Raw genomic sequence first — 1,153,433 nt, 5'->3', positions numbered from 1 at the left:
CGTCAACCACTCATGTGACCCCTATATCAGTGGTGGCCCAGTCTCAATTTATAAATATACTTCCGGTACCCATACTACCTGTACCTGTACCCTCAATTGAGTCCGCCACTATTACTACTCCAATAGTTACCTCTGCTATTATACACACAGACCCTTCACAGGCAGAAGGGCTGCCTGTAGAAGGTTCAACATCCTCCCCAAAATCATTTGCCATAGAGGTGCCTAGTGATACTGTAGCAAATCAGATTACTTTGCCTTGTATGGGGAATTCAGTTTGTGTGGGAAATGGTTTTCAGGAGGGAGGGATAAGTGTGGATGCCCCAGTTGACAATGTTAGGCCACATCGTGTATCCCACCCCCTGCCCCTAGAGTTACCTGACGTAACTGTATCTGATACAAGCTTGGCTAGCATTCTTGATAATGGTAGCCCTGATGAATCTGTAGAGAGTGAAGAGGATGAGGATGCCCCCTTTTTTGATTCCCTAGCGGCCCTTATTAGGTCCTTGCTTTTGCCCTTGGAAACTAGACTCCAGGGTATTGAACATCAACTCGGAATTATATCCAAGGACCTGAATTGTAAGGGGGAAAAAGCAACTCTAGTAATCCAGAAGAATACCCCCGGCACATCGGGAACCCCACTGCCATTGGTTAAGAACCTTTTACCAACACCTAACCAGCAAACTAAGACCCGTCCAACCGTTCCAACTGTGCAGAAGGTTGGTAAAGTGGTCACTAAACAAGTTTCTGCAGATGTCAAAAAGCCCTTGGGAAAAGCTGGTTCTACCGCCGTAAGCGCTGTCCCTCCTTCACCCCCTGTGAAGACACCAAGGGTACGGCGGAATATTAGTTTACCATCAGACGCCTGCCCATTTGTGATAGTGTTAACGGGTGTTCCCGAGCTTACACCAGACATCACCGAATCATTTTGGGGTCTTAAAAACAAAGTTTGTCACTGGTTGGATAGGAATTTCCCACCCCCTCCCAATATCAATAAAAATATCCTAATGGTAGAGAGAGCACCATGGGTAGGAGAGAAAAAGAAACATCTCAAAGGTGACTGTGTGGTGATCACATTTGAAGACCCTTGCATAGTAGAGTTTATTTGCTCTGGGCATTGTCGTAACAATGACTCGGAGATTCTTGTTAAACCCCTGTCATACTTCTATATGCCTGCGGGGAACCATGATAATAGATGGAGTTGGCTAAGGGCTACCACACACGAAAATGGTTGGAGGAGACTTGAAACCCATGGGAATCAACGCTCCAATAATTGGGGAGGGGCTGCAAATGGAGACTGGCAAGAAGTCCGAAGAGGGAGAGGTAGACCATATAATGGTGGAAATAGGTTTAAGGAAGGTTGGTTGGGCCCACAGTTGGATTACCCCATCCAATGCTACAATCGTTTCAATGGCCTGGAGGAAGTCGATTGACTCACTAACAGGCCCATTGAGCGATTGGATAGTTGGGTGGTGCAGGTTTCACCTGGAGATCAAGTAAATCCGCCTGTAGATAGAGTGGCCACTGCAGGTTCCTCCAGTAAAGGTACAGATATTATTGAACCCATGGTTGTGGTCGGTAATTGTACGCTAGATATAGCTTCCATGGGACACATGGAATCAAAGGCATCGGGCCCCTCTATCAATATTTTATCATGGAATATTGCAGGTTTAAAGAGAAATTTAGCAAACCCTGATTGGAACGTTTTTATTAACAACTTTGAAATTTGTATGTTTCAAGAGACGTGGTGCCCAACCCCCGAATACATGAATGGTTATTCTACCTTTTATGTTCCAGCTGTTTCATTGGGGAGAGGACGCCCCTCGGGCGGGTTACATATCTGGGTGAAAATATCCCTGAACTGTAGTGTTATCACTAACAAGTATGTTTCTAATGACATATTACACATTACTTTAAAGAATTGTGCAGGGGGCTATAGTTTTGAAATCTTCTGTATTTATGCCAGAGGCCTCCAGGGAGGGCTCGCTTCCCCAATATTGGAGTTGTTGGATGTGAAGCTGTCAAACCTCCCGACCAGATCCAAAATACTGGTCGGGGGGGATTTTAACTGCACATTCGAACCCTTGGATGTAGAAGAAGCATTGGGGCCCAATATAGTGGAAGGTAGACAGATCATACCACCATTAAATCTTAGCCCAATTAAGAAATGGTCACCGAGAGTTATTCAGTTGAATGCCCTAGTGTTAGATCATAATTTATGGGCTCTGAATGGCCGTACAAAATCAGATCGCGAAGGAGCGATGACCTTTAATAGATTCGTAGACTCGTATCGACTACATCCTCTTAGATGAACATTCCTGGTCCGATGTAATTGATATGGAGGTCAGGGAGTCTTCTTACAGCGACCACAACCCCTTATGTCTGCAATTTAAGTGGGTAAGTGGCCGCGATCTCAGTCGGGAAACAGAGATGATAACTAAAGAAGTTTTCCCTGCAAATAATAACCGGAAGTTAAAATGGAATGTGGTCAAATGTGATGAGGGGAAGCTCCAAAATATTAAAGATTTGGTATCTAAAGAAATCAGTAGATTGACAGCTCTAGTCCCCTTGTCAGTTAATCCAGTCGATTCCAGCTTGTCGGTCTCTTATAACAATTTAATAAGTAAATTGGGTGCCCACTTTTGTAAGAAGCCAACGGCAAAACCCCGTTCTAATGGTACTAATCCCAATAGTAACCCCTGGTACACGATTAATTGTAGAACCAAAAGGAAAGCAATTACAAAAGCAATACGAAGTAAGGATTCTGTGGCCGTCCGGTTGGCCAGGAAAGAGTATTTAAGTAGTATAAAATCTGCTAAGAGAGATTGGGAGGAAGAGCATTGGCAGCAACTAAAGGAGGCAGCATGTGGGAAAAATACTGTTATATTCTGGAAACTAATTAATGTTCTAGATAGAAAGGGAGCAGGACCTATTTTAAATCATATTACTGAACAGGAATGGTATTCCCATTTTTTAAAATTGTATTGTGAGGATAGTTTGGACAGCTCGATATCACTATCAGCTACCATCCCCGAAAGTATGTTTTGTGGAAACTTGATCCCCAACACAGACTTATTTTCCCAGAGTGAAGTATTAGATGCTATCTCTAAATTACTGCCCGGGAAGGCCCCAGGCCAAGATGGTCTTCCAGGGGATATGTTAAAGTATGAACCAAATGTGTGGGCTAAGTATATTTCATGTCTGATGAATCTGATTCAGGCTGGCCATTCTGTTCCTGAGTCCTGGAAAGGTGCTGAGGTGATAACCATTTATAAAAAGGGCGAAAGGGATGACCCCGCCAATTACAGACCGATAAGTCTGATAGACATTATTCAGAAGGTGGTTGGTAGGGTGATCATAAATCGTACCGAGTCTTGGCTCGTGGATAAAGGTATTTTGTCCCATTTTCAGGCCGGGTTTAGATGCAATATAGGTGCTATAGATCAGGTCTTCAGATTTTGTGCAGTCTGTTGGAAGTCAGTGTTAATTACTAAGGGCAGTCTATACCTGGCTTTCATAGACTTGAAGACAGCATTTGACGTCATTCCACGGGTTAAGCTTTGGTCGGTCCTATCCAATATGGGTTTTCCTAGTTACCTTCTACAATTCATTATTAAACTCCATGAAGGGAATTATGCTAGGATCCGTTGGGGAACACAGGGCCAACTGACTGAGAAGATTCCGGTAAATAGGGGAGTGAGACAAGGGTGTGTGATGGCTCCAACTCTGTTCTCCCTCTTTATTAATGGGGTGGTAGACCATTTGAGGGAGGACCCTGCTGATGCCCCCGTCCTTGCAGGAGAAAAACACCCACCCTCCTCTTTGCCGATGACACCCTTCTCATGTCAAAATCCCCCATGGGTTTACAAAAACTGCTTGATCGTTTTTGCAGTTTTTGTAAAGATAGGGGGTTGTCAATAAATACTTCGAAAACAAAGTTGATGGTGCTGTCAGCCAAAAAGAAACACAGGAGGGTAAACCTCTTGTTGAATGGCACTTCGTTGGAGGTGGTAGAAGAATTTGATTACCTCGGAGTGAGACTTTGTAATAATTTGAGTTGGTCTGCCCATATCGCTAAAATGGTTTTAAATCTCAAAAGGGTATCAGGAGGAATCTCTAAGAACCAGCCGCGATCCATTAGTAGACCCATAGCCCCTACCCTGGCAGTTTATGAAGGGAAAGCATTGGCAGCGGCAGTTTATGGTTCAGAACTTTGGGGGGCGGAAAATACAAAAGCTTTAGTAGTGGCGGAAAATAAATTTATTAGAGATATGGTTTCGCTACCCTTATCGTCCCCTTTGAAACCTTTATTTTTAGACTTGGGTAAAAAATCGATTTCTGATCTGGTGCAAATTCGCCCTTTGTTATTTTGGGTTCGTCTCAGAAGGACCCCTGAGCTTTTTAACTATGCCCAGGTTTTGGATGAGCTGATTAGTTTGAATGTAGCCAATAAAATTAAATGGCTCAACAATTTAAAGAGGCTGGTGAAATCTATAGGTCTGGAGGAGAGTTGGATTTCTCAAATGCCACCCGCAAAATCAATTGTTAAAAAACTTTACTGGGATTGGGTTGTTGCAAAAGAACTTAGGAATCCAAACTGGGGTCATTTAACTAGTACCTTCCTTGACCACAAGCCTCTTAGAAAGTTAGAGCCTTTTATGGATTTCATCCAGGTCCCTCGCGATAGAACACTGTTTCTGAAATTCAGATATGGTATTTTACCCCTTAATTCATTCAAAGTAGGATGGAAGGGATATAGAGGAACAGAGCTTAAATGCCCAGGATGTTCCTGCCCGAAAGAAACACTGGGACACTTCCTTTTTGCATGTGCAGCTTACAAACAACCAAGAGGAAGGTGGCTGAAACCTGTTTGTAGGAATTTAGGGGTGAGGGACCATAGAATAGCCATGCGTATCATTCTAACTAATGTCATTTCACTGCATATGGTTTGCGGGGTGGCTAAATATGTGGCGAATGCTTGGTTAATCAGGTCAAAACTTTTACCCGATGTCTGAATTGTTTTTATGTACAGCTTATTTTTGCCTTATATTTGCGGGTTGGAACACGTTAAATGTATTTTGGATACTGTATATTGCATTCTTATGAAATCTGTTTCAATCGTATAATATAATTTGGATTAATTTAAGTATGGTTTTAATATTGTAACTATGTACTTTTATGATTCACATGAATCGAATAAAGTTTTTTCAAGGTTACCCTTTAGTTATTGAATAACTGAAATTGCCTTTAGTTTGATAGCAGACTACAGTATCTTTTCCCAATATGTACATCATTCCACAAGATTTTGCCTACGGTACCCTGAGGTGATACCACTTATAATAGCCTATACAGCCAATAATACTTGGTATTCCAGGCGTTTCTTGGGTTTGAAGTTACCATGATTCAATTTCACATCGCCTTATGTTGGATGGCAGAGCACAGTATTTCTCTACCAAATGGCACCCTTCTTTTTGGTTTCCAACATCATTTACTGCCGTAATATCTCGCATCCCCTATATTTCATGGGTTGCCCATGAGCCATTGAATAGTTGAAATTGCCTTTTCTTTGATAGCAGACTACAGTATCTTTTCACATTTGGTACATCATTCCATAAGGTTTTGCATCCGTATCTTTAGGGGATACCAACTATAATACCATATAAGGCTTATAATAATTGGTATTCCCAATGTTTCTCGGCTTAGAATTTACAAAGATTCATTTTGACTTTGCCTTATGTTAGATGCGGTACCACAGTATTTCTATACAAAATAGAACCCTTTCTTTTGCTTTCCAACATCATTTACTATGGGGATACCAAATATTATGGCTCTTGCATTGCTGTAATATCTCGTATCCCCTATGTTTCATTTGTTACCCTTTACCCTCTACCCATTGACCAGTTGAAATGCCTTTTGTTTGATTGCAGACTACACTATCTTTTCACATTTTGTAGATCATTCCACAAGATTTTGCATCTTGTACTCTTAGGGGATACCAAATGTAATAGCCTATATGGCCTATAATATTTGGTATCCCCTAGGTTTCTAGGGTTATAACTTACCAGGATTCAATTGGGCATGGGTTTTATTTTGGCTTGGTGAGTACAGTATTTTTCTGCCAACTATCACCCTTCTTATTGCTTTCCAACATAGTTTATTTTGGGGGTACCAAATATTATGGTTCATGCACTGCTGTAATATCTTTCATCCCCTATGTTTCATGGGTTAGCCTATAGTCACGGACCCATTGAAGGTGCCTTTTATTTGATAGCAGACTACAGTATGTTTTCACATTTTAAATCATTGCACAAGATTTTACATCCGGTAGCCTTGGGAGGTACCAAATATAATGTCCTCTACCACCTATAATATTTTGTATTCCCTGTGTTTCTGGACTTAGAAATTACCAGGATTCAATTTGACATAATCTGATGTTGGATGTGTGAGCACAGTATTGTTCTTCCAACTGGCACCCTTCCTTGAGTTTTCCAACACCTTTTACTTCTGGGATACACAGATTACGGCATATGCGTTGCTGTATTATCTTGTATCCCCTACTTATCAAGGGTTACCTTTTAGCCATTGACCAACTGGAGTTGCCTTTTATTTGATACCAGATTGCAGTCACTTTTTGCAATCATGATTTCATTTCACAATCTTTCAAATGTGTTTCCTTTACGGATACCAAATATAATGGCCTATACAGACTATAGTACTTGGTATTCCCTATGTTTCTCTGGTTAGAACATATCAAGATTCATTTTGACATGGTCTTATATTGGCCGTGTGAGCACAGTATTTTTCTGCTAACTGACATCGTTCTTTGAGTTTTCCAACATCTCTTACTATGAGGATACTGAATATCATGGCTTATACAAGGCTGTAATATTTGTATGCCCTACTTTTTATGGGTTACCCTTTATCTATTGAATAACTGAGATTTTTCAAGCCAACTGGCACCCTTCCTTGAGTTTTCTAACTACCTGTTGCTATGGGGATACAACATATTAAAGCTCATACATTGCTGTAATATCTTGTATCCCCTAATATTCAAGGCTTACCTTTTAGCCATTGACCAACTGGAGTTGCCTTTTGGGTGATACAGATTATTTCATTCCACAAACTTTCACATCCGGTTCCTTTGGGGATACTAGATATAATGGCCCATACGGACTATAATATTTGTTATCCCCTAGGTTTTTAGGGTTATAAATTACAAGGATTCAATTGGGCATGGGTTTTATGTTGGCCTGTGAGTACAGGATTTTTCTGCCAACTAGCACCCTTTCTTGAATTTTGTAACATCTGTTAGTATGGGGATTCCAAATATTGCAGCTTTTGCATGGGCAATCATATATTGTATCCCATTACTCTTTAGCCATTGAATAACTAAAGTTGTGAGAAGCCGGGTCAATACATGGTGCTCACTAATGTAAGTGTAGCACCCTGTACTAACCTGGGCGACCCTTATGTTGATTTTAGGGGTTTAGATAACCATATAAAGCTCTCTAAGTGGTAGCTGTGGAGAGCAGCCTTCAGGCTTAATCTAGGAGGAGTGCAACACAGCTTGGCTCACCAGTATCTAATAGTTTAGTATAGGCTAAATGAAAAAGAACCACACTGTGTACTTATAAAAATAGATATTTATTAAATCACTCACTAACAGGTTACACTATCTCCCACCCAAAGAATTTAATGCACACAATACTTTGGACATAGAATAGCAGTTAGCACCAACACACAGTGGACCCCAGAAGGGTGACAGACCATATATCAAATTAATGGGAAGTGAACCACGACCTAAGGTGAGACTGGACCCAAGAGACGTAGAAGAGTCAGGGACCCAAGGAACCACCTCAGGTGAGAGTTGAGGAACCCCCCCAACGGTCAGGTAAGAAGGAATACTTGACCATACACTCTATACTGATCAGCGTACGTCACGGTTGCAGTCTTACCACAAAAGGACGAAAGAGTCTGTTGGAACTCAGAAGTTAGTTCTAAACGAAGAGTACCTGAAAGCATAGGGGACAGAGTCTAGGCCACACCGGGACATCCAAAAGGCACGGAAGAAGGCCACTCGAGTTCAAGAAAGCAAAAGGTGAATGAAGAGGCTTCAAGCTTGTGTACACTGAAGCGATAGCTTTGACTGAGCCACAGCGTCCAACCAACTGCGTCAGCATGGGTCACTTATAGCGGGGACAGATCGTCAACAGGACCTCTCAATGTGTACGACTCTGTTTGGCACAAGTCAGTTAGGGTACCCGGTGATTGAAGCGATGTAGAAACACTGTGCACAGGGGTTTGGTTCCGGGAAGTTCTACGAAGGATACTGGTGTCAACTCGACGGATCGTACAGCTCAGGCCTCGAGGAATGCAGAATCACCGCCTGTGTTGTAGAGCCTCTTGGAGTCCATGGGAGCCCACGTTCTTGATGCAGTGCCTGGGAAATTCCTTTGGATCTCTTTAGATGTCCACAGGCCCAGGACAGCACCTGTATGGAGCACGGACACTGATGTTGTAGCGATTAAGCAGGATGATGAGGCCAGAAGTTGACAGAGTCTTCTCCGTTGCAATCTTTGTCCGGAAGCAGAAGGACAATGCGATCAGTTCGGAACAGTCAGCACGACTCGGCCAAGATGTCCAGACGGTCAAAGAAGAAGTGGATTTGAATCTGAATCGAATCCCACAACGAATCTAGGTGCCCTCACACAGGTAAGCCCTTAAGTACCCTAAGGTGAGGGTTAGGATGATTTCAGAGTCCCTCCCCAAGAAGGGGTCAGGCAGTGGGGAGGATACTCCCATGTCCTTTGTCCAGTTTTGCGCCAGAGCGAGTAGCCAACTGTTGCTTGATCTTGTTTGAACTGGAGTATGCAAGGAGGGCCCCAAATGTTGCCTTCTAGCAGACTATGTGACGCTGGCAAGAGCTTCCGCCCCGGCCCAATACACAAAGTCCTGTCTGGGAGGTGGTCACACCTCCTTGCAACAGGAAACCTATTGTCCTACCTTCCCGTGTCCCCTCAGCAGGAGGGCAGAATCATGTCTGTGGTCGGCAGCAGCCCTAGGTTGCTGTCGGGCTCTGTTAGATCAGTCCTGGGAGAATAGAGGGCCTACCGGAGGGGCCCTACTGTGGATGTAATCATACCTCCAACACTACCGTGTTGGGCTATGATTCCAACCTGTTTGATACCAAACATGGCAGGTTCGTTCCAGCCAGTTTAGAGAAGGTCATTGCGCAATGACGCAATGCCCCTCTATATGTTATATGCAATTACAACCTGGGAGAATGGACTCCATATGGCGCCGGGGTGTCCTGCTCATGCGGGGCACCCTCACACTTAGAACCAAGCACCCTGCCCTCAGGACTGAAATGCCTGCTAGAGGGGTGACTTATGGGTCTCAAGTGCAATGAGCTAGAGATATAACGAAACTTACATCTCTCGTGAGTGGTGCATGCACCAGCTCACACAGGCTGCAATGGCCGGCCTGTAGTGGTGGTTTGGAGGGTCCCCTCTGGGTGGCATAATAGATGCTGCAGCCCATAGGGGACCTTTGGGGTACCCATGCCCAAGACACCTTAGTACCATATACTAGGAACTTACAAGGGTGGCCCAATAGCCAAATAGGGATGTACCGAGGTACTTACCATAACCATTTTGGGGAGATAGCACAGTGATTGGGGTCCTGATTACCTGGATCACAGTCAGACTAGTCAGGAAACAGTTGAACACCAGCAAAAAGGGGAGTGACCATGAAAGCAGATCCTACTTTCCTACAGCAGTTTATAGAATTAAATAAAATATTGATAACATTACACAAGCTTTCACATTCATTTCTTTTGAGGGGGCCCGGCGACACCACATGCAACTCCAGCACTGCACTGCACACACCAGCAGCCGAACCTTGTAGAGAGTCTGGGGTGACGGTGCACTGTCTAGCTTTCACTTGGGGTTGATACCAATGCTACCATGGTTGTGAAGCAGAAAACTGCTAATATCCCCAGCCCAGGCATTGAGGATGCAGCGGACCTTTCCGCCGCCCCCTGATGATGGAGGTGGCACTCTGAACCACTCTCCACAGTCACTCTGTCCAATTTGAATAGATATTGCACGCAATTCTGGACACATAAGCTGCTCTGAAAACCAAGGTCGATGCAGTCTCCTTGGATGTGAACCTGCTCTGTATGGATCACAGGAAACTGGTGGACTATGTGGATATGTCAACATTAAACATGATGCAAACCCAACTAAAGGACATGAGGGCTGAGGTGGCCTTTCTACATCGGAGGATACAGAGGGCTGCTCGAGGCATACTAATGTCCACTTCTTGGGATTTCTGGAGTGCTTGGAGAGCCTGAGTATGGAACTCATCCTTGAAAAGTGGTGGATGACCAAAGTGCTGACAGGCAATATACCCACGTTCTTGTCTGTGTAGAAAGCACATTGTCAACCTGGGAGGTCGCCGCCACCAGGGACCCAGCCAAGTCTTGTAATTGCGAAACTACTTAAGTAGAGGGACAGAGACTTGATGCTGCCTATGTTTTGGATGAAAGGTAACTGACACTTTAAGGGCAGCCTCATCACTGCTTACCCAGATTTTACTGTGGAGTTGCAGCATCTTTGCAACTCACATATGATGGTCATGCAACACTTCTGGAAGCTAGGCCTGAAGTATGCTCTTCTTTATCCTGATAAACTTAAGGTGATCGATGATGAGTGAGCCCATTCTTTCTTGACTCCTGGATATGCATATACCTGTTGCATGCTAAGGGAATTGTGAAACCTACAACCGATGACCGGAACTCTGGTAAATAGCTGACGTTGCAGCTGATGCATAGGAGGAGCGGGGAACCCAGAGCTGCCCCTTCATGGCATAGGCAGCCAGGGAAAGAGCACAGGCAGGGGAAGTGGTGCTGCAATATGGCCAATCAATCAATCAATCAATCGGGCAATTTATAAAGCGCGCTACATACCCGCGAGGGTCTCAAGGCGCTGGGGGGGGGGGGGCTGCAGCTAGTTGTCGAAGAGTCAGGTCTTGAGTAGTCTTCTGAAGGTCTGAGGATCTTCTGTCTGCCGTAGGAGGAGACCGAGGGAATTCCATGTCTTGGCGGCACGGTAGGAGAAGGACCTGCCTCCGGAGGTGGTTCTGTGGATGCGGGGGACGGTGGCTAGAGAGAGATCGGCGGAACGGAGTGTCCTGGTTGGTGCGTAGAATGACAGTCGGTTGTTGAGGTATACTGGGCCTGTGTTGTGAAGTGCCTTGTGTGCGTGGGTCAGGAGCTTGAAGCTGATTCTTCTGTCGATGGGGAGCCAGTGCAGGTTTCTCAGGTAGGGGGTGATGTGGCCTCGGCGAGGAACGTCGAGGATCAGGCGTGCAGAGGCATTCTGGATTCTTTGGAGTCTGCTGAGGAGTTTAGATGGGGCTCCAGCGTAGAGGGCGTTGCCGTAGTCGAGCCTGCTGCTGATGAGGGCGTGGGTGATGGTTTTTTATGTGTCGGTGGGGATCCATCTGTAGATATTGCGGAGCATGCGGAGGGTGTGGAAGCAGGTTGAGGAGACTGCGTTGATCTGGTTCGTCATGGTGAGCTTCGAGTCAAGGATGACTCCCAGGTTGCGTGCGTGGTTGGTTGGTGTAGGGGCGGTGCCCAGGGAAGTGGGCCACCAGGAGTTGTCCCAGGCTGAGGGGTTGGGTCCTAGGATGTGGATCTTTGTCTTGTCCGTGTTGAGTTTGAGCTGGCTTTCTTCCATCCAGTCGGCGACTGCCTTCATACCGTGGTGGAGGTTGGCTTTGGCAGTGAGGGGGTCGTTGGTGAGGGAGAGGATCAGCTGGGTGTCGTCGGTGTGGTAGATGATGTTGAGGTCATGGAGTCTGGCGATGCGTGCAAGTGGAGCCATGTAGATGTTGAAGAGCGTCGGGCTGAGGGATGATCCTTGTGGGACACCGCAGATCGTCCTGGTGACTTTGGATTGGAACGGAGGGAGGCAGACTCTTTGGGTTCTGTCGGAGAGGAAGGAGGTGATACAGTCCAGGGCCTTGTCGCGGGTCCCTGCGTCGTAGAGGCATGTGTGTAGTGTGTGATGGCAGACGGTGTTGAAGGCGGCGGAGAGGTCCAGGAGGATGAGGGCTGCTGTCTCATCTTTGTCAAGTAGGAGTCTAATGTCGTCTGTGGCGGCGATGAGGGCGGTCTCGGTGCTGCGGTGTTTGCGGAAGCCTGACTGGGAGGGGTCGAGGATGTTGTTGTCTTCTAGGTATCGGGTGAGCTGGGTGTTGGCGATCTTTTCGATGACCTTCGCAGGAAGATGGGCCGGAAGTTCTTTAGGTCGCTCGGGTCCGCCTTGGGTTTCTTCAGTAGGGAGTTAATCTCGGCGTGTTTCCAGCTCTCAGGGAAGGTCACGGTCTTGAATGAGAGGTTGATGATGTTGCACAAGTGGGATGCAATGGAGCTGTCGGCCTTGTTGATGATGTAGTGGGGAAGAGGGTTGGTCGGGGCGCCTGAGTGGATGGTACTCATTGTTTTGATTGTGTCCTCAGTAGTGACGCTGGTCTAAGCGGTGAGGCGGTCGTGGTCGGTGGGTATCGATGGGGCCGTGGTGGGGTTGGCGGGGTTCGTCTGAGGGTTGAAGCTGTCGTGAATGTCGGTAATCTTGCGGTGGAAGAAGGCAGCGAGGGCGTCGCACAGGGCTTGTGACGGGGGATGTCGTTGGTGCAGGAGCTGGGGTTGGAGAGGTCCTTCACGATGTTGAAGAGCTCCTTGCTGTTGTGTGCGTTGTTGTCGAGGCGGTTCATGAAGGCGGCCTTCTTGGTGGTCCTGGATGGCGGTTTTGAGAACTGCGTGGTTGTCGGGAGTTTTCTCGTTTTGCCAGGTTTTTTCCAGTCTCCGACAGGTGCGTTTGGAGTCTAGGAGCTCCGGGGTGAACCAGCTGGCTCTCTGTCTGTTATCTCTGTGGGCGTGTTGTGTTGTAGGGGCTAAGGTGTTGGCGCAGTCTTCCATCCAGAGTCTGAGGGTGCGGGCTCCCTCCTCGAGGTCGGTGGGGTTGGTCGGGGGTTGAGTGCGAGGTGTGTTTGCAGTAGTTCCTTGGTGATTTTGCCCCAGCGGTTCCCACCGATCTGTAGGGTGCGGTGATGTGCGACGGGTTTCTGGAAGGTGAAGTGGACGCAGCGGTGGTTGGTCCAGGTGAGTTCGGAGGCGTGGCTGAAGACAATGTGGGGACTGGAGGAGAAGATAGCATCGAGCGTGTGGCCGGCGGTGTGGGTAGGTGTCGTGACGATCTGTGTCAGTCCGAGGGTGGTGAGGTTGTCAATCAGGGTGGAGGAGTTCCTGTCGCTGTTGTTTTCCAGGTGGTAGTTCAGGTCGCCGAGAAGGATGTAGTCGGTGGAGGTCAGGGCGTGCGTGCTGATGAAGTCACCGATGGAGTTGCAGAATTAGGGGCGGGGTCCTGGTGGTCTATAGATGAGGGTGCCTCTCAGGGTGGTCTTGGGGTCCGTGTGGATCTGGAAGTGCATGTGTTCGGCGGCGTTGAGGGTGTCGGCGGTGTTAGAGGAGACCCTGATGGCGTTCTTGTGGAGGATGGCGATTCCTCCGCCAACTCCGTTGGTACAGTCTCTGCGGGTGATCTTGTATCCATCGGGGATGGCCACTGGGATGTCTGGGGCGGAGGCTTCGTTCATCCAGGTCTCGGTCAGGAAGGCGATGTCAGGTGATGTGGAGTCGAGCAGGTCCTAGAGCTCGACGGCGTGTTTGTGAGTGGAGCGTGTTTTAAGCAGGATGCAGCGGAGCTGGTTGGGTTCCGTTGTGGCGGTCGTCTCGGCGTCTACGATGCAGGAGAAGCTGCAGTTCTGACAGGTGAAGGGGCCATGGGTGCGCTTGGGAGTGGCCTTGTGGCAGCTGGAGGGTGATCCAGGGGTCGTGGCGCTGGGCGCGGTCCAGGCCCGGACGGCACAGACGGGCTTGCCTTAGGCGCGCTTTCGGCACGTCAGCGGCACGCCCGCTGCGCGTGGCCGCCATATATGGCGCGGTGGGGAGGGAGGCTCAGCTGGGAGGCAGGGGAGGAGGAAAGGGACGACGAATGAGGAGCAGGGGGGCGGGACCGCAGGGGAGCAGCGGCGGGAAGCCTGGAGGCCGGGGAGGGAGGGGAACAGCGGGGAAAGGAGAGGTGGAGCACTGGGGAAGCGGAGCTGGCAGAACGGCAGGGGAAAAGGCCGCAGGCGGTCAGGCAGTCACACAGCAGTCAGGGATATAGAAGAGAAGAGGGGCTGGTCACGAGTAGGCAGGCAGGCAATTAGGCAATCCGGCGGAGAAGCGCAGGCAAGAGCAGAGGTCACAGGAGACAACGGCGGAGCTGCAGAGGGAGGGGAGCGACCTACCAGAGGATCAAGGGTCGCAGAACTCTTTTGAGGGGTTGCAGTCAAACCGTGTCTCTGACAGTCGGATACTAGTGGCTCCATGGCCTCTGCTGGGGCGGGCTCCCAGGAGCCTGAGTTGACGCCATGGCTGGTGGATGATCTGCTATGAGGGGTAGGGTCTTGTTCTTCGCTGTGGGATGGAGGTTTGTTCTTTGCAGTGTGATAAGTGGTGTGGACTGCTCACTGGTGACTAAGATTGGTCCCCAGAGCAGTAACACAATATATATATCTCTGTTTTATACAAGCAAATTCCTGATCGTAAGTCCATGAGAAATTTAAAAATTGATGACATCAAGTGTTGCAGTCTTTATTCTCGTATTCTGTTATGCTCAAGAAGACTTGTTTACACACAAATTCCGTTCTCTGACAATTTGTGTGTTAACAAGTCTTCTTGAGAACAACAGTATACAAGAATAATGACTGCGCAATAACACTTGATATCATCAATTTTTCAATATTTCAATTTCTCATGGACTTACGATCAGGAATTTGACTGTATAATACAGAGATATATATATTGTGTTACCGCTCAGGGAACCAATCTTTGTCTTTCTTTAGCAATTGCCTGCAATTGTGAATTAACAGCATGGGGTGGTGGCTGTTTTGAGTTCCCTTTTGATGCAACTTTTGTGAATCTGGTCTTAGATATTGAAACCATCAGACTGTGTGCATCAGAGACCTCACTGCTTACTGGTGACTATTGGAAACACCTTGGGGCCTCATGAGAGAGGGTTGGGCAGCCAGCTCATTGGAGACGGCCCATGTGTCCAGGAGCCCTGAACTCTCCAAAGAGGACATGTATTTTATTACACATTTCTCTGTGGTTGTTGTTAATTCGTTCAATGTTTATGGCTGGTCACTCAGAGGAGTCCTGGTCAGGGAGGTGGGGTTACAAATCTTGTGTTTTTTTTTGACACAGAGATGAAGTTTCCTATATATAATTCAGTGGTATGGCCCTGTACTGTACTGGTGTCCTGATTGTCGATGGGGCATTTGTCGGGACCCGCACACTGGAGTTGTGGGAAATGGGAATCATGCAATACGATGCAGAACTACTTACCACCATACCCGATGGGCACACCTACAGGCCATATGACCGCACACTATATCTTGCTGAACTGGAATGTGAAGGGCATGGCCACTACCAAAGAGATGTACTGGGTGCATACATATCTTAAGCGGTGTTGCACACATATAGCTTTTTGCCGGAGATGCATTCGACACAGGCAGACTTATAAAAAGTCCATGCAAAATGGAGGGGGCAGGTGTATAGCACTACGGCATCCCATACGCAAAGGGGTTTATGAGATAGATTGCCCCGGGGGTACCAATTGTGAAAGACATGCACAGAGTTGACACTGAGGATAGGTAGTAGGTGGTGGAAGGACAAATGGATGGTGCTCCCCTCATGCTGGTGGTTGTTTATGCCCCAACACTATTCACTCTACTTTTTTAGGGCTCTTCACCCCAGCTATTTTCCGGGACCCACACAATCCAAACACATCAGGCAGCAACTTTAATTGTGTTCCAGATGTTGCCCAGGGCTGCTCCACCCCTTCGCTGAGCGGCACTATGTGTGTCAGAGTGCCACAATACTTTCAGGACTCGATTGTTAACAAGAGCGTGTTCGATATGTGGCGCTTGCACCATCTGGACACCAGTGGCTTGTTTTATTGCCTGGTCCATGACCTCCAAACTAAACTTGATCTTTTTCTCTGCAACGAACCATTGGGCACGAAGATAACTGTGATGGAGTCCTTGGTGCGCACCCTCTCAGATCACTGCCCACTGCTGATGACATTACAGCTCTGGGTATTCCAGACCAAGGTACTTCAGAAGCCCCCTTCAGGGAGGCCTTTTCAATACTAATTACACAATATTTCGAACTTAACACAGGCACCACCCCCTCCAGGGTGCTGAAGTGGGATTTCCACAAGGTGGTCATCAGAAGGCCATGCATTGCCACTACGTCAGGGGGTACGTAAGGCCCTGCACACGAAGCTTCTGGACATGGAGCGGGAGTTGACACTACTTGAGACCAAGGTGTCATGGTGGGCCGATAGAACGGAAAGACACAAGCAGCTGAGAAAGAGTCACAGGGATCTAGATGCGCAGTAGGGGAAACATGACTATTGCCCTTCTCCATGCGAAAGGGAGCGTTCGGACAGGCTATTGGCATGGCTTGTTAAGAGTGCCAGGCATACCCATCAGTAGGAGCAATCAAGTTGGGGGGGGTGGCATGGTGGTTAATACACAAGTGGCCATTATTGCCGCTTTTGCAAAGTACTATCACTCCCTGTATGCAGCTGTAGACAGCCCTCGTTAACCGAATGAAAGGGTTTCTTCATGGGCTACTGTTACCCTGATTGATTCCACTCTAATGAGCTGAACTGGATGAACCCCTTCAGATTTATATGATACGTGTGGCTATAACCCAAATTGCATGAAATAAAACTCTATGTACGGATGGAGTTACGCTAGAATATTATGCCACCTTCAGTGCACACCTTTCCCAGATTCTCTTTGAAGTTTTTGAATAAGCTAGAAAGAAGGGTCAGCTCCCAGACTCGCTCCGTAAGGTGCTGATAGAAGTGTCAAAACCAGTCCAGGATCCCCCCCCCCGAAGTCCCCTGATATTGGCCGTTCTCCCTATTAAATGTAGACTATAAGATATTAGGGAAGGGCCTTGCTAATTGGCTGTTTCTAACACCCTAGCGTAAGTAGATCAATGTGGGTTTATTCCAGAATGCAATTCTTTTCGCAACATACGATGACCACTTCATCATATGAAATCTGCCTTAAGTGAGGCGGGGGAATAGTTGGTGGTGTCGCTTAGATAAGGAGTATGACATACTGGGGTGGGATTACCTTCTGGCAACTCTGGAGGAAATCGGCTTCAGGTCGGTGTACCTTAATTAGATATGCACCCTCTATAAGAACCCGATAGTACAGTTGATATCTGACAGCTTTGACATACATAGCTGCACCAGTGAGGGTTGCCACCTATCCCTGTTGATTGATTTGTATCCTGACCATGGAGCCCCAGGCCTGCTGCTAGAGCTTGCAAGTGCAGCTTTGGGGTCTCCAAGTACGTGACAAGCACCATCTCATCTCTTTATAAGCACATGATGACCCTATCTATCTGTATGATGCCACTGTCACACTTACAGCCCTCATGGAGACCCTGGAGGAATTTGGAATAGTATCAGGCTTAAGATTGCATTGGTCTAAGTCTTGCCTGTTCCGCCTCTCTCCAGTTCATGAGTATAACAGGAAGGCCCTGCTACGGTTTGGGCTGGAATAGCACCTTGACATGCTGAAGTACTTAGGTGTACAGATCTACCATTTGGATAATGACTTGTGGAGGGCAACGTTAACATGGGTAGGGTCCCCAACTACATCTGTAAATCCCTCCCTTATGGTTGTCCTTGCAGCTGTCCCCGCTGGGCTGGCGGGTAATCGTCAAAATGCTTATCTTATCATGACTCCTGTATTCTTTGCAGCGTTACCACTTTCCCTCACCAAGCGCTTCATTCAGGACCTCCATGGTCTCCTGCTGGAGCTGATATGGAGCTCAGGCAGGAGACAGGTGGTGCTCTTCATACTCTAGTGCCTGCTTCATGAGGGTGGTTTAAATTATGAGTTGTACTATGCAGCAGCTCAGCTGCAGTGGCCGATGTGCTGGCTGGGCACAGCCCCTTGACCGGAGAGAGCAACTATTTACAGGCTCCTTAGTTGGACACATATATATGTGGCTGTTGGACCCCAGGGCTCGCCCACCACATGAGACGCATCAAATAAAGATAGGCCATGTGTGCTGGCATGCATACGAGCAAGGCAACGGGTCCCATCCTTCATACTCCCCACTGATCCCACTTTGACAGTTGTTGGCACTCCAGGAGGTGACCCAACAACACCATAACATGTCGCCTTGGAGAGAGGCAGAGATTGACCAAATGGGTGACTTTTTCATTGTGACTGCACTAATCCCCTTTTGGAGATTATGGACATGTATGGCATTGTGGCAGGCCATTTCCTGATATATCATGGCAGACAGCATGCGATCACTACACTACACCAACACTGCACCGAATCCTGTCCCAAAGAAAAATATTATGGCCCTTAATGTTGCATTGCACTCGTCCCATTGTGAGTCGTATGACAGGGCTAAAGACCGATCAATGGCGGACCTCGAGATGCAATTCACAGACAGTCTCTGGACCCAGGTGTTACAACATGTAAAGGGGGTTTCACGTAATCCACACTTCTATTACACACAATTTAACTATTTGCATCAGGGACACCTCACACCGAAACGCATCAAGCACCTGTTTCCTGCAGCATCCTCTGCATGCCCTAGATGTAGAGCAGATGAGGAAGGTTTTTGACCACATGGTCTGGGAGCACCGGGTGATGGAGCGGCCCGGAGAGAAGTCACAGAATTACTTCCACTTTGCTAGAGCACTTGGTCCTGCTGATCCTGGAATCATGCCTACTAGATCTTAGACCCAAGACTAAGAGAGATAAGTACTTTCATTGATTCCTTGACCTAGCCATAATACTCTTCAAACGGCAAATCATCATGTCCTGGAAGGCTCATACAGCCACCGATACACCCTGTTGGCTCTCCACATTGCTCAAATGGGCAAAAGCTGACCTAGATGTCCTTACATTGGCACGTAGACATGGAGGGGGGATTCTAGAGATGGGTGCTGGGATACCCATATCAGAAACTTAGAGGCAAAAAAGTACGCACGTCCACCCTGAACCCTGACCACTACCCTAGGTCCTTCTGTCCCATCCTACAACTCATACGATGAGCCATGCCAGCACATGAGATAGCGGGACCATGCCCCTATAAGGACTCCGCATAGGTAATACAGCCACACCAACACTGCCCCTTACAACCGTGGGTGTGGTTCTCAGGCCCCCCAGAATTGTTGTCCTGGCTCGGAGTGACCACTGGCACTGGCCTGCAGGATCTTATATCTCCATGTGTGGATTATCCTGTACTGGCGCGTACACGTTCCTGGGTGTCCTTCCAAATCATGTTGTACCCCCAGGGACTATTGCCACGATACACCATACTGCCACCCATGTCAATACAGGGGCCTTCTTCATTATGACATGCTACCACACCTGAGATTGGAGGTGTGACATGTCTAGGCTATTATGACAAACACAAGGAAATGACTAATGAGCATGGAACATTTTCAGACACTCACTTCCAGTCACAGATCTGGGTTGAATTCATCATCGTTCTTTAGCTCATTTTCCCACCTCAGTTCAGACCCAGGCATGTGCAAATCAGTCTTGACCCTGTTCCTCCTGGGAACAGTCCAGCCCGAACTGCCAAGCCGGGTCTTTCCTGGACCGGAAGCAAGCATCCTGGGACTGGTTTTGTGGTAGGAACTGGGGTGGCGAAGTTAGCTAAAGAACGATGATAGATTCAACCCAGATCTGTGACTGGGAGTGAGTGTCTGAAAAGGTTCAGCGCTCAGTCTATCATCTCCTTATGTTTGCTTTAGGCTATTGTGACTCCACCGTTTACATTTGTTAATTTTGTTTGATGTGATATCGTTTGTGAGTGGCACTTTGGAATTGTCACCATTATGTTTTTTTGTTTCTTGTTCTACTTGTGCTAAGACCAATAAATAAATTTGTAAAAACAAAAAAAAGGTTATGTTCTCAGTGAGTCCTTGAAGTCCCACAATCTTGCCACTTGGTGGATCAGTCCTTAAAGAGGACCATCAAATCACTTCAATAACTTAAGTCTTGTTTCCATTTTTTAGGGGTAGGTGTAGGTGTTGGACCTTTCATCTATCACACTGCAGTTTCACACTTTGCCAGCACTCAACTTGGTGTTCCACCTTTCTCCAGTCTATTGCCCTGAGTTTTGGGAGTGTGCTGTATCCTAAAATCTTACACTACAAAAACACTCCCACTGATTGTGTGGATTGGAAATGCTGTTCAAATGCAGCTAATCTCATTTATATGCCTAACGTCATTGCAGTGAAGGCTCTCTTTAATAGAACAATACATAGTAATAGGCAAAATACATAAAAGAACAAGTTCCAAATATGCAGGAAAATCAGTAAGAACTCAGACAGCATCACTAGTAGCATAGGAAAGACTTCTGACTCACCCCCAAAATCGGGCATTTATGTATGAAATCGCCTCATGGAACAGTATGAAAACTGCTGAATCATGGTGCGAGGAAGACAATACACGTTCAACAAATCAGAATACAGGCTTTAAAAACATCGTACAGCCTGACTACCTAAGCACTAACCTACTATGTGAATAATGAATACTCCCTAACCCTGCCTATTGTCATCCGGAGGTGTCAGAACAAACTAGTTACTGAAACAACAGTAACCATTGTGAATAAATGCAAGCTAGTATTGAAAATCAATTGAGGCCTAGTTAGCCCGGATGCCACACTCTAACAGGTCATATCAAATAGTTTCAAATGCAATAGCATCAGGTCAGTGTAAATGTGTAAATTTGAGTGCTGATTAATATTATCCAGATTGTTAATAATGCACAATTATTTATTAATACACGATTCCTCAGCTTGCTTGCTAAGAATCTCCTTTCGTGCTCTGCAACCTCCATGTAATTGCTTAATGGTTCATTCAATCAGTAAAGTGTGGCATAATTATGATCCTGTGTTTAATCTTTTCCAGCTACCTATGATAATTTTTAAGTCATGTTAATCATTATCACAGCAATTTCAATGTCTTCGCTTCCTTTGCTAAGCCCTTACCTACAACATACACTTTAAAGGCCTACCAAAATGTAGTTATCCGCAGCACAGAGACCAGGTTGAGGTCCGAGTGTTCAGTGATTGCTTAATGCTGTTCATTTCTGAAAGAGACATCTAATTAGAATTCTGGTTTAGATCTCCATGTTCCAGTATGTCAGGTACCTTGCTTACAGTCCTGTAATTAGGGAGTTTTCTGATAAGGATCTGCGTGGAATGCAAGGGAGCCCAATCTAGGACATCAGGCCCATAAACATCAGCCGATAGTCTATTCTTCAGTTTGCATCGTGCACTGTAGGTTAATAATTATATTGTACTGTGGTTGGATGCTGTGGTAACTAGAGATCCAAAAAGTCACTGTGTTAGACCTTGCATCTTTTGGCGTGTTTCCCCAGGGTTTTTGCTTTCTGACCTCCCAGTTTTGACTCTGTTTTTGCTGGTTTTATGTCTCTGGGCACTTTCTCCCTTCTGTTCAGTGTTAAAGTGCAATTGCTCCTGTTGTAAAATGTGTTATATATTGGTGTTTCCATGATTGGCATATTTTGTTCACTAGTATGTCCGTAGTAAAGTGTACTAAGAGTACCAAGGCCTGTAAATCAAATGCTGCTAGTGGGCCTTCAGCACTGATTGTGCCACCCACCGAAGCAGCCCTGAAAGGGGGTCTCAGACCTGCCACTCAGTTGTCTGCACGCTGTTTTTAACTGATATGTTGACATGGCAAGTGCACCAACTTGCCAGGCCCTAATCTTCCCTTTTCATACATGTATGTCACCCCTAAGGTAGGCCCAAGGTACCCCTGTGAGCAGGGTGCTGTGTATGTTAAAGGTAGGACATGTACTGGTGTGTGTGACATGTCCTGGTGGTGGATAACAGTGTGTTTCGTTTTTCCCCGCTGCAAGGCTATCTGTCCCATAGGAAAGAATGGGAGTTTTACTTATAACATCCTATAAGCATAACTTGCCATTAAGAAAAGATAGGGAAATGGAGTTTAGTATGCCTGGACTCAGAGTGTAAAAACACATCTTTTAGTAAAGATTTTTATGTTCTGTGTTTGAAACTACCACTTTTAGAAAGTAAGTATTTTCTTGCTTAGCCATCATATGTGCCTCTGCTGGGTTAGTGGATTGACTGTCTGGCTTTGGAGTGACAGGGGCTGGGGATGTGCATTCTCTTCAGACAGCTACTGGGGAGTCAAGAGGTGTCCTGCCTTTCCTGGATGAGTTTGGGCTGGGCTGAATAGACCTGGGCTGCTTTTAAAGTAGTGGGAAGAGATTCCCTTGCACCTCAGTGGGCCTGGTCTTCTTTAGACAATGCTGTCTACGCCTCCTGATGGGAAGCTGGGCCAGAGAGGACCAAACTGGTTTGGACTAGGCCCAGATACTCTCTGCCTGAGAGAGCAAAGGAATTTTGAGTACAAATACTGGGGTCCAGACTTTAGAACTCACTGGAATCAAGGAGCCTGCCAGGAAGAAGAGCTGGAAGAGCTGCCATGAGGAGTACTGCCTCTTTGCAGTGTTGTTGCTTTGTTGGGTTGGCCTGCAGTTGCTGCCTCTGCCTTGGGCAGTGAAAGGACTGGACAGGACTTTCTTTACTTGTGCTCAGTATCTCCAAGGGCTTGAAGTAGAGCTTGCCTTCTGTTCTGAAGTCTCAGGGACTGCAAAGACTTCACCGACCTTGGGGTACCGCTTCTGTACCAGTTGACACAGAGAAGGGAAAAGCAACTCACTCCATCGCTGGCTCCGTGTCCTTAAAGCACTACAGAAGGCACTGCCGCATCTCGCACCGCAACACTGGTCTTACTGAGGATTACACCACCAAGCTGCTCCTTTCACCATGAATTGTGGGCACCGCCCTCCACACCGCCTCACTTTACTTCGCCGCCCTTGCTGCCTCCTGACTTCTAAACCGTGAATGTATCGTGGCTGGGGGCACCGCTCGTAAAAAGTAGACTCATTATTGTTTTTTCAGTGTCACGATGTCAGAACTGAAGCATTTGCAATGTTATCTACAACGAAGGTGTAGTTGGTGCTTATTTATCATATGCAAATAAGAACCATTGACAAAGTCAAACGTCCTGGCTTGTTGTAGGTGTAATGTTACTTGTTGTATTAGAGGGATCTGAATTTTCTCTAGTGGAAGTTTGAAGGTGAAGCAAAGGGTAATATGCCTGCTGCATAGAATGTGTACCACGCAGATCACAAAGTGCATAGAATGAAAATTGGTTAGCGGGTTACTACTTTTGTCAGAGAGGTAATTTTGTTACTTGCAGTTTATACATTAAAATCCTTATATAGAACAGTAAACTATTAACTGTCATCAAAGAACTTCATGCACACTGCAAGGTATAGATTATAGCGCTATGATTTTTTTCCCCAGCCATTCATTATCCTAATGTTGGAAATACGGTTAATTTGGGTATAAAGCAATTCTTATTAAAGAGAAATCCTAACCATGATGTTACATTTTAAATTCTGGGCTTGTGCTTCTCCAGACAAAGCACTCTTAAACTATGCTGCCTATGAGTATGAATGACATGTTACTCCTATACCTGGCAGTCCTCAGTCATATGTAACATTTATTATACACTGATTTGGAGACCTATGATTCATTGTCTCTGTTCAATATGTGTGCAATGTAAAGTACACCCTACACTGGTATGAGAGGCGCTATAAATCAAATTAAATACATCTCAGAGAGAGTGGTAATGAAGACCTTGAGGGACACTGTTAAGGAGTAATTGTGAGGGAATCGCTGGCAGGGTTGCCATTCGGGGCGCCAACAAACATTGTCACACGGGGCACCAGCAGCGCTAAGGCTGGGTTACTGGTGCACATAGCCTTTTCTGCAGCACACAGAGACCTTACAGTGCCACACACAGAGGAAAAAAGTTAGAGGGAACATTGATTGCAAGATGTAGTTTCTGTGGCCGTTACATATCAAAGTGGTCCCTTGAATTACCTGGTTCATTTACTGATGGGATGGCTGGCAATCTGAAAGAGCTTTTACTCAAGGTTGTCGAGTTCCTTCTTAATTCAAGGTTGACAACATTACTTAGGTAGATCCTGTCAATCAGTTTTTCACTTATATTTTTAGATTAAGTGTCATACTCCAAGGAACTTAAATTACTCCTATTCCACAGAAATTGGCCCACTGGTAGATTTTTGCAAGTGCCCAAGGATGGAAAGAGAGACAGTAAAGTAAGACATTCCTGAATTTTTGAAATGTAAAGTGGTTTGCAAGACTCAATCTTCTGGTTTGATTACTAGGTCAATAAGTGTTGCATATGTGTTACTGTGCGACAATGTCAAGTTTAAGTCTCTTGAGGACAGGAATTTATCTGGTCTGGTTTCATGCAAGAACTCCTCTGATTTTTTTATGACACCTTTGGGGGAGTTTAGAAGTTTTTCAAACCGTTTTCTCTGAGCAGGCAGACTGAACAAGTGGAATACTTATGTTCACAAATTGGCTACATTTTTGCTCACCCCCAGTCATGGTACCAGTAGCCATATCCACCCAACTGGATATTTCCAGGGAGCAGGGACTACCCTAGCAAGTAAGGCTAAGAGCAGAAGATGCACTTTATAAACTGTCTCTATGTGTAGCTCCTGCTTTGTTCTTTGATGGGATGCCACACAAACAAAAAGCATTTTACTTCAGCATAGTGGATTGTTGACTAGTGGGTTGCACCCGAATCAAAGATCCCAGGTCTACGTTTTTCATAATAGCATGCACCATTAAACATAGTATGTGCTATGTGCATCGGCAAGCTCTTCCCTGACTTTGTGTGACTTAGCATATTTCAGCCTCTTTCTCACCACCGAGGCCCACGTTGCCACATGAGGACCTTGTTTTACATCAACAGCATCACTGATAGACCCACTCTATCACTGTGTCAGGAGGTGCCGGCAAGCACAACTTGGTTGTCTCAACCTCAGTCCTTTGTACCATATCCTTGCTTGCTGTTCCACCTACTGGAATCTAGAATTTCTTTTCCACACACAATTTGTTTGAAAGTCAATAGAAAACTTCACAAAGTTGCACAATTGGATGCTTTCTAGAGGTTTGCATGCAAAATCTGTTATGGTATGTGGATTTGTATGGTGCAACTAATCACTCATGAGGGTCTCCAGGTGCTTGAGCAGGCATGTAGGCATTAGACTAATGGTGTTGGGTGTTCGGCCAACAGAATTTGTTGATGAGTCAGGCTTCATGTGTAATTCAAGGAGCTCCTAATGTTTTAAGGGAGATCCTGAATGCGATATAGTAAAATGCTCGGCCTCCTGTTCTGCTTTTGTTGATGTGGGGTATGTGTGTGAGTTACAGTGATGCTAAGCATATGTGTCTGGTGTTTTGGTGGAAATAAATGTGGTTGTTCCGGTATGTTAGTCTAGTGTTGTGCAGTGCCTTGTATGCGTGCATGAGAAGTTTGAAATGACTGCATATGCGGCTGGAGAGCCAGTGGAGCCCTCCAAGATGTGGTGAAATGTGGATGTGTCGTGGGAGGTCAATAATGAGTCTTGTTGCAGTGTTCTATATAGTCTAGAGTCAGTGGAGGAGATTGTTAGAGAGCCTGGTGTAGAGTGCATTGCTGTAGTCTAATCTGCTTGTCATGAGGGCTTGCGTGACGGTGTGTTTGGTATGCAGGGCCATTTGGAGATCTTGTGGAGCATGTGGAGAATAAGGAAGAAGGAGCTGACTGTGTTGGCATGTGCTGTCATGTTGAGCTTGTTGTACAGATAAATTCCCAAGTTTCTGGTGTGGTAGGTTGGTGCAGGTCTGAGCTATGATGGGTACCAGGTGGAGTCTCAAGGAGAGTTTTTGTTTCAGTAGTTCAGCACTTCCGTCTTGTCGCAGTTGAGTTTCAGGCAGTTGGATGCCACCTAGTGTGCTACGTTGATCACGCAGTAGAAGATGTTGGCACTGATGGACTTTTCTGTCAGAGAAAGGATGAGTTGGGTGTCATCAGTGTAGGATATGAGGGAGATGCCTTGTGATCTGATGATGTTGGAGAGTGGTGTCATGTAGATTATCAACAGGGTTGGGCTAAGGGATGAGCCCTGATGGTGCAGATCAGGTTCTTGGATTCTGATGTGTAGGGTGGTAGTCTGACCCACTATATTCTTCTAGTGAGGAAAGAGCTTATCCAGTTGGGGGCCGGTCATTTTTGCCTCCATTGTGCGGTTTTCTGATGAAGGTATGGTGGGACACTGTATCAAAGGCAGCAGATGTGTTGAGTAAGATGAGGGCTGTGGTCACTCCATTGTCCAGTGTGATGCAAATCTGGCCTGTAGCCATGATGAGTGGCATTCCTGTGCTGTGGTTGCTACAGAATGCTGATTGGGTGTGGTCCAGTAGGTCGTGGAGTTCAAGATAGTTGGCCAATGGTTTTTTGAGGAGGGCTTGGCCGCCCAATGTTTCCAGTCTTCTGGGAAGGTGGCAATTTGATGGAGGTGTTGATGATGTGGGTGAGGGTGTTGATGATTGGGGGTCCTCCCACGCTGTAGATGTGATGGGAGTATGGGTCCGTTTGGGCACCTAAGTGTACTTTTTTTATGATCGCTGTGGTATCTTCTTCAGTGATTGTTTTCCATTCATTCAGGTGTTTGTCTCAGTTGGTGGTGTTCCGGTTGACAATGAGATCTTTGAGGTCTGATTGTTGTTCAAAGTTTCTGTAGATCTTTTCTATTTTGCTGTAGAAGAAGTTCAAATGGTTGTTGCAGTATTTCTTTGATGTTGTGATGGTGTGGGTTATGACCAGGGCGGTGGTGAATTCTTTGACAATTGAGAAGATCTCCTTTCAGCTGTTGGAGCTAGCCTCTATGCAAATCAAATCAAATCAGTCTTTATTTCGATTTTTTCATTCATTAAAGACACAACAAATCAGTACAGTGCAAACCTACACAAATGCATATAATATATTTGCAAAGTGCTAAAAAGTACTTTTTTTAAGTTCATAAATTGCTAAAATATTAAAACCAGTAACAAAGGATAGATTAAAAATGTTTTAATTATGGTTGTGTGTCACAGACTTTTCCACAGTGATATATTGTGAGTGACCTGGGTGATACACATTTCCAAATGCTCATTTCCATGATTGAGTGAACTAGAAGACGGCATCTTTTCCAACAATGCCGGTTTGGATATGCTGGAAGTGCTACCCCTCTCATGGTCTGATCATGCGGCCATTCTTTTCTCTCTCCGCCTAGGATCCGGGAATCCTGCTGCAGTTATACCAAGGGAAAAGATTGCTGTCAGGGTCTCGAAAAATATAAATGGGGAGGAGATGGGGAAGTTCTTGACATCAAATGTACCCAAATTTTCAGCAAATGTTGATAAGGCAGAGGAATTGTACACAAGGTGGATTGAGAACGCCTGTGATAAATTTGCGCCGATAAAATCTTTTACTCCCAGGAGAGCGTAGCCTTTGGCACCTTGGTATTCCGACCTTCTGCAAAAACATAAAACAGAGTGTAAGAGGCTTGAGAGGATCTGGAGAAGGGGTTATTGTCCAACCAACAAAGAAAAATACAAAGGAAGTCTTATTCTCTATAAGCAACAGATTCTGGAGGCAAAAAGGCCTATTTTGTTGAGCAAATGAGAGGGCGAATTCCTCTTCTAGAGAACTCTTCAGGATCATTACGAGACTGACAATTCCAACTAAGCCCTGCACGCATAGCAGTGCAGCTCTGTGTGAGTCTCTGGCCTCGTCCTTCAGGAATAAGGTTGAAGGGATTTTCTCCTCCTTTTCCAAAACCCACGGAGAGGCGGTGGTAGCAGCAACCAGTATTGGACAAAAAACTAGGGAGCTCCAGGATAGTCTAGATCGGTTTAATCCTTTACAATGCTCAGAGGTTTTAAACCTACTGTGTACAGTTCAGTCTGGCTCTCCCAATGATCCTTGTCCACCTGCAGTTCTTAAAATCTGCCCCGAGGTTATCACCTCCACTCTTATACCCATGCTCAACATGATCATGGACTTGAGTGAGTACCCCAGGAAGTGGAAATCCGCTTCGATACTCCCCCTTTTAAAAAAAAACCAGCCTGGATGCTAAGGATCCCAATAGTTATAGACCAATATCCCGTCTTCCATTTACGGTTAAGATACTAGAGAAGGCCATCAATCAACAACTTAGCTTGTTCTTTCAGAAGACAAATGCCCTAGACCCTACGCAATTTGGGTTTCGTGCAGGTCACAGCACGGAACTAGCCCTTATCAAGGTCACGGAAAAGGTCAGAGCAGCACTGGACCAGGGAGGGGCTGCTGTGCTGATTCTGTTGGATTTGTCGGCAGCCTTCGACACGGTCCATCATGGAGTGTTGATGGACCGGTTGGCGGGGCAGGGCTTGGAGTCTCCTTAAGTCCTTTTTGACCGACAGAACTCAGACAGTAGACCTGGGGGTGGATAAATCAAAGCCTTTTGTCCTTCCCTGTGGTGTGCCGCAGGGGTCCTCCCTGAGCCCCACGCTCTTTAATATTTATGTCAGCCCTCTGGCGGCCTTGATAAGATCTTTCGGTCTGCAACTTACATCGTATGCAGACGATACTCAAATTGTGCTATCACTACAACGAGGGTCTCGAGTGGATATGACAGCGAGATGCCATGACAGTCTAAAGTGCGTGGCGGAATGGATGGCTTCCAACTGTCTTAATTTAAACGCCGGGAAGACTGAGTTTATTTTGTTCAGAAACAATCCCAACATTTGGACCCCTGATATGTGACCAGAGGCACTGGGAAGTCCACCTATCCCTACTGGGAAGGCCAGAAATCTGGGTGTGATTATTGACTAAAATTTGGACTATGGAGACCAGGTTAGTGGAGTAGTGCCGTCCTGTTTTCATATCCTTAGGATATTAAAGAAAAGAAAATGCTTCTTTCCAGTGGAGGGATTCAGGACGGCTGTCACTGCCCTTACACTGTCGCGTTTGGACTACTGTAATAGTCTGTATCTTAATTTGAGAAAGAAGCATGAATACAGATTGCAGTTGGTTCAAAATGCGGCAGCAAGACTTCTGCTCTGGATCCCCAGATATGTTTCAGTACGTGAGGGGCTTAGGCAACTACACTGGCTGCCGGTACCAAGGCGTGCTCAGTTCAAGGCTCTGTGCACAGTCTTTAAAGTGTTGCAGGGCACAGGCCTAGAGTTTTTGAGCAGTGGTATAAAATGGTATGTGCCGGGCAGAGCGCTTCAATCAGCCGACGGCGGATTGGTTGCGGTGCCACGTGTAAAAAAGGCCAGATGGGGAGGAAACAGTTTCCTCCTCAGTGCTGCAAAAGCCTGGAACAACTTGCTGGGACATCTCAGAAATGCCTCAGAGCAACTTTCATTCCGAAAGGGGCTTAAGACCTGGTTATTTATGGAATAGTCCCCCCCGTTATAGCTCCGGAGTCAGTAGGCAGCACCGGGACGCCTTTGGGCATTAGTGCGCTTTATAAGCTCATAAATAAATATATAAATAAATAGAACACATCCCTATTACACATCAACAGATAACCATAAAATGGTATAAGTTGTATGCATAAAACATTTCTGTTATGTGTGATTGCCACTCGTTGCACCTTGTTTCTTCAAATTGTTTGATTGTGTCCCCCACGACCAGCTCAGGAACTTGCCTGTAGCTATTACTATGTGTTCATGCGTGTTGGTCTTGAGAATACGAAATGCATGTATGCTGGATCTACTGCCCAGGTTTTGGCAGATCGGCTTAAGCCATTTGTCTCTAGGGCATTTGTACGCTGGACATGTGAACAGGATATGAGGGATTGACTCAACAGTCATTTGACATGTTGGACATATAATATCCGTTGTGTTTTGCCATTTTGTAGTAAATGGTTTTATTGCAAGCAAGCCAACCCTAAACTGATTGCACAATTTCCTGTCACATGGTTTGGTTATAAAGTTCCAGTAGGCCTTGAACTGAGTGCTATGCTTATGCTTCAAGAATGTTTGCGAGAGGGAAGTATTCTGGACGGGTAACATACACTTTAATTTAGCCATATTCCTATAGATCTCCTTAAAGGTTTTTTTTATGGAAATGTGCTGCCTCCTGGATCCTCCCACAAGTGGCTGAAACCCATGCCCACCAATGTACCCTTGATTTTGTGTAGCCATGTAATTTTACAATATGTGTTGGCTTCTCTTACATGGTTTAATTCATTTGCATAGGGTAGCAGCTCCGGAGTAGTCCAGAGCCTTCTCCAGTATGCTATGGGCCGGCAGGGACTGTGGTTCAGTGTTGCCCCTGAGGTAATCAGTTTCAGGGACAGTTCTGTTTACATTTCACGTTTAACTAAATATTGTATTACCTTGAATGCGGACAGCAGCTTTCACGTGGCCTGGGCTTCAGTCTGGCACTTAAATCAACATTATCTTTACACAAAAGGAGTATTCCCGCCCATTGCCCAAAGCTCTAATAAATGACACTAAATATAGAAAAGAGTAATGACAAACTCAGACAAGCATCAGTCGAAGAGAGGTGAGGCGCGAGAGTGTAAATATGGGAACAAGGCTAGTGATCCTTACTTCCTACAGTGTTTATTATTTTATTTTACCCCAACAAACACGACTGAAGGAACTATGAATGATGTCACTATTACACGTAAGGTTGGCATTTAAACTACGGGAAAGTTCTTGTTTAGGTTATCGAGGGCTGTATTGTGATAACTTACACCAGTGCAAAAACAACACAGTGTAGGAGAGTAGGATATGCTCACTATGGTTACCCCCACTTTTTGCTGGTGTTTCACTGTTTTTTTTAATTTAGTCTGGCTGAGGCCCTGCTAACCAGGACCCCAGCCTAGCAGCTTCCTCTCTAAAGTGATTGCATGTACATTAAATACACTGCAGATTGGTTACTGGGTTACCCTTGTGAGTCCCGAGTATATGGTATCTTAGGTACCAAGGGCATAGGTACCCCAGAGGCCACCAGGGGCTGAAGCATGTATTATGCCACCCCTGGGAAGTCTTCCAAAATGGCACCATAGGTCTGCTACTACAGCCTGGGTAAGGTGGTGCATGCACCCCTTACTAAGATATAGGTTACCTGTATCTACCTTTAATCACTGACACATATAAACCTATAAGTCACTCCTATGGCAGGCCTTATCATTCCTGAAGGCAGAGTGCTTGGTTTTGTGTGAGAGGGTGCCCATGCATGAGCAGGACCCCTCTGCAACTTTCGGAATCTATTCTCTGAGGCCGTTCTGTGATGCAGCCAGACCATATACTCTTAAGTGCATTATAACCTCCCAGACAGGCTTTCGTGTGGAGGGAAAAGACACGTATACTCTTACCTAACCGGTAATAGTTTAAAAAAGTCCCAGCATCACAAAATGAATGCTGCAGCCACAGACATAAGTCTGACCTCCTGCTGCTGGATGAAACTCCGGCAGGGGAGGCCTGAACAATAGCTTTCCTGTCACAGGGAGGTGTAACCACCTCCCAGACAGGCTTTAGTGTATTGGGGCTGGGTGGGTGCCTTCATAGAATGCTTTTCAGACAGTGCTGGGGCACACTTGGTGTCCCTGTGCATACCCCAGTTCAAACCAGTTGTAGGGGCACAGCCCATGCTCTGGCATGAAACTGGACAAAGGGAAAGGGGTGTAACCACCCCCCTCCCTGGAACCTCCCATAGGTGGGTCCCTAGAGTATGCCCAACCCCCTAACTTAGTATAAGTATGGGATCCCAGTCCTTAGGACAAAACTCTGCAACATATATCCTGGAACTTTGACATTCTACATCGACTAAAAGATGGAAAAATCTCCCTTGGGGTCAAGGAGTGACTCCCCTGTTCACACAGGCACCAAAGAAGCATCTTGCCAGTCTGCATTTCCAAGGCTCCTGCCAGAACCCGATGGATTTGCGACTCAGGACATAGACTTCCAGACTTCTCAGAGGCTGACACGAGATCCCAGCAAAGCTGAGACCCACTGCCCTCAAGAGTGACGTGGGACTGGAACTCCTGGACCGGCGCATATTTGCAAGTGCATCAACTTCCCAAGCTTTCCAGAAGCAGTGCATTGGACTACTTGTAGTCCAAGCCCCGAGCACCATTTGCACCAAAGATTGTAGGTCTACACTCCACAAGTCTTCCACGAGCCTGCTTCTAGCATTTCTGCTTGAGGCCCCTTCGCGATCCCTGGTCCTTCGACTGGTTGGTCCCCAGGAAGGTAGCTCTTCTGTTTCTTTGGCTTCCCTGGTTTCTTCAGATGTTCCCTGACTCCCCTCCAACGGGTGAGTCCTTCAGACCTTGATGGTCTGCACCGAAGCCAATCTTTGCTTTCTGCATGGGTTGCTGTTGCCAAGGCTTGTTGGGTCTAATCCGGAAACCGATTCTGCAGCACTCAACATCCTTTGTGGTACAGCTCGAATCCAGCTCCTGGTTGTCCTCGACGCCTCCTGGTCCTTGTGGATGAAGAGTCAAGCTTCACCTTCTTCACCTGACATCACCCAACATCGGTGGGCATCTGTTCATCGCCTTCCTGGTCACTGGCTAGTGACTCAGACTCTGTCCCCTCTGCTTCCAGCTTCCGGTGCTCCCGTGGGTGTTGACTTTAGAACCTCCTAGTTCTAAAGGGGTTTGCTCCAAGTCCTCTTCTAAGTGTTCTTAATCTGTAATTTCACAACCGCGACTTTCCCCCTAGAAGTTAATGGTGATTCGCTGCTGTGTTTAGACACTACACGCGTCCCCCGTGGGTCCCCTGTGTTACTACCTTGGGTGGTTCCTGGTGGCCCCAGCGGTTCTCAAGGCCTTGTATCTATGTCAGTCGTGGTTCTTATACCACTTTCTTAGTATATTTTTCTATTTTAAAAATAACTTTTAAATCTTGTGCTCTACTGCGCGCTTGCGCTGATAAATCTAGCGCTAGGCGCATTTCTTCGTTCCAGCCTGTTCTGGGGGGTTACTCTCAGCATAGTTTCTTATCTGCACTATAATTGTGTCCCCATCCCCACTTGAGGGAATTAGAGCGCTTCAGGGGCTTCTTGGGCTCTTGGGGAGGTTGCGCTGCGGTGTTTGGAGCCGCCATTTTGGGTGAGGGTACCAGGGTGTGCCGAATAGCAGGCGCCATCTTGGTTGGGGGGCTAGTGGTTTGACTGCAGGACTCGTCTGCCTGGAAAGGGCATAAAAACGGAACTTCCTTCACTATCAGGTCAGACTTACTTGACCTTTGCGCGCTGAGGCATTTGCTGCTCTATTTTGCTATTTTAAAAATAACTTTTAAATCTTGTGCTCTACTGCGCGCTTGCGCTGATAAATCTAGCGCTAGGCGCATTTCTTCGTTCCAGCCTGTTCTGGGGGGTTACTCTCAGCATAGTTTCTTACCTGCACTATAATTGTGTCCCCATCCCCACTTGAGGGAATTAGAGCGCTTCAGGGGCTTCTTGGGCTCTTGGGGAGGTCGCGCTGCGGTGTTTGGAGCCGCCATTTTGGGTGAGGGTACCAGGGTGTGCCGAATAGCAGGCGCCATCTTGGTTGGGGGGCTAGTGGTTTGACTGCAGGACTCGTGTGCTTACGGCAATTTAAGATGGTAGACTCTAAGGCGCGCAGCGGGCTCGCAGGCGGATCGCCGGAGGTTCGCCAGAGGTAAGCCCGTTTGTGCCCGTTCGCGCACAGGACGCGCCGGACGCCGGACTTTCTGCCTGCCAGGAGCGTACTGCCCCATATACTCCCGTGACGATCTCATACGCCTGAACACTGGCACTCTTTTAAACCGTGGGCATAGATCCATCGGTAGGCACCCAGATTCTATAACCTGCGGCCTGTTGAATGTGAGATCGCTCATTAAGCACTGTGAAGAGATTGCACTACTCATAGAGACCTATGATCTAGACGCACTCTTCATGACTGAGACCTGGACCACATCGGCTAGTGCGGTGGAATTGGGAACAGCCTGTACCCCGGGTTTTAAAATAATACACAATCCCAGAGTAGGGGCTAGAGGAGGCGGAACTGGACTAATCCTTAGAGAGACATTAAACTTCTCTCAGCCGAACATCAAGGCCATCGTTGGATGTGAGGTATTCGGCCTTTCCATCAAGGGTCCAGGAGGTGTGTTATACACGGGGCTGCTATGCTACAGACCCCCAGCAGGGACGCTATCCGCTGTGCCTGAGCTTATAGATTTAATCTACGACCTGTCTCATTCCCATACTAGGCTGGTGGTGCTAGGAGATTTTAATCTTTGGCCAAATGGTCCGACTAATTCCGCCTTTGTAGAGCTGGTCCAAGCCTGTCGTAATATTAAGCTTTCACAGCTAGTACTCTCGCAAACCCACTCCAAGGGTCATATCCTTGACCTGCTTCTTGCCGACGCAGGTCAAGTGTCTGTGCAGGACGTCATACCTCAGGGCTGGACTGACCATGCTCTCGTCCTTTTCTCCCTCCCCTGTCCAGTTGTCACGGCGGCGAAGGGCAGTTTGGGTGGTACTAGAATGGGTAGACAATGGTCTAGACTTCTTATGCAGCCCGCCCTGCCTAGTCTGCTGCCTGAAGGCTTCGCATTGGGAGAAACGGTGGACAGGAGTTATGAGACGTTTTGTCAGCAAATCTCGACCTCTCTGGACTCTCTGGCGCCGATGCGTAAAATCAGAGCTAGGACCAATCTGGCTATGCCATGGTACTCAGAGGAACTCCGACAGCTCAAGCTTCAGTGTAAACAGGCTGAGCGTGCTTGGAGGAAACGGTATCTGGAACCATGTAGAGCTCATTTTAAACAAGCTCTGGCGACCTATAAGGCCCAGATTAAGCTGGCCAAGGCCAGACACCTGGAAGAACTATTGCTGGCAGCTGCAAACAAGTGTACTAACTGTTTAGCGGATAGATGCACAGCTTTTGATTAAAAAAGTTGAAATGAGGATCAAAAGTCTCTTGTGGTTTTTATAGGTGCTCACCAAGGTGGCGTCGAGGGCCCAACGACGTCAGACTAGATACTGAAACGTGAGGCCAGAGGGTCTCTGGTCTCATCCCTTAGTTGGCACACAAACTGTTGTCCCTCCTTGAAAACAAGAAAGTGACTTCCATTCAATGTTCATTATAGTTCATATTTATTCCATATTGAAGTTCTTTTTTTTGCAAAACTCATTGATGGTTTTAAACAATCATTTGCAGCGTTAAACTTTTAAGCACTGTCTTTCAAGGCGTGTCCAATGCATTTCGGGCATTTTTGCTATGCCCTTCATCAGGGAATTGACACTAAAAACAACAATATACATATATATTAGAATCGTAATAAATGATATGTCAAGCATCATGTAAAATTAAACTTTCTACAAAACATATTGGTCGATGTCTATGAGTGATTAAAGGAAAGGATAAATCAAACGAACGATAAGCCATCTTATAACAATGCGTGTCCAAAAACATTCTACATGGCTACCTATATACATGGAGGTTTGGAAAACGACGTCTCACTTACGTGCTTCTTGTAAGCAATATGTGAAAATCTAAAAAGGAAAAGTACACGAAACGGTATTACACTCCGTGGTATAAAAAACCACGTTCTACTGTGTGCAGTGTATCGGGACGGTAAAAACTAACCTGAGCGGATACGTCAATGTGCTTAGGTCCGATGATTGTTTCTGAAAAAACGCCGGCGGAAAACCTTCGTTTGCCGCGTTTCTTAAATTCAAATGGGAGAGTGTCACAGGTGTGCTCGCGGTCTCATGAACAGAGTAAAGAGACTAGACTTAACAGTTTAAGCTGTTCGTAGCGGGGTTTTAGGTTAGAAGCTTCAAACCATTGTATTAACATTACCAAAAAACATGGTAATGTAGTGTATAAGATGCTAACGAAATATAAAATGTAATGTAAGTTTCAAAAAAAATTTAAAAGAACAATGAAAAAAATTTGGGCCATGTAAATCTAAACCTAACGTGGGATCGAACCCAGGTCTGTAAGGATGTAAGCGCAAACAACTAACCAGATGGCTACGTTAAACGGTGTTAAGAGTATGCTGTTTTTAGACAGTGTCAACATGCTAATGAACGGGAATACACACAATAACATCACAAACAGGTATTTAGAGCAATTAAATCATAAGTAACAGGAAAATTCAATTCTTTCATTGAGGCCCATTGGCTTCTGGGTCGATAATTTGTAAATCCAATAGTTCTCTCTTCGAAGCAGAAATTTGTTATTGTCTCTTCCTTCTTGTTTTGTGACTGTCTCAAGAATGATAAACTTGATTTGAGATACATTATGTTGAGCTTCAACGAAATGCGATGATAGAGCTGACTTGGAATTTTTGAGTCTGATATTAGACTTATGTTCCGTGAGTCGAACCTTCATGCGGCGCTCGGTTTTCCCCACGTAGAGCTTCCCACATGGGCATTTGATTCCGTATATTAAATTACTGGAGTCACAGGTGGCATTAACATGTAGTTTGATGGAGTTGCCATATCTCGGATGTTGGATTGAATTACCTTTTATAATATTATTGCAATTGCCGCAATTTAAACAGGGTCTAGTTCCATGGAATAAAGTGTTCTCTTTAGGTTTAAGTTGTACCATTTCACCTAAATTTTTGGCCCTAGTGTAGGCAAATATTGGTGATTGGTTAAAAGAGTTCCCAAAGTCTGGTTCTAAGTTCAGGATTGACCAATGTTTCATGATACTTTGTTTGAATTTCCTGCTTGAAGTCGAGTATTTAGAGACTACTACCGTCCGTGTTTGTTCAGGTTTGTAGGTTGGTGTTAATAACTTGTCTCTATCAGTCTCCACAATCCTCTTTTTCGTATCTTCTATTAAAGATTTGGGATAACCTCTGTTGGTGAACTTTTTGGACATTTCATTAAGTCTCACTGTCAAGGTAGTTGAATCTGACGAAATTCTTTTAACTCTCGCCATCTGAGAGTACGGTAAGTTCCGTATAAGGTTAGGTTCATGGAAGCTAGAATGTAATAGCATATTATTCCTGTCTGTAGGCTTCACGTACAGATCAGTGATGAAGCCTTGTGGAGTTGCACTAACTTTCACATCAAGAAAGTTAACCGAGGTATCTGAGATCTCCCAGGTTAATTGAAGTCGTTGATCAATGGTATTGAATTTGTTAAGTTGCAATCTTAGTGACTCTTCAGTGTCAGTCCAGACGATGAAGTAATCATCGATGTATCGAGTTATCATTTTGAGGTGTTTAGTCCAATCATTATTATTGAGAATGTGTTGTGTTTCATACCATTGCATAAAGATGTTCGCATATACAGGGGCTGCTGAATTGCCCATTGCCATCCCTGTAAGTTGTTGGTACCATTCGTCTTTCACTCTAAAATAGCTGTGGTACAAGGTGAAGTACATCAGTTCCATGAGGAACAGTTGAAAGTCTTGATCTAGATCGGTCTTCAAGAGAGCTGCTTCTATTGCTTCAATCCCCATGTCGTGTGGGATGCTGGTATACAGACTACAGACGTCTGCCGTACATAATATCAATTTCTCAGTTGGATCCACTGGTAATTTACGTAATTTAAGTAAAAAATCGGTTGTATCCTTGATATATGTTTGCATTTTTTGTACTGAGGGTTGTAAATATTTATCAATCAGTTGTCCTATGGGTTGATGCAAGCTGCCTATAGTGGAGACTATGGGTCTCATGGGTGGGTTTTTCAAATCCTTGTGTATCTTGGGTAGCATTCTTAAGGATGGACTTTTGGGGTTGACGGTCGTGAGAAAGTTTTTAGTTCTTTCTGTGATTGTACCATGTCGCAATGCTCGTTCAATGATGTTCCTCAAGGTAGTTGAATATTCCATGGTGGGGTTACAAGTTAGTTTGCTGTAAGTATTCAGGTCGCTGACGTGTTCCATTACTTTGGCATCATACATGTTAGTGTTCATGATAACGATTGCTCCCCCCTTGTCCGCTTTAGTACAAATGATTTGATCATTCTCTGCAAGTTTTTTCAAAGTATCAAGGTCTTTTTGGGTAATGTTTCTGGATTTTGGTTTGGTGTGTTTGAGTTTATTAAGATCTTGTTTAACTAAATTCTCAAATAAATCCAATGTCTTATGGCTCATTGGTGCTTGAAATGAGCTCTGTGGACGTAAGCCCAACAGTTGATCCTTATCTTGTAATGGACGTTCAGGTACGACGTTGTCGAAGAAATGTCTGAGTCTCAGTTTTCGCATGAGCTTGAAGAAGCTCACTTCAAGTTCCAGATGGTCCGTGGAAGTTGTGGGTACGAATGACGTACCTTTCTGTAATAATTCCAATTCGTAAACGTTAAGATTTTGGTCGCTAATGTTGATGACAAGTTGTTCTGAGGTTAAGTCTTTTTGGGTTTCTTCTCCTTCTCCTTGGTTGTGGCAGTCGTGCTGCGAGTATTTGGAGGATCCCTTTCCTTCTCTTTTTCCTTTTCTCTTCCCTCGCCGGGGTCTCCTCTTTGCGATTGGCCCTGTTCTAAAAAAGGGCTACTGTCGGGAGTCTTACTGGTAGTGGGTTCCACTGTGGAGGTTTGCTCTTGTGGTGTGCGTGTTGGTTGTTGCTTTCGTGAGTTTTGACTGAATTCACTCTCGGTGGATGAGGTGTCAGTATTCGAGTTGTAAGGACGATTTCTGCGTTTTTGAGCATAGATGTCAGCCCACGAATAGACCTCTCCCAGTCTGTAATCCAAGGTGTCCCGCTTGAACTTACGTATTTTTCGTTCATTGATCTCTCTAGAATGGCGGTCTAATTGCGTTTTGATATCCTCTAAGGTCGTTTTGAGATCATCTTCAGACATCAATGTGGAAAGTTCTGTGGACACTTCCTGAATTTCCGCCGACAATTCATCCAATATTGTGGACAATTCTTGGATGATAAGGAGAATTAAATCTAAAGAACACTTGTTCAAGATCTCATACCAGCGTTCTTGGAATTTTTTTGAGTGCTTGCATAGAGATGGTTTTAGTGCTATTCTTAGGCCATAGGCTTATCGTTCGTTTGATTTATCCTTTCCTTTAATCACTCATAGACATCGACCAATATGTTTTGTAGAAAGTTTAATTTTACATGATGCTTGACATATCATTTATTACGATTCTAATATATATGTATATTGTTGTTTTTAGTGTCAATTCCCTGATGAAGGGCATAGCAAAAATGCCCGAAATGCATTGGACACGCCTTGAAAGACAGTGCTTAAAAGTTTAACGCTGCAAATGATTGTTTAAAACCATCAATGAGTTTTGCAAAAAAAAGAACTTAAATATGGAATAAATATGAACTATAATGAACATTGAATGGAAGTCACTTTCTTGTTTTCAAGGAGGGACAACAGTTTGTGTGCCAACTAAGGGATGAGACCAGAGACCCTCTGGCCTCACGTTTCAGTAGCTGCAAACAAGTCTCAGGCCCTATTTAGGATCGTAAAAGATCTGGCCCATCCAGCTTGTACTAAAAACAACATACCTGCCTCCCAAGCTCTCTGTGACTCGTTGGCACAGGCCTTTGAGGACAAGATTGTTACCATCTTAAATAATCTTGCCTTGCCATCTGGTCAGACTGTGCATTATTCCAACTGTGCTGACAGTGTGGAGGAGGGCGCCAGGCTAGCGGAAGTGAACATCCTGCCCTTACCATCGTTCGAGGATTTCTGTGCATTGGCCGACGGTATATCTTCAGGCTCACCGTCTGACCCACTCCCACCAAAATTCTAGAAGTTGTTTCGGGAAGAGCTTTTTCCACCTCTTTTTTCCATCTGCTGCCAGTCCCTTAGTTCGGCGCGGGTCCCAGATAGCTGGAAACTGGCGGTTGTCTCTCCATTACTCAAGAAGGAAAATCTGGACCCCGCCTGTCCAGCTAACTACAGACCCATTTCTCTGTTGCCATTTCCTATTAAGATTCTTGAGAAATGGGCCACTAAACACCTCTCCAACTTTCTCGAGGTTAACAACTGCTTGGATTTGGCCCAGTTTGGCTTCAGACCAGCGCACGGGACAGAAGCGGCTTTGGTGACCGTTCTTGATGACCTGCGAACGCGGGCCGACCAGGGTCGAGCAGCCTTTCTAGTGCTGCTCGACATGTCGGCCGCGTTCGACACGGTCAGCCATACAATACTGATCAGGAGACTGGCGGAGGTCGGAGTATCTGGGTTGGCCCTTGAATGGCTGGTGTTGTATCTAGATCATAGACACCAGCTAGTGGCCATACCACCCTTTAAATCAAACACCAGAAGGGTTGGTCAGGGCGTACCTCAAGGGTCAGCCATCAGTCCCATTCTTTTCAATCTCTACCTCCGCCCCCTGATCATGTTGATTAAATCCTTTGGCATAACGGTCACCAACTACGCTGACGACACCCAGCTCATCTTTTGCCTCGAGGGCAAGGATGGGGTGTCTCAGGAGGCCTTTCATTGCTGTATGAACACCACGGCTGAATAGCTGGGCAATAACTCCCTGCAGTTCAACAGTGCAAAAACTGAGGTGCTGCACTGCTCCCTGGACCGTATCCCCAGACCACTTCCGCTGGATATCTGGCCCCCCGATTTCCGGGGCGCTAGTCTGCCCGCAAACTCGGTCCGTAATTTGGGGGTAATGTTCAGCGCTAGCCTGCAGCTTGATGCATCGGTGAATCGAACGGTGGCCACCTGTATGGCGTTGCTCTGCTCGCTGCGTAAGATTTTGCCCTTGCTCCCGACACAGGTAAGACCAGAGGTAGTGCGGAGCATAATTTTAAGTCGCATTGACTACTGCAACGCACTACTCTTGGGAGCTCCGGCTAATCTAGTCAGTAAACTACAGCGGGTGCAGAATTTTGCCGCCAAACTGGCCCTCTCACGTCGACGCCTGGATTCCTCTGCTAAGGCACTTAGGGACCTCCACTGGCTATCAGTTTCCCAGAGGATTGATTTTAAAGCACTGTGCCTGGTATTTAGGGCCCTACATGGGCAGGGTCCGCTCCCTTTGCGGGACCTCTTTTCTTGGTACACCCCTTCTAGACTGCTACGTTCAGCCTCATCTCATTTGGTGGTCGTACCTAAGATTCTGAGGTCCCGAACTGGCAGCCGGTCCTTTAGATTTACGGTTGCAAGATTGTGGAACTCCCTTCCTCTAGGTCTGAGGGGTCTGGAAAACTTTTATTCTTTTAAAAAAGCCCTGAAAACCCATTTGTTTCCTAGGGCAACGTAAATGTATCTGCTGCTGGAAAACATCATGTATGTGTAAGTGTCAGGACAGTCTAAGCGCCAGGATGCCCGTCCGGTGACAGAAATCGCGCTATATAAGTACATCTATACATACATACATACATACATATGGTTTGGTACGCCCCTAGGGCTCCACATATATTGTGCTAATTTACTGTGTGCTAGATAAGTTTACTGAATGTACTTTTGCCTCTAGCCTCTTAAAGAGACTAGGGGGATGTGTTTAGAATAAATACATATATTTTATATATATACCTGGTGTGGTCCTCCTTTCATTTGGCCATTCATGAGATTATAGACTGGTAAAACAAGCAGCTTTACATTCCTTCAAGACTTAGCCTGAAGGCTGCTCTCCACAGCTACCATTACGATAGCTTTCTGTATAGGTTGTCTTTAAACCTACCATCAATAAGGGTGGTTTGGACTGGTGCAAGGTGCCCACTAGAATAGTGGACAGCCTATGCTAAGCCAACTTCTCACACACGGCATATCCATTTCCACCACTGGCAAAAAGCATGTGCACGAATGCCCTTCTGGAGCTGCCATACTGCCCTAAAAGTCTGTCCGACCCTGGCACCCCAGAGAAAAGCAAAGTATTATTTGATGGCGACCACAATCTTTAATATGTTACAAGTTCCGTTTGCATATCTTACCTGCCTGTTGCCGCAAAAAATGTCTGCTTCGTATGAGTGCACGTAAATCAGAGCCACTTCTCCCAGCTTTGTACGTAGAGGCAGCATTTCCTCCTCCAATCACCTTCTCTCTGTAATAGAGCAGCTTCCTACGAGCTGCTAAGCTGTATGAGCTGTGTGTTTTTTCTTGTGTACTTCGCATGTATCACTTGTGTTGCACAAAATATTACTTTTGATAAGCGGGCTGAATGTAATAATTGAGTAGACACTACTATAGTGCAATATTTTTGATAGCTTACAAAGCGATGGAAACAGAATCTAAGCAAACAGTGGACTTCTTGAACTAGCTTTGTAATAATAATGTTCACGAATTAGGTAAAAATTATTTAAAGGGGACAAAACCTTCGAGTTTGAGTAAGAATGCAAATGAACACAGGCACAGGGAATTAGTAGAAGTGTTTAATTGTAATGCATTTAGGGTGGCAGGCCGTAGAGCCTTTGCATAATAGCTTCCACTCAGCCGTTGCCCGTGGAGGGAGTTGCGGTGGGGCAGAGAGGCGGGGCGGGGGAGGGGCAGGGTGAGGGGTGCTAAAAACCAGAATATGGATAATTGGAGGTAAGTAAACAATTTAATTAATAAAACGAATTTTGTAGTGCGCGCTGCATCGTATTTTGCGATGCAGGACACGCTACGAAATTCGTTTTATTTATTAAATTGTTTACTTACCTCCAATTATCCTTATGCGGGTTTTTAGCACCCCTCACCCTGCCCCTCGGCTGCTTCAACTCAACATTCCAAACAAAAGCTGGCATACAAATTGGCCTTTTAGACAATTGTGCACGACTGTGCTTATCACTCTGGTACTGTTTCTCACACAATAAAAGTTTATAATTCCCTCTTGTATGTAAGTTCTTCTTTGTGACTGTTCCTAGACCTGTGCGTTTTTGCTTGCATCACTATGCTACTATCACTGAAATTGTGATAGTTGGGTATTGTCACTGGACGTCATAATTTAATGTCTGTCAGGGGGCCGTAGAGGTTCTCGCTGCTCAAATGGGAGTAATTTCTGAAATGTACATGTTTTTCATGTCTTCATTGCTTAACTTTGCGCGCCAAAACGTGTCCCTCATTGTCATTGAAGTGCTGCTCATTAATTACACTAAAATTATGAAAATGTCACACATAGCAATCTGAAACCTTGCCAGCTATGTGCTTGAACTAAAGTAAGTAGATATACAAGCACAGCTCACGATGTAAGTGGCACAAAGGCATACATGGTTTTTCTCAGACACACAATAATATGCTCACATACCACAGACATATTAGCGAACATAAACTTGAAAAACATTTCAATGAAGATTTTACTGTAGATCACTTTGTAATCGTGCTTCTTAAAAAAAAACTCTGCATTCGGGAACGTAATAAGCAGTTGGAGATGGCCAAGAAAAGAATTGTAATACGAGCTAATTTCAACACCGTGAATTATTTCCTCTTCTGTCTCCAAGACGTAAATTAGCGAACATAAACTTGAAAAACATTTCAATGAAGATTTTACTGTAAATCACTTTGTAATCGTGCTTCTTAAAAAAAACTCTGCATTCGGGAACGTAATAAGCAGTTGGAGATGGCCAAGAAAAGAATTGTAATACGAGCTAATTTCAACACCGTGAATTATTTCCTCTTCTGTCTCCAAGACGTAAGGGATTCAATGGCTGTATGCGTGCATTTACATCAGCAGCTCTGCTCGGCGCACTGCTCGTTTTGCCTGCCTGAGCCGAGATTCGTCTCTCCTGGGGTGGGCGGGGCTACTGGGGGCTCGTCCGAGCTCTCCAATAGGCAGGACGTCCGGAAACTGCCGAAGAGAAGGGGATACTCGATCCCGAGGGGATACCAGATATTACACAACACCGGCAAGCAAGGTGTGGGGGGAAGGGTCGAGCGGGCGGAGGGGGAGACAGTATTAAAATAAAAAACGTACCTTCCTCTACCTCTGGATCAGCAGCCCCGCCACCTCTGCTCCTGCCTGCCGCTGCTCCTGGCCGTGTTTTTCCTCGGCAGCCTCCCTCCTCTCCCTTCAGCCTCCCCTCAGGAAATCACAATGCTGCAATGGCAGCGTTGTGATTGGTGAGGCACAGCACCGAGCGCCCCAGCCAGGCCATTTTCTCTTTGTAAGCTGCATAATGCAGCCTACATAGAGAAAAAGGGGGAGTGCGCATGACTGTTTTGTTCGGCCCTGGGGCCGACCAAACAGTCAGCACCCACAACAGTGGGCTAGCCACTCCCCCCTGCCCGCGAGCAGCACTGCCCACCCGCCCTCCCACAACCAGGCACTCCAGGCACTTCTGCGTTCTCGCAGTGCGAGAAGCAGAAACATAAAATGGTAGATTTACCATTTTATGTTCATGCATTCTCTCACTGCAAAAAAGCAGTGGGCCGACACCCCCATGGAGGAGCCGCCACTGCCACTTCCTCTGAGTAAACCAAAAAATTTAAAAACAATGATCCAATTTGAGTTTTAAATTTCACTGAACAATTCACTTGGATAAAAAAGCTAACACAACGTTACTTTAATTTAATCTATCAATGTCAGCATTAAAGAAATGAAGCTTGGTCATGTTTTTTTTTTTTTTTTTTTTGCAGAGTTTTATATAGCGCGAACTGACCCGAACCGAATCAGGTATCAGAGCGCTTCACATATTTTTCTAGTTCCGTTACATTTTTACGTTTTCCAGTTACTTTCATTTTAGGCACGGTGAGATTCAGTGATCTGCCCAGAATCACAGGAGGTTTTGGCGTCGTTACCGAGACTCGAAGCCAGGTCCTCCAGGTCCGAGGTCGAGCGCCCTGCCCTAGCCGTTAGGCCAACTCCTCCCCTTGTTGCTGCATGTTTATCCCTGAACAGGCATCTCAATTTGTGTGAGGTCGCTTAATGGCATAATCTTAGTTTTAAAGTATATTTTTTATTACATGACATTTCTGAGAATATGCCAAATTACATCGGTGTAACGAAAATTACACTCATGGCAAATGGTTACCATATACCTTCAGAGTAGCCCGTAGTTTTGGGCTCCTCTTGATGCAATGGGATTTCCTCACATCAACTGGAATCTCAATTAAAAATGGTAACTATGTCAAAGTGTTACTTGATGTTCTTATGCTATATTTCAAAATACAAAGCAATAAAAATCCCTAAGTGAATTAAAAAAATAGTTCCATTTAAAAAACAAAATCCAATTGGAGGATCCAGCGATATACATGTTTAAAGTTTAAATAGAAATGGCCTACTCTGTCTAAATCATTGCTATACTCCTCCGATGGCCCAACAGGGTATGAGCCATCTGAGGTTAGCTAGCTCACTACACACCAAATTGAGAGTGCGTGATCAGATGGCTTTATTTTGTTTTGCTGTCAGTCACCTCCAGGTAAAGGCTGGTGGCAAGGGACAATAAAAAACATTGTAATGGTCCCCACATCATGGGAGAAAACTCCTATAGTGCAGGGGTCATTAGGTTTTCCTTTCTCAAATGCAAATTCCTGCTCTGAGAGTACGTTTCCCAGTTAGATTAAAGCCTACCCATGCTCCTATACTGAAAAAACTTACAGTTGCAATAAGGGTGTTTGGGAATTTTGTTCCTAGGTTAGGGTTTAACTGTCGAATGGAAGTGAGAAAGGCACTCACTCTGAGTCCACTGCAATGGAAGAGCTGTTCAAGGTTCTAGGGATCAAACACTTCCACAGTACTTAGCACCCTAATTCTTCAAGGTAAGTAGGGCATTGAAACTTCGTTCTGGAAAACAAATTGCTAAGATTTGTGCTGAAACAGGTCTCAGACCCTTCCTTTATCGTGGTGGTCATTCAGAGCCACCTTAGCCAAGAGACATATGTAATTGTAGATAGCCATCTTGTGCTGTTTTTGTCAAATACCGTCTCACCTGCATCCTTGAGTCTACATCATTGAAAGCACTGTATGCATTGTCTCTACAGTTTATGTTCTCAGGTCCACATTGTCTTATTACTTGTCTCTCCGACTGAAGCGTGTCACAATCTGGAATAAGGAAATTCAGTCAATATGTAAGTCTCCCAATTGAAATGTACCCGTCAGCCCCTTGACATGATCTTTTACAAATCTCACTCATCAAGGAAACTTCTTGAAAGAGCTGTGGAATGCAAGTCTGGACGTAAGTCAACCACTGCAATACAACTACCAATCTCAAAAATTCCAATCCTATTGCTGCCTCTGAGTGTCAGGTCCCAGTGGGGGGTGAAGGTTTCTGCCCCAAGATTTCGTTGTCAGATCAAATCTGGTTCCAACCACTTGCTCTCTGCTTGCTTGTGGAGGCAGATGGTTGCTCAATCGAGATGCAGAAATACCCTTCCTGATGGTGCCACGGACGATGGGCTTTAACGTTCTAGTCTTCTGTTGCGGCCATTTTGTGCGCTCGTGCCTTTTCCTCAGCGCACTTCAACTGTCGTATTCCTGCGGAATGGACGCATCCGTGAGAGCGCGTCTTTTCGAGTTTAGTTTTCTGTCTGCTCACAGTCAGGTTTAGTCTTATTCCATCCCTCAGAAGTTCGTGCGCTATTCTAATGAGCGCTTCCCTGCCCTCCCGTTCCAGATATCCCGCTTCTGCAGTGACGCAGTTTTCTCGCCACAAGGTTCTGGTAGGACGCTTCTTCTTTTGGTACTGTTCTTAGTTGGAGGGAGGTAAGAATTTGATTCTGCGTTGTATTCCTAATCTGAATCCTGTACTAAGCCTTCGGTGCGAGAGTCATTCCTGGCGCACTGAACTATTGTGAATTGGTGAATCTCCTGAGGCACATGATTGACAGCATAGACTTCTGAACTATCCAGTGTCTGTCAGTCAGCTGCATACTAAAGATATAAGACTTATGAACTAGAGACTCAGTGAGGAGTTGTGCAAGCAGCTATTGTTCTTCATCCTTCCGGAGCCTAGAAGACAACAAGTATAGTGTTGTATATGTTGATATGCATATTAATTATACATAGTTATACCACCGTGAAATGACAGCAATTGTTGAAAACTACCAGAACAGTCTGACGAACTCAATCTGGATTTATTTCTTTTCATCTGGATTTCTAAACCTTCCAGACTCGTTTATAGAGAGAGGCAATTGTCCACACACATTCAGGTACTAAAGATTAGATTTATGGGAGAGAGAGTCAGGAGATAGTGCCCGAGTGTAGTGGGAAACTGTATTAATGTTTTGCTTACTTTTACAGGAGATGCCTTTCCTGAAGTAGAAGTAACCGAAGACCTTTGTGTGGTAGTCTCTCTGTGCGTTATCCACTTCCCCTTTCCCTTTCATTCCTGGGCTCAGAGTTCTCTGGGTACAGGGGTGTAGGGGAGCTGGGAAATTATCCTCTAGCAAGAACCCTCTGGCCACCTGCTCCCACGGATTCGAAGGATTACAGGTACGCTCTCTGACAGATTGAAGTGCCTCAAAACATTTCTTTCCGTCTGGGCAGGATGGCAGAGGGTTTAGATGTGAAGGCTTTGGCAACCATCCTTCAGGATTTGCAAAAGCAGCTTAGTGAAACTCAGGAAGAGGTTAGGAAGTCCAATCGGGAGGCTAACTATCTTAGGCAGCGGGTAGAAGAGCTTTCAGTGAGTCCCAGTCCTAATTTTGGAGGGTTAAAGTCTCCAACCTTTGCTCCAACCTCTTCGTCATCTTCTGCGTTAACCACGCAGGTTGTCCATGCAATGTCCCCAACCATTCCCTTGGCCCCTCCAGAAAGATTTCAAGGGGATCCACATAAGGCTCAAATCTTTTTGACCCAGTGTTCCTTGCATTTCCTCTGTAAGCCCATTTTATTTAAAGAGGATCAGTCAAAAGTGGCGTTTGTGCTGTCCTATCTTAGTGGAGATGCTGCTGCTTGGTCATTGCCATTGGTCTCCTCTAATGATCCGGTGTTATATAAATTTGAAGATTTCAAGGCAGAGTTTCTTCGAATTTTTGATCGTCGAACTATTTCACAGACTACAGATAATGAATTATTGGATCTGAAACAGGGAAACAGAGAATTGGTGGCGTATTTGGCACAATACAATAAGTTAATTGTGGAAACAAGCTGGCCTGCAGAAAAAAGAGCGGCAATCTTTTATAGAGGTTTAAGGGATGAGTTAAAGGATGGGCTGTCTCAAATTCCAAGAAGACCTACAGATGTCTCTGAATTAATCGACTTGGTCCTTCAAATTGATCAAAGGCAAGCTGAACGTCGGAGTGAGAAGCGAAGGGATGTAAAACCCTTTCCACCGCGTTTTGATCGAGTTCGTTCTGAATCCACAAAGAATAGTGAAGTTCCAACCATTGAAGAACCCATGCAGATTGGGGCGGTTCGTGGCCCTTTGTCTCCTGAGGAGTGAGAAAAAAGACGCCTCGGAAAATTGTGCATGTACTGTGGTCAGTCAGGTCACTTTGTCAAAGAATGCATGAAGAAACCAAAGACCAATTCATGGGTAAAAGACAAGCTCCACCAGTAGACGGAGTTGCACTGGTGGGAGCAGCCCCTGAGACAACTCCCAAGACTCAGCTACTAGCAAATGAATGGCAGGCGGTGGCGCCACATTTGATCTTGTCATGTACGATTTGGTTTGGAAAGAGACGGAAGGAAAAAGTGTCTGTAATGTTGGATTCCGGTGCCACTGGAAATTTTTGTGATTTACAATTCGCGAAACAGGTGGGAATCCAGTTTGAGAAGAAACTAAAGCCAGAACCAGTGCGAGCTGTGGATGGCACAGAGTTATCATCAGGTCCTATCGTGTTTGATACCGAGGTCATTACAGTCGTAGGTCCCGAGGAACATCGGAGTTTGGTCAGCTTCAACCTCATTGACGCTCCTCAGTTTCAAATGATTTTGGGGCTGCCCTGGCTCACTGAGCATAATCCAAGGATCGATTGGGCCAAACGCACTGTAGCGATGACTTCCGAATTTTGTACAGAGCATTGTTTTCATGCTCCAGTGGAGACTTCGCTGACTACAATGTCGTCAAATTTGGCCAATCATATGCCAATGGTTTGTGTGGTGGAAACTCCAGAGATCCCGGAGGTATATCTCGACTTGAAGGAGGTCTTCAACGAAAAAGAAGCTAAGAAATTACCTCCTCATCGGGAATATGATTGCCGTATTGAGTTGGAGCCTGGAGCAACTTTACCATGTAGTCGCATCTATGCATTATCAGAACCCGAGAATCAACATCTCAAGGAGTATATTGAACATAATTTGGAGAGTGGTTTTATTCGACCCTCTCAGTCGCCAGTTTCTTCCCCCCTCTTTTTCATTCCTAAGAAGGATGGAACGTTGAGGACTTGCATTGACTATCGTGCTTTAAATTTGGTCACCAAAAAGAATCGCTATCCATTGCCTCTCATTTCGGAGCTTCTAGATCAAGTAAAGAGTGCCAGAATCTACACCAAATTGGATTTAAGGGGAGCGTACCATTTGGTACGAATGGCGGAAGGTGAGGAATGGAAGACGGCGTTTCGCACTCGTTTGGGTCTGTTTGAGTATCAAGTCATGCCCTTTGGATTATGCAACGCTCCGGCAGCCTTCCAGCATTTTGTAAATGATCTTTTGAGAGAGTTTTTGGATCGCTTTGCAGTGGTCTATATTGATGACATACTCATTTTTTCAAACAATCTTGAAGAACATGTAAAACATGTTCGTGTCATCTTAGAACGTCTGCTGAAGAATCAGTTGTATGTGAAACTGGAGAAATGTGTTTTTCATTCAGCAAAGGTGGAATTTTTGGGTTTCATCCTTTCTCCCGAAGGTGTCAACATGGATAATTCAAAATTGGAAGCTATTAGGGCCTGGCCTGCTCCTCGCTCTATCAAAGAAATGCAGAGTTTTTTGGGATTCGCCAATTTTTATCGGCGTTTCATTCAGAACTTCTCTGAGAAGGTCAGCCCAATTACTCGACTTTTAAAGAAGAATGAGCGTTTCGTTTAAGGAAAAGAACCTGAAGAGGCCTTTCAACAGCTAAAGGAAGCCTTTGTATCAGCACCCATTTTGCAACACCCCGATTTGAAGGAACCCTTTTATGTGGAAGCGGATGCTTCCAATTTTGCTATTGGGGGAATTTTATCTCAGCGTCAGAAACAAACGGGTCAATTACATCCAGTGGCCTATCACTCTCGGAAGCTTTCGACTGCTGAAATAAATTACCCCATTTCTGACAAAGAACTTCTGGCAGTCAAAGAAGCCTTTAAGATTTGGAGACATTACCTGCTTGGAGCGCAACATGTCTTTACTGTGTTCACTGATCATCGCAATTTGCAATTTTTAAAGTCTGTCAGAACCCTCTCCCCTCGTCAGTTGAGATGGTCCCTGTTTTTCGCAGACTTTGACTTTGTGCTGACATACAAGCCGGGATCAGCCAACGGAAAGGCAGATGCCCTTTCTCGTCTAAGTCTGGGAGATGTCACCGACAAGCAAGAGGAAGGCTTTATCATTCCACAGAATAAGATTGTAGCTGTTATTGCGGAGGATGAGTTGGAAAAGCAGGTGCGAGAGGCTTTCCAAGAAAAAGAATTCGCCAATTGGATATCAGAAGGTCCTGAAAGAGAACTTAAGGATGGGAAACCATACTTTCAAGGGAAACTGTTTGTTCCAGTTGAAAACTTGCAGTTAGTAATCATCCAACAGTTTCATGACCATCCACTGGCCGGTCATAAAGGAGCAGCCAAGACGCTGGAACTGGTGAAGAGGAGTTATTTTTGGCCAGGCATGGAGGCACAGGTTAGGCAGCACATCGCCACTTGTGAACAGTGTATTAAGGGGAAGAGTTCTAGACAGCCACCTCAAGGGTTACTTAGGCCCCTGCCCGTAGCACCTTCTCCCTGGCATACCATTTCCATGGATTTTATTGTGGAGTTACCTTCTAGTCAAGGTTATTCTGTAATCTGGGTGGTCGTTGACCTGTTCACTAAAATGAGTCACTTTGTTCCTCTAAAAGGTCTTCCAACAGCTTCCCAACTGGCAGAATTGTTGGTTCAACATATTGTGCGCCTGCATGGAATCCCTAAGATAGTGAATTCTGATCGGGGTCCACAGTTTGTTTCCCGATTTTGGAGATCTTTTTTGAAAGGTTTGGGTGTGGATTCTCGTCTGTCCACCAGTTTCCATCCTGAGACAGATGGACAGACAGAGAGGGTGAACCAGGATTTGGAACAGTATCTTCGTTTGTATTTGATGGATCAAGAGGGAGAATGGCCCTCTCTATTAAGTACGGCGGAGTTTGCTTACAATAATTCAGTCCATTCTGCCACCGGTTACTCCCCATTCTTCCTAAATTCTGATAGACATCCAAACATGTTAGTGGGTAGAGTTGAGGTAGAGGTTCCAGCGGCAGAAGAGGTAATCCAAGATTTACATAAGGCCTTTCAGTCAGCATCTGAGAATCTAGTTAAGGCAAAACAGAGCTATAAGAAGCAAGCAGACAAAAAGCGTAGGGAGAGTCCAGAATTTGAGGCAGGAGATTTGGTTTGGGTTTCCACTCGACATATGCGGTTGAGGGGGAACAGGAAGTTTCAGCCTCGATTTGTGGGTCCTTATCCAGTTGTGGACATGGTCAATCCAGTCAGTGTTAGGTTGGCCCTTCCTAAGTCAATGAAGATTCATCCTACCTTCCATGTTTCTTTGATTAAGCGAAATCCCCCAAATTTTCGATGTTCCCATCCTCCTGCTTCAATCCAAATTGATTCTGCCGAGGAGTTTGAGGTCAAGAGAATTTTGGACTCCAAACTGAGAAAAAACACTTTGTTCTACCTTGTAGATTGGAAGGGTTTCGGACCTGAAGATCGTTCATGGGAACCAAGCAAGAATGTTCACGCCCCGCGGTTGGTAGCTGAGTTTCACAAGACTCACCCTCAAAAGCCTAGAGAGGGGGCTTTAGTGGGGGGTACTGTCAGGTCCCAGTGGGGGGTGAAGGTTTCTGCCCCAAGATTTCGTTGTCAGATCAAATCTGGTTCCAACCACTTGCTCTCTGCTTGCTTGTGGAGGCAGATGGTTGCTCAATCGAGATGCAGAAATACCCTTCCTGATGGTGCCACGGACGATGGGCTTTAACGTTCTAGTCTTCTGTTGCGGCCATTTTGTGCGCTCGTGCCTTTTCCTCAGCGCACTTCAACGGTCGTATTCCTGCGGAATGGACGCATCCGTGAGAGCGCGTCTTTTCGAGTTTAGTTTTCTGTCTGCTCACAGTCAGGTTTAGTCTTATTCCATCCCTCAGAAGTTCGTGCGCTATTCTAATGAGCGCTTCCCTGCCCTCCCGTTCCAGATATCCCGCTTCTGCAGTGACGCAGTTTTCTCGCCACAAGGTCCTGGTAGGACGCTTCTTCTTTTGGAACTGTTCTTAGTTGGAGGGAGGTAAGAATTTGATTCTGCGTTGTATTCCTAATCTGAATCCTGTACTAAGCCTTCGGTGCGAGAGTCATTCCTGGCGCACTGAACTATTGTGAATTGGTGAATCTCCTGAGGCACATGATTGACAGCATAGACTTCTGAACTATCCAGTGTCTGTCAGTCAGCTGCATACTAAAGATATAAGACTTATGAACTAGAGACTCAGTGAGGAGTTGTGCAAGCAGCTATTGTTCTTCATCCTTCCGGAGCCTAGAAGACAACAAGTATAGTGTTGTATATGTTGATATGCATATTAATTATACATAGTTATACCACCGTGAAATGACAGCAATTGTTGAAAACTACCAGAACAGTCTGACGAACTCAATCTGGATTTATTTCTTTTCATCTGGATTTCTAAACCTTCCAGACTCGTTTATAGAGAGAGGCAATTGTCCACACACATTCAGGTACTAAAGATTAGATTTATGGGAGAGAGAGTCAGGAGATAGTGCCCGAGTGTAGTGGGGAACTGTATTAATGTTTTGCTTACTTTTACAGGAGATGCCTTTCCTGAAGTAGAAGTAACCGAAGACCTTTGTGTGGTAGTCTCTCTGTGCGTTATCCACTTCCCCTTTCCCTTTCATTCCTGGGCTCAGAGTTCTCTGGGTACAGGGGTGTAGGGGAGCTGGGAAAATATCCTCTAGCAAGAACCCTCTGGCCACCTGCTCCCACGGATTCGAAGGATTACAGGTACGCTCTCTGACACTGAGCTTGTTAATCAAGTCTCTCCAGTGCATCGTGTTCCTGCTCAAATAAACCATTGTACTTCATCAGCTCAGGAAGGAGCGTCTGCTGCTAACTTTCCTCATCCTTACAAGAGAATGCAGTCCTTTTCCTTACCCTGATACCACCTCTGGGCTAGGTAGTTGGAAGCCACCTAGTTACTTGATTCCTCAACGGTTCTAGCATGCCTTCTTTGCAGCAAGCATTGTTGTCTGGTTTACTCGGTGGGCCTGCTTAGTGACACCAGTTGGTGGGCACCTGGAAAGCAACAGTATGTTTTCTGCCACCCACACTTGAAATCAACAATCTTTGTACAGAGAGAAAAACATTTTGCAATTTCGAGAGCAATACTGGCAACTGCGGTAATCCTTCTTTTTGATGTATTTGGCCCCATCGGCTCTCTAATGTTCTAGGGACACGTGATTGGTCTCAGTTCACTTTGCTCAAGAAGAACATTGCATCCAATACCCCTACAGAAGCAGTTCAATGTAGAACGTGAAAATTCTTTTATGCCTGCTCAGTGGCGGCTCCTTCATGGGAGTGTGGGGGTGTCGCCCCACTGCTTTTTCACAATGGGAGAAGGCAGAAACATAAAATGGTAAAACTACCATTTTATGTTTCTGCTTTTCACACTCTGAGAAAGCAGAAGTGCCTGAGTGCCTGGTTGCTGCAGGGCGGGTGGTCAGTGCTGCTCGTAGGTGGGGGGGAGTGGCTTGCCCACTGTTGTGGGTGCTGACTGTTTGGTCAGCCCCAGGGCCGAACAAAGCAGTCATGCGCAGTCCCCCTGTTTCTCTATGTAGTCTGCATGATGCAGCCTACAAAGAGAAAATGGCGATACAAAAGGGGATGATGGATGGAGCGTTTGAACAAATCAAACAACACTCACCCCCAGTCAACTGATCTGGGTTTAATCCATCACCATTCTTTAGTTCACTCAGCCACCCCAATTCAGACATGGCTATATGCAAATCAGTCTGACCCTGTGCCTCATGGGAACAGTCCAGCCCGAACTGCCAAGCCATGTCTTCCCTGGACCGGAAACAAGCATAGCATAGGTTAAAAAACGTATCTTTTTACTCGGGAGAACAAGGGGAACGCTGGGTGGTAGGACATTTTTGCCGGCATGGAGATCCCACGCAAAAAAGTTTGGAAAAGTGATATTATTAACTAATTTTAAGGTTTGCAAGGAATTCTGGGTAGGAAAACATTGGGGGACCCACACATGCCATACCTCCCTGGACTCCCCCAGGTGTCTAGTTTTCTGAACTGTTTGGGTTTGGTAGTTTCCTAAGATGGCCGCCGAGCCCCGGGCCAAAAACTCAGGTGCCCCCCCCAAAAATCAATGTAGTTTTACTATAGGGTATTTTAAATTCTCCACCGTACGATTTGGACCTTTTCCTGTTGCAGGTACTATGCCTACCCACGCAAGTGAGGTACCATTTTTTGGGGAAAACCTGGGGGAACGCTGGGTGGGTGGAAACTTGTTGATCCACGCAGATTCCGGAACTTTCCACCACAGAAATGTGAGGAAAATGAATTTTTTTGTCAATTTCTTAGCTTTGCAAGGGATTCTGGGTAACAGAACCTGGTGGTAGGCAGTCGAGTCAGCCCATCCTGAATTCCCTGGGTGTCTAGTTTTCAAAAATGTATAGGTTTCCTAGGTTTCCCTAGGTGCCGGCGGAGCTAGGGTTCAAAAACAAAAGGTAGTCTATTTCCCCAAAAAGGGCACGATTTCACTGCGAAATTGAGGTGCGACCACGTTGCGTTTTGCGCTGTTTCCTGATGCAGGCACTAGGCAGACCCAGGCAAGTGAGGTACCATTTTTTTTGGGAGACCCGGGGGAACGCTGGGTGGGTGGAAATTTGTTGATCCATGCAGATTCCAGAACTTTCCACCACAGAAGTGTGAGGAAAATGCATTTTTTTTGTCAATTACTTAGATTTGCAAGGGATTCTGGGTAACAGAACCTGGTGGTAGGCAGTCACGTCACCCCATCCTAAATTCCCCTGGGTGTCTACTTTTCAAAAATGTATAGGTTTGCTAGGTTTCCCTAGGTGCCGGCAGAGCTAGGGTCCAAAAACTACAGCTAGGCACTTTGCCATTAAAGGGTCACTTTGTAACTGCAAAATTGAGGTGTGACCATGTTGCATTTTGTGCCGTTTCCTGTCGCAGGCACAAGGCCGACCCACACAAGTGAGGTACCGTTTTTATCGGGAGACTTAGGGTAATTCAGATTTGTAAATCAACTGTTATTACCAATTGAGTTTTCATGCATTTCTCCCTTCCCAATGAAAGACATTGTGTAAAAAAAAATCTTTTTAAAAAATGACCAATAATTTTCATGCTAGTATGAGTATTCCCAATTTTGAAAATGTGCAATTATATACTATTTCTAAACTCTATAATTTGTACCCAATTCATAAATACATTGGTGTCTTTCATACAGATTTTTCCATGTATACATTTTCCATGACAAAGTGCTCTATACCCAGTAAATAAAAAAATACCATTGCAAGTTGCTGCTCAGTTTTTGGATCTGAGTTCGTCGGGTTCTTGGTGAAACTACAAGTCCTATATATCCCCACTACCAGGAAGGTCTAACGGATGTAACAGTATATTGCTTTCCAAGAGCTGTCAAAATTACAAATAGTTATAGGTGAAAACGTTGAGACAAAAGGCTGTTTTTTTCAACAAATGTTCAATTATTCCAATATTTAACTGTTAGTTTCTATAAAGAAACCTTCATGGATTTAGACAAATAACCCCTTTCTGAATTCAGAATTTTGTCTACTTTTCGAAAATGTATAGCTGTCTAGGATCCATTATTGCTTTCAAACTCATTTCTACCATTAACTGGAAGGAGTTGGAAAGCTCTAAAAATAGCAAAAATAGGCTATGTCCCAGAAAAATGCCAAAACTGTGTGAAAAATGTTGGTTCTCTGACAAAAGACTGTCATTACCTAAAAGCTGAGAAAATTGAGATTTCAGCCCCATAAACCCTTTTTTGATAACATTTTCAGGGAAAAACCCAGAGGCTTTCATTTGCAGCCCGTTTTTCCCATTTTTCTGAAAAAAAACATTTCACTATATTTTGGTTAATTTCTGGGACCCCTCCAATGGAATCCACAAACCCTGGACACCTTTAGAATCCACATGATGTTGGAAGAAAAGGATGCAAATTTGGGGTGGATACCTTATGTGGTCAAAAAGTTACAGGGGCCTAAGCGCGCACTACCCCAAATTGCCAATAAAAGGTTTAGCACAGGAGGGGAAAAGGCCTAGCAGCGAAGGGGTTAAACACCGTTTGTTTTTTTTAGTTTGTTTCCTGCTCATGTTCTGAACTCTGCTTGCACTCTATATGCCTGTCGACTGTATTATTTTCCTACAAGCTCTAATGTTTTGTTGTATTACTTTCCTGCTTGTTTTGCAAGTTGTGTTTCATATTTTGTACTATGGCACTCACGCTTCCTATTTCACCATCATGCCGCATGCCTTTCTTTTCTTCAGCAACGCACCCTCTCGTTTTTTACCTCCTATCAGTGCTTGCACCGCCCCTGCCAGCCCCAATGATCTTGTTGCCTCTTCCTGGGTCCCACTTTGAGATCGCGCTGGTGAAATGAAACTCAGGCACCAGTTGAAGTCAAGAATGTCTTTATTCTTCTAATGTTGATCCCTATCTGCTGTTACTCCCCGGCTCCTCCCCTTCTTCTTCCTGCCATGCCTGACCCTGACATCACAGGCGGGTCAGGAACGGCGATACAACATCTCCCCCATTTTTATTTTAAGTGTCCCAAGTTGACTTTTTTTGGAGTTCTCCAATGAGCTGGGTGGGTCTCCAGATAATTCTCTGTGGTCGGCGAGAGAGGTGCCCCTCACCATGCATCGGGGTTCTTCTTCATCGTCCACCTCTTGGCTTGATTCAACCATGTCCCAATCAGGTTTTTCTGCTTGAGTGTAAACTGGCAAATTACATTTCTTGAAGTGTGACATGTTTCTTGTTTTATCCTCTTAGTTCCAGAAGTGACTGTGATTATAGTTCCTTTCCGCCTCGTTGCTTGTAACGGGTGAGCAAAGTATCGACTGTCGGCCTTGGTTTTTCGCTCCTGCCTTACTAGCCCCCAGTCTCCTTCTTGGATGTCAGATGTCTTGGCATGTTGACGGTTATCAGCATACTCTTTCATCTTTGATTTCTTGGTCCTGTCAAGATTGACTGGTGTCTCAGGGTCCGGGGATCTGGACTGCAAAGGCAGCGTCTGCAGTTGGTATCCTGGTGAATGGGGTTCTTCCGAGCATCAAAGTGGTGGGGCATCTATTGGTGGTGCTGTGTGGTCCTGTACACTTGTCAGACCCTCCAGCATTTCGCGATTTCGCGATTCACGAAAAAATCGCCAAATCTGCTGGCAATCGCGATGGCCGCGATATTTACCAAACCGGCCGCAAAAAAAGGTCTCCCGGCAGGTCAAAAAAAATCAAGCATTTTTATTGGCTGTAAGCGCCTACATCACCAGTCCAAAACATTCCCACAGTAGGCATCAGGCAAAGTCTGAGTGGTTGTCACACGCCTCCCAGCTTTCCCACACACAGACCTTTGTATCCAAGCAGTTAGCACTGCACACACATTTGTGCACCTGTTAGTTGGATGAATTGGAAAGGAATAGAGAAAAGTTGTGAAAGAATGTTTGGGAGTTCACTAGTCCAAAAGGTTTGGGATGATTCAGGATGGGAGCGAAAGGTAGAGGTGGAAGCTTTAAAATAAATATATATTTTTTAAATAAACCATACATTCGTTTTTACAGGTATGGATACATCTAAACATATACATATATGTATACATATGTTAATATATGTATATACACCTATATCTGCTATACATAGTATTGCATTTGTATTTATATAGCTCTTGCCATAACCCTCGTCAGGCCTAAAGCACTTTCTGGGTGGCTAGATGACTGAAACCAGAGAGTGAAGTGTGCTGCATGACTTAAACCAGAGAGTGAAGGGAGCTGTGTGACTGAAACCAGGGAGTGGTGAAAGTGGTGCCCCGCCAGGGAAGCATACATGGGTGCTAGAACATCCCAGGGAGAAATATGGCCTGCTCCCACGAGGTTAGTAGATTTGAGCTGTGCTTCTGCAGAAATGCAGAAACTAAATATGCCTATTTCAAAGTGGAATACTATGCTAAAACAGGTTCCATTTTAGGGCTGAAAAGGATTGATTACGAGTAAAATAAAGTGCCGCAATAATGCCGCTAAATTTTCTTTTTTATGCCGCTAAATTTAAATTTTTGTGCCGCTAAATTTGCAAATTTGTGCCGAAATATCCTGGGGGGTCTGACTTGTAGTACTTCATTGAATGGTGGTTGGATGTCTTGTTGAGTCAGTTCAGCTTGCTGCATCATTTTCTTTATGGTGGTCACGAATCCTTTAACCATCCCATTGGCCTGGGGCCACAGGGGAGGGATCTTTCTGTGTTTAAAGTTCAGGTGACTCTCAAACTCTGCAAATTCATGCCCGTTGAATGGTGGCCTGTCTTCACTACCGTGGGGATTCCCCATGCCACAAACGCTTCGTCGATGACGTGTATGACAGCGACTGCACTTGTAGATAAGATTTGTCGCGCAATAGGGAATCAGGAATATTCATCCATGATGACGGTGATGTATTTCCCAGACTTCAGCGGACCAAAGAAGTTGACAGGTACTTGCTGCCACATGCTGTCTGGGAGGTCAGCCATTTTCAATGGCGAGTGTGGTTCGTCCCGCCCTACTAGTTGACATTGTGGGCAGTCTTGGAGTGTAGCTTCTACCACCTGGTCGAGGGGCGGGAACCAAACTCGCTTTCGCAGCGCTTTCTTCGTGGCCACTACACCTCTGTGACCTTTGTGTGCTAGGTTGACAGTTCCTTGTCTCAATTGTTGAGGAATGACAATTCTCCTGTCTCTCAATTGTAATCTATTGGTGCTGATCGTGAGATCATCCTTGACATGTCTGAATGATATGAGTTCCTGCATGTTGATGATGTCATTGTGCTGCGTATCCTCCAGATGTCTCCAAGAGTCTATGCGAATTCGCTGCATGATGATCTGGAGCGTGGCATCTTTGATAGTGGGTTCTATAATGGCGTCCATTGGGATGGCAGGTGGTCCTGCCTGATCAATACCAAAATTGAGCTATTCGTCGACTAGCGAGCCGCTTGTCCGCGTCAAGGCCTGGGGATGTCGCGATATATAATCCACCGGGTTTTGCGCCGTCCCCGGTTTGTGAATGATGGTGTATGAGTAGTCTTGAAGGCAAATGCCCCACCGTTCAATCAGTGGAGGCACTTTGCTCGGGGGTTTCCGGAGATAATTATTAGGGACTGTTGATCAGTGATGAGCAGGAAGTGCTTCCCATAGACTAGCAGATGGAAATGTTCACTCACCCACACAACCGCCAGGCTTTCCTTTTCAGGCTGTGAGTACACTTTCTCTTTGTCAGTGAGGCTGCGACTGGCGTATGCCATGATGTGGCATTGTTCTTCTTCGTCGTCATACTGAGCTAGAATGGCGCCAAGTCCGTCAGGGCTAGTGTTCCCTGTAATCTCTGTCTTTCTCCTATGGTTGAAGTATGCTATGATGATGCAGAGCTCACATCTGTTTTGATTTTATTGAAAGCATGCTCGCATTTAGCTGACCAGTTGAAACTTTGGCCTTGTCTTGTGAGTTTTCGCAGCGGATAACTTAGCTAGCCATGCCTACGAAAGATCGAATGTCACTGATGTCTTGGGGTTGTGGCGTATCAGATAGCGCCAAGATTTTTTCAGGATGGGGTCTTATGCCGTCTTTGGAGAAGATGTGACCATAGAATTTTAGAGTTGACTTGTGAAACTCACATTTGTCTTGGTTGAGCATGAGGTTAGCATTGAGAAGGGCATGACATACGCAATCAAGTGCTTTGTTGGGATCTTTGCGGATTTCACTGAACACTAGGATGTCATCGCTGTAATTAAATGAGTTTGGGATATGCTGGATTATGGGCCTTACTGCCTCTTGAAAGATCTCTGCTGCCAAAGAGATTCCAAAATTGAGGCGCTTGAATCTGAAGAGCCTTTGGTGTGTGGTGAACGTGATAATGTACCTAGACTTCTTGTGAAGTTCGAACTGGTGGTACCCCTTGTTGAGGTCCAATTTCGAGAAGGCTGTTGCTCCATTTAGGCGAGTGATCATGTCGCTGATATGGGGTCCTGGATGCTGCTCCAGCTCAATGGCTGTGTTCAGGGCTTGCATGTCCGCACACAGGTGTACCCTATTTTCTTCCTCGTCCTCGTTTGGGCACAATGACTACCGGCAACACCCATGGAGTAGGCCCTGTTGACCTTTCTATGATGTCTTCTCTCAGCAGGTCTTGGACATCATCGCACTGAGGGTAATCTAGGTCTGGTCTTATTTTGGAGTGGAGTGGTGTGGCTCACTGGTTAGAGGCGGCAGACCCGTAAGCAGAGAACGGCCAGGGACCAGGGTTCAATTCCCGACGCTGCAGGGTCATGGACCAGGGTCAAAACGGACTAGATAATTCTCGCCTTGGTGCCTACTCTAACCAGGGAACACACTCTGCAACTCTGGGCATTAAGCTTGCCTCATCTCTACAACGGCCCCCCACAGACGCCGGGGATGCCTGGTTTCACCTTGGAGATACCCAGAAAGGGACCATCTCACAGGGAAAACCAGGACGGGTTCCCCAGCGGTCTTCAGCGCCAGGATACTCCATGGAGTCGCAGTGCGCTTTACAAGTACACCCACGTTTACGTTCACGTTTTCTTTTAGATCATGGCCTCTAACTATGATGGAAATGTTTGGATCCACAATAATGTCTTTTGGGCCTAGTCCATGTAGGAAATGGATCTTCTGGCTTCCCTCTTCAGTATCGGGTCTACATAGGTGAGCGATCGAGTTTTCCCCTTACATCTCCCCTGTCAGTATTTTGTGTTAGAATAATACCCGCATTTGCCTCTTTTTTGGTAACTTGGAGTTTTTTCTTCAGGGATTTGGTATTAGTGATAGACAGCGAGATGTTATAGCCTAGATTACCCTCAGTGTGTGCATAGGACATCTACTCTTGTAGTTACTCTTCGCGACTATTCCTTGGTTGCCAAAGTCTCACATATTTTTTATCCTTCGGCTTTATATACCCAGGTACTGCTGCCCCACGTAGGATATTTATTCTTGGGACTTTCACTGCCTAAAGGGACCTCAATATTTTCCTGCAGACTTTTGAGGTTTGTACTGTTGGTTGCTGGTACCAGACTATTGAAATCTTTTTCTTCGGGCACGTTTCTGGTCGGGGGTGTAAGGAAATGGTAATTGATGTTCGAGTCACTTTTATTTATTTCTGTATAAATGTGGTATGTGTTTTTTGTGACTGTCTTGCTCAATGCTTGACCGCCATTTGTGCTTCTCTTTAATTGAGAAAAACATTGTACTTTCTTTCGCCCACAGATATGCTTCGTCTTCCCTGATGTTCACATTGGTTCATATTTCAATTCTATGATGACTGAATCCTGGGTCACTAATGATTTATGAAACATAATATGTGCGCCCTGATGAAGCAATTTTTTATAATATGTCCTTGGTACTTTCCGAAACGCGCGTTGGCGCTTTTCTTCTGTGTTTGTTAAAGTTGTTCACTGTTTTATTTATTGTTGCTTGTATTGTCTTATGTTTTTGAATGTATTTCTGGACTAAGTGGCCGTTTTTTATGTGATTGTTTCTTGGCTGCTGAACCTTATTAGTGTGAACTTTTACTTATTTACTTTTGAATACTTTCATTTATGGGCTGTTTTCTCTTCTTATATGTTTTATGAAATGCTATAGGGTATTTAAATGAGATTAGGTCACTGTGATGTTTTTTATAAATGAATTTACTTAAGTGATCTGTTTTATATCTTTCCCACTTCGTTTCTAAAAAAGAGAATTTTCCAATGAAAAACAAAATGAAAAATAAATAATGAAACTCAATTAAGCTGTATTGTGGGTGTAATTTTCTACATTTTGGAACTTTTGTCCTATCATCATGTATATATTGGAGGCAGCCTTTTCCTGTAATTTAGGGCCTTGGAGGTTAATTTTCTGTGGTAGAGGGAACCGCAGCATGCGCTCACATTGATGGTGAAAATTCAGGGGCATATGATCAAGGGGGTTTATCTCTGCTTTTTTGGCTTTAAAAGCCAAGAAAGCGGAGATAAAATTATCTCCCTATTACCTAGCTGTCGCTAACACTAGTTAGCGACAGCTAGTAGGAGATAGCGACCATCTTGGGCCCCGCTTTGCATGTCAGTGAAATTTATCACTAATGACATGCAAAGTGGGCGTGCCAAGATGTTAGCGACTGGAAACAGTCGCTAACATCGCTATCTCCTATTACCAACTTTTGGAGATATTGGCGCTAAGCGCGAATATCTCCAAAAGCTAACACCTGTCCCTGAGCAGTTCTTAGCCATGTCATCCAATGGTAGGTGGATAACACGGCTAAGAGCATTAGCTCGGTAATGCATGAATATCGCTCACTTTTAAGCGATATTCATGCATTTCGGCCGATTTTTATCGCTTAGGAGATAAACCTTGATAATAGCAAAGTTCCTAAGCAATAAAAATCGCCGCAGCACGGCGATAAAAAAATTGCCGCTAAGCCAACATAGCGATAATTATCGCTAGTTGTTGGTAATATGCCCCTCAGTTTACTGTGCACACTGCAGCGCTCTGTTGGGCGGATGCTGAGGTTCCATGATGAAATATCGATTACTAAAACATCGACCTCCAAAAATATCGCCACAAATACATCGTCTACAAAAATATCGTCACCATATACTTAAACAAGGATTTACACAAATATCGATATTTTTTTATCGACTACTCTAATATCGTTAACAATTATATCAACTACATAAATATCGACTACTACATTATCGACAATATTTAAAATAACAATACCTTCTACACTAATATCGACAACACTAATATGGACTACCTTTCTACTTATATTAATATAAAAAAAATATCGTCATTTTCTTTATAACCTTATATACACATTACCTTTCTGTTATTCACTTTTTCATAGTTATTTAAATTCAAAAAAGCTTTTCTAACATATATGTATATACAATATGTATTATTTATTTATATATAATAAGAAAAAATACATTAGTAATATAAAGGATGTATGACGTTACAACGCATACTTTTACAACACATACCTTTACAACGAAATTTTTACAACGCAAAAACCATTACAACGCATGTATTTACAACGCATGTTTTTACAACACAGGTACTTTTACAACGCATACCATTACAACGTAAGTATTAGTAAGTATATATTAATTTCTTTAATATAAATTAATTAAAATGAATAGATTTTAATTAATTTTTATTTAATTTAATTTCATTTCATTTCATTTATTTAATTAATATATATATATATATTTTTTTACCCTGTACCACTGTACCCCAAAAACACAAAACTGAGCCTGAACCCTAAAAATACCCCTTTACCCAAAAACTAAAAACTGACCCTGATCCCTTAAAATACCCCTGTACCCAAAAACTAAAAACTGACCCTGAACGCTAAAAATACCCCTTTACCCAAAAACTGAAAACTGACCCTGAACCCTAAAAATACCCCTCTACCCAAAAACTGAAAACTGACCTTGAACCCTAAAAATTCCCCTTTAACCAAAAACTGAAACTGACCCTGAACGCTAAAAATACCCCTTTACCCAAAAACTGAAAACTGACCCTGAACCCTAAAAATACCCCTCTACCCAAAAACTGAAAACTGACCCTGAACTCTAAAAATACCCCTTTACCCAAAAACTGAAAACTGACCCTGAACCCTAAAAATACCCCTCTACCCAAAAACTGAAAACTGACCTTGAACCCTAAAAATTCCCCTTTAACCAAAAACTGAAACTGACCCTGAACGCTAAAAATACCCCTTTACCCAAAAACTGAAAACTGACCCTGAACCCTAAAAATACCCCTCTACCCAAAAACTGAAAACTGACCCTGAACTCTAAAAATACCCCTTTACCCAAAAACTGAAAACTGACCCTGAACCCTAAAAATACCCCTTTACCCAAAAACTGAAAACTGAACTCTAAAAATACCCCTTTACCCAAAAACTAAAAACTGACCCTGAACCCTAAAAATACCCCTTTACCCAAAAACGTAAAACTGACCCTGAACCCTAAAAATACCCCTTTACCCAAAAACTGAAAACTGACTGAACCCTAAAAATACTCCTTTACCCAAAAACTGAAAACTGACCCTGAACCCTAAAAATACCCCTATACCCAAAAACTGAAAACTTACCCTGAACCCTAAAAATACCCCTATACCCAAAAACTGAAAACGGACCCTGAACCCTAAAAATACCCCTTTTCCCAAAAACACAAAACTGACCCTGAACTCTAAAAATACCCCTTTACCCTAAAAGCCAAAACTGACCCTGAACACTAAAAATATCCCTTACAAAACTCCAAACATATTACATTTTAAATATAATTATATACTTACCAATACTTACATTTTAATGATATGCGTTGTAAAGGTACCTACGTTGTAAAAACATGCCTTGTAAATACATGCATTGTAATGGTTTTTGCATTGTAAAAGTTTGGTTGTAATGGTAGTGCGTTGTAAAAGTTGCGTTGTAAAGGTTGTATACCAATATAAACATTACCAAACACTATCATACACTTATCGGATTACTTTAAATCACATTTCACTAATTTTAACATTGTAATAAATATTTACCATTAAAATAAAACACATATAATTCATTTGGTAATAAAAATTGAAAACAATTATTGATGCTACAAACTCTTTACAAAATAACAGCTTTCAAATTCAAACTAATGTTGTCAGCCAATGAATTTAAAATATATTTAATTGAACCAATCAAATATAACCATTAATTAACTCACTACTATAAATACAATTACAAACTTAACTTAAATTACCATTTTTTGGCCAAACTTGGAGGAAAACGGGTACCTTGCTGAAAAGAAGAGAATACACACCTACTACAATGACTACAACACAGCATACTACAACTCAAGTAAGTCAAGTCCCCTTTCATTTATCATACAAACCTGTCGAAAAGTAGCTAAACTCCCTAAACTAAAAACATGGTCTTTATATTTGTTTAAATATAACTACAACATCCTATCAACAACCACCACAAGATAATAATTAAATGAAATTATGAACTGCCTTATCCATTTCTACTTAGAAAGCTTTTAAATAATTTTAAAAAGTTGCAAAGTAAAGTTGCTAAAGACTTGATATGTTATTACCTACTAATATATCCTAATACAATAAATAACACAAATTAACTTTCTTTTACAGAATATACAAACTTCATCTACCAATCTACAACTAAACTAACAACATCTTCTACTACATTAAGTAAGTATACCCACTGTGTCTATTAATAATCAGAAAGAAAAAATAAACAACTATAAAACTAAATCATTTTTTTGTATTATTCTTTACCACAACTACAGAACATTAAAGAGTGAAAATCTACATATAAGAACAGAAAACATACAATTAGCAGGAAAACAATATTGTAAGTAAGTTTTTGCACTTTTTCCTTTTAACGTACACATCTCAAGAAATGTTTATCATTTTTACTAAAAAAACATATATATGTCTTCACAGATCTACCTTAGACATGGCAACAGGAGCAACTTTTATTACTTCTCAAAAAGGGAAAATAATGCTAAGCTACATGGGTTACACCTACACCCAAGAAAGAATAAAAGGGAATAAAACTTATTGGAAATGTAGTAAATATTACTCAACTGCATGCTATGGTAGAGCAAAGACTGTTGATAACAATGTTGTACATGTACATGAGCATAACCACCCACCCAATGTAACAGAAGTCGAAGTAAGAGAAGCACTAGAGACATTGAGAGAAGCTAGTACAGGCTCACAAGAAACAAGCACCACTATTTTGAAAAATGTTTTAAGCAAGGTGCCAGAACATGTGACAGGACAGTTACCTTCAATACCCAACTTGAAAAGATTAATTGCTAAAACAAAACGAGATTCTGATCCAACTCCACCAGCACCTGAAACTTTTCAAGACATTAAAATATATCCTGAATATACTATTACACACAATGAAGATAAATTCTTAATGTATGATAACCACAGTCATGATAAAAGAATTTTACTTTTTGCAACAAATAGCAATTTGCAAAAACTAAAATCGTGTGAAACCTGGATGATGGACGGAACTTTTAAAGTATGTCCCAAACCTTTCTATCAACTTTACACCATCCATGGTGAATACCAAGAAACAAATATCCCTTTAATTTATACACTGCTGCCAAATAAAACAAATGCTACCTACGTAGAAATGTTAACAACTATCAAAGATTTTACTGATAATTACTATCCACAAAGAATAATAATAGACTTTGAAATAGCCATGATTCAAGCTATACTTAAAATATATCCTCACACATCTATACAAGGGTGTTATTATCACTACAACCAAAGTATATGGAGGCACTTACAAAAATCTACTTTAAGCATTGAATATTCAACAAACAGTAACTTTGCTTATCAGATTAAAAAGTTAATTGCATTGGCATTTGCACCAACAACAGAAGTTGCTAACTATTACAATTTACTACTTGACAGCCCTTTCTACCGCACCAATGAGAAAAAATTAACTCCCTTCTTAGACTATTTTGAAGATACCTGGGTGGGAAGATTACATCGTTCTGGCCACCGCAGACAACCTAAATTCCAAATTCCATGGAGGAATATGTATGCTAGTACTATGGCACAGAAAGCCAAAACTAACAACGCGGTCGAAGGATGGCATAATGTCTTCCAAGCCACAATAGGAAGAACACAACCCACACTTCATAAACTAATCCAAAGCATCAAAAAAGAGCAAAGCTACCAAGAACTAAGAATAGAGCAATCTCTATCTAAAATCGGCCCTAAACTAAGTAAACAAACATTAAATATGTACGAATACCTACAGCAAAAAATAAGAATGTACCCAAGTATCGAAGGTCTTGAATACTTAGAACTAATAGCTAAATCTATCCTTTAACAAGCAACACATAAAAACATTTCAAACAGTAAATAAAACAAACTTTTTTTTTAATGTAGTTAAACTATGTCATGTAAAAATAAATGTAATCTATTATTACAAGACATAATAAAACGAAATTGAAAAAAATTGCACAATATAGCACAATCCACGGCAAACAAAAATATAATAATAACTTAACTGTTCTGCAGCTGTAGAATGTGTTCCAAGAAGATGGTTTCAAGACGAATAGAACCAAAATCAATCCACATGTTTTAAAAAAATCCCCACAAAATGCAAAAAATACAACTGTTTTATAAGGGTCCCACGTAGCACTCCTCTGGAGAACGGAACCTTAAAAAACCCGAAAAATAATCACGATAAAAACGCTCCAAAATCCCGAAAAATCAAGAAATGTTGTGAAACATTTACCTGTATTTTACAAAAAATAGGAGATAAAATCCATCTGCTCACCAAAACGAACACCTGTAAATAAATACAAACAAAACCCAGCCACAATAAATACGAAAGCCACAAAGCCTAAACATAACATATAAAACATAGGAAAACACCTGAACTAATTCATTTACACAATACATAAACCTTAATTTCATAAGAAATATCTAAGAAAGTACGTTATCAATAACGACCTTAAATAACACGTATTTTTCACATAAACTGTAAAGTACAACACATAGCAACACGTACACACTACAACTAGCTCTATAATGTCTTAAAATGTTGTTAAAATTAATGTAAAATAAACTTACATTCACCAACACGAAGCAGCTCCCAACCGCGAGGTTCCGTTTTCTGAAATGACCCAAACAACGATGTAGATAGACTAAAAAGTGAAATTCAAAAAACAAAATGGCAGCACAATAAAAATAAAAATAGGACTAAATCCCCATTATAAAAAATAAACAATAGAGATGAATAGCAATTTATTTTCCATGTTTTGTAATAATTTACTTATTGTTTGTAAATAAACATATGATTAATGTAAAATATACAATAATATCTTTAATATATTTATATATTAATTAATTATTGTATATTAAAAATATGTTTTTGATTGTTAAAAATTTTTTTTATATGTATAAAACTGAGCACTATTTTATGTACATACTTTAGAAAAATACAATCAAATGTAAATTAATTAACATATTAAATTTAAAAAAAGAAAAATTAAACTGTAATATAGTAATTAATGTAATATAACAATGTATATATGACTAAAATTGAAATGTAAAATGTAAACAAATAATTGAAAAAGGTGTATTAAAAGTATGTAAATGTTTGCATCAACCAATGAAAGTATGAATAAAAAAATATGTACAAAACTATATTACAATGTACTTAATACATGTTGACACTTGTGATATGTATGTAAAAATGTTGTAAATATTCATATTTGTTTATTTATAAAAATGATATTACAACATTATATATAATAATAATTCAATTTTTTTTAAAAAAAAATAATATTTAAAAACAATTTTTATAAATAAAAAAATATAAAACATAACTCATAGAAAATACTTAACAGTAAGCAACAATAAATAACTATTTTAACTCCAATCATACATAAGTCAGATAAAGTGCTGGACAGGAAACCATAATAAATAACTATTCTAACTCCAATCCAACATAAGTCAGGGAAACTGCTGTACAGTAACCATAATATTTGTGATATTATAACACATAAACATCACTTTATATATATTAATAACGACTCTTATCTATTATACTACAAAATAGACTATTAAATTACAATCACACAATATTTTTTTTTAATATAACAATAACACATTTTTTAACCAAAATTTAAATTTAAAATGTAAAATTTTTTATAATTTTTTACATAATTTTCACAATTTTATAATTTTTAACCCAAACTTTGTTTTTTGTGTTTTCGAATCATTCTTAGCATATATTATAAGAAATACACAAACATAAAATATTACAAACTTGACTTATTTTAATATAATTTAAAAATTAATTTTGTAATTTCAAATGTCAAATTTCAAATTTAAATATTGAAATTTCAAATTTCAAATTTTTTATAAATTTTTACATAATTTTCACAATTTTATAATTTTTAACCCAAACTTTGTTTTTTTGTTTTTCGATTCATTCATACCATATATAATAACAAATACACAAACATAAAATATTACAAACTTGACTTATTTTAATATAATTTAAAAATTAATTTTCTAATTTCAAATTTCAATTTTCAAATTTAAATATTGAAATTTCAAATTTCGAATTTTTTATAAATTTTTACATAATTTTCACAATTTTATAATTTTTAACCCAAACTTAGTTTTTTTGTTTTTCGAATCATTCTTACCATATATTATAACAAATACACAAACATAAAATATTACACACTTGACTTATTTTAATATAATTTAAAAATCAATTTACTAATTTCAAATTTCAAATTTCAAATTTAAATATTGAAATTTCAAATTTCGTATTTTTTATAGCAATTTTATTTTTTATTAAACATTATATAAATAAAACCCACACTTAATTACAAAATTATTATATAATACATTCAATTTCAATTAAATATAATATTTTTTCATATTTCAATTTATAATTTTTAATTAAATTTAAATTAGATTAAACATATTTTAATATACTACCCACCCTTATCCCCTATATCACCAACAACCCGCTACTAAATATTTTTAAAAACCCATTAAATAAATAATTCTGTTATTTAAATTAAATTTCAAATTTCGCCATTCAAAATAAAAAATAAATTAAAATTTTCTAATTTTTTACCATTCAATACATATTATTTACACTACTTTTTAAAATTACTACCCACCCTTATCCCCTATAATACCAATAACCCGCTCCTAAAATATTTACAAACATTTAATTTTTTTTACATTTTGATCCCTATAATAATACAAATAGACATTTAATTAATAATATTTAAACATAAAACAAATTTTTCTACACTTATATAACACATTCAATTATTTTGTCGATATTATATTCAACGATATTTCTCTAAACGATATTCTATACAACAATATTTTATTTTGACGATATTTTTGTCATTATACAAAATCGATATTTACAACAACGATATTTACTTCAACGATATTTTTTAAATTCGATATTCTTACCTCGATATTTATGCTAGTCGATATTATTCCGTCGATATTCCTGCTTTATACCGTATGCTGAGTGTGCCATTTAGAGGGGGCGTCTCCACATCCCACCCTCGTCGCCAGATTTCAGATCACGTTGGTGAAATGAAACTCAGGTATCAGTTGAGGTCTAGCACTTCTTTATTCTTCTATTGCTGATCCCTATCTGCCGCTACTCCCCCGCTCCTTTCCTTCTGACCATGTCTGACCCTGACATTACAGGCAGATCAGGCACGGCAATACGACACCCACTTGGTTGCTTGTTTTTAAATGCAACACTAGCGAATGTTGTGCTCCTGGCGTAGCATGCATCGGCTTTGTGTTGTCATTTTATTTCATTATAATTCTAAAAGAGCACTCGATCAGTGCACGCTTTATGGACGCCATGCTTTATCTTTCAGCCTAGCAGCCCAGTGCCTTTCTTTTCTTCCCAAGGCACCTGCTTGTTTTAGCACTATTACTAGTGTTGGAAATTGAAGTGTGGTTAATGGTAGACCAACTCACTCTGAAAAGTGGTTTAGCTGCTTTTAGGAGAATAAATGCGTCGATGTTGGCCTGCATTATTTTTCATTGCATTCTGTTTCCATGTCTTCCCTCGCAGGACTGCTGTGTGCTTCTGTGAACACCCTACCCAAATCCTTATCGCCCTCTCTTACCCCCTGCCACTTCCTATTCTTCCTCATTTTTCGTATTTCTCCTTTTTTTCACCTCCTATTTTTGCCGTCTCGCCCCCTTTCTCTCTGCATCCTACCTTTTTCTCCCGACCGTTTTTTTAATGTACATTGGTAAAGCGCAAAGTAGGTATCAGAGCACTTTACAGGAACATCAGTTGCATTACAAAAGGTCATATTTATTTTGTATCACAAACCACAAATGGGGATACTCGGTCATAGGTATGTGTTTGCACAAAATCTAAGGGAAAATGAGACTATATACTATACATAGCGAGTCATATCTGGCTGAGAAATTCCCATCAGACCACCCTTATTGGCGGAGTATCGTCATATGGGAGTTGGTACATAATCCAAATACTGCCCAAACCATCAGGCGACGGTGCGGATATGGATCTTTAAAGAGACTCTAGCCAAGATAATGCTCAAAGAGTGGAAAAGATGAGGTGCAGTGCTCTAGTGAAAGTGAAGCTAAAATTGACTACTTAAACAAAAAATATGCTTAATGGAAATTGTCTAAGTGTCAAAATTAAAACGACGCCCTGTAGTGGAAATTAATAACTACAAAGTGGCGCTGTGCAGGACGGTCAACATGTTTCAGCCAGTTGGAATGATTATCCGGCTTTCTTCAGGACCCAACGGTGGAACAGCTACTGCAATTATACATAGTGTAGTGAAAAAAAGAAGAAGAAATTGATACTTTACAAAACAGGAGTCTCACTGGACCTTGAAGCCCCAATGTATCCTGGAGAACTAACTTTTCTTTTCATGTTATAACATGAAAGAAAAACTTTCAACATACATGTATATATATATGTATATATAGCCACCTAAAACACAAATAAATTGTACAAACAACACACAAGCATTAGTACTTTTTACTTAGCAAAAATATAAGAGTATTAAATCTCTCTCACAGGGAGGTATTGGCCTCCACTGAGATACTCACCCAGCTTTATGTGGGAGAAGACCTCACCTCACCCGGCAACCTACTCGGGAAATTGAGGCCCGCTCTAATTTGCAAAAAAAAAAAAAAAGGGAGACATAATTTTTAATCATACAATATGTCTAGCTCACTGCCTTTGCATAAAAACCTAATTTCCAAAGTAATGGACATCACCCATCAGACCATGATCCGACTAAGTACAGGATCGGCTAATGTCGCATTTATTACTAAAAAACGAGTTGTCAAACCATTTTGCCAGAGTATGGTTAATTTATGGTTAATTTATGGCAAAAAATGGCAACCCCTCTTTATCCTCCTTCAGCTCACCAGGTGAAAGATAGTGAATATCCGAGGGGGGAAGGGCAACTCGATGTTGAAATGCCAAGATGAAACGTAGAACCTGGGGGTACTACAACTGATGTAGAAACTTGTTCTTTACATCAAAGAAGTGCCTAAAGACGACCTAAATGGGCTCAAAAACTCACCTGTCCGTCGGTACCTCTCGCGATCATCCAAGAGGAAGTGGAGGTACCGACAGGACAGCCTATTCCGTTTATATACCGTCACTAATTGGTCAAAATTGCCTATTCCAAGCGGCCAATAGATATCTAAATTGCCGCTTTTCCTTCCCTCGGATATTCACTATCTTTCACCTGGTGAGCTGAAGGAGGATAAAGAGGGGTTGCCATTTTTTGCCATAAATTAACCATAAATTAACCATACTCTGGAAAAATGGTTTGACAACTCGTTTTTTAGTAATAAATGCGACATTAGCCGATCCTGTACTTAGTCGGTTCACGGTCTGATGGTCTGATGTCCATTACTTTGGAAATTAGGTTTTTATGCAAAGCCAGTGAGCTAGACATATTGTATGATTAAAAATTATGTCTCCCTTTTTTTTTTTTTTTTTTGCAAATTAGAGCGGGGCCTTAATTTACCGAGTAGGTTGCCGGGTGAGGTGAGGTCTTCTCCCACATAAAGCTGGGTGAGTATCTCAGTGGAGGCCAATACCTCCCTGTGAGAGAGATTTAATACTCTTATATTTTTGCTAAGTAAAAAGTACTAATGCTTGTGTGTTGTTTGTACAGTTTCTTTGTGTTTTAGGTGGCTATATATAGATATATATACATGTATGTTGAAAGTTTTTCTTTCATGTTATAACAGGAAAAGAAAAGTTACATTGGGGCTCCAAGGTCCAGTGAGACTCCTGTTTTGTAAAGTATCAATTTATTCTTCTTTTTTTCACTACACTATGTATAATTGCAGTAGCTGTTCCACCGTTGGGTCCTGAAGAAAGCCGGATAATCATTCCAACTGGCTGAAACATGTTGACCGTCCTGCACAGCGCCACTTTGTAGTTATTAATTTCCACTACAGGGCGTGGTTTTAATTTTGACACTTAGACAATTTCCATTAAACATATTTTTTGTTTAAGTAGTCAATTTTAGCTTCACTTTCACTAGAGCACTGCACCTCATCTTTTCCACTCTTTGAGCATTATCTTGGCTAGAGTCTCTTTAAAGATCCATATCCGCACCGTCACCTGATGGTTTGGGCGGTATTTGGATTATGTACCAACTCCCATATGACTATACTCCGCCAATAAGGGTGGTCTGATGGGAATTTCTCAGCCAGATATGACTCGCTATGTATAGTATATAGTCTCGTTTTTCCTTAGTTTTTGTGCAAACACACACCTATGACCGAGTATCCCCATTTGTGGTTTGTGATGTCAAGTAGGGGAATGGGATACTAGGTCGGTAAATATTCCCCTTGACCCCCTTTATATAGTATTATTTGCATATTTATTTTGTATACACAGGGAGATGAAGTCCTTTTTTATATTAGGTTAGGTGGTCGACTTTCGAGTAATTTTGTTATCTGCATCCGCATCTTTAAAAAAATTATATTAGTCCGGCTAAGCTTTTCATTGATGTTGGATATTTTTAAGTTTAACTACTCCTTTAAGAATTACTTAGAGGCGCCACATCAATGCACTTCGCTGCTGACTAACAGGTTTTGTTACCTCTGGGCAGGCGTGTGTGTTTTTAAAGTAAAATGCGTGAGACTTCTCTTGTTTGGCCGTGAATTGTTTCATTCGTGTTTCTCTAGGCATCCTGGTGACTGGGCTCAGTCCATCCTCCATTCTGTGTATAAAAGGGAATCTGAGATGAAAGGCTCTAATCCGGTTACGGATTCCTGATGATTGCCTGGCTCGCGTTTTGCTATTCACTCAAAGTCCATTAGTGGCTTTCATTAATGGAGTTCTCCGTCAGCAGCGAGGTGCATTCATAACAAATGCTGCTCTCGCCTTTACTTTTCCAAACATATTTTCAACATTTGATCCCGTGTTTGTTTAAAAACAAACGATTTCCCATCTGCATTTTTTTTACTTAATTATGTTCAGGATGCTGTGGGACCAATCGTTTTTTAATTCTTCAACGATGCAGAGAGAACTTTTAAGAAAACTAATTCAGTAAGACATTTCCATACATACCAGCATGCATTGTTTACTTCCTGTCCAGATCCCTCTTCTCGCTCTTTCTCCCTCCCTAACACCCCACCCACCCCTTATAAAATAAACCAAATCATGCCATCCTGTAACATATTTCTGCCTCTTTTATCTTCCTTTTATATTGCAAATTAAAACATGACAACTTTTTGAAATGTTGGTTGTTGCGAGGGGGCCGCAGCCCTCTGGTACCTAGGTAAGGTTAATATCGTTTTAGTGTGGCCCTGTGTGAGAAAGGCAGTTAAGCTCCTTTACCCCCTTCCTCCAGGCTCTTCCTCCCACCACCACCCCTGGATGCGGATGGCCTTGTTTCCCTTTTCTTTTTTTCATAAGTCCATACATTTTGTCCCTTTTTGGCAGTTCACTCCAGGGGGTGGCATGTGTTCTGATTGAGGGAAAAAAACAATTTAACAGCAGTATGAAGGAGGTCCTTTCACAGAAGCTAACCAATGAATTTGGCAGGACAATTACATTTGATGTACAAGAGCGCAGACTGATTACAGTCTCAGTTGTAAATTGGAACAGCTACAAAAAAAATGGTTTAATGCAACAAGCTTTAAAAAGCAAGAGGTGCACAAGTAACCACAGTAAAACTGTCTGTCATGATGCAAGCTCGATTTTTTGCTCGCCTGTCGACTTACAGGGTTGCTTAAGGCTTATTCAAAGTGACCATCCCCTGTCACCAACCACCTCCAAATCTGTTCCTCTACGTAATGCAGCCTATCGTCCAAGAAGCACGTCCGGTCTCACACCCAATGAAATCGACAATATGCTCAAATCTTACTCGTCCAATGCGGTCCTTAACATAAGCCCAAATGAATAATCCATACCATTCATTCTAACCCTAACAGAGAATCCTACCTCAACTGCAGATTCATAAATAATGATAACCTCAAGCAAGTCAATATCTCACAGACCCCTCCCCCCCATAATACAGCTCCACTCAAATGCATACTACTAAATTGTAGGTCTGCTAGCAAGCAAGCCTCCGAGATCTTCAACCTCATTCAACAGAATGAGATAGACATCATTTTCCTCACAGAAATATGGCTTAACCCTTCGTCCACTCCAATTCGCGACCTCTTGGTACCCCCCACCCATGACATAATTCGCCGTGACAGAGACAAGAAGCAGGGTGGTGGCCTAGCCTGTAAACACCAGAGTACGCTTGTGGTCTCCCTTTCAGAGTCATCTTCGCCGGTAACATGCGAATACCTTTGTCTCAGCATCTCCTTTCACAATCATCTGGTTTGCAAACTACACTCATTCTACCACCCCCCAGGCGACAATCTCCCCTTCATTGAACAATTAATGGAAATCATCTCTGGCAATGTGGACTGAGCCCAGTCTCACATCTACCTGGGAGATTTTAACCTTCACTGGTCTAAAACTAATGATCATGCAGTCGCATGCCTAAAATCCTTCTTACACAACCACGATTTGATTCAACATTGTGACCAGCCTGCTCACACTAAAGGGGAAACCTTAGACCTCATCATCTCCAAAGGTCAATCCATCTCAGTTGATTCCATCATACCATGTGATTGGTCGGACCATCACATAATTTCCTTCCATATCAACTCGGAGGTTCATCGGAGTAAGACACAAAAAAACAAACCAAAGATCTGGAAAAGAGACCTCAGAGATTTCAATACAGCTGAACTAGCAACCCGCTGTAATCAGGCCCTCTCTACACATTCGGACTTATCTGAAGTCCATGCTCTCACCGACTTCTACAACTCTTCCATTTCCAACATCATGGATTCTATGGCCCCACTCCAACAAAAAAGTGTACCTGCAAATATTTCCAAATCATGGCTCAATGGCAACCTCCGAATGGAGTAATCTAAGGGCCATTGAACGGTCCTGGAGAACCACCCCATCTGCTGACAATCTAAAAAACTTTAGAGCAGAAAGAAGTGCATATAACAAACAAATCAAGACAGCCAAGGCGGAGTACTTCAGATCCCAACTTAACCAAGCTGCAAAGCGACCCAAGAAACTATTCAAACTGGTTAAACAGCAATCGGTAGCTGCCCCTAATCAGTCAGCTTCAGGCATTAGACCTCCCTCCTGTGTTGATTTGGCTGCCTTTTTTACGAAGAAAACTAGGCTTATCAACATTGATCTGGAAGCCAGGAAGGCACTATTCCCATCCAATGAACCCTCACCCCTACTGGCCGTTCTTGACAAGACAACACCAATTAGCTGGGGTATCAAGAACAACGCTTCCTGGGACACCTTTACCCCCCTCAATGAAAATGAATTCAAAAAGGTACTGCGGATTATCAACCCGTCTAATCACTTCAATGACCCGTTACCACCTAACATCTTCAAATTAGTTAAGGACAAAATCACCCCCTTCTGGACAAAGATAGTCAATGCAACCTTGTCACAAGGCTTGATCCCAGAATGCCTAAAAGAGGCACAGGTAATGCCTATATTAAAAAAAAAACACAGCCGATAGTACAGATCTTAAGAACTTCCAACCTATCTCCAGTATAACTACCCTTGCCAAACTCCTGGAAAAATGCGTCCAGTCACAACTATGTGCACACATTGAAAATTACCACCTCCTGGACCAACACCACTCTGGATTTCGTAGTGGACATAGCACTGAATCGGCCCTCACTCACGTGATAGATGATATCTTAACAATGCTTGATCGAAATGAATCCTGCCTCCTTATCCTACTTGACCTTTCTTCCGTATTTGACACTGTCAATCATGACAACCTCCTATTCATTCTGGAGCATAGGATGGGCCTTTCAGGTCAGGTGCTGCATTGGTTTGCGTCCTTCTTGCAACATAGAACCCAAAGAGTTAAAGCGAACCACTCACTCCCAGCCATCCCCAGTAAGCATGGGGGTTCCCCAAGGATCCTTCTTATCTCCCATTCTCTTCAATCTGTTCCTGGAACCATTAGCTAACGTTCTAAATTCCTTGGACATTAGGTTCCATATGTATGCAGATGATACCCAATTCTATCTGAAAATCTCCTCTCCGGAGGACATCACTTCACTCAACTCTACCCTCCTGACTACCCAAAATTGGTTGACTAAGAACCACCTCCTGCTAAACATCTCCAAAACAGAATTCCTCCTCATTTCTCCTCCGAAATATACTTCTGAAATCGAACTATGGATGAACCATCTAAGTGCCTTCAACTGCTCCCCCCGCATCATAAACTCAGCTAAATCCCTAGGAATTACTCTGGACAAGCATCTGAATATGAAGTCTCACATCAGCGACGTGTGCAAGGGAACTAACCACCCTCTAAGAAGAATCTGAAACCTTTCCTACCACAAACAGATTTCAAGCAAGTGGTCCAAGCGCTTGTCCTACCGAGACTTGACTACGGCAATGCCACACTATGTTGACTCCCTAAATACTCTTTGGCCGCCCTAAAGGCCTCCCTGAACGCAGCAGCCAGATTGGTCACGGGCACCAAGCAAACTACACACATCGCTCCGGTTTTAAAATCACTAAATTGGCTACCCTACGAAGCTAGAATTAATCTGAAGATTGCCTGCCTTTCACACAAAGCCCTCCACTTCAAAACCCCTACCTACCTCGAACAAAAACTAGAACTATCTGGAGGAGGTAGATCGTCAAGGAGTGCCAATTCCCTCCTCTTGAAACCACAGATCGTCTGCAAAAAAATAACTTACCACTGAGCTTTCTCTAGATCTGATCCTATAATCTGGAACTCTCTTCCACCTGAAATTCTGAGGATCTCCTCCAAGGCCGCTTTCAAATTGGAAGCACAAAAATTCCTCATGCACAAGTTCTTACCTTAATAGGAGAGGCAATATATATACCTTTCTTGTACAATATTTTCTGCCTGAAATACATTCGATATTGTATAGTTTGATTAATTCCTGTATATGATTATTATTTGGTAGTGATTATTATTCCTGTACATGATTATTGTTTTTGCTCCCCTTAAATCATTATGTTACATCATCTTGCCCATCCCCCGATCACCCACGTCTGTAAATGTTCTATTAGATGTTCAACACTTGATCCAATGCTTAGTAGAAGCCCCATATCATTCATGTTTAGATTTTATTATGGTATTGACTATTATTCCTATATATGATTATTCAATTACTACCCTTATATCACTACGCTACATCATATAGCCCCCTCCTTGTCCACTCTGGACTTATAATTGAATTGTTATGTGTGAACTATTTGATCTTATGATAATTTTACTACCCATGGTTGATTCATGTTCTAATTGTTACCTTTCCCTATAACTGTAAAGTGCTCTGATATCCTTTGGGATCTAGTCTTCGCTATATAAAACTTTATAAATAAAATAAATAAATAAATAAATAAAATTCATTCTTTCTGAAGCAATATTCAGCTTGTACTTGGAACTTCAGCAAAATAAATACAGTTTTGTAATGCTGGTGGATACTAAAATTCAACAGAAAATCGCAATCAGAAAAAGTAAATACCTAATGTGGAGGTAGCTCCTTGGTGGATTCCTAAATTTATTTGTATTTATTTATTTTTATTTTTGGAGTTTTCTATAGCGCTAGCCAGACTCGGAGGTATCGGAGCGCTTTACAACATTGTTATAGACAGATTACATTGTTAAAAAACAGATTATTGCACCAAGAGTGCCCAGGTAAATAGTGAGTCCAAGGTCAAGGAGGTTCGTTAATCCGCTTTGACGTAGTTTCTGGGTCTTTTGTCTTGTGGTCGGGAGTTGAAGGGGATCCGTTTTTACTTTGTGAGGATTTGAATGAGGAAGAGCGTTATGAGCTGGCTCTTGAAGGCTCTGTAGGAGGAGTTTGTCCTAATATGTATGGGAATGGCATTCCAGATTTTGGGTGCATTTCCGGTGAAGGACCTAGATAGAATCTTTTGTTTGCAGGTTTTCGGAGGGATGAGAAGCAGAGAGTTAGTGCTTCTGAGGTTTCTTGTCTGTCCCGCTTTCTTGAGTTTGGCAGCTTGATAGGTGGGTTTGCCAGTGTGTAGAGCTTTGTGTGTGAGGCAGGCGGTTCTGAAATTAGCTCGCATTTCTACTGGGAGCCATTTGAGTTCAGTTAGCGCGGGAGTGATATGTTCATATTTCTTTACTCCCGACACCATTCTGGCTGCTGCATTTAGTGTTGTTCTAAGTGGAGCCAAGTGTAGTTTAGCCATACCTGTGAGGGTGGCGATCCCGTAGTCTAATCTGGATAGGACAAGGGACTGCATGGCTTGTTTGAGGTCCGTTGGTGGGATGAAGGGTTTGATTTTACTTAATAGCTTTAGGTTGAAGAAGGCACCTTTTGCGGTGCTCTTGATATGTTTAATCATATCCAAGTTAGGGTCCAGAGTGATACTGATTCAGCGCCCTTATAGAAAATATGCCATAAGCAACGCTACCCAACTCCACAATACTCACTATCAATTATAAATCACTCACAAGGCCCATAACTAACATGACATATTTTTGAGCAATTGAATCATGTGACCTAATTAACCTATTCACAAAATATATACATTTATATACAACTGCAGTAGAATAAATTCATCACACTTTAACAAACCCTATGATTAATTAAGCCACTGAGGCAAATAGATCTGCTAATGGTAACCTAAATACATGAAATAACAAGTCCAGCTTGTTTTTCTAAAGATAATATTTATTAACTATTTATTCATAGAAAGTGCATTAGAATCTTTTTATTCAAGCATTATTATTAAGGTTTTAGCAAGAAGTAATGCCAGTTTCAAACATAAATCAAAAAGCATAATTCAAAATGGAAAACAGTTTGGCATCATCTAAACCCTAAGGGCCCGATTCACAGAACTAACTTAAGACAAAATCCTAAACTTACTACCATTTTGGTATTCACAGAAGGCACTTACTCATTTTGGTATTCACAGAATGCACGTACTCATTTCGGTAATCACAGAAGTTAGGAGTCCTAACTTTAGGACTCTTAAATGCCTTCTGTGAATACCGAAAGTCTTAAAGTTAGGATTTTTCTCAATTTAGTAGTAGTAAAGTTAGGACTCCTAACGTTAGGACTCCTAAATGCCTTCTGTGAATACCGAAAGTCTTAAAATTAGGATTTTTCTCAATTTAGTAGTAGTAAAGTTAGGACTCCTAACTTTTGGACTGCTAAATGCCTTCTGTGAATACCGAAAGTCTTAAAATGGGGTTTTTTCTCAGTTTAGTAGTAGTAAAGTTCGGATTCCTTACTTTAGAACTCCTAAATGCCTGCTGTGAATACTGAAAGTCTTAAAATTAGGATTTTTCTCAATTTAGTAGTAGAAAAGTTAGGACTCCTAACTTTTGGACTCCTAAATGCCTTCTGTGAATACCGAAAGTTTTAAAATTGGGTTTTTTCACAGTTTAGTAGTAGTAAAGTTAGGACTCCTTACTTTAGAACTCCTAAATGCCTGCTGTGAATACCGAAAGTCTTAAAATTAGGATTTTTCTCAATTTAGTAGTAGTAAAGTTAGGACTCCTAACTTTTGGACTCCTAAATGCCTTCTGTGAATACCGAAAGTCTTAAAATGGGGTTTTTTCTCAGTTTAGTAGTAGTAACGTTCGGACTCCTTACTTTAGAACTCCTAAATGCCTGCTGTGAATACTGAAAGTCTTAAAATTAGGATTTTTCTCAATTTAGTAGTAGTAAAGCTAAATTGAGAAAAATCCTAATTTTAAGACTTTCAGTATTCACAGCAGGCATTTAGGAGTTCTAAAGTAAGGAGTCCGAACTTTACTACTACTAAACTGAGAAAAAACCCCATTTTAAGACTTTCGGTATTCACAGAAGGCATTTAGGAGTCCAAAAGTTAGGAGTCCTAACTTTACTACTACTAAATTTGAGAAAAATCCTACTTTTAAGACTTTCGGTATTCACAGCAGGCATTTAGGAGTTCTAAAGTAAGGAGTCCTAACTTTACTACTACTAAACAGTGAAAAAAAACAATTTTAAAACTTTCGGTATTCACAGAAGGCATTTAGGAGTCCTAAAGTTAGGAGTCCTAACTTTACTACTACTAAATTGAGAAAAATCCTAACTTTAAGACTTTCGGTATTCACAGAAGGCATTTAAGAGTCCTAAAGTTAGGACTACTAACTTCTGTGAATACCGAAATGAGTAAGTGCATTCTGTGAATACCAAAATGAGTAAGTGCCTTCTGTGAATACCAAAATGGTAGTAAGTTTAGGATTTTGTCTTACGTTAGTTCTGTGAATTGGGCCCTAAGTCCCTAGCTACACTTGCTCCATTAAAGAATAAGGGAAAAAGTCTTTAGGCCCTAAAAGATCTTACGTGCTCCAAGTAAAGTCCGACAGCACGATACACCCATCTGGTAGACAGCAAGCAGCAGCCGGTCTCCCTCCCAGGGGGAGAGTTTTTATACCTTTCTAACTTACTAATCTAAGAAAACTAAATACTTTTCAGCTCAATCTGTGTTTCAATTGGTTGTCAAATGACAGACCATAATGTCATCACATTCTTTAGAGCCCAGTTCCGACTCTTTCTTAGAGTCTATTGTCCTTTATTTTCGAGTCACGAAGCTTCCTCCAGTTTGTAACAATTATACAATTTGTTCACGACTTCCTTAGCTTGACAATCTTTCTGCCGGTTCCTGGCCTTGGCCACGCTGACCAAAAGTACAGTCAGTTCATCTCGTTTATTTTTCTCCATTTAAAACTTGGCAGAGATTTTTTCCACACCGGACTCTTGCTTTCACTGAGCAGAACTTTGCCAACTGCATGTTAGGAATGCACTAGGCTTCAAACCTCTTTCTCGTTAACTAGTGTATAAACAAACACAAAAGAATAATTAATGCAAGAAATAAAGTGTGTTCTGTTACCCACCCACCTTTGCTAATCATTAACCCATTAATCTATGTTACCTAGCAGAAGCAGAATAAAGCAACAAACAGATTCATGCAACATTTAAGACAGAAAAACAAAAACATGAGCACATAGAAATAAGCACATGCCATTAATAAACAGCCGCATTTAGTTTTGACATGACAATAGACAAGATGAATTCATTATTTTCACACACATGCAAATGCAACATAATGCACGTTTATGAGCACACATATTAGTTTCCCGCGTGTTTATGAAAATGCAACTTTTATTCTAGGTTGGTTTGTTTTCTCACTGTACACATTATTAATAATATTATTTTAATTATGGAAGTTTAACTTCAAGAGCTGAAATGAATACATCTCGCTCCATCAACTCCCTCATCTGGTGATTTCCAAATCACCAAACCACACCCAAAAATTTAACAAAATTTTATCTAAAGATGAACATGATTCGATTTCACTGTGTTAGTATTTCTAAAGACTTGTCTCAGCTGTCTGTCTGCGACTATCATATTGAGCTTTACGAAACTCCTCCAACTCTATCTCCCTCTCTTGTTCCTTTCTAATTTTGTAAATTCTCTTCTTTTCCCTCAAATACTTCTTTCTCTTGTGTAACATGCATCTGATCTTTAACAAAATTATCACAAAAATTATTACAAATAAAGGTGTTAGAATCTTGCCAAGAACTGAACCACCAATTTCTTGAAACCAGGTTTTGATAGCCTGAAATCTTTTAGAAAGACGTTCTGAAAAATCATCCTCTTCTAAGGGAACAATTTCTGAGTGCATCTCTGTAATATTTTTGATGTACATTTCAATATTTCTACTCTCATCAGGGATATACGTACAACAGTGTTGGACATGTAAAATGCCACAGACTCCTCCCTCTTTTGCAAGGTGTGTGTCCAGGGCAAGACGGTTTTGCATTACCATCGACTTAATTGCGATAACCTCGGTATCCACTAATTGGAAACCACCAGCTGTATCAGTTGACAATCTGTCAACTATTGTAGACAATTTTCTGATTCTTCCTGCATTCAGGGTTATATCCACTCAAGGTATTACTGCCTCAAAAATGTCTCCCAAAATTTATGAGAAACTTTCTCTTTTGAACCTATTTACATGATTACTGATTTCAAATGAGCCTTCTGCATTTCTGTCGACATAAAATATTTTCGGAAAAACAAGACCAACAAAACACGTCCCATACCAATGGTCTGGGAGATTATAATAGGCTTTGTCTCCACAAACAAAATAGATTCCAGGAAAAATTGGGTCTCTACCACCTTTGAATCCCCAACCCCCCATGATTTGGTAAGTGTCCTCACAATTGCTAGCTCCCACAAAATAATTATCAAAAAGTGTGTTATCTCTTCTAATACAAAGCTTGCCACTATTTGGCTTATCTATGTGAATTGCAACATTGTCAAAAGATTTGCCATTGAATTTGTCATCCTCCTTCTGCCAGAACTTTGATTTGGTCTGCTTGACCATCTCATTTCTTTTATAGATTGCCCTTCTCTCCTCAACAAGGTTCAGGAAAGTCTTTTCCTCAGCTCTCAATTTGCAAGTTAGATTATTTCTAAAAGCATACTCATAGGTGAGTTTGTTAGTTACTATGAAGAATTCCCTCATCTGTTTCGCTTGCTTGTGTTTATTTAAAGCCTTCTCAATTTTTAGGTTTGCAAAAGTCTCATCGTAATTAGAGTAATAATACTCTAAACGACCAGTCTGATAAAATAAGCTAGCTATCACACTGCAGGTTATGCCATAAGTAAGATGAAGCATATTATATGTCACTCCCTCTGAAACAGAAGCAGGCAACTTTACACAGATATAGCAGTCTTTGACTTCCATAACCTTTACATATTCAGCCAGGAGTCTTGAAAATGTATTGCTAGAAAAATCACCAACAGTCCTATCTTGATGAGCCTCTGGTCTGTGATCAATAACTTTGTTAGCTTTGCCTGTTGCACTATGTTTGTCTTGACTAACTGAAGCTTTGCTTGTCATATTGACCTTGTACATCTCCTTATCGATCCCGAAAGGAAAGATGACAACTAAAACTAACCAGAGCAGAAATATTAAGAGCATACATATCTGAGACATCTTACAACATCTCTTAAGAATGGAGCATCTTGAGGTGTTATTTACAAAAACATAAGGCATTTTCACTAACCTTGTTACAGAAAAAGAAAACACATATTTAAAATATCTCCAAAAATGTCTAAAATATCTAAATACATTTTAACACCCCCCTTTTTCATTTTTTTTCTTTTTTTTTACAACTTCAACCCTCTAACAGCTTTTCTTCGACCTTGCGTCACAAGTTATTTTCCAGCTAACACAATTTCTTCGACCTTGTGTCACCTAACATAATTTCTTCAGCCTTTTGCCAAAAACAGGGAAACCTACATTTTAACAAGTGAGTACTTCAATCATTGTCACTATTGTCTTCAATTTCTTCCTGACTGCTACTATTAATCTCAACTACAGGTGGAATTATAATGTACGTCCACTCAGGTGACTTATATTTTTGGTTAGACTTTAGCGTTCTCTTTGTTTTTCTAGAAATAACTTCTATTTTCTTTCCTGCCTCACTTTTCTTATCAGGATCTTTCTGACTAGTTATCTCATTAACCTGTTCCTTGGATTTCTTTATCAATCTGAATTTCAGCCCTTCGTTTTCACTTGGCCAGTTATCACCTTTTCTTGGTAATTTCTTCTTTGGCTCAGTCACATTACATTCTGTTCTCCAAGCTCTTTTTCTGAATTTTCTTATTTGAGAATCTTCATCTCTCTCATCAGTATCAGTGTCAGAAATTTCAACTCTAGACTCAGGTTCTTCTCTACTCGGCAGCCTCACTCCGTTAGGAACATCATCTCTATAACTGGTACTTGGCAATTCGTCTTCCTCCTCTTCTTCAATTACCTTTAACTTCCCAGTTTCGGATTTCTTGTCCCTGCTTTCAGAGCTTCTTTTCTGCTTTTCAATACTCTCCTGGTCTTTATTCTGAGCTTGATTAGACTCTTCTACTGTTTCTTTTTCTAGCAGGTCTTCATCATTTTCAGAGTCTACAACTATGATTTTCAAACCCTTGTCACTCAAATTTTCATTCGCAGATGAATTCTCCAGATGTCGACCTGCCTGTCGATCTTCAGAATCTGGATTTCCTTCAGGTTCTTCCTCTGAATCTGAATCAGCTGTTGTATCATTTTCTTCATCATAGTTTTCAGGTATAGGCACACGAATAGTATGACTGGCATGTATTCACCTCTTTATGCCTCTGCACTTCACTGCATTCGTTGTTACAAGAATTACTTGTCTTGCTTTCTGCCACCTTGGTACCAAACAGTTTCTTCTTCGGTGAACTTTTGTTCTCACCCAGTCACCCGGTGACAGATCATGTGCTTGCTCTTTATCTCTTGACTGTACTTCAGTTCCCACCTGATTAGACACAGAAGTCACGACATCAGATAGCTTCCTGCAATACTCTAAAATTGCACCATCATTAATGCTCAACAGTTTTCCTACTGGTATGAATGCCTGTCTCATGACTCTGCCCATGAGAATATCATGTGGGCTTAAACCTGTCTTTTTATCTGGTGTACTTCTTAAAGTCATCAAAACAAGTGGAAGAGCATCTGTCCACTTTATACCTGTAGCTAAACACATTTTAGCAATCCTATTTTTAATGGTTCCATTAATTTGCTCCACAACTCCAGATGCCTCTGGTCTGTATGCACAATGCAACTTCTGCTCAATGTGTAAGGCTTCACAAATGAATTTTAACAGTCTGTTTTCAAAATGACTTCCTCTATCACTCTCCACAGTCACTGGGAAACCGTACCTTGGTATAATATGTATAATATCCCTCAAAAGCAACTTTGCAACAGTAATTGCATCGTTGTGACGTGTGGGAAATGCTTCAACCCATCTTGAAAACAAACAGACAAACACCAAAACATAGTGCAGTTTATTATGTTCCGGCATCTCAATGAAATCCATCTGGATCTGCCGCTCGTGAGAGGAGTTTCCCTGCTTCATTGCTGCATCGCGCTACAGGAGTAGCTTGCCCATAGACTGTTTCCAGCACCTTTGCCATCGTGAGGAGGGAGGCGTGAGGCCGCAGAGGAGGTGAGAGGCGCGGCCCCGGGACTGCGAGGAACAGCCTCTAACAACAACAGCTGTGTCCTCTTCCCACGGGAGCCGCGCCCCCTCCCAGTGCCCGCCCCCCTCTGAGTGCTCTTCACTCCTCGCGGCCCCCGCTTCGCGGGAGCCGCTCGTGAGAGGAGTTTCCCTGCTTCATTGCTGCATCGCGCTACAGGAGTAGCTTGCCCATAGACTGTTTCCAGCACCTTTGCCATCGTGAGGAGGGAGGCGTGAGGCCGCAGAGGAGGTGAGAGGCGCGGCCCCGGGACTGCGAGGAACAGCCTCTAACAACAACAGCTGTGTCCTCTTCCCGCGGGAGCCGCGCCCCCTCCCAGTGCCCGCCCCCCTCTGAGTGCTCTTCACTCCTCGCGGCCCCCGCTTCGCGGGAGCCGCTCGTGAGAGGAGTTTCCCTGCTTCATTGCTGCATCGCGCTACAGGAGTAGCTTGCCCATAGACTGTTTCCAGCACCTTTGCCATCGTGAGGAGGGAGGCGTGAGGCCGCAGAGGAGGTGAGAGGCGCGGCCCCGGGACTGCGAGGAACAGCCTCTAACAACAACAGCTGTGTCCTCTTCCCGCGGGAGCCGCGCCCCCTCCCAGTGCCCGCCCCCTTCTGAGTGCTCTTCACTCCTCGCGGCCCCCGCTTCGCGGGAGCCGCTCGTGAGAGGAGTTTCCCTGCTTCATTGCTGCATCGCGCTACAGGAGTAGCTTGCCCATAGACTGTTTCCAGCACCTTTGCCATCGTGAGGAGGGAGGCGTGAGGCCGCAGAGGAGGTGAGAGGCGCGGCCCCGGGACTGCGAGGAACAGCCTCTAACAACAACAGCTGTGTCCTCTTCCCGCGGGAGCCGCGCCCCCTCCCAGTGCCCGCCCCCCTCTGAGTGCTCTTCACTCCTCGCGGCCCCCGCTTCGCGGGAGCCGCTCGTGAGAGGAGTTTCCCTGCTTCATTGCTGCATAGCGCTACAGGAGTAGCTTGCCCATAGACTGTTTCCAGCACCTTTGCCATCGTGAGGAGGGAGGCGTGAGGCCGCAGAGGAGGTGAGAGGCGCAGCCCCGGGACTGCGAGGAACAGCCTCTAACAACAACAGCTGTGTCCTCTTCCCGCGGGAGCCGCGCCCCCTCCCAGTGCCACGCCCCCTTGGAAGCCTTTTCTATATCAGTAGGGACTGGACCGCGTACCGCGGGACGCGCGCGGGACGCAGCCCGGGGCTAAGCCCGGGCAAAGGGCGGGCCCTCTGTGGCCCTCCGGGGACCGAGGGAGCCGGGCCGGGGCCATATACCCTGACAAGTTCTTTCCTTATCTACCATCAGTGCAAGTACTATGATATATCAAACGGACACTGTTCTGGAAATATCATTCACGTTTGTCTATCTAAGTTTCTAAGCATACCCCATAATGCCCTCTAAATTGGTCACCATGGACAATTTCCTAATTAAAAAGGTTGCCCAAATTAACAGTAATAGAAGGGCGTCTCTGGGGTTGGACCTCTCTTCTACCTCTACAGCTACTCTGGAGCAACCACTTATTCCTATAGAGACTTCCCTGTTAGAGGAACCCCCTGTCCCTGTACGCAAGACTATCACTGCTTTTGCTCTAATACATGCGGGCCAGAATGATGAGGATCCTACTGGCCCAGCATCTTTAGGGACAGGTATAGGCTCTCTTGGATTACATGAGCCTGCAGTAAAGGAATCTCCACGCAGATTCAAAAAAGCTCGAGTGAGGCGCAGGGGGAAGCAAGGGAAAATGAGTTCTAAACACCCAGAAGGAGGGGGGGTTGCGTCCGTATCCTCATCAGTTTCTATAGGAAATAGATTAGCTGCTTTTGGTGAGACAGGAGACACTACTGTGCCTAAACGACTCGGTGTTTCTTGCCTCCTGATTGATTTTTCAGAGACAGGGGCTGTTGCCAATGGCGAAAGTGCTGCCAATGGACCTGATATGACTAACAACCAGCCATTGTCCAGTACACCTACTAGTGTATCTGTACTGGACCTACTCACTGGGAACGATAGTATTAGGCTGTCAGGTTCTCCTAAACTCCCTATTGAGTCACCTCCCATGTCCCCTACACCCCCCTTCAACAGGCTAAGAAATGAAAATAGGGAGGGGAAGTCATTGGGAAGTCAAGCACACAAAACACGGGAAGAAGTCGAGATTGTTTCCCTATTAGAAACTGGCGAAACCCCCGGTTGTCAGGAAGCTATGATGGCCAAAATTGTAGATCTTATTAGGGGAATGATGCAACCTCTCCTTGACAGGACTTCTACGATGTGTGCACATCTAGATCAAATTGAAAAAAAGGTTGTACAAAATTCCCTCCTCCTATTAGATCTGCAAAAGGGGATAGGAAACCCTAAGGAAACCCCATTACCAAAAGCGAATCTACCTGTGAAACCGTCAGTAATAGGTCCCCCCTCACCGCAAGTAATAATGACACCAGCACAAATAATATCAAAGTCTAAGCAAAAACCAGTGAAAGAGGGAGGAAGTTCGGCCAGCCCGGTGATTAGATTAATCACCCCGACCCCACTGATAGCCACACCACAATCGGCGGCTCCAGTAGCTAAGGAGCAACCGTCTAAGGCAGGGGGAGGTCAAATTAAAGATGTTAGTAAGGACATGGTAATTACCAAGGCGAAGATAGCTAATAATAATCCCACTGTCCCCCAAAAAACTAAAATTAAAGCTAACCATAACATAGACCTAACCCCTGACTCAGCCCCTTATGTTATTGTATTGGCAGGGGTACCGGAACTGCCTGCAGGTAAATGGGAAGACCACGGAGCGTTAAGGAATAAGGTGGTGTTCTGGCTCCGTGATAATAGACCGTTACCTGCCTCAATAAACGGTGAAATTCTAAGTCTAAGGCGCGCTAACTGGGTAGGAGTGAGGCCAAAGGATAAGATTGGTGATGTAATAATCATCAATTTTAAGGATCACAGGGCTGTGAGGCATATCGGGGACTGGTTTGATGTTAGTAGTAGTGATTCAATTTCTAAACATCTCCTTTCCTACTTTTATCCCTGTGTACCCCCGAAAAGCGCTAACAACTGGGGTAGGGATAGGCAACTTATTAGGAAGCCTGCTCAACAACATCGCAGGTTCGGAAATGCAAGATTATGGGATATGGCTGAGTTGGAGGGAGTACCGCCACCGTTGGGTAATCATGGTTATGTAAATGGTCAAGGTTCCTCCCTCTACACCCAGAGACCAGAGGATTATTATCTCAGAAATGGGTATCTATCCTATCAACACCCCCCTCTCAGTGACCATTATCCATTGCATCTGGAACCCAACCGTTACCAACCTAGATTAGGGAACCACAGAGAATTACTACCAAACATGTACAATTTACCAATCCAAAATCGATACCAGATTTTTTCTGGTTTGGATTGGGTAGATTGACAACAAGCCCAGTTCCCTATTGAATCTTTGGATGGGAATAAGCCCCTGTCTCCAGCTCCAGAAGTGTGCACTAAGGATGGAGTTTCTTTCCCTAATATCATTTCTAATGGTATAGATGCCCCCACCGAATTTTCACAAGCATCTTCCATATTAAACAGGACCTGCGCCTCCGATGGGCTGACACCTTGTGACAATGTACGTCTGGATCAGGTGCATTCCCCCGTAGGTGTTAATAATAATGGGAGTAGGGGAAAGATAAGTACTGGTCAAGGGCAGGCGAAGAGTACTTTTTGTGAACTGCTGTTTTGGAATGTAGCTGGGCTGAAGCAAAAAATTATTAACCCAGCCTGGGAGTCCGTAATAGGAGGCAAGGATATAGTGGCCCTACAAGAAACATGGACCCAGGACCCAATCCATATAAATGGCTATAGAACCTTTTTTACCCCCGCAGTTGGAGGCCATTTTGGTAGGGCAAAAGGTTGTTTGACTACTTATGTTTCTAACCACCTCAAAATAAAACAGGCCCAATGTCACTTAAACTCCAAATACTTCCAGTTAATAATTCTTAGAGACCTTAAAAGAGCAAAGGTGATTATTATTAATTTTTACAATAATGTCCCGAGGGATGAAATCGTGGTTGCGATTAAGCAACTTAAGGAGGAAGTTCAATTAGAGGTAGACAAAAATGATAAAGAATTAGTAATTTTATGGGGGGGGGATTTTAACTGTTCACTCTGTACCAAAGGGAGTCAGGGCCTATGCGGCCTAATGACCGAGAGAGATGTGAATCTGACCCACTTCAATCACACTCTAATGGGGGATTTGTTGAATGAGATATTGTTTATGTTTGACTTAGGGTTTGCCAATGAATTAGCATTAAAACCTACACCCTTTGTCCCGACATTTGTTGGTAGAGGTTTGTCCACTATTGATTTTATCATCGCCTCCAGTAACCTTGGCAATAGAGTCGCGACGGTTACTAACATTCAATTGCCCATAAGTGATCATCTTCCCCAATGCCTTAAGATTGTAGATCTCTTCCATGACCCATCTACGGCCGCGCCACCTGTCGAGGCAGCGGTTGATGTGGTTCTTGGGAGACAAAATGGCTATTCACTTAACTGGAGTAAAGTAATCCCCTCGACTTTTTTCAAGAAACTCTGGGAGGCGTGCTCTACTAGTTTTTCGATCTGTCTGGGGCATAACTCAAGTGGTGAACAAATAATTGACCACTTTGGCATAATAGCCGAAAACATAAAAAGCAGTTTAAGGGTGGAGTCGAAGCGTAGAGGTAAGGGCCCTAGGAGTTGGTTTGATAATGCATGCACCAGGGCTCTGACAAATCTAAAATACGCAGTGCATAGAAGCCCCAGGGATACTGGCGAAATTAGATCATGCAGGTTGGCATACAATCAGGCCCTTAAAGCAAGGAAATCTGCATTAAACAAGGAGGCCATTGACTCACTCTGTGAGGCTTCAAAGTCAAAAAACTCCGCTGCATTTTGGAAAGTAATCAACACCCCTTTTCCCTATGAAACCCATAAGGCGCGATTGGAGATCGCTATTACTGAAGACAATTGGGTGGACCATTTCTCTAATCTTTACAAAGCACAGGTTGACCCTCATAGTAGCGATTTACAGATTAGCGGGGCCTTGGAACCAGGTATAAACCTGGTTGTCTCACTTGACGAGGTAATGCTTGCTTTAAGAGCTACTAAACGAGGAAAGGCACCAGGACCTGACGGGATCCCCGCGGATATATTCAAAGAAAACCCTGAAATCTGGGGTCCTTTGCTGGTACAACTTTTTAATGCGACACTATCAAGGGGGCCAAAGGAGTCTTGGTTTACTTCAGTCATTGTTCCCATTTATAAGAAGGGCGACAGAAACAGTTGCGCCTGTTATAGGCCCATCTCCCTTCTTGATTCTTCAATCAAAATCTTGGGTCGAATAGTGCTGGCAAGACTCCAAAGCTGGGCGGAGGAAAACGAAATTATGAGTGACCTTCAATTTGGTTTCCAAAAAGGGATTGGCACAATCGAACAAGGCTTAAATTTGATGCTACTGCAACACAAATATATAAGGATTAAGTCGGAACGCTTGTATTTTACTTTTGTGGACCTTTCATCAGCGTTCGACTGTGTGTCGCACACCAAACTATGGGCAGTTATGAAAACCTTGGGGGTGGACACGATTATCATCTCTTTCCTGAGGGAATTGTACAGTGGAGCCACAGCTTCTGTTCGCTACGGCAGGGGGGGCGAATGCTCCAGACAATTTAGTGTGGGCCGTGGAGTGCGCCAAGGATGCGTTTTAGCACCATTTCTATTCCTGCTTTACATTAATGGGCTTGAGCATCACCTGCTGCATGAGTGTGGGGATATGCCTAGAGTGGGGAGGAGGGCAATCCCCGCACTAATGTATGCGGATGATGCCGTGCTTATGGCACGCACTCCCCGGGCTCTGCAAAAACTAGTAGTAAGCTTCGAGAATTTTATGCTTAATCTAGACCTGCTAGTTAATTGTAGCAAAACTTTCACAATGAACTGTGGTCCCAAATCAGGTAAACCGATGAAACAAATGATTTTAAACAACGTTCCACTAGACAATACCCCAACTTTTTCGTATTTAGGTATTTTATTCCATGAGTCAGGTTCCTGGACAAGTGCCATCAAGGCGAGAACCCTTTTATTTATGAAAACTATCATGGCTTTAAAGAATTTTGTAAGAAAAATGGGCAGGAAGCCAATAAAAGAAATGATAACCATTTACAAAGCAACATGCGTGTCGGTGGCTATGTACGGCTCAGGATTGTGGGGGTACTCAAATGTTGATCCAATTCAGGTTGTGGAAAACAAATTCTTGAGGGAAGTCCTTGCTGTTCCACAGTGTGTGGCCACTTTTAATTGTCACGCTGAACTTGCCCTGTCTCACATAACTGACATTATTAAAATTCAACCCATCCTGTTGTGGCACAGGGTATGGACCACAAATGAATGTGTTATGAACCGGGCTCTATTACAGGACACCCTCAATTTGGATCATGCGGAGAGATCACAATGGTTGGGCTATGTTAAGAGCTTTTTGACTGAGATTGGGTGCTATTCTTATTATTCGGATCCATCAACAATGGATAGCACCTCAAGGCGCTCACTGAAGGCCCGCTGCCTGGTTCATCTTGAAGCTAAAAGGAGGAGAGTTCAATCCCTAAAACATTCAGTACAGTCACATCTCCTGACCTTATGCGAGGTTAAGTCTGTACAGCCATATCTATCCCTGCCCATGACAAACTATGATCGTTTTCTTTTAACTCGATTCAGATTTTGTATATTTTTTAGATTGGTGTCACTTCCAAAAATGAACTCATGGACACGTACTTTGCCTTTCTGCCCATGCGATGTCACCTCACAACAATCGGACATCCATATCCTTTTCTTTTGCAGATTCTATAGTGCCTTACGCAGAGAAATCATAATCCCCTTTTTAAAAGAAATGAACTTTACCAGATGTCGCCCAGCCTTTTTAGAACTCCAGAGAATGGACACGGTTTTATCTGTATCTGTGGTTTTAAAATTTTTAAAGAGTGTTTTTAAATTACGGAAATATATGATAACAGAGATCTGATAAATGTCTAGTTCTCTTTCCGTTTTTAGTATCTGTCTTTTTGGTCCTCGTTATTTGAACTTACTCTAAGAGCTGCAATTATTGTAATTTGTTTTGATGTTTGTTTCTTTCTTGGTTATCTGTTTTTAACCGAATAAAGATCATTGAATCTGAATCTGAATCTGTAACCTGGTGAATGGACCACCCTCCCGTCCTATGGTTCCCATTCCCACAACAGTTTTCCTAATTGGGTTCATTTGTTGGCAGATTAATCACCTTTGACAAAGAGATTCCGCCATCGTGGAGAAGTGTGGCTCACTGGTTAGAGGAGGCAGACCTGGAAGCAGAGGTCAGCCCGGGACCAGGGTTCAATTCCCGGCTCGACGGGGTCTTGAGTCCTAAAATGTCCATGGACTCGACAATTCTCGCTCCGGTGCCTACTCGATTCACGGGTTCACACTCTGCGACTCTGGGCAATAGCTTGCTTAATCTCCACAACGGCCCCTCGCGGCGGGATGCCTGGCTTTCACCTTGCGGATAGCCTGCCGGGGTTATCTCACAGGGGGATACCAGGATGGGTTCCCTAAGCAAGCGCTTAGAAACCGCTCGGTGATTTGCGCTATATAAATTCCTGTACATTTACATTTACTTCGTTCTGAACTTGGTATTAAACCAAGTTTCTTTGAAAAGCCTAATCATCGAATCTCTTCCAATATGTCCTAGGCTATGATACACCTTGGCCATGTCAGCAATCATGCAGTTTGGTAAAACTACCCTGCCATCTTTGTAAGTCCAAACTCCATCCTCATATCGCTGCCTACATTCTGCTTTCAGCCATGTGTTTTTCTCTTCATCATCAGCTTCATCTTGTAAATCTTTGACTTCCTGCCATGTCTCAACTATTGATGTTAGCATTAGTGCACTCAAAGCATGTTCATCATTCTTTTCCCGATTAATTGCAAAATCATTTCTTGCACAATACTTCGCAATCTCGTCTGCGTAAGCATTTCCCTTGGTAATGTAGTCGTCCCCTTTGTTATGTGCCGCACATTTTACTACGGCAATCTTCTCTGGTAACTGTATGCCATCAATTAGTCTTTTAATTAATTTTGCGTTTCTGATTGGTGAACCTGCTGATGTCAAATAGCCTCTCTGAGACCAGAGCTGTCCATAATCATGCACAACTCCATACCCATACTGACTATCAGTTATTATAGTGATTTTCAGATTTATTGCTCTTTCACATGCACAAATTAAAGCAATCAATTCTGCTACTTGAGCTGAACGAATTCCTTCAAGACATGATGCTTCCACAACATCTGCAACTGTGCAGACTGAATAGGCTGCTCTTAAAAAGCCCTCCTCTGTTCTCAGACAAGAACCATCAACAAATTAACGTGATCTGAAACAGGCAATGGTACATCTTTAATGTCCTGCCTTGGCTTGGTACAATATTCCAAAACATCCAAGCACTCATGATCAACATCGTTTTCATTTCTGATTTCTGTTACAGTACCATCAGGCAATACCGTGGAAAGATTTAGATTCACACATCTTGCTATTGAAACATTATCTGATCCCAGAATAATCATTTCATACTTGGTGAGTCTATTACTTGTTAAGTGCTGCGATTTGCTCCTGGTAAGGAGAATTTCAACTGAATGGGGAACATAGACTTTTACAGGAAATCCCATTATGATTCCTTCACTTTGCTCACACTTGTTGCTACAACTGCTTTTAAGCAGCCTGGTAATGCTTTCGCAACTGGATCAAGCACTGCTGAGAAGTATGCAATTGTTTTTCTCAATTTTCCATGTCTCTGTATTAGCACAGACAATGCACAACCTTCTCTTTCACTGCAATACAGCTCAAAATCTTTCTCATAGTCTGGCATGCCCAGAGCTGGAGCTTCACACAAGCTTCTTTTAAGTTTTTCAAAAGCTTCCATCTCAATTTCTGTAAGGACAATTGGGTCTTTTATATCTGATTTTGTCAGTCTCTGCAGTGGTTTCGCAATTACCGAAAATCCACTAATCCATTGACGACAATAGCCAACCATTCCTAGAAACATTCTGACCTGTCTCTGTGTTCTTGGAGGTTGCATTCCCTGAATCATTTTAATTCTTTCATTCGTCACTTGTCTCGTTCCTTTTGCAATTCTGTGACCAATATATTTTACTTCTTGTTTACAAAACTGCAATTTCGCAGGTGACACTTTATGTCCCTCATCTGCCAGGTGATTCAAAAGAGCAATCGTATCTGTAACACAGTTATCTCTTGTTTTTGCTGCAACTAGAAGGTCATCAATGTACTGAACCAATGTTGATCTACCAGGTAAATTTAGATCCTCCAAAGATTTTTTTAACAACTCATTAAAGATAGAATGACTCTCTGTATACCCCTGAGGAATACGACACCATGCTAGTGTACGACCTTGGAAACTGAACGCAAAGATTTCCTGACTCTCTGGATGCAATGGAACAGTAAAGAACGCATTGCAAAGGTCAATGACAGTGTACCATTCTGCATCATGCGGAATCTAGTAAAGAATGACTGCTGGGTTTGGAACAACTGGACAACAAGGAACAACTATCTTGTTAACCTTTCTCAAATCCTGAACTATTCTGTACGTTCCATTTGGCTTTTTGATCCCCATAATCGGTGAATTACAAGGACTGCTCTCCATTTCTTTTAAAACACCTTGCTTTATGAATTTCTCAATCACAGGAATGACACCCTCAATTGTTTCAGCTTTCATTTTATACTGTGGAATATTTGGAAACTCTGTTCCCTGCTTTACTGTAATTTTGACTGGATCAACATGTTTCATCAAACCCATCTCACTTCCAGTTAAATCCCAAATTTCAGCATTGACTGCCTTTTTTAGTTCTTCAGGTAAATTTTCTTTATCAAATACAGGAAATAATTTGGTTTTCTCTGCTTCAACCATTAACATTGTTAATTTATACAGCCCATCTTCCTCCATGGTTTGTAGCTCAATACCCTCCGGTGAGCAATATATTTTGCAGTTCATCTTGCATAGGATATCTCTTCCCAGCAAGTTTACAGGACTGCTGTTACAAACTAAAAATCTATGTTTGGCTTTGAATTTGCCAATTTCTATTTTCACAGGTTCTGTTAAATCTGTTTTAATTTGCTGATTAGCTACACCAACTACTTGGATGGTATCCCCAGAGAGAGGCAGGTTTTCAATTTCCACTGATCTAACAGTAGAACGGGTAGCACCAGTGTCCACAAGAAAAGTGATTTCTACATCATTCACTTTACCATTTACATATGGACCAGACTGGTCAACCTCAAGAGTGGCTCCAATACAAACTCTTCCCCCTTTCTCAGGCACCGTCATAAGCAGTCATTAGAATCACTCCCTTGGTTTTCTGTCAATACAAATTGTCCAGAAGCATTTGACACATTTGCTCTTTGTGTTCCAATTACCTGATCACCTCCGCAGAATCCTGACTCTGAGTTAAACCTTTGAACACCTCCACAGTTTGGGAGAGGAGGCTGTGGAATTTGGCTCTGCTGATTCGCTAATTGTCGCTGTAGCTGTTGCTGAAGACTCAATTCATTCAGCTGACGCTGTAGCTGTTGCTGCAGATTTACATTGTTCTGCATCTGTGGATTTAATGATGCATTTTTAAAATTTCTGGGTGGGTTTTTACACTCATGCTTCCAGTGTCCAATCTCGCCACAATTAAAACAAGGCAATTTCTGCTTTAACTCCTCAATGTTAATATTACATTTTGGCTTGTTAAAGTTGCCTTTAAACTTTCCCTGACCCTGATTCTGGTTAAAATTCACATTTTTATTTTCTAGGTTTGCAATTTGATGTTCAGCTACTTTCACCTGTGCCCACATTGCTTTCTCTTTTAATTTCTTCTGTTTGGCGTCTAATTCATCACTACAGTATTTTGCTATCCTCAGAATGTCATCAACTGAATTTGATTGCCATCCGACAATATTATTCCTAATCATTTCACCGATTTCAGGTCTAAGACCATAAACAAATCTGTAAATGAAGTGGCTCGTGTCCTTTTCATTTAATTTTTCATACCCAATGAACTGCTTGAAAACCAGAAATAACCTTTCATAGAATGAATGAACTGATTCTTTTGGCTCTTGATTTGTTCTATCTATTTTTACCCAATCTACTTCTTTTGGGGGAATCTTTTGTTTTAGCCAGTAAATCACTTTGTCATAGAGTCCCATGACTTCTGATGCTGGAGCACCTGTCTCTTTGTCTCGATCTGGTTCTACCTTAGGCTAACTCACAGCAATTTTACATTCTGTCCAAAGATCTGATGGGACAACAATATCAAAGAATCAATCTAGATCAATCCACAGAACCTTTGATACTTTGATGAATCTGTCTACCTGTCGATACCATTCCACAGGTTTCTCTCTCAGCCGAGGGAAATCATTTGTAAATAACAAAATGTCCTGTTTTGACCAGGGAACATGTACATAACCACCACCTGCAATTTCTCTCATTGGGAACTGTTTTGCTAACCTTTCTTGCCTTTCCTCTTTCTTATTTTTGGTCCATTTCACTCTCCATTTACACAAGTCACCCAACTTTTTGATGTATACAATCAAATCCTTTATATGCATAATTCTTCCCATCGTATTGAAATTCCCAATATCCTTCTCTGTGAATTCTAACCTGTAATGTTTTGTCAAATTTTTCTGTTTGTTCAAATCAATTTCTAATTCTGTAGCCAATTCTTCCAATTGATCATATTTATTCTTAGTTTTCCATTGTATGCTTTTACAAATAAACAGCAGTTCTTCATCATGATAATGCTTCAAACTGTCAGGACCAATTGTGCCAATTATTAATTCTTCTAAATCTGCTTTTAGTCTCGCAACATCAATCTTTGAAATAGAATCTGTTTTGTCAACACTCTTTTCTGGAGATTCAGTATCTGATTCTGCACCCATTGGTGTTCTGCATAATGAACCTGGATTAAAAGTTAAATCAGGCATCATCGCTTTTTCTCGATGTATCTCAGTTAATTCTGAATAACATTTTTCAGCTACTTTTTGAATTTCTGCATTTAATGGAATTGTCAAACCTGGTTGTTTAATTTCTCCTTGATCAAAAACAGGCTGAACAGGACCAATCATTACTGGAACTGTCACTGCTTCCATGCCCTTAGTTAACTGTCAAATTAATTCCTCTTTTGATCGTAAATACTCTGAAGTATTTGCAACTTCCTCATCTCTAGGAACTTCTCTTCTCATTGGGGTTTCAGGAAAATTTCTGCTTTCGTTATAAGCACTAGAATTTGTTCTGGTTTCTAATCTCTCAGGAGTTTCAAAAGATTCAGAATTATTCGGGTACAATCTGGGTGATCCTTCATTTAATGGAGGTGCACTTGGTGTGGTTCCTGTAGAAACCATCGGGGTAGACCATGAACAAGCTGGTTTTAAAGGAGTCTGTTTTTTATTAGTCATATAAATTTCTTCTAAGACTGCATCTTCCGTTTCCACTTTCTACAACAGTATTATTTTTCTTTTGGGTATTCTTTTGACCCCCTTTATTTGAGTAATCATCTCGCTTACTAAATAAAGACCATCACACATGTCTGCCTGTCTCCACTGACGCATTCTATCCTCATGCGTTTCTCGTTTTTAAATTGATGATTTAGGAGGTCTTATTAAACCATTTGCTTCCCGCTGAAGTTGCAACATCTCGTCCTCCCATTCAACTAAAGCCTCAAATTGTGTTGGTCTAGGCTTCGGTACAAAAGCTGTCATTTTTTCTCTTAAATTTTTCAAAATCCTCATGTTAAATGAACCATCTTCCGGCCAGGCTAAAACACCATCGTCTTTAGTATAATGCATCCAAACATCAAACCATAGGCAAGTATGATAACCATATTCACCTTCCATATACGCTGCAGGTGTTTTGTACTTATGAAGTAACTTTCCACCTCGCGTTTCAATTTTCTTATCGGGTGAAATAACATTTTTAAATCTCTGAAGCAATGTAAGCTTTTTCTCTTCTTTCTTGTAATAATAACTCATTTTTAAATCAAATCCGCTTAATTGGAAATGATCGTAAATATTTCCTGGATGTTCCGCAAAACTAGCCAATCCGTGCGCGAAACACACCAACAAGCCAATCAGGTTTGAGCCACGTCACCACCTTGCTCAACCAATAGAAATGGTGCTTTCCAAAAGAGCCAATCAGCTTACAGCTCGTCAAAGTCACAAGAGCCAATCAGTGTACAAGCTGTGACGGATGTTAACCAATCACAGCGCAGACCGTGTGACGTACACAGCTGCTGCGGCTTCTCGCGTCTCACTCCCAGAGCTCACCCCTCTTTCACAAAAACTTTTCACAGCGCCATTTTAAGAACGCTTTTTCAATGAAACTCAATTAATAACGACAAAAAGAACAAACCATTTGTCTGTTTCGCTAAAATAAAGTGACAGTTTTTACAGTCATGCAAGTATTCTTTGCGCGGAATAGACAACGCTACTCTCACAGAATATACACTCATCGATAAAGTAAACTTTTACTCTACCCTTCAAACAGGTAATAACGAACTTGTTTCCCTCTGAATGCACATAAAGTAGCAATTCAAAGTTTGACTTGAACGGAATTACAAAATCATTTACGCACTTACAAACAGAAAGTTACCCTAACCACACATACATGAAATCCTGGCAGGACTCTAACCAGCCACAGAAATCCTGAATCGCCAGTAAAATAAACGACGTTACCTTACCCTTCACTCAAGCTTGAATATATTCTATTACTCTTTTTGCAGTGAGTTTTAGAACGGGCTCTTTGTCCCTATACTCAAAGCTACGATTTCATAGACAATCCTCATTATACATACATTCTATCTAGCACACCTATATACCTAACTCGTGTTGTACAACCACAACACTTGTGATATATAATAATACCACTATTCTGAAACAGATCAAATGCACTGTGTAACTTCACTCATGTCACACCACTCTGTACCGGTACAACTAGGATTTTTCACACTGCAGGAAAAACCCTTTCGACTACATATAACAAGTGAACAAAACTCAACATATGTTAGACATCGATCCTATGTAACTACCATGTAGCATGTTGGTTACCATAGCAACCATCCTCTGCTACCAGATAATTGATCCAGCGCCCCTATAGAAAATATGCCATAAGCCACGCTACCCAACTCCGCAATACTCACTATCAATTATAAATCACTCACAAGGCCCATAACTAACATGACATATTTTTGAGCAATTGATTCATGTGACCTAATTAACCTATTCACAAAATATATACATTTATATACAACTGCAGTAGAATAAATTCATCACACTTTAACAAACCCTATGATTAATTAAGCCACTGAGGCAAATAGATCTGCTAATGGTTACCTAAATACATGAAATAACAAGTCCAGCTTGTTTTTCAAAAGATAATATTTATTAACTATTTATTCATAGAAAGTGCATTAGAATCTTTTTATTCAAGCATTATTATTAAGGTTTTAGCAAGAAGTAATGACAGTTTCAAACATAAATCAAAAAGCATAATTCAAAATGGAAAACAGTTTGGCATCATCTAAACCCTAAGTCCCTAGCTACACTTGCTCCATTAAAGAATAAGGGAAAAAGTCTTTAAGCCCTAAAAGATCTTACGTGCTCCAAGTAAAGTCCGACAGCACGATACACCCATCTGGTAAACAGCAAGCAGCAGCCGGTCTCCCGCCCAGGGGGAGAGTTTTTATACCTTTCTAACTTACTAATCTAAGAAAACTAAATACTTTTCAGCTCAATCTGTGTTTCAATTGGTTGTCAAATTACAGACCATAATGTCATCACATTCTTTAGAGCCCAGTTCCGACTCTTTCTTAGAGTCCATTGTCCTTTATTTTCGAGTCACGAAGCTTCCTCCAGTTTGTAACAATTATACAATTTGTTCACGACTTCCTTAGCTTGACAATCCTTCTGCCGGTTCCTGGCCTTGGCCACGCTGACCAAAAGTACAGTCAGTTCATCTCGTTTATTTTTCTCCATTTAAAACTTGGCAGAGATTTTTCCACACCGGACTCTTGCTTTCACTGAGCAGAACTTTGCCAACTGCATGTTAGGACTGCACTAGGCCTCAAACCTCTTTCTCGTTAACTAGTGTATAAACAAACACAAAAGAATAATTATTACAAGAAATAAAGTTTGTTCTGTTACCCACCCACCTTTGCTAATCATTAACCCATTAATCTATGTTACCTAGCAGAAGCAGAATAAAGCAACAAACAGATTCATGCAACATTTAAGACAGAAAAACAAAACATGAGCACATAGAAATAAGCACATGCCATTAATAAACAGCCGCATTTAGTTTTGAAATGACAATAGACAAGATGAATTCATTATTTTCACACACATGCAAATGCAACATAATGCACGTTTATGAGCATACATATTAGTTTCCCGCGTGTTTATGAAAATGCAACTTTTATTCTAGGTTGGTTAGTTTTCTCACTGCACACATTATTAATAATATTATTTTAATTATGGAAATTTAACTTCACGAGCTGAAATGAATACATTTCTAAATCTCGCTCCATCAATACCCAATGACTTCACAGAGTTTGCTGGGATGAGAGTGCAGTCTAGAGCATCAATAGCCTTTAGCCATTCTGTGATTTGCGGGGTCTTTTCCTTGCTGGCTAGGAGAAGAATTTCCGTTTTGTTTTGATTTAGTTTCAGATGGTTGCGGGATAGCCACTCTTGTACTTCTCTTAGGGTGATGTTTAGTCTTTGCATGTCTGCTAGGGAGGAGGTTTCAAGGTATATCGGGGTGTCGTCAGCATAGAGATGGAAGGGAATGTTGGCTTGTTTGAGGATGATGGTGAGTGTCTCCATGTAGATGTTGAATAATGCGGGTGATAGCACTGACCCTTGGGGGACACCTCTAGTTATAGGGTGTGGGTCGGACGTGAAGTTTCCAATTTTTATTCTTTGAGATCGGTTTTGTAGGAAGGAGGTGAACCACTGTGCAACCATCCCGTTGGCACCTACCCTATTTGTGAGAGTGTTGATGAGTAGTTTGTGGTCGACCGTGTCAAAGGCCGCCGAAAGGTCCAGGATTATGAGTAGACAGCAGCGGTTCTTGTCCAGTGATTAGTGCATATCATCTATGACATTTAGGATGGTAGTCTCTGTGATACATCCTTTCCTGAAGCCTGATTGGTGTGGGTCGAGGAGGTTGTTGATGTCCATGTGGTGGGAGAGTTGACGGAGAACACATTTTTCTAGTAATTTTGTTAGGAAAGGAAGATTGGATACAGGTCTGTAGTTGCTAAGATCGTTGGGGTCAGCACCAGCCTTTTTTATTAGTGGTGTTACCTGGCCTATTTTGAGGCAGTCAGGTATGCTTCCTGTTTCCAGGGAGCTGTTAATGATCCTAGTCCAGGTGGGGGCTAAGGAGTTTTTGAGTTGTTTTGCCATTTGTGCGGGGATGGGGTCTTCAAGGTGCGATGAGGGTTTGGATCTGGTGGTTAGTTCAATAATTTCAGTTACAGTGGTGGGAGTGAAGGTTAGCCAGTTGTAGGTAGGTTGGCTGGGTGGGTTTGCATCATCATTACTGAGTATCGGGCCGGTCTTTGATGGAGGTGGATGTGCCGTCAGTGAGAGCTCAATCTTTAGAATTTTATCGCTGTAGAAATTAGCAAATTTGTTGCATAGCTCTTTAGAGGCCGGGATAGCAGCCGGAGTTGGTTTAGATGTTTGTTGTCTGATAATGTTGAAGAGTTCTTTGGGGCGGTTTTTTGCATTGTTCAGTGTGTCGCAAAAGAAAGAGGATTTTTTGTGCGCGATGTGCTTGTTTTACATCCTACGTTTTGTTTTGAGTAGTTCGAGGTGGCTTGACGAGGGGTTATTGTGCCAGAGTCTTGCAGTTGCTCTTAGCTGTCTTCTTTCCACGTTTAGTTCAGATTTGAACCACGATCTCGATGGAAGCGTTTTGCTCTTCTTTTGTTTCATGGGTGCTAATTTGTCCAAAATGTCAGTTAGGGCCTCGTTATATTGGGTGGTAAGTTCCATAGTGGACCTTTCGTCTTCATTGGGGTGGAAGAGTGAGTTCAGACTTTCTTCTAGTTCTTCCAAGGGGATCTGTCTCAGGTTTCTTGTCCAGTGGAAGTGAGCGTTCCTGTTAGGAATTTGATGCATTTTTGATTGATGTGGAAGAGGATGAGATGATGGTCTGACCAGTCGACTGGGAGGGTGCGAATGATGGTGATTTTATCCTCCTGGGCTATGATGGCATCTAGGATTGAGCCTTTGTTGTGGGTTTGTTCAGTGCAGTGTTGAATCAAGTTATTGTTGTGAAGGAGATCGTTTAATGTTTGCATTAGAGGGTTGTTTGTCTCATTCCAGTGAAGGTTTTGGTCTCCTATCAGGTTGTTCTCATTTGAGAGTGAGCAGTGTGAGATCAGGTCGGCCAGCTGTTCACCAAAAATAGTATTGTTTCCTGGTGGTCTATAGATGAGGTGACAGTGAAGTCTTTTGTTGTCCGACATTTTGATGTTGACTGACAGGTATTCCAGATTATGATATTTGAGGGAGTCGATTTCTGTTATAGAGATGTTCTTTTTAAATATGCTTGCCGTCCCTCCGCCTCTTTGGTTGTTTCTGTCCTTGTTGAGGATAGAGAATCCTGAGGGTACAAGCATGTCGAAGATAGGTGGGGAGGTTTCATTTAGCCAGGTTTCAGTGATGAACAGGATGTCTAAGTCATGTGTTAAGATGGTTTCTGCCAGTTCAGTTGCGTGTTTATTCACAGATCTGCAGTTGATGAGCATGCAGTTGGCCATTTTCTTGTTGTTTAGCTCTAAGATTGGGGGGGCCCTAGGAATGTTTATGAGGTGCGCTGGAGGTCTCACTAATTTTGAGGTTGTGGTTTCTCTCCCAAGACCGATAATTACTGGGATCCTAGCACTTGTGGTGGAGGTTGGCTTTGCTTTGTAGGCTTCAGCAAGGTCCCTCGCTTCTTGCATGGACATTGCAGCGCTCGTTCTCTTGGGTTTGTGTGGATGGTTACTGTGGGGGGTTGTCTTCCAACTCAGTCGTGAATTTATGTGGTGGAGTCTAAGTTTGTTGAGGTGGCCAGGGAGTGAGAGGGGTAGGCCTTGAGTAAAGGGAATGTTAAATTTAGATAAGATTCTGTTAATATTTTGGGTCGCTATTCCTAGTTGGAGTTCTAGTCGAGCAAATCTTTGGGTTATGCTCAAGGAAGGAGGGGGGGGTATGGGGCTTTGTGTGTCCCGCAACCGATCCTTGGTTGTTGGAAGGAGATTTGGTATGGTAGGTGGAGAAAGCGAATCTGTGTGGGAGTTCCTCTCTCTGTCTGTGATCTTATTGTGGTTTATGGGGGTAATCACAGGTATTGGTGGGGTTACTGGGTTTAGAGTGGGCAGGGCATTCAGGACAGTTAGCAGTGGGTCGGTTTCTTTGGTTACTGGGTGGGGGTAGGGGGAGACCATTGTGCTAGAGAGGGGTTGGGTTGTGTTGTCTGGTGAGAGTCTAGAGATGGGTGAGCATAAGCGGGATGAATATTGCGGGCTCAGGAAGGCGTTGAGGTGAATGATGGAGCTAGGGGGCGGAAGGTTGGCGGTACCCACGGGTGGGGGTTGAGTGGGTGCAAGGGTTGGGAGGTTTTCGTCTTGTGTGTGGTTTGAGGCTACGGAGTCTTTTGCGTTGGTCTGAGCTGGATGGGTGAGGGCAAGGCGTAATGTGGGGAAGAGTGATTCAAAGGCCTCTAGGTTGTTGTTGTTGGCTTGGATCAGGATCGTGCCATTTTTGTATATGGTCACAAAGGAGTTTTCACAGCGAGTGCGGAGGTTGGGGATTAGCAACATTAGTTTGCAGCTTGCAGGGGTGGTGGTCGTTTTATATATGTGGAGGTGGGATCTGAGGATGGAGTTCCACCCCCTGGGATTCTGTGTGTGGAAGATGAGATCCATTTTCCGTAATCCTTTTGTGGCACAGTGGTATAGGTCTGCAATTAGGCATTCTTTATGTTGTCTTAGCAGCCTTTGCTTAAAATTTCTTTTCGCATTGTGCGATAGGTTGGGGGGGTATATGATGGAGAAGGAGTTTCTGCCATGGGGTTTTAAGCCATGTGCTGAGTTTGTTTGGGGGAGAGTCAGTCTGACCTGCGGTCCCTTAATTCTGTTCTGTGGGTGCATTATGGATCGCAGGGGGGCTGGAGAATAGGGAGTGTTGTAGTCAACTGTGTCGGAGGATAGGTTAAGGTTTCACCGAATAATTTATGAGATTTTTTTCAAGGTAATAGGCAAAACATATATCACTCAGTAGGAAGGCCTAACATACTTTGAACCATATGTTTTATTGTGGGATTTTGTACCTGAGTTGATACACTGCAGGGCTCCCATATGGGCATGTAGCATATGTGCTGAGCCAATACCGTCAAAAGGCATATACTGTTAAGTGATGCATAAACAATTGCACATGAATATATTCCAGGTTTAGGCCATATTATAACCCAAATGTCTTTCTTTTGTAACACAGACTACTATGTAAATACGAAAAATCTGTGTACTATTGCCAGGTAGCTAGTCTGCAGCGTAAATCAAACAGAATGAAGTAAAGCTGTCCCACAACACACCGCTGTTCTGGCAGTAGCGCTGCTTTCCGCCTCTTGGTGGTGTAGGACATTGTAAAGGCATGGTGTCTGAGAAGCCACCACAAAATTCCACATTATCCCACACAATTCAACAGCACACCACATTATTACTACATACCACTCCACAACACAAAATATCAATTCACATAATTGCACTCCATGACACACAATCCTACTCCACATAATTCCATACACTCAATACCACATACTTGCTTTACACATAATTCCAAAGCACCCCATGCCACATAATTCCACAACACAAATAGACACCACACAATGCCACCCCACACAATTAAACAACTAACAAAGTCCAGTACAACCCACATAATTCCACTCCTCAGCCACATGCATCCACTACACTCCAAACCAAAACACAAAAGTAAAAGACATTCTCATTTACAATGCCTGTAGTTCCTACTCTTGCAAATGCGAATCCTATTGCATTGCAAATGCTTGTTCTCTTCTGTTCCTCCCACGCAAGAGGGACTAATGACTGGCTCATTGTGCAATGGTTCATCATTTGTTCATTGGAGGACAATTTTTTTCTTGTTTTCCTGCTCTGTTACTGTTTACCTGTGTTCAGCTATGGTGGCATAGCTGTTTAGCTTTAACAATAGATTTTCTCCCTCACACCTTCTCTTAATGCTACAGTTGGGTCAATGCTGCGTCCTACGCAGTGGCTCCTGCTCCATTGGTTGTATTTTTTAACCTATTTGTAATTTTCCATGTTGAGCGGCAGTTAGACTTGTGTTTGGTAGGATATGACTTTGTATGGTCTTCTTACGGGTGGTGGGTTTGTGTTGATTCCCTTAACTCAATTTAGTAATACACAAAACACTATCTATATGCTTTAACAAAAAAACGTATATTTGGGCATTGTTCGTCCTCTTTTGAACTATTGCAGCAGGCTTGGTGCTCAGTGTGAACATGGTAAAGTCCTGCTCGGCTTTCAGGTGTGGGAACTGGTACAACAAAAAAATGCCCATCTTTTACTACAATATTTACAACAAGGGGTGGTGATGGACAGAGTCTCTGAATTAAGCAGAATACTCTCACCCAGTCAAGAGATCAGGGCTAAATCCAACACCGTTTTTTAGATCATTGCACCATCCCAGTTTCAGAACCTGGCTGTATGCAAATTAGTCTGTCCCTGGCCCAGTGCATCATGGGAACAGGGCAGACCAGACTACAAAAGCCAATTCTTACACTGGGAAGGAAACAAGCTTCCGGGGACCGGTTTCTGGCATTTCAGCCGTCTTCGGCCCGGCTTGCTTGAATCCTGATGGTGCAATGAGCAAGGGACTCACATCTGAGTATACCCTTCCACGCTTAGGGTGGACAAAAATATTTACAACAAGGGGTGGTGATGGACAGAGTCTCTGAATTAAGCAGAATACTCTCACCCAGTCAAGAGATCAGGGCTAAATCCAACACCATTTTTTAGCTCATTGCACCATCCCAGTTTCAGAACCTGGCTGTATGCAAATTAGTCTGTCCCTGGCCCAGTGCATCATGGGAACAGGGCAGACCAGACTACAAAAGCCAATTCTTACACTGGGAAGGAAACAAGCTTCCGGGGACCGGTTTCTGGCATTTCAGCCGTCTTCGGCCCGGCTTGCTTGAATCCTGATGGTGCAATGAGCAAGGGACTCACATCTGAGTATACCCTTCCACGCTTAGGGTGGACAAAAATATTTACAACAAGGGGTGGTGATGGACAGAGTCTCTGAATTAAGCAGAATACTCTCACCCAGTCAAGAGATCAGGGCTAAATCCAACACCGTTTTTTAGCTCATTGCACCATCCCAGTTTCAGAACCTGGCTGTATGCAAATTAGTCTGTCCCTGGCCCAGTGCATCATGGGAACAGGGCAGACCAGACTACAAAAGCCAATTCTTACACTGGGAAGGAAACAAGCTTCCGGGGACCGGTTTCTGGCATTTCAGCCGTCTTCGGCCCGGCTTGCTTGAATCCTGATGGTGCAATGAGCAAGGGACTCACATCTGAGTATACCCTTCCACGCTTTTACTACAAGCAAGAAAATATTCTTGCTCATGCGCTTTGAGTGCAGCACTGTTTACTGTCTGTATTGTCATGTCTTAAAATATGATTTCCGCCTATTTTTCTGCCTTATTCTAGCCCACTCGAACATGGCCGCCCATGTTCATGTTCTTTCCTTTCCTTTTTTTTCACCCTGCACGCATGTGCTGTAATTTTACTAATCACCTTTGCCTCTTATACTTTAACAGACTCTGGTGTTCGTCTTCAGGACAAGACGCTCACTGGCAAGTAATGCCCCTCCCTCTACATTGAAAGTCTCTGTGAGGGTTCTTCTTGCAATTAATCACAAACCCCTGTTTTCCAGTTGGTGAGTTTATCTTCTTTTTATATCAGCTGTATAAAGTGATGGAATGGTTCAAGTGGAAAATTACACTCTCTCTTGGTGTAAGCAGGAATGCAGATGTTTCATTCCCTGTTTTCTTTAATGACAGTATTTCTTCAGCACTTTTCATGCAATTTGCTCTAACAGGAAATTATACAGAACATGAAAAATATCAAAGTCTGGGTCACTTGTCTGCCATTGCCGCGTTTCATGTACCTGTTTGCCTGTTTGCCATTGCCGTGTTTACTTTACCTCGTTACTTTGTTAACATAGCCATAGCTGTACTGTACAATTGCTATAAAAGCTTATAATATTGTATGGTGAGCACTTTTGTCTTTAAATATTTACTCCACTGCAAAAAAAAAAATAAACAACATTGTCATTTACAATGCCAATAGTTCCAAATCCAGCAAATGCAAAATCTTTTTTATTTAGATTTTGGAGGCTAAGCATGACATTTCCTTTGTTTGCAGTCTCTGCTGCATCATCCACACTTGTCAGTTGGAACCTTCACTTTTTTGGAAAATCAATTAAGTTCAGTGTAATTGTTTGCAGAATATTTGTGTTGGTAGGCACTACTATTTGGTTCTCTTTTGATAATATCTTTTTCTTTTTTCCTTGTTGATGATTACCTAGAGTTTAGGTAAGAAAGAGTGCAGGAAGGTTTCAAACCTGGAGCATGAAGTACTGGGTTTTTCAGAACCGGTACCGAACCGGTAACCCATCGGTGCCAGGGATAACACCCAAAGACTTCGGGTACTTCCTGTTTCAGACTACAGAAACTCAGAGTCTTCTAGGTGAAGTCAAAGATCGAATTTATTGGCTGTAACCAAGTAACAGGTATCCTAGAAGTACAACACGGTGTATATTCTCGGGAGACTGCTCAATCTTACAAAGCCAGGCTTCTCTTTTTATACAAAATATTAAGCTTTAGGCAAACATTCTTGGCATTACTGTTGACCATTCACATATTTCCACTACAAAGAAAAAGCAGAGTCATGATGACAAGCCCATGTTTCAGTTTGTTCAGCCCACAATAAATTATCCGGCAAGGCCCAGTATTTTCATCAGATATCGACGGACCCCCAATAAAAACGGGCACCTCCTCATCGTAAAGCAAGTAAGAGAGAAAGAACAAGGACGGGTGTGAGCAAGATTTAGGCAGGGTGTGTGTGTGATGAAAAGGTTTATGGTAGGCTGTGCCTTGATGCTATCTCGCTCGGCCACTGGGAAAGGAACTGGCTGGGCAGGTTTGGCCTGGGGCAATGGTTCCAGCTTGCCCAGGTCGCAGAGAAGTCAACTAAGGTGTACGTGTCATTTGGAATCGAATTTGGCTTTAATCATCTGCCTATGTGAGGGCAACTCACAGAATGGCTGCCGTACACAAAATGGAAGCCGAGGGTTCAGGACGAAAACTACGATTTCAGAGTGAAATCGTCACTCGAACATAGCGAAAATGCTTGTGCATAGTGTACTAGCCATTCTCGGTCTTCTGATATCAAATTCGTCATGCTACGATGATGTTCATAACAGGGTTCCAGTATTTTCCGTACCACAAGCACTGAACTGTTTTTGGTTGCTTGATCTTGTGTGAGTCAATCAATCAATCAGGGGTTTGTTAAAGCGCGACTACTCACCCGTAAGGGTCTCAAGGCGCGAGGGGTGGGGGGGTGCAGGTTCCATTCCATCAAGGAGGGGGTCTGTCGAAGAGCCAGGTTTTGAGGGTTCTTGTGAAGTTGGGGAGCGATGTTGTCTCTCTGAGGTGGAGCGGAAGGGCGTTCCATGCTTTGGCAGCGAGGAAGGAGAAGGAGCGGCCTCCTGATCTGGTCTTTCTGGTGCGGGGGACCACGGCGTAGGAGAGCTGGGCTGATCGTAGGGTCCTTTGGGGTGCGTGGAATTTGAGTCGGCTGTTCAGGTATGCTGGTCCAGTGCCATGGAGGGCCTTGTGGACGTGGGTGAGCATCTTAAAGGTGATTCTCGCCTCGACGGGGAGCCAGTGGAGTGTGCGCAGGTGCTGGGAGATGTGGCAGTGTTTTGGCAGGTTAAGGACCAGTCATGCGGCGGTGTTCTGGATGTTCTGTAGCTTGCGGATGAGGTTTTTGTTTATTCTGGCGTAGAGTGCGTTGCCGTAGTCGAGTCTGCTGGTGACCAGGGCGTGAGTGACTGTCTTTCGGTGTTCGAGGGGGATACATTTGAAGGTCTTACGAAGGAGGCGGAGGGTGTGGAAGCAGGAAGATGAGACAGAGTTGATCTGGCGGTCCATTTTGAGCTCGGAGTCCAGGTTGATTCCCAGGTTGCGTGCGTGGTCTGTGGGGGTTGGCGGGTTTCCGAGGGCAGTGGGCCACCAGGTGTCTCTCCAGGCATCGGGGTTTGGGCCCATGATGAGTACTTCTGTTTTGTTGGTGTTTAGTTGTAGGCAGCTGTTTTTCATCCATTTGGCGACGGCTTCCATGCCTTCTCGAAAGTTGTGTCTGGCGGTGTTGGGTTCCTTGGATAGGGAGAGGATGAGCTGGGTGTCGTCTGCGTATGACACGATGTTGAGTCCGTAGCTTCTGACGATGGGGGCAAGTGGAGCCATGTAGACGTTGAAGAGCGTCGGGCTGAGGGAGGAGCCCTGGGGGACTCCGCAGGTGGTAGGTGTGGGGTCCGAGAGGAATGGGGGGAGTCTGACCCGCTGCGTCCTGCCGGAGAGGAAGGAGCAGATCCAGTCAAGGGCCTTGTCCTGGATTCCTGCGTCATAGAGTCTGCGTATTAGGGTGCGGTGGGAGACTGTGTCGAACGCCGCTGATAGGTCGAGGAGGATGAGGGCTACTGTTTCTCCTTTGTCCAGTAGGGTGCGGATGTCGTCTGTTGCGGCGAGGAGGGCGGTCTCCGTACTGTGGTTTTTTCTGAAGCCGGATTGGGAGGAGTCGAGGATGTTGTGTTCTTCAATGAATGTGGCGAGTTGGCTGTTGATGACTTTCTCGATGACTTTCGCTGGGAACGAGAGCAGGGAGATGGGTCTGTAGTTTCGAGGTCGGTGGGGTCCGCTGAGGGTTTCTTGAGGAGGGAGTTCACCTCGGCGTGTTTCCAGTCATCGGGGAACGAGGCAGTCGCCAGGGAGCGGTTGATGGTGTGGCGGAGCATGGGTGCGATGGTGTCGGCGGCTCTGTTGAAGATGTGGTGGGGGCAGGGGTCCATGGGGGGCCCCTGAGTGGATTGACTTCATTGTCTTCAGTGTGTCTTCGGTGGTGAGGGCTGTCCAGTAATCAATCGCTGGTTTCCGGGTGTCGGGGGTGGTTGGTGAGGGTTCAGTGTGTTGGTTGTCTTCGTCGAAGTTGTCGTAGATGCTCTTGATTTTGTGGTGGAAAAAGGTGCTGAGTTTGTCGCAGAGGTCTTGTGAGGGAGGGATGTCGGTAGACTCGCTGGTGGGTTGGGCGAACTCCTTGATGATGCTGAAGAGTTCCTTGCTGTTGTGTGCGTGGGTGGAGATTCTGTCTTCAATCGCTTTTTTCCTAGTTTCTCTGATGAGTTGATGGTGGGCGTTGGTGGCGGCTCTGAAGTTGTTGTGGGCTTCTGTGGATTTGGTGTTTCTCCAGGCCTTTAGGAGGCGGCGGCATGTGCGCCTGGATTCTCGAAGTTCGGTGGTAACCCATCTGGCTTTCTTGGCACGGGTATTGTTGTTTTTCTTGAGGGGGGCTATGGTGTTGGTGCTGTCCGAGATCCATCTATGCAGGGTTCGGGCTGCGGTGTTGGGGTCGTCGTTTTCCGGGTTGGTTGGGGTGGAGTTGTTGAGTGAGGAGGTGAGCTGGTCGTCGGTGATTTTGGTCCAGTTTCTTTGTGGAAGCAGGTGCTGGTGTCTGTGGATGGTGGGTGTTCTGAAGGTGAAGTGGACGCAACGATGGTCGGTCCATGGGAGTTCGGTGGTGTGGCTGAAGGTGATGGAGTTTCCTGTAGTGAAGAGGGGGTCGAGGGTGTGTCCTGCTGAGTGCGTGGGCTCGGTCACGATCTTGTGGAGTCCAATGTTGTGGAGGTTGTCCAGGAGGCATGTGGTGTTGGGGTCCAGTTGATTGTCGAGGTGGAAGTTGAGGTCTCCCAGCAGGGTGTAGTTGGTGGATGCGATGGCCTGCGGGGAGATAATGTCCGTGATGGAGTTGGGGAAGGGTCCGCGGGGTCCAGGGGGTCGGTAGATGAGGGTTCCTCGGAGGGCGGCGGTGGGGCTGGCCAGTATGTTGAAGTGAAGGTGTTCCATCAGTTCTGTGGACTCGTCAGGGAGTGTGCTCAGGCGGAGGCTGGATTTGTGGACGATGGCGATTCCTCCTCCTGGGTGGGTGGGGTGGTCCTTCCTGGAGATCTTGTATCCTTGGGGGATGGCGATGGCGATGTCCGGGCGCCAACTGAAGTACTGGGTTTTTCAGAACCGGTACCGAACCGGTAACCTAGCGGTGCCAGGGATAACACCCAAAGACTTCGGGTACTTCCTGTTTCAGACTACAGAAACTCAGAGTCTTCTAGGTGAAGTCAAAGATCGAATTTATTGGCTGCAACCAAGTAACAGGTATCCTAGAAGTACAACACGGTGTATATTCTCGGGAGACTGCTCAATCTTACAAAGCCAGGCTTCTCTTTTTATACAAAATATTAAGCTTTAGGCAAACATTCTTGGCATTACTGTTGACCATTCACATATTTCCACTACAAAGAAAAAGCAGAGTCATGATGACAAGCCCATGTTTCAGTTTGTTCAGCCCACAATAAATTATCCGGCAAGGCCCATCAGATATCGACGGACCCCCAATAAAAACGGGCACCTCCTCATCGTAAAGCAAGTAAGAGAGAAAGAACAAGGACAGGTGTGAGCAAGATTTAGGCAGGGTGTGTGTGTGATGAAAAGGTTTATGGTAGGCTGTGCCTTGATGCTATCTCGCTCGGCCACTGGGAAAGGAACTGGCTGGGCAGGTTTGGCCTGGGGCAATGGTTCCAGCTTGCCCAGGTCGCAGAGAAGTCAACTAAGGTGTACGTGTCATTTGGAATCGAATTTGGCTTTAATCATCTGCCTATGTGAGGGCAACTCACAGAATGGCTGCCGTACACAAAATGGAAGCCGAGGGTTCAGGACGAAAACTACGATTTCAGAGTGAAATCGTCACTCGAACATAGCGAAAATGCTTGTGCATAGTGTACTAGCCATTCTCGGTCTTCTGATATCAAATTCGTCATGCTACGATGATGTTCATAACAGGGTTCCAGTATTTTCAGTACCACAAGCACTGAACTGTTTTTGGTTGCTTGATCTTGTGTGAGTCAATCAATCAATCAGGGGTTTGTTAAAGCGCGACTACTCACCCGTAAGGGTCTCAAGGCGCGAGGGGTGGGGGGGTGCAGGTTCCATTCCATCAAGGAGGGGGTCTGTCGAAGAGCCAGGTTTTGAGGGTTCTTGTGAAGTTGGGGAGCGATGTTGTCTCTCTGAGGTGGAGCGGAAGGGCGTTCCATGCTTTGGCAGCGAGGAAGGAGAAGGAGCGGCCTCCCGATCTGGTCTTTCTGGTGCGGGGGACCACGGCGTAGGAGAGCTGGGCTGATCGTAGGGTCCTTTGGGGTGCGTGGAATTTGAGTCGGCTGTTCAGGTATGCTGGTCCAGTGCCATGGAGGGCCTTGTGGACGTGGGTGAGCATCTTAAAGGTGATTCTCGCTTCAACGGGGAGCCAGTGGAGTGTGCGCAGGTGCTGGGAGATGTGGCAGTGTTTTGGCAGGTTAAGGACCAGTCATGCGGCGGCGTTCTGGATGTTCTGTAGCTTGCGGATGAGGTTTTTGTTTATTCTGGCGTAGAGTGCGTTGCCGTAGTCGAGTCTGCTGGTGACCAGGGCGTGAGTGACTGTCTTTCGGTGTTCGAGGGGGATACATTTGAAGGTCTTACGAAGGAGGCGGAGGGTGTGGAAGCAGGAAGATGATACAGAGTTGATCTGGCGGTCCATTTTGAGCTCGGAGTCCAGGTTGATTCCCAGGTTGTGTGCGTGGTCTGTGGGGGTTGGCGGGTTTCCGAGGGCAGTGGGCCACCAGGTGTCTCTCCAGGCGTCGGGGTTTGGGCCCATGATGAGTACTTCTGTTTTGTTGGTGTTTAGTTGTAGGCAGCTGTTTTTCATCCATTTGGCGACGGCTTCCATGCCTTCTCGAAAGTTGTGTCTGGCGGTGTTGGGCTCCTTGGATAGGGAGAGGATGAGCTGGGTGTCATCTGCGTATGACACGATGTTGAGTCCTTAGCTTCTGACGATGGGGGCAAGTGGAGCCATGTAGACGTTGAAGAGCGTCGGGCTGAGGGAGGAGCCCTGGGGGACTCCGCAGGTGGTAGGTGTGGGGTCCGAGAGGAATGGGGGGAGTCTGACCAGCTGCGTCCTGCCGGAGAGGAAGGAGCAGATCCAGTCAAGGGCCTTGTCCTGGATTCCTGCGTCATAGAGTCTGCGTATTAGGGTGCGGTGGGAGACTGTGTCAAACGCCGCTGATAGGTCGAGGAGGATGAGGGCTACTGTTTCTCCTTTGTCCAGTAGGGTGCGGATGTCATCTGTTGCGGCGAGGAGGGCGGTCTCCGTACTGTGTTTTTTTCTGAAGCTGGATTGGGAGGAGTCGAGGATGTTGTGTTCTTCAATGAATGTGGCGAGTTGGCTGTTGATGACTTTCTCGATGACTTTCGCTGGGAACGAGAGCAGAGAGATGGGTCTGTAGTTTTGAGGTCAGTGGGGTCCGCTGAGGGTTTCTTGAGGAGGGAGTTCACCTCGGCGTGTTTCCAGTCGTCGGGGAACGAGGCAGTCGCCAGGGAGCGGCTGATGGTGTGGCGGAGCATGGGTGCGATGGTGTCGGCGGCTCTGTTGAAGATGTGGTGGGGGCAGGGGTCCGTGGGGGCCCCTGAGTGGATTGACTTCATTGTCTTCAGTGTGTCTTCAGTGGTGAGGGCTGTCCAGTCATCAATCGCTGGTTTCCGGGTGTCGGGGGTGGTTGGTGAGGGTTCAGTGTGTTGGTTGTCTTCGTCGAAGTTGTCGTAAATGCTCTTGATTTTGTGGTGGAAAAAGGTGCTGAGTTTGTCGCAGAGGTCTTGTGAGGAAGGGATGTCGGTAGACTCGCTGGTGGGTTGGGCGAACTCCTTGATGATGCTGAAGAGTTCCTTGCTGTTGTGTGCGTGGGTGGAGATTCTGTCTTCAATCGCTTTTTTCCTAGTTTCTCTGATGAGTTGATGGTGGGCGTTGGTGGCGGCTCTGAAGTTGTTGTGGGATTCTGTGGATTTGGTTTTTCTCCAGGCCTTTAGGAGGCGGCGGCATGTGCGCCTGGATTCTCGAAGTTCGGTGGTAACCCATCTGGCTTTCTTGGCACGGATATTGTTGTTTTTCTTGAGGGGGGCTATGGTGTTGGTGCTGTCCGAGATCCATCTATGCAGGGTTCGGGCTGGGGTGTTGGGGGTCGTCGTTTTCCGCGATGGTTGGGGTGGAGTTGTTGAGTGAGGAGGTGAGCTGGTCGTCGGTGATTTTGGTCCAGTTTCTTTGTGGAAGCAGGTGCTGGTGTCTGTGGATGGTGGGTGTTCTGAAGGTGAAGTGGACGCAACGATGGTCGGTCCATGGGAGTTCGGTGGTGTGGCTGAAGGTGATGGAGTTTCCTGTAGTGAAGAGGGGGTCGAGGGTGTGTCCTGCTGAGTGCGTGGGCTTGGTCACGATCTTGCGGAGTCCAATGTTGTGGAGGTTGTCCAGGAGGCATGTGGTGTTGGGGTCCAGTTCATTGTCGAGGTGGAAGTTGAGGTCTCCCAGCAGGGTGTAGTTGGTGGATGCGATGGCCTGCGGGGAGATAATGTCCGTGATGGAGTTGGGGAAGGGTCCGCGGGGTCCAGGGGGTCGGTAGATGAGCGTTCCTCGGAGGGCGGCGGTGGGGCTGGCCAGTATCTTGAAGTGAAGGTGTTCCATCAGTTCTGTGGACTCGTCAGGGAGTGTGCTCAGGCGGAGGCTGGATTTGTGGACGATGGCGATTCCTCCTTCTGGGTGGGTGGGGCGGTCCTTCCTGGAGATCTTGTATCCTTGGGGGATGGCGATGGCGATGTCCTGTCCCGAGGTGGTGTTGGTGCAGGTTTCGGTGAAGAGTGCTACGTCCGGGGTGGTGCTGTCAAGTAGGTCACAGATTTCTGTGGCGTGTTTGTGGAGGGATCGGACGTTGAGGAGGATGCATTGCAGGGTCTTCGGTTCGGTTGTGTTCTTGTGGGCGGGAAGTGCTGGATCCGTGTTCTTGGCGGTGCTGCAGGTGTGACGGCAGCGGTGACAGCTGAAGGGTCCATGGGTGTCGGCTGGTGATGCTAGCTTGCAGTTGTTGTTGCAGCCTGGGTTGAGTGCGTGGAGTGCTGCTGGGTCTTAGCGTTGGCAGGGCGGAGGTCCAGGGTTCCTGGTGCTGGTCGCGGACGGGTCACAGATGGGCGCAGACGTGCTTGCCTTTGACGCGCCTTTGGTGCACCAGCGGCGCGCCCGCAGCCCGCATTGGCCGCCATTTAGTAGCAGAAAAGAGCAGAAAGGTGAAAGATAGAAAGGGTAGTAAAACGAGTGAAGGAGCAGAGGGAGAGAAAGGGAAAATGGCAGAAATAAGGCACAAAAGAGCAGAGGTGCAGAAAGGTGAAAGATAGAAACAGTTGAAAAACGAGAGAAAACGAGTGTAGGAGCAGAGGGAGAGAATGGGAAAATGGGCAGAAATAAGGCACAAAAGAGCAGAGATGCAGAAAGGTGCAGAAAGGTGAAAGATAGAAAGAGTAGAAAACCGAGTGAAGGAGCAGAGTGAGAGAAAGGAGACAGAGGTCCACTGGACCACCAGGGATGAGGCGCAGGGAAACCTGCGGGTGGAGGAGGGCCTCGATCACCAACACTCAAGAGTGCAGGGGCAGGGGCACCTCACTTAATGGTGGAGCTGCGAGGGTGGGAGAACAATTTCACTGACAATGAGTCAGTGGTCTTGCTCGCCTGTCCCCGCAGTGGCCGCCATTAAGTAGGGGTCGGGGAGGGCTGGACAGCTGGGAAGCGGGAGCGGGGAGGTGAGCCGGATTGGGCTGGTCGCGCTGGGGGGTGAGGGGCTGCGGGGGCAGCAGCGGCGGGGAAAGGTAAAGGGAGGAAAGAAGGGATCAAGAAAAAGGGAAAATAAGCAGAAATAAGGAACAAAAGAGCAGAGATGCAGAAAAGAGCAGAAAGGTGAAAGATAGAAAGGGTAGAAAAACGAGTGAAGGAGCAGAGGGAGAGAAAGGGAAAATGGGCAGAAATAAGGCACAAAAGAGCAGAGGTGCAGAAAGGTGAAAGATAGAAAGGGTAGAAAAACGAGAGAAAACGAGTGAAGGAGCAGAAGGAGAGAAAGGGAAAATGGGCAGAAATAAGGCACAAAAGAGCAGAGATGCAGAAAGGTGCAGAAAGGTGAAAGATAGAAAGAGTAGAAAACCGAGTGAAGAAGCAAAGTGAGAGAAAGGAGACAGAGGTCCACTGGACCACCAGGGATGAGGCGCAGGGAAACCTGCGGGTGGAGGAGGGCCTCGATCACCAACACTCAAGAGTGCAGGGGCAGGGGCACCTCACTTAATGGTGGAGCTGCGAGCGTGGGAGAGCAATTTCACTGCCAATGAGTCAGTGGTCTTGCTGAGTGGACTGTATTCCAGAGCAGTGAGCTCCCAATTACTCATACAGATTTCCTTCATCCACTACAGGTATCACTTTACACAGTAGATGCAGGAACAGTTGGCAGGATAAAGAGGAATGCAAATAGAGAGAGAGCGTTCTTCTGTACCACTTACGAATGCAGGTTGGTTTGACTTCATAGCTGCCTTTTTGTCCAGGTCAGCAATTGTTAGTTTATGGTTATTTTCCTACACAACATTCTTATGGTTCGCTCACGAACTTCAGTCCCCTTAACTTGAATCTTCTCTTTACCCCCTTACAACATTTGACACAGAAGGTGATTTTCCATGTATAGATGTTTCTAAGGAAAAATACACTCATTGCAATCACTCAACAACAAGGATATTCAATTAGTCTGATTCCCTATAACCTTCCTTCTGTGAAACAGTTTAACATATCTGGTACAGCTTGTTTAAGGGCCTGACTGGGCCCTCTTTTCTCAGTGTGTTACTGAATATCAAGCATGTGCCCCAGCATAGGTGCAACTTAAATAGGCTACTGACCTAAGTTGGCATTGAACTCTTGCGAGACTTACCAGTGTGAATGTCATTGGTGTTAAAATGGAATCATACTGTTCAAGCCCCTCTGGATTATTATTATTTAACTTAGCTCAGGATAGATTTAACCCAAGAAAATGACTTCTTGGGCATCACTCATCACCCTTTCATAGTGTTGTGGGGAAGTGCACTCCCACACCAGAGTATGGAGTAGTTTACCTTCTATTTATTCAGGAGTTGAGCGTAGGTCCATGTGAGATTTAGGGATAATGAGCAATTGGTGGATAGTAGAGACTTAGGGTTAATAATATACCCTCACTTTCTTTGAAATTTTGTGAATTATGTCCAGATTTATGTTCATATTGTGGTGCGTTCTACTTTTTGGGGTCTAGCCTGATGTCGACCTTGGATTTAGAATTGTTATTGCATTTTTAAGAGTATCACTACTTCTGTGCTAGAGATATCTGCTAATATTTGAGGGCTTTGTGGATGGTCTTTTGTGAATGGCAGTTAGGTTATGTGTTGGCTGTATGTGCCTGTTGGCTAATGGGGTTAGGCTGTCTCCTTGACGCTAAGCCCACCTAGACTGACATTTTGCTTTGTTGTTTCTAATGTACTTGCTCATCATGTGTGTGGTAGTATGAGATGGTTGGTAACTTGTTTTTCTTAACCTTTTAAGAGGATTTCTCAGGTAATGATTGCCCTGTGCTGTGTGTGTGTGGGGGGACATTTTAAAAGTTTATTTTAATCTCTTCTCACTGTTTCCGTTTTACTATTTATATTTACATATTGTTTTTAATCTTGGTTACCTTTTTGATTACATTACTATTGTTGTGCTACTGATGGTGTATTAAGACCCACGAATAGGTCCAGTCACATTTTGAGTGTATATTATGCAATCCTTTCCTTGCAACCCTTTTTGTTGGTGAAGTGGGAGGAAGGAGCTCCTGCCAGGATAGGGCAGCCATATTCTTTTTGATTCTAATGACTCTTCCATTGCTGGCCATGTGTTGACCACCACATTTTGGAGCCAGTGTGTTTGTCTGCCATAGGCGGGAAGTTTGTCTTTGTTCAATATGCCTACTTCATTGCTGACAATGTGGGTACCACCTTTTTGTGAAGGTAGTTTCTGTTTCTGATTATTAATACTTTTTTTGTTTAAGAAATTTTTATTACGTTTTTTAAATACATAAGATAAAAGAGAAAATGGAAACAGTAAAATGGGGAAGGGGTAGAAGCCATAATGAAACATACATAAAATAATTAAAATAAAACAATCAGGCAAATAACATATGATGAAATATAAATATTCCAGTTAAAGAGTGAGAAGAAGGAAAGGAAAGTAGGAAAGAGAAAGATAGGAAGAAGAAAAGAGAGACAGAGAGAAAGAAAGGAGAGGCAGAACCAAAATGGTGTGAGATAATATTATAGAGAAAGAGAGAAAAAGAATTAATGTATAGGAAAGTGAGAAGAAAGATATGTAGTGAAAGGAAGCCAAAGAAGATCAGATTTAATTTTTTGAGAAAGAGAGGAGGAGGAAACAGTAGCAATCCTGTGTTCATCACAAATAAAATTCCACCAAGTTAGTAAAGATATTTTAGAATTGTCTTTCCAGGATGACAGAATAACTTTAAAAGCTAATGCTATAAAAAGATCAAATAATCTGGAAACAGAAGATAAAACATCCACATCAGGTGATAAGGAACCTAGAAAAACATTCTTTAGTGTTAAAGTAGAATTGAATTCAAACATTGACATGCAAATATTCCAAACAGAGTTCCAAAAGGATAAAACATTAGAACACTCATAAAGTTGATGTTTTAACGTACCCGTTTCAGTGGAACATGACCAACATAATGGAGAAGGGGTTGGTGAAAATGTACAAATACTAACAGGAGTAATAATAGCTCTATGGTAAATAAAATACAAAGATTGGGTTATAAGAGCAGCAGCAGAACTTTTAAGTAGCTTAGACCACAGTTTATCCCAGGTTGTTATAGGAAAAGAAACGGACAAATCAGTTTCCCATGCAATCTCAATATGGGACTTAAGTCTTTCAATAACATTTGATAACAATAACCTATATACAAGAGTGGCTTTAGGTCTGTGAGTTGAGGGTAACATCCTTTACAACGCAACTTTTACCACGCAGTGCCTTTACGACGCAACTTTTACAACACAAACCATTACAACGCATTGCGCTGGGGGGGCGCTCTAGGATAGGGAATAGGTTTAATTTACTATCCAACACCTTCCCTTCTATCCACGGGGACTGGATTTGGAATAGTAAATTAAACTATTCACTATCCAGCGGCCCAAAGGACTATGTGTTGTAAAGGCATGCGTTGTAAAAACAGCGTTGTAAAGACATGTGTGGTAAAAGCATGCGTTGTAATGTCATACATCCGTGAGTTGAAAATAAGGGGTATGGAGGAGTAGAAGGGGATATAGACGGTGTGTGAGGTGGAAGGGGAAAAGTGGTTAGATGAGATTGTACGGCATTAACAATAATATTATTTTCATTGAGAAAAGAGTCAGGTAATTGATAGCGTGTTTGTAAGGCATGAAAGGGTACAATAGAGTAGTTGTGAAGTAACTGATGAACAAAAATAATACCCTTTTCTTTCAAGTATTTGTAGTAAAATGATTTGCCTTTATATTTAAGAAATGTATTATACCATACAGTGGAGGATAAAAAAACATTGAAGTGGAGTAAAATCCTTAGAAAATGTGTTATATAATAAAGTTTGGGAGTATTTTAAATCAGGGTTAGTGGACAAAAAGGTACATTTTGACATAAAGATTACATGTTGAAAAGAAAAATCTTTTAATAAGGAGCGTTTAAAAAGGATCCATCTGGGGACAGGAATGTCCACAAAATCATAAGCTAATGCAAAAGATTGTTTAATCAAAAAAGCTGAATGATAAGCTTTGAAATTTGGGAAAGACACACCACCTTCATCCTTAGGACGAATGAGTTTTGTTTAGAGCAATTTGTGGGTCTTTATTGTTCCATAAAAATTTTGTACACGCAGAGTTAATTCAAGAAAAATATACATTGGGAATTCTGATAGGAAGCATAGACATTGTATATAAAACATGAGGTACAATCATCATTTTAATGGTATCTAACCTGCCCCACCAGGAAAGATACAGGGGGGACCAAGTAAGGAGGAGTGATTGGATTTTATTTATTAATGCGGTAAACGTGAATTTAATTGTATCATTTAGGGATGACGAAAATCAAATGTCTAGGTATTTAATTTTTGAAGGACACCAAGCAGAATTAGTATCACTAAACATAAATTGATAGCATATAGAGTGTAAAGGCAAGACTTCTGTCTTTGTGAGGTTGAGTTTGTAACCAGAAATACTGGAGTATAATCGAACTTCATTCATAAAATGAGGGAGAGATTCAACTGGATTAGACATATAAATCAGTATAAGCAGATATTTTAGTTTCTACAGACTTATGTTTGAAGCCAACGATCTGAGAATTAGTATGAATACGCTCTAGGAATGGTTCACGGCATAGGATAAATAATAAAGGGGAAAGAGGACATCCCTGCCTTGTGCCTCTGGACAGAGAAAAAAATTGGAGAAATGCTTATTAACAAAAATACTGGCTCGAGGACAAGAGTATAAAAGTTTAATATAAGAAATAAAAGATGGCCCAAAATAAACCATTGGAGAGTTTGAAACATGAATTGCCAATTAATACGGTCAAATGCCTTTTCCGCATCTAAAGACAAGTCTGCAAGGGGCGATTTGCATTTTTTGCCATATGAAATGATATTAGCAAAAACATCCGAGCATTATCAGATGCCAAACAGCCTTTCACAAATCCAACTTGATCAGTTTTGATCACAAGAGGAATGATAGTTTCAAGTTGGGATGTGAGAATTTTGGCAAAAATGTTACAATTATAATTAATTAACGATGTAGGAGAGTAAATTTTACAATATGAGTGGTCTTTATCAGGTTTAGGTATTATAACAATTAAGGCATCCATAAAAGAACCGGATGCTTTGGCGTGAGCAATAAAGGAGTTAAAGAGTTGGAGGAGCTTGGGGACAAAAATTGAATTCAAGGTGTTGTAAAACTCTACAGATAAACCACCGGGTCCTGGGGCTTTTGACTTTTTTTAGAGATTTGATAGCATTGGTTACCTCTTGAATAGTGATGTCTTTCTCTAATGTGTTAAATTCATCAGGGAAAGATGGTGGGGAAGGGAGACCTGAGAAGAAGGTGTTTACATTTTGATTAGTGGGAAAAGTATCATCAGAGTAAAGAGATTTATAATATTCATGAAAGACCTCAGCAATGTACTCATCTGATGAGACTAGTTTTGTAGTAGATTCTAAGATTAAGAATAGGGCCAAAATTATTACGTTCAGATTTAATTTTTAAATAATTAGCTAACATCTTTCTAGCTTTATGCTGACCTCCGTGGTATTTAGATTTAATTTTAAGCAAAATATGACATGCTTCAATCGTTAATTTGTTAAGTTTAGCTTTTGCTTCAATCAAATCATGAAGGGCAGTAGAAGTAAAATATGTATGTTCTAAACCTTTGAGTTTTTGTAGCTGGTCTTCATATTTCTTCCTTGTGGTTTTCTTTTTTTTCGATACATAAGAAATGGTGAAGGCACGAAAAGCAGCCTTAAAAGCATCCCAGTTATTAGGAACAGAAGTATCCAATGTGTTATTGATACTAAAAAATTAATTATTAAAAGTGGTAGCTTCATTGATAAAAATCTTGTCTGATAATAAAAAAGTATTATGTTTCCATCAGCTAAATTGAGAGGAGGTAAGTGAAAGGTCCAGAAGAGCGTGAACAGGGGCATGGTCCGATATAAAAATGGATCCAAATTAAGATTTTTAGATAGAAGGAAGCAAGGACCAAAAATTAATCAATCCTAGAACGGGTGTGAAATACATTGGAAAAAAAGGTAGATTCAAGTAAGTCAGGATTACAAGTCTTCCAAACATCATACAATGAACGAGAAGCAATGGCCGATTGAAAAGCTTTATTAGATTTATCAGGATGAAATTTACAATTGGACAATCTATCGGAAAAAGGGTCTAACCATTGGTTGAAGTCGCCAGCAACAATAATATTAGAGCAGTCAATTGAAGAAAGTAGAATTTTAATATCATTCCAAAATGTAGGATCTGGCTTAACAGGACCATAAATATTTAACAAGACTAACGTTTTGTACCACAATCTTTGCCATTACCCATCGTCCATCATCATCATTCTGTGTGGATAAAATTTGTACTGCCAAAGCTTTATGAAACAATATAGCAACACCCCCCTTTTTGTTGGGTGCAGGAGAAAAAACAACTTGACCCACCCATTGCCTTTTCAACTTAAGAGACTCCACATCAGTACAATGAGTTTCTGAAGAAAAGAAATCTGAGAATTTAGTTTTGATAAATGAGACAGTAACTTTTGCCTTTTGACTGGACTCCCAAGACCAAAGACGTTCCACGTGACAAAGTTACACATAATGGAGGAAAGGGAGAGTACAACACGGTTGGAGCTGATACACTTGAAGGATATAACTACAAGAGAAAACACACCACAAGAAAAATTTACATATGGAAAATACTACAGAAAAACCCACATTACCAAGGTACATTAACAATAAATAAATGATAAAGGACAATGTTAAACAAATAGAGATAATTTGAAGAAAAAAGCATGTAGAAAAGGATAGAGAGGAAGATGAAAGAAGAGATAGAAAGAGAGGAGGAAGGAAGAAAAAGGAGAAAAGAGACAGAAGGAAAGAACATGTAAACAGATCAAGAAAAACATCCAGACCTGTAAAAAGAAAAAAAGTCGAGAAGTGAAGAGCATAGTGACGCCAGAGGGCACGGACCTCAGAAGAAAGACAAAGAAGATGAGAAGAAAAGAGCCTCATGAAAATGAGTGCAAAACAAATAAACTATGAGCAACGAGTAAAAATGAAAGAGAAATTCAAAGTGACGCTACTAAAACCACAAAAGAGATTAGGTTTTAGTATCCATTCCATGTGATGTCAGATCCTCAAGATAGAGTCTGAGTTTTTCAGGATCATCAAAGAACGTGACCGACCATTATGAGTAATCTTGCAGAGACAAGGGTGGAGGATTCCATATTGGATGTTGAGGTGTCTCATCTGAGGACGTAATGCAAGAAATTCTTTACGACGTGCATTTGTTGCAGTAGAAATATCCTGAGAGATGAAGAGTTTATCACCAGACCAAATGAGGCGACATTTGAGTTTTACAGCTTTCAAAACCCGCATCAGTTCAGCGAATTCAAGGAAAAGCATGATGATACCATGTGGTTTAGAAGCATTAGGATTTAGACGACCCAGACGATGTGCTATTTGTATGTTGAGAAGATTTGGGGAAACCTGGGGATCAAGGATTTCTGGAAAGAGTTTTAGTAGAAAAGATACCATATCAGGGTCTTCAATATTTTCTGGTAGACCATACAGGCGTAAATTATTTCTCAGATTGTGATTTTCAAGGTCCTCAGCATGGATTTTTAGCTTCTGAATTTCCTGTTCAAATAATGGTATCTTAGTAGAAACAGCTTGAAGGTCGCTAACACGTTGTTCCAATTGTAATACTTTGCCCTCCATAACAATCCATCTCTCATCAATCTGTTTAAGTTTTTCATTGGTCATTGACATAAAAGGTTGGAGACCACGGACTTCATCCAATATAGAGTCCAAGATCGGATTCTGAGATGAATGTATGGGAGAAGGTGGGTCATTTTTATGCCTCTTTGGTTTTGTACGAGAAACAGAAGATCTAGCAAAATGAAGATCATTAGCCATAGTTATATAAAAATGAAATACCAAAAAATGAAGAAAAATATGGTATTTGCAACAATTGTAGTAGAAGGACCACAATATGATACAATATAATAGCAGAGCAGACAGAGTTAGCTGAAAAATAAGAAAACACAATCCAAGTTCCTCAAAAAGGTTGGTTTTGGTAAATAGTAAAGCTGCTCTAAATCCTCGATATAGTGGTCACAACAGGAAAAAAAGTTGGAAATAATCAAATTGTATAGAGCCAGTAATTGTTCTTATCATTTATGCAGTAGGAGAAAAAGAGTGAAACCCCTGAGGTCAGATTGTTTTGTTCAAAGGATATCTTGAGGAATGATGTACAACACTTTACATTTGAATATAGCTGCTGTGGTGGCTCTGAATGCGTAGTTGGACGCGACCTGATAGTGATATGACTTAAACGCTGACTCTGTTGGTATAAAAAATCATTGTAAACACCACCAATAAAATAATCCTTTCCTCACAGCAAGTTATAAGAACAAAAATAGCATTGTAAATGATGCTGACACATGTTCAGGAGCGCTTAGATAGGAGAGCCATTGGTAATAATTGAAAACAATGACAACAGAAGGTGAAATTCTGTGAAATTATGGCATTGCACTATGAGGAGCGGTATGCCTCAGTAGGTTTAGAAAATGCGAGCTCAGCGACCTGGACAGGCGGCCACTCGCGTAGTAACCTGAGAAATGTACCGCATCGCACTTATATAATAAACAAACGCACTGGTATGTGGCTGTAGTGGTAAGGAAACAAGTCATTTGGTTGAATCAATAGGTGAAATGAATAGGACAATATCTTCCACAATGCAATGATCACCAAAAAAAGAAAAAAAATTGGTGAATAAATCTTCAGCAGAGATGCAGGCCACAACGCTTCCTCAGTATGTTGGGAGAAACTTGAGGAGATACTGTAGTTAAAAACCTGAAGTAGAGCCAAAAGAGGGTCCAGTATATTTAATATAGATGAACATCACTTCAGTGTTGAAACAAAACTCAAATTCTACTGCAAAGCGGCATGATATTATAATGTAGTTGTATGCTGCCATGTGGTGAAGTACATAGCAGATATCACAAGCATTTATGCAATGACTTTATCTCCAGATGTGAAGAAAATTATTCAGAGACTGGTAAGGTTCTTTGCACCATTCATGCCTCAGTAACTTCTGCAGCAAGTAAAAAATCATAAAGGACCATGCGGCTACTGTAGAAATATGACATTGCAAGTTGTAGTAAACAACTCCGTGACACAAAAGTTGTTATGTTGAAAGGTATTTATTCAGCACAGGTGCCAGCAGCAACCGGCAGGGAAAAGGATCTGAGGGCAACTGCCTCAGAGAGAACCAGTCACGCACAACATTCCAAAACAGAACAGAATCCACATGCACGTGATTATCCTCCTCCTTGTACAGTGAATACAAAACAAAACAAAAACATTAAAATAAAAAATAAAATAAAAAACAAGCATTTCAAAAATCACAAGAGTAATAGGAAAGAACAATGAATTAGTTAAAAATAACTAGAGCAATTTTGCAGGAACAAAACGCTGCCTGTTGCTCCTACGTAGAGCAGTAGAAGTATCCCTATGAGGAGAAGAAGACTGTGAAGAAGAGATGTCATCATCACACAATGAACCACTTTTTTGCACATTAACACATGAATTTCTAACAATCCTAGAAACATTCCACAATTGTTTATTGCTCATTCTAACTGCATTTCCTTGAACCTTGTCATTAACCATGGGAGAAGAGAATTTACAACAACCGTTCTTCTTATGAACTGGAAATTTTACACGAACTAAATCCCCAACAACAAAAGAATGAGGAGTTGTGCGATAGAACCACAGCATTGAACGTACTGCATTTTGTACATTAAATTTACCCGCTAAAGCCCACTGTACACAGGTGTTAAGAACATGATTCATGCGTTCAACTAATCCATTTGTTTGCGGGTGATAAAGTGAACTCTTTGAATGACTAATACCACACTGTCCCAAAAATTGTTCCAATTCTCTGCTCACAAACTGTACACCATTATCGCTGACAATGGTGGAAGGAAAACCCTCACGTAAAAAGACATCCTTTAAAAAGTCAATAACATTTTGAGAATTAGGTTCACCAATGAATCGAACTTCTGGCCATTTTGAGTAATAATCAATTGCCACTATGGCAAACTTAGAAGAAGATGGAAGAACATTGAATGGTCCAACAAGATCAATACCAATTTTCTGCCAATTTTGTGAGAGTCTTTCCCAAATGCCCCTCATGCGCACCTTTCATTAAACGCAACCTGAGAACATCAGGAGGAATTAGCCTATCACTTCGTACAAGTAATCCATTTTCGACAGAAAGTTCATCAGAAACCTTAATAGGTCTGCAGTGTCAAAGGAGCACTTTTCTCCTTTGGCCACCCTTGCTTAACATGCTTAATGACACAAGAAAGAAGATTGTCTTTCGCAAGTTCCTCTCGCCATTCCTTCTCAGTAACAGCATACATGTCATCCAAAACAAGACTGGCAGTAAAACACTCATCCTCATCTCCCAAATCCAACTCACTTCCATCATCAACCGGAAATCTAGAAAAATAATCAGCTCTCCCATTCTTATTTCCAGGAATAAAAGAAACATCAAAATCATATTGAAGCAATTTTGTGGATAAGCGAGCTATTCTCGGAGTGTGCTCTTTAAGTTTTTCACCTGACAAAATGGAAACAAGTGGACTGTGGTCAGTACGTAATTGAAAATGTCTTCCCCAAATATAGGAATTAAACTTCCTCACAGCCCACCAACATGCCAAAAGTTCTCTTTCAATGACAGCAAAACTTAATTCAGTACCCCGCAAGACTCTTGAGGCAAAACCTGGAGTGTTCTCAACACCGCCAACAGATTGGGTAAGGACAGCGCCAAGACCCAACCCTCTGGCATCCACGGTTATAGTTCACATTGCACTGGGATCAAAAGGTTTTAGAACATTTGGACAAGTCAACTGTGTCTTAATCCACTCAAACGTCTTTTGAGCATTCGAGTCCCAATGGAAAGGAACACTTTTTTTTAGCATGTTGGTGAGAGGTTGAGCTTTTGAAGCATAATCCGGTACAAAACGTGAATAAAATTCACATAAACCTATGAATGGTTTAAGCCCAATTTTGTCCATAGGGGCTGGACTGTCAACAATCGCCTTGATAAGAGCGGACCTGGGCTCTATTCCCTGTTCAGATAGAACATGACCAAGGTATTCTATTTTCTTAACTTTGAAAACACACTTCTCCTGTTTGAGAACAACACCACTGTCTTGCATAACCTCAAGTACATTGAAAAGAGTTTCATCATGCGCATCACTTGAATCACCATATATTAACACATCGTCTTGAAAGACGACTACACCTTTAATGTGTTTCAATATACCTGACATAATCCTTTGAAAAACAGCCGCCGCTAAAGCCAACCCAAATGGCATACAGCAATACTGGGAAGAACCACAAGATGACACAAAAGCCGTAAGATATCTCGAAGAGGGATCTAGTACAACTTGGTGGTATGCTGAAGCCAAATCTAGTTTTGAAAACCATTTAGAACCACGAACCAAACTTAGCATGTCGGAAATCTTTGGAAGAGGATGTGAATCAACCCAAATGTTTTTGTTTAAGCTGCGAAGATCAACACAAACGCGAAGATCACAATTTTTTTTCTTCGCGACCACTAAGGGGGACAACCACAATGAAGATTCAATTGGTTCTATGATTCCCTTACTACACAAATCATGAAGTTCCTTCTCTAATTGGTCCCTGACACTAAAAGGAACATGCCTCAATTTGTGCTTTACGGGAATGGTACCCTCCTTAACTTTGATGACATGGGTAAATCCTTTTATTTCACCCAATTTATTGCTAAAAACTAAAGGATAGTGTTCAGTCAATTTTACAGAAAAATCATCTAACCCAACAACAGAGACTTGATCTTTGGTTCCTGGTCGCAAAACCATTTTAAACAATCCTTGGTGGTACCAACCTAGAATTAGCAAACCTTTTATGGCCACATACATTTTACCATGAATCACTCTTCCTCTGAACTCCAACAAATCTTCAAAGAACCCAACCAACTCAATCCTTCTCCCTTCATACGAGACAGGAGCTCTATCCGGAGGCATCAAAGAATGAGAACCCCAGAGCTCAGCAAATAGTTCTTGAGTAAGCATCGTAATCCTTGCCCCTGAATCAACTAACAAATTAACAATCTTCCCTCCAATGTTAATATCCACATACGGGTCAACACATTCTTCTGTTTCACAAGATGAATTACTCACAACCACAACCATGTCTTTCAAATCATCTTGAACATTGCTAAGATTAACATCATTACCTTCCATAGTGGAGACATTGGCAACAGGAGAAGGAACATTTTTAACATCCGAAAAAACAGGTTTGCCAGTTTGACAAATTTTTGCCAAATGCCCAATTCTCCCACATATTCTACAAACGACATTCTTTGCAGGGCATGGTCGACCAGATTTAAAATGTGAAAGATTTCCACAACGATAACATATATTGCTTTGTTTGAACTGCTTGTTCTCAACACGTGTGGGATTACTACTCTTAACATCTTTAGCTTTAACAACAGCAACTGTCTCACTTGAAACTACTTTTTCACCAAATTCTTTTACAGAAATCTTAGAAAGCTCAATGCTCTTGGCTGTGCATATGGTTTCTTCAAGGGTTGGATTACCCATAGATAACAATTTTTGCTAAATGTTTTTATCCAAACACTTGCAGATGTATTGATCACAAATCAATTGTTCATTGAACCCCTCAAACTGACAATCTGCACTCAATTCACGCAAAGCAGAAATGAAAGTTTCTACATCTTTGCCAGACCTTTGTTCCCTTTAAAAAACTTGTGCCTAAGCACAATGATACTGGGTTGAATGTCAAAGCGAATCTCCAACTTTTTTACTGCTTCATTATACTCGTCAAGCTCCGCTTCATTTCCTGCACGTACTAGTTCTGGAAGATGCTTATAGACAGACCTACCCTCAAATCCCAGAGAATTCAGAAGAAGATATTTCCTTCGCTCAGCCCTGAAACGTGAAGCACCAATAGCACCAATATATGTCACAAATGCATCATACCATTTTCTCCAAGATATTGGTGGATTACCAGGAGACTCCAGAAAAGGAGGTGGTGGAGATACAGATTGCATTTTTAAATAAAACTTAGCAATACTCTTGTGACTCTACAATGAACTTTCTCAAAATTACCGAAAATGTATAATATAGTGAAAAAAAAACTATGTATTCAGACGTAATTCTCAGGTTTATAGTTCAATGTCACCATACGTCTACAGAAGTGTGCATATCACTGTGTTCTGTAGCTTGAGAAGCACTTTTTACTACAAGTGTGCATATCACAGTAAATAAGTGTGCGTGTCACATGAAAATCGTAACTTGACACGCATAAGTAAGTGTGCGTGTCACTGTCGTTCCACCCACAATATCTTCTTTGAGTGTGCGTATCACTTTAACTAGACACGCATAAGCAAGTGTGCGTGTCACTGTCGCTCCATCCTCAAAAGTTAATGAGCATGCTTGTATCACTTGCTAAACCAGGAGTTGTATACAGTCATTTCACAATTAGCTACTCTTCCTTCAATTAACTCGACCTTAGATGAATTTTCCCTCTTTAATTACTGGATCCTTATTTTTTATTGTCAATGTATAATATCTGATGTTGCTAAACGTTGTTTTTAAAAAAAAAAAAAACTTAAAAGCTAAACGCATACGATATAAAAAGTGATAAACTTCTTTTCCACACGTTTTAATCCAAAACGACGTGCAGACAATATTATTTACTTCATGAAAAACGTAGATTAGTTTTAAACAACGCTTTCTTAAATGCGTGTACACTTTAAGATGGCTACCTCAACGTCGCCTTCCGAAACAACCAGATATCACAAAATAGCCGAACCGTGAATCTCGGATTGAAACTGACTGCATTCCACATGCGTTTTACTGACGTCAGCCGCGCTGCGTAGCGCACTGTCACTTCGTTTATTTTCCCAAATATGTCCGCGCTGCTAACTTTGCCGATTTTAAACACAGTACCTCCAAGACTTGACGCTGGTCGAAATTAAGAAGTTCACCTCGTTATAGATTCAATAAGGTAGGCAGAACTTATTCTTCATCCACGCTCAAATTTCTTCACGACCTTACTTGAATGACGCATGGGTTCTTCTTGCACCTGTACATCGTCGCCACAATATTCTGTAGTAAACAACTCCGTGACACAAAAGTTGTTATGTTGAAAGGTATTTATTCAGCACAGGTGCCATCAGCAACCGGCAGGGAAAAGGATCTGAGGGCAACTGCCTTAGAGAGAACCAGTCACGCACAACATTCCAAAACAGAACAGAATCCACATGCACGTGGAAAGTGATAAGACCATTATACAAGTCATGCGGTAAAAAATGTCTGAGGAAACTGGGCACGAATGCTGTGGCCTAGAATGGCGGCCACTCGCATCCAAAGTGGAAACAACCACCGCAACCTGGCCGAAAATGCAAATGACAAGTGCGACTTGAGCCACCTTCATATAAAGAACAGGATAGTACGTGCAGCGCAGCAATTCCACAAAAGAGGAGCATACTATTATTCGAGAGCCAGCATCTGAGGAAGGCACGGCAACTCGAAATGGCGGCCGCCCGCGTCTCAAACAAGGCAAAATTACCGGTAGCCAGAAGTTGCTCGCAGAGGACAGGAACACCTCCGAAACTGTATCATCGGGTGCACCGCATCTTCAGAGGCGGGAGCTGATGCTTCATTGCTCCGCAAATGAGAAATGATCTTGATACCAGAAGAAGAGTCCAGCGGCACTGCAGAGCTCACACAGGGTCCGCCATCACTCCTTGGCGCGCAAGACACACCCTCTGATTATTAATACTTTTATTTGACTTAAACAACTGTTTTCGAGGAGCATTGATATTAAAATAAGCTCATGTCATTTTTGTTAATTTTTTGTTCTTTCTAAAAAAAAAATTCCCAGGTACATTTATTTGTGCTTGTGGCTGACTGTGGAGGTCTATAGCACACATTTGTTACTTTTAATAATTTATTTGATTTTTAAATATGCCTTGGAGGGACACCAGGAGTCTTGATACAGACACTGTATAGTTTAATTCCACTGCAAGGCTTACATGGTCAATGAGGGAATTTCTCAAATCATCCTTACAACCTCTTTGAATGCAAATACATACATAGGAGGCCCAAGAGAACACAAGGGGAAAAGCAGAATGGAGTTGATAGATAAAAGGGCCAGTAGGAGAAATATTGCTGGTTCTACTGCACCTTTTGTTGTAATTCTATCTAGGACCCTAATTCGATATTCCCGATGTATGCCCTTATGTGGTTATAACAAATAATATCCTTATAAAGGCATAAGAATCATATCCATATTTAGTAATAGCCAAACCGGTCCGAATACGGCAAGGCTACTCCCATAGACTCCTAGAAAGTACAACGCGTTCTTTAAACAAACCAAGCCTCCAGCAGCCCGGGAAATCCCCCTGCTTTTGTTTTGATTTGCACAAGAACTCCTGGAGTCCAGAAAGAACTGTTAGTTCTTAGTGACGTCTTATGTCCAACCTTACGTCAAACCCGGCACCTTTCAGGTATAAATATACCAACGTTGCCTTAAGCAAACACACAGTGGTTTGGAGCAGAGCAACTATCTACTTGCCCAAAGCCCAGCTGATGCGAAAGCCGAAGGAAGCCGACCCTCCCATTTGACGCACTGAGAGAGACGCTGTCTTTTTCTCCAGCCGAGAAAATCCAGCTCTGGTGTTTCCAGTCACCCTTGCGGGTTGCTGGGAGATCGAGTCCTGAGAGAGAGAGACAAGACCTCCTTCATTCTAGAACCAAGGTACGGAGCTGACTAAACCCTTAAGAGAATTCTTGATTCAGATTCCTTGGCAAAAACCAACTTAACTTAAACTGCAACTTACTTACTCCTTCCCAAGTATTAGGCTTAGGTCAGGTACACCGGGGTAGGCGTATCTTAGAAGCACCAGTTGAGTACGTTAGTCAATGTTTTTATGTATGTATATATTTTATCCATTTTAAAGTATCATATGGCTAAGAAACCATATCAATGCTTTTACAGTATTATTTTATAATACTCCTTTTACGCACTTTACTTCATGATAAGTATTGCAATTGTGGCAATTCATTTCTCTTGCATGAGAAAGAAGACTGCTCAATAAATAACAACTTTTATTGAAAACGCCCATCTCTATTTCTCTGCACTCTGGTGAAACTAAGTACGCACGATTGACTGAGTGAAATAGCTGTCTATTGTTTTCACACAACTCTAGAGATATACTCTTTATTCTGAGGTAGCAAAGTTGTCATGTTTATGTGGTTGTCAGAAACTAATCCCTTCTTGTCTAAATCAGGAGAGTTAACTCCTTCCTGAACATGCTAGCTGGCAAAACTAATTAAGTCTAACATAGTCAGTAGAGACCTAGATGACCTCAGTCCTACGTCTAAACTGCTGTTTATGTTATTCCAATGCGCAGAGCCTATTGGGAAAATAGGAACTACACTACATGGTGCCCAACTTTTGGTAAGGCGATAATCTAGCGCAAGACATTAGAGTAACTCAGTCATGCTTTTCACACAGACCCCTTTTCCCATAAAGCTCCAAAAGACGTCTGGAGTGGGTAAAAGGTTAAAATCCGCCGGAACGTAGTAGGAAGAGATTCCTACATATAGTTTTTGGTTTAGTCAACGTTAAAGGATACAGTGTTCCAAAATATTGTGCACCTTATCTTTGTTTCCTTGAAACTTGCTCTGCAACAAAAAACTTTCTGTCAGTAAAATGCCGGAAGGCGATGAAGAAAGAGATGTTTTAGCGTCTCAACTGTTGTTAGATGACACAACTCTCCAACAGAATGACCCGAATGTTACAATCATTCCGGTCAATGTAAGAAGAACTATAACTAAAAAACGTATAGAAAATGGAGTATCATCACGAGGTGTTACAGTCATATTCGTGGTAGAGGCTCATGAATATCGGCAGACAGAGGTATTCTATTCATGGATACAATTTCCAGCAGCACATGCTGTGACACACGAATTCCACTATTACAAAATAGAGGAATCTCCGGATGAATACGCTCCTTTCGAGGATGTTGAAATCCCACTAACTTACCAAGAGCACATGCTCTGGTTTAAAGGCGCCCTAAAACATCAAAATCACATCACCAGGTAGACCAGGAGCCACGTGGCCGGTTCTAGCCAGCTACACACCAGAATCCGACATAGAAAAAATGTCAAGCGAAGAACTTTTAGCTAAACTAAAAGAATTAACAAAGGCATATAGAGAATTAGTTCAATTGGCAATGGACGATATAACGTACCTGCAGAAATTGAAAGAAACAGATATAGCAGAACAACCTTTTGAACTTACCAGAATCATAGAAAAATTCTATGAAGAACTAGGAGGAGATAGTTTGGGTGGGAAACCAATAAAACCCCAACTAACTGAAAATCCCGAAAAGACCTTTATTAAAAATAATCTAAACACTCCAAAAAAGAGGATGGTAATAAACAATCCATTCCCAGAGAAAAACGGTTCCAGTCCAGAGGAAGGTCTCCTCAACGGAGAGATAGATCTCCAGACCGAGGAGACACGTCTCCCTAGAGCAGTGTTCTTCAATCTGTGGGCCGCGCCCCCTGGGGGGGGCGTGACACCTTCCCAGGGGGGGCGCGCACTCCACTACAATCTGAGCTTTGTTCCGTCCTCCGTGCAAATCTCCCAGGAGGGGGTTAATGCACGGAGGTGACAGCTTCAAATGCAGTGTGAGGCAAGGAGTCTCCTCTGCTAAAAATGAAAGCAAACAGACACGCTTTCGGTTTTAGCAGAGGAGACCCCTTGCGTCCCACTGCAGCTGAAGCATTTCAGCGCTGTGAATGAACCCCCTCCTGGGAAAGTTAGCTCTCCCCAGAAGGGAGACAAAGTTTCCAGAGTTCGAGTCTCGGCATTGAAGCTGAACATCCTGTGATTTTGGGCAAATCACTTAATCTCCCCGTGCCTAACGAAGAAAATGAATATGTCCTCATGTAATGCAACTGGTGCTATGTAAAGCGCTCTGATACATGATTCAGGTCAAGTTCGCGCTATATAAAGCTCAGTAAAAAAAAAAAAGTGGGCTCTGGCCCCGGGCGCTAGTGTGGTAGCGGTCTAGTGTTCCAGATAGCGGAACAGGAAGCCGGTGAGGCAGGAAGCGGAAGGCGGCCATGTTGTATCATTGGCGCCGACCGCTGAGGCAGTCAAGCAGTCCCGGCGTTCCGGAATAAAGTTTAAATAACTTACCCTACGGCGTCTGTGAGTCATTCCACTTCAATATTACAATGGCGACGAGGGATGGTTGTTAGACCCGCGCATGCGCGCAGACGCCACTACGCACCCGACAGTGAAAACCACCGTCGATATTCCGGAGCGTGGCAGAGGTGCCGTATCGGAGCCCAAGGTCGTGAGGGGTGAAGGGCCCACATTCCTGGCCACGGTGAGCTATTGCTCGCAATCCACACCACAAGGGTTGGCCTGGCAGCATCACGAAGCAGGCACATCACAGGGGAGTGCGAGGTGCTGCAGCACTGGACAGGGTTGGCACAAATTGACCCAGTGACCTTTGAGAACTACCCATCAGTGACAGCTGCAGTGGGGTGCCCGGCAACCTGGCGGAACAGCAGACAGCAGAGGAAGTAGCAGGCTCACCGGTCCAACTCGAAGGGGAAAGCCGGCCGGCCCTACCTGAGCCCAGAGTCGAGGAAGAGGAGGAAGGTAGCGACAGTGATCACAGAGAAGGAATCACAGAAGAGCAGCGGACGCCGGGGAGCCCACCTAGTCGGTCAATCCCGATATCCACCGACAGGAGAAGAGTACCCAAAATGGCGGCGCACTCATCGTCCCTCACCCAACTAGTGCCGTTCCTGACCAAGTGCGGAGAACCAGAGATGAAATGGGAAGACTGGAAAAGGTACTTCCTCAACTATCTAGACGCCTTAGAGGAAGAAGGCGACACTCCGTTTACAAGCAAGAGGAGGAAGAAGATACTGTTGCATAACTTAGGTCCGGAAGGGATCAGAGTGTACGACACCATAGTAAAAGAAGAGAGAGTCGCCACGGACACCGATGGCTTCAGTCATGTCATTGCAGAACTTGACGCCCATTACAGACCGATAGTGTGTGTCGCGATCGACAGATACAACTTCTTTCAGAGGAAGCAGAAGAGCGGAGAGACAGTAGACGAATATGTCGTGGCGTTGAGGAAACTGGCCCTCACGTGCAAGTTCGGCACGCTGCACGACGAGTTGATCAGGGACCAAATTATCATGCACACGTCAAGTGCCCACATCCAGGAGAAACTGTGGGTAAACGGAGACGCCCCACTCAAAGAAATATGGGCCATGGTCAAGAAAGCGGAGTTATCAAAACGTTGTGCGCAGGCAGCCAAAAAGGAGGCAGGAGAGGCACAAACAGTATGCAAAATTATGACGACTCCTAGGAGTGAACGACCTAGACAGAGGGATGCACAGAGGAGTCAAGAAAGCAGGAGACCGACTAACAACCACTACCACCAGATGGAAAATAGAACGAGTAAAGGAGGAAAGCCGAGCTGCTACAGGTGTGGAAGTAACACTCATCTAGGTAATGACAAGGCGTGCCCCGCGTTTAGGGCGAAATGCTCATATTGCAACATCTTCGGGCACTACGAGAAAGTGTGCCGCCGGAAGCCCAAGAGCGCGGCAGTCCGCTATGTGGACCAAGAGCAAGGAAATGAAGTAAGTGACCGAGAAGAAGACGGAGATGTAGAAGAACTCCTGTTTATTGATGTCCAAGTGTTGGAAATGGAAGGGACAAACACAGACAAACCGAGGTTGGACATGCACATCGGCGGGGTACCAGTGGAGATGATTGCGGACAGTGGAGCGCCCATTTCCATCGTACAAAGGAAGGTGTGGGAGGACAAGTTCGCACCAGTGATAAAGGAGAAACTGCACCCCATGGATCTGAGGCCGGTCACGTATACAGGTCAGCGCATTCCCATGCTGGGATATTGCCCCCTCCGATTCGAGTTTAGGGACCGTCATGCGTACTGTAAACTATACATCGCGGAGAAAGGCCCCTCAGTGTTGAGCTGGAAAGACCAAGGAGCGTTGGGCATCCAACTCAACCCAGGAGGAATTGAGAAAATACTACTAATGGACCAGAAGGAGATAGATGACGTAGAGCTCTGGAAGAAGGCATACCCCAAAGTGTTCAACGGACAAGTGGGAGTGCTGGAAAAATATAAGCACCTCATCAAACTCAAGATAGATAGAGGAGAAGCAGGAGGACGGTCGAAAAGAATGGAACAGGAAGGAGCAGGCAACGAAGCGGTGAGAACAAGAGCGGGAAGGAGTGTAAAGGTACCAGAGAAGTTCAAGGACTATGACATGGACTGGAAATAAGGACTTTGTTACATTTTGTTGGATATTGCATAAAGGGGGGAGATATGTGGTAGCGGTCTAGTGTTCCAGATAGCGGAACAGGAAGCCGGTGAGGCAGGAAGCGGAAGGCGGCCATGTTGTATCATTGGCGCCGACCGCTGAGGCAGTCAAGCAGTCCCGGCACTCCGGAATAAAGTTTAAATAACTTACCCTACGGCGTCTGTGAGTCATTCCACTTCAATATTACACCTAGCCTTTCAAAGGGGGTGGGAATGTGTGTGTGGGGGGTGGTGGTGGGGGGGGGTGAAAGAGCCAGCACTATTCTACAGTCTTGCCCTCATGAGCTTGAATCATTTTAAAACACAATGTTGTAAATAGCATTTTTAAATTATTCATTTTCAATTTATATAAGTCTATTACAGACATTTTTCAGACAAAATGTGTTTATGCGTCATGCGACATCCATATAAAAAGTGTATTTTAGATCAATACATGACCTCACATATGAGAAATAGAAGGGTGTGACAGATTACTTGCAGTAATATTAGTGAACCGCTGTTGTGTTACATACTGAAAACACACATCACTATCCCTGAATATCCGATGTACACACATTTAGTATTTGACCAAAGAAGGCATGAAAGAGCTGAGACTAGATCATAAAATCAAAGCTGGTCTGAACAGGGACCCCAAAAATACATTTGGCCCACAGGCCACAAAATCCATAAAACGTCCCTGAAAGTTTCTTTTAAAATTACACAGGCAGGCGCGCAAAATACCAGCCAGCCATGTGTTGTTTAAACAGCTTGCAAATTGCTAAATATAGTTGTAAATAAGTATGTATTCATTTGTAATGTTACCGAGCTCCAGGTCCCCCCTTCTTTTTGTCGATTCATTTGTAATGTGACTTTTTTATCTTTGCTCCCTTTTATTATCAGTCATTGATCATTCAGACAGCCCTAGAAAACAATTAAAAGTTCTTTCTATTTAAATTTGCTGTTCAAAGTATGCACGGACAAGTGCTGAAAATACAGCTTTAGGTGACTGCTTATTTTTTATACCATCTGTGACATCAAAATAATGAGCTGGCAACCCTAATCATAAGACTGGAAGTTTGTTGAGGGATCAGCACATTATTTTTTTACTCCACCCTGATTCCTGGTTACTGCCAAAATATCAATAGTTTAACACTTTTGAAACCCTACGCTGCCGTATATAACATGCTGAGTTACTTCAAGTGCCTGGAAATGCACCCTGCATTCAGACCACTCACTCCTCATTCTCGTCCTTCACTTCCACTCTCACCCAGCACTCACAATGACCCTGATGCACTCACGCCATTCACCCACTTACAGTGATCACTCTGCACTCACTGCGATCACAATGCACTCACACTGATCACCATGCACTCACACCATTCACCCGCTCACCCTGTACTCACACTGATCACCATGTTCTCACACCATTCACCCACTTACCCCCACTCACAGTGATCAATCTGCACTCACAATGCACTTGTGCTTTTCACCCTGTACCTCAACCTGCAGTCACACAAGCACATTAGTCAACCTGCACTCGTAACACTTCACTCACCTGTCCCCCTCACTGTTCAATCTGCAATCTCACTCCAATAAGCCCACCACTAACAATACATTCATTCGTCCCACTCTGCACTAACATGCACACCCAAATTCATATTGTCGCCTCACTCACCCCTGTACACAAGTATGGGCATGTCATGCCCAGTTAAGGTTTTCGTCCTAAATTACAAAAGGAGACATCTAAATGCATTTCAATCCAGCCTTCCAGGGGCCCCTTGATAGAGACACTTCTGTTTTTGCCCTGATGGACTGGAATAATTCCTAAACCGATTCTTGCAAATACCGTTTTGTTTAATTTCTTTTTAATGTAATTGATGTGAGGGAGTCTATTACTATTTGTAAAGAAATGTGTTTGTTTTATGCAACAAACATAAAAAAGTTAACCATAAAAAAGTTAGATCCAAGCGGTACCTCACATACGAGAAATTGGAGGATATCACAGATATTATTCACTGTAAAATTAGTGGGCGGCTGCTTTGTTACAACAGTGAAAACGCATCACTATCTCTGATTAGCTGTAAACTATTTTAGAATTTTGACTACAGTGCCTGTGCACCGTTAGTAGCCTGGCTAAATAGGGTATGGCAGAGCTGAAAATAAATCATTTAAACTCAAACCTGTACTGAACAGGGGCCCCCAAAATAGTTTTGGCCCAGGGCACCCAAAATCCCTAACATATCTCTGCCATCACAAAGTCTGTCAGACAACAATACTCTGAAGTAAACTAGACAACATCATTAATTTATTATTAGTTCTATTTTTTCAAACATAAGCCTGACGTGTCCAAACCCCCACTGCTTCAGGCAAGCAACTTATCGTACCACTAAGGAATTCTCAATGAGGGGTTTGTTCAGCGCCTTCTCTGTGGACTTTCAACTGTCTTCAGATCCATAACTGGTTGGTGGGCAATTATCCCATTATATTGCTGCTTAAAACGTTTATTAATGATATTTAGAGAAGATTTGTTTCTCGTGTACCAGCTCTGAGCTAGGGAGTTCTCGAAACATCTGACAACACTGTCTCCCCTTACAGTCCCTGTCTTGGCTGAAAATGTCTGCAGAATATTCAGCTTTGGGAGAAGCTGCTATCAAAACTCTCTTGCCTTTCAGCTCGTCCTATGTATGTGAGATTGGGTTCTCAGCACTTGCGGTATTAAAGACTAAGTTTGTTCAAGCCTGGATGTGGAGCACAACCTGAGGATGGCAGTAGCAAAAATCCATCCACAGACTGACCGTCTCTGAAAAACAGGCAAACCTGTCACATTTATGTTGGTGGTGTTATTATCAATCCATGTCATATGTAAAACAAAGCATCCTCGTAAAAAGAATTTGCACACATTTTATCTTGGAAAGGGGTGTTTTGAGCTGTGTAATAAGCCTCTGTCATTTCACCACACCCACCCACTCACAAACCTGCAGTTTACTAAACAATCTTATTGTATTGAATGTTATTCGCTGAATATGCCCGGAACGTGCGTGTGGCGGTCGAGTCCAGAAATTTCTGTCAGGTGGTGGGGGGGGGGCCAACATCTTAAAAAATTCAGCTAGGGGGGCTTAACCTACAAAAGTTTGAAGACCTCTGCCCTAGAGGGAGCCCTCTGAGAAAAGATACAACCTTAGAGATAGGGATAAATAAGAAAACCGGATAGATATCAAGATATTGATACACGTCCCTCTCGATCTTTTCAGACTTCCTCACAGAAATAGGAAAGAAGAGGATGGTCAGAACACAAAGAAGAGCGCGTCAAGTCCAAAGACAAGGAACCTGCTCATCAAAGTAAAAAATTACAATTTCCAAAAAAGAAGGTAGCAAGTATTAGAATAAAACATGCCGAGGATACTGAGGACACAACTGAAAAACAGAGAGTGGGCCCAGACAATGCTAGACAGCGCAGCAGAAGTGACCATAGCTCGCAAGATCCTGATGAATCTTCTGGAGACAGTGGACACAAATGAATACATTCAGTTAGAAACTGCAGACACCAGGGTTAGCAAACCCCATAAATTATATGAAATAACATTGTGTATAGAGGGGGACAAAACTAGAAAACTAAGGGGTCTCTTTTGGGATAACCTTTCGAAAGGCTATGACATCCTGTTAGCTGAGAAAAGACTGGCCACTAGAGTTTGTCAGGGAGTGCCCTCATGGCGAAGAAATGATTATGCCTGCCTTCTCAAATCATATTCCAATTCATAAAAAATATACATTTGCAAGAAAATGGGCAGTGGCCCAAGCTCCTGCATTATATAAAAATCATGTAGGATGGGATGAGGATTCTCCTCCTCACAAAATCCAGTTAAAAAATCAACCCACTGCACAAAGGCAGTACCCAGTTAAAGAAGAAGCTAAAAAACAAGTCAGGGAGATCTTAGATCAACTTGAATATCAGGGGATGATTGAAACATGCACCTCACAAATGAACAATCCTTTGTTTCCTGTCTCCAAGCCAGACGATTCATATCATCTAGTTTTGGACTACAGACACCTAAACTCTTGCTGCAAAACATTTGCAGTACAAAACTCACACAATGCAGCACTAATGAATAACATCGTGCGCAAAAAATATAAAACAACAACATTAGATATCTCTAATGGATTCTTTTGTCAAAACATTGCACATGAAAGCAGGTATTTGACCGCATTCTCAATAATGGGGTCACAAAAATAATTCTGTCGACTCCCACAGGGATTCAAGAACAGCCCAGGATTATTCTCAGCAAGGGTAACATAGTTACTACAAATATATGATGATGAGGCATTATCTTATGTCGATGACATCTATCTCACAGATGATGACCTGGAGACACACTTGAAAAGAGTGAACACCATAACACCATAATACTTGGGTTCGCAGCTTAAGGGTACTTTAAAGAGTCACGAATTGCTAATTTAACTGTCCTGTTTTTAGGATATCAATTATAAAGTGAAGGCAAAAGCCTAGCAGACAACTTCTTAGAGAAGTGTGCTCTACTCCAAGCACCAAAAACCCTGAAGAACTTACAATCAATACTAGGTTTCCTGAATTTTGGAAGAACATACATTCTAAATTATGCGGAGAAGGTTTAACCTCTCTATGAATTAATAAAACCTGATTTCAAACCAATCAATTGGACTCAGAAACACACAGAAATTTTAAGATCATTACAAACAGACATGTTAGCTAAAACAAAATTGCAAACCCGCGAAAACTTACGCAACCTTGTAATCCGAGTCATCCCAGGAAGATGCGGATTCACGTACCTGACCTCTAATGAGGGAGAAACGGTACCAATAGCTTACAAATCTCACTTGTACACACAAGCTGAAATGAAATTCAGTTCTACTGAAAAGATTCTAATAGCAGTTCAAACTGCTGTAGCAAAAGAAAGAGCCCAAGCCCAAGGCAGGAGGATATCTGTTTTAATAGCACAATCAGCCCTTGAGGCATTAACAAGCACACGCAATCTAAATGCAGTGGCATTAGATCCAAAATGGATACAATGGGAAAATTCTCTTGCTGCAGAAGACGTGAAGCACTATTTTGACCCGAAAATGAAAAAACTAGAAGATCTAGAATATGAAGAAGAATTTCCTCTGCCAATCGAAATTCTGCTTCTCGAACAGTACACATGTGTAATCTACTTGGACAGATTTTCACAACACTACGATGTAGGGAAAAAATCCTACAACGCAGCGTGCACGATTGTTAAAGGTCGCTGGCGCTTTGGTAAATTCAAACCAATAATCACAAAAACGGAATCACTCAGAAACTGTACAGCTCAGCGAGCTGAAATAAGATCTTTAAAGATGGCGCTTGAAAATGCCAATCGTGAATTCCCGACACTAATAGTGTGCGATTCGCATTTCTGTGTCAAGTCTTACAATAATGACATGCAGACATGGATCAAAAACGATTACAAAGATGACACAGGTGCCACAATAAAGCAAAAAAAGCTCTGGGAACAAGTAGTTCTTTTGCAGAAAGAACTACGAAAGACTCACGTGATACATATTCTGAGTCATCGACGTGATGGCGTTCACGTTGCAGGGAATTCATTGGCTGATAGAGCCACAGCGGAAGCGGTTCAACCGGCTTCCCTAGCCACAAAAAAGCGTTCTAAAAAACACATAGACGGAGAAACCATGCTGGTGGTAAAAGCCTCATTAAAAGGTGACTATGCAGCATTACCTCTCGACTATACATAATTGATGCAAACTCCGTTCCTTTTGCTCAAATCCCTGGAGTGGGGGATAGAGTAATTCCAAACAGGAACAGGAGGGCTTACTTGATTCAAGATGCACACATGGGAGAGGGTCTAAGGCACCAAGAGATCGTGAAATCTCTAAAAGAATTAAAATCAGAATACTGGTGGCCAGGGATGAGCCTGCAAAATTACAAATTTGCAAAGGATTGTCCAGACTGCAACAGAGATCGCAGTTGTGAACCGGACCAGACTACTGCCAGGACTCCTTTATTAGAAAGCATCAGGCTATCTATACGCAGAAATCCAGCCGGAGAAATGCATTCCCATAATTATTAAGACTAGATTCACTTAAGATGTAGGCCCCAGCACTCGGCTGACGCCAGAACTGTTATAAAAGATTTGCGAGTCTTTATTGGCACATATGCAATTGGCATGCTACATTCTGACCAGGGTCCTGCGTTTAGCTCTCGGGCTTACAAGGAGGCCATGGCCAGCATGGGCATTGCATTGCGGTACTCTTCTCCCTTCCATCCTGAAGGAAATGCGGTAGTGGAAAGAAAAAAACGTGACATAAAGCAATCTATAACGGCGAGGGTATTAGGTTCGTGTGATGGGTGGGTCAAACATCTAATAAGTGTCCAACGTAGTCTTAACAATCTGCCAAGAAATTCTCTAAAAGGTCTCACTCCCTACGAACTATTGTTCGGCACTAGAATGCACATTCAGAACTTAGATTGTCACACTTCAGTGGTAGAAGAAAAAGCCTTTGATATCAAAGACCGTTTGGCTGTTTTACAGGACTTAAATGAAACAGGAAAAAGTCTAAGTAACATAAAGTTAAAGCCAACAGCCACTGAAGAAAAAACACCTGTCCCAACAAGACCTGTCTGGATTCCAAAGATTGGGGATCTGGTCAGAGTAAAGATCGCGGTGAAGAAGGAATTTGGGCCTTCTTACAGAAAACAGTACCTGTCTTAGCTGTACTACCGCCCCTTGCTGGTAAAAAGGAGAACAGAGTTGAATCCATCGACCTGGTAAAACCACAATCATGTGGCCAATAATAAGTAGTAGGCCCAGTGGACTCCCAAGAAATAGCAGAATACCAAATCTTGCTACATTCAAAGAGGTTCAAATTGAAAGACTAATCACATTTGATAAACCTGCAGTGAATAAAAAAGGACTATGCAACAAAGCCATGGAACTTGTGCCTCTTGAAACCCAATTTGCAAAAGTTCATCAAGAAACACCTGTCTACAACGATGTAGCCTCAGACTATGCTAATGAAACAAAGAAAAATGCAAACACAAATGAAAATCCGGAAGCAATTCCAACAATTGACAGAACTGCATCTGGCTACTTCATCGATTTCGATGACTTTTCTGAATAAAAGCGAGCCTGAAGAAACGCCAGCAACAAAAACTTTCAAAGAAAAAATGACTGAACTTTTTCACCAACTAAAAGAAACATATCTGATTTCACCATGGATTGAATTTTGGATTGTGTTAGGTGTACTATTCCTCCTGCTTTGGCTCATCATGGTTTTATGTTTGGGTAGATTTATTGATGGAAAATATAGTACAATGGACACAGCAAGTCAGAACATCAACTTGGTCCTAAAGCCTCACAGATCCTCTCACATCGATAAAAGAGAACTGTCATCAGTGAACATCACAGCCAATCCAATACCTGGTGGGGTAGCATGGGACAAAACGGATTATGAAATCTATGGCCCGATTGAGCTCTTGAAATATCCACACCAGTTTAAGGTTTCCTTAAGTGACTTTGTGACACCAAGTACTTTCTCTGATGATTGAGACTCTGAAAATATTAATAATATGATGTCAGATTTAGTAATGTCAGCTAAATTCACAGAACATGATTATTTACAGGGTTCATCAAAATATGAAGAGTTATATTGTTATAATCATTTTGGTCGCCACTAGTTGCATAAATCTGCTCAACCTAGAAATGTTTTTAATTATAACCAATGGGAACATTGCCCAACTCCGCCAAAAGGCAGCTCGAAAACATTTTATGAGAAATTCCCATACTTCTCAGGGTTTAACAACAGTGATCCAGAAACTTTTTATTTTAAAATGTTGAATAAGACAGGAATAAAAACAATGTTGACAAATACTAAATTGATTTATTCTGAAAAATGTTATGACAAAATGTCTACATTTGGTTTTGAATTTTGGAAAAACAACATTGAAACAAAAACCATGTGGGGTTCAAAAGACTGGCAGGTACAAGGTCTAGAAGCATTATTTAGAGCCTGCATGATCCCAGAACAGATAATATTCCTGAATGACACAATTCAGCAAACAACCTGTCTTGGTTTAGTCAAGATAAAAGACTTAAATAAACCGTCAATTCCAAAGCCCATACCTGATAGTAATAGCACTACAGATGTGGAGATAGACGTATCCCATATTTTATACCAAAACAGGACAAATCCTGATTGGAAAACATGGAATTTACCTTATACACATAAATGTTATAGTGAAGGAAAAAAAGAGGTATTCCTTAGTGGTAACAATTGTAAAAAATCACTAAGCGGTACACTTCTGTGTCAAGGTATTAACTTGCATGGAGCCTACGAAGGTTCATCAAATAATCTTTCATGTCACCTGCATGGCACTCCTGCATCACAGATAGAGCCATTTTTCAGACAACTTTCCAACGGCAGTTATGTTCTAATAAGTGATCACAGCTGTTGTGGCATGATGCCAGGAAAAGCCTATCTCGTGAGCGTTACTTCCATGGTCAGTTGCTGTATGCAAGTATTGTATCCAAACAGCAATCCAGACATGGAGGCGGCAATATTGCCTTCTTTGAATATCTTGTCTATTCGAATTGCTACTTTAAGCAGAATGAAGTCTATTCTTTTACAGACAACTGTGCCTTTAACCTCTTCCAAAGAGACGTATGATCTGCAAGTTGCAAGGACAGCTGCAGAGATACATACCCTATTATCAATAAATTGCCCCATGCATTTCGTTGAAATGTTAGGTCAAATCTTAAACATGTCTTATACCAGTGGCATCGCACATGTATGGAAGACAATTTTTTCTGGACTGTTAGCACCCTTTGAAACAGTTCTGTAGCGGGAATTCTGTTCTCCTATAGAACTGTGCATAGAGATTCGGAACCTTAGTGAATCAGGGTGCCCCAAAACTCACCTTAGTACCCAAAATCCCCTTAACGAGCTAGCTACAGTGTCTCATTGGTCAGTATGACTTCCCAATGATTAGACAGACCAGAACATGAACTTAGAATACCTCAGGCATCGTGGAACACATGAACACTCTTTCGTTATGCAATCATTACAAACCAGAACGTGGAGTAAAAGAGGACACGTGAACGTTTGAAATATTTATTTACTAATGCAAGGTTCTTAAGCGCAGTATCTTAGATAATACTAGAAAACATATTATCACAAGCAAAGTTATCAGCATAGTTAACAGTCCATAAAAGGCAAAAGGTGATAGCTGTTAGGGAATGGCAGTCAGTCCTGTTTCTGTGACCATGGGCCACCATCACATGACCAGGGGCTGAGGTATATATGTGTGTCCTTCTTCCTTGTTCATTGCTCGATATCGCCAACGTTGTGGCCTTGGTATCCAGCTTTTTGGTTCCTGCATTGTATTGGAGTTCTGTTGCCTTTTTGCTCCTTTCAGTCTCCCACGGGCTCGTGGGGGATTTCAGTCCGTTTTTGTGTTCCTTGTTCATCCCCGTTTTTGGCTGTTCCTGATTTCTACCTCCGTGTTAGTCAGTAAGTTAGTTTCCCTTTCCCTGCTCCTCTCCCCTGTTTTTTCCCCTGTTCTTACTTTTTTTGATCCTTACCCTTGTTAGCCTTGCCCTTCCTTCCTTTTGTCCCAGTGATTGTGTGCGCTTGAATTGAGAGCGGGGGCTCCCGTTCTCATATTGGTTGTACCGGCGGTGTGACGCGCTGTCATTTTTCATCCGGCAGACGCGCAGGCAGACGCCTAGGCTTAGGCGTCTGTCCACATCGTTGCATACGCGGAAGTGACGTTTTGGGCCATTCCGCTGTTTCCACAGGACGCTGTGTAAACACAGGACGCTGGCGCTGGGGCTGAGGAAGGAAGAGTCGCTAGTTATTCCCTTTTACCCCTTCCAAGCCATATCTTTTATCAAAGGTTTTTTTTTTTTGTAGCTGGTATTACGCGACTTGTTCCCAGCTTTCTTTTTTCCCCTTTTTGCACGGTGCTTGTTTATGCACCTTTAGTGCTTGCAGGACACCTTATGTTTTGATGCCCCTAACTGGGTTTATATCTCCCTGGAGCACTATTTTTGTGGAGAACCCAGTTCCTACACGAAGCTAAGCCTGCACTTCCCACTGGTAAGGAGAAGGAGGGGGTATGTGTTATTTGATGTTTTGGTGGACCATGGCCATGAATGAATAGGCTGTATTGTATACTGCATATTGAGAGACATTCTCTCCCTTTACCACAGGTGCGGAGGCGTGAAGGAGGGAGCCGTGTCCTGCTATACTACAGGGTGGGAGACTTGGTGTCTCGTATCAAACTACCCTCTTTTCGGGTTCACTGGAGGGCTCACTGTGGACTTTAATCAGTGGGCTTTCGGTGGATACGGGAAGGGGACTGGTGCATGCTTCGCTCCTGCAGTGCTTGGGCGGGCTGAGCTGGGCCCAACAATAGCATGCTAATTTGCTTAAATGAATAGGCTTTAGCAACATCTGAATGTCACCCTCCCTAACTAACATAGAATAATATTATTATCTATGAAGGTCTCATTGGGTTCTAGCAGGGCGGGCCCATACCTCGAATTCTCAGTGGCAGAGGATCACATCATCTTCCACCAGCTCTCTGCATGCGAAGCATCAAGTGTGTTTCGTGTGCTCTCAGCAAAGCCATATAAAACACGCGTAAAGCCAGATCTTGGCCGCAGCTGCATTCATGTTATGTCTAGAAAGGTGCGAAGATCAGACCCTACAACAACACCGTGTCGAGTTATCCTGGGAAACTTCAGCACTCACTGTGCAGACATGTTTTACCAAACAAAGCTGATATCAGAGCAATAACATATTATTCTCATCTAAATCACACCGCTCTTCTGGGTTGAAAGCTAAAATAACAATTATGTGTCGTGTGCAAACGCAGCTAAATGAAAAATGGCGTTTAAACATTTTAATAAGCTCATGCTAACTTAACACGGTATATAGGTAAGCAGTATCTACATGACACCCCCCCAATGATCCGAGCACGGACAAGAGAAGGAATGGAGCCAATTTCACTGGAAGCTCGAAGACCACAATATAGCACTTCATGAAAACAGAGTTCAATAATAACTAGTCAGGTTAATTTGTAAATACAATTTTTTTTCAAAAAGGAAAAGTTTATTATAGCTCAAGTCAATAGGCCCGGGTGTGTAAACATGTATTTAATGAATGAAGGGGACTTCATCCAAAGTCTCGAATGTTTTTCAGGACATGACTGAATATGCAAAATATGCAGCAACAGCCTCCAGCATGAAATCACTGTCATCATCCGAAAACAGTTCAGCCATCCAATTCAGTAGTGGGAAAGAACATACATGGTCCTCCAGCACCGGAGCCTCTAGAAACATCAGAGGACAACTCGGTGGGTTCTCGACGTAGCTCTGCGCCAAGAAGTCTTGCGCCACTGCAAGTACGTTCCAAGGACCCATTAGTCCATGCATCGCTGCTAAGGCCATAATCCTTTCGCCAGGACAAACCAACTCATGAGCAACTACGGGATCCATCAGTTGATTAAAGTCGACGTCAGGAGATACCATCTTGCAGAGACACAAATCAATGGCCCAGTAGAAATTGCAGCTCAGACAATGAAACACAGGCTGGACACATGAGAAATAGGAAAATTGAAAAGATAATCCAAACGCCGTGCTTAAAGTCGCAAGCGGCAGTATGCCATAGTATTCAAGCATCTGGTTGCAAAACAGTGGCAGGTAGGGCTGAGCGGCTTCTAACGCACGAGGGGCATCAATTTTTAATAAAGCAGAATATCACCAGAACGCCTGCAGCCAGCGCCAGCAAAACAGGAAAACCTCCAAACAAACTTGAGAAGATACTGTGAAAGAAAGCAGGGATGACCCCAAAGATTTTTTCAAAAGAAGTCACGAGACCACTGCTAACCAATTTTAAAAAATGCGGCAGGACGGACGTGGAGGAGGCATTAAAGATTTGATGGACCAACTCGCTGAAATGCAATGGCAAATCAGTATTCAAAAGCGCTTGCACCTCTGTGCGCTTGTTAGCTATGTGAAGGACGAATGTTTCACGAGCCGAACTCAGGGCCACTTCTTTGTGAGACAAAAGGGCTCTTATTCTACTCATACCATTGAACTCTGTTTTCAAGGTTGGGATGCGCGGCCAGATGGAAACATCTGAAATACCATGCGTAGGAGGATACATAACGTTTTTGCAACACACCACACGCTCAGATACAGTTATTACGTAACCGACCCCTTTAATTAACCCACAACAGTCTTCGTTATTTAAAATCAAATAACTCCCATTTGCCAGTAATGTGAATGTAGGAACAATTGCGGGAACAGGAGTGGCTTTTAACCCCTTCCATGCTCATGACGGAACGGTTCCGTCATGAGCTACGGTTGAGCTGTGCTCATGACGGAACCGTTCCGTCATGACCACGCCCGTTTCTATTAGGGCCCAGCACCGGAGGGGGAAACGCGGTCGCACGGAAAAGGTTAAAACACAGGCTAAATTAGGCCAGTCCTGGTTACATGAACCGTGCAATTGAATGTGTCTACAGATTAATGAGTGATCAGGTGTTTCTGTGCACTCCTCCCCTTTTAGATAAACTTCTTTCTCGTCTTTGAGACAACGGTATGTGAAAGGAAGGGACCATACTTCATGGAGGAAAGAACTACCCAATGGTTCATATCTACCTATAGCAATGTAACGGATACAATTTGTAAATTTATATAAAGCAAATGGCAACGTAATTAAACCATGGATAAGTCACGTGACAGCAGTGGCTTCTGCCACAGAAAAAGGCAATGACTCCAACTTCTCAATGTGTAACATGGAAAAAGATGCATCTCGCATGAAAAGCAAGTGCTGCTTGTCAGTTAAATTAAATGGGGCAAAAAGAGAGGAAACATTCATGTAACCCCAAGGCACACGCCGCCCATTCTGTGTTTGCAGGGTCCATGCAAATTGCATAATAGAACGCAATTGATTTTGTCCATGGTATAATACAGACACCTCATCCTGCACTATATCAACAAAAGAAGACACAATATTATTCAACGTGTAAATGCAGGAAGAAAGCATGTTAATACTATTATCCACAACTGCAAGCACTTTTTCTAAATTTGCTTGATCAATAGCTCTAAGGCGTGTAGCAGCTTCAATTTGCGAAGTCTTCCAGATTTCATTGTAAATAGCATAAATCATTCTTTTAGATCTACCACTAGCCGGGCCTTTGATGAAATCGTTTAAATCCACATCCTCAGTGAGCTTGGAGAGATGCAGTTTAACCACAGTCAAGGTAGAATGTTTCAGACAATTCTGACACAATTTTCCTACAGAATAAGTGGTGACAGAATGGTCAGTATCAAAGCGGGGGTCAGGTCTGACCTGTGTGAACCCATCAGCCAAACCTAGAAAACGATGCTGGCATGAGTCTGAACCTCTGTGCCACATCAGCCAACCTTTCGGGTCCAAACTAGAAATGTTAAAGGATGCATTTAATAATAGGGCCTGCAATTCCTTAATGGAAAACTGTGTAACATTATTCCAACCGGAATATTCTTCCAAATCAGGGATTGTAGGTGTATTCAATTTTTTAGAAGTAGCCAATACAAAGCATGTCGTTTGAGAAATGGTCGAATTTAAGAACAACATATGATTTGGGATGAGACATGCTCGGTGCAAAACCTCAGTGCCTTGTACCTGCCAACTTTTGGAACCCCAAACCGATTTAAGGTCAATGATTTCCTTCCACAACTCGTAACCCTCAACAGCTAACTCGTCTAGAAAGGACTTCGAATACAGTAATTTAGTATCGGTAAGTCGAACCTTGGACATGGGCTTCTGTGTCATTTTGAAATAAAAAGAACTGGGATTCGACTGATTAAAGTCTGTGAAATAAGTGTACTTTTTCAAAAAGGTACTCGAACTGCCCTGTAAAGGGGCTGGGCAATGCTCCCACTGAGTGTAATTTACAATATCCCTTTTGGAATTCGTTTTATGCAGAAAATGATTGCCAAAATGTTGGAAGCAAAATAATTCACCATAATTAGCAGACTCCAAATATAAATCTTCAGCATCAAAGGCAGCATAATATTTTAAATCAGAGAATAATGGTTCCACGGCCTGAACATCCCAATCATCAGAATGTATGCTTTGCTTCACTACATCTTCCATGTTAACCCTAAGCACATTTGGGACATTAACCACTTCAGTTGGGCCATGTATCTGAAACTTAACCGCATCCCACACTATCCCATCAAGAACGGGCCATGCAGTGATATTAACAAATTTCAAGTCTCGCTTCAGTCGGTGTGCTGAATGCGACGATGAGATTGGGGCCTAAGTTTCATTAAGATGTCGAATGCATGTTCTTTCTTCGTCATAGTGTCCATCCACAAGGCGAAAAAAATAAAACACAAAACCAATTGACATAAAAATATATACAGAAAAAAGTATTAGCCAAATACATGTCCAAGGGGGGATCAAAAAATGTTTTTTAAATAACGTGGCATAAACTGCAAATCGTGAGGGCTTTTTTGAAGTTTGTGAAGCAGTGTCAAATGAGAATCGAGATTCCGTGGCCAAACGTGTTTGCAAATCAAGCATCGATATGTCAGATGGGAAAGTGTAATCAAATTCCTCAACTTGATCAATAGGTAAAGTACTTAATAAAGGACTGTAAATAGCAGGCATCTCGAGGGCCTCCTCATGTGTAGGATATAAAGCAGTGGCCAACACAGAATGTCTCACAATCGAAGGACAAGAGACCGCCGGAGTCAGACTATGAAGAATCGACCATTCTGTGTATCTTGACATTGTCAATCGAAATAAACCTGTTTTCCTTACGACCTGGAAGTAGAGGTAAAACAACTGTTCTTGTGCCCTTTACTCCAAGCACGGGAACCGGCGCTCGATATGAAGGACCAAATTCTTTCTTGTTATCGATCTTTCCCCGAACCAGTTCTCCAACTTGGGGTAGCCAGCCAACTACCGGGATCTGCAACGCATCATCCGATGTGGAGGGCAAATGTTCCTTTGCAAGACTGTCTCTGGTCTTTTGTATATCCTGTAAAACATCGCAATGTTCATCTACGTCACAGGCTTTGGCGCCGGACACGCCGTCTAGACCGTCAAGGTCCGGGACAAACATCTTGATACCAAAGAGCATTTCGTACGGGGTCCGCCCACCCAGAGACCTTCTAGGGAGATTATTAAGAGCACGCTGCACGCCATTGAGGTGGGCCAGCCAGTTTCTGCCAGTGCCTATAACACGTGCTGTCAAAGATTGCTTTAAGTCACGGTTCATTCGCTCCACTACACTGTTACCCTCAGGTCTGGAGGGAGATGAAAACTTGACTTGGACCCCCATCGAAGTCATGGCGTCCTTGTACGCCTTAGAAGCGTAAGCCGGAACCTGATCCGAATGGAAGGTATCACAGGCAAAAATCCCTACAAAGACACGCAAATCTCTTATGACAGTCCGCGAATCAGCGCTGCCATACCCGTACAAAGCGTGTGCATGAATCAACTGCTACTAAGATGTACTTATACGCAGTATCAGAAGAAAAAGGACCGCAGTGATCTAAGTAAACACAGGCTAGAGGTTTATTAGATATATACAACTGTGTCTGTGGCGGACGCGCAGCAGTCGAAGGTTTAATCTGCTGGTAAATGTCACATTGAAGGACATAGTCGCGCGTCTGTTTGTACAGTCCCCGCCACCAGAATCGAAGTTGTAAATGAGTTACAATGGCTGAAACGCCCGCATGCGCAGGCGCCACACCTTCATGCGCCGCTGTAATCAAGCTTGCCTTGCGATCCGAGTTGGGAATCAAACGTTCTCCAACGCCAGGAATTTTCACAAAAGGAACCTTATCGGGACTTAAGTGGTATGTGTACTTAGAAGGGAACCCCTTAGGATGTTTACTTCCCTTCCACCAAGATGTCATTATCAATCTTACTTTTGGACCGTGTAACTGCTGCAACTAAATATGTCGATACCGCTGAGTTCGCCGCTTCATCAGCAAGCGAGTTGCCATCAGCGTGAACTCCCACACGCTGATGACCAAGAGTATGAATTACAAACACGAGTGGCAATTGCTCTTTCAGCTCAGCCACTCGAACCCAGATCATTTTATGTTTTATTGTGCTACCTTTGGAATCACGAAAGTCATTCTGAATCCAAAAGAACAAGTTTTCTTTGTAAGACTGGACACAGTAATAGGAATCACTCACAATAAGAGTAGGCACACTCGGATCTGCGCACTCCAATGCTAGTAAAAGAGCACGAAGCTCCGCTAACTGTGCGGTGCAGTCCCCTAGAGTCTGTGTGTGCACGACTCTGGACTTGAACTCATCGTTCACCATGGCACCGACCACAATGGCGCATGCGGAAACGTAGGCGTGTTTAGAGCCATGCGCAACCTGCGCCAAACCATCAGTGTAAATGATGCAATGGAAATCCTCCAAAGGTCGCATTGCTAAAGGAGCTGGATGAACAAATTCATACTGTAAGTACTCCTGCGACCGCAACGTGGCGTCAAAAATAAACGTGACATCCTGAGACGTCAAGGATGCAGCCCATTGAATCCACGGGAGGGTGCAAAGCTTTCGAATTTGGTACACTGGCTTTCGTAACTGCCTCCAAGGCAGGACACGGGGTAACAACCAACATGCGTTTTCCCTGTGACAGGGCACGTTCCTTAAGAATTGCCATCTGTACCGCTGTTAAAACTTTCTCCACAGTGGAAAATCGCATTCCAGCCGAAGTGTACAAGTGTGACTTGTAAGCAATAGGTACTGTGTATCCTTCATTAAAAGTAAGGTATGTGAAACCCACCGTCCCAGGGATAATTCTTATCACCAGGTTGGTTTGTTTATCACGAGTCAGTAAGAATTTTGAAGCAAGCAGATCAGACTGCAAGGATTGCAAAATGGCGGAGTGCTCAGGCAGCCAGCATGATTTGGAAAAAGTTGGTTGTATCAAAGCATACAAAGGCTTGATACGCTGGGCATAATCCGGAATGTATGTCCTCCCGAAATTCAAGAAACCCAGTAAAGACTGTAATTTTTTCAGTGTCATCGGAGCGCGCAATTGAGCGCATTTCTCCAGGAAGTGAGGTGCTAAGCCTATACCTTCATTGTTGAGCTCATAGCCCAGGAACAACACAGTGTACTCAGCAATCTGCGATTTTGCAAAGTTAAATTTGTAACCCATATCTGCAAAGGTACAAATTATGCCGTTGACCCGACACAGATGCTCCCAAAGTTCGTCGTCTGTGAGATATATGTCATCCACATACGAGCATGCATCTGGGTCGACCCTCTCCAAAAGAGAGACAATGCGGGCAGTAAAGATTCCAGGGCTATTCTTATAGCCCATCGGAAGACGCCGAAATTGTTTTTGGACCCCAGCGCTAGTAAAATTGGTCCATTGGGAACTAAGACTATCCAATCTGTGGGCATAAAAACCGTTAGAAATGTCAAGCGTGGTTTTAAAACTCTTACGCACAAGACTATTTACTAACCCTGAACCGTGAGTGTTCTGCACTGCACAGTTACGACAATGTGAGTTTAAATGCCGGTAATCCAATACCAAACGATATGAACCGTCGGGCTTGGTCACAGTGAAAAGAGGGTTATTCATCGGAGACACACACGTTTCAATCACCCCTTGATATTCCAATTGTTCAAGGATGGCCGCGACGGAAGATTTTGCTTCACGCCGTATGGGATATTGAGGTTGAGGCTGTGGCTGAGACCGTAACGGAGTTTCGTGGCATGGAGACAATTTATCCCAACCACATTGGTTGTGGTACAGAGCCGGCGCGAGAGCCTTAGCCCACTCTTCTGCAAAATGCTGCGCATGCTCAGTCGAGACTGTGTTCGCGAAACTGGGGAGGATTACCTCCTCCCCTCGCGGCGCCGCAAGCACAAAAGGTGGGGGCCAGTCAGCCTCCGAAAGCAAAATGTCATACGTAGATGAAAGATTTTCCCAAAATACCCCGTTAACAGTCCGTTGTATGTCACCTTCGATTAACAGGACAATTTCATAAAGTCTATCAGGGGGAGCAACTCTAGTATCAGCTGTTTCGATCACAACATAAATGTCAGTCGCTGTCACCTTCAGTAGTGGACGCAGGGCCTCCCTCACTATGGTAATCTCCGCCGCGCTGTCCAGCAAGGTCAGAGCCCAAGTCAGATTCCGAAGCCGCGTTCTCACTATCTGTGGCATATCGATGTGCTGTTAAAGCCGCGACTTTCTTTTTGGCAAACTGCGGTCTCTTCGGCGTCGAGCCGTCTTGTTTTCCTGCACCTTCTTTCGGGCGGGGCTGGTCACGTCCTTGCTGACCACCTCGACCCCTTCCGCCTCCTCCACCGCCGGTCGTAGTGGCCGATGATTCCTGAAAGGAACGAGGAGAGCGTTGATCAAAAACCTGAAATCGATCAGGTGATTTAATCGTCGCGCGATCGCGCAAGTCATAAACACGCTCTGTTTGCGCAGGCAATTGAGACGCAGGACCTGAATCATGTGTTTGCTGTTGCTGTTGCTTTCCCTGTTTTTGTTTTTTAGGCCAATTTTGTTTTTTGGACTTGGGCTGTACTTCCGTTTCTGAAGTTTGCCCTTGTGGTTGCTTTTTCTCTTTGACAGAAATAAGCTTTAGACCTTTGCTATTGCGACCCACGGTTTTATACGCAGCCACAACAATCCTTGCCAACTGTTGGGGTTTATCCGTATCGGGTACAGCTGCCAAAGCATTGGCCACATGAAAGTTCACTGCATCCCCCTTGACATTAGCAAGAATGAGATCGCAAACTATCTCAAAGGAGCCACATAGGCGCATACCCAATTCAACGGCTGTCTCCGGTCAGTGATCATCCTGAACACATTTAATGATCGTCGGCAGTACAGCCATAGACGGAGTGCCATAGCACCTCGCGTAGACTGCAGCAAATGTTCTACCCCAGCTCACACAGTCAGCGAGTTCAGGAGCTAAATCCTTCAGTAAACTAATTGTTAAAATTCTGTGCTTGTCACCAGGAGCTGTGTTAGGAAATACTGCTTCCAGCTGGTCAAACTTCTCGGCAAGCCAGAAAGGAAAATCATCCCTATCCTGGGGACGCTTACCAAATACAGCATTGACCATTACGGGACTGAGCATCAAACCACCCTGTCCGGCATGAAGTGCCGCACCACCGGGGGCCCACCCGGAAGATGACGACCTATGTATTGTACCAAAGCACGATTCACGGCAATAGAGACTACATGTAGTCTACGAACTTCCGCCAGGGTACAATTGCCGTGCTGAGGATGAGGAGTAAATCCACCCAAAATAGGCCAACTTGCGCCAGGAATGGATAAAGGACCTAACCTCAGGGCGGTTAAAGAATGGGGTAGGGCGCCATCAAACCAAACTCGATGCTGCCAATGATCAATAGGAATTTCCTGTGCCCTGTACGGCGTATAAACAGCCGGCACTTGCGAGGGAGTGTAATTGTGGAACAAACCAGAGTTAGCGTCCACAGCCGGAAAGTCACCCACGAATAAAACAGTTCGTATGGGTAAGCAGCATCCGCACTCACCACCATTATCACAGCCAAGCCCTCCAAGGGTACCTGGTAAGTCTGTAAATGATTCCGCACCGCAACTCGACTATGCTGCGGAATGTCAACAGGTTGAGCCATGGCGGCACAGGAATGTTGAAAAACAAAGTAAACTTTGTAGCACAACAGGGTAGCAATCAAGGAAACCGTTTTAGTAAGATTCAAGCTTGAAAAGACCTATTTCAAAAACAGGTAGGTTTTTCCAACACAGCCGTTTTCTGGAAATGACAATGCAGGGGTTAAGGATTGAATGATATACTACTCGAGTGTCATGATATAAGACCACCAACGTATGGGCGCCATGTAGCGGGAATTCTGTTCTCCTACAGAACTGTGCATAGAGATTCGTAACTTTAGTGAATCAGGGTGCCCCAAAACTCACCTTAGTACCCAAAATCCCCTTACCAAGCTAGCTACAGTGTCTCATTGGTCAGTATGACTTCCCAATGATTAGACAGACCAGAACATGAACTTAGAATACCTCCGGCATCGTGGAACACATGAACACTCTTTCGTTATGCAATCATTACAAACCAGAACGTGGAGTAAAAGAGGACACATGCACGTTTGAAATATTTATTTACTAATGCAAGGTTCTTAAGCGCAGTATCTTAGATAATACTAGCAAACATATTATCACAAGCAAAGTTATCAGCATAGTTAACAGTCCATAAAAGGCAAAAGGTGATAGCATGCTAATTTGCTTAAATGAATAGGCTTTAGCAACACCTGAATCTCACCCTCCCTAACTAACATAGAATATTATTATTATCTTTGAAGGTCTCATTGGGTTCTAGCAGGGCGGGCCAATACCTCAAATTCTCAGTGGCAGAGGATCACATCAACTTCCACCAACTCTCTGCATGCGAAGCATCAAGTGTGTTTCGTGTGCTCTCAGCAAAGCCATATAAAACGCGCGTAAAGGCAGATCTTGGCTGCAGCTGCATTCATGTTATGTCTAGAAAGGTGCGAAGATCAGACCCTACAACAACACCGTGTTGAGTTATCCTGGGAAACTTCAGCACTCACTGTGCAGACATGTTTTACCAAACAAAGCTGATATCAGAGCAATAACATATTATTCTCATCTAAATCACACCGCTCTTCTGGGTTGAAAGCTAAAATAACAATTATGTGTCGTGTGCAAAAGCAGCTAAAGGAAAAATGGCGTTTAAACATTTTAATAAGCTCATGCTAACTTAACACGGTATATAGGTAAGCAGTATCTATATGACAGTTCTGGGCATTTTCCCGAATTTTGTTCATTCCTTTTTTGGCGTCTTACCTGTGCTTCGATGTCTGCTATGCGGAGAAGAATGCGTGTTGGACGTCTGTCTTACACTACCATCAGGAGTACCAATGGATATCGATACTTTGCTAGGTCCAGTAACGACTCATGCAACGTGTTGTCCCCAGCGGCTACCTATTCTGATGACGGCATTCGTTGAGACTTCACCATTACGAGTAGGTGGCGGTGAAGTACGAGAGGAAAGCAGCACCAAACAGGTACAACCTTCTGTGAGAATTGCTGATCCAGACATCGATGATAGCAATCATTCTCACATATGCACAATTACAGCATTTTCAAAATTGGTCGAACTTTCACCTGATGTTGTAGACCAATTTTTAGCAAGCCTGTCTGATATGATGTTCTCCCCTGAACAACGAGAATAACTTTTTAAAACAACGAGCACACAGCGTTCCCTGAACTCTGAATTCGGCCTTCAGTTTGATAAACAAAACTACTGAAAACATTTGGAACTATTTTTTCCCTTGAAAGCGAAATAATTTTTTCCATTTCCAAAATATTTACCTTTTTTCTGGCACATGGTACTCTGTTTAAAGTAGAACTATTCTTAGAGAACAGAGCTTCTATTTTTAGGAACTCTAGAGACAATATTTTACCTCAGTCTCTAGCACATGTACAGTATTGTATAAATATGTGATGAAATGGTCTTGACCTTCTTTTCTGTATTCAGAGCCATTTCATGCGTAATTTTCGCAATTCATTCAGCTGATATACATATGCATTTAACTGAATGATACCACTGCTTGAAAAACGTACAGTACCAATACTCATTTTTGTTTATATGCCATACACCATTTCAAATGCAATTTATGTATTTTGGGGTGGGTTGGAAAACACACATGCATCGTTATATGTTTAGTATTGTTTAGTATTTAGTAATGATGGACATTAATACGCGGAGTGGGTGTTGTGATTCTATCTAGGACCCTAATTCGATATTCCCGATTTATGCCCTTATGTGGTTATCACAAATAATATCCTTATAAAGGCATAAGAATCATATCCATATTTAGTAATAGCCAATGCGGTCCAAATACGGCAAGGCTACTCCCATAGACTCCTAGAAAGTACAACGCGTTCTTTAAACAAACCAAGCCTCCAGCAGCCCGGGAAATCCCCCTGCTTTTGTTTTGATTTGCACAAGAACTTCTGGAGTCCAGAAAGAACTGTTAGTTCTTAGTGACGTCTTATGTCCAACCTTACGTCAAACCCGGCATCTTTCAGGTATAAATATACCAACGTTGCCTTAAGCAAACACACGGTAGTTTGGAGCAGAGCGGCTATTTACTTCCCCGAAGCCCAGCTGATGCGAGAGCCGAAGAAAGCGGACCCTCCCATTTGACGCACTGAGAGAGGCGCTGTCTTTTTCTCCAGCCGAGAAAATCAAGCTCCGTTGTTTCCAGTCACCCTTGCGGGTTGCTGGGAGATCGAGTCCTGAGAGAGAGATACAAGACCTCCTTCATTCTAGAACCAAGGTACGGAGCTGACTAAACCCTTAAGAGAATTCTTGATTCAGATTCCTTGGCAAAAACCAACTTAACTTAAACTGCAACTTACTTACTCCTTCCCAAGTATTAGGCTTAGGTCAGGTACACTGGGGTAGGCGTATCTTAGAAGCACCAGTTGAGTACGTTAGTCAATGTTTTTATGTATGTATATATTTTATCCATTTTAAAGTATCATATGGCTAAGACACCATATCAATGCTTTTACAGTATTATTTTATAATACTCCTTTTACTGTACGCACTTTACTTCATGATAAGTATTGCAATTGTGGCAATTCATTTCTCTTGCATGAGAAAGAAGACTGCTCAATAAATAACAACTTTTATTGAAAACGCCCGTCTCTCTATTTCTCTGCACTCTGGTGAACCTAAGGGGCAGATTTATGAGGCTCTTGCGCCTCCTTGCGCCGCAATTGCGTCACGTAATGTGACGCAACGGCGGCGCAAACAATGCGCCCTATTTACAACGTGACGCATCTAGGAGATGCGTCACGTTGTAAACCCCTGCGCATTAAGGAGGCGTTCCTGCGCAAGGGGGGGCGTTCCTGCGCAGGAACGCCTCCTAAAAGTGGCTGAGTGAAATCTATAAGATTTCACTCAGTCACTTTCTACGCCAATTCCTGACGCACCATCCATTGTAGGGGTGGCCCCTGTGCATTGCAGGAGTCATGTCGTACTTGCGACATGACTCCAGCAATGCGCCGCCCGTACGCCGGAAGATGCGTGACGCATCTTCCTTGCCTTGCACCATGGGTGTCGGAGCCGTGGCGCTTATTAACTGGCTCATCCCTGGGGATGCGCCAGTTAACATAAATCTGCCCCTAAGTACGCACGATTGACTGAGTGAAATAGCTGTCTATTGTTTTCACACGACTCTAGAGATATACTCTTTATTCTGAGGGAGCAAAGTTGTCATGTTTATGCGGTTGTCAGAAACTAATCCCTTCTTGTCTAAATCAAGAGAGTTAACTACTTCCTGAACATTCGAGAAAGTTTCTAGTGACCTCTGAGCTAGCTGGCAAAACTAATTAAGTCTAACATAGTCAGTAGAGACCTAGATGACCTCAGTCCTACGTCTAAACTGCTGTTTATGTTACTCCAATGCGCAGAGCCTATTGGGAATATAGGAACTACACTACACTTTACAGGAGAAAATGACAACAAGGAATAAGCATCAACCCAATACAAGAAAATATATTTTTCTGTCATGTTTACACACCTTCAATTATTATTCAACATTCGTGGCTACATCTAGCTTAAATATATTCGGATGGTAACTGCAAAGAAAATGTTGGGGTTAATATATACAGAACTGACTTCTGCCTAAAGTCTAAATTAAAATGTCCTTTTACATGTTCTGTTTGTTTAAATCAAGTTCCTTGAAAACATATACCGTGCTCCCAACAAATGTCTTTGTCCATATTTTGAATTTCTAAATCAATGGAGTCTTTTTGGCATGATAATATGATAAATTAGCAGCTTGAAAATGTCTGCTGTTGCCTCGATTATCTAAAGGTCACTCTAAAGCGAAATCCTCTAAACCTCCACCAAACTGGTTCTCCAAATTGCAGGATTTCTTCAAGAAGAAAAAATATGGCCACTCAGCCTTCAGCAAAATCAACTGAAAAGTTGGGAAACAGGAATCAGTAAGTTAAAATTTCTTATACATTGTGACGCCATGGGAACAACTAGACTGCATTACCTGCATTCACGGTTTTCTTTGAACCCATCTCTCTAAGTAATTGGGGCAGATTTACAAACCCCTTGCACCACTTTTGCATCATTTTTAACATGGGAAAAGTGATGCGAAAGAGGTGCAAGGGGCTTGTAAATATGCCTCCCAGTACCTCACTGTAAAGTAAAATGTAGTTCTATGTTCAATAATGACGCACCACACTTGAGGAAGCTTGGGCTCAAGTAAATTGCCTACACCTCTGCCACTGCCTAGGTCTCAAATGCTGTTGCTCTCTGCATTGGAATTCTGCAGTCTCCAGAAGTCCATGGACAAAAGCCAATCCACAGAGGCTGTGGAACAGGATGTCACACTCACTTCCTGCCAAATGGACCATAAATGTCTCTGAATTATGCAGTTTGATCCCAGGATCTGAGCGAACATCTTTCTTTTATTTTTTGATTTATATCAGTTAGCGTATATTAATTCATGTTTAAGATAAGAATTCACAGTAAATATTCCTGCTAAATCAATACCTGGCCTGAACACTTGCCTTCTACTACTGACACTAGGCATTTATTCATTCATTCAATTTCTGCCTGCCTTTTCTGGCCTCCAAAAGGAGTCCCATGGGCTTTGGAGGGACAAAAACAATTGTTTGTATTCAGTTAATCATCGATTTTTGTATGCACTCCACATTCGAAAGGGGTCTCAGGTACCCTGGAGGGACACTAAGTGGGATATTCTGAAGAACCTGCGATAATCATTGCCAAAATATGTTAACGCAATTTTTGCATATTGCTGTCTATCAGAGGAAAATAACTTAGTGTTAATGTCGTATTCACAACACGGCGGTGACATGCGATAGTTTCCCGTTAACGCGTCAAATGTTTGTGATAAAATTACCGGGACGGTGATAAAAATCTAAACCCGAATGTGAAATAGGTTGTGATGGGCCCAACTGCGATAAAAAATTCAGCGATAAGCAGTGCCAGGTCTGCAAGTCCCACAAGTCAGGCGGAAAAATCACTATAAAACCCCAACAAACAACTGTGAAGCACCATGGAGGTAGCAGGAGCAAGTACAGAGGACAACCAGAACCCCACAAGCCCCATGGAGGACCAGCCTGGGACCTCGGGGTCAGGGGAGAGCAAGGAAAAGGAGAAGAGGAACCCGCGTTTCAGTCTGCAGAAAAAACAGATCCTATAACACCAACTGTTCATCACCTCCACTGTGTCATTGGCAACTACAAATACAATAGGGCAGTCCATCTTGACCAAGGTAAATGCAGTCGGAGTGAAGAGAAGGGAAGTAGACGACTGCAAGAAGAGGTGTGGCGCTGCGGCCAGGGCGACTGACGCTGGAATCTGGGGACCACGGTTCGATCCCCGGCTTCGGCGGCAGGGTAGCCCAGCACCATGTGACTCTGGGCAATAGCTCGCTTAATCTTCCCGACGGCCCCCAGCGCCTAGAGACCCTTACGGGTGATTGTGCGCTTTACAAATGTGGACTTTACAAGAAGCGCTGGACAGATGTGAAGCTCAAAACCAAGCTGAAACTCACAGACAACCTGAAAGCTGCAATGCATACTGGAGGTGGGAGTCAAGAGACACAGCAGGAGCTGGATGAGATGGAGGAAATGGTGTCCTGAGTCAACATTGGGAGACAGTGGCCGGAGTAAGGGGACCGGACATTGAACAATATGACCTGAGCCAACAGCAACAGGGTGAGTAACGACCAAGGACTGGGGGAATGAGGGAGATGGGCACAATGGCACACATGCACAATGAAGTATAGCACATCTGCAGACAAACCATGCCCAAGAGTCACATCTCTGACCAAGAGACCAATTTACCCACGTCTGCAACATCTCAGCACTGTATAAGCACAGAAGTGAAAGGCAAACCGCCTGAAAGGGATAAGGGCCAGCCAAATCAGAGCAGAAGTGGCAACTCACCCACAATGCAGCACACACACATAAGAATCAGAGGACCTCAACATTGAGAACAGAGTACACAACTGCTGCCGCTTGTGTGTAGAAAATGGTCATTCACATTTGGCATAGCAGGAAACTGTGAGATGATAATGTACAAGTATAACCTCACATTCTTGAGGTTATACTAGTCAAGGTGTCAGGGGGTCTCTAGTTGGCAGGGGTAGGTACCACTGTCCAAAGAGGGACCCTTGCTTCTAGTCAGGGTAAGGAGGAAACCCTCGGAGATAACCCCTGCTCACCCTCTAGGTAGCTTGGCACGAACAGTCTAGGCTAACCAGAGGCAATGTGTAAAGTATTTGTACCAACACTCACAGTAACACAGTGAAAACACCACAAACTGACTCCACAACAGTTTAGAAAAATAAAGGTATTTAATCTAAACTACACAAGACCAAAACGACAATAATCCAACATACACAGTTCAAGAATATGGTTTCAAAAGAGTTCTTAAGGTTGCGATAAAAATTCTTGAGGTTGCGATAAAATTCTTTAGGTTGCGATAAAATAATCCACAGTTAAGTGAAAAGTTCACAGTTGCATTACGTTTAGCTCACAGTACCTTTAGTTGTGACAAAGTTCCAAAAGCAGAAGCTGGTGCAGTGGAAAACAAGCGATGCGTTGCTCCTGAGACCCTCGGGAGGCGTTTGCGACAGCCCCGCTGCAGCAGCGGGCGTGTTGCGACGAATCCGGTCTGTATGGGAAGGGAGGCCACTTGTATGGATTCCGGTGCGTAGGTTCCGTAGGAAGTTTGTTCTCGCAAAGGCACGATGCGATGATCTTTGGAAGTGCGGCGATCTCCGGGGCGACGATGCGCGGACCAGCGGTGATCTTCTCTCTCGCAGCTCCTCAAAGCATTGGCTTCGGCGATGACTCTCGCAGCAACGTGATGCCGTCCGCAAGCAGGCGGTGTGGCGATTTCACCCAGCGACGACAGGCTCTGTGGCGACACTCGCAGCGATGTTAGATTTCCCGCACCAATCGGGTGCGTCCCGCAAACGAAGGATGCGACGGCTCTGACAGTGGCAATAGGCGCTGCGACGATCTCGACCTTCGTATCGGCGGGAATATCCTCGCACTGTCGGGGATTCGCTCCGCAGCCAGCGATGCGATAACTTTTCTGTAGCAAAGTCTCTCAAGCTTAGTTTCCAGCTTCCCAACACAGGTACATTTTCCAGAGCCACCACACATGGGCCAAGCACTACAGGAAGGACAGAACTCTCTCAGTAGAGCTCAGGGGAAGCTGGGGTTGAAGTCATTTTGTTCCTGGGACTTCAGAACAGGCTCTTCTCAGGCTCTTGGAGATTCCTCCAAGCAAGGGGATACAGCACAAAGCAAAGTCCTTCCCCTCTCCTTGGCAGCAAAGCAACAGCAGGGCAATCCAGCAGAGGAACAGCTGGACAATCTTCCTTCTTCAATTTCAGCTTTCTCCTCAGCAGAGGTTCCTTCTTGATTCCAGGATGATCTAATTTTCTGTTGTCAGGGGTCCTGTACTTATACCCCTAAAAGTCTTTGTTCTCTTTGTGCAAGAGGGCCCTGAGCCCAGTCTGAACCAGTTCTGGGTGTTTCTTGAGCACTTTGTTTTCCTGGCTTCTCCTTTCCTTTCAGAGTGAGGGGCAGGGTCGTCAGCCGCCCAGCAGGAGGTGGAGCCAGCATTGTGGAAGGCAGGCACAGCCCTATTCAGGCCCAGATGCTATCTCCTCCCACCACTCAAGTTGCAAATGCAGTCATTCAGCCTAGGGCTGACTCAGCCAATCTCCTGGGGAATCCCCAGCCCCTGTCACTCTCAAACCAGACAGTCAATACACAAACGGGCCAAGGCACACAGGAGGGTCAGACAAGAGAACAGCAACTTTCTAAAAGTGCTGTTCTCAAACACAGGATTCAAAAACAACCTTTCCTAAAAGATGTGTTATTAAATTCTGAGTTCAGGGATACTAAACTCTTATGTCCTATCTTGTTCCTATGGGAAGAAATGCCGGTGGTCACTGTAGCCAGCATCCCCCATGTTAATATATGGAGCAAGATAGCCTTACAATAGTGAAAAACGAAAATGGCTGTAATTCAGTACCAGAGCATGTCACCTGCACCAGTACATGCTCTACCTTTCACATACACTGCACCCTGCCCAGGGGGGTACCTTGGGCCTTCCAAAGGGGTGACCAATGTGCACAAAAAGGGAAGGTTTAGGCCTGGTCAGTGAGGACACTGACCAGGAGTACATGGCAGTTCACAGACTGCACACAGGCACTGCGGTGGCAGGCCTGAGACACCATTTTAGGGCTACTCATGTGGGTGGCACAATCAGTGCTGCAGGCCCACTAGTAGCATTTGTCATCACCAGCCCTGGCACACCCAGTGCACTTTACTAGGGTCTTCATGGTGACGATGCGCGGACCAGCGGTGATCTTCTCTCTCGCAGCTCCTCAAAGCATTGGCTTCGGCGATGACTCTCGCAGCAACGTGATGCCGTCCGCAAGCAGGCGGTGTGGCGATTTCACCCAGCGACGACAGGCTCTGTGGCGACACTCGCAGCGATGTTAGATTTCCCGCACCAATCGGGTGCGTCCCGCAAACGAAGGATGCGACGGCTCTGACAGTGGCAATAGGCGCTGCGACGATCTCGACCTTCGTATCGGCGGGAATATCCTCGCACTGTCGGGGATTCGCTCCGCAGCCAGCGATGCGATAACTTTTCTGTAGCAAAGTCTCTCAAGCTTAGTTTCCAGCTTCCCAACACAGGTACATTTTCCAGAGCCACCACACATGGGCCAAGCACTACAGGAAGGACAGAACTCTCTCAGTAGAGCTCAGGGGAAGCTGGGGTTGAAGTCATTTTGTTCCTGGGACTTCAGAACAGGCTCTTCTCAGGCTCTTGGAGATTCCTCCAAGCAAGGGGATACAGCACAAAGCAAAGTCCTTCCCCTCTCCTTGGCAGCAAAGCAACAGCAGGGCAATCCAGCAGAGGAACAGCTGGACAATCTTCCTTCTTCAATTTCAGCTTTCTCCTCAGCAGAGGTTCCTTCTTGATTCCAGGATGATCTAATTTTCTGTTGTCAGGGGTCCTGTACTTATACCCCTAAAAGTCTTTGTTCTCTTTGTGCAAGAGGGCCCTGAGCCCAGTCTGAACCAGTTCTGGGTGTTTCTTGAGCACTTTGTTTTCCTGGCTTCTCCTTTCCTTTCAGAGTGAGGGGCAGGGTCGTCAGCCGCCCAGCAGGAGGTGGAGCCAGCATTGTGGAAGGCAGGCACAGCCCTATTCAGGCCCAGATGCTATCTCCTCCCACCACTCAAGTTGCAAATGCAGTCATTCAGCCTAGGGCTGACTCAGCCAATCTCCTGGGGAATCCCCAGCCCCTGTCACTCTCAAACCAGACAGTCAATACACAAACGGGCCAAGGCACACAGGAGGGTCAGACAAGAGAACAGCAACTTTCTAAAAGTGCTGTTCTCAAACACAGGATTCAAAAACAACCTTTCCTAAAAGATGTGTTATTAAATTCTGAGTTCAGGGATACTAAACTCTTATGTCCTATCTTGTTCCTATGGGAAGAAATGCCGGTGGTCACTGTAGCCAGCATCCCCCATGTTAATATATGGAGCAAGATAGCCTTACAATAGTGAAAAACGAAAATGGCTGTAATTCAGTACCAGAGCATGTCACCTGCACCAGTACATGCTCTACCTTTCACATACACTGCACCCTGCCCAGGGGGGTACCTTGGGCCTTCCAAAGGGGTGACCAATGTGCACAAAAAGGGAAGGTTTAGGCCTGGTCAGTGAGGACACTGACCAGGAGTACATGGCAGTTCACAGACTGCACACAGGCACTGCGGTGGCAGGCCTGAGACACCATTTTAGGGCTACTCATGTGGGTGGCACAATCAGTGCTGCAGGCCCACTAGTAGCATTTGTCATCACCAGCCCTGGCACACCCAGTGCACTTTACTAGGGTCTTCATGGTGATACAAATATGCCAATCATGTATATCCAATCATAATAACAATTTACATAGGGAGCACTTACAATCTGGCACTGATCAGCAGTGACAGAGTGTCCAAAGCATCCAAACCAGCAAAAACGAAATCCAGCACAGCATCAAAAATACAGGAGGTAGAGGCAAAAAGATAGGGGGAAACCACGCCAAAGATGCCAGGTCTAACACGTGTCCCCTCCAGCTGAAAGTGGGGAGAACTACCCACCCTCTTGGGAGTCCTCTTCATTAAGGCAGAAAAATCTGGACAGACCATCAGCATTGGCGTGTTCTGTGCCAGGGCGGTGTTCCACCGTAAAGTCCATTCCCTGTAGGGAGATAGACCACCTCAACAGTTTTGGGTTCTCACCCCTCATCTGCATTAACCATCTGAGGGGCCGGTGGTCTGTCTTAACACGGAAGTGGGTCCCGAACAGGTTGGGCCTCAGCTTCTTCAGAGCCCAGACCACAGCAAAAGCTTCCCTTTCAATCGCACTTCACCTCTGTTCCCTGGGGAGTAGCCTCCTACTAATGAAAGCTACTTGCTGGTCTCCACCATCCTCAGTGACCTGTGAGAGTACTGCTTCCACACCATGCTCTGAAGCGTCTGTCTGCACTATGAACTCACTGGAAAAGTCAGGTGCCTTGAGCACCGGTGCTGTGCGCATGGCAGTCTTCAGGGCATCAAAAGCAGTTTGGCAGGCTTCGTTCCAGTTCACTCTTTTGGGCACCTTCTTAGAAGTGAGTTCTGTCAAGGGGGCAACGATGGTGCCATACCCCTTGTCTGTAATACCTGGCGAGGCCTAAAAAGGCTCACACCTCTGTCTGGGTCTTGGGGGGCTCCCAAGCCAGAATTGTATCAATCTTTGCCTGTAGGGGCGCCACCTGGCCGCTCCCCACCTGGTGTCCCAAATACACCACAGATCCCTGCCCTATCCGGCACATGCTGGCCTTGATAGTGAGGCCTGCCCTTTGCAGAGCCTTCAACACTTCACAGAGGTGTTGCAATTGTTCCTCCCACGTGGAGCTGAACACAGCAATGTCATCCAGGTATGCAGCGCTGAATTCCTCCACCCTGGTCAGTATACCTAGTTAACCAGTCTCTGGAAGGTGGCAGGGGCATTCTTCAACCCAAAGGGCATGACTCGGAACAGGAAGTACCCCTTTGGCATTGAGAATGCAGACCTCTCTTTGGCCCCCTCAGTTAAGGCAATCTGCCAGTACCCAGATGTTAGATAAAATGTACTGAGGTACTGGGCAGCTTCCAACCGATCCACAAGCTCATCAGCTCTGGGGATGGGGTGTGCATCAGATTTCGTGACCGCATTGAGCCCACGGTAGTCCACGCAAAACCTGAGTTCTGGAGTGGCAAAAGGTGCAGCAGCTTTTGGTACTAGGACCACTGGGCTAGCCCAGGGGCTGCTGGAGGGCTCAATCACCCCTAGCGCCAACATCTTGGAAACCTCTCCCTTGATGCTGGCCCTGACCTTGTCAGCTAGCCTGTAAAATCTCTGTTTCACAGGTAAACTATCTCCAGTGTCCACATCATGGACGCACCAATTGGTGATACCTGGGGTCAGGGAGAACCGGGGGGCAAACTGACCCAGCACTTGGCGACAGTCCCTCTGCTGTTCTGGGGTTAGGGTGGGCGAGAGGACCACACCATCCACTGACCCGTATTGTTCCTTAGCTGCCAGGAGGTCAGGGAGAGGCTCACTATCCTCTTCCCCTCCAGCATCTGTAGCCAGGAGCATTGTCATCTCAGACCTCTCAAAGTGTGGTTTGAGGCGGTTCACATGCAAGACTCTCAGGGGTTGCCTGGGGGTCCTCAAGTTAACCAGGTAGGTTACTTCACTCTTCCTTTCCACTAAGCATGGGCTGAAAATTAGTTCCGCTCGCAGAATTTGCGGATTTTCCGCGATTTCGCGATCCACGAATCTCGCGAAATTGCGGTAAAATCCACGAATAAGCGTGGATGAATTTTCAGCCAAGCACTTACAGGGTTACAGCAGCAGGTGCAAAAGTTGAAGCTAATTTTTTGTAACCTTTTACAAAAGGGTTACAAAGAAATTAACTTCAACTTGGGCACCTGCTGCTGTAAGCCTGTAAGTGCTTCCTGGCACCTCATTGCCTACTTGCAACTATTCTCTGACCCTGCTCTGACCCTTGAAGCAGGGTCAGAGAAAAGTTACAAGTAGGCAATGAGGCGCCTGTCACGAAAATTAAACCTCAACAGGAAGCACTGACAGATATAAAAACAAGCATTTGCAATGCAATAGGTCTCGCATTAGGAAAGTTTGAGCTATTGGTCTTGTAAATGACAATTTTTTTTATTTATGTGTTGGTTTTGAAAATAGCTAAATTAATAGCTTTGTCATTTACAATGCCAATAGTTATAACTTTCGCAAATGTGAGGTTCCGTGGATTCTGGACCCGTGTCATAAACATCGTCGTATCATGACGATTTTGGTATCAGCAGACCGAGAATGACGAGTATACTATATACGGGTATTTTCGTCGTGTTCGAGTGACGAGATCACCATGAAATCAGAGATTCCGTTCTGAACTCACGGGTTCCATTTTGTACACGGCAGCCATTTTGTGGTTGCCCTCACATAGGCCGATGACTAAGGCCTAACAAGTCTTTGGGACACGTACACCTTTAACTGACTTCTGTGTGACCTGGGCAAACTGACTCCATTGCCCAAAGCCAAACCTGTTCGGCCAGTTCCTTTCCCAGTGGCCGATCGAGATTAGGGATCAAGGCACAGCATGCCATAAACCCTTTATTGCACACAACTATGTCTAATCTTGCTCACACATGTCACTGCTCTTTTCTTTTAGGCCATGCTTTACGATGAGGAGGGGCCCGTTTTTATTTGAGGTCCGTCCAAACATCTGATGAAAAATGTTGGGTCTTGCCGGGTAATTGATAGTGGGCTGGACAATGAAATGTGGGTTTGTCATGCAATGCTCTTGTCGTGTACACATGAGATTGGTTTACCGTAAATAAGGAATGTTTGCCTGAAGCATAATATTTTGTATAAAAAGGGATGGCTGGCTTTGTAAGATTGAGCAGTGTCCTACGAATATACAGCCACTGTACTTCGTGGACCTCTGTTACTGGTTGCAGCCAATAAATTTGAACTTTGCCGTCACCAAGAAGTTGCCGCGTTTCTGTAACTCTGAGACAGGTGAATCCGGAGATTTCAGGTGTGTCCCCTGGCACCGCTGGGTCCATAAAAACCCGGTTCTCCAAATGTGACACCTATAGCATTTGTAATGCAACATATTTTGTATTTACGTGACTTAGCTGTATTGATATTAAAAATTACAATCGCTTTTAATTTTTTTAAATAATTAATACTTAAATAAAAGTGATTTTAATTTATAATGGCAATAGCTTAAACTTTTGTAAATAACTTTTGTGAAGATTATGTTCAGTGTATTTTATTGTGACGAAAATCCAAGAACAGAAGTGAAATATTAACATCTTTTTGTGACATTTGTAATAAAGTTTGAAACATTGTGAGAACATATTTGAACCAGTTGTTGTTGAATGGTTGCGCAGATTGATGCTAGGGTGGCGCTGAGTGGTGCTGTGGTGGTGCTGAGTGGTGCTGTGGTGATGCTGAGTGGTGCTGTGGTGGTGTTGAGTGATACTGGGATGGTGCTGAGTGATGCCGGGGTGGTGCTGAGTGGTGCTGTGGTGGTGCTGAGTGATGCTGTGGTGGTGCTGAGTGATGCTGTGGTGGTGCTGAGTGGTGCTGTGGTGGTGCTGAGTGATAATGTGGTGGTGCTGAGTGATGCTGTGGTTGTGCTGAGTGATGCAGTGATGGCACTGAGTGGTGCTGTGGTGGTGTTGATTGGTGCTGTGGTGGTGCTGAGTGATGCTGTGGTCGGGCTGAGTGGTGCTGTGGTGATGCTAAGTGATAATGTGGTGGCGCTGAGTGATGCTGTGGTGGCGCTGAGTGATGCTGTGGTGGCGCTGAGTGGTGCTGTGGTGGTGCTGAGTGATAATGTGGTGGTGCTGAGTGATAATGTGGTGGTGCTGAGTGATGCTGGGGCAGCGCTGAGTGATGATGTGGTGATGCAGAGGGCAGAAAGGCACAAAAAGCAGTCTAACAAAGGGCAGAAGTGCAGAAAAACATGGGAAAAACGAGTCTAATAGAGGGCAGAAGGGCACAAAAAAACAGTCTAACAGAGGACAGAAGGGCAGAAAAACAAGGGAAAAACGAGTCTAACAGAGGGCAGAAGGCCACAAAAAAACAGTCTAACAGAGGACAGAAGGGCAGAAAAACAAGGGAAAGACGAGTCTAACAGAAGGCAGAAGGGCACAAAAAACGAGTCTAACGGGGCAGAAAGGCACAAAAACGAGTCTAACAGAGGGCAGAAGGGCACAAAAAACAAGTCTAACAGAGGGCAGAAGGGCACAAAAACAAGGGAATACAGAGGGCAGATAGGCACAAAAAACGAGTCTAACAGAGGGCAGAAGGGCACAAAAAACGAGTCTTGGGAGGAACATGGCGGCAGCAGGCTAGCTGCCGGGGTACTCCGCTTCTGACCTCTGCAGAGTGAGGTGCCGGCATGATGGAGTCTTTTTCAGCGGTTTCTCGAGGACATGAACTGATTTGAAGTAGCGACGGAATAAGTCCGAGCAATTCTTGTTGTTTGTACTACTGTGCATCTGGCTGTTCTTCCAGCAGAACGGCAGTCTTTTCTTCCCCCTCCATGTGCTTTCTTTTCGGGGCGTGGAACGACCTGACCCAGCAGTTCCCAGCGGGCTGCTGTTGTTCCCCGGAGTACGGCGTTGGAGTGAGGCCGCCCTGGAGCTCCGGCGGGGGAGGCGTTTTTGGTGCCTTTTTTGCAGCTTACGAGCGTCAGCCGGGGGGTCAGGTGCAAGCTCAGGCTCGCCTGTCATCGTTACGGAGGCGGCGGAGGTGGCGACGGTTTCAGCAGCAGGAGCGGGAGCAGGAGCAGTGGTGACTGAAGCAGCAACGCGTGTCACTACGCGAGCAGCAGCACTCAAAGTGCACAAAGTGGAGGTGAAAGGGAAGGAGGCGGGGGGGACAGCCAGTGAAATCTCCGGGGTTGCGGCAGTGGAGCTTGGAGGACCACGGGAGACTTATCACCTAGAGACCACTAGACAGGTGGGGAGGGCGGATTCCTATGAGTCTGAACCCGAGCCCCCTTTTCCTTTGGTAGAGTGTTCTCTCACACCCCCAGCAGGTGCCAGTTCACAACTAACTAGGGGCTCTTGTCAGGAGCACCCAGGGAAGGCGGTAAAAGGGGGTCAGATTCGAAAGAAGAAGGGGGTAGTAGGGGGTTGAAGGTGCAGCAGCCTGCCCAAAGCTTGCTGCAAGAGGTTCAAGCCCCGGCCAAAACTTCTTTTTTTCTTTCCAACGAGGTGAAGGCTAAACGGGCTAATAAAGGCAACAAGGCGGCTAGGTCTGTGAAGTTAGTTAGAAGTTAGTCTTGGATGCAGGCTCTAAGATAACGCCCTCTTTACGCTCTTACTTTAAAGTTGTCCACCAGGTGCTCAAGCTAGGCTTAAACCCTACCTCTCAAGCAGATAATCTCTTAGCGCCTGGCTTATTGGATAGCCTAGACTACCCAGCAGTCTTGGGCAGCGCGGTCCCCCTTGATACAGCGTCACCTCCTTGCCCCTCGGTTCTTCACCCAACTTTCAACTGCCAGCCAACTCTTTTTTCAAGTTTGCCATCAGTTCTTAATCTTGGGGCGGGTATGGAAGATGTTACATCTTCTTCCCTCGCCGTAGGTGGCAAAGTGGGGTCACCCGGTCCTATTTTGAGTGCTACTGAGCAGACTAGAGGCCCTGTATCCCTAACGCAGTCACTAACTCTACCTTCTGGGCTAACCGGGCTAACCATGGATTGCTCTTCAAAAGAGGTTCCACTGGATTTCCTGCTTGAGGAAGTGGGCGATTCGTTTAACATAGCCAGCCCTGGTGACTACACTTCTCCAACTGCTCCTGCTCCAATCCCCGGTGCCTGTAATATGGAGTGTGCGGGTCAGCCATCACAGGAGCAGCGGGGCAATACTCAGTCCCTGGCACAGGGACAGAGCGTGTGAGTACCAGTATCCGAGTTTGCTTACAACAAATCTCCCCTGCGCCAGAAGCTAGTTCTATCTCCACCATTCCATCGTGCACTTCAACACCTTCCTTAGAGCAAATGTTTTTGATTTTGTCAGCCGATATCAAAAGGGGTTTCGAAGAATCTGCGGTGATCCAGAGAGAAATTAAAAGTTACTGTGAGGCCCTGGGCAATAAGATAGATGGACTCACCTCAAGAACGGATGTATTGGAAGAAACCTTGGGTGGGTTATCTTTGCACTTAGACAATGCGAGAGAAGAAATCTTGAAACTCAAGAAGGAAGACATCTCAATAGCTGAAAGGATGGAGAGTTTGGAATATCACGCTAGGCGTAGCAACATCCACATCTTAAATGTACCAGAGGGTAGCGAGGGCTCGGACATCAAAGGCTTCATCGTTCCACTGTTAGTGCAATCTCTAAAAGTGGCTCAACCTGAAGAAGAAATAGCTAGAGACATCCAGCGCGTACACAGGGAGCCCTTCAGGTGAAACCCCCAGAGGACCAAGCCGAGGAAGATTCTTGTGAACTTCCATACTTACACCATCAAGCAGCAAATCCTTAACTTAGCGTTAAAGCAAAAGTCTCTTGAGCATAATGGCTTTGCTTTTCAAATACGGTCTGACCTATCCAGAGCTACTCTTGAAAAACAGTGGGAGTTGGGCAGAAGAATGGACTCCTTTCGGAAACTCAGCGCCACGGTTCAGTTGGGGTTCCCTGCTTCTCTCAAAATAATGCTCAACAACAAGATGTTCAATATCCGCTCGGTCCAGGCAGCAGTCGACCTGTTGATGACTTTTCAGGGGGATAAGGGCGCTTCCGGAGGCTCAGGTTGATCACACACATAGTTAGGTTTTTCAAGCTATAGCCCAAGTCGAAAGGTCACCGCTTGGTCTCTCAGTCTCCCCCCAGTTCTCCCTCTGCCTAGCTCTATACTTGATTTATATTTCATGATTGGAGGGGTAAGGGGTCACAACACCATCAAGGAGGCAAATGTATATTTTCTTTCTCTTTTCTCTTGGTACTTAAGTAAGCACTTAAGTAATCACAAGGTACAAGGCATGCGGAAAAAAAAAACTTTAACAAGTACAATAAGCTTAAAACAAAATAAAAATATATATATATCACTAGATCAGGCACTCACTTTGCAGGGGTTGGGGTAGGGTAGGGGGTACCAGCAACCGGATCTGCTCCGGTTAGATAGTACAAGGGTTCCTCAGGGGAGGGGGGGGGGAGGTTGGCTCACAGGGGTGTTGGGGTAGGGCTTTGGGTTAAAAAAAAAAAACTTTTCCTAATTTTCAGATTGGTTCCAGTTAGGCTTTTTCTTATGTAGTAATGGTAGTCGTTTTTTTCTAGGCAGTTGCTCCAGGCGGAAGAGTAGGTATTTTCCCTTAGTTTTTTTTACTATTTTATAGGAGGGAACGCGAAGAATGAGTAATCTCAAGATTCTCTCCTGGAATGTTAATGGTCTGCGCACCAAACCAAGGGCAAACAGGATTATACAATATTCGCGTGACATCGATGCGCAGATCATTATACTCCAGGAGACACATTTAATTGAGGCAGAGATACTCGATCTTGTGAAAAAGAACAGGTGGATGGACATCTCGGTATCTACCTCCCAATCACTAAATATAAGGGGTGTGACTATTCTGTTCAAGAAACCCATTAGCACCAGAATTATAACACAGAAGGTAGACCCCGGAGGTAGATGGGTGATTACCACGGTAGATGTTGGTGGGGCACATCTGACGTTAGCGGGTTTTTATGGACCCAACCAGGATGACCCTGCACCCTAAGAGCTCCTATTTTCGCATCTATTGCATTTTACTGAACCCATCATTATTGCGGGGGACTTTAATATTGTGCTAGACCCCGCTTTAGACAAGACCCCGAGCAGTAGACAGCGGATGCCGTCTAAATCTAGAGCGTTCCTGCATAGTTGTATGAATCAATACGGCTACGTTGATATCTGGCGGGTAAGAGGAGGCACTAAATCAGGCTTTTCTTTTCGCAATTACAAATATCATTATCAATCTAGAATCGACTATATTTTGATAAGTCGTGACCTGGTCGATTCAGTTAAAGATATTCGTTATCTTCCGTCCCATCTGTCAGATCACTCCTCTGTTTTTTTGGAACTGACAGGAGTAACTACAACTTCCTCTAGTTCTTGGTCTTTTGACTGGTCCTTTCTATCTTCTTCGGAAGATGTGCTTTCTATTAGATCTGAAGCACTTGAATTTATGCAAGTAAATATCGGTTCTGCGGAGCCCTGTACAGTATGGGATGCGTTTAAGTGTTGCCTTCGAGGCGTAATTAAGAGTCAGGGTGTATATCGGAGGAGACAGTATGTGCAGGAGGTTGCCTCTATTGAGGCTGAACTTCTTGCAACCCAAGCTGAAATTGATGCCACCAGTGAAGACTCTAATACCATCCATACATCGCTGCAAGCCAAATTGGTTTCCCTTAAAGATAACTTAGCTTCCGTGTTAAACCAACGCATTTTACAAAAATGGGAAGCAAGCAAATTGGCTCATTTCGAATACGGAGAAGGGGCCGGGAAGTTATTGTCCTGGAAGTCAAAGTCGGTCCGGGCACGTAACATCATTGATTCCGTAACAACCAGCCTAGGAAACATTTCCTCAGACACTGACATTAGAACCTCTTTCAAAGAATTCTTTCAAAGTATCTATCAGGAAGACAAGAACATTAACCCTGAAGATATAGAGAGGTGGCTGGATGGCATCTCACTTCCAAGACTATCTCAAGATCAATGTGTCTTTTTGGAAAGTGAGGTAACCAGGGAAGAGGTAGAGATGGCCATACGGGCTAGCAAGGGGGGCAGAGCTGCTGGGCCTGATGGCCTGCAAGCAGAAATATATAAGATCCTTGCAGAAGAAATATCTCCCCTCCTTGCAACCCTGTTTAACCAGATTGTATGAGAGGGGGCTCTTCCACCACCTACATGGAGCGACGCTTCCATTACACTCATATTAAAACCAGGTAAACCTGCTTCCAATTGTGGCTCTTACCGCCCTATATCTATATTAAATGCTGATTATAAAATCTTCGCATCCCTATTGGCAAAGAGGTCGGGCCAGAGCGTCCCCGTAATTTTACATCCCAACCAGAAGGGGTTTGTCAGAGGTCGTCAGCTCTTCGAGTTAACGTACGATTTAATAGGGGCCATTGATATGGCAACTTCAGAAGCAGCCCCATTGGCCATTCTCACGTTGGACGCCACCAAGGCCTTCGACATGGTCAACTGGTCGTACCTGTCGGGGGCCTTGGCAAAGTCCGATGTGGGTGAGGGTTTTCGTAGAGCAGTGCAATTGTTATACCATAGTCCATCAGCACGGGTACTTGTTAATGGGGGCCTGTCTGATTCTTTTGCCATCACCAGAGGAACCCGCCAGGGTTGCCCCCTATCCCCCCTCTTATTCGATATCTATATCGAGCCTTTTGCTAAAAAATTACATGACGATCATAATATCAAGCCTTTCATATATAGAGATTGTGAGAAGAAGGTCGCGTTATACGCGGACGATGTTATGATAATGACATCTGAGATTAGCACCGCGTTCCCGGCAGCTATTAGCTTGGCCGTGGAGTTTGGTGAATTCTCCCGATACGAGGTAAACGCCTGTAAGATGGAAATAATGGTTTGGAATGATGACGTGAGCAGCTTCAATGAACGACTTAGCACGAGCCTGCGATATTTAGGGCTGAACATCGTTAAAGATATCTCTCTGATCGCGTCTTCCAACTTCTCGGTAATTGCGAAAGAGTGTCAAAAAATAATGAGGGCTTGGATGCATCTTCCCCTCTCCTTATTAGGCAGAGTTAATTTAGTGAAAATGTCCATCTTACCGAAGGTTTCTTTTTTGTTCAACACAATCCCTCTTTTTTTGAACCCTCCTTGTTGGCTAAATTACAGGGCGAGATAACCTCCTTCATCTGGAAAAACAAGAACCCAAGGATAGCTTGGAAAAAGCTAAGACGCCGTAGGGAGAAGGGGGGCCTGGCCTGTCCAGACTTACAGATCTATGCATGGGCATTTCAGCTATCCCATGCTTGTATGCTTTTAAAAGCGCCTACAGGAGAGGGCATTGGCAGTTTGTTTGAAGCACTACAGAAGTGTGAAGGAATTGGGCAGTTTGGATTTTTGTTTAAGTTTGGAGATCCCACATTTTTCAAAAAGGTGAAACTGAAGATACTACAGGGCCTGGCAAGAACTTGGGCAAAGATAAGATCCTTAACTAAACTGGGGTACTATTCTAGCAGAGCACCAATATGGGATCTTCCGGTGGCCCCAGGCTGGCTGGGCGTCACACTTGCTGTACCACTTAGAGAAGCTGGGATAGTGGCTTGGGGGGACCTCTTTGTGGAAGGGATTTTGCTCCCTTGGGAGGACTTAGTCCGCAAAGTTGGGCCCAACTTTTCAAGATTTAAATATCTACAAATAGCTAGCTGGGCCCATGCATTAACAGCACAAGCCTCACATTTCTATAAGTCGCCAATAGGGGGAAGTAGTTATCTGGAATCCCTTTTAGTAGATCAACCACCTGTAAAAAAAGAGGTTTCTTTATGGTACTCATTAATAATGGACGAAATGGATGGAGAATTCTGTCTCCCAGAACAACTGTGGGGTACCTTGATGCCCGACTTCAATGTAAATTACCTCTGGACTATGTCTTACAAGGTGTTGTGGGACCTAGTTAAGCCTGCAAGGCTTCGCAGGAACCATCTGTTTACCCTGCACAGGGCATACTACTCTCCACAAAAGCTCTCCAAGTTCTCTACAGGGGGGCCTGTGGCTTGTGCAAGGTGCGGTCTCATAGAGGCCTCGGACTCGCATATGTTATTTGAATGCCCCCAGATAACTTCATTTTGGGACTCAATAAGCAGCAATCTCTCGTCCATCTTGGGATGCGCTGTAGTTATGGACCTGAGGTTAGTAATCTTTGGAATAGTGGATCACACTCGTACCACGGCAGGGAACCTCCTGTTCTATTCCATCCTGGTGGCCCGTAGAGAAATATGCAAATGTTGGAAAGAGTCCTCTGCACCTACACTCCACGACTGGTACACAGCGCTTTCACAGATCTCAAAACTCGATCTTGCCAGGGCTGGGAAATGAGACACGAGAAACTTTTGGCACCTACTTGATTGGTCTCATTGAGTGTGCTGTTTTTTTTTTGGGGGGGGGGTTTCCCCCCAGTTCCGATGTTTATGTTGCCATGGTACAACCTCGCTGCTATCTCATCGGGCCGCTCCTTCCCCCCCCCCCCCACTCGGCACAGGGTCTGTTGATGGCAACTGGGGCAACGAGAGATTGGTTAACATCTGCCAACTGGACAGTGTGGGATGAGTCGGGAGGGTGCCCGCTGCTGCTGTTGGGATCTCGTGCAGACAAGGTATTTATTTCCCTACCAGTCTTGACTGTGGCAGCGCGGCGGCACCCCCCTTAGTTCTTCTCCCTTGCCATAGTTGTTAGTATTTTGGAACCATGGCAGTAAATGAGGAATAAAAAAAAAACGCGTCTAACAGGGGGCAGAAGGGCAGTAAAAGAAGGGAAAAATGAGTCTAGCAGAGGGCAGAAGGGCAGAAAAACAAGGGAAAAACGAGTCTAACAGAGGCAGAAGGGCACAAAAAACAAGTCTAACCGGGGGCAGAATGAATCCCGCCCTGCGTGTTTGTCCACGAAGATGCCACCTTTTTGTGCAATACCTCTACTCAATTTGAGTACTTTCTACTGTCTAATCAGTAAGTGCTCCCTCGTTGGCTAAATGTATAGGGGCAGATTTACAATAACTGGCGCATCCCCAGGGGTGCGCCAGTTATTGTGCGCAGCAGCTCCGCCACCCATGGTGCGCCGCATTTACAATGCGGTGCACCACGTGGCGAAAACGGCATAGATGTGTCACGCATCTCTGCCGTAAAAGCAGTGCATTGCTGGAGCTGCGTCGCGCTTGCGACGCAGCTTCAGCAATGCTCTGGGGGCCCTATCTCCCCCAATGCTGCATCAATCCTTGCGCCTGCTTCAAGCAGGCGCAGGGTTTTGACGCAGCATTGGCCTAAAAGTGACTGAGTGAATTCTTGTAGATTTTACTCAGCCACTTTCAGGAGTCGTTCCTGCGCAGGAACGCCCTCCCCTGCACCGGAACGCCTCCTGATGGCGCAGGGCTTTACAACGTGACGCATCTCTCAGATGCGTCACGTTGTTAATACCCAGCACCATGGCGCATCTTTTGTGCTGCCGCTGCGTCACAAAAGGTCTCGGTAGAGGGTGGCAGTGGTGAACCAGAGGGTGGCAGTGATGAACCAGAGGGTGACAGTGATGAACCAGAGGGTGGCAGGGGTGAACCAGAGGGTGACAGTGCTGATTCAGAGGGTGGCAGTGCTGAACCAGAGGGTGGTAGGGATGAACCAGAGGGTGGCAGTGATGAACCAGATTGTGGCAGGGGTGAACCAGAGGGTGGAAGTGGTGAACCAGAGGGTGGCAGTGGTGAACCAGAGGGTGGCAGTGCTGAGCCAGTGGGTGACCGTGGTTAACCAGAGGGTGGCAGTGCTGTACCAGAGGTGCTGTGATGAACCAGAGGGTGGCAGTCGTGAACCAGAGGGTGGCAGTGGTGAACCAGAGGGTGACAGTGCTGTACCAGAGGGTGGCAGGGGTGAACCAGAGGGTGCTGTGATGAACCAGAGGGTGGCAGTGGTGAACCAGAGGGTGGCAGGGTTGAACCAGAGGGTGGCAGTGGTGAGTCAGAGGGTGGCAGTGCTGAACCAGTGGGTGACAGTGGTTAACCAGAGGGTGGCAGTGGTGAACCAGAGGTGCTGTGATGAACCAGAGGGTGGCAGTCGTAAACCAGAGAGTGGTGGTGGTGAACCAGAGGGTGCCAGGGGTGAACCAGGGAGTGGCAGGGGTCAACCAGAGGGTGGCAGTGGTGAACCAGAGGGTGACAGTGCTGAACCAGAGGGTGACAGTGGTTAACCAGAGGGTGGCAGTGGTGAACCAGAGGTGCTGTGATGAACCAGAGTGTGGCAGTAGTGAACCAGAGGGTGACAGTGCTGAACCAGAGGGTGGCAGTGGTGAACCAGAGAGTGGCAGTGCTGAACCAGAGGGTGGCAGTGGTGAACCAGAGGGTGGCAGGGGTGAACCAGAGGGTGGAAGGGGTGAACCAGAGGGTGGCAGTGGTGAACCAGAGGGTGGCAGTGATGAACCAGAGGTTGCCAGTGGTGAACCAGAGGGTGCTGTGCCCATACTCGACCGCATGGGTAACTTCGCCGTGCAAGCGGGCCGCGAACACACAAAAAGCCCCGCTAACACGCAAAAAACCCAGCGGACACGCATAAAACCAAAAATCTGCAAATTCGCATGAATTCGCGGATTTTGCAAATTGGAATTTGCAAATTTCGCCCATATTTACTTTCCACCACCTCGTAAGGCCCAGTCCACTTGTTCTGGAGCATACAAGGCTCAACTGGCGCCATTACCCACACTTTCTGCCCAGGTTGAAATTCGACCAGAGTGGTATTCTGGTCGTACCCTCTTTTCATTTCTTCCTGGCAAGCTTCAAGGTTCTCCTGAGCGAGCTTCCTGAAGCGTTGTGTCTGGTCGCGGGTGGCCATCACATAGCTGAACACATCCTGGGGGTTTTTGCACGGGATTTCTCCCACCCCTCCTTCACCAGTGCGAGAGGTCCTCTAACAGGGTGGCCATACAGGAATTCAAAGGGACTGAACCCCAAGGACTTCTGAGGCACCTCCCTGTAGGCAAACAACAGGTATGGTAACAAGACGTCCCACTTCCATCTCATGGGTTCTTCCAGGCCCATGATCATGCCCTTCAGGGTGCGGTTGAACCTTTCAACCAACCCATTTCCTTGAGGGTGGTAAGGAGTGGTGAACTTAAGTTACCCCACACTCCTCCCACAGAGACTTCATGTACCTAGAGATGAAGTTGGTACCCGGTCGCAGTCCACCTCTCTGGTGAACCCCACACTGGAAAAGATCCCCATCAATTCACGGACTACCACGGGTGCTGTGATTGTCCTGAGAGGGACTGCTTCCGGGTACCGGGTGGCATGGTCCACCAAGACCAGGATGAACCTGTTGCCTAAGCCTGTCTTGGGGTCCAGGGGCCCCACGATGTCGATGCCCACCCGCTCGAAGGGGGTGCTCACCACAGGAAAGGGTTGGAGGGGTGCCTTGCACTTCATTCCAGTCTTACCACTGGCCTGACATGTTTGGCAAGACCTACAAAAGGAACCAACGTGCTTCCTCATCTGGGGCCAGTGGAAGTGGTGACAAGCCGGTTTAGGGTCTTGTCCTGCCCCAGATGTCCTGCGAGAGGCACGTCATGAGACAGACCCATTAGGAAGTCCCTGAAGTGCGCGGGTACCACCAGCACATGGGCTGCACCGGGCTCAGCAAACTTAGGCTCGCTATATAACAAGTCATCTTCCCAGTAAATGAAGTGATCTATGGCTGCTACACCTTCTGCCTGGTCTGCAGCCTGTTGCCGCATACCCACGAAAGAGGGGCACTCTTTCTTTTCTTTGCAGAACTCCTCCCTGGAGGGCCCACCTTCTTGCTACCAATGGGTCAGCTCAGGCAGGTCGCCCAGTTCGGCCACCTGTTCCCCTGTAGGTTCCAGGGCATCCCCCTCATGGTCTACCTCCTCCTGGACCGTGGGAACGGCTGGGGCTGGTGACCCGCGCCCTCTGCCCCTTCCTCTCCTGGCAGGTCTCTGGGCCACTGTTTCATGCTCCAGTGCTGCTGAATCACCCCTACTGGCTGCCATAGCACGCGTGGTCACACAGATCCACGCAGGCAACCCTAACATCTCCAAGTGAGTTTGATGTTCTACATCCTTCCAGGGAGAACTCTCCAGGTCATTACCTAGCATACAGTCTACAGGCAAGGCATCACTGACAACAACTTCCAAAAGACCGGAGACTCCCCCCACTCAAAGGGAACACGTGCCACTTTGCAGAGGCGCAATGAACTGTCAGCTGCTATCACGGGGCGGAGTACATTGGGGAGACACTGCTCTTCAGACACCCACTGACACCTTACGGATGTCACGCTGGCCCCTGTGTCTCTCAGAGCCTCTATCTCCCACCCATTGATTGTCACCTTCTGCCCATATTTCTTAGTGTTCATGGGCAGTAAGGTTTCCTGGACCATCTCTTGGTCTCCTAAAGAGATAAGGGACATAACTGCTAGCCCCACCTCCCCACTAGAAACCAACTCCCCTCCCAAAGCTACACTTGCTAACCATGGGGCTGGAGCACCAGTGGGTGCTGAGGGTCGCTTGGGGCACCGGGTGATAACATGTCTCACCTCATTGCAGTGAAAGCAGGTAGGGGGACCTCTGTTGTACCTCCTGCCCCTAGGGGCCATGGCTGTCTAGATCTGGGGGTTGGGATTCCTTTTCCTGAGAACTATTTTAGGGCCCTGGTGTGGACTCCTTTTGATTGCCCTTGTCCCCCCCACTCTTCTGCTGGGAAACCCTGCCCACCTTTGGCTGTGGTACCCACAATTCCTCTGTGGACCCTGGTACTGGTCCAGCGGTCCGCCTCCTTAGCAAGCTCAATGGGGTCTGTCAGCTTGCTGTCTAAAGGATACTGGCGCAGCTCTGGAACACAAAGACTAGTCAAGTGCTCCCAACTGATTAAATGCAACAACCCCTTGAAATCAGTTACTTTGCTGCCCTTCATCCAACCTTCCAGTGCACGCAAGTACAAATTCACACACTCCATCAAAGTCTCAGATTCTTTCTTCTTCGAATTTCTAGTCTGTACTGCTCTGGAGTAAGTCCATACCTGAGACATGAGGCCTCCTTCATATTGGGGTAGGTCATGGTACCTGCTAATTCTAAGGGCTCTAGTGCACTCCTCCCAGAAGCCTCAAAATGTTTCCACAGGCGAGACCCCCAATGATGTTCAGGCACACCATTCATCCTTAATGCAATCTCATAGGAAGTAAACCAGGCATAAATATCCTCACTCCTATTGTAATTCTGTACCAGATCCTTGGGAATATATACTTTACACCCATGCACTGGCTGAGCGCTGCCACTATTTGTTGTGGCATCCACCTCCTTGGCTTTAAGATCCAGTTCTCTCATGCTCAACTCATGAGCCAAAAGCAATTTCTTCTCCTCCAAGGCACGGGCATTTTGCTCTCCTCCGCCACCTTTTCTACTTCCAATTGCTTCACTTTCATTTTCATGACTTCCAAGTCATATTACCTTACTCTCTGATTTTCTTGTAACTCTTCTGGGGTGAGGCCCCTACCGGAATGGTTGCTGCCAGCCCCTGAGCCTTATCTGCTCACGGGCAGATCTGTGGTTTGAAAACCATTCCCTGTATTCACATCATCATTTCCCTCTTGTGACTCCTAATGGGCCTTCAATATTCTCTGCAGCTCATCCTTCCTGTAGCCGCTCTTTATGGGGCACTCAAACTCGTGGCAGAATTTCCTAAGTTGTGAAGCTTTGTAGGAATACAAATCCCCTATGCAAAACTCTACTACCACGCTGGGTGCCTTCCCATTCTCAGACATGATGCTTTGAAGAGTTACTCAACAATAGAATCAAAAATCAAAAACAGTAGTATTCGGTGGCGTAGTGGTCTGCACTCACTAGTGATGTACACCAATAACTGTGGGTCTAATACAAATACAAGTTCAAATCCCCACCGCTGACCAACAATATTAGAAATGGGGGTCTCTAGTTGGCAGGGGTAGGTACCACTGTCCAAATAGGGATCCTTGCTTCTAGTCAGGGTAAGGAGGAAACCCTCAGAGATAACCCCTGCTCACCCTCTAGGTAGCTTGGCACGAGCAGTCTAGGCTAACCAGAGGCAATGTGTAAAGTATTTGTACCAACACTCACAGTAACACAGTGAAAACACCACAAACTGACTCCACAACAGTTTAGAAAAATAAAGGTATTTAATCTAAACTACACAAGACCAAAACGACACAAATCCAACATACACAGTTCAAGAATATGGTTTCAAAAGAGTTCTTAAGGTTGCAATAAAAATTCTTCAGGTTGCGATAAAATTCTTCAGGTTGCGATAAAATAATCCACAGTTACGTGAAAAGTTCACAGTTGCCTCACGTTTAACTCACAGTACCTTTAGTTGCGACAAAGTTCCAAAAGCAGAAGCTGGTGCGGTGGAAAACAAGCGATGCATTGCTCCTGAGACCCTGGGGAGGCGTTTGCGACAGCCCCGCTGCAGGAGCAGGCATGTTGCGACGAATCCGGTCTGTATGGGGAGGAAGGTCACTTGTATGGATTCCGGTGCGTAGGTTCTGTACGATGCGATGGCTCTGACAGCGGCAACAGGCGCTGAGACGATCTCGACCTTCGTAGCAGCGGGAATTTCCTCGCACTGTCGGGGATGCGCTCCGCAGCGAGCGATGCAATAACTTTTCTGTAGCAAAGTCTCTCAAGCTTAGTTTCCAGCTTCCCAACACAGGTACAACTACCAGAGGCAACACACATGGGCCAAGCACTCCAGGAAGGACAGCACTCTCTCAGTAGAGCTCAGGGGAAGCTGGGGGTGAAGTCCTTTTGTTCCTGGGACTTCAGAACAGGGGGCCAGCTCTTCTCAGGCCCTTGGAGATTCCTTCAAGCAAGGGGACACAGCACAAAGCAAAGTCCTTCCCCTCTCCTTGGCAGCAAAACAACAGCAGGGCAATCCAGCAGAGCAACAGCTGGACAATCTTCCTTCTTCAGTTTCAGCTTTCTCCTTGGCAGAGGTTCCTTCTTGATTCCAGGATGATCTAATTTTCTGTTGTCAGGGGTCCTGTGCTTATACCCCTAAAAGTCTTTATTTTCTTTGTGCAAGTGGGCCCTGAGCCCGGTCTGAACCAGTTCTGGGTGTTTCTTGAGCACTTTCCTTTCCTTTCAGAGTGAGGGGCAGGGTCTTCAGTCGCCCAGCAGGAGGTGAAGCCAGCATTGTGGAAGGCAGGCACAGCCTTATTCAGGCCCAGGTGCTATCTCCTTCTACCACTCAAGTTGCAAATGCAGTCATTCAGCCTAGGGCTGACTCAGCCAGCCTCCTGGGGAATCCCCAGCCCCTGTCACTCTCAAACCAGACAGTCAATACACAAACAGGCCAAGGCACACAGGAAGGTCAGACAAGAGAACAGCACCTTTCTAAAAGTGCTGTTCTCGAACACAGGATTCAAAAACAACCTTTCCTAAAAGATGTGTTATTAAATTCTGAGTTCAGGAATACTAGACTCTTATGTCCTATCTTGTTCCTATGGGAAGAAATGCTGGTAGCCACTGTAGCCAGCATCCCCCATGTTAATCTATGCAGCAAGATAGCCTTACAATAGTGAAAAACGAAAATGGCTGTAATTCACTACCAGAGCATGTCACATGCACCAGTACATGCTCTACCTTTCACATACACTGCACCCTGCCCAGGGGGGTACCTTGGGCCTTCCATAGGGGTGACCAAGGTGCACAAAAAGGGAAGGGTTAGGCCTGGTCAGTGAGGACACTGACCAAGAGGACATGGCAGTTCACAGACTGCACACAGGCACTGTGGTGGCAGGCCCGAGGCACCATTTTAGGGCTACTCATGTGGGTGGCACAATCAGTGCTGAAGGCCCACTAGTTGCATTTGTCATCACCAGCCCTGGCACACCCAGTGCACTTTACTAGGGACTTCATGGTGATACAAATATGCCAATCATGTATATCCAATCATAATAACAATTTCATAGGGAGCACTTACACTCTGGCACTGATCAGCAGTGGCAGAGTGTCCAAAGCATCTACACCAGCAAAAACGAAATCCAGCACAGCATCAAAAATACAGGAGGTAGAGGCAAAAAGATAGGGGAAACCATGCCAAAGATGCCAGGTCTAACAGTGTAGAAATGTCAACTGTCCTGCATCAAATAGGCATCTCCTCACAAACAGTCACAATGTACATTGTCATGCAGTCTGTTAGTAAACGTGTACAATGTGTTAACAGACATGTGAACCCAATGTCAATCTACATCTCCCCTTCACATTGCAGAAGGAGAATCAACACCTTCTACAGAGCAGACCCAACAACACAGCACTGCTGATGAAGAGGACCTCCCCAGCACCAACATTGACGCACTCCAACAGGTCATAGACAGCTCTGGCACCCCACTTCCAGGAGCAGGGCAGCCCAGCTGCATTGAGGAGACCCCACCCCCTCCACAGACCACAAAGCAGGAAACACCCACCACCAATTCTGTCTCTCAGGACCACCACGACCAACACATGGCATTCCAATGCCGTCTGTTAGGGTGCCAGGAGAAGATGGCTGATCAGCTACAGGTGGGGTTCGACCTCATGGCAGCCAAACTAGATCTATCACAAAAGAGGGGGTCTAGTAGGGCTTGTTAACAGGGTCCAGAACACGTGCCCAAGCAATATCCAACATAAAGAGTAGGCTGTTCCCCAAGGATAAAGTGGACAAAGTGTTAAAGAGGCGGAAGGAGGGGAATCTTCCTTTTTGGAACTAGAGTCCTCACACACCCAGCAAGCTAGGTGTCATGCTTCATCATATGGACTTGCTCCACGTCAGGTCGGCGCTGCAATACCCGACGGGTACCCATAAAGGGGCTCTTTGGCGGATATCTTTTATTCCTTGCAGTATGGTGCTGTGGGTGTGAGGGCCCTAGAGGACAGTGTAGATGTGGAGGAGTGGGTGGTGTTAAAAAAGGTTGGATAATCTGAGTAAACTTTTTATTAGGGTGGTTATCCACCTTATTAAAAGAGAAATGGAGTGGCTGCTCTCTGGCTTAATGGTCCAGTGGAGCGACGCTCAACTCGTACAAGGTGGTCAACATGTTTCATGCTTTACGGCCAATACTCATCAATCGCATTTCATCAGGACCTAAGTGCAAAACTATCTACACATGGTGGTGGGTAGAAGGGTTCCTACCTACCACTCTTCACATGTGCGAGCACTCAGTCCCGCAAATTCTAGTAGTAACCTATCTGGAGGAAAAAACTCACTAAACGGTCTTGCCAGCTCCAGACACCTAAGTTGTGGTGTCCTGTCCCAATGTGGACGTCTTCCGCAAACCTACCCAGCACCCAGCCGAACAGCCGGATGATGAAGCATGACATCTAGCTTGCTGGGTTTGTGAGGACTCTAGTTCCCAAAAGAAGGGTTCCCCTCCTTCCGCCTCTTTAACACTTTGTCCACATTATCCTTGGGGAACAGCATGCTCTTTATGTTGGGTATAGCCAACCTAGATGCCATACGTGACTGTCTAAGTCCCATCAGGGACGACTTACAGTCCCTAACGGACACCCGCTGTCCGCCCATGCTCTCCAACAATCCATAGCTGACATCGCTGGAGTCATGACTCTGAGCCAAGAATAACTGTCTAGTCACAATGGCTTCAGCGATGTCAGCCAGACGTTGGGACACATAAGGAGAATGATAGAGAGCTTAGAGCAGATGTTTGCCATGGCTGCACACCAGCGAGATGTAGCTGTGATCTTTCCATGCCCTGAAGATCCTCGTCATGGCATTGCCACCACAAGGCCTGGCACGGATAAATGTTGCTGCTAATACTCCATCCACATCTTCACCTCCTGAAGTGTCAGTGCCAAACAGTGTGGCAGACATTCCATCTCCAGCCCCTGATGTGTCACTGCCACACAGTGATGCAAACAAAACACCACCACCCACATGTGAGGCACCTGACACATCAGCGGACGAAGATGATGATGAATCTGGCTTTGTGGTAAGAATGAAGTGGTAGCATTCGTCTCCGCCATATGGCCAGTTTCAGGTGGGTTCTGTGTTATGCATCATGCCCTGGAATAACATCTTCCACTTTCCCTGAATACACTCAGCGACACTCACCTTGCACCTCGACATGGACTGCCATATTTTGTTTGGTTACCAATGACACAGCAATCACACTGCGGACTGAAGTCTTCCACTTTCGATGAACTTGTCAATCCCTAAAGGACTTTGGCTGGCCCTCCATGGGGCAACAATGTAAAGTCGGGTTTGCATGGCCCTATACTGATCCATCTTCAATACTCCACTGAATGTGAATAAAACATTCTAATTCACACAGATGTGTCATGGCTGTGATTAATCAAGTATGATGGATGGAGGAATGAAGGGACAATGATTACACAAAAAGCTACTCCCTGGGTAATTCTATCAATGCGTATGTATGGCTGTGACCCAGATAGGCAGTGAGACACACATTATCATTCAAATCAACACTCATCACAATTGAATACAAGTGAAGAAGCGTAGGATTTATTAGCATATGCGTGTCAGTATGGGCAAGATAAGTGCCACAACATGCAGACCAATGCAGCAGTATGTCAGAATGAGGAATGTTGCCAAGCGCCGCTGTCCATTCCGGGGGAGTTTATTAAAGAGATACGGTAGAATTGAGGGTCTGGGGGAATATATTTATCGACCTTGACAACTCCGTACCCCAATATATATGACAACAACAAAATAGGGGAGATGTCCGGTCAGATGAAGAAAAAAGAGAAATGTGTGTGTCCAGTGCTGGAAACTAGAGAGAGCAAGCCATCATACTGTAACAACAAGGACAACACCTGGCTGAGAAATTCCCATCAGCCCACCCTTCTGGCGGAACATCATCATGTGGGATTTTGATGGTACATCCAAAGATCGCCCAACTCATCACATTGATGGTGCGAAGCCGGATACCAAAGATGAACTCTAGCGAAGGTGTGTCTTTAATGGTACTGATGGGGTGCAGTGCTATAATGTGAATACGTGAGTGAAATTAAAAATGACTACCAAGACAAAAAAAATGTTTAATCAGTAATGTCTGGGTGCCATGGTTAAAAATAACGCCTGATAGTCTGAGAGTATGACTAAGCAATGGCGATGTGCAGAGGGGTCGACATGTTTCAGCCGGTTAGGGAACACTGTCCGGCTTTCTTCAGGACCAACTAGATGAAAAAAGCTACCGCATGTATACAAACTCGTGAAAGGAAGTGAAAAAAGGTTTGGTGATAAAAATCATACCATACCACCAGGAACTTGGATCCCCAATGTATTCTGGTGGAGATGAAGTACGTTTTACTCTTCCCAGCTTTTTGTGGGGAATAGCCTCACCTCACCCAGCAACCGCTCCGGAATATGAGAGGAAGTGGAGGTCCGAGGGAGTGCCTCACCTTTCACAGGTGTGTGTTAACCCACGGTCATGTATTCAGAGTCCAGGCAAAAGCAGCCATGTCCACTGTTGTCGTGGGATATGTGACCAGGGGCCAGATGTAGGTAATTCTATTTTACAGATTCATAAATACCGAATTTTACAGATTCGGTATTTATGAATCGGTAAAATAGAAGTTGTGAGATGTAGGTAAATTTCTTTTTAAATTTACCGAATAGGTATTGATTCCTATGGGCCTTGAAGCCCATAGGAATCAATGGGCAATACCGAATCGGTATTTACCGATTCGGTAAATACTGAATCCTGCAAGGGTGCAGGTGGTGTCACTTTGACACCCTCTAGCACCCCAAATACAGGTATGTGTGCCATGTGGCACACAGACATGCCCTAAGGGCATGTCTGTCTGTCACATGGCATAGGTGTGCATGCACACATGTGCATGCACACCTGGATTCGGTATTTTACCACCCAATTGGATTGGGTGGTAAAATACCGAATCTGTAAGGCCTGTGGCACTCTCAGGAGTGCCACCTACATTTGGATATACCGAAACGATAAAAATACCGATTCGGTATTATACAGAATCGGTAAATTTACCGATTCGGTAAATTTACCGATTCTGTAAAAAAAAATGCCCCTACATCTGAAAACCCAAATACCGGTCGGTAACGGCCGAATTCAATCCAATGGGTTCTAATCTGTTGTGGCTGCAGGTATGTAGTTACTCATCCATGAAAGCTATTGAAGCTTCGTAGGCTATCATTTCCAACATGAGGTCATTTTCGACTTCATCAAATAGGACAGCGAGGCGATCATTTAGCAAGTCCAGAAAGATGTGCTGCATACACCCCCTTTCACCAATTAGCACTACAGCCCAATAGGGGAGCAGTTCATTGTGGTCACTGCACACAAGGAGTTGTGCAATCTCCCAGGTCCAGCTCCCAGCATACATGCAAAGTAACAAGGCATCCTATAAACAGGTATCACAGTGACACTCCTGCTCGTGGGCCAACAGGATGCGCACACACATGTCAAAATTCAGTTCAGCTATCGTCCTGTTGGATAGGCAGACATCCATGGACTACTCTAATATGCACGATTGACAATGCAACACAGGCTTTACTCAGGTGACGTTGGCAAGGCGGAAGCTTAGCCGGTATCTGATCTGCAGCACTGCCAATGGTGGTGCTCCCAGTCAATGCACCATACATACACAGTACAGTTCCGCATGAAAAGGGTTGTGCATGTGTCCGGGATGTTCTGCCATTGCGTTAGTGGCTCTGGCTAAAGCGCCACTGTTCTGACATGCACCAGTTATGATGATGAAATGCCACAGCTCGGATCAATGAGTTGTGTTAGTGTGCAACTGTTGTACACCTGGGATGGTGTGGAAGTAAGTGTGAAGGCCATTCCATGTAAGATAACTTCGAGCAAGGACTTCTGTGTGTGGGGTGTGTATACTTTGGCCTTTCGTCATCAGCTGCTATAATATCTGTCAGGGGGGCCGAGTTTGAAGGTGCAGATGTGCTTCTGCCTGATAGTTCAGACAAAGGAGCTTTCATCCCTAATGTTAGTTTGTCATCTGCTTGCATTAAGGAACTTTGATGTGGCTTGTTGGGGGTGGGGTGGGATGTGTGCGACTTTGGGATTCATGTTTGACATCTCTTGCATGTGGCAAATGTGCAGCATCACTGTGTGGTACATTGCCTCTCAGCTGCTCCACCCTCCCCCAAGCCTATTTACTTGTGTGTGCTGCATGGTCGCATCACTTGCACTCCTAGGGCACACCATTGTCATGCCTGTCTGCGCATGTCCACAAGCCTGACAATGACACTGTGATGTTGGCCGTTGAAGGTGGGCGGTAACATGAGTGTGGGCCTATGGTAAGGATAGGGCAGACACAGATCTAGAGTTCAGGCCTGGCTGAATTTGCGCTGCGATTAGGGCTAGGCATTTGGCTCATGCTGTGGCAATACAGATACACACAACACTTGGCATGTATGAGCCAATACCCTGAGAGGGCTTGCACTCCTTCATTTCTCAGTTCATGCGAGCCCACCCTCCGGGTGCATGCTACATTGCAATATTGTCGATTGCGGGCCGGGTGGCACTGACACTACAACAAAGACACACTCATTAGTTACTTACTTGTCCAGGCCAGAACTGAACCACGCCCAGAGCCCCGGGCAAACTCTTGACACCCCTAAGCTGGACTGGCGTACACCAGCCCAGCCCACTCCGCTTACACTTACAGGGGCAGATGACAAAGCTGCATGCCCAAGGTCTTACCCACTGCCTGAGGTGACATGGTTGTGTCCACTGTTCACAGCACAATGTAATGTAGTAGGGCCCAGGGCCATCCTGCACACATAACGACCACACGGACACACTTAGATAAATAGTGGACCTGGCTACAGGCACATGCGTCCGGCCCCTTTTTATTACCAGGACTGCTTGTCCAGTGACATCTGTGCTGGATGGGTGTGGGGTGAGTGTAAGCCAGCCCTTAGGGAGTGGTTGGTGCTCGCAACAACTAGAACAGTGATCATCGGATCACACACACAGATTTAATCATGAAGGGTCGCTGACTTGCAGTGCACTGAGGTAGGGGCACCAGATCTCCAGATCTTAAATCACACACAAAAGATTCAATAATAAAGGGTCCATGATTTGTGGTGCACTGAGGTAGGGGCACCATATCTGAAATCACACACACAAGATTCAGTCATAAAGGGTCCATGACTTATGGTGCACTGAGTTAGTGGCACCCGATGCACTGCGGCCGGCACGGGCCTACCGCCACATGGCGATGACTTGAGCTGCACTGAGGTACACCTGCCTCATCTTTATCATCATTGGCCCAGGTCTTCCCCAATGCCTGAGGTGACATTGTCGCTTCTGCTGTCCACAGCACACAACTCAATCATAAAGGGTCCATGAGTTCTGGTGCACTGAGTTAGTGGCACCTGAAGAGCTGAGCAGGGTATCAAGCTGATGATGGCATCCAAGACAGGTGTGAGCAACTTTGATAGGCTGGCTGAAAGACTCCTCCGACTCTGTCAGTTGTTGGTTGGAGGTGGTCCTGGCGGTGGTAGCGGGTGTGCATCCAGCGATGATGGCGTGTCCTTGCAGGTCAGGATTGAATTTGATATGTGTGAGCCCTGCTGACTGCAGTGTAAACCTGGAGACAGCACCAGTAAGCTCCCACAGCCACGTGGCGTTGACTTGAGCTGCACAGAGTTAGTGGCATCTGATGAGCTCAGCATGTGCGCAGCCAGCGATGATGGCATGCCCTTGCAGGTCAGGATTGGATTTGATATGTGTGAGCACTGCTAACCACAGTGTAGGCTGGAGGCTGTGGTCAGCAAGGGTCCCCAGCCATGTGGCATTGACTTGAGCTGCACAGAGCTAGTTGTACCTAAAGCACTCATCGGTTGTGCAGCCATCTGTTGCTTACTGGACTACGTCATCAATAAATCAAGACTCAATTTGAATTGGGAGACCTGTTTACCACAGTGTAAGCCAAAGCTAGTAGTCAGCACACATAACTCTGCGGTCCTGTGCCGCTGGGTGCGCTGGGAGCTGTGTCGTGGAAGCTACTGATCGGCTGAGGAGGCTGGCTGTCACGGCAGCAGACTCGTGGCAGGGTGTGGGGTGTCACCCTGGCAGACACATTTGCCATCCTGGAATTGAACCATGCCTAGAGCCCCAGCCTATTTATTCACACTCCTACACTGGAATGGCAGACGCCGGACCAGCCCACTCCGCTCACACTTACAGGGGGGGGACAAAGCTACATGACTGAGGTCTTCTCTACTGCCTGAGGTAACTTAGTTGCATCCACTGTCCACAACACTACAAACACCAGCAGTGTATGCCCACATGAACATGTCTATGCTCTGCATACTTAAGTCTATCCAGCACTTCACCCCACACTTGGCATTGTGTACATTCTTATTCATGGGTGACTTGCCTCCTTCACACATACTTGGTTCCCACCTCTCCTGGCATTCTGCAATTTTGTGGCTGAGGGGCCATGCCGGTTTCGGTAGGTCATCTGTCTTGTTTTGCGCTGCCTCAGTGGTAGTCCGGGGGATGGGTCTGGGGGGGGACTGGGGTGATGGCGGTGGGTGTTGTGGCCCTCTTGGATCTCCGAGCTGCATGATCAGTAGCTCCATGACATGTGTTGGTCTTCAGAGCTGGGCTCCCTTTCATACTTCAGTTTGTCGTCCTGCTTAACACCAGTAAAAGGCAGGTGTTAAATCCCTGCTGCCTTATCACCAGTGGTGATTTTGTGGTTTTTTTCACGGGAACGCCAACTCTGCATATCATTAGCGTTAGTTGTTGCGATGTTTTTTGCCCCAGCTATCGCTGGAAAACTGGTGATATCGGCAGTTTGCACCAGCTTGAGAATAGGGCGATGAATCTGTCACCTCTTTTGCGGCACTAAAGTGCCGATAAATCGGCAATAAGTCATTGAGAATATGCCCCAAGGTTTTTTTAATTAATTTATAGTTTTCTATGACTTCCCCTCCCTCCCATCGGGGACCGCTGGAACCTGGAAGGCCAACATTTATTTGGTCTGCTTTTGCCATAGGGGACCTTTGGGCCTTGGAGCGATATTAGGCAGAGAAGTAGCCAGGAAACAAAATACCACCCACTTCTAGCCACATTTGACATGACCCTGACTGAGTGAACATGGACATTGTGCATGTCCAGATTTACCTAGGGAAGTTCGACGAGGGATTTGTACAGTATATTTATGTACAAATTTAGCAAAAAGCTCAACGTATTTCAGGCATTTTTAGTGGAGTGCCCGAAAAATCAGGTTCTGGTCACTGATTCTGACCTTCCACAGAGTTTTTCTGTGCGTACCTTAGAAGAACTTTGAGATGCCTATAACTTTAAAATATCCAAATGGTGCATCTAACCAATTTACCCAGATCACAGATTTAATCTGCTTTCATCCCATCCTGTGTACTTATACCAGTTTTTCCAAGTTAGAAATGCAGTAACCATTACATATGACATTATTGTTCATTTAGATGTCTCTAAGAAAATGCCCTGAGTAATGTCAATCTTTGAAGACAAATATCTTGAGTTTTTTCAACATTTAAGGCAGAATGCTCTTGAAGGGGAATTTGTAATTCAAAAACTGTTACTTTCAGGTAGCAGGCTGGCCCAGAGCAGTTCAACAATCTGTACATTAATGCTCTTCTCCATTCAACTTCAACTGCAAGATCGGGGAAGAAGATACATTTACCATTCTATATAAATTAGCCCCATTTCAGAAGGGATACAAGCTTGGTCTGCAGCAATAAATTTAGTGAAGCCAATAACTTTAGTTTACTTGCATTCTAAATGAGAGAGAAACAAAACATTGAACAAATGAGTGGCACTCACACTCAGTGTCAATTTCGAGTGCATGTAATGTGACAAGCAAAAGTGAGCCCCGGCTGAATTCTTCACTCACAAATTCAGTCATAAAAAGCTCCCTGGAGAAGGACGATCTGCTTGTGGATTAAAACTTCTGTAAAGCAATGGTGCTGCAGTCACTGCGAGGCGTGATCCTTACTGGGCTGCCTACCACTGATAGAGTTTCTTGATTCTGCCAGTAATCATCTTAGATGTCTCAGTAGAGGCTCCCCAGAGCCCGCTTAAGGTGGTGGAGCAGGGGCCTCATGACGCCACTGATAATAGGTAAACAGGATGGCCTCAAGAAAAAGGTTCTTGTCATAAAGTAACCAATGGGCAGAAGTATATTGCCACCGTTAGTAACAAGCCATCATCCTTTTTTTAAAAAAAGTTTTATTTTGCATTTTGAGTAGAACAAGTAACACTAGAAAGGCCACTGAGGTGCTGCACAGTTCCCCATGCAGGGGGCACAATCAGAGTCAGGAGCATTGACATCTCATAGGAACATAGGCACATCAAGTCCGAACAACGTGAGCATAGCCATAAGACCTTAAAAATAACAGTTCGGTGAGGCTATTAACAGCGTTGTTTGATGTAGAAGCTAAGGAGAAGAGCCGTCAAACCCATGTTCCTTCACATCCAAGCCGAACGGCTACGGACCCAGCAGTAAGCACCCCAGTACGACCAGAACAGGAAAGTAAAACTCCCCCCACCCTCCCCCCATGGTGGTGACTACAGACATACACACACACATTCTGTCATCCAGACTAGACTTGAAATAGATGCAGTGACCGTAAGGATGCAGGACAGACAGCGGAGGGCAGACCCTTGGAGAGGAAGGCAACCAACGGACCCCATTGGAACTGAAAGTTCTTGAAGTTACCAAGGAAGATGTCCGCCATCCTTTCCAAGCTTAGAAGCTTCCAGAGTCGTGCGTGCCACAGAGATATTGCCGGTGCCTCCTTCCGTTTCCAAGCAGCGGCCAACGTAAGCTTGGCAGCTCCCAAACATAGCCATAAGATCTTCTTGTCAGCCCGGGTCTGATGTTCAAGACCAGGTTCACGCAAACCCAACAGAACAGAGGCAATAGAGTCCTCTATGGGGTAATGAAGGATGTCCCTGATATGTGAGAGAATCTCCTCCCAATATGGTCGGATCACTGGGCAGTCCCACCAGATGTGGCGGAAGTCCCCGAGGAGCCCACAACCCCTCCAACATAGGTCTGATGTGGCCGGATAGATGCGATGGAGCCTAGTTGGGCATAGATACCATTGCATGAGCGTCTTGAGGTGAGCTTCCCTCAGATGCAGCGAATGATTAAATGCCGTCAGGTCCCGCCATAGCGCCGACCACTCAGTATCGGAGATATCTCTCCCTATCATTACCTCCCACTGTTCCATGTAGCGATGCCTAGGCGTCACCGCCGATCTAAGCAAGAGCTGGTATAAGAAAGAGATGACTCCCTTCATGGCAGACGTCCGCAATATGAAAGCCTCGAATGGCGATGGAGGTCTCGTTGCTGCCTCCAGTATCCCAGGCACCGTGGCCCAATGAAGCAGTTGTATATGATGATATCGTTCGGACTGGGTGATCTCGTAGTCCCTCATGCAGTTAGCAAAGGTGAGGGGATCCTGCCCATGAAACAGTCAAGGCCCTGCAGCCTCCCTCCCTCCAAGCATCAAAGGCCCCCTCTCGAAGCGCCGGCGGGAAAGCTGGAACGTAGTCCAGCGCTCTTCCGTAGCTAAGGTGTCCCAAACCTTCAGTGTGGTACCCGTATGGGTACTGACGTAGGCATTCAGAGGGCGGTCCTTCTTGGGCTTCCACGCCAAGTCCCAGACCGATCTACCAGCCACGCTCCGGTCCATGTGCAGCCAGTGTTTTTCCGACGTTTGCTGCGACCACTCCACCAGCACCCTCAGTTGCGCCGCTTTATAATAAAGCTGCAGATCAGTAAGTCCCACTCCGCCCTCGGATTTCGGTCGGCGCAAGACCGCAAATGAAAAACGTGCCCGGCCCCCCTGCCACACAAATCGCAGTATCTGAGTTCTGAGACGCCGAAAAAAATCGTTATCTAGGGGGATGGGCAGGGCTTGAAATAAATATAAATATTTAGGAAGGAGAACCATCTTAACAGCATGGATTCTGCCCAGCCATGATATAAATTTAGGTTTCCACCTATCCAATTCAGCTCGGGTCTTCGATAGCAAGGGCGGGAAGTTGGCCGAAAAGAACTTGCCCACTGTCGGAGTTAGATGGACCCCCAGGTAGACCAGTGATCCAGTTGCCCAGGCTAAAGGCGTCAAGGGCCTCACACGTTCCACTTCCTCCTGCGAAAGAGTAAGATTCAAGATATATGACTTGCCATAGTTAACCTTGAAGCCTGCCACCGCTTCATATCGCAGCAAGGCCTCCCTGAGACAGGGCAGTGAGTGTTCCGGGTCCACTACCGGTAATAAAATATCATCCGCGAAGAGCGTGATTTTGTGTTGCTCTCCCGTGAACGGTATACCCCGAACCCCCTCGTGCTCTCGCACCGCCGTCGCTAATGGCTCAATACTCAATGCGAACAAGAGTGGGGAAAGGGGGCATCCCTGCCTGGTGCCCCTGGAGTGCGGAAAGAACGCCGACAAATGACCATTCACCGCTACTCTAGACCTGGGGCTGCAAAAATTGGCCTTCACCATGGTGATAAATTTTTCCGAAAAACCGAAGGCTGACATTGTGTGAAATAGGAAGCCCCAATCCACTCGATCGAAAGCCTTTTCGGCGTCCAACCCCACCAGTACCGCCAGGATGCAGAACCTGTCAGCTTTTTCAATTAAATGAACCACCCTACGCGTATTATCGTGAGTCTGGCGCCCCTTGATGAATCCGGATTGATCCGGATGGATGATTGCAGGCATCAAATCTTGCAATCTACGCGCCAGGTTCGCCGAGTATAATTTAGCGTCTACATTAAGTAGCGCTATGGGGAGAAATGAGGCACACTGGGCGAGGTCCTTCCCGGGTTTCGGCAGAACCGTAATCACCGCTTCCGCCAAGGAGCCGGCTGAGGAGCCGGACACGGCCATGTCATTAAAAAGGGATGTTAAGAAATCACAAAGTTCGGAGGCGTAAGATTTGTAAAAGACCGCCGTATAGCCATCCGGCCCAGGCGCCTTGTGTAGTTTCAGATTCTTAATGGCCTCAAGCACTTCCTCCCTGGTAATCGGAGCCTCCAACAACCCATTCCACTCTTTAGATATCTGGGGGAGGGGCAGGCGCCTCAAGTACTCCCTCTGGGCTCCCGTAGCGAGCCTGTCCCCCGCATAGAGGTCCGCATAGAAGCGTCCAAAGATGGCCGCTTTCGCTTCGTCCCTATTTTGCAACTCGCCTGCCTCATCCCGAATCCCTCTGATATATTCGCGTTCCCTCCTGTCACGTAGTTGACGCGCCAAGTGCCTACCCACCTTATTCCCACAGGAGTAAGACTGTCGCCCCAGCCTCAGCATCGTAAGTTCGGCCCTGTTATTGTAGTGAGCTCTCAATTTCCCCCGTACCGCCGTCAGAGGTCGAAGGGTCACTCTCGAGGGATTGAGCTTGTGAGCCTGTTCGAGGCGTGCCACCTCGGCCTCCAGAGCCTCCCGGTCCTTACGCCGCAACCTATTAAGATGAGCATTAAGGCCCAAGCACGTGCCCCTGATGGAAGCCTTAAAGGCATCCCAGGTGTTGGTGACCGAGGTATCGGATGCTGGATTAAGCTAAAAAAACTCCCTAATGGCTGCCCGCAGAGTCTTATTGGAGGCATCGTCCCTGACCACCGAGGCTGGGAAGTACCATTTCCTCTGCCCGCCACCGGTCGACGACCAACGGAGGCTAAGCACCAGCAAACTGTGGTCGGAGACTGAAAGCGGAAGAATGGTGGAATCGAGGACATCTCCCCTAAGGGCCTGACTGAGGAAAATGTGATCCAAGCGGGAGTAGGAGTGATGTACGTGAGAGAAATATGTGTAATCCCGGGAGGTAGGGTGATAAAAGCGCCAACCATCAACCAATCCCAACTCCCCCACCATCTGCTGCGTTGACGCCGAAAACACATCCGTATCAGCCCTGTGGGTCCCAGAGCTATCCACTGTCTTATCCCACACCAAGTTGAAGTCCCCTAGGAGAAACAAGTGACCATCAGCAAAGTCACCCACTTTCTGTAGTACATCTTGTAGAAAATTATTTTGACCAGCATTAGGAAGATACACCACTACAAAGGTACACAGCCGCCCCTGAACAAGCCCTTTCACCATCAGCCAGCGACCATCCTTGTCATTGCGTACCTCTATAGGTTGGAAGTGCAGCGCAGCGCGGAAGAGGAGAGCCACCCCTCTATGTTTCGTAGATGCAGAAGACCTATATATAAGGGGATACGCCCTATGCCTGAGGCGCAGCTCATCCTTGCGCGCCAGATGAGTCTCTTGAAGCCCCACAACATCCAGCTGATGATCCGTCACATATTTCCACACCTTCTGCCGCTTCTGCGGTGAGTTGAGGCCACAGAGCACCCCCGTCGCCACCATCGAACCCCACCCCCCATCCCCCAACCCCCCTGTAAAGAAAGGAACAACAAGAAGAAGTAACTCAATACACTAAATTTGAAAATAGTACTCATCAGTTCCAGTAGACCATAGTTCGTAAGGGTCCCTCCGGACTGGAATCGGAGCAGGGGTACCAACTCGGTGACCCCCAAGGCCACGGTCCGGGGTGTCTCCTCCAAAAGTACAACCATACCTCCGGAGCCTAAGGGCCGGTGCCCCTCCGGCGCCAAACCGCCAGTAGGCCAGCAATCATGCCGCTCCAGAGCTCTGCTGGGAATCTGCCAAAGTCGCCGAGGCCACCGAAGCCACTGCTTCTCCCCTTTCCTGCAAACTGGCGGTGCGATCCGGCCGTCGCCGATCTGGAGATGCGCCTACTCTGTGCCAGGAGGAGGAACGATGACGCCTCCGCGATGGAGAAGTGCTCGCCCCCTGAGATGGCGCGACGTCGTTCAGGCCCAGTAGATCCTTCGCCACTTGAAGAGAGCGAATCTGTGCCAGCCTATTCTGCCAGCGGAAGATGATCCGGAAGGGGTGTCCCCGGGAGTAGGAGATGTTGCGTTCCCGCAGGAAGAAGGTCACTGGGTGGAACTCCCTTCTCTTCTGTAGCGTTGAGGCTGCCAGGTCTTGGTATAACTGCGGGCGATGGTCCCTGAATTGTATTGACGTGATAGCCCTGGCTTTACGCAGGATGCGTTCTTTCACTTGGAAATCGTGTACACAAACGAGGATGTCAGGAGGGGGCCCCCCCTCCTCGCCTGGGCAACCCCACTCTATGCACTCTATCCATCTTAATTTCCAGCACGTCCTCCTCGTCCAGAATCTGCAAGAACAAGGCCTGAACATAGCCACGCAGGTCCCCCGCCTCACCGTCCCACGGCACTGCGCGGATGCGGATGTTGTTCCTTCGGGAACGGTTTTCCAAGTCATCCGCGTGGGACTGCAAATCCAAGTTCTGTTCCGTGAGGCGGATGATGTCTTGCTGCAGCTGGTGCACATCGTTCGCCACATTCAGGTCATGGTCCTCCAGTGTCGCCACTCTCTCGCCAAGTCCATCCACATCTCTCCGCACCTCCCGGAGGTCCGACGCAAGTTGTGCGCGGAGTTCAGAAATATCCTCTTTAATGGAGGCAAAGAGCTCAGACATGAAGGCCTTAGTTGCGGGCGGCTCGTCGTCTGATTGCCTCGACGAGCCACTGGCTCCCGGAGATGCCGGCTGCTGTGAGGATTTAGCGGCGCCATCCTTCCCCACACACCCTTTGCGCAGCGTATTGGACATTGCGGTGTACTGGGTGTAGCACTCTGCTGGGGCGACCCTCTCTCCCCAGAAATTCAAGATGACAGGTCGTTATGAGATCTCCGGATCCGTAGATGGGGCAATTTCCCCTACTGGCCAGCCCAAACAGGGGTACGATCTCTCCCCCTCCGTCCAAGAAACCTTCATAGGCCTCACCGCCTGCTGATATATCCGTGTGTTAACTCTCCAGAAGATAGTCCGTGCCAGGAGGGAGCAGGGAACACCTATCCCGGGGTCCCAATACCCAGGCAAGTAGAGCGTGGAAAGTCAATGCCAGGCCTCCCCTGCCTTCAGCGCAGGCCCAAGGCGAGCTGTACTAGCTGGGCAGTAGCCACCAGATCCCACCAGGGAAAGTTAAATCATAATGGCACCACGATGTTTCCCGCCAGGATATGCTCAGCCAATGATCGGTGTAGTGTCCCTGCGGCAGAAGCGCGCCCACCTCCGGGCCCCGGGCCCCCTGCCACCGTACAGCAGCGCTCCGCCGGTGCTGGGGTACCGTGTCCGCAGTACCCCCCCGCTGCGCTCCCCAAGCCACAGCCCGACACCAACTGTAGAGATTCCGGCTCACTCAGGCAGCCCTCATGTCGGCGTAGGGACCCTGCTTCCCCGAGCCTCTGTGCTCCCCAGTTACTAGCTCCAGCACCATCAGCGCTAGTCTTTAAAGCGCAGGTCGGATGATCCAGACCACCGCAGCCCCACTCCAGCCGAATCCGCGGTGTAATTAAAGTCAAGGCCCGGCTCCGCCCTCCCGCCGGGCCCTCTTCCTCAACACCGGTTCTCCTCGCTCCCTCCTTCACCAACCGCAATGTTCCCTCCAGCCGTTCCGACTCACCCCGGCAGCTTGAGAGCGGACGCAGCCCCCGACGGCCGCCGTGGCACCTCCGGACCCCCTTACAGATGGCCTCCGCCGCCTCCGGGTCTCCTTCCTCACTCCAGGCCTGGCACCACCGCCTCCTTTCTCCGGTGGGCACAGGGTCCAGAGCAGCCGCTCCACAGGCAAGTCGCGCTCCTCGCTCCTCGCCAGTCACAGGGGAGACCGGGAGTGATCGAGTCCAATGCGGGCCTCCTCCCCGTAACGTCGGGCGCCGCGGCACCCCGGAGCCGGCCACTCTTTCACGCGAGGCCGGCGCCTACAGGCCTCAAATCGCCACTGCGCCTCAGGTCGTTGCAAGCGCCGCACCGCTCCACCGACAGCACCGGACCGCTCCCCTAGGCGTCGACGACCTCCGCTGACCTTCTGGAGCCGGTCAGCACGCCCTGGACCGTGCTATTCGGTGCTATGCTGGATCAGCGCCGGAGAGGCTCGAAGAAGCGTCCTACTCCGACGCCATCTTGGCCTTGCCCCGCCATCATCCTTTTTGTACTGCAAAGTGGCATACCTGGTTCACCCTTGTCTGAAAAGGAAAAGGCCAAGAAAATGATCATCTCTGGATTAACAACAGTGCATCCAACACTAAATTTTAACCTGATGTCTCAACAGTGAGCCTAAAATACATTTGCCCCAATAGCAAACATAATCTTCTTCACATGAAACTTAAGAGCAGCTCTATTCAGCTGCACCTGATCATCTGGTTCAGAGCAGCAAGTTGTGCTTGATGCCAAGTGTTAGAACTGGGATTTCTGGTTAGCTAAGGTGTTAGAAATTGGATTTCTGGTTGGCTGAGGCTTGCGCCAAAGCCAGGCAGAAACCACCATTCCCACGTCGGGGTAAGGAAGTCACACGCCAAGATAACCCCTGCTCACCCCCTTGGTAGCTTGGCATGAGCAGACAGGCTTATCCCAGAGGCGCTGTGTAAAGCATTTGCGCACGCACCCACCAACAACAACATCCAAGGCCCCCCACAAAAGGAACTCCACACAAGGAATATGTAAAAATAGCCTTTGTATTGCAAAACACATTAGATAGAAACACACACTTTACAATGTGCCAACAGGCACGGACAGAATTTACAGGGGATTATGTACAGGACAGGGCCACAGGCACCACTGTAGGGAATATGCACTTAGTAGAACTAGCACCTAGAACATATAACAATCAGAAGCTTCACACATGATGCATAGAACATTCAGAGGTGTAGGAACAAGGCACATGACGCATCAAAACACATTCAGAGGTGCAGGAGAAACACATGATACATAAACATACATTCAGCGGTGTCAAATGAGGGGTGGGCACCCTCGGTTGATAAAATAAACATAGAAGCGAGGTGGGCACTCGCTAAGGGGCAGATAAACGGGGTGGCACCCGTAAATAAAAATATAACGAGGATTGGGCACAATGCAGGGTAGGCTCCAGCGAATCTCGGATCACGAGCAGATCAGAGAGCAGCTCCATACCGCAAAATTCAAATAAAGTGCTCTCAACGCGCTGGGGAGTCCAAGGAGTCCTGGGGCAGAGAAATGGAGCAGGCAGCTCCCAGTAAAGAAGAAGTCCTCTAGTCCCCCCCCAGGCAAGGCAGAAGGGCCCCACAGGGAGAGAGCTTTCCAGGCATCCAGGATATCCAGGGGCTGGGCAGGGCCCAGGGAGGCAAGCCTTCCCCTGGGCCCAAGCAGCAGCACGCCCCTGGTAGATTCGAGTTGGGAACAAGAACATTTTGTAAGGGGACACAGCCCCTTTTTATACAGTGAATTCCTTTGTCTCAGGGTGCAGGGTGGGGGAAAAACCAGTCACAGCTGGTTTTGGAGCACTGTGATGTGCTCAACCACCCTTTCCTTTCACTGGCCAGGCTAGGGACATTAGACGCACCACAGGGGGCGGAGTCAGCATTGTGTGGGGAAAGCCCAGCCCTATTCAGGTCCCAGGTGCACCACTCCCTCACATCACACATGCTAATCTCAACACTCACCAACGGGGCAGACCCATCATGACTCATGGAGCCTGGCACACCAGCCAGCTCCAGCCAATCACAAGTCAGCACATTCACTGCACAGACAGGCACACTTCTAGAAGTGGCACTTTCATATTAGACACAAACACGCTGCACACACCATTGCGCAGCTTTCAATCACACGAGTCCGCACATACCAGACTCGAGCCTGCACACCCCACGCATCAGGAACTACCAGGGACACATACATTCCCCATGCATTCCTATGGGAGGGCAGGCCTATCTCACCACACGCACTCAGAGTGCGCATGCACTTTCCACTGGGAAAGTGCGCAGAAACCAAGAATCACCATCCCCAGGTCACATATAAAAAGCAAAAGGTTCAGGGGTGAACCTGCCAGAAGGGCCAAGTCCAAAATAAGGCTTGCGCTAAAGCCAGGCAGAAACCACCACTCTAGTCAGGTCAAGGGAGTTACACGGCAAACATAACCCCTGCTCACCCCCTTGGTAGCTTGGTACGAGCAGTCAGGCTTATCCCGGAGGCAATGTGTAAAGCATTTGCACACGCACACAGCAACAACATCCTAGGCACACTACAAAAGGAACTCCACACAAGGTGATATAAAAATAGCCTTTGTATTCTCATAACATATTAGAATAGTAAACAGTACACATAACATACACTGTGCCAACTGGCACAGGCAATATTCACAAGGGATTATTTACACATGACAGGGGCACGTGGGCCACTGTCAGGATCAGAACTTAGCAGAAATTGGTAAAAGTAAAGTAGATCATAAACATACAACCAGTAACCACTGGTAATCATTGTGCTCCACCGCACCCTGTAACATAAACTAAATTATGCACAGTCACATCAGGCGTGAATTACATGCTGCACCAACCTCACTAGCATAAACTCATTATGCAATCTCCTCGCTAGTCTAAACACATTAGACCCTTCCTCCTAAGTATAACTCACATTAGGGGCGTACCTCACATAGTGAAACATAATCTCACTAGCATAACCACATGAAATGCAAAATAACCTCATAGGCATAAACCATACGTAGAGGCATCAAAACAGGGTGTACAAAACATACTAAATACATTACATTTCCTAGCACCACATTGCATGAGCACCTCAATCACATTAGGGCATTGCGCCCTATACCTCTACCAGTCCCCCTGGCCAACTGGCAACCCAAGAAGGGGATCAAATGCCCTGTGTCCAGAATGTCAGGGCACGCTGCCACTGCAGCGAAAGTCTGCACAAACCCAACCATTGCAGCTGCCCACTACTTGCTGGGCAGCTGAGAACAACAACAGGGCGGCCTAAACAATGCAGCTGGCACTAAGTGCTGCACAGCTGTGGAAGGCCTGGCACCTCTGTGCCACTCCTGTCCCTCTCAGGGACTCTCACTCGAATTGTGCCTAAATTGTGCAGCTGCCCACTACTTTCTGGGCAGCTGTAAGAGTTACTATGCGGCATGGGCTCTCAGAGGCCCTTAAAACAAATTGAGCCAGATGTTGGAGCCACGGGACTCCAACAATAATCAGGTGTCCCCTCGTTGGAGCCCTCAGGCTCAGAAACTAACTATACCCCCACATGTGGTGGCCTGAGCACCACTGGCCATTGGAACCCCCACTGAGGCCCTTTAACAAAATGTGCCCCCACGTTGGAGCCATCTGGCTCTGAATATCAATGCCAAAACTTTGGAGCGGCCCGCTGCTGGACGGGGCTGCTCTTGACTGCCACAAGGCCTCGGGACCCCCCGGGCCCTCTAAAGCCAATCTTGCCATGTTGGAGCAGCCCACTGTGCAACGGGGCCGCCCTGACTCTGTGCCCCACGGGCACTACAACACCCAAAAGCGGTCGCCCCCCACGGACCCTTACTCACCGGCTCCTTGGCGGAACTCCTCCGGGCTCTGGAGCAGGAACTGCACTCTGCTTCTTCCCACTCAGCGGGGGAGGCTTCGTCGGGCATCCTGCTGCACTCTGCAGCTTTCCCATAGGTGGGGGGGCTCCTGCCCATCTTCCTCCACTTCTTCCGGGCATTGCACAGGAGTCACGCTGCCACACTCTGCAGTGCACCCGAAGGCGGGGTAGGCTCCCACTGGACTTCGGCCATTGTTTCGCCACCGGGGCTCCCACCAGCTCATGGGAGCCCCGCACCACCACCTCTTTACTTCCGGGCGGCTTCCTAGGCGGCAGCCGTTACCGCTGGGCTCCTCCTTGCTCATGGGAGTCCCGCGTCCTTGCCGGTGCTGGCATCCTCTCTCGCGGGGCTTCCCTTCCATCCTAGAAGCCCCGCCCATGTCCCTCACAATCGTGCCTGACTTCCTGGTCACGCTGCAGCGGCCAGGAGCATACTTCTTCGTAGCAGGCAATTTAGAAATTCAAATGCGGGGAGTGCACCCGCAATGATGCCTGCACCACGGGGGAATTCCTCACGCTGGGATTCCCTCGGATCACGGCAGCAGCGCGCTGCATGCCGTCAGCTCCTCGCTCTCTTCTGGGGCCATGATTCAAAGGTGGGGCTCGTAATGCGCAAGAAGCATTGTCAAAGTCCTGGCCTCTAGCCAGAAAGCACAAAGGAGTCACGAAAGTCCTGAGGTATCACAGGGCATGCAGGGTCCAGGGAGGCAAGCCCTCCTGGCAGCCCACCCTGTGCCCCCCCCCCCAGCAGCAGCACGCCCCAGTAGTATCCTGGAACAAAAAGTGAACCAATTCCTGGGGTCACAGCCCCTTCTTTTAGATCACATTTTCTTTTGTCTAAGAGGGTGCAGGCACTGGGAGAACCAACTACAACTGGTTCAGGGGAGCTCCTGAGCACTTTGTTTCGCTCAGTCCCTCTCTACCTTTCACTGGACAGGCTAGGGACATCAGACGCACCACAGGGTGTGGAGCCAGCATTGTGGAGGGAAGGCACAGCTCTATTCAGGTCCCAGGTGCAATCCTACCTCCCATCTACATGCAGATCTCCCCATTCACCACCGGGCAGACGCATCATGGCTCCTGGAGCCAGCAACACCATCCAGCACCTGTCCCTCACAAGCCAGACAGGCAATTCACATCACACTGCACACAGAAATGCCAACTTCTAAAAACGGCACTTCTCCACTAGCCACAATCAAACTGCACACACCATTGTGCAGCATTTATCCTCACAAGTTCGCACATACCAGAATCACCCCTCCACTCCCCACATATCAGGAACTACCATGTACACACATATCCCCATGCATTCCTATGGGAGGGCAGGCCATTTTCACCACACATACACAGAGAGCGCACGCACTTTACACTAGAGCACAGTGAAAAAGTGTGCAGAGCCCTAAAATCACCAACACTAGGTTACAGAAACAGGCTAGGAGAACGCAAAAAGTTTCGGGGTGAGCCTGCCAAAAGGGCCAAGTCCAACACCAAGCAAGATGTTATTTTGACTACTCTTCTATTGGACCCATCGTCCCCACAATCTCCTGCAATGTAGAAAGAGCAATTCCCATCTTCACCATACCCCCCTTTCTACAATCTTAGCATGGACTGGACACCAAATGAGACGTGCCATGAGACACAAAGGAAACAGAAGGTTCCAAAAAGTCTTTGCAGTGGGGAAGATAAAGAACTAATGTCCGTTTGTGTTGAGTGTGACTTAGAGGAAATTCATATTACCTCTATTCACCTTGTACTGACTCATGTTGTACCACTACAACCAACTGCTTTCATCTTTTCAAGAACCTAAAAACCTGCAGTACCCACCACCACTCCTACGACAGTCACAGCCTGCCCTAGAGAAACTTAGGCCTGGGCTTAAAAAAGTTTGTGGAATTCGTCAACTCTGCGTCCCGTGGAGAAAGCAGAGTCATTGATAAACTCCGCACTCTGCAACGAAGTGGAGGGATTTTTTTTGTTGGTGTGCTCAAAATCTCCTTTCTTGTGCATGAAAGTGACTTGCTGGTTTCTCGCGATCGCTCGTGAGATTTCGTACCCTTTCGGGAGTGCTCGATATTTGCTAGCTGCCCACTAGTTCCAGCTAGATTTTACAGTTGCTAACATGTCTTCAGGGTGATGGTTTGTGACATATGTGAGCACATACAATCTACTGTGGCTGAAATCTTTTGAAGATTCCCTCTCCTAGAAGCATCAAAATCTACCCTAAATGATAATTTGGAGTAAAAAAACTCCTCAAATTTGGCATGTTTTTGTGTGGAAGGAGTCCTTTTTTTTAAAAACTTTATTTTCCAACAGGAAGGAAGTGCCCCAGAGTCTCCAACTTTCTGTTCGTGTCCAGCAGGCTCCTCACAGTGTTTTGCTCATCTCCTGGTCACTTCTCATTTGGATTTGGAGCTGGAAGGATCCCTCTTTGTGTCTGCTGCATTTAGACCAATGGATTTAAGGACTATATATTTGAGATTTCACAAAATCTGTTGTATAAGGGTTTTGTTTGTTTGATAGCAGGCATGCACCAGGATTTATTTCTTTTTTTCTTTAGATTTTTAAATGTATTGTGGTGGGGGTGGCTTGCAGCTCCTGTAGGAGCCTAGTTCTTTTTCTATGGAATAGTTCTTATTTTGTAAAGGAAAAATATAGCACACCATAGTGCAAGGGTACCTGTGTTGAGGGGAAGGTCCCCTTTACTGCACATAAACAATCTTTAAATGCTGTTTTGTAACTTATATGTGTGCTGCTTAATGCAGCACATGTACAAATCAACAATCATTGGCATTTTGCTGTTTCTATGTGTGCTGTCCAAGACAGCACAAAAGGAAACAGCAAAAACGAGGAAAAGTAAAGCATTTCACCTCTTTTCGCCTGTTTAAGACCAGGTGTTTTCCCTGGTCTTAATTTTGTCGCTGCCTCCTATTCACGCTGCTCTTGTAAATAGGAGGCAGCGACAAATTTAATAGGTGTTGCTTTGGAACGCCCACCACAACATCCATTGCCTGCCCTTTTCACACTAAGTGTAAGGGAGGGCGGAGTTAGTGGAATGCCACTGTGCAGAATTCCACGGAGTTAGCTGAAAACTCTGTGGAATTCTGCTATGTTACGCTACGCCCCCTGCCACCTGACCCACCCGAGTAGGCTTACCATCACGGTGCTCCTCTGCTTCCGTGCCCTGCCCCAGCTGTCCTCCTCCTTCTGCCTGTCTCCGTTTCCACTCCAGGCTCGTTCCAAGGCAAAACAAACCTACTGTTCTTTGTCTTGGGAGACTGTCAGAACGCCAACAGGTAACCACTAATCTTGAAAGCCGAATCTAGCGGGAGTGATGGAGGATGCTGAGTAACCCTTTTCCTCGATAGGGTGCGACCTGTGAGTGCACAAGTACCACTCAGCAAACAACACCGCAATAGTGGAAACGGACAAAAGGAACAAAGGAAACAATAAAGATGCGTCTGCGAAACCCTCAGTGGGAAGACACATAGAGTTGTAGGCTTCACTCCTATTCTTGTCACTCCTGTTGTCTAGCCCCATGTTCCCTGCAGCAAACACAAACACAACACATGTAGAATAGCCACCGTATGTAAACTCAACAAGACACAATAAGACTATGTGGTTGCACTTACATTAAGGCTTGCCGCACTCATTCTACTGTACAGAATACAAAATCAAAAAAATAAAGCATAAAAATAAATAGGTTCTCATTCAATAGATTATACAGCTTCTCAAGCATCAAAAATAGAACATAGTACTTAACTGTGGAGATTCTCTTCAGTACTGTAGCAATTGAGTCCACGGAATTGGCAAAAGAAATGAAGAGTGGGAAGGCACGCTTTTTGTGCGTGCCTTTAGATAAACAGAATAGAAACCTTTTTCCAGGGCTGCAGTCCAAGGTGGTGTCTATAGAAAGAAAAAGCAGACAGGGAAATTCGAGCCTATCAGGGGCACATTGTTACAGCGTTGCCCTGTGGTTCTCAGATGGAGCTCCTTAAAACCAGGACGTTATCTTGAGCCGAGTTCAGGCACACATTTTTGCTTCCGTTCTTGTGGAGGGCAGAAGGAAGCCTTTGTACAGAGGGCGGACGCGCTCCAGCACGTGCGTAGTCGTCCTGAAAGTGACGTAGGGGTTTTGATTTGCCTGGGAGTGAGCCTGGAGGTGAGAGAAGACAGCCAGGAGGAGGAGGACAGCCAGTGTGTGGCACAGAAGTGGAGAAGCAACGTGACGGTAAGCCTGCTCGGGGTGGGTGGCACTGTGGTAGGGCAAACTCTGCTACGTCATGGAGCCAGAGTTTTTTGCTGAACTACGCACTCTGAGCAGAGTGCAGAGTTGCACAAAATCTGCAAACTCCGTTGGCGTAGCGGAGTTGAACACCCATGGTTAGCTAAGTGTAGCGTAAAAGGGGGCCATATTTACAAGGCAGCGTTAAGTCACATTAACTGGCTTAACTCTGCCTTGTAAATAAGGCACTGCTCCTATCGCCATCACAATGTCACTAAAGTGATGTTGTGGTGGTGATAGGGGCTCGTAGATTTGCCCCATAGTCTGCCAATGGGACTTCTAGCCAGTAGGCCCAGGACTAGTCATGGGTACATGAAACAGCTGTTTGTGTGGTGTCTGTTGAATAGAAACATAATTTAGGCCATGGATGGCATTGGATTATAAATGAAAATGTATTATTTTTGTTGTATTTCATGTTTTGTTTTTTCCTGCAAACAGTGTATAGGTGGGGTAATGGCTTTGGAGGATGTGTGTTGTTGTAAAGATTTTAGCCCAGTTAATTTTCGTTTTTGGCATCACTCAATCAACCCTATTTTCTCTGTGTTACCATGGCTCCTTTGTTTGGCCCCAGTGTATGTGTAGGTGTGTTTTTGGTATAGGCCGCCATTTGTCTTTGTTCCCCATGCCTTGTGGCCAAGGGCCATTTCGTATAGTCAGTGTATGTAGGCCTCCTGCTTTTTGTTGTGACCATGTAGTTGGTGCCCATTTTGAGTAGCCATCCAGTGTGCTTTTGTCATAGGCCTGCATGTCTTCTCTTTTGTGGCCATGCCTCCTTGCTAGTTGTTGTTGTAGTGATCATGTGGCTGGCACACATTTTCTACAGGCAGCCAGTATGCTTTTGCCATAGGCCTGCATGTGTTCTTTGTTGTGGCCATGCTTCCTTGCTTGCTTGCTGTTTCACCACGCGGTCTGTGGCCTTTTTGTGTAGGCAGCCAGTGGGCTTTTGCCTAGGCCTATATGTGTTGTTCTTCTATCATTATTTTGTGGCCATGCCTGCTTGATTGCTATTTCGCCATGTGGCCGGAGGCCAGTATTTATAGGCAGCCAATTTGCTTTTACCTTAAGCCTGCATGTGTTGTTCTTCTATCATTATGTTGTGGCCATGACGCCTTGCTTCCTGTTTCACAATGTGGTCAGCTGGCAGCTATTTTGTGCATCCAGCCAGTGTTGCCCTTTGCCATAGGTTTCCTTGGATGGTTGAGATAGCAGTTTAATAATATGCTTGAGGATAATTTCACTTACTAATATTTTGATTTTTTTTAGTTTTTGTTTTTTTTAAATTTACATGTATGTAGTTTTTTAAATAAATTTTAAATTAAGGAAAAATGTCAACAAACTTGTTTTAACCCCTCCCATGCTCGTGACGGAACCGTTCCGTCTCGAGCCTCGGGTGGGCTGTGCTGGTGACGGAACGGTTCCATCACGGCCCCGCCGCCGCGCCTGCGCGGCGCTGATTTCGCGCCTGCGCGGCGCGTTCTATTGAGCGGGCGGGGCCGTGACGGAACCGTTCCGTCACAAGCACAGCTCACCCGCGTGCCGTGACGGAGCGGTTCCGTCACGAGCACGGGACCGCCGCGCCGCCGCCCCTCCCCCTTAGCGCTGCGGCGGAATAGCCACCGCAGCGAATGGGTTAAATTTATTGTTTACATTTTCTAAATTGATATTTTTTTATTTTCATTTTTGTAAGGATTTATTTTTAATTGTAATTCTGTTTTTATTCCCATTTTCCTAACATCTAACATCAATCAATCCCATGTCTGCTACAGATGCATAACAACTTTCGTGGTCTAAGTATTATTCCATTGAAACCTACACCTCCATGAGTGCCACATCCCATGTGATGCACATAAAGCAAACACTTCCATCTCTATGTTGTTGTTGTTGCTCTTTCTTATCCTTCCTGGGTGTACACCATGAAAGTTTATGTTGGGTTGGTTTAACAAATGGATACATTGTATTGTTATTTATTCCTAATAGCTTAAGTAACCAATGACCACACTAAATTATATTGGTTGTTTGTACTACTAATTCAAATGCAACAATGCCACGGTTCAGTGAAGTTCTTCATGCTTCTTTGCTTTTAGGTGGACAAGAGACAACATCACCCACAGTACTGCCAAGACAGAAGGCCGGTGCACGAGGTGACGACTGACCACTCATCACCGACATCTCTTCAGCTTCAAGATGGCCCCAAAGAAAGGTGCTACCAATAAAGTGGCCAGTGCCACTTAAAGGAGCTTATCACCACTGGTATGTCGACCCAGACCGTTACTGGGCAAAAGGTGCATGCCTGCCGCACTGTCCTCCAGGAAGCATACTAGGAGCAGCACTCCCACATTAGTGGACCAACCCCAACCGAGGCCCAAGCACATATCTGTCACAGAGGCAGCCTGTCTAATTACAGCAATGCCAATGAACAGTGATGTTGAAATGGACTATCTCTTTTGCAAAGTAGTACCCAATCGTTGCAGGAAACTCAGCTTAGTGGACAACAACAGCCACAGCCAGCAATACTAGTTCCTCCTGAAATAGGAGCCTATCAAGAAAAGAAGCAGCCACTCTTTCAGAAGATCCATTATCTTCCAGATCTCCAGCAAGAAAAAGGAGGATTACTCCACCATCTTCTCTAAGCCCCCTTTCTGATGATCAAGACTCAACTTGGATCCCTCCTCAGTCTAAGAATGAGACATGCCAGGAGAGGCTAGGGGAAATGAAGGTTCCTGAAAGCCTTAGACTTATGGATGTTGAAGAAGAAGATGATGACGAGTCACATCATGGATGTTAGCCTAGGCCCAGTGGAGACTGAGGGATGTGGCATAGATAACATTACAACAGCCAGCTGCCATATTTGCAAAGCCCCGGCAGTGACCTACACCTAGGTCTGGGCAGAGTGCACGTAGCTGTGCTGCGTGAACACTGCAAAGGGGATAAAAAACTCCACATCACTTGCTTGCCACACCAGTTTGAATGACGGTTGCTTCTCATATGTAACATGGAATTTGTTCTCGCACCGAAAATCACACGCGAACGGTACCCTATGGTTCGCATGGTCGAAGCCATCTTGGTTTTTGTTCTGTTTATGGTGCTTGGCCTATTTTCAATCTCTGCCTAATCTTCTTTATCCTACTTTTCTAAAAGCCTATCCACCCCTTATTTTTTTATTATATCCTTACCCTGTGCCTTTGTGTTTTTGTATGTTTCATTTATTCAAAACTTTTGGGTGCTTTTTGCTTCTTTTTTTTTGTAAAGGGCAACATATATCTAAAATGATATTACGGCGCTGGGAGAGCGAGATCCATAGTGTGAGTGAGGTAGTGTTAAATGCCACTGTGTCCGGAACTAAACCTTAGGGAACAGATCGGTTTTCAGCTTTTTTCTAAAATGACATATATAATCATCAGTAAGACGTAATTCTAGTGGTAGTTCGTTCCATTAAATTGCAGCTAGGAGGAGAAAGCACGGCCCCCTGCCCTGGCTTTCTTAATGTGTTTGGTCTTGGCCTGCGCCTGGTTGCATGACATTAGTTTACGTGTAGGGGCATGGAATTGGAGTTTGTCTTGCAGAATTCTGGAAACGCGATGGTGTAGAGCTTTGTGTCCATGGCTCAGGAGCTTGAATCTGGCTCTTTGAAGCATAGGCAGCCAATGGAGCTGTCTCATGCATTCTGAAGCTGAGCTATACTTACTTTTGTTGCACACCAGTTTGGTGGCGGCATTCTGGATTACCTGCAGGAGAGAGAAAAGATAATCAGCCATGTCCATGAACAACGCATTCCCATAATCCAGTTTGCTTATAAGTAGGGCCTGTGTGATGGTTCTCCTACATTCCAGAGGGATCCATGGTAAAAGCCTTTTTAGGAGTTTTAAAGTGGCAAAGCTTGTCCCGCACAGTGCACAGACATGATCCTGCATGGTAAGTGTGTTGTCAATAAGAATGCCCAGGTTTTTTGCAGCCTGCTTTGGCGCGTGGGCAGATTCCAATGATTGGGGCCACCAAGTTGCATTCCAAATTAGGTGGGCTTCCTCAAAGAGTAGGATCTAATTTGTCAGCATTCTATTTAAGTCAGTGGTTTGACATCAAGACCGCCATTTCTGAGAGGCATTTGTTCAGTTTGACCCTGGTGTCCTTATGCCTTTGTTTGAGGGCTATCATCAATTATGTGTCATCCGCCTAGGAGTAAATACTGAATACCCATTTCTCACTGATTTTAGCCAAAGATGATACATAGGTGTTAAAGTGCGTGGGGCTTAAGGAGGCTGCCTGTGGGACACCTAAGCTGATGGATTTGGGGATTTTGGGCTAGAAGAAAAATAGCCCATTTGTACTATTTGCATTCTGTTGCTCAAAAAGGAGCTGAACCACTGAAGGGCTGTGGCCTGTATACCCTTTTCATGTGGGGTTCTCAACAGTCATCCATGTGAGACCGTGTCGAAAGCCGCTGACAGGTCCAACAGGATCAAGGTGGCGGCTCTCCACTGATTGATTAGGGATCTAATATTGTCCAGGATTGCCAAGAGAGTGGTCTCGGTACTGTTGGTGTCTTTTAAGCCAGCATGAGATGGCTCCAGGAGTTTGTTGGTTTCGAGATAGTTAGATAATTGTGTATTAACTAACTTCCCCATAACTTTAGATAGATAAGGGAGCTGGGAGATTGGATGATAGTTAGCTAGATTGTGTACGTTGTGCCTGCTTTCTTCAGTAAAAGGACCACAATGGCTTTCTACCAGATCTCTGGAAATACAATGGTGTCCAGAGATTGGCTCAATAGGCGTGTTACATGAGGTCATAGTACCGGTATGATCGGGGAGAATATAAATTGAGGGCATGGTTCAAGTGGAGACCCCGACTTCACCCATTGCTTTTGCAACCTGTTCCTCTGTAAAAAGGATACAACTGCTAAAAAGGATTGAGCCTCAGCGTGAGGATCCAGGGATTCCCATTCGGTCCTGACTGAAGAGGGGTGATTTCTGAATGAATAATATATCTCGCTTATTTTGAAAGAGAAGAATTTTCAATATCTTCTTGCAGCATTCTTCTAAAGGGTACAAGGTTTGGGACATATTTGCGGGTTTGCATAATTCTTTGACTATTTTATAAATCTCTTTGGGCGAGTTGCTGCTATCGTTTATTCGTTTAGCAAAATAGGTCTTCTCAGCATTCTTAATGGTCGTATTGTAGGTTTTCATCTCTACCTTGTATAACAATCTATCCTTATCCTGTTTTGACAAACTCCATTTGTGCTCTAACGTTTTGCACTTTCTTTTTAATGGCCTGTGTTCAGACAGGTACCATTTCTCTGATGGTGTTCTCCTGTTGTGCTTGTGTTCTAATGTCGGTGCTCATTGGTCCAGTATATTTGAGATCTCAGTTCGAAAGCTTTCTGCTCCAATGTTGAAAGGGAATGCACCTAGGGCATTTGGATCATTCAGGGGGGAGAGGTATTGAAATGAGTCAGGAGTAAGCAGCCTCTAGGCTCAGTTTACCACTGGTGGCGATGTAGTAGGGTTTGTTGGGGTTGCCAAAAGGCTAAAGGTAAAAGAAATTAACGAATGATCTGTCCAGGAAAGAGGCCTTACGTCTAGGATATGGGTGGATTCTACATTAAAGAAAAGGAGATCATGGGTGTGCCCTGCAATGTGCATGGGTCCTTTCACCCATTGTTTTAGTTGCATGATCTGCATGTCATTTTCCAGGTGTTTGGCCACTGTGTTGTTTATTATTTGAAAATGGACATTGAAGTCTCCTATTACTACAAAGTGTTTTTGTTTCAGACATGAGGGGAATAGTTGGGGGAGCAGTTGTGCACTGAAATCCGGTTGGTATCCAGGAGGATTATAGATTGCTGCTCCCCCCAGCATTGTATGGTCACCTCTTGATACTTGAAATGCTAGGATCTCATGTTCCCCTAACTGTGCCACTGTTCCAGGGAGGCAGGTGAAGCAGTCCTTAACCCCTTGCCTGCTGATGACGAGCCCAGCTCATCATGAGGCACAGTGGAGCTGTGCTGATGACAAGCTGGGCTTGTCATAACGGCCGCGCCGCCTGTGCGGACTTTCTACGGGAGTGGGCGAAGTCATGACGAGCCCAGCTTGTCATGAGCACAGCTGCACTGTGCCTCATGAGCACAGCTGCACTGTGCCTCATGACGAGCTGGGCTTGTCATGAGCACTGTGGTGCCGCGCGCGGCCCCTCTTTCCCCGCACAGGAGGGGAATTACCCCGGCGGTTAAGGGGTTAAACAGAATGGTAAGTCCTCCTCTCTTCCGTCCCTGTCTATCTCATTTTTATAGTTTATAGTCAGCAGGCAAAACATTGACAATATCAGGAGACTTATTGTCGTCAAGCCAGGTTTCTATGATGAAAACTAGATTGGGCTTCATCTCAGTTATATTGTCCCAGATCACATGAAAAAGGGCCCTCCATGTTCCCTGGATAAGCTTTAATACACGGTGCCATGTTGCATTGCATATGGTCAGATAATGCAAGGAGTATTCCCCCAGAGGAGCAGTGACATCCACTGCGATCTGATTTGGAAGGTGCAGGAATCCTGGCTACTGGTCTGGTTGGGCGCAGACGGGCGCAGAGGGGCGCAGAGGGGCATGCCAGCAGCACACCCACTGTGCTCGTCCACTTGCACCTCTAGCTAAATAGGGGAGAGAGTGGCAATGCTAAACTGCCCCCTTCGTCACCTGGAAATGGAAAAATGGCTGGGATTGGCCCAGAAACTAACTGCCATGCCCTCCATACAAACGGCAATCAGCTGCAGTGAACGGGGCAGGAGGCAGGTAAGAGAAGCGTAAATTTTACTAACGCAAAGATTAAAACATGCACAGATTAAAAAAGGGCTTACACACGTCCGAATTCACCAGTATTGTTAAATTAGTAAAAGGGGCAGCTGCCTCACCACAATCCACAAAAGTCGATTTGCTTGACTTTTTGTACTTTTTTTATTGCTTTACTTTCTTTTTCCTTCTTTCTTTCTAATTGTTCTACTTTCTTCTCTTCCCCGGCCCAAACCCAGCCCAACTGCAGAGCAGGGTACTGGCAGCACCAGGCCCCACAAACCACCAGCCAAATCCTATTACCTTGATGTAGGCCGCGCAGAGAAGGGGTGCAGCCCCACACATTATCCATTGAGGTAGAGGTGGAAGCACTGTTTTTCTTATGTTCATTGCCATCTCCACTCCACCCCGCCAGAAGGCGGCCAGCATGGTAGCGGCCACGCCCTGTGAGAGCAGATGCAACATTGAATAGGGTGCGCCAGGCTGTTCACCCCTGTTCAGGGATGCGGCACACCCAACAATAGCTGATGCACCAGTGGGCAGAAATCCTGGTCCGGGACCAGGACCAGTTAGACCTGATGGGTTTGGAGGTTACAGGGCTTGGTGAGTAATATTTATTTATGATTTGTGTTATATCTATGCTAATATTAATTTCTCAAATAGCAAGCATGCTGATCACACTCAGATAAGTTATGTTTATGTTACAAATATTAGGTGATCATCCTAGAGTAGATAGGTGTCCAGAATCGCAACATAATTCTACTGGTGTCATTGGTGCTCTCATGGACAGTTTATTTAAGAAGTAATGCAGAAACTCCTCTGTCCTTTAAATGAAATAGTGGTAGTTATTGGTATTAGTGAGTGTTGGACGTGGCCCTTTTCACTGAAATTGTTCGCTTTTTGCTTCCCCTAATTTAGGATGTCCCCCCTTTATAATGTAATTGTATAGGCCCTGCGAGGTTGTAATGCCCTGTGTATTATTAAAATCAATGTTAGGTACAGGTGCTCTACCTTCAACATGGCTGCCATAGGCCCCTTTTACTGCAGTGTGGTCTTGTTAAGGCGCATTCTAGTTGCCAGGAGCTGGCAGGGACTCCAAAGATTGTTGCCATTCCAGCCTGCCTTGCCTGCCCACAGTTAGAGTAGGGAAGCTCCTGGCACCTTCTAGAATAAGGGCGGAGCTTAGTTTTGCCGCCTTAGAGGGTGGTCACCTGACCTGGGCCTATATAAGGAGAGGGAGGGAAACTTTCCAGTCAGTTGGGGCATCACTGACCTGGGGAACCCACGCAAGAGTTTTAGGCGGTAGGGCCTAGTCAGGGACCTATGCTACTGGGAGTGACAGGATTTAGGAGCTGCCTCTTAAGCTGGGTGAGGTGCCCTGAACTACACACTGATCTGGCCCGGCGAGAGGGAACCCCAGGGACCATCTACAGTGACCTGCAGAGGAAGCCTGCCTGCAGCCCCCCAACTCAACCCCCCCCTTCAAGGAACAGGAAGCAAGGGACTGATATTTCCAAGGGCGCAAAAACCATCAGGCACCAAGAAAAAGAAGACCTTCAAATCAACCAGGTACTGGACTGTGCTGCACCTGCGCCCCCTTTTGTCTAGACCTGGGCCCCTGCGCTGTCTTACATCATCCCCTCTGCTGTCCTGCTTCGCCTGGACTGTTAACTGGCCGAAATCTGAAGTAAAGTGGGCTACCTGAGTACGTTTTAATTCTAGAATAGTGGTAGATTGTACTAGGTTTAAGGCGCCACTGGGAGAGTTACACTTTTCTAGTATATAAGTAATTGGGTAATAATTTTAACGGTGCTAAAAGGAGAAGAGAACCACTTCCCTCTTCTAGTTAGGCTATGCCACAGACGTTTGTTGCTCCCTAGCACACGTATGGTATTTTACACAGTTAAATACAGGTGTTTTCACATTTCAGTTCATACAGCAATCCCCAAAAAATTTTCAAGATCCTTTTGTTCAGGGTTTTGTCGTTGTTTAATGAAGGAGACGTCACAGGCTGTGACGTCTCCTTCATTAAACAACGACAAAACCCTGAACAAAAGGATCTTGAAATTTTTTGGGGGATTGCTGTATGAACTGAAATGTGAAAACACCTGTATTTAACTGTGTAAAATACCATACGTGTGCTAGGGAGCAACAAATGGGCTACCTGAGTAGCGCTGGGGGGACTGCCGATCTGCAGAGCGCTTTTGCCAGAAGAGTGCTGTGGTAATTGACCCCTTCAAAAGCGCTGACAGCCTTATTCCTGCCCTGCTTGCGCTCTGGCCTGAAGCGCTGTGTTGCCCCTGAGAAGTGCTGTGGACTTCTATAATTGTTGTGCCTTATAAGCGCTGTACTGCCCTGAGGCGCTAATCGGTGAGGGTACTCACCGTCACTGCCCCGGTCACCACAGGAGCCTCGGCGCATTCTGGTGTCCCCCTCGGCGGCCCTCGGTGCCAGGAGAGGGCCGCCGCCGCGTTGCTGAGGGACGAAATCACCGCCGCCGCCCGGGGGCTCACGAGGCCTTGCGCCTGCCGCTGCGGCCCGGTGCGCTCTTGTTGGCGCCGGTGCCGCCCTTATCACCCCCCTCGGCGGCCCCCGGTGTGAGGAGAGGGCTGCCGAAATACAAAGAAGCCAGCCTCAACCCTCACGTGACGGGGGCGCGTCAAGCCCCGCTCCCGCCATCGCCGCATCCTGATTGGGTCTCAAGACCACGCCCCGCCTCGGCCCACACTGACTGGTTCCCCAGTCTGCACTCCCTCGCCGGCCGCGCTGTGATAGGCGGCCGGCGCCACACACCCCCAATCGAAGCCTGCTATTGGTTCCCGGGCCCGAGGAGGCAAAGAAGGCCCGGGACCGGGTGAGGCAACAAAGGGCTCCGAGAAGAGAGCCGGAGCTGCCCTGGGGCTGAAGGGAGGCCCGGGAAGAGCACCTGCGTCGCGCGGGCCTCCCCTGACCGGCCCCCCATATCCGAGGCCTGCTGACACTGCCGGAGGGCTCCGGGGAGAGTAGGAGCCCTCCCCCTGGCGCCGGAAACACGTGTGAGGGCCCCCACCTCACTAGAAGCCTACGCAAGGGCCCGGGAGGACCGAAGAAAGAGGTAATACCCCGGGTGGGCGGGCGGAAGGCCTGAGACCGCCCCCACCCTGGGGAGACTGTTGCTAGGGCCCCATTGGCCCTATTTACCCACAGAAGTCCCCTGAGCTGGGCCGGAACATACACCAAGTAGGCGTGTGTGGACTGCCTGGTAGCAAGGGTTAACCCCTGACTGGGGGAATGGTTATGGCTGAATAACGTCTAAACAAAGGATGTTACCAGGAAATGGTTTATGTTCAGGAGCCAAGTTTGTATGTTTAAGGAAATGCTCTTCCGGTGGTTCCTGTAATGGGTTTCCTAGGTACCATGAAATGTTTTATTCCTGCCTAAGGTCAGGATTATTCTGATCTGCTGAGGTGTTCCTAGTGGATGTAATGTTTATCTGTACCTCAGGAAAGGTTTTATTCCTGGTTATGAACATGCTGATGCCTGACCTGATGAAATGTTGATGCCGGTCTGTTTGCATTGGCCTGCCTATCTTACTTAAAGAAATGTTTTGCTTATGCCGAGGAAAAGTTTCATATGCATGAGCCAATTTTAAATGTTTACTGAAATGCTCATTTTCAGCCTGATGCAGGGCTCATTGGGGCCTATGAAATCTTTGGTGCTGAGTAATGGATTGGTGGTAATTTCCTAATGAAAGGCTGTTTGCTGATACGTTTAACTCTCACCTGTTGACAGGGTTTTCGCAATATGCTCGCCTGTTAAAATGTTTTACTTCTGTAGATAACAGGGTTCATCTTTTATGAAGTGTTGATCCCTGCTCCGAGAAGTGGTTTCTACCCCTGCCACTGCAGTGATCTGCTAGGGCCTGCCTAATGAAAGGTTGTCTACTCCTGCAGGCAATTGATTATTCAGAGGTGACTTACTTGATGAAATGGAGATTTCTTCATACCCAATGACCTGTTTTATTCCTGTCTAGGGTAGGAGTTCCCGAATGCCTACAGTGACACAAGGAAATATTTTACTCCTGCTGACTGGGCGGATAATTGAATGTCTTGTGATGTATTCTTTACAGGGGTGGGCTTCATGAAATGTTTATCCTATCCAAGGAACAGTTGCCCAGAGGCCTAACGTGTTATACTGTCGGGGTTGTTTATTAATGAAATATTTTACCCATGCTGGAGGCAATGTGTCAATTTACCTGATGACATACTGGTTTATACCTACTGAAATGTTTAATGCTGATTGAGGAGATGTTTATTCTTGATTAAGAGACTGTGGTACCTATGCCTAGGAGGTGGTTCTTCCTATCTGTTAAACGTTTTTCTCCTGATACAGGGAAAGAGTTAGCCTAGCCTAAGGCAGCGGCTAAGGAAATGTCCTACATTTAATGAAATGTTTTATCCTTTAATGCACTGCTTATTCCTGCTGAAGGATACGTTTTAATCCTGCCAAGGAGTTTTAGGTACTGATCACCCTTGCTTGGTGAAAAGTTAATTGTTTTGCCTACTGAACAGGTCACTGACCTGACAGTCTCATCCTTGCTTGATGAACTGGTTGTCCAAGCTAAGTCTTCTATGAGATGTTTCGCTCCTGTTTAATGAGATGCTAATTCTTCCAAGAAATGTTCATCTTTAACTACTGAAATGCTAATTATCTACTGAGATGTTATTGTAACAGATTTAAGTGATTATTGAACTGCTCCCTTTTCTCCCCTCCTATGAAATGCTGTAATGACTAATTGATACTGTGATTTTCCACTCCTGAACCTTAATCTTATATAAAAGTTATTTGATTTTTAATCAAACATACTGGAGTGGCGTCAGTCATTGTGTGCCTTTTATTGTCTCAGGGAGTGTGTGCTGTGTAGTCACTTAACACATAAGCTTTCGGGTGCCTACCTGCTCGTGCCAGGCTACCCCCGGGGAACTGGCGACCCCAGTTCCTACAGTGAGCTTGCACTTTCTTCTTTCATTTCTCTGTGCCTTTATTTTTTGTAGCAAAAAACACTGTTGATGCACAGAATGTAGAACAATGTCATACATTCACCCGGTACAAGGATCTGGGCCTAAATCCATCATTTTTTTGCACTCCACACCACCCTGGGTTAGACACTGGCTATATGCAAATCAGCTCTGACCCTGTGCCTCATGGGAACAGTCCAGTCCGAACTACCAAGCCATGTCTTTCCCAGACCGGAATCAAGCATCCGAGGACCGGTTTCTGGCTATCAGCCTTCATCAGCCTGGATAGCTTGACTCCAGTGGTGTGGAGAGCCTGGGACCCACGTCTGAGCATACCCAGCCCACTCGGGGTGAAAATTGCAAAAAACACAGTTGATGGACAGAATGTAGAACAATGTCATACATTCACCCCAGTACAAGTATCTGGGCCTAAATCCATCGTTTTTTTGCACTCCACACCACCCTGGGTTAGACACTGGCTATATGCAAATCAGCTCTGACCCTGTGCCTCATGGGAACAGTCCAGTCCGAACTACCAAGCCATGTCTTTCCCAGACCGGAATCAAGCATCCAAGGACCGGTTTCTGGCTATCAGCCTTCATCAGCCTGGATAGCTTGACTCCAGTGGTGTGGAGAGCCTGGGACTCACGTCTGAGCATACCCAGCCCACTCGGGGTGAAAATTGCAAAAAACACAGTTGATGGACAGAATGTAGAACAATGTCATACATTCACCCCAGTACAAGGATCTGGGCCTAAATCCATCGTTTTTTTGCACTCCACACCACCCTGGGTTAGACACTGGCTATATGCAAATCAGCTCTGACCCTGTGCCTCATGGGAACAGTCCAGTCCGAACTACCAAGCCATGTCTTTCCCAGACCGGAATCAAGCATCCAAGGACCGGTTTCTGGCTATCAGCCTTCATCAGCCTGGATAGCTTGACTCCAGTGGTGTGGAGAGCCTGGGACTCACGTCTGAGCATACCCAGCCCACTCGGGGTGAAAATTGCAAAAAACACAGTTGATGGACAGAATGTAGAACAATGTCATACATTCCCCGCAGTACAAGGATCTGGGCCTAAATCCATCGTTTTTTTGCACTCCACACCACCCTGGGTTAGACACTGGCTATATGCAAATCAGCTCTGACCCTGTGCCTCATGGGAACAGTCCAGTCCGAACTACCAAGCCATGTCTTTCCAGACCGGAATCAAGCATCCAAGTCCGGTTTCTGGCTATCAGCCTTCATCAGCCTGGATAGCTTGACTCCAGTGGTGTGGAGAGCCTGGGACTCACGTCCTAGCATACCCAGCCCACTCGGGGTGAAAATTGCAAAAAACACAGTTGATGGACAGAATGTAGAACAATGTCATATATTCACCCCAGTACAAGGATCCGGGCCTAAAACCATCTTTTTTTGCAATCCACACCACCCTGGGTTAGACACTGGCTATATGCAAATCAGCTCTGACCCTGTGCCTCATGGGAACAGTCCAGTCCGAACTACCAAGCCATGTCTTTCCCAGACCGGAATCAAGCATCCAAGGACCGGTTTCTGGCTATCAGCCTTCATCAGCCTGGATAGCTTGACTCCAGTGGTGTGGAGAGCCTGGGACTCACGTCTGAGCATACCCAGCCCACTCGGGGTGAAAATTGCAAAAAACACAGTTGATGGACAGAATGTAGAGCAATGTCATACATTCACCCCAGTACAAGGATCTGGGCCTAAATCCATCGTTTTTTTGCACTCCACACCACCCTGGGTTAGACTCTGGCTATATGCAAATCAGCTCTGACCCTGTGCCTCATGGGAACAGTCCAGTCCGAACTACCAAGCCATGTCTTTCCCAGACCGGAATCAAGCATCCAAGGACCGGTTTCTGGCTATCAGCCTTCATCAGCCTGGATAGCTTGACTCCAGTGGTGTGGAGAGCCTGGGACTCACATCTGAGCATACCCAGCCCACTCGGGGTGAAAATTGCAAAAAACACAGTTGATGGACAGAATGTAGAACAATGTCATACATTCACCCCAGTACAAGGATCTGGGCCTAAAGCCATCATTTTTTTGCACTCCACACCACCCTGGGTTAGACACTGGCTATATCCAAATCAGCTCAGACCCTGTGCCTCATGGGAACAGTCCAGTCCGAACTACCAAGCCATGTCTTTCCCAGACCGCAATCAAGCATCCAAGGACCGGTTTCTGGCTATCAGCCTTCATCAGCCTGGATAGCTTGACTCCAGTGGTGTGGAGAGCCTGGGACTCACGTCTGAGCATACCCAGCCCACTCGGGGTGAAAATTGCAGTTGATGGACAGAATGTAGAACAATGTCATTGTTTTGTAGCTCGTACAGTCCCAACTCCCAACCCAAAGCGATTTCCGAGTGATCTGTAGTAAGTAACTAGTAACTAACAATGCATGCATCAGTATGTATACATTGGAAAAAATGCAGACTGAGGTAACCCGTCAAAGGTTGAGAGATCGAGGAGGAGATGAGAAGCAAAGGTCAATGGTTGCATATTAGTAGTTCCAGTTTAGATTAGGGAATTTTGGAATAGAGTTAGAGAATTAAGGAATAGGTTTGCACTAGGAATTGGAGAGGAGATCTGATTTATAAACATGAAATCTAGTGTTATTGCATTTGCCTCTCTTAGTCAAAAGTTTTTGGGGAGATTAATTGTTTCACAATTCTTTTCTTGATTTTATTTTGTTCATTTCTTACAACAGTATCCAGGGGCAAGAGGGATACGGCAGCACGCACCACCACTGTGGCACAGGTCTGTGAGGGGGCTAGAGTTTCCTCAAAATTATAGATGGCTCTGCTGGGCCCAGTAAGTCCTCCTTTTATATAATGTATTTACTTATCTTAATTATTCTTTTACGGCTCCACACTTAGAATATATTGTTTCCTTTTTACTCTGCCCATCGCCTAATTTTTTCCAAATACACTTTGATCTGTTTCCTAAATCCTTCTTATCCCTACATCGTCCTATTTATTACATACTTTCTCTATATTTCAACTTTCTGTTCTTGACTTCAAAAGTAACTATCTATTCTAGTCTGAAGCTTCCTTTTTCCTCTGCTTTGTCAATAAGCTTTCACTGTCCCCTTTTAGGCTGGTGGTGGTGGTACAGTAAGACTCAGAAAATACATTTTAGGTCAGGTACTTTACTGTGAATATTGCAAGCAGTTACGGTATCCTGAACATGTTTGTTGAGAAGGCTTTCATCATTTTGCTCATGCTCAAACAGGAAAGTAAAATGAGAGAGTGGCCATGGTCATGGTAGCCCCCAGTTTTGTTGCATGTATTAATAATATCATGGTATACCAGCAGATAATGACCATGCAGCATGGCTGGAAGTATGATGAGGTGCACAGCCCCATTGCATTTGCCAACTACCTAATCGCATATATCCTTCATTGACCAATTATTGAACAACTTCCTTGCGCTTCAATAACTCAGATTCATTATAGCTCTGTCCCTTCATAATTCAAAAATGTTTGTGCTTGGCGTGACTACCTGGCTTTCAATGATTGCCAACCAACCGACCCCCGGGCCCATGAACACAATTCAGCAAGACCATCGCGACTTCATCAGCCCTCACGCCCTAGCCTCTCCAGAGTACATCCTCCTAGGGGACCTGAACTTCCACCTGGAGAAAAACAACAACAGCAACACCACCACCCTGTTCGACAACCTCGCCAACCTCGGACTCAAGCAACTGGTGGACACGCCCACCCACTTCACCGGCCACACACTCGACCCCATCTTTTCCGCCAGCAACCACGTCTACTTCAGCCACTCCTCCGGACTACACTGGACCGACCACAGCTGCATCCACTTCACCTTCAAAAAGACCACCTCCCACCACCAGACACCACAGATCCCCCACAGATGCTGGAGCAAAGTCACCACAGACCAACTGACCGCATCGCTGAGCCAGAACCCACCTGCCGACACCCCCGACACCAACGACACAGCGCACAACCTCGCATAGTGGATCACCAACTGCGCAGATGACTTCGACCCTCTGAAGAAACCCCCAGGCAAAACTAGCAACAGAAAAACCGCATGGTTCACAGACGCCCTCAAAATCGCAAAGAAATTGTGCAGAACCCTCAAAAAAACCTGGCGCCCCAAGAGGACACAAGAAAACTTCACAGCCTGGAAGAGCGCCACCCGCGAATACCACCAGATGATCCGCACAACCAAAAAGACATCATTCAAAGAGCAGCTGGACAACAACGCCCACAACAGCAAGGAACTCTTCAGCATCGTCAAAGAGCTCTCCAATCCCAGCGCCAGCAAAAACGACATCTCACCGTCACAAGACCTCTGCAACTCCCCCGCCAGATTCTTCCACCACAAGATCACAGACATACACGACAGCTTCGGACCCCAGACCCCGCCCCCAACCACCAAACCAACGACCCCCACCTCCAGACTCAACGCATGGACCCCCATCAGCACCGAAGACACCACCCGCGTCATGAACAGCATCCACTCCGGCTCCCCCTCTGACCCATGCCCTCATCATATCTTCAACAAAGCCGACACCATCATCGCACCCCACCTCCGGAACGTCATTAACAACTCCCTCACGTCAGCCACATTCCCTGAAAGCTGGAAACGCGCAAAAATCAACGCCCTACTGAAGAAACCAACAGCAGACCCCAAAGACCTCAAGAACTTCCGCCCCATCTCTCTTTCCCTTCCCGGCTAAAGTCATCGAGAAGACCGTCAATAAACAGCGGACAGCATTCCTTGCAGAAAACAACTTGCTCGACCCATCCCAGTCCGGATTCCGATCCAACCACAGCACCGACACTGCCCTCATCGCAGCCACCGATGACATCAGGACCCTGATGGACAACGGAGAGACAGCCGCCCTCATCCTCCTCGACCTCTCGCTAGCCTTTGACACCGTCTGCCACCGCACCCTACAACACTGGGATCCAAGGAAAGGCCCTAGACTGGATCACATCGTTCCTCTCTGACAGAACCCAGAGAGTCCGCCTCCCACTCTTCCGCTCCGAGGCCTCCAAAGCCAACTTCCAGGACGGAATTAAAGATGTCGCAGAATGGATGAAGCTCAGCCGTCTGAAGCTCAACACGGACAAGATGGAAGTCCTCATCCTCGGACAATCCCCATCCGCCTGGGATGACTCCTGGTGGCCCATGACACTGGGCACCGCACCGATACCCACGGACCACGCACGCAACCTGGGATTCATCCTGGACTCCTCCCTCACGATGACCAAGCAAGTCAACGCAGTCTTGTCCTCATGTTTCAACACCCTGCGCATTCTCCGAAAGATCTTCTGGTGGATCCCCACCGAAACCAGAAAGACAGTCACCCAGGCCCTCGTCACCAGCCGACTGGACTACGGAAACGCCCTGTACGCAGGAACCACAGCCAAACTTCAGAAACGCCTTCAACGCATACAGAACGCCTCAGCACAATTCATCCTAGACATCCCTCGCCACAGCCGCATATCTGCCCACCTGAGAAACCTGCACTGGCTGCCCGTCAGCAAGAGGATCACGTTCAGGCTGCTCACCCACGCACTCAAAGCGCTCCACGACTCGGGCCCCGAATACCTTAACAACTGCCAGTCGTTCTACACTCCCACCTGCCAGCTCCGCTCCACCAGCCTTGCCCTCGCCACCGTCCCTCGGATTCGCAGAACCACCACCGGAGGATGATCGTTCTCCTACCTGGCAGCCAAGACATGGAACTCCCTCCCCGCACACCTACGACTGACCCAGGACCATCTCACCTTCAGGAAACACCACAAGACCTGGCTATTCGAGCAGTAGCGGCACCCCCCCTCCCTTCAGCGCCTTGAGACCCTCACGGGTGAGTAGCGCGCTTTACAAATTGATTGATTGATTGATTGACCAACAAAATGTCCAATGTGATGTTTTGCATTTTCGAAAAAGAGATATTGTAACCAAACTCTAGTAATGTTTTGCTTTGTAATAGCATTTTGCTTAAAAAAGAAACTCCAAATCACAATTTCAGGAAGATTTTGATGCAAGGAGAGAATCTTCCTCAGATTGCAGCTGCATTAGATAATGCATGTTTGAGATCACGTAAATCACTAAACATTCGCCGACGTCACTTGCTCGCCCACATGACGTGTTGGCGAAGGCAAACTTCTGTAGGAGAATGGTGCTGGCTAGAAAATCTGATGGTGCTCAGGAACATCTCTAAAATCTCATGGGCTCTAGCAGATGCCTGGTAAGCCACTCCCGCACAGGTGTAAGGACACTATGAGCAGGCCAACTGAAAACACTTTTCTCTGCTGTGGAGTGAGGCACAGAGATGCAAAAGTCAAAATGCCCACCTACCACCAGTTCATCTGACATTGGTAGTGCCACCAGCATCAGAAAGTGGAACTCCCCAGTTTGGGACTTCTTTACGGTCAGCAAGTAGGAGTCGAGCATTGCCATATGCTCCAATTGCAGAGCAAGTGTTAGTAGGGGTAAGCTTGGTACAAACTATGGTACCAGCGACCAAACAACCCATTTGAGAAAAGACCAAACAATTTAAAGGGAGGTGCACCTTAGCTGCCAAAAAATGGCAAGTGGTGTTGGTGAAGGGGGTGAAAAGCTGAAAAGGGAATCTAATTCAATTGCAGGGGAAGGTGAAGAAGAGGAAGACATTTTTGCTACGCAAATCAGCCCTGTCTTCAGCAGTGCAGTAGTATCTCCCACATCAGCAACATCTCTATGGCACAAGACTCAAGTCTAGACACCAAGGCAAGAGAGTACAGTGACTGCCATGCTGAGACACACTTTGAGCCTAACAATGTCTACTCTCAAGAAGTCCCCTGCATCAATGGCACTAGAAAAGAAAAAATCCAGGCTTCTATTCCTGGCATGTTTAGGCGAGAGGGGGAATACTAAAACTCAACAACCCAATGACCTTGGCGGCTTTAGAACTCAGTGTGCAGACTAGAGGCCCGATGTAAGTCTATGGATGCTGAAAGCAAGCCATTCTCATATGAATTATTTCACGCATCCTAACTTACAACAATTATATGCAGTGTCCTGTGCAAAAGCAGCAAAAAGGTAACATGGCGTTTAAACTTCTAATAAGCCTATGCTAACTTAACAGTGTGTGTAACAAGGCCCAGTTCTTACTACAATTGTACAGGACTTTCTCAAAAAAGAAGACTGAGTAAACAACTTTCTGTTCACCTGCAGAAGAACCTGCAAAAGCTTCAGCCGTTCTTTTAAAGCCCGGAAACAGATAAGGGTGATTCTACCTGATAATAGAATGCCATTTAAAGCAGTCATACAGGAGGTGCTCGACTTATTACATGTTGCAGCATCTGTTTGAGCAGTTCAGACCAATGAATTTGTAATGCAAAGGGGGGATGCAACTGTGAAAGGTATAATCATTGAAATGGATCAATAGGGCCTAGTTGAATGCCTGACACAGATGCTGCTTCTTTTTGAGGTTTTCACATGGAAAGTCAGCAAGGATTGCGGTTCCAATGTGCCTAGTTGTCCCTTTGAAATGTACGCAGGTGTTGATAATAAAAAGGTGTGTATGACTTGGTGGAGAGCTTCATCCTTTGCTTATCTGTTAATGCAAGGATGCAAAGAGACATTGTGTCATCCACACATTACATCTATGCCACATTTTTTTATCCCCAGTGCAAACCAACACTGGCAACTTTCATTCCATTTTCAGATGGGGATGTTTGAAACTACAAAACATGGATTGCTGAGCAAGTGACCTAGAAAAAGAACGAATGGGATTTAGAGGCCCAGTCATCTAGGACACAAGTTCTGCAGTGCAGCCTTCAACTTTAGAGCCTGAGTGCAGTGCTGTTGGCTCACAGTACACAAAACCAACAACTAGCACACCAACAACAACAGAAACAGGAGCATCAGCCCCCAAATCTGCATATGATGGGTTTCTACTGGCAGGGTTTTAGTTCAGTGCAGAAGGCAAAAGAGATCGAGAAAGGTGACTATTGAGAGGATGTCCAGGCCTATCAGAATGACCCAACAGATGTCTATCTTGATCAAAACCCATTGGTGTATTGGTATGGGACGATGCACCAATGGGTAGTGCTCAGCATGCTCGCAATAAACTATCTAGCTTGCCCGCTTGCCTGTGTGTCTGCTGAGCATGTGTTCAGTGCAGCTGTTGCAGTTGTCACAGTGAGATGGCCCAGTCCCTTGCCCCAAAATGTTTTAGAGATTAACTATGATCAAAATGTATCAGCACATTATACCACTGAATTACACCATACATGAAGTAAAACAGGAGGAAGGTTATTGGTCAGACTCAGGCCATAGTAGTAGTGTGGTAGCTGACCTACTTTTAGGTGATTAGATATAAATGAGGTCAGAACCTGGGTAAGTTTCAATTAAACAATAAGTAGTTCTGTTGGGTAGAAAGTATGTAAGTTAAAGCTGCGCTTTGGAATACTTGGCGCAACCTCTAAACAACGCCTGTGGAATAGAATGCTAATCACTTTATAAATCAAGAAAGAGAGAAAAATGCTGTTATCCTGTGTTTATTTCAGAATTGCTTAATTCTTAATATAATACAGTAAACTTAAAGCACAAAACATAAACTGTCAACATGGGTTATTTGCATCGGTGCCAGGTGATATAAGTGACAATAGTGCTCAATGCTACAAAAGTGTACAGTATATACAGTGCGGGTATGGTTTGTATGTACAAGTGAGTTGTAGGCCAGATAATTATTTAACTCCAGAGGTTCCTATTCTTCGTTGTGTAGAATCCTGGTAGTTCTGGACCTAAGGTATGCATCAAAGTTTCAACCCTAGTCGTGCCCCAGTTGGTGGTCACATTGGGTCTTCATCAGGACAAAGATAATGTGTTGACAGCCTAAAATTGTAAGTAGAGACAAGTGTGAGAGAGGAGGTTGCTAGTGTGCTCAGGATGATGCACTATCTATAGAGGGTGTCACTACTCACCCTTGGTGGGCCAGAGAGTTCTCAGCTGTGGGCAAAGTAGACTAGAGGAAAGTTCAGATTGGGTCCACACTAGTATTGTTCTGGGGGGGGGGAGATAAAAAACAATGTTTGCAGGGTATAACTACAGGTGGGGTTTCAAATTCGACGACCTAGGAGTGAGCAAGATTCTAATGAGAGAAATTCTTTATCCTCAGACTGAGAAATGGGTGATCAGACAAGCCCAATGATCAAGTGATGGTTCGAACGGGACCCAAGTAACCAGTGGACAGTAGCCCATGAGACTGGGTTAGTGGGTTCTGTGGTAACGGGATGGAACGATTGGCACCGTGTGAGCCATGTGTGGGGTGGCAATGCGCATAGGGCTTAGGTGCTGGTTAAAATGTTAGTAAACCGATAGTATGTCTAACAAAGGCCATGCTATGGACATGATCGGTGCATGTTAAGGCGTGTCATAGTGGTATAATTCTGCTCAAGCTGCCGTATTTGGCGCTTGAGAAAGGACTTGCTAGACTAGTGACCAGATAGCTGTGTTTGTTAAAAAGTTAAGAAACTTCGGTCAGAGTAAATATGCTGGTTAAAAGGTTAAGCGACTACGAAGGTATATCCAACAGTGCGACTGGGTAGTTGTGCTTTGGACGTAACCGGTGCATATTAAGGCGAGTCAAATGAGCCAGTGCAATCCAAGGTGGAAGTGTTGTCAATGCTTAAGCAAATGTGTGTCAGGTTTATAATCAACGTGCTCTGGCGCGAGAGAGAATGGACTCGCTAGATTAGCATGCACAGTGAGGCCGGTGTGGGTCAAATAAGGTCAAAAATGAGTCCCTGCTATCGCATGAAGCAGTCGTGGTGCAGGTCTGGTAACAAGACATGGCACGGGTCACGAATTGCCAGTGGTTCCAGAGTGAGATCAAGGCGCCCGTCTATGGCGGTGTATGTTAGAGTGAAATGAGTGCTGCGCTGCACTTACTAAGAAAAGTACACAAAGCTCTCGTAGTGGAGCAGCCGGGGGATAGCTCACCTGGAATTCAGCAATGTCATCGGGAAGTGGGATGGACTGGCCGTAGTACCGTCTGTCCACTGCATAGAGTCAGTGTGAGAGCGGCATTCTGAGCATCGATAAATACATTAGTTTTGCTGTGTCATCACTATGTGCACGTTGCTACGAGGCCCTGGGTTGCTAAGCAACGGTGTTTTTTGGTGTCCTCATGTATCACACTCTGAACGTGAGCCGAGTCTTAAACTAAGTGTGCTTCTGTTAGGCTGATTGTGGACATTGCGCAGCGTCATCACTACGTGCACATTACTCAGAGGCCCTAGGTTGCTAAGCAACGGTGTGTTTGGACTCATGTATCACGCTTTCACCGTGAGCCGAGTATTAAACTAAGTGTGCACCTGTTAAACTAATTGTAGACAATGTGCAGTGTTAAGAGTGTATTCAAGGGGGGGCGTGGCTCGGCGCCCGGCGTGAATGGCGGCATCTGGGTGAAGCTCCTCGGTGTGCCCGGATTACGGCATCCTTCCTGAGTCGTCCAGCGCTAATTTTGGGAAGTGAGGACGTCGGAACACCTCCTCCTCCCTCTCTGACCTTCGTGGTTTTGTTTGGTTGCAGCATTTTGGAGTTACGAACTATGTAAGTTCCTCAGCTGCGTCGTCGCCTTGCGACCGCCATTTTGTTTTTCCCCAGCTGCGCTGTGACATCGCACCAATGATTTTTCTGGAAGTCTGTGGCGATTTTTCTTTCAAATTCACCATCCTTTCTGCTTTTGGAGGTCTATGCCCACTCTACGCTCATTTTTTAGCATTATATGTGCCTACTCTGACTAACTTTAACTCGACGGCCATTTTGTCTTTCTCACATTTTTTTTTCGGCATTTGTTGCCCTCTATCTCCTCGCCGCTTTTTATGGGTAGATCTAAAAGCACCTTGTCTGCTACTCCTCCTACCAAACATATTTTCACCAAAACTCGAAGTTATTTTCCGAGTTTTCCCGGACTCAAACTACTCCACCCCCTCCTCCTGAGGACAACATGGCGGCGTCTGAGACTCCATCAGCGGCTAGTGGAAAATCTCTTACTAAACGCCTCAGACAAAACTCCCCCTCACCTCCAAAATCTTCTTCTCCTGTCTCAATGGAATTATTATTGGAGGAAATTAGAGCTCTGTGTCCTTTCATGGAGGACACTAATGCGAAACTTCAAGTTCTTACTGACTCTTGGTCGCAACTCGACGGCAGAGTCACTACTGTGGAGAAATCGCTCTCTTCACTGGTGGTTGATTGCGCGAAGATTTCTCCCCTTCACTCTCAAGTTTCTACCCTTCAGCGCCAAGTGGAGGAACTTGAAAACCGCAATAGGCGCAACAAACTCCGTATCTACGGCCTTCAGGAAGGACAGGAGGGGTCTGACCCCATTACATTCTTCAAATCCTTCATCCCCAAGGTCCTCTGTATGCCAGAAGGCACCCTGCTTAATATTCAAAGAGCTCACAGGTTGGGACGTCCTCCCTCATCGACCTCCCCATCACAGAAGCCTAGAGGGGTAATCCTGTATTTCCTGGAATACACGGACCTGTTAAAAGTTCTCTCAGCAGCGAAATCCTCCCAGCGAGTTACTTGGTCCGGCTCTACTCTATTCTTTGCTCAGGATTACGCCAAGGCCACTGCCAATAGAAGGAAGGCCTTCTTGGACTTAAGACCCGCTCTTCGAGACATGGGTGCTCGTTATGGTCTTTTTCATCCGTGCCTGTTCAAGGTTATCTACAATAACAAGACTACAACATTTGAAGACCCTCTCCGCCTTCGCAGCTTCATTAACGCTCATCACATGGATCCCATGGATGCCTCCTCATCAAACGCTGGCTGAATATGTGTTTTTTCCCTTAATTGTTTGACCTCTTCGCCTTGTTGCGTTCGCTAGTCTTATTGTCGTCACATGTTTTCTCTGTTGTTCTTTTGTGACCATTGTTTTTCTTATTTTCTCCACGGTTCATCCCTTCCCTTCACGTGATGCCTCCCGGTTCTCCGTCCTGCTTGATCCCGGTTGCGCCGTCATTCCGTTTGGTTCCTCCTTTCCCTTTGTATCTGTTGAATCCTCCCCTTGTAGGTATGTCTCGATTCCATGTTATTATCTGGTTGTTTTATTCTGTTTTCCTTTCTTACTCTCTTTGTTCTCTCTTGCTCCCTCCCCCTTTTCTGTCGCTTCATCAGCTGCTGCCCTTTCCATTTTATCTACGTCTCTCCTTCAGTATGTTTCTCTCCCCATTTCTTTCTTTCCTTCCTCTTCTTCCCCTGTCCTTTCCTTCATCCTTCTTGATATCTTTTTCTCTCTTTTTCTTTCTCAAATCTTGTTTTTATGAATCGTATTTTATTTCAATTCAAATTCTTCTTTCTGCACTTTTTTATTGCATTGTTTGCGTTATGTTTACATTTAATACTTTTACTGTATATCATTCAGAGTTACCTCATGGAATGTTAAAGGTTTAAATAGTCCAATTAAAAGGCAACGAGTATTAGCTCATTTGGCTAAATTAAAATCTGACGTTGCCATGTTACAGGAGACCCACCTCAACGACATTGAATCTTCTAAACTGAAGAGACTTTGGGTCGGTCATGTCTTCTCCTCCCCTTGGGGAAAAAGAATGGTGTAGTCATATTGGTTCATAAAAAGTTTGCTGTTACTGATACTCAATTTGAAATTGATTCTGATGGTCGTTTTATAATCTTAAAGCTGAATGTAGATAATGTGCCTATTGTTACTGTCGATCACACCTTTTGGCCCCTTATCTCAGATAAATTGATTTCCCTAAATGACAATTACATTATTTTTGGTGGCGACTGTAATCAAATACATGACCCCATCCTTGACAGACACTCCCCAGTTACCTTTATTCGATCCAAATGCATAATCAATCTACCTCTGCTATTCGACGCAAATCCCTAACAGACATTTGGAGACTCTGTCACCCTGACCTCCAAGAATACAGTTATTTTTCCCCTCCTCACAAAACCCAGTCCCGCATCGACTACCTCTTCCTTAGCAAATCCCTTACCCAATGTGTCCTTGCATCTGAAATTGGCTCCATCCTCATATCCGATCATGCCCCTGTCCTAGTAGACTTTGAACTGCTACCCTTCTCTCCCTCACCTGGCAGATGGCGATTCAACAACTCCCTCTTGGCTGATTCCAAGTTTACCGACCAGTTCAGTGCTTTCATTACTGACTTTTTCACTACTAACTCCACCCCTGATTCCTCTCCTGTCATGATTTGGGACTCCTTCAATGCAACGGCTAGAGGATTTATAATTAATTATGTTTCTAAAAAACGGAAAGGTTTTGAACGTCAATCTTCCCTACTTCTTGCAAAAATTAAAAAGTTGGAATATTCATACTATCGACCCCCCTCTGATTCCTCTCTTAAAGATCTGATCTCAGCAAAGGTTGCTTTTAATAAATCCTCTACTGATGCTGCAGCCTCTTACCTACTGAAATACAGTGCCCGCTATTATGGGGGTCAAAACAAAATGGGTAGACTCTTGGCCAACTACCTAAAAACACGTCAAGATAGGACTTGGATTGCCTCCATAACTGACTCGAATGGAGATTCACATTTTAAAGACGAGGATATTCTACGTAATTTTGTCTCCTTTTATAAACAACTTTATACTCCCGAATCCCCTCCTCTTCCTGATGACTTGACCTCTTACTTCCATTCTCTCACTCCCCCTTCTTCTTCCCATGTTGACTTTTCCCCACTCGAATCTGACATTACTCTAGCGGAAATCTCCCATGCGGTTTCGGTGCTTAGACGTGGCACACCCCTGGTCCTGACGGGTTTACTATTGAATTCTATAGCCACTTCTCCAGACAACTCCTACCCCAATTACTTCTTCTTTTCAATTCTTTGGTCAATGATGGCTCCTCCCAGGGTACATTTCAGGAAGCAATGATCTGCCTCATCCCCAAAGACAATAAAGATCCTACACTCTGTAAAAATTATCGACCCATTTCCCTTGTGAATACAGATTAATGCCCTGCGTATAGATCCCATTTTACCTGAAATTATTGGCCCAGAACAATCCGGTTTTGTCAAAGGCCGCTTATCATCTGACAATTTGAGAGTTTTCTTTAATGTCCTCAGCAAGGCTTCTACCATTCAATATCCTTTGGCAGCTATTGCACTAGATGCCGAAAAGGCATTTGACCGTATCAGCTGGGAGTTTATGTTTCGCGCTCTTTCCTGGATTGGCTTTCCTCCAAAATTGATTTCTCTCATTGCCCTCCTGTACTCTGGCCCCAGAGCTTCTATCTGCGCAAATGGCAAAGTTTCAAACTATTTCTCTCTCTCTAGAGGCGTTCGCCAAGGCTGCCCTTTGTCCCCCTTACTGTTTATTGTTGCGCTAGAGCCCTTTTTAACAAAAATCAGACAGGACATTCTTATTACTGGTTATAACCCTGGTCCCAATCAAGTCAAACTCTCAGTCTACGCAGATGACATTCTTTTTTACTGCTCCAACCCTGAATCCACTATTCCCTCCTTTCTCCGTCAGGTCGAAGCTTTCTCCTTGGTTTCTGGCTATCGCCTTAATCGTGATAAGTGCAAGATCCTACCCCTTAATGTCTCCTGCCTTCGTCACTATTTTGCTCACACTGGTTTCTCCTGGCAACCTTCCAAAATTAAATATTTGGGCCTCTGGTTTTCCCCTTCCATTTCGGATACTTTAAAATTTAATTTTGATTATATCTCCAAGAAACTTTCTGATTCCATCACTAAATGGAATCCACTGTTCCTTTCCTGGTGGGGGAGATTAGACTCAATTAAGATGATGTTGGCTCCTATCATCTTATTCTCCCTCTCCATGATTCATGTCCGCATTCCTCACTATTATTTCAAACGATTGGACTCTTTCTTGTCTAAATTTCTTTGGCAAAATAAACCTCCTCGAATTGCACTACCCTTTCTTAAAAAAGATAAATCTCAAGGAGGACTGAAATTCCCTGACTTCAAATCTTACCATTACTCCTTTTCCCTGAAACAAGCTGCTCGTTGGTTATCTATAGATCCTCTCACCTATCCACCAGTATGGCTGTCCATGGAGAAGTCTCTCATTTCCCCCATTGACTTTTTGGAAGTTCTGGCTTTTCAGCTCACACTTCTTTTTTACGCTCTCCTATGATCGCACATTTGTGCCACATCCTCGCACCCCTTATTCCCTCTACTTACCCTTCCTTTGCTTCTCTATCTCACCAATACATTTGCCACAACAAACTGCTTCGCATCAAAAATCGCTCCTTCTGCTGGAAATCCTGGAGTTCCAAAGGTTTAAAGTGGATTTCACAATTGCTTCATGACGGAGTGCCCCTCTCCTTTCCTGAACTTCAGTCTCAATTTCTTTTCCCCAACTCCTTTAAAAAAACAGTATAACCTATTACTCCCTGCACTCCTTTCCTTTCTTCAATCCCTCCCTCTCTCTTCTGACTTCCCTCCTCTCTACCCTCTTTTATCTCCTCTTTTACATTCCTCACCTTCAGCTTCGCGCATCTACTCCTGCCTGATAACACCTTCTGAACGCACTAAATCACGCACTGAGCTGCCCTGGGAACAGGATTTATCAGTCACATGGCCCGTCTCTTTATGGCAGTGGTTCCCAAACTTTTTTGACCTGTGGCTCCCTTGACCAAATTTGCAGTTGGCCGTGGCTCCCCACCATTTTTTTTACCGGTGGGCAGGAATGTAAGCCTGACCTCGGGAGTACTTCCTGTTGATATTTCATTTTTCAAATTGTTGTCTAATTAATATGTTTTACTTTTCTAATTTGGAAACAGGGTCAAATCGGTAAACGAATCGTCATTTTGGCCGGGGGATTAAGCATATTGAACCACAAAGAGGAGGATATTAATGAATGTCGCAAAGAGAGCACACACACATACACTACTATTCACACATAAACACATGCAAATACTGAAAATACAGCGCTACACACATACACACCATGATCGTGATAAGTCTTATGTGTAAAACGGATTTCCACATCAGGTGAAGCTAGTGCTTATTTGAGCTGGTGGTTGTATGTGGGGCACACATATTGGGGGGCGGCACTTATTTTTCCTCATCAGACATGACCCAGTGCAAGAGAGAAAAAAAACCCTAAATGGGAAAACCAAGAGGCAGAGAAAAACAAAACAGCGAGGAAGAAAGCAAGATGAAAAACAGAGCATGCAGGAGTGAGATAAAGAGGCAAATAGTGTCTGGTGGATGAGAGACATGAAGTGAAATCGAACTGTGGCAGCCTTGACGTTGAGCATATCAACACCCAAGAGTGCCCAACTCATTATATACCAAATTGAGCACCGAGTCCTGCAGCATACCAACACTGGAGTGCAAGTTGCCCCCTAGCTGCAAGTGATGGAAAAGAACGCTAGGGCATTATTGCGTAACAAGGGTAAGGTTTGGTGAACTTTGTTTTCCTTTCACTTCCTGACAGAATAACGTGGTTTCTTAAACAGGGAAGAGTGTGATGTCCAGGGGCTCAGGTGTACCAGAGAAGGCTCTCTAGACTCTGTCGTATCCCTGAACCTGGGGAATGCGGGCACCATGTTTCTCTCACCCTGGCCGGTCCCCTCCCTCCCAGCCCTGTAGTTATCAGAGGGATTAGGAAGGAGCACAAATATCCAGTCACATGTATGGCCTGCGGGCGCTGACAGAGGCTGTGTAAGGCTGCCTTAGGATTTCCTTATCGAGCTCCATGGAGCCTGCCTTTTTACTGTAAAAATAATGCTGTTGATACTATTAATCCAATGCCATGCCGATCTTCTGCCCAACATCCGTTTTTTACTTGAACTAGATTTTACACTCGATCTTGGCAGTATTCAAAATCTAATTCAAGTAAAAAACGGATGTTGGGCAGAAGAGCGCCATGACATTTGATTTATAGTAGTATCACCAGCATTATTTTTACCGTAAAAAGGCAGGCTCCACGGAGCTCGTACAGAAATCATAAAATCCAAGCCAAGGCTTTCTCTCCGGCTTCTGGGGCATTATGTCGGGGCTTTAAATTTAAAGAGGAAGAGGTAGTGGAGTCGGATGTAAAAGGAAAGGAGCCCAGAGCCCCAAGACACCGAAGGAAGACATGGAGAGTGAGGAACAGAGATGAGAGGGAGAGCCAACAGTATCTGTGGAGGGAAGGAAGAAAGAGAGACTAGACTGCCTGCTTGTCCGAGACATTCCTTGCTACAAAAAAAGGACATCGACAGCCCGACTTCAAGTTCAGAGTGAGAACGCTTTGCCAGATGCTGCCCTCTCAGCAATTACAGCCGGAGACAAGACCCGCCAGAGAAGTTACAGATCCCACCACCCTCTTGGAGGAACGGGACTGCGCCAGGTGCTTGCTGCATATGCATAATACAGAGACTATGCCTGTGAAAGCGCATACATACGCACGCACGTATGGCGGCAGTGCTTAGGCCAAACCATGTTGCCTGATTATGCAGGCGGCATTTCTTCCCCGTATGTTGTGCTGTGGCTGCAATTTCCCACATCGTGCCGCGGCGCCCCTGGCTACTCATAACGGCACACCGGGGTGCCGCGGCGCACAGTTTGGGAACCACAGCTTTATGGGATAGACTTTGGATTAAAATTCACAAAACCTCTCGTGCTGCCAACACCACACAAACCCTTTATTTTGTTTATCAAAGGCTATTGTTTTCTCCGTCCAAATTATCCTCCTTCTCCCCTGATCTCTCCCCGACCTGTTGGTCCTGTTCCTTCCCCTCTGCTGACTTATCTCATATGTTATTTCACTGCCCTAAGGTTGCTTCCTTTTGGCGTGCAATTTGGTCGCGTATTTCCACTATCTACCAATTTCAACTCCCCTTTTCCCCTTCCACCGTCCTCCTAGGCTCCCTCTCCCCAGAGTTGCCTCAATCCCCTTCTCACTATAAGTTATTGGATCTTTTTATTGCAGTTGCCTTCCATTTGATTACCTCCAACTGGAAAGATTCCTCAAAACTTACTGGTGGAACGCTATCTGTTTTAATCACAGACTTGATACCAATTATGTTTCCCCTGTCTCCCTTGCCATCAAACGTGACCTACTCTGGATTCCACTCACCGGCTACCTCTCCTCCTCTTCCTCTCCCTCTCCCCCCTCTGTCAACACTGTTCCCATTAACCCATCTGATGAAGTTCGTAAACCCCCTTGAAGATTTAACGTTGTCTTTTTGCCTATCATTTTGCCGTTTTATTCTCCCAACTGTAAATATCTGATTACATACTTTTTCGCATTCAATGTAATATGTGCACACGCTACTCTACTCCATTTTATTCTTATTGTCTCCTTTATATTTTTTATATTTGTTCGCCCTCCTTCTTTTTTCATGAACGAGAGTAAGTTGTTTATTGAATCCGCTTTCTTATTCTTTGGCATTGTTTCATTCCATTATTTCTTGTATATTATTATTCCTTAATGCATTTTCACATTTGTACTTTCTGTTTGGTTTCAATAAACTTGAACTTAAAAAAAAAAAAGAGTGTATTCAAAGTACTGATGGTCTGGTAAATATGGTATGTCCAAACAATTTATAGTAAACCAATACATATAAGATTTTAGGTGAACCACCTGACTTTAAGAATGAACTCTACTTCCCTGACTACTAGGCCTGATCCACCAACCTTAAAACATTCTCTCTCTATCACTGAACTGATTTGCTGACAAAAAAAATATATATAGCATGCGGAACATTATTTTATTGTATTTGTTTGTGTCTGACTGACTAATGCAGCTCCACCATTTTAGGATTTTAGACACATTGTATAGCTGTACTGGAGTTGCACCAGTGTGCAGGGAAGAAACCCTCCCCATTTCCCTCAAAGACATTGGCGAGACACATTTGTGCCTGCAACTATCATGTGCCTAGGTATCCTTTCTTTAGTCCCCTATCAGGACTACCCCACATTATTTAATTTACAAGACTGGCTGATGTTTGTTTCATGAAACAATGGATCGGCAATGTACCACCATCACCACACTTGAATTAGAACAGGTAAATGGCATGTGCTGCATGCACCAACGGTTGCTATATATTATGAGTGATTGTTGTTTGAGAGTGTGTTAAGATGATTCATGTGGCGGTCCGCAGTGTGACTGGGTGTTTAATTAACTGTAAATATTAAGATTGATTGTGCTTGTGATGATTTACAATGTTGGTGGCCCAATGATGGGTGATTGTTTTTTTCCTAAGGTGATTTATTCCTTTCCCTTTGACACTTAGCGAGATGTTGTTGCCAGATCCACACTGCTTTGTTTTTGGCTTCATATTCCACAAAGACTCAACCAGTCCCTTTAGCTAACAAACACAAATCTATTGTACACAAAGAAATGGCTCAATGCTTTTCTTGCTGTTCATCAACATCATCGTACTACAGGTGGATGTATTGCATTTGATTTAGGACTCTGTTTGTATGGAGTTGGACAAGCTAATCGGAGTAGGAGAATGATAAAAGAACTCAGTGCAAGACTACTTCAACTACTGCCACCAGAAGAAGGAAGTTATCAACTCTACAGAAGCCAACATTTGGTAATGATGACTCTAAGAGGCCTACTCAACTTTGTGTAGTGGTGGTGAGAGGTGCATTGATTTTACTTAATTTTGGAAATGCAATGTTGCTGAGAGTATGTGCTGCTGGATAGCTTACATTTGAAACAGTGTGGTGGTTTGGTGGGGGACCTGTTGTTGTTTCTAATTGGAGCCAGACATGTGGTGATCATCACATAATGCATGTGCTAGGCTACATATTATATTGAGTATGATCATGACAGTTGCGAGATTGATCAGCCCGATATTATATGTGGCCACTTGTGTCTGATTGTTGAATGTTGTATGGCTCTCACATATTTAATTGATTGCACATCAGTCATAAAATGACTATTCTTTTCTCTTGTGCTGCCTCTAAGACTTCTTGGTCATTCCTTAGGAAGTTTAACATCTATCCTTATACTTGATTCTACAACATTATGTTTGTTGTACAATTCACAGGCCTTCTCTTATCCTGCACAAAAAGGCAAAAGCGCAATAGAATTCACACTTAGCCCACCGGATTACATCAGTCAGGCACCCAAAATTGATGGACAATGCAAGAAGAATGCAGATCCACCTATCCAAAACAGTATCATTTTTCGTCTAAGACTACTTTTTTTAGAACTGTGTGTGTTGTTCACCTCACTCCTACATGTCAAACCAAGGTGACAGAACATTTAGATATCTAGTTAAATATTAATTTGGATCTCACTGGGGCTGATGGACTGTTTGGGTTGCACTACATTGATTTAAATTAACAGTGTCGTAATCATTCCTTCATTTCCTTTTTCTCCCTCAACAGATTGATGACGGTTGGCTGCTCATTGCGCAGAAGAATATTGTCTTTGTGTAGTGTTTGTCTTTGTCACACCTTTTCCAGAATCCCCTTTTCCGTCCATTCATCAAACCCCTCACCCTCTTTCCCCAGGCTGTGTGATATATTGAGTTGTGACATTATAATTAACACCATTAAATAATCACAGACTTGGTGGTGCAGATTAGGTGAAAGCAGCACTTGATGCAGGATCTTCAGTTCTACTTCTATTAACGAAACAATAGCCCACACAGGCCCCATTTATCCAACCACACATAAAGGTGATCTATATTTTAGATATAGAAGAATATCATTTGTCAGCAACATCATTCAGGCATTGTGTTGTGTAAATGCTAAACCTTGCCTTTTTTATGATCTGCAAATGTACTACTTTAGTTTTAATTGACTGAACTCACATGACTTAGAAAAGACTTTAACTCCCTCAACTCTAGATCCCTCATTAACCGTCCCAGCCACCCTGCCCCTGGCCCAAACACACCTCTAATTCTAAAACATAGAGCACTACAACACTTGACTGTCATACCCAAAGGCCCCTCCGCTCTTTGAACAATCTCTCACCCTCCGACCTCCGACCTCCTTGAACTTTGCAACTCCTGCCTTCCTAAATCATTGAGTGACGATCCCCCCTCCCCATCACAACATTCCAATTACCGTGGGGAACTGCAGAATTCCCACCTCTCCCGCCTCACCTAGACCCCCTACCCCAACTTACCACCATCTGTTCGTGCTCCGTCCCTAAAAACAACTCTAGACCCCTTTCCTGCATGCTAGTGAACTGCCACTTGACTCTCCTAAACGTAATCCAGATTTCAGAGACTATCCTTAGTGAAGCCATTGACATTGCCTTCCTCACGGAAACCTGGCTCCATGACCACCCAACTGCCAGCCTAGACTTACTCGCTCCCCCCGGTTACTCCATCATCAGAAAATATAGATCTAAGAGAATAGGGGGTGGACTAGCTATAATCTTTAAAAATGAAATGCAACTTTCCCTTGTCAAGTCCACTGACCATGCTACCTTTAAACACCTGAAAGACGAACTAAAGCTTCAGGGGTCCCCCTCAATTCAACTACATAATACCTACCATCCTCCTGGTGAGCCCCTTCCTTTCACTTAGGAACTGTCCAAACTTCTTACCCACTCCTCACTTTCAAACTCAAAAAATCTCTTCCTTGGTGATCATAACCTTTTTTTTAATTTAGCTTATTTATATCATTTTGTAAACAATAACAATATTACAGATTCATATATTGTGATGTAGAGGCATTAAATAGCATTATTACTGGATTCAGAGGTACTCGATATCAGGCAATATGGTCATCGTCAGCAGTTGAGTTCAAGTAATCACCATCACTGAGACAGCATTGCATCAACTAAGAGGGTACACCAGAAGTCCGGTCAGTGGTTGCATAAGATAGCAACATATAGCAAAACATTAATCACATCAGCAGATTGCGTCTCTACCCCACCCTATTGCATAACACAGGAGTAGAACAAAAAAAATAAGAAGAAGAAGAAGATATATCTGTATTGCTCAGGTACAGGAGCCCTGTCATAATTGTGGATGTTGTCTATGAGATCAAAACGATGCATTTAGGTCCTCAGTCTCCACTTCCCCTTGCATTGCAGGCTCAACAGAATCACCCCCCTCACTAGATAGCAAATAAGTCTGCAACGGCCCCTAGATATCTTTCGGCCAAGAGGACATCGGTAACAACTCTGCATATACAGAAGCCTGTTCCTAACAATATACAATATCACGTATCCATTCTTTAAATTTCGGAGCTCTCCCCCTTCCCCATCGGCAAGGTACTCTATGCTTCGCCAATAGTAGAGCAATGTCTAAAAATGTTCTACTTTGTTTGGTTATGTGTGCTGTATATCCCAATAACATCATCAAGGGATCCTTTTCCAGTGTAATGCCCAACATTTGTTCCAATGCCTCGTGTATCTGCGTCCAATACTCATAAATAGCCGGACTTTCCCATGCCAGATGAATGAAACCTGCCCCATCTCTCAGACACCTGTCATTATCCGAGAGATGAAAGCGATATTTTTTGGCTGGAGTGTAATACACACGTTGCAAAAATTTGTAGTGTATGACTTTAAATATACAGCTAGAGGACACGTGTTCCGTAACACTACAACAATACTTCCATTGATCATCCGATATCTCTTGGTTCAAGTCTTCCGTCAAATGGATACAAGCTGAGCTATTTACACCTACCCTTCTTGCCCGTATTGTGCTGTATAATCCCGATACTAGGTGTTTCCCATCAGGGGAGCTAAGAATGAGATGCAAGGGATCAAAGGTTTCTGGCTCACATGGAAAGTCCGGAAGTAACGTCCGCATTCCCTGTCGTAATCGGACATATAAAATTATCTCCAATGGTGTGGGGTGAGTATCCTGGAATAACTGTTCCATTGTTCGAAACCTTCCCTCACAAAACAAATCGCCCCATGTATTGACCCGCAGCCGCTTACACATAAAGCGCAATCCCGTTTCCTATAAGAGGACCATTTTTGGGTGTTAAGTAAGCGGGAGCCGTGGTGAATATAAATAATGTATTCCCAGAAAGCGTGCTATACGCCTCCAAGCGTCTATCGTGCAAGGAACTGTTGTGAATGGCGTCTCCACAGCATTGAGAGGCCCATGGATGATGCCACTAAGGGGAATAGGTTGAGCCACCCAATCTTCAACGGCTATCTGGGGCATGAATGGCGTAGGCGCCATCCAATGATAAGTGTAGTGAGCTTGTGAGCTAAAATAGTAAATCTCAAAATCAGGGATATCAAAGCCACCTATATCATATGGCTGTGTAAGGACTGACCATTTTAGTTGAGGCTGTCTACCACCCCAAACCAATCTTATCAATTCAGCGCGTAACGTCTTAAAAAAAACACACATGGGTAATATGGAATATTGAGAAATAGATATAAAAATTAGGGGAGCACCACCATCTTCACAAGAGAAGCTCTACCTGCCATGAACAGCGGCAAAGATATCCACCGGGTGACCTGTCGCCAGTTTCGTTATTGCTATGCCATAATTCAATCTGAGTGTTTCCTCCCTATCTCTGGATATCTGTATACCCAAGTATCTAAGATCAGCTTCACACCATTCTAGAGGATAGTCTAAGGAGAATTTAGAAACAGCAGGCGTAAGCGGGAAAAACTGTGATTTTCCCTAATTAATGTTAACACCTGAAAGCTGTCCAAACGCCAAAAATTCCCTCAAGAGGGGGTTCATATTTTGCTCAGGTTCCCTAACATATAACGTGATGTCATCAGCGTAGAGTGAAATCAAAATGTATCGCTGATAACACTGAAATGCTCTATCAAGATGAATCTGACGTAATCTGGATGCTAATGGTTCAATCGTTATTGCAAAAAGTAATGGGGAGAGCAGGCAGCCCTCACGTGTACCCCTCGATATATCTATGGCCGAGGACATATGCCCATTGATCAATACCTTGGCAGATGGTCGACAATACAACAATTTGATCCAGGACACAAATATGGGCAGGAATCCCATTCGTTGTAACACTATGAACAAATAGCTCCACTCCACAGAATCGAATGCCTTAGAGGCATCTAAAAAAACAGCCGCAACCGGGAATTCTGTCGCCACCGTTTGTATCAAGGAAAACAAAGTGCATACATTGTGAGTAGTGGCCCTGCCCGGAACAAATCCCGATTGATCAGGGAGAACTATTTTATCCATGAGTAATGTTAATTGGGTAGCCAGAACCTTCGCCAATATTTTGGTGTCGCAGTTAATTAGCGACAAGGGTCTGTATGAATCAGGCTTCCTGGGAGGTGTATCTGGTTTTAACAAAGAGAGGATGACCACTTCCCGCATTGTAGGTGGTAGGACCCCAATTTCCAAGGATTCCTCAAAGATTTCTCGCAGGACTTGCACCATAATATCAACATAACACTTATAAAATTCGGCAGGCAGACCATCCAATCCCGGTACCTTCCCCTTCTTCAGTGACATAATGGCCTCCCGGATCTCATCAGTTTCTAATGGAGCACTCAGAACTGTCTATGGATATCATTCAGCCTACATAGTGCCACATCACCCAGGAAGTAATCTAGTTCTACTTCGTCTTTTATTGTGTAGAGTACAATGCTGGGTAGTGTGCCTTGCAGGTGTCTAAAATGCCCTCTGTATTGTGTCATAGAGTGCCCCCCTGTTTTTCTATCTCCAAGACAGTTTTGTTGAATCTCAGGCATCGGGTGATCTCCGCTAAAGCTCTCCCCGGGCGCTCCCCTTCTCCATACCTGCGCGCCACCCAGTGTCGCCCTCTAAATTTAACTTCCCAAGCAGCTTCTTCCTCATATGTAGATAGTTTGTCCCTGAACTCCCTCTGCACCACCCCGACTCCCCCTCTACCAATCTGTCTTCTAGGCACTTTATAGCCCGTTCCAGAGTCTGTAATGTACGTTAGATATCCCTCAGAACCCCAAAACTGAAAGAAATGCAGTATCCACGCATGGTGACTTTAAAAGTCTCCCATTTAATCTCTACACTGTCCACAGACCCCTTATTCCTTGTGAAGAAATCCTTTATTTCCTCCTCCAATTCTGTCCTGAATACTAAGTCAAGCAAGGCTTTCGGTTGCATCCTCCACGTAGGTCTCGGCCTATCATACCCAGGCATGTTGATTGTGATACTCACTGGGCAATGGTCGGAGTATGTACGCGGGAGATGTACAGCCTGCCTAAGACCCATGCCCAATCCTCTAGACAGTAAGCAATAATCTAGCCTTGCCCTCGTTCCAGTATGGGTGAAATTTGCGAATTCACGATCCACGAATTTACGCGAAATCGAATTTGCAATCTGCAAAATCCGTGAATTCGTGCTAATTTGCGGATTTGGGGTTTTCTGCGTGTTCGCGGGGCTTTTTACGTGTTCGCGGGCCAGCCGCACGGAGAGGTTACCCATGCGATCGTGTATGGGCGTGGCCATCTTGTTTGCGTGACGTGTTTCCGTTTCTGGGCGCTAGTTGCATGTTTGCATCGTATGCGGCGCGCGATTACGTGTTCACAGGCGTTTTCGCGTGCTCGCGGGGGGAAATATTGCGCGAACTTACCCACGCGGTCCTCAATTGGCGCAGCCATCTTGTTTTTCATTCATTGCTATGGTTTTGTGCATGCTTTCTAATCCTCCTTTCATCTGTGCAATCTTTTGTTTCTTTGGACTTTTTTTATCTTTTCTACTCTATATCTATCCCTCTTTTTTCTAGATCTATATTTTGTGTTTTTTTCAACTTTTCGTTACTTTTAAAGCTACTTTTTAAAACTTTTTTTTCTTTACTTTTTCCCTATTCTTTCCTTTTTTTTTTCTTTCTGCTGTACAGGACCATGGCAAAGGGAGCCGGAAAGGAGAAGGGGAAGGGTCCCGCAACCGGACCCGGCTCCCTTGCGGGCGGTTACGAGGGGAGGAAGTGATGGCCAGGGAGATATTCAGCGCGGAGGAGGTGGCCGCAGAGATCTTTTATGTGCAGCGCCACCTCCCCAAGACCGTGGCAGCAAGGGGCAGGCTCGCGTCAGGGTATGGCCTCCGGGAGCGTCGCCAGCTGTGGGGAAAGGTGTGCCGGTCCATGCGGAGGGAGTCAGGGGTCCGGCAAACCTACCATCAAGCGACGCACCGGTGGTCGGACCTCCTTGACCGCAAGCAGGACCTGCTCCACCTGCTCAGTGTGCAGATCCCTGGCCTTGGTGAGTAGCTATTCAATAACTACTTTGTTTTCTTCTGCTCTGTGTTATATTGCTAATATATGTTTTTCCCGAAGAGCAAGAATACTGCCAATTCAATTACATTGCAGGTAAATTAATGTTTAAATAGCTTCTGTGATTGCAGGTGCTTGCCTGCTCAGTGGCGTTGCTACAATGCTTACTTGTTTGCAACTTTGTTCTCATTTGGCCTGAATATGTATGAGTGTAGCACTTTACAGAACTGCGTAATGCTAGAGAGACTAGAGACTCAAGTCTAGTCCTTCCTTTGTACTCCTGCTGCCACTAAGAAGAAGAGATAGTGATGGATTGATAGGTTCAGGTTGAGTATATTATGACTTGTTATTATTAGTAGTAGTAGGAAATTTTTTAGTGCTCTGCGATCATGATGAAGGACTGTGTCTGTCACGTCGCGTGCTGCTGAGTGCTGGCAGTCGTAGTAGAACCTTTTTGTTGTTGGTTTAGTTAGTGATTTACATAACTTTCCAAGTAGACGGTCTGCGAATCCAGCAAAACTGTACTAGTATCCTTCTAGTTGGTCAGATCAGATAGGTCAATACATGGAGTGCAATTCTTGCTAATTTGTTTCCCTGAGATAATTTAGGATTGTGGTCAAAGAAATCAAATATTTCCAAAAAACAATCATCCTTGTTTGTGTTTATTTCATGATCATCAGCACCTCCCAGGGACAAGAGGACAGCACCACCCCAGACTCCGGCGGAACAGAGTGGGCAGGAGGAACGGTCCACTGCAGGCTCTTCTGCTGGCCCCAGTAAGTAGTTCTATTGTTAATGTAATTTTACTTCCCTAACTCTATTTTTTACAAAATAGTCTTTGATCTTCTTGTTGACTGTTTCTACATTCTTATCCTGCCTCTCTACCATCACTCTCTGTGCTACTACTATTTACTATTATTTATGAGTCGGTCTGTGTAGGTAGCTAAGCTTGCCTAGTCGGCAAGCGGTGTTAAACAAAACTCTGATCCAGCAATAGCTCTAGAGGCACTCAGTGCAGTCCTCTGGGTTGCCCTTGCTGTCTATTCCAGTCTTCTTAATGTTAGTGCTTTGACAATTTCCAAAATGTCAATGTCCACCAAGAATAAGCTAGTAGTTGTCTTTTTGATTTGATAGTAGCACATACCATACCGCTAGTGTTTCAGGGACTATTCTGCACAAGTATGGACAAGAGAAATAGGACATTGTTGATGATAGGTGCAGTTCGACTTTCCACATACCTCAGTCAGAAGTAACTGTGCGGGACTCGGGAGCCCTCACCTTGTTGGAACTTCAAGTCCTCCTGGTGGTGATGAGGAGTAGTTGGTTCTGTCTGTAATTATAAAAATGTTGCACGTTAAAGATCAAGCATTATCAGTTTTGCCAAAAAGAGTTGCATGTTATGGCTAAGCATATAAGTTAACACCCTCCCCAAAACCGTGACTTCTTTTCACTCCCAATATTTAAAAATTGTTTAACATTTTCTCTTCCATTACGAGATGAAGTAGGGGGGATGTCTGGCATCTAAAAATATGACATGTTTTTTCTAGGCGTCACAACATCGGATGCAGCACTTGCCACCACCTGAGCCGGGGCCAGCAGCGCGGAGGGGTCTACTCAAGCGGCGGCGCCACCAGGAGGAGCTGAGGGGGATGGTTCAGCAGCGGCTGACGGTGGTAAGTTATTATTATACTCCTTACCTATTGACATTTTAGAGTAGGCTCGCAAAGGAGTGTATGATGTACTGTACAGTGGAAAGTACACTACTACAAGTACATTGTACTGTTAAGAACAGTTACTGATTTAGAACTACATTTTCTTTTAGCCAATCACAGAGAAGACAGTCACCCTTGACTTAGCAATAGCATTAGCGGCGGTAGTTCTCGAGTAAGCAATGACCCACTCTATTTGACTTCAAATCAGCTGGGAAACTTTTATCGTGAAGCCAAGTCATATCAGTTGAACTTGAGTGATGTGATGAACGAAAAGGGAAAGAACTTAGGGTCAATGGAAGGACGAGCGAGTCGTAACATTTATGACTAAAGAATGATACGTGTTTTTGAATGCAGGCAGAGGTGGCTGATAGGAAGGAATCAGATGCATGGCTGCTTGAAGCAAGGATGGTTGGAGGAGAAAGAAAAAACTACTGCCTGTGTGGGTCAATCAGAAAATTCATGTGTGGTGTGCATTGCAATATATCATTTGGGTGAAACTCAAATGCAAGTCAAGACGGTGGTTTACCAAATAAAATTAAAAGGGTGTTATTTGGTTGTTGAGAAAACGTAAAGTTGTTACAGTTGAGACTTTAAGAAGAATGATAGACGTTTACTTTGGAAGCCTGGATGGTATCTTCTTCCTCATACATAGCAGAGGTGTATGTGGAGCAGACACTCAGTGCATGAAGAGTGTTACTTTGTTCGAACAGCATGTCCGTGCCAGAGTAGCAAAGCAGAGGAAATCCAAATACTACAAGTTGTGATTGTTCTGAAACTCTCCCTTGCCTAAAGTAACAGTACAGTAGTTTACTTTGCAAGCACAGTATATATTGTGTATGTATTGTATAGTTGACAATTATATCAAGTCAAGTCCATTCCTCTGGCAATTATGGTTACCACACTCAATCAATCAATCAATCAATCAATCAAGGACATTTGTATAGCGCGCTACTCACCCGGTAGGGTCTCAAGGCGCTGGGGGGAGGGGTCCGTTACTGCTCGAAGAGCCAGGTCTTGAGGAGCTTTCTGAAGGAGAGAGGATCCTGGGTCAGCCGAAGGTTGATGGGGAGGGCGTTCCATGTCTTGGCTGCCAGGTAGGAGAAGGACCTTCCTCCGGCTGTGGCTTTGTGGATGCGTGGTACGGCGGCGAGGGCGAGGCTGGTCGATCGTAGCTGGCGGGTGGGCGCGTAGAAGGTCAGGCGGTTGTTGAGGTACTTGGGGCCCAGGTCGTGGAGGGCCTGGTGTGCATGAGTGAGGAGCCTGAACGTGATCCTCTTGCTGACGGGGAGCCAGTGCAGGTCTCTCAGGTGGCCGGAGATGTGGCTGTGTCGGGGGATGTCCAGGACGAGTCATGCGGAGGCGTTCTGGATGCGCTGGAGTCTTTTCTGAAGTTTGGCTGTGGTTCCGGCGTAAAGGGCGTTTCCGTAGTCTAGTCTGTTGGTGACGAGTGCCTGGGTGACCATCTTCCTGGTTTCAGTTGGGATCCATCTGAAGATCTTACGGAGCATGCGCAGGGTGTTGAAACACAATGATGAGACGGCGTTGACTTGTCTGGTCATCGAGAGGGAGGAGTTCAGGATGAAGCCCAGGTTGCGTGCGTGGTCCGTTGGCTTGAGAGTGGTGCCCAGGGCAGAGGGCCACCAGGAATCGTCCCAGGCGGAGGGCGATGATCCCAGGATGAGGACTTCCGTCTTGTCTGAGTTTAGTTTCAGGCGGCTGTTCTTCATCCACTCGGCGACGTCTTTCATCCCTTCATGTAGGCTGGTTCTGGCGGTGGTGGGGTCGTTGGTGAGGGAGAGGATCAGCTGGGTGTCGTCGGCGTAGGAGATGATGTTGAGGTTGTGTTTGCGTGCGATGGCTGCGAGAGGGCTCATGTAGACGTTGAAGAGGGTTGGGCTGAGTGATGATCCTTGTGGTACGCCGCAGATGACTCTGGTGACCTCGGATCTGAACGGGGGAGGCGGACTCTCTGGGTTCTTCCGTCGAGGAACGAGATGATCCACTCCAGAGCCTTCTCTTGGATTCCAATGTTCTTGAGGCGCTGCACCAGGGTGCGGTGGCAGACAGTGTTGAATGCTGCAGAGAGGTCCAGGAAGATGAGGGCCACTGTTTCCCCATTGTCAAGCAGGGATCTGATGTCGTCAGTGGCTGCGATGAGGGCAGTCTCAGTGCTGTGGTTGGTTCAGAAACTGGACTGCGAGGGGTCTAGGGATTCGTTCGTCTCGAGGAAAGCGGCAAGCTGTCTGTTGACGGTCTTCTCGATGACTTTGGCAGGAAAAGGGAGGAGCGAGATGGGGCGGTAGTTCTTGAGGTCGGTGGGGTCCGCTGTTGGTTTCTTCAGGAGGGCGCTGAGCTCAGCATGCTTCCAGATCTCCGGGAAGGTGGCGTTGTTGAAGGAGGTGTTGATGATGTCCTGGAGTTGGGGTGCGATGATGGAGTCGGCCTTGTTGAAGACGTGGTGGGGGCAGGAGTCGGTTGGAGATCCGGAGTGGATGGTGTTCATCGTGCGGGTGGTGTCTTCGGCACAGAGGGTGGTGGTGGGGGGCATTGATTCGGTGGTTGGGTGTGTGGTAGGTGTGCCGAAACTGTTGTGTATATCGGCGATCTCGAAGAATGAGGCGAGTGAGACGCAGAGGTCTTGAGAGGGAGTGATGTCGTTGTTTCCGGCGCTGGGGTTGGAGAGCTCTTTGACGATGCTGAAGAGTTCCTTGCTGTTGTGGGCGTTGTTGTCCAGTCATTCTTTGAATGCTGTCTTCTTGGTGGTGCAGATCAGCTGGTGGTGTTTGCGGGTGGCGTGCTTGAGGGCAGTCATGTTGTCTGTGGTCTGGTCGTGGCGCCAGGCTTTCTCGAGGGTGCAGCAGTTCTTCTTGGAGTTCTTGAGTTCATCGGTGAACCAGGAGGCTTTCTTGCTGCCGGGTCTGCTGGGAGGCTTCTTCAGTGGTGCAAGGTCATCTGCGCAGTTGGTGAGCCACTGTGTGAGGTTGCTGGCTACTTCGTTGGGGTCTGTTGTGCTGGCAGGAGGGTTCTGGCGGAGGGAGTTGGTGAGCTGCTCGGCGGTGATCTTGCTCCAGCTCCTGCGAGGAATCTGTTGCGGGTGGTGGTGGGTCATGGTTCTTCTGAAGCTGAAATGCACGCAGCTGTGATCTGTCCAGTGTAGTCCGGTGGAGTGGCTGAAGTAGATGTGCTTGCTGGAGGAGGAGACGGGGTCAAGCGTGTGGCCGTCGTAGTGGGTGGGGGTGATCACCAGTTGCTTGAGTCCGAGGTTGGCGAGGTTGTCCAGCAGGGTGGTGGTGTTGCTGTCCTTGTTGTTCTCCAAGTGGAAGTTGGGGTCTCCTAGGAGGATGTAGTCAGCGGAGGGGAGGGCATGCAGGCTGATGAAGTCTGCGATGTCTTCGCTGAATTGTGTGCGTGGTCCCGGGGGTCTGTAGATGAGGGTGCCTCTGAGGGTGGTCTTGGGGTCAGCGTGTATCTGGAAGTGGAGGTGTTCTGCAGCGGTGAAGGTGTCGTCGGGGTTGGTCGTGATGCGGATGGTGTTCTTGTGTACAATGGCGATGCCTCCTCCAGTCTGGTTTACGCGGTCCTTCCGGGTGATCTTGTATCCGTCCGGGATGGCTGTGGCGATGTCCGGCGCTGAGGAGGCGTTCATCCAGGTTTCTGTGAGGAAGGCGACGTCTGGTGCTGTTGTGTCGAGTAGGTTCCAGAGTTCGACGGCGTGTCTGTGGACGGAGCGGGTGTTGAGTAGGATGCACTTGAGGTGGTTGCTGCTGGTGCTCGGCTTTTCGGGTGCGGTGCAGGTCCGGAGGCAGGTGAACTTGCAGGCTTGGCAGGTGAAGGGTCCGTGGGTGCGTTTCGGGGTGGCTCGGTAGCAGGCGGGATTCTGGCCGGTTTTGAGTGCGTTGAGGGTGGAGGCGTCATAGGTCCGTCGTGTGGGCTGGCGTCCTCGGGGGCCAGGGGTTGTGGTGCTGGGCCCGGGCCTGGCGCGGACGGGCGCAGACAGGCTTGCCTTTGGTGCATACGCGCGGGCTCCATATGAGGCCAAGTGGGAGGGCGGAGCAGCTGGGAGACGGGAGCGGGGGGCCAATCGGGTACAGAAAGAAGAAAGGGGGTGGGGCTGCAATGGAGCAGCGGCGGGAAGCGGGGAGCGGGGAGTGGGTGGGGGCACCAGAGGGAAAAGCGAGGCAAGCTAATTGAAAGCACAAGTGAATAAAAGGCAGTAGTTAATATACAAGAACAGAAAATAATTACAAAGGCAGAAGTTCAACACACAATAACAGGAACAAAGTTACAGTTAGCACGAAAATCGGGCCGAAAACGGAGCAGGAAGAGCGAGCAGCAGCAAGGGGCACCGCTGGCGAGCCGTGCGGCGTGGGGGGTGTCCTGAGGTCAGGTCACACTCACCTGTGCCACGTGGGCTTCATATGAGGCCAAGTGGGAGGGCGGAGCAGCTGGGAGGCAGGAGCGGGGGGCCAATCGGAGAGAAGAAAGGGGGCGGGGCCGCGATGGAGCAGCGACGGGGAGCGGGTGGGGGCACCAGAGGGAATAGCGAGGTACTCTAATTTAAAGCACAAGTGAATAAAAGGCAGAAGTTAAAATACAAGAACAGGAACAAATTACAAAGGCAGAAGTTCAACACACAATAACAGGAAAAAAGTTACAGTTAGCACGAAAATCGGGCCGAAAACCGAGCAGGGAGAGCGAGCAGCAGCTAGGGGCACCACTGGCGAGCCGTGCGGCGTGGGGGGTGTCCTGTGGTCAGGTCACACTCACCTGCGCCGCGAGGGCTCCATATGAGGCCAAGTGGGAGGGCAGAGCAGCTGGGAGGTGGGAGCGGGGGGGCCAATCGAGTACAGAAAGAAGAAAGGGGGCGGGGCCGCGATGGAGCAGCGGTGGGGAGCGGGTGGGGCACCAGAGGGAATAGCGAGGCATGCTAATTTAAAGCACAAGTGAATAAAAGGCAGAAGTTAAAATACAAGAACAGGAAAAAATTACAAAGGCAGAAGTTCAACACACAATAACAGGAAAAAAGTTACAGTTAGCACGAAAATCGGGCCGAAAACGGAGCAGGGAGAGCGAGCAGCAGTGAGGGGCATCGCTGGCGAGCCGTGCGGCGTGGGGGTTGTCCTGAGGTCAGGTCACTCACTCACTCCCTATGTTCATAATTTTCTTTCTGCTGTGTTGATCATGGGTGGACTATCGCTGTTGTTCACTCAATCTATCAGAATAAAGCACCTAAAGTCATGAATCACATAAGCAAAGAGATCATGTGATCGGCTGGAGACATGATCAGAAATGAATAATCTTCATTTTCCTTTTGTAGTACTGAAGGCCCAGGGGAGCAGTGCTAAATATAAATTACATTGAGCAGTAGCCCTTGATGTAACCGAGTATGGCCAGTGCCACCCCTATACAAAAGTAAGAGCTTCCCTATCCCCACCTGCATATACTGCTTAAAGTAATACATGCAAGTCTGCGACATCATGGCTTGTGTCTCTTTTTCTTGGGTGCAAGCTGACTTAGCTGGCATTATGCCGGCTACCACAAGTTCACGTACAAATAATTTCTTTCGCAAAAGTAGAGAAAAAAAGACGAATACTGGTGTACTCTCTGACTCTCTGACTATGTATTGAGTCCATAATGCTGCCTGGTAGTAGAATTTCTGAAACTCCCACTGTTACAGGCCTACAAAGACGGCGGAAAGATACATGCCAAAATGTTATACTGTGCTTGCAAATTGCTAGTGTTACTGTGAGACAACTTTCTGTTGAATTATTTTGTGTTATTGTTAAAGAGAATTTGGTTACATAATTTTTCTTTCTTTCTACATATACATGCTCCCAAAAAGCTCACCAGAGGGTATTTGGCTGTCCAGGCAAGGGCCCGGAAGATGGAGGCCATTCGGGTTGAATATTGCTGGCTGTGGGCTCGGGAAAACGAGGAGGGAACATCAACAACCTCCTCCAGCACTGTCCCCGTGTCCACCAGCCAGCAGCCTCCAACCCAGCGCTGTGCTCGGACAGCCCCCGCCGCCGCTCATCTGCAAGACCATCAGCAGCTAGCCCGCTCAGAGCCTGGAAGGCACGCGTGCCCTGCCTAACCTTACGAGTGGACTTCCTGGAGCGCAAGGTGGACGACCTAGAAAAAAAGCTCTGGGACCTCCGCATGGACCGCCTGCCAAAACACCGCCGGAAGTGACTGTGTCCCTTGCCCCTTTTTTAAAGACTGTTGGGGGGTGGGAATCGGGAATTGGGGATTTTTTATTTTTGGACTACTTGAAATGGACAATTGTTTGGGTTAGTTTATTTTTTTTAGGGGAAATACATCATTATTCATTTTACATACTTCAACATAGTGTACGCTTTGATCTTATTTTGTGGGGTGGTGGGCGGGAGTTATGGCATGTTTGGTTTTCCTCAAACTTACCAGCATGAATTATCTAAAACGTCCAAAAATGTTCAAAAGTGCCACTAACAGAGTTAGTGAATTCAATTGGCCTAATAGTACTTTACTTGTACTACTATCAGTCTCTCCTCTGCATCCTAGCCCATCTTTCTACCTCCCCAAAATGCTTATCTTACCTGTGATTCGTGTTTGAGAATAGAGCTAGGCACAGCCCTGGCTGCATGGCAAATGGCGATTACACCATCCCGGACCGAAATTCCGTTGTTTTGGTGTTAGTAGGAGTGGTACCACACTAGCAGTAGCAGCATATGAAAAACAAAGTAAAACAATGAGACATTGAGTGGCCTGAGAGGAGTATTAGAAGGAACAGTAGCCTAAGCAATGCTGAAGATAAGTATGGGGAAAAAAGAATTGCATGGATGATTATTGCTACAACAAGAACAGTGACACAGCAGCATAGCACAACAAGTCTTCTTGACATGTAGGAGGATGATGTTGACGATGGATCCAATCGATGGTGGGCATGAAATTCAGAATTTATTTTAAAATACTCATTGTTGTTTTTTTAAGCAGAATTACAATATCCTAGGATTCATCTAGCTGCCTTAAAATTGAGTTGAGGAGCTTGCTTGCACCTTATCCTCCCCAGCAAGTGTGTGGAATTATTGTTGTAATTTACTCACACCTCAATGAAAGCCACACAGCCCGGGGGAAGAGGGTTAGGGTTTGAAACTTGAATGGGAATGGGGTTTGTGGGTAAAGTTTTGTGGCGAGAAGAAAAAAAACCACAGCATGGACAAACAACAAATGAAGATAAACAAATCTTTGGATACAAAGCTATTCATAAATCTTTTAAGGGACATAAAGGAAGTGCATGCACTACTGCATGCATGAAGTTGTTTGCTAAATGGATAGGTTTCTGTAAAGTAAGTAGTACTTTCTACAATGTACTATGAAGAAACAACAATGTGACAGTACAGAGCTGCAGTAATTACGCAATTTCACTTGCCTATCTGCCCTCAGAGAGAAGAACCACTTAGTACATTAAATTAGTTTAAAAAATAGCAAAGAAAGAAGTATACAATGGCTGGAGGGATGATTTGAAGAAGAGAGCAAACAAATGCACAGTGTCACACTCACAGAAGTTCACAGCAATAACATTACTTAAAAGATAAGTCAAAATGAAGATGGATACTGTAACTGTATGTTGTTGTAGTTGTTCTGTTGAATTTGGGAAGTTGCATTAATCCAGCCATTCCCCTTTTGCGGTACTCCTCCATTCCATCTGACGCTCCGCCGATCAATGTTGGGGACCAGAAGACACCTTGTCCACTGCCTGCCTGGCGGATGCTGAATTGCGGGTCGCTAAGCCTGAGGTCATCCTTTTTGTCATTGAAGAGGGTAAAAGCCGGCCTGTAATTGTTGATGGAAAAACAGGAAGTGATATTAAAACACCACGGAGAAAAAATATAAGGTACGCCGTGCAGTGCAAAAATAACACTTCCAGTTTCAGAATCGACATACAAGCATCATTTCAAAAGTACGTACTCTGAGTCTCCTTTTCAAGGATAAATAAGTGTGGGTGAAATTTGCAGATCTTTCCCCTCAAGCTATGTGTAAAGTGTAAACAGCGATTTCAGAACCCTAACCCTAACCCTAACCCTAACCCTAACTCTAACCCTAGGCCCTAACCCCCCTTTTTCACCATGGATTTTGTCCAAACCACTTGCGCCCAATATTAGACCTTCCCAGCAATGCCCCCAGGCCCGCCAACCCACCCGCAAAACAGTAGAACCCCCCCAAACAGGCAAAAAGCAAAAATGCAAAATATCACACTTAGAATATTTTCGGCCTTCCTTCGATTCAGTCCAAACGCGATTGCAGATAGGCCATAACTCCCCTTTTCCACCATGGATTTCCTTAAAAGCAAATGCAATCAAAATTAGACTGTGCCAGCAGTGCTCCCAGACCCCAAAACCCACCCCCAAAAACCTAGAACCCCCTAAACAGCCCCCCAAAAACAGGCAAGTGAGCAAAAACGGAAAAACTTTTTTACCATGGATTTTGTCCAAACCATTTGATTGCGATATTAGACCTTCACAGCAATGTCTCATGACCCGCCAACCCACCCGCACAAAAGCAGAACCCCCCCCAAACAGGCAAAAAGCAAAAATGCAAAATTTCATACTTAGAAAAATGTAGGCCTAGTCACGAGATCACTCCATGCGCGCTCTGCAGCTAGGCCCTAACTCCCCTTTCCAACCATGGATTTTCTTCAAACCACTTGCAACCAAAATTAGCCATGCCCAGCATTGCTCAAAGACGCCCCAACCCCCCCAAACACCAGGAACCCCCCCAAACAGCCCCCCAAAAACACAAAAGTGAGCGAAAAGTCTGAAAAGTGAAAAACTTTTTCACCATGGATTTTGTCCAAACCACTTGATTCCGATATTAGACCTTCCCAGCAATGCCCCAAGAGCCGCTAACCCACCCGCAAAAAAGCAGGACCCCCCAAACAGACAAAAAGCAAAAATGCAAAATCTCATACTTAGAAACATTTAGGCCTAGTCAGCAGATCACTCCATGCGCGCTCTGCAGCTAGGCCCTAACTCCCCTTTCCAACCATGGATTTTCTTCAAACCACTTGCAACCAAAATTAGGCATGCCCAGCATTTCTCAAAGACCCCCCAAACCCCCCCAAACACCAGGAACCCCCCAAACAGCCCCCCGAAAACACGAAAGTGAGCGAAAAGTCTGAAAAGTAAAAAAGTTTTTCACCGTGGATTTTGTCCAAACCACTTGATTCCGATATTAGACCTTCCCAGCAATGCCCCAAGAGCCACCAACCCACCCACAAAAAAGCAGAACCCCCCCAAACAGGCAAAAAGCAAAAATGCTAAATCTCATACTTAGAAACATTTAGGCCAATCAACAGATCACTCCAAGCGTGCTCTGCAGCTAGCCCTAACTCCCCTTTCCAACCATGGATTTTCTTCAAACCACTTGCAACCAAAATTAGGCATTCCCAGCATTTCTCAAAGACCCCCCAAACACCAGGAACCCCCCCAAACAGCTCCCCGAAAACCCGAAAGTGAGCAAAAAGTCTGAAAAGTAAAAAAGTTTTTCACCATGGATTATGTCCAACCACTTGATTCCGATATTAGACCTTCCCAGCAATGCCCCAAGAGCCGCCAACCCACCCACAAAAAAGCAGAACCCCCCCAAACAGGCAAAAAGCAAAAATGCAAAATCTCATACTTAGAAACATTTAGGCCTAGTCACCAGATCACTCCTTCGCGCTCTGCAGCTAGGCCCTAACTTCCCTTTCCAACCATGGATTTTCTTCAAACCACTTGCAACCAAAATTAGGCATGCCCAGCATTTCTCAAAGACCCCCCAAACCCTCCCAAACACCAGGAACCCCCCAAACAGCCACCCGAAAACACGAAAGTGAGCGAAACGTCTGAAAAGTAAAAAACTTTTTCACCATGGACTTTGTCCAAACCACTTGATTCCGATATTAGACCTTCCCAGCAATGCCCCAAGAGCCTCCAACCCACCCAAAAAAAATCAGAACCCCCCCCAAACAGGCAAAAAGCAAAAATGGAAAATCTCATACTTAGAAACATTTAGGCCAATCACCAGATCACTCCAAGCGTGCTCTGCAGCTAGGCCCTAACTCCCCTTTCCAACCATGGATTTTCTTCAAACCACTTGCAACCAAAATTAGGCATGCCCAGCATTTCTCAAAGACCCCCCAAACCCCCCCAAACACCAGGAACCCCCCAAACAGCCCCCCGAAAACACGAAAGTGAGCGAAAAGTCTGAAAAGTAAAAAACTTTTTCACCATGGATTTTGTCCAAACCACTTGATTCCGATATTAGACCTTCCCAGCAATGCCCCAAGAGCCTCCAACCAACCCACAAAAAATCAGAACCCCCCAAACAGGCAAAAAGCAAAAATGCTAAATCTCATACTTAGAAACATTTAGGCCAATCACCAGATCACTCCAAACGTGCTCTGCAGCTAGGCCCTAACTCCCCTTTCCAACCATGGATTTTCTTCAAACCACTTGCAACCAAAATTAGGCATTCCCAGCATTTCTCAAAGACCCCCCAAACACCAGGAACCCCCCCAAACAGCTCCCCGAAAACACAAAAGTGAGCAAAAAGTCTGAAAAGTAAAAAAGTTTTTCACCATGGATTTTGTCCAAACCACTTGATTCCGATATTAGACCTTCCCAGCAATGCCCCAAGAGCCGCCAACCCACCCACAAAAAAGCAGAACCCCCCCAAACAGACAAAAAGCAAAAATGCTAAATCTCATACTTAGAAACATTTAGGCCTAGTCACCAGATCACTCCTTGCGCGCTCTGCAGCTAGGCCCTAACTCCCCTTTCCAACTATGGATTTTCTTCAAACCACTTCCAATCAAAATTAGGCATGCCCAGCATTGCTACAAGGCCCCCCACACCCCACACCGCAAACACTAGGAACACCCTCCAAACAGCCCCCCGAAAACACAAAAGTGAGTGAAAAGTCTGAAAAGTGAAAAACTTTTTCACCATGGATTTTGTCCAAACCACTTGATTCGATATTAGACCTTCCCAGCAATGCCCCAAGAGCCTCCAACCCACCCGCAAAAAAGCAGAACCCCCCCAAACAGGCAAAAAGCAAAAATGCTAAATCTCATACTTAGAAAAATGCAGGCCTAGTCACCAGATCACTCCATGCGCGCTCTGCAGCTAGGCCCTAACTTCCCTTTCCAACCATGGATTTTCTTCAAACCACTTGCAACCAAAATTAGGCATGCCCAGCATTGCTCAAAGACCTCCCAAGCCCCCCAAACAGCCCCCCGAAAACACAAAAGTGAGCGAAAAGTCTGACAAGTGAAAAACTTTTTCACCATGGATTTTGTCCAAACCACTTGATTCCGATATTAGACCTTCCCAGCAATGCCCCAAGAACCACCATCCCAACCAGCAAAAAAGCAGAACCCCCCCCCAAACAGGCAAAAAGCAAAAATGCGAAATCTCATACTTTGAAAAATTTAGGCCTAGTCACCAGATCACTCCATGCGCGCTCTGCAGCTAGGCCCTAACTTCTCTTTCCAACCATGGATTTTCTTCAAACCACTTGCAACCAAAATTAGGCATGCCCAGCATTGCTCCAAGACCTCCCAGCCCCCAAACACCAGGAACCCCCCAAACAGCCCCCCGAAAACACGAAAGTGAGCAAAAAGTCTGAAAAGTGAAAAACTTTTTTTACCATGCATTTTGTCCAAACCACTTGATTCCGATATTAGACCTTCCCAGCAATGCCCAAAAGAGCCAACAACCCACCCGCAAAAAGAAAGAACCCCCTCAAACAGGCAAAAAGCAAAAATGCAAAATCTCATACTTAGAAACATTTAGGCCAATCACCAGATCACTCCAAACGTGCTCTGCAGCTAGGCCCTAACTCCCCTTTCCAACCATGGATTTTCTTCTAACCACTTGCAACCAAAATTAGGCATTCCCAGCATTTCTCAAAGACCCCCCAAACACCAGGAACCCCCCCAAACAGCTCCCCGAAAACCCGAAAGTGAGCAAAAAGTCTGAAAAGTAAAAAAGTTTTTCACCATGGATTTTGTCCAAACCACTTGATTCCGATATTAGACCTTCCCAGCAATGCCCCAAGAGCCGCCAACCCACCCACAAAAAAGCAGAACCCCCCCAAACAGGCAAAAAGCAAAAATGCTAAATCTCATACTTAGAAACATTTAGGCCTAGTCACCAGATCACTCCTTGCGCGCTCTGCAGCTAGGCCCTAACTCCCCTTTCCAACTATGGATTTTCTTCAAACCACTTGCAATCAAAATTAGGCATGCCCAGCATTGCTTCAAGGCCCCCCACACCCCACACCGCAATCACCAGGAACACCCTCCAAACAGCCACCCGAAAACACAAAATTAGGCATGCCCAGCATTGGTCCAGACCCCCCACCAACCAAACAGCAGGAACCCCCCCTAAACAGCCCCCCGAAAACACGAAAGTGAGCGAAAAGTCTGAAAAGTGAAAAACTTTTTCACCATGGATTTTGTCCAGCCAACTTGATTCCGATATTAGACTGTCCCAGCAATGCCCCAAGAGCCGACAACCCACCCGCAAAAAAGCAGAACCCCCCCAAACAGGCAAAAAGCAAAAATGCAAAATCTCATATTTAGAAAAATGTAGGCCTAGTCACCAGATCACTCCATGCGCGCTCTGCAGCTAGGCCCTAACTCCCCTTTCCAACCATGGATTTTCTTCAAACCACTTGCAACCAAAATTAGGCATTCCCAGCATTTCTCAAAGACCCCCCAAACACCAGGAACCCCCCCAAACAGCTCCCCAAAAACACAAAAGTGAGCAAAAAGTCTGAAAAGTAAAAAGGTTTTTCACCATGGATTTTGTCCAAACCACTTGATTCCGATATTAGACCTTCCCAGCAATGCCCCAAGAGCCTCCAACCAACCCACAAAAAATCAGAACCCCCCAAACAGGCAAAAAGCAAAAAAGCAAAATCTCATACTTAGAAAAATTTAGGCCTAGTCACCAGATCACTCCTTGCGCGCTCTGCAGCTAGGCCCTAACTCCCCTTTCCAACTATGGATTTTCTTCAAACCACTTGCAATCAAAATTAGGCATGCCCAGCATTGCTCCAAGGCCCCCCACACCCCACACCGCAAACACCAGGTACACCCTCCAAACAGCCCCCCGAAAACACAAAAGTGAGTGAAAAGTCTGAAAAGTGAAAAACTTTTTCACCATGGATTTTGTCCAAACCACTTGATTCGATATTAGACCTTCCCAGCAATGCCCCAAGAGCCTCCAACCCACCCGCAAAAAAGCAGAACCCCCCACAAACAGGCAAAAAGCAAAAATGCTAAATCTCATACTTAGAAAAATGCAGGCCTAGTCACCAGATCACTCCATGCGCGCTCTGCAGCTAGGCCCTAACTTCCCTTTCCAACCATGGATTTTCTTCAAACCACTTGCAACCAAAATTAGGCATGCCCAGCATTGCTCAAAGACCTCCCAAGCCCCCCAAACAGCCCCCCGAAAACACAAAAGTGAGCGAAAAGTCTGACAAGTGAAAAACTTTTTCACCATGGATTTTGTCCAAACCACTTGATTCCGATATTAGACCTTCCCAGCAATGCCCCAAGAGCCACCAACCCACCAGCAAAAAAGCAGAACCCCCCCCCAAACAGGCAAAAAGCAAAAATGCGAAATCTCATACTTTGACAAATGTAGGCCTAGTCACCAGATCACTCCATGCGCGCTCTGCAGCTAGGCCCTAACTTCTCTTTCCAACCATGGATTTTCTTCAAACCACTTGCAACCAAAATTAGGCATGCCCAGCATTGCTCCAAGACCTCCCAGCCCCCAAACACCAGGAACCCCCCAAACAGCCCCCCGAAAACACAAAAGTGAGCAAAAAGTCTGAAAAGTGAAAAACTTTTTTTACCATGCATTTTGTCCAAACCACTTGATTCCGATATTAGACCTTCCCAGCAATGCCCAAAAGAGCCAACAACCCACCCGCAAAAAGAAAGAACCCCCTCAAACAGGCAAAAAGCAAAAATGCAAAATCTCATACTTAGAAACATTTAGGCCCAGTCACCAGATCACTCCTTGCGCGCTCTGCAGCTAGGCCCTAACTTCCCTTTCCAACCATGGATTTTCTTCAAACCACTTGCAACCAAAATTAGGCATGCCCAGCATTTCTCAAAGACCCCCCAAACCCCCCCAAACACCAGGAACCCCCAAACAGCCACCCGAAAACACGAAAGTGAGCGAAAAGTCTGAAAAGTAAAAAACTTTTTCACCATGGATTTTGTCCAAACCACTTGATTCCGATATTAGACCTTCCCAGCAATGCCCCAAGAGCCTCCAACCCACCCAAAAAAAATCAGAACCCCCCCCAAACAGGCAAAAAGCAAAAATGGAAAATCTCATACTTAGAAACATTTAGGCCAATCACCAGATCACTCCAAGCGTGCTCTGCAGCTAGGCCCTAACTCCCCTTTCCAACCATGGATTTTCTTCAAACCACTTGCAACCAAAATTAGGCATGCCCAGCATTTCTCAAAGACCCCCCAAACCCCCCCAAACACCAGGAACCCCCCAAACAGCCCCCCGAAAACACGAAAGTGAGCGAAAAGTCTGAAAAGTAAAAAAGAATTTCACCATGGATTTTGTCCAAACCACTTGATTCCGATATTAGACCTTCCCAGCAATGCCCCAAGAGCCTCCAACCAACCCACAAAAAATCAGAACCCCCCAAACAGGCAAAAAGCAAAAATGCAAAATCTCATACTTAGAAACATTTAGGCCAATCACCAGATCACTCCAAACGTGCTCTGCAGCTAGGCCCTAACTCCCCTTTCCAACCATGGATTTTCTTCAAACCACTTGCAACCAAAATTAGGCATTCCCAGCATTTCTCAAAGACCCCCCAAACACCAGGAACCCCCCCAAACAGCTCCCCGAAAACACAAAAGTGAGCAAAAAGTCTGAAAAGTAAAAAAGTTTTTCACCATGGATTTTGTCCAAACCACTTGATTCCGATATTAGACCTTCCCAGCAATGCCCCAAGAGCCGCCAACCCACCCACAAAAAAGCAGTACCCCCCCAAACAGGCAAAAAGCAAAAATGCTAAATCTCATACTTAGAAACATTTAGGCCTAGTCACCAGATCACTCCTTGCGCGCTCTGCAGCTAGGCCCTAACTCCCCTTTCCAACTATGGAATTTCTTCAAACCACTTGCAATAAAAATTAGGCATGCCCAGCATTGCTCCAAGGCCCCCCACACCCCACACCGCAAACACCAGGAACACCCTCCAAACAGCCCCCCGAAAACACAAAAGTGAGTGAAAAGTCTGAAAAGTGAAAAACTTTTTCACCATGGATTTTGTCCAAACCACTTGATTCCGATATTAGACCTTCCCAGCAATGCCCCAAGAGCCTCCAACCCACCCAAAAAAAATCAGAACCCCCCCCCCCCAAACAGGCAAAAAGCAAAAATGGAAAATCTCATACTTAGAAACATTTAGGCCAATCACCAGATCACTCCAAGCGTGCTCTGCAGCTAGGCCCTAACTCCCCTTTCCAACCATGGATTTTCTTCAAACCACTTGCAACCAAAATTAGGCATGCCCAGCATATCTCAAAGACCCCCCAAACCCCCCCAAACACCAGGAACCCCCCAAACAGCCCCCCGAAAACACGAAAGTGAGCGAAAAGTCTGAAAAGTAAAAAAGAATTTCACCATGCATTTTGTCCAAACCACTTGATTCCGATATTAGACCTTCCCAGCAATGCCCCAAGAGCCTCCAACCAACCCACAAAAAATCAGAACCCCCCAAACAGGCAAAAAGCAAAAATGCAAAATCTCATACTTAGAAACATTTAGGCCAATCACCAGATCACTCCAAACGTGCTCTGCAGCTAGGCCCTAACTCCCCTTTCCAACCATGGATTTTCTTCAAACCACTTGCAACCCAAATTAGGCATTCCCAGGATTTCTCAAAGACCCCCCAAACACCAGGAACCCCCCCAAACAGCTCCCCGAAAACACAAAAGTGAGCAAAAAGTCTGAAAAGTAAAAAAGTTTTTCACCATGGATTTTGTCCAAACCACTTGATTCCGATATTAGACCTTCCCAGCAATGCCCCAAGAGCCGCCAACCCACCCACAAAAAAGCAGAACCCCCCCAAACAGGCAAAAAGCAAAAATGCTAAATCTCATACTTAGAAACATTTAGGCCTAGTCACCAGATCACTCCTTGCGCGCTCTGCAGCTAGGCCCTAACTCCCCTTTCCAACTATGGAATTTCTTCAAACCACTTGCAATAAAAATTAGGCATGCCCAGCATTGCTCCAAGGCCCCCCACACCCCACACCGCAAACACCAGGAACACCCTCCAAACAGCCCCCCGAAAACACAAAAGTGAGTGAAAAGTCTGAAAAGTGAAAAACTTTTTCACCATGGATTTTGTCCAAACCACTTGATTCCGATATTAGACCTTCCCAGCAATGCCCCAAGAGCCTCCAACCCACCCAAAAAAAATCAGAACCCCCCCCCCCAAACAGGCAAAAAGCAAAAATGGAAAATCTCATACTTAGAAACATTTAGGCCAATCACCAGATCACTCCAAGCGTGCTCTGCAGCTAGGCCCTAACTCCCCTTTCCAACCATGGATTTTCTTCAAACCACTTGCAACCAAAATTAGGCATGCCCAGCATTTCTCAAAGACCCCCCAAACCCCCCCAAACACCAGGAACCCCCCAAACAGCCCCCCGAAAACACGAAAGTGAGCGAAAAGTCTGAAAAGTAAAAAACTTTTTCACCATGGATTTTGTCCAAACCACTTGATTCCGATATTAGACCTTCCCAGCAATGCCCCAAGAGCCTCCAACCAACCCACAAAAAATCAGAACCCCCCAAACAGGCAAAAAGCAAAAATGCAAAATCCCATACTTAGAAACATTTAGGCCAATCACCAGATCACTCCAAACGTGCTCTGCAGCTAGGCCCTAACTCCCCTTTCCAACCATGGATTTTCTTCAAACCACTTGCAAACAAAATTAGGCATTCCCAGCATTTCTCAAAGACCCCCCAAACACCAGGAACCCCCCCAAACAGCTCCCCTAAAACACAAAAGTGAGCAAAAAGTCTGAAAAGTAAAAAAGTTTTTCACCATGGATTTTGTCCAAACCACTTGATTCCGATATTATACCTTCCCAGCAATGCCCCAAGAGTCGCCAACCCACCCACAAAAAAGCAGAGCCCCCCTAACAGGCAAAAAGCAAAAATGCTAAATCTCATACTTAGAAAAATGCAGGCCTAGTCACCAGATCACTCCATGCGCGCTCTGCAGCTAGGCCCTAACTTCCCTTTCCAACCATGGATTTTCTTTAAACCACTTGCAACCAAAATTAGGCATGCCCAGCATTGCTCAAAGACCTCCCAAGCCCCCCAAAGAGCCCCCCGAAAACACAAAAGTGAGCGAAAAGTCTGACAAGTGAAAAACTTTTTCACCATGGATTTTTTCCAAACCACTTCATTCCCATATTAGACCTTCCCAGCAATGCCCCAAGAGCCACCAACCCACCAGCAAAAAAGCAGAACCCCCCCCCCCCCAAACAGGCAAAAAGCAAAAATGCGAAATCTCATACTTTGAAAAATTTAGGCCTAGTCACCAGATCACTCCATGCGCGCTCTGCAGCTAGGCCATAACTTCTCTTTCCAACCATGGATTTTCTTCAAACCACTTGCAACCAAAATTAGGCATGCCCAGCATTTCTCAAAGACCCCCCAAACCCCCCCAAACACCAGGAACCCCCCAAACAGCCACCCGAAAACACGAAAATGAGTGAAAAGTCTGAAAAGTAAAAAACTTTTTCACCATGGATTTTGTCCAAACAACTTGATTCCGATATTAGACCTTCCCAGCAATGCCCCAAGAGCCTCCAACCCACCCAAAAAAAATCAGAACCCCCCCCCAAACAGGCAAAAAGCAAAAATGGAAAATCTCATACTTAGAAACATTTAGGCCAATCACCAGATCACTCCAAGCGTGCTCTGCAGCTAGGCCCTAACTCCCCTTTCCAACCATGGATTTTCTTCAAACCACTTGCAACCAAAATTAGGCATGCCCAGCATTTCTCAAAGACCCCCCAAACCCCCCCAAACACCAGGAACCCCCCAAACAGCCCCCCGAAAACACGAAAGTGAGCGAAAAGTCTGAAAAGTAAAAAAGAATTTCACCATGGATTTTGTCCAAACCACTTGATTCCGATATTAGACCTTCCCAGCAATGCCCCAAGAGCCTCCAACCAACCCACAAAAAATCAGAACCCCCCAAACAGGCAAAAAGCAAAAATGCAAAATCTCATACTTAGAAACATTTAGGCCAATCACCAGATCACTCCAAACGTGCTCTGCAGCTAGGCCCTAACTCCCCTTTCCAACCATGGATTTTCTTCAAACCACTTGCAACCAAAATTAGGCATTCCCAGCATTTCTCAAAGACCCCCCAAACACCAGGAACCCCCCCAAACAGCTCCCCGAAAACACAAAAGTGAGCAAAAAGTCTGAAAAGTAAAAAAGTTTTTCACCATGGATTTTGTCCAAACCACTTGATTCCGATATTAGACCTTCCCAGCAATGCCCCAAGAGCCGCCAACCCACCCACAAAAAAGCAGAACCCCCCCAAACAGGCAAAAAGCAAAAATGCTAAATCTCATACTTAGAAACATTTAGGCCTAGTCACCAGATCACTCCTTGCGCGCTCTGCAGCTAGGCCCTAACTCCCCTTTCCAACTATGGAATTTCTTCAAACCACTTGCAATCAAAATTAGGCATGCCCAGCATTGCTTCAAGGCCCCCCACACCCCACACCGCAAACACCAGGAACACCCTCCAAACAGCCCCCCGAAAACACAAAAGTGAGTGAAAAGTCTGAAAAGTGAAAAACTTTTTCACCATGGATTTTGTCCAAACCACTTGATTCCGATATTAGACCTTCCCAGCAATGCCCCAAGAGCCTCCAACCTACCCGCAAATAAGCAGAACCCCCCCCAAACAGGCAAAAAGCAAAAATGCTAAATCTCATACTTAGAAAAATGCAGGCCTAGCCACCAGATCACTCCATGCGCGCTCTGCAGCTAGGCCCTAACTTACCTTTCCAACCATGGATTTTCTTCAAACCAATTCCAACCAAAATTAGGCATGCCCAGCATTGCTCAAAGACCTCCCAAGCCCCCCAAACCGCCCCCCGAAAACATAAAAGTGAGCGAAAAGTCTGACAAGTGAAAAACTTTTTCACCATGGATTTTGTCCAAACCACTTGATTCCGATATTAGACCTTCCCAGCAATGCCCCAAGAGCCACCAACCCACCAGCAAAAAAGCAAACCCCCCCCCAAACAGGCAAAAAGCAAAAATGCGAAATCTCATACTTTGAAAAATTTAGGCCTAGTCACCAGATCACTCCATGCGCGCTCTGCAGCTAGGCCCTAACTTCTCTTTCCAACCATGGATTTTCTTCAAACCACTTGCAACCAAAATTAGGCATGCCCAGCATTGCTCCAAGACCTCCCAGCCCCCAAACACCAGGAACCCCCCAAACAGCCCCCCGAAAACACGAAAGTGAGCAAAAAGTCTGAAAAGTGAAAAACTTTTTTTACCATGCATTTTGTCCAAACCACTTGATTCCGATATTAGACCTTCCCAGCAATGCCCAAAAGAGCCAACAACCCACCCGCAAAAAGAAAGAACCCCCTCAAACAGGCAAAAAGCAAAAATGCAAAATCTCATACTTAGAAACATTTAGGCCTAGTCACCAGATCACTCCTTGCGCGCTCTGCAGCTAGGCCCTAACTTCCCTTTCCAACCATGGATTTTCTTCAAACCACTTGCAACCAAAATTAGGCATGCCCAGCATTTCTCAAAGACCCCCCAAACCCCCCCAAACACCAGGAACCCCCCAAACAGCCACCCGAAAACACGAAAGTGAGCGAAAAGTCTGAAAAGTAAAAATCTTTTTCACCATGGATTTTGTCCAAACCACTTGATTCCGATATTAGACCTTCCCAGCAATGCCCCAAGAGCCTCCAACCCACCCAAAAAAAATCAGAACCCCCCCCCCAACAGGCAAAAAGCAAAAATGGAAAATCTCATACTTAGAAACATTTAGGCCAATCACCAGATCACTCCAAGCGTGCTCTGCAGCTAGGCCCTAACTCCCCTTTCCAACCATGGATTTTCTTCAAACCACTTGCAACCAAAATTAGGCATGCCCAGCATTTCTCAAAGACCCCCCAAACCCCCCCAAACACCAGGAACCCCCCCAAACAGCCCCCCGAAAACACGAAAGTGAGCGAAAAGTCTGAAAAGTAAAAAACTTTTTCACCATGGATTTTGTCCAAACCACTTGATTCCGATATTAGACCTTCCCAGCAATGCCCCAAGAGCCTCCAACCAACCCACAAAAAATCAGAACCCCCCAAACAGGCAAAAAGCAAAAATGCAAAATCTCATACTTAGAAACATTTAGGCCAATCACCAGATCACTCCAAACGTGCTCTGCAGCTAGGCCCTAACTCCCCTTTCCAACCATGGATTTTCTTCAAACCACTTGCAACCAAAATTAGGCATTCCCAGCACTTCTCAAAGACCCCCCAAACACCAGGAACCACCCCAAACAGCTCCCCGAAAACACAAAAGTGAGTGCTCCAAGGCCCCCCACACCCCACACCGCAAACACCAGGAACACCCTCCAAACAGCCCCCCGAAAACACAAAAGTGAGTGAAAAGTCTGAAAAGTGAAAAACTTTTTCACCATGGATTTTGTCCAAACCACTTGATTCGATATTAGACCTTCCCAGCAATGCCCCAAGAACCTCCAACCCACCCGCAAAAAAGCAGAACCCCCCCAAACAGGCAGAAAGCAAAAATGCTAAATCTCATACTTAGAAAAATGCAGGCCTAGTCACCAGATCACTCCATGCGCGCTCTGTAGCTAGGCCCTAACTTCCCTTTCCAACCATGGATTTTCTTCAAACCACTTGCAACCAAAATTAGGCATGCCCAGCATTGCTCAAAGACCTCCCAAGCCCCCCAAACAGCCCCCCGAAAACACAAAAGTGAGCGAAAAGTCTGACAAGTGAAAAACTTTTTCACCATGGATTTTGTCCAAACCACTTGATTCCGATATTAGACCGTCCCAGCAATGCCCCAAGAGCCACCAACCCACCAGCAAAAAAGCAGAACCCCCCCCCACAAACAGGCAAAAAGCAAAAATGCGAAATCTCATACTTTGAAAAATTTAGGCCTAGTCACCAGATCACTCCATGCGCGCTCTGCAGCTAGGCCCTAACTTCTCTTTCCAACCATGGATTTTCTTCAAACCACTTGCAACCAAAATTAGGCATGCCCAGCATTGCTCCAAGACCTCCCAGCCCCCAAACACCAGGAACCCCCCAAACAGCCCCCCGAAAACACGAAAGTGAGCAAAAAGTCTGAAAAGTGAAAAACTTTTTTTGCCATGCATTTTGTCCAAACCACTTGATTCCGATATTAGACCTTCCCGAGCAATGCCCTTAAAAGAGCCAACAACCCACCCGCAAAAAGAAAGAACCCCCTCAAACAGGCAAAAATGCTAAATCTCATACTTAGAAAAATGTAGGCCTAGTCACCAGATCACTCCATGGGCGCTCTGCAGCTAGGCCCTAACTCCCGTTTCCAACCATGGATTTTCTTCAAACCACTTGCAACCAAAATTAGGCATGCCCAGCATTGCTCCAAGACCCCCACCCTCCCAAACACCAGGAACCCCCAAACAGCCCCCCGAAAACTCAAAAGTGAGCGAAACGTCTGAAAAGTGAAAAACTTTTTTTACCATGCATTTTGTCCAAACCACTCGATTCCGATATTAGACCTTCCCAGCAATGCCCAAAAGAGCCAACAACCCACCCGCAAAAAGAAAGAACCCCCCCAAACAGGCAAAAAGCAAAAATGCAAAATCCCATACTTAGAAAAATTTAGGCCTAGTCACCAGTTCACTCCATGCGCGCTCTGCAGCTAGGCCCTAACTCCCCTTTCCAACCATGGATTTTCTTCAAACCACTTGCAACCAAAATTAGGCATGCCCAGCATTGCTCAAAGACCCCCCCAAACCCACCAAACACCAGGAACCCCTCCAAACAGCCCCCCGAAAACAAGAAAGTGAGCGAAAAGTCTGAAAAGTGAAAAACTTTTTCACCATGGATTTTGTCCAAACCACTTGATTCCGATATTAGACCGTCCCAGCAATGCCCCAAGAGCCGACAACCCACCCGCAAAAAAGTAGAACCCCCCCAAACAGGCAAAAAGCAAAAATGCAAAATGTCATATTTAGAAAAATGTAGGCCTAGTCACCAGATCACTCCATGCGCGCTCTTCAGCTAGGCTCTAACTCCCCTTTCCAACCATGAATTTTCTTCAAACCAATTGCAATAAAAATTAGGCATGCCCAGCATTGCTCAAAGACACCCCAATCCCCCAAACACCAGGAACCCCCAAAAAGGCCCCCCGAAAACACGAAAGTGAGCAAAAAGTCTGAAAAGTGAAAAACGTTTTCACCATGGATTTTGTCCAAACCACTTGATTCCGATATTAGACCTTCCCAGCAATGCCCCAAGAGCCGCCAACCCACCCACAAAAAATCAGAACCCCCCCCAAACAGGCAAAAGGCAAAAATGCAAAATCTCATACTTAGAAACATTTAGGCCTAGTCACCAGATCACTCCATGCGCGCTCTGCAGCTAGGCCCTAACTCCCCTTTCCATCCATGGATTTTCTTCAAATCACTTGCAACCAAAATTAGCCATGCCCCGCATTTCTCAAAGACCCCTCAAACACCAGGAACCACCCAAAACAGCCCCCCGAAAACACGAAAGTGAGCGAAAAGTCTGAAATGTAAAAAAGTTTTTCACCATGGATTTTGTCCAAACCACTTGATTCATATATTAGACCTTCCCAGCAATGCCCCAAGAGCCGCCAACCCACCCACAAAAAAGCAGAACCCCCCCAAACAGGCAAAAAGCAAAAATGCAAAATCCCATACTTAGAAACATTTAGGCCTAGTCACCAGATCACTCATTGCGCGCTCTGCAGCTAGACCCTAACTCCCCTTTCCAACCATGGATTTTCTTCAAACCACTTGCAACCAAAATTAGGCATGCCCCGCATTGCTCCAAGGCCCTCCACACCCCACACCCCAAACACCAGGAACCCCCTCCAAACAGACCCCCGAAAACACAAAAGTGAGTGAAAAGTCTGAAAAGTGAAAAACTTTTTCACCATGGATTTTGTCCAAACCACTTGATTCCGATATAAGACCTTCCCTGCAATGCCCAAAGAGCCGCCAACCCACCCGCAAAAATGCAGAACCCCCCAAACCGGCAAAAAGCAAAAATTCAAAATCTCATACTTAGAAAAATGTAGGCCTAGTCACCAGATCACTCCATGCGAGCTCTGCAGCTAGGCCTAACTACCCTTTCCAACCATGGATTTTCTTCAAACCACATGCAACCAAAATTAGGCATGCCCAGCATTGGTCCAAGACCCCCCACCCCCCAAACACCAGGAACCCCCGCAAACAGACCCCCGAAAACATGATAGTGAGCGAAAAGTCTGAAAAGTGAAAAACTTTTTCACCATGGATTTTGTCCAAACCACTTGATTCCGATATTAGACCGTCCCAGCAATGCCTCAAGAGCCGACAACCCACCCTCAAAAAAGCAGACCCCCCTTAAACAGGCAAAAAGCAAAAATGCTAAATCTCATACTGGGAAAAATTTAGGCCTAGTCACCAGATCACTCCTTTCGCGCGCTGCAGCTAGGCCTAACTCCCAATTTCAACCATGGATTTTCTTCAAACCACTTGCAACCAAAATTAGGGATGCCCAGCATTGGTCCAAGACCCCCCACCCCCCAAACACCAGGAACCCCCCCAAACAGCCCTCCGAAAACATGATAGTGAGCGAAAAGTGTGAAAAGTGAAAAACTTTTTCACCATGGATTTTGTCCAAACCACTTGATTCCGATATTAGACCTTCCCAGCAAAGCCCCAAGAGCCGCCAACCCACCCGCAAAACAGCAGGACCCCCCAAACAGACAAAAAAGCAAAGATGCAAAATCTCATACTTAGATAAATGTAGGCCTAGTCACCAGATCACTCCATGCGCGCTCTGCAGCTAGGCCCTAACTCCCCTTTCCATCCATGGATTTTCTTCAAACCACTTGCAACCAAAATTAGCCATGCCCCGCATTTCTCAAAGACTCCACAAACACCAGGAACCACCCAAAACAGCCCCCCGAAAACACGAAAGTGAGCGAAAAGTCTGAAAAGTAAAAAAGTTTTTCACCATGGATTTTGTCCAAACCACTTGATTCATATATTAGACCTTCCCAGCAATGCCCCAAGAGCCGCCAACCCACCCACAAAAAAGCAGAACCCCCCCAAACAGGCAAAAAGCAAAAATGCAAAATCTCACACTTAGAAACATTTAGGCCTAGTCACCAGATCACTCCTTGCGCGCTCTGCAGCTAGACCCTAACTCCCCTTTCCAACCATGGATTTTCTTCAAACCACTTGCAACCAAAATTAGGCATGCCCCGCATTGCTCCAAGGCCCTCCACACCCCACACCCCAAACACCAGGAACCCCCTCCAAACAGACCCCCGAAAACACAAAAGTGAGTGAAAAGTCTGAAAAGTGAAAAACTTTTTCACCATGGATTTTGTCCAAACCACTTGATTCCGATATTAGACCTTCCCAGCAATGCCCCAAGAGCCGCCAACCCACCCACAAAAAATCAGAACCCCCCCAAACAGGCAAAAGGCAAAAATGCAAAATCTCATACTTAGAAACATTTAGGCCTAGTCACCAGATCACTCCATGCGCGCTCTGCAGCTAGGCCCTAACTCCCCTTTCCATCCATGGATTTTCTTCAAATCACTTGCAACCAAAATTAGCCATGCCCCGCATTTCTCAAAGACCCCTCAAACACCAGGAACCACCCAAAACAGCCCCCCGAAAACACGAAAGTGAGCGAAAAGTCTGAAAAGTAAAAAAGTTTTTCACCATGGATTTTGTCCAAACCACTTGATTCATATATTAGACCTTCCCAGCAATGCCCCAAAAGCCGCCAACCCACCCACAAAAAAGCAGAACCCCCCCAAACAGGCAAAAAGCAAAAATGCAAAATCTCATACTTAGAAACATTTAGGCCTAGTCACCAGATCACTCCTTGCGCGCTCTGCAGCTAGACCCTAACTCCCCTTTCCAACCATGGATTTTCTTCAAACCACTTGCAACCAAAATTAGGCATGCCCCGCATTGCTCCAAGGCCCTCCACACCCCACACCCCAAACACCAGGAACCCCCTCCAAACAGACCCCCGAAAACACAAAAGTGAGTGAAAAGTCTGAAAAGTGAAAAACTTTTTCACAATGGATTTTGTCCAAACCACTTGATTCCGATATTAGACCTTCCCAGCAATGCCCCAAGAGCCGCCAACCCACCCACAAAAAATCAGAACCCCCCCAAACAGGCAAAAAGCAAAAATGCAAAATCTCATACTTAGAAACATTTAGGCCTAGTCACCAGATCACTCCATGCGCGCTCTGCAGCTAGGCCCTAACTCCCCTTTCCAACCATGGATTTTCTTCAAACCACTTGCAACCAAAATTAGGCATGCCCAGCATTTCTGAAAGACCCCCCAAACACCAGGAACCCCCCAAAACAGCCCCCCGAAAACACGAAAGTGAGCGAAAAGTCTGAAAAGTAAAAAAGTTTTTCACCATGGATTTTGTCCAAACCACTTGATTCCGATATTAGACCTTCCCAGCAATGCCCCGAGAGCCGCCAACCCACCCACAAAAAAGAAGAACCCCCCCAAACAGGCAAAAAAGCAAAATTGCAAAATCTCATACTTAGAAACATTTAGGCCTAGTCACCAGATCACTCCTTGCGCGCTCTGCAGCTAGGCCCTAACTCCCCTTTCCAACCATGGATTTTCTTCAAACCTCTTGCAACCAAAATTAGGCATGCCCAGCATTGCTCAAAGACCCCCCCAAACCCACCAAACACCAGGAACCCCTCCAAACAGCCCCCGAAAACAAGAAAGTGAGCGAAAAGTCTGAAAAGTGAAAAACTTTTTCACCATGGATTTTGTCCAAACCACTTGATTCCGATATAAGACCTTCCCAGCAATGCCCCAAGAGCCGCCAACCCACCCGCAAAAAAGCAGAACCCCCCAAACAGGCAAAAAGCAAAAATGCTAAATCTCATACTTAGAAAAATGTAGGCCTAGTCACCAGATCACTCCATGCGCGCTCTGCAGCTAGGCCCTAACTCCCCTTTCCAACCATGGATTTTCTTCAAACCACTTGCAACCAAAATTAGGCATGCCCAGCATTGGTCCAGACCCCCCACCCCCCAAACAGCAGGAACCCCCCCTAAACAGCCCCCCGAAAACACGAAAGTGAGCGAAAAGTCTGAAAAGTGAAAAACTTTTTCACCATGGATTTTGTCCAGACCACTTGATTCCGATATTAGACCGTCCCAGCAATGCCCCAAGAGCCGACAACCCACCCGCAAAAAAGCAGAACCCCCCCAAACAGGCAAAAAGCACAAATGCAAAATCTCATATTTAGAAAAATGTAGGCCTAGTCACCAGATCACTCCATGCGCGCTTTTCAGCTAGGCTCTAACTCCCCTTTCCAACCATGGATTTTCTTCAAACCACTTGCAATCAAAATTAGGCATGCCCAGCATTGCTCAAAGACGCCCCAATCCCCCAAACACCAGGAACCCCCAAAAAGGCCCCCTGAAAACACGAAAGTGAGCAAAAAGTCTGAAAAGTGAAAAACTTTTTCACCATGGATTTTGTCCAAACCACTTGATTCCGAAATTAGACCTTCCCAGCGATGCCCCAAGAGCCTCCAACCCACCCGCAAATAAGCAGAGCCCCCCCAAACAGGCAAAAAGCAAAAATGCTAAATCTCATACTTAGAAAAATGCAGGCCTAGCCACCAGATCACTCCATGCGCGCTCTGCAGCTAGGCCCTAACTTACCTTTCTAACCATGGATTTTCTTCAAACCAATTGCAACCAAAATTAGGCATGCCCAGCATTGCTCAAAGACCTCCCAAGCCCCCCAAACCGCCCCCCGAAAACACAAAAGTGAGCGAAAAGTTTGACAAGTGAAAAACTTTTTCACCATGGATTTTGTCCAAACCACTTGATTCCGATATTAGACCTTCCCAGCAATGCCCCAAGAGCCACCAACCCACCAGCAAAAAAGCAAACCCCCCCCCCAAACAGGCAAAAAGCAAAAATGGGAAATCTCATACTTTGAAAAATTTAGGCCTAGTCACCAGATCACTCCATGCGCGCTCTGCAGCTAGGCCCTAACTTCTCTTTCCAACCATGGATTTTCTTCAAACCACTTGCAACCAAAATTAGGCATGCCCAGCATTGCTCCAAGACCTCCCAGCCCCCAAACACCAGGAACCCCCCAAACAGCCCCCCGAAAACACGAAAGTGAGCAAAAAGTCTGAAAAGTGAAAAACTTTTTTTACCATGCATTTTGTCCAAACCACTTGATTACGATATTAGACCTTCCCAGCAATGCCCAAAAGAGCCAACAACCCACCCACAAAAAGAAAGAACCCCCTCAAACAGGCAAAAAGCAAAAATGCAAAATCTCATACTTAGAAACATTTAGGCCTAGTCACCAGATCACTCCTTGCGCGCTCTGCAGCTAGGCCCTAACTTCCCTTTCCAACCATGGATTTTCTTCAAACCACTTGCAACCAAAATTAGGCATGCCCAGCATTTCTCAAAGACCCCCCAAACCCCCCCAAACACCAGGAACCCCCAAAACAGCCACCCGAAAACACGAAAGTGAGCGAAAAGTCTGAAAAGTAAAAATCTTTTTCACCATGGATTTTGTCCAAACCACTTGATTCCGATATTAGACCTTCCCAGCAATGCCCCAAGAGCCTCCAACCCACCCAAAAAAAATCAGAACCCCCCCCAACAGGCAAAAAGCAAAAATGGAAAATCTCATACTTAGAAACATTTAGGCCAATCACCAGATCACTCCAAGCGTGCTCTGCAGCTAGGCCCTAACTCCCCTTTCCAACCATGGATTTTCTTCAAACCACTTGCAACCAAAATTAGGCATGCCCAGCATTTCTCAAAGACCCCTCAAACACCCCCAAACACCAGGAACCCCCCAAACAGCCCCCCGAAAACACGAAAGTGAGCGAAAAGTCTGAAAAGTGAAAAACTTTTTCACCATGGATTTTGTCCAAACCACTTGATTCCGATATTAGACCTTCCCAGCAATGCCCCAAGAGCCTCCAACCAACCCACAAAAAATCAGAACCCCCCAAACAGGCAAAAAGCAAAAATGCAAAATCTCATACTTAGAAACATTTAGGCCAATCACCAGATCACTCCAAACGTGCTCTGCAGCTAGGCCCTAACTCCCCTTTCCAACCAAGGATTTTCTTCAAACCACTTGCAACCAAAATTAGGCATTCCCAGCACTTCTCAAAGACCCCCCAAACACCAGGAACCACCCCAAACAGCTCCCCGAAAACACAAAAGTGAGTGCTCCAAGGCCCCCCACACCGCAAACACCAGGAACACCCTCCAAACAGCCCCCCGAAAACACAAAAGTGAGTGAAAAGTCTGAAAAGTGAAAAACTTTTTCACCATGGATTTTGTCCAAACCACTTGATTCGATATTAGACCTTCCCAGCAATGCCCCAAGAACCTCCAACCCACCCGCAAAAAAGCAGAACCCCCCCAAACAGGCAGAAAGCAAAAATGCTAAATCTCATACTTAGAAAAATGCAGGCCTAGTCACCAGATCACTCCATGCGCGCTCTGTAGCTAGGCCCTAACTTCCCTTTCCAACCATGGATTTTCTTCAAACCACTTGCAACCAAAATTAGGCATGCCCAGCATTGCTCAAAGACCTCCCAAGCCCCCCAAACAGCCCCCCGAAAACACAAAAGTGAGCGAAAAGTCTGACAAGTGAAAAACTTTTTCACCATGGATTTTGTCCAAACCACTTGATTCCGATATTAGACCGTCCCAGCAATGCCCCAAGAGCCACCAACCCACCAGCAAAAAAGCAGAACCCCCCCCACAAACAGGCAAAATGCAAAAATGCGAAATCTCATACTTTGAAAAATTTAGGCCTAGTCACCAGATCACTCCATGCGCGCTCTGCAGCTAGGCCCTAACTTCTCTTTCCAACCATGGATTTTCTTCAAACCACTTGCAACCAAAATTAGGCATGCCCAGCATTGCTCCAAGACCTCCCAGCCCCCAAACACCAGGAACCCCCCAAACAGCCCCCCGAAAACACGAAAGTGAGCAAAAAGTCTGAAAAGTGAAAAACTTTTTTTGCCATGCATTTTGTCCAAACCACTTGATTCCGATATTAGACCTTCCCGAGCAATGCCCTTAAAAGAGCCAACAACCCACCCGCAAAAAGAAAGAACCCCCTCAAACAGGCAAAAATGCTAAATCTCATACTTAGAAAAATGTAGGCCTAGTCACCAGATCACTCCATGGGCGCTCTGCAGCTAGGCCCTAACTCCCGTTTCCAACCATGGATTTTCTTCAAACCACTTGCAACCAAAATTAGGCATGCCCAGCATTGCTCCAAGACCCCCACCCTCCCAAACACCAGGAACCCCCAAACAGCCCCCCGAAAACTCAAAAGTGAGCGAAACGTCTGAAAAGTGAAAAACTTTTTTTACCATGCATTTTGTCCAAACCACTCGATTCCGATATTAGACCTTCCCAGCAATGCCCAAAAGAGCCAACAACCCACCCGCAAAAAGAAAGAACCCCCCCAAACAGGCAAAAAGCAAAAATGCAAAATCCCATACTTAGAAAAATTTAGGCTTAGTCACCAGTTCACTCCATGCGCGCTCTGCAGCTAGGCCCTAACTCCCCTTTCCAACCATGGATTTTCTTCAAACCACTTGCAACCAAAATTAGGCATGCCCAGCATTGCTCCAAGACCTCCCAACCCACCAAACACCAGGAACCCCTCCAAACAGCCCCCCGAAAACAAGAAAGTGAGCGAAAAGTCTGAAAAGTGAAAAACTTTTTCACCATGGATTTTGTCCAAACCACTTGATTCCGATATTAGACCGTCCCAGCAATGCCCCAAGAGCCGACAACCCACCCGCAAAAAAGCAGAACCCCCCCAAACAGGCAAAAAGCAAAAATGCAAAATGTCATATTTAGAAAAATGTAGGCCTAGTCACCAGATCACTCCATGCGCGCTCTTCAGCTAGGCTCTAACTCCCCTTTCCAACCATGAATTTTCTTCAAACCAATTGCAATAAAAATTAGGCATGCCCAGCATTGCTCAAAGACACCCCAATCCCCCAAACACCAGGAACCCCCAAAAAGGCCCCCCGAAAACACGAAAGTGAGCAAAAAGTCTGAAAAGTGAAAAACTTTTTCACCATGGATTTTGTCCAAACCACTTGATTCCGAAATTAGACCTTCCCAGCAATGCCCCAATAGCCGCCAACCCACCCGCAAAAAAGCAGGACCCCCAAACAGACAAAAAGCAAAGATGCAAAATCTCATACTTAGAAAAATGTATGCCTAGTCACCAGATCACTCCATGTGCGCTCTGCAGCTAGGCCCTAACTTCCCTTTCCAACCATGGATTTTCTTCAAACCACTTGCAACCAAAATTAGGCATGCCCAGCATTTCTCAAAGACCCCCACCCTCCCAAACACCAGGAACCCCCAAATAGCCCCCCGAAAACACGAAAGTGAGCGAAAAGTCTGAAAAGTGAAAAACGTTTTCTCCATGGATTTTGTCCAAACCACTTGATTCCGATATTAGACCTTCCCAGCAATGCCCCAAGAGCCGCCAACCCACCCGCAAAAAAGCAGAACCCCCCAAACAGGCAAAAAGCAAAAATGCAAAATCTCATACTTAGAAAAATTTAGGCCTAGTCACCAGATCACTCCATGCGCGCTCTGCAGCTAGGCCCTAACTCCCCTTTCCAACAATGGATTTTCTTCAAACCACTTGCAACCAAAATTAGGCATGCCCAGCATTGGTCCAGACCCCCCCAAAACACCAGGAACCCCCCCCCAAACAGCCCCCCGAAAACACGAAAGTGAGCGAAAAGTCTGAAAAGTGAAAAACTTTTTCACCATGGATTTTGTCCAGACCACTTGATTCCGATATTAGACCGTCCCAGCAATGCCCCAAGAGCCGACAACCCACCCGCAAAAAAGCAGAACCCCCCCAAACAGGCAAAAAGCAAAAATGCTAAATCTCATATTTAGAAAAATGTAGGCCTAGTCACCAGATCACTCCATGCGGGCTCTGCAGCTAGGCCCTAACTCCCCTTTCCAACCATGGATTTTCTTCAAACCACTTGCAATAAAAATTAGGCATGCCCAGCATTGCTCAAAGACGCTCCAATCCCCAAAACACCAGGAACCCCCCAAAAAGGCCCCCCGAAAACACGAAAGTGAGCAAAAAGTCTGAAAAGTGAAAAACTGTTTTCACCATGGATTTTGTCCAAACCACTTGATTCCGAAATTAGACCTTCCCAGCAATGCCCCAAGAGCCGCCAACCCACCCACAAAAAAGCAGGACCCCCAAACAGACAAAAAGCAAAGATGCAAAATCTCATACTTAGAAAAATGTAGGCCTAGTCACCAGATCACTCCATGCGCGCTCTGCAGCTAGTCCCTAACTTCCCTTTCCAACCATGGATTTTCTTCAAACCACTTGCAACCAAAATAAGGCATGCCCAGCATTTCTCAAAGACCCCCCAAACCCCCCAAACACCAGGAACCCCCCAAACAGCCCCTCGAAAACAAGAACGTGAGCGAAAAGTCTGAAAAGTGAAAAACTTTTTCACCATGGATTTTGTCCAAACCACTTGATTCCGATATAAGACCTTCCCTGCAATGCCCAAAGAGCCGCCAACCCACCCGCAAAAAAGCAGGACCCCCAAACAGACAAAAAGCAAAGATGCAAAATCTCATACTTAGAAAAATGTAGGCCTAGTCACCAGATCACTCCATGCGCGCTCTGCAGCTAGACCCTAACTTCCCTTTCCAACCATGGATTTTCTTCAAACCACTTGCAACCAAAATAAGGCATGCTCAGCATTTCTCAAAGACCCCCCAAACCCCCCAAACACCAGGAACCCCCCAAACAGCCCCCCGGAAACAAGAAAGTGAGCGAAAAGTCTGAAAAGTGAAAAACTTTTTCACCATGGATTTTGTCCAAACCACTTGATTCCGATATAAGACCTTCCCTGCAATGCCCAAAGAGCCGCCAACCCACCCGCAAAAATGCAGAACCCCCCCAAACAGGCAAAAAGCAAAAATGCAATATCTCATATTTAGAAAAATTTAGGCCTAGTCACCAGATCACTCCATGCGGGCTCTGCAGCTAGGCCCTAACTCCCCTTTCCAACCATGGATTTTCTTCAAACCACTTGCAATAAAAATTAGGCATGCCCAGCATTGCTCAAAGACGCTCCAATCCCCCAAACACCAGGAACCCCCCAAAAAGGCCCCCCGAAAACACGAAAGTGAGCAAAAAGTCTGAAAAGTGAAAAACTGTTTTCACCATGGATTTTGTCCAAACCACTTGATTCCGAAATTAGACCTTCCCAGCAATGCCCCAAGAGCCGCCAACCCACCCACAAAAAAGCAGGACCCCCAAACAGACAAAAAGCAAAGATGCAAAATCTCATACTTAGAAAAATGTAGGCCTAGTCACCAGATCACTCCATGCGCGCTCTGCAGCTAGTCCCTAACTTCCCTTTCCAACCATGGATTTTCTTCAAACCACTTGCAACCAAAATAAGGCATGCCCAGCATTTCTCAAAGACCCCCCAAACCCCCGAAACACCAGGAACCCCCCAAACAGCCCCTCGAAAACAAGAAAGTAAGCGAAAAGTCTGAAAAGTGAAAAACTTTTTCACCATGGATTTTGTCCAAACCACTTGATTCCGATATAAGACCTTCCCTGCAATGCCCAAAGAGCCGCCAACCCACCCGCAAAAAAGCAGGACCCCCAAACAGACAAAAAGCAAAGATGCAAAATCTCATACTTAGAAAAATGTAGGCCTAGTCACCAGATCACTCCATGCGCGCTCTGCAGCTAGTCCCTAACTTCCCTTTCCAACCATGGATTTTCTTCAAACCACTTGCAACCAAAATAAGGCATGCTCAGCATTTCTCAAAGTCCCCCCAAACCCCCCAAACACCAGGAACCCCCCAAACAGCCCCCCGGAAACAAGAAAGTGAGCGAAAAGTCTGAAAAGTGAAAAACTTTTTCACCATGGATTTTGTCCAAACCACTTGATTCCGATATAAGACCTTCCCTGCAATGCCCAAAGAGCCGCCAACCCACCCGCAAAAATGCAGAACCCCCCCAAACAGGCAAAAAGCAAAAATGCAAAATCTCATATTTAGAAAAATGTAGGCCTAGTCACCAGATCACTCCATGCGGGCTCTGCAGCTAGGCCCTAACTCCCCTTTCCAACCATGGATTTTCTTCAAACCACTTGCAATCAAAATTAGGCATGCCCAGCATTGCTCAAAGATGCTCCAATCCCCCAAACACCAGGAACCCCCCAAAAAGGCCCCCCGAAAACACGAAAGTGAGCAAAAAGTCTGAAAAGTGAAAAACTGTTTACACCATGGATTTTGTCCAAACCACTTGATTCCGAAATTAGACCTTCCCAGCAATGCCCCAAGAGCCGCCAACCCACCCGCAAAAAAGCAGGACCCCCAAACAGACAAAAAGCAAAGATGCAAAATCTCATACTTAGAAAAATGTAGGCCTAGTCACCAGATCACTCCATGCGCGCTCTGCAGCTAGTCCCTAACTTCCCTTTCCAACCATGGATTTTCTTCAAACCACTTGCAACCAAAATAAGGCATGCCCAGCATTTCTCAAAGACCCCCCAAACCCCCCAAACACCAGGAACCCCCCAAACAGCCCCCCGAAAACAAGAAAGTGAGCGAAAAGTCTGAAAAGTGAAAAACTTTTTCACCATGGATTTTGTCCAAACCACTTGATTCCGATATAAGACCTTCCCTGCAATGCCCAAAGAGCCGCCAACCCACCCGCAAAAAAGCAGGACCCCCAAACAGACAAAAAGCAAAGATGCAAAATCTCATACTTAGAAAAATGTAGGCCTAGTCACCAGATCACTCCATGCGCGCTCTGCAGCTAGTCCCTAACTTCCCTTTCCAACCATGGATTTTCTTCAAACCACTTGCAACCAAAATAAGGCATGCTCAGCATTTCTCAAAGACCCCCCAATCCCCCCAAACACCAGGAACCCCCCAAACAGCCCCCCGGAAACAAGAAAGTGAGCGAAAAGTCTGAAAAGTGAAAAACTTTTTCACCATGGATTTTGTCCAAACCACTTGATTCCGATATAAGACCTTCCCTGCAATGCCCAAAGAGCCGCCAACCCACCCGCAAAAATGCAGAACCCCCCAAACCGGCAAAAAGCAAAAATTCAAAATCTCATACTTAGAAAAATGTAGGCCTAGTCACCAGATCACTCCATGCGAGCTCTGCAGCTAGGCCTAACTCCCCTTTCCAACCATGGATTTTCTTCAAACCACATGCAACCAAAATTAGGCATGCCCAGCATTGGTCCAAGACCCCCCACCCCCCAAACACCAGGAACCCCCGCAAACAGACCCCCGAAAACATGATAGTGAGCGAAAAGTCTGAAAAGTGAAAAACTTTTTCACCATGGATTTTGTCCAAACCACTTGATTCCGATATTAGACCGTCCCAGCAATGCCTCAAGAGCCGACAACCCACCCTCAAAAAAGCAGACCCCCCTTAAACAGGCAAAAAGCAAAAATGCTAAATCTCATACTGGGAAAAATTTAGGCCTAGTCACCAGATCACTCCTTTCGCGCGCTGCAGCTAGGCCTAACTCCCAATTTCAACCATGGATTTTCTTCAAACCACTTGCAACCAAAATTAGGGATGCCCAGCATTGGTCCAAGACCCCCCACCCCCCAAACACCAGGAACCCCCCCAAACAGCCCCCCGAAAACATGATAGTGAGCGAAAAGTGTGAAAAGTGAAAAACTTTTTCACCATGGATTTTGTCCAAACCACTTGATTCCGATATTAGACCTTCCCAGCAATGCCCCAAGAGCCGCCAACCCACCCGCAAAACAGCAGGACCCCCCAAACAGACAAAAAAGCAAAGATGCAAAATCTCATACTTAGATAAATGTAGGCCTAGTCACCAGATCACTCCATGCGCGCTCTGCAGCTAGGCCCTAACTCCCCTTTCCATCCATGGATTTTCTTCAAACCACTTGCAACCAAAATTAGCCATGCCCCGCATTTCTCAAAGACTCCCCAAACACCAGGAACCACCCAAAACAGCCCCCCGAAAACACGAAAGTGAGCGAAAAGTCTGAAAAGTAAAAAAGTTTTTCACCATGGATTTTGTCCAAACCACTTGATTCATATATTAGACCTTCCCAGCAATGCCCCAAGAGCCGCCAACCCACCCACAAAAAAGCAGAACCCCCCCAAACAGGCAAAAAGCAAAAATGCAAAATCTCACACTTAGAAACATTTAGGCCTAGTCACCAGATCACTCCTTGCGCGCTCTGCAGCTAGACCCTAACTCCCCTTTCCAACCATGGATTTTCTTCAAACCACTTGCAACCAAAATTAGGCATGCCCCGCATTGCTCCAAGGCCCTCCACACCCCACACCCCAAACACCAGGAACCCCCTCCAAACAGACCCCCGAAAACACAAAAGTGAGTGAAAAGTCTGAAAAGTGAAAAACTTTTTCACCATGGATTTTGTCCAAACCACTTGATTCCGATATTAGACCTTCCCAGCAATGCCCCAAGAGCCGCCAACCCACCCACAAAAAATCAGAACCCCCCCAAACAGGCAAAAGGCAAAAATGCAAAATCTCATACTTAGAAACATTTAGGCCTAGTCACCAGATCACTCCATGCGCACTCTGCAGCTAGGCCCTAACTCCCCTTTCCATCCATGGATTTTCTTCAAACCACTTGCAACCAAAATTAGGCATGCCCCGCATTGCTCCAAGGCCCTCCACACCCCACACCCCAAACACCAGGAACCCCCTCCAAACAGACCCCCGAAAACACAAAAGTGAGTGAAAAGTCTGAAAAGTGAAAAACTTTTTCACCATGGATTTTGTCCAAACCACTTGATTCCGATATAAGACCTTCCCTGCAATGCCCAAAGAGCCGCCAACCCACCCGCAAAAATGCAGAACCCCCCAAACCGGCAAAAAGCAAAAATTCAAAATCTCATACTTAGAAAAATGTAGGCCTAGTCACCAGATCACTCCATGCGAGCTCTGCAGCTAGGCCTAACTACCCTTTCCAACCATGGATTTTCTTCAAACCACATGCAACCAAAATTAGGCATGCCCAGCATTGGTCCAAGACCCCCCACCCCCCAAACACCAGGAACCCCCGCAAACAGACCCCCGAAAACATGATAGTGAGCGAAAAGTCTGAAAAGTGAAAAACTTTTTCACCATGGATTTTGTCCAAACCACTTGATTCCGATATTAGACCGTCCCAGCAATGCCTCAAGAGCCGACAACCCACCCTCAAAAAAGCAGACCCCCCTTAAACAGGCAAAAAGCAAAAATGCTAAATCTCATACTGGGAAAAATTTAGGCCTAGTCACCAGATCACTCCTTTCGCGCGCTGCAGCTAGGCCTAACTCCCAATTTCAACCATGGATTTTCTTCAAACCACTTGCAACCAAAATTAGGGATGCCCAGCATTGGTCCAAGACCCCCCACCCCCCAAACACCAGGAACCCCCCCAAACAGCCCTCCGAAAACATGATAGTGAGCGAAAAGTGAAAAACTTTTTCACCATGGATTTTGTCCAAACCACTTGATTCCGATATTAGACCTTCCCAGCAAAGCCCCAAGAGCCGCCAACCCACCCGCAAAACAGCAGGACCCCCCAAACAGACAAAAAAGCAAAGATGCAAAATCTCATACTTAGATAAATGTAGGCCTAGTCACCAGATCACTCCATGCGCGCTCTGCAGCTAGGCCCTAACTCCCCTTTCCATCCATGGATTTTCTTCAAACCACTTGCAACCAAAATTAGCCATGCCCCGCATTTCTCAAAGACTCCACAAACACCAGGAACCACCCAAAACAGCCCCCCGAAAACACGAAAGTGAGCGAAAAGTCTGAAAAGTAAAAAAGTTTTTCACCATGGATTTTGTCCAAACCACTTGATTCATATATTAGACCTTCCCAGCAATGCCCCAAGAGCCGCCAACCCACCCACAAAAAAGCAGAACCCCCCCAAACAGGCAAAAAGCAAAAATGCAAAATCTCACACTTAGAAACATTTAGGCCTAGTCACCAGATCACTCCTTGCGCGCTCTGCAGCTAGACCCTAACTCCCCTTTCCAACCATGGATTTTCTTCAAACCACTTGCAACCAAAATTAGGCATGCCCCGCATTGCTCCAAGGCCCTCCACACCCCACACCCCAAACACCAGGAACCCCCTCCAAACAGACCCCCGAAAACACAAAAGTGAGTGAAAAGTCTGAAAAGTGAAAAACTTTTTCACCATGGATTTTGTCCAAACCACTTGATTCCGATATTAGACCTTCCCAGCAATGCCCCAAGAGCCGCCAACCCACCCACAAAAAATCAGAACCCCCCCCAAACAGGCAAAAGGCAAAAATGCAAAATCTCATACTTAGAAACATTTAGGCCTAGTCACCAGATCACTCCATGCGCGCTCTGCAGCTAGGCCCTAACTCCCCTTTCCATCCATGGATTTTCTTCAAATCACTTGCAACCAAAATTAGCCATGCCCCGCATTTCTCAAAGACCCCTCAAACACCAGGAACCACCCAAAACAGCCCCCCGAAAACACGAAAGTGAGCGAAAAGTCTGAAATGTAAAAAAGTTTTTCACCATGGATTTTGTCCAAACCACTTGATTCATATATTAGACCTTCCCAGCAATGCCCCAAGAGCCGCCAACCCACCCACAAAAAAGCAGAACCCCCCCAAACAGGCAAAAAGCAAAAATGCAAAATCCCATACTTAGAAACATTTAGGCCTAGTCACCAGATCACTCATTGCGCGCTCTGCAGCTAGACCCTAACTCCCCTTTCCAACCATGGATTTTCTTCAAACCACTTGCAACCAAAATTAGGCATGCCCCGCATTGCTCCAAGGCCCTCCACACCCCACACCCCAAACACCAGGAACCCCCTCCAAACAGACCCCCGAAAACACAAAAGTGAGTGAAAAGTCTGAAAAGTGAAAAACTTTTTCACCATGGATTTTGTCCAAACCACTTGATTCCGATATAAGACCTTCCCTGCAATGCCCAAAGAGCCGCCAACCCACCCGCAAAAATGCAGAACCCCCCAAACCGGCAAAAAGCAAAAATTCAAAATCTCATACTTAGAAAAATGTAGGCCTAGTCACCAGATCACTCCATGCGAGCTCTGCAGCTAGGCCTAACTACCCTTTCCAACCATGGATTTTCTTCAAACCACATGCAACCAAAATTAGGCATGCCCAGCATTTGTCCAAGACCCCCCACCCCCCAAACACCAGGAACCCCCGCAAACAGACCCCCGAAAACATGATAGTGAGCGAAAAGTCTGAAAAGTGAAAAACTTTTTCACCATGGATTTTGTCCAAACCACTTGATTCCGATATTAGACCGTCCCAGCAATGCCTCAAGAGCCGACAACCCACCCTCAAAAAAGCAGACCCCCCTTAAACAGGCAAAAAGCAAAAATGCTAAATCTCATACTGGGAAAAATTTAGGCCTAGTCACCAGATCACTCCTTTCGCGCGCTGCAGCTAGGCCTAACTCCCAATTTCAACCATGGATTTTCTTCAAACCACTTGCAACCAAAATTAGGGATGCCCAGCATTGGTCCAAGACCCCCCACCCCCCAAACACCAGGAACCCCCCCAAACAGCCCTCCGAAAACATGATAGTGAGCGAAAAGTGTGAAAAGTGAAAAACTTTTTCACCATGGATTTTGTCCAAACCACTTGATTCCGATATTAGACCTTCCCAGCAAAGCCCCAAGAGCCGCCAACCCACCCGCAAAACAGCAGGACCCCCCAAACAGACAAAAAAGCAAAGATGCAAAATCTCATACTTAGATAAATGTAGGCCTAGTCACCAGATCACTCCATGCGCGCTCTGCAGCTAGGCCCTAACTCCCCTTTCCATCCATGGATTTTCTTCAAACCACTTGCAACCAAAATTAGCCATGCCCCGCATTTCTCAAAGACTCCACAAACACCAGGAACCACCCAAAACAGCCCCCCGAAAACACGAAAGTGAGCGAAAAGTCTGAAAAGTAAAAAAGTTTTTCACCATGGATTTTGTCCAAACCACTTGATTCATATATTAGACCTTCCCAGCAATGCCCCAAGAGCCGCCAACCCACCCACAAAAAAGCAGAACCCCCCCAAACAGGCAAAAAGCAAAAATGCAAAATCTCACACTTAGAAACATTTAGGCCTAGTCACCAGATCACTCCTTGCGCGCTCTGCAGCTAGACCCTAACTCCCCTTTCCAACCATGGATTTTCTTCAAACCACTTGCAACCAAAATTAGGCATGCCCCGCATTGCTCCAAGGCCCTCCACACCCCACACCCCAAACACCAGGAACCCCCTCCAAACAGACCCCCGAAAACACAAAAGTGAGTGAAAAGTCTGAAAAGTGAAAAACTTTTTCACCATGGATTTTGTCCAAACCACTTGATTCCGATATTAGACCTTCCCAGCAATGCCCCAAGAGCCGCCAACCCACCCACAAAAAATCAGAACCCCCCCAAACAGGCAAAAGGCAAAAATGCAAAATCTCATACTTAGAAACATTTAGGCCTAGTCACCAGATCACTCCATGCGCGCTCTGCAGCTAGGCCCTAACTCCCCTTTCCATCCATGGATTTTCTTCAAATCACTTGCAACCAAAATTAGCCATGCCCCGCATTTCTCAAAGACCCCTCAAACACCAGGAACCACCCAAAACAGCCCCCCGAAAACACGAAAGTGAGCGAAAAGTCTGAAAAGTAAAAAAGTTTTTCACCATGGATTTTGTCCAAACCACTTGATTCATATATTAGACCTTCCCAGCAATGCCCCAAAAGCCGCCAACCCACCCACAAAAAAGCAGAACCCCCCCAAACAGGCAAAAAGCAAAAATGCAAAATCTCATACTTAGAAACATTTAGGCCTAGTCACCAGATCACTCCTTGCGCGCTCTGCAGCTAGACCCTAACTCCCCTTTCCAACCATGGATTTTCTTCAAACCACTTGCAACCAAAATTAGGCATGCCCCGCATTGCTCCAAGGCCCTCCACACCCCACACCCCAAACACCAGGAACCCCCTCCAAACAGACCCCCGAAAACACAAAAGTGAGTGAAAAGTCTGAAAAGTGAAAAACTTTTTCACAATGGATTTTGTCCAAACCACTTGATTCCGATATTAGACCTTCCCAGCAATGCCCCAAGAGCCGCCAACCCACCCACAAAAAATCAGAACCCCCCCAAACAGGCAAAAAGCAAAAATGCAAAATCTCATACTTAGAAACATTTAGGCCTAGTCACCAGATCACTCCATGCGCGCTCTGCAGCTAGGCCCTAACTCCCCTTTCCAACCATGGATTTTCTTCAAACCACTTGCAACCAAAATTAGGCATGCCCAGCATTTCTGAAAGACCCCCCAAACACCAGGAACCCCCCAAAACAGCCCCCCGAAAACACGAAAGTGAGCGAAAAGTCTGAAAAGTAAAAAAGTTTTTCACCATGGATTTTGTCCAAACCACTTGATTCCGATATTAGACCTTCCCAGCAATGCCCCGAGAGCCGCCAACCCACCCACAAAAAAGAAGAACCCCCCCAAACAGGCAAAAAAGCAAAATTGCAAAATCTCATACTTAGAAACATTTAGGCCTAGTCACCAGATCACTCCTTGCGCGCTCTGCAGCTAGGCCCTAACTCCCCTTTCCAACCATGGATTTTCTTCAAACCTCTTGCAACCAAAATTAGGCATGCCCAGCATTGCTCAAAGACCCCCCCAAACCCACCAAACACCAGGAACCCCTCCAAACAGCCCCCGAAAACAAGAAAGTGAGCGAAAAGTCTGAAAAGTGAAAAACTTTTTCACCATGGATTTTGTCCAAACCACTTGATTCCGATATAAGACCTTCCCAGCAATGCCCCAAGAGCCGCCAACCCACCCGCAAAAAAGCAGAACCCCCCAAACAGGCAAAAAGCAAAAATGCTAAATCTCATACTTAGAAAAATGTAGGCCTAGTCACCAGATCACTCCATGCGCGCTCTGCAGCTAGGCCCTAACTTACCTTTCTAACCATGGATTTTCTTCAAACCAATTGCAACCAAAATTAGGCATGCCCAGCATTGCTCAAAGACCTCCCAAGCCCCCCAAACCGCCCCCCGAAAACACAAAAGTGAGCGAAAAGTTTGACAAGTGAAAAACTTTTTCACCATGGATTTTGTCCAAACCACTTGATTCCGATATTAGACCTTCCCAGCAATGCCCCAAGAGCCACCAACCCACCAGCAAAAAAGCAAACCCCCCCCCCCAAACAGGCAAAAAGCAAAAATGGGAAATCTCATACTTTGAAAAATTTAGGCCTAGTCACCAGATCACTCCATGCGCGCTCTGCAGCTAGGCCCTAACTCCCCTTTCCAACCATGGATTTTCTTCAAACCACTTGCAACCAAAATTAGGCATGCCCAGCATTGGTCCAGACCCCCCACCCCCCAAACAGCAGGAACCCCCCCTAAACAGCCCCCCGAAAACACGAAAGTGAGCGAAAAGTCTGAAAAGTGAAAAACTTTTTCACCATGGATTTTGTCCAGACCACTTGATTCCGATATTAGACCGTCCCAGCAATGCCCCAAGAGCCGACAACCCACCCGCAAAAAAGCAGAACCCCCCCAAACAGGCAAAAAGCACAAATGCAAAATCTCATATTTAGAAAAATGTAGGCCTAGTCACCAGATCACTCCATGCGCGCTTTTCAGCTAGGCTCTAACTCCCCTTTCCAACCATGGATTTTCTTCAAACCACTTGCAATCAAAATTAGGCATGCCCAGCATTGCTCAAAGACGCCCCAATCCCCCAAACACCAGGAACCCCCAAAAAGGCCCCCTGAAAACACGAAAGTGAGCAAAAAGTCTGAAAAGTGAAAAACTTTTTCACCATGGATTTTGTCCAAACCACTTGATTCCGAAATTAGACCTTCCCAGCGATGCCCCAAGAGCCTCCAACCCACCCGCAAATAAGCAGAGCCCCCCCAAACAGGCAAAAAGCAAAAATGCTAAATCTCATACTTAGAAAAATGCAGGCCTAGCCACCAGATCACTCCATGCGCGCTCTGCAGCTAGGCCCTAACTTACCTTTCTAACCATGGATTTTCTTCAAACCAATTGCAACCAAAATTAGGCATGCCCAGCATTGCTCAAAGACCTCCCAAGCCCCCCAAACCGCCCCCCGAAAACACAAAAGTGAGCGAAAAGTTTGACAAGTGAAAAACTTTTTCACCATGGATTTTGTCCAAACCACTTGATTCCGATATTAGACCTTCCCAGCAATGCCCCAAGAGCCACCAACCCACCAGCAAAAAAGCAAACCCCCCCCCCCAAACAGGCAAAAAGCAAAAATGGGAAATCTCATACTTTGAAAAATTTAGGCCTAGTCACCAGATCACTCCATGCGCGCTCTGCAGCTAGGCCCTAACTTCTCTTTCCAACCATGGATTTTCTTCAAACCACTTGCAACCAAAATTAGGCATGCCCAGCATTGCTCCAAGACCTCCCAGCCCCCAAACACCAGGAACCCCCCAAACAGCCCCCCGAAAACACGAAAGTGAGCAAAAAGTCTGAAAAGTGAAAAACTTTTTTTACCATGCATTTTGTCCAAACCACTTGATTACGATATTAGACCTTCCCAGCAATGCCCAAAAGAGCCAACAACCCACCCACAAAAAGAAAGAACCCCCTCAAACAGGCAAAAAGCAAAAATGCAAAATCTCATACTTAGAAACATTTAGGCCTAGTCACCAGATCACTCCTTGCGCGCTCTGCAGCTAGGCCCTAACTTCCCTTTCCAACCATGGATTTTCTTCAAACCACTTGCAACCAAAATTAGGCATGCCCAGCATTTCTCAAAGACCCCCAAACCCCCCCAAACACCAGGAACCCCCAAAACAGCCACCCGAAAACACGAAAGTGAGCGAAAAGTCTGAAAAGTAAAAATCTTTTTCACCATGGATTTTGTCCAAACCACTTGATTCCGATATTAGACCTTCCCAGCAATGCCCCAAGAGCCTCCAACCCACCCAAAAAAAATCAGAACCCCCCCCAACAGGCACAAAGCAAAAATGGAAAATCTCATACTTAGAAACATTTAGGCCAATCACCAGATCACTCCAAGCGTGCTCTGCAGCTAGGCCCTAACTCCCCTTTCCAACCATGGATTTTCTTCAAACCACTTGCAACCAAAATTAGGCATGCCCAGCATTTCTCAAAGACCCCCCAAACACCCCCAAACACCAGGAACCCCCCAAACAGCCCCCCGAAAACACGAAAGTGAGCGAAAAGTCTGAAAAGTGAAAAACTTTTTCACCATGGATTTTGTCCAAACCACTTGATTCCGATATTAGACCTTCCCAGCAATGCCCCAAGAGCCTCCAACCAACCCACAAAAAATCAGAACCCCCCAAACAGGCAAAAAGCAAAAATGCAAAATCTCATACTTAGAAACATTTAGGCCAATCACCAGATCACTCCAAACGTGCTCTGCAGCTAGGCCCTAACTCCCCTTTCCAACCAAGGATTTTCTTCAAACCACTTGCAACCAAAATTAGGCATGCCCAGCATTGCTCAAAGATGCTCCAATCCCCCAAACACCAGGAACCCCCCAAAAAGGCCCCCCGAAAACACGAAAGTGAGCAAAAAGTCTGAAAAGTGAAAAACTGTTTTCACCATGGATTTTGTCCAAACCACTTGATTCCGAAATTAGACCTTCCCAGCAATGCCCCAAGAGCCGCCAACCCACCCGCAAAAAAGCAGGACCCCCAAACAGACAAAAAGCAAAGATGCAAAATCTCATACTTAGAAAAATGTAGGCCTAGTCACCAGATCACTCCATGCGCGCTCTGCAGCTAGTCCCTAACTTCCCTTTCCAACCATGGATTTTCTTCAAACCACTTGCAACCAAAATAAGGCATGCCCAGCATTTCTCAAAGACCCCCCAAACCCCCCAAACACCAGGAACCCCCCAAACAGCCCCCCGAAAACAAGAAAGTGAGCGAAAAGTCTGAAAAGTGAAGAACTTTTTCACCATGGATTTTGTCCAAACCACTTGATTCCGATATAAGACCTTCCCTGCAATGCCCAAAGAGCCGCCAACCCACCCGCAAAAATGCAGAACCCCCCAAACCGGCAAAAAGCAAAAATTCAAAATCTCATACTTAGAAAAATGTAGGCCTAGTCACCAGATCACTCCATGCGAGCTCTGCAGCTAGGCCTAACTCCCCTTTCCAACCATGGATTTTCTTCAAACCACATGCAACCAAAATTAGGCATGCCCTGCATTGGTCCAAGACCCCCCACCCCCCAAACACCAGGAACCCCCGCAAACAGACCCCCGAAAACATGATAGTGAGCGAAAAGTCTGAAAAGTGAAAAACTTTTTCACCATGGATTTTGTCCAAACCACTTGATTCCGATATTAGACCATCCCAGCAATGCCTCAAGAGCCGACAACCCACCCTCAAAAAAGCAGACCCCCCTTAAACAGGCAAAAAGCAAAAATGCTAAATCTCATACTGGGAAAAATTTAGGCCTAGTCACCAGATCACTCCTTTCGCGCGCTGCAGCTAGGCCTAACTCCCAATTTCAACCATGGATTTTCTTCAAACCACTTGCAACCAAAATTAGGGATGCCCAGCATTGGTCCAAGACCCCCCACCCCCCAAACACCAGGAACCCCCCCAAACAGCCCCCCGAAAACATGATAGTGAGCGAAAAGTGTGAAAAGTGAAAAACTTTTTCACCATGGATTTTGTCCAAACCACTTGATTCCGATATTAGACCTTCCCAGCAATGCCCCAAGAGCCGCCAACCCACCCGCAAAACAGCAGGACCCCCCAAACAGACAAAAAAGCAAAGATGCAAAATCTCATACTTAGATAAATGTAGGCCTAGTCACCAGATCACTCCATGCGCGCTCTGCAGCTAGGCCCTAACTCACCTTTCCATCCATGGATTTTCTTCAAACCACTTGCAACCAAAATTAGCCATGCCCCGCATTTCTCAAAGACTCCCCAAACACCAGGAACCACCCAAAACAGCCCCCCGAAAACACGAAAGTGAGCGAAAAGTCTGAAAAGTAAAAAAGTTTTTCACCATGGATTTTGTCCAAACCACTTGATTCATATATTAGACCTTCCCAGCAATGCCCCAAGAGCCGCCAACCCACCCACAAAAAAGCAGAACCCCCCCAAACAGGCAAAAAGCAAAAATGCAAAATCTCACACTTAGAAACATTTAGGCCTAGTCACCAGATCACTCCTTGCGCGCTCTGCAGCTAGACCCTAACTCCCCTTTCCAACCATGGATTTTCTTCAAACCACTTGCAACCAAAATTAGGCACGCCCCGCATTGCTCCAAGGCCCTCCACACCCCACACCCCAAACACCAGGAACCCCCTCCAAACAGACCCCCGAAAACACAAAAGTGAGTGAAAAGTCTGAAAAGTGAAAAACTTTTTCACCATGGATTTTGTCCAAACCACTTGATTCCGATATTAGACCTTCCCAGCAATGCCCCAAGAGCCGCCAACCCACCCACAAAAAATCAGAACCCCCCCAAACAGGCAAAAGGCAAAAATGCAAAATCTCATACTTAGAAACATTTAGGCCTAGTCACCAGATCACTCCATGCGCGCTCTGCAGCTAGGCCCTAACTCCCCTTTCCATCCATGGATTTTCTTCAAATCACTTGCAACCAAAATTAGCCATGCCCCGCATTTCTCAAAGACCCCTCAAACACCAGGAACCACCCAAAACAGCCCCCCGAAAACACGAAAGTGAGCGAAAAGTCTGAAAAGTAAAAAAGTTTTTCACCATGGATTTTGTCCAAACCACTTGATTCATATATTAGACCTTCCCAGCAATGCCCCAAAAGCCGCCAACCCACCCACAAAAGAGCAGAACCCCCCCAAACAGGCAAAAAGCAAAAATGCAAAATCTCATACTTAGAAACATTTAGGCCTAGTCACCAGATCACTCCTTGCGCGCTCTGCAGCTAGACCCTAACACCCCTTTCCAACCATGGATTTTCTTCAAACCACTTGCAACCAAAATTAGGCATGCCCCGCATTGCTCCAAGGCCCTCCACACCCCACACCCCAAACACCAGGAACCCCCTCCAAACAGACCCCCGAAAACACAAAAGTGAGTGAAAAGTCTGAAAAGTGAAAAACTTTTTCACAATGGATTTTGTCCAAACCACTTGATTCCGATATTAGACCTTCCCAGCAATGCCCCAAGAGCCGCCAACCCACCCACAAAAAATCAGAACCCCCCCAAACAGGCAAAAAGCAAAAATGCAAAATCTCATACTTAGAAACATTTAGGCCTAGTCACCAGATCACTCCATGCGCGCTCTGCAGCTAGGCCCTAACTCCCCTTTCCAACCATGGATTTTCTTCAAACCACTTGCAACCAAAATTAGGCATGCCCAGCATTTCTCAAAGACCCCCCAAACACCAGGAACCCCCCAAAACAGCCCCCCGAAAACACGAAAGTGAGCGAAAAGTCTGAAAAGTAAAAAAGTTTTTCACCATGGATTTTGTCCAAACCACTTGATTCCGATATTAGACCTTCCCAGCAATGCCCCGAGAGCCGCCAACCCACCCACAAAAAAGAAGAACCCCCCCCAAACAGGCAAAAAAGCAAAATTGCAAAATCTCATACTTAGAAACATTTAGGCCTAGTCACCAGATCACTCCTTGCGCGCTCTGCAGCTAGGCCCTAACTCCCCTTTCCAACCATGGATTTTCTTCAAACCTCTTGCAACCAAAATTAGGCATGCCCAGCATTGCTCAAAGACCCCCCCAAACCCACCAAACACCAGGAACCCCTCCAAACAGCCCCCCGAAAACAAGAAAGTGAGCGAAAAGTCTGAAAAGTTAAAAACTTTTTCACCATGGATTTTGTCCAAACCACTTGATTCCGATATAAGACCTTCCCAGCAATGCCCCAAGAGCCGCCAACCCACCCGCAAAAAAGCAGAACCCCCCAAACAGGCAAAAAGCAAAAATGCTAAATCTCATACTTAGAAAAATGTAGGCCTAGTCACCAGATCACTCCATGCGCGCTCTGCAGCTAGGCCCTAACTCCCCTTTCCAACCATGGATTTTCTTCAAACCACTTGCAACCAAAATTAGGCATGCCCAGCATTGGTCCAGACCCCCCACCCCCCAAACAGCAGGAACCCCCCCTAAACAGCCCCCCGAAAACACGAAAGTGAGCGAAAAGTCTGAAAAGTGAAAAACTTTTTCACCATGGATTTTGTCCAGACCACTTGATTCCGATATTAGACCGTCCCAGCAATGCCCCAAGAGCCGACAACCCACCCGCAAAAAAGCAGAACCCCCCCAAACAGGCAAAAAGCACAAATGCAAAATCTCATATTTAGAAAAATGTAGGCCTAGTCACCAGATCACTCCATGCGCGCTTTTCAGCTAGGCTCTAACTCCCCTTTCCAACCATGGATTTTCTTCAAACCACTTGCAATCAAAATTAGGCATGCCCAGCATTGCTCAAAGACCCCCCACCCCCCAAACAGCAGGAACCCCCCCTAAACAGCCCCCCGAAAACACGAAAGTGAGCGAAAAGTCTGAAAAGTGAAAAACTTTTTCACCATGGATTTTGTCCAGACCACTTGATTCCGATATTAGACCGTCCCAGCAATGCCCCAAGAGCCGACAACCCACCCGCAAAAAAGCAGGACCCCCAAACAGACAAAAAGCAAAGATGCAAAATCTCATACTTAGAAAAATGTAGGCCTAGTCACCAGATCATTCCATGCGCGCTCTGCAGCTAGGCCCTAACTTCCCTTTCCAACCATGGATTTTCTTCAAACCACTTGCAACCAAAATTAGGCATGCCCAGCATTTCTCAAAGACCCCCACCCTCCCAAACACCAGGAACCCCCAAACAGCCCCCCAAAAACAAGAAAGTGAGCGAAAAGTCTGAAAAGTGAAAAACTTTTTCACCATGGATTTTGTCCAAACCAATTGATTCCGAAATTAGACCTTCCCAGCAATGCCCCAAGAGCCGCCAACCCACCCGCAAAAAAGCAGAACCCCCCAAACAGGCAAAAAGCAAAATTGCAAAATCTCATACTTAGAAAAATGTAGGCCTAGTCACCAGATCACTCCATGCGCGCTCTGCAGCTAGGCCCTAACTCCCCTTTCCAACCATGGATTTTCTTCAAACCACTTGCAACCAAAATTAGGCATGCCCAGCATTGGTCCAGACCCCCCCCCAAACACCAGAAACCCCCCCCAAACAGCCCCTTGAAAACACGAAAGTGAGCGAAAAGTCTGAAAAGTGAAAAACTTTTTCACCATGGATTTTGTCCAGACCACTTGATTCCGATATTAGACCGTCCCAGCAATGCCCCAAGAGCCGACAACCCACCCGCAAAAAAACAGAACCCCCCCAAACAGGCAAAAAGCAAAAATGCAAAATCTCATACTTAGAAAAATTTAGGCCTAGTCACCAGATCACTCCATGCGCGCTCTTCAGCTAGGCCCTAACTCCCCTTTCCAACCATGGATTTTCTCCAAACCACTTGCAACCAAAATTAGGCATGCCCAGCATTGCTCAAAGACGCCCAAATCCCCCAAACACCAGGAACCCCCACAAAACAGCCCCCCGAAAACACTAAAGTGAGCGAAAAGTCTGAAAAGTGAAAAACTTTTTCACCATGGATTTTGACCAAACCACTTGATTCCGATATTAGACCTTCCCAGCTATGCCCCAAGAGCCGCCAACGCACCCGCAAAAATAGCAGAACCCCCCCAAACAGGCAAAAAGCAAAAATGCAAAATCTCATATTTAGAAAAATGTAGGCCTAGTCACCAGATCACTCCATGCGGGCTCTGCAGCTAGGCCCTAACTCCCCTTTCCAACCATGGATTTTCTTCAAACCACTTGCAATCAAAAGTAGGCATGCCCAGCATTGCTCAAAGACGCCCCAATCCCCCAAACACCAGGAACCCCCCAAAAAGGCCCCCCGAAAACACGAAAGTGAGCAAAAAGTCTGAAAAGTGAAAAACTGTTTTCACCATGGATTTTGTCCAAACCACTTGATGCCGAAATTAGACCTTCCCAGCAATGCCCCAAGAGCCGCCAACCCACCCGCAAAAAAGCAGGACCCCCAAACAGACAAAAAGCAAAGATGCAAAATCTCATACTTAGAAAAATGTAGGCCTAGTCACCAGATCACTCCATGCGCGCTCTGCAGCTAGTCCCTAACTTCCCTTTCAAACCATGGATTTTCTTCAAACCACTTGCAACCAAAATAGGCATGCCCAGCATTTCTCAAAGACCCCCCAAACCCCCCAAACACCAGGAACCCCCCAAACAGCCCCCCGAAAACAAGAAAGTGAGCGAAAAGTCTGAAAAGTGAAAAACTTTTTCACCATGGATTTTGTCCAAACCACTTGATTCCGATATTAGACCTTCCCAGCTATGCCCCAAGAGCCGCCAACCCACCCACAAAAATAGCAGAACCCCCCCAAACAGGCAAAAAGCAAAAATGCAAAATCTCATACTTAGAAAAATGCAGGCCTAGTCACCAGATCACTCCATGCGCGCTCTGCAACTAGGCCCTAACTCCCCTTTCCAACCATGGATTTTCTTCAAACCACTCGCAACCAAAATTAGGCATGCTCAGCATTGCTCAAAGACCCCCCAAGCCCCCCAAACAACCCCCCAAAAACACAAAAGTGAGCGAAAAGTGAAAAACTTTTTCACCATGTATTTTGTCCAAACCACTTGATTCCGATATTTGACTTTCCCAGCAATGCCCCAAGAGCCGCCAACCCACCCGCAAAAAAGCAGTACCCCCTCAAACAGGCAAAAAGCAAAAATGCAAAATCTCATACTTAGAAAAATGTAGGCCTAGTCACCAGATCACTCCATGCGAGCTCTGCAGCTAGGCCTAACTCCCCTTTCCAACCCTGGATTTTCTTCAAACCACTTGCAACCAAAATTAGGCATGCCCAGCATTGGTCCAAGACCCCCCACCCCCCAAACACCAGGAATACCCCCAAACAGCCCCCCGAAAACATGATAGTGAGCGAAAAGTCTGAAAAACTTTTTCACCATGGATTTTGTCCAAACCACTTGATTCCGATATTAGACCGTCCCAGCAAAGCCCCAAGAGCCGACAACCCACCCGCAAAAAAGCAGACCCCCCTTAAACAGGCAAAAAGCAAAAATGCAAAATCTCATACTGGGAAAAATGTAGGCCTAGTCACCAGATCACTCCTTTCGCGCTCTGCAGCTAGGCCTAACTCCCAATTCCAACCATGGATTTTCTTCAAACCACTTGCAACCAAAATTAGGGATGCCCAGCATTGGTCCAAGACCCCCCACCCCCCACCCCCCAAACACCAGGAACCCCCCCAAACAGCCCCCCGAAAACATGATAGTGAGCGAAAAGTCTGAATAGTGAAAAACTTTTTCACCATGGATTTTGTCCAAACCACTTGATTCCGATATTAGACCTTCCCAGCAATGCCCCAAGAGCCGCCAACCCACCCGCAAAACAGCAGGACCCCCCAAACAGACAAAAAGCAAAGATGCAAAATCTCATACTTACAAAAATGTAGGCCTAGTCACCAGATCACTCCATGCGCGCTCTGCAGCTAGGCCCTAACTCCCTTTTCCATCCATGGATTTTCTTCAAACCACTTGCAACCAAAATTAGCCATGCCAAGCATTTCTCAAAGACCCCCCAAACACCAGGAACCCCCGAAAACAGCCCCCCGAAAACACGAAAGTGAGCGAAAAGTCTGAAAAGTGAAAAACTTTTTCACCATGGATTTTGTCCAGACCATTTGATTCCGATATTAGACCGTCCCAGCAATGCCCCAAGAGCCGACAACCCACCCGCAAAAAAGCAGAACCCCCCCAAACAGGCAAAAAGCAAAAATGCAAAATCTCATATTTAGAAAAATGTAGGCCTAGTCACCAGATCACTCCATGCGCGCTCTTCAGCTAGGCTCTAACTCCCCTTTCCAACCATGGATTTTCTTCAAACCACTTGCAATCAAAATTAGGCATGCCCAGCATTGCTCAAAGACGCCTCAATCCCCCAAACACCAGGAACCCCCAAAAAGGTCCCCCGAAAACACGAAAGTGAGCAAAAAGTCTGAAAAGTGAAAAACTTTTTCACCATGGATTTTGTCCAAACCACTTGATTCCGAAATTAGACCTTCCCAGCAATGCCCCAAGAGCCGCCAACCCACCCGCAAAAAAGCAGGACCCCCAAACAGACAAAAAGCAAAGATGCAAAATCTCATACTTAGAAAAATTTAGGCCTAGTCACCAGATCACTCCATGCGCGCTCTGCAGCTAGGCCCTAACTTCCCTTTCCAACCATGGATTTTCTTCAAACCACTTGCAACCAAAATTAGGCATGCCCAGCATTTCTCAAAGACCCCCACCCTCCCAAACACCAGGAACCCCCAAACAGCCCCCCGAAAACAAGAAAGTGAGCGAAAAGTCTGAAAAGTGAAAAACTTTTTCACCATGGATTTTGTCCAAACCAATTGATTCCGATATAAGACCTTCCCAGCAATGCCCCAAGAGCCGCCAACCCACCCGCAAAAAAAGCAGAACCCCCCAAACAGGCAAAAAGCAAAAATGCAAAATCTCATACTTAGAAAAATGTAGGCCTAGTCACCAGATCACTCCATGCGCGCTCTGCAGCTAGGCCCTAACTCCCCTTTCCAACCATGGATTTTCTTCAAACCACTTGCAACCAAAATTAGGCATGCCCAGCATTGGTCCAGACCCCCCCCCCAAACACCAGAAACCCCCCCCAAACAGCCCCTTGAAAACACAAAAGTGAGCAAAAAGTCTGAAAAGTGAAAAACTTTTTCACCATGGATTTTGTCCAGCCCACTTGATTCCGATATTAGACCGTCCCAGCAATGCCCCAAGAGCCGACAACCCACCCGCAAAAAAACAGAACCCCCCCAAACAGGCAAAAAGCAAAAATGCAAAATCTCATACTTAGAAAAATTTAGGCCTAGTCACCAGATCACTCGATGCGCGCTCTTCAGCTAGGCCCTAACTCCCCTTTCCAACCATGGATTTTCTCCAAACCACTTGCAACCAAAATTAGGCATGCCCAGCATTGCTCAAAGACGCCCAAATCCCCCAAACACCAGGAACCCCCACAAAACAGCCCCCCGAAAACACTGAAGTGAGCGAAAAGTCTGAAAAGTGAAAAACTTTTTCACCATGGATTTTGACCAAACCACTTGATTCCGATATTGGACTTTCCCAGCTATGCCCCAAGAGCCGCCAACGCACCCGCAAAAATAGCAGAATCCCCCCCCCAAACAGGCAAAAAGCAAAAATGCAAAATCTCATATTTAGAAAAATGTAGGCCTAGTCACCAGATCACTCCATGCGGGCTCTGCAGCTAGGCCCTAACTCCCCTTTCCAACCATGGATTTTCTTCAAACCACTTGCAATCAAAATTAGGCATGCCCAGCATTGCTCAAAGACGCCCCAATCCCCCAAACACCAGGAACCCCCCAAAAAGGCCCCCCGAAAACACGAAAGTGAGCAAAAAGTCTGAAAAGTGAAAAACTGTTTTCACCATGGATTTTGTCCAAACCACTTGATTCCGAAATTAGACCTTCCCAGCAATGCCCCAAGAGCCGCCAACCCACCCGCAAAAAAGCAGGACCCCCAAACAGACAAAAAGCAAAGATGCAAAATCTCATACTTAGGAAAATGTAGGCCTAGTCACCAGATCACTCCATGCGCGCTCTGCAGCTAGTCCCTAACTTCCCTTTTCAACCATGGATTTTCTTCAAACCACTTGCAACCAAAATTAGGCATGCCCAGCATTTCTCAAAGACCCCCCAAACTCCCCAAACACCAGGAACCCCCCAAACAGCCCCCCGAAAACAAGAAAGTGAGCGAAAAGTCTGAAAAGTGAAAAACTTTTTCACCATGGATTTTGTCCAAACCACTTGATTCCGATATTAGACCTTCCCAGCTATGCCCCAAGAGCCGCCAACCCACCCACAAAAATAGCAGAACCCCCCAAACAGGCAAAAAGCAAAAATGCAAAATCTCATACTTAGAAAAATGCAGGCCTAGTCACCAGATCACTCCATGCGCGCTCTGCAACTAGGCCCTAACTCCCCTTTCCAACCATGGATTTTCTTCAAACCACTTGCAACCAAAATTAGGCATGCTCAGCATTGCTCAAAGACCCCCCAAGCCCCCCAAGCCCCCCCCAAAAACACAAAAGTGAGCGAAAAGTCTGAAAAGTGAAAAACTTTTTCACCATGTATTTTGTCCAAACCACTTGATTCCGATATTAGACTTTCCCAGCAATGCCCCAAGAGCCGCCAACCCACCCGCAAAAAAGCAGAACCCCCTCAAACAGGCAAAAAGCAAAAATGCAAAATCTCATACTCAGAAAAATGTAGGCCTAGTCACCAGATCACTCCATGCGAGCTCTGCAGCTAGGCCTAACTCCCCTTTCCAACCATGGATTTTCTTCAAACCACTTGCAACCAAAATTAGGCATGCCCAGCATTGGTCCAAGACCCCCCACCCCCCAAACACCAGGAACCCCCCAAACAGCCCCCCGAAAACATGATAGTGAGCGAAAAGTCTGAAAAGTGAAAAACTTTTTCACCATGGATTTTGTCCAAACCACTTGATTCCGATATTAGACCGTCCCAGCAATGCCCCAAGAGCCGACAACCCACCCGCAAAAATGCAGACCCCCCTTAAACAGGCAAAAATGCAAAATCTCATACTGGGAAAAATGTAGGCCTAGTCACCAGATCACTCCTTTCGCGCTCTGCAGCTAGGCCTAACTCCCAATTCCAACCATGGATTTTCTTCAAACCACTTGCAACCAAAATTAGGGATGCCCAGCATTGGTCCAAGACCCCCCACCCCCCAAACACCAGGAACCCCCCCAAACAGCCCCCCGAAAACATGATAGTGAGCGAAAAGTCTGAATAGTGAAAATCTTTTTCACCATGGATTTTGTCCAAACCACTTGATTCCGATATTAGACCTTCCCAGCAATGCCCCAAGAGCCGCCAACCCACCCGCAAAACAGCAGGACCCCCCAAACAGACAAAAAGCAAAGATGCAAAATCTCATACTTACAAAAATGTAGGCCTAGTCACCAGATAACTCCATGCGCGCTCTGCAGCTAGGCCCTAACTCCCTTTTCCATCCATGGATTTTCTTCAAACCACTTGCAACCAAAATTAGCCATGCCAAGCATTTCTCAAAGACCCCCCAAACACCAGGAACCCCCGAAAACAGCCCCCCGAAAACATGAAAGTGAGCGAAAAGTCTGAAAAGTAAAAAAGTTTTTCACCATGGATTTTGTCCAAACCACTTGATTCCGATATTAGACCTTCCCAGCAATGCCCCAAGAGCCGCCAATCCACCCACAAAAAAGAAGAACCCCCCCAAACATGCAAAAAAGCAAAAATGCAAAATCTCATACTTAGAAACATTTAGGCCTAGTCACCAGATCACTCCTTTCGTGCTCTGCAGCTAGGCCCTAACTCCCCTTTCCAACCATGGATTTTCTTCAAACCACTTGCAACCAAAATTAGGCATGCCCAGCATTGCTCGAAGGCCCTCCACACCCCACACCCCAAACACCAGGAACCCCCTCCAAACAGCCCCCCGAAAACACGATAGTGAGCTAAAAGTCTGAAAAATGAAAAACTTTTTCACCATGGATTTTGTCCAAACCACTTGATTCCGATATTAGACCGTCCCAGCAATGCCCCAAGAGCCGAAAACCCACCCGCAAAAAAGCAGACCCCCTTCCCCCAAACAGGCAAAAAGCAAAAATGCAAAATCTCATACTGGGAAAAATTTAGGCCTAGTCACCAGATCACTCCATGCGCGCTCTGCAGCTAGGCCCTAACTCCCCTTTCCAACCATGGATTTTCTTCAAACCACTTGCAACCAAAATTAGGCATGCCCAGCATTGCTCCAAGGCCCTCCACACCCCACACCCCAAACACCAGGAACCCCCTCCAAACAGCCCCCCGAAAACACAAAAGTGAGTGAAAAGTCTGAAAAGTGAAAAACTTTTTCACAATGGATTTTGTCCAAACCACTTGATTCCGATATTAGACCTTCCCAGCAATGCCCCAAGAGCCGCCAACCCACCCACAAAAAATCAGAACCCCCCCAAACAGGCAAAAAGCAAAAATGCAAAATCTCATACTTAGAAACATTTAGGCCTAGTCACCAGATCACTCCATGCGCGCTCTGCAGCTAGGCCCTAACTCCCCTTTCCAACCATGGATTTTCTTCAAACCACTTGCAACCAAAATTAGGCATGCCCAGCATTTCTCAAAGACCCCCAAACACCAGGAACCCCCCAAAACAGCCCCCCGAAAATACGAAAGTGAGCGAAAAGTCTGAAAAGTAAAAAAGTTTTTCACCATGGATTTTGTCCAAACCACTTGATTCCGATATTAGACCTTCCCAGCAATGCCCCGAGAGCCGCCAACCCACCCACAAAAAAGAAGAACCTCCCCCAAACAGGCAAAAAAGCAAAATTGCAAAATCTCATACTTAGAAACATTTAGGCCTAGTCACCAGATCACTCCTTGCGCGCTCTGCAGCTAGGCCCTAACTCCTCTTTCCAACCATGGATTTTCTTCAAACCACTTGCAACCAGAATTAGGCATGCCCAGCATTGCTCCAAGACCCCCACCCTCCCAAACACCAGGAACCCCCAAACAGCCCCCCGAAAACACAAAAGTGAGCGAAACGTCTGAAAAGTGAAAAACTTTTTTTACTATGCATTTTGTCCAAACCACTTGATTCCGATATTAGACCTTCCCAGCAATGCCCAAAAGAGCCAACAACCCGCCCGCAAAAAGAAAGAACCCCCCCAAACAGGCAAAAAGCAAAAATGCAAAATCTCATACTTAGAAAAATTTAGGCCTAGTCACCAGTTCACTCCATGCGCGCTCTGCAGCTAGGCCCTAACTCCCCTTTCCAACCATGGATTTTCTTCAAACCACTTGCAACCAAAATTAGGCATGCCCAGCATTGCTTAAAGACCCCCCCAAACCCACCAAACACCAGGAACCCCTCCAAACAGCCCCCCGAAAACAAGAAAGTGAGCGAAAAGTCTGAAAAGTGAAAAACTTTTTCATCATGGATTTTGTCCAAACCACTTGATTCCGATATAAGACCTTCCCAGCAATGCCCCAAGAGCTGCCAACCCACCCGCAAAAAAGCAGAACCCCCCAAACAGGCAAAAATCAAAAATGCTAAATCTCATACTTAGAAAAATGTAGGCCTAGTCACCAGATCACTCCTTTCGCGCTCTGCAGCTAGGCCTAACTCCCAATTCCAACCATGGATTTTCTTCAAACCACTTGCAACCAAAATTAGGGATGCCCAGCATTGGTCCAAGACCCCCCACCCCCCAAACACCAGGAACCCCCCCAAACAGCCCCCCGAAAACATGATAGTGAGCGAAAAGTCTGAATAGTGAAAATCTTTTTCACCATGGATTTTGTCCAAACCACTTGATTCCGATATTAGACCTTCCCAGCAATGCCCCAAGAGCCGCCAACCCACCCGCAAAATAGCAGGACCCCCCAAACAGACAAAAAGCAAAGATGCAAAATCTCATACTTACAAAAATGTAGGCCTAGTCACCAGATAACTCCATGCGCGCTCTGCAGCTAGGCCCTAACTCCCTTTTCCATCCATGGATTTTCTTCAAACCACTTGCAACCAAAATTAGCCATGCCAAGCATTTCTCAAAGACCCCCCAAACACCAGGAACCCCCGAAAACAGCCCCCCGAAAACATGAAAGTGAGCGAAAAGTCTGAAAAGTAAAAAAGTTTTTCACCATGGATTTTGTCCAAACCACTTGATTCCGATATTAGACCTTCCCAGCAATGCCCCAAGAGCCGCCAATCCACCCACAAAAAAGAAGAACCCCCCCAAACATGCAAAAAAGCAAAAATGCAAAATCTCATACTTAGAAACATTTAGGCCTAGTCACCAGATCACTCCTTTCGTGCTCTGCAGCTAGGCCCTAACTCCCCTTTCCAACCATGGATTTTCTTCAAACCACTTGCAACCAAAATTAGGCATGCCCAGCATTGCTCGAAGGCCCTCCACACCCCACACCCCAAACACCAGGAACCCCCTCCAAACAGCCCCCCGAAAACACGATAGTGAGCTAAAAGTCTGAAAAATGAAAAACTTTTTCACCATGGATTTTGTCCAAACCACTTGATTCCGATATTAGACCGTCCCAGCAATGCCCCAAGAGCCGAAAACCCACCCGCAAAAAAGCAGACCCCCTTCCCCCAAACAGGCAAAAAGCAAAAATGCAAAATCTCATACTGGGAAAAATTTAGGCCTAGTCACCAGATCACTCCATGCGCGCTCTGCAGCTAGGCCCTAACTCCCCTTTCCAACCATGGATTTTCTTCAAACCACTTGCAACCAAAATTAGGCATGCCCAGCATTGCTCCAAGGCCCTCCACACCCCACACCCCAAACACCAGGAACCCCCTCCAAACAGCCCCCCGAAAACACAAAAGTGAGTGAAAAGTCTGAAAAGTGAAAAACTTTTTCACAATGGATTTTGTCCAAACCACTTGATTCCGATATTAGACCTTCCCAGCAATGCCCCAAGAGCCGCCAACCCACCCACAAAAAATCAGAACCCCCCCAAACAGGCAAAAAGCAAAAATGCAAAATCTCATACTTAGAAACATTTAGGCCTAGTCACCAGATCACTCCATGCGCGCTCTGCAGCTAGGCCCTAACTCCCCTTTCCAACCATGGATTTTCTTCAAACCACTTGCAACCAAAATTAGGCATGCCCAGCATTTCTCAAAGACCCCCAAACACCAGGAACCCCCCAAAACAGCCCCCCGAAAATACGAAAGTGAGCGAAAAGTCTGAAAAGTAAAAAAGTTTTTCACCATGGATTTTGTCCAAACCACTTGATTCCGATATTAGACCTTCCCAGCAATGCCCCGAGAGCCGCCAACCCACCCACAAAAAAGAAGAACCTCCCCCAAACAGGCAAAAAAGCAAAATTGCAAAATCTCATACTTAGAAACATTTAGGCCTAGTCACCAGATCACTCCTTGCGCGCTCTGCAGCTAGGCCCTAACTCCTCTTTCCAACCATGGATTTTCTTCAAACCACTTGCAACCAGAATTAGGCATGCCCAGCATTGCTCCAAGACCCCCACCCTCCCAAACACCAGGAACCCCCAAACAGCCCCCCGAAAACACAAAAGTGAGCGAAACGTCTGAAAAGTGAAAAACTTTTTTTACTATGCATTTTGTCCAAACCACTTGATTCCGATATTAGACCTTCCCAGCAATGCCCAAAAGAGCCAACAACCCGCCCGCAAAAAGAAAGAACCCCCCCAAACAGGCAAAAAGCAAAAATGCAAAATCTCATACTTAGAAAAATTTAGGCCTAGTCACCAGTTCACTCCATGCGCGCTCTGCAGCTAGGCCCTAACTCCCCTTTCCAACCATGGATTTTCTTCAAACCACTTGCAACCAAAATTAGGCATGCCCAGCATTGCTTAAAGACCCCCCCAAACCCACCAAACACCAGGAACCCCTCCAAACAGCCCCCCGAAAACAAGAAAGTGAGCGAAAAGTCTGAAAAGTGAAAAACTTTTTCATCATGGATTTTGTCCAAACCACTTGATTCCGATATAAGACCTTCCCAGCAATGCCCCAAGAGCTGCCAACCCACCCGCAAAAAAGCAGAACCCCCCAAACAGGCAAAAATCAAAAATGCTAAATCTCATACTTAGAAAAATGTAGGCCTAGTCACCAGATCACTCCATGCGCGCTCTGCAGCTAGGCCCTAACTCCCCTTTCCAACCATGGATTTTCTTCAAACCACTTGCAACCAAAATTAGGCATGCCCAGCATTGGTCCAGCCCCCCCACCCCCCAAACAGCAGGAACCCCCCCTAAACAGCCCCCCGAAAACACGAAAGTGAGCGAAAAGTCTGAAAAGTGAAAAACTTTTTCACCATAGATTTTGTCCAGACTACTTGATTCCGATATTAGACCGTCCCAGCAATGCCCCAAGAGCCGACAACCCACCCGCAAAAAAGCAGAACCCCCCCAAACAGGCAAAAAGCACAAATGCAAAATCTCATATTTAGAAAAATGTAGGCCTAGTCACCAGATCACTCCATGCGCGCTTTTCAGCTAGGCTCTAACTCCCCTTTCCAACCATGGATTTTCTTCAAACCACTTGCAATCAAAATTAGGCATGCCCAGCATTGCTCAAAGACGCCCCAATCCCCCAAACACCAGGAACCCCCAAAAAGGCCCCCTGAAAACACGAAAGTGAGCAAAAAGCCTGAAAAGTGAAAAACTTTTTCACCATGGATTTTGTCCAAACCACTTGATTCCGAAATTAGACCTTCCCAGCGATGCCCCAAGAGCCGCCAACCCACCCGCAAAAAAGCAGGACCCCCAAACAGACAAAAAGCAAAGATGCAAAATCTCATACTTAGAAAAATGTAGGCCTAGTCACCAGATCATTCCATGCGCGCTCTGCAGCTAGGCCCTAACTTCCCTTTCCAACCATGGATTTTCTTCAAACCACTTGCAACCAAAATTAGGCATGCCCAGCATTTCTCAAAGACCCCCACCCTCCCAAACACCAGGAACCCCCAAACAGCCCCCCGAAAACAAGAAAGTGAGCGAAAAGTCTGAAAAGTGAAAAACTTTTTCACCATGGATTTTGTCCAAACCAATTGATTCCGAAATTAGACCTTCCCAGCAATGCCCCAAGAGCCGCCAACCCACCCGCAAAAAAGCAGAACCCCCCAAACAGGCAAAAAGCAAAATTGCAAAATCTCATACTTAGAAAAATGTAGGCCTAGTCACCAGATCACTCCATGCGCGCTCTGCAGCTAGGCCCTAACTCCCCTTTCCAACCATGGATTTTCTTCAAACCACTTGCAACCAAAATTAGGCATGCCCAGCATTGGTCCAGACCCCCCCCAAACACCAGAAACCCCCCCCAAACAGCCCCTTGAAAACACGAAAGTGAGCGAAAAGTCTGAAAAGTGAAAAACTTTTTCACCATGGATTTTGTCCAGACCACTTGATTCCGATATTAGACCGTCCCAGCAATGCCCCAAGAGCCGACAACCCACCCGCAAAAAACAGAACCCTCCCAAACAGGCAAAAAGCAAAAATGCAAAATCTCATACTTAGAAAAATTTAGGCCTAGTCACCAGATCACTCCATGCGCGCTCTTCAGCTAGGCCCTAACTCCCCTTTCCAACCATGGATTTTCTCCAAACCACTTGCAACCAAAATTAGGCATGCCCAGCATTGCTCAAAGACGCCCAAATCCCCCAAACACCAGGAACCCCCACAAAACAGCCCCCCGAAAACACTAAAGTGAGCGAAAAGTCTGAAAAGTGAAAAACTTTTTCACCATGGATTTTGACCAAACCACTTGATTCCGATATTAGACCTTCCCAGCTATGCCCCAAGAGCCGCCAACGCACCCGCAAAAATAGCAGAATCCCCCCCCAAACAGGCAAAAAGCAAAAATGCAAAATCTCATATTTAGAAAAATGTAGGCCTAGTCACCAGATCACTCCATGCGGGCTCTGCAGCTAGGCCCTAACTCCCCTTTCCAACCATGGATTTTCTTCAAACCACTTGCAATCAAAAGTAGGCATGCCCAGCATTGCTCAAAGACGCCCCAATCCCCCAAACACCAGGAACCCCCCAAAAAGGCCCCCCGAAAACACGAAAGTGAGCAAAAAGTCTGAAAAGTGAAAAACTGTTTTCACCATGGATTTTGTCCAAACCACTTGATTCCGAAATTAGACCTTCCCAGCAATGCCCCAAGAGCCGCCAACCCACCCGCAAAAAAGCAGGACCCCCAAACAGACAAAAAGCAAAGATGCAAAATCTCATACTTAGAAAAATGTAGGCCTAGTCACCAGATCACTCCATGCGCGCTCTGCAGCTAGTCCCTAACTTCCCTTTCAAACCATGGATTTTCTTCAAACCACTTGCAACTAAAATAGGCATGCCCAGCATTTCTCAAAGACCCCCCAAACCCCCCAAACACCAGGAACCCCCCAAACAGCCCCCCGAAAACATGAAAGTGAGCGAAAAGTCTGAAAAGTAAAAAACTTTTTCACCATGGATTTTGTCCAAACCACTTGATTCCGATATTAGACCTTCCCAGCTATGCCCCAAGATCCGCCAACCCACCCACAAAAATAGCAGAACCCCCCCAAACAGGCAAAAAGCAAAAATGCAAAATCTCATACTTAGAAAAATGCAGGCCTAGTCACCAGATCACTCCATGCGCGCTCTGCAACTAGGCCCTAACTCCCCTTTCCAACCATGAATTTTCTTCAAACCACTTGCAACCAAAATTAGGCATGCTCAGCATTGCTCAAAGACCCCCCAAGCCCCCCAAACAACCCCCCAAAAACACAAAAGTGAGCGAAAAGTCTGAAAAGTGAAAAACTTTTTCACCATGTATTTTGTCCAAACCACTTGATTCCGATATTAGACTTTCCCAGCAATGCCCCAAGAGCCGCCAACCCACCCGGCAAAAAAGCAGAACCCCCTCAAACAGGCAAAAAGCAAAAATGCAAAATCTCATACTTAGAAAAATGTAGGCCTAGTCACCAGATCACTCCATGCGAGCTCTGCAGCTAGGCCTAACTCCCCTTTCCAACCATGGATTTTCTTCAAACCACTTGCAACCAAAATTAGGCATGCCCAGCATTGGTCCAAGACCCCCCACCCCCCAAACACCAGGAACCCCCCCAAACAGCCCCCCGAAAACATGATAGTGAGCGAAAAGTCTGAAAAGTGAAAAACTTTTTCACCATGGATTTTGTCCAAACCACTTGATTCCGATATTAGACTGTCCCAGCAATGCCCCAAGAGCCGACAACCCACCCGCAAAAAAGCAGACCCCCCTTAAACAGGCAAAAAGCAAAAATGCAAAATCTCATACTGGGAAAAATGTAGGCCTAGTCACCAGATCACTCCTTTCGCGCTCTGCAGCTAGGCCTAACTCCCAATTCCAACCATGGATTTTCTTCAAACCACTTGCAACCAAAATTAGGGATGCCCAGCATTGGTCCAAGACCCCCCACCCCCCAAACACCAGGAACCCCCCCAAACAGCCCCCCGAAAACATGATAGTGAGCGAAAAGTCTGAATAGTGAAAATCTTTTTCACCATGGATTTTGTCCAAACCACTTGATTCCGATATTAGACCTTCCCAGCAATGCCCCAAGAGCCGCCAACCCACCCGCAAAATAGCAGGACCCCCCAAACAGACAAAAAGCAAAGATGCAAAATCTCATACTTACAAAAATGTAGGCCTAGTCACCAGATAACTCCATGCGCGCTCTGCAGCTAGGCCCTAACTCCCTTTTCCATCCATGGATTTTCTTCAAACCACTTGCAACCAAAATTAGCCATGCCAAGCATTTCTCAAAGACCCCCCAAACACCAGGAACCCCCGAAAACAGCCCCCCGAAAACATGAAAGTGAGCGAAAAGTCTGAAAAGTAAAAAAGTTTTTCACCATGGATTTTGTCCAAACCACTTGATTCCGATATTAGACCTTCCCAGCAATGCCCCAAGAGCCGCCAATCCACCCACAAAAAAGAAGAACCCCCCAAACATGCAAAAAAGCAAAAATGCAAAATCTCATACTTAGAAACATTTAGGCCTAGTCAGCAGATCACTCCTTTCGTGCTCTGCAGCTAGGCCCTAACTCCCCTTTCCAACCATGGATTTTCTTCAAACCACTTGCAACCAAAATTAGGCATGCCCAGCATTGCTCGAAGGCCCTCCACACCCCACACCCCAAACACCAGGAACCCCCTCCAAACAGCCCCCCGAAAACACGATAGTGAGCTAAAAGTCTGAAAAATGAAAAACTTTTTCACCATGGATTTTGTCCAAACCACTTGATTCCGATATTAGACCGTCCCAGCAATGCCCCAAGAGCCGAAAACCCACCCGCAAAAAAGCAGACCCCCTTCCCCCAAACAGGCAAAAAGCAAAAATGCAAAATCTCATACTGGGAAAAATTTAGGCCTAGTCACCAGATCACTCCATGCGCGCTCTGCAGCTAGGCCCTAACTCCCCTTTCCAACCATGGATTTTCTTCAAACCACTTGCAACCAAAATTAGGCATGCCCAGCATTGCTCCAAGGCCCTCCACACCCCACACCCCAAACACCAGGAACCCCCTCCAAACAGCCCCCCGAAAACACAAAAGTGAGTGAAAAGTCTGAAAAGTGAAAAACTTTTTCACAATGGATTTTGTCCAAACCACTTGATTCCGATATTAGACCTTCCCAGCAATGCCCCAAGAGCCGCCAACCCACCCACAAAAAATCAGAACCCCCCCAAACAGGCAAAAAGCAAAAATGCAAAATCTCATACTTAGAAACATTTAGGCCTAGTCACCAGATCACTCCATGCGCGCTCTGCAGCTAGGCCCTAACTCCCCTTTCCAACCATGGATTTTCTTCAAACCACTTGCAACCAAAATTAGGCATGCCCAGCATTTCTCAAAGACCCCCAAACACCAGGAACCCCCCAAAACAGCCCCCCGAAAATACGAAAGTGAGCGAAAAGTCTGAAAAGTAAAAAAGTTTTTCACCATGGATTTTGTCCAAACCACTTGATTCCGATATTAGACCTTCCCAGCAATGCCCCGAGAGCCGCCAACCCACCCACAAAAAAGAAGAACCCCCCCCAAACAGGCAAAAAAGCAAAATTGCAAAATCTCATACTTAGAAACATTTAGGCCTAGTCACCAGATCACTCCTTGCGCGCTCTGCAGCTAGGCCCTAACTCCTCTTTCCAACCATGGATTTTCTTCAAACCACTTGCAACCAGAATTAGGCATGCCCAGCATTGCTCCAAGACCCCCACCCTCCCAAACACCAGGAACCCCCAAACAGCCCCCCGAAAACACAAAAGTGAGCGAAACGTCTGAAAAATGAAAAACTTTTTTTACTATGCATTTTGTCCAAACCACTTGATTCCGATATTAGACCTTCCCAGCAATGCCCAAAAGAGCCAACAACCCGCCCGCAAAAAGAAAGAACCCCCCCAAACAGGCAAAAAGCAAAAATGCAAAATCTCATACTTAGAAAAATTTAGGCCTAGTCACCAGTTCACTCCATGCGCGCTCTGCAGCTAGGCCCTAACTCCCCTTTCCAACCATGGATTTTCTTCAAACCACTTGCAACCAAAATTAGGCATGCCCAGCATTGCTCAAAGACCCCCCCAAACCCACCAAACACCAGGAACCCCTCCAAACAGCCCCCCGAAAACAAGAAAGTGAGCGAAAAGTCTGAAAAGTGAAAAACTTTTTCATCATGGATTTTGTCCAAACCACTTGATTCCGATATAAGACCTTCCCAGCAATGCCCCAAGAGCTGCCAACCCACCCGCAAAAAAGCAGAACCCCCCAAACAGGCAAAAAGCAAAAATGCTAAATCTCATACTTAGAAAAATGTAGGCCTAGTCACCAGATCACTCCATGCGCGCTCTGCAGCTAGGCCCTAACTCCCCTTTCCAATCATGGATTTTCTTCAAACCACTTGCAACCAAAATTAGGCATGCCCAGCATTGGTCCAGCCCCCCCACCCCCCAAACAGCAGGAACCCCCCCTAAACAGCCCCCCGAAAACACGAAAGTGAGCGAAAAGTCTGAAAAGTGAAAAACTTTTTCACCATAGATTTTGTCCAGACTACTTGATTCCGATATTAGACCGTCCCAGCAATGCCCCAAGAGCCGACAACCCACCCGCAAAAAAGCAGAACCCCCCCAAACAGGCAAAAAGCACAAATGCAAAATCTCATATTTAGAAAAATGTAGGCCTAGTCACCAGATCACTCCATGCGCGCTTTTCAGCTAGGCTCTAACTCCCCTTTCCAACCATGGATTTTCTTCAAACCACTTGCAATCAAAATTAGGCATGCCCAGCATTGCTCAAAGACGCCCCAATCCCCCAAACACCAGGAACCCCAAAAAGGCCCCCTGAAAACACGAAAGTGAGCAAAAAGCCTGAAAAGTGAAAAACTTTTTCACCATGGATTTTGTCCAAACCACTTGATTCCGAAATTAGACCTTCCCAGCGATGCCCCAAGAGCCGCCAACCCACCCGCAAAAAAGCAGGACCCCCAAACAGACAAAAAGCAAAGATGCAAAATCTCATACTTAGAAAAATGTAGGCCTAGTCACCAGATCATTCCATGCGCGCTCTGCAGCTAGGCCCTAACTTCCCTTTCGAACCATGGATTTTCTTCAAACCACTTGCAACCAAAATTAGGCATGCCCAGCATTTCTCAAAGACCCCCACCCTCCCAAACACCAGGAACCCCCAAACAGCCCCCCGAAAACAAGAAAGTGAGCGAAAAGTCTGAAAAGTGAAAAACTTTTTCACCATGGATTTTGTCCAAACCAATTGATTCCGAAATTAGACCTTCCCAGCAATGCCCCAAGAGCCGCCAACCCACCCGCAAAAAAGCAGAACCCCCCAAACAGGCAAAAAGCAAAATTGCAAAATCTCATACTTAGAAAAATGTAGGCCTAGTCACCAGATCACTCCATGCGCGCTCTGCAGCTAGGCCCTAACTCCCCTTTCCAACCATGGATTTTCTTCAAACCACTTGCAACCAAAATTAGGCATGCCCAGCATTGGTCCAGACCCCCCCCAAACACCAGAAACCCCCCCAAACAGCCCCTTGAAAACACGAAAGTGAGCGAAAAGTCTGAAATGTGAAAAACTTTTTCACCATGGATTTTGTCCAGACCACTTGATTCCGATATTAGACCGTCCCAGCAATGCCCCAAGAGCCGACAACCCACCCGCAAAAAACAGAACCCCCCCAAACAGGCAAAAAGCAAAAATGCAAAATCTCATACTTAGAAAAATTTAGGCCTAGTCACCAGATCACTCCATGCGCGCTCTTCAGCTAGGCCCTAACTCCCCTTTCCAACCATGGATTTTCTCCAAACCACTTGCAACCAAAATTAGGCATGCCCAGCATTGCTCAAAGACGCCCAAATCCCCCAAACACCAGGAACCCCCACAAAACAGCCCCCCGAAAACACTAAAGTGAGCGAAAAGTCTGAAAAGTGAAAAACTTTTTCACCATGGATTTTGACCAAACCACTTGATTCCGATATTAGACCTTCCCAGCTATGCCCCAAGAGCCGCCAACGCACCCGCAAAAATAGCAGAACCCCCCCCCAAACAGGCAAAAAGCAAAAATGCAAAATCTCATATTTAGAAAAATGTAGGCCTAGTCACCAGATCACTCCATGCGGGCTCTGAAGCTAGGCCCTAACTCCCCTTTCCAACCATGGATTTTCTTCAAACCACTTGCAATCAAAAGTAGGCATGCCCAGCATTGCTCAAAGACGCCCCAATCCCCCAAACACCAGGAACCCCCCAAAAAGGCCCCCCGAAAACACGAAAGTGAGCAAAAAGTCTGAAAAGTGAAAAACTGTTTTCACCATGGATTTTGTCCAAACCACTTGATTCCGAAATTAGACCTTCCCAGCAATGCCCCAAGAGCCGCCAACCCACCCGCAAAAAAGCAGGACCCCCAAACAGACAAAAAGCAAAGATGCAAAATCTCATACTTAGAAAAATGTAGGCCTAGTCACCAGATCACTCCATGCGCGCTCTGCAGCTAGTCCCTAACTTCCCTTTCAAACCATGGATTTTCTTCAAACCACTTGCAACTAAAATAGGCATGCCCAGCATTTCTCAAAGACCCCCCAAACCCCCCAAACACCAGGAACCCCCCAAACAGCCCCCCGAAAACATGAAAGTGAGCGAAAAGTCTGAAAAGTAAAAAACTTTTTCACCATGGATTTTGTCCAAACCACTTGATTCCGATATTAGACCTTCCCAGCTATGCCCCAAGATCCGCCAACCCACCCACAAAAATAGCAGAACCCCCCCAAACAGGCAAAAAGCAAAAATGCAAAATCTCATACTTAGAAAAATGCAGGCCTAGTCACCAGATCACTCCATGCGCGCTCTGCAACTAGGCCCTAACTCCCCTTTCCAACCATGAATTTTCTTCAAACCACTTGCAACCAAAATTAGGCATGCTCAGCATTGCTCAAAGACCCCCCAAGCCCCCCAAACAACCCCCCAAAAACACAAAAGTGAGCGAAAAGTCTGAAAAGTGAAAAACTTTTTCACCATGTATTTTGTCCAAACCACTTGATTCCGATATTAGACTTTCCCAGCAATGCCCCAAGAGCCGCCAACCCACCCGGCAAAAAAGCAGAACCCCCTCAAACAGGCAAAAAGCAAAAATGCAAAATCTCATACTTAGAAAAATGTAGGCCTAGTCACCAGATCACTCCATGCGAGCTCTGCAGCTAGGCCTAACTCCCCTTTCCAACCATGGATTTTCTTCAAACCACTTGCAACCAAAATTAGGCATGCCCAGCATTGGTCCAAGACCCCCCACCCCCCAAACACCAGGAACCCCCCCAAACAGCCCCCCGAAAACATGATAGTGAGCGAAAAGTCTGAAAAGTGAAAAACTTTTTCACCATGGATTTTGTCCAAACCACTTGATTCCGATATTAGACTGTCCCAGCAATGCCCCAAGAGCCGACAACCCACCCGCAAAAAAGCAGACCCCCCTTAAACAGGCAAAAAGCAAAAATGCAAAATCTCATACTGGGAAAAATGTAGGCCTAGTCACCAGATCACTCCTTTCGCGCTCTGCAGCTAGGCCTAACTCCCAATTCCAACCATGGATTTTCTTCAAACCACTTGCAACCAAAATTAGGGATGCCCAGCATTGGTCCAAGACCCCCCACCCCCCAAACACCAGTAACCCCCCCAAACAGCCCCCCGAAAACATGATAGTGAGCGAAAAGTCTGAATAGTGAAAAACTTTTTCACCATGGATTTTGTCCAAACCACTTGATTCCGATATTAGACCTTCCCAGCAATGCCCCAAGAGCCGCCAACCCACCCGCAAAACAGCAGGACCCCCCAAACAGACAAAAAGCAAAGATGCAAAATCTCATACTTACAAAAATGTAGGCCTAGTCACCAGATCACTCCATGCGCGCTCTGCAGCTAGGCCCTAACTCCCTTTTCCATCCATGGATTTTCTTCAAACCACTTGCAACCAAAATTAGCCATGCCAAGCATTTCTCAAAGACCCCCCAAACACCAGGAACCCCCGAAAACAGCCCCCCGAAAACACGAAAGTGAGCGAAAAGTCTGAAAAGTGAAAAGCTTTTTCACCATGGATTTTGTCCAGACCACTTGATTCCGATATTAGACCGTCCCAGCAATGCCCCAAGAGCCGACAACCCACCCGCAAAAAAGCAGAACCCCCCCAAAGAGGCAAAAAGCAAAAATGCAAAATCTCATATTTAGAAAAATGTAGGCCTAGTCACCAGATCACTCCATGCGCGCTCTTCAGCTAGGCTCTAACTCCCCTTTCCAACCATGAATTTTCTTCAAACCACTTGCAATCAAAATTAGGCATGCCCAGCATTGCTCAAAGACGCCTCAATCCCCCAAACACCAGGAACCCCCAAAAAGGCCCCCCGAAAACACGAAAGTGAGCAAAAAGTCTGAAAAGTGAAAAACTTTTTCACCATGGATTTTGTCCAAACCACTTGATTCCGAAATTAGACCTTCCCAGCAATGCCCCAAGAGCCGCCAACCCACCCGCAAAAAAGCAGGACCCCCAACAGACAAAAAGCAAAGATGCAAAATCTCATACTTAGAAAAATGTAGGCCTAGTCACCAGATCACTCCATGCGGGCTCTGCAGCTAGGCCCTAACTCCCCTTTCCAACCATGGATTTTCTTCAAACCACTTGCAATCAAAATTAGGCATGCCCAGCATTGCTCAAAGACGCCCCAATCCCCCAAACACCGGGAACCCCCCAAAAAGGCCCCCCGAAAACACGAAAGTGAGCAAAAAGTCTGAAAAGTGAAAAACTGTTTTCACCATGGATTTTGCCCAAACCACTTGATTCCGAAATTAGACCTTCCCAGCAATGCCCCAAGAGCCGCCAACCCACCCGCAAAAAAGCAGGACCCCCAAACAGACAAAAAGCAAAGATGCAAATCTCATACTTAGGAAAATGTAGGCCTAGTCACCAGATCACTCCATGCGCGCTCTGCAGCTAGTCCCTAACTTCCCTTTTCAACCATGGATTTTCTTCAAACCACTTGCAACCAAAATTAGGCATGCCCAGCATTTCTCAAAGACCCCCCAAACCCCCCAAACACCAGGAACCCCCCAAACAGCCCCCCGAAAACAAGAAAGTGAGCGAAAAGTCTGAAAAGTGAAAAACTGTTTTCACCATGGATTTTGCCCAAACCACTTGATTCCGAAATTAGACCTTCCCAGCAATGCCCCAAGAGCCGCCAAACCACCCGCAAAAAAGCAGGACCCCCAAACAGACAAAAAGCAAAGATGCAAATCTCATACTTAGGAAAATGTAGGCCTAGTCACCAGATCACTCCATGCGCGCTCTGCAACTAGGCCCTAACTCCCCTTTCCAACCATGGATTTTCTTCAAACCACTTGCAACCAAAATTAGGCATGCTCAGCATTGCTCAAAGACCCCCAAGCCCCCCAAACAACCCCCCAAAAACACAAAAGTGAGCGAAAAGTCTGAAAAGTGAAAAACTTTTTCACCATGTATTTTGTCCAAACCACTTGATTCCGATATTAGACTTTCCCAGCAATGCCCCAAGAGCCGCCAACCCACCCGCAAAAAAGCAGAACCCCCTCAAACAGGCAAAAAGCAAAAATGCAAAATCTCATACTCAGAAAAATGTAGGCCTAGTCACCAGATCACTCCATGCGAGCTCTGCAGCTAGGCCTAACTCCCCTTTCCAACCATGGATTTTCTTCAAACCACTTGCAACCAAAATTAGGCATGCCCAGCATTGGTCCAAGACCCCCCACCCCCCAAACACCAGGAACCCCCCAAACAGCCCCCCGAAAACATGATAGTGAGCGAAAAGTCTGAAAAGTGAAAAACTTTTTCACCATGGATTTTGTCCAAACCACTTGATTCCGATATTAGACCATCCCAGCAATGCCCCAAGAGCCGACAACCCACCCGCAAAAAAGCAGACCCCCCTTAAACAGGCAAAAATGCAAAATCTCATACTGGGAAAAATGTAGGCCTAGTCACCAGATCACTCCTTTTGCGCTCTGCAGCTAGGCCTAACTCCCAATTCCAACCATGGATTTTCTTCAAACCACTTGCAACCAAAATTAGGGATGCCCAGCATTGGTCCAAGACCCCCCACCCCCCACCCCCCAAACACCAGGAACCCCCCCAAAGAGCCCCCCGAAAACATGATAGTGAGCGAAACCAAACCACTTGATTCCGATATTAGACCTTCCCAGCAATGCCCCAAGAGCCGCCAACCCACCCGCAAAACAGCAGGACCCCCCAAACAGACAAAAAGCAAAGATGCAAAATCTCATACTTACAAAAATGTAGGCCTAGTCACCAGATAACTCCATGCGTGCTCTGCAGCTAGGCCCTAACTCCCTTTTCCATCCATGGATTTTCTTCAAACCACTTGCAACCAAAATTAGCCATGCCAAGCATTTCTCAAAGACCCCCCAAACACCAGGAACCCCCGAAAACAGCCCCCCGAAAACACGAAAGTGAGCGAAAAGTCTGAAAAGTAAAAAAGTTTTTCACCATGGATTTTGTCCAAACCAGTTGATTCCGATATTAGACCTTCCCAGCAATGCCCCAAGAGCCGCCAATCCACCCACAAAAAAGAAGAACCCCCCCAAACATGCAAAAAAGCAAAAATGCAAAATCTCATACTTAGAAACATTTAGGCCTAGTCACCAGATCACTCCTTTCGTGCTCTGCAGCTAGGCCCTAACTCCCCTTTCCAACCATGGATTTTCTTCAAACCACTTGCAACCAAAATTAGGCATGCCCAGCATTGCTCGAAGGCCCTCCACACCCCACACCCCAAACACCAGGAACCCCCTCCAAACAGCCCCCCGAAAACACAATAGTGAGCTAAAAGTCTGAAAAATGAAAAACTTTTTCACCATGGATTTTGTCCAAACCACTTGATTCCGATATTAGACCGTCCCAGCAATGCCCCAAGAGCCGACAACCCACCTGCAAAAAAGCAGACCCCCTTCCCCCCAAACAGGCAAAAAGCAAAAATGCAAAATCTCATACTAGGAAAAATTTAGGCCTAGTCACCAGATCACTCCATGCGCGCTCTGCAGCTAGGCCCTAACTCCCCTTTCCAATCATGGATTTTCTTCAAACCACTTGCAACCAAAATTAGGCATGCCCAGCATTGATCACAGACTGCCCAACCCCCCAAAACACCAGGAACCCCCACGAAACAGCCCCCCAAAAACACGAAAGTGAGCGAAAAGTCTGAAAAGTGAAAAACTTTTTCACCATGGATTTTGTCCAAACCACTTGATTCGATATTAGACCTTCCCAGCAATGCCCCAAGAGCCTCCAACCCACCCACAAAAAAGCAGAACCCCCCCCAAACAGGCAAAAAGCAAAAATGCTAAATCTCATACTTAGAAAAATGCAGGCCTAGTCACCAGATCACTCCATGCGCGCTCTGCAGCTAGGCCCTAACTCCCCTTTCCATCCATGGATTTTCTTCAAACCACTTGCAACCAAAATTAGCCATGCCCCACATTTCTCAAAGACCCCCCAAACACCAGGAACCACCCAAAACAGCCCCCCGAAAACACGAAAATGAGCGAAAAGTCTGAAAAGTAAAAAGGTTTTTCACCATGGATTTTGTCCAAACCACTTGATTCATATATTAGACCTTCCCAGCAATGCCCCAAGAGCCGCCAACCCACCCACAAAAAAGCAGAACTCCCCCAAACAGGCAAAAAGCAAAAATGCAAAATCTCATACTTAGAAACATTTAGGCCTAGTCACCAGATCACTCCTTGCGCGCTCTGCAGCTAGACCCTAACTCCCCTTTCCAACCATGGATTTTCTTCAAACCACTTGCTACCAAAATTAGGCATGCCCCGCATTGCTCCAAGGCCCTCCACACCCGAAACCCCAAACACCAGGAACCCCCTCCAAACAGACCCCCGAAAACACAAAAGTGAGTGAAAAGTGAAAAACTTTTTCACCATGGATTTTGTCCAAACCACTTGATTCCGATATTAGACCTTCCCAGCAATGCCCCAAGAGCCGCCAACCCACCCAAAAAAATCAGAACCCCCCAAAACAGTCAAAAAGCAAAAATGCAAAATCTCATACTTAGAAACATCTAGGCCTAGTCACCAGATCACTCCATGCGCGCTCTGCAGCTAGGCCCTAACTCCCCTTTCCAACCATGGATTTTCTTCAAACCACTTGCAACCAAAATTAGGCATGCCCAGCATTTCTCAAAGACCCCCCAAACACCAGGAACCCCCCAAAACAGCCCCCCGAAAACACGAAAGTGAGCGAAAAGTCTGAAAAGTAAAAAAGTTTTTCACCATGGATTTTGTCCAAACCACTTGATTCCGATATTAGACCTTCCCAGCAATGCCCCGAGAGCCGCCAACCCACCCACAAAAAAGAAGAACCCCCCCAAACAGGCAAAAAAGCCAAATTGCAAAATCTCATACTTAGAAACATTTAGGCCTAGTCACCAGATCACTCCTTGCGCGCTCTGCAGCTAGGCCCTAACTCCTCTTTCCGACCATGGATTTTCTTCAAACCACTTGCAACCAAAATTAGGCATGCCCAGCATTGCTCCAAGGCCCTCCACACCCCACACCCCAAACACCAGGAACCCCCTCCAAACAGCCCCCCGAAAACACGATAGTGAGCGAAAAGTCTGAAAAGTGAAAAACTTTTTCACCATGGATTTTGTCCAAACCACTTGATTCCGATATTAGACCTTCCCAGCAATGCCCCGAGAGCCGCCAACCCACCCACAAAAAAGAAGAACCCTCCCAAACAGGCAAAAAAGCCAAATTGCAAAATCTCATACTTAGAAACATTTAGGCCTAGTCACCAGATCACTCCATGCGCGCTCTGCAGCTATGCCCTAACTCCCCTTTCCAACCATGGATTTTCTTCAAACCACTTGCAACCAAAATTAGGCATGCCCAGCATTGATCACAGACCGCCCAACCCCCCAACTCCAGGAACCCCCACAAAACAGCCCCCCAAAAACACGAAAGTGAGCGAAAAGTCTGAAAAGTGAAAAACTTTTTCACCATGGATTTTGTCCAAACCACTTGATTCCGATATTAGACCTTCCCAGCTATGCCCAAAGAGCCGCCAACCCACCCGCAAAAATAGCAGAACCCCCCAAACAGGCAAAAAGCAAAAATGCAAAATCTCATATTTAGAAAAATGTAGGCCTAGTCACCAGATCACTCCATGCGGGCTCTGCAGCTAGGCCCTAACTCCCCTTTCCAACCATGCATTTTCTTCAAACCACTTGCAACCAAAATTAGGCATGCCCAGCATTGCTGAAAGACGCCCCAACCCCCAAGACACCAGGAACCCCCGAAAAAGGCCCCCCGAAAACACGAAAGTGAGCAAAAAGTCTGAAAAGTGAAAAACTTGTTCACCATGGATTTTGTCCAAACCACTTGATTCCGATATTAGACCTTCCCAGCAATGCCCCAAGAGCCGCCAACCCACCCACAAAAAATCAGAACCCCCCCCAAACAGGCAAAAAGCAAAAATACAAAATCTCATACTTAGAAACATTTAGGCCTAGTCACCAGATCACTCCATGCGCGCTCTGCAGCTAGGCCCTAACTCCCATTTCCAACCATGGATTTTCTTCAAACCACTTGCAACCAAAATTAGGCATGCCCAGCATTTCTCCAAGAGCCCCCAAACACCAGGAACCCCCCAAAACAGCCCCCCAAAAACACGAAAGTGAGCGAAAAGTCTGAAAAGTAAAAACGTTTTTCACCATGGATTTTGTCCAAACCACTTGATTCCGATATTAGACCTTCCCAGCAATGCCCCAAGAGCCGCCAACCCACCCACAAAAAAGCAGAACCCCCCCCCAAACAGGCAAAAAGCAAAAATGCAAAATCTCATACTTAGAAACATTTAGGCCTAGTCACCAGATCACTCCTTGCGCGCTCTGCAGCTAGGCCCTAACTCCCCTTTCCAACCATGGATTTTCTTCAAACCACTTGCAACCAAAATTAGGCATGCCCAGCATTGCTCCAAGGCCCTCCACACCCCACACCCCAAACACCAGGAACCCCCTCCAAAGAGCCTCCCAAAAACACAAAAGTGAGTGAAAAGTGAAAAACTTTTTCACCATGGATTTTGTCCAAACCACTTGATTCAAAATTTAGACCTTCCCAGCAATGCCCCAAGAGCCTCCAACCCACCCGCAAAAAAGCAGAACCCCCCCAAACAGGCAAAAAGCAAAAATGCAAAATCTCATACTTAGAAAAATGTAGGCCTAGTCACCAGATCACTCCATGCGCGCTCTGCAGCTAGGCCCTAACTCCCCTTTCCAACCATGGATTTTCTTCAAACCACTTGCAACCAAAATTAGGCATGCCCAGCACTGATCAAAGACCACCCCAAACCCCCAGCAACCCCCCAAAACAGCCCCCCGAAAACACGAAAGTGAGCGAAAAGTCTGAAAAGTGAAAAACTTTTTCACCATGGATTTTGTCCAAACCACTTGATTCCGATATTAGACCTTCCCAGCTATGCCCCAAGAGCCGCCAACCCACCCACAAAAATAGCAGAACCCCCCCAAACAGGCAAAAAGCAAAAATGCAAAATCTCATACTTAGAAAAATGCAGGCCTAGTCACCAGATCACTCCATGCGCGCTCTGCAACTAGGCCCTAACTCCCCTTTCCAACCATGGATTTTCTTCAAACCACTTGCAACCAAAATTAGGCATGCTCAGCATTGCTCAAAGACCCCCCAAGCCCCCCAAACAACCCCCCAAAAACACAAAAGTGAGCGAAAAGTCTGAAAAGTGAAAAACTTTTTCACCATGGATTTTGTCCAAACCACTTGATTCCGATATTAGACTTTCCCAGCAATGCCCCAAGAGCCGCCAACCCACCCGCAAAAAAGCAGAACCCCCTCAAACAGGTAAAAAGCAAAAATGCAAAATCTCATACTTAGAAAAATTTAGGCCTAGTCACCAGATCACTCCATGCGTACTCAGCAGCTAGGCCCTAACTCCCCTTTCCAACCATGGATTTTCTTCAAACCACTTGCAACCAAAATTAGGCATGCCCAGCATTGCTCAAAGACCCCCCAACTCCCCCAAACACCAGGAACCCCCCAAAAGGCCCCCCAAAAACACAAAAGTGAGCGAAAAGTCTGAAAAGAGAAAAACATTTTCACCATGGATTTTGTCCAAACCACTTGATTCCGGTATTAGACCTTCCCAGCAATGCCCCAAGAGCCGCCAACCAACCCGCAAAAAAGCAGAACCCCCCCAAACAGGCAAAAAGCAAAAATGCAAAATCTCATACTATGAAAAATTTAGGCCTAGTCACCAGATCACTCCATGCACGCTCTGCAGCTAGGCCCTAACTCCCTTTCCAAACATGGATTTTCTTCAAACCACTTGCAACCAAAATTAGGCATGCCCAGCATTGCTCCAAGACCTCCCAGCCCCCAAACACCAGGAACCCCCCAAACAGCCCCCCGAAAATACGAAAGTGAGCAAAAAGTCTGAAGAGCGAAAAACTTTTTCACCATGGATTTTGTCCAAACCACTTAATTCCGATATTAGACCTTCCCAGCAATGCCCAAAAGAGCCGACAACCCACCCGCAAAAAGAAAGAACCCCCAAACAGGCAAAAAGCAAAAATGCAAAATCTCATACTTAGAAAAATGTAGGCCTAGTCACCAGATCACTCCATGCGCGTTCTGCAGCTAGGCCCTAGCTCCCCTTTCCAACCATGGATTTTCTTCAAACCACTTGCAACCAAAATTAGGCATGCCCAGCATTGCTCAAAGACCCCCCAACACCCCCCAAACAGCCCCCCGAAAACATGAAAGTGAGCGAAAAGTCTGAAAAGTGAAAAACTTTTTCACCATGGATTTTGTCCAAACCACTTGATTCCGATATTAGACCTTCCCAGCAATGACCCAAGAGCCGCCAACCCACCCGCAAAAAAGCAGAACACCCCAAACAGGCAAAAAGCAAAAATGCATAATCTCACACTTGGAAAAGTTTCGGCCTTCCTTCAATTCTGTCCAAACGCACTCTGCAGCTAGGCCATAACCCCCCTTTTCCACCATGGAGTTTCTTCAAACGACTTGCAATCAAAATTAGACCTTCCCAGCAGTGCTCCAAGACCCCCCGACCCAGCACCGCAAATCTAGAACACCTACAAAGAGCCCCCCCAAAAACCTGCAATACTGGTATATTCAAAACATGGCTAATTGCCTTGTTCACAAAAAACAAACAGCAATAGGTTTCAACAGAGACAGACAGCCATTGCTGGCCACTGCATGCCATCTTCTCATTATTCATTACCTGTTCTACTTTTGTCTGCATCTTCTTCGGAAAGTGAGGGCCCATAGGGCAGCCTCTCCTGTCAATTTCAGAAGTAAGTCTGCCAACAATCAGCAAGCATGTAGTCAGTTAGTAATTTCAGTCCCACTTGAGGGGACTCGTCTACGAAGACAAAGTTTCTTTATTCTCCATAATCCAATCATCTGCCTTGAGTGAAATGGATAGAGGGAGTCTGGAGGAGGAGGATAGAGGAGCATGATTGAGTTGTGAACTTGTGAACCTCAGGAATGCAGACTGTGGCACCTTCAAATCAATAAGGAACATAAGATGAAGACAATGCTGATGATCGACTTGTTGTGATTAGGTGATTAGAGTTTTGGTGTGGTAAAAGTTGCAAAACAAAGAAAGACACACAGGAATAAAAGTGAATAAGGACAAAAAAAAGGAAGTAATTTTCAGGCCTCGGTGTCAGGGAAGTGGAGCTCGTCCACAAAGTCTATGAATTGAGATGGGAGTAGGTCAGGTAACAGAGAAGAACTTCCGTTGGCGTCACCTAAGACAGTGTCATCTTCTTCCTGCGCACATTCACATATTTTGTAATCGGGTGGTATGAAGTGCTGATTCATCTTGATTATTGTTAACCTCTCCACATTTTTGGGCGAGAGGCGGGTCCTTTTTGAAGTAACAATGGCACCAGCAGCACTGAAAACACGTTCAGAAGACACACTTGCTAGTGGGCAAGACAAATAATTTAGAGCCAGGTTGGTGATCAGTCGCCATACAGGCCTTTTCCTATAACAATACAGCAATGGGTTCTCATTAAGACAGACCTCTGTTGGGTCATCCAGATAGGCCTGCACCATCGACTCAAGGTTCTCCAGGGTTGCTCCACTTTGCATACCATCTGTGGCCTTTGCAGCAGTGGACCGAGCGTACCCTTGCTGAGTTAGCCAATCCGCTTCCGACAATATTTTTTTGGGGCCTGGTGCAGGTGAGGATGATGACACGGTTGCTGGTGTCATTAACGGCTGTCAGGGAAAGTGACTCCCTTCGGCCACGGATTCAGAAGTGGAACTTGACGCCGGATGGCCTGCTGATTCAGTTGTACTTGTGCTGCCTCCTTGAACTTTCTGCCGCTCTTTTTCGAACCGAGTGGCTGACACAGCTAGCCAATGTTTGTACTTTGAAACATCTGCTTCATCAAAAGGAATGAATGCTTCGCTGGCCACTGCCTTTTTGTACCGTGGATCCAGAATAGTGGCACAAATGTAATGTTGTTGTGTATGTATGTTTTTAAGCCTTTCATTGTGAAGTAGACGCCTTAATAACTTCTCCGCCAAATCATATACTTCTCGCTTTTCAGCATCATCTCTAAACGTTGAAGACACGTCCTTCAGTTGGTGCTCTAGCATGACCAACAATGGGATAGCTTTGCCCAAAAACAGTCCTCCCTGCTGACTTCACACGTGAAGATCTCAAAAGTACGAATCATGTCTGTCAGGCTTGCAATTAGCTTCCATTCCTCCAACTCTAGTCTCATGTCTTTCTGAGTAGAACCCAGTTTATAGACATACTCATTTATTACCCCCCACTGCTCAGACAGACGCTCAAGCATGTAAAAGGTTCCAACGTGTTCCCACCTCCTGGATTAGTCCTTTGACTGGCAGTTTACGTTCATGTTGAATGCTCCTCAGCTGCGTCCGGGTCTTAAAAGAATGGCTGAAATGTGTGCAGATTCTTCGGCAGATGGTCAGTAATTTGATGACTGTGTCTTCTTTTTTCAAGAATTCTTGCACCACGATGTTAATATTATGCGCCAAACACGGCACTCTGAAATATTCACCATCAGACATGGCCCTAACTATGTTACTGCCATTATCCGTGGAAACATAACCACCTATGCGATTTTTTGGATGCAGCCATTCATTGACCTTCCTGTTAAACTCTTCCAAAAGGTTAGGTGGAGTGTGAGATTTCTCCATGGCAAACATGCCTACTGTTGCATGTTTGCGAGTAGCTTGAAAAACTGTCCGTGCAAACATCTGCTTGTTTTAACTGTTCTTTGACCCCTGCAAAAGAGACCCAGTGTGCAGTGATGCACATGTAATCATGGACTTGGCAACTGGTCCACATGTCTGTTGTCATGTGGATAGTGTGAACAGCACTCTTCAGAATAGCTGCGCCAATCACCTCCAGCACATCTTGATGTAGTGCTGGAACAGCAACCCTGGCAAAATAGGACCGGCTAGGAACCTTCAATTTAGGGCAGACTGTTGCCACAAATTCAAGAAAACCCACCCCTTCCACGAAAAAGAAAGGGAGCAGGTCCAGCGCTATCATTTTAGCCAGCTTTTTGTTATACAGACGTACCGTCGGGTGGTTGCGTTCAAATGGCGCATCCGACCAAAACATGCTTCTAATGGTGGGCTGGGCCATTTTACGTGATGATGATGATGCAGACTTCAAACCAGTTAGGCTCATTGATGTAGTTTTTCGCATTGGTGTCTCTCCCAGACTATTAGTGTGACTCATAGATGTTGCAGGGGTAGAGGGTGTGGGCGCTACCACTGCAATGCTGCTGCTAGGGGTACTGGGTGTACCAGAAAAAATGTCGGTCGGTTCTTGACTTCCCCTGCACAATCAGCCCCTTGTCTGCATCAGATGCAATGTGAATGGATACATTTGGATCAGTTCTACTTTGGTTTTCCCGGATCTTCCTTAGGTGCGTAGTGTGGTGTTTTTGGAGATGACCTCTCTGGCCTCCGGTACCATCGTTGGTACCAAGCTTACCCCGACTAACTAATACTTTACAAATCGAACAAACAACCATGTTTTCCGCCCTTTGGCTAACAGTAAAGTAGTCCCAAACTGGGGACTGGAAATGTCTGCTGGTGGTGGAGGTGCCACTTTGACTTTCAATGCCAGATAAAGTGGAGGATGGGTGTGGCTGAATTTGTTTCTGTTGTTCACTTACAGCACCACTACTTGAGGTAATTGAGGTCGAGCTGGATGGAGGTCCCTGCCGGCCCTTCTGACTAAAAAATATGGAAGCTGTAGGTTGTGTTGGTGTTGTAGTTAACTGCGTTGGTGGTGGTACCAGTGCCACGCCGCCCACATCCCGCTCAGCAGCCATTCGGGATAGGGTGAAAATGTCTGTCTGCTGCATGCCCGCTGGGGCTGGAGTGACGTCTGTGATGACTGGTCGTCGCCAGACTGTTCATCAGCAGCAGAAGACACCACTTCTTGTTCGTCAACATCACACATAAGTTGAAGCCTTGCGGGAACCTTCCTTTTAGGCTTAGCTACCTTTGTCGGCTCATGGCGTGCCTCACTCTTAGACTGCATTTGTGGGTTCCAATCAGGATCAAGGTCATGAGAATGAAGGGGGCTTGAAGAAGAACCTGTAGTAGTAGTAGCCCTCCTTGACCTTTTTCTTGCTGAGGATCTGGAAGACAATGGATCATCTTCAGGAGGAGTGGCTTCCTCGGATGATACCTCCACTTGAATATCAATTTCCTGATGTGCCCCTACTTCTGGAGGAACAAGCGTTGTAGGCAGTTGCGCCTCTCCATGCGCCTCTCCTTGCGCCTCTCCTTGCACCTCTCCTTGCGCCTCTACTTGCGCCTCTCCTTGCCCATGAACTTGTGCTTGTACTAGTTGCACCTGTGGTTGTCGTTGCGGCTGTGGTTGTTGAACACTCGTCAGCTGAGTTACACCCGGCGTTGATTGGATGGTACTTTCTTGTGATGAGCCAACATCACTGGTCGATGGTGATTTACCAACCAAAGTGGCTGACGCAGCAGCACTCATGGTCTTGGACCTAACTTGGCATGGTGGCACTGAGCCCAATGAAGCGGAGGTGCTGCTTCCAGCTTGGTCCCCGGCAGACACCGCTGCTGCTGTAGGCGTAGTTTTTTTTCCCAAAAAAGGTGTCGGTGGGCACACCAGTCTCCTTGGTAGCTGGTGCCACTTGCTTCTTCTGCTCCTTCCTACTGGCAGTGGCACTGGCAACTTTTTTCGCTGAGGCGCTACGGCCACCTTTCTTTGGGGCCATCTTCTTCAGATGTCAGAACAGCAGGCCGCAGTTGCACGGGTTGCAGAGTTGTCTTGTCTGTGGCCACACGTGACGTCACGTGACGTTGTGCTGCACACACCGCTGCAGGACTTCTTCACGGCACTGGTGGTTCTCTTGTGCACCTAAAAGCAATGGAATCCAGAGGAACATCAGTTCAATACCCCAAAAAGTCGCAAAACACACAAAAATCACCACAATCCAATGCCATCCATGCCCCCAATGATGTTTAAATTCAAGACACCCCACAGAAAAACTTGGTCCATACACCACTCACTACCCCTGGGCCTAATGGAAGAAAGCAAGGCAAACTGGGTGCAGGCCTGATTACACTGCCTGGCTTCAAAATGCCCCCTTGTCTCCCAGCCACATGGCCAGGTCCTGCCTGTGCCAGGCCTCAAAATGGCCCCCACCCACTTGGCCAGTCCCCAACACCACCCCAAAAAGTCGGGAAACACACACAAATCACCACAATCCAATGCCATCCATGCCCTAAATGATGTTTAAATTCAAGACACCCCACAGAAAGACTAGGTCCATGCACCACTGAATACCCATGTGCCTAATGGTTGAAAGCAAGGCAAACTGGGTACAGGGCTGAGCACACTGCCTGGCTTCCAACTGGCCCCTTGAACACCCACCACATGGCCAAGCCCTGCCTGGACCAGGCCTCAAAATGGCTCCCACCCACATGGCCAGGCCCCAACAACCCCCCAAAAAGTCGAAAAACACACAACAATCCAATGCCATCCATGCCCTCAATGATGTTTAAATTCAAGACACCCCACAGAAAGACTTGGTCCATGCACCACTCACTACCCTGGGCCTAATGGAAGAAAGCAAGGCAAACTGAGTGCAAGCCTGAGCACACTGCCTGGCTTCAAAATGGCCCCTCGACCCCCAGCACATGGCCAGGCCCTGCCTGTACCAGGCCTCAAAATGGCCCCACTCACATGGCCAGGCCGCAACAGCACCCCAAAAAGCCGAAAAACACACAAAAATCACCACAATCCAATGCCATCCATGCCCTCAATGATGTTTAAATTCAAGACACCCCACAGAAAGACTTCGTTCATGCAACACTCACTACCCCTGGGCCTAATGGAAGAAAGCAAGCCAAACTGGGTGCAGGCCTGAGCACACTGCCTGGCTTCAAAATGGCCCCTTGACCCCCAGCCACATGGCCAGGCCCTGCCTGCACCAGGCCTCAAAATGGCCCCACCCACATGGCCAGGCCCCAACACCACCCCAAAAAGATGAAAAACACACAAAAATCACCACAATCCAATGCCATCTATGCCCTCCATGATGTTTAAATTCAAGACACCCCACAGAAAGACTTGGTCCATGCACCACTCACTACCCCTGGGCCTAATGGAAGAAAGCAAGGCAAACTTGGTGCAGGCCTGAGCACACAGCCTGTCTTCAAAATGGCCCCTTGACCCCCACCACATGGCCAGGCCCTGCCTGTACCAGGCCTCAAAATGGCCCCCACCCACATGGCCACGCCCCAACAACACCCCAAAAAGTCGAAAAACACACAAAAATCACCACAATCTAATGCCATCCATGCCCTCAATGATGTGTAAATTCAAGACACCCCACAGAAATACTTGGTCCATGCACCACTCAGTAGCCCTGGGCCTACTGGCTAGTGAGGCTTTACAGGCACCCCAAAATAAAATAAAAAAATCAACATATAACAGTGAGCTAAAATTCCATGACATTAATGAGAATTAAGTTAAAAAACAAATCACAGAAATAGTTGTATCATGCACCCATGACTAACCCTGGGCCTACTGGATACTGTGGCTACCCACAATATATATATTGTTTTAAACTTGTGAAAAAAGTTTTACAACTGTAGTTGCAGCAACTGCAATGCCCCAAACAAACAACACCAACTTACTTGTAAAATCTCAAGTCCAAAAGTGATCCAAACTCCAAAGTCCAAAAAGTCCTCAAATACAAATATCCAGCAGTAACCACAAAAAGTAATCTTTCCAGCTCCAGATACAAATCAAAAGTGACCAGGACATGGACAAAGCACTGGGAGTAGCCTGCTGGACAGGAATAGGAAGTTGGAGACTCTGGGACACTCCCTTCCAACCGCCCCCCCAAATGGACTCCTTGCTCCAAAAAGTGCAGCCCAATGTCAATCTGAGGAGTTATTCTGATCAAAATCATCATTTTCAGAAGGTTTATGCTTCCTGCGGTTGATTTCTTGTGCAGAATTGCAATTTTTGCAATTTTTGCAATTTCGGGAATGCGAGCTGTTCAAATCTCCCACCGAAAGTCAGCAGCGCGCCGCATCTACGTGTTAGGCTGTGATGTATTCCTATAGGTTCTGTATCGATCCCCCTATTTCTGACCCTGGTCTGGTTAATAATTAACTAGCAGCCATCCCACGGTGCAAAAACCGTTATCTGATTAAGCCACACCACGGCACAGAAACGCGTTATCTCATTAGGTCATAACGCATGCCATCTAATTAGGCAAGCACTATTCCTCCAGCCCCTGATAAGGCATACGGAGTTCTCAAAACAAATCAAACCTATGACAACCTGGGAAAAACCCTACAGCCATTGTTTTGATTTCACCGAGAACTTCAGTAAAGAATGTGCTAACGACCAGTTCGTATGACATCCTTATTGACGTATATATGTCCATCCTTACGTCAATCTCGGCACCTTTCAGGTATAAATATTACCGACATTGCCTTAAGCAAACACACGCGGTGGTGACGAGATCGGAGCAGCGAGACTTGCCGAGGAGCCCAGCAGAGAGCGAAGCCCACTGGCGCTGCCCCGCCTTCCTGACGCGCTGAGAGAGAGACGCTGCCTTTCTCCTGCCGAGAAATCCAGCTCCGGCGCTTCCAAGCAGCCCTTGCAGGCAGCTGGAGTATCAAGACCAAAGACAAGAGATACCAGCCCTCAACCATTCTAGATCTCAGGTACAGAACTGAATAACCCCTTGCAGAGAATTCTTGAGTCAGTCCCTTGGCAAAACAAACTTAACTTAAACTGCTACTTATCTACTCCCGCCCACGTATTAGGCTTAGGTCAGGTACACCGGGGTAGGCGTGGTTAGAAGCACCAGTTGAGTACGATTAGTCAAATGTATATATGTATGTATCTATTTTATCCATTTTAAATATCATATGGCTTAGAAACCATATCAATGCTTTTACAGTATTATTTTATAATTCTGCTTTTACTGTATGCACTCTACTTAACCATAAGTATTGCCATAATATCGATTAATTTCTCTTGTACGAGAAAAGAGACTGATCAATAAATAACATCTTTTATTGAACACGCCCGTCTCTTCCTTTTCTCTACAATCTGGTGAAACTAAGAATGCACTGAACTGACTGAGTAAAATAAATGGTCTTTTGTTTTCACACGACTCTATAGATACACTCTTGATTAGGGGAGAGCAAAGTTGTCATGTTCTATGGTTGTCAGAAACTAAATCCCTTCTTGTCTATCCAGGGAGGTTAAACTCCTCCTTGCCTATTCGAGAAAGTTTCTAGTGAACTCTGAGCTAGCTGGCAAACACAAAACTTTAAGTCTAATATCGTCAGTAGAAGACCTAGTTAACCTCTGCCCTAGGTCTATACTATGGAAGGTATTATTCCAATGCGCAGAGCCTATTGGGATAATAGGAACTACACTACATGGCGCCCAACGTTTGGATAGGCGATAAAACTAACGCAAGACATTAGAGTAACTCAGTCGTGCTATTTCACACAGAACCCCTTTTTTTCCCATAATACTCCAAAGACGTCTGGAGTGGGTGAAAGGTCATATCCGCCAAACCTCGCAGGAGGAGACTCCTATGCATGGTTCTTGGTTTATTCAACGTTGAAGGATACACTGTTCCAAAATATTGTGCATCTAATCTTTGTTTCCATAAGAAACCTGATCTGCAAACAAACGGAATAACCTTCCTGTCGGTAAAATGGTAGACAGTGAAGAAGAAAGAGAGACAGTTAGAATAGCAGCTGAACTCTTAGCAGCTGATACTACTCTGCAGGAAAATGACCCGGATATAATACTCATCCCGGTCAACATAAGAAAATCTATAACTTTAAAACTTATAGAAAATGGACTGATATCGAGAGGTGGTACAGTCATATTCGTAATTGAGGCACACGAATATCGGCAGACAGAGGTATTCTATTCATGGATAAACTTTCCAGCAGCAAACGCTGTAACAAAGGACTTCCACTATTACAAAACAGAGGAACCTCCTAATGAGTACATTCCTTTCGAGGAGGTGGAAGTACCACTCAAATTCCAAGAGCACCTGCTCTTGTTTAATGGCGCCCTAAAACATAATAATCACATCACCAGGCTCGGTCCACTAGGTAGACCAGGAGCGACGTGGCCGGTCCTAGCCGGATACACACCACATCCAGACATTGAAGAAATGCCTGCAGCAGCTCTTTTAGCACAGCTAAAACAATTAATAAAAATACATAGACAATTAGTCCAATATGTAATGCGGACTTCAACAGTCCAACCAGCAATTAAAATTCCACAGCTGACCCCTCATCAGGGGAACACAAATAAAATTACACCACAGAACATACAGTCCTGCCTAGGTAAAGTACCAGCTAAACGGGAACAAATCCCATTCTGGTTAGCACAAAAAATCACTCAAATAGAGGCGGTATTTCCAGACACCACTCCTCTTGAGAAACACAGGATTCTGACTATCTGTCTTCCAATGGGAATCGCACCACACTTGGAGGACTGTGACACTTGGGGTACAGTCTTTGCTTCCATTTACACAAAAACACATGGTGTTCCATCCATGTCAGTAATACCAGATGTGCTAAAACAAATTCAAGATGAATACGGTCCAGAACCCGCTTTAACTCTTGGTATGAAATTACTGAAAGACTTCAAGCAGGTCTCGGCAATATTACTAGCCAACATAAAGGGAGAAGCAGCGAATGTGGCGATTCGCCAGAGGTTAAAAGAGACAAATATAGCAGACCAACCAGCTGAAATTGCCAGAATTATAGAAAAATCCTATGAGGAACTAGGTAGAGATAGTTTGGGTGGAATACCGGTAAAACCTCAACTAATTGAAAGTCCAGAAAAAGTATTTATTAAAAATACTTTAAACACTCAAAAAAAGAGCTGGGATGGAAACAAACAATCCAATCCTAAAGAAAAGAGATTCCAGTCCAGAGGAAGGTCTCCTCGGCGGAGAGAAAGATCTCCGAACCAAGGACGCAGGTCTCCCCAAAGTGAGCCCTCTGGGACAAAATATAACCTTAGAAATAGGGATAATATAAAGAAACCTGATAGATATCAAGATATTGATACACGTCCCTCTCAATCTTTTCAGACTTCCTCGCAGAAATCGGAAAGAAGAGGACGATCAGAACACAGGGAAGAGCACGTCAAGTCCAAAGACAAGGAACCTGCTCATCCAAATAAAAAATTACAATTTCCAAAGAAGAAGGTAGCCAGCATTAAAATAATAAAGGATGCCGAGAATTTTGAGGACACAGCTGAAAAACGGAGAATGGGCTCAGACAATGCTAGACAGCGCAGCAGAAGTGAGCATAGCTCGCAAAGTCCTTATGAAGCATCTGGAGACAGTGGACACGAATGAATACATTCAGGTGGAAACTGCAGATACCAGAGTTAGCAAACCTCACAAAATATATGAAATAACATTACGTATAGAGGGGGATAAGACTAGAAAAATAAGGGGTTTATTTTGGGATAATCTCTCCAAGGGCTATGACATCCTTCTAGCTAAAAAAGACTGGCCACCCGAGTTTATCAGGGAGTGCCCACATGGCGAAGAAATAATTATGCCTGCCTTCTCAAATCATATTCCAATTCATAAAAAATATACACTTGCAAGAAAGTGGGCAGTAGCTCAAGCTCCTGCTTTATATAAAAATCATGTAGGATGGTATGAGGACTCTCCTCCTCACAAAATCCAGTTAAAATCACAACCTACTGCACAGAGGCAGTATCCAATTAAGCAAGAAGCTAAAAAACAGGTAAAAGAGATCCTAGATCAACTTGAATACCAGGGGGTGATTGAAACTTGCACCTCACAAATGAACAACCCTTTGTTTCCTGTCTCCAAACCAGACAATTCATATCGTCTTGTTTTGGACTACAGACACCTTAACTCATGTTGCAAAACTTTTGCAGTGCAAAACTCGCATAGTGCTGCACTAATGAACAAGATAGTGCGCAAAAAATACAAAACAACATTAGACATCTCTAATGGATTCTTTTGTCAGAATATAGCACCAGAGAGCAGATATTTGACCGCGTTCTCAATAAATGGCGCTCAAAAAAACTTCTGTCGGTTACCACAGGGGTTCAAGAACAGCCCAGGATTATTCTCAGCGAGAGTAACAGAGTTACTACAAACCTATGATGACGAGGCATTATCTTATGTCGACGACATTTACCTAACAGATGATGACTTGGATACTCACTTGAAGAGAGTGAACACCATAATACTTGGGTTCGCAGCAGAGGGTTACAAATTCAACTTTAAAAAGTCAAGAATTGCCCATCTAACAGTCCTGTTTTTAGGATATGAATTATCAAGTGAAGGCAAAAGCCTGGCTGACAATTTCCTAGAGAAATGTGCTGTACTCCAAGCACCTAGAACACTAAAAAACCTACAATCAATTCTAGGCTTCCTAAATTTCGGAAGAACATACATTGTAAATTACGCAGAAAGGGTCAAACCCCTTTATGATCTAATAAAACCAGATTTTAAAAGAATCAATTGGACTCAAAAACACACAGAAATTCTGAGATCCTTACAAACAGACATGTTAATTAAAACAAAATTACAAACACGTGATAACACACGCAACCTTGTGATTCGAGTCATCCCAGGAAGATGCGGATTCACATACCTGACCTCTAATGAGGGAGAAAAGGTACCAATTGCATATAAATCACACTTGTACACAGAAGCTGCAAAGAAGTTCAGTATTAAAGAAAATATTGTTCATACAGTTCAAACGGCAATAGCTAGAGAAAAAGACAAAGCTGACGGTAGACGTATCACAGTCAGAACAGCAGAATCAGCCTTTGAGGCATTAACAACCCCATGTAATTTACCAACAACAGCATTGAATCCAGAATGGATACAATGGGTGAATTCTATTACAACGGACAAAGTAAAATACTACTTTGATCCAGAATTAAAGGAATTAAGTTATCTAGAATATGAAAGAACATACCCTCTGCCAATCGACATTCTGCCCTTACGACAGTACGCCTGTGTAATCTATACAGACGGCCATGCTCAGCCACCAGGGTGGGGAGAACAAGCGTACAACCCCACATGTGAAATTACAAAAGAAGTGTGGCACGGAGGGAAACTGAGACCTCTGCTAATAAAAACACACTCAGTAGAAACTAATTCAGAACAACAGACTGAAATAATAGCATTAAAAATGGCGCTAGATAATGCGGATCGCGAATTCCCGACACTTATAGTGTCCGATTCGTATTACTGCGTCAAATCATACAACAACGATTTGCAGAAATGGATTCAAAACGGTTACAAAGAAGACACAGGTGCAACAATAAAGCAAAAAGTGCTTTGGAAACAAATAGTTCTTTTACAGAAAGAACTACCAAAGACTCAAGTGATACACTCACTGAGTCATCAGCGTGATGGCGTTCACGTTGCAGGGAATTCATTGGCTGAGAAAGCCACAGCGGTAGCAACTGAATCGGCTTCCGTAGCTAGAAAAAAGCGTGCAGTAAAATACATTGACGGTGAAACAGTGCTGGCGGTGAAAACGTCATCAAAAGGTGACTGCTCAGCGCTACCGATCAACTATCCACTCAATTATAGATACAGAATCGATGCAAACTCCGTCCCTTTTGCTCGAATCCCTGGAGTGGGGGGTAGAGTAATTCCAAACACGGACAGGAGAAGCTTGTTAATAGCAGACGCACATATGGGTGAGGGTCTTAGTCACCTCAAACTTAAAGATTCTCTGGCAGAGTTACAATCAGTGTACTGGTGGCCAGGCATGAGCCTGCATCACCACATTTTTGTAAAAAACTGCCCAGACTGTAACAGAGATCGCAGCGGCGAGAGAAACGGTATATTACCATGGCGTTTCACTCCAGAAGGGCTAAACAATAATCAATAAAACCAGTATGAATAATGCGCCAAATCAACATATAAAGACTAGTTTCCACTTGTAATGTAGACCCCAGCACTCGGCTGACGTCTGGACTGTTATAAAAAGATTTGCGAGTCTATAATGGCATATACGCTAGAAGCATGCTACGTTTGGCTAAAGTATTCCTTTAAGCCCTAAAAGCTTATGGGGAGGAATGGCCAAATGAGCATTGCATAGCGGGACTCTTCTCACTTTCTTCCTGAGGGATACGGGATGGTGTAAAGAAAAAACCAAGGCATAAAGCTATCTATAACGGAAAAGGTATTAGGTGTAGCGATTGGAAGCAGCGCAAGAACACGCACGCGCCACTAACCTGACTCCGATGCCCAGCAGAGACGAGGAGACGATAGTCCTCACAACCTCTCTCCGTACAGCACACAACAATGGGACTAACACCACTATTGAAATGAGCACAGCCAGAGGCCGCGAAGTGAATGGATGTAGGGATGCGGTGTCCGTCAGGTATCTTCACGTCTGGGTATACCCTCAATGGTTCACAGATAAGACCTCCCTGTAGATGGACGAAAAGTAGAGAGAGAAATATAGAACCGTCCTGGCAGAGTTTCCTCCCTTCCCGTATGTTTCTAGACTCACCGCTTCCTTGTATTCTGTACTCCGTGAACGATTCCGAAGACAGTACTTGGTAACAGAGGGGGGGAGTCCTGCCACGAGTCGAAAAGTTGATTTCACTTCTCGAACACGGACCCAAAGGCAAGCAGTGAAGAGGGTTGAATACGTGAAGCGTTTAGTAGGATACTGTTGCAAGACACACCCACAATACTCCTTGTGAGTACAAACAGTTATGATTATCAGAAGGCTTCTGATACGGAGAAAGTTAGGTTTGCATCCCCAAAGTCTAATAAACAAGGAAAGTGCTATCTGCACAATGTTCTGAACTTGCTCAAAACAAATTAAAGATAACGTGAGAGAAAGAGAGCGAATCGGCTCTTCTTCAAAGATTCCTACCCGACTGTAGACAGCGTCTCTCACTACAAAGGAACCTGACAGCGCTGGTTCTTCGTCGTCACGGTGAGGCACAGGGGAGACTGACCACGCAGGCTCTTCGTCGGCGGTGCAAAGCAAAGGGAAAACTGACCACGCAGGCTCTTCATCGGCGGGGCAAAGCAAAGGGAATACTGACCACGCAGGCTCTTCGTCGGCGGGGCAAAACAAAGGGAATACTGACCACGCAGGCTCTTCGTCGGCGCTGGCAAGTCACGGACGCTCCATGGAAGGAAACTCCAAACATACATGAGGAACCCAGGAACTAGATTGACAAGCCCCGTTTCATCCCAGGGGCGGAGTTTATATAAGATCCTCCCATTGTGTCGAACTCCAGTGCCGCTTGGCCTTCTGGGACTGGTAGTTTTTCCGTAGGGGGTGTGTGACACGATGTCTGATGCGTCTGGCTGCCATACCATGGGCGATCGCTACAGAACCCCCTTCCGAGGACAGCCGTCCCGGCGGTCGTCCCGGCTTACCGGGGTGGAGTTCATGGAAACGCGCAACCAATTCGGGGCAATGAAGATGATCTACAGGTTCCCATGTACGATCTTCGGGGCCGTAACCTTTCCAATCGACTAAGTACTGGACTCTGCCCCGCACTATACGCGAATCCAGGACAGTCCCCACTTCATATTCTTCATGGCCCTCCACTTCCACAGGGCCCGGGCGCATTGGTAACCGGACACTCGATAGACAAGGCCGCAGAAGCGACACATGAAACACGGGATGTATAGACCATGTCGCGGGCAAGGAGAGTTTCATGGCCACCGCGTTTATCACCTCACAGATACCATAAGGACCTACATACTTAGGTTTCAATCTGTTCCTGCCTTTCAGGTGCAGATGGCGTGTGGAAAGCCAGACTTTATCGCCCACCTTATATTCGGGTTCTTGGGACCTCCGTTTGTCAGCGAAATGCTTTTGGGCGTCTTGAGCCTTTTTTAGACTATTCCGAGCCTCAATCAGGATGGCCCGGAGATGAGCGTGGTGTTCATGTATTGCAGGAACCAGGGATTCAGCCGGCCACTCAAAAGGGAGCATATTGGGGTGGAAACCGTATAGGCAAAAGAAGGGTGAACATCCCAGAGTGGTATGTGTCGCGTTATTGTAGGCGAATTCCGCCAACCACAAAAGGGTGGGCCATTCAGTGGCGTTTTGCAAAGTGAAGCAGCGAAGATATTGTTCCAGGGTTTGGTTTAACCGTTCTGTTTTACCATCCGTTTGTGGATGGTAGCTGGATGATCAACGAGCATCGATCTGTAAGATGGTACATAGAGCCTTCCAAAACCTAGAAGTGAATTGCGTTCCCCGGTCTGTTATCACTACACTCGGTAAACCATGGGGTCGCACAATGTTTTGAAGGAATACTTTCGCTAATTCCCCAGAGGTAGGCAAGCCTGGTAAAGATATAAAATGTCCCATCTTAGTGAGATGATCTACCACTACTAGGATAACTGTCTGTTTCTCACAGGATGGCATTTCAACAATAAAGTCCATGGACAGGGTGTGCCAAGGCTTGGGTGGAATCGGTAAAGGGTGCAACAATCCCGCTGGTTTAGCATGACAAGACTTCCCTTGAGCACAAATCGCACAATTCTTCACATACTCTTTGACATCGGTACGAACACCAGGCCACCAAAATGATCGTTCCACATTAGCGGTGGTTTTGTAAATACCCATGTGTCCTCCCAGTACAGAATAATGAGCCCATTCTAACACTTTGTTTTGCAGCTCAGTTCGGGGAATGTACAAGGCATGGTAATGATAGGCTAGTTGATCCTTTACACAGCGATGAGTGGGTTCTTCACTGACCCACGCAGGTATGTCAAGATCAGTGAGGGCGATTTTGACGTCCTCTAGGAAGTCATCCAAAGTGATTAAGGCAATAGATGCCTCTGAGTACTCGATTCCCTGGAGTATAGAAGGGGGTTCGACGTGCCGTACTTTTTCTTCCTCCCCCAGCCGGGAGAGAGCATCAGCTTTACTATTCCGTGTACCGGGTCTATACTTGATTACAAAGTCATAGTCCGAAAAAAAAGAGTCCACCTCAATTGACGAGGTGTCAAGGCCTTAGCTGTTTTCAAAAACAGTAGATTACGATGATCCGTAATGATTTCCACGGTATGCACTGCCCCCAGGAGGTAATGTCTCCACTCCTCACATGCTCTTTTAATCGCCAGGAGTTCCTTGTCAGTGATTGTGTAGTTGACTTCACAGGGTGTGAGCTTTTTTGAATAAAATGCCACTGGATGGAGCTGTCCTGTGGACGGATGATGCTGTGACAGAACCCCACCAAGAGCGTATTGAGAGGCATCCGTTTCAAGAATGAAAGGTATTTGTGGGTCAGGGTGCCGAAGGATAGGTGCTTGGGTGAACCTCTCCTTGAGGAGTTGGAAGGCTTTATCTGCTTCTTCTCCCCATTTGAACAAAACGTTTTTTCTCAAAAGGGACGTGATAGGATGTATAATCCTGGAAAAATCCTGAACAAAGCGCCGATAGTAATTGGCAAAGCCAAGAAAGCTCTGAACAGATTTGATGTTCTGTGGCGTTTTCCAGGTAAGTATGGCCTCGACCTTCCTCATGTCCATCCTAAACCCTTGGGCATTGATCACATATCCCAGAAAAGCCACCTGTTGAACGTGGAAAAGGCATTTCTCAAGTTTGGCATACAGGGAGTTTCGTTGTAGCCTCTCCAACACTTTCTTCACATGCGAGATGTGTTCTGGGAGTGTGGCCGAATAAACCAGAATATCGTCGATGTAGACGATGCAAAAGGATTCCAAACACCCCCGCAACACCTCATCCATAAAATACTGGAAGGCGGCAGGGGCATTGCAAAGGCCAAAAGGCATGACTCGGTACTCGTAGAGGCCGAATTTAGTTCTGAAAGCGGTCTTCCACTCATCCCCGGTCTTTACTCGTACTAGATGGTATGCCCCGCGAAGGTCGAGTTTGGTGAAATAACGCGCCCCCTTTAGTTGATCCATTAAAACGGGAATCAAGGGCAGCGGATACCGATTCTTGATCGTCACTTTGTTAATGGCTCTGTAGTCTATACAAGGTCGCAACTCATCACAATCCTTCTTTGGTATGAAGAACATGGGTGATGAGACAGGAGAAGTGGAGTGTCTGATAAACCCGGTAGCCAAATTGTCGTCTATGTAGGTTTTAAGATACTGTGTCTCTTTTTCTGTCAAGGCATACACTCTACTACAAGGGAGATCCGCACCCGGGACAAGGTCCACACGACAATCGTATGCCCGATGTGGGGGCAGATGGGTGGCCTTTTTTTTATCAAATAAGGAAGCAAACTCATGGTACTCAACAGGTAATGCCGTGGCACAGCAAAACCTGTCGACATCACAGGACCCAGCCAAGTAAGTGGCGGGTGAGGGTTCAGGTGACATGGTGAGAATAGTCTTGTTTTGACAATGTTCTTTGCAATACTTCGATGACATACTGACCGAGCGTGTTGACCAGCATACCGAAGGATCATGCAAAGTGAGCCAAGGCATACCTAGGATAAGACGGAATTGAGGGGCATCTATGAGATCAAACTGAATGTATTCATAGTGATTCGCTCCGTATTCCATTAACAACGCGAAGGTGTGATATACCACTGGCCCTGACGAAAGAACTGTACCATCCACAGCCTTGACTGTTTCGGGCGTCTGTTTCTTTTCGCAGGGGATTCCCATTCTGAATGCATATGCTTGATCGATGTAGTTCCCTGTGGCCCCAGAGTCTAACAAGGCGTCAACTCGAAAGGGTTCTTGATTTTTAGCTTGTAGAGACACGCTGATATTCATGTGAGCGACTGCTGGGTGAAGAGTGTTTGCTACAAAAGGGGAGACCGTAGTATACGGGAGTCTTTAATCAGAGGTGTCCTTCTGATCCAAGACCTTCAGTTTTCCGACGGCTCCTCCATCTTCATGGTGGCCTGCGCTCTTGAAAAAATGTTCTTTCCCGGAGTTGAATTCCGAGCTCTACAGTCATTGATAAAATGCCCGCCTTTGCCACAATACAGGCATAATTTGAGTCTCCGTCTCCGGTCCCTTTCTTCCCTGGTAAGAGGACCCCGGATTCCTCCAATTTGCATGGGTTCAGGCCCTTCTTGGGCTTTGGTTTTCTCTTCACCCCCTGCCAGGGTCTGACCAGGGGATAGGAGTATCTAGTGTCTCCTCTGTTTCTATCCCCTTTCCGTTCTAACAACCGGTGATCCAGTTGCACAGTCAAATCGATGAGTTCTTCACAAGTTGAAGGCAATTGCACCACCTGTGCTAACACATCCTTCAATTCTCCCCGGAGGCCCTGATAGAACAACGAAATCCTTTTCTGAGCAGGCCAATCCGTTTCAACTATCAGCCGATTAAATGTTGTAATGTATGACAATAGATCTTGTGATCCTTGGCGTAATGTCATCAATTCACGGTCTAAGGACATCATATGGGACTTTCTATCGAATAGCTTTCGTAATTCAAGACAAAAGACTGAGAAATCGTGTAATGCGGGATTGTTCCGTTCTAACAAAGGTATGGTCCAACTGGATGCATGGCCTCCCATATAGGACATTACAAAGGCTGTTTTGGATGATTCATCCTGAAAGACTTGAGGCTTGCATAGGAAATGTAAACGACATTGATTCAGGAATGTTTCGAACTTTTTGGGGTCTCCGTAATATCTTTCTGGAGGGGCTAGAGGTATGCCATGAGTTTGAAGTATATGTACCGTTGGAGCTGTGTCAGAGGACGTGGAAGGAGCTGCAAATGAACCTCCAGGTTGGAATGAAGGAGGCGGGGGCAAGGTAGCAGGCCTAATCAAAGGTTTGACACTCGGCTCCTTGTTAGCAAGATCGGACATCTCTCTGCGCAAGTCAGACACCTCTTTGTATAAGGCTTGATTCTCTGCACGGGATGTCTGGACTTCGCTTTGTAATTCAGAGAAACTCTCCAATAGGGAGGTAAGTATGGTATTTGTATCCATCGTCTGGGCTGGGTGTTGCTCTTGGGCTTGTCAATCTGTAGCGATTGGAAGCAGCGCAAGAACACGCACTCGCCACTAACCTGACTCCGATGCCCAGCAGAGACGAGGAGACGATAGTCCTCACAACCTCTCTCCGTACAGCACACAACAATGGGACTAACACCACTATTGAAATGAGCACAGCCAGAGGTCGCGAAGTGAATGGATGTAGGGATGCGGTGTCCGTCAGGTATCTTCACGTCTGGGTATACCCTCAATGGTTCACAGATAAGACCTCCCTGTAGATGGACGAAAAGTAGAGAGAGAAATATAGAACCGTCCTGGAAGAGTTTCCTCCCTTCCCGTATGTTTCTAGACTCACCGCTTTCTTGTATTCTGTACTCCGTGAACGATTCCGAAGACAGTACTTGGTAACAGAGGGGGGGAGTCCTGCCACGAGTCGAAAAGTTGATTTCACTTCTCGAACACGGACCCAAAGGCAAGCAGTGAAGAGGGTTGAATACGTGAAGCGTTTAGTAGGATACTGTTGCAAGACACACCCACAATACTCCTTGTGAGTACAAACAGTTATGATTATCAGAAGGCTTCTGATACGGAGAAAGTTAGGTTTGCATCCCCAAAGTCTAATAAACAAGGAAAGTGCTATCTGCACAATGTTCTGAACTTGCTCAAAACAAATTAAAGATAACGTGAGAGAAAGAGAGCGAATCGGCTCTTCTTCAAAGATTCCTACCCGACTGTAGACAGCGTCTCTCACTACAAAGGAACCTGACAGCGCTGGTTCTTCGTCGTCGCGGTGAGGCACAGGGGAGACTGACCACGCAGGCTCTTCGTCGGCGGGGCAAAGCAAAGGGAAAACTGACCACGCAGGCTCTTCGTCGGCGGGGCAAAGCAAAGGGAATACTGACCACGCAGGCTCTTCGTCGGCGGGGCAAAACAAAGGGAATACTGACCACGCAGGCTCTTCGTCGGCGCTGGCAAGTCACGGACGCTCCATGGAAGGAAACTCCAAACATACATGAGGAACCCAGGAACTAGATTGACAAGCCCCGTTTCATCCCAGGGGCGGAGTATATATAAGATCCTCCCATTGTGTCGAACTCCAGTGCCGCTTGGCCTTCTGGGACTGGTAGTTTTTCCGTAGGGGGTGTGTGACACGATGTCTGATGCGTCTGGCTGCCATACCATGGGCGATCGCTACATTAAGTTCGGGAGCTGGGTGGGTCAAACATCTAATAAGTGTCCAACGTAGTCTAAATAACCTGCCAAGAAATTCTCTGATGGGATTCAGTCCGTACGAACTATTGTTCGGGACTAGGATGATGATCTTAGATCTTGATAGTCAGACTTCAGTGGTTAAAGAAAAAAGCTTTGATATCAAAGATCATTTGGCTATTTTGCAGGACTTAAACGAAACAAGGAAAGACCTGAGCAACATAAAGTTGAAACAACAGCCAACAACCACTGAAGAAAAACCACCTGTCCCAGCGAGACCTGTCTGGATTCCACAAGTCGGGGATCTAGTCAGAGAAAAGATCGCGGTAAAGAAGGAATTTGGGCCTTCTTACAGAAAAGCAGTTCCTATCTTGTCTATCAATGGGACAAGATCAGTAGTACTACCGCCCCTTGCTGGTAAAAAGGAGAACAGAGTTGTATCAATCGACCTGGTAAAACCACAATCATGTGGCCGATAACAAACAGTAGGCCAAGTGGACTCCTGATAAGTAGTAGAACACCAAGGTTTGCTACAAATACAGAGGTTCAAACTAAGAGGCTAATCACATTCGAAATGCCTACAGAACAACAACAAGGACTATGCAACAAAGCAATGGAACTTAAACCTCTAAAAACCCAAATAAAAACATTTAGTCGAGACACACCAACCTACAATGAAGTAACATATGACTATGCTGAGAAAACATTGGAAACTTCTAGAACAAAAAGTAATCCAGAAGCAATTGGAACAATTGACAGAACAGCATCCGGCTACTTCATCAACTTCGATGATTCCTCTGAAGATCTAAGTGAATCTAAGAAACAGCCATCAACGAAAACTTTTAAAGATAAAGCTAAGGAACTTTTTAAACAGCTGAAAGAAACCTACCTGATTTCTCCATGGATTGAATTTTGGGTGGCCTTAGGTGCATTTATCCTCATACTTTGGCTCATCATGGTACTATGTTTGGGACATTTCATTGAGGGAAAATATGCTAAAATGGACACAGCAAGCCAGAAAATCAACTTGGTCCTCAAACCACACACATCTTCACACGTCGAGAAAAGAGAACTTTCTTCAGTCAACTTCACAGCCAATCCTATACCCGGCGGGATAGCATGGGACAATACTGATTATGAAATCCATGGTCCGGTTGAAATCCTGAAGTATCCACATCAAATTAAGATCTCATTAAGTGACTTTGTAAAACCAAGCTCATTTGCTGATGATTGGGACTTTGAAAGTATTAATGATATGATGTCTGACCTAGTGATGTCTGCTAAATTTACAGAACATGATTATTTGCAGGGTTCGTCTAATTATGATGAGATGTTCTGCTACAACCACTATGGTAACCATTATCTACATAAATCTGCACAACCTAGAAATGTTTTAAATTATAATCAATGGGAACATTGTGCAACCCCTCCAAAAGGTAGCTCAAGAACTTTTTATGACAAATATTCATATTTTTCAGGGTTCAACACAAGTAATGCAGAAACATTTTATTTCAAATTGTCAAATAAGACAGGTACAAAGACCATGCTTACAAACACAAAATTGATATATCCAGATTCATTTTTTGAGCAAATGAATACATTTGGTTTTGATTTCTGGAACAAAAATGTTGAAGCAAAAACTGTTTGGGGTACAAAAGAATGGCAAGTACAAGGTATAGAATCATTGTTTAGAGCCTGCATGATCCCAGAACAAATTATATTTTTGAATGACACTATTCAACAAACTACCTGTCTTGGCCTAGCCAAAATCAAAGATTTAAACAAACCGTCTATTCCAAAGCCAACAATGAACAGTAATAGCTCTATAGATGATGAGATAGACGTAAACTATATATTAAACCAAAACAGAACACATCCTGATTGGAAACAATGGTTGATCTGGCCCACAGATACAAATAACTGTCAAGACAGATTCCTGAACAAAATACAGGGGTTCACATTGACCAGGCCAGACCCTAGATATTCCCAAAGACAACACCCAGGGATAATTACTACGTACAGTGTGGGCAAGCTCTGCCTTCAATGGCTACAAACATCCACACTGGCAGAAATTAAGCAACACCTAACTTTACTTACTGAAGGTGCTGACTTGCGTGATTTCATTATGGGACCACGCAAACAGCGTCAAAAACGTTTTATAGCGGCCTCTGTATATGCAGATTATAACGAAGCCTGGAAAATAACTCAAATTGAGACAGCAGAGAGAATACGGGAAATTGACCGTATTAATTTGGAAAAATCACTTTCTGTAGTGGACAATGGGTTAATGACTCTGTCCTCCAGAATATATTCTTTGGACAGCATTGTGTCTTCAGCAATCGACATAATATCGCAAGACTTACTGTTGTTACAACACGGTCAGTCCCAATTGCGTTCTATTGTACAGCTTGGCTGGACGTTACAAAATCTGCGTTCAGGCTATGTGCCTTGGCGTTTAATCAACACAACGTCACTATTCAATATCTTTAACCTTACTGATAAACAAATCAGTATGGCACAGAAGGGTGCTGATTATTCAATCCTGAGCATTGAGAAACTCGAGAGATTACTATTGACAATGTCAGAACGACCTGTCATTGAATGGATAATACATGGGGTAATTAATATTCCAATATCTACTTTCAGGTCTCAATACTGCCAAAAATATATACAGGCAGGCCAGTATGAAAAGATGGGTAAAGGGTACATTAAGTCAGCCTGGAACTTGCCCTATACACATGCTTGTGTCAGTAATAAAGGCCAGAAAGTGTTTCTTAGTGGCAATAATTGTGCGATGTCACTAAGTGGTACACTTCTGTGTCAGGGTATTAGTTTACATGGAGCCTGTGAAGGGTCTTCAAATAACCTTTCATGTCACCAGCTAGGCACACCTGCAACACAAATAGAACCATTCTTTAGGAGACTATCGAACGGGAGTTACATTCTAATAGTAGATCGCAGATGTTGTAGTTTGCTGCCCGGAAAACCTTATCTCATAACTACGACTGCGAAGGTCATGTGCTGTGAACGGGTATTGTTCCCCAGCGCTTCACCAGACAGGGAGGCAAGGTTATGGCCCAATTTGAAAATTGCTTCTATTCGAATTGATACTTTAAGCAGAATGAAGACAGTGCTCCTCCAGACGCCGACCAGGCTAACGTCATCAAAAGAAACGTATGATCTCCAAGTTGCAAGGACAACGGCGGAGATTCATTCACTGTTATCAACTAATTCCCCAATACATTTCGCAGAAATACTGAACGAAATCCTAAATATTTCTGATACAACTGGTGTCTCCAGTGTATTTAAAGCAGTGTTTTCGGGTGCTTTAACTCCATTCAAAGCCACCCTGGGTATTTTTCCAGACTTTGTCCATTCCATCTTTGGCGGACTTCCTCTCCTTTTGGGACTAGTGGCAGGGATACTATTTTTGATCCTGTTATTTCGCTATGGCAAACCGTGTCACAGACAAAACACCTGCGACAAGGGAAGAAACAATCCTAGCCATTGGCTACCGGGACCGGATATCTAAAATCCTTGGACTTTCCCGGCTTAGAGACCTAAACATGACTTGGTTTCTTTCATTTAGACCGATGTGGCAACGTTGTGTTTTACCTGTATTAAGGTGCTTGCTATGCGGAGAAGAATGCGTGTTGGACACCTGTCTGACACTACAATCGGATGTGCCAATGGACGCAGAAACCTTGTTGGGTCCGGTAACGGCTCATGCATTGTGCTGTCCCCAGCGGCTACCAATCCTGATGACGGCATTCGTGGAGACTTCACCACTACGATTGAGGGGTAGTGAAGTACGAGATGAAAGCAGCATCGATCAGGTACGACCTTCTGTCAGCTATGCTGATCAAAACATCAATGAAGGCAATCATGCTCATGAATGCATGGTAACAACTTTTTCCGAGTTAGTGGAACTTTCACAGGAAGCTGTTGACAGCTTTTTCGACAGTCTAAATGATATGATGTTCTCACCAGAGCAGAAATAATGACTTTTGAGCAAGCTAGCACACGGCGGTCCCAACACCCTGAATTTGGCCTTCAACTTTGATAATAAAAGTAACATGGACAATTTTTCTCCAGTTTACGGACAGCGGAACATAATTTTTCAGCAGCCCCAAAATATTTTGCAATTTTTCGGGGCACTTATCTTCTGCTTAAAGTAGAAACTATTCTTAGAGAACTAAATTTCTATTTTAGGAACTTTAGAGACATTAGCTGCCCTCTGGCATGTTCATAAATATTGTATTTTGTGATGAAATGGTCTCACACTTTTTCTTCTGTATTAAGAGCCATTTCATGTGTTATTTTCTTATATTATTAATGATGATGTATGAATATGCGTAATTGGTTTAGCATTATTATACTGCTTGAGTGCATATAGTGCATATAATTATCTTTTCGTATATTTCATGGATTCAAAATGCATATGAATGTATTTTGGGGTGGTACGGTATACACATGCACTACTAGTATATTTACTATGCCTAGATTTGTAAATATGGACATAGTCTACGTGGAGTGGGTGTGATGTATTCCTATAGGTTCTGTATCGATCCCCCTATTTCTGACCCTGGTCTGGTTAATAATTAACTAGCAGCCATCCCACGGTGCAAAAACCGTTATCTGATTAAGCCACACCACGGCACAGAAACGCGTTATCTGATTAGGTCATAACGCATGCCATCTAATTAGGCAAGCACTATTCCTCCAGCCCCTGATAAGGCATACGGAGTTCTCAAAACAAATCAAACCTATGACAACCTGGGAAAAACCCTACAGCCATTGTTTTGATTTCACCGAGAACTTCAGTAAAGAATGTGCTAACGACCAGTTCGTATGACATCCTTATTGACGTATATATGTCCATCCTTACGTCAATCTCGGCACCTTTCAGGTATAAATATTACCGACATTGCCTTAAGCAAACACACGCGGTGGTGACGAGATCGGAGCAGCGAGACTTGCCGAGGAGCCCAGCAGAGAGCGAAGCCCACTGGCGCTGCCCCGCCTTCCTGACGCGCTGAGAGAGAGACGCTGCCTTTCTCCTGCCGAGAAATCCAGCTCCAGCGCTTCCAAGCAGCCCTTGCAGGCAGCTGGAGTATCAAGACCAAAGACAAGAGATACCAGCCCTCAACCATTCTAGATCTCAGGTACAGAACTGAATAACCCCTTGCAGAGAATTCTTGAGTCAGTCCCTTGGCAAAACAAACTTAACTTAAACTGCTACTTATCTACTCCCGCCCACGTATTAGGCTTAGGTCAGGTACACCGGGGTAGGCGTGGTTAGAAGCACCAGTTGAGTACGATTAGTCAAATGTATATATGTATGTATCTATTTTATCCATTTTAAATATCATATGGCTTAGAAACCATATCAATGCTTTTACAGTATTATTTTATAATTCTGCTTTTACTGTATGCACTCTACTTAACCATAAGTATTGCCATAATATCGATTCATTTCTCTTGTACGAGAAAAGAGACTGATCAATAAATAACATCTTTTATTGAACACGCCCGTCTCTTCCTTTTCTCTACAATCTGGTGAAACTAAGAATGCACTGAACTGACTGAGTAAAATAAATGGTCTTTTGTTTTCACACGACTCTATAGATACACTCTTGATTAGGGGAGAGCAAAGTTGTCATGTTCTATGGTTATCAGAAACTAAATCCCTTCTTGTCTATCCAGGGAGGTTAAACTCCTCCTTGCCTATTCGAGAAAGTTTCTAGTGAACTCTGAGCTAGCTGGCAAACACAAAACTTTAAGTCTAATATCGTCAGTAGAAGACCTAGTTAACCTCTGCCCTAGGTCTAAACTATTGAAGGTATTATTCCAATGCGCAGAGCCTATTGGGATAATAGGAACTACACTACAAGGCATTGTTTACTCCCGCAATGCGTAATCGCGGGCCCTTATGACGTACTCGCGTTGTCAAACTCTCGCTGTGCAAGATGGCGAGCCGCGATGACGTATTTGCGTTCGAAAAACTCTCGCGCGATCAAGCAGCAAGATCCAAAATGGCGCAGCACACGCAAACCGGGAGAAAAATAACTCGGCGGACTCAGAATCACGGTAAATCAATGCCGCGCACGCGATATTGTATTTTTCAAGCACGACCAAGCAAAAAAATCCGCAGCTTGCGAATTTGCGGATTTTTGGGGAAATTTGCACGATTCGCGGACCGCGAATTTGCCAAAAATCAGCAAATTCCATGAACGAAACGGATTTTACGTCCACGCTTAGAAAAATGCGTCCCTTCCTTCCCTTTCGGGTGTAGTCGCCGCCTTCCATCCACCAAGTTCCCATCCACCATTATGTCAGCCAACATTTCCCGTGACTTATTATGATATTGCATTGTACCCTCCGCCCTATCCTGTGCAGGGGCCAAGGTAACATTAATATCGCCCCCCCATATGGCATGCATAGACGCTATGTTTACTATTTTCCCACACAGAGTGGCAAAACAATCAGGGGTATTCACATTGGGAGCATAGCAATTTGCGAGTGTCACCGTGTCTCTACCCAGCCTCCCCCACACAATAACATAACGTCCCTGAGGATCCAATATTGAACCTACCATCGCAAAGGGAACATGTTGCTTTATAAAGATGGCAGTCCCCCTTGCATATGAAGAGTAAGATGAGAATACCCGAACCGATGCCCATTTATTGGCAAATGTGTTACGTGATTTTGGATGTATATGTGTCTCCTGCAAAATTGCTATCTGAGTTTGCTTTCTGTTCAAATACGCTACATTTCCGTGCATCATTTAAACCCCTTACATTCCAGGACAAAATTTTCAGATCTCAGTCATTACCCTGACCCGCCATGCTGTCTGCCTCCCCTATATCGATAATCCAGCCTCTTGGTGTGAAACATCACATATCAATTCCATTCATTCAATGCCTTCACTGCATGACAACCTAAATTGACATCAACATTACAACCCCCCTTCCTCCACCCTCCCCCCACCCACTGAATCATCCCAAACATGCCAGTATCCCCCATTCCAACCCCCCAACAACAAAGAAACACAGCTTAGTACAGGCACTCTCATTGGGGGAAAACCTCCAAGTGGCTCACGTGTTCCTCTCCCCAGGACAGGAGACCGTCGGCATATATGCCGTCTCCCTTTAGGCAGCGAGGGTGTTCGGCTCGTCTCTTACAGTTTCCTGCTCAGCTATAGGTCAGTTAGTTATCCACATCACGTATGGTACAATATGTGGAGATACAGCATCTATCCTCCCAGAGTTACAGGTGTTCAATCTCAGTTCATCATTCCAACAGTTTGTAGTACAGGAGGTAGATCATTCAACATCCAAGAGATGGGCTTCACAGGTGTCGTCTTGCTCCGTAGCCGCTTCCTTCCGCCTTTTAAGTTTCCCTAGGAAGTCTTCCACTTTTTTGCGGTTTAGTATAAATCGTTTGTGTACCTTGGAATGTGATTCACAGGCGTGCCGGGTACAACAGGTCATATTCCACTTGCGCTTGTCTCAATTTTTGCTTCACAGTATTGAATTTTTGTCTCTCTTCCTGCACAAGTGGGGTAAAGTCAGGGTAGATGGTAAAGGCCACTCCATCATAGTTTAGTTGACGTTTCTACCTGGCCACTCGTAGTACCACATCCCTATAATTAAGGAGACGGGCTATGATGGGCCTAGGTGTGCTACCAGGCGGGGGTCTAGGCCCAAGGGATCTGTGTGACCGTTCCACAACAAATTGTGGGGAGCGCGCTTTCTTGCGGATCACCAATTCCAGCACCTTCTCAACATAGCTGTCCAACCTGCCAGTGTTTGTGCTCTCCGGCACACCCAAAAATCGAATATCATTTCTTCGGCTGTGGGCTTCAATATCCTCATTTTTTGTGTTTATAATTTTCATCAATTTGTCCATATGGGATACTGCATTTTTCATCTGCGTAGTGACATCTTCCGTGTCCGAAATCCTTTGCTCCACTTCTTTCAATCGTGTGTCATGACCCTCCAGCTTGTGAGCAATGGCATCCATACACGTCGTAATGGTATCCATCTTGTCCACCATTGTCGCGAACCCTTGGCCCATCTCAGAGAGTAGGGTGCACATGTCGCTGGTCATTTCAGCATCCATCTCTGTGGAGGATTCCCCTATATTTTGTTCCGGTTCCGTAGCTGGTGGGCGCCCGCTCTTTTTTGCTTCAAACGTTAGGCAATGTTGGTGCGCGTCAGTCCTTCACATCTTGCATGGCTCAGTCTCGCTACCCTTGCTAGTAGACCGTTTAGGCAAGACCTCCCGCTTCGACAGTGGTTGCAGCCTCCGTCTCGCACCGTGTGATCCAAGTCAGCTGCAACTCGCAGCTTCTAATATCAAAAGTCACTACAACAGGGCATACACCACACCACTGCAGGCACTATGGTCACCTTAAGGTGGTCACAGCCAAGTAGTACCTCAATGTCCAGTCAGCTCTCCCTGGGCGCAAGGTGGTTGCAGGCAGAGCACCCCCTCCAATATCTGTGTCGTAGCCAACCAGCAGTCGTTTCTATGAAGACAACCAGTCTCAGGTCCCAACGTTAAATGTGGCACCACTTGGCGCTTTAGTTCTTTATACGCTCCTAGTATGATTCCACTGTAGGCTATACTCCCTGTGCCCAGGCCGCCATTAGGTATTCAAGCAGTCTATCAGTGATAGCAAGACTATTGGGTAACATCGCAGTCCTGCTCTCCCTTCGCTGCCCTCTGCTAGTATTGTTTACGCCAGCTAGTATATACTGTTGTGTGTCTCCAACCCTCCACCACTTATGGACTCCCACTATGGCCAACAATCGGGTGTGACCTCAGTGTAGGCCTCTCCCACTGTACTTCAGCAAGCTGCCATTTTGTGCCCAACTGCCCGGTATATTTCTCCAACTAGTCCAGAAACTCTTCAGGGAGTCTGAAATCACCGCATCTGACAGGACTGCCCTTCCAGCCTCAGCCCGTGCCTCCGCCCGCCAGCCCGAAATCAGCACACTCACTGTTGCAGTCCTCCCGGCCCCAACCAGCCGTCAGTCTCTGCTGCGCGGCCCCCCACCCCCACCTCGTGGCCGCCGCAGTGCTCGCGTTGTTGCGCAAACCCAGGCACAGAACCAGGGCAGTCCCGGGGACTCACCACTCAGGTTACAGCAGCGGCCGAGATTCAGCATCCAGTTCACTGCTACTCGTAGGATTAATACTGCTGGCACCAGAACCGCTTCAGGATCCCGCTGCGAGTATTCATATATCGCTGCTAGGTCAGGAACTTAGGATAATTGAAGTATAAAGGAGCCGGATGACGGGAGCCTTACAGATGTGCGGCCATTCCGTGCGTGCGCCACCTAGCGCCCTGGTGATCATAACCTTCACTGGAATGAGCCCAATGACCCCTCAATCAACCTCCTCACCAATCTCCTTGAGATCAGTGACGTCCAAAAGCTTTGTCACTCTCCAACCCACTCTAAAGGGGCCACTTTGATGTCATAATTGTTAACAATTACTTGGCCTCCCTCTCTAACATCATCCCCATCGACTGGTCCGACCACCACCTCATTCTGTTCTCAATCACCACCTCTGTCCCACCCTCTCTCGCCAAAATCATCAAATCTAAGAAATGGACTAGAAAGCTCAACGACATCCCTCCTGGTGAACTGGAGTCCAAACTCCAAGCTAATCTTCGTCATTTCCCTCTTTCACAAAATGACAATAAACTTACCAAACATTATAACAAATCCATCACTAACATCTTAGACAAAATTGCCCCATCCAAACTAAAAACCATAGGAAACAAACCATCCAAATCTTGGCACAATTCCAATCTCGACAACAAAAGACGCGCACTAGGACTTGCAGAAAGAACTTGGAGACAACTCTTAACTCCCGCCCATCTTGCCCTCCTCAGATCTGCTAGATCAACTTACAAGAAACACATTTTCACTGAAAAGGCCTCCTTCTTCCGCACTCAACTTGATCAGGCCAAAAATAGACCCAGAGAGATTTTTAACATTGTGCGAACCCAAACCTTCTCTGCCCCACCCATGCCGACAGCTACCACTGACAGATGAGAATAAATTGCAAACTTTTTCTCTGAAAAAAATGCCAAAATAGATCCATCTGTCCTCGCATTCCAGATCCCTCCCAACCCCCTCCTTAACACTGACTTCATTACTGTCGTAATTTAGCAGCGATTAAATTAAGCATTATCAGAAGACATCCTGTATTTAGAGACTATCTTGTCCGTTTTATGGAATCCATTTTGTATTTCTGGCAGCCATTTTGTTTGCCAGGTGCTCGCCATGTGCTCTGTACTACCTTCCTGTCCACTGCTCTTGAAATCTGCTTAGAGACGAGATATATTTATCCTCCTCTGCTTTGCACATGCCCAGTAAAGCTTACAGCTGTCCCTAACTTTTAACTGTCAGGATGGGTCCACCAGAATTAGCTTACTGCCAGCCCTTCTCACTTGTTGCTAGCACACTCTCTGTATGACCTTGTATGTATTTGAAACCAGTATTCCATACCTTGTACCACCTTCTTTTGAGCCCGTGTGTGGGTATAAAAGGACCACGCTCCTTCCAGTCAGTGTGCTACTCCATACACTACTGAAGGGTGTTGTGTGAATGTAGTTTCACCTCATGAGGTTTAATAAACTTTGTCTTTTCTATTCCAGTTTCTGTGCCAACTTCTTCCTATTGGTCTAAGGACTCTGTGCAGAGAAGGGCGAATCCCTTGCACTGGTAGGCCTTGCTGAGGCTCACCACCACAAATTGGCACTTCCAACGCGGGGCTCATCGGCCACTCGGATGCCCGAAGGACTGGTCGTAACGAAGGATTGGAATCTCACTTTGGACATGATCACTGCCGGAGGAGACCCGAGTCTTGGCACCCACAGCGTTTTTCATTTCTTTCTGATCTGACCATCCAGGTAGCGCCGGTCCTCGACTGAGATCTCTTTTGTTGATTCGCCGTGCAGTGACCATTTGGTCGATTTGAGAACTTGGCAGTTGGAATCTGGACCCAAAGGATTGGTAAGAGTTCTTTGATGCAACACTTGCTGTGTCTTAGTACATATATGCATTGCAATTCATATAGGCAGGTAAAGAGGAGACTTTTCTCTACTTTGATTTGTTGAACGGCGCAACGTACGCAGAGTACTTTAAGCGCTACTTTGTTTATAATATTGCATATTTTGGACTATTTTTGACATGCCTGTTTCCAGCACACTTCGTAGGATGTGTTGCTTTTGTAGTGGTACCAGTTTTAAACTCGATGAAACACAACCGTCCCCCCCGGAGGGGACGCCTAATAGGGACATGCATATTAAGTATGGTATTTCTTCCATAATGTACAGCACGTTATGGAATAAATATACTTGGAAAGATCCTGAGTTGCGTTGGCCTGTGCATGGGTCATTTAATTTGCGAAAGATTCAGTATGTGGAGCAACGAATGTTTAAGCGAAAGGCTAGGCAAGACATGTTTGACTCTGTGCAAATAAGGGAGAAAGAAGTGCGTGAGCGAATGAAGCGTGAGCAAACCTTGATTGAAAAAGAACAAAGAAAGACTATACATGCGAAAGCATTGGAAATAAAAAACAAAGAAATTAAAGAAATTAAGAGAGGGAAGATAGGGAGCGCCACTTACAGGTAACTGGCCAATACTCTGTTAGGCAACCCCTTTATCCTATCCTTAATAAACCTCAAGATGATTTCTTATTATTAGATCGTTCTCCACCTCCGTATATTTTCCCTTCTGCTCCTTCTGAGTCATATGAGGACTCTCCTACAGATCAGGATAAAGCCCGAGACACTCGCTCGATATTAACTACCAAACGTTCCTCTGAGATTAGATCCGTGGTGCGGAAAGCCGATCGTGGTACTATCACTGCTTCTGAACTTCTAGATACTATTAAGAATTGGTCGGAAAGGGAACAAAAATATTTTACCGAGATATTGGCTGCAGAGGTTATTGATCGATTTAGGAAATATTCAGTGGAAGTAGAGCCAGATGACATAGCAGCTGATTGTCAGCAATTATGTGAAGGTTTTTTTGTCTTCTCCCAGGTGACTGATACGATCCGACGCTTGGTTAAACTACGTAATGAAGCAGTCTGTTTGCGGGAGGAGAAAAGGGCAGCAGACGCTGCTGCACAAACATCACACGTCAGCATGGCACAAACTTCTACTCCTGAAACAGATAAGAATGTTGTAATTAATGTGAAACCCATGCGGGAAGCCGCGCCTTTATATGTACCTCCCAAAGGAGCAGGTACAAGTGATGATAAGACTTCAATCGACGCAAAAGGGTACTTTATTTATAATTGGGTTTACACTCCTTGGAATAGAGCAGATGTCATGGCCCTTAAAAATGCGTTGCCTGATCCGAGAAAAAATCCAGCAGCTTTTTATGAGGAAGTTGAAGGCGCCATTAGCTCTTGTACTATGACTTTGCCAGATATTGATTTGTTTTTCGGATTGATATTACCCCCTGATAGGTGGAGAACTGTGCGTAAAGTTGATGATTGTGCAACTTTAGGGGCTTTATGGACAGACTTCGAAAAAATGGATGTAGAACGGGAGCCTGCACAGAAACCGTGTATATTAATATTAGATCTCCCTGCTGCTATATTAGTTAAATGAGAGACGATTATTCCCCCTAAAAAGATAGATTGGACCGTGTTAGCGTCGTGCAAGCAAAAGGCAGATGAGTCAGTGTCAGATTTCTTTGAGGAAACATTCCACAATTTTAGTGGCCAGTCATTAACGGATGACATGGGCAGACATCTGTTCGTAGATATATATGTCGCCAACTTGTTGCCACTAATAGCTAGTCGCCTAAAGGCCAGTGAGAGCTTATGGACAACTTCTTCTCCGGTTTCTCTTTTGACTACGGCTCAATACTACGAACGCCAGGAGCTAGAAGCACAGGGTAATGAGGATAAAAAGACGAAAGATTTTTTTTAAAAAAGGTTATGTTGGCTCAGGTCTAGGGTCCGCCTTTTAGAAGAAATAACAGAGGTAATGACCGAGGTAGACGTGGATGTTATGCTTCGTCCTTTGATCGTTCAAATTTGTCTATTGACCAGTGTGCGTACTGCAGGCAGTTTGGACATTGGATATCTGACTGTCAAGTACTGCGTGCTCAGCAGGGTTCACGTGGTCGGGGACAAATGAGGAATCGTTCTGGATATTCAGGGCCTAGAAGAAACATAAATGATCGGGCTAGGTTTGATGCTAATACACGTGGACAGGAGGGGGTCTAATACTTTTGACAGACGGAACCAATATCAAATGTCCCACTATGAGCCGTCTGATTTGCAAGATTTTGCTTATGCATAGGATTTCCTAGGATGGGGTAAGGAATCAGTTAAAGTTCCAGCAGATCAGAAGGGTCCCTATGTTACAGCACATGTTTTAGGTTCTATTGATCAGTTTCTGGTTGATACAGGAGCTACTCGTAGTGCCTTGTCTAAACTCTTGATTCCTAGGGCTCCCCTGTCTGGCTTAACCATTACTTTGATAGGTTTCGATGGAACACCTTCCCTTAGCCCATTGTCACAACCACTTGCATTCCATGTTGATAAGTTTATTGCTCCATGTCCGTTTTTGCTTTCTCCAAACACACCAGACAATACTGTGGGGCTTGATATGCTCAAATATTTCAGGGCTACAATACGATGTTCTCCGGAAGGAGTACGGTTATTTTGAATGGCAACTACCCTGTGATTGAGAGATCTTGTATTGTTAAAGAGGACATTGCACTAACCTCACTCCCTAGTATTTGTGGGCTACTTCAGACACCGATGTAGGACAAATGGTTATTCTGCCAGTACATATTAGTGTCAAGGAGGGTGCTTCATTGCCAAGACTGCCTCAGTATAACATTTCTCGAGAAGGAGAAGAAGCACTTACAAGCATTGTTCAAGATTTGATTAAAGTGGGGGTTGTGGAAGAAGTTCCTTACAATTTGTGCAATTGTCCGATTATTCCCATTTTGAGAAAAGATACTGACACTTGGATCTATAGATTTATCATAGATTTGAGAGAAGTAAACAAGATTGTAGTACCGCAGTACCCTGTGGTTTTTGATATAACGACACTACTTACTTTGGTTCCTCCAACAGCAACTACATTCTCTGTTATAGACTTGAAGAATGCTTTCTTTTCAATCCCGATTCATCCTGATAGCCGATATTTGTTCGGTTTCACTTTTAATAATTGATCGTACAGATTTTGTAGAGTTTCTCAAGGCTATACTGAGAGTCCTAGTATTTATAGTAAAGCCTTAAAACGACAACTTGATTCCTTTACTTTGTCTGAAGGAGTGGCTCTTATACAATATGTCGATGACATATTGTTGGCCGCCGATACGCCTGAGCAGTGTGAAAAATGTACTTTGTCTTTACTTTCTTTCCTTGCTACACACAACCATAAAGTATCACAGAAGAAATTGCAATATTGTAGACCGAAGGTGACCTATTTAGGTCATCTTCTGTCTAAGGAGGGATTTGCATTGACACCAGATCGCATTCAAGCAATTTTAGACACCCCAGTACCTTCCACACAGAAAGATGTCCGTGCATTCATTGGTTTGACTTTGTTTTGTAGGCAATGGATATTGGGCTTTTCACATATTGTTAAACCCCTGCTAGCGCTTTTGACTAAGAACACTCAGATCCCCCTTCCATGGACAGAAGAATGCCAAAATGCTTTTCGTCAGTTAAGACAAGCTCTTTGCTCTGCACCAGTGTTAGGCACACCAGACTACATGCAAGCTTTTACACACGAGAAAGATGGATGTGCATTGTCAGGTTTAGTACAGACACACAGTGACAAGCAGCATCCCTGTGCATATGTTTTTGCGGTTCTTGATCCTGTTGCTTGTGTGTTGCCTGGAAGTTTTCATTCAGTTGCAGCGACAGCTGTGTCCATATGTCAGAGTGAAGGGATAGTTTTGTCACACAAACTGTTGGTGCTAGTACCCCATGCAGTAGATGCCCTTTTGAATCAAACCAGAACGCAACACCTAACTAGTGCTCACCTGACAGGATATGAATTGACACTGTTAGCACCCCATATTACCCTGAAGAGATGTGCCACACTAAACCCAGACACTTTGTTGCCATATCCTGTGACTCAGTCCCAGTCAAAGGAGCCTCATGATTGTATATTCCTTACTGAGGAACAGACAAAGGGTCGCATCGATTTGCAAGATACGCCCCTTCCAGATGTAGATGGGGAACTGTAGGTTGATGGGTCTTGTTTGAAGTTACCAGATGGCACGTCCTCAGCCGCATATGCAATCCACGCGCTTGAGACAGTAGTGGAAACAGCCCGCATACTAATAGCTTTGACACAAGTGTGTAAACTTAGCACTGACTTGTGTGTGAACATTTACACAGACAGCCGCTATGCTTTTGGAGTGGCCCATGATTTTGGCCTACTCTGGAAGGAAAGAGGTTTTCTTACATCCCACGGGATGCAGATAATGCATGGAAAACTAGTACATAACCTTTTGACTGCACTGACATATCCAAAAAAGATAGCGATTGTGATTCCTATTCTTACCTGTCGCAGTTAGGGGCGGCTGCCTTGTCCATCCTTCCTCCACGCCTCGGTCTGACAGGGTGTTTTGCACGGTTGTGCGGAGGGCGTGGAGGTGAGAGGCGGTCGCTTCCGCTGCGTGGGGGGCCGGTTAGCGGTCTAGTGGCTGGGAGGCAGACGGGCTGAGGGTTTATAAGGAAGATGTTTACCCGGAAGCGCAGCGGACGAGCGCAGCGGGCACGACGATGGCGCGCCGAAGTGTCGCCAAAGTCGAGCCCGTCTGCGCCCGTCCGCGGCCGATTGCGGGCTAGGGCGACAACTCCTGCTCCCGGAGGTAAGATCTATTGGGATAGGGAGCAGCTCCTCAGATTATGTCCGTCCACTTTACCAACATGCAGGCACGGTATGTCGAGTGATGACATAGACTGTGCTCACTGTGGCTTCACCAGGTTGCCAGACGTCGGGGAGCTAGCTGCCCTTAACTGTGGTCTCCTCAATGTGAGGTCACTGCGCAGGCACAGAATCGACATTTTCGACATTTTCGAGTTGCTTGGGGAGAGAAAGTTTGACCTACTGTTCATCACGGAGACATGGTTAGACCAGTTCTCTGACTCGGACATCATCGAGGCTATGCCTGAGAGCTACTCGATGGTTAGGCAGGACAGGCCAGTGGGGAGGGGAGGGGGGATTGCAATTATTTTTAGGAAACCCTTGGGATGCTTGTTGGAAAGCACGCTGGTTGCTGAGAGTGAGGTGGGAGCTTTCACTATAAAAGTCAATGGGGGCAAGACGATCAAAGGCTTTTTGGTTTATAGACCCCCAGGGCCTTGCGCCAAGTTCAGGGAGAGTCTGTTAGAAAACTTAACAGAGGCAACGCTACGTAGGGACACATTCCTCCTACTGGGCGATTTGAACTTGCATCTAGACTGCCCAGAGGATAAAGGAGTGGAGGAATTTTGCCGGGATATTCAAGCCCTTCAGCTTGAACTTAAGTTCTCGAGCCCCACGCACCGGCAGGGGCACCTCCTGGACCCGGTTTTTGCTAACTGGGAAGGGGTTGAGGTGTCCACTATTGAACCTATCCCCTGGACAGACCACTCTCTGGTGGTCTTTTCTATAAAGACCCCTAAAACCACTAAACCCAGTCAGGCACCCTTAAATTATTGAAGGAGGAAGTGGGCTAAGTTCTCATTGAAGGATTTTAATCATGCCCTGATTAGAGATGGCCAACCTGGAGGGGAGGATATTGAAACAGCGGTCTCGAACCTCAATAAGCGCATCACTCTTGCGCTGGACCAGACCGCCACACTCTGTCGAACATCTGCATCCGGCCGTAAAGAAAGATCTGCCCCATGGTTTAGTGGAGAGCTGAGGCAAACAAAGGCGGAATGCAGGCGAGCCGAAAGAGTGTGGAGTGTCTAATATGATACCCAGGCGAGGGAACTGTTCCTAGAAAAAAGGCGGCAGCATCATAGGCTGATTAAAAAGTCCAAGGCAGCCTTCTATGCAGGACAAATTTTAGGGGCAAAAAACTCGGCCAAAGAACTTTTTAGTATCTATAAGTCTTTGACTACTCTTGACTCATCGGCAGACCCAGAGAGTTGTTCGCCCGAAATGTGCGATCGAATCGCCGAATATTTTTCCACCAAAGTCGAGAAAATTTATTCGACTTTTCCTAATCCTCCCCCTGTAGGGGTTGAGTTTGTGGCAACAACGGAGGGCATGGAGACAGAAGGGTCTCTCACGAACTTTAACACCCCCTCTCCTGAAGAGCTAGTCAGGGTATGTCTCTCTGTCAAATCGGGCTCTCCCTTGGACCCGGTGTCCCCTAAACGTTTGGGGGACAGCCTGGAAGTGTTGGAGCCTTACATAAGACATGTCCTGGATACCTCCTTCAAATCGGGTATGTTACCTGAAGGGTGGAAACAGGCTGTGGTACTCCCTCTCCGGAAGAAATCCCACATTGGTTTTGAGGTGTTGGAAAATCTGAGGCCCATTTCTCTCCTGCCTTTTCTGTCCAAAGTGGCGGAAAAGGTGGTTAACACCCAAATCATGAAACATGTGGAGGAGATGGGATTGCTGCATGCCACACAGTTTGGCTTTAGACCACGCCATTCTACTGAGTCCGCCCTTCTCATGGCAACGGAACATCTGAGACAGGGCGTAGATAAGGGGCAAACGATGGCCTTGATCCTATTAGACCTCAGCGCGGCGTTCGACACTGTAGCACATACCACCTTGCTACAGTGTCTGAACAGAGGTGGTATCACCAATACCGCGCTAAGGTGGATCCAGGCCTTCCTAACGGGAAGAAGCTTTCAAGTGAGGCAAGGCGACTGCTATTCAAGGGGGGTACCTTTGGGCCAGGGCGTGCCTCAGGGCTCGTCCCTGAGTCCTACCCTTTTTAATTTATATGTAGCGCCGGTGGCCTCCATTGTGGAGAACTATGGTCTCCAATTGGTATCATATGCCGATGATACGCAGCTGGTCATCTCCCTATCGCACGCACCCTGTCTTGTTGCAGATGGCTTCCGGTCGTGCATGAAAGAACTTGCCAACTGGATGGCCATCAACTGTTTAAAACTCAATGGCAACAAGACAGAGGTGCTAGTGGTAGGGAGAACCCAGTCTGCCTGGCCATCGGCATGGTGGCCACCCTGTTTAGGACCAACCCCCACCCCTTGCCTGGAGGCAAAAAATCTAGGGGTGTGGTTTGATGCAGGTCTTACTTTCGGGCCCCAGATCAACCGTGTGGTAGGCGTATGTTTTGGGGTACTGAAAAGACTGAGGAAAGTCCTGGACTTATTGCCGATGGAAGCGCGCCAAGCCCTGGTACATGCTTTGGTAACCTCCAGGATGGATTACGGGAATTTGCTTTACTTGGGGGTGCCAGATAAGAGCATGGCTCTCCTCCAAGTGCTGCAAAATGCGGCAGCTCGTCTCATCCTCAGGCTGCCCAAAAGGGCGCCTTCGAAGGCGGCACTGCAGAAGCTGCATTGGCTTCCGGTGAGGCGCAGAGTTGAATATAAAGCCCTCTGCACGTGTCACCGTATCCTGTATGATAGGGCTCATCGACCACTTAGGAAACTGGTTGAAGCTCATATACCCGCTCGAGCGCTCAGATCTGCCGATGGGGGTCTGCTTAAGGTCCCCAGGGTGAAGAAAGCGCGCATGGGTGGCAGATCTTTCAGGTGTCTAGCGGCAAACTACTGGAATAAACTCCCAGTGGACTTGCGTCTGGAACCTGAAGAAGCGAGGTTTCGAGCGAAACTAAAAACCCACCTCTATACGAAGAAAATGACTAGTAAGTTACTCTGCTCCCTGTTTTTCTGCCTCTCTCACTTTCAGCGCGTGGACACGCCGGTGTGCGTAACGCAGCGCTTTACAAATGTCCCAATAATAATAATAATAATAATAATAAGTGTAGCGCACACAAGAAAGTGACTGATAAGATAGGGCAAGGCAATGCTTTTGCAGATCGCGTAGCTCGTGAAACTGCAATGCAACGAAGCACTACTTCCATGTACGTAGTGAAATATCAAGCTGAGCGATGGCATGATGTTAGAGAGGAAGTACTAGATGTACAGAGATCTGCCTCTGTAGCAGAACTTGAGCAATGACCCAAAGAAGGTATATTGAATGATGAGTGTTGTTGGCGCAACAAAGACATGGATAAGTGGAAATTACCTGCAGCCTATTTACAACCTATGATTCAAATGGCACATGTGCTGGTACATGTTGGAGCTCTAGCGATAACAAAACTACTTACGCGAGTTTGGGAGCATCCTGAGATTGCCAGCACAGCTAAGAGAGTAGTACAGTTATGTTTGATCTGTTGGCAGTATAATCCTGGTAAAGGGACACAAACTCCTACAGGAGGGTTTGCTACACCGACTGCTTTTGAAGTTTTGCAGATGGATTACATCCAACTTGAACGCTGTAATAATCTAAAGTATGTCCTAGTGGTGGTATGTGCCTTTAGTAATTGGATAGAGGCATACCCTATGAAGGATAATACAGCGCTCACTACAGCCAAGATGCTTTTAAAGGAGTTTTCCCAAGATATGGTGTTTGTAAACTTTTGTGGAGTGACAACGGACCTCATTTTATTGGGCAAGTTGTTGAGCATGTCCTGAAAGGATTAGGGATCAAACAGAAGTTCCATGCAGACTTCCACCCACAATCAGCAGGATTAGTGGAGAGGTACAACACTACTCTGAAACTAAAGTTAGCGAAAATTCTGGCTTCTACATCCTTAAAGTGGCCAGATGCATTGCCTCTGGCATTGCTGTCTATAAGATCGGTGCCACTCTTACAATCTGGGCTCACACGTTACGAGGTGGTATTTGGAAGACCGATGAATATTTGGGGAGTTCCTAAGCCACGCCCCATACATGATGTACTTTGTGTTCTGATGAATGATTATTTGGCACAGTTAACTGACAGTTTAATTTCCATTCATCAACAGGTTCGAGAAGCTCTTCCTGACAGATCTGCAGGTGAGGCTCGTGATCTCCGGCCTGGAGACCACGTGATGGTCAAGGTCTTCGACCAATCAAACAGCTTGGAGCCGAGGTGGCGAGGACCAGAGCAAGGCCTCCTAGCAATGAGGACAGCAGTTCGAGTGACGAATAGAAAGAACTGGGTCCACGGCACACACTGCTGATGTGTGTCGCCTACCTTAGTGGCGGGGCGACCTTTGACCCTGTCTTCAGGCAGGTCACCACCCCAGCCGCCACATGGTCCTCCTGTGTCGCCACCCCCGCCTGTCCTGTCGCCTTGCTCCCGCCACTGATTGCTGCTACGTGAGTCCCCCTGCCCCTGCTCTTGTCCCTCGTTCACCGTTTGCCTTGTTGCATTCTGTTTTGGCGTATTTTGTACCCCCCTTTGCCTTCTGTGCCCCCTTGTTGCCTTGCTCAAATCTGTTCTGGTGTATTTTGTACTCCCTTTTTGCCTTCTGTGCCCCCCTCCCCTGTATTACCTCCGTGTCCTTTCCCCGAGTCCCTCTGTTCCTCCTCTCCCGCCGCTGCGTCCCTGCGTCCCCACCCCCGCTGTTCCCATTCGCCACCCTGCTCCCGCCTCCCAGCTGCTCCTCCCTCCCACAGCCCTCATATGGAGGCCGCACAAGCCCGTCTGAGCCCGTCCGTGCCTGGACCGCGCCCAGCGCCAGAACCCCTGCCACCCAACGGAGCCAGGGAACTCAACTGAGATACGACTTCTCCGTCCTCAACGCACTCAACACCGGTCGACAACCCGCCTGCTACAGAGCGACCCCGAAGCGAACCCAGGGACCCTTCACCTGTCAAGCCATCAAATTCACCTGCCGCCGAACCTGCAGACCACCCACCAGACTTAACATCAACAACAAACCCCTCAAGTGCATCCTCCTCAACATACGCTCCGTTCACAAGCACGCCGTCGAACTCTGGGACCTCCTCGACACCACAGAACCAGACATCGCCTTCCTCACAGAGACGTGGATGAATGCTTCCTCGGCCCCCGACATCACCATAGCCATCCCAGACGGCTACAAGATCACCCGGAAGGACCGCATCAACCAAACCGGAGGAGGAGTCGCCATCATCTACAGGGACACCATCAACATCAACATCACGACCAACGCCGAAGACACACTCTCCACTGCCAAACACCTACACTTCCAGATCCACACCGACCCCAAGACCACCCTCAAGGGAACGCTCATCTAGAGACCCCCAGGCCCACGCACACAATTCAGCGGAACCATCGCCGACTTCATCAGCCCACACGCCCTGGCCTCACCTGAATACATCCTCCTAGGGGACCTGAACTTCCACCTGGAGAAAAACAACAACAACAACACCACCAACCTGCTCGACAACCTCGCCACCCTCGGACGCAAAGAACTGGTGAACACCCCCACCCACCTCGCTGGCCACACACTCGACACCATCTTCTCTGCCAGCAACCACGTCTCCTTCAGCCACTCCACCGGACTACACTGGACCGACCACAGATGCATCCAATTCACCTTCAAAAAGAATACATCACACCACTGCACGCAACAAATCCCCCGTAGATGCTGGAGCAAAATCACCACAGACCAGCTCCTCTCATCACTAAGCCAGAACCCGCCAGCCGACACCGCTGACACCAACGACGCAGCCCACAACCTCGCACAGTGGATCACCAACTGCGCCAATGACCTCGCTCCACTGAAGAACCCCTCAGGCAAGATAGGCCACAGGAAAACCTCATGGTTTACAGACACCCTCAAAGACTCAAAGAAATCCTGCCTAACCCTCGAAAAAACCTGGCGCCACGAACGGACAACAGAAAACCTGACAGCCCTCAAGAATGCCACTCGCGAACACCACCAGCTGATCGGCACCACCAAAAGGGCATCGTTCAAAGAGCAGCTAGACAACAACACCCACAACAGCAAAGAACTCTTCAGCATCGTCAAAGAGCTCTCCAACCCCAGCGCCAACAACAACTACATCACCCCATCACATGACCTCTGCAAGTCCCTCGCCACGTTCTTCCACCGCAAGATCGCAGATATACACGACAGCTTTGGACCCCAGACTCCACCTCCAGCCACCGAAGCATCGACCCCCACCACCACCCTCAACGCCTGGACCCCCATTGGTAAGGAAGACACCACCCACATCATGAACACCATCCACTCTTGATCCCCCTCTGACCCTTGCCCCATCACATCTTCAACAAAGCAAACATCATCATCGCACCCCACCTCCGGAACGTCAAAAACAACTCCTTCACGTCAGCCACCATCCCTGAGAGCTGGAAGCACGCAGAAATCAATGCCCTCTTGAAGAAACCCACAGCGGACCCCAAAGACCTCAAGAACTTCTGCCCCATCTCTCTCCTTCCCTTCCCGGCTAAAGTCATCGAGAAGACCATCAATAAACAGCTGACAGCTTTCCAAGAGGCAAACAACTCGCTCGACCCGTCCCAGTCCGGATTTCGAGCCAACCACAGCATTGAGACCACCCTCATCGCAGCCACCGACAACATCAGGACCCTGATAGACAACGTAGAAACAACCGCCTCATCCTCCTAGACCTCTCTGCAGCCTTTGACACCGTATGCCACCGCACCCTAACAACCCGCCTCCTCAACACTGGGATCCAAGGAAAGGCCCTGGACTGGATCACCTCATTCCTCTCCCACAGAGTCCACCTCCCTCCCTTCCGCTCAGCGGCCACCGAGATCATCTGCGGAGTACCCCAAGGCACCTCGCTCAGCCCTACCCTCTTCAATACCTACATGAGCCCCCTCGCCGCCATTGCACGGAAACACAACATCAACATCATCTCCTACGCCGACGACATCCAACTGATACTCTCTCTCACCAAAGACCCAGACACCGCCAAAACCAACCTCCATGAAGGAATGAAAGACGTCACAGAATGGATGAAGCTCAGTCGCCTGAAGCTGAACTCAGACAAAACGGAGGTCCTCATCCTCGGACAATCCACATCCGCCTGGGACGACTCCTGGTGAAACCTGCACTGGCTCCCCGTCTGCAAGAGGATCCCGTTCAGGCTCCTCACCCATGCACACAAAGCGCTACATGACAAGGGCCCCGAATACCTCAACAACCGCCTCTCGTTCTATATCCCCACCCGCCAGCCCCGCCAGCCTCGCCCTCACCACCGTCCCACGAATTCGCAGAACCACCACGGGAGGAAGATCCTTCTACTACCTGGCAGCAAAAACATGGAACTTCCTCCCCGCGCACCTACGCCTAGCCCCGGACCATCTCACCTTCAGAAAATACCTCAGGACCTGGCTATTCGAGCAGTAGCAACACCCCCCCTCCCTTAAGCGCCTTGAGACCTTCATGGGTGAGTAGTGTGCTCTATAAATGTATTGATTGATTGATTGATTGATTGATTGGTGGAACCTGCTGCGTTGACCGACAATCGAGAGATTCTGGAGACGGAGAAAGGTCAAGCTATCTGACCAGACGAATATGCGGAAGTTTTCCCGGACCACACGATTCCTGGAGCATTGCGATACCACTTGAGACCGAGGAAAGAATCTGAAGTTTTGAAAAAGACTGGTTGAGCTTCCGCCCTGGGTTAGCGGAAACGGAATGCCGATATGACAAGGGGGGGGATCAGCCCTTCGTAGAGTAGTGACACTCGTCCTGATCTTCGGTGAAGAAATCAGCGGCTGCCCAAAGGGATAAGAGCTCCAACGATTGTTTCAACGAGTTTGCAGAAAGTTTAAATTATCACTGTTACTAAAATGCTCAACAAGCGAACCATTTGTGCTATAGGGTTCGGTGTTGCTATGGTGGTTATGGCGATAATCACCTGGTTTGTTGAGAAAGTGGCTCCTGCTCGACAGCTTTTTGTTGCCACTGGGCCAGTTGCAGTGGAACACAACTATTTTACGCTTCCCTATTATGAGCAGAAGCCTCGACAATCCTACCTAAATAACACATTTATCCAGATGTTGCATCATGCACACATTACCATGAATACCGCCAATTGTTGGGTGTGTGGGATGATACCTGCACACCAAAAGAAAGCCTTTTATTCCTCTACCATTTTCTCATAATGGTTCATGTCAAGCTTGGTATGCCCTTTTGTTTGCTTTTGAAAAGCCCTCAGTAGGTGGAATCTTTTTTCGGTTGAATAAAGAATGCTACCAAGATAAAGAAGGTTATCCTCAAGCTAAAGGGACTAAATGGGAATGGGAAGAGTACCAACCGGACAATATTTCAACACCATATATCTTCACAAACGTGAGGACTATTAAAACTAATGGACTCTTTGTGATATCTGTAACAAGAGCTAAAGCAGATTTATGTATTTGGAGAAGCGTGGCTCAGTGGTTAGAGGCGGCAGACCCGGAAGCTGAGATCAGCCGTGGACCAGGGTTCGATTCCCCGCCTCGGCGGGTCTCGGGCTAAAAAATTCCACGGACTCGACAATTCTCGCTCTGGTGCCTACTCGACTCACGGGGTCACACTCTGCGACTCTGGGCAATAGCTTGCTAAATCTCCACTACGGCCCCTCGCGGCGGGATGCCTGGCTTTCACCTTGTGAATACCCTGCCGGGGTATCTCACAGGGGAATACCAGGGCGGGTTCCCTAAGCAAGCGCCTTGAGACCCCTGGGTGATTCGTGCGCTATATAAATCGAAATACATTTACATTTACATTTACATTTACATTTATTGGCAGTGTTAGGAGAATTCTCGTACGACAAAGTGAATGTACTTCTACTCTAAACATTGAAGGTACTAATAACAGTAGTTTTACATTGTCGCACAACACCTATTTTGTATGTGGTAATAAAAGGTATTATCAATTACCTGTTGGGTGGTCAGTGGTATGTTACATATCATTTTTGTTACCCCCTGTGTTTTTAGCACCTGCATCATATCACCTTGATCTGAAATTGTACAATGATATTTCTAGGAATAGATACAAACGAACAATAAGTACAGATGAGGTCGACCAGACAGACACCACTTTGCAACAATATGTCGATTTCAACTTGGGTTTGCTCTTTTTTGTGGGTGCTGCATTGAATAGCAGAAAGATAAGGCGATTAACATGTGTTGTGGAAGCTGTCAGCAATCAGACAGCTATGGCACTTGGGAACATTACAGAGGAACTGCAAATTGCAAGGATTGTAGCACTCCAAAATAGGATGGTGCTAGACGTGATTTTGGCTGATTGAGGAGGCGCATGTTGCATCATCGGTAGCAGTTGCTGCGTCTTTATACCTGACCACTCACCTTCAGTTGATGATGCAATCACTAAATTGCATAATATTGCTGCAGACATTCACCTAGAGACATGGACATTTTCGAACTGGATATGAACACTCTTTGTTACTTGGGGCTGGAAACTACTAACTATTCTATGTATACTACTGGTGATACTGTTTACATGCTGTACTTGTATACAATGTGGTCCTATGATTTGCTCCATATGCATCACTGCTTGTATACCTGCCAAAAGAAATATTGCAGATATAAAGACACAGAAAATGTTATAACAAGAAATTACTGAGATGATGAACATCAATGTACAGGATGCAGATCTAGATTACCCTAGATAAACGAATGTCTTAAGCTAATGCTGAAAGAGTTGTCTGTCGTAATTTAGCAGCGATTAGATTAAGCATTAGCCGAAGACATCCTATATTTAGAGACTATCTTGTCCGTTTTATGGAATCCATTTTGTATTTCTGGCAGCCATTTTGTTTGTCATGTGCTCACCATATGCTCTGTCCTACCTTCCTGTCCACTGCTCTTGAAATCTGCCTAGAGATGAGATATATTTATCCTCCTCTGCTTTGCACATGCCCAGTAAAGCTTACAGCTGTCCCTAACTTGTAACTGTCAGGATGTGTCCACCAGAATTAGCTTACTGCCAGCCCTTCCCACTTGTTGCTAGCACACTCTCTGTATGACCTTGTATGTATTTGAAACCAGTATTCTATACCTTGTAGCACCTTCTTTTGAGCCCCTGTGTGGGTATAAAAGGACCACGCTCCTTCCAGTCAGTGTGCTACTTCATACACTACCGAATGGTGTTGTGTGAATGTAGTTCCACCTCATGAGGTTAAATAAATTTTGTCTTTTCCATTCCAGTTTCTGTGCCAACTTCTTCTTATTGGTCTGAGGACTCTGTGGAGAGAAGGGCGAATCCCTTGCACTGGTAGGCCTTGCTGAGGCTCACCACCACACTACCAACTCTCCCTTCTCATCACCTCACCCCCGATTCCCCCTCTCACCTTCATGCCACTTTACCCCCTGATTACTGCCTACCCAATTCTCCACTTAAAAACAATGTCTCCTGGCATAACTTCCATCCCATAACAGAGCTTGATGTTTCTAACATCATTTCTAATCTCAAAACTTCCTCACACACTAATGACCCCCTTCCTTCTAACCTTGTCCACGAACTTAAGCACATCATAGCGCCATATTGGGCTACTATCATCAACTCCTCTCTCTCCACGGGTTGTGTCCCTGCCTCCCTACAAATTGGACAAATCACTCCTATTCTCAAAAATCCCAATGCTGACCCTAATGACCCTAACAATCTCTGCCCAATCTCCAACCTCCCCCTGCTTTCAAAATCCCTTGAAAAGTGTGCCCTGCTCCAGCTAGGTAAACATATCAACAGTTTTAACCTACTGGATCCCTTCAATCTGGCTTCTGAAAAGGCTGAGGAGTGAAATGGCCTTGCTTTAAATTCTGGACTACATCCACCACTCCCTTAACAATGGTGAGACTTGCCTACTTATTCTCCTGGATCTCTCTTCTGCATTTTATACCGTTAACCACCCCGCCTTATTCAACGATCTTAAAGCTCATTTTGGCATTAATGGTCTCGTTCTCAAATGGTTTCCTCCTACCTCCAACACAGAAACCAACAAATCAAAATTCTTAACAGCCTGTCAAACCCCACACCTGTCTCCTTGGGTGTCCCTCAGGGATCTATTCTCTCCCCGCTCTCTTTAACCTCTTTATGGAATCCCTTACCACCATCCTCAAACAAGCTGGTATCAATTACCAACTCTATGCTGATGACACCCAACTCTACTATAAGATTAAATCCCACTCTGATATTCTGCACCTCAACAACACCCTGGCCAAAATCAAATACTTGTTCCACACCAATCATCTCAAACTCAACCACGAAAAAACTGAAATCATTCTCTTATCTCCTAAAAATGACCCTCTGTGTTAGACCTGGCACCTTGGCGTGAGTCACCCTTCCACTTTTTGCTGATGTGCCTCAGATGTTTTTCTGGTGTTCGATGCTCAGGGCACTGCGCCACGGCCAATCCGTGCTGCAGTGCAAGTGCTCCCAATGTAAAGTGTATGTGTAATTGATTTCCACGATTGACTTATTTGGCTTACTATCAGTCCCCAGTAAAGTGCACAAGGAGTGCCGGGGCTTGTAGATGCCAATGCTGCTAGTGGGCCTGCAGCGCTGGTTGCGCCACCCACAGAAGCGGCTTCATAAGATGAGTCTCGGGTCCGCCATTGCAGACCCCGCATACAGTCCCGTACTGTCACGCTGACTGCGCAAGTGCCCACACTTGCCACTCCCTGAACCTTCCCTAACGTTCATATCAGTCACCCCTATGGTAGGCCCACGGGCAGGGTGCATTGTAAGCGTAAGGTAGGACAAGCCTAGAGTGTGACATGTCCTAGTAGTGAATTACCGCCCTTTTCGTTCTTCACTATTGAAGGTCTACCTTTTCTCTTAGGCCAAGATGAGCTGACGGCACTATTACACGCTATAGTCCCGGCAGGCTCCGGGAACACGGTAGCACGTCGAGTTTAGTATGCCTGAACTCAGAATAATAAAATACTTCCTTTAGTAAGGTTTATTTTAATATCCTGTGTTTGCAAATGCTACTTTTAGAAAGTTATCCTTTGCTGGCCTAACTGTTCAGCCCGCCTCTGCCAGGATGTGTATCTGCTGTCTGGGTTTGTGTGAGTGACAGGGCTGGGAGATTCCAGGGGACAGTCAGGGACTCCAGGTGGTGAATGGGGTGCTTACTCCAGGATGGGTGGGCGGAGTAGTCCTTAACTCTGAATAGGGTTGTGCTCCACCACCACAATGCTGGCTCCACCTCCTGCGGAGGGTCTGATGTCTCTGCCCTGCGCCCTGAAAGAAGACGGCAGCGTCCTGTCAACAGAGTACTCCAAAACCGGGTTGAACTAGGCTCAGGCCCCCTGGCCTGCAAAGACAAAAGAAATGCAGTATAAGTATAGGAGCTCCGCTCCTTACAAATCAGATCCAGTTTTGACCACGAAGAACCTCTGCCTGACTAGAAGGACCAAGAGAAGCTGAAGGACGGAAACCAGTCTGTATCCTGTTAGACTGGCCTGCAGTGGTGCCTTGCTGAGAACGGAGAGGAAAGGACCAGAGAGGACTTTGTAGACTTGTGCCTGAAACAATCTCCAAGGGCTTGTTTGAGAGCTTTCCCCCTGAACGGAAACTCAGGACCATTGGGTTCTATTCTGCTTGTGCCCGTCTGCTGTTTGGCCTTAGTTCTTATCCCTCGCCAGAGTTGTGACTCGGGTGCCTTCGCCCCCTCCCAGGTCGTGACAGCTCAGAGCTTGGTCGCCCCGCCGTAGAGAGCCCGCTCATCCCTGAGTCGCTCCCTGCTCCAGTGCCAGGCAGCCAGCTCTCCTGTGACCTCGCCGCTAACTGAGCGCGTTAGGTGCCTCTCATCTTCTCCAGCCGGAATCTGCACGGATCGCTTCTGATAGCCTCGGGCGGTCCGTACGTCGTAACGTACCCGACTGTCTCGGTTTGCCCTCCTGCATACCTGGGCTCAAGCCGCACCTCAAGAAGGCCTCCCCGTACAGCGGTACCGGAAGCCTGGTGCTGCACCCGCCTGCCATAGAACGCGACGCCCCTCACAGATCCACGAGTACGACCCGGCGTGCTAAGAAGTAGTACGTCCCGCAGGCCTGAACGGCGCCTCGCCCCGTGAGCTGCATCGACCCCAGATCCCCGCAACCCTTCACACTCCTGCTCCCCCGCCTTGCTCCTCGAGGGGGACCGAGCCGGAGAGATCCTCTGGAGAACCGTTGGCCTCGTCCTGGGTCCGCCCTCCCCAGTAGCCGCGCCTGAAACGCCTCGGACTTCCACAAGCAAGGTACACTTGAACTCGGTCTCTAGTTCATATCGGATCCAGGGTCCGCAACGTTCTTATTTCCCTGTCACCATACCTTGCTGAACAACGAATATTTAAAGACTAAGCTTGCCTATTGTAATCTGGTGGCCTCAAATCGCTAAACGTTATTTTGGTCTTGTGATAATCCTGCTTGAATCTATCTTTTATATAAAGTATACGTATTTTTGATACAACCATACGACTGGTGTCCATTTCTGGTGGGTCAGTGGGTTTACTGTGTGCGATCATAAATGCTTAACTTACTCTCGCCCTGAGGATTAGCCTTGTCTGCTCACGCCACACTACCTAGAGGGTGAGCAGGGGTTATTCGAAGGAGTAGTTCCCTTGCCCTGACTTGAAGTGAGGGTCCCTGCTTGTCACGAGTGTATACCTGTGCCAACCAGAGACCTCCGGTTCCAAGATTAGTGGCAGCGGTGGGATTTCGGATTCGCATTTATGATTCATATACAGTGAATTACTGATCACCACGTAGTGAGAGCAGACCAATAACGAAGCCATAGATTTACGTTCTTCCCGAGAGATCTCCAATCTCCAAACCATGCCTGGTTCACTCCCCGCAAGAGCACCCTCCGTTATCTCTGGAATCGACGATGTTGACTGGGATGGACTTGGCAAGTGCAAACTTGAGCAAGGGTAAGTTCAGAGTCGCCCACTCCGTGTGCAAAACCAAAGCCCAGCTCATCAAGGCACTGAGAGCCTGGAAAGAGTCAAGAGAGCCAGAAAATAAGGTGGTAGTGGATCCACCAGATAGCCTTGTCGAGGTGCAGGGAGGCCCATCGTCAGAAGAGCTGGCGGACAGGGCCGCAACCAGAGTGCATGAAGTAGAGATGGCCAGATTGAAAGGACAGATGGCAATGGAGGAGAAAAGGCTCCAGCTGGAGCATGAAATTCGCCTGAAAGAATTGGAGCTGAAAGCAAAGAGCTTGGACGCAGCTCCTGGTGGCAGCACAACGCCAGCCCAGGTAGAGTCAAGGGTCTACGTACCGAAGGATGTGGTGAAGGAGTATTTTAAGGGGGATGACATAGGGCAGTGGTTCCGGGCCTACGAGGTAGCCATGTCCTCCCACCGGGTCCCTGAGAGAGATTGGGGAGCGGGGTTGTGGGGACGGTTCCTGACCGAGGGGCGGGATACCCTGCTAGATCTTCCTTCTGAAGAGTCCAACTCCTACCCACACATGAAAGATGCCCTGATGAATCGCTTTGGGTTAACTCCTGAAATGCACCGACAGCGGTTTAGGAAGTGCGTAAAGATTCAAGGGGGTACGTATGTGGAGTATGTGACCTTTTTCTGCAGAGCGCTGGATGGTTGGGTGAAGGGCAGTAAGGTAAATGATTTTCAAGGGCTGCTTGATTTAATGGCATGGGAGCACTTGTCTGATAATTGTTTTCCTGAGTTACGCCAGCACCTGATCAATAGCAAGCTGTCCAACCCGAGGAAGCTTGCTGAGGAAGCGGACCGCTGGCTCAGCACCAGGGTCCACAAGGGTCCAGTGGGAGACTCAGCCAAAGGTGGGTAGGATCCCCAGCAGAAGAGTGGGGGACACAGGGTAAAACAGAAACGGTTCCTTGTGACCTTGACAGTGACGTCTGTGGCTGTATATTTGATATCAATATTGGCTATTTTTGTATGTACTCACCAGGCTCAGGTACTCCTGATATTCCATGGATGCCCTCCGGTGGAAGGATGGCCCGCACCTTCTCCTCCACGGAAGTGAAATGCACAGGCGTTGCTGGAGGGCCACCGCCAATCCACTGACTCAGTTTGTGCTCTTTGTTGATGAGGTTCTTGACCCTCCTTCGCACATCAGAGTACCTGTTCATCATATCGTCCATGGTGCGCAGGCAAGGTGCTTGAGCGTTCACCAATCCTCTCCCACATCTTGGTTCTCTGGGACAGGGGGCTCTACTCTGAGAATTTCATCTACCATGACTTCCAACTCACTGTCTGTGAACTATGGATTCTTCTTTGGGGGCATGGTGATGGGTGGTGGAGAAGATGGATGGGTGGGTCAGTGGGAAGGTGAGGGTGAGTGAGTATCAGTAAAGGTGTGTGTTTGTGAATGTGATATGTGACAGGTGCTAGCAATGTACAGGTTGTGTGGTGGGTGAGTTGAGTGTGTATGTATCAGTGCAGTGTAGTGGTGGTAGTGTAGTGGTGGTATCTGCTGGCAGGTCTGTTGAATTTGCAAAGGATCATAATAAGGAGTTTGGCCCTTTATATAGGTGTAGTTGTGGGTGGGTGTGCCTTCATTTTTTTGCCTTTGACACTGCTTGGACATTTTCTGTTTGTTTCTAGTGTATTTTGTTGAGCATGATGGAAACATTCCATTGACCCCAACTGATGCTTTTTCATGTATAGGTGTGGTAGTCTGAGTCTGTCCCATTGACGCTAAGCTATGTTCCAGCGTTTCCGTAAGAGTCTGTGATGTATTTCCTATGGGTACTGTATCGATCCCCCTATTCCTGACCCTTGTCTGGTTAATAAGTAACTAGCAGCCATCTAACGGCGCAAAAACCCGTTATCTGATTAAGCCACACCACGGCACAGAAGCGCGTTATCTGAATAAGTCATAACGCATGCCATCTAATTAGGCAAGCGATATTCCTCCAGCCCCCTGATAGGCATACGGAGTTCTCAAAACAAATCAAACCTACAGCGACCTGGGAAAATCCCCGCAGCCATTGTTTTGATTTCATCAAGAACTTCAGTAAAGAATGTGCGAACGAACCCGTTCGTATGACATCCTTATTGACGTATTTATGTCCATCCTTACGTCAATCTCGGCAACTTTCAGGTATAAATATTACCGACATTGCCTTAAGCAAACACACACGGTGGTGACGAGATTGGAGCAGCGAGACTTGCCGAGGAGCCCAGCTGAGAGCGAATCCCGCAGCCGCTGCCCCGCCTTCCTGACGCGCTGAGAAGGAAACGCTGTCCTTTCTCCCGCCGAGAAATCTAGCTCCGGCGCTTCCAAGCCGCCCTCGCAGGCAGCTGGAATATCAAGACCTGGGATAAGAGATACCAGCCCTCCAACCTTCTAGATCCCAGGTACAGAACTGAATTACCCCTTGCAGAGAATTCTTGAGTCAGTCCCTTGGCAAAACAAACTTAACTTAAACTGCTACTTATTTACTCCCGCCCACGTATTAGGCTTAGGTCAGGTACACTGGGGTAGGCGTGGTTAGAAGCACCAGTTGAGTACGATTAGTCAATGTATATATGTATGTATATATTTTATCCATTTTAAATATCATATGGCTTAGAAACCATATCAATGCTTTTACAGTATTATTTTATAATCTTGTCTTTACTGTATGCACTTTACTTAACTATAAGTATTACAATAATAGCGATCCATTTCTCTTGTACGAGAAAAGAGACTGATCAATAAATAACATCTTTTATTGAACACGCCCATCTCTTCCTTTCTCGACAATCTGGTGAAACTAAGAATGCACTGAACTGACTGAGTAAAATAAGTTGTCTTTTGTTTTCACACGACTCTAGAGATACACTCTTGATTAGGGGAGAGCAAAGTTGTCATGTTCTATGGTTGTCAGAAACTAAATCCCTCCTTGTCTATCCAGGGAGGTTCAGATCCTCCTTGCCTATTCGAGAAAGTTTCTAGTGAACTCTGAGCTAGCTGGCAAACACAAAACTTTAAGTCTAATATCGTCGGTAGAAGACCTAGTTAACCTCTGCCCTAGGTCTATACTATTGAAGATATTATTCCAATGCGCAGAGCCTATTGGGATAATAGGAACTACACTACATGGCGCCCAAACGTTTGGATAGGCGATAAAACTAACGCAAGACATTAGAGTAACTGAGTCGTGCTTTTTCACACAGAGCCCCCCCTTTTTTTCCCATAATACTCCAAAGACGTCTGGAGTGGGTGAAAGGTCATATCCGCCAAACCTCGCAGGAGGAGACTCCTATGTAAGGCTATTGGTTTATTCAACATTGAAGGATATACTGTTCCAAAATATTGTGCATCTAATCTTTGTTTCCATAAAAAACCTGATCTGCAAATAAACAAAATCTTCCTGACAGTAAAATGTCAGACAGTGAAGTAGAAAGGGAGACAGTCAGATTAGCAACTGAACTCCTAGCAGCTGATACTACTATGCAGGAAAATGACCCGGATATAATACTCATCCCGGTCAACATAAGAAAATCTATAACTTTAAAACTTATAGAAAATGGACTGACATCGAGAGGTGGTACAGTCATATTCGTAATTGAGGCACACGAATGTCGGCAGACAGAAGTATTCTATTCATGGATAAACTTTCCAGCAGCAAACGCTGTAACAAAGGTCTTCCACTATTACAAAACAGAGGAACCTCCTAATGAGTACATTCCTTTTGAGGAGGTGGAAATACCACTCAAATTCCAAGAGCACCTGCTCTTATTTAATGGCGCCCTAAAATATAATAATCACATCACCAGGCTCGGTCCACTAGGTAGACCAGGAGCAACGTGGCCGGTCCTAGCCGGATACACACCACATCCAGACATTGAAGAAATGCCTGCAGCAGATCTTTTAGCACAGCTAAAACAATTAATAAAAATACATAGACAATTAGTCCAATATGTAATGCGGACTTCAACAGTCCAACCAGCAATTAAAATTCCACAGCTGACCCCTCATCAGGGGAACACAAATAAAATTACACCACAGAACATACAGTCCTGTCTAGGTAAAGTACCCGCAAAACGGGAACAAATTCCATTCTGGTTAGCACAAAGAATCACTCAAATAGAGGCGGTGTTTCCAGATACCACCCCTGTTGAGAAACACAGGATTCTGACTATCTGTCTCCCAATGGGAATCGCACCACATGTGGAGGACTGTGACACTTGGGGAACAGTCTTTGCTTCCATTTACACAAAAACACATGGTGTACCATCCATGTCAGTAATACCAGATGTGCTAAAACAAATTCAAGATGAATACGGTCCAGAACCCGCTTTAACTCTCGGTATGAAATTACTGAAAGACTTCAAGCAGGTCTCGGCAATATTACTAGCCAACATAAAGGGAGAAGCAGCAAATGTGGCGATCCGCCAGAGGTTAACAGAGACAAATATAGCAGACCAACCATCTGAAATTGCCAGAATTATAGAAAAATCCTATGAAGAACTAGGAAGAGATAGTTTGGGTGGAATACCAGTGAAACCCCAACTAATTGAAAGTCCTGAAAAGGTATTTATTAAAAATAATCTGAACACTCAAAAAAAGAGCTGGGATGGAAATAAACAATCCAATCCTAAAGAAAAAAGATTCCAGTCCAGAGGAAGGTCTCCTCGGCGGAGAGAAAGATCTCCTGACCAAGGACGCAAGTCTCCCCAAAGAGAGGCCTCTGCGAAAAAGTACAACCTTAGAAATAGGGATAATATAAAGAAACCTGATAAATATCAAGATATTTATACACGTCCCTCTCAATCTTTTCAGACTTCCTCGCAGAAATCGGAAAGAAGAGGACGATCAGAACACAGGGAAGATCACGTCAAGTCCAAAGACAAGGAACCTGCTCATCAAAATAAAAAATTACAATTTCCAAAGAAGAAGGTAGCCAGTATTAAAGTAATAAATCATGCCGAGAATACTGAGGACACAGCTGAAAAATGGAGAATCGGCTCAGACAATGCTAGACAGCGCAGCAGAAGTGAGCATAGCTCGCAAAGTCCTTATGAATCATCTGGAGACAGTGGACACGAATGAATACATTCAAGTGGAAACTGCAGATACCAGAGTTAGCAAACCTCATAAAATATATGAAATAACATTGCGTATAGAGGGGGATAAGACTAGAAAAATAAGGGGTCTATTTTGGGATAATCTCTCCGAGGGCTATGATATCCTTCTAGCTGAAAGAGACTGGCCACCCGAGTTTGTCAGGGAGTGCCCACATGGCGAAGAAATAATTATGCCTGCCTTCTCAAATCATATTCCAATTCATAAAAAATATACACTTGCAAGAAAGTGGGCAGTAGCTCAAGCCCTTGCCTTATATAAAAATCATGTGGGATGGGATGAGGACTCTCCTCCTCACAAAATCCAGTTAAAATCACAACCTACTGCACAGAGGCAGTACCCAATTAAGCAAGAAGCTAAAAAACAGGTAAAAGAGATCCTAGATCAACTTGAATACCAGGGGGTGATTGAAACTTGCACCTCACAAATGAATAATCCTTTGTTTCCTGTCTCCAAACCAGACAATTCATATCGTCTTGTTTTGGACTACAGGCATCTTAACTCATGTTGCAAAACCTTTGCAGTACAAAACTCGCATAGTGCTGCACTAATGAATAACATAGTGCGCAAAAAATACAAAACAACATTAGACATCTCTAATGGTTTCTTTTGTCAAAATATAGCACCAGAGAGCAGATATTGACGGCGTTCTCAGTAAATGGCGCGCAAAAAAAATTCTGTCGTTTGCCCCAGGGGTTCAAGAACAGCCCAGGGTTATTCTCAGCGAGAGTAACAGAATTACTACAAACATATGATGACGAGGCATTATCTTATGTCGACGACATCTATCTAACAGATGATGACTTGGATACTCACTTGAAGAGAGTGAACACAATAATACTTGGGTTCGCAGCAGAGGGTTACAAATTCAACTTTAAAAAGTCAAGAATTGCCAATCTAACAGTCCTGTTTTTAGGATATGAACTATCAAGTGAAGGCAAAAGCCTGCCTGACAATTTCCTAGAGAAATGTGCTGTAATCCAAGCACCTAGAACACTAAAAAACCTACAATCAATTCTAGGCTTCCTGAATTTCGGAAGAACTTACATTATAAATTACGCAGAAAGGGTCAAACCCCTTTATGATCTAATAAAACCAGATTTTAAAAGAATCAATTGGACTCAAAAACACACAGAAATTTTGAGATCTTTACAAACAGACATGTTAATTAAAACGAAATTACAAACACGTGATAACACACGCAACCTTGTGATTCGAGTCATCCCAGGAAGATGCGGATTCACATACCTGACCTCTAATGAGGGAGAAAAGGTACCAATTGCATACAAATCACACTTGTACACAGAAGCTGAAAAGAAGTTCAGTGTTAAAGAAAACATTGTTCATGCAGTTCAAACGGCTATAGCAAGAGAAAAAGACAAAGCTGACGGTAGACGTATCACAGTCAGAACAGCAGAATCAGCCTTTGAGGCATTAACAACCCCATGTAATTTACCAACCACAACATTGAATCCAGAGTGGATACAATGGGTAAATTCAATTACTACAGAGAAAGTATACTACTATTTTGATCCAGAACTGAAGGAATTAAAATATCTAGATTACGAAAAAACATACCCTCTGCCAATCGACATTCTGCCCTTACGACAGTACGCCTGTGTAATTTATACAGACGGCCATGCTCAACCCTCAGTTTGGGGAGAATAAGCATACAATCCCACATGTGAAGTTACAAAAGAAGTGTGGCGCGGAGGTAAACTAAGACCTCTATTGACAAAAACACACTCAGTGGAGAATAATTCATTACAACAAACTGAAATAATAGCGTTAAAAATGGCGCTAGATAATGCCGATCGCGAATTCCCGACACTAATAGTGTGCGATTCGTATTACTGCGTCAAATCATACAATAACGATTTACAGAAATGGATTCAGAATGGTTACAAAGATGACACAGGTGCCACAATAAAGCAGAAAGCGCTTTGGGAACAAGTAGTTCTTTTACAGAAAGAACTACCAAAAACTCACGTGATACACTCACTGAGTCATCAGCGTGATGGCGTTCACGCTGCAGGGAATTCATTGGCTGAGACAGCCACAGCGGTTGCAACTAAATCGGCTTCCGTAGCTAGAAAAAGCGTACAGTAAAATACATTGACGGTGAAACAGTGCTGGCGGTGAGAACGTCATCAAAAGGCGACTGCTCAGCGCTACCGATCAATTACCCACTCAACTATACATACATAATTGATGCAAACTCCGTTCCTTTTGCTCGAATCCCTGGAGTGGGGGACAGAGTAATTCCAAACATGGAAAGGAGAGGCTTGTTAATCGCAGACGCACATATGGGTGAGGGTCTTACACACCTCAAGCTAAAAGATTCCCTAGAAGAATTACAATCAGTGTACTGGTGGCCAGGCATGAGTCTGCATCATCACATTTTTGCAAAAAACTGCCCAGACTGTAACAGAGATCGCAGTGGCGAGCGAGGAGGACTATTGCCATGGCATTTCGCTCCAGAAAAACAACAATAATAAGAAAGTACCCATCATGAAAAAAGCGGCATATTAACATAAAAAGACTAATTTTCACTTATAATGTAGACCCCAGCGATCGGCTGACGCCAGAACTGTTATAAAAGATTTGTGAGTCTATAATGGCATATACGCTAGGAGCATGCTACGTTTTGAATAATATTTTCCCTTTAGCCCTCAAGCTTATGGGGAAGCATGGCCAAATGAGCATTGCATAGCGGGACTCTTCTCACATCCTTCCTGAGGGATACGGGATGGTGTAAAGAAAAAACCAAGGCATAAAGCTATCTATAACGGCAAAGGTATTAGGTTCGGGAGCTGGGTGGGTCAAACATTTAATAAGTGTCCAACGTAGTCTAAATAACCTGCCAAGAAATTCTCTGAAAGGATTCAGTCCGTACGAACTATTGTTCGGGACTAGAATGATGATCCAAGATCTTGATAGTCAGACTTCAGTGGTTAAAGATAAATGCTTTGATATCAAAGATCGTTTGGCTATTTTACAGGACTTAAATGAAACAAGGAAAGACCTGAGCAACATAAAGTTGAAACAGCAGCCAACAACCACTGAAGAGAAACCACCTGTCCCAGCAAGGCCTGTCTGGATTCCAAAAGTCGGGGATCTAGTCAGAGAGAAGATCGCGGTAAAGAAGGAATTTGGGCCTTCTTACAGGAAAGCAGTTCCTGTCTTGTCTGTCAACGGGACAAGATCAGTAGTACTACCGCCCCTTGCTGGTAAAAAGGAGAACAGAGTTGTATCCATCGACCTGCTAAAACCACAATCATGTGGCCGATAACAAACAGTAGGCCAAGTGGACTCCCAAGAAGTAGTAGAACACCAATGTTTGCTACAAATTCAGAGGTTCAAACAAAGAGGCTAATCACATTCGAAATGCCTACAGAACATCAACAAGGACTATGCAACAAAGCAATGGAACTTAAACCTCTAAAAACCCAAATAAAAACATTTAGTCGAGACACACCAACCTACAATGAAGTAACAAAAGACTATGCTGATGAAATAAAGCAAACTCATAAAGCAAAAAGTAATCCAGAAGCAATTGGAACAATTGACAGAACAGCATCCGGCTACTTCATCAACTTCGATGAATTCTCTGAAGATCTGAGTGAATCTGAGAAACAGCCATCACCAAAAACTTTTAAAGATAAAGCTAAGGAACTTTTTCAACAACTGAAAGAAACCTATCTGATTTCTCCATGGATTGAAATTTGGGTGGCATTAGGTGCATTTATCCTCATACTTTGGCTCATCATGGTACTATGCTTGGGACATTTCATTGAGGGAAAATATGCTACAATGGACACAGCAAGCCAGAAAATCAACTTGGTCCTTAAACCACACACATCTTCACACGTCGAGAAAAGAGAACTTTCTTCAGTCAACTTCACAGCCAACCCTATACCCGGCGGGGTAGCATGGGACAATACTGATTATGAAATCTATGGTCCGGTTGAAATCCTGAAGTATCCACACCAATTCAAGATCTCATTGAGTGACTTTGTAAAACCAAGCACATTTGCTGATGATTGGGACTTTGAAAGTATTAATGATATGATGTCTGACCTAGTGATGTCTGCTAAATATACAGAACATGATTATTTGCAGGGTTCGTCTAATTATGATCAGATGTTCTGCTACAACCACTATGGTAACCATTATCTACATAAATCTGCACAACCTAGAAATGTTTTAAATTATAACCAATGGGAACATTGTGCTACTCCACCAAAAGGTAGCTCGAAAACATTTTATGATAAATATTCATACTTTTCAGGGTTTAACACAAGTAAAGCAGAAACATTTTATTTTAAATTGTCAAATAAGACAAGTATGAAGACCATGCTTACAAACACAAACTTGATATATTCAGATTCATTTTTTGAGCAAATGAATACATTTGGTTTTGATTTCTGGAACAATAATATTGAAGCAAAAACTGTTTGGGGTACAAGAGATTGGCAAGTACAAGGTATAGAATCATTGTTTAGAGCCTGCATGATCCCAGAACAAATTATATTTTTAAATGACACTATTCAACAAACTACCTGTCTTGGCTTAGCCAAAATCAAAGATTTAAACAAACCGTCTATTCCAAAGCCAACAGTGAACAGTAATATCTCTATAGATGTTGAGATAGACGTAAACCATATATTAAACCAAAACAGAACACATCCTGAATGGAAACAATGGTTGATCTGGCCCACAGATACAAATAACTGTCAAGACAGATTCCTGAACAAAATACAGGGGTTCACATTGACCAGGCCAGACCCTAGATATTCCCAAAGACAACATCCAGGGATAGTAACCACCTACAGTGTGGGCAAGCTCTGCCTTCAATGGCTATAAACATCCACACTGGCAGAAATTAAGCAACACCTAACTTTACTTACAGAAGGTGCTGACTTGCGTGATTTCATTATGGGACCACGCAAACAGCGTCAAAAACGTTTCATAGCGGCCTCTATATATGCAGCTTATAACGAAGCCTGGAAAGAAGCTCAAATTGAGACAGCAGAGAAAATACGGGAAATTGACCGTATTCATTTGGAAAAATCACTTTCTGTAGTGGACAATGGGTTAATGACTCTGTCCTCCAGAATATATTCTCTGGACAGCATTGTGTCTTCAGCAATCGATATAATATCGCAAGACTTACTGATGTTACAACATGGTCAGTCGCAATTGCGTTCTATTGTACAGCTTGGCTGGACGTTACAAAATCTGCGTTCAGGCTATGTGCCTTGGCGTTTAATCAACACAACGTCATTATTTAATATCTTTAACCTTACTGATAAACAAATCAGTATGGCACAGAAGGGTGCTGATTATACAATCCTGAACATTGAGAAACTCGAGAGATTACCATTGACAATGTCAGAACGACCTGTCATTGAATGGATAATACATGGGATAATTAATATTCCGATATCAACTTTCAGGTTTCAATACTGCAAAAAATATATACAGGCAGGCCAGTATGAAAGGTTGGGTAAAGGGTACATTAAGTCAACATGGTACTTGCCCTATACACACGCATGTATCAGTAATAAAGGCCAGAAAGTGTTTCTTAGTGGCAATAATTGTGCAAGGTCACTAAGCGGTACACTTCTGTGTCAGGGTATTAGTTTGCACGGAGCCTGTGAAGGGACTTCAAATAACCTTTCATGTTACCAGCTAGGCACACCTGCAACACAAATAGAACCATTCTTTAGGAGGCTCTCGAACGGGAGTTACATTCTAATAGTAGATCGCAGATGTTGTAGTTTGCTGCCCGGAAAACCTTATCTCATAACTGTGACTACGAAGGTCATGTGCTGTGAACGAGTATTGTTCCCGAACGATTCTCCAGACAGGGAGGCAAGGGTATGGCCCAACTTGAAAATTGCTTCTATTCGAATTGATACTTTAAGCAGAATGAAGACAGTGCTCCTACAGACGCCGACCAGGCTAACGTCATCAAAAGAAACGTATGATCTCCAAGTTGCAAGGACAACGGCAGAGATTCATTCATTGTTATCAACTAATTCCCCCATACATTTCGCAGAAATACTGAACGAAATCTTGAATATTTCTGATACCAGTGGTGTCTCAAGTGTATTTAAGACAGTGTTTTCAGGAGCTTTAACACCATTCAAAGCCATCCTGGGTATTTTTCCAGACTTTGTCTATTCCATCTTTGGCGGACTTCCTCTCCTTTTGGTACTAGTGGCAGGCATCCTATTTTTGATCCTGTTATTTCGCTATGGCAAACCATGTCACAGACAAAACACCTGCGACAAGGGAAGAAACGATCCTAGTCATTGGCTACCGGGACCGCATAACTAAAGTCCTTGGACTAGCACGCTTCGGGACTTGAACATGACTTGGTTTCTTTCATTTAGACCGATGTGGCAACGTTGTGTTATGCCTGTATTAAGGTGCTTGCTATGTGGCGATGAATGCGTGTTGGACACCTGTCTGACACTACAATCGGATGTGCCAATGGACGCAGAAACCTTGTTGGGTCCGGTAACGGCTCATACATTGTGCTGTTCCCAGCGGCTACCTATCCTGATGACGGCATTCGTGGAGACTTCACCACTGCGATTGAGGGGTAGTGAAGTATGAGATGAAAGCAGCATCGATCAGGTACGACCTTCAGTCAGCTATGCTGATCAAAACATCAATGGAGGCAATCATGCTCATGAATGCATGGTAACAACTTTTTCCGAGTTAGTGGAACTTTCGCAAGAAGCTGTTGACAGTTTTTTCAACAGTCTGAATGATATGATGTTTTCACCAGAGCAGAAGGAATGACTTTGAGCAAGCTAGCACACGGAGTTCCCTACATCCTGAATTTGGCCTTCAACTTTTAAAAAAGCGATATGGGAATTTTTTCTCATCAGTTTTTTCAGACAGCGGGAACACTTTTTTTTCCAATCCAAAAATATTTACAAAATTTTGGGACACTTATCTTCTGCTTAAGGTAGAACTATTCTTAGAGAACTAAATTTCTATTATTAGGTACTCTAGAGACTTTAGCTACCTTCTAACATGTTCATAAGTAGTTTATGCTTTGTGATGAAATGGTCTCGCAATTTTTCTTCTGTATTAAGAGCCATTTCATGTGTAATTTTCGCATTTTATTCATGCTGATTTAAAAATATGCGTTACAGATTTGCATTTATTATACTGCTTGAGTGCATATAGTAACTATACTCATCTTTTCGTGTATTTCACATTTCCAGTTTTCGAAATACATATGATTGTATTTTGGGGTGGTACGGTATACACATGCACTACTAGTTCTTTTTACTATGCCTAGATTTGTAAATATGGACATAGATTACGTGGAGTGGGTGTGATGTATTTCCTATGGGTACTGTATCGATCCCCCTATTCCTGACCCTTGTCTGGTTAATAAGTAACTAGCAGCCATCTAATGGCGCAAAAACCCGTTATCTGATTAAGCCACACCACGGCACAGAAGCGCGTTCTCTGATTAAGTCATAACGCATGCCATCTAATTAGGCAAGCGATATTCCTCCAGCCCCCTGATAGGCATACGGAGTTCTCAAAACAAATCAAACCTACAGCGACCTGGGAAAATCCCCGCAGCCATTGTTTTGATTTCATCGAGAACTTCAGTAAAGAATGTGCGAACGAACCCGTTCGTATGAAATCCTTATTGACGTATTTATGTCCATCCTTACGTCAATCTCGGCACCTTTCAGGTATAAATATTACCGACATTGCCTTAAGCAAACACACGCGGTGGTGACGAGATTGGAGCAGCGAGACTTGCCGAGGAGCCCAGCTGAGAGCGAAGCCCGCAGCCGCTACCCCGCCTTCCTGACGCGCTGAGAAGGAAACGCTGTCCTTTCTCCCGCCGAGAAATCCAGCTCCGGCGCTTCCAAGCCGCCCTCGCAGGCAGCTGGAATATCAAGACCTGGGATAAGAGATACCAGCCCTCCAACCTTCTAGATCCCAGGTACAGAACTGAATTACCCCTTGCAGAGAATTCTTGAGTCAGTCCCTTGGCAAAACAAACTTAACTTAAACTGCTACTTATCTACTCCCGCCCACGTATTAGGCTTAGGTCAGGTACACTGGGGTAGGCGTGGTTAGAAGCACCAGTTGAGTACGATTAGTCAATGTATATATTTTATCCATTTTAAATATCATATGGCTTAGAAACCATATCTATGCTTTTACAGTATTATTTTATAATCCTGTCTTTACTGTATGCACTTTACTTAACTATAAGTATTACAATAATAGCGATCCATTTCTCTTGTACGAGAAAAGAGACTGATCAATAAATAACATCTTTTATTGAACACGCCCACCTCTTCCTTTCTCGACAATCTGGTGAAACTAAGAATGCACTGAACTGACTGAGTAAAATAAGTTGTCTTTTGTTTTCACACGACTCTAGAGATACACTCTTGATTAGGGGAGAGCAAAGTTGTCATGTTCTATGGTTGTCAGAAACTAAATCCCTTCTTGTCTATCCAGGGAGGTTCAGATCCTCCTTGCCTATTCGAGAAAGTTTCTAGTGAACTCTGAGCTAACTGGCAAACACAAAACTTTAAGTCTAATATCGTCGGTAGAAGACCTAGTTAACCTCTGCCCTAGGTCTATACTATTGAAGATATTATTCCAATGCGCAGAGCCTATTGGGATAATAGGAACTACACTACAAGTCGGTCACGTCGGGCTTTTTTCCAGACATTTTGCTCAGACGGTTTGATTCCAGTCCATGTCGGTCGTCTGTTTTATGCTGTGTGCGAGTTGTTTGTATTTGACACGCTTTGCATCGTACTACATCGGTCGGGCAGACCGCGTATGTGTCGGTCGGGAGCCATTCCCGATCCGTGTCGGTCGTAAGACTTTCCGAGTGAGCTCAGAAGCGGGCCCTAAGTATAGATTATGCCACAAATAGAAGCTATAACTATCAAATCAAAAAATGTATATCCCCGGCCTATATACCAACAACTGAAGTAGCCAACCACTATAATATACTTCTTGAAAGCCCATTCTACCAAGCCAATAAAACAAAACGAACTCCCTTCCTTGACTACATTGAAGACACCTAGGTGGAAAGGCTACATCGGTCAGTGCACTGAAGGCAACCAAAGTTCCAAATCACCTGGTGCAACGTCTACAATAGCACTCTAGCTCAAAAAGTTAAAACCTATAACGCACTGGAAGGATGGCACAACGCCTTACAAGCCACAATAGGAAGAGGACAACGAACTTACACAAACTAATATAAGCAATCCAAAAAGAACAGAGCTATTAAAAGTTAAGACTAGCGCAATCCTTAACTAAAATAGGTTCTAAACGCAGTTAGCAAACAAACACAATGTATGAATACCTACAACACATAACTAAACTATTTCCAAACATCAAATGGTTAGAATACCTAGACACGATTCCTAAATATATCATTTAAACAAAAAACAAAGCTAAACATCATAAGGATTTTAAAATTACAAAACATGTAAACAACATCATCCTACTCTTTTTTTGTATTAATAATTATAATTCTGTAATTTGAAAATTAAAAATATACATATAAATATGTGACATAATATAATTATTAAAATAAAAAAGAAACAAACAAATCAAATGTTACCAAAAATATTTCCACCCAATATACTGAAAAATAACTACAGTTATTTTGCAGTAGACAGTCCTCGAAATTGAACAAATCAATAGCAGATAATTCAAAAGACAAATCCATCAAAAAAGAAAGCCCCAAAAAATGCAAAAATACAACTGTAGAAAAAAGGCTCAAATGAAGCAATCCTTTCAATAAAGAAACCCTCACAAACTCACAAATTGTTTATTTGTTTAAAATGCTCCAACAAACCCAAAAAATTAAAATAAATATAAAAAGTGATTTGTTTCAAAGAAACTAAATTAATTTTCCTTTAAAAAAAAAAAAGAAACTCGTCTTCAGCACCATCCATTCACAAAACGGGAAATCTGTTAAAAAAACACTCTCTCACAATAACATATATAAACCCACAAACATTCATTTCAACATTAAAACCAACATAATATAATTAAAGAACATATAACTAATGCTACATAACACACTACATCAAACACATAAAACACTAAACTACCAGAACAACACCTAGCTACACAAAAAATGAACATTTAACACCCTAATAAATCTAACTACACTAACTCCCCCTACCCTAAAATTACCTTAAAAGTAAATTAAATCAAACGTACCTTAATGTATGATAAACAGCTCCCAATCGCAAGGTTCTGTCTCGCAAAATGACCTAAAAATGGAACAGATAGATGGAAAAATGTACAAAAAATTGTAAAATATATATTCAAAATATATATTCAAAATATATATTATCAAGAAACAAAAAAATATAATATTTAATATATAATAAAATGTATGTTTGTTTGATGTACTCACCTTCAACATATAACATTATAATAAGACTATTGAAAATGTAAAACCAATATAACAATGTTTAATTACAAAAATATATGTGGAAAAAAATGTAAAATATTTAATACATTAAATATAGATATGTATATTTTTAGAATACTATTTAGGGGCCGATTCCGATTCGGGAAAATGTGCTCCGAATAGCTCTACGGAGCGTATTTCCCGTACGAATCGTACACCCTCAACGTCCCCATACGTACCATCAAGTACTATCCAAACCCAAAGCAGATCTACGTACGAATCGTACCAAACACCATACGACACAAAAATACATATGATTTGTATCCGGTCCAGGCCGTACGCTATGTCCGTACGTAAACAAGCAGCAGTTTCCGGCCCAGCAAGTACGATTCGTGTCGGCGACACTCCGTACGACCCTTTTTCTACGGGAGCTGAAAACGTCCGTAAAAGCAGAGTCCAGCCCGAACCGCTGGCTCACTACGCGACATACACGCCATGAACCCCATTGTCCGTGTCATCCCAGTCCTGTACGCCTACGACCTGGTGCATAGAAACCGACGACGGCGCAGACGGTGAGAACAACGTATCCCAACAACGGAAGTGTATCTGTATGGTGCGTCATACACGCTCGCGTATGGCACCATTCCAATAGTGATACGAGCCGCACACACGCCGTGAATGTTGGGGTATGGTGTGTCACACGCGCTCGCGTATGGCACCATTGCAATAGTGATATGAGCCACACACACACAGTGAATGTTGGGGTACAGTGCGTCACATGCGCTCGCATACTGCACCATTGCAGTAGTGATACGAGCCGCACACACGCCATGAATGTTGGGGTATGGTGCGTGACATATGAGGGGTAGGTGGATATGACTCCCAGCAGTGCCCAACACTATGTGGGTGGGTGGATATGACTCCCAGCAGTACCCTGACTTAGGAGGAGTGGGTGGATATGACTCCCAGCAGTGCCCAACAGTATGGGGGTGGGTGGATATGACTCCCAGCAGTGCCCAGACAAAAGAGGGATGGGTGGATAAGACTCCCAGCAGTGCCCAACAGTATGGGGGTGGGTGGATATGACTCCCAGCAGTGCCCATCATAGGAGGGGTGATTGGATATGACTCCGAGCAGTGCCAAGACATAAGAGGGGTGGGTGCAGAGGACTCCCAGCAGAGGCCAACAGTATGGGGGTGGGTGGATATGACTACCAGCAGTGCCCAGACATAAGAGGGCTGGGTGCAGAGGACTCCCAGCAGTGCCCAGACATAAGATGGGTGGGTGGATGTGACTACCAGCAGAGGCCAGACATATGAAGGGTGGGTGGATATGACTCCCAGCAGAGGCCAGACATATGAGGGGTGGGTGGATATGACTCCCAGCAGAGGCCAACAGTATGGGGGTGGGTGCACAGGACTCCCAGCAATGTCCAGACATATGAGGGGTGGGTAGACAGGACGCCCGGAAGAGGCTATCAGTATGGGGGTGGGTGGATATGACTCCCAGCAGTGTCCAGACATCTAAGGGGTGGGTGGATATGACTCCCAGCAGTACCCAACAGTCTGGGGGTGGGTGGATATGACTCCCAGCAGTGCCCAGACATAAGAGGGGTGGGTGGATATGACTCCCAGCAGTGCCCAACAGTATGGGGGTGGGTGGATATGACTCCCATCAGTGTCCAGACATATAAGGGGTGGGTGGATATGACTCCCAGCAGAGGCCAACAGTATGGGGGTGGGTGGATATGACTCCCAGCAGTGTCCAGACATATGAGGGGTGGGTGGATATGATTCCAGCAGAGGCCAACAGTATGGGGGTGGGTGGATATGATTCCCAACAGAGGCCAGACATATGAGGGGTGGGTGGACATGACTCCCAGCAGAGGCCAGACATATGAGGGGTGGGTGGATATCACTCCCAGCAGAGGCCAGACATATGAGGGTTGGATGGATATGACTCCCAGCAGAGGCCAACAGTATGGGGGGTGGGTGGATATGACTCACAGCAGAGGCCAACAGTATGGGAGTGGGTGGATATGACTCCCAGCAGAGGCCAACAGTATGGGGGTGGGTGGATATGACTCCCAGCAGAGGCCAGACATATGAGGGGTGGGTGCACAGGACTCCTGGCAGAGGCCAACAGTATGGGGGTGGGTGGATAGGACTCCCAGCCATGTCCAGACATATGAGGGGTGGGTGGATATGACTCCCAGCAGAGGCCAACAGTATGGGGGTGGGTGGATATGACTCCCAGCAGAGGCCAACAGTATGGGGTTGGGTGCACAGGACTCCCAGCACTGTCCAGACATATGAGGGGTAGGTGCACAGGACTCCCGGCAGAGGCCAACAGTATGGGTGTGGGTGGGTATGACTCCCAGCAGTGTCCAGACATATGAGGGGTGGGTGGATGTGACTCCCAGCAGAGGCTAACAGTATGGGGGTGGGTGGATATGACTCCCAGCAGAGGCCAGACATATGAGGGGTGGGTGCACAGGACTCCCGGCAGAGGCCAACAGTATGGGGGTGGGTGGATAGGACTCCCAGCCATGTCCAGACATATGAGGGGTGGGTGGATATGACTCCCAGCAGAGGCCAACAGTATGGGGGTGGATGGATATGACTCCCAGCAGAGGCCAACAGTATGGGGTTGGGTGCACAGGACTCCCAGCACTGTCCAGACATATGAGGGGTAGGTGCACAGGACTCCCGGCAGAGGCCAACAGTATGGGTGTGGGTGGGTATGACTCCCAGCAGTGTGCAGACATATGAGGGGTGGGTGGATGTGACTCCCAGCAGAGGCTAACAGTATGGGGGTGGGTGGATATGACTCCCAGCAGTGCCCAGACATAAGAGGGGTGGGTGCAGATGACTCCCAGCAATGCCTAGACATAAGAGGGGTGGGTGCACAGGACTCCCAGCAGAGGCCAAAAGTATGGGGGTGGGTGGATATGACTCCCAGCAGTGTCCAGACATATGAGGGGTGGGTGGATATGACTCCAGCAGAGGCCAGGCATATGAGGGATGGGTGGATATGACTCCCAGGAGAGGCCAACAGTATGGGGGTGGGTGCACAGGACTCCCAGCAGTGTCAAGACATAAGAGGGGTGGGTGGATATGACTTCCAGCACAGGCCAGACATATGAGGGGTGGGTGGATATGACTCCCAGCAGAGGCCAACAGTATGGGGATGGGTGGATATGACTCCCAGCAGTGCCCAGACATAAGAGGGGTGGGTGGATATGACTCCCAGCAGTGCCCAACAGTATGGGGGTGGGTGGATATGACTCCCAGCAGTGCCCAGACATAAGAGGGGTGGGTGGATATGACTCCCAGCAGTGCCCAACAGTATGGGGGTGGGTGGATATGACTCCCAGCAGTGTCCAGACATATAAGGGGTGGGTGGATATGACTCCCAGCAGAGGCCAACAGTATGGGGGTGGGTGGACAGGACTCCCAGCAGTTCTCAGATATAGGGGGGGACATCATCATCAGCATACCACAACTACATGGGGGTATGTGCACATCCCTAACTTGCGACTTTCATGATAATGCCATCGCAGCACATCACTTACAACAGTGTCCCACTCCACGGAGGATGGATTTCTGTCACACACTGTGTGACACACCACATTTGATTGATTTGATTTGTGCATTTGTAAAGCGCGCGATTGCCCATAGGCGTCTTGGCGCTGTGATTTGACTCTGACTCTTGAGGTTTTTAATTTAGGGATATGCAGAGAACAGCCACGTTTTTACTTGCTTTCTGAAAGATATCAGTGATGGACTAGTTTTTATATCTAGCGGTAGTTTGTTCCAGATTCTCGCTGTATGTACCAGGAAGCTTCTTCCTCCCCAGTTTGCTCTCTTGAATCTTGGTACCGCAATTATTTTCTTTTGGCCAGATCTGAGGGTTCTATTTGGCTCATATATTTTTAGATGAGTTTTTAAAAATTGGGATCCGGTTCCATTGGTTGCTTTATATGCTAGGCACAGTATTTTGAATTGTATTCGTTTTTCGATTGGCAGCCAGTGTAGGTCTCTAAGTTTGTGGCTGATTCTTTCAAATTTAGGTGTACCTAATATCAGCCTGGCTGCTACATTCTGCAAACGTTGGAGTTTGATTAGGATTTTTTTTCTGGCTCCAGCGTATAGGCCGTTCCCGTAGTCCAGTCTGGACAAGGCCAATGCTGTCACCACTGTCTTTCGTGAGTCAAGTGGTATGTAGGGTAGAATTTTTTTAATCATTTTTAAAATGTACCACAGGGATGATGCCAGTTTATTCGCTTGGGCGTCAAAGGAGAGATTAGTGTCTAGAGTAATTCCTAGGTTTTTTACCTTCTCTGTTGGTTCAGGACATCCTCCTAGTTCTTTTGGCCACCATGAATGGGACCAGATTTTTTTGTCCCCTCCTAGGATCATGACCTCACTTTTGTCTCCATTCAATTTTAGACAATTTGTTCTCATCCATTGGCTTATTTTTTTCATGCAGATTTGAAATTTTTCTGCTGTGTTCTCTACGTCTTCATTTATTGACACCACAATTTGGGTGTCGTCGGCGTAGGATATTGGGGTGAATCCACAGTCCCTTATTAGTTGTGCGAGGGGGGTGACGTATAAGTTAAAAAGAGTGGGGCTAATCGATGAGCCCTGTGGGACTCCACATGGTAGGTTGAATTGATTAGATTTTGCTTCTCCTGATTCTATAGAGAACGTTCTGTTCTCTAGATATGAGGTGATGAGTGCACATGCTGATTCATGCAATTGTGCTGTTTTCAGACGTGTTATGAGGGTCTCATGGCTAATCGTATCGAAGGCCGCCGATAGATCTAGTAATATCAAGGCGGCCTTCGATCCGTTGTCCAGTACTTGTCTAAGCTCCTCCACCGCTGTAATAAGGGCGGTTTCGGTTCCGTGTCCTTCGCGGAAACCGAACTGCGAATGGTCCAGCCAGTTGCCGTCCAGTAGGTACCGGGATAATTGTTTATTTAAGAGTTTCTCTAGGATTTTGGCGGCGAATGGGATCCTAGCTATTGGCCTATAGTTATTCGGGTTTTCGCAGTCCAGGTTGGGTTTTTTTAAAAGTGGCCTGATCGATATCATTTTCCAGTCATCGGGAAAGATGTTGGTTTTAATGATTTGAGAGAATAATTTCTCTAGTACTATGCTCAGTTGTTCGGAGCAGACATGCATTATTTTGGAAGGACATGGGTCCATTGGGCTGCCTGAATTGATGGTATGGATTTCTTTTTGGATCTGTTCCACTGTAGGGGGGGTGAATTGGAAGAATGTGGTGGGATCTGAGTCCTTACTCACTGGGGTTGTTGTTGGTGAGTTATCCTTTATGGATATTTCTGTGTTATGATTTTTAAAGGAGTCATATACTAGGGATACTTTGCTGACAAAGAATTCTCCCAACACGTTGCAGAAGTCTGAAGTTAACGTTTCAGAGTTGTTGTTCTCGAATTTTGATAGTTTTTTGACGGTGTCGAATAGGGTTTTACTTGAGTTTTTTGACTCATTGATTTTATGGATAAAGTATTTACTTTTTTCCGTTATAATTAGTTTTTTATAACAAGCTAAAGTAGCTTTGTATTCTTGTTTGAGATCGGTGTCATAGTTAGTTCTCCATTTTTTTTCCGCTCTTCTACATGTCTGTTTCTGGGTTCTTAGTGCTTCCGAGAACCATGGCTGTGAGGGGGTTTTTCTCTTTAGTGTGGCTTTTTTTCGTGGGACTGTTTGCTCTACTGCATTCTCTAGCCATTCATTAAATTGTTTGCAGGCTGTATTACAGTTTTCTTGAAGTGCAGGGTACGATGATTGCAGTATATCAATGAATGTCTGGTTATCTAATTTAGACCATTCTAGATATGTCGTTTGCTTAATATTCTCCATAGGTCTTCCTGTGTCCTCATTAATTTCTAATGTGGAACTGATGAGTTTGTGGTCTGTCCACGGGATAGGAATGGTATCTGTTTTTGTTAGATTTACACAGGAGGTGAAAATACCATCCAATGTATGGCCTGCTTCATGGGTATCCACATGTACTTTTTGTTTTAGGTCAAAGTTTAACATTGTATCAATGAATGAGGCTACCTTCGGGTCTGAGGTTTTTTCTAAATGTAGATTAAAATCTCCTAAAACTGTGTAGTCCGGACTAATCACACTAGATTCGAGAAACGGGCTTAACAGTTCGATCAGCGCCGTTTTTGCATTAGGTGGTCTGTATATAAGTAGTCCATTGAACGAATAATTGTTCGTGACTTTTATTTGAAATGTTAAAGTTTCACAGTCTGGGGTACTTCCTTTATCTGATGTTTTAATTTTGTAGTCGTTCTTTGCTATAATTGCCAATCCTCCTCCACGTTTTATTTTTCTATCCGCTCTGGAGAAGGAGTAACCCTCTGGAATAGCTAGGGTCAAATCGGCGTCTGATGCTTCGTCCGCCCACATGTGGGTGTGATGTCAAATTACACATGCATACCCACCCATGGAGGTTGAGGGCAACATACACACCCTACCCACCATACCCACCCATGGAGGTTGAGGGCAACATACACACCCTACCATCATGACACAATAGTGTATAGTCATGTAACAGCCCACCAAACAAAGAGAGCGAAAGGGAACACACACTGTCACGTACATCCCAGGGCTGATATGAATGTCCAGGTGGTGGTCAGACCACCAAGATCCAGTCTCTCATGTAAGGAATAGGGTTGAAAAACATTAGATACAACGCTCAAAAATGTGAGTCATGTGCCCAAATACCCTTCAGAACAATTTCCAACATAAGGGTAGGCTGTGATGACACACAACCTCGCAACCGCCGAACACCTCCACTTCCAGATTCACATCGACCCCAAGACCACACTCAGAGGCACCCTCAGCTACAGACCCCCAGGACCACGCACACAATTTAGTGAAGACATCACTGACTTCATCAGCCCACACGCCCTCCCCTCTGAGGACTACATTCTACTGGGAGACCTCAACTTCCACCTGGAAAAGAACAACGACAGAAACACTACCACCCTTCTGGACAACCTCGCCAATCTCGGACTCAAACAACTTGTGAACACCCCCACACATTGTGCCGGACACACACTCGACCCAATCTTCACATCCAGCAAACACATCTCCTTCAATCACACCACAGCTCTCCATTGGACAGACCACAGCTGTGTTCACTTCAACTACAAAAAGACTACGACCCACAAACACCAACAACAAATTCCCCGTAGAAACTGGAACAAAATCACCACCGACCAACTCTTCACATCGCTCCACCAACACCCCCCTGCCCATTCATCAGACCCAAACCAAGCAGCCACCAACCTTGCACAATGGATCACCTGCAGCGCTGACGAATTAGCACCCCTGAAAAACAACCCTACCAAGAAAGATCACAAAAAAGCCCCCTGGTTCAACGATGAACTTAAGAAATCCAAGAAGACATGCCGATCCCTCGAGAAAGCCTGGAAAAGAAACCCAACAACCGAAAACCTAGCCACGTTCAAAAACACCACCCGCAAACACCATCAACTAATCCGTTCCACTAAAAAATCAGCATTCAAGGACCGACTCGACAACAACACCCACAGCAGCAAGGAACTGTTCAACATCGTTAAAGAATTCACAAACCCCTCTGCCGGCACCAACGACATCACTCCTTCCCAAGACCTCTGCGACTCCCTAGCCGCATTCTTCCACAACAAAATCGCCGACATAGACAACAGCTTCAAAAACCAGTCCGGTGACCAGCCCACCCCACTCACCTCCGAACTAAATACCCCTCCTAACACCCTCTGCAACTGGAACCCAGTCACTACGGAGGACACCACCCGCCTGATGAACTCCATACACTCAGGATCACCAACTGACCCTTGTCCTCACCACATTTTCAACAAAGCAGACTCCATCATCGCTCCCCACCTCCGAGACATCATCAATTGCTCCTTCGAATCCGCAACATTCCCGGAAAGCTGGAAACACGCTGAACTCAGCGTCCCTCTTGAAGAAACCCACAGCAGACCCCACAGAACTTAAAAATTACCGCCCTATCTCGCTCCTCCCTTTCCCTGCCAAAGTCATTGAGAAAGCTGACAACAGTCAACTATCCGCCTTCCTCGAATCCAACAAATCACTCGACCCATCTCAATCCGGATTCCGAGCCAAACACAGCACCGAGACCGCCCTCATCGCAGCTACAGACGACATCCGAAAACTACTGGACAATGGAGAAACAGTTGCCCTCATCCTTCTCGACCTCTCCGCAGCTTTCGACACAGTCTGTCATAACACCCTTATACACCGTCTCAGCAACATGGAATACAAGGAAAAGCACTGGACTGGATCATCTCGTTCCTCGCCGGAAGAACCCAAAGAGTCCGCCTCCCCCCTTTCAGATCAGAGGCCACCGAAGTCATCTGTGGCGTACCACAAGGTTCTTCACTCAGTCCCACCCTCTTCAACGTCTATATGAGTCCCCTCGCATCCATTGCTCGACAACACAACCTCAACATCATCTCGTACGCAGACGACACCCAGATGATCCTCTCCCTCACCAAAGACCCAAACACCACCAAGACAAACCTTCACGATGGGATGAAAGAAGTGGCCGAATGGATGAGGAACAGCCGCCTAAAACTCAACTCGGACAAAACGGAAGTCCTCATACTAGGATCATCCCCCTCCGCTTGGGATAACTCATGGTGGCCTCCGGCCCTAGGAAAGGCCCCCAAACCTACGGACCACGCACGTAATCTGAGCTTCATCCTAGACTCCTCCCTATCAATGACCAAACAAGTCAACGCCGTCTCTTCCTCATGCTTCAACATCCTATGTATGCTCAAAAAAATCTTCCGTTGGATCCCCACCGAAACTAGAAAGACGGTTACCCACGCACTGGTCACAAGCCGTCTAGACTACGGAAATACCCTGTATGCTGGAACTACAGCCAAACTACAAAAAAAACTCCAACGTATCCAAAACGCCTCAGCCAGACTCATTCTAGATGCCCCCCGCAGAGCTCACATTTCGAATCACCTGAAAGACCTCCACTGGCTTCCCGTCAACAAGAGGATAATGTTCCGTCTCCTCACCCACGCACACAAAGCCCTATACGATCTAGGACCCGAATGCCTCAACACGCGTCTTTCCTTTTACACCCCCACCCGCAAGCTTTGATCGTCCAATCAAGCCCTCGCTGCAATACCACGCATCCACAGGTCCACCATGGGGGGAAGATCCTTCTCATACCTGGCGGCCAAGACCCGGAACTCCCTCCCCACCCACCTCCGCCTCACTCAAAACCACCTCTCCTTCAGAAAACAACTCAAGACCTGGATTTTTGATAAGTAATTTCTCACCTTCCCAAGCGCCTTGAGACCCCATGGGTGAGTAGTGCGCTATATAAATGCCAAACTTGAACTTGAACTTGAACACACATGCATAGTGGTAAAAAGGGTGAATGTGTCCATGAAGGCATTTATACGTGCTCAATACACAAGTACAATGAGTAGCATGGATGGCACAGATTAATGAGTAGTACACATCTGTGAGCAGTCATGGCCAATGCTGAAAGGAACCGTCACCAAAAAAGGAAATGTGCACACTTGTCAGCACAAGAATTGTGCAACTATCTGTAGTGAAGATCTCAGGTGTCACAGAGGAAGGAACACTCCTTGGGACAACGTCTCTAGCCAAAATGAACCCACACAACCAATGATTAATTGCAGAGACATTGTGATGGCACATAGATACCATGGTCCACCTCATTACCATCATCAAAAAACACATAGAACCCCAAAACATAACCATGACACCAACTCCAGGGCCCTCAGCAACAACAGCAATTACCTGAAATCCCATAGTGTAGAATGCAAAATAAAAGGCTTTATTCAGCTTCAAATGAAAATAAGTGCACAAATGAGTCCCAGCTCAAACAAGGCCAATGGCCAGTCCACAACAAAGTCTCGTAGGGGGACATTAGGGAGGTCAACATCCCAAACTTGCCTGCACAGGAATGACCTAATGGGCTGGTGACCCTTGGGGGGCATCATCCGGGTCAGGACCAGGCACCGCAGGGACAGTAGTGGGAAGGGTAGGTGTTGTGGGTGCAGGGGGGAGGTATCTTCCTCAGTGGCTTGCGCAGCACCAAAGGTGGAAAGAAACTCAGCGCTGCACACTGCTGCCAGTTCATCCAGACCACCACCTGCACCTGAGGACACTATGGGAGTGGAGGTAGAGGGCTGTTACTGTTGAGGACTTTCTCTTTGGCTGCGTGTCTGCCGTCTGACCCCAGTCACTGTGGGTGTGCCTGCAGCCCTCTGAGATTGCGTGCCAGGAGATGAGCGCTTACACTTCTGTGATGGTGTGCTGGTTGTGTCCGTTGGTGTGCGTGATCATGCTTTTCTACGTGTGCTCTGGACAGGTATGGGAGAGGGGGGGTGGATGGGTCAGAAGGAGGGGGGACCACTGCAGGAGGGAAACTGCTGCCGTCAGTGAGGAGTCCATGGACATAAGAATCTGATGTTGGTCAGACATCATAGCTGACATGCACTCCATGAATGACAACAACTAGGTCAGTATTTGAGTCTGGCCATGGAGGACCGTCAGCATTGATGTCTGACCAACCTGAATCTGGTGGAGTAGGTCCACAGACTCCTCACTGAGTGCAGCAGGGGAGACAGGGGCAGAGGGTGCGTGCCGGTGCTGAAGGAGACATGGGGGGCTGCACGGACAGAAGGGAACCTAGCAACTGGGAGGGTGGAGATGGGTCTGGAGGAGGCGGGGACAGACACAGTGATGTTGGATGGTGTCACGGCGTATTCCCCCTCCTCCTGAGAGTCAGAAGCGGATCCGTCAGCATGGTAGGAAGTGTCACCTTGTTAACTTCTCAATCGTCGGGATCAGCGTGATGTTATAACACGGCCACCTCCAGATCTAACCAAACCCAGATTGCTGTAATAGCCATGGGTTAAGGAAGGATCAGGTGAGGACAAAAAGAAAGGCGGGGAAGGAAGGGAAGAGCGGGGAGGGAGATCTGAAAAACACAAGACAATGAAAAACGTTGGTACCAGATACTCTCACTCCTTCAATCAGCAACACATTAACATAAGATGTACCCATCTACCTGTAAAGAAACTAAAGGAACGGTATAATAGAAGATACAACTCTTCACCAGCATCAGAGCCCTGGAAGGATATGAACGGTGCTACGTCCTCCCTGTAATACACAATGAATACCTTTCTTATTCTGTGCCCATGTATAACCGTAGTGCAAGAATGAAACACTATGCTATTGTACATACCCCACGACATATGAACATGACAGGACGTAGAGGAGAGTCTTGAGCAACATCCGAGGGACCCCTGGATTCAATGTACCTGAGTAAAACCAAGTTAAGCAACAATGGGTTACGTCACCCGATAGTATAAAAAGTACAGTACCTGTGTTACTCCAATCAGTATTGAATATGGTCCTGAAGGGCACTGCTTAAATTCAATATGAGATCCTGATTTCCTGTGTACAAGCCGCAAGACGCAGGCCCAGCATACAGAGCAAAACTTACCACGCGCGGTAAGAATAAGTATATACGAGAATTCGTCCTCCGCACGAGCCGAAGCAAGAAGGCTCACCAGCGGAGGGCAAATGCAAGAGGGAAACACTCTCGTGGAGAACACTCCACGCGGAACACCAATCGTCCTCCACACGAGCTGAAGCAAGAAGGCTCACCAACGGAGGGCAACTGTGGTAGTGAGACACACTCGTGGAGAACACTCCACACGGAACACAATTCGTCCTCCGCACGAGCCGAAGCAAGAAGGCTCACCAACCGAGGGCAACTGCGGTAACAATTCATCCTCCGCACAAGCCGAAGCAAGAAGGCTCACCAATGGAGGGCAACTGCGGTAACAATTCGTCCTCCGCACAAGCCGAAGAAGGAAGACTTACCAACGGAGGGCAAGGAAATCCTTGGAAACTGCTAAGGGAAGCAACTCACTCCAAGAGCTCCGAGTTTAGGTCGATAGAATCCAAAATATCCGACAAGAGGAACAGGAAGTGTTCCTCTTTTATAGTACCGCCCCTAGATAGGCGCTAAGCAGTCTGGGACATGTAGTTGTTTAGTCCGAATGACATCCAGCCGGATGACTACGTTCTGAGGCGCTCACAGAAACCTGACAGTACATCCCCTCTCCCCGAGAGCGCCGTAGAGGGCCAGGACTAGACGGATGCCGCCTGTGAAACCACGCCACCAACCGAGGCGCATGCACACCAGAAGCAGGTTCCCAAGAGTTCTCCTCCGGGCTGTACCCCTTCCAAGACACCAGATAACGGAGGCCCCTGCCCCACCACCGCGAATCGAGGATGCCATCCACCTCGTACTCCAGACTGCCCTGAACCGCAATCGGCGACGGAAGCCTCCGCACCGAGGACAAGGACGGCTTCAGCAGGGACACCTGGAACACAGGATGAATCCGCAGGTGTCGCGGAGCCTCAACTTCATGGCAACAGGGTTGACGCACCGCACGATAGGATATGGACCAATGTAGCGTTATCCTCCTTGATGGGATTGAGGAAAGGAAGAAAACGGGGATGGCGTCCATAGGTACAGTAGAAAGGCGAGACACGAGTGGCACTATGCGTCGCGTTGTTATACGCCACCTCCGCCAGCCACAAATAGTTCACCCACTCATCCTTGCCATGCTCCACATAACACCTCAAGAACTGTTTCTGAGTCTGATTGAGACGCTCCGTCTGCCCATCCGTCTGTGGGTGGAAACTGGTGGACAGGGTAGTCTCGATGTGCAAAGAGGAACACCAGGACTTCCAAAACTTAGCAGTGAACTGGGGATCCCGATCAGAAACGATAACAGCAGGCAGCCATGGAGACAAACCACATGAGTCATCAATAGACGAGCCAGATGCCCCGCAGTGGGCACCTGGGGACAGGCAATGAAATGCCCCATCTTGGTCAAGTAATCAATGACCACCAACACCGCAGTACACCCCTGATCCTTGGGTAAACCCACCACGAAATCCAAGGAGATGCGTTCCCATGGGACCAAAGGAGTGGGCATCGGCTGCAAAAGCCCAGCGGGGCGACGATGGTCCACCTTAACAGTCTCACAAACATCACACTGCGATATCCATTTCTTGACATCAGGTCTCAGAAAAGGCCACCAACATCGTCGATTGATCAGTTCCACTGTCTTTTCCACACCCATATGCCCCGCACTGGGAGAGCAATGACACCACTGATATACTTGTTTCCGTAGAGGCACCGTAGGGACCAGTAATCGCCCATTGTTCACAGGGTAGCCATCCTTGAGAAGCCACTCCTTGTGGCTTCGCAACCAGGTCTTCCAATAAAAGGTGTTTATGCCCTTAAGAATCCCTTGCAGAAACGCATCAGGCTGAATAACACATACCATCTTGGCAGGGTCGATGATAGCCGTTTCTATTCCAGCGTCAGTAGTCCGGATAGATGACTGACGAGTTAACACCTTTGCTTTCCTGTTGTCTGCCCCTGGACGGAAGGTTATAGTGAAATGGAACTGTGAAAAGAAAAGCATCCACCTCAATTGCCTTGGTGTGAGGTGTCTAGCGGCTGTCATGAATTGGAGATTTCTATGGTCGGAGTAAACAGTCACCAGGTGCTTGGCCCCCATAAGAAAATGTTTCCATTCCGTGAAAGCGACCTTTACTGCAAGGAGTTCTTTCTCGGTGATACAGTAATTGGCCTCAGCTCCATTCAGTTTCCGAGACATGTACGCCACTGGATGCAGCTGACCCGTCTGATCATGCCTGTGGAAGAGAATTTGTCCAATTGCAACCTCGGAGGCATCCGCCTCGACAACGAATGGCTTGTCCGGGTTAGGATGGGCTAGTATAGGTGCAGACATGAATGCATCTTTCAACATTTCAAAAGCCTCTTGGGCTTCCTGATTCCAGACAAAAGGCTGCGCTTTTCTCAACAGATGGGTGATGGGAGCAACCACTTGAGAAAACTGCTTGATAAAACGCCGATAGAAATTAGCGAAGCCGATAAAGCACTGAACATCCTTTATGTTCTGAGGTACCGGCCAATCTCTGACTGCTTGAAATTTACGTTCTGCCATTTCATGGCCATGTGGGCTGAGCATGACTCCTAAGAATTCCACAGTTGATACGTGAAAGTCACATTTTCTCAGTTTGCAGTACAGACTATGCCTTTGTAAGATCTGTAGTACTGACTTGACATGGTGGACATGCATTTCCTCTGACTCTGAGTAGATGAGAATGTCATCAATATAGACAATGACGTAATGATCAAGTATTTCTCGCAGCACATCATTGAGGAAGTACTGGAAGGCCGCTGGGGCATTGCATAGTCCAAAAGGCATGACCAGGTACTTGAAAAGACCATACCTGGTCTTGAAGGCGGTCTTCCATTCATCCCATTCCCTCATTCTCACCAAATGGTATGCGCCCTTTAAATCCAACTTAGTGTAGATGGTGGCTTTCTTCACCTACTCCAGTAATACATTGATCAACGGAAGGGGATATCTGTTCTTCACTGTCACTGCATTGATGGCCCTAAAGTCTACACAAGCCCTCAATTCCCCATTTGCCTTGGGAATGAAGAAAAGAGGGGAGGCAGCCGGGGATTTGGAGGGACGAATGAACCCCAGTTCCAGCAGGTTATCCAGATAGGCCCTCAGATGCACGTTTCCAGGCTCAGACAATGCGTACAAGCGTCCGCAAGGAAGAACAGCCCCCGGAACAAGGTCTATTTGACAGTCATACTGCCTATGCGGAGGGAGCACCTCTGCTTGTACCTCATCAAAGACCCCCTTGTATTCCTGATATGACTCAGGCAATAGTACTTCCTTCTCGGCCGCCGTGGCCACATGCTCACCACAAGCTAGAGCGGACGATGGTCTCTCGTTGACCTCATAACAGTGTTCCCAACAAAAAGACGAGTTCATGGTGATGATGCCAGTACCCCAATCTATCTCGGGATTGTACCTTTTCAACCAGGGAATTCCTAATATGATACCATATTGTGGTGCCTTGATTATACTGAACGTGACACATTCCTTGTGACATCCATACAGCATTTCCAGTTCCCCTGTATGATAACTAATAGGGCCTATGTCTAGTTTCCTCCCATCAACCGCATATATCTCATCACACGTCTCTCTGGGAATCAAGTATATTCCGACCCTCTTAGCCACCGTCATATCCATGAACATACCTGTGGCCCCTGAGTCCACCATAGCATGCATTGTAATCCATTCTGCCTGTATGTATAACATGATTTCGATAAACAAATGTTGTGCCCCCACGACACTCTTTAACAAAGAAGGGATGCATACCAGACTCCAAGGAACCCCTTCGTTCACCTTAGAGTCAGCTAGTTTTCCGATGGCTTATCCACCACTGCTGACGCCCCTTTATTTAGGCGAAACCTAGACATCTTAGGTTTAACCGGGCATTCCCTAACGAAATGCCCTTTTTTGCCGCAATAAAGACGGAGCCCGTTTTTACGACGCTGCTCTTTCTCAGAAGTGGTTAGGGAGGCTCTGACTGCTCCTATATCCATGGGTTCCGTGCACGTAGCAGGGTTGTTGTCCACTGCCTTCGAATGCCCATAGGATGGGACCGTTCTACCCTTAGCTTTGTGTTCTCCTTTGCGTTCCCTTAATCTATGATCCAAACGCAAAACCAGATTAATTAAGTCCTCACACGTAACAGGCTGGGGATCAATCTGAGCTATGACATCCTTCAGATCGTCATTCAAACCCTGATGAAATAAGGAAGCTTCCTTTGCATCAGGCAACTTAGTCTCAGTAACAAGCCGTCTGAAGCAATTCAAATAAGTCAAAATGTCTTGATTGCCTTGTCTGAGCTCCAACAGCTCCCTGTGTATGAATCCGCCCTTCGATCGAAGACCTTTGTAAATTCTTCTCTGAATGCTACCCAATCATATATGAGAGGGTCATCTCTTTGGATCAGAGGAACCGCCCACTGGGCTGCGTCTCCTGCCAAATAAGAGATAAGAAATGCCACCTTGGCCTGGTTTGTGGGAAATTACCGAGGCTTACACGAAAAATGCATCATAACCTGTGTTAAAAATACCTGTACCGAACCCGCATCCCCCTTGAAGCGTTCAGGGTTAGCTAGAGGGACGGTAATAGGCATTTCTACTACCAATGGAGTGGATGGGTTGGTACCTGAAGCCCCTGCATTAAAGGGATTCCTCTGTATGGTATCCAATCTATTGCGCAGATCGGTTGTCTCTGGTCTAGAAGTAAGCAACTCTTACTGAACTAATACGAGGGCAGCTAGTACATCATCCAGAGTGGCCATTATAACACACACTGACCAGGAGGATGTATTCCCTTGGGTCGGGGTGCAGCAGAGAGCAGACACCAGACCGCGGCATTCTTGTGCACGGACTACGGACGGCTGTTACAGGCGGAGAGCTGCGAGCAGCGAGTTGGCTGTTCCCTGATTTGCAGCGAGAGCCGCCGCCTCCGTTACCGCCGCACAACCACTGAAGCCCGCCACTGAAGCCCCCGGCCGGTCAGCCCCCCTCACCTGGTGCCGTGCTTGTTTTTCGTGTGTTTTCGGCGGAGTTTCTCGGCAGAGTTTGGCGTTTGGCGTTGGCGGAGCTCAGCTGGGTCCGGCGGAGCACGAGCACGAAGTGGCTGCCAGGACGCTACGAGCTACGAGCTGCGGGAGGGGCCAGCTGTTGACCGGTGAGCTGTCGACGGAGCGGATAGCTGAGAGAGTGCGAGTGGAGGGGAGAAGCTGCAGAGCTGTAGAAGCTGTCAAGGCTGGAGTTTCTGGAGGGCGCGGCCTCATCACTGTTTCATCGCCATCTGACGGTCCTTGTATCTGCGACTGTAGTGCAGAACCAGAGAGACGGACAAGAGCTGAGCGAAGCAAGGAGCCGAAGCGGAGCGGAGCAGGGGGACTTGTCTTAACATCTCGACTAAAGAATCCCCGCCCGCCAGCCGGCACACAGAGCCCCGCAGCACGACCAGCAGGCAGTCCAGATAGCGGTGCCTATCCTGCCTATCAGCTCCAGCAGCGATCGCGGAAACTGGGACCAAGAAGTCAGGTCTCGGCCGCGTGGAGCAAGAGGAACAGATCGGAGAGCGGGGAGTTCGCGGGCAACTCCGCGTCAAAACGTAACCCCACCTGTCCAACCCATCGGGTACCCGCAGTGCGACCAGAAGAGCAGCTGGCCGCCCAAGCGCGGGTGACAGCCCGCAGTTAGTCGACAGAGCCAGGGGCGGGGCCGAGCGTCCAGGTGAAGCGCAGGGGGGTGGCGACCCCAGAGGAGAACACGACCTGTGCAGCTACAGGCCCATCAAACTACCTGCAGAGCAGAGGAGATCTGGGATCATACCGAGGTGGATCAGAGTGGGAGGAGAGAACCACAGACGGCGTACCGAAGCGCCAGCGGCGTACCAACTCTGAAGCGGCTCGAGGCGTCAGAGAGGAGCCCAGGGATCTGGTGGACACCGAGGAAGGAAACGGACGGCTTGAGCGGTGGCCTCTGACAGAGGGACGGTGAGAGGAGCGCCTGGGTTTGGGGAAGGGGGTGGTGGTGATTTGAGCGGTCAGCGCTGCCATTCCCCGCCCGGGGGACCCCCCTCCAAGGTGCCCTGTGACCCTGTAGAGTGCCCACGCAACCACTTGTCTCACGCCTAGAGGGATTTTTGGCACTTCTCCACAGCCCACATACTCGTTAGGTAACACGTGGGGCAGCCCAAAACAAATACCCCTCCCGGGAAGGCGGAATAATTGCCACTCAAAAACAAGGAAATGGCTTTTAAGAAACTGAGGTCGCAAACCATTTTTATGAAACAAATGGGAACTGAAGAGGCAATAAGGAAGTCCACCAATAAAGCGGTGAAATGTGGACGGATAATAAGGACCCCAGCAACAACCAACTATTTTTCCACACTTACCACCAACGACCAAACAGAAAGTCAACCGCTAATCAAAGGAATCAAACCGGAGATAAATGAGGGTGGAGAAAACATATCGGGAGCCTCACAGGACCAAACTGGTGAACAAAAACTAATAAACCCAGAATTTGATCCTGAACAAAAAATCATTCCATCAATCATGGAGGAATCGCCCACGGAGTCTGACTTATTCGGCCTAATTACCTCTAGTCCACTAAACATCCAACGCAGTACTGACTGTAATTACTCATGTATAGAAATAAATGTCAAGGAGGACGATAAGAAGCTCGAACCGCAAATTAGGTCTGAGGAGATACTCACCAGTACTATCTACAAAAATCCCTGGTTGATCTCGATTATTCACCAGACCTTCACTTGTTTAAATCTTCCAGCTTAACTAATCACAACACACCAGTGTCTAAGTCACTACTCATCCTGCAAGAAATTTTAGAGTCTGTTCTCTCATTCTTAGGCCACATCCTGGAGAATTCAGACCAACCCTTGATGTTCAAATAGGAATCTTAAAATTCCTAGTAGAAGAAAAAAGAAAAAAAGACTACACTGAGTCCATAAAAACACAAGAAACCCCAGTAACTATTCAAGAGGGAACAAGCAATAATAACATCAACAATATGCTACCAGACCAGGGAAAAAGCGACATCGGTACTCAAACGAAAGGAACATCAAACAAGGGATCTCGGAATAACCACCAGGAGCCAATCACATATTCCCTAAAGAAACTTTTCAGTGAAGATACAATTAACATTCACAACCTAAATCCCATCTTTGCAAACACCTAAAACAACCCAATAATATCCAATTCGGTATCTGATCTAGAAAAGAAGGCTAACAGCACTCTCGACGGAAAACAAGCGAGGGACACACAAAAAAACAAGAAGAATCAAGAAGGAGCTGGGAAAAAAAGAGGAAAACCGCAAAGAAGAATCAAAAAGAAAAAAGCGCGTAGGCTCAAATTTCAAAAAGCGATAACCCCCCCATATCCCAGCACGAGCATGAAGAAAGCACGAAAGCACTGACTCCCATCAAGGGAACAAATCAAAATGCGGCAGCAAACGAAGACAAAAAAATGCCTCAACATAATAGTATTTTAAATCCAAGAGCTGAAAAATTCCACCCCAATCGAACAACCCCAGGGACAAGGAAACCCTTCAAAGGGCCAGATGATTATGACAAAAAAAGCCCCATCTGGGGAAGAAACATTTACAAAATATCTACAAATAACTGAGCTTTTTCCCACAGATAGTGTCCCACTAAATCGTGGTAGAATAGTCAATTTATTCCAACGTATTACTCCGTTACACACTTTAACAAGTAAAGAAATTGACTTAGTAATATTCCCAGATAAAGAAAGCACCAAAACCGCGGTGGTAGTATTCTGGTCACCGGTGTTACCAGGGATCATCCTAAGAGAGCAGGAAACCTTACACAAATTTGGCTATGATCTGATCCCAACACAGGAAATCACATTCAACAATCCGAAAAAATGGATTAAAGGAGCCATATGGGAAAACCCCCATACTTACACCAAGATTATTAATAGTACTGATGACTCAATAACTAACTCAAATCCAAATCAAAAACTAAGGATTTCAGTGAAGAACGGGGAAAGAGAAGTTTGGAGCCAAGACGCTGAAGCAAATGAAGCTGCAAAAATACTCCAGTCATGGTCATGGATTTCTGAGTCACTGAACGGAGGGAAAGTGCGAAGTATTCGACTCAATCCGTTTAGCAACGGCCTTTCAATAACATCTTGGAATATGGCAGGGAAAACCACAGATAAAATGACGGAAGTCACAAAAAATCGACCGGATATACTAGCATTACAGGAAACGTGGGCTATACAAACTTTTAACCAGGATGGTTATTTTGTTTACGACACCCCTGCGCAGGAAGCCAAACGGGGACACGCAAAGGGTGGGATAGCTACCCTACTAAGGGATGAGTATCTCTGGGCCCAAGAGATCCTTGACACCGATTCTAAGCAATTTCAGTGTATCGAGATCAAGACGGAGACTCACTCCTCAGACCCTCAGAAAGGTCTACTACTTTTCAACGTATATGTCCCCCCCGGATCAAAGAACGATATCCAATTTGAGGAAACCCTTGATGCCATCCAGCAAATAATCGAAGCTCAATCTTACCCGCCATACCATATCATTGGTGATCTCAACGGAAAAATATCAAACATCAAAATTTCCGACTGGGCGAACTGGTATAAAGATGTAGCTCTAGAAATACCGGTGCCGACATTCCCAATCAGAAGCAGGTCCGATAAAAGGGGGAAAATGCTACTAGCGTCACTTCCAATACTAAATGGAATTATATTGAATCGGAACGTGGAAGGAGACATCCCTGCATCCCACACAAGACGGGGAAACGGCACCCTCTCAATCCTAGATTACATGATCAGTAGCATGGAGTTGTTTGAGACCGCTTCACATCTTCGCACCTACTTCTCTGAAGAGAGTGACCATGCAATCCTGTTATTACACACGCAATGGAAAATAAATACCTGCTTACCTTGTCAAATCATGTTTAAACATAGCACAGTAGAGACTAAAATAAATCAAAGACGGATCTACTGGAACTCAACTATGTTAGACAAAATAACAGATGTAATTGATACAAACCATCTTCTATCCATGGAATACTCCGCCGACTTAATAACGAACTTTGAATCCCTTATCGAGAATCTAATGCAAGTGTTTCAAGACAAATTACAACAAGTAGCACCGGTAAAAAATAAAAACAGAAATAAAATCTTGAATTCTGCAACTGCAAAAAAACTAAACAAACTTATTAGAGCCCAATATGTGGACCGCTCAATTCCAAGGCAGGCAGAAATTAATAAATTGAAAAATCAACTCAAACGGGAAAGGAATCGACTGAAAAGAATAACGCAGGCCAAAAATTGAATTGATTTACAAATTGCGGCTAAAAAGCGCGACCAACGATCATACTGGTCACTAATCGCAAAGGAAACCGGGACAAAAAAGGCCCTGCATTCCATCCCAGTCCCACCCCAAGACTGGGAAATCTACTTGACAGCTTTGTACAAAGAAAACACGAGTAACGAAGCGGCCGAATACACAGGGAACAATAGTGGAGGAAACAACGTTCCGATCAGACACGCTTCTCCGTTCTCAATAGAAATGCATATTCGAAAGGCGAGATCTACTGGAGCCTCCGGCCCAGACCAAATACCAATCAAGGTCCTGCAGACAGATCCCAAGGGTTGGAGTAAGTTGCTTTCTCCCCTCTTCAACTATATCCTCAAAACGGGAATAGTGCCAAAATCTTGGAAGGGGAGTATTATAATACCGATCTTTAAAAAAAGATCAAGACTTCAGGCTGGCAACTATCGCCAAATAGCATTACAAGATGCTACAGGGAAAATCTTCACCGCTGAAGTGTTGGACCAACTTAAAAACTGGGCTTTTTCACAGGATCTAATTCCCTTATATCAGGCCGGTTTCAGACCAAAGCACTCGGTTATTGATAACATCGGGATACTACAAACAATACTCGACAAATATGTTGTAGGAAAATCCCAACCGGTATACGCAGCTTTTATCGATTTTTCTACCGCATTTGATCGAGTAGACAGACCATCTTTCTGGAAAAAACTGAGGAAGCTAAGAATACCTGAACAAATATTACAAATCATAATCACACTACATTCGCACACCTGGTGCAAAGTGCAAATGGGGTGTGATAAGGGCCTGACCAACACAATTCCAACAGCAAATGGACTAAAGCAAGGGTGTCTCCTAGCCTCCTTGTTATTCTCACTATACCTTACTGATTTGCCTCAGCATCTGCAACAAGTGCCTAGTCTGCCACCAAAGATCGCTGCTCAAAACGTTCACGTCCTCTTATACGCAGACGATATAGTAGTGTTAGATCTTACGCCCTTTGGTCTGCAAAGACTTTTAGACACTTTGAATAAATACACTCAGGAAAACTTTTTAATTCCAAATCTTACAAAAACAAAAATAGTTTCCTTCTCAGGAAGAAAAAGAAGTACTAAATTCTGCTGGAGACTCGGCGCCAGAACAATAGAAGAGACAGACGAATATACTTACTTGGGCAGGATTTTTACTAAGACATTAAAAAACAATTCACATGTTAACAACCTGACAAAGAAATCCGAGGTGCATGCTGGAGCCCTCCAAAGACTATACACGGCTTCAGGTAATAGACATTTCTCATCCCTTCTCAAAGTATATAGTACAAAGATACCTCCAGTTCTATCATTTGCTTTGGAATACATCCCAATAAAACAGTGGTCATTTCTGGACCAAAAAGAAGGGAAGATATTGAGGAAAATGCTGAAGGTGTCACAATCCATTCCGGTGCAAGCTCTCCGCCTCGAATTCTCAATCACCAGTTCATTTTCAAGAGCCATTGCTAATGTCATCAGGTGAGCATATAATCTGCTACACGCAAAGGATGGTACCCTCCGTTCACTACTCAAAGCCGAAACCTTCGACTGTGATGCTTCGAAGAAAGTATTCTTCAGCAACATGTCCACCGCATTTAAACTAGCTGAGATCAACATTAACCTGTTGCTTACGTGGACACCATCACAATTGAAACTTTTTTTAAAATGTCTAACACCCAGACTCAGTTACGATCTTGATTTTTCACACTGCGCCAAATTGTCTCTGTATAAAAACTTTGCTGAAACAACTGCACCTAAGCAAGTGCAAAAATACATAGACTTTAATCTTTCGCACGGCGCTAGGAGAACAATCACCCTGTTACGACTAGGCATTCTACCAACACTAACTCTAACATCAAGATGGAACACAAATGGTTCACCATTATGTAACCTCTGTTACGGAGGGGAGCAGGACATAGAACATCTTTTATTCACATGCCCAAATCCAAAACTAGTGGCAGCGCGGACAAAACATCTGAAACCTATATACATTAACTACCGTATCACTACTGTAAAGGACTTGATCAAAGTGTGTAAATCTCCCCCTAACGAATTAGTTTGTTTTAACTTTTATAAATTTTTAAAACCTTTTTTAGCTCTGTATTAATATGAACTCTAAAAGTATTTGTAATTGAATTTTATAGTATAAAATTTGTGGTCCTCAGTAGAGTACCAAAACAAATAAAATAAACTTGAACTTGAACCCTTGGGTCGGATATTATGTTAACTTCTCAATCCTCGGGATCAGCGTGATGTTATAACACGGCCACCTCCAGATCTAACCAAACCCAGATTTCTGTAATAGCCGTGGGTTAAGGAAGGATCAGGTGAGGGCAAAAAGAAAGGCGGGGAAGGAAGGGAACAGCGGGGAGGAAGATCTGAAAAACACAAGACAAAGAAAAACGTTGGTACCAGATACTCTCACTCCTGTTTCAATCAGCAACACATTAACATAAGATGTACCCATCTACCTGTAAAGAAACTAAAGGAACGGTGTAATAGAAGATACAACTCTTCACCAGCATCAGAGCCCTGGAAGGATATGAACGGTACCACGTCCTCCCTGTAATACACAATGAATACCTTTCTTAATCTGTGCCCATGTATAACCGTAGTGCAAGAATGAAACACTATGCTATTGTACATACCCCACGACATATGAACATGATGGGACGTAGAGGAGAGTCTTGAGCAACATCCGAGGGACCCCTGGATTCAATGTACCCGAGTAAAACAAAGTTAAGCAACAATGGGTTACGTCACCCGATAGTATAAAAAGTACAGTACCTGTGTTACTCCAATCAGTATTGATTATGGTCCTAAGGGCACTGCTTCAATTCAATATGAGATCCTGATTTCCTGTGTACGAGCCACAAGACGCAGGCACAGCATACAGAGCAAAACTTACCACGCGCGGTAAGAATAAGTATATACGAGAATTCGTCCTCCGCACAAGCCGAAGCAAGAAGGCTCACCAGCGGAGGGCAACTGCAAGAGGGAAACACTCTCGTGGAGAACACTCTACGCGGAACACCAATCGTCCTCCGCACGAGCCGAAGCAAGAAGGCTCACCAACGGAGGGCAACTGCGGTAGTGAGACACACTCGTGGAGAACACTCCACACGGAACACAATTCGTCCTCCGCACGAGCCGAAGCAAGAAGGCTCATCAACAGAGGGCAACTGCGGTAACAATTCGTCCTCCGCACAAGCCGAAGCAAGAAGGCTCACCAACGGAGGGCAACTGCGGTAACAATTCGTCCTCCGCACAAGCCGAAGAAAGAAGGCTTACCAACGGAGGGCAAGGAAATCCTTGGTAACTGCTATGGGAAGCAACTCACTCCAAGAGCTCCGTGTTCAGGTCGATAGAATCCAAAATATCCGACCAGAGGAACAGGAAGTGTTCCTCTTTTATAGTACCGCCCCTAGATAGGCGCTAAGCAGTCTGGGACATGTAGTTGTTTAGTCTGTATGACATCCAGCCGGATGACTACGTTCTGAGGCGCTCACAGAAACCTGACAGCCTTCCAACAGTTCCGCAGCCTGACTCCCCTCATCCTCTGTGCCACTGGCTCCCTCCAACTCCTCAGCTGTGGTGGCACTGTGGCTGGGTCCCTCCTTTTGGTCCGTGCTCATGTCTCCTCTTGTCTCTGTTGATGATGCTGTGGGCAAGGAGAAGAAACAAAAATGCATCAGTCACCTGTACACATCTGACACATGAGCACAAAATCAGTAGGTCACACTGCAAATCATGGCATGCACAGCCAGATAGCTCTGCACATATTTGAGACTTGTACTGCCCAGTTGGTATAGACACAATGCTACTTGGACACAAGGATACAAAGAACACACCAGGCCACAACTTGAAAGAGAATTACACTGAGAAGCTCCTGTTTGTTTACAGGACAGCAGATCAATACAATGAAGTGATGCCACCTCAAGTTCACAAAGAAATAAGCAGTTGTGGTGCCCCTCAGGGCAAACTATCACACGTTACTCCCCTAGGTGACACCACACTCAGAGCCCTGTGAGTACATTTGGGTGAAAAGTAATGTTACGTGTTGTTGGCATCTTGGGACTCACCATACTTTACAAATTCGACATGTATTGAATGTGTTAATTCGCCATCTTGTGAAGAGAGCACGTATGTGCCTGCATGAAAGATGTCTCAAAATGAAATGCACACAACAAACATTTACACATTCAGTGAAACAGCTGGCACCCTTTACGATGAAACACTGTTAGAAACAAATGGCGTCGCAGATTTGCCAAATACATGGTCCAAAGGAGGTCTTGAAGGCTTGACACACATTAGTTTGGTACAATTGACAACAAAGGAGTTTCAGGAACTCAAGACCACTGTGGGGACATGTATATGGAGATCAAGGCACAACATGAATCACTAACACTGGCCTCCTTCAAAAGCAACACGAGAGATACCAGGAGTCTGCTTACAGGAACCTAAATAGTGTTCACTCTGTAAAATAAAACCAACAGGTTAATGTATAGGTCATAGCAATCCTAATAGATGTATGACTGCAGGAGAAGAGGAAAACTAGAAAGATAGCCTCAAAGGTGCTAGAAAAATCCCCATCAGCCCGCTCAATAGCGGAGCATCGTCATCTGGGTAGTATGGTTGACAATTGTGGTATCCAGTGTGCCCTTCCTTAGGAACAACCTAAGGCTAGCAAAACTTGGACCATCATGTTGACCCTCAACCAATAGAGGTGCAGACTGGAAGGGTTAAGTTGCAGTGCTCAAAGAATTGTGAAAAAGGAAAGGAAAAAACTTTAAATCCAAGTGTTCTAAAAATACCTACCTTGATATCATTGGAAAAACTTTATTGGGTCTGACCATCAAGGTGGTATGGTTAAAAGCAGAGTGAAAAATAGCATGCAAGGAATTGCTATTCACCATGAATCTTATTTGGTCGACATGTTTCAGCCTAGATAGGCTTTCTTCAGGACCTATGATGCACTACTGCAACAACAACTTACTGTGTCAAGGAAACTAATAAGTGATTCCAACTCCTCAATATTAGAGAGTCGGAGTGTCTTCTCCTGCATGTAAAGAAATAAAAAGATACAAATGGCAACCATTATTGCTATTTTTCAAGAAGCTATCAAGTGTACAGTACACTGATTACTCCCTTGTTGATCTACTCACCCAAATTGTAGGGAGGAATAGCCTCACCTCACCTGGCACTAGCTCACAGTGAAGGAGGCCACGCACTAAAAAGAAAAGAAGAAAAGAAAGGATAGGATACATACGTTTCATTTAGAGATCCACAAAAGGGACAATTAGTCCTAAAGTTTAGCCTGTAATGGCAACTACAGTGTGGCAACTGCGGGCGGTAGAGGATAGCCATAACACACCTTAACATAAGGGCATTCTATTCTAGTCATAAGTGAAAGGCACGTATTTCAGGGCGACTAACAAACATTTTATCTGCGCGATTGAAAAAAAGGTGACCAATGTGGTTTGTGCCTCCCATCAGGACACCCACTTAATGATTAAGGCCAGCACCTGCACCCAGACTAGAGTTTCCTTAAAAAAGAAACTGCAAAGATGTAAAAATAGAATATGCAATTCCAAGAGAGACTCCCTGGTGTCCAGATTCTTAGCGAAGAAAGGGCAGAGTCCTGGACTGGCTAACTGCTATGCCTCCTCTCCATCATAGGGAAATCAGGAAAACACGAGGAAAAGAACGAGAGACCCATGTCCTCACCTCTCCGTCGTTGCCTCGCTCCGAATAGTGAGCCGAGGGGGAGGTGAAGACAGCGTGTGTCAAGCAGCAAGAAATACACTGACTGCGGACGTGAAGGAGAACCGTTTGTTTCCCTCGCGTCCCATCAGAGAGTACAATACAGAAGAGAAAAGCCCAGCTGGCTTCCGCAACCATCCATACAAAGAGATAAGCCCTGATTGGATAACGTGATAAACGGAGCTCCGCTATTGGTTAGCGTGTGACCAATAGGATTGACGCCAATGTTTTACTCGCGTGTTATATCCCCATGCTTAACGCCGGGTCACATCAATATGCGGATTTCGGCAAACCAAGATTAAACGGTTGCACATTACCCTCTTGTCTAGTGCCACTGATGTTGTGTAGAGGGAAAACCCCCCCGTAGCCATTATAAACATAGCTGTACCCTGATTGGGTGACTCTGTCAGAGCACTTAGCCTATTGGATAGCGAAGGGCCAATCAGAATAGCGGGATTCGTTGTTTATGTATTTTACTAACAACGATACCCTACGGATATATGGCAGTATCGAATCCATAAGCAGCGACGAGTTTGTCAAATATAGCTGTATTCAATCCATGGAACCTACCCATGTGTGCATCCCCACAATGATCGGACTGTTTTATGTAGATTTGTATTCGGTCGATCTGTGTGTTGGAAAAGTGTGTAACAGTGTGTAACTCCCATTCAATCTGACGCCAAGTGACTTCAAGAGCCAGATGAGTCGTAAATATATATCAGACAGTGCTCCCTAGGGCTCATGCCAGATCGGTCGTGAAACCAATCGTGTGTCCGAACAAACAAATGAATGCTCAAATGTTCATAACACCACATAGACCTCATCGATTATCAGTCTATGTGAACCCTATTTTATATGGCAGAGATGTGAAGGCCAACCGAATACAAAGAGCAAAGAGCAGAGTAGATTAACTCTCTATTTTCTTGTTAAAAATTTTTCTTTTGTAAGAATTCAATGTAGTGTTGCAGAAGTAATGACTAGAGACATGGTATTTAGAGTTGTAACCACGGGATTTCATCATTAAGCCCCTCCGTGTCACTCTTCAGCTTGAACACCCATCTCTGTTCCCTTCTGAGTAAAAACTGGGAGATGTCCGTTATGTGATTAGGTATGTGCGGTTGTTCCAGAATCACCCACTTGAGGTCGTCTGCTTGGTGTTTGGCTTGGAGAAAGTGGGATGTAAGCCGAGTGGCCTGTTTACTGCGTCGAATCGTGCTCTTATGTTCCTGAATGCGCAGTTTTATTTTCCTCGTTGTCATCCCTATATATCTTAACCCACATGGGCACGTGATTTGGTATACAACTCTCTCGCTGTTACAGTTTGTATGGCGTTTGAGTATCCATGGTCGAGAGGTACCTATATCTACTGATGTGGTCTTCTTAGTCTGTGGACAAACTGAGCAGTTCCCGCATGGGTAATGACCTTGTACAGGCGGAAGATTCCACAAAGTGGATGTGGAGTCTTCTGTAGATTGTTGTGGTCTGGTGTGAACCAGCTCGTCCTTTAAGTTCGTTCCTCTTTTGAACGAGAAAAGTGGTAAGGGAATCTTTTCACCAGAGCTATTCAGAATCTTCCACTTCTGTCTGACAATTTTCTGCAGTTTCGACGAGGAAGTGTTGAATGTCGTAACACAAACCAATTGATTCAAAGGTGGTTTCTCTACCGGTGCCTCTAAAAGGGACTCGCGATGGTTATTTGAGGCCCGTTTACATGATGTCTTAATCAGGCGGCTAGGGTATTGCCGCAGCTTAAGTTTGGCTGAAAGGTCCTTGGCTTGAACTCGGAAATCTGACATGTCCGAACAGTTTCTCCTTACTCTCAAAAACTGTCCAAAAGGGAGGTTTTCCCTAAGTGAGCGGGGGTGATGACTATCAAACCTTAAAAGAGAATTCCGCGCCATAGGCTTCCTATAAAGGGAGCTGGCCAAGTGACCCTCAAATGGAAAGATCACCAAATCCAAGAATGGTAGTTTTGTTTTACTATGTTCCAGGGTGAACCTCAAAAATGGATTAAGGCCATTGAGCCAGTCATGGAAGGCTACCAGAGAATGTTCATCACCCCGCCATACCACCAGGATGTCGTCTATGTACCTCTTCCACACCACCAACTGTTGGTGGTGTGGGTTGGTGGTATTCAGTATATGCTGGGTTTCAAAACTGTGCACATAAAGATTCGCCAAACTAGGCGCAAACTTACTGCCCATTGAGGTCCCAGATGTCTGTAGGTACAGGGAATCCTCAAAAGCAAAAAAGTTTTCGGTCATCGCGATCCTGGCAAGTTCTGTTATAAAGTGGACATGCGTCATACTGTCCGGGGGAGACTCTTCAAGAAGTTCTTGGATAGTTTGTAACGTCTCTCTTTGAGGTATACAAGTATACAATGATTCTACATCAAAGCTAGCTAAGATGTCAGAATCCGTATTGAAATCTACCCCTGGCAGTAAGCGAAGGACATCCTTGGTGTCCTGAAGGTATGATGGCATTTTTTTAACCAACGGGTGTAAAAAAACATCCACAAATGATGACAGGGGTTCTAAGAGAGAGCCGATCCCAGAAATAATCGGCCGACCCGGCGGAGGTCTGGTCGGCTTATGAACCTTTGGTAGTGTGTAAAAATAAGGGATGGTAGGAAACTTAGCCACCAGATAGGCCGCCTCTTGGGATGTGATCCATCCTTCCGTGCCTGCTTCCTCTACCGGATGTTTGATCTCATTCGTGATCCTTGCCGTGGGATCCTGGTCGAGCAGTGTATAAAACTGTGTGTTGCCTAGTTGTCTAAGGCATTCTGTGCGGTACGCTGTGGTGTCCTGAATCACAATCGCTCCACCCTTGTCTGCTGGAGCGATTGTGATTCAGGACACCACAGCGTACCGCACAGAACACCAAGGATGTCCTTCGCTTACTGCCAGGGGTAGATTTCAATACGGATTCTGTCATCTTAGCTAGCTTTGATGTAGAATCATTGTATACTTCTATACCTCAAAGAGAGACGTTACAAACTATCCAAGAACTTCTTGAAGAGTCTACCCCGGACAGTATGACGCCTGTCCACTTTATAACAGAACTTGCCAGGATCGCGATGACCGAAAACTTTTTTGCTTTTGAGGATTCCCTGTACCTACAGACATCTGGGACCTCAATGGGCAGTAAGTTTGCGCCTAGTTTGGCAAATCTTTATGTGCACAGTTTTGAAACCCAGCATATACTGAATACCACCAACCCACACCACCAACAGTTGGTGGTGTGGAAGAGGTACATAGACGACATCCTGGTGGTATGGCGGGGTGATGAACATTCTCTGGTAGCCTTCCATGACTGGCTCAATGGCCTTAATCCATTTTTGAGGTTCACCCTGGAACATAGTAAAACAAAACTACCATTCTTGGATTTGGTGATCTTTCCATTTGAGGGTCACTTGGCCAGCTCCCTTTATAGGAAGCCTATGGCGCGGAATTCTCTTTTAAGGTTTGATAGTCATCACCCCCGCTCACTTAGGGAAAACCTCCCTTTTGGACAGTTTTTGAGAGTAAGGAGAAACTGTTCAGACATGTCAGATTTCCGAGTTCAAGCCAAGGACCTTTCAGCCAAACTTAAGCTGCGGCAATACCCTAGCCGCCTGATTAAGACATCATGTAAACGGGCCTCAAATAACCATCGCGAGTCCCTTTTAGAGGCACCGGTAGAGAAACCACCTTTGAATCAATTGGTTTGTGTTACGACATTCAACACTTCCTCGTCGAAACTGCAGAAAATTGTCAGACAGAAGTGGAAGATTCTGAATAGCTCTGGTGAAAAGATTCCCTTACCACTTTTCTCGTTCAAAAGAGGAACGAACTTAAAGGACGAGCTGGTTCACACCAGACCACAACAATCTACAGAAGACTCCACATCCACTTTGTGGAATCTTCCGCCTGTACAAGGTCATTACCCATGCGGGAACTGCTCAGTTTGTCCACAGACTAAGAAGACCACATCAGTAGATATAGGTACCTGTCGACCATGGATACTCAAACGCCATACAAACTGTAACAGCGAGAGAGTTGTATACCAAATCACGTGCCCATGTGGGTTAAGATATATAGGGATGACAACGAGGAAAATAAAACTGCGCATTCAGGAACATAAGAGCACGATTCGACGCAGTAAACAGGCCACTCGGCTTACATCCCACTTTCTCCAAGCCAAACACCAAGCAGACGACCTCAAGTGGGTGATTCTGGAACAACCGCACATACCTAATCACATAACGGACATCTCCCAGTTTTTACTCAGAAGGGAACAGAGATGGGTGTTCAAGCTGAAGAGTGACACGGAGGGGCTTAATGATGAAATCCCGTGGTTACAACTCTAAATACCATGTCTCTAGTCATTACTTCTGCAACACTACATTGAATTCTTACAAAAGAAAATTTTTTAACAAGAAAATAGAGAGTTAATCTACTCTGCTCTTTGCTCTTTGTATTCGGTTGGCCTTCACATCTCTGCCATATAAAATAGGGTTCACATAGACTGATAATCGATGAGGTCTATGTGGTGTTATGAACATTTGAGCATTCATTTGTTTGTTCGGACACACGATTGGTTTCACGACCGATCTGGCATGAGCCCTAGGGAGCACTGTCTGATATATATTTACGACTCATCTGGCTCTTGAAGTCACTTGGCGTCAGATTGAATGGGAGTTACACACTGTTACACACTTTTCCAACACACAGATCGACCGAATACAAATCTACATAAAACAGTCCGATCATTGTGGGGATGCACACATGGGTAGGTTCCATGGATTGAATACAGCTATATTTGACAAAGTCGTCGCTGCTTATGGATTCGATACTGCCATATATCCGTAGGGTATCGTTGTTAGTAAAATACATAAACAACGAATCCCGCTATTCTGATTGGCCCTTCGCTATCCAATAGGCTAAGTGCTCTGACAGAGTCACCCAATCAGGGTACAGCTATGTTTATAATGGCTACGGGGGGGTTTTCCCTCTACACAACATCAGTGGCACTAGACAAGAGGGTAATGTGCAACCGTTTAATCTTGGTTTGCCGAAATCCGCATATTGATGTGACCCGGCGTTAAGCATGGGGATATAACACGCGAGTAAAACATTGGCGTCAATCCTATTGGTCACACGCTAACCAATAGCGGAGCTCCGTTTATCACGTTATCCAATCAGGGCTTATCTCTTTGTATGGATGGTTGCGGAAGCCAGCTGGGCTTTTCTCTTCTGTATTGTACTCTCTGATGGGACGCGAGGGAAACAAGCGGTTCTCCTTCACGTCCGCAGTCAGTGTATTTCTTGCTGCTTGACACACGCTGTCTTCACCTCCCCCTCGGCTCACTATTCGGAGCGAGACAACGACGGAGAGGTGAGGACATGGGTCTCTCGTTCTTTTCCTCGTGTTTTCCTGATTTCCCTATGATGGAGAGGAGGCATAGCAGTTAGCCAGTCCAGGACTCTGCCCTTTCTTCGCTAAGAATCTGGACACCAGGGAGTCTCTCTTGGAATTGCATATTCTATTTTTACATCTTTGCAGATTCTTTTTTAAGGAAACTCTAGTCTGGGTGCAGGTGCTGGCCTTAATCATTAAGTGGGTGTCCTGATGGGAGGCACAAACCACATTGGTCACCTTTTTTTCAATCGGGCAGATAAAATGTTTGTTAGTCGCCCTGAAATACGTGCCTTTCACTTATGACTAGAATAGAATGCCCTTATGTTAAGGTGTGTTATGGCTATCCTCTACCGCCCGCAGTTGCCACACTGTAGTTGCCATTACAGGCTAAACTTTAGGACTAATTGTCCCTTTTGTGGATCTCTAAATGAAACGTATGTATCCTATCCTTTCTTTTCTTCTTTTCTTTTTAGTGCGTGGCCTCCTTCACTGTGAGCTAGTGCCAGGTGAGGTGAGGCTATTCCTCCCTACAATTTGGGTGAGTAGATCAACAAGGGAGTAATCAGTGTACTGTACACTTGATAGCTTCTTGAAAAATAGCAATAATGGTTGCCATTTGTATCTTTTTATTTCTTTACATGCAGGAGAAGACACTCCGACTCTCTAATATTGAGGAGTTGGAATCACTTATTAGTTTCCTTGACACAGTAAGTTGTTGTTGCAGTAGTGCATCATAGGTCCTGAAGAAAGCCTATCTAGGCTGAAACATGTCGACCAAATAAGATTCATGGTGAATAGCAATTCCTTGCATGCTATTTTTCACTCTGCTTTTAACCATACCACCTTGATGGTCAGACCCAATAAAGTTTTTCCAATGACATCAAGGTAGGTATTTTTAGAACACTTGGATTTAAAGTTTTTTCCTTTCCTTTTTCACAATTCTTTGAGCACTGCAACTTAACCCTTCCAGTCTGCATCTCTATTGGTTGAGGGTCAACATGATGGTCCAAGTTTTGCTAGCCTTAGGTTGTTCCTAAGGAAGGGCACACTGGATACCACAATTGTCAACCATACTACCCAGATGACGATGCTCCGCTATTGAGCGGGCTGATGGGGATTTTTCTAGCACCTTTGAGGCTATCTTTCTAGTTTTCCTCTTCTCCTGCAGTCATACATCTATTAGGATTGCTATGACCTATACATTAACCTGTTGGTTTTGTTTTACACAGTGAACACTATTTAGGTTCCTGTAAGCAGACTCCTGGTATCTCTCGTGTTGTCTAGTACTAAGTTGGGGGACAAGGTACCAAAGCAGTCTATAAACACGATTCCCCTCAGGCCCTCCCCTACCTTGTGTGTTTTGATTTTACTCCTTCAAAAGCAGCCTGCTTCTGTAAAATAATTGCAAATGTCGCTTTGTGTGCACTACCTTGTGAGACAACTATCATGCAGGCACATACGTGTTAATTACACAATTCATCATATTAACACATTCAAAACATGAACAACTTTTAACAAGTGTTTGGAGTGCCAAAGTACAATCATTAATGTGAGACAACTTGAAATATGTCAGTCCTCACAGGGGCATCCATTACCTGAGTATGCAGTTGCTAGCACATAAGACCTACTGGCTGTCATATGAAGTGGCACACATGTCCCAAATCAGGACAATGCTTAAGCTAATGGACCTGCAATTGTGATGAACAAAATCATTTCTGCATTGTGGACACGCCCTTATCCCCAGGCAAAATGTCAGTCAGTCAGTCAGTCAAAGATCTTTATTCGATAAATCAATATCAAAAAAGGCACAGTACATGCAAAAAGAGCACACATTATACAATGTTAAAAAACAGCAATTTAAGTTTAAAAAACCACATATCATAATTTAATAAAAACAATACACAAAAAGAGGCAATTATTAAAATCATCATTAGTATCATAAAATATCTAAAATACATCATTCCGTTCTCAACGAAATACTAAATATTTGATAATATTTATCTAATAAAGTGCACAGTGCAAAGACTTCATGACAGTGTTGCCAATCTCTCGTGCTCCGTGAGTCTTTTCTTGGTGCGCACTGCACACACCAAAAAATTTGCTACACAAAAGACAATACTGGGATGATTTAGCAACTGCAAATGGAGAAGTGCTGGTCTTACTTGCAGAAGCCCTGTCTTTTTTAAGATTGGCACGAGGTACTTCCTCCTTTCTACAATAAAATGACCACAAAACATAATAAAATGTATAGTGTCTTGGATCGAAAAACCATCACAGGAGCAGGGTGGAAGTTCAACAGGTTTACACCAAGTTGTGTACTGTCCTAAAATTAGATGAATCATATTGAAGCGGAAACGAGTTAATAAAAACCTATGAAAAGGGCGGTTAACCAGATTAAGATAAAATTCAGAGCCTAAGGAGGTTGTGACCAAAGTATGTGCTCTAACCAAGGGTTTTATCAACTCCTTCTCCTCTCTTAGTAATGACAGCCGCTCAAGCATGTCACTTTTAGTTCTAACAATGTCATTCCGGGATATAGACTCCGGTGAGGAAAAGAGGTTGGGTCGGCCCAAAGCACTAAAACCATTTTTAACATAAGTCAGCCACTTAATTTTATGGGCATTGTCAAGTAAAAGACAATCTTTCAAAATGGCCTGGTTTAAAGATAATTCGGTATTAAGCCAGATTTTAAGCCACATAATTAAAGGGGCCACACGAATTTTGTCTGAAATGTAGTAGACCCCCAATTCAGAATGGACCGAATAGCATGGTGTAGACTGGGGTAAAGACAAAACTGATTTAAAAAAATTGTTTTCAGAGACCTGGAGGCAATCTATTGATCCGTATCCCCATAGTGAACAGCCATAGGTTGCGACAGACACGCACTTTGCGTTATAGATTGTCATGAGGGTTGGGACCGGCCTAGCCCCCAATCTTTTGCTGAAGCTCAAAATGGCGGAAGATGTTCTTACTAGGGCACTATTTCTGTTTCTTATTTGGGGACACCAACTCCCCTTATCCTCAAACGTGACTCCTAAATATGGGAATGTTGAAACTCTTTGCATCTCCACGTTGCTACAATAGAAAGTTTTAACTTTCTTGCAGCGTGTGCCTTTACCAACCACCATGGTTTGTGATTTTTTGGCATTAATTTTAAGATCTAAAGAAGCCATAAAAAGCCCAAATGCATCCAATAACCGCTGGAGTCCCAGTCCTGTGCGCGCTAGAAGCACCGCGTCATCCGCGTACAGGAGGACAGGGACACAAGTCTCTCCAATACGCGGTATGTCTGGTGTTACCGTCTTAAGTTCAGATTCTAGGGCGTTAATGTAGACTGTGAAGAGCAGGGGTGCCAAAATGCACCCCTGTCTCACCCCCCTTTTGGACTTAAACTGGCCAGTACGTCGCCCCCCTGGGTCAACCCTGACGGAAGCAAGGAGGTCTGAGTGAAGATCGGCAAGAAGATTTACAAGTGCACGATCAAGACCCAGATCTGCAAGGATATGCCACAGCTTAGTGCGATTTACGAGATCAAAGGCCGAAGATAGGTCCATGAACCCTAAGTATAACGTCCCATCTTTGGCCCTGGTGTATTTATCCACTAACATCTGCAGATTAAGGCACTGGTCCATGGTGCCACGTTTAGATCTAAAACCGTACTGCAGATTGGATAAAACACCGCGATCATCAAGCCAAGTCTGGAATCTAAGTAGGATGACCCTACCCAAAATCTTTACTGACGAGTCAATAAGAGATATCGGGCGGGTCCACCCTACTTCCCTTCTTGAATACGGGAATGATTACAGACTCCTTCCAAGAAGCCGGGATACTTGATCTAGTTAGGGCGTTAAAAACACCACACAACACCCTTGACCAAAGCTTAGAATCCATTTTAAAAAAGTCAGCAGGGACTCCATCAGGCCCAGGGGCTTTGTTTTTTTGGGTCTGATCAATGGCCTTCTCCACTTCTGAAGCCTCAAAAACAACTCTCTGGGTCTCGTCAGAGAGAAAAAGACTATCTGACACATCTTCAACTAGATTACTCGAGTATATTACCTCAAAGTGACTGATCCATTCGTGATCCGGAATGTTTAACTCAAGGAAAACTTGGTCCTTGTCTGAAAAGAAGGGCTGATTAACTACCCTCCAGAAATCAGCACTATTTTTAACAATCTCCGGATTAGACAATTTTTACCAAGCAGTGTCCCTAATCTCCTTTTTCCTGATTTCTTGTGCGTTTTTATATGAGGATCTTAATGTAATTATTAAAGGACGGTTTTTAGGGACAGCTTTAAGAGCCTTGAGTAGAGCCGAGTGAGCTCTTGAACAGGTATGATCAAGCCATTTTTTCTCCCTTGGCTTAAACTGTTTTTTCTTATTAGTTAGATTGTTGTCGATAGTTTTACAAATGTTCCCAAAGGCAGACATGAATAGGGGGTTTGATTCCCTCACATCTAAGCATGTCAGCACGTCATTTTCAGTGCTGTTGAGGACAGCATGAAGGACCTCCTCTGGTACGACTGAAGACCACTTTAATCTACGACCCTGGTCCTTTAGCACCACATCTTGGCTTCTAATCGCCCCTAGCCGACTCTGATTAAAAAAGACACTTGATAACAACTCTGCTACAACCAAATTGTGGTCGCTAAATGCTGAAACCATAGTGCCATAGTGAACCACCCTCTCTAAAATTTGACAAGACACAAATATATAGTCAATTACAGTACCGTTGCCATTACCTTTAAAGGTAGGTGTTCTTCTGTCGCAACCCCACAACTAGATTCACACAAGTTCCAAACGTTCAGGTAAGATTCAAGAATCTCTCCCCTAGTAGAGTGCTCAAAGTGAGGTAGTACAGAGTACAGAGGCCCCTCTGCTAAGGGGTCTGAACATAACTGATTGCAGGGATGAATGTTAAAATCACCTAAAAAAATAACTTCGAACTCATTTACCTTTGTTCTGTAGACTGACAAAAAGGAATCAATGATATCTAGGTTCTGCCTAATGTCCTCATTAGGACTGGAATTATAAAAGTTAATAAACAAAATCGTCGAAAAAGAAGGAGGATTAAATTCGACGATCAAACAATTCTTAGAACCAGAGTTGTGTTGAGTTAGAATCCCGTTAAGAGACGTTTTAAACAGGGTTAACAAACCCCCCCTTGGTCTGCCTGCCCTTTCTCTAGTAGCAGGTAGAAAAAAATGTTTATAACCGTCCAAGGAAAAACTATTCGATAGGTCCCAGGTTTCCTGTAATGCAAGGATATCAAAGGACTTTAATATTTTCGTCCATTCATCGATCCCTGCCTCGGCCCTAATACCGGCAATGTTCCAGGTCGCTATCCGGCAATGTTCGTTTAAGGGACCCTCATTTGTAGACAGTCAATCATTTTCACTTAAAGATGAAAGGGGGGCAAACCGATTAAATAAAGACAAAACTGGGGGAGATTGTAAGTTGGGCCTGCAAGGGTTATAGCAGTAAGAGTCCATAATCACAGATGGTTGATGATCTTGATGCATCCCAGGCAAACAGACCTGCCTATTTGAGGGGTAAACAGGGGTTTGATGACGAACATAAGAATTCGGAGTAAGGTTCATGTTCAGGTGGTTGTAAAAATACCCCAGCGGGCGCACATTTATATTATCCTCAGTGACTGGTAAAGAGGCGGCCCTCAACAAAACAGTTGCGACGTGCTGCGGGTGTCTTAGATTTACAATCACACAGTCACCTCTGCATAATTTTCTTGAGGTGCCGATCCAGTCAACCCTGCGCACTGACAATATGTCATTACAAAAAGAGGTGGGAAACCCGCAGAATTTATTTAGCCATGCAATGACTTTATTGCCCAGTGAGCTGGTCAGCTCATCTCGTGCTTCAAAAGAGTTAGGGTCTACTGGCGGGACATTTGTTAAAACCACTGTGTATGGTGCACAGTCATGGGGTAAGTTTACTACAGGTTTTTTCCTCCCCGTTGCCCTCCCCAAACTACTTTCGCCTGCTTTACTAGCGGCTGTTTCCTTCTGTAGAGTGGGAGCAATGGTATCAGGTCTTGGTCGAGGTTGAGCAGAGGTCATGCAAGTGGCAGATTGGCCCATCGAGGCGCCTTTACCCCCCTTGCCGCTTTTTGGACCAGAGACAACTGACGTGGTGGTTATCTCAGGTCCAACGGTCTGAGGCGGCTTAGTCTGTCACAGATGTGTGGATAGGAGGCACCCAAGTCTGGAAACCTCTTTAGAGACTTGGTCTAATTTATAGTCGACCCCCTTCCTGTTTGTTCCAGCGCCCTCAGAAGGATCACTCGGATTAGCATTTGCGGTGTTTTCAGTGATCGCTTGAGCTGGTGGAAAAAATAAACTGCTTAATCTGGCGACCTCTTTTGTTATCATGTCAACTTTCGCAAGCAGGGGTTCAATCATTAACTCCATCTTAGCGGTCATTGTGTCCACGATCATTATTCACAGCTGCCTGACCCCCCATAGTACTATCATTATTTGTTACCTCATCCCAAACAGACTGAGAGGTTACAGTTTTCTTTTTGCGTTGCCCCCCACGCTTGGTGATCAGTCTTCTACAGGCCCTAACTGGGCGGCGAGTCAAAGGCGGGGCAGCGGTAGGAGAAGATGACAATATGGCATTACTATCAAGGATATCCACCGAAGAAGAAGCGGTGTCGATGTCCAAGACAAGGGGAGGAACAGCTGACATACTCTTGTCTCCGTTAACAGTGTCAATATTGTCTAAAGCAGTAAGATCTGCTGTGGGCGAAGCAGGTGGGCTAATCCGACTAAGCGATTGACGGCGTTCAGAGTTTATCTTAGTAACCATTTTAACCATGTAATTGTCCATAGTCCCGGTTAAAGCAGGGGCTTTCGCAGACCGCAATTTTGCCATTTGCTCGATGGGTGTGAATAATGTATACAAATGGGTAGAAGAGTAGTTAGACACTCACTGCGAGTAGTTATAAACCATAGACCGAACTGCCAAGGGTCGTGGCCCTGCCCTGCCTCCTCCTGCCCCGGACGGCCACAGACGGTCCCGCCCTTGTCCCGGGCTTCTCCCGCGCGCGCCTCGCGGGTGCGAGGGGCGTTCCGTGCTTTTAGGCGCCTCCGGGCGCTCGTGCGTCGTCACACCCGCCGCCGGGGCACCTGGGTGTTGTGGTTCCCCGGGAGCCTGGTCGTGCTGCCGCTGGCCGTTTCCCTCACGGCGGAACAGAAGCCTGCCGCTGGCCGTTCACCTCACGGCTCAAGGTATGTCCCCCCACAGTAGTGTGGACACTAAGACAAAACAGGGTTGCACCAGAACTACATACATGTGGCAAAAATGAATGAGGCACAATCATGTCTGAAACCAAATGACATAGGCTGTCAAGCCCCAAATTAAAGCACTGGCCACCATCACAGGGGAGGTGCATGGTGAAACATTGACCAGCGAATTCTCACCCACAGGTCACACCAGGCAAGGCCAAATCAGGCAGGCCCATTAGACCTCTCCTGCACAACACCCCCATCCCTCAGTCAATGTGATTGATATAGCTCAAGAAGTGAGAACTCAGAATCTGGATAACAAAAACTGTGCAGCAACAATTCCAAAAGTAACCCAAGCTCACCTCTTGGGGTTGGCAATACATATTCGTCACAAACAACCAACAAAAGATGATTGTGAATAGGCACACAGGCACTGCCCAGTGTGAGTATGCACAAGCCAAAAAATATATCCATGTCCAGTGGGCACATGTAGCAGACACAGGAACTATGCCAGGTACCAATGCCACAGAGGCAGACCCATGCTGAACCCACAAAGAATGGGCACAGTGTTGGATGACACACATGATTAGGAGGCCTGGGTGTCTCAGGGGCCTGTAGTGGGCACACTGATCCGTGGTTCGGGAATGAGCTGACTGTACCATGAGTAACCGTCATGGCACTATGCATTTCTCCAAACTGAGAACACAACATGGGTCATGCATCCTGTAAGGGTGTGCAGTTGAAACTTCAGTCTCCTATGTTGAGACTCATCATCAGTGCAAAGAAATATGAAGCCCAAAGACAGTGCACAGGTCATAGCACAGGCAAGGTCCCAACACATGTCACAGACTACCCTCCCACATGATGCGCTAATCAATGTGTAGTCTAATTATCTTGCACCCTAGATGAACATGCGCAAATGTGAATACACACAGACCAGGAGACCCATGTGAAGGAGGGGAAGGGATGAAAAAGAGCACCAGCTGAATATGGAGAATTGAAAATACACTGCACATATAACCTGTCTGACCAGACACCCCAACTGCGGGAGTGTATCCAGGCTTCAGAGCACCTCAAGAAGCAGGTGACATACAATACAACAAACAGCTATGTACCTACCCCCTCCTAGCTGCTGTCTCACCTGCAACAGCCTATCGAGGTCTGGAAAGACCACTGCCAGGACCCAGAGCATGTGGGGGGTGAGGTGACGGCTACTGCCATGTCAGCATGGAGGCTCCATCTTCAGCTGGACCCGGGCGATAAGCCGGGTCCAGCACTGGATGTCTTGCCACCTCTTCTGGATGTTGCTCAGCCGCCGGCGATGTACCCCCACAGACCTGACAGCCCTGACAATCTCCATCCATATCTCCCCCTTCTCATAGGCAGTTACCTGTCAGGAAGACAAAGTGAAACAACATCACCACACCTGCTCCATGTCCCAGAGACACACACTTGCACAACATTGATAATGTGAACAGGGCATAAGATGCTGACAGGACTTGCATCATTGTCCACGTGAATTAGGCCTGTGGGCAAACCCCAATGCACTACATGGCATTAAAAGGCAACAGATGGCATAACGGGTGCAACACACTCACTGATCATGTCACATACCAGCCAACACATGCAACTGCAGGGTGTGGGACAGCATGTGGCAAGCAGTCACATATCCCACTCTACTTAAGAACCCTCAGCAGGCCAGACAGACACACCCTGGCACAGATCACTCACCTGTCACTGACAACTGTGGATACAACCCTCACTTTGCACATGTGCCACTTGACAATGAGTTGTCACAGGTGTCGTGCTAACTTTGCAAGTTAGGCACACAGCACTGCTTACTTGTCACAACAGATGGCTATAGCTGCTGCATACGCCATGCAGCAGTGGTGCAACACATCACATACACACTCACCCAGATGACAAGGAACATTCACACACTTCAATGTCCAAGAGGTTAAACACATCATTTGTACAATATCACCACAGGTCCACACAAGCCATGAACATCTGTGAGTACAGTCAGCTGTCACTCTGGGGAGAATACTGGAACACCTCAGTAAATTTGGGAATAAAGCCACCAAGGTGTGGCACGGCTGAATGTGTCATTCACTATGCATTGAATGTCACAGTAAGCATAATGCAAGTGAGGAGTGAACACACATGAACTACATCATGCTCTGCATGGGAGACACCACCATGTACACCCCCGGGACTCAGTCACAACCACATTGCATGTCTGTCCCACCAATACACAATGCCTGTTGTGACACTCACACAACAGGTGCACAGTCAAAGGTAGTGCAGTCAGCACTCACCTGCTCCCCTGGTCGCCCATACAGCTTGTTGTACTGTGGTACGAGGGCATCCAGCAGGGCCTGGTTTTCCTCCTCAGTGAATGCTGGGACCCTCTCCATAGTACGCGACATAAGAGTCCAGGGAATGCAGAGACAGCAGCAGTGTGGTCCACTCCAATGTTTTCCTGGCAAGTGCTCTCTCAGGGCTGCATGCAGGCTTAAATCAGTGCTGCTGATGGGCTTTCAGATTCAGGAGTACAGTGTGATAGGCCAGATTAGTTTGCATCCTACGTTTCATCCAATCCCTTTACACATAAGGCCCTGACACACATTTGCATGGTTTAAAATTTGAGCTTCAGCTCCATAATCATTTTGCAATATTGTATATTTTTGCCCAACTGACTTTTGCAGGACACCTGGAGCACACACTGAAATCTCAGTATCCATGACAACCAGGCTGCATTCAGGGCCTACTACTCGTCCCCTAGGTGTCCGCTAAGTATTTTTTGGGATCCACACACGTGTACTGTGCATTTCACGTCGCGTATGGCACGATTGCAATAGTGAGACGATGCGCACACACGCACGTAATGTTGGGGTACAGTTCGCTCACGTATGGTACGATTGCAATAGTGAGACGATGTGCACTCACGCACGTAATGCTGGGGTACAGTTTGCTCGCGTATGGCACGATTGCAATAGTGAGATGATGCGCTCACACACACGTAATTTTGGGGTATGGTCCGCTCGTGTATGGCACGATTACAATAGTGAGACAATGCGCACACACGCACGTAATGCTGGGGTACGGTTCGCTCGTGTATGGCACAATTACAATAGTGAGATGATGCGCACACACGCACATAATGCTGGGGGATGTATTACGTTACAACGCAGGCTATTACAATGCCTGCCTTCACAACGCAGTTGTTACATCGCAGTCCATTACAACGCATAGCGCTTTGGGGTGCTGGATAGTAAATAGTTTAATTTACTATTCCAACTCCAGTCCCCGTGGACACTAGGGAAGGTTATTGGATAGTAAATTAACCTATTCCCTATCCTAGAGCGCCCCCCAGAGCAATGCATTGTAATGGTTTGCGTTGTAAAAGTTGCATTGTAATGGTAGTTCATTGTAAAAGTTTGGTTGTAAAGGCTGTTTACCAATGCTCGGGTATGGTTCGCTCGCGTATGGCACAATTGTAATAGTGAGACGATGCGCTCACACACACGTAATGTTGGGGTATGGTTCGCTCGTGTATGGCACGATAACAATAGTGAGACGATGCGTACACACGCACGTAATGCTGGGGTACGGTTCGCTCGTGTATGGCACAATTACAATAGTGAGACGATGCGCACACACGCACATAATGCTGGGGTATAGTTCGCTCGCGTATGGCACAATTGCAATAGTGAGACGATGCGCTCACACAAACGTAATGTTGGGGTATGGTTCGCTCGTGTATGGCACGATTACAATAGTGAGACGATGCGTACACACACACGTAATGCTGCGGTACGGTTCGCTCGTGTATGGCACAATTACAATAGTGAGATGATGCACACACACACGCACGTAATGCTGGGGTATGGTTTGCTCGCATATGGCACAATTGCAATAGTGAGACGATGCGCACACACGCACATAGTGTTGGTGTACGCTTCGCTCGCGTATGGCACGATTGCAATAGTGAGACGATGTGCAGACATGCATGTAATGCTGGGATACGGTTCACTCGCGTATGGCACGATTGCAATAGTGAGACGATGCGCACGCACGTAATGTTCTGGTATGCTTTGCTCGCGTATGGCACGATTGCAATAGTGAGACGATGTGCACACACGCACGTAATGCTGGGGTACGGTTTGCTCGCATATGGCACGATTACAGTAGTGAGACGATGAGTTCATATGCACGTAATGCTGGGGTACGGTTCGCTCATTTATGGCATGATTGCAATAGTGAGACAATGCGCACACACGCACGTAATGTTGGGGTATGCTTCGCTCATGTATGGCATGATTGCAATAGTGAGACGATGCGCACACATGAACGTAATGCTGGGGTACGGTTCGCTTGCGTATGGCACGATTACAATAGTGAGACGATGCGCACACATGCACGTAATGCTGGGGTATGGTTCGCTCACGTATGGCACCATTACAATAGTGAGATGATGCGCACACACGCACGTAATGCAGGGGAACGTTGCCTTTCACACTGTGCATTTCACACGCAGATGTGAATGCAGGGGTACAGTGCGTTTCACACGGTGCGTTTCACACGCAGTTGTGAATGCAGGGGTATGGTGCATTTCACACGATGCATTTCACATGCAGATGTGAATGCAGGGGTATGGTGCGTTTCACACGGTGCGTTTCACATGCAGTTGTGAATGCAGGGGTACGTTGCATTTCACACGCTCACGCATGGCACCATTACAATAGTGATACGAGGCGCACACATGGCAGGGATGTAGGGGTACGGTTCAAACAAGGATGTCTATCAAGTTCTTGTCATTGCATACTTACATGTGCAGGCCCTAGATGTGGCAGGCAGTGATAAAGCACAGGGCATCTGATCTTGTTGCACAATCGATGTTTGCTGACCTGTTGACACATGTCATGTGTGATGGGGCACTATGTTGCACACATCCCCTTGAGACTTGTCACATGTGTACCATTATGCAGATGTTGCCATGCACATCAACAGTGGGATGGCACAGTCATCACTATGGGCACCTGTCTCATGATGCCAGGGACAGGGGCACTTTGTCACTTGACATTTCATGCTCAGCATGACCCTATGTGACTATGTCCGGTGTGTGTCGTGTTGAACATTGAGCTTGCTGTTTGAGTTACGTAAACGGCATCTGCTGTTGCTGCATCTAACATGGGTCTGTGTTGAGATGGGAATGGTTTCACATGTACGCACGCCATGCCACATGTGCATTCCCATGGCATTTGGGTCTGATGGCATCAGACATCATTTTTCCCAAGGCATACATGTTAGAATTGGGGGTCTCTGGTTGGCGCAAGTATGCACTTGTGACAAACAGGGACCCTCTCCTCTAGTCAGGGCAAGGGAACTACCCTTTAAGAATAACCCCTACTCACCCTCTAGGTTGCGTGGCGCGAGCAGTCAAGGCTAATCTCTAGGGCGCATTTAGTTAAGCATTCATAATCACACACAGTAAATAACACTGATCCCCCCACAAATGGACACCAGGCTGTATTTATATAAAAATACGTAGACTTTATGTAAAAGATAGCAGATTTATCACAAGACCTTAAATAACATTAAATTAGGATGCACACAATACTTTTCTCAGTGTTGGAATGGATACTTTCTTGGCTGTTCAATATTTCAATTGAAGCATTACTTAAAAATACAGTTCCCTCAGCAAAGCGTCTTGAAATCAGTGAAGGAAAAGGGGTTTCAGATCTCCTTCAAACCAGGCTCTTGTCAGCAAAGCGTCTTTGATAAAAAGAAGGGGAAGACAGGTTTAAATGCCCTCAAAAGCGATTGCAACAGAATTCTGGATTAAAAGCTGCTGTGGGTCAGATTCTTTCACTCAAGATCTTTGGCTTCAAGGCGCTGCTCTGTGCGCTTTGTGTTACTGGGGCACCAGCAGCTTATCAGGCCCTGCAAGGGGTTAACATCCAGAAACAGATGCCACGAGGGGCAGACCTTCAAGTCCTCAGCTGCGCCCTCGAGCACACACTTTACAGTACCTTGCAGAAGGGGGGGGGGTCTGCCACGGACAAATGCGGGGAACAGCTGTGGACCGGGACAGGCTCAGCAGGGCGCCTTGAGGGGGGCTCGGCTCGTGACGGCGTTAGGAGGTGCGGTGCTGGAGCGGGGCCTCCGAGGGGCTCTGGAAGCTGTCAGGGGTGCTGTCTGTGTCCTGGCAGGGAAATCCTTCGTGGGGAAGTGCACTTCAGAGGGGCCCGTACTCCTTTGTACCGGGCAGCTCCTCTCACTGTGGCACAGCCTCGGGGATGCCCTCTGGTGCGGGGCGGGTCACTGCACTTCACGTGCTTTGTGGCACTGGCCGGATACCGGGGAGGAGCAGGCAAGAAGGGGAGGCGGCGCGGTGGCACCCAGCAGCGGGCACAACTTCTACCGGCAGATCAGCTGGTGCGGCGCGGCCTCAGGGGCAAGGTGCGGTGCGGAGCAAACGCTCAAGGGCACGCACCTTTCAATCTGCTCACTCGGGTCCCGGGAGCTCGTGGGGGCTGCAAGGCGGGCGGTGCACTTGGTCCTCAGAGATGGGTGGAGGCAGGGTGCGGGGCGGCCCCTGGGGACACGGTGTGGCGGCGGCTGCAATCAGCGGCGGCACACGGGTCAGGGCGGCCACGGCACGGCTCCAAGCACTTCAAGGCAGATGGTCCATGGGGTGCACACAAATGACGGCCTTCAGCGGGGCACGAACTCGGCAAGCCCAGCAGCTTGGGTCGAAGGAGGGGGGAGAGCCCAATGGTCCTGGGGCTCAGGTCAGGGGGCCAGCTCACTTCCAGGCCCTTGGAGATCAGCGAGTAAGCACAAGAGTTTGTAGAAAGTCAAAAGCAAAGTCTTTCAGGGTTTCTTCCTCTCCTTTGGCAGCAAGGATCCCACTGCAGGTTCAGTCCCCCAGGATAGGGACAGTCTCTCTCCTTCAGCTTCCTTGGTTCCTTCTCCTCAGGCAGAGGGGTCGTCTTGATTCACAAGCAGGATCTAATTTACAAGGAGCAGGGCTCCTACTCTTATACCCAGTTTCTTTTGTTCTTACAGGCCAGGGGGGCCTCTGCATAACTGCTCTCAGCCTCTGAGCACTTGCGGTGGGTACTTCTGGCTTCTTCATTCAGGGTGAGGGCAGGCACATCAGCCGCTCCCCAGGGGGGCGGAGCCAGCATTGTGTGGACAGGGGCTGCCAGGAGCACTTTGTTGACGAGCTTCGGTACTTCCTGGGCCAGGTGCAGGCTGAGTCATCAGTCGCTCCCCAGGGGGGGCGGAGCCAGCATTGTGGTGGCAGAGCACAGGCTGATGCAGAGCCCAGGGAAACTCCCACCTCCCACTAAGGTGTAATCTTCCCATTCACCACCTGTCATTCCCCCCGCCCTGTCACTCACACAACTCAGACAGTCAGATACACACAAAAGCAGAGGCGGGCTGAAATGGTTAGGCAAGCAAATGCTAGCTTTCTAAAAGTAGCATTTGCCAACACAGGATATTAAAATAAACTTTACTAAAAGAAGTATTTTATTATTCTGAGTTCAGGCATACTAAACATTAATTTCTACCATGTTCCCTGAGCCTGCTGGGATTATAGTGTGTAATAATTCCAGCAGCCCATCTGGCCTAGAAGGGAACTGGTAGCCTTACAATAGTGAAAAACGAATTTGGCAGTAATTCACTATTAGAACATGCCACACACATCAGGGCATGTTCTACCTTATGCTTACAATGCACCCTGCCCTCAGGCCTACCATAGGGGTGACTAATATGAAGCAAAGGGAAGGTTTAGGGGCTGGCAAGTGGGTGCACTTGCCCAGCCAGCATGACAGTACCAGACTGCACGCAGGTTCTGCAATGGCAGACCCTAGACACATTTTAAAAGGCTGCTTCTGTGGGTGGCGCAACCAGCGCTGCAGGCCCACTAGCAGTATTGGTATTTACAAGCCCTGGCACTCCTGGTGCACTTTACTGGGGACTGACAGTAAATCCAATGACCCAATCATGGACATCAATCACAGGTACACTTTATAGTAGGGAGCACTTGCACTGCGGCACGGGTTGGCCGTGGCGCAGTGCCCTGAGTAGCGGACACCAGCAAAAACATCTGAGGCACAACAGCAAAAAGTGGAAGGGAGACTCACGCCAAGGTGCCAGGTCTAACACGTGTCCCCTCCAGCTGAAATGTGGGGGGAACTACCCTTCCCCAGGGAGTTCCACATCACTAAGGCGGAAAAACCTGGACAGACCGTCAGCGTTGGCGTGATCTGTGCCAGGGCGGTGTTCCACCGTGAAGTCCATACCCTGTAGGGAGATGGACCACCTCAACAGTTTTGGGTTCTCACCCCTCATTTGCATCAACCATCTGAGGGGCCTGTGGTCTGTCTGAACCCGGAAGTGAGACCCAAACAAGTAGGGTCTTAGCTTCTTCAGCGCCCAGACCACAGCAAAAGCTTCTCGCTCTATTGCACTCCACCTACTTTCCCGGGGAAGTAACCTCCTACTGATGAAGGCTACAGGTTGGTCCCAGCCCTCCTCAGTCATCTGTGAGAGAACAGCCCCTACACCATGCTCTGAAGCGTCTGTTTGCACTATGAATTCCTTGGAGAAATCAGGAGCCAGGAGCACGGGCGCCGTGCACATGGCAGTCTTCAGGGTGTCAAAAGCCTTCTGACAGGTGTCAGTCCAAATCACATTCCTGGGCTGCTTCTTAGAAGTCAGCTCTGTCAAGGGGGTCACAATAGTGCCATAGCCCTTGACAAACCGCCTGTAATACCCAGTGAGCCCCAGGAAGGCTCTCACTGCAGTCTGGGTCTTGGGGGGTTCCCAAGCCAGGATGGTCTCAATTTTGGGTTGCAAGGGTGCCACCTTGCCACTCCCCACTTGGTGTCCCAAGTACACCACTGAACCCTGCCCAATCTGGCACTTGCTTGCCTTGATTGTGAGGCCTGCCTTGCGCAGGGCCGTCAACACTTCCCAGAGGTGTCGCAGGTGTTCTGGCCAGGTACCACTGAACACTGCGATGTCATCCAGGTAGGCGGCACTGAACTCATCCAGCCCAGCCAACACCTGGTTGACCAACCTCTGAAAGGTGGCAGGGGCATTCTTCATTCCAAATGGCATTACCCGGAACTGGAAATGCCCATCTGGTGTAGAGAATGCTGACCTCTCCTTTGCCCCATCGGTCAAGGCGATCTGCCAGTACCCAGACGTTAAATCAAACGTGCTGAGGAACCGGGCAGCCCCTAGCCGATCAATGAGCTCATCAGCTCTGGGGATAGGGTGCGCGTCAGTCTTGGTGACTGAATTGAGTCCTCTGTAGTCCACACAGAACCGGAGTTCAGGTGTGGCTCCCGGCGCAGCAGCCTTTGGGACCAAGACCACGGGGCTGGACCAAGGACTGCTGGAGGACTCAACCACCCTAAGAGCAAGCATCTTGGAGACCTCCTCCTTGATGCAGGCCCTGACCCTGTCAGTCACTCTGTAAGCTTTATGCTTCACAGGTAAGCTGTCTCCTGTGTCCACATCATGGACGCACCAATCTGTGACACTAGGAACCAGGGAGAACAGATCTGGAAACTGCCCCAGCAATTGGCGGCAGTCTTCCTGTTGCTCAGGGGTCAGGGTGGGTGAGAGGTTAACTCCATCCACTGACCCATCTTTCTCACAGGCCACTAAGAGGTCAGGGAGAGGCTCAGACTCCTCTTCCATTCCATCATCAGTGGCCAACAGCATGCCCACTTCGGACCTTTTCAAGTGGGGCTTGAGGCGGTTAACATGTAGGACCCTTAAAGGGTTCCTGGGAGTTTGCATGTCCACCAAGTAGGTCACTGGGCTCTTGCGCTCCACAACCTCAAATGGACCCGTCCACTTATCCTGAAGTGCACAGGGCTCCACTGGGGCCAAGACCCACACCTCTTGTCCAGGTTGAAGCTCTACCAGAGTGGCATTCTGGTCGTACCACCGCTTCATCTCTTCCTGGCTGGCTTCCAGATTTGCCTCAGCAAGTTGTCTGAAGCGCCTGGTCTGGTTTCTGAAGGCCAGCATGTAACTGTATACATTCTGGGGAGGTTTCCTGGGAGATTGCTCCCAGCCTTCCTTTACCAAACTCAGTGGTCCCCTCACGGGGTGACCATACAGCAGTTCAAAGGGGCTGAACCCTAGGGACTTCTGTGGCACCTCACGGTATGCAAAGAGCAGGCATGGCAAGAGGACGTCCCACTTACGCCTCATTGGGCCTTCCAGGCCCATGATCATGCCCTTCAGGGTTCGGTTGAATCTCTCAACCAACCCATTTCCTTGGGGATGGTAAGGGGTGGTGAACTTGTAGGTTACACCACACTCTTGCCAAAGGGACTTCATATACTTGGATATGAAGTTGGTCCCCCTGTCGCTCACCACCTCTAGAGGGAATCCCACTCGGGAGAAAATTCCCATCAGTGCACGTCCCACCACGGGGGCCGTCACTGTCCTCAGAGGGATGGCTTCAGGGTACCGGGTGGCATGATCCACCAAGACCAGGATGAACCTGTTGCCCATGGCTGTCTTGGGGTCCAGAGGCCCAACAATGTCAATACCCACTCGTTGGAATGGAGTACTGACCACAGGGAAGGGTTGGAGGGGAGCCTTGTTCTTCCCTCCACTCTTCCCACTTGCCTGGAAAGTTGGACAGGTCCTACAATGAGCATCTGAGCTCTTGTGCATTTGGGGCCAGTAGAAGTGGGTGACAAGCCTGTCATAGGTCTTGTCCATCCCCAAATGTCCTGCTAAAGGCACATCATGAGCCAGCCCCAGTAGGAAGGCTCTGAACTTCTGGGGTACCACCAGCACACGGGCTGACCCAGGTTCAGCAGCATTAGGCTCTGAATACAGGAGGTCATTCTCCCAGTACACATAATGTGTTTTGGCCTGAACACCATTGGCCTGGTCTGCAGCCTGTTGCCGCATACCCACGAGAGAAGGGCATTCCTTCTGCTCCCTGCAGAATTCCTCCCTGGAGGGGCCTCCTTCTTGCTGCCAATGGGTCAGCTCAGGCAGGTCCCCCAGTTCAGCAATCTGTTCCCCTGTAGGCTCCAGGGCATCCCCCTCAAGGTCTGCTTCCTCCTGGACCGTGGGAACTTCAGGGGCCGGTTTCCCGCGCCCCCTGCGCCTTCTCCCTAAGGCCGGTTCCTGGGCCTCTCCTTCGGGCCCCAGGACCTCTTGATCACCCCTACTGGCTGTCATTGACCGGGTAGTCACGCACGCCCAGTCAGGTAGACCCACCATCCTCAGGTGAGTCGTCTTCTCCACCTTTTCCCAAGGGGAGTCCTCCAAGTCATTCCCTAGCAAACAGTCCACAGGCATGGTTTTCCTCACACAGACCTGCAGAGTACCAGAGACCCCCCCCCACTCGAAGGGAACTTGAGCCATTGGACACTGACTCTCTGAATTATCAGCATTGATAACCCTACAGTAGGCATGGGGTACAACCTGCTCCTGAGACACCAGGTGCTGCCGGACTGCAGTCACACTGGCTCCTGTGTCTCTAAGAGCCTCAGCTTTCCTACCATTGATGGTCACCACCTGCCCATATTTCTTAGTGTTAGAGGGCAGGTAGTTTGTAGGGACCATCTCACTGTCTCCTAAGGAGACTAGGGTCATCTGAACAGGATCTCCACCCCCTGGGAACATTACTTCTTCTCCTAAGTGAACACTAGTCACTTGCCGGGGGGGGGCACCAGTGGGTGCTGGTTTACCAAACAGGCGACACTTGGGGTCACTGGCAATGTGCCCCGGGTCACCACATTTGTAACAATTGAAGGGCCCCTTTGGAACAGGCCTAACTGTCGGGGCCCCATTCTGCTTCGGGGGTGGGGGGGGCTGAGAACCTCGCTGCTGGTTCCCTTGGGGTTTACTTTGGGGGCCTTTAGGGAACCCTTTCTGTTTACCCCTGTCCCCCCCACTCTTCTGCTGGGGACCCTGCCCACCCTTGGCGGAGTCTCCCACTGAACCCTTGTGGACCCTGGTGCTGAGCCAGCGGTCCGCCTCCTCAGCAAGCTTCCTCGGGTTGGACAGCTTGCTATCAATCAGGTGCTGGCGTAACTCAGGAAAACAGTTATCAGACAAGTGCTCCCATGCAATTAAATCAAAGAGACTTTGAAAATCATTCACCTTGTTACCCTTCACCCAACCATCCAGTGCTCTGCAAAAAAAAGTCACATACTCCACATATGTAGTCCCAGGACGCTTTGCACACCCCCTGAACCTCTGTCTATACATTTCAGGGGTAAGCCCATACCTGGTCATTAAGGCCTCTTTCATGCGGGGGTAGGAACTCTGTTCTTCAGTGGGCAAATCTAGCAGGGTATCCCGCCCTTCGCTAAGGAACCTTCCCCACAACCCCGCTCCCCAATCCTTGTCAGGGACCCGGTGGGAGGACATGGCTACCTCATAAGCCCTAAACCACTGTCCTATGTCATCCCCCCTAAAGAACTCCTTAACCACATCTTTGGGGATGTACACCCTGGACTCTACCTGCACCGGCGTTGTGCTGCCACCAGAGGGAGGATGATCCAAACTTTTCGCTTTCAGCTCCAACTCCCTCAATTTCACTTCATGTTCCAATAGGATTTTTTTCTCCTCTATTGCCAATCTTTGTTGCTCCATCTGTCCATTAAGTTTTGCCATCTCCACTTCATGTGCCCTGGTTGCTGCCCTGTCTGCCAGCTCCTCTGGCGACAGGACTGCGCCAACTCCATGGCCGTTTTCTGGGGGTACCATTTCCCTCCCATTCCCAGGTGCCCTTGACTCAATCCAGGCCCTCAGCGCCGTTAGGTATTGAGGTTTGTTTCTAAATCCAGTTCTGGAGACTCCAAATTTTTCACAGAAGCCCTTCAGTTGCTGTACTGTGTAGCTTTCTAGCCTCTCTTCTTCCCAATCTACCTCTTCTATTCCACTTCCACCAGAGGCTATGGATACTGCCTTTCCTCCAGACTTTGAGCCAGGCATGATTCACAAAAATGGAGATTCCTCAGCAATTCCAAAAATAGACACACGAACTCGACAGTATGTGGCTATGTTATAGGTCTGCTCTCACTATGTGGTGATCAATAATCTACTGTATATAAATTATGAATGCAAATTCGAAATCCTCACCGCTGCGTCCAATGTTAGAATTGGGGGTCTCTGGTTGGCGCAAGTATGCACTTGTGACAAACAGGGACCCTCTCCTCTAGTCAGGGCAAGGGAACTACCCTTTAAGAATAACCCCTACTCACCCTCTAGGTTGCGTGGCGCGAGCAGTCAAGGCTAATCTCTAGGGCGCATTTAGTTAAGCATTCATAATCACACACAGTAAATAACACTGATCCCCCCACAAATGGACACCAGGCTGTATTTATATACAAATACGTAGACTTTATGTAAAAGATAGCAGATTTATCACAAGACCTTAAATAACATTAAATTAGGATGCACACAATACTTTTCTCAGTGTTGGAATGGATACTTTCTTGGCTGTTCAATATTTCAATTGAAGCATTACTTAAAAATACAGTTCCCTCAGCAAAGCGTCTTGAAATCAGTGAAGGAAAAGGGGTTTCAGATCTCCTTCAAACCAGGCTCTTGTCAGCAAAGCGTCTTTGATAAAAAGAAGGGGAAGACAGGTTTAAATGCCCTCAAAAGCGATTGCAACAGAATTCTGGATTAAAAGCTGCTGTGGGTCAGATTCTTTCACTCAAGATCTTTGGCTTCAAGGCGCTGCTCTGTGCGCTTTGTGTTACTGGGGCACCAGCAGCTTATCAGGCCCTGCAAGGGGTTAACATCCAGAAACAGATGCCACGAGGGGCAGACCTTCAAGTCCTCAGCTGCGCCCTCGAGCACACACTTTACAGTACCTTGCAGAAGGGGGGGGGTCTGCCACGGACAAATGCGGGGAACAGCTGTGGACCGGGACAGGCTCAGCAGGGCGCCTTGAGGGGGGCTCGGCTCGTGACGGCGTTAGGAGGTGCGGTGCTGGAGCGGGGCCTCCGAGGGGCTCTGGAAGCTGTCAGGGGTGCTGTCTGTGTCCTGGCAGGGAAATCCTTCGTGGGGAAGTGCACTTCAGAGGGGCCCGTACTCCTTTGTACCGGGCAGCTCCTCTCACTGTGGCACAGCCTCGGGGATGCCCTCTGGTGCGGGGCGGGTCACTGCACTTCACGTGCTTTGTGGCACTGGCCGGATACCGGGGAGGAGCAGGCAAGAAGGGGAGGCGGCGCGGTGGCACCCAGCAGCGGGCACAACTTCTACCGGCAGATCAGCTGGTGCGGCGCGGCCTCAGGGGCAAGGTGCGGTGCGGAGCAAACGCTCAAGGGCACGCACCTTTCAATCTGCTCACTCGGGTCCCGGGAGCTCGTGGGGGCTGCAAGGCGGGCGGTGCACTTGGTCCTCAGAGATGGGTGGAGGCAGGGTGCGGGGCGGCCCCTGGGGACACGGTGTGGCGGCGGCTGCAATCAGCGGCGGCACACGGGTCAGGGCGGCCACGGCACGGCTCCAAGCACTTCAAGGCAGATGGTCCATGGGGTGCACACAAATGACGGCCTTCAGCGGGGCACGAACTCGGCAAGCCCAGCAGCTTGGGTCGAAGGAGGGGGGAGAGCCCAATGGTCCTGGGGCTCAGGTCAGGGGGCCAGCTCACTTCCAGGCCCTTGGAGATCAGCGAGTAAGCACAAGAGTTTGTAGAAAGTCAAAAGCAAAGTCTTTCAGGGTTTCTTCCTCTCCTTTGGCAGCAAGGATCCCACTGCAGGTTCAGTCCCCCAGGATAGGGACAGTCTCTCTCCTTCAGCTTCCTTGGTTCCTTCTCCTCAGGCAGAGGGGTCGTCTTGATTCACAAGCAGGATCTAATTTACAAGGAGCAGGGCTCCTACTCTTATACCCAGTTTCTTTTGTTCTTACAGGCCAGGGGGGCCTCTGCATAACTGCTCTCAGCCTCTGAGCACTTGTGGTGGGTACTTCTGGCTTCTTCATTCAGGGTGAGGGCAGGCACATCAGCCGCTCCCCAGGGGGGCGGAGCCAGCATTGTGTGGACAGGGGCTGCCAGGAGCACTTTGTTGACGAGCTTCGGTACTTCCTGGGCCAGGTGCAGGCTGAGTCATCAGTCGCTCCCCAGGGGGGGCGGAGCCAGCATTGTGGTGGCAGAGCACAGGCTGATGCAGAGCCCAGGGAAACTCCCACCTCCCACTAAGGTGTAATCTTCCCATTCACCACCTGTCATTCCCCCCGCCCTGTCACTCACACAACTCAGACAGTCAGATACACACAAAAGCAGAGGCGGGCTGAAATGGTTAGGCAAGCAAATGCTAGCTTTCTAAAAGTAGCATTTGCCAACACAGGATATTAAAATAAACTTTACTAAAAGAAGTATTTTATTATTCTGAGTTCAGGCATACTAAACATTAATTTCTACCATGTTCCCTGAGCCTGCTGGGATTATAGTGTGTAATAATTCCAGCAGCCCATCTGGCCTAGAAGGGAACTGGTAGCCTTACAATAGTGAAAAACGAATTTGGCAGTAATTCACTATTAGAACATGCCACACACATCAGGGCATGTTCTACCTTATGCTTACAATGCACCCTGCCCTCAGGCCTACCATAGGGGTGACTAATATGAAGCAAAGGGAAGGTTTAGGGGCTGGCAAGTGGGTGCACTTGCCCAGCCAGCATGACAGTACCAGACTGCACGCAGGTTCTGCAATGGCAGACCCTAGACACATTTTAAAAGGCTGCTTCTGTGGGTGGCGCAACCAGCGCTGCAGGCCCACTAGCAGTATTGGTATTTACAAGCCCTGGCACTCCTGGTGCACTTTACTGGGGACTGACAGTAAATCCAATGACCCAATCATGGACATCAATCACAGGTACACTTTATAGTAGGGAGCACTTGCACTGCGGCACGGGTTGGCCGTGGCGCAGTGCCCTGAGTAGCGGACACCAGCAAAAACATCTGAGGCACAACAGCAAAAAGTGGAAGGGAGACTCACGCCAAGGTGCCAGGTCTAACAATACATGTCTGAATCGTGACAATGGCTGAATTGGTTTGCTATCACATGCACACCTCAATCACAATGTGTTTGAATTGTACATTTGCCATTCCATGTGAGCTGTGCGTGTGCCTTGCAGTCAGCTGTCTGGATGGGTTGACAGCCTTCCACTGCAGGTTTGGTGACATGTGTCACTCCAGTGATATCTGGGGCTGTTCACTCAGACCAGACCTGCAGCTCCTTTCAGGGCATGTCATGTTTTTTAAGGCAATCAACAGGTGTATCTGGGTTTTCGTAGGAGTGCCAGCAAGCTGGCATATGTGTCCTGGATGTATTGCACACGTCAGACTCCATAGTGACCTGATGCGTAGTAGCAGATTTGCATGTGCTATGTACATTGCCATTGATGTTGGCTGACAGTTATTCTCCATCCTTCCCAAATATGTCCTGCATGGCACCGCCTCTATCAAGGCCATTTCCAGACTTGTCTACCATGAGGGAACGTGCCTGCATCCGACGTTACAGATTCACTTGACAGTTGATTCAGGACTTGATGAACAGGCTGGAACCACATCTCCAACCACAACACAGGTATCCTACTGCGCTGATGTTCAGCCGTGTCCTGCGTGAAGTTTTAGCAGCCATGTTGGAGCACATTGATGAATTCATCAAATTTCTAACTCCTGAAGAGTTGAGAGATGTCAAGGGTGAATTCTATGCCCTGGGAGGGATGCCACATGTCATTGGGTCCATTGATGGGGCACATGTTGCCTTGGTGCCACCACAGGCTCAGGAGCAGGCTTACCGCAACAGGAAACATTATCATTCAATAAATGCCCTGGTGTTGTGTCTTGCTAACATGCTGATTTCCCATGTTTGTGCACGTTTTCCAGGATCTGCACATGATGCATTCATCATGAGGCATAGCAGGGTGTAAAGAATGATGCTGCAGATGCGGAACGATCGGGCATGTCTTGTTGGTGGGTAAACTCTGTTTGTCCTGTGTGTTTCAGTGTCTTTTGCTCTGACAGCATCTCCTGAACCACTTATTTACATGATGTATATTTGTAGGTGACTCTGGATATCCCAACATGCCATGGCTGATGACACCTCTACGAAACCCTAGAACAGCTGCAGCTCAGCGGTACAATAATGCACACGGGCAGACCAGGCGTGTGATTGGGCGGACGTTTGGCCTCCTGAAGAGCCGATTCCGGTGTCTCGATAAGACCGGCGGATATCTCCCATATGCCCAGGCCAAGGTCTGTAATATCTTCATCGCTTGCTGCATGCTGCACAACATGGCAGTTGAGAAGGCAGTGCCACTCATCCTGTATACTGAGGAGCAGGAACCTCCACCAGTTGAGGATGAAGGGCTTGGTCACGATGAAAGTGATGAGGAGGAGGAGGATGATATCTGGAGTCAGCTCATACGCAACTTCTTCTCATAATGGTGAGTCACTGCGAATGAGTGCAAGCTTGTGGCATTGAGTGACATGTGTTGCATTGTGTGTGTCCAGCTGACTGTATACAAAGTCACTTTGATGTGTGTTCTGATGTGTCATGCAAGTGCTGATGTCATGCCACACAGAAATGCGCAATGACTTGGCTTGAAATGTACATGTGTACTACATTGTTTCTGTTTTGTACATGCCCATGTCTTTAGCAAAGATTTTTAACGGTGAGCCCTTGTGTGTCTGTCATTCCCAGGTTGCTGTGCCTTTTGTCTGTTTATGTCATCTCAGTCCTCCTGCTATTCCTCATGATGATTGCAACGTGGGCCGAATCAGCGTTCCATGCACGGACATGTGTAAATGTCAGTTCGGGTAAGAGATCCAAACAGGCTGTTTGGGGTTGGTATGGTTTGAGAATGTGTGGGAACCGTTTCTGTGCATGTTGTGGAACCATTCATACATGTCTCGTCACCATGGATCAAATTACATGTTGCCCCACTCCCATGACAGGACAGTCACCCTTCTTGACAGTCATCTGTTGTGGAGTATTGACTCTGGTGAAGACATCAATGTGTTTCAACCTTGACCCTGACACATTGCGGATACCACGGGTTGACATTGTGTGGGACATCACGACCACAGGCTCCATGAGGAATTGCAGCCTCACTGTGTGCAGCAGGATGTGTTTGGCTCATCTACTTAATCTTGTGTGCCAGTACAGTCTGATATCAATCAGCCATGTTGTGTGGGCCAGCGTATGTCCCACATGTTCTGTCAAGTGTCCTGTGAGTCTGTTCGTATGGATGCATTGCCCCTTGTACCAGTATGTCATGTCACTGTTGCTTCCTCAGGGCCGGTGGAGAACACTGCTTTGCAAGCCTTCTCGTCAGTTGATGTTAACTTTCTATTCCCATGATGCCAGGAATGTTGAGCTGATGACATCACAACGTTGTGCTGTAGCAAATGTAAACGCTTCAGTGGCACCAGTCGGGTACGTTAATCCCAGGATTCTCTTGTGGCGTGCTGCATATCCTGGTCACGGTAGGGGTGGTTTTGTGGCATTGCTCCTCATTACTCTCTGTTGAGTTCCGGACATGCAGCTTGTTATGTTAGGTATTTCAAAGGCCAGTTGGACGAGCCAATGACTGTCTCTTGTGGTGCTTCCTTTTGTTTACAAAATTCCCTCCCTCGTTGGATGAGCTTCTTAAGGCTCTTGCGGGCGATGTGTAATTTCCCTTCTTGACCCGCACTGATTCCCAGGGGTAACTACGGATTGTTGCCTTTGTGTGAGTAGCACTGCAGCGCATTAGTATTTTTGTTCATTGGAGTATTATTCATACACTGTGATTACCTTGATTACTACATGGCTCTAATTGCATTGAAGCAACCTGCAGAGCGTTATACACCCTTCATTTAGCTACAAAACTCTGCTACCTTTTATGTGTCCGTGTTCAATCCTCAGATATAGTATAATTGTCATTACTGTTATGCCAACTAGGATACAGTGGCTGTTGTTTTCCTTTACAGGTGTAACTGTTACAGTATAGGTCCTGAGTTATTCTGTGATTCAGTGGCAAGAAGTGTTGAATGCTTATGCTTGTTTACCTTTGTTTCAGATCTCCCTCCCTGCTGTTGCCTTCCTTTCCTTCCCTCCCCTGATCACCCGTTTGAGTCAGTCATTTCTACTCAGACCAAGGGGCTATCGGGAGATGGACCACTATGATCATTGCACCTTTATGAGGATTCAGGAACTAACAGTCCCAGGCAGTCGTGTGCACATTGTCTCACCAGCATTACAGGTACACTCATTGCATGACTTATTTTCTTCTGAGCAATGGCACTGGCCATGGGCATTGGCTAAAGCAGCATGTCCTCAACACAAACTTTATCCACTTGTGTAGCAAATGTGTTCCCCACAGTACAATGTGCATCATTACTGTCACCGCAGATCTCTTGCCAGTTTGCATGCATCATCTATGGCATAATTGACAAAGATTGTGCATATGGGAGTATGTGTACTGTGGCAACATGCATGCATTTTATCATAGCTAATGGTCCATATTGTACATTAAGTACATGGTTGTGTATTTATTGTTGCAGCTTGCTACCCACAACGGGCAGGCAACACCTGCTGACGCTGTGTGTCCTGTGTGCAGCTTGGCCTTTTGGTGCCTGATCCTGTGCCCGTCATTTATGGTGATTGTTCATCCATTTTTGTTCCGTGACCCATGAGTAACCAGACACTCCTTCCTTTCCATATACCTGTTACATTGTGCCTTTCAAACCTCCTTGTCTTTGTGTGCTAGTTTTTGCATGGTGTCTCACTCCTTCCGCCATCATGTGTTCCTGCTGCTGCCTCCCCTGCGGCACCGCACCACTGAGTGCCCTGATTCTGCAACACACACGCCTCCCAGATGTTCCTCCCTCCCTCCACCCATTGTTAATGCAGGCAGCAGCTTGTCAGTGCCACTGTTGCGCCACCTCCGTGCCAAAGGCAGGCCCGTCAGTGCCTGCAACGTGCACAGTGCAAGACCCTCTGGTCCTTCCATGACGCAGGTAACACAACAGACTCATGGTCCAGCCACCCTCCAAACAGTGAACACCAGACAATCATCCACCTGCTATCAGGCAACCCCTAAGAGCACCCATTACAGCTTTGCAGGCTGTGTGTGCAACTCCTACTGCCAACAACGCACTGCCCCACATAACAGACCATGTCCGTACAACCGGGTCATGGGCCTCCTACTGCACACCCGCTATATCCGCCATCACGCCATTGGACTCTGTCACCTCATCAATACAACAGCCCCACACATCGCCTTCATTATAGTTATCTGGTTGAACGCATCCTCAGCATACTAAATCAACATTGCCATCACAGAAAGATATGAGATCACCCACAGGGACCACACCAACACTTCAGGATGATGACATGCAATTCTTTCTGAAGTACCCCCTCAGAGTCACATACAACACCAAGGACACACTCTGCATTGTCAAACATCTGCACTTCGGGTTTCAAACCAACCCCCTTGACCACCATCAGTCAACTATCATCTACAGATCACCAGGCCTACACCCACAATTCTGCTAAGCCATCTAATATTATAATAATAGTCATGTATTGAGCACACATCTAACCCAACTGGGATCTCCCAGTGATGTAGTGTGCCGAAAATGAGGCAGCATATGGAGGAGCAACTAATCAAGCAGGCTAAATATCCAGGTTTTGAGGGCTTAGCGAGACTCACATTCAGACTGAATCAGACGCAGCTGAAGAGGTAGCTTAGTCCAACATTGGGTGCTTCCTACCTGAAAGGTTTCACCTCCTGATCTAGGTTTTGCAAAGCAAGGACTAATGAGCAAGTGCTTGTCATTGGAATGTAGAGATCGTGATTGACAATATGGACGGAGTCCCCTCCTAAGGTAGACCGGACCACGGCCTTGTCCTGCCCAGAAGGCGAGTATAAGCGCCTTGAATTCTATTGTGTAGCCATGTGTCGTGCAGGCCTCAGCCAGACCCGCTAGTGCATGGGGTTCGCCCTTCTCTGCACGAAGTCCTCAGACCCAATTGGTAGAAGTTGGCACAGAAACTGAAAAATACAAAACATAACGTTTATTACACCTCATGAGGTGGTGCTACAATTCAAACAGTACCCTTCGGCATTGCAAGAAGTAGCACACAGTTTATTTATTAAGTTTATTTATTTATTTATTTATTATTATATTATTAAGCATGGTTTATTTATACCCACACAGGGGCTAAAAAGAAGGCGGTACAAGGCACAAGAGCACATTTTATGTCCATAAAAGGCAATATTGAGAAGCATGATCGATCAGTGGGAGGAGCTAACAGTCTTGGGATCTCGGCTAACACATCCCAATCTAGGGCTAATCACTAACAGATGTGGACCCTAACTGTCAGCGGCAAAACAAGGGGACGCTAATAATAGCCTGTTGCCGGGCAGATTCAAAGGTCATAAGCAGAAAGATAGGACAACGCACATGGTCGACACGAGGTAGCGTGTGGCAGACAAAATGGCTGCCAAGAATTCAAAATGGAGGCCGCTAAATGTCAAGATAACGGCTAAAAAAAAGATGTCTTTTGCTAACGCTCAACCTAATCGCTGTTAGATTACAACACATGGGCAGCCAATGGAGTAGTCTAAGATTCGGGGAAATATGTTGTCAAAGTGAGACTCCACATACCAGGCAGGCAGCAGCGTTTTGGCCCGTCTGCAGTATACGGAACAAGCCTAATGTGAGACCTATGTATGAGCCTTTTACGTAGTGTAAATGGGAGGTAATCAGTGCGTGAACCACCGTTTTCAGGGTTACATTGTGCAGATAGTGAATAATTCTCTGGATGAGTTTAATCTTGCTAAAACAAGCGGCACCCGCCTCTTGTACCTGTGTGGCAAGGGATAGCTGATTGTCCCATCTAACTCCCAGATTCCTGACCAAGTCTTTGTGTGCCGGAGCAATGGCCAGTTCCTCTGGCCACCACAGATTGGAAGAGAGGGGTGAAGGTTGATTAAAAAAATAGGATCTCGGTGTTAACTGTATTAAGTTCTAAGAAATTGTGGTACATCCAGACCGCAATAATCTAGGGACTATTTGATAGTGGGTCAAAATTAGCGGCACACACAGCATTTAAGGTATAGAAGTGGAAGAGCATCAGCATATGATATGAGTTTAACTTCAGACAATGCAATCAATGCAGCCAGTGGGGTTAAGTAAATATTAAAAATCAGAGGGCTTAGAGCAGAGACCTGCGGCATGCCCCACTTCAGTGGTTTGACTTTGGAGATGAATGGATAGGTCCGGACCTGCTGTGTGCAGTCAGAGAGTAAGGACGTAAGGAGTAAGGACGATATCCAGTTCAGCACTGAGCCCCCCATGCCTATGGTCTTAAGGCGTTTCATAAGAATGGGACGGGCAACGGTGTCAAATGCTGTAGTCTAACAGCACCAACACCGCCTTGGAACCTCCGTCGATCGCACAGCGTATAGAGTCTGCCATTTCAATGAGGGCCGATCCGTACTATATCCGGGATGGAAGCTGGATTGGGAGTCGAGAAGGAGGCTATTATCTTCAACAAAGGCCCTCAGTTGCTGCCAGGAAATTTTCACTTAAATGTAGGCCGGAGCTGGTAAAAGAGAGTTAGGGCTATGATTGCAAGGAGATTCAGGATCTGCGTTGGCTTTCCTTAAGATGGGCAGGAGGAACACGTCTTTCCACACATCCGGATTAGAGCCCAATTTGAGGGAAAGGTTCCAGATGGCACTTAAATGGTGATTGGGACTCTTAGCAAGGATGTTGTATAGCTTGACGGGCAAGGGGTCAGTAGGGGAACCGGATTTACACATCTGCAATTCAAGCAGAGAGGCTTCCTATGAAACTTTGTAAAAATCTGAGACCACAGAGCTGGGAAACGGCTTTACTGATTGGTCCTCAGACATTGGACGACTACATTAGCACGCAGGCCCTCACCTACACAGACTTCATGGGTCAGGGAGACAGCAACTCCTGGCTGGAGGACAACCACAGCACCATCCTGCATTGGTACATCAAAATTTGCATCCAGTTGTCCAAAAACAACACTCTGCACCACACTCCGCTACAGATCCACCAAAAAAGCTTGACCTAAGTCAACACAAATGAGCTGTGTGGCACACTCACACAGGACACTCTAACCAACGACACCGCCACACCCTGCAACCGCACACACTGGATCAGCGACTGATCCAACACTCTTGCCACATTGCCGGACTTTCCTGTGAAGCACAACAACAGTTAAGACACCCGGGTCAAGGCACCTGGGACAAGGCAGACCTACTGGACTCATACAGGTCTAGCCGGACTCATGTGCAAACCTTGTCAAACAAACAACCATCAGTTACCTTTCAGCCCTGAAATCCACAACACACAGACATCACCATATCATCAGCACGGACAAGAGGACAACCTTCAGGTATGGCCTATCCACCAACACACACAATATGAATGACCTCATCGGCATTGTGAGTGAACTATCTGACCCCAGCTCTACATCCAAAATACATCCCACCAGTGCAAGGCCAAGGGGATCCCTTGTAACTTACTACCACTGCAAGCTCGTGGATGTGCACGACAGCCTCACCACACAGAGGCAGACAGCGCTATTTTCCACAGGACATACCCCCCTCAGGTCCTGGACTCTCATCAGCAGCAAAGACACCACCCGGCTCTTGTACACCATCCACTCCGGCTCTGCATTCGGACCCTTCCCACACAACATCTCAATCACAGCATACACCATCCTTCAAGCCCACCTCTGGCACATCATGAATGTCTCCTTTGAGTATGCCACTTTCCATGGGAGCTGGAGGCATGCAGGAACCCAGGCCCTGGAACATCACCCTGCTTTCCTACCCGGCAAAAGTCATCAAGAAGACAGTCAATGAGCAACTGACCATCTCACTCCAAGCAAACATCTCCCGGCAACCCGCCGCAGACCATTTTCCACAGTAATCACCCCACTGCAACAGCCCTCATTGCCACCACCATCAGCAATGGTGAGACCACCACCCTCACCCCATCGACCTCTCAACGGCATTCTACACCATTTGCTACCACACTGTCAGATCACACATCTCCAACACTGGAATCCAGAGGAAGGCCCAGGATGAAATCGCCAAGTACCTCACCAGCTAGGCCCAGGGAGTCTGCCTCCCCTCTTCGGCACGTAGTATACTGGGGTCATCGGGCCCAGGCCTCATCTCTCAGTGTGACAATCTACATTGTCTCCATGACCCCCTCTCCAACATCACATGCGCACACGACCTCATCATCATGTCCTCTGCCATTGACACCCAGCTGCTCCTCACCCTCCCCAAAGACCTGGCCACTCCCAGATCCAACCTTCAAGAAGGCATGAGGTGCATTGACATATGGATGAACATCAGCCACATGAGGCTGGACTTGGACAAGACTGAGCTCATCATCAGAGGAATGTCCCCTTACTGCTCGGACAACTCCTTGTGTCACAGTGGCCTGGGCAGCACACAGGCACACATTGGCCACACATGCAAGCAGGTGCTCATCGTACATTCCTCCCTCACAATAACCATGCAACTCAATACCATCTCTACCTCATGCTGCAAGTCCCACCGCATGCTGCAAATGTTCATCAGATAGATCCAATCCTAGTCAGGACAGACAGTCACCCAATGCCACGACACCGGCCGGTACAACTACATCAACGCCCTCTACGCAGGAACAGCAGCCAGACTCCAGGAGGGCTTTTGCACATCCAGTGTGCATCAGCACACCTCACCTCAACATCCCCTGACACAGCCACATGACCGTCCACCTGAGATACCTACAATAGGTTCACTCTCAACAGCAGGATCACCTTCATACTCCTCAGCCACACTCAGGAGGCACTCCACAACCCCAGCCCCGAAGACGAACATAGACGTCTCCCATCCAACACCCCATTGCCCCAACTCCATCCAGCAACCTTGCCCTGGGCACCATTCATCACATCCACAGTACAACTGCATGCGGGAGATAGTTCTCCCACATCACCAAACAGACCTGGTACTCCCTCCCTGGGCACCTCCACATAACCCATGACCTCTACGTCTTCATTAAACTCTCCCAAAACTGTCTGTCTGAGCTGTATGGCAAACCCCCCCTCAGCAGATTGAAACCATCACAGGTGAGTATAGCGCTCCATGTATGTATTTGTTGATACATTGTGACTTATGTGTGTCCTCGACTGGACTCAGATCCCAGTGTATGGATGGCTTGAGTTTGTTCCACACTGTGGCATACTTTGACATATCCCCACACGTTTGTTGTTGAATCATGGTAATTGACAGCAACATTAATTTCACTTATGTTGGTTTTGTTTATTTATCGTTCTTGTGCGGGAAACGTGAGTTAGTGATGGGTGCTGTACAAAAAGGGGGGGAATCCAAAGTTCACAGAGGGAGATGTGATGCCTTGCAGTTTGAGTCAACAGAGACCAGACCACAGTGCTTGGCATCATTGCTCAGACTGCAACCAGCAAGTCCATGTGGGAGAGTAGGACAGTCAATGAGGTGATGCTGTAGCACACAGACTCCAGGGGCCAGGCCAGGTGACCTGGGAGATGCGCATGGCCCGCTGCCTCTCACTGTCTCTTCCGTGGACGACCCACCTTCCTTGGGGGACCCTCATATGCAGGCCTTGACGATGCATGGGACGCTCCACCTGACAATTCCTCCTCCTCCTCCTCCCTCCCTGTGCCTGGTGGCAGTCTTTTCCTTGAAGTGTCTTGCCAGGTGACACAGGGAGGGTGCTGCATGTTGTCAGCGATCCAACCGAGTGAATGGCTTATGTCCCTTTGCACCGCCAGGAGCTCAGACAGTCTTGCCTCCATCCATCCTTGGTGTTGTTGTTGACTGGCATGTTGCTCGCCCTGCAGGTTTTTTATCTCTATGAGGGCACCCACTACCTCTCTGAACTCCCTGGTGTCCCGGTGGTATTCCTCCATGATGTTGCGGAGCTCAGACATACCGGGCCCTGCAGCTGGCAGGCCAGGTTCTCACCTCCGCCTGCTGCCACTTCCACCATCCCTGCCCACATGAGCTGGGCCTGCCGTTGTGGGCACATCGGCTCGACGGGACCCCTGAGTGATGGCAGTGGTGGTGTTGTCTGCCCCCTCATGGGTGCCCGCTGAACCTTGTCCCTCCTTGTCAGACTGGCTCAGTTCTTGAGTGTGGGCAGGGCTCCGAACTGTCTGCTGGGATGTGGCAGGAATGGTTGTGGAGGTTGGCACAGGTGTCCCTGATCCAGGTGCTGCAGGGTTTGGGGCACCAGAGGGGCCAGGTCCGTCGGGTCATCCATGGAGTGGTGAGAGGCGTCGCTGTCGGTGGGTTGAGGGTCCTGCAGAGCCTGGGACTGTGAATCATCTTCCCCATCATTGGGGTTCGATTCCGCGCGTTGCCCTGTGGGTGTGAGAGACAGACAATGTTAATGCCATTTAATGCAACATCCATTTTTCATATACATTGTAGTTGGCACAGTTCCACCTGGTAGTTGTCTATGCTTTGGATTGTCCTCAATGTTCACTTGTGGATGGGTATGTTGTGGGGTCCGATTGATATGTGCTCCAGAGTCATTGACATAGGGGGCATATTTACAATAACTGGCACAGCCCTGCATTCAGGGATTCACCAGTCATTGTGCACCACAGCTTTGCCAGCACGGATGCAACACATTCACATTGTGGAGCACCATGGTGAAAAAATGGCACAGCTGAGTTACGCATCTGTGCCGTATAAGTAGGCGCATTGCTGGAGTTGTGTCACCAGCGCAAGACAGCTCCAGAAATGGTCTGTGGGGCCCTATCTGCACAATGTTGCTTCAATCCTTACACCTGCATCAGACATGCACAGGGTTTTGACGCAGCATGTGCTTAAAAGTGACAGAGTGAAATCTTGTAGATTTCACATAGCCACTTTTGGGAGGCGTGGCTGTGCCATAACGCCCACCCACCCCCTTCCCCCCTGCGCAATACCACCTACTTGTGGCGCAGGGCTTTAGAACGTGACACATCTCCCAGATGCGTCACCTTGTAAATTCCCAGCACCCTGGAGCCTCTTTTGTGCCGCCTCTGTGTCACAAAGGTGGCGCAGCGTGAAAGAAGCACAAAGGGCGTGTGAATGTGCACCGTGCATTTGTTGCTTGGATGCTTCATCAGATCTGAATTGGTTTTGTTGTGTTACATTACCATTGTGACAGTGGGGCACTTCATTGACTGTCCCAGGAGGGTATGTGTGACAGGCCGTGCAGGTAGGTGGAGTCTGAGTTGGCACTGGGCCTCCCTCGTTTTGTGGCTGTCCCCCCATGGAGCATGCTGCCATGACAGTGGTTGTGAGTTCCGGCCCAAGATATCTGACCTTGTTGTCCTGGTGTTTGTGTTTGCACTGGTCACATGAGGGCCTTGTGCTGCCTACACCAGGGCCCCGTGTCAGCTATCTTGTCAGTACATTCACACTCCATGTGCATTGAGCATGGTGCATGGTTGTGTACCTGGGCCATATGGGATGAGTGCAATTGGACATGGGCATCCACAGATTGGGTTATAGGGCTGGGCAAATTTTTTGCTTCATCACCATCCCCCTTGCACCTTTCTCACCCTCCCCCTTGCCCCCTCCTCCCCTCTGTCTTGAACCCTTATGGCCCTCTGCCTTGCACCCTACTCACCCTCTGCCTTGCACCCTTCTGGCCCTCTGCCTTGTACCCTTTTCACCCTCTACCTTGCATCCTTCTCCCCTCTGCCTTGCGCAATTCTCGGCAACCCCCTTGCACCCTTCCCACCCAATGGAGGGTGCTGCCACCTGGGACAATGGGACCATTTAAAAAGCATGATGGTCTAGGGCCAGCCCTGATTGGGCCCACACCAGAAACACTACCAATCCAGGGGGGGGCATGAGCCCTCCTTGCCCCCCCTGCGCTCACACATGTAATAGGGTCTGATTTGGGGTCCCACAATGCATTTGGTGACACCCACACTCCCAGAATACTGGACATCTATTCTTGGGTCTGTGCTTCCTGTAGCATGGGACATGGCATGGCCTTGGTTTGCCAATGGGGCACACACAAGTTAGTGGCCTTTGCATTGTTTTTATATGCAAGGGTAAAAGCCCAGGCCAAAAATATAAAGTCTGACAAAAACAGGAAAAAGGACACACTATAAGGAGAAGAAGGACTCAAGGAGACACATTATATGATAAAGTACAAAGTTTAATTACATTAATAAAAAATTGGAGTGAATATATTCATTGATACACATAATCATAAAATGAAGGATAAAAAAGTGATTTTCATAAAATAAGTTATTCCTACTAAGAAATATGCATAGGTCACAAGAAAGTTATTAACATAATGATAATGCCCAGACAATGTTGAGGATGCTGATTTCTGTCGACGCGTTTCGACACACCTTTTTGTGTCTTCCTCAGGACAATATCAGCGAAATTTCTAAAGTTTAAACAAACAAAAAGTCACAACATCTCCTTAGGTAAGTCACAATTAATGCCTTATTACTATATACAGTGGTATTACCATCTGTTGTCAGACATGAAGAAATATACATATATACAACATGATACATCGCTAGAAAGACCTTTTAGACAAATATATTTCCTATATACATATATCTCTATATACATATATACATAAATTTACATAATAATTGAATAAAACATTTGTGTAAACAGATCAATATCTTATTATCACTATGTTTTAGAGCTAAGAAGAGGGAAAAAGTTTTTGGGAATGCAGGAAGGGGGAGGTTGGGAGGGGGGGCGCGAAAAGAGGGGGAGGAAGGGGGGCCGAAAAAAAGGGGGGTATTTTAAGGGAGGGATTTTGAAAGGGGGAAAGGAAAAAAAAGGATGGGGAGAGTTGGGAAAAGAAAAAGTTACCATCTATGCCATACTTGTTTGCCTGTCTAGTTTATCATTAGTTTGCCTGTCTAGTTTATCATTTGAAAGGAATTATCTTCTCATCTGTATCTCATGGAATAGTTTATCTGCAAAGCCCGTAAGAGACTTCACACAGAAGGAGGGAAATATCTGTTTATGGAAGGATATCTGAAAGGGGCCTATTATTCTAGAGACTAAGGAAAGTTGTTACAAGTTCCCTAGTTGGTCGCTCAATCTATTTCTTATTTCCAAAGAAACTGCTCAGTAACTTATTTTTCCCCTTATAGGTCTTACCTTAAGTAGAACTGGAGGGATCTTAAAAACAGGAAACTAAGCAGATAAAAGCTTCGTTTTAGCACTAAGAGAAAGAGTGACATGGGAAGGAAATACACTGACATTAATTGACTTTGAAGAGAAAGATATTTCCTAAATTGTCATATTTGTTCACAAAATGATAGGATGTATAATGTACCTATTAAGCACGAAGTTTAAAAGGCCTAGAGATTCCTTAGGCTCGTGAGTCGCGTATTTTTCTTGGTTATTAAAAAAACAGATGTAATTCAGTTGATGCTGAAAAGACGAAAAAATAATGCACCTTATTTAATGAGTTTATTAAAGGCATGATCTTAGTAAAGCACAGTGCAAAAAAAAATTCTATGTTGTTTTGAGATTTAGCCAGTAATTACCTGCACTTGTGTGCACACCCTCTTTGGATTCGGAAAAAACGATATGAAAAGATCGATATAAAATCGGCGGCAGGCTCCTGAAAACGACACAGTCCTCTTCTTATTACCCTGTTTATAAACAAGTATATGTATACGGCCATTGTTAGCTTAAATCAGAGCATATGTCTATAAGCCGAAATACCAAAAGCCGGCATGGCACGAAGATGACCTATTTATTAGCACCAGACCGATGATATAAACAGACTTCCTTTCTCAGCCGTTCAGTCTAAACGGGGTTCTTAAGGCAACGGAAAGTAGTCCGGAAAAGCCCTTCGATGGAGCCTAACAGAAATACAAATAAGACAGAGCGGCACAAATTAAATTAAATGGAGTCCGCTTTTGCAAGTTTCAAGTCTACTGACTCAAAATAGTGATTATGCGTCTGATGCATACCTGTCAAAACTTGAATAGTGCCGCGACGTAACGGGAGCCAGATCCAAAACCAGAGAGTTCTGGCGTTTCAAACAGGGGCGCTTTTATATGTGTAATGCTCCCTAAAGAATGTACAGGTGTGTGATTTCTATTTCTTAAAGGGCCATATGCACTTTTCTCAATACCATTCCTTGATCTGGAAATTAAGCACACAGATGGCCGTCTGACCACTAGTCTCCATCGTAAACCCACTGAGCATAATACTCTGTTAACTTACAACAGCCATCATCCCTGTGCCCTGAGAGACTCCCTCCCTTAATCCCAGTTCCTACGTATCCGAAGGAATCGTTACTTTAAGGAAGATTATTTTAAGGAGGCTAAAATTCTCAGTGATAAACCCAGAAACAGAGGGTACCCGAAAAAATTGGTACGCCGCTCTCTTAAAAGAGCTTGGTACTGCCCCCGTGAGGTCTTGCTAGAACCCAAGCCTAAAAAGAACCCGAGACAGACTCATATGTGTGACTACCTTCTCACCAGCTTCAAACTCTATAAGGAAAAGCATACTGAAACACTGGCCAGTACTGAATGCAGGGGAACTGCAATTAGAACGCCCAATGTTTGCTTTCAAATGTGCCAAAAATATCAAAGATCATCTGGTACGAGCATCCCTCCCACAACCTACATCCAAAGTTACGCTAAATGATGTATGGGGACTACCCGCACTTACTGGCCACATGAAATGTGGCAACTGTGTAGCCTGTGGTTCAAATATTGAAGGTAAAACCTTCTCATTTGGCTCAATCAAGTTTGAAAGAAAACATTTTACCAATTGTAATTCATCAAATGTGGTGTATGCGATCTTTTGCCCATGCATGAAAATATGTATAGGTCAAAGCACTCAGAAAATAAAGCTTCGCATTGGGCAACACCGGAGCAGAATAAAATGCAATACGGAAACGCCCCCTTGGTGGAACATTTTGTGGAAAAGGCACACAATGAAAGAGACTTGACTTGGACAATTATTACACAGATCAAACCACCACCACGTGGTGCGGATGTGTCACAACTACTTAACAAGGAAGAGCTCCATTGGATACTGAGGACCAACAGTATCCGTATGGGCCTCAACTGCCTTGAGGATTGGACAACCCTCCTCTAACTGAAGGTGCAAACATCCCCACGATATGCCTGGTTAAAAACCACTGTGTCAAAGAACAATTACTGTGCCAAAGAAATGTTCTGTCTCCGTCCTTGGATAGAAAATATTTTCTCAAATGTGATCATCTGATTCCCCTCTTGATAATTTGAATGTACATTGTTTTAAAGTCTTGATTTTCACTTATATCACCACCACTACCACTTCACCACCTTTCATTCTCCACTCCAAGATGGCCACCACGTCCTAGTTCTCCTTTGAACCGCCTAGCTAAGCGTTAGTCCCTCCTTTATTGTTAATTTTAACCAAATGCCCCATGCTATCTCATTCTCCACTCCAAGATGGCCACCGCATACTAATTGCATGACTGCCATTCCAATATGGCCACCACACAGTCAGTGCTAGTCCCTTCTTTATTTTTCCAGACCACATGTCTTTTTAGCCGTCTCCGATAGAACAGCCCAACAGCGATCCCCGCCAGTGATGCCGCGTCCTGCGATTCTGCAACCAGCAAAACTGTAAGTACACCCACCCTAACCCGCTTAACCTTACCCCAGGCCCCCTGTCACACAATTTTGACTGAGCCCATGCTTTCTTTCCCCAGCGAGCTGTGATCTGGACGGTCTAATTACCTCAAAAGCGGGATAATCTGAAATACACGCTATCATTGGTAACTATTCTCTGCTCATTTTTCTAACGCTCAATTTGCCATGACTGCACAATACTTATCAAGGCCACCTTCTCCATAGGTCTAAATCGATCCACTTCTCTCTTGAATACCTGGTTAGGATCTGCTGTGATAATACCTTCAGATGTCACCATGCCGGTTACATAAAACTGCTCCCTGTATAGACAACCCCGTATCCAACACTGTTTAGTCATCGTTAGTGCACCAGTCACTCTGGACCCTCTCACTTCTGTTCTGGATACTGTCTCGCACTGTGCCATATGCAACGTTTTGGTTTTTTAATCGCCTTTTCTCTGAACTGGTTCCCATTTGGAACTCGAGCTTTTTAATTCCAACACCATTTCGCACTGCGCCATCACTTCTCCTTCCTTTTTCGCCGTCTGCCCCGAGCACACTTCACTATCTAAACTCACTGCAACAATGTTTAGGTGCACAGTTTGACATCGTTGCTCCAGCACTAAGCATGCCAGCAAAGAAAGGTCCTTGAGGTGCGAATAGTAAAATGCACAACCATGTGTTTTTTGTTTTAAACATGCCTGGCCACGTAATTACATTGTTTTTTTCCCTTCTCTCCCTCATTTATTTCCCACTAATGTCATTTGTATGTAGCATGAAAGGCAATTGTTTATAATTCCAAGACAAACATAATTTATATATTTGTCCTGAAGATGATGCCATTTATCTTGTTTTTCTGCATCAAAACGTCATCGACACAACAGGATCATATATTCTGAATATGCTTGTGAATACTATGTACAATGGTCACTCAAACTACAATCAAGTCTGTTCACTGATTATAAGTATTCAGACCGATTTGCTCGCTCTTGCCTATACTTGTTGTTTTGTCTTGTTCACTGTGGGTCATGGGCTGTGCCCCCTTGACATTACTTTCTGATTGTGTGCATCGCCAAATAAATTCCTGTCCGGCTGGACAAAGGACATAAATACTATTCCAGTTTTTGTCTATTCTTACCCTGATCACCCAAACTACTAGGGTCCACTGTTTTTTGTAATCACTTGCCTGTGGTGGCACAAGACCAACATGTGTGCAATCTATGGCACCAACAACATGGGGGATGTGCCCAAGGTGATAGAAGTCTCCCTTCACAGCTGGCAATTCAGAACCCATGGGGATATGGATATAACTGTCCTTGTATATTATCATGGCGGACAGAACATCACGCAGCACCATGCTGAACATAAGTTGAGACATCCCACCAGCGCTGGCCACAGTCTCCTGGAATGATGCAGTGGCAAAAGAATGGAGGGCTGCCATCACTTTATAAATTGGGATGAAAGCTGTTGGATATCCCTGGCGAGGCTGCAGGTGGGGATCCAACATATCACAAAGGGTTCTCAGGGTGGCTCTATCTAGACGGAATTTGCAAATGATCGCCACATCCTCAATGCCCTCCAGCAGTGTCAAGTGACGAATCAGATTTGGCCTCCTCCTAGTTGAGATGAAAGTGGACACATGTCAATGAAATCCATCATGAGATGGCCACAGCATATCCCGTTCTGGATGAGACAGAAAAAACAAAGACTGACTTGATAATTGAGTGACACACCTTGTTACATGGGTGGACGTTTGGGCCTCAGAGAGGGCACACCTCCTAATGTAGAATAAACAAGTGCCTCAAACACCACATAGGTCAATGTGAATGCACATAGTTATATGGCCACATTTCACACGTGCACGCCTGGAAGCGTAGCATCCAGCCAATGTGTGACAAATCAACACCACTGTCTCATACTCATCTGCTATACCTGTCACACCTCAATGCATCATTCTAACTTGGCACACATCCACAACACGATGAACACAGTTGGAGGTGAACTGACAATTGCGTGTATGAGTAGACAGAAGAGCACTACTAAGTAACTACATCATACAGTGAGATAAGCCTTGCCAAGGTCATCACTGCCCCTCAACACATTGGTATGTGCACACATTATAGAGTCCACTACAACACTGTCCTGCCTCATCAACCATCTAATGCATTCGTGACATGTTAGGGACTACAGACCAATGTAAGTCACACATACACAACCATGGCATATGTGGGTACCAGTGGAGTCAATGGAACATTGGAATTGTGTGCACAATGATGTGCCCTTCACCATGTGGCCACTGTGCACTGTTGAAGTGTTCCCGATGGACATTGTTATTGTATGTGCCCCAAATCACGGTAGCTACCGGCTGGCCCCGGCGGTGTGTCACCAGCATCCCCCCTGACACAGGTACGGTAGTTATTGGCATGGAGACATGCCCAAATGTCAGTTGGCATGCTCCGCTACCCAAATCACAGTGCCTCATGTCATTGTATGTGCCCCAAATCGCGGTAGCTACCGCCTGCCCACGGCGGTGTCTCACTGCCATGTAGCATGCCCTAGAGCCAATGGGAATGATGATTGCGGTGGTATGATGCAATTTTAAAAATTGCGGTGGGCGTGCACCACCACTGCGGAGGCAGTCATTGGATGCTTTTGAAAGATGCACCATTGTGGTAGCACACCCCGAGCCCCTGCTGTGCATCACCGCCATGAAGCATGCCCTAGAGCCAATGGGAACAATGAGTGTGGTGACATAATGCAATTTTGAAAAACGCAGTAGGGGTGCACAGCCACCGCGGAGGTGGTCATTGGATGCTTTTGAAAGATGCACAATCGCGGTAGCGCACCCGGGCCCCTGCGGTGCATCACCACCATGAAGCATACCCTAGAGCCAATGGAAACAATGATTGCGGTGGCATGATGCAGTTTTGAAAATCGCGGTTGGTGTGCACCGCCACCACGGAGGTGGTCATTGGATGCTTTTGAATGAGGCAGACCTGGACAACCAATTATTGCAGCTTGGCACCATTGAAACAATCCCTGGGGGCTATATATGTATGGGAGTGAGCCTCACATTTCCACTGCTCACAGAGCCTGCTGCCAGAGACCTCTGACCTGCTGCTGCTGCCTCCAGGGACTGCTGCCTGAGACCCCTAATCTGCTGCTGCCTCCAGGGACAGCTTCCAGAGACCCCTCATCTGCTGCTGCCTTCAGAGACTGTGCCAGAGACCCCTCCCACCCAATTCCACCACAGGTGTTCCATGTCCACAGGGATGGCAAGGACAGAGAAGATCCGTGCCAGTCCATTCACAAGCGAGGAGCTGGAGGTCCTGGTGGACAAGGTGCTCACACCGTACCCAAGGCTGTATGGTGCCCCAAATGTTGTGGTAAGTAATCAAAAGCGGAGGTGTAGGGCAGAGGGGGCACACATGTAGTTGAACTGATGTAGTATATGCCTGAGGGTGTGGGGTTGTGTCATGTATTGACAAACATGCTTTCTCCAGGGGGCAGGAGTGTGTGTCCCAATGTCACAGGCTTCCCTGCCTGCAGTTATAGGTATGAGTGAAGTGTGCTGCATTGTCAGCCATTCAGTGATACCGTATGTTGGCCATGCAGGTGCCAGTACAGTGATTGCTTGGCTGAATGGGTGTGTGTGCCCCTGTTGTGCATCTCAGTGTGATTCCAGATGGTCAGCACAGTGCCCAACCACCAAGACGAGCTCACATCACTTCACTTACTGTGTCCTTACTATTGTTTTTTCACAGTCAAATCCAACTATGCACCCTTTCACCCCTGTAGAATTGCACACAACCACACTTGTGTTGATGTATATTTTGTTTGTGAGTCCATGTCCCTTAATGCCACACACATGACATACTGATATATTCAAAGGGCAGGGACATTGAGTGTTGCACAGTCTTGCACACAGTGAGTCTACCCACAGACACAGGTCGATCTGTGATGTATGTTGTGGCCAGACATGCAAAGGACTGGAGATGTGTGCAAGCCACATAGGGGGTTCAGTGCTGTCATCCTGCATGTGTGTGAGATGTGCAGGGACTGTGTACGCCCTCATAAATGCATGCAGTCACATCAGCTTAGCCCATGCAGAGTGCCCCTGTGAGATGTACCCAAGGGTGTGATGGACAGAGAATAGATTTTGTAATGAGTTTGTGTCTTGCCACTGCACTGATAGATTTTGGCACATGACACTGTGTCACTGATCATTTCCCCCTCTTGTCTCCCATGCCTGCAGCTCAAGGTACACCAGCCTAAGGCCGTGTGGAGGGCCATTGCAGCAAAGGTGCGAGTTCTGGGGGTATCTAACCGACGGTGCACCCACTGCCACAAGAGGTGGGACGACATCAGCGGACTGGCAAAGAACGTGACTGAGATGAGCTTGGGGCTGCTCCCTCGCACTAGGCGGTTGGCACAGCACAGCATGACACCACTGATGGTCCGCATATTGGCAGTGACTCATCCTGAGCTGGATGCCCGTCTGAAGGAGTGTGAGCAGCAAGGAAGGGGTGAGTATTTGAGGAGGGTGACTTTGGCTGTGAGTGGATACATGTGTACAGGGCCTGTGCCAGCGGTGGCCTATGTGATGTTGGTGGCGAGGTGCAGTGCAGTGTCAGGTAAGTGGCTCCCGGGATGGGTGCCATTATTATGTATTTGCCCAAACTGTTCTTTTAAAGGTGATCCTCCCTGCTGTGCATTCCCATTGCTGTCTGTGTTGTGCTCTTCATGGTTATTCAGCAATGGGGTAGTCTGGGGAATCGAATTGGGAGTGAACAGCAGCATTCCCAATGTGACTGCAGCTATGCGTACATTGCATGCACCATGAATGTTGAGGCCTACACATCTGACAATGTGCACTAGTCTTTGGGCCACGGAGTACAACATGGTGGTTAGCATTGTCTATTTGCCATTGTGAACTGTCATGTCGTAATCGGTGTCTGTGTTGTCCCCTCCTGTTCCATCCAGGTCTGTCAGTGGCAACAAGTGGCGTGCCCACCTCATGTCCCTAAGTGTGCGCACGGGTAGTTGTGTGTCTGGTAGACTTCCGTCACAGGCAGGGTGTTGTGCTGTGTGGCCATGACATTTCTCAGTCATGACAGATAATCAGGGTTACATTCACTATTGGTGTTTATGTATTGAGTGTCTGCAATTCGATTGCAGAGTGTGGTGTGAAACATGTCGATTTAGTCCTCTTTTGCACTGCATTGATTGTATAGGTTTGTTCTGTTGCTGCCACTAACCGGACCCTACATCTCTCTCATGCAGATTCACCAGTGGTCGCGGAGGGACAGGAGCTGGACACCAGTGGTGGTGAGGCTGGCACTACAGCTGCACTGGAGCCCAGTGACACAGATGTCACCAGCGCCTCAGAGGGTGACCGGAGTCTGCATGAGGAATCCCAGTCAGATGACGCAAAGTACCACATCATCTGATGCCAGTGGGGATGCATACATGTTTGCGGGCACAGGGAATGGAGACTCTGCATCATATTCTACCACACAGCTGCCAGTGCCTGCCCTCCTATCCACTTCTTCTGGTGCTGCCCATGTCCATGTCAGTAAGAGGGGACGAGTTTCATTCACACCTGGCACCGCTGCCCTTGCACCTGTCCCCCCTGATGCCCTCAGTGCAGTCGGTTGAGCTTTTGCATCAGGTTTGTGTGGGCCAGACAGCTCTCCTCAATGCCTTCAGTGACCATGACAAGAAATTAGCCCAGGTGGTAGCTTACATGGAGGGCATACATTCCGACGTGGGTGGGCTGCACCGTACTGTCCAGGCCTTGTCCTCAACAGTGACGTCTGCTCTTCAACAGGCACATACTCCCATTCCTGCTCTAGGGTCTTTGTCCACCCCCCAGGGAGTGGCCACATCTGATGATAGTGACCACGGATCACATACATCACAGTCACGATACAGCACATGGAGCACACAGCAAAAACAACCCAAGCGGTCCCGCCCGCAGACACCATCCCCACAGAAGAGCAAAGCCAGCCCAGAAAGCATTGTCAAAAGCCCATCAGTCAAAAGCAAGGCCCAAAAAGCAAAGAAGCAGACCTCTGGCTCACATGCCTCAAAGGCATCCCCAGCTAAGGACTCTCCTGTCCCTAAAGGATCACGCAAAGAGAGGCATGCAGGTTCTGTGACCACTGAGGAAGTGGTGCATAGCAAGGGTAGACCTGAGAAGGGCTCAGAGGCACATGCCCCCACCACCTCGACTCCCATTCCGAGCCCAGTGAAGCAGGGGAAGGAGGGCACTGTAGGGGGTACACCTGGCAAACAGGGGAAGGAGGGCCAGGGGCGAAATCAGATGAAGTGTTCTGCAGGATCCAGCACATCCCCAGAGGGAGTGCCAGTGTCTGCACCTGATGTTGCTTTGTTGGTGTGTATGCCTGTTGTGTCCACACCACTTCCCATTAATCCCAGTACAGGGAAGCCATTTCGAATCCCCAAGAAGTGGAAAGGCATCCCTCAAACATCTCTCACCCACACTGTGTCACAGGTCGGCATGACTCTACCTCCACGTGCCACTACACCAACTGGTCCAAGCAGTCCTCTAGCTTGCCAACCCACTGATAGCCCTACCTCACCTGGGCCTCTCTCTCCCCAGTCAAGTGCTCCTGCTGTTACCCGACACACAGCCAGCTCCCAGTCCTCCTGACAGCCAAGTGTGAGTGGTAGTCCCCCTCACACATCTGTCTCACACACAAGTGGGTTGTACTGCCCATTGTTAACCCCCTGACTGTGTTGCTGCCCATGGAAGGGTACAGTTGCACACACTCCCTGTGAAGCTTCTCATGTACTGACTCTGCACTTTGCCCTGCCCACTGGCCTTGTTGCTCTGCTGTGTTGGACTATTCCCTGTATAGCTTCTCGTGTACTTACTCTGCACTTTACCCTGCCCACTTGCCTTGTCATTCACTGTTCTGGCCTTGCCTGTGCAGATTCTCATGGATATGCTGTGCTCCCTGGACTGGCCACTGGCCTTGCTGTTTTGCTCTTGCCTGTGCAGATTCTCATGTACTCACTCTGCATCCTGGACTGGACACTGGGCTTGCTGTTTTTTCCTTGCCTGTGCAGATTCTCATGTACTCACTCTGCTCCCTGGACTGGCCACTGGCCTTGCTGTTTTGCCCTTGCCTGTGCATATTCTCATGGATTATGCTGTGCATTTTGTGCCTTGCTCTTCTCTACTGTTGGTGCATATCTATGCAACATGTGAATAAAGACAGTTACTCCTGTCAGTGTCCTTACTGAATAAAGTTATTTTGGTGTGTGCATATGTTGGGCTGTGCCCCATGCTCTATGTGGCACTTCAAAATTGCCACGGTCTTTGCTTGCCTACACTTTTTTCACAGGAGTGACAGGGACTTCAGTTCTTTCTGACACTGATACTTGTGGCATCTGTGGTGTCAATTAACCCTGTGATACAGGTCTCATTTTCAAGGTTTTCAATTGTTGGCTACCTTGTTCATGTGTCAGGATGGTTGACACTGCCAGCACAGAGTGTGACTCTGTGCACAGGTTTCCATGAAGGCTGGGCAATGTCATCATGTATGTGTGTTATTCCGTTATGTGTGCCCAGCTGTGTATGTATATGGTCATCTAGTGATGGCCTGTCATCCTGGTCCCATGGCCTACATGAGATGTGTGCTCTTGGGTTGTCAAGTGGCGTGCAGTGTGTTGGTATGTCCATGCTGTTCTGTCTGACTCCTACTTGTTGTTTTAGTCCCTTGTGAGTGTGCAGAGTGTGTAACTGGCTCATCAGTGTTGTGTTTGTTTGCTCATCCATGTGTCTTGATTCTGTTTGTGTAGACTGTGCAGACCTGCAGCTCCACACTGCCTTTGTGGTTGTGTTTCTCAAGCATTGCAGGCACATGGTGCCTTTTATCCTCCTGTATGGCATGGTGTGTGTGGTGTAATGCACATGAGTGCTGTCAAATGGAAACTAACAGCATCCCTCGGGGCACACTTGTGTGGGGGTTACTTCCTCCGTTAAATGTTGAAAAAGAAAAGTACACTTGTTGATTTTCAAATGAAGAAATCCAATTTATTTTCATGTGTTCATTGGTGCATGTTTATCCACATGTTCATAATTGTCAATAAAGTTTTTCATTGTCAAGCATTACTTTCTCCAGCTCCAATGCATTTCGGGCAACCGCCCTTCATCGGGGAGCGTCTACAAAAAAAGACATATATGGCAAACATATTATGTCTATCATGCTCAATTGATCACTCTACAAAATGTGGCTTAAAAAATATACATTTTACTCAAAAATCGGGTGAAGAGCTGGGAAGTAGAACAATAGGGTGCTATGGTGTCCTAAGTAGACTTTCACGGGTGATAGCAGGTATCGGCATTAAAAGAATAGAGGCAGGGGTGGGGAAGTCATTAACACAACCTGAAAATTAGTGCCTAGATTGGCAGTGAAGTTAAAACTTTCGGCGTGAACTAGGGTGACTTGAAACGAGGTGCTGATAGCAACGAGCTCGGAGTAAAATGAATCGAACAGGTGAGCCGTTTAGTGACGCTTACAAGAAAGCGGTGAGGGATTAATGCGCCTCGGTTTACTTACATTCGGTGACAGCGAGTGCTGTGTGGTTTTCCGCTGAGATTCAAAGATGAGGTAATGGTCACACGCTGTGGTGTGAACAGAGTGCTAGCGTGAAGGTGCGGGCTTAATTGATAAAGCACCAAGGTCTGCCGAACACGTGATCGCGGGAACATGGGTATAGAAAGGGGACTATGGTCAGGAGTACGTAAAGAGACGTGTGTGTACTGTGTGTGAACATAAAAAAATGGCGAGTAAACTGAAAAAACAAGAAACCAAACAAAAGCCACTAGTACTGTATTAATTAAAGGTACATGAATATAGGCAAATAAGTAAATACGGTCAGGAGACTGTCCAGAACAATGATGCCCATCACTGTGGGCTTAATATATCAATTCGACATATCATTATAAGTAACATAAGTATCATTAGGAATTTAAAAGTTTGTCTTAAGTTGGTTACAGCCCGCAGCTGCTTAATTGGAAATTTCTGTTAGGCGAAATAACCTTCACAAAGGACTTGATATAATTACGTCCTCTCATGCGCGGACTTCCGTCATTAATTTGTGAGAAAGGGCCACTATTGTCAGCTACGTTCAGGATGTCTAGCTCAAAATCCTTTCAGGCCCATAACTATGTCAGGACAACACCTAAAAATGGAAGGAACAAACTCATTCACTATAACTTACCCACCCTCTATCTCTAAAAATGCTTCCAAAGCCTTTAAACACAACCTGCTCAGATCTAACCCTGAAACACTTATACTTGACCCCTCTTTTAACTTAAAAAATGGCGCGTTTATTAATGGAGTAGTATTTTATTGATTGATTATTTAAAATCATTACAAAAATAATTGCGAAATTATGGACATTTCAATTAAGATACCTCATTAAAATGGTTTTTAAATAACAGTAAACCTTTAAAATTATACACACGCAGTATAAAACTCTTTTATATTTCGCTAGTTCCTGTGTTTAAAAGATTGGCATTTATTAATGATTTTATCTTCTTTTCGCTGAAAACAGCCAAATGGAGAAGTGCAACAAATAACCTACTGAAAATCCAGGTAACTAAAAACATTCCCTATGGAACAAAGTTTATCACTACACCTTCTAGAAAATGTAAGCCCACTTTAAATATCACGTGCTATAAAAATGGAATGTTTCTCATTCAAGCGGCCAATAAAGATCTGGAATGCTTTGACGAAATGTTTTCAACAATAAAAAACTTCGTCCTCAGCAGCCCCTCTATCAAAAGAACCCAGCCTAACAGTAATCCCCAAGCTAACACAGTGACACCGGGGAATATACTGACTATAGCTGAAACTGACAGAGAAACCGAATCTAATCGATCTTCCCAAATTAATGAGATTGACTGCAGCAACACTAGTGATGTAAATCATACTCTAGATCGGGAAATCTTGAACTTACAGTCTAATTCTATTAGCAACACCATCGCACTAAGCAGCAAAAAGACCTATTCGGAACATCAATTATTACATCAGGATGATAACCTGAGTAATAAGGTCGCTGAATCACAACAGATGGACCTTGATTTGGCGTCTAAAGTCATCGCACCCATTACAATACAACGCCCTCATCACGACTCTAATAGAGAAATAGACCAGGACATAAACACGCAACTAACAACTGTTCCTCTGACTCCCGGCCCTATCACCCATCCTACCCTTAACAAAGTGATTGTCCCACTAGCAAGTACAGGCAGCAAGGAGGGAATTACTCCAATGGATCATGATCAAGTAAACCTATATGGAGCTTTGGGAAACTTCAAAGGGAGACAAGGAACTAGCCCTAATCATCATGTAACATGCTCAGACCTTAATGGGTTAACCAATGAGTTTCACACTCAACAACCCTCTAGAACACCCGATAGTCCAGTCTCGATTAGGTCCAGTAGCCCGCAAATCAATAGTGATATCATAGACCTCAGTTCACAATCATGCAAAACATACAAAGCCATGCTCACCGCCATCAAAGACATTAAAAACTTGCTTTGCTTATCTGAAAAATGGCTGGCAAAAATGGAGGCTCTTCAATCTTACTACCCTGAAAAGCATGTTAAATAATGCTCCACCCCCATGGCTCATGCAAATAGAATTTACCGTCCCAGAGAGCAACTTAATTATCTGTCTGACAACGAGATCTTATCTATTATGGCCACATATGAACCATCACCTACCTCTCAAACTAAGATAGAAGAAAACTATAATATTCAAACGATCTCAACGGACGCCTGTAGAATCTCATAGACAAACACAAGAAGGATCAATACTAACAATCTTAAGAAAGTTTCATTAACGTCTTTAGAACCTCCGCCATCGGAGAGCACTGAGCAGAAACATATTCGCTGCGCTCTACTCAACTGTCGCTCAGCGAATAAACATGCGGCAGACATAGCCGACCTCATACTCAGCCAAGAAATTGACGTAATCATATTAACAGAAACATGGCTCTCTGACTCTTGTTCGCCATGCATAGACCTACTAGTCCCCCCGAACTACCAGATTATGAGACTGGACAGAAATATCAGAAAAGGTGGAGGCATCGCTTGCGTACATAGATCTGACATTACCATCACAAAAATACAGGCTGATCCTCTAGAGTCCTGTGAATATCTAGGCATGTCTTTAAGATCAGCAAATCAAAAGGGAGAGGGAGGACTAGGTAAGCTAGTCCGGATCCCCTGGTTATATGTAGGAATATCAAAAGAGAACTAGCTTAGTTGTGTTAACGAGACTCAGAAGGTACGTCTGTAGGCAAACCATTTGGTTTGGTCATGAAGCCCTCACCCACCAACCTAGTTGGTGGCATGCTTCATCATCGGGCCCACCACAGTGACACCGAATGTGTCCCGGGTGTGCTGCGACTCCAGATTACTGAGGAGCTGGTATGCTTACTGAGTGTGCAGTGAATAGTGGGTATGGACGTGATGTTTAAAAGCTATGCAGGTGGTCCCAGTTCCCGAGGGTATAAGGATAATTTTAATTCCTGGGCCCCTGCTAGCAGATAAAAAGACTTGCGGACGATGTGGAGTGTATTATGAACTCCTACGTCCTGTGTGGTCTACATGTTTCAGCCAGGCCTTTTGTTAAAACTGGCTTTCCTCAGGACCAATGAGTATGTGTAGGTGAAAAATAAACTATATTAAGTGGTTTAGTGTGTGATAAAAAAGTGTCGCACTCGCTAAGGTGCTGTACGTGTTAGAGGGGGATTCCCTCTGCTTTACTGTACATAGAACACAGAGACATAAACAGACATACAAGGGAGAACCAATGAGAATGGTATTTTAAGTAACACAACATGGTGCCGACTACTAATGTGCGTGAGCGACCTAGAGCGGCAGTTAGAACGTGGCCATGAGCGTTTACATGGCTGGTGTGATTTATAGCGGGAATTTTTATAGCGTAGTGGCGGTGGTGGGCTACACAGCGATACAAGCATAGCGTGAGGTACAGGTAAGTATAATACATAATTCCTCACACTTGCTACTTGCTGTTAAAGCCTCCTGGGTCACCTGGCAGGGAGAGAAGACCCTAGGCATTGTAAAAAGGCATAGGTTAAGGCTGAACCTGTGGAAGAAAAATGCTGCTTACCCAGAGCGTCGTGGTGAATCAGCATGGTTACTCACGGTATTTCCGATCAAAGTGCTCCTGCGACCTATCGTCCTGCTCCGGTGTCCCGAGTGAGGCTACAGAGCTCGGACGCGGGCTTTAAATAGCTCGTTTCATTTGCTGCACCTGGAGCGGAGAGAGGAGGGTGTGGTCGCGTAGGCCCTTGCCGCGCATGTGCGGTAGACCAGTGCTGCTAGTTACGCGCATGCGCGGGGTGAAGACACAGTCTGGGTGCGCTTGCGCATTGCGTGTTCTGGCGATTCAGTAGACAGCGCTGGGACAGGCCACAGGCTATGGCCAATACTGGTAAAGAATAAGCTTGCGCATTGCGTTTTCTGGCGATTCAGTAGACAGCGCTGGAACAGGCCAAAGGCTATGGCCAATAGTGATAAAGAATAAGATAGAAAATGGATTTAAAATTGCAACTAAGAAATTTACAGATTAAAAATAGCTAACTACAGATATGGGACAGACCACGAGTTGGAGAGTAAACAGGGATACAGAAACGGGCTGGCTAATTAGACAGCGCATTCCATGGAATGGAATCGTTAAGCCCCTGTGTATGGGTGGAAAGGCGGTATATCCATCGCTGTTCTTTGGTGAGAAGTGTTTTCTCGTTGCAGTCTGATACTGCAAATTGTTCAATCACTGTCCATGTGAAGTCGTTTGGTGACCCAGGAGGCTTTAACAGCAAGTAGCAAGTGTGAGGAATTATGTATTATACTTACCTGTACCTCACGCTATGCTTGTATCGCTGTGTAGCCCACCACCGCCACTACGCTATGAAAATTCCCGCTATAAATCACACCAGCCATGTAAACGCTCATGGCCACGTTCTAACTGCCGCTCTAGGTCGCTCACGCACATTAGTAGTCGGCACCATGTTGTGTTACTTAAAATACCATTCTCATTGGTTCTCCCTTGTATGTCTGTTTATGTCTCTGTGTTCTATGTACAGTAAAGCAGAGGGAATCCCCCTCTAACACGTACAGCACCTTAGCGAGTGCGACACTTTTTTATCACACACTAAACCACTTAATATAGTTTATTTTTCACCTACACATACTCATTGGTCCTGAGGAAAGCCAGTTTTAACAAAAGGCCTGGCTGAAACATGTAGACCACACAGGACGTAGGAGTTCATAATACACTCCACATCGTCCGCAAGCCTTTTTATCTGCTAGCAGGGGCCCAGGAATTAAAATTATCCTTATACCCTCGGGAACTGGGACCACCTGCATAGCTTTTAAACATCACGTCCATACCCACTATTCACTGCACACTCAGTAAGCATACCAGCTCCTCAGTAATCTGGAGTCGCAGCACACCCGGGACACATTCGGTGTCACTGTGGTGGGCCCGATGATGAAGCATGCCACCAACTAGGTTGGTGGGTGAGGGCTTCATGACCAAACCAAATGGTTTGCCTACAGACGTACCTTCTGAGTCTCGTTAACACAACTAAGCTAGTTCTCTTTTGATATTCCTATATGTCTTTAAGATCAGCAGATAATCAATACTGCAAACTCCACGCTCTATACCACCCACAAGGTACTAAGACCAAATTCATCGAACAGTTGATTGATATCATTACTACTAACGCCAATAAGCAAACGAATGATATTTTCTTAGGAGACTTTAACATTCATTGGGATGATCATGAGGACAATCAAATCACCCTGTTGAAAAATTTCCTGGATGACCAATCGTTAATCCAAGGATGCCTCTGCTTGTTTTTGGGGGCACTTTACTCACTCACCGCTGACCCAGGGACGCAGGGAGGCTTCAACCTGCCAACAGTTTACCCCGCCGCCGAAGAGTACTCCGGCCGCCGAGTGAGGACGAGCTTGCGGGACTACAATACCCAGCGTCCCCTGTCTGACCGGGACGCCACCTCCTCACGCCTGCTGCTTCCGCCCGGAGGCGCTTAAACACCAGCAGCACCTCCGGGGGAGCGGGGGCCTCAGCTTGTTTTTGGGGGCACATTACTCACTCACCGCTGACCCAAGGACGCAGGGAGGCTTGAACCTGCCAACAGTTTCCCCCGCCGCCGAAGAGTACTCCGGCCGCCGAGTGGGGACGAGCTTGCGGGACTACAATACCCAGCGTCCCCTGTCTGACCGGGACGCCGCCTCCTCAAGCCTGCTGCTTCTGCCCGGAGGCGCTTAAACACCAGCAGCACCTACCGCGTTGCGGGACGCGCGCGGGACTGCGCCGGGCTAAGCCTGGGCAAAGAGCGGGCCCTCTTTGGCCCTCAGTGTCCAGAAGAGTCCGGGCCGGGCTATGGACCTTGGCTTTGCCTCAAGTTCATCAGAGTCACGTGAGACTTTGTATTAGTATTTTAATAAGCCGTACCAGTTTTCTATTGACTATTGGCATAATACATTGTAACTACTGGTAATCTGTATTATATTGAGAACATTGTTAAACTGTGCAGATTTTAGACCCTGTTGTTATGTCCGGAGCAAAATCAGATAGGTCAACCTCAGGTCTGGTCACCATGGATAACTTCCTGGTCAAAAAGGTGAACCAAATTAATAATGAACGCAGGGCCTCTTTAGGCTTTAGTAATTCTCCTTTTCTACCAGAAAACCTGCCTATTTTAGGGACAGAGGTAGCAATAAAAGGTAACCCGAACTTAAGTAATGAGGGCGTGCTTGTTGCTGTGGCACAGGTCCATGCAGAGACATATGTAGACTTAATTAACACCTCCATCGAAGAAACAACCCAGGTCTCACCAACACCAACACTGAGACCAGTGAGAATGTGCAGACAGACACAGGTTAAAGGTGGGGGAAAATTTAGTAGTAAAAAAAGGGCAGAAACTGCCATGCCGACTGTCAATGACCCGACCACAGGTGCAGTTAATTCAGAGGGCTTTAATCAAGGAGGAGTGGTCTTAACCACCAAGCATCTTGAACTACTGATTAGTACCATGGTGAGCAAGATGGAGGAGAAAATCATAGAACTAGTCAGTCCTCTGCTAGTCAGATTGGACACGGTAGCCTCTGAAGTGGATCGGTTGGGTGGACTGTTGTCGGCGCATCTGGCGTCTGCCTCTGCGCAGGCTATAAACTCCAATAATACTGGAAAGGGCAAGGGAGACAGAGCTGTAACTGGGCAACAGCCCTGCCATCCAGGCCCTGTTGTCGTTAATACTGTACCTAAACCTCCACCAGCAACTCAACAGAATAAACAGCCCCCCGCAGCACCTGGCTACAGGCCTGCATCTAATCCATCAAGGAAAAATAGGCACATTACACTTCCTCCGGACTGCGTACCTTATGTGGCTGTTCTGATGAATGTGCCACCACTTGTAGAGCATCCAACTCTACCGTTTGGGGAGACACAAGAATCACTTAAAAACAAAACAGTGGCCTGGCTGAATAAAAACTGTGGATTCCCTATTCAGTATCACAACCAGATTATTACGACAGTAATGGTTGATTGGATTGGCCCTTCACGTAAAACAACGAGTGGGGACTGTGTTGTTATTAACTTCAAACACCCCCAACACATGGCAACAGTCCTCCTAAGAGCATCCTCGCTAGTATACAATGCTAACAGTGTCTGTGTGCGTCCACTAGGTTATTTCTATGCACCAGTGTTAAAAGCTCCTCAAAACCCCAGAATATTCAGATTAGGATCTCAATCCCAGGCACCTGTTTTAGCTGCCCCATACATATATAATACTGCTACCCACGGTTCAAATGGTTCTCCTACGGACGCATTGAACAGCTATGCGGCGAGCAATGGTATGAATGGGTTTAATGTTCCAATGCAGAACAGATATGAAGTGTTCTCGGGCCTGGAGGCATGTGATTGACGCGAGGAGTCCGGGGGCCAGAGTAATGCATGCATACCTGTGGCGGGTCTTATAGAGTTATCCCGACCCAAAATACATAAAAACAATGTCATCTGCTGGAACATTGCGGGCCTGTCGACCAAGATGTCAGACAGTAACTGGATTGAGTACATTAAACAATTCCAGATTATTTGTCTACAAGAAACTTGGCTAGTGGAGTGCGATCTTTTTATTGAAGGGTATAAGGCTTTTTATGTACCTGCAACAGCAGTCAGCAGGGGTAGACCAAAGGGGGGCATGGTCACGTTCATTTCCGTAGCTTTGTCTTGCACCATACGTAGAGTGGTAACAGATAATTCTGGCATTTTAGGCTTAGTCTTAGTTGGAGATAATTGTAAAGCTGGCCTGGTTAATTTTTATAGTTTTGTAAATTTATGCACAGCTCTTAGTCAACTCAAAATTTTAAATGACTTTATCAGTACTTCTATGAAGGAATGCTCACATAATTTAATGATCATGGGTGATTTTAATGTTCACCCCTGTGGCGACCCTTTGATGAAACATTTGTCGGAATTGTATTGTGATCGGTATGAGGGTCTGCACTTGGAACACACAGTGGAGGGAGAACTTTTCAATGACTTGTTGAATGATCATGATATAACCCTGACAATGGCTCTGTACGATCCAACAAAGCATTTTGTTATTCCAACTTTCAAGCGCCATGGGAAAGGAACGTTTATTGATTATGTTCTGCTCTCCTTGCCCATGCAGGCTTTTGTGGATTCCTTTGATATTGTAAATAGCAAATTTAGTGACCACAATCCGCTTACTGTCCATCTTAGGGGACCCTGGGTGGCTAAAGAAAGCAGCAATTCTAGCATGGGTACTGTACGCGCAATGAATGGGAGACGCCGTCTTAAATGGTCCATGTGTACCCCTGATCTCATATACAAAAATATCAAAGACTCCTGTAGCGATGACATTAATAACTGCCTTGCTGAGGGCTCTGATCCAACTCAGGTTTTAGCCACATTTTCTCGTCTATCAGATAAAGTCTCTAATCTGCTGCCGGCACCAGCTAAGAAGAGCGGGAGAGGGGGACCTAGGTGGTTCAATCAGGACTGTTCAAAAGCCGCACGCAATCTAAGAATTGCGTTGGCGGCTAGACCCAGAATTATGGAAACAGTCCAAGGGTGCCGCAAAGAGTACAAACTAATCACTGTCACCCGCAAAGATTTCTTAAGAAATGAAGCCTGGAATGAGATACTGGACCCCCATACGTTAAACAACAGCTCCAGATTCTGGGCGGTAATTAAGAAACCTTTTTTGGCCCAGGACCCAGGTGAAGAGCTTGAGAGTGTTATAACAAAGGAGGAGTGGGACGTTCATTTTAAGCAACTATATTGCTGCACGTTGAACAACAAAATGAATCCCCTCCCCGATAATGAGGGTGGACCCATAAGATTTAATAGAGGTGAGGTTTTGGTTGGGATAGAAGGGCTTACAGCTGGGAAAGCTCCCGGACCTGACGGGATTCCCCCTGACTTATATAAATCTGATCCGAACTTCTGGGCACCGATTCTTGAGGTGGTTATTAATGCGGCTGCCATAACTGGCTGTCCACCGTCTTGGGGGGTTTCCACCATTGTCCCGGTGTTTAAGAAGGGAGATAGGGATAGCCCACGCTGTTATAGACCCATCTCTCTAATTAATTCCATGGTCAAAATAGTGGGGAGAATTATACTACAGAGACTTTCTGATTGGGTTTTGGACAACAACATCATGTCCATCTCTCAATACGGCTTTTTTAGTGGTAGATCAACTATAACGCAGTGCATTAATCTCTTCCTATTCCTTAACAAATACACCATTGCCCAAAAAGGTACTGTCCATCTCGCCTTCATGGACTTATCCTCAGCTTTCGACTGCGTGAATCGAGGGAAGCATTGGCAGTCCATGAGGGAAAAGGGTGTGGACAGTGGGATTGTTAATTTTTTGGTGGATCTACATAGTAGTACTAGCGCCAATGTAAGGTATTCCCAAGATCTGTGCACAACTGATAATTTTATTATAGATAAGGGAGTTCGCCAAGACTGTATCTTGGCCCCCTTTCTTTTTAACTTCTATATAAATGAATTGGACAGTGTTTTGCAGGATATGAAGGCTGACTGTCCTAGAGTCGGCAGGCGGAGTATTCCTGTACTTTATACGCAGACGATGCGGTTTTAATCTCCTGAACTGAGTTAGGTCTCCAAGCTTTGCTTAACGCTTTTAACTTATTTATGAAAGACAGAGACTTATTGGTAAATAACACTAAGTCATTCATTATGCAAGTGGGTAAACGCCCTAAAAGAACCTACACATTCAAACTAGACAATGCAGTGATTCCACTGTCAAATACATTTTCATATCTGGGTGTTCTTTTTGATTCCAAATTATCCTGGGGACCTCAACTTGCTAAAAAGAGAAGTGATGTGACCAGGGCTAATGCCTCTATTTTTAACTTTGCTTCAAAATTGGGGAAAAAACCGACCCATGCCATGATGAAAATTTATGATGCGAAATCAGTGGCAACAGTAGTCTATGGTAGTGAACTATGGGGGTATGTGCCCGGGGAACAACTCCAGACGGCAGAAAATGCTTTTATGAAGCATCTCCTTTGTGTCTCGACCAGCACATCCAACTTTGCAGTTCACGAGGAGTTGGGGGCGGAATATTTGAGCGATATCTTCTCCCTACGCCCGTTGACCTGCTGGCTAAAACTGTGGCTGAATCAAGATATCCCGTTGACACATCTGATTGTAAATGATTTTCTGTCTCAAGACAATGCAATGGGCACTCCCTGGCTGAAATATTTGAAATCTTGTTTTTCTGGTCTGGGACGCCCAGAGCTATTTGACAACCCAAACAGAATCATTAAGGGTGATGTTGAGCTAATTAAACGAGCCTTTCTTCTAGACAGGAAGACCTAGAGGGAAGGGGTTGAGTTACAGAAAACAAGTGTAAGAAAATATGTTATGGTCAAAACTTGTCTAACAATGGAACCCTACCTACTTGGCACACTGAGCACCCACGAGAAGTTTTTGCTAATAAGGTTCAGGTTAAATCAGTTCCATCAACTGCTTATTAGACCTAAGAAAGACTCTTTTAGCAAAACCCCAGCATCCTGTGGCTGTGACGGAAAGTCTCCACAGGATATGCTGCATTTTATGTTTTTATGTGGTTTTTATGAATACCCGCGAAAACGTTACTTGACTGTGCTTTTAAAGAAACTTAATTTTAAACAGATTCGACCAACCTTGTTATACTTACAATTATTGTATGCTAACAGTATTCTTGAAGTGACTGAATTTTTAAAATTGTCTCTTAGACTGCGCAATTGCCTGGATCAATGAATGTTACTGTATTAATACATGAGACCACTAATGAATTAATGTATAAAGCTATTATATCATTGCACCTGCACTTTAACAATGTACTATGTCTTTTTAATCATCGCATTCTTTATGATATGTGTACTTTTATGGTTGAATCAAACTGAAATAAAGTATATTTGAATTTGAATTTGAATTTGATGCCATTTCCCTACCCACAACAAAGGGTCCATATTGGATTGGATAGTAGTTAAAGAAAAAGCCATTGAGAACATTGTAATCAACCCGTGTGATTGGTCAGACCACCACATAATTACCTTTGAAATTCCCATCAGTAAATATAAATCGTCCACATAAGCTATTAAACCCAAAAATTGGACCAGGGACACTAGAGGAATTAATATGGCATACTTGGCAGCACGCAGCGAAACCGATCTGCAGCCTCCCAAGAGCATGGTTGACATCAACGACCTCACGCTGCACTATAACAAAACGATGTCCTGCATTATGGAGGACATAGCCCCACTAAAACTGAAAAGGCTCTCGGAGAAAGACAAAAATCCTTGGTTCAATGGTGCCCTTAATGAAGAAAGAAGGTCTCTGAGACTAGCAGAACGGAAATGGCGAAAACACCCTTCTTCGACACATTTATCCTTACTGAGACAATCCAGGAAAGCGTATAACAAAAGCATCATTAAATCTAAAAAAGAATTCTTTAGGAAAGAATTGGATAGCGCAATAAATAGACCTAGGAAACTCTTCGATATTCTCAAAGAACAATCAAACAAGGCGGCCAAAAGAGCTCCAGTCATCTCTAAAACTAACCTAAATAGCGAAGACTTCTCGGCCTTCTTTTCAGACAAAGCTAACTCATTGGAGAAGGAACTCAAAAAAGCAGCAGAGGAAATTGAAATGGGAAAGAGCCAGGGAGATGTGGTACCTGAGCTACAGGAAACAGCCAAACGTAAAAACAATGCCAGGTGGTCAGTCTTTAGACAGGTCAGTGAACTAGACATTTCAAAGATCATGGCCTCCTCGAAACCGAATAATCACTATAAGATCCCCTACCTGCGAAATGCTGGTCCTCCATAAATCACCTGCTAATCCCAACTTGGACTAAGATCATCAATGCCTCTCTATCACAAGTTCAAATACCTGCTTGCCTAAAAACAGGCCAAGTAACCCCTCTCCTAAAAAAAACGACTGAGAACCCATTAGATCCGAACAATTACAGACCAGTAACCAACATCCCCATGTTGGCCAAAATTCTGGAAAAATGTGTACAACAACAATTGAGCTTACACATATCGGACTTCAACCTGATAAACGACTGCCAATCCGGCTTCTTCCCAAACCATAGCACGGAAACTGCGATGCTACACATAGTTGATGACGCCTTACTGGCTCTTGACCAGAACGAAACATGTCTCTTAATACTGCTGGACCTGTCGTCTGCCTTCGACACGGTTAATCATGCCTATATACTCGATCGTCTGAAAAACAGGATTTGGGTTTTGAAGATACGGTACTAACCTGGTTTAACTCCTTTCTGGAAAATAGATCACAAAAAGTCATTATCAACCAAACCCTTTCAAGCCCAACCAACAATAATATAGGAGTTCCGCAAGGCTCAACGCTATCTCCGGCTCCTTTCAATCTGTATGTAGAACCTCTCACAGAAATTCTACAAAAAGACAACATTGCTTTCCATATGTATGCTGATGACACTCAGCTGTACATCAAGATCGCTTCAGCGGATGACATAAAGTCAATGAATCTAGCCTTAAAGAGAACCCTACTATGGTTATCCAAGAACCACCTGTTGAAGCCATCTTTTTTGTATGATACCAAATGCAGTAAAGCTTCTAGGCCCTTTGAAGTTAACATTAAATGTAAATGTAAATGTAAATTACACAGGATGGTGTATTATTCTTAGCTTCAGAGCTTCAGAGAAACAGCTTGGGTAACGCACAGCTTGCTAAAAGACAAGATACTTGGCACAAGGGAAGATGCTTGCTTAGGCACGTACACGTACATTTCAGCATATCCCATTTCACAATATGTTTCTGGTCACTACTATTGTGTGCAATTATTAACTGGAAAGGCACCGGACTTATATCTTACATTACAGTGGAAAGTCCCAGAAGCTGCCCACTTGGGGCCATGTGGTTAGCAACAGTATAGTTCGGACCTTACATGGTATATGGCTACTCCAACTCTTGTTAATTGGTCAAATGAACTATGCTTAATTTGTGCTACGTATGTTATGATGCTACATCCTTTTGTAGTTTTGGCCTATATAAACTGTCAGACCCGTCACCTCTTTGGACATTCAGTGGCTTTGCTGATGTTTCCGTGCTGCACGTTAAATTGCTGTTTGTTGACCTCCAATAAATCTTGCTAACAGCTGTGCTGACAGAGACTTGTGTTATTTGTATCATTCCTTATTATTATTTTTTCAGCTTCCACATTTTGGTGAAGAATGCGGCCCCAAACATCTGACCAGCTTCGACGGCCACCGGTTGCTGGACTCCGACACCTCGGAGCTCGGAGACCTGAGGTGATGACATTTCAGTTTGTCTTCTCTTTCTCCGCTCTCTGGCTGTTGGAGGATGACACCGGTGTTTAACCGTTTGTTGTCTGTGTCAGTGCTTTGGTTCCTGCTCTGTTTCGCTCAGCACATTTGTATTGCACTGTTTTTACCAGATTTTAAGCACTCTCCTATCTCCTTTTCTCTTGGTCCCCTTCTCATGCCCCTGCGCCAGTGTTTCTTTGGCCGGTGTGCCTCTGTCTAGGGGATATCTCTGTTGGTTGATTACCGGGGTACTTCTTGGCTGACATACTGGCCGTCCTCATCCCTTCTTTGTTCTCCTTTTTCTAGCTCTGATAATTTCCATGTCACTGTGTCGCCATTCTGTTGGTGACATTTCCTCTTACCGTTTGCTTGGCACCACTGACTCTGTTTCTGCTTCAGAGCTTTTTCTGTGTTCTGGCCTCTGACTCGGCTGCCGACTCTCAGCTGTCTTTTAATATGCATTTTGATCTCTTTGTAGTTTATGGTCCTCATCTCCACCCCTCCAGACCGGCGATGGTGTCCTTCTGCTCGATTCCATGCACGCAGTCACTCCCTGCTGCTGCGCAGTGCTTGGCTGTATCTAGGGCCAGGGTGGGCGAACTTCTGCGACCCCTTTGTCTTGCCTGCAGAGAGTCCCCGGTCTATGGGGGTGGAGGAGCGTTTCGCCCGCTCCCCTGGTGGCGACTGAGGTCGGTACGCTTTGGCAGATCAGTCATCACTAGGTGAGTTCATATTGCGGGTTTTTATCCTCCAGGTTGTGTTGCAGCAGTTGCAGGAATGTTATTGTATATTTGGTTTTAGGATGAGGTACCATGGCAATGTTTTTTTTCTTTGTGCTTTTCTTGACACGTGTCCTCTGTTTATTTTTTTGTTTTTCGCCATGCTGTCGCTGATGGCGCTGTTAGTGGCTGTGTCTCTCTCTGGTGTGCAATTCTGGTGCTGGACCAGTGTTGCACCATCTTGTTGCCTCTAGCGTCTGAGGGACACAGTTGCCATCTCCTTGCATGTTTCTCTTCCGTTGTTCCTGGCGGTGGGCCAGTTACAACGGGGAGGAGTGTTTGTGTTTGTTTTGGTCTCGGATTTGAGTTTCCTCTCATGTGTATCCTCTGATTGTGCGGTCCTCTGTTTTATTCTCTCTCTTTTTCCGTCAGCTGTCATTGCCACTGGGTAACTATGGGGGCATATTACCAACAACTAGCGATAATTTTTGTCTCTAACTTGTTTAGAGACAACAATTATCACCGCACATCGGCGATTTTTATCGCAGATAAACCTTGCTATTAGCAAGGTTTATCGCAAATGCGATAAAAAACCGCCGCAATGCATGAATATCGCTAAAAAGTCAGCGATATTCATGCATTATCGAGCAAATGCTCTTAGCCATGTTATCCACCTCCCATTGGATAACATGGTGAAGAACTGCTCAGGGCAGGTGTTAGCTTTTGGAGATATTCGCGCTTAGCGCGAATATCTCCAAAAGTTGGTAATAGGAGATAGCGATGTTAGCGACTGTTTCCAGTCGCTAACATCTTGGCACGCCCACTTTGCATGTCATTAGTGATAAATATCACTGACATGCAAAGCGGGGCCCAAGTTGGTCGCTATCTCCTATTAGCTGTCACTAACTGGTGTTAGAGACAGCTTGGTAATAGGGAGATAATTTTATCTCCGCTTTCTTGGCTTTTAAAGCCAAAAAAGCGGAAATAAACCCCCTTGATAATATGCCCCTATGTTTCCACAGTGGCTCTGTGTATTCGTTTATTGCCCTGTGCGTGGGCATTCTTTGTCAAGCTTTCTTTTCTGGTTTCTAGGGGGCCTGCATCTGTTTGTTCCTGAGGGGACAGAAAGAGGTGGATTGGGTGCCTTCGCAGCTGGAGCACCCCTATTGGCTAGCCAGAGTTCTGAGGGAACTCAGTCATGTGTGGGCTGACGAGCCCCTTTAGGACCTTGGTTGGAGGGACTGGTGGAGGGTTGGTTATTAGCATCCCCTCCAGATTTCTGTTTCTAGGCAACCAGTGGCGCTCCAACCAGACTGATAGGTCCGGGACCCTGCTCAGTGGCAGCAGGGTCAGGAGGATTCGGTGGGAATTCTCTGAAGTGGGCCCATGGGTGCAGTCGCAGTTTGAGCACACCCAGCGTCGCAAGGGGTTGTAACTGCAGATACTCCCCTGCTATTCTCTCTCTGTCTATGGTTCTGGGTTCCCCTCACTCCTTGATGATGTTATGTATACTAGGATTAGATCATACTTAACTCACTGTCACCTTCACAACTGAGGTCCGGCGAGGGCAAAACTTTGCATTTGTTCCTTGACCACGCAGTAACTTCCTGAAAATAGGCAGCACAAGACTACTGATGTTTCAGGGAGGTTAGATTCTGCAGTTCCCTGTCTTGCCTGCGACACTCACTGGCTCCAGGGCTGAGAAAAGGAGGGGGTGAATGCCTTGTTTTACACAGGGAAGGAATATGTAATTTATTGTTTTCCTTGATTTGCATTAAGTTTCTTGAGTTTTATGATTTTTGTTGATAATACAAGTGTTCATCAGTTATCAAATTTGACTGTACATCTACATTTTTGACTGATCTGACTTTGACACAAGGTCACTGATTTCTGTTGCCATTTTCATACAATAATATTTCTAGACTGCTCAAATAGACACTTTCACATTGTTTTTATAGTACACATTACCCTAGGCCTGTGCAGTGCTACTTATGACATGACAGACCCCACTAATTACACTCACACTATTTTGGGATTAGATAACAGGGGCTTGTGTAGATCTACACCAACTAGGGCTAGACCCCGGCTATTTGTGTTATATGTGTGTGCCTGTGTAAGTGCAGAGTTCACCTGTTTTGTCTCACCTTTTATGTAAATCTGAATATTTTGTTCAGCAGCACCTCTGTGAGTCTGCGTGGCCCGGAGAGAAAGAAAGGGGACGAAATATCTTACTCTACCTCTGGTCTCTTTTCTTCCTATCTATGAATATTTTCAGTGAACTTGTAGAAAATGCCATTTTATGTTCACGTTGTCTGATGATGGGTGATTGCTCTGCTTCATTTTAACAATACGCAGCTGGCTGTATGATTGCTGCATGAATAGTTGAACGTGTATGTTACCCGTCCCCCACTTCTCAGGAATGAGCAGCCAGAAATAGTCTGCTGACTACCTTCCGTGTCACTGTGTCACTGTACCGAAGTGTGTCTGTAGGTTTGTCTACTGCAAGAGTGACAGATGACTCCTTCCCACATACACTTCCAAAGAGCAATAATTGGGGTACAAGTTCCTTTCAAGTAACACAACTACACTGCTGTTTCCATCTATTGAAAATGGGGAGTACAATTATGACATAGGACTGAATATTGTGTTTCGTTTAGATTGCAATATCTTTCTTGTGACTGTGATTATTCTCCTGAGAGGAAGGGAATGGAAGATTACGGTGTGGGACCAGTTATATGGGGAGTTGTAGCCGGAGAGCAGTTGGCTCTGGTACACTGCCTCCTGCTGGACACCAAGGGTGGTCTCCAGATGTGAATAGGTGTCCACCTACTCACAACAAGGAGGGTGTTGGTGTTGGTATTGCATTATATGCATTTATTTGAAGTGCTTTTATTTTTGATATGCTGTCTTTGATTGTATTGTGATTCATTGAGATTCTTGGTATTTTGTGATTGACCTTTCATATGCTAATTATATGTCAAATGACTGATTACCAGTCCACAGTCAGGCTCCCTAGCAGCAACGAAGCATTATGGTCTGTGTGTGTGAAACATGGATAGAAAAAGGTCTGGCTGTCCTAACAGCCACTAACTATGGGTTTGTTTTGTAATACTCTAGCAACAGAGCTCTTGGACCCTGAGCTCGCACAATGAATTTCGAGCAGGCCCACTCTGACTATCATCCGTAAGGGATTGATAGAATTAGTTTCAAGGGATGGTTCCTGTGTGTTTGCCTGGGACATTTAAGGTTGCTTGGCACCTGGTTTTCATGCTAGACTGAGTGACACGTCTATTTTCTGTGCTCCCAGGCAGTGTCAACAGCCCTGTTATCTCAAAATAGACACAGCCCTTCAGTTAGATTAATGTACATGAGTGAGCATGCTTCTCCTCTGTGAGGAAGTGGGGTCGCACTGAAGTGTGTTTACCATTACAGTGCAAAGTAAAGGTATTTTTTTGGAAAGGATACATCTGCCCATGCCAAACATATATGTTTGCACTCGCATTCTCTACCACAGGGGCACAACGCACCGAGCTATCTCATGGAGAACGGACCTTTTGCACACACTCTTGAATGAGGAAGTAAACGAAATAGAACTTTCAACAGGATGTTTCAAATACTGCTTCTCTTGTAACAATGGGACAGGAAGCAGCCTGTCTGCCTTCCAAGTTCTGCAGAAAGAAAAATGAACTGTTACAATTATGCCCAGAAAAATAAAATAAAATACCGCTTCTTAATGGGCTAAGGTCCTGAGGCCCACAGCCCCCTCTCCACCATGTTATAGTTTGGATATAGCCAAATTTACGTTCCCTGAGTTCTTTCCAAGTGCCCACAACGCACCACATTGATAATGCCCCTATGACATTTGCCTTCTACACCTGTGGTGAAGAAAAATAAAGTGGCATTTGTGCATGTCTCATGGTATAGAGCAGATCTCGTATCATTTACAAATGACTTTCTGAAATTATGTGTAGAACAAACAAGAGGGTACACAGAACTAATTAGACAGGAAGGGAGACAAATAGGTGGAAGGGAACACCTGATAATTTTGTAGAGTTCAAAGAGTAGAACAAATACATAAATAACTAAATAAATAAAAAATAGGTACTGAGAAATGGCCAGCATGGCCATTGATGATAGGATACATTAAAGGGTTAAACAAAAATAATTTGTACTGGCTTTGAAATAACAATCGTGGGCATTGCGCCAAGACTAAACCACACACTACAACAGTTTTCTGTGGGTATGAACAGAACTGGTTAACAAATAAAAATGTATTCTTCGCAGCGGAGAATGGAAGGGAATGCAAATACTTAAATGTATTTTAACAAAATAGGATTGAATAACTGTAACATTTTTTAGTTGTTTAAAGTTCATTTACAGATTGATGAAGGGATGTATTATTTTGTGTATATGCACTTTAATAGGATTTGGTGCAATATTTTGAGATGCAAGAACGTCAGAGAAAAGATGTTTGTCGTACATGTCTGTTTTATGTCTTGGTTCATGGTTTGTCTCTTGTCAATTGACATTGTGAGGGCCAGAGTAATGGCATCTACAGGTCATCCACCTCCCAGAGTCATTTATAACAGGAGACATTTGCTGTTTTAAAGAACAAAAGATTACATTACATTGCGCAAATAGCTACTTAATTAAAAAGGAGGGGGAACATAGGAGCCTACTGCCGGTCATATCTGGGCCCATGAACAGCAGAAGGGTGCTGTTTACTCTGACGACTAAGTGCTGAAACAAGAGAGAAGTTAGGGTAAGGAGGCAAACATTTGCTTAAAGGTCAGGTTATTCAATTGAAGGGAGGTGGCCAGAGTGCCCTGCTCTGCATCACTTTCAGGAGAACAGTCTATAGCAGAAATGTTAAAGACAGTCTTGTAAAGTTCATCATAGTGTAGTTCATGAACATGCAGAGCTGTTTAATTTCTGTACATCAGGTTACTTCAATGCATTGATAAGTATTGTCCGTGTTTCAAGCGCTAGTTTTTAAAATATGCATTTGAACATATTGACTCTCTCCCCACCATGACAACAATGCAAGTATTGAACTAAGATATGAATGGTCTAGGTGGCCTGCGTTCCAATTATACAGAAAGATATTGTAAGTTGCTAAGTTACTGGGGCCCATATTTTCTTGTATGTGATACTGAAAAATGTATACACGTGTATATATATATATATATATATATATATATATATATATATATATATATATATATATATATATCACGCTCCTGGGTTGTTGCCACACAGTAAGAGAGCGCACAGGCAGCCAAGAAGGTTTAACCCAAAACCTTTAATCATCGGTATAGACGGCATGCAAAAGATGGGACAAATGCAAGCAGTTCCTTCACATCGCCTTACGCGTTTCGAAATCCATTCTTCATCAGAGGCTTTTGAAATGAAGGTTGCGCGCTACTCCCAAAAGCTGCTTTCATAACCATGACACGCCCTGGATGGGCCGTCCTAATGGAACAGTGCCCTGCAGCTTTCTGGGAGTTGAGGTTTAAGTCCATAGATGGAAGCACTCTTAGCTACATCAAAGGCTCTGTATGAGCCCCCCCACCTTAGCTTCCATCCTCATCCACCTTGGATGCCCCACAGGAGGTAGGTATATGACGTTCCTCGTGGCCCCCAAAGTTCGTAGGGTGGTGCTCATCTCGCGGCTGGCCTGCCGCTAAATATCACGCTCCTGGGTTGTTGCCACACAGTAAGAGAGCGCACAGGCAGCCAAGAAGGTTTAACCCAAAACCTTTAATCATCGGTATAGACGGCATGCAAAAGATGGGACAAATGCAAGCAGTTCCTTCACATCGCCTTACGCATTTCGAAATCCATTCTTCATCAGAGGCTTTTGAAATGAAGGTTGCGCTCTACTCCCAAAAGCTGCTTTCATAACCATATATATATATATATATATATATATATATATATATATATATATATATATATATATATATATGCACGTGTGTGTGTATGTGTATATACGCATATATAAAAAGGGGGGGATTAAAAGCCCAGGATCACACAATTTCGTCAGGTTAGGTAACTGGTCATCCCCAAAAGCACAACGTTTTGATTCTTCTTCTGCTTTTGAAGATAATATACTTCTTACGTTCTTTCCTTCATTCCCTTACAGAGTGTAATGCTAAAGGTTTTCACCCTCTCATATCTGGTTAGAAAGGTCCACTGGTGCAAATATGTTCTATAATTCTGACAATTTGGCCCACACATTGCACCACTACTGTTTCTCACTGACTTCTCACCTAGCAATGGGTCATGGACAGGTGGTGTTTGGTAAGGAGTACTGTATGTGTGCTAGCTACAGATAATTATGCGAATGTTCAGCGTGATTTAAGAGACACACCTTTCCACAAAGAATGTATATTAATGTTTTCAGCATCTAAAAGAATGTATATTAATGTTTTCCTTTCTAGGTTCTTCAAAGAAATACAACCAATTATACTGTAAGGTGAATATGCTAAAATGCTTTTTAAAGCAGTGTATTTGCCAGGGGCTACAAAGGATTGGATAGAGAGGAGTAATATTATGTTTATTAATTGATCTTTAGTAATGAGTATATGAAAATACAGAAGGATAGTGTGCATTGAATAACTGTGCTTCATATTATGATGTTTCAAGGATACAATGTGCACACATTTAATATGTCTTTTAATATACAGGTGCAGTCTTGAGGGGTGTTTGTGAATAGGTGTCCCGTAAATAAAAAACTCTTGTCCCTTTTGTGCCATTTAATGCGGCGACAAATTATGGCAGCAATATCATTATATAAGATGTCTAAAATAGCATTTCTGATTATACCAGGGCTCCTTCCATAGTAGGGTTTGAATACTAACTATTTCCTTATGCTGCCACGTTCCACAGGTCTACATACAGGGGCTGAAGTTAATGGTAAGGAAAAAGTTACAGGGCTGAAATGGCGTTTGGAGTATGTGCAAAACTACTAACTTGCATGTTTTAAGGGTTTTCACCAGCTCTTCTCTGAAAAATGTTCCCATGCTGAGACAGGTTGCATTTTACTCCTGAAAGTGGCAGACATAATACATCTTCCAAGGTTGGTTAAAAGTGGAGGTGTGGATTTTTGCATGAGCAGAACTACACCTGCATATTTGCTCATGCTTAAATGCAGTTCACAAATATGTTCTAGGAGGACTATTTCTTGGCCTGCTTCTGTAAAGTCTTGTGAATTAACAACAGGTGTATATCTGCACTTAATGAAGGAACGTGGGTACACTTTATTTCATAACTGGGCACCTAATTAGGTCTGGCATTAACATTGACCTTCTGTGTTTATTAAAATGTTGTCTCTCTCCATGAGGGGATTCCTCACATCCTTAGGCCAACAAAAACAACATGCACAGTTGATAAGTGACCTCCTCCAAGCATTACTAAGACTATCCAAAGTGGCTATAATAAAATGTGCAACGCACACTTCATCAAAGGAGTATGTATCGAAGGACAACGCATTCATTGATGGGGAAGAAAAGAGAGTAGCAATGACAGGTAGCCAGTTAGCAATGGTACCAATAACAAGCAACGAGAAGAACACTAAAGATAACAGTGACTCATTACACTCTGACCCAATAAATAGAAGAGAAAGGTAGATGTGTGTCCAGGATGCAGAGGGGTGACTTGGTGGCAGGTGGGTCATGTGTGGGTGCCCTTGAGGATGTGTTACTGCCCCCAGAAGGGTGAATGTTGGTTGTGGATTTGGACCCTGTGTCAGCCCGTGTTGTGTGTTGTATTTGTGTAGTTGCATACCTGCGGTGGCGTCCGCGGCGGGCCATGATTTGATAGTGATGAGCAGGTACAGCACCGTGAACACGTGTAGAAAGGGGTCCATGGTGGTCGTGAACGGGTGGAGGGGACCAGGACTCTGGTTTCTCGCTCCCCTGTCGAGCTTCCACTGTCTCTTATTGTGAGGTGTCTTCGCTGTGGTGCGTCTGCTTGTTTGGGGCATCCAAAATTGTGGAGCAGGGCGGGCGTCATTCCGCACGGCAGTGAGTCTCCATTGGCTCACACAGCCGCGGTGGCGGGAGCACTTTGATGTTTGGCAATGCTAATATGGCGGACATGTTTTCCCTGCTCACAGGCAGAAAAATTTGTTTATCCGCACCGCCTGCATCGCGGTGGTGCCACCGCCCACTATCCTAATGGACCCCCAAGTTTGTGAAGCCACTTGTACCGCCCTTCTTCTGCACTAAATAACTCTGAATTTGTAAATATGTGAAAAAATCCCTAGAAGGTATCCCATATCTGCATTGAATTTCACTAAATGATAATATCCCTGATGCATCCAGCAAGTCTCCTATCACACAAATACCTGCAGCCTCCCATCTTGACATAATATTGTCCTTAAAGATCTCTGGCATTGTTTGATTTTTATAAAGCTGTGTATAACTACTACCAAATTATTTTTTTTAAAAACCAACAGGATACAAAAAAAAATTAAATACAAACATTCAATATTATTTGCAACAATATTTTGACCATCGATATTTTCAAACTCAATATTTCTACATTACACAAAAATCTATATTTTTGACAACGAAAAAACGTACCTCGATATTTTCCACCATTGATATTCTTGATTCGATATTCATGCAACTCGATATTTCTCCTTCAATATTCTGTCTCTGCACCATAAGCCACACAGAGCAGTAAAACGTTACTACTAAAGACGGTTTATAATTACTATTCCAAAGATATGAAACATGATGCAGCTACATCCTTCTAATCAGGAAGTACTGATTAAACATGCTCTAAGCAATTCCCAAAGCTAGCCAATGAGAGAAATAGGCCTCACTCTAGTGAAAAGCGAAATTAGCCAGGTCATGTAAAACTTAAAAGTACATATCCTACCTTTTATTTACACAGCACCCTGCCCTTAGGGCTAACTAAGGTCCTCCTTAGGGGTGACTTGTGTGTAATAAAAGGTAAGTTTAAGGCTTGGCAGGCAGTTTTAAATGCGAAGTTGAAGTGGAAGTAAAGTCCACACAAACGCCCTGCAATGGCAACCCTGAGGAAGGTTTGAAAGGTTGCTTGTGTGTGGCTCGATTACTGGTGCAGGCCCAGTAGTAGCATTTAGGTGCCGGCCCTGGTTATATGGTATACCACTTTACAGGGACTTATAATAAACTAAATATGCCAATTGAGTATGCACCAATGTCACTGTGTTGAGAGGAGAGGAGAAGCACATGCACTTTAGCATTGGTCAGCAGTGGTAAAGTGCTCAAAGTCCTAAGGCAAACAAAAATTTTGGACTTGGCCCTTCTGGCAGGTTCTCCCCTGAAGTTTTTGCTTGTTATATGTGACCTGGGGATGGGGATTCTTGGGTTCTGCGCACTTTCCCTGTGTCCCAGTGGAAAGTGTGTGCACACTCTGAGTGCGTGTGGTGAGATAGGCCTGCCCTCCTATAGGAATTCATGGGGAATGTATGTGTCCCTGGTAGTTCCTGATGCGTGGGATATGCTCGAGTCTGGTATGTGCGGACTCGTGTGATTGAATGCTGCGGGATGATGTATGCGGCGTGTATGTGTCTAGTGGGGAAGTGCCACTTCTAGACATGGGTGTGCATGTGCAGTGAGTATGCTGGCACGTGATTAGCTGAAGCTGGCTGGGGAGTCTGGCTCTAGGAGTCTGTATGGGTCTCGCCGGGTGGTGAATGGAGAGATTAGCATGCTGATGTGAGGGAGGGGTGCACCTGGGCCCCCTGTGGTGCGACTGATGACCCTAGCCTGCCTGGTGAATGGAAAGGGTGGCTGGGGAAAACAAAGTACTCCCAAAACCAGATGCGACTGGTTTCTCCCCCACCCTGCACCTTTAGACAAAGGATTTCAATGTATAAAAAGGGGCTGTGTTCCCAACTCGAATCGACCAGGGGCATGCTGCTGCTTGGGCCTAGGGGAAGCCTTGCCTCCCTGGGCCCTGCCCAGCCCCTGGACTGCTGAGGTCCTGGACCCCTGAAGGACTTTGTTGCTTTCTGTTTGCCCTAGCACCTGGGAGCGCTTTCCTTTGGCCCCTAGCGCTTGAGAGCGCTTTTCCTCTGCCTAGCACTTGGGAGCGCTGTTTATTGCCTTCTAGCGCTTGGGAGCACTTCATTTCTGCCCTAGCGCTGAGATCGCTTTGTTTGCCAAGCCGGTTCCCACCCGGCATTTGCCCAGGATTGCTGAGCCTATCAAGTGCCCACCTCGATTTTTTGATTATTTTAAACAAGCCGATGCCCACCCGGCATTTGCTGCTCTGTCCCCCCCCATGCCGCCGCGCTGCCTGCGATGACCCGGAAGTGCCCTCCAGAAACCCGGAAGTCCCGCCCTCGGGACCGCGGCGCAAGGAGCAGAGTGGCTGCAGGTGCAGGCGGGGCTCCGGTGTCGTTGAGAACCACCGCGCTGCCCAAAGGAGAGCCCAGCAGCGAGAAGAGAGGCGGCGGAAGGTGCAGGCGGGGCTCCGTTGTGAGAAGGAGAACCCTGCCGCCCAGGAGAGAGAGCCGCCGCAGAGCACTGAGACGAAACCCGGTGAGTGCATGGAAGGAGAGGAGTTGCCTCGGGGCACATTGCCGGTCCCCGCCCCTCCCCTCCAGCGCGAGTGCCTGGGTGCTGATGCCGAGTCCCCCGAGAGGGACTCCACCAACCCCCCCACATTTATTTACGAGCCCGAGAGGCTCCCCGGTGCCCCAGTGATCTCGAGTCCCCAGAGGAGGGACTCCAACGAAGGCCCCACATTGTTCTCGAGCCCGGAGAGGCTCCACTATTGGCATTTGTTCGTCAGAGCCTGCGAGGCTCAGTCCCAGCAGCCTTGTTGTCGAGCCCAGAGAGGTTCATGGCGTGCCATGTGTTCTTCGAGCCCCGAGAGGCTCCAGGCGCCACAGTTATTGTGAAGAGCCCACGAGGCTCAGGGGGGCATTTCAGTTGTTCAGAGCCTGCGAGGCTCCCACGTTGGCCCCGTCATCTACAGCTGCCCAGCACTTCGTGAGCAGCTGCCATGTTTAGGTTTGTTCTTGGCTACCTGCAGCCTGTCCTGACATTGCAACATAGGGCGTCCTAGCCCCAGAGAGGCCAGTTGGCCTGGAGAGAGTTATGAGCTCATGCTAATATAATTCCCGAGAATTATTCTGTGTTGCACCTCTGAAGGTGTTTTAATGTGTCATGTGCCTTGTCCTTTCACCTCTGAATGTTCTATGCATCATGTGTGAAGCTTCTGATTGTTATATGTTCTAAATGCTAGTTCTACCAAGCGCATATTCCTGGCAGTGGTCCTATGGCCCTGTCCTGTACATAATCCCCTGTAAAATCTGCCCGTGCCTCTGGCACATTGTAAAGTGTGTGTTCCTATCTAATGTGTTTTTCAATAAAAAGGCTATTTTTACATATACCTTGTGTGGAGTTCCTTTTGTGGGGGGGCCTGGAGGTTGTTGCTGGTGGGTGCGTGCGCAAATGCTTTACACATCGCCTCTGAGATAGGCCTGACTGCTCGTGCCAAGCTACCAAAGGGGTGAGCAGGGGTTGTCTTGGCGGGTGACTTCCTTACCCTAACTTAGGAATGGTGGTTTCTGCCTGACTTTGGCGTAGGCCTTGGCCAACCAGAAATCCCATTTCTAACAAAAAAGATCCCAAAAAAGTGGAGGTAAGCAGGCAAAATGTTTGGGGGAATATCACCCTGAGGATGACAGGTCTACCTCTTTCTATAACTAATTTCGAACATTTTATAATAAACGTTGCTAACATTTTAGTTTCACTTTCAAACTGAATTAATAAAGTTTCCCTCCCCTAAGCACTAGCCAATATAGAGAAGCCTTAACTAAATTCTTCTGAAAATGAAAGTCCTAAAGCTTCTTTCTTCTTACCCCATCTGTTTCAGTGTCAATGAACATTTGTCTCCAAGTCCATGTGTGAATGTGTCTGCCAGCTCTTATGTTGATCTCACTGTTGACACATCTAGTTTGCACAGTTGTGTGGTGTTTTCTCCCAGTCCTAATATAGTTGTAGCTCCCAACCCTCATGTATGTCTCTCAGTGCCTGTGTTGTCCCAGTATGTCGATGTGATGTTATATTAATTCTAGTGGTGTGTTTTATTAGGAGATTGAAAAGAATTGGAAAATATATTTCCAAAAATGTATTGGGTGTTGTCTCTTGGCTCAGGACTGAGATTTAATTTGCACTATCAATGTATCTGAAGAGAAGTATCAGTTTGAACCTATAAGGTGTGCTGACGAGAACCTTCAAATTGCATCACTACCAGTTGGTACTGTGCTAGAAGTGGGCTGACAATGATGGCCTGATGCAGCCAGCACTAATGTGGGCAGGAATGTAAGAGGCAGCGCATCTTCACTTCCTTGCCCTCGAACTTTCAGTCTTTCTGTCAATTATACTGCAACAATATCAGGTGTCCAGTGTTTGAAACTTGCACCTACATACCTTTGCATACGTACCGACTTGTAGCATGTTTTCAGTGCTGAGGCACCAATGTGTTACAGGCAGATCAATATATTATTATTCCTGTGCCTTAGATTAGGCATTACCTGATTAAGTTGTGCCTTGACATGAACCAGACTGTCATAATTCTTAGTTTTTTTGTCATCATTACCATGTGGAATAGAATGATGACATGGTACATTTTGGTTGATCACTATGGGGCTGATTACGATGGCGATGAACCCGTCACCAGCAGGCTGTCGGTGGCGGGTTCACCGCCAACGTAAGGCCTATTACTGACCACCAGATTGGGATGGCAGGTGGTGTGCCTGGCTGTAGTCCGCAACGGGTCCAACAGAGGCAATCGGTATGATTGCCTGTCGGATCGCGCCGCAGCCACCGTCTGCCAGATCAGGATGATGGATCCCCGCCAGCCTTTCCATGGTTTTTCAACCGCCATTGAAAGGCTGGTGGGGATGTACTTTGGGGGGCCATTGCGGGCCCCTCTTGTCAGGGTAGTTGGTTTGTTTCCCTGCACTATGGGGCAGGCACCGCATTGTGCCTGCCACATAGTGCAGGGAAAGGTAAACAGTGCATTGTTAACATTGTGGCAGGATCTGCAGCAAGCAGCACCCGCCATAATGTTAATTATAGCAGATGGGACCGCTGCGCAGTGGCGTCACTAGGGGGGTGCGGGGGGTGCGGACCGCACCGGGTGACACCCTCACATGGGGGTGACACCATCTGGTTGCCCCCCCCCCCCCCAGCAGGCCTCTGTACATGGCACCCCCTGCACCGCACCCGAATGCCTCGGAGAGACTCGATCCGCTTTAAAAACAAAAGCGAACAGAGATATTTTCTCACCTATTCGAATTAAAATGTTCTCATTAGCCCCCGGGTTTAATGTGGGAGAGAGAGGGAGCTAGAGGGAGTAAGAAGACAGAGAGAGAGAGAGAGTTAGAGTGAGAAAGACAGAGAGAGAGGGAGCTAGAGGGAGTAAGAGGGAGTAAGACAGAGAGAGGGAGACAGAGGTAGCTAGAGGAAGTAAGACAGAGAGAGAGAGGGAGCTAGACAGAGAGAGGGAGCTAGAGGGAGTACGATAGAGAGAGAGGGAGCTAGAGGGAGCAAGACAGAGAGAGAGGGAGCAAGACAGAGAGAGAGGGAGCTAGAGGGAATAAGAGAGAGGGAGCTAGAGGGAGCAAGACAGAGAGAGAGGGCACTAGAGGGAGTAAGACAGAGAGAGAGGGAGCTAGAGGGAGTAAGACAGAGAGAGAGAGGGAGACAGAGGGAGCTAGAGGGAGTAAGACAGAGAGAGAGAGAGGGAGCTAGACAGAGACAGAGGGAGCTAGAGGGAGTAAGACAGAGAGAGAGGGAGCTCGAGGGAGCTAGACAGAGAGAGGGAGCTAGAGGGAGTAAGACAGAGAGAGAGGGAGCTAGGCAGAGAGAGGGAGCTAGAGGGAGTAAGACAGAGATAGAGGGAGTCAGAGGGAGCTAGAGGGAGTAAGACAGAGAGAGAGGGAGCTAGGCAGAGAGAGGGAGCTAGAGGGAGTAAGACAGAGATAGAGGGAGTCAGAGGGAGCTAGAGGGAGCAAGACAGAGAGAGAGGGAGCTAGACAGAGAGAGAGCTAGAGGGAGTAAGATAGAGAGAGAGGGAGCTAAAGGGAGTAAGACAGAGAGAGAGGGAGCTAGAGGGAGTAAGAGAGAGAGAGAGAGGGAGCTAGAGGGAGGAAGACAGAGAGAGGAGCTAGAGGGAGTACGACCGAGAGAGAGGGAGCTAGAGGGAGTAAGACAGAGAGAGAGGGAGCTGGAGGGAGTAAGACCGAGAGAGAGGGAGACAGAGGGAGCTAGAGGGAGCAAGAGAGAGGGAGCTAGAGGGAGCTAGACAGAGAGAGGGAGCTAGAGAGAGTAAGACAGAGAGAGAGGGAGCTAGAGAGAGTAAGACAGCGAGAGAGGGAGCTAGACAGAGAGAGGGAGCTAGAGGGAGTAAGATAGAGAGAGAGGGAGCTACAGGGAGCTAGAGCGAGCAAGACAGAGAGAGAGGGAGCTAGAGGGAGTAAGAGAGAGAGAGGGAGCTAGAGGGAGCAAGACAGAGAGAGGGAGCTAGAGGGACCAAGCCGGAGAGAGAGGGAGCTAGAGGGAGTAAGACAGAGAGAGAGGGAGCTAGGCAGAGCAAGACAGATAGAGAGGGAGCTAGAGGGAGCAAGACAGAGAGGGAGCTAGAGGGAGTAAGAGAGAGGGAGCTAGAGGGAGTAAGACAGAGAGAGAGGGAGCTATAGGGAGTAAGACAGAGAGAGAGGGAGCTAGAGGGAGTAAGACAGAGAGGGAGACAGAGGGAGTAAGACAGGGAGAGAGGGAGCTAGACAGAGAGAGAGGGAGCTAGACAGAGAGAGGGAGTAAGACAGAGAGAGAGTGAGCTAGAGGGCTCTTGACAGAGAGAGGGAGCTAGAGGGAGTAAGAGAGAGGGAGCTAGAGGGAGCAAGACAAAGTGAGAGGGAGCTAGAGGGAGTAAGACAGAGAGAGAGAGCTAGAGGGAGCAAGACAGAGAGAGAGGGGGCTAGAGGGAGTAAGAGAGAGAGGGAGCTAGAGAGAGGGGGCTAGAGGGAGTAAGACAGAGAGAGAGGAAGCTAGAGGGAGTAAGACAGAGAGAGGGAGCTAGAGGGAGCAAGACAGAGAGAGAGAGAGCTAGAGGGAGTAAGAGAGAGAGAGGGAGCTGGAGGGATTGAGATAGAGAGCGGGAGCTAGAGGGAGTAAGAGAGAGAGTGGGAGCTAGAGAGAGTAAGACAGAGAGAGGGAGCTAGAGGGAGTAAGACAGAGAGAGAGGGAGCAAGAGGGAGTAAGACAGAGAGAGAGGGAGCTAGAAGGAGTAAGAGAGGGAGAGAGGGAGAGAGGGCGCTAGAGGGAGCAAGACAGAGAGAGGGAGCTAGAGGGAGTAAGACAGAGAGAGAGGGAGCTAGAGGGAGTAAGGCAGAGAGAGAGGGAGCTAGAGGGAGTAAGACAGAGAGAGAGGAAGACAGAGGGAGCTAGAGGGAGTAAGACAGAGGGAGCTAGACAGAGAGAGGGAGCTAGAGGGAGTAAGACAGTACCTAGCACCGTACATTTCCCACCGAGGTGGTCCATGCGGTAAGTCGTGAGGGGGTGACACCATGAGTTACCCGCACCGGGTGACACCAACCCCAGTGACGCCACTGCCGCTGCGGTGATGGTCACATAGCATTGCTCCCTGTTAATCTTTGGCCTTGTAGGCGGCGGTCCTACTCCCCAGCACGATGGCAGACAGACTGAAGTCTGTCCGCCATCGTGATGACCCCCTATGTTTGGTGAATATTCAAACTAAGCTCCGCACCTTGCCATTCCTAATGCAGACTCAGATGTAGTAGGGCTAAACATTGTCACTTATGATCAATGGCATTAAAATCACTGAATTTCAGTCTTGTGAGATGTCCCGAATTATTACAGTGCTTAATTTGAGCGGTGCGTTTTGGTTCTCAGCCGAACTTAATTTGTTTCCTGTGCTCGGCACCAGCACTTATATGTCAACACCATACTTAGAACAGTCAACCACATGATGGTGCTGCTCATCAAATTAAGAGGTGAGCAGAAGAACGGTTGTTTATGAATACAATACACATTAATTAAAATAGTGCTATTAACTGCCTCCCAGCCGTTCCTTTAGCTTGGGGGACCTGGAATAATCTGAACTGTCGGATTTACATGCAAGAGAGATGGTTAGTAGTTGTTTTGGCAGCGATGACAAAGGCAATGGGTTAAGCATGCTGCAGTGGCCTCCTGGTCAGAGCCCTGGCAGTTAATATTTGACAAATTAAGCACTGCCGGAATTACTGCTACCTCTTTGTTCAACGCAATGGCTGAAAGAGGCTGATCCCCTCTCCTCACTCACTCCCAATATGATGTCCTGTGGTTGACACAAACTGATAATCACTCTTCGAGGAGGCAAGTTGTCAATGTGGCAGACCCAAATCTATTTCTATGTGTATTTTACATGTAATATGTAAGAATAAAAAGTCGGAAATAAGGCTTAAGCGGTCTCTAGCACAGACATAACATTGACCATTTTTGTAGATGGGTAGAAAAAGACCTGAGAAATCGGGGAAGGGGAGATCTGGCTGCTGCCACATTACATTAATGATTTCTGGCAACATAGGAAAAGTAAACATGAGTAAACGTAACAATAAGTAATTCTTTCAAAATTGTTACAAAACGCAGCTACCAGTGTGACAAACTTCGATGTTTGCTTTTGTCTAACCTAACCCAAAACATTTGGGACAGAATTACCCGTTTGACATTGCAGATTGTTCCATAGAGGGTATTAGGTAACAAATGCATTTATGAGGCGTTTTCTTTGAAAAATTAGTAAACTTAAAGAGTCATAGTTTTGCTGAAAAATATTCGCGGTGCCCGGATTTACTAACGAGTGGGGAAAGTAGATGTGCGTGCACAACATCAGAGTTGGAATTTTACAAATGTTTCTCGCAGGGTTACATGCCCAGCCTGACACAGGAATCTCGCTTTGATTAATGGATTTGCCCGCAGCGTTCTCAGAAAATACCCTCCAGACAAACATGAAAGGTGAAAGATAAATAAAACTTCAGATAAGCACTGCTTTCAAGATACAAAGCGAGATTATTTGGCTGCTGGTTGTTTAATCTTAGTTCCTAAGGGGTTTACCCACATTTTATTCTGCAACAACAGGAAATACCTGTTTCAATCGCCAGCAGACGCTAAATCAAGGAAGGTGCAACACGGATCCGCCCTTTGCCGCTTCTCTCCGTCAGTCATTCGCTTCTCACTGGTTCTTCGGCGCGGTACAAGCAGCTCGGGCCTCTGGTGCTTGGTGAGTACCTACCTTGGTTGTCTGGTGGACACAGAAGGTGCTTTCCGAGGCCAGTAAGGCACGAATGTGACTCTGGAGTGCTTGTTCTTTATGAACTGGATCGCCGTTATTGGAATCTTGGTTAAAGCTTGCTTTCAGCTTTTTAAGGATCGGGTTAGATTTTCTACGGTGCATGTTTGCTCTAGTAGGAAGTTATAGGCCGGTGCCCGTGTGATGGTTCATGCCTTCAATACAACACAATCTCACCTGAATTCATTGTGTATTTTATGCAAGTGATTCCGTTGATGGTTGTGTCACACTGCTCGAAACGAGCCTTTCCACTCCGTAGGAACTGCCCGCAGCAGCTATGCAGTCCATTTGTAGTATGGAGAGGACTTGGAGCTGTTTGCTCACAACTGTCTCTATTACCTTTACTACCTCATGTATTTTTGGTTGCTCACAATTTTTACTACCTCATGTATTCTGTTTGCTCACAATTGTCATTATTATCTCTACTACCTCATGTATTTTTGGTTGCTCACAATTTTTAATACCTCATGTATATTGTTTGATCACAAATGTCACTATTATTTTTGTAACGTAACGTATGCTTTTGTAATGTTTCTCATTATGTTCCATTTCTGTTCCTTTTGTGAAGCGCTCTGACACCTTCGGGTAAAGTCCGCGCTATATAAAACTGCATAAATAAATAAATAAATAAAAATAAATTGGAGCTTTGTCACTACCCAACAATAAAATCAACACTGCCCTTTTGTTTCAAAACTAGGCACGCTTTCTCGCCATTTTGCATTTCATTCTAGATAGAATGTTGTACCTGTTTTGCTATATACAACAACGTTTGTACTTAATTCTTTGCCCCAACAGAAACCATCAAATGCAGTGGTGCGATCTGCATTCTAAACACATCTTTACTTAGGGGTAAGGCAGCACTACAGGTTAGAAAAGAACTAACTCAGTGAATACAAAACATTCTAATTTTCAGTGCAAGATGCATGCACAGATGTTTGATTTAGAGCTTAAGGTGAAAGGGCACAGTGCAAACCTCGACAAGTAAACCATGGACGTTCTGCTGAGGTAGACCCGTGTTTATTTATTTATCTGAAAGTTTTACATAGCGCTAGCTAGAATCGAAGGTGTCAGAGCGTTTTACATGATCGTGAGCGAATCTGGTGAATCAGGAACACAGAAATTATATGAGGCGAGACTCATTAGATACTAGTACACAACAACAGCACAGTAACAGAAAGCATGCTAAACAGTTCGAGGGGATAAGCAGACAGCATAAGCATACAAGCAAATAGTCGACTTTGACATAAGGCTCAGACCTGAGCATGAGAATAGTAAACCAGGATCAGATGTCTAAGAATTAAAGTATTTGTTGGGGAGGAGAAGTCTCAGGTCTCTTTTCAAGCCAGGGAATGAGTAACATGCAATTTTATTTATTTCGTTATTTATTTATTTATTTATTTAATGCAGTTTTATATAATGCAAACTTTACCCCAATGTGTCAGAGCACTTTACAAAAGAACCAGGTAAGTTACAAAAGGTACACATGATAGAATATATACACTAACAAGTTACAATCACGTTAGGTTAATACAGGTATAGAATACATATTTACTACATTTACCTAATTTGAGTGCCAGGCCGCCGTAAGGGTCATGGAATAGGTTGAATTATTCCTGAAAGTGCCTTAGGAGGAAAAATTATTGGACCGGCGCAAGACGAACCAAAGCGAAAGTATTTGCCAACAATGTTTTCATTAATCAAGGCTGTGGTTTCAGAGGGATGGAGGAAGTCAGTTTCAAATTCTAGCCGCATTACCTGAGAAGGATGGAGCCATAAATATTTCCCTTTTGAAGGTAGGAGGTTCGAGCAGTTTTCCACATTGCATGAAGGTTTAAAGCAGCCTGAGATTTTGAGTTTATTTGCCAGATAGCAAGGGGTGCAAGTGTGCAAGGCTTTGTGGGTGATATAAGGAGTTTTGTAAATTGAACTTGCTTCAATGGGGAGCCATCAAAGGGAAAACAGCATGGGTGTGATGTGATCATTTTTTTTAGCCCCAATAAAGGAACCGAGTCACTGAATGGAGGATGAATTTCAGAGGAGAAAGGTGGATTAAGCCTTTTGTCTAGGATGACGCCTAGGGATTTTGCGCTGTGAAAAACGGTAGGCGTGTTGAGAATGTTCAGATTGTTCATCTATGATTGGACAGGAGGAGGAGAGAGTTAGGTCTAGAGGAGAAGGAATTCTGTTTTGGAAGGATTCAGAATAAGTTGATGTGTTGACAGCTAATCTTGGATGGAGGTGAGAGTGGTGTTGAGGATCGAAATGTATCGTGCAGAAGACACCATTAGGCAGATTTGGGTCTCATCGGCATAGAGGTGATAATGGATCCCGGATATTTTTTTAGGAGATTTCACGGTGGTTCCATGTAAAGATTGAACAGGATTGGCGCGAGGGTCGAGGCTTGATGGATTCCTTGTCCAACAGCCATTGAAGTGGAGAGACAATTTGCTATTCTGATCATCTGGTATCTACCCGAGAGAAATGATTCTAACCATCTGAGCACTGTGCTTTCAAAACCCATTCTTAGTGTTCAGAAGAGTGTTGTGATAATATACAATCGCATTACAAGACGGTGGACATGTATTGCCAGTGTTCCTAAGGCTTAAGGGAGTGCACCAGACACTGAGGTGATGAGGATGGGGAGGGTAAACACCTGGGACATTCAATGAGGGCCTCGTTGGGAGGGGCTGGTGATTTCCTGAGCATTGAAGGTTTGGTGGACGGCAAGTGTAAAGGGGTAGGACCGCAATTTCCATTGTTCATGAGCAGACGTTTTTAGACAAGTTCTTTCGTTTTGTGTCTGATTACTGCTACAGGAAGGCTGAATGGCAGCCAGATGCCAGATCCTACGCTTTCTTGTACTCATGTTGTAGGTGATCCAGGTTAGAGACAGACACAGAGCTCTCTGCCCTGAGAATCATTACTTTACACAAACTCGCAAAATCAGTCTCAGTTCTCCGTCATCCACCTTGATCGTCAGAAAGAAAGAGGAGGAGCATGTATAGCATAAACATTTACAATACAACATTCATGTTTTGCTGTTTCCTTTCAGCGGATTGTTGTTCATACAGGCTGCATACAAATTCTTTTAAGTGCTTGACAGTATTACAGTCACATTAGATAACATTTCTATGGGTCCGGTCCATGGCCCTGTAGTGTACAGCCGCAACATTAACTCACATATCACCAACTGAACAGGCATGGAACAGCTGAAGGCAGGGCGCTGGTGGTGCACTGTGCGACAATGTCTTTTGCCCCCCCCCCCCCCAATGACCACCTCTGCCGCAGATTCCCTTACAAGCACCCTTTAACAGTGCCTCTCAAGTCTCCATAACCACTGTCTCTCAGATTCATTTACTTTCAAAATACCACTCATACCAGTGTAAGGTGTCAGGGCACTTTACACCACACATACATTGCACAGAGACAATCATATATGTGTAAATCAGTGTAGAGGAAATGTTACATCAGACAGTACTACGAGGTGTAGTGTAGGAGTGACATGCCATTGATACTGGTAGGCAATATAATTGAAGTTCTTATTTAGGAAAGGCACAAATTCAGAACTTAAAATGTAACATCATTGTTAGGGGTTCTCTTTCATGATAAGAATTGTTTTCTATTCAAATGAACCCTTTTCACAAGATTAGGATAATGAAAGACTGGACAAAACAACATATAGCTCCAACATATACCTTGCAGTTTGCCTGCAGTTGTAGTATGACAGTTAATAGCTCAATGTTCTATTTTAAGATTTTGACTTATAAACAACAAGTAACAAAAGGAGCTCTCTTGCCACTGACCTATTTACATTATATGCACTTCGTTATCAGTATGGTACACATTCTTAGCTGCAGGCATTATAACCCACTGTGCTACCTTAGGACGAGTCAAAACATCCACTAGACAAACCTCTGGTCTCTTTGCAGGAAAACGATTAATCACCAGACTTATCTTGACATTTTAATTGATGTCTGAAAGTTGCAGGCGTCCAGGAACGGGGCAGCAGGTGCTTTTAAAATGATAATACATATTTTCAAAAATGACGCACCTACCCCAATTCAACACCTGGTGCGGTCGCACTGATCGCACCACCCTAGAGCTGGCCCTGGCTGAACGGATCTGCTATATGCTGCTGGACAGTAGAGAATTTTAACTTAATTTACTCCAGGTCCCAAAAAGCTATATAATACAACAGTTTTTTTTGTGTTTTTTTTTTGCACTATACTTTATTTTGTTATTTAAAAAATATATATATTGAGAGTTTGATTCACTGTTGTACAAAGTAAAGTGCTTACGGCGCTCAATTTCAATTTTGGTTGACGTATTGTCCTGAACTGGAATCTTAATGGATGTTCCAAAACGTAATTCTGCTAAGTTAGTGCTTAGCCGGTCACATTGGCTTCCTGTTCAGGAAAGAATCAGGTTTAAGGCAATGGTCCTATCCACAAGTCCATCGCTGGGAATGGCCCCCTTATGATTCAGTCCATGGTGCAATTATATCGCACCAACAGGACTCTCAGATATAATAATAAACAACTTTTTGCAGTCCCGAGGATCAAACAGTCACGGACGGGAGGTCGACGGTTTCCATACAACGCAGCCAAGTTCTGGAACTAGCTTCCAGACTATATTCGTCTCGAACATGACTATCTCACGTTCAGGAAGCAGTTGAAGACCTTTCTCTTTCCATGATCAGTGGTGAATGATAAGGTGTCACAGGAAGCGCTGGGATGCCCTTGGCTAGCCATGCGCTATACAGGTCCGTATTCATTCATTCATACTCATACAGACATGGTCCATTCTCAGATTGCAATAAAATCAAAATGCCATTAAAAAGTACATAGGAGCACATCTAAAAAACAAAAACAAAAAAATAGCCACATGTTGCACAATTTTCCTTTAACATTTCGTCTTTACAAATTCGCAGACTAAGGAGCTCATTATGATGGTGGGTGTACATCAGTCCGCCTGCCATCATAACAGTGTTGGTACCCGGCCACCAGACGTCCTGCCGTCCCACCAGTGCAATTAGGATGCTCCCACCATACTGGCGGGCACATCCTGGTCTTTTTGCGGACGGTGCTGCTGGCATGCAACATTGTCCGTAATATCAAAAGAGCATGCTCATCATTTCTCTGCACCATGTGGCAAGCACCACGCGGTGCCTGCCACTTGATGCATGGAATTGCAACCCCCCCAGTGCACCCCACACCACACACATAGATGGGGCCCACAATGGGCCCCCAAAGCCAGTCTCGCCTGTCTTTTGCAACAGGATATCCACCACAGAAAGACATGCAGAAAGGCATACCGTAATCGCTATGCAATGTTGCCCTGGATCCGGGTTCCGCAAGGCAGGCGGAAAAGGACCGCCTTGCGGAGCAATGGCGGAAGGACTTTCCGTCCACCGCGGAACCATTGTGATTCCCACAGCCATCCTAATTTGACAGTGGGAATTTTCAGCATGATGGTGGAAAAACTGCCACTGCTGGCCCGGCGGTGGGTGACAGTCCTTCCGCAATCATAATGAGCCCCTAACTTCTAATGGACTTCTCAAATTTTGTAAATGACCCTGAACTTAGTGCGAAGCATCTCTCCAGCTCTTTAACTTTGTGAAGTTTACTTCGCCAATTCTGGCGAATTAGTGATCCTACCACCAGACCTGATATAAATAAACATTCCTCTTTCCTTTTATCTAATGTTATGCTTGGTGAACACCATAGAACTACAGTATACTTGTCACTTGTCAATACAGTCGTTCTGAGATATTTCTCGATTTCTCCCCACAGTTGCTTGATCTTTGGGCATTCCCAGAGGTACCTCCACCCTCTTTGGGGCAGCGAAAACACCTGTCTTCAATCTGGGGTATATAATATGGAGAAACAATGGGGTCCTGTATATTAACCATTTTGTGTAGAATTGCATTCTTCTAAAATTAGCGCCTCTAATTATTGTTGCATTAAGTTTGTTAATTATGTTCTAGATTGCTCTAGGGATCTTCAGGCGTTCTTTTTTCTGCCATTTGTCTCAAGCATTTTCATAGACAATAGAGGACTTATTTTCGTGAAAACTTTCACCCAGCTGCCTAATGACCACTTATTTGTTGATTCTAGTAGCGTTTTGCTTAGTTTTGATCTTACTCGTAGCGCTGTTGAGTCAATGTTTTCTAAAAAGTGCTTGATTTGGATAAACAACCTCTTAAGCATGTCTCTAGAATGAAGCAGTCCATTCTCAATCTCTGGCCACTTTTTCCATGATACTACTGTTCTTGAGATCTCAAAAAGAAAATCAGATACAGGATCATATTAACAGTCCACCCCAACAGATCTCGCCTCCATTTCTCCATTTAACCAAGTCTGCTCAAAACAAAAACAAAATATCTCAGAAAGGACAACTCAGTGCAGGAACCATCTAAGCGGATTATGAATGTAAGAAATTCCATTACATGATCTGTAGGGCTCCTCAAAGCTGCCATCTTGCTGAAAACCATAAACTGTGCATCTGTTTCTCACACTTCTTTTCCCATCACACTGCTAAGCACGGTGTCTCATACTACGATAACCGATAACCGCACCCTAGTGGGCATAACCCAAAACTTGGAAACTCTTCCCACGCAGGATCAAAACAAAGACAACATCCTTCCAACCACCCACCCTACATGGTGTAGCATGCTACCCATGTCGACAAGCACGTCAGTGCCCCAAATAGGGTATTAAGGCTAATTTAAATCTTGCATCACAATACAGTAAAATACTGAACACAAAAGAACTGTTTTAACACGATCCCGATTGACACTTTCACATCTATGTGAAATATCTTGCAACACATCTCTTTAGACTGCTTTACAAGGTTATCCCTAAGTGAAATATTTTGCAACACCTCTCTTTTGACCTGTCCATTAAAAGAGTTTCAGAGCAGGAAAAAAATGATGATCTGACCAGAACATTCACAGCCCTCTGAAGTGGCACAGCCCTCTGAAGTGTTGACACATCATTTCTCTAAAACCACTAATCACTAATGGATGGTTGGTAACACAAGAGCTTTGAGAGTGTCTCACGGGAGTGCCAATTTAAAAAATAGAGTATTCCAATTAGCTCAGGGAGCTTTATTTACCTTGTATCCCTTGTGCCATCATACTCCTGCAGGAGTCTAAAAGCTCTCTGATTGGGTGCTAGCAACATGAGAACATCGTTTCTGGTAGACATTACAGGACTCAAGGACTTGGTTCCCTGTCCTGAACCTGAAACAAAATAGTATAAGGGGTCAGATTAGGGATACCCCAACCCCTATGCCCCATGGGAGTGAGCCAGAGGGACCCCTATGTAGCCAATACAAAGGAAAATCAGCAAAAATTGTTGTGATCCTGCAGGACTCCCCTGTGCTCAGTCAGCATCATTTAATTAAAGGCCCCTGGGAGTCCACTCATTGGCCCCATTTAATAAGGGGAGGGAGGGCACATGGCCCCCCTCCCCACACTTCCAGGAGGGTGCCCACCAGGCCACTCACCATGTTTAACAGGACCATAACTAATCACCACTGGGTATGGGTTCCCACGCAGTAAGGCCAAACCCTGCCTTAACTAGTACTACAAAAATGAAATGCCAATACTGCCAAATAATTCAACACACTTATTTCGTTCCGTGCATCTGATTGAAACTATGCAAGAGAGACTCTTATCATTGAGTTAATCCATATGAATTTGCATTTTATTTGCAAGTATTCTTCTTTTCTGTATTTTTCTCAGAGTATTTTATGTTACAAAAGTGGCTTTTTGAAGCACATAACAAATAAACAATACATAAACAATAATCACGAAAAATCTTACTTTCATCCTTCATTCATACTGGGGGACATTTCAATCGTACTAAACAAACACTCAAACAATTATCGGTCTAAAAGATCATACACTTTTTTACAATTTATATACAATTCGTAATGTGAAACCATAGATTCTTATTAGTGATATAACTCTCTGAATTCAAAAGAATGTATTCAAATTTCTTATGGTTTCCACGTAAAAAACGTGATCTGGGAAGGTCTACGCGTTTCAAACTCCTTGGTTCTGGAGTTCTCGTCAGGACCATGGGCTGTGAATGAGAAATAGGGGGAACCTATGTTAGTGTGGGATCTAAGTCCGTGTAAACTGCTTTGGGTTCAACACCCACTTCTCTGCCTCTTACCTCTCCAAATGTGAGCTAGATGTGCCTCGTCAATTCATCACTTTCCGCGGAGCGGGACCACCTATATAACAAGTGTACATTCTTTAATAAATCTGATTAAGGTGACAACTTTCAGTATCAAACGTACTTGAAACCACACTCACTGGTGGGAATGTGTCTTTCTCCTATGTTTCTGCAATAAATGAGGAACAAATTATGAGGGATCTCCTCTGAGTTGGTGTTTGACTAACTAGCAGTGATGGTGGACGGCGATTCTTACCGGTTAAGTAGTTTGTGCACGCCGTGAAATTGTATTCCGTTTTGGTTCCGGTTCGGCGGGCGGTTCACAATGCGCCTGGGGGAATCAAAAGGAGAGGATGTCTCAGTGTTTGTGAGCGGATTCGTTCTCAATCGACAACTCTTTCAAGTGTCCGCTGGGTCATACCTTTGGTTCACAGTGTGTTCCGTGTGGGTCCCGTCTCACGGTCTGAAAACCGGCTACGAGGATGTAGTTACTTCCTGGTTTTCGGATCACATGACTCTCTTGTGTTTTGCGGTTGCCATCTTTGCCTAGTCATTTGTAGCTCGTAGACTGTGTAGGTGATGTCTCCACACCATTCTTAAAGTGTATATTTCGTGTACGGGTGAGCCGTGGTCTTGATGCTTGTTGTACATTTTTCGTATATGGTGGCATGATTTCGTCGCTTTTTTCAGGTTGGGGGCCAATTTGGATACGGGACCTTTATTGGTGCAGAAGTCATGTAGATGGTATTTATAGCTTAAACATTTCAGAAAGTTCGTTTAATCCATCGATGGCTGTATTAAATCTGACGATCATTGATGCCTCTTTTTTAGACAGTTTTGCATCTATGTCTCCACCTCTCGGATCTTGTTCCACTTTTGTTATTATTGTCCATTGCAGGTCTTTTTCTTCATGGTTATTCAATTGCCAATGATTGACTAGAGGGGCATTGGGTACCTTCCGCTTTATCCTGGATTTGTGTTGTTGGATTCTTGCGCGGACCTCTTGATTTGTTTTCCCAATGTATAGGAGGTTGCAAGGGCACCTTATTCCATAGATAACACATTTCGTTTTACAATTTGTAAATAATTTGTGTTTCCATGTTATTCCTTTGTGCTTGAAGATCGATCCTTCCTCTGTTGATTCGCAGCAATTGCATCCTCCACATTTATGGTGTCCCATAACTGGGGGTAAGCCCATCATGCTTCTCAGATTGGTTGGTGGTTTCATCGGGAGTGCGGCTCTCACCAGTTTTCTTTTTTAAAAGCGAATAATGGCGGTTTCTCCAATTCTTCGCACAGATTTCTCACTAAGTGCCAGTTGTTCTTTACTGCTTTTTTTAGCAGATTCGAATTTGGGCAGAAAGTTGTTACCAGGACTATTCGGTCCAATTTCTTTTTTGCTTAATTGGCCAATAAATGTTCTCGTGGAGTCCACCATGCTCGTTTCTTGGAACGGCGCAACAATTTTTTGGGGTACCCGCTTTCAATGAGACTGTTAGTTAGTTTATCAGCATGTTTTTCATATTCTTGTCTATCTTGACAATTTCTCCGGATCCTAAGGTATTGCCCATATGGCAAATTTTCCTTGAGACTACGGGGGTGGTTGCTTTTGAAATGTAGTAGTCTATTCCGATCGGTTTCTTTTTTGTGTAGGGTAGTTTTTAATTCTCCTTCATCTGAAGGGTATACCTCCACATCCAAAAACGGAATTTTGTTTTTTGAGTATACAAGGCTGAACTTGATCTCTTGTGTTCTGTTGTTAAGCCACTGGTTAAACGTTTTTAATTCTTCTTCAGGGCCAGACCACACGAAAAACACATCGTCAATAAAACGACTCCAATGATTTATTGCATGTTTGAAAGGATTGTCTTGGTAAATGAATTTGTCCTCATAGATGGCCATAAAGAGGACGGCTAGCTCCGGGGCGAATGGACAGCCCATCGCCACTCCACCTGTTTGTAGATAAAAATCACCATCAAAGAGAAAATAGTTGTTTTTTAATGCAAATTTTGCCAACTGTAAGATAAAGTCTGTTGGTACTTGTTCTGGTTTGTCTCGTGTTTCCAGGTAGTGTTTTAGAACCTGTAATCCTTCGTCTTGTGGTATTTGGGTGTACAATGATGTTATATCCATTGTAACCAGCCAATCACTTCTATTGTCGAATTTCACATCCTGCATTTTATTAATGAAATCCGTTGTGTCTCTAATGTAAGATTTTACATCAGGGATGAAAGGCTTCAAGAAGAGGTCTACGAATTTAGAGATTGGTTCCATCAACGACTCACAGCCGGACACTATCGGTCGTCCGGGAGGAGAGTTGGCATTTTTGTGTACTTTTGGTAGTACGTAAAAGAGTGGGATTCTCGGATGTTTTATTTTCAGATATTCAAATTCTTTTTTTCCAAGGAATCCTTTTTCAAAGGCTTCGTCGATGATAAAATGTAATTGATGTTTTAATTCCATTGTTGGATCTTTGTTCAGTTTGCGGTAACAATTGGTGTCGTTTAGTTGTTTTTTGACTTCGTTGATGTATAGTTGGCGGTCCCATATGACAATTGAACCCCCTTTGTCCGCTTGTTTGATTATTACGGATGTGTCCTTTGCTAAATTTGCTAGTGCTATAGACTCAGATTTTGAGATGTTGTATTTTACCCACTTGGTCTTTTTCTCCATTTCGCCAATTGCTGAGAGTATGGTTCTCTCAAAGGTTAATACTTCCTTTGGTGTTTTGTAGTTAGGGGGACAAAATGTGGATTTATTATGAAGTCCAGTAATTTCCATGTTGTTATTAGTGGGATTCTCAGAGAAATAGGTTTTTAATCTAATTTTCCGAAAAAATTCCATGGTTTCCGTTTTCAATTTGACAAAATCAGTCTTTTTTGATGGAACAAACGTGAGTCCCTTTTGAAGTATATTTTCTTCGTCCTTCGTCAAAACTTTGTTGGAAATGTTGAAAATTAGTGAGGGCGTCAGTTTTTGTAATTCTGACGTCGTGTTGACATCTCCCAGGGTTGAGTGTATCTCGGTTTGCCTCTTGGTTTTATTTGGCCTCTCCCTAAAAAAGAGGGGCCCTGCTGGTTTTGTTGAAAGGAGCCTCTTCTGTTGGTTGTCCTTCTTGGCTCTGTGTTGTCTCCTTCACTATTACTACTCGATGAAGATGTATCAGAGAAAGTAAGGTATTTTTGAGATGATCTTCCCTGATTTTCTTGTAAGTATCTTCGGGAGTCTGGCCGTGAGTAAAAATCCTGTTGGAGATAGGGATACACCTTCTCTATATTGAAACTTTTTTGATCTTTTTCAAATTGATTTGTTTTTTGGTTAACGGTGTAGTCTTTAAATTCACTGATTTCTTTTTCCACTTTTTCCAATAGTCCTTTGGCGTCTGATATGAGATCGTTGGTGGTAATACTTAATTGTAATTTCTCAATTTCCTCCAATTGTGCTTTTGATAGCCTTTGGGCCGTTTCAATTGTCAGGACCATTAGGTCCCGACTACATTTCGTTTCAATGAAACTATATCCCTTCTTATAGATGGGGTCTTCCGTGAAGATAACCGGTATGTTCTTTATCTGTAGGCCTCCTGGGATAGTGCCCGCTCTCAGATGTTGGAGTAAGAAGTGACCGTGTAAGTCTGTCCGAATCTGTTTTTTCCTTAGTCTTAGGAGTTTGTCTGTTTCATTTTGATTTTGTGCGGGTACACTTAAAGCGGCTGAAGCAAAGAGGGGTGGATCCGCTAGCAGTTTTTTTATGTGATCTTCGCTGTACGCAAAGGTTTCATTCTCTGACATACTTTTTGGACTTCGTGTGCTCACTCACTCAATCTCACTCAAACACTCTTTCCACAATAAACAAATAAACCGACGCAGGACAACAAGTCCCTGATTCTCCATTGAGAATGGACAATTCTTAGATAACAAGTCGCCTAACTTCTCGCGAAGGGGCTACCACACAGGCAACTGCCTGCTATCACAATAACTAATCACCACTGGGTATGGGTTCCCACGCAGTAAGGCCAAACCCTGCCTTAACTAGTACTACAAAAATGAAATGCCAATACTGCCAAATAATTCAACACACTTATTTCGTTCCGTGCATCTGATTGAAACTATGCAAGAGAGACTTTTATCATTGAGTTAATCCATATGAATTTGCATTTTATTTGCAAGTATTCTTCTTTTCTGTATTTTTCTCAGAGTATTTTATGTTACAAAAGTGGCTTTTTGAAGCACATAACAAATAAACAATACATAAACAATAATCATGAAAAATCTTACTTTCATCCTTCATTCATACTGGGGGACATTTCAATCGTACTAAACAAACACTCAAACAATTATCGGTCTAAAAGATCATACACTTTTTTACAATTTATATACAATTCGTAATGTGAAACCATAGATTCTTATTAGTGATATAACTCTCTGAATTCTGGAGTTCTCGTCAGGACCATGGGCTGTGAATGAGAAATTTCTCTGAGAAAAATACAGAAAAGAAGAATACTTGCAAATAAAATGCAAATTCATATGGATTAACTCAATGATAAGAGTCTCTCTTGCATAGTTTCAATCAGATGCACGGAACGAAATAAGTGTGTTGAATTATTTGGCAGTATTGGCATTTCATTTTTGTAGTACTAGTTAAGGCAGGGTTTGGCCTTACTGCGTGGGAACCCATACCCAGTGGTGATTAGTTATTGTGATAGCAGGCAGTTGCCTGTGTGGTAGCCCCTTCGCGAGAAGTTAGGCGACTTGTTATCTAAGAATTGTCCATTCTCAGTGGAGAATCAGGGACTTGTTGTCCTGCGTCGGTTTATTTGTTTATTGTGGAAAGAGTGTTTGAGTGAGATTGAGTGAGTGAGCACACGAAGTCCAAAAAGTATGTCAGAGAATGAAACCTTTGCGTACAGCGAAGATCACATAAAAAAACTGCTAGCGGATCCACCCCTCTTTGCTTCAGCCGCTTTAAGTGTACCTGCACAAAATCAAAATGAAACAGACAAACTCCTAAGACTAAGGAAAAAACAGATTCGGACAGACTTACACGGTCACTTCTTACTCCAACATCTGAGAAATTTCTCATTCACAGCCCATGGTCCTGACGAGAACTCCAGAACCAAGGAGTTTGAAACGCGTAGACCTTCCCAGATCACGTTTTTTACGTGGAAACCATAAGAAATTTGAATACATTCTTTTGAATTCAGAGAGTTATATCACTAATAAGAATCTATGGTTTCACATTACGAATTGTATATAAATTGTAAAAAAGTGTATGATCTTTTAGACCGATAATTGTTTGAGTGTTTGTTTAGTACGATTGAAATGTCCCCCAGTATGAATGAAGGATGAAAGTAAGATTTTTCATGATTATTGTTTATGTATTGTTTATTTGTTATGTGCATCAAAAAGCCACTTTTGTAACATAAAATACTCTGAGAAAAATACAGAAAAGAAGAATACTTGCAAATAAAATGCAAATTCATATGGATTAACTCAATGATAAGAGTCTCTCTTGCATAGTTTCAATCAGATGCATGGAACGAAATAACAGGACCATAGGCACGATAGCATAAAAAAAAACAATCTCTTTAAAGGTTCCCCCCTGGAAGGTTCCACTGGGACACCTCTACAAGGACTAGGGAGGCAGGGCATCTCTACACTGTGCCCTTATATATTTTTTAAAAACAAGCTCAGGGCATGTTCTTCCATATTATGGCTGTCCTGGTGTTCAGTCCTGTGGGAGCAATTAGGCCCACAGGAAAAAAAGCCACTAGCCAATCAGAACACTTTATTTGTTTATTTTAAGCTCGTGGGACTCTCTCTAGAGTCCCTCGAACCAAACCATCCAGATATACAAGTCTTTATGTACCTTAATTTCGCTTAAACTTCCGTCCGGATAATGATATAGCTTCCTGCCGAATATGGTGTTATTCCGTTCAGCAGTTTGGATTGTAGACTTTTTTAAAGTCTATGAAAAATGCATGTGAATTCCAGGCTTGAAGGATCACCCCAAAACTTTCCATGAAGACAGTAGGCAGGAAAAAGCACCTTTTTTGGAAAGTTTCATGAAGAGTAGACTCCTTTGCAGCAAAGCATGTGGATGTGGACACAAGTTCCCTCAGGTGCAAAAAGGTGTTTATTTATGCTTGTGGTGGTACCATGTTTGCATTGAACAGGACACATTTCAGTGGTTTTTAATGCTGATGTATGCACCTCACTTAAATAAATTATCATTTTGCAAAAGAGAATGCCTTCATCCACTGTCTTTATTTCAGGATCAAGCATGTAATAACTTGAGTGAACTATTCATTTTATCCACTGAGTAGTGGAACTAGTTGCCTCTGCCAGCCTGACACAGGAGGTGTAGGACTGAAGGAATGGGAGGGATGTGCAGTGGACATCAAGTGAATAATGCACCCTGAATTGCACAGAGAACCATGTGCATGCTTGGCTAATTTAAGGTATGTAACCAGGATAGTCTAATATCATCAAACCTTGCAATGAGTGAGTCATACTGTCACCTTAGAAACAATTATCTTCTCTACGCATGATTAGGCACAGTCTACTCTTTGCATATTAGTTCTCTTGAGGGTCCAAATGATACAAAACGCAATCCAAGTGACTGAAAGCTTCAAAATGGTCCTGGAAAGTTTGGGACCACAATTCCCACAATGCACCCTGCTAACACCCTTAAAAGTCCACTGGGTGCACTCTAGGCAGGGGACTCTTGGTGGAGTTCATGCAGGTGAGCTCTGTTAACCTGTAGCTTGCAGGGGGTCCACTATTTATTCCTCTTGAAGAAAGGTGTATCCAAAGGGCTTTAGTTCCAGATAATGCAGTAGGCACAGTCAGTGAGAATGCAGGGCCTGAAGGTCCAAATCAAGTTTACTGGTTAGCAATCCTTCGCCTTCTCTTAGTTTCAAGCAGCAGAGCTGAGAGGCTCTGCACCTCTCACATATTTATTCAATGTTATCTGTGGTCAAGTAGGGGAGCACTCCTGTCCAATGATGTGCAGGAAAACACTCCAGAGCCTGACAACGTGCTCCAAAGTGTGACATAATCTTCTCCCAGAAAGCACTATTTCTTTAAAATTCAATATGGCTGAACTTTTAGCAGAGGAGCAACAACCAGTTAATCCAACCTCCAGAAGGCCTCATTTCCATTGGTCTCTTCCCCCTACCATCAGCAAATTCCTGCCTTAAGCTTGCCATCTGGCTGGGTCAGTGGAGCAGGGGGTAGATGGGCCTGTTATTCCCTGCTTCTCCTATTTCCCCTTTGAAGCTTATGCTTTACAACCCCTCCCCCCAGCTCTTGCATTCCTGTGTAGCAGTGTACTCTGTACCAACTAGCCTCTCACTTGGTGAGCCACAAATAACATCATCAAAGCAGCCTGGCTTATCCTGTTAACTTCGTCCAATCCGGGAGGAGCACCTGAAGGCTGAATTTTGGCTTACAGGCAAGAAAATCTTATAACTTATTTTCTGTATATTTTAGGATGCATTCAACAATAACATATTGTTGTATTTATCAATACCATTCTCCTAAGACCTTGAATCACATTTTTACTTTAATTCCTAGTAATAGTTATGTATTCATTAATTACTGCCATGGGTTATCTGATGGGGCTAGGCATCTACAATGGGAAAACTACTTATAGTTAAATGCCACCCCACACCAAGGGGAGACTTTAGGTGTCCTGAATAAGCAGAAATATTTGGATCCTCACTCCAAAGTGCTCCTAGCACCAAAGTAGATTTTGGGAGGCACTTTACAACAATAAGGAAAGTGAAATGTGCAATTTCTCCATCCCGGGACATATACAATGTCTTTTATAAGTGTCATCCTTATAATGACATCACCCCCACCCACCTGTGGGACACATAAGGGAGACCCTGGGGACACCTAAAATGATGACATATCATAGCTTAGTATTAAATCAATTTTATTGTCAGAACACAAAGTAAGGCAAACAGGACAAGGTCGCCTACAACCCAACAGGCCGGCTAACATCTGGTCCGATCATGTCGTCAAGACAAAGAAATAGAGGCGCAATCACACAACCCAGAGAGGGCCAGCCGCGTGAAAAGAAGAGGGAAGATGGCAGACCACTCATACTAAGAATCGGTAGTCATGAAGTCCAGCGTGCCAAGAGTTGTGAGCAGTAGTAAGCCAACAGCCTGTACCCCATAGTGACTTAAGAGTGTTCCAATTTTAACAAAGGACAAAGAGCAACAAAAGGAAAGGTCAACACCCCGTCCCTCACCCTCCCTCCCCAGTGATCAGGAACAAAGAAAAGTGGTGAATCCAGCCTATAGGCACTGTGTGTCTCGGAAATCCAGTAATCTATGGGGATGTGGAAGTCCATCGGGAAGCACCCTTACTGGGGGGTAGCAGTGTCCTCGGGGATCAAGTCGAGGATTCAGAGATAACTAGGACAGGTCAGTTCCCGGAATTCAGTGGAGAGAATAGCTATAAAGTGGGCCTAAATCTTGTCGTAGTCTGCGCCATTCCCCAAAGTAGCAATTGAAAGTCTCTCTGTGCCTCGCTCCCTGGGAAGGTATTGGCCATAGAATTGAAAGAGTACGGGAGGGCTCTCCTCGCAACAAATTCGACCCTGGGTAAGCTCACTAATGCCTTCCTAGCGATTAAGGCCTACCCTTCTGCATTCTGTCCATCAACTATTGTTTTTGCATTTGTCACCCCGAGTCGGATTGGTATGCTCAGACGTGATTCCCATGCTCTCCACACCACTGGAGTCAAGCTATCCTGGCTGATGACGGCTGATAGCCAGAAACCGGTCCTAGGATGCTTGATTCCAGTCCAGAAAAGACATGGCTTGGCAGTTCGGGGTGGACTGTTCCCATGAGGCACAGGGTCAAGGCTGATTTGCATATGGCCATGTCTGAACTGGGGTGGTGTGGAGTGCATAAAAACGATGGATTTAGGCCCAGATCTCTGTACTGGGGTGAATGTATGACATTGTTCTGCATTCTGTCCATCAACTGTTGTTTTTGCATTTGTCACCCCGAGTGGGATGGGTATGCTCAGACGTGAGTCCCATGCTCTCCACACCACTGGAGTCAAGCTATCCTGGCTGAAGACGACTGATAGCCAGAAACCGGTCCTAGGATGCTTGATTCCGGTCCAGGAAAGACATGGCTTGGCAGTTTGGGCTGGACTGTTCCCATGAGGCACAGGGTCAAGGCTGATTTGCATATGGCCATGTCTGAACTAGGGTGGTGTGGAGTGCAAAAAAACGATGGATTTAGGCCGAGAACTCTGTACTGGGGTGAATGTATGACATTGTTCTGCATTCTGTCCATCAACTGTTGTTTTTGCATTTGTCACCCCGAGTGGGATGGGTATGCTCAGACGTGAGTCCCATGCTCTCCACACCACTGGAGTCAAGCTATCCTAGCTGAATACGGCTGATAGCCAGAAACCGGTCCTAGGATGCTTGATTCCGGTCCAGGAAAGACATGGCTTGGCAGTTCGGGCTGGACTGTTCCCATGAGGCACAGGGTCAAGGCTGATTTGCATATGGCCATGTCTGAACTGAGGTGGTGTGGAGTGCAAAAAAACGATGGATTTAGGCCCAGATCTCTGTACTGGGTTGAATGTATGATATTGTTCTGCATTCTGTCCATCAACTGTTGTTTTTGCATTTGTCACCCCGAGTGGGATGGGTATGCTCAGACGTGAGTCCCATGCTCTCCACACCACTGGAGTCAAGCTATCCTGGCTGAAGACGGCTGATAGCCAGAAACTGGTCCTAGGATGCTTGATTCCGGTCCAGGAAAGACATGGCTTGGTAGTTCGGGCTGGACTGTTCCCATGAGGCACAGGGTCAAGGCTGATTTGCATATGGCCATGTCTGAACTGGGGTGGTGTGGAGTGCAAAAAAACGATGGATTTTGCCCCAGATCTCTGTACTGGGGTGAATGTATGACATTGTTCTGCATTCTGTCCATCAACTGTTGTTTTTGCATTTGTCACCCCGAGTGGGATGGGTATGCTCAGACGTGAGTCCCATGCTCTCCACACCACTGGAGTCAAGCTCTCCTGGCTGAAGACGGCTGATAGCCAGAAACCGGTCCTAGGAAGCTTGATTCCGATCCAAGAAAGGCATGGCTTGGCAGTTCGGACTGGACTGTTCCCATGAGGCAAAGGGTCAAGGCTGATTTGCATATGGCCATGTCTGAACTGGGGTGGTGTGGAGTGCAAAAAAACTATGGATTTAGGCCCAGATCTCTGTACTAGGGTGAATGTATGACATTGTTCGGCATTCTGTCCATCAACTGTTGTTTTTGCATTTGTCACCCCGAGTGGGATGGGTATGCTCAGACGTGAGTCCCATGCTCTTCACACTACTGGAGTCAAGCTATCCTGGCTGAAGACGGCTGATAGCCAGAAACCGGTCCTAGGACGCTTGATTCCGGTCCAGGAAAGACATGGCCTGGCAGTTCGGGCTAGACTGTTCCCATGTGGCACAGGGTCATGGCTGATTTGCATATGGCCATGTCTGAACTGGGGTGGTGTGGAGTGCAAAAAAACGATGGATTTAGGCCCAGCTCCCTGTACTGGGGTGAATGTATGACATTGTTCTGCATTCTGTCCATCAACTGTTGTTTTTGCATTTGTCACCCCGAGTGGGATGGGTATGCTCAGACGTGAGTCCCATGCTCTCTACACCACTGGAGTCAAGCTATGCTGGCTGAAGACGGCTGATAGCCAGAAACCGGTCCTAGGATGCTTGATTCCGGTCCAGGAAAGACATGGCTAGGCAGTTCGGGCTGGACTGTTCCCATGAGGCACAGGGTCAAGGCTGATTTGCATATGGCCATGTCTGAACTGGGGTGGTGTGGAGTGCAAAAAAACGATGGATTTAGGCCCAGATCTCTGTACTGGGGTGAATGTATGACATTGTTCTGCATTCTATCCATTAACTGTTGTTTTTGCATTTGTCACCCCGAGTGGGATGGGTATGCTCTGACGTGAGTCCCATGCTCTCCACACCACTGGGGTCAAGCTATCCTGGCTGAAGATGGCTGATAGCCAGAAACTGGTCCTAGGATGCTTGATTCCGGTCCAGGAAAGACATGGCTTGGCAGTTTGGGCTGCACTGTTCCCATGAGGCACAGGGTCAAGGCTGATTTGCATATGGCCATGTCTGAACTGGGGTGGTGTGGAGTGCAAAAAAACGATGGATTTAGGCCCAGATCTCTGTACTGGGGTGAATGTATGACATTGTTCTGCATTCTGTCCATCAACTGTTGTTTTTGCATTTGTCACCCCCAGTGGGATAGGTATGCTCAGAGGTGAGTCCCATGCTCTACACACCACTGGAGTCAAGCTCTCCTGGCTGAAGACGGCTGATAGCCAGAAACCGGTCCTAGGATGCTTGATTCTGATCAAAGAAAGACATGGCTTGGCAGTTCGGGCTGGACTGTTCCCATGAGGCACAGGGTCAAGGCTGATTTGCATATGGCCATGTCTGAACTGGGATGGTTTGGAGTGCAAAAAAGTGATGGATTTAGGCCCAGATCTATGTACTGGGGTGAATTTTTGACATTGTTCTGCATTCTGTCCATCAACTGTTGTTTTTGCATTTGTCACCCCGAGTGGGATGGGTATGCTCAGACGTGAGTCCCATGCTCTCCACACCACTGGAGTCAAGCTATCCTGGCTGAAGACGGTTGATAGCCAGAAACCGGTCCTAGGATGCTTGATTCCGGTCCAGGAAAGACATGGCTTGGCAGTTCGGGCTGGACTGTTCCCATGAGGCACAGGGTCAAGGCTGATTTGCATATGGCCATGTCTGAACTGGGGTGGTGTGGAGTGCAAAAAAACGATGGATTTAGGCCCAGATCTCTTTACTGGGGTGAATGTATGACATTGTTCTGCATTCTGTCCATCAACTGTTGTTTTTGCATTTGTCACCCCGAGTGGGATGGGTATGCTCAGACGTGAGTCCCATGCTCTCCACACCAATGGAGTCAAGCTATCCTGGCTGAAGACGGCTGATAGCCATAAACCGGTCCTAGGATGCTTGATTCTGGTCCAGGAAAGACATAGCTTGGCAGTTCGGGCTGGACTGTTCCCATGAGGCACAGGGTCAAAGCTGATTTGCATATGGCCATGTCTGAAATGGGGTGGTGTGGAGTGCAAAAAACGATGGATTTAGGCCCAGATCTCCGTACTGGGGTGAATGTATGACATTGTTCTGCATTCTGTCCATCAACTGTTGTTTTTGCATTTGTCACCCCGAGTGAGATGGGTATGCTCAGACGTGAGTCCCATGCTCTCCACACCACTGGAGTCAAGCTATCCTGACTGAAGACGGCTGATAGCCAGAAACCGGTCCTAGGATCTTGATTCCGGTCCAGGAAAGACATGGCTTGGCAGTTCGGGCTGGACTGTTCCCATGAGGCACAGGGTCAAGGCTGATTTGCATATGGCCATGTCTGAACTGGGGTGGTGTGGAGTGCAAAAAACGATGGATTTAGGCCCAGATCTCTGTACTGGGGTGAATGTATGACATTGTTCTGCATTCTGTCCATCAACTGTTGTTTTTGCATTTGTCACATCGAGTGGGATGGGTATGCTCAGACGTGAGTCCTATGCTCTCCACACCGCTGGAGTCAAGCTATCCTGGCTGAAGACAGCTGATAGCCAGAAACCAGTCCTAGGATGCTTGATTCCGGTCCAGGAAAGACATGGCTTGGCAGTTCGGGCTGGACTGTTCCCAAGAGGCACAGGGTCAAGGCTGATTTGCATATGGCCATGTCTGAACTGGGGTGGTGTGGAGTGCAAAAAAACGATGGATTTAGGCCGAGAAATCTGTACTGGGGTGAATGTATGACATTGTTCTGCATTCTGTCCATCAACTGTTGTTTTTGCATTTGTCACCCCGAGTGGGATGGGTATGCTCAGACGTGAGTCCCATGCTCTCCACACCACTGGAGTCAAGCTATCCTAGCTGAATACGGCTGATAGCCAGAAACCGGTCCTAGGATGCTTGATTCCGGTCCAGGAAAGACATGGCTTGGCAGTTCGGGCTGGACTGTTCCCATGAGGCACAGGGTCAAGGCTGATTTGCATATGGCCATGTCTGAACTGGGGTGGTGTGGAGTGCAAAAAAACGATGGATTTTGCCCCAGATCTCTGTACTGGGGTGAATGTATGACATTGTTCTGCATTCTGTCCATCAACTGTTGTTTTTGCATTTGTCACCCCGAGTGGGATGGGTATGCTCAGACGTGAGTCCCATGCTCTCCACACCACTGGAGTCAAGCTCTCCTGGCTGAAGACGGCTGATAGCCAGAAACCGGTCCTAGGAAGCTTGATTCCGATCCAAGAAAGGCATGGCTTGGCAGTTCGGACTGGACTGTTCCCATGAGGCAAAGGGTCAAGGCTGATTTGCATATGGCCATGTCTGAACTGGGGTGGTGTGGAGTGCAAAAAAACTATGGATTTAGGCCCAGATCTTTGTACTAGGGTGAATGTATGACATTGTTCGGCATTCTGTCCATCAACTGTTGTTTTTGCATTTGTCACCCCGAGTGGGATGGGTATGCTCAGACGTGAGTCCCATGCTCTTCACACTACTGGAGTCAAGCTATCCTGGCTGAAGACGGCTGATAGCCAGAAACCGGTCCTAGGACGCTTGATTCCGGTCCAGGAAAGACATGGCCTGGCAGTTCGGGCTAGACTGTTCCCATGTGGCACAGGGTCATGGCTGATTTGCATATGGCCATGTCTGAACTGGGGTGGTGTGGAGTGCAAAAAAACGATGGATTTAGGCCCAGATCCCTGTACTGGGGTGAATGTATGACATTGTTCTGCATTCTGTCCATCAACTTGTTTTTTTGCATTTGTCACCCCGAGTGGGATGGGTATGCTCAGACGTGAGTCCCATGCTCTTTACACCACTGGAGTCAAGCTATGCTGGCTGAAGACGGCTGATAGCCAGAAACCGGTCCTAGGATGCTTGATTCCGGTCCAGGAAAGACATGGCTAGGCAGTTCGGGCTGCACTGTTCCCATGAGGCACAGGGTCAAGGCTGATTTGCATATGGCCATGTCTGAACTGGGGTGGTGTGGAGTGCAAAAAAACGATGGATTTAGGCCCAGATCTCTGTACTGGGGTGAATGTATGACATTGTTCTGCATTCTGTCCATCAACTGTTGTTTTTGCATTTGTCACCCCGAGTGGGATAGGTATGCTCAGAGGTGAGTCCCATGCTCTACACACCACTGGAGTCAAGCTCTCCTGGCTGAAGACGGCTGATAGCCAGAAACCGGTCCTAGGATGCTTGATTCTGATCAAAGAAAGACATGGCTTGGCAGTTCGGGCTGGACTGTTCCCATGAGGCACAGGGTCAAGGCTGATTTGCATATGGCCATGTCTGAACTGGGATGGTTTGGAGTGCAAAAAAGTAATGGATTTAGGCCCAGATCTATGAACTGGGGTGAATTTTTGACATTGTTCTGCATTCTGTCCATCAACTGTTGTTTTTGCATTTGTCACCCCGAGTGGGATGGGTATGCTCAGACGTGAGTCCCATGCTCTCCACACCACTGGAGTCAATCTATCCTGGCTGAAGACGGTTGATAGCCAGAAACCGGTCCTAGGATGCTTGATTCCGGTCCAGGAAAGACATGGCTTGGCAGTTCGGGCTGGACTGTTCCCATGAGGCACAGGGTCAAGGCTGATTTGCATATGGCCATGTCTGAACTGGGGTGGTGTGGAGTGCAAAAAAACGATGGATTTAGGCCCAGATCTCTTTACTGGGGTGAATGTATGACATTGTTCTGCATTCTGTCCATCAACTGTTGTTTTTGCATTTGTCACCCCGAGTGGGATGGGTATGCTCAGACGTGAGTCCCATGCTCTCCACACCAATGGAGTCAAGCTATCCTGGCTGAAGACGGCTGATAGCCATAAACCGGTCCTAGGATGCTTGATTCTGGTCCAGGAAAGACATAGCTTGGCAGTTCAGGCTGGACTGTTCCCATGAGGCACAGGGTCAAAGCTGATTTGCATATGGCCATGTCTGAAATGGGGTGGTGTGGAGTGCAAAAAATGATGGATTTAGGCCCAGATCTCCGTACTGGGGTGAATGTATGACATTGTTCTGCATTCTGTCCATCAACTGTTGTTTTTGCATTTGTCACCCCGAGTGAGATGATGTGAGAAGTTGGCCTGATGTGCAGTGCTCACTATTCTAGTGATCACTATATATCAGTCCAAACAACCCTTATTGATGATTGGTTGTAAGTCAACCTTATAGACCAGCTATCCTAGTAGCATGGATACGAGCAGTCTAAGGCTAAGACTCTAGAGGGCGTGTTAAGCCAGCTGTTTTACCATCACATTACCCCTTGAACACCCAGTGAAAGGACACCACACAAGTGTTATGAAAATAAACAAGGTATTTATTAGAATCACAACAACCCTGTACTCTTTATGAGGACAGGGTGCTAAGCACACAACAAAACTCTTACGAAAATACTTTTAAGTTAGCACGTTACACAAATGCCCGAGGGGCACGAAAAACCATATACACTAAAAGTGGAATGCGAATTACTAGCAGGTAAGTAACAGTTCTAATAGGCTTTGGAATCGCTAGGACTGGACTAGGGAATCGTTAGGTTACTTCTAGGAGACCTAGGGGACTCGGGTGCAGAGTGTGCACTCTCACGCGGGATGCGGGACAAAGTCTATGGAGGCTAGTAAAGGCAAAGTTAGGGTTCACGGGCGAACCCGACCTGGTAGGGAGAAAACGACAGTGGATCCTGACCCTTGGATAGTGAGGCTATGCTGGGACACCGGAGTGCCGAAGTTACCTAGCCCAGGGGCTGCAGCTGCATAGGTCTGAAAAGACGTCGGGGATCTCGTTGCCGGACCAGGAGCCTGGAAGGAAGAAGTTGCTGGCAGGCGACCAGTGAAGAAAAGTTCGATGGATCCAAGCCTGGATCAAGGAAGAAGAAAACCTGAAAGCAGAGGGGACCAAGTTCTTGAATCACTAGCCAGTGATTAAGTGGGCACCAGGATGGCACCGGGCGAAGTCACCGCAGTCAGGTGAGTGGGCACTGCTGGGCTCTGCAGTCTCTCGGACCAGGAGGCGTTGTCGGCGACCAGGATGGAGGTGCGAGCTGTCCCACGAAGAATGGAGTCGTCGGCGTCGAAGTTACCCAGGAGTGGGCAACAAGCCTTGGCTAATTCAAGCCCACGCGGTGGACTCAAAATGGCGTCTTGAGTGGACCAGGAGGGTCCGGGGTGCTCCTCTTCTGGAAGGGAGCAAGGGCCAGTCTGGAGCAACCAGACCAGCAGCAGAAATGTCGTCGGGCGTCGTCAGGAAGGCCACAAGCCAACGGGCTAGTAGCCAAACAACGCGGTGAGCAGAAAAAAGCAGAAGGGCCCCACGCAGATCGGGGAGATGCTGGGAGGCTGCACTTCGGTGCTGGAGCTGCTCAGGGTCGGGGCTTCTCGGACCCCAAAGCACTCACCAGGAAATTACTCGGCGGGCTTACTGGAAAGAAGTCGTGCAGTCTTGAAGATGGCCGGTCCCTCGAGGTCTCGTCACACCCACGAATCTCAGCGTGACTGATGATGCAGGTAGAGGTCAGAGGTGCCAGGGAAGCCGGTTCTCGTCGAGCTGGGCAGTCTTGATCCGGAGGAGAGACTTGCAGCAGACCGCAGTGTTCTTAAGATGGTGCCTGCGGATGCAGGGTGACTACTCTTTAGTCACAAGGGAGAAATCTTAGGAAGAAGTCTTGAGTTCCTTTCGTGGAAAGTAGTTTCAGGATTCAAAGATGATCTGATTTGGAAGGGGGCCAGTCTCTACCTTTATCCTGTAAAAAGGGGCTGGCACGCGACTAAGTCCTGCCCTATGGGTGGGACTAGGAGGGGGGTGGTTACACCCACTTCCTTGGCGGGCTTTTCCCCAGCACAGGGTCTGGAGTGACCCTGGAACTGGTTCCAGCCAGCCTATGCACAGTGAGCACCGGGGTGCCACGTGCAGTCACCTTCCTCTAAAGCCCTGCCTACCTACAATACACAAAACCCTGTCTGGGATGGTGCTGGCACCGCCCCTGGCAGGAAACCCTTTGTCCTTATCTCCTGCTCTGGGAGGACTCCCAGCAGCAGGAGGGCAGACTTGTGTCTCGGTGGCAGCATCCATTTTGTGGATGCTAAGGCTCTGTCTGACTTTTAACCGGGTTATAGGTTACAGGCATGTCGTGTCCCTCTAGAAGGGTGGAATGCTAACCCCGTCGCCAGAATTGGCGAGGGGTTAGTATTCCAATTCGTATGACACCTTACTCGACATGTTTTGATAAAGCGATACCAGAGTTGGCACATAACCGCGAGGATTATAATGCACTTAAGAGTATATGGTATGCGATATCATGGAAACGGCTAAGGGATAGATCCCGAAAGCCGCAGACTGGCTCAGCTCATGCCAGAGCACCATCTCACACGATTCCAAGCACTCTGCCTTCAGGATTGTTAAGGCCTGCCATAGGAGTGACTGATAGGAGATCTGTGTGTCCATTTTAGGGTTAGATATAGGTATACTATATCTAAAGCAAAGGGTGAGTACACCACCTTGCCCCAGCTGTCGTGCAGCCAGTTGTGTCAGTTTTAGTTAGTCAATCCAGGGGTGGCACAATACATGCTTCAGCCCCTGGGAGACTTCTGGGTGCACCTCAGCCCTGGGTACAGGGACTTGGAGAGGGCCCAGTGCCAATTCAGTACCTGAGTACAATTTGGCTAGAGAGAACAGCTAGGCTGTGGGTCTGATTAGCAGGCCCACAGCCAGGGAAAGTCGTAAACCAGTGCAGCAAAAAGCAAAAAATCTGGGTGATCATAGGATTGCAGACCCTACTCTCCTACATGACCCCCCCCCAAACTTTGGGACAATAAACTAACCTTGACCAGGTGAGTCTTCTTGCTCTAAGTGGAAATACCTGGAGAGCCCATCAGCATTGCTGTGATCAGTCCCAGGTCTATGCTCCACTGTAAAATCCATCCCCTGTAGGGAAATGGACCACCTAAGCAGTTTGGGGTTTTCACCCTTCATCTGATTTAGCCACAAGAGGGGCTTATGGTCTGTCTGAATGGTGAAGTGAGTGCCAAACAAGTAGGCCCTCAGCTTCTTCAGGGCCCAGACCACAGCAAAGGCCTCCCTCTCAATAGCTGACCAATTTTTCTCTCTGGGTGTCAACCTTCTACTAATGAAAGCAATAGGCTGATCATTACCATCAAAATTCAGTTGAGACAGAACAGCTCCCACACGCAACTCAGAAGCATCTGTTTGGACAATGAATGGCTTGGAGTAATCTGGACTCTTGAGGATAGGTGCTGTGCACATGGCCTGCTTTAGGTCATTGAATGCTTTCTGACAGCTTGCTGTCCACTGAACTTTCTTTGGCATCTTCTTGCTTGTCAGGTCATTAAGGGGGGTCACTATGGACCCATAATTTCTGACAAACTTCCTATAGTACCCAGTCAGGCCCAAGAAAGCTCGAACCTGAGTCTGGGTGATTGGAGGAGTCCAGTCCTTGATGGCCTGTATCTTACTCTCCAGTGGCTGAACCTGGCCTCCCCCTACAAGGTGGCCCAGGTATACAACCTGTGACTGCCCTATCTGGCACTTTGTGGCCTTGATAGTGAGGCCTGCCTTTTGCAGGGCCTCTAACACTTTCCTCAGGTGGACCAGGTGATCCTCCCAGGTGGAGCTAAAGACAGCAATATCGTCAAGATAAGCTGCACAGAAGTCATCCAGCCCAGTGAGGACTTGATTCACCAACCTTTGGAAGGTGGCAGGTGCATTTTTCAGTCCAAAGGGCATTACCACAAATTGATAATGCCCTCCAGGGGTAGAAAATGCTGTCTTGGGTTTGGCTTCCTCAGCTAACCTGATTTGCCAATACCCAGCTGTCAAATCAAATGTGCTTAAGAAGTTGGCAGAAGCCAATCTATCTATAAGCTCATCTGCTCTTGGTATTGGGTGGGCATCAGTCTTAGTGACTGCATTGAGGCCTCTGTAGTCTACGCAAAACCTCATCTCTCTCTTACCACCCTGGGTGTGAGGCTTTGGCACTAGAACTACTGGGCTAGCCCAAGGGCTATCTGAGGGCTCAATGACTCCCAGTTCCAACATCTTTTGCACTTCAGTTTTGATGCAGTCTCTAACATGATCAGGCTGTCTGTAGATTTTACTCTTGACAGGCAGACTGTCTCCAGTGTCAACATCATGGGTACACCAATCAGTTTGGCTGGGTGTCAGAGAGAACATATGTCGAAAGGATTGCAGAACTTGCCTGCAATCCTGTTGCTGATGTTCAGTGAGGCTGCCACAAAAGACAACACCATCAACTGACCCATCATCAGGATTCTGAGTGAGCAGGTCTGGGAGAGGGTCACTCTCTTCCTCCTGTCCCTCATCTGTGGCCATGAGCAAGCTCATGTCCTTCCTGTCAACATATGCCTTGAGCCTGTTAACATGGAGCACTCTGAGAGGGCTCCTGGGAGTTCCAAGGTCCACCAAGTAGGTAACCTCTCCCTTTTGCTCAATGATGGTGTGGGGCCCAGACCATTTGTCTTTCAGAGCTGCTGGGGCCACTGGCTCCAGCACCCACACCTTCTGTCCTGGCTGGTACACAGTCAGTACAGCCTTTTGGTCATGCCAAGCTTTTTGAAGTTCCTGGCTGGCCTCAAGGTTTTTAGATGCCTTTTCCATATACTCAGCCATCCTGGAGCGGAGACCAAGTACATAGTCCACTATGTTGGTTGCAGGCTTTTTGAGAGGTCTCTCCCATCCTTCCTTCACCAAACACAGGGGTCCCCTTACAGGATGCCCATACAGAAGCTCAAAAGGGCTGTAGCCAACCCCCTTCTGTGGGACCTCTCTGTAAGCAAACAAGAGGCAGGGGATCAGGACATCCCATCTTCTCCTGAGAGGTTCAGGTAGTCCATGAATCATCCCTTTCAGGGTCCTGTTGAATCTCTCAACAAGCCCATTGCATTGTGGATGATAGGGTGTGGTGAACTTGTAGTTCACACCACACTCTTTCCACATGGCAGTCAGATATCCTGACATGAAGTTTGTACCTCTGTCAGAAACGACCTCCTTAGGGAAACCCACTCTGGAGAACACTCCAACTAGGGCTCTTGCCACTACAGGGGCTGTAGTGGTCCTAAGGGGAATAGCCTCAGGATACCTGGTGGCATGGTCCACCACCACCAGTATAAACTTGTGTCCTGATGCTGTCTGGGGTTCCATTGGACCAACAATGTCAATCCCCACTCTTTCAAAGGGAACCCCCACCACAGGTAGTGGTATGAGGGGGGCCTTTGTTGTGCCACCTGACTTACCACTGGCTTGGCAAGTGACACATGAGCGACAAAACTCCTTGGTATTCTCATTCATATGGGGCCAGTGAAAGTGTGAGACAAGCCTGTCCCAAGTCTTTGTCTGACCTAAATGACCTGCAAGGGGAATCTCATGGGCCAAGGTGAGAAGGAAACCTCTCAGAGACAAGGGGATGACCAGCCTCCTGGTTGCACCAGGCTTGGGGTCTCTTGACTCAGAGTACAGGAGTCCATCTTCCCAGTATACCCTGTGGGCACCTGTGGCATTCCCTGCAGCCTCAGCAGCAGCCTGCTGTCTGAGGGGTTCAAGGGAAGGGCAGCTCAACTGTTCCTTCCCCAGGTCTGCTCTGGAGGGTCCCCCTGAGCCCAGAAACTCAACTTGATCAAGTTCAAGCTCTTTAGGCTCAGTTTCCCTCAGCTCTTCTAGATCAGCCTCCTCAGAGACTTGATCCTCAACCTGGGGCAAGGGGGAAGGCAAAGCCTTACCCTTACTGCTCTTCTTCTTGGGAGGTGTCTGGTCCATTCTTTCAGGATCCAGCACCTGTTCAGTGGGGCATTTTCTGGCCTGTGACCTAGTCACAGCAAGCACATGTGCTGGCAAGCCTAACATCTCCATGTGAGTCCTCTGCTCCACTTCTGACCATTGTGATGACTCCAAATCATTGCCCAACAAACAATCAACTGGGAGGTCTGAACTGACTACAACTTTCTTTTGTCCCTTCACTCCACCCCAGGAGAAAGCCACAATTGCCACACTATGACTAGTAGTGACATTGCTGGCATTGGTCACCAGGAAATCAGTACCTGGCATGATCTGTCCAGGGTCCACAAAGTTAGGTGTCACCATGGTGACACTGGCACAAGTGTCCCTATAGGCCTGAGCCATTTTGCCATTAATCAAAGGTGTCTGCCTGTATTTGCCCAAAGTATTGGGACTTATTTCAGGGGACATATCCATATCCCCTGTACAGACAAGGACAGCCTGAGTGAGTGTGCCAACTAAGTTGTCAGACCCCTCAGTACCCAAGGTTAACCCAACTAATGCCTTGGGAGGTACACTACCACTACTGACTGTACTAGGGGGTGCAGTTGCCTTAGGGGCTGTAGTGGCAGGAGTTTGTCCTCCTCTTTTGGTGCACTCACTAAACCAGTGAGATTTACTTTTACAGTACTGGCACCACCTTTTTGACTGGCCTTCTTGAGTCTTCTTCTTCTGGGAAGCCTGACCCCCACCCTCTTTGGTTTGTTGGGGACCTGGTGAAGACTTCTGGTCATTTTGCTCATTCTTAACATTACCCTTCTGGTCTGCTTTCTTCTGACCACCCTGGTTCTGGTTCTGGTTCTGCTTGATCCTTGTCCTGACCCATTTGTCTGCCTTCTTTCCCAATTCTTGGGGAGAGGTCAGATCTGAATCAACAAGGTGCTGGTGCAGCAACTGGTTCTGACAATTGTTTAAAATGTGTTCTCTCATCATTAGATTATACAATCCTGTGTAATCTGTAACCTTGCTACCCAGCAACCAGCCCTCCAAAGCCTTAGTGGCACAATCCACAAAGTCAGACCAGTCCTGAGACTGAGTTTTCTGGGTGTCTCTGAACAGCAACCTGTACTGCTCAGTGGTTAAACCAAACCCATCAACCAGTGTATTCTTCAGGACCTGGTAATTGTTAGCATCCTCCACTCTTGTAGTGAGGAGCTTATCTCTACCTTTACCATCAAAGGAGAGCCACAGTATAGCTGCCCACTGACTCTGGGGAATGCCCTGCACAGTGCAGGCCCTCTCCAGAGCAGCCATCCATTTCTGGATATCATCCCCTTGCTTAAAGGGGGGCACTATTTTAGTCAGGTGTTTAGTATCTAAACCCTTCTCTCTATCTCTTGGGAGATTGCTGCCACCAGTGGGAGCTAGCCCACTCATCTGCTGCTCTCTTGCCAGGGCAAGCTTCTCTTTGGCCAGGGCAATTTCTTCCCTTTCAATCCTCAGTTCAGCTTGTCTCATCCTAGCCTCATGCTCCTTTCTCTGAGGGGAAGTAAATCTCCTCTGTGGAGGATTCCTTCTCCCCTGAGAAGAGGCATTAGAGTGCAGAGATCTATTGGAGTCCCTAGAAAGAGATCTATCTCTCCTAACTCCAAGGTTAGGCCCACTTCGGGTTAGTACTGGGGGGCCCCCAGATCCTAGCCCAAGTAAGTCTAAGTTGGTCCTAGTTAGCCTTCTGACTACCTCAAGACCCTTGTCTACCTCATCCCCAGAGAGTACCTCCTGATCCTCCTCCTCAACTGCTGAATCAGTGTTGGGGAGATCTGGATCCCCAGAGGTTCCCTCTAAGGCTGGCATGTTCTCATGTAACTGAGAAAGCTTTCTGGCATCATATGTCTCTAAGAGACCTATCAGAAAGGGAGTGGTGGGGTTAGACCCCTGCTTCAGTTTTCTGGAGACACAGATTTGTCTCATCTCCTGAAAGCTGAGAGCTGCATATCTTGAAGTGACCTGTGGAGGGTCAACACTGACCAGGGGAGTCTCAGTAGATTCTCCCTGGGTAGACATGCTTTTCTAGTGAGGTGTAAGTGGTGCACTTACCTACACTATATGTTTGCCTACTGATCCCTTGCTAGAGTTGTAGTTTAGGGTGTGCTAAGCCCTAGGAGCTACAACAGCTGGTTCAGTAGAACTCAGAGTATTCTAAGCTAAGTTATATGTACCTTTAGTACTTATGTGATCTTTCACAAGATATTCTTAGGGCATGTGTGGTAAAACAACAGCAAGCTCAAATCCCAACCGCTGCTCACCAATGTGAGAAGTTGGCCTGATGTGCAGTGCTCACTATTCTAGTGATCACTATATATCAGTCCAAACAACCCTTATTGATGATTGGTTGTAAGTCAACCTTATAGACCAGCTATCCTAGTAGCATGGATACGAGCAGTCTAAGGCTAAGACTCTAGAGGGCGTGTTAAGCCAGCTGTTTTACCATCACATTACCCCTTGAACACCCAGTGAAAGGACACCACACAAGTGTTATGAAAATAAACAAGGTATTTATTAGAATCACAACAACCCTGTACTCTTTATGAGGACAGGGTGCTAAGCACACAACAAAACTCTTACGAAAATACTTTTAAGTTAGCACGTTACACAAATGCCCGAGGGGCACGAAAAACCATATACACTAAAAGTGGAATGCGAATTACTAGCAGGTAAGTAACAGTTCTAATAGGCTTTGGAATCGCTAGGACTGGACTAGGGAATCGTTAGGTTACTTCTAGGAGACCTAGGGGACTCGGGTGCAGAGTGTGCACTCTCACGCGGGATGCGGGACAAAGTCTATGGAGGCTAGTAAAGGCAAAGTTAGTGTTCACGGGCGAACCCGACCTGGTAGGGAGAAAACGACAGTGGATCCTGACCCTTGGATAGTGAGGCTATGCTGGGACACCGGAGTGCCGAAGTTACCTAGCCCAGGGGCTGCAGCTGCATAGGTCTGAAAAGACGTCGGGGATCTCGTTGCCGGACCAGGAGCCTGGAAGGAAGAAGTTGCTGGCAGGCGACCAGTGAAGAAAAGTTCGATGGATCCAAGCCTGGATCAAGGAAGAAGAAAACCTGAAAGCAGAGGGGACCAAGTTCTTGAATCACTAGCCAGTGATTAAGTGGGCACCAGGATGGCACCGGGCGAAGTCACCGCAGTCAGGTGAGTGGGCACTGCTGGGCTCTGCAGTCTCTCGGACCAGGAGGCGTTGTCGGCGACCAGGATGGAGGTGCGAGCTGTCCCACGAAGAATGGAGTCGTCGGCGTCGAAGTTACCCAGGAGTGGGCAACAAGCCTTGGCTAATTCAAGCCCACGCGGTGGACTCAAAATGGCGTCTTGAGTGGACCAGGAGGGTCCGGGGTGCTCCTCTTCTGGAAGGGAGCAAGGGCCAGTCTGGAGCAACCAGACCAGCAGCAGAAATGTCGTCGGGCGTCGTCAGGAAGGCCACAAGCCAACGGGCTAGTAGCCAAACAACGCGGTGAGCAGAAAAAAGCAGAAGGGCCCCACGCAGATCGGGGAGATGCTGGGAGGCTGCACTTCGGTGCTGGAGCTGCTCAGGGTCGGGGCTTCTCGGACCCCAAAGCACTCACCAGGAAATTACTCGGCGGGCTTACTGGAAAGAAGTCGTGCAGTCTTGAAGATGGCCGGTCCCTCGAGGTCTCGTCACACCCACGAATCTCAGCGTGACTGATGATGCAGGTAGAGGTCAGAGGTGCCAGGGAAGCCGGTTCTCGTCGAGCTGGGCAGTCTTGATCCGGAGGAGAGACTTGCAGCAGACCGCAGTGTTCTTAAGATGGTGCCTGCGGATGCAGGGTGACTACTCCTTAGTCACAAGGGAGAAATCTTAGGAAGAAGTCTTGAGTTCCTTTCGTGGAAAGTAGTTTCAGGATTCAAAGATGATCTGATTTGGAAGGGGGCCAGTCTCTACCTTTATCCTGTAAAAAGGGGCTGGCACGCGACTAAGTCCTGCCCTATGGGTGGGACTAGGAGGGGGGTGGTTACACCCACTTCCTTGGCGGGCTTTTCCCCAGCACAGGGTCTGGAGTGACCCTGGAACTGGTTCCAGCCAGCCTATGCACAGTGAGCACCGGGGTGCCACGTGCAGTCACCTTCCTCTAAAGCCCTGCCTACCTACAATACACAAAACCCTGTCTGGGATGGTGCTGGCACCGCCCCTGGCAGGAAACCCTTTGTCCTTATCTCCTGCTCTGGGAGGACTCCCAGCAGCAGGAGGGCAGACTTGTGTCTCGGTGGCAGCATCCATTTTGTGGATGCTAAGGCTCTGTCTGACTTTTAACCGGGTTATAGGTTACAGGCATGTCGTGTCCCTCTAGAAGGGTGGAATGCTAACCCCGTCGCCAGAATTGGCGAGGGGTTAGTATTCCAATTCGTATGACACCTTACTCGACATGTTTTGATAAAGCGATACCAGAGTTGGCACATAACCGCGAGGATTATAATGCACTTAAGAGTATATGGTATGCGATATCATGGAAACGGCTAAGGGATAGATCCCGAAAGCCGCAGACAGGCTCAGCTCATGCCAGAGCACCATCTCACACGATTCCAAGCACTCTGCCTTCAGGATTGTTAAGGCCTGCCATAGGAGTGACTGATAGGAGATCTGTGTGTCCATTTTAGGGTTAGATATAGGTATACTATATCTAAAGCAAAGGGTGAGTACACCACCTTGCCCCAGCTGTCGTGCAGCCAGTTGTGTCAGTTTTAGTTAGTCAATCCAGGGGTGGCACAATACATGCTTCAGCCCCTGGGAGACTTCTGGGTGCACCTCAGCCCTGGGTACAGGGACTTGGAGAGGGCCCAGTGCCAATTCAGTACCTGAGTACAATTTGGCTAGAGAGAACAGCTAGGCTGTGGGTCTGATTAGCAGGCCCACAGCCAGGGAAAGTCGTAAACCAGTGCAGCAAAAAGCAAAAAATCTGGGTGATCATAGGATTGCAGACCCTACTCTCCTACAGATGGGTATGCTCAGACGTGAGTCCCATGCTCTCCACACCACTGGAGTCAAGCTATCCTGACTGAAGACGGCTGATAGCCAGAAACCGGTCCTAGGATCTTGATTCCGGTCCAGGAAAGACATGGCTTGGCAGTTCGGGCTGGACTGTTCCCATGAGGCACAGGGTCAAGGCTGATTTGCATATGGCCATGTCTGAACTGGGGTGGTGTGGAGTGCAAAAAACGATGGATTTAGGCCCAGATCTCTGTACTGGGGTGAATGTATGACATTGTTCTGCATTCTGTCCATCAACTGTTGTTTTTGCATTTGTCACATCGAGTGGGATGGGTATGCTCAGACGTGAGTCCCATGCTCTCCACACCACTGGAGTCAAGCTATCCTGGCTGAAGACGGCTGATAGCCAGAAACCGGTCCTAGGATGCTTGATTCCGGTCCAGAAAAGACATGGCTTGGCAGTTCGGGCTGGACTGTTCCCATGAGGCACAGGGTCAAGGCTGATTTGCATATGGCCATGTCTGAACTGGGGTGGTGTGGAGTGCAAAGAAACAATGGATTTAGGCCCAGATCCCTGTACTGGGGTGAATGTATGACATTGTTCTGCATTCTGTCCATCAACTGTTGTTTTTGCATTTGTCACCCTCAGTGGGAAGGGTATGCTTAGACGTGAGTCCCATGCTCTCCACAGCACTGGAGTCAAGCTATCCTGGCTGAAGACAGCTGATAGCCAGAAACCAGTCCTAGGATGCTTGATTCCGGTCCAGGAAAGACATGGCTTGGCAGTTCGGGCTGGACTGTTCCCATGAGGCACAGGGTCAAGGCTGATTTGCATATGGCCATGTCTGAACTGGGTAGCTGAGAGGTGAAAAAAAATGATGGATTTCGGCCCAGATCTCTGTACTGTGGTGAATGTATGACATTGTTCTGCATTCTGTCCATCAACTGTTGTTTTTGCATTTGTCACCCCGAGTGGGATGGGTATGATCAAACGTGAGTCCCATGCTCTCCACACCACTGGAGTCAAGCTATCCTGGCTGATGACGGCTGATAGCCAGAAACAGGTCCTAGGATGCTTGATTCCGGTCCAGGAAAGACATGGCTTGGCAGTTCGGGCTGGACTGTTCCCATGAGGCACAGGGTCAAGGCTGATTTGCACATGGCCATGTCTGAACTGGGGTGCTGTGAGGTGCAAAAAAATGATGGATTTAGGCCCAGATCTCTGTACTGGGGTGAATGTATGACATTGTTCTGCATTCTGTCCATCAACTGTTGTTTTTGCATTCGTCACCCCGAGTCGGATTGGTAGGCTCAGACGTGAGTCCCATGCTCTCCACACCACTGGAGTTAAGCTATCCTGACTGAAGACGGCTGATAGCCAGAAACCGGTTCTAGGATGCTTGATTCCGGTCCAGGAAAGACATGGCTTGGCAGTTCGGGCTGGACTGTTCCCATGAGGCACAGGGTCAAGGTTGATTTGCATATGGCCATGTCTGAACTGGGGTGGTGTGGAGTGCAAAAAAATGATGGATTTAGGCCCAGATCTCTGTACTGGGGTGAATGTATGACATTGTTCTGCATTCTGTCCTTCAACTGTTGTTTTTGCATTTGTCACCCCGAGTGGATGGGTATGCTCAGACGTGAGTCCCAATGCTCTCCACACCACTGGATTCAAGCTATCCTGGCTGATGACGGCTGATAGCCAGAAACCGGTCCTAGGATGCTTGATTCCAGTCCAGGAAAGACATGGCTTTGCAGTTCGGGCTGGACTGTTCCCATGAGGCACAGGGTCAAGGCTGATTTGCATATGGCCATGTCTGAACTGGGGTGGTGTGGAGTGCAAAAAATGATGGATTTAGGCCCAGATCTCTGTACTGGGGTGAATGTATGACATTGTTCTGCATTCTGTCCATCAACTGTTGTTTTTGCATTCGTCACCCCGAGTCGGATTGGTAGGCTCAGACGTGAGTCCCATGCTCTCCACACCACTGGAGTTAAGCTATCCTGGCTGAAGACGGCTCATAGCCAGAAACCGATCCTAGGATGCTTGATTCCGGTCCAGGAAAGACATGGCTTGGCAGTTCGGGCTGGACTGTTCCCATGAGGCACAGGGTCAAGGCTGATTTGCATATGGCCATGTCTGAACTGGGGTGGTGTGGAGTGCCAAAAACGATGGATTTAGACCCAGATCTCTGTACTGGGGTGAATGTATGACATTGTTCTACATTCTGTCCATCAACTGTGTTTTTTGCAATTTTCACCCCGAGTGGGCTGGGTATGCTAGGACGTGAGTCCCAGGCTCTCCACACCACTGGAGTCAAGCTATCCAGGCTGATGAAGGCTGATAGCCAGAAACCGGTCCTTGGATGCTTGATTCCGGTCTGGGAAAGACATGGCTTGGTAGTTCGGACTGGACTGTTCCCATGAGGCACAGGGTCAGAGCTGATTTGCCTATAGCCAGTGTCTAACCCAGGGTGGTGTGGAGTGCAAAAAAACGATGGATTTAGGCCCAGATCCTTGTACTGGGGTGAATGTGTGACATTGTTCTACATTCTGTCCATCAACTGTGTTTTTTGCAATTTTCACCCCGAGTGGGCTGGGTGTGCTCAGACGTGAGTCCCATGCTCTCCACACCACTGGAGTTAAGCTATCCTGGCTGAAGACGGCTGATAGCCAGAAACCGGTCCTAGGATGCTTGATTCCGGTCCAGGAAAGACATGGCTTGGCAGTTCGGCTGGACTGTTCCCGTGAGGCACAGGGTTAAGGCTGATTTGCATATGGCCATGTCTGAACTGGGTTGGTGTGGAGTGCAAAAAAACGATGGATTTAGGCCCAGATCTCTGTACTGGGGTGAATGTATGACATTGTTCTGCATTCTGTCCATCAACTGTTGTTTTTGCATTTGTCACAACGAGTGGGATGGGTATGCTCAGACGTGAGTCCCATGCTCTCCACACCACTGGAGTCAAGCTATCCTGGCTGAAGACGGTTGATAGCCAGAAACCGGTCCTAGGATGCTTGATTCCAGTCCAGGAAAGACATGGCTTGGCAGTTCGGGCTGGACTGTTCCCATGAGGCACAGGGTCAAGGCTGATTTGCATATGGCCATGTCTGAACTGGGGTGGTGTGGAGTGCAAAAAAAAGATGGATTTAGGCCCAGATCTCTGTACTGGGGTGAATGTATGAATTGTTCTGCATTCTGTCCATCAACTGTTGTTTTTGCATTTGTCACCCCGAGTGGATGGGTATGCTCAGACGTGAGTCCCATGCGCTCCACACCGCTTGTGTCAAGCTATCCTGGCTGAAGACGGTTGATAGCCAGAAACCGGTCATAGGATGCTTGAATCCAGTCCAGGAAAGACATGGCTTGGCAGTTCGAGCTGGACTGTTCCCATGAGGCACAGGGTCAAGGCTGATTTCCACATTGCCACGTCTGAACTGGGGTGGTGTGGAGTGCAAAAAAACGATGGATTTAGGCCCAGATCTCTGTACTGGGGTGAATGTATGACATTGTTCTGCATTCTGTCCATCAACTGTTGTTTTTGCATTTGTCACACCGAGTGGGATGGGTATGCTCAGACGTGAGTCCCATGCTCTCCACACCGCTTGTGTCAAGCTATCTTGGCTGAAGACGGTTGATAGCCAGAAACCGGTCCTAGGATGCTTGATTCCGGTCCAGGAAAGACATGGCTTGGCAGTTCGGGCTGGACTGTTCCCATGAGGCACAGGGTCAAGGCTGATTTGCATATGGCCATGTCTGAACTGGGGTGGTGTGGAGTGCAAAAAAACGATGGATTTAGGCCCAGATCTCTGTACTGGGGTGAATGTATGACATTGTTCTGTATTCTGTCCATCAACTGTTGTTTTTGCATTTGTCACCCCGAGTGGGATGGGTATGCCCAGATTTCAGTCCCATGCTCTCCACACCACTGGAGTCAAGCTATCCTGGCTGAAGACGGCTGATAGCCAGAAACCGGTCCTAGGATGCTTGATTCCGGTCCAGGAAAGACATGGCTTGGCAGTTCGGGCTGGACTGTTCCCATTAGGCACAGGGTCATGGCTGATTTGTATATGGCCATGTCTGAACTGGGGTGGTGTGGAGTGCAAAAAAACGATGGATTTAGGCCCAGATCTCTGTACTGGGGTGAATGTATGACATTGTTCTGCATTCTGTCCATCAACTGTTGTTTTTGCATTTGTCACCCAGAGGGGGATGGGTATGCTCAGACGGGAGTCCCATGCTCTCCACGCCACTGGAGTCAAGCTATCCTGGCTGAAGACGGCTGATAGCCAGAAACCGGTCCTAGGATGCTTGATTCCGGTCCAGGAAAGACATGGCTTGGCAGTTCGGGCTGGACTGTTCCCATTAGGCACAGGGTCAAGGCTGATTTGTATATGGCCATGTCTGAACTGGGGTGGTGTGGAGTGCAAAAAAACGATGGATTTAGGCCCAGATCTCTGTACTGGGGTGAATGTATGACATTGTTCTGCATTCTGTCCATCAACTGTTGTTTTTGCATTTGTCACCCCGAGTGGGATGGGTATGCCCAGATTTCAGTCCCATGCTCTCCACACCACTGGAGTCAAGCTATCCTGGCTGATGACGGCTAATAGCCAGAAACCGGTCCTAGGATGCTTGATTCCAGTCCAGGAAAGACATGGCTTGGCAGTTCGGGCTGGACTGTTCCCATGAGGCACAGGGTCAAGGCTGATTTGCACATGGCCATGTCTGAACTGGGGTGCTGTGAGGTGCAAAAAAATGATGGATTTGGGCCCAGATCTCTGTACTGGGGTGAATGTATGACATTGTTCTGCATTTTGTCCATCAACTGTTGTTTTTGCATTCGTCACCCCGAGTCGGATTGGTAGGCTCAGACGTGAGTCCCATGCTCTCCACACCACTGGAGTTAAGCTATCCTGGCTGAAGACGGCTGATAGCCAGAAACGGGTCCTAGGATGCTTGATTCCAGTCCAGGAAAGACATGGCTTGGCAGTTCGAGCTGGACTGTTCCCATGAGGCACAGGGTCAAGGCTGATTTCCACATTGCCATGTCTGAACTGGGGTGGTGTGGAGTGCAAAAAAACGATGGGTTTAGGCCCAGATCTCTGTACTGGGGTGAATGTATGACATTGTTCTGCATTCTGTCCATCAACTGTTGTTTTTGCATTTGTCACACCGAGTGGGATGGGTATGCTCAGACGTGAGTCCCATGCTCTCCACACCACTGGAGTCAAGCTATCCTGGCTGAAGACGGTTGATAGCCAGAAACCGGTCCTAGGATGCTTGATTCCAGTCCAGGAAAGATATGGCTTGGCAGTTCGGGCTGGACTGTTCCCATGAGGCACAGGGTCAAGGCTGATTTGCATATGGCCATGTCTGAACTGGGGTGGTGTGGAGTGCAAAAAAAAATGGATTTAGGCCCAGATCTCTGTACTGGGGTGAATGTATGACATTGTTCTGCATTCTGTCCATCAACTGTTGTTTTTGCATTTGTCACCCCGAGTGGATGGGTATGCTCAGACGTGAGTCCCATGCTCTCCACACCGCTTGTGTCAAGCTATCCTGGCTGAAGACGGTTGATAGCCAGAAACCGGTCCTAGGATGCTTGATTCCGGTCCAGGAAAGACATTGCTTGGCAGTTCGGGCTGGACTGTTCCCATGAGGCACAGGGTCAAGGCTGATTTGCATATGGCCATGTCTGAACTGGGGTGGTGTGGAGTGCAAAAAAACGATGGATTTAGGCCCAGATCTCTGTACTGGGGTGAATGTATGACATTGTTCTGCATTCTGTCCATCAACTGTTGTTTTTGCATTTGTCACCCCGAGTGGGATGGGTATGCCCAGATGTGAGTCCCATGCTCTCCACACCACTGGAGTCAAGCTATCCTGGCTGAAGACGGCTGATAGCCAGAAACCGGTCCTAGGATGCTTGATTCCGGTCCAGGAAAGACATGGCTTGGCAGTTCGGGCTGGACTGTTCCCATTAGGCACAGGGTCAAGGCTGATTTGTATATGGCCATGTCTGAACTGGGGTGGTGTGGAGTGCAAAAAAACTATGGATTTAGGCCCAGATCTCTGTACTGGGGTGAATGCATGACATTGTTCTGCATTCTGTCCATCAACTGTTGTTTTTGCATTTGTCACCCAGAGGGGGATGGGTATGCTCAGACGGGAGTCCCATGCTCTCCACGCCACTGGAGTCAAGCTATCCTGGCTGAAGACGGCTGATAGCCAGAAACTGGTCCTAGGATGCTTGATTCCGGTCCAGGAAAGACATGGCTTGGCAGTTCGGGCTGGACTGTTCCCATGAGGCACAGGGTCAAGGCTGATTTGCATAAGGCCATGTCTGAACTGGGGTGGTGTGGAGTGCAAAAAAACCGATGGATTTAGGCCCAGATCTCTGTACTGGGGTGAATGTATGACATTGTTCTGCATTCTGTCCATCAACTGTTGTTTTTGCATTTGTCACCCCGAGTGGGATGAGTATGCTCAGACGTGAGTCCCATGCTCTCCACACCACTGGAGTCAAGCTATCCTGGCTGAAGACAGTTGATAGCCAGAAACCGATCCTAGGATGCTTGATTCCAGTCCAGGAAAGAAATGGCTTGGCAGTTCGGGCTGGACTGTTCCCATGAGGCACAGGGTCAACGCTGATTTGCACATGGCCATGTCTGAACTGGGGTGCTGTGAGGTGCACAAAAATGATGGATTTAGGCCCAGATCTCTGTACTGGGGTGAATGTATGACATTGTTTTGCATTCTGTCCATCAACTGTTGTTTTTGCATTTGTCACCCCGAGTGGGATGGGTATGCTCAGACGTGAGTCCCATGCTCTCGACACCACTGGAGTCAAGCTATCCCGGCTGAAGACGGTTGATAGCCAGAAACCGGTCCTAGGATGCTTGATTCCAGTCCAGGAAAGACATGGCTTGGCAGTTCGGGCTGGACTGTTCCCATGAGGCACAGGGTCAAGGCTGATTTGCATATGGCCATGTCTGAACTGGGGTGGTGTGGAGTGCAAAAAAAACGATGGATTTAGGCCCAGATCTCTGTACTGGGGTGAATGTATGACATTGTTCTGCATTCTGTCCATCAACTGTTGTTTTTGCATTTGTCACCCTGAGTGGACGGGTATGCTCAGACGTGAGTCCCATGCTCTCCACGCCACTGGAGTCAAGCTATCCTGGCTGAAGACGGCTGATAGCCAGAAACCGGTCCTAGGATGCTTGATTCCGGTCCAGGAAAGACATGGCTTGGCAGTTCGGGCTGGACTGTTCCCATTAGGCACAGGGTCAAGGCTGATTTGTATATGGCCATGTCTGAACTGGGGTGGTGTGGAGTGCAAAAAAACGATGGATTTAGGCCCAGATCTCTGTACTGGGGTGAATGTATGACATTGTTCTGCATTCTGTCCATCAACTGTTGTTTTTGCATTTGTCACCCCGAGTGGGATGGGTATGCCCAGATTTCAGTCCCATGCTCTCCACACCACTGGAGTCAAGCTATCCTGGCTGATGACGGCTAATAGCCAGAAACCGGTCCTAGGATGCTTGATTCCAGTCCAGGAAAGACATGGCTTGGCAGTTCGGGCTGGACTGTTCCCATGAGGCACAGGGTCAAGGCTGATTTGCACATGGCCATGTCTGAACTGGGGTGCTGTGAGGTGCAAAAAAATGATGGATTTGGGCCCAGATCTCTGTACTGGGGTGAATGTATGACATTGTTCTGCATTTTGTCCATCAACTGTTGTTTTTGCATTCGTCACCCCGAGTCGGATTGGTAGGCTCAGACGTGAGTCCCATGCTCTCCACACCACTGGAGTTAAGCTATCCTGGCTGAAGACGGCTGATAGCCAGAAACGGGTCCTAGGATGCTTGATTCCAGTCCAGGAAAGACATGGCTTGGCAGTACGAGCTGGACTGTTCCCATGAGGCACAGGGTCAAGGCTGATTTCCACATTGCCATGTCTGAACTGGGGTGGTGTGGAGTGCAAAAAAACGATGGATTTAGGCCCAGATCTCTGTACTGGGGTGAATGTATGACATTGTTCTGCATTCTGTCCATCAACTGTTGTTTTTGCATTTGTCACACCGAGTGGGATGGGTATGCTCAGACGTGAGTCCCATGCTCTCCACACCACTGGAGTCAAGCTATCCTGGCTGAAGACGGTTGATAGCCAGAAACCGGTCCTAGGATGCTTGATTCCAGTCCAGGAAAGATATGGCTTGGCAGTTCGGGCTGGACTGTTCCCATGAGGCACAGGGTCAAGGCTGATTTGCATATGGCCATGTCTGAACTGGGGTGGTGTGGAGTGCAAAAAAAAATGGATTTAGGCCCAGATCTCTGTACTGGGGTGAATGTATGACATTGTTCTGCATTCTGTCCATCAACTGTTGTTTTTGCATTTGTCACCCCGAGTGGATGGGTATGCTCAGACGTGAGTCCCATGCTCTCCACACCGCTTGTGTCAAGCTATCCTGGCTGAAGACGGTTGATAGCCAGAAACCGGTCCTAGGATGCTTGATTCCGGTCCAGGAAAGACATTGCTTGGCAGTTCGGGCTGGACTGTTCCCATGAGGCACAGGGTCAAGGCTGATTTGCATATGGCCATGTCTGAACTGGGGTGGTGTGGAGTGCAAAAAAACGATGGATTTAGGCCCAGATCTCTGTACTGGGGTGAATGTATGACATTGTTCTGCATTCTGTCCATCAACTGTTGTTTTTGCATTTGTCACCCCGAGTGGGATGGGTATGCCCAGATGTGAGTCCCATGCTCTCCACACCACTGGAGTCAAGCTATCCTGGCTGAAGACGGCTGATAGCCAGAAACCGGTCCTAGGATGCTTGATTCCGGTCCAGGAAAGACATGGCTTGGCAGTTCGGGCTGGACTGTTCCCATTAGGCACAGGGTCAAGGCTGATTTGTATATGGCCATGTCTGAACTGGGGTGGTGTGGAGTGCAAAAAAACTATGGATTTAGGCCCAGATCTCTGTACTGGGGTGAATGCATGACATTGTTCTGCATTCTGTCCATCAACTGTTGTTTTTGCATTTGTCACCCAGAGGGGGATGGGTATGCTCAGACGGGAGTCCCATGCTCTCCACGCCACTGGAGTCAAGCTATCCTGGCTGAAGACGGCTGATAGCCAGAAACTGGTCCTAGGATGCTTGATTCCGGTCCAGGAAAGACATGGCTTGGCAGTTCGGGCTGGACTGTTCCCATGAGGCACAGGGTCAAGGCTGATTTGCATAAGGCCATGTCTGAACTGGGGTGGTGTGGAGTGCAAAAAAAACGATGGATTTAGGCCCAGATCTCTGTACTGGGGTGAATGTATGACATTGTTCTGCATTCTGTCCATCAACTGTTGTTTTTGCATTTGTCACCCCGAGTGGGATGAGTATGCTCAGACGTGAGTCCCATGCTCTCCACACCACTGGAGTCAAGCTATCCTGGCTGAAGACGGTTGATAGCCAGAAACCGATCCTAGGATGCTTGAATCCAGTCCAGGAAAGAAATGGCTTGGCAGTTCGGGCTGGACTGTTCCCATGAGGCACAGGGTCAACGCTGATTTGCACATGGCCATGTCTGAACTGGGGTGCTGTGAGGTGCACAAAAATGATGGATTTAGGCCCAGATCTCTGTACTGGGGTGAATGTATGACATTGTTCTGCATTCTGTCCATCAACTGTTGTTTTTGCATTTGTCACCCCGAGTGGGATGGGTATGCTCAGACGTGAGTCCCATGCTCTCCACACCACTGGAGTCAAGCTATCCCGGCTGAAGACGGTTGATAGCCAGAAACCGGTCCTAGGATGCTTGATTCCAGTCCAGGAAAGACATGGCTTGGCAGTTCGGGCTGGACTGTTCCCATGAGGCACAGGGTCAAGGCTGATTTGCATATGGCCATGTCTGAACTGGGGTGGTGTGGAGTGCAAAAAAAACGATGGATTTAGGCCCAGATCTCTGTACTGGGGTGAATGTATGACATTGTTCTGCATTCTGTCCATCAACTGTTGTTTTTGCATTTGTCACCCCGAGTGGGATGGGTAGGCTCAGACGTGAGTCCCATGCTCTCCACACCACTGGAGTTAAGCTATCCTGGCTGAAGACGGCTGATAGCCAGAAACGGGTCCTAGGATGCTTGATTCCGGTCTAGGAAAGACATGGCTTGGCAGTTCGGGCTGGACTGTTCCCACGAGGCACAGGGTTAAGGCTGATTTGCATATGGCCATGTCTGAACTGGGGAGGTGTGGAGTGCAAAAAAATGATGGATTTAGGCACAGATCTCTGTACTGGGGTGAATGTATGACATTGTTCTGCATTCTGTCCTTCAACTGTTGTTTTTGTATTTGTCACCCCATGTGGATGGGTATGCTCAGACGTGAGTCCCCATGCTCTCCACACCACTGGAGTCAAGCTATCTTGGCTGATGACGGCTGATAGCCAGAAACCGGTCCTAGGATGCTTGATTCCAGTCCAGGAAAGACATGGCTTGGCAGTTCGAGCTGGACTGTTCCCATGAGGCACAGGGTCAAGGCTGATTTGCATATGGCCATGTCTGAACTGGGGTGGTGTGGAGTGCAAAAAAAAGATGGATTTAGGCCCAGATCTCTGTACTGGGGTGAATGTATGAATTGTTCTGCATTCTGTCCATCAACTGTTGTTTTTGCATTTGTCACCCCGAGTGGATGGGTATGCTCAGACGTGAGTCCCATGCTCTCCACACCGCTTGTGTCAAGCTATCCTGGCTGAAGATGGTTGATAGCCAGAAACCGGTCCTAGGATGCTTGATTCCGGTCCAGGAAAGACATGGCTTGGCAGTTCGGCTGGACTGTTCCCATGAGGCACAGGGTCAAGGCTGATTTGCATATGGCCATGTCTGAACTGGGGTGGTGTGGAGTGCAAAAAAAAGATGGATTTAGGCCCAGATCTCTGTACTGGGGTGAATGTATGAATTGTTCTGCATTCTGTCCATCAACTGTTGTTTTTGCATTTGTCACCCCGAGTGGATGGGTATGCTCAGACGTGAGTCCCATGCTCTCCACACCGCTTGTGTCAAGCTATCCTGGCTGAAGATGGTTGATAGCCAGAAACCGGTCCTAGGATGCTTGATTCCGGTCCAGGTGTGGTATATAAATAAATAATACCGGATCTAGGTTTGACTGGACATAGCAATAACAGATAGCTCAATAAATAAGAGTCAAGATTCGAGGTAGTAGGAGTTTGCAGGTTTAATACAGCATAAAGGACAGGAACAGGACAACCTGCACAGGAATAGGATGGCAGAGCCCGGCAGCTGCCGGGGCTGGATCTGGGATGAGCGCGCGCTGACTTTAATAACAGTACACAAGCATATATACTAAAACAGTTGCATTACAATACATACAATAGGCGGAGCAGTGGGTGTGGTCAATAGCAGTCGCGAAAGATAAGGGTGAAAGTGGGTGTAACAGGAGGCGTATACATAGACATGTGATGTAAACGTAACAGAATATGTCATAAATGGGGCGGAAACATGGAGGGGGCTACCTAAGGAGCCGGGACCTCTAACCTAATAGTGCGCACAAACTGACAATGACGTGTTACTAGGAGAAGCTGGGGGCTGTGAACTCTGTGCTAGGAGCAGAGACTGGAGTCTGGAGAGTCAGGGCGACATGTGCCTAAACAATATCTAGTATCTGATGTTTAGAGAACATGTTGATATAAACTAAGAGTCAGGAGGGGAGAGGCTAACAGACTCTAAGACTGGAGCATGCATTATTCTACATATAGTGCGTGATGAAGAATATTAAATGACCATAAATACAGTATTTCTCTTACATGGAGACGTAAGGGCTAGACGATGACGGAAACTATTGATGCTATTCAGTAGCTTAGGAATGCAGAGAAGGAGGGCTGGACTGATAACTAGAATCATAACATACTCTTGGCAGACTAGCAGGCAGAGCCAGGCCGAGCCGGGCACTGTGAGGCAGGAAGTAAGTGAAGGGTCAGGAATACAGGTGGGGGCTGTATCGCTCCTCAGCGAGGGCTCAGGAGACAGGAGCTGAATCTGGTGTCCGGGCCCTTTTGAGGCCTAGAAACGGGGACTTTACAATGAAATAACGTGCACACTGAGAAACGTGGCCACGTAACTTTACATAGGCCTAATACTCGTAGCTTTCACGAGAACTGAAAACTGGCATACTAGAGATGGACACAACTGTAGGTGCGTCTTTAATCAAACATGGGGAATACATATGCATATTAATCATGCACACATAACATAAGATGGGGAACACGTAGGGACACAGAACATGGCAAAATTTACTTTTCCACATTCCCTCCTTGTCACTACGTTTCCATCAGGAAACATCAATATTCATGATACCATCTATCATTTCATACAGTATCATTTGCTCGTCTCGAATTTTCTTGGAACGGGATTTAGAACGGGACTTGGGACTAGGAACACAAGAGGTAGCACAAATGCCACAAATCGCAGGGCCACATTGTATACAGAGGCAGCAACTGAATATGATCGCTACTGCAATACCTAGAAAGGACAACACTTTCCATACCCAGGCGGAAATTATATTCCAGAACCAACCGGACCATGTCCAGGTGCCTGGATCTTGGTGTAACATATGGGCAATTTTATGGAGTCTGGTTATAGCTGAATAAACAGACGGCGCGTTATTAGGAATGAAAATGCAGCAACTAGATCCGATGACTCTACATGCCCCGCCCCTATCGGCCAGTATGACGTCAAGGACGAGACGATTCTGGAGCACGACAATTCTCATAAAGGATTGCTCTTCGGTTAAATTACCTAGAGCAGAAGTAGTCTCAATCACTACTGCCTCGAGTGTTCTGGTTAATCTACGTATCAGTTTACTATTCACAACAGTACCTAAATAGGGAAATACACCTTTATTGATATCTATATATTGTTCTATAGCAGTTTCAGTATAATCGACAATCGGGAGGTCTCTCTTGTGTCTGATATGTACTAGGTGGGAATTCCTATGGTAGTCAGGTGGGGCTAGAAAAACTGGTGGCAGTAGGAAGGCAATGTAACAGGTTCCCTCCCAATCGAGGGGCAGACGAACATATGCGGTCTGACCACAAACAAAATAAGAATGACGTGAAGCTTTAAAAATAGATTTCCCACTGTCACTATACTTGACAATAGTAGTACAATCACTATGTCCTACATGTACGGAACCATTCTTTCTGACACATAATTCGCCTTTGACTGGTAATACTGACATAGCAGGTAAGACTGGAGTAATATCAGACTGAACATTCAGGACCATGAAATTCGAAGAATAATTACCTAAATTATAAACTTCATTTTCTAGATCTAGCCCTGTTCTGTGGGGAAGACCTTGCTTGTCTGGAAAACATGTACTGTTAAGAAAGGACATATCTGTTGAGGATGACATTAACGTGGACCATGCTCCACACGAACCATTATGTGAAAATGGATAAGGAAACAGTGGCAGAACTCCCTTCGGTGTCTGGAAAGGCGGGAGTCGACCACACACCCAACAATTAGTGGCATTGCTGGTCTGGTGTGAATAATGTAACATACGGATAAAGGAATTATTACGCATAGCAAGACGATAAGAAAGTTCATGAGGAGGCAGATCACTAAACGTGTGCTCTACTGTAGCAATAGAAGACTTATTTACATGAGAAACTGGAAAACACAAATAAAGTGCATAACCTGTGCAGGTAATCATGAGGCTGAAAAACAATATGAAACTTAGAAAAACGATACATCGGATTGAGTTTTGACTAACTCTCTCACTATGGGGGTCTATTTTATACATGTCAGAAACCGGTCTAACCGTTTCACCTAGGGGAGGACTTAGACAATCAAACTGGCTGACTTATTTTACTAGACCTTAATTTTAGCTTATACTCCTGTTGCGGAGTTTTCTCTAACAGGGAGGGTTTCGTATCATTGTCTTTTGCGGGACAGTCCTTAAGAATAGTACTTTGGCAATCCTTAAAATCCTCGGAGACGTTCTTGGAAACAGTCTTTAATCCATAAAACTTTTTCACGTGAGACAGGTGGACCCAGCCCTTCCTGCCTTCCAGCTTGACGGCAGTACGGGTGGCCAGGAGGACCTGTTTTGGCTCCTTCCAGCGAGGCTCCAGCGGACTTGAACGATCAAAGTTCCTCACAAGGACCAAACATCCGGGAACGATGTCATGCGGTGCCACCTCGGTATTGTCTGGAAATGCGGCAGAAACCTGTGAACGACAAGAGTGTAGGGCAGACATCAAGGAAGCTAGGTAATCTGTCAGCATATTACTTGAAACATCGGTAATACTTCGGGGTCTAGGTGTACCCCACATATTAGGGGGGCGGCCGAATACGACCTCGTACGGGGACAGACCTGATCTGGAATGTGCGACCATACGCATATAAAACAGAGCGACTGGCAGAGCAACTAACCAGTCCACACCTTTCTCTTTACATATTTTGGCAATGCGGATTTTCAGGGTCTGGTTATGTCTCTCTACGAGACCGGCTGCTTCAGGATGGCGTACACAATGGAACTTCCACTGGTACCCTAACAGAAGGGAAACGTGTTTCATGAGCTCAGATGAGAATGGCTGGCCGTTATCAGAATATACGACCCTAGGGAGTCCGTAGCGGGGGAAGAATTCACGAACCAACTGCTTGGCAGTGGTCGTGGCTGTGTAATCTGGGACTGGATATGCCTCTGTCCACCTGGACAAAGCGCATACAACTACAAGGACATACTTGAAACCTCGACATCGCTCCATCTGAATATAATCCATCTGGAGGACTTCAAAAGGGTGGTCAGGGGGCTGAAATCCACCTTGTTCCACCGGGACACTTTTACCTGGATTGAACTGGCAACATATCATACAGGTACGGACTTTCTGCTTGGCTGCAGCTCGTAAATGCTTGTTGAACCAAATGTTCTGGATACTGTCTAACATAGCTTTTTCTCCTAAATGTGCTGGACTATGTGCGGTATTGATAATGACTTGAACCATAGAGTCGGGGAGAAACCATGTGGCTCTACCCTTCGTTACCCAACCCTGATCTGTCTGGACCCCTCCTTGTTCGGACCATTTCTTGATTTCATCAGGAGTAGCATGTAACTGGATATCTATGACATCTTGAGTAGGGTCCTTAACTGTCATACAGGTAGTCGGAGCTGGAGTATGTGTCTGTGTTGGATTAACTGAAATGTCTGGAGTCTGTGCTGTAAGCTTGGCTGTGCGATCTGCTAGATCATTACCTTGAGAAATAATGTCAGTAACTTTCGTATGTGCCTTGCACTTCATGATAGCAATAGATGTCGGTAAGTGTATGGCATCTAACAGAGCTTGAATAAGGAGACCATGCTGAATCTTGGTTCCATGAGAAGTCATGAAACCTCTCTCCTGCCAGAGTACTCCAAAGTCGTGTACGACTCCGAATGCGTAGCGTGAATCTGTATAAACATTAACTTTCAGGTTCTTAGCGTGTATGCAGGCTTGTGTCAGAGCAACTAGCTCTGCTGCTTGAGCAGACAGGGTGTCAATACGGTGTGTTTCTATAACTTCAGTGTCAGTAGTCACTGCATACGCGGCTACTAGTTCTCCTGTACTTGTTCTCATACATGAACCATCCACATAAAGTGTCAGGTCGGGATCTGGTAATGGAATATCTGTCAGATCTTGTCTTGGCTTTGTCATAATATTAACTACTTCCACACAGTCGTGTGTGGCAGGATTTGAAATAACTGACGGTAACAGTGTAGCAGGATTTAGAACGTTGCAGCGTCTGATTTCTATGTGTGGCTGGAACAGTGTCAGTTCATAACCTGTTAAACGTGCAATTGTCAAGTGCTGAGTCTGTGTTCGATTTAAAAGAACTTCCACAGAGTGTGGAACTTGTACTGTCAAGGAATGCCCTAATACTATGGAATCACTTTGTCTGATAGCTAGTGCTGTGGCTGCAACTGACTTGAGGCACGCAGGCAGAGCCTGGGCTACAGGATCTAGTGTGCTCGAAAAATAAGCACAGGGCTTGTATTGTCCTGCTTGATCTTGTGTGAGAACAGATAATGCTGTACCTTCGCGTTCTGTGACGAAAAGTGTAAAAGGCTTACTGTAGTTCGGTGTAGCTAGAACTGGAGCTTGGCATAAGGCTTTCTTCAACTCATTGAAACTAAGTGTATGTTCAGATGTCCAAGGGAGGACAGTCGATACGGCTGCCTCCTGTGTTGTTAACTGTATCAGTGGTTTAGCTAGAAATGCATACTGAGGAATCCATTGTCTACAATAAGAAGTAAGGCCGATAAAAGCACGTACCTCCTTCTGTGTCTTGGGCTGAGGAAGACTCGCTATTAACTGGATACGGTCTGGTGTCAACTGCCTACCCCACTTGGACAGTAAGTGGCCTAAGTAGATCACTTGCTGGACACAGAATTGAAGTTTCGAAGGGGACACCTTGTGCCCCATCTCGGCAAGGAAATACAAGACTGTAAGTGATGCTCGCTCGCAAGCACGTTCAGAACGGGCTGTGATCAGTAGATCATCGACATACTGGAGCAGGGCAGTGTCTGTTGGCATGTGAATATTGTCTAGTTGTCTCTTAAGTGCTTGACTGTAAATACTAGGACTTTCTGTGAAACCTTGAGGAGCTCGTGTGAACATATAGCTCCTTCCATTTAAACAAAATCCGAAAAGAAACTGGCTGTCTGGATGAATAGGGACACTGAAAAACGCGTTCTTGAGGTCTTTGACTGTAAAAAATGAGGCCTCAGAATCAATGGCTGTCAATAGGGAAGAAATATCTGGGACAACTGGGTACTGGGGAATAATACATTTATTGAGTTCTCGAAGGTCAATCACTAATCGATATACTGGGGGTGCATTTGGATCAGTACGTTTCATGACTGGAATGTTCGGAGAATTACATACATTGGAGTCAGTTTCTACAACTACTCCTTGAGCCATGAGCTCGTCAATAATTTTGGATAAGGCTGCTACAGCCTCAGGCGGCAATCTGTACTGTCTGATTCGTGGTAACACTACACCTGGTTTGAGAGTCACACGATGGGGTGTGATTTGCATGAAACCTACATCAGTTGGACCTTGCGCCCATAGATGCTGCGGAACATTGGACAATCTTGGATCAAAATCTCGTAATACATAGTGACCCTTGAAGTCACGTAGAAACAGTCGTATTCCCTCTGGGGAGCAGCAAATAACTGCACCTAATTCTTTCAGTGTCTTAATACCTAACAGATTTTCTGGACATGACTTCGTAAGTAACAGATCAGTAGTGCGGGACAATGGACCTACTTCTAGAGTAACTGGCTTAGATATCTCGTTTACAATAGGCTTTCCTGAAAATCCAAGGGAAACATTTCTAGAGCCTGAGAGCGGAGCCCCTGGAACTTCGGCGTGACTGATGGTCGTCCTACTTGCCCCTGTATCAATCAGAAACTTTCTGTCTTTCCCTAGTACTTGACTATGAACATAGGGACCTTCTTGATCTACAGGAATTTCGATGAGAGGCAAGCCTACCTCCCTCTCTAGGCTGTTTCATGAGTACTGCTGATACTCTGGATACTCTGTGCATACTGGTACATCTGCTGTGTAACATGCTGTGTTGCAGCAATAGGCTGCGGTGCTGGAACTGTCTGTTGTGCATTCTGTGGCTGAGAAGTCTGTGAAACTTGTTCTTGTCTAGGCGGACGTGGTCTTTCTTTAGTCTTACCAGTAGCTATATTGTGTTTCAGAACTGCACACTCGTTTATGAAATGACCTGGCTGTTTACAATAATTGCATGTCCCTTTAACGGGAGCTGCAGGATGACTGGCTTGATTCGGACCCCTCTTCTGACTGTCCTGAGGAACAGATTGTGCAACTAGTACTTTCATTTTCGTGTCTTTCATACGTTTTCTCTCGTGTTCTTGCTCTTCTCTGATTCTATTCTGGTGGTACTGGAGCATCTGTAACATCTGGGACGGGGTACTAGCTTGCCATGTACTTTCGACTTTCAAAACTCGATTCTTAACTTGTGGACTTGAATTCTCGACTAATTTAGTAACAAAAAGATGAGGGTATGACTCGCTACTCGTCTTCAAGCCACTGTTTATAATAAAGCATTTTTCAAATCTAGAATAAAAATCACTAGTGTCTTCGTCTTGTTTCTGTTTACAGGCTGAGATTGCATCCCAGTCTTCCTTTTTAGTGGCTAATAACCTGGGCAAAACTTGTATTAACAGTTCTGGTAATTCTTTACATTTCTCTCCAAGACCGGTACCTGGTACTCGTATCTTATCTTCAGCTTCTAGAACTGCCCAATCGATCTTTTTCTCTCCCACCTCCCATTCCTTTTCCTTGAGTTTCTCGTATACCCCTGCGGGCAACAGGACCTTTAGCATTTTAATAATATCTGGATACGTGTATTCTCCCATACGGAGCATGTCTTTTAATTCTCGGTGGAACCCTGCTGGATCTTTGTCATGACAGGGAATTAATTTCTTCATTTCTAAGAGTTCCATCTTTGTAATCGGGGTGTAAACAAATACTCTTTGCATTTCACCATCTGCTGTCCTGACTGGGTGTACTTCTCGTAACGGATTCTGTCTATCTATGTAAAACGGTTTACTTTCTGGAGGTGAAACATGAACAAAATGCGGGTTCAGGAACGTTCTATATTTGTGGCGTTGTTCTAGAATGACACTAATTAAATCGGTACCTAAACCTTTCCATCTATACTGGAGTAACTCGTTCAGGACATCATGTAACGGACCTGGATCGGAATGTTGACCCTCATACAATGTAATGAGGTGCTGGATCATATACATACCCACCAGTCGCTGCTTGGCTGGGGGCAGTTTCAGAAACATTTGTGCCACTATTTCATCTGGAAAAGTGGTAGAATCAGTAATCCATCGGACTGCTGATCGGACTAGTTCTTGTACATGCATAGTACTTAATTCACTATAACCGATTCGTGATTTCAGAATTTGATCGGTAGCTTGAAATACTTGTTCTAGAGAACCTTGTTCTGGTGCTGGAAGATGAACAGTTTTCTTGCGTTCTAGGCGTAAATGGCGGTCTGGAAATCTAGATTTTCCTACATACGCTATTCTGGCGGGATTCTCGTCGTCTACCTCTTCCGTAGGAGAGTCATTCTCTTTCTCGCTTACTTGTGCTGCTTTACGTTGTTCGTGTAACTTTATTATTTCCTTACGAATTCTCTTGTACATACTCTCTATACTACTGATAGTTCTGTGTTTACCCTCGGCTATATTATCACTCCACCTTGTCAGGATTCTCATTTCGGCCGGATCTTTGGACGGGTAATCTTGTTCTCTTATTAAACAATTAATCAGAAACTTTAATAGCATGAGTTGGATCTCAGCTTTCCTTTGGGACATGGCTTCGCCAATACTTTCTGGATCATCCCCTGTACGGATGAAACGATATATTCTGTCCAGATCTTCTTTCATATTCGGTAGGGTGTCCAAATACCCGGTCACCCGTCTTACACGGATGGAATATATAACTGTGCTATCATCACCTGCAACTGGATCATAGCGGCATTCAGTGAGAGCTCGTCGGATATCTGCAACGGACTTATATTTGGGCGTACGCTGTAATGCACATTCATGTAACTCGACTAACGTTAAACGTTGGTGTGGTGGCGGGGTACCAGGAGGACCTCCTCCTGCGGCCCCTAAACTGGTATCATCGACTGATACTCTTCGTGCTGGCAGAGTGGCGGGAAGTTGTAATGTAGGCTGGACCGGGGGTACCGTAGCAGGTACTCCGGTATCTGGAGGAGCAGGAATGGCATGATTTACAGGGGCTGTCGGAACAGGATTTGTATATTCTGGGACTGTGTCGTCCAAGTAGGACGAGATGAAAATATCAGCTGCGGTCGGTTTGTGACGTAGCTTGGTCGGAACTAATGGTGGCGGAAAATTACTGGATGCCTCCGGGGTCGCTTTTGGCAAGCCCTCGGCAAGAAGAGGATACATACCCTTAATGAGGGCATTCCTCTGTCTGTCTGACTGTTCGGTTTTAACTCATTCACCTATCTCGATTAATTCCCTTTCTTGGGCTCGTTCTAAGGATTCTCTACTTAATTCTGACTTTCTGATTTCTTTTTCGGTTCTTTTATGAGATTCTTTGCGCCATAACTCGATGGCATCTTTCTGTGACTGTCTGGCTTTCTTTTTCCATAATGCTTCTTCTACTCGCATGATGCACTCGGCATCCCATGTACCCGATACGGGCCATCTATACTTTTCTTCTAACTGTTTGGTGTACTCCACCCATAAATCTAGATATAATATGGCACTTATGCCATGCTTCTGATACATAAAATGACCTGGACTGTCCCTAGGCGGGACAGGAACTGCTGCTTCTAACAGACCTTTTCTGGTTTTTAACTGACGTAGTTTCGAGAACAACGGCATGACGGAACTGTAATCTAGACACAATATAATACACAATGAACACGATAATTACACCACTCTCATACCACGACATTAAAATACATGAAGAACATTTAAAATAACAGTTCTGACAAAATACTACCTGGAATACGGAAAACAGAATACATGAATTTTCTCGAGAACAGAACTGGCTAGAACAGAGACTAGATGCACTGCTGAAACAGTACGAAACTTACCGGTCTCATAAAGAGACACGTCAGGACCCGCATCCACCGAAGTGGACACTTCGTTTTGAGATCTGTGTACCACCAAACCCCACGGACCAGAGACAATTAGATTGACCCTGTCTAGATACTACCCCAGCAACGGTACTCACCGGGCAGCAAGAACGGAAGGCCTCGGACTGGACTGGACTGCTTCGACGCCGGACGGACGAACTTCGGACTTCTGTTACGGGTGGGCCTCCGGATACCTCGGACCTTGAACTCTCGGCTTGGGCTCTGGTCGGGACTTGCCGCGTTCGTCCACCGCCTCGTCTGGATGCTGGACCGCAACCTCCGTCTCCTCCGTGGGCCTGAGGGATACTTGAAGCAGAAATATCTGCACGTGGCCGGTATGGTTCCGTCACGGCTGCAGAGGGTCAGGGGGCATACGTGGCTTCACCGGCGCGTGGGGAAAGGGCAAGTCCCTATTCGGGCGCCATTATGTGGTATATAAATAAATAATACCGGATCTAGGTTTGACTGGACATAGCAATAACAGATAGCTCAATAAATAAGAGTCAAGATTCGAGGTAGTAGGAGTTTGCAGGTTTAATACAGCATAAAGGACAGGAACAGGACAACCTGCACAGGAATAGGATGGCAGAGCCCGGCAGCTGCCGGGGCTGGATCTGGGATGAGCGCGCGCTGACTTTAATAACAGTACACAAGCATATATACTAAAACAGTTGCATTACAATACATACAATAGGCGGAGCAGTGGGTGTGGTCAATAGCAGTCGCGAAAGATAAGGGTGAAAGTGGGTGTAACAGGAGGCGTATACATAGACATGTGATGTAAACGTAACAGAATATGTCATAAATGGGGCGGAAACATGGAGGGGGCTACCTAAGGAGCCGGGACCTCTAACCTAATAGTGCGCACAAACTGACAATGACGTGTTACTAGGAGAAGCTGGGGGCTATGAACTCTGTGCTAGGAGCAGAGACTGGAGTCTGGAGAGTCAGGGCGACATGTGCCTAAACAATATCTAGTATCTGATGTTTAGAGAACATGTTGATATAAACTAAAAGTCAGGAGGGGAGAGGCTAACAGACTCTAAGACTGGAGCATGCATTATTCTACATATAGTGCGTGATGAAGAATATTAAATGACCATAAATACAGTATTTCTCTTACATGGAGACGTAAGGGCTAGACGATGACGGAAACTATTGATGCGATTCAGTAGCTTAGGAATGCAGAGAAGGAGGGCTGGACTGATAACTAGAATCATAACATACTCTTGGCAGACTAGCAGGCAGAGCCAGGCCGAGCCGGGCACTGTGAGGCAGGAAGTAAGTGAAGGGTCAGGAATACAGGTGGGGGCTGTATCGCTCCTCAGCGAGGGCTCAGGAGACAGGAGCTGAATCTGGTGTCCGGGCCCTTTTGAGGCCTAGAAACGGGGACTTTACAATGAAATAACGTGCACACTGAGAAACGTGGCAACGTAACTTTACATAGGCCTAATACTCATAGCTTTCACGAGAACTGAAAACTGGCATACTAGAGATGGACACAACTGTAGGTGCGTCTTTAATCAAACATGGGGAATACATATGCATATTAATCATGCACACATAACATAAGATGGGGAACACGTAGGGACACAGAACATGGCAAAATTTACTTTTCCACACAGGAAAGACATGGCTTGGCAGTTCGGCTGGACTGTTCCCATGAGGCACAGGGTCAAGGCTGATTTGCATATGGCCATGTCTGAACTGGGGTGGTGTGGAGTGCAAAAAAACGATGGATTTAGGCCCAGATCTCTGTACTGGGGTGAATGTATGACATTGTTCTGCATTCTGTCCATCAACTGTTGTTTTTGTATTTGTCACCCCATGTGGATGGGTTTGCTCAGACGTGAGTCCCCATGCTCTCCACACCACTGGAGTCAAGCTATCTTGGCTGATGACGGCTGATAGCCAGAAACCGGTCCTAGGATGCTTGAATCCAGTCCAGGAAAGACATGGCTTGGCAGTTCGAGCTGGACTGTTCCCATAAGGCACAGGGTCAAGGCTGATTTCCACATTGCCATGTCTGAACTGGGGTGGTGTGGAGTGCAAAAAAACGATGGATTTAGGCCCAGATCTCTGTACTGGGGTGAATGTATGACATTGTTCTGCATTCTGTCCATCAACTGTTGTTTTTGCATTTGTCACACCGAGTGGGATGGGTATGCTCAGACGTGAGTCCCATGCTCTCCACACCACTGGAGTCAAGCTATCCTGGCTGAAGACGGTTGATAGCCAGAAACCGGTCCTAGGATGCTTGATTCCAGTCCAGGAAAGACATGGCTTGGCAGTTCGGGCTGGACTGTTCCCATGAGGCACAGGGTCAAGGCTGATTTGCATATGGCCATGTCTGAACTGGGGTGGTGTGGAGTGCAAAAAAAAGATGGATTTAGGCCCAGATCTCTGTACTGGGGTGAATGTATGACATTGTTCTGCATTCTGTCCATCAACTGTTGTTTTTGCATTTGTCACCCCGAGTGGATGGGTATGCTCAGACGTGAGTCCCATGCTCTCCACACCGCTTGTGTCAAGCTATCCTGGCTGAAGACGGTTGATAGCCAGAAACCGGTCCTAGGATGCTTGATTCCGGTCCAGGAAAGACATGGCTTGGCAGTTCGGGCTGGACTGTTCCCATGAGGCACAGGGTCAAGGCTGATTTGCATATGGCCATGTCTGAACTGGGGTGGTGTGGAGTGCAAAAAAACGATGGATTTAGGCCCAGATCTCTGTACTGGGGTGAATGTATGACATTGTTCTGCATTCTGTCCATCAACTGTTGTTTTTGCATTTGTCACCCCGAGTGGGATGGGTATGCCCAGATGTGAGTCCCATGCTCTCCACACCACTGGAGTCAAGCTATCCTGGCTGAAGACGGCTGATAGCCAGAAACCGGTCCTAGGATGCTTGATTCCGGACCAGGAAAGACATGGCTTGGCAGTTCGGGCTGGACTGTTCCCATTAGGCACAGGGTCAAGGCTGATTTGTATATGGCCATGTCTGAACTGGGGTGGTGTGGAGTGCAAAAAAACGATGGATTTAGGCCCAGATCTCTGTACTGGGGTGAATGTATGACATTGTTCTGCATTCTGTCCATCAACCGTTGTTTTTGCATTTGTCACCCAGAGGGGGATGGGTATGCTCAGACGGGAGTCCCATGCTCTCCACGCCACTGGAGTCAAGCTATCCTGGCTGAAGACGGCTGATAGCCAGAAACTGGTCCTAGGATGCTTGATTCCGGTCCAGGAAAGACATGGCTTGGCAGTTTGGGCTGGACTGTTCCCATGAGGCACAGGGTCAAGGCTGATTTGCATAAGGCCATGTCTGAACTGGGGTGGTGTGGAGTGCAAAAAAAACGATGGATTTAGGCCCAGATCTCTGTACTGGGGTGAATGTATGACATTGTTCTGCATTCTGTCCATCAACTGTTGTTTTTGCATTTGTCACCCTGAGTGGACGGGTATGCTCAGACGTGAGTCCCATGCTCTCCACACCACTGGAGTCAAGCTATCCTGGCTGATGACGGCTAATAGCCAGAAACCGGTCCTAGGATGCTTGATTCCAGTCCAGGAAAGACATGGCTTGGCAGTTCGGGCTGGACTGTTCCCATGAGGCACAGGGTCAAGGCTGATTTGCACATGGCCATGTCTGAACTGGGGTGCTGTGAGGTGCAAAAAAATGATGGATTTAGGCCCAGATCTCTGTACTGGGGTGAATGTATGACATTGTTCTGCATTCTGTCCATCAACTGTTGTTTTTGCATTCGTCACCCCGAGTCGGATTGGTCGGCTCAGACGTGAGTCCCATGCTCTCCACACCACTGGAGTTAAGCTATCCTGGCTGAAGACGGCTGATAGCCAGAAACCGGTCCTAGGATGCTTGATTCCGGACCAGGAAAGACATGGCTTGGCAGTTCGGGCTGGACTGTTCCCATTAGGCACAGGGTCAAGGCTGATTTGTATATGGCCATGTCTGAACTGGGGTGGTGTGGAGTGCAAAAAAACGATGGATTTAGGCCCAGATCTCTGTACTGGGGTGAATGTATGACATTGTTCTGCATTCTGTCCATCAACCGTTGTTTTTGCATTTGTCACCCAGAGGGGGATGGGTATGCTCAGACGGGAGTCCCATGCTCTCCACGCCACTGGAGTCAAGCTATCCTGGCTGAAGACGGCTGATAGCCAGAAACTGGTCCTAGGATGCTTGATTCCGGTCCAGGAAAGACATGGCTTGGCAGTTCGGGCTGGACTGTTCCCATGAGGCACAGGGTCAAGGCTGATTTGCATAAGGCCATGTCTGAACTGGGGTGGTGTGGAGTGCAAAAAAAACGATGGATTTAGGCCCAGATCTCTGTACTGGGGTGAATGTATGACATTGTTCTGCATTCTGTCCATCAACTGTTGTTTTTGCATTTGTCACCCTGAGTGGACGGGTATGCTCAGACGTGAGTCCCATGCTCTCCACACCACTGGAGTCAAGCTATCCTGGCTGATGACGGCTAATAGCCAGAAACCGGTCCTAGGATGCTTGATTCCAGTCCAGGAAAGACATGGCTTGGCAGTTCGGGCTGGACTGTTCCCATGAGGCACAGGGTCAAGGCTGATTTGCACATGGCCATGTCTGAACTGGGGTGCTGTGAGGTGCAAAAAAATGATGGATTTAGGCCCAGATCTCTGTACTGGGGTGAATGTATGACATTGTTCTGCATTCTGTCCATCAACTGTTGTTTTTGCATTCGTCACCCCGAGTCGGATTGGTCGGCTCAGACGTGAGTCCCATGCTCTCCACACCACTGGAGTTAAGCTATCCTGGCTGAAGATGGCTGATAGCCAGAAACGGGTCCTAGGATGCTTGATTCCGGTCTAGGAAAGACATGGCTTGGCAGTTCGGGCTGGACTGTTCCCACGAGGCACAGGGTCAAGGCTGATTTGCATATGGCCATGTCTGAACTGGGGTGGTGTGGAGTGCAAAAAAATGATGGATTTAGGCCCAGATCTCTGTACTGGGTTGAATGTATGACATTGTTCTGCATTCTGTCCTTCAACTGTTGTTTTTGTATTTGTCACCCCGTGTGGATGGGTATGCTCAGACGTGAGTCCCCATGCTCTCCACACCACTGGAGTCAAGCTATCTTGGCTGATGACGGCTGATAGCCAGAAACCGGTCCTAGGATGCTTGATTCCAGTCCAGGAAAGACATGGCTTGGCAGTTCGAGCTGGACTGTTCCCATGAGGCACAGGGTCAAGGCTGATTTCCACATTGCCATGTCTGAACTGGGGTGGTGTGGAGTGCAAAAAAACGATGGATTTAGGCCCAGATCTCTGTACTGGGGTGAATGTATGACATTGTTCTGCATTCTGTCCATCAACTGTTGTTTTTGCATTTGTCACCCTCAGTGGGAAGGGTATGCTTAGACGTGAGTCCCATGCTCTCCACACCACTGGAGTAAAGCTATCCTGGCTGAAGACAGCTGATAGCCAGAAACCAGTCCTAGGATGCTTGATTCCGGTCTAGGAAAGACATGGCTTGGCAGTTCGGGCTGGACTGTTCCCACGAGGCACAGGGTCAAGGCTGATTTGCATATGGCCATGTCTGAACTGGGGTGGTGTGGAGTGCAAAAAAATGATGGATTTAGGCACAGATCTCTGTACTGGGGTGAATGTATGACATTGTTCTGCATTCTGTCCTTCAACTGTTGTTTTTGTATTTGTCACCCCATGTGGATGGGTATGCTCAGACGTGAGTCCCATGCTCTCCACACCACTGGAGTTAAGCTATCCTGGCTGAAGACGGCTGATAGCCAGAAACCGGTCCTAGGATGCTTGATTCCGGTCTAGGAAAGACATGGCTTGGCAGTTCGGGCTGGACTGTTCCCATGAGGCACAGGGTCAAGGCTGATTTGCATATGGCCATGTCTGAACTGGGGTGGTGTGGAGTGCAAAAAAACGATGGATTTAGGCCCAGATCTCTGTACTGGGGTGAATGTATGACATTGTTCTGCATTCTGTCCATCAACTGTTGTTTTTGCATTTGTCACCCCGAGTGGGATGGGTATGCCCAGATGTGAGTCCCATGCTCTCCACACCACTGGAGTCAAGCTATCCTGGCTGATGACGGCTAATAGCCAGAAACCGGTCCTAGGATGCTTGATTCCAGTCCAGGAAAGACATGGCTTGGCAGTTCGGGCGGGACTGTTCCCATGAGGCACAGGGTCAAGGCTGATTTGCACATGGCCATGTCTGAACTGGGGTGCTGTGAGGTGCAAAAAAATGATGGATTTAGGCCCAGATCTCTGTACTGGGGTGAATGTATGACATTGTTCTGCATTCTGTCCATCAACTGTTGTTTTTGCATTCGTCACCCCGAGTCGGATTGGTAGGCTCAGATGTGAGTCCCATGCTCTCCACACCACTGGAGTTAAGCTATCCTGGCTGAAGACGGCTGATAGCCAGAAACGGGTCCTAGGATGCTTGATTCCGGTCTAGGAAAGACATGGCTTGGCAGTTCGGGCTGGACTGTTCCCACGAGGCACAGGGTCAAGGCTGATTTGCATATGGCCATGTCTGAACTGGGGTGGTGTGGAGTGCAAAAAAATGATGGATTTAGGCCCAGATCTCTGTACTGGGGTGAATGTATGACATTGTTCTGCATTCTGTCCTTCAACTGTTGTTTTTGTATTTGTCACCCCGTGTGGATGGGTATGCTCAGACGTGAGTCCCCATGCTCTCCACACCACTGGAGTCAAGCTATCTTGGCTGATGACGGCTGATAGCCAGAAACCGGTCCTAGGATGCTTGATTCCAGTCCAGGAAAGACATGGCTTGGCAGTTCGAGCTGGACTGTTCCCATGAGGCACAGGGTCAAGGCTGATTTCCACATTGCCATGTCTGAACTGGGGTGGTGTGGAGTGCAAAAAAACGATGGATTTAGGCCCAGATCTCTGTACTGGGGTGAATGTATGACATTGTTCTGCATTCTGTCCATCAACTGTTGTTTTTGCATTTGTCACCCTCAGTGGGAAGGGTATGCTTAGACGTGAGTCCCATGCTCTCCACACCACTGGAGTCAAGCTATCCTGGCTGAAGACAGCTGATAGCCAGAAACCAGTCCTAGGATGCTTGATTCCGGTCTAGGAAAGACATGGCTTGGCAGTTCGGGCTGGACTGTTCCCACGAGGCACAGGGTCAAGGCTGATTTGTATATGGCCATGTCTGAACTGGGGTGGTGTGGAGTGCAAAAAAATGATGGATTTAGGCACAGATCTCTGTACTGGGGTGAATGTATGACATTGTTCTGCATTCTGTCCTTCAACTGTTGTTTTTGTATTTGTCACCCCATGTGGATGGGTATGCTCAGACGTGAGTCCCATGCTCTCCACACCACTGGAGTTAAGCTATCCTGGCTGAAGACGGCTGATAGCCAGAAACGGGTCCTAGGATGCTTGATTCCGGTCTAGGAAAGACATGGCTTGGCAGTTCGGGCTGGACTGTTCCCACGAGGCACAGGGTCAAGGCTGATTTGCATATGGCCATGTCTGAACTGGGGTGGTGTGGAGTGCAAAAAAATGATGGATTTAGGCACAGATCTCTGTACTGGGGTGAATGTATGACATTGTTCTGCATTCTGTCCTTCAACTGTTGTTTTTGTATTTGTCACCCCATGTGGATGGGTATGCTCAGACGTGAGTCCCCATGCTCTCCACACCACTGGAGTCAAGCTATCTTGGCTGATGACGGCTGATAGCCAGAAACCGGTCCTAGGATGCTTGATTCCAGTCCAGGAAAGACATGGCTTTGCAGTTCGAGCTGGACTGTTCCCATGAGGCACAGGGTCAAGGCTGATTTCCACATTGCCATGTCTGAACTGGGGTGGTGTGGAGTGCAAAAAAACGATGGATTTAGGCCCAGATCTCTGTACTGGGGTGAATGTATGACAGTGTTCTGCATTCTGTCCATCAACTGTTGTTTTTGCATTTGTCACACCGAGTGGGATGGGTATGCTCAGACGTGAGTCCCATGCTCTCCACACCACTGGAGTCAAGCTATCCTGGCTGAAGACGGTTGATAGCCAGAAACCGGTCCTAGGATGCTTGATTCCAGTCCAGGAAAGACATGGCTTGGCAGTTCGGGCTGGACTGTTCCCATGAGGCACAGGGTCAAGGCTGATTTGCATATGGCCATGTCTGAACTGGGGTGGTGTGGAGTGCAAAAAAAAAGATGGATTTAGGCCCAGATCTCTGTACTGGGGTGAATGTATGAATTGTTCTGCATTCTGTCCATCAACTGTTGTTTTTGCATTTGTCACCCCGAGTGGATGGGTATGCTCAGACGTGAGTCCCATGCTCTCCACACCGCTTGTGTCAAGCTATCCTGGCTGATGATGGTTGATAGCCAGAAACCGGTCCTAGGATGCTTGATTCCGGTCCAGGAAAGACATGGCTTGGCAGTTCGGCTGGACTGTTCCCATGAGGCACAGGGTCAAGGCTGATTTGCATATGGCCATGTCTGAACTGGGGTGGTGTGGAGTGCAAAAAAACGATGGATTTAGGCCCAGATCTCTGTACTGGGTGAATGTATGACTTTGTTCTGCATTCTGTCCATCAACTGTTGTTTTTGTATTTGTCACCCCATGTGGATGGGTTTGCTCAGACGTGAGTCCCCATGCTCTCCACACCACTGGAGTCAAGCTATCTTGGCTGATGACGGCTGATAGCCAGAAACCGGTCCTAGGATGCTTGAATCCAGTCCAGGAAAGACATGGCTTGGCAGTTCGAGCTGGACTGTTCCCATGAGGCACAGGGTCAAGGCTGATTTCCACATTGCCATGTCTGAACTGGGGTGGTGTGGAGTGCAAAAAAACAATGGATTTAGGCCCAGATCTCTGTACTGGGGTGAATGTATGACATTGTTCTGCATTCTGTCCATCAACTGTTGTTTTTGCATTTGTCACACCGAGTGGGATGGGTATGCTCAGACGTGAGTCCCATGCTCTCCACACCACTGGAGTCAAGCTATCCTGGCTGAAGACGGTTGATAGCCAGAAACCGGTCCTAGGATGCTTGATTCCAGTCCAGGAAAGACATGGCTTGGCAGTTCGGGCTGGACTGTTCCCATGAGGCACAGGGTCAAGGCTGATTTGCATATGGCCATGTCTGAACTGGGGTGGTGTGGAGTGCAAAAAAAAGATGGATTTAGGCCCAGATCTCTGTACTGGGGTGAATGTATGACATTGTTCTGCATTCTGTCCATCAACTGTTGTTTTTGCATTTGTCACCCCGAGTGGATGGGTATGCTCAGACGTGAGTCCCATGCTCTCCACACTGCTTGTGTCAAGCTATCCTGGCTGAAGACGGTTGATAGCCAGAAACCGGTCCTAGGATGCTTGATTCCGGTCCAGGAAAGACATGGCTTGGCAGTTCGGGCTGGACTGTTCCCATGAGGCACAGGGTCAAGGCTGATTTGCATATGGCCATGTCTGAACTGGGGTGGTGTGGAGTGCAAAAAAACGATGGATTTAGGCCCAGATCTCTGTACTGGGGTGAATGTATGACATTGTTCTGCATTCTGTCCATCAACTGTTGTTTTTGCATTTGTCACCCCGAGTGGGATGGGTATGCCCAGATGTGAGTCCCATGCTCTCCACACCACTGGAGTCAAGCTATCCTGGCTGAAGACGGCTGATAGCCAGAAACCGGTCCTAGGATGCTTGATTCCGGACCAGGAAAGACATGGCTTGGCAGTTCGGGCTGGACTGTTCCCATTAGGCACAGGGTCAAGGCTGATTTGTATATGGCCATGTCTGAACTGGGGTGGTGTGGAGTGCAAAAAAACGATGGATTTAGGCCCAGATCTCTGTACTGGGGTGAATGTATGACATTGTTCTGCATTCTGTCCATCAACCGTTGTTTTTGCATTTGTCACCCAGAGGGGGATGGGTATGCTCAGACGGGAGTCCCATGCTCTCCACGCCACTGGAGTCAAGCTATCCTGGCTGAAGACGGCTGATAGCCAGAAACTGGTCCTAGGATGCTTGATTCCGGTCCAGGAAAGACATGGCTTGGCAGTTCGGGCTGGACTGTTCCCATGAGGCACAGGGTCAAGGCTGATTTGCATAAGGCCATGTCTGAACTGGGGTGGTGTGGAGTGCAAAAAAAACGATGGATTTAGGCCCAGATCTCTGTACTGGGGTGAATGTATGACATTGTTCTGCATTCTTTCCATCAACTGTTGTTTTTGCATTTGTCACCCTGAGTGGACGGGTATGCTCAGACGTGAGTCCCATGCTCTCCACACCACTGGAGTCAAGCTATCCTGGCTGATGACGGCTAATAGCCAGAAACCGGTCCTAGGATGCTTGATTCCAGTCCAGGAAAGACATGGCTTGGCAGTTCGGGCTGGACTGTTCCCATGAGGCACAGGGTCAAGGCTGATTTGCACATGGCCATGTCTGAACTGGGGTGCTGTGAGGTGCAAAAAAATGATGGATTTAGGCCCAGATCTCTGTACTGGATTGAATGTATGACATTGTTCTGCATTCTGTCCATCAACTGTTGTTTTTGCATTCGTCACCCCAAGTCGGATTGGTAGGCTCAGACGTGAGTCCCATGCTCTCCACACCACTGGAGTTAAACTATCCTGGCTGAATATGGCTGATAGCCAGAAACGGGTCCTAGGATGCTTGATTCCGGTCTAGGAAAGACATGGCTTGGCAGTTCGGGCTGGACTGTTCCCACGAGGCACAGGGTCAAGGCTGATTTGCATATGGCCATGTCTGAACTGGGGTGGTGTGGAGTGCAAAAAAATGATGGATTTAGGCCCAGATCTCTGTACTGGGGTGAATGTATGACATTGTTCTGCATTCTGTCCATCAACTGTTGTTTTTGCATTTGTCACCCCGAGTGGATGGTTATGCTCAGACGTGAGTCCCATGCTCTCCACACCGCTTGTGTCAAGCTATCCTGGCTGAAGACGGTTGATAGCCAGAAACCGGTCCTAGGATGCTTGATTCCGGTCCAGGAAAGACATGGCTTGGCAGTTCGGGCTGGACTGTTCCCATGAGGCACAGGGTCAAGGCTGATTTGCATATGGCCATGTCTGAACTGGGGTGGTGTGGAGTGCAAAAAAACAATGGATTTAGGCCCAGATCTCTGTACTGGGGTGAATGTATGACATTGTTCTGCATTCTGTCCATCAACTGTTGTTTTTGCATTTGTCACACCGAGTGGGATGGGTTTGCTCAGACGTGAGTCCCATGCTCTCCACACCACTGGAGTCAAGCTATCCTGGCTGAAGACGGTTGATAGCCAGAAACCGGTCCTAGGATGCTTGATTCCAGTCCAGGAAAGACATGGCTTGGCAGTTCGGGCTGGACTGTTCCCATGAGGCACAGGGTCAAGGCTGATTTGCATATGGCCATGTCTGAACTGGGGTGGTGTGGAGTGCAAAAAAAAGATGGATTTAGGCCCAGATCTCTGTACTGGGGTGAATGTATGACATTGTTCTGCATTCTGTCCATCAACTGTTGTTTTTGCATTTGTCACCCCGAGTGGATGGGTATGCTCAGACGTGAGTCCCATGCTCTCCACACTGCTTGTGTCAAGCTATCCTGGCTGAAGACGGTTGATAGCCAGAAACCGGTCCTAGGATGCTTGATTCCGGTCCAGGAAAGACATGGCTTGGCAGTTCGGGCTGGACTGTTCCCATGAGGCACAGGGTCAAGGCTGATTTGCATATGGCCATGTCTGAACTGGGGTGGTGTGGAGTGCAAAAAAACGATGGATTTAGGCCCAGATCTCTGTACTGGGGTGAATGTATGACATTGTTCTGCATTCTGTCCATCAACTGTTGTTTTTGCATTTGTCACCCCGAGTGGGATGGGTATGCCCAGATGTGAGTCCCATGCTCTCCACACCACTGGAGTCAAGCTATCCTGGCTGAAGACGGCTGATAGCCAGAAACCGGTCCTAGGATGCTTGATTCCGGACCAGGAAAGACATGGCTTGGCAGTTCGGGCTGGACTGTTCCCATTAGGCACAGGGTCAAGGCTGATTTGTATATGGCCATGTCTGAACTGGGGTGGTGTGGAGTGCAAAAAAACGATGGATTTAGGCCCAGATCTCTGTACTGGGGTGAATGTATGACATTGTTCTGCATTCTGTCCATCAACCGTTGTTTTTGCATTTGTCACCCAGAGGGGGATGGGTATGCTCAGACGGGAGTCCCATGCTCTCCACGCCACTGGAGTCAAGCTATCCTGGCTGAAGACGGCTGATAGCCAGAAACTGGTCCTAGGATGCTTGATTCCGGTCCAGGAAAGACATGGCTTGGCAGTTCGGGCTGGACTGTTCCCATGAGGCACAGGGTCAAGGCTGATTTGCATAAGGCCATGTCTGAACTGGGGTGGTGTGGAGTGCAAAAAAAACGATGGATTTAGGCCCAGATCTCTGTACTGGGGTGAATGTATGACATTGTTCTGCATTCTGTCCATCAACTGTTGTTTTTGCATTTGTCACCCTGAGTGGACGGGTATGCTCAGACGTGAGTCCCATGCTCTCCACACCACTGGAGTCAAGCTATCCTGGCTGATGACGGCTAATAGCCAGAAACCGGTCCTAGGATGCTTGATTCCAGTCCAGGAAAGACATGGCTTGGCAGTTCGGGCTGGACTGTTCCCATGAGGCACAGGGTCAAGGCTGATTTGCACATGGCCATGTCTGAACTGGGGTGCTGTGAGGTGCAAAAAATGATGGATTTAGGCCCAGATCTCTGTACTGGATTGAATGTATGACATTGTTCTGCATTCTGTCCATCAACTGTTGTTTTTGCATTCGTCACCCCGAGTCGGATTGGTAGGCTCAGACGTGAGTCCCATGCTCTCCACACCACTGGAGTTAAGCTATCCTGGCTGAAGACGGCTGATAGCCAGAAACGGGTCCTAGGATGCTTGATTCCGGTCTAGGAAAGACATGGCTTGGCAGTTCGGGCTGGACTGTTCCCACGAGGCACAGGGTCAAGGCTGATTTGCATATGGCCATGTCTGAACTGGGGTGGTGTGGAGTGCAAAAAAATGATGGATTTAGGCCCAGATCTCTGTACTGGGGTGAATGTATGACATTGTTCTGCATTCTGTCCATCAACTGTTGTTTTTGCATTTGTCACCCCGAGTGGATGGGTATGCTCAGACGTGAGTCCCATGCTCTCCACACCGCTTGTGTCAAGCTATCCTGGCTGAAGACGGTTGATAGCCAGAAACCGGTCCTAGGATGCTTGATTCCGGTCCAGGAAAGACATGGCTTGGCAGTTCGGGCTGGACTGTTCCCATGAGGCACAGGGTCAAGGCTGATTTGCATATGGCCATGTCTGAACTGGGGTGGTGTGGAGTGCAAAAAAACGATGGATTTAGGCCCAGATCTCTGTACTGGGGTGAATGTATGACATTGTTCTGCATTCTGTCCATCAACTGTTGTTTTTGCATTTGTCACCCCGAGTGGGATGGGTATGCCCAGATGTGAGTCCCATGCTCTCCACACCACTGGAGTCAAGCTATCCTGGCTGAAGACGGCTGATAGCCAGAAACCGGTCCTAGGATGCTTGATTCCGGACCAGGAAAGACATGGCTTGGCAGTTCGGGCTGGACTGTTCCCATTAGGCACAGGGTCAAGGCTGATTTGTATATGGCCATGTCTGAACTGGGGTGGTGTGGAGTGCAAAAAAACGATGGATTTAGGCCCAGATCTCTGTACTGGGGTGAATGTATGACATTGTTCTGCATTCTGTCCATCAACCGTTGTTTTTGCATTTGTCACCCAGAGGGGGATGGGTATGCTCAGACGGGAGTCCCATGCTCTCCACACCACTGGAGTCAAGCTATCCTGGCTGATGACGGCTAATAGCCAGAAACCGGTCCTAGGATGCTTGATTCCAGTCCAGGAAAGACATGGCTTGGCAGTTCGGGCTGGACTGTTCCCATGAGGCACAGGGTCAAGGCTGATTTGCACATGGCCATGTCTGAACTGGGGTGCTGTGAGGTGCAAAAAAATGATGGATTTAGGCCCAGATCTCTGTACTGGGGTGAATGTATGACATTGTTCTGCATTCTGTCCATCAACTGTTGTTTTTGCATTCGTCACCCCGAGTCGGATTGGTAGGCTCAGACGTGAGTCCCATGCTCTCCACACCACTGGAGTTAAGCTATCCTGGCTGAAGACGGCTGATAGCCAGAAACGGGTCCTAGGATGCTTGATTCCGGTCTAGGAAAGACATGGCTTGGCAGTTCGGGCTGGACTGTTCCCACGAGGCACAGGGTCAAGGCTGATTTGCATATGGCCATGTCTGAACTGGGGTGGTGTGGAGTGCAAAAAAATGATGGATTTAGGCCCAGATCTCTGTACTGGGGTGAATGTATGACATTGTTCTGCATTCTGTCCATCAACTGTTGTTTTTGCATTTGTCACCCCGAGTGGATGGGTATGCTCAGACGTGAGTCCCATGCTCTCCACACCGCTTGTGTCAAGCTATCCTGGCTGAAGACGGTTGATAGCCAGAAACCGGTCCTAGGATGCTTGATTCCGGTCCAGGAAAGACATGGCTTGGCAGTTCGGGCTGGACTGTTCCCATGAGGCACAGGGTCAAGGCTGATTTGCATATGGCCATGTCTGAACTGGGGTGGTGTGGAGTGCAAAAAAACGATGGATTTAGGCCCAGATCTCTGTACTGGGGTGAATGTATGACATTGTTCTGCATTCTGTCCATCAACTGTTGTTTTTGCATTTGTCACCCCGAGTGGGATGGGTATGCCCAGATGTGAGTCCCATGCTCTCCACACCACTGGAGTCAAGCTATCCTGGCTGAAGACGGCTGATAGCCAGAAACCGGTCCTAGGATGCTTGATTCCGGACCAGGAAAGACATGGCTTGGCAGTTCGGGCTGGACTGTTCCCATTAGGCACAGGGTCAAGGCTGATTTGTATATGGCCATGTCTGAACTGGGGTGGTGTGGAGTGCAAAAAAACGATGGATTTAGGCCCAGATCTCTGTACTGGGGTGAATGTATGACATTGTTCTGCATTCTGTCCATCAACCGTTGTTTTTGCATTTGTCACCCAGAGGGGGATGGGTATGCTCAGACGGGAGTCCCATGCTCTCCACGCCACTGGAGTCAAGCTATCCTGGCTGAAGACGGCTGATAGCCAGAAACTGGTCCTAGGATGCTTGATTCCGGTCCAGGAAAGACATGGCTTGGCAGTTCGGGCTGGACTGTTCCCATGAGGCACAGGGTCAAGGCTGATTTGCATAAGGCCATGTCTGAACTGGGGTGGTGTGGAGTGCAAAAAAAACGATGGATTTAGGCCCAGATCTCTGTACTGGGGTGAATGTATGACATTGTTCTGCATTCTGTCCATCAACTGTTGTTTTTGCATTTGTCACCCTGAGTGGACGGGTATGCTCAGACGTGAGTCCCATGCTCTCCACACCACTGGAGTCAAGCTATCCTGGCTGATGACGGCTAATAGCCAGAAACCGGTCCTAGGATGCTTGATTCCAGTCCAGGAAAGACATAGCTTGGCAGTTCGGGCTGGACTGTTCCCATGAGGCACAGGGTCAAGGCTGATTTGCACATGGCCATGTCTGAACTGGGGTGCTGTGAGGTGCAAAAAAATGATGGATTTAGGCCCAGATCTCTGTACTGGGGTGAATGTATGACATTGTTCTGCATTCTGTCCATCAACTGTTGTTTTTGCATTCGTCACCCCGAGTCGGATTGGTAGGCTCAGACGTGAGTCCCATGCTCTCCACACCACTGGAGTTAAGCTATCCTGGCTGAAGACGGCTGATAGCCAGAAACGGGTCCTAGGATGCTTGATTCCGGTCTAGGAAAGACATGGCTTGGCAGTTCGGGCTGGACTGTTCCCACGAGGCACAGGGTCAAGGCTGATTTGCATATGGCCATGTCTGAACTGGGGTGGTGTGGAGTGCAAAAAAATGATGGATTTAGGCCCAGATCTCTGTACTGGGGTGAATGTATGACATTGTTCTGCATTCTGTCCTTCAACTGTTGTTTTTGTATTTGTCACCCCGTGTGGATGGGTATGCTCAGACGTGAGTCCCCATGCTCTCCACACCACTGGAGTCAAGCTATCTTGGCTGATGACGGCTGATAGCCAGAAACCGGTCCTAGGATGCTTGATTCCAGTCCAGGAAAGACATGGCTTGGCAGTTCGAGCTGGACTGTTCCCATGAGGCACAGGGTCAAGGCTGATTTCCACATTGCCATGTCTGAACTGGGGTGGTGTGGAGTGCAAAAAAACGATGGATTTAGGCCCAGATCTCTGTACTGGGGTGAATGTATGACATTGTTCTGCATTCTGTCCATCAACTGTTGTTTTTGCATTTGTCACACCGAGTGGGATGGGTATGCTCAGACGTGAGTCCCATGCTCTCCACACCACTGGAGTCAAGCTATCCTGGCTGAAGACGGTTGATAGCCAGAAACCGGTCCTAGGATGCTTGATTCCAGTCCAGGAAAGACATGGCTTGGCAGTTCGGGCTGGACTGTTCCCATGAGGCACAGGGTCAAGGCTGATTTGCATATGGCCATGTCTGAACTGGGATGGTGTGGAGTGCAAAAAAACGATGGATTTAGGCCCAGATCTCTGTACTGGGGTGAATGTATGACATTGTTCTGCATTCTGTCCATCAACTGTTGTTTTTGCATTTGTCACCCTGAGTGGACGGGTATGCTCAGACGTGAGTCCTATGCTCTCCACACCACTGGAGTCAAGCTATCCTGGCTGATGACAGCTAATAGCCAGAAACCGGTCCTAGGATGCTTGATTCCAGTCCAGGAAAGACATGGCTTGGCAGTTCGGGCTGGACTGTTCCCATGAGGCACAGGGTCAAGGCTGATTTGCACATGGCCATGTCTGAACTGGGGTGCTGTTAGGCGCAAAAAAATTATGGATTTAGGCCCAGATCTCTGTACTGGGGTGAATGTATGACATTGTTCTGCATTCTGTCCATCAACTGTTGTTTTTGCATTCGTCACCCCGAGTCGGATTGGTAGGCTCAGACGTGAGTCCCATGCTCTCCACACCACTGCAGTTAAGCTATCCTGGCTGAAGACGGCTGATAGCCAGAAACGGGTCCTAGGATGCTTGATTCCGGTCTAGGAAAGACATGGCTTGGCAGTTCGGGCTGGACTGTTCCCACGAGGCACAGGGTCAAGGCTGATTTGCATATGGCCATGTCTGAACTGGGGTGGTGTGGAGTGCAAAAAAACGATGGATTTAGGCCCAGATCTCTGTACTGGGGTGAATGTATGACATTGTTCTGCATTCTGTCCATCAACCGTTGTTTTTGCATTTGTCACCCAGAGGGGGATGGGTATGCTCAGACGGGAGTCCCATGCTCTCCACGCCACTGGAGTCAAGCTATCCTGGCTGAAGACGGCTGATAGCCAGAAACTGGTCCTAGGATGCTTGATTCCGGTCCAGGAAAGACATGGCTTGGCAGTTCGGGCTGGACTGTTCCCATGAGGCACAGGGTCAAGGCTGATTTGCATAAGGCCATGTCTGAACTGGGGTGGTGTGGAGTGCAAAAAAAACGATGGATTTAGGCCCAGATCTCTGTACTGGGGTGAATGTATGACATTGTTCTGCATTCTGTCCATCAACTGTTGTTTTTGCATTTGTCACCCTGAGTGGACGGGTATGCTCAGACGTGAGTCCCATGCTCTCCACACCACTGGAGTCAAGCTATCCTGGCTGATGACGGCTAATAGCCAGAAACCGGTCCTAGGATGCTTGATTCCAGTCCAGGAAAGACATGGCTTGGCAGTTCGGGCTGGACTGTTCCCATGAGGCACAGGGTCAAGGCTGATTTGCACATGGCCATGTCTGAACTGGGGTGCTGTGAGGTGCAAAAAAATGATGGATTTAGGCCCAGATCTCTGTACTGGGGTGAATGTATGACATTGTTCTGCATTCTGTCCATCAACTGTTGTTTTTGCATTTGTCACCCCGAGTCGGATTGGTAGGCTCAGACGTGAGTCCCATGCTCTCCACACCACTGGAGTTAAGCTATCCTGGCTGAAGACGGCTGATAGCCAGAAACGGGTCCTAGGATGCTTGATTCCGGTCTAGGAAAGACATGGCTTGGCAGTTCGGGCTGGACTGTTCCCACGAGGCACAGGGTCAAGGCTGATTTGCATATGGCCATGTCTGAACTGGGGTGGTGTGGAGTGCAAAAAAATGATGGATTTAGGCCCAGATCTCTGTACTGGGGTGAATGTATGACATTGTTCTGCATTCTGTCCTTCAACTGTTGTTTTTGTATTTGTCACCCCGTGTGGATGGGTATGCTCAGACGTGAGTCCCCATGCTCTCCACACCACTGGAGTCAAGCTATCTTGGCTGATGACGGCTGATAGCCAGAAACCGGTCCTAGGATGCTTGATTCCAGTCCAGGAAAGACATGGCTTGGCAGTTCGAGCTGGACTGTTCCCATGAGGCACAGGGTCAAGGCTGATTTCCACATTGCCATGTCTGAACTGGGGTGGTGTGGAGTGCAAAAAAACGATGGATTTAGGCCCAGATCTCTGTACTGGGGTGAATGTATGACATTGTTCTGCATTCTGTCCATCAACTGTTGTTTTTGCATTTGTCACACCGAGTGGGATGGGTATGCTCAGACGTGAGTCCCATGCTCTCCACACCACTGGAGTCAAGCTATCCTGGCTGAAGACGGTTGATAGCCAGAAACCGGTCCTAGGATGCTTGATTCCAGTCCAGGAAAGACATGGCTTGGCAGTTCGGGCTGGACTGTTCCCATGAGGCACAGGGTCAAGGCTGATTTGCATATGGCCATGTCTGAACTGGGATGGTGTGGAGTGCAAAAAAACGATGGATTTAGGCCCAGATCTCTGTACTGGGGTGAATGTATGACATTGTTCTGCATTCTGTCCATCAACTGTTGTTTTTGCATTTGTCACCCTGAGTGGACGGGTATGCTCAGACGTGAGTCCTATGCTCTCCACACCACTGGAGTCAAGTTATCCTGGCTGATGACGGCTAATAGCCAGAAACCGGTCCTAGGATGCTTGATTCCAGTCCAGGAAAGACATGGCTTGGCAGTTCGGGCTGGACTGTTCCCATGAGGCACAGGGTCAAGGCTGATTTGCACATGGCCATGTCTGAACTGGGGTGCTGTTAGGCGCAAAAAAATGATGGATTTAGGCCCAGATCTCTGTACTGGGGTGAATGTATGACATTGTTCTGCATTCTGTCCATCAACTGTTGTTTTTGCATTCGTCACCCCGAGTCGGATTGGTAGGCTCAGACGTGAGTCCCATGCTCTCCACACCACTGCAGTTAAGCTATCCTGGCTGAAGACGGCTGATAGCCAGAAACGGGTCCTAGGATGCTTGATTCCGGTCTAGGAAAGACATGGCTTGGCAGTTCGGGCTGGACTGTTCCCACGAGGCACAGGGTCAAGGCTGATTTGCATATGGCCATGTATGAACTGGGGTGGTGTGGAGTGCAAAAAAATGATGGATTTAGGCCCAGATCTCTGTACTGGGGTGAATGTATGACATTGTTCTGCATTCTGTCCTTCAACTGTTGTTTTTGTATTTGTCACCCCATGTGGATGGGTATGCTCAGACGTGAGTCCCCATGCTCTCCACACCACTGGAGTCAAGCTATCTTGGCTGATGACGGCTGATAGCCAGAAACCGGTCCTAGGATGCTTGATTCCAGTCCAGGAAAGACATGGCTTGGCAGTTCGAGCTGGACTGTTCCCATGAGGCACAGGGTCAAGGCTGATTTCCACATTGCCATGTCTGAACTGGGGTGGTGTGGAGTGCAAAAAAACGATGGATTTAGGCCCAGATCTCTGTACTGGGGTGAATGTATGACATTGTTCTGCATTCTGTCCATCAATAGTTGTTTTTGCATTTGTCACCCCGAGTGGATGGGTATGCTCAGACGTGAGTCCCATGCTCTCCACACCGCTTGTGTTAAGCTATCCTGGCTGAAGACGGTTGATAGCCAGAAACCGGTCCTAGGATGCTTGATTCCGGTCCAGGAAAGACATGGCTTGGCAGTTCGGGCTGGACTGTTTCCATGAGGCACAGGGTCAAGGCTGATTTGCACATGGCCATGTCTGAACTGGGGTGCTGTGAGGTGCAAAAAAATGATGGATTTAGGCCCAGATCTCTGTACTGGGGTGAATGTATGACATTGTTCTGCATTCTGTCCATCAATAGTTGTTTTTGCATTTGTCACCCCGAGTGGGATGGGTATGCCCAGATGTGAGTCCCATGCTCTCCACACCACTGGAGTCAAGCTATCCTGGCTGATGACGGCTAATAGCCAGAAACCGGTCCTAGGATGCTTGATTCCAGTCCAGGAAAGACATTGCTTGGCAGTTCGGGCTGGACTGTTCCCATGAGGCACAGGGTCAAGGCTGATTTGCACATGGCCATGTCTGAACTGGGGTGCTGTGAGGTGCAAAAAAATGATGGATTTAGGCCCAGATCTCTGTACTGGGGTGAATGTATGACATTGTTCTGCATTCTGTCCATCAACTGTTGTTTTTGCATTCGTCACCCCGAGTCGGATTGGTAAGCTCAGACGTGAGTCCCATGCTCTCCACACCACTGGAGTTAAGCTATCCTGGCTGAAGACGGCTGATAGCCAAAAACGGGTCCTAGGATGCTTGATTCCGGTCTAGGAAAGACATGGCTTGGCAGTTCGGGCTGGACTGTTCCCACGAGGCACAGGGTCAAGGCTGATTTGCATATGGCCATGTCTGAACTGGGGTGGTGTGGAGTGCAAACAAATGATGGATTTAGGCCCAGATCTCTGTACTGGGGTGAATGTATGACATTGTTCTGCATTCTGTCCTTCAACTGTTGTTTTTGTATTTGTCACCCCGTGTGGATGGGTATGCTCAGACGTGAGTCCCCATGCTCTCCACACCACTGGAGTCAAGCTATCTTGGCTGATGACGGCTGATAGCCAGAAACCGGTCCTAGGATGCTTGATTCCAGTCCAGGAAAGACATGGCTTGGCAGTTCGAGCTGGACTGTTCCCATGAGGCACAGGGTCAAGGCTGATTTCCACATTGCCATGTCTGTACTGGGGTGGTGTGGAGTACAAAAAAACGATGGATTTAGGCCCAGATCTCTGTACTGGGGTGAATGTATGACATTGTTCTGCATTCTGTCCATCAACTGTTGTTTTTGCATTTGTCACCCTCAGTGGGAAGGGTATGCTTAGACGTGAGTCCCATGCTCTCCACACCACTGGAGTCAAGCTATCCTGGCTGAAGACAGCTGATAGCCAGAAACCAGTCCTAGGATGCTTGATTCCGGTCTAGGAAAGACATGGCTTGGCAGTTCGGGCTGGACTGTTCCCACGAGGCACAGGGTCAAGGCTGATTTGCATATGGCCATGTCTGAACTGGGGTGGTGTGGAGTGCAAAAAAATGATGGATTTAGGCACAGATCTCTGTACTGGGGTGAATGTATGACATTGTTCTGCATTCTGTCCTTCAACTGTTGTTTTTGTATTTGTCACCCCATGTGGATGGGTATGCTCAGACGTGAGTCCCATGCTCTCCACACCACTGGAGTTAAGCTATCCTGGCTGAAGACGGCTGATAGCCAGAAACGGGTCCTAGGATGCTTGATTCCGGTCTAGGAAAGACATGGCTTGGCAGTTCGGGCTGGACTGTTCCCACGAGGCACAGGGTCAAGGCTGATTTGCATATGGCCATGTCTGAACTGGGGTGGTGTGGAGTGCAAAAAAATGATGGATTTAGGCACAGATCTCTGTACTGGGGTGAATGTATGACATTGTTCTGCATTCTGTCCTTCAACTGTTGTTTTTGTATTTGTCACCCCATGTGGATGGGTATGCTCAGACGTGAGTCCCCATGCTCTCCACACCACTGGAGTCAAGCTATCTTGGCTGATGACGGCTGATAGCCAGAAACCGGTCCTAGGATGCTTGATTCCAGTCCAGGAAAGACATGGCTTTGCAGTTCGAGCTGGACTGTTCCCATGAGGCACAGGGTCAAGGCTGATTTCCACATTGCCATGTCTGAACTGGGGTGGTGTGGAGTGCAAAAAAACGATGGATTTAGGCCCAGATCTCTGTACTGGGGTGAATGTATGACAGTGTTCTGCATTCTGTCCATCAACTGTTGTTTTTGCATTTGTCACACCGAGTGGGATGGGTATGCTCAGACGTGAGTCCCATGCTCTCCACACCACTGGAGTCAAGCTATCCTGGCTGAAGACGGTTGATAGCCAGAAACCGGTCCTAGGATGCTTGATTCCAGTCCAGGAAAGACATGGCTTGGCAGTTCGGGCTGGACTGTTCCCATGAGGCACAGGGTCAAGGCTGATTTGCATATGGCCATGTCTGAACTGGGGTGGTGTGGAGTGCAAAAAAAAAGATGGATTTAGGCCCAGATCTCTGTACTGGGGTGAATGTATGAATTGTTCTGCATTCTGTCCATCAACTGTTGTTTTTGCATTTGTCACCCCGAGTGGATGGGTATGCTCAGACGTGAGTCCCATGCTCTCCACACCGCTTGTGTCAAGCTATCCTGGCTGAAGATGGTTGATAGCCAGAAACCGGTCCTAGGATGCTTGATTCCGGTCCAGGAAAGACATGGCTTGGCAGTTCGGCTGGACTGTTCCCATGAGGCACAGGGTCAAGGCTGATTTGCATATGGCCATGTCTGAACTGGGGTGGTGTGGAGTGCAAAAAAACGATGGATTTAGGCCCAGATCTCTGTACTGGGGTGAATTTATGACATTGTTCTGCATTCTGTCCATCAACTGTTGTTTTTGTATTTGTCACCCCATGTGGATGGGTTTGCTCAGACGTGAGTCCCCATGCTCTCCACACCACTGGAGTCAAGCTATCTTGGCTGATGACGGCTGATAGCCAGAAACCGGTCCTAGGATGCTTGAATCCAGTCCAGGAAAGACATGGCTTGGCAGTTCGAGCTGGACTGTTCCCATGAGGCACAGGGTCAAGGCTGATTTCCACATTGCCATGTCTGAACTGGGGTGGTGTGGAGTGCAGAAAAACAATGGATTTAGGCCCAGATCTCTGTACTGGGGTGAATGTATGACATTGTTCTGCATTCTGTCCATCAACTGTTGTTTTTGCATTTGTCACACCGAGTGGGATGGGTATGCTCAGACGTGAGTCCCATGCTCTCCACACCACTGGAGTCAAGCTATCCTGGCTGAAGACGGTTGATAGCCAGAAACCGGTCCTAGGATGCTTGATTCCAGTCCAGGAAAGACATGGCTTGGCAGTTCGGGCTGGACTGTTCCCATGAGGCACAGGGTCAAGGCTGATTTGCATATGGCCATGTCTGAACTGGGGTGGTGTGGAGTGCAAAAAAAAGATGGATTTAGGCCCAGATCTCTGTACTGGGGTGAATGTATGACATTGTTCTGCATTCTGTCCATCAACTGTTGTTTTTGCATTTGTCACCCCGAGTGGATGGGTATGCTCAGACGTGAGTCCCATGCTCTCCACACCGCTTGTGTCAAGCTATCCTGGCTGAAGACGGTTGATAGCCAGAAACCGGTCCTAGGATGCTTGATTCCGGTCCAGGAAAGACATGGCTTGGCAGTTCGGGCTGGACTGTTCCCATGAGGCACAGGGTCAAGGCTGATTTGCATATGGCCATGTCTGAACTGGGGTGGTGTGGAGTGCAAAAAAACGATGGATTTAGGCCCAGATCTCTGTACTGGGGTGAATGTATGACATTGTTCTGCATTCTGTCCATCAACTGTTGTTTTTGCATTTGTCACCCCGAGTGGGATGGGTATGCCCAGATGTGAGTCCCATGCTCTCCACACCACTGGAGTCAAGCTATCCTGGCTGAAGACGGCTGATAGCCAGAAACCGGTCCTAGGATGCTTGATTCCGGACCAGGAAAGACATGGCTTGGCAGTTCGGGCTGGACTGTTCCCATTAGGCACAGGGTCAAGGCTGATTTGTATATGGCCATGTCTGAACTGGGGTGGTGTGGAGTGCAAAAAAACGATGGATTTAGGCCCAGATCTCTGTACTGGGGTGAATGTATGACATTGTTCTGCATTCTGTCCATCAACCGTTGTTTTTGCATTTGTCACCCAGAGGGGGATGGGTATGCTCAGACGGGAGTCCCATGCTCTCCACGCCACTGGAGTCAAGCTATCCTGGCTGAAGACGGCTGATAGCCAGAAACTGGTCCTAGGATGCTTGATTCCGGTCCAGGAAAGACATGGCTTGGCAGTTCGGGCTGGACTGTTCCCATGAGGCACAGGGTCAAGGCTGATTTGCATAAGGCCATGTCTGAACTGGGGTGGTGTGGAGTGCAAAAAAAACGATGGATTTAGGCCCAGATCTCTGTACTGGGGTGAATGTATGACATTGTTCTGCATTCTGTCCATCAACTGTTGTTTTTGCATTTGTCACCCTGAGTGGACGGGTATGCTCAGACGTGAGTCCCATGCTCTCCACACCACTGGAGTCAAGCTATCCTGGCTGATGACGGCTAATAGCCAGAAACCGGTCCTAGGATGCTTGATTCCAGTCCAGGAAAGACATGGCTTGGCAGTTCGGGCTGGACTGTTCCCATGAGGCACAGGGTCAAGGCTGATTTGCACATGGCCATGTCTGAACTGGGGTGCTGTGAGGTGCAAAAAAATGATGGATTTAGGCCCAGATCTCTGTACTGGGGTGAATGTATGACATTGTTCTGCATTCTGTCCATCAACTGTTGTTTTTGCATTCGTCACCCCGAGTCGGATTGGTAGGCTCAGACGTGAGTCCCATGCTCTCCACACCACTGGAGTTAAGCTATCCTGGCTGAAGACGGCTGATAGCCAGAAACGGGTCCTAGGATGCTTGATTCCGGTCTAGGAAAGACATGGCTTGGCAGTTCGGGCTGGACTGTTCCCACGAGGCACAGGGTCAAGGCTGATTTGCATATGGCCATGTCTGAACTGGGGTGGTGTGGAGTGCAAAAAAATGATGGATTTAGGCCCAGATCTCTGTACTGGGGTGAATGTATGACATTGTTCTGCATTCTGTCCATCAACTGTTGTTTTTGCATTTGTCACCCCGAGTGGATGGGTATGCTCAGACGTGAGTCCCATGCTCTCCACACCGCTTGTGTCAAGCTATCCTGGCTGAAGACGGTTGATAGCCAGAAACCGGTCCTAGGATGCTTGATTCCGGTCCAGGAAAGACATGGCTTGGCAGTTCGGGCTGGACTGTTCCCATGAGGCACTGGGTCAAGGCTGATTTGCATATGGCCATGTCTGAACTGGGGTGGTGTGGAGTGCAAAAAAACGATGGATTTAGGCCCAGATCTCTGTACTGGGGTGAATGTATGACATTGTTCTGCATTCTGTCCATCAACTGTTGTTTTTGCATTTGTCACCCCGAGTGGGATGGGTATGCCCAGATGTGAGTCCCATGCTCTCCACACCACTGGAGTCAAGCTATCCTGGCTGAAGACGGCTGATAGCCAGAAACCGGTCCTAGGATGCTTGATTCCGGACCAGGAAAGACATGGCTTGGCAGTTCGGGCTGGACTGTTCCCATTAGGCACAGGGTCAAGGCTGATTTGTATATGGCCATGTCTGAACTGGGGTGGTGTGGAGTGCAAAAAAACGATGGATTTAGGCCCAGATCTCTGTACTGGGGTGAATGTATGACATTGTTCTGCATTCTGTCCATCAACCGTTGTTTTTGCATTTGTCACCCAGAGGGGGATGGGTATGCTCAGACGGGAGTCCCATGCTCTCCACGCCACTGGAGTCAAGCTATCCTGGCTGAAGACGGCTGATAGCCAGAAACTGGTCCTAGGATGCTTGATTCCGGTCCAGGAAAGACATGGCTTGGCAGTTCGGGCTGGACTGTTCCCATGAGGCACAGGGTCAAGGCTGATTTGCATAAGGCCATGTCTGAACTGGGGTGGTGTGGAGTGCAAAAAAAACGATGGATTTAGGCCCAGATCTCTGTACTGGGGTGAATGTATGACATTGTTCTGCATTCTGTCCATCAACTGTTGTTTTTGCATTTGTCACCCTGAGTGGACGGGTATGCTCAGACGTGAGTCCCATGCTCTCCACACCACTGGAGTCAAGCTATCCTGGCTGATGACGGCTAATAGCCAGAAACCGGTCCTAGGATGCTTGATTCCAGTCCAGGAAAGACATGGCTTGGCAGTTCGGGCTGGACTGTTCCCATGAGGCACAGGGTCAAGGCTGATTTGCACATGGCCATGTCTGAACTGGGGTGCTGTGAGGTGCAAAAAAATGATGGATTTAGGCCCAGATCTCTGTACTGGGGTGAATGTATGACATTGTTCTGCATTCTGTCCATCAACTGTTGTTTTTGCATTCGTCACCCCGAGTCGGATTGGTAGGCTCAGACGTGAGTCCCATGCTCTCCACACCACTGGAGTTAAGCTATCCTGGCTGAAGACGGCTGATAGCCAGAAACGGGTCCTAGGATGCTTGATTCCGGTCTAGGAAAGACATGGCTTGGCAGTTCGGGCTGGACTGTTCCCACGAGGCACAGGGTCAAGGCTGATTTGCATATGGCCATGTCTGAACTGGGGTGGTGTGGAGTGCAAAAAAATGATGGATTTAGGCCCAGATCTCTGTACTGGGGTGAATGTATGACATTGTTCTGCATTCTGTCCTTCAACTGTTGTTTTTGTATTTGTCACCCCGTGTGGATGGGTATGCTCAGACGTGAGTCCCCATGCTCTCCACACCACTGGAGTCAAGCTATCTTGGCTGATGACGGCTGATAGCCAGAAACCGGTCCTAGGATGCTTGATTCCAGTCCAGGAAAGACATGGCTTGGCAGTTCGAGCTGGACTGTTCCCATGAGGCACAGGGTCAAGGCTGATTTCCACATTGCCATGTCTGAACTGGGGTGGTGTGGAGTGCAAAAAAACGATGGATTTAGGCCCAGATCTCTGTACTGGGGTGAATGTATGACATTGTTCTGCATTCTGTCCATCAACTGTTGTTTTTGCATTTGTCACACCGAGTGGGATGGGTATGCTCAGACGTGAGTCCCATGCTCTCCACACCACTGGAGTCAAGCTATCCTGGCTGAAGACGGTTGATAGCCAGAAACCGGTCCTAGGATGCTTGATTCCAGTCCAGGAAAGACATGGCTTGGCAGTTCGGGCTGGACTGTTCCCATGAGGCACAGGGTCAAGGCTGATTTGCATATGGCCATGTCTGAACTGGGATGGTGTGGAGTGCAAAAAAACGATGGATTTAGGCCCAGATCTCTGTACTGGGGTGAATGTATGACATTGTTCTGCATTCTGTCCATCAACTGTTGTTTTTGCATTTGTCACCCTGAGTGGACGGGTATGCTCAGACGTGAGTCCCATGCTCTCCACACCACTGGAGTCAAGCTATCCTGGCTGATGACGGCTAATAGCCAGAAACCGGTCCTAGGATGCTTGATTCCAGTCCAGGAAAGACATGGCTTGGCAGTTCGGGCTGGACTGTTCCCATGAGGCACAGGGTCAAGGCTGATTTGCACATGGCCATGTCTGAACTGGGGTGCTGTTAGGCGCAAAAAAATGATGGATTTAGGCCCAGATCTCTGTACTGGGGTGAATGTATGACATTGTTCTGCATTCTGTCCATCAACTGTTGTTTTTGCATTCGTCACTCCGAGTCGGATTGGTAGGCTCAGACGTGAGTCCCATGCTCTCCACACCACTGCAGTTAAGCTATCCTGGCTGAAGACGGCTGATAGCCAGAAACGGGTCCTAGGATGCTTGATTCCGGTCTAGGAAAGACATGGCTTGGCAGTTCGGGCTGGACTGTTCCCACGAGGCACAGGGTCAAGGCTGATTTGCATATGGCCATGTCTGAACTGGGGTGGTGTGGAGTGCAAAAAAATGATGGATTTAGGCCCAGATCTCTGTACTGGGGTGAATGTATGACATTGTTCTGCATTCTGTCCTTCAACTGTTGTTTTTGTATTTGTCACCCCATGTGGATGGGTATGCTCAGACGTGAGTCCCCATGCTCTCCACACCACTGGAGTCAAGCTATCTTGGCTGATGACGGCTGATAGCCAGAAACCGGTCCTAGGATGCTTGATTCCAGTCCAGGAAAGACATGGCTTGGCAGTTCGAGCTGGACTGTTCCCATGAGGCACAGGGTCAAGGCTGATTTCCACATTGCCATGTCTGAACTGGGGTGGTGTGGAGTGCAAAAAAACGATGGATTTAGGCCCAGATCTCTGTACTGGGGTGAATGTATGACATTGTTCTGCATTCTGTCCATCAATAGTTGTTTTTGCATTTGTCACCCCGAGTGGATGGGTATGCTCAGACGTGAGTCCCATGCTCTCCACACCGCTTGTGTTAAGCTATCCTGGCTGAAGACGGTTGATAGCCAGAAACCGGTCCTAGGATGCTTGATTCCGGTCCAGGAAAGACATGGCTTGGCAGTTCGGACTGAAATGTTTCCATGAGGCACAGGGTCAAGGCTGATTTGCATATGGCCATGTCTGAACTGGGGTGGTGTGGAGTGCAAACAAACGATGGATTTAGGCCCAGATCTCTGTACTGGGGTGAATATATGACATTGTTCTGCATTCTGTCCATCAACTGTTGTTTTTGCATTTGTCACCCCGAGTGGGATGGGTATGCCCAGATGTGAGTCCCATGCTCTCCACACCACTGGAGTCAAGCTATCCTGGCTGAAGACGGCTGATAGCCAGAAACCGGTCCTAGGATGCTTGATTCCGGTCCAGGAAAGACATGGCTTGGCAGTTCGGGCTGGACTGTTCCCATTAGGCACAGGGTCAAGGCTGATTTGTATATGGCCATGTCTGAACTGGGGTGGTGTGGAGTGCAAAAAAACGATGGATTTAGGCCCAGATCTCTGTACTGGGGTGAATGTATGACATTGTTCTGCATTCTGTCCATCAACTGTTGTTTTTGCATTTGTCACCCAGAGGGGGATGGGTATGCTCAGACGGGAGTCCCATGCTCTCCACGCCACTGGAGTCAAGCTATCCTGGCTGAAGACGGTTGATAGCCAGAAACCGATCCTAGGATGCTTGATTCCAGTCCAGGAAAGAAATGGCTTTGCAGTTCGGGCTGGACTGTTCCCATGAGGCACAGGGTCAACGCTGATTTGCATATGGCCATGTCTGAACTGGGGTGGTGTGGAGTGCAAAAAAACGATGGATTTAGGCCCAGATCTATGTACTGTGATGAATGTATGACATTGTTCTGCAATCTGTCCATCAACTGTTGTTTTTGCATTTGTCACCCTGAGTGGACGGGTATGCTCAGACGTGAGTCCCATGCTCTCCACACCACTGGAGTCAAGCTATCCTGGCTGATGACGGCTAATAGCCAGAAACCGGTCCTAGGATGCTTGATTCCAGTCCAGGAAAGACATGGCTTGGCAGTTCGAGCTGGACTGTTCCCATGAGGCACAGGGTCAAGGCTCATTTGCACATGGCCATGTCTGAACTGGGGTGCTGTGAGGTGCAAACAAATGATGGATTTAGGCCCAGATCTCTGTACTGGGGTGAATGTATGACATTGTTCTGCATTCTGTCCATCAACTGTTGTTTTTGCATTCGTCACCCCGAGTCGGATTGGTAGGCTCAGACGTGAGTCCCATGCTCTCCACACCACTGGAGTTAAGCTATCCTGGCTGAAGACGGCTGATAGCCAGAAACGGGTCCTAGGATGCTTGATTCCGGTCTAGGAAAGACATGGCTTGGCAGTTCGGGCTGGACTGTTCCCACGAGGCACAGGGTCAAGGCTGATTTGCATATGGCCATGTCTGAACTGGGGTGGTGTGGAGTGCAAAAAAATGATGGATTTAGGCCCAGATCTCTGTACTGGGGTGAATGTATGACATTGTTCTGCATTCTGTCCTTCAACTGTTGTTTTTGTATTTGTCACCCCGTGTGGATGGGTATGCTCAGACGTGAGTTCCCATGCTCTCCACACCACTGGAGTCAAGCTATCTTGGCTGATGACGGCTGATAGCCAGAAACCGGTCCTAGGATGCTTGATTCCAGTCCAAGAAAGACATGGCTTGGCAGTTCGAGCTGGACTGTTCCCATGAGGCACAGGGTCAAGGCTGATTTCCACATTGCCATGTCTGAACTGGGGTGGTGTGGAGTGCAAAAAAACGATGGATTTAGGCCCAGATCTCTGTACTGGGGTGAATGTATGACATTGTTCTGCATTCTGTCCATCAACTGTTGTTTTTGCATTTGTCACCCCGAGTGGATGGGTATGCTCAGACGTGAGTCCCATGCTCTCCACACCACTGGAGTCAAGCTATCCTGGCTGAAGACGGCTGATAGCCAGAAACCGGTCCTAGGATGCTTGATTCCGGTCCAGGAAAGACATGGCTTGGCAGTTCGGGCTGGACTGTTCCCATTAGGCACAGGGTCAAGGCTGATTTGTATATGGCCATGTCTGAACTGGGGTGGTGTGGAGTGCAAAAAAACGATGGATTTAGGCCCAGATCTCTGTACTGGGGTGAATGTATGACATTGTTCTGCATTCTGTCCATCAACTGTTGTTTTTGCATTTGTCACCCAGAGGGGGATGGGTATGCTCAGACGGGAGTCCCATGCTCTCCACGCCACTGGAGTCAAGCTATCCTGGCTGAAGACGGTTGATAGCCAGAAACCGATCCTAGGATGCTTGATTCCAGTCCAGGAAAGAAATGGCTTTGCAGTTCGGGCTGGACTGTTCCCATGAGGCACAGGGTCAACGCTGATTTGCATATGGCCATGTCTGAACTGGGGTGGTGTGGAGTGCAAAAAAACGATGGATTTAGGCCCAGATCTATGTACTGTGATGAATGTATGACATTGTTCTGCAATCTGTCCATCAACTGTTGTTTTTGCATTTGTCACCCTGAGTGGACGGGTATGCTCAGACGTGAGTCCCATGCTCTCCACACCACTGGAGTCAAGCTATCCTGGCTGATGACGGCTAATAGCCAGAAACCGGTCCTAGGATGCTTGATTCCAGTCCAGGAAAGACATGGCTTGGCAGTTCGAGCTGGACTGTTCCCATGAGGCACAGGGTCAAGGCTCATTTGCACATGGCCATGTCTGAACTGGGGTGCTGTGAGGTGCAAAAAAATGATGGATTTAGGCCCAGATCTCTGTACTGGGGTGAATGTATGACATTGTTCTGCATTCTGTCCATCAACTGTTGTTTTTGCATTCGTCACCCCGAGTCGGATTGGTAGGCTCAGACGTGAGTCCCATGCTCTCCACACCACTGGAGTTAAGCTATCCTGGCTGAAGACGGCTGATAGCCAGAAACGGGTCCTAGGATGCTTGATTCCGGTCTAGGAAAGACATGGCTTGGCAGTTCGGGCTGGACTGTTCCCACGAGGCACAGGGTCAAGGCTGATTTGCATATGGCCATGTCTGAACTGGGGTGGTGTGGAGTGCAAAAAAATGATGGATTTAGGCCCAGATCTCTGTACTGGGGTGAATGTATGACATTGTTCTGCATTCTGTCCTTCAACTGTTGTTTTTGTATTTGTCACCCCGTGTGGATGGGTATGCTCAGACGTGAGTTCCCATGCTCTCCACACCACTGGAGTCAAGCTATCTTGGCTGATGACGGCTGATAGCCAGAAACCGGTCCTAGGATGCTTGATTCCAGTCCAAGAAAGACATGGCTTGGCAGTTCGAGCTGGACTGTTCCCATGAGGCACAGGGTCAAGGCTGATTTCCACATTGCCATGTCTGAACTGGGGTGGTGTGGAGTGCAAAAAAACGATGGATTTAGGCCCAGATCTCTGTACTGGGGTGAATGTATGACATTGTTCTGCATTCTGTCCATCAACTGTTGTTTTTGCATTTGTCACCCCGAGTGGATGGGTATGCTCAGACGTGAGTCCCATGCTCTCCACACCACTGGAGTCAAGCTATCCTGGCTGAAGACGGTTGATAGCCAGAAACCGGTCCTAGGACGCTTGATTCCAGTCCAGGAAAGACATGGCTTGGCAGTTCGGGCTGGACTGTTCCCATGAGGCACAGAGTCAAGGCTGATTTGCATATGGCCATGTCTGAACTGGGGTGGTGTGGAGTGCAAAAAAAAGATGGATTTAGGCCCAGATCTCCGTACTGGGGTGAATGTATGACATTGTTCTGCATTCTGTCCATCAACTGTTGTTTTTGCATTTGTCACCCCGAGTGGATGGGTATGCTCAGACGTGAGTCCCATGCTCTCCACACCGCTTGTGTCAAGCTATCCTGGCTGAAGACGGTTGATAGCCAGAAACCGGTCCTAGGATGCTTGATTCCGGTCCAGGAAAGACATGGCTTGGCAGTTCGGGCTGGACTGTTCCCATGAGGCACAGGGTCAAGGCTGATTTGCATATGGCCATGTCTGAACTGGGGTGGTGTGGAGTGCAAAAAAACGATGGATTTAGGCCCAGATCTCTGTACTGGGGTGAATGTATGACATTGTTCTGCATTCTGTCCATCAACTGTTGTTTTTGCATTTGTCACCCCGAGTGGGATGGGTATGCCCAGATGTGAGTCCCATGCTCTCCACACCACTGGAGTCAAGCTATCCTGGCTGAAGACGGCTGATAGCCAGAAACCGGTCCTAGGATGCTTGATTCCGGTCCAGGAAAGACATGGCTTGGCAGTTCGGGCTGGACTGTTCCCATTAGGCACAGGGTCAAGGCTGATTTGTATATGGCCATGTCTGAACTGGGGTGGTGTGGAGTGCAAAAAAACGATGGATTTAGGCCCAGATCTCTGTACTGGGGTGAATGTATGACATTGTTCTGCATTCTGTCCATCAACTGTTGTTTTTGCATTTGTCACCCAGAGGGGGATGGGTATGCTCAGACGGGAGTCCCATGCTCTCCACGCCACTTGAGTCAAGCTATCCTGGCTGAAGACGGCTGATAGCCAGAAACTGGTCCTAGGATGCTTGATTCCAGTCCAGGAAAGACATGGCTTGGCAGTTCGGGCTGGACTGTTCCCATGAGGCACAGGGTCAAGGCTGATTTGCATAAGGCCATGTCTGAACTGGGGTGGTGTGGAGTGCAAAAAAAATGATGGATTTAGGCCCAGATTTCTGTACTGGGGTGAATGTATGACATTGTTCAGCATTCTGTCCATCAACTGTTGTTTTTGCATTTGTCACCCCGAGTCGGATTGGTAGGCTCAGACGTGAGTCCCATGCTCTCCACACCACTGGAGTTAAGCTATCCTGGCTGAAGACGGCTGATAGCCAAAAACGGGTCCTAGGATGCTTGACTCCGGTCTAGGAAAGACATGGCTTGGCAGTTTGGGCTGGACTGTTCCCATGAGGCACAGGGTCAAGGCTGATTTGCATATGGCCATGTCTGAACTGGGGTGGTGTGGAGTGCAAAAAATGATGGATTTAGGCCCAGATCTCTGTACTGGGGTGAATGTATGACATTGTTCTGCATTCTGTCCTTCAACTGTTGTTTTTGCATTTGTCACCCCGTGTGGATGGGTATGCTCAGACGTGAGTCCCCATGCTCTCCACACCACTGGAGTCAAGCTATCTTGGCTGATGACGGCTGATAGCCAGAAACCGGTCCTAGGATGCTTGATTCCAGTCCAGGAAAGACATGGCTTGGCAGTTCGAGCTGGACTGTTCCCATGAGGCACAGGGTCAAGGCTGATTTCCACATTGCCATGTCTGAACTGTGGTGCTTTGAGGTGCAAAAAAGTGATGGATTTAGGCCCAGATCTCTGTACTGGGGTGAATGTATGACATTGTTCTGCATTCTGTCCATCAACTGTTGTTTTTGCATTTGTCACCCCGAGTCGGATTGGTATGCTCAGACGTGAGTCCCATGCTCTCCACACCACTGGAATTATGCTATCCTGGCTGAAGACGGCTGATAGTCAGAAACCGGTCCTAGGATGCTTGATTCCGGTCCAGGAAAGACAAGGCTTGGCAGTTCGGGCTGGACTGTTCCCATGAGGCACAGGGTCAAGGCTGATTTGCATATGGCCATGTCTGAACTGGGGTGGTGTGGAGTGCAAAAAAACGATAGATTTAGGCACAGATCTCTGTACTGGGCTGAATGTATGACATTGTTCTGCATTCTGTCCATCAACTGTTGTTTTTGCATTTGTCACCCCGAGTGGGATGGGTATGCTCAGACTTGAGTCCCATGCTCTCCACACCACTGGAGTCAAGCTATCCTGGCTGAAGACGGTTGATAGCCAGAAACCGGTCCTAGGATGCTTGATTCCAGTCCAGGAAAGACATGGCTTGGCAGTTCGGGCTGGACTGTTCCCATGAGGCACAGGGTCAAGGCTGATTTGCATATGGTGATGTCTGAACTGGGGTGGTGTGGAGTGCAAAAAAACAATGGATTTAGGCCCAGATCTCTGTTCTGGGGTGAATGTATGACATTGTTCTGCATTCTGTCCATCAACTGTTGTTTTTGCATTTGTCACCCCGAGTGGATGGGTATGCTCAGACGTGAGTCCCATGCTCTCCACACCATTGGAGTCAAGCTATCCTGGCTGATGACGGCTGATAGCCAGAAACCGGTCCGAGGATGCTTGATTCAGGTCCAGGAAAGACATGGCTTGGCAGTGCGGGCTGGACTGTTCCCATGAGGCACAGGGTCAAGGCTGATTTGCACATGGCCATGTCTGAACTGGGTAGCTGTGAGGTGCAAAAAAATGATGGATTTAGGCCCAGATCTCTGTACTGGGGTGAATATATGACATTGTTCTGCATTCTGTCCATCAACTGTTGTTTTTGCATTTGTCACCCCGAGTCGGATTGGTATGCTCAAACGTGAGTCCCATGCTCTCCACACCACTGGAGTCAAGCTATCCTGGCTGATGATGGCTGATAGCCAGAAATGGGTCCTAGGATGCTTGATTCCAGTCCAGGAAAGACATGGCTTGGCAGTTCGGGCTGGACTGTTCCCATGAGGCACAGTGTCAAGGCTGATTTGCATATGGCGATGTCTGAACTGGGGTAGTGTGGAGTGCAAAAAAACGATGGATTTAGGCCCAGATCTCTGTACTGGGGTGAATGTATGACATTGTTCTGCATTCTGTCCATCAACTGTTGTTTTTGCATTTGTCACCCAGAGGGGGATGGGTATGCTCAGACGGGAGTCCCATGCTCTCCACGCCACTGGAGTCAAGCTATCCTGGCTGAAGACGGTTGATAGCCAGAAACCGATCCTAGGATGCTTGATTCCAGTCCAGGAAAGAAATGGCTTTGCAGTTCGGGCTGGACTGTTCCCATGAGGCACAGGGTCAACGCTGATTTGCATATGGCCATGTCTGAACTGGGGTGGTGTGGAGTGCAAAAAAACGATGGATTTAGGCCCAGATCTATGTACTGTGATGAATGTATGACATTGTTCTGCAATCTGTCCATCAACTGTTGTTTTTGCATTTGTCACCCTGAGTGGACGGGTATGCTCAGACGTGAGTCCCATGCTCTCCACACCACTGGAGTCAAGCTATCCTGGCTGATGACGGCTAATAGCCAGAAACCGGTCCTAGGATGCTTGATTCCAGTCCAGGAAAGACATGGCTTGGCAGTTCGAGCTGGACTGTTCCCATGAGGCACAGGGTCAAGGCTCATTTGCACATGGCCATGTCTGAACTGGGGTGCTGTGAGGTGCAAACAAATGATGGATTTAGGCCCAGATCTCTGTACTGGGGTGAATGTATGACATTGTTCTGCATTCTGTCCATCAACTGTTGTTTTTGCATTCGTCACCCCGAGTCGGATTGGTAGGCTCAGACGTGAGTCCCATGCTCTCCACACCACTGGAGTTAAGCTATCCTGGCTGAAGACGGCTGATAGCCAGAAACGGGTCCTAGGATGCTTGATTCCGGTCTAGGAAAGACATGGCTTGGCAGTTCCGGCTGGACTGTTCCCACGAGGCACAAGGTCAAGGCTGATTTGCATATGGCCATGTCTGAACTGGGGTGGTGTGGAGTGCAAAAAAATGATGGATTTAGGCCCAGATCTCTGTACTGGGGTGAATGTATGACATTGTTCTGCATTCTGTCCTTCAACTGTTGTTTTTGTATTTGTCACCCCGTGTGGATGGGTATGCTCAGACGTGAGTTCCCATGCTCTCCACACCACTGGAGTCAAGCTATCTTGGCTGATGACGGCTGATAGCCAGAAACCGGTCCTAGGATGCTTGATTCCAGTCCAAGAAAGACATGGCTTGGCAGTTCGAGCTGGACTGTTCCCATGAGGCACAGGGTCAAGGCTGATTTCCACATTGCCATGTCTGAACTGGGGTGGTGTGGAGTGCAAAAAAACGATGGATTTAGGCCCAGATCTCTGTACTGGGGTGAATGTATGACATTGTTCTGCATTCTGTCCATCAACTGTTGTTTTTGCATTTGTCACCCCGAGTGGATGGGTATGCTCAGACGTGAGTCCCATGCTCTCCACACCACTGGAGTCAAGCTATCCTGGCTGAAGACGGCTGATAGCCAGAAACCGGTCCTAGGATGCTTGATTCCGGTCCAGGAAAGACATGGCTTGGCAGTTCGGGCTGGACTGTTCCCATTAGGCACAGGGTCAAGGCTGATTTGTATATGGCCATGTCTGAACTGGGGTGGTGTGGAGTGCAAAAAAACGATGGATTTAGGCCCAGATCTCTGTACTGGGGTGAATGTATGACATTGTTCTGCATTCTGTCCATCAACTGTTGTTTTTGCATTTGTCACCCAGAGGGGGATGGGTATGCTCAGACGGGAGTCCCATGCTCTCCACGCCACTGGAGTCAAGCTATCCTGGCTGAAGACGGTTGATAGCCAGAAACCGATCCTAGGATGCTTGATTCCAGTCCAGAAAAGAAATGGCTTTGCAGTTCGGGCTGGACTGTTCCCATGAGGCACAGGGTCAACGCTGATTTGCATATGGCCATGTCTGAACTGGGGTGGTGTGGAGTGCAAAAAAACGATGGATTTAGGCCCAGATCTATGTACTGTGATGAATGTATGACATTGTTCTGCAATCTGTCCATCAACTGTTGTTTTTGCATTTGTCACCCTGAGTGGACGGGTATGCTCAGACGTGAGTCCCATGCTCTCCACACCACTGGAGTCAAGCTATCCTGGCTGATGACGGCTAATAGCCAGAAACCGGTCCTAGGATGCTTGATTCCAGTCCAGGAAAGACATGGCTTGGCAGTTCGAGCTGGACTGTTCCCATGAGGCACAGGGTCAAGGCTCATTTGCACATGGCCATGTCTGAACTGGGGTGCTGTGAGGTGCAAAAAAATGATGGATTTAGGCCCAGATCTCTGTACTGGGGTGAATGTATGACATTGTTCTGCATTCTGTCCATCAACTGTTGTTTTTGCATTCGTCACCCCGAGTCGGATTGGTAGGCTCAGACGTGAGTCCCATGCTCTCCACACCACTGGAGTTAAGCTATCCTGGCTGAAGACGGCTGATAGCCAGAAACGGGTCCTAGGATGCTTGATTCCGGTCTAGGAAAGACATGGCTTGGCAGTTCGGGCTGGACTGTTCCCACGAGGCACAGGGTCAAGGCTGATTTGCATATGGCCATGTCTGAACTGGGGTGGTGTGGAGTGCAAAAAAATGATGGATTTAGGCCCAGATCTCTGTACTGGGGTGAATGTATGACATTGTTCTGCATTCTGTCCTTCAACTGTTGTTTTTGTATTTGTCACCCCGTGTGGATGGGTATGCTCAGACGTGAGTTCCCATGCTCTCCACACCACTGGAGTCAAGCTATCTTGGCTGATGACGGCTGATAGCCAGAAACCGGTCCTAGGATGCTTGATTCCAGTCCAAAAAAGACATGGCTTGGCAGTTCGAGCTGGACTGTTCCCATGAGGCACAGGGTCAAGGCTGATTTCCACATTGCCATGTCTGAACTGGGGTGGTGTTGAGTGCAAAAAAACGATGGATTTAGGCCCAGATCTCTGTACTGGGGTGAATGTATGACATTGTTCTGCATTCTGTCCATCAACTGTTGTTTTTGCATTTGTCACCCCGAGTGGATGGGTATGCTCAGACGTGAGTCCCATGCTCTCCACACCACTGGAGTCAAGCTATCCTGGCTGAAGACGGTTGATAGCCAGAAACCGGTCCTAGGACGCTTGATTCCAGTCCAGGAAAGACATGGCTTGGCAGTTCGGGCTGGACTGTTCCCATGAGGCACAGAGTCAAGGCTGATTTGCATATGGCCATGTCTGAACTGGGGTGGTGTGGAGTGCAAAAAAAAGATGGATTTAGGCCCAGATCTCCGTACTGGGGTGAATGTATGACATTGTTCTGCATTCTGTCCATCAACTGTTGTTTTTGCATTTGTCACCCCGAGTGGATGGGTATGCTCAGACGTGAGTCCCATGCTCTCCACACCGCTTGTGTCAAGCTATCCTGGCTGAAGACGGTTGATAGCCAGAAACCGGTCCTAGGATGCTTGATTCCGGTCCAGGAAAGACATGGCTTGGCAGTTCGGGCTGGACTGTTCCCATGAGGCACAGGGTCAAGGCTGATTTGCATATGGCCATGTCTGAACTGGGGTGGTGTGGAGTGCAAAAAAACGATGGATTTAGGCCCAGATCTCTGTACTGGGGTGAATGTATGACATTGTTCTGCATTCTGTCCATCAACTGTTGTTTTTGCATTTGTCACCCCGAGTGGGATGGGTATGCCCAGATGTGAGTCCCATGCTCTCCACACCACTGGAGTCAAGCTATCCTGGCTGAAGACGGCTGATAGCCAAAAACGGGTCCTAGGATGCTTGACTCCGGTCTAGGAAAGACATGGCTTGGCAGTTTGGGCTGGACTGTTCCCATGAGGCACAGGGTCAAGGCTGATTTGCATATGGCCATGTCTGAACTGGGGTGGTGTGGAGTGCAAAAAATGATGGATTTAGGCCCAGATCTCTGTACTGGGGTGAATGTATGACATTGTTCTGCATTCTGTCCTTCAACTGTTGTTTTTGCATTTGTCACCCCGTGTGGATGGGTATGCTCAGACGTGAGTCCCCATGCTCTCCACACCACTGGAGTCAAGCTATCTTGGCTGATGACGGCTGATAGCCAGAAACCGGTCCTAGGATGCTTGATTCCAGTCCAGGAAAGACATGGCTTGGCAGTTCGAGCTGGACTGTTCCCATGAGGCACAGGGTCAAGGCTGATTTCCACATTGCCATGTCTGAACTGTGGTGCTTTGAGGTGCAAAAAAGTGATGGATTTAGGCCCAGATCTCTGTACTGGGGTGAATGTATGACATTGTTCTGCATTCTGTCCATCAACTGTTGTTTTTGCATTTGTCACCCCGAGTCGGATTGGTATGCTCAGACGTGAGTCCCATGCTCTCCACACCACTGGAATTATGCTATCCTGGCTGAAGACGGCTGATAGTCAGAAACCGGTCCTAGGATGCTTGATTCCGGTCCAGGAAAGACAAGGCTTGGCAGTTCGGGCTGGACTGTTCCCATGAGGCACAGGGTCAAGGCTGATTTGCATATGGCCATGTCTGAACTGGGGTGGTGTAGAGTGCAAAAAAACGATAGATTTAGGCACAGATCTCTGTTCTGGGGTGAATGTATGACATTGTTCTGCATTCTGTCCATCAACTGTTGTTTTTGCATTTGTCACCCCGAGTGGATGGGTATGCTCAGACGTGAGTCCCATGCTCTCCACACCATTGGAGTCAAGCTATCCTGGCTGATGACGGCTGATAGCCAGAAACCGGTCCGAGGATGCTTGATTCAGGTCCAGGAAAGACATGGCTTGGCAGTGCGGGCTGGACTGTTCCCATAAGGCACAGGGTCAAGGCTGATTTGCACATGGCCATGTCTGAACTGGGTAGCTGTGAGGTGCAAAAAAATGATGGATTTAGGCCCAGATCTCTGTACTGGGGTGAATATATGACATTGTTCTGCATTCTGTCCATCAACTGTTGTTTTTGCATTTGTCACCCCGAGTCGGATTGGTATGCTCAAACGTGAGTCCCATGCTCTCCACACCACTGGAGTCAAGCTATCCTGGCTGATGATGGCTGATAGCCAGAAATGGGTCCTAGGATGCTTGATTCCAGTCCAGGAAAGACATGGCTTGGCAGTTCGGGCTGGACTGTTCCCATGAGGCACAGTGTCAAGGCTGATTTGCATATGGCGATGTCTGAACTGGGGTAGTGTGGAGTGCAAAAAAACGATGGATTTAGGCCCAGATCTCTGTACTGGGGTGAATGTATGACATTGTTCTGCATTCTGTCCATCAACTGTTGTTTTTGCATTTGTCACCCCGAGTGGGATGGGTATGCTCAGACGTGAGTCCCATGCTCTCCACACCACTGGAGTCAAGCTATCCTGGCTAAAGACGGTTGATAGCCAGAAACAGGTCCTAGGATGCTTGATTCCAGTCCAGGAAAGACATGGCTTGGCAGTGCGGGCTGGACTGTTCCCATGAGGCACAGGGTCAAGGCTGATTTGCATATGGCCATGTCTGAACTGGGGTGGTGTGGAGTGCAAAAAAAAGATGGATTTAGGCCCAGATCTCCGTACTGGGGTGAATGTATGACATTGTTCTGCATTCTGTCCATCAACTATTGTTTTTGCATTTGTCACCCCGAGTGGATGGGTATGCTCAGACGTGAGTCCCATGCTCTCCACACCGCTTGTTTCAAGCTATCCTGGCTGAAGACGGTTGATAGCCAGAAACCGGTCCTAGGATGCTTGATTCCGGTCCAGGAAAGACATGGCTTGGCAGTTCGGGCTGGACTGTTCCCATGAGGCACAGGGTCAAGGCTGATTTGCATATGGCGATGTCTGAACTGGGGTGGTGTGGAGTGCAAAAAAACGATGGATTTAGGCCCAGATCTCTGTACTGGGGTGAATGTATGACATTGTTCTGCATTCTGTCCATCAACTGTTGTTTTTGCATTTGTCACCCCGAGTGGGATGGGTATGCTCAGACGTGAGTCCCATGCTCTCCACACCACTGGAGTCAAGCTATCCTGGCTAAAGACGGTTGATAGCCAGAAACCGGTCCTAGGATGCTTGATTCCAGTCCAGGAAAGACATGGCTTGGCAGTGCGGGCTGGACTGTTCCCATGAGGCACAGGGTCAAGGCTGATTTGCATATGGCCATGTCTGAACTGGGGTGGTGTGGAGTGCAAAAAAATGATGGATTTAGGCCCAGATCTCTGTACTGGGGTGAATGTATGACATTGTTCTGCATTCTGTCCTTCAACTGTTGTTTTTGTATTTGTCACCCCGTGTGGATGGGTATGCTCAGACGTGAGTCCCCATGCTCTCCACACCACTGGAGTCAAGCTATCTTGGCTGATGACGGCTGATAGCCAGAAACCGGTCCTAGGATGCTTGATTCCAGTCCAGGAAAGACATGGCTTGGCAGTTCGAGCTGGACTGTTCCCATGAGGCACAGGGTCAAGGCTGATTTCCACATTGCCATGTCTGAACTGGGGTGGTGTGGAGTGCAAAAGAACGATGGATTTAGGCCCAGATCTCTGTACTGGGGTGAATGTATGACATTGTTCTGCATTCTGTCCATCAACTGTTGTTTTTGCATTTGTCACACCGAGTGGGGTGGGTATGCTCAGACGTGAGTCCCATGCTCTCCACACCACTGGAGTCAAGCTATCCTGGCAGAAGACGGTTGATAGCCAGAAACCGGTCCTAGGATGCTTGATTCCAGTCCAGGAAAGACATGGCTTGGCAGTTCGGGCTGGACTGTTCCCATGAGGCACAGGGTCAAGGCTGATTTGCATATGGCCATGTCTGAACTGGGGTGGTGTGGAGTGCAAAAAAAAGATGGATTTAGGCCCAGATCTCTGTACTGGGGTGAATGTATGACATTGTTCTGCATTCTGTCCATCAACTGTTGTTTTTGCATTTGTCACCCCGAGTGGGATGGGTATGCTCAGACGTGAGTCCCATGCTCTCCACACCACTGGAGTCAAGCTATCCTGGCTAAAGACGGTTGATAGCCAGAAACCGGTCCTAGGATGCTTGATTCCAGTCCAGGAAAGACATGGCTTGGCAGTGCGGGCTGGACTGTTCCCATGAGGCACAGGGTCAAGGCTGATTTGCATATGGCCATGTCTGAACTGGGGTGGTGTGGAGTGCAAAAAAAAGATGGATTTAGGCCCAGATCTCCGTACTGGGGTGAATGTATGACATTGTTCTGCATTCTGTCCATCAACTATTGTTTTTGCATTTGTCACCCCGAGTGGATGGGTATGCTCAGACGTGAGTCCCATGCTCTCCACACCGCTTGTTTCAAGCTATCCTGGCTGAAGACGGTTGATAGCCAGAAACCGGTCCTAGGATGCTTGATTCCGGTCCAGGAAAGACATGGCTTGGCAGTTCGGGCTGGACTGTTCCCATGAGGCACAGGGTCAAGGCTGATTTGCATATGGCGATGTCTGAACTGGGGTGGTGTGGAGTGCAAAAAAACGATGGATTTAGGCCCAGATCTCTGTACTGGGGTGAATGTATGACATTGTTCTGCATTCTGTCCATCAACTGTTGTTTTTGCATTTGTCACCCCGAGTGGGATGGGTATGCTCAGACGTGAGTCCCATGCTCTCCACACCACTGGAGTCAAGCTATCCTGGCTAAAGACGGTTGATAGCCAGAAACCGGTCCTAGGATGCTTGATTCCAGTCCAGGAAAGACATGGCTTGGCAGTGCGGGCTGGACTGTTCCCATGAGGCACAGGGTCAAGGCTGATTTGCATATGGCCATGTCTGAACTGGGGTGGTGTGGAGTGCAAAAAAATGATGGATTTAGGCCCAGATCTCTGTACTGGGGTGAATGTATGACATTGTTCTGCATTCTGTCCTTCAACTGTTGTTTTTGTATTTGTCACCCCGTGTGGATGGGTATGCTCAGACGTGAGTCCCCATGCTCTCCACACCACTGGAGTCAAGCTATCTTGGCTGATGACGGCTGATAGCCAGAAACCGGTCCTAGGATGCTTGATTCCAGTCCAGGAAAGACATGGCTTGGCAGTTCGAGCTGGACTGTTCCCATGAGGCACAGGGTCAAGGCTGATTTCCACATTGCCATGTCTGAACTGGGGTGGTGTGGAGTGCAAAAGAACGATGGATTTAGGCCCAGATCTCTGTACTGGGGTGAATGTATGACATTGTTCTGCATTCTGTCCATCAACTGTTGTTTTTGCATTTGTCACACCGAGTGGGGTGGGTATGCTCAGACGTGAGTCCCATGCTCTCCACACCACTGGAGTCAAGCTATCCTGGCTGAAGACGGTTGATAGCCAGAAACCGGTCCTAGGATGCTTGATTCCAGTCCAGGAAAGACATGGCTTGGCAGTTCGGGCTGGACTGTTCCCATGAGGCACAGGGTCAAGGCTGATTTGCATATGGCCATGTCTGAACTGGGGTGGTGTGGAGTGCAAAAAAAAGATGGATTTAGGCCCAGATCTCCGTACTGGGGTGAATGTATGACATTGTTCTGCATTCTGTCCATCAACTGTTGTTTTGGCATTTGTCACCCTGAGTGGACGGGTATGCTCAGACGTGAGTCCCATGCTCTCCACACCACTGGAGTCAAGCTATCCTGGCTGATGACGGCTAATAGCCAGAAACCGGTCCTAGGATGCTTGATTCCAGTCCAGGAAAGACATGGCTTGGCAGTTCGAGCTGGACTGTTCCCATGAGGCACAGGGTCAAGGCTCATTTGCACATGGCCATGTCTGAACTGGGGTGCTGTGAGGTGCAAAAAAATGATGGATTTAGGCCCAGATCTCTGTACTGGGGTGAATGTATGACATTGTTCTGCATTCTGTCCATCAACTGTTGTTTTTGCATTCGTCACCCCGAGTCGGATTGGTAGGCTCAGACGTGAGTCCCATGCTCTCCACACCACTGGAGTTAAGCTATCCTGGCTGAAGACGGCTGATAGCCAGAAACGGGTCCTAGGATGCTTGATTCCGGTCTAGGAAAGACATGGCTTGGCAGTTCGGGCTGGACTGTTCCCACGAGGCACAGGGTCAAGGCTGATTTGCATATGGCCATGTCTGAACTGGGGTGGTGTGGAGTGCAAAAAAATGATGGATTTAGGCCCAGATCTCTGTACTGGGGTGAATGTATGACATTGTTCTGCATTCTGTCCTTCAACTGTTGTTTTTGTATTTGTCACCCCGTGTGGATGGGTATGCTCAGACGTGAGTTCCCATGCTCTCCACACCACTGGAGTCAAGCTATCTTGGCTGATGACGGCTGATAGCCAGAAACCGGTCCTAGGATGCTTGATTCCAGTCCAAGAAAGACATGGCTTGGCAGTTCGAGCTGGACTGTTCCCATGAGGCACAGGGTCAAGGCTGATTTCCACATTGCCATGTCTGAACTGGGGTGGTGTGGAGTGCAAAAAAACGATGGATTTAGGCCCAGATCTCTGTACTGGGGTGAATGTATGACATTGTTCTGCATTCTGTCCATCAACTGTTGTTTTTGCATTTGTCACACCGAGTGGGATGGGTATGCTCAGACGTGAGTCCCATGCTCTCCACACCACTGGAGTCAAGCTATCCTGGCTGAAGACGGTTGATAGCCAGAAACCGGTCCTAGGACGCTTGATTCCAGTCCAGGAAAGACATGGCTTGGCAGTTCGGGCTGGACTGTTCCCATGAGGCACAGAGTCAAGGCTGATTTGCATATGGCCATGTCTGAACTGGGGTGGTGTGGAGTGCAAAAAAAAGATGGATTTAGGCCCAGATCTCTGTACTGGGGTGAATGTATGACATTGTTCTGCATTCTGTCCATCAACTGTTGTTTTTGCATTTGTCACCCCGAGTGGATGGGTATGCTCAGACGTGAGTCCCATGCTCTCCACACCGCTTGTGTCAAGCTATCCTGGCTGAAGACGGTTGATAGCCAGAAACCGGTCCTAGGATGCTTGATTCCGGTCCAGGAAAGACATGGCTTGGCAGTTCGGGCTGGACTGTTCCCATGAGGCACAGGGTCAAGGCTGATTTGCATATGGCCATGTCTGAACTGGGGTGGTGTGGAGTGCAAAAAAACGATGGATTTAGGCCCAGATCTCTGTACTGGGGTGAATGTATGACATTGTTCTGCATTCTGTCCATCAACTGTTGTTTTTGCATTTGTCACCCCGAGTGGGATGGGTATGCCCAGATGTGAGTCCCATGCTCTCCACACCACTGGAGTCAAGCTATCCTGGCTGAAGACGGCTGATAGCCAGAAACCGGTCCTAGGATGCTTGATTCCGGTCCAGGAAAGACATGGCTTGGCAGTTCGGGCTGGACTGTTCCCATTAGGCACAGGGTCAAGGCTGATTTGTATATGGCCATGTCTGAACTGGGGTGGTGTGGAGTGCAAAAAAACGATGGATTTAGGCCCAGATCTCTGTACTGGGGTGAATGTATGACATTGTTCTGCATTCTGTCCATCAACTGTTGTTTTTGCATTTGTCACCCAGAGGGGGATGGGTATGCTCAGACGGGAGTCCCATGCTCTCCACGCCACTTGAGTCAAGCTATCCTGGCTGAAGACGGCTGATAGCCAGAAACTGGTCCTAGGATGCTTGATTCCAGTCCAGGAAAGACATGGCTTGGCAGTTCGGGCTGGACTGTTCCCATGAGGCACAGGGTCAAGGCTGATTTGCATAAGGCCTTGTCTGAACTGGGGTGGTGTGGAGTGCAAAAAAAATGATGGATTTAGGCCCAGATTTCTGTACTGGGGTGAATGTATGACATTGTTCAGCATTCTGTCCATCAACTGTTGTTTTTGCATTTGTCAACCCGAGTCGGATTGGTAGGCTCAGACGTGAGTCCCATGCTCTCCACACCACTGGAGTTAAGCTATCCTGGCTGAAGACGGCTGATAGCCAAAAACGGGTCCTAGGATGCTTGACTCCGGTCTAGGAAAGACATGGCTTGGCAGTTTGGGCTGGACTGTTCCCATGAGGCACAGGGTCAAGGCTGATTTGCATATGGCCATGTCTGAACTGGGGTGGTGTGGAGTGCAAAAAATGATGGATTTAGGCCCAGATCTCTGTACTGGGGTGAATGTATGACATTGTTCTGCATTCTGTCCTTCAACTGTTGTTTTTGCATTTGTCACCCCGTGTGGATGGGTATGCTCAGACGTGAGTCCCCATGCTCTCCACACCACTGGAGTCAAGCTATCTTGGCTGATGACGGCTGATAGCCAGAAACCGGTCCTAGGATGCTTGATTCCAGTCCAGGAAAGACATGGCTTGGCAGTTCGAGCTGGACTGTTCCCATGAGGCACAGGGTCAAGGCTGATTTCCACATTGCCATGTCTGAACTGTGGTGCTTTGAGGTGCAAAAAAGTGATGGATTTAGGCCCAGATCTCTGTACTGGGGTGAATGTATGACATTGTTCTGCATTCTGTCCATCAACTGTTGTTTTTGCATTTGTCACCCCGAGTCGGATTGGTATGCTCAGACGTGAGTCCCATGCTCTCCACACCACTGGAATTATGCTATCCTGGCTGAAGACGGCTGATAGTCAGAAACCGGTCCTAGGATGCTTGATTCCGGTCCAGGAAAGACAAGGCTTGGCAGTTCGGGCTGGACTGTTCCCATGAGGCACAGGGTCAAGGCTGATTTGCATATGGCCATGTCTGAACTGGGGTGGTGTGGAGTGCAAAAAAACGATAGATTTAGGCACAGATCTCTGTACTGGGCTGAATGTATGACATTGTTCTGCATTCTGTCCATCAACTGTTGTTTTTGCATTTGTCACCCCGAGTGGGATGGGTATGCTCAGACTTGAGTCCCATGCTCTCCACACCACTGGAGTCAAGCTATCCTGGCTGAAGACGGTTGATAGCCAGAAACCGGTCCTAGGATGCTTGATTCCAGTCCAGGAAAGACATGGCTTGGCAGTTCGGGCTGGACTGTTCCCATGAGGCACAGGGTCAAGGCTGATTTGCATATGGTGATGTCTGAACTGGGGTGGTGTGGAGTGCAAAAAAACAATGGATTTAGGCCCAGATCTCTGTTCTGGGGTGAATGTATGACATTGTTCTGCATTCTGTCCATCAACTGTTGTTTTTGCATTTGTCACCCCGAGTGGATGGGTATGCTCAGACGTGAGTCCCATGCTCTCCACACCATTGGAGTCAAGCTATCCTGGCTGATGACGGCTGATAGCCAGAAACCGGTCCGAGGATGCTTGATTCCAGTCCAGGAAAGACATGGCTTGGCAGTGCGGGCTGGACTGTTCCCATGAGGCACAGGGTCAAGGCTGATTTGCACATGGCCATGTCTGAACTGGGTAGCTGTGAGGTGCAAAAAAATGATGGATTTAGGCCCAGATCTCTGTACTGGGGTGAATATATGACATTGTTCTGCATTCTGTCCATCAACTGTTGTTTTTGCATTTGTCACCCCGAGTCGGATTGGTATGCTCAAACGTGAGTCCCATGCTCTCCACACCACTGGAGTCAAGCTATCCTGGCTGATGACGGCTGATAGCCAGAAATGGGTCCTAGGATGCTTGATTCCAGTCCAGGAAAGACATGGCTTGGCAGTTCGGGCTGGACTGTTCCCATGAGGCACAGTGTCAAGGCTGATTTGCATATGGCGATGTCTGAACTGGGGTGGTGTGGAGTGCAAAAAAACGATGGATTTAGGCCCAGATCTCTGTACTGGGGTGAATGTATGACATTGTTCTGCATTCTGTCCATCAACTGTTGTTTTTGCATTTGTCACCCCGAGTGGGATGGGTATGCTCAGACGTGAGTCCCATGCTCTCCACACCACTGGAGTCAAGCTATCCTGGCTAAAGACGGTTGATAGCCAGAAACCGGTCCTAGGATGCTTGATTCCAGTCCAGGAAAGACATGGCTTGGCAGTGCGGGCTGGACTGTTCCCATGAGGCACAGGGTCAAGGCTGATTTGCATATGGCCATGTCTGAACTGGGGTGGTGTGGAGTGCAAAAAAAAGATGGATTTAGGCCCAGATCTCTTTACTGGGGTGAATGTATGACATTGTTCTGCATTCTGTCCATCAACTATTGTTTTTGCATTTGTCACCCCGAGTGGATGGGTATGCTCAGACGTGAGTCCCATGCTCTCCACACCGCTTGTTTCAAGCTATCCTGGCTGAAGACGGTTGATAGCCAGAAACCGGTCCTAGGATGCTTGATTCCGGTCCAGGAAAGACATGGCTTGGCAGTTCGGGCTGGACTGTTCCCATGAGGCACAGGGTCAAGGCTGATTTGCATATGGCGATGTCTGAACTGGGGTGGTGTGGAGTGCAAAAAAACGATGGATTTAGGCCCAGATCTCTGTACTGGGGTGAATGTATGACATTGTTCTGCATTCTGTCCATCAACTGTTGTTTTTGCATTTGTCACCCCGAGTGGGATGGGTATGCTCAGACGTGAGTCCCATGCTCTCCACACCACTGGAGTCAAGCTATCCTGGCTAAAGACGGTTGATAGCCAGAAACCGGTCCTAGGATGCTTGATTCCAGTCCAGGAAAGACATGGCTTGGCAGTGCGGGCTGGACTGTTCCCATGAGGCACAGGGTCAAGGCTGATTTGCATATGGCCATGTCTGAACTGGGGTGGTGTGGAGTGCAAAAAAATGATGGATTTAGGCCCAGATCTCTGTACTGGGGTGAATGTATGACATTGTTCTGCATTCTGTCCTTCAACTGTTGTTTTTGTATTTGTCACCCCGTGTGGATGGGTATGCTCAGACGTGAGTCCCCATGCTCTCCACACCACTGGAGTCAAGCTATCTTGGCTGATGACGGCTGATAGCCAGAAACCGGTCCTAGGATGCTTGATTCCAGTCCAGGAAAGACATGGCTTGGCAGTTCGAGCTGGACTGTTCCCATGAGGCACAGGGTCAAGGCTGATTTCCACATTGCCATGTCTGAACTGGGGTGGTGTGGAGTGCAAAAGAACGATGGATTTAGGCCCAGATCTCTGTACTGGGGTGAATGTATGACATTGTTCTGCATTCTGTCCATCAACTGTTGTTTTTGCATTTGTCACACCGAGTGGGGTGGGTATGCTCAGACGTGAGTCCCATGCTCTCCACACCACTGGAGTCAAGCTATCCTGGCAGAAGACGGTTGATAGCCAGAAACCGGTCCTAGGATGCTTGATTCCAGTCCAGGAAAGACATGGCTTGGCAGTTCGGGCTGGACTGTTCCCATGAGGCACAGGGTCAAGGCTGATTTGCATATGGCCATGTCTGAACTGGGGTGGTGTGGAGTGCAAAAAAAAGATGGATTTAGGCCCAGATCTCTGTACTGGGGTGAATGTATGACATTGTTCTGCATTCTGTCCATCAACTGTTGTTTTTGTATTTGTCACCCCGAGTGGGATGGGTATGCTCAGACGTGAGTCCCATGCTCTCCACACCACTGGAGTCAAGCTATCCTGGCTAAAGACGGTTGATAGCCAGAAACCGGTCCTAGGATGCTTGATTCCAGTCCAGGAAAGACATGGCTTGGCAGTGCGGGCTGGACTGTTCCCATGAGGCACAGGGTCAAGGCTGATTTGCATATGGCCATGTCTGAACTGGGGTGGTGTGGAGTGCAAAAAAAAGATGGATTTAGGCCCAGATCTCCGTACTGGGGTGAATGTATGACATTGTTCTGCATTCTGTCCATCAACTATTGTTTTTGCATTTGTCACCCCGAGTGGATGGGTATGCTCAGACGTGAGTCCCATGCTCTCCACACCGCTTGTTTCAAGCTATCCTGGCTGACGACGGTTGATAGCCAGAAACCGGTCCTAGGATGCTTGATTCCGGTCCAGGAAAGACATGGCTTGGCAGTTCGGGCTGGACTGTTCCCATGAGGCACAGGGTCAAGGCTGATTTGCATATGGCGATGTCTGAACTGGGGTGGTGTGGAGTGCAAAAAAACGATGGATTTAGGCCCAGATCTCTGTACTGGGGTGAATGTATGACATTGTTCTGCATTCTGTCCATCAACTGTTGTTTTTGCATTTGTCACCCCGAGTGGGATGGGTATGCTCAGACGTGAGTCCCATGCTCTCCACACCACTGGAGTCAAGCTATCCTGGCTAAAGACGGTTGATAGCCAGAAACCGGTCCTAGGATGCTTGATTCCAGTCCAGGAAAGACATGGCTTGGCAGTGCGGGCTGGACTGTTCCCATGAGGCACAGGGTCAAGGCTGATTTGCATATGGCCATGTCTGAACTGGGGTGGTGTGGAGTGCAAAAAAATGATGGATTTAGGCCCAGATCTCTGTACTGGGGTGAATGTATGACATTGTTCTGCATTCTGTCCTTCAACTGTTGTTTTTGTATTTGTCACCCCGTGTGGATGGGTATGCTCAGATGTGAGTCCCCATGCTCTCCACACCACTGGAGTCAAGCTATCTTGGCTGATGACGGCTGATAGCCAGAAACCGGTCCTAGGATGCTTGATTCCAGTCCAGGAAAGACATGGCTTGGCAGTTCGAGCTGGACTGTTCCCATGAGGCACAGGGTCAAGGCTGATTTCCACATTGCCATGTCTGAACTGGGGTGGTGTGGAGTGCAAAAGAACGATGGATTTAGGCCCAGATCTCTGTACTGGGGTGAATGTATGACATTGTTCTGCATTCTGTCCATCAACTGTTGTTTTTGCATTTGTCACACCGAGTGGGGTGGGTATGCTCAGACGTGAGTCCCATGCTCTCCACACCACTGGAGTCAAGCTATCCTGGCTGAAGATGGTTGATAGCCAGAAACCGGTCCTAGGATGCTTGATTCCAGTCCAGGAAAGACATGGCTTGGCAGTTCGGGCTGGACTGTTCCCATGAGGCACAGGGTCAAGGCTGATTTGCATATGGCCATGTCTGAACTGGGGTGGTGTGGAGTGCAAAAAAAAGATGGATTTAGGCCCAGATCTCCGTACTGGGGTGAATGTATGACATTGTTCTGCATTCTGTCCATCAACTGTTGTTTTGGCATTTGTCACCCCGAGTGGATGGGTATGCTCAGACGTGAGTCCCATGCTCTCCACACCGCTTGTGTCAAGCTATCCTGGCTGAAGACGGTTGATAGCCATAAACTGGTCCTAGGATGCTTGATTCCGGTCCAGGAAAGACATGGCTTGGCAGTTCGGGCTGGACTGTTCCCATGAGGCACAGGGTCAAGGCTGATTTGCATATGGCCATGTCTGAACTGGGGTGGTGTGGAGTGCAAAAAAACGATGGATTTAGGCCCAGATCTCTGTACTGGGGTGAATGTATGACATTGTTCTGCATTCTGTCCATCAACTGTTGTTTTTGCATTTGTCACCCCGAGTGGGATGGGTATGCCCAGATGTGAGTCCCATGCTCTCCACACCACTGGAGTCAAGCTATCCTGGCTGAAGACGGCTGATAGCCAGAAACCGGTCCTAGGATGCTTGATTCCGGTCCAGGAAAGACATGGCTTGGCAGTTCGGGCTGGACTGTTCCCATTAGGCACAGGGTCAAGGCTAATTTGTATATGGCCATGTCTGAACTGGGGTGGTGTGGAGTGCAAAAAAACGATGGATTTAGGCCCAGATCTCTGTACTGGGGTGAATGTATGACATTGTTCTGCATTCTGTCCATCAACTGTTGTTTTTGCATTTGTCACCCAGAGGGGGATGGGTATGCTCAGATGGGAGTCCCATGCTCTCCACGCCACTGGAGTCAAGCTATCCTGGCTGAATACGGCTGATAGCCAGAAACTGGTCCTAGGATGCTTGATTCCAGTCCAGGAAAGACATGGCTTGGCAGTTCGGGCTGGACTGTTCCCATGAGGCACAGGGTCAAGGCTGATTTGCATAAGGCCATGTCTGAACTGGGGTGGTGTGGAGTGCAAAAACAAATGATGGATTTAGGCCCAGATTTCTGTACTGGGGTGAATGTATGACATTGTTCAGCATTCTGTCCATCAACTGTTGTTTTTGCATTTGTCACCCCGAGTGGGATGGGTATGCTCAGACGTGAGTCCCATGCTCTCCACACCACTGGAGTCAAGCTATCCTGGCTGATGACGGCTAATAGCCAGAAACCGGTCCTAGGATGCTTGATTCCAGTCCAGGAAAGAAATGGCTTGGCAGTTCGGGCTGGACTGTTCCCATGAGGCACAGGGTCAAGGCTGATTTGCACATGGCCATGTCTGAACTGGGGTGCTGTGAAGTGCAAAAAAATTATAGATTTAGGCCCAGATCTCTGTACTGGGGTGAATGTATGACATTGTTCTGCATTCTGTCCATCAACTGTTGTTTTTGCATTCGTCACCCCGAGTCGGATTGGTAGGCTCAGACGTGAGTCCCATGCTCTCCACACCACTGGAGTTAAGCTATCCTGGCTGAAGACGGCTGATAGCCAGAAACGGGTCCTAGGATGCTTGATTCCGGTCTAGGAAAGACATGGCTTGGCAGTTCGGGCTGGACTGTTCCCACGAGGCACAGGGTCAAGGCTGATTTGCATATGGCCATGTCTGAACTGGGGTGGTGTGGAGTGCAAAAAAATGATGGATTTAGGCCCAGATCTCTGTACTGGGGTGAATGTATGACATTGTTCTGCATTCTGTCCTTCAACTGTTGTTTTTGTATTTGTCACCCCGTGTGGATGGGTATGCTCAGACGTGAGTCCCCATGCTCTCCACACCACTGGAGTCAAGCTATCTTGGCTGATGACGGCTGATAGCCAGAAACCGGTCCTAGGATGCTTGATTCCAGTCCAGGAAAGACATGGCTTGGCAGTTCGAGCTGGACTGTTCCCATGAGGCACAGGGTCAAGGCTGATTTCCACATTGCCATGTCTGAACTGGGGTGGTGTGGAGTGCAAAAAAATGATGGATTTAGGCCCAGATCTATGTACTGTGATGAATGTATGACATTTTTCTGCAATCTGTCCATCAACTGTTGTTTTTGCATTTGTCACCCTGAGTGGACGGGTATGCTCAGACGTGAGTCCCATGCTCTCCACACCACTGGAGTCAAGCTATCCTGGCTGAAGACGGTTGATAGCCAGAAACCGGTCCTAGGATGCTTGATTCCAGTCCAGGAAAGACATGGCTTGGCAGTTCGGGCTGGACTGTTCCCATGAGGCACAGGTTCAAGGCTGATTTGCATATGGTGATGTCTGAACTGGGGTGGTGTGGAGTGCAAAAAAACAATGGATTTAGGCCCAGATCTCTGTTCTGGGGTGAATGTATGACATTGTTCTGCATTCTGTCCATCAACTGTTGTTTTTGCATTTGTCACCCCGAGTGGATGGGTATGCTCAGACGTGAGTCCCATGCTCTCCACACCATTGGAGTCAAGCTATCCTGGCTGATGACGGCTGATAGCCAGAAACCGGTCCGAGGATGCTTGATTCCAGTCCAGGAAAGACATGGCTTGGCAGTGCGGGCTGGACTGTTCCCATGAGGCACAGGGTCAAGGCTGATTTGCACATGGCCATGTCTGAACTGGGTAGCTGTGAGGTGCAAACAAATGATGGATTTAGGCCCAGATCTCTGTACTGGGGTGAATATATGACATTGTTCTGCATTCTGTCCATCAACTGTTGTTTTTGCATTTGTCACCCCGAGTCGGATTGGTATGCTCAAACGTGAGTCCCATGCTCTCCACACCACTGGAGTCAAGCTATCCTGGCTGATGACGGCTGATAGCCAGAAATGGGTCCTAGGATGCTTGATTCCAGTCCAGGAAAGACATGGCTTGGCAGTTCGGGCTGGACTGTTCCCATGAGGCACAGTGTCAAGGCTGATTTGCATATGGCGATGTCTGAACTGGGGTGGTGTGGAGTGCAAATGGATTTAGGCCCAGATCTCTGTACTGGGGTGAATGTATGACATTGTTCTGCATTCTGTCCATCAACTGTTGTTTTTGCATTTGTCACCCCGAGTGGGATGGGTATGCTCAGACGTGAGTCCCATGCTCTCCACACCACTGGAGTCAAGCTATCCTGGCTAAAGACGGTTGATAGCCAGAAACCGGTCCTAGGATGCTTGATTCCAGTCCAGGAAAGACATGGCTTGGCAGTGCGGGCTGGACTGTTCCCATGAGGCACAGGGTCAAGGCTGATTTGCATATGGCCATGTCTGAACTGGGGTGGTGTGGAGTGCAAAAAATTGATGGATTTAGGCCCAGATCTCTGTACTGGGATGAATGTATGACATTGTTCTGCATTCTGTCCTTCAACTGTTGTTTTTGTATTTGTCACCCCGTGTGGATGGGTATGCTCAGACGTGAGTCCCCATGCTCTCCACACCACTGGAGTCAAGCTATCTTGGCTGATGACGGCTGATAGCCAGAAACCGGTCCTAGGATGCTTGATTCCAGTCCAGGAAAGACATGGCTTGGCAGTTCGAGCTGGACTGTTCCCATGAGGCACAGGGTCAAGGCTGATTTCCACATTGCCATGTCTGAACTGGGGTGGTGTGGAGTGCAAAAAAACGATGGATTTAGTCCCAGATCTCTGTACTGGGGTGAATGTATGACATTGTTCTGCATTCTGTCCATCAACTGTTGTTTTTGCATTTGTCACACCGAGTGGGATGGGTATGCTCAGACGTGAGTCCCATGCTCTCCACACCACTGGAGTCAAGCTATCCTGGCTGAAGACGGTTGATAGCCAGAAACCGGTCCTAGGATGCTTGATTCCAGTCCAGGAAAGACATGGCTTGGCAGTTCGGGCTGGACTGTTCCCATGAGGCACAGGGTCAAGGCTGATTTGCATATGGCCATGTCTGAACTGGGGTGGTGTGGAGTGCAAAAAAAAGATGGATTTAGGCCCAGATCTCCGTACTGGGGTGAATGTATGACATTGTTCTGCATTCTGTCCATCAACTGTTGTTTTTGCATTTGTCACCCCGAGTGGATGGGTATGCTCAGACGTGAGTCCCATGCTCTCCACACCGCTTGTGTCAAGCTATCCTGGCTGAAGACGGTTGATAGCCAGAAACCGGTCCTAGGATGCTTGATTCCGGTCCAGGAAAGACATGGCTTGGCAGTTCGGGCTGGACTGTTCCCATGAGGCACAGGGTCAAGGCTGATTTGCATATGGCGATGTCTGAACTGGGGTGGTGTGGAGTGCAAAAAAACGATGGATTTAGGCCCAGATCTCTGTACTGGGGTGAATGTATGACATTGTTCTGCATTCTGTCCATCAACTGTTGTTTTCGCATTTGTCACCCCGAGTGGGATGTGTATGCTCAGACGTGAGTCCCATGCTCTCCACACCACTGGAGTCAAGCTATCCTGGCTAAAGACGGTTGATAGCCAGAAACCGGTCCTAGGATGCTTGATTCCAGTCCAGGAAAGACATGGCTTGGCAGTGCGGGCTGGACTGTTCCCATGAGGCACAGGGTCAAGGCTGATTTGCATATGGCCATGTCTGAACTGGGGTGGTGTGGAGTGCAAAAAAATGATGGATTTAGGCCCAGATCTCTGTACTGGGGTGAATGTATGACATTGTTCTGCATTCTGTCCTTCAACTGTTGTTTTTGTATTTGTCACCCCGTGTGGATGGGTATGCTCAGACGTGAGTCCCCATGCTCTCCACACCACTGGAGTCAAGCTATCTTGGCTGATGACGGCTGATAGCCAGAAACCGGTCCTAGGATGCTTGATTCCAGTCCAGGAAAGACATGGCTTGGCAGTTCGAGCTGGACTGTTCCCATGAGGCACAGGGTCAAGGCTGATTTCCACATTGCCATGTCTGAACTGGGGTGGTGTGGAGTGCAAAAAAACGATGGATTTAGGCCCAGATCTCTGTACTGGGGTGAATGTATGACATTGTTCTGCATTCTGTCCATCAACTGTTGTTTTTGCATTTGTCACACCGAGTGGGATGGGTATGCTCAGATGTGAGTCCCATGCTCTCCACACCACTGGAGTCAAGCTATCCTGGCTGAAGACGGTTGATAGCCAGAAACCGGTCCTAGGATGCTTGATTCCAGTCCAGGAAAGACATGGCTTGGCAGTTCGGGCTGGACTGTTCCCATGAGGCACAGGGTCAAGGCTGATTTGCATATGGCCATGTCTGAACTGGGGTGGTGTGGAGTGCAAAAAAAAGATGGATTTAGGCCCAGATCTCCGTACTGGGGTGAATGTATGACATTGTTCTGCATTCTGTCCATCAACTGTTGTTTTTGCATTTGTCACCCCGAGTGGATGGGTATGTTCAGACGTGAGTCCCATGCTCTCCACACCGCTTGTGTCAAGCTATCCTGGCTGAAGACGGTTGATAGCCAGAAACCGGTCCTAGGATGCTTGATTCCGGTCCAGGAAAGACATGGCTTGGCAGTTCGGGCTGGACTGTTCCCATGAGGCACAGGGTCAAGGCTGATTTGCATATGGCCATGTCTGAACTGGGGTGGTGTGGAGTGCAAAAAAACGATGGATTTAGGCCCAGATCTCTGTACTGGGGTGAATGTATGACATTGTTCTGCATTCTGTCCATCAACTGTTGTTTTTGCATTTGACACCCCGAGTGGGATGGGTATGCCCAGATGTGAGTCCCATGCTCTCCACACCACTGGAGTCAAGCTATCCTGGCTGAAGACGGCTGATAGCCAGAAACCGGTCCTAGGATGCTTGATTCCGGTCCAGGAAAGACATGGCTTGGCAGTTCGGGCTGGACTGTTCCCATTAGGCACAGGGTCAAGGCTGATTTGTATATGGCCATGTCTGAACTGGGGTGGTGTGGAGTGCAAAAAAACGATGGATTTAGGCCCAGATCTCTGTACTGGGGTGAATGTATGACATTGTTCTGCATTCTGTCCATCAACTGTTGTTTTTGCATTTGTCACCCCGAGTGGATGGGTATGCTCAGACGTGAGTCCCATGCTCTCCACACCGCTTGTTTCAAGCTATCCTGGCTGAAGACGGTTGATAGCCAGAAACCGGTCCTAGGATGCTTGATTCCGGTCCAGGAAAGACATGGCTTGGCAGTTCGGGCTGGACTGTTCCCATGAGGCACAGGGTCAAGGCTGATTTGCATGTGGCGATGTCTGAACTGGGGTGTTGTGGAGTGCAAAAAAACGATGGATTTAGGCCCAGATCTCTGTACTGGGGTGAATGTATGACATTGTTCTGCATTCTGTCCATCAACTGTTGTTTTTGCATTTGTCACCCCGAGTGGGATGGGTATGCTCAGACGTGAGTCCCATGCTCTCCACACCACTGGAGTCAAGCTATCCTGGCTAAAGACGGTTGATAGCCAGAAACCGGTCCTAGGATGCTTGATTCCAGTCCAGGAAAGACATGGCTTGGCAGTGCGGGCTGGACTGTTCCCATCAGGCACAGGGTCAAGGCTGATTTGCATATGGCCATGTCTGAACTGGGGTGGTGTGGAGTGCAAAAAAATGATGGATTTAGGCCCAGATCTCTGTACTGGGGTGAATGTATGACATTGTTCTGCATTCTGTCCTTCAACTGTTGTTTTTGTATTTGTCACCCCGTAAGGATGGGTATGCTCAGACGTGAGTCCCCATGCTCTCCACACCACTGGAGTCAAGCTATCTTGGCTGATGACGGCTGATAGCCAGAAACCGGTCCTAGGATGCTTGATTCCAGTCCAGGAAAGACATGGCTTGGCAGTTCGAGCTGGACTGTTCCCATAAGGCACAGGGTCAAGGCTGATTTCCACATTGCCATGTCTGAACTGGGGTGGTGTGGAGTGCAAAAGAACGATGGATTTAGGCCCAGATCTCTGTACTGGGGTGAATGTATGACATTGTTCTGCATTCTGTCCATCAACTGTTGTTTTTGCATTTGTCACACCGAGTGGGGTGGGTATGCTCAGACGTGAGTCCCATGCTCTCCACACCACTGGAGTCAAGCTATCCTGGCTGAAGACGGTTGATAGCCAGAAACCGGTCCTAGGATGCTTGATTCCAGTCCAGGAAAGACATGGCTTGGCAGTTCGGGCTGGACTGTTCCCATGAGGCACAGGGTCAAGGCTGATTTGCATATGGCCATGTCTGAACTGGGGTGGTGTGGAGTGCAAAAAAAAGATGGATTTAGGCCCAGATCTCCGTACTGGGGTGAATGTATGACATTGTTCTGCATTCTGTCCATCAACTGTTGTTTTGGCATTTGTCACCCCGAGTGGATGGGTATGCTCAGACGTGAGTCCCATGCTCTCCACACCGCTTGTGTCAAGCTATCCTGGCTGAAGACGGTTGATAGCCATAAACCGGTCCTAGGATGCTTGATTCCGGTCTAGGAAAGACATGGCTTGGCAGTTCGGGCTGGACTGTTCCCATGAGGCACAGGGTCAAGGCTGATTTGCATATGGCCATGTCTGAACTGGGGTGGTGTGGAGTGCAAAAAAACGATGGATTTAGGCCCAGATCTCTGTACTGGGGTGAATGTATGACATTGTTCTGCATTCTGTCCATCAACTGTTGTTTTTGCATTTGTCACCCCGAGTGGGATGGGTATGCCCAGATGTGAGTCCCATGCTCTCCACACCACTGGAGTCAAGCTATCCTGGCTGAAGACGGCTGATAGCCAGAAACCGGTACTAGGATGCTTGATTCCGGTCCAGGAAAGACATGGCTTGGCAGTTCGGGCTGGACTGTTCCCATTAGGCACAGGGTCAAGGCTGATTTGTATATGGCCATGTCTGAACTGGGGTGGTGTGGAGTGCAAAAAAACGATGGATTTAGGCCCAGATCTCTGTACTGGGGTGAATGTATGACATTGTTCTGCATTCTGTCCATCAACTGTTGTTTTTGCATTTGTCACCCAGAGGGGGATGGGTATGCTCAGATGGGAGTCCCATGCTCTCCACGCCACTGGAGTCAATCTATCCTGGCTGAATACGGCTGATAGCCAGAAACTGGTCCTAGGATGCTTGATTCCAGTCCAGGAAAGACATGGCTTGGCAGTTCGGGCTGGACTGTTCCCATGAGGCACAGGGTCAAGGCTGATTTGCATAAGGCCATGTCTGAACTGGGGTGGTGTGGAGTGCAAAAAAAAAATGATGGATTTAGGCCCAGATTTCTGTACTGGGGTGAATGTATGACATTGTTCAGCATTCTGTCCATCAACTGTTGTTTTTGCATTTGTCACCCCGAGTGGGATGGGTATGCTCAGACGTGAGTCCCATGCTCTCCACACCACTGGAGTCAAGCTATCCTGGCTGATGACGGCTAATAGCCAGAAACCGGTCCTAGGATGCTTGATTCCAGTCCAGGAAAGAAATGGCTTGGCAGTTCGGGCTGGACTGTTCCCATGAGGCACAGGGTCAAGGCTGATTTGCACATGGCCATGTCTGAACTGGGGTGCTGTGAGGTGCAAAAAAATTATAGATTTAGGCCCAGATCTCTGTACTGGGGTGAATGTATGACATTGTTCTGCATTCTGTCCATCAACTGTTGTTTTTGCATTCGTCACCCCGAGTCGGATTGGTAGGCTCAGACGTGAGTCCCATGCTCTCCACACCACTGGAGTTAAGCTATCCTGGCTGAAGACGGCTGATAGCCAGAAACGGGTCCTAGGATGCTTGATTCCGGTCTAGGAAAGACATGGCTTGGCAGTTCGGGCTGGACTGTTCCCAAGAGGCACAGGGTCAAGGCTGATTTGCATATGGCCATGTCTGAACTGGGGTGGTGTGGAGTGCAAAAAAATGATGGATTTAGGCCCAGATCTCTGTACTGGGGTGAATGTATGACATTGTTCTGCATTCTGTCCTTCAACTGTTGTTTTTGTATTTGTCACCCCGTGTGGATGGGTATGCTCAGACGTGAGTCCCCATACTCTCCACACCACTGGAGTCAAGCTATCTTGGCTGATGACGGCTGATAGCCAGAAACCGGTCCTAGGATGCTTGATTCCAGTCCAGGAAAGACATGGCTTGGCAGTTCGAGCTGGACTGTTCCCATGAGGCACAGGGTCAAGGCTGATTTCCACATTGCCATGTCTGAACTGGGGTGGTGTGGAGTGCAAAAAAACGATGGATTTAGGCCCAGATCTATGTACTGTGATGAATGTATGACATTGTTCTGCAATCTGTCCATCAACTGTTGTTTTTGCATTTGTCACCCTGAGTGGACGGGTATGCTCAGACGTGAGTCCCATGCTCTCCACACCACTGGAGTCAAGCTATCCTGGCTGAAGACGGTTGATAGCCAGAAACCGGTCCTAGGATGCTTGATTCCAGTCCAGGAAAGACATGGCTTGGCAGTTCGGGCTGGACTGTTCCCATGAGGCACAGGTTCAAGGCTGATTTGCATATGGTGATGTCTGAACTGGGGTGGTGTGGAGTGCAAAAAAACAATGGATTTAGGCCCAGATCTCTGTTCTGGGGTGAATGTATGACATTGTTCTGCATTCTGTCCATCAACTGTTGTTTTTGCATTTGTCACCCCGAGTGGATGGGTATGCTCAGACGTGAGTCCCATGCTCTCCACACCATTGGAGTCAAGCTATCCTGGCTGATGACGGCTGATAGCCAGAAACCGGTCCGAGGATGCTTGATTCCAGTCCAGGAAAGACATGGCTTGGCAGTGCGGGCTGGACTGTTCCCATGAGGCACAGGGTCAAGGCTGATTTGCACATGGCCATGTCTGAACTGGGTAGCTGTGAGGTGCAAACAAATGATGGATTTACGCCCAGATCTCTGTACTGGGGTGAATATATGACATTGTTCTGCATTCTGTCCATCAACTGTTGTTTTTGCATTTGTCACCCCGAGTCGGATTGGTATGCTCAAACGTGAGTCCCATGCTCTCCACACCACTGGAGTCAAGCTATCCTGGCTGATGACGGCTGATAGCCAGAAATGGGTCCTAGGATGCTTGATTCCAGTCCAGGAAAGACATGGCTTGGCAGTTCGGGCTGGACTGTTCCCATGAGGCACAGTGTCAAGGCTGATTTGCATATGGCGATGTCTGAACTGGGGTGGTGTGGAGTGCAAAAAAACGATGGATTTAGGCCCAGATCTCTGTACTGGGGTGAATGTATGACATTGTTCTGCATTCTGTCCATCAACTGTTGTTTTTGCATTTGTCACCCCGAGTGGGATGGGTATGCTCAGACGTGAGCCCCATGCTCTCCACACCACTGGAGTCAAGCTATCCTGGCTAAAGACGGTTGATAGCCAGAAACCGGTCCTAGGATGCTTGATTCCAGTCCAGGAAAGACATGGCTTGGCAGTGCGGGCTGGACTGTTCCCATGAGGCACAGGGTCAAGGCTGATTTGCATATGGCCATGTCTGAACTGGGGTGGTGTGGAGTGCAAAAAATTGATGGATTTAGGCCCAGATCTCTGTACTGGGATGAATGTATGACATTGTTCTGCATTCTGTCCTTCAACTGTTGTTTTTGTATTTGTCACCCCGTGTGGATGGGTATGCTCAGACGTGAGTCCCCATGCTCTCCACACCACTGGAGTCAAGCTATCTTGGCTGATGACGGCTGATAGCCAGAAACCGGTCCTAGGATGCTTGATTCCAGTCCAGGAAAGACATGGCTTGGCAGTTCGAGCTGGACTGTTCCCATGAGGCACAGGGTCAAGGCTGATTTCCACATTGCCATGTCTGAACTGGGGTGGTGTGGAGTGCAAAAACACGATGGATTTAGGCCCAGATCTCTGTACTGGGGTGAATGTATGACATTGTTCTGCATTCTGTCCATCAACTGTTGTTTTTGCATTTGTCACACCGAGTGGGATGGGTATGCTCAGATGTGAGTCCCATGCTCTCCACACCACTGGAGTCAAGCTATCCTGGCTGAAGACGGTTGATAGCCAGAAACCGGTCCTAGGATGCTTGATTCCAGTCCAGGAAAGACATGGCTTGGCAGTTCGGGCTGGACTGTTCCCATGAGGCACAGGGTCAAGGCTGATTTGCATATGGCCATGTCTGAACTGGGGTGGTGTGGAGTGCAAAAAAAAGATGGATTTAGGCCCAGATCTCCGTACTGGGGTGAATGTATGATATTGTTCTGCATTCTGTCCATCAACTGTTGTTTTTGCATTTGTCACCCCGAGTCGATGGGTATGTTCAGACGTGAGTCCCATGCTCTCCACACCGCTTGTGTCAAGCTATCCTGGCTGAAGACGGTTGATAGCCAGAAACCGGTTCTAGGATGCTTGATTCCGGTCCAGGAAAGACATGGCTTGGCAGTTCGGGCTGGACTGTTCCCATGAGGCACAGGGTCAAGGCTGATTTGCATATGGCCATGTCTGAACTGGGGTGGTGTGGAGTGCAAAAAAAGATGGATTTAGGCCCAGATCTCTGTACTGGGGTGAATGTATGACATTGTTCTGCATTCTGTCCATCAACTGTTGTTTTTGCATTTGTCACCCAGAGGGGGATGGGTATGCTCAGATGGGAGTCCCATGCTCTCCACGCCACTGGAGTCAAGCTATCCTGGCTGAAGACGGCTGATATCCAGAAACTGGTCCTAGGATGCTTGATTCCAGTCCAGGAAAGATATGGCTTGGCAGTTCGGGCTGGACTGTTCCCATGAGGCACAGGGTCAAGGCTGATTTGCATAAGGCCATGTCTGAACTGGGGTGGTGTGGAGTGCAAAAATAAATTATGGATTTAGGCCCAGATTTCTGTACTGGGGTGAATGTATGACATTGTTCAGCATTCTGTCCATCAACTGTTGTTTTTGCATTTGTCACCCCGAGTGGATGGGTATGCTCAGACGTGAGTCCCATGCTCTCCACACCATTGGAGTCAAGCTATCCTGGCTGATGACGGCTGATAGCCAGAAACCGGTCCGAGGATGCTTGATTCCAGTCCAGGAAAGACATGGCTTGGCAGTTCGGGCTGGACTGTTCCCATGAGGCACAGGGTCAAGGCTGATTTGCATATGGTGATGTCTGAACTGGGGTGGTGTGGAGTGCAAAAAAACAATGGATTTAGGCCCAGATCTCTGTACTGGGGTGAATGTATGACATTGTTCTGCATTCTGTCCATCAACTGTTGTTTTTGCATTTGTCACCCCGAGTGGGATGGGTATGCTCAGACGTGAGTCCCATGCTCTCCACACCACTGGAGTCAAGCTATCCTGGCTAAAGACGGTTGATAGCCAGAAACCGGTCCTAGGATGCTTGATTCCAGTCCAGGAAAGACATGGCTTGGCAGTGCGGGCTGGACTGTTCCCATGAGGCACAGGGTCAAGGCTGATTTGCATATGGCCATGTCTGAACTGGGATGGTGTGGATTGCAAAAAAATGATGGATTTAGGCCCAGATCTCTGTACTGGGGTGAATGTATGACATTGTTCTGCATTCTGTCCTTCAACGGTTGTTTTTGTATTTGTCACCCCGTGTGGATGGGTATGCTCAGACGTGAGTCCCCATGCTCTCCACACCACTGGAGTCAAGCTATCTTGGCTGATGACGGCTGATAGCCAGAAACCGGTCCTAGGATGCTTGATTCCAGTCCAGGAAAGACATGGCTTGGCAGTTCGAGCTGGACTGTTCCCATGAGGCACAGGGTCAAGGCTGATTTCCACATTGCCATGTCTGAACTGGGGTGGTGTGGAGTGCAAAAAAACGATGGATTTAGGCCCAGATCTCTGTACTGGGGTGAATGTATGACATTGTTCTGCATTCTGTCCATCAACTGTTGTTTTTGCATTTGTCACACCGAGTGGGATGGGTATGCTCAGACGTGAGTCCCATGCTCTCCACACCACTGGAGTCAAGCTATCCTGGCTGAAGACGGTTGATAGCCAGAAACCGGTCCTAGGATGCTTGATTCCAGTCCAGGAAAGACATGGCTTGGCAGTTCGGGCTGGACTGTTCCCATGAGGCACAGGGTCAAGGCTGATTTGCATATGGCCGTGTCTGAACTGGGGTGGTGTGGAGTGCAAAAAAAAGATGGATTTAGGCCCAGATCTCCGTACTGGGGTGAATGTATGACATTGTTCTGCATTCTGTCCATCAACTGTTGTTTTTGCATTTGTCACCCCGAGTGGATGGGTATGCTCAGACGTGAGTCCCATGCTCTCCACACCGCTTGTGTCAAGCTATCCTGGCTGAAGACGGTTGATAGCCAGAAACCGGTCCTAGGATGCTTGATTCCGGTCCAGGAAAGACATGGCTTGGCAGTTCAGGCTGGACTGTTCCCATGAGGCACAGGGTCAAGGCTGATTTGCATATGGCGATGTCTGAACTGGGGTGGTGTGGAGTGCAAAAAAACGATGGATTTAGGCCCAGATCTCTGTACTGGGGTGAATGTATGACATTGTTCTGCATTCTGTCCATCAACTGTTGTTTTTGCATTTGTCACCCCGAGTGGGATGGGTATGCTCAGACGTGAGTCCCATGCTCTCCACACCACTGGAGTCAAGCTATCCTGGCTAAAGACGGTTGATAGCCAGAAACCGGTCCTAGGATGCTTGATTCCAGTCCAGGAAAGACATGGCTTGGCAGTGCGGGCTGGACTGTTCCCATGAGGCACATGGTCAAGGCTGATTTGCATATGGCCATGTCTGAACTGGGGTGGTGTGGAGTGCAAAAAAATGATGGATTTAGGCCCAGATCTCTGTACTGGGGTGAATGTATGACATTGTTCTGCATTCTGTCCTTCAACTGTTGTTTTTGTATTTGTCACCCCGTGTGGATGGGTATGCTCAGACGTGAGTCCCCATGCTCTCCACACCACTAGAGTCAAGCTATCTTGGCTGATGACGGCTGATAGCCAGAAACCGGTCCTAGGATGCTTGATTCCAGTCCAGGAAAGACATGGCTTGGCAGTTCGAGCTGGACTGTTCCCATAAGGCACAGGGTCAAGGCTGATTTCCACATTGCCATGTCTGAAATGGGGTGGTGTGGAGTGCAAAAAAACGATGGATTTAGGCCCAGATCTCTGTACTGGGGTGAATGTATGACATTGTTCTGCATTCTGTCCATCAACTGTTGTTTTTGCATTTGTCACCCCGAGTGGATGGGTATGCTCAGACGTGAGTCCCATGCTCTCCACACCGCTTGTGTCAAGCTATCCTGGCTGAAGACGGTTGATAGCCAGAAACCGGTCCTAGGATGCTTGATTCCGGTCCAGGAAAGACATGGCTTGGCAGTTCGGGCTGGACTGTTCCCATGAGGCACAGGGTCAAGGCTGATTTGCATATGGCCATGTCTGAACTGGGGTGGTGTGGAGTGCAAAAAATACGATGGATTTAGGCCCAGATCTCTGTACTGGGGTGAAGGTATGACATTGTTCTGCATTCTGTCCATCAACTGTTGTTTTTGCATTTGTCAACCCGAGTGGGATGGGTATGCCCAGATGTGAGTCCCATGCTCTCCACACCACTGGAGTCAAGCTATCCTGGCTGAAGACGGCTGATAGCCAGAAACCGGTCCTTGGATGCTTGATTCCGGTCCAGGAAAGACATGGCTTGGCAGTTCGGGCTGGACTGTTCCCATTAGGCACAGGGTCAAGGCTGATTTGTATATGGCCATGTCTGAACTGGGGTGGTGTGGAGTGCAAAAAAACAACTGATTTAGGCCCAGATCTCTGTACTGGGGTGAATGTATGACATTGTTCTGCATTCTGTCCATCAACTGTTGTTTTTGCATTTGTCACCCAGAGGGGGATGGGTATGCTCAGATGGGAGTCCCATGCTCTCCACGCCACTGGAGTCAAGCTATCCTGGCTGAAGACGGCTGATAGCCAGAAACTGGTCCTAGGATGCTTGATTCCAGTCCAGGAAAGACATGGCTTGGCAGTTCGGGCTGGACTGTTCCCATGAGGCACAGGGTCAAGGCTGATTTGCATAAGGCCATGTCTGAACTGGGGTGGTGTGGAGTGCAAAAATAAATGATGGATTTAGGCCCAGATTTCTGTACTGGGGTGAATGTATGACATTGTTCAGCATTCTGTCCATCAACTGTTGTTTTTGCATTTGTCACCCCGAGTGGGATGGGTATGCTCAGACGTGAGTCCCATGCTCTCCACACCACTGGAGTCAAGCTATCCTGGCTGAAGACGGTTGATAGCCAGAAACCGGTCCTAGGATGCTTGATTCCAGTCCAGGAAAGAAATGGCTTGGTAGTTCGGGCTGGACTGTTCCCATGATGCACAGGGTCAACGCTGATTTGCATATGGCCATGTCTGAACTGGGGTGGTGTGGAGTGCAAAAAAACGATGGATTTAGGCCCAGATCTATGTACTGTGGTGAATGTATGACATTGTTCTGCAATCTGTCCATCAACTGTTGTTTTTGCATTTGTCACCCTGAGTGGACGGGTATGCTCAGACGTGAGTCCCATGCTCTCCACACCACTGGAGTCAAGCTATCCTGGCTGATGACGGCTAATAGCCAGAAACCGGTCCTAGGATGCTTGATTCCAGTCCAGGCAAGAAATGGCTTGGCAGTTCGGGCTGGACTGTTCCCATGAGGCACAGGGTCAAGGCTGATTTGCACATGGCCATGTCTGAACTGGGGTGCTGTGAGGTGCAAAAAAATTATGGATTTAGGCCCAGATCTCTGTACTGGGGTGAATGTATGACATTCTTCTGCATTCTGTCCATCAACTGTTGTTTTTGCATTCATCACCCCGAGTCGGATTGGTAGGCTCAGACGTGAGTCCCATGCTCTCCACACCACTGGAGTTAAGCTATCCTGGCTGAAGACGGCTGATAGCCAGAAACGGGTCCTAGGATGCTTGACTCCGGTCTAGGAAAGACATGGCTTGGCAGTTCGGGCTGGACTGTTCCCATGAGGCACAGGGTCAAGGCTGATTTGCATATGGCCATGTCTGAACTGGGGTGGTGTGGAGTACAAAAAAATGATGGATTTAGGCCCAGATCTCTGTACTGGGGTGAATGTATGACATTTTTCTGCATTCTGTCCTTCAACTGTTGTTTTTGCATTTGTCACCCCGTGTGGATGGGTATGCTCAGACGTGAGTCCCCATGCTCTCCACACCACTGGAGTCAAGCTATCTTGGCTGATAGCCAGAAACCGGTCCTAGGATGCTTGATTCCAGTCCAGGAAAGACATGGCTTGGCAGTTCGAGCTGGACTGTTCCCATGAGGCACAGGGTCAAGGCTGATTTCCACATTGCCATGTCTGAACTGTGGTGCTGTGAGGTGCAAAAAAGTGATGGACTTAGGCCCAAATCTCTGTACTGGGGTGAATGTATGACATTGTTCTGCATTCTGTCCATCAACTGTTGTTTTTGCATTTGTCACCCCGAGTCGGATTGGTATGCTCAGACGTGAGTCCCATGCTCTCCACACCACTGGAATTATGCTATCCTGGCTGAAGACGGCTGATAGTCAGAAACCGGTCCTAGGATGCTTGATTCCGGTCCAGGAAAGACAAGGCTTGGCAGTTCGGGCTGGACTGTTCCCATGAGGCTCAGGGTCAAGGCTGATTTGCATATGGCCATGTCTGAACTGGGGTGGTGTGGAGTGCAAAAAAACGATAGATTTAGGCCCAGATCTCTGTACTGGGCTGAATGTATGACATTGTTCTGCATTCTGTCCATCAACTGTTGTTTTTGCATTTGTCACCCCGAGTGGGATGGGTATGCTCAGACGTGAGTCCCATGCTCTCCACACCACTGGAGTCAAGCTATCCTGGCTGAAGACGGTTGATAGCCAGAAACCGGTCCTAGGATGCTTGATTCCAGTCCAGGAAAGACATGGCTTGGCAGTTCGGGCTGGACTGTTCCCATGAGGCACAGGGTCAAGGCTGATTTGCATATGGTGATGTCTGAACTGCGGTGGTGTGGAGTGCAAAAAAACAATGGATTTAGGCCCAGATCTCTGTTCTGGGGTGAATGTATGACATTGTTCTGCATTCTGTCCATCAACTGTTGTTTTTGCATTTGTCACCCCGAGTGGATGGGTATGCTCAGACGTGAGTCCCATGCTCTCCACACCATTGGAGTCAAGCTATCCTGGCTGATGACGGCTGATAGCCAGAAACAGGTCCGAGGATGCTTGATTCCAGTCCAGGAAAGACATGGCTTGGCAGTGCGGGCTGGACTGTTCCCATGAGGCACAGAGTCAAGGCTGATTTGCACATGGCCATGTCTGAACTGGGTAGCTGTGAGGTGCAAACAAATGATGGATTTAGGCCCAGATCTCTGTACTGGGGTGAATATATGACATTGTTCTGCATTCTGTCCATCAACTGTTGTTTTTGCATTTGTCACCCCGAGTCGGATTGGTATGCTCAAACGTGAGTCCCATGCTCTCCACACCACTGGAGTCAAGCTATCCTGGCTGATGACGGCTGATAGCCAGAAATGGGTCCTAGGATGCTTGATTCCAGTCCAGGAAAGACATGGCTTGGCAGTTCGGGCTGGACTGTTCCCATGAGGCACAGTGTCAAGGCTGATTTGCATATGGCGATGTCTGAACTGGGGTGGTGTGGAGTGCAAAAAAACGATGGATTTAGGCCCAGATCTCTGTACTGGGGTGAATGTATGACATTGTTCTGCATTCTGTCCATCAACTGTTGTTTTTGCATTTGTCACCCCGAGTCGGATGGGTATTCTCAGACGTGAGTCCCATGCTCTCCACACCACTGGAGTTAAGCTATCCTGGCTGAAGACGGCTGATAGCCAGAAACCGGTCCTAGGATGCTTGATTCCGGTCCAGGAAAGACATGGCTTGGCAGTTCAGGCTGGACTGTTCCCATGAGGCACAGGGTCAAGGCTGATTTGCATATGGCCATGTCTGAACTGGGGTGGTGTGGAGTGCATAAAAATGATGGATTTAGGCCCAGATCTCTGTACTGGGGTGAATGTATGACATTGTTCTGCATTCTGTCCATCAACTGTTGTTTTTGCATTTGTCACCCCGAGTGGGATGGGCATGCTCAGACGTGAGTCCCATGCTCTCCACACCACTGGAGTAAAGCTATCCGGGCCGAAGACCGCAGATAGCCAGAAACCGGTCATAGGATGCTTGATTCCGGTCCAGGAAAGACATGGCTTGGCAGTTCGGGCTGGACTGTTCCCATGAGGCACAGGGTCAGGCTGATTTGCATATGGCCATGTCTGAACTGAGGTGGTGTGGAGTGCAAAACAACGATGGATTTAGGCCCAGATCTCTGTACTGGGGTGAATGTATGACATTGTTCTGCATTCTGTTCATCAACTGTTGTTTTTGCACTGAGAAAATGACGTCATCCCCGTAGAGGCTAATGAGATGGTGATCTAACCCGAACAGTATACCTTGCACCAAGGTGTTGTCTCGAAGCCGTTGAGCGAGGAGCTCCATATAAAGGGTGATTGGCAAAGGGGAGAGGGGGCAACCCTGCCTCGTCCCCTGCCCCACTGCTAAGCCATCCGAGAGCAAGCCATTAACCCAGAGAGCCGCTGTCAGAGAGCTATAGATGCTCAGTACCCACTTTCGAACCCGGGGTCCCAACCCAAAACGCTCGAGAGTAGCGAATAGATATGGCCAGTGCACAAGGTAAAAAGCCTTTTCGGCGTTGACTGCTAGCAATAGGGCTTTTTCTTTGGACTGTTGCACCCTATCAATTAAGTGGCAGATACATTTGGTATTGTCCCCACATTGCCACCCTGGAATGAAGCCCGACTGATCCGGGTCAACCAAACCCGGCATTCGAGAGTTCAGCATGTATACCAAAATGCTAGAGAATAACTTTGCGTCAACGTTCAGCAGGGAAATCGGAAGGTAAGAACTACAAAGCTCTGAGTCTTTCCCCGGTTTGGGATGACCGAGATAGAAGACTGTAACATGGAGGCTGTAAGGAACCTCGTATCAGCAAAGGAGTTAAACAAATGGGTGAGTAACGGGGCTAGTTCGGCGCAAATATTTTATAAAAAGGAGCTCTAAAGCCATCCGGGCCTGGTGCTTTCAGGACCATCAACCGGGCAATAGCAGAGATCACCTCTTCAATACGAAAAGGGGATTCCAGGGCCTCGGCCTCGAACATACTCACTGGGATCGGACAGCATGGAAGAGTCCGCAGTATAGAGATTTTGGTAAAAAGAACGGCGTGCAGCCAGTATACCGGCATCGTCCTTAATCGCCTGTCCACCCTCGCAGTGTTTTTATAGCCTGCGCATCTCGCTGCCTTCGCAGGCAATGAGCCAGCATACGGCCTTCTTTATTAGAGCCTGCGTAGTATTTGTGCTTCAATCAGACCCCCGCATGTTCAGCCCGATCGAGATCGAGACGTCGAAGCTGGAGTCGCTATTTTTCCAACTGCCGCCAGTTTCTGGGAGCACCAGTGAATAGCTTCCACTTCTCTAACGGTTGCTTCGAGTTCCGCGTGCTTGGACTGCCTGATCTTGTTCTCGTAGGCCGCCTTAGCAATGAGGGCCCCTCTCGCAACCATTTTAAGTGCTTCCCACACTGAGGATAGCAGCGTAGAGTTCACATCGTTAGTCACTAAGTAGTTGGTCAGGCAACGCCTAATGTTGTTCACCACAGCCGGGGACCGGAGTAGTGAGTCTTGCAAACGCCAGTGTGAAGTGGAGGAAGACCGCGCAGAGGGAAAGCACATAGTCAGAGTAATGTGTACATTTAAAAGTTGTGCTGCAACAGAGGGCTGCTTTTAAAATGACCTCAGGCTCTCTAGGTGCACACATGCAAGTGCAGAAAGGGCTGCTGGCCTCTAAACTGCCATGCCCTATTTTATACTAGGGCCTTATAGGTAGTTTTAGTCCACATTCCCCTATTATGCACTAGGGACTTATAGGGTAGGTCATGCCAATTATAAGTGTGTCTAAATATATAGTGTACCCTCATGTATATGTGTGTCTTCACTGTGTTTTCAACATAGCACTGGCCCTGGTTAAACAGAGCCCAGCGAAAGTCAGAGTCAGGTACCAAAAGTACCAGTCAACAAATGGCACGCATGATGACTTTGCAACAGTTAGGATTCATGGTTATTTTTTAAAATTAATATTTGGCTTCACTGTTACCATTCACGCTGCTATATAGTGGGTTTACCCTTTTAATTTCGCTACAATATTAAGTGCAGAATTTAATTTTCGTTCTGCTTGTGCACCCTTCTTAATTTTACTGTTTTATAACAATATGTAACCTGTGGGGTGTATGCTAATGAAATGTAAGTACAAAATGCATCTGATATAAGTTAAGGTTGGACATTCCTTTTATTCCACTGGGCTTTTCCCCGCAGTGTTAATATTCACACATCTGGGGTTGGATAAATGCATTTTAGTGCAGATATCTACATCACCACACTAAGATGCATTAGTCATGCATTAAAGCACCAGTATTACCTATTACCATGATGAGCTCAAGGCGGCCTGGCTGCATTTCACCAAAGTAGACAGTGGGGTCTTTAACTGGTAGTGCTGAACTGCTGGGTGGTATACCTTTCAGTTCTGGGCTGCTGCAGAGCCTCTCTTTCAAATTCTGTCACACTTGACCCGTGCCTGTCTAGAAGGACAGGAGGTTAGTGATCTTTTATTTTAGGAGTTTTGCAGCATTCAAGAATCTTTTTAGAGCTTATCATTGCTCAAAGGGTGTAATTTCTAATATTTGTCTGTTTCCATTTCCTTCTTTGCTTTGTTTTACTTGCGACCACACAAAGTGCCACGCTTTTAATTGTTTAATGTCACTCATAAGTATACAGAAATCATGGAAATGTCGCACATGTGCAATCTAAATCTTGGCAGCTATGAGTATTATTACACAATGCATTGATTTTCACCTCCCAATGCACAATCTGCTTATATATCTTTAGTTTTAATGGGATTACCACCTTTGGAACTATGTAGTGTTGTCTCTATTCCAGAGTTATTGTCTGTGAAACTTCATTTTCAATATTGTGTGTCCATTGCTCTCCATGACAGATCATTTTCATACCATTAGAATACAACTTTTGACTACATATTTTTTGGTGTTATGGTTCTATCTTGAAGTAATTAATCAATTCCTTGTCATTCATCCCCAATCTCTTCTTTGTGAAGTTTATTTCGATCTTAAGACAGTAAGCTAAGTAAAGAGAGGCTATTTGCCACTTTTTATGTATAAAACCTTCAACTTTTCAATAGATTTAACATGGATTATATATTTACATCCAGCTTTTAAATAAAGTTTACTTCACATTAACCTTTTGGTATATTGTCTGTGGAAATATTTCTATATTGCCACACTCACATTTCTTTTTTTTTAAGCATTTAAAATTGTCATGTTTTGTTGCATGTTTCTCTTGTAGATAACTTAGAAGACAGCCCATCAAAAACTACTCCTGCATCCATGGTAGGTATTGTCTTTCTACTGTCAATTATTAATTACTGATAGTAGATTTCAAACCGTCGACTATACCACCTACGAATAAGATAGAATGCTCTCCTTGATGAGTAATGATAATCCAGAGTAATATGATCGTCTTATCCTCAACTGTAAATGTACGTGGTACACAACTGTGGGATGAGGGAAGGAGGTGGCAACAGTTGTATACTTTCCTGTGTAACTTTACACATGACGTCAGTGTGGATTTAAGGAATTCATTTTTGGTCCAAGAGACCAGGAACAAACAAAGAGGAAATTAAGAACCATTAAGAAGATAGAGCAGCCAATATAATTCACAAATGGTGACAGTTAAAAAGGTGATGAGCCCAATTCTATATGGGTATATATTGAATAAAATTTGTTTATACTAACAGACACAGACGTGAAGCCAGTTTGATTGCTTCTTCCGTGGCAAGGAAGCACTTTAGAATGGACTACAATATAAGTGAAGGCCCTGTAGGTATTCTGATATTGAGTACAAATATGCATCTCACCACTGTCCTATATTTTAACTACCAGAAAAGAGGACAGGTATGGGTTAGGTGCTTATAATAAGGTGTTAGGACTGACATACTTGGCATGGGTTACCCTTTCTTTTTGCCTCTAAATTCTCTATTTTTGATGGTGTGATGGACTTCATTTTTGCTGGTGTATGTACTCTGGATATTTTACCACTGGTAGTCCGTGCTAAAGTGCAAGTGCCCCCTGTGTAAATTGTTATCTTGATTGGTTATCCATGATTGGCATATTTGATTTAATTTCAGGAGGTTCAAGATGATCTGTGTTGACCTAACCCTTAGCACAGCAAATGCTTAATGTTCTATCTTTTCATTTTTTATTTTAACGTTTTATCTTTATGTAAGTAAGTACTCAACTTGAAATTTTGTATTTCGAAACAAAGCAGTTGCATATATTCACATATTTACTCATATGTAACAAGCAAACATTTTTGGCAATAATCATTGATAATTTTAACATTTTCATGACTGATTAGATTGCAATTTTTCCATATTTATACAAAAAACAACCATATTAATCACAATCCATCAATTAGAGTTGATTTCATGTTGATTGGCCCAATGCATTTCGAGACCAATGGTCTCTTCTTCAGGGGACACTGTGACTGAAAAATTAAATGAAAAATAGTGTAAATGCCTTTGTAATTTGTTGCTAGTGAAATCTTAAATTAGATGATAATCTACAAGGCCTTTCGAATCTCAAGGGGTCATGTGTAGTCATACGTGTTACTGTCATACGTGCACATTCATGCTTTTAACGTGTGTTTTTGTCACCAAGATGAAGTTGCCCACGATTAAATGTCAGAAGAACTATAAGCCCGAGACGGTGAATATATGAATGTTTTAAATGATTTACCACGTGGTGGGCTTGTACTTGCAGGGGAGAAGCAACTGTGGTAGTAGGAGGGATCTGTAATGAAATAGAGTACGCTGGAATCTATCTGGGGTAATGAAGATAATCAGCTTGCAGATACGGGGAGATTACATGAAACGTACCTGTGATATATGAAAGCTTTAACATGGATTCTTGAAAAAACGGGATGAAAAATCTAAGGGGAAACAGAATGTTGCATTACTGAAAGATCGCTGGAAGAAGTCGGAGGTACTGAGAGCCTCATTACAAGATAAAACAAGAAAAACGGCCGGTTCTTACCTCGACTGGGAGAACGCATTCGAAATCTAGTCCGTGTGCCTCTATGCTAGTTGATAACTGAATGGCGTCTCGCGTTTCGGTATGGACGATATACGCTTGCTGTGGGGACGGTAATAGAGATAAAAATGAGACTGTCTAGAATGGTTACGAACGCCATCTTAGATTGCCTGAAGGCATCAGTGCTGAGGATAGCGTGCTCAATAAAGTTATTGTTGAAATAACTAAGTTGCAAAAGGTAAACAGAAGATTATATTAAAGCCTATGGACGGCGCGTGAAAGACAAGGAAAGATGATCCACGGTGCGACTGTGGATTCTCAAAGGGTGAAAGGTGAATGAATATAAACATGCTGAGGACTGACCCTATTGCTGAAGTAAAATATAGCGAAGGAATGGAAACATAGTAGTGAAGAGGAGGAAATAAAGTGGGATGTCATATATTCACATTTATGACTCTGTGCTTAATAAATGAGGTTCTATCTGATATGTACCTTGGTGATATCATGTGTGGACGATGCTTGGAGGTGTGTGGAAAACATGGTTGTTTGTAGAAGAGTAAGTTAGCTTACTCTGCGTTAATTTTCATAGTGTGGAGAAACCAAGTTACTGTTACAGGAAACAGCTTAAATCCATTTTATCATTGAGTCCCTGAGGTTCCATTGTTTGGAATTTCTTAATGAGTAGAGCTTCTCTTTGGGACAAAAACTGGCTGGCATTCCTTCCCTCTTGATTGATGATTTTTTCAATTACTGTAAATCTTACTTGGGCAATATTGTGTTGATCCTTGAGCAAATGTACTACCAGATTGGAGTTGGTGTTTTTGTTTCGAATCATGCTTTTATGTTCCCCTACTCTTATTTTAATTTTTCTTTCGGTTTTCCATATGTAAAGGGGTCCACATGAGCATTTTATGCTATAAATGACGTATGTTGTATTACAGTCAGCAGTGAATCGTAACATTATTTTTTCTCCAGTTCTATGATGCATTATGTGATCTAGTTGTATTACGTTATTGCAATGAGTGCAATTATTGCATTTTCTCATGCCCTTGTGCTGAGTTGCATCTTTTTCTTTCGATGGTGACAACATTTCTTTTAAATTGTGGCTTCTGGTGTACGCGAATATGGGTTTTTCCATAAAGATTTGGTTGAAATCTTTATCTTTATGAAGTAGTTCCCATCTTTTGGTGATTATTTTTTTGATACTTAATGATCTTGTTGAAAATTTAGATATGAAAAAAAATCGGTTTTAAACTGTTGTTTTGGATTTAGATTGGAGTAAGTCTTAACGATCAATCTTTGCTGCACGAGTAATTGCATTGTTGATGCATTCTTCCGGGTAACCTCTTTGTGCAAATCTTGTGTGTAGGTGTTTAAGGTCTCGTTGGTATGCGTCGGTTGTAGAGGCTATTTATCGATGATATTTTCATCATCTGGTCAAGCACTAAAGCAGCCTTAGAGAAAAACATCGGAATCTTAAACCACCAAAATGACAGAATTAAATTCACTCATGTAATTGATAAAAGTGAATTATAATTTTTAGATATGAAAATTGAAAAAACAGACCAAGGAATCGCAACATCAACATTCATTAAATCTACAGATGATCGTAATAACACTTTAATGTACAACAACTTCCACTCTCCTTTACTTATCAATAATGTTCTGTTCTCACAAATACTACGCAGCAAAAGAATAGCCTCTACAACCAAAGCATACCAACGAGACCGTAAAGGCCTACACACAAGATTTGCACAAAGAGGTTACCCGGAAGAATGCATCAACAATGCAATTACTCGTGCAGCAAAGATTGATCGTAAAGACTTACTCCAATCTAGATCAAAAACAACAGTTCAAAACCGATTTGTTTTCATATCTAAATTTTCAACAAGATCATCAAGTATCAAAAAAATAATCACCAAAAGATGGGAACTACTTCAAAAAGACAAAGATTTCAACCAAATCTTTATGGTAAAACCCATATTCGTGTACACTCGCAAACGGGAAGGGGTACTCCGGGGACTGCTTCCCCTTTGTGAATGGATGTGTAAATATTTTTTAGGAGCAGGCAGTGGTCCCAGCATAACTGATGCATCGCCTCCGCAGGGACTCTGGAACTCATGAGTTGGAGTGTGTGATGCTCCACAATCAAAAGTTTGAAATAGAGCAAAAACAACAAGAGAAAGAGAAACTGTTGCACTGTCAGAAAATAAATTGTTGTTGGTTCATGAATTAAGTGTGAAGGAGCTGGACATCAAGCCCAAGCAGGTAGAGTCCAGTTCAAATGATGGCACCGTACAGCCAGTGCAGTCTGGGTAAAAGGTGCGCATTCCAAAGGATCTGGTAAAAGGTAACAGGATTGGCAATGGCATACATGCTTCTTTGTGGGGTAAGTGGCAGCACTCCATATGAATGAGGTCCATAACACCCATTGGGGTGGGGGTCTTTGGAATTGCTTTGAGATGGAAGGTAGGGATACTTTGACAGCCCTGGGGGAAATACAGAACCTCATTTACACTATCACAAAGGACACCTTAATCACCCGGTATGATTTAACCCCAGAGCAATATAAGGCAAATTTGAGATCTTTAAAGAAACTGATTCTCATATTGGAATGCGTAACTCTTTTTTGCAGAGCACAGGATGGTTGGATAAAAGGCAGCCAGGTAAATGACTATCAGGGAATGTATAATTTAATTGTTTGGGAGCACTTGTATAGTCTTTGTTTGCCAGAGCTGCGCTAGCATCTGATTGATAGCAAGCTGACTAACCCAAGGAAGCTTTCTCAGGTGACGGACTGCTGGACGAGTACCAGGGTCCACAAGGGGTATGTGGAAGACTCTACCAAGGGTGGTCAGTTTCCCCAGCAGAAGAGTTTGGGGGCAGGGATAAACAGAGGGAGTTCTCTAAAGGGCTCCAATCTAGTTCCCAGGGTACGGATTACCATCTTCCAGGTGAGAAAAAGCCATGGATCTCTACAGGTAAGCCTGCAGAGAGGGGTACCTACAAGTGTTTTGCATGTGGTCATGAGGGACACATGAGGGGGGACACCAAGTGGACACCGGCACCCACTGGTGCACAGTCATGGGAGTTGGCATGTATAGTACTTGGGGAGGAGTTGGTTCCAGGACAAGTGTGGGAGCCTACTGAGATGAGCCTTATCTCACTAGGGGACAGTGATATCATCCAGAAAACCCTACTGTCTGAGAACATTATATAGTACAGGCAGTGGATGGCCATCAATGGGCAGAAGGTGGAGGCTCTGAGACACAGCAGCCAGTGTTACAATGGTACGTTGTCACCTTGTGTCTGAAGAGAAGGTGGTCCCCAATGTGTTTTGCCAGGTAGTTGCTGTGTATAATTAATTCTGAGCACCAGTACAAGGTGGCACAGGTTCAATTTGAGTGGTGGGGGGGAATCTCATGCCCCTTGAGGGTTGCTGTGAGTCCAACCACGCCTGTTGACTGTCTGCTAGGGAATGACCTGGAGGACTCCCCATGGTGTCGGGAGGAATGCCAGGCACACTTGCAGATGTTGGTTTTGCCTCAATGGGCGTGTGTGACCACTCACTCAATGGCACCCAGTAAGGGTGATCAAGAGAACCTGGAGCCTGAAAGAGTGGCCCAGGTAACTGCCAGTAAGAGGAGAGGCAGGGGACAAAAGAAACCAGACCCAGAAGTCCCCATTGCCTGTGAGGAGGCTGACCCTAAGGGGGATGCCCCAGAGTCTACAGGAGAGCAAGTGGCCGAATTGGGGAATGGGCCTGAGATGACCAATTGGCAGCGAGAAAGGCGTCCCACCAGGGAGGAATGCTACATTGGGCTGCAGGAATGCCCTTCTCTTGTGGGGTTGGGGCAGCAGTCTGGGTCACATTGGATCCACTGGGAGAATGGTCTCCTGTATAGTGAGCCTAAGGTTGCTGATTTTACGGCAGCCCATGTGCTGATGGTACTCCAGTGCTTCAGTGCACCCTATTGGGTCTGGTTCTTAATGTGCTTTCAGCAGGACATTTGGGTCAGGACAAGACCATGAAAGACCCATTGTAGGTCCTGCCAAACAGGTAAGAGTGGTAGGGGATGTAAGGCTTCTCGTGGAACTTTCCATGTGGTCAGAAAACCTTTTGAGTGGGTGGGAATTGAAAATATGGGGCCTCTGTATCCCAAAAACAGCCATGGACAACAGGTTTATCGTGGACTTCCTGGACTTGCCACCCAGTACCCGGAGACTATACCACTGAGAACGGTGACAGCATCAGTGGGGGGCTGGGCACTGAGGAGAATCTTTTCCCATGAGAGTTTCCACAAGAAAGTGATATCCGACCGAGAAACCAACTTCATATCCAAGTGTATTAGGTTCCTGTGGGAGGAGTGTGGTGTATCTACAAGTTCACCACTCCTTACCAGCCCCAAAGTAATGGGTTGGTTGAGAGGTTCAACCAGACCCTGAACGGCGTGATTGGGGGTCTGTCAGACCCCATGAGGCATAAGTGGGACATCCTCTTGTCATGCCTTCTCTTTACTTATTGGAAGGTACCACAGAAGTCACTGGTTTCAGCCACTTTAAGCTGCTTCATGGGCACCCTCTGAGAAGACCTCTTAGTCTTGTGAAAGAAGGCTGAAAGAAGGGTCCCAGTAATCCGCCAGGATGCTTTAAGCTATATGCTGGCCTTTATAAACCAGACTGAGCTTCAATATTTATTTATTTATTTATTTATTTTTGCAATTTTTAAAGCGCACAAATACCCATACGGGTGTCTCGGCGCTGGTGATCTCAGAGCTCACTAAAGTATGACGGGGGAGTTAGGAGGAGGAGAAGAGCCATGTTTTAAGGTTTTTCCGAAATGTAAGAAGCGTGGGTGCGGATTTGATATGGAGTGGGAGGGTGTTCCACAGTTTGGCTGTGGCTGTCGTGAAGCATCTGTCTCCCCAGGTGGCCTTTCTTGTCCGAGGGACGTTCAGCAAGAAGGCTGCCGAGGATCGTAAAGTTCTGCGTTGCTCCGCAGGGCGGAGTGCTTCTTTTAGAAACCGTGGTCCAGGGTTATTCAAGGTCTTATAGGCTATACACAGAGCCTTAAATTTGATTCGACTCCTGATTGGGAGCCAATGGAGTTTTTTGATGTGGTGGGAGATGGATGTGAATTTAGGAATGGACAGTAAGGTTCTGGCTGCCGCGTTTTGCACGGTCTGTAGTTTGTTAAGAACTCCTTCCTGGGCATTCAAAAGAAGTGAGTTACAGTAGTCTGTTCTTGAAAAGACTAAAGTACTGATAAGAGTTTTGCCGGCTGACTGTGGTAAGTAAGGGAGCAGTTTCTTGATTTTTTTGAGGGTGTAAAAAGCGGATGATACGATGGCATTGGCGTGGTGGTGGAAGGTCAACTTATTGTCAAAGGTGACTCCTAAGTTGCGGACCTTTACCACTGGTTGGGGGGGGGAGCCCAACTCAACTGGCCACCACTGCGGGGACCATGATGGCTGTAAGCTCCCGAACGTCATCACCTCCGTTTTGTCGGAGTTGAGTTTGAGGCAGTTTGATGACATCCAGGAGCTTATCGCCCTCATTCCCTCCTGAAAGTTGGCTGCAACACTGGCTCCGTTGTTGTACACCGATAGTACTAGTTGTGTGTCATCGGCGTATGTGGTAAGGGCAATTCCATAAGATTTTATCACCCTCGCTAAGTCCGAAACATAGATATTGAAAAGCGTCGGACTTAGCGAGGAACCCTGAGGGACGCCGCAGGGAAGTGAAAAGGTCTGGGAAGTGAAATTGCCCATCTTGATAGTCTGGGGGCGGTTGGCGAGAAATGATACAATCAGATCTTTAGCTGTACCTCCTATTCCCATGGCTGAGACACGGTCGATCAGAGTGACATGATCGACCGTGTCAAATGCAGCGGAGAGATCTAGGAGTATCAGGATAGCCGCTCCGCCTTTATCCATGGTTGTTCTAATTTCGTCTGCGGCTTTCAGGAGTGCTGTTTCCGTCCCGTGCCCTTGTCTAAACCCGAACTGGGTATCATCAAGCAAGTTGTTGTCATTGATGAATTTCGAAAGTTGGATGTTCATGGACTTTTCGAAGATCTTTGCTGGGAATGGGAGACAAGCGATAGGCCTATAGCTTGCGGGGATGAGAGGATCCAGAGTAGGTTTTTTCAGCAGTGGCTTAATGATAGCCTCCTTCCAGACTGTGGGGTAAATGCCTGTTAAGAACATGGCGTTGCTCAGTTGAACCTGGAATTAAGCCAGGAAGATATGAAACACTGGTATCACTAGAATGCCACTCTGTCTGAGTTTCATCCTGGCCAGACAGTGTGGGACATGGCCCCAGCAGCGCTGTGTCCTCTCCAGATCAAGTTGACTAGGCCTTTTGAGGTGTTGGAGCACAAGAGGGATGTCACCTATCTATGAATTTGTGGGCTCCATGGAACTAATTAAGGGTGCCAAATGTGAACCGCCTCAAGTCTCACTTTGAGAGGTCTGGAGAGAACATGCTCTTGGCAACAGGTGATGGGTGGTGAGGAGATTGAGCCTCTTTCTGACATCCTTTATGCCAAGGAGCAAGATGGGTCAGTAGAAGGTGTGAACCTCTCCTGCCCTGACACCTGAACAGCAGAATGACTATTGCCAGTTGCTGGGTCAGTTTGCCACTCTGTTTTGCCTAATCCCACTAGTCATACATTGTTGTACCCACGATGTGGACACGGGATAGTCCACCTGTGAAGCATGACATTTACAGGTTGACTGCCAGTATCATGGAAGATTTTTCCAAGATGTTGGCGTTTAAGGGTGATCGAGCCCTCCAACAGTCCATGGGCCAGCCCAGTGGTCTTGGTTCCGAAGGCTGCTGCACATGGTGCCACACACCTGGTACAGTTCTGTGTGGGCTACTGTGGGCTCAACACCATCGCTAAGACTGATGCACACCCCATTCCCGAGCTGATAAGCTCATAGATCGGCTGGGAGCTGCCAAGTCCCTTAGTACGTTTGATTTAAGACCTAGACTGAGGTGAGAGCCTTTATAGGTCTCAATGATTATCACTGATTATTACAGGAGATATATTAAGGACTTTGGCACCATTGTTGCCCTCCTAACTGAGCTGGCTCCTAGGAAGCAGCCAAAGAAAGTGATATGTACTGATGCCTGACAAAATGCTGGTGATGCCCTGAAGGCAGCCATGTGAATGGCACCCATGCTCAGGGCACCTGCCTTCTCCCAATAATTATTTGTGCAGACAGATGCTACAGAGCATGGTGCAGGGTGGGTACTCTCACAGCTGGAGGATGTGTGCCTGGACCAACCTTTAGCCTTCATTAGCAAGGGATTACTTCCCCAAGAACAGAGGTGGAGAGGAATTGAGCAAGAAGGCTTTACTGTGGTCCGGGCATTGAGGAAGCTAAGACCCTACTTGTTTGGGACTTACTTCCAGATTTAGAAAGACCACAGGCCATCAGATGGTTTATGCCAATGAAGGGTGAGAAGCCAACACAGTTGAGGTGGTCCATTTCCCTACAGGGGATGAACTTTACAGTGGAACAACGGACCTGGCACAGAACCCACACATGCTGATGGTCTGCCTACATTCTTCCACCTCAGTGATAACTCTCAGGAGGTTGGGACGTTCTCCTTACTTTCATCTGGAAGGAGCACATGTTAGACATGGCAACCTAGGCGTGGTTTTCCCCGTCTTTCTGTCCCTGCCGCCTGTATTTTTGATGGTGTGCTCCCTGTGTAATTGTGATTCTGGTTATCCATGATTGGTATGTTTGATTTACTGGAACATCCTTGGTAAAATGCATTATGTGTGTCCAGGGCATGCAAATCAAATGCTACTAGTGCGCCTGCAGCACTGAATGTGCCATCCACATGAATTGTCCTGTAAACTTGTCTCTGGCCTGCCATTGCATTGCCTGTGAGTGCAGTTTTAAACTGCCATGTTGACCTGGCAAGTATACCCACTTGCTAGGCCATACCTTTCCCTTTTCCTACATATAGAGCAACCCCAACGTAGGACTAAGGTGCCCCCATTGGCAGCGTGCTGTATATGTGAAAGGTAGGACATATGCTGGTGTTTTACATGTCCTGATAGTGAAAATACTGCCAATTTTGTTTTTCACTATTGCTAGGCCTGTCTCTCCCATAGATTATCATAGGATCTGCCTTGTAACATTTTACAAGTTTAACTTTCAATTGAGAAGAGATGGAGATTTGGAGTTTGGGCTCCCTGGAGCTCAGAATTTTAAAATACATCTTTTAGTCAACGTTTTTTTTTATATTGTGTGTTTGAAAATTGCACTTTTTGAAAGTGGCTATTTTCTTGTTTAACCATCCTGTGGAATCCACGCCTGGTTTAGACTGACGGGGATGTTTGTGCATTCATTATAGACAGTCACACAACAGGAACTGAGGTGTGTCCTGCATATCCAGATGAGCCATCACTAGACTGATGGGTTTTCCTGGGCAAGACTGGTGGGAGAACTTGTCATTAACACCTGAGAAGGGCTGTACCCATCCTCTCACAATGCTGTCTCCACCCTTCTGAAGTGTGTCTGGAGCCAGGGCTGGGCAGGGCAAGAATTTGTGAGCAACAAAGGCTTTCTTTGAAGTTTCAAAGGCAAAATGGGTGTAATTATTGGACATAAAACCTGAGATTTTTAGAACACTTCTGGATCGAGAAGATCCTTTTGTTAGAAATGGGGATCTATAGTTGACAAAGGTATGTCCAAGGAAAGACCCTTCCTTCTAGTCAGGGTAAGGGGATTATATACTTTAGATAACCCCTGCTCACCCCCTTAGTAGCTTGAAACTAGCAGACAGGCTTATCCCAAAGACTATGGGTAAAGTATTTGCACCCGACACACCGTAACACAACGAAAACAATGCAAAAGGACATCACACCAGTTTTGAAAAATAAAGTATCTTTATTTAAACCAAACAAAACCAAAATAACAAAAATCCAATATTCATGTACCAAGATATTACTTATAGGACGGTTACTTCAGCAATAGAACTATACAAACAAATAGCTCCACCTGGGGCAAATATGATGTAGTGACAGGCACAAATTCAAGTACGGCGCCAACCTCTAGGTTCACAGGTCGGGCATGAAGTCACACAGACCCCTAAACATCAGTACCTTGGAAACAATGTCAACAGACAATGCATGGCTTCGTGGAGGTGAGGCCTTGATTGCTGACACAAAGCTGACTCGTTTCTTCCACAGGGGAGATGAGGTGTCCAGTCTGTGAGAAGGTGAGGTATCGAGTCCAGGACAGTTGAGGAGACGTGAAGTGGAGTTGGCACTAAGGTGTCTGTTCCAGTGAGGCGATACAACGTAAAAGAGTTCATAAAGTCAATCATGTCAGTTATTGGCTCCATAAGAACGTGATGCTGGCGCTAGTGGTGATGGCATTGGTGCGAGCCCTGGCATCGGGAAGACCAATAACTGCAGGCGTCGTAGGGTGTCAGGCGGTGTGTAGTGCATTTACGAGCATTGCCCCAGGCTTTGGTGCATGTTTTACATCACTTATAGTGTTGCTGACAGTGCCAGATTTGTTGTTCCTGCTTTGTAGCACCAATCAGACAATTCTCAGGGCCCAGGAACTGGAATTGGCACCCTGTTGAATACAGGAGTCAACAGACAAGCCCAAATGCTGGTCAGTTGGTTGCAGGTGAAGTCTTTGTGTCCCGGAGACTTCAGAACAGGACGTAAGCACACACAAGAACTTAGGGATTGTTCTCAAGCAGGTTCACAGCAAAGTTCCAGTTTTTGTCCTCTCTTTGGCAAAAGCACCTACTGCCGTCCAACACAGAAAAGCTACACAGCAAAGGGGCAGTGATCCTCCTTACAGCTCTCCAGCTCTTCTCCTTGGTAGAGGTTCCTCTTAAAAAGCAGAAGTGATCTAATTCTCTGAAGTTTAAGGTCCAATGCTTATACCCCACTTTCCTATTGTTCTCTTTATGGCAAGGGTCTTTGAGCCTATTCAAACCCAGTTCTATCCTTTCTGGCCCACCTTCCCTACAGGAGTTGGATACAGCATTGTGCAAAATAATCATAGCCTTCTAATGTTCTAGGGAAACCCCTCCCACTGCTCTAAATGCAGACAAGGTCTATTTAACCTAGCTATGCATAAACCAGGAAAGGCAAGGTACACCTCAACACCCCCTTGGGACTTGCTTGCATGAATGCACATCACCAGCTCCTGTCACTCCTAACCCAGACAGTGAATACACAAACTGGCAGAGGCACACAGCATAGTTAAACAAGAAAATGGCCACTTTCTAAAAGTGGCATTTCCAAACACATAATTTAAAAATCCACCTTCTCTAAAAGGTGTTTTATGAAATTCTGAGTTCAGATAGCCTAAAATCCATTCTTCCATCTTGTCCCTATTGAAAGTTCCACATCTAAAATAATACAGCAGGGTTCCAATGATAGCCTACGGGACAGACAGACAGACTTTCAACAGTGGAAAACAAAATGTACAGTATTTCAATACCAGGAAATGTCACACACACCAGTACATGTATTACCTTTCACATATACTGCACCCGCCCCTTGGGGATACCTTATGCATACATGAGGGGTGTCTTACATAGAAGAAAAGTGAAGGTTTGGGCCTGGCCAGTGGTTGCACTTGCCAGGTCAACATGGTAGTTAGAAATGTGTGCGCAGACACTACAGTGATAGGTCTGAGACTCTTTTACAGGGATGCAAGCCAACTAGTAGCATTTCATAAACAGGCCCTGACACACTCGTTGCAATTTAATAGGGACTTGCCAGTAAATCAAATATGCCTATCATGGATAACCAATCATCATTACAATTTACACAGGGAGCACTTGCACTTGACACTGATCAGCAGTGGTAAAGTGCAAAAAGCATCTAAGCCAGCAAACACAAAATCCATCACACAGTCAAACATGCAGGAGGTAGAGGCAAAAAGTCAGGGGAAATCACTCCAAGGATCCCAGGCTTAACACCTGCCAAGAAGATGAGCAGAATAACTGTCAGGAGGAGTACTGCCCCTTTACTGCATGTTGCTTTGCTGGGTTGGCCTGCAGTTGTTGCTTCTGTCTGTGGGCAGTAGAAAGGACTGGATTTGTACTTTGCTGTATCCTGCTTGAGAAGATTCTCCAAGGGCTTGAAGTAGAGCTTGCCTCTTGTTAAGAAGTCTGAGGGACATAAGGACTTCACCTTGAGAATCCTCTAACTCCACTGCTAGGAGTCCTGACCTGCCTTGTGGTTCCAATTCCAGTTCTGGGCCCTTGGAGGCTGTTCCTACTTTAAAAAGCTAAGAGAAGCCTGAAAAGTGACACATCGCCCTTCCACTGCCTATTTATCCAAGGTAGCAACAGTGTGCAAGAAGAATTTCCACGCGCGGCTGTCGTGCTGCTGAAGGCATTGACACAGCGTCTGCCCACACCAGAAGAGACTGACGTTGCCCAAGATCAGCGCACCAGTCTTTGAAGTCCGAGACCATTACATTGACTACGACACAGACCCTGCTCTGCTGCTGAAAAAATTGATACGTCTTGGGACCAGGGCTGAAGAAATCGACACAGTGTATGTGTGCCGACCTCCAGCACGTCCAGATTTCCATGCATCGCACCTGTGCGGCAAGTTTTCCTGAACGTAGGAAAATGCCTCTTTTGACATGGTTAGCCCCCACTTTTTTCCTGATGTCTGATTTAATTTCAAACTATAAGTCTACTGACTCCCTGCAAACCAGGTTCCCAGGTGCAGATCTCATTTCCCTAACATTGTACCATGATTAGTGCAACTTCTGTTACCACGGTAAGCCCCAGTAAATATTACCCCATGTAACCTCGGCATGCGGAAGGAAGGAAGTCCACATGAAACACCTCACCTGTTTCCGGCTGTACCACTAATGCAGACCGTTTGTCCAGGAGCGGGACAAACCGAAGAGTCAACATGGCACAGAGCCCTGTGTGCCATGCGAACCTAACACTGCATAAGATATAGGTAAGCCACCCCTACTGCAGGCCTTTAGCCCTAAGGCAGGGTACACTATAGCCTATGTGATGGCCCATCAGCACAAGCAGATGGATCCCTACGATATCCAGTTCATTGTCGGTGTTGTAAGTGAACAGGGATGCCATAGAGAGTACATGTGCTGGATACTAGTCACCATAAGTTACCTATCTCCAAGATGCCTTAACTGATATCTAAGATGTTTGGTGCCAAACATCTTGTCTTAATAAATCCTTGCTGATGCCAGTGTTGGAGTTATTAATACATTCAGACATGAAACCCTTCTAGAGCGTTTCCTAAAACAACTGGTGTGGACCCTGTCTAGTTTTAGCAGCCTGCCATCACAAGACATGTTTCTGGATCTCTGGTTAGGGAGCCAGAGCTCTCCAGATCCAGAAACAATGCCCCATCTGGGTGGAGGTGGTAACACCTTCCCCCCTGCTGGATCTGCTTAGGCAGAAGTGGGAACTTTAAAGGCCATTCTGCATTTCGAGACCAATGGTCTCTTCTTCAGGGGACACTGTGACTGAAAAATTAAATGAAAAATAGTGTAAATGCCTTTGTAATTTGTTGCTAGTGAAATCTTAAATTAGATGATAATCTACAAGGCCTTTCGAATCTCAAGGGGTCATGTGTAGTCATACGTGTTACTGTCATACGTGCACATTCATGCTTTTAACGTGTGTTTTTGTCACCAAGATGAAGTTGCCCACGATTAAATGTCAGAAGAACTATAAGCCCGAGACGGTGAATATATGAATGTTTTAAATGATTTACCACGTGGTGGGCTTGTACTTGCAGGGGAGAAGCAACTGTGGTAGTAGGAGGGATCTGTAATGAAATAGAGTACGCTGGAATCTATCTGGGGTAATGAAGATAATCAGCTTGCAGATACGGGGAGATTACATGAAACGTACCTGTGATATATGAAAGCTTTAACATGGATTCTTGAAAAAACGGGATGAAAAATCTAAGGGGAAACAGAATGTTGCATTACTGAAAGATCGCTGGAAGAAGTCGGAGGTACTGAGAGCCTCATTACAAGATAAAACAAGAAAAACGGCCGGTTCTTACCTCGACTGGGAGAACGCATTCGAAATCTAGTCCGTGTGCCTCTATGCTAGTTGATAACTGAATGGCGTCTCGCGTTTCGGTATGGACGATATACGCTTGCTGTGGGGACGGTAATAGAGATAAAAATGAGACTGTCTAGAATGGTTACGAACGCCATCTTAGATTGCCTGAAGGCATCAGTGCTGAGGATAGCGTGCTCAATAAAGTTATTGTTGAAATAACTAAGTTGCAAAAGGTAAACAGAAGATTATATTAAAGCCTATGGACGGCGTGTGAAAGACAAGGAAAGATGATCCACGGTGCGACTGTGGATTCTCAAAGGGTGAAAGGTGAATGAATATAAACATGCTGAGGACTGACCCTATTGCTGAAGTAAAATATAGCGAAGGAATGGAAACATAGTAGTGAAGAGGAGGAAATAAAGTGGGATGTCATATATTCACATTTATGACTCTGTGCTTAATAAATGAGGTTCTATCTGATATGTACCTTGGTGATATCATGTGTGGACGATGCTTGGAGGTGTGTGGAAAACATGGTTGTTTGTAGAAGAGTAAGTTAGCTTACTCTGCGTTAATTTTCATAGTGTGGAGAAACCAAGTTACTGTTACAGGAAACAGCTTAAATCCATTTTATCATTGAGTCCCTGAGGTTCCATTGTTTGGAATTTCTTAATGAGTAGAGCTTCTCTTTGGGACAAAAACTGGCTGGCATTCCTTCCCTCTTGATTGATGATTTTTTCAATTACTGTAAATCTTACTTGGGCAATATTGTGTTGATCCTTGAGCAAATGTACTACCAGATTGGAGTTGGTGTTTTTGTTTCGAATCATGCTTTTATGTTCCCCTACTCTTATTTTAATTTTTCTTTCGGTTTTCCATATGTAAAGGGGTCCACATGAGCATTTTATGCTATAAATGACGTATGTTGTATTACAGTCAGCAGTGAATCGTAACATTATTTTTTCTCCAGTTCTATGATGCATTATGTGATCTAGTTGTATTACGTTATTGCAATGAGTGCAATTATTGCATTTTCTCATGCCCTTGTGCTGAGTTGCATCTTTTTCTTTCGATGGTGACAACATTTCTTTTAAATTGTGGCTTCTGGTGTACGCGAATATGGGTTTTTCCATAAAGATTTGGTTGAAATCTTTATCTTTTTGAAGTAGTTCCCATCTTTTGGTGATTATTTTTTTGATACTTGATGATCTTGTTGAAAATTTAGATATGAAAAAAAATCGGTTTTAAACTGTTGTTTTGGATTTAGATTGGAGTAAGTCTTAACGATCAATCTTTGCTGCACGAGTAATTGCATTGTTGATGCATTCTTCCGGGTAACCTCTTTGTGCAAATCTTGTGTGTAGGTGTTTAAGGTCTCGTTGGTATGCGTCGGTTGTAGAGGCTATTTATCGATGATATTTTCATCATCTGGTCAAGCACTAAAGCAGCCTTAGAGAAAAACATCGGAATCTTAAACCACCAAAATGACAGAATTAAATTCACTCATGTAATTGATAAAAGTGAATTATAATTTTTAGATATGAAAATTGAAAAAACAGACCAAGGAATCGCAACATCAACATTCATTAAATCTACAGATGATCGTAATAACACTTTAATGTACAACAACTTCCACTCTCCTTTACTTATCAATAATGTTCTGTTCTCACAAATACTACGCAGCAAAAGAATAGCCTCTACAACCAAAGCATACCAACGAGACCGTAAAGGCCTACACACAAGATTTGCACAAAGAGGTTACCCGGAAGAATGCATCAACAATGCAATTACTCGTGCAGCAAAGATTGATCGTAAAGACTTACTCCAATCTAGATCAAAAACAACAGTTCAAAACCGATTTGTTTTCATATCTAAATTTTCAACAAGATCATCAAGTATCAAAAAAATAATCACCAAAAGATGGGAACTACTTCAAAAAGACAAAGATTTCAACCAAATCTTTATGGTAAAACCCATATTCGTGTACACTCGCAAACGGGAAGGGGTACTCCGGGGACTGCTTCCCCTTTGTGAATGGATGTGTAAATATTTTTTAGGAGCAGGCAGTGGTCCCAGCATAACTGATGCATCGCCTCCGCAGGGACTCTGGAACTCATGAGTTGGAGTGTGTGATGCTCCACAATCAAAAGTTTGAAATAGAGCAAAAACAACAAGAGAAAGAGAAACTGTTGCACTGTCAGAAAATAAATTGTTGTTGGTTCATGAATTAAGTGTGAAGGAGCTGGACATCAAGCCCAAGCAGGTAGAGTCCAGTTCAAATGATGGCACCGTACAGCCAGTGCAGTCTGGGTAAAAGGTGCGCATTCCAAAGGATCTGGTAAAAGGTAACAGGATTGGCAATGGCATACATGCTTCTTTGTGGGGTAAGTGGCAGCACTCCATATGAATGAGGTCCATAACACCCATTGGGGTGGGGGTCTTTGGAATTGCTTTGAGATGGAAGGTAGGGATACTTTGACAGCCCTGGGGGAAATACAGAACCTCATTTACACTATCACAAAGGACACCTTAATCACCCGGTATGATTTAACCCCAGAGCAATATAAGGCAAATTTGAGATCTTTAAAGAAACTGATTCTCATATTGGAATGCGTAACTCTTTTTTGCAGAGCACAGGATGGTTGGATAAAAGGCAGCCAGGTAAATGACTATCAGGGAATGTATAATTTAATTGTTTGGGAGCACTTGTATAGTCTTTGTTTGCCAGAGCTGCGCTAGCATCTGATTGATAGCAAGCTGACTAACCCAAGGAAGCTTTCTCAGGTGACGGACTGCTGGACGAGTACCAGGGTCCACAAGGGGTATGTGGAAGACTCTACCAAGGGTGGTCAGTTTCCCCAGCAGAAGAGTTTGGGGGCAGGGATAAACAGAGGGAGTTCTCTAAAGGGCTCCAATCTAGTTCCCAGGGTACGGATTACCATCTTCCAGGTGAGAAAAAGCCATGGATCTCTACAGGTAAGCCTGCAGAGAGGGGTACCTACAAGTGTTTTGCATGTGGTCATGAGGGACACATGAGGGGGGACACCAAGTGGACACCGGCACCCACTGGTGCACAGTCATGGGAGTTGGCATGTATAGTACTTGGGGAGGAGTTGGTTCCAGGACAAGTGTGGGAGCCTACTGAGATGAGCCTTATCTCACTAGGGGACAGTGATATCATCCAGAAAACCCTACTGTCTGAGAACATTATATAGTACAGGCAGTGGATGGCCATCAATGGGCAGAAGGTGGAGGCTCTGAGACACAGCAGCCAGTGTTACAATGGTACGTTGTCACCTTGTGTCTGAAGAGAAGGTGGTCCCCAATGTGTTTTGCCAGGTAGTTGCTGTGTATAATTAATTCTGAGCACCAGTACAAGGTGGCACAGGTTCAATTTGAGTGGTGGGGGGGAATCTCATGCCCCTTGAGGGTTGCTGTGAGTCCAACCACGCCTGTTGACTGTCTGCTAGGGAATGACCTGGAGGACTCCCCATGGTGTCGGGAGGAATGCCAGGCACACTTGCAGATGTTGGTTTTGCCTCAATGGGCGTGTGTGACCACTCACTCAATGGCACCCAGTAAGGGTGATCAAGAGAACCTGGAGCCTGAAAGAGTGGCCCAGGTAACTGCCAGTAAGAGGAGAGGCAGGGGACAAAAGAAACCAGACCCAGAAGTCCCCATTGCCTGTGAGGAGGCTGACCCTAAGGGGGATGCCCCAGAGTCTACAGGAGAGCAAGTGGCCGAATTGGGGAATGTGCCTGAGATGACCAATTGGCAGCGAGAAAGGCGTCCCACCAGGGAGGAATGCTACATTGGGCTGCAGGAATGCCCTTCTCTTGTGGGGTTGGGGCAGCAGTCTGGGTCACATTGGATCCACTGGGAGAATGGTCTCCTGTATAGTGAGCCTAAGGTTGCTGATTTTACGGCAGCCCATGTGCTGATGGTACTCCAGTGCTTCAGTGCACCCTATTGGGTCTGGTTCTTAATGTGCTTTCAGCAGGACATTTGGGTCAGGACAAGACCATGAAAGACCCATTGTAGGTCCTGCCAAACAGGTAAGAGTGGTAGGGGATGTAAGGCTTCTCGTGGAACTTTCCATGTGGTCATAAAACCTTTTGAGTGGGTGGGAATTGAAAATATGGGGCCTCTGTATCCCAAAAACAGCCATGGACAACAGGTTTATCGTGGACTTCCTGGACTTGCCACCCAGTACCCGGAGACTATACCACTGAGAACGGTGACAGCATCAGTGGGGGGCTGGGCACTGAGGAGAATCTTTTCCCATGAGAGTTTCCACAAGAAAGTGATATCCGACCGAGAAACCAACTTCATATCCAAGTGTATTAGGTTCCTGTGGGAGGAGTGTGGTGTATCTACAAGTTCACCACTCCTTACCAGCCCCAAAGTAATGGGTTGGTTGAGAGGTTCAACCAGACCCTGAACGGCATGATAGGGGGTCTGTCAGACCCCATGAGGCATAAGTGGGACATCCTCTTGTCATGCCTTCTCTTTACTTATTGGAAGGTACCACAGAAGTCACTGGTTTCAGCCACTTTAAGCTGCTTCATGGGCACCCTCTGAGAAGACCTCTTAGTCTTGTGAAAGAAGGCTGAAAGAAGGGTCCCAGTAATCCGCCAGGATGCTTTAAGCTATATGCTGGCCTTTATAAACCAGACTGAGCTTCAATAAGCTTGCTCAGTTGAACCTGGAATTAAGCCAGGAAGATATGAAACACTGGTATCACTAGAATGCCACTCTGTCTGAGTTTCATCCTGGCCAGACAGTGTGGGACATGGCCCCAGCAGCGCTGTGTCCTCTCCAGATCAAGTTGACTAGGCCTTTTGAGGTGTTGGAGCACAAGAGGGATGTCACCTATCTATGAATTTGTGGGCTCCATGGAACTAATTAAGGGTGCCAAATGTGAACCGCCTCAAGTCTCACTTTGAGAGGTCTGGAGAGAACATGCTCTTGGCAACAGGTGATGGGTGGTGAGGAGATTGAGCCTCTTTCTGACATCCTTTATGCCAAGGAGCAAGATGGGTCAGTAGAAGGTGTGAACCTCTCCTGCCCTGACACCTGAACAGCAGAATGACTATTGCCAGTTGCTGGGTCAGTTTGCCACTCTGTTTTGCCTAATCCCACTAGTCATACATTGTTGTACCCACGATGTGGACACGGGATAGTCCACCTGTGAAGCATGACATTTACAGGTTGACTGCCAGTATCATGGAAGATTTTTCCAAGATGTTGGCGTTTAAGGGTGATCGAGCCCTCCAACAGTCCATGGGCCAGCCCAGTGGTCTTGGTTCCGAAGGCTGCTGCACATGGTGCCACACACCTGGTACAGTTCTGTGTGGGCTACTGTGGGCTCAACACCATCGCTAAGACTGATGCACACCCCATTCCCGAGCTGATAAGCTCATAGATCGGCTGGGAGCTGCCAAGTCCCTTAGTACGTTTGATTTAAGACCTAGACTGAGGTGAGAGCCTTTATAGGTCTCAATGATTATCACTGATTATTACAGGAGATATATTAAGGACTTTGGCACCATTGTTGCCCTCCTAACTGAGCTGGCTCCTAGGAAGCAGCCAAAGAAAGTGATATGTACTGATGCCTGACAAAATGCTGGTGATGCCCTGAAGGCAGCCATGTGAATGGCACCCATGCTCAGGGCACCTGCCTTCTCCCAATAATTATTTGTGCAGACAGATGCTACAGAGCATGGTGCAGGGTGGGTACTCTCACAGCTGGAGGATGTGTGCCTGGACCAACCTATAGCCTTCATTAGCAAGGGATTACTTCCCCAAGAACAGAGGTGGAGAGGAATTGAGCAAGAAGGCTTTACTGTGGTCCGGGCATTGAGGAAGCTAAGACCCTACTTGTTTGGGACTTACTTCCAGATTTAGAAAGACCACAGGCCATCAGATGGTTTATGCCAATGAAGGGTGAGAAGCCAACACAGTTGAGGTGGTCCATTTCCCTACAGGGGATGAACTTTACAGTGGAACAACGGACCTGGCACAGAACCCACACATGCTGATGGTCTGCCTACATTCTTCCACCTCAGTGATAACTCTCAGGAGGTTGGGACGTTCTCCTTACTTTCATCTGGAAGGAGCACATGTTAGACATGGCAACCTAGGCGTGGTTTTCCCCGTCTTTCTGTCCCTGCCGCCTGTATTTTTGATGGTGTGCTCCCTGTGTAATTGTGATTCTGGTTATCCATGATTGGTATGTTTGATTTACTGGAACATCCTTGGTAAAATGCATTATGTGTGTCCAGGGCATGCAAATCAAATGCTACTAGTGCACCTGCAGCACTGAATGTGCCATCCACATGAATTGTCCTGTAAACTTGTCTCTGGCCTGCCATTGCATTGCCTGTGAGTGCAGTTTTAAACTGCCATGTTGACCTGGCAAGTATACCCACTTGCTAGGCCATACCTTTCCCTTTTCCTACATATAGAGCAACCCCAACGTAGGACTAAGGTGCCCCCATTGGCAGCGTGCTGTATATGTGAAAGGTAGGACATATGCTGGTGGTTTACATGTCCTGATAGTGAAAATACTGCCAATTTTGATTTTCACTATTGCTAGGCCTGTCTCTCCCATAGATTATCATAGGAGCTGCCTTGTAACATTTTACAAGTTTAACTTTCAATTGAGAAGAGATGGAGATTTGGAGTTTGGGCTCCCTGGAGCTCAGAATTTTAAAATACATCTTTTAGTCAACGTTTTTTTTTATATTGTGTGTTTGAAAATTGCACTTTTTGAAAGTGGCTATTTTCTTGTTTAACCATCCTGTGGAATCCACGCCTGGTTTAGACTGACGGGGATGTTTGTGCATTCATTATAGACAGTCACACAACAGGAACTGAGGTGTGTCCTGCATATCCAGATGAGCCATCACTAGACTGATGGGTTTTCCTGGGCAAGACTGGTGGGAGAACTTGACATTAACACCTGAGTAGGGCTGTACCCATCCTCTCACAATGCTGTCTCCACCCTTCTGAAGTGTGTCTGGAGCCAGGGCTGGGCAGGGCAAGAATTTGTGAGCAACAAAGACTTTCTTTGAAGTTTCAAAGGCAAAATGGGTGTAATTATTGGACATAAAACCTGAGATTTTTAGAACACTTCTGGATCGAGAAGATCCTTTTGTTAGAAATGGGGATCTATAGTTGACAAAGGTAGGTCCAAGGAAAGACCCTTCCTTCTAGTCAGGGTAAGGAGATTATATACTTTAGATAACCCCTGCTCACCCCCTTAGTAGCTTGAAACTAGCAGACAGGCTTATCCCAAAGACTATGGGTAAAGTATTTGCACCCGACACACCGTAAAACAACGAAAACAATGCAAAAGGACATCACACCAGTTTTGAAAAATAAAGTATCTTTATTTAAACCAAACAAAACCAAAATAACAAAAATCCAATATTCATGTACCAAGATATTACTTATAGGACGGTTACTTCAGCAATAGAACTATACAAACAAATAGCTCCACCTGGGGCAAATATGATGTAGTGACAGGCACAAATTCAAGTACGGCGCCAACCTCTAGGTTCACAGGTCGGGCATGAAGTCACACAGACCCCTAAACATCAGTACCTTGGAAACAATGTCAACAGACAATGCATGGCTTCGTGGAGGTGAGGCCTTGATTGCTGACACAAAGCTGACTCGTTTCTTCCACAGGGGAGATGAGGTGTCCAGTCTGTGAGAAGGTGAGGTATCGAGTCCAGGACAGTTGAGGAGACGTGAAGTGGAGTTGGCACTAAGGTGTCTGTTCCAGTGAGGCGATACAACGTAAAAGAGTTCATAAAGTCAATCATGTCAGTTATTGGCTCCATAAGAACGTGATGCTGGCGCTAGTGGTGATGGCATTAGTGCGAGCCCTGGCATCGGGAAGACCAATAACTGCAGGCGTCGTAGGGTGTCAGGCGGTGTGTAGTGCATTTACGAGCATTGCCCCAGGCTTTGGTGCATGTTTTACATCACTTATAGTGTTGCTGACAGTGCCAGATTTGTTGTTCCTGCTTTGTAGCACCAATCAGACAATTCTCAGGGCCCAGGAACTGGAATTGGCACCCTGTTGAATACAGGAGTCAACAGACAAGCCCAAATGCTGGTCAGTTGGTTGCAGGTGAAGTCTTTGTGTCCCGGAGACTTCAGAACAGGACGTAAGCACACACAAGAACTTAGGGATTGTTCTCAAGCAGGTTCACAGCAAAGTTCCAGTTTTTGTCCTCTCTTTGGCAAAAGCACCTACTGCCGTCCAACACAGAAAAGCTACACAGCAAAGGGGCAGTGATCCTCCTTACAGCTCTCCAGCTCTTCTCCTTGGTAGAGGTTCCTCTTAAAAAGCAGAAGTGATCTAATTCTCTGAAGTTTAAGGTCCAATGCTTATACCCCACTTTCCTATTGTTCTCTTTATGGCAAGGGTCTTTGAGCCTATTCAAACCCAGTTCTATCCTTTCTGGCCCACCTTCCCTACAGGAGTTGGATACAGCATTGTGCAAAATAATCATAGCCTTCTAATGTTCTAGGGAAACCCCTCCCACTGCTCTAAATGCAGACAAGGTCTATTTAACCTAGCTATGCATAAACCAGGAAAGGCAAGGTACACCTCAACACCCCCTTGGGACTTGCTTGCATGAATGCACATCACCAGCTCCTGTCACTCCTAACCCAGACAGTGAATACACAAACTGGCAGAGGCACACAGCATAGTTAAACAAGAAAATGGCCACTTTCTAAAAGTGGCATTTCCAAACACATAATTTAAAAATCCACCTTCTCTAAAAGGTGTTTTATGAAATTCTGAGTTCAGATAGCCTAAAATCCATTCTTCCATCTTGTCCCTATTGAAAGTTCCACATCTAAAATAATACAGCAGGGTTCCAATGATAGCCTACGGGACAGACAGACAGACTTTCAACAGTGGAAAACAAAATGTACAGTATTTCAATACCAGGAAATGTCACACACACCAGTACATGTATTACCTTTCACATATACTGCACCCGCCCCTTGGGGATACCTTATGCATACATGAGGGGTGTCTTACATAGAAGAAAAGTGAAGGTTTGGGCCTGGCCAGTGGTTGCACTTGCCAGGTCAACATGGTAGTTAGAAATGTGTGCGCAGACACTACAGTGATAGGTCTGAGACTCTTTTACAGGGATGCAAGCCAACTAGTAGCATTTCATAAACAGGCCCTGACACACTCGTTGCAATTTAATAGGGACTTGCCAGTAAATCAAATATGCCTATCATGGATAACCAATCATCATTACAATTTACACAGGGAGCACTTGCACTTGACACTGATCAGCAGTGGTAAAGTGCAAAAAGCATCTAAGCCAGCAAACACAAAATCCATCACACAGTCAAACATGCAGGAGGTAGAGGCAAAAAGTCAGGGGAAATCACTCCAAGGATCCCAGGCTTAACACCTGCCAAGAAGATGAGCAGAATAACTGTCAGGAGGAGTACTGCCCCTTTACTGCATGTTGCTTTGCTGGGTTGGCCTGCAGTTGTTGCTTCTGTCTGTGGGCAGTAGAAAGGACTGGATTTGTACTTTGCTGTATCCTGCTTGAGAAGATTCTCCAAGGGCTTGAAGTAGAGCTTGCCTCTTGTTAAGAAGTCTGAGGGACATAAGGACTTCACCTTGAGAATCCTCTAACTCCACTGCTAGGAGTCCTGACCTGCCTTGTGGTTCCAATTCCAGTTCTGGGCCCTTGGAGGCTGTTCCTACTTTAAAAAGCTAAGAGAAGCCTGAAAAGTGACACATCGCCCTTCCACTGCCTATTTATCCAAGGTAGCAACAGTGTGCAAGAAGAATTTCCACGCGCGGCTGTCGTGCTGCTGAAGGCATTGACACAGCGTCTGCCCACACCAGAAGAGACTGACGTTGCCCAAGATCAGCGCACCAGTCTTTGAAGTCCGAGACCATTACATTGACTACGACACAGACCCTGCTCTGCTGCTGAAAAAATTGATACGTCTTGGGACCAGGGCTGAAGAAATCGACACAGTGTATGTGTGCCGACCTCCAGCACGTCCAGATTTCCATGCATCGCACCTGTGCGGCAAGTTTTCCTGAACGTAGGAAAATGCCTCTTTTGACATGGTTAGCCCCCACTTTTTTCCTGATGTCTGATTTAATTTCAAACTATAAGTCTACTGACTCCCTGCAAACCAGGTTCCCAGGTGCAGATCTCATTTCCCTAACATTGTACCATGATTAGTGCAACTTCTGTTACCACGGTAAGCCCCAGTAAATATTACCCCATGTAACCTCGGCATGCGGAAGGAAGGAAGTCCACATGAAACACCTCACCTGTTTCCGGCTGTACCACTAATGCAGACCGTTTGTCCAGGAGCGGGACAAACCGAAGAGTCAACATGGCACAGAGCCCTGTGTGCCATGCGAACCTAACACTGCATAAGATATAGGTAAGCCACCCCTACTGCAGGCCTTTAGCCCTAAGGCAGGGTACACTATAGCCTATGTGATGGCCCATCAGCACAAGCAGATGGATCCCTACGATATCCAGTTCATTGTCGGTGTTGTAAGTGAACAGGGATGCCATAGAGAGTACATGTGCTGGATACTAGTCACCATAAGTTACCTATCTCCAAGATGCCTTAACTGATATCTAAGATGTTTGGTGCCAAACATCTTGTCTTAATAAATCCTTGCTGATGCCAGTGTTGGAGTTATTAATACATTCAGACATGAAACCCTTCTAGAGCGTTTCCTAAAACAACTGGTGTGGACCCTGTCTAGTTTTAGCAGCCTGCCATCACAAGACATGTTTCTGGATCTCTGGTTAGGGAGCCAGAGCTCTCCAGATCCAGAAACAATGCCCCATCTGGGTGGAGGTGGTAACACCTTCCCCCCTGCTGGATCTGCTTAGGCAGAAGTGGGAACTTTAAAGGCCATTCTGCCTTTGAACCCTGCCCACAGCCTCTGCTCTTAGGAACAAATGACCTCCATTCAAGCCATGTACTTCTTTTGCTTTCTCCAATGACCGGGATCTGACGGTGTTGACCCTGAGTGCCTAGATACTGAAAGTACTGCATGCTTTCCTGCACTGCATTTCACCTCTGTGATTAAAAGTCTACAAAGTACTTATTTAAATTTCGAACTGTATAAAGTATATTTCCGATTTGAAGTCTTGCTTCTAAAAATATATATAAAGATATATAGTATTTTTATACATTTGTCTCAGATTTTATCTTGAGTTTGTGTCTCATTTATTGCCTCTGTGAGTACAAGTGCTTAACACTGTCCTCTGATAAGCCTAACTGCTAGCCCACACTACCACAAAAAGTGAGCTAGTATTATCTACATGTTGACTTTATCTTCCTCTAGAGATTTCTCACACTCTTTACATAGTGTACTTCATTTTAGTACACTGTACAGAGAGGCAGTATCTTACACAGAGACAGCATCCAGAGACCAGAACCATCTTGGAATTGATACTTCACTTCCCCCTGCAGACCAGATTCGATACAGAACTTCTCCATACTGCATCGCCTCCCCAAGGACTCAGGAATCGATGCATTGCTGTGTTTTCCAACACTTCCCTCCTCTGGAGCTATTTTGCCTTGTGATTTTTTACACATTTGAAAATACTTTGGGTAAAATCACCCCATCCATTGTTTCCTATGGATCCAATGGCAAAAACCTTTTAAAAGTCATATTTTGAATTATGTATGTTGGATCTTTGTCGTTTTGGTCTTGTTTATTTTGGGTAAAGATACTTTATTTTTCTCTAAAGTGGTATGATGTCAATTGCAGTGTTTTCACAGTCTTATTGTATGAGTTATGTACTAACATTTTACACATTGCAGCTGAGATAAACCTGCCTGCTTGTGCCAAGCTACCAAAGAGGTGAGCATGGGTTATCTTGCGTGTGTAATTCCTTATCTTGACTAAAAGGACTGGTCCCTACTTGGGCAGGGTGCATACCACTGACATCTAGAGACCCCATTTCTAACATTATGTAATTGAGCAACACAGACATTCTTATTACCATACAGGGTTGGTGTAGCTCGTGTCATTCTGTGTAGCCTTATCACATGGAATTAGACAAAAAGTCAGCAAGATTACACAGTGTTACTCAAGAAGAGTAATTCTGCATGTGATGCTATTTTCTTACATCAAAAATTCCCCCTCATGTCCAAAATGGATGTGAGGATGGATTTTGCACTAAGAAATAGCGCTAAATGCTACTGAACACAGAAAGCAAGCACGAGTAGCCGCTTGTGCATGCCAAATATGCACTTTGGATAGAATTCCCACAACTTACTCCCAGCACTTAGTGCCATTTTATTGATGCAAAGTGCACCCTTGCATAAAAAATTGACAAAAGGGTGCATTTTGCACCAAGAAATAAATGCAATAGAACATAAACAGCAGTACGAGCTCTTGCAGTAGGATTTTTTTCCCGACAAATGACTCTTAATTACGCAGGCAAGCATAATCGATTGATTATCAATAATTCTATGTCAACGATTAACGTGGATAATCAAAATCTCTCCGATTACTCCAGCGTAATTGCAATTCCGCCCGGCCTAATTACCATGATCAATAAAACCAGGGAATGAAAAAGCAAGAAGGGATACTCCAATATTTGAATGGTGAGTGATATATTTATAATAGTTAAAGTCTGAGAATAGGAGAAGGAGAGGTCTGGGACATGCCATGATTAGAATCAAGTGGGCACTTTAGCATTTAGCTAGGTTTAACCCTCTAGAGATGTCTTTAGTGCATCGCAATATGGCGTCTTTTAGCTATGTACAAGAGTGCCTGTGTACTAATTTTGGCTAACACTGCCTCATTAACTGTGGAATTGTATAAAAAAACAGACTTTGAATATGACCTCTCATATGAAAGCTCTCTTGACCCCTGCCTACACATGTTGACATTACTGTTGACATCTCAGATAACAACAAATTTCCTTTTCCAAACTATATAGTGTAGGGACAGATGGTCTAGTGTGAAATGAGTATTTGCGCCAGTTACCAAATTTACAAAACTACTTGGATGAAATCTTATATACAAAGGTTAAGTTACACACAACCCAATGTCATAATTCAAAATATATTATTTATTATTAACTGTTGAATTGCTGATACATTTCTAGAGTCAGTTAATGTAGTTAAAAACACATGGTCACATTATTTATCAAAACATTTTTGCTAAAAATTCAAAAATCACAAAGCTTATGTGCACAAATGATTACACTTAAAACACAAAATGTATTAATGAACACATTGTCATTCAACCCATGGTGCGCATAGGTTTTAATAAATAGTTATTAATGTATTTGTGTATTTATTTATTTATTTGTTGTGTCCTCTGCTGTATTTCAGCCTGGGAAAACTCGTTGAGATGAAATACTGCAAATGCTTTATCCCCGTTGCAAAAGTTAGTGACTTTTCTTACATGCACATTTTCTCACCCCAGAGGTGAGTAAAACATTTCACTGTCCCTAAATTTCTGGACGGATGCTCATTTCTTCAATTTGCTGATAGTTTCACCACAAGTTTATCTTGGACATCTGTTGATGGAGGTTGTGAACTGGAGCTTGTTTTTTCTTGGTTCTCCTGTCTCTGTTGTTGGAACCTTGTCCTTTAAAGATAAAGAGCAGCAGGGAGTCTTTTGCCATGTTAATAGGTCTAATGCAATCACAAAAGTGGGACGTCCACTCAGAGTACCACAAATTTAAAAATGAGTCTGCCATCTTTGTAACTTTACAAAAAGCTGTGTTTGGTATGAAAGTGGATTGTGATAAGTTGTTTGAAAGTAAAAGTTAACTAGGTAGATGCAGAGAAAGTTCTAAATTTAAATTTTACGTTTCGTTGTAAACTGTATTTAAGGTGTGGCCAATTGCTTGGCTTGCCTCTGCTCTGAAGAGGGAAAGTTTCTCCGTTGGGTCTGGTCCCAAGATTTCTCATCTACATGCCTGTTCATGGTGTGAGGGCTGCTCCATTTTTCCAATCAGAATCTCATAACTTGGCACAGATTTGTATCCACTTCTTGGTGCGTCTGCCCTTTGAAGATAACAGAACACAAGTCAAGAACAGAGATAGTTTTCTCTAAATCAGTTTCCCCTTCATCACACTTTACCATCAGCTCTGGTTGTAGTCTAGCAGTGCCTGCTGGTGATGTCAGGGTATGGGACGGGTAGGCTGCACTTCACCTTCACAACAGACCATCCAGATGCAGGTTTCTGGTCTTGATCGAAAATCAGGCCCAAAACTATTACTACTTGTCTGTCATTGATCCTATTCCTGCAAACAAAATCATGATAGAAACCCAGGCCAGGTGACGCTATTCCTGTATTATGCCTCAAGCCAAATCATTTGTGGATATGCCAAATAGTTTAGCTGCTATCCAAGTGGAAGTACAAGTGGTCGGTTTAGAGAATATGACCCTTAGAGGAAAATTACTGAGCTATCACGCAGACACAACGCCTCTTCTCTGCTGCTTCCACAGAGCCTGTGTCATCCAGCCTGTCCTGCTTCAAAAATCTATGTTTCATCTCTGACCCAAAGAACATCAGCCCAACATTTGGTCATGAACATGGTCACCCCCCATCCCCCATGTGAGAGTCCATGGGAATTGCACCAGATATTCCCACAGAATCAGCTAAGAACTTGGGAATCCTGCTGGATGCAGAACTCTCGTTTGGAAAGCACATTGCAAAAGTAACCTGCAAATGTTACGCAATTCTTAAAACCCTGCGTAAGGTACTTGACCTTTTACCCATTAGCTCTAGGAAATCCCTTATTCACGCCTTAGTTACTCCTCACCTGGACTACGGCAATGCTCTTTTCATTGGCCTCACTCAGAAAGGCCTAAAGCAACTTCAAAGAGTTCAAAGCGCGGCTGCCCACTTAGTCCTAAATCTTCCTCGGAGAGCATCTGGGAAGCACGCTCTTGAAAACTTACACTGGCTGCCCATCAAAGAGCACATTCTTTTCAAAGCTATGTGCTTCGCCCATCGAATTGCCCAAGGGATAGGACCACCATACCTAAAAAGCTTCTTGCTATCCATCGCCCCAAACTTAATCTGAGGTCCTTGGGGAGTATGATGTTCTCAGTGCCCCGCATCTTTAAAGCAAGAATGGGAGGCCGTTCATTTTGCTATCTGGCGGCCACTCATTGGAACAAACTCCCTTTAGAATTGCGTATGGAACCCTCCGAAAGGAGGTTTCGCCTGAGGCTAAAAACACATCTCTTCCCCAGAAGTTAGGAGACTGCGCTTAGCTGTCCAGTTTAATTGTTCTTGCGGTGGGCTTGTTTTTAGAATGGAATGCATCCACAGCGCGGGGACACACTTTCTTGAGTGTAACCATGCGCTTTATAAATGGTTTCATTATTATTATTATTATTATATTCATGAACCAGTGTCCTCTTCAGTTCATATGATATCCTACTTCCTTTGCAGGTGTTTCCTCCATGTTGCATATGTAGGAGGAATGCAACCTGTGGTCTATTCTTCTGGTGGAAATGATTGAACCTTTTGATGCACATATCACTGTGGCTGAGATCCAGGTGTGAACTCTAGTCACTCCTGTGATCTGTATTGTGGGACTATCAGCTTTACTGCTTTTTAAGTAGAAGACAGAGCAGAGGAGTGGACACTTCAAAAGAAGCCGAAACCTTACACAAAACTGCAAAGACTCGGACCCTAAAATCGCATTTGGTATGTGAAAATACACTCTAAGGAGGGGAGTTTGTGGCTCCAAAAACTGTCATCTGTCAAGCAGCCACACAGCTGTGTGAGGAGAGGAATTTCTTCAAGACTGCTGCCTGTGACCACAACTGGGGCTAAGGCCTGCTAGTGTTCATGCTGAGTGAGGGAACATTACTCAGTGAATCCAAGACCACCTGTCTAAGACCCTGGAGCAACAGTACATGCTTACTGTAAAGGCCAATGTGCCATGTGAGGAAGAGGAGAGTGTTGGAGAGAGTGAGGTCCAGGCATGAGTCTTCTCGAATAGATTCCATGTGTGGTGTGTGTTAGACCTGGCCTTTTTTGCAGGTCTATCCCCAAACTTTTTGCCATTTGTGTCCTTTTCTTTGACACTGCTTGTGTTGGCTATACGATTTTGAGCACTTTACCGCTGGTGATCAGTTCTAAAGTGCATATCCTCTCTGTGATTATGATTGGCATATTTGAGGCACTGGTAGAGTGTGACAGGGCCTGTAAATCAAATGCAATTAGTGGGCCTTCAGCTCTGGTTATACCACCACATGAGTAACTCTGTAAATATGTCTCAGACCTTCCACTGTAGTGAATGTGCGTTCAATTAAAAAAAACTTGCCTTGCCCAAACCTTCATTTTGAGAAACCGCGTGCCCGTCTCCAGCAAGGAATCGAAGTTGGAGTTTACCGCGAGCTCTAACTTTTGATTCCTCCTCAGACGGTGTTCAGGGAGAGGCCATCTTCTCAGATACACTCAGCCCCCCACTGACGCTCAGCTCTGTCACTTATCACATATACAGGCTGTCACTGGCTTGACTCAAGCTTAGCAAGCCAGTCCGGCAGTCCGAACTACAACCACAGTGACACAGTGTGCTCCTGGGCAAGTCTCCACGGTCAGCGAAATCGACAGGGATGGGATCAGCAAAGGCTCTATTGTGGGGTGAGCAAAGGCAGGGGTGTGTCGCCAGGTTACATCTCCATGCTTAACGCTCGCCGCTGATGTCATCTGCAGACTGTACTCTGCCGATCATGATTCCAGAGCCCTCAGGTTTCAGCCATTTAAACTTTGGGGTCGATAATTTCCCCACCTCTAATTAGGGTAATAATGATACCTTTTATTTACAGTGCTTAGAAACTGCAGAAGCGCTGTGCACTAAAGTGTGTTTTTGGATCATGGTTTGCGGTGTGCGCTCAGCTCCATATGACTTCAAGGGAGCAAGAGTTTAACGTGTCAATCTTGTTATGTACAGGGTGTGTGAGACAGGTCCATGTATCGCACTGGCAGGCTTCGAGGCACGCAGCTCAGTGTGTTTGTGCATTGCTCCGCGCTGGGGTCCAGTCTCTTTTCATCGACTCCCACTATTCTTATGACAGAACTGAGGCACGGTTACTCACCAAGGCTCACCTGAGCAGGCCCAGGACCCCCCTTCCTCCTGCTGTGATGCTGCAGCACCCCCATAATAACCTTGCTATAGTTCAGAGGATGAATGAGCAATAAACATGCCAACTTTTGTTTTTTTAGGTCTCGCTAGGCTTTCGCTTTCATCTTGGTAAGCATCGCCCCACTACAACGAAAGGGATATATGACGTTACAACGCATGCTTTTACAACGCAGTTTTTACAACGCATACTTTTACAACGCATAATGCTTTTAGGCGCTGGATAGTGAATAGTTTAATTTACTATTCCAACTCCAGTCCCCGTGGATAGTAGGGAAGGTTATTGGATAGTAAATTAACCTATTCCCTATCCTACAGCGCCCCCCAGAGCAATGCGTTGTAATAGTTTGCGTTGTAAAAATTGCGTTGTAATGGTATGTCGTTGTAAAAGTTTCGTTGTAATGGCTGTATACCCAACGAAAGGCGCGGCTCGCCAAACTATTTTTATAAAATGTTATGCTTTTAAGAAGCAGTGCAGCACAGGCGGCATGCTGCGCTGCTTACTAAAAGTATAAAATATTGAAAAAATTGAGTGTAACTATCCGTGCCTTTATTTTACTCAGCACCCCTCAACAAACTGTTTGGATTTCTGCAAGCCCCGCCTCGCCCCACTACAATGAAAGGCACGGCTCGCCAAACTCTGTTTTTCAATATTGTATTCTTTTAATAAGCAGTGCGGCACAGGCGACATGCTGCACTGCTTACTAAAAGTATAAACAAGCATTGAAAATGTAACAGGTCTCCCATTTGTTGCAGTTGGAGCGATCAGCATTGTAAATGGCAATTTTTTTACCTATGCAATAGATATGCCCTCTCCACCTTAATAAAATATAGAGCTCTGTTTTTTAAGTGTTTTTTTAAGGTAACACCTGCAATGGTGCAATAGCACTGGGAGTGATAATGGCAGTTCCAATGTTAAACAAGCATTAGAAATGCAATCAGGCTCGGATTTATTTGAGTTTGAGCTAATGGCATTGTAAATGCCAATGTATTGTTGCTATGTGTTATGGAGTGTGTTCATGTGGTGTGTACTGCCAGTGTTCTCCTTGTGAGTGTGAGAATATTGCACCGTTACTGCCTGTGATGTCCTTCTTGTGAGTGTGAGAAGCTTGCACCTCTGCTGCCTGTGGTCTCCTTGTGAGTGTAAGAAGCTTGCACTGCTGCTGCCTGTGATGTTGTTCTTGTGAGTGGGAGAAGATTGCACCTCAGCTGCCTGTGGTCTCCTTGTGAGTGTAAGAAGCTTGCACAGCTGCTGCCTGTGATGTCCTACTCACTACGCTACTCTACTCACTACTCTACTCACTACTCTGCACTCACTACTCACTACTCTACTCACTACTCTACTCACTACTCTACTCACTACTCTGCACTCACTACTCTGCACTCACTACTCACTACTCTACTCACTACTCACTACTCTACTCACTACTCTACTCACTACTCTACTCACTACTCTACTCACTACTCTAATACTCTACTCACTACTCTACTCACTACTCTACGCACTACTCTACTCACTACTCTACTCACTACTCACTACTCTGCACTCACTACTCACTACTCTGCACTCACTACTCTACTCACTACTCACTACTCTCCACTCACTACTCTACTCACTACTCACTACTCTACTTTCTACTCACTACTCTACTCACTACTCACTACTCTACTCACTACTCACTACTCTACTCACTACTCACTACTCTACTCACTACTCACTACTCACTTCTCTACTCACTACTCTGCACTCACTACTTTACTCACTACTCTACTCTACTCACCTCACTACTCTACTCACTACTCTACTCACTACTCACTACTCTACTCACTACTCACTACTCTGCACTCACTACTCACTACTCTACTCACTACTCTACTCACTACTCTACTCACTACTCTACTCACTACTCACTACTCTGCACTCACTACTCACTACTCTACTCACTACTCTACTCACTACTCTACTCACTACTCTACTCACTACTCACTACTCTACTCACTACTCTACTCACTACTCTACTCACTACTCACTACTCTACTCACTACTCACTACTCTACTCACTACTCTACTCACTACTCACTACTCTACTCACTACTCACTACTCACTACTCTGCACTCACTACTCACTACTCTGCTCACTACTCACTACTCTACTCACTACTCACTACTCTCCACTCACTACTCTACTTTCTACTCACTACTCTACTCACTACTCACTACTCTACTCAATACTCACTACTCACTACTCTACTCACTACTCACTACTCTACTCACTACTCACTTCTCTACTCACTACTCTGCACTCACTACTTTACTCACTACTCTACTCTACTCACCTCACTACTCTACTCACTACTCTACTCACTACTGACTACTCTACTCACTACTCTGCACTCACTACTCACCTCACTACTCTACTCTACTCTACTCACTACTCTGCACTCACTACTCACTACTCTACTCACTACTCTACTCACTACTCTACTCACTACTGTACTCACTACTCTACTCACTACTCACTACTCACTACTCACTACTCACTACTCTACTCACTACCCACTACTCACTTCTCTACTCACTACTCTGCACTCACTACTTTACTCACTACTCTACTTACCTCACTACTCTACTCACTACTCACTACTCTACTCACTACTCTGCACTCACTACTCACTACTCTGCTCACTACTCACTACTCTACTCACTACTCACTACTCTCCACTCACTACTCTACTTTCTACTCACTACTCTGCACTCACTACTCACTACTCTACTCACTACTCTACTCACTACTCTACTCACTACTCTACTCACTACTCACTACTCTACTCACTACTCTACTCACTACTCTACTCACTACTCACTACTCTACTCACTACTCACTACTCTACTCACTACTCTACTCACTACTCACTACTCTACTCACTACTCACTACTCACTACTCTGCACTCACTACTCACTACTCTGCTCACTACTCACTACTCTACTCACTACTCACTACTCTCCACTCACTACTCTACTTTCTACTCACTACTCTACTCACTACTCACTACTCTACTCAATACTCACTACTCACTACTCTACTCACTACTCACTACTCTACTCACTACTCACTTCTCTACTCACTACTCTGCACTCACTACTTTACTCACTACTCTACTCTACTCACCTCACTACTCTACTCACTACTCTACTCACTACTGACTACTCTACTCACTACTCTGCACTCACTACTCACCTCACTACTCTACTCTACTCTACTCACTACTCTGCACTCACTACTCACTACTCTACTCACTACTCTACTCACTACTCTACTCACTACTCTACTCACTACTCACTACTCACTACTCACTACTCACTACTCTACTCACTACTCACTACTCTACTCACTACTCACTACTCTACTCACTACTCTACTCACTACCCACTACTCACTTCTCTACTCACTACTCTGCACTCACTACTTTACTCACTACTCTACTTACCTCACTACTCTACTCACTACTCACTACTCTACTCACTACTCTGCACTCACTACTCACTACTCTGCTCACTACTCACTACTCTACTCACTACTCACTACTCTCCACTCACTACTCTACTTTCTACTCACTACTCTACTCACTACTCACTACTCTACTCACTACTCACTACTCACTACTCTACTCACTACTCACTACTCTACTCACTACTCACTTCTCTACTCACTACTCTGCACTCACTACTTTACTCACTACTCTACTCTACTCACCTCACTACTCTACTCACTACTCCACTCACTACTGACTACTCTACTCACTACTCTGCACTCACTACTCACCTCACTACTCTACTCTACTCTACTCACTATTCTGCACTCACTACTCTACTCACTACTCTACTCACTACTCTACTCACTACTCACTACTCACTACTCTACTCACTGCTCACTACTCTACTCACTACTCACTACTCTGCACTCACTACTCACTACTCTACTCACTACTCTACTCACTACTCACTACTCACTTCTCTACTCACTACTCTGCACTCACTACTTTACTCACTACTCTACTCACCTCACTACTCTACTCTACTCACTACTCACTACTCTACTCACTACTCACTACTCTGCACTCACTACTCACTACTCTACTCACTACTCTACTCACTACTCACTACTCTGCACTCACTACTCACTACTCTACTCACTACTCTACTCACTGCACTCACTACTCACTACTCTACTCACTACTCTACTCACTACTCTACTCACTACTCTGCACTCACTACTCACTACTCTACTCACTACTCTACTCACTATTACCTACTCTACTCACTACTACCTACTCTACTCACTACTCTACTCACTACTCACTACTCTACTCACTACTCACTACTCTACTCACTACTCACTACTCTACTCACTACTCACTACTCTACACTCACTACTCAACTCACTACTCACTACTCTACTCACTACTCACTACTCTGCACTCACTACTCACTACTCTACTCACTACTCTACTCACTACTCTACTCACTACTCACTACTCTACTCACTACTCACTACTCTGCACTCACTACTCACTACTCTACTCACTACTCACTACTCTACTCACTACTCACTACTCTACTCACTACTCACTACTCTGCACTCACTACTCACTACTCTGCTCACTACTCACTACTCTACTCACTACTCTCCACTCACTACTCTACTCACTACTCACTACTCTACTCACTACTTTCTACTCACTACTCTACTCACTACTCACTACTCTGCACTCACTACTTTACTCACTACTCTACTCACCTCACTACTCTACTCACTACTCTACTCACTACTCACTACTCTACACTCACTACTCACCTCACTACTCTACTCACTACTCTACTCACTACTCACTACTCTACTCACTACTCTACTCACTACTCTACTCACTACTCTACTCACTACTCTACTCACTACTCACTACTCACTACTCTACTCACTACTCTACTCACTACTCTACTCATTACTCACTACTCTACTCACTACTCACTACTCACTACTCTGCACTCACTACTCACTACTCTGCTCACTACTCACTACTCTGCACTCACTACTCACTACTCTGCTCACTACTCACTACTCTACTCACTACTCTCCACTCACTACTCTACTCACTACTCACTACTCTGCACTCACTACTTTACTCACTACTCTACTCACTACTCACTACTCTACTCACTACTCACTACTCACTACTCTACTCACTACTCACTACTCTACTCACTACTCACTACTCACTACTCACTACTCTACTCACTACTCTCCACTCACTACTCTACTCACTACTCTACTCACTACTTTCTACTCACTACTCTACTCACTACTCACTACTCTGCACTCACTACTTTACTCACTACTCTACTCCTGTGTCAGTATTCTGATGTTAGTGTGAGCCTCCCTTCTATGTCAGTGTACCATCCTTAGAGCCCCATGTGATCTGATTGTCTCCTTATAAACTGCTTATTACATACTAAGTAAGCTTAGAAGAAGTAACAATATGGATGACCACTGGGGGTGGAGGAGAAGGGGTAAAGGATAAAGATGGAGAGTTCTGGTGATCTAAAAAATGGACCAGGGGTGATGAATATTTTAGGTAAGAAACTTGAAAAAAAGTGGAAAGTAAAGGGCAAATTTACTAAATGTTAGCGCAACTGATCCCAGCTATCAATGTTTCTGTGTGCGTGGTTCAATTGAGAGAGAAATATTGGCGAGCTGTATTTACTAAAAAAGGCCTGTTCCTGCATTCTCCCACTGCACTGCTCCATGATGCACAAGCAGGCACCATTGTGCAAAGGTGTGTGTGTGTGTGTGTGTGTGTGTGCGTGTGTACGTGTGTGTGCGTGTGCGTGTGTGTGTGTGATCGTGTAAAAACTAGATCTGATGCATGTGATTCTCTACATTGCTGGCCGGCTGTTCATGCGCGCACAGAGCTGAAGGGAAAAAAAACACAGCAGTGCACACGCTCCCAGCACCATCTGCCTTCAATTACCGGCACCTCGGACAGCTGGTAATTGAGGATTTATGTATTCTTCTGCGCGTGTTTCTTACAAAGTACTGTGACTGCCCTTTAAACTACAGGAAACTTCTTTCAATTATCTCCGCCGTGAACGCGGCACTCTGACAGCTCCTGCAATGGTGAACGCGCTCCCACCATCTGCATTGCATTACACGGGCACTCTGACAGCTCCTAATTACGATTAATAAGTCTGCCGTGCACGTAACCGCACACTTTATGCCATGAAACTGAAATAAATGACGGCCGAAAAGTAAATATAGCCTATCACGTCAAGGCTACTAAATAGACAGCACAGTGAAAACAAATCACTAGGCACATGCCATAAAAACGGCGGCGCGCACTAAGGAATGTGCCAGCCCGGACCCCTTTCAGAATTCTTTTTTTTTTTTAATACATAAGAGCTCGGAAGCTCCGCCCCCCACTTCGTGGTGGCGTAGGCCCGAGCCCTAAAGAAGCAATGTTGTGAGGGTGCAGTACCACTTGTGGTCACTAGGTGTCCCACAGGACCTTTTTTGACCGCTTTTGGTACTGCACCCTGCAAGTTGTCTAGGCAAAGTATATGGGGGCAGTGGTGACAGCTGCCGACTAGTGAGCGGGGGATCCATGTTGCAGTCTGCTGTCATCCAATGGTTCCCCCTCTTTTTTATTTAACCTAAAAAAATAGAAGATAAAAATGCAAACACTTCAAAAACAAAATGTTCCTTCGGGGTGAAGTAACACCCTCAAGGCACCTTTTCTAAAATGAAAGGCACAAGCCGATGCTAAAGAATAAAACTCCAATTTAATGCTCAGTGTATGCTGAAATACATGCCCATGTGCACAAACACTTGATAATGTCTGCTTTCAGAAAACAAGGGATGAAGTCTAAGCAGCAAACACAAAGGAAAGCCAAAGCCACGCCGTGCTGAAATAATAAGGCGCAAGCCCATGCTAAAGAGTAAAACTCCAACTTAATGCTCAGTGTATGCTAAAATATGTGCTCACATGCACAAGCACTTGATAGCGCCTGCTTTCAGAAAACAGGGGATTAGGGGCCAGATGTAGGTAGGCTTTTACCGGTCGGTAATGGCCGAATTCGGCCGTTACCGACCGGTAAATGGATTTTGAGATGTAGGGGGCATATTTTTACAGAATCGGTAAATTTACCGATCGGTAAATTTACCGATTCTGTAAAATACCGAATCGGTATTTTTACTGATTCGGTAAATCTGATATGTAGGTGGGACTCTTCTGAGTCCCACAAGCCTTACCGAATCGGTATTTTACCATCAAATTCAATTTGATGGTAAAATACCGATTCCGGTGTGCATGCACATGTGTGCATGCACACCTATGCCATATGACAGGCAGACATGCCCTTAGGGCATGTATGCCTGCCACATGGCACCCAAACCTGTTTTGGGGGTGCTAGAGGGTGTCAAAGTGACACCCCCTGCACCCTTGTGAAATTCGGTATTTACCGATTTGGTAAATACCGAATCGGTAATGCCCATTCATTCCTATGGGCTTCAAAGCCCATAGGAATGAATGGGCATTACCGGTCGGTATTTACCGAATCGGTAAATACCGAATTTTACCGATTCGGTAAATACACATCTGGATTTACCTACATCTCCCTCCTTCTATTTTACCGATTCATAAATACCGAATCGGTAAAATTCGGTATTTATGAGTCGGTAAAATAGATTTACCTACATCTGGCCCAAAGTCTCTGTGAACCCCTTGGGGTCCAGCAGTGGCTGCCTTTGCCTGTCGCCCTCGCCTGCTGGGAATGTGCAAACTGCAAAAAGAAATCCCGGAAAAAAAAGATAATTGATAAAACTGTAAGAAGACTGTAATTGGCCGGTACTCCACGGCCTTCAACAGAAGTGAGCTGTCGGGTGTCAGAATAAGCCAAGATTCCGCAATTAAGAGGAGCACTGGAGTTAACCTATGTCGAGCAGCAGGCGGGAATTGTGTCCTGGTAAGTGATTACCACAGGCCTTGCAGACAGTGCATGCACACTGTAGGCTCGACCTAAATATTGAAAAAAAGAGTTTGGTGACCCGCACCTTTATTTTATTAGGTCTCGCATAGGCAGCGCATGCGCTGCCTCTACGAGGCATGAAGTAATCTCTATGTGTTAGGTGAAACCCAGCCTATTGCCAGTAGTTTCTCCTACTGCTTTCTATTTGTTCAACGTTGCCATAGCTCCTGTTAGCTTGGTTTTTACAGGCTCTTTATCTAATTCTGACTTCCGTTAGGTCCGGAAGCAGCGGCACCTAACTACTGTTTTCGTCCGCCTTTGGAATTCTATCGCTGTTCCGTTGAATCCCGGAATATGTAGTCCTTTTTTCCTTTGAACTGATCTAAGTGCCTGAAAAGCAGGAGTTGCCGGGACTACATATCCCATCATGCCAAGCGCTTCTCACACCGCATTGATATCAACACCATAATCCAATTACATGATCAGTTCATGGACAATCATGGAACGCTGTGTGAAGACATTGCATGATACGTTGATTACATCGTAATGTTGCTCAAAGGAAACCTTCCTGGTGCAGATGTAAGTGGAAATCCGCTCTCCCTTTCAAGGCGGTATTGTTCCATAGGGACAAAACACAGAGTCCTTCTGCTGTAGCCGATCGCAAAAACATGAGATCAATCCCTGTCCACTACCCAGTCCAGTTGGTAGGCTCCGGAAGCTTTCCATCGTCCTCAGTTGTCACTCGTAAACTTGCCAAAAACGTACAGAATGGCAGTCCACCCGCAACCTTTATTTCACTTAAATAAATAGTCTCACACCGCCCCACTTTTGTGCTCCGCCTTGAGGTGTGTGGTAAGTAATCTCGGGTGGGTGGCCCGGGGGTTTATTTTAGACGTGTTTTCTGTGATTTATGGTTTATTATATGTGATTGACTTGATGTTCTATGTAGGCTGTGTCAAATCCATGTTGCATTTGATTCATGTCATACTTAGGCCCAACATATATTTTGGATTTATATTTTCTACGTGGGTTATGCCATACCCATGTTCGATATGGCATAGGTCCTACTGAGGAACCATGTGGTTATTATCACATAGTATGTGTGTGGCATACATATTCTATGGGTTTTTTACGCCCACTCATGAATTATGCAGGTTCTACCGGATGTATGTCATTACATCGCATTCTAATACCACGCATACCATTACAACGCGGGTATTACAACGTGATGACAATGACATTGCATGCCATTACATCGCATACTTTTACCACGAGTATGCTTTTACCACGCATGCCATTACAACGCAAATGCATGCGTGGTAAAGTTATACTTATGGTAAAAGTATGCAAGGTAAGTTACATCTCTATCCCTACATCTACACAACAAACTACTCCCACCCTTACACTACCCCAACCCAAAAACACTACCACACTACTACACTACCCACACTACCCACACTACTCCCACCCTTACACTACCCAAAACCACTACTACGCTACCCACACTACTCCCACCCCTACACTACCCTAAACCCTAAAGCACTACTACGCTAACCACACTACTCCCACCCCTACACTACCCTAAACCCTAAAACACTACTACGCTACCCACACTACTCCCATCCTTACACTACCCTAAACCCTAAAGCACTACTACGCTACCCACACTACTCCCACCCTTACACTACCCTAAACCCTAAAACACTACTACGCTACCCACACTACTCCCACCCCTACACTACCCTAAACCCTAAAACACTACTACGCTACCCACACTACTCCCACCCCTACACTACCCTAAACCCTAAAACACTACTACACTACCCACACTACTCCCACCCTTACACTACCCTAAACCCTAAAACACTACTACGCTACCCACACTACTCCCACCCCTACACTACCCTAAACCCTAAAACACTACTACGCTACCCACACTACTCCCACCCCTACACTACCCTAAACCCTAAAACACTACTACGCTACCCACACTACTCCCACCCCTACACTACCCTAAAGCCTAAAACACTACTACACTACCCACACTACTCCCACCCCTACACTGCCCTAAACCCTAAAACACTACTACACTACCCACACTACTCCCACCCCTACACTACCCTAAACCCTAAAACACTACTACGCTACCCACACTACTCCCACCCCTACACTACCCTAAACCCAAAAACACTACTACGCTACCCACACTACTCCCACCCCTACACTAGCCTAAACCCTAAAACACTACTACGCTACCCACACTACTCCCACCCTTACACTACCCTAAACCCTAATACACTACAATAAACATACACTACAACACTACACTACACTAAAACCTAAATCACAACACTACATAAACACTACACTACCCTCCCTAATACACTACACTAAATAAACACAACACCACAACACACACTAAAACGTTTTAAAAAAACACAAACAAACATTACGACACTACTTTAAAACTGCCCTAAACCCTACATAAGTAACCCCCACCCCATGCGCAAAACCCCTTACCTGTCTCCTCTCCAACGTCGCCTACGGATCCTGCTTCCTCCTTCCTGCTGAGTTCACGTCGTTGTGAATAGCCGCCCCCGCCGACGCCGCCATTACTCATTACATCGCATGCGTTGTAAAAGCGCATGCGATGTAATGGTATATGCGATGTAATGGTATGTGTGGTTTTACCACGCGTTGTAACATCACATGCGTTGTAATACATGCGATGTAAAAGCAACGCGTGGTAAAACCAGCGTTGTAATGGTTGTTCCCCGCTTCTACCATATCATGGTTTACATAGTTAAAGTCACACTCATGTTAACCTGTAATCTGTGTTTGTGATGTCTGATGCTGTCTGTCACACTCGAATTCTATGACTTTCATGTCATACTTATTTTTAATACATTTTTTATGTGGTTTATGTCATATGCCTTTTCAATGTGACGTAGGTCCCATGTATGCACTGTTTGTTTCATGCTTTGTTTTGTCTGATACACGTTCCAGGTGATTTATATTTTATCCGTGTTCTATGTGGTTTATGGTGTATCAATATTTTAGTCTGTCTGTTTACAGCGCTCTCTTGCTTATATCATGCCCTCGTTCTAGTGACTCATGTGAAATGAAGGCTTTTTGACATCCAATCCAATCAAAAAATTCTTTATTTCGGTCTTCTAGACCATAAAAGATACATAAAAGATACATTGCAAATACATTTAGACAATTGTATTTAAAAAAGAGTGCGATTATAAAAACACATTACATAAAAAAAGATCGCCATGGTGTTCAAGACATGATAAAGATAGAAACCAATTCATAATAAGGGAAAACAATTCATAGCATGATCAGAAGGCACAGTCCATAATATAAAGACAATTTCCATATTTACGACAGTTGTGCATTTAGCAGTTTTTTCCTGATCTGCCACATAGCAAAAATAAATTTCGCCACTGCGAAGACTATGTGGGGCAGAGTGCTAGTTCTTAATACTCTGTACGCATGCATGTGGCTCCTAAAACCCAGGTTCCTGCATAAGGGGACCAACCAGTGTTTCCTTGGTCTCTGGTATGCAGGACAAAAGAAGAGAAAATGTGTTTCATCTTCATCATGGGAGTTACATCCTGGGCAGATTTTGTCATCCTTGTGTAGCCAGTTACAAGTGAAGGTTTTGACAGGCAAAGTGCCAAGCCTCCACTGTATAAACAGCTTCCTGGCTAGAATCGGAAAGATGATATCCATAAAACCTTCGAATTCATATGAATTTTTGGATTGTAAGAAGCGTTCAGTTAGGGTGCCATGTTTAGTTGAGGTCAGGAGGAAATCTAAACTTTTCTCCTTGTGGATCTGGACTAAACGTTTGCGGGAGAGCCTTTGACAGCCTGATTCAGGAGCCTCCCATAATTCAGGTAGTTTTAAACGATACAATTCTTTTTTTACAAAAGCTAGCCAGGGAATTTTGTCTCGTTGATTCAAGTCCATTACATGGGCGAGATCACTCCTATAATGGGCACGCTCACTGGTGGACCACAGCCTATGACAGAATGTTATTGGCTTAGACTCCAGCTCTGCAGAGATAGATGGTAGACCCATGTCCAGTCTCAAGGGAAACAGAGGTGTACTCCGGGGGAGGGCCAGAAGACGTCTGAGGAAGTTGTTTTCGACACTGACGAGAGCCAAACCTGCTCTATGCCCCCATAGCTCACTGCCATAAGATGCGGCCGCTTTGTCCTGCACTTTGTACAATTCCAGTGCCGGACTTATCGGTTTGAAGGTTGAGGAATTAACAACCTTCAAAATTGCACCAGAAAGTTGAGACAGCATGAGCCGAGATCTTACAATTTGGGGGTCCCAGGATAGGTTCTCGTGTAGTGTTACCCCCAGGTATTGGAAGGTTGTGACCCTTTCTAGACTGACTGAACCCAGAGTGGGATTGGGTCTGCTTTTTGTGGATGGATTGAAAATCATGAACTTGGTCTTCTCTGTATTGATCTCTAGACCATGTTGTCTACAGAAAAGACCAAATCCATCTAGAATCCTTTGAATCCCCATGGGGGTTTTGGGGAGCAGGAGGGTGTCGTCAGCAAACATAACAGCTGGCACCCTCCTGCCGGCCAAAAGAGGGGCGTCATTGTCTTTAACGTTGTCAATGTGAGATATAACGCTGTTGACAAAGAGGCAAAACAGGGTTGGCGCCAAAACGCAACCCTGCCTTACCCCTCTGAGAACAGGAAACCTTGATGACAGCACTCCATCCCTCCCACACCTAACCTGCGCATAATTGCCATCATGGAGCCTGATTATGGCGTGCAACAGTTGGGGTGGGACACCCAATTCCCTGAGGACCTGCCAGAGTTTTTTTCGTGGAACCAGATCAAAGGCTGACCTCAGATCCACGAACACCATGTATAGCCTCCCCCCCTCAATCCTCACCATTTTCCAATACAGGAGAAGGACCTGGTCCATGGTAGACGTGTTTTTTCTGAAGCCAGCCTGGAGGGGACTCAGGATTTCATTTGCCTCCATCCAATCATTGAGATGGTCCAGAAGGAGACGAGAGAAGAGTTTTTGGGGGACATCTATGAGGCTGATCGGCCTATAGTTGGCTGGGAGAAGAGGAGAACCCTTTTTATAAATTGGCCCTATCTCAGCTCCCAGCCAAGTACAGGGGATCTCCATACCTCCCAAGATGGCATTAAAGAGAATAAGGAGGTACGGACCCCAAATCTCAGGATGTTGTCTGAATAGGTCACCGGGCAATCTATTTAATCCCGGGGCCTTCCCCATTGCCAATCTCTCTATTGCACTAACCACCTCGCCCAGGGTGAATTCTAAGCCAACTACGGGGATAGGTGTATCAACAGGGGCCACTTCATAGGCGGGCTGTTCAATATCTTGATACAGTTTGCCATAGTGGCATTCCCAGGCGGATGATGCAATGTTGGATTCCACTGCCGCTTTGACCTCTAACGTGCCATTGTTCACCAAGGTCCAATTTTTTTTCGAATCCCTGGTTTCTAATGCAGAGGAGAGATCCTGCCAGTGGTTCCAATCCCACTCCTTCTTAGCCAAGACCATGGTTTCCTTATACTGACTCCTAAGTTTGGCGACTATGGCCCTGTCTGCGCCAGCTTTAATGGAGGCAATTAACTCTCACTTGACCTTTTTGCAGGATGAATTATACCATGTTGAGGTTCGGGACTGTTTGCGTCGAGGGGCTGCCACTGGGTAAAAAACCTCCGCTAGAGATCCCACTAGGTTTTCATGGATAATTGCCAATTTATTATTAAAATCTGGGGATCTAGGCTGTTTAATTAGATCGTCTATTTCTACAAACTTCGGGAGAGCTATGTCAAAGATTTTTCTTATATTTTCCTCTGAACTAATAATTTTCCCCCATTTTACCCTTCGCCTGTTAGAACTAAGAGCCAGGTTACCTGGGTCGTCGTGCGATTTAGCAGGTAGTGACACAGTAGCAGGAGCGGGGTGTTTCAGATCCAATAGAAGAGCATTGTGGTCACTATCGGTTCTGGGGGATACTCTGAAATCATGGACCTTGGACCATAAACCGAGGTCGACAAAGATGTAATCCAACCTCGATTCGTGATCCTTCCTATTAAAGGTACACAATGAGGGGCTGTCTGACGGAGTGTGACCGTTACAAGCCCTCAGTTCATAGTTTAAGGTGAGGGACATGATTTGCACCGCGAGTGGGGACCAAGATTTGGGATGGGGAGATGAGCAGGGGGGGACACCCCAGAAATCATCTTCAGTGGTAAGGGCGCCCTCCTTTAGACCTTCGAGAGGTTCAAAGTGGCAATTGAAGTCTCCGCCCATCACAATTTTATAGTCACTTGGCAGTGAACCTAGAAAAGACGAAAGATCTTCCAGGGTGGGGGATTCCTTAGCTACACTGACAGGACGGGAATAGACGTTTACAATTGCCAAATTTACTGCATTGGGCCACCTGAGAAGTACACACTGGATGTCCTGCGAGAGCGTAGGAACGCTTTCCGCAATACATCCAATGTGACTAGCTACCCAAATCGCTAGGCCCCCCGAAGGTCTCCCCTTTCCACTCCACCTAGCCTGAATTTCAAAAACCGCAAAACCCACTCTAGTCAGTGGGTCCCTAGCCCACGTCTCCTGGAAGAGACAGATATCAGTAGTATCTAATAAAAGCTCCCAGTCTGGTGTGTGTATTTTATTTACAATACCTGCCACATTCCAGGAGAGGACCTTCAGTGACTCAGAAATGGATTTAGAGGGGGACCTGTCAATTGTTTCGGGTGTAGTGCCCGCATTTAGGAGTACGGGCCACCGTTCTTCTGTTTCCTTGGTGGGTTGGACAATAGTTGCTATGCTAGAAACACAGATGGCTTGAGGGGTTTGAGCATTGCCAGTTTGATTTACGGGTCGGGTGACTACAGGGTCCCTAGGGCCAGGCGATTTCAAACTACAACCTTCCAATACTCTGTTTGGAGTGTCAATCACTACAACACCCATCCCCTGTCCTGTAGCTTCAGTTACGCTGACTTGGCAAGATTGCAAGGATAAACACCTTCGAAGTCAATCTACCTCATCAAGGCAATTGAATCTATTTGGATGGGCATAGTTTGGAGTAGTAGGATATGCGGTGTGCCTGGGCCTCTATCTAGTCCCGTCCACAGCAAAACCCACCCGTGTCCACCCGTCGTCCCTCCTCAAGGATGGCTTATAGGAATTAGGATAAAAGTACGAAAGAGGGACCAATTCGATGGATGTGTTACCTATATTGCCGAGCCAGTTGCAAATATAGGTAACAACCTGGGGGCTCTTGAAACTGACAATTATACAATCCCCCACAGTTTTCTTAGCAGTATACCCAACCCACGGAACCCTTCTAACCAGAAGAACTTCTCCCTTTAGATCAGATGGAAGAGGCCTTTGGATATTAAGCCAGCTAATTACCTTGTTGCGTAAGGAATCATAAGACTCCTTAGCACCATTAGCCAGCTCAGGGACCCCCGTCAATATCGCAGTATAGCCGCCGCCTCGGGGGGCAGAATAACTACCTTGCGCCTAGATTTGGGGCTATCCTGCAGATTAGAGCTATGGGCTAACACATTTGTGGTCTCTCCTGGGTGGGTAGTCTGGCCGTAGCTGGTTGCTTTGACCTTCTAGGGGGAGGGATCGGGGGCACTGACCTGGGGAGTGGTACAGGTACACTTTGGATCACGGGAACTGCAATGTTGTACACGGGAACTGCAATGTAATGGTATATGCGATGTAATGGTATGCGTGGTTTTACCACGCGTTGTAACATCACATGCGTTGTAATACATGCGATGTAAAAGTAACACGTGGTAAAACCCGCGTTGTAATGGTTGTTCCCCGGTTCTACCATATCATGGTTTACATAGTTAAAGTCACACTCATGTTAACCTGTAATCTGTGTTTGTGATGTCTGATGCTGTCTGTCACACTCGAATTCTATGACTTTCATGTCATACTTATTTTTAATACATTTTTTATGTGGTTTATGTCATATGCCTTTTCAATGTGACGTAGGTCCCATGTATGCACTGTTTGTTTCATGCTTTGTTTTGTCTGATACACGTTCCAGGTGATTTATATTTTATCCATGTTCTATGTGGTTTATGGTGTATCAATATTTTAGTCTGTCTGTTTACAGCGCTCTCTTGCTTATATCATGCCCTCGTTCTAGTGACTCATGTGAAATGAAGGCTTTTTGACATCCCTATTGTCTATATCATACCTATGTTCTATGTTGTTTACCTCCTTTCTGCGTTAAATATGAATACTTCGATTTCCACCTGGTTTGTCATATCCACATTCTTTGTGCTTTCACTGTTCACGAAGTTCCAAGTGGTTAACGACACATCCTTTTTGAGATTCGTGTCACAGCTATGTGGCAAGCAGGGTTTCTGATGTCCATACTGTTATATCTATGTTCTCTCTGGTTTCTGCTTTAATGTAAGGAGGCAGATGTCAATGGTCCGCGCACCTCCCACGATGCCCATGTTCTCGCCTCGTCTGGTCACTATGCTCCTTGGCACCTGTCCGATGCCTGCCTCTGCCAGGACCCGGAGAATGCCAATAGCAGCAGACATGACGCAGTGTCCACATGTCAACTTCTATTTCATTTGCTTGTTACTGACCAGGCCATTGGTGAACTACAGGAATGCCACCGGGTGACAGGTTCAAAGACTAGAATCACAGTCACACTTTTTTGCAGCAAGCTCCAAGTTCTTTTGGGCAAGTATGGTTCCAATGTGGATAGACACCATCCTGATAAGGCACTATGGGGCATATTATCAAGGGGGTTTATCTCCGCTTTTTTTGGCTTTAAAAGCCAAGTAAGCGGAGATAAAATTATCTCCCTATTACCTAGCTGTCGCTAACACCAGTTAGCGACAGCTAGTAGGAGATAGCGACCATCTTGGGCCCCACTTTGCATGTCAGTGATATTTATCACTAATGACATGCAAAGTGGGCGTGCCAAGATGTTAGCGACTGGAAACAGTCGCTAACATCGCTATCTCCTATTACCAACTTTTGGAGATATTCGCGCTAAGCGCGAATATCTCCAAAAACTAACACCTGCCCTGACCAGTTCTTAGCCATGTTATCCAATGGGAGGTGGATAACATGGCTAAGAGCATTAGCTCGGTAATGCATGAATATCGCTGACTTTTCAGCGATATTCATGCATTGCGGCCGTTTTTTATCGCATTTGCGATAAACCTTGATAATAGCAAGGTTTATCTGTGATAATTTCTGACGATGCTTAGCGGTAAAAAATTCGTTGCTAAGCATCGTTAGCGATAAATATCGCTTAACGTTGGTAATATGCCCCTATATTATCAGCCTGACTAACAAAACAGCATTCCATGAACCTGTAATTGGAATCACCCTCTGGTGAAATAGGGAACTTAAAGGGGACTTTCAAACCAAATAGGATCCATTTTGCCACTGCAGTTCCTCGGTCACACAACTTTCTACAAGCTGCTATGTTTTGGTGCAAACTACTGGAACTGAAGTAGCTGACAGATTCATCACCATTTCCCTATATTCCAGGCATATATCTCTCCATTACAAAGCATGGAAGGTAAAGTGTCTTTTCAGTGCAGTGCTGGTTCATACATTCTTGGTATGTAAATATAGAGAGTAGCTCTGTGTTTATTAGCAGAGACAGCAGTCATCTAGAAGAGATGTTCCAATCAGGAACACGATTACTTTAGGAGTTTAACAAGGGGCAGATTCTGAGAGGAGTGTTTAGAGTCAGGCCTCATGGCGTTACCTGTATTGTTTGCAGAAGGACGTATGTGTTTGACAGAGAAGGAAGATGGCTGGCTTTTAGCAGAACGCAAGAAAGAAACGTAACAGTTTTACCTGTGTTGTTAGTTCAAGTCTAATTAGTACAGGCCCAGCAATTCTGCAGTAGAGACCAGCTCGCAAGGTCAGTGCTCTCAGCCTACCAGCGTCCTGCTAGCCTGACCTCATCTCTCCCTGCCCACTTCCCTTCTCCCAGGCCAGCTTGCTCGCACCACTGAGTTTGTGAAGGCTATGAATTGCTTCTATGCTGGTACCAATGTGGGCACAACGCTGCGGAAAACAAAGGGGAGGAAGGTGGGTGGAGCAGCAACACAAACTACAGGAGGAAAAGAGGGTAGATTGGAGGAACACGGAGTGGGAGATGTACACAAGGAAGCCAGCTCAAAATAAACACTCTGGAAGAGTGCTTAAATACAAATAAAAAAATAGCACCTAAAACAAGCATTTGCAACGCAATAGGTCACGCATTTATGAGAGTTTGAGCAATTGTAAATGACAATGCCTTTTATTTATGTGTTGATTTTTAAAACATAAATAAAAGGCATTGCCATTTACAATCTCAATAGCATAAACTCTCGCAAATGCGAGGCCTACTGCATTGCAAATGCTTGTTTCTTTAGCAGGCAATCCGGAAGTTAACTGGCTTCGCTGACCGATGTCAGGTGGTTAACAAGCTTCTGGAGGAGACAGATGTCAGGGGAGAAAGGGATCGCTTCGGCCTCTTAACAAAACAACAAGAGTTGCAATCTTTGCACACTGTACATATAAAGTACACCTGCCAGTGTATTATCTCTTGTTTCTTTACGAGAGCAATAAAATAAATCAGTATCTCTGAATCACACGTGAACTGTGAGCATATCGCATGTAGCCGGGCAAGACGGTGCAGACAGCCTGGCAGCTTGACCATGTCTCAGACTCAGATGCAGACTGGACACTGTAAAACAAAATTGCTCACTTAGCCTGCCAACATGCCAGATACCAATGTTGGACATTGTGTCTTTCACAGCATGACATATGGGCTGCTGGTGATTCTCATTTAAAGATGCGGGCATGGGTTAACCTCCAGTGGCCTCTGTGCTATTTATCATAGAGCCACTAACCAACAGTACCGGCGTGTGAGTTGCCAAACATTTTGTACGGGCAGGTAAAGCTTCTGGTAATAAGGCTGGCGGGAGGTCAGCTGCCACACAATTCAGTGAAACATTGTACCTCAAATCTGTATTAATTGCTTGTCGAAGTTCAGGCCAAGACCAAACACATGTAACATTGTCACAGATCTGTTCCAAATTGGAGAGGTTTTCAGGCTTACGTTGTGCATGAAGGGACTGCAGGATCGTTATATATTGGCAGGACACCAAATATAAGGGACAAGTAAATAGCACTACCTATTCTTGTACCTGTATTGATTGGCAACTATGTGTGCTTTTTTCCATTGGTTTTATGTGGTATTTTGCATACGTGATTGCTATGTGGTAGAGTATATCTTTTTCAAAATATGCTTATCATGCATTACTGATAAAGCTGCTCAGCAAGGAAGCAAGCACTAAGGGCCAGATGTAGGTAGCCAAATACCGGTCGGTAACGGCCGAATTCGGCCGTTACCGACCGGTATTTGGCTACCGAGATGTAGGGGGACTGTAACGGGGCAAATCGGTAATTTTACCGATTCGGTAAATATACCGGTCGGTAAATTTACCGAACGGTATATTTACCGAATCGGTAAAATTGATATGTAGGTGGGACTCTTCTGAGTCCCACAAGGCCTACAAAATCGGTATTTTACCATCAAATTGTATTTGATGTTAAAATACCGATTCAGGTGTGCATGCACATGTGTGCCATATGACAGGCAGACCTGCCCTTAGGGCAGGTATGCCTGCCATATGGCCCCCGAACCTTTTTTGGGGGTGCTAGAGGGTGTCAAAGTGACACCCCCTGCACCCTTGTCAAAATCGGTATTTACCGATCGGTAAATACCGACCGGTAATGCCCCATTCATTCCTATGGGCTTCAAAGCCCATAGGAATGAATGGAGCATTACCGGTCGGTATTTACCGATTCGGTAAATACAGATATTTACCGAATCGGTAAAATACACATCTGGATGGACCTACATGTCCACCCTTCATATTTACCGATTCTTAATTACCGAATCGGTAAAATTCGGTAATTAAGAATCGGTAAATATTTTTTACCTACATCTGGGCCTAAGAGTGGTGCAAGCACGATGGTGCTGCATGAATTGAATTTGAATTTTATTACATGTGCATAGTTACTTAACACTATTACAATACGAGTTTCAGATAATACAATAAAATCATTATAAGATAAAATAACATATTTGCAAAAATTCATAGCTCCTTAAAAAGGTTAAAACAGTTCAATTTCTATCAGGTAAAAATTGCTTTGTTCTTCATACACATAGTTCTCAATGTAAATTATGCGTTCTGCCCGGCTTCATATTCTATCTGGGCGGTACCACTATCCAAAAGGAGACGAAATTGGAGAACCCAGTCCAAGTGCTTATATGGAGATTTACCAGGTCGACCTTAATGGTGACAGTCTCGTGTCATAGTTAGGAGTATGTACAGTAGTAACGGCTTCCTCTTGGCCTAGGTGGAGATTAAGCAATCTATGGCATTTTTTTCTCAGCTGCATCTAGGAATCTCACTAGTCTACAGTTTAATTGAGGTGTTTCTGGGTCAAAACATGCCAAAACTGCTTGTTTCCTTGAGCGAATATTACTTTGGTTTAAGGGGACTCTTAGCAGCTATCTCCTTTCCTGTATCAGCTCCTTGCTGGAGCATGGTAAATGGGTAATATCGGCCTGGCTAATTTTTGCACAGACTACAAGATGTTCGAGATGGCTCGCTCTTCCATGGTGGAAGGTTCTGAGTCCACGGGATCAAGCCAAGGCGAAGTTTTAAGAATTTTAGTTTCTGTAATTTCGGTAGCCCAGAATTAAATATTTTTGAGGGTCCAAGCCTTCGTAGTTGTTCACAGTCATCTAGGCATGCTATCTTACTGAAAAAGCTGCTTTGTCTTCCACCAAAACCAGCTTTTTCAAGGATTTCCACACTAATTTCTTAAAAGCTCAATGGTGGATCTGTGTGTTCCAAATATCCAAGAGTCCAGTGCCTGCTAGAGCCTCCTGAAGATAGCATCTTGCAGGTGAATCATCCCTCTGCTGAAGATCTTCCCATAGAAGTTTATTTAGAGTTTTGGAAGCCGATAGTCTAATTTTGTTCCAACAGTTGATATATGTGCCGTATCTGGCTAATCTAATCAGTCTAATTTGTGCCGGGGAAGTGTAGTTTGGGAGGTTAAAGGAGGTACAGTATGCTTTTACTAAGGTTATGTCCAGCAGTTTTGTATCTCTCCCTCTTAAGGCTTCACTACCATAAGTAATTGTGGGAAGAATTTTGGCCTTTGCTACTTTTAATAGGGGGCTTAATGTTGGGTCCAGTAGGTTAGATGTTAAACTTTTCATGGTTAATGCTAGCATCAACCCCTTTCTTTTAATCTCCTGTAGGTGTCAGGCAAATGTTCCTTCCTTATCAATGTAAACACCTAGGAACTTAAAGACTCCCTCTGGGTCTATTTGTGTGCCACCGAGCTGCCAGCTACTCTCTAGCTTCCTTTTATTGTTAATTGACATAATTCTGGTTTTCTTTAAGTTGATTAAAAACGTATTTGCTTCAGTGTAGTCCTGCATGCTGTTGAGAAGATGTTACAAGCCTACTACTGTATGGCTGAGCAAGATTACTTCGTCCGCAGAAAGCAGATTGGACAGAGCTGTGCCCCCCATCCTGTGTGCATGAGAGTTGCTGGTGTTGAATAATTGCGGGAAGTCTGCCATGAATAAACTAAACAACATGGGTGCCAGCAAGCAACCTTGTTTTAGACCCTTTGTTGTTTTTACTTTCCTTGTCAAATGCATCCCGGTGCCAAGTTTTACCTTTACCCAGGTATCAGTGTGGAGGAGCATTAACATTTTTAAGAGAGCAATTGGGATCCCCCAGCTTGCCAGCTTTGTCCATAGTCTTGATCTGTCCACATTGCCGAAGGCGGCACTAAAATCGATAAAACAGAGGTGCAGCTGCATTTTCTTCAAAATTGTGGCATCTATGAGCAGAGATAATGTTAAGATGTTCGTTGTTGTGCCAGTTTCCTTACGAAAGCATGTCTGATTTAATGGAATTATGTAATTCGTGTCCGCCCAGGCTGTAAACTCTTCCAACAGCATGCCCACAAAGTATTTAGCCTCATTATCAATTAGTGCCACCAGCCGATAATTGCTGGGCGAGGCCTTGTCGCAACTTTTGTGGATGGGAACGATCGTGGAGCCTTTCAATGAATCAGGGATGACGCCCCATTGTATTACTTCCAGGAATATAGGATGAAATATTCTTGCCCACTCTGACACCCTCTGTTTAAACAGAGCGGGCAGGATTCCATTCGGTTTTAGCAGAGAGATTGGGTTTGGATTGAGATGACATAAAGTGTGTGATCACTGGGTATGTCTGTTGGTGTAGTAATCACGCAGTGCAAACAGGTCAGGGGAGAACAAACCCAGACTGCAAACAACCCCTGCACTGGTGTAGGAAGGCCTATACCAAACAGAAGAAAACAAGTCCAGTGCACACGCTTATGTGGTAATTGGTCCTGTAGTCAGGACTCAATACTTAGAAGCAAAGTTAATGAGGATGAAAAGAAGGTCAAACACCAGGTTTTCATATGTGAAGAAGATTTATGGATCAATCTGGATCAGTACATGAGATAATAGCCAGCCGACACGTGTTTCGTCACACCGTGAAGGAGATGTGGGTAGGTAGGTAGATAAGCTTTATTCGATAAAAGATTTATCATAAAAGCATTTACAGAATAAAAATAGTATCATAGGGTAAAATAATCCAATTTAAAGAAATGGAGCACAGATACCATTATGATCATATGAATAAAAACCATTAAAATGAAACACTATACAATTGAGGATAAACATCAATTTCATATAACTAGTGTCACAAATACATAAGGAAGAAGTTAAAACCAAATATTAACACAAGTCCGTCGCCCAAATCTTACAGAATTAGGAACACATTGCATTTTACCCCAGGGCTTTTAGTCGTATTAGCCAGGCGCACACTAGATACTTGGCAACTCCACTGACTATTGTCAAAGAGGAGGTGTCAATTTTCAGGATACGCAGGGCAGCAATGTGGCTCATAAAGCCTAAAGCCTTACATGCTGGCTTGAGACACTTTTCTCTGGCATATTTGTACGCCGGGCACACTAGGAAAAAGTGAGCGATAGACTCCTCATGATGTCCACAGCTTGGACAAGATGCCGGTACCAAGTTTGACCCTTTCCATAACGATGTTACAGTGTTATCCTGCAGAGTTCCAAATCTCATCTTCCTATACAGGGACCTATCCCTAGGGACCTGAATGAAGTCGCGATAGGGTTCCAGTCTGCAGATGTTTTTATGCTTGAAGAACCCCTCGATGAGCTTCCCAGGCTGTTGGATGGATAGGTCACGTTTCGACACCCAGTCCCAGTAGGCACGCTTTAAGTCCTGTTTGGATGGGGGTGTCTGCGTGGCCCAAGGCCTCACTTAGTCTAATAATGCCAGTATAATGTCTGAGGTCATCTATCCGTTTTATCCTACGTCCTGTGTCGAGTGCCAGCAGCTCATCAAAAGCCGCGGCATAATTGGACAACTCAGTGGTCCCCTTGAGGCGAGCCCAAAAAAGCAAAGGTCGAAGCCTAGCAATGTCCTGTATGTGCCTCCATCCTGTGTCATAAAACAAAGGCTTCAAGGGAGTAGAGGCAGGTAGAGAGGTAAGGGCTCTTAAAAATTTATTTTCAGACCTAGATAAGTCTCCCAGGTTTTCCATACCCCACAATTCTGCTCCATAGAGGGCCGAAGATAATGCTTTCCCCTCATAAATGGCGAGCGCCGGGGCAATCGGCCTACTCACAGAGAGGTTCTGTTCTCTGATGATAGACCTGGACACCCGCCTATGATTTAGAAGCATCTTATCTAGATGAGAGGCCCACTTCATACTTTTGATGATTCTGATCACCAGATAGTCAAAGGAATCAACCATATCTAGTGGGACACCATTTACTTTGATGTTATTTCTGAAGCGCTTCGATGGGTTGATGGTCATCAACTTGGTTTTATTGGTGTTGATGGTTAACCCCTGCACCTTACAGAATTGGTCAAATCTATTGAGTAGTTTCTGTAGTCTGCCTGGTGATTTGGAGATTAGGAGGGTATTGTCGGCAAACAGAAGGGTGGGTGTCTTCTCCCCTGCTAATACTGGAGCGTCAGTTGGTTCCTCATTAAGATAGCCCACCACCCCATTGATGAATAAAGAAAATAGGGTGGGGGCCAGCACACATCCTTGTCGTACCCCTCTGTTCACCACGATCCTCTCTGTCACCTCACCTTGAGATCCCCATCTAATTCTGGGATAATTGTCGGTATGGAGTCTTTCTAAAAAGTCAAGTATATAGGATGGCATACCCAGGTCGTGAATCACCTTCCAGAGCTTGTCGCGCGGGACTAGGTCAAAAGCAGTCTTCAGATCTATGAAAGCCAGGTACAAACTCCCTTTCCCCAGAAGGACTGACTTCCAATAGATCATGAAGAATCTAAAGACCTGGGGCCAGATGTAGGTAGGGTTTTACCGGTCGGTAACGGCCGAATTCGGCCGTTACCGACCGGTAAAAGGAATTTGAGATGTAGGGGGCAGAATCGGTAATTTTACCGTTCTGTAATTTACCGATCTGTAATTTTACAGAATCTGTAAATATACCGGTCGGTAAATTTACAGAACGGTAAAATTACAGATTCTGTAAAATCGATATGTAGGTGGGACTCTGATGAGTCCCACAAGGCCTAAGAAATCGGTATTTTACCATCAAATTCAATTTGATGGTGAAATACCGATTCAGGTGAGCATGCAAATGTGTGCATGCACACCTGTGCCATATGACAGGCAGACCTGCCCTTAGGGCAGGTATGCCTGCCATATGGCCCCCGAACCTTTTTTGGGGGTGCTAGAGGGTGTCAAAGTGACACCCCCTGCACCCTTGCCAAAAATCTGTATTTACCGATCGGTAAATACCGACCTGTAATGCCCCATTCATTCCTATGGGCTTCAAAGCCCATAGGAATGAATGGAGCATTACAGGTCGGTATTTACCGAATCGGTAAATACCGACTTTTAAAGAATCGGTAAATCCACATCTGGATTTACCTACATCTCGGTACATCTATTTTACCGACTCTTAAATACCGAATCGGTAAAATTCGGTATTTAAGTGTCGGTAAAATAGATTTACCTACATCTGGCCCCTGGTCCATTGTGCCCACCTTCTGCCTGAAACCTGCTTGGAAGTGTGACAGGATGTTTCCATCCTCTATCCAGGTTCTGATCGTGGAAAGGAGAACCCTGCCAACCACCTTTTGTAGCACGTCAATTAGGCTGATTGGCCGATAGTTGGCAGGGTCCTCCCTATTCCCCTTCTTAAATATGGGAACTACCTCAGCTCCCTTCCAGGAGTCTGCAACAGGAGATCCTCTTGCTATTAAATTCATAACAAGAAGGATAAACTGGGCCCGTGGCATGGGATCGTGCAGGAGCAGGTCACCTGGAAGACCATCCGGGCCAGCTGCCTTGCCTGGGGCAATGCTGTGTATTGCTAGCTCCACCTCAAAGAGATCAAACCTGTCAGTTGTTTCATAGACTTCTCCAATAGCTAGAGCAGGTACAGTTGTTAAGGGCTCTGGGCATTCCTCCCCTAAATATAGGTTCGAGAAGTGCTCCTGCCATTGTAGGCACGTAATGTGGTTAGGCATTGGGTCCTCTATGTTCCTATGCTTACGATTAATTATATTCCAGAATAGGGTGGGATCCCTCAGTGTCGATGCCTCCTTCAGTTCCTGCCAGTGCGCTTCATCCCAAATTTGTTTTGCCTCTAACAAGGCCCTAGCATATTCTTTCCTTGATGACTTGACCGCTGCTGGGTCCTTTGACCATATACTAAGTCCTATAGCCGCCCTTTTTTCCCTACAGTTCTTAGAGTACCAAGGGTTGCTGGACTTTTTTTGATTAGATTTCCTAGCGGGCTTCCCTTCTAAAATAAAAAACGAACTCAGCTTATCTATCACATCTTGATAAAAAGTCTTAAAATTAAAATTAACCTGATCCCCAGTGGCGCTATGAAGTATCATCAATTCTCTATTCTTGGCAACCACCACCTCCCTCATACTTACTAATTTATCTTGGTATTGGGAGACTTTATGCCATTTCAGGCGACGTTTACAATTGGAAGGGGTTACCTCTCTGCTTGCCATTATTGGGCTATTAATTGCATTAGATCCAGACTGCAGCCAGATGTTATTTAACTGCAAACAAAGCGGATTTTGGTCACTGTCTAAAGAGGGTACAATTTCCATATCAATCAAGTCTCGCCATAATCGAACACCCAGAAAGATATAATCTATCCTGGAGGGGGAACTTAACCGATTAAAAGTGTTTGCACCATGTTGGTCAGAGCGAGTTCTCCCATTCACTGCCCTTAGGTCATATTCCAAACCAAGGGCATTGATTTGGATGACTCGCTGTGACCATTTTTTAATTGGGTCTAAACTCAGGGGCGGGATATTTCATTTGGCATCCTCTTCTGCAATTCCCATTAGGTCGCCCGAGCTCAGGGGCTCAAAAGAGACATTAAAGTCCCCAGCTACAATTGTATTAGAGTAAGGCCTTATAGCTAACATACTCTCGAGAGTGGATATGACTGGGGATGACTGAGCTCCAAGGGAACCCCTGGCATAGATATTATATAGCTCAAGTACCGGGCCATTATGTAAACCTTTAATGGTCAAATGCAAGATATCTCTAGAATGACCAGTATGTGGAATGACTGTCCAATTAAGGGCGATTTTTATCCAAATTTGTAACCCCCTGATGGTCGCCCTTTGCCGGAACTAATAGCGGGGATGCAATACCATGTGAAGCCTGGTTTATGCAGGGGAATTAAACTCCATGTTTCTTGGAAAAGGCAAACTTCGTGGTTGTCCACAAAGCTCTGCCATTCTAGGAGTTTGAGTTTCTTCTCTAACACTGCTATAGTCCATGAAAGTATTTTCAGGGATAATATGTTGCAACTATCGATTCTTAGTTTCCCTGATGTCATAGGAATCCAAGCACCAAATCTAGGTAGGCCGCCATCCGTATCAGAGCAATGTGCCGATAGAGTTCCAGTGTTTGCAGTATTCCCAGGGATGTCTGGATATCTTGGATGTAAAGGGGATATAATAGTAATGTTAGTCTCTGTATCCCTGGGGTCTAGTCAGTCGACCTTATTCAGCCCCGACCCGCCTCCCCTGCCAGTTTCAACTCCACCATCAATGCTGGTTTCCATCCAAAGGGGTATATGTCTCAGTTGGATACTTGAGTGGTCGTGACCGGAGGTGCAAAATTCCAACGGCAAAAGATTTTCAGCAAGGAATGGGTCCTTAAGCCTTAGCTCGATACAGTCTAAAGCTGAACTTGGCAGAGAAATTCTCCTTACACCAAGTATGTCTTCACGTATTATTGACCTGCAACCTCTTACATGGCGGAGCCAATGGATTGTTTTGATACAAAGAGAGTCAATAGTTTCATAACTTTGACTCTCTTTGATTTTTTGCACCTTCACCATGTAAACTATTGCCCTTGAATCCTTAATTAGGTCCCTGGGTGGATTCCGAGTTGGTTGGGTTAGGGGCTTATGATTGTAAGAGGTATGAAGACCCCCAAGAGCAGTAGGCACAATGAGTGTTTTGGTTGAGTCAACTTTATCACCCCTTGGAACTGATACTGCTAATGGTGTTGCTTTCCTTATCTCTCGCACCCTCTGTGCAATCGATTTACCACTACCTTGCGATATACTAGTTGGGTTATTAGCTAGAGCAGCTTTGTATGAACATAGTACTGGGGAGACAGGAGTGGGTAATATACTAGGGGGAACTAACGGGGGAATAACCCTGGAATAGAGGGTTGCAACGATTTCCTTTAATTGATCCACCGCATTTTTAAGGGTTTCTACTTTCTGCTGTAACCCCAGGTTATGTTCCTTACAGCCACATATATTTCCCGTGGGGTCAGCTCCCGTGTTATTAGAACCCTCTGCCCCCCTGGTATTAGATTCCTCAGACATAAGCTCGAGTATCGCAAATCTATTAGTGCAGACGATAGGAGAAGCGGAATCCGTGTCCTGGTGACCACTCTCAGCTCTATCGGTAACATGTTTCGAAAGTGGCATCGACAAAAGAGCCAATTGGGTAGGTGCTATATCATCTGCAGGGGCGGTATTTATAATTGGATTTGTGGTCAATTGGGCCTGTTTCCTGAACCTAGAGGGGATTGTAGTGTAGTTCCTATATTCCCAATAGGCTCTGCGCATTGAAATAATATATTCAGCAGTGTAGACGTAGGACTGAGGTCGACTAGGTCTCTACTGACTATATTAGACTTAAGGTTTGCCAGCTAGCTCAGAGGTCACTAGAAACGTTCTCGAATAAACGAGGAGGAGTTTACCCTCCCTGGATAGACAAGAAGGGATTAGCTTCTGACAACCATAAAACATAACAACTTTGCTCCCTCAGAATAAGAGTGTATCTCTAGAGTCGTGTGAAAACAATAGACAGCTATTTCACTCAGTCAAGTGTGCATACTTAGTTTCACCAGAATGCAGAGAAAAGAAAGACGGGCGTTTTCAATAAAAGGTGTAATTTATTGAGCAGTCTTCTTTCTCATACAAGAGAAATGAATTGCCACAATTGCAATACTCATAGTAAAGTAAAGTGCGTACAGTAAAAGGAGGGTTATAAAATAATACTGTAAAAGCATTGATATGGTTTCTTAGCCATATGTTACTTTAAAATAGATAAAATATATACATACATATATTCATTGACTAACGTACTCAATTGGTGCTTCTAAATACGCCTACCCGGGTGTACCTAACCCAAGCCTAATACGTGGGAAGGAGTAAGTAAGTAGCAGTTTAAGTTCAGTTTGTTTTGCCAAGAATCTGACTCAAGAATTCTCTTTAAGGGTTTAGTCAGTTCCGTACCTGGGTAATAGAAAGCAGGAGGTCGTGTATCTCTCTCTCAGGACTCGATATCCCAGTAACCCGCGAAGGTATCTGGAAACACCGGAGCTGGATTTCTCGGCAGGAGAAAAGACAGAGTCTCTCTCAGTGCGTCAAAGGGGAGGGGCAGCGTCCGGGGGCTCTCGCATCAGCTGGGCTCTCGGGCAAGTAGATAGCTGCTCTGTTCCAAAACCACCACCGTGTGTTTGCTTAAGGCAACGTTGGTATATTTATACCTGAAAGGTGCCGGGTTTGACGTAAGGTTGGACATAAGACGTCAATAAAGATGTCACTAAGAACTGGCCGTTCTTACAGTGCTTTACAGGAGTTCTAGGACGAAATCAAAACAAAAGCAAGGCGGATTTCCCAGGTTGCTGGAGGTTTGGTTTGTTTAGAGAACTCGTTGTGCTTTCTAGGAGTCCGGGGAAGTAGCCTTGCCTAAAGTGACTGCATGGGCTACGACTGAATATGGATATGATTACTATGCCCTTATAGGGATATTATCGATTATAACCGAACAAGGGCATAAAATAGAAATATCGATTCAGGTTCCTAGATAAAAACACAATACCCACTCCACGATCTAATGTCCATCATTACTAAAACTAAGCAATAGTAAACATTTAAAGGTGCATGTGTATTCCAACCCAGCCCAAAATACATTTTTTCCATTCGAAATGGCGTATGCAAAATACATGAAAATGATTATAGGTACTGTACGTTTTTCAAGCAGTGTAATCATTCAGCAAAAATGATGCATATATATAATTCGCTGAACGATTTGCGAAAGTTACACATGAAATGGCTCTTAATACAGAAAAGAAGGTCGAGACCATTCCATCACATATAAATACAGTTGCTGTAAATGTGCTAGAGGCTGAGGTAATATATTGTCTCTAGAGTTCCTAAAAATAGAAGCTCCGTTCTCTAAGAATAGTTCTACTTTAAGCAGAGTACAAGTACCACGAAAAAAAGGTAAATATTTTGGATTTGGGAAAAAATAATTTTGTGTTCAGGGGAAAAATAGTTCCAAATATTTTCAGTAGCGTTTGTTTATCAAATACGAAGGCCAAATACAGAGTTAAGGGAACGCTGTGTGCTTGTTGCTTAAAAGTTATTCTTTTTGTTCAGGGGAGAACATAATTTCAGATAGACTCGCAAAAAAGTTGTCTACGGCTTCAGGTGAAAGTTCAACCAAGTTTGAAAATGCCCCAACTGAGCAGTCTCGAGCATGATTGCTATCGTTGATGTCAGGATCAGCAATGCTCACAGAAGGTCGTACCTGGGTGATGTTGCTCTCATCTCATACTTCACTACCACCTAATCGTAGTGGCGAAGTTTCAGCGAATGCCGTCATCAGGATGGGTAGCCGCTGGGGACAACACGATGCATGAGCCGTTACAGGACTTAGCAAAGTATCTGTATCCAATGGTACTGCTGATGGTAGTGTAAGACAGACGTCTAACACGCATTCTTCTCCGCATAGCATACATCGAAGCACAGATAAGATGCAATTCTGCCAGATGGGTCTGAATGAAAGAAACCAGGTCATATTCAGATCTCCTAATCCAAGGACTTTAGTTATGCGGTCCCGATAGCGTATAGCTAGGATCGTTTCTTCCATCGTTGCTGGAGTCTTGTCTGCAACTTGGCTTGCCATATCGGAGCAGAAGTATCAAAAATAAAATTCCTGCTACGAGTCCCAAAAGGAGTGGTAGGCCGCCAAAGACAGAATGGACAAAATTAGGAAAAATGCCCAGAACTGTTTTGAAGGGTGTTAACAGTCCTGAAAAAATTGTCTTAAATACATGTGGGACGCCACTGGTATCTGACATATTTAGGATTTGGCTTAGCATTTCTGCGAAATGCACTGGGCAATTTGTTGATAAAAGGCTATGTATCTCTGCCGTTGTCCTTGCAACTTGCAGATCATACGTTTCTTTTGATGACGTCAAGGGCACAGTTGTCTGTAAAAGAACAGACTTCATTCTGCTTAAAGTATCAATTCGAATAGAAGAGATATTCAAAGAAGGCCAAATTTTTGCCTCCGTATCTGGAGTGCTGTTTGGATACAATACTTGCATACAGCAAGTGACCATGGAACTCACGCTCACGAGATAGGCTTTTCCTGGCACCATGCCACAACAGCTGTGGTCCACTATTAGAATGTAACTCCCGTTAGAAAGCCGTCTAAAGAATGGCACTATTTGTGTTGCAGGTGTGCCGTGCTGGTGACATGAAAGGTTATTTGAAGTCCCTCGCAGGCCCCATGCAGGTTAATACCTTGACACAGAAGTATACCGCTTACTGATCGTTTACAATTGTTACCACTAAGAAATACATTCTGCTTCTTTTCACTATAACATGTGTGTGTGTAAGGCAATTTCCATGATGACTTAATGTACCCTTTACCCAACCTTTCATACTGGCGTGCTGGTATATATTCTTGGCAGTACTGAAATTGGAAAGTTGTTATCGGAATTGTAATTATCCCGTGTATTATCCATTCAATGACCGGTCTTTCTGACATTGTCAATGGTAATCTCTCAAGTTTTTCAAAGCTCAGAATCGTATAGTCTGCTCCTTTCTGTGCCAAACTGATTTGTTTATTAGTAAGGTTAAAGATAGAGAATAATGACGTTGTGTTGATTAAACCCCATGGTACGTAGCCTGAACGCAGATTTTGCAACGTCCAGCCAAGCTGTACAATAGAACGTAATTGGGACTGACCGTGTTGTACCATTAGTAAGTCCTGCTCTATTATATCAATAGCAGATGATACAATACTGTCCAGTGAATATATTCTGGAGGACAGAGTCATTAACCCATTGTCCACAACAGAAAGTGATTTTTCCAAATTAATACGATCAATTTCTCGTATTTTTTCTGCTGTTTCAATTTGTGTTTCTTTCCAAGCTTCGTTGAATGCAGCATATATACCGGCCGCTATGAAACGTTTTTGACGCTGTTTGGGTGGTCCCATTATGAAATCACGCAAGTCAGCACCGTCTTTAAGTAAAGTCAAGTGTTGCTTAATTTCTGCCAGTGTGGATTTCTGTAGCCATTCGAGGCAGAGTTTCCCTACACTGTATGTTGTTACTATCCCTGGATGTTGTCTCTGGGAGTATCTAGGGTCTGGCCAGGTCAATTTGAACCCCTGTATTTTGTTCAGGAATCTATCTTGACAGTTATTTGTGTCTGTGGGTCAGATCAACCATTTTTTCCAATCAGGACGTGTTCTGTTTTGGTTAAAAATATGGGATACGTCTATCTCAACATCTGTAGTGCTATTACTGTCAAGCGTTGGCTTTGGAATAGACGGTTTATTTAAGTCTTTAATTTTGGCTAGGCCAAGACAGGTTGTCTGTTGAATTGTGTCATTCAAGAACATAATTTGTTCTGGGATCATGCAGGCTCTAAATAATGCTTCTAAACCTTGGACCTGCCAATCTTTGGTGCCCCAGATGGTTTTTGTTTCAATGTTGTTTTTCCAAAAATCAAAACCAAATGTAGTAATTTTTTCATAAAATGTTTCCGAATAGATTAATTTATTATTTGTCAGCATTGTTTTTGAAATAAAACGTTTCTGCTTCACTTGTGAAGTATGGGAATTTCTCGTAAAATGTTTTCAAACTACCTTTTGGTGGAGTTGCACAATGTTCCCATTGATTATAATTAAAAACATTTCTAGGTTGAGCAGATTCATGCAAATAATGGTGTGCAAAGTGATTGTAGCAGTACATTTCTTCATAATTAGATGAACCCTGTAAGTAATCTGGTTCTGTAAATTTTGCTGACATTACTAAATCTGACATCATATCATTAATACTTTCAAAGTGCCAATCATCAGAGAATGTGCTCGGTTTTACAAAGTCACTTAATGAAACCTTAAATTGGTGTGGATACTTCAAGAGCTCGACCGGGCCATAGATTTTGTAATCTGTTTTGTCCCAAGCTACCCCACCGGGTATTGGATTGGCTGTGACATTCACTGATGATAGTTCTCTTTTCTCGATGTGAGATGACTTGTGTGGCTTTAGGACCAAGTTGATATTCTGACTTGCTGTGTCCATTGTACTGTATTTTCCCTCAATTAATTTTCCCAAACAAAGAACCATGATGAGCCGAAGCAGGAGGAAAAGTACACCTAACACAATCCAAAATTCAATCCATGGAGAAATCAGATAGGTTTCTTTGAGTTGATGAGAGAGTTCAGTAACTTTGTCTTTAAAAGTTTTTGTTGTTGGCGTTTCCTCAGGTTCGCTCGGATCCTCAGAAAAGTCATCGAAATTGATGAAGTAGCCAGATGCAGTTCTGTCAATTATTGGAATCGCTTCCGGATTTTCATTTGCTTTTGGAATTTTCTTTGTTTCATTAGCACAGTCAGAGGTTACATCGTTGTAGACTGAAGTTTCTTGATGAACTGTTGCAATTTGGGTTTTAAGAGGCATAAGTTCCATGGCTTTGTTGCATAGTCCTTTATTATTTACTGCAGGTTTATCAAATGTGATTAATCTCTCAGTTTGAACCTCTTGTATTGTAGCAAATTTTGGTACTCTGCTATTTCTTGGGAGTTTACTGGGCCTACTACTTATTATTGGCCACAGGATTGTGGGTTTACCAGGTCGATGGATACAACTCGGTTCTCCTTTTTACCAGCAAGGGGCGGTAGTACAACTGATCTTGTTCCGCTGACAGCTAAGACAGGTACTGCTTTTCTATAAGAAGTCCCAAATTCCTTCTTCACCGCGATCTTCTCTCTGACCAGATCCCCAATCTTTGGAATCCAGACAGGCCTTGCTGGGACAGGTGGTTTCTCTTCAGTGGCTGTTGGCTGCTGTTTTAACTTTACGTTGCTCAGGTCTTTTCTTGTTTCATTTAAGTCCTGTAAAATAGCCAAACGATCTTTGATATCAAAGCATTTTTCTTCTACCACTGAAGTCTGACTATCTAAGTCCTGAATATGGATTCTAGTCCTGAACAATAGTTCGTACGGACTGAAACCTTTTAGAGAATTTCTTGGCAGATTGTTAAGACTACATTGGACACTTGTTAAATGTTGGACCCACCCATCACCCGAACCTAATACCCTTGCCGTTATAGATTGCTTTATGCCTCGGTTTTTTCTTTTCACAATCCCATTTCCCTCAGGTTGGAAGGGACAAGAGTACCACAATGCAATGCCCATGCTGGTCATGGCCTCCTTATAAGCTCGAGAGCTAAAAGCAGGACCCTGGTCAGAATGTAGCATGCCAATTGCGTATGTGCCGATATAGACTCGCAAATCTTTTATAACAGTTCTGGCGTCAGCCGAGAGCTGGGGCCACATCCAGATGAATCTCGTGCAGGAATCCACTGCGACCATCCCTTTGTAAGGGACCACAGTTGTCCAGGTAAACGCAAGCTAATGGTTTATCAGAGATTAGAAGGGGCGTCTGTGCTGGTCGTTTCACTGTTGATACTTTCATTCTTTGGCATATTTCACATTCTAGAACATAGTTCTTAGTTTCTATTCTCATGCGCGGCCACCAATACCTCTGTTTTAATAACGATATTGTGGCGGAAACACCAGCATGTGCAGAAGCCAGTCCTTCGTGTGCCGCTGTAATTAGTCCTAACCTGTGTTCCATGTTTGGAATTGCCCTATCCCCCACTCCAGGGATTCGAGCAAATGGAACATTATTTGTATCAGTTATGCATGAGTACTTTACTGGAAAGCCTTTTGGGAGTGTTGTTTTATCGTTTTTTACGGTAGCACTGACAGCTTGCATTATATCGCTGTCTATTTTTGTTTTTGACCGGGCGATAGCAGCTACGGAAGCCGTTTGCACAGCTGCCTTCGCGGCTTCATCAGCCAATGAATTCCCCGCAACGTGAACGCCATCACGCTGATGACTCAGTGCATGTATCACGTGAGTCTTTTGTAGTTCTTTCTGTAAAAGAACTACTTTTTCCCAAATCGTTTTATGCTTGATTGTGCCACCTTTTGCTTCTTTGAAACCGTTTTGAACCCAGTTCTGCAAGTATTCATTATAAGACTGAATGCAGTAATATGAATCGCACTCTATTAGTGTGGGGAATTCGCGATCGGTATTTTCAAGCGCCATCTTAAATGCTAATAGTTCAGCTCGCTGAGCTGTACAATCTCCTAGAGATTGCGTTTTAGTGACCAGTGGTCTAAATTTTCCTTCGTGCCAACGACCTTTAACAATCGCGCACGCAGCACTGTAAGCTTGTTTACCCCCAACTGCGGGTTGTGCTGATCCGTCTTTATATATTATACAGCCGTAGGGTTCAAGAGGTAGAATTTCGGTTGGCAGAGGACATTCATATTCATATTGTAGAAATTCTTGTGTTTTCAAATTAGGATCAAATTCGTATACTACGTCTGTTGCAGCAAGAGAATTAACCCATTGGATCCATCTCGGATGTAGTGCTTTAGCATTTGGAATGCTTGCTTTTGTTACCGCTTCTAGGGCTGGTACTGGTGTAACGATTATTATTCGTTTACCTTGTGCTAGGGCTCTTTCTTTTGCTACAGCAGTCTGAGCCGCAGTTAGAATTTTTTCCGTTGAACTAAATTTCATTTCAGCTTTTGTGTACAAATGTGATTTGTAAGCTATTGGTACGGTTTCTCCCTCATTAGAGGTCAGGTACGTGACTCCGCATCATCCTGGGATGACTGGGATTACAAGGTTGCGTGTGTTATCGCGAGTTTGCAATTTTGTTTTAGCTAACATGTCTGTTTGCAATGATCTCAACATTTCTGTGTGTTTTTGAGTCCAATTGATTGGTTTAAAATCAGGTTTTATTAATTCATAGAGAGGTTTAACCCTCTCTGCATAAATTAGAATGTAAGTTCTTCCGAAATTCAGGAAACCTAGTATTGATTGTAAGTTCTTCAGTGTTTTTGGTGCTTGGCGTACTGCGCATTTCTCTAAGAAATTGTCCGATAGGCTTTTGCCTTCACTTGATAATTCATATCCTAAAAACAGGACTGTTAGATGGGCAATTCATGACTTTTTAAAGTTGAATTTGTAACCCTCTGCTGCGAACCCAAGTATAATGGTGTTCACTCTTTTCAAGTGAGTATCCAAGTCATCATCTGTTAGATAGATGTCATCGAAATAAGATAATGCCTCATCATCATACATTTGTAGTAACTCTGTTACTCTTGCTGAGAATAATCCTTGGCTATTCTTGAATCCCTGTGGGAGTCGACAGAAATTTTCTGCGACCCCAATATTGAGAAAGCGGTCAAATACCTGCTTTCAGGTGCAATGTTTTGACAAAAGAATCCATTAGAGATGTCTAATGTTGTTTTGTATTTTTTGCGCACGATGTTATTCATTAGTGCTGCACTGTGTGAGTTTTGTACTGCAAAAGTTTTGCAACATGAGTTAAGGTGTCTGTAGTCCAAAACTAGACGATACGAATCGTCTGGCTTGGAGACAGGAAACAAAGGATTGTTCATTTGTGAGGTGCATGTTTCAATCACCCCCTGGTATTCAAGTTGATCTAAGATCTCCCTGACTTGTTTTTTAGCTTCTTGCTTAATTGGGTACTGCCTTTGTGCAGTTGGTTGACATTTTAACTGGATTTTGTGAGGAGGAGAGTCCTCATCCCATCCGACATGATTTTTATATAATGCAGGAGCTTGGGCTACTGCCCATTTTCTTGCATATGTGTATTTTTTATGAATCGGAATATGATTTGAGAAGGCAGGCATAATCATTTCTTCGCCATGAGGGCACTCCCTGACAAACTCTGGTGGCCAGTCTTTCTCAGCTAAAAGGATGTCATAGCCTTTGGAAAGGTTATACCAAAATAGACCCCTTACTTTCCTAGTCTTATCTCCCTCTCTACGTAATGTTATTTCGTATATTTTATGAGGTTTGCAACTCTGGTGTCGGCAGTTTCCACCTGAATGTATTCATTTGTGTCCACTGTCTCCAGATGATTCATCAGGATCTTGCGAGCTATTGTCACTTCTGCTGCGCTGTCTAGCATTGTCTGGGCCCACTCTCCGTTTTTCAGTTGTGTCCTCAGTATCCTCGGCATGTTTAATTATTTTAATACTGGCTACCTTCTTTTTTGGAAATTGTAATTTTTTACTTTGATGAGCAGGTTCCTTTTCTTTGGACTGGACGTGCTCTTCCCTGTGTTCTGACCGTCCTCTTCTTTCCGATTTCTGCGAGGAAGTCTGAAAAGTTCGAGAGGGACGTGTATCAATAACTTGATATCTATCAGGTTTCTTCAAATTATCCCTATTTCTAAGGTTGTATCTTTTCTCAGAGGGCTCCCTCTGGGGAGACTTGTGTCCTTGGTCCGGAGATCTTTCTCTCCGTCGAGGAGACCTTCCTCTGGACTGGAATCTTTTTTCTTTGGGAGTGGATTGTTTATTTCCATCCCAGCTCTTTTTTGGAGTGTTTAGATTATTTTTAATAAATATCTTTTCAGGATTTTCAGTTAGTTGGGGTTTTACTGGTTTCCCACCCAAACTATCTCTTCCTAGTTCTTCATAGGATTTTTCAATGATTCTGGCAAGTTCAAATGGCTGTTCTGCTATTTCTGTTTCTTTCAATTTCTGGCGTATCGCCACAGATGCTGCTTCTCCTTTTATGTTGGCTAATAATATAGCCGAGACCTGCTTGAAGTCTTTCAGTAATTTCATACCCAGAGTTAGAGCAGGTTCTGGACCATATTCATTTTGAATCTGTCTTAGCACATCGGGTATTACCGCCATGGACGGAACACCATGTGTTTTTGTGTAAATGGAAGCAAAGACTGTGCCCCAAGTGTCACAGTCCTCCACATGTGGTGCGATCCCCATTGGAAGACAGATAGTCAGAATTCTGTGTTTCTCAGTAGGGGTAGTATCCGGAAATACTGCCTCTATTTGAGTGATTTTTTGTGCTAACCAGAATGGAATTTGTTCCCGTTTTAGGGGTACTTTACCCATACATGATTGTATGTTCTGTGGTGTAATTTTGTTTGTGTTCCCCTGATGAGGGGTCAGCTGTGGAATGTTAATAGCTGGTTGGACTGATGAAGTCCGCATTACATATTGGACTAATTGTCTATGTATTTTAATCAGTTGTTTTAGCTGTGCTAATAGTTCCCGGTCTGACATTTTTTCTATGTTGGGATGTGGTGTGTAGCTGGCTAGAACCAGCCTCGTTGCTCCTGGTCTACCTAGTGGACCGAGCCTGGTGATGTGATTATTATGTTTTAGGGCGCCTTTAAACCAGAGCAGGTGCTCTTGGTATTTTAATGGGATTTCCACCTCCTCGAAAGGAGTGTACTCTTCCGGAGGTTCCTCTATTTTGTAATAGTGGAAGTCGTGTGTGACAGCGTTTGCTGCTGGTAAGTTTATCCATGAATAGAATACCTCTGTCTGCCGATATTCGTGTGCCTCAATCACGAATATGACTGTACCACCTCTTGGTGTCAGTCCGTTTTCTATAAGTTTAATAGTTATAGCTTTTCTTATGTTTTCCGGGATTATAATTGCACCCGGTTCATTTTCATTAAACCCTGTAACATCGAAACCCCGTTGATTCGCATCTACTGTAGTTTCACCGGTTTCGTTGCTGTCGCCGTTAGTTGACATTGTTTTAATGAAAGTTTGCAGAGCAGGTTTCCAAGGAAACAAAGATTAGGTGCACAATATTTTGGAGCACTGTATCCTTCAACGTTGAATAAACCAAAAACTATACATCGGAATCTCTTCCTACTAAGTTCCGGCGGATTTGAACCTTTTACCCTCTCCAGACGTCTATTGGAGTTTTTACGGGAAAAGGGTCTGTGTGAAAAAGCACGACTGAGTTACTTTAATGTCTTGCGTTAGATTTATCGCCTTACCAAACATTGGGCGCCATGTAGTGTACTTCCTATATTCCCAATAGGCTCTGCGCATTGGAATAATATATTCAGCAGTGTAGACGTAGGACTGAGGTCGACTAGGTCTCTACTGACTATATTAGACTTAAGGTTTGCCAGCTAGCTCAGAGGTCACTAGAAACTTTCTCGAATAAACGAGGAGGAGTTTAACATCCCTGGATAGACAAGAAGGGATTAGCTTCTGACAACCATAAAACATGACAACTTTGCTCCCTCAGAATAAGAGTGTATCTCTAGAGTCGTGTGAAAACAATAGACAGCTATTTCACTCAGTCAAGTGTGCATACTTAGTTTCACCAGAATGCAGAGAAAAGAAAGTTGGGCGTTTTCAATAAAAGGTGTAATTTATTGAGCAGTCTTCTTTCTCATACAAGAGAAATGAATTGCCACAATTGCAATACTCATAGTAAAGTAAAGTGCGTACAATAAAAGGAGGATTATAAAATAATACTGTAAAAGAATTGATATGGTTTCTTAGCCATATGATACTTTAAAATAGATAAAATATATACATACATATATACATTGACTAATGTACTCAACTGGTGCTTCTAAATACGCCTACCCCGTGTACCTGACCTGAGCCTAATACGTGGGAAGGAGTAAGTAAGTAGCAGTTTAAGTTAAGTTTGTTTTGCCAAGAATCTGACTCAAGAATTCTCTTTAAGGGTTTAGTCAGTTCCGTACCTGGGTAATAGAAAGCAGGAGGTCTTGTATCTCTCTCTCAGGACTCGATATCCCAGTAACCCGCGAAGGTATCTGGAAACACCAGAGCTGGATTTCTCGGCAGGAGAAAAGACAGCGTCTCTCTCAGTGCGTCAAAGGGGAGGGGCAGCGTCCGGGGGCTCTCGCATCAGCTGGGCTCTCGGGCAAGTAGATAGCTTCTCTGCTCCAAAACCACCACCGTGTGTTTGCTTAAGGCAACGTTGGTATATTTATACCTGAAAGGTGCCGGGTTTGACGTAAGGTTGGACATAAGACATCAATAAAGATGTCACTAAGAACTGGCCGTTCTTACAGTGCTTTACAGGAGTTCTAGGACGAAATCAAAACAAAAGCAAGGGGGATTTCCCAGGTTGCTGGAGGTTTGGTTTGTTTAGAGAACACGTTGTGCTTTCTAGGAGTCCGGCGAAGTAGCCTTGCCTAATGTGACTGCATGGGCTACGACTGAATATGGATATGATTACTATGCCCTTATAGGGATATTATCGATTATAACCGAACAAGGGCATAAAATAGAAATATCGATTCAGGTTCCTAGATAAAAACACAATAGGATCTTACGTTGGTGTTCGATTAATGTATCGACTTTGTGCAGTTCAACACCAGTATCTACACCTACTCCCCCAGTGCTTAAAATCGCCTCACATTCTGAAACTATTACATCTATTCTATCCATTACACAGCTATTCGCCCCTTGGGCACCTTTTTTAACCTTTTTCCCTATCTTGTTTGTAGCATGCCCCACCCCCCCTTCCATTGATTTCCTTTTACCCATTAGGACCTATGTAAGCAAAACAAAATCTCCTGGAACCACTTTCAAAATAAGAATGGGATCAGGCAATCTGAAGTTCTCAGCTAGTTATCGATAGGAGGGGAAAATAAAAAACCAAGGAGTGTCACAAGTCCCGAATCAGTACCTTATCTGGAACACAGAGACTCAGGGGGGTGGCCCAGCCCAGCCTCGGCCAGCCCTGGACGGCCACAGACGGCCCGCCCTTTGCCCGGGCTTAGCCCGGCGCCGCCCGCGCGCGATACTGCGATGCGGAGGCTGTGATCTTCTTTTATCCCCTCCGGGCGCGGGCTGGTGATGGCGGCTTCCTGCCGCAGGAGCTCCCGGGAGAGTGTAGTCCCCCCCTCCCTGCGGCCGCGCTAGTATGCCAGGATGCTGTGGCAGCGGGGGGGAGATCTACAGCACAGCAGCGGCAGCAACAGCAAGTAGCGGAGCTGCGCGGTGTCAGGGATGGTGGCTATGGATTCCAGTGAGTGCCACTAAGTTCAACAGAGCTTCCCGCTCCATCGAGGCTGTGATCTTCTTTTATCCCCTCAGGGAGCGGGCTGGTGCTGGCGGCTTCCTGCCGCAGGTGCTCACGGGGAGTGTAGTCCCCCCCTCCCTGCGGCCGCACTAGTATGCCAGGAAGGTGCGGCGGCGGGGGGGAAATCTGCAGCACAGCAGGGGCAACAACAGCAAGTAGCGGAGCTGCGCGGTGTCAGGGATGGCGGCTATGGATTCCGGTGAGTGCCCCCAAGTTCAACAGAGCTTCCCGCTCCACCGAGGCTGTGATCTTCTTTTATCCCCTCCGGGCGCGGGCTGGTGCTGGCGGCTTCCTGCCGCAGGTGCTCACGGGGAGTGTAGTCCCCCCCTCCTTGCGGCCACGCTAGTATGCCAGGAAGCTGCGGTGGTGGGGGGGAGATCTACAGCACAGCAGGGGCAACAACAGCAAGTAGCGGAGCTGCACGGTGTCAGGGATGGCGGCTATGGATTCCAGTGAGTGCCCTCAAGTTCAACAGAGCTTTAAGTTGATTAACAACTTATTTGCTTCAGTGTAGTCCTGCATGCTGTTGAGAAGATGTTGCAAGCCTACTACTGTATGGCTGAGCAAGATTACTTCGTCCGCAGAAAGGAGATTGGACAGAGCTGTGCCCCCCATCCTGGGTGCATGAGAGATGCTGGTGTTGAATAATTGCGGGAAGTCTGCCATGAATAAATTAAACAACATGGGTGCCAGCAAGCAACCTTGTTTTAGACCCTTCGTTGTTTTTACTTTCCTTGTCTAATGCATCCCTGTGCCAAGTTTTACCTTTACCCAGGTATCAGTGTGGAGGAGCATTAAAATTTTTAAGAGATCAATTGGGATCCCCCAGCTTGCCAGCTTTGTCCATAGTCTTGATCTGTCCATATTGCCGAAGGCGGCACTAAAATCGATAAAACAGAGGTGCAGCTGCATTTTCTTCAAAATTGTGGCATCTATGAGCAGAGATAATGTTAAGATGCTCGTTGTTGTGCCAGTTTCCTTACGAAAGCCTGTCTGATTTAATGGAATTATGTCATTCGTGTCCACCCAGGCTGTAAACTCTTCCAACAGCATGCCCACAAAGTATTTAGCCTCATTATCAATTAGTGCCACCAGCCGATAATTGCTGGGCGAGGCCTTGTCGCCACTTTTGTGGATGGGAACGATCGTGGAGCCTTTTAATGAATCAGGGATGACGCCCCATTGTCTTACTTCCAGGAATATTGGATGAAATATTCTTGCCCACTCTGACGCCCTTTGTTTAAACAGAGCGGGCAGGATTCCATTCGGTTTTAGCAGAGAGATTGTGTTTGGATTGGGAGGACAGGAAGTGTGTGATCACTTGGTATGTCTGTTGGTGTAGTAATCACGCGGTACAAACAGGTCAGGGGAGAACAAACCCAGACCGCAAACAACCACTGCACTGGTGTAGGAAGGCCTATACCAAACAGAAGAAAACAAGTTCTGTGCACACGCTTATGTGGTAATTGGTCCTGTAGTGAGGACTCAATACTTAGAAGCAAAGTTAATGGGGATGAAAAGAAGGTCAAACACCAGGTTTTCGTATGTGAAGAAGATTTATGGATCAATCTGGATCAGTACATGATATAATAGCCAGCCGACACGTGTTTCCTCTCACCGTGAAGGAGATGTGACTCATCAGGGCTGTTAATTCTTGAAAGGTAGTCTGTGGCGTGGTGACGGTTCACTTTTCACCGCCGGCCGCTTGTAAGCGACGGAGGGGAAAATCCAGGGTATTTTCTCTGCTCAATATAACGAGAGCGTGGAATCCGGACGGGTGCGTCCCACATTCAATGTAGGGACCTGAAAGAAGGAAAAACCGCACTGGTCGGTGCGGACGTGAAGCGTTCTGTATCTGGGTAATGGAACCATTACCCGGATACAGAATATTTCATGTCCCTACATTGAATTCCCCTCCGTCGCTTACATGCGGCCGGTAGTGAAAAGTGAACCGTCACTGCGCCACAGACTACCCTTCAATTATTAACAGGGCTGATGAGACACATCTCCTTCACAGTGTGACGAAACACATGTCGGTTGGTTATTATCTCATGTACTGATCCAGATTGATCCATAAATCTTCTTCACATATGAAAACCTAGTGTTTGACCTTCTTTTCATCCTCATTCACTTTGCTTCTAAGTATTGAGTCCTGACTACAGGACCGATTACCACATAACCGTGTGCACAGGACTTGTTTTCTTGGGATTCCATTCGGACCTGGTGTGCAACTTCATCTGACAGGTCCTTCAGAAGTTGATTTACGATAGAGGATGAATGTGAGACTCTGGTGTTTGATAAATTTTCCACATTGCGGTCAGTTGGAGCTGCACTGTTCTGGTCCTGGAGAAGGGAGCCTGCTGTAAAGTTGTTGAAGTGAGTGTGCAGATAATTGGCCCAGGTTTCCTCTAACATGTGTGATGGAATTCCCCCATGTTGCGGGTTGATGAGTATGTTCACCATTTTCCAGAAGCGGGCGCTGTCATTTTGTTTTATGTTTTGAAGAAGTTTGGCCAGGTGTCATCTTCATGGTTTTTGTTGCTGCCCCATTTCAGCTTATTTAGATTAGCTCTTTGTTGATGCAAAGGGGAGAGTAGCAAGAGGTTCCCAGGATCATGGCGCAAGGATCTTATTGAGCTGTTTATGGTTCTTTTGAGACTTTAAATTTGCATGCCTTGTGCTGCAGTAAGCCTTTTCAATTGCTCAAATGGCAGCTCTGTTTAATTTTTATTTGCGATGCGTGTAGTTCACTGAGCGTCTTTGTGAAGCGTGCCCAAATTTGAATGTAATCCATATTTGTCGGATATAAAAGTATGAGATTCAATGCCGATTCTGACAGGGATTCAATGTTATTTTCCGTGAATTTAATTCTCTTGTGGTCTGACGTATAGATGGTGCCCAAGACTGAGGCAAACTGGATACCAGACAGAGCAGTTGTGGCTAAAATTATTTCTTGTGGGCGATGATCACTATCTCCCTTGTCTCCCATTCTGAAATTAATGATAGGTGAAAACAACACAAGACTAGTAAAGGTATAATCCAGTATCGAGGAAGTTGTTGCAGTATAATAACTGGCTACAGGAGGAGTATTGCCTGCAAATCTTCTGTTAAGAGCCCTAAGATTGGAGTGCTCCGGGTCCTCAAGAAGGCTTTTGTTTGTTTTGTTGATTTTCCCGTGGGTGAAGACGCCTTGTGTTGGTATATTGCAATGGGAAGTTTGGAATCTTGCTTCATATTCGTCTGATGATCCCAATAAGTATTGATTCAAGTTCCCCGATAAGATGATATTTGATGTTTCAGTGCTGCCTATATAAGTGATTATTTGGCCAAATAGCTTCACCAAATCTGTTGCTAAACGTTTAGGGTGGACATATGCGTTAACAATTGTTACTTCGGTTTGATTGTATGACACCTGATCCTCTCTCATATAATATAAAACGAAACCTCTGACTCATTCTGCAACTTAATTTTGCATTCTTATACCAGTTTTGTCCCGAATCGCCGCCGAACCTCTGGGTTGTCGGCTGATGGGCTGTGTAGTACTGTAATATCGGTGGTCTTAATCTATCTAGCGGCCAGCCCCCGCGGTTGTAGGCCCATGCCTGTATTTTCTTGAATGCTATAATAAAGGTTTAAAAAAACAAACAATTGTTAATTCTTTTTGTGCGGCAGCCAGAGAGAGATTGAGTTTGGTTACTAAGGCAACCTCTGTTCCTGGATCGATTGTAGCTGCTGTAGGTGCGGCAGTTGTCGATATATAAGTTGCCCGCCCACCAGAACAATGAACGCTTTTTCCGTCTTTTGTGGCTGGTATGGTGAAACAGTAGAACCCGTATATTTGTAACGGTTCAGTCAGCCATGTTTCCTGCAACAAGGTAACGTCGAACGTTTTGAAATATTGCAGAAAGTCAGGCTCAGAAGCTTTTGAGGCTAGGCCATTGATGTTCCATGAGCAAAGGCAGAACACACTTCCTTTTTGCTGGTTGTTGCCACTGTCCCTTTGGCTATGATGTCATTGAGTTGCTGGGAAGAAGTTTAGGGTTCTTGTAATTAGTTCCGCAGACTGACAACCCTCTCCAGGTGCGGCTATTTCACCATAAGACGCACGGATGGAACACCGGAAGAGAGGCCTTGATTGAAGAGAGGGGCCCAGTGCCCATCTAAGGATGGCAATTGTGGGCTTTGGGCGGTGACTGAGGCCAGGTCTTGGGCTAGAGTTTAGAAGAGGTGCTGGGTAGGCTAGATTTTGGGAAGAGGTGACCTTGATTCCCCAGGCATCAAAAGTGTGGTGCTCGTTTAAAACTCTTTGGGCAAGAGCAGCTGTTTTCCACGACACCCTCGTTGCCTCAGTCACTGCTGGATTTTCGGGTACAAGAAACTCTATTTCAAGAAGATCAGTTGTATTCAGACCTGCTAGATTGGGAATGGCCCTTAATAGTTTCAAGACGTTGCCCCTGTTTAATATATCTTGGAACCATTTTGATGTATACTTGGGTTTAAATAATGTGACACTCGAGCTGATTGGCAGTCTTTTGGAGGCCTGCACTTGATTTGTAGATTCGCTAGCGTATAGTGGGCGCTCTTGCTGATTGGTGAGTTGTGCATCCTCCCTTTGTATCGGTAGCCGCACCTGTTTGGGGCGGCTGCTATTGGTCGCACTATTTCTTATCCCTGTTGTTTCTCTCTGTAGTCTCAAGTCCTAAGGATTAAATGAGCCTTGAGGTTGCTGGTCTGGGGCCTTCCATGTTTGTTTTCCTTCCCTCTGTGAAACAAGATTTTCGATGTCATGATTTAAGCTGCTGTTTATCTGATCTTTGTTGACGTATTGATTGTTGATCGTTAGCCAGGTTGCGTCCGTTTCGGACGCCCTTTTTTCGTCTGTCGCTGGGTCAGTGCTAATTGAAGATTCTCTTTGCTCATCAGGCCAGATTGAATTGTTTGATGGCTTTTGTGACGGGCATATAGGAATTACACTTGGGTTGGTGAAAGCGTTTCCTCTGTGGGGAGCTGGCATTTCCTGTGGAGAGTTCCTGATGTTTGTGACGACTAGAGACCTTTCGGTGTTAGAACGCCTTGGTGATGCTGCTGTGTTTTGAAGGATGGTTGTTTGAGCGGGAACTGTGTGTTGCTTACCCCCCTCTTCGGGGTCAGGCTCAGGCACTGTTTTGGAGCACTGCTTGACGAAGATTGAGTAGGTGACTGCTTGTTTGAGGGGAAGTGATTTTTGATTCCATCCCTTCCATTTCTGATGGTGGCGCTGTTTGGCATTTGCTTTGATGATGGGTGGGTCAGTTTGGACCTATTTAGAACCTCCCTTTGCAGTACGTGGAGACCCCACAATATGCTGGGTGCGAGAGTCACTGTCTCTGAAATTCTGATTGGTTGAGCTGGCCAAGTTTCCTTTCTTGCTTTCAAGGGCTGGGGGTTCTGAAGACACCGCTCCAGCTGAAGAGCCGACAGCGTTGATTAGTGGTGTGTTCTTCAGCTCGTCTAATACCGCTGTGAGCATTGTTGGAAGGGTCGTAATTTTATCCATGATCTGACTACAGCCACATCGGAGGTGTGCCTCCGTCTGTGTTCTTCTAATTAGGCTGTTGAGGTCCCCCAGTTTTTGATCTATGTCAGCTGTGAACACTGCCAGGTTGTTTAGTATGGTGAGCTGTATGTCCATTTTGTCAGACTTATATTGGAGCGCCTCCACCGACAATTACATGGTGTTTTCGGATGGAAGCCAAACCACTTCCGTCTTGTTCTTTTGGCCCACCCATCTCCTTTCGATCCCCAGTGTCCCTTGGTGGCTGGCAGTCTTCGTAGGCGGAATGCCTTTTTGACAGTCTGGAGAGTACGCTGCCAAAATGTCCTCCCATTCTTGGGTGCACAGATAGGATAATGCCATCCTTCCTTCATCCTGCTTGGACACATTATTGATCACTATTGGAGTCAGCATGTTGATACCAGAATGGCTAAGATCCGAGATATTGATGTTAGTAGTGACGACAATAAGGGGTGAGGGTGCGGGTGCAGGCTTTCCTGTGAGATGCTGATGGAGGTTGCATCCTGCTCATCTCATCCGCTGAGGGGTTTGGGTGTGTTGTTTGTGGGGGGGTCAGCAGTTGTTTATTCTGATTTCTCTTTTCCATGAGCATTGTTTGATTTGTTCTTGTTGGTGTAAATGCTTGCTGAGTATCCCCTGCTGCTTGGGGCGGGGGCGTTGCTTTTTCTGGGTAGTTTAACATGCCTAATGCCTGGTCTGCCGATGGTTGAATTGGCTGGGACCCTGAGTGACCCTCTGAGGGCTTCATTAGGTGTTCGGTGGTCGCCAGAAGTCTGATTTCTTTTGGGCTAAATGATGTGTAGCCGGCGTAGGCACCACTGCTATTGTGCTGGATGATAAAGAGTCTGCCCCCGGTGTGCTTGAAGTTGAATTCCTGTTAAGGACTGAGTGAGTGTGGTCCGCTGCTGGAAGAAAGCTCGGATCAGTGGCTTGAGTGTGAATTAAGGCTGTAGTTAGCTGCGGCAAATGGAGAGCTTGGACTGGTTGGTGGGGGGACTCAAGCCCTTTGAATGCCGCATTGCCTGAATAGACCGCAGTGCCAACGTCTTTTAGAAAGTTACATTTTGTGTAGATTTTGGGCTGGGTTGGATAGACCTTAGAGTTGGAGGCGGTTCCCCTTCTTGGTCGCGCGATGTCCGTTAGATCAAACTGTATTGAGTTGAGGGAAATTTCGTCAGAGGGTTGGGCTGTAATTGCTTGTATGGCCTGGACGGCTCCCCGAACACTCCCTGATATCATGTCTTGAATGTTCAATGGGCTTGGGCTCTAGCTTCTTCTCTGGGGTCTCTCTGCTGTCTCTCCTTTCACATGAGGGTCGCCCCCTAATTTTGCTTGTGTGTTTATTTCTTTGTCTCCTTCAGTAGCTGGTGGCTTGATGCGTTGTTTTCCTCTCTGTGTTTTTATTAGGGTGAAGCTAAATTGGGGGCGAGGTGCTTAGTTTGTATCTTCCCAACCTCCAAAAAGTTGTTAGTGATTTATTCAGATCCGCTTTTTCGCTATATTCAATGTAATTAATGTGATGAGGTTGACTAGATTTAAGGATAGAAGGTTTGATGGTATTTTGTTTATTGTTGGTTGATTTAGTTTTTTGTTGTATCCTACGTAGTTCAATGTGATTTGCAGGCTCCTGCCTAGTCCCACATGCTCTTTACTTTGCCACTGGGGGGGGTGACGGTATTTTTTTATTTGTTGTTGATTGGATTTATTTGATGTGTCCTATGTATTTCAATGTAATTACCAGGCTCCTGCCTAGTTCTAAATGCTATTTGCTTCACCGCTGGGGGTGGGGGGGAGGGGGGAGGAAGGGCTGTTGTCGTCGTTGTTGATTTTGTTGTGCTTATTTCTGCTTTCTGCCTTACTCTGAGATTTTCTCTGAGTGCCGTCCCTTCACCTTGTTCCTTGTACTGTTCCTCTGGGTGTAGTCTTGCTCTTTGGGACTTTTGTGCCCCTCTTTGCCTCCTCTAGCCACCTCCGGTCACCACCAGTTTCTCCACCCCCCTCCCTTCCTCACTGCTGCCACTTACTCACGGATGCTGCTGCTATTGTTGGTAGTATTGTAGTATTGAGGATCTGAGTGGGCAGAGAGGGCTCAGTTGGGGTGCTGAGCGAGAACTGGGGGGGGTGGATCAAGGGGTGCTGAGGTTCTTCTGTGTGCAACTACCCCCCTTTTGTTAGCGGCCGACGGTTTCCAAAATCCGAAAATGCCCACAATTGCGAGAGTTGGTAGCACAACCGCAGGGTGGCAGGGCTTTTTTTTGATAGTTTGCTTTCTGCTCGGTTAGTTTTGAGTGAGGCTCTGACACTGGTGCTGGAAAAGCGTGCATTTTTCAGGCTGTTGCAGCTGTTGGAAGGGCTGTGAGTGGTGGATGTGGGTGAGCAAGGAAGCAAGGAAGCAAGGAAGCGTGACAGTAGCGGGGGGAGGGTGGGAGCAGGGTAGTAGGTAATAGATAGTTAATGAGCGATGTAGTATCGTGTGCAGCAGCCTAGTGTGTGGGATAGATTCGTGGGAGGGGCAGGAAAGGGAGGAGCAGGGAACCAGAATGGGAAGGCAGTTAGAGTAGGGACAGGGACGAGATAGGAGGGTCTGAATAAAGCTCCTGAACAAAGAAGTAAGTGTCTGTCATCATTATACATAAGACACTACAGCTGGCGAAGAAGGTGGGATCTACGAATCTGACATCCCTATTTGCATGAAGAAGACGTTCCTGACCCGGGCAGCACTATCGACGCAGTCGCAGTCAGAACACTTGTGCCCCTGAAGAAATCGCCGCCTAGAGACTTAGGCCAGCGGTGTCTGAGCCAACTCCACGATCAGGCGATCGTGTGAAGCCCTGACTAGCAAGTGCTGTTGAGCGCTGGAGCCGCCTGAAGCCGAGCGCTGTTTGGCGCCCAAAATCGGGAGCTCACCCCCGATGTGTGAGATTTGGCACGCGGTCGCCGAGTGAGCGCGCGACCAAAGAAAAGTGAGGTGGGAGCCCACCCCGACCTCACCTGGATGCTGCAGCGCTGCAAAAAGATGAAGGGACCTGGAGAAGAGTTGCTGCCTCTGAGACCGGCTGTCGGTGAGTCCTGGATGAATCAGCACTGATTGGAATGAATGGAGAGGAAGTCTAGTGTGAACTGAGACTTTAGTGACGGCTGCCATCTTGAAGTCAGGCAGCCTGTAGAGACACCCCTGTTCAAATGCCCAAGCGGCCATCTTTAAGTCAGGCAAGCAGAGCTTGGAAATGAGCATTGACAAAAAACATAGGAAACAAGCATTGGCGCACAGAATAAACAAGCACTGATAAATGCAATGAACAAGCACTGGCAATAGCAAACAGAATAAGCACATGCAAATGCAAGGGACAGAATAAGAAAATAAGCACGAGCAAAAGCAACAATAAAGTGAACAAACACGAGCGACTGCAAGAGAGAAAAATCAACAAACCCAAGTAAATGCAAAAGGGAAAGAAGAAAACAAGCACAAGTACAAACAACAAGTGGTGAAAGGAATAAAAGTGACCAGACATACAACAAGCACAAGCCAATGCAAGAGGCTGAACAAGTAAACAAACATATGCAAAAAAAGAAAAAAGGTTGAAAACACGAACAAATACCAGAGCCAACGCAAGCAACCACGAGTAAATGCAAGAAGTACAATATGTAAACAAGCACAAGTAATGAACAAAGACGACCTGAGCACAATCAATAACTGATACGAGCAACAAGAAGTGTGATGAATCGAAGCGACTTTAGCAACAAGCACAAGTCAAGGCAACGATAAATACAACAAACACAAGCAAATGCAGATCCCGAACGGAACAAGCACGAGCAAAGGCAAGTACCAAAGTAAACTTCAGAACCACGTGAAGACAAATAATTAAAGGTAGAAGAAGCGAAAGCGGGAATTCGCAGAGCCACGAGTCACGCATGGTGCAGCTGAATGGTGGCCATCTGACCTCAGGAGATCCAAGCCTAACTCACTGAAGCATACCGAGACAGTCGCGCCAGGGGCGGACAACATACAATAATCACCCGAGCGCAGCGAATCTTACCAAAACCAAAGGAAACGACCATACAAAGACTATCGGCCGAGGGGGGGGTCAGCAAAAGAAGGCAGGAAGAAAAGGGAACAGTCCTGTGACATTGTTATACATTTAACCATCATGTCGGTGAGAGAAGAAACACACACATCCAAACCCTGCATTGAAATACCACCCCCAGTGACGCAGACCAACAATCAGAGTTTGGGTCACCAATGGAACAGGTGGCTCGAATCACTGGATGACTTTCTCGAAACAACCGGTGAGCGAAGGGACGGAAAACGTCTACTATTGCTACTTCAGCTTGTAGGTCACGAAGGCAGACGCTTAATCAGAACATTTTCAGCAAAAGACACAGAGACATATGGAAAACTCAAAGAGACGCTACGCGCTCATTTCGACACAAAGGACGACATGGATCATGAACGCATCGCCTTCAACGTGGCACGGCAGGAACCCGGAGAATCATTACCAAACTTCATAACAAGGCTACAAAGTCTAGTGCACCACTGCCATTTCAACACATTTACAGATGAGGAAGCAGTTCGACTCCGGGTAATTGAAGGTTGCTCAAAACCTGAAACAAAACGCAAGATCCTTCAAGGGCAGTTCTCGCTACAAGAAATCATCAGGAGGGCTGACGTTGGAGAGCGGGTTAAAGCAAGACAATCAGCAAAAGAACTGCACCCGAATGCAAGTCACGAAGATAAAAGAATGGAGACGTCTCTCATGTCTGTGGAGAAAGCCCAAGTAACAAACAAAACCAGAAAGAGGGAAGGCGAAGGCAGAATAGAGACAAGGCAGCGGAAGAAACCAAGTGACGTGAAACACCCTGAGTTAACAATACAAAAGGCAGTGAAGGATGATTGCGACAGCCTCACTGATACGTCTTCATTGAATCATTCAACAGACATCACAAACTATTCGGATGAAGCATCAAGTGAGACAGACCACACAAAGGAGACAGATGACAGTCTGCTCAATGGATATGGGGTAAGGACCAAATACAGACGAGTGGACAAGTCACGCCAACTCTGGACACCGGTATACAAACACACTCGAGCAACCCACTGCCCATCAAATGTTGTAGACACTTCTGAAGAAGCACCAAGCAGGAAGACACATTACACAAGTGTCACTGCCGTTAGTGCACCCAACCAATGAGAAGAAGAAACAAATCACATGAGGCGTGGTAAGCCACTCTGGCACCGGAAAGGGATAGGCATGTGCACTAAAGACATCCACGACAATGAGAAAACTGGGGTGAGACAGTTAATGTCATGTGAGAGAGACAGTGACCAAATGCTCCACGACCAGACCAAAGAAATAAACGCGTGGCTAGCAAATAACCAATCCACAGCAATAACACAAAGGACACCTCAAAAGCTACACTCACAAAAATGTGTTACAGATGACTCCGACTCCAGGAGCATGTCATCGCAGACTACCAGCTCAAGAAATGTATCAGTCAAAACGCTCTCAAAGAAACGTTCTCAGAGGAAATCAACAAAAGGCTCCTCTAATTCAGAAAACATGTCTGTACGGTCACTCCGGTCAACCGAGTCAAGGTCCTTACAATGCTCATGGCACCAATCACCAAAATGCACAATAGAATCAGAGAACATTCTCCCCGTCCAAAGCAGCATATCTCACGCCAATGACTCAGAATATTTGATCACCCCACAATACAACACGTCATGTCAGTCACAGTTACTTCAAGACATAAAGAATATATCGGCACCCCTGAAGGGGTCAGCGAGGCTGACTCAACGTGCTTGCAGAAGGAAACCCGATATACGGGACAGCACCCACCGGGTGAGAAAGGACTATCCTGCCACTCAGCAAGGAAAGCAAAATGGGTGGATAAGGAAGAAACATACACATGCCCGGATGATCAAAGAGTCCACCAGTCCCAAATGCGAGTGGAAGTGGGTCAAACAAACAGGGTCAACAAATGAGTCCCAAGACCTAACCGAGCCACCCATGTCAGATAGTGCCTTACTGCCTGGTATGTATGACTCGGAACAAGAGGACATTGCTGTCCCCGACCGGAAGAGACAAAAGGAAGTAAAAACTCATGCAGATGTTCGAAAGAGAACCAGAACACCGTCCACTCTCGAAGGAGATCGAGTGTCACTCGAACGAGGGCTACCAAGAAAGACAGATTGCCGTCATCGAGCTGAGCTATCAACTGTCACTTCACAAAAGGCAACCACGATTGCGTCAGAATCTGTAAATGAGTGGATGACTCAGAAGATTATTGGAAACCGCAACAAATCTGAGAACCAGAGGATCACACACAATGTCTCGCATTTTCAAAGGCGCACTCCCACAGTCAAGGGTACTCTTGTCAAGGTGGCCGACAGCTCGAACAATGCAGTGTCTCCAACAGACTATACCTTGCCAACGCCTGGGGAGCTGACAGAGTCTAAGCCTGGCACGGCAACATGTCTATGACCCATGCGGACAATCCGCAGACCTGTGCGGCCAGTCAAGGAACTATAAACATGTTTGAAGTTAATTCTATTTTGTTAAGAAAGGGGGAGATGTAGTATCGTGTGCAGCAGCCTAGTGTGTGGGATAGATTCGTGGGAGGAGCAGGGAACCGGAATGGGAAGGCAGTTAGAGTAGGGACAGGGACATGATAGGAGGGTCTGAATAAAGCTCCTGAACAAAGAAGTAAGTGTCTGTCATCATTATACATAAGACACTACAAGCCTCACGTCCGCTCCTAACCATGGCTCTCCTCCTGCAATGCACTTCTGCTCCGGGACCCGGCACTCCTGTGAGCTCTCCTGTTGAGCTCCGGCAGATTCGGTTTCAGACTGGGTCCCTCGGCTCTCACGGGTCTCCTGCAGCTCTAGCGGGTCTGCCGCGACTCTCGCTTGACTCCCGCGGCTCTCGCGGCTCTCCCGCGGCTCTCACGGCCGCCTAACTTCTCTGGGCAGCACTCTCTAAGCAGCACAGCCACTACACTGTCTGTCTCTCGCTCGCTCGCTCTACCGACCGGAAGCTGGGGTGCTACATGAAGACAGGTCATGTATATCATATACATGTATATGTTTTGGTTTTTTGCTCCTCTGCAGTTATGTTGTTGAAGTGTTTACTGGTGCACTGTACTCCTAAGTGTGCACTGTATAGGAGGTGTTCTTCCCACTGACAATTAAAGACATGCCTGTGACATGCTTATTTTGTAAGGATTATTATACAGAGAATTTCATGAAGCTATTTACACACACACACATCCGTTTTTAAAGAAACATTCTTGCAAACGCAGGGGTTGTCACAGCACGTTTGTGCACTTCTGCCTGTGCATTTATCACCAGTGCTTTGATGGTGGTAACAGGTTATCGGCAGGACCACTTCAACTATGAGTTTGTTTGTCCATGGCATTTATTTTTCACATAATTTTGAACTTGCTGCATTTGCCACACAATCCAACATCTGCTGCATAATCTGCAGATGTCAACAACAAAAAATTGTCTCTAGCTCAACTTGCTCCAAGTTACACATGCTGCTGCACAGTGAAACGGACTTTGCAAAGGTTCACTTGGTAACCTTTTTGTTGCTTATTGCTATATTCCGGTGTTGAACCATTTCTATTCAGGTGCAACATGTACCCTGACAGTGTTAACAAGAATATAAACAAGACAGTAATGAAATAATACCTTCATGAAATGTGCCACATAATCTGCCTTTTCTTACTGCATAAGTTATTCGACCCTGTTGTTTAATTTGGCACTCCCCTGACACATATTTCCAGTGGCCCCTGGTTATCGGTTAGTGTATCACTGAGATCACATTCGTGTTTGTTGAAGACCTTGATGTTGTGATGAACCCCAATGTCTTAACATCTTCCACTTGCTTTATTTGCACCTCTGAAATGACTTCTGTTCTGTCTCAAACATCCTGAGAATCCAACCTCTAAGAAATGTCTCTCCGCAATAGATTGCAGATTTTTTAAACCGATACTGGATCAATCGTGATTCAATCTATTTTCACTGCTCTTTCAGTCATGCCACTTAATTTTTTTCTCCGTAGGAACATTTTATTGGATAAGTATAAAACTATTTTCTTGCCAATGTAAGGATTTGTAATTGTTTTTCCACCAAGTGTAAAAAATGTAACGCATTATTTTTTTAAAGATCATTCTTATATTCCATCTATCACATCTCCTCCTGCCATTTCAACGGACGACTCACATGGGAGACCTAAGGAAAGACCTTGACACGGAAAAAGGTGACCGCACCCAGTCAACACAGAGATCCAATTTAAAGAAGATCTTTACAACTTTCTGCAGATTGTGTTTGCAAGGTAAACAAGAATTTGCAATGCAATAGGTCTCACCTTGGTGAAACTTTGAGCTATAAGAATTACAAATGCTAATGATTATTGTATTTGTTTGGTTAAAAAAGATCCCAACAGTAGCATAAGTACTAAAAGGTATTTAATGAAGCAAGGAAAGTGTGCAGTACCACAGGCTGTTACTAGGTGTTCCTGTGGAGTTGTAAAGGGACCTCTATTAGACACATAAGCTACAGAACACTTTATGCAATTATAACGAGAAAGATTGCAGCTCAGCATAAGTTTCCATTAATTTTTATTGGAAGTGAGATTTTTGTTAGTTTGCGTTCTAAAAATGCACCATTTTTGTTTATTTAAATTGTGTCTTTTTAAAACGCAAGGTAGCCAAAAACTGACTTCCAATAAAAACAAATGGAAAATGAAGCCCAGCTGCAATTTTTCTATTTATAATTACATTAAAGATGCAGTACCTTATGTGGCTAATAGAGGTCCCTGTAGAACTTCACAGGGACACCTAGTAACAGCCTGTGGCACAGCACTCTTTCCTTGCTTAGAGGATTGCTTTTATTACTTATGCCACTGCTGGGATATTGTTTAACAAAAGAAAAAAATAATTGCATTTGCAACACCAATAGCTAAAGGTTTCACTAATGCAAGACCTATCGTATTGCAAATGCTTATTTTTACATGTAAGGCACCCATAAGGCAGGTCCAAGTTACCCCCATGTCCACAATGCAGTGTATGTAAAAGGTAGGACATTTACTTGTGAGTGTGAGGTATGTTCTGAAATACTGTATATTTCGTTTTTCGCTGTTGAAAGGCTGTCTGTCCAATAGGCTATCATTGGAGCTGCACTGTAACATTTTTAATGTGTAAATTTCAATGAGGACAAGATGGAAAAATTAGGTTTAGGCTCTCTGAACTCAGAATTTATTAACGCACCTTTTGGTAGAGGTTTTTACCCCTTCGCTGTGGCGGCAATTACGCTGCAGTGCTAGGGGGGAGGGGCGGCCGCGCGGCGCTCCCATGCTCGTGACGGAATCGCTCCGTCACGAGCCTCGGGTGCGCTGTGCTTATGACAGAGCGGTTCCGTCACGGCCCCGCCCGCTCAATGGAACGTCCAACACAGGTGTGGAATCCGCGCCGCGCAGGCGCGCCGAGCGGGCCGTGGCGGAACCGCTCCGTCATCAGCACAGCGCGTCCGTGGCTGGTGACGGAGCAGTCCCGTCACCAGCATGGGAGGGGTTAAATTGTGTGTTGGAAAATGCCGCTTTTAGAAATTGAGCATTTTCTTGCTTTACCATTCTTTGTGCCTCTGACTGTGTACTTGGTGTCTGGTTTTGGAGTGATGGGAGCTGGGGATATGCATTTGCTCTAGACAGTCACAAGGAGGGTTGAGGTGTGTTCTGCCTTGAATGGGTGACTCATCGCTAAGCTGAACGGACCTGGTCAACATTTGGAGTGGTGGAAAGACCTGAATAGGTTGTGTCTCCTTTGCACAATGCTGTCTTCACCCACCATAGTCATAATGGACCAGGGAGTACAGAACTGGTTTTGGACTGTGCTTAGAGATTATGAAGCATCGAGAACAATAAGAAAATGTGGTATATGTGTTGGACCTTCAACCCCAGAACCTTAGTTTACTTACGGAAACAAGAGGACTCTGCTAAGAAGAACAGCTGAAAAGCTGTGTGCGGAGTGCCGCCTTTTTCTGTGTCAGGAGTGGGTTGGCCTGCAGTTGCTGCTTTTGTCTGTGATGAAGGAAAAGGACTGACTCTTTTTGTCCTGCTGTGTTATCCTGCTTGTGAAGCATTTCTAAGGGCTTGTGTGTACTTTCCTCCTGTTGGAAGTCTCAGGGAAATTAAAGAGTTCACAAGGCCTTTGCTGGAACTGAAAGTAACCTACCTGGGAGGACAGCTGAAGAGCAACGTGAGAAGCATTGCCACCTCGGATTGTGGGGTGGGCAGGCCTGTGGTTGTTGCCCCTGTCTGGAGCCGGAGAAAGGACTAGACTGTCTTTTCACCAAGTTGCATAACAGCGAGGTTGTATTTTTCAGCTGCAGAGAAAACTTCCTGCTGCGTGCTTTCCTTATATTTTGATAAGTGTCTGGCACCTTACGTTTTTGAGAGTTCCTGGTGCCAGGCGTGCTGAAGTTTCCTGGTGTGCTGACCTTTTGTGGGAGATTGCCTCAGCCCACTTGCAGGCCCAACTCCTATGGCCACCACGGCCCACAGCAAACAAGCCCTACTGGCTGGGTTTTGTGTTGAGCTCCCCGGATGGGGAGGGACCTCGGAGAATTGAGCGCAGCCGCCTGCTTTGTCTAGCGACCCACACTGCAGCAAGTCCTTCTGTAGCACCCAGAAGCAGAAACTGGAACCTCATCCCTGGCACTTCAGCCACACCAGGCCGATGTGCAGCCATGCACCATGAAGGAAGCAGCCGTGATAGCCAAAGTGGAGTTGTTCGTGCTTCAGCCAGTTGAAGTGAAGGCTGTGTCCAGCAAAGGAATGTTGTGGCATGGCCGCAGATGGAGTGGAGACTTGAGCTTGCATCTCTGCCACATGGACTCAGGCATCTGTCTTTCCCCTCAAAGCGGCATGTGGGACCTGGAAAGTTCTCCTCACCAGCTAAAGCAGTTCTTCTTGTAGCAGCAGCCCGCAGTGCAATTGCCAGTTGCTGCACTCCTGTTCAGCACGGGGAGACCGAGCGAGGTCTCCCTGCCAACTGGGGCACTTGTTCACTTTTTGGAAAGCTTTTCATTAACGGTTCATGTGCCCTGTCACCAAAGTGTGGTGAAGGGGACCATTACCCGGCCTGATGATGAGGTGGCAGTAATATGCATATGGTGCTGCCTGTGTGGCAAAACGTAGTAATTTATTAATTTTGTCCATAATCAGACCGACTGCATTTCGTGCCCCAAAAATATGATGTAGGGCTTATAATGGCCAGAGTAACAAGCAGTATGTTTAGGAACTATATCATGGTTGCTAATGTTTTATAATGGGTGCAACCTTACAAGTAATTACTGTGATGTTAGGCATAATGTTTTTGTGATGGTGTTCATGGCATGTGCAAGTATTTAACTATTGCACTAACTGGTATGTTTATGACAATTGCCTTATGGCAAATTGATTTATGATCTATGCATTGCCATGACAATTGCCTAGTGGCAAAGTGACTTATGTGATTGTGGTCTATGTGTTTTATATACAATATATGTGATATTTTTATATACCCTGGTGTGGAGTCTCTTTTGTGGTGTATCTTGTGTTTCAACTGGTGTGTGTGTGTATGTGGTGCGCACATGCTTTACACATTGCCTCTGGGATATGCCTGACTGCTCTGCAAAGCTACAAAGGGGGTGAGCAGGGTCTATCTTGGGTGTGTTGCTCCCTTACCCTGACTAGAGGGGTGGGTTCTGCCTAGCTGAGATGCATACCCTAGCACACCAGTAACCCCATTTCTAGCATTGTGTGAGGAAACAGCTGTCTCATTGATGAGGTCATTGCTTGTCTGCAGGATAAAATTGGTGACCCCCATATGCCAGAAAAGGTACGCTGTGAAACTAGCTGTGTGTCATTGTGCACCGGTTGGGCAAGTGCCTGTTTGTAGTTTTGAGCTGGCATCCTGTATGCCAGGAGAGACTTGCATGTAATAGGCTCCGGTGCGATAAGGGCCAAAGCCTTGTGTGGTGGCAGAGTGGTGGCCCTGTCTCCCCAGCAAGGCCCACTATGGGAAAGACTGCATTTCCCTGCATAGTACCAAAATGGTAACTATGTGTGTCAGGATGGGCTGTTTTGGAGCACTTTACTATGCTAATCGGGCCAGAGCCGCAGGACTGGGAGTTGCTGTGACCAAGTATGTCGGCGGGGTTGACCAGAGCACTAAGTACAACAACTTGGTCCTCCCCCCAGAGAAGTGAGGATGTCGTGGGAGCACCTGTGCTCCTTAACCCTGGCGAGGGACCCAAGACAGGACTGTAATAGCCACCCCCAATCAGCAGCTGAAAGTAAACTTACCTGCAGGAGGAGCTGCCGAATGCCTCCAGTCTCTTCAGGAGCGTGACCATGAGTGAGAGACACAGCATCCGCTGAATGCAGCCATCAGGGCCTCATGTGGGCAACTTACCTGAACTGGGCTGCAGCCGATGTGAATGCCCATGAACAGGGCACACTCAGGAACTCCAAATTCTTCACACCTGCCAAAGGGGTAAGACCGGTTTTGGGCCTGTTGGCCCGGGGGGAACTTGCTGCTACAAGCACTGCAGCACTAGTATACTTGTTGACTTTAATTTAGAGCCATAGTGGACTCTTGGGACTGTCAGTGGGGTATTGTTGGAAAGTGGTTTATTGGAAGGGATAAGTATGGACTTACCACCAGTAATAAGGCCACAATCACAAAAAAAATGTTCAGTCAATATCTCAATAAATTAGTCCGTGGCTCAGCCCTTGGTAACTGCCATTGAGCACACGAGGTAAACTAAGGAGACACGTGTGTAAAGCATTTAAAAACACCAATACATTAACCCCTCCCATGCTGATGACGGAACCGCTCTGTCATCAGCCGCGGTTGAGCTGTGCTGATGACGGAGCGGTTCCGTCATGGCCCGCCCAGCTCGATAGAACGCTCATGCGCGGCGCGAATTCCGCGCCTGCGCTGAGCGTTCTATTGAGCGGGGCGGGCCGTGACGGAACCGCTCCATCACGAGCACAGCTCAACCGGCGCTGGTGACGGAGCGGTTCCGTCACCAGCATGCGGCCGCCCCGCCCCCTTAGCACTGCGGCGGAATAGCCGCCGCAGTGAAGGGGTTAAATTAGTTAGACACAACACACAATAAAAGTCCAACACTAATTTATAAAAATAGGAAAAAGTTTTCTCTTGAAAATGACAAAAATCCAATATAGGTACCCACAGATACAAACGTTTAAAGAAGATACACATTCTAGTGCTTAAAAATAAAAAGTGCCATCTTCGACGTCTGGTCGTACTTGACCGGGACCAAGTCAAAGTTTGAGGTTGACCGCGATGGAGCATGAGATCGGATAAACGAAGCAGGAGCCCTCCGTCAAAATTTGACCTTCGCCCTGGGGAACTTCTCTCTTTAGTAATTTTCTCGTTATCAATCAAAGCTCTTCCTGAGGCTGTATTTAACACTGATGATGGTCGTGTGGCTCATTGAAAGGCCTCTGTGAAATCCTGAAAGTCTTAAGATCTGGAAATTTTAGCAGGACAAACATGAAATCCAGGCTGGGTCACAGATTGATGACGGTGGATTGACTCCCCTCAACGGCTCGGTCCCCTTATGGAGATTTTTACCAAAAATTCCGCAATGATCTCCAAACTTGTGGATTTTCTTCCAGAAGGTCCTTTTTGAATGTCTACTTGCCCACCGCACAAATCCAATGATCTAGAAGCTCTGTGATGTTGGGCCTATGTTTTCCAGGCTGCACCTGGCCAGCCCCCTAAAAGCCCCCTGGATCATTCCAGCTGGGATCTTCTTGTTGGAGATCATGCCGGCAGAACTCTTTTAACCTGTTGATTTCAGGGAGTCCACCACTTCACTTCTTGAAGCAAGGCAAAGTCCTAAGGGATGTCGTTCCATAGTGTGCAGCAGGTGCAGTCCTTTGGGGTGCAGACCAGAGTTCAAGCACAGCAGTCCTTCCCCTTGTAGGTTCAGTCAGGGATCTGTGTTCCCATGTGGCCCTCCCATATTTATTCAGAGTTCCTGAACATCAAGCCGGGGCCACCCCTGACCAATGGGATGCAGGGTGCTACAGAGGTATGTGACCGCTACCTCCAAAGTGTGGCATTATTTTTGACCTTGAAAGCGCTATACTCCCAAAATCCAAAATAGATAAAACTTTCTCCTGGAGGTTAAGATCTGGCTACTCCATTCCACTGGCATGGCTAGGTTTTCCAAACACTTTCCTTCCAGCCCCTCTGCTAATGTAAATACTGGCTGGCTGGGGGTGCAGGATGTGGGGTGAGCCTATGCTGACCTAAGCTGTCCTTCTCCCTTTGAAGACTAGTTTGTTACTCCACCCCACCCTTCATTTTTTTGCTGTGTAGATTGCAGTTCTTGTCCCACATAAATCCTTTTTCTCTAGTCAGCCCACTTCACACCTCACTAAGACAGCTTGGCTCATCCTGGCAGCAGGGGCGGTGCTTTCATTGGGGCATGAGGGTGTAGTTCCCCGCCCGCAGCTTCCTCAGCGTTTCTGAACTTAAGTAAACTGACTCAGTTTACTTAAGTTCAAAGGCGCCGAGGGACAACTGAGAATCATGTCAGTCAGCATGACGTCGGACCGCCCACCCCCTTCAGAGACTGAAGGAGGTGGGCTGTCCGGCGTCATGTTGACTGACATGATTGTCAGACCGTCACCAGGGGCAGGCAGCATTACAACTCAAGTGCACATGAGTGGGGACGGAGGGCGAATTTTTGGCCCGTGCCCAGTCATGAGCACTTGTGTTTGAACTGGTTTGCGCATGCACATTAGGAGCCCCTCGGTCTCCTAATGGGCGTGCGGCGGGGAGTAGCCATTCCCTAAGCCAATCCTGGCATTTAATTCCCTGTCCCCCCCCCCGCGAGCTGCGCCCCCCCCCCCCCACACGAGTTGCGACTGCGCAGACGTCATCGAACAATGGAACATCGTGGAATGCCTATTGTTGGCGAATGTGGACAGTTCAGGACTGGGGGAAGAGGACTGTTATTTTTTGTACCTCCACAATGTACTTCCCCTTTAAGAAGGAGCATTATGATATCTGAAAACCAAAAATATTATTTTTGAGATGCTTGTTAGGGTTTAATATCACTTACAAAGGGCAAAACCGGGGACATGCGCAGTAGGAAGGAGTAGGTCTTCAGCAAGCAGTTTAAGCAAAAATCAGTACGCAAAAGTGTGTAAAGTTAGACGAGAGATGTACATATGTGGGAATCTGACAAATGTACAGTGCTCCGCTATCAACCATGCTGGATCCGTTTATCTGAAATGTGGAAATGTATGCTGACCAAACTACGTAAGGACGCAGTGTATGAAAGTCACCATGGATGACTAATGGACACTGCTATCAGTAGGGTTGCTGCTCACTTGGCAGCCTCCACTCAAGAAATATTAGTCCTCTGTGTGTACAGAAGTCTGTAGTGCACAGCTGATCCCCACTCTCAACCTGTATGAGCATGAACACTGGTTTGCTATGCACCCCCTGCTGATCGAACAAGACGCTGGATTTGCGCTAACTAATGGAGGTAAAGTCACTGAAGTCCCGTGAAAATAAACTTTGAAAATTAAACGCATGGTGTGGTCACCTGTGTGCAAATGATGAGGCAAGAACCCGAATAAGAAAAAAACGGTCTGAATCTGGATGTAATTTGCTCAGTTACAAATCAAATGCACTATAAAACGAACATCTTCTGTGGACTGACAAATAAAAGAATGCCTATAACCCTCCAACGTTCGTGAAAATGGTGTTAAAAATAGATTACATGTGTGGTGGAAGATCAAGATTGAGAAATAAAGTGCCTGCGCAAGAGTGGAAATAACTCGCACTACAATGTGGTAAAAAAAATATGTTTCTCGTGGGTGCCCTATTTACACTGACAACATGTGTGAAAGCAGGTCATACAGACCAACAACAAATGCGGTATGCAAAAGCAAGCAGTGCAAAAGTACCCCGATAGTGTGGAAAGCAAAGCTTACAATGCACCTTTAAAAGTGGAAGCCACACAAATAAAAGATATTTAATACCATTTATCTTTTCTTTTTTTTAAACTCCACATTCTCCTGAAAAGCACTCTTAAAGAAATACAAAAAAAGTCCCGAAACAATGCCTTAAAATGTAGGGCTGCATATTTAGCAGCTTTACGTCTGTATGTTTAGTAGTAGTTGACCGGTGTGTTCAGGGAGGACAAACACTGGAAGTGGCTTGACGTACGCATACCCTTGACAAATGGGGAGAAAGCACACTTGAGCGATGATGGTGCAAGCAAATGGGAAGCCATGGGTGGGCTGTAGTTCACAACAGTCAGTAGATACAGCATGTTTTGGTTTGAGACAGCAAATGCACGCCATCTACAGCCAAGACCTAACAAGCATTGGCATAGCCAACAGGTCTCACCTTTGGGACCATAAACGTGTTTAACTATACAGCAGATTAGTAGACACTCAAATCTTTCTTAAGGGAAATGCTGTTTTTTATAGCACCCAACCCAGCCAATTATTATATGTTTATTCCTAAATTGATGTCCCAGTTGTAGTTCCCGTGGTACAGAATGTGTGCCCCTATCCATCTAATGAGTGATGATACAGAGAAGTTAAATAATAAAAGCCCCAAAAATGCCAGAGTTCAGTTAAGCCCAGCAGACTCCAGGGTATTTATTTATATTTTAGGGTTTTATAGAGTGCGAACCAGACCCATGATGGTATCAGAGCTTTACAGGAATGAAAGAAAGTAAACAAAGGCCTTTAGAAGGGGAGGATACAGTTGGGATAAAAGGGAGATACAATCTACAAAGAAGAAGGCAGTTTCAATACCAGGGAACCTGTGGGGGAAAAAAACCAGGTGGAAACATTTAAGAGAATCTCAGTGTGGGTAGGTATCTTCCAGAGAGTCCTTAGATAAGGCCGAAATAGTGGGTGGAACAGGGTCTTTGAGGTGCATGTAATGCTCGTGTTAGGGGGGGAATTTACCCATAAGGTAAGTTTTGTCCTCTTTTTTGAAGTGAGCCAGAGAAGGAAGTCTTCTGATGGCGGGCTGGAGTGAGTTGCAAATTCTTGGAGCTGCCCCAGAGAAGGCCCAATTGTAGGTCTTTTTTTCCACCAGCGTGCTGGTTGAAGCACCAGGTCTCTGGCAGATTGGGAATTTCTGGCTCCTCCGGACATCATGAGTTTCTGGGCCAGAAATGCTGGGTATTTGGAGTATAGGGCCTTGTGGGTAATGCAAACCAGCTTAAGTTGGAACCTGACCTCGAGGGGAAGGCATTTTAGAGCTTTCAAGTGGGGAGAGATGTGGTCAAATTTCTTTGAACCTGTTAAGAGTGTGGTAGCGGCATTGAGGCAGGCTTTCATTGGGGCCAACAAACTCTTGGGTAGACCTGAGAGGATGGAGCATCCATACTCTAGTCTGGAAATGACCAGCGCCTGGATAGCCATTTTTAGGTCCGGCGTGTCAAGGAAGGGTTTCATGTTTCTTAGGTAGCTCAGGTGAAATCCGGCGGATTTGGCCAATGAATTATTATGGCCACGCATATTCAAGCTTCCGTCAAGGGTTATTCCCAGTTAACAATGATAGGTAGGCAGTTTAACGCTGTGATAGCCTTGATCCATTCTTGAATGTCTGGGTTCTTTTTGTTTGAGGAGAAGGGGAGAAATTCCATTTTTTTGTGTTAAGTTTGAGCTGGTTAGCAGCGAGCCAATGCACAGTCAGCTTCAAGGCCTCATTCATGGAGGAAATTTCCTCAGGAGACAAGATTTTAATGGTGTTCTGTGTGTCGTCAGCATACATGTGGAAGGCAATATTGGCAGTATGAAGCACCTCTGTGAGTGGTTCAAGGTAAAGGTTAAAGAGAGTTGGAGACAGGGTTGATCCTTGGGGAACTCCAACCGTGGTTGGAGTGGGAGCGGCTAAGTTACTGTTGATTAGGATTCTCTATGAGCGATTCTGGAGGAAAGATCTATAGTTGTCAGGGGATGCAGGATCCAGTGTTGGCCGGCTTCAAGCAAGTCTGGTATTGTTCCCTGTAGGAGGGTAGGAGGGATGCATTGATTATTGCAGTCCAAGAGGGGATGATACCTTGGGATGCGGCGGCTAGCCAGTTAGAGGGAAGAGAATCATTGTAGTGATTGTTCAGGTTTAAGAAAGACAGAATGTTCATCATATACTTTGAAGTTGGACCAGTGTGCTAGGTTTTTGGGTGAAGTTTGGAAAGGCTGCGCGGAGCAAGGAGGTGGAGCCAGTGTGGTTAGGTGTTTCTTTGGATGTTTTAGCCAGTTTATTAGATTAGTGTTTGATCAGTTCGGATAGCTTGCACAGTCTACTCTTGGTGTTCTCCAGTTCTGTTCTAAAGAATTCTTTTTTTGAGTTGCGGATTTTCCTATTGTATGCGATTCTGGACTGAATTAGAAGATGTAGATGGGCTGCTGACGGGTGCTGTTTCCAGTGGCATTCATCTTGCCGGAGGGATCTCCTCTCATTGTTGAGGGATCCATTGAACCAGGGGTTCCTGTCTTTGATCTGGGTTCTTTTTAGTTTTAGCGGAGCAAGGTCATCGAGAATGTTGGATATGGTTGTAGAATAATGATCCGTGAGATTTTTTACTGTGATGATGTAAGGGGGTGGGAGGTAAGTCTCACAGCGGGCAGCCAATTTCCGGTGATCCAGGTTCTTGGTGTCTCTAAACCAGCGTTTAGGAACCACGGGATGAGGTGATCATGTCTTGTGGGTGCCGGGCAGAAGGAATGTGATAGCGTGATGATCAAACCAGTCGCATGGGGCTATGGAGATAAGCTTGACCGCTGATTCCTTGGAGATGATCCAATCAAGAGTAGAGCCTTTTGAGTGGGTTGGGAGTGAGCAGGCCTGGGTGAGGGCTTTGTTGGTTAAGAAGTCTCTGATGGCGTTGACCTGAGGGTCCTTGAGGTCATTTCAATGTAAGTTGAAATCACCAAGGAAAACATTTCATTGGAGTTAGGGGGGGCCTTGGCTGTGAGAATTTCTATGAGGTGGTTGGCGAATTTATCATTCATTCCTGGGGGGTGGTAGAAGATGTGCAGTCTGCACAGTTGGGTGGTATGAATGTATATAGAATGTGCAAGGTATTCACAAGAGTCCGTAGGATCGGCCAGAAGTTCGGTAACGAGGAAGTTAGAGCGGTATATACAGGCAATGCCTCCCCCTTTTTTGTTGGATTGTCTGTCCAGCCTTACGATGTTGTAATTAGGTGAGACTAGGAGGCCAAGGCAGGGCGATGAAGATGCACTAAGCCAGGATTCTGTCAGGATTGCTAAATCCGATTTTTGGCACAGTATGAGATTGGCGATATCTGAGACATGCTTTACTGCTGAGCAGCAGTTAATTAGGAGGCTGGATAGTGGGGGGTGGCGTGTGAGTCGTAACTAGTGGGGGAGATGGGTACTAGCGTAAGGTTGCAATTAATCACTCCTCTGTCACAGAGGGTAGCTGATGTGTTGGGGTTGGTTACAACCGTGCGAATAAGGAGTTTAAAGCTCAGATCTGTGGGGTACGAGGTTATCAGGGCAGAATCGTAGCAAATGAGGAGGTCTGCGACTTCTTCCTCCATAAGGTCTGGATGATTAGGCGTAACAGGAGCAGGTATGTAAGTAAGGAGGAGGGCCAGAGTTTCCTCCTCTAAGACATAGCAAGGCTGCTCGCGGGAACACAGGTGTCTCATGTATAGCGGTACTGGGTGAAGGAGGGGCACGGAGGGGGGAGGGAGTAGAGTGCTGCCAGAGCTTGAGATTCACAAAGGAAAGTTCAATGAGGTGCAGGAGGTTCCCTAGGTCCAGAATGGCATTGTGGATGCTCAGGGTTAGTCCAGCAGCTCTGCAGTGGAGAGTGGCAATATCACTATAAGTGGAAGGCTCATGCGGGGAGGGGACCGAGAGTTTGAGAGCAATTATGGGGGACAGTGCTGGTAAAAGCAAACAAACGGGGGTGGAGGGGCTAAAGGAACAATTAAAGACCAGGCGTGGATATATTCCCCATTAATGATTCACAAAACACCAAAAAATACACGGGTCTGATGGGTCCAGACAACCCTAGAAAAACGAGACCTAAGTCTCAATGATCTCATAGTCAGAGGACCAACAGAGAAAAGAGGTAATCTTTTAAAAAAAGAAATTCTTAAAAGGAGGACAGATTCCCATCATTCACCAAGGTGACATGCTTCATCATCTGGGATCTCCTCCTGGTTACACGTTAATGTAACCAAGGGATGCAACCTTCTGTCTACCAGAAGGGAGCTTGCAGATGTTTTCAAATATAATCTATGGAATGCAACTCTACAGGATCCAGCAGAAGTGAAAAAAAGTTTTGCCGTGATTGGCGCAGTGCAAACAAGGTGGTGAAAGTGCAATTAAAATTGGATGTCACAAGAAAATGTTTTTTTAATGAGTATCTTCTGATATCCCAACTAAAAACAGTGCAAAAGCAGTTTTAACAAAATAACTGCAAGGATGTCAAAGCTGGGTCCACATGTTTCAGCCAACTGGATTGTAGATAAGGCCTTCCTCAGGACCACTCTATATTCTATTGCTACTGCGCACTGAATAAACAAATAGTGTCTATACAAAACAAGGTTGGAACCAATACAACAAAGTAACCTGAATTTCAGGCGTGGAAATCCTCCGCAAATCCCGGGATGCTGATGGCACGTGAAAAGAAAATGTCTATGAGAAAACGTACAGCTCAGATCAGGTGTGAAAACAATGAGTCATTGTGAACATGGTACACATGTTATCATCGTCGTTATGAGTACAACTACTGCCTGGTTAAATATTTATATCATACTATGCTCACCCGTGATCCACGAGGACCGGACCTCATCTCCTCTGGCAACAGATCAGGAATAGAGGCCCGGTCTTTGGATAGAGAGGAAAAGGGCATACAATGAAAGGCAAACGAAATGCCCATCTTCATGTCTGGCACTCAAAACCTACAATATCCTACGACCTGTGTTAGTGCAACTCTGTCTCAAACTGTAAAAGGACCAAGCAATCTGAATAATAAAAAGGTAAAAAGTAAAGTAAAAGGTGCGGTTGCACAGATCTACAAGAATAATCCTTAACAAGGTAAGCGCAGTCACATCTTTGAGGCAGTAGCCCATCACCAGACTGGTGTATAGATGAGTTATCTTCTCCAACTGCAAGATGGGACTCCCTCTGTTACTAAAAGTTTGGATATCAGAAGATAGTCATAAAAAAAATTTCTTGTGAGATCCAATTTCAATTGCACTTTCACCCTGTGTTTGCACTTTTTTTCACTTCTGCTGGATCCTGTAGAGCTCTATTCTATAGATTATATTTGAAAACATCTGCGTACTCCCACCTAGTAGACTGAAGGTCGCAGTTCTTGGTTACATTAATGTGTAACCAGGAGGAGATCCCAGATGATGGAGCATGTCACCTTGGTGAGTGATAGAGACAGTGCTGGTAGCCTGGTGGTGAGGCTACGTCAATCCTTGTCATGGATCATAGCAGGAGTTTCCATGTCCCAGAGGGAGGGGGGATTTAGTGGTTGTGAGGTTTGTAGCATGTTTATCATCGCATCCTTTTCTAAATAAAGCATGCAGCGATCCTTTTTTTAAGCAGATACACTGCATACACTGATGAAAAGTTATATTGTTGTATTGTATGATGCTGAAGCATTCACATGGCTGTACATCATTTAGAATTATGCATTCATTTAATTAGGAAAGCCTATAAGGTGGGTATCACCAATTCCAACAAGCATTTACAATGCAATGGTCTCGGCATCATTAAAAGTAGAGCTATTGGCATTGCTCATGACATTTCTTTTTTTTTCCTTAAATCATAAATAACAGCACTCACTGCTCTGCGCACTCACTGCTCTGCGCACTCACTGCTCTGCGCACTCACTGCTCTGCGCACTCACTACTCTGCGCACTCACTACTCTGCGCACTCACTACTCTGCACTCTGCACTCACTACTCTGCACTCTGCACTCACTACTCTGCACTCACTACTCTGCACTCTGCACTCTGCACTCACTACTCTGCACTCTGCACTCTGCACTCTGCACTCACTACTCTGCACTCACTACTCTGCACTCTGCACTCTGCACTCACTACTCTGCACTATGCACTCTGCACTCACTACTCTGCACTCTGCACTCACTACTCTGCACTCACTACTCTGCACTCACTACTCTGCACTCACTACTCTGCACTCACTACTCTGCACTCTGCACTCTGCACTCTGCACTCTGCACTCACTACTCTGCACTCACTACTCTGCACTCTGCACTCTGCACTCACTACTCTGCACTCACTACTCTGCACTCTGCACTCTGCACTCACTACTCTGCACTCTGCACTCTGCACTCACTACTCTGCACTCTGCACTCACTACTCTGCACTCTGCACTCACTACTCTGCACTCTGCACTCTGCACTCACCACTCTGCACTCTGCACTCACTACTCTGCACTCTGCACTCACTACTCTGCACTCTGCACTCACTACTCTGCACTCTGCACTCTGCACTCACTACTCTGCACTCTGCACTCTGCACTCACTACTCTGCACTCACTACTCTGCACTCTGCACTCACTACTCTGCACTCACTACTCTGCACTCTGCACTCTGCACTCACTACTCTGCACTCTGCACTCACTACTCTGCACTCTGCACTCACTACTCTGCACTCTGCCCTCACTACTCTGCACTCTGCACTCACTACTCTGCACTCTGCACTCACTACTCTGCACTCTGCACTCACCACTCTGCACTCACTACTCTGCACTCTGCACTCTGCACTCACTACTCTGCACTCACTACTCTGCACTCACTACTCTGCACTCTGCACTCACTACTCTGCACTCTGCACTCACTACTCTGCACTCACTACTCTGCACTCTGCACTCTGCACTCACTACTCTGCACTCACTACTCTGCACTCTGCACTCACTACTCTGCACTCTGCACTCACTACTCTGCACTCTGCACTCACTACTCTGCACTCTGCACTCACTACTCTGCACTCTGCACTCACTACTCTGCACTCTGCACTCTACACTCACTACTCTGCACTCTGCACTCTGCACTCACTACTCTGCACTCACTACTCTGCACTCTGCACTCACTACTCTGCACTCACTACTCTGCACTCACTACTCTGCACTCTGCACTCACTACTCTGCACTCTGCCCTCACTACTCTGCACTCTGCACTCACTACTCTGCACTCTGCACTCACTACTCTGCACTCTGCACTCTGCACTCACCACTCTGCACTCACTACTCTGCACTCACTACTCTGCACTCTGCACTCTGCACTCACTACTCTGCACTCTGCACTCTGCACTCACTACTCTGCACTCACTACTCTGCACTCTGCACTCTACACTCACTACTCTGCACTCTGCACTCACTACTCTGCACTCTGCACTCTGCACTCACTACTCTGCACTCTGCACTCACTACTCTGCACTCTGCACTCTGCACTCACTACTCTGCACTCACTACTCTGCACTCTGCACTCTGCACTCACTACTCAGCACTCACTACGCAGCACTCAGCACTCACTACTCTGCACTCTGCACTCACTACTCTGCACTCTGCATTCACTACTCTGCACTCACTACTCTGCACTCTGCACTCACTACTCTGCACTCTGCACTCACTACTCTGCACTCTGCACTCACTACTCTGCACTCTGCACTCACTACTCTGCACTCACTACTCTGCACTCTGCACTCACTACTCTGCACTCTGCACTCACTACTCTGCACTCTGCACTCACTACTCTGCACTCTGCACTCTGCACTCTGCACTCACCACTCTGCACTCACTACTCTGCACTCTGCACTCACTACTCTGCACTCACTACTCTGCACTCTGCACTCTGCACTCACTACTCTGCACTCACTACTCTGCACTCTGCACTCACTACTCTGCACTCTGCACTCACTACTCTGCACCATTGCGAAGATTCAGCCTTAATGTATGGACATTCGTACTGTCCAGCATATGTGTAAATGATGCTCCACTTACACGGTCACGGGTATAGATAACCAGCACTACACTTGCATAGAATACTATGAGAAGTCGTACATTCCACAAGGGTTTTAAGCCACTTCTGAGGTACCAGCCAAGTATTTCTGCCTCTTCAGAATCATCAGTGGCACTTTTTGTACATGGTGTGAGGTAAGGGTTACTCTTTTGCTGAGATACAGAATCGCAGAGGCCTCCTAAAAGCAAAGTCGTTCCCCTGTGCAAAACAATTATCTTATCAGGCAGCCCGTGAGACAGTAAGCATGTGCGCAATACGAAGAAAGTGGAACGCGAAGGAACGCAAAATTGGATCGTTTCCCCCGATTTCTGTCGTTTCCCTCAATTTCTGCTTAGGGTCGTGTGACCGAGACTCGAACCCGGGTCCTCTCGGTCCGAGGTCGAGCGCCCTAGCCATTAGGCCACCTCCTCTCCGCTATAAAAGCGGCATGCGGGGAGCATCTTGTGGTTTTCAAAACCCATTTGTGCGGCCTACTCTCCGCCTCCGTATCCCGTGTAATCGGAAATGTGTGGCACCGTCACAAGCCTCTCCGTAATTAGCACCGGGGCTGAGTAACGAGAGAAAGGATTACTCCCTTATAAAGTGCTTGAAACCCGGCTATCGGTATAAAGCGCCACTTAGATAAAAAAGGCCACAGTTAATTGAATGCCCTCCATTTTTTAGGTCTAAATTCAATCGCGGGCCCTATGCTTTATCCCGTTCTCAAAGAAAGGGAACTTCGTATCCTTTAATGTAAGTTCTTGAACTGAAAAGCTTATTATTCTTTCAACAGTAGCATGTCTCCCTCTTGTTTAACTCCACCGAGAGTTTCATTTGCAAGAGAGTACCCAAAGCGCTACTGAGAAACTAGGGGCTGTTGCATTTAAATATCCGCAAGCCCAACACCAAGGCTGCCTAGTCTTGAATTTGTCTTGTGCTTTTTTACTACGGAGGCCGCTAGCAACCCTTCCGCCTTCCGGCCATGTCGGAGGCTGCCCCAAATATTACATTATTTATCTTGGCGCTGTGCAATGGAGTTTCTTGTTACCCATCTCAACGAGCGTCATGTTATCGACCTTAGACGAATGATAGGCAGGGCAGCCCTACAGGATCGGTGCCTCCTGGTCCTCGTGGTGTCCAGCTGGAGGGCCTACTCTTCAGGGTGCAATTGAGAGACCTGAACTTGCCATCACAACTGTTAGTCGAAATAGGGGGCGGGTTATGCCTCTCACCGTGGCCTCGGTGGCCTGCGCAGTGCCTACCTCCCGGTGCTGGAAGGTATTTCGTGCGTAATAAATTGGACATAAGCTGGGCAGTCTTTAATAAGAGGACGTGCAAGATTATCCCTTTCACCGGCCAAAGCTTATCTCTCAATGGATGGCTGAGGGCCATTGCTCTACAGTTAATTAGCAGCAGAGGTAAATCAGGCTCTGGAAGGAGACGATCTCCACACATCTATCTTTGGAGGGCTTCTTAGGTCAGAGGTCACAAAGGACCGATGTGTGAGGCGGGAGGAGGCCCGAGAAATGAAAGAGCAAACGGCTGGAAAGGATCCCAGTGCATCTGAGAAAACCCAGCGCTGAACACTGTGTATTTCAATATAAACAAGAAATCACTGAGGTCCGTTTTTTTTTTGCCGAGTTTTATATAGCGCAAACTTGACCCGATTCGGGTATCAGAGCGCTTTACAGAGCACCAGTTACGTTACATGAGGACACAACACTCACCTTTAAAGTTGCTGGGGACGGCCGCCGGTGCAATCTGCAGACTGCAGAGTTCACAGGAGAGGAGGGGCTGGGGCCGGGAGGAGCAGCTCAGGCTCGCAGTCCGTAGTCGCAGGCTCCGCTCAGCTCGAAAGGAATTTGAAAAGGAGGAAGTGAGGGGGGGGCCAAAGATAAAGGGCAAGATTACCGTGTCACTGTTCTGTTGCATGCAATGGTGTACGCGCGCGCACCATCTGGATTGCATTACACGGGCACTCTGACAGCTCGTAATTAAGATTAATCACTCTGCCGTGCTCGTTCTCACACACAATATGCCACATCGGGCACGCGTAAATTACTTACATCCTATCACGGCAACGCTAATACATACACAGCACAGCGAAGACGAATCACTAGGCAGATGACAACATACACTAAGGAATGTGTCTGTTCAGACCCCTAGAGATCCTTTCTTTCTTCTTTAGCATTAGGAGCTCGAAGCTCCACCCCCTTCGTGGGCGGAGGCCGAGCCCTAAAAAGAAATGGAATGACCAGAGGTGGAGGGCTCTCAAGGATGCGTGTTTATCTAGCAATGGTTTTCACATTTTGGCTACTGGTTGCACGGGGTGGCACTTCAACTGCATTGGAACCTAGAAACATGTTGCTCCCTATGATTGGTTGACTACTAATTTCTACATTGTTTTCTCTATTTAATAATCAGACCCCCCCCCCGAAAATTGTGGCATCGATTTGTAAATTTTGCAGCACAAAATTGGAAATTGTGCTGCATTATTGTGTTACTTTACTCATAATCATCCCTTTTCAGCTTTACATCAATTAATCTGTCTTAGCGGAGTATTCTGCTTTGAAACAGGGATGTTTAAAGTATTTGAGCGTGTTTGTTTGCTATATTTTTTTTGCATGTTTGTGTGAGAAACACATTGGTGAAAATGTTGTCTTTTTGGGATAATTTTCCCTTTCAAAGTGCAACCTCCAGGCAGCGAAAAAATGGAAGAAAGAAAATTGTTCAAAATCCGTCAAAATAAATGAAATAAGATAAAGTGGCCATGAAGTGGCCAAATTGGTTTTATTAATACCCAAACACTTTAGAGCCACTTTACGGACTTTGCCAGTGAAGCACTACTTCTACTTTCAAATTTTTCTTTCAACAGCATTGTTTCCCCCTTTTGTTTGGGGAGATACGTGCTGCTCTGGATCCACGCACTAGAGAATGCAAGAAGTGAACGGGCCCATTGGCACTGTCATTGACACTGTTGTACAATGACTTTCCTAATGTGCCAGGAAGAAGCAGACAGCTATTACGGCTGTACTGTGCCACGCAATCACATGTGGACAAACAGACAATAAAAGGTTACAATTTCTTTTGCTGCCTGCTGGAGACCTTTTTTGTGGCCAAAAAGAAAAATAGTGTGGTCATCACTCCAATTAGATGTATTTGCACTTATTTTGCGAATCGGAAAATGGTGCAGGGTCTGATAAATTAAATTGTTCACTTCTTGTTCCAGATCAACACGGATGCCCCCATGTTGGTCAAAGTTAAAACCCCACACCTCCTATTTGTAAACAAACCTTTGTTGATCGCCAAGCCACAGAACTGGCTACAGAAACCTTTGACCTGCTTTATCAAGTTTTCACACGCTCGTGGCTTGGAGATCAATGCTTCCAAAACCAAACTGATGTCGTTTAATTCACACAAATGGCATGCGGGGAGAATTGTTCTCTTTTACCTACCTTGGTGTGACGTTTTCTGGAGGCATCTCACGTGAACAAGGTGTCCATAAAACTCAAGCAGATCTTGGGTGTATTACTCAAGAAATATTGCACTTCATATACCAAACCTATTACACTTGCAGTCTAAATCGATGAGGTCGAGGCATTGTGCTTGGCCCTTTACAGGGCAAAACTGTGGGAGTTTCCAATTCAGAAAAACTAACTGGAGTTGAAAGTACATTTTTGAGAAATCTTGCTTTTCACCCTCCTAGTACTCCTCTGTAGCCACTACTCAGGGACTTGGTAGTAAGAGGTTTGGCGACCAAAATCAAGCTGCTTCCCTTACTGTATTGGAGGCGCCTACGTACTACTTCTGAACTCACCCACTTTTGTCGCTGACCATAGGATGTAATGAAAGCTGACCATTTTATTAAGGTCCCTTGGCTTTTGAACATCAAGAAGGATGCTTTACTCCCTTGGGTTGCCTGAGCTGCTAGAGCACTCAGCTGCCACCAAATGCCCATCCAAGGTCATACTAAGCAGCACTATCGGGCAATTAAAATGGCCAATGAATCCCGGAAAGCTGCTCGTATCAAGCTATCAAGTGAATTTATTGATTATAAGCTTTTTTGTGGGTAAAAGTTGTGCCGGTGCAAGATGTCGGACATATTGGACTGAAAATTATATTTTCAGTTTAGAGGGGGCATCATACCGTTGACAGCATTCACTTTCAAATGGGCCAGCAGGGGAGTTATTGTTTATCCAGCCTATAACCTCCCCAGTATTTGGCTAACACATATATGTAGGTTGCTAGGTGTATGCAAACACTCTATTGCTCTTTGTATACTTAGAATAGACTGTCGCCCAGTAATCGCCATCTCTGTTGCCAAGTTTCTGGGTGCCATGTGGGTCCTTAGCAGTTGGCCCCCCCTCAATAGTAGTATGAGGATGTTTGTACTACTGACCTGTCACAACATTGCTTTATCATTAATGTACTCTTTCGCTTGTAAAACTATCAAACTTTTTGCATATATTGCATGTTTAGCTCAGACCTTTTTAAATAGCCGTTAAAACCAGTTGCTGGAGTGCATCTATATTTTTATGAACTGTTAATTTGGTCCTTTTCAAAATGTATTGTTTTACCTATTTATTATGATTATTTATCTGTATGCACACTGTTATGATGCTGGTGGCCAAAATAAAGTAATTTAAACTTAAATATTTACCTATGATATTCACACACTATCGTCACAAACCACATTATGGCACATTGACATTTCATTTTGATGAATTGGTTGTATATAAACGGGGTGCTTGTATGACTTATATCTGATTAAACCTGGCGGTCTTTATGGTATTTTGCAAATGCAATTTGGGGTTTGTGGGAATATTGACTATCTGTGAAAGTTTTGCACATTGGAGCTTCAGTGTTTTGTAATCGCAATTCACATTCAAAATGTGTATATTTCTTCAATTTCTAATACCCTGTGCAATGTATTTCACATTCCTGTGTTCAGGTTTAGTTCAGTTGTGGGCCATTTGTCTTTCCACATATCAGATTGCAAGTGATTTGTCATGTGCAAAAGCTTTGCACATCAGGCTCCTCTGTACTGAACCCGGATCCTAGGAACACCAAAGGTAAACATTTATGAAGTCCATTCATTTTCCACATCACTGCCCACTCCAAATCTACAAAAGTAGAATGTATAATAACATTAAGTGACTGACAACATCATGAACCATCTAGTATTAGAGATCAAGTCCCTTCTAACCTAATGCTAAATTATGGAGTCCGCCATATTTAGAGGGGGAAGACTGTGTGATAGTTTTGTACACCATTGAGGTATTTTTAACAGAAGTTAATCTTTTGCTCCACAATTTTAAAAAACATATAACAAATGATGTGCTGCACCGCAGTAGGGGTACCTCTATCACAATGATTTGTCCTGTATACATCTATGCCCTTTGCTTACTGCTCTGTAAAGTATACATGGTGAGTTAAAGTGAAGAATTTTGGAAATTATATAAACACAACAGGAAAATCAGAGGTAGTAATTATTTTTTATTTTCCACAGGAAACCACAGCGAATATTCCAAGGTAATGCTGCTTTGCCTCTTGATGCTCTTGTTAATGTTATAATGTGTGTTGTGAGTGTTATGAAATGTGAGGTGTATACTCTTATTCTTAACATCCATCAGCACCCAAATCCGATGGTCAAAGGAATTATCAGTTGGTGAAAAAGCTGCTACAGAAGCAAGAAAGAAGGTTATTACTGAGTGCCTTGGAAGAAATTCGATCAAGTGTGATCTGGTAAGGTTCCATTAAATCACTTTTACAATTGCTGCAAGGGTATGTACATTTTAGGAAGTCCTGTGGTTTTGAAAACAATGTATTATCCAGTAATTCGGTTTTCCAGACAAAAGTCACATGTGAAATTCAAAAAAATAAAAAAAGATCAAAGAACAGTTTGCACAAATCTACAGACACTACAGAGTGAATGTGAATGAATCCATTTTATGTATGTACATATATGCATATAAATTCCGTCTGCGCTTTCCACTAGTAAATGTAATTAGTAGGATTGGGGCCAAGTGAGTTGGCCCATGAACAAATAAAGGAGACCTTCATAGGACATTATCCTAAATCAAAACCATAAAGGCTTATTCAAAGTTTAAAAATCATTTAAGTAGACAAAAATAGTAAATTAATCAGCTTCAAATCGCACCAGTAATGGTAAAAATAAAGCTAATTGCAAGAACTCGTAACATAACGGAGTCAGTTCAAATGAAGTTCAGTAACGAAGAAGCATAAACCTACTTAGTTCATGTGCTTTGGGACAATTATAAACAAGAGGACGAACACGTAGACTGCCTCTGAGAAAAGAGATAAATTAGCTGAAATTCTAACATGGAGACCAATAAGTTTAAAAGCAAGGAAAGTCTAACTATACAGTCAGTTAACGGTTCAACATGCAAAGTATAAAGATATCTATCCATAGATCAAAAAAGAAAGAAAAATGTCTTGATAAAGTCTCTGGAAAGTCTGGCACACGTCCTGGAAAAGGCAAATGTAAAAATTTCAGAGAAGTTAAAAACCAATACACTTGACATGGTGTGAAGTGGTATCAATGGACGATGTTATCAAAGATACATGACATAACCCCTCAACATTGTAGAAATTGTGCAACATAAAATAGGATGTTCTAGTCAATCAATCAATCAAAGCATGGGAATTGTAAGCTCGCTACTCACCCGTGAGGGTCTCAAGGCGCTGGGGGGTAGGAGAGTAGTTAGCTCCATTCAGTCAAAGAGCCAGGTCTTGAGTGTCTTCCTGAAGATGTTCAGGGCGGGGGCGTGTCTGAGGTCGTTGAGGTAATGGGGCCCAGTGTTGTGGAGGAAATTGTAGGCATGGTGAGTATCTTGAATGTGACTCTTCTCAACTCTTCTCAACGGGTAGCCAGTGGAGGTTATGCAGGTGTTGGGTGATGTGTTCATGTCGAGGGATGCCAAGGACGAGTCTGACTGCGGTGTTCTTTATGGTCTGGAGTTTGCGGAGCAGAGACTTGGTTATCCCGGAGTAGAGGTTGTTTCCGTAGTCCAGTCTGCTGGATATGGGTGCTTGGGTGATGGTCTTCCTTGATTCAGGGGGATTCGATTTGAAGGTCTTTCAGAGGATGCGGAGGGTGTTGAGACAGCTGGAGGCGACAAAGTTGACCTGACAGGTCATGGAGAGGTAGGAATTGAGTACAATGCTGAAGTTTTTGAGCGTGGTCCACGAGGATGGGAAGGCTACCGTGGGTGGTGGGCCACCAGGTGTTCTCCTAAGCTGAGTTGAGTTTCAGGCAGCTGCTGCTGATCCAGGATGTGACAGCCCTTATTCCTTCCTGGAAGTTGAGTCTGGTGGTGACAGGGTCCTTGGTGAGGGAGAGGATGAGTTGGGTGTCATCGGCTTAGGAAGCTATGCTGAGTCTGTGCTGTCTGACGATGGTGGCGAGGGGGTCCGACATAGATCTTAAAGAGCAGAGGGCTGAGCGACAATCCCTGGGATACTCCACAGTTGATTTCTGTGGGTTCGGAGAGGAAGGGTGGCAGTCTGATTCTTTGAGTTCTGCTGGTGAGGAAGGAGTGGATCCACCGAGGGCAGTTCCCTGTATGCCAGCGTTGTGGAGTCTGGCAGTGAGTGTGCGGTGGGAGGCGGTGTCGAACGCAACAGAGAGATCGAGTAGGATCAGGGCTGTGGTGTGTCCTTAGTCGAGGCGGCAAGAAGAATGGTCTCGGTGCTATGGTTACTCAGGAATATGGTGACGTTCGCCGCGAAGTGGAGGAGGGAGATTTGTTGGTAGTTCTCAAGGTCTTCTGGGGGTCTGCTGAGGCCTTCTTGAGCAGGGGTCTGACTTCTGCATGTTTCCAGTCGTTGGGAAAGATGCCGGTCTTGATGGTGGTGTTGATGGTGCTTCGTATTTCTGGAGCAATGGCGGCTCTGTGGTAGATGTGTGGTGGGTAGGGGTCCATGGGGGCTCCTGAGTGGGTGCCTTTCATGGTCGAAATGGTGTCTTTGGCGGTGACTGGGCTCCAGGAGGAGATGGTAGGCTTGCTGGTGTTGTTGGAGAGTGGGGTGGTTTCAGAGTTAGGTGTCTGGTCGTTGAAGTGGTCGTAGAGGCCCTTGATTTTCAGATGGAAGTAGGATCTGAGCTTGTAGCAGAGATCCTGGGAGGGGGTGATGTCTGTGGTTTCGCTGGTGTGCTTGGTGAATTCCTGGATGACACTGAAGAGGTCCTTAGAGTTGCTGGAGTTGGCGAGGATCTTGTTTTGGATCAAGGTCTTTTTGGTGGATCTGATACTTTGGTAGTATTCTGTCATGGCGTTCTTGTAGTTGGTGTGATCTTCTGAAATTTTGCTCTTTCTCCAGTTCTTCTTGAGACGTCTGCAGATGTGTCTAGATTCTTGGAGGGTGATGGTAAACCAGGAGGCCTTCCTGGGGCCATGTCTGTTGGGGTTGCTGTCTGCACAGTCGTAGATCTATCTGTGGAGATCTTTGGCTGCGAGGTTGGTGTTGGTCGAGTTGGTGGGGACATCGCGGTTGAGGGTGGAGTTGAGCTGCTCATCGGTGATTTTGCTCCAGTTCCTTTGTGGAGGGCTCAGTGCAGGTTTGGGGGTAGTGGGTTTGTCGATGTTGAAGTGTACACAGTGGTGGTCCGTCCAGAGGGGTTTCGTGGTGTGGCAGCAGTGGGTGCTGTTTCCTCTTGACGAGGGTGCGTCCTGCCTTGTGGGTGGGCATGGTGACAAGCTGTTTCAGGCCGATGTTGGTGAGGTTGTCCAGTAGGGTGGAGGAATTTGGGTCAATCGGGTTGTTGATGTGGAAGTTAAAGTCTCCCATGAGTATGTAGTCCATGGAGGCTATGGCGTGGGGTGCGCTGAGGTCAGCGATGTTCGTGGCGAATAAGGCAAAAGGTTCACGGGGTCTTTAAGCGAGGGTGCAGCGAAGTGTGTTTCTAGGGCTGGTTTGGATCTGGAAGTGGAGTTGTTCAGTTGAGGAGAGGGAGTAATTTGTGATGGAGGTAGATGGGCATAGAGAGCTCTTGTGTGCGATGATGATTCCTCCTCCTGGGTGGTTGGGGTCGTCTTTCATCTGGATTTTGTACCCGTCTGGGATGGGGTTGGTGATGTCGGGGACAGATGAGCCGTTGGTCCAGGTTTCTGTAAAGAAAGCAACGTCTTGTGAGAGGGTGTTGAGGAGGTCCCAGATCTCAATGGCGTATCTTTGTAGGGAGAGCACGTGGAGGAGGATGTACTTCAGGGCTTCGGTGGTGTTGGCGTCCAACGTGGGGGTGGTGTCCGTCGGGGTGCGGAAGGTGGTGAAGGTCTGGTGGCAGTGACAGCAGGAGAACTGTCCGTGGTTGGTGCTTGGTTGGTGTTTGGTGGGGACAGCTGGCAGTCGTTGTTTCTTCCGGGCTTGAGTGCGAGGGGGCAGCTGAGTCATAGTGGTGGGAGGTCAGAGGACCAGGGTTCCTAGTGCTGGACTCGCATGGGTCACGGACAGACGGGTAAACACCTACATCATTTATAGTTAATTAGTGGACACACTTTACCCTTCAAGCAATAGAATGACATTGCACACATATACACAAAATAAATAAAATATGTGTATATACACATACATGTATGTACGTGTGTGTGTGTGTATATAAATATATATATATATATATATATATATATATATATACATATTTATAAGGTTACAGGGACATTTTAGCTAGGATGAAGCATATAAAAAAACCTTGGAAATTCACTGAAAAAATAAAGGTTATAAGGATGTTATAGTTAGGCTAACATTTCACGCATACAAAATCAGTGAAATTCAGGATTTGTAGTGACCTGAGCTAACTATAGCATATAGTAATGCACTGCTTATGACCTGATGTATTACATCACCCACGACATGGTCAATGACATCGCTGATTACATCACTGATGACATCTCAAATGACATAACGGATGACAAGATCCCGTGCCTGTAAGTGTTTCATAACTGTTTCTGAAACTCAAGTGAGTTTGTGTGAGTGGCTGTATTGGAGAGTGAGTGTCTTGGTAAGTGGCTGCAAGGGTGAGAGAGTGAGTGCATGAGTGGTTGTATGGATGTATGCATGGGTATGTAAGTGGTTCTGTTGGTGTATTAGTGGTTGTATTGGTGAGTGAGCGGCTGTGTCAGCGGCTGTGTCAGTAGCGGTATGGGTAAGTAAGTGGGTGTGTGAGTAGCTGCATTGGTGAGTTAGTGGCAGTGTGAGTGGCTGTATGGGTGGGGGTGGGAGTTCCTGAATAGGTAAGTGAGTGGTTGTGTAAGTTTCTGTAATGGAGTTTGAGTAGATGTGTGAGTTGTTTTAAGGGTGTATATGTGTCTGCAAGTGGGTATGATTGGATGTGAGTGTTGCTGTATTGGTGAGTGAGTGAATGAGTGGCTGTATGGGTGAGTTAGTAGTTGTGGGAGCAGCTGTATGGGTGAGTGGTTGTGTGAGTGGCTCTATAGATCAGTGAGTGGGTGTGTCACTGTTTGTATGAATCTTTAAATGGGTATGTGAGTAGATGTGTGTGAGGGGGAGTGGATGTATGAAAGGTTGTATGTGGGGGTGCGAGTGGTTCTTTGGATGATATCATCAGTAACGTCATCAATGATGTCATCAGTGATGTCACCGGCCATGTGTTGAGTGATATAATTTGTGAGGTCATAAGCAGTGCAACAATCTGTGTCCCTATACATACAAATTTAGATTTTCTTTAATATCTCCAAAACTACTGAACAGATTTACACCAAATAACATATAAGGTTCTTTCTGGACCAAGAGCTTTTTTTCAGCAAACATTTGGCTTAATTACATCCAGTGGTTTGGGCTGTAGTCACAACTAAAATCTCGATAGGAATTACCACCGGAAAACACTTTTCTTTTACCCCCCTTTTTCTCAGTCTTGCTTGACCAGATCACCCTGGCACTCAGACACTCATACACCCACTCACAGACCCACTCAGTGACTTGCACACTCACTCAGAGACTGATGGGATCACTCACAGACCAACTCAAAGAGTTATCGAGTCAATCATAGACCCACTCAGAGAAAGTCATGCACCCACTCATAGGCCCACACAGATACTCATGTGCCCACTCATGGACCTACTCAGACACGCATGCACCCACACATAGACACACTCACAGACTCACACATCTACTCACTCACTCATTCAGACACTCACTAGCCCAACCACATACCCAATCAAAGACTCACAGACCCACTCAGAAACTCACATACCTGCTCACACACCCACTCAGAACCTCATCCATCCACTCACAGACCCTCTCAGACACTCATGCACCCCACATGGACCCACTCGGAGACTCATGCAGCCACTCACATACTCACTCAGAGATTCACACACCCACTCATAGAACAACTCAAATTATTACGCACCCACTCACAGACTCATGCACAACATAGGCCCATTCAGACCTACACATACCCACTCAAAGACTCACACAACGTCTCACAGAACCATTCAGATACCCATACACTCACTAGCTGACCCACTGCAACACTCACACATCCACTAACAGACCCACTCAGGTGCTCACTCACAGACCCACACAGACACTCACACACCCATACACAAACCTACTAAGAGACTCATGCACACACTCACTGACCCACTTAGACATTCACACAACAACTTACAGACCCATTCAGGCACTCATGTTTCCATTCACAGTCAGTCAAAGAGTTATGCACCCATTCAGAGACTCACACACCCACTCAGAGACCCAGTAAGAGACTCATGCATGACACATAGAGACATTCAGACACTCAGGTACCTACTCACAGACCTACTCAGACTCACACACCCACTCACTGACCCGCTCAGAAACGGGAAACAACCATTACAATGCAGTCAATATAATGCACTACCTTTACATCGCAGCTGTTACAACGCAAGTGCATTTACATTGCATGCCATTACAACGCATGCCATTACAATGCATGTCATTACAACGCATGCCATTACAACACATACTATAACAATGCATGCCATTGCAACGCATTATAAGTTAAGTAATGGAGATTTTTTTGTTTTAGGGCAGGTATGGGTCTCGGGGTACATGGGGATAGTATTTTTACCTCTACACTATCCAAGACTTACCCTACTGTTGCACTCACTGGAGTGGGAATAGTAATTTTTACCCCTACACTATCCAACACTTACCCTACTGTTGCACTCACTGGAGTGTGAATAGTTTTTACCCCTACACTATCCAACACTTACCCTACTGTTGCACTCACTGGAGTGGGAATAGTTTTTACCACTATACTATCCCACACTTACCCCACTGTTGCCCCAAAAGATTTATGCATTGTAATGGTATGCATTGCAATGGCTGTAATGGCATGCATTGTAAAAATCATGCTTTGTAATGGTCATTGCGATGTAAAAACAGTGTTATAAAGGCATGCATTGTAATTGTTTGCGTTGTAATGTCATATATTCCTCAGAAACACACAACCACTCACCCATTCAAAAATTCATCAATCTACTCATTGACCCTCTCAGACATTCATGCACCCACACACAGACCCACTCAGAAACTCATGCCGGCACTCACAGATGTCCTCAGAGAATTACACATGCACTCATAGACTTAGAAGGAGAATCACATGCTCACTCGCAGACCCAGTCAGAGACTTATGCATAACTCATAGACCCTTTCAGAAACTCTCACACCCACTCAAAGACTCACACACTCACTCACAGACCTGCTCACTCAGAGACCCACTCATTCAGTCACACACCCACTCAGACTAATGTACCCACTTACAGACCCACTCAAACACTCACCCACCGATTCAGAACCATGTAGATACTCAGAAACCTGCTCCCAGACCCATTCAGAACCTCATGCAGTCTCATACAGACCCACTCGGACACTCACATACCCACTAACAGACCCACTCATGCACTCACTCATAAACCCACTCAGACACCCACAGACAAACCTAATAAGAGACTCATGCACCTACTCACTGACCCACTCAGACACTCAAACATATACTCACAGACCCACTGAGACACTCATGTAGCCCCTCACAGACCCGCTTAGACACTCATGTCCCCATTCAGAGCTATGCACCCACTCACAGACCCACTCAACAACTCACACAACCACTCACAGAACCAATGAGAGACTTAGACATGACTCACAGACCCACTCAGACACTTGGGCATCTACTCTCAGAGCAACTCAGAGACTCATGTACCCACTCACAGTCCCACTCAGACACTTACATACACACTCGCAGACCCACTCAGAGATGCATGCACTCACCCACTCATAGACCAACTCAGACAGTTACACACTCACTCAGAAAATTATGTTCTCATTCACATACCATCTCAGAGGCATGCACTCACTCACAGACACAGTCAGAGATTAATGCACCCACTCGAAGACCCACTCAGGGTCATGCAAACACTCACAGACCCACTCAGGCTCATGTACATACTCACAGACCCAATCATAGACGTATGCATGCACTCACTGACCCTCTGGAAGATTCATGTACTCACTCATAAACACACTTAAAGGTTCTTGCACTCACTCATAGACCTACTCAGAGACTCATGCAATCAATCACAGACCTACTCAGAGACTTATGTATTCACTCACCAACCCTCTCACATACACAAACACACACTCTCTTAGACACTCAGACACCCACTTGCAGAACCACCCAGCCATGCACTCAGTCACAGACTGATGCATGCACTTATGGAGGCACTCACAAACCCACTCATACTCAAGCACCCTCTCACATACCCACTCAGACAATCCCACACCCACTCACAAATCCAGTGAGACACGTATGCAGACAATCACAGTCCCACTAAGACACTCACGCACTCTTTGAGATACTCACACATGCACTCACACACCCAGTGAGACACTCATGCACTCACTCACACACCCACTCTCAAAGGTTACAGGTTATAATTTGGAAGTAGAATTAAAAAGCTGTAGAAATTCACTTAAAAAACAACGGTGACAGGGATGTAGGAAGGGAGGTCATAAGCAGTGCATTACGAGGGCGTAAGTTATAGTTAGCTCAGGTAACTATAACTGCTGAACTTCTATGGTTCTTTATCATCTGAACCTTTCAGTTTTTCAGTGAATTTTTGTAAGGGTGTTTTAAATTCTATTTACTAACTATAACGTCCCTGTAACCTTTGTTTTTAGGTGAATATATCTGTATGTATGTATTACCAACTGGAGGTCGCCAGTAGGTAGTTATAGTTACAACCTAGTTTCCATAGGAAAAGCATTTTTTGATTTGCTAATAACTTTGGCGTCATTTGACGAATCTTTGCAAACTTCTAAAAAGAAAAAGTCTATCCAAGTCAGCTCCTATCCAGGAAGTTTGGGGGTGATTCGTCAAGGGGGGCTGAGAAAAAAGGAAGGTCCCAAAACGCGTTGTTAATTTCCATAGGAAATTTTGCGACGAGCTACAGCCCGAACTGCTTAACAGAATTACCCCAAATTTGGCAAAAAGGTAGAGATTGGTTCCGAAAGTGACCTTTTTTTAAATGGTGTAAATCCATTCAGTAGTTTTTGAGAAATTAAAAAAATAAGAGCCAGAAAATCAATTACCCATAGGAAACTTTGTGCAAGGCTACAGCTGAAACTACTGAACGGAATTACCCCACATTTAGCACAAAGGTAGTGCGTGGGTCAGAAAGCGACCTTCTTTTTAAATGGTGTAAATCCGTTCAGTAGTTGCTGATAAATTAGTAAAATAAAAGTTTCGATATCTGGGCTGAGCCTAAGTCCAGTGCACAAGCTTCACTGTGATTGGCTGCCAACACTCCAAACCAGGAAGTGTTGGCAGGCATCTTGTGGCTCGGTAGAAGAGTGAAAAAATCAGTGCAATTCACGCTGGGGTCACGGGTTCCCGTGTTTTATTTCAATGAGACCCCAGGGTGGGCTAGGTCCTGGGGGCATTTCTTAACAAATAATAACATGGGCTCTGTGACGTTGCGGGCCCCGCTGGGGTCACTGCAGTCATGGGGCTTCACTCATGTTGGGAGGGGGGTTGCACGGCCCCCCTCCTGCAGCCCTCCATATGCTTATAACTTTGGCGTTGTTTGACAATTCTTTACGACATTTTCCAAAAAGTTTCTCTTTTCTGATCAGCGCCTGTCTTGAAAGTTTAGGGGTGATTGGTCAAGGGGGGGCTGACAAAAAAGGTGTGTGTCAAAACGTGTTCTCAATGCATTTTCCATAGGAAACTTTAGTCAAAGCTACAGGTCAAACTGCTGAACGGAAATATGCCAAATTTGGCAGGGAGAAAGGTCTTGATCCAGAAAGCACATTTTAAATGGTGTAAATCCGTTCAGTAGTTATTGATATATTAACGGAAAAATATATATATATATCTGGTCGGTGTCTAAGTCCCGAGCACAAGCTTGCCTCTGATTGGCTGCTAACACTTCAAAGCAGGAAGTGTCCTCTGATTGGCTGCTAACACTTCAAACAAGGAACTGTTAGCAGCCATCTTGTGCCTCCATCGAGTGAAAATATAAAAGAAAGGTTCCGGAGGCAATTTAATAGAGCGGAGCACTGTGTAATGATGATTTGGATGCAGTGAATGTTTAAGAACAAAAAAAGAGAAACAGGTGAGCGCCAAGCAGCACGACTTCCACTCCAGGACACCGGTAGGAAGATAACCCTTTCACGCTCCATGTGCCCAACATCACCACTTCGCAGCTATGCCTTTAGAAGCCAGCCCGTCGGCTTGCAGCTGTCTAACTTTTTGAGCTAGTACGCTGCTTTGCCTCTACCTCTGCGAGCTACTACGCTGCTGTTCCTTTGGGAGTGGACTGCTCGTAGTTCTGCCTCTGTGAGTCAAGCGGACGGGCCGCAGTTGTCCCTCTGCGAGCCTGGGTACGAACTGTTCATACGTCACACTATACGAGCATTGAAAAGCCATTTAGTGATTGAGTCCATCAGCTGTCATTTGTCCGAGGCATTTCTGAAAACATACCGGAGCTCTTTCGGTGAGAGATCCCTCTTTCACGCTGTGTCTCCCCACATTAGCAGACAACGCACTCTCTTCCCACATCACCAGCATACCCCCAACAACCTTCTTGGGCCCGGAAGTGTCCCTCTATTAATAAAAAGATGCTTGTGAGGTTGGAGAAATAAGAATCTTATTCATATATAAGCAACAGAGGTTCCGTCCCTAACAATCTCAGAATAGTCCCCCTCTCTCTAGAAGGCACGACCACCCTTCTCATTCCCAAACTCAAATGCATCCTACTCAATTGCAGATCGGCCCAGAGACACTCCTCCGACATCGCTGATCACGTCTCCACAATGGATGTGGACCTAGCCATTCTGACTGAAACGTGGCTAACCGAAGCCTCTACACCGATAATGGACATACTAGTCCCCCCCAATTATCACATCATTAGACTGGACAGGCCTGTCAAGACGGGCGGGGGAATTGCTTGCATCTTCAGGAGCAACCTCTCCGTCACTAAAGCCACCTCCCCCTCCCTTACTTCCTGTGAACTCCTCTGCCTCGACATCGCCAGCGAGGGCAAACCAGTTTGTGCCTTACATCTCGTCTACCATCCGCCTGGTGACAACCTCACATTCACTCAACAACTCATGGACACGATCACATCCAATGCCGGTCGGCAGACCAGCCAAGTCTACCTGGGTGATTTTAATCTCCACTGGAACGATCAGAAAGACGCAGTGGTGAATAGCCTCAAAACTTTCCTTAATGCGCTTGACCTCACCCAAATATGCGATAGACCAACACACGACAAAGGCTCGATACTTGATCTCATCATCGCCAAAGAGGACTCTACCCAACTGGAGGCGATCCAACCCTGTGACTGGTCAGACCACCACATTATCACCGTCTTTATCAGCAAGAAAGTTAAACTTAACGTGGCTCAACCTACCAAATCCAAAACTTGGAAAAGGGACATGAAGAATCTTAAACCCAATTCCCTGCCTCCCCATATCGGCAGTCTCCTCCTTCCCCCGTCAGGTGCCTCGGATGTTCAATCATTGACCGATCACTACCTTGATTCTATGAATTCAATAGTCAACGAAGCCGCCCCACTGCAACTGAAGAGAATCTCCACCAAGATCTCCAACCCTTGGTATGACGGCAGACTTAATGACGACAGGCGTGCTATGCGAATGGCAGAGCGCACCTGGAGATCCGACCCCTCATCACTGCATCTCAAAAAGCTTAAGAACAAGAGAAATGCCTACTTTAGGAAAATAAAGCGTGCAAAGTCTGACTTCTTTAGCCGCCAGCTGGACCAAGCAAAAACAGGCCAAAAAAGCTGTTCGAACTAGTCAAAACTCAAACAAAGACACAACCCTTACAACCAAACAGCACAACAAGCGATACCCCACACTGTGAAGCCTTTTCTGCTTTCTTTAAACTAAAGACCGACAACATAAGAAATGACCTCATCATGGATGTAAGCCGATTCCCCAGTCACACCAGAATGACTAACACTCAACCTAAAAATAATGCATCATGGTTGTCCTTCGACACCTACTCGGAAGAAGCAATACACAAACTGCTCGGCACCCTGAAGCCCTCTAATCACCACATTGACCCCTCTACCTGCCAATGCTGTAAAAGACTTCATCCCCCTGCTCCTCCCACTCTGGACCAAAATCATTAACAGCTCCCTTCAACAAGGTCTCATCCCAGACTCCCTCAAGGTGGGGCAAGTCACGCCTATACTCAAGAAGCCTACAGCTGACCCGTCTGACCTGAACAATTACCGCCCTATCACTAATATTCCCACCCTGCCCAAACTGCTGGAAAAATGTGTCCAACTCCAACTAACAAAACACATTGACCAATATGACCTCCTCAACGCTCATCAATCAGGCTTCCGAGCGAATCATAGCACGGAAACGGCTATGACGCACATAATCGATGACGCCCTCCAAATTCTAGATCACAATGAATCCTGCCTCCTCATCCTTCTGGACCTCTCTTCAGCATTTGACACGGTCAAACACGAGAACTTACTGTAGCTGCTAAGCACTAGAATGGGTCTATCGGGAACTGTTCTCAAATGGTTTACTTCCTTCCTCTATAATCGGACTCAGAAGTTCAAGATTGACAATGTGCTATCTACACCTGTGCCAGCAGATCTAGGTGTCCCACAAGGATCATCACTCTCCCCCACACTGTTCAACCTCGTCATGGAACCGCTCGCCACCTTGCTCCAAGCATCTAATGTTCAATTCCATATGTACGCCGATGACACACAACTTTACCTAAAGCTACGATCCCCGGAAGATATCAAACTTCTGAATTCTACACTTAGTAACACTCAATCCTAGTTGGCCGTTAATCACCTCAAACTAAATGCTCTGAAAACTGAGTTTCTACTCATCTCACCTCCGGCGAAAATTACCACCACCCAAACCTGGCTCAATAACCTAACAGCACTCAATGTCCAACCTACCATCGTGGACTCTGCGAAATCCCTAGGCATCACACTCGACGCCAAGCTCAACATGCAACAGCACGTTAGCAAAGCAACAAAAGGAGCTAATTTCCAAATCAACACACTGAGGAAACTTAAACCCTTCCTCGCAGCCAAGGACTTCCAAACGGATGTACAAGCGTTAGTCATCCCTCGCATAGACTATGGAATTGTGGCCCTCAGCGGACTCCCGTTAGCCACAACAGCACCCCTAAGAGCCTCCCTGAACGCTGCTGCGAGACTCATCACTGGCTCACGAAAACATTCGCATATATCCCCAGACTTAAAATCTCTAAAATGGCTACCTTTTGAAGCCAGAATACAGCTAAAAATTGCTGTTATGACACACTCAGCCGTGCACCACAAGGCACCCAACTACCTTGCTCAAAAGTTGTCTATATCAGGTGGCTCGAGAACCAATAGAAGTACAAAAAACCTACTCCTGAAACCTCGTAGATTCCGGAAGGAAAAAACATACAAGCGCTCCTTTTCAGGAATGGCACCCAGGATCTGGAATGCACTCCCTTCTGAAACCAGGCTTATCCCCTCCACTGCATTCTTCAAGAAAGAGGTGAAAACCATCCTCATGGCCAAGTTCACCTGAACTTTACAGGTGATGGACCAGAGTCTCTGCATCGCTGTGTATTGTTGAACTTTTGATCTCCTGATTGCCTCTTGACACTATACTCTTATGTGATTGTGACACTATTATGCTATTCTACTACCACCGATCACTATATGATACACTTTAGTTTGTTGATTCACCCTCACGTTGCCCCCACCCCCTGTTCGCTCTATCCTTAGAATTAGGTATAAGCCATCCCTACATCCAAAGTTTACCTGAACTCTGTGCTAGCGTGATCAATGTTTTTGCGCCGTCTTATACTACTAGTTACCTGGATGTATATTGGTATGTGCTCTGTACACTACTGTTTCCTTTTATGTTTAGTGACTATTATATTGTTCCCATTAGTTCTGTTCAGCCCTGTTGCCCCTACCCCACTCACTGTGAAGCGCTCTGATATCTGTAAAGATCTTGTTCGCGCTATATAAAACTTTGAATAAATTGAATAAATATATAGATTTACATATAAAATACTTTATTAAAACAAAACAACAACAAATAAAACTATGTACAGCCATGGCGTGTCATCGCTGGTCCATTTGTGATTCACAGCCTGTAAGACAAAAAGAAAGATAAGATGGTGTGTCATGCATCCAGCAAAGGACATAGAGAGAGAGAAAGAGTGAGAGAGAGGAAGAGAGAAAGAGAGAGAGAGAGAGTGAGAGATGAAGACAGAGAAAGGGTGAGAGAGAGAGGAAGACAGAGAAAGAGAGCTGGTGTAAGAGAGAGAAAGAGAGAAAAGGTAAGATACAAGGAAGAGAGAAAGAGAAACAGTGTGAGAGTGGAAGACAGAGAGAGAAAGAGTGAGAGAGAGGAAGAAAAAGAACAAGTGAGACACAAGGAAGAGAGAAACAGTGTGAGAGAGAGGAAGACAGAGAAAGAGAGAGAAAGAGTGAGATACAAGGAAGAGAGAGAATCATTGTGAAAGAGAGGAAGAGAGAGAAAGAGTGAGATAGAGGAAGAGAGAGAGAGAAAGTGAGAGAGGAAGAGAGAAAGAGTGAGAGAGAGGAAGACAACGAGAGAAACAGTGTGAGAGAGAGGAATAGAGAGAGACTAAGCAAGGGATCTTCTGTCTAATTTATCGGCTCTCCAAATTGTCCAGAAGGGCTTTGCACCTACACACATTAAGGGTCACCTTCTTGATGCTGTGTTTAGCAATGACCTAAAACTCCATGGGGGTCCTCCAATCTCCCTCCCATGGACTGATCACCTCCTTGTTCCCTTGGAATGGGAATTTTTGGCCTTTCCCGTGTTGCAGAGTCCGGCTCCACTGCTGGGAAGGAGATGGCCAAATCTTTCCATCAGCCAGCGGTCAACCTCTCTGACTGCTACCACTCCTTTGTCTGCTTCAAACCCTGTTAAGGCCAATAGTAATTTCGATGCTTGGATTCAGACCTCGCTAGATTCTTTAATCCCTCTGAAAATCTCATATAGAAAAACCAAATCTAAATTGGCACCAGGGTACACTCACAAACTAAGGGAACTGAAACAAACGTGTAGGAAACTAGAAAGGAGTTGGAGGCAGGATCCAGAAGCTGACAGTAGAAACGCTTATAGAGAAGCAATCAGGAACTATAAGGCGGAAATTAAAACTGCGCAAATTTCTATTCTATGAGGGCAGGATTAGCGCGCAGCCAACGCGCCTAGGGAGATCTTTCGGATTGCCAAATCTTTCACTAGCGCTCCACAAAAACTCCCTGACCCTAAAGAGGCCCAAAATCGTTGTGATAAGCAGGCTGAATATTTCCATCAAAAAATTAAGCTCATTTCCCATTCTTTTACCTCTCCTCAGGGTAATTCCGTTCTTCTTGGTGCGGAGAGTAGTCCTCTGATTCCACAGTGTCCTTTAATGTTGTTCCCCCTGCTCGATGAGGCATTATTGGACACACTATGTCGAGAGCAACATCTGGTTCTCCCATTGATTCAGCCTCTCCGTGCCATCTTATGCTAGTCAAGGATGTAATTCGGCCAGTGATCCTGAATTTTTTTAAACGCCTCCGAGACCTCAGGAAAGGTGCCGTTGGCATGGAAATGTGCCCAAGTTAGAAAATTATTGAAGAAACCCAATCTGGATCCTTCCATCATGGCCAATTACCGTCCAATTTCTCTCCCTCCATGGTTGGGCAAGCTGCTTGAGAAACATATCAATACCATCTTGGTTCATCACCTGGAGTCTAACAATCTTCTCCATGATTCCCAAGCAGGTTTCCGCCCTAAGCTTGGGACGGAAGCAGCCTTCTTGGCAGTGGCAGAGGGCGCTCGGAGGTATTTGGACAAAGGCGGCACTGCAGCAATTATTTTGCTGGACCTCAGTGACACTGTGGATCATAACATCCTGCTCTCCAGACTAAAACATGTTGGGCTGACAGGTCTGGCTCTTACCTGGCTGCAATCCTTTCTGAAAGACCAATTTTTTCAGGTGTCGGAGGGTGCTACTCAATCTAAACCATGGCCCCTTAGCTGTGGGGTTCCTCAGGGATCTTCCCTGAGCCCCACGCTTTTTAATATCTATATGGAGCCATTAGCTGGGATAGTGCTTCCCTTCAGCATCGAAATTGTCACCTATGCAGATGATACCCAATTGGTGGTTGCTCTCAACCACCCTGAGGGATCAGCCAGCCCTCTGGGCAGCTGCCTAGAAGCAGTAGCCGACTGGATGGCACTTTCTCATCTATAGTTAAAAGGGGAAAAGACTGAACTGATGTTCCTGGGTAAGTCCCCGTCACCCAGAGCAGCTTTGGGCTGGCCGACCTGTCTGGGCACTATGCCGGTGCCGAAAGACCAGATTAAGAGTCTCAGAGTGTGGCTTGATAGCACTCTCTGTTTCAATCATCAAGCTATCAAGCTCTCCGCCACCTGCTTGGGCCTGATGAGGCTGTTGAGAAAAATTCTGCCTTTTCTCCCTTTTCAGGCTCGTAGGATTATGGTGCAGGCTCTCATCTTGTCCCGCCTAGACTACGGAAATGCCCTGTATCTGGGTGCACCAATGGCTACTATTAAAAAGCTGCAGATGACCCAGAACTGCGCGGCCCATTTACTTTTGGAGCTGCCTCGGAGACAGTCGGGGTCAGCTGCCTTGAAGAAGCTTCACTGGCTGCCAATCCAGGCCAGGATTCGATTTAAGGCGATGCGCATAGCCCACAAAGCTATGTGGCACTCAGGCCCTGCTATGATTTGTCCTTTAGTGACTCCTTACCACCCTCCTAGAAACCTACGCTCTAGCACAGCCTTTCTTCCAATCTCAAGGAAAGTACGACGCGCCAGATGGGTAGGTCGCTCCTTTTCATGGAATGCTGCTACCTTTTGGAATTCTCTGTCACTCACTTTGCGCAGCGAATCTGATCTAAAAACGTTTTGCAGACTTTTTAAAACTTTTCTCTTTCACTAATTGTACAGCTTGGTTGTTGTTCTGTTCGCCTGGTCCAAGCACTACGAGGCCTTAGGGTAGGAGTGCGCTATAAAAAAATCGAATTTCATTTCATTTCATAAAGAAACAGTGTGAGAGAGATATAAAGAGTGAGAGAGAGGAAGAGAGAGAGAGAAGGTGAGAGAGGGAGAGAGAGAAAGAGTGAGAGAGAGGAAGAGAGAAAGAAAGAATGAGAGAGAGAGAGAGAGTGAGAGAGAGAGAGGAAGTGACAGAGAAAGAGAGAAAGTGTGAGAGAGAGGAAGGAAGACATGGAGAGGGAGTGTTTACACTGAAGAAAAACTTAGCAGTTCACTTTTGTGCCACCGGTATGTCCCCAACCACATGGCGGGACATAGTGCACCATCAAGTTTAGTTATGTGAAAGATAATATAGATTTAGTTATTGCAGAGTACATACAACTGCACACACATATTTCTCTGTTTTAAGGAAGAGAGAAACAGTGTGAGAGAGAGGAAGAGAGAGAGAGAGAAAGAGTGAGAGTGAGGAAGAGAGAGAGAGAAAGTGAGAGAGGAAGAGAGAAAGAGTGAGAGAGGGGAAGACAGACAAAGAGAGAAAGAGTGAGATAGGGAGAAAAGTGAGAGAAAAAGAGAGAAAAAGTAAGATACAAGGAAGATAGAAAGAGAGAAACAGTGTGAGAGAGAAGAAGAGTGCAAGAGAGGAAGAGAGAGAGTAAGAGTGAGAGAGAGGAAAAAAGAAAGAATGAGAGAGAGAGTAAGAGACAGAGAACGAGAGAAAGTGTGAGAGAGAGAAAGGAAGAGATGGAGAGGGAGTGTTAACACATTGAAGAAAATCTTCGCAGCACATCATCGGTGTGTCTCCAACCACGTGCCGGGAGATAGTGCAACCCTCAAGTTTAGTGATCTGAAAGATAGTATAGAATTAGTAATTGCAGAGTACATACAACTGCACACGCGTAATTCTCTGTTTCGCTAATGTGCAATGAGGCTGGTGCACCCCATCCACCCCCACTGCTCAGAGGTTTCTGTGCACTCTTGTGTGCCCCAGATTGCTGCACACTATCCACTCCCACCGCCCGGTGACTGCCCGCTGCTGCGGAAAGAAGTCTCTCTGCTCACCTTCTGCCACCGGCCTGTGTGTAAGAGGGTTCACCAGGTGCTGAAGCAACTTTGTCATGCGTTCAGGATGGCCACGCATCATTGCAGATTTTTCGTGCGTTCAGCTTTGGTGGTGTTGGGGGGATGAACGTCGATTCGTGATTCAGAGCCTGTTAGATAAAAAGCAAGATAAGATTGTGCGTCATGAGTCCATCAAAGTAGAGAGGTAGAGAGAGAGAAAGAAAGAAAGAAAGAGTGAGCAGAAGACAGAGAGAAAGAGAGAAACAGTTAGAGTAAGAGAGAGAGAAAAAGAAAGAAAGTGAGAAGACAGAGAGAAAGAGTGAGAAAGACGAAGAGAGAGGAACAGAGAGAGAAAGAGTGTGAGAAAGGGGAACAGAGAAACAGAGGTAGAGTGAAAGAGAGAAACAGAGAGAGGGGAAGAGAGAGAGAGAGAGAGAGAGAAAGAGACAAACAGTGTAAGAGGACGAGGTAGATAGAAAGAGTGTGAGGGAGAGAAAGGAATAGATGAGGAGGAACACTGAGTGCCCAATGTGTACAAAAGCATCACAGCTTACCTTTATGCCACCGCTTTGTCTCCAACCATGTGCCACGGCGGGATTGGATTAGGATTCAAAACCAGCCACGCACACTAAAAAAAAAAGTGACCCACATTTGCCTATCGCCTCACCTCAAAACACTGCTTCGGCAAAATTTTATTTAAAAAGGGGCGGGGTGGGGAGATACAAGAAAATCCACGGATTCGTTTACACTTGTGACTTAAAAACAATTGGGGCCACTTCGGCTCAGGCCCCCTGCCCTGCTAGGTATGCATACATTAATGGGCGGCCCTGCAAAAGAGAAAGAAAGTGACACCTCTGCCTTTTGCTAAACGCGAGGTAATGACGCCCATCTGCCTCCAGAAAGGCCATTCAGACACCCACTGGCTGCTGGCTGAATCCAAACAACAGCGACACCGCCAAAACATGCCCCCCAGACTGCTCCAAAAAGCAGCCCACAGTTGGAACTTGGCACTGGCCCCTCTGGCATTGCACCAGTGCCCGTGTTACCAATCCAACGCTGTGACAGAGTATATACGAGTGCGTACGCCTAAATCGCTCTGCCATTTTTCTGCATTCAGGCTGCTGTACATCATCCACTCCCGCCGCCCAGAGGTATCTGCCCGCCGCTGCGCAACAAGGCCTCACTTCTCACCTTTTCGCAGTCACGGCACCCTCCACATCATGCAGCTCCATTCTGCAAGCTAATAGGTCTAACATTTGGTACTGAGTCTTGATATTGCCATGGCAGAGGACATACTAGTGCACCTATTATCTTCGCAGGTCGTACACCTGCTCAGTGCTTGCAGTGCTACTAACTCAGTGAGAAGTGAGGCCACACACGTGGCGGTAGGCCCTCGCTGTTGGGCTTAGGGCTACACTGCGGTGCAGCAGAGCACATAAAACATCAAGTGTCGGGACCACCGGGACGGGCCATCACTGTGGCGGTGTGACTGTGCCGGCCGCAGTGCATGTGTTGTGAGCAACTCTAAAATGGCGTGGAGCACATGTGCCTGGTCTTTTATATTAGCAGGGTCACGTGTCCTGCGATGCCTGTGCTTGATGGGTGTGGTGTGGGTGTATACCAGCCTTGAGGGAGTGGCTGTGGCATCAGTGTTGCCAGATTGGGCTAGATCACACACAATTGGCTATATTTTGCCGGTTGTGTGGTAAAATTTTGATTTGTAGTTGTTATCAGATTATTATATACAGCGCTCCAGCAATATAGTATGTTAAAGTGCTTTATTAGATAAATATTTACTTGGCATACTGGTGCAATATCAAAACCAATTCACTGGCTGCTTGACACTGTCGCAGGGCAGGCCCTCCTTCCCTAAAGTAGCAATATTTGGCTAGTTTGGGCTACTTTTTGGTCTGCTATGGGCTATAGAAAGCTTACAAAATCTGACTACACTGGAAGTGGGTGTCCGTGTTGGAGTGCTACCGTCACCCGTGTTGCAAAAGCCAAAGTGTCACTCTGTGAGCCAAGTACAACAATATGGCCAACATGGAAGGTACGGGGAATTACTGACCCTATATTCATCGATAGTTCCACACAAGAAAGATGGTGGACATAAGACATCTGTGTGGATATGAATGTTTATTGCACATCCAGTGGAGTGTTGCAGCTGTAGCAATACAGGGCCATGGAAAGTTGAAGTTTCAGTTTTTGGCACATGGAGGGCAGCCAATTAGAGACAAGCTTGTTGTCGGAGTTAGGCTGCTCCAACATATGTACTTATACAATCACTGCGACGATCCTCACGCACTTATAAAATCACTATACACTCTGCTTGCAGTACTCATGATGCAGGCTCTACGTACGTACTTGTACAATGACCGAGACAAAGTTACATAACTAAAGTTTTCCCCCTCTGTCAAAATTAAGATGGTTGCATACGCTTTCCAGAGCACTATCTAATGTGGTAGCGCCTAGGGGCAGCATGTTGCATACATAAGGAACACACAGACACAGATAGATAGTGGAACTGGGTACGGGCATGTGCGCTCAACTCCTTTTCATTACCCGAGTCACATGTCCAGTGATGTCTGTGGTGAATGCATGTGGAATGATTGTAAGCCAACCCTCCGGAAATGGTTGGTGGGGCAACAAGTACAACAGTAATCACTGGATCAGACACAGAGATTCAATCATAAAGGGTCAATGATTTGTTCTGCACTAGGGTAGGGGTACCAGATATGAAATCATACAGAAAAGATTCTATCGTAAAGGGTTCATGACTTGTGATACACTGAGGTAGGACTGCAGATGTGAAATTATACACAAAATATTGTATCAGAAAGGGTGCATGAGTTATGCTGCACTGAGATACGGGCATCAGAAGCATTTAGCATCTGCGCAGCCAGCGATGATGCATGGTGCGGGTGAGCCACAGAATCTCAACTCGATGTGAATTGTGAGCCCTGCTATCGGTAGTGTACATCGAATGCAGTAGTCAGCACAGGCATCGAGGAATGTTTGTAGTCACTTCCTCTTGACAAAGTTCCGGGACATAGAGTACAATTCTCTCTAATAAATAAATCATGTTTCAATTTAAATTGTGAGCTCTGCTGACCGCAGTGTAGGTGAATGGAACAAAAGAGGAAACATTTATGGAATACAATGAGGAAATCTTGGTTGTTCTGAGTACAGTTGTAAAGTACAGTATTCTGAAGCTGGAATCTGAACTGGTAGTTCATCATATCGTCCACCTTTTCCAGTAGGGAAGAGCTGTGGAAAACAATGAGCTTCCAAACTTGTTTCCCACACACTCATGGGAGTTTTTTTTTTTTTTTCATCTGGAACAATTCAATAGTATGTCTTATCAGTTTTTTGGAATGTAGAGGATGTATAGTATAATGTTCAACAATTTCTTCTTTTCTTGAATTGTCCACTTGAAATATGTGTTTCATCTTCTAAAGTAATTTCTTCTCCTTCTACATTTACAATTTTATAGTAAATATTGTTTTGCAGCAGATATAATGTAGCCTTTTGGACTTTTGTGACATGTACTAATCTTGCCATATTTTCCGACTCTTTGTGGGTACACCATTAACAAGAATGACTACAGGTTCAGTATCGTCTCATTCTAAACTAACAGTTTCAACATTTTTCTTAAAATATAAAGGTAAATACACAACTCTTCCTTTTAAACCTCTTTCTAGATCTGTTGAAGGCAGTTTACCTGTTTTAGGCTGCATATGAATTATAGCCTAAAGAGGGTGCACAGGTTGTACATGGATGGCCTTATATCTATTTAAATCTGTCAGTTTAGGAGGTATAGCAATTAATTCTAGGTCACTATGGACAGCTCTAGCTTGCAATTTATTTTGTTCTAATTTATTGTAACAATATTTACAAATACAGTGTACAGTACGTAACTTAAAATGAGCTTCCACAAACAGATAAGCAGCACATTCTTCCTTTTTATCATTGTTATCTTTTTCACTTTTTAAAAACACATCAACATTCCTGGTTTGAATTATATAATGAGTAAGTCGAGAACAAATATAAACATAGTTGGAATTTTCAGCAGAAACTACTTTAAACTTTGCTATTTCTTTTTCAAACTTCACATCAGTATTATATTCCATGTCTTCTTCAATGCGTACACTTATCAAACTGTTATATTCTGTACACTTCTCTTGACTAGCAAAGAAATGTAACTCTATATCATCACAAACTTGTTTTATATCCTTTATATTAAAACTCGATTTTGTGCTGCAGCAAGACTTAGACATATCCAGATGATTCCTCTTGATTTTGAATATCAACTTGCAGATGTCTATCAATCTGAACATTCGTAGGATCCAATTTCTTGATGTGAAAGCATCTTCAAGCTGTAGCTGTACAATTTTTTGCTAAGTGTTTTCTCCTGTGAAATTTCTTCCCACATTTCTTTCAATTCTGTCTTCTCAGACTTGGTAATATATGACGTGATATAGCAAGAAACAGCAATTGAGTTATATGCAACATATTGTATGTCCACATCTTCAAAATCACCAGATTGTAATCATTAATGTACTTCGATTCTTCTGTTCTTTTTATATCATAAGTATTTTAGGTGATTTTCGAGTGATAGTATGCCTCACTGCTGACATAAAACTGTTCACTCTTCCTTGCAATGACTTATGGTGCACTGAGTTAGTAGTACCTTAGGCGCTCAGCGTGTACGTACCCTGCGATGATGCGTGGTCCAGACGGGCCGCACTCAGAGCAATGTCTTTTGTCTACTGAATTCTGCCACAATAAGGCCATGTGGCGATGACTTATGGTGCACTGAGTTAGTAGTACTTTTGGCACTGAGCGTGTATGTACCCTGCGATGATGGGTGGTCCGGGGGGCTGCACTCGGACCAATGTCTTTTGTCTATTGAATTTTGCCCTAATAAGGCCACGTGGCGATGACTTATGGTGCACTGAGTTAGTAGTACCTTTGGCGCTCAGCTCGTACGTATCCTGCGATGATGTATGGTCCGGGGGGCGCACTCGGACAAATGTCTTTTGAATTCTGTCTTAATAAGGCCATGTGGCAATGACTTGTGTTGCACTGAGTTAGTGGCACCTAAAGCACTCAGTGGGTGCACACCCTGCGATGATGTGCGGTCCGAGAGGGCCGCACTGGGAGCAACGTATCTTGCAGTACGACTGCAGTAGGACTGCGTCATCTGCAATCGCTACTCCATTTGAATTGTGATGCCTGCTGTGCACAGTGTAGATCGAAGGCAATAGTCTGGACAGGCATAAGTCTGCGGTGCTGTGCCCCTGGGTTCACAAGGGGCCTGTGTCGAGAAGGCGCGTGGTCATGGCGGCGGCCACGTAGCAGGGTGAGGCCCGCCGCTCTGGCAGACTCACAGTTCACAAGTGAACCACGCCCAGAGCCCTGGATTATTTATTCATACTCCTTCGCTGGAGTGGTGTACGTTGGACCAGACCACTGCACAGCAACATGTCCAAGATCTTCCCCACTACCTGAGGTAACATGGTTGCATCTATTGTGCACAACACTACAAGCACCAGCTGTATATGTATAGATAGAGAGGTTTATGATCTTATAGTGAGGTCTGTCCATCACATCACCGCTACACTTGTTATTGTGTGCATTATTATTATTGATGGATGAGTTGTGTCCTTCACACATATTTGCTTGCCATATCTGCCAACATTCAAATATTGTGTGGCTGTGGGACCATGCCATTTTTGGAAGGTCCGCTGTCCTGTTCTGCGCTGCCTCGGTTGTAGTAGGGAGGGGTGTGGTCCGTGGGGGACGTCCTGAGGCTGGTGGCAGTGAGTGTTGTGGCCTTCATGGGTATTTGAGCTGCATGATCAGTAACTCTATGACATATGTTGTGCTTAAGATGTGATTCTAGGCTGTAATCCCTTTCACGTTGTAGGTAGTCGTCGTGGTTTACACCAGTAAAATGCAGATGTTAGATTCCTACTGCAAACATGGCTTACTCCCTATTTTTGGATCGCATCCCAGATTTGGCTGCTCGTTGAAAATATCAGGAACTGGTGCTTTTGTGTTAATTTATGCACCGTAACGTCTACTCTGTATATTATTACCTTTAGTTGTTGTTCTCATTTGTGACAAGTTTTTTTGGGTGGAAGCTATTGCTGGAAAACTGGAGATTTCGGCTGTTTTCACTAGGTTGACAATGAAGTGATAATTTAAGATCATTGAAAAAACTATAGGTTTAAAGAAGAAAATAATTAGAAATTAGCATTTAGAAAACCTTTGAAATCCACTGAAAAAAACATAGGTTTCAGGGATGTTACAATTACAAATTAGCATTTAACAAATCTTTGCAATTCACTGAAAAAATCAGATTCCAGTGATGTTATAGTTACAAATTAGTATTTAAAAAACCTTTGAAATTCACTGAAAAAACCATGGTTTCAGGGACGTCATAGTTATTTGGACATTTCACTCCCACACAACCATAGAAATTCCTCCGTTATAGTTAGTTGAGCTAACTATAACTCGCTCCCACGCAATGCACTGCTAATGACGTCACATCTTACATCATTCATGACATGGTCAGTGACATCTCTGATGACATCACTGATGACATCTCAATTCACATCACTGATGACATCTCAAATGACATCACTGATTACATCATCCACGTGACAATCTGATGCACCTCCTCACACCCAATATAACCTTTGAAACACCACCTGTAAAATACAGACTACCATTTTCAAAACCATCGACACACCAATACCAGTTACTACAAACACACTCACATGCACTCATTCATCCATACAACCATTCATACATGTAGTCACTGATCAATACAACACTATCATAATGAATAGACAAATTAACGGAACAATTAGCCATGGGAGCGCAAATATCGTAGAGGCAGAATGGGTCAAATTTTTCACTGACCATTTTAGGGACACTGGAGGAGTAGCAATAAACAACCCTACACTGATCAAAGACGGCCCTACGGAGGGCTAGGACTGTTCACTCGAGTTGATGCAACGCCAATGCGAGAATATCTCTGTCACTCAAGCAAGGCTGGCAAAAATAATAACAAAGGTGAGACCAGATGGAGCGCCAGGCCCAAACGGCCTGCCGCAGGTCCTGTTCAAAACAAATATCCCTCTATGGTCACAACAACTAGTAACCCTCTTGAATTTCAATCTGAGGAGTTCATCTTTACCTGATTCTTGGCAACTTGCAATAATCCTCCCAATTTATAAGTCTGGCTCCCACTTGTCTCCAAATAACTATAGGTTGATAGCCTTACTGGACAATAAGGCAAAGTACTTTTTGAGTATCTTACTTGAAGAACTGAGCTCCTGGGCTAATCTGAAAGGTAGGTCTGATTCCAACACTATCACATCCACTCATACACCTATACAGACACTCTCACACCACCACTCATCCTAGTCAGTTATGCACTCATGCTAGTCAGTCATGCAAAGTATCAATCACAGTTCCATTTACTCACCTACACAGTTATACACACAACACCTCATTTATTCATACAGATACTAACGCATACATACTCTCTTATATAATCACTAATCCAAGTATACATTCATCCATACAGCCACTCCCACAATCACTGACTCTCACATATAGTCATTTATATACTCCAACTCTCACATACACTGCCTTTTACCTTTGTACTTACTGGGACATCTACCACTGAGACATCCATTCACTCACCAACACATCCATACACACGCTCATTCACCCATAGAACTGTTTCCAAATGCACTCTTAAAGTCATACACCTAGTCAATCAAGCACTCACACATCTATGCACATAGATACACACCCTCACCCAACCACACATACACTCAGTCTCCCATACAATTGCTCATGCAACTAATCAATAACCCATACAAACACCCGTGGAGCTACTGACAAACTGATGCAGCAGGTTATACAACAACACATTTAAGCACTCACTTAAACAGTGAGTCACACATCTACTAAATCCTTCATCCAGACACTTATACATCCACTCATTCTTCAATACAGCTTGGTATTTCTATAATACATATTTAAATTTTAAAGAAAAACACATTCACTGGATGATGTCATCAGTGATGTCATCAGTGATATCATTTGAGATGTAATCAGCGATGTCATCAGTGATGTCACTGCCCATGTCATGAATGATTTAATATGTGATGTCATCAGCAGTGCATTGCGGGGCACGAGTTATAGTTAGCTCAACTAACTATAACAGTGGAATTTTTATGGTTTTATATGAGTGAAATGTCCAACTAACAATAACGTCTCTGAAACCTATGGTTTTTTCAGTGAATTTCAAAGATTTTTTAAATGCTAATTTGTAACTTTAAAGTCCCTGAAACCTATTATTTTTTCAGTGAATTTCACAGGCTTTTAAAATGCTAAATTGTAACTGTAACGTCCCTGAAACCTATGTTTTTTTCAGTGAATATGTATATATATATATATATATATATATATATACATATATATATATATATATATACACACATACACATATACACATATACACATACACACACACACACAGACACCCATACACATACACACATATATGCATCAATGAAGAAATAATGCTGCACTCCTGGTTATACAAATAGAAGCAATTAATTTATTATTTCAAGCATCCTACTCATTAGACATTCTAAACAGATGTATGCAATTATACTATCATGATGAACATCAGAACTATGTGCCTACAAAATGTTAAGGGATAAAACAATTGTATCAGCTGTAACAGATGTTTTTAACTGTTACGTCTAAGCTAAGTGCTCATTTGTAAATTTTAATAATCCGAAACCCCAAGGACAATTGCATAGAATTTCAATTACAACATGAATGCTTCTGATTACTGAGGTCCAGCTTACCTGTGCTACTGCACCGTTCTGCTTCCTCTCTGTGTTTTGTGTGCTTTCTTCTGCTTTTCCCTAATTTTTCACTGTTTCTCCTTGTTTTTTAATTTGCCTCTCCTTCCCGAAGCCCGTTTCCTCCAACTCCCACCTAGCCCTGCCCAACATATCTCCCTCCTCCCAGGACCTACTTAATGGAGGCTGCAGTGCGACCTCATTGAGCAGTCTCCAGGCCCAGCTCTCCCATTCTGTTGCACCGATCTACTTCCTCCCCATTTTTTGGAGTGCTTTCTCCTGCTTTTGCCTTGTTTTTACTGCTTTCTCATTTCTTTTCCCCCTGTTTTTCTGAGTGATATCTCCTGCTTTTCTCTCTTTTTTCACTGCGTTCTCCTTCCTTCCCCCTGTTTTTCTGAATGCTTTCTTTCTCTTTTGCCTTATTTGTCACTGCTCTCGTTGCGAATCTGCTAGCAACCCTGACAGGTGTGATCCCGTTTATAAATCCTGATTGATTTATTGATTGATTTGTATCACCACAACATAACATTAACGTGTGCATGTGGAAGACCCCATTCGGGCAGTGTCTTCGACTCTGTCCGTTCGGTTTTTGATCCTCTGCAACTCTTTGAGTCCTCTTGGCTCCCTAGTGCCATGGTGACAATCCAAAACGGTGTATCTTCCAAGGTTCCATCCATCCCTCCAGGTATTCATGAATCTCCTAAGGAAACTGAGCATTGCCAATGTCCATTTCTTCAATCGCGCTAACAATAACGTGAGGTGGTGCAAAGTATCAATTTGGTGTTGTTTATTGTTTATTCCCAGCACAATGACCCATTCTCAAATTTTAATTCCCGTTGTCAACGCCACCTCAGTCACAGCCTCCATGTTTTTTTATTTGAAAATTAAACTTTATTTCTTACACCTCTCGTTATGAGTGCCCTGATATGAGAGCCCTCATTAGACACATTCGACTGTTAATTGAACTTACTGGCCTCAGGGTGATTACAACTTTAGCAGATGTCTTAATGCAGTGGTATTTTTCACTGACCAAACCTGGTGCTGGATTAAGTGTGGAAACGTCCTTTTCGACATGTTGTCCCACAATAAAGTTCAATAAAAATTCATTGTGCCCTGTGAAGTTATAAATGGCCAAATTGTTGGTAATTGTGGGAGGTCTGGCATTATCAGGCCCTTTTTGACCAACTCATATTGGGCCCATAGTTTGAAGACACTGGGGAGGAAGTGCCGCAGAGTGGTACCGCAAGCCCTTTGGCTGCTCCATGCTGCAGCACTTACGAAGCACAGGGATGCGACATATTTACAAGAATATGTTGCATCTCTGTGCTTCACGCTGCACTGGCGCACAAACTGCAGCCATGCGCTGGCGCAGTCACCCTTGCACCATGGTGCAATTATGCCTGTGTCATGGGGAGATTGTTTTTGTGCAGGAAGGTGCACCTTCCTGCGCACAAACAATCACTACAGGCATTCTCCTCTTTCAATGTGTTCTGTAGAAAGCAGCACACATTGAAAGAGGAAAAAACAAGGAGAAATGAAAACATTTCTCCATGTTGCGCCTTGCAATGCCACCTCTAGGGTGGCGTAGCATTCAGACGCATCTCCAGATTTACAATTTCTCGTCAATCTGGAGATGTGTCTTGTTCCATGGGTGCTGTGTGGGAACACCCACAGCAACACCCATGGAATGCCCTGCAACGCAAAGTGCTGCATGTGGAGGGGCCGTATGTACAAGTAGAGGAAAAGTCACGCAGGGTGGCTTTTCCTGTCCTTGTAAATATGGAGGAGCAACCTGCGCCACCAGTATGTCACCAAAAGTGGCCTACTGGTGGCACAGGGAGCTTGTAAATCTTCCTCAATCATTTCTTGTGGAATGGCAAATCTGCACCCAGACTTATAAGTCACAAATGGTGAATTTAAAAGCAGAGTAGACTCAAATACCCCCATGGTAGCAAGGGATGCCTCTCAAAGACATGTATAAGAGAAGGTATGGCCTAATGACTGACTTTGGAACTGAAGAACCAAGGCGAATTGTGTCCTTGGTACAACATCATGTTATTCTAGGCAAATAATTTAACATCGCTGTGCTTAAAAAAATGTGCAAAGTCAAATTCTCATGTAAACCGCACTAATGCTCTTCCTAGGATGCCTGGAGAGCAACTGTGATGTGTGTATTGAACTCTGTGATAAGGTACTGTAGCCCATGAACTGAATTGGAATTGTTCCATTGCTGCAATGAAATCTCTAATAACAAACAGTTATAAAAAAAAAGTGGTATATTACCCTTGGGCCAAATGTGTCCTGCATAAAACTTCATTAAATACACGCCTGCATCTCATTCAAGACAAAACTGGCACACAGTGGAGTCTTTTCTGTTCTCTATCATAGCATGCTGGGCTACCTCAAAGGACCGGTTTATAAAGATTGCAAAAATCATAGTGGATAGATTGCAAATCAGCAACCTACAGATGGCCTCTCCCTCCAATAGACCTAATCCAGTGATTTTTGCAGAGGGTGCACTTTGGATTTCTTTCACACATCCTCAATATATTACAACTCTATTATGAAATAGTTCAAGTTCATAAGCTTTTATTCGATTTGCACACACAAATCATACAAGCACAATAAAATACATACATCATTTTATAATATTAATATTATGAAATAGTTCCCATGATAAGCCATCATTTTATAAAACTGCAGTTAAATACATACAGCAGACACACAAATACACACACACACACACTAAGGGGTCCATTCGGATGACGGGCGGACTTAGTCTGCTCGCCATCCCATCGGGGGAAGGGACCGCCCGCCATAAGGGCGGGGGTCCCGTGGGGGTATTATGTTGCGCCCGCCACAGTGGCAGGCGCATCATGCATGTTTAACATTGTGGCGGACGGTGCTCTCAGCACCGCCGGCCACAATGCTAAAAATGCTTTTAATGCATTTGCATATACAAAGCGGCAGGCACCGCACGCAGGGGGCCCCCAAAGTAAATACTGCATGCCTTTTCTGCCCCGGCTGCAAGGTGACCGGGGCGGAAAAGCGGCGGACGTTGTTTCCGTCCGTCGCGGTCACCCCGTCATTGTAATATGGTGGGGGGAAATAGGTGGTGGGCGGTCACGGATGTCGGGCGGATCACCACTGCCTTCATGGCGGTGGCGATCCACCCGACATCCTAATGGGCCCCTTACTTTTGAATTCAGTAAGTCAACGCAAGACCATCAGGGCACAGTGAGTCGAGTTGAGGGAGTCGATTGATCGAGAGGGTACTATGATGCAAGTACTCCAGTGAAGATGCCAGACGAAGAGCGTAAAATAGGTGAAAGGAAATGTACACATTTCACCACCTTCACTGGTATGTGGATACTTTTGGTGACTCTACAAAAAAGGGAACCCAAGAGCTATTCAGTTCCAGCACACATGATCTATGCATCAATGATCTCATTGGTAAATGTGAGTGTGTAGTTCCTCAAGGTATGAAAGGTGAGAAAGATTAGAGTAGGAAAGGTATGTGCTCCAATAGGAGCATGGGCCCACACACTCCCAGATGGGTGTTGTGCTTCATCATTGGACTATCTCCTTGTCAGGCCAGCGGTGCAATGCCTGACGGGCACTCATAGCTGTTTCAACCTTGACTCTCTCTAATAGTTTTGAGACTTACCCTACCGTAGAGGTGAAAACAAGTACTAATCTCCTTTTGTAAACCAACTGCCCCTCTAATTTCATTGATTAATAGCATATGTTTGAAAGAATTCTGCTTTTTTCTCTCTTGGTGGAAGATCAGGTGACGTAAGGTACAGACATTTTAATAATTCTCCTCCCCCATAGTGCATGCTCTTGGTTAAGCCTAACGTTGGAAATCTCTAGTGCCTTACTGATATATTTATTTATTTCGGTGTTAGGCCCATTGTAGTAAAAATACATGATCTCTATAGTAATCATCATGCTCATCCTTTTCAGGATGAAGTACCTTGTGTAGCTCTTTTAGGATCTGGTGGAGGAGTTCGGGCAATGATAGCACTCATGGGAACACTGTCTGAACTTGGCAGTGAAGACCTCCTGGACACCATCATGTATCTGAGTGGAGTTTCTGGATCCACATGGTGAGTTGAATTAAATTATTTATTTATTTATTTAAGAGTTTTCTATATTGCTGGCCAGACCCGAAGGAATTGGAGCGCTTATCAACATTTGTCAAGTAGTAGTTGAATACAAAGTATAACAGTAGTAAACACATTGATTCGTGACGAATCCTGTTCAGGGAGTGGGACAGAGGAGCAAATCAAGAGGTAGGTGCTGTAAAAGTCGTTCTTATCACTGTAGCTGAATGCTCCAGTGGGCCAGAATCTGCTTTAGTCATCAGCTATCCTTTCGGAAGAGTTCGGCTGAGGAAGAGTTCTTTGAGCTGCCTTTTACATTTTTTGAAGGATGGGTTAGTCCTGATATGGACTGGGATGGCGTCCAAATTTTGGATGCATTTCCAGAGAAGGAGAGTGATAAGGTTTTTTGTTTGCGAGTTTTCCAAGGGATGAGAATTAGAGTGTTCTCCTGAGATTCCTTGTCTGCCCAGCTTTGTTGAGTTTTGAGGCCAGGTAGGCAGGTTTGCCAGTGTGCAGAGATTTGTGTGTGAGACAAGCAGTTATGATATAATATAATGGAACGCTTCTCTAATCTATGCTTCGTTTGCAGTGTGAGCAAGAAAAACAGCCCTAGTTAAATTGAGTTCAATCTAATATTGTTTGCTCATTGTTGTTGCTGTTAATTTCAATATGTTGAATGTGTCCTTCTCCCTAATTAATTTGGATTTACTCAAATTAAAGTTTAGCTCTTTTGCAATCCACAAACTAGCACACATTGAATGACCCTGGAATTCTTCACAGAAATGCAAATCTCATTACGTGTTGCATACTGATAGGTCTTTTTAGGTCAGACCTAAAGATAGCTTTAGCTGTTTTGCCATCCTCATGTTTTTCCAAACATATCATACAAAAAACTACAAGCATATATGAGGGCTGCCAATCAACACTCTTTCACCATTGGTCTGTTTACATGTGAATCAAATAATATTGCCTCCAGCACCAGCAGGAGGTAATGATCAACAGACCAGCCCACTCCAGCAAATGGATGTCTACACTTTGAGTGACTGCATTTTGTCCTTGCACTTGAACACATACACCGAAAAAATTGTTCACCAAAAATAGAAACTGTTACACACTTGCAGTTCCTAATCACTGATATTCACTTTCTGCAGTAGGCTTGCTTAAACTATTTTCATAACTCTCAATGCATCTACGGCAAATTAGAATGTTCTTTCCTCACTATAAACCATCTTTAGTTTATGTATCCTACTGAAAATGACACAAGTCTTCAGAGTAGCTCAAGTGTATATGCAGATTTTAGGCTGAATCCACATACCACCACATTCCAAGCTCATGTATCTGACTTCAGAGAGCCCTCTAGTAACTACTGGTGGAACTGCATCTCACAATTTGAAATTTACACCCCAAAACACCTAAACTGCCAAACTAAACCATGTAATTGTACTTACCAGTGGTATAAAGTTCCTACAAATAGTGTGATCACAAACAAAGAAATGTACTGAAATCTGTAATTTTGACACATTATTATGAAACAACTTCGGCAAATAATTAATCCTATTGAAAAAAAGCACAGATGATTAAAATAGCAAAAGTGTGTATGCAAATGTATATACTAAAGCCTCCAGCTTGGTATAAGTCATTTGAAGCCGTTGCTTCTGACTTGAGCTGTACCTCTATTAACTACAAGTGGAAGTGCAGCTTCATGAACATATTTCACTGCTTTTGCAGTTGATTTGTGAAAGACACCAAGTAACACCTAATGGAACTGCCACTTCATATAAGAATTACATGGCTTTCGCATCTGACTCTAAAGGGACACCTAGTAATGACTAGTGGAACTGGTGCTTCGTGTAAGAAATTCAAGTCTTTTCCATTTGTCAACAAAAGGATGCCTAGTAGTGACATGTGGAACCGCAGCTACATGAAAGTATTTCAATGCTTTTGCATTCAACATTTGAGGGACACCTAATGGTGGCTAGTGGGCCTGAGACTGATGTAAGAATTTCAAATGCTTTTGCATTTGACCTGTAAGGGACACCTAGTAACGCATTGTGGAACTGCACCTTCACAAAAGAATATTAATTTCACTTGTGATGGACAGCAAGTAACAACTAGTGGAACTGCAGCATGTGTAAAAATGCCACTGGTTTTGCATACAGCTTCATGTAAAAGATTTAATACTTTGGCATCTGACTCAAAAGGGACATGTAGTAATGCACAGTGAAACTGCAGCTACGTAAGGGAATGGCAGTACTTTTGCATTAGATGTATGAGGGACACCTGGTAATGACCTGTGGAACAGCACCTTCACATAATAATGGAAATGCTTTTGATTTGACTTCTGGAGGACACCTAGTAGCAACTTGTGGAAATGCAGCTTCACAAAAGAAAATCAAAGCATTTGACTTGGGATGTATGCCTGGGTGTATATTTGTGTCAGGGTTGCATCACTTTTATGGAACAACTCTGATGCCACACAAAGCTACGATCCATGGCTTTGAGTGGTTTAGTAAATCCAAAGTAACGCAAGGCAGCTCATATTGCTGACTTACATTACCTTGCATTAGAAAGGGATGTACGACATTACAACGCATGCTTTTACATCGCATGCTTTTACATCGCAAGTTTTACAACGCATACCATTACAACGCATAGTGCTTTGGGGCGCTGGCTAGTGAATAGTTTAATTTACTATTCCAACTCCAGTCCCCGTGGATAGTAGGGAAGGTGTTGGATAGTACATTAAACCTATTCCCGATCCTAGAGCGCCCCCCAGCGCAATGCGTTGTAATGGTTTGCATTGTAAAAGTTGTGTCGTAAAGGCACTGCGTGGTAAAAGTTGCGTTGTAAAGGATGTTTCCCATTAGAAAGGCATTGCATGGGTGGAGCATGTATTTTGGAACATTTCCAGATTCACTAAGGCTTGTAAACCTGAGACTGCATCAAAAACCTGCAAACAGGTATACCAAGGAGAAATATCTTTATTTTTCCATGTTACTTCCTCTTTCTATGTTTACTGTATTCTTAAGTATGCATAGAAAGAAGAAAATGCCTATTTTGATTGTTTTTGTGCAGGAAGGTATCCCTCCTGCACAAATACAATCCTTGATGTAACTCAGACACAGGGGTGCCTGTGTTGGTGCTAGGCTGCACACAGTATGTCAGTTCCAAGAGACATCATAAATGCATCATCTTTGACTAAATATGGCACATTTCTGCTTTCTCCCTTTAAAAACAAATTAGCACAGCAACTTTGCTTGTTGCCTTCCGTGGAAATTTGTTTATTCTGCCTAATAGAAAGTCATCCTTTTGCCCTGTTCCCCTCCCCATTTTTGTTTGCTGAATGATACTGGTGTTGGCTAACTCTTACTGTACCCTGGACTCTGCTAACCAGGCCCAAGGCCAGTGCAGTGTGTAACAAAGTACATGTTATACGGTACACTAACAATTCGCTATGACAGACCCTATAAGTCCCTAGTAGATAATAGAGCCAAGAGGCACAATCTACTTATAAGTCTCCAGTATGTAATGGGGCATGGAGGTTTAGAGGCATAGCAGATTTTATGTAATATCTGCATTGTGCCTGCTGTCCTTTAAAGGCAGTCCTGCCTTGCAGCCTGGATTTAAAAGTACATTCTCACCATTGATATTAACAGACCCTATGAATCCCCAGTGTATAATAGGGCTAGGGGGGTCTGAACTACCAATAATTGTATTGTATAGTATTGTAATTTCATTTTTACAGGGCTTACTACCCCTGACGAGGCATTGAAGCAATTTTTTCAGCGAGTAGCGCGATACTCCTGAACCCATAAGAGATTAGTGATGAATTAGTATAGTGAAAATATTAAAGTAATTTGAGTGGTGGATATGTTAGTCAGTTATTTGGATTGGGACGGATAGTGGAGGGCTAGAAGAGGAAAAAAGGTCTGCATTTATATAGCCCTTGCTACCCTTGATGGGGTGTTGAGGCTCTTATTCGGCGAGTAGCATGCTACTTCGGAACCCACAAAGGTTTAGTAGTGAATTTGCACAGTGAAAATAAGAAAATATTTTGAGTGGTGGATATGTTAGTCAAGTACTTTGATTGAGAATGATAGTGGAGGGACAGAAAAGGGAAATGGGTTTGCATTTATATAGCGCTTGCTACTGCACACAGTCTGGATCTGAACGCTAGCCGACCCCATGGGTAAGATCTAGACCATGTGCATGCATACACACATACTCCAAACCAAAACATCACATGTGCGTGCACAAACACACTGCTCCCAAGAACAAGGCAGACCGGCCAGACCTAACAGGACTATCCACTTTTGTAAGCACACATCCTAATTAATCTAAGCTTCCAACAATTTTAAAGTCTATCATTCATAGTTCAGAGGTCTAGGGTTTTGACACAGCCAACTTAAAAATGTTACACTGAATTTGTAAGCAGAGAAGACCTATCCGGTGCAGTTGTGGTCATGACAGGTTTATAACCCGCAGGATGGCCCAGAGACCCTCTTAGAACAGTTCCACCTTATAGATCTGTTTTGCTTCCAGTTAGGCATAACATTGATCTATTTACAGGTATTTTCAGTATGGTACGGGTGATCCTCATTAGGGAGACAAGAGTGCCTGGAAGGGGAAACCTGCTGTTACTCTTCCCTTTAACTAACATAGCCAGGTATGCTGATATATGTGCTAAAAAAGCTGGATACCAACTCTTTTCTGCCACATCGAACTCCAAGAAGTTATTTTTGCAGACCCTCGGTGTGAATACTCTATCAAGTTTGTATTCTCCATATCTCAGTTTTAAGGCTTATGAACAATTTAAAAAAATCATATTTTGACTATGTATTCGAAAATTATTTTCCATAGTCACTCCACTCGTAACAAAAGCAAATGCTGACTTCTACAGCAGCTGTTCGACTGGCACACTCCTAAACCTGCCTTGAAGCATTCCCTTTAATAAGCATGTGGAGTGGTGAGGGTGAGAAGAACTAAGGAGAGTCTTCCTGTCTAGCAGTTAAAAAGCCATCTGCTTGTGGGTGAGGGTGTGGTGTTGGGTTCAAATCAGGCCTACATACTCTGCTAAACTCTCGAACACCTTATTATAGAAGTTGGCACGGACACTGGAAAATGCAAAAGACAAGTTTATTAAGACCCCATGGGGTGGTGGTACATTCCTACAGCACCCTTCGGCAATGTAAGAAGTAGCACACCGAACATCGGTGCGCGACCCCTTTTATACAGTTTGATAGCATTAAAAAGATAGGCAGTTACAAGTTACACACTTTAGGTACATATAAGGTCATTTTTGGAACACAGCCAGCATGTGGGAGGAGTTCAATAGCACTGGTCAGTTTGAGCTAACATTCCTAAAGAATGACCAATTGATGCATAGTGCGCATGTGCGCTTGACCAGTACTAAAAATAGCCTGTTGCCAAGCAGAAGAGATGACCATGGGTATCGAGAAAGGACAAAGGGGCACGCTGACCACGAGGCAGCGTGTTCATACAAAATGGAGGTCGGAGGGATCCAAGATGGCCCCCTTACATTTTGGTCAAGTTAACGCAAAAGATCGTGTAGCTGAGCTAAACGCTAACTCAGGAGCTGCCAAAACACGACAGACGGCCCTTTTAGCGTTTAGCAAAAGCTACCTCATAATGGACGTAATCAGGATTCTCGTCATCAATGTTGACGGCCATTATTTTCAGCACTTCGTCGGTGATCAATTTCTCTTGCTTAACAATAGCTCGTTTGGACGGAATACAGGCTGTGATACATACAGAACATAAGGTTGGGCCACATTGAATACATAGACAAAGGGAAAACAATACTCCAATGAAAATACATAGAATGGTTAATAATTTCCAACCCCAAGTACTAAATAGGGTCCAGAACCAACCAGAAAGGGTCCAAGTTCCATTTTCTGGGTGGATCTCAGCAGCTATCTTATGTAATTTCGTAATTGAATCATACACGGAAGGGGAATTATCTGGCACGTACACACAGCAACTACTACCGATAATGCGGCATGCTCCACCACGATCAGCTAGTATCACGTCCAGAACCATCCGGTTCTGGAGCGTCACAATTCTGGTAATTTGCAATTCTTCAGTTATATTCCCTAAAGCAGAGGCAGTTTCATTAGCGACGGCTTCCACCACACGTGTAAGCCTCCTTATCTTTCTGCTATTCAATGCAGCTCCTACAAATGAGAATAAACCAAGATTGAAATCTACATATTGCTGTAAAGTGGTATCAGTTTGATCTATCCCATCAAGATCTAATGTTCTTTTAACTCTGTTTAGAACGAAGTCATGATACAGAACATAATCATTGTGATACATAGGAGGAGCAATAAATACAGGCGGCAATACAAAAGCTATGTAACACGTTCCTAACCATCCCAGTGGCAGACGATGGTATCCCTTATTCCCACAAATGAAATATGTATTACGTGGGGCTACAAATGCAATTCCATTTGGCGTATCAAAGGTAAGTGTAACATTACATTCGCGGTGGCCTACAGGGATTGTACCTTTATTTCTAATACAAAGATCTGCTTTTGTGTCAATAACCGTTATCACATGTAAATTCGTTACATTTATAAGCCTTTGATTCGTATAAACACGAGGTGCAGATACATTGTCCGGACGATACTCTTCCCATTCAAATTTAGTTCCTTCAGCTTGTGGATAACCATCTTTGTCATTAAAACATATCCTGTTCAATCGAAAGAGTAGTCCACCTTTCGTTGGCCATCGTAAAGTAAAAAGAAGAGTATACCAAGCATTACAAGAACCGTTGTGAGAAAACGGGAGAGGAATGAGTGGAGTTCCTCCCCTCTTTTGGTGTCCAGGCAACATTCCACACACCCAACAATTTGATGTGTTGGTCACGTTGTGAGTGTGATGCAAAATCTGAATAAAACTATTATTCAAATAGGTCTGTCTATGCCTCTCTTCATGATAAGGCAAAGTAAAATGAAAATGTTCGGATGGGTTTGGAGTGGTAGGCAGTAAGTGTTCTCGTGCAGGAAACAATTGTTCTATAGTCCAAGCTACTACTGCAATCACCACTATAGTCAATACGAACAATACAGCACCAAGAATGCTCCCTTTTCGTGTCGAAGGAGATGCCATAGTTCACAAAACAATAATGTTCAAGAGGAACACTAAGAGAAAAATAAAACGATGGTTCTGGACTGAGGCTGCCGTTGGTTTGTTCTCCGAGATTCAAGACGGGTGTCGCTACACTGGACAGAATTGATCCCCCCCCCTTGATATTCCCGGCTTCCGTTTCACAAACCTCAGAGCGGTCACCAACCAGTTTCAAAAATGCAAAAAGAAATTATTTCCGGGGACGTAGATTGTACTTCACTCCATCAGAAACAGTGTGGTCCGGGAAGGCTCCCTCCAATTCATTGGACGTAACAGCTGGGCTCTTTTCTGCATCCAAAATCTTTCTGTACTCGGATAGCACCACAGGGTTCACCAGATCCGGGGAAACACGACGACAATGGCTGGAATGAATCCACCGTTTCTTATTGGTGACTCTCACTGCTGTTCGGGTAGCCAGCAGCACCTGCTCTGGGCCATGTTATCTCGGTTCCAAACTGCTGGACCTTTCGAACACGCGGACCATCACGTGGTCCCCAGGATGAAGATCGTGAGCCTCTCCAGTAGAGTTATCAGGGAGCGCTTCTCGAACCTGTTGATGAATAGAAGGCAAATCATTTGTTAATCGTGCCAGATAGTCATTCATCATTATACAAGGCACATCATGTATCAAACGAGGTTTAGGAACTCCCCAAATATTCATCGGCCTACCAAACACCACTTCATAGGGTGTGAGGCCAGATCGGGAATGTGGCACTGATCGGATAGACAGTAATGCCAAAGGCAAAGCGTCCGGCCATTTCAAAGATGTGGATGCCACGATCTTTGCTAGCTTCAGCTTCAAAGTTGCATTGTATCTTTCTACCAAACCTGCTGATTGCGGATGAAAGACAGCGTGGAATCTTTGCTTGACTCCCAATCCTTTCAGGACGTACTCCACTACTTTCCCAATAAAATGAGGACCATTATCATTCCACATAAATTTATAAACACCATAGCGCGGGAAGTACTCTTTGAGTAACACCTTAGCTGTTGTCAATGCTGTATTGTCTTTCGTAGGGTAAGCCTCAATCCATTTACTCAAGGCACACACCACCACTAAGACATACTTGAGGTTATTACAACGCTCCAGCTGGATGTAATCCATTTGCAGTACTTCGAATGGTGCAGTAGGTGGAACAAACCCTCCTTTAGGAGTATGGGTCCCTTGGCCAGGATTGTGCTGTAGACATATCAGGCAGGTCTGCACTACTCTCTTAGCCGTATTAGCAATTTCAGGATTTTCCCAAACCCGTGTAAGCAATTTAGTAATTGCAAGAGCTCCAATATGTGCCAGCCCATGTGTCATTTGCACCATTGTTTGTAAATAGGCCATGGGTAGTTTCCATCTTTCCATATCTTTACTCCGCCAGCAACCCTCATCATCCAACACTCCTTCAGTGGCCCATTTCACAAATTCTGCTTCAGATGCCGACCTCTGTATGTCTAATATTTCTTCTCTAGCATCATGCCACCGCTCAGCTTGTGATTTCACCACATACATGGGGGAATTATTTTGTAACATAGCAGTCTCTCTCGCAATGCGATCTGCGAAAGCATTGCCTTGTCCTATTTTGTCCGTCACCTTCTTGTGTGCACTGCATTTGACTATTGCTACTTTCTTCGGACATAATAGTGCATTCAGAAGATCGCGTACCAATTCTCCATGCATGATGTGTACTCCGTGTGAAGTCAAGAATCCTCGTTCCTTCCAGAGTAGGCCAAAATCATGCACTACTCCAAAAGCGTAACGACTATCCGTGTAAATGTTCACACATAGGCCAGCACTTAACTCACATGCTTTCGTTAAGGCTATCAATTCAGCTGCTTGGGCCGATTTCTGGGGTATTTGTGCTGCTTCTACCACCGTCTTAAGTGTCGTGATCGCATAAGCTGCGGAAGTCGTACCATCTGGTAACTTCACACACGATCCATCGACCCACAGTTCCCCATCTACATCTGGAAATGGTGTATCCTGTAAATCGATACGACCCTTTGTTTGTTCCTCAGTCAGAAAAACACAGTCATGTTGTTCTTCCTTCTGAGTCTCAGCAACAGGATCCGGCAGTAAAGTAGCAGGATTCAGTGTCGCACATCGTTTTAGTGTGATGTGCGGTGCCAACAACGTTAGCTCATATCCTGTTAGGCGGGCACTGGTTAGATGCTGTGTTTTCGTTTGATTCAACAAGGCATCTACCGCATGGGGAACTAACACCAACAATTTGTGTGACAAAACTATTCCCTCACTTTGTCGTATAGCTACTGCTGTTGCTGCAACTGCTCGAAAACATCCAGGCAGTCCCCGAGCCACAGGGTCGAGTACCGCCGAGAAGTATGCACAGGGTCTCTGTTTGTCTCCATGTGCCTGCACTAAGACTGACAATGCGCACCCATCCTTCTCGTGCACATACAATGTAAAGATCTTCATGTAATCAGGTGTTCCTAACACTGGTGCAGAACAAAGAGCTTGTCTCAATTGGTCAAAAGCATTCTGACATTCATCCGTCCATTCAATAGGAATTGGTGTATCTTTGGACAACAATGCCAACAAAGGCTTAACAATGTGTGAAAAACCCAATATCCATTGCCTACAAAAAGACGTCAGACCTATGAAGGCACGAACATCTTTCTGAGTACGGGGGACTGGTGTATCTAACACTGCTTGGATTCGATCTGATGTCAATGCACGGCCCTCCTTAGACAAAAGATGACCGAGGTAGGTCACCTTGGGTCTACAATACTGTAACTTTTTCTTCGAAACCTTATGATTGTTTGCGGCTAAGAAGGAAAGCAAGGAAAAGGTACTTTTCTCACATTGTTCCCGCGTGTCCGCTGCAATTAAGATGTCACCCACATACTGAATAAGAGCCACACCATTTTGTAATTCAAAGGAATCAAGCTTTCTTTTTAAAGCCTGACTATAGATGCTAGGACTTTCTGTATAGCCTGGAGGAACTCGATAGAATCTATACGATTTATTATTTAATGTGAATCCAAAGAGATATCGACTATCAGGATGTACAGGAATCGAGAAAAATGCGTTTTTCAAATCGATAACTGTAAAAGTAGTTGCCGTTGGTGGAACCAACGTAAGCAACGTGGTGATGTCAGACACCACCGGGTACTGAGGCACTACTATCTTGTTTATTTCCCTCAAATCAATAATGAAACGATAAACTTTAGCATCTGTATCTCTTTTCAGGATCGGTAGAATTGGGCTGTTGCAAACATTGTAGGGAACTTCCTCAACTACTCCTGCCAAAATCAAATCATGCACAATGCGTATCAAGGCAATTTCACCTTCTCTCGAAATTTTATATTGTGGGACACGTGGCAGAGGCACTCCCTCCTTTACAGTAATACGTACTGGGGGAATATTCATCTGCCCTACGTCAGTATCAGAAGTGGCCCACAATGTTTTTGGTAGGGAGGCTAATACTTCAGATTCATGGAGAAGACACACTCGCTCAACTTCTGGATAATTTTCGTTCAACACAATTCGCACTCCTTCCGGGGCACAGCGAATAGTAGCTCGAAAATGTTTTAACATATCGAGTCCCATAATATTATCTGGTGTATTTGGAGACAGCAAAAAGGGACAAGGGGCAGCAAATTTATCAACATGAAATGCAACGGGTTGAGACAGTGGGCTAGAAGTAGGTGTTCCATCGAACCCTATAGCTGTAATTACCTTGCCAGACAGGGGAGCCCTTGGAACCAAGTGTTTGGACAAAGCGCTACGAGTAGCTCCTGTATCGACCAGAAATTGATCAGTGGAACCCAAGACATGTGCTTCTATGTATGGACCCCTTTGATCAACCGGTACCTCAACCGATTCCACACCCCATCCTATGCAATCGTATGCATAGCGCTCATCGCGTGGCTCGACAGAGCCACCCTCATTGATCTGATATTGATTACGATTATCGAACGTATTATAATCTGTCTGACCACGACCCCTTGCTCCATATCCTCCACGATCATTTGTCCCATAACCTCCCCGATCATTTGCCTGATAACCTCCTCGATCATTTGCTCCATATCCTCTCGGTCCTCCATAATTATGCCTAGACCTTCCACTTCCTCGTCCCCTCCAATTACACTGTTCTCGAAACACTGGACAATCTGCAATCCAATGTCCAAACTGTCTACAGTATGCACACTGATTCACAGATATGTCGGAACGAGGAGGAGGAGCATTATTATACGATCCTCGTCCCCCTCGATTGTTTCCTCTCGTAACCTGAACCTGAGCCAACATCACCTTTGTCTTCAAATCCTTCGCTTTCTTATCGCTACTTTCCTTTGCCTCCAATTCCTGTCGTTCATAATATTGAGCCATAGTCAATAAAGAAGCAGGGGTTGCCGTAGTCCACGAACTTTCACTCGCCTTTAATCGTTTTGCAATCTCTGGTAGGAGATTAGCCACATATTTGTCTACAAATAAATGTCTGCCTGTATCTTCTGTTAATGATTGTCCACTGTAATCATGGAACGCTTCCTCAAAGCGAGAAAAGAAATCAGAAACCGATTCATCCGTTTTCTGCTTACAAGAGGCTAATATGGTCCAATCAATCTTTTTAGCGGGAACGAGCGCTTTTAATTTATTTAGTATAGCACCTGGAAGATCCAATATTAATTGACAAGGCTTACATGCTGGTTCCCTGTCTAAGTCAGCTTGAACTATATCTTTCCAACTCGCCCCGAGAGTCGTGTGGTCATCAAACTTACGAATCGCTCTCCTCATATCAAGGGGGCAAGCTTAGCCCAAAAAACAGATCAATATCAACTAACGTCATAATACACGAGGAAATCGCGCTTTCAACACTTTCATAAAAAGCCGCTGGATTTTTACGGGGATCAGGCAAAGAATTCTTAAGCGCCATAACATCTGCTCTATTCCAGGGCGTATAAACCCAGTTATATACAAAATACCCCTTCGCGTCTTTAGACGTTTTATCGTCATCTGTGCCATCCCCTTTATGAGGGACATACAAAGGCGCAGCTTCTCGCATAGGTCTAACATTAATCGCAGCGATCTTATCTGTTCCAAAGATATAGCATTCTTTGGATATCTCCGCCGATCCGGACGCAGGTGGAAGTTCCTTTGACTTTTCCAACTCCCGTAGCCGTGTCGCCTCATTCCGTAGCTGAACCAAACGTTTGAAAAATTCATCCGCATCTGAAAGAACAAAAAGACCTTTACGAAAGTTATCGCGACCCTTGGATATATCCCTGGGTTCTAACTCTGTAGAATACTTTCTAAATCGATCAACAACCTCATCACCAAAATGATCTAAAAAATACAACCGCTCCCTCTCTGACCATTGTTCCATTTGCTTACTAATGTCAGAAACAGTTACGGAATTAACATTTAGCTTTCGTGCAAACAAACGCAATTCCGCAGTTCGATCCGATGATAACCTTGTACGCTGTGCATTCTGATCGTCCTCATCCGAGTCCTTGTTCGGAGCCGTAGGTGCGACGTACGGAGGCGGACAGCGTTCTAATAATGAAAAATCATCTGTTTCATTAGTAAGGACCGGATAAAGAGGACGCCGGATGGGAAACTGACCATTAACCTGCAAATTATGTTCTCGAGTCTCCCTCTCTTTCTGTTCCTGTAACTCCTTCTCCTGTAGCTGTAAAGCTTTGTCACGTGCAGCCTTTCGCTGCACCTTCTCCGCCAAGGCTTCCTCACGCTTTACTCGTTCACGCACCTCTTTCTCCCACATACGTACACAATCAAACATATCTTGTCTAGACCTTCTCTGAAACAAACACTGCTCTACATATTGAACCTTTCGAAGATCAAATGACCCATGTAGTGGCCACCGTAATTCACGATCGGTTTTGGTATACTTGTGCCATAACGTGCTGTACATTATTGGCGGAATGCCAAATTTTACATACATCTCACGATTTGGAGTCCCCTCTGGGGGAGCCGGCTGTGATTTATTTAATCGATAATTGGTACCATTTTCAAAGCAGCACATCCCTCGGAGCGTGCTGAAAACAGGCATGTTCAAAAGTACCACGAAAACGCGATACTACATAAAATGGCACTTAATGTGCTTCATACACGGTGTGCCGTTCAAATCAAAATAATTTCAGAGAAATATCCCTACATGCCTGCCTATGTGAGGTGCACTCCACATATAAATCAAATTCAAATTCAAAGATTCAAACGTTAGCTAACTTCAAACAAATTCAAATTCAAATTCAGATTCAAAAAGCCATAGTAAGTGTCAGTAGACTACCTCACCAATCAGATGCTTACCAAATATCTTCAAACGTCCAAGATCCATCTGCCAAGTTCTGTGATCGAATCAGCCAAAACGGCACTACACCACAATCCAAGATCAGAATCTCAGTCGAGGACCGGCGCCACCTGGAAGGTCAGATCGGAAGGAAAGGAAAAAACCCCGTGGGTGCCGAGACTCGGGTCACTCAGTGGCAGCGATCGCTTCCATGGCGAGTTTCCAAACCTTCGTCGCGACCTTTCCTTCGGGCATCCGAGTCGCCGATGAGTCCCTTCGTGGTCGCCAATTGTGGTGTTGGGTTCAAATCAGGCCTACATACTCTGCTAAACTCTCGAACACCTTATTATAGAAGTTGGCACGGACACTGGAAAATGCAAAAGACAAGTTTATTAAGACCCCATGGGGTGGTGGTACATTCCTACAGCACCCTTCGGCAATGTAAGAAGTAGCACACCGAACATCGGTGCGCGACCCCTTTTATACAGTTTGATAGCATTAAAAAGATAGGCGGTTACAAGTTACACACTTTAGGTACATATAAGGTCATTTTTGGAACACAGCCAGCATGTGGGAGGAGTTCAATAGCACTGGTCAGTTTGAGCTAACATTCCTAAAGAATGACCAATTGATGCATAGTGCGCATGTGCGCTTGACCAGTACTAAAAATAGCCTGTTGCCAAGCAGAAGAGATGACCATGGGTATCGAGAAAGGACAAAGGGGCACGCTGACCACGAGGCAGCGTGTTCATACAAAATGGAGGTCGGAGGGATCCAAGATGGCCCCCGTACATTTTGGTCAAGTTAACGCAAAAGATCGTGTAGCTGAGCTAAACGCTAACTCAGGAGCTGCCAAAACACGACAAGGGGAGCACAAGGGGCTCTCCCCATGAAACCTTGATGGGGCTGCTTTTCAGATGGTCCAGACAGGCTGTGCGATTGATGAACATCTTTGTAAAACTAGGGTTCTACGAGTGACCAACAACTGCAAGTGCTTGACCTACAAAGTTCAAGCCTTGCCTGCATTCGTACACCTTCCAACAAGTCCCTAGTATGTAATAGGGCATTAAGGTTTAGAGGCCAGAAGATTTCCTGCACTTGCATGGATTCATTGTGGAGTGCCTGCTGTCATTTTACGTGCATCTGGCCTGGCAGACTGTCTTTAGGATTAAAATAGTGTGCAACCTCACTTTATTTATTTATTTATGAGATTTATTGAGCGCACAAATACCCTAAGGTGTCTTGGCGCTTGGGTTGAGTGATAGTTTGATAGATGATTATTGATTCAAAAGCCGGGTTTTTAATTGTTTGCGGAAGGGTATTAAAGATGTGGTGATTTTTATTTGATGCGGCAAAGAGTTTCAGAGTTTGGCGGTAGTAATTGAGAAAGATCTGTCACCCCAGGTTACTTTCTTAGTTTTGTTTTTGGAACCTCTAAGAGGTTGGCAGTGGAGGATCGTAGTGCACATGTTGGTCTGTAGGGACATAGGGATTGTTTCAGAAAAGCAGGTCCTGTTGCGTGGATGGTCTTGAAAGCTATACATAAGGCTTTGAACTTAATTCTATGTCTAACCGGTAGCCAATGAAGTAGTCGGATGGTTTTAGAGTTTGGTTTAAACTTGGGTGTTCCTGTGATTAAACTAGAAGCTGCAATCTGTACCAGCTGCAGTTTGTCCAGTACCTTTTCTTGAGCATTGACAAGGAGTCCGTTACAGTAGTCAATGCGGGACATCACCAGGGTGATGACTAAGGTTTTTATTGTGCTTGTGGGACGATATGGAAGGAGTTTCCTGATCATACTTATTGTGAAGAACGCAGAGGAGACCACTGTGTTAGCATGATGCGTGAATGATAATTTGTTGTCGAAAATCACCCCTAGGTTGGGGACCAGGTTGGAGTGAGATTGCCGAAGACCATTAGCTCGGTTTTATCCGAGTTTAGTTTAAGGCAATTCTCGGTCATCCACTTGCTTATAGCAAGCATCCCTAGTTGGAAGTTGCAGGCTACTTTCAGTCCAATGTTGTTAATTGCCAAGACAAGCTGAGTATCGTCGGCTTAAGAGGTTACCGCTAGATGGTGAGCTTTAATGATCCTCGCGAAGTCAGCCACATAGATGTTAAAAAGTGCTGGACTTAGCGAGGATCCCTGGGGGACACCACAGGGTAGAACAAATGGTGATGTGGGTACTTTAAAAGTGATAATCTACCTTCTGTTAACATATTAGGTATCCTAAGAATCTTCCCAGGGTGTACCAGGGGTAGAGGGGGTCATGTAACTAAAAGCAGGCACCTTCTAAAATATTCTTTACATACCATGGTGAAGGAAAAACTGAAGATTTCATTTTCCCAATTGTAGATATCTAGCTTCATAGACTAACATTGCAATATTTTATTTAGCTCTAAATTCTGCTAGGAAAGGAGTAAAATATCATTCAAGAACTTAAAAGATTGGTATTGATACACCCATCAATAATAATGCACACAATGCCAAGTGTAACGCTGATGTGCTGCACTGACCTCACTATGCAAACCACAAACCTCTCCATGTGGAGATATACTATTCATACTTATACTGTAGTGCACAGTGGACGCAACCATGTTACCTCAAACAGTGGGGAATATCTCGGTCATGTAGCTGTGTTGTCCCTCCCCAGAAGAGGAAGCGGAATGGTCTAGTCCAACGTACGCCACTCCAGTGTAGGAGTATGAAGAAATAAGCCAGGCCCTGGGCGTGGTACACTACTGGGAAGACCAACGAGTCTGCAGAGCGGAGGCACTCACCCTTGCACATGGTTTCCGCCTTGACGCGGGCCTCCTCCACACAAGCCCCCTGCGAACCTAGCGACACAGCACCGCAGACTTATGTCTGTACCGACTAATGCCTTCGATATACACTGCGGACAGCACGGTTCATATTTTGAATTCAGCCTTGATTTATTAATTGAACAGAGAATTGTATTCTATGTCCTTGGATTTTGTCAAGAAGAAGTGACAAAAAGCATTCCTCATTGTCTATGCTAACTACTGCCTTCGATCTACACTGCGGACAGCAGGGTTCATAATTTGAATTCAACCTTGGTTTATGAATTGCACAGAGAACTGTACTCCATGTCCTCTGATTTTGCCAAAAAGAAGTGACAAAAACCATTCCTTCATGTCTATGCCAACTACTGCCTTCGATCTACACCGCGAACAGCAGGGTTCACAACTTGAATTCAGCCTTGATTTATTAATTGCACAGAGAATGTACTCTATGTCCTCGGATTTGTCAAGAAGAAGTGACAAAAAGCATTCCTCGATGTCTATTCTAAATACTTCCTTCAATCTACACTGCGGACATCAGGGTTTATAATTTGAATTAAGCCTTGATTTATTAATTGCACAGAGAACTGTATTCTATGTTCTTGCATTTTGTCAAGAAGAAGTGACAAAAAGCATTCCTCGATGTCTATGCTAACTACTGCCTTCGATCTACACTGCGGACAGCAGGGTTCACAACTTGAGTTCAGCCTTGAGTTATTAATTGCACAGAGAACTGTTTTCTATGCCCTCTGATTTTGTGAAGAAGCAGTGATAAAATGCATTCCTTGATGTCTATGCTAACTATTGCCTTCGACCTACACTGCGGACAGAAGGGTTCACACTTTGAAGTCAGTCTTGATTTATTAATTGCACAGTGAATTGTACTCTATGTCCTTCGATCTACACTACGGCTCAAGATTCAGATGCAGTGGCAATTGCAGATGACGCAGTCCAGTTCGCAAGACACGTTGCTCCCAGTGCGGCCTGCCGGGACCACGCCTCATCCCAGGATGCACACACACTGTGTGCTTCAGGTGCTACTAACTCACCGCACCATAAGTCATCTCCACGTACCCTTATCGAGGCAAGACATTGAACTCAGTGTAGCCCGCCGGGACCACATATCATCGCAGGGTGCTCCAGGTGCCACTAACTGTGCAGCTCAACTCAACGCCACGTGGCTGTGCGCCCATCCTGACCGCTGCCTACGCCCTACACTGTGGTTACACGGTTCACAATTCAAGATTAGTAGCGAATTAAATTGTGTAAGAGACTATAATGGGTTAAGAAGACCAAATGCTCCCAATCTGTGCAGCTCAAGTCAATGTTACCTGCCTGTGAGCCTTTGCTGACCGCTGCCTCCGGTCTACACTGTGGAAGACCGGCAACATGTGGTGCCAACTAACCCTGTTCAACGCAAGCCGAGCCCACATGTGTAACTGGTTCCTGAGTCCTGAATGGCAGCGACCCCAACTTCGTGGCAGCGCCCACAAAACCAGACTCCCTATAATCAGTGAAGGATATTTGCATATGGAAGGCCAGCGACACCTGGTGCCACTGAACCTGTACTAGGCAGGCCGGTGGGGCCACCAACGTATGCACATGGCTAAGGGCCCTTGCTCTCCGCTACCTCTGACCTACATTGTGGAAGACCGGTGACACGTGGTGCCACTAACTCTGTTCGACTCAAGCCGATACCACATGTGTAACTGTGTCCTGAGTCCTGAATAGCAGTGACCCCAACTCTCTGAGACAACTACAGCAGCAGACTTCCTTCAATCAGTGAGGCATATTAACATATGCAATGGCGGCGACATGTGGTGCCACTAACTTTATTCAACACAAGCCGATCCCACATGTGCAACTGTGTCCTGAGTCCTGAATCTCACGGACCCCAAATCGGTGGCAGCGACCACAGCACCACACTCCCTTTGATCAGTGAGGCATATTTCGATATGCAAGGCCGGAGACACGAAGTCCCACTAACCCTTTTTAACAAACGTGTGTCCTGAGTCCTGATTTACAGAGACCCCAGCTTCGTGGCAGCAACCACAGCACCTCACTCCCTTTGATTAGGTAGGAGTATTTACGGATTGAAGTCTGCCGACAAGTGGTGCCACTGAACCAGCACTACGCAGGCCGGTGGGGCCACCAACGGATGCACATGCCTGTGGGTCCTTCCTCATCGCTACCTCTGGCCTACACTACGGTCAGCAGGCCTCACAATTCAGATGCAGTCCCGATTCCACATGACGCAGTCCAGTAGGCAAGACACATTGCTCCTAGTGCGACCCATCCAAATCAACCATCATCACAGTTACATACAGTCTCAATGCTTCTGGTACTGCTAACCCGTTTTAACACAAACCAGTCCCACATGTGTAACTGTGTTCTGAGTCCTGAACGACAGTGACCCCCAACTTCGTGGCAGCACCAGACTCCCTTCAGTCTTATTTGTTGTTTTTTTCTTAAAATATTTTTTTTGTATGTAAATCTATACATGACTTGGGGGTAGATATATCATCCCCATCATTTGCGATTCCCAAATAACGATTTTTAAGAAATCGCTATTTTGGAATTGCAAATTGAGATGTATGTAGATATTCGCTATTTTTTTGCGATTTCTTAAAATTCCTTAATTGCGATTAGCAAATTGCTAATCGCAAATAAGGAATCATTTCCCATTCATTTCTATGGGCCAGGAGGCCCATAGGAAGGAATGTGAAGTCATTCTCAATTTGCGATTCGCAATTTGCTAATCGCAAATTGAGAATAATTTCAAGGGTGCAGGGGTGTCCAAAGGACACCCTGCTGCACCCCTGAAACTTACATGTGTGTGCATATGGCGCACTTACATGCCCTAAGGGCATGTATGAGCGCCACATGGCACCTTAACAAATGCCAAAAAGTGCATTTGTAAAAGAAATCGCAAATTACCACCAACTACGAGTTGGTGGTAATTTGCGATTTCTTAATGTGGATTCGCAAAAAAAAATGCTTGATGCATAGCATTTAAGGAATCGCAAAATTGCGATTCCTTAAATGCTTGAGCAAAATAAGGAATCGCAATTTTTGCGATTCCTTATTTTGTGATTTTGCACATACATACCAAAACACAGTTTACGATTCGCAAACGGTTTCATACATCTGGCCCTAAGATTCTTCTCTATCCAACCACCCAGGGACACTACCTGGCCCAAGAAGGTTGTTGGGGTATGTTGGTAATGTGGGTAGAGGGTACGTTAACTCCTAATGTGGGGAGAGGGAGCGTCAAAAGGGTATCCCTCACAGAAATAACTCCGATATGTTTTCACAAATGCCTCAGACAGATGCCAGCTGACGGACTGAATCACAAAATGGTTTTTCAATACTTATATAGTGTGAGTTATGAACAGTTCGGACCCAGGCTCGCAGAGGGACAGCTGCAGCCTGTCCGGTCGACTCCCAGACACAGTACTATGAGCTGTCCGGGTCATTGTGTCGATCCCTGCCCTGTTCCGTCGTACGCCACGCCACACCACTCCGATTACGTTCTAATGTTGGCTCCACATATCTACATGTCGCAGGCGTACTCGCTGTTGGTGTTTAGTGCAGTGGTCTAGTTCTCAATATCTCACGGCCACTCCCTGAGGGCAGGTTTGCACACACACCACACCCATCGGGCACAGGCCATGGAACCACGCAAATATAATAGATCGACAATGTCACATCCTTTATTGCCGGTGCTGACAAGCTGGCGAACGCTCTATGGGTCTCAACCATAAAGAGTCCATGAAAAGTTGCGCAGAAGGTTAGTCGCACCCTCAGCTATATGGCCGTCAGCGGCCTACCATCCCCTTGGCGCGGACTTCATATTCATAGGGTTAGTGCCACCCCAAACAAATGTGGCCATCAGGAGCCTACCACCACGTGGCACAAACTTGAGTTCCACAGGCTTAACGGCACCTAAGGCTGATGTGGTTTCAGCCATTGACTACTCAGGACTCAGCAACATGTGTGAGATCAGCCGGGCCGCAGAGAAGCTGTAGTGGTCTCCACCATTCAGGACTCAGCGACATCTGGGAGATCCACGAAGAAGCTCATGTGGTCCCCGCCATTCATGACTCAGGACTCAGCAACACATCTGAGATCGGCAGAGTATCTGATATGGACTCCGCCATTCAGGACTCAGGACTCAGCAACGCATATGAGATCAGTGGGTTTTGACGGGCACGTGGACTCGGCCCACTGCTGCACATTCCGCTGGCACCAAGTACTTATTTGCTCATGGATGCGCAGAGGAGACATTCTGTCTCTCTCTCTCTCTCAATTCCCTCTCTCACTCTCTTCATTTCTTTCCTTCTCTCTCTCTCTCCCTTCTCCCTTTCTCACTCCCTTTCTTTCCTTCCCTCTTTTTCGCTCCGGCTTGTTTTTCCTTCTCTGTTTCTCTCTCGCAGTCCTTTGATATGTGAATTACACACGTCCTTATTTTGCAAGTTCTGTCGTCGACATCCATGGTTCCCACATCACTCTTCCACCTTGTTCTTTTCAATTATGTTTGTTAAATTTAGTTTATTGGTTTATTTTTTATATATATTAATAAAAAAAAGAAATAAAAAAATAGTTTATGGTTTATATATGTTTATAAAATAATAAAGTTTGGCAAAAAAAATTATTAACCTTTTCGGTTGTGTTCTTAACTGCTGTGTGACTCTTTCTTGTTCTTATTACTGTTATTTGCTGGTATCCTCCATGGTGTTAAATTTTGGAGCACTTATCGCTGGAATACTGGTGATCTCTGCAGTTTGCACCACCTTCTGAATACTGTGTTAGATTTATCTCAACTTTAGTTGCATTAAAGTGCTGTTAATGAAATGCAGAATAGCTGTCCCGTGCAAAAGCACACGAGGTGCACCTTTGCGATTTATTCAAAATATTAAAATCCTGTATTGAATTGCACATAGGTAGTGCCTCCACTTACAGGGGGCACACAAAATCAATTAAGAAATCTCATTGTATTTATATTGATTAGGAATAGTGCGTCAGGTGCTGCATCTTCACGGCATACACTGCACAGTTCGTATATTGTTCTGCACACGACAAAATGACATCACAATTTTCACAACTACAATGCAAAATTAATTTCGGTGATAACCCACGTTACCACCAGGAATTTTACACCTGCCTGCTGGTGTTAAGCAGGACAACTACCTGCTGCATGAAAGAAAACATAGCCAAGAGCCACACCAGAACACCCACAGGTGCCTTAGAGTCAATGACCACTGTACAGGGATACCCATGAGGGCCACAATACTCATCCCAACAACACCAGGACCACCAACGCCCCCAAACGCGCATCTGAGTAAGTGTGTCTATGTGGCCATTGTGTTAGCATGATTGGCACGGGCCCTGCAACATCACAGTGTGCTGTCTTCAGCAGATGTTACCATGTCACCTCAGCGTTGGCAGTGACCCTGGACATGTAGCTACGCACGCATCCTCCTGCAAGCACAACACACATGTGCTGGTCCAGCGTACACAGGTCACCGCAGGGGTGTGCCTATCCGGCAAGGGAACCGGGGTGTCTCGGACATGTTCGTGTGCAGGAAGTGCGGTAAGTGTGTCTCTGTGTTCTCGTGTGGCCTGCCACAAGGGCAGACAATATTGTAAAGTGGGATACACCACCACCAAACAGCACTCTCATGGTGTAGTTCGAATGCAGAAGGACATGCCGGAATAGACATTGCAATGCTGTGTCGTACGAGTGCAGGGGATACAAAAGTGCACCACACAAAAAGTGTGGGGGCTTGCAGGAGGGAGGAGCAGCTGTTTGGCAACGTAACACACAGTGAACCCGCCCATGTGCCATCGGCTGGGCATCTCATCCATGATGACCACGGTCGCAGCCATCCCGCAGCACCCACAACTGGCCTTTCTACACATCCTTTATGAATGCAGCGTGGTTTGCACTTTTATGCTCGTTCAGTGATGGGATGTTCCCAGGTTGTGTGACTTATGCTCCTTGTTGCAGTGCTTCATTTTGCCATTCTTTGTCTATACTTGTGCTGTACTTCATTGTACATGTGTGCCATTGTGCCTATCTCCCTCGTCCACCCACTCCCTGCTTTTTCCTCTTCCTGGTGCTGTTTCTATAATTTTGTTCCTCCACACAAGTAACAAACAAATTAGAATACTTCCTTGATTCTTTTCCGTTTCAAAACTTCTCTCTATTAGTTTTTTTTTATTTTTCTATCTTAACAGTTTTTTTCATATTCAACGTCACATCGAAGTCAGCAGTGCAACGTATTCTATCAACACACTTTCTAGAACATTCTACAACATGTGCAGGTTAAAATGTCATACATTTTTTTAAACCTAATGATATTTGTTTGCAATATTTTCTCGAACATTTAACGGCACGTGCAGATTAAAAGTTCACAATTGTTTTAAGTTCGAGACGTGCCTTTCCAAATGCAAGTAGCAGGTGTGGTTGAGTTGAGCAAATGTTATCCTATGATATGTACTCCACGTTCAAACTGCTTTTTCTTAACCAATCACAAACATGCTTTTCCACAAAACGAATGTGCACCCTGCTTTTAAAAAACAATGTTTTTCATCTCCCAATCAGGTATTATTTTGTATGTGAAAATAAACTAGTTCCCCATCTTTAAACATATCTCTTATTCTACGCAGGTACTGCATGAGCTAGAGACATCTTTCCATACCTTTCAGCCATACCTTCAAAATGCTAGTGTGGATCATTGGATATCGCTATGTTTTCTGGTGCAAGAGGTTTGCAGAACAGAGACGTATTGACTAAGACCTAGGTTTACAAAATGTGGTCATTACATGTTTTCCACAGAGAGGATTTAGGTGGCACCAATTGTTCCCTTTTGTTAAAACCGGTTTGCATTTCCAACACCCTGACCTCATGATTGTGCACTGTGGTGCAACCCACCTAGGCACATTGACTGGGGTAGGTTTGGAACTGCTTATGAAGGACACCTTTGGACAATTAATGTTACTTTTGAGTCAAACTGTCTTTGTATATTCCAATATATGCCAAAGACAGAAGTGGAAATGGTCAAAACAATTTTATCCTCAGATTGAAAAATCTAGAGAGAAAGTCAACAAAGCTGTGTCTGCATACCTCAGAGACAACAACATGAGGTCCATCTATAACAACAACATACGTTTTAATATGGCTGATATCTACAGAAGTGATGGAGTACACTTCACAGATCAGGGAAATCCAGTTTTCCTGAATAACTTGAAGCTGTGCATCCACACGTATATATAGCTCCAACTAATAAACACAAGGGCTCTTTTTAGAGCCAACCTATAACTTACAACTTAGCCCTGCTATTTTAGGGCCAGGTAACGACAACTCCAGGACCCTCGCTAAAATGCATTCTCCACACAGCTGTAGCGCAGTGGCCACATCATCACACTTTGCAGCACAGAGCTCTCGCTTTGATCACCGGCTCTACTCACCCATAGGGGTCAGTAGTTTGCGCTTTAGAAAATGCCATATTGATTTACCTTTGCACTCCCTATACAACACCACCTAAGCACCATATACAAGTTGGACAGGTGTGGCACAGTGCCCAGAGCACATGACTTCACAGCATAGGACACACAGTTTGGGCTCACGGTTTCATCCCCGAATTCAGCAGCAGCTCAATTTACCAGCATGACAATCTAGGCAATACCACACTTAATTTCCGCACCCAGCACTTCAGACTGGTGGAGATCAGTAGTTCAGTAGTTCAGCAACTTTACCCCGACTCCTTTAGCAGCTCAGCTTACACCCCTAGCGTCATCACACCCGTAGGAGTGATTAGTTTGTACTTCACAAATATCGAATTAATTTGATATGCGTGAATGTATCTTCACACTGCCTGTATAACACCCCCTTAGCGCCATATACAAGCTACAATGTTTGAAACAAAAGTTCCTCTGAGTAGCTATAACTACATACTGACACTACTTGGACAGATGTGGCACAGCGGCGAAGGCACATGACTTCACAGCATATGACACACAGTTTGGACTCACGCTTTCATCACTGAGTCCGGCAGCAGCTCAGCTTAGCAGCATGAGACTCTAGACATTACCTCACATATTTCCCATACCCAAGGACTTTCAGACCAGTACGGGCCAGTAGTTCGTCCTACTAGTTATAAACACATGCTGACACTACTTCCACAAGTGTAGTGCAGCAGCCATGGCACATGACTTCACAGCATAAGACACACAATTTGGGATCACACTTTAATCCCTGAGTCCCGCACCAGCTCACCTTAGCAGCATAAGACTCTAGGCAAGACCTCACTTAAGTTCCGTAGCCCACCACTTTCACACCAGTATGGGTGAATACTTCACTACGCACCCCCTCTATAGCACACCCTAAACACCCCACAGAGGTTATAGTGCTTCTACCTTTCTCTTTCCCCACATTTTTTGCCCTTTTTTCCCCTTACTCGCTTCAACATAATCACAAAATGGCGGCCAACACTTTGTAGTTAGAACCGCTTGCACCTCTCGCAGCCAATCAGCAGCAAGCTCGTGCTCGTAACGCCTCAGCCAATCAGATGGCAGAATTCCCAAATATCGATATCTGTAAATTTTGATATTTCTCCAAAACTACTGAACGAATTTACACCATATGAACAAAAGCGTGTTTTCTAGAGCAAGACTCTTCTCCCAGCCAAATTTGGGGTAATTCCGTTCACCGTTCGACCTGTAGCCATGTCTAAAGTTAACATGGAGAAAACACGTTTTGGGGCCCCTCTTTTTTCTCGGCCCCCCCTTGACGAATCATCCCCACACTTTCAACATAGGAGCTGATATCAACAAAGAATTTGTTTTAAGAATTCGTCAATCGGCGCCAAAGTTATTGGGAATAGAATGTTGCCATTTTCCTATGGTAACTAGTCCTAACTATAACAACCTACTGGCGACCGCCAGTAGGTAATATATAATACAACATTAACAATAAAGGGAAGTGTGGGGTAAAGCACTCAGGAGCTCCACACTGTAAGACTGAAGCTCAGTAAGTTTCTCATCCACAATTGCTGTTACAGATACTGACTGCAAATTCCCACATATAGGATATGCATGCAAAGGCAGGGTCTGTGGAGCCTATAACTATGGTGATGTTATCAATGCAACTCAAAGACAATACTCACAGTGAACAAGAAACACCACCTAGGTAGTCAGCTGTGTCCATGGATCCTGGTGATCAAACAGGAACATGCAAGGCAGTAACAGCAAGGGGATAGAACTAAACACAAGCACAATAGACAAGGAGCTAGCAAGGAGAAGTGCTTAACAGGAAAGGAAGGAATTCACAGGGCGCACTTGACAGAAAGCAAGTAACAAACATACAAGGTAATAGAAGCAAGACAGAGGAATAGAAAGACAGCAAACTAGGAACTGGAACCAAGGAAATGGGAAGAAAGACCGGTATATGGATATACAGACGGGAAAGCTACAAGGGTATACTAGAATAGTGCAAGTTAAGGAATTAAGAAAACAAAGTAGCATAGAAGGCAGTGCTGGGGCAGGAACAGTGAATTACTAAAGCTTCAGTAGTCAAGGTATCACTGCAGGCAGTGCTAGTTCAGGAAATAGAGAAATTACTATAGCTTAGGAGTCAAGGTAGCACTGCAGGCAGTGCTGGTTTAGGAGCAGGGAATTTCTAAAGCTTCGGGAGTCAAGGTAGCACTGCAGGCAGTGCTAGTTCAGGAAACAAGGTATTACTAAAGCTTCAGGAGTCAAGGTAGCACTGCAGGCACTGCTAGTTCAAGAACAAGGGGATTACTAAAGCTTCAGGAGACAAGGTAGAAATGCAGGCAGTGCTTGTTCAAGGTAACATGAAATAGCTACAGCTCAGGAAACAAGGAGTCAAGAGAGCACTGCAAGCAGTGCAAATCAGGAACAAGAAATAGCTGAAGCCCAGGAACAGGAACAAAGAAGAACTATAGCTCAGGAACTCTGGAAAAAAGGTAGCATTGCATGCAGTGCTAATTCAGGCACAAGGAATAGCTATAGTTCATGAATCAAGGAACAAGGATTAACTAAATCTCAGGAATCACTGGAAACAAGGATATCAAAGACTCAGGAAACACTGGAAAGAAGGATCGGTCTCACCGGTATACAGCTATAATGACAAACCTTGGCCTGAAGAGAGCTGGGGCTTAGAAAGCTCACAGTAATCACATGCAGCATGTGTGAGCATGCTAGCAGCAGCCAGCCACAGGTGAGCTGAATTCCTCCACCCATCCTTAGCCTGCAGGGGTGGAGACGAAGCAGTGAGCAGGAAATTCTAGGTAGTGGAGTTCAGAAACATGAGCAGGCTGGTTTCAAGTATGAGCAGGCTGCCTTTCACAAAACCCGGCATGGATTGGGAATGGATGTCAATTCCCAAATAGTGTCCAAATGGCTGGAGGTCAGGATATGCATGCAGGGGAGGGTCTGTAAGCTTATTACGACACTGGAAAGCCCCACAATTTGCCCCCCCTGGTGGTGAGCACGAGGGCACATGGAGTGAATCGTGACACACCCCACCCACAAACACCACACCCAAATGCTCCAGATCCTAGCTGTTAGACCTGGCATCTTTGGCGTGGTTTCCCCTGTCTTTTTGGCCTCTATTTCCTGTATTTTTGATGCTGTGCTGGATTTCGTTTTTGCTGGTTTAGATGCTTTGGACACTCTGCCACTGCTGATCAGTGTCAGAGTGCAAGTGCTCCCTGTGTAAATTGTTATTATGATTGGATATACATGATTGGCATATTTGTATCACCAAGAAGTCCCTAGTAAAGTGCACGGGTGTGCCAGGGCTGGTGATGACAAATGTCAGTTTAGAAACTCTAAGAAGAAAGAATCTGAGACTTGGATGGAGTGTGTGAATTTGTACTCGCGTGCACTGGAAGGTTGGATGAAGGGCAGCAAAGTAACTGGTTACAAGGGGTTGTTGCATTTAATTAATTGAGAGTACTTGAGTAGTCTTTGTGTTCCAGAGCTGCGCCATCATCTTTTAGACAGCAAGCTAACAGACCCCATGAGCTTGCTAAGGAGGCGGACCGCTGGACCAGTACCAGGGTACACAGAGGAATTGTGGGTACCACAGCCAAAGGTGGGCAGGGTCCCCAGCAGTAGAGTAGGGGGGACAAGGGTAACCAAAAGGAGTTCTCACAATGGCCCTAAAATAGTTCCCAGAAGAAGGAATCCCAAACCCCCCAGACCTAGACAGCCATGGCGCCCTAGCGGCAGGCGGGACAACAGAGACCCTAGGGACAACAGAGGTCCCCCTACCTGCTTTCACTGCAATGAGGTGGGACATGTTATCAACCGGTGCCCCAAGAGACCCCCCAACACCCACTGGTGCTCCAGCCCCAGGGTTAGCAAGTGTAGCTTTGGGGGGGGATTCGATTTCTAGTGGGGAGGAGGGGCTAGCAGTTATGTCCCTTGTCTCTTTAGGAGACCAAGAGATGGTCCAGGAAACCTTACTGCCCCTGAACACTAAAAAATATGGGCAGAAGGTGACCGTCAATGGGAGGGAGATAGAGGCTCTGAGAGACACCAGAGCCAGCGTGACATCCGTGAGGTGTCAGTGGGTGTCTGAAGAGCAGTGTATCCCCAATGTACTCCGCCCTGTAGTTCCAGCTGACAGTTCAGGTGCCTCTACAAAGTGGGATGTGTTTCCTTTGAGTGGGGGGGGGAGTCTCTGGTCTTTTGGAAGTTGCTGTCAGTGATGCTCTGCCTGTAGACTGTCTTCTAGGTAATGACCTGGAGAGTTCTCCATGGAAGGATGTAGAACACCGAACTCATTTGGAGATGTTGGGATTGCCTGCGTGGATCTGTGTGACCACGCGTGCTATGGCAGCCAGTAGGGGTGATTCAGCAGAACTGGAGCCTGAGACAGTGGCCCCGAGACCTGCCAGGGGAGGAAAGGGCAGAGGGCATGGGAAACCAGCCCCAGCCATTCCCATGGTCCAGGAGGAAGCAGACCCTGAGGGAGATGCCCTGGAACCTACAGGGGAACAGGTGGCCGAACTGGGTGACCTACCTGAGCTGACCCATTGGGATCAAGAAGGTGGGCCCTCCAGGGAGCAATTCTGCAAGGAGCAGAAAGAGTGCCCTTCTCTCGTTGGTATGCGGCAACAGGCTGCACACCAGGCAGCAGGTGGAGCGGCCAGAGATCACTTCCTCTATTGGGAAGATGACTTGTTATATAGCGAGCCTAAGTTTGCTGAGCCCGGTGCAGCCCGTGTGCTGGTGGTACCCGTGTGCTTCAGGAACTTCCTAATGGGTCTGGCTCATGACGTGCCCCTCGCAGGACATCTGGGGCAAGACAAAATGAGGAAGCACGTTGGTTCCTTTTGTAGGTCTTTCCAAACATGTCAGGCCAGTGGTAAGACTGGAGTGAAGTGCAAGGCACCCCTCCAACCCTTTCCTGTGGTGAGCACCCCTTTCGAGCAGGTGGGCATCAACGTCGTGGGGCCCCTTGACCCCAAAACAGCCTTAGGCAACAGGTTCATCCTGGTCTTGGTGGACCATGCCACCCGGTACCCGGAAGCAGTCCCTCTCAAGACAATCACAGCACCCGTTGTGGGCCGTGCATTGATGGGGATCTTTTCCCGTGTGGGGTTCCCCAGAGAGGTGGTCTCCGACCGGGGTACCAACTTCATCTCTAGGTACATGAAGTCTCTGTGGGAGGAGTGTGGGGTAACTTATAAGTTCACCACTCCTTACCACCCTCAAGGAATGGGTTGGTTGAAATGTTCAAGCGCACCCTGAAAGGTATGATTATGGGCCTAGCGGAGTCCATGAGACGGAAGTGGGACGTCTTGTTACCATGCCTGTTGTTTGCCTACAGGGAGGTGCCTCAGAAGTCCTTAGGGTTCAGTCCCTTTGAACTCCTGTATGGCCACTCTGTTAGAGGATCTCTCACACTGGTGAAGTAGGGGTGGGAGAAATCCCGTGGGAAGACCCCCAGGATGTGTTCAGGTATGTGTTGGCCATCCGCAACCAGACACAACGCTTCAGGAAGCTCTCTCAGCAGAACCTGGAAGCTAGCCAGGAAGAAATGAAAAGATGGTATGACCAGAATACCACTCTGGTCGAATTTCAACCTTGGCAGAAAGTGTGGGTAATGGCGCCAGTGGAGCCTTGTGCGCTCCAAGACAAGTGGACTGGGTCATATGAGATGGTGGAGCGAAAGAGCGAAGTAACCTACTTGGTTAACTTGAAGACCCCCAGGCAACCCCTGAGAGTGTTGCATGTGAACCGCCTCAAACCACACTGAAGGGCTGAAGTGACAATGCTCATGGCTACAGATGCTGGAGGGGAAGAGGATAGTGATCCTCTCCCTGACCTCCTGGCAGCTAAGGAGCAAGACGGGTCAGTGGATGGTGTGGTCCTCTTGCCCACCCTGACCCCAGAACAGCAGAGGGACTGTCGCCAAGTGCTGGGTCAGTTTGCCTCCCTGTTCTTCCTGACCCCAGGTATCACCAATTGGTGCGTCCTTTATGTGGACACTGGAGATAGTTTGCCTGTGAAACTGAAACTTTACAGGGTAACTGACAAGGTCAGGGCCAGCATTAAGGAAGAGGTTTCCAAGATGTTGGTGCTAGGGGTGATTGAGCCCTCCAGCAGCCCCTGGGTCCCAGTGGTCTTAGTGCCAAAAGCTGCTGCGCCCGGTGCCACTCCAGAACTCAGGTTTTGCGTGGATTAACGTGGGCTCAATGCGGTCACGAAGACTGACGCACACCCTATCCCCAGAGCTGATGAGCTTGTGGATTGGTTAGGAGCTGCCCAGTACCTCAGTACATTTGATTTAACATCTGGGTACTGGCAGATTGCCTTAACTGGTGGAGCCAAGCAGAGGTCAGCATTCTCAACACCAGAGGGGCACTTCCTGTTCAGAGTCATGCCTTTTGGGTTGAAGAATGCCCCTGCCACCTTCCAGAGACTGGTTAACCAGGTACTGACCGGGCTGAAGGAATTCAGCGCTGCATAGCTGGATTGCAGTGTTCAGCTCCATGTGGGAAGAACACTTGCAACACCTCTGTGAAGTGTTGAAGGCTCTGCAAAGGGCAGGCCTCACTATCAAGGCCAGCAAGTGCCAGATAGGGCAGGGATCTGTGGTATATTTGGGACACCAGGTGGGGAGTGGCCAGGTGGCACCCCTACAGGCAAAGATTGATAGCATCCAGGCTTGGGAGCCCCCCCAAGACCCAGACAGAGGTGAGAGCCTTTTTAGGTCTCACCGGATATTACAGACGGTTTGTCAAGGGATATTGCACCATGGTTGCCCCCTTGACATAGCTGACTTCCAATAAGCAGCCCAGAAAAGTAAACTGGACCGAAGCCTGCCAGACTGCTTTTGATACCCTAAAGACTGCCATGTGCACAGCAAAGGTGCTCAAGGCCACTGATTTCTCCAGTGAGTTCATAGTGCAGACAGACGCTTCAGAGCATGGTGTGGGAGCAGTACTCTCACAGATCACTGAGGAGAGCTGGGACCAGCCTGTAGCTTTCATTAGTAGGAGGCTACTCCCCAGGGAACAGAGATGAAGTGCAATTGAAAGGGAAGCTTTTGCTGTGTCTGGGCCCTGAAGAAGCTGAGGCCCTACCTGTTTGGGACTCACTTCCGTGTTCAGACAGACCACATGCCCCTCAGATGGTTGATGCAGATGAGGGGTGAGAACCCAAAACTGTTGAGGTGGTCCATCTCCCTACAGGGAATGGACTTTACGGTGGAACACTGCCCTGGTACAGAACACGCTAGCGCTGAGGGTCTGTCCAGATTTTTCCACCTTAGTGAATAACTCCCAAGAGGCATGGCAGTTCTCCCCACTTTCAGCTGGAGGGGGCACGTGTTAGACCTGGCATCTTTTTTTTTCTTTTTTTCTTTTTTTGTCCTCATTTGTACATAGCCGATATATATTTGAGAGGTCGAATGTAGAGACAGAGACAAAACCCACAGAGAAAAGAGTCTGGAAGTCTAATGGCCTTAGATCACCAGATTTGGGACTCCCGATCTCTTCATTCACTGAAGGCGTGTTCACAACACTTCGGGTTCACACCTAGCCACACCCTTTATCCTCATAGTCCATCACTCTGTCCCCCAGGTTCGATCTCCAGTATAACAGGTCCCGCAGAGGGTTCTGCTCTTGGATTATCAGTCCATATCCAATGGATTATCCCAAACCTGTATGGCTAAACATAATCATAGGACTGAAGTCCCCTGGCTTTTACTACAAGAAGAAAAAATGAAAAGGAGTGAAAGAGAAAAAAAAACACACAAAGGAGAAAATAAAAGAAAAATCGTGTCTACCAAGAAATAGGAGGAAAAAGAGAAGATAGGTCATTGAAAAAATGTTTACTGCACTATACCTAACGTGGCCCTTCAACTCCTCCTATCTGATTTTACAACAATTGTCCCAAATATCCCAAAAACTAGTTTTTTGTTGTTGTGCGTATTGCCCTATCTAATTTGGCAACCCTGTGGACTGAGTTAATCCATTCACTCTCTAACGGAGGGACAGGTAAAACCCATTTATCTATAGTTCCCTTCGTGCTAGTAAAATTAGCACAAACATTAAACTTTTATTCTTCTTCGAAAAACTAGTTAAACTGTCCTCATCTGGAGTTACCCCAAAAATTACCTGTGGGAGACTCACCTTTCCATACTGAAGAAGATCTGGTTTTGCTATCCCACCATTCTCTTGTTTAGCTCTAAGCTTTTGCCAAGCTATTCGGGGGCTTTTTTTTTGCCCATATGAAACTAATAAAAAGACTTTTCACCTTATTTATCCATTCCTTCTAGAGGAATAGAATTAAATAAAAACGTATACTTAGGAAGGATAGACATCTTTACAAGATTAGATTTGCCTAAGAAGGATAAGGGCAAAGCCTCCCATTTCTGTAGTAAAGTTCTTACTTTCGCTGTTACATTATCAAAATTAGCCTTTGCTATTGATTCAATTTTTTGTACCACCTCTATGCCCAAATACCTAATATTTTGCTTAATCTGGGGACAACTGTAAAGTGTTTTCCCTTGCATAATTTCAGTTTTGTCGTGGTTTACTGCATAACCGGATATTTCCCCAAATGTTGTTATGATTTCCCAAATAGTCGATATTGAATCTTGTAAATGACCCGTAAAAATTATTAGGTCATCCGCGTAGGCTTATTTTTTTTTCCATTCATTACAAACAAAAGGAGCTATTTCCTGAGATTTCCTTAGCTTAATAGCAAGTGGCTCGATAAACATATCAAAAAGCAGAAGAGAAAGGGGACACCCTTGCCTGGTTCCTCTTCCTATTTTAAATTGCGGTGAAAGGGAACCATTTACCAAAACCCTTGCAACTGGGCTATTATATAAGGATTTAACAACTTGTAAAAACTTGTCACCTAGATTGAAACGCCGAATTATTTTTTGTAAAAACACCCAATTCACCCTGTCAAACGCTTTAGCTGCGTCACAGGTCATGATTGTTAACGGTTTGTGGTTTGTGGTGGCCAAGTGGATTGTGCCTATTAATTCGTGAGTTAAGTCGTGGAGGTGTCTACCCTTAATAAAGCCCTTCTGATCCTCGTAAATGACAAGACCGATCACCCTCTCCAATCTCTTGGTAATTAACTGAGTAAAAATGTTGTAATCCGAGTTGAGTAGGGAGATCGGTCTGTATGACTCACATATCTTTGGGTCTTTATTAGGTTTCAATAATACTATTATGATAGCTGCTTGCCATGATACAGGTAAAGCCGATTGTGAGATGTAAATGGAGTTAAACATGTCCAATAATATTGGCGCTAACTCTTCCTTTAAAATGGAGTATATTTCATTAGGTAGAGCATCGGGTCCTGCAGCTTTGCTTTTTTCAAGCTTTTAATGCCTCCATAAATTTCCTCAATCGTGAAGGGGGCTGATATTTCTTTCCTATTTTTTTCACTAATACTTGGGAGATCAATATCTTGAAGGAAGGTAGTATTTGATCAAAATCTGGGCTTAGATTCTCTGTATAGAGATGTTGATAAAACAGTGAGAATGCTTGTTTAATCCCTCCCTCCTCTGTTGTTCCTAGCCCAGTTTCCGGACATTTGATTTCTTTTATTGTATTCCTAGCTAGGTCTGCCCTTGTTTTCCAGGCTAAAAATTTGCCGCAGCCTTCCCCATAATCATGGTTTGCAAATTTACTCGCCTCCCATTTTTGTTTGATCTGAATCTCTAAGTAGTCTGCTAAATTAGCCTTAGTCTTGGATAGTTCCCCTTCGTTTATTGTGTTATGATTATCATCTAGGATTCTCTGTGCTCTTTTGACTGCCTTTTCTCATACCTCAAGATCTTTTTTTCCTTTTTCTTATGTGATGTATCGAGACCAATTAATATACCTCTGAGGTAGGCTTTAAAAGCATCCCAGACCGTGTCCAAAGGTGCAGATCCAAGGTTAATGGTGAAGAATTCCTTTGTGGAAAGTTTCAGGGTGGTTATTATTGTTAAATTCAATAGTAAGGATCTATTCATAGTCCATCTCCTTTCGTCTGTATTATGTTTTATCTCAAGATATAAAACAACTGCAGAATGGTCTGACAAATGTTCTGATATGTGCAGAACCTTACTTATCTGCTGACTAATTGAAGATGAAACTAAGAAGAAATCTATTCGTGACCTATGGCCATGCTTTTTGTTATAAAAAGTGAACCTCCCTGCTGCTTGTCGAAGTTTGGGGCCCTTTGTAGACCAAATATCTATCAAGCCTAAGTCTTGCATTATTTGCTTCACTACCACCCTCATTTTTGGGGTTGAGGCTGCTGACCTCTTAGATGTAGAGTCATGACTTGGATCCAAAGTGGTATTAAAATCACCCCCAATAATAATAGGGAGATTCACATCAAGTAGATGTAAAAATAAAGTTTTCAGGGGTTCTTTATCATCTAAATTGGGGCCGTAATACCCCACTAAAGCTACCCAAAGACCCTGTACTTTGAGATTAACTATGATCCACCTCCCTGATGGATCAACCAATGTTTCTCCCAGTACACTATGACATTCTTTTTTATCAAAATTGCTACCCCTTTTGTAGTAACTGATTGTGATGTATATAAACAGTAATCTAGCCAAGGTAAATATTTTATTACATCTGGCCATTCCTCTTTTGTCAAATGTGATTCCTGAACAAAAATAATATCCGAATCACAGAGTCTCAAATACTCTAAAATTCTTTGTCTTCTAGGTATGACTCTTAATCTGTTGAAATTCCATGTCATTATCTTCAGACCACTAATTTTATTCTGTACCGGCATACCAAAAAATAAAATAAAACACACTCCATGTTGCTTGGTAGACAAATAAAACCTAAACTATGGCTATGACAAAAAAAATAAAAATAAAAGAGGAGAAGCAGGGGGAGGAAACTTCAACTGGGCATAATTTAACTCAAGACTCAGCAAAAAACAGTCTACGAAAGTCTCAGCAGTTAATAGATATACACTAAGAAGCAGCAGAGAAGTCGGGGACGTAGAAGACTTGGCGGTCAGTGTAAAAGGAGCAAAGGGAAACCCGGTGGTTCAAGTAATTTCACCTAAAGATCTAAAAGAGGCCAAAGGGGACAAGTTGCCTTCTCAAATATTTGAAACAGAAGGCTCTATGAAGAAAAGTAAGGTAGGGAACTCGGCAAGTAGGGAGAAAGAGGAAGAAAAAGAGAAAGAGAAAGCATCTAGAGGGAAAGGTAAAAAACTAAGAATTACACCGTCTCTACGCTCATATTTTAAAGTGAAATCCCTCCAGTCCCCTCCTGATTACTCAACTAGACTTGTAGCTCCAAAACAAAGTGTGAGTATGTCAGCGCTAGCATCAGAACTAATCCAGAAAATGAATTTAGATTTAAAAGCAGCGCATCAGGAGCGTGTGGTCGCCCAAATATCATTAAAAAACAGCTTTGGACTCTGCATCGCTAGATACGGATGACCATACTGTGAACCTCCTCCAAAGTACTCAGAAGGACCAAAGTTGTCTGCCTATGGCAGAACTCCCCTTTTGCCCCCCGACGATGGTACTGGCCTAACTTCAGAGCATCTACAGGATTCTCCTCAAGATCTGGGGAAATTAATGTTAACTATGTATGCAGAGATCAAACAAAGGTTCTTTGTCTCTGAAGAAAACAAAAAAAAAATTCAAGGGCAATGCGGGTTGATGGAAGAGAACCAAAAAAAAAATCCAAGGGCAATGTGATTCGATGGAAGTCAAGATCCACTCTTTAGTTGAGAGGGTCCGAGTTATGGAGCAAGCATACGGTCAACTTGCAGCAAAGGTGGTCTCTAATCAGATGGGGATCACTAAATTACAAAAAAATGAACAAGAACTGAGAGATAAAATCGAATTTCTTGAAAATAACGCGAGACGCAATAACATCAGAACCCTAAATGTTCCTGAAGGGGCAGAAGGGGGTAACATTAAATCATTTATTGTCTCGCTTATTTTAGAACACAACAGTGATCTTGATCAAGCTTCTGTAGAAGAAGATATACAGAGAGTCCACGCGACCCCTTTATTGCTCGTACCGGCAGGAAGTCAGCTAAGAGGATATTGGAAAATTTTAGAACGTATACATTGAAGGAAAAGCTACTCACAGGGGGATTGAAGGCAGGATCATACAAGAAAAACGACTGGTCGTACCGTATCAGAGCGGATCTATCTTGCACCACGCTTGATCATCAATGGGAACTTGGTAAATTTATCCCTGAACTAAAAGAGTTAGGAGCAACAGCGACAATTAGATTTCCTGACTCACTGAGAGTGATGCTAAATAATAAAATGCATAATTTCAGAGATCCCAACGAAGTAAGAGCATTTATAGATGGAACTAAAGGATCGCCACATCAGTAAGCTATTTGAATGCAGATGCCCGCTGAGACAGGGAAAGGCTCAAAAAGAGGTGTAAGATTATACCTCAGAAAATATGGGAGGGTTCCCCAGGGTGGGTGAGTGGGGCACAGATATGGAAATAAAATGTATAAAAACCTCAAGAAAAATTTCACAAAGGGTGAGGGAGCAATAGAGACCTGGCATCTTTGGCGTTGTTTCACCTGTCTTTTTGACCTCAAACTCCTGTATTTTTGATGCTGTGCTGGATTTCATTTTTGCTGGTTTAGATGCTTTGGACACTCTGCCACTGCTGCTCAGTGTCAGAGTGTAAGTGCTCCCTGTGTAAATTGTTATTATGATTGGATATACATGATTGGCATATTTGTATCACCAAGAAGTCCCTAGTAAAGTGCACGGGGTCTGCCAGGGCTGGTGGTGACAAATGCTACTAGTGGGCCTGCAGCACTGATTGTGCCACCCACAGGAGTAGCCCCCTAATGGTGTCTCAGGCCTGCCACCGCAGGGCCTGTGTGCAGCCTGTGAACTGCCATGTCCTCCTGGTCAGTGTCCCTACTGACTAGGCCTAACCCTTCTTTTTTGTGTGCACATTAGTGTACTGGTGCAGGTGACATGCTCTGGTAGTGAATTAAAGCCATTTTTGTTTTTCAATGCTGCAAGGCTATCTTGCTCTATAGGCTATCATGAGAGATGCTGGCTACAGTGGCTACCAGCATATCATAGGAACAAGGTAGGACATAAAAGTCTAGTATCCCTGAACTCAGAATTTAATAACACACCAAGGTTGTTTTTAAATCCTGTGTTTGAGAACAGCACTTTTAGAACGTTGCTGTTCTCTTGTCTGCCCTCTCTGTGTGCCTTGGCCTGTTTGTGCCTTGGCCTGTTTGTGTATTGACTGTCTGGTTTGAGAGTGACAGGGGCTGGGGATTTCCCAGGAGGCTGGCTGAGTCAGCCCTAGGCTGAATGACTGCATTTGCAACTTGAGTGGTGGGAGGAGATAGCACCTGGGCATGAATAGGGCTGTGCCTGCCTTCCACAATGCTGGCTCCACCTCCTGCTGGGCGGCTGGCGACCCTGCCCCTCACTCTGAGAGGAAAGGAGAAGCCAGGAAAACAAAGTGCTCAAGGAACGCCCAGAACTGGTTCAGACCGGGTTCAGAGCCCTCCTGCACAAAGGGAACAAAGACTTTTAAGGGTATAAGTATAGGACCCCTGACTACAGAAAATTAGATCATCCTGGAATCAAGAAGGAACCTCTGGCAAGGAGAAAGCTGAAAGTGAAGAAGGAAGTTTGTCCAGCTGTTGCTCTGCTGGATTGCCCTGCTGTTGCTTTGCTGCCAAGGAGAGGGGAAGGACTTTGCTTTGTGCTGTGTCCCCTTGCTTGAAGGAATCTCCAAGGGCCTGAGAAGAGCTGGCTCCCTGTTTTGAAGTCCCAGGAACAAAAGGACTTCACCCCCAGCTTCCCCTGAGCTCTACTGAGAGAGTTCTGTCCTACCTGGAGTGCGTGGCCCATGTGTGGTGCCTCTGGAAGTTGTACCTGTGCTGGGAAGCTGAAAACCAAGCTTTAGAGATTTTGCTAAAGAGAAGTCATCGCATCGCTCGCTGGGGAGCGCATCCCCGACAGTGCGAGGAAATTCCCATCGCTATGAAGGCCGAGCACCTGTTGCCGCTGCCAGAGCTGTCGCATCCTTCATTTGCGGCCACACCAGGCCGGTGCAGGAAGACTAACATCGCTACGAGTGTCGTCGCAGAGCCTGTCGTCGCTGGGTGAGATCGCAGCACCGCTTGCTTGAGGACCGTATCACGTCGCTGCAAACATAGTCGCAGATCCATCGCATGGAGGATCTGCGAGAGAGAGATCGCCGCTGGATCATGCATCGTCGCCCCGGAGATCGTCGCAGCCCCTACGAGATTGACGCACCGTGCCCTTGCGAGAACAAACTTCCTATGGAACCTACGCACCGAAATCCTTACAAGTGGCCTTCCTCCCCATACAGACCGGATTCGTTGCAACACGCCCGCTGCTGCAGCAGGGCATGTTGCATCGCCTCCCCAAGGTCTCAGGAGCAACGCATCGCTTGTTTTCCACCGCACCAGCTTCTGCTTTTGGAACTTTGTTGCATCTAAAGGTACTGTTGGCTAAACGGGACGCAACTGTGAACTTTTCACGCAACTGTGGATTATTTTTATCGCAACCTTAAGAACTCTATTGCAACCATATTCTTGAACTGCATGTGATCAAGGGCTCGTGGATCCCAAAACGTGTCTTGCCCTCTTGCTACCAACCTTTCCTGCAATAAAGACCAACCTGTGATTTGTAAGCTGTGGTCCGTCTCCTGTTTGCTTCGCTAGTCCTGGGTTGCGCTGGGATTGGAAGTGGCGTTTCTTGGAGTCTGCGCGCATATTCTTGAACTGTGTATGTTGGATTTTTGTCGTTTTGGTCTTGTGTAGTTTAGAATAAATACCTTTATTTTTCTAAACTGTTGTGGAGTCAATTTGTGGTGTTTTCACTGTATTACTGGGAGTGTTGGTACAAATACTTTACACATTGCCTTCTGATTAGCCTTGACTGTTCGTGCCAAGCTACCTAGAGGGTGAGCAGGGGTTATCTCGGAGGGTTTCCTCCTTACCCTGACTAGAAGCAAGGGTCCCTATTTGGACAGTGGTACCTACCTCTGCCAACCAGAGATCCCCCCAGTTCTAACACTAGCCTACCCTGCTCAATTGGATGACCCTAACCACCGACATCACCTTACAAATCATGAAGACCATCCAATCCACTCTGAAGCCCCCTCATTCCCCTGCCTCACCACTTCTTCAACTGATCCGGTGCCACCTTCACCCCCAAACTCTGATGCACCATCAACCGCTCCATTGAATCTATCACCTTCCCAGAAGACTGGAACATGCAGAGATCAACACACTGCTGAAAAACCTCTCTGCTGACCTGATGGATCTCAAGATTTACAGACCCATATCTCTGCTCCCCTTCCCAGCCAAAGTGATTGAGAAGGCAATCAACGCCTAACTCACCAAATTCATTGGAACAAACCACATCTTGGACACCTCCCAATCAGGCTTCAGAAGCAACTACAACAATGAGACTGCCTTCCCACCACAAAAGACGACATCTACAATCTCCTCGAGGGAGGCAGAACTGAGGCCCTCAATCCTCCTAGACCTCGCTGCCATTTTCCCGCTACACCCTCTATGCAAGACTCCATGAGGCCAGCATGTGCAGAAAAGTCTTAGAATGGATCCTCTCCTACCTCACAGGCTGAACCCAGAGTCAGGCACCGACTGTTCTCCTTAGAATCTGCAGAGATCAGCTGCAGAGTCCGTCAGGGATTCTCCCTGAGTCCCACCCTCTTCAACATCTACATAGCCCGCTGGTAGCCATCTTGAGAAACCACGGAATAAACGTTGTCTTCTAAGCCGAAAACACCCAGCTGATTCTCTCCCTCACTAACAAACCCACAGCCACAAAGAACAACTTCCACCATGGGATGAAGGCAGTCACCACCTGGATGAAGTACAGCTGCCTCAAACTCAACTCTGACAAAAGCAAAGTCCCGATTTTGGAAACCACCCCGCTGCCTTGCACAACTCCTGGTAGCCCACAGTGGTCAGAGCCCCCCAACAGCTACAGACCATGCATGTAACCTCGGCATCATACTTGACTCCTTGCTCTCAAAGAACTGTCAAACCACTGTTTCATCCTCCTGTTTTGACATTATCTGCCTGCTTTGAAAGATCTTTAGGTGGATCCCCACCAAGTCCAGACGGACGGTCACCCAGGTGCTCGTCAGCTGCAAATTCGACTACAGCAACTCACTTTATGCTTGCACCACCCAGAAGCTCCAAACGAAATTATCAAGAATCCAGAACGCCATTGCAAAACTTATCCTGGACATACACCGCTGCAGCCATTTCCACCAGTCACCTGAGAAACATCCACTGTCTCCCAATCAACAGAAGAATCACCTTCAAGCTCCTCAAAGTGCAGACACATTGTGGTCCCTAGATCATGCCCACTTCCACCAGTGACGCCTTTCTCACATTAGAATCTTTCACTTACTTTGCACATTCATTATACATAGTGAGAAATTGGCTACAAGGGACATTTTTTAAGGGGATTGAGGCAAAATGGATTGCACTTATCTAGCAGTAGGGTGAGGTATCAATAATTCGTAAGGTGCTTAGGACCTGAGACTCAAAACCCCTCCTGAGATAAGCGATATCCCTCAACAACATAAGAAACACAATGGTCCAGGACACCTAGTTGTATCTATACACATACCATGGAGCAATTGTATAAATAACTCTTTTCATTCATAGGTATTTATAGCTTTGAAATTAAGCATAAGAACACTTCAGCAGGAAGGTTTAAATTTCTTTATTCATGACTTCTTTCTTCAAAATTGATAAGACTGTACCCAACGCGTTTCGTCCATGCGGACCTCTTCAGGGCATTTTTTTTTTATTTGGCCTCCTATCCTGAGTATGTTGGCATCGGTTGACTCCTTTTCTTGTAATAAAATTTGTTCAAAGCTTATCGGTGTATAAGAAAGAAGAGGCATGAACTACTGACTCCACCCCGTTGTGCTAAGATGGTACATTTTGAAAATCACAAATGGGGAAATACTGACTATAGTGTTACATCCAGATGTGAGGTCTACACACAAGGCGGATCGTTTGATATTATGAATCATATGTCACTAGACAAATTGAGATCAACTCTTTCTTAACTTAAATTCTGTAATTCTCTGTGATAGTCTCATTCATTCTAGAAACTCTTATGTTGGTATGAAAATGAAAACATCTGTTTGAGCCTTGAGTATGGCTAGAAAGATGTGTCTTTCAGAATGCTAGAAGTAACACTGATAAATGTTTAATACCAGCACCATACTACATTGAGCAAGTGCAGGAAAGAATTCTGTCCCACTCAAAGGCTACACAGAAGGAAGATTGGACCACAAATCATTTATCTTCTAAAAAAGGGCCCGTTTATATTTTTCAAATGTATTATTTAAGAGCCATAGATTTTGCTAGCAGTTCTGAAAAGAAGATCATTAATTATTTGAATAGTTCATGCTCTTATGAAGCATCCATGGAAGCAATGCATATATACAACTCTATGAGAATTGTGAGCTCCAGCTGGATGGAGCTGTGTAGACTGGGGATCATCTAGTACATGTAACCCTGAAAGTAACCAAGCTCAATAAATCCAACCTATCAACACTTACCAAATACCCTGTATGGCCCATCAAGCCCTGATCATAGGGAGGAGATATAACCCATCTCCTTATTATGAAAACAAATAAGTTATTTGTGTTTTGGTATTGAATTGGTTGGAAACAGCCTTTCTGGTCCCTGATGCCTCACCTTCCCTATATGTTTCCTGCATAACAAAATATTCTTTCTTTTTAAATGGATTGTTATGTTTGTTTTACATTCAGCTACTGCTAAGTAACTACTCATGCTTTGCTTGCTTCAATGGTATTTTAAGTTTGAATTTAGGAGATGACCACAACTATTGCTTCTTCGTTTATTTTTACAGGTGCATGTCTTCAGTATATGAAGACATAAACTGGTCTAAAAATATAAATGAATGTGAAAAGAAGGTGGTAGAGTACCTCAACAAGCCAGCCGAAAATCTGCTGACCATATGGCAGAAAATACAGCTTGCTATTGAAGAAGGTGTATGTTCCCTGACAATCCTTTGGAGTTATATGGTTGGCAACCATATGATAAAAGAAGTAAGTAAACCTTGGTCTCTTATAATTTTTCATTTCTAGTTTTGAAATTTTGTATTTTTCAATATGTTCTGGTACAATATCAGATGCAGATGTCTTCAATGTGTTTCATGGAGCTTGTCACTTGAAGGACTGCATTTCTCCTATGTGTCTAGTCATAAAGCTATGCTTCATTTGTTCAGATAAATGACCTATGCAGGTCTGTGATCTTGGAGCCGGCCTATTGCACATTGAGATGCTCCCCCTACTGTACATCACCATTTGCTACAAATGTACTTGGTAGGCTATGCTTAGTTTTGTTTATTAGCATGTGAGCCCTTAGCATGCATAGCTAATGAAATGAACACCCCTATGTTGCACTAATGCAAAATAACCAGGGCTAAACAGATACCCAACATCCAATGCATCTATTAGGCAAACAACCCAGTACTCCAGCAAGGTACATTCAGTGGTTCCTTGAGGTGCATTACCCAATTCTCCCATAAGGCACATCCTTCAGTGCTCTCCAGGTGCATTCCACTCTTTGCTTCCATTCTGCATATCATGGTTTGCCACCGTGATGAACATCACTATTTGCATCTTGCTGCACATTGTTGTGTGCTCCTCGAAGCGCATCACTGTGTGCTTCCTGCTGCACAGTGTTATGTTTGACTCTTGGGCCCAGATTTACAATTAAATTATGCAGTGCAATACAGCAAGTGAAGTTGCTGTGCTTCTCTGCTATGCTGCATTGAATAAAAGTTAGAGAGCAGTGCAGTACCATACCTAAAAAGATGTGGCGCTGTTCTGCAATCTCCCTGAGATGCCACACTTGCTACCATAGTGCAAGGATGTCTGCATTGTGGTCATCATAGTTTTTGCACAGAAACTATGCTAAAGGGTAATTTCCTTTTTTATCAGTGCTGCAGATGAAAAAAATTTGAAGAAATATTAAATATTTCTCCTTGCTATGCCAGCCTTAGGGAGGTGCAGTGTTTTGGCACAAATCCATATCTACAAGTCTATGTAGGAATATATCACTTTAGTACGCATGCGATACATCGCATGCCATTACAACGCCCTCACTTCTTCAATGTTTACCTCTCCCCCATGGCAGCACTGGTAGAATCCTGTGGGGTGAGATTGATCTGCTACGCCGATTACACACAACTGGTGTTCTCATTTGATGATCACTCCTAAGCAGCATTTACAAATTTTAGACACTGCCTGTGCAATATTTCCACTTGGATATCATTGAATATGCCTAAGCTCAACTCAGACAAAACTGAGGTTCTGTTCTTTAATCAAAAAAGCCCCCTCTTCCATTGCTTCGGTGACCATCTGAGCTGCATCCCACTCCTAAACCTGTAGACTCGGCTAGGAACCTTAGGTTCCGGTTTGACAATAATCATTCCCGCAAATCCCAAATTAGTCAGGTCTCCTCTGCCTGATTTGGTAAACTGCACAAGCTTTGCAACACCCTTCACTTCCTCCCCCTGGAGTCCTGTCAGACCATTATTCATGCCTTGATCAACTCACATCTCAACTATGTAAATAATCTTTATCTGGGGGCACCTGTATATTTGATTAGACGTCTGCAGATCGTTCAAAACGCAGCGGCCTGGCTCATATACAAAATCCCATATTCCATATTGCCATTTGATCACACCCTATTTAGGGAAGCTCCACTGGCTTCCCGTTATCAAACAGTTCAAGTCTCTTTCCTGGCTTTCGGGGATTTTTAGAGACGTGGTACAGCTTATCTTAGAGCATGACTCAAGCACTCCCAGTGCAGCCGTACCCTTAGATTGAATCATCTTGGCGACTCCCCGTTTCTGCAGGGTCTAGAATGGGTGGCAGAGCCTTTGCAGTGATCACTGCCAAAGCCTGGAACAGCCTGCCACTCTCTCTCTGTACTGCCCAGTCTGAAACTATCTTCTTATGTGTCCTAAAGACCTTGCTGTTTTTCAGCCCATAGACCTTTCCTGGTGCCTACTTCTGCCGCTTGTCATAGTGCTGGGACACCACCATTGGGGGTAGCTGAGCACTTTATAAACTTCAAAATATATTAAAAAAACAAGGTTGTTACAATTACCGCGTTGTTAGCCCCTTTGCTGCGTTTGTCGGCCAACGGCCATCGCGAGCACTACCTCCGTAGTGCTGCGAACGTCCGTTGGCTGGCGCGGCCATTCCTACTGCGCTAAACTGCCGCACCGTGGCGGAATTGCTGCCGCGATTAAGTGGTTAAATCGCAAACCATTACATCGCAAGTCCTTACAATGACTTGCTGTAGGGGGCGCGTTTGATTTAGGAATAGTATAATTTGCTATTCCTAATCCAGTTTGTGCAACAGGAGGGAAAGTGTTCGATTGTAAATTCAACACCTTCTGCCCCTACAGCAAGTCATTGTAATGACTTGCGTTGTAATGGTTTGCGATGTAACAATGCGGTAGCTGGAATAACCGCATTCTAATGGGATGCGATTTACCGCATTCGGTCTAAGCACTGTTTCACCTTGTAGATATGGATTTGTGTCAAAATCATGGTTGGCTGCACAGGAACACCAATGTAGTTCCCATGGAATGTCTCCTTGACACAAATAAATTAAAGGCATTGCATTTGGCTTCTTTGCATTAATTTGGATTACAATGTGCATTGGTACTTTCATGTGTTATGCTCAATGTTCAGCCATAAATATACATCTGTTGAGTATTTTGTAAATAAGTGTCTACAATTGCATTGTTTTTTATGTATTGCGTGCATATCAATGTTGTAACTCCGTGTGCATGGAACTTGGCAGTTATTTTTTAAACTTAGTTTCATTTAGAGATTAAGATATATTGTAAATATTTTAACAAACTATCAAGATCAGTTTTAGGTACATTCATTTCTATAAACAGAGAAGTCATAACTGACATCATTTCTGATTTATAAAATCCTCACCTCTAATTAAACGCCACTGATAAAAATCATTAAGCTCAACATATCTATCGGAGACGCTCAGATCTTTCAGTATTAACTTTCACCAGGTCTTTAAAGTTCTCACTTATGAGCCAGAGTTGGCAACTGTCCACAAAGTGTTGTTAATAAATACCAACTACCTCGCAATAAATTCTAACTTTTCTAAATTCAATGTGTTGGGTGACAAAGAATACCTAGGTGTTACTGTGAAATAAAATCTGTTTTTAAGGTTGATGCATTTCCTCCAGAACCGGTTCTTCTTTCCTTTTTGTTCATAAAGAAATTACATTAGGCTGCACAGGAAGATGTGATTATTGCGGTACTAATGATACTTCATCTACAAAATTGCATGGGCTGCATCTTCGAAACCATCTATCAGTGTCTACCACAACAGTGTTTTTACAGTTACACTTATTATGCCGACAGCTTTCTTGCGCTACTTTTAAAGGTGCTTGTTAGAAACTGTGTTACTGGTTGAGAGGTAATGAAACACTACTTAGGTAGAAACCACAATCTTTGTCAGGCTGAAACGCAAGCAAGCCGCAAGTTACCCTGTGCTTAACCCTCTGGGACTACAAAAGCAGTCAGGCATAATTTAGAGGAATGCCAAGTATTTATGCAGCACTTTGACTCCAAGCTGGCTTCATGATCAGTGAAGTAGTGACAAGTCAATTGATGTCCCATCGAGTCACACCTAATCCTTCTTTTGTGCAACTGTCTGGAAGGAAAAAACTAAGTCCAACTGCCAACTACACCCAGTCATTTGACCCAATAACAGGATGCAGGCACCAGATAGGACAGGAAAATGCCAACTTTCCAATAGTGGCATTTTCAAAACTATAACTTAAAATACGACTTTACCATTATAGAGGACTTTTAATTACAATTACTCAGGCATCAAAAAAGAAATTCCAACCTGCTCCCAATTGAAAGTTATCACTTATTAAATGTAATAAGTTAAACCAAGGTAATCATTTGGAAGAGCTAGGGCTTGCAGTAGTGAAAAACCCATTTCAGAGTTTTTCACTACCAGGACATGTAAAACTTAAAAGTTCACACCTGACCTTTTAAATACACTGCACCCTGCCCTCGGGGCTGTTTAGTGCATACCCTAGGGATGACTTGGGTATTAAAAATGATTGTTTAGGTGTGGCAAAAGGTTTATTTTGAAAGGTCGAAATTGACTGCACACACAGACTGCAATTGCAGACCTGAGACAGGTTTAAAAGTACTACTTGATTGGGTGGCACAATAAGTGCTGCAGGCCCCCTAGTAAAATTTTATTTACAGGCCCTGACTACATGTAGTACCCGTTTACTAGGGACTTATAGGTGAATTAGATATGCCAATTAGGCGTAAGCCAATCTTACCATGTTTACAAAGCAGTGCACAAGCACTTTAGCACTGGTCTAGCATGTCTAGCCAAATTTCACACCACATGCCAGTGACATGAAGATCATCACAAACTAATGAGGTAACCCAAAAAGACCAAAAGGACCTGGGTACAGTTCAATACAAGCAACACATGGTCCTATTGGAAGTACAAAAGATTTAAAATACAATACCAACTCCCATATTTAATTCACCATAAATTGATTGAATGAGAGAGAGAGAAAGAGAAACAAAACAATCTAGAACTTAAACAATGAAATAAATTCAATTGATATATCTTTACATCAATAGTGCATACAATCAAATAATTTATTAGGTTGCTCCATACGGTGCATGAGCAAGTTCTTGTAGAGGTGCTCAAGTGCAAAATACTGAGACAGAAAGTGGAATATTCAATACCAAGATTATAGAAAGATTACAGTAATGAGAGTAAACAATCAGCTGAATCAAGTTGCTGCAATAATCCTGTCTGAAATATTTAATACATTGTTCGAGGTATGTCCACACACATACAAACAGTAGATGAATCAAAACACATCTTTCATAAGAGTAATGGCATTCAATCCATGCTTTAGAACAACTTTAGACATTTTGATTCGGCTAACAAGTAGTTTAAATATAGACCTTGCCTGTGGGTCTACGGCAGGATGAGAAAAACAGGAAACAGGGAAGGGAAGGCAACCTTAAGTGGTGCATATGCCAGGCTCAAAAAACAGGTTCCACACTATTAAGCCAAACATCAGGGCTCAATGGCTCCTGGTCCAGGAAAACTGCATTTTTTCAGAATTAGTACGAAGACAGAATCATCGCATTCAAAAGGGCCGATCACGGAAATGGTGGGTAAAGGGCCCATGTTAGAAAAATCATTGCCGGTCCCTGTAGTCGCAATACTGCATCAGAGTATCTGTCAGCCACAGTGACAAGACGTTGGAATGGATGTACGATGTTGGCATGTATGCCTTTACTGTTCCAAATTCAATGTAATGTGTTGACCTTTACATCGTGGGTTTTTACCATGTATTTTCATGGTAATATCGGTGTGTGTGTGTGTGTGTGTGAGCCTGTGGTGTGTGTTAGACCTGGCACCATTGGCGTTGGTCTCCCCTGCATTTTTGGCCATTGCCTCCTGTGTTTTTGCTGTGTGTTGGACTCCGTTCTGTGGGTCTAGATGCTTGGGACACTTTGCCACTGCTGTTCAGTGCCAAACTGCAAGTGCTCCCTTTTTATAACTGTTATGGATTAGTGATTCCATGGTTGGCATGGTTGGCATATTTGATTTACTAGTCAGATCCTAGTACAGTGCACTGTGTGTGCCCAGGGACAGTAAATAAATGCTGCTAGTGGGCTGCAGCACTGATTGTGCCACCCACAGAAGCAGCCTTTAAAAGGTGACTGGCCTGTCATTGCAGAGCCTGTATGCAGTCTAGTACTGCCATGTCGACTTGGCAAGTGCATCCACTTTCCAGGCCTTGACCTTTCCTTTTCTTACATGTCATTCACCCCTAAGGTAGGACCAAGGTACCCCTGTGAGCAGGGTGCAGTGTATGTGAAAGGTAGGACATGTCCTGGTGTGTGTGGCATGTTCTGATAGTGAATTACTGTCAATATTGTTTTTCACTATTGCAGAGGACATAATGGGGAGTTTGTTTATAACAACTTATAAACATAACTGGTTTTCAACAAAAGGCGGAAGGCGCACTCGATAAGAAATTACGAAGATGATGCTTTTAGTCCAAAAAGTTCTCTTCTTTATTTAGGTAATTGTACCAAATGAAACACACAGCCAACGCGTTTCGTTACTCGTCATAACTTCATCAGGACTGGAAATAATCATGACAAAATACAAATTACATACAATAACTGTACAAACAAAATTGAACATGAAACAATAATGAATACAATGCAAGATGGAGACACCACAAAGATATGATCAAAAAATGTTGCAATCAAGAAACATATATACATCACAATACTAATTCACACACACACAAAGTGGCAATGAATATATACAGTGATACCACATTGCACATATATATATATATATATATATATATATACACACACACACATCTAATAAACATATTTATGAGCCATGCGCAAGGAAAAATGGATACAGTTAATAGTAGGAGGTATAACTAGAAAAAGGGGAGAGAAAAGGAGAAGGAGAGAGAGAGATCTTGAAGTACTGCAGTAGAACAGAACCAGGGAAGTATATATATATATTTCTCCTCAAGAATGGTTACTAGCAAGCGTGGGTCTTTGATAAAAACGGAAGGGGCAGGAAAAAATCCTGATCTCATAATCAGAAAAAAGTGGAGGAATCTAGTGATTGTGAAGCATTATTTACTCGCGCTCCCGAAGATCAGCCAATTTATGTCATAACCAAACCTGGGAATAGTAGCCCAGTATAAGGAACCACTCACCATGTGCTCTACTGCTTGAGGTAAACCAGAGAGCTGATTGTCGTAGACGCAAAAAGTGGGTGAAGATTACCAATTCCACAGCTTTAGAAAACACTGCAATCAAATGTTAATGAACAATAGACATATATTAGGAACTATGATATATCATATCGACTGACCTAATCTAATCTCATGATCAGAGATGGCGGAAAGAATCTAAAGATTATGGCACATTAATTTCGCATGGTACCAGCTATTAACCAATTTATGTCATGAACAACCCTAAAGAATTAGATCAGTACAAAAGGGGACCACTCACCATGTGCTCTGCTGCTAGGGATGAACCAGAGAGCTGATAGTAGTAAACATGATCATGGATAAGGACTACCAATTCCAGAACTTTAAAAAGCACTGCAATCGAAATTCAATAAAAAAGGCAAACATTAGGACCCATAATGTGTCATATTGGCTGATTTAATCACACAAAAAGTCAATGAGTCTTCAACGTAAATTGAAATTGCCCATTAACATATGACAGAGCCATGTGACAATCATAATTCATGTATAAAAGGGAACAAACTGGTTGGTTAGACAAGTCATCTCCGCATCTTGCCTCAATGGCAAGTTACTGATGCAAGAGGAACAGATTGCTCAATGTGGGTTACCATTATGCACCACCTATTCAGAAAGAATTCGATGCGTGTAGAGTAAACCCCAACCCTGTTTAAACACTACAACAAATTATAACGTCATCTCACCTTATTGCTACAACATCCACATGTGTCAGAGAGTTTAAAATTTGCTCACATTCGTGCCAGGAATTTTCAATTCTATTAAGGACAGGAGGCGAGGATTATGCCTTTCTCAATTTCTTTACTAGACACAGCAGCCAATGAAAACACAGTAAAGAAATCAAAAAACTACACTACCCATAAACACTGGGTAACCATAGAGTATGTAGAAGGTATATAAAGAGTCATAGAGGTTCCAAGTTCCTCTTTCTTTGTCCAGAACTAGAATTAAGAACAACCGAAGTCCCAAAATCCATTAGGAACGTCCCACGGAGAAATCATCATCGAGAGGAAGGGACGAAGGAACCTCCCAAAGCCACAGGAACAGAAGTAGACCCACGAAGAGTAGAAACTCGCAGCACATCTCATTTAAGGTCGGAGCCTGGAGGAAATAAAACAGAGCCGTAAAGGCCATTCCCAAAAGGAAGGAATACAAAATAGGGCGGGAAAGAGTCATATAGTAATGAACATTACAGTATAGCAAAATGCAGATATCAATACAATATATAGACTGTTAATAAGGGTGGGATAATCCTCGCCTCCTGTCCTTAATAGAATTGAAAATTCTTGGCACGAATGTTAGCAAATTTTAAATTCTATGTCAGGACGGAGGCTCCGATTATGCTTGTTTAAAGCTCATCCACCACAACAGAAGCAACATCAAGAATAGGTTTAAAATAAAACGTTTTGAAAACAGATTCCGAGGACCAATCAGCGACCCTCGTGATATCCTGGCGACCAACCCCCAAGGAAAAAGCCTTTGAAGCCATAGCTCCCCGAACAGAATGGGCCCCAAAGACAGAAATGTCAATGCCCGCTTCTAACATGAGCCAGCGTACCCAACATGCAAAGGTAGCGGGAGAGACAGGCTTAAAAGGCTTTTGCAAAGCTATAAGTAGTTGACCTTGCAAATCCTTTCGAAAAGGTGCAGTACTCACCTTGTAATCCTTAATGCACTGTACCACACACAGCTTGGGATTGTGTGGAAAAGAAGGATAAGACACAGAAGAAGTGTTACTCTTTGTACGGCGAGAAATGGAAAATGAAACACCCTCCGATGAAAAAATGCGACCGGCAAGGGCCAGCGCACGTATATCTGATACTCGCTTGCATGACAAGAGGCATAACAACATTGTCAATTTGGCGGACAATTGTTTTCGAGAAAGTAATGAATTAACAGGCCAGGAATTCAAGAAACGTAAAACCACAGAGACATCCCATAATGTAACATACTTCGGGCAAGGAGGTTTTACCATCCGGATGCCTCTGAGTAATTTGGAAACCAAAGGATGTTCCCCAATAGGCTTACTATCCACTGGGATGTGACCAGCCGAAATAGCAGAACGAAAGTTATTTACCGTTCTGTATGCCAAACCAGAAGAAGCAAGAGAAGCAAGAAAATTAAGAACTAAGGTGACATCTGCCGAAGAGGGATCCACTGACCTTTGAGTACACCAATCACACCACCGTTTCCAAGCTGACGCATAACGTTTGTGGGTGTTGGGGGCCCAAGCTTCACCGACAAATCGGCAGCGTCTGAAGAAAGGCCTGCGATTTGCCAGCGTCCCCCGAAATCCGCCACGCAACAAGACGGAGATGACCTGACAGAATGAGAGGGTGGGGCTGCAGAAGAGGGTCCAGCAACAGGTTCCACCTGTTGGGGAGAAGGAGCGGTGGAGAGCAACTCATCTCCAGAAGAACTGGAAACCACGCCTGAGCCCTCCAAAGAGGAGTGATGAGAATCAGATCCGAGAGGAAACGCCTCGTGCGGGCCAGAACCCTGGGAATCATCATGAAGGGAGGAAACGCATAGCACAGGAGAGGAGGCCAAGACTGGAGAAAGGCATCCGTGGCTAAGGCCTCCAGATCCGGTCGCCAACTGTAAAACAGTGGAAGCTGACTTTTCAGGTGAGAGGCAAAGAGGTCCAAGTGGCATTGGCCCCAAACCCGGGCCAAGGTCCGAAACACCCGAGGGTGGAGACGCCAGTTGCTGTAATCCCGGAGGTGACGAGAGTTCCAATCCGCAATAAGATTGTCGCGACCCGGAAGGCATTCGGCAATAATCATGATCTGGCGCTGCAAGCATAGATACCAAAAATCCTTGGCGATCTCCGAAAGGAGTTTGAATTTCGTGCCCTCAAGTTTGTTGACATACCTCACCGCCGAGATGTTGTCCATGCGGAGGAGAATGCAACAGTTCGTCGCCTGAGGGGAAAGACAGCGGATCGCAAAAGAGCCCGCAAGAAGCTCTAGGCAATTGATGTGGAGGGATAATTCCTCCTGGGACCAACGGCCCCCTGTCGTCAGAGAACCGCACCGTGCTCCCCATCCACAAAGACTCGCATCGGACTCGATAACAATGTCTGGAGTCTTCCCGAACAGCACACGACCGTTCCAAGATTCCATGTGGCCCAGCCACCACAACATCTCCCAACGAGCGTCCTCTGAAAGGGGAACGAGATCCGAGTAACGTAGGCCCTTCCGAAGATGCCTGATCTTGAGGCACTGAAGAGCTCGATAATGTAAGGGACCCGGAAATATGGCTTGGATTGAAGAGGACAACAGACCCACTATCCGAGCCACGGTCCGTAAAGATACCAATTGTTTGGACAGAACCATGCATAATTCTCGTTTGATCGCTCTGATTTTTTGACCTGGGAGAAGAAGCTGACAGGTCAGTGAATCGATGCGGAACCCGAGGAAGTCCATCTTCTGCGAGGATTGAAAGTCTGACTTCAGAGGATTGACAAGAAACCCCAGAGACTGTAAGAGTTCTATGGACCATTGTAAATTAAGTTGCAGAAGAAAAGGGCAATGAGCCATCAAAAGAATGTCATCTAGATAGACAATCAAACGGACTCCCCGGGCCCGCAAAGATTCCATCACTGGTCTCATGAGCTTTGTAAAGCATCATGGAGCGGAAGAAAGACCGAAGGGGAGTACAGTGTACTCAAACCATTTCCCCAACCACCGAAACTGAAGGAAGCGACGGTGGGGAGCAAAGATTGGTACGGACAGATAGGCATTTTTCAGGTCCAAACGGACCATCCAGTCTCCTTCTTGCAGAAGGTCTCGAAGAAGATGGATACCCTCCATCTTGAAATGACGGTATACAATGCCGCCGTTGAAATCTTTGAGGTTGAGGACCAAACGGGAACCTCCCCCTTTTTTCTCCACTAGAAAAATGTTGCTGACGAAGCCGTCGGGATGCCGGGAAGAAGGAATGATGGCTCCTTTCGCCAGAAGAGATTAGACTTCTTCGTAAATGAAGTCCTGATCTTGTTGGGAAAAAACAAGGGGTAAAGTAAGGCGGAGTTGGAGAAGACGGTCGTAGAACTCTAGTTTGAAACCCTGCACCGTCTCCAACACCCAAGCATCGCTGGAGATCTTCTGCCAATTGAGGAGAAAACATTTCAGTCTGCCCCCCAAAACAACCTCGGATGCCAGAATCAAGCTCACCTGAGTTGGAGGAATCTTGACGTCCTCCCTGGGCACCTCCATAGCCGCCTTTGCCATAGTTGTTTCTGCCTTTTCATGAAGGGTAGAATCTTGTCTTTCCAGAGCCATAATTGTCCTGAGCTCCTCCTCTCTGGGACTGACCTCCTCGTTGAGAAGGTTGGTTACCTCCCCGGCCGGACGAACATCCCCTTCGTCCGGCCCGTCCGAAAACCGGACGGAAGGCACGACGCAGGTTTGACTGCGGCTTGTCAAGGCCACTGAATGTCGCCACAAAATTAGTTAGTTCTTTTATAAAGTGAGGACCAAAGAGATATCCTTGAGCTAAGGGACCAGATTCGGAAGAGGCAAGATCCGTTAATTTAGGGTCCAATTTCATCAGAATGGAGCGATGGCGCTCGCAGGACAGGGCCCAATTAGCATTACCTAAAATGCAGATGGCCCTCTGAGACCAACCTGCCAACTCATCGGGATCAACCAGTGAGTTGGAATTTTTTGCAGAGTACGCCAAGTCCAAAATCTTGGTCAAAGGACCCAAGAGATCAAGTAATTTGTCCTGGCAGGACCTCCATGATCTATCCAGACCTTTCTTCGGGTCTTTGGCATATTTGCCCATGTAAGTTACCATTGAAGGATCCACATCGGAAGTCTCCGCTAACTTGTCCGCCAGGTCTGGTCGGGGACACTCAGAGCGCAACCTGGCGCGAACATCTTTTTTAAAGGGACGACGAATATGTGACTGTACATATTTGGATGAATAATGTCATCAGATCAAAGGTTAAGACTTGCGGGATTGAAGGGGCATCGGCGAAATGCACTTTGCGAGCTTTCTTTTTGGGAGGCAGAGCCACAGGATCTGAAGAAGAATCAGAAGAAGAATCCTCAGTCACAGTGGAAACTTGGTGCGTCTGAAAAGACGAGGCAGACCTTTTAGAAGTCTTGGAAGTGGATAAATTCTTTGCCAATTTAAAGAAATCCGCCTTATGGGGATTTTTTGGTTACTTCTTGGAACGACCTGAAGAAGGTAGCCAACCTTGCTGAGTTGCATATTCAGCCAAATGTCTCTTAAGAGGGGCTATAGCCTGGTACAATGCTTGGTCCATGAATTCGGCACCCTCAGAGCCTGCTGGCTCCTCCTCAGCGTAATAGAATGCCTCTTCATCCTCATAATATTCTGCCGTTTCGACCTTCAAAAAGGTAATATGCCCAAGAGGAGAAGTGAAATATTGACACCCAAAGGGCACTTCAAGGGGAGTGTTAACCCTAAAGCAAGCCAAAGAACAGGCACTAACCTGTCAAAATAGAGTCAAATGTGGAGGGAGGGCTTGCTGACACACTCTAGGCAAAGCCTCTGCAATTATTTTACAACCCTAGGTCTTCGAAATACACTAGGGCGTCAGGGGCCTAACGACAGGCTAATGGGCAAAGGCTTAGAAGCCAATTCACTGAACTCCAAGGAGAAACTCGAGTGCTTTACCGTCCTGTCAGAAATCCACACAGAAATAAAGAGCGCAGTACCACCGCCGACCGCCAAGCGATACGGCCGGTGTACTGCGCATGCGCCGATAAAGCCTGACGAAAATGGGAGACGTGCGAGCAGGACACGCATCTCTCAGCCCCACTCCCGCTCCACTAAATAATAAATACAGGCGCAAACAGCTAGCCTGCAACGGAGGGTGAACACACGCCCCCGAACAAAACGGCGGTAAGAGTAAATGGCCGATAAGCAGCAGCGCGAAACAGGGAACCGGAGAGTTCCAAATTAGCATATAACAGTAGCGCAAGCCGCAAGAACAAAGCGCAAGCAGAATAACAAAGCGCACACAAGTTTAACAAAGCAAAATGCACAATGATGCATAGTAAGGCAAAAAACACTTAACTGGCTGCGGAGCAGCAAAGAAAGAGGAAGTTGGAACCTCTATGACTCTTTATATACCTTCTACATACTCTATGGTTACCCAGTGTTTATGGGTAGTGTAGTTTTTTGATTTCTTTACTGTGTTTTTATTGGCTGCTGTGTCTAGTATAGAAATGGAAACCATACAATACTTTAGTGGTATCCTATGTAGTCATGAACGCTGTAAAGTATAAAACAAAAGCCGGCTATTATGTGAACAACAAAGCAGTGAGCACTTGCAGTGGTGACAAGAAAAGGGTAGATCCCGTCTCGGAACATGCACATTGGATACATGTGACATCTTTACGAATAGACATTATGCCCAACCAGGTCCCATTTCCTAAACCAACAGCATGGACCGGTCTTTCAAAAGTCGCTAAATATCCCAAACATAATGGCTAGTTCAGCTGTAAATTATATCATAGTGCCTTACCTAGCACGACCGTAATCTCCAGATAAGAGTACGTAATGAGACTTCAGAAACATGTATATTGCCTCCTGTGTCGAAGTGAAGGATGCAGGGAAAAAATGTACCCCATGAGCAAAGATGTCTGTAACCAATTTCCTCAGATAAGAGCATGACTGCCACCCGTTTTGCTTATTACATCCATCTGGCCAAGCATATGTATATTTCAACGACATTGATAAGTTAATTACAAACGGCTAAAAATTACATGTAAAGCACTGGGTTCCACGCAAACACCACCCGGATGTACCAGAGTGCCGATAAATTTAAATTAATGGTGGTACACGAACCATGTCCCCCGATTCCACTACGGCAAAAGAGAACATATTCTCACCCCAAACCCAAACCGAAAAACCTGTTCGTTTGAATTTACAAGATCAGGTCAAACGAAGATACAATTTAACCCAGAAACGCCAGCAATTGAAATAAATGCATGCGAAACTTACCCTAGTCCAAATTGAGAACTCCCGGCATGATAACAGGGATAAACGAATCATATGCTACCCGTAAATGTCAACTTTTTAAAGCCCGTGTTCTCCCGCGTAAATGACGAATCCCAATTAGTGACGTCAATGTGCATGGGCGTATATGTGGTGCCCGGATTCAAGAGTAGACATAAGAAGAGGACACCACCTCAAATGCATATTAACACTCACAGCGAAGTCCAAGGCGGCCATATCTAAATAGCTGGAATGCGGTATTGGCACACATAAAGTCCTAGGTGACGATAGTAAAAAAGTGAATGGAAAAGGTAAAGAGGACCGTTCATTACTTGCACGATAGTAGTCACACACAGCGAGACAGCAACCATGCTGCAATAATCGCTCCACAATAACATGACGCCCCACATGTATTCACTGGCGGAAATTCATAATAGTGAGGCAGCAGCCAATCGAGAAATCCACACAGGAATCCACACAACTGTACTTCAATAGTAAAGGACCCACGCACTCAAGTCCACCTATATCCCACTGCGCAACTGCATGCACAACTACACCAGTGGATCGGGGCATCAACTCCCCACCATGAACTAATGTCTGAATCGATATCGATATCATGAACTGCATGCACATGCTGCACCAGTGGATCGGTGCATCAGTTCCCAAACGTGAACTAATGTCCGAATCTGTTGCGATGTCCTGAAACAACTCAGAGTGGTTTCGCCCTTATCACATATGACTGCAACTTAGTTATAGATACCAAGCAACCGGACTGTACAGGCCATAGTAGAAAATAGAATATACGTACTAAATGACGTATAAAGAGTGAAAATCAGAGGCCAGAAGAGGATATTGCATAAATTAAAAGAGCACAAAATGATATATTACATTGCCCCGTTACTAACAAATTCGATTCTCTAAAGTACCGGGTCAGAATGACAGCATTGCACAATCATATAAGTAAAGGCAAAAGTTGATTTAACAATCATCAATATACGTTTTATTTGATAGTCGACACAATGAAGAGTCAGTGAGTGTCATTCACAGTCATATACAGTCCTGTAATAATATTAGAATGGCCTTGAGGCCTCAAGGTACCCTAGTCCACATCTTTTCATAAGAAATAGTGGAACTCCCTATCAGTATTAAATCCATTTTGCCTCTTTCTGGCATACAAGCAATTCACGGTTGCCACCCCTTTCACCACAAGGGACATGTTCGATACCATGGAACCATAATTCCCTGCTATTAGGATGGATTTCATTATAGTGGGAACAGAGTGGATGGCGGCTGTCATTATTAAGGATAGCCCTCCGATGTTCCTGTAGGCGCACGTTTAGAGGGCGTATCTAGCTACCTACATAAATGATCCTACATTGACATCCTAGAATGTAAATAGCATGAGTTGTATTGCAATTTATGAACTGATGGATGTCATATCATGGGTGTTATGGGAGAAATCGGTGGTTTTGTTGCGGCCATAAGGGCACATATTGCACGAGCCACAAATGAAAAAGCCCTTAGGTTTAGGTGGCAACCACGTGGACACATTTGATTTGTCGTGTACGTAACTGGGACACAATGTTTCACGTAGGGTCCTACCTCTCCGAAATGTCATAGTGGGGATGACTATAAACATAACTGGCACTGGGAACAAGGTAGGAATACAAAGTTTAGTATTCCTGAACTCAGAACGTTAAGATGCATCTTTTAGTGAGGGTGATTTTTAGATGCTGTGTTTGAAAATACCACTTTTAGAAAGTAGGTATTTTCTTGCCTAACCTTCCAGTGTGCCTTTGCTAGGTTTGTGTATTGCATGTCTGGCTTTTGGATGACAGGGGCTGGCGAGGGGCAGTGGCTCCAGAAGTCTGACGAGTCAGGGCTAGGCTGTATAGACCTGAGTTGCATTTAGATTAGGGGGAGGAGATTTCCTTTCACCTGCATGTGCCTAGTCTGCCTTCAACAATGCTGTTTCTACCTCCTGCCAGGAAGCTGCACCACGGCTGGTGCAAGGGACTGGCTGATCTCTTATCTGAACGATCGGCAGCAGGTGGTAGCGCTGCCTCCATTCAGCTCGGAGGCGCGGAGAGTAGGGCAGGGGGTACCACAGGGCTCGGCCATCAGCCCGATACTCTTCAATCTTTACCTCCATCCTCTGGTCCAACTAATTAAATCATTTGGTATCTCCGCATGTAACTATGCGGATGATACCCAGTTGGTCTTCTCACTGGAAGGAAAGGACGCAATTCCACTGGAGGTCTTTCACCGATGTATGTCGGCCACAGCTGAGTGGCTCCGGTCCAATTCTTTGCAGTTTAACAGCACTAAGACCAAGGTGCTGTACTGTTCTATAGACCGGATTCCTCGGGTACTCCCGGAGCATTTTTGGCCCCCAACCTTCCCTGAGACGGTGGCTGCGGCTGAGTCGGCACGTAACCTGGGGGTGATCTTTGGCCCCAACTTGCAGCTAGATATGCACGTGAATAAGACCATATCCACGTGCATGATGCTGCTTCGTATGCTGCGTAAAGTTCTGCCCCTTCTTCCCGAGCAGGCCAGGCCCGAAGTAGTGCGTGGTACAATCTTGAGTCGTCTTGACTACTGTAACGCGCTACTTCTGGAGGCTCCAAAAACACTGCTGGGGAAGTTGCAGCGGGTACAGAACTTGGCTGCTAAGCTAGCTCTTTCCCGCCCCACTCACAGTTCTTTAACAGCAGCCCTACGAGACCTACACTGGTTGCCAGTGCACCTACGGGTATGCTATAAGGCAGCCTGTTTAGTATTCAGGGCAGTGCATGGTCAAGGACCGGTTCCAGTACAGAACATGTTTGTCTGGTACTCTCCGGCGCGTTCTTTACGCTCCTCTTCGGATCACCTGCTGGTGGTACCGAGATTCCAGAGAGTGCGGATGGGGGGCCGCTCGTTTAGTGTCGCGGCGGCCAAGCTCTGGAACTCGCTTCCACCATCTTTAAGAAGCCAAAGGGACTTCTTTCCGTTTAGAAAAGCCCTGAAAACCCATCTTTTCCCCAGGGCTGTCTGAGCAGCGTATGTAGTGATACTGTCGATTTCAAGCGCCAGGATGCCCTTGGGGTGACAGGACTGCGCTATAAAAGTACACCTACATACATACATACATACAAGACAGAATTGGTTTTGGCTGGGTACAGACACTCTCTGCCTTGAGAGAACAAAGGATTTTTATGTATAAAAAGAAGGGGCCCAGACCCCAGACTTTTTTTTTTTCGATCGCTTCTGGAAATCAAGAGGAATCAAGAGGAACCTTTGCTAAGGAGAAGAGTTGGAGAAGCTGAGGAGGAATACTGACCCTGTGTTGTTTGCTGTCTGCGGTTGGCCTGCAGTGGCTACTTGCTTCCAAGGAAAGGCGAAAATGACTTTGCTGTTTGCTTTGTCACCTGCTTGAGGAAAAGATCTCCAAGGGCTTGAAATTGAGCTTGCCTCCTGTTCTGAAGTCTCAGGGACACAAAGATTTCATTTCTCTCCGCATCTGGAACTGCAGTTTCAGCTGCCACAGAAGGAAACTGCAACACTGACACCGGCGAGCGATGCCATAACATGCACCAAATCTGTGGGCACCACTCATGAAGAGCACAACACATCGCCCGGCGTGCACCGTAGGCCCGACGCCTGCCAACTCCATTCTGCATCGACTTCGAAGCCATCACTGAGGTTGCTGCCTGCACCAGAGCGAGGACACCGCTTGTGATGTCTACAATGCACTGTCCTGACTCGCACCGCAGCCCTGACTTCACCAACGCCAGTGCTTCATCAACGCAGAGCCTATACTTGACGTGGATAACTCCTGCATCCTTCGACACCTCACCGTCATAAGGAACCAACACCTCACCAACACCATGATATCACCTTCCGATACAATAAGGAGCAGAGTAAAGGAACCAAAGCTTAACCTCCCTTGTGTTGGAAGGAACCAACAATGCATCACCTGCCCGACGCAGTGCACCATCTTTGCTTTCATCAATTCCAGGTTATTGGTTACTCTGCACCCGAAGGTGCGCACTTCGTGGTTAGTGCTGTTCTTTGGGCTTTTTATCTGTGACGACATCTTAATAACTCCAGGTGGAGTTATTTGTTGCCACAGACCTCAATTGAGTGAATAACCTGTGTTTGTGGAAGATCTTGATAACTGCATTGTGGATTTTTGTCGTTTGGTCTTGTTTTGGTTTGGATAAACATTACTGCTGTGTTGTCCATTTGTAGTCTTTTCACTGTATTAATGTACGTGTTCACAAATGCTTTACACACTGCCCCTGAGTTAAGCCTGTCTGCTTGTGCCAAGCCACCAAGGGGGTAAGCAGTGGTTATTTTAGAAGTGTCTCCCCCTTACCCTGACTAGAAGCAAGGGCCCCTATTTGGACAAAGGCACCTACCTCTGCCAACTAGAGAGCCCCATTTCTAAACTTGGTGGTCAGCAGTGAGGATCTGGACTTGCATTTGTGACTTACACACAGTGATTGGTGTACACTACTAGCATAGTGCAGACCATTACACAACCACATATATTTGGTAGAATTTTTTTTATAGGAATTCTTTTGCATCTTGAGAACTGCCCATTTTTACCATGAGCAAACCAGCATCATTTGCATCTGTGGATATTGAATTTTAAGGGGAAAGAGTTGATACCTACACTGTGTCACAACTCATAGCTGTCTGCAAAAGATTTAAAATCTCTGTGAGAGGCCTCATCAGAAAGGAGGAATACGAAAAGGCGCTGAGGGCCTGGTTTGAATCAAGAATTGCCAGTGAGCTTACAGAGGAGCCTATGGTGGAGGGAGATAATTTAGATGGGCAGCAAGAGGGGCTATTGGCCTGACTGGTGGGAAGTTGCCTTCCAGGTTGGGCAGCAGTGTATCTGCAAAGGGTCTGTCTCCAGAGGAGTTGGAGGACAGGGAGAGAAGCAGAGTGCATGAGATGGAGCTTGCAAAGGTCAGGCTGAGGAAGGAGTGTGACAAGGAGAGTAAGAAATTGGAGTTGGCGAGCAAGAAAGGCCATGGAGGACAAAAAAGATGCTTTTAGAGCATGAGAGAGGGTTGAGGGAGTTGGATCTGAAATGAAAAGTTTGGAGATCAATCCCTCTGGTGGAAGCATACAATCCCAAAGATGGTATTAAGGATTTCATGAAGCATGAGGACAATGGTCAGTGAATCATGGCCTTCGAGGTAGCAATAAGTTCCCACCGGGTCCCTGAGAAAGACTGGGGAGCGGAGTTGTGGGGCTGTTTTGTCAGTGAAGGAAGAGAGATATTACTAGCTTTGCCCACTGAGGATCTGTTGTCCTATGCCCCAATGAAGGAGGCCTTGATAGCCAGGTATGGATTGACCCCAGAGCTATATAGGCAGAAATTTAGAAACTGCAAGAAGCTGGAGTCAAGTACTTGGGTGGTGTATGTGTCCTATTTTTGCAGAGCATTGGAGGGTTTGTGAAGGGTAGCAAGGTGAATGATTTACAGGGGCTCTATGATTTGGTTGCATGGGAGCACTTGTCAGATAATTGTTTTCCAGAGCTACGCCAGCAATTGATTGATAGTAAGCTGACTGACCCCAGAAAGCTTGCTGTGGAGGCGGACTGTTGGGTCAGTACCAGGGTCCAAAAGGGTAATGTGAGAGACTCCGCCAAAGGTGGGTAGGGTCCCCAGCAGAAGAGTGGGGAACAAGGGTAAACAGAAGGAGTTCCAAAAAGGGCCTCAAAGTAATCCCCAAGAGAACCATGATAAGAGTTCCCATCCTCCCAATGAAAAGAAGCCAAGGATCCTGATGGGTAAGTCTGTTCATAGGGGTTCAAAGGTATGTTTTGGTTGTGATCAGGTGGGTAAAATCTGTATGGAACAGGGTTTCTCTGTCGCTCAGAACATACATGATTATATGGGTAGGGAACTGCACACCTATCTGACATCATTAGCCTAATACCCAGGCATTATTACACATTGAATGAATCAACTTCATCTTACTTGGATATATAAAACGATTATACTGTTAAAAAACACTATCGTATATAACCCAACCAAAAATAAGCAGGCCATGGGTCCTCATAAGCTGCATGCCTTCACCACACCAGACGTCCTTTGTGCCCCAACTCCCTCTTTCAAGACCTCTCTCAGTTATTTCTGTTCTTCAGCAGAATATCGTTCCCTTTTGTAGATTCTCTCACAAGGTAAAAACTATGTGAAAAGGTTACTCTTTGTTTCTTGTAACATGCATGAGACTATGCGTTGGGAACTTCACACAAATCGGACATCATTAGCCTAATGCTCGTGTATTATCAAACATCGAAGAAGCAGATTCATCTTACTTATACATATATATTAAAAAAATGACATAATAAAAAATGCATTATCAAATATAACCCTAACAAAAAGAAACAATATTATTGGGTTATTGGTTGGTGGGAAAAGGTTATGACATCGTAGGATGAAGGGCATCTCTGATAGAGCTTTATATTCATGTGACATGAATTCATCAAGGCTCCCTTCTCATGTGGTAGGCTTGCAATAATTTGGAGGATGCAGAGCCTTAAGCCTTGGATGGTCATATCATTGCATCTGTGCATTGGGAACCATTCGTTGAGCTTCTCAAAGCATCTGCAATACACCATAATTCCTTTTAACTAAAACTAAATTAAGATAGGATTCATGGCTGCGGGTGGCTGTATGTCTCACAACGTTTACAAACTTCAAGAATGTCAAAAATGCAGCCGCAGTCCGTGGAGGGAGTTCGGTGGGGCAGGGAGGCGGTGCGGGGGAGGGGCAGGGTGGACAGTGGTAAACAACGGAATATGGATAATTGCAGGTAAGTAAACAATTTAATAAATAAAACGAATTTCATAGCGCACCATGCATTGCAAAATGCGATGCAGCTCGCGCTACGAAATTCGTTTTATTTTTTAAATTGTTTACTTACCTGCAATTATCCATATTCCGTTGTTTACCACTGTCCACTGTGTATTTTTCAATACGATACCAGATGAATAGAAAAGCAGGGTCACTTATTTGTTTTGATTAACTGTATGAAATACTGAACGGTCAGCTAAACTTTGGGTGTGTGCATAATAGTATTCAACATTAAAAAAAACAGTATTTAAAAATCATGCATTAAAGAGTGCAAAGTGTCACATCATAGCCCAACACACAACAATAGGGCGCTTTTGTTAAGATCAGTCAGACAAGGACCACAACTGCAATTGTGCCCTATTGGATGAAGGAAGTGTAGGCCACACTAAAGTTACAAGCTACAAATGACATGGAGGCACCAATATAATATGAATCTATACAATTTACTGATTTTCTCTTCTCTGTCTACTGATAAGGATTCTGTTGTTGATATTATCATTTTTTTTTAATCCTTGTCTGAATAATTGAAGTCTGGGTATGTTTGGGTATGCTTGGTTTGAGTATATGCAAGTATATGTGGGTTTTTCTTTTGGGGGGGAAGGGTGCTTACTGACCTATTGTGAATTATGGCGTCCGGGGTGTGTATGCTATATTGTTGTTGCATCATGTATTTTCCCCTGGAATATATTTGTAACCATGATTTCATTTTTCTTTCTAGATTAATGAAAACAGCCTGTCTAAACACAAACGAGCTTGTGAGAATGGTGCAAACCCATATCCCATTTACGCTGCAGTGGAAAAAAGTAACATCACGAGCGGCAAAAAAAATGCTTCTGGTACGAACATGCGTGTAAAAAGTTTAGATTGCTAAAATTATTGATCAAAACCGATCCATGACCAGCCTCTTTGTAGCTGAGTAATGATGTTCAATTGCAACAGCCCTTCTCGTAGAAAAGGTGTTTCTTCTTAGTTTACATATAAATATCTAGTGCACAGTTCCGCTTCTAATCTTGTTCACTCTATATTGGGATAAAATTTCCACATGCAAATTATTTTATTTATACATTTTGTAAAGCGCTAGGTTACACTAGCAAGTGGGTCCCAGCTGGTTGCTTTGCATCCGCTTCACTTATGTCCAGGCATGAGTGAGGGGGGTTGTCTTCGTTCGTGCACTATGTTTTGGGGAACAGGACAGTTTTGATCTCTTTCCGTAAGATGAGCTCTGATGTTTCCAGTCGTAGCCTCTTTGGCAGCTTGTTCCACTGCGTGGCGGTCAGGACTCTAAAAGATCGTCCACCCATTCTCACTCTTTTAAACTTTGGGACCTGAACCTGCCCAGTACCACAAGATCTTAACTTGCGGGTGGGCTCGTACCGATTAAGGAGGCTATGCAAGTACCTAGGACCTTTTCCATGGAGGATGCGGTGCCCTACACAAAGGGCCTTGAAAGTCACCCGCTCCCTAATCGGGAGCCAGTGTAGGGTCCTCAGTGCTTTTTTTGCTGACGCTCTTCTGGGTACCTGTAGGATCAGACGGGCAGCTGCATTTTGTATGCATTGTAGTCTCTGGAAGCATTTTGTACTGGCACCTAGATATAGGACATTTCCATAGTCCAGTCTGGACGTTATCAGGGCATGGACCAGGGTTTGTCTTACCGGCACAGGCATAAGGTCCAGTGTTTTTCTTAGGACCCGTAACATGCCAAAACAAGTGCCCGCCCCCTGTTTGGTCTGGTGATCGAAAGATATGTGTTATCTAGCCAGATTCCTAAGTTCTTCACTGGATTGCTGGGTGTGGGCAATACGCCCAGCTCATCGGCCACCAGGCCGAGGTCCACACTGATGGCGACTTGCCTACAATCAACACCTCCGTCTTGTTTCCATTTAATTGGAGGCAGTTGTCAGCCATCCACTTGGCGAGCTCCTGCATACAGATCGAAAAGTTGGCAGCACATTGCTCCTCTGGTTGCGTCAGGGTCACAATCAGTTGTGTGTCGTCTGCATACGACACTATCTCAACCCCAAATCTGTCCGTGATCTCTCCTACTGGAGCCACATACAGATTAAATAAAGTGGGGCTGAGACTGGAGCCCTGTGGCACTCCCTGTTTAAGTTGTATTTCTTTGGACCTAAAATGTCCCTGTGCGACTTGGAAGCTGCGGCCTGTTAAAAATGACTCCAGCCACTCCCATGCTTTGCCTCTCACTCCTCCCTTTTTCAGACACTGTAGCAGTGTGTGATGGGCTACAGTGTCAAAAACGGCACTGAGGTCGAGAAGAATCAACGCCGCTGTCTGACCTTAGTCCGCATATCTTCGTAAGGCTTCAGTAGAAGATAGCAGGGCAGACTCCGTCGAGTGTAGAGCGCGGAATCCTAACTGTGAGGAGTGGAGCAGTCCACTGGTCTCAACAAATGCAGAGAGTTGTTTATTAACTGCTTTCTCCGCGATCTTGGCAAAGTATGGGAGAAGGGAGATGGGCCGTAGGTCTTCTAGTTTCTCCATACTAATGTTGGGCTTCTTTCTCAAAGGAAGGACTACTGCTTTCTTCCATGTTATAGGTACCTGTCCTGATTCGAAGGAGAGTGCAAGTAGGTTTCTAATATAGGGCTCCAGAATGTTTATGCTGCCATGCAGTCTTTTTGGGGGTGCCGGATCACTAGGTGAGCCTGATTTAATACTTCTTGCGATGTGGCATATTATTTCCCGCAAGGGTACCAGAAATGCCGAGAGGCAGTTCCTATCCTGAATAGTCGTGGGGATTTCCACCCTCCCATCAACTACCCTAGCTGTCTCTGGAAAAGCAGAGTAGAATTTGTCTACCTTACTGGCAAAGAACTCTGCTACCTGATTGCAGGATTTGACTGATCCGTTTATAGGGGCTGCCAGTGGGGCAAGATCTGACAGTTCCCTTTATACTAGAAACATTTCCTTCATGGATTTGTCTGCATCTTTGATTCTAGTACAATAATAGGTTTTTTGAATTTTCCGGATAAGGGCGTGATAATCCTTCAGACCCTTCTTATATCCAACTCTCTCCGTCTCAGAAAAACATCTCCTCCATTTCCTCTCTAGGCGTTTACACTCTGCTTTTTTTTCTCGCAGTTCATTATTGAACCAAGGGCGGACTTGTATTTCCTCGCCGGTGAATTCTGAGTCCATGGCGCCGTGTGGCCTAGTGTGTTGTGGATTTGCAAATCTAATGCCTCGCAGGCAGATTCAATTCCCACACCCTCGGGGGGCCTCCCAGCATAATTATTTTGTTAAATGCCTCTGTGGAAAACTTCGCCCATTTCCTGCGTTTAATTGAGGTGCTAGTCCCATTCTGTGATCCATTATCAGGAACCGTTGCCCTAAAAGCGACTAGAAAGTGATCTGACCAAATCACAGGTGTTGGAGGCGCTACAGTCAGCGCATCCCAGTTAGCACAAATAGGGTCCAGGAGATGGCCTTGGCAATGAGTGGGCATTTCAGATTTTAACAGCAGCTGTATGCCTGCCAGTTTTTGTCTAATCTCCTGAGCTTCAGCATTCAGAGGATCATCAAAATGAAAATTTAAGTCTCCTAGGAGAAGGAGTCTCTCGTGTTCTAACGCAGATTGTGTGAGATTCTCCATGAGTTGGGTCGCAAACCTGGCCCCAGGCCCAGGGGAACGGTGTGTCAAAAATCCCTTGAGGCTGTAGTCATGGAAAACTGCGATAGAGAAAAACCCAGTCTTGCTATCTGCAATATCCACCTCCTCTAGGGTGCAGGCCAGATCATGCTTATGTATTATAGCAATTCCTCCCCCTCTCCCCTTCTTCCTGTCTATTCTCTTTATATCATATCCAGGTGGGAGGGCAGCCAACACATCTGGTGCCGACGAGGCATTAAGCCATGTCTCAGTGAGAAAGAGGGCATCCACCTGATCGTCCATCAGGTAGTCATGGACTTCCATCCTATGTTTCCCTAAGGAGCGGCAGTTAACAAGGGCAAGATTTAGTATCTTTCCCCTACGCCTAGACCTAAGTTGCCGATTTACGGCGAAGGAGCAATGCACGCACTTTCTGTCACCGTTCTCAATACTCATGCTGTGCTGACAAGTGTTGTCTATGGGAGGACATAGGTCTCTAAGCTCCAGGGAGCTATAATGCTTTAAAAAAGTGAAACCCACAGGGGTTCCTGCCCCTGGCCCCGGTCAGTCACGGACGGGCACAGACGGGCTTACCTTTGGCACGCGTTTGGCGCGCTGCTGGCGCGCCCGCTGCGCCCGTCCGCTGCGCCTCCGGATCAAGTCAACAGAAAAAACCACCACTGGGTCTGGGCTCCCAACAGCACAGCTTGCCACAAGCTAGAAATAAACAGAAAAAGGTGCATATGCTGCTACCACGTAATCTAATCTCAAAATTTATCCATTTGGTATTTTTTTTGGGGGGGATTTGTATTTTGAAGACCTTATGTACATGAAAAGACAAAACAATTACATTCCTATTTACAATATCAAAAAACATTCAACATTAATTCATTCGAAGCCTCATTCATCATTCTTTCATACCATCGCAAAAGAAAACAGACAGTTTGGCACCTAACAGTCCCCCATCTCTCTCCCCTAGGGGTGTGAGAGCCAGGCAGGTTCATTTTCAACACTGGGACATTGACAGACAACTACAAATTCATGTTGACGAGGGGGACAATTCACTTTCCTTTGGTTTCTGATGAGCGAGAGACTATGGTCCTGATGAGAACTCAAAAGTGAGATGAGTTCGAAACGCGTAGACCGCTTCAAAAAAAGCCTAAACTAGAGATTAAAATCACAGAATCTTTGTTGAATAGATGTTCTGTTGAGAACAAAAAAATGTCTAAGGCTTTGTTGTGAATATTTGTATTCCGATATTCAATTAATTTTTATATTTGTACACTGTCTGTTTTCTTTTGTGGCAGAAGAGGCTTGTAAATCTGCCACCTAGTGTCTAGCCTCTAGCTTAAACAATCAAAAGTGTATACAAGCATTCAAAACATAACCATATTGAACATTACAAACGTAATTAAACAGAGAGTCCTAAACTTGGCACTAAATACTAATAAATACAGTGAGCTATACTTTTTCAATTCTACTTTGGCACCTGTCGAAGTTGGGATCAAGTGAATCTAACATGGTGGATAGTTCTGTGATACAGCCCCAGAGACAGCTATAATTGATGGTAAAATGTGACCTCTTCCATCTAGAAACCAAATATGTTGGATCTAATGTATAATCCACTACTAGCTGACAAAGCCGGAGTACTTCTCAAAATAACAAAAGAACAAAGAGCAGAGGGCCCATGAGAGCAAATACACCAGCTGGACTGGGGAAAGGGACATTAATAAACAGAAGCATGTCCTGCCTGGTGAACATATACTATTATAATTTAAAGAAATCATGCATTAAAGAGCGCAAAGTGTCACATCATAGCCCAACACACAACAATAGGGTGCTTTTGTTAAGACCAGTCAGACAAGGACCACAACTGCAATTGTGCCCTAGTGGATGAAGGAAGTGTGGGCCACCCTAAAGTTACAAGCTACACATGACATGGAGGCACAAATATATTATGAAGCTATATGATTTACTGATATTCTTTTCTCTGGTCTACTGATAAGGATTCTGTTGTTGATTTTATCAATTTTTATTATCCTTGTCTGAGATAATTGAAGTCTGGGTATGCTTGGTTTGACTATATGCAAGTATACATGAGTTTTACTTTTGGGGGGTGCCTCCTGACATATTGTGAACTATAACGGCCGGGGTGTGTATTTCAAAGTATTTTTCCATCTTTCTGTTTATTCAAGTTTTGTATTGTTTGTTGTGCTGTATCACTGATTTCAAAGTCATGATAAAGTATTTATAAAATATGAGAAATAGAAAAGAATACCTTTTGTAAAAAAGAAATTGTGTGCTACAAGAATTACTCTAAGGGATTTGACCCGATTGTTGTGTGTTGGGCTATGATGCAACACTTTGCACTCTTTAATGTATGATTTTTCATTATAATTGTATATCTTCACCAGGCAGGAATTGCTCCTGTCATTAGTGTACTTATTAAAATAATCAGGAGTAAGTCCTACAAGGTCTTCCAAGTAAGGCTCAAAAACCTCCTTTTAATCTCAACAGCAATTCAAGACTTTGAAGGCGCCACACATAGTAAGGCTTGCATAACCCCAAATGATCCTAATAGACATTTTCTGTTCACACTGAAGGTGCAGAATGTAGGACTGCGAAATTTCAGAAAGATGACTTGCAGGAAGAGAGCCGGGAAAACACAACAGCTTTCTCAAGTTCCATTCTGTCATTAGTGCAGAAGGGAGGACAGATTTTGAATGATTGCAGAGATGATAGTGAAACATTTCACAACAGTAAGGATCTGTTAGTGAAAGGCACACCAATATCAAATGATCCTCCCCTGGTTCCTGACTGCTTTGCCCATCGACGAGGGTCACTCCAATGGCAGTGGCCATTCAGAAGAAGGAGAAAAGGAGTTCAAAATGAGTCTGAAGGAAAATGTACATTTTCCCCAACCTTGATGGTCAGAAAATCAGGATTTTATTAAAGACATGGAGGCTTATATTATTGCAATCGTCTTTATCATGGGGCACATGCATCAACCAAAAAAAAAAGTCGCAAAGGGGCCGATTCGCAGAATTTGCCCCTTTGCGACCTGTATTTTGGCATTTGGAATGCATCAACCCAAGTGCAAATTTGCAAAATAGGTAATCGCAAAATTTGATGACCTAAATTGTGAATGCATTTAGGGAACCGCAAATTGTGATTCCCTATTTGGAATGCAACAAGCCTTTCCTAAATGCGACTTTGCATTTAGGAAAGGCGAATTACCATGAACTGTAAGTTGATGGTAATTTGCAAAAACCTGTGCACACATGCCAATTTCAGAGGTGCATCAGAGTAGTCTTTTAGCCCCCTTATGCACTTGAAATTGCATGCGGAATTGCACAAGCTGCTCCTTAATTGCGAATCGCAATTGCGATTTGCAATTAAGAAATATATAGGAGTCGCTAATATTTTAGCCAAAACTCCATGCATAGGCAATTGTGATTCCATAATTGTGATTCCTTAATAATCACAATTATGGAATCGCAATTGCCTTGTTGATGCATGTGCCCCTTAGAACACTACCAAGAAGCAAAAGTCCAATCTAATGAAAGACAAGAACACTCTGATCTATCCCTTCTTTTTAAAAACCTTTCAAACAATACCCACAGGTGATACAACTCTAATAGAAACTAAACATAATATAGTTGTTAACATGTGTGACAATAACTTTAGACTTAATAAGTGATTTGTTCCAAGTACCTCAATACTTTAGACACATCCCATAAAGAGTTATATCTAGATATCGATGGTTTTAAAATGTGTATACTCCTCAACAGTCTCTTTATCAAAACATTTTGGCATACCGAAGTACTATTTACTACTATATGACCAGCAGCAATCGCAACTCGATGAACATTGATAGTTCTATAAGATAAACCTCTTTGAAACATTTCAGACAGATAGTTTGCTATCTCTATGATATCCACTGAAATGGGATCGAAACTCCATTCCACGCACCAGCAAACCATTTTTGTCATGCCAATCTATACATCTTACATGTTGCCGGTGCACAAGATTCCCTGATAAGGTTTGAGGCTCGCTGTTTAAGTCCTGGAACCTCCCATATTCTCCTGAAATTCTCCATGGCATCATTCTCAACTGACAGACTAACACCAAGTTGTGCAGTTCTCCTGCTGGCCCTCATAAAATCTCTGGTAACAAAATGGGGTAATCTACCAACATTTCTAACAACATAAGGTAACACACTGACGACTTCCAAAGTGGTGTCACTAGAACCACTGTCACCTTCCATTTGCGAGCCATCATAATTACTTGTGTTATCATTGAAAATGGCGGGAAAACATACCCTATCAAAACCCTCCAATCCTGCCTGAAAGCGTCTATTCCCGCAGACGCAGGGTCCGGACGCAAACTGTAAAACGTCTTCAACTGGGTATTCAGCCTGTCTGCAAACAGATCTACCTGAAAACGAGCCCAAAGATCCATCAGCTTCAAAACAATTCCTCTGTCCCAAGAGCAATTGCTCGCATCACTGTGATTTATTGAAAACCAATCTGCCTCCACATTGTTTAGACCAGGGATATGTTCAACTGAACTACAATGTTCTGTCTCAAACAATAGTACCAAACCACCTTTGCTACATCTGCCAAATCCTTTGATTTTAGACCCCTGGCTTGTACACATTTCTCACAGCTGACACATTGTCCATTCTCAGAAAAACTGAACACTTTGCAGGGTTCTTCATAAAACTCTTTATCACGAAAGATCCAGCTAGAAGTTCCAAGCAGTTTATATGCAAGCTATTCTCTCTCTCTGTCCACAGAGCTCCTGTAGAAGTTGAAACACAGTTCGCTCCCCAACCTGATATGCTTGCATGATTCTATGACCAAATCTGGTAGTGACCCAAACATAGCTTTCCCATTGCACGCTACCATATTTTTTAACCACCAGTCCAATTATTCCCTGGCCTCCTCTGGAAGAATAACCTCCTTTGAATATTTCAATCCTTGTCTCAGGTGTTTGCTCTTCAAATGTTGGAGAGCACGATAATTCAAAGGTGTTGGCAAAATGGCTTGAATTGTAGAAGATAATAATCTTTTCACCCTTGCTAACATCCTCAGCGATATTCTCCCCATCAATAAAATATTCCTTTGTTTCTTTTTTATACATTTCAATTTCTCTTTCGGAAGTTTCAATTGTCTCTGTACTCTGTCTATCATGAATCCTAGGAACTGAGTCACCTGGCTTGGAATTAAACATAACGTATGTCTGTTTACTACAAACCCTAGGTCCTCTAATATTGTTATTATCATAAGAGTATGATGCAGGACCTTTGATCTCATTTGATCAATTAGCAGGATGTCCTCTAAGTAAATAATTAGACGAACAACTCTTTCTCTCAAGAAGGCTGCAACTAGCCATAGAACCTTGGTGAAACACCAGGGGGCTGATGAGAGACCAGAAGGGAGACAAACAAAATTCCACATCCTTCCACCCCATCTGAACTGAAGGTATCGTTGATGATCTCTGCAAATAGGATTTATCAAGTACACATCCTTTAAATCTAACCTTGTTAGCCTGCCTCCTGATTTCAAGACCTGCCTTATTAAATGTAAACATTCGATTTTGAAATGATGATATTCTACCCAGTCATTCAGACTCTTTAAATGTATTACTGCTCTCATACTTTTGTCTTTGTTCTGTATTTAAAAAAAATATTGCTCACAAACCCTTTTAGGGCACCCCTCAATTCTATAATGGCACCTTTTTCTTTCAGATCCTGTACTTCTTTGTTAACTAATTCTGGTAATTCTTCATTGAATCTTATCATTTCTGGGATATGATCCTGTACTGGTTCTCCCACAAAATCTATGTGGTTGCCCATTTTTCTTTCTAACTCCCAGAGATCTCTTGTTACTGTTAACCAGTTGTTGAAAAACTGAGCAAGTCTGGCATTAAGTTTTTCAGGGGTAACAGAAAGGTCTTGACCTACCTGATCCACATGAACAACATTCTCCTTGCGCTCTTCCTCCTTTATAGCCTTACCTTTGAGTGTAGAACCCTCCCCATTGATATTGTGTTTGATAGAGGTTAGGTTTAAACCCCCTATAAAACAAAGTCCTGATGCTCCCTTGGCCTCGCCTAGGGAACCGACCTCTCGTTTGCCCAGCCCCACAAAAAAGACATCTATCAAACACCTTTGTAATCTCTCTTTGAGATTTTTGCAGAGAGTTGAAAGCCCCCACATATTTTGACATCTCCTTAATTAAATGATCGCCAAAAAGTAGGCCATTAGCTGCTAGCCCCAATTTAGGGTCTATTTTTAGAAGGATACTTTTCCCTATCTCTACTGAAATGGCCATATTATCATTACCTAGCAGGCATACTGCCCGCTTGATCCATTGCCTCAATTCCTCTGTGTCCAGACTAAGGTGTCATGGTGAGCAAAATAACAATGGTTTGGGTGTGCAACCCTAAGTAATTGCCAGTGGTTTTGTTGCAGACAAGCATCCCTCCGTGTGTTTTATAGAACAAGCATAACCCACACTATTACCTTGCACAGACACCTGTCATAGATTTGCTCTGAAGAAATCTGATTTTGTACCAACCTTGGTTAATTTTAACTGACTGAGCAGCAGAGTTTTCGGCAAATCGGGTGCATTAGCCGTGTAATTCCTCATCACTTTTGTCGATACCTAAGCTGTCTCTGTGCCCAGTTCTAAGGAAATATATCCACTTTTGCATATTTCTCATACTTTCATGTTGGAAGTCAGGAGGTTTGAGCACTGCTGTGATCTAAGACCAGTCACTCTACCACAGTAGGTCTCACTTCCCTTAACAATAAAGTGTCAAACAGATCTTTATACATATGAATAACTCACCCTTTTTAAGAAAGTAAAATTAAAAGCAGAACTGTTGTCCTAATACATAGGAGACTGTTATGAAACTATAGTGCATAGCTTGACATTCCAATAGTTCCTCTTTTGGTCAATTAATGTCCATGCTGCACTGTCAATATAAGAGCATTGTTGAATGAAGATACACATGCATCTTTTAAATGTTAGTTAACTATTAAACTCGATACTTGGTTAGATGAAAGCAATCAATACCAACACTATAAGTGTAGTTTGGTCTAAATACAAACTAACTATTACAAAAAAAATGTAACCTGTGAGACATGGGCTATTAGATTTGTAATCCAATTATACCAGCCTAAAAATATGCATACTTTTAGCAGTGGGCTTCTCACACATTTTCATATCTGTTGCCAGGAGGTACAGTTTCACCACACCAAAAAATGGCTTTGATGAAAGACGTTTGCTGTCTAATCCTAATTGGGAACATTCTCAATGGACATGCAATTATTGTTGTGAGGATCCCTTACATCCAGGTGTGTTTCCCTATCCTCTTGTGTTACTAAATTTGTTTCCAGGTGGTCTTTGCATAAGTGAAATAGGTTTGAACAAGGGTTTTTTCATGTCGCAATATAGATTAATGTCCTATTACGTATGGTAATCTTCATTACTCCGGGTCCCGTAGTCCTCGACACCTTCATACTAAACAAGTGGAGATGACCATCTCCCGACAGAAAAAAACAACAAGAGGCATGCTGGGACACTAATACTGCCCCTCCCCCTGGGAGTACATAAGCAGTACTTACCCAGCAGACCTCCTGTACTAACAAGCCCAGACAGGAAGGCCGGCCGCCAGGGAGGGAGGGAGGGGCGCATGAAGGTGTCGAGGACTACGGGACCCGGAGTAATGAAGATTACCATACGCAATAGGACATTACCCCAAGGTCCCTCCGTCCTCGACACCTTCATACTAAACAAGTGGAGAATACCAAAGCAGAAACCCGGCCTTCCGCACGCACAAGCACACCCAGGAAACCACAACAAAAGCAGCCACCCAAGAGAGCACCGAGAAGGAGGAAAGGAAGACCGCAGGAAACATCCGGCCCGCAACCCAGAACAGGACAGCAGGGACAAGGGCCGGAGAGAAGAAAACCCAGGGCTCCAAATAAAGGAGGCCGCCAACCCGAGCAACCGGGACCCGGACCAGAACATCAAGACCAGGCAAAACAACCCACCGGAGAAGACCGCCCACGCCAAAACCCGCAGGAAGGGACACAGGGCCAGGCAGACCCACCAGGAAGACAAGACAACCCGGAAGAAAGCCAAAGAAGAAAAGGCCCACAGAGCGCAGGCACAAGCACCCAGCCCAAAAAGGAAGGAGAAGCACAGGCCCGAAACACGTCCAAACTCCCAAAAAGAAAGGACCCGAGCTCATGAGACCCGAGGAGGAAACCTCGCCGAGGAGGCCCAGGAAGCAACAAGCACCCAGGAGCCGAACAGGACCGAGAACCCGACCCAAAATACAGGGACGGGGAAGAACCCCAGAACCCAGCCGAAAGCCCACCAAACAAGGAGAGGCCAACAAGACCTGAAAGCCACAAAGAAAACTCAACCAGGACGGGAACAGAGAAAGCGACCACAAGCCCAGAAAACCCCAACCCCAAAGGGAAGGTACACAAGGCAGGAGGGGAGCACAGAACAACTGGGAAACCCCAGCAGCCGCCCAACGAGGCACAGAGGGCAGCATAAAGAAGGCACCCAAAAGACACTGGACCGCCCAGGAACCCCACACCCAGGCCAGGCAAGCAGCAAAGGCAGGAGCAGCGGAAAAAAGAAAGCCCAGGGAGCACAGCACCCAGACCACAACCACAAGGCCCCAACCCAGCAATGCCGGAGAGGAGCCAAGCAAACCGCAAAAGAGGCCAACAAACCCCAACAGAACCGAGAAGCCAGGACCAGAGCCAAGCAACCCGACCACGCAGGAGGAACAGCAGGCCCAAGCAAACCCCAGAAGAAGAGCAGAGGACCAAGCAGCAGGAAACCACAGACAACCCGCAGCCAGGAGGGAGGGACCCGCAGAGGCACGAGCACCACAGAACAGCACCCCAACCACAGAAGGAGGGGCAACCAAACAGACCCACACCGGGAATAAAGCCCGGGAAAGCAAGGGAGGAAGGAGCGAGCCAGGACCACAGAACCAGGAAATAACCAGGAAAGGCCGGCAACAAACCCCCAGAGCAGGCCAAAAAGGGACAGCACAGCCCGAAAACCCAGAAGGCACAGCCCGAAACCACACACAACCAGCAAGAAGCCGGCAGGACTGTAGCCACAGAACCCCACACAGGCTCACAACACCGGGAAAACAAGCCCGGGAAGAGAACCAACAGCAGGAGAAGGGCCAGAAGGAACCACCAGGAAGCGACCCCAACGCAGAACACCCCGCCAGGACCCAAAGGGACACCAGCAGGGAAGCAGAGCCCAAAAAGGAGCCCAACAAGCAGGAGCGGCAGGCCCCAGCCAAAACCTCAGCCAGGCACCCACCAAGGGAACCAGACAAGACCAGAACAACACAGGGAGCAAACACCCCCAACAGGAGACGGACCTGGAAGCCAAACGCCCCCAGCAGCCCCAGAAGGCCAGGCAGGGACCAACCCGGCCTGACCAAGCCAACACAGAGCAGACAGCGGAGCACGGGGACAGCACACCAACCCGGAGAACAGGAGGCATGACAGGAACCGGCAGCAGCCCGGAGGCCCCAAACAGGAACAAACCCGGCAGGCACCCCGGCAGAAACAGGAGGGGCAGACAGCCAAAAGCCAGCCCAGGGGGAGCCAGCGCAGAAGCATCCAGGCCAAGTACACAGAAAAGCCCCCGGACAACACCAGAAGCCCCAAGCGGGAGCAAGGGAAGCCCACACCAACAGGAAGACCCAGGCAGGCACCACAAACAGGCACCAAGCAGGGAACAGACGAGGACAGGAGCAGGCAGGGCCGAATCAGAACAGCCGCACCCAAGGCAGCACAAGCCACCCAAGCGCGGGCAGAGGGGACAGACCACCCCAAAGAGCCCCCGGCAAGACACAGGCAAGCACCAGGAACTGAACCAGGCACAGCCCAAGGAACGGGAGGAACAGGACCAGGAACCAGGAGCCCCAAAGGCGACCAACCACACAGAGGCCAGGAAGCGAAGAACCAGGACACCCAAGCAGAGCAGAGGCACCACACCCCCGCAACGGTCCGAGGAGCCGGAACACCGGCTCACCACCAGGTGGGGCAGGCAGCCCGAAGAAGAGGGGGAACAGAACGCACCCCTCACAGACCGTCGCCGAAGAAGAGAGGAACGCCATGCAGAAGAGAGCAAGGCGCAAGCAAGCACGCAGGAAAAACCCCATCAACACAGGGAACCCCAGGAGCAAGCAAAAGCAGAGCAGCGAAAAGGAACCAGCCAGCACAGAGGCGACAGGAACCCACGCCAACCCCAGGCAGGCCACAAACAGAAGAGCGAAAGCCAACTGCACAGGGAACCAGCAAACAACACACTGGAGATGAAACCCCTCAACAGAGCCTGAAAGAAACTCACAGGCACGAGCGGCCAAGAGCAGGGGTACCACCCGAAGTGCACCAAAAGGGAGAAGACCCCGGCAAGCCCCAACCCAGAAACAGACGAGAGCCGGGGCAAGCTGCAAGGCAGCAGGCCCGGAACAGAAATCCGAACCACACCGGCCAAGAAGAGGAGCACAGGAACCACAGCGCCCGACCGCCCAGCACCAACCAGACACCCCCGCATCACAGGCGGGGAGGGCGCGGACAGGGAGCCCCAGAGAGCACCAGGACGTCCGAGCGACCAAAGGCACACAGAAGCACCCGCCACCGATTCCAGACAGGAAGCAAGCAGCGCGGGGCACCCAGAGGCAGCAGGACACCCCTAAGGAAGAAGGGACGAAGCACCGCATGAACACAGGCACCCCAAGCAAGAGGCCCCAGCACAAACCTCGGCACCCCCAGGAGGCACCCGACACAGGAACAAGGCACGGAACAGAAGGTCCGCCCGTCACCACTCCAGGACAGACCCCAGCAGGCCAACAGGGTCCACCGAGAAGAAAAAAGGGGGCGAAAACAACCAGAGCGGGGGGCAATCAGCTCAACAAGGCCCCCACCGCAACATGGAGGGAAAAAACAAGACATACACCACAGACCCCACGAGACACTGCAGGAAAGAAACAGGGCACCCAGCGCACGAGACGACAGCACGCCCGAAAAATGTAGAAACAACATTGCACCAAAACAAATGCATGTGGAAAGCGCACGTTCACTCCAGCACCGGGGAACTAGGCGCCGAAAAACAAATGCATCATGTTACCCAAGGACACCAAACCGAGGGAACAGGCACAAACACTCAGCAATCTCCAACCACACAGACAGAAAGTGAAAAACACGAGCACATCTGCAAGGCAGGGAAAAGAGCAGCCAACAGTGGGCAGGGAACAGGTAACGGCCCAGCACATCGAACACAGATGGATGAAAGGCCGAGTGGAGCCGCTGGGAATTGAACCTGAGACCAAGAACCCAACACAGGACCCAGCAGCGGAAGCATCAGTTCACTGAGTCATCAGACCCCAAAAAAAAGGAACGTCCCCCACACAGCTCCCATGGATCCACAGGGACTGAAGAAACACAGCCCCGGACCCCAGGCACAAACCCTACATCGAGATGACAGGAATGAAGCAGAGGACACCAGAGGCGGCCCCCGAACCAGACAGCAGAGGCCCCCGCATGCCAGCAACAGGAAACATACCAGCGCTGCCACCTGCGCTGCGCGGGAAGCCTTAACAGGCCTGTGGGCGTCAACAATCCACAAAGTTAAAGCAAGTTCTGGTTGCGCATTGAACTGAATGCAGGGCACTCTCGCAAGTGAGGACAGTGAATCAACACAGACATCCACTTGCCAATTACGTCACTGTTTCAATGAGAAATCCCCGTCTTTGGAACGAGACTCCCAGAGTAAGAAACGCAAACACCGCAGATGACACCAGAGGCAGAGCGGGGGACCCCACAGCCCCCCCCCCCGCCCTCCGGGGCAGGAAGAGAAGTGCAGCGAACTGAGAGCCCAAGAAGTGAGGCAAGGAACCTGCTGCAGTCAGCGCCGGGCCCCTGAAAAAGAAAGAAAACAGGACAAGAGCGCCAGGCAGAAGAAAAAAGGGATCCCGAAATCGGGACTCACCAGGAGTGGGGGCCAACCCCAGGAACAAGGCCCCCACAGCACCGCCGAGCAGAAGTCCATCAGGAGCCCATCCAGCAAGGCAGAGCTCCCCTGCCAGGCTCGGGAAGCCCAGCCCGCGACCCGTAAGCAACAGGGAACTCCAGCACCAGCCACAAAGGGCCGGCAGGTGCAGGCAGCACACAGCAAAGCCGGGAACACTCCAATCCAAACACCGGCTCCAGAGGAAGACTGACTCCAAGCAAGCCCGGCAGGCCAGGAGGCAGTCCAGGTAACCCCACGCCCACACAGCCAGGCAGCAGGGCGGGGGGAGAAGAGAAAGGACCGCCACTCAAGCCCAGCAGGAGCAGCACCAGCACACCATCAACTCTGTCGACAGACAGAAAAAAAGAACAGGAGGTCTGCTGGGTAAGTACTGCTTATGTACTCCCAGGGGGAGGGGCAGTATTAGTGTCCCAGCATGCCTCTTGTTGTTTTTTTCTGTCGGGAGATGGTCATCTCCACTTGTTTAGTATGAAGGTGTCGAGGACGGAGGGACCTGGGGGTAATGCCCCCCAGTCCCTATTTTATGAATAAAGAATATCTGAATACAGTTGAACCTGAATGGGCCCTGATTGGGCTAGATTCTTTATCTTTGCCGGGGAACCCTTGTTCGCAAAGCCTAACCATAAAGTTCTGTTTGTGGAATATTGAGCCGGTGGATATTCTGCAGTAGGAAATAATTTTTGTCAGAAAAAGCTGCTAGTTCAAATTCTGTGATTTTGATTTTAAGTCTACTTCTGTGGCATAGATTTATAATGCTTAGAAATATCACATTTTGTTAAGCTAACATCCACAACTGCTGTGAATTGGGCAATTAGAGTTTACTGTAATCTGAGTGAGAGATAGTATACATTTGAAGCACTGTGAAAGTTTATAAATTGATGATATGGTAGTTACAGAATCGATTGAAATACCAATTATACTTTTGTAGAGTTTATCTTACTTTCATTGTTCCTCTTCTTGCAGGCACCTGGTTCGAGTTCACCCCCCATGATGCTGGATTCCCTGATTATGGAGCATTTGTCAAGACTGAAGTCATTGGAAGCCAGTTTAGCAAGGGCGACCTAGCAACTACGAAAGCAGAGCAAACGATCTGCTACCTGAGAGGTTCAAGACATTTACATATACATACGTATTAATATGTGCCAGTTTTAATAAATATTAGACTTTTTAGTAACAATTGCTAATCAGAAAGCATGAAGCATCGTATCTGAGGTATACTTGATAGTACTTTTCGGAAGACAACTTACATGGCATATAGGAGAATTTGCTGTACATTTTATAATATTCGTAGCTATGACCAAGAATATGTGATTAAAGAGTCTGCGCCTGCCCTAAACATGAGCAGTAATCTTATAATTATAGAAGTTCCATCTGTCTACGTAAGTGCTTTTCCAACCTATTACCAGGTTGGCAAAACACTGCTCCTGATTGCAAAATAGCCGCTGGCTCTGCCCACAGAATCACAATCGGACCATCATTAAACTGCAGGAAAAGTCATTTTTCTGCCAATATTTTTTAGCTATGACCGATCAATGTAAGAATTAGGGATGTATGAAAATGTGCGCAATTTGCTTTTGTGTAATTTCACAAGATTCAAATTTGAAATGTAGTGCTAGACATTAGTACAAAATGTCCCCTCATGTCACGTTCTGCACAATGATGCATTTTGAGTTAAAAATAATTTGAAAAACACAATTGCTGCTAACAACAGCCACTTGCATTTTGGTTGCACGCATTGCTCCAGTGTTCTTGCTCTATAATTTTGCCATTCACGATACCCTAGTTAGGTGACGTGGTTTATTGGTGAGAGTCAGGGAATTTAACAAAACAGGCATAATGTGAAATTCCCAAAATTACATGATTTACACCCTAGTCATTAACATTTTCCTAGACCTAATTCATGAAAGCCAGGCTTAGAATGACATACCACATTCTTTTCTAAGAAAACTCCAACCATGTAAGTGACACTTCCATAAGAATACCAAAAACTGCAGGAAAAGTCATTTTTCTGCCAATATTTTTTTGCTACGACAGATCAATGTAAGAATTAGGGATGTATGAAAATGTGCGCAATTTGCTTTTGTGTAATTTCACAAGATTCAAATTTCAAATGTAGTGCTACACGTTAGTACAAAATGACCCCTAATGTCACGTTCTGCACAATGATGCATTTTGAGTTAAAAATAATTTGAAAAACACAATTGCTGCGAACAACAGCCACTTGCATTTTGGTTGCACGCATTGCTCCAGTGCTCTTGCTCTATAATTTTTCCATTCACGATACCGTAGTTGGGTGACGTGGTTTATTGGTGAGAGTCAGGGAATTTAACAAAACAGGCATAATGCGAAATTCCCAAAATTACATGAATTACACCCTAGTCATTTAAATTTTCCTAGACCTAATTCATGAAAGCCAGGCTTAGAACGACATACCACATTCTTTTCTAAGAAAACTCCAACGATATAAGTGACACTTCCATAAGAATACCAAAAATGTACTCTCAACTTTGAGGGGTTCATTTATAGTACGTTCACTTTGTAATGAAAAATGCACCGTGTCACCAGGTCATGGTGGGTAAATCCCCAGACATGACTATCATCATGCAGCAGGAGCCACTTCAGGGAAAACAGCTGCTACAATGACGGGGAATCTCAAATGTTGTCAACCACCATCTGTTGGTGTGACAGAGATATTCCACTCCTAAAGGGTGGCTGACTTGTAGCTTAAGAAAACAGTGCTTAATTTAAGCCAGTGGTTTCTGGTGTTTGGCACCATCACTTGATGGTGAACACCAGCGCTTTTAAAAGTCTGCCACAAGGTGTCGCTGTCTGTCTAATATAGAGATGACCACAACAACAGTTAAATATCAATTCAACACACATTAAAAAGGACTATTACCTTCCGCCCAAGTCCCTCTTATAGATTTGGGGGCCTAAAATAGTCAGAATTGACACACTTGTAGGAGTTGGATGGTTAGTAGTTGTGTTGTTACTATCATTGGCAGCATAGCAGGGGCAATGCATGATGCAAGATACAGTGGTTCATCAGTCATAATACAGACTATAGGCTTGATAAAAGGAAGACAATATTTAATTGCTCTGTTTTCCGATACAAGAGGCACTTTGGTATTATTATTATGTGCCCCCTGTTGTCTTGGCATCCTTGGTGTGGTTTTCCCTGACTTTTTGCCTTTACCTCCTGTATTTGTTATGTTATGCTGGATTTCATTTTGTCTGGCTTAGACTCTTTGGGCACTTTGCCACTGCTGATCATTCTCAAAGTACAAGTGTTCCCTGCATAAATTTGTATTATGATTGGTTATCCATGATTGACATATTTGATTCACTTGTGAGTCCCTAGTAAAGTACAGAAACTCTTAGGGTTCAGTCCCTATGAATTGCTGTATGGGCACCCTGTGAGAGAACCTCTCAGTCTGAAGAAGAAGGGCTGGAAAGAAGCTCTGGCTAAGACTCCCAAGGATGTGTTCAGCTACATGTTGGCCTCCAGGAACCAGACACAGTGCTTCAGGAAACTTGCTCACGTGAACCTGGAAGGCAGCCAGGAGGAGATGAAACAATGGTATGACCAGAATGCCACTCTTGTAGAGTTAAAGCCTGGCCAAAGAGTGTGGGTAATGGCAACAGTGGAGTCTTGCATGCTCCAAGACAAGTGGACTGGGCAATTTGAGGTGGTGGAGCACAAGAGTGAAGTCTCCTCTTTGGCAAATTTTCAGACTCCTAGGAACCCTTTGAGGGCCCTGCTTGTGAACCACCTCAAGCCTCACTTTGAGAGGTCTGAAGTACCTGTGTTCCTGACTATGGATGATGGAATGGAAGGCTAGAGTTAATCTCTTCCTGACCTCCTGTCGCCCAAGGAACATGATGGGTCAGTGGATTTGTTGTGCAGATAGATGCTTCAGAGTACGGTGTAGGAGCAGTTCTCTCACAATTAAATGATGAGAGCTTGGACCAACCTGTAGCTTTCATTAGTAGGAGGCTACTTCCCAGGGAACACATTTGGAGTGCATTTGAGCGAGAAGCTTTTGCTGTGGTCCGGGCACTGAAGAAGCTAAGATCCTACTTGTTTGGGACTCACATCTGGGTTTAGACAGACCACAGGACTGCAAATGAGGGGTGAGAACTCAAAACTGTTAACGTGGCCCATCTCCCTACAGGGAATAACCTTTACGATGGAACCGTGCCCTGGTACAGAACACGTCAATACTAATGATCTGTCCAGGTTCTTCTCCCTTAGTGATGAGAACTCCCCAGACGTTGGGTAGCTCTCCCTACTTTTCAGTTTGAGGGGACACATGTTAGACTTGCCATCCTTGGCGTGATTTCCCGTGATTAGTTATCCGTGACTCGAATATTTGATTCACTGTTATGGCCCTAGTAAAGTGCACTGCATGCCTATAAATTAAATGCTACTAGTGGGCCTGCGCACTGATTGTGCCACCCACACAAGTAACCTTTCATAGGTATCTCAGACCTGCCACTGCAGTGTCTGCAAGCATTTTTTACCCACATGTTGACCTGGCAAGTACACCCACTTGCCAGGCCCTAACCTTCCCTTTTCTTACATGTAAGACACCCTTCAGGTAGGCCCAAGTTACAACCATGGGCAGTGTGCAGTTTATGTGACAGGTAGGTTATTTACTGGTGTGTGTGACATGTCCTGATAATGAAATACTATGTATTATGTTTTTCACTATTGAAAGGGTATCTGTGCCATGGGCTAACATGGGAGTTCCTTTAGAACATCTTACAAGTATAACTTTCCATAGAGACAAGATGGAAAAGTGAAGCGTAGGTTCTCTGAACTCAGAATTTCATAACACATCTTTTTAGGGAGATGGTTTTTGAATTGTGTTTTTGAAAATGCCATTTTTAGAAAGTAGGTTGTAAAGAAACAAGGGAACCCTGTGAGTCTGGAGGGAGCAAGGATATATAGTCTATTGTAAGCAACAGTGGTCCCTATCCAATAAGTTTAGGTAATGTTTTACAGAACAACATAACGATCTGTGCAATTTTACAATCAAAGTACACATTATTTATTCAAACTGACATTTCCCCCAAAGAAATCACGAAGTGCAGTGGGCTAAAACAGGTTGGGAATCACCAGATTTAACGACCTCAGGCATGTAAATACAATTGAAGTGACTTGCCAACAGTTACTTGTTTACAGTAGTCACATTGCTAAAGACATCTTATGCTCCACAAAATTGAAGGCAAAAGCAATCAGAATCAAGACGTTGGGTGCCTTTTTTTTCTTCAGAGTATGAATTATTTATTCAAACGAAAAATCAAAAAACAATTAACAAAGTGCAGCGGGTTAAAAACAGAGTTGGAAATCACCAGTTTTCCAGACCTCAGGCCTGTAAATACAATTGAAGTGACTTGACAACAGTTACTTTGTAAAAGACATCTTCTGCTCCACAAAATTCAAGGCAAAAACAATCGGAGTCAAGATATAGAGTGTCAACAACGTTTCTATCGCCACTAATCTGGGGGGATCATCATCAGGACGGAAAGAATAATGCCTGAGAAGGGTCCTGTATGAGGCCAGGGAAAGAAAGGGGGAAACAAGGAAGATATGAAGAAAAGAAGAGAGGACGACAAAGGGTTAAATTAAGGCTTGTCATCGAAAAAAACAATAAGTATCGTATTAGCATTTATGTTATGCGAAGTGACTATATGTGGTTAGGAATTATTCTATACATATAGACGTGATATAAAAGTGATATAAGACTCAATGTGTGTAGTGCCGGGTGAACTCTAACCATGCCCTGTGCATTATACAGTAAGAAGGCCATGGGCATGACGAAGAATACTGGTGGGAGTGATACTGAGGGGAAGGAAAGCACTTACGTTCAATTCTTGCGCCAGACTTGTAGGCTGGGGCCAAGTGAAGGTATCATCACTGATCCAGCATAAGGAATTGCAGGAGACAATGGGCCTGAAATTGCAGGTGCACTGTGTTAGGAATTATACATGGATGTGGTGAGCAAGAGTAAGTGAAATATTTAAGGAACACTTTACAATGAGTAATTGGAGTAAATCCGGAGAGCGCAGGGGTGCAAAGAGCGTCCTGTCGATACGGGCGATGGTGCCCACATGCAGAGTCCTGAAGTGGTGCGATACAATATGGAATAAAAATCTAGGAAAAGTAGGCTGTTGCCATGAGAATAAACGTGAAGTTATGTAGCTTACCTTATTGCCAATCGAAAGCGGTATGCCAAGGAAAACGTTCCAAGGGGCGAACCGGATCCAGAATGGTTGCGCACTAAAAGGCAATGTGAGTGGTAGTGATTCCAGATGCCTGAAGGGGCAGACATTGAATGAAGTTCAATCCATAGGTGGCACCATATTGGAAGGGAGAGAACAGATAACCGAGAGCTGGATAAAGAGTACAGGGACAGTAAAAACAATTATTACGTTACGATAACAATCTCAAAAACATAACAATGCATCATAACGGACAATGAACTTGCAAAGATAAAATTAAAAATAAATCAGGTAGAGTATATATACATTGAGCTCGCAGAATGACATACACGGGTCACAAAGCACCAGGATTGAAGATACGTATCAATTAGTTAATAGTGTGAAAATCAGCAGTTACGATTACATTACATGCAATCGAATCAAAGTATAAATCAATACCTAGTCGCGTGATGGCGGACTTGGCAATAAGGCTGGAAAGGGTGTAGAAAATAAAAGGAGGAGAGGGCATACAAAAGGCAGGAAATTTGCCAGACTTCAAGAATTGTGACAAAGATGTCATGAGATGTGTGAGGAACCTGATAGTTATAGAGTTGGCGCGATAGCATGAACACATATGCGAAAAAACAAAAAAGGTTAAGGTTAGAACAGATTACATTAGCCAGTAAAATACAAGTCTGCAAAGATAATTAGGTCAAGTTTGTCCAATCCTCCATACGGTTGTGTCGAGTATGCAGACTGTTGCTGCGCAGGATCCACTTCAATTCCTCTTTGTTAAGGATCGTACTAATTTCTGTACTGCGAGTTGGTGGTTGAATCAAATTAATCACTTGCTACTTCAAGTCGTCCTCCACGTGTCCATGCTTCATGAAGTGTTAAACCAAATAGAGAATTGGGTGTTCGGCATATAAGGCGACTGCAGTGCTGGCAGATTCTGATCCTGATTTTCTGAGTTGTCTGACCTATGTAAATGCTGTTACATGGACATAACATAGCACACACAACGTTGTTTGTATTGCAATTGGAAAAGTGATTTAATGTCACATCAATGCTTTCAAAAGGTGAATTTTTCGCTTTCAATAGTCAAATGACAAATACTGCAGCCCCCACATTTGAAATGGCCCATCGTAGGAGACAGACCCCACATTTCAAGACACTCTACGTCTTGAATCCAATTGTTTTGCCTTGAAATTTGTGGAGTATAAGATGTCTTTTACAATGTGACTAAATAAGTAACTCTTGCCAAGTCTCTTCAATTGTATTTACATGCCTGAGGTCTGGAAATCTGGTGCTTTCCAAACCCGTTTTTAACCCACTGCACTTCATGAATTGTTTTTTGATTATCCGTTTGAATAAATAATTGGTACTTTGATTGTAAAATTGCACAGATCATAATATTGTTCTGTAGAACATTACCTATACTATATAGGGACCACTCTTGCTTACAATAGATTTTTAGAAAGTAGGCATTTTCTGGTTTAGCCATTCTGTATGCCTCTTCTGTTTGTTTATTGACCTTCTGGTTTTGGAATGATGGGGGCTGGGGATTTGCATTTACTGTAGACAGCTACCAGGGTTAGGGGGTGGGGGGCTGAGGTGTGTACTGCCTTTCCTGGGTGACTCAGAGCTGCGCAGAATCTACCAGGGTTTCATTTAGAGTGGTGGGAGGAGTTTCCCTTGCACCTGAATACGTGTTAGGTCTATTTAAGTTCCTCAGGAATAGTACCCCCAAGATGCCCACCTTCTGGAGGCTCCGACTCTGGATTAAATGTCACAGGCAATCAAAGTGACCAGATGCGGGCAGGGTATTAGGGAGGGTACTACGAGGATGGAGACCTGGAATGAATGAATTATGTGGTAAGGTGACAGCTATTTACTGTCAACACTGTCTATGCATGTTACAGTACTGATTGGCATTAATTACATGTGTAGATATTTCATGTAATAAAATGAAGAGTTTGTCTTAGAATCCACAAACGAGGAATATTGATGTAGTCCACTAATTATAAAGAAGGACGTGTTCAAGAAGTATTTACTGTATTAGGATTGGCAAGAGTTATCAAAATATATCCTTTACATGGATTAATCACTGTTTCTAACCACTGTTTATATGTGCTAGATTGCCTACTTATCATCAGTGTTAATAGAAGAATGCCTCTAGCATTTGGTGCCAAAATACAAGCTCTATTTCTTGCCTTAGTGTCCACCACACAATCCTGGAATGAACATTAGTCTCAGTGCATTCCAATATTTAAGTTCAAGTCAAAGACGCCTCTTCTCTCCTCTCGTGGCAACCTGCAATAACAAAAGGAAAGTAAACTGAAGAAAATGAGAGGAGCAGCAGTAAACAGCTCTCTCCTACCAGTCTCTCGATGTGCAACAGGGAACACTAGTATCCACAACCCTCCAGATCTCCAAACTGGCACACAAAGCACGTCTAATGCAAAACCAGCATCCAGGAATGGTTCGGCAATAATCCGCAACAAGAGTGGCCTTTTTTGGATCCAATCCGGGCAATTGGCGTCTGTCACACGGGGAGAAGCTTCAGAGGTGCTAAAAATGCTATGTTTTTTAAGGCACATGGGTATCACCCTGGGGCAGATATAGGGAAACATACTGCGTTCATACCTCTTCACACAGTTTCTAATAAACCTTGTCAAAACATACTATGTTTTTTCTCACACAGTGTAATATATAGTAATGTTCTGGTTGACCCTAATACACATTGTCAAAAACACAATTTTTTCTCTCACACAGTGAATAATACTTTACTTTTCTGTTTCACCCTTTAATACAGTTTTGTTTCATCATTATGCGATATAAGGATGCATGCTGTTTACATTGCAAAGCATGGTGACCCAGTATCTTTGCTACAAAAGGCTTAATGAGTCACAGTAGTAATATATTTAAATGTCACATAGGCCGGAGTACAATATCTGTTGACTCTACGAATCTTCGTACGTTAAGAGGAGGGGGATTCCTGACAATAGGCTATATTGCCTTTTACAATGCCATCTCCACCTCCTGTGGTCCTGTTGCACCGGAGAGGACAGAACTGGTTGTGACTGGGCTCAGAGACACTGGCAATTGAGAGAACAAAGACAAAATGGGATATAAGTAGTGGACCCAAAACCCCAGAGGATATATCACTTCTGGACTCAAGAGGAAATTTTTGCCAAGGAGAAGATCTAAAGAGCTGGAAGGAGGAGTACTACCCCTTTGTTGTGCGCTTTGCTGGGTTGGCCTGCAGTTGCTGCTTCTGCCAAGAAAGAGGACAAAGACGAGAACTTTGCTGAGAACCTGCTTGAAGAAGAATCTCCAAGGGCTTGTGTCTACTGGTTCCTTGCCCTTTGGGTCCAAGGACAGCATTCTTCCCAGCAGCTCTGCCTAATCAGTCGACCAGCACTGAGCCTTTCCGCCACTGCTGCCCTTGCGGCCCCGCCCTTGATCCAGCCCTGCGCCCACCTCCCTTTTGCTGCTCCTGCCCCCCTCCCCTACCAGTGCAGTCGCCACTAAGGCAAGCCCATCTGCGCCCGTCTACGACCCAACCGCGACCTGACGGCGACCAGCACCAGGAACCTTGGCTCTCCTAGACCCCTCAGCTACAACTCGACCACCCTTCACACACTCAACCCCGGGAGACACACCCACTGCGCAAGGTCCTCGCCTAACACCACCCACGGGCAGTTCTCTTGCAAACCCTGCTGTAGATCCTTCACCGTTGACAAAGCTCCCTTGGCCGCCAACTGCCCACCTGATGCATGCACCAGTGAGAACCTGACCTGCATACTCCTCAACGTGTGCTCCCTGAACTGACATGCCATAGAAATCTGGGACCTGATCGACACCCTCACACCCGACGTCGCCTTCTTTACAGAGACCTGGACCAACGCCACCTCCGGTCCTGTAGACGCCTAGAAAAAACCTGGCGAAACCAGGAAACCTTGGAATCTCGGAACAACCACAAGAACGCCCTGAAGGAATACCACCAGCGTATAAGAGACACCAAACGGACCTTCATGAAAGACAAAATCCAGACCACTGCGACCGACAGCAGAGAACTCATCAACGTCATACAGCAGTTCGCAAGACCCGCCTGCAATGCCATGGACATCGCACCTTCCCAGGAACTCTGCAACAAGCACAGCTCCTACTTCTATCGGAAGATCACAGACCTCTACAACAACCTCAGTGAACCAGCGCCAGACACCACCCCCCTTCCCATCACCGCCGACAAGCCGACCATCACTTCTTGAGATCCCGTTACCATCAAACTCATCACCACGACCATGAAGAGAACTCACGCAGGAGCACCTACGGACTCCTGTCCATTGCACGTATTCCACAGGGCCGCTGCCGCCATTGCAACCAAACTTGGTCGTGCCATCAACGCCTCCCTCACATCCGGTTTATGCCCAGATGATTGGAAACGGGCAGAGGTGAAACCCCTCCTCATGAAACCTACGGCAGACCCCACAGACCTGAAGAACTACCGGCCCATCTCTCTCCTCCCCTTCACAGCCAAAGTAGAAAGAGGGACTTGTAAACGCCCAGCTGACTGCCTTCGTCGAAGATAACTCCATCCTAGACTCCTCACACTCTGGATTCTGCAGCAACCACAGCACCCTCTGAGCCACCACGGATGACATCCGCCTGCCACACGTACGAGGTACACACTTCGTCCATCATCCTGCTAGACCTCTCCGCGGCCTTCAACACATTTCACATCGCACGCTCACAGCCAGACTTCACAACACAGGGATACAAGGAACCGCCCTCGACTGGATCCAATCATTCCTCTCTGGCCGAACCGAGAGGATCAGACTCCCTCCCTTCCACTCTGAACCCACCGATATCAACTGAGGAGTACCACAGAGATCATCTCTCAGCCCTACGCTCTTCAACATCTACATGGCTCCCCTCGGCATCATCGTGAGACAGCATGGGCTCAGGATCGTATCCGACACCGATGACACTCAGCCCATCCTCTCCCTCACAAAGAATCCCGAAGACACCAGACTCTGCTTCCAGAAAGAAATGAAAAATGTGGCAGCCTGGATGAAGGACAGCTGCCAGAAGCTCAACTCAGAAAAGACTGAGGTCCTCATCCTTAGACCCAGCTCCACCACCTGGGAAAACACCTGGTGGCCGTCCGCCTTCAGGAGACCACCCACTCCCACCGACCGCACCCGGAACCTCAGCATCATCCTTGACTCCTCCCTCTCCATGAACCACCAGATCAACGCCGTTGCCTCCACCAGTTTCAACTGCCTTCGGATCCTACGTTAGACCTTCAAATGGATCCCCTCCGACTGCAGAAGGACCATCACCCACGCACTCATATCCAGCAGACTTGACCACAGCAATGCCCTCTATGCCAGAATCAACATAACTCTTCTACACAGCCTCCAAACCACCCAGAACGCGGCAGCCAGACTCGTCCTCAGAACTCCGCAGTGCGAGCACATGACCCTGGAGAAGAGAGTCACTTTCAAACTCCTCACCCACACCTACAAAGCCCTCAACAACATCGGACCCAAATACCTTAACGAGAGAGTCTCCTTCCACGCTCCCAAGAGAAACCTCTGCTCTGCCGCCCCCGCCCTAACAGAGGTCCCCCGCATCCGCAGAAACAAAACCAGAGGAAGAGCCTTCTCTTACATCGCTGTTATTAAGAGACAAGGGAACCCGAAGGTAATACACTAGGGACCTTGGCCGTTCATTTTTTACAAAAAACAGTGGACCCTAGTACTTGAGAGATCAGGGTAAGAATAGACATACACTAAATAGTTGGTATGTCCTTTGTCCAGCTGGACCGGAATTTATTTGATACATGTACACAATTAGAGATGAATCTTACAGTAATGTCAAGAGGGCACGACCCATGACCCACAGTGAACAAGACAAAACAACAAAATTCAGGCAAGAGCGAACAAGGCGGTCTGTATACTTGTAATCAGTGAACAGACTTGATTGCGTTTTTGAGTACCATTGAACAAAGCATTTACGAACATTTTAGGTACAAATGGTACTAATGTGTCGACGACGTTTCGATGCCGAAACCTTAAATACATGGCATCATCTTCAGAACAAGAATATAAATCATGTTTGTCATGGAATTAAATAACAATTGCCTTTTATACTACAAACAATCAACAAAGTGAAAAAGGATATACGGGGAAATAAAAGGAGAGAGAACATTGTGATTATGTTGCTAGGCATGTGTAAAAATGACCAACTGTGACATGAATGCATTTTAGTGGTGATAGTAATTAATTAAAGAAATGGCTTGAATACTTTTGCCTCAGTAGAGTGGTGGCGAGGCCTAGAACTGCCAAGATAGTGTGACTATCGCCCGGCGCATACGGCGTAGTGAAAGCTAAAAAACGGCGCAAAACGGTAATAAATTTGTATCAGAGGTCTTGAAGTCAAACGTGAAAAGTAAAATTTGTGACATATGGCGCAGAGCAATGAATTACGAGAAATTCCAAGTTGTGACATAGTAGTGACTTTATTGACTTCCTATGATTCTGTGCCTTTCCTCCCCACCTTAAAGTTTTATTGCGAATAATTAGAATGTAAATTATAAATATGTACATAGGTTTTGCACTCTTTTATTTATCACAGCACCTTCACCACATTGCCTCACTTCACCCATATTCCTATGTCCTCTCACACAGCCCATTGAGGAAACCCCATTCCAAGATGGCCCCCACTACTCGTGCGCCAGAACTCTTTCTATTTTTTCCCCATCTCCCTTGTGTCACCTACTCTAAGATGGACGCCTTGATCCTGGCAGTCATGTGACACTCAAGCTTGCTCCCCTACTGGCCCATCAGAAATCACCCTTCCAAGATGGACGCTACACCATTGTCGTCATTCCATTTTCTATTTCTCCCCATGCTCATGTGACACCCTTATAGCCGGCTTCCTAGATCGGCTCTTTAGCGATCCCCGCCTGAGATGCCGTGTACCGCGATCGTGCTATCGGCACATAAGTAAGTAAGTTTGGCAACTCCCTACCCGCCCACTCCTCCCTACTCCCATCTTGAGAAACTCGTGACTCAACCCTTTCTCCACAGCGAGCCGCGATTCAGACGGTCTCGGAGAGAAACACGGGATCTCGCGACACAGACCCGCTTGTGAAGGGTAATTATTAACTGGCCTTTAGCTCCACGCGGAGTTCCCTTCAGACATTTCCTACTTTTTACATTGTGATTTCATTTTCCCTCGCAGACTTCTCACTGCCCAAAGTCGCCTTTAGAGATTGGATTCCAGGTCCCATAACAGAATACCCACCCTGGTAATTCTCATTATCTGCCACCTCATGGGCAACACACCGCGCCCTTTCCACCCTACTGTAACTCACTGCCCTGCGCCGTTTATTTCACTTTACCATTTTCGTGGGTAATGCACTTCTCGGCCTGTGTCGTCTAGTTCACTTTACCAGCATCTAGTTCCATCCCTGTACTGCACCTCATAAACTAATATACCATGACAATGCGTTCTCTAGGGCAAAACCGTGCAGTATACCACTCCATGATTCCACCGTACCTGTCCCCCTTCAATGCACTGTACCGTATGTCACTACTATGTCACAACTTGGAATTTCTCGTAATTCATTGCACTGCGCCATATGTCACAACCTTTATTTTTCACCCTTGACTTTACCAGCATCTAGTTCCATCCCTGTACTGCGCCTCATAAATTAATATACCACGTCAATGTGCTCTCTAGGGCAAAACCGTACAGTATACAACTCCATGATTCCACCGTACTTGCCTCTCTTCAATGCACTGAGCCGTATGTCACTACTATGTCACAAATTGTAATTCATTGCACTGCACCATATGTCACAAATTTTATTTCTCACTTTTCACTTCATGGCCTCTGATACAAATTTATTACCGTATTGCGCGTTTTTTTAGCTTAATTGTTTGTACGGGTGGTAAAGATGTCCCCACTTTCCATTCTATGTTCACTACGCCGTATGCGCCGGGCGATAGTCAGACAATCTTGGCAGTTGTAGGCCTCACCACCACTCTAGTGAGGCACAAGTATTCAAGCTATGCCGTGATTTTATAGTGATGTCGCCATTTCTTTAATTAATAACTATCACCACTAAAATGCATTCATGTCACGGTTGGTCATTTTTACACATGCCTAGCAACATAATCACAATGTTCTCTCTCCTTTTGTTTCCCCGTAGCTCCTTTTTCACTACGTTGATTGTTTGTAGTATAAAAGGCAATTATTATTTAATTCCAAGACAAACATGATTTATATTCTTGTCCTGAAGATGATGCCATGTATTTAAGGTTTCGGCATCGAAACGTCGTCGACACATTAGTACCATATGTACCTAAAATGTTCGTAAATGCTTTGTACAAAAACGCAATCAAGTCTGTTCACTGATTACAAGTATACAGACTGCCTTGTTCGCTCTTGCTCTTGCCTGAATTTTGTTGTTTTGTCTTGTTCACTGTAGGTCACGGGTCGTGCCCTCTTGACATTACAGTAAGATTAATTTCTAATTGAGTACAATTATCAAATAAATTCCTGTCCAGCTGGACAAAGGACATTCCAACTATTTAGTGTATGTCAATTCTTACCCTGGTTTTCTCTTACATCGCAGCCAAGACCTGGAACAAAATCCCGGTGAACATCAGATGCTCCCCGACCCTTCACACATTCAGGAAGGACCTCAAGACCTGGCTCTTTGACTGATCCGGAACCGTCTTCTACCCCCACAAGAGCCTTGAAACCCTCACGGGTGAGTAGCACCATATGTAAACCCCTGATTGATTGATTGATCCTGTTATGAAGTCTCGAAGACACAAAGACTTCATCACCAGCTTCTCTTCACTCCACCTCCTGCCAGGTGGTGCCTATTCCAGTTTTGGGCCTCTGGAAGTTGTTCCTGCGGTTGGGAGCTAGAAGAAACTTAAAGAAGGCAAGAAAAACAACCCTTACGCCATCAGAAACGCCACCAGTGATCCTGTGACCTGCGCCAAGGGTACCATTTGTGAAAGTGCACCACGCACCACCCCACCTGCACCTCTGCCCTAATACCCTCCGACCTCTGCCGACGCCTGCAGTGATCGGTTGTCCTGGTGCTGATGTGGGTGACTTCACAAACTCTTCAACTTTGCCTCGCCTCCTCTGAACACACGCCACACCACCAACACCGCCGACTTTCACTGTCCTGGACTTGACACTTCGCCTCCTCGTGGACCTGATGCCTTGCTTCCACCGTGGCAACCAGGGAATCGGCCTCAACCTCGACATCAAAGCCTCACCTCCAAGACACTCTGCATCGTCCATAGACTTCATTTTCCAAGGTTCTGTTGTTTGGGTGTTCATGTGACTCCATGCCCAATTCCGTGACCCTTGTTGTTGGTGCAATACTTTGGAATTATGCCTATCATGACTTTGTCCCAGATGGAGCTTTTTTTTCTACAAGTGATATTACTTTAAGTAACTTCTTTTAAGTGCTATTTTGATATCTGTATTTTGGATTTTGCTCATTTTTTGTCTTTTTTGGTTTAGATAAAGATACCTAATTTTTCTAAACTGGTGTGATTTCCATTTGTGGTTTTTTCACTGTGTTACTTTGTTTTTTTAGTACAAATTCTTTACACATTGTCTTTGGGATATGCCTGCCTGCTCGTGCTAAGCTACCGAGGGGTGAGCAGGGCTTATGTAAAGTGTATATCCCCCTTCCCCTGACTCACTACAACAGTCCCTACTCAGACAAGAGTACCTACCTCTCCAGGTTTGATTACCCTTTTTCCAATGCCCCCATTTTGCAGTACTTAGTGTTTAGACAAGTATCAAAGCAGTGAATCAAAGTAGAGATGATCATAATTTGGTCGAGCTAATCTCCAGGTAAATATTGAGTCATTAGTTACCCAGGGCATGTCTGTCAGGCTCGGCGTTGGTTCTCTTCGGGGCTGCGACGAATGGCCTATAACCACCCCCACCTGACTTCCCTAGAGCCCGGAATAAGAAACACGGACTGCCAGAAGAGTCCCGTGAGGGCGGGAAAGGAAGGGGACAGCGGGGAGGGAGATCTGAAATGACAATGACAAAAGGTTTAGAGAAACACCCTCCCGACAACCCCACAATCAGCTTATACACAATCCTTCCTTACAATTACTCTTTTCTATCTACTCCCCTACCTGAAAAGGAAAAGCAGGAAGCTTTGTATTCGGGAGGTATGACGGGGTGCGATCAGGGATGGAAACCAACTGTAACAACAAATGTGTACAACCACCATGAGCTCCTGTGTATAGAAAAGGCTATAATAATCACCTAGAATGCTTTCCACATACCACTCTCGTAACGTGTTCTTCTATAGGTTAGACCGATCCACAGATCACGTACCCCTTGGCTCCTCTCCCTGTACAGTTAGATACAAAGCGCAAACAAAACAGGTTGGGACAAAAGAAATCACAGAGGCAGGTATGGAAGGCTATGGTACACTCTTCGTTAAATCAGGAGTCCTGCCCCGCTATACTGGTATCCTAGAAGGAAGGAGTCTGCTTCCAAACACGTCCGTTTCTAATCCCAGGACAACGTAAATTATACAGTCATAAACAAAATGACTCCAAAAGAACTCTTCTGCGAGTTTAAGTTATGCAATTGTCTTAGTTGAATCGTGAAGACCCTTCCGGTCTACCTTAACCATGAACAAAATCTCTCCCCGCATCGAGGGCGCTAAACGCCGCCTCGGCCAACCGGGAGAGAACGTGAGAGAGAGAACTCTTGTTACCTCACAAGGTTCCCCAATGATGTTTATAATGTACGCCGCCGCGTACAAGGACAGAGAATCAATCCTTAATTCCTCCAACCAACACGGGAAGAAGTTAAACGGATGGACAGCAAAGAACGATACAGCAGCTTACCGCTATCCTTGATACCGCTCAGCAAAGCCTCTGGACTGGAATTATCGGCACCGCTCCTGCGCCTCAGCAAAGTATTTATTTCCGGGCCGGTGCGTACCTGACGTCGCAACGTGACGTCGTCTCCCGGTCTTCTGGGTAATGTAGTTTAAGGCCGCTGCAGTTGCCGTTTGTCCCGCATCAGGCGGACAGCGACCCTACATCGTCGATACTTGACAATGTCTGCTTATTAAGGTGTAACCCTTGATCCCACTGCCACTCGGTTGGGGAATACCATCACTTAGTAAATTGGAATCTTTAAGGCTCATAATGATTTCCTTGAGTAGGAGTACTTCCTACACCTCTGTGTATGTATGCCCATAGAAGTTACAGAGGAGATGGATAAAGAGTGAATGAGTGGATAGATGGCTGAGCAGATTGGAGGCTTTACAAGTTGATCAATTTGAGTTTATGGGATGAGTCTTAATATTGGAAAGGAAATGGCTTTAGTCACTTTTGGAGCATTCCGAAAACAGGATCATCTTACTGATGGCCACTTGAGCATCTTAGAAAGGGCTCTTTAGATACCCCGTCCCTCTGGGTCGCCTCATCGCACAGTGCTCGTGAATACCACTGACCTCACTATGTGCCTTCAGCAAACTACACGAGCATTCATAATGAGTATTACAGGCTAGACATTCTCTATTGTTGATCAAGGAGTGAGCAGTAAGAAAAGGACATGCACAATCCTTCCTTCTCTTTCTTTTTTGCTCCTGCTCCTTTCTTTCTTTGTCACTCCCCTATACCATAGTTTTTCATACCACTATTTCCCACCATAGTTGAAACATTCCTAAATCTAATTTCTTGGGGCAACATATACTTCCTTGCTAGACATATAGCCTGAGGGGTAGTTGGGACATTAGAGTTAATAGTCTGCTTTGTTTTAATTTGCTCATGTTTGGATATATCTGGCATGTGATCACAGTGACTGTTCCTTTACAGCTACTTAATTAGGACCACAGATCCGCTACCTGGATCGCCTCGAGCAGCACGCAACTCGGACCACAACTGCTATCCTCAGTACTGATTCCCGCAGCTTCTACTCAGGACGCATCCGTCCTCTGTACCGCATGCTGGTTCATCCTCACCGGCAGGGAACCGGTATCCTCACCCTTCATCCGCCCTTTTTAACCACCGGTTTGGATTTCTCACCATTACTGCGATCTCTCTTCCTTTGCCAGATATACTCAGCCTTGAAGAGTCACATTGGTACACGGTGTGACGAAACACGTTTCGGCTGGTTCTTGTGTAAATGGTACTGATCAAGATTGAATTATAAATCTTACCTTCACGCAAAACGGGACATTGATGTTTCTGTTTGTTGTTCACATGAACATTGTCGCAAAGGTTTGTGTTCTGACCTCAGAACCTATTGACTCTGCAAAAGTGTGCACAGGATTTGGATCCAAGGTGTCAAAAACAAATGTAAGAAAGGGGCTGTTATGCTGTACGCTAATTGACATCATCAGTAGAGATGGAGAGATAGTCTGCATAGTAACCAATATTGTTACTGATTCGCCTCCCATTATCCTCAATCTAGCCCCTGAGGCTGAAAGGGACAACTCCATCATTCACTACATACTACTTTTAGGCATAAAAAATAAACATGTAACTCTTTATTTAACATCTTTCTGAATGTTAAGCAGGCATGTGAAAGTCATGAGGACTGAATGTGAAGTTCGGGCCATACTTCGAGTATCACTGCTCTAGACCCATACTGTGAAACAACTTGCCACAGTCGCGAATGTTCACTAAATAAGATGGTTTGTGACTGTTAAAAAGCATTTTAGGATATATTCAAGTCAATTACTCATTGAAATGAAATGAAATGAAATGAAATGAAATGAACAAAGTTTTTCTGAATAGGTAAATGGTTTTAGATATGGTCTATGAATCATGATTTGAAAGTGGTGATTTGTGGGCACCCCTTCAAAAAAGGCTGAACAATAAATGTCACTAAATTAACCTATAATTAATCCTCTGTTAGCTTGGCACAATAACTGCCAGGCTTAACTTAGAGGCCGTGTGCAGAGTATTTGTGCAGTTCACAAAAAAAATGTAAATGTCATATTCGAAAAATCTAACCAATGGAATGGGGATTCCGCTGAATGCGTGAAAAAACAAAACCCCTGTCCAAAGAAAAGAAAATTATTTCTTGAGTCCCCTCACTCACCCAGGGTTGCCCCTAGGTGATATGCTTCATCATTGGAGCCATCCAAAATAGCTGCTGCTTGGGGCGTGCCTCGACTTGTGAAACTATGTAGAAGCACTTTTCTGTGAAGAAATGTGTAGTGCACTGTTTGTGGAGTGAAGAAAGTGATGTAAAAAATACCTAGCTAGTGAGCTAATATTTTATTCTCGCTCCTAGTTGGTAAGGATAAAAAGGGGTTAAATAGTAGGGAAAATATATCATCCTTATGTGTATACAGTCACCAATATTCGGTCCACATGCTTCAAGGTATCCCCTAAACCTCTTCTTCAGGACCACACGGGTACCAGCCCCATGTGTGCCACTCCTTGTGTAAACCTATAATAAAGTGAGGATGCACACCTAATGTGTGAGCACCCAATTCAAAATACATATGGTTTAGTCTTTGACTCGTAGTATCTGTACAGGGAATAAAACAGAATGAAAAGTGAGCACATAATGCCTGCCCACCTCTCCGCGAGCATGTCCATGCCCAATGGGGCAATCCAATCAATGTGCTCCTCTATAGTTGGTGCCCTCAGGCATAATAATGAATGAATTAGTGCTTTAATGTAATGTGACACAATAAAACACATCATACATCTCCTTTGTGAGAAAGCATAGTTAGATGCAGGCATATAACTATAGAAACACTCGTGAAAAAACTCACATGACCTACAACATATAAACACATAATGTTCTCAAAACTTCTGGAACATACTTATGCTTTGGCAATACTATGCCTCATGGTCTGCCGGGGTAGAGGGGCTTGTAGTCATACCCTAAAGAGATACAGAGCATTGTAGTTAACTGTGAACAAAGCTAAACAATAAGAGAACTACCAGAAAGCAAATTGCTGTGTCTGCCCATATCGTGGATGGCAGATGCTCAAAGAAACAGAAAAATTGAAAAAATAGTGCTTTGAAATGTCAGGAAGAACCTGTTGAGGAAAAAGGAACCTATTTTGTCAAAGCACACCTCCATCTAATAACACCTAGTGGTACCCGGGCGGACCGCATCTTAGCACGTCTGTCACCTGGGACAGTTTAAATCAGAATGGAAAAGCCCAGTCATGCTAGTGTACTAAATTGACTAGACTGTGGAAGTTGAAACAAACCAAGATGGCTGCTACTGTTGGCAATACACACCCCCATCAGTTGCCCTACCGGTAGAACTCCTTGCTTATGAGAAGGCAGTTCTGAAGGAAGGAAGCGATATGGATCCTAGAACTATAAAAACATTCCATAACACCACTAGGATGAAACAAGTAGTGATCAGAAAATTGGCCAACAACATGGAAATCACCATAAACCCGGCAACTAAGGGCGGCAGTATCGTCCTACAAACCACAGAGGCATACCGAAAGGAATGCCTGAGACTACAAGCGGATCAAGGAAGACCCTACAGAACGCTTACGGATTAGAATTACTAGCATGGTAGAAGATGCACATGACTGGCTTACCAAGAAGGAAGCAGAATTACAAGTGAATACCCACCCAGTCAGACCCTATTTTTACACAATCCCAAAAATCCATAAATCACTGGAAAACCCCCCGAGACACTCAATCGTTTCTGGGATCATATCGATTTTGGAGCCACTTTCAAAATTTGCAGACGCCTTCTTGCGCCCCAATCGAAAAAAACAAACCAATATGACTGCTACTGTTGCCAATGCACACCTCCATCAGTTACCCTGCCGGTAGAACTCCTTGCTTTTGAGAAGCAGTTCTGAAGGAAGTAAGCGATATCGATCCTAGAACTATAAAAACATTCCATAACACCACTAGGATGGAACAAGTAGTGATCAGAGAATTGGCCAACAACACGAAAATCACCATAAACCTTGCAATTAAGGGCGGCAGTATCGTCCTACAAACCACAGAGGCATAACAAAAGGAATGCCTGAGACTACAAGCGGATCAAGGAAGACCCTACAAAACTCTAACGGATTAGAATTACTAGCATGGTAGAAGAAGCGTCAGCACATGACTGGCTTACCAAGAAGGAAGCAGAATTACTAGTGACTATCCACCCAGTCACACCCTATTTTTACACAATCCCAAAAATCCATAAATCACTGTAAAACCCCCCGAGACACCCAATCGTTTCTGGGATTGTATCGATTACGGACCACTTTTAAAATTTGCAGACGCCTACTTGCGCCCCCAATCGAAAAAAACAGCAGCTACTTGAAGGACACAAAGGGAGTACTTTTCCTCCTTCAAGACCTACAGTTCAAAAGATCAACCCAACATTCAATGTGCTTATTGGTTTAGATGTGGAGAGCCTGTACACAAGCTTACCCCACAAAGAAACCCTAGACATCATAGAAGAGGTCTTCTATGGAGCGGAATGGACCTACCATACACCAAAATACCTAGTCCTTGAATGCTGCAAGTGGGCTTTGACTGAAAGTTACTTTCGATTTGAGAAACGTCTGTTCCAACAACAGCAAGGGACCAGCATTGCCATCACCTTTGCTCCAAGTGTGGCGGGACTATATGTTCACCACCTGGAAGAACACAAAATCTTGTCCGTTAACAACTCACACTGCCAAAAAATTATTGAATGGAAAAGGTACTTTGATGATGTCCTCCTAATTTGGGACGACTAAATAAAGGTGGATGGCGCACAGCTGAGAATTTGTATTTTTTTTAACGTGGTTTTGCTTTTTTGGAAGGTAAGCAGGTCGGGTGCTCCGCCAGGTGACGTGTCCGTCCTAGGCACGTCTTTAGATAACTCTTAATGATGTGACTCCGTGGATGTACGGTGTCATCCCTGGGTGGTGGGCACTCCTTAGGTTCTCGTAAAACAAGACTCCTAGTTTTGTGGTGCAATTTAAATTCTTCGTTTATTTCACATTATCATTGCGTTTCATGATAACTTTCCATAGTTTTAAACGATATTCCAATTCTTCATAAACATTTGAGTCCGGTTGCTCCAATGCATTTCGGGCAAAGCGTGCCCTTCATCTGGGAGCTTCTACAAACAAAACATAAAGACATAGCTCTAAGGATGTATTACGGTTAATGGGAGATGAAATGAGTGTATCGCATGCGGGGTAGGGGAAGTGGGAGGGAGGGAAGTGTAAGGGTAGTGGGGGGTGGAGGGAGTGAAGGAGGGTAAAGGAAGGGAAGGAGTGGCTGGGATCATGCAGATGCCATTCGTTTGTGCTTCACGGGTGACATGCATTAATCAATGTTTATGCGAGTGCTGGGTCATGCGAGCGGCGTTCGTTTGTGCTTCGAAAATTTCATGCCTTAGTTTGAGTGCAAATTAATCGATCAGTTAAACTGTGAGCGCAAATGGCAATGAGCTTCAGCATTTCATAAGTGAATGAGACTTACTCGGTATTTTACTGGTTTCTGCCTCGGTCGTTGGAATCGGTCTCTATGCGTGAGCGTTGTTAAAGGAAGTGATGTTATACGTATGCTGGTGGGGTGAACATAAACAACGGACTAAGGGTAATGTCGGCCATGTTGTGTGAGGGAATGTGTGTGAGCGCATCTCAAGAAAACAGTGTATGCGGCTAACAGTATGTCATGATATCATATCGAGCAGTATATTATAAGAAGCATGAAAATTCTAAACGGTCATTAAGACCCATGGGCTTCATAGATTGCATTTTATAAATTCAAGCCATCTCTCTTTGTAACAGATATTTGCTGTTGTCAATACCCTCGATTTTCTGAACCTGTTCCAAGATCATAAACTTTAATTGAGACACGTTGTGTCTATTTTCATTGAAGTGTGTCGCGACATTTGATTTAGTGTTCTTTAGTCTTATATTGGATGTGTGCTCGTTGATGCGAGTCTTCATTTTTCTCTCCGTTTTACCAATATAACATTTCCCGCATGGGCACTTGATGAGATATACGACATTTGACGTGTCGCATGTCGCATTTACACGTAACTTAATTGGGGTGCCTTTCATCGGATGGTTCACCACAGTTCCAGTGATGACATTGTTACAGTTACCACAGTTTTTGCATGGTCTGGTGCCTTTTGCCGGTGATTTCATAGGGTGCTTTTTGGTGAGAATTTCTTTCAAGTTGGCACTACGGGTGTAGGCGAATATGGGAGGTTCTTTGAAAGTGGTGCCAAAGTCTGGTTCAATGCTCATAATCGGCCAGTGGCGCAAGATGATTCTTTTGAACGACAAGCTCATGTTTGAAAATTTAGACACTAGGACCATCCTATTCTTTGGTTCTCTAGGTGTTCTACTTAATAGTTTTTCTCTGGGTGTTTCAAGAGCTGTTTTTTTGGCATTTTCTATAAGAGGCTTAGGATAACCTCTTATGTGGAATCTTTCACCCATTTCTTGCAACAGGATTTCAGTTTGTTTGGGATTCGATGAAATTCTCTTAACTCTCAGCATTTGAGATAGAGGTAGATGTGTTTTTAAAGACCCTTGATGATGGCTGGAAAAATGTAGCGTGTTGTTACGATTGGTTTTCTTCCGAAAGAGGTCTGTTTCAAAACCAGTGTCTGTGGTTGTGATTTTCACGTCTAGAAAGATGATTGAGTTTTTATTGATCTCCCAAGTGAGTTGGATGCGTTCATTGACTTGATTCAGTGCGGTTAAGGCTTGTGTCAGAGATTCTTCGGTGTTCTTCCAGATGATGAATATGTCATCGATATATCTCGCATACATTTTCATGTTATTTGTCCAGTTCGAGTCAGCATAGATGTTCGCTTGTTCAAAATACTTCATATAGATATTCGCGTAGGTCGGCGCGGCACAATTCCCCATCGAGGTGCCGGACAACTGAAGGTAGTATTCATTGTTCAATTGAAAATAACTTTGGACAATGTAAAGATCATGAGTTCCAGAATGAAATTGGCACACATTGCACACACAGAGATACATGTTGAGACAGTTACAGATCTTACACATATGGTGGAAGGGGGAAGTAAGGGGAAAGTTTGTGAAACAGAATAGGGAGTTGGTAGCAATTCTGGATGCTTTTTAATGGCTTGCCGCATTATGTCAATGAATGTCTGTGGCCTTAACGATCTTCAGAAAAGATTACGAGTCTCAGCGTTTTGTAAATCAATGTATCCAGATTTGATCTGCCTGCAGGAAACTCAGGTGGAGGGAGGTAGGGGTTATTTGTTAGAACAACTGGGTTTTAAAGTATTAGCACTTACAAAACAAGGCTCCAAAACACGCGGGGTAGCTATTTTAGGGAAAGGTACGGATTGTATAGTTTTTAGGAGTAAAGAGGACATATGGGGGAGGTGGGTCATTGTAGAAGTAGGCTTTAGAGGAGCTAGGTTCACACTGGTTTCTGTGTATGGCTCAACGGGTGATGATCCTGATATATTTCGCTTTCTGGATCAAGAGTTGTCAACTTGGGTGGAACCCATTATTTGCTGTGGGGATTTTAACATCAACCGTCCTTCTAGTGTTGAGCTACAACTGGGGCATCGGTATATTGGGCGTAAGAAGAGAGTGCATAGGGCAATAGTAGACATGGCCGCAAACAACGCTCTATCGGATGTCTGGGCCAATCTTCATCCACAGACAGATGGTGATACCTTTTTCTCTGCCCCCCATAGAGTAATGGTAAGGTTGGATTATTTTCTAATCTCCAACTCCTTGCTCTCTAAGACACAGATTAGGAAGCTACCCCGCTTGGTGTCAGATCATAATCCCCTAATCTTGACAGTTAGTTTAAATGGGATAGTAAGAAAGGTATACAAGTGGACATTTGAGAGGGTTTTGTTAAAAGATGAGGGATACTGTAAACATATGGAAAGGTGGGTTAGAGAGTTTTGGTATATTAATAAGGGGAGTACTAGCAGTGGTATTGCTTGGGATGCTTTTAAAGCAGGAATAAGGGGTGAGACGATTAGCTTTACAACTTTTAGACAGAAAACGGAAAGAGAAAGGGTAGAACAACAAGTTAACTCTCTCCTGTCTGCAGAGGCGGAGCTGGCTAGGTTAATTGCGACTAGCAGCCCCTTAGATCAACAAATTTTGGAAATTATGGTGCAAAAAGCTGAAATGGCTGAAAGAATTGCTAACAAAACAGCTGCAAATTACTTGGCAAAGAAAGAACAAGCTTGCGAGTTTAGTGAGAGAGTGGGGCATATTCTTGCCATCAGAACGAGACAGAAAATTACTGCAGGTGATATTAAGATTATGATAGATGGCTCAGGCAATCTGATTTCTGACCCTGCAGATATAAGAAATGAGTTTTGGAGGTATTACTCAGAATTATATGATGGGGAAGCTGAGGTGGGTAGGGATAAAATCAAAGATTATTTAGGTAATATCGAATTTAATGAGTTAGAGGAAGAGGAAAAGGGGAAATTAGATTCTACTATAACTATAGAAGAATTGACATTAGACCTGTCAGATCTTCCGTCATCCAAGGCAGCAGGACCAGATATGATTCCAGTGGAATTCTATAAAACATTTTTTGCGGCCCTCAGGTCGGAGTTACTGGATACGCTCATTCAAGCTCAGAGTGAAGCTTCAATTCCAAACTCATGGGGTGGCGCTGAAATCATAGTCATCTTGAAAAAAGGTAAACCTCCCACAGCCCCTGGGTCGTATAGACCTATTGCTCTAATGAATGCGGATGTGAAGTTGTATTCGAAAATCTTGGCAACAAGGTTGACTACTGGTATAGAGAAATTAGTTTCCCCAGCCCAACATGGTTTTATCCCAGGGAAGGGTACTACGGAACATGTTAGGACGGTGATTACCTGCTTCGATGCTATGGAGGCTGCGGGCGGCCCTGTCGCAGCTTTATTTCTTGATGCCGAAAAGGCTTTTGATAGGGTTGCATGGGAGTATTTGTGGGAGTTAATGAGACACTATGGTTTTGGTGAAAGATATATTAGGGCAATTCAGGTACTGTATAAGGCTCCAACGGCTAGAATTAAAATTAATCGGGAACTAACGGCTGCGGTACAGATAAAAAGAGGGACAAGGCAAGGTTGTCCGAGTTCTCCCCTCCTCTTTGCACTCTATATGGACCCCTACATACGTTATCTTAATTTTAATCCTGGTATTCCCCCCTTTTGCTCGAATGAGATAGAAGTCAATGTGCTGGCGTACGCAGATGACGTCGCTATAATTACGCCGGATCCATCTAGGACAATTGAAGAAATCGAGCAAGAGGCCCTTAAATTTGGTATAATCTCTGGCTATAAGCTTAATAGTGCAAAAACACAGATAATCAAGAATGCAATGGTATGTTGCAACGACTCACGTGTGGTTTCTGCAGCAGTCTATTTAGGTGTTGAAATTTCGCCCAACCTAGAGACAGTGGTAGAACGGAACATCTCCCCCTTAATGAGGAAAGTAAGCTTAGATTTGGTCAGGATAAACAACCTTAGACTCACACTGGTGGGCCGAACCAATGTCATCAAAATGCTTATACTCCCCAAGTTTCTTTATTTTTTCCGAACAATACCCCTAATATTTGAGTCCTCTTGGTTTAATAAGCTTGAGTCAATTTTGAATAAATTTATTTGGTCATATGGGAAGACCAGGCGGGCTTACAAATTTATGACTTTACCAAGGGCTAAGGGAGGCTGGGGGGTTCCAGATTTTAGATTATATTATTGGGCTTCGGCTCTTCAATATACTCAGGGTCTGATTGGAGCTAATGGTGCGGACCTGAATGTTAATGCCTTTTCGACTATGATATATTCCATTGTACTGGGCTCTGATACTGCGAATGCTTTTTTAAACTGCGCTGACTTTTCTTACTATAAACGCACTCCTTTTAAGACAGTTCTAGCTGCACATAGCATATGGTCAGTTGTAGCAAAAAAATGTGGGTTGGGAAGATACAACAGATACACCAGACTATACAGGAATAAGACTCTCCCACCCTTAATCTTTGCTGATGCTACTATGGCAGAGTGGGCTAGAAATGGAATTATAAAAATAGGAGATATGCTGGGCCCAGATGAAAAGATATTGCAATTCTCTGATCTGATGGCAAAATGTAATATCACTAGACAGAGCTTCTTTAAGTATCTACAGATCAGGAGCTTCCTCAATAGGAAAAAAGGAGGCGAGGCAGGATTTGCAAAAAATAATATTATGGAAGCCATAGAACAAGGAGGGATGTGTTCTATTCGCCATTTTTATGCTAACTTAGTAGAATTGAAGCAGGACGATATTGAAAAATATGGAAATAAATGGGCTGGGAAATTGGGGATACAGAGCCAATATTTCTTAGACTCATTGGAACTAGGATGCTCTGTTTTCTGTTCTGCCTCGCTCCAATCCCAACACTACAAAACTCTATACCAACTCTACCATACACCGGATCGCATTGCACAGTGGGGTGGTACTACAGGGACTACTTGTCCCCGCTGCAATACTCCGGCAGCAGATAGTATTCATATTTTTGCACTATGTCCTCAATTAAGAACTTTGTTGAAAGGTATTGAAGAATTTATGGACTGTACACTTGGTTTGAACGTGATTTTGTCACCAACTGTAATTATGTTAGGTGTCAGGGGATTTGATTGTGAATTTTGTGAATTTTTATTTGTAGCAATGGCGGTGTATAGATTACTGATTGCCAGAGCCTGGCTGGATATAGTACCTCCAGTAACACAACAATGGATTGCTCTGTTATTGGGGACGTTCAATCTTGAAAAGGGCATTTATGCTAGGAAAGGTAAAAGGGCAAGGAGACTGGGAAGGAAAATATGGGAACCAGTTCATCGATGGAAAGAAAGGCTAAATGTAAGCCATAACTGATTTAATAATTTTTGTTATGTTTTGTAGATTATATGGGAGTAAAAGAGATGTCTAATGCTACTTAGAATTTTTTTCTTTGTTTGTAGTATTTGTTTAATATATGTATGTATATTCTGTGTATTCTGTGTTATATGTGTGCCCCAAATTTTTTTTTAAAGTTTAGTTTTAAAAAGTAAAAAAAAAAAAAAAGAGGTTATCCTAAGCCTCTTATAGAAAATGCCAAAAAAACAGCTCTTGAAACACCCAGAGAAAAACTATTAAGTAGAACACCTAGAGAACCAAAGAATAGGATGGTCCTAGTGTCTAAATTTTTAAACATGAGCTCGCCGTTCAAAAGAATCATCTTACGCCACTGGCCAATTATGAGCATTGAACCAGACTTTGGCACCACTTTCAAAGAACCTCCCATATTCGCCTACACCCGTAGTGCCAACTTGAAAGAAATTCTCACCAAAAAGCACCCTATGGAATCACCGGCAAAAGGCACCAGACCATGCAAAAACTGTGGTAACTGTAACAATGTCATCACTGGAACTGTGGTGAACCATCCGATGAAAGGCACCCCAATGAAGTTACGTGTAAATGCGACATGCGACACGTCAAATGTCGTATATCTCATCAAGTGCCCATGCGGGAAATGTTATATTGGTAAAACGGAGAGAAAAATAAAGACTCGCATCAACGAGCACAAATCCAATATAAGACTAAAGAACACTAAATCAAATGTCGCGACACACTTCAATGAAAATAGACACAACGTGTCTCAATTAAAGTTTATGATCTTGGAACAGGTTCAGAAAATCGAGGGTATTGACAACAGCAAATATCTATTACAAAGAGAGATGGCTTGGATTTATAAAATGCAATCTATGAAGCCCGTGGGTCTTAATGACCGTTTAGAATTTTCATGCTTCTTATAATATACTGCTCGTTATGATATCATGACATACTGTTAGCCGCATACACTGTTTTCTTGAGATGCGCTCACACACATTCCCTCACACAACATGGCCGACATTACCCTTAGTCCGTTGTTTATGTTCACCCCACCAGCATACGTATAACATCACTTCCTTTAACAACACTCACGCATAGAGCCCGATTCCAACGACCGAGGCAGAAACCAGTAACATACCGAGTAAGTCTAATTCACTTATGAAATGCTGAAGCTCATTGCCATTTGCGCTCACAGTTTAACTGATCGATTAATTTGCACTCAAACTAAGGCATGAAATTTTCAAAGCACAAACGAACGCCGCTCGCATGACCCAGCACTCGCATAAACATTGATTAATGCATGTCACCCGTGAAGCACAAACGAACGGCATCCGCATGATCCCAGCCACTCCTTCCCTTCCTTTACCCTCTTTCACTCCCTTCCACCCCCCACTACCCTTACACTTCCCTCCCTCCCACTTCCCCTACCCCGCATGCGATACACTCATTTCATCTCCCATTAACCGTAATACATCCTTAGAGCTATGTCTTTATGTTTTGTTTGTAGAAGCTCCCAGATGAAGGGCACGCTTTGCCCGAAATGCATTGGAGCAACCGGACTTAAATGTTTATGAAGAATTGGAATATCGTTTAAAACTATGGAAAGTTATCATGAAACGCAATGATAATGTGAAATAAACGAACAATTTAAATTGCACCACAAAACTAGCAGTCTTGTTTTACGAGAACCTAAGGAGTGCCCACCACCCAGGGATGACACCGTACATCCACGGAGTCACATCATTAAGAGTCTCCTAATTTGGAACGGCAATGAATCATAAGCCAATGACTAAATCGACAGGACCCATACCTGAAATTCACTCATACCATGAGCAGATCAGTACTGCTTTTCTTAGACCTAAACATCTACACTGAAGAAGGGGCACTCAAGACAAACACACATTTTAAACCACTGATAAGAACTGTCTTCTTCTATACAACAATTTTCACCTGAGACACCTGAAAGATAACCTCCCCTTTGAGCAGTTCCTCAGGCTCATGAGGAACTGAGCTCAGGTCAAGGACCTATCCCAAAAACTCCAAAAGAGAAAATATCCAATGACCATTACCAACAAAGTCAACAAAAGAGCAGCAAGTAATCATAGGGACGCCCTCATTGAAACATATGAGAAGGAAGACAAAGAGAAAGACAAGAGACCCATATGCATCACAACCTTTAATATCACATCAGACAGGGTTACCAAGAGAGTCAATAAACATTGGTGTATCCTCAACAGTGGCAACTTGAATATCCTAAAACCTATGTTCTAGCATAGGAGAGGGAAAAACCTCAGGGACATCCTGTCCAAAACCTCCACTCAAAAATGACAAAACCAACAGGTGATAAGTAGGCTACCAACAGGCCATCACCCATGTAGTAATTGTAGTGTATGTCACTTAACTACTACCACTGAAAAGGTGACCTTCAACACAGAAATAACACGTGAATTTCGAAAGTTCACCACCTGCAATACCGCAGGGGTGGTGTAAGTGATCACGTGCCTTTGCGACCTACGCTATGTGGGAATGACCACTAGGAAGGTCAGCACGAGGATATGTCAGCATCGTAGCAACATCAGATGCCACAGCGCCAGCCCCAAAATGACAGCACATTTCAACGGCATGAAACACACTCCAAACGACATGCGTTGGGTAGTGTTAGTGCACATAAAATACTGCAACAACCTAGAGCAGAGGTTATTAGAAAAGGAGCAAAGATGGGTGTATAGATTGCATACGGGCATGGCAGGCTTGAATGACAATATTCCGTGGGGACAGCTTATTAAATAAACCACATCACCCATATATCACACCCCCCAACCGTATTAGCACTCTGAACAAATGTTTTGAAGAACCTGGATAATACATCCATAACACCCTAGATACTCCATCCTTTTGTTCCATTGGTATCTTTTTCAGACCCAAAATCAAAAACTCATGATACCAGCTAGGGCCAACTGGTTTCATATCCAACATGACTGTTGTGACACAAACACTGAGTGAACACTCGTCTAAACTGAGTATCACTGTGCCCTGTATGAACTTTTCTCCTACAAGTGAACCCCCACATGGGCCCTTAAGTTTAATTTCTATATATATATTTTTAATATATCAGCTTTGACATTACCTTTGTATCCATTATGGCCCCACAACGAGCCTCTCATGGAGACCAATTTTTGGTTTTTGTCGGTCTAACAACCTTTTCATTTTTATTTTTATTTAATTTTCATTATTTATTTTTATTTTATTTTTGGAGTTTTCTTTAGCGCTGGCCAGACCCAAGGGTATCGGAGCGCTTTACATTGGGAGTAACAAGTGGGAAATGGTACAGTAAAAATTTTCGCAGGATTCATACAAGTTCAGTGTTTAACAAAGTGTTCTTCCGCCTGAGGGGCGGTTATGAGGTAGTGTTTTTGAGGTAGTCATGGTTCTCGGATGTGCAATTGAGGTAGAGTTCGGGAACGCAAGGTTGAGGTAGACGGTTCTTGAATTCGGGAAAGGGTGGTTCTGATGTCCACTGGGATGCAGTTCCAGATTTTTGGGGCGTTGCTGGCAAAAGAGCGGCAGGCATTTTTGTTTCCTTGTTTTCAGGGGGATCAGTAGTAGGGAGTTTGAACTTCTGAGGTTTCTGGATTGACCCGCTTTTTTGAGCTTGGAGGCTAGATATTCCGGTTTCCCTGTGTGTAGGGCTTTGTGTGTAAGGCAGGCCGTTCTGAATTTTGCGCGCATTTCCACTGGTAGCCATTTAAGATCTTTGAGTGCGGGGGATATGTGGTCAAATTTCCTAGCGCCTGAGACCGTTCTGGCTGCTGCATTGAGGGTGGTTTTCAGTGGCGCTAGGTGGGATATGGCTGTGCCAGTTAGGGTTGCGATCCCGTAGTCCAGTCTGGACAGGACCAGTGCTTGGGTGGCTTGTTGGAGATCCTTTTGTGGGATGTGTGGTTTGATTTTGTTGAGGAGCTTCAGGTTGAGGAAGGCGCTTTTCGCAGAGTTCTTGATGTGGTTAGACATAGTTAGTTTTTGATCCAGGGTGATTCCAAGAGATTTTACTGAGTTGGACAGGGTGAGATTTCCTTCGAGGGCGTCAATGGCCTTCACCCATTCAGTTATTTGGGGGTTGTCATCTTTATTGGAGATGAGGAGGATCTCGGTTTTTCCTTGATTGAGTTTGAGGTGATTCGTCCCTAGCCAGCCATGGATTTCTTTTAGAGTGTTATTGTAGGAAGTGGTTTCTATGTAGATCTGTGTGTCGTCCGCGTATAGATGGAAAGGGATGTTGGCTTTCTTCAGTATGATGGTGAGGGGAACCATGTAAATGTTGAACAGAAGAGGGGAAAGAACAGATCCTTGGGGGACCCCTCTGGTCACGGGGAGAGGATCGGATGTGAAGGATTTTATTTTTACTCTTTGGAAGGGGTTCCGAAAGAAGGAGTCAAACCATTTCAGGACCACATCCGCACCTACTCGTTCTCTGAGGGCCTTGATGAGGAGCCTATGGTCAACCATGTCAAACGCTGCTGGCAGGTCTAGGAGGATGAGTAGGCAGCATTGATCCGAGTCAAGGGAGTTGCGGATGTCATCTACTATGTTCAGGATTGCGCTTCCGGTGCTGTAGCCTTTTCTGAAGCCTGATTGGTTTTGGTCTAGGAGGTTGATGTTGTCGAGCTGGGTGTTGAGTTGGCGAAGTACGCATTTTTCCAAGATTTTGGCTAGGAAGGGGAGATTTGAGACTGGTCTGAAATTGTTTAGGTCGTTGGAGTCTACACCTGGTTTCTTCAGGAGGGGAGTGACCTGTCCAACTTTAAGCAGTCCGGAACGATGCCAGTTTTTAGGGAGCTGTTGATGATTTTACACCAGAGTGGAGCAAGGGAGAGTTTGAGGTCTTTTGCCATTTGAGCGGGGATGGGATCAAGGTTATGGGCGGAGGGTTTGGAGGTTGAGATTAGATTGCGGAACTCGGCTTCGTGGATTGGGTCAAACGAGGACCAGGCAATGGAGGGTGAGTCTCCAGAAATGGTCAGTGTTGAAGTTGTATTGATGTTGATGATCGGAACTGGGCTGATGTCTAGGGATAGTTCGATCTTGGATATTTTTTTTTCGTTGAAGAAAAAAAAATATCCAAGATCGAACTATCCCTAGATTTTAGATTTTAATTTTCATTCCAGTATTACACGCTGACCGTAGCATTTTTCTCTGTATAAGACAGCTAGAAGATTCTAGGAGGGCACTGAATAATGATTTCACCTCTCCAAGATGGCCCCGTTTGAATTATTTGACATCAAAACTACAAAAATTTAATTAGTAGCACCTGAGCTATAAACTGTTATGAATATTTAAAGTTCACAGTAAAAACTAGCACTGGAAAAATCAAAGTGCCAACTATGGACATCTAGTCAAGTGAGATCGGGTCATAATTGAAAAGTATGGCAAGCCATGATGGTGTGTGAGTCGGCTACAAAAAGTGGATTGGGCCCTGGCGGTCCTTAGCTTCGGACTTAGAAGGAATTTTAGTAAAAATTTGCTTGAGAAGTTACAGTACAGTGGGGGCAAGTCTGCTAGAAGTGTTCGTGGATGAGTTGTCATCGCAGATCCACTGTACAAAGTCTCTGTAAAGTTTTCTACATTCCGACGTAGTCTCTTTTTTTAACAGGGTTTGCTGCTGTTGAGAAAAAGGTAGTCAGACCTGCCACAAAATCAGGGCGATTGGTTATGCACCTTGTTAGGATGTATGAGCAGGTTGGTCCTGGTCTCCATTCGGTTCTCAGAACACTTTTTAGCCCAAAATGTTTAAAGCCGCAAGTTTTGGGCACCTTTAGCACCACAAGCAAGAGTCCAGGACTGGAGGGGCACAACTTTGGGGGTTAAGACTGACACTGACCGTGCAAATATGTGAGTTCAAGATGCATGGAGCCATTTCTATCCCTGAGGCTCTGATCAAGAGGTTACCTAGACCTTTTGGGTCACTCTGGTAGTTCTGGGTTCAGCAGTAGAACAGGGCTCAAGCACCAGAGCAGACCTCTGATGGTTGAAGGCAGAATTCAGGCAGGAGAGCAGTTCTTGCAGGTGCAGCAAAGCAGTCCCCTGAAGTACACAGCAGGCGACAGAAGCAGACAGTCCTCTAAGAGTCCTTACACAAGGACAGAAAGTGAACTGAAGAGTAGGTATGAGGGTCCTATTTTTATACCTGTTTCATTCTTTGAAGGATGAGTTTTTTAGAGACCTCCCTTTGAAGTCCTTGAACTTTCTTGCCTCTCCTCGATCCAATCTTACTGCATGAAAACTGCTGTGGTGACAAGTCCTTTGTTTAAAGGCAGGGTACAGCCTATTCAGTTGCTGGTGGAGTTGTTCCCAGCTCCCCCCATCCTTCCTCCGCCCCCCCATCCTGCCAGTTGATGACCATCAAGGCACACCTAACCTCTCTATTGTATGGCTGCATGGGAGGAATAAATAAAGTCCAACTGCCAACTACTCCCAGTGATGTGACCCAGGAACAGGCTGCAAGTACCAAATAGGGTAGGAAAATGAACATTTTTTAAAAGAGCCATTTTCAAAATTGTAACTTAAATTCCAACTGTATCATTAAAGAGGGTTTTAAATTACAACTCCTCAGATACCAAACATAAAATGTTTACCTTAGCACTTATCAAATATAATAAGGCAACCCAATGTTAACATTTTGTAGAGTTTTTCACTACCAGGACATACAAAACTTAAAAGTACATGTTCAACCTCTGAATTACAATGAACCCGATGTGATGAGCTGCATAGGGCCTCCATTAGGAGTGACTTATAGGCAATAAAAGGAGAGTGTTGGACTTGGCCCTTTTTGCAGGGTCATCCCTGAACTGTTTGCCTTCCTCCTATTTTTTTCTGACCTGTTGTTGGCTATTTTATGACTCTGGGCACTTTACCACTGCTGATCAGTGCTAAAGTGCATATGCTCCCCCTACTGTAAATGAATGCATTAATTGGTGATTCCATGATTGACTATTTGGTTTACTTGTCAGACCCTACTACAGTGCACTGAGTGTGCCCAGGGCGTGTAAATCCAAATGCTGATAGTGGGCTTGCACCACTGGTTGTGCCCCCCACAGAAGCGGCCTTGTAAAATGTGTCTAAAGTCTGCCAATGCAGAGCCTGCGTGCAGTCTGGTACTGTCATGCTGACTGGGCAAGTGCACCCACTTGCCAGTCCCTAAAACCTTCCCTTTTCTTCATATTAGTCACCCCTATGGTAAGCCCAAGGGCAGGGTGCACTGTAAATATAAGGTAGGACAAGCACTGATGTGTGTGGCATGTCTTAGTAGTGAATTACAGCCATTTTCATTTTTCTCTATTGCAGGGCTACCTGTTCTCCATAGGTCAGAATGGGCTGCTGGATTGTTACATGTTTATAATTCTAGCAGACTCAGAGAACATGGTAGAAATTCGAGTTTAGTATGCCTGGACTCCGAATAATAAAATACATCTTTTAGTAAAGTAAATTTTATTATTCTGTGTTTGCAAATACCACTTTTCAAAAGTAGGTATGTGCTTGCCGAACCATTTGAGCCTGCCTCTGCGAGGTTCTGTATTCCTTGTCTGAGCTTGTGTGTGACAGGGCTGGGGAATTCCAGGAGACAGGCTGTGGCTGCCCAGTGGTGAATAGGGAGATCTGCATCTACATAAGAGGGAGGAGTTGCACCTGGGACCTGAATAGGGTTGGGCCTTCCCTCTATAATGCTGGCTCCACCCGCCTGTGGTGCGTCTGATGTCTCTGCCCTGCACACTGAAAGAAGAGAAGGAAGACTGTTAACAAAGTGCTCCAGGACTGTCCTTGCCTTCCACAATGCAGACTCCACCTCCTGTGGGGCGTCTGATGTGCCTGCCCTGCGCTGTGAAAGGAAAGGAGAAGTCTGGTAAACAGAGTGCTTCAGAACTGGCTCGAACTGGGCACAATGATTTACATAAAAGGGGTGACCCTGTGTCCCTCAGAACCTGGGTAAACGTGGTTAAATACAAAGTGGTTCTGTTGGGTAACACAAAATTACTTTAAAGGAATGCTAGATCAGCTCATTACACATTGAATAAACCTCTCTGAAAACAAGCAACTGAAAATAAAGTCTTTATTTTAGTAGAAAGCAATCACGATACACAAGAATTACTTCATTCTGTGATGCCACAAGGTTCAATAAATGGTAAACCGTTAGGGAAACATGTGATGAACGTGACTGTTGGTGAACAAAGGGATCAGTGCATTAAATTCAGTGACACATATGTACAAATTATACATGGGGAAGTAAGAAGGCCAGAGTATTGAATTAGTACTCCAAGGAGACAAGGGGTATCTGTACAAGCTCCTGGAGTTATCTTGACCAGAGGTAAACGTTGACGTTTCGACCCTGAAGCGCCCCAGTTGGTGGTCGCGGCGGGTCTTTATCAAGACAGGGGACAGTATGGGAGACAGGTGGAGATATCGCAGCCTGGTGGGTAGCCAATAGGTCAAACCCCGTGTTGAACAAAAACGCTGAAGCAAACGGATTACGCTGCTAGTCCGAACGTGATCACAGCCAGCGAACTGGGCACAGGCCCCTCTCCCCGCAGAGAACAAAGGATTTTGGGGTATAAGTATTGGGACCCTGATCCCATGGAATTAGATCACTTCTGACTTACAAGACGAAACCTCTGCTGAGGAGAAGGAACCTGAAGAAACTGAGGAGAGACTATTCCCAAGCTGAAGTGCTGCTTGGAGGTTTGTCCTGCAGTGGTTGCCTGACTGCCAAAGAGAGGAGAAAGAACTTTGTGTACTTTCTTTCAACTTGTGAAAAGATCTCCAAGGGCTTGGAAGAGAGTTTGCCCCCTGACCGAAGTCCCAGGACCAGTGGACTTCACCAGCTTTTGTGAATTGCTGCTGGAAACAAGTGGGTACAGAGGCAGGGAGCTGTGACCGACTCTCACGACCGGCCTGGTGTCCTGTAGGCAACGCATCAAGCACCGTTCGTCTCGAACAGCGCAAGCTCTGCGCTCACCGACTCCGTCCTGATGCCGTCACCGAGCCTTAGCCTGCACCACGACTGGAAGGACACAGCGACGTGCAACGCCTCGCTACACCGAATCGAACTGGTCTGACCGACGCGGTCACTGCTGCTGACTTTGATTCCTGTGACCGCACTGGAGTTGGGCACCGCCTCGCACGCTTTGCGGCGCACCGCCCGACTCGCACCGCTGTCCGGACTGATCAACGCCAGCTGCCGAACTCCGGCTCGATCGCCGCACCGCAGGCTGCAAGTACCGCATCGAAGCACCACCTCGCCCTGCAACGTAAGCCTTGGGTCCACCGACTCTGTCAACGAGCCGCTGCCTGCACCGCATCGAGGGATAACGCATCCTGCAACGCTTCCTTTCTGCACCGCGACGATCACCGGAACCAGCTCGCATATCATTGCTGGCCGCCCCAAGTAAAAGGTACTGTGACTGAGTCTGTCGACCATTTGAGTGGGCCCGTACTAATGCGGTCCACTTGATTTGCTAGACTCTGTTATTTTTAACACGGGCTACCAACTTGCACAGAACTTTGATTTAAGCCTTTTCAACAAGAACTCTTGAAGGCTAATAGTACTGTGGATTCTTTTTGTCGTTTATTGGTTCTTGTGGTAACTCTATAAAGTACAACTTATTTTTTATATAAAACCTGTGTGATGTCCATTTGTAGTGTAGTCACTGAGTTACTGTATGTGGTCATAAATGCTTAACTTACACCAACTCTGAACTAAAGCCTTGACTGCTTGCACCACGCTACCTAGAGGGTGAGATGGGGTTATTTTAGGAGTGTAATCCCCCTTACTCTGACTAACGTAGAGGGTCTCTATTTGTCACAAGTACCTACCTGTGAAAACTAGAGATCCCCAATTCTAACATTGGAAGTCAAGCGGGAAGGATTCAGAATTTGCATTTGTGACTCATGTACAGTGATTGGTGAACACTACTTAATGAGTGCAGACCATAACGCAGCCACGTACTTCTGATAATTGTTTTAGCCAGGGATCTCCATTTTTGCAAAGTCATGCCTGATTCAACAATCATGTAAGAGGCAGCATCCGCTGCATCTGTTGACTGTGATTGGGAGGAAGAGAAAATAGAAAGCTACACCAACAAACAGCTCAGGAGCTTCTGCAAAAAGTTTTACATTTCCGTGACCGGACTCTCTAGAAGGGAGCAGTTCTAAAAGGCGCCGAGGGCATGGGTCGAGGCAAGGAATGCCCCTGGAAATGAGATTGAATTTGAGGATGCAGAACAGCAGTTGGAGGGACCACTGGGTCCAGAAGGGAGGGGTGCAACTTCCCCGTTGGATAGCAGTGTTTCTGCCCGAGGCCTGTCCTCAGAAGAGTTTGCAGACAGGAGAGAAAACAGGATCCATGAAATGGAGATGGCCAAGCTCCCAGTTGAGTGTACAGCTGGAGTTAGGGAATAGGAAATTGGCCTTGGAGGAAAAGGGAATGCAAATGGAGCATGAGTTTATAATGAGGGAGCTTAAATTAGAGCGCGAGGGGCTTGAGGCCAAGAGTGTCTCAGCCCAGCAACAAGAAATGTGTGTAGCTCAGAGATTGAGATTTTCTGAGTTGGAGGTGGAGTCCAGCTCAGATGGAAGCAACCAAATTGAATTTTCTAGTGCTGAGGGAGTAGTACACACACACAGAGATGAGGCACCTGACTTGGAGGGGATTAACATACACCAGGAGGTTCCATGACGTGAGGTAGCTCCAGTAGTGTGCAGTGTCCCTGAATTGAATAGAGTAACTGGCGTAGGGGTTCATGGTCCTAGAGGTGGGAGGGACACTCTACTGACTCTAGATGAGAGGTGCAGGGAGAGGGGTTCCCCCAAAGTTGAAGTGAGTGTGGAGACCGCCCAGAAGAGTGTAGGTTGTGTGACAGAGACAGTCAGATACTGTCTTGCCAAACTCAGGAGAATGGTGTCGAGTACGTGTGTTGGGCACTGGATGGTGAGGTGAAGGATAATTTGGTTAACCCTCGTAGGGGGCTATGTGATCCAACTGTGGTAGAGCATATTATAAGTCCCTGTTTTCCAGAGCTATGCCAACACCTGTTGGAGAGTGAGTTCTCTGACCCCAGGGAACTCACGTTGAAGGCAGACCTTTTGGTGGATTCCAGAGGGCCTGAGGAAGCATTGAGGAGTGACTCCAACAAGAGCGGCTCAGGTATCTTCCAGTCCTGTGTGATGGAAGAGGTTCAGTGTAGCCCTGTTAGGTCCCAGTGTAGTGGGAGGGGTGTAGGGGTTCATGTCCTTTCTCAGAGTAGGAGGAGTGTGGGTTCTGTCCCAAGGTACCTGAAACCGATTCTCAGGGCCAGGATGGTTTCTTAAGGGAACATCGGGTCGGGGCCTAGGCTGTACTTGTAGGCCATTTGAGGAGGATCTCCCAGTGACTATAGAACATGGAGCCTCTGTAAGCAGAGCTCCAGTAGTTCTGGTGTCTGGCAGTGCCGCTCCAGTTGGGATGGTGCAGAAGTCCGGAGTGAGGGGTGAGAGGGGAAAAAGTCCCCAGTGAAAGAGCCAGAGGGTCAGGGGCCAGCCAGAAGGGCTGTGTCACCAATGAACGACCATGGAGACACCACTTCTGTCCTGGGGGATCTCCGTGCACTGTCAGATGGAGAGGGGACAGGAGATCTGTGCCAGGCAGACTATCACACAACACAGGAGTTATGTGTTACCCTCAGGGGGGGCATGTGTGCTCCCAAGGAAGTCTTGGTGCGCCAGGCAAGTGTTCAACTGCAGGGTTTGGTTCCTGAGTTGGGAAGCTGGGTACAGGTGTTACCTGACATGGAGGGAGGGACATCTGTAATCAGTTTCCCTACTAGTCTGTCTTCTTGGTTTACCACTCCAGGTGGGAGGGTGCAGCCATCTGGAAGGGGGTGCAGAGGGAGGGAGTCCTCGCCTCTGACCCCGGTTCAGCCTGAAGGTTTAGACCGAGGTTGGAGAGCCAGGTTCAGGTGTTGTCTGACCTGGAGGAAGGGGCAACTGTAATCTGTGTCCTGACCGAGGTAGCTTCTAAGGCTACCACTCCAGTTGGGAGGGTGCAGTGCTCTAGAAGGGGGTGCAGAGGGAGGGTGTCCTCGTCCCTGACCCCGGTGCAGCCCAAGGGTCTAGACCCTGGGTTGGAAGGCCATGTTCAGGGTATCCCCCCTGACCTGGTAGCCCAGTTGCAGGATAGAACCACTGAACTGGTGGGCAAATTGTGCAGGACAAAATAGGGAACCGCTCCAGGTGGGAGAGTACAAAGCCCCAAGGAGGAGGACCGGGTGTGGGAGAGGCCACCCCAGTCTCTGGTCCAGCCGCCGGGTACAGGCCTGGGGATGGTGGGTCAGTGCCAGGATGTCATACCTGACCTGACAAGAGGGAGAGTGGACAAAGGGTGCCAAGCACGTGGGACTACTGCCCCCTGCTCTCGGATGCCACAGATGTTTGAGAGCCCTGAGAGGCATAAGGCCTGGGTCTCATCCCTGACTAACGTCAGTGGCCACTGTGATTTGCTGTCTGTCTGTTGGGACACACCTGTGAGCAAGTTAAGGTTAGATGCTGCACGGGTGGTGTCCACAGGTGAGGAAAAGGGTTCACCATGGATTAGCTTGGTGGAGCCTGAGAGTATGGCCAGAGGAGTTGAAATGGGTTCAGATTGGCATAGAACTGGAATGGGTCCCTGCTGTTGGGACCAGGTCCATGTTCTACTGCCCAAAGCAGGGAAGTGCATGAAGGTTGTGATTGGTCTACCCTGCATTATGGCTGGAAGGGGGCTGTGTTGGACTCTGGGTAGTTCAAGTCAGGAGCTGTTTTCCACTGTCACTGACCATGTCATGAATGATGTAATATGTGACATCATCAGCAGTGGATTGCGGGTGCGCGATATATAGTTAGTGCAACTAACTATATATGGAATTTCAATGGTTTTGTGTGAGTAAAATAAGGTTTTTTAAATGCTAATTCCTAACTATATATGGTCTATAACCTATGGTTTTTTCAGTGAATTTTCAAGGTTTTGTAAATGCTAATTCCTAACTATATATGGTCTATAACCTATGGTTTTTTCAGTGAATTTCAATGGTTTTTTAATAGCAAATATCATAAGCTGTCGAATGTCAAGTACGTGGTAAGTAAAAACATTTTCGTGTTTATGCACACTGATCTGCTTTGAATGCTGCCCCCCACCCCTCATTTCTATTAGGAGTACTCTCTCTTTGCAGATAGTGAAGGGTAGTTAACGCAGCCCTTTGCCCCCTTTGTAATCCGTCGTGCCTGCTTCTCTCTCCATTTGATTGATTGTTCTCTTTGGTTCATTCTCTATTTACAAACAAGCACAGAGTCGCAATACTCTGTTTAGTCTTTGCAGATAGCGAAAAATCGTGTAAAAAAACAAAAGGAATCGAGCAAAATCAGTAGGCCACTAATGGGATCTCTTTTTGACCTCGCTAAAATAGAAACATTAGGAACAACCTGTTGAAAATAGCAATGCGTATGTACATAAGCGGCGTTCATTTGTGTTCACAGTACCCCTTGTTGATTGTTTCAATCGAGCATTGAATTATTCGAAGTTAATTCTCTTAAGGATCTTCTCTACCTGCAAACGAGGAAGAATAGGAATATTCTCTCTCCCTTTGCAGATAGTGAAGGGTAGGTAACGCAAGCCTTTAACACGTCGTACCTATTTCATTCCTCATTGATTGATTGATTGTCCGAACATTGACTGTTTGGGAATTAGTTCTTTTTGGAGGTATTCCCTGTTTGCAAATAAACGTAGGAAAATCTTTGCAAGTAGTGAAAGGGTACGTAATGCGGACCTTTCTCCCCCGTTGTAATCTGTCATACCTATCTACTCCCCACTGATTGATGCACCTTTTTCACCCGGACCATTTACTAGAGATACGTCATCTGGCCCGACCAGAGAGCACCCCTAGTGAAAAGGACATATGCAATAATAACGAAGTGATCACTGTATCCTGTTAACAGAAACTTTACCATGAAACAACCTGGAAAGAAAAAAATAGGAAAACGAAAATCAGTAGGCCACTGATGAACATGAACTTTTATTAAACAACGAACAAAGAAACGATAACATAACGTAATGATAAAACCTATTAATGTCCTAGAAACAAGAAAACGTTAAAATATGCCAGTGGTGAGAGACCAGAAAAACAGTAAGAGAAACCAAATCACCCCTCGCTGTCCCACCGCCTGCCACGCCAAAAAAATCGATAGACTAGGGAAAATGCAAGTCAGTAGAACATCCGCCCCCACTCTGGAAACTTCCAAGGTGGGGCAGGGTTCCGGCTACGCCCAGCCGGGAGCAGCCCATATAAGGCAGGTCCTGCTGCCACGCCTCGGCCAGGAGATCCTAACGTAGGGTGTAGCCGGAGGAGAGGCCGAGGCCAGCGGGACCCGGCCAGGGGATTGCCTTTACAACGCTGAACAGTTGCAGGGGGGGGGAATGTCTCCTCGACCCTCCCCTCTCTCTCCCAGTCCGGCCGCGGTGGCCCTTGAGAGTTGCAGGTAGTCCCGCCACATGCTCTTCCGGTCCGGCCACCAACGGTCGGGGGGCCGAGGCCGTTGGGATCCGGCTGCAGCCGATAAACCAAGAAACCCGTTCATGGGGCCAGAGCCAGGGGCGTCCGGCCGACATCCACCGGAAGCCCGGCCCGAAGACGGACGGGACACTTCTTTCTTTTATAATGGCTGCGACAACACTGGGGGGGGATGTCTTGCACATGCCTCCGACCCCCCCCCCCCTCGTCCTCATCGCCTGGTCCGGCCATAACAAATCTCAAGCGAGACGCCGTGGGGTGCACTGGGAGGGAGAGACGGTGCGAACAGGCCTCTCCTGCCTCCCCAGGTGGAGGCTTCCCAGCTGCACCCTCAGCGCTCCAGGCGCCCGGAAAAGGGTTCTTCCACTGTGGCCATGCTGCAACGTCTCGCCCGGCAGGGTGGAGCCCGTCCGCTCATGTGACCCCGCGATCACCGGTAGCTGCCGAACTCTCAAAATGGCGGTCGACCTGGCAAGAGCGGGCCCAGCATAAAGAAATGGCCCGGTCACTGGTTGACTCCACCACCGTAGTCCTCCACGACCTTGAAAATTCTAGAGGAGCCGCGGGAGTCTCCGACCCCCGATGGGGAATGACTGCCATGATCGCCCGTGGAGTGACGAAACTGTATCCGCGGGACGTCGGCGCTCCCATGCTGGCGCCAGCCTCACTTTGAATTACTAGAATCCTGCAGACCTCACTTCCGGTGAAAGCACAGTGTGACCCGGTAGGAAAAATTATTGCACCCCCTCCCCTTTTTGACTGATAGTTCAAACCACCGATCCTTTCCTTTGCCCTTTTAACGGAACTTTGGACTGCCTCCCCCTCTTTTACATTTTCTAGAGAAAACAAAACATTAACCACTACATTAGCATAGCAGTTGACACCAGAACTGTTTTCAAATTGAAAACCAACAACATCTTCAACAGAATCCTTTTTGTTTCTGCTGTGACCCTGCTACAGCACAGGCATTGTCCCCAGCAGTAATTCTGCAATGCCGGTAAGAATAGCTGTGGTGCCTACTGGACTCACTCACCCCCGCGGCGCCCCACGCCGTTTTTTGCTGGGCGGCAACTTACTAGACATCACTTTCGTGCCATCTAGATTTCAGCGCGTTCTGCTGCCTTGGAACTATTCGCACAACAGACCGCTACTGACAAGAATATTTCATTATTGGTGCTGTCAATTTCAATAAATCTATTGGATAATTCAAAAGAAATTGCCACGGTCTCTTCGTTGTTTAAATGTTTTTACTGTTTTTGTTTTCTTGTATATATTTATATGTTATTAAAGTTTTATATTCCTACTACTTTGTTGGAGTGCTATATATTTTTAATGTGACACATAATTGTAAAAACTTTGATGTACAAAGAGTCATTCCTGGAATCTTCCGCTTCAGGCTCGGTCCCCTCCCCAATCACAATACAGGATGGTTTTCAGATAGTAGGAACACGTGTGGTGTGACGGATCTCATCGGGTGTGGGCCTTGATCTACTATAACTCCTTTGAAGAGGGGTGATTCTTTACAGCTGGGGCCATAAACTACATCTGCAGGGCTAGCTGATAGCCTGGACAATCGGACACAGAGAAAGAGGAGTGTCAGAGGGTGCGGTAGTGAATAGGGCGAAAGGGAGGTGTCGGGCGGGCACAGAGTGTGATTCTCAGGGAAGAGCAGCGCAGATGGGGGGAGGTTTATTGCCCATGCATAAGACAGAGAGCGGTGGTGACCAGTGCCTAGGGAAGATGCTTGCGTGGGTGAGGAGCCATGCTACGAATCGACAGCGTGCAGAGAGTGGGTCTGGTCAAGACATCTAAAATGGCTGCCGTGCACGACAAAAGTGTGGCATTTCAAAAAAGGCAAGATGGCGCAGACAATGTTTTTCAACACTTCCTCATTTCCTTCGAATCGAACGTTAACAGACGTTGGGGCATATTACCAAAGTTAAGCGATATTTATCGCTAACGATGCTTACCAACCAATTTTTTACCACTAAGCATCGTCAGAAATTATCGAAGATAAACCTTGCTATTATCAAGGTTTATCGCAAATGCGATAATAAACGGCCGCAATGCATGAATATCGCTAAAAACTCAGCGATATTCATGCATTACCGAGCTAATGCTCTTAGCCATGTTATCCACCTCCCATTGGATAACATGGCTAAGAACTGCTCAGGGCAGGTGTTACTTTTTGGAGATATTCGCGCTTAGCGCGAATATCTCCAAAAGTTGGTAATAGGAGATAGATATCTTGCATGTTGTAATGCAAGTTATTGTGGTATATGGAACTCATACCATAATCTCTCAGGAAAGCAGAAACTGATCCTTTTGGGACTGCCTAAAAAGGCCTAGGGGGTGAGGAGTACTCTACTTTGCCCCCTTTTCACGTTCCGAACTATTTTATTTTACTCTCTTCTGTAATTACACAAAATAACAGCGATAAGATGCATCGGAGACACACAGTGAGAGAAAGGAGGCCGGAGATGAAGAAGAGATGTCAAATACACATTGGAGATAATATAGTGGCAGAAGGCAAGTAAATATGAGTAAACTTACCATGTAACATAAAAATGTTGCACTCTATACTATAAGTCTCATTTTATACTACAATCACTTCGCTACAACCTCATAAATTAAAAATAAAAATGAATAATGTCTCAAACAATTTTTGATTTCTAAATATAAATTTATTCTTCAGAATTTTCTAAATTTGAAAGAACTAGTAACATGTCCTCATCAGCAATGTCCTCATTAAAAGTCTCCAATGATGATTCTTGTAACTCTATGGTCTCCAAACACTCGATAAATTCGCCATCAAGAGATTGATCAAAAAAATCATTCAAGTCATCTCCTCCTTGTGACAATATTTCATTATTGGTGCTGTCAATTTCAATCAATGTAGTGGAATCATTCAAGTCATCTTCTCGTGACAATATTTCATTATTGGTGCTCTCAATTTCAATCAATGTAGTGGAATCATTCAAGTGATCTCCTCCTTGTGACAATATTTCATTATTGGTGCTGTCCATTTCAATCAATCTAATGGAATCATACAAGTCATCTCCTCCTTGTGACAATATTTCATTATTGGTGCTCTCAATTTCAATCAATGTAGTGGAATCATTCAAGTCATCTCCTTGTGACAATATTTCATTCTTGGTGCTGTCCATTTCAATCAATCTAATGGAATCATACAAGTCATGTCCTCCTTGTGACAATATTTCATTATTGGTGCTCTCAATTTCAATCAATGTAGTGGACAATTCAAAAGAAATTGCCACGGTCTCTTCATTGTGAGCCATTTTATTTTGAAATTGCTTGCTGTAAATTGCAGAAAAAAATAATCACTTTCATTTATCGTTTTTAGTAATACATAATATAAAACTAACTTCATCAAGTATTTAGTATAACAGAAGGACTGCAAATAAATAACAGAAAACATTTTTCAAATTATCTTCAAGTGTACAACATAGTTCCCCTTACAAATTAACAACTCACCTTTTTAAAAGTAGCAGAAGTGTTAGTACTGTGTAAATCAAACACCAGAAATTCACCACCAAAAATTCCTCACAAATGTACCTCAGACAGTAGTATCACAAAATGGCTGTGGTTTCCTCTCATTTGACATATATACATAACCAATTAACTTTCATCACACACAAATACAAAACCAAAGTAACATTTTAATTGGTTCTAAATTTCAACACTTTCAAATGTGTTTTCCCCATGCAATTTTCCATAGGACATTTACATATGTCTACAGCCTGAATGGCTGAACGGAATTACACCAAACTTGGCAAAATGGTACATCAAACCTAAGAGGTCAGGAAGGATCTACTATGCCCCCTTATGGTCATTTCCCCCTTCGCTTTGGCCTCCTCTTGTCTCTCAATCCTACCGAGAGACAAGATGGCGGCCGCTACGGACTGTTTGGAATGTTGACAGACGCCGGAGAACCAATCAGCTTCGCAAAGCTCCGTAACGCGAAAAGTACGCGAAGCGGAGCGCTGTTACAGATATATATCTTTTTTTGAACGTTAATTTCTCAAAATCCACTGGAGCACATATATTGAGACCTAGCAAAGGCACATCGGGCTACCAGTCCCTAATATTTTGCCAAGTTTCGTGCAAATCCATTCAGCCGTTCGATTATTATTATTTTTTTTTTAACATTTTAATTGGTTCTAAATTTCAACACTTTCAAATGTGTTTTCCCCATGCAATTTTCCATAGGACATTTACATACGTCTACAGCCTGAATGGCTGAACGGAATTACACCAAACTTGACAAAATGGTACATCAAACCTAAGAGGTCAGGAAGGATCTACTATGCCCCCTTATGGTCATTTCCCCCTTCGCTTTGGCCTCCTCTTGTCTCTCAATCCTACCGAGAGACAAGATGGCGGCCGCTACGGACTGTTTGGAATGTTGACAGACGCCGGAGAACCAATCAGCTTCGCAAAGCTCCGTAACGCGAAAAGTACGCGAAGCGGAGCGCTGTTACAGATATATATCTTTTTTTGAACGTTAATTTCTCAAAATCCACTGGAGCACATATATTGAGACCTAGCAAAGGCACATCGGGCTACCAGTCCCTAATATTTTGCCAAGTTTCGTGCAAATCCATTCAGCCGTTCGATTATTATTATTTTTTTTTTTTTTTGCCCCGCGGAGCCCTTTTAAAACCTCCACATCAAACGTAGGGGGTCAGCGAGGATCTACTATTCCCCCTTATGGTCATTTGCCCCTTCGCTTTGGCCTCCTCTTGTCTCTCGATCCTACCGAGAGACAAGATGGCGGCCGCTACGGACTGTTTGGAATGTTGACAGACGCCGGAGAACCAATCAGCTTCGCTTCACAAAGCTCCGTTGCGCGAAAAGTCCGCGAACCAGAGCGCTGCCCGGTCCGCTGTTACAGATATATATCTTTTTTTAAACGTTAATTTCTCAAAATCCACTGTAGCACATATATTGAGACCTACAAAAGGCACATCGGGCTACCAGTCCCTACAATTTTGCCAAGTTTCATGCAAATCCATTCAGCCGTTCGGGCTAAAAGTGAGGCCAACCGCCCTATGGAAAACTCAATGTTAAAAACACGTTTTGGGACCCCCCTTTTTTCTCAGCCCCCCCTTGACGAACACCCCCCAAATTTTCAAGGGCTGCTCAGAAACAAAATGTTCCATTTTCCTGAAAATTTCAGCCAATTCCGTCCACAAACGCCAAAGTTATTAGACATAGAATTTTCAAAAATCCCATAGAGAAAAAATCCTAACTATATATACCTACTGGCGACCGCCAGTAGGTAATATATATATATATATATATATTAATTCACTTTCCCTTCTCACAAGGAAAAAATGGGCCGCACTCCCAAAGTGAGCTTGAATACTTTCTTTAATAATTACATAAATTGAGGGGCTGGCAACGGTCTAGATCAACGTGTTTCGGTGTTCCTCCACACCTTGGTCATGATCAACAAGCTCCCCCATTAGCTTACAATTTAAAATGTTTTTCATGACATCATTTCCTGTCATTCTTCAGCCTTATGAATTGTGGTCTTAGTAGTTCCATTTTAATTGCATGGTTACAGATCGGTTTTTCAGTATATTACAATTTGTTTTGAAGAATTTTTCTGCTTTTTATATACATTATTCCATTTGGTTGTTTCTAATGTAGTAAACAGATGAAATACTTTGCAGTTCTTTAATTTACGATTTTAATTTTGTTTCCCTATATCCCTCCAGTGGGACTTGTCCAATTTTTCTCCATTAGACCCCCTTGGGATATGTATCCATTTCATTCTTACTTTCCATTTTTTTCGATTTTCAACAAAACTTTATTGTCCACATTTTGCTTTTTTTCTTTCTGTTTCTTTTATGGCAATTTATTCTTTTTTTCTAGATCACTTTCTTCATAAATGAATGTATAATTCTTCCGACTGGTTCAGGCCGTGTGGGTACAGGGTTCTTAAGTTTAAGATATAGCGCAATATTTTCTGTCTTAGATTTTTCTCGCGATCCCCGCCACGATCTTTTTTGGGCATTGTTTCATTTCCGTAGAATGTAAGTTGTTTCCAATCTCCCTGATGGTATTGTTCCATATGTTTCGCTACTGCGTTCGCTCGATCTTTGTGAATCGTAGCACGAACATTTTCCATGATCCTTTTTTTCAACTCACAAATCGTGCTTCCAACATACCTTTTTGGACATGGGCATTCTATTATATATACAGTGTAAGGTGTTTTACATGTAATCAACTGGCGTATTTCCCATTTCTTGTTGTTTGCCAGTATTATTTCTTTAGTGGGCTTGGCGATTTGGCACATTTTGCACGAATTACATTTTACAAATCCTCTTGTTTTCAACCAAGTGTCTCCCTTCTTCTTTCCTTGGAAGTGGCTATGGATCATATGGTCCTTGAGGTTTTTGGCCCTCCTGTATGTTACTGTGGGGTGGTTTCCCATTATTTCCTTGACTGCAGTGTCTAATTGGAGAATTTTCCAATTCTTCCTAAGGATATTTTCTATTTGCTTGCTTTCTTGGGAGAAGTCAGTTATCTTTCTGATCTGTTCTGACTGTTTTTTTTCTTGATTCCCTTTCTTTATCAAGCATTCATCTCTGGTTTTCTTGTTAGCTCTTTCGAAGCATTTTTCCACTACCTTCGGTTTGTACTTTCTTTTTACAATTCTTTCAGCTGTTTTTTTGCTTTGTGTCTCCCATTCCTCTTCTTCACTACAGATTCACTGAATCCGTAGGAATTCTCCGTATGGTATGCTGGACAGCAGGGAATTCTGGTGAAAGCTAGTTGCTTCCAAGGTCGCGTTAGTGGCCGTTATCTTTCTTTGCAGTGTCGTGTGAAGTCGGTTGTCCTTGACGTATATCTCCGTATCCAGGAAAGTTACTCTGTCCTTACTTATGTTATATGTGAAGTTCAGATCTTTCGTGTTGGTATTCATTTCTTCAAAATATTCATGAAATTCTGCTTCTGTACCATACCAGATTATTAGTAGATCGTCAATAAATCTTTTCCAGCTAATGATTTTATTTACGGCTTGACCATTTGTACTGCTCCACGCTTTCTCCTGCTCCCACCATCCCATGGTTAAACACGCATAACTGGGACTAAAAGAAAATCCCATTGCAGTCCCACTGCTTTGACGGAACAGATCTTCTCCAATGGTGAACACATTCTCACTCAAACAGATGGAGATCATTTTTAGCAACATTTTGTTGTGTTCATTATATTGCATACTCCTATCCTATAGGAAGTAGTTGCAGGCTTGTTTTCCTGTGTCATTGCCTATATTTGTATATAAAGCAACGACATCCATTGTGATAAGATGGTACGATGCTTGCCACGAAGTATTTTGTAATGCTCTTAGTAGATCACCTGTGTCTTGAATATAGGAACTCAATTGGGCTACATATGGTCTTAGCAAATAGTCAATGTATTAAGCCAGTGGCTCCAATAGAGATCCTTTTGCAGATAGAATTGTTCTCCCTGGTGGTTTCTTTTGATCTTTATGCACTTTTGGCAAAAAATACATGGTTGCCATTATTGGGTGTGTTACTGTAAGGAATTTGCGTTCTGCCTCATCAATCAATCCCTGTGATGACCATTCCAGAAGACTTGCATCGATCCTTTCTTTGATCTCCACTGTCAGGTTCTTTTTTCATTTTTCATAGAATTTGGGATCTCTTACTTGTCGATGAGCCTCTGTTATATACGCCATGTGGTCCCAGATCACAATATTACCGCCTTTATCGGCCATCTTGATCTCAATTTGATCATCCATTGATTTTCATAGCTTCTCGCTCTTCCTTTGTTAGATTGTCATCATATTTGAGATGTTTTAATTTATATAGGTCTTGAATTACCGCTTCTTGGAATAGGTCAACTTTGTTCCCCGGTCCCAACTGCGGGTGGAATTTGGATTTGGGCTTTTTTCCACTTAGCCCTGCTCCAGATTGGATACATATCTCTTGTAGTAAGAGTTCATTTGTTGTTGTTTTGTCAATATTCATTATCGTTAGAAATCCTTCCAAGTCTTTTGCTTGTAGACCTTGAACCGGTAATTCAATTGGTCCTTTAGATGTTTCTTTAAAGATTGATTCCTTGAAGGCCTTTGCAAGTTTGATTTTTCTAATGTAAAGGTATAAGTCAATTCGCACTTGTGCCAGATCCATTCGACTTTTTGGACAAAAATGAATGCCTCTTTTCAATAGTGAGATCTCCGTGGTACTCATCTCTCTTTTGGATAAGTTTACCACCTGTAGTTCATCATTCATTATTTCCTTCTCTGGCGCATGCTCCTCGTTTCGGTGCCTATTTTTTCCACACCACCGCTTGCTCCTCTTTCCTCTTCTCTGATGTTTCTTTCCGGACACTGTCTCCCTTTTCCTCTTCCTCTCCATGGTTGGAATTGTGGTGTTGGGCGATTTTGTTCCCATTGTCGCTGCTGTAGCATGAGGCGCATGTCCCCTAAAAAAGACAACTTTGTTACATCACTTTGTGTTGTTGAGTCTCCCTTGATTTGTTCTGTTGATACAAGAGAGGAGGCACTGCTTGAAATGCTCGACATGCTGGCCCATGTCATTTGTTCCTTCAATCCATCGAATTTCCTTGCGAACGTAAAAATGCGTCCTTCCGCATAATCATTGCTGTCCCTAATGAATTTTGTATGTTTTCTCTCCATTACAATTTCCTCATGCTTGTCTATTTGGCTTTCAAGATCTTCCTTACATTCATTTAATTCTGTTGATAACTTTAATTGTGATAATTCCTTTTCAATATCCTTCAGTTGTATTTTTATTTTCTCCAGAGCTATATCAATATGCTTAACCAAGATTTCAATTAGCCCTAAGGATGACCACAGCACACAGTCTCCCCATTCCTGCAGTAATTCATTTGTTGCATCTTGGTTGTTTGGCATCAACATTATTCTAAGTCCCCTCGGGACACGTTGGCCTTCTAGATATTTTTTCAGTGTGATGAGTTCCCAAGATTTATTAACCTCTTTCCGACTTAATTTTTCCCATGGTCTTAGTTTGCCTTTAGTGTCCGTTTTTCCAGTCTAAGTATTTTCGCTAGCCCCTTTCTCCACATAGCCTTTTGTAAACATGTCATTAAGTAAACCAACTTACATTCTACGGAATTGAAACAATGCACATAAAAGCTCTAGATCAACGCGTTTCGGTGTTCCTCCACACCTTGGTCACGATCAACAAGCTCCCGCATTGGCTTACAATTTTAAATGTTTTTCTTGACATCGTTTCCTGTCATTCTTCAGCCTTAGGAATTGTGGAAACCAAATTGAAATCGTAAATAAAAGAACTGCAAAGTATTTCATCTGTTTACAACATTAGAAACAACCAAATGGAATAATGTATATAAAAATCTGAAAAAATCCTAAAAACAAATTGCAATATACTGAAAAACCGACCTGTAACCATGCAATTAAAATGGAACTACTTAGACCACAATTCCCAAGGCTGAAGAATGACAGGAAATTATGTCATGAAAAACATTTTAAATTTTAAGCCTATGGGGGAGCTTGTTGATCGTGACCAAGGTGTGGAGGAACACCGAAACGCGTTGATCTAAAGCGTTGCCAGACCCTCAATTTATGTAATTATTAAAGAAAGTATTCAAGCTCACTTTGGGAGTGCGGCCCATTTTTTCCTTGTGAGAAGGGAAAGTGAATTAATGTGAAGCGGCGTGGTTCAGCTGCAGGAGATCGCACCAACAACGAGTGCTGCAGAACCGGTAAAATGGAACCGAGTGTGGTGTAATATATATATATATATATATATATATATATATATATATATATATATATATATATATATATATATATATATATATATATATATATATATATATATATGTACCCTAAAACAGAAAAATACCCCAAAACAGAATATATATCACATAATCTCCTCCTTTGCATCATATTTCTGTTTTGGGGTACTTCCCCAAACCCTCTTTGTTATTTAAACTACTGACCTCCCTCTAACTCTACCTTATCATGAACCCTAAAATCCTCTCACATTCCTCTACCACTACTCTTTCCTTCCTTTAATGCTATCCACCTCTATACTAAATAATTTCCTTCCCTTAGCTCTATCGTTCCTTACCCTTTCCTATCTCCTAACCATCCCTTAATTATTTAATTCCCAGCAGAATCAAAACTAACAGTATCACTTTTGTAGGTAGATTTGTACAGTCCTTTACTCCAGGAAACATAATTCAAATAACATTCACCTTATTGCCCACAAGCAAAAAGCTAAAAAAGATTTTTTATAAATTGACATTCAGTGCTTATCACGTGAGTTCTTGTTGTGATAGCTGAAATCAAACAAGCAGTAGAAAATGTATAGGTACATTACTGTGATGCTAAAAGTTGCATCATATATCACACATCACAGCGCCTGGATACACTTTCACTGCCTGGATACCCTTCAGTTGATAAGTTGTGCTATACAAATCCATATAACATAAAATAATATAATATATAAACACCTTATACAAACATCATCATTAACACGCTCTGGTACAGGAAGAACCTATGGCACAAGAAGGCATCTTACATGCTCATCAACGTATATCATTTAGGTATTCATGCGCGAATGCCAAACCTGTAAAGGAACAAAATATAGGCCAAACCATAAATTACCTTCCTACATGCTTCAGGAATCTCGAATCAGCAAACATAAATAAAGAAACCTTACCAGCCCCTTGTCAATCATTTTAACCTTTCAGACCATTTGCTATCAGATTTGGATATTTTATCTATGAAACAGAAAGACAGAACTGAAGGACTCCAGAGAAAAAACCTGAATGTACAGTTTAAAATGATTTAAATCCTTATTGACTGAACATCACTGACAATATCTCTTCATAACTATGTTTCTCAGGAGATCTGAGGACTGCATTCATTCAAAATTCGAACTGGAATCTTTACGTTTATTTCTTTCTGAAAATCCAGCAACTAATTGTGCACTACCTGAGGAAGTCAAAACCTTGTAGTGTAAATAGATTGTTGGTATTTAGTGAGTCCATCTGTTTGAGTCACTTGTTTCTTGGATATTTAACTTCTTTCTGACTCATTTACCCCCTTTAGCTCCATATTTTTTTTGTCCTGGCTAGATGTTTTCTTTTTCATCTTTTTGTCCAAAGATGCAAAAAATAAAGGAGCATATGATAAGCTGCATTGTTAGTGGCAGAATATTTTTCCAAAGAGGGCAGTGGCTGGATGTGCGTGGAGACCTAAATGACCAAGTATAAGTGGTTTATGCACTAGAAATGACTAGTTATTGATAGTGGTGTTTCATTTACCTCATATTTCATCAGCAAATGAGTCCGAAGATAACATTCTATGACTCCTGTAATGATATATCTGTCCCCAATTATTTATGTCTGTACATCCCCCTGTTCATATAGTGTCCCTGCTTCTGCACTTTCTAATTGTGTCAGAGTTTCATGGGACTGCATATCTATATATATATGGTTTGTCTTTGACCCTCTGTGAATTGATTTGTGGACATAATCCCTGATACCCCTGTCCTGCACAAGCATCTCTGTACCAGTCGATTGATTTTACCCTTCCATCATTTACTGCTTCCTTCTCCTCTTTCCCGAGCTTAATGTCTTTCAATACTTCGGTTGCTACAACTGCTGCTATTGCCTTCTCACATTCGATTCACAATGATCCTTCAATTATCCTCTCTTGTTCTCTCCTTTCTATTCTCATGTTCTTTCACGAATAGCTTTTTAGAATAGACTTGCAGCAGAATTGTTTAGTATAGAAGAAATTCACCTAACATAACACATTTCTTATACATGTATATTGTTGACTGCATGAAGGTTGACTTGGGTGTGAGTATCTGTAAGGTCAATGTGCGTGGGTTCTTGCATTTCTTCTAAACTGTATATGTATTGATGCTTTTATGTATGTTGTCTTTATACCTATTTACATGTTTGTGTCATGTATAAACGTTGGTTTTCTGGGACGAAATACACATATGTATTCTACAAAAGTCAAATGCATTCGCTTTGTCAATTCCTGATTCATAAGCTCGTAGAATTGGGTCAGATCATTAAGTAGACTGTCTCCAGTCCTGAGCATATGGTAACTAACCCTGGGTGGTGAACTCCACTCCAGTCGCAGAGTTTGCGTAATTTTCTGCACTCCGCGTGACGCGGAGTTCCAAAAACTCGGCTCCGCTCCGCTCAGCAGAGTTTTTTTCCTCGCTTGTATTCATCAATGTCAAGTTGGCGACCATGAGTGAGTGCTGTGCACGGTGCCTTTTACAATGATTGCACAGAATGGACAAGAATCTGGCACTGTGCAATCACCGTGAAGTGCATTTTTTTATCACACTCCGTCTCTTGTGGAGCTCCGCGTAGAGTGGCAGAGTTTTTTTTTGCACTTTGCGTAGTTCCGCGTAGTGCAACTCCACAAACTCCGCCCAGGGTTAATGGTAACATATTAAAGTCTGAAAACAGTGCCTGTAATGCCGTGGAAGGGCTAGTCACCCTAAGAAGATTTTAAGTGTCCATGCTTAGCTCCCACTGTTTATATTGTGGAACCCTCAACTGGGCATATTTTTTGTTTTCGCCAATACCTTAACTGTATTTTTATTTGTTCTGCTGATCTGGCTAAATATACTGTGCTGGGCTGAACCTCATGTCATTGTCATCAAGTGAGATGCATGGTTCTTGATAGTTTAATTCTGAGACTACAACATCTAATAATGTAAATAACTCTGCTTTTCTTGTTGACTTTAGGTTTATGGGGCAGTGCACTGGCAGACGAATATGAAATTAAAGCGTACATCAAAGGTAATAATGCATACTTACACAAAGTACTTTCATTTTCTGCCAAGACATCTGTGAAAACTCTACATCGACCTGAAGCACATGAATACTGCTGTTAAAATACCATGTAGCGCTTAGTTGTAATAGTTGTAATTCTTTTTGGGCATTTTTGACATTCTTGGGACACTGGAGCATTTTGCATTCCAATGTTGACTGTGCATGTCATGCATATATTTGGCAATTGGTAGCCGAGCTATGATTCCAGTGGCACCTGTAGAAAGGATTTCAAGTGAGGTATCTACTAGACAACAGATAAAACTGATAGGGCCATCTACATAGGGCAGTTGTGAATGCTTGTGTGTCTTAGTATGTGTTAGAAGTGGGGTCTCTAGTTGGCAGAAGTATTCACCCTGTCCAAGTAGGGAGCATCACTCTGGTCTAGGCAATTATAATCCCTAAATTAACCTGTGCTCATTCTCAGAGAACTTGGCACAGAGAAGGCAGGCTTAACTTAAGTGTAAAGAATTTGTGAACCACTTAATAAAAATAAAACAGCAAAAGACACCACACAAAAATATTCTACACCTAGCTAGAAAAATTGAAATTAATTTATTGAACTAAACAAGAGAAAACAACCAAAATCCAATAAATTGCACCAGAGTTATGAATTTTTAAAGATTACATTGAATCTAGTTCTTAAACATCAATAGCGCTTAGGGGTTACTTGAGGTGGCGGTGGACCAGGTCAAATATGTAAAGTCAAGCCGACCGCGATGGAGCATGAGTCAGATACAGAAGCCATGGAGGCCCTGCTGAAACAGTACCTTCACATATAACAAGCATCAACATTGAGGAGCTACTGTGAGAGAATATTAACCTATGAGAGGGGTAGGCCTCACATTAGTGAAAAACTTTTTGGGAAGTGTTTCACTGCCAGGGCATGTAAAACTGAAACGTGGACGTCCTCCCTTTTATTTATACAGCACTCTGCCCTATGGGCTACCTAGCGACTACCTTAGGGGTGACTTATATATAATAAAAGGATATTTTAAGACTTGGCAAGAGGTTTTGAATGACAAGTCAACATGGCAGTGAAACTGTACATACTGTAGTATGTTTATCTAGGGACCTGTATCGATACTCCTATTTCTGACCCTTGTCCGGTTATAATTCACTAATATCCATACAACGGCACAGAAACCCGTTTTCAAATTAGTCATAGCACATGCTGTCACATTGAGCAAGCACTATTCCTCCAGCCCCCTAGAAAGCACACCGAGTTCTCAAAACAAACCAAACCTCCAGCAGACCTGGGAAATCCCCCGCAGCTATTGTTTTGATTTAGTTCGAGAACTCCTGCAAAGAATGTAAGAACGACCAGTTCTTATGACATCCTTACTGACGTATTATGTCCATCCTTACGTCAAACTCGGCACCTTTCAGGTATAAATATACCGACGCTGCCCTAAGCAAAGACACGGTGGTGATGAGCTTGGAGCAGCGCTACTTGCCGGAGAGCCCAGCTGATGCAGGAAGCCCACGGACCCTGCCCCTCCCTTTTGACGCGCTGAGAGAGACGCTGTCTTTTCTCCTGCCGAGAAATCCATCCTCCGGCGTTTCCGGCTTGCCCTCGCGGGTAACTGGGATACCGAGTCCTGAGAAAGAGATACCAGCCCTCCAGCCTTCTAAATCCCAGGTACTGAACTGACTAACCCCTTACAGAGAATTCTTGAGTCAGATTCTTGGCAAAACAAACTTAACTAAAACTGCTACTTATTTACTCCCGTCCTCGTATTAGACTTAGGTCAGGTACACCGGGGTAGGCGTAGTTAGAAGCACCAGTTGAGTACGATTAGTCAATGTATATATGTATGAATAACTTTTATCCATTTTAAGTATCATATGGCTAAGAAACCATATCAATGCTTTTACAGTATTATTTTATAATCCTGCTTTCACTGTATGCACTTTACTTAACTATAAGTATTGCTATAATAGCGATTCATTTCTCTTGTATGAGAAAAGAGACTGATCAATAAATAACACCTTTTATTGAACACGCCCGTCTCTTCCTTTTCTCTACAATCTGGTGGAACTAAGTATGCATGTACTGACTGAGTAAAATGATTGTCTTTTGTTTTCACACGACTCTAGAGATATACTCTTGATTAGGGAGAGCAAAGTTGTCATGTTCTATGGTTGTCAGAAACTAAATCCCTTCTTGTCTATCCAGGGAGGTTAAACTCCTCCATGCCTATTCGAGAAAGTTTCTAGTGAACTCTGAGCTAGCTGGAACACAAAACTTTAAGTCTAATATCATCAGTAGAAGACCTAGTTAACCTCTGTCCTACGTCTATACTATTGAAGATATTATTCCAATGCGCAGAGCCTATTGGGATAATAGGAACTACACTACATGGCGCCCAACGGTTTGGATAGGCGATAAATCTAACGCAAGGCATTAAAGTAACTCAGTCGTGCTTTTCCACACAGACCCTTTCTCCCATAAAAACTCCAAAGACGTCTGGAGTGGGTCAAAGGTTAAATCCGCCAAATTTAGTAGGAGGAGACTCCTATGTACGGTTTTTGGTTTATTCAACGTTGAAGGATACACTGTTCCAAAATATTGTGCACCTAATCTTTGTTTCCTTAGAAACCTGATCTCCAACAAAAACAAAAAAAGCTTGCTGTCAGTAAAATGTCAGACAGCGAGGGAGAAAAGGAGGCAGCTAGAATAGCAGCTCAACTCCTAGCAGACGACACAAGTCTCCTGCAAACTGACCCAGGGGCAATACTCATCCCGGTCAACATAAGAAAAACTATATCTTTAAAACTTATAGAGAATGGACTAACACCAAGAGGTGGTACAGTCATATTCGTAATTGAGGCACATGAATATCGGCAGACAGAGGTATTCTATTCATGGATAAACTTTCCAGCAGCAAACGCTGTAACAAAGGAATTCCACTATTACAAGATAGAGGAACCTCCGGATGAGTACACTCCTTTCGAGGAGGTGGAAATACCACTAAAATACCAAGAGCACCTGCTCTGGTTTAAAGGCGCCCTAAAACATAATGATCACATCACCAGGCTCGGTCCACTAGGTAGACCAGGAGCAACATGGCTGGTTCTAGCCGGATACACACCACATCCAGACATTGAAAAAATGTCTATACCAGAACTCTTAACACAGCTTAAAATACTGATTAAAATACAATTAGTCCAATATGTAATGCGGACTTCAACAATCCAAACAGCTATTAAAATTCCACAGCTGACCCCTCATCAGGGGAACACAAATAAAATCACACCTCAGAACATACAGTCCTGTCTAGGTAAAGTACCCATTAAAAGGGAACAAATTCCATTCTGGTTAGCACAAAAAATCACTCAAAGAGAGGCGGTATTTCCGGATACCACCCCTGTTGAGAAACACAGAATTCTGACTATCTGTCTTCCAATGGGGATTGCACCACATGTGGAAGACTGTGACACTTGGGGCACAGTGTTTGCTTCCATTTACACAAAAACACATGGTGTTCCATCCATGTCGGTAATACCAGAAGTACTAAAACAGATTCAAAGTGAATACGGTCCAGAACCTGCTTTAACTCTGGGTATGAAATTACTGAAAGACTTCAAGCAGGTCTCGGCAATATTACTAGCCAACATAAACGGGGAAGCAGCAAATGTGGCAATCCGCCAAAGGTTGAAAGAAACAGATATAGCAGACCAACCATTTGAACTTGCCAGAATCATAGAAAAATCCTATGAAGAACTAGGAAGAGATAGTTTAAGTGGGAAACCAGTGAAACCCCAACTAATTGAAAATCCTGAAAAGGTATTTATTAAAAATAATCTAAACCCTCCAAAAAAGAGCTGGGATGGAAATAAACAATCCACTCCCAAAGAGAAAAGATTCCAGTCCAGAGGAAGGTCTCCTCGGCGGAGAGAAAGATCTCCGGACCAAGGACACAAGTCTCCCCAAAGGGAGCCCTCTGAGAAAAGATACAACCTTAGAAATAGGGATAATTTGAAGAAACCTGATAGATATCAAGATATTGATACACGTCCCTCTCGATCTTTTCAGACTTCCTCGCAGAAATCGGAAAGAAGAGGACGGTCAGAACACAGGGAAGAGCACGTCAAGTCCAAAGACAAGGAACCTGCTCATCAAAGTAAAAAGTTACAATTTCCAAAGAAGAAGGTAGCCAGTATTAAAGTAATCAAACATGCCGAGGATACTGAGGACACAGCTGAAAAACGGAGAGTGGGCTCAGACAATGCTAGATAGCGCAGCAGAAGTGAGCATAGCTCGCAAGATCCTGATGAATCATCTGGAGACAGTGGACACGAATGAATACATTCAAGTGGAAACTGCAGATACCAGAGTTAGCAAACCTCATAAAATATATGAAATAACATTGCGTATAGAGGGAGATAAGACTAGGAAAATAAGGGGTCTATTTTGGGATAATCTCTCCAAAGGCTATGACATCCTTCTAGCTGAAAAAGACTGGCCATCAGAGTTTGTCAGGGAGTGCCCTCATGGCGAAGAAATGATTATGCCTGCCTTCTCAAATCATATTCCAATTCATAAAAAATATACACTTGCAAGGAAGTGGGCAGTAGCACAGGCTCCTGCATTATATAAAAATCATGTGGGATGGGATGAGGACTCTCCTCCTCACAAAATCTAGTTAAAATCTCAACCGACTGCACAGAGGCAGTACCCAATTAAGCAAGAAGCTAAAAAACAGGTCAGGGAGATCTTAGATCAACTTGAATACCAGGGGGTGATTGAAACTTGCACCTCACAAATGAACAATCCTTTGTTTCCTGTCTCCAAGCCAGACGATTCATATCGTCTAGTTTTGGACTACAGACATCTAAACTCATGTTGCAAGACTTTTGCAGTACAAAACTCACACAGTGCAGCACTAATGAATAGCATAGTGCGCTAAAAATACAAAACAACATTAGACATCTCTAATGGATTCTTTTGTCAAAATATAGCACCAGAAAGCAGATATTTGACCGCTTTCTCAATAAATGGCTCGCAGAAAAATTTCTGTCGTTTGCCACAGGGGTTCAAGAACAGCCCAGGATTATTCTCAGCGAGAGTAACAGAATTACTTCAAATATATGATGATGAGGCATTATCTTATGTCGATGACATCTATCTAACAGATGATGACTTGGATACTCACTTGAAGAGAGTGAACACCATAATACTTGGGTTCGCAGCAGAGGGTTACAAATTCAATTTCAAAAAGTCAAGAATTGCCCATCTAACTGTCCTGTTTTTAGGATATGAATTATCAAGTGAAGGCAAAAGCCTGGCTGACAATTTCCTAGAGAAATGTGCTGTAATCCAAGCACCAAGAATGCTGAAAAACTTACAATCAATTCTAGGTTTCCTGAATTTCTGAAGAACTTACATTATAAATTACGCAGAGAGGGTTAAACCTCTCTATGACCTAATAAAACCAGATTTTAAAAGAATCAATTGAACTCAAAAACACACAGAAATTTTGAGATCTCTACAAACGGACATGTTAGTTAAAACAAAACTACAAACACGTGATAACACACGCAACCTTGTAATTCGAGTCATCCCAGGACGATGCGGATTCACATACCTAACCTCTAATGAGGGAGAAATGGTACCAATAGCATACAAATCACATTTGTACACAGAAGCTGAAAAAACATTCAGTATGAAGGAAAACATTGTACATGCGGTTCAAACAGCTATAGCAAGGGAAAGAGCCCAGGCCCAAGGCAGACGGATTACTGTAATAACGGCAGAATCAGCCTTTGAGGCGTTAACAAGCCCGTGTAATCTAACTACCGAGGCACTAAATCCAAAATGGATACAATGGGAAAATTCCCTTGCTACAGACAAAGTAAATTACTACTTTGGACCGAACATGAAAAAACTAAAAAATCTAGAATATGAAAGAGAATATCCTCTGCCAATCGACATTCTACCCATACGACAGTACGCCTGTGTAATATATACAGACGGACATGCTCAACCCTCAGTTTGGGGAGAGCAAGCATACAACGCCACATGCGAGATTGTAAAAGACGTGTGGCGCGGAGGTAAATTGAGACCTCTGTTTTCAAAAACACACTCAGTAGAAAATAATTCTGAACAACAAACTGAAATAATAGCGTTAAAAATGGCACTAGATAATGCGGATCGCTAATTCCCGACACTAATAGTGTGCGATTCGTATTACTGCGTCAAATCATACAATAACGATTTACAGAAATGGATTCAAAACGGTTACAAAGATGACACAGGTGCCACAATCAAGCAAAAATCACTTTGGGAACAAGTAGTTCTTTTACAAAAAGAACTACCAAAGACTCACGTGATACACTCACTGAGTCATCAGCGTGATGGCGTTCACGTTGCAGGGAATTCATTGGCTGAGACAGCCACAGCGGAAACAACTAAATCGGCTTCCGTAGCTGCAAAAAAGCGTTCAGGAAAATACATTGACGGGGAAACAATGCTGGCGGTTAAAACGTCATCAAATGGCGACTGCTCAGCACTACCCATCAACTATCCACTCAATTATACATACACAATCGATGCAAACTCCATTCCTTTTGCTCTAATCCCTGGAGTGGGGGACAGAGTAATTCCAAACACGAACAGGAGAGGCTTGTTAATAGCAGACGCACATATGGGTGAGGGTCTTAGACACCTTAAACTTAAGGATTCTCTGGAAGAATTACAATCAACATACTGGTGGCCAGGAATGAGCCTGGAACATCACATATTTGTAAAAAACTGCCCAGACTGCAACAGAGATCGCAGTGGCGACCAAGACGGTATATTACCATGGCGCTTCGCTCCAGATTGGATTAAACAATAAAAAGGAAAAAACCCAGTGTGAATAATGCGTCATATTAACATGTAGAGACTATTTTCATTTATAGATATAGACCCCAGCACTCGGCTGACGTCTGAACTGTTATAAAAAGATTTGCGAGTCTATAATGGCATATACGCTAGGAGCGTGCTATGTTCGGACCAATGTCTTGCCTTTAGCTCTCGAGCTTATAGGGGGGGCATGGCCAGCATGAGCATTGCATTGCGGGACTCTTCTCACTTCCTTCCTGAGGGAAACGGGATGGTGTAAAGAAAAAACCAAGGCATAGAGCAATCTATACCGGCAAAGGTATTAGGTTCGGGAGCTGGGTGGGTCAAACATTTAATAAGTGTCCAACGTAGTCTTAATAATCTTCCAAGAAATTCTCTGAGAGGTCTCAGTCCGTACGAATTATTGTTTGGGACTAGAATGTTAATCCAGGGCCTCGATAGTCAAACTTCAGTGGTTAAAGAAAAATGCTTTGATATCAAAGATCGTTTGGCTATTTTACAGGACTTAAATGAAACAAGAAAAGACCTGAGCAACATAAAGTTGAAACAGCAACCAACAACCACTGAAGAGAAACCACCTGTCCCAGCAAGGCCTGTCTGGATTCCAAAAATCGGGGATCTGGTCAGAGAGAAGATCGCGGTAAAGAAGGAATTTGGGCTTTCTTACAGAAAAGCAGTTCCTGTCTTGTCTGTCAACGGGACAAGATCAGTAGTATTACCGCCCCTTGCTGGTAAAAAGGAGAACCGAGTTGTATCCATCGAACTGGTTAAACCACAATCATGTGGCCGATAACAAGTAGTAGGCCAAGTGGACTCCCAAGAAGTAGTAGAACACCAAAATTTGCTACAAATACAGAGGTTCAAACTGAGAGACTAATCACATTTGATAAACCTACAGTGAATCAACAAGGACTATGCAACAAAGCAATGGAACTTAAACCTCTTGAAACCCAAATCAAAATCTTACATCAAGAAACACCAATCTACAATGATGTAACTGCTGACTATGCTAATGAAACAAAGCAAATTCCAAAAGCAAAAAGGAATCCAGAAGCAATTGAAACAATTGACAGAACAGCATCAGGCTACTTCATCAACTTCGATGATTTTTCTGAGGATCCAAGTGAACCTGAGGAACATCCGACAACAAAAACTTTTAAAGACAAAGCAAAGGGACTCTTTCATCAACTAAAAGAAACCTATCTCATTTCTCCATGGATTGAAATTTGGTTGGCACTAGGTGTATTTGTCCTCATACTTTGGCTCATCATGGTACTATGCTTGGGACATTTCATTGAGGGAAAATATGTTGCAATGGACACAGCAAGTCAGAATATCAACTTGGTCCTGAAACCACACAAGTCTTCACACATCGAGAAAAGAGAACTTTCTTCAGTAAACTTCACAGCCAATCCTATACCCGGTGGGGTAGCATGGGACAAAACTGATTACGAAATCTATGGTCCGGTTGAGCTCCTGAAGTATCCTCATCAATTCAAGATTTCATTGAGTGACTTTGTAAAACCAAGCACATTCGCTGATGATTGGGACTTTGAAAGTATTAATAATATGATGTCAGATCTAGTGATGCCAGCTAAATTTACAGAACATGATTATTTACAGGGTTCATCTAATTATGACCAGATGTATTGTTACAACCACTATGGTCACCATTATCTGCATAAATCTGCTCAACCCAGAAATGTTTTTAATTATAACCAATGGGAACATTGTGCTACTCCACCAAAAGGCAGTTCAAAAACATTTTGAGAAAAATGTTCTTATTTCTCAGGGTTTAACACAAGTGATGCAGAAACATTTTATTTCAAATTGTTAAATAAGACAGGAATGAAAACCATGCTTACAAACACAAAATTGATCTATTCAGAGACATTTTTCGAAAAAATGAAAACATTCGGTTTTGATTTCTGGAACAAAAATATTGAAACGAAAACAATCTGGGGTACAAGAGATTGGCAAGTGCAAGGTGTAGAATCATTATTTAGAGCCTGCATGATCCCAGAACAAATTATATTTTTGAATGATACAGTTCAACAGACAACCTGTCTTGGCCTAGCCAAAATTAAAGACTTAAACAAACTGTCTATTCCAAAACCAACACCTGACAGTAATAGCACTACAGATGTTGAAATAGACGTATCCCATATTTTAAACCAAAACAGAACACATCCTGATTGGAAAAAATGGTTGATCTGGCCCACAGACACGAATAACTGTCAAGATAGATTCCTGAACAAAATACAGGGGTTCACATTGACCAGGCCAGACCCTCGATACTCCCAGAGACAACATCCAGGGATTGTAACTACTTACTGTGTAGGGAAACTCTGCCTCGAATGGCTACATACATCCACACTGGTTGAAATTAAGCAACACTTGACTTTACTTAAAGAAGGTGCTGACTTGTGTGATTTCATTATGGGACCACGTAAACAGCGTCAAAAATGTTTCATAGCGGCCTCTATATATGCAGCTTACAACGAAGCTTGGAAAGAAACTCAAATTGAGACAGCATAGAGAATACGGGAAATTGACCATGTTAATTTGGAAAAATCACTTTCTGTTGTGGACAATGGGTTAATGACTCTGTCTTCCAGAATATATTCACTGGACAGTATTGTATCTTCTGCAATCGATATAATAGAGCAAGACTTGCTGATGTTGCAACACGGTCAGTCCCAATTACGCTCTATTGCACAGCTTGGCTGGACGTTACAAAATCTGCGTTCAGGCTACGTGCCTTGGCGTTTAATCAACACAACGTCATTATTCAGTATCTTTAACCTTACTGATATACAAATCAGTTTGGCACAAAAGGGTGCAGAGTATACAATTCTGAGCATTGCAAAACTTGAGAGATTACCATTGACAATGTCAGAACGTCCTGTCATTGAATGTATAATACATGGGATAATAACTATTCCGATAACGACTTTCCAGTTTCGATACTGCCAAAAATATATACAGGCAGGCCAGTATGAATTTGTTAGAGGAGTTCACTAGACTCTGGGAGCCTATTTTGGAGCCAAGGACTGATGTGACACAGAAGTATACCACTTAGTGATTTTTCACAATTATTACCACTAAGAAATACATTCTGACCTTTATTACTGTAACATGTGTGTGTATAAGGTAAGTTCCATGTTGACTTAATGTATCCTTTACCCAACCTTTCATGTGACCAAAGAGGAGCACCGAGGCAGTGAAAGCACTTGGGCTTTAAAAAGATTCCCCATATCTGACGTAGATGGAAAAAGAAAAGATGGACAGATAATCACACAACGTTGAAAAACCTAAGCATTCCCAGTCATTAACAGCCACAATGGAACCGATGATGGTCCAACAGTAAAGGCCACTGGACGGCCATTTAATAAGCGCTCCTGCACCTTTAAGTCCTGATGAAGACCCCAGCATGAGGCTTCACTCAACCCTTAATCCAGGGGTCGAAACGTAGACCGGATTGTACCCACCTTCTTAACATAGGAAGCAACCTATGGATTAATACGGACCCTGTGTTAAAGAATTTATTGGAACTAATGAACTAAATTAGTCTGTAAAGGCTGTACTGAATATTACTTTGATTGTAGTATGGTCACAACATCCTTTACCCAGTCCTCACCTTTTCCCAATCACACCTATCCCACTAAACTGTCTCCCTTCTTTGTCACTTTGAGCGCGTCAAAATGTCACTATGTGGATAATACATGTGAATTTTTTAGAAAGTTTATTACTGATTCAACTGAGACTCATGCTCCTCAGTATATGCATGACCCAATGAAGCAATTGGTCTTCGTTAACTTTCTACTTTTAATACTTCTTATGATAATGATATTGAACACCGAATATGTGTGAATAAATACTTTTGTACTGCACAGAAGAAGCTTTAAATAATTCATTAATATGAAGATTTTTATGATATAATCTGTGTTACAATCATTAGACTCTGACCAATACTTGTGTACCTACATTACTGACCCAGGTCAGAGAGTTTTTAGGGTTAACCCCGTTAATAACTCCCTGATTTAAAATGTGCGTTCTTTTCTTGAATGATTACACTGCTTGAATGCATACAGTACCTATATTCATTTTCGTGTATTTCGCAAATACCAATTTTTCAAAGGAAATTTTTTTATTTTGGGGTGGTTCGGTATACACATGCACTATTAGTTATGTTCACTATTGCTTAGGTTAGTAAATATGTACATAAATGCGTGGAGTGGGTGTAGTATGTTTATCTAGGGACCTGTATTGATACTCCTATTTCTGACCCTTGTCCGGTTATAATTCACTAATATCCATACAACGGCACAGAAACCCGTTTTCAAATTAGTCATAGCGCATGCTGTCACATTGAGCAAGCACTATTCCTCCAGCCCCCTAGAAAGCACACCGAGTTCTCAAAACAAACCAAACCTCCAGCAGACCTGGGAAATCCCCCGCAGCTATTGTTTTGATTTAGTTCGAGAACTCCTGCAAAGAATGTAAGAACGACCAGTTCTTATGACATCCTTACTGACGTATTATGTCCATCCTTACGTCAAACTCGGCACCTTTCAGGTATAAATATACCGACGCTGCCCTAAGCAAAGACACGGTGGTGATGAGCTTGGAGCAGCGCTACTTGCAGGAGAGCCCAGCTGATGCAGGAAGCCCACGGACCCTGCCCCTCCCTTTTGACGCGCTGAGAGAGACGCTGTCTTTTCTCCTGCCGAGAAATCCAGCCTCCGGCGTTTCCGGCTTGCCCTCGCTGGTAACTGGGATACCGAGTCCTGAGAAAGAGATACCAGCCCTCCAGCCTTCTAAATCCCAGGTACTGAACTGACTAACCCCTTACAGAGAATTCTTGAGTCAGATTCTTGGCAAAACAAACTTAACTAAAACTGCTACTTATTTACTCCCGTCCTCGTATTAGACTTAGGTCAGGTACACCGGGGTAGGCGTAGTTAGAAGCACCAGTTGAGTACGATTAGTCAATGTATATATGTATGTATAACTTTTATCCATTTTAAGTATCATATGGCTAAGAAACCATATCAATGCTTTTACAGTATTATTTTATAATCCTGCTTTTACTGTATGCACTTTACTTAACTATAAGTATTGCTATAATAGCGATTCATTTCTCTTGTATGAGAAAAGAGACTGATCAATAAATAACACCTTTTATTGAACACGCCTGTCTCTTCCTTTTCTCTACAATCTGGTGGAACTAAGTATACACGTACTGACTGAGTAAAATGATTGTCTTTTGTTTTCACACGACTCTAGAGATATACTCTTGATTAGGGAGAGCAAAGTTGTCATGTTCTATGGTTGTCAGAAACTAAATCCCTTCTTGTCTATCCAGGGAGGTTAAACTCCTCCTCTCCTATTCGAGAAAGTTTCTAGTGAACTCTGAGCTAGCTGGCACACAAAACTTTAAGTCTAATATCATCAGTAGAAGACCTAGTTAACCTCTGTCCTACGTCTATACTATTGAAGATATTATTCCAATGCGCAGAGCCTATTGGGATAATAGGAACTACACTACAATACAGGCTCTGCAGTGGCAGGCTGACACATGTTTGAACGGCTGCTTAAATGGGTGGCATAATCAGGGTTGCGGGCCCAACAGTGGCATGTAATTTACAGGCCCTGGGCACTTATAGTACACTTTACAAGGGACCTATACGTAAATTAAAAATGCCAATTGTCGATACACCAATTGTAACATGTTTTAATGGAGTGCGCACATGTCCTTTTGCACTGGTTAGCAGTTGTAAAGTGCCTAAAGTCCTAAGGCCAACAAAAACAAGGTCAGAAAAAGGTGAGGAGGAAGGCAACAGGTTTGGATGTGACCCTGCAGAAAGTGCCATTTCCAAAAGTATATGCATATTAATAGGTATAATCTGAGAAAGAGCATCTTTTTTCAATGTCATTCCCATTTGTTTGGACTGATGATGCTGTTGTTTTAACACTACAGGGGCATTGCAGTCCCTAGAGTATGTGATCCGACCCCTACAATTAGTAAAATTGGCTAATTCCTAAATGGCAAATTGAACTTTCCTGTAAAGTCATAGTATATGCTGCAGGAAATACACCAACAGCATTGAAAACTTAAATGTCACATGTTGACTGCAGTACATGTTGTGCTATTCACTAGGCTGTCCAAGGAACATGAATTCAGGCATACCTGTGTACCATGACTCCTATGGATTTAAAGTCTGCAGACAAACCTTTCAAAATAATCATCTTTTGACAGGACAAAGTCTGCTAACTTTGTATTGGGATAGACTAAACAGATCAAAAACCACTATTTGTATATTTAAAAAAAAATATATAATTGGTGATGTCAGAGCTTTAGTAAATAGCCAGGAAAATGGTTAAAAAAAATAATTAACTTTACGTGCCTGTGCCTGTAGTAGGCTAATTAGCATTAACCAGAAGCGGACCCATTTAGTGCTTCCCTTTAATGAGGCATGAAAAGTGCACCAACAGCAGGAACAAAGGCTTAAGCTTTTTGAGAGGAAGGTATGGGGTGAGAAATATGAGTCCTATCAGGGCACGAAGGACAACGTGTGAAGGTATAGGAACATCATACATTTAAATGATTTTTTCTCTGTTTTTCTTACTTGGTTGTGTGATGATTATTGTGCTGATTTTTTACTTTTTTACTTTTTTGTTACTGTTAAATACTTTACATATTTTTCGGTGTCAATGATGTCAAGGGGTTGCGCCTAGATTTAAATTATTGAAACTATGTTTACCATAGTAAGTAGGGGCCAGATATACGACCATTTGCTTTTGTGACTCACAAATTGTGAAAAATTGCGAGTCGCAATTTGAGAGCCGCTAAAGCAAATGTACAACAATGTCAGAGACACTTTTAGCGATTCCCAATGGGGCCGCAAATAGCGAGACTCATGAATATTAATGAGCCACTCTCAATTTGTGAATCCATTTGGAATGGCTGGCCCTCCCAGGGATGGTGGCCTGCTGGGCTCCGCAGACCTCCATGTCTTGGACTGCTTTTAAATGAAGATGTTTTTTGTTAAATGGTCCCTGGGACCACTGCCTGCTCTTATAAAATATTTTCCCATGCATTCCCAAAGGGGAAGGGGTCTCCTGGGGACCCCTTCTTCTTTTCAAATGCGTTACTACCCACTTGAAGTAGGTGGTAAATTTCAACTGTTTTGAGACCTCAATTGCGGTAGCAAAACAGTCATACATAGGACTCAGACTCGCTATTCAGAAGGGAAGCCCTTGAGACACCCTCCTAATAGTGTGTCGCAAATCCTAATTGGCGAGTCGCAAATAAATTGTGCTTCGCTAATTAGGGTTTGTACATGGCAATTAGGTATTTTTGAATGAGCAAACGGGTCGCAAAGCTGTTGGTACATGCAAAATTATGCAGTACAGAATTCCCTGGATCCTGTCACCCATGCTTATTTCAGAGAAATTGAAGGGCTTCAGAGAGAACTTCTCTGGGATGATAAACCACAAATTGCTTTGCAGAAATTACCCCTCAACTGGTACGACAGTGGAATTAGCCTATGGGACATCAAAAAATATTATTGGGCGGCACACCTCGCGGCCGTAAATCATTGTAATTATGACAGTTTTGATGACCCTTGCTACGCCCTGGATCGCTGGGTCCTCCCTGGGGGTACTTTTAATAGGGTACTATATTCTATACGAGGAAGATATCCCCTAACAGGCCTAACCAACCACTCTGCGGCGGTGTGGCACACAACAATAGATCCCTAGGATGGGAGAAGGTCACAATGGCTACCCTGCTGTGGGACTCCCAACAACTGGGAGACCTCTGGAAATCAAAAGGATGCGCTAGGTGGGACCTTATCGGGATTTCCCATGTCCGAGACCTCTGAGACAAAGACGAGGTTAAGTCAATCAATGCCCTACAGCAACAAATCAAACTAGCAGACTCGGAACGCTTTCGCTATTTACAGCGTGTCACGCACTTGGATCGCACCTCGCTGCTGGGTCCTCCCCCCTCGACGCGTTTCCCTTAGAGGACAGAATACTGGACGGACATTGACCAGAAAGGGCCATTTCATTAATATATTAAAAAATTATTCAACAATATGGAGAACCCCCTCCATACACTACGAGAAAAGTGGACGACTGACGGCATTTTAATAGACGATGAGAAGTGGCAGGAGGTAGTGTCCTCCCCGAGAGTAGTTGCCATCTCGGTGTGCCTGTGACTCATACAGTTTAAGGTTCTTCACAGGGTCTACGTAACGGGGCCCCAACTGATACACATGGGAGTGACTGGAGGAGGGGACTGCAGGAGAGGGTGCGCTCAGTTAAGCACCTTTTTCCACATTATCTGGTTTTGTGCTCCATCCAATCCTACTGGATCACAATACACAAAGTAATCAGTGAGGTGCTTGAAATTTCCCTCCGCCCAGAAGTGGTCATATGCCTTCTCAACATCTGGGAGCCCACTGACTTGAACACCTATCACACACTATGGGTCACGCAAGGGCTTACAATAGCAAAAAGGAACATAGCACGGCTCTGGGGAGCTATTCACACACCCACCCTGTCAGACTGGAAGAAAAACCTTGACTGGTGCAAGTTCAGGGAGACAACAGTATACAATCCTCGGGGTAGCCCCTGGAAATGGGCTAAGGTCTGAACCCATGGAATTTCTACAGGGGGAATGTTTGTAGCCCACCCCATGGAACTGATCTTGATATTGTCTCTTCCCCATGACTTCCAATTGGGAACACTGTTTATTGATGCTTGCTGAATGTCTCCACTGTCACTGCATTTACCTAATCCTATGTACTGTACGTATATGTCATAGACTGTTAAAAAAAAAAAAGAAAGAAAGAAAGAAAATTGTATCCGAAGGACTATCTACCGTTGTCATTACCAGCGAGATGCTACTGCTGCTTCTGCGATAGATATCACAAAGAGCTAGAGCAGGGGCACAGGATTTCATATGATCTTTTCAATGAAAGCATGGCGTGGGAGAATCTGTTTACCAGGGAAGACCTCTCCAGGATTAATTTGATCCGGTGGTTGTTGGTTGGTGAAGTTTACATTCAGCCACTTCAGCACTTGTTTTTTAGGGGCAGCACTTATTTTTCTCATCAAATATTTGCTGAGAGCCAGAGAGGAAAAAAGGCACAAAGAGGAAAGAAGGAGGAAGAGGAAGATATGTGGAATAACTGATTGCCCATTTGTGAGTTGATTGTACATTGTGGTACCAGAATATTATGTCCACAATATTTTTCTTGTGGAGCGTTTTCAGTATATTAATGTTATTATCAGTTCTGTTACATATGTAAACCACCACTTTGTGGAATAGATGCTCAGGGAATCTAGAATTGTTATTACTTAGTTGAGATAGTGGGAAGTTGATGGAATGTATTCATTCACTGTTTGACCTGTGACTTGAGAAGATGGATTAAACTCTCTTATCTATCCTGACTTCGTGTTTGGATTTTGATTACCACCCTGCCACTTTCCCTACACTGGCGACGAAGGGGGATTGGACTTCAGCATTATTGAAGATCTTGTTTTTTTTGGATTTCACCATATGCACCATAAACAAGGTATTTTTGTTATTCGACTGCTTTATCGAGCAGTGATTTATGGTGAACTCTTTTTAATTATGGGAATTTAGCTCGACTGTTTAATCGAGCAGTGGCGTGTGGTGGAATTTCTCTTTAAGTTGTGCAAGTGCAAGTCGGCAGCAATATCGAGCTGTTTCAAGTGTGCACACAAGTGTAAAATTTCGTTCCTAAGAAGCGTTTGCGCAAGTTTGACTTAACAGTTTCCAAGCTGTCTATCTTCGTTTTTTTTTTTTGGGACAAAAAGGAAGTCCATATACGAAGATAACCAGCGTGCATCTTTCAAAACGTACTGGAAACTCATGGTGGATTACAGCATTTTGGGCAACATTTCAGTCCGGAATGAACACGTGTTTTATGTTACCAACTTTAAAAGTCGTTACCTTCTAAGTGGGCTCGAGCACCTGCCTGTTGTGTCTTGGTCCCGTGCTGTCTCTGGCGCATGTTAATCCTGGAGAGAAGTCCGTTGCTCTAGGAGCTCTTCACCGAGCAGGCTCCAAGAGATTATGATGACGCAGTAGAACACTCAAGGGGAGTTGGCGATTGCGCTGCATGCGTCATCGGGAGACAGTCAGTGATTCTTTCTAGTCCCATTAGCACGTCATCTTTGTGCGTGTGGAAAACGTCTGGATTAGAGGTCAGAGCTTCACGCTTTGTCATACGTGGGGTCTGCCTGTCTGGAGCTGTGGAAATAGGGAATTTCTGCATTTGCTACGTTTCTACACACTTGGGACCTTCATGAGCAGTTTTCATGGAGCAGTGTTTAGGAAAAGAATAGTTTATCCCTTCAGTGGAAAACGAGTCATTAAAAAAAACGTGAACAGTTTTGACGCACCAAACAAGGTCATACTGCCATCTAATGGATTATTTTGGTATTTATTTTCTAGTTTTTCATTGACTGTTCTACGGTTTCCTGGAGCTTCTACTGTTACGGATAAGAGTGGATTTCTTACCAAATATCCATCTACGTCATTTTAAGTGACAATTGTTAAATATTTAAGTATTGATTAATTATAATTTCTATTCATTGTTTTCCTATCCACAATGTCAGGTATTGTGCCTCCTCCTTCATTTTGATCAATTTCTGGTGAACCTCCCATGTCATGGGAGGTATGGGAACCTATGTTTTTAGCTTATGTGGAGGTCATAGAGGGTGATGATTGTGAGCCAGAAAGGAAACTTTCTCTATTAAAACACTGTCTAGGTGGATTTGGTCTTAAAGAATTTAAAACTCTCCCTCCTCTTATTAATCCTGGTAGAATCAACGTATACCAATATGCCTCAAATCAACTAAACATCCGTTTTGAAAAAAAGAAAAACATAGTCATGGAAAGATTTATCTTTTATTCTCGTAAACAGAAAGAGGATGAATCTATTGAAGATTATGTTTCTGCATTAAGATCTCTTGCAGCTACTTGTGGGTTTGAACACATTAATTATGACCAGGTATTGAGGGACCAAATTTTGATGCGCACCAAGAGTAAGAAAGTACAAGAAAAATTATGGTCCACTTCTGATCTATCTTTAAATGCAGCCATTGATATTGCTAAGTCTGTTGAGCATTCGGAAAAATTTGTAAAAGAGATCAGGGGTAATGAGAGAAGTGACGTATTTAATGTAAACAAAGAAAACAAGGAAAATAGTAAACAGAAGAATACTGTTATTCAAAGGAATGATAAGAATGTGAATAAGAAAATAGAGAAGCGTAATTACACAGTTTTTTGTTTCAGATGTGGCAGCAACTCACATTTAGCCAATCATAAACATTGCCCTGGAATTGATCAAGTTTGTGCTAAGTGTAATAAAAAGGGAAACTATACTAAATGTTGTAAATTTCCACCAAGAAAAATCAATTATATACATAATTCAAGTGATGATGAGATTTGTGGTGGCAATAGTGAAAATGAGATTAACACTGTCATTAATGTTTGCAATGTTGACGGTGTTTCGAAATTTCCATCCTGCATTATCAGGTTAGATGGCATCAATTTGGAATTTTTTGTAGACTCATGTGCTGGGTTTACCTTAATTTCACATAAAATCTATGAGGAAAATTGGCCTGGAAGGCGTCTCTCACCTCCAGACGTATCTCCTGGTGGATATACTGGTCACAAGATCGACATTATAGGATTCTTTCTAGCCAAGTTAGAATTTTGCAACAATTTTGCATCAAGCAAGGTTTATGTAACAAAAACGGGGAAGTCTCTTTTAGGCTGGCCACAGCAATTTGACTTGGGGATCAAACTTGACCCTAGAGCTGATCCTCCAGTATTTTAAATTGATCCTCCGACACAAAACAGTAGTGTATTAGTTGAAAAATTTAAAAGTGAATTTCCTGGAGTTTTCAGTGGGAAGTTAGGTAAATATATTGGGTTTGAACATATCATTAGACTCAATGAAAACTCTGTTCCAGTTCGACACAGAGTAAGGAACGTTCCTATCGCTTACCGAGGTAGGTTAAAGGATATGCTCAACAGTCTATGTGAACAAGGTATTATAGAACCAATCGAGTCATCGCCATGGGTTTCTCCCATTGTCATTTCGGTGAAATCAAATGGCGAGCTCAGATTATGCATCGATTTACGCAGTCTGAATCGTTCCATTTGGGTAGATGCTCATCCATTACCAAATTTACACGAAATGGTGTCAACTTTGGTGAATGCAAAAGTATTTTCATGCATCGACTTAGCTAGTGCTTACCACCAGGTGGTTTTGTCAGAAGATTCTAAGAACATGACCGCTTTCATCACTCCTAAGGGGCTTTATAGGTACTGTCGCATGCCGTTTGGTCTTGCAAGCTCGGCTTCTGTTTTCCAGAGACTGATGAGAGATACGTTGGAAGGCTTAAATGGGGCAGTCGCTTTTCAGGACGACATTTTAGTATATGGAAAGGATGATGTAGAACATGATCATAATCTACATTGTGTTATTGCTGCATTAGCCAAGAAAGGTCTTACACTCAGGTTGGATAAATGTAACATAAAGACAAAGGAAGTAGAATATATTGGTAACACAATTAGTGGTGATGGTATTAGACCTAAGGATAAACACATCAAGAGCATTGTAAATGCTCCACAACCGTCATCTAAAGAACAACTAATTGCCTTTCTGGGACTTACAGAATTCTATGCTAAGTTTATTCCCAACTACTCCGTCAAAGTCGATCCATTTAGGTGTTTATTAAAGAAAAATGCTATTTTTAAATGGACAGATGAAATGTCCAAGGCATTCAGTGTACTTAAAGAATTTATTGTCAGAGCACCGTGTTTGAAAGCATTTGTTCCAGGCAAAAAGTGTATTGTAATGGTTGATGCTAGTAACTCTGGTCTAGATGGATTTCTTTTACAGAGAGATGACCATAATGAATGGGTTGTTGCCTATGCATCTAGGACCTTGAGGGATGCTAAAAGAAATTATTCTGTGATCGAAAGAGAGCTATTAGCCTGTACATGGGGGGCAGAACATTTCAGAAGTTTTCTGTGGGGAACAGAGTTCACAATTAAAACAGACCACAAGCCCTTAGTTTTTTTGATGTCTCCAGGAGGTGGTAGGTGCATGTCTGCTCATTTAGCAAGATTGTCTTCTAGGTTACAATCTTTTCGATATAAAATTGAATATGTTCAAGGGAAGGCAAACTTTCACGCGGATTGTATATCCAGGTTACCTGTCATAGATGATAATTCATATCAAGAGGACGACTGTGAATTAGCTTATACTGTTCATGATGTGAATTTGATAAGTAATGGGAAGAATGTTTTGAGGGAAGATTTTTGGATGGACGAAATGGATAAAGATGTTGAGCTGTGTAAGGTTAAGGAGAACATTATTCAAGGTTGGCCAGAAGTGAAAAGATTGTCTGGAGATTTGATGAGTTTTGCAAAAGTGAGTGGTGAATTAGCCATTGAAAATGGTATTGTGTTAAGAGAAGGTAAGATTATTCCTTCTTTTAGCTTAAGGCACACCATCATGGGAATTGGTCATGAGGGACACCTAGGTATTTCTTTCACACGCAGGCGTATTAAAGAGTGTTTTTGGTGGCCTGGGATCGATTCTTCAATTGAACACTTTGTTAAACAATGTAGTGAATGTACCAGTAGTGATAAATCCGCAGTTTCTTTAAGGGCTGAGTCCCAACCGGTTGATTTTCCAGATGGTCCATGGAGGAAGTTGGGGATAGATATAATTGGGCCATTTCATGTGTTACCCAAGGATGTAAGTTTTGGGATTGTGTTAATTAACTAGTATTCGAAGTGGCCGGAAGTAAAGATGGTTAAGGAGGTAACATCTCAGAAAGTCATAGAATTTTTGGACGAAGTTTTTTGCAGGGAAGGCATTCCACAGGAGATTGTAACGGACAATGGTCCACAATTTGTCAGTCGTGACATGGATAATTTTTTCAATAAGTGTGGTATTACACACAAAAGGATTGCTGTGTTCCATCCTGAAGCTAATGGCCAGGTTGAGCGCTTCAATCATGTGGTGAAAGAAGCTATTCAGCTTTCTACTAAGAGCGGTCAAAATTGGAAGAATGCTTTGGATTCTATGCTTTTGTCCTACCGGACATCTCCAAACAGTGTCACTCTGACTAGTCTTTTTGAGCTTCTAAGGGGGAGGAAACCTAGTACCAACCTTGTGCCATGGTGGTTAAAAAAAAAGTTTCTAATGATGAGAAATGTTGTGTTGACTATGAATTAGTTAAAAAGAGGGTTAAGAATTATAAAAAGAAAATGAAGTTAAATATGGACAACAAAAGAGGTTGTTCAAGTAGACAAAAAATTGTGATTGGTGATTTTGTACGAGTAAAAAAAAATTCTAATGTTTTAAAAGGGTCACAACGTTGGTCAGATCCTAAAGAAGTTGTTGAAGTATTCACCAATGCTGTCAGGATTGAAGGGGGTAGTGTGTGGAATTTTAATAGAGTTTCGTTATGTAAGAAGCATTCCAACAAATGTAAAGAACATTTCACCAAAGATTCCTGTAAGACTATAAAAAAAAAATGTACAACTTAATTCTTTTCCCAGTTTTTCAAATTGTAATGGAAATGGTCAAAAAAAATAGAAAATGTCAGATTCCAACTAGGTTCAAGGATTTTGCTATGTAAAAAAAAAAAAAAAAAAAAAATAAAGGGGGGAAGATGTGTTACATATGTAAACCACCACTTTGTGTAATAGATGCTCAGGGATTCTAGAATTGTTATTTCTTAGTTGAGGTAGTGGGAAGTTGATGGAATGTATTCATTCACTGTTTGACCTGTGACTTGAGAAGATGGATTAAACTCTCTTATCTATCCTGACTTCGTGTTTGGATTTTGATTACCACCCTGCCACTTTCCCTACAAGTTCTGCATAAACACTTTGCACATTGCCTCTAAGTTAAGTCTGACTGTCTTTTTTCCAGGCCACTAGAGGATTAACACACACAATCCCTGTCAGGGTGAAGGACAAAAGTCAGTCACTAAATTAAACTGTGCTTAACCCTTGAATTGACAAATGTAAAAATACAATTGGTGGACAAAATGCAAAACAATGTCATACATTCAGCGCAGTACAGAGATCTGGGCCTAAATCCATTGTTTGTTTTGCTCACCATGCCATTCCAGTTCGGGATTAGCCGAATGCAAATCAGTCTTGACACTGTGCCCAATAGGAACAGGCCAGCCCGAACTGCCAGGCCAGGTCCTCCCTGGACTGGAAACTAGCATCCTAGGAACAGTTTTGGGGTTTCACCCTTTATCAGCCAGGATGGCTTGACTCTAGTGGCATGTAGAGCAGAGGATCCACGTCTGAGCATGTCCGTCCCACTAGGGGTGACAAATGAGAAAAATAACAATTGATGGACAGAATATAGACCAATGCCATATATTCACCCCAGTACAGAGATATGGGCCTAAATTCACTGTTTTCTTTGCCACACCATGCTATCCCAGTTTGGACTCAGCCATATGCAAATCAGTCTTGACCCTGTGCCCATTGGGAACAGTCCAGCCCGAACTTCCAGGTCAGGTCTTCTCTGGACTGAAAACAAGTATCCTAGGACACAGGGTCAAGACTGGTTTGCATATAGCTGGGTCTGAACTGAGGTGGTGAAGTGAGCTAAAGAATGATGACGGATGCAATCCAGATCTGTGACTGGGGATGAGTGTCTGAAAAATGTCAGCAATCCGTCCATCAGCTCCTTGTGTTTGCTTTGGTCGCCCTAAGTTAGCAAGGCATGCCCAGACGCGGGTCCCTTGCTGACTTTGCCACTGGATTCAAGCTAGCCTGGCTGATGAAGGGTGTTACCCAGAAACTGGTCACTGGATGCTTGTTACTGGTTCAGGGAACACTAGACTTGGCAGTTCAGGCTGGACTGTTCCCATGAGGCACAGGGTCAAGACTGATTTGCATATAGCTTGGTCTGAACTATGGTGGCAAAGTGAGCTAAAGAATGATGATGGATTCAACACAGATCTGTGACTGGGGTTGAGTGTCTTAAAAGTTTCAGCGCTCTGTCCATTATCTCCTTGTGTTTACCCCTGGCAGCTTGGTACGAAAAGCACAAGAAAATTCCTACACCAATTTAAAATATAGAGTACATTTTAATTACAAAATGCAATCAGTTGAGCTGAAGTTATGAATTTTTGAATGTTTACATTTTTGAAGTCAAACCTAAAAATCTAGAGCCATTTAGTCACACGAGACCAGGTGAAAGCCAAAAAATATGGCCAACTGTGATAGAGCGCAGGTCGAATACAAGAAGTGGATTGGGCCAAGTTGGCTCTTACCTTCAATCTTAGAAGATATTTTTGGAGAAAATGCTCTGAGAAGGTAAAGTTCAGTACGGTCATGCTGCAAGCAGTGTCTGAGGAGACGGTTTTGTTTTCAGGGAGCTGCTAGTTGAACTTGCAGTGAAGATTATTACTTTCAAACGTAGTCACTTTTTTGGAAGCTGAAAATCTTCAGTGGAATGAAACTGCAGACTGTGGCTGACAAGAGTTCCATGAGGCCAGATACTCTTTCACCAAGGGGCAGCTGAACAAGATTTGCTGCTGTGAAGAAGAACACAGCTGGAGCTACCGTGAAGTCAGGCTGACTTGCGAAGCACCTCGGGTGAATTTATCAGCAGGTTGGTCTCAGTCTTCAAAGTCCCAACTTTTGGATTCTGTCTATTTGGGCACACCATAACCAAGGGTTCAGGACTGGTCAGGCACCACTTGAGGGCTCAGGACTCTCTAAGGCTGGATCCAGGTGCAGCGTCAAGATGGTGGGAGCCTTTTATGTCCCTGAGGCTCTGATTAGGAGGCCAGCAAACTAGCCCTTGGAGTCTCTTTTGTAATCCTGGGTTCAAGTGAAGCAGGGCTCAAGTAGCAGTGCAGGCAACCGACAGTCAAGGCAGGCTCCAGGCAGCTAAGTAGTCCTTCCAGGTGCAGCACCGTTGTCCTTGTAGAGTACACAGCGGGCCAGAGCCTCAGGCAGTCCTTTGAGAGGCCTTGTTCAAGTCCATCAAGTGAATTGAAGAGTGGCTTAAGGGTCTTATTTGCAGACCTGGTTCCTTATTTGAAGTCAGAGAAGTTTTTAGAGGTTTTCATTTGAGGTGCTTAGAATTTCCTGACTCCCCTGCCCTGGCTCCAAGCTGGTTGCAGGGACAATTTACTGGAGACAAGTCCTTTGTATAAAGACAAAGCAAAGCCTATTCACTTGCAAGTGAGGTTATCCCAAAATACATCCCCATCCTACCAGCAGATGGATAATTCAAGCATACCTAATCCCTCTATTGTGTGGCTCTCTGGGAGTAATTAACAAAGTCTATCTGCCAGCTACATCTGGCATTGTGACCTAGGACAGACTACTGATACAAAATAGCAAGGTGCATAAATATGCAACTTTCTAAAAGTGCAATTTTCGAAATTGAAATTTCCATTAAGGAGGACTTTTCATAACAATGTCAGAGATATCAAATATGAAGTGCCTACCTTTTCCCAATCAAATGTTAGCAGCTAATAAATGTAATAAGGCAACTCAATGTTATCCTATGGGACAGGTAGGCCTCACAGGAGTGAAAAACGAATTTAGGATGAGTAAAACTTAAAAGTACATGTCTAAACTATTAATTACAATGAATCCTGCGTAATAGGCTATCTATAACCTACCTTAGGGGAGACTTGTATGCAATATAATATATATATATATATATATATATATATATATATATATATATATATATATATATATATAATTCAATAGGAAACCTGCTGTAGAAGAGCCCAACAGCAGGTACATTTTTCCGATATTCTTTATTGGGGGTTACCGTGTGTATAAAAGTCCTGGTACCACATCGGTTACTCTCCTATCCCAACGCGTTTCGTGGCTCCGCACTTAATCATGGGCTGTGAATGTAAACGGCATCTTGGTCCTCGTAGTGCTTTCCTTCGTTGTCCCCAGTGGGTTGCCTGCTGCACTGAATTTTCAAATAGCATAATCCCGAAGTGGGTGGTGGTGCGCCATTCTTTTTCACACCGGTATATTTTAAACCTCCAACAACAGCTACTCCTGTTCCTTCTACTGCATCGCGGGTCATGCGGCACAGCAGGTCTGAAGTCAGTCAGCGGGGCTCTTCCGCGGTCCAGGCAGAACCGCTACTATAATTCAATAGGAAACCTGCTGTAGAAGAGCCCAACAACAGGTACATTTTGCTGATAGTCTTTATTGGGGATTACCGTATGTATAAAAGTCCTGGTACCACATCGGTTACTCTCCTTATCCCAACGCGTTTCGTGGCTCTGCACTTAATCATGGGCTGTGGACTGAAGTTGGGTGAGGCGGCAAACAGTTCAATAAGCACTTGATAAATAGAGTTCCCGCCTACCTCTTAAGTTTATGGGAAACAACCCAACAATTTATTTGGCTTAGTTTCCAACACATTGTTTTTAAACATGTCCAATTGATCATTTAACAAACCTCCTTTTTTTGATACTTTTAGACATTTTTTATCTCACCATCAACACTATCACTTAGCACTCACAATTTCACTTTACCCGCTCTGCAGTAAATCTGGCGTTGAAGCACACTGGGGAGGCATTCGGCCTCTCCCAGTGGGGCCTGATGATGAAGCATGTCACCAACCAGGTTGGTGAGTGAGGGCCTTCTATACAAACCCAACTGGTCTTGTATACTTTCTTTGTTCTGGTTGTCTTATTGAGAGTCTTTCTACACTCTTTCCTTGTTTTGAACAATATATTTGGGGATTAAGAGTGTACTACTACGTTTTCCCTACCTCTCTTTTTGTTGAACACAACTATAATTAAATGGAGACAAGACGGAGGTCTTAACTTTTGGTAATCAACCGTCTATATGGAACAACAACTGGTGGTCAGAGATGTTGAGATCACTGCTTGCCCCCACGGATTGTGGACATAAATCTGGTGCTTGACCTACATTTCAATCGCACAGTTTCAACCTTATTATTGGGATTCTTCTAAATGTTTTCCCCTAGATACCAGTACCTGCACGCAAACAAGTGGTCCTGGCACCAATATCTTTCAAACTTGATTACTGCAATGCTCTCTATCTTGACATCAACAAGTCTGCTTTAACTAAAAAATGCAGCACCGAGACTGATTTTAGACATTTCCAAACACCATTTAGTCTGTGCAGGACTAAACAAGCTTCGCTGGTTACCAGTGAAAATAAATATCATGTTTAAAGCTTTGTGTTTTGCTCACAGTGCCCTACATACATCAGGGCCTGGAGCAATCAGAACTATGCTCCAGTGGTATGCACCTACTAGATAGCTTCGCTCAGCAAATCAACATTTGGTGATCCCCACATTTCGGAAAGCAAGATGGGGAGTTGGAGCCTTCTCGGTGGGCACGAACAAGCTATCGAATGCCCTTACCCATCATGTTCCCAGCTTTGAGAATCACACAACCTTTAAAAAAGTCTTGTAAGCCTGTTTCTTTACCTTATAAACTACGGTCGCGCAGAATCCCAGAGTAGAGATCTTGCTAAATTTTTTCTCTCATCTGAAATAACTAGCACCTTGATGCCTTCGCGTATTTGTGCGCTCTAACACATCTATGTCATTCCTTATAATATACGTCAGATATTATATCTTGCCCTAAATGTATAATGGTTTCATTATTTATTGATCTTTAATTTATATCACAAATTAATAAGAGTAGCACTTGAAAATTAAACATTTAAATTTGGGGTGACCATTTCCTCAAGTTAGGTGTGATTGTATACTTTTTTCTTTCAGACTACATATGCAGCTGGTTTACCGGAAAACAGAAAGAAGAAGATGAAGACATAGAAGGAGAAATACCACAAGGTAAGTATTTGGCTATAATACATTTAACTGCAAACATCTTGTTTTGCAATTCAATAACTTTTTAGCGTTTGCATGCAAGCACTGAAGACCTGTTAGTGAAGGACATCTGTTTAATAAAAGAGTTTATAAATTCTTAAACAGCTTCATATTAGAACTAAAAGAAAGTAGTCCTATGGAAGACGTGCTACCATGCCAAAAGAACAGTTTTTAGACGAGGGTGCAACGAAATAAATCAAATTCCCCAGACAGTCAAGGGAGGAAGAAGGAAAGGACAATCACACATAAAATGGCCTGCAACTAATGATTCCCTGGGGCCTTTTCACATTCTCCTCATATGCATCCCTTTCTTTTGAAGTGATGGTATCTTGATAAACCAAATGCTACAGCAAACCTCATTGTTCTCAAATGATGAACATCGTCTCCCTTGTGACTTTATGTCACTGTTGAGGTTTGAGATGTGATTTAAAAATCATGTCATACCTCTCAGAGCATTGCAGGACACACTACTCAGGGCACTCGGGTGCCAATACCGTATCACTTATAGCTTCCTCCACTAATCTTTTGTTGGCGTCACTTTTCATTCGCTATATAAAACAAGTCTCCTGTAGTTGAAACCATGGATTCTCACCTGTGCATGTCCTCAGAGCTATGTGCATCAGCCAATTTCTCTCCACATGTGGCCACATTTCTGCCTCTTTTATGACTGTAATTCACCTGATTCTAACATTCCCATCCACTGGAGTCCCCTCCCATCCCGATCTTTTTTCAGTGTAGTGAGGATTATAAATTCCATCCGATGGTCACCACTAAACATCCACTCACATCTCCCTGATTTGCTGCTTCAAAAGCAGTGCTTCTCCAGAAAGCACGAGCCGTTCCTCTGTACTGACCTAATCAACCCTGTTGACACAAATATTCATTTTAAAATCACTGTCAACCACTGTTAGAGTCTCTAAAGTTTGCCAGCGCTAGTCACACATACCATAAACCCCATAAAGCAAGGCCCAAAGACTCCCTCAGCCATAACTATTTAACAAAAGCATAGCTGTGTTTGGTGGTTACTGCTTGGTTTAGTATAGATAACGTATATTTTTTGTTTTGACAAAGTGTATGAAAGCATGACCTCCATACTCTGTTGTAGCTTTCTTTGCATGCTTTTTATGCTGTATAGTGCTCACTGCATATCAAACAACACGAGCACACGATCTATCTATATCAATTAATAATCTGTATTACGATTTTTTCCTTTGACGTCTATGAAACATACAGCGCCTAAATGCTTGAGAGCATCTGCGGGTAAGTTAATTTATCAATCTATTTTTTTATATCTTATCAAAAATTCAAAATGAGTTTAAGATATGTATTTTACATCCTTTGCTATAATATTGTTTATGCAAATCTATATTATACCTCAGTTCAAACTAATCAATGTAAAAGCTAATTAAAATACAGTACAAGGACCATGATGGAAACTATCGTCCAACTTAAATAAATGATTACATTTATGTAACTTTATGTTTTGATATATTTGTTCAAAATAAAACGCAGCCCGCCTCAACAAATACATAAGCTAAAAAAAATGAATAATCTCTGACATTGCACAATACAGAATCTAAGACACAAACCCATGTTCCAAACTCTAAATCACCGCCCTCATATCCTTTAACTTGGCCTCTAAATGAAGAAGCTGCAAGTGCCTTTTTTCAGGCAGGGAGTCCTCGAAAATATGTGTTTAGTCCTTCAGATTTTAAGTCTATATCCACTGTTTTGATGTATTAACTCCTTCCAAACATTTTTGATCCACATTCCGGAAAGATAACACAGATTAGATTTTAAAAACACATAGATGAGAATGTTGACATTTAGTTTTAACGCTGTAACTTCATAATGTGCTCTCTGTTTCTTTTTGTCGTGACAGATCTATGGCAATCTACTTTAGGAAGGTAGGATCCTTCTGCATGGTTACCCCCAATTTTTGCCTGGTGCTAAAATGATTTTGGAATAGTCTGACTGGGATCCTGCTAATCAGGACCCAGTCTATCTGCTTTCTCCCTAAATTGTTGTGTTCAGTATTTAGGTACATTCCAAATTTGATAATGAGGTACTCTTATAAGTCCCTAGTATATGGTACTAGGCTACCAAGGGCATAGGTACCCCAGAGGTCTCCCATGGGCGGACGCATTTATTATGCCACCCATGAGAGACCATTCAAAGTGAAACTACAGGCCTGCCATTGCAGCCCTTGTAAGCTGGTTCTAGCACCACTTACTAAAGATATAGGTTTCCTATATCTAAGGGTCAGTGCACTTAAAACCTATAAGTCACCCCTTTAGCAGGCCTTTGCAATCGTGCATGAGAAGAACATCCCAGTAATCTAGGGAGTCCATTCTCCCAGGTTGTCAGTGAAGCAGCCATCTATACTACTATAATGAAGGAAGAACTTTCAGCCTTTGAGGCGGTTAGACTCGGGAACCACAGCGCCAATCCACACACCCGATACACCGTTGGAATCGTCAGGGTGTGTAGATGGTTATAGGCTATATAAATAAAAAACAAAACTTTATTTAAAAAATTTTAAGTAAAAAAAAAGTAGTCCCTCTGAAGTAGCGCCGGCCGCGACGTGCGTGCTCACGTCAGGAGCGCGGGGAGGAGCGGCGTCCAGGAGCACGACGAGGAGCGGCGGACATGGCGCGGGGCAGGAGCGGTGACGTGAGGAGCAGCGGACAGGCCAGCGGCGGTGCGAGCAGCGAACAGGCGGGAGGAGCGGCGGCTTAGGTAAGGGGACCCATGCGGGGCAGGCGGGGGTCGGGGCAGGCGGGGGTCAGGGCAGGCGGGGGACAGGGCGGGCGGGGGCCCGGGTTGCTGCACAATGTCGGGGCGGTCGGGGGTCGGGGAAGCCTGTTGCACCCGGACAAGGTCGGGACGGGCTGCTTGTATACTAATATAATAAAGAGCCCAAACCTTTGAGGCGGGTAATCTCAGTAACCACAGCACCAATCACAACACCCAATACAGCGTTGGAAAGGGCAGTTGCAGCAGAAGGACATAGGCTACGCAGATGCCCACCATATACATTTAGAAGGTAAAAGAACCGTGCCAGCAAAGTAGTCCCTTGTGGGCGTGTCTGTGTTGTGCTGTGGGCATGTGCTGGGGGTATGACAAACGCTGGGGGCGTGTGGTACGTTCCGCCCTTCATGCCATGTCTCATATCGTGTGCTGTGGGTGTGTGCTGGGGGCGCGGCATTACTAAAACATGTGGTACGTTCCGCCCTTCAAGCCATGTCTCATATCCTGTGTTGGGGGCATGGGCGCGGCATTAAGAAGAAAAAAAAAGCGAGCGTACATTCCAGATCCGGGTGTGCTTGCCCCGCGCCCCCAGTGCCGTGCACCTGCTTTACTGTATGTAGGTCAGGCATGCCACTTTTCCCAAGGGCCGGAAGGAGCGCAAACAGGGGCCATTGTGCAGGAAATCTAATCTCGCATTATCGTTCGGTGACGCCTGATGCGCACACTGGAGATTTACCACTTCTGTTGCGCACAGGCCTCGCGCGACGCACATCCGGACACAAGGCCCGCCTCCACGGAAATAGCAAGAAAAGGCCTATCCCTCCCCCGGTAAGTACATTGCTGGCACTGCGGGACACATCTCCAGCAACATGCTCATATTGTTTCACCACCCATTTGAAAAATGCACAGGTCTCTCTCATTGTTGGCCAGCACCGAGATACACTTTTAGACACACCTCCCGCCAGAAGTTCTATGGAGGGCGCTCACATATTAGGATTTAGGCATTTGTTTTGGTCATTTTTATTGGGCAATATTTCGTGTTCCGGGGGCGTGGCCAATGGGCGCGACAATCGGCCGGCAGTGATTCATACCCGGACAACGTCGGGACGGGTTGCTAGTTCTATATAGAGGGGCACCAAGTAATTATTCGATGACCATCTTGAAAATGGCTGCAACGAATCCTTTCATGTTTGGTATTACCGGTAGAGCCCTCCATTAGGCCCTCAGTGTTCCCGGTACCATCCTTCTTGACCCGGACAGCACAAAATGTTTGCTCCCGATGATAGACACAATTCTGCCCTCCTGATGCTGAGCCAAGCTTGAGCATGGGAAGGCAGAACAATAGGCATCCTGACACAGGCAGATGTGACCACCTCCAAGACAGGATTTAGTGTATTGGGATGGGGTCTGGGCGCTTGCCAGTGCTACTCAGTCTGCATGTGGGGCATATTTGGTGTTCCTGTGCAAAGTCCATTCCAAACCAGTTCTGGGAGCCATTAGCTCTCGCTCCGGTGCAAAACTGGCAAAGGACATGGGAGTAACCTCCCCCCTTTCTAGACCCTCCCCTGGGAGGGTCCCCTGAATCTATGCAACCCTTTCCCTAGGGTACTTATGGGCTTATTTGGGTGTAGGTCCCTAAATTCATCGTGGGATAAGATTCAGATCAGCCACCACTACATTTCGACCATCTGAGCACTCTGGACTTTGCTGAACTTCTCTAGGACTGACTTCATCTCACTTCTAGTCTGCTGCTTCATCTGTGTATCATGTATGGCCCTAGGCCTGTGAAGCATCAAAGACACCTGAAGAAATCTCCCTTGGAGTTAGGGAGTCACTCCCCTGTATGTGCAGGCCCCGCAACTAAGTTGACCGGTCTGCTGTTCCTGAGTTGCTCCGGACTCTAAACATCTCCGCAACACAGGTGCTTGTTTTCCACAGACTTTGAGGTCTGCTCTACCCTCTCACCAAGTTTCAGGCCAGTATTCCTCGTGGGGGTTGCCATAATGGAACCCCTGTGCACCGCGTCAACTTGCAGTTGCAAAGGCCTGTTGACTTTTTTCTAAAAAAATCTCGGGCTCTAAGTAGCCCTAACCCCGATCATCACCTGTGACCAGAATCTTCAGCCACACCACATTATGTGCATCATGGCCTGCATCTTTTCTTGAGCTGGTTTGGCATCCTCTTGTGACTCCTGTGCCTCCGGCCTGTGAGTCCATTTGAGGGTCCCCTTTGCTTCTCTTTGGTTCATCTGTTTTCTCGGGCCTTCCCTTACTCCCCTGCCTTTGGTGAGTCCCCTGGACCTTGCTGGTCACCTGGTCCTCACAGCTGCAGAGTCAAGGTCATTATCATCCATCCTGTATCACCCGACGTCAGAGGGCATTCATCTTCCAAGTCTCCTGGTCCCCCCTAAGTGACATAGACTTTGTCCCCTCTGTTTACAGGTACCTCTCATCAAGAATCCATCTTCAGATTCCAACGGACACTTTCTCCTCTTCCAGCAGTGGCACTTTCCTGAAGTCCTCCATTGGGTTTCATTGCGGTTTCTGACACCACTTCACACATATGCATCCTGCTTCCCTTGTATAAGTAAAGCGGGCATTAGGGTATCCATGGGTGGGGTGGCTCTCCAACCTTCTGTCTTCCACTGGGTTTATTCAGGGTCAACTGGGAAGGGCCCTTAATCTTTAAAAATCTAACCGTAATTTACACTTAGAGTTGTATGGAGCACGCAGTTGTGTACTCACACTGCACATCTTCTCCGTGGGGCCCCTAGCTATTTACCTTGGGTGGTTCCTTGGGTCTCCAGCACTTCTACGTCCTCTCAACACTGTCTTGACTCCAGTTGTGGTTCTTATACCACTTTCTTAGTAAATAGTTTGGTCCCCCATGGGGTCACTGTGTATTTTGGGCTATTTATTGCGTGCATTGTGTTTATCTCGGGGTAGGAGATATTTCCATGTGTTTGAGAGTGTTATATAATAAATACATATTTTTATAACTACTTTTTGCGGTTCTTTTTCACTTAATGTATAATATAAAATTGCATTCTGGTAAAACAAGCTGCTTTATACTTTTTCTGGACTAAGCCTGAAGGCTGCTCTCCACAACTACCACTTAGAGAGCTTTCTAAGGTTACATAAGACCTCTTAAATCACCATAAAGGTTGTCTGGACTGGTGCAGGGTGTCCACTTACATAAGTGTACATCATATGCCAGGCCAGCTTCTCACATCTACCATATGACAAATGTGGTAAATTTGAATACATGTAGCAACCGTGCAGGTTCCATCAATTTCTGCATGTAATTCCTTATTTTTCCAAGGAATACTTGAGATTCAAAGTATTTTTCACACATAGTAAATAAAGCACTCGTAGTATAAACGTTTATCAATAGGAGTCACAACCCCAGATTGTAATTCCAATATTAATGGTTATTAGTGCACCATTGACATTTCCCTTCTGTGTTTTCTGTAAGACAAAGCTGCTCAAATTTACTGAGTTAAAACAGTATATTCCGACACAAGGCAAATGTGGTGCAGAAAGCACCAAATGTAAAATGTTATTCCTCATTTACACAAGGAAAATAATACATGGATGTTCGCATTGCACTCAGTAAATACCACAGCGCAAGGGTTCTGTATTTCCTGAGATCTCCAATCCTTCCCACTTGTAATCAGTGTGCATTCTCTTTTAATTGGTCTCTGTATTTTTATAGGAACAAAATACAACAAGACTCAACAAAATTGCATTCACATTCATTTTTTCAAAATCCCATTTAAAACTTACATGGTTATGAGTCTGTCTAATGGCCAAATATGATTTGACTTTTTTGCCTGTAATTGATTTATAAAGTTTACATTCAGCCACTATTTTTTCCAAATTACCAGATTTCAGGTCATGCTTATTGACAACTGTTAGACTTGGCAACGTTGATGTGGTTTTCCCTCTAACCTTTCACCTTCAAACCTCCTGTTTTACTGACTTATTGTTCTTGTTGGTTTTAGGACTCTGGACACTTCACTACTGCTAACCAGTGCTAAAGTGCTTGAATTCTCTTTCCTTGAAACATTGTATAACTAGTTTACACCCAATTGGCACATTTAATGTACCTGTAAGTACATAGTAAAGTAGCACTACCTGTGCCAAGGCCTGTACATTAAATTCAACTAGTAGGCCTGGCAGTTCGGACTGGACTGTTCCCATTGGGCACAGGGTCAAGACTGATTTGCATCTGGCTGGGTTCAAACTGGAATGGCACGGTGAGCAAAAAAACGATGGATTTAGGCTCAGATCTCTGTACTGGGGTGAATGTATGGCATTGTTCTGCATTCTGTCCATCAATTTTTGTTTTTGTATTTGTCACCCCGAGTGTGATGGGTATGCCCAGACCTGGGTACTGTGCTCTCCATGCTAATGGAGTCAAGCTATTCCTGCTGGTGAGGGTCGAAATCCAGAAACCAGTTCTAGGATGCTTGTTTCCAGTCCAGGGAGGACCAGGCCTGGCAGTTTGGACTGGACTGTTCCCATTGGCCACAGGGTCAAGACTGATTTGCATATGGCTGGGTTCAAACTGGAAAAGCATTGTGTGCAAAAATAGATGGATTTAGGCCCAGATGTCTGTATTGGGGTGAATGTATGACATTGTTCCACATTCTGTCCATCAATTGTTGTTTTTGCACTAGTAGGTTTAAAGCACTGATTGTGCCACCCACGTAGGTATCACTTTATACCTGTCTCAGGCCTGCCATTGCAGCTTATGTGTGCAGTTCTAAACTGCATTTCGACCTGGCAAAATAAACCTTTTTAAGCTAACAACAAGAAAAACTGGGAGTCTGTATTAGAGCTAAAGGTACTCCAAAAAGCTACAAACTCCTATCTAAGTGAGTTGGCGCTAACAGGGCTTGATAAGTCTTACTGCCTACATATGTAACAGGACAAACCTAAAAAAAGGGACATACTTAGATTGTTGGTAAGACCCATACAGAGAATTACTGGATTCCCATCAAAGTTAAATGTAGATCAAATGTTCTCATTTGGTCATCCAAAGTGGGATGGTATGTCCCATGATCAACGGGACTCGTCCATTGCCCCTACTCATTTGGGTCAAACCCTTAATCGCTGTAATGACCATGAGCAAACGATCGTGATGGGATCATGTGCAGTGCAAAAAATATAAAACCAAAAGTGGTGAGTTAAAAAAGGGTAAAGAAACAATATGGAAAACTTTAATGGAATTGTCCTTTCCCTCGCTAAAACCAAGAACAGTGCAAAGAAAGCAGTCTAACCATATAACTGCATGTACTGGGCCATTTGATCTACATTTAACTTTGATGGGAATCCAGTAATTCTCTGGAGCCGTTTTACAGACACTGTCCGGCGGAGCATTTACAGGAGCTGCATTACCTGTGGAGAGCAGCAGGAGCCCAGAGCACGCCGCACCAGAAGCCAGCTACCGCGAGCACCAGGCACGCCACCGCCGCCCCGGGACTTCAGGTCCCGGCAGCCTTTGCGGCGGAGGCGCGTTCCCTGACGCGTCAGCAACGCGCCAGGAGGGGCTTATTTAATCTGGAAGCCCTCGGTGGAGCGGGGGGAGCCGTTTTACAGACACTGTCCGGCGGAGCATTTACAGGAGCTGCATTACCTGTGGAGAGCAGCGGGAGCCCAGAGCACGCCGCACCAGAAGCCAGCTACCGCGAGCACCAGGCACGCCACCGCCGCCCCGGGACTTCAGGTCCCGGCAGCCTTTGCGGCGGAGGCGCATTCCCTGACGCGTCAGCAACGCGCCAGGAGGGGCTTATTTAATCTGGAAGCCCTCAGCTTCGCGGGACGCGAGCGGGACGCCCGGGGCTAAGCCCGGGCAAAGGGCGGGCCCTCTGAGGCCCTCCGAGGCACGGAAAGGCTAGGCAAGGCTATCTCCCTGAAAACAATCGTGTGGATTTAAGGTACTGTTTCCGGCTTGCCACTTGGCATTTAACATATAACAGATGACATTTATCAATTATTACTTTTTAGCCGGTCAAAACCTATAGTATTTCTTGCTATGATCAGCTTATGACCCGGTCTAAGACTAGCTTTGATTGTGTGACCCTTTTACAGCAATAGTCCAAAGCATGGGGAAAAAACTGGTACCACCCCCTATCGAGACCGTGAATACTCTTGATTCTTATCTGGTCCAAGTGGTTAGCAGTATTAACAACAAACGAAGGCAATCCTTGGGCCTAAGCCAATCACCTGTGTTGCTTGCAGAAAGCCCATCTACAAGTACTGTAAGCACAGACATGTCCGATTCCCTGATAGGAAATGTACAGCTTAACCTAGCAGATTCTGACTCTAATTCTTTAGCCAACCACATGGAGGCCACCGATGGCTCTGATCCTGTCATGGATAGAGTAGATCTCATCGATCTATCTGACAATGCCCTCACCGAAACAAACACTCAGATAGAAGCCATAGACGAGGACCTCCAGCCCCAGCCGCCACCTACTCGTGCTGTTAGAGCATGTAGGAAACCAACAGCAAAACGAGGGGGGAAACAATTGGGAAGGAAGAAGCCTGTCACCCCTCCCTCCAGACGGATGGGCAAACATGTAGATTCCGAGGCTGATCTTGAGTCCAAGTGCATTATTGATGACGACCTCTTCAACAGGATCCAAGACATGATAGATATCAAAATTAAGACCATTATTAAACCTCTGATCGGGAAAGTGGACAAACTAACTGCCGAAGTCAGGAAGCTGGGTGGGGTGCATAGTAACTTGACCAAGGAGCTAGAGAATTTATCTTCCCTCGTCGCGGATTTAATATCCACGGATGAGGAGGCCCCTTCCACTGATAGTAACTTACAGCCCACTCAACAAGGGTTGTTACCCCTACCCCCACCATTATCATTAACCGCCCCGGATCAGAACGTCGTAACTGGGGACCCTCATACCACCTCCACTGATGCAACAGTGGTAAGTCACCAAGAGGACAGCCCAGTTCAATTTATCGTGGAAGCCTCACCGGTAGTCTTGGTGCTGGCTAATGTTCCAGTTCTGCCAAAAGACAAAATAGAGTCTAATCAGGGTCTCAAAGATAAAGCCTTACATTGGCTTTCAAATAATATGTACATGGCTCAAGAAGGGTTTGACAAATTGGCAGGAGACATAGTCTCGACTAGGAGGGTACCCTGGATTGGCAGCAAGCCGAAAAAGTTCCAAGGCGACTGCGTTATTTTAAATTTTACTAACGCCGAGGTCCTTCCTGAAATCTTGAGCAATGTTTTCCCACCTCAGCGGCGCAATGGCTCTATAGTCCCATTAACTCTCAGCTTTTTCTATTACGAGTCTCAACCCGCTACCTTACCTAATACTAATAGGCATAATAAGTATAGTAATAATAGTAGCTGGGGAGGGGCCATGGGATCGCGATACGCAAATGACCGGTTCCTGCCTGTAGTACAGCGAGAGTTAGGAAGACCCATTTACTCGTATGAGCAAAATATTCAGCCGGTTCACCCGTATGTGATAGGAACAAACGGGTGGGAGCCTGGCGCACCGGGGTATGATCATAGTGCACGGGGCATCAGGCCAACACGGTGGCAGAGAATGGATCCTTCTCTGATCCGCCCAATCACCCCACACCCCCTGTGGAATTTAGCTCACAACGGTCAGGCTCAGTTAGCTACCCCATCTGCTTGGGGCTTCACTACAGGTAATAGGTTTGGTCCCCTATCCGACCTCAATACCTGCGACTGACTTGAACCAGGATTTGACCAAAATAATGTGGGTTTGTTCAATTTAAATTCTTGCAGCGATGGCTTTAGAACCGATGATCTCCCTAGTTTTTCTATGCCTAACGTAACCACTGAGCCCCAACCATCTACTACCCTAGGTCAGCAAACAATCTCATCTGGGATTGAGGCTGGCCTTAATCAGGGTTTGATTGGAGAGGTCATACAGCGTTGCTGTCATGCGAAAATTACCGAGGTTCCACTCTTGCAAGCAACAGCAGAAGGAGACTCAGAGAGTGGTAGCAAGCCAAGGACTATTATGGAGTCATGTAAGATTATAAGCTGGAACGTGGCAGGTTTAAATACTAAACGCCAGGACCCTGTATGGTGGAGCTTTATCTCAAAGCACCACATCATTGCCCTACAAGAAACTTGGGACACATCTAGTAATATCTGGTGGGACGGGTATACTAGCTTTATAAGACCTGCTGTCCCTAGTAGAACGGGCAGGGCCAAAGGCGGTTTGGCGCTTTTATTCGCCTTGGACTTAAAAGGAAGTTATAGGCAGATTAGGTCTGAATCTGATAATATATTGATTGTCGAAAGGGTCATTAATAAAACTAGTAGGACCTTATATGTTAACTTTTATAACTCTGGGAACAGCGTCTATGACGGTTGTAACATCGCCAGTTTGGATAGTATTTTAAATTCAGTCCTACAGAATATCTCATTTGCATCTGAGTCAATTTTACTAGGTGATTTTAATATACACTTATGCAACTTAGCCTGTAAGGGAAGAGGAGTCAGCGAAGATGATGATGCTGCTCCAGTAGTGCCTCACTTTGAACATTCAGTAGAGGGTCAGGAGCTTGAAGACCTACTTGCAAACTACAACCTTTATGAACCCAATTTCGGTCTGAGAACGCCAACCTTCACCGGCGGCCACCATGGGTCTGTGATAGATTATATCTTTGTTTCTCTTGGCATCTTAACTCTGACTGCCGCATATAGTACGGTAGCAACCCACTTCAGCGACCATAATCCAGTACTACTTGAAGTGGTGTGGGGCAGCCAGATGGGCGTATCACCATCAATTGTAAAACCAGCCCATTCCTTGAGGACTACAGATCAAGATAGAAGAGTTAAATGGGCGAATGTGATCCCGGAAAACTTCTACAAAAAATGCTTCCCTAAGATCAAAACCCAGGTTGAGCTTTGTCAGAACCCTGACACCCAAGGGAGCCTCATGGTATCAGCCTATGAGGAACTATGTGTTCAGGTCTCTAACGAACTTTTAGCTAAACCCATTCAGGGAGCTCAGGGACACAAGCGATGGTTTGATTCTGCATGCTCGAAGGCCCACAGAGATTTGTTGGTGGCTCTAAAAATCGTTCCGAGAGTAAAAGAGGAAATTGCGAGGCTAAGGAAAATTTATAAGACTGCTGTAAAGAGCCGCAAAGAATCCATTAAACGTGAAACATGGGATAACCTCCTCTCGGCGTCGGTGCTGAAGGACAGCAGGAGATTCTGGGAAATTATTAAGCAGCCCCTTTTCTCGGAGGATAGCAATTTACCAATGGATTGTGTGATTACTGAGGAAAAATGGTTATCTTTCTTCAAAAATGTATATGGGGGTGACGTAGTTGACGAGGACATTAAAAGGGGTTTATTGCTTAGTGGGACTGTACATCCTATTGTCTTTAATCCCCAAGAAGTAGAAAAGGCACTTGCGGAAACCACCAAACACAAGGCACCTGGCCCTGACGGAGTCCCGGCCGACTTCTTTATGTTTTCACCTAAAATGTGGTCGAGGGTGTTGTCCAACGTGTTTAATGCAGTTAACGGCAATTCAGCCCCTGCATCATGGGCTATATCCACCATCGTCCCCATTTATAAAAATAAAGGTCAGCGGGACGACCCAGCATTCTACAGGCCTATATCCCTTCTGGACTCAACCGTAAAAATTCTGGGGAGAGTCCTTTTATCTAGATTGAGGGAGAATGTTGAGGGGTGTGGTGGGCTGTGTGAACTGCAATATGGCTTCAGAGAGAGTAAAGGTACAATCGAGCAATGTATTAATTTGTATCTACTCATCTCTAAGTACACGTTGGCTAAGGAGGGTTCAGTGTATCTGGCATTTATGGACCTCTCCTCGGCCTTCGACCTCGTTAACAGGTCCAAACTATGGTCGACTCTGCTGGATTTGGGAATCGATGAAGCCCTGGTTATGTTTATGGCCACACTGCACCAGGAGCTTTTTGCAGCCGTTCGAGTGTCCAACAATGGCAGGCGTACCCCTTTATTCCAATCCCTGAAAGGGGTACGGCAAGGTTGCATTTTGGCCCCCACGCTTTTTACCATCTATATTAATGGCCTGGGGGCGCACCTGCGTGGCCTGGGCACGGACGTCCCACGTGCAGGAGATGCCCATATTCCGGCACTCCTGTACGCGGATGACGCCGTGTTGATCGCCCGCACGGGTGTCGGACTTCAGGTTCTTCTTAATTCCTTTGGTTCGTTTATGGAAAATCTGGACCTTAAGGTCAACGCGTCCAAATCCCACACAATGGTTATGGGCCGAGAGTGCACGAAGAGAAGACATAAATCATTCTTTTGTAGTGGGATCCCTGTTTCCGAGGTAACTACATTCCCTTATCTGGGAGTGTTGTTCGATCAAAAAGGCACCTGGGGTCCACAGATAAGCGCAAAGAGGTTGGCAGTTACTAGATCTGCTTCTGCACTCCTGGGTTTTGCTGGCAAGCTGGGTGCCAGGCCCATGGAAGCGATGCTGAAGATCTATAAGAGTAAACCTGTTGCCATCGCCTCATATGGATCTCCTCTGTGGGGGTATGCAAATCTTGACCCCATTCAGAGAGCAGAAAACAGATTCATAAGATCTCTCCTTTCTGTGCCCCAGTCAACCCCAACCTATTCCATCCATAAGGAGGTGGGCTTGCCATATTTGTCGGATTCACTAAGTGTAGCACCCTTGATCTTGTGGTTGAAAATGTGGTTAAATGCCGACCTTCCACTGAATCACAAAATTTTGAGGGACGTCCAATCATTGGATAACTATAGTAAAATCCCATGGCTGGCCTACCTAAGTAAATCATTTAAAGAATTGGGTCGCCCAGAACTTTTCCTCTGTCCAGAGAAAATTAGGGCTCAGGATATAGCCTATACAAAAAAGGCTTTCAAAGAAGGGAAGGAAGCATGCCGCGAGGTAGTTGAGATGCAGAAACCAGCAGTTAGGGCTCACTATCTATTGGTTAGCGTTCCTTATTTGGCACCTTATCTCCGCTTTGTAACAATCCCTTACCATAGGTTTTTATTAACCAAATTTAGGTTTAATCTTATTCATTTTCACCTAGGCTCTTTTAAGGGATGGCAGAAGCCAGAATTAGCCGCCCCCTGCAGTTGCGACCATTTCTCTGTGCAGGACACAATGCACTTTGTCATGTTTTGTAGTCTATATCATGAGCAGAGGAAAAAATATTTGCTCCCCATACTTAAAGAAGCAGGGTTCACACAGGTGCGCCCTGCGCTGCTCTATTTACAGCTTATGACAAATCCACGCATAGCGTTTAGTCTTGCAAATTTTTTAGTCGCCGCTGCGAGGGCGAAAGCTGTTGGCCAATCTCCGCCCTAAAAGATTAATTCTCGTAATGAGATTATGTGTATCGTCTTATATATAAATGTATCTTTTTAAATTGTGTAAATAGTATTTATAATGTACATCGAGTATGATGTTTTTTAGATATTAGGAAATTTAATTATGCTTTGTATGTCATGTTTTATTGCTTTTGCTTCTTTGTATGACTTTGAATAAGTCGAATAAAGATATTCTGACTGACTGACAGTAATTCTCTGTATGGGTCTTACCAACAATCTAAGTATGTCCCTTTTTTTTAGGTTTGTCCTGTTAGATATGTAGGCAGTAAGACTTATCACGCCCTGTTAGCGCCAACTCACTTAGATAGGAGTTTGTAGCTTTTTGGAGTACGTTTAGCTCCAATACAGACCCCCGGTTTTTCTTGTTGTTAGCTTTGTAATTTTAGGGATATTATTCTGGGCTGGTCTTTAAATTTCCCTTAGACTCTTTTGTTCATCGTTTGTTATTTATTATATAAAATAAACCTTTTGCCAGGCCCAAACCTCCCTTTTTAGGTCAAACCTGTCAACGTGTATGCAGTGTCTACAAGACCTGATGTAATCAATAAAACCACTCTATTCCCACCTCCTTCTTACCATTGGTTCATTCCAGCATGACTCTTCTTGGCAGCATCCTGTCTCATTCCTGCAGCCAATACCTCACTTCCTTTCAAGGTTGAGGAGCACTGCCAAAGTACAGTGTACTTAAGATTGGCTTCTTTATCTCCTGTTTGGGTGAACTTTTTTTTATTAAATTTTTTTCCCATTGCTGCTTGTTTTGCCTTCAACTTCCATCACTGCTTGTGTATTCTGGAATATTTAACAGCCAGCCTCCATGCAGGTATATCTGCATCTGAGCTCAGCTCTGGCAGTTAGAACCAGTTCCTACATGGCACGCTACAAAATGACGTGCTCACACTGGCCATCTGTTAAATATGCCATCTGATTCTGTCAGAGACCTAACTGGACCCAAGACAGTATTTGCAAGCTTGTTTCATGGTAAGGTCATATAACCATGCCATAGAATACACTCAAATCTTTGCATTGATGCCTTGGGTTGGGATATAGAACATGTGTTTAGCTGTACCACCAAACAATTAATAAGCTGGTAAACACAGAAAGGTCTACCTATTGTACACTGAGAAGAAGCCTTAAAAGATATGCCAGAACACCGTTTTCCAGAAGCTATTACAAATTTGACAACAAGTTTCACGAAAAGTGACAAAAAAGTTTTGCGAACTCTTTAAAGATGGAAAACATGAATAAGGTCCTGGCCATCCTCCTCGCACTGAAGCTCAATGATTTGAGTGTGCTGTGCCGGGATAAGAAAATCAACCCATGGGTCACAGCCAACAAAGATGACCTGGAGAAGGCCCTGAGAGCCTGGCAGAAAGCTAGGAGAGCCCAGGCCTAACTAGCAGAGGAGATCATCCTTGACAGTGGGGATCAGTAGTATGGCAGAGATCTATTCACCATAGACGGGGACAGCAAGAGTGTGGTCCTAACAGCTCAATCAAGGGGTTAATTCACATCTGCAACTGAAAAGAACTCAATTTCAGTTATGGGACACAAGAATCTAGAAGGCCAGCTCAGCGTCTTAGAAATCCAGGAGAGGAAGCTGACTCTAGAAGAAAGAAAACGTTCCCTAGAGAAGATGAGAGCCAAACTGTGGCTGAAACCTCTAAGACATGATGAAAGCAACAATGAAGCAGAGTTAAATGCAGGGAGTGCCTTTGATCCCCAGTTGCCCAAGGGTATTGCTTCTAAATATGTAGAGGGTAGATGACATAGAAAAATGGCAGACATCCTATGCGAGGGCTCAAAAGATGACGGGGGGGGCGACATTGGGGTTCCGTGTTGTGGAGTAGAGAGAGGGCTCTTTGGTTTAATCCCAGAGGAGTACAGATGAAAGTTCGGGAACACCCACAAGGTGTCAACTCGGACAGGGGTGTACTATGTAGATGCCTCTGTGAAATCACTGGAAGGCTGGATAAAGGGTAAAAAAGTGGATACCTAATTGTGGTTCAGGAACACATGCTTACAAATTTGACCTCAGAGAAGTTACACCAACATCTGGTGAGTTCAAAGCTATCTAGCCCTAGAGAGCTGGGAAAGATAGCGGATGAATGGGTACATACTAGGATGCCCAAAAAGTCCCTTCAGATGAAAGATCAGGCAAAACATAAAAACTCTGAATCTCTGAAAGAGTCCTCAGAAGATTGCCAAGGGGGAGAAGCCCAGTGTCACATCCCATTCAGAGGGGAGGGTGGACCTACAAAAGAACTTTGACCCTGTGAATCTAGTGGGTGCTATGACTGTAGACAGCCATGGCACAAGAGGGGGTTTCTTGTGTGCCCCAAAAAGGCACACACTGTGAGATGCAAGGTATACACTGAAGCCACTTTAGTCTCCATGGGTGAAGTTGAACCCTTGGCTCACTGGCCTGCCAGAATGGTAAAGTATAGGTAGTGGGCCAAAATAAATGGGACTGAAGACCAGTCCTTGAGGGGTACAGGTTCTAGCATCACCATGGTTATGACTAAGGTGCTTTCATCAGGGCAGTTCAGACACCACGAGGAGCACCAGATAGTAACTTGTGGCACTGCTACAAGGTCACTTCCCATAGCTGTGGAAGACTTTGACTGGGGAGGGGTTAATGTCCTAAGAACGCAGCTGTGTCCCCTGTCATCTGGTGTGTCTGCAGGGCAATGACTATGAAACGTCTTCTTGAGCAGAGGTGGAGAGAAGGACTTGTGCAGCAATTCTAGGTCTCCCTGAGTGGGTGTGTGTCTCCACTAGAGCTCAAAAGGACTTAAGAGAAAGTCAATTGACTTTGGAGCCTGGAAAATGGTCCTAGACCCTACTTTCGGGAGGACAGGTAGGAAGTGTGGCAAGGCCACTTCTGAACATCTACAGACACCCCTAGGAAAAGTCCTGGTGCCTGAACAGGAGGTTGCTTCCTTGAGAGATTAGCATGGCCTGGCAGAGCTCCTAGGAGCAGGTGGACCCTCCAGAGAAGACTTGAGCCACGTTCCACTCTTGAGGGCCTGAGACAGCTGGCTGTCAAACAGTGGAAAGGTGATGTCACTGGAACCCATAAGGTGTACTGAGAGTCGTTAATCCTTTGCAGTGAGGTAAAGGACCCCAAACCAGGGAAACTAGGAGAGTGGTGGTCCACCAACAGTATAGAGAGTTTCACCTTAACCTGGCCCATCCCCATTATTGGATATCTGTGTCAGACCAAGACCTGAAAAACGCTGGTCAACCATATTCACTAGCCCCAAATACCAGAAAAGATGAACAAATTGTGGTGCTTATGTATCACCTGCCAAGCAAGTGGTAAAGCAGGTGGCAATCCAAAGGCTCCCCTCATACCACTTTCTGTTAAGGTGTCTCCATTTGAGAGGGTGGGTATCAATATTGTTGGTCCCCTAGACTCACCTATTGCCTCTGCCATTTGGTTCATCTTGGTGGTAGTCGACCCTGCCACCAAATGCCCTGAAGCTAGCTTAGGAGATTTACTGTTCCTGCAGTAGACGGAGCCCGTTTTGGTATGTTCACCAGAGTCGGGTTGCCTAAGGAGGTCATTTTCAGATAGGGCACAAATTTCAGTGTAGCCTGTCTGAAAGCAATGTGGGATGAAATGTGGAGTGAGAGGTTCACTACCCCCAATCACCAACAAGGAAATGGTCATGTAAAGAGGTTCAATAAGACCATGAAATGCATGATTATGGGTTTGGTTGAAAAACTCAGAAGGAGTTGGGGTGTTCTCTTAACATGCCTGCTGTTTAAATACAAGGAGGTTCCTCAGAAATGAGTAGATTTCTGTCTATTTGTACTACTTTTTGGACACCCTGTAAGAAGTTCTTTAGCTTAGTCAGAGAAGGTTGGGAGACAGCTCTCAACTAACCCAAACATGACATTTTGGACAATGTGCTTGGCCTTCTCTCCAGAATGGCTCAATACATGAAGAAAGCAAACACAAATTTTGATTCCAAACATGAGCTTGTCAAGCACTGATATGACCATAAGTTCTCCATGGTTGAACATCAACGGGCCCTACGGTACAAGTGGACTGAGCCTTAGCCTAGCTTAGAGAAAAAGTGTGAAGTTACATATAAAGATTTTATTAAGAAGCCAAGATAGATCCCTTTTTATTCAGTTTAGGCTGGGAACACTCCCCCTTCGTGACTATACTAGTAAGTGGAAGCCCCCGCACCAAACCTCTCCTGACTGCCCCTTCTGTGAAGGTACAATCGAAAATATCCCTCTTGTCTTTTTTGTATGCCCAGCCTATGTTAAACCTAGACAAAAGTGGCTTAAACCTGTGTGCCTATTGCTTGGACCCAGGGACCACTCCGCTGTACTTAGAATTCTTATGGCTGGTGTTAGCACAACATTAGTGTGTGGGGTGGCCAAATTTCTTAGTTGGGCCTGGTTGATTAGGCTGAAGGCTACTAGATGATCCAACTTTTAGCTGATTTTTTACATCTATAAACCCTCACAAAGCTGCTAAAGTTTAATACATTTTTAGATTATTTATTGTAACATAAATGATTTTTATTGTAACCTTTTAAAAAAATGTATTGTCAATGACTTGTGATTTCATACTTTTATGTGCTTTTATGATATTCTGTATATCGAAATAAAGCTTTGATGATGATGATGATATAAAGTGGACTCGGGAACCTAGAGACCCCCAGATAGGGTGATACATGTGAATGGGCTCAGCTTCATCTAGGCCTGGGCCGATCTCATGTAGTTGACGACAAACTGTCGAATTCCGTGGAGTTCCCCGAGCGGACGAAGTATTGCTAGGCCACCCCTAGGCAAAGCCCAAAGAAGCTGCTGGTTTACAGGGAACTCTCTGGTAATAATAAAGCCCGTCAGCTTTGAAGTGAAAGCGCGAATCAGAAATTGAGTCATGTTGGCAATTAGACAGTAGATGTCGAAGGCACTAATTTCTTTTTGGGATGGTTGGAGCTGATTACTGGTATGTGTGTCTGCAGTGGGGTCACTTGTAAGGATGTCGATAAACTATGCACTCTGAGGAGGAATTGCGAGAGGTAAAGTGTGAAGTTCTATTCCCCTGGCAGAAGCGCAGAGCCAGCAGAGGTTCATTAAGGGGGTGAACCTCTATGCTTGTTGCCGACAGGAGGGGTGAGGAAAAGGGAGATAATGATATCTGCCTCACACTTCGCCCTAGGCCCAGGACTCTGTTGACATTCTCCTCCAGCAGTAGTGATAAAAAAAATATCTGAAAGAAAATAGTTTGAGATGGCTCCCCAGCACTCTATTGCCAAAAAAAAGACCAAACTAGAAAACATTTTTTGGGGATAAAAAATAGCAAGGCTCCCCACAAGGGGTTGGTTCCAGGGGCGTAGCCAAGAGGGGGCCTAAAGGGGACGGACACCTCTTATTTTGTTTGCGGAGCCCCTAAATAGATCAGGTTTTCTGGAAGAATAGGACTAGACTGGCTGGTTTTCAAATCAGTATTTTCCCTGGTATTCGGAAACCCCCGCCCACAAGTTATCTAAACATGCAATTTCAATGTTGAAGCAGGCTTTGTGCTTATCACAACTACCCACTGCAGCATTCTAAAATCGTGCTTAAATATTTCCGCGTTCCTTGAGCTGGTTCAACTATGCATGTCTAATATGCATGCTTGCGCTGAGAAAGTGAAAGCGTTGAGTATACCACTCTTGAGTGGGCCTCAGTAAGTGAGGAGAGCTTGCATTCTGGTGCGTGAACAGGAGGCGGTGTTCTGCAGTGTGCCTTGTGCCTGAATTATAAGCACTGGTTGGCCCATGGTAACTGATAGTTATCAGAATGTCCAAATGCAGATTCACTGCCCCAGCAACTAAGTTTTGTACAACGCAAGACAGTGAGTTTGTTTCTTTTTATTGTTGAAAGGTGAAGCAGTGCTCTCTGTTAAATGGGATGAGCAGCCTGCAAATATGGGAAGGTTTCCTTTCAACTGAACACCAGATTAAGTAATATAGGGCCATATTATCAAGAAAGGGTGATACATTATCTCCGCTTTTATCGGCAGGAAACTGCCGCTAAAGCGGCGATAATGGGCTTGATAATATGCCCTTGTGAATTCCCGTAGAAGCCCATGTTCTGGTGTGAACCTGGGCTTCTATGGGAAATCACAAGGGCATATTATCAAGCCCATTATCGCCACTTTAGTGGCAGTTTCCTGCCGATACAAGCGGCGATGATTTATTGCCCAATCTTGATAATGTGGCCCCCAGTTTGCAACCACTGTGAAATCTTTCAGAGATTTGCGCTTTTTCATGACAGAAATGGTGTTTTTTGACAAGTCATGGTTCTTTTACCATTCATGCTTTCTCTGTAATCGGTGTAAGGCCTCTAAGTCATAAGGCAATGTCTCGGCATACCAAGTCAACCTTCTATCTCTCTGATATTAGATAAAGTGAGTTACTGTGATACCTGTTATGTACAGTGCTTAGAGGCATCACGATTGCAACAATTAGAGCTGTACAAAATATGAAATTTATAATGAGAGAAAAGCATCCTCATCAAAACTTGAATGTATGTAAGGGTGACATGCCCCATGATTGGGCAACATATTGTTGGTAAATCGTAGTATTAAGTGCGTATTCATGGCTTGGTATGTTGGTACTTTCTTTGTGTGGCACGAGTGCATGTGGATGCCTGATGAAAATGACAAACTTCTTGTTGAGCACCAGATTTGCATTTACTAAAAATGAAAAGCTTGCCTGTAAGGCCAAAATTATTTTGTTTCAAGAAAGTGGTTAGCTTATGTTTTGGTCAATTATGTTTATTATTTTTAAATCATAAACCTGGATTATATAGCAAAATTCCTGTATCATTATGAATTTAAAACACAATGTTTTAACACAAAAGGAACACGTGTGTGTGTATATACACACAAACACACAGACCGATGCACACAAACACAAGTATTTGTGGGATAAGCAATACTGCTGTCTGCATCTCTGCTTACTCTTGCCTCACATTGAGAAATGTGTGTATTTTTTATTTCCTTACCAGGCAGAGTTAGATTGGAAACAAAATTAGGCCCGGGCACTGAAAGAAAAAGTGGCCCACATTTGTGGATAATGATCATTTATGACATGTTGCTTAGTATTGGGAGTGATTTTGGGAGACATCTCTGATAAATGAAGAGTTCAAAGCTCATGGGGTCAGTAGCATTGGCCAAGACTAGACACAACACTGGACACCACATTTATCCACTGCAGCTCACCCACAGGTCACCTCACCTGTACATTTCCCTACTTCAGGTGCAAGAATTTGTTTGACTGTGCTCACCCCAAAAGATCCCTGAATGTCCTGCATTATATGAGGTCATGAATCAGAGAATCATGCACATTGTTATTGTCTGGAGCCTTTTGTTCACTTTCTAGCATTCTTATCCTATCTCCTCTACCTTTCTTTTTTCCTCCCCTGATTTCCTTTTTCTCTTCCAATATGCTTGTCATTCTTCCCCATTCTGCAATCTCACTTCTCCATTTATCTTGCTCTACAGGGCTCTCCTCGCTCAATCCATTTGGTGTATTTTTCCTTCCTATTGTCATTTTGACCAAGAATTAACATATTTCCCAGTATTCTTTTAAAAATAGTTTTGTGGTGTCCAAAACATTTTTATTTTTGCTCATTTTGGTTGTTTGCATTTTTTTTGTACAGTGGTGAACAGAAGCCCCCTCCCAGTTCTCCGAGTTTCTAACATGACAACGTGGGAGCGGACAAAACACACAAGATGATAGAAGGAATGTGGCACAATGGCTAAACATTCACCCCCAGGCACAGATCTGGGTTTCATCCATCGTTATTTTGCTCACCAAGCCACCCCAGTTCAGACATGGCCATATGCAAATCAGCCTTGACCCTGTGCCTCATGAGAACAGTCCAGATCGTACTGCCAAGCCATGTCTTCCCTAGACCAGAATCAAGCATCCTAGGACCGGTTTCTGGCTATCAGCCGTCTTCAGCCAGGATAGCTTGACTCCAGTGGCGTATTGAGCACAAAACCCAAGTCTGGGCATATCCTTCCCACATAGGTAGAACAGCAAAACACACACGATGATGGACGGAATGTTCCACAATGGCTAAACATTCACCCCCCCGTCACAGATCTGGGTTTAATCCATCGTTATTTTGCTCACCAAGCCACCCCAGTTCAGACATGGCCATATGCAAATCAGTCTTGACCCTGTGCCTCATGGCAACAGTCCAGACCGAACTGCCAAGCCATGTCTTCCCTGGACCGGAATCAAGCATCCTAGAACCGGTTTCTGGCTATCAGCCGTCTTCAGCCAGGATAGCTTGACTCCAGTGGCGGAGTGAGCACGGGACCCATGTCTGGGCATACCCTTCCCACATAGGGGAAACAGCAAAACACACAAGATGATGGACGGGATGTTGCACAATGGCTAAACATTCACCCCCAGTCACAGATCTGGGTTTAATCCATCGTTATTTCGTTCACCAAACCACCCCAGTTCAGACATGGCCATATGCGAATCAGTCTTAACCCTGTGCCTCATGGGAACAGTCCAGAATGAACTGCCAAGCCCTGTCTTCCCTGGACCGGAATCAAGCATCCTAGGACCGGTTTCTGGATATCAGCCGTCTTCAGCCAGGATAGCTTGACTCCAGTTGCGTAGTGAGCACGGGACCCACATCTGGGCATACCCTTCCCACATAGGGTGAACAGCAAAACACACAAGATGATGGATGGAATGTTGGACAATGGCTAAACATTCATGCCAGGTCACAGATCTGGGTTTAAACCATCGTTATTTTGCTCACCAAGACACCCCAGTTCAGACATGGCCATATGCAAATCAGTCTTGACCCTGTGCCTCATGGGAACAGTCCAGACCAAACTTCCAAGCCATGTCTTCCCTGGACCGGAATCAAGCATCCTAGGACCGGTTTCAGGCTATCAGCCGTCTTCAGCCAGGATAGCTTGACTCCAGTGGCGTAGTGAGCACAGGACCCACGTCTGGGCACACCCTTCGCACATAGGGTGAACAGCAAAACCCACAAGATGATGGACGGGATGTTGCACAATGGCGAAACATTCACCCCCAGTCACAGATCTGGTTTTAATCCATTGTTATTTTGCTCACCAAGCCACCCCAGTTCAGACATGGCCATATGCAAATCAGTCTTGACCCTGTGCCTCATTCGAACAGTCCTGACCGAACTGCCAAGCCATGTCTTCCCTGGACCGGAATCAAGCATCCTAGGACCGGTTTCTGCTTATCACCCGTCTTCAGCCATGATAGATTGACTCCAGTGGCGTAGTGAGCACGGGACCCACGTCTGGGCATACCCTTCCCACATAGGGTGAACAGCAAAACACACCAGATGATGGACGGAATGTTGCCCAATGCCTGACATTTACCCCCATTCACAGATCTGGGTTTAATCCATCGTTATTTTGCTCACCAAGCCACCCCAGTTGAGACATGGCCATATGCAAATCAGTCTTGACCCTGTGCCTCATTGGAACAGTCCAGACAGAACTGCCAAACAATGTCTTACCTGGACCGTAATCAAGCATCCTAGGAATGGTTTCTGGCTATCAGCCGTCTTCAGCCAGGATAGCTTGACTCCAGTGACGTAGTGAGCATGGGACCCACGTCTGGGCATACCCTTCCCACATAGGGTGAAAAGCAAAACACACAAGAGGACGTGCGAGCGGGCACCTTGTGCTCGTCTGTCTGTTGCTGGAGGCAAAAGTAGAGTCTCTCAGATGGCCACCACTTATAATCTGTTTCCCTGCACAGGCACCTTTCACCCCACCCACAGGTTAAGACTAGTGCTAGCTGTGAAGCTCAAAAATAGCAGTCTCTACCAGTGGCCTCACTGTCAGGCTGAGAGACTAGGGACAGAGGAGACCCACTACGTGCTGTGCCTGCTCAGTTTGGCTCATTGTCATACTGCACAGGACAAGGAAACAGCCATTATATGTACTCTGTGAAAATGAGCTCCAATCTCCCCTCCAAGGTTGCAGCAGCTTTTAGGGTCAAGCGCAAGAGGTAAGGTCGGCCCTGGAAAATGTGATTTTATCTACAACTCACAAAAATGGCCCACCAACTGGCCCTGGCCTCAGGCCCCTCAGGCAATGGCTGATTGCCTGCCTTGCCAATCCGATGCTGTAGTGTAGTTCCTATCATCCCAATAGGCTCTGCGCATTGGAATAATACCTTCAATAGTAAAGGCCTAGGCCAGACGTTAACTAGGTCTACTACTGTCAATATTAGACTTAAAGTTTTGGGTTTGCCAGCTTAGGTCAGAGTTCACTAGAAACTTTCTCGAATGTTCAGGAAAGAATTAACTCCCCTGATTAGACAAGAAGGGATTTAGTTTCTGACAACCATAGAACATGACAACTTTGCTCTCCCCTAATCAAGAGTATATCTCGAGAGTCGTGTGAACAAAAGGCAGTCAGTACGTGCATTCTTAGTCTCATCAGATTGTAGAGAAAAGGAAGAGACGGGCGTGTTCAATAAAAGATGTTATTTATTGATCAGTCTCTTTTCTCGTACAAGAGAAATGGATCGATATTATTGCAATACTTATAGTTAAGTAAAGTGCATACATTAAAAGCAGAAGTATAAATTAATACTGTAAAAACATTGATATGGTTTCTAAGCCATATGAAGGTTTAAAATGATTAAATATATTACATACATATATACATTTGACTAAACGTACTCAACTGGTGTTTCTAAATACGCCTACCCCGTGTACCTGACCTAAGTCTAATGCGTGGGCGGGAATAGAAAGTTACAGTTTAAGTTAAGTTTGTTTTGCCAAGTGAATAACTAAAGAATTCTCTGTGAGGGGTTATTCAGTTCTGTACCTGGAAGTTAGGATGAATGAGGGATGGTATCTCTCTCTCTGGTCTCGATATTCCAGGCTGCCTGCGAGGGCTACCCGGAAGCGCCGGTGCTGGATCTCTCGGCAGGAGAGAGCAGCGCGTCTCGTTCTCAGCGCGTCAGGAAGGCGGGGTATGCGCCAGCGGGGTCTGCTCTGCTCTGGGCTTCGGCAAGTATGGCTGCTCCGTCTCGTCACCACCGCGTGTGTTTGCATAGGGCAATATCGGTAATATTTATACCTTTAAGGTGCCGAGATTGACGTAAGGATGGACATAGATACGTCAATAAGGATGTCATACGACTTGCTCGTTAGCACATTCTTTTGCTGAAGTTCTCGGTGAAATCAAAACAATGGCCGCAGGGTTTTTCCCAGGTTGTCATAGGTTTGATTTGTTTAGAGAACTCCGTATGCCTTATCAGGGGCTGGAGGAATATCGCTTGTCTAATTAGATCGCAAGCGTTATGACCTAATCAGATAACACGTTCCTGTGCCGTAGTGTGACTGCGTCAGATAACGGTATCTGCATCATGGGGGTTTTCTGCCTCATGGGCTGACTGCTAGTTAACTTGTTGGTTTGTTTAACCAGAATAGGGTCAGGAATAGGGGGATCGATTCAGAACCTATAGGAATACATCACACCCACTCCACGCTAACTATGGACATATTTACTAATCTAGGCATAGTAAACATAGTACAACATACTATAGAGCATTGTGTATACCTTACCACCCCAAAATACATAAATGCATTCTGAAATTTTCAAATATACGGAAAAATTGCAGTCATATGTATAGTATGCACTCAAGCTGTAGAATAATGCTAAAGTAATCACGCATTTTCATACATCATAGCTATTTTGTATATAAGAATTTACACATGAAATGGCTCTAAATACAGAAAAAAGGTTCGAGACCATTTCATCACATAATATAATAACAATGAACATACCAGCTATCTAAAATTTAGGAATCTTAGTTCTTTAAGAATAGTTCTTACTTTAAGCAGAAGATAGTGTCCCGAAAAATATGCAAAAAATATTATGGGGCTGCTGAAAAATTGCTGTCCGTGAACTGGAGGGAAATTGTTCATGTGACTTTATTTTTAAAGTTGAAGGCCGAATTCAGGGAACGCCGTGTGCGAGCTTGCTCAAAAAGTCTCTATTTCTGCTCTGGTGAGAACATCATATCATTTAGGCTTTCGAAAAAACTGTCAACAGCTTCCTGGGAAAGTTCCACTAACTCGGAAAAAGGTGTAACCATGCATTCTTGCGCATGATTGTCTCCATTGACATTCTGATTTGCAATACTGACAGAAGGTCGTACCTGATCGATGCTGCTTTCATCTTGAACTTCACTACCCCTCAATCGTAGTGGTGAAGCTTCCACGAATGCCGTCATCAGGATTGGTAGCCTTTGAGGGCAGCACAAAGCATGAACCTTGATCGGGCTCAACAATGTTTCTGCATCCATCGGCGCATCTGATTGTAGCGTCAGACAGGTGTCTAACACGCATTCTTCTCCGCATAGCAGGCACCTTAATACAGGTAAAACACATCTTTGCCACATTGGTCGAAATGATAGAAACCAAGTCATGTTCAGGTCTCTAAGCCGGGAGAGTCCCAGGATTTTTGATATCCGGTCCCGGTATCCAATGGCTAGGATTGTTTCTTCCCTTGTCGCAAGAGTTTTTTCTGTGACATGGGTTGCCATAACGAAAAATAAGGACTAAGAATAGAATTCCTGCAATTAGTCCCAAGATCAGGGGAAGTCCGCCAAAAATCGAATGGACGAAATCTGGAAAAATACCCAGTATGGCTTTGAATGGTGTTAATGCCATCGAAAATACTGTCTTAAATACCTGTGAGACCCCATTGGTATCAGAAATATTTAAGATTTCGTTCAGGATTTCCGCGAAATGTATGGGGGAATTAGTTGATAACAATGAATGTATCTCTGCAGTCGTCCTTGCGACTTGTAGATCATACGTTTCTTTTGATGACGTGAGCCTTGTAGGCGTCTGAAGAAGCACTGTTTTCATTCTGCTTAAAGTATCTATTCGAATAGAAGTAATTTTCAAGTTGGGCCATGCCCTTGCCTCCCTGTCTGGAAAGGAGCTGGGGAACAATGAGCGTCCACAGCACTTGACCTTCGCAGTCGTAGTTACTAGATAAGGAGTCCCGGGCATAAGACTACAACATCTGCGGTCTACAATTAGAATGTAACTCCCATTATAGAGTCTTCGAAAGAATGGTTCTATTTCTGTCGCGGGTGCGCCTTGCTGGTGACATGAAAGGTTGTATGAATTCCCTTCACAGGCTCCATGCAAACTAATTCCGTTACACAGAAGTGTGCCGCTTAGTGACATCGCACAATTATTGCCACTAAGAAACACTTTCTGTCCTTTATTACTGACACATGCATGTGAATAGGGCAGGTTCCATGTTGTTTTAATGTACCCCTTTCCCAATTTTTCGTACATGCCAGCCTGTATATATTTTTGGCAGTATTGAAACCTGAAGGTTGAGATTGGAATATTTATTATCCCATGTATTATCCATTCACTGACAGGTCGTTCTGACATTGTCACTGGTAATCTCTCAAGTTTTTCAATGCTCAGGATTGTATAATCAGCACCCTTCTGGGCCATACTGATTTGTCTATCAGTAAGGTTAAAGATATTGAATAGTGACGTTGTGTTGATTAAACGCCAAGGCACGTAGCCTGAACGCAGATTTTGTAACGTCCAGCCAAGCTGTACAATAGAACGCAATTGAGACTGACCGTGTTGTAACAACAGTAAGTCTTGCGATAATATGTCGATTGCTGAAGACACAATGCTGTCCAAAGAAAATATTCTGGAGGACAGAGTCATTAACCCATTATCCACTACAGAAAGTGATTTTTCCAAATTAATACGGTCAATTTCCCGTATTCTCTCTGCTGTTTCAATTTGAGTAACCTTCCAGGCCTCATTGTATGCTGCATATACAGAGGCTGCTATGAAACGCTTTTGACGCTGTTTGCGTGGTCCCATAATGAAATCACGCAAGTCAGCACCATCAGTAAGTAAAGTTAGGTGTTGCTTAATTTCTGCCAGTGTGGAAGTTTGTAGCCATTGAAGGCATAATTTGCCCACACTGTAGGTGGTTATTATCCCTGGGTGTTGTCTTTGAGGATATCTAGGGTCTGGCCTGGTCATTTTGAACCCTTGTGTTTTGTTCAGGAATCTGTCTTGACAGTTATTTGTATTTGTGGGCCAGATCAACCACTGTTTCCAATCTGGATGTGTTCTGTTTTGGTTTAATACATAGTTTACGTCTATCTCTTCATCTGTAGAGCTATTGCTGTTCATTGCTGGCTTTGGAGTAGACGGTTTATTTAAGTCTTTGATTTTGGCTAAGCCAAGACAGGTGGTTTGTTGAACAGTGTCATTTAAAAATATAATTTGTTCTGGGATCATGCAGGCTCTAAACAAAGATTCTATACCCTGTACTTGCCATTCTTTTGTACCCCAAACACTTTTCAATTCAACATTTTTGTCCCAATAATCAAAACCAAAAGTATTCATTTTTTCAAAGAATGAGTCTGAATATATCAATTTTGTGTTTGTTATCATGGTCTTGGTCCCTGTCTTGTTTGACAATTTAAAATAAAATGTTTCAGCATTACTTGTGTTAAAACCTGAAAAGTATGAATATTTGTCATAGATGGTTCTTGAGCTTCCTTTTGGAGGTGTTGCACAATGTTCCCATTGGTAATAATTTAAAAAATTTCTAGGTTGTGCAGATTTATGTAAAAAATGGTTACCATAGTGGTTATAGCAATACATACTATCATAATTTGTAGAACCCTGCAAATAATCATGTTTGGTAAATTTAGCAGACATTACTAAGTCAGACATCATATTATTAATGCTTTCGAAGTCCCAATCATCAGCAAATGAGTTTGGTTTTACAAAGTCACTCAAGGAGATCTTAATTTGGTGTGGATATTTCAGGATTTCGACCGGACCATACATTTCGTAGTCAGTGTTGTCCCATGCTACCCCACCCGGTATAGGATTGGCTGTGAAGTTGACTGAAGAAAGTTCTCTTTTCTCGACGTGTGAAGATGTGTGGGGTTTGAGGATTAAGTTGATTTTCTGACTTGCTGTGTCCATTTTGGCATATTTTCCCTCAATGAAGCGTCCCAAAGTTAGTACCATGATGAGCCAAAGTATGAGGATAAATGCACCAAAACCCACCCAGAATTCAATCCATGGAGAAATCAGATATGTTTCTTTCAGTTTTTTCAAAAGTTCTTTAGCTTTATCTTTAAAGGTTTTTGATGATGGCTGTGTCTTTGATTCACTGAAGTCTTCGGAGGAATCATCGAAGTTTATGAAGTAGCCGGATGCAGTTCTGTCAATTGTTCCAATTGGTTCAGGATTACTGTTTCTTGCATTTGTACTTGGTACTTCATTATAGATTGGTGTGTCTCTGCTAAATGTTTTTATTTGGGTTTTCAGAGGTCTAAGTTCCATTGCATTGTTGCATAGTCCTTGTTGTTCTTCTGTAGGCGTTTCGAATGTGATTAGCCTTTTTGTTAGGACCTCTGTACTGGTAGCAAACCTTGGTGTTCTGCTACTTATTGGGAGTCCACTTGGCCTACTGTTTGTTATCGGCCACATGATTGTGGTTTTACCAGGTCGATGGATACAACTCGGTTCTCCTTTTTACCAGCAAGTGGCGGTAGTACAACTGATCTTGTCCCGTTGACAGACAAGACAGGAACTGCTTTTCGGTAAGAAGGCCCAAATTCCTTCTTTACCGCGATCTTTTCCCTGACTAGATCCCCGACTTTTGGAATCCAGACAGGTCTTGCTGGGACAGGTGGTGGTTCTTCAGTGGTTGTTGGCTGTTGTTTCAACTTTATGTTGCTCAGGTCTTTTCTGGTTTTGTTTAAGTCCTGCAAAATAGCCAAACGGTCTTTGATATCAAAGCTTTTTTCTTTCACCACTGAAGTCTGACTATCAATGTCAGAGATCAACATCCTAGTTCCAAATAATAATTCGTACGCACTGAATCCCCTCAGAGAATTTCTTGGCAAGTTATTTAGACTACGTTGGACACTTATTAGATGTTTGACCCACCCAGCTCCCGAACCTAATACCTTTGCCGTTATAGATTGCTTTATGTCACGGTTTTTTCTTTCAACAATTCCGTTCCCCTCAGGGTGAAATGGACAAGAGTACCGCAATGTCACGCCCATGCTGACCATGGCCTCCTTATAAGCCCGAGAGCTAAAAGCAGGACCGTGGTCTGAATGCAGCATGCCAATTGCGTATGTGCCGATAAAGACTCGCAAATCTTTTATAACAGTTCTGGCGTCAGCCGTTCGCTGGGGCCACATCCATATGAATCTCGTACATGAGTCCACTGCAACCAAGATATATTTATAGTTACCATCCCTTTGTAAGGGACCACAGTGGTCTAGGTAAACACAGGCTAATGGTTTATCCGAGATTAGAAGGGGCGTCTGCGCCGGACGTCTCACCGTTGATACTTTCATTTTTTGACATATCTCACAATCTAGAACATAGTTCCTTGTTTGTCTTCTCATTTGTGGCCACCAGTATCTCTGTTTTAATAATGATACTGTGGCTGAGACGCCAGCATGTATAGAAGCAAGCCCTTCGTGTGCCGCTATAATGAGTCCTAACCTATGTTCCATGTTTGGAATTGCCCTATCCCCCACTCCAGGGATTTGAGCAAAAGGAACATTGTTTGCATCAGTTATGTATGTGTATTTTACTGGAAAGCCTTTCGGGAGTGTTTCTATCGAATCCTTTCCTGAAGCGCTGACAGCTTGTAATATTTCACTGTCTATTTTTGTTTTTGACTGGGTGATGGCAGCTACGGAAGCCGTTTGCACAGCTGCCTTCGCGGCCTCATCAGCCAATGAATTCCCTGCAACGTGAACGCCATCACGTTGATGACTCAGCGTATGTATCACGTGAGTCTTTGGTAGTTCTTTCTGTAACAGAACTACTTGTTCCCAGAGCATTTTGTGCTTGATTGTGCCACCTTTCGCATCTTTGAAACCATTCTGAAGCCAGATCTGCAAGTATTCATTGTAAGACTGGACGCAATAATACGAATCGCACACTATGAGTGTGGGGAATTCTCGATCGGTATTTTCAAGCGCCATCTTGAATGCCAGTAGTTCAGCTCGCTGAGCTGTACAATCTCCTAAGGATTGTGTTTTAGTGAGTGTTGGTTTAAATTTCCCTTCGTGCCAGCGACCTTTAACAATCGCGCACGCAGCACTGTAAGCTTGTTTACCCCCTATTGCGGGTTGTGCTGATCCGTCTGTATATATTATACAGCCGTAATGTTCTAGAGGCAGAATTTCGGTCGGCGGAGGACATTCGAATTCATATTGGAGAAATTCCTGTGTTTTTAAGTTAGGATCAAATTCGTATGCCACGTCTGTTGCAGCAAGAGAATTAGCCCATTGTATCCATCTTGGATGGAGCGCTTTAGCATTTGGAATGCTTGCTTTTGTTACAGCCTCTAGGGCTGGTATCGGTGTCACGATTATTATTCGTTTACCTTGTGCCAGGGCTCGTTCTTTTGCTATAGCTGTCTGTGTTGCAGTTAGAATTTTTTCCGTTGGGCTAAATTTCATTTCAGCCTTAGTGTATAAGTGTGATTTGAATGCAATTGGTACCTTTTCTCCCTCATTAGAGGTCAGGTATGTGAATCCGCATCTCCCTGGGATGACTCGAATCACAAGATTGCGTGTATTATCACGTGTTTCTAATTTTGTTTTAATTAGCATGTCTGTTTGTAAGGATCTCAGAATTTCTGTGTGTATTTGAGTCCAATTTGTTCTTTTGAAATCTGGTTTAATTAGATCATAAAGGGGTTTGACCCTTTCTGCGTAATTTGCAATGTATGTTCTTCCGAAATTTAGGAAGCCTAGAATCGACTGTAGGTTTTTTAGTGTTCTAGGTGCTTGGATTACGGCACATTTCTCTAGGAAATTGTCAGCCAGGCTTTTGCCTTCACTTGATAATTCATATCCTAAGAACAGGACTTTCAGATGGGCAATTCTGGATTTTTTAAAGTTGAATTTGTAACCCTCTGCTGCGAACCCAAGTATTATGGTGTTCACTCTTTTCAAGTGAGTATCCAAGTCATCATCTGTTAAATAAATGTCATCGACATAAGATAATGCTTCATCATCATATATTTGTAGTAATTCTGTTACTCTCGCTGAGAATACTCCCGGGCTGTTCTTGTACCCCTGGGCTAACCGACAGAATTGTTTTTGAGTGCCATTTATTGAGAATGCAGTTAAATATCTGCTTTCTGGTGCTATGTTTTGACAAAAGAATCCATTAGAGATGTCTAATGTTGTTTTGTATTTTTTGCGCACTATGTTATTCATTAGTGCAGCACTATGCGAATTTTGCACTGCAAAAGTTTTGCAACATGAGTTAAGGTGTCGGTAATCCAAAACTAGACGGTATGAATTGTCTGGTTTGGAGACCGGAAACAAAGGGTTGTTCATTTGTGAGGTGCAAGTTTCAATCACCCCCTGGTATTCTAGCTGATCTAGGATTTCTTTTACCTGTTGTTTAGCTTCTTGCTTAATTGGGTACTGCCTTTGTGCAGTAGGTTGTGATTTTAACTGGATTTTGTGAGGAGGAGAGTCCTCATCCCATCCTACGTGATTTTTATATAAAGCAGGGGCTTGAGCTACTGCCCACTTTCTAGCAAGTGTGTATTTTTTATGAATTGGGATATGATTTGAGAAGGCAGGCATAATTACTTCTTCGCCATGAGGGCACTCCCTGACAAACTCTGGTGGCCAGTCTTTCTCAGCTAGAAGGATATCATAGCCCTTGGAGAGATTGTCCCAAAATAGTCCCCTTATTTTTCTAGTCTTATCCCCCTCTATACGTAATGTTATTTCGTATATTTTATGAGGTTTGCTAACTCTGGTGTCTGCAGTTTCCACTTGAAGATATTCATTCGTGTCCACTGTCTCCAGATGATTCATAAGGACTTTGCGAGCTATGCTCACTTCTGCTGCGCTGTCTAGCATTGTCTGAGCCCACTCTCCGTTTTTCAGTTGTGTCCTCAGTATTCTCGGCATTGTTAACTACCTTGATACTGGCTACCTTCTTTTTTGGGAATTGTAATTTCTTTTTTAGCTGAGCAGGTTCCTTGTCTTTGGACTTGGTGTGCTCTTCTCTTTGTTCTGATCGTCCTCTTCTTTCCGATTTCTGCGAGGAAGTCTGAAAAGATTGAGAGGGACGTGTATCAATGTCTTGATATCTATCAGGCTTTTTTATATTATCCCTATTTCTAAGGTTATATCTTTTCCCAGAGGGGTCACTCTGAGGTGACCTGGGTCTTTGGTTCGGAGATTTCTCCCTTCGCCTAGGAGACCTTCCTCTGGACTGGAATTTCTTTTCTTTAGGATTGGATTGTTTGTTTCCATCCCAGTTCTTTTTTGGTGATGTTGAATTATTATTAAAAAATATTTTTTCAGGACTTTCAATCAGTTGTGGTTTTACTGGTATTCCACCTAAACTATCTCCACCTAGTTCCTCATAGGATTTTTCTATGATTCTGGCAATTTCAGCTGGTTGGTCTGCTATATCTGTCTCCTTTAACCTCTGGCGGATCGCCACGTTTGCTGCTTCACCTTTTATGTTGGCTAATAATATAGCCGAGACCTGCTTGAAGTCTTTTAGTAATTTCATACCAAGAGTTAAAGCGGGTTCTGGACCATATTCGTCTTGAATTTGTTTTAGCACATCTGGTATTACCGAAATGGATGGAACACCGTGCGTTTTTGTGTAGATGGAAGCAAAGACTGTACCCCAAGTGTCACAGTCCTCAATGTGTGGTGCGATTCCCATTGGAAGACAGATAGTCAGAATCCGGTGTTTTTCTAATGGGGTGGTGTCTGGAAACACCGCCTCTATTTGCGTGATTTTCTGCGCTAGCCAGAAAGGTATTTGTTCCCGTTTAGCCGGTACTTTACCTAGGCAGGACTGGATGTTCTGTGGTGTAATTTTATTTGTGTTCCCCTGGTGAGGGGTCAGCTGTGGAATTTTAATTGCTGGCTGAATTGTTGAAGTCCGCATCACATACTGGACTAATTGTCTATGTATTTTTATTAATTGTTTTAGCTGTGTTAAAAGCTCTGCTGCAGACATCCCGTCGATGTCTGGATGTGGTGTGTATCCGGCTAGGACCGGCCACGTTGCTCCTGGTCTACCTAAAGGACCGAGCCTGGTGATGTGATTATTATGTTTTAGGGCGCCATTAAATAAGAGCAAATGCTCTTGAAATTTGAGTGGTACTTCCACCTCCTCGAAAGGAGTGTACATTTCAGGAGGTTCCTCTATTTTGTAATAGTGGAAGTACTTTGTTACAGCATTTGCTGCCGGAAAATTTATCCATGAATAGTATACCTCTGTCTGCCGATATTCGTGTGCCTCAATTACGAATATGACTGTACCACCTCTAGGTGTCAGTCCATTTTCTATAAGTTTTAAGGTTATAGATCTCCTTTTGATGACCGGGATGAGTATTATCTCCGGGTCTGCGTCTTGCAAAGTAGCATCAGCTGCTGCGAGTTCAGTTGCTATTCTAACTGTCTCTCTTTCTTCATCACTGTCCATTTTACCGACAGGATGGTTATTCTGTTTGTTTGCAGATTAGGTTTCTTATGGAAACAAAGATTAGATGCACAATGTTTTGGAACAGTGTATCCTTCAACGTTGACTATACCAAGAACCATACATAGGAGTTCCCTCCTGCGAGGTTTTGGAGGATATTACCTTTCACCCACTCCAGACGTCTTTGGAGTATAATGGGAAAAGGGGTCTGAGTGAGAAAGCACGACTGAGTTACTCTAAATGTCTTACGTTAGTTTTATCGCCCTTTCCAAACGCGTTGGGCGCCATGTAGTGTAGTTCCTATCATCCCAATAGGCTCTGCGCATTGGAATAATACCTTCAATAGTAAAGGCCTAGGCCAGACGTTAACTAGGTCTACTACTGTCAATATTAGACTTAAAGTTTTGGGTTTGCCAGCTTAGCTCAGAGTTCACTAGAAACTTTCTCGAATGTTCAGGAAAGAATTAACTCCCCTGATTAGACAAGAAGGGATTTAGTTTCTGACAACCATAGAACATGACAACTTTGCTCTCCCCTAATCAAGAGTATATCTCGAGAGTCGTGTGATCAAAAGGCAATTTATTTTACTCAGTCTGTACGTGCATTCTTAGTCTCATCAGATTGTAGAGAAAAGGAATAGACGGGCGTGTTCAATAAAAGATGTTATTTATTGATCAGTCTCTTTTCTCGTACAAGAGAAATGGATCGATATTATTGCAATACTTATAGTTAAGTAAAGTGCATACATTAAAAGCAGAAGTATAAATTAATACTGTAAAAACATTGATATGGTTTCTAAGCCATATGAAGGTTTAAAATGATTAAATATATTACATACATATATACATTTGACTAAACGTACTCAACTGGTGTTTCTAAATACGCCTACCCCGTGTACCTGACCTAAGTCTAATGCGTGGGCGGGAATAGAAAGTTACAGTTTAAGTTAAGTTTGTTTTGCCAAGTGAATAACTAAAGAATTCTCTGTGAGGGGTTATTCAGTTCTGTACCTGGAAGTTAGGATGAATGAGGGATGGTATCTCTCTCTCTGGTCTCGATATTCCAGGCTGCCTGCGAGGGCTACCCGGAAGCGCCGGTGCTGGATCTCTCGGCAGGAGGGAGCAGCGCGTCTCGTTCTCAGCGCGTCAGGAAGGCGGGGCTGCGCCAGCGGGGTCTGCTCTGCTATGGGCTTCGGCAAGTATGGCTGCTCCGTCTCGTCCCCACCGCGTGTGTTTGCATAGGGCAATATCGGTAATATTTATACCTTTAAGGTGCCGAGATTGACGTAAGGATGGACATAGATACGTCAATAAGGATGTCATACGACTTGCTCGTTAGCACATTCTTTTGCTGAAGTTCTCGGTGAAATCAAAACAATGGCCGCAGGGTTTTTCCCAGGTTGTCATAGGTTTGATTTGTTTAGAGAACTCTGTATGCCTTATCAGGGGCTGGAGGAATATCGCTTGTCTAATTAGATCGCAAGCGTTATGACCTAATCAGATAACACGTTCCTGTGCCGTAGTGTGACTGCGTCAGATAACGGTATCTGCATCATGGGGGTTTTCTGCCTCATGGGCTGACTGCTAGTTAACTTGTTGGTTTGTTTAACCAGAATAGGGTCAGGAATAGGGGGATCGATTCCGAACCTATAGGAATACATCACAATGCATTTACTAAGCACTTTCAAAGGAGAGTTTCTGTTAAAATGTGACTGAGAATCTATCTGAAAGGGGCAGGATTGCAACCTCTCATGAAGGAAAAATGTAGAAGGGAAGAATGTTGCCATGTGAAAGTCCATTCACCTAACTGCCTGTATTATGTATATAATTTAAAATCTTAGAGAAATTGTGATAAAAAAAATCACCACTTTAACTCCATTTCACCAAAATATTTTGGGGTGAGGTTATCCTGATTATCACATGAGTGGGTCAGCCTTCTTTGTCAAGCTATGAAATAAGTGGAATATTACAGGAGCCCACCTTCGGAACCTGCTGCATTTATGCCATGTATTTGAGAATAGTGTTGTAAAAACCCTAATTTTTTCTAAACTTTCTGAATAGGACAACATCCTCATGCACCCCAGTGTAAGTCAGATTCGCTTGCTCACTCAGTCAGTCAAATTCAGGATTGATATTCACCTCCTACAACTTTAAAAATTGACCACCCACCACTAATTAGAGGTGATCTCTCAAATACCTTGAACAGCATTGGATTCAGTCGCTGAGCTCACTCGCTCAGTTCAGTGTACGACTGGTATACAGATTTTTGCTGGTGATGCTTTTAGTTCCTAGTCTGGCCCTTCCTTCATCTGCTGGAGGCTGCTGAGTAGTCAGGTCATGGTGTGATGGTATGCTTGTCATGTCAGCTTGGGGCCCAGTAAGGCAAGAATCTCCCTTTAGACAGAAAAGCAAAATGTCAAGAGTGAGAGGTGGAGGCCATGTGCAAAGCAAATGCCTGCCCAGACATGCACTTGCTGGCCTCTGCACACAGAGTTATCATCTATCAACAGTAGAGAGTCTGCCTGTGCTCACCTGGTATAGTGAGATGGAGTTGTGAACATAGATACTCTATTTGGGCATCACCAGCTTCCTTTCTGCCCATGGAGCCATTGGCAATTCTATGCACATTGCAGGATGGTGATGCTGCAAGAAATGAAGTGATCATTCAATTGCATGAATGCAGCATGAACACCCACCTACCAGTGTCTCCTGACCCAATCTTGCAGCAGTGTCATCCACCAGCAGAAATGCTGTGTTACCCACTTGTGGGTCAGGTGCTGACAGCTACCATCATCCGAGACCAGAGTATCTGTGAATTGGCAAGCAGATAAGGACGGTAAAAACTGACTTAGAATGTGATATTGAAATTTAAATAACAAAATCTCAGGTCTCCACACTAATAAAGAAACAAAAAGATGTGGCAACAAGTCCCAATGGTATCCCGTTTGCTCTCTATAAAGAAGAACCGGACTTTTGGTCGGCATATCTAACAGAGGTTTTTAACCCCTTCGATGCTCATGACGGAACGGTTCCGTCATGAGCTACGGTTGAGCTGTGCTCATGACGGAACCGTTCCGTCATGACCACGTGCGTTTTCATTAGGGCTCAGCTCCGGGGTGGAAACGCGGCCGCACGCAAGGGGTTAATGAAATTGTACAGACTGGGTTCATTCCAAAATCCTTTAGAGGGTCAATAATATCTCCTATTTTTAAGAAAGGACTTTGGCATTTGCCGGAGAACTATTGTTTGATAACCCTGCAAGATACTGATGTAAAATTGTTCACGGGGATCTTACTGTCAAGCCTAACAGATTGGGTAAAGGATAAGCAGTTATTGCCCCCGAATCAAACAGGATTCATAAAAGGTCTAGGAACTTCTACAAGCATATTAGTCCTATCGGTATTAATAAATAAGGCAATTTTAGCAAAACAGCCCTTGTATCTTTGTTTTGTTGATTTTAAATCGGCTTTCAATTGTGTGAATTGACACCTTCTGTGGAAAAAAAAAAAAAAAAGAAATTCCAGCCTCATTATTAACATTGATTCAACTTTTGCATGCTGATACTTGGATTAGGGTGAGGATTGGAGATGGACAGATGCAAACAAAAGAAATACCCAGGACTGGAGGATTAAAGCAAGGGTGCGTCCTGGCCCTATTTCTTTTTAACTTGTTTTTAGCAGATCTTTCAACCATGCTGAATGAAGTAAAGGCACAACCGCCTATGTTAGCTGACAATCAAATATCCAATGTTGGGTTGCAACGGTTAATCGATAGCATATCAACATATGCAAAAGAAAACGATAAGGTAATAAATTATGCAAAGACCAAAGTAATAGTAATTACAAAAAAACAAGACATAAATATAAATGGTCATTGGAACACACCCAATTAAGTTGAATTTTACAAATATCTTGATGTTATATTTAATGACAACGGAAAATCCTCCTGCAAAAAAAGGATATTTACAGAAAAGCAAATGCTTTGGTAGCAGCATTTAGGATCCTACAGAAATCAATAAGTGACTTATCTTATCGTCCCTTCTTAAAGGTGATTCCAGCAAAATTACTACCTACTCTGACATACAGTACTGAGGTACTAAATGGGAAAGATGCGGCGATCATTAATAATGCGGTTGCAGGAACTTATAACCCCTTTTTTATTTGCCTAATGATGCTTCACAAGCACAAGTAAGGCTGGAATTTGGGTTAAACAAGCAGTTATATGTGAGGAAAGGACAAGCTCTTAAAGTGTGGAACCGAATAAGAAACGATTGAGAAAATCAAGTGTCCCAGCTGCTATGGCATTGTTTAAATGCAGCGATAAAAGAATTTGGTGTAATGCCTATCTGGGAACCTACAATTACTCAGGAAAGTTTCAAAAAAACAATCAAAAAATTAACTAATCATCTATTGCTGATAATAGATAAAGATATATTAGTAAAAAGAAAACATGCATGGCCAATAATAAATGGATTTAAGACAAAAAAAGGCCCAAGAATATTTAGAAACATTGTGGTCATTAAAAAACTAACATATCTTTATTAAAGCACGATTTGGCTTACTGCTGGGTTTATGTCATTTTCCTCCGTGGAAGAAATCAGAAGAGGATACCCAATGTAGGCTATGTAAATCCGGACAAGAGAATATTATACATTAACTGTGTCTTTACCCTGAATTGGAAAAAGGAAAATTAGAAAAGAAAAGGAAAATTATACTTAAGAGACTATTTAACGATCGTGAAGTAAGGACATGTAGGCAAGCTTTGATAGCATGTCTAAGCTCTGATGATATATCTTTGAATTCTGCATTTGTAAAATTTTTGTGGAGAGTTAAAAAAAAATATTAGAGAAGTATAAATTGAAATCCTTATCTACTGTATTTTAAATATATTGTGTACTTCATTTTATTAAGTATAAGTTAGCATAGTTAAGATATGGTATCAATCATATATGTTCTTTTAATTTTTTATATTTTATAATCAGCTTCTCCTCCTCATCAAGTCTGAGATTGCCCATCCTGCCAAGAAAATATTCCCCCTTTATTTCACTGTCTGGGAGTAAAACACAAAGACCAACTCCCAGGTAAATCTATTCATATTATTTTTCTTCTATTTTTATCCTCATTCGCCTCTGACCCTCACAGACTGGTGATCGGCAGGTTTCCACTGTTACTCACTTTGTTACTCAGGTTTTGTTTTCGAGGGGTGCTGCCCCATCCCCATAACTACTGCCTACCAGTGGTTTACCTGGGTTTACCTACATCCTACCTGAGTCTGACCTCTCGTTGTTTATGAGAGGGTGGTCGTGCTCTACAGCGTTTACCAAAGACTGTAGTTTAAGACAGCACCCTCCTTGGTTCACTATAACTTGATGACCCTGTGATAAAAAGGGGAGACCACCTCAGTCTCTGAGAGCTTCCCATGAGGCCTAATCATAGGACAAAAGAAGAAGGTTTTCCTTACACAGTGCGGAGACCAATCAGTTAGTTATATCTCTGTCTGAGCTGAAGACCAATTTAAAAGGCAGTCCCAGACAGCTCTCTTCTTGCTATTCTTTAATCTGGCCAGGTCAATTCTAGTGGCCTTATTTATGAAGGACTTGCGCCGCCGGTGCGTCACTTTTAACATGGGAAAAAGTGACGCACTGGTGGCGCAAGTCCTTCATAAATAAGGCCCCAGATGTTTTGTTCACCGTTGTGGCCAATCCGAATGTGTGGGGGGCAAAGCCTCCGCCCATTTCCTGCAAATTTCTTGTGTAGCTAACAAAATGGCAAAAAAGAGGAAACTCCTACTGTAACTGGTAATGTCGGATTGAATGCCAAAACTATTAGACTAAGAGTAAAATGTACTGGATATCCTAAAATAGATTTTATAGAGGAAGCCACATTTTGCATAAAAAAACGTAATAGCAGAACAAGTACAAAACATGTGTGTGTCCAGGGTCCTTTCCATGCCGCATTTTTCACATCTAGCAGGTGGGCCGTTGGTCATCTTGGAAAGTCTGGCTGGGGAAAGATAAGCCCTATGCGTGGTGAAATAATGGTTTCTTATCAGCCAAGCTGGCTTCACAACTGAGAACAAAGTGTTGTATGAGACCTGCCACATCTCAGTACAATCTTCCTCCAAAATAGATTCTTCCCATAATTCTCTTGGAAGTCTAAAATCTCCATCAATTGCCTCCTGAATTTCCCAGTAGAAAGAAGCTACCTCCTTATTACCAGCTGGCTTTTTAACAAGATGTTCTTCAAGATCATTCCCCAGTCCAATTGTTTTTTTATGATTTTCAGACCAACTTTTTAACTGGATATACTTAAATCTCGACATGCCCCCTTCCAATTTCTCGTTGAGTGATACCCAAGAAAGGAGGGAACAGTCTTTAGTTAAGTCACCCCATATTACTAAGCCCGCTGTTTTCAATGGTATAGCCAACATATCCTGTAAGCAGCTAGGTGACCCCGGACAGTCCCACCATGGAGCTAATCTAGAGAAATATTCAAGACCTGTTAATGCTTTAATTCTCTCCCATATTTGGGCAGCTCCCCATAGGACTTTAAGTCTAACTTTTTTGAAAAATGTTTTGTCTCCATATTTAAAAAGAAAACCTTCCTGTGGAAGCCCTCCCATTTCAAGCATTGCTCTAAACATTATCCCTCTGTCTGAAAAGTCTGGGGATTTTAAAAGCATTCTCGAGTGGGTTAGTTGAAATGCCCACGCATAGTACTGCACATCCGGGAGTGCAAGACCACCCTTTTCCCTCCTCCGTCTCAATTTTTTCCTGGAGATCCTGGTTGCCTTATAGGCCCACACAAATGAGTTTATTGCCTGCTGAAAATCTACCAATCAATTTTCTTTCAAAATATAGTGGGATGGTATTAAAGAGAAAAGATACTTTTGGTAGAATTACCATTTTTATCAGGTTTACCCTGCCTAAAATGGTCAAGGGGAGGTGGGCCCAGGCTCTCATTTGGTTTTGGCTCTCCTTAAGAATGTTGGAAAGATTTACCTTAGCTATCTCCTCAATGCTAGGAACGAGTTTAACTCCCAAGTACCTCATCTCCTGTGTATGTGATATCTGCCCTTTGGCAGGTTCCAGGCCATGTTTCAGTCTTTCTTGCGTTAACTTCATATCCGGACACTCTACCAAACTCCTCTGCTAGTCTGATAACTTGGGGAAAAGACGTCTCAAGATCTGATGACAAGATTAAAATATCATCCGCATAGAGGGCTACCTTTCTCTCCCAACTGCCGCTCTTGAATGGTAATATAGCTTGCTCTTCCCTAAGACTCTGGCTCGATATACAAGTCAAAGAGGAGGGGGTAAAGAGGGCAGCCCTGCCTTGTTCCTCTCCTAATGCTGAAAGACGCGGTCAGATTTCCATTAACCACCAGCCTTGCCGATGGATCACTATATAAGAGTTTAACAGTTTGGCAGAAATTTGGCCTGAAGTTTAATTTTTCTAAAACGGCAGCGAGATAATTCTAATTTACCCTGTCGAATGCATTTGTCGCATTGAGCGTCATGGCAGCCAGCGGAAGGGTAAAATTTGAGGAAAGATCAATCACGCCTATCAAGACATGTGTAAGATCAAAAAGATTTCTGCCTTTTATAAACCCCTTCTGGTCAGTATGGAGCAAGTCACCTGCAACTGCTCCTAATCTATCAGCAATAATTCTAGTAAAGACCTTATAATCAGCGTTGAGGAGCGAAATCGGTCTATATGACCCACAGTTGGTAGGGGGTTTTCCTGGTTTCAAAACCAAAGTGATATTTGCCTCCCCCCTAGATAAAGGCGGTTTTATCCCATCTATTAGAACCTTATTAAAAAGTATGGTCATAAAAGGAATTATGACTACGCCCATAGCTTTGTAGACTTTGGCCAGAAGGCCATCCGGCCCCGCCGCCTTCCCAGTTTTACAAGCGGAGAGAGCCTTCCTGACCTCCTGCTGCGAAATTTCGACCTCTAGATCTTCCCGCTCAATAAGTTCCAAAGCTGGGAGGTGGACTGGATTTAACCAATCTCTAGCAATGGTTTTGTCTAGGCTGTTTTCCTCATCATATAATTCTTTAAAAAAGGAATGTAAGGCATCATTTATCTCCTCCTCATTACTTGTAGATGTGTTTGAGCCCTCAACCTCTATTTCCTTAATCAAATATCGCACTCTATCTGATTTTGGCTTCCAGGCAAGTAATCTACTGGCCCCCTCGCCATATTCAAAATGAGCCAGCCTGCTCACCTCCCACCTGCTGGAGACTCTAGCCTGGACTATGCTCTCCAGAAGCGCTTTTAGTGAATCTAATTTGTCGATTAATGATTGAATTAGCTCCTGATCTGTGTCTTTTGCAATGCTGTTTTCCACCTCTTTCATTTGGTTCTCTACGAGTGAAATTTCCTCCGTATATTTCCTATTTTTGTACGAGGTCCTGTTTGTGGCCAAACCCCTCAGAAAAGAAGATAAGTAATACCTTCTTTGTCTAAAAGGATAGTACGAGCAAACGACCAAACCTTCTGCTGGGCTTTTCCTACAAGATCCCATTCCATCCACACAGCCGCATGATCCGAAAGGTGAGGAGTCAGATGGCCTATATCTTTGATGTTGCTTCTTAGATCATTACTGATTAAAATATAGTCTATCCTACACTTGTATCTGTACTTTTTGTTACGCCCATCTGGTTTCCAGAAACTCACCCTCCAAATATCAATTAGCGCATTTTGCCTCATCATTGTTTTCAGATAGGTCCTAGATTTGGACAGGATATTAGCCCTGCTATTTTGGGATTTACCCCACAGAGGATTTAAAACTATATTAAAATCTCCTGCAAAAATTATCCTATCTGGAAGCCCCAACAAATTCAGAAAAATTGTTTTAAAAGTTGAAGGATCATCCTAATTAGAACCATAATACCCAACTATGGTAAAAGGAACACTCTCCACCACAATCGTCGCTATGACCCATCTACCACTTGAGCCTGTCTTCATATCCGAAAGCTTAACATTTGCTGTCTTTTTGATTAATATGGCTACTCCCCTAACGTTTGCAGATTGATCAGAACAGAGACAGTGTTCCGCCCACTTAAGCTTCTGACACATTTCAGTAGTTTCTTTTTTAGTAAGGTGGGTTTCCTACAGAATAATTATGTGTGCGGGTGAATCTTTCAGATATTGTAAACATTTTTCTCACCTGTTCTTAACTCGGAGGCCATTTACGTTCCATGATAAGCATTGAAGCGTTCTCATGGGGAATTGAGAAAACCACCAATTGACCCAACCTCATCCTGCAAGAAATCCATACCTGACCAAAAACAGTGGCTTAGGGAACCTAAAGGGACTAGAAGACGAATAAGAATTTTTTTCTCATTTTTACCCCTCTGCTCCTTCACCCGTGCTCGCTCCACCTCTCCTCTATCCCCCCCCCCCCCCCTGGAGAACCCAACCCCTATTTAACTGGAGAGTCCAGGTTCTGCCAGCCGGTAGACCCTATGTTGCTTTATTTATTTATTTATTATTTTTATTTTGTGACAGTGCTAACGTGAAAAGCATAAATGTATCTCGAAAAAACCTAACTTACTCATTTGTACCCAGTATATACTAACTATATCTTCATCTAATGGGAGAAAAAACGTAACCAGCTTCTATGGTGCCTTTCCCCAATTCTGGCAAAAAAACTGTGCAGTGTACCTATTTTAACGTCGTGTAAAAAAGATTATTTTCTTTAATTTTAGGCTCTCTAATAAATCATCCGCCTCCTGCACCGATCGTACATTATGCCTCTTGTTATTAAGCATAATCCTCAGTTGCGCTGGGATCTTGAGTTGGACAACAGCTCCCAACTTCTTAAAATCATTCATTCTCTTTCACAGCTCCCATTGGCGATCTAGAGTGACACGTGCAAGATCCGACCTGATCTCAAAAGAGAAGTCCTTTGATTTCAAAGATTTTAATTTAAGTGCCGCAGTTAATATTCTTTCTTTTAATTAAAAGGTGAGGAAATGTATCAAGATCTTCCTTGGTTTTGTACTATTAGGATTTCTCCTAAAAGGATCCCTGTGTATCCTCTGGATATCTTGCCTCAATTCCTCTTCTGATACCTCGATCTGCACAGCTTCCTTGATGATGGCCACAATGAAGGATTTTAAGTCCTCCTCTTCTTTACCTTCAGGCACCTTCAAACTGCGCAAATTATTGCGCCGAGAGTCGTTTTCTAAAGATTCCATTCGATCTCGGAGTACAGCTTCCTCTTTTCTGAGTGAGGAGATGTCATCTTTAGCCGTTACTAGATCTGATTTAAGTTCTCCTACCGATTTTTCTAACACTTCCGTCCTGGAATTTAGAATATCAAGCTTTTTCTCTAAGGATTCACAAAAAAAAACTGATTTCTCCCTGGTTTGACTCTGAGATTGCAAAACCTTTTTTAATGTCGGATGCCATTGTAAGGAATAAAGACTCTAACGAGGTACCTGAGAGAGGTTCATCTCTCCCCCGGCCCCCACTCTTGCATCTGTATCCACCACCCCATAAGCAGCAGCAGCAGCAGCAGCAGAATCTTCTCCACCTGTCAGAGTAATTTTCGCGGACAAGGTCCTATTAGTCTCATTAGACCCGATAGTCACAGCGGCTCCTAATACTTCTGACTCCTCTGACCGAAGGGACTGATCATCCTGCGGTTTGTCTTGTGGCGGTGGCTTTAATGCATTGGGGGAGTTTTCAGATAGGCCCAAATTTGACAAAGTGTCAGGAGTGATTTTTAGCTGAGGGGAAGGGTAAGGTTACAGCGAAGGCAAAGTACTCTCTGTTACCATCTCTGCCATCTCTGTTGCCATCTTAGGGGAGAAACAGGACTGCTTTGCCGAAATTGAGAGAACAGTATTCATCCTGAGAGCTTCCCCCTGCTTTACCACATCCAAGACCTGGGGCAAAACCTTAAAGTAGGACCTCAAAGAGGGTGTTAATTTGACCTTAGACTCCAAGGGAAGACCCTTTTTACCTGATGTTTTTTGGACTTTTTCCCTTATATTCACGGGTGGGGAGAATGCTTTCATCTATATTTTCTGCTGACTTTCTCTCTGGTAGCTCTCTAATTCCAAGCGACATTCTTATGGTGTCTTTTGATATGCCACCCTCCCGGGCTCCTTGTAAGTCAGGCTCTCTCTCTCTTTCACGTTTTTTAGGTTTTTCAGTTTTAGCTTTTTTTTTCTTTTTTTTCAATGATTTTTGCGGTATACCTATTTTGCCTATTTTACCCGAATTAATCAGTTCAGGCTCACCACCACCCTCTGCCTCAGCCTGACTTGCCTCCTTTACCTCCTTTCTCTTATTATCACCCCTCGTTGGGGCGATGGCTGGCGCAGGGGTAGAGGCACCCTTTCGTCTCAGGCAGTATGGTATCGTATGAAAGCTCATAGACCCCCCCAAGGGAGGAATGTATCCCTTATCGCGTTCCTGTGCCCCAGAAATGCTCACTGCCGTACCTCCATTCTCCACCTCAGCCAAACCTGTAATCCAGCGCTCATCCGCCGCGACCTGCTCGAACCTCACTCCCACCTCTTTCTCCAAACCTTCAGCGGGCTCCAAATCCTCGGTGATCCCAGCGTCGCCCCTCTCGAGTCTCTGCACCGCCTCTGCCTCCAGTGTGAATGCAGCGGCACCCGCTGCCCACCAGGTGCTGACGCTGCCCCTCGCACACCCGGAAGCACCCCAGGAAAGTCCTCCTCGCGCCGCCAATCTCCAGCCCCTCTTCAAGACCGAAGCAGCAACCAGGCAGCGCGGTAGATCCGCCAAGACGCCAACACACATCCCCCTCACACCTCTGCCAGGTACCTTAATTGAATTTTTGTATCGTCAAATTGGTTGCACTACCATTGCCCTATAGGCAGCGAGTACATAATACAGAATGCAGCATATGGGAAAACAAAGACAAGGGAGCTACCAGCGTGGCAAGCGACCGCTTAGCTCACGGCCGCCATGTTCTCCACTGAAAAGCTATTCATGTGAACCTGGATACAGGCTGGAGGTATCAAATGGGTTGGGACAAGAACATGGAACCTTTCTAAAAGTGGCATTTTCAGAGTTGTGACTTAAAATCCAACCATTAAAGAGGGTTTTAAGAACTCGACATTCCTATCTGCTCCTAATTGAAAGTTATTACTTATTAAATGTAAGAATGTAACCCATCCTATTCTCGAGGCAGGCCGTGCAGTAGTGAAAAGTGAATTTAAGAGTTTTTATCAGGACATATTAAAATTTAAAGTACTTGTTTATTTATTTTTTATTGTTTTATTTTATAAAGTTTTTTATAGCGCGAACAAGATCCCAAGGGATAACAGAGCGCTTTACAATATGAAGGGAGGAAGACAACAAATATCAGAGACAATATCCAAAAAAGTACGGGAGAGAAAGAGAATACATTATAGAATACAAATAGGAGGGTAATACAATATAACAAATGTAGTGAGTAAATAAGGGTGAAAAACAATGTTTAGGGGGGAGCTGTAACAAGATAAGAACAAAGTCCGCAGGAGAAATGTCAACGGGCCTGTGCGACTAACCCTATTAGGGTATAAATTTGTTCATTAGGAATCTTTTGGCTTCCACTTTGAGTGCTGTCAATGAAGAGATTCTGCGAATTTCCGGTGTGAGAGAGTTCCAAATTTTAGGGGCGGCTCCGGAGAAAGCTCGGTGGCAACTTCTCTTTTTCTTAAGGATACAAGGTTTCAGGAGGAGGGAAGAGACACTTCTTGAGACTCTTACTCCACAGGATAAAGTACATTTTTCTGCAAGGTACATAGGAGTATTTAGGTGAAGGGCTTTGTGAGCGAGAACAGCAATCTTTAATTGAATTTGTGCTTCGAAGGGCAGCCAATTGAGGGATTTAAGGACTGGTGATATATGATCTTTTCGCTTAGAATCCGTAACCAGTCCAGCAGCTGAGATGAGTGCAGCCCTTAGTGGAGCCAGAACGTATTTGGGAAGGCCAGAGAGGGTAACACTGCCCTAGTTTAGCCTTGGCAAGACAAGAGCTTGAACCACTTGCTTGAAATTGGGGGAAGGAAAGGTTTGATATTTCTTAGAGTTCTCATCAGTGGTTGGCTCCTTTGCATACATTGCTGATGTGACCTTTCATGTTCAGGTGCTTGTCCATAATGATACCGAGAGACTTGGCTGCATCTACGATAAAAGGCGTACAGTAGAAAACAGTGAGGTGGCTCAGTCAGAGGTCTTACTTGAGGATGCGATTTGGGGGGAGATAAGCAGGAATTCCGTTTTTGAGGTGTTGAGCAGTAGATGATTCTCCGTTAACCAGTTTTGAATAAACATTAAGATAGTGCTAAGTGAGACGATGTTTTCAGAGGATGAGATTTTACAATATAAAAGCGTGTCATCCGCATACATGTGGAAGAGAATGTTCATGGAATTTAGGGAGTGAGCAAGAGGTTCCAAGAAAAGATTTAAGGGGATAGGAGATAGAGCGGATCCTTGGGGGACCCCAATGAATACGGGAGAGGGCTGGGAGAGAGAGTGGTTTTACCTTCACTCTTTGAGTTCTGTGCTGAAGGAAGGATGACAACCATAGTAAAACCTGATCAGAAAAACCCATTCTATTTTACAAGATAGATAGCAAGTTGTCATGATTAACCATGTCAAATGCGGAGGATAGTTCGAGGAGGATCAGGAGGCAGGATTTATTTTGGTCGAGCGTTATTAAGATGTCATCAAAGACGTGAGTGAGATCCGATTCGGTGCTGTGCCACTTCCTAAAGCCTGATTGGTGCTGGCCTAGGAGTTGGTAGTTCTCAATGTGGGCACAGAGTTGAGATTGTACACATTTTTCTAGTAGTTTCGCTAAGGTGGGGATGTTGGAAATGGGGCGGAAGTTATTGAGATCAGATTTGTCAGTGTTAGTTTTTTTACTATGGGTGTTACCTGAGCAGCTTTGAGGCATTCAGGAATCATGCCTTGTGCTAGGGAAGCATTAACAATCCTAGTCCATGTGGGGATCCGAGCATTCTTGATTTCTTTGAAAATAGAAGGGGGCAATGGGTCGCTGAAGTGGTTGGAAGGGTTGATATTCTGAAGAATATTGAAGTATCATATTTGCTAAAGGTGGTAAAGGTGCACCATGATGCATTGTCCTTGGGATTTATGGAGGTCGGTTTAAACCTCACAGACCAGTCAATGGGTGAGGTAGTAATAGGAGACGGAAGTGAAGCCTTCTTAGCGGCTAGGTCAATGGAGATGGTTCGAGATTTCTCTGTGAAGAAAGCGGCAAGATCATCGCAGGAAGGTGGGTTGCCACCAGGATCAGATTGGTTAGACCCAACGACAGATTGTTGTTTGACCAGTCCGAAGAGTTTCTTGGGACGGTTTGCAGCTTGATCCAATTGGTATCTGAAGTAGGTCTCCTTAGCACTCTTGATTTGCTTTGGAGTTTTAGTTGGTCCGAGGAGGGATTGACTTGCCATGACCGTTCAAATACCCTACGGTTTCAGCGTTCTGAGTTTAGGTTTTCATTATACCAAGGTCTGGATATTTTTGTTGAGGCATTTTTTAGTTGGAGTGGAACAATATTCTCCATGATGTTGGACATAGTTGAGTTGTAGGCGTCGGTGAGTGATTGTACCTCAAATATATCCGCTTGAGAAGAGAGGGCAAATTTACAGTGGGAAGATAGAACGCAGAGTTTATAGCTCGTAAGTCACTTTTCCAGATCTTAGATTTTAGAGGTTGAACCTTTCTCATCAATACTTCCCTGTTGATATAGAAGAGGATGTAGTGGTGGTCGGACCAGCCTCAGGGGGTGATGGACTCAATGGAGATAGACTGCTCTTTAGAGAAAATGAGGTCTAACGTTTCTCCTTTGTTATGAGTAGGTTGGATACAGTGCTGAGTAAGATCTTGATCAGTTAACAAAGATTTAATGCAGCATACAGCGGGTTCGTTGGTGTTAGACCAATGAAGGTTGAAATCACCAAGGAAGATTTGTGATACCGCTGAGTCGACAATAGTAGAGATGATTTCTATTAGTTTGTCGCCCGGGGGGGTGATAAAAGGTGTGAAGTTTGCAGACAGGTAGGTTCATATTTGATATAGTGAGACAGAAGTATTCACAGGAGGTAGGCTTCAGGGAGTCTGATTGAGAAACCGAAAGAGTGTTTCTGTGAATACATGCTAGTCCCCCTCCCAGTTTCAGATCTCTGTCAAGCCTAATTATATCATGAGTGGGGGGGGGAATAGGAGGTCTAAGATGGGAGTGGAAGCTGAATTTAACAAAGTTTCAGTAAGGATGATAATGGTTAAATCGTTGTTGGATGAGGTCGAAGATATCGGTGGCATGTTTACTGGCGGACCTGCGGTTAAGTAGTACACATTTAAGAAAAAGTGGATTTGGGGAGGGAGACGACTGGGAGATCTTTACACTAGTGAGGTTGTTAGTGTTACTGCAACTAATTTTGCGATGGGGATCTCTGCACGGGTTAGATGGAATGGAAGTATTTGTCTCGGAGGGTCAAGGTTAGATTCTGACAAGGTCGTGCTGGTGTTGTGAGAGACATCTGGATCAACGGTCGAAAAGTGGGACTCAAATCCACTGTGAATAGCGTTAGGTCGTTGGTTAAGTTTGGAAAAGGACGCGTTAGTGTTGAGCGAGTCACGTGGATCAGTGGTCGAAGGTTGGACCTCATCTCCTATGTAACAGGCATTGGTGTTGACTAGGGGATCAATTCGGACGTGTAGGGAACTAAAGGCTGGACCATGTGATCAGTAGCCCGAGAGGCCTCTCTAAGCATGCTCATAGAAGAGGGAAGAGAAATAATACTAGGGACGAGATCTGTTGATAGAGCTTTCAGCTCGTGTAGTTCAGAGGAGAGAAGGTGTATCTGTAAAGATATATCATCATGACATGAAGTCAAGACAGGGTGTTGGGCGAAGGGAGGCGAGACTGGGGGAAGAGCGATCGGCGACGGGGGACCTTGAGGAAGGCCAGAAAGGGCTAGTGGTGGCGATCGAAGCTCGAGCTCACTACTAGTGTGCGACAGTGTTATAGGGAAGGGGAGGGGGGCATCATCTGCAGTAAGAGAGGGCTGTACTAAGCCATTGGGACCCGAGGGAGCAACTCCGTTCTAAAGTCAACAGATGATAAGCTAACCGAAGGTGAGGAAGAATAGGCCATTGGGGCATGTAAGGGGGATTGAAGTCCTGACGCAAGACTAGTATATGGCATAGTTATAGGGTTGGTAAAAGGGGCAATGCCAGTTAAATAGGAGGTCTGAGTGACTTGGTGAGGTATCTCCACTCTGAAGTCCTCATGTGTTGAGGTGACAGTAAGTGAAGGAATAGAGGCCATTGGTACGCCTCCAGTTGGGGAGGTGAAATAATGAGATGATGGGATCCGACTGGGGACACTGTAGCTAAGTGAGTGGGATATAGGGGGAGTGGAGTGGTCATGACCGTTAAAAAGGGTGTCCTAGTGAGTTGAGGTAATCCTACTGGTGATGTGTAGGCTGTGGACTCAGTAGAAGGGGGTGACGGGTTAATGGAGACTGGGATATTTAATGATGTTGAAGGAATAGTAATATTCAGGCTCAGCATGGACGTAGTGGTTGATATATATGGTCAGGGGAGTCACTATAGACCGCTTTACTGAGAGTTGGGTAAATATTCGCTATCTTTGCTAGGCTGATGTTAAAGCCTTGGATTAGGATGATACCATTATTGTAGAGGGTGATAGTAGTGGTGGCTTTGAGAAAGGAGGAGGAATGTAATATAATGTAATGTAATGTAATGTGTATACTTGTAAAGCACACTGTTGCAAGCCGGCGTTCTGGCGATGTATACCGCTGGGGAACCCGCTCTGGCTTTCCCTGTGGGATGGTCCCTGCTAGGAATCCCCAAGGTGGAACCAGGCATCCCCGGCATTGAGGGGGCCGTTGTGGAGATTAGGCAAGCTAATGCCCAGAGTTGCCGAGTGGTACCCCTGGTTAGAGTAGGCACCGAGGTGAGAATTATCGAGTCCGCTGACCCTGGTCCACAACCCTGCCGCATCGGGAATCGAACCCTGGTCCCGGGCCGACTTCTGCTTTCGGGTCTGCCGCCTCTAACCAGTGAGCCACACCACTCCGATGGAAGACGTTGTTAATTTGAGGCCATCTGCAGTTTTCTTGGATCCAGTTATTCGAAGCTTGGTGTAGAGCACAGAACGCCAGCAGGCCCGCTTTCTAGTATAAAAAATTAGGTCGTTAACCACAGAACCTATGTTGTTGCAGAAATAGTGATCAGAGATTAAGGTTTCTGGCCTAGCTTTGAGGAGGTGATGTTTGTATTTCTTTGCCACATTGTTGGAGAAGCCACTCACCGGGGCGCGACTCCAGCTCCTGCCTTCATCTCCCGGGATCGTCTATCGCAGCCCGGCATGACATGTAGCCCATAGGACGGCAATAGGAAAGCCAAATGGAAATGGCGCCCGTCCAGATATTCAACAACAAAAACCGGCAGTAAAGAGCACCAGAAGCTGAGGGAGAGATGTGCGGGCGTCGTAGTAAGAGTCGGCCGAGGCGGAGTCAACGGTCTCATCTCCCAGCAGATCACCCGTGCTGCAATGCATTAATGATCTGACCGCGATGCGGAGAGCCAGCGGCCAAGGCAGTGAAGGCAGGGACCATGCAGCACTACGAGACGATCCCGCAGATAAGCTAAAGATTGCCCCAGCAACCTCTGAGTGCCTTGGTGGGGGTGCGTTGTCCAGTCCAAGGAGCCTGCATGAAGTCAGGCCTGAGAGATACGATCTAAACGGGGATATTTACCAAAGTGGTAATCCCCAGACTGGGAGGCTCCTACTTCTGATCCCATTTCTGTTGGCTTTTGGGGCCTTGTGTACTTTACCACTGCTAATAACTGCTAAAGTGCTTGTGCTCTCTCCTTTCAACATGGTAAAACTGGCTTATACCCAATTGGCACATTTTATTTACTAGTAATTCCATAGTACAGTGGGACTAAATGTACCGAGGGCCTGAGCCCACACTGGTTAGCAGTGGTACAGTGCAGAGTCCTCAGGCCAACAAAAAAAAAGATCCACAAAAATTGAGGAGCAAGGGAAAATGTTTGGGGGAAGACCACCCTAGACTGACAGGTGTAACAATACGTGATATTACCTTCTAAGATTTCATCAGAGTCAAAAGTGGCATTCATTGATGCATATGAGTGTTGTGTAAATTCTGCTTCTGTTTTTCACAGGGATCAACATTCTGAGGTTAGTTTACATCTGGGCAGACCAAAACTGTGATATTTCCTGGGGAAATACATGCGACAAATTTCAATGCATATGGAATGTGGTGTGATAAGCCCCAGTTTCACTTGAAATGCCTCACTTTTCACAGAAACTTCAGATTCGGCAGTATTTATTCCACGTGGTAACGGTCTAGAGCAGTGATACTCAAAATACTGACCATGGGTCCGCATGTGGACCTCCTGACCTTTACATGCACCCCCAGCTGAACAGCAGCACTGGGACACAGAACTAACTGTTTTTAAAAATGCTGAATAAACAGGCAACAATTTATTTAAACATTAATTGAAGTTAAAGAAAGGAAGTATCTAGGTCGTCCTGCACTGCTAAATGTTAGAAAACCCTCAAAGACACCTTGCAGCAAATGTGTAAAAGTTGGATAGTCTTTTCAAAATTCAAAAGGTATGTTTCATTTACATGCAGAACCATTTCACTATAATACATCAGATTATATCAGTGAGTTAAGAAGAATTTTCAAATACATTATAATTTTCAAACATGAATTTAGAAACATTCATTCTTTCTCCACCCTGACAACAATGCAAATAGTGAAGTGTAGTATGTTTATCTAGGTACCTGTATCGATATTCCTATTCCTGGCCCTTGTCCAGTTATAAATCAATAATATCCCTACAACGGCACAGAAACCCGTTTCATAAATTAGTCATAGCACATGCTGTCACATTAAGCAAGCACTATTCCTCCAGCCCCCTCGAAAGCACACCGAGTTCTTAAACAAATCCAAGCCTCGAGCAACCTGGGAAATCCCCGCCTGCTATGTTTTGATTTCGTCCGAGAACTCCTGAGAAGCACTGTAAGAACGACCAGTTCTTAGTGACATCTTTATTGACGTCTTATGTCCATCCTTACGTCAAACCCAGCACCTCTCAGGTATAAATATACCAACGTTGCCCTAAGCAAACACACGGTGGTGGTGAATCTGGAGCAGCTATCTACTTGCCGAGAGCCCAGCTGATGAGAGCCCACGGACGCTGCCCCTCCCTTTTTGACGCGCTGAGAGAGACGCTGTCTTTTCTCCTGCCGAGAAATCCAGCTTCCAGCGTTTCCAGCTCGCCTTCGCGGGTGACTGGGATATCGAGTTCTGAGAGAGAGATACCAGCCCTCCTGCCTTCTAATCCCCAGGTACTGAACTGACTAAACCCTTACAGAGAATTCTTGAGTCAGATTCTTGGCAAACCAAACTTAACTTTAACTGCTACTTACTTACTCCCTCCCATGTATTAGGCTTAGGTCAGGTACACCGGGGTAGACGTAGTTAGAAGCACCAGTTGAGTACGATTAGTCAATGTATATATGTATGTATCTATTGTATCCATTTTAAAGTATCTTATGGCTAAGAAACCATATCCATGCTTTTACAGTATTATTTCATAATCCTGCTTTTACTATATGCATTTTACTTAGCCCTATCTATTGCAATTGTAGCGATTCATTTCTCTTGTATGAGAAAAGAGACTGATCAATAAATAACACCTTTTATTGAAAACGCCCGTCTCTTCTTTTCTCTACAATCTGGTGAAACTAAGTATGCACGTATTGACTCAGTAAAATAGCTGTCTTTTGTTTTCACACGACTCTAGAGATATACTCTTAATCAGGGAGAGCAAAGTTGTCCTGTTCTATGGTTGTCAGAAACTAAATCCCTTCTTGTCTATCCAGGGAGGTTAAACTCCTCCTCGCTTATTCGAGAAAGTTTCTAGTGAACTCTGAGCTAGCTGGCAAAAAACTTACGTTTAATATAGTCAGTAGAGACCTAGTTAACCTCTGTCCTACGTCTACACTACTGAAGATATTATTCCAATGCGCAGAGCCTATTGGGAATATAGGAACTACACTACAGAAGCAAGTTAGTTGTTGAACTTTTTAGGTGACAGGGTTCTATTATACATGAACATTATAACATTATAATTTATTCAATCAAACACAGAAGGGTTTGTAACACATTCTGAAGTTATGCATGTTATAATGAAGATAAAGGAGGCAAAGAGAAATAAAACAATTGCCTATGATCACACAATTTGGTGGAAAATTTAGGATTAATCCCAGGTTTTTGGTTTCACATTGTGCAAATAAGACACTAGATATATGTGCTCCGCTTGCCCTACATTCACCATGCCACAATCTCCCTCCATCTTCTCTCCACTCCCTTCATCCCCCTGCTGCTATAAATGAGGCCCCCGGTCACATCATAGGGATGTACGACTTTACAACGCATGCTTTTACATCGCATGCTTTTACAACGTGGTTTTTACAACGCATACCATTACAACGCATAGTGCTTTTGGGCGCTGGATAGTGAATAGTTTAATTTACTATTCCAACTCCAGTCCCCGTGGATAGTAGGGAAGGTTATTGGATAGTAAATTAACCTATTCCCTATCCTAGAGCGCCCCCCAGCGCAATGCGTTGTAATGGTTTACGTTGTAAAAGTTGCGATGTAAAGGCACTGCGTGGTAAAAGTTGCATTGTAAGTGATGTTTCCCCACCATAGACTACATTTTGTGGCTCCTGGGAAAATGTTTGTGAGTACCCCTGTTCTACAATAAATGTCTCACCTTTTCCAAAAAGCTTTTGTTCAGGGCTTTAAATGACATTAATACCTACCCTCATTACATATCTTTGTTCACGTTATTCATCAGGGCTGTTAGATTTTTTTCAGAAGTCTTACTATGTTCTTACTCACTAGATTTTTATTATGCTGTTTGCACAGATTGTTTTCTCTCCAGGGTTATTTATATGAGATTGATAGGGAATGTATATTTATATAGAAACATGCAATATGCTAATTGAAAGACGGGAATAAACAATGCACATCCAATGAGTAGTTCACATATTTGAACTTACATTTACATTTCCCACATTTAAAATGTATTTTATTTCATTATACCAATTTACAGTTTTAGGCAGAGGGAGATTACGCAACTTGCCCAGAATCAAACAATGTCAGTCATGATTCAAAGCCAGGATTAAAATGCATGCTCCCGATTTACTTAATTATTATTATTACTTTGCAAATTTGTATTTTTATAAAGTAAAATGGAATTCAAAATGTACAACCATGATCAAGCTTGCAAGGGAGGTGATCAGATAGATTCTAGATCAAGGTCTGGGGGTTGGTCAGAGTCAATAACACATTGTCAGCATACAGCATAAACCTATGTCCCCCTTTCTGACATTGGGATCCCAGATATGCCGTAGCACAGTTGAGTGACTGCAGCCACTGGTTCAAGAGTTAAAAGAGGAAACAAGCATTGGCATAGCCAATAGGTCTTGCTTTTGGAACCCTATAAGTATTTAGTTATGCAGCACAACATCCTTGGTGCAACAACATCAACTGTTGCATGGCTAAACACTTATAAGTTCCCAAAGGTGAGAACTATTGCTATGCTAATGCTTGTTTCCCCAGGCCCTGCCTTACAATTGCTTCCAAATGAGGCCTCCGGTGGGTTGATTTAGGAAAATAAAACACAAACTTGACTTCGCAGTCTTCAAATGTGAATGAAATCCGGGGATTGTTTAGATGAAAATTACCCAAAGAATGGGTCTGTAAATGTGTGGACTGGACTTACAATTTAAAAAGAAAGTAAAAACATATTTTGGTGAAAAGAAAATAAGTTTTTTCGTAGGTGCAGCGAAGACGAGGGTACGTGTATTTGAAGGCGGATCGTTATTGCCCCTACAGCCTGGCTTGAAAAGTCTGTAGTGCACAAATAATTTGACAGGAGAATTGTATAGACTGTAACACACAGTAGAAAATGCCCTGATAACAAGCTCTTAATTGTTAGATAATAAAACACTATACAATAAAACGAAAAAACCTCTGCACACAAAAGTAAAAAGACAGCATGACAGAAAAAGAGCAGTGCAGAGCAGCCGTTGACCAAACCACAACAGATGCTCTGGTAAAGAATAACTCACAAGAGGGCAATGAACATTCATGTGATGTTTTCATTCCTTCATGCAGGGTACGAGGAAGCCAAACTCGCCTGCTCATGCTAGCTAGGGCACATCTATGCAATCTCTGCTAAAAACAAGCACAGCCCTCATGTACCATATTGGAACTTGATATTGGTGTCTTATGCAGTCTATTGGTCTGCATTGGTGTTTTACTAGCCAGAAAACGATTCCCATGTTTTTGAAATGTGCAAAACAATTATAAAGTCCAAAAAGCCACACGTGTGAGTGACATCAGGGCTAAGCAGAAATCCTTTGGGTGGATTATCTGAGATCAACCACAAAAGCAAGCACTCTTCATTCAACCTGTGCTATGATTCTGGTGAAAACAGACACAGCAGCAGGTTTTAGTGTGGACTGGTGACGCACAAAACAAGCATTGGCCGCGTGGCTGTGAAAGTAACGCGGCCGCGAAAGTGAAAGTGATCGCGATGCCCTTGATGACCCATGACGGAGGAAATACAGTATGCGGCTGTGCGTGTGCACGCGCGCGTAACCGCAAGCTTGAGGCCAGCAAAAGCCTGTGATAGCCCTTTCAAAACCCACTAACTAAATGTCTCGCAAACCAGCGCATGCGCTGGCTCAGACGAGACCTAGAAAGGACGCAACAGTCAGCAGAATTGACATTCCCTTCTTTGCAATTGGAACACCTTTGAGAGAAAGTCTACACTGTCACTTGACCGAATTAAGGGGCTCATTAGGATAGCGGTTTTTCCGCATCCTCTGGGCCGGCGGAAGCCACCGCCGGCCCAGAGGATGCGGAAAAACCGCAGCGGACCCACCAAAGACCCACCGCCACATTAGGATGGCTGGTGGGTCCTGGTTTCCGTCCGCAGCTTTTCCGCCGCGGTTGGCTTACAATCGCGGCGGAAAAGCATTAATATGGTGACGGTGTCTATCAGACACCGTCAGCCATATTAGGATGCCCAGAAAGAAATGCTTTTCCACGGCGGATTTTCCGCCGTGGAAAAGCATACGGAGCTTCACTGCGGGCCCCCTGGGTGAAGAGGGGGTGGGGGTGCACATGGGGGGTACCTATGGTACCCCCCTGCATATGTATGCAGCAAGCGGCAGGCACCGCGCGGTGCCTGCTGCTTTCTGCATACATATGCAATGTATGCATTTTTAACATTGCGGCGGGTGCAGCTTGAAGCTGCACCCGCCGCAATGTTAAAGATTGAGGATGTGACCTAATTGCACTGGAGGGACCGCCGCTGCCCCTGTGGACGGTCCCTCCTCCTCTAGGGTGTCCGTCCGCCATCCTAATGAGCCCCTAAGAGTCATTTATCGCCTTCACTTTGCATCTGGGACAAGTCCTGAATTGGAAGCCCTAGTCCAAGAAATCATACCTTTTCTCTGCATCTGGAGAAAGCAGCAGTTAAATAGCCACGTTTGCATTAGCAGATGATGTAAATTTACCAGATGGCTGCAATAGGTGTACCCTGGCAAGTTTACTACTTATGATGAGTGTGCAGGTTTAGAGATCTTTGACCTTCATTAGTAGTGACTGAACTCTTTTGTCATACTACTAAACTGTTTGCAATAGGTTTTGGTTTTCCTTAAAAAATGAATTAATGTTTTACATATTTAATTGAAAACATTTGTCAAATACGAAAAGGGATCACCATTCATTGTTTATTTCAATTGCTCTTTTGACAAAAGGTTTTTAGTGTATGTTTGTACAGTTGTATGAATGAAGAATGAATGCTTTAGAGAGGATGTGTGTAAATTGTAAATTGTAAATATGTAATAAGATTCTGTTTTGTTATGTCTAACGTTTGAACTGCTTATACATGCACAATTAATTTGTGAAATAATTTTCAAATAGAAAGTTCAACTAAAGAAAATAATAAAAATTTGGACTTGTGACGTAATATGGACCGTTATGTTTTGTTCATAAGGTGACCATAATATTACCTGGTAAAGGGTATCCAGTACTGGCCTTTGTTTTGTTTTCTGGCAGGTTTAGAGATCAGCATCTGCAGTCTGTCTGCTGAGAATGTTCCCAGCATCCACACTAATCAGAGAGATGGGTAACAGTAACATACCCTTCCTTTCTTTAGGCAGGAGAGATATGTGACCTATAGTACAATTAAGTAAAATGTTTTTGATGCATTTAGAAACCTTGATAAGGATGGTACTGCCATCTCTAGCAATACTTGCCTTCAATGGCAAGTAGGGCAAGTGTACTTGTTCAAGGGAATTCTCCTCCTCACAGGAGGTGTCTGCATGATCAGGCCTATACTGCTAGAAATAGAAATTGCCAAAGTCCTTGGAAAAATCCAGCAGGTGAATCATTAATTCACCAGTAGAGGAAATAAAGGAGGCATGTAAGACATACCCATTGCTTGATTTAAATGCATGGCAAGCAGGCAGTTAGCTTCCTTGCCAGAAGGGTCCTCCTTGAGTCCCCTTCTTTTTAACATCTACGTCACTCCGCTGGTACGGTTGGCAGAGGAGTTGGGAGCCACGATTCTGGCGTATGCCGATGCCACACAATTCCTGTTTACATGGGCAAATCGGAGTTTCCTACTCTGGAGGTAAAAAACTGCCTGAAAGTTGTTTTTTCAGTGGCTTTCAGCCGCTCAGCTTAAATGCAGTGAAGATAAGTCGGAAATTCTCCTTTATGGGAATTTTCCTCCACAGTTCAGAGAGTCACTTTGGCCGTCCGACTAGCCATTGCCATCTTCTTCTGGTCAACCAGTTAAAAACTTGGGCGTTTGGTTCGATGAAAACTTATCGTTCTCGACCCACATTAGGAAGCTGGCTGGGGGCTGTTTTGGGATATTACAGTCCCTCAAGAAATGTCTCCGCTGCTTCCAATGGCAGTGAAGGAAACAGTGACCAGGGCATTGATACTGTCACATATTGATCATGCCAATTCTTTGTACTTTGGCCTACCGGACTATACTCTCAACAAACAGCAGGTGGTTCAGAACGCGGCGGCTAGGCTACTGTTTAATATTCCAATGAGAAGCAGCATTAGACATTCAGGATCCGGGTCAATTTAAAAAACAGCTCAAAACATTCCTGTTTTAATTTTCTTTTTTCTTCTTCTTAGCACCTCAAGGTTTGCGCTGGGACACTCCCTGGAGTATCTGTGCATATCATAAACTTCAGTAACATAACATTACATGTTTGTATTGGTGCCCTTATATGTAAGTGTGTGTTGTGTCCTAGAGTTGAAGTGTGTATGCAGATTGAAATCAGCCTTCTCAGTCTCTTGAAGTGCTGCCCCATTGGAGTAACATTGTCCATGGCTGAGAGATATCTGATTTCACTTTCCAGTTCAACCTGGTCATGCAGGACTTTTTTTAGGGCTCGGGGCGGAGCGCCGAGATCCTATTAGTACAGAAAGAAAAAAAAGTGTGTTAAGGGCTCTGGAAAGACACATTCCTTATTTTTTTTATTATCTGAATGGTGATTAGTCTTCGCTGTGCTGTGTATTTAGTAGCGTTGACGTGATAGGCTGTAAGTAATTTACTCGTGCCCGATGTGGCATATTCTGTGCGAGAACGAGCACGGCAGACCTATTAATCTTAATTAGGAGCTGTCAGAGTGCCCGTGTAATGCAATCCAGATGGTGCGAGCGCGTTCACCATTGCATTGCATACAAAAAAGTAATCTGATCTCTTCAGTGAGTGTCCGCGTGCGCTGTAGGGGCATCTTTTTCCAGGCATGAGGGGTCTTTGTAAAATCGTAGACTGTGTCGAATGGCTGTCCTGTTCCTTGCAGTGGGCTCTTGTTGAAGGTATGGATCTCCCGAGGAGAGCAGGCAAATGCGGGAGGGGTCAGGGATAACAGTTAATCACTTGTAGTATAAAAGTCTTTGTAACTGATAGTTAAATAAATTAAATGTGCACCGCAATCTATTTTTGTTGTTGTTTCTATTCTGTTTTTGGATATGGGATTCTTTGACAAGTGAATGACCAGTAGCGAAGAGTCGAACTCCACGAAAGATTGTGTGGGCACCAATTGGGAACGCATGAGTTGCAACTACGCTTTTCCAGAACATGCGGTATTAAGAAATGTGGAACAGAGCAGTGTAAAATGACACTAGTATTCTCGTGTGTTTACAGTAATGCTGTGGCGTCTTTTTTCCTCTTGCAAGGGTGTAGTGCAGAGGCGTAGTGCAGAGGCGTAGTGCGTAGTGCAGAGGCGTAGTGCAGAGGCGTAGTGCGTAGTGCAGAGGCGTAGTGCAGAGGCGTAGTGCAGAGGCGCAGTGCAGAGTGGTAGTGCGTAGTGCAGAGGCGTAGTGCAGAGTGGTAGTGCGTAGTGCAGAGGCGTAGTGCGTAGTGCAGAGTGGTAGTGTGTAGTGCAGAGTGGTAGTGCGTAGTGCAGAGGCGTAGTGCAGAGGCGTAGTGCAGAGGCATAGTGCAGAGTGCAGAGGCGTAGTGCAGAGGCGTAGTGCGTAGTGCAGAGGCGTAGTGCAGAGTGGTAGTGCGTAGTGCAGAGGCGTAGTGCAGAGTGGTAGTGCGTAGTGCGGAGGTGTAGTGCAGAGTGGTAGTGCGTAGTGCAGAGGCGTAGTGCAGAGGCGTAGTGCAGAGTGGTAGTGCGTAGTGCAGAGTGGTAGTGCGTAGTGGTAGTGCCTAGTGCAGAGTGGTAGTGCGTAGTGCAGAGGCGTAGTGCAGAGGCGTAGTGCGTAGTGCAGAGTGGTAGTGCGTAGTGCAGAGGCGTAGTGCATAGGCGTAGTGCAGAGTGCAGAGGCGTAGTGCAGAGGCGTAGTGCGTAGTGCAGAGGCGTAGTGCAGAGGCGTAGTGCGTAGTGCAGAGGCGTAGTGCAGAGGCGTAGTGCGTAGTGCAGAGGCGTAGTGCAGAGTGGTAGTGCGTAGGGCAGAGGCGTAGTGCAGAGTGGTAGTGCGTAGTGCAGAGGCGTAGTGCAGAGGCGTAGTGCAGAGTGGTAGTGCGTAGTGCAGAGTGGTAGTGCGTAGTGGTAGTGCGTAGTGCAGAGTGGTAGTGCGTAGTGCAGAGGCGTAGTGCAGAGTGGTAGTGCGTAGTGCAGAGTGGTAGTGCGTAGTGCAGAGGCGTAGTGCGTAGTGCAGAGGCGTAGTGCAGAGTGCAGAAGCGTAGTGCAGAGGCGTAGTGCAGAGGCGTAGTGCGTAGTGCAGAGGCGTAGTGCAGAGGCGTAGTGCAGAGTGCAGAGGCGTAGTGCAGAGTGGTAGTGCGTAGTGCAGAGTGGTAGTGCGTAGTGCAGAGTGGTAGTGCGTAGTGCAGAGTGGTAGTGCGTAGTGCGTAGTGCGTAGTGCAGAGTGGTAGTGCGTAGTGCAGAGTGGTAGTGCGTAGTGCAGAGTGGTAGTGCAGAGTGGTAGTGCGTAGTGCAGAGTGGTAGTGCGTAGTGCAGAGTGGTAGTGCGTAGTGCAGAGTGGTAGTGCGTAGTGCAGAGTGGTAGTGCGTAGTGCAGAGTGGTAGTGGGTAGTGCAGAGTGGTAGTGCGTAGTGCAGAGTGGTAGTGCGTAGTGCAGAGTGGTAGTGCGTAGTGCAGAGTAGTAGTGCGTAGTGCAGAGTGGTAGTGCGTAGTGCAGAGTGGTAGTGCGTAGTGCAGAGTGGTAGTGCGTAGTGCAGAGTGGTAGTGCGTAGTGCAGAGTGGTAGTGCAGAGTGGTAATGCGTAGTGCAGAGTGGTAGTGCGTAGTGCAGAGTGGTAGTGCGTAGTGCAGAGTGGTAGTGCGTAGTGCAGAGTGGTAGTGCGTAGTGCAGAGTGGTAGTGCAGAGTGGTAGTGCGTAGTGCAGAGTGGTTTTGCGTAGTGCAGAGTGGTAGTGCAGAGTGGTAGTGCGTAGTGCAGAGTGGTAGTGCGTAGTGCAGAGTGGTAGTGCGTAGTGCAGAGTGGTAGTGCGTAGTGCAGAGTGGTAGTGCAGAATGGTAGTGCGTAGTGCAGAGTGGTAGTGCAGAGTGCAGAGTGGTAGTGTAGAGTTTAGTGCAGAGTGGTAGTGCAGAGTGGTAGTGCGTAGTGCAGAGTGGTAGTGCGTAGTGCAGAGTGGTAGTGCAGAGTGCAGAGTGGTAGTGCAGAGTGGTAGTGCGTAGTGCAGAGTGGTAGTGCGTAGTGCAGAGTGGTAGTGCGTAGTGCACAGTGATAGTGCAGAGTGCAGAGTGGTAGTGCAGAGTGGTAGTGCGTAGTGCAGAGTGGTAGTGCGTAGTGCAGAGTGGTAGTGCGTAGTGCAGAGTGGTAGTGCGTAGTGCAGAGTGGTAGTGCAGAGTGCAGAGTGGTAGTGCAGAGTGCAGAGTGGTAGTGCGTAGTGCAGAGAGGTAGTGCGTAGTGCAGAGTGGTAGTGCAGAGTGCAGAGTGGTAGTGCGTAGTGCAGAGAGGTAGTGCGTAGTGCAGAGTGGTAGTGCAGAGTGCAGAGGCGTAGTGCAGAGGCATAGTGCAGAGTGCAGAGGCGTAGTGCAGAGGCGTAGTGCGTAGTGCAGAGGCGTAGTGCAGAGTGGTAGTGCGTAGTGCAGAGGCGTAGTGCAGAGTGGTAGTGCGTAGTGCAGAGGCGTGGTGCAGAGTGGTAGTGCGTAGTGCAGAGGCGTAGTGCAGAGTGGTAGTGCGTAGTGCAGAGTGGTAGTGCGTAGTGGTAGTGCCTAGTGCAGAGTGGTAGTGCGTAGTGCAGAGGCGTAGTGCGTAGTGCAGAGTGGTAGTGCATAGTGCAGAGGCGTAGTGCAGAGGCGTAGTGCAGAGTGCAGAGGCGTAGTGCAGAGGCGTAGTGCGTAGTGCAGAGGCGTAGTGCAGAGGCGTAGTGCGTAGTGCAGAGGCGTAGTGCAGAGGCGTAGTGCGTAGTGCAGAGGCGTAGTGCAGAGTGGTAGTGCGTAGGGCAGAGGCGTAGTGCAGAGTGGTAGTGCGTAGTGCAGAGGCGTAGTGCAGAGGCGTAGTGCAGAGTGGTAGTGCGTAGTGCAGAGTGGTAGTGCGTAGTGGTAGTGCGTAGTGCAGAGTGGTAGTGAGTAGTGCAGAGGCCTAGTGCAGAGTGGTAGTGCGTAGTGCAGAGTGGTAGTGCATAGTGCAGAGTGGTAGTGCGTAGTGCAGAGGCGTAGTACAGAGTGCAGAAGCGTAGTGCAGAGGCGTAGTGCAGAGGCGTAGTGCGTAGTGCAGAGGCGTAGTGCAGAGGCGTAGTACAGAGTGCAGAGGCGTAGTGCAGAGTGGTAGTGCGTAGTGCAGAGTGGTAGTGCGTAGTGCAGAGTGGTAGTGCGTAGTGCAGAGTGGTAGTGCGTAGTGCGTAGTGCATAGTGCAGAGTGGTAGTGCGTAGTGCAGAGTGGTAGTGCGTAGTGCAGAGTGGTAGTGCAGAGTGGTAGTGCGTAGTGCAGAGTGGTAGTGCGTAGTGCAGAGTGGTAGTGCGTAGTGCAGAGTGGTAGTGCGTAGTGCAGAGTGGTAGTGCGTAGTGCAGAGTGGTAGTGCGTAGTGCAGAGTGGTAGTGCGTAGTGCGTAGTGCAGAGTGGTAGTGCAGAGTGCAGAGTGGTAGTGCGTAGTGCAGAGTGGTAGTGCGTAGTGCAGAGTGGTAGTGCGTAGTGCAGAGTGGTAGTGCGTAGTGCAGAGTGGTAGTGCAGAGTGGTAATGCGTAGTGCAGAGTGGTAGTGCGTAGTGCAGAGTGGTAGTGCGTAGTGCAGAGTGGTAGTGCGTAGTGCAGAGTGGTAGTGCGTAGTGCAGAGTGGTAGTGCAGAGTGGTAGTGCGTAGTGCAGAGTGGTAGTGCAGAGTGGTAGTGCGTAGTGCAGCGTGGTAGTGCGTAGTGCAGAGTGGTAGTGCGTAGTGCAGAGTGGTAGTGCGTAGTGCAGAGTGGTAGTGCGTTGTAGTAGTGCGTAGTGCAGAGTGGTATTGCGTAGTGCAGAGTGGTAGTGCGTAGTGCAGAGTGGTAGTGCGTAGTGCAGAGTGGTAGTGCGTAGTGCAGAGTGGTAGTGCGTAGTGCAGAGTGGTAGTGCGTAGTGCAGAGTGGTAGTGCAGAGTGGTAGTGCAGAGTGCAGAGTGGTAGTGCGTAGTGCAGAGTGGTAGTGCAGAGTGCAGAGTGGTAGTGCATAGTGCAGAGTGGTAGTGCGTAGTGCAGAGTGGTAGTGCGTAGTGCAGAGTGGTAGTGCGTAGTGCAGAGTGGTAGTGCAGAGTGCAGAGTGGTAGTGCGTAGTGCAGAGTGGTAGTGCGTAGTGCAGAGTGGTAGTGCGTAGTGCAGAGTGGTAGTGCGTAGTGCGGAGTGGTAGTGCGTAGTGCAGAGTGGTAGTGCAGAGTGCAGAGTGGTAGTGTAGAGTTTAGTGCAGAGTGGTAGTGCAGAGTGGTAGTGCGTAGTGCAGAGTGGTAGTGCATAGTGCAGAGTGGTAGTGCAGAGTGCAGAGTGGTAGTGCAGAGTGCAGAGTGGTAGTGCGTAGTGCAGAGTGGTAGTGCGTAGTGCAGAGTGGTAGTGCATAGTGCAGAGTGGTAGTGCAGAGTGGTAGTGCGTAGTGCAGAGTGGTAGTGCGTAGTGCAGAGTGGTAGTGCGTAGTGCAGAGTGGTAGTGCAGAGTGCAGAGTGGTAGTGCAGAGTGGTAGTGCGTAGTGCAGAGTGGTAGTGCGTAGTGCAGAGTGGTAGTGCGTAGTGCAGAGTGGTAGTGCGTAGTGCAGAGTGGTAGTGCAGAGTGCAGAGTGGTAGTGCAGAGTGCAGAGTGGTAGTGCGTAGTGCAGAGAGGTAGTGCGTAGTGCAGAGTGGTAGTACAGAGTGCAGAGTGGTAGTGCAGAGTGCAGAGTGGTAGTGCGTAGTGCAGAGTGGTAGTGCGTAGTGCAGAGTGGTAGTGCGTAGTGCAGAGTGGTAGTGCAGAGTGCAGAGTGGTAGTGCGTAGTGCAGAGTGGTAGTGCGTAGTGCAGAGTGGTAGTGCGTAGTGCAGAGTGGTAGTGCGTAGTGCAGAGTGGTAGTGCAGAGTGGTAGTGCGTAGTGCAGAGTGGTAGTGCAGACACTTCTTCACACATGACGAAAACACATTGCCATTTACAATGCCATTAGTTCAAAATTCAATAAATCTGAGCCACCACCACCAGTACTAACACTACCAGTACCACCACCACCACCAGTACTACCAGTACTACCACCATCAGTACTACCAGTACTACCACCACCAGTACTATTACTACTACAGCCACCAGTACCACCACTACTACAGCCACCAGTACTACCACTACCACCACCAACAGTACTACCACCACCACCAGTACTACCAGTACCAGTACTGCTACAACCAGTACCACTACCACCACCAGTACTACCACCACCAGCAGTACTACCACTACCAGTATTACGGGCAGCAGTACCACCACCACCACCAATGCTACTGCTACCAGTACTACCACCACCACCAGTACTCCCGCTACCAGTACCACCACCACCAGTACCACCACTACTACCACCAGCAGTACTACCACCAACAGTACTACCACTACCAGTACCACCACCTCCAGTACTACCACTACTACCAGTACCACCACCGTCAGTACTACCAGTACCACCACCACCACCAGTACTACCACTACCAGTACCACCAACACCACCAGTACTACCAGTACTACCACCACCAGTACTACCACTACTACAGCCACCAGTACTACCACTACTACAGCCACCAGTACTACCACTACCACCACCAACAGTACTACCACCACCACCAGTACTACCAGTAGCAGTACTACCACAACCAGTACCACTACCACCACCAGTACTACCACCACCAGTACCACCACCACCAGTACTACCACTACCAGTATTACGGGCAGCAGTACCACCACCACCAATGCTACTGCTACCAGTACCACCACCACCAGTACTCCCGCTACCAGTACCACCACCACCAGTACCACCACTACCAGTACTACCACCACCAGTACTACCACCAACAGTACTACCATTACCAGTACCACCACCTCTAGTACTACCACTACTACCAGTACCACCACCAGTACTACCAGTACCACCACCACCAGTACTACCACTACCAGTACCACCACCACTAGTACTACCACTACCAGTACCACCACCATCACCAGTACTACCACCATCAGTACTACCAGTACTACCACCACCAGTACTACCACTACTACAGCCACCAGTACTACCACTACTACAGCCACCAGTACTACCACTACCAGCACCAACATTACTAACACCACCGCCAGTACTACCAGTACCACCACCACCAGTACTACCACTACCACCACCACCACATTAACACACTCCAGTATTACGGGCAGCAGTACCACCACCACCAATGCTACTGCTACCAGTACCACCACCACCAGTACTCCAGCTGCCAGTACCACCACCACCACCAGTACCCCCACTACCAGTACTACCACCACCAGTACTACCACCAACAGTACTACCATTACCAGTACCACCACCTCCAGTATTACCACTACTACCACTACCAGTACCACCACCAGTACTACCAGTACCACCACCACCAGTACTACCACTACCAGTACCACCACCACCAGTACTACCACTACCAGTACCACCACCATCACCAGTACTACCACCATCAGTACTACCAGTACTACCACCACCAGTACTACCACTACTACAGCCACCAGTACTACCACTACTACAGCCACCACTACTACCACTACCACCACCAACAGTACTAACACCACCGCCAGTACTACCAGTACCACCACCACCAGTACTACCACTACCACCACCACCACATTAACACACTCCATAACACTTAGCAAAAATACATTACCATTTACAATGCCATTAGCTCAAACTCAAATAAATCCGAGCAAGATTGCATTTCTAATGCTTGTTTCCTTATGGCAGCCGATTTACTCATTGTGGTGCTCCTGGAAAATGCTTTTACTGTAGCCCACAGAATTGGATGCAAGGTCACTGAACATTCTTTATCATCAAGGTATGCAGAGATGTTGGAATACAGGTGGCACTTTTCCTCTGGGAGCTAAACCAGGAAGTAACACTCATTCACTTTTTCACTGAAGAGACAATGTGTCCCAAAACTAAGTTTATGGACAATGATCTATAAAGTCCCCATCCAGTTTTTTATGGACATAACATAAGCAAGAACATGCCTTATGGACAAAATGTAATTTATCCTTGTACAAATACCTGGGAACTGAGCAGTCTTCATGTGTCAAAAAGCACATGATCTTGCACATGACTTAGTTTCAGCAGTCCACTGGCATTGCATGTGGAAGGGTCTGGCAACAGGCGCTGTATCAGATCCTTGTCAAGGTTCCATTCATGCACAATCACAGTCTGGTCTTGCTTGAAGTCAGTGATAATTCAACAGAAACTGGTGAGGAAGTCTGCCTTAGAACCATTGGGGGCAGAGACAGAGTCAATGACTAGCGTGTTACCTTGAAACAAAACTTAGCCAAATACACATCTCTGCATTGAGCCAACCCAACTTTTCAGTAACTTGACTGTGAGTGAATCCCTAATATGAAAGTCAACACCACTTTGCCGAACGATGGAGCAACCACTGACAGATTGGGCTGCATTAAATGTGTTGCACTCATATACCACAGATCGACCCAGTCTCTCCGTATCTTTTCCGTTTCAGCATACAATGTGAGTCTTCTGCAGAGGTCAGGCCTCTTTGAAGCGAGATGATGTATTGGCCTTTACCTGCTGATGAAATAAGTGAGACTCTTAATCTTATCAATAGTACAGTCAGGGGGTTTCTGTAGTGCTAAAAGAGACATGTCAATTCTATGAGGTCGGTCAGGTTATTTCAGAGATACAGAAATGGCACAATATAATGCAGGGCATAAGTGTCTTCCTTAGATATTTAAAAATGATCTGAGGCAACTTCATTCTCAGGAAGATAATAGAAAGAAAATGCAAATTACAGCTATCGCTGGTGGAGATGAGTTCCAGTCTTAAAACTCAGTGTGGGAAAGGACACATCATTCATAGTAGGTATCACATGCTAAAAGGAACTGAATATGTGTTAGAGGGACAACGTAATGGTGACTTGGAGAGCAGACTTGAGGGAACTTTGTGTAGTAAATGGAGACTACAGTTCAGGGTACAGTGAGAGAAAGGGATAATGTGGTTGATATTATGAAGAGACAAACTGTTGAGTGAGAGAAACAATGCACACTGCTATCGGATGGAGCACCAAACCTACAGTTTAGCGTTTGGGGACAAACCACCATGAGCAAGTGTTGTGTTGGGCATATTCATATAAATGTCTCAAAAGAAGGCTGCCCCAAGGACTCCGCAGACGACCACTATGTGGGCTAGGGCACATGTAAGGAACGATCAAAGATGAGTGACAGCAAACAAAATGTAGTCAGATATGTTTTGTCAGTGGGGCTTGAGATATGCAACTTTTTATCAGGCGTAAAACCATAGATGGTAAGTCCTGGCATGCATTAGTTGAAGAGGAAAGAGGGGCAGAAAGACCGAAGGTTTCAAGAGGTGTCAAAAGCATACTTCCATAGCTATCTCAATTTGTCTCTGACTCCTGGGTCCTGGTGATCTGGGGCCCAGCTGTAGGCCTATCACTGCACAAGATACAACACCTAAATCATCTGAAATTGGTTAGCTTGTGGAATTGGAGTGGATCCTGCCTTCAGCACAGGTATGAATTCAGAGGTGCAACACAAAAAGATGATGGACGGAATGTTGAACATTGTCAAACATTCACCCCCAGTCACAGATCTGGGTTTAATCCATCGTTATTTTGCTCACCACGCCACCCCAGTTCAGACATAGCCATATTGATTCCGGTCCAGGGAAGACATGGCCTGGCAGTTCGGTCTTGACTGTTCCCATGAGGCACAGGGTCGAGACTGATATGCAAATGTTGTGATGAATTCAGAGGTGCCCCTACCCCTTGACTCCATAGTTTCCAAAAAGGTCTCCAGATCTGCTCATTGGATTAGCGATCTATTGTAAATCACATCATGACAAGAAAACATTCCTGTCTGGAGAGAATTCAGCTGCGATGCTGAGGCATGAGCCATCTCCATCAATGGACCACGTTTCTTAGTTAATGTGATGAGTTGGTGGACATTCAGAAGACACGATATTTTTACCTAGATTAATTGAAAGCTGTCAAGGAACTCATTAGAATGCCAGCAGTCGGTGACAGGCAATGTTAATGAATTCAGCCAGGAACCGTGGGAGTAACATATGCATGTCATGGTAAACAACCTTTACAACGCAACTTTTACAACGAACTACCATTACAACGAAAGTTTTACAACGCAAAAACTATTACAACGCATGTATTTACAACGCATGTTTTTACAACGCAGGTACCTTTACAACGCATACCATTACAACGTAAGTATTGGTAAGTATATAATTATATTTAAAATGTTATATTTTTGTTTTTTTTTACAGGGTCAGTTTTCAGTTTTTGGGTAAAGGGGTATTTTTAGGGTTCAGGGGGTCAGTTTTCAGTTTTTGGGTAAAGGGGTATTTTTAGGGTTCAGGGTCAGTTTTCAGTTTTTGGGTAAAGGGGTATTTTTAGGGTTCAGGGTCAGTTTTCAGTTTTTGGGTAAAGGGTATTTTTAGGGTTCAGGGTCAGTTTTCAGTTTTTGGGTAAAGGGGTATTTTTAGGGTTCAGGGTGAGTTTGGGTTTTTTTGGGTAAAGGGGTACAGGATAAATTAAATTAAATTAAATAATAAAATTAAATTAAATTAAAAAAAATTAATTAAATTAAATTAAATTAAATTAAATAATTAAATTAAATTTAATTAAATTAAATTAAATTAATTAAATTAAATTAAATTAAAGTATTTAAATTAAAATAAATTAAATTACATTAATTAAATTAAATTAGAATAAATTAAATTAATGAAATTAAATTAATTAAAATAAATAAAATTAAATTAAATTAATTAATTTAATTAAATTACATTAAATTACAATAAATTAATTAAATGTAATTAAAATAAATTAATTATATTAAATTACATTTAATTAAATTAAATTATTTAAATTACATTAAAATAAAATAAATAACATAAAATTAATTAAATTAAATTAAAATTAATTAATTATATTAAATTAAATTAAATTAATTAAATTAAATTATTTACATTAAATAAATTACATTAAATTAAATTAAATAAATTAAAATAAATTAAATTAAATTAAATTAAATTAATTAAATTAATTAAATTACTTAAATTAAATTAAATTAATTTTAATTAATTTACATTTCAAAAAATATATACTTACTAATACTTACGTTGTAATGGTATGCGTTGTAAAGCTATCTGCGTTGTAAATACATACGTTGTAATGGTACTTCGTTGTAATGGATCCTGCGTTGTAAAAATTGCGTGGTAATGGTAGTCGTTGTAAAAGTATGCGTTGTAACGTCATACATCCGCATGTCATACTCTTCCATCTTATTCGGAACCCAGCTGTTCTGTGTGCTTCAGTCTTGCAGATCGCTGGCCCTGCAGCACAGATCTTTTACCCTAGTCTTGGATGTGCGGCATCTTTTCTTCCACTGCTCTATGTGCTTCTGCACTCATATAAACCTTGAGTAAAATGTTGCTATATCGGAGTGTATTGACTTGATTTCTTTATCAAATTTACAAGTAACAGATTTAACAGTGATGATTAAGATTTTGACAAGGTAAGTTCCAGCATCGATGATGCCATTCTTGCAACATGAGGATGCAAAGTTTTCTGTTTCTTGTCTTGGGCATATACAAGAAGGAACTGTCAAGCTAGCCAGTATGTACCTCAGGGTGAGCCAGAACAGGGTATGAGAGTTATAGTCTTCTAAAATGCCTTAGGGCCTTATTACACGTACAGAAGTCCATTGGACCACTGTAGTCGTGGTGGCAGCCTGTGGACCATCAGACTGATGGTCCACCCGCCATATTCTGACTCTGGCGGTCAGACAGCCACAGAACTACTGCTACCACCAGGGATCCCTAATCCCTGGCTATCTTGCAGTGGTGTGAGGATGGTAATATGCTGGCAGTCCCGCTGCAGCACCCCCAAGCATATTACTAGTTTCCTCAGTGCCACAGTTTTCATGGTGGTGTGACCGCCATGACAAATGCGCCTGGGAGGAAACTAATTTTCAATGTTGATTTATTCTGTGCCCTTTTCTCCCAGATTTGCTAGGAGAGTGTGAGACTCTGATCTTATCATCATCGTTTGGGATGATGGATATCTTGATACGACATACTGAGAGAAAAAGGCACAGATTAAAGTTACATTGAACATTTGGAATAGTTTCAGGACTCTATTACTGATTTTTGGGAAGAATCCTTTATAAGGACACATGATATATATTGCATATATGTTTGTGCTTATCAATATCCATTACTGCGTTGGTTAAAATAACTGAGGGTGCTGGGTGAAGTTCGATTAAATGCTTATATGGTTTACATTACTTCTTCTAATGTACGAGGGTTACCTGTGGTAGTAGGGTGCCGGAACTGTGAGTTCACCTCTGCTTATGTACAATCTTACTAGAAGTACTTTCCTTGACAAACTGATCTGGACATAATATTGGTACGAGGTGCGGTCATTTTCCCATTTGGGACCACTACTACCGAACTTGTCTTAGCATATGTTGTGGTTACCTGCACTCAACCTCATTTGAATGTGAGATCTGTTATTAATGATATCAGAGTGACGAAGTGTATAACACAATAGAAATTATGGCTACATTTGATGATGACAGAGATAAAATATTCAGCGAGAAAATGGCACAGAATAAATCAACCTGGAAAATTTGGAATAGTTTCTGGACTCTATTACAGATATTTGGGAATAATCTTTTATAAGGACACATGATTTTTATTGGATATTTGTTTGTGCCTATCAATATCCATTACTGTTTTGGTTAAAATAACTGTTCAAGAGGGTGTTGGGTGCAGTTCGATTAAATATATGCTGTTTTAGTCGCAACTTGAGGAGAATGACTAATCAACTGAAAGGGTATCCTGACACTATAGGGAAAAGCAGAGGAAGGCAAAATAAGGATCGCTGTCAGTCTGAGGTGAAAAGCATGGTGTTAAGGGATTTCCAGAACGTGAAATGGTTAAACAGACATAAAGATACTGGCAAAAAGCAAGATGGCGATCACGTAGGATCAACACGATCGAGCTCCCATTCCAGCCCCTCTCTATCTTCCTTTGTACGGCTTACCTGCTTGCAGTATGTGAACATCGAATTGATTGGCATGTTTGTGGGGCTGCTGGGCTTTCAGAAGGGCCAGGCGGACATTGGTGGTGACGTTCTTGGGTGGGGTGTGCTGGTTGTTACCGGCGCGGGGCTGTGGAGGAGGCATCTTGGAGCACTCTCAGCATTGACCGGGAGGCTTCCTCAGTCGTGCCGCTGCACCCTGAAAAAGTGGGCAGGACTTGTGGCTGCGAACTTTGAACCGGCCCAGAAGGCTGCATCAGGTTTTACCTCTGAGGAAGCTTCCACAGAGTCTTGCTTTATGCCTCCCAAAATGATTAAACAACCCAGGGAAGTTACCTCATGGGCTACTGCACAGCTCCATGGGTTAAAACAGGAGTCTCCCCCAGTAAACATTGAGGAAAATGCATGTAAGATAGGAGACAGCGTGTACAACGCTGTGGGTACCTGCCTCGTTACATCGTCCGTGTTGTTACCACGCTTGGCATTACAAGGCAAGTCCTTTCTACGACTTGCGCTAGATGTCGCGCAACACCAGGGAATCTGTTGGATTTTAAGTCCAACACATTCCCTGCTGTTGCGCTAACTGGAGTAGGAATAGTAATTTATACTATTCCTAAGTCCAGCACGCCATCTAGTGCAAGTCGTAGAAACGACTTGCGTTGTAATGCCATGTGTGGTAACAACACAGACGATGTAATGTCCGTGTTATTACCTACCGTGATTAAATATGTGGCGTTGTCACGTCACATATTCATGAAAGACAAATGAGTCCCGCACTGCTAAAAATCGGTAGGGAAAGCATGGGGACAGGCAGAAGGAGGAATTTACCAGACTGTATGCAAGTTGGGGCTAAAACAACTGGGGATGACAACGACATCTGAAGAGGGGGTCTTGGCCCAGTAAAGAAAATCTGGCCCCTCATCTTGCATCACCAAGTCAGCCATTACTGACTTCTTTAAGACCAAGGATGGAGGTGGCGCCCACATTGCCCAGGAAACTCTTAAGGAGCCGATTTTGAAAAATCAGCTCAAAGTGGGCTCTTTCTATCTGACTGGGTTGGCTCCGGTACCACTGGAAAATATTGAGGTGGTTGCTGAAGCGGCAGCCAATGGAGGTTCTTTGTCTTGTGTATCTGGATTTTCTTCTTATGGCAAGGCTAGCTCTCAGGAGGAGGTGGACGGTACCTCCAGAGAGATGATCCAGGGGGCCCTAGGAAAAGACAATGGGTAGCGAATGATCTTCAACCTAACCTTCAACCTGTTTCTCTTAGTGGTGATATTGGGGGCTGGATCTCCAACATAGAGACTAACGGGGTAGATGCAGCTGATCTTGCATCTGATGGGGCGTACACGTTTTTCTCAGTCACTGATGACTTTGTTTCAGAAGTCTCTAATATGGCCACAGCTAAGCAGGGGACAGCTTGTCAACTTTGGGTTCTAGTACACTTGAAGCGCCTGAGACCGCCCGAGTTTCGGCGATGACGCTAAACATCCTGTGATTCTGGGAAAATCACTTAATCTCCCTGTGCCTAACAGAAATGAATGTGTCCTTGTGTAATGCAACTGGTGCTATGTAAAGCGCTCAGATACCCGATTCGGGTCATGTTTGCGCTATATAAAACTCTGAAAGGAAAGAAAGGAAAGGCACTCCCCCTTGTATACTACAGGCTAAAGGGACAGCAACTATAAATCCCGCTCTGGTCTTGATTTTAGAGTAAATTAAGGGACACTGTGCATAGACTCGTGCAGACAGGAAAAACGCCAGGCAGGCTGCAAAAAAGCTGGAATGCGCAGTTTCTGAAAGTAGGGAAGGCTTGTTTGGAAATCAGTGAGTGGCTTAACAGCATAGAGGAGAGAACAACTGTTGTTGAGACTGAGCTGGTAGCTGTGAGAGACCAGACTAAGTCCCACAATGCCCAACTGATTGACGCCATGTGGGAAATTGGAAACCTCGAGAATCGCCAGAGAAAGAACAATCTCAGTTTTCTGGGGATTGAGGAAGATCTAGAAAGAGATGACATTCGATCTTTTATCCTAGACCTTCTGAGGAAGATTATCCTGAACTCACAGGCTGGGATTGGGAATGGTAAGTCCTCAGGGTCCATCGGTTCCCATTCACTCGTCATAAAGCTAAGCAGCCCAGCAGAGATCAAAAGCAGCCGAGGGCTATCATAGTCTTTTTTGGTAATTTCCTGTTGGGTCAAGCTATTTTGGAGAAGGCTCACCCAGAGGCGAGAAGGAAATATAAAGAGTCTTTTTTTTTTGTGCACCCTGATTTCCGCCACATAACAGTGGAGAGCAGGTGGGGTCTGCAGCAGTTTGTCAAGCCTTATCAAGATGCTGGATTTTTGTTGGTGCCAGCCACGTTAAAAATTATAATCAGAGTTACTTAAAATTCTTCTCTTCTGAAATACAAGCCAGAGACTATCTTGAACAGGCTCTGGCAGTAAGAAGAAATGTATAGATTGTGGGTGTATCAGTTTAAGAAGCTGTGAGCAATGCTTAATATAGATGGGTTTCTCCTTAGTGAGGCATTCCTTATTTTCTTTTCCTTTGGTATAACAAGGGCATCTATGTATTTGGCTGTCTTCTCACCTTATTTATGTAGGTATTATTTTTCTATTGCATTGGTGTGTGGGGGTGTGGAGGATCGTTTAGGGATGGGAGCTCGCTTTCTTCTCTCACCATCTCTATCACACAGACCTGGTAGGCCTGGCTGCTTTCACTGGCGGGAGGAGTGGTGTCTGTGGGGGTGCGGGAGGGGGATACATGTTGAAAAGTTGGTATTTAAATTGCAGCAAAATATCTTTAACTTGCTGGTTTTTTTTGGCAGCTCCTTAAGGATAGGGTATGGCTTGAATATAAGATCAGATGTGGGAGTTTTATTCTGGCATTATATTGCTTCTATTGGTCTTTGCAGGGCAATCTGGATGGCTAGAATAATGAACTGGTTCAATGGCTAAGCTTCGCATTGCCACTATTAATATCTGTGGGCTAAATACAGATCTAAAAGGAGAAGAGTCCAAGAAGATCAAAAAATGTTAAAAGTGAATGTGTATTGCCTTCAGGAAACCCAAATAGCACGGAGTGATAGTGCCATACTGAATTCTCTGGGGTTGAGTAGTATGTCACACAACCCAGGATGTTAGGTCTAAGGGGGCAACCATATTAGTGAAAAGGAATGCTATTATGCCTGGGCCAACTGCAGTGGATAAGCATAGCAGATGGGCAACAATGGAGCGTAAGGCTCTTTTATGCAGAGTTCAATCTATGCTCCAATTTTAGATGACCATGGCTTACTGAACTTTTTAGCTAAGCTACTACCTTCTTGGTCGGTACCATATGTAGTTTATGGGGACTTAAATATAAATGGGTCTAGAGGAACTCCTGGAGATAATAGTGTCTCCAGATTGGGGCGCAAAACCTTCTGAGAGATACTGGATTATTGAATGTTTGACGCAGTTTGAAAACCCAGGAGCCTGGATATGCCTATCAGTGATCTGCCCCCTATATTGTATTCAATAGCTATTACTAAGGCATGTCTGAATGATTATACTGCAGAGAAAAACACTGGGAGGTTCTTGGCCAAGAGTCAGAACTGTTATAAATATAGTGAATGCATTGTTCAGCACCTTGGAGTTCAGGCAAGACAGCAGCAGGCTGCCGGGCATATCAGGCAGATTAGGAACATGCAAGGTACCGTAGTTTCAGATCCCACTGAGGTCAGGGAGGCTTTTCAGGGAATTTTATATGGATCTCTATAACGCCTCACTTGTAGGGGGCTTCCGGGTCTCTGATGCACAGGCAGATTCTGTTCCTAGGGTGAGGGTCTCCCAGGATGAGAGACTTTCATTGGGGGTGGATACTTCCCTGGAAGAGTTTCAGGTGGTCCTTCAGGCCCTTCCTACAGTTAAAGCCACACAAACAGACTGTATTTCTTCAGCTTTTATAACGTATTTTATAAAGAAATCTATCAGGAAAAGCTGGGGCTATTTAAGAAAATTAGGGACGGGGCTGTACCCCCAGGCTCCTTGGTCAGCACTAATATCGTTATACTAAGCTGTACTCCAAATTCTTTGCAAGTCGGTTAAGTAACATCTTGTCCCAGCCCAGTAGCACAGTTTTATTTAGGAGAGGGGAACTGTAGACCATGTGCGGCGGGTAATTTCATTTCATTATTTGATGCCAATGACCTCCTTCAAACTCGCCACCCGGAAACACCACCAGCTGATCCGCGCCGCCAAGAAAACAGCATTCAAGGACCGGTTGGACAACAACGCACACAACTGCAAGGAACTCTTCAACATCGTGAAAGAGCTTTCCAACCCCAGCGCAGGAAACAACGACATCACCCCATCGCAAGACCTCTGCAACTCCCTCGCTTCATACTTCCACAACAAGATCGCGGACATACACAACAGCTTCAACAACCAACCAACGCACACCATGACCGAACAACCACCCCCCACCACCACCCTCCACGCCTGGACCCCGATCAGCACCGAAGACACCATCTGCACGATGAACTCCATCCACTCCGGATCACCGACCGACCCCTGCCCTCACCACGTCTTCAACAAGGCCGACGCTGTCATCGCACCCCACCTGCGAGACATCATCAACACATCCTTCGACACCACCATCTTCCCGGAGAGCTGGAAGCACGCCGAACTCAGCGCTCTACTCAAGAAACCAACAGCGGACCCCACCGACCTCAAGAATTACCGCCCCATCTCGCTCCTCCCGTTTCCAGCCAAAGTCATCGAGAAGACCGTCAACAAGCAGATGGCCGCCTTCCTCGAGACGAACGGATCCCTCGACCCCTCACAGTCCGGCTTCCGAGCCAATCACAGCACCGAGACCGCCCTCATCGCCGCCACCGATGACATCCGAACCCTGATGGACAATGGAGAAACAGCGGCCCTCATCCTCCTAGACCTCTCCGCGGCTTTCGACACGGTCTGCCACCGCACCCTAGTGCAGCGCCTCAACAACGCCGGAATCCAGGGGAAGGCACTGGAATGGATCATCTCCTTCCTCGACGGAAGAACACAGAGAGTCCGCCTACCACCGTACAAGTCAGAGGCCACCGAAGTCATCTGCGGCGTCCCCCAAGGATCCTCTCTGAGCCCCACCCTCTTCAACGTCTACATGAGCCCCCTCGCGGCCATCGTACGCAAACACAACCTCAGCATAATCTCCTACGCCGACGACACCCAGCTGATCCTCTCCCTGACCAACGACCCCGCCGCCGCCAGAGCCAACCTGCACGAAGGGATGAAAGAGGTAGCCGAGTGGATGACGACCAGCCGCCTGAAACTGAACTCGGACAAGACGGAGGTCCTCATCCTGGGCTCCTCACCCTCCGCCTGGGACGACTCCTGGTGGCCTCCCGCCCTGGGCACCGCACCCAAACCGACAGACCATGCACGCAACCTGGGCGTCATCCTGGACTCCTCCCTCTCCATGACCAGGCAAGTCAACAACGTCTCCTCGGCGTGCTTCAACATCCTACGCATGCTACGGAAGATCTTCTGGTGGATCCCCACCGAGACCAGGAAGACCGTCACCCAGGCCCTCGTCACCAGCCGACTGGACTACGGCAACGCCCTCTACGCCGGTACCACCGCCAAGCTCCAGAAGAGACTCCAGCGGATCCAGAACGCCTCAGCCAGACTCATCCTCGACATCCCACGAACCAGCCACATCTCCGGACATCTGAGAGACCTTCACTGGCTCCCCGTCAACAAAAGAATCACCTTCCGCCTCCTCACCCACGCACACAAAGCCCTACACGACCAAGGCCCGAGCTACCTCAACAGCCGAGTCAACTTCTACGCTCCCAAACGCCACCTCCGATCAGCCAACCACGCCCTCGCCGCCGTCCCCCGCATCCGAAGAACGACTACAGGAGGAAGGTCCTTCTCCTACCTGGCCGCCAAGACCTGGAACTCCCTCCCGACCGACCTGCGCCTGACCCAAGACCACCTCTCCTTCAGGAAGAAGCTGAAGACCTGGCTGTTCGAGCAGTAGCGGCACCCCCCCCCCCAGCGCCTTGAGACCCTACGGGTATGTAGCGCGCTTTATAAGTGTCACTGATTGATTGATTGATTGAGGTTCTTGCCAAGCCCATGAGGGTCGCTCTGCTTGATGCCGAGAAGGCTTTTGACAGGGTGTCGTGAGACTATGTATGGATGATCATGGAGGCTAATGGCCTGGGGACATACTTTATTGAGGCAATGCAGGTAATGTACATTAATCCCACCACTTGATTACAAATAATGGGAGAAGATTTCGAGCAGTTTTGAATCGAAATTGTTATCCGCATTGTATATGGATCCCTTTCTCAGGCGGTTGGAAGACTCCACTGATATTACTTCTGTCAGCCTCCAGGTCTGGGACACTAAAATGTTGACTTATGGCGACGATGGGGCTATAATCACTACCGACCCTGGCAGGGTGCTGTGTTCTGTGGAAGCAATAGTGGAAATGTTCACAAAGCAGTCAGGGTTTCTGTTGAATAGGTCTAAAATCCAGGTTTTGATAAATAGATTTACCTCCGCTTTTGATAATAGGATTGTTGATGAAGCAAACAGTAAGGGTTGAAACTATAGTAGATTTAAATGTTTCCCCCATAATGGGGAAAATTAAGAAGGATCTTAGTTGATGGGATAACTTGAAGCTCTCAATAACAGGGAGGTGCAACCTTGTTAAAATGATGATACTACCAAAAATATTGGATATCTTTCGCACAATTCCCTTGGAGATACACTACAACTGTTTGAAGTTAGTTGAGAGGGCGGATGCTAGATTTATTTGATCCCATGGTAGGACCAGAAGGACTAATGCATTTTTTAGCATTCCTAGGTGTAGAGGAGGGTGGGGCTCCCCAATTTCAAGCTATTTTATCTAGCAGCAGTGTTTCAATATTATGGCCCTTTATTTATCAGTACGTCAAGGGAAGGGGATGGGCTGGGCTATGTCCCCTCAATATTTGAGATCCTGATAGGGGCAAATGCTAATGGTTGTCTGCTGCAGTTTTATGAGCCGAGCTATTTCAAAAGAACTTGGTTTAAGACCTGATTACTGCATTCCGGGACTGGGCTGGTGTTTAGAAAAAACTGGGGGTGGGTAGATATAACAGGTAGACTCCTGTGCTTAAGAATGATCAGCTCCCTAGGATTTTACAAGATGACTGTTTGGCAAGATGGGAAAGGGGGAGGGGGCTTTTATAGGATCAGGGATCTTTTTGCCCGGAATCATACCACGTGGTTGTTATATGATCCTGCTCAAAAGTAGTCGGGGAAAGATTTAACATTAGCCCTCAGGACGTTTTAAAATATTTAAAGTTGAGGGATTTTCTTCTTAAGAAAGCTGGAAGTGCGTCAGGCTTCATACAGATTTCTTTAATGGAACTGTTCACAAAGGTTACAGGCCCCTCAATTTCGCAACTATATGGTTGTTTGTTGGAGGAGGTCCCGTGAAATCTAGATAAGCATTGAGCTGAGGTGGCAGGACAGGCTTGGGCTCCTGGACTCTTGCTTTTTGAAATCACTTGAGCTGGGGGGTTACATACTGTGCTCAGCTAATCTGCAGTCACAACGTTTTAGAACACTCTTTGACTTATATATAACACCTGCAAAAATTACCAAATGGGGTGGAAACGAGGCGACCCGTTGGTTTAGATGCCAGGAATCTGGTGCGGATTTAGTACACATGTTCTCCACCTGCCCAAGTATAAAATCAATTGGCTTCGAAATAAAAAAATTTTGTGATGTACTTAAAGATGACCTCACTCTTTCATCTCAGCTTATATTATTGGGGGTAGATGGATCAGAAAGAAAGACTGGGGAAGACCCAGCGGCATATTAGCAAGGGCTGGCGATATAATTATCGCTGCTTTAGCGTCAGTTTTCAGGCGATAAGCGGCGATAATTATATCGCAATTTAATCAAGGACACGCTAGCGCGTGTTTCCTTGATGTAGGACACGTTTTTTCACAGACTAGCCTCGCATCGCTAATGAGATGCAAAGATGGTCGGGTTGTGAAAACAACACATGAAAATGTTGCAAAGGCAGCTTCGCGATATTAACAAGGAGGTGCATCGATAAAAAAAATTGTGCTATCTCGGCCTTAACGCTGGAATTTAACGTCTGTTAAATTCCAGACTAAGGTATACTAATAATGGTTGGTGGATTATGCTGATACGACCACAGGGTCGTATCAGTAATGTTATTGCTGTTTTCTATGGAACATCGCTGGAAAACCAGCGATGTTCCATGGTAAACACCGCTATCGCTGAAATATTATCGCCATAGCGCTATGCATTGTAAATATAGCGTGATCATGTCGCTAATTTTCAGCGATAGCCGGCGATAATATTTTTATCGCTATGTGGGGCCAGCGCTAATTATCGCTGGCCCTTGTTAATATGCCCCCTAATGTTTATAGCAATGTCAGTTTTTAGGCTATGTGTAGTTTCAGCTTGGCTTGATTCACTACCCCTTAGCTTTCAGCAATGAAAGGGGCGCTTTTTGCATATATATAAATTAGAGACAGCACTTTATGAATGGAAAGGTACAATGGGAAGGATTAAAGGAAAGAGGATTTGGGGGCCAATCTCGGCCTGGACTTCCTTGTCTACATAGAATGAATGAACTCCGTTCTCCATCTGATCTTGATTTATTTTTGTTTTGTATTAATGACTAATTAAATGAAATTTGCTCTTTTGTATCTTATTCATGTTAAATTTGTTGCTGCAATTTACGTCTCCAGTAAAAAATAAAAATGGATACAAAAAAAAAAAGAAACTGACATAAATATAAAGAAAGGTTATTCCAGTTTTTTGGACTAGGTAAATACGTAAGTGGATGTCTGCCCTGTCATAGGCAGTGACAACTGGGTACCAGGAGTAAAAGACATGAAGAGGATTTGCGTTATCTTTTTGGCATTAACCTATTATGAAAATAAACAGGTCCACATGATGAGTCCCATAGAGAATCTTCAACAAAATAAATTTTGGAATTGGAAACCAATTAACAGAGTTTCTGAAAGAGGAGATTTGTGAGTCCCAGACAAGGCTAAGAATCAGGTCAGCTCGGCATTATTTTGAATACACTGGGAGACATATAAATGGTTATGGTCAAACCAAGGCTTTGGTACCGGGCGTGGAAGGACATCCAAGTGCCTTATGCCACCACATTCTCTTTAATGAGTGCATACACTTGCCAATGAGCTCCATGTAAGTATCCTGTGAGGCTACGTTTCCGACAGCAACTATACATAGTTTGCTTATCACGGAAATATTTGCAATACCTTATGGTATCTATGAGCAGGATACTGTCACTCTCTGAAATCAATCAATTGAAAAGACCAAATTGAATAAAACCTTGATAAATTGTAGAAACCATAAAAAACCATTTAAAACACTTCACATTTTCCTGTTCACTGATGACCATACTCAGTGGGAGTAGCATCTCCAAATCTACAGAGCTAAAAATAAAATAAGAACATGCAATGAGGAAATCAGCCAGTTCATTTTTGTGACAAAATCAATTGTTTTTGCCACAGTTCTTACTAACAAAATAGGCAACCATTAACGTCTGCAAAAAGTATAAGTAAATCCCAAATTCCTTTTGAAAATTATGGGGCATATTATTAAAGAACGGCGTTAACATTATCGCCGCTTTAGGGGCAGAAAACTGCTAATGGGCTTGATAATACGCCTTAGAGAATTCCCATAGAAGCCCATGTTCACACCAGAACATGGGCTTCTATGGGAATTCACAAGGGCATATTATCAAGCCCATTATCTCCTCTTTAGCGGCAGTTTTCTGCCGCAAAAGCAGCGATAATGTTAACGCCGTTTCTTGATAATATGCCCCTATGTGTCTTGGGTTTAATTTATTTTAACTAACAATTCCGGGAAGTGCTAATCAGACCTTTGCCATTATCCGTGCAATCACAGGTACAATCCAGCACCATCAATGGGGAGGGAAAACAGCCTTTGCAACGCAGGCTCAACCACGTTGCTGTTTCCCCACAATCCAAACCACGCTTGCCTTAATCATGCATATGTGTAGTTAATGCAATGCGTGCTCTAGATGCAGAGCGGATCAGCAGGCACAGGAAGACAGAAAGACCAAGGATTGTGAGAGGACGCAGTGAGGTAAGTTGGGCTGAGGCAGGGTCTTGGGGGTGACGGATAGTTTAGCTGGGTGGGTCAGGTTTTAGGACTCTGGGGGTAGGGGTTGTTCATAGGGCAGGGAGCAGTTTTAGGTCTTAGGGCAGCTGGCAGAGGCTGGGTACTTTACATGTATATGGGACATTCGTTAGGGCTCAGGGAGGGGGGGGCAGGATAGTTTTAGAATGTGGGGGCAGTGTAGGGATCAGGGCAGAGGGAAGGGGCAGTTTCCAGGGCTGGAGGAAGTTTTAGGCCTCAGTGTGGGGGCGCTGGTTTTGGGGCATTGGGTTAATTTTTAGGGCTCAGGGTGGGACGGGGAAAAGGGGCTGTTTTCAGGGTTGGGGCAGGGGGATGATCTTTAGTACACATGTCCCTTTACCAATCGTGTTTTTACCATGAACATTGGTGGTAAAGGCATGCATGGTAAAGATGCGTTTGTGGTTAAGACCTTGTGGTTCAGGCATGCGTTGTACAGGCATGCATTGTTCCATCATACAACCTGATTGTGAAGGTGTTTGACTCTTGGGTGTGAATGAGCAGCCAAGCCTGGTTCAAAGAGAGGTTCCTGGAAATTACCACAGTTGTAATGAAGATTTTCCTTCCCAACCAGAACTGTGAGGTTTTGTAAATACCCAGTACCTTAATTATACCTCAGACATGTATTACTACTTAATCAATAATACCAGTGATCAAATAGTAAACATCATGCAATCAGACATGCATTGACAGAAGCCAGAAATAAAACTGTAGCTGCAGAACAAGGCACCTGATTTGCGAACAATACGTAACGTTTGCAATCGATAAATAATCTAAGAGCTCCTGAAAATGTGTCAGTGTATCACTTTGCATTGATTGTTTCAAAAAGGAGTTGAGGATCCAAAATCATATTTGCTGTTTAGTAGCAAATATTAAAATCTCTAAACAATAGTGAACACTGACCTCTAAAGTGGAGGATTACAACACCCACAGCAACAGCCAGCATGGCTCATGGGTGGAGGGGCAGGTCCGGCGTTTGTGACGGGTGGGACCGTGGAAGGGGTCACCTGGGCATACCGTTCCCACTTAGTGCGACATATGCAAAAGAAACAATTGGCGGACGGAATGCTGGACAATGCAAACATTCACCCCCAGTCACAAGGATCTGGGTTTAATCCATCTTTCTTTCGCTTAACACACCACCCCAGTTTGGACCAAGCCACATGCAAATTCGTCTTGACCCTGATCCTTGTGGGAACAGTCCATCCCGAACTGCCAAGCCAAGTCCTCCCTAGACCGGAAACAAGCATCCTGGGACCGGTTTCAGAGCATCACCCTTCATCAGCCAGGCTAGCTTGAATCCAGTGGTGTAGTGAGCACGGGACCCATGTCTGGGCATAGCCTTCACACTTTGGACGACATATGCAAAAGAAACAATTGATAGATGGAATGCTGGACAATGCAAACATTTACTCCCAGTCACAAGCATCTGGGTTTAATCCATCTTTCATGTGCTCACCACCCCACCCCACAAAAGAGAGCATTTAGTATTATCTACTATGGCCTCTGTAAAGGCTTTGGGGATCCACGGGACTCTGTGCACACTATACCTTTCTTTGGTATAATATATACAGAGCCAGCTTCCTACAGCATGAAATTAAAATCGAATTATGCAAATTAAAATCTATAGGCTCCTCATTAGTCCCCCTCTAATAAGGTACTCAGTTTATCAATCTCTGCAGACACATGCTTTGCTTTTGGACCATCAAAACATATGGAGTAGCCTTGCTGGCCCCTGCTGTTTTTCTTGACAGAAAGAATTACACAGAGGGTCTAGCTAGGAAAATGCAATGTTTCACAGATTTGTTTGCCATGGTATGAATGTTGTCGCTATACAAGAAATACATATTCCGCCCTTCTCTCAATTAACATCCTTCAGAGTAACTTTTAGATTTCTAATAGTTCTGCCTCTAATAAGATAATACATGAAAACTAAGGCCTGCTCAATTGTGATATACCTCAGTGCACCATGCCTCTTTTTTTGTCTAGTCTATTCTATGTCTCTGCTGTATTTTAGTCTGCCTGGTAAGGTTATAAACTCTAAAGTAGAAACTAAATGAAGCAGTTTACACTGATACAGGGAGCTTATAGTCTGAGCATTTGTGCACGGCTGTGTTTGCATGCAGTAGTGCATTAAAGCACAATGCCTGTTACAATTATATTTAAAGTGATTGATCCTCAAAAGACTTATTTTATTCCCACTCAATTCATTATCTTGTCCTTGTAGGAAACGTAAGCATTTGTGTAACCTTGATGGTTCCTCCATGTTTTTAATTTCAAGCGCATTTTGAGGGCCCCTTCTGAGACCTATAAACTGCATATCTAGAACTCCTTAGTGGCCTCTTGGTGGCTGAAAATCCCTTCAGATGTTTTTGAGAAATTAAGAATCGAAAATATTTCTATATTTGAATGTCTTAGTTTGCAAGATTCTCGCAAGTGTCCATATCGAAGACGTCTGATTTTCCTGACGACTGGTTCATTCCCAGGGGAGCGAGAGGCTCCCGCAAGTGCTGCGAGGGCTCACCTCTGATCGGCTGGCGGCAAAATGAAGAGAAATTGGGCACCCAGCATTTCAGGACATGGCGACTCATCCCCCTGTCCTAAAAAAATAAATACAAAGTAGAATGGGTGCAGTATAAGGGTACCTTGATATGTTCTATCCCCTCAATGAAAACATCACTGCAACATTTGATCTAATGCATTTCACAACCATGTTTGTCCTTTGGTCCTAGCATTTACCAGGGAATCGTTGTTAAATCTATTTTCTGACTCCAGCTGGTACAAAACCCAACTGAAGACTGTTAAAAAGATACCAGACCAGGTCTGATTAAACTTCTTCTTTATTCATGGCCTCCACAGCGCCAGCAGAATATCAGGACACTTCAGTTCATTCTCTCCTCAAGACAGTCTCATCTCTCTCAACATTCTACTGCAGCCTCCAGGGGTCAGAACGTACCAAGTGGTAGGAAAGGGAGGGGTGGAGGAAGATACCAAGTACAATATAACCGTCAGGTATAAACCACATACCTTAACCAGTGTAGGGCCAGCTAATAGCCCAAACTTAATAATAGGAAATGTATCACTCTATAATAAGCATCTGAATACCTGTGGATAGGACTTATATAGCAACCTGTAACATGTAAATAATTACTAATGGATTATAACACAGACCTCATAAAACAAGTGTGTTAAAAACAATGTGAATTGTTCACAAGCCCCTGTAAGTTGCACATTATGGTGCAGGGATAACTGGGTGACAGAATGTACCATTCATACGAACTGCTGATTCATCTCACTCCTACCCAGTCAAGCCAATATCCTGAAGGAAGTAATCAATACACTTGATTGCAGAACTGGCTGCCTACGGTCTCCACCTCACCAACTCCGGAGCCACACACACTAAAGGTCATTTGCTCGATCCAGTGTTTACCAACATCCCCACCCTTCAAGCCAAAGAGTCCCTACCCCTCCCGTGGACGGACTACCAGGAGCCTTCAAGAAACTCCACAAACCCACCACCTATACCAGGGACAGGGCATGGTCCAGACTCTCCGCACAGGAATGGGCCAGAACCCTGAACTCTACCACCCCTACCCCTTCGGAAGATCCGGTCACCGCAGATAGCAAATTCAGGGAGTGGATCTCCATGTCACTCGACTCTATCCTCCCCATAAAAACCCCTGAGGATAAAAACGGGAAATTAGGATCTGCCCCATGGTACACCCCGGAACTCCGGACTCTCCGCAAAGACTGCAAAAAAGCAGAGCGACTATGGAGGAAAGACTGGCTGCACGCCAGCAAGGAAGCCTATCTGAGGTCGGTGAGAATCTACAAATCAACCCTGTAGCTCACTAAAGCCTCACACTACGACACTAGAATAAAAAACTCCACCAACTCGGCAAGAGAATCCTTTCTCATCGCCAAAGAGCTATTGAAAATACTAGCTCCCCCCTCATCCATCACTCCCCCGGCGGACAGAAGTGACGAATTGGCTACCTACTTCAACTCCAAAATCGCCCGTATTCTAGTCTCCCTCCCCCATCCCTGTCTGCCGAACCACATGGACAATGATGCATCTACCAACCTCTCAGGAAACATCATGCATCCTCAGCTGACCGCTTTCAGAGCAGTAACACTGGACGAAGTAGGCACAACCATGGCCAAAATGAAAAGCGGCTCCCCTCTGGATCCTGCCCCCATTAGATTCCTGAAAACAGTAGCCCCTATCATCGTGCCTACGATCACGGAGCTGATAAACATCTCGCTATCTCAAGGCTCTGTCCCCCCAAGCTGGAAGAGTGCAGTAGTCAAGGCACTCCTAAAAAAACCTCATTTGGACCCCGCCGACATGGCGAACTACCGGCCAATCTCACTCCTCCCATGCGTCAGCAAAATGGCCGAGAAACTGGTCAATGGGCAACTGTCACAGTTCCTTGAATCAAACAGCCTTCTGCGGCAGTCACAAACTGGGTTCCGCCCGGGCCACGGCACAGATACCGCCCTTCTCGCTGTCATCGAGGAGGCAAGGTGCATCCTGGATTCAGGAGGGTCAGTGGCAGTGATCCTCCTGGACCTCAGCGCAGCCTTTGACACGGTTAACCACCGTGTCCTACTCCATCGGCTGGCCGTGGCAGGGCTCGCAGGTTCGGCGCTCACATGGATAGAATCCTTCCTTTCAGGGCGCTCGTTCCAGGTATGGGATGGCAACTCCCACTCTGCCTCCCTCCCCCTTGCGAGCGGAGTCCCCCAGGGGTCATCACTAAGCCCCACTTTATTTAATGCTTACATGGCCCCCCTCGAGGATGTCGTTGCCCCTTTCGGGATCAAGATAGTGAGCTATGCGGACGACACGCAATTGGTCGTCTCACTCTCACATCTGGACAATCACCCAGACAATCTACCGAACTGCCTCCAGCAAATTCACCACTGGATGTGCGAGTCATCGCTCAAGCTAAACTGATCAAAGACAGAAGTCATGCTTTTGGGCAAGCAATGGACCACCATCCCTTCATCGGTCTGGCCAGACGTCTTCGGGGAAGTACCCACCCCGAAACAAGTAATTAAGACGTTAGGAGTCTGGCTGGAACCCGAGCTGTCTCTGAAAACCCAAGCAGCCAAAACAGCAGGCACCTGTTTTGGTCTCATGCGCTCCATCCGCAGGATCCTCCCACTACTTCCGCCCCTATCTAGGAAACTCTTGGTCCAAGGTCTGATCCTTGCGCGGCTAGACTACAGTAACACGGTCTATCTGGGAGCTCCTGAAGCCACTATGGCTAAACTTCAGCGTACGCAAAACGCAGCTGCCCGGCTCCTTATGAATCTCCCTTCCAGAGTCTCAGCCAGACCAGCGATCAAGGCCCTCCACTGGCTTCCAATACGACAAAGGGTAGAATTCAAGGCCCTGTGCACCGCACACAAACTTCTCAACGGTCTCGGCCCTGCTATCCTGAGAGACCTGGTCACCCCCTACAAGGCCCCCAGGTCCCTACGCTCGGACAATGAGCGTCTGGCCAACGTCCCCAGATACAGGAAGGCACGCACCGGCGGTCGACGCTTTTCTGTAAAAGCATCCTCAGGATGGAACTCACTTCCTCGCCCCCTGAGGCTGGAACCCAGCCATCTCCTTTTCCGGAAAAAATTGAAAACGCTGCTGTTCCCAAAATAAAGTCCTCTCTCCCCTCTGGTCTCCACAAATGCTACAGCGCGGGGATGCCTCCGGGTCACCAGGCGCTCTATGAATCGCTAAATAAATAAATAAATAAATAAACATGCCTCACTGAACACCTCATCTACCACCAGCTCTAGAACACCATGTATTCAGTATTCACACTCAAACACAGCACAGAGACAGCTCTCGTTGTAGCATCAGACAACATACGGATGGACCTAGACAGATGAGAAATTGTGGCTCTCATTCTACTGGATTTCTCAGCAACGTTTGCCATGGTCTCCATCTCCATCCTGATCAGATGACTGCACAGGGCTGGTATTCAGGGACCAACCCTCCAATGGATCTGCACATTCTTAAACAGAACAACTCAAACAGTCAACCTGCTGCTCTACTGCTCTGAAGCCTGAACCACTTCAACATCTAGATGATCTCATTGGCCAAAGCCATCAGTGCCCACAACATCAACATCCTCTCCTCTGTGATGACACACAACTTATATTGTCCTTTTTCAGGCAAATACCCCACACAAGAAACAAATTCACCACCTACTTGACCAGAGTGACTACCTAGATGAAGTCCAACTGTCTCAAGCTGAACATCGCAAGACAGAAGTGGTAATTTTTGGAAAGGATGCCTCACCCGGGGCCCCAACTGGTGGCCTACAGACCCACACCCAACCCCAGCCAATGCAAAGGAAACCTCAGCATTATCAATGATAACATGATGGACATGTCCGCACAGGTCCACACCCTGAGAATGCTGAAAAAGATCTACAAGTAGCTACCAAACAATACCAGAAAGAGCATCACACAATCCCTCATCACCAGCCGGCCGGACTATGGGAACCCTTTCAGTGCAGGGCTTTCCAAATAAGTGACTGCAGACCATCCTGAACTCAGCAGCCTGACTCATTCTTAGCCTCCCACGCCGGTTCCACATCATTCCACACCTGGGGAACTCCTCGCCCACATATAGAAAGCACTACACAACACTGGCCCAGCCTACATGAAAAGCAGCATTCACTCCCTTCGGTATTCCAGTCACCTCTGCTCAGCTGGACTCTTACTAGCATGTCCCACACATTCACAAAAGCAGTACCGGAGGTCGAACATTCACTTACTTCAATTGTAAGCCATGGAATTACCTTCCACTATACATCAGAGCCTCCTTCTCTCATCATGATTGTGCAAGAAGATGAAAACCTAATTTTTAGGTATGTCTTCTCGCACCTAACAGGCCAGCCTCACACACCTGTACAGTACCAAATACACTCACGTGTTATAGTGCCGTATACAAAGACATAACATAACATAACCATTCATAACGGTATCTCCACAACACATTTAAAATATGACTAGTTTTTATCTGGAATGGGGAATAACTACTCTGACCTTGAAATGCTGGGACCTTTTACAAACAGTTTTCCCCACTTCAAGAGAAAAAAAAGATTATATTTTCACCGATTCTGATCAGCAAGAACAAGTCAGATAGGGGGCTGGTGGGAACTGGGGGAGTTAGGAGGTAGCTAGCTCTGCAGGGAAGGCATGGCCCGATCTGGGTGGGAATTGCAATTGTTTGATTCCTTGTACTGTTGCAGATGATAGGCAGTCGGAGGTTGTAATGCTAGACAAAGCCCCTGCAGCAGTACAGACAGGCCTGCTGTCTCCAGGCCCAGAATTATGGGGTCAGAAGTTTGCATGAAGAGAGTGAATTGCACAACTAGCATTAACCCTTTTGGGGAAATATCACAACTCGTAATGAGTTACTAAGTGGACACTTCTCCCTTCCAGGATGCAAAGTTACATGAATAGGAATGTGTTCTAAGACTGGTATTCCATTAAAGTTGTATCCCAATTTCCATCCTGTGAACGTTAGAGCAGATCCATCAGAGTTCAGACGGCTAAAGTATGGACTGCATTACTACATATTCTTGAGAATCACTTTAACATGTTACATTTTGGATAGACCAAGAAAAGTCAATGCATGTGTGCTGCTGAAATAGATAAAAGAAAAAATAACAAAAATCAGATTGTGCTGCTGCTCCTCAGCAATATGGACAGTATGGGGCTACTTCCTTCCAGCAAGAAGATGGATGACATCGCAGCTGCATTCACAACTTAAGCGGCGCTCTTCAACCATTACTTAGGTTAATTTAGCGCTGTCAAATATCTGCAAGAAAGTTTTTAGGACAGGAGGAATTTCAGATTTGTAGTTAAAACATATATTTTCTTCAACAAATATTTGACATCAGTGAAGGATTATTATCTTGTATAGTTAAATTCCTCAATTTGTGGACTATCACACATTGCATTGTTTTTGAACATCTTATATAATTATGCGCAGCGTTTTAGCAAACGCCCGATTTTAATAAAATAACTGAAATAAAATATGGATGTGTGAAAGTATATTTTTCTTCATAAAAACTAAACTTAAAACTAGCCATTACATATTTCATAATTACAAAACTATCCAGATAACTCTACTGCTAGAAACATAGACTCATTTGGGGAAAAAACAAGTCAGATCTCCTATAACGACATATGGCAAATAATACCAAGGCAGAATTTAGGGCTAGCTTTAGTGCTGGGGGTGCCCGGTGCAACAGTGTTTATTGAACCCACCCCCAATGACCACCTTTGTCACAGATTCCCGACTATCACCCTTTATTTTTAAGAGTGCCCCTCGACCCTCCATAACCATTCTCTCTCAGATGCATTTAACTAGCTTTATCGTACCACTCATACTAGTGTATGGTGTCAGAGCACTTTACATCACATACACATTACACAGAGACAATCAAACGTGTAATCAGTGTATAGAAAATGTTGCATAAGACCGAGGTTTTCGAGGTGTAGGAGTCCCATCTCATCCTTACTGGTAGGCAGTATAGTTTAAGAGGCTTGGTCTGAGAAGCACAAACTCATAATTGAAAACAGAACACCAGAGTTGGGGGTTCTCTTTAATAATAAGAATCGATTTCTACCCAAATGAACTCCTTTAGCTACTTTAGTCTATCCTCTGACCCATACTTTGCAATGTGCATTCAGTTCTTTGATGATAAATCGTTGTTCTATATTAGAATTTTAACTTATGAACTGCAAGTAACAAAAGGATGTCTCTTAGAAAAGCAGAAACACACCTACCGATTTGCATTATATGCACTTTGATCTGCAGGGTTCACGTTCTTTGCGGCAGTCATATTAATCCTCTGTACTATATTTTATGATCAGTCATAACCTCACCTAAAAAACCTGGGGGCATATTACCAACAACTAGCGATAATTTTTGTCTCTAACTTGTTCGGCGATTTTTATCGCAGATAAACCTTGCTATTAGCAAGGTTTATCGCAAATGCGATAAAAAACGGCCGCAATGCATGAATATCGCTGAAAAGTCAGCGATATTCATGCATTATCGAGCAAATGCTCTTAGCCATGTTATCCACCTCCCATTGGATAACATGGTGAAGAACTGCTCAGGGCAGGTGTTAGCTTTTGGAGATATTCGCGCTTAGCGCGAATATCTCCAAAAGTTGGTAATAGGAGATAGCGATGTTAGCGACTGTTTCCAGTCGCTAACATCTTGGCACGCCCACTTTGCATGTCATTAGTGATAAATATCACTGACATGCAAAGCGGGGCCCAAGATGGTCGCTATCTCCTATTAGCTGTCACTAACTGGTGTTAGCGACAGCTTGGTAATAGGGAGATAATTTTATCTCCGCTTTCTTGGCTTTTAAAGCCAAAAAAGCGGAGATAAACCCCCTTGATAATATGACCCCTATCTCTCTCCAGGAAGAAAATGAATCACGGGAGTTATCTTAGCATTTTTATTGTTGCCTGAAAATTGCTAGAGGCAAGGAACGTGGCATCAGGTGCTTTTAAAATAAAAACGAACTTACAAATCGGCACCCCCTGAAGTTAGTACCCGGTGCGGTGGCACCAGTCTCACTGCCCGAGATCTGGCCCTGCTTCTGATCATACATAGATAATAGATGTAGATGCATGGAGTAGGCTCTACCCCCATTTGCAGCATGTGAGGGGTTGAGGCTGGCCATTATTAACTAAAAGATAGGGCAGATTATACGTTGCCCTCTTGTTGACTGCGCGGTGGGAAACATCCTTTACAATGCAACTTTTACCACGCAGTGCCTTTACGACGCAACTTTTACAACGCAAACCATTACAACGCATTGCGCTGGGGGGCACTCTAGGATAGGGAATACCTTTAATTTACTATCCAACACCTTCCCTACTATCCACGGGGACTGGAGTTGGAATAGTAAATTAAACTATTCACTATCCAGCACCCCAAAGCGCTATGCGTTGTAAAGGCATGCGTTGTAAAAACCGCGTTGTAAAGGCATGCGTGGTAAAAGCATGTGTTGTAATGTCATACATCCCTGCGCGGTTCATGCCACTGAAGTAGGCACTCTGTAGAACAGCGCCCATTGGCTGAGTTTAACTACATAGGCAGACGATGGGAAGGGAAACCTGGTAATTACCGGCAGTGATTTAATTACAGCCATATGGTGCCCTGTGGTGAAGAGTACCACATATGCTGTTCACCTCATGGTAGCGCTGTTCATCTCTTTCTGCAGTCTGTGTGATTCTCCTTTGCCTCATCAGTTCGTCTACAATTCAGCTTTTTGGACCGATGCTATAAGTGCAGCATGGTAGTGGTCTGAGATGGGCTCCATTTCTTCTCAGTGTCTACCCCTTCCCAAAGCACACTCACAATGGGAGCAAGTCAAGCAGCAGAATGATGTTCTTCATGACACACTCTGAACACTGAATATCGGAGCTGTGTGTTGGCCAATAAGGTGACATTTCATACAAAGCAGTGACTGAATGGGGCTGACCCAATTACCCGCTTTTGGTTTGATAAGTGTGGGCTGATCCGGGCTTTGAGTGACACTTCAGCAAAGGCAGACCTGAAGCCCGTTTATGCTCTTCTAGATTTATATATTGTTTTAAAGTTTGTCAGTGAACTAAAACTGTTTCATCCCATGCCTAAAATAAACTACACTGAACGTAAATGGCTGAATGTCAAAAATGGTTACCTGCCATTAACTGAAATATTCTACCATATCTTGTGTCCTGGCAAAGGTGTCAGTCGTAGATTTTGTCATTTATATCCTGAATAATAGAATTATCCTTTACAGTTCAAGTGAAGTGTTCATGTGAGTGTTGCAAAGCAGCTGACTTCATAACGACCCTGTCTGTTGAAGAGTTAATGAGCGAGGCTGGCCAGAAAGAGCTACTGAAACTAGAAGAACTACTGGAAGGTAAATAATTTGATCAGAACAGGTACATATTTGCTGATAATTTTGAACACTGAGAAATATGCATTTTATGTGTTTTAATTACAGTAACAGTTTTACATATTCATCACGACGAAGGACTTTCAAACTGTAGGAGAAATGTGCTATAGAAAAAAGGTGATACAGAGAAGTACAAAACAAAACAAGCGTGTCATATATGCAATGCGTTCCTCTAAAGGTGGCCTAATTTTATAGACTCAGCAATTCAGACTAGGCATATTTTGTTAATTTATCGTTTACCATATTTGGGTTAGTTTGCCATGAAATGCATGACATAGAGGTGGTTGGATGGTGATATTTGTTTACGGAAAAGGTGATCTTGAGAGCATGTATTACAAAGAGTTAAATATCTGAAACTTCCATGACCTTATAAAGGAATTCATCCTTTAGCCTCGTTCCTTAATTTAAGAAAAAACACTTTAAATAAAAAACTTTATTTAAGCAAAAAAGTATTTAAGGAACCTCCCCAAAAAAATCTTGATCCTTTTATTTGGTCTAACTATAGTCCAATTTCTCTTCTGCCTACTCTGGCCCACATTCTGGAAAATCACATGAATAAACAGCTCATGATGTATACGAGGCTTAATGTCCACTCCAAACCTTGCCAAAGGGCTTTAGAGCAGGCCATAGCACGGAGCTGTCTCTCCTCGCCGTGAGAGAACTTCTAAGGCATCAATTAGACAATGGTGGCAAAACTGTGCTCATTCCTTTAGATCTCAGCACAGCTTTTGACACATTGAATCACTAAACTATACTTCAAATACTAGAGGTTATGGGTGTGCAGGATATGTCCCTTTGTTGGCTAGGCTCTGTACTGCAAGATTGTGGTTTCTAGGTCTCCACTCATCAGCACTGTTCGAAGCCACACCCTCTTCTATCTGATGTACTCCAGGATCCACACCCAGTCCAACCCTTTTTAATCTTTAAGTAAGGCCTTGTGCAGATTTTGTAAACAGCTGCGGTCCTTCTCTCCTCTCATACTCCGACGACACTCAAATCATTGTCTACCTGTCAACTTAAGAGAATCCCTAGTGCAGAGGCCCGAACAGCTGCCTTACACAAGTTTCTTCCTGGATAAATGCTAATTCCCTCAGGCTGAATGCGGATAAGACCGAGGTTCTGCTGCCGGGTAAACTCCCTCATCTTTGAGGCCCTCATCTGTGGCCTGAGGTTACGGATACTGTTCCCACTCCAGTACTGTTGTGTAGTTCCCACTAATCTATAAGATCTGCGCAATGTTTGAACAACATACGCTAAGGCCTTGGTGTTAAGATTGATTCTAGACACCCCAGCAGGATATGTTGGCCTACTGACCAGCTAGGTCACAGTGCCACCTGAATCCCCCCTAACCTTACCAGGGAGCAAATGATTTTGGGCAACCACTGAACATGACAACCCTGAACCCTCTGGGATCATAGAAACAGCACAGAACCTTGCGATCAGTCACTCATGCTCACTTATTCTCAGAGAATTATACCGAGAATATATAGTGGGACGTTTTCAATACAAATACTAAACCAACGTTATTCTTGCATAAAATATCTATGCTGCAATGATTAATAGAGAGAAGCAGAAAAACATGATTACAAGCACCAAAAGTTGAAATAGTAGATATAGTCCTACTATGGTGCTAAAGCAATGTATATATGCAGGCATATAAAAAATGGCAGTAATCCAGCTTACTACTGCGATGCGAACCCTACTTTAAGTGTACCTAGAGTGTGTGTAGGTATAGAGCCAAGATTCCCCCTAGGGACGATCCAACTCCATTACCTGGTGGGCTAGATTGAAGGACCTCGTCTTGGTCACAAATTGGATACCCCACACAAGATGTCAGCCTGCTGAGTGGTAATTTGTTAGCATGCAAGGACCTCGGTGTCAGCGGAAGTGCCTCTCCTGCTGATCTTTTATAATAGAAAGCAGCCTTGCGATGTGCATATAAATTAGTGATGGCATGGATACTAGATAGCCCTGGATTAAGATAGAGATGACATTTGTACATAGTGCAAAACGAGACCTTGTACATGATGTTCATAGCTTTTTGATAATCTTGTGCGGAGCTACATGTGTAAACCTGTTTAGTTTCGGGGGAAAATAATCCCACATTGTCATGCATGCAAATATGTGTATAATGTCACAGCTGAAAATTGTATTTGTGAGGACAATTTAAGAAATAAACTGCTTCACTACATGGGCCTAACTTGGGAATATAACATTACCTGTGCGCAAGAATGTAGGGGTCTGGTTTGATGACGGGCTGTCCATCAGTCATTGAATCACCAAGGTGCTTCCTCATGCTTTGGTATTTTAAGATGGCTCAGGAAAATTCTTTGTTGTGTCTTCCAGGGCCCTACCCAAAGAACGAATAGCTTTTTAGTTCCAAGTTGGATGGCGTAAATATTCTTTACTTAGGTGTCATGAAGATCCTACTCAAGCGACAGTGCAAAACGCTGCTGCAAGACTCCTACTTCACCCCTCAAAGTTTTCCCCCTACATTTTCCTCTGCTGCCAGTCTGCTCCATGAACTCCATTGGTTGTCAATTGAATGGCATGTTCAATATAAAGCTTTATGCTATGTACATAAATATCTTTCCAATTCTGCCCCATATATTTAAGAACTCTGGTTCTACCATATATACCAAGCTAATCTCTCTGCCCAAGCAATCTTGCTCTTGCTGCAATTACCAGAATTAGCAAAACCCGTCAAGGAGGTAAAGGCTTTTTCTTCTTAAGCCCGAAGTGGGGGAATTCCTTACTCCCTGCTTTGAGAGCATGTCACTCTCTCTCGGTCTGACTCAAGAAATTAAAAACCTGTTGTTGGAAGAGACCTGCATTGAAGTACCAGCTACCTTACTGTAGCGTAGCACGGGGAAACCCTTCTTGGGTAGCCATGTGCTGTACAAGTCTGTAAATGATAATAATAATAATAATAATAATAAGTAGCCAAGCAACTTCCCGGTGACTTGCAATATCCTTACATGAACACTAAAGGGTTGTTTATTCTTAGTAATATGTGGTCGCACAGTCACACATCTCACAAAATACTTAAAGCCTTTGTGTCTTGCACTTTTATATGACAGAAATACGAAGACTGCAGCCATCAAGAATAAAAGTAGAATTTGTAGCACAAATTAAACACACCAAAAAGACATTTAGTATTGTGTTCCTAATAGATAGTTAAGTCTGTCTCACCGCATTTCAGGGATTTACATTATAGTCTATCTATCTATCTAGCTATCTATCTATCTATCTTTCTATCTTTCGATCTATCTATTGATTATTTATACATTTGCTGAAAAACATAGTCAAATCTGAGTTATTGTTCTAGCTCAAATGCATAAAGCTACTGAAATTAGCCAGCTAAGGTCACCAATGCACAAAACACATGCCATCATTTGTGACACACACCATGTTGATTGCTTGATAGCTGTCTTTGTATTTCTATGGTATTGCCAAATTGCTATTTATAGCTGCCTTTGCATTTATGAGATATTGACAAATTGTTGTTTATAGCTTGTGTTGTATACGTTGGTATCCTTAACTGGCAAAATTGAGTGGTCTACCTGTTTGAGTCAGAATTATAACATAGTTTTGATCTCCTTTTTTAGTGAAATTCAGTGTTTTTATTACGTATTTTAGTTATTTTCAAATCTTAGCTGCACATGGTTTTTGCCTTTCACAACTGGGTTTGGGCTCAGAGTGAGGATTGTGATCAGGACCTGTGCTCACACCACCTTGAGAATAAAACCATCAGAGCCTTCAGTCATTTTCAGTGTGGTTTAATCTCAGAGTTTCCTCCTGTGGCCAGCCCTGCGTAAAACCCACTGAAGACAGCCAGCTTCCTCAGTGCATTGCCTTAGGCCATGCTCAGTGGTGGTTGGGAGCAGGGACTGACCTGCAGCCTCTCCCTGAATTCAACCCCACTCGGGCATCCAAACCCTGCTGCACACTGATATCCCACCATGGAAATGTGCATCAGCCAACTCCTGGTCCCTACCACATGGCACTTACCACAAGTACTCTGTGGTCAAACACTCATGATTACATCTGCCTCTGCTTCATTTTTTCCCACAATATGAAACTCACAAATCATATTTGATTTGCAAGTCACACACAAAATAGCAGTTGAATCATACTCCTATAATGGCAGCTTGCAATTTTGGCGTGATTCTTGAGTCAGGCTATGTTTTCAGTGTTTTTCTTTGGTAGAGATATTGAGTTTTTCACGTCTCTGAGTACCACTGAGAATTCCCTTCTGGTTGGTAACCTCTGAGGTTGGCCTTCCATTCTTGTGGACATTTCATTCCACAAAGCTAAAACCTGTAAGTTAGTATCAACTCATGAGCAGAAATATTTCTGCAGAGGCCTTCTACAGCTAATTATATTATTTACAAAAATCAAAATATATTTGAAAGGAATCGCAAGTGGCTAGTGAAAAAGTACCTGCCTCCTGAAGTTTCCTGAAACATAGTACTTGAACATTTTTTGCTGACCATTTGCTCTGAGAACTGTCGGGGACTGGGACTGGGACCAACTTTCCAAGCCGATTCAACGTAGGTGCAACACCGCTGGGCCAAAGATTCAGGGTGCGCACACTATGTACTTGTCCTGCAGTGCTTGTCCTTTTGAAAACTACATGTAAGATTGGGGTGGATCACGAGTAATAAAGTTACTAACCTGTTAGTTCCAGCCAACGATTTCAATAACTAAATTCTGACCTCACCCACTATTAGGTATTGAACAGAGTAGATAGACTTTATTTAAATAAAATGTATAAAGCATTTAGATGTGACAAAACAGCTAAATAGTTAAAGACACAACACAATAAGGACCCCAATTAAATGTATACAATTGAGAAAAATGTAATAAGCAATGGGACACAAACACAACAAAAATCCAATCAGATGAACCAGATATATTCATTTTTTAATATATCATTGGAAAAACTGCCTGCAGCTATACACCAAGTGGAGGGATCCTTGTAAAAGTGTGGAAGTCAAAAAGATGTTTTTAAAGTCCCAAATCAGAATGGGACGTAGTCACATTTTGAAAAGAAAAATTCTCCCTGCATAGGTCACTGGTCAAACTGTTGCCATAAATCTTTAAGCCATATATGTGAAGCAGGTTAGTTCCACTGGCTTTCTGGTTCTTTGCACATTTCAAACTGAGAGATCAGACAATGAGATTTAGTCATTCTTTTGAAGAGTTGGGATTTCTCAGAAGGGTGAAACTGAAATCCAGTATGATTCCGTGGAACTGCCGATCAGGTACTTTTTAGGTCTCGACTACGCAGCGCCCGTGAGCTGCATACGAGGAGACCTGTAGTCATCAGTCCCCTTTTTTACCCACAACCATGCACGCGTTCCATTGCCTTCAATGGCAGCGCATGCACGTGTGGAGATTCACTTGCGGGAGCGAGCGCCACCATATGGTAGCAATTATCGATCCCGCAAGTAAATCGCCCAGGCCCCCCTCCTCGCTTGTGCTTGTTTAAATTAGCTCGTCCCACTTTTCTATTTTCACCATCCATCAATGCCTGAAGATGGGAAATGGTGGGGACAACGGGTCATGGCGGCGGCGTGATTTCGCCATACGAGTGTGTCACAAAGTGTGTTACATCTCCTGATCCCTCCAGGAGCAACAAACTCACAACTAACAATCCCCCCAAGGACAATCTTAATAGCTTTGTCTCTAACCTCAGCCCGCCTGCGACTGTTATCCCTACAGACACTCCCCTCTCCACCCATGAGAATCTGAACCCTCCCCCACAACCTTCCCCTACCACCTACACTGACCTGTTCCCATGTCCCTTACTCCCCCCTGGTCTGACGTCATTTCCAATCCAGTGGTCTCTACCCTCCCTTCTACAACTGCTTCATCCCCCTCCGCTGTCACACACCCTCACAAACAACCCGCCTCTATCCTCTTGGACACGCCTCGAAAATCCGATAACCTTTCTTTAATTCCTCCTCCTCCTCACCTGGACTCTAGTTCCACTTCTCCCCCTCTGAACTCCTCGATTGGGAACATTACTAATCCGGCACCCTGCATCCAACCTCTCCCCTCTCCCAATCCCAAGAACCTCACAGACTCTCCCCTCTCTACCCCTGGAAATCGGAACCCTCCCTCAAAATCTTCCCCTACCACCTACACTGTCCCTGTTCCCCCAACCCTTACCCCCCCCTGTCAAACATAATTTCCAATCCTGTGGTCTCTCTCCACCTCATACCACTGCATTCTCCCCCTCCGATGTCGCACTCCCACATTCTCAACCTGCCTCCACCGCCGATCTTGCTGACAATGTCCAGAACTCTGACGTCGGTCCCATAATTTCTCTCCCTCCTCACTTGGAAACCAGTTCCACCTCTCCTACACCAAACCCCTCGAATAGAAACATTTCAACACCGACTCCCCGCATACAACCTTCCCCCTCTCCTAATCCCATGTACTCCATCCAACCCTGCATCCCTGCTCAACCTCCCTCCTCTGACCCCAGTCATCCTCGACCCCTGCCTAAAACCTTAAACTTCCTCAGCTCTGTAGCACTGCAACTGAACAGAATGGAGCAGAAAATTAACTCCCTTGCTGCTGATTTCCTTCACTTACAACAAGACCTTCTCAACAGGGCCAAGCCACTGTGTTCCCTCCCCCCGAGGTGTTGTGCTCCTACTTCACTCAATACATCTCACATAAATGTAAAAATGTAAATGTAGTGCTTATATAGCGCACAAATCACCCCCGAAGGGGTCTCAAGGCGCTGTACACATACCACTGTGGAACCCTTCCTGATTTTTCCCTGTGAAGTGCCACTCTTGGCACCCCCAAGGTGAAGCCAGGCATTCTAGCGCTGTTGGGGCCATTGTGGAGATTAAGCAAGCTATTGCCCAGAGTTGCAGAGTGGGACCCATGATTAGAATAGGCACTGAGGTGAGAATTATCAGGTCCGGGGAAGTTGAGCCCAAGACCCGCCGAGGCGGGAATTGAACCCTGGTCCCAGTCCAGACCTCTGCATCAGGGTCTGCCGCTCTAACCATTGAGCCACACTTCTCCACATAGCCCCACAGAGCACCCCTCGACCCTCCAGCACATCATCGAGCCAGGACCCCAGTTCCAACAGAGATAGCAAACCCTTTTCAGTACCGAAACCTGTTGAACTCTACGATTCTCATCTCGCGTTGGACCAGGAATCAGCCCTTGTCCACATCCCTGTTATTATCAGCACAAACAGAATCGCAAATACTGTCCACTCGCCTAGACCCCTGCTCAATACTGACCTCGTCAGTGCTGGTCGCTCTACCTGCCGCGTGGCCCCTCCAGGAAGTCACCGGTTCCCTGCTGCTGCCGCCGCCGCTCGCATCGCTGCCCTGATTGTGCCCCCACTGTGGTCTGTACTATCGCCCTGATTTGTTTGAATTGTATTGTGCTGTTGTCCTGATTGTCCTGTTCAGCCTGCCCCGTGTACTGCCCTGCCCCCGTTCGCCGTAGTCTTGCCCTGTTGGTATTGTGCCCTGTTGGTATTGTCTCTGTTCTGTTGCCCTAGCGCTTCCGTCCCCGCTGCTGCCCACCCCGCTGCCTGCCGCTGCTCCCCCGCGGCCCCGCCCCCACTCCTGCCGGTTCCCTCGACCCTCCCCACTCGCCACCCCGCTCCTGCCTCCCAGCTGCTCCTTCCTCGCTCCGCCCCTACCACTACGCCATTTATGGCGGAGTCCACGCGTACACGCAGCGTGCACGTGCAGCGGGCGCGCCAATTGTGCACCAAAGGCGCCCCAAAGGCAAGCCCGTCTGCGCCCGTCCGCGCCTGGCCCGCGCCCAGCACCAGACCCCCTGGCCCCCAAGGACGCCAGCCCTCCCGACGGACCTACAACTACGCCACCCTCATCGCACTCAACACCGGCCGAATCCCCGGCTGCCACCGAGCCACCCCAGGACGCACCCACGGACCCTTCACCTGCCAAGCCTGCAAGTTCTCCTGCAGCCGGACCTGCACCTCACCCACCGAGAAGAGCACCGGCAGCAACCACCTGAAGTGCATCCTGCTCAACACTCGCTCCGTCCACAGACACGCCGTAGAACTCTGGACCCTCCTCGACACCACAGCTCCAGACGCCGCATTCCTCACAGAAACCTGGATGAACACCTCCTCAGCGCCAGACATCGCCATCGCCATCCTGGACGGATACAAGATCACCCGGAGGGACCGTGTCAACCAGACAGGAGGAGGCATCGCCATCGTCCACAAGAACACCATCCGCATCACGACCAACTCCGACGACACCTTCACGGCCGCCGAACACCTACACTTCCAGATCCACACCGACCCCAAGACCACCCTCAGAGGCACCCTCATCTACAGACCCCCGGGACCAAGCACACAATTCAGCGAAGACTTCGCCGACTTCATCAGCCCGCACGCCCTCCCCTCCGATGACTACATCCTCCTCGGGGATCTCAAATTACACCTGGAGAATAACAACGACCGCAACACAACCACCCTGCTCGACAACCTCTCCAACCTCGGACTCAAGCGACTGGTGACCACCCCCACCCACTACGCCGGCCACACGCTCGACCCCGTCTTCTCCTCCAGCAAGGACATCTCCTTCAGCCACGCCACCGGACTACACTGGACGGACCACAGCTGCGTCCATTCAGCTTCAGAAGGACCACGCTCCACCACCACCAGCAACAGGGTCCCCGCAGAAGCTGGAACAAGATCACAGCCGACCAGCTCGCCGCATCCCTGAGCCAGAACTCTCCCGCCAGCTCAGCGAACCCCAACCAAGCCGCCAACAACCTCACTAGGTGGATCAGCAACTGCGCAGACGACCTCGCTCCACTGAAGACCCCTCCCAGCAGACCCGGCAACAAGAAATCAGCCTGGTTCACCGACGAACTCAAGAGCTCCAAGAAGACCTGCCAAGCCCTCGAGAAAACCTGGCGCAGAGACCCGACACCAGACAACATGACCACCCTCAAGCTCGCCACTCGAAAACACCACCAACTGATCCACGCCACCAAGAAAACTGCATTCAAGGAACGACTGGACAACAACGCCCACAACAGCAAGGAACTCTTCAACATCGTCAAAGAGCTCTCCAACCCCAGCGCCGGAAACAATGACATCACCCCATCGCAACACCTCTGCAACGCGCTCGCCTCGTTCTTCCACAGCAAGATCGCAGACATACATAACAGCTTCAGCACACAGCCGACGCACCCTACGACCGCACCAGCGCCCCCCACCACCACCCTCCGCGCCTGGACCCCGATCAACACCGAAGACACCATATGCACAATGAACTCCATCCACTCCGGATCACCAACCGACCCCTGCCCTCACCACGTCTTCAACAAGGCCGACTCCATCATCGCTCCCCATCTACAGAACATCATCAACGCATCCTTCAACACCGCAACCTTCCCAGAGAGCTGGAAGCATGCCGAAGTCAGCGCCCTACTGAAGAAACCATCAGCGGACCCCACCGACCTCAAAAACTACCGCCCCATCTCGCTCCTCCCGTTTCCGGCCAAAGTCATCGAGAAGACCGTCAACAAACAGCTGGCAGCCTTCCTCGAGACGAATGGATCACTCGACCACTCGCAGTCCGGCTTCCGGGCCAACCACAGTACCAAGACCGCCCTCATCGCAGCCACCGATGACATCCGAGCCGTGCTCGACAACGGGGAAACGGCAGCCCTCATCCTCCTGGACCTCTCCGTGGCGTTAGACACAGTCTGCCACCGCACCCTAGTACAGCGCCTGCACTACATCGGAATCCAGGAGAAGGCACTGGAGTGGATCATCTCCTTCCTCGCCGGAAGGACACAGAGAGTCCGCCTCCCCCCGTTCAGATCAGAAGCCACCAAAGTCATCTGCGGCGTACCACAAGGATCTTCACTCAGCCCCACGCTGTTCAACATCTACATGAGCCCCCTCACGGCCATCGCACGCCAACACAACCTCAACATCATATCCTACGCCGACAACACCCAGCTGATCCTCTCCCTCACCAACGACCCCGCCACTGCCAGAACCAACCTACACGAAGAGATGAAAGACGTAGCCGAGTGGATGAAGAACAGCCGCCTGAAACTGAACACAGACAAGACGGAAGTCCTCATCCTGGGATCGTCGCCCTCCGCCTGGGACGACTCCAGGTGGCCCCCTGCCCTGGGCAGCGCACCCAAACCAACAGACCACGCACGCAACCAGGGCTTCATCCTGGACTCCTCCCTCTCCATGACCAGACAAGTCAACGCCGTCTCCTCGTCATGCTTCAACATCCTATGCATGCTACGTTCTATCTTCCGGTGGATCCCCACCGAAACCAGGAAGACGGTCACCCAGGCCCTCGTCACCAGCCGACTGGACTACGGCAACTCCCTCTACGCCGTAACCACCGCAAAACTCCAGAAAAGACTCCAGCGCATTCAGAACGCCTCAGCACGACTCACCCCGGACATCCCCCGACACAGCCACATCTCCGCACACCTGAGAAACCTGCACTGGCTCCCCGTCAACAAGAGAATCACGTTCCGACTCCTCACCCACGCACACAAAGCTCTCCACAACCAAGGCCCAAGATACCTCAACGACCGCCTGAACTTCTACACTCCCACCCGCCGGATTCGATCGACCAGCCACGTCCTCGCCGCCGTCCCCCGCATCCGAAGAGCCACAACGGGAGGAAGATCCTTCTCCTACCTGGCGCCAAGACGTGGAACTCCCTCCCCACCCACCTCCGCCTGACCCAAGACCACCTCGCCTTCAGGAAGCAACTCAAGACCTGGCTGTTCGAGCAGTAGCGAACCCCCCTACCCCAAGCGCCTTGAGACCCTCCGGGTGAGTAGCGCGCTATACAAATGCTTGATTGATTGATTGATTGATACACCTCTATCATCTTTAATACCCCCATCATCGATGCTCCCCGTCCTCTCTCCTGCATGCTCCTTAACTGCAGATCAGCAGCACAACACGCTACTGACATTGCCGAAGCTCTTCTTGCTGAAGAAATTGACATCGCCTTCCTCACAGAATCCTGGCTCAATGCCCACTCCACCCCTATTCTTGACATTCTTACCCCTCCAGGGTACAACCTCATCAGACAAGACTGACCGATCAAAACTGGGGGGGACTAGCCATCATACATAGAGATGGAATACAGATTACCAAACTCAAACCTGCAGAATACAGATCTTTTGAATACCTAGGCGTCAAACTCACTACCAAGGGCACCCCACTCATTAAATTCCACCCCATCTACCATCCTCCTGGAGAGCATACCCTTTTCCCCAAAGAACTAACAGACCTAATAACACGATTCTCCTTGACAGACACCAAAGACGTGTTCCTTGGTGACCTCAATATCCACTGGAACGACCCAGAAGACTCCACTGTCCTGAACCTTTCCAACCTTCTGGAAATATATAACCTCAAGCAACTCTGCAATAAACCAACTCACATCAAAGGTGCAACACTAGATGCGATCATAACAAACAACGATCTGATCTCCTTGAGAGAGATTACTCCCATTGACTGGTCCGACCATAACCTCATTCTGTTCAGGATTGACACACTTGCCAGCCTCCAACCTATTTGTGTTGTCAAACCTAAACTCTTCACCAGAAACATCAAAGAAATACCTTTATCCGAACTTGAAGCCAAGATTCTTCCGCATCTTCAACTCCATCCCTCAGCATGGACGGATGATGACCTCACTTCTCACTTCAACTCAAGAATGACAGAGGTCTTAGACCAAGTAGCTCCTCTCAAACTCAAACAACTGAGGAGAACCAAATCAAAACCCTGGTTTACCGTGGGGCTGAATGATGAACGGCGCCAACTCAGACAAACGGAAAGGTCCTGGAGACAAAACCCCTCGTCCCTGCACCTAACACATCTTAGATCTGCTTGACGGTCATACAAAAAACACATCTTCATTGAAAAGGCATTTTTTTTCCGCAGCCAACTAGATCTGGCAAAAAACAGACCAAGAGAACTCTTCAACATTGTTAAAAGCCAAACTAACTGCACTCCCTCTCAAGAAATCGAAGCCACGAATGAGCGATGTGAAGAAATTGCCACATTCTTCACCAATAATGTCTTTAAAATTGATGAATCCTTCTGACAAAGTGCTAACCCCCTTCCCCCTTAACCTCCCGCCCTTCAACCTCACTGGACAACTCAGAAAGAGCTCTTAACAAGGACAATCAGACCTTCCTCCAGCTAAAAAACAACACGCATTGGTTTGACTTTAAGCTAATGTCGGTAAACGAGTTCTTCAATAATATTTCCAATCGAAAACCCTCCTCCCATACCATGGACCCCCTCCCATCCACAATCATAAAAGACCTCAACCACACCATTTCCCCTTTCTGGACAACAATCATCAACGCCTCTCTCACCTCAGGGTGTGTCCCAGACTCCCTTCAACTAGGACAAATCACACCCATTCTCAAGAAACCTGGGGCTGACCCTAATGAACTTAACAACTTCAGACCTATCTCTAACCTCCCATTCCTTGCAAAAACATTGGAGAAATGTGTTCTCCTCCAACTCAATAAACACATTGATGAGTTCATCCTCCTCGACGCCTTTCAATCTGGTTTCAGAAAAGGCTGCAGCACGGAAACAGCTATGCTCAACGTCTCCGACGACATTCACAAGGCCCTAGACAAAGGTGATGCCTGCCTACTCATCCTTATTGACCTATCTGCGGCATTCAACACAGTAAACCATCCTGCTCTTTTGGAGACCCTGTCGAAACGGTCTGGCATTAATGGCACAGTACTAAAATGGTTCACCTCCTTCGTTCAACACCGCTCACAACAAATTAAATTTAACTTTTGTCTCTCAAAGCCAACTAATGTCACACTTGGGGTCTCGCAAGGCTCGATCCTCTCCCCGTCCCTCCTCAATCGCTTCATGGAGCCCCTCACAATCATATTGAAAAAAGCCGGAGTGAATTACCACCTTTACGCGGACGACACCCAAATCTATTTCAGGATCAAGTCTCCCAGCGACATCCAACTCCTCAATACCACCCTAACCGAAATCCAAACTTGGTTCTACATTAACCACTTAAAGCTCAACCCAGACAAAACAGAACTAATCCTATTCTATCCAAAAAGTAACCATCATCCAGTCCAAGAATGGCTCAGGAATCTGGTTGCCCTAAACTGCCCCCTCACCCTATCTGACTCAGTTAAGTCTCTAGGCAACACCCTTGACAAGAACTTATCAATGGAGACTCACATCAAAAACTATGCAAAAAGTGCTCTTTTCTCTCTTAAACACCTCAAGAAACTGAAACCTTTTCTAACCCACGATGACCTCAAGACAGTAGTCCAACCCTACTTCTCTCTAAAATCAACTACAGGAACGCCATCCTTACAGGGACTCCTAAAGCTCACCTAGCCCCTCTTAGAGCAGTGCTGAACATGTCCGCTCGACTCGTTTCTGGAGTTAAAAGATTTGAACACATCAATCCAGCTCTCAACTGCCTCAAATGGCTTCCCATGGAAGGGAGATGTATCTATAAGTTGGCCTGCATCACACACGAAACCCTTCACTCTCCTGCCCCCTACTACTTCAACAACAAACTGTTTAGGGCAGGTCAATCCATAACTCTAAGAAGCTCCAACTCATTCCTTCCTATTCGCCCGAAATTGAAAAAGAAAACCACCCAATACCGATCGTTTTCTGGCAACGCTCCCAGGATATGGAACGCTCTCCCTGGAGTCCTCAGATGCAACCGCTCCTTCTCCTGTTTCAAAAGGGACCTGAAACTCCATCTCCTAAATAAATACTTTCATGACCAATGTCAACTAACCTAGTCTTCTTTATCCGAGTTGTCTCCTCTCTCCTTGGTCATTCAACGATAATGGGTGGCCGGACTATGTTACACTCGCCTTTTCTCTCATTGCTCTCTCCCTATCCGCTGCTTTGCATTTTTAGTTCCCACGCTGTATTTTTTTTCTGTGGTATGCTTCCTTACTGCCAGCCTGTTATGTATTGGAATGTCCTTCTGCTGTTTACTGTGTATATGTAAAGCGCTCTGATACTTACGGGTCAAGCTAGGGCTATATAAAACTTTAAAAAGTGTCAGCTTTTCCCCGAGCCCGGGTTTCTCTCCATGTCCACTCCGCCGCTACTGTGCAACTGTGTTAGACCCAAATAATGGGTTTGGTTATACCCCTGCGACTTGTCCCCATAAAGAAAGCGTGAATTTTCCTTACACAGTTGTTGTTACTGTTTTATTAAGGTACTGCTGCGGTTTGCTTTTTCCTTTGGGGGTACAGCAGTTACTATGCCCGCCCACACTGCACCAGTTGCACATTCTTCGCTTGTTTCTTCCTCCTGTTGGATTGGCTGGGATTGGGGTGGGGGGGAGGATCGGCTCCTAATGGCTCTAAAATGGACGCTGAGCTGCCCCTTCTCCCGCAGTGTCATTCTGTGGTTATTCTGTACCCAGCTTCCATGCAGCACAAACAGCTCTATCAGACTCCAGGGGAGGAGGGCTCCAGTGCCCACTACCCCCGGTCCTGCCACATGGTCTGAACGGCCCCCATAAGGGGCACAAGCCTCCCCTCCCTGCGCCTAGCACAGGAACCGTGACTTCCGCCCCCTCCCTGCAGCAAGGACTCTACACGTAATTTGTCGCCCCTCAGTATTACGACATGCCGCGTTATGGGAGACGAGAACCCGGCATGCAACGACGTGACTTTATCCGGGTGAAATGTGACGTGTGAGCAGCCCCCAGGGTAGCATCTCCTGAGGAGGGCTGAGGGCTGGGCACGTTTGCTAACATTGATGAGCCTGAGGTGTTCGACCCCACCTGTCCTATTGTCTCCCATGCCACAGTGTGACTTTATCCGGGTGAAATGTGATGTGTGAGCAGACCCCAGGGTAGCGTCTCCTGAAGGGGGCTGAGAGCTGGGCACGTTTGCTAACATTGATGAGTGTGAGGTGTTCGACCCCACCTGTCTTATTGTCTCCCTTGCCACGGTGTGACTTTATCCGGGTGAAATGTGACGTGTGAGCAGCTTCCAGAGTAGCGCCTCCTGGAGGGGGCTGAGAGCTGGGCACTTCTGCTAACATTGATTAGCCTGAGGTGTTCGTCCCCACCTGTCCTATTGTCTCCGAGGCTTGAATAGGCCGAGTTTGGTGTCCGGGGATCATTGCTATCGTATGATGGCGCAGGTGCTTGCCTGTGGCGCCTTGTGGGAGTTGTCATAGTGAGGAAGAGATCCTGAGACCCTCACCATCCGCGTAGTCCCAGTATCTATCCTAAGACTCGATGCGTATGAGAATCCACCTGCTCTGGGTTTCTAAAGGTGTGTCTGGCTCCATGGTATATCACACCCCTGTGTGAGATCACACCTGCCCTTTTCTTTCTAGGACACGTGAATGTGCGTTGTCTCCTCCACAAGATCATACATTGTGGTGTCACCCCCACCACCTCCTGCCAACCTTACCTTCTTGTCCGAGGGTCCTGGAGGTATGTGTGGTGCATTGCCCCACAGCCCCATGCAGTTCTGTATGCTCGATGTGGAACCCACACCACTCTGCTGTCTGAAACCCTTTGTGTAACAGGCCAGTTGTTCTATAATTGTCTCCCCAGTGGTTCCGGGTACGTGATGTTTAGAAGGCCTGTCAACCTCTCCTTTCCAGGCCAATAGGCTCTGTCCACTGGAATTATCCTTCTCTTTGGGGGTTCCTCTACCAGTAAGTTTTGAAGTACGTGTATCCACGCAAATCCTTTCTCACCTCTCCCAGTCGAAAGCATGGCTAGGATGAATTGGCGCCTCAATTAGCCTGACGCTTCTCGTTAGCTCACCCCACACCCCCTTTCCGCTACTATTGGACTTCATTGAAGTGTTTGTACCCCTCAAACTGACATCAGTGACTTGACTCAAAATAAACCTTGGATACCAGGGGAATAGGTACTTGGAAGCATAGACAGAATTTGGACTGTCAGTATGCTGGCCTTTTTAGCGTTGTACTTTTTGGGCATCTTATACGTTTGTGTGTGTTTCCCTCTTTTCGTTTTTCCCCCCGCCCTTGTTTAGTAAATTGCAGATTATTCTATGTAGGACAGAAAGTGGTGGTGGTTTTTGATGCCTTCAATTTATATTTTCATCTCGCAATTCAGTGTCCCTAGTTTTTTCAGCCTGGTTTATATAGTCCAATTTGCTACCCTAGCCTCCTGTGCAATGTTCATACCTGCTCGTTTGTAATGATCACTGTGTGTATATCTACCCTGTGGTGTTATTGCATGGACCTATACTGTGTTAGCAGCATGAATGCTGTGTGAACACCTCTCATTTGTTGGTATTGCATGGCCCTGCACTACTTGCAGCATGGATATTGTTATTTGGCCAGGGACTGCCGGAGTACCCCCACCCTTTCATTAACCAACATTATCAACGAGACGTGAGAGGGCTTTCTTTGGAAGGCGGGGGATCTTTCGACCCCCCGGCCGTATTTATTAAAGCAAACAAAATAAATCAAAAATTGAAATGAACAATATTTACACAATTACGCAGAAAATGTTACAATTGATATATAGAGGTATTCAGATGGCTAACCGTAACATATTTCTAGTACAAGGTATTTCCTATCCGAGACTAACATATCAATCACATACAATAATTATTTTCTGCATACCTATTTGGGCCTACGGCAAGGTCAATAACTCGTGTCAGATCCTTACTAAATCACGCCCTCCTGAAATGAGTGCGCATGCGCAGAGGGCCCGTTTACCAGGAGGGTACTTCTCCCCCCGGTTCCCCCAGTACGCCCGACTAACCACGCCCTTCCATCGAAGTGCACATGCGCAGAGAGCCCGTTAACGGGAGGGTACTTCTCCCCCCGGCTACCCCGGTACGCCCGATTAACCGCGCCCTTCTGTCGAAGTGCGCATGCGCAGAGGGCCCGCTTACCGTGAGGGTACTTCCGCCCCCCGGTTACACCCGTACGCCCTATTAACTCCATTAACGGGTGCCCTTGCATCTCTGCGCCGTTTACTGGCGTCATTGTGCACGTGCGGGTGGCCAAGCAGCCTAGAGATAGCGTGACTCTCCCCTCTCCCGCACCCATGTACCCAACAGGCTGTACCTGCCCCTGGAGTTCTAGGAGAGACCACTTGTCCCTCCCTTCGGGCGACCCCATTCGAGAATGGCGCCGCCCCCTAAGGACCTTAAATTAACTGCTCATCAATCATGACCTTACCGCCTGACCAAGGAATGGCAATAAATACGACGATTGATGACCTGAAAAATGGAAAAAAGTTCTAAGGAACAAAACGTATTAGTCAGACACTCTTGTCATCCCTAAACATTTGTAACCAAATTGTGAAAACCTAAGTAACACACATTAACAATCATCTGCTTCAGAGGATGGTGGGTGGGGAAAATAATTACAGCCTCCTAGAGGCTGGAAGGGCAGGCCGTGGCGCTCAGGAGTCAAAGAGGCAGACTCTCTTGAGACCCGGAAGGGACTCAATCACTTCCGGGTCACCATGGAACCCGGGGCGAGTGAGGGCCGGCACGCCCCGCCATAAGTGCGGCGGGCCGATATGGGCCCCGCCTTTCGATTGTGTTTGTGTGTGTCTGGGAGTTGTGTGTATATCCTTCCTTTGGTGTTATTGCATGGCCTTACACTCTGTTTGCAGCTTGGATGTTATTGTGTGTGTCTGGGAGTTGCCCCCGTGAGGCAAAATGCTGCAAAGCTGCGTAAAGCACTTTTTGAGCTAAAGAAAGAGCAACTTTTCAGCGCATAATTCCCTTTGCTGCTCTGCATCACCTTGGGTGGCGAAGGTCCTATGCCAGAGCGTGACACACTGGGGGTCTGAATTAATGCTCGAGAGTAACATGCTGGATTTCTCAAGGCATGTCCGAGAGTAACATGCTGGGTGTCTGAAGGCATGCCCGAGTGTGACACGCTGGGTGTCTCAAAACATGCCCGAGTGTAACATTCTAGGGGGCACATGCATCAATATTGCATTTTGCGATTCCTTAATTGCGAAAAATAAGGAATCGCAATTAAGGAATTGCAAAATGCAATGCATCAAAAAATCGCAAAAAAAATAGCGATTCCCTAAAATTCTTTGATTGCCCATCGGAATTAATGGGAATGACATTCTTAATTTGCGATTCACCATTAGAAATTCGCAAATTAAGAATGCAATTTCAAAGGTGCAGGGGTGTCCAAAGGACACCCTGTTGCACCCCTGAAATCTGCCCATAAGTACATTTTGCACACACACATGCCCCAAGGGCATGTGTGTGTGTAAAATGAAACTTTGAAAAATGCACTTTAGTGCATTTTTCTAAGTTTTCGCAAATTACCAGGAAGGTCAACTTCATGGTAATTTGCACCCCTTATTTGCGAAGTCGCACATTTTAAAAGTTTGATGCATTGCATTTAAGGAATCTCAATTTGAGATTCCTTAAATGCAATCGCAATTTAAGAAATCGCAATTTTGCGATTTCTTAAATTGCCAAAATAACAAAAATGATAATGCATCCCAAAAATGGGAATTGCATTCGCAAACGGCCGAATTTTGCGATTCGCACCATTTGCAAATGCAATTTCCATTAATGCATATGCCCCTTTGTGTCTGAAGGCATGCTTGAGAGTAAGACGCTGGGTGTCTGAAGGCTTGCCTAAGTGTGATGCTGGGTGTCTGAAAGGTATGCCCGAGAGTAACATGCTAGGTGTCTGAAGACATGCCTGAGCGGAGCAGGTCCAAGACGCTACTGTAGAGTAGGTGATCTGTGTGTCCTGGTATTTAAAGAAGTGCATTGAATGATGCAGTAGTAGCCCTCAAACTCAAGCAGATATCATTAAGGAAAGTAGGATTCTTCAATTCAAAAACTCTGTCAGACATCATTCTACAACGTGCCATTCTGGAACAGCTGCTGTTGGCGATACTGGACGACACGTTTAATATTTTTATTTTTTTATTTTGGAAACCACTTTATTGAGAAAAGTGGAAATAATAAAGCGGGACAAAAGAAGTGAAAAATAAATACATAAAATACTAGCACCTCATGATTTACAGATATAACGCAGAAAGTGTGCCCCTTCCACCAGAACCTGTGCAAAACTTATAGCTTGACTTGCTGTCGATCTCCGGGATTTTGGGCACTGTCTTCCTATTTCTCGGGCTTTCATTTTTTAACCACAGGGCCACACACAAAACTGCACAATTAAGCGAACAAAGAACAGAGGCTATTTCATAAATGTACTCCTGTGTGCTATTTTATTTAAAATATGATTCACAGCAAGAGTTTACTAGCAGGCCATACTGTGTAGCGCAGACAACATAACATTGTGCGCTCAGTTACTTTAAATTGCCCCTTAAAGGTTTGTGTTAAATTTTCCTAATGTTGGTCTGCGCTTTATCACTACATCTAAAGTTACTTTAAATTGCCCCATACTGCTTCATATTCTGTTTTTCTCAAGTTGGTCTGCGCTGACACCTCATTCTGTGCCGCTTGGGAATTGGAAAATGGATTCTTACTTCTATAATAGTGGAACGTCCCAGTTCGTGGTTTCCACAATCTTGTCGCCCTGGTACCACCTGAATACAAACACCAAACAAGGGCAGGATAAACAGCAACACAGCCTCCCTGCAGAAGCTTTCTGGTGTGTTTTCAAAATCTTATTGCCAACCTTCATAGTTAAGTTTACATTCATGCCCATTCACTCTTTGGCCTCTCTAGTAACACTGCAACTTTATCACTAACTCACCACTTCATGTACAACACATTTCAATGCACTTTACCTCAAGCTTTTTACTGCCAGTGACAGGCATTGACAAACTGCTAAATATACACACATCTGAATTAGGTGGGTGGTCATTTACAATGCCAATAGCTCAAACTCTCGCAAATGCGAGACCTATTGCATTGCAAATGCTTGTTTCACTAGGACCTGATGATGCTCTGAAGGAAAAGTTTGAAAACTTGTTTGTGGTACCTAAACAACCACCGAAATAGACCTTAAAACTTAGGAAAGGCACTTGAAGACTCTTAGGGTGTCAGACAGGGTCCAGTTCAGGTCCTGTTGTTAATGCTCAGTTGGGCACCATAGGAAAAAGGCCACTGTTAGACCTGTCAGCCTTGGGGTGGTCTTCCGCCATACTTTATTGATGTTTACCTCCAAGTTTTGCTGGATTTCGTTTTTGCAGGCCTTTCTGACCAGTGTTATGGTGCTTGTGCTCACTCCCCTAAACATGGTTTAATTGACAAATCCCTAATCGGCATTGTTGGACCTGGCCCATTTTGCATGGTTATCCATAAAATGTTTGCCTTTTTCCTCCAGTTTTTCTGACACTGTTGGCTGTAAGACCCTGGGCAGTTTACTGCTGCTAATCAGTACCAAAGTGCATGTGCTCTCTCCTTTAAACATCGTAATATTGGTTTACACCTGATAAGCATATTAGATGTACATGTAGGTTCCTTGCAAAGTGGTATCACATATACCCAGAGCCTGTAAATTAACTGCTACTACTGGGCCTGCAGCAGAGATTGGGCCACCAACAGAAGTAGCCTTTCAAACCTGTCACAGGTGTGCCACTGCACTGCCTGTGTGCAAAGTTTCCTGCCACATTGACTTGGCATTCTAAAGTTATTTGCCAAGACTTAAGCTCCCCCTTTTACTATATATAGATCACCCCTAAGGTAGGCCCTAGGGGCAGGGCGCTGTGTAAATAGAAGGTTGAACATGTGCCTTTCTTGTGTGGTATGTGCTGGTAGTGACAAACAACCTATTTTGTTTCTCACTACAGTGAGGCCTACTCCTCTCATAGGCTAGCATAGGGAATTCCCTTATACATGTTTAAGTGATAATTCCTGAGCTGAACGGAGTAGTGCAGCCATGTTCGGTATGTTTAGAATGGCTGTGAAAAATCATGCTTGCTGGTGTAGGTGAATTTGTTATTACTATTTTAGAAATGCCACTTTTAGAAAGTGGGCATTTTTCTGTTCTTATAACTCGATGTGCTTTGCAGCCTGACTCCAATCAATGTATGGGCTTGGTTGACAGCTATATTTTGTGCATATTTTCTAGACAGCCACAACTCAGGAAAAGGATGGGTGCGACAAAAGAGGCATCTACATCCATCTGCATATTGATAGTCTTACTGGGCTGGAGAGATGTTGGTGGGGCACACTTACATTTGTATAGGCTGGGTCCTGCCCTCACACAAAGGGCTAATTTGCCCCCTACTGTATGTCTGGATCCAGGACTTAGTTGTAAGGTTGGTGTTTTGCACTTCTAAGGTTTATTTTGAAGTAACCTCTACATCAAAGACATTTTGAGTATAAGTACAGGGGCTTTGATACCATGTTTTCAGAGCATTTTTGGAACCAAGACTCAATCTCTGTCACAGGGATTGGTGTGCTGCATAAAGACTCATTTGGACTGCTCTTTTGTTGTTGCTTGTTGCCTTCTATCTGCTGGGTGGCACAAAGGACTCACAGGATTGCTTTTCTGCTTGTTGTCCTACTGTCAGCTGTTCCCTGACTATGGCCTGCCAAGACACTGTAGTTGTTCCAGGAGGAACCGCCGCCATCAGAGTTGCTTGCTTAGTTGTGCTGACCTGAGGCCTGCTAGGCAGCAAGGAGAATTGCTGCTTTGTTAACTGAGACCCTGGCATGCCGGCCTGCTTTTCTACTGCACCTCTTGTGCCCAAGTGCTCTCCAGGGATACCTGTTTTAGGCTCCTTGTCTGTTACCTTTCCCAAGTGTGTGGTGAGCGCTTTTACATTTCTTTATGGGACCAGAGTGTGGTGAAGCAGTTTGCTGCCATCAGAGAACCAGTGCAGGTGGGTGATTGAACCTCGCACATGTGAACCTTTTGACCAGTCTCCCCTTCCGTCCCGGTGGAGCCAATGTGCAAATTCAGCACGGTCCCTTTCTACTAAAAGGGTAGAAGCACGACAGCTGGTATGAGTGCTGCAAGGGATCATCGACCAAACATCATTGCCCTGCAGTTGCACTTCAGAAACCTCCCTCAGCATGGCCCTGTGAGGCTGAGGGTTGCAACGATCCTCCGGCCCTGTCAGTTGCCATCTTTCACCAGGAGTAAGAGTGGGTTCTAAGAGACGCATTGACCGATTTTCTTGCACTGGCAGCACAGAGGGTGGTGTGAGACCCGGGAGGAGCTTGGCCCGGGTCGTAGGATAATGAAGAGTGGACTGGTTTACATGAAATGACTGCCCTGTGTGCTTGCGGGCCATTACCCCCGCTCTTGCCAGCAGTGTGGGTGCCCCCCTTGTGGACATACCTTGGGGCACTGGACTACTGGGCACGTAATGGAGTGTGTATAATCACATAATGTTGCTCCAGTTCTGGATTTTGTGATTACTCAACAACTCCAAAAGAACATTCAATAAATACCCATCGAGCAACAAATCAATGGCTTCGACATTTGTGATACTCATTTGAATTGTTTAATAGAATGTATACAGCTGTTTAATTTTTGCTACTTATGATAACTCATTTGATTGTATGAATATTTATGGTCTACACTCGTTTGAGTGAAGCAGTGCATTAGGTTCCTGGGAAATCTCCCGGATGTTCGAGTTGCTTATAGCCTAAAGGTCTAGCAGGGCCTTCAACCTTTTGCACGAAATGTAATGATTTGAGTATGTGATTCCACTTAATGACTTTTTAAGTTTGATTACTGAGTGCACACGCTGCTGTGTTAACTTTCCTGTTTGACGTATTCCTGCTCAGCAGACAGCAACTGCACCACCCAGATTAGAGTTTCTGAACTTCATGATGGCCACATTTGATGATATTCTTAATCTAACAGAGAATAAAGCGCACACTAAAGTATATTCAGCCGAAGAAGTGGCAGACATTTATGGCCTCATCAAAGAGGTCAGGAAATTTGATGCCACTTCAGGTCCCGTCCAGCAAAAGATCAAACAACTAGAATATTTAATGAGACGCGAGATCAATCAGTGCCTGCATGCCACTACCCTCATACAATATCATCGAGCCAGCCGCATCCCCAGGGGGCTACGCCTGGCCATCAAACCTATGCTCTTCAAAATGAATAAAAAATGTATGGAGAAATGGTACGCTATTTTAAATAAGTGTTCCCTCGACCTAATTCTTTTAATTGTAGAAGAGCTGTCACAAGTCCTGATAGGATTAGAATCAGAAATTAAAGACTTACAGAGTAACTTAACATAGCGAATGGAAGTAGAACTATGGTCAACTACTTTAGAGGAGATTAACACTAGACTGGATGGTTACGCTAAAGACATTCACGAACGCAAGGTACGCAAATTTCTTCGAGACACTATCGACTATAAGCTTGACGAAGTCTATTCGTGGGCTGAAGTATATGCCCAGAAACGTACTTGGAATCAACCAGGCAAAACGTCTTCAGAAGAGAGTGTAGTATCGGATACTGACACCCAAATGGCACGTTCCCCTGTCCCACCAAACACAGGAGCAAGCATAGTGTGTACTATAGACAAAATTATGCCTAGTGGTAGTTCCACCACTTCTCAGCCTGCTTTTTTGTCCGCCAGTCCAGCCGCAAACCAACCACCTCAAGGTCCCAACACCACCAAACCAGGAGAGGTCACCAGTTCATGCAAACCCAGCCGGAAAAAGAAACATTAGTAGTTAATATCTTCTCCAAACAACTTACTAAGCAACAAACACAGGTGTTAAGTAAAGGATGCTCTTATGTCCCAAAGAACCAAGTTTAGATGCACAAATTGACGTATTTAAATTTACTCGAAAATTAAGATTACGTCTTTTTTTCTTCACTTTTGAGATTAATCAGCCCAGATCTGATGGCACAGAATATCAAGAATTTAGACCTAAGAGCACTTTTATCCCACCCACCTCTAATAAGACCATAGATCTATTTGAGACTCTAGTCAGACAAGACATTTCTAAAATACCACAGCAAACTAAGTCCTCATCTAACCTCAGCCTTGGAGAAAAGTCAGCATTACGCTCTCTTCAGACCAACACTACATTACATTTCACCAAGGCTGACAAAGGTGGAGCCCTGGTTATTATGGACAAGTCTAAATATGTACACAAGGTTGAAAGTATGATACAGGACACCACTACGTATCTACCTTTACCCAAAGACCCCATGGGCGATTTCCAGGCAGTCTTAGACACTATTCTCACAAATGCTCTTAAAATGAAATGGATCAATACCAAAACAAAAGAATACTTGTTCACCAGATTCCCCCGTAGACCCAGGCTCTATATGGTGCCTAAAATACATAAATCACTAACAGACCCCCCCTTGAGACCCATCGTCTCGGGTGTGGTTTCATCCATGACACCCTAGGACGGTACTTGGACACATTTCTTCAACCCATCGTTCAATCGAGTACCACATACATACAAGACACTACACATCTACTCATTCTCAGAGAAATCACGATTCCCACAGGCAGATCTGGTTGTGTACTGTCGACGTTGTAGCGTTGTACACCTCCATCCCACACATGGAGGGGATGGAGGCCATAGAATGGGCCCTTCTGAGAGCAGACACACTGCGAGCCAATCATATTTTCCTAATGGAAATCCTACATTTCTGCTTATTCCACAGCTACTTCAACTGGCAAGGCCGTTATTTTTTACAGTCCAATGGAACTTCCATGGGCTTTTCGGGAGCCCCCGGCTATGCCAACATCTTTATGATGAAGTTCGAACAGGAACACATACTCTCACAAACCCAATGGAGCACCCACATGCTCACTTTCAAACGATATATTGATGACATCCTCATCATATGGCAAGGCACACTCCAGGATCTTGAAAACAACATATCACAACTCAACACCATCAACCCACGTATCAAATTCACACATCACATTGCCGCACAACAAATTCCATTTCTGTATGTTATGATCACTGTATCTAACGGGAGCATCGAGACTTCTATTTTTTCCAAACCTACCGACAGGAACACTGCCTTAGCTTACCATAGTTTCCACCCATGGTCACTGAAAAGGCACCTTCCGTACTCCCAGTTTCTTAGAATCAAACGCATCAATTCAGATCATACCACTGGCATGCAGACGATTGATGTCTTTAAGGACAAATATAAACAGAGAGGCTACCCTGACACTATCCTTGAACAAGCAACCACTCGAGCCTCAACGGTAACTCGTGAGGCACTCTTAAAGAAAAGAATTGAGCCTAGAACTTCTTCCAGAGAAGTGTTGGTATCTACTTTTTCTACCCAATCAAAACTAGTGAAATCCATCATATTGAACCGATGGTCCCTACTACAATCAGAACCAGACTTTGGGGGCATGTTCAGCTCCCAACCGCTTTTTGCTTACAAAAGGGCACACAATCCTAAGGAAATTCTTAACAAGAATCCTCCCCAACCTAAGGCACAACATAAAGGTTTGCTCAAATGTATGAATTGCTCAAACTGCAATAATGCCAGTACAGGTAAAACCATCAACTACCCAAGGTCAGGCAAATCCATCGCCTTGACCTACACAGCCACTTGTAACAGAAACTATGTTGTGTATTACATAAAATGTCCTTGTGACTTATATTATGTAGGGAAGACTGAACGCAGTTTGCGTACTCGCATCACTGAACACAAGAGCCGAATACGCACACAGAACGTGAATTCTCCTTTAGCCCAACACTGGCTTAATCGCAGGCACAATATCGCCCAATTAAAATTTGGTATTCTTGAGGTCATTGAGCCCAACCCTGAACGTGATCAAGCGCAGGTACTTTCACAGCAAGAATCATATTGGATCTGGTTCATGCAAACTCTGACCCCTACAGGGTTAAATGACAAATTTGAATTATCATGTTTCTTCTAAATACACAACACTCTTGCTTGCTTACTTTTAGCCTGCTTGTATTTGTATTTTTTCACATAGTACCATAGAAGATTGTGCACACGCTGAATGGCAGCTTCTAATGTTTATACTTGACATCTAGTGTCTTCACTTGACATCGACTATATTTTGAAGCACACGCAGAAGCATTGTTTGATCGTATTGTTCAGTTTTAAATTAGTCTGGACTCAACCTGAAGTGAATTTTCTTTTTTTTTTTTTGGGGGGGGTAAAAACTTTTATTGTGCAGCGAGATATATTAATACAAGTATGGGCCTACAACCACTCGGGCCGGCCGCTAAAACATGAGGCATAGCGTACAAACAACAGGAAAAGGCGGTCAAGCACCAGGAGGCCAGGCAAAAACAGGCTCTAAATAGAGGCACACAGGCTACAAACAGGATAACATACTTTTCTAATTTTAGGAAAACAACAAGGAAACAAACAGACAAAACTTCAAGGCGAAAGGCGTAATGAACAAAGTCGAGCCCTAATGGGGGGGAACTCACCCGCAAAAAGATAAAACAAATTTGCAAGCAATGGAGCAAGTCAGGGTGGGGGAGAAATTGTGGGGAGGTCAGGAAAAACCCAGGAAAGGAGTATTATCGTTCGGGAATGCCAGCTCAAGGGGACAAGGGAACATCAGGGATCTCCTCAAGTGAGGGCGTACAGATGTTTCCACGATATGCATTCCACGGACTCCAGATCTTTGTCCATGCCCTCGGTCTGCCCCTAGCCGAATACACCGTCTTCTCACGAAACATAGACCAGTCCATGTTCTCCTTCCATACCGATACAGTGGGGGGCCGGTGGGATCCCCACAGCTGAGCTATATTCGTTTTGCAACCATATATCCAAGGGCCGCCCACCGGGCCTGGGCTACGTTGTAATCGTTAGGCTCCCACACGTTCAACAGACATCTGCGTGCCTCAGGCAGCAAGGCGACCCCAGTGGCATCCGCCATCACCGCATGCACCCTCTTCCAATATGCAGCCACCTCTCGACATTCCCAGATGATATGGAGGAATGTAACACTCAGACCACAACCACGCTTGCACATCCCATCCGAGGAAAATCCATTGCAACCAAACGAGGGCCAGTAACGTACACTCGATGCAAAATCTTAAGCTGGACTAGGCGGAGACGGGCGGGAATGGGGACCTCCTTCGGAGAAGACAACGCTGCTTGCCAGTCTTCGTCGTCCAACTCCAGCCCATCTCCGGTCCAGACCTCTCTAAGATGAACGAGGAGATCCACCCGACTGTTGATCAATTTCTTATAGATTAAAGAAATCGTACTGTCGGGTAGATGACCGTCAAGTATGCGGTCCTCAAGGGGAGAGGATTGGGGGACAGTAGTGCCGGGAACGAGGATTGACGTCAGGGCGTGACGAACCTGCGCATATCTGAAAAACTCCCTTTCACTCAGTTCATACTCAGTCTGAAGCACCTCAAAAGACTTCAACGCTCCTTTCACCCAGAGGTCACCCACTCTACTGATACCAATCATATCCCACCTTTCAAACCCCTTCGTAGTCCAGAGACATCCCAATCGTTCAGACGCGTAGAGTGGGGTCGCCAGTGTCACCCGCTCTTCCCAGCCCATACTCACATTCGCCACCCGCCACACACTCACCGCGATCTTGGTGGGTCCCGTAAGGTTCCGCCCAGCCTCCCTGGAATAGAGCGCTCTATTATAGTCCCCACCCGGCAACTAGAACTTATCCATCTCAAAAGCAGGATTCGGGCCGGGTGAGTACATTGCGTGGTTGATCGCAGACAACTGGGAGGCCCAGTAATACCGTCTGATATCCGGGAGCGCCATGCCCCCGTCATACCAGGGGATAGTGAGTTTCGCGAGGGCGATGCGAGCACGTCCGTCCCAAACGAGTCGTCTCTGCAGACCCTCCACCTCCCGAAAATAGCTAGCAGGGATAGTATCAAAAGAATTCTGGAGTGCATAAAGAAACCGGGGCAGGGACATCATTTTAAAGAGAGCGGCCCTGCCAAGCAGAGACAACGGCAATCTACGCCACCTAGCAGCGTCCAACCGCAATCTACGGAGAGGAGGAAGAAGATTTCGTTCATAACGGGCCACCGGGTCCAGCGTAATAAAAATCCCCAAGTATTTGAAGCCCGACTGAGCAATCGGATGGTAAATCTACGTGGTAGCGGAGGCAGGCCGCCAGAAATGACATATACACAGGATTTCGCCCAGTTAATAACCAGGCCAGAGTTCTTGCCGAACAAGGTAAGGACATCGAACAGGACATTTAAAGATTTACGCGGGGAAGTAAGATACAGAAGAATGTCGTCAGCGTACAGCGAGACACGATCCTCGAAATCGGGGGACCACCCAATACCCTTGATGGACGGTTCCCACCGGAGCCACACAGCGAGCGGCTCCAGTGCGAGAGCAAAAAGCAATGGAGACAGCGGACACCCCTGTCTAGTACCCCTACCGAGGACAAAGGGTTCGGACACTCGACCATTAACCACCACCTGGGCCAGTGGATTCTTATAGAGCAATTTCACCCACCCGATAAATTCCGGGCCAAAACCAAATTTCGCAAGAGCCGCCCAGAGATAGGGCCACTCTATCGTGTCAAAGGCCATCGAGGCGTCCAACGAGGCCAAGATGGCCGGCTCCGAAAGAGACCCCGTCCTCGCGAGGACCCCATGCAGGCGCCGCAAGTTGAGAGCTGTGTTTCGGTGCGGGATAAATCCGGATTGATCCGGATGAATCAGGTCACCGATCACTGTAAGCAGACGAGTGGCAAGAACCTTAGCAAGAACCTTAGGTTCAGCATTCAGCAGGGAGATGGGCCGATAGGATGTGCAAAGATCCCGAGGCTTACCCTCCTTAGGAATGACCACAATCGTGGCCAGGCGCTGATCGTAAGGGAGGGCGCCCTGAGCACGTGACTCCCTAAACATATCGCGGAGATAAGGCGCGACCCTGTCCGGTCGCAGTTTATACAGCTCGATAGGCAGGCCGTTCGGGCCCATAGCCTTGCCCAAACGGAGAGATCGAATTGCAGTCGCAATCTCGTCAGTAGAGAACGGGGCCTCCATACACACCCGCTCCACCTCAGAGAGGCAGGGCAGCTCAATGTCGCGTAACAGGAAGTGGGAGTCAACTTCATCCCTTTTAGACACTGGGGAGTACACGGTACGGAAATAATCCGCAAAACATTCCACAATCTCAACAGGGTCAGTCACACTCACACCATCCGAAGTCTGGACCACAGGGACAACACAATTCGCTCTTCCCTTCTTGTCAAGCCAGGCAATCAATTTTCCCTCCTAATCCCCAACATCGTAGAGTCTGCCCTGCTGTTCCCTGTACATCGTCTTGGCAGCATCCGTGACAAGGGACTTATAGTCAAGCTGTTTCAGACCAATGGCATGGAGTCTCTCATGGGTAACACCCAAGTCCAATTCGGCCTCCAGATCCAATATTTCGGCCTCCAGTCCCACCACCTCCCGATTCCTGGCTTTCTTAGTTTCCGCGATAAGGGACAGGGCCTGCCCCCGGATAACAGTCTTGAAGGCCTTCCAGGGAGACACAGAGGAGGAAACTGACCCCTCATTATCCAGGAAGTAGTGGTCTAGAGATTTAATCAACTGGCTACGTGTCTTAGGAGCACGCAGGTACCAAGGATTGATAGGGGCAACCCGCCCCATAGCGTCTACCCCCATATCAAAACATAGCCAAAGCGGCGAATGGTCCGAAATGCCCCGGGCCAAGTGTCTAATTTCCCGGACAAAGGAAGTCTGAACAGCGGGCATGAGGAAATAGTCAAGTTGAGATAGACTCCCATGTGCCCCGGAGTGAAAAGTATATTGGCGCTGGGTGGGATGCATGAGTCTCCAGCAGTCCACTAGACTAAATGTGTCCAAGAAACCACCAAGCCATGACTGGGAAGGAGGAGTATCTCTGGGGGGTTGACGGTCGACCAGGCCCGAAAACACAGAGTTAAAATCACCACCCATGAGAAGGACACAATCAGGAAGCCCCAGCAACACACGGCCAACATCTGAAAAGGTGGAGGTTTGAAGGCCTGGGGGGACATAAACAGTTAGGAGTGAAATGGTCCTACCCTCATATCTACCCGTGAGGGCGGCGTAGCGCCCCCTATCATCAAGGAGTACATCATCAATCTCAAGGGGGAGGGAAGACCGAATCAGGATACCAACCCCTCTGGAACCTGTAGTAAACCCAGAGTGTGCAACTAGACGATAACCCCACCTATTCATAGTGTGACAAGTGTTACCCACCAGATGCGCCTCTTGCAAAAACACCACATCAGGAGACAACCGTCGCAGATATCGCAACACCACCCCCCGCTTGATACGATCCCCCAAGCCATTGACATTCCAAGATATGAACCTCAACCCACTACCCCCCATCCCAACAAGTAACGCAAGAGCCACCCCACAAAGAGCAGGACATTTGAAACGGAAATGCAAACACTACGTCGCCTTGAGAAAAAAGAAACACAACCACAAACACCCCACCCACCCTCCCACCAACACCCGTTACAACTCCCCCCTCCCTGCACCCCTGCAGTAGACTAAATAGCCACCCCAAAATGCAGTGTGCCTGTCGCCCAAACACCCCCATTCTACAAAAAGACCCCGGAGGAGGAAAGGGCCCCGTCCCACCCGCCACCCCAAAAGGAACATCAGGAATAACATCATAGACACAGTTACGGAACCCCAGCAAACAATGTCCTGTATCCGGAACTCAGGGGACGATGCGCAGCTCACATCAAGACACGCCACCCTCAGCACCACCAGGGTGCTCTGTGCGATCAGTCCGGCCGGTCCGGTCCGGCAAGGAGTCCAGCCAGTCACTCACGTTTTCAGGTTGATCGAAGAAGAATGTCCGCTCCTCGTACTCCACATGCAGCCTAGTAGGAAAAAGCATGGCGTACTTCAATTCCAAGTCCCGAAGGCGTTTTTTAACTCCGCGGAAGCCCATCCTTTGTCTCTGAACAAGCTGGGTGAAGTCCGGGTAGAAATTCACAGTAGCATTCTCAAAGGCCACCGGGCCATTCACCCTCGAGGCCTGCAGGATAGCATCTCGATCCCTGTAGTGGAAAAGTTTGGCTACAATGGGCCTCGGCAAGGCACCCGGTTTATACTTTCCACCCGGAACACGATGGGCACGCTCCACCGCAAAGAACTTGCTCAGTCCGGACAGAGCAAGGTAGTTCTGGACCAGGTCCTCGACAAGGAGATCAACAGAGTGGGGCTCAGGATTTTCCGGAACACCTATGACACGAACATTACAGCGTCTCGCCCTGTTCTCGAAATCCTCCAGACGATGGGACATAAGATCGTTAGCTGATCTAAGATTGCCAAGCTCCGTCTGGAGCTCTGACACGTCGGTCGTGAGACTTGTTGTCTTGAGATCCAACGACTTCACCTTCTCGTTGGTCTTGGACAGATCGGCTCGAATCAGGTTCACATCAATAGACACTGTGTCGATTTTGTGAGCCAGAGCTTCGTATTGTTGGCCGATAGTCTCTTTCATGTTGGAAATGGCGCCCATAACGTCCTGCAAGGACAAATCAGCAGAAGCGGCCGGAGGGTCCCCTGCTTCACCCGGGGTGTGACCGACCGCTCCAGGGGACGGTTTAGACTGGGTATACCGGTCCATAATGTTAGACTGGACTGGGCCCCCACGAAGGGGCGTATTGGTCTTCCGTCTCTCTGTATCTCCCCTGGCAGCCATGTTGGAAGATGAGCCCCAGAGGGACCCTCGTGACCTGGTGAAAATGGCCGCAGGCGAGCAGGGCACCACCGAACAAAAGTCACTCGTAAGTGCGATTCAAGATGAGACACGGCCCAAACTGATCCAAGTGAATGCGAAGGTCCTTCTCACAGCTCTCAGTGACTGTACAAAACTCCGGCTCGAAGTAGCCGTCCCACGACGTCGCCAGAGCCAAAAACGAAACCGAAAGTTAGAGTGAGGCGCCTGGGACGAACCCCGCTGCCGTTGTTGTTCAACTCGGACACAGCCTCACACGCCACCAAGCCCCCGGCTCGCCCCGGAGTGGGCCTCAAAATTTCGAGTCGACGTAGTTACAGTTCCCCTGGTCCAAATCAAAATCTGAAACGAGTTATGAGTTCAGCCCAGGTTCCTATTAAATAATCCGTAAACAAATTCAGGATATTTTCAGGATATTATGCCGGGAGCGGCGGGGGTCCGGAGAGCTCTGTGCTCACGCGGCCATCTCGGTTGCCCGCGTAGCTCCTCCTCTGAAGTGAATTTTCAACTTGTAAAATTGTTTAGCACACATCATTTGCACTTTTTATCGGTGTTTTCCCTGGTTTCTCAACAACGTCGCAGCGTTTCTATCCCCAAGATGGCGGCCGCTTAGTTAGTCTTTCTACCACTAGTTTAAATATAGGACATCACTTTCCCACACGCCACTTCTTGACTCGCCGTAACTTCCAGGCAACTAGTTTGCAGACGAGCGATACTCCCGGGTAAGTCCCTGTTCGTTACGACATGTCCACCCGACAGGGTTGGTCTTGTTAGAGTACTTTGTTTATAGCGCACTTCTTTATTCATTTGACAGGGACGCCAACTTTTTGTGAACTCGATTTCGCATTTGTGTGAGAAGCCTACGGTGAGTTCATTTATTTTCCCCATGTACCACCTTAATGCGTTTCACGCCCACCAATGTATGACCACTCGCATTTCTTTTAGCCGACCACACACCAAGATAACGGTCGGAGCCACCACGATAAATCGGCTTGCCTTTGCGCCCCCGGCAATTAAAAGTAAGCCCCTCACCTTGCATGTCTCTCGTCCTTCTTCACGCAACCGTGTCCTTCCGTCCTTTCTCACTTCACTCCAAGTCCGTTTTTTCAGCGTTTTTGTTCCCACACACGTGGCTGGTTTATTTTGGTTATAGTTTTGGTAGTTTGCGTCTTTCTCTTGGTGGTTTGGTATTTTTGCACTATGACTGATGTGTTGTCTCATACACAGTAGTATAATATTTCTTGGCCTCTAAGAATGATTTGCTATAATATCACTGCCGATATTGTTGATTAATATGTATAATTATCACCTTATAGATTCCCCTGACGAAGGGCACTTTGTTCAGCCCAAAATGCATTGGGATATATAATCACATAATGTTGCTCCAGTTCTGGATTTTGTGATTACTCAACAACTTCAAAAGAACATTCAATAAATACCCATCGAGCAACAAATCAATGACTTCGACACTTGTGATACTCATTTGAATAGTTTAATAGAATGTATACAGCTGTTTAATTTTTGCTACTTATGATAACTCATTTGATTGTATGAAGATTTATGGTCTACACTTGTTTGAGTGAATAGAGCAGTGCATTAGGTTCCTGGGAAATCTCCCGGATGTTAAAGTTGCTTATAGCCTAAAGGTCTAGCAGGGCCTTCAACCTTTTGCACACAATGTAAAGATTTGAGTATGTGATTCCACTTAATGACTTTTTAAGTTTGATTACTGAGTGCAGACGCTGCTGTGTTAACTTTCCTACTTTTAGAAAGTTGGCATTTTCCTGCCCTCAGCCCTTGTGCCGGCAGCCTGTCTTGGGTCACATGACTAGATGGATATAACACTTAAAGTTTGTGAATTCCTCCAAGACAGTCACACAATAGAGGGATTAGGTGTGCCTGGATGGCCCACCTGCTGGCAGGAAGGAGGGCTCTGAAGGAACAGCTGCCCTGCTGTGCCTACCTGCTGCCCTCTTGATTGGAGAAGAAGAAATGGACTTGCAACTTCATCTTGAAGCCAAGACCTCAGAGTGACTAAAAGGGCGAGCATGCTGGCCTTCTGATCTGAGGCTCAGGGACATGACAGGCTCCCCAACAACTCCTGGGCCCAGCTGCTGTGAGTTCCTGTGGTGCCAAAGTGTTGCCTCCCTTGGTCTGGGTCACATGGTTTAGAAACCAAGATTGTGGGCTCTTAACAATCGTAAACGGGCCTGCGCACACTGGAACCATGCCGCACACACCGAAATAAAATGTGAGTCACTGCCAATCTGTATTTTTGCACAGCAGCATAGACAAAGCAAACAAGACTCATGGCACAAAGCTTAAGAAGTTAAAGCTTCAGCAGGATTAATCAGGGACTGTATCCAACCAGTACTTCGTTGTGGTCGGCCTGAAATTTTGACTTTGACCTCGTCTGCTGCCACCAGATAGCTCCATTCAAAACTTTTTGCTTTTAGGTGCAATTTTTCAGTGTATTCTTTAAGAATTCATTGCTCCTGGTCTACTGATTGGAATTTATTTGTTTTAGTGTCAAATAATTAAATAGAATTGACTATTTTTCTACACTTGTTTGGGATCTTTCTTGTTTGTGCGCTGCATTAATACCTTACAATGTGCCTCTAAGTTAAGCCTGACTGCTACCCAGTTTTAAGCACAGGTTAATTCAGTGACTGTATGTGGTTCACCCTGAAAGGGATTGTGATGGCCGCTTGACCAGGGCTTACACCCAGTCAACCAACAACCTAATTTCACACAGCAGCTTTTTGTTTTCCATGAAGACACAAAGGAGGGCAGCCAACTGAACTGACCCTCTAGAGTCTGCCTCTTTGTCCTTGGTATGGGTTGAGCAAGTTCAGCCCTTCAGGCCTCCCCACACAGTAGGTGGGGTCCTTCTTCTGTTCTTCCACGGGTCCAGAAAGACTTCCAAAAAATATTCCTTGAGGTGCGATATGTATGCCTGGCACCAACTAGTGGATGAGAATGACTTGTGACTCTTCCCTAAACAATGGGATGAACATTCTCTGGGGCAAATCTATCCATTTTTGTATTAGTTCCTGCTTGCTCTTACTGCTAACAATCCCAGAGGTCACCCTTATTTCTAAAATCCAAGATGAGAAAACCTTCTCCCCTTGTGCAGAGCCTGTGTGCCCATCGAGAGATAGGCAGGGCAATTGAGCCATCCCCTCCTTTGTGGTCACACAAAACCACTTTCCTCCTACTGGGTTTGGTGTCAGCCTCACTTAAGTGACAAAAGCTGCCTCTTCTCCAGATGTCAATTGGCTGTTACTGACACAGTAGACCACTTTTAAGGTAATTAGTTTCCTGAGCTGGTGTTCCTGCCCAAGGAAGGGAAACCCTTTCCCATGGCAAGGCCATTATTCCTGCTCTGGGAGCAGTTGTCATACCTAATTAAGGTCACGTTTAAGATTGACTGCTGCTATAGAACTAATGTAGATTATCCTCCAGGAGTTTCAGACAAGAGAAAGCTACATTTCTAAAAGTTACTTTTCCAAATTATTTAATACAAATAGAAGTGCCCCAGTGTGCAGAGGCTAAAAACCAGCAATACAATTCCACAAAAAATGGTTGGGTCACACAAAAAGAGGCATTTTCTCACACCGCTTCATTCCTTTCTCTTCAGTTTTTTTACATAACTCATTTGTAGGTTAGTTAAGCTGTAAAGAGCTACTTCATTTATTGAATTAGATTGTCAAATCAACAAAAGTTCTTGTTATGAGGATTTTTTCTGTTATGAGGAGTGTTGTGTTATGAGGATTTGCATAGCGTGCTTATCACCCGAGGGATATCCAGGCTCTGGAGTAGAAAGTAGGTCAGGAAGGCTCCTTCCTGAATAACTAGGGGCATATTATCAAGACAGGCGATAAAATTATCACTGTTTTAGCGGCAGAAAAAACTGCCGGTAAAACGGCGATAATTGGCTTAATAATATGCTCTATGGAATTCCAATTGAATTTAAGCCCATGTTAAATGTGAAGGACCTCTAACATGGGCTTCAATTGGAATTCCATAGAGCATATTATCAAGCCAGTTATCGCCTCTCTTGATAATATGCCCCCAAGTCTTTAGCTTCTTGTGGAACTCGAGTAGGAATTTGGATGTCCTGATGTGGTGTGTGAGGTCATTCAAGGATTTGGCAGCAATGTAGGAGATGGAGCGGCCTACTGATTTGCTCCTGCCAATGTGGGCGTTTGTGTGATGTAGAGTGTGGCTGAACTTAGTTGCCTGGTGGGTTGGTGGAAGTTGTGGTGGTTGAGGTAGGGGGGCCAACATTATAGTAGGCTTTTTAAGTGTGGGTGAGCAGTTTGTATTGGCATAGCTTCTAGATTGGTAGCCGGTGTAGCTCTCTGAGGTGTTGAGTGATGTGCATCTGGTGTCAGTGGGTTACCATTAAAATATTTTGTGGCACTTTCTCAAGATGAAGAAGCAGGAGTAGGTGACAGTGTTCCATTGTTTGGCCATTGTGAGGCTGTCATCCAAGGGTGTTTGCAGTGGTCAGTGGGTTGGGCGTAGGTCTCAGGTCTGTTGGCCATCACGGGGAGTGCAATGGAGAGCTATCGTTCACAGTGATCTTGACCTCTGCTTTATTTGTGTTGAGTTTTAGACAGTTCTGTTTCATCCAGTTTGCCTTCATTTGACATGCAAATGGTAATGTTGGTCCTAGTAGTGTTGTTGTTGTCTGTGAGGGAGATGATGAGCTGGGTGTTGTCTGCACAGGTGACAATGTTGATGGGGTTCTTGGGTTTGGAAGTGAAGGGCGGGAGCCTGACTCTCTGGTTCCTGTCAGAGAGAAAAGAGGGCGGCCATCTCAGGACGGGTCCATCTATTCCAGAGTTGTGGAGTCTTCTGATGAGGGTGCTGTGGGAAACAGTGCCAAAGGCTGCTGAGGGGTCAAGTAGTGCTGCAGTTTCAGCTTTGTCTGTGATGGTCCATATCCTGACAGCTGTGCAATAAGAGTAGTTTCCATGCTGTGGTTGCTGCAGTCTCCAGACTGTGAGATGTTTAGTAGGTGGTGATGTTTAAGACGGTGTTGTTCAAGATGGTGTTGTTCAAGATCTTAGGCATTTCCTAACTTTTAATTATATACTTATGTGTAATCATGTTGTAACTTGAATTGGTGCATGTAATGCTTATTTATTTTATTTTCATTCCAAGCCTATGCCACAAAAATAAAAAATATAAATGTGCTGACCTCTACATATGGTTGCATAATGCCTGCAATAAAAACATTTACATTGAAGAAAACGTTCAGTGATGTGGCAGTCGTACCATTTGTTTTTATAGAGAAGGCTTTAATTTGTGCCATTGGTTATAGTGTGAAAGTGAAAAAAGACAAACAAACCCAACACTCTCAAACAACAGGCAAATAGAATATTACGTTGCCACTTACACACTTTATAACAACAACTGTAAACAATAGGGCACACACAAGTGTAGGCAAATACATATTGATTATTTAAAGATAAGATACTAAAAACACACATATTGCACCGCCTATGTCATTAAAGGGAAAGGAGATATTTTTGGTGAATGTTAACAATGTGCACAGGCTTTGCTCAGTCACTCAAAATGAAGGGAAACATTGGGTAAACTGGGCTAGCCCATTGCCATTTGCTGCTTGCAGTGGTGGGCGGAAGAAACATGTAAGATCAATAGATGAAGCCTGCAGAACAAAGGTACACAAGCATCAAACGAAATACCGGCTGCAAAGGGACAGATTAGCAGAATCTGCCCCATTGAAACCTGTATTTTTGCATTTGGGATGCATCATCCCAAATGCAAAAATTGCTAATTAAGGAATCGCAAAATTTGAGATTACTTAAATTGCGAATGCATTTAAGGAATCGTAAATTGCAATCCTTTAAATGCATAAAAAGAAAAAAAAGTGGTGATGTCGCAATTGAGAATCACAAATTACCGTCAATTGAAAGGTGATGGTAATTTGCTATTTCTTTGAAAAATGCACCAACGTGCATTTTTCAAAGTCCCATTTTACACACACATGCCCTTGTGGCATGTGTGTGCGCAACATGTGGTTAAATTGTCATTTCAGCAGTGCCACAGGGTGTCCTTTTGGCACCCTTAAAATTGCATGCTCATTTTGTGAGTACCTATTGGGTACTCGCAAATTGCACATGCAATTCCCATTCATTCCTATGGGCATCTAGGCCCATCGTAATGAATGGGAAACAATTCCTTAAAAGTGACTCGCAACTGCGAGTTTCAATTAAGGAATTAGTAGGAATCGCCTTAGCGATTCCTACATGGATATCCAATAGCGAATCCTTAATTGCGATTCCTTAAAAATCGCAATTAAGGAATCGCTATTGGCTATTTTGATGCATGTGCACCAAAATCCTTACTATGTATGTGTATTATGTATGCATTATTTTGGGAAAACAATAGTCTGGCGGGCAAACAAAACTGAAACAAAGGTCAGGCCTAGAAATACTGGATCATTACAAGATACCGTTTATACATGGGCTTTCTTTCAGGCTGTTGCTGTATAGTCCCATCTCTTACCCTTAATTTTCCCTGTTATCTTAATTACAAGGGTGTCAAAACCATTACAGGAAAATGGTGGAAAGGTTGTGGAAGTGGGCATGGCAGTGAAAGCGCTGCATGCTTTTGTCTATGTTCCATCGCATGGCCCTGAAATGGTGCTACATGGTCCCTATATATGGCAGACACCCGATGCCACTTGCAACCTCAGTAATCCTCCTCGAACTTCCATGCATGCACTGCTGTGCAAGAAGGCCTAGTATTCCCAAGCTGTTTTATTAATCACTAGAACATTGACTTCATAATCTGTCAGAAACACATTTTCAGTTGTTGTGCTGCTCAGACGGACTCAATCAAATTGTACTGTTACGTTGTGTTTGTTTTTAGAGTGTAAGAAGAACGGCAGTCACCACTTGCCACCACCCTTAGCGTCAAGTCGAATGGCGGGGCCGGCAATGGAATGCATGAGCGTGGGAAGCTTTATTCCTTCTGGTAAGTTCTACATTTTCTGAAGTATTTAAAATGTCTTTATAAACAGTGCAAAGGTCAACCAAAAAAAGGACATCACAGGTTACATAATTATTTAAAAGTATGACACCTGCACTGTGTAAATAATATACTCATAACTAGCTAATTTCACGGCTCATTTAAAAGCATAATTCATAAAGTCGTAATTACAATTATTCAATAAATTAATATATATCGCTATGGTAATGAGTGCTCATTCGCCTACTAGACCTATTACCACTCAGAAAAAAATAATCTCCTATTTGGCTATCTGTTGGAATAATGATACTTTTTATTTAGAAATGCTTGATGCCTAAGAAAACAGAGAGCTACACATGGGGTGAAATCTGTTGTTTTTTTACTAGAGGGAAAATATATGGTTCTTATGTTACTTTTTAAAAACTGGGGATATTCGGGTTGATGTAGGGTGGGCGGTAAATAATGCCTGAGTTTCAGAATGAGCTGATGCCAGTATACACGTATACTTTATTTGAGCAGGATAAGTAGTTACTCATTCATCACTGGAAATGTCATTTATTTACAGCTCATTTACCTGATACAGAAAGTACAACGGTACAATGTGGCGAGATCAATCTGACCACCATATTGTGCTGTTCCCATTCAAACTAAATACAATCTTAGTTTTTGCAAAATAGCAGCATTAATAATATTAAAGTGCTGTTAGAACTGGGGGTCTCTAGTTGGCAATGGTATACACTTTTGACCAAATAGGGGCCCTTGCTTTTAAGTCAGGGAAAAGGGATTACACCACTGGATACCCCTGCTCACCCCCTTGGTAGCTTGGCACGAACAGACAGAGTTATCTCAGAGGCAGTCTCTTAAGCATTTGTGAATATACACAGAAATACAGTGAAAACAAATGACAAAAATCCACAATACATGACTTAAAAAAGACTTAAAGATGGTAGAAGTCACTTAGTTCAAGTTGATGATAAATGCAACACAGTTCACACAAAAGTACCTGGATGCGTAATACAAAACAAAGAAAAGGCTTGCAGAGTTGGGGATGCATTGGTTCCTTAACTACAACACTGGTGATACCACTCCTAAACCAGACCATATTCTCCGGTCTGTGGAGGAATCTCTGAAGTCAAAATCATGGCTTGCCGGGAGAGCTACAAGACACTGCTGTCAAGCATAGAATTTGTACAGGAAAGGAAACCTTGCTGTACAAACCTATGCTTTAATACTTTTCCCTCTGTTAATTTGTGTTGTACAGTCTAGCACAAAAGTAAAATTGGAAAAATTTGGAGATTTTTTAAATTACTTCACTGTTACATCTTTCTCCTGGAGAAATAATTTGTTTTGCGCAAATCCCTCTTTACAAATGCTTCTAGATACAGTTTTGCAATAAAACATTTGGGTAGGTGTATGGGAAAGCCCATGTAAATCCCATAATATGCCCCTTTGACAGTAAGTAGCGCTTTGCTATTTTGGGCAACATTCCAAAGCTAATCATGAATGGTGTTTCAATGTAAATCCCACCAAAACATTTTGCACTAGATTTGTGTCTCTTTTGTGCCCAAACCAGGCACAATGTGTTGGTAAACCAGTGTCAAGATTTAGTTTTATCATGGAATCCTATTTTAACTCTAGAGGTGTGCTTCCAGTGTTTTGAAATCAGAGGTGATATAATTCAGGATTGAAGTGCTAGGTTTTCACAATGTGAGTTCCAGTACTGAGTTACAATGGGTGCTGTAGGACTTCTGGCTGTTTAGACCTATGTAAAGCTTCGTATTCAGTTCCTGAGGCAATCAGTGGTAAATGGGTAGTTAATACTGATTAGCTAATTGTGGTATCTCCCACCTTTATGCTCCCCCGGCGGCTCCGCATGTAATGGAGCTGCCCGCGGTGACATCACTTAGAATGTCACCGCGACCAGCGTTCCAAGGCGAGCACCGGGGGCTTGAGTGAAGCTGACTCCGTCTAGGGAGGCTGTGGCTGAGGTCGTTAGGTTTACACTGAACCTTAATAAACGTTATGTGCTAAGTTCAAGGTATCGTCCTGGTATTTGTGACGGCTTTCACACTGGTGACGAGGGTGGGATACTCTTTGTCATTGGCTAGATGCCCCTGCTTACCACATCTATAGCAGGTGCCCTTGAATTGTCCTCCCAATTTGCTCTCCTTCTGCTCCTTACTCACTACCTTCTGGCCTTTGATCACAGAAACAGTCTCACACTCGGTCACTACTTCACTCACATTGGGTTTTTCTTCACCTCTTTTCTCCCTAGTGTCTTGCTTTATTTCCTTGACGCACTGTAACATGTGTTCAACTTGTTTAGCTATAATTAAAACCTCCTGCAAGGGTGGGTCATCCTTAAGCCATAACTCCTCACGTACACGCTCAATTCTGCAAGCTAATACAAATTGATCCCTGATCCTTTCCTCACTTGCACCACCAAACTTGCATGTCGCAGCTAGTTTCCTTAATTCAGAGACAAAATCTTCAATTGATTCCCACTCCTTCTGTGCTCTTTTCCCAAAATGATAACTTTCCATTATGGTGCTCGTCTTGGGGAGGTAGTGTAAATCCAATTTCTTCACACTTACTTCTAGCTCATTAAGACCCCTCGCTTCCTGCGTCCCTAGATCTGGGAGGTGATCTAAAACTTCTTCCCCTTCTGCTCCTAGGTAATACGCCAATAATGCTACCTTCCTTTCTAGTCCAAGGTTTGGCCCACACACAGTAGCATAATTCAAAAACACTTTCTTCCACTTTTTCCATTGAATAGTGGGATCTCCGGGGTTAGTCAGGAAAAAGGGTGGAGGTGTCACACTCTGCATGGTACAGTGTCACTGAGCGATATGGCAAGGTGAGAGACCAAGAAAACGATGTAAGTTTAGTTAGACTATGGTGTACTAGTAGGGCACAGTACTATTATCAGTCTAAAAATATAACAAAGTGCATTAAATCAACTAACACTCAACTTCTACATTTTTCCATTTGTGAAGCATGTAAAACATTTGTACGATTCAGAAAAGGGGGTGGTGATGAACAGAGTGTCTGAATTAAGCAGACCACTCTTACCCAGTCCAAAGATCAGGGCTTGATCCATCACCGTTATTTAGCTCACTGCCCCATCCCAGCTCAGAACCTGGCTATATGCAAATTAGTCTGTCCCTGGCCCAGTGTAAAACATTTGTAGGCACAGTGGCGAGTGCGCCACTACACGTGGATACCAATATGTATACCAGAGGATAGCTTTTCCCTTGATATTGCACAGTACGCTCCCAAACCGCAGTGGAGGGCCACAGTTATGATTCCTCGTCTAGTCAAAGGTGTCGAACAGAGCCAGCACCCTTCAGAGCAGAATGTCACAGGCTCGTGATGAGAATCCAAGCAAGTTTCAGTGTTGCACACCGTCTGAGTTTCACGAAACCGTTGCGACAAAACGAATTTCACAAAGGGAAGGGCGCAAAAGTTTTCCTTTAAACCGAACAAAACACCAAGGGTAGAGCGCCGCTTACGCTGCCAGTCACTTCACCGTGTAATACAGAATAAGGTGATGACCATGGGAAGTTCGTCCTGGCGCGCTGACCGCTTCCTGATGAGGGCAACCCAACCGCTGCTGAAGAATCGAGGGTAGTCAGGCAACCAATCGCGCCGTTACCACCACACACCCACGTAATGTTAAGCTCCCTGCAGACCTCTCAGGCCATCCTGTGCCTCTCCTGCTTTCTGACGTTGGCGCTACAATGCACATAGGTTGGACATAGGTTTAAGGTGTTCGCTCACCCGCTTCTGTGACTGCCTGTCACAAACTCACACCAGTCTCCCCTCGTGGGTAAGGGCACAGCGCGCCTGACTCTACGTGTCAACTGACAGTCACACGCTGGTTAGAGAATCGATCCGGCTGGTGCTTCACAGTAATGTCTGTCAGACACTCGCTTCTGCAGCCGCTTCACTCGCTCTCACAACCCCTGTCACAAGTTCACCGCAGACAGTTCGATACTCGTGTGTTTACCACAGCGCGCCAAAGGACAGCTGACAGGCGTTACTTTCCTTCTTCCTTGAACATGGACAGCTGCTTTTGAACCCTCTGACCCGCTGTCGCTCCTCCTCACGATCTTTCCTCGCTCTTCACTGTAAAGTTCGTCAGCCCCCTGCTACGATTGTCGCTGCACATGCTTCCTTTCTCCTGTTGCAGTTCACCACAGTCGGATAGTCACAAGTGGGTGAACACAGCGCGCCTATGGACAGCTAGCGTGGGTGAACACAGCGCGCCAATGGACAACTGGCGGGCGTTGCCTACTTCTATTTGGCCGGGTCCGGTACTTTTCTTCAGTCTGACCCGCAGTCGCTCCTCATTTCGCTACTTCCTCTGTACTCCAGTCTGCCTCAAGAGCATACAGATGCTCTATTACTTCCAGCTGTACCTTCCGTTTTTCCGTGCGTGTTGAGGTCGTAGATCTCGAAACACCCTCGTCGCCAGTGTGTCTTGGAGCCTCATTTAGAGGTTAGCAGATCAAATATTTCAACACAAACTTGAAGGTTATCTTGTCTGTGCCTACTCGCAATCCTGACAAGAGCTAAAGGCTCACAAGTAAATCAAAATTGGTCTAACATTTGCTCTTGGAACACTCATGGCCTAAAAAATATTTTACGAAACCCAGGTGTCTTGGAATTCTTGCAAGCTCACAACATCATCTTAGCCCAAGAAACTTGGAGCACAACACTCCACCATATTATAGGCTTTACTGGTCATCATGAACCAGCAATAAAATCAGCTAAATTTGGTCACCCTAAGAGCGAGTTGTCCTCGTATTTTTCAACCAAACTGGATTGGACATTAGAAAAAGTCCCCAAAGAGACGATCTGGGTTCTTGTAACCAAGTTGGAACAGCACAAGAATGGCGGTACTCTGACAATATTAATACTACTTAATGTCTACATACACCCAAGTGAGGAGACAAAAGACAAGCACATGTTGTTTGGAACAATACAATGAGTGCAAAGGCTTTATTGTCAGGCACAGTTTATCATCTCAGGTGACTTTAACATGAATGTATGCACTGCCCCAGGGAACCAGTATAAAAAGGGAAACAACTTCAGATGACAATTTGAAACACTAGGTCTGATACACCTAAATGGAAACACAAAAGAGGATTCACCAGCGGCAATTACCTTTTTAAGTGGGATCAAAAGTTCAACCATACCTTAGTGAGCGAAACTGTAGCGCGACGGACACAAAAATTCCAAGTAGAATGCATAGAGAGCGATCACATGCCAAAAACATTGCAATTAGAGCAAATTACAGTCTGGCTGACAGCAACTAAAGATCTACTCTCCACGCCACATGCTTCTAGATTGAAATGGTGAGGAATAGGGATTGAGAAGGTAATTGCTGAAGTATATGTTCGAGCAGGAACGAGAGAAGGATGATCGAGGTAACCAGAAGTTTAAAGTCACCACAAGCCGGGAAGGGTGAGAGATTAATAGATTGGGAAAATCTAACGGGATCCCTAATGGAAAGTTTACAGGACAATAAGAGACATTATCCTCTTATGTATCACAGGAAGCCTACCCGGATAAGCAGTCACCATCCCTGGTTTAGTCATGAACTACGCAGACCAGCTAACCACCTCCCTCAGCCAGAGCCCACCCGCCAACACAACGGACCCCAACGAAGCAGCCCGCAACTTCACACAGTGGCTGACCGCCTGCGCCGACGACCTCGCGCCACTAAAGAACCCTCCCAGCAGACCCAGAAGCAAGAAGGCATCCTGGTTCACCGACGACCTCAAGGACTCCAAGAAGACCTGCCGCACCCTCGAGAAAGCCTGGCTCCTCGACCGGACCACCGACAACATGACCGCCCTCAAACACGCTACCCGCAAGCACCACCAGCTCATCCGCACCACCAAGAAGAAATCCCTGAAGTAACGACTGGACAACAACGCCCACGACAGCAAAGAGCTCTTCACTATCGTCAAGGAGTTCTCCAACCCCAGCACTGGCACCAACGACATCACTCCGTCACAAGACCTCTGCGACTCCCTCGCCTCGTTCTTCCACCACAAGATCGCCGACATCCACAACAGCTTCGGCGCCCCACCCACGCACCCAACCGTCGAACCAACGCCCCCCACCGCCACCCTTCGCACCTGGACCACGGTGACCGCCGAAGACACAGCCCGCACGATGAACACCATCCACTCCGGATCACCGACCGACCCCTGCCCATACCACGTCTTCAACAAGGCCGACTCCACCATCGCACCCCAACTCCGGAACATCATCAACGCCTCCTTCAACACCGCCACCTTCCCGGAGAGCTGGAAGCACGCCGAGATCAGCGCCCTCCTGAAGAAACCTACAGCGGACCCCACCGATCTCAAAAACTTCCGCCCCATCTCGCTCCTCCCTTTTCCTGCTAAAGTCATCGAGAAGATCGTCAACAGACAGCTGTCCGCCTTCCTCGAGACGAACGGATCCCTCGACCCCTCGCAGTCCGGCTTCAGAGCCAACCACAGCACCGAGACCGCCCTCATCGCAGCCACCGACGACATCCGGACCCTGCTCGACAAGGGGGAAACAGTGGCCCTCATCCTCCTGGACCTCTCCGCTGCGTTCGACACGGTCTGCCAACGCACCCTAGTCCAGCGCCTCAGCAACATCGGTATCCAAGAGAAGGCACTGGAGTGGATCATCTCGTTCCTCGCCGGAAGAACACAAAGAGTCCGCCTCCCCCTGTTTCGCTCCGAGGCCACCGAAGTCATCTGCGGCGTCCCGCAAGGATCTTCACTCAGCCCCACCCTCTTCAACATCTACATGAAACCTCTCGCAGCCATCGCACGCCAGCACAACCTCAACATCATCTCTTACGCCGACGACACCCAGCTGATCCTCTCCCTCACCAGAGACCCGACACCGCCAGAACCTGCCTACACGAAGGGATAAAAGACGTCGCCGAGTGGATGAAGGACAGCCGCCTGAAACTGAACTCGGACAAGACGGAAGTCCTCATCCTGGGATCTTCGCCCTCCGCCTGGGACGACTCCTGGTGGCCCCCAGCCCTGGGCACCGCACCCAAGCCAACCGACCACGCACGCAACCTGGGCATCCTGGACCCCTCCCTCTCGATGACCAGACAAGTCAACGCCGTCTCCTCATCGTGCTTCAACACCCTGCGTATGCTTCGCAAGATCTTCCGCTGGATCCCGACCGAGACCAGGAAGACTGTCACCCAGGCACTCGTCACCAGCCGACTGGACTAAGGAAACGCCCTCTACGCCGGAACCACAGCCAAGCTACAGAAAAGACTCCAGCGCATCCAGAACGCCTCCGCCCGACTCATCCTGGATGTCCCCCGACGCAGCCACATCTCCAGCCACCTGAGGAACCTGCACTGGCTCCCCGTCGACAAGAGGATCACGTTCCGTCTCCTCACCCACGCACACAAGTCTCTCCACGACCTGGGCCCCAAGTACCTCAACGACCGCCTGACCTTCTACACGCCCACCCGCCAGCTACGGTCCACCAGCCTCGCCCTCGCAGCCGTACCACGCATCCGAAGAGCCACCGCCGGAGGAAGATCCTTCTCTTACCTGGCTGCCAAGACTTGGAACTCCCTCCCCATCCACCTTCGGCTGACCCAGGACCTTCTCGCCTTCAGGAAACAACTCAAGACCTGGCTGTTCGAGCAGTAGCATACCCCTCCCCCCAAGCGCCTTGAGACCCTCCCGGGTGAGTAGTGCGCTATACAAATGGCATGATTGATTGATTGATTGATTGAAGAAGAAAAGCCTAATAGTGCGCGAAATAAGATTAGTCTCAAACCAGTTAAAACTGGGGAAAAACCTGACAGAAGCGAGCTTAAAAAATTAAGAACACAATATAAGAAAAATTGTTGAGCAGCTAAAACTATAGACCGTGTTACAATATGGAATAAACTTCTTCTGGCAAGTAAACAACGGAACAGAAAACATTTCTGGTATCAGATAAATTCACTGACACCCGGGAAAAATAGACATCAAAACGCAGGGATATATGAGGTTACATGGGTAGTTCACATAATGAGTATGTATGAAGAACCAAAGCTCAAACCAACACCAGTTAGTCAAATAGAAAAAAAGGACAGCAGGAGAAGCACAGCGCAAAAAAGGCATACTCCCCTTGGGGTCATCAATTCGAATAATAAACACATCGCCCCACAATGTAAAAACTCAGACAAACTAACGGAAGTAAACCAATTGATAAAATTCATTAAAAAAATCAAACACTGAGGGTGCACGAGACCCCAACCGAATCCCCAATGCTCTCTTCAAGGGAGAAGCTTCACATTGGGCCCATTACTATACTCCACTCTTCAAAGAGTTGTTTATGACAAATGGAATTCCAGAATCATGGAGGGGAAGCATTATCCAGCCAATTTTCAAAGTGGGAAATTCAACAAAGCATACGAACTATAGATTCATAGCTTTAATTGATGTTGAAGCTAAGTTATATGCAAGCTGCTTGCTGACCCAATTGAAAAAATGGTGAGACGATTGCAACTGCATCCCAAGGTCGCAAAAAGGGTTCCGGGCTGGAGCAGGCACCTTAACAAATTTAACGGCATTAACATTGTTAGCCAAATTTAAGAACACTCGCCAGTTCGACTGTTTTGTGGAACTCAAGCTAGCTTTTGACACCGCGCCCCGTAAACAACTATGGTAAAAAATGGACAGCTGGGGCACCCAAACAAAGTTATTAAATGCCATCAGAGAATTATGCACGTGCACATGGAGTCAGGTAAAATTAGGAGACGGACGGTGGATAAGAAAGAAAATAGACACCCAAAATGGTCTGAAACAGGGGTGCGTGTTAGCTCCAACTCTTTTCAATATGTATATATCCGACATTAAATAGGCTCTCCTGAAAATCAACAGTCATCCCCCATCGTTAGTTAATGAGGAAATCAGGTGCCTTCAGTACACCGATGATCTAGTGCTACAAAGTCAAACTCCAATTGGCTTACAACGAGGAATGAGTGCCTTAGCCAAATACTTGGCAGCACAAGGGCTACAATTAAATTTATTTAAAACAATGGTTGTACGGCTAGTGGATGCCAAATACAAGAAATACACATGGTATATTGAGGGGAAAAAAGTTGAGGCAGTCGCCTCCTAAAAATATCTTTGATTCAAGGTAGAACAAAAATTGAGCTATAAATCACAGCTCACTGCAACGAGGCTAAAAACTCAAAATCTGATATACGTTTTTAAAGTATTAAAAGAGAAATTAAGCTGTCCTTCATACGGTAACTTATTAACTGTCATGCATGCACTGTTAATGCCGACAGTAACCTATAGCACTGAAATAATGAAAGGATGTGAAATCCCTGCATTGAATAAAAAACAAACAAAAGTCTACAAAAAAAATTCCACATCCAACAAAGCGCATCGCTGGTCCAGGTGCGGCTAAAGTTTAGGCTGCTAAATCAGGGACTTCAGAGCAAAGGTGCCTTTATTAAATTATGTTGGAGGATGCGTGCTTCTGAATTCGGTACCATAGACCAACTATGCTGGAAAGAAATAGACAGACAAGAAGGAAAGAAAACGCAAGGATCCTGGGGCAGTTATTTAAATCAGGTGATAGAGGACCTGGCTGCCCAAGATATTTGGAACCTCATCATAGGAAAGAAGGCTTTCAATAAACTAATCAACTCTATAATAAAACTTTTGTCTCACTCAACGGATGAGAATACTTTACTTCAAAGACCGCATGTCTGGACGGTGAGCAGCTCATATGGGACATGGAAGCCCTAGGAATATTTATCAGTTTATTTCTCATTTACCTTAAAACATCAATTTATGAGACTGCGTCTTGGCATGTAGGAAACAAAAGACCTCATCCCCTCATTGAATGATCAAAGGGAAAATCGAGACTGCAGATTATGCAGATACAGATATGAATCTATCCAACATATGTTTTGCGTATGCCCAAAGTTATTAATGAACGGAAATCACTTTCAAAACTACTACTGAACAGTATGAAAATACGAACGAGTAGAGAAGCAGTAATCATCTGGCTCGGCGGGTCCTCAATCCCCCTAAGTGTGCTGGGGGGGGGGGGAAACTTTTAAATTTGTATTTAAAGGAAATTGGTGAAACTCTGTGGAGTTTGAAATTGAGTTTTAAAACTATTGGTCAACCATAAAAATTCGAAAAAGCAAAATGCCGTCTTACATATGGTTTGTTTTATAGACATGGGCTTTCCAAATCTCTATTTTAGAAGAATTTTTTTAATATTTGTTGCACAAAAAATTCTACCAACGATTTTATCTTGTTTATATAAGTATGTAGTAGTACTATTTGAAAATGTCGCTTGGTGGAATGGTTTTGTTTTTAAAGACCGATCACTTAAATAAAAATTGGAAAAATGGAATTGTCTGCCATATTAAATGTTCATTATCTTCTTTGGCACTTGAAATTTGGTGGCATCTATGGTGACCCTAAGTGTCTTGTGTAATATTGTATTTCACAATAAGTGCCAAGTATTCCTAAATGGCTCTGTGGTGTGGTTGAGCATGTAAGGTTTAGTCTAGGACATTGAAACTCAGAGTACAGCCTGCGGGCTGCATGCAGCCCATGCCCCTTGGTAACAGCAGCACTGGGCTGCTGTTTACTCAACTCATTACTAACGATAAACAAATGTTAAAGAAAAAAGCAAAATTGGTTAAAAGGGTTATTTTATATTAACGAAAGGAAGTAACTAGAGAGTCGTTCATCACTTAAGTTTAGATAGGCCTTCATTTTAAATTAATCTTGCAGCAAACATGTAAAAATGTGACGAAGTCTCTTCAAAATTCAAAGAGAGTATTTAAATAACTTGCAGAATCTATTCAACTTAGTACATAGGTTATATCAGTGCATTGAAATTTGAGGTCTTCTTATTGGTGATAATGAAAAAAAGAGGAGGGAAAGTTAAGTAAAACAAATTCTTAGGATCACACAATTTGGTAAAGTGGGAAAGCTGTGAACTTGACCATCCTGATAGTTCGCCACCCTCTGCTGCAGCTCCACCTGTGCTTGTGCCTGTGCCCACATCCCTGGTCTCTTGCTGCCCATCCCTGGGTGCTATCTTTCATTGTCCCCCTGTGCCCACGGCTCACTTCCTGCCGCTGCTGCCCCTGTGGCCCCGCCCCTGCGCCCATTCGCTTGCCCCTGCCCCTTCCTCCCGCTGTACGGTGAGGAGAGCGACCCTTAACCTTCCAGGTAGGTCTCTCTCCCCCACTGCAGCTCCACCTGCGCCTGTGCCCACATCCCTGGTCTCTTGCTGCCCATCCGTGGGCGCTATCTTTCCTCACCCCCCCCGTGCCCACTGCTCACTTCCTGCCGCTGCTGCCCTTGTGGCCCGCCCCCCGCCCATTTGCTTGCCCTGCTCCTGCCTCCCGCCTCCTGACTACCAGCTGCTCCTCCCTCCCAGCTCCCCTTTAAATGGCAGCAGCTGCGTGGTGAGGAGAGCGACCCTTGACCTTCCAGGTAGGTCGCTCTCCCCGCTGTAGCTTCATCTGTGCCTGTGCCCGCATCCCTGGTCTCTTGCTGGCCATCCTTGCGCGTTATCTTTCCTCGCCCCCGTGCCCACTTCCCGCTGCTGCTGCCCCTGCGGCCCATCCCCGCGCCCATTCGCTTGCCCCTGCCCCTGCCTCCCGCCTCCCACCTCCCACCTCCTAGCTGCTCCTCCCTCCCAACTCCATTTTAAATGGTAGCAGCTGTGTGGTGAGGAGAGCGACCCTTGACCTTCAGGTAGGTCACTCCCCACGCTGCAGCTCCACCTCCGCCTGTGCCTGTGCCCGCATCCCTGGTCTCTTGCTGCCCAACCCTGGGTGCTATCTTTCCTCGCCCCCATGCCTACTGCTCCCTTCCCGCCGCTTCTGCCCCTGCGGCCCCGCCCCCACCGCGTCCGTTCACCTGCACTGCCTCTTGCATCCCAGCTGCTCCTCCCTCCCAGCTCCCCTTTAAATGGCGGCAGCTGCGCGGTGAGGAGAACGACCCTTGACCTTCCAGGTAGGTCGCTCCCCCCGCTGCAGCTCCACCTGCGCCTGTGCCTGTGCCCGCATCCCTGGTCTCTTTCTGCCCATCCCTGGGCACAATCTTTCCTCGTCCCCCCATGCCCACTGCTCACTTCCGGCCGCAGCTGCTCCTGTGGCCCCCAGTGCCCATTCGCTTGCCCTTGCCCCTGCCTTCCGCCTCCCAGCTGCTCCTTCCTCCCAGCTCCCCTTTAAATGGCGGCAGCTGTGCGGTGAGGAGAGCGACCCTTGACCTTCCAGGTAGTTCGCTCCCCCCCGCTGCAGCTCCACCTGTGCTCGTGCCTGTGCCCACATCCCTGGTCACTTGCTGCCCATCACTGAGCGCTATCTTTCCTCACCCCATGGCCACTGCTCACTTCCGGCCGCTGCTGCCCCTGCGGCCCGCCCCGTGCCCATTTGCTTGCCCCTGCCCCTGCCTCCCGGCTTCTGCCTCCCAGCTGCTCCACCCTCCCAGCTCCCCTTTAAATGGTGGCAGCTGTGCGGTGAAGAGAGTGACCCTTGACCTTCCAGGTAGGTCGCTCCCACCCGCTGCAGCACCACCTGGGCTCGTGCCTGTGCCCACATCCCTGGTCTCTTGCTGCCCATCCCTGGGTGCTATCTTTCCTCACCCCCCATGCCTACTGCTCACTTCCCGCCGCTGCTGCCCTTGTGACCCCGCCCCCACGCCCATTCGCTTGACCCTGCCCCTGCCTTCCGCCTCCCAGCTGCTCCTCCCTCATACCTGGTCTCTTGCTACCCATCCCTGGGCACTATCTTTCCTCACCCCCATGCCCACTGCTCACTTCAAGCCGCTGCTGCCCCTGCGGCCTCCCCCCATGCCCATTTGCTTGCCCTAGCCCCTGCCCCTGCCCCTGCCTCCCGGCTTCCGCCTCCCAGCTGCTCCTCCCTCCCAGCTCCCCTTTAAATGGCGGCAGCTGTGCGGTAAAGAGAGCGACCCTTGACCTTCCAGGTAGTTCGCTCCCCCCCGCTGCACCTCCAACTGCGCTCGTGCCTGTGCCCCCATCCCTGGTCCCTTGCTGCCCATCCCTGGGCGCTTTCTTTCCTCGACCCCCCGTGCACACTGCTCACTTCCCACCGCTGCTGCCCCTGCGGCCCTGCGCCCGCCTCCCCGCACCCATTTGCTTGCCCCCGCCCCTGCCTCCCGCCTCCCAGCTGCTCCTCCCTTCAAGCTCCCCTGTAAATGGTGGCAGATGCGTGACTGCGCTGCTAGCGCACCAAAGGCGCGCCTAAGGCAAGCTGGTCTGCGCCCGTCCGTGCCTGGACCGCGCCCAGTGCTAGAACCCCTGGACCGCGCAAACGTCCCAACACCAGACTCCACTACGACGCCAGCAGCCTCCACACACTCAACACCGGCCAAAACCACACCTGCTTCCAGGCAGCCCCCAAATGGACCCACGGACCCTTCTCTTGCCGCACCTGCAGCTTCACCTGCGACAGAACCACCAAACCTCCAAGGACTGGACCCAACCACCTCCACTGCATACTCCTCTACACCCTCTCTGCACGCAAACATGTCGTCGAGCTCTGGGATCTGCTCGACACCTCCGCCCCAGACGTGGCCTTCCTGACCGAGACCTGGTGGAACGACTCCTCAGCGACGAACATCGCCATAGCCATCCCGGACGGCTACAAGATCACCCGCAGGGATCGTGCCAACGGAATCGGAGGAGGAATAGCCACCATCCACAAGTCCACCCTCAAGGTCGCCATCCACGCAGACAACACCCTCAACACCGCCGAAGACCTGCACTTCCGGATCCACACCAACCCCAGCACCACCCTCAGAGGAGCATTCATTTACAGACCCTCCGGGCTCAGTTCAGCGACTCCATCACCGGCCTCGCCAGCACCCATGCGCCCACCTCCACGGACTACATCCTCCTCGGGAACATGAACTTCCACTTCGAGAACAACAACGACGCCAACTCTGCCACCCTGATCGACAACTTTGCCAACCTCGGCCTCAAACAACTCCGTCTTCTCCACAGGCACTGACGTCGCCTTCGACCACACCACCGAACTCCACTGGACCGACCACCGCTGCATCCATTTCACCTTCAATAACCCAACCACACACCACTGCACCCAACAGCTGCCTCGCCACTGCTGGAGCAAAGTCACCAAAGACTGGTTGATCACCACTCTCGCCCAGAACCCACCCACTGACCCCACCAACCCAGGTGACGCAGCCCGCAACCTCAGACAGTGGATCGACGACTGCGCCAACACCCTCGCCCCACTCAAGAAACCCTCCAACAGCCACACAAGCAAGAGAGCCACCTGTGTCACAGACGAGCTCCAGACCTCCAAACGCGTATGCCTGAAACTGGAGAAAAAATGGCTCCATGAACGCACCGGACGACCACACAACCCACAAGGACGCCACCCGCAGACACCACCACCTCATCAGATTAGCCAAGAGATCCTCCTTCAAAGACCGCTTAGACAACAATGTACACGACAGCAAAGAACTCTTCAGCATCGTAAAGGAACTTTGCAATCCCAGCACCAACGCCAACGACATCCCGCCCTCACAAGAACTGTGCGACTCACTAGCCATGTTCTTCCACAGTAAGATCGCTGACATCCACGGCAGCTTCAACACCACAACCGCCAGACTACGCCAGACTCCACCTCCCCTGTTATTACCACCAGCGCCATGCACCTGAAGTCCTGGTCCAACGTCAATGACGACGAGACACGCAAGGTCATGAACTCCATCCACTCAGGGTCTCCATCAGACCCGTGCCTACATCACGTATTCAACAAAGCTGATACAGCCATCGCATCCCAACTACGGAAGGTCATCAACATCTCCTTCGAAACAGCGACATTACCAGAAAGCTGGAAGCACGCTGAAATCATCGCCCTCCTCAAGAAGCCCTAGGCGGACCCCAAGGACCTCATGAACTACCGCCCATCTCCCTGCTCCCGTTCCCCGCAAAGGTCATCTAGAAAATCGTCAACAGGCAATTGACCAGCCACCTGGAAGACAACAACATCTTGGAACCGTCCCAGTCTGGATTCAGACGGAACCACATCACCGAGACAGCCCACATCGTCGCCACAGACGACATCAGGCACCACTAAACAACGGCGAAACATCAGCCCTCATCCTCCTGGACCTGTTGTCCGCCTTCGACGCGGTCTGCCATCGTACTCTACAGACACACCTCCGAGAAGCCGGAATCCAGGAGTAGGCCCTTGACTGGACCACGTCATTCCTTTCCGGAAGAACCCAGAGAGTCCGCCTCCCACCCTTCCGATCAGTAGCCACCGACATCATCTGAGGGGTCCCCCAGGGCTCATCCCTTAGCCCGACACTGTTCAACATCTACATGGCCCCCCTCGCACAAGTGGCCCGCCATCATGACCTCAACATCATCTCCTTTGCCAACGACACCCAGCTCCTCCCCTCCCTCACCAAAGACCCACACACCGCCAAAACCAACCTCCACGAGTGAATGAAACCAGTCGCCGACTGGATGAGGAGCAACCGTCTGAAGCTGAACTCGGACAAGACAGAGGTACTCATCCTCGGTCCCACCACCTCAGCCGGGGACGACTCCTGGTGGCCGACCACATTGGGAATAGCACCAACACCCACCGACAATGCACGCAACCTAGGATTTATCCTCGACTCCTTCCTCTCCATGGCTAAGCAGGTCAACACCCTCTCCTCCTCCTGCAACAACACCCTCCAAATGCTCCGCAGGATCTACAAGTGGATCCCAACCGAAACAAGAAGAACAGTGACACAGGCCCTCGTCAGCAGCAGACTGGTCAATGGCAACGCACTCTACGCAGGAATCCTAGCCAAACACCTACGACGACTACAACGCATCCAAAATGCCTCCGCCCGACTGATCGTCAATGTCCCCTGCCACAGCCACATCAACCCCCACCTGAGAGACCTACACTGGCTCCCCGTCGACAAGAGGATCACCTTCAAGCTCCTCACCCACGCACACAAAGCACTCCACAACGCCGGACCAGCCTACCTGAACAGCAGACTCAGCTTCTAAACCCCCACCTGCCAGCTCCGCTCCGGCAGCCTCGCTCTCGCCGCTGTCCCCCGCATCCAATGGTTAACCTCCGGCGGCAGATCCTTCCCCTACCTCGCCGCCAAGACCTGAAACCCCCTCCCTACCCACATACGGCAGCCCCAAGAACTACTCACCTTCAGAAGACTCCTCAAGACCTCACTCTTCGAGCAGTAGCAGCACCCCCCCTCCCCTCACGGGTAAGTAGCACGCTCTACAAGTACTCTGATTGATTGTTTGAGTAACCCTTGGTTTTATGGTTTCACATTGTTCAATTCACCCACTAGATGTATATGGATTGCTTCCCCTACACCCACCTTACCACCAGTCTCCCCCTCCCCGCTAGACCCCTGCCCAACTGCCACCCTGCTGGCATCAATGCGTCCCTCAGTCACATAACAGACCAAACCTTTTGCCCCCAGGAAAATATTTGCGAGTACCCGAGGTCCCAGAGGAGGAATTTCCACCTTTCTAAGAGAAACATACTGACCATATGTTTCAGTAAGAGGGACTACCTCATTATCTCGCCATTCCTAATGGTACATTGTGTGTGGTCCTGATGAAGGTGGTTGTGTATCTTTGATAGCACCAAAAAGTTAATCGACTGTATGTTGGAAAATCCCAGCGCACAACAACAAAAAGAAGACCTCTGGATTCATTCCTAGGTGCAAGTGAGATCAGGCTGGGGCACCAATGAGAGAGTGCAGAGTGGATGTCTTTGTGTGGTGTTTGAAGTGCACAATGAGTGTAGATATGGGGAAATACATAGTAAATTGTTGTGATGTAAAAAGTGTATAATATAGTCTGCTTTTGCGATGTATAACAAATATTATTGACAAAAAACTGTGAAATTTTGTACTGAAATTAGTTTGGATAATGAGTTTTTAAAATGAGTTAGGATGAAAATGTTTAAAAATTTTAATAAAAAAATATCTAATCTCTATTTAAACGTCATCCTTAAGTGAGGCATGTGTTGGTCAAGACTTTTAGCATTTAGTGCCAAACTTTACAAAATTATTTTTGAAGTGGGAACTTTTGCACATTAATCAGTGCTACTGGAAACCAACACTGAGGGCCTATGGGGAGTGCGCTCCTAGGAGCTCAGACTATATACATGACAATACAGTCCTGGTCCCTCTAGGAATCCCTCCACACATGAGTCCCTGCTGGCTGGACTGCAGGCCACCCTCCAGTGCAAAGAGGCCCGTGGATCAAACAGGAGGACTGTCACTTATACACTATGGGGCAGATTTAAAAGCCCCTTGCGTCACTTTTGCGCAGTTGTTGCGTCACTTTTGTGATCAATACAACAATGACCGGGTCCTTAGAGGCAATTCTACGTAAAATCAAACGTGTACAACGCATTGTAATTTTACAATTATCTCCCCTTTCTTATATGCAGTTGGGGTAGAGAGTACCACGTTTACTTGCCAACTTAAAAAACCTCCATCCCAAATAAGACAGTCTGAATGAATGTAAACACCACTAGTGTATATCTAATGTGGAAAAAAATGTGTGTAGGCGAGATGACGCCTCATGGGCGAACCACCATCGGGATACCTGATAGGTACTCACCAGATAAGCCCTGTCCTCATCATTGGCGGTCATCAAGCCCAGAAATAAACGTGTCCAACAGAAAAAAATTATAATAGTAATAAGTGCAGTGAATAAGTGAGAAAAATGAGAAAATTTCAGGAAGTGTAGTTAAAATGCATAGGTATGCACGTTACTGTCACTTTTATTCTTTAACTTCGTGCAACCTATCAATTTAAAAAGCGAGGCTTTCTGCTAAGTATGCATACCAATACCACAAGCTGACATGTTTCATTGCCTTACCAACTTTTTAGGCAATTTCTTCAAGGCTACAGTTTTCTTGCCACTGCATCAAAGCTGGACACATCATTCATCTGGACCTTACCCAGCCATGGTGACTTTTCCAGAAATTCTGATGCATCTGTCAATCCTTGCACCATGGTGCGCCGCGCATCCATGGTGACACAAGGGTGTTGCATAGTGGTGCAGGGAAAGTGGCGCGTCTGCCCACAAATGACACCAAAACGGACTGGACGGTGAGATGAAAATGGGAAACACGGTGGGTCTAGACAGCCGCTATTTCAGGACACAGGCCCCCCAATAAAAATCATGCGTCATCCCCGGCCCCCTCCCTGCACCGATTTTAAGGAACCCTTGAGTGCACTGGTCGAGCTGCATGGGGCTTAGGCTGAGAAGAACTGCAGGCGAGAGGGAGGTGCTGTGCTCAACTCGAGGCGCTTGTTCTCGGCCAGCAGAGGGTATGTGCTGCTTTCTTGTGGTGTTTAGAAGTCTTGCCTTCTCTGTTTCCCATCACTGGTGCAGGGGGGGCTTGATATGGAGAGATGGGGCTTCCAGGAGCTTCCCAAACTTCCAGGACACTGGCCCCTTCTGGAGCCCCTCCGAGAAGGGAGTGCCTCGGAGCCAAGGTCTGTGCGTGAAGGCGCTAACATCCTTCTCGCTAGCAGCAAGGAATGGGCGGAGGTACCCCGAAGGAGCAGCCCTCGGGGTCCCAGGCTCTGGGGTCCCTGCCAGGCAGCCCTGCTCTGCAGTCAACTGGAGAAGGCACGGGTTAACTCCTCAGCACACCTACAGGACGTGTGCAAGGCTCGGCCAACCCGTGCCAGGAAGAGGGGCGCTCCAGGGCGCACTGCTCCCCCACACAAGGATGCACAGATTCACCTTACTAAAGCAAAGATGTAAACATGTAAACAACCAGCTCATAGTTAGCCCCCCATTGCCCCTACCATGGTCCGACCATTTTGTGGTTCCGTTTTCTTGGGAAATTTGCTCAGAAGAGAGAAGTGCCCCTCGCTCTCGTATACTACAGAGAGCCTGGCCAAAGCTATCGGTGGAAGAACTGATACGTACCTTAGAACAAACGGCCCCTGTAGTAGCATTAGATCCCCTCTTGGCAGACTCAAGCTTTCAGAACTGGCTCAATGGCTCCCTGAATGCGGTTCTGCCTCTCAAAATGGTTACTAAAAAAGGCAGTACTTTTAAATCCCCATGGTACACCACAGAACTCAGAGACCTTAGAAAAGCCTGTAAAAAGTCGGAACGCATCTGGAGGAGAGACTGGGCAGTTAACAGCAAAGCCTCCTATGAGTCTGCCTTGAGACTTTATAAAACTGCACGGCAGAAAACTAAGGCAACCTTCTTTGAGAAAAAAATTAACTTATCGGTCAATTCCTCAAAGGAAACGTTTAATATCGTCAAGCAACTTCTTAAAGTCCCTGCTCCGATGATCGATCAAGAATATACTGAAGCAAGGTGTAACCAGCTAGCGGAGTTCTTTGATGGTAAAATACAAGAATTCTTGATAGTCTTCCACAGACTATCACTATCTTAGGTGATGATACTTCCCCGCTCCCGACAACAGGCCCCCGGTTGGATGCTCTTAGATGCATTACTAAGGAGGATTTTTGTAAGACGCTATCCTCCTTGAATTGTGGTTCCCCATCTGACCCGGCGCCTATGTACATCCTCAAACAAATTGCAGTTACCATTGCCCCCCTTGCTACAGAGTTGTTAAACTCCTCATTCACCAACGGGGTAGTGCCCCCTAGCTGGAAGCAGGCCAGAATTAAAACACTCCTAAAGAAACCGGGGCTTGACACTACTGATTTAGCTAATTTTCGCCCGATCTCTTTGTTACCTGGCCTGGGCAAAATCGCTGATATTTAATCAACAGCTCTCAGGATTCTTGGAAAGTATTGGCCTACTGAGCGACTCTCAAACGGGTTTTCGCCCAGGACAGGGCACTGACACAGCCCTCATAGTGGTGGCTGAGGAGGCAAGGTGCATCTTAGATTCAGGAGGATCAGCGGCTCTGATCCTCCTGGATCTGAGCGCTGCATTTGATACGGTGGACCATGAAATATTAGTCCACCGTCTTGCTAGACTGGGCATTGCAGGGTCAGCCCTTAGATGGCTGGAATCCTTTTTGAAAAATCGATCTTTCAGGATTTGGGAAAATGGCATCATGTCTAAATCTACTCCCCTCCAGTGTGGAGTTCCCCAGGGCTCGTCCTTGAGCCCTACCCTGTTTAATGCTTACATGGCCCCACTGGAGGAGGTAGTAGCCCCTTTTGGGATTAAATCCATCACCTACGCAGATGACACTCAACTAGTCGTCTCGCTGACGCAGCAAGTGGGATGCTCAGATAACCTCTCGGCTTGCCTAACTGCAATCTACTCCTGGATGACCGGATCAAAGCTCAAATTGAACGGAGCTAAAACCGAGGTCATGATCCTGGGCCATCAATTTACATCTTTGCCCAAAGCTTTTTGGCCGCCTTGTATGGGCGAGTTGCCCCAGCCAAAGGAGAAAATTAAAAGCTTAGGGGTCTGGTTTGAGCCCGAACTAACTTTTAGGACACATGCCCAGAAAGTCGCAGGGGGGTGCTTCGGCTTGCTTCGGGCAGTACGAAAAGTTCTCCCCCTCCTGCCTTTTCAGTCCAGGAAGCTATTAATCCAGGGATTAATCCTATCCAGACTGGATTATAGCAATGCTCTTTTCCTGGCAGCACCGAAAGCCAAGATTAATATCTTGCAGCGGGTGCAGAACGCCGCAGCTAGGTTGCTTTTGGGGGCTCCAAGAAGAGCGTCGGCCAAACCATTGCTGAGAGCTCTCCACTGGCTTCCAGTTCATGAACTAATCGCCTTCAAATCATCTTGCATCGCCCATAAGACACTTCAAGGCAAAGGTTCTCCGGTTATGAGGAGCCTGATTCGTCACTACAGGCCCGCCCGGGTCCTCCGATCGGATGGGGATAATCTTGCCATAGTCTCGAGAGTGAGGAAGGCCCGTACAGGAGGCCGCCTTTCTATAAATGCGGCAAAAAACTGGAACGCTCTCCCCAGGGATATCCAGAATGAATCATCCTATCTTAAATTCCAAAAATCACTTAAAACTTTTCTTTTTCCTAAAACCCCTTAAAATTCCAGATCCTTTAGAGTTTTCTGTTATCAGTTAGGTAGCGCTGGGACGCTCTAGGGCAGCCATGCGCTTTACAAATCAAATTTCATTTCATTTCATTTCATTCATGTGTGACGTCATCTGGTTCCCCTGTATAATGCTCTAATGACCCTGGGACAAGATTGCGATATATAAAACTGCAAGAAAAATAGAAATGCACCAGCAAAAAGAAAACTAAATAAAGACATGCTGATGCTGCTGGGCAATTCACAGGCACATTCCTGTTGACTGATGTATGCCTACTGAATGACACGGTTACAATTGTTTTTTTTTTATTGACAGATCCAAGATGAGGTTTGCCACTTCGATCAGTAAATAAAAGAAATAAATGTACAGTTGCACAAAATCAATAAAGAGTTAAGAAGCAAAGCAGCACACGAAGGAGCGAACTGAGTTCAGGCAGAGAAGCACATACGTGAGCGAAACCGAGAGCAGCACAGGAATCAGAGAGGAACAAGCAGCGAGAGAGGGGTGGAGGAGCTGAGATGGCAAGAGAACGTGGGATGAGTGGGAACAGAGAAGGGGGTGGAGGAGTAGGACGAGAAGGGGGAGAAGGGGTGACCGCAGAGCCAGCAGAGGAGAGAGAGGAAACAAACAGAGAGAGAGGGGGGGATATAGAGAGAGAGGGGGCAAGAAGAAAGGCTGAGAGGGAGAGGGAACATATAGAGAGAGAGGAGGCAAGAAGAGGGAGAGGGGACAAACAGAGAGCGAGAGGAGGTAAGCCCTTATTCGGAGTGTGACCCTCAACAACTCCATGGGACGGCGAACGCCTACACCCCCTCCCCCCGCGGGTGCCGTGTAAACTTGTTATGGCACCAGGGGCAGAACTGCTAATCACACCACAGGTAACTAATCCAAAGCACACCTTGCTGCCATGACCGGATCACACAACCACACAATGCTAAAACGGCTGATCTTGCTGCAAGCACCCCAGCAGGTCCTGATAACACAACAGGACCATAAATCCATCCCCAGCACAGAGAGCAATGAACAGGGCCTCGTCCTCAATACTTGCAAGGAGGATACCAGACACCCCGAAGATGACCCAGGCAGGACGGTTTTTAATCTTTCTTAAATTCCTTTCGAGTGCAGTCAGTCTTTCGGTGTGTGATGCTCAGACGGAGCGCAGTGATAGGAGACCGCCCCTAACCCGGCCACTCCAAACCTGCCTACATCTTGTCCTCGCCAGCTGCCCGCAGCGTCCAGCCTATAGAGCGCACGCCTCCTCTCCTCGGCTCAATTATAAACGGAGGGCACGCGGGATGCATGTGCATAGCACACACGCGGTCTAAGATGATCGGTGAAAACATTGAAGAACTCTGCCTGAAGCTTTCTGTCACGCCTCCCTTAGATAAGAAAGATGGTCACGACAGCCATAAAGCAGGTGATTGTGTTCGTAGGGGTCGTACAAAAAGTGGACAGGCTGGCACCCAAAAACCCTCCTTTCCAATGGGAATCCAGCGTTTACCCTAATCGCTGATGCTACCCAGTGGAAAGGAAGGGCGGGGCTTAGAGTCCCTTAGTTATTTACAAGATCTCTCGCAGGGCGGGGCAGCTTTGCTGCCGGCCCACGCTCGACCTAAAAAAATACAAAGGTTACAGGGACGTTGTAGTTAGGAAATGGAATAAAAAGTCATTCAAAATTCACTGAAAAAAACAAAGGTTACAGATATGTTATAGTTAAGCTAAGGTGTCACTCATACAAAGCCAGAGAAATTAAGCCATTATAGTTAGTGAGCTAACTATAACTCGCGTGGCAACAATGCACTGCTTATCACCTCACATATTAAATCACTCATGAGATGGACAGTGACATCATTGATGATATTACTGATGCCATCTCAAATGACATCATCCTCAGAATCTCTGATGCCCCCCTCAAACCCCCATATAACATTTCATACAACTACTACCAACTACATCGCTACCATTCTCAAACCCATTCATACACACATACCAGTACTTACACAGCTTGATTCATAGATCAACACACCATCCAGACATTCACCCATACAGCGACTCATACACCCACTCACTCACTAACTCACTCAATAATACACCCAGTGACATATCCACTCATACACCCATACAGCCAATCACACACTGAGTCAGTCACCCACAGAGCTACTCACATACCTGCTCACTCACCCAAATAGTTAATCACACAGCCACTTACTTACCCATATAGTTACACATACTAACTCACTTACTCATACAGATACACCCACTGACACAAGCACACACACACCCATATAGCCACTCTCATATTCACTCCCTCATCAATACAGTCACTCATATACCTCATCACTCATCTATATTGCCTTTCCCGTAACCAGTTACTCACAAATATACTACTGACACATTCACTCACTCATCAACACAACCATACACACACTCACTCACCTAGATATCCCCACTCATACAGACTCACTAACCCATAAAGCCTCTGACTCACCCATTCACTCATCACCCACCCACACAGACACTCAGACACCAACTGATAGACAGACATAGACATCCACACAGCCAGTCACTCACCCATACAGTCACTGAGCCACTTAATCACTCATTCATGCTGTTTGTCACATATCCAATGAATCATCCATTCAGGTACTCGGTCACCCACAGATTCACCAATACACCTTGGTATACAATTTAACACTCACAGTTACTGGATGATATAATCAGTGATTTCATCAGTGATTTCATTTCAGATATCAACAGTGATTTAACCCACATTACATCTACTTCAGCAAAAAACATATTGTTTTTCACCAGTTCCCCCTCAGTAACATCCAAGTCATTTGGGTTTCAAAAATTGTGGCATTAATTATCTGGTTGCATAATTGCTAGAAATTGGGTTTCTGGTTGGCTGAGATATCTCACCTGTCCAAGTAGAAACCAAAATCCTAGTCAGGCTAAGTCAAAACAAACCCTAAATTATCCTCTGCTCATCCTCTGGTAGCTTGGTACAGAGCAGTCAGGCTTGTCTTAAGAGGTAATTTGTCAAGTATTTGTGCAACACTTTAAACATTAATAAACATTAATGCAGTCAAGCCACCACAAAAAGCCTCCACACCAGGTTGGAAAAATAAAACTTAATTTTGTAAATAAAACAAGACCAAACAAAAAACATCCAGCAAGTAGAAGTTTACATATACATTTTTTAAACAATAAATGTAAAATAGCACTTAGAAGCAATAAGAGCTTATTTGGGTTATCTTGTCGCGCTGGACCGGGGAAAAGTCAAAAGTTCAGGCCAACCCCAATGGAAGGTGAGCTGGATACAGGGACCCACTTGGGCATACTGAACCAAAGTAAATTGAACTGGGCTTGTTTCAACACCGAAGAAGATGCAAGGTGCAGCCGAAATGATGTGTCAGTGATGAGCCACGCAGTGGACGAGATGCATTGAGATTCCTCCAGCAGTGGAGGTGATGCATCGGTTCCGAGTGTGAGAAACCAGTTCCCAAGGTGATGCATGGTTACTGCTCCAGCAGCAGGGGATGCATCATTTCCAGAGGTGATGAACAGGTTCCAAGTGCGATGCACCAGCTCTGTTCCCTGCTTCCATGAGGATGAGCCAGTTACGATCAACGCACAGGCGAAGATGTGCTGGTTCCAACAAAGGCAAAGTGCTGGTTCTGATAAGGAAGCATGGGTTCTAGTTGTAGAAGCACCTTAGGCCCCACTTCCAAAGGTCCAGGACCGGGGGGGCACCACTTGGCAGGTCAGTTTGTTGAGTCCAGATAGATATCTCTGAGACTTGGAACATAAGGCAAGCCAGCAAGACCTTGGAGTCACTCTGGGCTTAGGCGATTCAAGTACAGTCCTTTTTATCGAGGCAGGAGAACAGCAAGCATCAGGGCAGCACAGCAAGGCAAGAGTACATCAAGGCAAAAGTCCATCAAAGGAGCAGTCCATCAGAGTGGTAGTCCTTTCAGCAGCACTTCAGCTCTTTTTCCTGGCAGAGTAATCACAGGTCCAGATGTGTCCTGCAATCATTGTGTCATGGATCCAGTATTTATACCTAGTTGTGTATTTGAAGTTGGAGAGACTTCAAAGAGAGCTTTGAGGTGCACAAATGCCATCTTTGCTGAACTGACTCAAGACTCTCTACAGGGGGTATGCAGCCCTTTGTGAGTGGTCAGGGCACAACCTATTCATGTGTAAGTGTGAGGCTGTGCTCATATTCTCCCTCCCATCCTCCCAAGACGATCCATCAGGCACATTTGCTTTGTGTGGCTGTCTGGGGGGAATACACAAAGCCCAGCTGTCACCCAACCCAGACTGAGTAGAGACAGGCAGAAGGCTCTAAATGACTAAATTAGGAAAATTCCAACTTTCTAAAAGTAGCATTTTCAGAATTGTAATTTAAAATCCAACTTCACCATCAGTTATGATTTTAAATAGTCTATCCCTTCACAAATGGGTATTACATTGTTAACCTATGGAAGAGATAGGCCTTGCAGTGGTGAAAATGTATTTAAGAGTTTTCCACTACCAAGACATGTAAAGCTTAAAATACATGCCCACCTTTTTACTTACATTGCACCCTGCCCTCTGGGCTGTCAAAGGCCTACCCTAGGTGTGACTTACACGTGTTTAAAAAGCAAGGTTGAGGCCTGCGAAGAGGGTTTAACTGACAGGTTGACATGGCAATTTAAAACAGTACACATAGACTCTGCAGTGGCAGGCCTGAGACATGGTTAAGTGGCTACTTAAATGGATGGCACAATCAATGCTGAAGGCCCACTAGTAGCATTTAATTTACAGGCCCTAGGCACAAGTACTGCACTTTACTAAGGAACTTATAAGTACATTGAATATGCCAATTGGATATGGGCTAATGTTACCATGTTTAGAGGGGAGAGCACATGCACTTTTTCTCTGGTTGGCAGTGGTAAAGTCCTCAAGCCAAGAAAAACAAGGTCGGAAAAAGAGGAAGAAGAAGGCAACATTTTTGGGGTGACACTTCAGAGAGGGCTATTTTTCACCAATAATTAATTCCCTTTTAATTATGACAGTTTTAAAAGTACCAAATTGGTCCCTCACTCAAATTAAATGCTAACAAGCTACCAGCTTTAATTCAAAGAAAAACCTCTCTGTTTATGAAATGCAGTATCTCATCAAGTATGCACAGTAATTCATGTCACAAAAACATTACCAGTGCATGAAAGAATTGTCGATTTCAAATTATCAATTCAATGTTTAACTACAAAAAACCTAGGTGTACTCTGGTGTAATGTTTGTTAGTATATGACATAAACATAACACATATGAAAAAAGAAATGTGAAGGATCAAACAAACATTTTTCGTTTTTATTTACTACGTCTTCTGTTGGAGGACAGTCTAGTTTGGAATGCTGTTGCTTATTATCTCTATTCTGTGAATATCCCCAGTTCTCCAGCCGACTTTTCCCGCTACATATACTGCAAGTCAAAGCACTGTAAGAGGGTCTCATTAGAGTTTGGTGGACAGAGTATTAAACCACATACAAGGAAGATTACCCCGTCTGTTAAACTGATGGGCAATCTACTCTATTTAGAGTGGGTGGTCCATCATGTTTCTGCCATCAAAGATCAGGGGGGCTTTGCTGGTGGAAAACTTCCATTGACAGCCTGAGAAACTTCAGGCACTCTGTGTGAGTACATGAAACGTCTGTACTCCTGACCTCCAATTATAAATAATTTAGATCTTGACTGAATGAGATGGCTGGCCTTACATTCTATTTGACCAAGATTATATTTCAGATATTCGCTCTAATAACTACTGTAAAATAGCTTCATTCAATATTATGTTCTTACACACTGCACAAGGTTAGCCAGGGTTAAATAAATAATTATTTGACCTATTTTGTTTGTGCTTTCCAAAACAAAACATCCCGGTAGCTAGATCTGGCTGAATGGAGCTCTTACAGGAACAACTTTCCATCTACTACACTGTAAAATCAAATTTGCTTGGTTGCTGTCATATTGCAGTAGAGTACATGGAGCATTTCCAATTACTTTGAAATATTTGATTTGGATCAAAATTATAGTTCGGACAAGGAGCAAATTAAACTTCTGGTCTACCCATATGACATTTGCACAGAAGAAATTAAAATTAAATGCAATGAGGATAGACATTACTACCCACAGTGTGTTCAATGCAACAGTAAATGAGAGGCTTCTCTAAAGCTATTTGCTTTCAAAAAAAGAAATTCACAGGCTATGTTTTTAGGTGTTTACTCTTTGAGTAAATCTGTAACTCAAAGTTAAAGGCATAAATTAAATATACATTAGCATAAATAATTTTATTGGTCATAGCAGCTGTAAAAAAAATGGATTATTAGCTCAGGAGGATGGCAGACCTACCCAAGTCCTCAAAATCCTGCCAGGACTATCGCACAGTTTTAAAAAACGGTTAAATGAGCTCATTCCCTGATAGCTACGACACAGCACAGCCAGGCTTAAATTAGGAAATTGTGTAAAGCATTTAGCAATAATAAAACAGTTACAAAGTTACAATATAACTAAAATCAAAATCATACAATCAATTTCTTAAAACAATTTACTAAAGATTATGAAAAACGTAATATGAAAAATGATGCCAAAATTACTTAAATACAACGAGAGGGCCAAAGATATGTTTTTATTTTACGTTTTAATGCAAAACATACAGAGGAAAAATAAAGCCCCAATCTGAAATCACTGTTAGTGGTAGACTAGGACCTAGGCACAAACTGAGGCTGACCCTGGTGGAGTGAAGGTTGGTTGGTCAAAGTTTTTACCTTTTGACTAAGTAGCCCTTGACCACTGGCATTGTGCTCCTCCCCCGTTTGCCTGCTGACAGATCCTTGACTCTGGGACTGCCCTCCCAGTCACAACTACATCCAGTTCAATGCCACAGGTCCGCTTGGGTTAGATGGGGTTTTAATTTTATTTTATTAGCCTAATTTCATTTCCTTTCCTTTGGTTCAAGCTAATTTCGTTTGCCTTTAGCATAATTTTGTTTGGTTAATTCTATTTTAATTCAGGTTTATTTTGCTGGCTTAATTTTGGATTGTACCATTCATTTGTTTTGCCCTGCCTGTTCCCCCATTTTCTTCCTGCTCCTGCCGCTGTTCCTTCTCTTCGCCCTTCCGCCTACCTGACAGCCCATTCAACCTCCCAGGACTACTTATGGAGGCCGCTGCATGGCTCCAGTGAGTAGCCCTTGACCACTGGTCTTACACCACTCCTCAGTTTCTAGCTAACAGCTCCTCGACTCTAGGACCGCACTCCCAGTACGACTGCCTCCAGTTTGGTTCCAATGCTCATAGGTCTGCCTGGTATAAGTTGGGTGTTAATTTTATTTTATTAGCTCAATTTCGGTTTATTAGATTTGATCAAGCTAATGTTGTTTGCCTTTAATGTTATTTTTTGTGTCTAATTCTATTTTCATTCAGATTATTTTGCTAGCTAGGTTTTGGGGTGAACCTTTTGCTTGTTTTGCCACACCAATTCCCATTGTTTTTTTCCTGCTCCCGCCACGGTTCCTGCTCTCCATTTCCCTGACATTCCCTCCTATCTACCAGGACTAGTTATGGAGACCACTGCACTGCCGCCTGCAGCAGGCACTCCGCCAACATGCCAAAGTTATGCCAAAGGCAAGTCTATATGCGCCGTTCGCTTCTGGACCATGCCCAGCACCAGCACCTCCTGCCACCTGCCAATACACTGTCAAGGAGCTCTTGGATCTGGATCTCGGGCACTGAAACAACAGCTGCTTCATTTTCCTCCCCGCAAACAACCAAAGGACCCTTCACCTGCCACCCCTCCCACTTCCCCTTCAACACAGCCTGCGATGAATCCTGCACTGCTTCCAACCTGAAGACCACGAAAAACCCTGAACTGCTACATGGCATTCGGCTCAATGCTTGATGCCTCTGTAAGCATGCCACAGCATTCTGGGATACCATCACTACTCTCTCTCCTTACATAGCCCTCATCACTAAAACATTCTCAACTTCAACACCCGAGGGATACAAGATGATTCACAGGGACCACACCGATAGATGGGACATAGCCATGGGACATAGCCATCATCGACAAGGAAACCATCCAATTCACCACCACCAACAATGAACCCACACCGCTCACGAAACACATCACTTTCCAACTACAGACCAATGCCAACACCACTATAAGAGGTACCCTTGTTGCCAGACCCCAAAGCCGGGCCAACTTTCTGTGACTCAATCACCAACTTTATCATCATCCTCCCCATCGACTCCTACCACCATGTACTACTTGGTGACCTCAATTTCCACCTTGATGACACCAACGATGCCAACTCCACTACCCTCCTGGAGAACAACAACGGTCTGACCCAGCTGTTCACTGAACCCAGCCACAATTCTGGACACACACTTAATGCCATTTATACCTCCAGTGGCAGAATGAAATTCACCCACATCACAGAATCCACCTGGACCGGCCACACCATTGTCCACTTCTTCTCCGACACTCAGCACACCGCAAGCAAGTGCCTCCGCTGCTCCCGGTGCAACTGGGGCGGAGTAACTGACGCACACTAGACACAGCCCCTAAGCATCACCCAACATGAAGCCTCATCAGACCTGGACCAGGTCATCCAGAATTTCCCCACATGGATCACCAATAGCGCCAACAGTGCCTCCCAATTCAAACCTACCAGAACCAATGCAGCTCCCAAGCACGCCAGCTGACATACCCCAGAGCTGAGAATAAACAAGCACTCCTGCTAATGACTCGAGAAACCTTTGCGCATCACAAAAGACCGCTCAGGCAAAGCTGCTCATATGGCATACATCAGCAACTACCACCATGTGTCAAAAAAGCCAAGAGAGGAGGCATCAACACAGAACTCTGGAGAATCATCAACACTTCCATCTCCACGCCTTTCCCGGACAGACAGAAATAATCAGAATGCAAACCCCTCCTAAAGAAACCCTCCACCAACCCCAGCAAACTCAATATGTATTGTATCCATGCTTCCATACCCAGCCAAAGTACTGGAGAAGGGCCTCAACCAACAGCTCACATAATACTTAGAGCAAGACCACCTATGTGACGTCTCCCAATCAGGGTTCTGTGCCAACCACTGCACTGAGACCACACTGATTGCCACCACAGATGATATCCAAACCTTCCTCAGATACCCTGGACCTGATACACCTTGACCTCTATCCTTCATTCAACACCATCTCCCACCACACCCATAACAGCAGACTCCAAAACATCAGCATACAGCAAAAGTCCCTCATGCGGATCGCCTCCTTCTTCACTGGTTTCACAAGATTTTGACTGCCTCCATTCACCTCCAAACCCAAGAACATCATATGCAGTGTACCGCAGGGATTTTCCCTCAGCTCCACCCTGTTCAACACCTACATGACCTCCCTCACAGTCATTGTCAGAGCCCATGGCCTCAACATAATTTCCTACACAGATGACACGCAACTAATCCTCTCGCTCACTGAAGATCCCTCCAGCACCAAAACCACTTTCAGAGATGCCATGATTAACTTAGCCAGCTGCATGGGAGACAATTGCTTAAACTTAACTCTGACAAGATAGAAGTACTCATCTTTGTGTGGAACATCTGCATCTCGGACCACAGCTGGTGGCCATCAGAAATCCGACACCAACTGAGCATGCACGCAACCTCTGAATTATCCTTGACAGCAAACTGATCATGAATCGACAAGCAATGCAGTCACCACCTCCTGCTTTCACACCCTCTGCATGCTCTGCAGAATCTTCAGAAGGATCCCAGTCAACATCAGAAAGACCATCACCCTGGCACTTGGCACCATTTGTCTTGACTACGGCAATGCCAACTACTCCGGCTACCCAATCCAGCTCCTCAGAAGACTACAGACCATACAGAAGGCCTGAGCCAGACTCATCCTGGACCTTCCCAAATGGACCTATATCACCCTCACCTCACAAACATCCAACCAAAGGCTATATCCAGCATGGTCTCCACAATGTCTGATAAGTGCTCGATGAGGTCCCACTGAATCCATAGGTTTTCATTGGCAAAAGATCAGAGCAGGAAAAATCTGATTTCACAGCTACTGAAATCCTCTCACAGGTTTGATACTCTTTATGCCGTCGCCTTGTCACGATTTCTACCTTTGAGCTTATTCTCTTTTTTAGAGCTTTAAATCATTCTTTGGGCAAGCATGGATGTATATCTGACAAATTCCTCTTAAAAACGTATTTTTAGACTTTCTAGTACAACTACTTTTAGTTACTTCTAAGACTCCCAAGCACTCACAGAGAGTAATTAGGGAGCTGGAAACACTGGAGCACAGGCCATCAGCAATGTTCAGTCCAGGTCCGATTGCTATTGGTCGACTGATGACTCCTGAAAAAATGTCTAATGTGGCTGTTGATGTGCCTTTAGTTACAAAGAAGGTCAGCCAATTTACCCTTTGGAGTATACTTCTTAGTCCAGGGTACAAGTGGGCAGAGATCAGAGCCCTTCAGGTCTTAACACAGGTCAAGGACAGCAGGTTCAGCCTTCTTCTGCTCCGCTAAACCCCAAAAAGTGTTCAGTTAACTAGTCAGTAAGTGGGGTGACTTCTGGACACCGGCTCGCTAATGAGTAAAAGTTTCCCAAGATCACATCCTTTTTCCTAAATTAAAACTATCCCAAAATGCATCATTCTGCAACATTGCAGATCATTAATGCCAATGAGAGAGCTTGTGCACACCTAAAGGGGTGTCTAATGTAATGATCATTCCATTTCTAGTCAACCACTCAAGCTGAATCTGGGTCCAACACCCTATTTCACTGAGATTAAAGCCAGGAGGGGAAAAGTATGCCCTGGGATCAGAAGAATCCTGTTTACGAGGCATCTGTTATCACTAAGCTATAAATGTACAGAAACCCCTCTTGTCTCCTTAAAGTTAGTAAAGTTTCTGAACAGTCCTTAACTGCCCAGCTTTGGTTAATCTGAGTCACATTCCTCACACAAGCCATCCTACACGCCTGTGCCTCTGAAAGCAGGATTTTATACTTAAACAAGGAAACACTGATAGGCCAGCTGTTGGCAAGCTAATACTAACTAGCCTGCAGGAGATTCAGGAAGGCAAAGTGTAACTTTGTAATAGTTACATTCCCTGTATATTCATCAAAAATCTAATTTAACCATAAACCTGGATTTTAATAGATATGAAAAAAGTAGTTTAATGATTTCTGTAGAATGTTCCAAACCAAACATAACACAAAATAATATTTTAACTTCACTTTTGTTTTACTCATAAAACATCTGCAAAAAAAACTTTTGGGGTTAATCACTGTAGGAACATGGCAACATGAAGTCTTACATTTTTAGACGGTGAACAACCTACCGTGTGGTTTAGAAGCCCTACCTAGGTGTTTAATATGATATTTAAATATAGAGCTCCTTCCTGCCAACAATGGTTAGGTTGACAGAACCTGTGAAAAAGCTTCTGTTGTCAGGCTACACATATAGACCCAGAGCCATGTTTTTCCTGTCAGTCCAGTAATTGCAGTAGGTGCTGCTGTCCACAGGTGACATTACATTTTTCAATGTAATTGGTTTATTTCTAACACTATATAAAAAGGGTTTTCTTGGAAAGATAAATATGTTGATTGGGAATTAGCCAATTATACTATGCCTTAGGGATCAGCGCACATACATTAGGGACTAGAGAAGAGTAGCCCAGTGCACAGAGTTCAAAATAAGTAACATCAGTCTACAAATAGCTATCATATTTGCATTACTGTATCTCTAGAGTATCAGGTTTTGTTTGTGCTGTCATTTAGTTTGCAATGGTTTTAACTAATCTTACATCCATTCTATCAACAGTGGCATCATCAGCATACGAGAAGATGGTGATTATGGCCAAACTCATGAAAAGTCTTGTTTCCTGGCAATGGGGGACCACCTATAACTATCTGTACAAATGCAACACAGCAGGTATATTATTGTTTTCTCTTTGCTACTACTAGAAATATATTTTCATAATCACACATAAGAAAATATGAATTTACACTTATAGCAGTAACATGAAGTGGAAGGAAAAGTAGCATTTAACTGTTTACAAACGCCAGAATTTTTAGCAGACAATGCAAAAGCAAGAGTGGGTTGAGACCACTGACTTGTTCACATAATCAGTGTCTTTTATCTTCAATTTATGACAGCTTAATGAAGTCCAAACCAAAGTGTCCAAATTTTACTGATCCAATTTCAGAACAATTAAAGTTTTACAAACACGTGCAAGGAGGACTGTCACTTGTGAAAGGAAAAAATGCCACTCACTTGTCTATGTTATGAGGTTCTGGAAGAGCCAGGTACTACCGGATGTATGACATTCCAACGCATGCTTTTACCACGCATGCCTTTACAACGCGGTTTTTACAACGCATGCCTTTACAACGCATAGTGCTTTGGGGCGCTGGATAGTGAATAGTTTAATTTACTATTCCAACTCCAGTTCCCGTGGATAGTAGGGAAGGTGTTGGATAGTAAATTAAACCTATTCCCTATCCTAGAGCGCCCCCCAGTGCAATGCGTTGTAATGGTTTGCGTTGTAAAAGTTGCCTTGTAAAGGCACTGCATGGTAAAAGTTGCGTTGTAAAGGATATTTCCCAGTACTACCACATGAATAACGATTTATGTAAAATTTACAGAATTCATTTTGAAAACAGCAGCTCCTCATCAATTTGTTTTAACCATATTATAGGAACAGTCTGGGGAGCATTAAAACCATTTTGAATATTTTTCATCTTAAAAAGCCATGAGGAACTACACTTGACTTAAACCAATATATAACCAAGGTACTTAAAGGATGTTTGGGGATCTTTTCTAGAGGGATAACTTTGAAACCAGTTCTGTGTGTGATATTCCAGAAGCAATTCTAAAAATCATTGTGGAATATTTAGTTGATCAAGATTAGCACCGAAAAGATTCAATACAAAAGAGAAAGACGTTTAAACAGTTAATTTCCTCTTTTTAATCTGGGACACGTTTTGATCTCCTCTGGTAAAAGGTCATGAAATGTCAACATACGAAATCTTAATCTTCTGCCCAAACACAAGCTTTGTAAATAACAACAATGTCTTGGTACTTAATGCAACATTTATTTTCCAGATAAGCCTATCCCTAAGGACCTTGCAGAAAAAGAGTTCATCAACTTGATTGATGCTGGGCTGGCAATAAATTCAGCTTATCCTTTGGTTCTTCGCCCTGAGAGGAAAGTGAATATGATTCTCTCCTTTGATTTTAGTGCTGGGGATCCTTTTGAGGTAAAGTTTACATGGAGTTTCATGCATTAGAGAAAGACGGATGAAGGTTGATGTACGTGTGTTTGTACATGCATATTGCTATGTCAAAAACATGGCATTTTTATATATTGTTTCCCCAGATAAATATCAAACATTTAGGAGAGACAGTCAATATTTACATAGGCAAAAACTTTACTGGGTTTCTGTTGAATTTATGTTTTTTTCAGTGATTGAATCTGTATATTTTTTTAATGCCTTTTGCTATATTGTTCCATTTTTACACTTTGTGAATAAATACGGTGAGTTATTCACGGTGGGCATTTAAAGTCATACATTTTTGATCTGTCGTATGATCTTAGGTGAACCAGAATGCATTTGTAATGGTGATGGCCCCACATGAGAAATGTCAAAAAATTGTGGAGTGAATAGCACACCACTAATTAACTGCTTGACATTCCTTCTTCAGGAAGCAGACTTCGACATTAAGTTTCGACTGGTTGCATGCTAAAAGAGGGTAGACACTGTTAGTTTTGCGAAAACAGAAGGTTGCTGACCATTTAAGCACCAGGAAAACATCATCAATAACATCAACACTATGTTGCTCGGATATGTATTTACCTTAAAGAAATTAAAAGACAAGAGGCGTTAAGCAAAACAGGAACATGTTAGTTTAATTCAACTCAGTGGCAGGAGAGTCTCAAGAGAATGTGTCTGAGGAAAGTCTCTCTGTGTTCAAAGTTTTGGCTTGTTATATACACATTTTGCGAGATAAAACAAAACCATTTCACCATTCTTGAAAGCATCTTGGTCGTAAATAAACCAATTTGTGCATCTGATAGGGACACAGATGGCACTTGACCTTGATGAAAGCTAGTGTGGTCCAGTGTGTATGTGTCCAGATGACCGGCAGGATGAATGCATGATTACTACGTGTGGTGTGCATGTCGTGAATTGATTGGCTGTGTGTCTCTCTACATGTGGTATCTAACTTTGTGGTATTGTTTGGGAACACGAGCCTCTGGGCAAACATTTTTTAGTGGAGCCAATTGCTGCGGACCTGTTTGTGGTGCAACTATCTATCTGTGGGATCGATTAAGGTTTTTCCCTGGGCGTGCATTTGTTTGTGGCACTAAGAGAGACCCCCACCTGTAACCTGTTTTTCGATAGGCATGGGTAGCAGGGCCTGTCTGACCATGTATTTCAGACTTGGGGTTGATGGGGAGGTCTTCTTGGGTAAATCCGAGAGTAATGATGGAAGTTCACTGGAACTCCTGAAAATAATATGGCAGTCACTGGTCTAGTTTTTATAGCCATTCTCAATAGTTTGTGTACAGTTGTCATAGCTTACATTGGTATTGTTTTTATGGACATTGACTTTGATTTTACTGGTAACAACATAGCCATTCGTACATGGATTATGGTATACATTCATATAGTTACTGTTGGTATCAGCCCTGTGGTGCGGGTGAGGTGATGGCACATGTTGACATTGCATTTATTGGTATTGCCATTGTTGGGTCTGCACATATTAGTACTTATTGACATATTATTTACCCAATCCAACAATCGCATGCCACATGTATTACAAAGGAAAGAAGAAATGCATATGGTTAGTATTCTTTCATCCTTCACCTCGAGCACCTACAAGGATTCTTACTAAGTCTGACCCTCTTCAAAACTTACGTGATCCCTCTGGCCACCATAATTTGGTCATACAAAATCAGAGTTATTTCTAAAGCCAATGAAGTGCAACTCAATCTCTCCCTCATTGAAAATGTGCCTAGCACCCAAAAAAAGTTCACTGCAGGCATGACCAACATTTTCAACTGGATGAAGACCTTTTGCCTTAAGCTGGACGTCGACAAGCCTGGAATTGGTGTTTAAAGGGCTTCCAACACACACCCAGGAAACCATCACCCACTCACATGTCACATGCAAACTAAACTACAGAAACACAATCTACAGCAAGATCAACAAACAACTCTCCAGAAGACTGCAAACCATCCAGAATCTAGGGTTCAGACTCACTGTAAACCTCTCACGTCACACACATCACACTATACCTCAAGGAGCTCCACTGGCTCCCCATTAATAAATGTGCGCAATGAAAACTCCAAACCCACACCTTCAAGAGACTAGGTTCCAGCATACCTCAACAACTGCATCTGCTTTCACACTCCCTCCAGGTACCTCCACTCATCTAGACTCTTGCTCACACACCTATAGAAAACAGATCTTGCGGTCAGGTTTTTGTTAATATTGAGAAAGTCCATGTATGCGATAATACATGTGTGATAAAAACAAGGTCAAATGACTGTTTTCGAAATCACCCAATATGTCCTCTCACACCTACATTTGTTACGAGGTGAGAGTCATTTATGACTCCATGACTAAACCCACATTCCTTTCCCTAAAAAGTATCTATGAACTATTTTATGATGCTCTAAGAAATGTATATATTAGCACTCAAATCAATTGTACTTTAAGACAGTCCTCAGACCCCGACTCTGTAACTTTCCTCCCGACCGAAGTGTTTGATTATACCAACTGTTCAGGTTTTGCCAAACATCTCCTGTCTTTTTGTCTTTTGTTTTTTTCAAGGTAAATTCTAGGTAAATTCACATTCAAGCAACACTTTTTCTTACATCTGTCCTAAAGCGTGGTATGCCCTGCTACTACACATCCAAGACTTGTTGTCACTTCTTGAATTTTTCAAGAAGCTGAAGATCAGGCTATTTGAATACCACATTAGGTCCTGGGTTTAACGTTCAACTGTCTTTGTACCTGCTCAGTGCCAGCATACCGGACCAGGTGATACTATGATACTGTACTCTACTAATCTACATGACAAGACATAACATAATATAGCATAAAATAAGATAACATAACAACATAATGCAACATAGCGTAACGTGGGATAGCACAACATAACATGCGAGTTAGTGTAATTTTTGTGACCAGAGGAACTAGTGTGTCTCAAAATCCCATTTCAAGTAAAGTGTCAAGTTATCCAATAGCCTATAGGCTGGCCTTATTGGAAAATCCCCCTCCCTTGAGTGATAACCTGTCCAAAAGCTGGGCGGCCTATGAAGATGGACGGAAAAGGCATTGGATAAAGTCGCACCCTGGACTACTAAAATCCCAGTAAGAAGTAATAAAACGGCTCCTTGGTTCACTGACGAATTAAAAAGGGCCAAAGCCACATGCAAAAGATTGGAACGCCTCTGGAGAAGAGAATATAATACAGGGAGTAAACAACTTTACAAAACTGAACTAAGCAAATACTCAAAAATGATTAGAGCAGCAAAGAGTAAATGTTTCAACGATAGAATTTCGAATGCGAACAATCCTGCCAAAGAACTCTTTGCCATATATAAAGAAATAACAGTCCCCAACAGATTATTGGCCCACGATACGCTGTCCAATGAACTATGCAACTCCATTGCAGATCACTTCATAAACAAAGTGGACACAATACACGCTTCATTTACTAAAATACCTGCGATTCCTATACAGGGGAAAATGACAGACAGCTGCCCGGACAGAACTATGCGCTTAAACAGTTTTGTGATGCCAGACTGTCAGTCAATGCTCCGCATTATTAAAAGTGTGAAATCAGGCTCACCTAATGATGCTGTTCCACCTAAATGCTTCACTGACATCACAGATGTTTTATTAAATCACATAAGTCATCTCATCTCCCTCTCCTTCCTTGAAAAGCAGGTACCTGAACCTTGGAAAAGAGCTCAGGTTAATCCTTTAAAAAAGAAAGCTAACTTGCACGTGTCTCAACTTCAGAACCTTCGCCCAATCTCTCTGTTGCCCTTCTGTATGAAAGTGGCAGAAAAAATTGTGAACATACAGCTCATGGAATATCTGGAGCAAGGGAGATTCCTTCACCCTACCCAATCAGGCTTCAGAGCTCAATATTCTACTGAATCGGCAGTCCTTTATTCAACAGAACTGCTGAGGCAAATAGCTGACAAAGGCCAGACAGCAGCGCTTGTGTTACTTGACTTAAGCGCAGCTTTTGACACTGTGTCACACTCCACGCTGCTGTCACGTCTATCCGAGATCGGAGTTGAAGGAGATGCATATGAGTGGCTAAAGTCATTTTTGGAAAATAGAAATTTCCAAATTCACTGCCCGCCATTCAAATCTACTCCCAGACAGCTGAAGCACGGGGTTCCACAGGGCTCAAGTTTGAGCCCTACCTTGTTCAACCTGTACATGGAACCCCTTGCACGTATAGTTGAGTCCTTCGGTGTTAATATTATAACTTACGCCGATGATACGCAACTGATGATCACACTCAGTCAAGATGTTGAAGAGACAGCTATCAACTTTTCAGCCTGTCTTTCAGCTGTAGCGAGCTGGATGAACAACAACTGTCTGCGTCTGAATGGAGACAAGACTGAGGTGTTGCTCATTGGTAAGGCTCCTTCAGCCTGGTCATCAGACTGGTGGCCAGCAGAACTTGGTCAGACCCCTGTCCCTACGGATTCAGCCAATAATTTGGGAATGATACTAGATACCAAACTTTCGTATGTGAAGCATATCGAAAAGGTTACTGGCAAATGTTACGCAGTCCTCAAAATCCTGCGTAAGGTCCTGGACCTAGTACCGATGAGTTCAAGGAAATCCCTTGTCCATGCCTTAGTAACCCCCCATCTTGACTATGGCAATGCCCTACTTATAGGGCTGAGCCAAAAAGGTTTGAGACAACTACAAAGAGTCCAGAATATGGCTGCCCGCCTAGTTCTCAACCTCCCACGCAGAGCTTCAGGGAAAGATGCATTATCCAAATTGCACTGGCTTCCTATAAAGGAACGTATACTTTTCAAGACCATGTGCATTTCCCATCGAATTGCACAAGGGAAAGGACCTCCTTATCTGAACAAGCTCCTCAACATCCACCGCCCAAAACGTCACTTAAGGTCACTGGGCAGCATGCTGTTTTCCGTTCCTCGCATTTTTAAAGCCAAAATGGGCGGGCGTTCATTTTGTTACTTAGCGGCCTCCTATTGGAATAGACTGCCCCTTGAATTACGGATGGAACCCTCCGAGAGGAGATTCCGTATGAAACTTAAGACGCATCTCTTCCCTATAGATTAGTGGTCTGTGTCGTGTTAGAGATTTTACTGGTTTGGCTGGTCTGATGGTTTAATGATGGGGTTCTATAGCGCGGGGACACACTGTTCAGTGTAACCAGGCGCTCAATAAATGGTTTTATTATTATTATTATTATTTATCATAATCTGAATTAATCTTACAATTGTGGCACGAACGTCATATCAAAAAAATGTCCGGGAAATAAAATGAGTACACTGACAGTATATCAGCAGTTTTAGCAAATAACTAGTTGATACTCCAATAATGGGGTAATGAGGTGGCTGAATAAGAAGGGAGAAAAAAACAAAAATAAATTACACTATTTAATGCCACTTCTCTGACAGGTTAGCTACGGTGATTTCCACGATAATTTTATTCACTAAAGCAGATACGTGGTAAATTGGAGAAACTAGCTAAGAGAGACCTGAAAATAATAGAGCAATCAACCTTATTACATAATTACATTGATAAATAATGCAATGCCTGTCAATTTGCATTGTTAACTCCAGAATGACATGTACTTGTCAAGTAATTATTCATTTATGTAAATGTACTCAAAAGTGGAAATATAGTAACAAAGATAAGTACATTCTTCACAAAGAAGGTTAATCCCTGATTTTCATTAATATCAAGTACTTCTCCATTTCCAAACGAATCATCAGGAAATGGTATTTTTTTAAATCAATTATGTAGGTATCAATGGTTGTTAGCTCAACACCCAATACAAGTTTCATGTATTAAATAGGATTCCTCTTTCCCAAGGCTGTATAAAAAATAAAAAAAATGCAATACAAAACAAAAATACAACAATAAAAAGTCCAAAAAAGTAGTAAGCCACAATGTTACTTAATTTAACTTCCAAATTCTCCCACAACACAATTTCTCTTAAAAACCTACAACACTTATCATATTTAAATTATAAGATCATAAATAGGGCTCCCAGTTTTATGGTATTTATTTTTTAACATTTCCATCTGAATTTATCCTTATTTTTTTTCGATCTTCTTGATATTTATCCATAGTTATGTTGTGTTCTGCAAATATATGGAGTCATAAAATTGTATGTTTCCACATTTATTTTACTGATAAACGTGCGCTCATACTTTGCTACCTGTCACGTTTTAGCAAATTAAGCATCGTAATACTAATACATGTAACCATACACCTTAATTTAGGGAAATCTGAACCTGTTTATAACTTCCAACCCTACCTATCTGCTCATCTGTTGTCCTAGAAATCATGAAAAACAGCATGGAGAGTCACGCACAAAAAGAACAATTTTCTGTATTTTTCCGCTTTCAAAAATAAATACAGGTAGGAACCACTTTGTTTTCTGTCTGTAATTATCCGTAAAAATCTGCAAAAATAGAAAACCAGGAGCCTTCATCATTAAGCTGTCTTTAGCACAGTTAAAATTATTTAACATACTTCATATGTTGACATCCCATCATTCAGCTATGCAGATCTCCGCAAAGTAACCAAAAACTCCACTGCGCTACGCGGAGGTCTGCAAACTGCAGAGGGCGTTAGGTTGTGCTGTTTGCACTGAGTTTTAGCGCCGGGTGTTTGTTATGCGCTGTAAAATCAACTCAAACGGACCCACATGCAGCACAAGATTGCTATGCTCTTTCTCCGGCTTGAGTAGATGTTCCACTATAGAAGCAGCTTCCTCAATGCAAGTAGAAGGTTTCTCAATGCAGGTGGGAGCGACCATCAGTGACCGCCTGCGTTAAGAAATCTCCCCAGAAGGTGGCGCGGAGTAAGATTTTCCTCACTGTGATCACCGACTTAACGTTGGTGAGCATGAGCGAGGGTAAAACTCTATTCCTCTGAGTTTTTCAGAACACATGGAGTGAGGAGAGGGAAAAACTCCACGAACTCCGCAAGCAGAGTGGAATTTCACATCCAGGTTTACCCAGCCTTACCTAACAGTGAATCTCTTGCACAAATCCATAAAGAATTTAACGTAACATCTCATAAGTGGCTATTAAAAGCTAGGTTTATGCCATACTATTTGAAAGCCAAGCAAACCCGGGACCACATGCTAAAGAGGCATATTTGGCCCATGATAAACAACCCAGGATTAAGCTGGTGTGAATTTCTATTACATTGCATAGAAGTACTGGATGTGCATGAAATATGGTCCACCTCCACAGCCACAGCAGCTAAATTATTAACTGAACACATTAAATTAATATCTGCTGATTGGGACACACAAGCCCTGAAAAATCTGAGCCATGGCAGTTTGGTCTCAAAACTTTATAGCAGCGGGGGTTTGCCAAACTGCCATCCCTTTAAAGAGAAAAATGAAGCTCCAACTAATGAGATTATGGTTCGGATTAATTCCACTTCTGGCAATCAAATTCGCCCAAAAAAATTCTGCGGGAAAGAGGAAACACTAGTTCATATACTGCGCACCCAGAGAACATACTGCTATGGACTGGTGTTTCCATGATTGAATATTTAATTTACTTGTTAGTCCCTAGTAAAGTGCACTAGATGTGCCAGAGCCTGTGAATCAAATGCTACTCCTGGACCTGCAGCACTGATTGAGCTACCCTGAAAAGCCCTGAAAAGGTACCTCAGACCTGCCATTGCAGAGTCTGCGCGCAGTTTGTAACTGTCATGTCGACTTGGCTCATGCACACACTGGCCAGTCTCTAACCTTCCCTTTTTTTACATGTCAGTCACCCCTAAGGTAGGCCCAAAGTGCCCCTGTGGGCAGGGTGCAGTGCATGTGAAAGCTAAGACATACCCTGGTGTGTGTGGCATGTCCTGATAGTGGATTACAGCCCATTTCGTTTGTCACTATTGCAAGGCTACCTGTTCCCCATAGGACAAAATGGGAAGTTTGTTTATAACATCTTATAAACATAACTGGCCCTTGAAACTAGGTGGGAAAATAAAATGTAATATACCTGAACTCAGGATTTAACAATGCATCTTTTAGTAAAGGTGATTTTTACATTCTGTGTTTGAAAATACCACTTTTAGGAAGTAGGTATTTTCTTTTTCATTCATCCCGTGTGCCTCTACTGGAATGTGGATTGACTGTCTGGGTTTTGGGCGACAGATGGCTAGGAAGCAAGGGTGGCTCCCGATAGTCTAGGTAGGTCAGGAAAGGGCTGAATAGACCTTGGCTGCAATGGGGAAAGAGGGAGGAGATTTCTTGCACCTCAAAGGGTCTGCTCTGCCTCTGACAATGCCGTCTCCACCCCCTGTTGCTCGCACCGTGAACTGTGGGCACCACACTCCGCACCGCCTTGCTTCACGATGAAGCCTTGGCCTCTCCAACGCCGCCGCTTCATGCCAAAATCGATGCCGCTACTTGCACCTTGGTTCGAGGGCACCACTCGTAAAGTTACATGACGCACCACCCTCGTTCCACACCGCAGCCTTGGCCTACTGACGCTGGTACCACGATTCCAGTTTGTCAGCTGATGACAGCGCTACAGCAACGAAGATCCCGCTGCGTGCACGTGATCTGCCAGCACTGTGACGAGCACCGCCTTCATCTTGCACCGCGAACCTGGTCTCACCGACGACGCCATCTGACACAGCCACGAGCCGCTGCTCGCACCGCGACCTGAAGGCACCGCACGCCGCACCACTGCACTTCGCACTGCAGCACACAACGTCTGCCGACGCCAAAGCTCCTGACTCCAACTGAGAGGAGATTTACCTGCAACGCATGTGACTTCAAGGGCCATGACAACTCCTGCACCAATGTCGGGAACCAATACCTGCGGACGCCGTGTTTTTAGAAGCTCAACAAGAGGTCGCCATGCAGTCAACATATCCCAATTCACTTTTGTTGGGGGAATAAGTGAGTGGATTTAAGTTATAATACGACCTGGTAAGGCTAGCAGTTCCGCTTTCGGCTTGTCACCAGGCTTGCGTTCTCTGTCCCATGCCTTAATCTCATCCCAGGTGCCTCCTAATTCCAGTGCATGATTTCGCGTATGAACCTGCCTCCATATATCAACTGGTACCAGCAGACCGAAAAACAATTCTATATCAGCTAGTGCCATCACAGTGGAGGAGGCCGCCTCTGTCAATTCCTTGTAATATGCGTTTGGGTTTTTCCGATGGTCTGGGAGCTGGCTCTTAGGGACAAGACCTCACTCATATTCCAGGGAGTATAGATTCACTGTTCCGGAAAATCGGCCACCCACCCGCGGGCGAATTACTGTATTCGCCAAATCGCGCAGTTCTGGTTCTTAAGGATGATAAACAGGATGGACTTCTCTCATAGGGCTTGGGTGCCATGCCCCTATGGTCGGAACGTTTTGGAGCAGTCTGCCTCGGTACCCCACTAATGTCATAACATTGGAAAAAACTTCATTCGGAGCCATACCCATCGCATATACCCTGTCCCGTGTGTCATATATAATCAGCGGTGCAACACCCTGGAAGCACTGTTCCCATAATCCTATTAATGTAGCCGACATGTGCTGAAGAGCATGTTGCTGTAAGAATGGTTCATATTCTTTCATCATGCTTCCACACATCCTCCATAGTATAAATCGCATTCCGAGCCCACTGGGCTGCCTGATTTGCCCCCATCGTATTTTCCTCATCGCCTACAGCAGAACGCACCATAACATCCCTCCATGCGATCTCATGCTGCTGCCCAGTACAAACCAAGATGGCACAGTAGAGCGTACTGAGACACAGCTCGTCAGCTGGTGTCGTCCAAGACATTCTGAAGGCTGTATCAAGGCACCGCCCGCAGGCTGGTGTCATCCAAGCAAGCAGTCCGCAAACTGCACACAAGACAGTTCAAAGATTATACCAATACAAGACGACAAGCCTTGAGGTCCAGATCTTTTCAAGAGCAAATCCAATTACCAGTTGGCCTGGCAGATTACCTGTGGAAATTCCCGGACCTTTTCACAAAGAGGCCAATTACCAGTTGTCCCGGTAGACTGCTTGCAAGCACTCTGTGCCCTTCAAGGATCCACAGACCCATCAAGTCCAAGACAAGACAGTCCGAAGACTGTTTCGGGCACGGCCCGCAGGCTCATGTCGTGCAAGCAAGGTTAAGTTTTCCAAGAATCAAATCACTCACTGGGTGCACACAGGTCAAGCAAGTTATTCTCCACTGCCAACTCTCCGGACCAAACAGTCAACTCCATGGTTTCGCCTTCAGGACCCCGGCCAAGGGCCACTTGCTGAGGATCCCTCCAATCAGGAGGGCGGAGCACCTGCAAGAACCAAGCTTGGTCTTGTATGGGAGGAGCCTGATCTGCCCGTCTGACAAGACACCACCCTGGCCCCTGTGACCCAGGTTACGGATGAGAGGGCCCTTTCAGGGGGTCCCTGTTCGGTCACTAACTGAATTACTTGGCCATCTAAGGGCCCCATTGGTTATTTCCACAACCACCTGCTATGCCTTCCCAAATGAAGAGTCGGTCAGACAGTAGAGAATGCAAACTTACTTTATTGAATATATCCTCTGCAGAGGAGCCCCAGGTCAGGCCATTACCCTAAGATGGTTGCCGAGTGGGACTGAATCCCCAAGGCGTGCTAATACATGATAAACCCTTCTGGGAACTTCAGCCACACCTCTTGTGGAAAAGTACCAGCCTGAGCCGGGCATGAACCAAGGAGGTACAGAGAGATGAGCTAACACCTGGGTGGGTTATCATTACAGAGAAACAGAGAAGTGATGGAGGGTCCGAGGGGAGAAATTGTTATAGACCCACTAGTACCTAGTCCCCCAACTAATCAATAAAACACATGGAAGGTACTACAGGTCTGAAGAGCACAAAAGGAGAGAAAAGTAAATAGCAAATCTCTCTTTGGGACCTAATAGTGTCCTCTTTTCATACCCAGACCACACAGTTGATCTAGAGAGTTAACATTGTTATACCCAAAAGACATGAGAATAGAGAAGATACAGAACCAGAGAAAGAATACCCATCAGCCCACTCATAAGTGGAATCTCGTCATCTGGGTATGTGTTGGCAAATGGTGTCCTATAGGTTCTACCTCGGAGAGAATCCACGAGGCTACCTAGTGATGGACCCAGAACATTACACCAACAGATGGCAGTATATGAGCGGGAGGGGCTAAGTTTGCAGTGCTCAAAGAAAAAGAAGAAAAAGGAAAATGATCCAAGTGATTCTAAAAATACCTACAGTGATGTCATAGAACACTTTATTGGGGCTGACCATCAAAGTGGTATGATTAAAAACAGTATGTTGATAGCATGTAAGGAATTGCTACCCACCAGTGATGTTATTCGGTCAACACATCACTGGTGGGTAGCAATACTGTTTTTAATCATACCACTTTGATGGTCAGCCCCAATAAAGTGTTCTATGACATCACTGTAGGTATTTTTAGAATCACTTGGATCATTTTCCTTTTTCTTCTTTTTCTTTGAGCACTGCAAACTTAGCCCCTCCCGCTCATATACTGCCATCTGTTGGTGTAATGTTCTGGGTCCATCACTAGGTAGCCTCGTGGATTCTCTCCGAGGTAGAACCTATAGGACACCATTTGCCAACACATACCCAGATGACGAGATTCCACTTATGAGTGGGCTGATGGGTATTCTTTCTCTGGTTCTGTATCTTCTCTATTCTCATGTCTTTTGGGTATAACAATGTTAACTCTCTAGATCAACTGTGTGGTCTGGGTATGAAAAGAGGACACTATTAGGTCCCAAAGAGATTTGCTATTTACTTTTCTCTCCTTTTGTGCTCTTCAGACCTGTAGTACCTTCCATGGGTTATCATTACTCCAAGGCCAATGTGCTCGGCCTCAATGTCTCCTAACCTGGGAGCAGAACTACACATACAGAAAGGAATGTACGAAAAGAACATCTATTCATTAGCAAATCAGACTTCAACCTTGGAGAGCAGAAAAAGAATAACGATATACCGTTTCACAGTTCTGCTGAAGCAAGCAAAAAGTCAAATGAGGCCTAGCATGGATGCAGCCTATACACACTTCTGGTAGTCGCACATTACAAGATGGAGGCACACAAGCCAACAAAGCTTGCATGCCGCAAGGATAACCCAGAGGGTATCATAGTGCTTATAAATCTGCTGTCTATTTACCCACATAATGCTAACTTATATGATATGTAGAAGTGCACAATAAGAAAGGGAATTTAAAACCTAACACTATGGGAAAAGTAGGCATTGTATTAGTGAAACATGAATTTAACAGTTTTTCATTACTAGGACATGTAAAACCTAAAAGTACATATCCTACTTTTGACTGCACTCTGCCATTTGGCTGTCTAGGGCCTCCACTAGGCATGACTTACATGTATTAAAATGGAAGATTTGGGCCTCGCAAGTGGGTTAATTTGCCAGGATGACATGGCAGTTTAAAACTGCACACAGGCTCTGCAGTGGCAGGCCTGAGACATGTTTAAAGTGCTATTGAAGTGGGTGGCACATTCAATGCACCTTTAGGTTTACAGGTCCTGGGCACATGCAGTGCACATTACTAGGGACATAAGAGTAAATTAAATATGCCAATTGTGGATAGGCCAGTGTTACCATGCTTTAAGTAGAGAGCACAGCACTTTAGCACTGGTTAGTAGTGATAAAAGTCCGAGGGTCAAATTCTCAAAGAGCTATCGTCGAGTTAACTGCACTTTATCGCAGCCAAAGTTGCAATAAGTTTGTTGCCCCATTCAGAAACTGGTGCTAACAGCCCATAGCACCAGTTTACCCGCGATAGCAGCTGTAAAACATCATCACAGAGGACCCCCGCAACTATCACTAATGAGATGCAGAGTAGGCATTCCTGAACAAAAAGCTGCAACAACACCTCTCCCCACCATTCTCAACAACCAGCCAGATTGGCGATAAGATATTAAAACATTCAATAAGGCTTGTTAGCAGCAGGAAACTAACACCTGCTCTGTCCTGGTGTAAAGTCAGACCACAACCTGCACCACAAACGGGAGCCAAGGCCAGAGCGACACCTGAAGAACAACAGATGCCATGGAGCCACTGATTATGCAGCCCGGACACCCAAGATGGCCACAACACCCACAGCCACCGCCCCCAGGACCTCTCCTCCCTGGGCCCCCCTCGCACAAAGACATGCCACATCAACTACACGGAATCATGTACCAAATATTCTGCCTGATGTCATACAATCACATCTGGTTACATGGATGTGTCGACACAAAAATGGGCATCACACATTCACCTTCAAAGCAACAAATGAAAATGTATTAAAACAAACACAGAACAGAAATGAAGACACATGGTGGCACCCCTCGGGACACTCCGTAGGTCACAGCCTGCAAGACAAAAATCTTGATGAGAAGGTTTGTCCTGCGCACATAAAGGGACAGAGAATGAGAACAGGAGAGAGAGAGAGAGAGAGATAGAGGGACAGAGAGAGGGAGAGAGAGATAGACAGACAGAGAGGGAGAGAGAGAGATAGACGGACAGAGAGGGGGACAGAGAGATAGACGGACAGAGAGGGGGAGTGAGAGATAGATGGACAGAGAGGGGGATAGAGAGACAGAAAAGAAGAGAGGGACAGGGAGAGAGAGTGCTGACACTGTGCACCCATGCCACACTGCTCACCTGCTGTCACCGGTGTGTCTCCAACCACGTGCCGGTATGTAGTGTAGTACACCAGGTCTTACATCTGAGACAGACCCATGATCTGAAACAGAGTCCAGATACCTGAATGGCAAAGTACATGCAATTGCATGTGACATCATCGCCTGTCCGTCCCTGCACACCCAGGCAGCTGCACCCCAACCCCTCCTGCTGCCCATGGTGCATGCCTGCCCCTGTGCACCCAGCCAGCTGCACCCCATCAATACTACCGCACATGAAAGACCATAGACACGACTCATCTGTGTGATTCGGAATGTTTAATGCACATTCAGTGGAGTGTTGCATCTGGAGCAGTACAGGGTCATACAAACCCCAATTTACAATGTTTGCCAGTGGAGGGCCAGCCAGAGTCCTTCAGAAAAGGAAAAGTCCAAAGGAAGAGGAGGAGTTCAGTCTGCTGACTGATTGCTGTGTCATTGGTGATCACACAGAATATGGTGTCCAGTGCAAGGTCCAAGGTGAGTGTCGCAGAGTGTATAGGGGGACAGTGGAAGGTGATGATGCAGAGGGCAGAACTAAGCTGAGACTGGCCATGTGGCAGAGATGAATGCTACTGCGTCCTTCTTACCGCAATGGTACTTTCATCCACCTCTTCGTCCTCTGCTGTTCCATGTGCCTCATGTGTGGGTTGTGCTGGCCTTTCTCCAGCACTGTGTGGCAGTGACACCTCAGGGGCCGGAGGTGGAATGTCTGCCGCACTGTGTGACATTGACACTTCAGTTGGCGTAGATGTGAATGTGGTGGGAGCAGCAACATTCAACAGCGCCAGGCCTTGTGGCAGCAATGCCATGAGGATGGTTTTGAGGTCACTGGTGTGCAGCCGTGGCAGCCACTCTTTCCGCATTGACACGCCTCATGGTCTCCATGAGCCTCCGCATGTTTCCCACCTCACGTGCGAGCTCGATGGAGCCACTCTGACTAGTCAGTCATTCTTGTCTCTGAGTCAGAACTCTGGCGATGTTAGCCATGGTTTATTGGGGAGCATGGAGCGGACTGTGGGTGTCTGTTAGGGCTGTGAGTGATCCCTGATGGGACCTAGACACCCACGTATGCCATCTAGTTTGTCTGCAATGCGGTCGAAGCCCACCCACACCTGTTCAGGCAGCTGCTCCTGGCATCCCAACACACGGCGTTGGAAGTGATGTGTTCATCGTGGGGGTCCTGGTAGGCAGACGTGGTGGTGGGTGCTGCCTGCTGTGTGGTCTGTGCAGAGGGTGGGGTTTCCTCGTAGCAGCTGGGCTAGGCTGCCCTGCTCCTGGAAGTGGGCAGCGGAGACTCTCCAGGAGGTATTGGAGGGCGTTGAAGCTGTGGTGGTCCTCTTCGTCATCAGAGAAGAGAGGTTTGGGCTACACCACAGGAGGTGTTGATTGTCCCTCTGCAATGTGAAGTGGAAATGCAGTCTAACAATGTGTTCACATGTGTTATGTTGCATTGTATATGTTTACATACAGACTGTATTACTATGTACATCATGGCTTTTTGGGAGGATCTGCCTATTTGATGGGGGACAGTGGACATTTTGACAACAGACGTGTGTGTGTGTTTGTACTTGTACATTGTCATCTCACTTGTCCCTGCAATGCCACTTTTGCACCCAGTCGGCACCATTTGTGTCCTGTGTTCTGTTGTGGACATGTTGCGGTTTGTGCCACATTGTTGTCAGTGTTGATGTGCTCTGCGTGATATGTTTGTGTGTGCTGTATTTCGGGTGTGTGGCCCCTGCAGCTCGGTTTTGCTACCCCTTATCCCTTTTCTGCAATGTGCCTTTGCCTTCTGTGCGTATACAGTGCTGAGATGTTGCATAGTTGGGTACATTGGTCTCTTGTTGGGAGTTGGGGTCTGGGGCATGGTTTTTCCACCGATGTGCTCAGCTCAATTGTACATATGTGCCATTGTGGTCATCATTCCCCGTACCCCCAGTCCCTGGTTGTTACTCACCCTGTTGCTGTTGTGCCCGGTCTTGTTTAGCAGTGTCCGGTCCCCCAAATCCAGTCACTGTCTCCTCACTGATGACTGTTGACACAATTTCCTACATCTCGTCCAGCTCCTCCTGCGGCGCAGTACTCCCACCTCCAGTCTGCATTGCTGCCTTCCGGTTGTTGGCGAGTTTCGGCTTGGTTTTCCGCTTGACGTCATTCCAGCGCCCCTTGACCTCTTCCATTGTCCTCTTCAGCACTCCCACTGCATTCGCCTTGTCCATGATGGACTGCCATATTCCATTTTTGGTTGTCAATAACACAGTGCAGGTGACGAACAGTTGTTGATGGTGTTCGACCACCTCCATTATCAGAATCCTGTTTTCCTGCCACTGAAGCTCTCCTTCCTACTCTTCTTCTCCTTGGCCTTCCCTGATCCCGAGGTCCCAGGCAGGCCCTCCGGGGAGCGTGTGGGGTTCTGGTTCTCCTCCATAGTTGCTCCGGCAACATCCAGTGTGCTTCACTGTTGTTTGGTATTTGCTTGTCAGTTTTGTTTCTACTTTCATGGTGATTTTTCCCGCCTGACACGTGTAGGTTGCAGGACTGTTGCTGGTTTTTGCTGATTTTGTTAACGCGATTGACCTCATCGCAGCTTTTTTTGCGTTCGCGTTTTGCATTTTTGCAGTGTGGCGTTGATTTTAACGTGGTCAGTTGACGCGTTGTCTGGAGACTATCGCATGGTACCGCCATGTTGAGAATGCTTGGTTAACATGGCTTAATTTTCCTGCGATAGACTGCAATGTTGTAAATTGCGTTCAGTAACTGTTGCGATGGTTATCAGACATTCTTGAGACTATGCCTCCTAGAGTACAAAAGCCAACAAAAACTAATTCAGCAAAAAGGAGCAGAGGAAGGCAAAAAGTTTGGCAGTTTGGGCCAGCTGTAGCCGCATGTCCTGGTCAGCATGCTTGTCCTTTAACCGCTAATGCAGAGAGCGTTTGGGAGGATAAACTGCTTCATGTATTGGATACAGCAAGGGACTCCCTCACCTTGGGCCACCCTTTCTTCTCAAGATCCTCTAAGTCATTTTTCCTCTCCTCTTCCCCCTTCTCAGGTCCACCACCCTCTTGGGCCTCTAGTGGTGAGTCTAGGATTTAACCAAGGCTCTGCATTCTCTAATCCTAGAGGTGCAAATGGGTCCTCCTCCTCAGACTCCTCCCTAGATTCATCTATTGGAGCCCCTAGCCAACGTGCTTCCTTATAAAGCATTCAGGGCTCTCTGGAGATCCTGCCTCAGGGACCTCCTCCTCACAGTCAGCCCCTCTCCTTGCTGAATACCTTCAGCTACTTCATTTTGTGGAATGATGCGAAGTAGAGACACAAAGTTATCTCCATTCTCTCAAGGTATCACTGGTGCAACAACAAGTGTCCAAGGTGTATGGAGATGTATTAGGAGTCAAATTTAGAATATTTACTAAAAGAGAGAAAACAGGAGATTTAAAAATGCATAGTGGGCTTAGATATGGAATAATAGTGTACACTAAGTCACTGTATAGCATTGCACAAAAACAGGTCCTATCCTCACTGCTGATCATCTATGTTAGGAATTGGGTTACTGGTAAGCAGAGGTATGCACCCTGTCCAAGAAGGAATCACAATCCTAGTAAGGGGAGTTAGATACACACCATAAAGTCACCTATGCTCACCCTCTGGTAGCTTGATATAGAGGTGTCAGACTTAACTTAAGAGCAAAGGTGTAAAGTATTTGTGCAAAATCTCAAACAGTAAACCAATGAAAACACCGCACAAAAAAATACAAACCTGGGTAAAAAATATAGCTTAATTTAATAAAAATGAAAATATCAAAAACGACAAACATGAAGCGAGTATAAGCAGAGTTAGAAATGTAGTTCTTAAAAACATAAAGCGCCAACTGGGACTATCTGTTTGTGCTAGACCGGATCAAATCCTCAGTTCAGGCTGACCGCGATAGAGTGCAGGTTGGATACAGGGATCATCCTTGGCCCGCTGAAACAATACCTTGGTTCACGTTACGTCGTCGTGGAGGATGAGATGCGAGCAGCAAAGGAGGTGATGAATCGATCCTTTGGCTGTAGGCAATGCATCGGCTTCGAGCTCAGCAAACTCGGAAAAGCTTTGGAAAAGGAGGCGATGAGCCACGCCATCGGGGATGTGATGTCCTCAATCCATGCGGTATTGCGTCATCATCGAAGGGGATGCAGTGTCCTTGATCCGCGCAGCAGCGTTGACGCATCTTCGCTGATCAAGAGGAGCCTATTACGAGCAGTGCAACTGAGTCAATTCTTGGATTTTGCAGTTGCAGCATTTTATACCGACTTTTAATGGCTCAGGAATGGATTGCCACCACTTGGCAGGGCAAGACACATAGATGGCAGCATCCAGGTGCTGTAGCAAGGTTAGTTTGGCGTCTTTTATATCCCTGAAACTTCGGAGGCAAGCCATTTAACTCTTGAAGCCACTCTGGCTCTGGGTTGCAGAGATACATGTCCAGTCCTTCTCACTCCCAGGCAAGGACAGCAGAGCAGGCGTCCAGAAGAGTAATATTCCAGCAGTGGGACTGTCCTTTCAGCAGCACACTAGTTCTTCTTCCTGGCAGTAAATTCACAAGTCCAGAAGTGTACTGAGTTGATGGTGTCAAGGGTTCACTAAGTATGCCAAGTTTAAACTTTAAAGTAGGTGAGTCTTCAAGGAGAGGCCTTTGAAGTGTGCAGAGTCCCTGCCCTATCTGCTCTGGCACCAGACTCTCTACAGGAGATATGCAGCCATTTGTGAGTGGACAGGACACAGCCTATTCAGGTGTATGTGAGGCAGTGCTCAGTTCCGCCCCCCATCAAGCCAGCTAATGACCCATGTAGGCCCATCTAGTTGTAACTAAGCTCCCATTGTGTGTGGCTTTCTATTTGGAATGTACAAAGCCAAGCTGTCATCCACCCCAGGAATGTATGCACAGACAGGCAGAAGGCACCAAATGGTTAAAGTAAGAAAATGCCAACATTCTAAAAGTGGCATTTTCTGGATTATGATTTAAAATCTATCTTCACCATGAATTGGGATTTTAAATTGGGATTCCAGAGACACCAAACGTGAGGGTCCCATCTCTTCCCAATTGAAATTACACTTATAAAATGTAATAAGGTAATCCCAATGTCAACTTGTGAGAGAGGTGGGCCTCGGAGTAGAGAAAAATCAATTTGCACCCAACAGCCTGCTTTTTTTTGCACGACCTAACCCCTGCTTAAATATAGGTAAGCATATTACGCAATGGGACTAAAACTGAGAACTTATGTTTTCAATCCTGTAAATAATGTGTGGTGGCCCTGTAATCATTGTATGGTGGCATTGTTGTTTAAATTGTTTTATCATGTTTCATCATTGTTTTCAGTTGCAAAGGTTTTAATTAACCAAGCAATACTAAATGAACGTGAAACTTGAATTTAAGAGTTTTTCAGCGCTAGAACATGTACAACTTAATAGTACATGCCCTACTTTTTACATGCACTGCACCCTGCCCTTGGGCTGTTCAGGGCCTACCTTAGGGTGGCTTACATGTATTACCAGAGGAAGGTTTAGGCCAGGCAAGAGGGTCATCTTGCCAGGTCGACATGGCAGTTTAAGATTGCACACACAGGCTCCTCAATGGCAGCCCTGAGACATGTGTAAAGGACTACTTAAATTGGGTGGTACAATCAGAGGCCCTAAGCACATATAGTGCACATTACTAGGGACTTATAAGTAAATTAAATATGACAATAAGCCCATGTTTGTCATGTTTTAAGTAGAGAGCACATACACTTTAGCACTGGCTAGCATTAACAAAGTGCCCAAAGTCATAAAAACTAATTCTACAAAAAGAGGGGGAGTAGGGGGCGTGGCTTGACGGGCGAAGATGGCGGTCGCAGCCTAGCAGAGCTCCCGCCGGCCCGGACATTATCCGTCTATTTATCCTGGCCCCTAAGCCCATCCCGCCAGACCTTAGCGGGGTGAGTGTTGGTAGTAGCACTGAGAGCCCTCCGGCTCCACGAGCGGCTTCCTTGGGCGATCCGGCGCGGGCTGCGCTGCCGGCGGAGACGTGCGGCCTGGTCTTTGCCGCCGAGGCCGGGGCCTCAATTTTGGAGCAGCTGTGGAGTTTTGGCCGGGCCGGCGGACTACTCGGCTGGCGGGCTGGCCCCGGGCGGCGGAGGCTCCGGAGTGCTGTGGCTGGCCACCGAACTGACTCGCTGCACATCGGGGACGCATTTGGAGGGCCTGGAAGGCGCAGAGGCCTACATCACTGCCGGTAAGCCGGGGCCTAGATTTTCGCGCTCCCCCGGGGCCGGCTGCAGACCGGGCCGGCGCTGACAACAGGAGGTGTCTGGGTGCCTCAGTGCCTGTGGAGACGGCGGCCGGCTGTGGGTGGCGCCGTTGGGCTGCTTTCTGGAGCGAACCCCTTGGCCATATCACAAATTGAGGTGCAGGACCTACCTGAGGCAGCCTGCAGGCTACATTGATCCTCCCCCAGGACGTTGTTGGCGCGGCCGGCAGTGGGGCTGTTGGGGCGCCCGGAGACCTGCGAGACCTGCGGGGTCCGGGGCGGTCCGCTGAGTGACCCACGGTGTGGCCGAAGAGAAGGGAGAGAAGGAAGCGGCCTGGCGACCGACCTCCATCAGCCCATTGACGCTACCCGGACTTGGCTGGGGGCTGATTCATCTCCGGGGGTTGCAGGACCATAGACAGACCCACTCATCGGTGGAAGACCTCCCCCGCCCCTCTGCGGATCCTTCTGATACTGTGGCCCCACAGCTACACACAGTCATGACCAGAGGAGGTGGCGGCCCGCCCAAACAGGGACCCATAGACAAGTTTACGGGGCCCAGTGGAGGGTCTGGAGCGCCCGGTGGTGGCGGTGGAACAGGGCCAGATAATGCGGCGCTCATGGCGGCGATCACCCAGTCCAGGGATATGCTGGACGCAAAGATTGGTGCAGTGGGCACGGACGTGACCCTGCTGTGACAAGATCTGCGAAATGCCGTGGAACGGATTACGGAGATGGAGTCGAGGATCTCGGTGGTGGAGGACGATGTGGGGACCCTGAAACGCAAGATGGCTGCGATGGAACACGTCCAAAAGAACCTTGAGACCCGAGTGGAGGATGCTGAAGGTCGCGCACGTAGAAACAACCTACGCTTCGTTGGTTTTCCGGAGAGGTGCGAGAAGGACAATATGGAACTGTTTCTAACCCGCTGGCTGGAGAGCTGGCTCCCCACAGGGGCCCTTTCCAATTGCTTCATAATTGAACGTGCACATCGCGCCTTAACACAGCGACCGCCGGAAGGGGAACGACCCAGGGCTGTAATCGCCAGACTGTTGAACTATCATGATCGGGACGTGATCCTACGGGAGGCGAGGGCCAGAGACTCCATCATGTACGAAAATCAGAAGATCATGATCTTTCCTGACTATACCAGGTTAGTGCAGCAGCAGCGTCGTTCCTTTTTAGATGCCAAAGCCAAATTACGTGGATTGAAGATCCAATATTCCCTGTTGTACCCGGCCCGCCTGCGGGTTGTCTATCAGTCCCGAACTCACTTTTTCGATTCTCAAGTGGACTGACGAATCTGTGCCGATCAGGCCACATGCCCAGCCGTGTCTGAATCCTGGTGCCCCTGGAGGTTCGTCGCAGGAGCGGAAGGGCCAGCCGGCCCGAAACGGCCCGAAACGGATGACATCGGAGGTCCCGGTCGAGGAAGAGGTCCGCCTCCGCCGGCGCGACTCAAGATAGTGGGACTATTGCATCTGACCACTCCGAAGATAATTCTTGAGTCCCTGGGCAGGACTACACTACTCGGCTGATGCAGTGAACTCGAACTGCCGGAGGGCCCACGGCCGGGCCTCGTCCCTGGAAGTGCGGGTGCTGCCCACAGTATTTGTTCTCGGGGATGATTTAGTTGTAACTGGGGTTGCGGATAGGGGCTTAGGGGTGACTTGATGGGGGCCTCCAACCACCACGCGTTGTGGGTGTTGGCTAGGGGAGGGGCGGGATTTGCTGTTCTTAGGGGGTGTTGGGATCCATTGGTATGGTTGGTCTTGGTCCCTCTGTTTTGGACCCGGGGCTGCCCATGCCGCGACAGGTACTTCAATGTTCTATGAGGTATAGGGGTGGAGGGTGTTTGAGGCAGGGGATGGGGGAGGGACCTTTGGGAACAGGGATGACTGAGAAGGAAGGGCAAGTTGGGGTTGTTACTGTTGGTGTTGGGAGGGTCTGGGACGAGCGGGGGGGGGAAATGCACGTGCTGTTTATTAAGGACCTGGAGAAAGTGCGAGGTATGTGGGGGTGGCACAGGAGGCCTACTTGTTGGACCTCACTTGACTATGGCTGATATGACTCGTGGACTCCCCGGAGAGTCCCTACGGATAATCACCTGGAATGTCAGGGGGATGCTGGATACTATTAAAAGGGGAGCTGTTTTACGTTGGGGGAAGAGGGAATCTGCTGATGTACTCTTGCTCCAGGAAACACACATGATGGGCTCTAAAGTACTTAGCTTGCAGAGGTTTGGATATCATCAGGTCTTTCATGCTGGTTTCGTCAGGGGGTCCAGAGGTGTTGCTATTCTGGTACACCGCAGAGTGGCCTACGTCCATGAGAAGCAGTGGGCGGACCCTCAAGGGCGCTATATATTTATTAAAGGTATGGTGGGTGCTGAGCCGGTGGTCTTTGGAAGTGTCTATGCCCCCCCCCTCTGCAGTGGGCCCTGTCCGAGAAGCTGTTCACGGTGTGGGATGATATCCCGGAGTCCTTGGCTGTGGTTGGGGGCGACTGGAATGAGGTGATGGATGTTTGTGTGGACCGTCAGAGGCAACGGGGGGTGCTCGCTGGCCCTTCTCCAGGTTCCCCTACCCGATTACAAGCTATGGTTGAGGGATTAGGATGGGTGGATGTGTGGCGACATATGCATCCAGCAGCGCGCGAATACACGTATGTTTCTGCGGTGCACGGCTCGTTCTCGAGACTGGATTATGTGTTTGTGCCTGGTGTTTGTCTGAGCAGGGTGCGCGACGCTGCGATACTTCCACGAGGACTATCGGATCATTCCCCGGTATCGATCACTGTAGAACTCCTTAAGAAGCGGCAACCTTTCCGATGGAGGATGTCCTCGTGGCATCTTCAACAGCCCGCTTATGTCCAACATCTGCGGGAAGCCGTCGCCCACTACTGGCGGGAAAATCTAGTGGACGGTATGGGCGTGGCGGTAGTGTGGGAGGCCATGAAACCCACTATAAGGGGGGTAGACATCGCGTGGTGTGCTGCGGCCTGCCGCAGACAACGAGAGTCGACCACTACAGCTGCCAAACTCGTAGAAGAACTGGAGCAGCGGAGTCGGGGAGGGGGAGACGAGGTAGCGATACGGTTGCTTCTCCAAGCACAACAGTCCTATGCCTCTCTATTGATGGATGAGGCTAAGCAGGCGTGGCTGGCCACGCGGAGCAGAGTATACCAATGGGGAGATAAGTCCGGTACCATGCTCCATAGGTTGTGTCAGCGACATCTCCAACCGATCACGCTGCCGGGCCTCACTGCTGAGGACGGAGTGACGATTACTGACCCGGCTGTGCTTGCAGCAAGTTTTGCTGATTATTTTAGGTCGCAGTATGCCCCGCGAGACTGTCTCCACGTAGACGACGTGGCTAAATTTATAGATGACTTGCCGCCTCGGGCTGTGTCCGACGAGGCCAGGAAGGCGCTCGATGCTCCCCTTACGGCCGAGGAACTAGGGGAGGCACTGAGCCAACTTAATGTGGGGAAAGCACCTGGACCGAATGGCTACCCCTGCGAATTTTTTAAGAAATTCCAGCTTCTCCTGGGATCCCATTATCGGTGCGCACTGGAGGTAGCACGTGAGCGGGGCAGATTGCCTCCTGACTGGCGCCACGCCGAAATTGTGGTATTTCAAAAGCCTGGCAGACCCCCTGACAGACACGACTCGTATCGCCCCATCTCATTGCTCAATATTGAAGCTAAAATACTGGCAAAGGCACTGGCGAACCGCTTACTCCCATATATGGCGGACCTGGTCCATCCTGACCAGGCAGGCTTTATGCCTCACCGTGCGACACGGCACAACATCCGGCGCGCACAAGCAGCGGTGGATGCGATGGGGACCTCGGGGGAAAGAGCGGCTCTGTTACTGGCGGACATCCATAAGGCGTTTGATTCCGTTAGCTGGGCGTACCTTTTTGCGCTCCTGTCTCGCCTCAACCTGGGCCCAGTGTATCTGTCATATATTTCACTGCTCTATACCGATATTACGGCGTCCGTTCGGGTCGCTGGGGCCATTTCGGAGGCGTTCTCCATTGGACGGGGGACCCGTCAGGGGTGCCCATTGTCCCCGTACCTGTTTGCCCTGGCCATGGAGCCTCTGGCCTCTTGGGTGCGCATAGACGCACAGATCCGGGGTTTTGTTTGGACTGAAACTCTTTTCGATAGAATTGCCTTGTATGCGGACAACGTCCTCTTCTTCCTCACTGACTTGAGTCGCTCGGGGCCCCGAGTGTTAGAAATCATGCGGATCTTTGGAGAGGTCTCGGGCCTTTATTTGAATTTAGGCAAATCCACCCTTTGGGTGCTAGGAGGCGCAGCGGAGATAGGCCCCTGGGCGACAGACTTACAGCAGGCAACCGACGGTCTGAAGTATTTGGGGGTGTTCCTCTCGGAATCCATACATACCACGTGGGAACGCAACATCGTGCCCGTGTGGGATAAGGTTCAGGCGGATATTAAAACTTGGTCCCGGATGCCTCTAACCATTTTCGGTAGATCCGCAATATTCAAGATGGTGGCTCTTCCGCGTCTATTGTACCAATTACAGAACTATCCTCATCCCATCCCTCCCCAGTGGTTTCGGCAGGCTAACTCTGCGTTAAGTCGCTTCCTGTGGGCTGGGGGCGCGGCCAGGGTGGCACTACGGACATGCTTCCTCTCCACGTATTGTGGTGGCTTAGCCACCCCTGATCTGCTGTCTTATTATCAGGCCTCACAGCTGCTAATACTCAATGAGTGGTGGTATGGTGACAGGGGAGACCCGGCATACGCCCTGGAGCGCTCATTGATGGGCGATATTACATTACACACGATTCTTTACTCAGCCCGGCTGCGGCGGACATTACCGTGCGTCACGAAAGTTGTCTTTGCCGTGTGGCGGCAGGCATTACGTCGCATGGGTTGGTGGGCTAAACTGACTGCTGAGACGCCGTTGTGGCATAACGGACGACTCCCCGAACTGACGACACTCCCGGGGTTCGACGGCTGGGAAGCGATTGGGATATCGATGTTGGGACATGTCATGTCCGGGACTACTCTTAAGTCGTTCCAGGAACTCAGCGCTGAGTTCTGTATGCCCCAAACCCAATTCTTTCGTTACTTACAATTCCGTCATGCACTCACGCCCAGCATTGCTGATCTGGACTCGCTCCCTGAGTTTAGCCCCATTGAGGCGAAGGTATTCATGGGAGACCTTGGCGATAAGAAGGTCTCTCGCATCTACCAGACGATGGTAACCCACTGCTCTTCTACCCTGCTTCCTCTGAAGGCAGCTTGGGAGACTGACATTGGACCCCTAGATGAGGATGACTGGAGGGAGGCCTTAGAGTCCCCGCGAGGAACTGCGATAGTGATGCGGCTTAGATTGATTCAATTCAAGTACCTCCATAGGTCTTATTATACCCGGGAGCGACTCTGGAAGGCTGGACTGATTGGCTCGCCGGAATGTCTGCGGTGCGGCGCTGCTGTGGGTACGCTGCTGCATACGGTGTGGTCATGTCCTAGACTGATTGGATTCTGGAGGGGTGTATGGGATTGCCTGTCTGAAGTTTTGGGATGGGACCTCCCACGCACTCACCGCTTAGGTTTACTCCACATACTTGAAGGAGTTGGTGGGAACATATACAAACGCCACCTATTGCTCTTGGGACTGGTAGTGGCCAAGCGAGACCTAGCCAGAGCGTGGAAGGGAGACCGAGCCCCCCCCCATGTGTGTATGGAAGGCCGGCCTGGACTATTATATGGGACTGGAGCGACCTGTGTTTGAGGCGAGAGGCTGCCCCCGTAAACACTTTAAGATCTGGAAAAGGTGGGCGGATTATAGGGAGTTGCCTCTGGATCCCCCTGTAGAACATGAGGAAGAGATATAGGCAGAGGTACCCTGAGGGCCTATTTACTGTGTCATACCGTACGAACGATTACAATTGAGTTTCTACTGCACGTGCATGGGGTTAGGGAGGGATAAGGGGTGGGTAGTGGGGAAGTTGGGCATTGGGGGTTGTTGGGTGGGACAGGGGTAGGGGAGGGGGCTTCTTACCTTGGATTATTCTACTTTAAATTGGTTTAGCTATGACAATGTAAACTGTACTACAATGTTTGGTGGCGCTCTCCTGATTGTGGGGAACCACGTCTTTTGCTCTACTCAGCTCAATCAAATAATAAAAATTTCGTTGTGAAAAAAAAAAAGAGGGGGAGTAAGGCAAAAGGTTTGGCAGTGACTACAGAAAGGGTCATTTCCAACACCCTCACCAAATGTGAAATGTAGTATTACAAAAGATTTACCCTACACATGCAGATTAGGTAAATCTGATAAAGTGACACAAACAAAGCCATGGTAAGAACACATATATTAGTTTTTTTGCATATCCTACATTATGTACAGCTAGTAATTTGCTACTGAGCTTTGAACTATTCTCACCTTCCTCCCCAAAACTAGAACATACAAGCAGAAATGTAAAGATGTCTTCTTTCAGTAAGGAATAGTCTTCTGAAACCCTTGAAGAGTTGCACTGACCCACAGCCCCACCTTAACTGAGCCACAAGGACAGAGAAAAATAGCATTCCTAGAAAAACTGCATAAGCAATGCTAACACATGAGGATAACAATAATATTTCTAATGACAGTCTGCAGCCAGCACAGACACTCAAAATATAAATATAAAAACTGTCTGCTGCCAATGGACTGCAGGAAGCATTTTGAATAAATAAAAATAAAGATGTACCTGCACAGCAGGAACCAGCAATTATTTTCGCAAGAGAAACCAAATAGGTGCCTCCAATATGTGAGCAGATGGGTTGCAGTGAAGGGGAGGGCCTTAACGACGAAAGAGAAGAGAAGATAGACATTGCAGAAATAGAGGATAAAGTCTTTCTTCCTATTTACATGATATAGCACAAGCTTCTCCAAGGAGTAGCTCGGGAGCTAATAGTGGCTTTACAGCATCTGGGAAGTAGCTCTTTTGTGTGCAACCCAGAATACTAAAATTAGACTTTTTTGTTGGTTGAATTACTATATTCATCCCAAAGCTGAAAAGTGTGTATTTCAGATAAAAATCTGTGTATTTTCACAAGTCATAAACTGATGTTTGGAGACAAAGGGTTTTCCAAAATATATTTAAAGGTGGCTTTTAAGTGAAAAATCATGCAACATTACTAAAATTGTTACCGTGGCAGTCTACAATCACAAAGCCTTTTTTACATTACTGCTGGCAATCCTGCTTAATGCACTAAAGTGATCATTGCTGGTAATCTTGCATGAAGTGGCCACCAATTTAATCTTATCTGACAGTTTGAAAGAGGTGGAATAGTAGCAAAACTCTTCCCCTAATTACTAACTAAGATTGGAATGAGATATGTGAGACTTCTAATGATATGAGTGGTTTGGTAACTAAGGAGTGGGTGCATGATGGTCAGGTAAGTTTGGGGTAGGTCAAAGGTAATGACAGGATTAAAGTTGGAGTTGTGAGGGTGAACGTGGAAGGGGGAGATACTATGACTTGGCTCAAGGACGATGTCCTGTTCATTCAGATTTCAATGGATGGGATCATGCTAAATTAAAGTTGACTTTCTCATAGTCCTTAGGACGCTATGCTCATGTGTGCATGGAAGAACTAATGGTCAAGAGACAGACGAATCCTGTAAAGCTAAAACCAGAGACAAGGTTTAACACATAAACCATAGTGAGTTAGCTGATTAGACAGGTTATCATTCATATGTTCAGAGGAAGGTGCACATGTAAATTATTTTCTCAAAATAGGGTTTGGTTGATGTTTTGAGAAAATACATGTAGGGAGGGAGCTAGGAACCATCAAAAGTTGCATTCAGGGGGAGGAGACGCAGGGCTTGGCCCATTCCAAGATGGCCTGCTCCCACTTTTGCTTTCATCTGTGATTCCTGAAGGTTTGTGTGGCTGCTGCCACCCTTTAACAGTGATCGGGTTGGTTGTTTGCCCACTGAATGTTGTATCGGAGGGGAAATGTGGTGGCAGGATAATTGGTGATGGCTCTGGCACTCTTTAGGCCTAAAACCAGTGAACAGCATAAGTGGTATTTCAGGAATACTATAGCAGTACAACATTTCCCATGGCTGGAGAAGACCTCCTATTCAATGTTGAACAGGGAGCCACTTGAAACAGTTGGAGGTTCTTGCCCCACTCACTATGCCAGTAGGATATCCATTGGATGCCGGGCATCTAATGTATAAATAGCCCCTATACTCTAAACCAAGGGAGACATGGAATTCATAGCTCCTTCGTGTCAATACTATCTAAGAGTGCTCTGGGCCATTAAAAAAAAGATGAAGGATGATTTCTTCACCTCAAATGAGTCATCTTGTAGAGTTCATCAAAGAGACTTTGTTGGTGAGCCTCTGGGTGATGTGCAGTTTTCTTGGGTTGTTCCGACTCCGACTGGTGTAATGCAGAAACCGTTAGCTCTTCAGATAGATGTGTTGAACGAGGTAGTCAAAAAGGTTTATATATGTCAGACAGGAGAAACAAATGGTGGTTGGGGTTGTACAGTGATGATGCTGGTACCATGTCTGGAGGTAGAAATTGGATTCTGAGTGAGGACTTCCAGTTCATGGAGGTGAGAGAAGACGATAAGAGACTTTTGCTTTTCCATCCATCCACTCTGGCACAGAAGGGAGATGCTGGGGACCAAGCATTAGTTGGGAAAGAGGAGGTTCACGTCTTCTTTAGGCTTCCCTGCAAAGTTAAAAGTGGAACACAAAGCAACATGATACGTGTTCACATTCCTGAATGATTGGAGCAACGAAATTAGCTGAATAAATTATTGGTAGCATTGTTGTTCTGGGGGCTCCCCAGGATGTGCTGTGTATGAACAATTCGATGGAGTGGGCCCATAAGTGGCCTTCAGGAGGGATGGATAAGACATTAATAAGAGGACTGTTGCGATTATACTCCTATCTTTTTAGTCCCTCACATGTCTCTTTTGGGTCTTAGTAGTTAATGTGGAGATTCAGTTAACAGGGTAAGTCTATCCAAAACTGTGACACTTTCAGATAATTATATTATCTAAGAGTTCGACTGCATGTCCAGATGAGTTGTAGGCGCTCTTGTTTGAAATTGTGTCCACCTAATAAATATTGTAAATCTTTAAAGTTAAATTCTAGGGTAGATATTTCTACATTACTTGAATAAACAGCTAAGAAGGTGGTCAGGGAAGGTAGCATATAATGACTGGTAAGTGTGAGCCAGATATGTCAGGCGGGTTGCTGCTAAGAATGTGTGAGAATCAAGTGATTGAGAGAGTAGTCAGTAAATGTGTGCCAATCATTATGCATTATTTATTGTGTATAAATGCAAGTTAAGCTTAGGTTGGATTCAGTGTTAGGAAGATGGTATAGATTCAGTGCTGGGGAGTTTGTGAGCTACAAGCATGGCAAGCAGTTTGAGCTAGCTGCTACCAGTGGCATTTAGTTTACAAATGAGTAATGGCGGTCCTTTGTGCAATAGTACTCACTGAGTAGGTTAAACTCTGGGAAACATGCAACTCCTTGGCCAAGAAGATGGAAGAGGACTATGATGTTGATAGGGTGTGTGGCATCATTCTGGTTTGCGCCAGAGAAAGACGGGGTAAAATTAAATGTAGTAAGATTGCAAAATGAACGAAAGTAGTAAATGTTCACAAGCTCCTATGTTTCAAACATAATAAAAAATGTTAGAAAGAAAATGATGTCGATTGGCACAGGTAAAGTTAAGTGGATGAAAAATCAGCAATTGAATTAAGCAAAACAATTGCTTTGGTTATCACTCTGAGTACAGTTTGCCCCTGAACGTATAGGGGCATATTTACAAGACAATATCAGAGCGCAGATCTGTGCCAAATTTGGCAGCGCCATGCTCCAACTGCCAAAACACAGGGATGCACCACATTTACAATAATACGGCACAGCCGTGTTTTTCGCTATTGCTGGTGCAAAAATTAGCTGCAGAGTGCAAAGGCAGGCACACTTGCACAGTAGCGCCAGGGTGCCTGCTGTGCAGGGAATGATTGTTTATGTGCAGGAAGGTTTGTTACTTCTATGTGTTCTGCAGAATGCAGCACATATAACAGTATTAAATCGTATTTATTTAATGATTGTTTATGCAGGAACGGACAAATTGCTGCACATAATCAACCAATAATGGCATTTTGCTCTTTCCATGTGTGCTCCAGAATGCTGCACACGTAGAAAAAGCAAGAACAAGGAGAAATAAATGTTTTTCTCATTGTTTCGTCATTCTAACACCTCCTATTACATGGCATTAGTTTTTGGCACTGCCTCAGATTTACACATACTTGTAAATCTGGGGAAGCATGAAAAAGGAATGGGTGTTGGGGTGGAACGCTCACAGCAACACACATTGCATGTCCCATTCACCCAAAGTGGTGTGTGTAAAGGGGCCATATTTACAAGGTGGCGGTAAGTCTCAAAATTTGCTTAATGCCGCTTTGTAAATATGAAGAAGGGTGATGTGCTGGTGGCGTTATCCCCTTGTAAATATAGCCAACCTACAGGGGGAAAATGAGCTGGGAGTGATATCCAAAGCCATGTTTATGGTGGGAAAGAAAAGGGAAAGAAATATCATTTTGGTAAGCTGGAGAACAAAAGGAAAACCAGATGGGCTTGAGTGGTTAATGAGGCAGACTGAGAAGGACTGAGTTATGGCTATACTCTGGGTAGGTGAAGCAGAAATGTTCTTGCAATAAAGAGCCCATCATTAATTTTAGCAATCCCTTAACTTGAGAAATACATGTTTTTACTCCGCCTCTTTAGAATTGGTGATATTACATATTATGGTTGCTTAGTCATAAGCGATAATAAACAACTATGACCACACCTATATATGTCTCACTATCTCACTGAAATTGCTTGGAATGTCTACATATCTAATTTTGTCATTTTAGACCCTCAAACGAACTGCTGACTACTGCAAAGCCAACAATATTCCGTTCCCAGATATCAAGGTGAATAAGAATGAAGAAAAGGAACCCTCTGGATGCTACGTTTTCAAAGGTCCCAATGCCCCTACAGTGTTACACATCCCACTTTTCAACAGAGGAAACTGTGCAGGTCAGCAGTTATTAATACATGACAACTTTTGTTTGCATTCTGTGTATATACCATTCTGTTTTATTCAGTGCCACGTGAAATGTTTTAGTTGTAAAGAGTGGAATGAAAACAAAATAGAGGAGAGGTCACTCTTATTTACGCTACCATTATTAATTGCACAGTATATTCCACCGTAATCTGCTAGTTATTTGAATGTGTAGTTTGACTTTTACGTTGAGTAAAACCAAATCAGCTACAGAGCTTCAATTTTCAAAACCCAGGGGCATATTATCAAGACAGGCGATAAAATTATCGCAGTTTTAGCAGCAGAAAACTGCCGCTAAAGCTGCAATAACGGGCTTGATAATATGCTCCATGGAATTCGAATTGAAGCCCATGTTAGATGTCCTTCACATTTACCATGGGCTTCAATTGGAATTCCATAGAGCATATTATCAAGCCCATTATCGCCGTTTTAGCTGCAGTTTTCTGCCTCTAAAACAGCGCAAATTTTATCGCCTGCCTTGATAATATGCCCCCAAATTCGTTGATCTTTCTCAGTACCCAAAAGCCATAGCATGGTTCTAACTTGTGATGGATCCAATAACCGACCTGCAGCAAAGATGATAAAAAGTATAGATGCATTTGAATTCTTCCAAGGTGTTTATCTACACATGCCATATGAGATAATTCATTTACCATTGAAAACAGATTATTGAAAATATCTATATCCAAATGCAACATCCGATCTAATTGGACATCTATGTCTTTACTTGTGTCTTTATTGTGTATTTATGTTTTTATAAAAAAAAGGAATAAAAACTCCCCTCAGCGGCTTGACTACATAGAGAAAAGATGGGTGGTAGGAGGGTACACTTCAGAACTTGGGATTGCAGATCCATTTCGACTTTAAGAAAATGTAGAGTATACCGTTGCCACCCACCATCAAGTGTTCGCCAAAAGATGACAAAATGAGCTCTTAATCTAACAATGAATAAAAAAAGTTGGTCTTAGTTCTGCTGAATATTAAGTGCTAACTATGCCTGCTTGAAAGATTTGTGCAATCTTTCTGGTTATCGTTATGGCATTTAAGTAAAAACCTAAACAGAATTAAGAAAAAGCACAACAAAAGCATTTTTAAAAACTTAAATCCATACTATATTCACTGTCCATAAAATCCCTAATTAGATGTTTGGAGAACAGATACAATTTCCATGTATTAGTTTAAGGTAACTTTAACAAAATGTGTAGTTATTCTTCAGGTTTTTAGGGCCATATTATCAAGAAAGGGCGTTACATTATCGTTGCTTTAATCGGCATGAAACTGCCGCTAAAGCAGCTATAATCGGCTTGATAATATGCCCTTGTGAATTCCCATAGAAGCCCAGGTTCTGGTGTTATCCTGGGCTTCTATGGGAATTCACAAGGGCATATTATCAAGCCCATTATCGCCGCATTAGCGGCAGTTTCCTGCCAATAAAAGCGGCGATAATGTATCGCCCTTTCTTGATAATATGGCCCTTAGTCTCTTAGTAACTGTTTTAAAAAAGTTTACTAAACATGTCACTAACCAATTCCCATGAAATTGTATTGCCTCAAACATCACCCTGATTTTATAATCTCTAAAATAATTTCTTAAAATTGAGTCCTGTGTTCTGTCTAGACAGAGACTGCATAATTTACAAGTGGAACTTGATTCACAAGGGTAACTTAAACTTTTGTGTAGTTTATAATTTTGAGTAAGTTTGATTACTTTTTTCTTATTCACAAAATCTAAATATAAGTTACAACCAAAGACAAAACAAGAATGAAAAATAAATGAAAAATAAATAAAAAATAAAAAATAGTACATATTTATTTTTTTAACTGTAAAATATTTCAAAACCCTATTTTAAATTTAACAAACATAAACACCTACAACTGTGCTAATAATCATTGCAGACCACTCAACTCTTTCTCCTTCAGAACCAAATTGTCAAAATACACAGCATGGGCAACTGTACACCTCAAATATTCAAGACTGGCAAAACAGAGATTGAAGAGATGCAGGCCAAAACACCCCTTCTTTCAATCAGTTGTATACTTTTCAGCTTATGACTCTTACATTACAACTTAACATAATTATGTATGTGGCATATCTGTATGAGAAAGAGAAATCAAAAATGTATCCTCAAAATGCCAGCTTTTGTCACAGTGGTTTGTATTCATTCAATCAATCGGTATTTGTAAAGAACAGCTTATCACCCCTGAGGGTATCTAGGTGCTGGGTTGCAGGGCTTAGTTGTAAAGCCAGGTCACTTCCCACTGTCTGTCAGTGAGGGTGATGTTCGAAGTTGGAGGGGGACCCTCACACCATCATCTCATCAAATCCTGAAAGAAGAAATCTATCCAAGGCAAAACCCTCACCAATGCCCAAAATACCAAAGAACTCTTCTCCGTCATCAGGGAATTTGCCAAACCCTGCAGCAAAACAACATACTCCCACCCTCCCAAGACCTCTGCCACAGACTCAGTAGCTTCTTCCACTTAAATATCAAGATGAACCATGACAACTTAAAAAAAAACACGACCTCCACACTGGTCCTGCTACCCCTCCAAGCAATGCCACCCAACAAACCCTGCTCAATTGGACCCCGCTCATGGCAAAAGAGACCTTGAGGACCATGAAAAGTATCCTCTCCCGGGCATCCTCAGCCCCCTGATCACCCCACATCTTCCACAGAGTCATCATGGCAATCCCACCTGAACTACATCAGACTATCAACTGCTCCCTCTAGACCGCCTCCTCCCCGGTGACTGGAAGGACTCCAAGGTCAACCCCCTCCTGAAGAAACCCCCCGCCGACGCAACAGACCTATCTCCTTGCATCCATTTGCAGCCAAAGTCATCGAAAAGGGCGTCAACCCCTAGCTAGAAAACTTAATTGATGCTAACAATGTCCTGGACTTCTCCCAATCTGGATTCCACAGCAACCACAGCACTGAGACAGGCCTACTAACCGCCACCGACGACATCCGCTCCCTCCTAGACTGGGGCAAAATGGCAGCCATCATCCTCCTGGATCTCTTGGCTGCTTTCAACATAGTCTCACATAGCACCCTAGCCACAAGACACCACAATGCCAACATCCGCAACAAGGCCCTCTACTGGAAATGCTTATTCCTCACTGGCAGAACCCAGTGAGTTAGGCTCCCGCAGTACCGCTCGGAACAGACAGAGACCAACTGTGGAGTGGTCCAGGACTCCTCACACAGCTCCACCCTCTTCAACATCTACATGGCCCCCCTTGCAACCATTGTCAGGATCCAAAGGCCCAACATCATCACTTACACCAACAATACCCAACTTATCCTCACCCTCACCAATGAACCCAACATCATCAAACACAACTGCCAAGAAGGGATGAAAGCTGTCACCACCTGGATGAAGGACAACTGCCTGAAACTCAACTCAGAGGAAACAGAAGTCTTTATCCTGGGTTCCACCTCCTCTGCATGGGATGACTCCTGGTGGCCCACCGCCCTAGGAAATCCCCCCACCCTGAAGGACCATGCACGAAACCTCAGCAACATACAGGACCCATCCCTCACAGTGAACAGCCAAATCAACGCTGTATCCTCTACCTGCTTCAACACCCTCTGCATGCTTCAAAAGACGTTCAGATGGATCCCATCCAAATCCAGAAAGCCATCACACACACCCTCATCAGTAGCAGACTAGACTATGGCAAACACCAGACCATGCAGAAGGCCGCAGACAGACTGATCCTTGACATCCCCCATCTCAGCCACATCACCCAACTCCTCTGCGGTCTCCACTGGCTCCCATTTGAAAGAAGAATTACCTTCAAGCTCCTCATCCACGCATACTAGTCCCTGCACAACGCCGGACCAACATACCTGAATAACCGCTTCTTATTCCACACATGCAAAAACAAAGAGGAGCCAAGAGGGAGCGGAAAGGTATATACGGGATCGCCCTCCACTCTGATCAGTCAATCCACAAAAAGATCCCTATACCTGGGACAGTTAGTATGGTCTATCTATTTGACATGAGTGCACACTCCTCTGGTTGTATTTTTACAAAATACCAGAGAAAACCCCCTTTCCTTCTTCACGGTGAGGTGTGTGTTCTCTAATGTCTTACTGTCCCACGTAATTTACTGTTCCAGTGTAAAATTACAAGGTAGCTCTCAACTCAACCTGTCCAAAGATGTCTGCCCTCTCTCTGGCAGTACATCCACCCACACTTAAACAGATATGCAAAAAATGAAAAAAATGTGTGGTGGAAAGGAAGGCACCTCACGGGCGAACAACCCTCGGGGATCTTGGCAGATGTTACCAATTCTGTGCCCCTTTCTCATCATCGGTTGCCATTCCAATTCCAGAAAAAAACAAATATAATACAACACATAAACTGAAATACGTGCAGAAAGGTGCTACACAGAGAGTTTACAAGAATAACTCACTAGTGTGACCATCATATAAGAGTGATATAAAATCATCAGACACACCCACTCAATCACTTTATTCTTCGTATTAGTGTGTACTGGTGAATTAAAACGGCTGGTAGCTTAATCTTGCATACCAATACCTGATACCGACATGTTTCACTGCCCCAATGCTTTCGGCAGATTCATCAGGGTATTCAACACTCGGTCACTGCACCAATTTTCAACATCTTTGTTGGACACTATTGAGTTGAGAAATACACCCAATAAAAAACATCAGAGACTAATCCTGTGACCAATCTGAATATCTTATTCTCCAAAGTATTCATAACTATTGCGAGGATAATTACCCCAGATCAGCCCTGTCATCCCATACCGGCTGATCGAGCCACTATCCAAACATTACTTTGTCGATTGATATATCAATCTGTGAAAGGGAAAATATAACGAAGTGAAAATCAAGGAGTAAGTGCTTTGAGCCTCTAGTTGTATCCTTCATACAAAAACCTAGGGAGAACAACGAGGTATTGTCCAGCGCTAATATGTAAATTCGATCACACGCGGCTTCTCTATGGGCCTGCCACTCAACTAGCCCCCAATCATATAATTACACAGAATATTTCTCGTGTCAATCGGTTAGGAAGGGGGGTATTACGACAGGTTCCAAGTGCCTGCGCCGAGGTTTTGCAGCAACTGCTGGTAACGGTGCCACTTACTTCAAACACTCGGAGTCCATACTCAGCGCGTATGTCTTACGCCCCTGACCCCTCTCCTCACCGTACACAATGGTTAACCGGACCATCAATCATCCCAGGAACGCTATGCGCTCGCTGTCGTTTGTATTTAAGCCTGATCTTCATTACAACATGACCGGGGATGTCCGGTCACGTGGTATCCCGAGCATGCTCAGAAGAGTTTGCTCGCGAGCCCAATGGAGGCACCATCTTTGAGTGGTGCAGCTGTTGAAGTTAGTTACTGAGAAGGCAATATTATTCACAAAGGGCTATCGTTTCAGGTGTAAAGTGAGCGCCAAGATTTAGACTGACTACGGCTATCAACTTCATATTAGTTATGAAGCCTCAATTATATTAGACACGAAAACGCTTTTGAAGATAACATTCTTTTCTGAATTGTTTTTAGAATTGTTCTATCTGAAGAGCGTGTGCAGCATTCAAATCTCGGGGACTATGAACGCACCGTTATGTTATGTATAGTGTGGTTTTACATGGTACATTAAGTAATACATGGGTCCGGTCACGTGGTATCCCGAGCATGCTCAGAAGAGTTTGCTCGTGAGCCCAATGGAGGCGCCATCTTTGAGTGGTGCCACTATTGAAGTTAGTTACTTAGAAGGCAATATTATTCACAAAGGGCTATCGTTTCAGGTGTAAAATGAGCGCCAAGATTTAGACCGACTGCGGCTATCAACTTCATATTAGTTATGAAGCCTCGATTATATTAGACACGATTATATTATATTTTGGTATCTTTAAAAGCCTTTTCGTGTCTAATATAATCGAGGCTTCATAACTAATATGAAGTTGATAGCCGCAGTCGGTCTAAATCTTGGCGCTCATTTTACACCTGAAACGATAGCCGTTTGTGAATAATATTGCCTTCTAAGTAACTAACTTCAATAGAGGCACCACTCAAAGATGGCGCCTCCATTGGGCTCGCGAGCAAACTCTTCTGAGCATGCTCGGGATACCACGTGACCGGACCCATGTATTACTTAATGTACCATGTAAAACCACACTATACATAACATAACGGTGCGTTCATAGTCCCCGAGATTTGAATGCTGCCCACGCTCTTCAGATAGAACAATTCTAAAAACAATTCAGAAAAGAATGGTATCTTCAAAAGCGTTTTCGTGTCTAATATAATTGAGGCTTCAGAACTAATATGAAGTTAATAGCCGTAGTCGGTCTAAATCTTGGCGCTCACTTTACACCTGAAACTATAGCCCTTTGTGAATAATATTGCCTTCTTAGTAACTAACTTCAACAGCGGCACCACTCAAAGATGGCGCCTCCATTGGGCTCGCGAGCAAACTCTTCTGAGCATGCTCGGGATACCACGTGACCGGACATCCCCGGTCATTTTGTAATGAAGATCAGGCTTAAATACAAACGACAGCGAGCGCATAGCGTTCCTGGGATGATTGATGGTCCGGTTAACCATTGTGTACGGTGAGGAGAGGGGTCAGGGGCGTAAGACATACGCGCTGAGTATGGACTCCGAGTGTTTGAAGTAAGTGGCACCGTTACCAGCAGTTGCTGCAAAACCTCGGCGCAGGCACTTGGAACCTGTCGTAGTACCCCCCTTCCTAACCGATTGACACGAGAAATATTCTGTGTAATTATATGATTGGGGGCTAGTTGAGTGGCAGGCCCATAGAGAAGCCGCGTGTGATCAAATTTACATATTAGCACTGGACAATACCTCGTTGTTCTCCCTAGGTTTTTGTATGAAGGATACAACTAGAGGCTCAAAGCACTTACTCCTTGATTTTCACTTCGTTATATTTTCCCTTTCACAGATTGATATATCAACCGACAAAGTAATGTTTGGATAGTGGCTCGATCAGCCGGTATGAGATGACAGTGCTGATCTGGGGTAATTATCCTCGCAATAGTTATGAATACTTTGGAGAATAAGATATTCAGATTGGTCACAGGATTAGTCTCTGATGTTTTTTATTGGGTGTGTTTCTCAACTCAAAAGTGTCCAACAAAGATGTTGAAAATTGGTGCAGTGACCGAGTGTTGAATACCCTGATGAATCTGCCGAAAGCATTGGGGCAGTGAAACATGTCGGTATCAGGTATTGGTATGCAAGATTAAGCTACCAGCCGTTTTAATTCACCAGTACACACTAATACGAAGAATAAAGTGATTGAGTGGGTGTGTCTGATGATTTTATATCACTCTTATATGTTGGTCACACTAGTGAGTTATTGTTGTAAACTCTCTGTCTAGCACCTTTCTGCACGTATTTCAGTTTATGTGTTGTATTATATTTGTTTTTTTCTGGAATTGGAATGGCAACCGATGATGAGAAAGGGGCACAGAATTGGTAACATCTGCCAAGATCCCCGAGGGTTGTTCGCCCGTGAGGTGCCTTCCTTTCCACCACACATTTTTTCATTTTTTGCATATCTGTTTAAGTGTGGGTGGATGTACTGCCAGAGAGAGGGTAGACATCTTTGGACAGGTTGAGTTGAGAGCTACCTTGTAATTTTACACTGGAACAGTAAATTACGGGGGACAGTAAGACATTAGAGAACACACACCTCACCGTGAAGAAGAAAAGGGGGTTTGCTCTGGCATTTTGTAAAAAACAACCAGAGGAGTGTGCACTCATGTCAAATAGATAGACCATACTAACTGTCCCAGGTATAGGGATCTTTTGTGTATTGTCTCATTCCACACAGCCAAAAGACACCTCCAATCAGCTGACCTCTCTCTAGCCATGTCGCAAGCAACTACAGGACCAGAATTGGAGGAAGGTCCTCCTACATCACAGCCAAGGCCTGGAACGACCTCCCACTGCACCTCCAGCAAGCCCCCACACTGTTCCAGTTCAGGAAGAACCTCAAGACCTGGATGTTTGGATGAACCCAGCACTCAACTGAGCCAACCCCTCCGCTCCTTGAGACCCTCAGAGTTGGGTAGTTGTGCTTTACTAACCCTGATTGATTGATTGATTGATTGATTGATTGATTGATTGAGGGCAAGGGCGTTGCTGGACTTGGGGTGAGGTGGCAGAAGGAGCAGCCTCTGCTGTGGCTACAGTGGATGTGTGGTGTCTGGGCGAGGGAGGCAGAGCATAGGTTTTGGCATGGTTGGTGGAAGTTGAAGGGGTGGTTCTTGTATGCTGGTCCTTGGTCAAGAAGGGCTCTGTAGGCATGTTACTTGAATTGCCACCACTTATGGGCCGGGAGCCAGTGGGGGCTCCCTACATGCTGGGTGGTATAGGTATGTCTGGGCAGGCTGAGAATCAGTCTGGTTGCTGAGTTCTGTACCTTCTGGAGTCTTCTCATGAGTTTTGTGATGGTCCCTGTGTATTGACCTAGTGAAATGATGTTGTACAGTCTACTAATAACAATACATCTTCATTTCCAAAATTCTCAAGGCATTTTCAGACATATACATTGATACCATAATTGTATCCATCATGCACACACACCCTCTATTGCCTACATAATGAATGGGGAGTGAAGTATTCAATTGTGAATCCATTATTGATAACCCCAATAATAAATTACCCATATGCAATCATAATATACTTCTCTCTGAATCCTGGCATAGTCACTGGATGAAAAGGGGACTCAATCATTGCTCCACTCCTACGAAATCAATGGCACACCATCTTGTACAGGCCTACCATTGACTTATTTCTATTTCCTTATTAAGAGGAACAAATTCTTGAGAGCAATGGCGTAATAGTTGAATAGATATTAAGAACAAAATCATGTACTTCAGTCCAAATTCGAACACTCAAGAAGTTGGGATCTTCCTTTGTTGATATCAGAGTAGCACTCCTCAGCTTGCTTGTAGAAGGCCACAAACCGATCCAAGCCTAAAAATGCTGCAAATCTGATACATTATCACACAGACTGAAACCCTGGTTCAGTACATCTGAAAGTGCATTTTTGTATTGGAACAGCAGAAGCCCAGGATCAGATTCATTTCCTATCATATACCAACAAAGCACAATATACATCGGTATAGAAAAGACTCTGGTAGCCAATGTAACAGTTTCAATTACACAGACCAAATTAAAAATGAGCAAGAGAAATTCTCTTATAAGCATACCAGAAAAGAAATCAAAACTTCACAACATCTGGGCATTGCTTATCTACCTTTCAATGGAACATCCAGAATTTAGACCAGTCCCACCAGATCTCAGAAAGTTAAGAACCAGGGTTGGTGGGGACAGTTTTGGTGCTCCTGTGCCTGGGGGCAAGGCAGCAGTCTTGCTCGGGGTCTTAGCTGCCCCTGGCCCATGCTAACAAGAGTGCTGGGTATCTGGCTCTTTAGGAGGCATTGCGGGCAGCTGCAGTGGAGGGCCCTGGGTGAGTTGTGGTAGCTGCACTCTTGGAGGTATCCCTGTCTTTTCCTCCCCCTGGGGCGGAGGAGGTCCACTGAAACCATATTTTTGGGTGGAGATGCACAAGATGAACGGATGGTCAAGACAAAGCCCCCAAGGTAACCCTCCTTGGTGGTATCCACCATGGGGGTCGGGATTCCTGTACCATTGGAGTCTAGAAACCAGGGACTGAAGTTCCATATGTAGGCAATTTTGGCTGCCATAAAGGGCACACAATCAGCCCTGGAACTCAAGATAGAATCTGTGGGCCAGAATGCGGGTCTCCTTTGGGCTGATCACAAGAAATTGGCCAAAAGGTTGTTAGAGACGGAATCTGCAGTCTCTCTGCAGACACTCATCTTAATACCGTTGTGGCACACAGCAATACTCACATACTCAAACATGAGCAAGCAATGGCAGCCGTAAAGGGGAAGGAATGTATGACATTACAACGCATGCCTTTACAATGCATGCCTTTACAACACAGTTTTTGCATCGCAGAATTCTTTACAACGTATTCTTTTACATTGCTTGCAATTACATTGCATTTTTAGAAACAACCTTTACAACACATTCCCTTACATCTCATTATACCATTACAACACATACCATTACATTGCATACCATTACATCGTATTTAAGGTAAGTGTTTGATAGTGTAGGGGTAAAAATTACTATTCTAACTCCAGTGAGTGCAATAGTAGAGTAAGTGTTGGATAAGTGTAGGGGTAAAAATTACTATTTTAACTCCAGTGAGTTCAACAGTAGGGTAAGTGTTGGATAGTGTTAGGGTACTATGCGTTGTAATGACTTGTGATGTAATGCCTGCATTGTAGTGACATGCGTTGTAATGACATGCGTTGTAGTGACATGCGATGTAATGACTGCATTGTAATGACATGGGATGTAAAGGATGTTGCGATGTAATGACTGCGTTGTAAAAGTGGTCAGATGTGATGACTGCGTTGTAAAGGTTGTTTCCCAGGGGGAAGCTCGAAGACATGGAGGGATACTGATGATGCAAGAGTATCTGGGTGGATGGAGACCCAGAAAGGGCGGAAGGCTTATTCATTGAAGAGTTTCTCAAGGAGTGATTGCCTGCTCTAATCCTGAGGAGTAAAACCTCAAAATAGTTCACAGTTTAACACACCTACAGAGTCTCAGGACACCAGCTATGTCTGGGAAATAAGAATTTGTGATTGTCACCAGTCTGCTGAAAGACTGGGGCAGCATACTACAGGTGCATGGGAAAGTGTCCTATGATTATTGGAGGGGTTGAGGGTGAACATTTATCCTGATTATTTTAACAACATGATCAGTGCTCACTATCTGTTCTTTTACTAAAATGTTTGTACATTCCGAAGAGCTCAAATCAAATAATGCGCAGACTGCAGTCAAATTTATTTTGAAAAAATCTTTCTTCAGAGTTCTTTATTCATATAGTTCTTTTGTCATATAGTATCCATGAAATGTAGCCAACACGTTTTGTCTCTTCCTAGAGACTTCATTAGGGCTACAAAATATAGACAATACATATATCTTTTAAAATCATTTTCCATACAAAAACCCTCTTACAATAATTATATTATTTTAATGAAATCCACCTAATAAAGCAATATTAATATCAAAAAATCAATATAAACTAGAATCCATTCCAGATCCATTACTGAAACCATAAAATAGAAATTAATTAGCAAATTGTTTCAATGAAATCCACCTGATGATACCATTTTTAATATACAAACACTGCAAATTCATAACCATTCCAAATCTATTAACGAGACCATGCAACAACATTTCATTAGGGTCATCCGATTTACTATTTCCATTTCACCACTTATATGCCCTTATCAGCTTATTTTAAAGCATCATAGTTGCTGATACATAAACATTACAAGCTAGACGCTCGGGCCTACATGCATAAAGTTACTCTATGACATGTTCTTATCTTATTATCCCCTATATATCGTCTAGCTTTTGACATGCCTTCAACCAGAAAAAAAGAAGGAATTAATATAAGAGAGTAAAATCTGAGAAAAAGCTATAAAGATTGAAAGGATAATCATCTTTGTAAAGGGACAGGAAATAGGTAGAGAGAAACGACTGGGAGCTGAGAGGAGAGGGGGATCCAATTTGTATTATCTTCTTTACGATGTTCATATAGCGCATGGCTGCACTGAGTGCACCAGCCACAGAGTGGAATATTATCACACCCAATATGGCAGGTACAATAATACAGCATGACCTGGGAGGGCAAGCACTCACATTTTTCTCCCGGAAAGTAAGTACACTGGAACATAGGCTGAAAAGGGATATAGTGTTAAAATACTTAAACTGAAATTACCCAGATTTGGTCTTACTGCAGGAGACACATTTAACAGGTGATAGGTGTAGATTCCTCACACAGGGCTGCTACTGCCGACTATCTACCCCTGAATTCATGGTGGCCGAAGAGGGGTGAGGATGCTGGCACATACACTATTCCTTCTATAAGTGACCTGTACCAGGGTGGATCCACTGAGATGCTATGCTGCGATTAGCAGCTACTGGAACAACAGATGCCTGGTGGTAGGCCTGCAAGCGGGTAGATTGGTGAAACTAGGAGAATGTTTAACAGCAGTTCCCAAAGCCCTTGTGATAATGGAGGGTGACCTAAACCTAACACTGCAGGTGGACCTCAACAGAGTGACCAGGTCTAGCTCACAGCCCAGAGTAGATACCCTCCTTTATGACTTTCTGGAGGTGGTGAGACTGGTTGATCTATGAAGGGAAGAACACCCGGGGGAAAGACAATACTCCTTTGCCTCTAATTTGACGTACTCTCTATCACATCTGGACTATTTGTTGACACAGCCACAAAGCAGCAAGGTATTCTGACACACCGAATATTTGCCCCTAGGCATTTCAGACCACTCTCCTGTAGCCACAGCCCTGTACTTGGCTGAGAGCAGGATGGAGATTTGGTACCTGAGGGGACAGGGACCATCACAAAACTCATGAGAAGACTCCAGAAGGTACAGAACTCAGCAACCAGACTGATTCTCAGCCTGCCCAGACATACCTATACCACCCAGCATGTAGGGAGCCCCCACTGGCTCCCGGCCCATAAGTGGTGGCAATTCAAGTAACATGCCTACAGAGCCCTTCTTGACCAAGGACCAGCATACAAGAACCACCCCTTCAACTTCCACCAACCATGCCAAAACCTATGCTCTGCCTCCCTCGCCCAGACACCACACATCCACTGTAGCCACAGCAGAGGCTGCTCCTTCTGCCACCTCACCCCAAGTCCAGCAACGCCCTTGCCCTCAATCAATCAAGAATTTGTTCCTCTTAATAAGGAAATAGAAATAAGTCAATGGTAGGCCTGTACAAGATGGTGTGCCATTGATTTCGTAGGAGTGGAGCAATGATTGAGTCCCCTTTTCATCCAGTGACTATGCCAGGATTCAGAGAGAAGTATATTATGATTGCATATGGGTAATTTATTATTGGGGTTATCAATAATGGATTCACAATTGAATACTTCACTCCCCATTCATTATGTAGGCAATAGAGGGTGTGTGTGCATGATGGATACAATTATGGTATCAATGTATATGTCTGAAAATGTTTCATTTCGTGGTTTAGGAAGTCGTGTTAAAAAAGGTAGTGGTTAAGAATATCTCGTGGTTAGGCTTTCGTGGTTAAGGAAGTCGTGGTTTAGGCAGTAGTTGTTTAGACATACAACCGAGAGTACACTTGATTGCATACCTCGCAGGAAAAAATTGAGGGATTGCTGGGACTTAAAGAAATGACTGATGCATAATATTTGGCGAGTCCAACCACAGAGTTGGCACATCGCATGGAGCCCCTAAGAAAGACATATAGAACCTTGGTTCAGTGTGAGGCCAGTAAACATTACTGGAGCACACAGAGCAAGCTCTATGAAGCCGGCAAAATGATCAAGAAGATATTAGCATATGCCCAGTCATGAATGAGGTGGGTCAAATGAAGATCTATAAGGCTTCCAGAGGGCTATGGCAGACAGACCAGGCAACATCGCACAGTCGTTTGGAGATTACCTTGGGCAAGTATATGACACATGACGTGGGACACCTGGGATGACATGGGTGGCTTCATCAGGGATATCCCAGTTCCCCTACTTGAGGACAATGCAAGACAGTCCTTAGAGGGGGGGACATCTGATATAGAAATCTTGGAGGCCTTGGCCAAGATATGGGGCAGGTAGTCCCTGCGTCTAAACCGTGTTCCCTCAGAGTTCTTTCAGTGCATGAAATCTCGCATAGTAGGCCCCCTACGGGACATGTACTGAGAAGCTAGGGAACTGGGCATACTGCCCAAAATCCTACATCAGACCAACAATGTACTATTCCACAAGGAACTGAAGCCTTCTTAGGAGTGTGGCCCTTATACACCACATGTCATCCCTCAATGTGGAGACACAAGTTTTGGAAAAGGTGGTGGAGGACTGACTAATCCAAATAGAGGACACAATGGTTGCACCAGACCAATTGTAGTTTATGCCATATAGGTTGATTAGGAGGAAATACAACAGGAGGAATCCTGTAGACCCAGTTGAGACCCGTGCAATGTAATAACAAACAATGAGTGTCTCAAAAGGTAATGATTGAAGGACAATTAATCAAATGTAAACAAATACATGAAGACGACAAAAAAAGAGAGATACACCACTATTTAATATCATGCTCTTTTTTAGATGTTTTAGTGGAAATGCATCAATTTCAGACAGCAATATTTTTTCTTCAATATAGATAAAATCAGAAAGGTGCACACATAGTGCTTGTGAAAAATAATTTGGGCCAAAGAAGCTGTGAGAACGTTGTATGGCTTCTTTAGCTCATAACATGTTTCAAATTCATTTTCGCATCACTACTCATGTTTTGATGTATGTACCATTTTTAATTACGCCTTTGGTGCTGTCACCATATCACATGCCTCACTTGCACCGTTCACCACTTCTCAAGCACTATGTTTGCAAATTTGTGATTACACCTATATTGAAGAAAGAGTGCATTTGATTAATTGTCTTTCAGGTATTACATGTTGAGACATTGTTACAGGCTGAGTAGGCTTAATTTAAGATGCCTATTTGGCCGCTTGTTTCTGAAAATACGTTTCAGGAGCTGGCAGTATTGGTGGCCCTGAACACTAAGAAAGCTTTTGAACTCAGTGGAGTGGTAGTACCTATTTGGCATCCTGCAGAAGATGGGCTTTGGCTCGTTCTTTTTTTAAATGAGTCAAGTTGCTGTATAGGGAGCCCTCTCTCACGTCAGAGTCAAAGGCACTGTTAGATCTGGGGGTCTCTAGTTGGCAATGGCATTCACCTTTGTCCAAATAGGAACCCTTACTTCTAAGTCAGGATAAGGGGATTACATTCCTTAATAACCCCTGCTCACCCCCTTAGTAGCTTTGCACAAGCAGACAGGCTTATCTCAGAGGTAGTGTGTTAAGCATTTATGATTATACACAGTAATACAGCGAAAACACTACAGATGGACCCAACACAGGTTTTATAAAAATAAGTATTCTTTATATAGACTTAACACAAGACCATAAATGACAAAAATCCACAATTCTACACTTAAGATTACTTAAAAGATGATTAAAATATCTTAGTTCAAGTTGTTGGTAAATGCGACAAAGTTCTCAACAAAGTACCTGGATGCGTAACGCAAAGTGAACAAAAGGCTCGGAAAAGGGGCGATGCGTCGGTTCCTGGGGGAACGGTTGTGTAATTCCTCAATGCTTGCGCAGAGTAGGGGACTCGTCGTGAGCCTTACCGGTGCGGAGGGTATGCATAGATTCTCAGCCTGCGAGGGCCATTGCGGTGCGCAAAATGGTGCCTTGATGCGATGCGATGATCCGGTTGCAATGCGAGAAGATGGTGCCCTTGATGCGGTGATGCGATGACGATGCGATGACGCCCTAGCAGCCTTGCGACGACTCTGTACATTGGAGCCGCGACAGGCCCTGTGACACGATTCTCCGGTGATGTGATGGTGACTCTCACGATGGCGTCACGCCTCTCCGGTGATGCGACAGCAGGCAGCTTCGATGAACGCACGCTTCAAGGGAGATGCGAAGAAGGCTCGCTTCTCCGGCGTTGCGATGATTTCATCTGCAGTGGCGATACGATTCTTCTCGATGCGTCGCGCTTCCAGCTCCCAGCGGCACGCAAGTGACTGGAGTCAGAATTCCCAGCAAGGAAATCCAGGAGGGAGCTGGAGGTGAAGTCTTTTGGACCTGAAGACTTCAGCAAGAGGTAAGCACATTTCAAGCCCTTGGAGAATATTCTTTAGATGAAAGTCCTTACAAAGTTCCTTCTCCTTTCCCTTGGCAATGAAGCAACCACTGCAGGCCAACCCAGCAAAACAGCACACTGGCAGAGGGGTAGTACAACTCCTGCAGCTTCCTTGATTCTTGTCCTTGGCAGAAAGGTTTCTTGTTCCAGTAGTGATATATTTTCTTGGGATCAGGGTCCCAATATTTATACCCCAAAATCCTTTGTTCTCTGAAGGCAGAGAGGCCTCTGCCTAGTCCAAATCAGTTCCTGAGCACTTTGTTTACATGACTCTCTTCTTCCTTTCACTGTGCAGGGCAGAGACATCAGCCGCCACATAGGAGGTGGAGCCAGCACAGGGGAGGGAAGATACAGCTCTGGAGCACTCTGTTGACATGATTCCGCGTCTCCTTTCACAGTGCAGGGCAGAGACATCAGTCAAGCCACAGAAAGTGGAGCCAGCATTGTAGAGGGAAGGCCCAGCCCTATTCAGGTCCCAGGTGCAACTCCTCCCTCCCATCTAAATACAGATCTCTCTTTTCACCACTGGGCTGCCCCAGCCTGTCTCCTGGAATCCTCCAGCCCTGTCACTCACAAACCCAGACAAGGAATACACAACCCAGTAGAGGCAGGCTCAAATGGTTAGACAAGCAAATACCTACTTTCTAAAAGTGGTATTTGCAAATACAGAATATTAAATAAACTTTACTAATAGATGTATTTTATTATTCTGAGTTCAGGCATACTAAATTTGAATTTCTACCGTGTTCCCTGAGTCAGTTAGGATTATAAGAATGTAATAATCTAACTGCCCATTCTGGCCTTTGAGAACATGTAGCCTTCAATAGAGGAAAACGAAAATGGCTGTAATTCACTATTAGAAAGTGCTACACACATCAGAGCATGTCCTACCTTATACTTACAATGCACCCTGCCCTTGGGCCTACCATAGGGGCATCTAATATGAAGCAAAGGGACGGTTTAGAGACTGGCAAGTGGGTGCACTTGGCCAAGTCGACATGGCAGTACTAGACTGTACACAGGCCTTGCATTGGCAGGCCTGAGGCATACTTTACAAGCTGCCTCTGTGGGTAGCACAACCAGTGCTACAAGCCCACCCACAGCATTTGATTTACAAGCCATGGGCACACATGGTGCACTGTACTAGGGGCTGACAGATAAATCAAATAAAACAATCATGGAAGAACCAATTAGTAGATTACTTTAACATAGGGAGCACTTGCACTGTGGCACTGATTATCAGTGGCACAGTGCCCAAAGCATAAAGCCAGAAAAAACATATCAAAACAGAGGGTGCAATCCATCAAAAATGGAAGGGAGACTCACGCCAATGATGCCAGGTTTAACAGGCACGTTTGAAAGTATGTAGGCTGGGATGAAATTCAAGGCAGGGGTGTCCCCTTTCTTCCCCTAATTTACCCATGGACAACATGGATTATCTTGGGCAAGTATATCACAAATGACATGGGACACCTGGGATGACATAGGTGGCTTCATCCGGGATATCCCAGTTTCCTGACTTGCGGACAATGCAAGACAGTCCTTAGAGCGGGAGACAACTGAGATAGAAATCTTGGAGGCCCTGGCCAAGATATGGGGCAGGTAGTCCCTGTGTCTAAACAGTGTTCCCTCAGAGTTCTTTCAATGCATGAAATCTCGCATAGTAGGCCCCCTACGGGACATGTACTGAGAAGCTAGGGAACTGGGCATACTGCACAAAATCCTACATCAGACTAACATTGTTCTTTTCCACAAAGAACGAAAACCTTCTGTGGCCCTAATACACCACATTTCACTCTTCAATGTGGAGGCACAAGTTTTTGAAAAGGTGCTGGAGGACTGACTAATCCAAGTAGAGGACACAATGGGTGCCCAATTGTAGTTTATGCCTTATAGGTTGATTAGGAGGAAATACAACAGGAGGAATCCTGTAAACCCAGTTGAGACCCGGGCAATGTAATAACAAACAAATGTGTCTCAAAAGGTAATGATTGAAGGACAATTAATCAAATGTAAACAAATACACGAAGAAGGCAAAAAAAGAGAAATACACCACCATTTAATATCATGCTCTTTTTTAGATGTTTTAGTGGAAAGTCATCAATTTCAGACAGCAATACTCTTTCTTCAATATAGGTGAAATCACAAAGGTGCACACATAGTGGTTGTGAAACATAATTTGGGCCAAAGAAGCTGTGAGAACGTTGAATGGCTTCTTTAGCTCATAACATGTTTCAAATTAATTTAGGCCTCACTACTCATGTTTTGATGTATGTACCATTTTTAATTATCCTTTGGTGCTGTCACCATATCACGTGCCTCACTCGCACCGTTCACCCTTTCTCAAGCACTATGTTTGCAAATTTGTGATTACACCTATATTGAAGAAAGAGTGCATTTGATTAATTGTCTTTCAGGTATTACATGTTGAGACATTGTTAAAGGTTGAGTAGGCTTAATTTAAAATGCCTATTTGGCTGCTTGTTTCTGAGAAATAAGTTGCAGGAGCTGGTGGTATTGGTGGCCCTGGACACTAAGAACGCGTTTGCCTCAGTGGAGTGATAGTACCTATTTGGCATCTTGCAGAAGATGGGCTTTGGCTCGTTTTTTCTGAAATGGGTCAAGTTGCTGTATAGGGAGCCCTCTCTCACGTCAGAGTCAAAGGCACGTTTGAAAGTATTTAGGCTGGGATGAAGTTCAAGGCAGGGGTGTTACCGGTCTTCCCCTAATTTACCCATCAGCAACATGGATTAGGGGGCATGCACTGATATGTGGCCTGAAGGTGGACCTTAATTAGAAGGACAGGTACCTGTTGAACTGAGCAAGATCAGTCATGAAAGTTCTTTAGATCCTCGAGGTGTTTAGCAGATTTGACTGAATATTTATTAATTGGAGTAAATCTTTAGCCTACCCGCTGACTGACTGGGGCTGCCTAGAAACTGAGTTTATTCCTTGCAGTGGGAGACGAGAGGTCTCAAATACTTGGGCATATACATAACAGTGTATAGCAAATTCTTTTTCTGGATAAATCTGGGGAATAAATTGAATGGATAAAGGAGAGATGTGAAGCACTGGCGAAAACTGCCCCGTCCATGGTCGCTAGTGCTGCACTGTACACAATGATTTACTTACCCAAGTTCCTGTATATTCTCCAAAACACTCCATTTGAAATACCCGATCATTTCTTTCAGGACGTGGAGGCCACAAAGAGTCTACTGCTCTGGTATAGAGGAGCGTCCAGAATAGCCCTGGTTTCTCTCAACATGAAACCATATGACAGGATAGGTAGCCACCCCCAACCTGAAAATATATACCCAGGCAGCCCAGTTGCTGGTGGTGAATGACTGGACCTTTCATGACACAGCAGGACCCCTTCTTTTTAGAGTACAGGAGACCGATGGACTCTGGGGGCACCATTACCCACCTCTACCAGATGTCATGACAACCTCCTTGCTGACCCAACAGCCGTGGTGGTAAGGATCTGGTAACAGACGATGACCCTTCTGGCATGGAAGGGAAAAGTGATGTTAGAAATGCCACTCTGGGATTCCAAGATGTTTAAAAGATTGCGGACAGTGGAGGGTCAAGAAAAGTGGGACCCTCTTGAGATCTCAGTGCTGTGGAATAACTACAGTGATGGTGGTATGATACCAATTGTGGAGCTTCAGCAGCAATTTGAGCGGACAGCGGGCCAGTCCTCTATTACCTGCATGTGAAACACATCATTTAGGGATATTGGGCCTTACTGTGCGAGGTGGCAGAGGAAAGACCACTGGAATTTAAGCAACTTGGATCCCTTCTGCACAAACACACGATCTCCTAAATCTACACCACTGTCCAGGTCAATAGCCTACCCTTCCTCAATACACTAAGGAGCAAATAAGAATGAGACCTAGGGGTCTTGGAGGATGATGCATGGAAATAGGCATGATGATATCCCAGGGACGTAGCTATACAGGCATGTTTCTAGCTGATACAGTTAAAAAATATATGTCTTGGGCATACATACTTCCCGAGGACATGCTTATTCATAATATGGAAAACTGGTGATGACCTGTCCCTAAAGGGGCTTCAGCAGAAGGGAACTTTCCAATGCATATACTTTAGAACTGCACCGCTATCGGAGTCTATTGGGTAAAGAGCTGCAGTAAGATATCCCAGGTTATTGATTTTACACTGGACCTAACTCCCAGCCTTGTGATGATTCGAATTTTGGTGAAACACACCCTGGACAGGTATGTATTGTTATTTTGCAATGCTGCATTGATGGTGGCCCGGAGAGTCCTAATCAGAAACTGGGGGGGAAGCACTTATCCCAAAAGTGGCGGACTGGGAGGACAAATCTGAACTGGTGTATGAGGGTAGAGAAGTTGGTCTGCCAAGCTTGTGCTAACAAATTTGAGAAAGTGTGGAGACCATGGCAGGAGGCGGCATATGATCTAAAATGAAGTAAGCCTCAACCTTTTTATGGGTCTGGGAGATCATCCTAGGACAAACCGCGGTGTGCAGATATCTATGTAGATGCTTATTTGGCTCTATTATGATGACAAAGGTGCTGCTGTGGCATGGGGAGGGACAGATTGACTTCTATGTTACATTTTTGTTATTTGTCTGTTTGTGCATTAAAACTCAAAAAACAAATGTATAAAAAAAGGAAGGGTCCATGTAAAAAGTCTGATACATCTGTAAACAGACTAGGAGATACGTGTAATGTTATGTATGTTGCTTGTACAGCACTTTGGGTTGCTCTCAGATCATCTCAAACATTTAGATGTGACAGGAAGGCAAAAAGGCGGATAGATGAGATAGGAAATAGGAAATAGACTACATTGGATGAAAGGAAAGAATGGGTGTAGACATGTTGTAAGAATGAAGGAGGCAATTCATGTGAGAAATTGGAGCCTAGCAGAGCCTTACAAAATGCCCAGCCCAGGGCGTTATCGGAAGGGCAACAGATGCCATGGAGCCACTCAAATTGCAGCACGGACACCCAAGACTGCCACAATACCCACCCGGCACCCCCTGCTCCCTTGACCACCACAGAGACAGCACAGATAAAGACAGCGGCCCCCCAAGAAACGCACCTTCCTCACAGGCCCAACATCTGACAATGTCACTGTCCACTACAGGCTGAAAGGGACAACCATCCTACGCATCCTGGCCATCATCGCTTAACAGACCAACGACACCAACACAGCTGACATCCAACATCCCACCCCACACCAAGCTGCTGGCTGTGCTGAACCTGTTGGCCTCTGGCACACCACAAACAACACCTGCCAGAGTCGGCGGAGTCTCACAGCCAGCCACATCCAAGTCGCCCACACCTGTCCTGGACATAACCATCACCCTGGCACCCCAGTCCCCATACATCCAACACAATGCACAGTATCTGCTGGAGACCAAGCAAGAACCATACACCATAGCCGGATGCACGCACGTGTTGTGGGCAATCTGCTGCGTACATGTCCCACCAACCGGCGACAAATGCTGCCACAAACCCTGTTCAACGCCAGCCGGCAATACGTGGATGAGGGGCCAAGGCTACCATGGGAACCAGTAGGTCTCCTATCCAGCACCTAGCCATGAATACCAAATGGCAGAGTCCACACCAGTGGTCGCATGGAGACCAGCAAAAGCAAGATGCGGCTCAGTCCGGACGAAAGCCGGGTCACAGTCAAGGAGGTCAGCCTTTGGTGGCGTCTGAGTCTATGGACTAGGGGGCAGTTTTCATCTGCCTGTAGCTGATCCCGAATTTGTGGTGGCAACGAGGCTGTCGCATTCCACTCCTCCATTTGCTCCCTCCGGGTAACATGAAACTTTTTGGTGTCATGCCCTGGAGAACACCTTCCACTTTCTCCCACATCCCTCCAAAACATACACCTCGGACATTGAAGGTGACACGCTCAGGTCGCATGGCCCATCTGTCTGCATCACAAGTCACAGTCCCGTGGCTGGGTGCCTGTGCCAGCCGCAGTGCATCCACAGCCACTAACTCTGTGCTGGTCAGGTCTGGGATCCCTTCCTCGGATAAATTGGATGGCCCCTAAAGCATAGGCCTTGGGGTCATCAACGCCATTTTTCTGTGGCCTTGCACTGTACGCACCCTCCGGGCCCAAATACGTCCCACCAGGGCTCACACACCAAAGACCAGGCCGGACGTCGCATCACCGCATGAGGCACATGCCACCACCACAAGGACCACCTCCAACCGCCATCTGCCAGAGTTGAAACGGTGGTCCTGACAGACTTACGGAGTTGCTCAGACCTGTCGTGGATGCCATCCTCGGTCTGATACCTTGCTGCACCGCAGGCCATTGTCCGTTGCTGATTGTGTTTTGTGCTGTGGAGCGGTTGCGCAGCTATGTCACCTCAAACAGTGTGGGGGCCCTGAGACGTTGATGGCGAAGATGATGCAGGTGTAACACACCCCACTGCATCTACAATAGGGTTATATCTAAGGACCACAATCCGAGAATTTTTCTTCACAGGAGCACGCTCATCTCTAGTGTCCCAACCCCAGTGCACTGCAAGTCACTGACACTTCTGTTTGCATGTTGGCTGTCCTCTGGGCTTTCTCCGGCTTACTCCAAGTTGCTCAACAGTTGACTCTGTAATGCATGTGTTTTCTGTTTCCGTTGCACTGGTGTCCAATGTTCAAGTGGTTGCCAGCACCAGACATTCCGTGTGGAATGGCTTACACTCACTCCTCACACATCCAGCACTGGCATCACTGTACATGTGGCCCTGCCAATAAAGGGTCCGGGCGCATGTGCCTATAGCCAGTTCAACATGATATCTGCCTGTGTCCCTGTGGTCTTGTAGTATGCATGTGGGCCCTGGGCCCTACGACATTACATTGTACTGTGTACATCGGATGCAGACATGTCACAGCAGGCAGCGGATTGGAGCTTGGCCATGTAGCTTAGTCGTCACCCACTCAATTTGTAAGGGGAGAGGCCAGGGCCATCGTACGCAGAGCCAACATGGGTGTGTGACTGCTATTTGAGCACCCTTGGGCATGGTTCTGTGCTTGAATGTGCATCTGCATGTGTCTCTATGGCAGTGTGGGTCTCCATAGTGGGCCCAGAAGGGTGATGGACCCCTACGTATGTGTCCTGGTTCACATTCCATGGGTTCAGCACCCACCCACATCTGTTAGGACACCTCCTGTCAACGTTGCTGCCTTCCTGTTGGCTGCGGGTTGGTGCCTGGTTAAGGTAGTCAAGCCATGCCGGCACCTATTGGCCTCCTGGATTACCCTCCTCGGGACTCCGACTGTAATCCAGGTGGTCTGCTGGTGGGTCGGTTGCTGGTAGTGTTCTGTCACCCCCCATGACGCTGGCCTTGTTTTCCTGCGGTCAGCACCCAGTCTTCCTCTTCCTCTTCTCCTTGGCCTTCCCCAACCCCATTGTTACTTGCTGGTGGTCTGTGGGGGGTTGTGGCGTTTGAGTTGGCCTCTGCGCTGGGTCAGGTTGCATCCATGTTGCTACATGCTTTCGCTTGTTTCTGGTGTATTTTTTCTGTGGTTTTTATGGTGCATTGTCCCGCCAGACGTGTGGGATTTGCAGACCTGTGACTAATTTTCTCCGATTTTTGTCCCGCTATTTGCATGATTGCATGTCTTTTTCTATTCTCGTATTGCATTTTTGCGGCATGGCGTTAATTTTCACCCAGACATTTGCCGCGTTGTCTGGTGTCTATCGCATGCTACCGCCGCGCTGTGAATTCCACGTTGCCACTGGGTTATTTTCCTGCAATAGGCTGGGATGTTGAAAGTTGCGTTACGCTACTCTTGTGCTAGTTATCACACGTTCTTGCTTTGCTGATTAAATCAGGTTTGTGGTAGAGGAAACACTGGTGTCAATCCTTATTAAATCCCACCTCTAAATCATGGATTACTGCAGCAACCATGCCAAGAAGCCTGCCTACTCTCAATGAAATGTTTCTTAGCATTAGACTTAAAAACAATGCCAGGAAACGGAAGACAATTGATTTGAATTATTTTATTATGATATGTTTGGTGATTATGAAATCGTATTTCAATCTTATTGACTTGAAATAAAATAAGCATCTTCTCAGCTTTTGGCTGCATGTCTACTTTGCTGCAACATACCCTGTCTGATTCATGTCTCTGCTGCACAGGTCCGCGACTATGCCTACTAATGCCTGTATTCTGATCATTCCGATTGATTGAACCACTCCCAGCAGTCAGTAGGTGCTGATAATATTGATGTTTTCTCATGTTTTTTTTCCCATGTACATTCTTAGGTGAAATACAGAAGTACAGAGACACGTTCTCAACATTCAAAGCTTCGTATGGCAAAAATAACGTAGAAGACCTTCTGAAGGTATCCAAACTAAATGTGCAGAAGAATAAAAACAAAATACTGGAAGAGCTCTCCAAGGCCGTTCTTGCAAGAGGAAATACACAGCAGAAATATAAGTGCTAGAAATCATTTGCTTTTGGTAAAAAATGGCTGCTATTTCACTTATAAGCTTTGTACAATAAAACATTTAAGTAAGAGACCCCAGTAAATCATACATCTCTTATAAGCTTTGTTCACTGTCAATTGTCAAATCTCGTAAAAGTACATATCTAGGTGTATGCCAGCTATGTGTTACATGTTTCTTTATATTTTTCCAGCACAGGTGTAACTTAAAAAATCAGATTGAATTTCATGTAACTCGATGAGTGTTTACTTTCTCATACCTGTTGTTTATCAAGTACTAATGTTTTCTTTGATTTTCGCATATCTATGATTCATGTTCTAAAAACCAAATAAAGCATATTTTAAATAAACATGTTATGCCGCTTTCAGTATTGGAAATCTAGTAAAGTGATTTTTGAGTTAAAGTAAGTTAAATTCTGTGTTGCATGATCAATAGTGTTTAGGGGATGAATGAGAAAGGGTAAAATTCAGACTAGTAAGGTAGGAAGGTGAATCCAAACCAGTGTTAGAAGTGTGCGGGAACGGAAGGGCACGGGGTACCCCTACTTTTAAAAATGATGCTAGTCCGTTCCCCTACTTCTTAAAAAGCGTACGGGAACTTTATTTTTCTGCCTTTGTGGTGCAACGTGCACATTGAGGAAGGCCTCTGCAGTTCGCCCAACCTCCTCCCCTTCCCCTCTGTGTCTAGGGGCCTGCAAAGTGATACTGAAAGGGCCATCAGTGTAGCAAAGTGCGAAAACGGCTGTCTCTGATGGCCCTGCTGCTGACGTGAGGCCGTGATTCCCACCTAATTTTGTGAGGATGCTGTCTGCCTGCCCCGACCGCGTGACCAATACAATGGTCACATCAGGATACTTT

General features: G+C 45.7%; 2 protein-coding genes across 3 annotated transcripts; both read left to right on the top strand.

The window, feature by feature from the left end:
* The first annotated feature begins 338,740 nt into the window (after nucleotides 1-338,740).
* Nucleotides 338,741-352,302, top strand: LOC144753732 (uncharacterized). The gene is made up of 2 exons (XM_078641317.1): nucleotides 338,741-339,845; nucleotides 346,771-352,302. The coding sequence occupies exon 2, from the start codon at nucleotides 347,245-347,247 to the stop codon at nucleotides 350,308-350,310; it is 3,066 nt and encodes a 1,021-aa protein (XP_078497443.1). The 5' UTR covers nucleotides 338,741-339,845; nucleotides 346,771-347,244; the 3' UTR covers nucleotides 350,311-352,302.
* Nucleotides 352,303-503,114: 150,812 nt separating this feature from the next.
* Nucleotides 503,115-1,152,925, top strand: LOC144755649 (cytosolic phospholipase A2 gamma-like). Of its 2 annotated transcripts, XM_078644799.1 has the most exons (17): nucleotides 503,115-503,237; nucleotides 630,265-630,308; nucleotides 738,327-738,349; nucleotides 738,451-738,562; nucleotides 769,312-769,454; nucleotides 811,097-811,295; nucleotides 832,657-832,774; nucleotides 848,604-848,744; nucleotides 903,087-903,140; nucleotides 929,865-929,936; nucleotides 931,206-931,232; nucleotides 1,024,038-1,024,160; nucleotides 1,062,748-1,062,852; nucleotides 1,095,808-1,095,918; nucleotides 1,097,092-1,097,246; nucleotides 1,128,109-1,128,274; nucleotides 1,152,394-1,152,925. In XM_078644799.1, exons 2-17 carry the CDS (start codon nucleotides 630,306-630,308, stop codon nucleotides 1,152,573-1,152,575), a joined length of 1,734 nt encoding a protein of 577 aa, XP_078500925.1. In that variant the 5' UTR covers nucleotides 503,115-503,237; nucleotides 630,265-630,305; the 3' UTR covers nucleotides 1,152,576-1,152,925. The 2 variants fall into 2 exon arrangements, with proteins under 2 accessions (XP_078500925.1, XP_078500926.1); XM_078644800.1 differs by lacking the exons at nucleotides 503,115-503,237; nucleotides 630,265-630,308; nucleotides 738,327-738,349; nucleotides 738,451-738,562 and adding an exon at nucleotides 792,331-792,446 and having other exon boundaries at nucleotides 769,323-769,454; nucleotides 1,152,394-1,152,718.
* Nucleotides 1,152,926-1,153,433: the final 508 nt, after the last annotated feature.

Source organism: Lissotriton helveticus, chromosome 5_1 (genome assembly GCF_964261635.1).
Source record: "Lissotriton helveticus chromosome 5_1, aLisHel1.1, whole genome shotgun sequence".
NCBI classification, from domain to species: Eukaryota; Metazoa; Chordata; class Amphibia; order Caudata; family Salamandridae; genus Lissotriton; species Lissotriton helveticus.
Note: the sequence above shows the minus strand (reverse complement) of the source record. Positions and strands in the feature narration are given on the sequence as shown.

What these genes read in the sequence shown, in the direction of transcription:
- LOC144755649 (XM_078644799.1), top strand. An exon ending in ATTCGATCAAGTGTGATCTG is followed by an intron (nt 738,563 to 769,311) that starts GTAAGGTTCCAT and finishes CATCCTTTTCAG; the next exon opens with GATGAAGTACCTTGTGTAGC. An exon ending in AACGATCTGCTACCTGAGAG is followed by an intron (nt 848,745 to 903,086) that starts GTTCAAGACATT and finishes TGTTGACTTTAG; the next exon opens with GTTTATGGGGCAGTGCACTG.
- LOC144753732 (XM_078641317.1), top strand. Translation starts at nt 347,245, where the DNA reads ATGTGGCCGATAACAAACAGTAGGCCAAGTGGACTCCTGATAAGTAGT.